The sequence below is a fragment of the Manis pentadactyla genome, chromosome 4 (assembly GCF_030020395.1).
Source record: "Manis pentadactyla isolate mManPen7 chromosome 4, mManPen7.hap1, whole genome shotgun sequence".
NCBI classification, from domain to species: Eukaryota; Metazoa; Chordata; class Mammalia; order Pholidota; family Manidae; genus Manis; species Manis pentadactyla.
Window position 1 is genome coordinate 4,568,267 of NC_080022.1, and position 1,049,338 is coordinate 5,617,604.

At 47.7% G+C, this 1,049,338-nt stretch overlaps 7 protein-coding genes and 1 long non-coding RNA gene across 36 annotated transcripts; 5 read left to right on the plus strand and 3 right to left on the minus strand.

The window, feature by feature from the left end:
- Positions 1-11,346: 11,346 nt before the first annotated feature.
- Positions 11,347-844,911, plus strand: CAMTA1 (calmodulin binding transcription activator 1). Of its 14 annotated transcripts, none has more exons than XM_036925330.2 (24): positions 11,348-11,507; positions 38,726-38,795; positions 43,657-43,775; positions 272,467-272,534; positions 415,597-415,732; positions 587,793-587,864; positions 741,718-741,871; positions 757,318-757,458; positions 759,752-761,598; positions 766,473-766,599; positions 771,747-771,881; positions 814,955-815,106; positions 817,395-817,591; positions 817,977-818,055; positions 818,287-818,602; positions 819,012-819,535; positions 824,121-824,311; positions 824,856-825,102; positions 825,936-826,007; positions 827,507-827,527; positions 828,908-829,101; positions 829,904-829,978; positions 832,592-832,622; positions 841,662-844,911. In XM_036925330.2, exons 1-24 carry the CDS (start codon positions 11,463-11,465, stop codon positions 841,692-841,694), a joined length of 5,046 nt encoding a protein of 1,681 aa, XP_036781225.2. In that variant the 5' UTR covers positions 11,348-11,462; the 3' UTR covers positions 841,695-844,911. The 14 variants fall into 14 exon arrangements, with proteins under 14 accessions (XP_057355650.1, XP_036781225.2, XP_036781231.2 ...); XM_036925336.2 differs by having other exon boundaries at positions 819,351-819,535; XM_057499667.1 differs by lacking the exon at positions 38,726-38,795 and having other exon boundaries at positions 11,347-11,507.
- Positions 844,912-846,168: 1,257 nt separating this feature from the next.
- On the plus strand, positions 846,169-854,461 carry VAMP3 (vesicle associated membrane protein 3). 2 transcript variants are annotated; one of them, XM_036925329.2, is made up of 5 exons: positions 846,169-846,298; positions 848,015-848,096; positions 850,921-851,079; positions 851,827-851,878; positions 852,666-854,461. In XM_036925329.2, coding segments are annotated over exons 1-5 (315 nt in total). In that variant the 5' UTR covers positions 846,169-846,296; the 3' UTR covers positions 852,686-854,461. The 2 variants fall into 2 exon arrangements, with proteins under 2 accessions (XP_036781224.1, XP_036781223.1); XM_036925328.2 differs by lacking the exon at positions 846,169-846,298 and adding an exon at positions 846,305-846,435.
- Positions 854,462-858,734: 4,273 nt separating this feature from the next.
- LOC130683645 (proline-rich proteoglycan 2-like) lies at positions 858,735-859,319 on the minus strand. Its single transcript, XM_057501916.1, has one exon. It carries the CDS (start codon positions 859,317-859,319, stop codon positions 858,735-858,737), a length of 585 nt encoding a protein of 194 aa, XP_057357899.1.
- Positions 858,808-936,611, plus strand: PER3 (period circadian regulator 3). 10 transcript variants are annotated; one of them, XR_008996863.1, is made up of 23 exons: positions 858,808-858,950; positions 859,294-859,682; positions 860,130-860,275; positions 861,107-861,222; positions 862,431-862,632; positions 866,579-866,630; positions 870,052-870,194; positions 877,504-877,582; positions 879,125-879,231; positions 879,498-879,654; positions 887,023-887,128; positions 888,087-888,215; positions 888,664-888,790; positions 908,127-908,259; positions 908,674-908,795; positions 909,039-909,212; positions 919,151-919,396; positions 919,699-920,363; positions 922,715-922,820; positions 928,878-929,061; positions 929,678-929,828; positions 930,835-932,164; positions 933,946-936,611. XR_008996863.1 is itself a non-coding variant. In XM_057499670.1 (22 exons), exons 2-22 carry the CDS (start codon positions 859,504-859,506, stop codon positions 930,925-930,927), a joined length of 3,417 nt encoding a protein of 1,138 aa, XP_057355653.1. In that variant the 5' UTR covers positions 858,808-858,950; positions 859,294-859,503; the 3' UTR covers positions 930,928-936,611. The 10 variants fall into 10 exon arrangements, 7 of the variants coding, with proteins under 7 accessions (XP_057355653.1, XP_057355656.1, XP_057355655.1 ...); XM_057499670.1 differs by having other exon boundaries at positions 930,835-936,611; XM_057499673.1 differs by having other exon boundaries at positions 922,718-922,820; positions 930,835-936,611.
- UTS2 (urotensin 2) lies at positions 935,357-939,638 on the minus strand. The gene is made up of 4 exons (XM_036925326.2): positions 939,353-939,638; positions 937,284-937,394; positions 936,473-936,516; positions 935,357-935,483 (listed from the first exon to the last, which is right to left on the minus strand). The coding sequence occupies exons 1-4, from the start codon at positions 939,453-939,455 to the stop codon at positions 935,364-935,366; spliced, it is 378 nt and encodes a 125-aa protein (XP_036781221.2). The 5' UTR covers positions 939,456-939,638; the 3' UTR covers positions 935,357-935,363.
- A 46,959-nt stretch (positions 939,639-986,597) lies between these two features.
- On the minus strand, positions 986,598-1,012,734 carry TNFRSF9 (TNF receptor superfamily member 9). Of its 6 annotated transcripts, XM_036925305.2 has the most exons (11): positions 1,012,638-1,012,734; positions 1,011,869-1,011,986; positions 1,005,688-1,005,781; positions 1,005,287-1,005,360; positions 1,004,371-1,004,554; positions 1,003,543-1,003,650; positions 1,003,014-1,003,151; positions 1,002,472-1,002,538; positions 1,000,263-1,000,393; positions 999,616-999,750; positions 986,598-987,718 (listed from the first exon to the last, which is right to left on the minus strand). In XM_036925305.2, the coding sequence occupies exons 3-11, from the start codon at positions 1,005,713-1,005,715 to the stop codon at positions 987,630-987,632; spliced, it is 954 nt and encodes a 317-aa protein (XP_036781200.1). In that variant the 5' UTR covers positions 1,005,716-1,005,781; positions 1,011,869-1,011,986; positions 1,012,638-1,012,734; the 3' UTR covers positions 986,598-987,629. The 6 variants fall into 6 exon arrangements, with proteins under 6 accessions (XP_036781200.1, XP_036781199.1, XP_057355659.1 ...); XM_036925304.2 differs by lacking the exon at positions 1,011,869-1,011,986; XM_057499676.1 differs by having other exon boundaries at positions 1,000,305-1,000,393; positions 1,011,869-1,012,728.
- A 2,169-nt stretch (positions 1,012,735-1,014,903) lies between these two features.
- On the plus strand, positions 1,014,904-1,015,966 carry LOC130683291 (uncharacterized). Its single transcript, XR_008996866.1, has 2 exons — positions 1,014,904-1,015,103; positions 1,015,846-1,015,966. It is a non-coding gene; the product is annotated as an uncharacterized LOC130683291 (long non-coding RNA).
- A 3,044-nt stretch (positions 1,015,967-1,019,010) lies between these two features.
- Positions 1,019,011-1,037,079, plus strand: PARK7 (Parkinsonism associated deglycase). Its single transcript, XM_036925312.2, has 7 exons — positions 1,019,011-1,019,135; positions 1,019,971-1,020,084; positions 1,021,404-1,021,505; positions 1,026,535-1,026,594; positions 1,027,470-1,027,539; positions 1,030,934-1,031,020; positions 1,036,714-1,037,079. Exons 2-7 carry the CDS (start codon positions 1,019,995-1,019,997, stop codon positions 1,036,872-1,036,874), a joined length of 570 nt encoding a protein of 189 aa, XP_036781207.1. The 5' UTR covers positions 1,019,011-1,019,135; positions 1,019,971-1,019,994; the 3' UTR covers positions 1,036,875-1,037,079.
- The last annotated feature ends 12,259 nt before the right edge of the window (positions 1,037,080-1,049,338 follow it).

The window sequence follows — 1,049,338 nt, forward strand, 5'->3', positions numbered from 1 at the left end:
ACCAACATTTTAATTTTTTCTTTAAGTATTGTCACACATGCAGTCTAATTCTTTGTGGGTGGGGTAGCAAGGCAGATGGGACTCTTTTCCAGTGAAAAAGAAGGGCCCATTTTCACTCTGAAAGGGGGAAAAGGTCAGGACTGTTAAAATTATTCTTCTGATTTAACATTTATCTCCTGCCCACAGTATCACAGTCTGCTTAGAATTTGAAAGAACACTTTGCAGGAAAGAAAACAAACTGTTTTGACTCAATCTATGATCCAAATTTTACTGCTTACATTTTTTTCCTTCACTAATGAAAAACAAAATTAACCTTCTTTTAAAAATTCTGAACTCTTTTTATATTTTGAGCAATCTTCTCTCCCATATCCACATGGCTAACTCTCCAGCTCCTTGCTGTCTTTGCCCAAATGTCAGTTTATTTATTTACTTACTTATCTATCTATCTATTTATTTTTTTTTATTTTGGTATTGTTAATGTACAAATACTTGAACAATGTTATGGTTGCTAGACTCCCCCTATAATCAAGTCCCCCCCCACATACCCCACTATAGGCACTGTCCATCAGCGTAGTAAGATGCTATAGAATCATTACTTGTCTTCTCTGTATATACTGCCTTTCCCGTGTCCTCCCCTACATTATGTGTGCTAATTGTAATGCCCCTTTTTCCCCTTATCCCACCCATCCTCCCTAGTCCCTTTCCCTTTGGTAACTGTTAGTCCATTCTTGGGTTCTGGGAGTCTGCTGCTGTTTTGTTCCTTCAGTATTTTCTTTGTTCTTATGCTCCACAGATGAGTGAAATCATTTGGTACTTGTCTTTCTCCGCCTGGTTTATTTCACTGAGCATAATACCCTCTAGCTCCATCCATGTTGTTGCAAATGGTAGGATTTGTTTTCTTCTTATGGCTGAATAATATTCCATTGTGTATATGTACCACCTCTTCTTTATCCATTCACCTACTGATGGACACTTAGGTTGCTCCAAATGTCAGTTTCTTAATGATGTCTGACTATTTCTGTTTATCACACCACTCTCTAATCAACTGAACTAACCCGCCTTCCACCTGATCATTTCTACTTAAAATTACATCCCCCAACATGGGTACTCCCGATCCCCTTTGACCTGCTCCACTTTTTATTTTTTCCATAGTATTTAATAGCCTTCTCACGTACTATAGAATTTCTTTCTTCATTCTGTTTATTGCCCTTCCTGGAAGGTCAACACCAGGATGTCTGGGGGATGTGTTTTGTTCAGTGATTACATTAATTGTACATAACGGTACCTATCGCCTAGGAAGTGCTCAAGAAATGTTGATTAATTAACAATGGCAGGAAAAATTGTCTCACATTTGGAAATGAGCAAGAGTGGTCCTGTCAGCGAAGTGTTGGACATTGCCTAGTGGACCCTTCAGGGACGATCGGATTCTATTGGAGTGAACACTGTTAAGAAGAAGTAGAAAACTGAAAGTAAAGGGAATGATTTTGCACTGTTGAACAGACTACCTTAAACATGACACTTTATTGCCCCTATAGGATGCAAACCGATGTTAAATCTTGTAGCAACCATTCTTGTTTTCCTAGAAATGTACCACTGCTCTTCAAATTCTCCTTTGAACTGGTTTCAGCATCTTACTGGTTCTCTCATTAATTAAAGAGCTAAAAACTGAAACATATTCATTTAATTTTTTTATTAAGGTATTATTGAAAAACACTCTTATGAAGGTTTCACATGAAAAACATTGTGGTTACTACTTTCACCAATATTATCAAGTTCCCCCCATACCCCATTGAAGTCACTGTCCATCAGTGTAGTAAGATGCCACAGAGTGACTGCTTGTCTTCTCTGTGCTATACTGTCTTCCCCATGACCCCCCTCCCACACCAAGTGTACTAATCATAATACCCCTCACTCCCCTTCTCCCTCCCTCCCCACCCACCCTCCCCTATACCTCCCCTTTGGTAACTGCTAACCCTTTCTTGGAGTCTGTGAGTCTGCTGCTGTTTTGTTCCTTCAGTTTTGCTTCATTGTTATACTCCACAAATGAGGGAAATCATTTGGTACTTATCTTTCTCCACCTGGCTTATTTCACTGAGCATAATACCCTCTAGCTCCACCCATGTTGTTCAAATGGTAGGATTTTTTTTCTTCTTATGGCTGAATAATATTCCATTGTGTATATGTACCACATCTTCTTTATCCATTCATCTACTGATGGACACTTAGGTTGCTTCCATATCTTGGCTATTGTAAACAGTGCTGCAATAAACATAGAGGTGCGTAAGTCTTTTTGAATCTGAGAACTGTTTTCTTTGGGTAAATACCTAGGAGTGGAATTCCTGGGTCAAAGGGTATTTCTATTTTTAGTTTTTTGAGGAACCTCCATCTTGCTTTCCACAATGGTTGAACTAATTTACATTCCCACTAGCAGTTTAGAAGGGTTCTCCTTTCTCTGCATCCTCGCCAGCATTTGTTGTTCCTAGTCTTTTTGATGTTGGCCTTCCTAACTGGTATGAGGTGATATCTCATTGTAGCTTTAATTTGCATTTCTCTGATAATTAACGATGTGGAGCATCTTTTCATGTGCCTGTTGGCCATCTGAATTTCTTCTTTGGATAATTGTCTGTTCATATCCTCCACCCATTTTTTAATAGGGTTATTTGCTTTTTGGGTGTTGAGGCATGTGAGTTCTTTATATATTTTGGATGTTAACCCCTTGTCAGATATGTCATTTACAAATACATTCTCCCATACTGTAGGATGCCTTTTTGTTCTGCTGATGGTGTCGTTTGCTGTACAGAGCTTTTTAGCTTGATGTAGTCCCATTTGTTCATTTTAGCTCTTGTTTCCCTTGGCTGAGGACATACATTCATTAAAAAGTTGCTCATGTTTATATTCAAGAGATTTTTGCCTAAGTTTTCTTCTAAGAGTTTTATGGTTTCATGACTTACATTCAGGTCTTTGATCCATTTCAAGTTTACTTTTGTGTATGGGGTTAGACAATAATCCAGTTTCATTCTCTTGCATGTAGCTGTCCAGTTTTGCCATCACCAGTTGTTGAAGAGGCTGTCATTTCCCCACTGTATGTCCATGGCTCCTTTGTTGTGTATTAATTGACCATATATGCTTGGGTTTATATCTGGGCTCTCTAGTGTGTTCCATCAATATACTAATTTTATGTGAGAGTCATGATTTTTTGGGTATTTTTTCAAAAATTATGATTGAGTAAAAGAATGAATTATAAGCCCTCCCCTAGGAAACCTTATTTAGTGCCGTGGTTTTAGATAACACTGAATGCTGATTGCTCCCAAATTTGATCTCTAGCCATGACCCCTCTGTGCCTCAGATGCATCTATCCAGTTGTTTCTTGATGTCTCCACTTGGATATCTATTAGGCTGTTCAGAATTAACATGTCCTACATGGAATTCTGGATGCCTGGCCTAACCTGGCTCCTCCCCATTCTTTAAGTGATAATACTATTAACTCAATTATTGAGGCCGAAATCATGGGAGTCAGCCTTGGCCCAGAACATTTCTATCTTTTATATTTCCCACCTGACCCTTCAGCAAAACCTGAGCAATATCCTTCCCTTCAATACATATTCCAAATCCACCTACCTCTTAAGACCTCCACCTTGGTGTAAGACCTGCTGCCTGTTTTTGTAAATAGTGTTTTGGGGATCTAGGCATGCCTTTTTGTTTACATATTGTCTGTGGTTGCTTTTGCACTTCAGAGGCAGTTGTGATAGTTGAGTGGTGTGACAGACCACAGGGCCTGCAAAGCTTGAATAGATACCATCTGGTGCTTTACTGCAAAAAACTTGCCATCCCCTGGTATGGTATGCTGACTAATGGCCCCCACAGATTTTAGATCATAATCCCTGGAACCTATAAATGTTAATTTATTTGGAAAAAGGGTCTTTGCAGATGGGCTTGAGTTCAGGATCTTGAAATGGGGGAGATTATCTTGGATTATCTCGGTGGTCTTTAAATATCACATGAGAGGCAAGGAGAGAGGCAGAGGGAGGTTTCTCACACACACACACACACACACACACACACACACACACAGGCAAGATGAAGATGGAGCACAAATGGGAAGATGCTGTGCTGGCCTTGGAAGATTGGAGTGGTGTGGCCACAAGCCAGGATATGTCAACAACCACTAGAACCTGGAAGTGGCAAGGAATGGGTTTTCCCTAGATCCTCTGAAGGGAGCAAAACCCTGCCAACACCTTGATTTTGGCCTGAAAACTGATTTCGGATTTCTGGCCTCCATATGGAAGAGAATAAATATCTGCTGTTTTAAACCACTAAGATAATTTGTTACAGCAGTCACAGGAAACTAATACACCTTGTTTAAGCCACCATCAAATGTTGATGATTCTAATTATCTCCTAACTTCCTCTGCTTCCTCTCTTGCCTCCTTACAGTCTATTTTCTGCATTGCAGCAGAGTCATCTTTTTACAACACCACTGAGATAATACTCCTAGGTCAGTGTCCTCCATGGATTTCTGGGACCCTCAGAATAAAATCCAAAGATTTCACCATGGAATTAAAAGTCCTGGACCATCAAGCCTTTGGATCACCCTTTGGATTCACATCCCAGCGCTCTTTCCAAATGGCCTCAGTGCAGTTTCTACAACACACTAACTGTGCATTTGCCTCAGAGCTTTTGCACTTGATGTTCCTCTGCCTACAATGTTCCTCCACCCCACCCATAACTGCCTGGCTTACTCCCAATTCCCTCAGGTTTCAGAGACTCCTCACTACGTAAAATAGTGCCTCATGGCTCCACCCCACCCTCCTACTTTATTTCTCTTCAAGTATATACCATTCTCTAACCTCCAATCATATATTTGTGTATTTATCATCTGTCCTTCCCACTTCTATGTCAGCTCCATGAAGGCAGGGATATTTCTCCATTTTGTTCACTGCTAGAACCAGTATCTGGTAATTATAAGCACCCAGTAAATGTTGGATGAATGTGCATGGTAAAAAATTTTAAACCATATCAAATGAAGAGTAAGTTTTATTTTATTTTTCTGCTTCACCCTCGAAAGTAGCTATAGGTAATCAATTTCTTGTTATTCTTCCAGAAACTTTTTCTGTTTACAAGAACATCTACATGTGCAGTAAATGTTACATCTGTGTGCGGGTGAGACTAGTACACATTATGCCCTGTGCCTTACTGTTTTTCTGTTAACAGTTAAGCTGGAGAAACTTCTGTAACAGCACATGTCAATTTACCCCACCTTTTTAATGGCTGTGTACTATCTCACAACTTAATACTTCAAGAAAATTGCTCACCTTGTTTGAAAAATGGCAAAACTCATGACAATGACATGCCTCTGAGTCCACGCTGTCTTTACATTAGCAGGTGGTGGTGGCCTGGTGTTTCTTGGGTGCTTCTCGGTGACCGTCAAAGACGACAGTGTTGATAGATTAGCAGCCTTTCCCTTCAGGTGTTTGGACAGGTCTTTTTACCTTCAATGACTAGACAAAGTTTCCTTGGAAGACTGAGAGTTGATATGAATTACACGGGGAAGTGTTGAGGTAAATAAGGAAAACAAACAAAACAAAATTTTAAGCCCTCCAAGTGATCTCACCAGCTTTCATGGGTGGCTTCAGCAGCCCTACCCTCTCCATTAGCTCCCTGGATGCCCAACCCAGATAAACAGACAACCAATGGATAGGCAAGGTGGGGTGTGCGGTGCAGATGCTCGCGCCCTTATCCTCTCCCTTCACCCAGACAGCTGTCTCCAAACCCTTGCTCTACAGAGATTTTGGGGGCTCCCCTGAAATCTCTCTGGGTCCCAGGAAGCAGAGGTGGTGTCCTGGTCTTTGAAGGTCATGCAGCAATTTGCATATGTGCCCCTTTGAACCAGCAAGGGCCCATCTCTTTGAACTTTTTCTCTCTTTAGGAAAGAAGGCATTTTTTTGGACTTGATTTCAGATTCACTAAAAGACTTCTAGGCTGGAATACCAGAAGGCTCAAGAGGGAGGAGAAAGACTCCCATTTTAAAGGGAAAGTCCAGAAAAAACTGGATTGACTGAGTACATAGGGTACACAGGAGAGATTCATCCCATCAAAGGCATTTAACTGTAACTTCAAGAAGGTCCATAGACAGTAGGTTCACTCAGATCTGTTTTGTGGCAATGTGGAAAGGTTTATGATTGTAAGTATTAAACAGCATCTCTTCAAACCCCTATCATGAAGAATAATGTTCTTTTCTGGGTTTTAATACTAAAAGGAAAGCAAAACCACCGGAAATGGTGTGGCTGGTCCTTGAACCTACTGTCTGTTCTGACTCGGTGATACTTCAGTAAATATTAAACCCATGAGAGTATTTATTCATTTCAAAATTTCAACAGATTCTTGGTCCACAAATCGAACCTTTATGTTCAAATTATATTTCAAATGAGCTGAAATTCAGCCCTACTAGGCCCAAGTATCTCAACCAAATATCTCAAATATTTGTAGTAGCTGACAAGTCTTTACTCTTCCAGATGAAGTTCTGGGATGGCTGACGTAATTCGTGGAATGGTAGCAGGTCCGCACAGAAAGGAGAAAAGATGAGGGTTTGCAGGGCAGGGAAAACAAGGCACATCTGGCGAGAGGTTTGTTCTAACAAAGCTCACCAAGTTTCATTACGTTTCTCTTGAAGAGGCAAGGGGATAAGGGATCCCTTTGTATTATTTCTTACAACTCTATGTGGATCTGTGATTATCTCAAAAAATATATAATAATTAAAGAAAAGGCAAGGGGAGAAACTTTTGAAAGTAGAACTTTCAGATATCATCATTTCTAACAATGCAGCCCTTTCAAAGCAAAGGAAGCCATAGATAGAATACTTTCTCGTCCTGTGTTGGGTGATGTATTTTTTTCACATAGCAGTAGTACAACTCGTTTGGGTCCCAGGACCTGATTCTAGTGTGTGTGTGCGTGAGAGGGAGTGAAGGGGTCTTCCCACTTACAACACCAGTTAATTCTCAAACACCAGCAGCGCGTCCTGGAATTCAACTCAATTCTGACACTATCTGCCTGGAGCCAGCACTGGATTCCCCGGGTTAAGGGCTCCTCCATCGGACTCCAGATGCCAGTTGCAAGCCCCAGGTAGTTACCTGTGCTTCTGACTGACTGGCTACAGATTGGAGGTTCCAATGACCTCCCCCTTAGGTTTGATTAATTTGCTAAAGAGGCTCACTTACGTTTACCAGTGTAATAAAAGATACTGTAAAGGAAACAAATTAACAGCTGGATGAAGAGAGACATAGGGCAAAGTCCCAAATAAAGGAACTTCTAGCCTCATGGAGCTTGGGGCCTGGCTCGGTCAGTAGCATACGGAAGCTTTCTGGTTCCCCAAGCTTAGATATTCTCTCCCAAGGAGAAGCAGGATGCGAGGGAGCAGCATGCTCTTCTCATGGGGTTTTGCATAGTCATGACTGACTAAGTCACTGGCCATTGGCTGATTCAGCCTCCAGCTCCCGCCCTTGGGTGGGGTCCAAAAGTCTCTCATCAACATAAGACACCCATTTCACCTTTAAGGTTCTGAAATGTTTTCAGGAACTGTGGATGAAGACCAGATAAATCTTGGAAATATATATTTGGACATCTGAATGACCAAATATGTACTTCTTATGATTCATCAAACTGCAGGTGAAAATGAGCATACCGCCAGTTTCCCTCTGAAGAGTCTTTAAGCCTCTGAAATGGGTTCAGTCCACGCTTTCCTCTTTCAGTCCGGGAACATGGATCTTCCCTGACATCCAGTTTAAGGAGGCAAGTCCGGGCACTTTTATTATCATCATCACCAGCAGTAACAGTCACTTTATAATTACTTCAGAAAGCTGACCAGGGAACGATGCTCTTTTATAAAACTTTTGAGGTAAAAACATAACAATCTAATATTCCTGTTATCTACCTATCTCTTATCTGTTTCTGGACAGTAACATTCTTTCCTTGAAGAACATTAGAGCCCAGATGGGCAGAGGATCAGAGGGTGGGGTGTCTGGCACATCTTGTAGCCCCTTTCCTTTGTAAATGGGCTCATTTTCACTAGCTACTGGGACTGCTTCACCCCTTGGTCACCCTGCCAAGCAAATACCAGCTGTTACGGAGTGAATATTTCTGTCCCCTCCAAATTCATATGTTGAAACCCACCACACCATGTGCTGGTCTTAGGAGGTAGGGCCTTTGGGAGGTGATTAGATGGGGTCATGATAGGATTAGTGCCTTTTTAAGAGTCCTGAGAGAGCTTGCTATTTCTCACTGCTCTCTACAATGTAAGGGTACACCCTGATCTCAGACTTCTAGCCTCCAGAACTGTGGGAAATAAGTTTCTGTAGTTATAAGCCACCCCATGTATGGTATTTTCGTTAAAGCAGCCAAAATGCACCAAGGTACTAGCCAACTATCACCCTCAAAACATCTCTTCCTCTTGTCCAGTGGTTCTCAAACTCTTTGGTCTCAGGATCCCTTTACATTCTGAAAGAGGTTTTGTTTATGTGATTTATTTATCTATAGCTTATGTACTAGAAATGTTAAGTTGTTCATTTAAAAATACTAAACCCATTACATGTTAATGAACATCACATTTTTTATGTAAATAAAATTTTCACCCCCAAAATTAGTGGTAAGAGTGGCATTGTTTCACAGTTCTGCAAACCTCTTTACTATCTCATAGTAGAAGACAGCTGGGTTCTCCTATCTGATTCTGCTTTCAGTCTGCTTTGATACCATATATTCCGTAGTCTCTGGAAAACTCCACTGTACATCCATGAGAGATAGACACAACATTATCAGGAAAATTTCGATTTTGTGGATCTACAGAAGAGTCTTGAGGATTCGTCACCTCCTCTGGTTCCCAGGCTATGCTTTGAGAGTGGCCATTCTAGCCTGAATCTAAGGCGCTTCTCAAGGTTGATTTCAATGGTGATGGTGACGCCTTCCTGAGGCCCAGGTGATAATCTTTACTTTCCATGACCCCACTGTATCTTGCCTGCTGTTGTTTATGTTAACCCAGCTAGGCTGTGAGCACCTTGCAGGGAGACACTCAACTTTATGCACCTTTACATCCTCTGCATCTAACAGTGTCTGGTCTCTAGCAGGCACTGGATAAAATTATTTTTTAATTTAAATACATGTTTTAATTATAAAAGATATATAGTTGTGACTATATTATAGAAAATAGAGACAATAAGAAAAACCACTCATAATAGCCCGAATGTCATTTTGTGGATGTATTTTCTGTCTACTTTTTTCAACATGTAGTTTTTTTAGACCTAGAATCACATCATATATAATAAATCAACAGCAAAATTTTGAGTAATCCACTCCAACCTGGCAGTAAACTGTTCTGTTTATGTCCATGACTACCATAATGTTCTATTGTATGGATATAACACAATTTACTTACTAAATATCCAACACTAGCACGTTTAGGATGCTTTCAATTTTTTTGTTGTAATAAATACAGTGATTCTGTGATGAATACCTTCACACATAAAGTTTTTTTGGCATTTAGTGTTATTTCCTTAGAATAGATTCCCAGAAGTAAGATTACTGGGTCAAAAGATGCAGACATTTTTTATGGCTTTTAAACATACTGTAAAATTGCTTTTCAAAAGGGTTATACTAATTTTCAATGCCACCAGCACTTTCAAAAATGTTTCACTACTCGAATCGTCAACATAGGTACTACTAAGAATGCTAATCAATAAAATATTGTACCCTAGTTGTTAAAATTTTGCATTTTTCGAGGCTCATAAAATTAAAGTTTATTGAAGGCTGAGTTTCTAATACAAAACATTCTTTGGGACGTCTTTATTTCTGGAAAACTTAAGAAATTTTCACTTGTGAAGACTTGAAAAAGAACACGTTAGGTTTGGCACAAAACACACTGACAGACCATCTTAATGCCAACATACTAAGAACGAGGGCCTTCCGCTGTTTCTGCTGGTTGTTCTCAACGGCAGGTAGCAAAGGAAAACATAAAATGTAGAGGAATTAAATGTTTTACTGCATACCATACAAGATCCACATAAAGGGGTTGGAGCTCTGCTTTTCATTCAACTTTTCTTGCCCTTTTTTTTTTTTTAACTTTCGGATTGAAGCCTTCTCCTTTGTTTCCGGTGTTACCTGCCCACGTGCACAATTCCTGAATTTCTCTGGGAGGGGGCATCGTCATCTTTGCCATCTGTAGGCTTTAGGCTGCTCTGTGTACAGCGCTTGCTGGTCCGCTAGGTGTGCACGGGTTTCCAGAAAAGCTGCAGCGGTGCCTGTCCCCGCAGGACAGATCCTAACCTGCTTCTGGGCTCTCTACCCACCTGGCACAGAGCTGAGTGCAGTGGGCGCTGGGACGTTTGCTGGGAAAAGCCACGAATACGAGCCCCGGCTCGAGAGAAACTTGGCTTGCCCTTGCCTCCAGGTTTCTGAGGTTCTGTTCAGCGGCCTCATCCTGGGACAGGCATTTATGAGTCATCGGCTCTGTGGGTCACATGGCCAACGTGACCAAAATAAAGTTTCAGTATTTTAAGCCGCTGGAAAAGGGGACAACAGAGCGCACAGGGGGCGGGGAACGGAAAGCGGAGACCGGCGGGCACGGGCACCCGCGCCGGGAGCCGCGGCGGCGCGGCCGGGGGCGGGGCGCAGGAGGAGGGGGGAAGGGGCGGGGCCTGGCGGGAGGCGCGCCCCTCCCCCACGGTCGGCTGCGATGGCTGGACTCCCCGGACGGCCAGCTCGGGAGCGCGGTGCTGGCCAGCCTCAGCTCTCCGGCCCGTTGCGTCCCCGGGAGCGGCAGACGGCGGGATCCCGAGATCCCGTCGCGTCCTCCACTGCCATCGGGACCCCCACGCGCCGACAGCGGCTTCCCCGGGAACGTCCTTCAGCCCCGGGAGCACGCGGGAAAAGCCCCAACGCGCCAATGAGCGAGCGCCTTCCTCATGACCGTCACGCTCGGAGGCGGGGCTTCCCTTCGCCGCTCCCGAGTTCCGGGAACCCCCTTTGATTGGTTTGGACGGCCTGGGAAACACTGTAGTGACGCCCAATCAAGACGCCACGTCTCGGCCTCGAGGAAATATTCCGTGTCGGCCCATTCCTGATTTGGCGGTTCTTTTGGTCTCTGGCCATTGGGAAGCTTTGTTTAGGTATGGAAGGCGGGCTTTCCTGGGAGTGGGTGGGGAGGGGGCGTTGATTCTCGACCAATCCTTTCATTCCGTTGGGTGGTGACCAGCCAATGGATCGGATGGATAGGACGCTCCTCCCGGAGAGTAGTGAGACCCCTGGTGCGGGGCGATTGGTGGCGGGAGCGATGAGTGGCAGCCGCGCGGCCCAACGGGCGCAGTGCGTGGGCCGCGGGGCGGGGCCAGGGCGGGTGCGCGGCGGCGGCGGGGTGGCTGGGCCGGCGGCGGCGGCGGTACGAGGCGCGCGCTCGGGGTCCCGGTCGCGAGGAGGAGGAGGATGTGGCGCGCGGAGGGGAAATGGCTGCCGAAAACAAGCCGGAAGGTAAGAGCCGGAGCGTGAGGGGCCGGGGGCGGCGCGGCGGGCGGCGGGACCCGGCCCCGCCGGACACCCCGGGCATCGGCGGCGCCGGGCGGGAGCGCGGGGGCGCGGCGGCGGCGGCGGCGGCGGCGGGCGCCCCGGGCCGGGGAGGGGGCGGCTGGTGGGAGGGCGGAGCGCGGCCGGGTCCTGAGGTGACTCGCCGGGCGGCGGAGCGCGGCGCCGCACACCCCCACCCGGGGGCGGTCTGGGGCCGGAGCTGAGGGGCGGGGGGCCGGCGGGCGGGGGCCGGGCCCAGCGAGGAGGAGGAGCCGGCGGAGGGAGGGCCGGCGCCTCCCCCACCCGGACCGGGCATCCCCGCCGCTCCCGGGCCCGCGGCCGGCCCCGGCCTCCGCCCCCCGCACCGGCCCGGTGGGGGCCGCGGGGCGGAAAGTTTATCCGCCTGAGGCCCCCGGCGGCCCCGCGCCCTGCTGCCCCGGGCCGGTCCCCGTCGGGGGCACGGCGGGCGCTCAGCCTCGCCGCCTCTGGCTCTCGGCGGCAGGGCTAGGCGGACCCCGTCCAGCATCCTCCTTGAGCCCCGTGAGCGTCTCCCTGAGCCCGCGGGGGTCCCCGCGCCTCTCCCCGCCAGGGGGACCTCCTCCTGCTGAGCGTCCCCGGGCCGAAGGGCCTCGTGTGATTCCTCCCCCTTCGCTGCCTGGGAAGGGGGCCTGCGCAGCATCCCCGCCCCTAGCCGGCGTTCGCAGCCTATTCTTGCCCTTGCACCCCTCGCAGCCAGGAGGGTGGGGTCTCCGTTCCTAAGACAAGTGAGGATCTCTATACTCCCTTGCCCTTTACCTTCCATGACCCTGATCTTTGGCAGAGGGGTCTGTCTCATCCTTTCATCCTCCGTGGAATCGTTTTGGGGCCTCTGCACACCATCTCTTGACCCTTTTGCCAGGACAAGGGGACTCTGGCCACCCATGTTCTTCTTCCCTCACCCAGTGGATAGTGGGGGCTGCCTGTGTAGCCCTGAAGTCATTTCTAAATAGGAAAGCAGATACTTCTTACAGATTATGCACACTCTCCGCACACTTTCCTGGGTGAGGGTGAGCTCATTTCCCGAATACCCTTTGAGTTGTCCTCTTTTTCTTATGGGAGAAACTGGACAGTCCAGTGCTCTTTTCCCCGTTAGTTGCTCACCGCTAATGTGGTGGTTCTCTGTCCTCAGTTCCTTGTTTGGGCGAGGGTGGTGCCCCATCCAGATGTAGGGCACGGCTTCCACTGTGCCTAGGACTTGAGTAAGAAGGGACCCAGGGTAGTTAGTTAGTGCTCCCATGTCTGAGGAAAACTAAGGTCTGTTTCTGCTTCCAGTTTACTCTTGCCTCTTAGGTGGGGGCAGCATTCACCAGTTGACACTGCCCCACTAGGAAGGGGGTCATGTGCCCTTGTTTTTGGTGTTCTGAGTACTGTCTTCTGTGCAGTAAGAACCAGACTTTGTACATCCTAGGCTGAAGAGTCTTTGAACCTTCCTTGGAAATAAACTTCTCATTTCTTCTTTAAGACAACCCATATCCTCCTAATGGCTTGTGTTTCCCAGTCAGCCATATTTAGTGAGCCTGTTACCTTGACTTTTTGTAATTTTCTTAAACTGTATTCATATTGGCTGGATAAGAAGAAGCCATATGCCTTTCCTTCTAGAAAAGGGAATGTAGACACCCATGTTGCCTACGTGCTATTGGGGAAGAGGTTGCTCGTGTTTTCCTTGTTGTACTAGAACCTTCCTTTGGCCCAGTGTTGTCTCTCATAGGATCCAAACATTTCTTTCCATCTTGTGGCTTTCAGGTGAAGGGGAAATTTGGGTGCTTTCCATTTCTTGCTGTTCTGGTTCTCTTTTGGCAAAAAAGAGATTATCATGGTTCTGTGCATTTGTAAATATACACCCATGTATAGGTTTATAGTCTTAGATGAAATCACACCCCTGACATAAATACAGAAAATTGGGAGGGGGTAGATGACATCTATATATTTTGGGTATACGTGGGGTCTTGGTTGTGTATGAATATAGATGTATATTACTGTTGTTGGTAACTCTTCAGGCTTAGGAGAATCAGAAAACTCATTGATAAATGGCCACTGCTTACCACTCTTTCCTTTGTCATTTGTCCTGTACTGAATAAGCAGAATGACATCCTGAGTGCTCACTCACCAAGTCCCTGAATACCTGGTGTAGTGTGCTTGCCAACGTGCGCCAAAACTTAGGTGTTCTGAGGTTAGGGGTGATACTCTTTACTTCTTCATAGGGCGAAAGTTCTCATCTTCATTTCTTTATTGCTTTGTAGAGGAAAGAGATTCATGTAATTTTAGGCACATGATAGAAGTGGGTGAGGATATGTGTTTCTGTGACAGAACTAGGAACGAACGGCCATAAATATGTCGCTGTTTTATTTTGGCTGTGTCAGTAACTGAGAGGTTGTGCACATGAGGAGAAGGTGCCTTTGTGAAGCCTGTGGCACCATGAAGCAGGCATGGTTCTCCAGGTTTTTCTGGGATTCGCAGTGTGCGCATCTGGCCCTTGCCCTTGGCTCTGGGCAGGGGATCAGTGGGAGCCTCCTCCGGTAGCCCCACGTCATTCCGGCCCCAGCTCGGAGTGGCGGCTAGTTGCTGTTGTGCAGCAGCAGAGTTTTCCTTTTGACAGGCTTAGTGAGGAGCCCCGTCCTCCCCAGCAGGCTCTGTGGGACTCAGGGCCTTTGGACCTGTAGTCTCTTTCCCAGCAAGGAGCCTCTTCACCTGGATTCCTGAGTGAGGAGACAGGGTTATTCCAAGGATTGGTCAGCATTAGGCTTTGACTTTGGGACTTTGCCCTTCAGTTAATACTGTGTTAGCCAGTGGGCATCATACCCACTGCCCCACAGTAGTGCTTTTGACCTCAATTTCCTTATTTTTAGTTTTTTAGTTTTTACCCTGTTCTTACTCTCTTTGTATCTGTACTTAGCTTGGTGGAGTTGTGTATCTTGAGGGTGTAGTGTTAATGACCCTCGGAGGACAGTGGTTGGGCACCTGCTGGATGTGTTGGCGTGTTCCCAGTGGAGTCACTTCCCTTGAGGTGGCAGATCTTTCAGGCCCTTCTCCTTCCCACCCACTGCCTTTTGGAGATGGCCTGCTAACTGGGCTTCTCCCTACCCTGGTCAGAGAAAGGCAGACGGTAAGGGTTGGAGGAGCACCCTTGAGGTTAGTGTGCAAAGTTAGGCTTTTCTCTCCGAGTGTGATGTTGCTGTGCTGTGTCGTAGCCTTTCCTCACTGCCCGTGCACTGGGGCTTCTTGCTGGTGGCCAGGCTACCAGCAAGTCATTAGGGGTTCTCTAATGACTGTTCCTTTTCATAGCTTTCTTTTAGACCATCCCTCTCTTCCCCTTCATCCCTTACCTCCTTTGGACAAAGTTGGGTGACCCATGGGACCCTTGTCTTCTTGAAGACCTGACTCATTCTGCATCTGGGAAATGTTCAGTGGATTCAGAATGTTGACATGTCACAACAGCTTCTACTCAAGGTCAGGTGGGGTTGGATTGTCCTTTTCATAAGAGTGGGGTTGCTCATGCTTGTTCTTTGAGACATGCTTCTATATCCTAATTGCCTGCATTTTTCCATTTCTTTACTTTTGAGGCTTTCTCCCTAAAATAGCCTATTCTTTAGACTCTGTTTATGCTGGGTATAGCCCACAGGTCTGGTGGGGCTCGAATTCTTTCTGGCTGATTTTGAGGTCGCCCATTTTGTGGCTGAATACTTTTCCCATTCTTTCATTGCTCTGGGCCATTCTTGGTTTCCCGTGTTCTAAGGTTTGGAGGAAATACCTCTTTATGTACAGTTGTACTTCTTTCTTCCATCTTTTTGGAAAAAGCAACAGAAGGTGATTCTCCTGTTTCCTTCTTTTCCCTCATAGTTGTGCCTGTCACCTCCTTTGTGGGACCTTTGGGTCTGTCCTTTTGGAGAGAAGTTGTTTTTTCATCCATATTCCCATTGCTGAGCATATTAATTTGGAGACTTCCCTGAGGTTCTTTTACATGGAAGCAACTTGGGGGTGGGGCGGCTATGTGACTGTTTCGACCATAGGGGTTTTGTTAGCCTTTTAGTGAGTGACATTTCAGTGTATCTCGTGCTTGTCTTTTTATATATTCTTACAAGGAATTCCTTGCTGAATTTTAATTGAGTTGTAATCTTACAAAAATATACTCTAATAGTGTACTATCCCATTGAGCTCCTCCCTCTTTCCTGCAGGAGTCAGGTGGTGGAGAGGGCGGAGGGCTGATGGGGAGAGGCCTTTAACAGCTTTCCCTCAAACTGTGTGTGGGGTGTGTGTGCATGCAGAGAAAGTAAGATCAACCTTCTTCCTAAAAGGCTAGGCATAACTTTTAGGTCACTTAGATGTTTGGTTGGGTGGAAAGCTCATTCAGCGTTTGAACAGCATACTGGGTATTGTATAGAACATACTAAGTATTGTGTAGAACATAAAATCGAATGCATCCTTTATAGAAGGAAGTGGTAGAAAAATAATTTTCTTTTATGATTAACTGGTATGTTTCATGTTATCAAATAGTAAGAACTGTATGAGCTGCTGTTACATTTTTGCTGCCAAGGGAGTGTTAGATTGAAATTTAATGCCTAATTGTGCTGACAGTTCTTAGGCTAGTTACCTGGTATAATTATCATTGCTTTTGTTTATTTTGTGACTTTTAATACTTTATTTATATTTCTTAACGGTACTGTTTTTGTGTCTTGTCTTTTTTTTTTTTTTTCCAAAATAGCCTCAGTTTATTTTTGCACGTGGGTTTGGTATATATAATGATGACAATAATAATAAAGAATTAACCTGAAGTGCATTTTTTCTTTTCCTCCTGCATTAAACCTGATTTCCCCTCCACAGTTTCTGTAGAAGAAATCAGGTGTGGTGGTGTTTCACTCTAAAGAAGAACTCTGGTTTAGGATTGTTGTAGTATGTGGATTGGCAGTGCCCTTTATTCATGTGAATACGTGACTGAATATTACTGAATATTTTTTGTAGTGACTGATGATGTATGTTTCTTTTTTGTTTCCATTAAAACAGATCATTTTCTAAAATGTTCTGTATTTTCTAAAATCACTTGCCATGCCCCCCCTTGTTTGATGTTCTAATGACTTAAATCCTGCTTGCCTTTCCTTCCCACATAAAGAGGTTTCTTTATTGCCCTTGTCATTGTTATTTTAAAAAAGTATTTGCAGATCTACTGTATCCATGGCTGTCATTCCGTGGGGAGGGGTGCCCACCATTCCTTTTGTCCTGTAGTGTGTAGTAAGAGGCAGTGTTACTTCTTGTCTCCCTAAGGATAGGGAGATAGTGGGATTTAAGCCACAGGGCAAGGTATGATAGTAGAACTAGTAGCTGGATAGCATCCTGGGGTGAAACACTGCCCTTCTGTGTTTGGGCCTCCCCATGTAGGATTTTGGAAATTTGTTTTTGCTGCATTTAGACAGTTTCCTTCGGTCTCTAGCTTGATAAGGGTACATTTCTTTGGGCAGAGCCAACAAGTATGCTCTTCGTTTCGGGCCTTCATTCACAAGGGTGTGCAGGGTCTTCCGGTGTTGCTTTGCTTATTGCAGTACTGTCTTTAGTCTTCGTGTGTTTGGAGTGGGTAAGAAGTATTTTTGCTTTCTATTCTTTGTCCTGTGACATGAATAAGAGTGCATGGTCATTCACTCTCCTTTCCAGGTTCTGGTGTGGCATATGTCTTTTCCCTTTTGTTTTTTTGAATACCTAATCAGGTTCAGGATATAGGTTGATCAGATGCTGTCAGATCCTTGAATTTTGTGACATCTGGGGGTGTAGTGTGCAATCCTATGATTAAGATGTGTTACCATTCTGTCAGTAGAAAGAGGGGCTTGTAAATAAGTAGATGGTCTTCCATCCTGTGATTTTTGTCATGCATTTGTAAGGAAAGTGTTCCTCTGTATATAGGACAATGGACAGCAGTCCCTGATTTTTTTAATCTGGTAGGATGAAGTAAAGGATGGTGTTTTCATGCCATCAGTATGCTGGCTGTGTATTTCTAAGGTTGTATTGCATCTTTCTGCTTTGAACGCCATTGCTTGTGGAGGTCATGGGCTGGCCTCCTTGTGTAAAGATTGGTAATGCTTCCTGAGCATTTTTTAGCTCATTACCCTGGCCTAAAAAAGAAATATTATGTACCCCACTACAAAGGGAGGCCAAGTGTCAGCCACACTACTTCCTTTTTCACTCTTTTTTTAGAGGATTGTTCGTTTTCTTTCACCTGGTAGACATCTACATAACATGGAATGACCCAGGGGTATTTTTTTTAAATGGTCTTCTGCCTTCATCCATTGTTTTGCTCATTCTTGATAGAGTTGCATGTTCTCTTATACGTGACTCCTTTGCTCATTTGGGAAAGTGCAGTCACATTTTATTTTACTTTTTTCAGATTTAGGCAGGCCTCTCAAGGCCTGTAACATACCCCTTCCCAAGACTGTTGCCAGGAGGTGATGGTGAGATGTGCTGGTGTGGGGCTGTGTCCCCCCACTCTGCTCTCCGCAGCATGGTTTTCTAGTTACAAGTGCACAAAGTGACATGCCTTGAAAGAAATGTTTGGGACTGAGTTCTTAACAGTTTTAAGCATGTTACTACCTGGCTACTAATTAAGTGGCATTATTCTCAACACAAACACACCTTCTTATGTCATCCAAGATATCTCCCTCCACCTTCTTTCCAAAAAAAAAATCCGAAACAACAATCGTAACAAAATTCCAAAAAAGCAAACTGTGAAGGCCAGCTCCCTGGTTCAGCCACTGGTTTTGAACATGTTGCTTGATTGATCTTTTTATATGTATAGTCTTCAGTGGGGTTGATATGTGAAAAGCCCTTTGGAACATATAACGTTCAGTCATTTAAAGACCAGACAGTGTCTCTTACCTTTTCTTCCTTATCAGTTATCACAAGGTAAGAATATGTGTGTATTTATTGTCTAAAAACACTTGCAAAGTGGATTGTTTCCTCCCTAATTTCCACCTAATCACTGGGATGGATACTGGAATTTGTCTTGTCATAACAACAGTGAATTACTTACTGTGTTCCTGCTTTTGTGTTCAGCATCTGTGAGAAAACTGGGAGCTAACTCCTAGTAACTCAGCCTTTCTCTCGGTAGCCTGTATGGTGTTGCAGAGATGATTTCTACATTAGGTAAATCTAGTGTCTCTAACAAGTGATCAACCAGATATCTAAGCTGATTTAATCTTTTTTACAGTTACATTTAACAGGATGGGTCTGTGTGTTACATGAGAATGATATGCAGATACAACCAGTGGTACTCTTGCAACTAAAAAAAAAAAAAAGGGAAAGAAAAAAAACCTTTCTAGTTTTGAAAAACAGGTAGCTTTTTTTCCTTTATCAGGTTGATTTAGATTGCTAGGAAGCACTTCTGAGGGTTTAGTAATACAATCAAGAATGAATCCTTTTAAGACTTAGGTTTGATTTTTAATCCTTGTCTTTAAAGTTCTTTCTGAGGATGTATGTTCCTCAGTTTTCTGGGACACTTGGATATCAAGTTACTTGGAAGCAATAAAAAAAATTGGTACAAGGTTTGACATTATTAAATAGAAAAAGGTGCAGTAGTGAAGAAATTACCCATTTATCATTAAAAATAATCTCAAAGTGATGACTGGAGTTGTAAATTCAGATATTCTAAGGAAAAATGGAATGTTGATGTGGTTACCTTATTGAAATCAGCACGTTGACCTATTATGTAAATAGTACTCCCCTAAATGGGGATGCTTAGAAGATAAGTTGATGGGATTGGTTATTTAAAATTTTTTTTTCTTCTTTAAAAAAGTAATAGAGGTAAAAACACCCTTCTTAGTGAAGAGAATGTAAACTTTAATGGAAGTTCAGCAAAATGAAACGTTTAAAAAGTGAACATAGAAGATAAGGATTTTTTATTGCGAATCCACAAGGGGGTAGTGATGTTCTATCAAAGATATTTGTGGTGGCAATGTGAGATGATCTCTTTTAACATGTTAGATTTACAGATAAAACCAGTATGTTTGCATTTTAACTTAATAAGATCTTCTAAAAATGTTTATTGGCAAAATTGTTTATTGCTTAAATTTTTAAAAACTCCATTTTGGGTGAATGAGCATTTTAAGCCATATGAATGGTCAAGAAGGGAGAATGTCCTTGTAGTTTTGGGCTTTGGAGAGGTTACCAGGGATCTGAGGGTCTCTTATTTTCTAAGAATGTAATAATCTTAACTGGGAAACTTTAGGCCTCTAGGAATTGGTTACCTAAGTGTCCTGAGTAAAAGGATTTTAATAAATTGTGCCTAAACTTCCAGAAGTTTGTATAGGTAGTTATATTTTCAGTTTGCCAAGAGATGAAAAACGTGAACAATCCACATCACTAGCTGCTTTTAATAGTTCTAAGTAAATCAAATTTTTATAATCTCTTGATTAGTTTATATTACATCAGTTAGATAAAAGCATTTTTCCCTCTCACATAAAAATTCCAGTAGCTTGCCTGAGGTCCCTGAGTCCCACCCCGTTATCTTCTGAATTGCTTAAATTAGGCATGGTGTGGCAGTGCCAGGTAGCTTTCAGTGAAGAATTAAAACTGTAGGTATCCTGTGCTCTTTCCTGAATGTGATGGCATGCAGTACTGAGTCGGAGCCAGATTTAAGGTGGGGCTGGGACTATGTTCTAGTTATTTAGAGACACAACTGACGATATCTTTAAAATATATTACTTTTAGCAATAACATGAAACAGTTCCATGATTTAGAAGTTATACTTGTTTGTGGCATATACATCGTGTATTTTTCATTTTTGGTGTAGGGAAAAGGTTTCTTTCTCTTTTTCCCCTTCTCTTGTTCTGAGCAAGGGCTTTTTCTATTTTATGTCCTTTACTAAATGACTGGTGATTTAACATCCCAAAAGATACACTTTCTTCACAGACTGCCCTAAGCTCTGCTAGGAGCTGCACTATGATGTCAGTGTTTTCATTCATGAATTTGATTCTTCTAAATCTTTTGTTTTGTATTCCTGAGCTGACTTCTGGCACATGCACCCATCAGTTAAACATCAGTCAGCCCATAAATCAGCGATAAAAGGTAAGAGATAAGATGCTGGGGTTGTTTTGATAGAGCTGTAGTCGCTCATGCTGATTTGCATCAGTGTAGTTTGGACAAGGTTTCTGGTGAAACAGATTGAAACCTAAAAACAGTCAGTTTAATTATCTTATGATTTTGTGGATTGAGCTGTGTTGGGAACATATTGACACTACATTTTTGTTCTCCCACAAATTCCTAGTGCTCTGCTGTCGCTCCTTTGTTATAAAGTAGCATTTCTATTGTAATTTGACTAAGTTGGAGGATTCGACTTTATTTCACAGAGGTTAGGTCTGGAAATTCAATTACATCTCCTTGCATTACTTTTGGAATGCATTTGGATTTTTGCTGGGGGAGGAGGCACATTCCACTGGTTTTGAAATATTTTAAATAACTTTGTTGTTTGATACTTGTGTTTTCCATAGGCTGCTGTCACTACTGTTATGTAGCTTGCGTGCATCTCTGGTGTTAGAGTTAGGTTTCATGTCCCCTGGATTGATCAGTACACTCCTGTAGCTGTTGATTCCAGTTTCTCCTGCAGGAGGTTGCTGCTTGTAATTTAGTACTGCATGAGAGCAGTTCTTGAAGACATCTTATTTGGAGTTTTCCTCTGCAGGGCCGAGTTTGAGGCTGAGCCTCCGGCGTATGGTGTATAGCATCTTTCGAGCCTCCTGTAGTTGATGAATGGTGAGCTTTAAAAAAGTTCATTTTCTCTGCTTTCTTGGGGGTTTGTTGACTTTCTAGATACTTAATTGCCAAGGAACAGTTAGAAATAAAATGTGTTATATTTAGAAATCATTTTAGCTCAGTTACAATTTATGGTTAGAGTAGATGTTTCGAACTGTAAGCATTTTGATTGCTAACACCCACTGTTACTCCTGAGATGACTTTTTAAACCTTGTGACAACTCAGAGATACCGTCTTCTCCTATCCTTAAATGAAAAGAGAGCTTTGTATTCTTTCAGATTGAACTGAGTTGACTGATGGGGAACAGAGATGCGTAGTTTCTTATTTAATTTTCTCCTTTAAGTAGATTCTCTAAGAAAAAAAAATGAGCAAAGAGACATGAATAAGCATTTGAAGATTATTTAAATGCTGCTTGTTACTTTCCCTAAGAACTAATTGTTTTAAAATTATTTAAAAATTCTAGAAGAAATCTATTTGTAAATACTATTGAAGAAAGGAATGTGTAATGGTGGAGGGTCTTTAGTGAATCCCTAGTTTTCAAAACCATGTGCCACTTAGGACCTAGGAGAAGTTAACGGTTTTGATATCAGATCTCACAGTACTGGGGAGACTAGCTGTACTGTCAGCATTCTCATTTTGCCCGACTGTGAACCAGACAGGGCTGGATGAGTCCTCTGGCCACGAAGGCATAGGTTTCCTACGTGGTTTTTAGAACAAGCCCACCGTGGTTCTCAGCTTGTACTTTTCTTTTTCAGTAGCCAGGAACACTGGCGAATGGGACCAAGGATCCCAGTGAGAAATGTATTTTCTGCTGTCCTTGCTGTCACTCATGCAGGCCAGGTGCTAGAAGCCTCTTTCCTTGCCCTCTGCAACATTCTCTTCCACACCAGATGCCACTTCATCATTCTTGATTCTGGCACAGCCTCCATCTTGCTTTTTCCCAGACCTCAGCTCTCATACAGTGAGTTAGTCGGTAATAATTTTGAGAGGATTCATGTGTTGGGCCAGGGGTTGCCCTAGTGATGACCTCTAATGTTCCTTCCCTTCCTGGCTTAAGATTATAAGAAAACTAAGTTGTATATGGAATTTTGCTTTATGGCTTGCTTTGCCAGTATGCAGCTATTCTGTTCTGTATAACCAAATCTTTTCCTTCTGAGGTACTTGCTGCAGGTCAAGAATTAAGAAGTTGACTCTAGACATGTAGGAGGAATTTGAACTATGGTCACTGAAGCCTCCTTTCTGGTGTATATAGAGGGCTTACTTTATTAGGTCTAACATGTGAGTGTTAAAAAATGTAAAAAATTGCTAAGGTTTTTAAATATGAACAGCACAAAAATGTTCATCCTGTTTAGTTACTCCCTGTGACACATTTAAGCTCTTTATTCTGATATGGATGAGAGTTCATGTTTTTGGAAAAATAGAGTTAACATGATTGTAGTTTAAAAAGTGTCTGGTAACCCCAGACTTTTTATGTCTAAGGTAGTATTACTTACATTCATTTTGTTGCATTTTCGGGAGTTGATTAATACAACTGTTATTAAAATGTATCCATTGCTAGTAAATCAGTGAGACTCTTCCTGTTTAGAAAGGCTGTGGGTCAGGGAGCTGCAGTGGGCCTGCTGTAACTGATCGCGCAGGCTCTTCACCTGGGTGAACTCCCTGGGCTGCTGCATGCCTGGCGTTTGGAAAGGCCTTGAGTATAATTTATTTTTTGAGAGTTTCTTTCATATTTAAAGAACCTGAGGGACAGGTTAAAGTTCCCAGTGTTCTTGTCAGTATTCTCTGCCTTATCCTTTCGGTCTCTGCCATTACCAAATGTTCTGGCTGAATCGCTTGCTTTGACAAAGCTTCTGGTGGCAGTTTCTTCCTCATTTAATTTTATTAATAGGGGTTGTTGTGCTTAAAAAGAAAACCATAACAAGCAGAAGGTGGTGAGTGGGTACTTGATATTTTTGAACTACTCGTTTTTCTTCCCTGTGGTCCTTCAGTAATTGATCATAGATTCCTTGACCAAATTCAAGGCCCAGAGATTTATTCCAGGCGTTCTGGGAGGCAAGGAGCATCATTATTTCTCTACTGAATTTGATTATTCTGCATATGACCCATTGCTGCCTGTATGGATGTCTTCTGATGCAAATCTGGTGATAGTGGCAAGCTTTCTAACTGAGCCGAACATCCTTGACAGCTGTCAGCTGTCCTCTCCCAGTAGTTTTAGTGTCTAGCCTCTGTGGCCATGTCAGAGGAACTGAGGCTGAATTTAGCTGTTCTGGTGCTGCTCCAAGTTGTGGGTTTTCTCAGCTGCCTTCCTCCCCAGCCTGCCATAGTACCACCTCTGATGAGGTTCTGTACCCTTGTCATTTGATGAAAGAGCATAGACAGAAGTCATTTGTTTCATAAGAAGGAAAAAGTCATCATTTTCAGAATGCTATAAAAAGTAACAGTGGCAAGTGGTGATGGTGACCAACAGTGTGATTGTCCTTAATGCCACTAAATTGTATACTCGAAAAGGGTATTGATAAAATGGTAAATTTTGTTATGTGTATTTTACCACAATTAAAATCACCTCCAGATAGGTTCAAAACCTAATGAGAAAAGTAGCTATAAAGTCCTAACAGTGAATGTATGGTAGTATTTTCATTACGCCAAGGTGGGAAGCTCTGCCTTAAACAGAGTGTTCAAGTCTGAAGTCTCTCACTCACACTAAGACACGTACAGTAGATAAACGATGGTGATCAGGCTCTGAGGTCCATTTATTACAGCAGGTGGACACACTGGGACACTGATGTTAGGGAGAGTGGGCAGGCCCAACTGTGGTTAGAGCAGCTTTGATTGAAAGGACAAATGCCAGTCAAGTAAGGTTAAGTGAAGGTGGTTTTGTATAAGAAGAGCAGAAGTAATCTTGGCCTCTGGAACAGAAACAAGTGCAGCAGGACAGTCTGGGAACTGCCCCTGGAGAGTCTGGAGTAGACATCTCTGGAGACCCCTGGGGCTGAGCTGGGATCTCTTCTGGGGCAGCAGTGCTCCTATTTCTGCTGCTGCCTGTTTGTCCTTGCAGATGAGATTGTCTACTTAGAGGTCTTCCTTGCTCCACCATAATTTGCCAGTCATGGCTCCTGCATGCCCTCACTCTGGTTCCAGTGCTCACTATCATGTGACTCCAGTCTCTGAGGATTATATTTAAACTCCTCAAGATGGACTGACTCCTCTCAGCCCTTTCTTTGTTTCCATTAAGACAGGTATTCTCCTGGTCCAGTTGACTGTGGAGGAGGGATGGTTTGGATCCATTGGCCTGCTGACCGTTTAGAGAGGCTGAGGGTGAGCGGAGATTGTGGGAGAAGGGGTCAATAGTGGGAGTCCTGGTGTATGGAACTGTCTCCATCAGTGTAAAAGAAGGAATATTGACAAGTGTTGGTGATGATGTGGAGGAAAGGGAACCCTTGTGCACTGCTCGTGGGAGTGCAGATTGGTGCAACCCCTAGGGAAAAGGTATGGAGGTTTCTCAAATTAAAATGGAAATACCCTATCATCCAGTAATTCCGCTTCTGGGAATTTACTCAAAGAAAACAAAATCACTAATTTGAAGAGATACATGCACCCCGAAGACGGCATTATTTACAGTAGCCAGAATGTGGAAGCAACTTAAGTACCCATTAATAGATGAATGGATAGAGGTGATGTGGTACCTATATTACAGTGGAATATTACTCAGCCATAAAAAAGAACACAGTCTTGTCATTTGCAACAACATGGATTGGTCTAGAGGGTATTATGCTAAGTGAAGTAAGTCAGAAAAATTTCATGTGATTTCACTTGTATGTGGCATCCATAAAACAAAACAAATGAACAAATAAAATGGCAGTAGAGTCATAGACACAAAGAACAGATTGGTGGTTGCCAAAGGGGAAAGTGGGTGGGAGATGGGTAAAATAGGTGCAGTGGAAAAAAATTAGTGATAATGTTTGGGGTCTTGATGTGAGTGATAGTTACATGAGTATATATACATGTCAAAATTTATTGAGGTGTACACTAAGATTTGTGCATTTTACTGTATGCGCCTCAAAAGAAAAATTGGAAGGAAAGTGGACTCCAAAATGGATTTCTTAATGTTCAGTTGCTATAGGGAGGAACCTTTTTGCAGAGAAAATGTTTACTGTAGACACAGATATGAGGCCAGGCGCCCTTAGCCAGCCAGCCTGGGTGTGTGTGGAGTAAGTCAGGACTTGGTGTAGTAACTGTCCCAGTGCTTATGCTTGAACAGTGGTGAAGCAGGCAGGACACACTGGAACTCGATGGTCTGCGCAGTCTTTTCCCTGGGAGGCTTTTCAGGTAGAGTAGGGCAGTTTGGGGCATGTCTGTGTCAGCTGAGGTTTCCCACACTTCTGATACTTGGGGACTTCCTCGCTTTTCCCTGTGTTGGGGACCACTAAACTTGACAGGTTAGGAAGGGGAGGCAATGCCTCAGAAGAAGGAGTGTGAGGAGAATAAAGCAAACAGGCCAGTTTGTTCTGTTTTTGGATTTAGATAAGCAGATGTAGCCACCTGTTTTGCACGCTTGTTTGGCTTTTCCTTGGTGTATCCTGCCTGCTTGTAATCGCTGGTGTTTCTTGATTTCTCATGGTGGAGGAAACAAGATTATAGTAGACAGGTGGAGTACTGTGAAAGAATAGTTGTTTGGAGGTAATATGTAAAGGGCTGAGAGCCTGCACACTGTTGAATTCTCTGAATATATAAGTGCTTAGTAATTGATGTTTCATGTGATGACCTTGAGTATATTCAGAAAAGCAATACTAAGTGTAACAAAAGAGGAAAGTATATCATGTTTTAAAGAAACATAACCATCAAGTCGTTTTTAGTAGTTAAGAGGATTTGGTTCCTTTTTAAATAACAGCTTTACTGAAATGTAAATCATATATCATAAAATTCACCCTTTTAAAATACACGATTAAGTGGTTTTTTTAAATTTTTATATTTACTCAGTTGTGCAACTGTCACCACTATCTAATTCCAGAACATCTTCATCACTCCAAAAAGAAGCCGTTAGTAGCCACTCTTCATTCCTCCCTCCCCTCAGCTCTAAGCAATTCTTTACCTGCTTTCTGCCCTGTGGATTTGCCTATTCCAGACATGTCATGTAAATGAAGTCCTACAGCGTGTGGTCTTTTGTGTTTGGCTTCCTTCTCTCTGTATTATGTTTTCATGGTTTATCTATGTTGTAGTATATACCAGAATTTCTTTACTTTTATGGTGGAATAATAATCTATTATATAGATATACCATATTCTATTTGTTCACCAGTTGATGGACATTTATTTACCCTTTTTGGATACTATGAATAATGCTGCTGTGAACATTTGTGTACATGTTTTTGTGTGGACATTTGTTTTCAGCTCTCTTTGGGGATATACCTAGGAGTGTAATTGCCGGGTCATATGGTAACTATGTTTAACTGTTTGAGCAACTGCCAAGATGTTTTCCACAGTGGCTGTATCATACTACATTCCCACCAGCCACATTTGAAGGTTCCCCTTTCTCCATATCCTTTCTAATACTTGTTATTATCTGTCTTTTTGATTATAGCTATTCTTGTGGATGTGAAGTGGTATCTTACTGTGGTTTTGATTTGCATTTTCCTAAAACTAATGATGTTGAATGTCTTTTTTTATTGGCCATTTGTATGTCTGCTTTGGAGAAATGTCTATTCAAGTGCTTTGCCTACTTTTTAAATGAGTCATTTGTTTTTTGGCTCTTGAATTGTAGGTGTTCTTTACATATTATGGATATCAACCCCTTATTAGATGTCTGATCGCAAATATTTTTCTCCATTTTGTGGCTTGCCTTTTCACTTGATAGTGACCTTTGAAAAAGCACAGAAGTTTTAAATTTTGATGGTTTACTTTATCTGTTTTTTGCTTTTGTTGCTTATGCTTTTGGTGTCAGTTAAGAAACCTTAGCTAATCCAAGTTCACGAAGATTTATACCTGTGTTTTCTTGGAAGCGTTGCACGGTTTTAGCTCTTAGATTTAGGTCTCTGATTCATTTTGAGTTAATTTTTGTATACGTCTTGAGGTAGGTGGACTTCTAACTTCCTTCTTTTGTATGGGGATAGCCAGTTGTCTGAGCACCATTTGTTGGAAAGAATGGTCTTTCCCCATTGAAGTATCTTGTTATCCTTGTCAAAAGTCAACTGACCATAAATGTGTGGGTTTTGTTGTGGAGTCTCTTCATTCTAATCCGTTGATCTCTATCCTTATGGCAGTACCACAGTCTTGATTACTGAAGCTTTATAGTTAAGTTTTGAAGTTGGAAAATGCCTGTCCTCCATATCTGTTCTTTTTCAAGATTGTTTTGGCCATTCTGGGTCCTTTGAATTTCCATATGAATATTAGGATCATCTCATCAATTTCTACAAAAAAGGCAGTTTTTATATTGATAGGGGTTATCTGTGTTAAATCTATGGGTCAGTTTGGGATTATGGATCTTTTTATGGATCTGCTATTTGCTTAGGAACTTCTGGCTAACTCAGGCACCCAAGCATCTTGCTTTAAAACAAAATACTGTTGTTTTAATTTATTAATATAGTAGGCTGGCTTGGTCAAACACTGGAACTCACTGTTAGGTTGGAATTGGACTTTGCAGGTTCCAGGAGAGCAAATAGCTATTCATACTGCCTGTGGGTTGGCTTCTTTTGACATGAAAGTTTGCTGATGCCTTGCAGGTTTTAAAAAAATGTGGTATTCTGGTTAGCACTTGCTCTGATTAACAGATTCCTTATGTGAGTATTTAATTATCAGAGTTAGAATATCTTACAGTAAAGTGTGTCATTAAAATTTATATAATTGTTGTTATTATCATTATTACTATTGTTGGAGGTACTGAGGATATTTTAGGATCTTGTAGTCTTGTGGGGGCCATGTGACCATTAGTCATTTTTATATTCTTTAGGCAGTTCATATACTCAACGCATTATAATGAAATGTCAGGCACAGAGAAGGACAGAGTCCTTGTCCTCATGGAGCTAATGGGAAACCAGCCTTAATCAAGGTGCCATGTGAAACTACAACTGATGCAGAGCTGTGAAGAGACATGTGCTGTAAAGGCCGCTGCATCATGCAGGGATTTGACCAACTCGAGAGGCTGAGCTCTGAAGGAAAATGGGAATTAATTGAAGAAGAATGCAGGAGAGCAGTTCCAGGTAACTGGACGAGCTGGGTAGTGAGATGTGCGGGGCACTCTGGCTGCATCCTTACTGTAGCTTTCAAGAAAGTATTTACCGACTTGACTCTTGTCTTACTCCGTCCCTGAAGTGCCTTGTGACTTTGAGCCAGTAACTTAACCTTTCTGAGCCTATTTACTTACTGCTTTTAATCTTATAAGGCAGTGTGTAGCCATTTTTATTTAGAGTACTTAAGTGAAGACATACAGAAATCTAGACTTTTGATTGCTTGCATTTATATAATTCAATGTAATTAAAAAATAATATTTCATGACCTTCCATGGTTAGTTTCTGAACATTTTTCCTAGTCTTCGAAGTTAGGATTCACTTCAGCTTATGGGTACTCCAGAAGCCTCCAGTTGGCAGGGGAGCAGAATGGATGTAACTGATTCAAGGCAGGCCTGGGTGAATACTGTCATCAGGGGGGAAGTGGCAAGGAGCTGGGAAGGCTTCTTATAGGAGGTCTGGTATGACTTGGCCTACTGACACGTGACATGGGGGTTGGAGGAGAAATTTTAAGCAGAGGAAATGGAGCAGAGGCACAGCCAGGAGTGTACAGGGGATGGCTGGCATTCTGGCTGCCAGTGGGTAGGTGAGCCTGGCAAAGTAGGTCAGTGTCAGGTTGGTAGGGGCTTGGGAAGTCAGACTGAAGGGTCTGGGTTTTCTTCTCTCTGCACTCACAGAGGCTTGTAGAGTTTTTAGCAGAGGACTGGGATTGATTGTATAGTCAATTCCTTTTTAAGGTGCTAATAGGTAATAAGGCCACCTGCTTACCCCTGTAGCTTTCTCTCCACTCTCCAGCCATGGTCAGTTCTTTCAGATTCTGATTGTGCCAGGGTGCTGTGCTTCCTCCTGGTTTTAGGCCTTGTGCTTTGGCATCGCCTCAACTTGGAGGTACACCTTCTCCAACACATATGCATGTGTGCGTATGTTCACACGTATGCTCTGCTTTTCTGACTCTCCTTGTCCTCGGGGTTTCAGCTTAAGTGAGACTTGTTTGAGAAGCCTTGTTGGCCTGACTTCTCTTCTCACACTGGATTGTGTGCCCTGCCTGTGTGCACCTCTGTCATTCTGATTTTCCTGGTCATAGCACATCTTAGTTTTGTGTGGGAGTTGCCTTTTATGTCTCTTTCTCCTTCAATTAGATGTACATCTTTAGAGGTCAGAGACTTGAGAACCTGACACCTGGGATGGGCTTCGTAAATGTTGGCTGGTCACATGGATGAATGAGCAAAGAGAAAGGATGGAGTTGGAAGAAAATGGCTCCTGGCAGGAATGTCTATAGCAGTGAGTTGGAGAAAGCAGCTAGTGTGACTGTTGTGTGTGTGAGAGATTTGGTTTTGTGACTGACTGTGGGCCTTGAGGGTTGAGAAGAACTGAAGGTGACTTCTAGCATTTGAACCTCAAAAACTGGAGTTAGGTGAGGCTGTTAATTGAGATAGTCAATACAGGAGGGATATGTTTTGGGGAGACTGGATACAAATGTGTCAGTTCTGTTGTAGGTAGAATTGGGGTAGCCTTATTATATACATGTTCAGTGTGACACTGGAAATGGGGGTCAAAGACTAGGAGTCATTGCTTTCAACTTGTTTTGCCTTTCTACACTTGTCCTACCTTTTCCTTTCAGAGGACAAAGTAGCCCTGGTGAGGGAGTCCATAAAGGTCAACCTGCTAAGCGCAGGGCAGGGTTGGGAGGCATGGTGAGTAGACCTGGAGGGGCAACTAGAGAGATGCTGGCATAGCCTCTGGCAGAGAGTATAAGCTTCTTGAAAGTAGGGACCTTGTTTTACTCATTGCTACATCTCTCTGCCTGTTGGTTGCAAGAATGAATCAATTTGTAAGAATTAGGAGTAGAAGTCATAGTAGTGAGTGAAATTGTCATGAGAGAGAAGAAGGGACTTGAGGGCAGAGATGGGATGACTGTTTCCATTTGAGTGTCACCAGAAGGAAGAGTACCAGTGAGACTGAGAAAGAATGGTTAAAGAAGTCACAGAATGAGAGGAACATAAGTCCGGGGTGCTGAGTGCAGAGGGTATGAAGAGATTATCGGTTGAAATGCAGGTGATTCATGCCTAAGAAATCCTGGGGAGCCGAGGACTGTGGGTGTTATTTCCTCTTGCTACTGTAACAAACTACCACAAACTTAGTGGCTTAGGACAGGATATTTATTGTCTGATCTTGTGGGCCAGAAGTTCAGGTAGGGCTTTGTTATGTCTGCTGCTTCTGGGCCTCATAAGCCTGCAGTCAAGGGGTTTGGCCAGGGCTGGAGTCTCATTTAAAGGCTCGACTGGGGCAGGATGCTCTTTCAAGCTCACAGTTTGAAGGAGTCATGTCTTTGTGTGCCATTGGACTAAGGACCCTTTTTCCTCATAGGCCTCTGCAGCACAGCAATTTACTTCATCAGAGCCAGCAAGGGAGAGTGTCTGCTAGTGAGACAGAAGGCAAGCTTTGTGTCATCAGGTCATGGAGGTGACATCCCATCACCTATGCTGTGTTTTGTTGTTAGCAGGTCCTCAAGTATGCACTCAAGGGGTGGGGGTCACACAGGGTGTGTGTTAACATAAAGAGGTGGGGGCCACAGGCAGTCCACTGTGGAGTTTGTCCCATGGTAGGGAAGGATGACGGCCTTGGAAGGCATAGAATGGTTTTTCAGAAAGGGGCCCTTTGGGATGTACATGGCAGGATGGGAACTTGTAGAGAGGGAAGTTGTGGAGGTGGGGTACCAGGTGAACTTTCAGATGTAGTCATGTTGGTGACCTGTCTCAGGAAGCCTTCCCTGCCCTCTCTCTTCATCCCCTAACACCAGGTGCTCTCTCCTATTAGGTGGATTAGCAGACTGTATTATAATTGCCATTGTTAGCCCTTCTGCCTTTTGCTAAAATTGAATTACTTACCAGCAAATTCCTGGCCAATAGAGTTACCTGTCTTGGTTGCCTTAGGATGTTGAGGACCAAATGAGGTAATGCGTAGAAGTATTTTAGAGCATGGAAAGTGACATGCAAACATGAGGTGTGAAACTACTGCTTCTCGCTATGTTCAGAGAATATGCAGACCTTAATGTGCATTTTACTTGCTAACTTGGGCTCATTGTGTTACACCCAAGTTACTGAACTGGGCTTTATTTAATACTGTGATATTTTTAGGGTCTTTTGAGTAATGTTTGCTTTTGTGATAAGTGGCCTGCACACTGCTGCACCTTTTAGTCCATGTATCCAGTTTTTATTGTTTTAAAAAAGTCTGTCCTTGCTGTCCCTTGTTGTTCTTTCGCTTCTACCTATCTTAATTTCTAGCCCTCCTTTCCTCTTCTGATTCCTGGCTTCTAATCTTCTCTGGGTTTGGCAACCTGCTAATTAAACTTACTAGAACTGTGAGTAGTTGAATAGTAATCAAGCTAAGGAATGTGGGCCGGGAGCCCTCTCACAGTGAGGTGAGTGAGTGTATGTGGACTTTGTAAAGATCTCTTCTGGCTTCGGTGTGTCTTGCCTTCCTTCCTTGTTCTCAGTTTGGTTTAGGTGAGGTTCCCGCATAGCTGTGTTCACTTCAGTGGAGGGTGGCTGCCATTTTCATGGCCTATGCCTCATTGCTCTGTTATGAGAAACAGAGTCACTTGCCTTCAGTTTTGATGAGGTTTTAGTTTTTCAGGCAGTAGCAAGTAGTGGTAGGTGATGGGTGGTCTGTGGTTCATTGACCAAACATTGTTTGGCAAGCAGATCACCGCATGGGGGTAAGTAGTAGCAGTTGGGTCGTTGGTAACCTTTCTCGGTAGTCTTTGATATTCCTTGGTGGCTACATGTTTAGCTATTCTGTCAGAGTAGCTTCTGTACTGTTTCTGCCCAACCTTTTGTATTGTTGTTTGTGGAGAAGCCTCACTGCTGTTAGGGTGAGAGCTGGTGTTCCTGTGGAGGCAGTGGAGGAGTGGCATAGGTGGGCCTGCTCGCGGTTCTCGCTTGGCTCCTTCCTAGCCTGAGCCTCAGCAAGGGTTTGTACCTGTCCTGTCGTGTCTCCTTCATTGAACAGGCATAGTGTCTGCTCATCTGTGTTACCCACTGGGAGCAAAATCTGATTTTATCTGTGAAAATGCTTCTTTTGTATACATACATACCAAATAGAATGTCAAGTTGATTAGGCTGATTCTGTTGATACTTTACAGTGCTCTTACTTGGAGGAGTTAAAACAGTTGTCATTAGTGCTAGTAATGATAAGTGCACTAAAACAATGTAATTTTAAGTTTTATATATTTTTTTCTGAATATGTTCTGCTCAAATCTGTACAAATGTGAACACTGAATAGGCGCTCTTTGGTTATTTTCAGAGTATTGAGTATACTGGCTTCCTAGCCAAATTAAATTTATGAAAATTCTAATGATACTATGATTCATATCTAGAAAGAGTAATTTTTGTTTCATTTTAAAATTGTTTTAAATACACTTGACATAAATCTCTGATAATAGTGAATCAATGAATGTGATATCACAGGTCATAAATCAGACTTGATATATTGTAGTATTAGTTTCTGTGTCAGGTTCCTAGAACTTCAGCTATTTTGTGCTCTGTTTTAGCTACTTGTTTGCTTTTGAACTTAATTTTAGGTGTAGAACTCAGTTTGAAAGCCTGAAATGGTTTGTGCCCAATTACCTTTGAGGTTACTGCCTCACTTTTTTATTGAGTCTGCCCTAGTAGTCGGAAGTCAGCCACCTATTAGACATTTTTCCTTTTAACTTGAGTATATACTTTAATTTTGTCTCAGTCCCATAGGAGTGTTGTGAGATTATTATAGTAGCACTTATGGTATATTCTAAACTTCCTGAAAAGAGGTAATGTGCGAGCACAAAATAGTTTTGTAGTGTCCCATGTATTTTTTCCCCCCACTGACCTTATGTGGTTCAGGAAAAAGATAAAGTTAGTTGTGTTTAGGGGTCCATGTTGGTTTTCCAGTTTCAGATCATTAGCCCGATTTCATGGAGTGTCTTCAGAGCTTGCATGGACTTGGATAGACCCTGTCCTCCTGTTGAGCAGGCCTGTGCTCCAGAGATGTTGGTGTCTGTGAGCCCTGTTGAGTACTTTTACCCCCTTAGTTCTTCTTAGTGGGTCTAAAGTAGCTTTAGTCTTATTACTTGATTGTTCAAGGGACCAGGGGATGGGTGGCAGCATTAGGAGAGGGAGAGATGGCCTTTGGTAAATCCTGTCATCAACTGGTGGGCAAGAGATGGGGCCACTTTTTTCCTTTTCATGAACTTCTGGGACTGTCATTCATCCTTGAACTCAGCAAACATTTGAGCTTCTATTATGTGCCAAACACTAAGTACTGGAGATGCTGGGACGAAAAGCCAGACATCCTTTTAAGGATGTCTTTGATATAGTCTTAGTTTGAGTATGTTAGAAAAATATTTATCAGAGGAGAGACTATCAGATTGGTTTCAGATGCTGAATGGCCTTAGGGTTTAAAGGTGGAGTTGTAGGTCAACAGAAGACATCGCTGCAAGGAACGACTCTTCCGTAATTAAAAAACAAAATTACAAATAGCGTTGTGACAGAGACTGCTAGCTGATCACAAAATTATTCTCCTCTTCCTGGGCACGGAGCCAGACCGCATTTCCCAGCCTCCTTTGCAATTAGGTGTGCCTTTGTGGCCAAGTTCTAGCCAATGGAGTAAGAGCAGAGAAGTGTGCCACTTTCAGGCCTGGCTCCTAAAACCTCCCAGGCATGGCTGTCGGGCCCTCTCCTCTGCTGGCTGATATGCAGAAGGGTCCAGGGACCTGGGAACGCTCCCGCCCTGTATGGAAGCAGCACAGATACCAGAGTTACTGCTTGGAGGAGAGCTCTCTACTGATCAGGGGTGTCCGGTTGGGACTTTACAGGAGAAATAAGTAAATATTTATGGTATTTGAACCGTGATACAGTTTGTTCTGAGAGCCTCCTAACTGATCTAGGCATGATGCCTGGAATGCTAGGCAAAACTGGTGAGTTTAGTAAAGGTGCTAAGAATTTCAGACTCTGCTTTAATTTTTGATTATTTATATGTTATGTTACAGGAAATGAGCAGTGAATTTCAAGAATCAATTTAAGTCATGATAAAATATGTGACAAAATTGTTTTTAATGTATCACTTCTAATTGATACAAGTGGTTTATTGCGTTCAACATGGCCTCTCTGTCTGATTTAATAAGCTATGTGGGTCCTCAGTTAGCTTTAAAGGGACTCTGTGGAAACTTAAACATTCTCAGTCCTTATTTCAAAGAACTGTAAATACAGTTTTCATCATACTATGTTCAGAAGCCTGTAATCTCTTTTTATTAGCATTTTATTTCATTTATTCCATCATCCAGAAACTATATATAAATATAATGAATTTGGCTATGTGTCACACCTTGACCCTGGGTTCTTTGAAAGAGTGACAGAAATGAATAAAACATAGTCTGCACATACATAGAGTTTGCGCTTGGTGCACAGATTGTTACTGAGTTCCTGTACTGCTACCATCTGCCCCTCGTTGTAGCCTTTACTGAATCAGTATCATTTCTTCATTTATTTTAGTGTTGTCTCCAACTTGATAGTGTACCTTTTGAAGGCAGGAGTATGTTTTATTGAGCTTCTGTATCTCCCTTCTTGGGCACTTGTAGAGACAGTGGACACTGTATTACTTAAGTAGCCATCTCTGTAGTTTCTTTTAATTTTCCTGGTTAGATATTCTGGTATATTTTTGTATTATAGTTTGTATTAATAGACAACATGCTTTTTTTTCAGCCCATTAGGAATTCATGGAATTGTGCAGCTTAAGAAATGTTACGACTAGAACCATCTTTTTTTAGGTCTAATTTCTGGTCTTTTAGATCATGTAGTTCCTGATGCTCAAGGTGTGGCCCTGACCCATGGCATGGGTGTCCCCTGGGGGCTTCTTAGAGGCATAGTCTCAGGCTCCACCCAAACTCATGCATCTGAACCTGCACCTCTGGTGACCTGCATGCATGTTAACCCTGGAGATGCACTGCTCAAGGTCAACCTCCATTTTGCTCTTGGAAACCGAGAAAGTCAAAGAGTTGCCCAGAGTTACACAACTGTTTATTTCAGGGGTTTCCATCATTGGATACATTTTGGGGACACTCGGGAACCTTTAAGAAATAACAATCCCTGGGTCTTCTCCCCACACATTCTGACTTAATTGGTCAGGGTTGCAGCCAGGGCATCAGGATTTTTATAGTCTCCCTAGAAGACTAAGTGCAGCCAAGTTGAGCCGCTCATCTGGGTGCTGCTCCAGTCAGGGAGTCCTTTCCTCTGGATTCAGCACAGTGCATCCCCTGCCTGATTTGTCACCAGCACACCACCTCCTTTTATGTCCATAGAATCTCTCCCTCTTCTCACCTGCTTCCCCACTGGTGCATACCCCACAAGGGCAGGACCTCTGTCTGGCTTTTTCTCTGCTAGGTCCAGCTCCTCGGATGGTGCGGTACGCATCAGGTACTTCCTCACTGATTGTAGAACAAGTGAAAGGAGTTTGGATAAAGAGGACTGTGTTCTACGAGAGGGAAACCAGGCTGCTTATCCCAGCAGGGCTGCCTGCCTCTGTCATAGGAAGGCCCCTGATGGATGAGAGGCGAGGGGAACTCAAGGGTCAGCCAGGGAGGGTGGCATGAAGACGTGCTGCCGAGGCAGGACCTGGACCCAGAGCCGTGTGGTGGAGGGGCTTGTGCTCTTCCTGTTCCGTGCGTGTCCTGTGTACAGAGAGGTCAGCTGTGTGCCTCAGCCCTCTCAGGAGGGAGTGTGGGGCTGGACACAGGAGCTCAGCTCTCCGGGCCCTCAGACTGGTGCTCCTCTCTCTGCCGCAGAGCCCCTCTGGCTGGGAATTGAGAACAGGTGTTGCGAAATACGTCTCAAGGGAGTCTGGCCCAAGGGTATTCAATACAGGGTTATCATTTCTTAGGTGAGTTTTCTTGTGTTGGAGCTTCTTTGCTTTCAGATTCTGGTGTTTTTGACGATAGAATTACATGCTTTCACTCTCAGTTTATGTGAGTGAGTTTCTTACCTGGTAATATTAACATTTTTTTATGCCAGTGCTGTAGAGAAATCATGGTTGGTTGTTCATAATATTTTTTTAAAAACAGGTGTTTTTTTGTGTTTTTATTCTTCTGATTTGTTGCATGGTACGTTTTACCAATAATTACCTATCATCAAACTTTGAAGTCAGGTGTAAAAGTCCTTTTTTATGAAGCCATTCATTAATGTGTCTTGCTGTACATTACTGATTTTTGAAATTTTAGATGTTAAGACCATTGTTAAGATGTTTTGATAGGTGGTAAACTTATGTTTTCTTTTTTTGGTAATAGGAAACCAGTAAATATAAAACCTTGAATGTGAGACATTCTTTTCAACATCATAAAATTTCAAGTGTTGATTTAGAAACTGCATTAGGACGAGATGTCGGCATTGTGTGCTCGCGTTCTGCTCTTGCTGGCCCTTGGACTGTTAGCTCGAAGTCAGAATATTACTGGCTTCACATCAGCCAGTTTTCCTGATGTACTATAATTCCACACTCACAGTCATGGGAAGCAACTGAACTGGAATTTTCCAAAGGATACATGTATTCTGAGGTTAGTTCAGAGGGAGACTCCATGGGCCCAGGTGTCACTGCAGGTTGTTTGTAAGATGCTACCACAGGTTGCTAACCAGTAGTTACCACTATCAATTAAATCAGATAGAAGGACAGCAAAAGTCCTGGAACAAGAATTTTCCAGGAACAGAAAATGAATATTTAGGGAGAAGATGGTTATTCTGGTAGCTAGAAGTCACATTGTGGAGAAAGACTTAATCTATCACTTGATCGTGGGTGTGAGGGAGAGGAAAATTAAAAATTCATGGAAGTCAAGTTTAGTCAAATTTCAGCACACTTCTTGGCACAAAAAAATTCAGGGAGTCCTCAGTTTGTTCTTAGGAAATGTTAACTTTGTGAAAGGTTATCCTTATCAATAACAGCATTTTTTATTTGCGTGGTACTTCTGAATTTAAAGCCCTTCAGTATGCATTATCCCATTACGTTCCCCCACCAATCCTATGATTAGGGGAGAGAGAGGCATCACCTCTACTTTTTTTGATGAGATAATGGAGAAGTTAGATTGCTTTTGTAAGGATGACTGTAAATGAGAGAATTGAGCTTTTGATATTCTAAATATGAAGTATTGAGTGTGGTTGTTGAACTTATAAACTACCTTTTGGTTTTCTAAGTATATAAATACATGGCTTATAATGCAGGGTAAATAACATAAAATTTTCTTCAATACTGCAACCAAACAAAAAGGATATTCTTGGGATTGAAAAAAATGGCTCAGAAAATTCACAGACAATTTTTTCCTTTTTAAAAGTTACCATTGGGTAGGTTTTATATGAAAACTTAAATTTTATCTACATGAAGCAGTTTGAGAGCAGAGACCTGGTCTTCCAGCTTCCTCCTGACTTACTCTACCTTCCAGACTGTTGGCACTCACTCAGCAGATTGTCTTGAATGAAATGGGTGCTGGGCTTACTTTTGGGCAGTGGTTAACAGTGTCTTTGAATATTGACTGAACTGCAAATGAATATGGCATTGGTTCTTCTTGGTAAACATTTATTGTATGTACAGAACATTTGCTCCCTATTTAAAAAAACTGTACAAGTAATACCTGGTGAGCCTATATCTATTTTTAATATATATTTCAAATTTGGAAACTCTAAGCCTACAGAAAAATTGCAGGTGTAGTGTAAAGAACTTTTTTCCCCCTGAACTCTGAGAGAAAAAGTTGTTGATAACATTTCATTACCTTCAAATACTTTTTTATACTATCTATAAACAAGACCATAACACAGTACAGTAATCAGAATCCAGAGATTAACTCAAGCCATTTCTACCATCTGATACTACCTTAGGGGCTCTCCAGTTGTGCCAGGTGACCCAGTGGTGACCTTGTAGAAAAAGATCCACTCAGAACCCTGGGTGGCACTCGGCTGTCCCGTCAGTCTCCTTTGATATAGAAGAATTCTCAGCCCTTTCTGACTTCATGACCTTGACACTCTTACAGATTACAGGCCAGTCATTTTGTGGAATGTTCCTCAATTTGGATTTGTCTGATGTTTCCTCATGGTTAGATTCAGGTTTTGCATCTTTGGCAGGAATATCACAGAAGAGCCAGTATATATCTTTTTCAAAGATTAGTTTTACATTTTATTTTCTGTTTCCTTAGAGCGTTTCCCAAAGTGTATTCTGCGGAACTAGCACCTACTGTGTTCTCAACACCGTGCCACCTATAGAAGGTAGGATTTGAAAAGCTTTTAACTTACAGGAAGGGGTGGGCTTGGCAGTGAGAGTCACGCCATCACTGTAGTGCAGTGAAAATAGCTTGTGACCAAGACTTAGATGACCTGGGTTCTGCCTTAAACTTGCTGTGTGATCTTAGGTGAGTTACTTAATCCTTCTGGGGTAGCAAAATTAAACTCCCCTCCTAAGTTTCTGTGAAGACTTAAAAAGGCAAAGGGTTTAATCACATGGAAAATTCAAAGAACACTCTGCCAATATTGGACACTAATACAAGTCTATGATTCTGGTGTCCATTTCTGGGTGGCTTAGAGCCATGTGGTATGTGGGAAAAGCCACAGGTCATGTTTGAATCTCATTTGAGCCACTTGACTAGCTGTGCCTCTTGGGCAAATTAATTTGAACCTCAGGCTCTCCATCTATAAAATGGGGGTAATTATGCTCTGATGGGGATTGTGAGGATTAAATGAGACAGTGCAATGTAAAATCCTTTCTGGATGCCTGATATAGAATCTCACAATTGTTTACTCCCTAATAAATAGTAGAAATAAACATACTTGATCACATACCGAAACTGAATGGCATGAAGCAGAAGAGGATACCCCAAACCCAAATTAAAGCAGTTGGTTGCTTTTTCTGCCCCCACCCAGGTACATTTAAATTGAAAATGTAAGTGCTGATAGTGAGAAGTTTAGTGAAGTTAAGCAACCAGTTGACCTAAACCCAGACCAGAGATTTGGTAACACAATTTGGCCCCTGGGGGGTGGGGGTTGGGCTGGTAAATCTGGGACACCCAAACATAGAAAGGGTAAGATTTGATGATCACACCTCTGAAGAAGAGGGAAGGAGTTGGTAAACAGCAAATATAGTTGTTTTTTTAATTAAAAAAAACTTTTAGCCTTAATCTTGTAGATGATTACAACTGGGTTTAATTCATTTTGGAGAATTTCTTTGGGAAAGAATAGAGATAGCATACCAATGCTTGGCACATAATTAAGCACATTGTTGCTTAATTAATATTTATTTTGGTTGAATAGTGATTTGAAGGTCTTAGGTTAGTAATGGCAATATTTGCTGCTAGCAGTGAGCACTGTGCTGACTTGAACATAACAATATGTGCTTATGTTTTCCTGAATCAGTTCCTATCCTAGTAATTAAATCTAAGCACATAATAATTAGAGCTAAAAGGAAAATTGTAGAGCTTCCTTTTAATTTTACCACTCTAAGTTGTTGATCAAATATATTCCCAATAAGATTTAGCAATTTGATACACTGGTATACCAACTGATTTTAAACAGTTTGGTCTAGAGGTTGAGAGAATAGTCATTATCAACTTGATTGTATAACAGTGTTCATAATTCACAGAACCAAGTTATTTAATTTTATTAATTATGAATCAAAATGAAATGGATGCATCTTTTCCAGGTTAGAGTTTGTACAGTTGTAATTTACCTTGCAGAAGTCAACAGTGTGTTCTGAGGAAAAGATCAGATAACATTTCTTTGGATTTAAATAAAGGATTTGGCAATGTGAATCTCAGTTTCTAGAAATAAAACATGAAAACAAGAATTCTACTTTTGTTTAAGTAAATAGGCATTTTTGTACATTTTAGAAAGTTTTAGTTAAATTATACTATACCTCTAAAATTGGAATATATTTGAAGGTTGACTGGAAAGGATGGTTCATTCTCTAGAATTATAGCTGTCAGCCAAGCAAATCATCTGTCAATTTCAAGAGCTTCACTAGTTATTTTTGTGAAGTAAGTTAGAAAATGATGTTGTAAAGTCATATATCATACACGCATATTTTGCTAGATAATGATAATGAAACGTTTTGCTGTGTTTGGTTGACACTTCCATTTTGTAGTGTCAGAGTTTGGCTATTTGGATTAAGTACTGAGATGCAGCGGAAACTAGTGTATACCTTTTACTGTTAACTCAAGATACTGTTATAATCCTTGTACTGTGGCAAGGATTTAAAAACTGGCATATGTATTTATCTAATTATGATAGCATTTATTGTTATTCTAAAAACGTTAAAAAGCAGCTTTTAATTTAAAAAAGTTTTGTACAGTATAGCCATGTGAGCAGTTCTTTTCCAGTATAAAAGCAAAGTGACTGTTTAGCATGTTTTAACTAGAAAAACTGAAATTTGAAATACGAATTTTAGCATTTTGCCTATTTGAGTTACTAATATTCTTTTCTCAGTATTAAAATTGCCATCTTCATAATGTACAGTGGGAAAATTGACCCATTGTTATGTTTCTTAGAAACATCAAATTTATATTCAGCATAAACCTAAAGTTCTGGAAATAGCACAGTTTAAAAACTGATTAAGGGGAACCCATTGGCCTGTCATACTCCTATTCCTTTGAACTCATGGCTGCACATCCCCATAAAGTGCTATACTTAGAGCTTGCTTGAGACAGTGCTTACACAGCCATTCTCCTTTCTCTTTCTCCTCTTTAAAAGCCTTGGGCCGATTCACCACTGCCTGATTTGGTATGAGAGTGGAGGATGGAAGCCTTTTCTAGAGCACTTAGATGTGCTGTTGAGAAGAGTCCTCCCCTGGCTCTCTGCACACACACACACACACACAGGTGTATACACACACACATACATAAGTGTGCTTTTTTGTGCCAGCTCGGTTCCTCAAGGAGGCTGCCAGGAAAGATAATTAACATCAGGCTGTGATCACAAACATAGAAATGGAGGCTGGGGTTTAATATTTTGTTCATTATCGTTCATAATTATACTTAATTTTCACAGCCATACAGTTAGTCATATATAATTCAGAGTAAGCCCATTGATCGTGTATCTAGCATAGTAGTTTTCATAAAAGGCACCCTATAAATGGTGAGTATTTGAATTGAGTATAGATTTCAGAATTTCACCTCTGCTTTCAGAATTGTACACACCATGGGAGATTAAAAAAAAATGAGAATAAAACCACATTAGGGGAAGAGAGCAGGGAGGTAAAGCCTTATGTGATTTGGTATTCTGTGCTTTAAAGTTTTATGACCCATGGTACGTACCTTCCTTGGGAGGATGAAGTGCAGGGAGCATGCATAAGCACAGAAAATTACGAAGGTTTTATAGTATAATTAATACAGATCTTTCTATGAACTTTCTCTTATTTGAACACTTTATTTTTGGTTTCATGGCAAGATTTTTAAAAAGTCTAATTTTATTTTGCTATTAAATTAAAATTTTGAATTCTTAAAAGCAGTCAATTTTTAAGTTTTTCAAGTTTTTATACTGCTTGTAGAAATAGAGGATGGGTATTGTAATTCAGTTGGTTGCGTAGTTCATGGACCAAAAAAGATTTAGTATGCTAAAACTCTCTTAAGTTCCTCCCTGTGACATATTTTCATATGATGTAGTAAATTTTTTCAAACTTTCTTTGCCCAATATTTTCTTGTTAAGATCTTTTCCTTGAGAAGAAATGTGTTAATCAGGTGAAAAATGTTTGGAGAAGATTTAATTGTGACAGTAGAAAATATTTTTTATTCTTTTATGTTTTTCACATGTTAAAAAAATAGACTATCCTAAACAAAATTATTGGGACTAGAAAAATATATTGTTGTATTTCACTTTTAACTTTATTAATCAATACCTGTATGTTTATGCAAGTGTGCTTAATTGTAAGGTATTGTAAGTTATTGAGTAACGGTAAATTCTATCAGGATTTATGCCTGGAGGACAATTAGAGATTTTCTAATTCACCTTGATTTGGGAAAACTGAAAATATTAAGTAACTTACCCAAGGTCACACAATTAGAAAAAGCAGAACTGGGCCAGAATCCTGGATTCTTGACTTGGAATTCAGTGTTTTTATTATACCTTCCTAATACTGGAATAAGTTATTTCAACTGTGACTTTTCTGGAGCAAATTCAGTCTTTAATATTTTAGTTTAATGTGTTGCTCCTTGGTGTACCTGGTTGTATATTGCACTGTTTGGATACCGGGGCTTCCATTTAGCATTTAAAAAAATTGGAGGGGGTAATTTGAAACTTTGACCTAAATGTGCCAAAACTGGCAAGAAGTTTTGAGCCAGTCAAAGGGACTTTGTACAGGAATGAAGCAAGAAATGATATGTAAATGAATGAGTGAATGAAATAGTACATAAAAGAAATGATCTCTTCAAGAAAGGACCAGGGAGACCAATTATCAGGTAGTCAGACCTACCATGTAGTCTGAAAGTAATGAACTTTTCTCTCACTAATTTAGAAGAGTTACAGTTTGATGTAATACATTAATTATGTAGATATGCATATTCAAATTGAGTTAATTAAAATATGTTTTTAGATTTAGGCTACAGATGCTAACCTATTACCTAGGTAGCTAACTGCAGGTTTAAATTCCTTAAAAGATTTGTAATTTTCTTAAGAAAGGGTAAGTCTCATTTGCATTCTAAGGGATGAAGTAGTAATAGTTTATGAGTAAAATAGTCGTATTTTATCATAATTCTTCTTCCCTAAAAATCTTAAAATTTTTTCAGCTGGTTAATAGAAGATTTCTGGGTTTGCGAGGTTAAATCATTTTGCAATGTTGATGTATGTCCTGGAAACCTGGTGAAACAACCTTTAAAAGTAGTGTTCTGGTCCAAGGCAGCTGCTGGGATATTCCCTGATGGCTCGCTTGTCCTGGGGCAGTAGATGGATCTTATTCTAGAGCCTCTTGACCAGATTGTGCTGCTCTCTCTCTGATGAGTGTGTAAATGAGGACTGCTAATGAATAGGGTGATGTCCGTGGTCTCACAAAGACCAGGCTGAACTGCCATTTCTGACCTTGCCAGTGTACTTGAAAAGGAGATTTTCTCAATTATTTCTTCTGAATTTATTGTTTTCTTCTTTATAGATGATCATGGGAACAGCAATAGTAGTCATGTAAAAATCTTTTTACCGAAAAAGCTGCTTGAATGTCTGCCGAAATGTTCAAGTTTACCCAAAGAGAGGCACCGTTGGAACACTAATGAGGTAGATAAATTTCTATTTTTAGGGGTATCATTTTTTTAAGAGCAAACTTGTTAGGTCATTTTGTATTACTTTTTATTAGCTTTAAATTTGAAATATTGAACTAGAAAATTATGAATGAGAAGAATATTTAATGTGGATATGACAGAAACTAACATGGTTCTTGAACTATCTCTGATCTGCTTGGCTTGCGCTGAGAAATAAAAATGTGCACGCTGACTTACAAAGGTAGCATGAGTTTCCATATTGTGTTTTCTTGCATTTTGGTGTCTTGCATTTGGTGGTTGACTCTGCCTGCATTGCAGTTAAACATTAGTTAGTTCTTATGATGTCCTGGGTCAGTGAGGATAGAGCCCCAGTGTTCCACAGAGTGTGCAGTGTCTTGACAATGTGGAGTTCCTCTAGAGTTGGGGAGCACAGGTGCTTATCAGCAAGACAGTTCTTGGTCCTCTCTGATGAAGGAAGTTTCCATGGAGAATTAACTGGTTTACCTTAAAGATAGGGATTTTTGTCAAGAATGAAGGCTGTATGGTAGATTGTATATTGGGCACCCAATTAGAAAGAAGATTGATGAAGCAGAGTGAATACAAGTTTATCTGCTTGGATGATGTTTTCATTTTTGTAAAACTTAATCTGGGAGTCTTAATGTGAGGGGTGGATTGCTTTGTCATCTTTTTTATTTTGAAACTGAGTATTTCAATGTAGGGTAATACCCATTAGGCGTAGTGATGAGAGTCCGTTATGTGTCCATCTGTTTTGAGAGTTATATTTCGTTAATTCAGATGGCTGGGGTTACTGATTTTGCAAAATTGAGTCTAAATCAATTTGTGTTGCTGGTTCAACATTTATTTCCAAGTTAAGCTAAATATAAAACCTCCCTGTATTGGGCATTCAGTTTCATTAAAAGGTACAAGAATAAGTTAGTGCTGCCTAATTACCTGTATTTTTTTAAGATCATTTTGCTTTAACTTGTTGACCTAGAATGCTTTTGAGTTGTAAGAGGTTGTATGGATGAAAGTCTCTTAACCCAGTTTATAGATTTAAATACTCATTAGACTCTCATAATTTTGTTACCTTGTCTCAACTGATTTTGAATCTCTTTTAAGGTATGTTTATTTTGATTTATTTGCAAAAATTGTATTTCCCCTTCAGACAGAATACTTCTACTTCGACAAACATTAGTTTAGAGCCCTGTTGTTATAATCAGTCATTTATTAACTATTTCAAACATTTTAGATGTGAAAACTAAGTAAAATGCCAACAATTAGTCTTAATCATAGGTAGTTACTTTATCAGCAAAATAACATTATTTGGGAGCCATTCGGTAGGTTACAGCTAGGTCATGAATTATTTAAAAACTCAGTATGTTTCTAAGTATTCCCTGAAACATGGATTTGATACCACATTATTATATATTAGCTCCATTTATTTATAAATGGAACAAAACACACAATAGGTATGTTTTCAATATTATAGTTTATATGAATTGACAATTTCTTTTAATTATGATTTGAAATCATGTTTGAAACTGGCAGTTGCTTTATACATTAAAATCAGTGGTTTTAGGAGTCTTGTAAAGTTGGAGTAACTGTCAGAAGTTTAGTTGATGGATTTGGATTTGGATTACTGGCTTTAGAACTTTTTGGAACTTGTGAGCACAGTTGTTCAGCATTCACATATTTATTTACCTCTAGATTACTTACATGTTCCATTTTACTAATATTTTAGAAATATTATAAAACACCCAATAGAGAATCTTTATGGAGGATGAGATTAAAAGGAAATAAGGTGCTCGGTATTATTCCATATTCCCGTCTATGTAGCCCCTTGGAGATCACTGGTTTTGGCTACAGTGTTGCTAAAGTCCAAGTCCAAAGAGAGGAAACTGCACCCTACTTTCTGACTGGCGAAATATATGATGGGGCCGGGTAGGGGGAGGGAATGCGGCCCAGGGGTGGGTGTCCTGAGAAATGTGGCTTGTTTTGCCCAAACTGTCACTAGTACCAAAAATATGGGTAAAGGTTGTGTGTTCCTCAGGGTAAATGGAGGCAGCAGGGGCAGCTTAGCTGGCAGGGGTGAAGCCTGCACCCCGTTACCTTGTGATCCGTTGTTCCCTAGTTTGTTCAGCTCAACACTGACAGAAACTCCTATGAGAGAACTGAATGTAAAGTCTCCCCCATATTTCTGTCTACAGGACATTGGCTTTTTTTCGTGTTTATTTATTGCTTTAGGAAAAATAGGGGAATCTTAGAGTGACAGCAGAAACTTAGATTAGGAGTTAATTTTGTGAGTGTTAAGCTGTGATGGTAACCTGTCAGTTTTATTAACTGGCTTGGGTGGTGGGAACAAAGCAGTCAGTACCTCTGTTAAGTCACCGACTTCTTTGGTCTGGCTGGGTTTGGCATTGTCACCAGTTCCTCAGCCCGCAATTCTTCATGTCCACCTACAGCCTGAAGGACGCGTACCTCAGTGGACTGTCTCTCACTGGGGTGGCGCTTCGTGTTCCTGTGTAAAACAGAGTCGCCTTTAGTCAGAATTGCCCATGAGGTCTCTGGAATTGCTCGTAAAGTAAGGTTTGTCACACTGCTGTCGTTAAGGGCCCGTTGTCCCTCTGGAGTTGCAGCAGATAGCTGTGTTTTGGTGGAAGGCCAGCTGAGGCAGCTGGCTTGTGTTTAGGAACAATGTTGGACAAAACCTGCATTTCTTTAGATTCCACTCTCTTTGCCTAGGCCCTCTCACTGGGAGAGGTGTGGAGACACAGCCCATTCGTGTTTTCCTCCTCATCCTACATCGCATGTGTTCACCCTGTTTTTCTGGCAGCTGGAGTTGCCTTTACGAGAGGTCAGCTCTTGTCTTTCTCGGTCTCCCATGTTCTCTTCCAGTCTCTCTCTCTCTCTGCTGGGTGTGTACAGTTGACTTCCTGGGTATAATGTGACTCCTCTGTACTTGTGAGAAATTCTTTTCCTCAGACCTGTGTTGCAGTATTTGTAATTATTTGAGAAAACCCAACTTACATATTGTGTGTGTGTATGTTGAGGGAGGGAGAGTGAGATTGTGTTCATTCAAATACTGCCATTTATTGAGCATCTGTTCTTTGCTGGTGACTGGGTACTGCATACAATTATATCTAAGCCTTATAACTGATAATATTACAAGATGTGTAGTATTTCCTTTTACAGATGAGGGAGTGTTGATAGAAAGTGGTTAAATAATTTGGTCAAGATGGCACACTTGATAGGGTCTGTTGCTGTCTGAGCTTAATTTCTTTTATGTTGCTTTTTAATTCTTAGGAATGTTCATTCAGTGTGTATTGTCTAGGCTTTAGTCAAAGACCTATAACTCATAACTTCATTATTGTAGTTGGCAAATCCATTCTGTAATTTCGTTTTGGATTAAAAAGAGTTAATGTAGGATTAGTATGGTGGGCTCATATGCAAATATTTGGTGAAGCTGAAAGTCACTAAAAAGGAAGACTGTTAGGAGAGATCTTAGGGCCTAGTTAAGCCTTTCGTAACTCATTGCAATAGGTAAAATCTCCTGCCCTTCTTGAATGTTAGATGCAGTCGCAAAATATATGTTGTATCTAGAAACAAACCAATTTTAGATTATGCTTTCTTGGCCACATATATCCTTCCCCCACGTTCTGAAGATGATAAAGGAAATGATGGTGAAGATGACAGCCATAATTAGGGCAAGCCAACAAGTATTGATCATCTGTTGTATGCTAGGTACTGTTGGGTGCTTTATGTGAGTAATCACATTTATTCCTCAAATTACTCCTATGAGGTAGGTTATCCTCATATTATAGGTGAGGAAATTTGAGCCATGGAGATGTTAAATAATATGCTGAAAAGTGGCAATGTGGGACTCCAAGCTTGCAGCCTGATCTTGGAGCCCCTACTCTCACAGTACATCCCGAAGATTCATTTCAAATAGACTTACCCAAGAAAGTGACTTCTACCTCTTTTGTTTTATAGAGTTGTTTGGCATCTTTATTTATTTGCATTTTCAAGTATACGTAGACTTAATGTGTGTTTGCAGGAAGGTTTTTTTCTTAAAGAGTAGACACTCATTTCTTAGGGAAGTAGTTTTGATTCTTAATAATGAATATTAATATGTGGGCTGTGGATAGTGAAAAATGTATATTAAAAGTAGAAATTTTGTACCTGTATGTAACCTGAGGGTTAGGCTTTTTTATATCTGGAGTAAGAGAGAGAGGATATATTAAATAAGAGTACATTTGTTAAAGAACCAACTCTTATTTCATAATCAGTTTGGTATTCACATCTTCATTAGGTGAAATGTTGTAAGTTTTCTGCATTTTAAGTTAATATTTTTAAGGCCCAGAACCAGAAATAATTATGCTAATGTAGCTTTCTGATTGCATAAATGACTACTTCATAATTACACATATTAGTACTCCATATATGTTGTCCAGACTGAAATTTCTTTTGTTTAGTCATTAATTAGCTGTTTGACTTAAAATGTAACTAGTGCATTCCCCAGTTGCTGGATCTGGATTTCAAATGGCATTCTTCCAAAGCCAAACTAATGCAGCTTCATGAACCTTTTATAATGAAAATGTTCTCCTTAAATATGTTCACATCATTTTTGTGTGCTACTGTTTGAACTATTAATGCTTGCTCTTTAAGTTTCTCTAAAGTAAGTAAATAGAATTCTAGTTTGTACTGATGTTAAAATTGCATCAAGTATTTTTAGCTGGTAGTATAACATCAGAGATTTTCATATTAATTGCATTTTTTTAAATGGTAAAATGTCTTTGTAGAGAGCAGTACAGATACAGACTGATACATTCTAAGCCATACCAAATGCTTTTTATAGGGAGAGAATTATGCTCTTAAATCCTGAGAACTTTTTTTTTTACTTGTTATGTTCAGGTAAGAAAAATGGATTTTAAGAGTGAAAATTATTAAGTTATATTTCACTTTAATTATTTTGTTTTAACAACAAGAAGCCACCTTACTTTCTAAAATTTCTTTAATCTTTTTTTGTGTGTAGGGAGATACTCTTGAGTGTTTTTTGTATTTTTTATTTTTCTCTTTGTATAACTTAAAGTCATAGATTTAGTCAAAGATTAGATCTTTTCAGTGATTGGTCTTGCTAGTGTATTTATATATTCTCTTCTTGAAATAAAAAGTGACATTTTCTGTGGGATCATTTAGGACTCTTCAGGCTTCCAAGATGTGTGCTAAACTGAAAAGCATTTGTTTGATTATAAAGGCAAGTGAGATATTTGGGCCTCGATGACTTGGAGGGCTAGCTAGCCCTGAAGTAGGGCTTTGTTCTGTTTAGCTTTTGGCAGTGCTGATGGTTGGAATGGTCCCAGATTATACTCTATGAGTCCAGGCAGGGCTTTTCTAACTAAATGGAACATTTATTCACCACAGAGAGCCAAGTTTTAAGAATGACACCTTTTGATATTGAATACAGTATATGGTACCAGATTTCAAAGTAAATGTGATAATTTTGTAACAGCTGGGTTAACTATGATTCCTCTGTTTAACAGTGTGAGGTGAGATAAATGGATACCAAAATCCACGTGAACTTGCTTGTTTATCAGACAGCCTGTATCAATCGTGCGTCGGTAGCACTGGTGATAGGACGTAGATGGTGTGCCTTGAAATGCTGGTGATGTATGTCCTTCCGTGTCAGTGGGAGGAGGCAGGTGAGGAGAGACGAGTGCAGGCTGGTTTGGCTCTGAGGAACGTATGAGAAGGAGACCTTAAACTGCAGAGAGTAATGTTTGTGAAGTTTGAGTTAAGATGCTAAAGAAATCTTTCTTTAAAGTAAGAAAATTCCTGTGGACCTACATCAGTTTTGGCCTAAATGATTTTTATTGTAATACTATTTCAAAATGTAGCACTTAGGAGAATACTTGTCCAGTCAGTGTTCAGTAAATAATTTGGTGAATGACTGAAATATGTAAAAACAGAAAAATCTCAGTATACATTTCTCAATTCTTGGAGTTCTTTATGCAGATATAAAGCTCAAATAAGTATATACATTACCCAGAAAGAAACCACAGAACTACTAATCTCTCTATTAACAATATTAGTTAAACATGATGGATAATGTTTTTGCCAAAACGATGTTTTCTCTTGCAACATGAATATAATAGTGACTGTTCCCTGGCGGGTTCTTTTGCATTTGGCATGAGACACTGTCATGTACCCTGCACTTATCCCACCCCTGGTCTCCACTGAACTATTCAGAAACTGTTCTTTGCTCAGCAACCATTTCTGTAAGTCTGTTGTTAGGTCTTGGTACAATCTATGTTTTAGTCTTAAGTTCACTTCTGGTTTTTCTCATTAGCCCAAGAACAACTTAAATGACACTACTGGGTACCCAGGCTGCCGTAACCACAAATCACAAATTAGAGCAATGAATTTGTTTGTTAGAATATTTTTGCTGTAGGTCTTACTTTTTCAGATTATAAAGTGAATGAAGATGAGAAAAGAAAAATTTCTTACTGAGCCCAAGGACCATTGGTACCTCGGGAAGGACATAGAGCTGGCAGTTAGAAACTGGTTCTAGTCGTGGCTCTGCCACCAGCCAGCTGAGTCACAGGCAAGACACCTGCCTGGCCTCTTTGGTGGTTGTGCTGAGGGACCATTAAACATCTGTCTAAGCCCAGTTTTCCAGTTTTCCAGTTTTGGAAGCTAAATCATTGTTGGGTTCAGAGTTGTTTGGGAGTACAGGACCGTCACAGAATGCTTGGGTCCAGCTTAGGAGCTTGCTTATTAATTTTTTACTGTTAATCATCCTTTATTTTTAAAGTGTACAATTCAGTGGTTTTTAGTGGATACACAGAGCTGGTCAACCATCACTGCCACCAGTTCCACAGCATTATCATCTCCCAACCAGCAGCTTGGGGCTTTTCTCTCCCTCTGGACTTGGGGAATCAGCACCCTCCAGGGTGAGGGACATCATCTTTTTTCAGGGGGCTCAAAGTTCTTCCTTGCTATCTTCTCCAAGTTTCTATAGCTGTCTAGTACTGGAGTTGAAATTTGAACAGATTGTCCTTTTGCCCAGGTCTTAACAGCATAGTGCTGTTTCCTGAGATTGGTTTTTTAAAAAAGCTAAAGTGCAAATGAGGATCAGTGTGAGCCCACATTTTTCTAAGTCGGGTACAGAGGGCTTGAGTAGTGTCAGTTGCATTAAAACTCCGTATACTCTTCATTGATGGATTATGAGGGGATGAAATAGCCCATTCCTTTCAGTAAAATGGTGGGAGGCTTTGGTGGTGGTGATTTGCTATAAGGAGAAGCAGAGCCCAGCTGACATGACCTGTCAGCTGGGACAGAAAAGGGGAGGAAACATGGAAAGGTTGTAATTCTTTAGCTCAGTGGTTTTCCACCTGGTGGGCTTGTCAAAACACGGGTGGCTGGGTTCCACTACCAGGTTTCTGCTCTAGTGGGTCTGGGGTGGGGCCTGAGGACGTGCCTTTCCAGCAGTGCACATCTAGGTGGGAGGAATCCCAGCCTCCTAGAAGTGTATCTAATTAGCTTCACTTGACCTTCACTTGGCTCTGCTACTCATGTACTACTCAGATACATCTTGGTGTCCTTTGGCTATATGTGGTACAGTTGAGTTTTCTAGGCTTTTTCTCTTGGCTTTATGTACCTAGAAGTCAGGAAATGTCATTTTTTTTGTGTGGTATCTGTCTACAGTATTTGTTAATGTCTTCTTATATAGGAAGCTCTTTTTATGTGTGGGTGGCAGTGGTAGGGGTGTATCGTGGCATATTCTAATTTCTGTGACTTTTTGTGAAGGAGTATCATGAAGGATTGTTTCTCCTCCCCTTTCTTTTCCAACTTCATTTGTCCAAATAGCAGACCCTGAAAGCTGGATGGCATAATCTACCTACTTACCTACCTACCTGTGTACCCACTTCCAGTCTTTTTAATACTACCTAGCAAATGTTCCTAATGATAAACTTTGTTACCTTGGTAATAATGAAGTTCTGTTGAAGATTTTACGTTTTGAAGATTTTAAGTTTAAGATTTTAGAAGTTCCTAAAAAATTACCTGTTTTTTTTTTTAATGCTTTTATAAATCTGGAAAAAAAAAGAAAAAGAAAAAAACACAGAAAGAAATCCTTTCTGGATGGATGAGAAACCACAGATGGGCTGGGTGAATGTGAGAGAGAAATTCCTGCTTTCTCTGTAAGGGAGAATGTTAAGGGCAGATGTGTGAATTTCACAAGGTTCTCACATGCTTCTGCTGTGTGTTCAGTGGACTGGTGAAAGGTTTAGAGTTGAAATAAATGTAAAATTTAAAGATCCTGAAGTTTACATTTGGGGAGAAAGGGGGGCAAGTGGGAGAAGCTCCAGCTCTAGGAAATCAGACTGGATTGAACAGGCAGGTGTGTATGCATGAGTCCAGGTGGGCCAGGTGTGAACCGGAGTGGAATTCTGAGGCAAGCTCTATTTGGCCGTCAGTTCATTTTACTGTGGTTCCAGAGGAGTTTATGGGAAAGGCACTAGGAAGCTGCAGTTTTGCTTGATTTGGGCTAGGCAGTGGGGCCACGTGAGCCTGCAGTCAGAGGAGGAGCCCGGCTTCTGGGGTGGCTGCAACAGAAGCACCTGAACCCAGGCCATCCCCTCTGTTTTTTACTATTTGTTTTTTAAAATTAAGATTTAATTTTTTTTAGAGTAGTTCAGAGTTTACAACAAAATTGAGGGGAAGGTTTAGGGAGTTCCCATAGACCCCTTTCCCCCCACTCACAGCCTTCCCGCCTGTCAACATCCCCCACCAGAATGACAGCTTTTTTATAGTTGATGAACCTATATTTTCACATTATTGCCACCTAAAAGTCCATAGTTAATGGTTCACTGCTGTGGTACATCCTATGAGTTTGGGCAAGTTTGTAATGCCATGTATCCACCACTGTAGTTCCCCTGCCCTGAAAATCCTTTTCTTTGCCTGTTTATCCCCCAACCCCTGACAACCACTGATTTTTTTATTGTCTCCACAGTTTTGTCTTTTCTAGAATGCCATATAGTTGGAATCATACAGTGTGTAGCCTTTTCAGATTGGCTTCTTTCACTTAGTGATGTGCATTTAATGTTCCTCCACGTCTGTGCATGGCTTGGTGGCTCATTTCTTTTTAGCCTGGAATAATGCTCCATTGTCTGGATGGACCACAGTTTGTTTATCCATTCACCTACTGACGGGCATTTTGGTTGCCTCCAAGTTCTGGAAATTAAGAATAAAGCTGATGCAAACATCCGTGTGCAGGATTTTGTGTGACAGTTTTCATCTCCTTTGAGTACATACCAAGGAGTGTGATTGCTGGATCGTATGGTGCTAAGAGTATGTTTAGTTTTGTAAGAAACTGCCGAACTGACTTCTAAAGTGTCTGTACTGTTTTGTAGTCCCACCAGGAAGGAGTGAGAATTTCTGCTGCTCTGCATCTTCACAAACATTTGGTGTTGTCAACGTTCTGGATTTTGGCCATTCTAATAGATGTGTAGTGGTGTCTCACTGTTGCTTTAATTTGCATTTCCCTGATGACGTATGATGTGGAGCATCTTTTCGTCTGCTTACTTGCCATCTGTAAATCTTCTTTGATGAGAAGTCTGTTAAGGTTTTGGCTGGTTTTTTAATCAAGTTTTTTTTCTTACTGTTTTAAGAGGTCTTTGTATATCTTGGAATAACAGTCCTTTATTAGATTTGTCTTCTGTAGATATTTTCTCCCAGTCTGTGGCTTGTCTTGTTGTTCTCTTGATACTGTCTTTCACAGGATAGAAATTTTAATTTTAATTAAGTCCAGCTTACGAATTATTTCTTGATAGGCTGTGTCTTTGGTGTTGTAATACAATACCCAGGGTCATCTAGGTTTTTTCCAGTGTTGTCTTCTGGAGTTTTAGAGCTTTGCCTTTCATATTTAGGGTTGTGCTTCACTTCAGTTGATTTTTGTGAAGGATATAAGGTCTAGCTTGATATTTTTTCTTTTTTTTGCATGTTGATGTACATTTGTTCCAGCACCATTTGTTGGAAAGACTGTCTTGGCTCCATTGTAATTGCCTCTTTTCCTGTGTCAGAGATGAGTTGACTATATTTATATGTCGGTCTGTGTCTGAGCTCTTTTCTGTTTCATTGATCTGTTTGTCTGTTCTTTTGACAATACCACAACTGCCTTGATTACTGTGGCTTTATAGTAGTAAGTCTTGTGTTAGGTTGAGTCAGTCCTGACTTTGTTCTTTTCCTTCAATACTGAGTTGGTTCTTCTGGGTCTTGTGCCTCTCCGTGTACACTCTAGAATCAGTTTGTTGAAGTCCATAAAGTAACTTGCTGGGACTTTGATGGGGATTGCTTTGAATTTATATAGATTAAGTTGAGAAGAACTGACACCTTGGCAATACTGAGTTTTCCGGTCTGTGAACATGGACTGTGTCTCTCCATTTATTTAATTCTTTGATTTCCATCATCAGAGTTTTATAGTTCTCCTCAAATAGATCTTGTGCATATTTTGTTAGATGTATGCCTCACTATTTGATTTTTGGGCTGCTAATTTAAATAGAATTGTTTTTTAAATTCAAGTTCCCACATGTTCATTACTGGTATATAAGAAAGTGATAGACTTTCATATGTTAACCTTGTACAATCACTTATTTGTTCCAGGAGTTTTTCAAAAAGCCTTTTGAAAAAAGATCATCATTGTGTGTGCAGCTCATGTCTGAAGTAGTTCCCTTTCAAAGAGGTCAGTGTGGGTAGCACTGCAGGGAGGGGGTAAGTCCCAGCACAGAAGGTCAAGGACGAGGTGTTGAGAGGTCGCACCCTCTTCCTGCTCTGTGTTGGGCGCAAGAACTATTCAGAGAAGCTGACCAAGAGGGAGGCTCTCCTGTTGGAGGCTGGGGTTCTTATTTAGAAAAAGGCTGCAAAAGGCTGCTTTTTCAGAAAGAGAAGGGGAAAAAACACTTAAATGTATTTATCTTTTTAAAAGTTAAGAGAGAACTGAAAGAAAGGGAAAATGCCATCTGCTTCCCATTTCTGAGAAAAGAATATGTTAAAATAGATCGAAATTAAGAAGAATCTATAAAATTGAGTCATTTCCCTTTTTTTTCTGACATGTCTTTAAACTCTGTAGTAGCAGGTATTCTTTTCCCATCATCAGAAGACAGTTATTAATGTGCGTGTTAAAATTTTATTTTTGTACTCTTAAATAAAATTTAGACTTCCTAATTATAATTGTTTTATTTAAGAATACTTTTTGTTAAATGCTTTAATTATTATTCAACGAAATTTTTATATTTAAGCATTTTCCAGTAATTTTTAATAATCTACTTTTTAAGCAATTCAGAGAACCTGCTGGGTAGTGATTATGTACTTTTTATTTCATAAATGAGGATAGTGAGACAAGTGTTTTGGAATTAGCATCTATCATCACGTAATACATTATATAATTTACTGCTTTTTATTCTATATTTTCTGGCAGCCCATGCTAGACTGTAGCTTCTAAGTGGACAGGAATCTTTATCTGCTCTGTTTACTGATGGATCCCAAGAGCCCAGAACCCTGCCTGGCACATAGCGGCTGTTCAGTGACCAGTAGGTGTTGTGTAGGTCTTCTGTGCAAGTGTGCTGCTAACTCTTTGTCTCTGAGTCAGCAGCCCAGTAGTGATGGTCCTTGGGGGTGCCAAGCAGATTCCAAGCAGATTCATGGGAACTACTCCAAACTTGGGATATGGAGGAGAGGAACAAGATATGTGCAGCTTCCCAAATCCAAGGGAGGAAGGACTGGGCAGGCACACTCAGTTCTTCATCTCAAACTCGGCAGTCAGATAGGTTGTTCCTATCCAAGTGAGAGTGAGAGTGAGAGTGAAGGTGAGGCAGGAAGCCAAGACTCCTTGGTGGAGAGCTCTTGCCACGTGGAAACATGGAGACTGGGAGAGGGAGGGCCTCCCCCGCCATCAGTTCACACAGTACAGCACAGACAGGAAGATGGCCAGAGAGCCCCAAAGCCTGCCTTCAGAAACAGCTGACTTTTTAATAGACGTCTCTTCAGACATTTTTTTCTTTGCTGCTGTGGCCGTACATTTTACTTATTTGTTAACACAGAATAGGTTTATTGTACATGTAGTTTTGTAACCTTGCCTTTCTCTTAATATATTATATATAGCTAAGGCCTTTTTGACAGTGATCCATAGCATCATGTTTATTGATGAAATATCACTCCATTTTATTCCATGCTGCCATTTATGCATGCAGCAGTATTTTTGAGGGTCTAGTATGTGCCAGACGTTGGTTGAGGATGCTGGGCATGAGAGACAAGTTCCTGTTCTCATGAGGCTTAAAATTTAGAAGGAAAGACAATATATAAGTAAAGAAGAGGATAAGAATTCAAAGAGTGCTAAGAAGAAAATAAACGAGGATACTGAGGTGTGAGTGCTTTAGGTGGATTGGCTAGTGGAAAGCCCTTCTTAGGACATGACATTTGAGCTGAATCTGTATAAGAAAAGAGGGCTAGCTGCCTGACGATCTAGGGAAAGAACATTGTAGGCAGGGAATAGCAGCTGCAAAGGCCCAGAGACAGGAATGCATTTGGTTGAGGAACAGTAAAAGAGATTATTGTGGTTGGAGCATGAGCTAGGTGAGGTGGACAGGGGCTAGATCTTGAAGTGTCTTGTAGGCATAAAGACTTGGAGTTTTATTTTAAGAGTAGCAGAAAGTCATTGGAAGATGAGCTATCAGGATGTGAGTGACATATTATGACCCTTTTATTTTCAAAGCCTTTCTCTGGCTGCCCTGTGGCAGATGGGAAGCAGAGACCAATGAGGAGGGTGTTGCAGTAATTGGTGATCTTGGTCGGAGATGACTGAAGCAGTGGAGAGGGTGGAAAGTGGGGTATAGTTTGGAGGTGGAGATGTACGACTCATGGGCTTGGATGTGGGGGTAAGGGAAAGGAGAAATCAAGAGTGGGTCCTTTGTGGCCTCAGGTACTACATTGGTGCTGATGCTCATAACTGAGATTAGATTGAGGGATGAGGGATGGGGGTGGATCAGGAATGTTCTGGGATGTATTGATTTTGAGATGTTTTTTAGACACTGCAGTGGTGATGTTGAGGTGGCCACCGTCTGGAAGTCTGAGAGAGATCCTGTGTGGAGATACAAATTGGAGAGCCGTTAGACTAGATGAAATCACCCTGGGTGCAAAAGATCCATGGAGGAGGGGATGAGACAGACCCTGAGTGGGGCTGCAGGAGGCAGCAGAGGAGGCTGCGGCAGAGCTAAGGGAGCCGCAAATCAGATGAGCATGAGATGGAAGCCGAGAGAAGAATGCGTTTTTCAGGGAGGGTGTATCAGGTTTCTGTTTGCTGCTGTAACATTGTCACAGGCTTGGTGGTGTAAAACAGCACAGATTCATTATCTGAGAGTTCTGTAGGTCAAACATTTAACATGGTCTCATGGGGCTAAAATTAAGGTGTGGGTAGGGCTGCACTCCTTTCTGGAGGCTCTTGAGGAGAATGTTTTCTTGCCCGTCCCTCCTTCTAGAGGCCACTGGCTTCCGTGGCTTGTGGCTCTGTCCTCCGTCTTCAGAGCCACCAATATAGTGTCTCTGGCCCTGCGTCCATCGTCACTGTTCTCTCTCTGACTCTGACCTCTCTTGTGTCCATCCCTCTTCCAGTTTTAAGGACCCTTATGATTACATTGGGTCCACCCACATAATACAGGATAATCTCCCTATTTTAAGGTCGGGTGTTTAGCAGCCTTAATTCTTGATTCTATCTGCAACTTCAGTTCGCCTTTGCCATGTAACAGAACATATTGACAGGTTCTGGGGATTAGGATGTGCTGCCTCAGGGTGGGGCATCGTTCTTCCTGCCACAGGGTATGTCAGAGGTTACTGAGAAGTCGGGTGAGGTGAGGATGGAGAACCAACACTGATTTGGGCACCCGGGGCTCTCAGTATGCCTGGCGAGTGGTTTCCGCAGGGTGCTGGGTGCAGAGGCCCAGTTGGAGTGGGTAGAAGGGCGAGTGAGGTGAGGTTGTGGGGGCAGCAAGTGTTAATGATTCTTGATGGGATTCTGCTGTGAAGCAGAGTGAATCATGGCACGATTACAAAGTACAGCTCGGGGAGTGAAATGGGAGCCCTGGTTAGTGCAGAGGCTGGGGAGGGCCGCTAAGAAAGGGCTGTGAGTATTATGGGGTCTGTTGGAATGGATTATCTGAATGAAGGACCTAGAGTGGAACTAAGAAATGGTTTATGGAGATGCAGGTAAATGAAGAAAGGGTTAATACAATTATTTTAAAATAAGAAGCAGAATGTAGTTCTGTTTCCCCCTGGGTCAGTGGCCAGAACCCTTGTCAGCAGCCACCGTAGGGCCCCCACCCTACTACCACATCAGATGTTCTCATCATCCCGTGGCTGGTCAGCCACATCTCTGAGGTCAGCCTGGAGCTTTTGCTTTGTATTCCTAGCAAACTGGCTGTGGTCTGGCCACAGCTCAGTGCCTTGATGCAGTGTGTGTCAGATGTACAGTGCAGAGCCACAGCCCTCTTCCGCCTTAGTTTCTTTTTATTTCATTACATTTAATCACATTCATACTCAACAGTATTTGTTGAACCCTAGGCTTTGGGCAAAACAGGTGTGACCGAAACAGTCCCTGGCCCCAGGAGCTTGCATTCTCAGGGCCCATCTCATAGCTGATGGGGGCACTGAAGCTGCTGCCTCCCAGGAGGCAAGGCACCGAGTGTACGCAGCCCACTGTCTTCTGGGGTGCTGGGTGTACCCTGTTTTCCTTATCACAGGCCGCCTGCTGGGGGTGCCCATGTCCCTGCTGCCGGCAGGGCTGCTCCTTATGCACAGCCACCCACAGGCCCCTGCGCTTACTAGCTGCTTACTGCCACTCGTGCCCTTGTTTAGAGGGGCTCCCTGATCCTTGGTCTCCAGGAGTCTACTCTCCCTTCCTTTTTCTCTTACCCAGCTCGATTCCAGAGTCCCCAGTACATAATCACTCTCCTACAGATACTCTCCACTTTCCTGCCTGTCCCTCCTCCTGTCATAACCAGCTGCACAAATCCTGTTTCAGAATGAACATGTCTCCTGGTTTCTCTGTGTCTGTACCCAGACAGCTCAGTGCTGATCGAGAAAAACAAAGAATCCGACTTGTTTCTCTCCGTAAATTCTTGGTCACCTGCCTCGATTGGGCAGTTACCACTACCCCCAGTTTTCTGGGATGCTCTGTCAGTGAAGTGTGTTCAGGCTGTCCCTGACCACTTCATCGTTTCTGCATTCTTCATGTGAAACTGCCCTTTTGCCATCACCACCCCTGCAGCCAGCTCAATCAGATTAGCGTGCAGGGGTTCTCAGGGCACCCCATCTTGCAGCACAGAACAACCTCCCTCTTTCTCAGTAGCCTCGTGTTTTTAAATCCGCGACACCAGAACTTCTCAAGGAAGTAAGCCACAGAGCTTCTCTGCTTTCTCACTTTCCACTTACTCAGCATTTCCAGGCTGCCCCCTGCTCTGTTGAAACTGCTAGTCTTTCCAACACCGTACAGATTGCCAAACCCAGGGGACACACTATAGCTTCTTAGCTTCCCACACAGCTGCCCCATCCCTCGTGACAGTGCGTCTTACCTGATGTCCTGCGTCCTTCACCACCTCCTTTTGATCCCCCATCAGATCTTGCTTCTCAGGCCAACCTTTCACGAGTAAAGTTCCTCAGGCTTCTACCCACCGATGTGTCTTTCTACATTACACACACTCTTTAAGTAACCTCACCTGCTGACGTAGCTGAAAATGCGCCTATATGTCCCAGATTAAGCCCCACATTTTCCTCAGATGCTTCCTCAGATACTTTACAGGCAGCTCAGACAAATGGTCCCATCTGAGCTCTGGATAGTTCCCCACATCTGCTGGGCGCCTCCCAGGAGGCAAGACACTGAGTGTACGCAGCCCGCTGTCTTCTGGGGTGCTGGGTATACCCTGTTTTCCTTACCACAGGCTGCCTGTTGGAGATGCCTGTGGTGTCTCTTGCACTCCCAAGACCAAATACAGCCCCAAACAGTATGGATCCCCCTCCACCTGCTTTGCCATGGGGGACTTGGACCCTTTCTCAGTCGAGGGAGGAAGCCTGTAGACCCTTTCTTAGAATCATGTCTTAAAGCAAACCATATATGGGATTACAAAGGAGTCCAATCCTACTGAGAGTTACCAACATCTTAATAAAACAGATTGTGATATGACAGTATATATGTACTTCTTAAATGTTACCACTGCTCACTTGGACACTGCAGGAACCTCCTATGTGACCTCCTTCCTCTGCTCTGACTTCCTCTGGTTCATTCTCCCCACAGCAGAATTATCTTCTTAAAATGGCAAAATGCAAATTACGTTTCCTCCAGCTTTACACTGTTCAATTGCTTTCCCTGTTTTCTGTCTATAAATTTAAAACACGTCAAGGTGGGCTGATAGATCCCTGCCCAGTCTGGCCCCCATCTGCCTCTCTAGTCTCATCTTGGGTGGGGTCTTCTCCCCACTCTTTCCAGCCTAGCTGTTCCAGTTCTTCAGTGGTGCCTTGCTTTTTCCCACCACAGGAATGGAACATGCTGTTCTCATCCTTTGGTACACAATGTAATGTATTGCTGTACATTATCATAAACTCACCTGCCTTGAACACCACACACTTTCTCTGTCACAGTTCTGTGAGTCTGGTGTCCAGGCACAACTTAGCTGGGCCGTCTGCTATAAGGTCTTCCAGGCTGCAGCCAGGGTGCCAGCCAGGGCTTGGGTTCTCATCTGAGAGCTTGACTGGGGAAGGCTCCTCCCCCTGGCTAACAGGGATGCTGGCAGCATTCAGTTCCTGGTGAGCTGTTGGACTGTGTGCCTCAGTTTTTCACTGGTTATCAGCTGAAGACAGACATCGGTTCCTTGTTAGACGTGCCTTCCCAATGTGGCTACATGACTGGAAGCCAGCAAGGAGGAGCCAATCCTAGCAGGAAGGATGCTGCATTCTTACATGATGCAATCACGCGTCATCCCCTGCACCTGTCACTTGGCTGAGCTCTCCTACAATCACCTCAGGAACTGCCCTCAAGGGGGCCAGGATCATGGGAGCCATCGTAGAGCTGGTCAACTCTCCCACCCTCCACCTGACACACCTTAAAAGAAGGAACAAACTCTGCACGTGCCTCTCCAGAGAAATGCCTCACAGCCAGAGCGCCCTGTGGTCACCGTGTGCCAAGTTGTGTGTGACATGCAGGAGCTGAGTCTACCTCTTAACAAACCTGCAGCCCCAAATCTGCAGCCTCAAAGACAGTGAGAAAATGTTTTCCAAGAGGTGGATGGAAACAAGGGAGAGAAGATGATCTTTTCACATTCCTCCTTTTCTTCTATTTATTCACTAGTCGTTTATAAAACTTCTACCATGTGCCAAGTGCTGGGGTTAGAAACAGGATGAGTGAGACAGGAGCTAGCAGTTTGCAACTGTATGTTTCTGACTGTATGAGTACTTTTGAACTGGATGGGCCAGCAATTTTCAAATTAAAAAATTTAGTAACAGTTGAACCTTTTTTTTCTAACATAAACTTACGAGACACCCAAATCTATAAAAGAGACAAAAATGGAGCTGCTCTGGTTGAAGCTGGGGAGTGGCGCCAGACTGCCTGCTTGGGCTTCTGGCCTCCTCCCGGGGTAGCTGCTGCAGCGAGCCCTGGGGGCCCTGAGTGTTCCCGAGCAGGGTCAGGGTATGGCTGCCGTAGTCCAAAGCAGCACTGGGGCATGCACCTGGTACCCAGAGAGGGGAGACCGGGTCCATTCCTTCTCTGGATCAGTGTCTCTCAAGTGGGGCTGGTACTGACCCTTTAAAGGGTGGTTAGAGAAAGTTGGAGCACTTCGGGTGAGTGTGTCCTGTGATTCTGTACCAAGTGGTAAAAACACCGTCACTGAGAAGCCTAGAGAAACCAGTTCCTGCTCCTTGTGTTCACTCTTTATGCTGGTGTTTCTCACCTCTGGCTGAATGTTAGGATCACCTGGATAGCTTTTAAACAGACTAGGGCCTGAGCCCTACCCTCAACCAATTAAATTGAGGTCCCTGGGGTGGGGTACAGGCTTGGGATTTTTAAAAGCTCCCTTGAGATTCTAAAGTGCAGTCAGGGTTGAGAATCACCACCTTAAAGCCGCTATTGATTGCTTTCAGAAGTCTTCATTGTAATTAAACAGATCATGGTTAAAAGTAAGCAGAAGGAATCTGGAGGGGAATATTTGTAATAGACAAGTGGGCTTATTAAATGGACGGTTATGTTACTAGAACACAGATCATTGGGACCAACTGACCCGTCTGAGTTTGGATTAAAACTTAAGCAAAGTCTGGTGTCTGTTAGGGCAGAGGTCACCCTATCTGTTCTTCCTATAGCCTTCTTTATCCTTTTTTCCTTTCTGAATATTTCAGCCTAAAATGGTGAAGCACCTCTTTATAAAAATTATCTTCTCTTCTTTCCTTCCCAGAGTTCATCTCCATCAATGAGCTACTGTCCTTTGTCCACACTTGAAGTTTTTAGGTATCTCTTGCATTTCCCACCCAATGCTAAAACACTGTGACAAAGAGTGTTCCTGATAAAGTGGTCATCCAGTTTGGAAAAACACTGTATTTTACAATAATGATCAGTTTCTGAGAAACTTCAGGTAAAAAACTTAATGTTATTGACTTAGGAAAAGATCCAGAGAAAGGATCTAGAGGCTAGTTCAGACCTTATGTAGGGAATTCTCAGAGTGGGTGTTGACTACTAATGGTCTCATAATTCTTTCATTGAGGAGAGTCTTATTTGTCTGAGAGTAATTATAGCCATCCTTATTGTACATTTCCAGGTTTCTTTCACTTTTTTCTTCTGACATTGACATAATTTCATGATGATAACAAATTTAGTATCATTTCAAAAATATTTCACAAATATGTAATTAATCTCATTTATTTTTTAACTTTGGCCAAAATAGTTGTTTTCCTCCAAGCCCACTCATTAATTTTCAGTTTTCTTACTGTTTGATTTCTTCTGCATTATTCATCTGTTCCACTGAATTATCTGCTTGTGATTTTCTGTATATTGATGCCTGTCTGAATGGGTTAGCCCTGTATCTTTTCACTCTTTTATGAGATTGCATTAGAAATACAATTTAGTCTTCAGTCAAGTTGACTTTTAATTTTTGGCTTAAAAATTTTTGAAATGTGGGCTGGAAATGTCACATGCATGTGAGTTAAAGTAACATATTTGTGTGTGTGCGATCTCTGTGTAAGTAAATGTTTTATGAATGTGTATGTGTGTGTTCCATGTGGGTCAATGTTCCATTCATGTTGTGTGTGTGAGGTTGATGTGGGTAAGTGTTCTATGCATGTTGTATGCATGTGCCTGTGATCTATGTGATAAGGATCATGAGGGTTGCAGGAGCACTTTACCCTGGTACGCACAGTCTGGAGTACAGCACTAAGATGGTAAAAGTCTGTCTGTTGGGTTGGCAATCTTCTCTTGTGGTAATTTTCCCTCTAGCACTTGGCCTCTGGGAGAGCCTACTCACTTTTATTAGGGTGGTTTGAAAATTCTGTAAGTTAATAGGTGCAACACTAGCATAATACATTACCAAACATTATTTCACTTGCTCACATTTGTAGTAAATAAGTATTAAATAAGACACAAAATACAGTAAAAGGTTGATTATGTTGGATTACATTAAAAGAACTTCTCTTTATCAAAAGACACCTCTAAGTGAATGAAAAGTCAAGTCATAGAGATTGGCCAACAAAGGCCTGTAATCGAAGTATTTTGGGAAGTCCTGTAAGCCAGTCAGAAAAAGACAGACAAACTCAGTAGAAAACTGGGCAAGAGACCTGAACAGGCACTTCACAGATGGTCAGTAAACATAGGGAAAGGTGCTCAACCTCAGTCATCACGGAAATGTAAAGTGAAACCATAGCAAAATGCCTTTATAGGCCTGAATGACAAAATTTAAATAACACAACGTCAGGTGCTGACAAGGAACAGAGCTTTCATGCACTGCTGAGGGACGTGTGCAGTAGTGTTGGAAACCAGAATTGTCTACCTGAGGGGAAGACATGCCTGCCATGTGTCTCAGCTGTTTTGCTCCTTAGGCATTTTCCCAACAGACATATGTGCATGTGTGTTCTAAGGCAGGTACTAGAAAGTTCCCAGGAGTGAGACTCCAGATCACTCCAAACTAGAAAAAGCTCAAATGCTCAGCAACAACAGCATGGAAAAATTGTGATACATTCATGTGATGTAAAACTGTAGCCACGGAAACAAATGAACTGATGCTATATTCAAGAAGTGAAATAATTCACAAACATAATGTGGTATAAAGGAAACCCTACACTCAAATTTATATATTGTATGATTCTAGATAGATGTTTAAAATAGTTGAAAACCAGAAAAAATTGATTTACCTTTGGAGAGTAGGGAGGGTGTATTAGGCATCTGGGGTGTTGGTCACATTCTATTTCTTGATTGTGGGTATATCACACATACATAGGTGAACAAATGCACTTACGATTTGTGCTCTTTTCTCATTGTATATATTTTAATAGAAAGTTCATTAAAATAGCATATAGTATAAAATAGATTATTAAAGAGCAGTGAGAAATGAACAAAATATAGCTGCATGCCACAGCATGGAGAAATCTCATGAAATACAGTGTTTAATTTTACTTCTGTGAAGTTTGAAAAGAGTCAATGCTAGGCTGCCTTTAGGGAAACTGAAGTAGCTAGTGCAGACCAGTTAGGAGTCAGTCAGGGAAGCAGAACCACTAGGAGTGTTAGGGAATAAAGGTTTTACTTACTACAGGAATAAGACTGTATGCAATTGTGGGAGCAGAAGGAAAAATAGTGCCTTGAAGAGGAATTAGAGGGTCAGAGAAGAGGCACAAACCACCTCCTGAAGCTCTGGCGTGGGTGGCCCTGTCAGCCTGCAAGGGGTCTGGGCAGCCACAAATGACCAGGTGTTAGAGGGGAGCCACAAAGGAGTCTGGGAAAAGCTGTCACTCCTGTGTGGCTGCCGCTCTGTAGGTCTGCCACTCTGCATCTGGTGGTAGGCCGGGGCCTGAGGAGGTTGGGGGTTGACAAGGGTAGGGGGATCTTCTCTTGGTCAGCAAGGCCAGCAGTTGGGGAACAAAGCTAGTCTCGGAAGAGGAATCATATGGGGAAGTTGGAACCCTCTGGCATCTGTTTCTCCCTGTCACCACCTCTAGCCTCACAGGCCTTCAGAGAGCCGAGGCCATTCCATTTCCACCTTTTAAACCTTGGGCAGACTCAGGGAAGAGATCCTGAGGGAAATTCAGTTTAACAAAATCGACAGTGGGAAACATGGCCTCAGCTATGGTTTTGCACAATTCTGTGAATATCCAAAAATACTCTTTATGGCATATGAAGAGAGGAGTGATGTGAGAAGGAGACTGTGGTAGATAGAAACCTTTCCTGTGTTATGGGTGAGGGCTCAACAAGTGTTTGCTTTGTTGTGCAGTTTTTGGTAAACATGTATTGCAGCCCACAAACCTAATCCATGAGTTCACAGTCCAGGGTGGCAGGTGGGGAAATCAGTGTTGTTTGTAAAATTATGGCAGCACAATATGCTATATATATATATATATATATATATATATTATATATATATATATATATATATATTAGTCTTTTGTTTCCTAGCTTTTTAATGACTAGGACGTGTTAACATGGATGATTTAAAAATGTTCCTTGAGCTCCGGGAGTTTCAGGGCAGTGAATGCTGCTTATCAGTTTGCAGCTGGGATACTGTGAACTGTTACTTTTAGGGCAAGTAGAAGGTGGTGACTGGGGTCTGTGTGTTAATAGGGTCTCCAGGTCTTCTCAGAGGCCTCTTAGTTTTGAAAATAGGTTGTTAGGATATTTCTATCACTTTTTACTGCATGTATTTGACTTAAAAAATTTGAACTTATATTTCTTTGTACTTCAAAGTAGATTTTACAAATTCATTAAAATGTTCATATCAAATTTGTTTTGATAATCTGAGAAATCAAAACATTCTCATCTAAAATTTACTGGAAAATGCTTTACTCTCTATTTACATGAAGGTGCTTTTTTTTTTTAAGATATTTTAACAATATTTATTCTCCTGATACATGAACAGAGGATGCCTTTCCATTTACGTGTGACTTTTTCAATTTCTTCTTCAATGTTATACAATTTTCAGTGTATAACTTTCATCACTTTGGTTAGGCTAATTCTTTTTTTTTTTTTTTTTGAGAGGGCATCTCTCATATTTATTGATCAAATGGTTGTTAACAACAATAAAATTCTGTATAGGGGACTCAATGCACAATCATTAATCAACCCCAAGCCTAGTTCTCAACAGTCTCCAATCTTCTGCAGTATAACGAACAAGTTCTTACATGGTGAACAAATTCTTACATAGTGAATAAGTTCTTACATGGTGAACAGTGCAAGGGCAGTCATCACAGAAACTTTCGGCTTTGATAACGCATCATGAACTATAAACAATCAGGTCAGATATGATTATTCATTTGATTTTTATACTTGATTTATATGTGAATCCCACATTTCTCCCTTATTATTATTGTTATTATTACTATTATTATTATTTTTAATAAAATGCTCAAGTGGTAGTTAGATGCAAGATAAAGGTAGAAAACATAGTTTAGTGCTGTAAGAGGACAAATGTAGATGATCAGGTCTGTGCCTATAGACTAAGTATTAATCCAAGCTTGACAAGGGCAACAAAACATCCATGGATGCTGAAGATTTCTCTCAAAACAGGGAGGGTGGGGTTCTAAGCCTCACCTCTGTTGATTCCCAATTTCTCACCTGATGGCCCCCCTGCGACTGTGCCTGTCTTAGGTTGTTCCTCCCTTGAGGAATCTTACCCGTCTCTGGCTAACCAGTCATCTACATGAAGATACTTTTTATTTGAGTGTTTGTTATGCTCTTTTTCTCTTTGTAATGAGGAAGGAATTGCCCAAATAAAGCTGTGCAGCTTTCCTGCCTGGGGCTGTAGTTGTACCATTGTTAGGAAATGGATGTGAAGGTTTTTATGGAAGTTGAAAAGCAGAGTATCTTGTTCCATTCGTAGAAAAGACTAGAAAAATTTTTTGCTGTAGTTATGGAGACTTTTAGCTTCTTCTGTTGTAGAGTATATATAGTGTGTTTTTTTGAATGAGATGATTTAACTCCTTAACTAACAGGAGCTCCAAAAACTTATTTCTACGTGGGTTAAATTTATAATATAAAGCTTCATTAATATTAGTTATAGTGCCTCTGAACTATTTGTAAAACTTTAAAGATACATTTGTTATATATTGAGATTCATTTAATGATTTGAGTCAAATGTTTCTCTTTATAGTTTTCTATTAAGAAATACATTTTTGATAATTTTTACAAACCAGTTTGTTAATTAAGCATTGTCTGTTAATCTATTTGTTCAGTAACCATTTTGAGTGCCTTCTTTGTGCCTCAAGCCCTGAGGTAAGCCTAACCTGAGAAGTAATTGAAAGGTGGTCATAGTCATGTAGGGAGGACCGACATAAGAAATAATGGTAATAGGGTACAGAAAGGGATATAATGGAATTACAAAGTATGTGTGTACTAGATAAATCTGAGGCATATAACCATGGATGTTTTATAAAAAAAGGACACTAAACTATATTTTGAAGATGATTAGGACTTGACTAGGTAAAGAGAATAAGCAAGAAAACTTCCCTGGCTGAAGGAACTACTATACAATGAAGGCAGTGGTTTGTATGAATGAAGGTTTATAAATGTATAAAAGAAGGTTTATATAAATGTTAAGATATTTTTCAATTTATATGTGATTAAGGTACTATTTAGAGTAGGAAATGGAGGGTTACTTATTTAAATGAATTTGGGACAGTGGCTTACCAATTCAAAGAAATGAGGTTAGGTCTCTGTTTCATCCCTTATACCAAAACAAATCTATAAATGAAATGTAAGAGGTAGAATAAAAATACCAGAAGAAAATATGGGCCCATATTTAAATACTGTTCAGTGTTCTTTATCATGATGACAAAATTAGAAAGGAAAAGGCTGATAATTTGGACTGTATGTAAATTGACTATTTCTACTTGCTGAAAATACCATAAAACTAAATTGTAAATGGCAAACTGGGAGAAGTATCTGCCACATATTTCACAAAGGTTTAATATCCTTAATATATAAAAGATCTATCAATAAAATGAGTAACTGGAGATTTTTGGTTAAACAGTGATGAGTAACTGGTAAAGCAGTTAATCATTGAAGATGTAATTATCTCCACATAAATTTCCAAAATTTTGATAAAATGACAGGAATCACATAAGGTATAAGCCCATGAAGATAGAAAATGTGGGAGTGGGGGAATTTTTTGTTAATGGTATACTGGTGGTTAGGCCTTCTTTCTTGCAAGTAGAAAAGCTGGACAAAATTTAGAACAAAATTTATGTGAAGGTAGTGGAGAGCTAACAAAATGGTGAATATTTGTGAGGCAAGATCTGGGGGAGGAGGGAAGCTCTTAGTTGTGCTTCTGTGTCTGCTTCTGCCCTGGAGGAATCTGCTGATTAATGAAGAGGCAGGCAAATGGGAAGCTGGAAAGCTGAAAAGAGATTTTGATGGACTCAGGATTAGAGGGTAGGAGACAAAAATTGGAGTTTGATACATGTTAGAGAGGAGGAGCCCAGGAAAACTCCTTAGGCTTTGAGTAGGGGCCCCAAAGTCCTGTATCCTAGGAATAATACTCTCTCAGAGGTACTGAAGGTCAACTTCACATCCTCTCAATCCTTGATTAGTTCATGGTGATCTTGACAGAAACAAATGTAAATTCTTTCTGGAAGAAGAAATCATGATCTAGACTCTCAAATGATCCTTGCATTTATTATTCACTCCAAGTGAGTGTCTGGCACTCGGAAGATGAGAATTTAAGACAACCTGACTGAAAACCAAGAGAGACAACAAACTATGGAAGTGGACCCACAGGGATCCACATAATGAAGTTTTTAGAAAACAGTACTCTATATAATAGGTTTAAAGAAATAAAAGACAAGATTAGGAATCAGCGAACTAGAACCTAAAACAAAAGAAAACAAACAAACAAAACCCCCCAAATGTAAATTCTGGAATTTGAAGGATATAACTGAACTGAGATTGAGATCTCAGTTGAAGGGTTTAACAGTAGATTAGTAGTTGTAATACATTGAAAACAAATATGGAGAATTATGAACTATGAAGAGAAAAAATGGATGGGAAATACATAAAAGAATATAAAAGATCTGAGGTTCACTGAAAATGATTAACAGTTGTGTAATTGAAATCCCAGTTGGAAAGAAGAGGAATGGTATAGAAGCAATATTTAGAGAGATAATGGCCGAGAAGTCTATAACAGATAAAGGCATTGAATCACAGCTTTAAGAAATCCTATAGACCCCAACCTGTATAGGTAGATTCAAGTAAAATCTCACTGAAACATAAGATTGTTTTTAAAACCAAAGAGAATAAGACAATCTTAAAAGTAGCCAGAGAAAAATTATGCATTACATTCAAAAGATCAGTGAGACTGACAGGTAATTTCTCAATAGAAGTAGTGGAAGTCAAAAAAATTATAATGAAATATTTTTGTAATGTAAAAAAGAACATGAACTGCCAGAGTAAAATTCTATACCCAGTAAAATACCCTTCAAAAGTGAAAACAAAATATCACCTTAGATCAACAAACATGGAAAGAAATAATCACACCAGGCCTGCACTAAAGGTAGTAATAATAAAGATTCTTTGGGCAGAAGGGGAAGTGATCCTAGATAGTGGCTTTAAGGTGCAGGAAAAAGTGAAGACCAAGGAAAGGATAAATGCAAATGAATATTGATGTATAAAACAATATAATGTCATCTGGGATTTAAAATATACATTGAATTAAAAAAATACAATAATGTCATATAAGTCGTGGGAATGTAAATAGAGTTAGTATCCTGTGGTCTTTACATCATCTAGGAACTGGTAAAAATATTAATTTACTTAAGACTTTGATAAGTCAAGCATACATGTTGTAGCTCTAGAATGTTCATTAAAAGAACAGTAAAAGAGTATACACCCCCCAAACCAATAGAGGGGAAGTGCGGCGGAGGGGAGGAGAAAGAAGAGTTGTCATTGTCAGGTAAAACTTGATCACCCAAAAGAAGGCAAGAAGACAGAAGAATGAACATATACAGCATGTGGGAAAAGTAAGAAGAAAACAGTAAGATGATAGATTTAAACCCAGGATATCAGTTATTACATTAAAAGAGAACTAAAAATTTCAATTTTTAAGACAAAGGTTGAGAGATTAGATTAAAAAACAAAGGGAATTACAATTGTACACTGCTTACAAGGATGTAGAAGAGTGAAAAGTAAAATGATAGGAAAGGATATATCACTCAAACACTAACCAAAAGGAGAAGTGGTGTACCTACCTGTATTAATGAAGGGAAATTTAGGGCAGAAAATAATTTTTAGAGACAATACATTTCATACTGATAAAGTACTCAATTTAACAGTTTGATATCTATATGTACCTAAACACATGGCAAAATAGACATAATTAACAGAATAGACAAATCGCTAATTATACTGGGAAATTTTAATATACTTTATTAACAGAATAAACAGTAAAGAATCAGTAAGGATAAAGATCTCCATAACACAGTTAACAAACTTGACCTAGTTAAGATCTCAATGTGTTTACTAGTAGATTAGGCACAGTAGGAGAGAGAACTAATAAACTGAAAATAATAAATGTTGAAGTGAAGTAGGAAATAAATAGGGCACTGTACCCTACAACTGTAGATTATACATTATTTTCATATGGACATGGAACATTTATCAAAATTGCCGGTCTGTAAGCAAGTTGACAAATTTCAAAAGGTTGGAATCAGAGTATCAGACTTAGAAAGATAGGCTATTTGAAAAGTCAGTCAGTATATAAATCACTAAATAGGCTAAAGCATAAAATAATATGATCATGTCAATAAACACAAAAATTGCTTTTGATAAAATTGAGCTTCTGTTCAAAATGAAAACTCTTTTAACAATAGGAGTAAAACGTAACTTAATTTGATATGGATTACTTAGAAAACCCTATAGCAAATACCATAATTAAAGGTGAAATGTTGAAAGTTTCCTCCTGATACTGGGGACAAATAAGTTATTTTCACAATTACCACTTCTATTATTGTACTAGCGGTCCTACCAACTTCAATAAGATAAGAAAAATAAAAGGTACAAGGATCAGAAAAGAAATAATAAAACTGATTTTGTAGATGAAAATTGTATATGTAGAAAAATTTAAAAATCCCCTTGTAACATTATAATTAATAAATAAGGTTGTATAGTCAAGGGAATCTTGGGTGGCCACAGTGGCCATTGAGTGAGAGACATGGGAGGAGGGGGAACAGGAAAAAAAAAGAGTCAAGGTAATCTGGACACAATTGCAGTTTTATAAGTTTTATATACCAGCAACAAACAGAAGATGTAATTTACGATGACATAATCAGATTTTTCAGAATAAATTTAAAGAAATTCACAGTGTCTATACAGAAAACGTTATTTAGAGAAATTAATGATATATCATGCTCATGGATTAGAAAACTCAGTATTCTAAGGTGTTGATTCTTCCCAAATTCATCTGTGCATTCAATATAAAGCCTATGAAAATCCCACAAACTAATACTAAAATGTACATGGAAATTAAACATTAAGGAATAGTCAAAATAATTTTGAAGAACAATAAACTGAGCAGACTTAACTGTACTGGAGTACTGGATAACAAGACTTATATTACACAAGAGGCACTGCAAAATAGTAGAGAAAGGACAGTTATTTTAGTGAATGGTATTAGGTTAATTAGATACTCATGTAAAGACTAAAAAAGAAATCTGATCCCTACCTTACACCACACACACATATTGATTCCAAATCTGTATCAGTCTGGATCCAATCAGGAGAGAGAAGTCAAACAGTAAATTGAAAGAAGGAAGTTAAATGTGAAGAAATTTAAACTATTACAGGGAATTGAAGTAATGGGGAATTGGCTAGTAAACAGTGAGGAGAACTCTAAATAATATAAGAACACCAGATACACAGGGCAGCTGCTTCCTGTTGGCTGATGGAGACCCCCCAGGGAACAGTCCCCCAGCTTCCAGGCCTGAAACCCAGACCTTGTCTTGAGGATGTGCTGTGGCTTGCTGAATGGTGAAGGGGTTGCTGATGGTGTCATACTGGTGGGGCTTGATGGAAATCTGCCCTCAGGAAATTGCCAGAGAATGCTCTCTAGCACACCATGGAAAAGCTCTCATGGAGAGATACCTCCCTGAAGTTACTGGCTCCAAAACCACCGGAGGTAGGGGTGCTGGGGGAAGCTTCTGGCTGTTGGGTGTTGCTGGTCTCTGTGTGCTACAGTCTGCAGAGGCCAGAGAAGCTGCATGAACTTCAGCAGCTGGGTGCCAGGGAGACTGCATGTGCTGCAGGAGCCGGGTGTGCTGGAGAAGCCATCTGTGTTGCAGGGGCTGGATACATCAAGTAAAAACATCTGCAAGGCTCTACATGTCAAGATGCCAAGATGGTAGCAGTGTTTTTTCCCCCTAGCAAATAGGATTACTGTGTGTTCCCTTATCTCCTCTATATTCATTCAGCATTTATTTATTATATGTTGTCAACATTCTCTCTGTGCCAGACAGTGTGTGTGTCACCACATACCTGAGTGGACAGGATGGACATTGACCTTGCCTTTGCAGAGCCTGTAGTCTAGTGATAGCCAGCCATCCAGTTGGGTGGTTGAATTCCTTCCAGGCACTGTTCTAGTCCCTGGACATCTATACTGCAGTGGTCAGCACACAGTTTGCCTTCAGAGGGAAACAGCCGTTAAGCAGGTAATCATAAGAATAGGTACATATTTAAAGATCATAAAAGGGTTAAAAGGAAACATACAGGCTGCTGCAAGAGAGGAGACTTGAATTTAGATGGGAAGCTGGGGAAAAGACACTCTTAGAAAGTGATTTTTTATGACATGAGGGTGGGGAGGAGTTAGCTTAATTAGATCAGTGATCAGAGAATAGTGTTCTAGACAGAGCAGGCTTGTGGGAGGCTTTCCTGTGGAGCATAACCTGGCCCATCTGAAGAAGTAAGAGAAGCAGGGGTGGCAGAGCGCAGGACAAGGTGGGGGGCAGGAGAAGTGCAAACGGTGATGGTTCTGTAACTTTGGGAAGGAAGCTTGGCCATGGAGTGGAAGGCTGGGCTGGACCTGGGGCGCTGTGTGTGTCTGCAGGTGGGGGAGACGTGAGTGATTTCTGTTGGGAGGGAAAGACCGTGGCGAGAAGAGATGGTGGTCATCAGCCTAGCATGCATTTGAGTGTCTCTGTGCTAGGCAGTGTCCTAAGCTCTTGTAACACACAAAACATAAAAAAAGCATCGGTCTTCAGGGAGCTTACATTCTAAAGGAGGAAACTGAAAATAAACAAAATAAGGTACAGAACGTATTGTAAAAAAAAAATGGAGCCAATTAATGGGGAGAAATGAGCTGAGGTGGGGGTGGGCAGTGGGGCATAGTTCTAAGTGGTGGGTGACATTGATAGATTTGATATCACTGGAATGTAAGGTGCACTGGGCCAGAGGTTTTTGTTTTATCTAGTTATTTGTGCCCAGAGTTTGGAATGGTGCCTGGCACTTAGTAGGTGTCAAGTAAAAGTGGTAGGAGTGAGTCAATGATATAGGATTCCAGAGATGGGAGGGAATGAGTTCTGGAAAAACTCCCTTCTGCGGGGTTTCTTCACTCTCATGGTACTACCACATTCAGCACTCCTGACACCAAATGTGTCGGGTTTTTCCCCACCAAGCCATTCTCTGTGACACCAGCTGGGTGTCATACAGTTGACTCAGTCCTGATGCGCTCTACCTGGAGATAATGTCAGATCCCACAGGTTGCGGTTCTCAGTCCCACAAGACCGCTCCCACCCCACTTCAGATGCCAGTCACAAGGCCAGGTTGCCACCTGTGATGGATGGCCTGTAAGTCGGAGATTCCCATAGCTCCCTGCTCTCAATGTGCTAGAGTGGCTCACAGACCTCAGAGAAAACACTTATATTTATCAGGTTCTTAAAGTATACAGATGAACAGATACACAGGGTGAGATTTGGGAGGGTCCCAAACACAGGAGCTTCTGTCCCCTTGGAGTTGGCGTGTTACCCTCTCTGTGTGGCTGTGTTCACCAGCCTGGAAGCTCTTGGAACCCTGTGCTATTGGCATTTTATGGAGGCTTCCTCATGTAGGCATGACCATCTATTTCTTCTCCTCTCTCCGGGGGATGGGGGATGGAGCTGAAAATTTTATGCTTCTAACTGGGGCTTGATCTTTCTGGTGACAAGCCCCACCTCCTCCAGGAGCCCACATAGGGTTGCCTCATTAGAACAAAAGATGCTCCTAGTCCTCTTACCACTTGGGAATTTAGAAGGGTTTTAAGAGCTCTGTGTTAGGGACAGGGTTAAAGGCCAAATAATGGGGCAAAAGATGCTCTTACCACTTAGGAAAATTGTAAGAGCTCTGTGCCAGGAACTGGGGCCGGAGATCAATATGTTTATTTTCTGTTATCTCACACTGAGGGACCAAAAGGAAATTGGTTGTGGATGAAGACATAGTGTAGAGAGGGTCTGCATATTGTAGGGATATTAGTACCGATATCCCCAGTTCAGATTATGGGACTCTCCCCTTATTCAAGGTCTCACTTTCTGTTGGTTCAGTTCCCTGTGCTCAACCATCGTCCAGAAGCAGATGATCTTCCTCCTGATGCAGTGTCAGAAGGTTAGTCGTAGGCTAAGGCTGCGTCCTAGTCTCAGGTCACAATGCCCACGTCACTCACCTCCCTTCATCTCATCACGTAGGTACTCCATCATCTCACATAGTCACAAGAAGGGTGAGTGCAGCACAGTAAGATATTTTTGGGGAGAGAGAGAGAGCACATTGACATAACTTTTATTACAGTACATTGTTACAACTCTTCTTTTTTATTATTAGTTACTGTTTGTAATCTTTTACTGTGCCTAATTTGAGCTTTATCACAGGTATGTATATGTAGGAAAACCCCCAGTATACATAGCGGTCAGTACTATCCTCTCTCTCCCTCTCCTCCCTTTTCTCCCTCTCTTTCTCTCTTCCCCCAACACCTCTCTTCCTCTCTCTCTCCGTATTTATATAAAGCAGTATATAGGGGCTCAGTGCTATACGTGCTTTCTGGCACCGACTGGGGGTCTTGGAATGTATCCCCTGTGGGGATGTGTATAGTGGGGACTACTCTCTATTATATTTGCCTTTAAAGGATTTAATATTCAGTTATATTTTGAATTCTTTGAGTTAGCTTTGTTTCAGGGATTAGTTTTGCCCATTGTATGTTTCTCAGTTGTATTGCTGTAATTTGTAAATCTACTTACCCTTCAGGGCATTACCCAATTGAGAGGTGACTGTTTTTAGTAATCTTAAAATCAAATTGGAATTATATATTGATTTATACATTGATGTTTTTTGACAGCCTGTCTTGCTTTAAGCATTAGATTGCCTTAAAGTGGTGGTGGTTTTATGCTAGTTTAGCTGGTGTTAACCTGCAGTGGTTTACATTAAGTTTAAGGTTGCACTCCTGCAGTTACTCTTCAGGAGCTGGTTGGTTAATTGGACCCTTCCTGTAGTGTTTCATGTGGCCATTTCTAAGTTTAGCTTCAAAGATTATCTTGTTTGCTTGAAATCCTGTTGATAGAGCATAATTCCATCTTCTGATTGAGGCATGCACAAGAAGATTGTCCTTTATTTGCTGAGTCTTTTGTTTGAGGATTTCAGTACTGGATATAACTTTGTTGAGAAGCTCTATCTTCTTCTCACTACTAAGTATAGGGCATTCGTTTGTTGAAAAGAGTTTGATGCAGATGTTTTAAGACCATTCAGTCATATCTGGAAGTTGGCTTACATTTGAAGGACTTCACCTATTAATGAGGAAGAGTGAGCATACTAAATCACCTTTGTCCTTTTTGCCATAGGGCATCTACTCCCTCTCATAGAAATCATTTTATGATACTTTTATTATAAAAGTATATAAACGTGTATTTAATTATGAAAGTAATAAATGGTCATTGGAAGAATACAGTGTAGGATTAAAAATGGAAACTTTTTCCTAAAATTGTATACCCTGTGAGAAATCATTGTCAACAATTTAATTTTTATCCTTCCCCGGACTTTAAAAATGTGTATGTAAATCATGTGTGGGGTGTGTGTGTTCATCTGTATGTATATATGTGTGTGTGAGTATAGCATACCCCTGTCCCCCCATATGTACATCTGTGAAGACTCATCTGCATCTCTTCCATAACCGTTTTTCTCCTCACACCGCAGTGTCTTGTGGGCACCTTTTGTGCTGGGGCATATGGGTGGTTGTGGATAGCTGCAGAGCATGGATGTTCTAGAAAAAGTTTATTGATTTTTGATTGTCTCAGTATTTGCTTTTACAACACTTATTGATTGTCCCAGTGTTTGCTTTTACAACCAGTGAGGTACTTAACACTCTCATTCACTTAGTTTTGCACATTTCTCCACTTATTTTCTTAGGAGAGAGTCTTACCTACCAGTAGAGTTGCCCATCATAGAGCATAAACATTTGTCATATGCCCTCTAGAGTGGTTGTGTCAGTTGGTATTCTTAATAGCTGGATATGAACGTCCCTTTCCCCAAACCCTACCTGACACTACATATTATCAGTTCTTTAAGTCTTTTGCAGTCCATTAGGTGACTGTAAGATAAATTCTAGCCGAAATAAGCAGGCGACGAGAGGCAACAAAGGGCCAGGCAGTTTATTTGAGCGCAATTTCCGGGTGATGCTCCCCAGTCTGGCTATCACAGGCCAGGGAAGTCACACCCGGTCAAGGAGGTGGGGGCTTGTAAAGGGGTTAGGAGGGGGAGGAGTGGGCAAGCTATCCTAGGGGGCATGGAGAGGTATGATTGGCTAAAAGCGACATAATAGACAACTAGAAACTTTTTTTCCTTCCAAGAGGGAGGAGGCTGACATCTGGGTCTTAGTTGGCACATCAGAAGGGTAGAATTCAGGAAGAGCTGTCCCCTTTCCATATAAGGCACGGACCTTGGGGTCTGGTCTGTTGTCCTTTTATGGTATCTCTCTGTTCTGTTTGCATGTCCTTGTTTTTCCTTCCTCCAGCCTAACAGTGACAAAATTATGTCTCCTATTAATGTGCATTTCTGTGTGTATTCCTGAGATGTAGCATGTTTTGGCCCCTAGTATTACTTTTTTGAATTGTGTGATCATTCTTTCGCTCTTTTTTCTAGTAGGTTATCTTTTTCTTTCTGAATTCTGTGTTTTTTCTTAAAATGAGAAAAAAGATATGTATAATTTTTTTCCAAGCTAGTCACCTATACTTCAGTCTTTTATCTGAACTCATTGTATCCTCATGGCAGCCCTGTGAGTCATGCGCTCACTCACGCTGACCCTCTGTGGCTTTCAGCATACCTAGAAAAGTCTCCCCACCCCAATTTTTAAGTATTCTCCCTAGGTTTTATTCTTTGTTTTGCATTTTTATCCTCAGATGTTTAATACAGACATTTTTTATATACATGGGTGGGGTGAAGTAGAGCTCTAACTTAATTTTTTCCCCCAACTAGATGCTTATTACTGTATCACTGACCCTTTCCTACTGATTTGTAATGTTGCCTGATTTCCCCAAGTACTAAATTCCCCCAAATACATCCTTCTTTATCTGGTTGCTCTCTGTTCATTGATCTGTTTATTTTGTGCCTGTATTAGTTGCACACTGTTTTTCTTCCCCCCACCCCCTTAACCACTGATTTAGTTCTGTCAATCTAAAATACTGTGAAGAGAGAATTCTTGGGCCTATTCTGTTTGTAAAGACCTATAAAAAATGGAGTGTGACTTGATGGTAGAGATTCATTTGTTTCCCTCCATGGACTGTTACTAGTTTCTGTCAGTTGTCACAGTCCTTTTTCCTTTTGGCAGCAACAGTTGTGGGTTAAAGAAAACTGAAACTAGAATTGAAATAATTTCTTCCCAGCTTCTCTTACATCTCAGAGCACATAAAAAATAAAAACATTTTCAGGGCAGACAGAGTTAATGGACGAGCACTCTGTGGAGGCCAGAGACCCCTGGTCAGGGTTCTGGGTGCCGCAGGCCCCTTGGCACAGCACATAGGCATCAACATTCATAATGTGTGTGTGTGTTGTGTCGTACATCATTAAGGGGAGTGTTTAGAAGTGCCAATCTAGGTTAAAGGACTCCAGCTGTAAATAGTTTTCACTGTATGGATTTATTATTCTGAGAGCCAGTCCTTTAAGATTTTTTGATTGTGTTAAGAAGTGCATAACATGCAATTGACCATCTTTTACCATTCTTTGAGAATACAGTTCACTGGTATTAAGTACATTCACATTGTTGTATAGCCATCACTACCATCCATGTCCTAAATTCTTTTCATCTTGCAAAACTAAGGCTCTGTACCCATTAAGTGATCACTCCCCCTTCCCCCTTGCCCCCAGCCCCTGGTAACCTACATAATACTTTCTCTGAATTTGACTATTCTGGGCACCTCATGTAAGTGAAATCCTACAGTATTTTTCTTCATGTGACTGGCTTATTTCATGTAGCATAATGTCCTTAAGGTTCATCCACATTGTAGCATGTGTCAGAATCTCCTTCCTTTTTTAAGGCTGAATAATGTATTATGTGTACCCCTCACTTTGTTTATCCATTCATCCATCAATGGGTACCTGGATTGCCTCGACCTTTGGGTACTGTGTAATGTTGCTGTGAACCTGAGCGTGCAAATCTGAGGACCAGACTTCTTATAAAATTTTCCCTCCATTTTTCACTTCTTACTCAAAGTCTCCAGTCTGAATTTTGCTTCCATTATTCTGGTGAAACTTCTTTCTTACATCACCAGTGATCTCAAAGTTGTTAAATATGAGGAACATTTTTTAGTGCCTGTTTGATTTGGTTTCTCAGACGTATTCAAGGTGACTGCACCTTTCTTTCCCCTTCTTGGCCTCTGGGATGGTACACACCCCTGGTTTTTCTCCCCTGTACCAATGTTCCTTCTTGATCTCCTGTGCCCAGCAGCTAAAGGTAGAATTTCCTTGGGGCTTGAGATGAGCTGGGTGACTGTTAAGTGTGGATATTTCTTAGGAATCAGACTAAGGCCCTTCACCTCAGATATCCATTCTTACTCTTGGTGACCCTACTCACTTGCATAAGTTCAGCCTGCAAGTCTCCTAAATTTGTGTCTTGAGCTCAGCCCTCTGTGCCAGGCTCCACACCAGCACTGTCTCCCTGATGGCTCCACTTGTCTGAAATAGAACCGACGGTCTTCCTGTCTCCCCTGTCTCAATAAAGGGCACCTCCGAAGTGCTCAGATCAGACTTGGGGGTCTGTTTTAAAATTAACTTTCACATTTAGAATAGTTTTAGATCTATAGGGAAAGAACGTTGCAAGAACATTATAGAGAGTTCTGGGGTATCCCAATCCCAGTTTCCCACTAACAGCACTGTCATGCATTTGTCCCAGCCAGTCCACCTTCACAGAGACTCTGCTGTTAGTTCCTTAGTTTCCCCTCTGATGCCCTGTTCTTTTTCTGGACCCCATCCAGGATGCCACTTGACATTTTATCATCACATCTCCTTGGCTCCTCTGGACTCTTGACAGTTTCTCTGACTTTCCTTGTTTTGTTGATCTTGACAGATCAGGTGTTGTATGATGTCCTTCAGTTTGGGTTTGTCTGCAGTTTTTCTCATGGTTAGGCTGGGGGATGGGTCTTGGGAGGAGCCACAGAGGCGCAGTGCCATGCTTGTGACATCACATCAGGGTGCCTGCTACAGCATGGCTTGTCACTCATAGGCTAACCATGTCAGCTGGCCGAGGTGGTGTTTATCAGGTATCTCCACCATAGAGTTCCTGTTTTTTTCCCCTTAGAGGTCATTTTTGATACCTCATTCTTCTTTTACTCCATATTGAATCCAAACCTACCAGTTCTATTTCCAAATAAATTTCCTTTCTGTCCCAAGTCACTCTTGGAAAGTCACCACTCCAGTCCACACCACAGTTGCCTGTGCCCAGACTGTTTTGAGGGGTGTTCTGACTCCTGTCCCTCCTTGTACCTTGCTCCCTTCCAACCTGTCTCTACCCAGATGCCAGGGTGGTTGTGGACTATGGAAGCCCTTTTCTCAGTCCTTTGAATGATTTCTAATCCTACTTAAGATAGCATCCCAATTTCCCAACATGGTCTTTGAAAGCCTGTGTAATCTTGTATCCAATCACCCATTCAGCCTCCTGCCAAGGGTGCTCCCTTTACTGTCTGTTCCAACCATTGGTCTCTCACCTGACTTCCATTTACACTCTCAGGCCCTTCCTGCCATGTTGCCTTTTACTTGTCATTTCTTCTGCCTAGAATATGGTCTCTGCCTGCCACCTTCTCACCCTTCAGATCTCAGCTAAATGTTATTTATTCAGGGAACACTTCCAGGCCCCCTTGCAGAATTGGTGACGGACCCTTGCCATGTATTTCCGGAGTGTCCTGCACTTCTTCACCAAGCTCATGGTGCCTGAAATGGCTTGTTTTGTGTCTGAATCCTCGCCTCCATGGCTAGTGTAGTCAAGGCTGAGACCTTCTATTGGCTCTTCACTGTGCTCCTGGGCACCTAGGACTGAGTCTGCCCCAGAGTTAGGTGCTCCATGAATATTTGTTGAATGAATTTATCTTTTAGTTAAATTAGTGCCGAACTGCAGAATGGAAGACAGTTTCTCTTCCTTTTTTGCATGCAGATATATGCAAATTAGTCCTTGAATTTATTTCTGTATTCCTACTGATTTAAATCCTACAGTGTATTCTTTTAAGTGCGTGGTGTGGGGTGCTCTGATAGGTATAGTAGTGAGTCTAGAAGTGTGTATTCACCCTTGAGGACTTACCCGTTTGTTTATTGCCTCATTCCCCGAATACTGCCGAGAGCTGAACATGTGTAAGGCTGTTACACCAGAGACACACACCACCCATACCCTGATTCTGTGCTAGAGCTGAGGGGTAGGATAGATCTATACACACCTGCCCTTTTTAAGATTTACATCTAGAGTTTACTTTTGCCTATCTGCAAAAATGGGAATAGCAATATTCCTCTTGTAAACCTTGGAAAGAATCAGATAACAAAAAGAATGTTAAGATGATCAGCATCGTAATCATAGTAATCACAGAGCCAGCCTTCATTGCTTTTTTGTTCCTGAGCACTAGGCTAAGCAGGTTTTTCTATTACTTATTTTCATTAATTCTCACAGCAACCCTTTGAGGTAGGGATATTACAGCCTTCATGTTTAGATGAAGAAAGTGAGACTTGGTTAAAAAATAATTTGTCCAAGGTCATAGAAGGAGTAAGTGGTAGAGCTATTACTGAAGTCCAGAATCGCATGGCATGATTTTGAAGCCCAGAAAGGACCCCCTGTATCTTATATAGTCCCCCTACCTTTCAGTATAGCTTTATTCTTTTGGATTTTAATGACTCTTTAGGCATCTGTTGGCATTTAAAAAATTTTAATAGTCTTGGGAGGGAAAACCACCTTAAGCTGTTGTCAGCTGGCATTTGTTTCTTACTTTACATTTTTGCAGCGTGACATCTGTGGCTCAGTGCCTACAAGACGCAGGGTGTGTGGGTACTGGAGGGTGGGGTTGAAGCCACCTAGGCAGCTGCTCTTCAAGTGAGGATTGTGTACTTTTCTGGTCATACTCACCTTGGGGTTTTGCTAAATGTGCAGATTTAGCTCCTCTTGTGATGTACCAAATTGTAGTCTCTTAGGCGTAGGACTTGGGAAAACATTTCTACAAAGGACTGGGTTTAAATTGGGGGTCACTCAATGTGAAGTTTGAGAAGGAATGGATAGAGGAAAAGGGAAATGTAGGAGTCTTCATGATCTTGACTGTCATTTAGGAAGCCAGTAGAGCAATTAAAATATGCAGTGGTCTGACAGTTAGTAAGCTTAAAAACAAATAATACAGAAATAAAATCAATAGCGGGTGAGTCTATAAATTTGTATTTGTGGGGATTTGGTGTATATTGTATTATTCTTTCTCCCTAGTGGGATGATTTTAGAAAGGAATGGGTCTAGCTTTGGCAAGCTGACCTAATATAAATTTCAAATCTGGAGAAAACATTTACGAATACTTGGTGAATTTACGTATTGTTGGCAAAGCTAGGAATATGTCTAAAGCTGATTTTTCTCTCCTTAGAGAAACTATATGTTGGACTGCCCTGATTTTTGATTTAGAAAGGATGTTAATTTCAGGCTTGTGGCTAATATGTAAGTTAGTAATCAATATAAAATGTTTTAAGTATATAGTATTTATGTATTTATTTATTGTTTATTTTAAACTATGGGGATACTTTCATTATTGCACCTAACAAGATGACCAGCAGCAGGTGGTTCCAGAGTGGAGATTCAGCCACTCAGTGAAGGCAGATCCACTGGCTCCCCATGACTGTCAGCTTTCCCTGTGGGACGGGGCGCAGCAGGGCCTTGCAGCTCCAGGTGTGCAAGGGAGGGCAGAGACCTCCTTAAATAGGTTTTTTGAGCTATTATATTATAATTATATATTATATGCCACACTCCTCACTTGAAGAGCAACTGTAATATTAATATGTGCCAGTATATTAATTGGCATATAATAATCGCACATCCTTCAAGTGTATGATTGGTAAGTGTGCACATGCATGTGCCACATGCCACCTCCTCACCCCACCATGGTGGGTCTGTTTACCACTCTTGAAAGTTCCTTGGTGCTCTTTGCCATCCCTTCCTCGCACTGTTCATTCTTTTGTGAAATCTTTGAAGCTGTTAGAAACGTTATTGTATCATTGAGGATAAAATCATAGGAAGAGAGGTATTTGTAGTTAGAGGACTATAGTGGAAATAATATGATTGTAAGTATAGGTTGCTGTATCATTTATAGAAAACTTTGAGAAAGACAGATCTTAGACTGTCTTTGAGAAGTTGGCAGAGGAGGTACATTTCAGAAAGGTTGGAAGAGTGGTAGAGATGGTGACTTGTTGGAAGCTGGGAGAGAAGGGAGGGAATGCCTCCTGGCCAGACTGGGCCATGTGAAGTGGTCACAGACATGAAGACCAGGTGTTTTGATTTTTTTCTTTTTCAATAGATAGTGTTTCTAAGATGCTGAAAAAAACTAGCGTAAATTCTAATATGAAGGGGTAATAGAAATATAATCCCCACTTAACTGAAGGATATACTTAGCTCAAGAGTATTGTCTGTTTTATTGAATGACATGGTGGTGATTTATTTATATTTATAGTTAAAAATTTTTTTGGTCCCACACTGTAACAAACTTTTGGCCGGGCATTTCTTTTTTTAATCTCTGAATACTTGCTGAGGTTAGTTTCTACTGCAGAAAGGATTATATTATCAAGTTAATAGCTATTTTGTAAAGAATTAGTAAAATATGTAGGGCTATTTTGATGGGTTTAAACTGTCACCTAGCTTCTCCGACTCTGAATATTCTTGGCACTTTGTTTTTCATTTCTTCATAGTTCTTCCATGTATTTTGTTTTGAAAATAATATGCTTGAGTTGAAAATGGCAGCATTTCTGTCATGATTTAACTTTATTAGAAATGATATGCTTTGTTTAGTTGAGAAGTGAATCAGTTCTCTTTGCTTATAAATGCTGGACAGTCCTTGGTATGTGCCCCATCCTCCTGCAATTTAATCTAGAATACAAATTGAGTGTGGAAAACATATCCCTATAAAAAGTTGTCCAGACATTGAAAGCTTAATATGGGTGAGAATTTCCCTGGAAAAGTATTTGCTATAACTCTGGCGAGATACTCTTTTGAGAGTGAGGCTTGGTGTGTTTCTGATAGCAGCTCAACACTATGGTAGTACCATTTGCCAGTGTGAGGGCACTGGGGGTGCTAGTTAAGTCTGAAAAGTTTTGGGGGTTAGTAGGATTTTTGAGTAGTTCCTATTTAATTCAGTTACTAGTTGCCATTTTGGAAGGGGACTCTCCTGCAGTAGACTAGCCTTCCCCCTTGATGTAAAAATGCTAGTTCTACCAATCAGGATTTGTTTGGGGTTAAAGAAACCCCCTGTCTTTGCAGGCACTGGTGTGCATCAATTCAGTCCTTCCTAGTTGGCTAACACCTAGGCCTCACTGAAGAAAAGGGAGCTTCTAGAGGAGAAAGGAAGATAGTAATTTTTAATTTTGGTCTGTGAGGTACTCTGGTGGTGGGGGAGTGCAGGCAGATTGCTAGGAAAATGTTTCATATCCGAAGTTTCAACTTGAACCAGTCCTTGGGAAAACAGTAAAAAACTACTCAAGCCCCATGGCCTCTAGATTTAGAACAGAACCGTCACTTCAACAGATTGCAGGTTAAGTAGGTAGTTGTTAGATTGTTTCTGTGGGAAAATCTACTACCAGCATACCTCAGAGGTATTGTGGGTCCAGTCCTAGACCACCACAGTAAAGGGAGTATTGCAATGAAGTGAGTCAAATTAATGTTTTGGTTTTCCAGTGCATATGAAAGTTATGTTTACCCTATATTGTGATCTATTAACTGCAGTAGCATTATATCTAAAAAATATTTACATACTTTAATTTCAAAATACTTCGTTGCTAAAAAATGCTAACCATCATCTGGGCATTTTAGTAAGTCATAGTCATTTTGCTGGAGGGAGGGTCTTGCCCGGTCATTGATGGTGCTGACCTATCAGGGTGGTGGTTGCTGAAGGCTGGGGTGGCTGCAGTAGTTCCTTAAAATAACACAACCATGAAGTTTGCTGTATCTGTGGACTCTTCCTTTCATGAGTGAGTGTCTGTTGCATGTGATACTGTTTGATAGCAGTTTACCGAGTCTAACTTCTCTCCAGATCGGAGTCCCTCCTCTCAAACCCTGCTTCTGCTTTTATCAACTTAATTTATGGAATATTCTAAATCCTTTGTTGTCATTTCAACAGTCTTCATGGCATCTTCGCCACGAGTGGATTCCATGTCAAAAAAACACTTTGTCTTTGTTCATCCATAAGAAGCAGCTCTTTATCCGTTCAAGCTTTATCTTGAGATGCTGCAGTTCAAATACAATAGTAATGAAAAAGCTTGAAATCTTGCAGGAATTACTAAAATGTAACATATAGACACAAAATGAGCAAATGGTGTTGGAAAAATGGCACAGATAGACTTGCTCAATGCAGGGTTGCCACAAACCTTTGATTCGTAAAAATGCATTATTTTCAAAGCATAACGAAGTGAAGCAGCCTGAAGCGAGGTCAGCCTCCAGTGTATTCCAGATCCCTGCCCCAGCAGAGCAGCCCGGGACCCCTCCTGGCTGCTGGAGCTGAAGCGGGTGCTCCCGCGGTGGGCCCCACTCTCTAGCTCTCTTATGTTTCAGATTATTTTCCAGGGCCCCTGAATATTAGGGAGTAGTGACTCCTTTATCTTCCTTCACCTGGAATAGCAAACTCATTTAAAAAGCACTAGCTAAAATCCTTCCTAGAATTTTTAAAAATCACCTAAATACATTGTCCTTATTGGCAGCTTTGTCAAAAGCCGCTTGTTAGTCAGATTTTGTCAGAACTTTCACAGCTTAGGTCGGGAGAGTTCTTTTTGTTTGTGTTTCGTACTTATATTGCATTCATTCTGTGAAATTATTTGTGAGAATTTGGTTGGTTATAATGCTTTGAGGAGTTCAAAGAGCAGCTCCTTCCTCTGTGGGGATTCTGTCATGTTGGACTAGGCTAGTGTGTCTGCAATTTTGGCAGGGGTTAAGCGGGTAGAAAATTTGGGCTGACACATTTTTATGAGCTGATAAATTTTAGAAATGATTTAGAAGTCTTTCTAAAAAGCATCTGTAAGTACTTTATTCTCTTCAAGAAGAAATTATTTAATAAAAATATGATTTAGTAATGAAGGGATATATGTAGATATTTGATCTGAATAGGTATATTTTTCCTCATTTTTAATAGAAAGTGTTTTAGTAAAACAAAACTTGACTAACGTATTGCTGGCTTCTTGCTTTTCTTTACAAATATGCCAAAGTGCTCTGAATAACATGCTACTAAAAGAATATATGCATTGTTCTGATGGGGTATTGATTCCTTCTGTAGTGTTCAAAATTGTCTGCATGTCTCCCAGCAACAAATACATATGTGACAGACTTTACGTGAGATAAGTATTCCAGAGAAAAGAAATGCTAGTTTACTTTTCAGTAGCTATGGAACTTAGGAAAAAAGTTCATGTTTTTAGAACCGTGGCCGTAAGGCACTAACATTTTTGTGTCTAGGGCATGAAGCTCTGCCAAGTTATTTTTAACAGAACCTAATCAGGGGTACAGAGGTCTGACTTTTGTAGAGTTTGTTTATTTATTGATTGCTCCAAGCCACCAGAAAGAATATCCTGTTTCTTGTAATAAAAACCTTTTAGGCAGTTGTCTATATTTTAATATTTAAGTATTTTTAGAATTTGATTTTAACAAGGTAAACTCCAATGTGAGATTTTGTGGGATGAAGCTGAACGAGGAGACTGGTGGAAGGAACGGTATTTAACCCAGGTTCTTTTTGCTAGTTGTGCTCTCATTTGCTGTCATGCACGGGAAGCCATTGTTTACATTGCCTGTTAGAAGCTGCTGTCCAGTAAGAATTAAGGAGTTTGGACCCTGAAATCAGTTAATGTAGCCTGTTCAGGCGTAGTTTAGACAGGAGACCCAAGATGACTTTATCATAATGACTGTGTTCACTTGGGTGGAATGTGAAAATTACTTACTGTAACTATTAAGTGTTAAGCTTGCTGAGGCTGCCAGTGGGTTCGTCATGATTTAAGTGGTAGCTACATGCTGCAAAACAAAACCTTAGCTCTTTCTGTCCTTTTAAAAATATAAATACTTTTAGTTTGTTAACAAGAAAGATGAGTAAATAATAACAGGAAATCAAAGTCTAACCTCTCAGATATTTAAATATTCCTCATGTCAAGCTTCTATTCTGTGTAATTCCAGTAGAACTAGCAGGTTATTTTGCTTAAAATGTCTGTTTTTCCCCTGTGCAGTGAGAGTTGAATGTGAGAACAGATCTTAATAGATACAGTTACACGGTTTATTTTATCATGTATCACTTTATTGCTGTCTTCTAGAACATTGTTACACTAAATGTTCCAATAATGGAAATTTTATGCAGCTACAAATGAAAGAAATTTGCAAAAACTCAATTCTGGAACTCATTCCTTGAGGAGAGGGGAAAAAAGCTCACCACGTGTGACCGGATCAGAATCCTGATATGCTGGCAGCTTGTCAGACACTGTCATTTCCAGAAAACAGGGTGCGGGGTCCAGTGGGAATGCCAGTACTTCCCAGTCACTTATAATTGGAGATATTTGGGGTTTTTTAATATGATTGAATGATTGAATTTTTATAAAGATTTTTGTTGTAGGTAATTAAAAGTTGGTTTTGTACGTAAATAAAAATGGCTCTACATGGAATCAGGAATGAACTGTGTTCAGATACAGGGGAATCTTCTTTTCAAGAACTTGATTTTAAATTCTCAGAGATGTTAGTTTTACTTACTAGAGCTCCTTTGTTTTGCAGAGATCATGATGCAGCCGTCCTTTTGGATTTCTTTTTAATAATGTGTGACCCTTCACCTTTGATCCCCTGACCTGCATTACCTTGGTAACCATTTCATTTTTTAATTTAATTTCATTTTTTAATTTTGGTGTACAAGCTGTAACATTTCATCTCTCAAAGTGTAACACGCTGATTTCCTCAAATAGAGATACCTCTTTGAGTGATAGATTTGCAAAATGCTGTCCTCATTTTCTGTATTAAAATTCATTTCAGTTTTTAAAATAAAGTGTAATCTGTGTTTTCATCCTTTTAAAATTTAAGTTCAATGAGTGCATTTCCCCATACAGTATATCTCCTTTCTATTCGTGTTTTGCAGTAGCTAAATTAACTTGGTGTTCACACATTACTCACACACACACATCAGACCCCCACACTCTCTCCCTGCGCCCACACCACTGCCACCGCTTCCTACATGCATCCCCATTGTCACTACACACCCCATACTTTGCAGTTTAACTCATCTTTCTTTCAGAAATAGTGGCAACTTGAATTTTTGTCTTAGCTGCCACATTCTACAACCTAAGATTATATTTTATATTCTCAAGTATTGTTGGGAGAAAAAGTTCAGCCCTTTTATTCCATGTATGGAATAGAGGATAAGAAAGTTGGTCTCATTTCCAAAACTTACCTTTCCCCTGCTTAATATTTTATTTCTTTATTTGAGGCATAAATTAAGAATAAGCACCATTTTTAACATGATCAGAAATGTCATTTTGTCTCTGTGGTAAACCTGGTCAACCTGTGGAGATGGTCCATATACCAGAGTCCTTTATGCCATATGTTATTTCATGACTGTTTTAAAGGCAATGCATTTTTCCATTGTATTCCTCTCTTCAGAAAATTGTTACTTGAAAGCAGAAAACCCAAAATCTAAAAACAAAAACAACACTTGAGTTAATTCTTTGAACTGGCCAAAATATTCCTAAGAAATTATATTCTTAAAAAAAAAAAATCACCTGAAATCTCATAGCGTAGCCTGCCACAGCACAGGTTATTTTTTGTGTCTCATTATTTTGTTCTCTAACATGTAGTGGGGATGCTTTCATTGCACACAGTTGAAGCTGCTAGATGAGCATTGAGATGGGCTTACGTCCTTCCTGAGCTTTGCTGGTACCTATAAAAGTTGATGTCATTCATTAGAGCCACGAATTAAAATTAGTTGTAGTGAGCTGTTCATTGGAGATTGGAGCTCTCTTGAACACTTCTTCAGGCTACCGGTGTGGTTTTGTCTATTATACTTAGATCCCTGGAAACCACCTTTGGCCTGTTGGGCATCTTTTCACAGATGTGCAGAATATCAGAGCTGAGAAACACTACTAGGTAAAATGTCCTATGATTGCAAAGCCAGAAGGTACATGGAATGAATGTCACAACAGTTGGGAACAACTTATTTATTAAGCCTTGCATTTTAAGGTGATTTTTTAAAAAAATGATAATGCTTTCAAAGTTGAGTAGTAATGTTTTCCAGACTCCATTCTTTATTTGTTCCCCCTGATGCTGTTTCCTTCTAGCACCAGAGGAATAGTGTATAGCCCATAGTTTATCAAACGGAGACTCACCGGGATGAGAAGAGCTGAGCATGGTGGTCTGCTCTGTTGCATTTAAGCAGCCCTGTACCCACCTGACCACTGGGGGTGAGCTGGCTGATGGTCCCCAGAGAGTCACCAGCTCCCTGTTGACAGAATCAGGGCCCTTTGACATCTCCCCTGTAGGCTCCCATGCCCTCTGGAGAGAGCCAAGTACTTGATAAGTCCAGTAGCAGCTGATGAGATGTTAATAGGTGCACAAGAGGATTGTTTTCATTGTGATATTTTATTTTATAATTAGGTCAATTTGATTTTTTTCAGTGATTCCTGTTTAATGCATTTTAAGGTAGATTTTCTTTCAAGTTTTCTGTTTAATATATTTTAAGATAACCTAGTTTTTGTGAGAGCTACTATATGGGCACATTTATTACTTATTTTCAGTGAGCATTGCTTATTGCTTAGCATTTAGGAATTCCACCGAGTGGGAAGCTGATATGGAAGTGTTTCTGTGAGCACGATTCAGGGAGACCACCCTGGCCTGCGAGCCAGGAAACCTGCTTTTGACTGACAGGGTCTGGGGTGACATTGGCGTGAAACATTTCAGTCATCCTGCTTCAGTTTTATCCTGTGTGAAATGTGGATACTGTATGCCTCCTACTGTGTTATAGGGTTGTTGGTAGGATAAATGAAACACTGTGTGCCAGACATCCTGGGAACCCAGAAGAAAGGTGCTCTTGAAGCTAAAGCTCATCTTGTAGCTGTGCCGCTGATAGGCAGCGGCGGTGAGTCCTGTGGTGAAGGGCCAGGAGCATGGGCTCCGGGGCCAGGCTGCCTTGGGGCGAATTCCACCTCCCACCATGGCCCCATGCAGGTGGTCTGACCAGCACACATCACCTGACCTCTCTGTGTCTCATTTTCCTCCTCATTAAAATGGGGATGATCACAGTCATGTTGCTCAGAGGGCCATGAGCTGGTGTATGCAAGGTACTTAGTGGCAGCCGGCGTCGTGTGGCTGTGGCCCTTGTGTTCAGGTCAGACCCTGCACACAAGGAGAAACCCAGGCATCACGAGGTTCGATGAAGTGAAATTCTGAGGGCAATACCCACCTTGCAGAAAATGAACCATTGAAGAGTTTCCCCTTGGTCTTCTCACATTGTCTTGGAGAGAGACTGGGTAGTTTATGTAGCTGAGCACCTCTAAATTGATGCAAGTTCAGGGCTTTAAAGGTAAATCTGGGTTCCTGACCTTTTAGGAAAAGAAGTCTAGATGACTAAGAGCCACTTCCCCCTTTGCTGCATGCAGCTCTTTTGGTTTAGCTGCTTTGGGCTGTGGAGGTGCAAGAGCCCTGTGGAGAAGCCGCGACTTTCCTGGGCAAGCACTCGCTCACTCACCCTCGGCTTCAGGGAGCTGTCTAGCTAGCTTTTAAGGAGTCAGAAAGTGTTTAATTGTTTAGAGATTTCTAGGCTGCAGCGCTTCACCCTTACTTGAATAAGTGGTAATAGGAGGTCACTCTTGTGTCATTTATTTTTCCAAGTGCTTTCCTACATCTTAAGTATCTGAATTTATCTATGAGGTGGTTGGTATGTCAACCCCATTGTGTACCCAAGAACACTGATGCTCAGGTAGCTTGCATAAGCTCTCACAGGCCCCACCTCTGGTCAGCTGCAGAGCTGGGCTGAGATGTGGGGGCCTCCCTTCTCCCACTCCTGTTGCCTTACCTCTGTCTCAGCCCTGGCTGCACCCCTGACAAGAAATGGTTCTGCCATTTGGCTGCAGGGGCCGCAGCTATATGCATACTGTCCCTCAGCCATCATCACCCCTGACTTAGCCGCAGGTGTGTGTGACTCCAGCGACATGCCACCACCATCACACGTGTGGTAGTTTCAGGGGCTTTGTAGCTGCTTTGATCTTGGCTGTGCATTCAGGGTCACTTGTGCAGCTTTAAGCCGGACTGCACTGGCCCCTCCCAGACTCTGACATGGCCTTTCTAGCAGAGAACACTGATTGATGGGCTCAGAAGTACAGGAAGTTTATGTTACAAGTAAGAAAAAAATATGAATAATTTGTGCACATAGGCCTGCACTTCCGGAGTAGGGGTCACATTCCGGAATGTGTAGCTAGCTACCTTGTAAGGTTAAAATGGGCCTTTGAGGGCCAGTTTAGTAATTCAGGCAGCAGTAGTCAGCACCCTTTCTGTGGGAAAAGTCAACCACCCACTTTGTGGAATACAGTTGACCCTTGAACAGCACAGTTTGGAACTGTGGGTCCACTTACACATGGATTTTTTTCAATAAATATATTGGAAAATTTTGGGCAGATTTGTGACAGCTTAAAAAAACATCTTCCTTTTCTCTAGCTGACTTTGGTATAAGTGCAGTACATAACATGACATATAAATATGTGTTACTGTTTATGTCGTCAGTAAGGCTTCTGGTCAACAGTAGGTGTTAGAAACTTTTTGGGCAAAGTTAGATGGGGATTTTTGTGTGGAAAGTGACTCCGTTGGTGCCTTAAATCCTCCCTACCCTCCCGCATTCTTCAAGGGTCACCTGTAGTCTTCTGCAAGTGGGCATTTGACTGATACAAAGCCAGGTTTGAAATGAGTCGCAGAGCTCAGTGGAGTTAGAGGCCTTGCCTGCTTTTCTCTCCCACTTCTTTTTTCTCCCTCCCTGCGTTTATTTTCCTTTCCCTCTTTTCCTCCTTTTCCCGGCTCCTCCTTCCCCTCTCCTTTTCCTCTTTCTTTCCATGTCTACCAGATGCCTATGGGCCTGTCATCAGACTGTAAACTACTGGGCAGTCCTCCAAGGGGCCCAGCACAGAGTAGGGGTTCAAATTGATGCTTCTTAATTTGTCCTAGTCTGTATCTCTCAGAGGAGTAGGCGCCCTGCCTCACTGGCTTTCATATTGTCAGATTCTCAGGTTTTGTTTATGACTGTCTACCCCAACTTGGGTGGCTTATCTTGAAGACGTAAATCATTTAGCATGATAGATTTAGATGGTTTGAGAAACTCCAGGCTTCCGTCACTGAACAGGATAGAATGTTGGCCAGTTGGATGGACTTGACTGTGCAGAGACACTTGTATCAGTCAGGCTGTTAGTGTATTTGCTGCATAGTTTTTAGAGCTGGGTGGTCTGAGGTCATTTGGGCTGGGTCCCTCATTTTGGTGATGAGGGACCTGCTCCTGGGAGGCAGAGGCCCTTCTCCAGGTACTCTGCCAGCCAGGCTTGCTGCTCAAGGCCCCTCCTCCTCTGTCCCCTTAACCAAGGGGGCAGAGCAAGCCCTGTGATAGCCGCAGGTGTGTGTGACTAGCTGTCTGCTTCCAGAGATGATGGAGAAATGTAGGGCCCCTCCTCCTGCGTTTCTCCCTCTGACCTGCCTTCTCAGGTGAAGAGCTTACATGAGGGTAGAGAGAAGTCGGGGGAGCCAGCGGGAAGCTCTGTGTGTGGCCCCAGCCCCCAGCTGGTGGCTGAGGCTCTGAACAGGCCTCCTGAGGAGGGCAGCTCTTCCTGTGGCAATGAGGAGACTAAGAGGCGCATGGTGGAAGTGTGAAAGGACGTTTCTGTCTTCAAGGAGAAGCTGCCCTCGCCGCACAGGGAGTTAATGACGAGAAGGCGGCCACAGGGTTGCAGCACCGTCAGGAAGTAACCGGAGGTGTCTCCTGTTTGTGCTCATAGGTGCTTATTGTTTCCCTGGGAAACTATGACCGTGGTTACTGTGGCACCGTGTGACACCTCAGAATCGGAGGAGTTAAATCAGACTTTTCATTTCACTGCCACACACATCTTTAGGTGGGTTCAGAAATGTGCCACATGGCAGACAAGTATCACAGCTCTTAGCCCTTCATTTTTTTCAAAAGAAAAACCCCAAAGACTTCTTTTGTTCTGCAGGTAAGAGGATGTGCAGGGAAGGCTGAAACTCCCGGCGAGGCTTTTTGCCTCTGGGTTTCTTCACCTGCTCTTGTATGGGTTGCAGCATCTGGTGCGAGTGCTCAAACATAGTAGCCACTCAGTGAACGTTAGCTCTCCTTTCTGTTCTCATTAGCACAGGTAATTAAGAACAGGAGCTGATAGGCTGCACCGATCTGTGCAGACATATATCTGTAATTAAAGTTTTAATTAAAGAAACACCAGACCAGGCAGATGGTTCTTAGCCCCTCATCCTGTAAACCAAACAGCCATGGCTTTTCGATCTTGCAAACAAGTAGCGCAGAGAAGAGCAGCACGTGGAGGGGCACCGGAGGGGAGTAGTACTCTTATTAAGTAGCCATAATCTAATTTTGGTAGCACTCTGGGTGATGCCAAAGCCAGGGATAATTGTTGCAGTTTGAAATGGAAATACAATACATCACAGTTATGTTCCAACCAAAGCTTTTAAGCCTCAAGTCAAGGGCATTACCACAGACCAGCTGGTGTATCGCAAGACATGTGGTTTTGTGCTAGATCACAAAAGCTGACAAAGTGTTATTTAGGATCAGCAGCTAAATGCAGTATTAAATTAGAGTGCTATCATCCTGATTTTTCAGGTTTTGCCATAGTTTAGCAATGCAGTAATTGAGATGGGATGGGTGCCTGCCTGTGTTATGTCACATTGACCTTATGGCCAACCAAGTGCAGAATTTAAAAAACAAAACAACTCCAGGGGATAACAGACAAAGGAAAACTTATCTCAGGTCTTGTCACTTCCTAAGGACCCACCCCTCACCCCTGCAGTCAGCAGTCATTTGTTCTGGTTGTAGCACCATCAGCCAGAAGGAAGCCAGGGTGACGTGGAGAAGTGGATAGGTTGTAGCACACCTTTGGGAGGTGCGTGCAAACTCACCTTGACATCTGGGGATTCATCCACTCCTTAACCCCCAGTTCCCTACCCTACCACAAAATCATTTACTTTTCCATGCTTGCAATTTTCCAGCATTCACGGCAGGTAGGCAGTTATAATGTATAATCAACTGGATTACATACTGGTTTACTGGTTGATAGAGGTATGTTTTGACCACCTACATCTCATTTATTTTCTGTTTGTCAGAACCAGTACTTTGGTATTAATTTCTTATTTCACAGTGAAACATCTTAGTTCAGAGGGGTAGAAGAGTAGTTTCTACTCTGCTTGACTTTGGGTGATCTTATCCCTGTTTCTTTAAGAGAAAATAGGGTTCTCACTAGAAAAAGCCCATGATGCATCAGGATGTATAGATATAACTTTACATTAAAGACCATATTACAAAATGTTAGAACCTAGAAGTCCTTTAGCTCCTCTGAATACTGTCTATAAATCAAAACTCAGTCATCCTAGCAGAAATGCCAAGTCCATGGTACTTGTCAGGTGCTGTGGGTGATGTGTATATGTGTAGGTAGATAGAAACATTTTGCTTGGGGAAAACTTCATTATTTGGCGAGGTGTTCTTTATCTTTAGAAGAAGTCAATTGAACGCAAGCTGCTCTGAGTATCCTTTGATGCTTGTGTCCAGGAAATTTTGTCAGACCTCAGAGAACTGTGCGGCTGGGTATTAAGTCAGCCCTTGACATGTGGAATTTGAACCTGGCTATGACATCTTCTTCGCAGTTTGGTTAGAGCCCCGAACAGGCCCTCTGAGTGTACGACACAGTTACAGGTTGCAGGAGGTTTCTGAGGAGGCCATGCTACCCCCACTGAGGATGGCAGTCCTGCCTTACTTCAGGGTAGTAAATAGAAGCTGTCTCCCACAGAGAACAGCAAACATACCCACCTGGAATAGTAGGTTTTTTATTTCTTTTTCTGTAGTGAATTTAAGAAAGCATTTGCCCTCCCTGATATCTCTGTAGTGACAGGGTTTGGGGTGGAGCATTCCACCCACCCCTAAAGTACCTTCAAGTTCAAACATTTTTCATTTGTTCAGTAAATATTTATTGAATGCTAGTACCAGGCACTGCCCTAGGAACCGGGAATAAAACAGTAGATGCCCATTCCCCTCAAAGAGCTTGTTTTCTGGTCGGGGGAGGGGCATAACCCAGACATACAGAAACCAAGTAACACTAGTTGAGTGATGTACGTGCCCATCACTTAATTTTAATTCATTCATGCCTCAGAACCCTTTGAGGAAGTAGTTGCCCTTATTATCCCTGTGTCACTGAGGAGGAAACTGAAGCACAGAGAGGTTAAAAATAACTTGCTCAGGGTCACACAGCTGGTAAGTGGGACTTTTGGCATTCCACCCCTGGTGATCCACCTCCAGATTTTTTGCTCTTTTGTTTTCTGTTAAAAACTGTTTAATCTGTTTATTTCTAAATAAGGAAAGAAATATCTGATGGTAGTAAGTGTGGAAAGAGCAATGAAGTAAGGTAAACTGTGTAAAGGTTCCTGGATGTCGGTGTGTTGTGCCTGTGTTAGTTTAGTTAGTGTGACTTGGGCAGGTGTCTCCTGAGGTCATGTGAAGGAAGTGACACAGTGATCCATGTAGATTTTGGGAGTGAGAGTTCCAAGCAGAGGGAACAGTCAAAGCAAAGGCCCCAAAATAGATGAGGTTTTGACAATTACAAAAGAGAAGCCAGGAGAATAGCAAGGGGGCCAGTGAATGGGGTAGAGAGAAATAGGAAGGGTAGCTGGGGCCATATCCTACAGGGCCTTACAGGGCGTGGGTAGGTCTTTTGATTTTACTGCCTGAGGAGAGAAGCCATCTGAGAATTTTTGAGCAGGAAAACAACCTGTTTAGAAGGATCACTTTGAATGCAGTCCAGAGAACAATCCAGGACAGCGTTGGCAAACTGGCCCTCAGGGCCAAGTCTAGCCTGCCGCCTGCTTCTGTGCAACCAGCAAAGTAAAATTGCTTTTTACATTTCTAAATGGTTGAAAAAAAATAGGACGAATGACAATATTTTGTTTTGGTGTCCATTTAAGTTCCACTTCTATTGGAACAGAGCTACACCCATTTGTTTGCTTGTCCTTTAAGATTGCTTTTGAGCTGCAACAGCCAAGTTGGGTAGTTACAACAGAGCCCATTTGGCCCACAAAGCCTGAAATATTTACTATCTGGACCTTTAAGAGAAAGTTTGCTGATCCCTGGTTAGGGGACAGGGGATAGAATAGAAGCAGGGAGACCTGGTCAAGGGCTGATGATGGTTTGGGCCAGGGCAGTAAGATGTGCTCAGCTGCCAGATGTGTTTCAGAGGAAGATCAAATAGGTCATATGCAGATTTGAGGAGTTGGGGATGTTACCTGTGTTTTGCCCTGAGCAACTGGAAGAATGCAGTTCCCTTTTACTGAGATTGGGAAGATGAGGGGAGCCACGGATTGGGGAGCAAGGGTTAGGAGAAAACGAGTTGTGTTTTGGATGCTTTAACTTTGTGGTGCCACGTGGAGGTATTGAACAGGCTGTCACATATATGAGTGTGTAATTTAGAGGTGAGGCCAGGGCTCCAGCTAGACTTGTCAGTGCTTTCTGCGTGTAGAAGGTTCTTAAAGCTCTGGGCTAGATGAAATCCTGTAGGGGGAGTATGGATGGAGAGAGACATTCAGACACCGAGCACTGGGTACCCGGAGAAGGAGGGGAAAGAAGCAAAGAGAATGAGGACAACCAGGGAAGGAAAGCCAGGAGGGGGTGGCACCTGGAGGAATGTCTCAGAGCATAGAGCATGATCTTCTGTGTCAAGTGCTGCTGAAGGTCAAGTAAGGCACATGTGGAGAACTGATGGGGCATCTAGCAGCGTGGAGGTCATCTGTGACTTTGAGCTGAATGAGTGGGATGGTGAGGACAAAAGGCCTATTCTAGCTAGTTCAAGTGAAAATGGGAGGCTAGGAAGCAGAGCCTGTGCTGTCAGAGGGTTCTGTTTTCTGCTGTCTCGGTGCAGGCGAGGAGAGAGCAGAGAGCTGGATGTCACCTGGGACTGGGATTTGCAGGGGCATGCAGTGGAGCAGGGAGGGAGAGGCGGGGAGCTGCCCGCTGATGGGCTGGGTGCGCTGAGCCAGGCAGGGAGCGGAAGTGAAGCCGAGAGAGACGGAGGGCAGCAGGAGTGTGGGGGGTCAGGGGATCTGAGGAATAGCGTCACGGACTTGCTGGAGTGGGAGCATCAAAGAGCAGGGTGCTTGAATTCGGTACCGTAAAGGGGTATGGTGTGGCTGACTTAAGGTGTGCAGAAGAGAGAGAGCGTGAGCCAAATGTATGACTTCTCATGTTCTAGAGCATGTTTTTAAAAACTGTATGGAAAAATTAATTTTACTCATGTATTTTATTAGCCTAATATATCTAAAATATGTGAACATGTAATTAATATAAAAAATGTTGAGATATTTTACATTTATTTTGTACTAAGTCTTTGAAATCTCCTGTGGATTTTACGCTTCTAGCACATCTTAATTCAAACTGGGCACATTTCAAGTGCCCAGTAGCCACATGTGGTTTATGACTACCATCCTGTACAGTGAAGGTTGGGGGTGACCAGGGCAGTGCAGTCCACAGGTACCAGAGGGGAGTGGGTCAAGGAACAAAGAGGCCAGGGCTTATGGAAGATTGCCTACATGGAACTGAAACCACTTATGACTCCTGATGAGAGGAGCAAGGTTGGAGAGGTGGAGAAGGGGAGGCCATGGCCACTGGTGGGGTCGGTGCCTCAGCAGCCACTGCTCCCACCTTGGACCCGCTTACGAGTGTTCCCTGACTCCAATGCTGCCCTGCTTCTCAAAGCACCTGTGGGATTCTGAAGGATTGCTCTTGCCTTATTTCAGATCCAAATGGAGCCTCCTTGGAATCGTGGGCTTGGGGCAGGACTTCTGAATCACACTAAAACACTGGAACACAAGCCATCATTTTGGCAAGATCTTCCAAAAAATGGCAACTTTGACTTGTGTTTTTACTTTTGTTCAGAGGCCTTTTACTGAATCACTGATGAAAATGTTAACTCTGTGTGAGTGACTATTTACAACTATTTTTCCCAGGGGAAAAAATACCCCTTAGATTCTTATCTTTGTTTGGTCTTATCTTTAGATTCTTATCTTTATTTTGGTATAATCCTAAAATTCCTCAAATTCTATTAGCTATACTTAACAATCCTAAGTGTGTTTGATTCCCCACAGAAGCCAACATTGAGTAGCTTGGCAGTCCTGTATGATACACAGGCAGCAGCATACAAAACCTGCCTGCCTTCGCCCAGTGTCTTTGAAAGGCCAGGCATGCTCAGCCCTATACCATGCAGAGAATTTGTATCTATATTGTATTATCCACAGTGTGTCTTCAGAGATAATTAGAAACGATGATGAGGTCAGAAGTCTGTTTTTCAGGCTCATAGGCCTAGGAAAGCAAACTCTTTTGAAAGGGTTGGCAGGGACGTGGCGCGGCACACATGCTCTTGCTACTTCCCATACCAGGAATGAGCTCCGGGAAGAGTGTATGGACACCCAGTTCTGCATCTTTATCAAGTTTAAATTACGCTAAGTTCTCTGTAGTTTGTTTCCTCCTATATTAAGATTAGCCACAAAATCCTCAAAAATCTTATGAGACATTTAGGAAGAGTCCATCTTGATCCATGTGTTGGTGAACCTTCTGTTCTTGGGTATCTTCTGTATTGAAGGAGCAATTGCCTGTTCATTTTGTATGCACTGACGTCACGAGAACCTGGGTCTAAGTAGTGTATTATAGTCAGCATCCAGATTTTAGTAATCCCCTAAGAGCATCAGAGAGAATCCTGTGATTGCTAACTGTACACTTTTTAAAAAGTATACCTATCTTTTGTCACTGTTACAGTCACATGAAATAAACATAATTTAGTAATAATGGGAGCTTACTAAAATTACCTAAGTTTTCCTGAACTCTCTTCATTCTCATGTAAGTGTTCCCATCTGATGGGGAAGCCTGTGCATACCAAGAGCTGCAACTCAAACAAGAAATTTAAAAAAATTAATGGCCTTTTTGCGATGTTTTGAGGTGCTCTCCCGACTAAATGGTGTCTTGCTATAAAGTCGTGCCTTCATGCATAAATCTTGATGTGACGAATGGACTGGAGTGTATCTCAACAAAAGGAGGGCTATTTTATGGTGCCACTTGTAAATTATAACACATATTATGTAAGAGAATGAAAGTATTAGCTTTTAAAAGCATTGCTAGCATGATTACTTAATTTGGTACATACCAAATTCTAGTTTCTTTGAAAGTGAAGGTCAGTGTGTCTAGAATACTACAATACTAGGAAAGTGAACATTTTGGCATTTGTTCATTGCTTTTTATGCAGACCTGGGTCAGTTGTTATAATTCTTAAAAAATCCAAAGTACAACATTTAAACTTGTAATTCCCCTTCAGAAATTTACTGCTGAAACTTAAATTTTACCAGCATAGCCTGACTTTAACCAAGGCAGGTGTTTGGCCTGCAGTAGGGGAGCACTTGTCCCCTCCCTTGTGCTCCGGGTACAGAACCCACGTGCATGGAGTTCTCTGGATGGTTCTGTGTCACCATTTGGTTTTGCCTTTACTAATAAAATACTCATTGACCTGAAAATTCCGTCTCTGGATGTAGATGTCGTTGAAGGTAGAGAAATACCAGACCCACAGCCCTTCATGATCAAATCCAGCCTGCCCCTCACCACGTGCCCCCTTCCCCCTAGACAGGGCACTTCATACGTCTTTCCTTCTCTGCCCGCTCTCCTCCCCAGTTCTCCTTTGGCTGGTAGACAGACTTTCTGCAGGCCAGCCTGGATATCACTTTTCCATGCGCACTTTATGCACAGCCTGTCCTCTTGGTTCACACACATCATGAGCACCTCTTCCATATCCCTCTGAGGGCCCTTGCCTCATCATGTCGTTATTCCTTTACTGGTGTCTTTAATCCCCTGAACTCCGAGCTCATTGGGGCAAGTGCTGGGCCTCACTTATTTCTCTTTCCCTAGAGCTCAGCCCAGCATCTGTGTAGGAATGAATGTGGGTGGATGAATGGGGAGGTGATGGTGGGGTAATGTACCTTCAAGCCAAGGAGATAAACTTAGTAACTGTTTTGGGGGAAGAGAATAAATACTGTTTTTATTTGTACAGGTATTAAAATTTTGGTAGCAGAAAGCAACTGTGCAAAGAGCAATGGAAAACAAGTCAGAAGCTGCTGTCTGACCCCACAGAACAATCACATTTTATGTAAAATAAAAATGTAATTTACATTTGATCGCCTTGAAATCTTCAGTTTGTTGTTCTAGTGTCTTAATTAACTAATTATTTAACTGAGTAACTCTTAGGGAAATATGTGTCATGAGGACTTCCTTTGTAAGAAGTCCATAGCTCTCATCTTTTCATGATGAGAAACCATCCTTTTGAAGACCATCTTCTAGGCTTGTGAAATTGACTCGCCTCTGAGGATCATACACATGCCTGAGTATGATGGGTCTTTTTTACTTATTTTGATCCACTGGAGTTCAGTAGTCATGCTTATATTCAGTCAATTTGAGGTTTGGTTGGAAATCGGTCCCAAATTGGAAAAACAAATCCGCATTACCTCCCTGTTCCCTGCCATGTGCTCCCAACTGTCCTGTAAGACTCAGTAGCACCGTGTTCAGTGTTCTGCCCCAAATCACTGACTTTACGGCTCTTCCCCCCGATAGTACCTAAACAAGGGGACGTAAATGAAAGACAGTTTAGAAAGAACAGACTCACTTCCCTTCAGCATCAGGGTGCATTTGGTGGTTCTCAGGGCCACTGGAGAAGTAACCTGTAGCTTATTAGGGTCTAACATAATTAGCAAATGATAGTCCTTTTCCTCATTCAGTATTCCTTTGTAATACTTTATTTTTCTAACCTGCGAAATGGCCTAGAAAGTAACGATTGGAAGTGCTGGGAATTAAATTTAAGAAGTCCATCTTCTCATGCTTCAACTAATAGTCTGTAGCAGGGGAACCTCTGGAAGCATTGTGTTCTGTTATATCAATATGTACTTAGACATGTTAATCTGAATGAGAGCTGATTGTACATAATGACTCCCCTGGGTCGCTATGTGAGGAAAAAACAAAACAAAACTTAAGTAGTTTCCTGAATATGCATAGTGAGTAAAAAAACTCTTCCAAAATTAGTATGAATTGAATCTGAAACTTGATCATCTTTGAACCTATAATTTTCAAGTTGATCCTTTAAAAAAATTATGTGGCCTTTTAAACATGCAACCTACAGCCCAATAAAAGCTATGCTGTAATGATTGTAAAAAGACCCATTGTGAAATACCCAATTCTGAGCTACCTTAGGGAACTAAGTCAGATGTGTGGGTGTATATATGTATAGTGTGTGTGTGAGGGGTATATACTTACATGCACACACGTTTACATATATATGTGCTTAATACATAGTTTAGTTTGCCTTTATCTGGATGTCTCCTCTCTGTCTTTGGAAATGGGGCACATTTTCTTCAGTTAAAAACAGAAATAGAAGCGATGGTCTTGACCCATTTTACACTTATTTATTTCAGGCTCTCACCACACACTTGTTCGTGGCCGCAGCAAGAAGAGGGCTCCGCAGAGCTGGGGCTGTGAGGGCTGACAGGCTGGGATGGAAGCTGGCAGGATTGTAGGGAGAGCCAGCCGTGTGCCAGCCCTTACCTGGTTTCAAGACAATTCTATTAGTGAATTAGTTGTACTCAAAACCCAAAGTTAATTTGAACCGAATGTTACTAAAAATGAAAATAGATTAAAGTGACCCCCTCTTGCTTCACTCAGAGTCCTTATGATGGAGAACTATAGCCTGACCCAACTCTGGGAGAGCAGGTCTTCCCCACATGCCACCTGGCCACAGAGGCCTCCGTGATCATCCTCACCCCCAGATACCACCCTCAGTCCCCTTACCAAGCTTCTCTTTTCATAAGAATACTCACCCCCTGAGCAGTGACATACATATTCACACGTTGGTACTGTCTGTTTCCTACAAGAACTGGAAGCTCAGCGTGGAGTCTAAACAAATGCTGCTGAGTGAATGAATGGGTCAACTAGCATTGCATCCTTTCTAAATGTTTTCCTTTTAATTTGCCATCTTTATGTGACTTTTTAAATGATAAAGCAGCAAAATTTGGGGGAAAATAAAAAAATTTTGTTGTGATTGAAGTGACTGGCAGCCTAGTATAGAGTGTTTATGAAATACCAGAGCATATCAGGACTTTGGAATTATGAATTACAAGCTTATTATGTGTTATGGTATCTATGCCTCCTGATGAAGAAGTAGAAGAAATAGGTGTCGGAGAAACATGAGTCTTGTCTCTGAATACAGGCACACCTTGGAGATATAGCCAGTTTGGTTTTCTAGACCACCGCAATAAAGTAAATATCTCAATAAATTGAGACAAATGAATTTTTTTGTTTCCCCATGCTTATAAAAGCTATGTTTACACTATATACAGTGTGTTAAGTGTGTAGTAGCATTATGTCTATAAAATGTACATGCCTTAGTTGAAAAGTACTTTATTGCTAGAAAGTTGCTAACCATCATCTGGGCTTGCAGCAAGTTGTAATCTCTTCACCAGGGGAGGGTCTTGCCTTGATGTTGATGGCTGCTGACTGATCAGGGTGGTGATTGTTCATGGTTGGGGGTGGCTGTATAGCAGTTTCTTAAAGTAAGACAACATTGAAGTTTGCCATATTGATGGACTTTTCCTTTTGAAACAATTTCACTGTTGCATGTGATGCTGTTTGACAACATATTTTACCCAGTATCAAACTTCTCTCCAAATTGGAGTCCATCCTTTCAAACCCTGCATGCTGCTCTATCAACTGAGTTTATGCAGTATTCTAAATCCTTTGTTGTCTGTCATTTCAACAATCTTCATAGCATCTTCACCGTATCAAAGAAACCACTTTTCTTTGCTCATCCCTGAGAAGCAACTCCTCACTAGTTCCATCCTGAGATGCAGCAATTCAGTGCCATCTCCAGGCTCCCCTTCCAACTCCAGTTCTCATGCTGTTTCACCACAGCTGCAGTCACTCCCTTCACTGAGGTCTCGAGCCCCTCAAAGTCGGCCAGGAGAGTTGGAATCAACTTCTTCCAAACTCCTGTGAATGTTGATATTTTGACCTCTTCCTGTGAATCATGAATGTTCTTAATGACATCTAGAATGGTGAATTCTTTCCAAAGGTTTTTAATTTACTCTGTCCAGATCCATCAGAGGAGTCGCTGTCTATGGCAGCTACAGCCTTATAAAATGTATTTCTTACAAAAGACAAAGTTGAAATGACTCCCTGATTCATGAGCTGCAGAATGGACGTTGTGTTAATTAGCAGGCATGAAAACAGCATTAATATTGTAATGTCCATCACAGCTCTTAGGTGACCAGGTACATTGTCAATGAACAGTAATATTTTGAAAGGGATTTTTTTTCCTGAGCAGTAGGTCTCAACAGTGGGCTTAAAATATTCATGCAGGCTTTGCTCCACTTCTAGAGCACAGGCAGAGTATTGTTAGCATAAATCTAAAGGGCCCTAGAATATCCAGAATGTTCAATGAGCACTGGCTTCAGCTTAAAGTCACCAGCTGCACGAGTCCTTGTTAGTTCGGCCTGTAGTTTGAAGCTCTGAAGCCAGGCATTGACTCCTCTCCAGCCGTGAAAGTCCTAGTTGGCATCTTCTTCCAGCGTAAGGCTGTTTGTTCTGCACTGGAAATCTGTTGCTGAGTGTGAATTATCTGCGCCACAGCCTCTGGGCGAGTTGCTGCAGCCTCTCCATCAGCACCTGCTGCTCACCGTGCACTGTCAGGCCGTGGAGACGCTGCTCTCCCTGAGCCTCATGAGCCGGCCTCTGCCGGCTTCCAGCATTTCGGCAGCTTCCTCATATCCGTCAGCCTGCCTAGGCTTGAGGAGAGGAGGGCCTTGCTCTGGATCAGGCTTTGGCCTGAGGGAATGCTGTGGCTGGTTTGACCTTCCTTCCAGACCACTGCAACTTGCTCCCCATCAGCAGTGAGGCTGTTTTGCTTTCTCATCATTCGTGTGCTCGCTGGAGCACCTTGAATTTCTTCAGGAACTTTTCCTTTGCATTCACAGCTTGGCTAACTGCTTGCTGCAAGCAGCCCAGCTTCTGGCCTGTCTCAGCCTTAGACGTGGCATCCTCACTGGGCTGAATCATTTCTAGTTTTTTGCTTAAAGTGAGACACGCAACTCTTCCTGTCACTTGAACACTCAGAGGCCACTGAAAGGTTGTTAATTGCCCTATTTTCAATATTGCTGTGTCTCAGGGTACAGGGAGACCAGAGGAGAGGGAGAGAGAGGGGAATGGTCAGTGAAGCAGTCAGAACTCATTTATTAAGTTTGGTTTTTTATATGGGCACAGTTTGTGGCACCCCCAAATAATTAGAATACTAACAGCAAAGATCACTGATCACAGACAACATAGCAAATACAATAATAATGAAAAAGTTGGAAATATTGTGAGAATTGCTAAAATGTGACCCAGAGACAGGAAATGAGCAGATGCTGCTGGGAAAACTGTGTCAGTAGAGCTGCCCGATGCAGGGCTGCCAGAAAGCTTCCATTTGTGAAAATGGCACTTTCCGTGAAGCACAATGAAGCGAGGTTTGCCTGTATTTTAATAACAAGACATCGCATGATAGTTTATCTAGAAACATCAAGATATACAATTAGGGAAGTGGAAAATAAACTTAAAATTTTCCTTAATATTTAATAAAGTAATAAAATTGGGCATCAAGTAAACAAGATAAACTAACGTTCCCTAGATTGAATGGGAATTAAAGTTGCAGAGGGACCTTGGAGGCAATCATTTAGGTAAAACTAATGAAGTACTTGGTCACAGATTACCTTCATGGCTGGCATGCTACTCCGTCTTTACTCTCTGTGGGTTGGTGTAGGCCAGAATACTAATACTGCTCTTGAAAACCTTTGAGGAGGGTTTTTTTTTTTTAAATACAAAGAGCAAAAAACCAAGAAGACTGTATCCTGAGATGTAAGCTGTTTTCTCAAGGTGAGTTTGTGGCACCAACTTGTGATGAATTGTGTAAAGGTCTGAAACGTCTTTTCAGGTGTAGTTTGTTGTATTTGTCATCTTTCATTCATTTCAGTGTAAACTCCAGTTATTTATTGCACACTGAAGGAATCAGCTAAAACCAAGAAGAACAAGGGCCCAGATGAACTTGAATTTTATTTCACATGGAGAAGTAACTCACATTTTTTATCAAATCAGTAAATATGTTTCAGTTCCTTTTAAATAAAGTATGAAAAACAAAGACCAGATTTTTATGTATCACAAAGCAAAACAAAAAATTCCTTTCAGGCATAACGCATTTTTCATTAAACTTACTGCTGAACTGTTTCAATTACATAATCCTACCCTCCCATGAAAGTATAAAAAGTGGGGATTTGGGATGAAGAAATCATTGCAGAAGGAGGTTAATGAGGCAGAACTCACAAAGCTGCATTTATAGTTTTGTGGACAAATAAATCATCAATGGAGGATACGAATGTAAAGAAAAATTTCTTGATTGCATTCCAGAAATGTAAGTTTGAACTTTTCACTGAAATAGAATTTTATACAGTCAGAGGAAAGTTGTGAGTATTAAATAAGTGTCATGTGCTCAAAATAGCAACCTAGGGTGTAGTGAGTGCTAGTAAATGCTATTTATTCTTACTAGGATTTTCATACAAAAGACTAAGTCATGCTTTAATCATGTAGAATAAACCACTATAACTTTATTATGGTGGATGTCCACTTAAAACTCAATGAAGGAGGCTTCTAAGGAGTGTTTCCTTGTGCTTTGGTGTGTGTGCCCATAGAGACAGTGGGGCAGGTCCTCTAGTGACAGCCCTGGTGACAAGATGCAGGAGCAAATGTATACTACTAGTTTTAGTTTGAAATACTACTATGAAATATTATGAAAGATTTTCATAAATCTGAAAGTTTGATGAACTTACTGTTTTTAGCACACCTGCCACTGCATGTATGTACTTCTTAGTTTTATGGAACTCAGTTGAAATTTATGATCAACAAATGCTTAAAGCTACTGTTAAAATTACATACTCAGCACTTCATTGATTTGAAATCTAGTTTTCATTCACTATTCCTGCGTTTGAAGTGCGTGACAGGTTTGCAAGAGCGGTTACATGAGTTAGTGCCCTCTGGTGGCTTGCAGAGGACGTCGGGCAGAGGGACTGACCCGTGAGTCTTCAGAGAGCGCGTCCGAAGAGGAGCCTCCTCGAGACTGGTTCCTTCGGAGAGCTTTTGTGTGCCTGGTGCTTGTCAGTGTCCGACCTTATTAAGCCATGGCCCTGGAGTTCACTGGTCACAGCCTTACAGGGAAACTTCTTTTGCAGCCTAGACTGTGGGTGGGAGAGCTTTCAGGTGAATTTGGCTATAGGAAGGTATACCAATATTAAGATTTTCCCTGGGGAACCAGGAAGTCCATTTTTAGATGCATCTCTTTACCTGTCCTTTGAAGGGGGGGTGGGCCATGCCACTTCCTGGATTGGTGGCCTTTGGGTGACTCACTGGTGCACTTGAGATGGGCCCACCCTGTGGGTTAGCGTACAGTGGGCGTTTGTTGCCCATTTCCACCTTTCTGTCTTCTGCACTTTGGTCCCTTGGCCAGACTCCGAGCTTTGGGATCAGGCAGACTAAGGAGCTGGATCCCACCTGCACCTCTGGAAAGTCTCTGTCTTTTCAGTTTCTTCAGCTGTGAGGCTGGAGGTCAGGGCTGCTGCTGCTGCTTTGGACCTGTGCTGAGACAGCGGCGAGGTTGAATGAGTTGATTGTTATGTGAGAAAGTCTCAACTGTGTAGAGCACTGGTAAACATGTTAGTATGCTCCTCTTCCTCAAAACTAAGTGTTTTCCTCTTTAATTTGAAAAGTCAATTAAGGGAGAACCTTTTTATTTTGAGAAAATCCTGTTTACAGCGGTTGCAATGATGCAGCAGAGTTCCCGCATCCCCCTGACCTGGTCTCCCTGCGATCCTCCCCCTGCCCTCTGGTTTCCCCCGGTGACTTTGCGTGTATGATGCCTGTGACTGCGCTGAGGCTGCAGTGTCTGCCTTGAACACCTGCCTCCGCCATAGGTGGACATTTGCTTCCAGACCATTCCTGTGTTTTTAACTGGGTCCTGATCTGTGACTGTTTGACATTAGAATAATCTCTGATTTTCCAGGATCTTAACAGCTAAGTAGGTTCCCTGTTTATGTAATTAACGAGCGGTGCAGCCAAGGGAAAGAAGAGGTAGGCATGTTCATGTCAGTATTTCAGCTGGGCATTTTTGCAGTTTCAGCTATTTTCATGCCTCCACAATTTAAGTCAGGGTGGAAGCACATGTATTTAAAAAAAAAACGCTTCCAAATTCCAAACCATTTCTTATATTCAGAAATACAAAAAGAAACTTCTTGGGCTTCCCAATCCAAAGTCCCCTGGCTAGTTCTAATATATAGATAATCTATAATTAGAATTATTATGTAACAAAAATAGCAGCTCAAGTACCTTTACAGTTTTATTTAAGAAAACAATTTCACAGACAACATCTCATTTGGTTTCTTAACCATAAGAGACAGGCAGAGAGCGGTGTCACTCCTTGTTTACCTGTGCAGTGAGGGAGTGACCTGGCTGAGTGAGTGACCTGGCCGAGGCCACACAGCCAGGGTTAGAGCCCTAGTTGCTCAGAGCCACTGTGCCAGCATATCCTGAGCCCTCTGTGCCTCCCCTGTGCTCCTGCGGCAGTGTGGCTTTGAGAATGCTGTTTTCCCCTTTTTATCTGGATCATATTTATCCTTTTTTAATATGCATAATGCTTCTTTGATACCTAATTGACAATTCATGTATTTCGTTTCAGCGCGGATCTTTACTGAATGTTACGAGATAAACATTTTTAGGCTTGACTTCACAGAACCTCCCCATCCTTTGTCTCTAGGGGAAGTCATGGTCGGCGCCCATGTGGAGCGCCAGCAGGCCCAGGAATAACAGCAGCCTCTTCTGAGGCAGCATCCTGTTTATGATCTTTGGGTTGCATGTTATGCTGGAGAGAAACCTTGACAGGTGAAACACATGCAAGATCTTTTATACAAGACCCACTGAGGCATTTGAATGAGAAGGTGATGTAGTTTGAAAAAGTGGTGAATGGGCCAGGTTCTCGAAAAGCTAGCAGAATGTCTTATTTAAACATTTAGATCTAATCGGGAAACAGAAATGAGTCTCCTAAGGAAAAAAAAATTGCAAATACAGTGGGCGTAGATGCTGTTGTCTAAGTTCCAGCACCTGTTTCTGTGGTATAAAGTCGAGTTTTGTTGTGCTCGTCTCTGAGGTCTCTATGTCCCACAGCCTCTCATTTGACCTTTCTAAGTCCATGCGTTTGGAGGAGCCCACATGCTGGTGGCTGTGGGGGCAGCGTCTCAGATGAGCCCCTGGTGGCTTTCTGAGCGGCCTCTGGCACGGGTGGGCAGGCTGCTCCCTTAGAGAGCTCTGAGGTGTCGGGTCATAAAAATCCTCGTTGTTTGGCGGGCCCTCTTCGGGTTTGATGCCTTTAGGAAGTTGTAAAGCAAATGGGACTGTCTGGACGGCCCAAGAGGTTGGCTGACCATCAATCTGAGATTGTCCTTTTGATACGTTTGCAGAATTCAAAATGAAAATTTTTAGCTAAATGGGCACCTTGTGGGGGTGTTGCAGGTATAACAGGTGTTAGGTCCCGTCGGGGCTCCCATGGGACTGATCCGGAGAAAGTTAAACCAGGTTCTGGGGCCTCCACCACCTGGGCTGGTGGACGTTGCTGTGGATCACGTGGCAGGTTGTGTTGCCACTTCCGTTGCCTTTAGATCTAATCGGGATCTAATTGGATAGATCTAATCTAGTCGCACCTGGCTCTCCAGCCTGAGGTGGTGGAAGTGTTTTGTGTTCACCTGCAGTTTACTGACCTGACTGGAAAAGAGGTTAAGATTTTGGCTGTTTAATTTACAATAATGACCGCAGACATCAAGCCTACTCCCCACAAATGATCCAGTCACCCAAGTGCTTAGTCACCTTACAGATTTCTCCCAGCTGTGGTCGTACTTCTCCCCCGGTCTTTTTTCTTTCTGTTTTCTTTACCCACCAGATAGGTTCACGTTCACGTTGAAAAATAAAACAGCCTGCAGCATTTGCATACTGAAAACAGATCTGTGCTCAGAGGCGCCTTGTGTGAGCACAGTTGAGCAAATGGAGAACTGGGGCAGTTGTTTGCTTGAAGGTTGGGTGTGACATGTGAATGAGCATGTCTTAAATACCCGCCCGTCTGTCCTGGACTGAAATAGACACCGAAATGGAGTCGGTTTTGCATTTTAAGTTCAGTTTTGAGAACCAGCCATTCACTGTGAAAGCAGAGTTGCTGGGAAGTTTCTTTTAAAGATGATGCCACCCTCTATTTCTGTGAACCCAATAAAAATAGCATAGAATAAAATTTAATTATGCTATACTGAATATTTCATGTGGAATTAAGGGGCAAGAATTACCTTTACAAAGCATTAGGCATGGAAAGAATAAAGGCTTTGTAGGTTCTTGGGAAGATATTAATTAAAAGATTTGCTCAAATGTGTTTTTCCCTTTTTGAAGAGTTTAAAGAACTCCGCCCCCCCTTCCTGAATTGATTACCTTTCCGACATCAGCCCTGTTTGGCAGTAAATACGGTGAAGCTGCTCTGCTGATTGGCAGCTTCTTTCTGTTAAGTGTAAAATAGGTTTTTAATCTTCTGATTTGGGTGCTTAATAGAAAGTAAATGTTTGACTTGCTTTGGTTTCTGCTGAACCTGTATTTAAGTCCACACAAATAGTTTGAATAAAGTGAAAACATCACTGGACTAGCTATTTTAAACATTTCAGGATGTAAGAATGCTAAATGGGGTTCCCTTTTAAAAATAGAAATGGCTGCTTGCATTTGCATAATTACTGCTAACTAGCACAACATTTTAAATGGTGACAAACTCAGGGTAGAAAACATATCTGTTTTAAAAAGCCTGGTAAAAGGAAGCTGAAAATGCTCTGTGAGCAGGTGCTTCCTGTGGCGGACCTTTGCAGAGTCGGGGAACAGACTTGTCAGTAGGGGCGCTGATGTCACAGGAGGAGGTGGGTAGCCCGTGAGTAGCCCAGGCAGCTTCCTTTAGATGGTTGTAAGCTGTCCCTTAGGCTGGAACTTAGTAACCTTTCGTTTAGAATCGTGGTCTAAGTCTGCCGTACAGTTTTGGAGAGGGTGCAGTGTGCTGTCTCCTGTTAAAAGGTGTCTGGTGAGCGTGAAGTTCAGTGTTGGTGAAAAAAGCATGGCAGGATGCTTGTGAAGACGAAAATGAATGTTGGCTTCGACAAACTGGCAGTACTTCAGGCCAGCAGTTCGGGAGTGTCCTTGATTCCGCCCTTTCCCCGCTCGGATCATGGAGCCCGTCTGTGAGCTCTTCGTCTCTTTGCAGGACACATCCCACCCGCCCATCTCCGCCGTCCCTCCTGAGACCAGGCTGCCCGCATGTTACTTGCCTCGTCCTCAGCCCCTTGCCTGCTTAGTCTAATTGTCTCTGGTGTTGCTCCCTGTGCGGAGGCCAGGGTCGTGTATTAAAAATGTGACCAGAATGAGGTCACTAGCTTGCTTGAACACTGAAGGGACTTCCCACTCTGAGTACGGTCAGCCTGTGTGATCTGGTCTGGCTACGGCTCCCAGTCCCCGCCATTTGCCTGCCTGCTGGGTACACTGATCCGCCCTCACCCAGCACACATGGTGCACTGCTTTTCTGCATTAGCTGTTCCCCCACAGGGAACACCCGCCCTCCTGCCCCACCTTGTAAGCGGGCTGCTTCTGGCACTCAGGCCTCTCTTCCAGTGTCATCTCCGTGGAGAGGCCCTCCCCAGACAACCCAGCCTAGCACAGTACTCTGCCCCTCTTTCACGTGGCAGTTTGTTGTTTTTATAGCATTTATGATTGCCTGAACTTCTGCCTGCCTTTTTCTTATTTTTCTCCTCTCCTCCCCACCCTGCTAAGAATGAGCTCTTCTAGGGCAGGGACCAAGTCTGTCTGCTCAGCAGTAATGTCAGTAGATAGAAGTGCCTGTGAGTGCTGGAGTGCCGTTGATTAACTGAGAGCAGGAGAGGAGCTCTGGACATCACCAGGGTCCAAGGACAGCGCTGACCTGGTCTAACTGGGCATCTAGAAGCCTGTCCTGAATCCTTGTTCCCGGATGGTTTTTGGAACCATTTGGGAAGCGCTGTTGCACAGCCTGTCTTTTGGCATTGAAAGTTGACATTTGGAGATTCACAGGATAGCTGAACATAAATCAGTCCATGTCCCAAGACAGACGCAAACCCGATTCTCACGGCTCCTCCCAATGAGATGGAAACTTAGTGCTCCAGCTGTTCCTGGTTCATCGTGGGAGCTCTCCAGTGGGGGTTTCCTCCTTGCGGGGTGGTAGGGCAGTGCTGCCACCCTTTGACAGAGGCTGAATTTGAACCCACTTGCACCCAGCCTTAGATCCAGACCTCACTCCCCATGACTTCTCTGTGGCATCTTTCTTAGGGGCATGATGGCATACTCTCTATGTTCAACATCATTCTTGGGTTGGAGGACATGTTTGCTGATATGCCAATATTTGCAGAAGTTGGAGCTTTCAGCTTCCTTGGTTTTCCTCTTGGTGACATCTGAGAGTTTTCTTTTAGGAGGAAAATGGGGTGAGACGACTCCTGATTCTGGGTGGGCAGTGAGGGTGCCCAAAAGTAGTTCATTGAACCCTTCAGGTGCAATAAAAATGTCTTGAGGAGAAAAGAATCACATTGCCAACTCACTGCATCTCAAATATATTTTGCCCGTCCACACTCTCTGTTAAAGCATTTACTGCAGTCTTGAATATGCCAGTTGGGGACTGGCTTGTAGAGTTCAGGAACCCTGTCTGCTAAGCAGAGGCGCTCCTGTGCAACTTTCCTTCTTGCTGCTATCTTATGGGGGCATTACAGTAGTTTGGGTTGTATCAGTAAAAACAGTAACTTTTCAGTTAATTCATAGTGAAATGGACCCTTTTATAAGAACTGAGACCTGGGATAAAGCCCTTGAGCTGGAGGATGTGAGTTGCTTTTGATTGAGTATCAACTCATTAGAGTAGATTTAAAAAGTTCTCTCCCTTCTCATGTGTGGGCAGAGCCTAATGCCACCCAAGTCAGAGGTTGACTGCCTGATCCAGTTTGAAGAAGCAAGGTTGACTTCTGGAAGAACACATTGGTTGCATTTTACTGGAGTGGGGTGTTAACATGGGGCAAAGCAGCCATTTACTGGTGTTTGTGTTTCTTTTCTCAGCCTTAAAAGAGCCAGCATGATTTCCTGTCCACAAACTGCTTGGCTCTCTTTTTGTAGTCTGTCCTCTCATGGCTAAGGTATTTGCAGAACATTCTGGCTCACCACCAGCTCATAGCTTTCCTCTTCATTGCAAATGCTGTGTTTGGTGGTCTTTGAAAACATCACAAATTCAGTTGTTGCCTTAGGAAAGTGGAGATTCCAGCGGTTCAGTGGCAGAACAGCAGTTTTATATTCCTTGTCTTGTACAGTGGTTGACACGTTAGATGTTTCTTAAAGAACCAGAGCAACTTAAATATTTGTTAAACATCAGTGTGTCCTGATTTAGAGAAGACTAATTATTATGTAAACTTCACAAGAGCCACTGTTTACCGATTGCTCAGGTGTTAGTGATGAAAGATGCTGTAGATTTGTGCTGTTCAGGCAGAATGAAGCTCGTAGGTGGTGAGAGAATGGGCTAGCCACTGAGAACAGTTATCCTGGCTGGAATTGGCCCTGCAGGATGGTACAGGCAGTTTCCAGGGAGGAGTCGGGAATGATTGGGAAGGGGTTTTCCTGAGTTGCATCTCACATGGAGTCTCGTATGTTTCAGCTGGCCAAGCCTAGCTGGCTCAGCTATCCTGATCCGTGGAGGGACCTCCAGCCTTTCATCATGTAGTGGACCTGCGAACAGGCGCCTGGTTTACACGGAGCCCCTGGTTTGTTTTGTTTGCACTGTTATCTTTTTAATGGAGAAGTGGGTAATCTAGGCCCAGGGCCAGGGCGCTTCTGCCTTCCATCTCCTTCGTGTGCCCAAGTTCCCGCAAGAGCTTTCGTGTCAGTCTGTGTAGAAGCCAGGTAGGTCTCTTGGGTCCGTGAGGTTACCTGTATCTTGGATGCTTCTCCAGGGTAGGGAGGGGTTACTACCCTTGACAGTTCTGCTGCCCTCATGGACGTGTGCCCAGCCAGCTTCTCCATCTTAGATGCACTTAGATGTAAATAATAATCACAGCAGCGCGATGGCTGAAAGGCATACTCAGCCAGTGTGTGCTGGGTTGTAGTGTTTTCCTGATGGATGGAGCCTATTCTGGGAAGCAGCTTATTGTCTCACGTGAACAGTTTTTCTAAAATAAATGACTGCTTTCTTAATATTTTGAATCATTTTCTTCAGCACATGTTTTGTAGCTGTGGTTTGAAAGCTTGCCAAATATATGCCTTTGCACGGCTCCCTGTAGGGCTGGATATACAACCAGACCAAACAGTGTGATTTAAGGGTGAACATAATTGGGAACTCAGCAATCACTTGCCTTGCATGTGATAGAATGGCAGTGGAGTGCTCTAGAGTTATTTCTCTGTTTAAAGATTGTGTATATAACACACATGCATACACAAATGCACACACATATGTAATTTCACTGCCTCATAATAAAGAAGTTGTGTCTGAAGCTGTGGGGCAGAAACAGTAGCATTATAATTGCTTGAGTTTTGTGATGGAACAGTAATTAACTTCAAACAGATCCTACCAGTTGATACCATAGATGTGACTGAGGACCTTAGTCAAATTACATAAAGGTTGCAGGCTGGGGAAATCCACTGGCAGCTGAGACGTATCTTAGTCCCAAGCCCTTGTCGTCTCTCATCGGTTGATCTGTTTCCTTGCTCCTGTGTCCTTTGGTAATTGAGCCATAAACTCGGCGAAGTTGGTGCTGCCTTCCTGTTGAACAAGGGTCTTTGGTTTTTACATTTATGTACTGCCATGTATTTGGTATTGGACTGTCGGTTACCTGTAATTGAGACCTTTTCATGCACGCGCCTCTTGTGCAGGTGGAAATAGGGCTATGAGCAGCCTCATGCCCTGGGGCTCTTTAAAAGATGAAATCCAGAGCTCTTTGAAAAGTCCCATGTGAAATCCAAAGTTTATCACACCAAGTGATCCTATTAGCAGAAGCTTCTGCTCGGCACCCGGGTAATGCAGGGTGTCTCTGTGACCATCAGCTTCGTTCCCTGGTATGGAAGTGACCTGGCTTGCTGCGGGTGCTGACGCCGCACAGGACACAACACGAGCTGGTGTGTGGATGGAGTGATGTTGGAATTGTGTCTGGGTTACTACAGCAGCCAGAAGTCCCTGGCGAGGGCATCCGATTGCCATGCAGTGACACTGCTTCCCATCATCCTTTGTAAGAGGGTGTTAATCTAACAAGAAAAAGAAATAAAACTCAGGGAAAAATTTTGCCACTCAACTTGTTCATTTAAAGTGAATTTTCTCCAAGATTTTTTTCTCTGAAATTTGGACAGTATCTAATCATTGAAAAGCACCTATCTTTTGGAGTTCCAGACAAATTCAGTTAACTCCAGAATTTAACCTTTATTTATAAACAACATGATTATGAAAAATCCTAAGGAATTTGCATATGTATATATGTAATGTCACCTACAATTCAGCAAGGTACAAGATATAAGAACAGTTGTATTTCTATATATTAGGGAAGAAAAGGGAAGATGAAGTTTAAAAAATCAGTGTTAATAGTTTCAAAAACATTAAATACAAAAAGCAAAAAATACATGTAAGACTTCTACACTAAAAACTAAAAAACAATGCAGAGAGAAAGGACAGGAAGATCTACATGAACGGAGGGCTATACTATGGACTGTAACACTCAATGTTGTTAAGATGTCTCTTTTCCCTAAGTTGATTTATGAATTCAGTGCCATTCTAGTTAAAATTTAGACAAGCTGATGGTAAGATTTATATGGAAATGCAAAAGACCAGGAAAAACCAAGTCAATTGGGAAAAAGATCAAAGCTAGAAGACTGCATTGCCTGATTTTCAGGACTTCCTATAAAGCTACAATAATCAAGACAGTGTGGTATTGCAAAAGGATAGACACATAGATCAATGGGACAGAGTACAGAGTCTAGAAATAGACCACATAAATGGTCAATTGATTTTTGACAGGGTGCAAAGGCAATTCAGTGGGGAAAGGATGGTCTTTTCAACAAATGGTAATGAACAATTGGACTCATGCGAAAAACACGAACCTCAACCCATACCCGATACCATACAAAAAATTACTTGAAATGGATCACAGACCGAAGTTTAGATTCTGAAACTGTAAAGCTTTTAGAAGAACACAGGAGGAAGTTTTTGTGACCTTGTAATAAGCAAAGATTTCTTAGATACCAAAAGCACAATCCCAATCCATCCATAAGAGAAAAATGATTTCAGACTTAAAAATTTAAATATTCTGTTCTTTCAAAGATGCTGTTAAGATGATGACAAGACAAGGCACAGACTGGGAGGAAACTTTTGCAAAGCATAAGTCTGTCTAGTAAAGGACTTATACCCAATATATGAAGAACTCTTAAAACTCTAACATGAAAACAACCCAGTTTAAAAATGGACAAGAGATTTCAGTAGACATAATATAGGTGGCAACTAAGCACATGACAGATGTTGAGAATTGTTAGTTATCAGGGAAATGAAACAAAACCACAGTGAGATAGGAGTATACACCTATTAGAATGTCTTCAAAACAAAGCAAAAAACAAAATCCTGATAATACCAACTCTCATACCTTGCTGGTGGGACTGCAGAATGGTATAGCCACTTTGGAAAGAAGTTTTACAGTTTCTTACAGATTTGCACTTAAAAAGTATCTGTACTTACAATATGACCCAGCAGTCTCACTTCTTAACAAGAAGTTATGTTCTTAGAAAAAATTGTTACATGATTGTTTACAGTGGCTTTATTCTTGATTTCCAAAAGCTAAAAATCCAAATGTCATTCAACTGTTGGATGAATCAGGAAGTTCATTGGGATACTTATACAATAGCAATAAAAAGAAAGAAATTGATAGTATGTGGATGAATCTCATATGTATTATGCTTTGTAAAAAGAAGCCAGACTCAAAAGGCTGCATCTTGCTTGATTTCACTTACGTGACATTCTGGAGAAGGCAAAGCTACCAGGAAAGAAAACAGATCAGCAGTTGCTGGGGTTGGAGGTGGAGATGAGCTGCATGCAGAAGGGCGCATGGGGGCTTTTTTGGGGTGATAGAAATTTTCTATACCTGATTACGGTTATGGTCACACAACTTTGTGTGTTTGTCAGAATATATAGACCTGTGCACTTGGAGCAAATACTGCATAAAAGAAGATACATGAATGGCCAATACACATGTGGAAAGGTTCTCAACATCTCTCATCAGGGAGATAGGATTAAAACCATGAGATGCCATTAAGTGGTACAACTTCCCAGGAGACCTATTTGGCAGTTTTTATGAAATCGAACGTCTATGCTGTGATCCAGCAATTCCGCTCTTAAGTATTCACCTTAGAGAAATGAAAATACAGCAGTCCCCCCTTACCTGAGGTTTTGCTTTCCCCAGTTTCATTTACCTGAGCTAAATGATTCACAGGAAGGGTGAGTGCAGTACAGTAAGATATTTTGGGGGTGGAGAGAGGGACCACATTCACATAAATGTTATTACAGTACATTGTTTTAACTTTTATTATTATTGTTGTTAATCTCTTACTATGCCCAATTTGTAGATCAAACTTATCATATAGCTATGTATGTCTAGGAAAAAAACCCATAGTATTACATAGGGGTCAGTATTGTCCACGGTTTCAGGCATCCATGGGGCTCTTGGCACACGTTCCTTGTGGATAAGGCAGGACTCCTGTGTATGTTCATCACAGGACTTGCACAGGAATGTTTATGTAAATCCCCAAAGTGGAAACAGCCCAAATACCCACCATCTGAAAAGTGGATAAACAAATTGTTGTCAGGATGGACTATTACTGAGCAGTTAAAAGAACGACCTACTGGTACAACCATGTGGCTGGACCTTGAAAGCAAAGAAGTACTTACTTTATGAAAACATCTGTGGTGATCCAAAGCGGATTCTTCAGGGCAAGGAGGGGAAGTGACTGGAAAGGGAGCAAGGGAAATGGTCAAGGTGCTGAGTCCTGTTTGGGGTTGTCATTATGTACGTATATATAAATTGTTAAAATCCATTAAACTGATTCAGAGCTGTACATTTCATTGTATTTCTACCTTAATAAAGCATCAACTTGTGTTTATAGACGTAATGAACCCTAACATTTTCTTAACCGTTTATTCTGTTTGGTCATTGTGATGGGCATTTTGTATAACCCAGGTTTCTACATGGTGCATCTAGTTGACATTATCTAGCATCCTGGGGCAATAGGGAGGTCTTGACTTATGATTGAATGATTTGACATGGCTCAAGGCTTCAGAATGTCTAAGGAACAGGTAAGTTGCCTGTGTTTTTGACTCAGGGTCCTATAGAATCTACCTTTATTTACCAGTTCACCATTTCAGGACCTCAAGGTTGCGAAGCATGTGAAAACATCCCATGTGCCTTCATCATAAGGGGTAGCCCCTCCTAGAAGCTAATGTGGCTTGAATCCAGCCCGACGGATGGGGCGGGATGGATGCAACCAGAGATCAGAAAAGAGGCTCTTGCTTTGGTCTTTCTACTTGCACGGCCAGTGTCGTCCTGGGCGCACCTTCTACCAGCACCAGCCTGTTGACGATTCCCAAATTATCTGCAATTCATGCTTTTCTTCTGTAGTGAAACTGTATGTGTGGCTGTCTGTTCTCATCTCCCTCTCTGCCCCAGACTCAAAAAGGTACAGTTATTCTCATTTTAGGCAGAGTTTCTTTCAAACCTTTCCCGCTACTGTTTCATCTCTTCATGTCCCTCCCCATCCTCTCCAGAGGTCAGACATCTGCCTCCCCATTGCCTTTCAACAGAAACTTCTCATTTTAGGGCTGATAGAGAACTTTTAATTACCAAATCCCATGGCCTGTTTTCGGCCCTCAACCTTTGGGCTTCTCTGTAGCATTTGTTGGTGTTGGCTGTCTTTTTTCCCTTGGGAAAGAAACACCTTTCTCTCCTTTGGCTGTGGGACTGGATTCTCTCTCCTCTCTCGCTGCTCTCAGTCTGCCTTTTCCCGGGCCTCCTCTGAGATCGTGGAGCCTCACATCCGTGTCCTTGGCCTCTTTTCTCTTGTAAGAGAACTCTGGCCTGTGTTCCTTTCTGATGGCTTAAATTCCCATTTGTACATCCAGGATGCCCACATCTGCATATCTAGGCCCTACATCTCTCCTGAGTTTTGAGTCTATTTCATATCACATACCAATGTCAAACTGTCCAAAACCAAGGTCATCACTCCCCCCCACCCCCCACTGGATTCTCTGGCTCAGGGTGTCTCCTGAGACCGGTGGCCCAGGCTCACAACGCAAGGTCCTCTTTGGTGTCCTAGGTGCTCCCTGGAGTAGGGGAGTGGCGATGCGTGGGTTCTGCCTGTAAGCGCTTTGTGTTCCCTCCTGGGTCTTCCTGCCCTGTTCCCCGTTTCTCTCCAATCCACTTCTGCACTCAGTCACGCTGTTCTGCAGGATAAAGCCTCCACCCCTTAGAAAGACACCCCCTTTGTCCATGTGGCACCTGTCCCTTCTGCACCTGGTAAAAGGAACACCTGTAAATTTTGGATAAATTTCCCTGTGTGGATTATCCTCTTCCCGTGGCAGATGAGTTATGCCCTGGCTCTGGGTTTGTGTGGCATGTCACATAGTTCCTTATTAATGGTTTATGAATGTGTCTGTCTGCACACACTGGGAATTGTCCCTGACTCTCTCACGTTCTGGGGCCAGATGCAGGGCCTTGTACAGAGAAGCTGCAGTGAGGGGTCCTTGAAGTGCACTGCTGCTGGCCGGGGCCGGTGGAGCACCGCCACAGCCTCCCTGGGAAGGCTGTGTTCTTGTTCTACGCCTGCCCCTGCAGGTACCCAGGGGACGTGGAGCTGGTGCATGTCTACGCTCAGCCATGGAGCCCATCGCCTGCTTGGGAGCATGAGCTCCTCAGACAAGCCAGCGAGGCACTTTGTGATCTCAAGCTTCCCAGTGTTGAGGCTGAGTGAGTCCCTCTTTCACTTCATGTTGAAACGGTCCTGGTGATCCGATCCTCTCCTCTTCCTGCGGAGCAGTGAGGAGAAACCCACTGCCCACGGTCTTTCTACAGGAGCTGGAAATGGCAGGCTCCTGCCAGGGGAGTGTGTCTTCTGTGCCAGTACATGGGCTGTGCCTGGGCTACGAACGCTGATGGCTGGCGAGGCTCCTGTCAGCTCTGTTCCTCCTCACTCCCAGCAGAGTGGGTGGGCAGCAGTCCCTCTGCTGGCCTTAAATAAAGCAGCACGTGGAGCCAGACAAGAGGCTTTCTTCTAGGCAGGCTCTGCCCCACTGACACAGAAAACAAGGTGGCGGCAGGTGCTGCAGGCGGTGCGGGAGATGTGCCAGGGACCGCGGCCGTGGGAACGGCAGAGTTGGGCATTTTTAATTGATGCCTTTAATAATTACTGTTTAAGCAACAGAAGGCAAAGTGAGATTGTTTCAAAGGCAAGTCAGAGCTGCACGAGTTTGGAATTTGGCTTGGAAAGCTGCCTCTCCTCCCTCTCTGTGGCTGTTAAATATTTTTTTTAATTTAATTTTCCCTCCCCCTCATTTCTGAGTGTAGCAGCGCTCTCCCTACAGGGTGCGAAGGAGGAAGGCGCGCGTGAGATGCTGTCACGTGGTTATCATTGGCCTGGGGCCAGTGAAATCTTCAGCAAATCAAAATACACATTTTAGTGCATTTAAGACTTTACTGCCTGAGCCGCTGGGTCGCTGGGGAGGGGTGGTGGTGGCCCGCGGGAGAGTGGCTGCTGGGGCCGCCTGCGCCCGGCACCCGGCCTTGCTCTTCTCCGGCAGGGCCCCTTGCGTCTGAAGAGGAAATGGAGCTCCATCTTCAAGATAGACATCAATTTTAGGCCTCAATATTTAAATATTTGTGACTTGTCTGTTCTAATTACTTTTCAGTGTGTTTGCTTTTTAAAAATCCGGTGTGCGGTTTCCCCTGTGTCCTTGAGTTGGTGAAACAGGCTGAGTTACAGGAGCCTGAGCAGCATCTGCAGCATTCACTGTTTGCTGAGTCGCCAGACATCTGGGCCCTGGGACAGATAAAGGGACCCTGTCCCTGACCTCTGGGAACCCTTGCTGTAAGGGGACATGGCCGACCGACTGGAGCCTCAGCGGCTGCCTCCCACCTGCCCGTGTTCCTGTATTTCTGAGAGGAGTGCAGGGACTTTAAAGGACATCACAGTTTAGGAACGCTGCCCAAGCAAGGTGTGTGCGGGGTGAGCTTTCAGTGAAGGCAGCTGAGGAGTCCTGAGCTTTGTCCAGACCTCCTCTCTGTGGCCTTCGGGGAGCCAGGGCACCTCCTCAGGGCCTACGTGCCTCCCGCCAAAACACGAGTTTCCTGGGTTGATGGTCCCTTCCTGGTAAGAATGCTGTGAGTCAAGCAGCAGGTAGTGGGCCAGCCCAATACAGGAGAATGTGTGGCCCCCCAGGGGCCAGAGCCACCCTAGCCTGGGCAGAGGGAGCTGGGGCAAGTGTCCTTGGGCACGTGCCAGAGGTTGCAGCCTTGATTTCTTAGAGACGACCGGGTGACCGGCTAGCCCTTCTGCTCCTCCCCCGCCGGAAGCCAGCACCTACTACCGTGGCCCCCAGGTAGTCTGCCTCCAGCTCCCTCCGTGCTTCGTGCGTGCTCTTCTCCCTGGAGCCAGCGTGGTTCTCACTGGGTCCCTCCCTCAGCTTGGCTTCCCTCCTTGCCATCTGCAGAGCACTCCCTGGCCCTCTAGTTTTCTGGTTTTCTTCCAGGAGTTTCATCTGCCTGACATGGTGTCATCTCCTTGTGTGTGTTATCTGTGTGCGCCCAAGGCTAAGCCACAAGAGGAAGGAGCTTTTACTGTCTGACCGCTACCATGGCGTCACGCTTTCCTCGCCGGCGCAGAGTGGGAGCCCCGTGTCTGCTGAGGACCCAGCGCTGCTGTGGTGAGCAGGGCCTCCTGCCTCGAGGAGGCCATTCAGCTCATCAGTTTACCTGGTTGCTAAATTAGAATATCCATGAAGCATATTTATAGAGTTTAGTATGGTTATTCCAAGGAAAGGCTTGTATGTCCGTGAACTGGCAACTTATCCGATTCTCCTCCATCAATTCAAGCCTCTTAGGACAGTGACCCTGCCACCGTTCTCCAAGTTCCGGCACAGCTGGAGTTCATAGTTGTGAATAGACTTGATTCATTGTATTTTCTTGGGGCAGAATCATAAAACTCAACATGCACTTCAACCCAGCTTTGACAAAATAACTTCATGAGGCACTGGGGGTCCAGTTCTGTGAGCCCCAAGTACAGATGGCCAGGAATCTGCATGGACTGCTCCTTGTTTCGCATGCCTGTCACTGCTTGGTTGAAACAGTCTTTGCTTGGCTTCCAAATGCACAATTTTCCACCAGGAGTTGTTATTAACAGGTAAGTGTGCAATATTAATTTAGCCAGATTCCGGCATCTTCAGAATCACACGAGTATTGAGAAGTCATTGTGGAAACTGCTCAGTCAATTTAAATTCAATGCAAAGGCACCAAATCAAAGAATAACATGGTAAAGTGCAGTAGTAACCACAGGCATCCTGGTTGCTCTGTATCGTAATCCTCTTTCCGGTTGTTCCCATGGAGGCCGGCAGGATCAAGCAGACTGACTTGCCACATCCTCTTTTACTCTTCAGAAAAACAAAGACTTCCTTGCCTTAAGAGAAAACTCAGTTTATTTGGCTGCTTTGGTCATCTGAAGTGTTAGAGGTGATACTAGACTATTAGTAGTTTAGAGGAAAGGACACACGAAGTACAGTCACCTAATACTCTATATTTGGATAGCGTATTTCTGAGTTAATTTTTATGGAAACGGTCAGTTTTGCCTCCCCGTTCCAGCTGCATTTGGAAGAAAACCTATGGCTATTCTTCCTGAGTGAAATCATAGTTGTTTCATTCTCGGGAACTCCCTACAATGACACATAAGAAATGCTGCTGGCCCCTTGGGTGGGTTGGCAACAGGCATCACTTGGAAATGCATGGTCTGCAAAAGCCTGTCTCAGGGCTGCCTGGCCTTGGGGCCTCCAGCAGGGGGCGCAGTTCTTAGGGGCGTGGGGCCTCCACCCTCGTGTGGACCCAAGCGTACACCTGTGAGCCGCTGACAAGGGCAAGGGGTGGAGCTGTACCTGCAGAGATGCAGGTGTGCGGAGAGGGAGACAGCACAGTGCGTAGGAGGCTTCTGTCGTCCAGCAGCTGGTGGCGCTGGGGCCTGTCAGTTTGCAGGGTGGGTCTAGGTGTGGCAGGTGGGGGTGCCCACAGAAGTGAACCCCCTGAGTGAACTTCCCAGGTCTCATCGTTCAGGCTCAGCTCTAAGGGAGGATGGCGCTAACCGAATGCCAGGGAAGGTTTCCTGTGTACTTCAGCTACTTGCCTGAAAGGCGGCCCTGCCTGTGCTGGACTCCTAAGCAGCTAACCTCCATGCGCTCACAGACCTCCCAGTCAATGGGCCTTTCTCAGAATGTGCCGTCTTGGAATCTGCAGTGATCCTGTTTCAGCTTTTGGCTTTTTCTTTGTACTGACGAGGTCTTGGGGTCCGGCCAGATGGGGTCCCTTTGCTGCAGATGCGCTAAGGCAGTGTTATCTGTCGTAGGGCCTGGGTGGCTGCTCCCTGGTTGAAGGGGCACTTTTATCTTCCTTCTCCTGGGCAATATTCAAGGCTCACAATCTGGATGATTCCAAAGCCACCATGGGTTCTCCTGGGGCGACCTGCTGGCTAGAAAAGCAGAGATGCAATCTCAAAACACCAACATGGCGACTTTCTCCTTTTTCCCTGTTTATTCTCCAGCTTCTGCACGGCTGGGGTTGCCTGGGTGGCCCAAAGCCTGCCAGGCGGGAGCATGACTTTGCAGGTTAACCCTCTCTGCAGAAATGTTTCTGCTACATTTGAGGCTTACAAGATAAAGCCAGCTCAGTTTTGGCTTTTTTTATTAGGGAAGTGCTAGTCTTGTTTCTTGAAGGGAAAATGCTGATACGAGTTGATATGTGCTTGAGCTGTTGGAGCAGCTCTCTGCCTGCATTGTATTCCTCCGACATGTCACCATCTGGGAAGGTCATCATGTCCTCACAGTCCATCTTGTGCCTTCTATGTTTACAGAGCACCGTGAACAGGGTCAGGACCCGTGCTGACTATTTAATGAGGAAATACTTAGAGTATGGAGGTGCGTTCCCTGATCTTCTAATGGGTGTTGATGTGGGGGCCCATGCTGCCGAGTTCAAGCTGCTGTGGGCCTGGTCCCTGGGCCAGCAGCCTTTCCCGGTGCCAGAACCCCATCGCTGGGTGTCCAGCAGCCCAGACCCTTCTGCCGGGAGCACTTTGTGTGTGACTGCTCAACAGTAAGGAAGTTGAAGTGGTGGGTAAGGCGAGGACCTAAAAGGGCGTCGTGTGTCCACTGCCTCCAGGATGTCATCTGGAACTGCTGTACATCTGCTAACGAGAAGACAAGGCATCATCTTCTGCTGGGGCGACTGCGTTAATTACATCCTCTCAGACGTCCCCTGTGCCTACCACTCCTGGCCAGCTTCCTCTGCTTTAAATTAATAGATCAAATTAGAGGCAATTGGGGAGAGTGTCCCTGGGGGTCAGATGCCCTCTGCTTCCTGGACATGGATGACAACGTTTGCTCAGGATCGGGAAATGTAGGCCGGCTGTGTAAGGGGGTCCTCGGGGGTAGTTTAGGGACCCATAGGCCATTTAACATGAAGGTGGTCCGTTTGAGCCTGGAGCGCACTGCCTGTCCTCTGATGCCCTGCCTCCTTGTGGGGAAGAGGAGTAGGAGCTGAGCCTCCTGCCTGTCAGCGATGATTGTCCAGAGAGTGAGACATTCAGGGCAGGTCTGACAGCTGGGCAACAGCCCCTCCTCGGTGCCTGCACATGCATTCTGTCATCTCTAAGTGCTCTGTAAGGTGGACCAGCAGAGGGGTGGTGCCTGCCTGAGGGCAGAGCAGGTCCGGAGCCCAGGTCTCCCTCCAAGCCCCGCTGTGCTGCCCCCCTGCCTCCAGCAGGGACAGGCAGCTGAGTCTGGCCTGGACGCTGAGGGCAGGGGATCTTCCCAAGCCTTCATCATCTGAAAGGTGGGAATACAGGGGCTGCCTCTTGGATCTGTTGTGAAACGTAAGCCCACAATTTCACTGTTGTCTTTTCCTCCGTGCTGCTGTCTGTGTGCTCCCTGCCCTGAGCCCAGCATCAGGCTCTTTCCTGGCACACATGAGGTGCCTGGTATGGATTTATTGAGCAAATGAATGTGCCCAGTGATAGCTAAGGACACCCCAACCTGATCTTCCCGAGTCCCTGGCTCCACCCTCCCTGGTAACTGCGGGGTGAGCCTTATGGCCCAGATTTTAGGATGCCCTGGTGGGTGGGTGGCTCTGTCGTGTAAGCCCGAAGGGATGAGCCATGTGAGTTGTGAGCCTGGCTTCAGGAGCATAAGAAAGACAGTGTCCCTTTTTGAGCTCAGTTGCTTGGCTCTGCACCCGGATTAGCAGGTTCTGTGGGCGCCTGCCCAGGAAGTTTTGCATTCTGGTTCATTGGCTTGTGTAGCAGTAGCCCTGAAGGTCAAGTCCTTCCCACTGGCTGCTTCAGGATATTTAGCAGGCCAGCGGAGTCTGTAGGTCCCCCACCCTGTCTTTGTTTCAATGAGACATTATTCCCAAGAAGTCACCAAGTGTGAAAATGTATGTTGTCTTGCTAATGGGACACTAATGAAATATTAAAGTGTGTCTCTCTGCCTGTCAGTCTCCTGGGGGCCACTCTCTCCTCTCGACTTTAAATCTTTACATAAAGAGCCCTGGGGAATCAACATTTCTTAGTACTTTTCAAAATAACCTTGGTGTTTCTGCTGCCATAACAGAGAAGTTCATAGTTTACATTTGCGACTGTCTGGCAAAGGCTTTCTCCCTCTGCAGTGGGTGCCATACTGGGGGGACTATTTAGGTTGGTCTTCCCAGCAACCTGTCCTCCAGGCTGACGCCTTCTCCTGACTCCCTCAAGCCCACCCCTGTCTCTTTCTCAGCAGAAGACTTTACCCCAGTTCACCGAAGATACATCGTCATAGCCACTCCAGACTGAGGCTGGCCCATAGCCAGATGCTGTGCATATGGCACAGGATCCTCCCGACCACTCACTTGGGCATCTGGGGGTGCATTTGTGTTCCCACTTTGCATGGAAGGAAGCTTAGGCTCAGTGAGGGTATGTGGCCTGCCCCAAGGTGCGCTGCTGATAAGTTGCTGAGGCAGGACTGGACCTAGCTCGTGGGTGCTGGCTCCAAGTTGCTATGCTGCTCGGCCTCCTTGGCACCTCCTGCCCCAGCTGCACATCTGCTGTGCCCTGGCTGCCATCAGTGTGCCAAGATCTTGCCTTGACTGAGTCACATTATCCACGCTCAGTTCCTGCTCTATGAAAGGACCCAGTGCCATCCTTCCTCGTGTGTGAACACTCCTGGGGACAAAGGCCGTGGTGGACTGTGGTCTGATTTCAGGGGCCAGTTTCTCAGTGCTGGAGACTGTGCTGGGGAACAGAGAGCAGGGAGGAGGTGGGCGGAGGACCAGGGGAGGCTCACCAAGGAGGTCCAGGGCCTTGGGTTCTGAAGGCAGTATGTTTGAGAGGTAGGAACAGCGTGAATGCAAGCTTGGGGCAGGCAAGGATGGATTTGGAGGCCAGTGAATAGTCCGTTTTGTCTGGCCCAGGGTTCATGCCAGCATCCTGAGATAGGGCCAAGAGGCCGCAGAGGGTTAGGGTCTCCACGCATGGAGCCTCATACTGGCTTTGGGGTGCTGACTGTAACCACAACTGATTATTTCTGAGGGGTTCTGTTTGACTCTTGTCTCCCTCAGTTGAATGTAGATTGCAGAAAAGCCAGGGCCCATCTCTGACCTTTTCAGTGTTGTATTTCTGGTGTTAGGACAGTGCCTGATAGATTTAACAGGTGCTGCATAAGCTCTCAAATGGATGAATATGCACTTGAGTCAAGGTGAAGCAGCCTCACACACACACACACGCACACAACTCCAGAGGGCCCTTGCTTGTGGTCGCTCAAGCAGTTATTGTGCGTGGGCTGCATGGAGTGCTGTTCACCCCCGTAGGTCCTGGTCCCTGGCAGTCTCTTGGGAGGGGGACACACGTGCATGGTTCAGCAGTAGACCCTCCCTTCTTTGAGATGCTGCCAGCTGAGGTCCAGCTTGGAAGGGCTGAGGCTTTGAGCTCAGCAGGTCGGAGGAAGGGGAGCCTGCGTTAGCCAGGCCGGAGTCAGGAGCCACAGGCTCGGGGCCCTGCTCTGCTCTCTGTCCCCTTCCCAGGATCCCGTTCTGGTCTCCATCTCACCAGCTTCTTACCTTAATTTATGAGCCTTCTGTAGCACCAATGAAGACATACTGAGCTGCCTGAGAAAACACCGCAGAATTCTAATTCTGTATGATTCACGCGTACCTTTGGCCAGAGCTGCTTCAGGAATGAGAAAGACAAGAGATGCAGGCCCGCTTCAGCAGCCTGGACTTGTCAGGGAGCCCCGTCCCCACGGTCTCCCACTGGTCTTGGGCTTAATGAAGGCTTCAGATTTATTTTTCAATTCATTATTTTTTGGAAAAAGAAAAGCTGCTTTAATGGAAGCTTTTAAAATCCAGGAGCTTTTGATTACTATGTCAGGCAAAAGTGAATTCGTTTACGTGGTTTTATTTTTAAAAAAATGCATGCATTTATGAAGATTTAAAAAATTATATTTTTCATTCCTTTCTCTCTAGGAACCTAAAAGACAAACTTGGAAAATAATTTTTGTAGTAAGAGTATGTGTTTTTACTCAGTCAAGAAATACAGCAATTTTATACAGTCTCTGAATTTCTGCATTTCATCATGTCTCTGTCCTGTCCTCTCAGGGACTTGGGCTTGAATTCTTTTCCTGCCTGGCCTCCTGATTTGGGGGTGTCAGCACAGACTACTGTTCTGGAAGTTTCATGGGAAGATGGAGAAGAGCAATGAGATGGGAAGAACTTTGGTGGCACCAAGGAAACATTGCTTTTCAAGGTGGGGGAGCCCCGTGCCGCCTGCAGGAGAGAGGTCTAAAGAAGAAGTGCTCTACGAGAGGAGGCTTGCTGGAGGCTCCCATGGGGCCGGGGGTACATTGTGGGAGCAGCAGCAGCTGGCCTCTGGCACCAGCTCCAGCAGCATGGCTACTTGGCATGGTGGAGCCATTGGCTTGGGGAGGAAGATGGAGTCAGTTATGCTCATGGTCATCAGGACAGGGAGCAGGCAGCCCTGCTGCTGACCAAGCCTGTCTCTTAGCATGGAGCCCCAGTGATTTCTCCCAGGCCCTTCTCCCTACAACTGAGAGTCTGATCCCACCATCAGACCAGTCCCAGACTCCAGCTCGGAGCTGCTCCCCTGGGTCTGTGTTTAGGGGTCTGGCTGTGCTGGCCGCTCACACTAGGCCTGGCCAGTGGGGTCCCAGAGTCTCCAGGGCGTGACCTGTGGCACCATTCCTGCCCTCTCGTTCCCAGGTCCAGATGTCTTGTAGGTAACTGTGCTGCCAGGAAGGGGCCAGGGAGGGACCAGGGCATGCCATGTCTTTGTGTTCTTTCTCTGTATTTTGGGGTGGGAATCCCCAAGACAGCAGAGATCTCCGGGCTCCCCCCTGTCTGGACTGGGTTCTGCTCCCCCACCTGTCAGCTCAGAGCCTGGGCTTTTCCCAGGCGTCACAGAGTAAAAGCTCATGCATTTTCCAAGCAAGGACGCTGAGAGAGATGGCCAAATTGAGTTAGGAGTGCCAGGAATCCGGATCTGTGAGCAGCCGCGCCGAGTTCCTGTAAGGCCCGCCCTGCCTCTGAATTACAGCTGCTTTCCGCGTTTCTGCAGGGAGACCAAGCCGCCCTCCCCGTGGCATTTACAACAGCTTGATTTACAGGCCCGCATGTTTGCTGCACACTTCACATCAATTCTCTCTCCTTCTTTAAACTTTTAAGCCTTTGCCTTATGAATGAGGCCACTGATTTTCCAGGTTCCCTGTGCTTTTATATGAGGCTTTTTCTTCCTTCTTTCCTAGTTTCTCCATAAACATGTTGTGCACACCTGCTTTGTGCAGGCCCAGTGCAGCCTTCCCAGGGGTCCAGAGATGAACTCATCATGGTTCTGGGCTTCAGGAAGTTTGATTCTAGGGAAGGATGGGAAGAAACCCCATAAGCAGATAGGGTCTCTATGTGGTGCACCCACGGAGCAACCGTGTGAAGGACACTTCCTCTGTACTGGTGCTGTGTGAGGTGCAAGGGCCGCTGTGATTACCCAGACTGGTGGACCCTGAGCTCCCTGTGGGGAGGGAGAGGTGCGTTCAGGTAGGGGGCAGAGTCACTGGCTGCTCCCGGAGCCCGCTGCCAAGCCCGTGGGGTCTGAGTGGGTAGATGGGGGACCGTTTCTCTGAGCAGGTGACGGTTAAGCTGAGGCCTGGAGGTGGAGGTGCTGGGGGAAGGAAGGGTGTTCCAGGCAGGGGGAGTTGCCCTGTGAAGATGTGGTGCCGGAGAGAGCATGGGGTGTCCATGAACCTGCAGGAAGTCCAGAGAGTGTGAAGCATGGGGAGGGGGAGGTCTGGCCAGGAGGGGTCAGAGCTGTCTGCAGGTACTGGTGATGCACAGCCAGGGGTCAGCCCTGGGGGAGAGTTTATAGGACGAGCCCGAGAAGGCGCCTGAGGGCCAGGAGAGGGGCTGCTCATGAGGTTTCTGCTGCTCAGAGGAGAAGGCCAGGGCGGCAAGGCTGGATGCAACGAGGCCTGTGTGGAGACCGTGAATTTGCTGTCACTAATCCAGGTAACAGTTGGATCGGAGTGTGACAGCGGAGCTGGAGAGAGGTGAGATTCAGGAGATTGTCATGGGAAGGAATCTGTAGGACTTGGTCATCAGTCGGACATGGAGGGTGAGGGCCAGAGAGGAGTCAAGGACAGTGCCAAGGTTTCCGTGCTGGCCGGCTGGGCGGGGTGAGGCGGCAGCCCCCTCATCGCAGCTCCCAGGGGAGCACAGAAGGTGCGCTCCTGGGCCCCCTTGACCCCCAGTGCAGTGGGATCTGTAAGCAGGTGGACGGGAGATGCATATGGGAGTCCTCAGCTGCTGAAGCCCTGAGGGCAGGTAGAAACCCCCCCAGGGAGATAGGAGTGAGGGGGGAGAGAGCCCGAGAGAACTCCCAGAAAGTGCAGCATTTAAAAGAAGGACCACGGAGCCATGTCTGGGGTCTTGCTGGGGGACCCTCAGTGCAGAGCGTGGCAGCACCTGAGCAGGTGGAGTCCACGAGGCCCTGAGGGAGACATCGCAGGCCTCCCCCTGCGACGTGATGGGCCAGCATGCCTGCGACAGATGGGGAGGGAGGCCCTGGACTGCCTGCCGCCTAGGCTGGCCGGAGCACGTGAGGCGCAGCCCCAGTGGCCCTGAATGCCCAAGGCCCGGCCTCGCTCACCCATCTCTAACTTTCTTTCTGCGGCGCCAGCGGTGAAGGCCTTCCCAGCTCCTGTCTGAGAAGAATTATGCCGTTATTCTTAAATGGAGTGCGTGTCAGCCCTGGCACCCAGGAGAGAAAATGCTTCGAGGAGGAACCTTTCACCCAGTCCTTTCACCCAATCCAGCTGCTTCTGGAGAATACTGAAGAAGAATAATATTTTTTTAATCTAAAAGAACTTTACATTTATGCTTGACTGGAGCAGAGACCACACTTGTCCTTGGAGCCAATGGAAGGCCAGGGTTTGGGTAATCTATGCAAAGGCCCCTCAGCTGCTCTGCATCCATCATCCCAGGTGACAGAATTTACATCATTAATCATTGGTGGTAATAGAAAAGTCATTGGAATAGAATGTTGTCACAGGATAAATGTCTCCCAATTGCATATAAATGTCTCGGCTTTACTGTACAGTTTGTGCTCGAGAAATACTATAGCTTCAAAATGGTATTTGTCTGGTACTGGGAAACTGTCAACACTAGCCAGTCCTGCCCACAGCCTCTCCTGAGGACACCCACACTTCCCCCCGGGGCCTCACACAGACCCACACAGGGTGGGCAAAGGGAGGACGCAGTGCCCGGCTGCCCTGGGCAACAGCGCCTTTAGAGTTAGAAAACGCGAAGTCCAGTTCCCACCGCGGGCCCCAGGTCCTTGTCCTGTGGCTGGGGCTCTGCACGCACACCTCTCCGCCTCGGTGCAGAGAGGAGGATGGGAACCTGGCCCAGCCTTGCTGGCTGTGGCCTTGGCTTTGAGGTGCTGCGACTCCGAGGTGATGGGCCTCAGAGAAGCCCAGGGGGACCCAGCAAGCCGGGGGCATTCAAGGCCACGTTACCGTTTAGGAAATGAAGTCCATCACGCTTTTTGGCTATTGTCTTTCTGTTCCGTGACCTGAAAACACTCTGTTTTTGGAAAAGTGGGGATCTGCTGACACCTTTTTCCGGAGGTTGCGCGTTCTCTCTGTGGTGAGCCTTGGCTGGGCCAGATGCTGCTGGGGGAGGTGCTCAGCTGGCATTTTTTGCCAAGGCAAAAAGAAAAAAAAAGCAAGGCATGTTTTGCTGGGGTCTGAAGGAATTCTTTCCCTTTGAGCCTCTAGCTCTCTGTCCATTCTGGGGTCCTGGAGCCTCGCAGGGCCCAGCAGGAGCAGTGGGCACTGAAAACAGGGCAGGCCTGCCAGAGCTGGGGAGGAGGCTGCCGCCTCTGGTGGAAGGCTCCAGGGGCCGTTAAGGACAGAATCGCATGACCGACGAGCTGTGTTAAAGCAGAGCCAGGTGTCTGCGCTGATAAGCCAGGGCAGGGCTTTGCGGAGTGCATTTGGCAGGAGAAGAGGTGGCTCCTCCTTTTCTCTAGGGAATTTCATAAATCACGCCTCTCAGGTGTGGAGCGGTCCAAGGCCACTGACCACGTGCTTTCCCATTGTTGGGTGTCTCAGACTGGCCACATTTTAAGAACTTTTGATGTGACCAAGTGAGGCCTTAAAAGCCAGTCCCCACTACAATGTCATCATTTCATGAGCGAAGACTATTTTAACCCAACAATATAAAGAACGACATAATTTCAAGATAAAGAATATTTCTTTAAATGGAATAAATTTAGCTTTATGGAGAATTTGTTCCCTTTACTTATTTTTGTTTTCTTCTTTTCTCTCAGCTCTTTGAAGGCTGGCAAAAACCTGTTCTGGGTCCCCAATCTCTTCATTTCAGATGAGCAAAAGGAGGGGAGGGGTCCGGCCAGGGCCCCACAGCCAGCGAGGCTGTGTATTGTCCAGGCTATTTCTGGCTTCATGACAAATTGCCCCCGACTTCGCAAAATCAGTTATTATTATCACCTCTCCTGTGTCGGGGCTGACTGGGCTCGGCCAGGCAGCTCTCTCCTGGGGACTCAAGTGCTGTTGCAGGTGGATGGCAGCTGGGCTGCGTAAGGAGAGGGCGCCTCGCTGTGCATCCGGGAAGCTGCAACCGCTGGGGCACAGCAGGCGCTTGTGGGCATCACTCCCTCTGCACGGTCTCCATGGCGGCTTCAGGATGGTGGACCTCTCACTGGGCCCCGGAGGGGCGTGTCCTGAGAGAGAACCGGGTGGAGGCTGGAGTGCCCTTGTGGAGTTGCTTGGTCTTCCTTCTAGGAGAGGGGACTTAGTCTCTGCTTCTCGATGGGGATGCCAACCGAAGGGTTTGCACGTAGGCTTTAAACCACCACATGGCTCCCAAACTCCCTGGAGAGCCCGGGTTTAACCTGCGGTGCTGGGATCTTGCACCCCCCACTTGTTTCTGTGTCCCAGGAACAAGCCTGGTGGAGGGTGAAGTTGGTGGCTCTGGGGCGATGGGCGGCAAGCTCTGCTTGGAGGTCCCTGCTGGCACTTCTATGAAGTAACACCTCTCATGGATAAGGAGAGTCCATCAAATACGAGTCGATTCAGCTCTTTTATGATCATAACTGAGAAGATGAATTCAAGTCAATCTAGAGAAGTAACCGATGAAAGGACAGACTTCAGTGATGCAGTGTGAACTCAGAATCCAGGCCCGCCCTCCCTCCCTCTCCCTCCCTTCAGCCCTGGTCGAGCTTCTGCTGCGTGCAAGGCGCTGGGCTCGTACATGGGGGTCCAGTGGTGTGCAGAGCTGAGGGAGTGCAGACCTGCATTCCCTAGTACCCATGATCAGATCGGGCTTTCCCCTTATCACCCCATCAGGACCGGAGTGTGGGAAGGGGTTCCCTCTGCTTGTGGGGGCTGGTGGGCTAGCTGGCCTTCAGTTCTCAGGAGCAGAGTGCCCTGGAGTTCCCTCTGTTTACTGTAAGGATTCCAGGAAGGCAAGAAGGGATAACAGGCCATCCCTGTGGCTGCACGGCCAGGCCCCCAGCATGGTGCTGGCAGCCCTTGCTGGTCTCCGTCATCAGGCCTGGCCTGTTTCAGGTCCCGTGTGTGAAATGGAGGTGGGTAGATGGGGCAGAAAAATAGGTTTTGACCAGTCTGGGAAGGGTCTTGTGTGCAAGAAGTGGCAGCCATACAGGTTCCATGGGGATGGGCTGGCCAGCTGGTCATGGTCAGGGCCAGCTGGGCAGGGAGATAAGTGGCAGTGCATGTGAGTCATTAGTCTCCCAGTTCCTCCCCATGTGTCTGGCCTGGTGTCCTGTCTCCACCTTGGCCTGGATTCCCAGCTGCCGGCTCCTCCTCCCACCTCCCAGCTTCTGGTAAAGCCTCCTTGAACACCCCTCGCTGCCACCCCACAGGCATTGTCTGCACCACATGTCGCCCTCCTTCAGTGCTTTGAAACATCTGAAGAGGACCTTCCGGTTCCCTCAGAGTGACAAGCCCTCCCCCAGGAGGTCCTCCAGAGCTGGCCCTGCCGTGTCACCTCTGTGTTTTCTGTGATTCCTTGGGAAGTGGAGTTTGGAGGCTTTGTGTCTCTGTCCCACCCACAGCCCCTCTGAGAATGGTTCTTCCAGGGCGGTGGTGGGTCTGCTCCAGCCCTGGACGAAGCACTGTGTCTGAAGGCCCTTGGGAAGCTGGCCCGTTGGCCACCAGTGGGTCCTCGGGAGGGGCTGTCCGCATGTGCCAGGCACGCTTCCTAGTGCCAGAGGCAGAGCAGTGAAGAGAAACCCTCTCACCTTCCCCATGGGGCTGCCTGGAAGGTCACGTTCTTTCTGAATCCCCCAGACCTGCTGGGTTTGGCGAGTAGTAGTTCAACACCACAGCTCTTGCCAAAAGGAAGGGGAAATCTGTTCCCCAAAGCATGGGATTCATCAGAAACAGGACTCCCCTCCTAAGGCAAGCTGGTCTGCAGCCTCCCGGAAGAAGGGGCGACCTGGGTATGTTCACCCATCAGAAAATGGAGGCAGTAAGGGGCTGCTGTGAACAGGCCTGGCAATGCAGTCCCTAAACCATTCATTTGAAAGATGTTTATTCATCACGTGCCAAGCACCATTCTGGGGACTGGGTGTAGATAGTGGATCCCAAGAGAAAAACGTCTGCTTTCTGGAGCTTTCCTCCTGGCTGAGGAGACAGGCAGCAGGACTGGAGAAGACGGTGGGGAAAGAGCCGGCTGCTTGGGGGCAGGGAAGGCTGGGGACTGCCTGGCTGAGCCCGCCCTCGGGGCCTGCCCCTCCCCCCGCTGGGCCGTGGGCTGCGCAGTGGCTGCCCACACCCCCCCTGGCCCTCTGAACTTTGGGAAGGTAGCAGGGGCCACCGCTCCCTGGCCTGCCCTCACCTTCCTCCACCTCCCGGGTGTAGACTCCGCTTTTCTGGTCTGGGTGCCTGTGAGGAAGAAGTATATATTTAGACTCTTCTGTACTTTCCGTGGTAACAGTTGCTTTATTCCTGGTGAAGAATGAGGAAAATGGGTCAGCTGTATTTACTAAGAAGCATGTTCCAGCTCCTTTTCTGAGGCTATTTATAAACGTAAAAAAATGTGAGCTAAGTTTTTACATCTTATTGGAAGCCGGGGTGCCTATGAATACCCTTTCTATTACTATCCTGGGGAATCTGGCACTGTGGGACTGGAACCAGTCGAGTAGAGTGGATAGAAATCTTGCAAATAGTGATTTTGATGAACTCTGGCAGCCTGACGCTGCCTCTTGGTCTGATTTCTCAGGGCGTTTTCTTCATGTGACACAGTCTAGCTTTCTTGGGTGTGGTGGGGGGGCTATGTAATAGCAACGAACAGCAGACCCTAGCTGTGCTGGGCCCTTCGAGGCGGCATGTTGAAGGGGAGGTGGGCTCCCAGAACCTGGGGACTTGGGGGAGCTACTTTGGAAGCTGCCCTTCCCATTCCTCTATGGAATGGGGCCATGGGACTGCTCCAAGGCCTGCTGGCGTGGCCCATGGCTTGCTTTCTCCCCACATCCGTCTCTCTCAGGTCTTCCCCTGTGCGTCCTGGGGTCACACGGTCGCTCACGCAGTGACCATGCACAACAAAGTGTAGCTTCCCTCTCTCTAAGTGGCCTGACCTTGCCTGTGGGAGACAGCGAGGGTGAACTTGCTGGCTAACCCTGACCCTGACCCTGACCCTTACCCTAAGTAACAGCTTGTGTCTGGGGTCCTAGATTTTAGGTCCACTCTGGCGAGTTTAAGCGGACAGCTTGCAGTGGCCCCTTGAGGTAACCCCGTCTCTGCCTGGCTGTTTTGGTTCTGTGGTCAGTTTTTCTGAGTGCCCCTCCCCTGCTCCCCTCTGTGCCCTGGGGTGTGGGGAGGGGCAGCTGAGGGGAGGTCTCTGCACTAAGCGGCTCTTAGGGCCTTTTGCAGAGAGGCTGCCCTGTTGAGTCCCATCTGGTTTAGGGGGGGTCCCCATAGGTGGGGCCCAACACCACTTCTGTCTTCCGTGCTCCAAGGCCCCTTCCAAAGAGGCCTCTGCATCCTGACTGACAGGGGTCTCGGCGCTGTGGTACTCCCTCCCCAGGACCTGCGGCCCGAGGTCCTGGGCGCTCAGTGGTCCCCAGCTGAGCTGTCCGTGGGGCACAGTGGCAGGGAAGGTGCCGGCTCTTCCCCTCGCCGGCTGAGCATCCCTGGGGACCTTGCTTCCTGTCTGTGCCCCTGCATCCTACAGGTGTCACGTTGGTAATAAAACAGTAACAGTAGGAACAACAGGCTGCACTTACGGAGCCCCCCTGGGGAGTCCTGTGCCCCTGGGTGTGAGCCCCAGGCGTGTTCCTTGTGGATGATCACTCATTACTGTGGGAGGGGCCTTGGGCCACCTCCCCAGAGCAGCTTCCAAAGTTTCTTGGTTCCTGGGGCGCCTCTTGTGTGGCAGCGATGTCACCAGGTTGTAAGAAATGCCCAACAGTTCTGCCTATCGAGGTGTTCATAAACACATCCATCAATATTTGTGTCCTAACAACTTAAAAGGCACTTGAAAATATAATACTCGTAATTTTTAATATCATTCTTAAATAACCAAACTACTTGCTAATGGGATTTGGGTGCCCATCAGGTGCTGGATAACTTTTCAAATCTTGGGATAGGATTTGGTGCCGCCACCCTCATTTCCTGTTCTATACTGATTTTTGTGAGGTATTTTCTTCTGATCTCAGTAACCACTGAAAGCCCAGTTCCACAATGACATCCACAAAGCGGGTGCAGATCTGATGGTGAGACTGTTGACTCTCCCAAGCTAGTAGTGCCAGTAGATGCACCGGGGGTCTGGCAGCGTTGATATTACTTATTTCCCTCAACAGCTTAAGACACTTGCTGGTCTCCTTTGAGCTTACGAGGCTCCCCTGGGTGGGAACCTTGCTCCCAGAGCCATAGCTTTCCCCTGGTCACCCAGGAAGCAGGTTCTCAGACCCCGAGACATGTATGTGGAGTGTGGAGGGAGACGGGGGTCCTGTGTGCCACCTTCTTCCTCCGTGTTCTGCTGTGCCCATCTCTTGGGGCTGGGAGGTAGGCCCCCTGTCCTCCTCCCTCTGCATCCTGTTCTCCTGCCCCGGGGATTAGCTGCTGGGGGGCAAAAGGGCATCTTCTCCACACTTGGAGAACTCGATGACCCAAACCTCCAGGATACAGATTCAGAAAACCCTCCTTCTCAACAAAATGCTTTCCATTCTGTGACCATGCCACTGACACTAACAAAACACACGCCCCTCCTTCAGACAGAAAATGCCCTTCGTTGTTTGGATGCATGTGTGCTGTCTGACCAAAACGCTGCAGTCTGTTGCTTCAAGAGGCAGGGAGCTCCCCCAAACACTAGCTCTACAAGACAGGGAGTCCAGAGGGTTTTAAAATGCTGTGCCCACTATGCAAGTATCAGAGCAGCAGCCAGTGTTCTGTGCCTCCCTGCTCAGCAGGTGCCTTTGTCTTAGGTACAGGCCTATTGTAAATCAGGTGGACAGGGCTGTGTCCTATGAAACAGGTGCTTCACTCCAGGGCCTTTGCTTCGGCTCTCCTGGCTCTCCCACAGCCCTCCTGACCTTTGCTGCCATCTGCCTTCCTTGACTGAACCCTCCCCAGGGAAGACTTCGTGAACTCCGTCTACCCTGGGAAGGTACCTCCAGCTGCCTTGCTGCCAGACAGGCCCTCCTCTGCCGTTCCAGCTGTGTGCTCCTGCGCTCTCCCTGCTCACCGGCCCTCTGTCAGGTCCACCATCTCACTCAGCTCATTCTCACCTCAGGACCTTTGCACTCGCCATTCCCCCTACCTGGGATCCTCTGTCTTCCAGCCCGTGTCTGGCCCCAGCTCATCTTCCAGGTCTCACTTTAAATATCACTTCTCAGAGAGGTCGGCCGTGAGCCCCTGTATAAGGAAATCCTCGGCCCCTCTATTCATCACACACTGCCCTTTAAATGCAGGCTTTGCCTGGAGAGGCCATGCCTGCATCTTCCTCCGTGTCACTCGCTGTGTGTTCTCTGCCCCTGGCCCCTGGGCCCAGGGAATGTGTCTCGACAAGTGAGTGCTTTCCCAGAGTGGTGCATTTTTTTTAATGGATGGGACTCCATAGCGTTGCCAACTTTTAATTTTGCCGTGGAAGGCTTAGAAAAGTTCCAGCAACCATATATCATCAACATTTCATAGAAGAAAGTTGGAAGGACATAATCTCAGAATAAAGGACAGTTCTTTAAACGGGATAAATCTAGCTTTGTTGGAAACCTGCTCTTGTCCTCTCCTCATCTTGTGGAGGATGGATGGAAACCCTCACAAAATGACACAAGTCTGTCAGTGAGCGCGTGGGGCCTCTCAGGAGCCATCCCAGTGCCGTCCTGGTGGAGGCCTTGTGACATCTGTCCCCTTCACTAGGTTGCCAACTCCCGGGGGACCACGTTTCACTTCAGTTGCTGCTGCACATGCTTCCACTGCCTCGTCTCTCTGGATACTTCCGAATTCTGCCCGGATGCCCTCTCTGGAAGATTTGCAGGGGCTGCCTCACCTCCCCTCTCTCCTGGCTTACGCATGACCTTGTCATCATCCATCTGCACGCCTATGTCCTGGGGGATGGTGAGCTCCCCTCAGTTTTGGGCCGGGGCCTGGCTTGCTAGGCTCCTCACTGCTTTAACCCACTGGGGGATGAGCTGGTGACTGGAATCCTTAATTCCACCAGGCCACAGAAATGTAATCTCATTTAGTTCTGGGCTTCTCTGTCAACTCCTCTAATCCATTGCTAGGTTTGTGGGTGAGGAGTGGGTGGACACTGCCATTTCTTCAGGCCCTGGCTGGCGCCCCTTACAGGTCATTGCTGTGCCCCTTTGTCCCCATGCAAGGCCTCTCCAGGGCCAGGTCCTTCTCAGCTGCTCCTGTACCCCTCTTGTTGTGGGGAGGGACCCTTGGCTGCCCCGTGCCCCCACAGCCATCACTGTTCTCTGGGGCACAGCATGAATGCTATTGGCTTCACTTGAGGAATGAGGCCCTGCCAGGGAGCGTGGGCCTCTCTGGGGTTCCCAAGTCACCCATCACCAGGGCAGGGGGCGCTGGTACCCACTCCCCCACATGTAGGACTCCCACTCTCCCTCCAGCTTGGCTCTGGGCAGGAAGAGGCTCCCACGGCTTGGGCATCCCCTGCATCTCCCTGCCCACCTCGGGCCTTAGATTTTGAAACTCAAAAGTCGTGGCTTTGATCTGTCTGTTCTCTGTTCCATGTATCAGCCCTTCCCTGGGACACAGATGATTAGAATAAAAGGCTACAAGAAGTGGGGGCACAGAGAAACCTCCATTCATGCCTCCAGAGTGCAACCTGCTGTGGGTAAAGGTCCTGATCTGGGTTTTTGTGGGGAGATTTCCCGGAAAGCTGAGAAAGGAGAGTGGGGAGGCGGACTGAGTGCCCATGGGGGGTCGCCTTTAAAGTGTGTCCTGGGGGTGTGGGCCAGTGAATACTGAAGTGGTCCAGTGTTCTAGCTAATTTGTTCATTTGTGTATTTGTATTTATTTAAAACTTAAGTTTTTTTTAGAGAATATATATGTATGTATCATTAATCTACAATTACATGAAGAACATTATGTTTACTAGGCTCCCCCCTTCACCAAGTCCCCCCAACATGCCCCTTCACAGTCACTGTCCATCAGCATAGTAAAATGCTGTAAAATCACTACTTGTCTTCTCTGTGTTGTAGAGCCCGCCCTGTACCCCCCCACATGCTAATCGTAAGGCCCCCTTTCTTTTCTCCCCCCTTATCCCTCCCTTCCCACCCATCCTCCCGAGTCTCTTTCCCTTTGGTAACTGTTAGTCCATTTGTGGGTTCTGTGATTCTGCTGCTGTAAAACTTCAGTTTTAAAAGTGATACTTGTTCGATGAGGAAAAGGAAGGAAATACAGAAAATACAGAGAAAAGTGAGAAAATACAGGAAAGTAAGTAAATATAGGAAAGTAAGAAAAAACAGCAGTAGAGTCAGGGTTGTTTGATGTGTTAAACCCTAACAGCCCTCCGAGGTGGGTGATACCGCTGCCCTCATCGTACAGGTGAGCAAACCGGGGCCCAGGGTGTTTATGCAGTTTCCTAAGCTCCAGCAGCGGGGCCGCCTGGCTGTGTTCATTCCCAAGAGACAGGATGCTGCGCACGCTCACCAGCCAGGGTTCTAGTCCTAATTTCTTTCAGGAGAGTAACCAGTCTTTCTCTGTGTCCTCGGGGCTCAGAACACCAGTTTACTGAATGAACAAATGAATAAACGAATGAATGAGTGACAAATGGATGAATGAATGGAGAGGGGATGTTTTGAATTCTAAAGCAAGCTTTCCCACCACTAGTCACAGGCACATCATCGTTCCTTGCATAGATTGGTTTTCTTTCCTTCCCTGGGCTCGACACGCTTCACATCCTGAGCTGCCTCCCAGCTTCAGGGGCACCGATCACATTCTAGTCTTTTTCTAAAAAGAGCACGATGGAGGCATGATTGACATTTGATAAACTGCACATACATAAAGCATACAGCTTGGTGGGGTTTGGCATCACCACCACCTAATAGGAGAATGAACATATCCAGCACCCTAGATGTGTCTTGGGCCCCTTGGTAATTCCTTGCTCCAGGCCCCCTGACCCTGTACACCACCCCTTACCCCCCCCCCACCTCCCTCTCCAACCAGTCACTCTTCTGTCACTGTAGATAGTTTGCCTTTTCTGGAGTTTTATGTAAATGGAATCATGCAGCCTGTACCCTTTGTTTTGGTCTGCCTTCTTTCCCTCTGCACAGTTATTTTGCTACTTGTTCATGTTGCGTATGTCAGTTCACTTCTTTCTGTCATAGAGTAGTGTTCCTTTGTGCAGCTAGGAGACAATTTGTCCGTTCACCTCTTGGTGGGCATTCGGGTTTTTTCCAGTTTTTGACTATTACAAATAAAGCTGCTGTGAACATCTGTGTACAAGTCTTTGTATGGACATATGCTTTCTTGGGTAAATGCCTAGGAGTAGAATGGCCGGATCGCATGGAAACTGCCAAACTGCTTTCCAAAGTGGTTGTACCATTTGACGTCCCCACAAACAGGGTGTGAGCATTCTAGTTCCTGCCCATCCTCCCCAGCCCCCTCTATGATCATGCATTTTAATTTTAGCCATTCTAGGAGGTGTGTGGCGGTATGCAGTTATGGTTTTAATCAATAACTAATTGATTATTATTGGCACAGTTACTGGCTGCTCCTATATCTTCCTGGTGAAATGTCTGCTCAGATCTTTTGTCCTGAAAAAACTGGGTTATTTGTGTTCTTAGTGAGATTCAAGAGTTCTGTGTATTCTAGATAAAGTCCTTTAACAGATACATGCTTTACAAAGATTTTCTTCCAGTCTATGGCTTCTCTTTTCATTCTCTTACTAGCATCTTTTGAAAAAACAGAAGTTAATTTGATGAAGTCCAATTTATTGATTTTTTAAATTTGTTTTTATAGGTAGTGCTTTTGGTATTGTAGCTAAGCTATTTTTTGCCAAACCTAAGGTCCTAAATATTTTCCCTTGTTTTCTTCTTAAAGTTATGCAGGCTTTAAACCTAAGTCTATAATCCATTTTGATGTAACTTTTGTATGTGGTGTGAGGTATGGGGTGAGGTCCACTTCAGTTGTTTTTGCATGTAGATGTCTGGTTATTCCAACACTATTTGCTGAGAAGCTTCCCCTTTTCCACTGAATTGCCTTTTGTTGTTGTGTGAAGAATCATTTGTCCTTATAGATGAGGGTTATTTCTGGACCTTGTTCTGTTTTGTTGGTCTGGATATGCCAGTACCACACTGTCTCAACTACTGTAGCTTTGTAACAAGTCTTGGAATCCTTTGAATCAAAGTAGCGTTAGCTTTCCAACTTTATTCTTCTCTTTCAAATTGTTTTTGGCTTCTCTAGGTCCTTTGCATTTTCAGTATGAATTTTAGAATTGGCCTGTTGGTTTCTAAAACAAAGCCTGCAGGGATTTTGATTGGGATTGAGCCCCACGTCCTCTATGGGTCCTCTCTCCTGGAGTTGTCACCTGGTGGTCCCCCACATGGGTGACTTTAGGGTCAAATGAGCAACTGGATGGGAAGGTGCCTGTGGTCAGTAAAAGAAGGTTTTAGTATTTATAAAGCATTTTTGGAGACACTTTGTGTCGACGTTAGGGTGTCAGGGTGTGAATTTTGTGGCTGAACCTGGGTCCCTGCTGAGGACTGCAGGCCTGAGAGACTCAAATGTGCTTGTGGAGGCTTCCATTGCTCGTGGTCCTGGCTCAGGGCTTGGCAAGGAAACCACCCTTCCTTTAGGAAAGTGCGCCTGGAGCCCTCCTTCAGTCTGCCCTGTGTCACCTGCCCAGGAGTTAGTGTTTAAGGTTCCACAGGTGTGAATGTGTGCCCACCACGTGTTGAGCCTCAGGGAGCCCTGTGAGTAGGCACCGGGCAGGGATTTCCTTTCCAGAGCATTCCTTTGAGCCTGCCCAGGCTGGCCACTTGTCTCCTTGTGTTCCTGGCCCCGGAACCCCTCACTCCTTCCAGGTGTGGCTTGGGGCCAGTAGGAGCCTCCTGAGGCCCCGTGCAGGGACCCTCACTTCCCTCCGCATCCCTGAGACCTGCTGCTCAGCGAAGGTGTTCTGCAGGGAAGGCACTGCTGGGGAGGGAGGAGAGGCCCCACGGAAGCGCCCATGTGCTGTTTCAGGGGCTGTTCTGAGGATGGCTCACTGGAGGCTGCCCCTGGGGAGAAGAGCTATTAAACTGTCAAAATAAAAAGTCAACCAAACTCCTGAGGCTGATCGAAAGCACTCAACTCAGATGACAGGCGGCAGAGGCAGCAGGTTCCCTGTGATGTGTTAGAGGGGAGAAGGCTGTTGGGGGATTTAAAGAATGGAGGAAAAATTTTACAATATGGGAATATGCCTCATCAATAATACATTAAATTTGGGATTCATAAAAAGAAATAGTGGTGAAAATCTCCCCAAATAAGTTTTTATTCTAGAATTTGATGACGAATGTCCTGGAGCCCTGGTTATCCCGTAGGTGTGATGTTCTGAAATACAACCTGAGGCATATATATCGTCAAATAATAAAGTATTATGAAACCAATCAGCTGTGAGCTCCCCGCTTGGCAGTTTGGAAGTAAAACCCTTTCTCCTTTACAAGGCCAAGTGACTCTTAATTCCTCCCAGGAGATCTCACGTTAAAATGTGTTCACTGCCAGCTGACAAAAGAGGCAAGTCCAGATTTATTACCCTGGCACCTGCAGCAAAAAAATGACGGATGATGAAAATATATTTAATTATCATTCCACGCCACATCTCTGTCTGCTCCAGTCGCAGGGCTGCAGCTGTTGGCACACACTTTATTTTAAAGTCAATGTGCTTATCTGGAGCGAAGGCTGCTCTCTCTGAGTAAATTGACTTGTGGGAGGAAGGGAATGGCCATCTCCTCTAGTCCCAGCTGAACAGATGCAGATTTGTATTCTGTGTGCCTGCTTTAATTGTCTAATCCGCCCCACATCATATTAGCTCTGGGATTTGGCTTTTGTAAAGAAAACATTTGCAAGAAGTAAACTTTTCTGTGGCCTTTCTGAGCCGAAATGAATCATTTTCCTTCTTGGATTGTTAAGTGCCGGCTGACGGTGGAAGCTCACGTTTCAGCTGGAGGAGTAGAAACCAGTGTCGGTTGCATCTCAGAGGGGAAGAGCCCTGGACAGCTCCTGGCTGGACCATCTCCTTCCCCTGCTGGGGACCCCACAGGCTTCAGAGGATGGGCTCAGGGCCCTGGGGGTTAGGAGGTCTGGGAGTGGAGCTTGGGCCTCCTGGTTCCAAGGAGAGGCTCCAACCGCTCGGGGAGATGCGCCTGAACCTAGAGGCTGACCCCACAGGACTGTCCTCCTGTTTTCCTTCGGTTAGAACCTTCTGGGAGAGTTGGGCAGAATGTATCAGATTTCATGGAGGGAAGGCCATGGGGAGTCTGGCTGTGCTGTTGGGAGTCGGTGCCATTAACCTGAGCCTAAGATGATGCAGTTTTCAATAAAAATAGCCCAGATAATAGGCAGCATCTAATGTGGCAATTTTCCTGCTGTATCTCTTCTTATCAGGAGAAGCCACTTGGTGTTTTGTATACAGTGGGATTTCATACAAAGTGATGGAATTTCCCCTGCAAGTGAAATGCAGTAAGTGGCTTAGCAGTTGGGATAGAGGGAGAGATGATGCTGAGCGTTTCTGACGGTGTCTGATGGTGCCGGTGGCCGGAGGCGGATGCCTGTGGAAGGGGCAGGTGGGGTGGGGGGTTGGGGGGGATGAGGTTTCTGTGAATGTGAGCTGTTCAGGGTGGGGCTCAGTTCCTCTGACCTTCTCTTTGATGAATAAGGATGCAAGATTGCATCTGCTGAGCCTGCGGGCCTGAGGCTGGGCGAGGAAGGAGGGCTCTTGACGTAGGGATCTGGGCGGGGAGCAGAGCTCTTGGCTGCCCAGCTGTGCACAGACTTCGCCTGTAAACCAGAGATTGGAGACGGCCCTCCTCACCAGCCCCATCGGCCCCACCGCGGTCGCCAGCCCGTCCCCATCGCCACTGCTAAGCACCAGGCCCTTGGCTCAGTCTGAAATTCGTGTCTCCCATAGTCCCACGAGGCAGGCATTATTTTCTGTCTGTCTTGTAGGTGAGAGAACTGAAATCGGTAAGGGACAGAGCCTGGTCCTGAAGTGCGGCCCGGAATGCACCTCAGTCCAGCCTTATCATTTAGGGAGTTGGAGTATGTATGCATCTAACCTTACTGGGCAACGGGAGGAAGGAGGAAGGTGCCGGGAGTCAACGGTATCAAGTCTGAATCCTGATGCCTGGGGGTTTCCGTTCCTCAGCTCCAGGGACTGGGGCCCCTGGGGGAAGGCTGGTGGGGGTTCAGGCCATGAGGGGACATGGAGGGGCGCTGTGGGGTCCAGGCCCCGGGATCTTGGGAGGGCCGCAGCGGTGGTGAGCAGCTTCAGGGGGAGGTGGCACTGGGGCCACTGCCACTGGAGTGGGGCAGGGACGGGGCCCTTGGCAGCGTGGCTGGTGGCCTTGGGCACTGACACAACCGTGCTATCTTCCCAAACTGCCACTCTCGCCCCTCACGGGCCGCTCCACCCCGTCCCCGGTGCACGTTTGCCCTGCTGGTGTCACTGGTTTTCACGTGGGAAGCTGGAGCAGGTGGAGCCCTGCCACGTGGCCTGCAGTCTCATCCCACCCTGCCTGGCTGCATGGCCGGCGGGAGGCCTGACCTTGGTATTTCTGGCCTTTCTTGACCTCGTCTTGCACCAGGGGCCCGTCAGAGGCTCTGGGCTTGATGCTGACTTGGGCTGACCAGGATTGTGACTCTGTCTTCATGGCTGAGCTGCTGGGCACATGGCAGGGCTGTAGCCACCGGAGCATGGGGGACACGCTGCCCACAGCTCCACAGCCACAGCAGGATCCTGGGGTTCACTCCAGCCTCCTGCAGCCACTGGGCCTGCCTGATCTGAGTCTCTTGGAGAGCAGCTTCCAGCAAATACTCGTTTGTCTGCTCCATGCCAGGCGCCAGGGACCAGGGGCTTGGGAAAACTCAGGGAGCTGTGATGGCTCACAGGGCTGTCCCCCACATTCACAAGTGTCATTATCAGAGCCTGGGGCCATCAGGACTTCAGGCTGTTGTCAGAGGAGCAGGTGAGTCCCTCATGGACTGTGTCAAAGGTTGAGGAGACAGGACCCGTCATGATCAGCTCATTAGGGTAACTATGGGCAAAGAAATTAATACCGGTTTTATTTCCAAGCGAGGCTGATGACTCCTCTCCACGTTAATTTTTATTAAGCATTTTATGTATTATTCCAAAACCACAGAGTATACAGAGACAGTTTAGGACACATTATGGGTTGTGCGTTTCGTAATTATCATATGGCCTCAGTCCAGAGCACAGAGAAGAAAACAAACACGTTTGTTTCCCAGTGGAAGGGAACCACCCGGTGATGTGTGGACGGGTGCTGGCACCAGCAGCACCACCCATGGTGTGAGCCCAGGACTCTGTGCCTCGGGTGCAGGGAGGGCCCAGCACGGCCTCCTGGGCTGCCTCCGGCTGCAGGCTCCTGCCTGCTCAGCCCTGTTCCCTCTGCCTGGCCCGCTGCAGCCTGGGACCCTTTTAGTCGCCGTCACTAGACATCACACGGGTCCTTCTTGCTGCTCAGGCCCCCACAGGGAAGCCTTCCTGGTCTGCTCAAAGCCGACCTGGGCCACTCCTCATCACGGCACACGGCTTGGCTCTCCTATGGCACTTTCTGTCTGAGGTGCTCAGCATCTATCTCCTTGCTTCTGTGTCTGCCCCATGAGGTCACAGGCTTTGTCTGTTCGGCCCTCTATCCTTAGCAACTGGAACAGTACATAACACATAGTAGGCATGCGCCAAGTATTTATTGGCTGAATGAATGAATGAATGAATGTCTCCTCACCTAGACTGTGAGCTCCTCGAGGACAGGGAACAGCCCCACCTCGGCCACATGGCTAGTGCCACGCATCCCTGCGCCTCTTCCGACATCTGTATCCAGCCTTAAACAGTCCAACTAGGAGGTGGGGACAGAGCCCCTGCCAGGCGCCAGGGCTGGGCTAGGGGCTGTGGATCATTCAGTGTGAAGAAGAGATGGGCTTTTTGGGGAGCAAAGAGTCTAAAATGAGCAGTAACCCAAGGACCCCAGAGGCAGTAGAAGTCCGGGCTCCCATGCTGTGATGCAGATCATGGCAGGGAGGACAGAGATGGCTGCGGCAGGCGTCCACTCCTCGGGTGTCCCCATCACCTTCGTCTCCTTCTGCGTCGCTGTCACCACCACCTTTTCCCATGCCAGGGCCAGGCCAGCACCAGCCCAGGCCTGTCCTCCCTACATCTGCACCGCTGCCTCTCTGGTCCACCCCCCAGGGCTGTCTCACACCCATATGGGGGCTCCCAGCAGCGACTCCAAGGCACAGGCACTGGGCACAGTGGACTTGAAGCTGCAGGATGCCCCTGGGAGGCTGTGGTGCCCTGGAGAGAAGGATGTCCTGCAGCCCCCGGGCCCTTTGGACATGTTCTCAGCTTTCTGGCCCCTCTTCCCTGACCTGGGGCCCTCAGAGATGAGATGCAGCTGTGCCCTGGAGAGTGCAGGGACTTGATGCCTTCACGTGGCTCCCCCAGAAGCTGATGGTGAGGCATGGATTTGGGTGCAAGTGATTTGGGAGGTGATCCAGGTGGCATCACTGAGCAGGTAGTACTGCAGGCTCCGAGACGGTGGGAGCACACCAGAGTGGCTCCAGTCGGGGGTGACGAAGCTGGAGAATTGATCACCAGCTCCTGTCCCCCCCAGGCTGAGGGTGACTCCTAGGGCATTAGTGGCCCAGCAGGCTGACTGGGCCCCGCCTGAGGGCAGTGCTCAGATGCTCAGAGCGGTTCTCGGGTGAAGGCAATGGGCAGGACGGGACTGTGCAGTAGCCTTGCCCAGCCAGGCAGTGCTGGGAGTGGCAGGAAGCCAGGTGTGGCCCCTCCAGACAAGGCCGCTCCCCACACAGCCAGGGCTCTTTCCCAGGACTCCCGAAGGAGAGCTGGGAGAACTGAATCATGGTGAATTCAGCCACCCAGGAGCCTGAAAACGAGGGGAGACACTCGAGTGAGGGCGCCCTGTCTGCCTTGCTGGGGTAGCATTGCTGAGGGCACCAGCAGAACTGGGCTGCCGTCTAGAGGGGGCAGGGGAGGCGCCTCATCGTCAGGGTTCAGCACATGACTCTGTGGCTGCTCACAAACCTGCCTCTGTGCCCTGATTCTCTTTCCACCTTTTTTTAAAAGAAGAAATCTCATTTTACAAATGGTCTTCTGCATATTACAAAGGCTGTTTGCAGTGCTTACACCCTGTTTCATAATTGGCCCATACAATATACCCTGTTCAGAATTTTTAATCAACTATGGCAAGTTGCCCCAGCAATTTAAATAAAAAGTATATAAATGAATTTAGTATTTTAATATTATAGTGACATTAGCCTTATATATGTACTTAGCAATTTCATGCAGTATTACAATTTTATAAAATATTCCTCTTCATTTGGCTGGTGGATAAACTGGAGTTAAAACCACTGGCTCTTTGTGCAACCGGCAGAGGAGGGAGTGAGCAACCTGCTGGCCAAGCTCGCCCCAGAGGCCCAATGGCCTGGGGGCTGACCACCTCCGCTGGTGATTCCAGGTGCCCAGCTCTCTGGGGGCTGCGTGGGCAGGGTGTGTGTGTGCTGGTGGGTGGGACCAGCCGGGTTGCCTTGGGCGCATCCTGACTCAGTGGGCCAGACCGTCCCGGGGGTGCTGGTGGGACACAGCAGGCAGCCTGCTCTGTGCTGGGCAGGCACGAGATGGGGCCTCGGGACAGAGTGAGAATAGTGCAGGGGGCACAGTCCTCCCAGCAGTGTGCTGGGCAATGTACTGACCACTGCAGGCCAGCCTGCTTGTCACAGTGACCTGCCCGTGGCTGTGCAGGGGTCAGTCCTCATGCCACTTGCCCTGCCAGCAGCATTTGACATGGTTGAGTCCTCCCTCCTGGCACTGTCCACCTGGGGCACCATGGTTTCTGGTGCCCCCCTGCCCCAGTCTCCTCTGGAGGCTTCAGCACTCAGCTGTGGCCCCTTCTCTCCCACTAACTCCCCTGAGGACGCCGCGGTCTGGAAGCTCCCGAGGTGGAGGGAAGGAGGCCATGGGGTGTCGCATGCTGGTGACACCTAACTTGGGGGTGCCGGGAAGTGTGACCTGTCATGTGCCAGGTGTCAGTGGTGGATGCTGCCCAGGACTCCCAACCACCAGACTCAGTGCCCACTTCTGCCCTTGCCCCTCAGCCTCATCCCAGCTCGGCAACTGAGGGATCCTTTTTTTTGAAATTGCTGTAAAATATGCATAATGTAAAATTTACCATGTTAACTTTTAAGTGTGCAGTTGCGTGGCATTATTAGGCCCATTCACACGTTTGTGCAGCATCCCTGCCACCATCCCTGCGACTCACCTCATCTTGCAAGCCTGAAACTCCGTCCCCGCTGAACACTGGCACCCCTCCCCACCCCAGCCCCCGGCGCCCCCACCCTCCTGCCTCCTGTCTCGGTGCTTAGACTGCTCTAGGGACCTCATCCAGGTGGAATCATACACTGTTGGTCTTTTTGTGACTGGCTTATCTCAAGCAGCGTAATGTCCTCAGGTTCATCCATGGTGTAGTGTGCGTCAGAATTCCCTTCCTTTCTAAGGCTGAACAGCATCCCATTGTATGGAGCTACCATATTTTGTTCATCCGTCGGTTAGTGTACGCTTGGGTTTCCACTGTCAGGCAGTTGTGAACAATGTGTGAATGTGTGTGTGTGGATAGAGAGTGATTCTTCTAGAACCCTAGCCAGGCCATGGCCGGCCCCTGCTCAGCCGAGGCGTCCAGTTCTCTCACTGGAGAAGCTCACGCCCCCGTGGTGGGCCAGGACAACCTGTCCACCCTGCTTCATTGGCCCCTGTCCTCATCTGCTCACACCCTGTTCTTCCTCAGACAGGTGGGCTCACCCCCATTATGGCACGTGCAAAGGCTGTGCCCGCTGTGCCCGCTGCCTGGGACACCCTTCCCCTAGAGCTTCGTGGCTTCCTCCCCACCTTCCTCGGGTCCCTCTAGCCGTACACCTGTCTTGACACCCTAGTTAATGTGGTGTCATACCCACACCCTACCCTTGCACTTCAAATCCTCCTGACCTCATTTTTTTCAAAATAACATTTATGTTACCTTGTAACGTACTATATAATTTACTTTTGAATTATGCTTACTAACTGTCTCCTGCTCTTAGAGGACAGAAATTTTTCTGTTTTGTTTGCTAGGTTTCCTGAGCGCCTAGAACAGTGCTTGGTACATAATGGGTACTCAGTAAATACTTGTTGAATGAATACTTGATTATTTTTCTGTAACAGCTTTACCGTGATGTCATCCATACCATAGACAAGTCCCCCATTAAAGCACCACCCATGGTGTGAGTCCAGGACTCGGTGCCTTGGGTGCAGGGAGGGCACAGCACGGCCTCCTGGGCCGCCTCCGGTTGCAGGCTCCTGCCTGCTCAGCCCTGTTCCCTCCGCCTGTGTGGCTCCACAGGTTCAGTGCATCTACAGAGTTGTGCAGCCATCATTGCAGGCAACTTTTGGACATTTCATCACCCTCAGCAGTCACTCTTCAACCTCTCCAACCCCTGGCAACCACTAATCTATGTTCTGTCTCTATAAGATTATCTTATTCAGGACATTTTCTGTAAATGGAATCATATGATATCTGGTCTTTGTGACTAGCTTCTTTCCCTTGGTGTTTATTTTCAAGGTTCATCCACATTGTAGCATGTGTCCGTACCTCATTCCTTTCTACTGCTGGATAATATTCCATGGTATGGGTATATCCTATCTTGTTTATCTGTTTATCTGTTGGTGAACATTTGGGTTGTTTCCACTTTTTGGCTATTGTGAATGATGCTATTTGATTTGGTGGTGTATAAACCCTTTTGTGTGGACAGATGCTTTCATTTCTCTTGGGTGTATACCTAGGAATGGCATTATGGGGTCATATGGTGGCTTTATGTTTAACCTTTTGAGGAAGTGAAAGATTGTTTTCCAAAGTGGCAGCACTGTTTTACCTTCTCACCAGCTATCTAGGAGAGTTCCAGCTCCTCCACATCCTCACTCAAGTTACGTTTCTCTTTGATCATAGCTGTTCTGCTGCATGTGAGGTGGCATCTCATTGCGGTTTTGATTTGTATTTCCCTGATGACTAATGATTTTGAGCATCTTCCACTGGTACATTTGTGTATCTTCCATTTATGTACCTTTTTCTAGTGATGCCTGTTCAGATCCTTTGCCCATTTTAAAATTATTTTTATTGTATCATTGAGTTGTAAGAGTACCTTATATATTCTAGATACAAGTTCCTTATGATATATGACTTGAAACACTTTTTTCCTGATCTGTGGGTAGTCTTTTTACTTTCTTGATGGTGTTCCTTAAGGCATAAAATTTTAAATTTTGATTTGTTTCTTTTATAGCTTTGATGCCACATATAAGAAATCATTACTAAATACACATTCATGAAGATTTATCCCTATGTTTTCTTCTAAAAGTTTTATAGTTTTAGCTCTTACATTTAGGTCTTGGGTCCATTTTGAGTTAAGTTTTTGTATATGGTATGAGTTAGGGGTCCAGATGAATTCTCTTGTGGATAGCCAGTTGTCCCATCTCTATTTGTTGAAAAGACTGTTCTTTCCTCATTGAATGGTCTTGGAACCTTTTTGGAAATCAACCGACCCTAAATGTGAAGGTTTATTTCTGAACTCTCTGTTCTATTCCATTGATCTATATGTCTGTCTTTATGCCAGTACCATACTGTCTTGATTACTATAGCTTTGTAAGTAAATTTTGAAATTGGGAAGTGTGGGACTTCGAAGTTTATTCTTTCTTTTCAAGATTGTTTTGGCTATTCTGGGTCCCTTTTATATCCATTTGAATTCTAGGATAACAATTTCTGCAATGAAGTCAGCTGGAATTTTGATAGAGATTGTGTTTAATTCATAGATAAATTTGGAGGGATATTGTCATCTTAACACTATTCAGTCTTCTGATCCATGAGCCAGGGATGTCTTTCCGCTTATTTAGATGCTTTGTAGTTTTCAGTGTGTAAACTTGGCATTACTTTTGTTAAATTTATTCCTAAGCATTTTATCCTTTTTGATGCCACTATAAATGGAATTGTTTTCTTAATTTCATTTTTGGATTTGTTCATCATAAGTGTATAGAAATGCAATTGATTTTTGTATATCGATCTTGTATCCTGGAACCTTTTTGAACTTACTAGTTCTAAGAGTTTTTTGGTGGATTCCATAGGATTTTCTATATATAAGATCATCTCGTCTGTGAATAGAGATAATTTTACTTCTTCCTTTTCAATCTGGGTGCCTTTTATTTTATTCTCTTGCCTAATTTCCCCGGCTTGGACCTCAAGTACAATATTGAATGGAAGGAATAAATGAATTTCAATTAATCCTCACATCATCCCCAAAAAGTAATTATTTTTATTCCCATTTCGCAGATAGACAAACTAAGGCTTACAGAGGTTAAGTAATTTTTCTGAGGATGCACAGTTGGCAAGTGAGAGAGCTCTGGGGCCAGCCCAGAGCTGCTACCTACAGTGTACTTGCTAGAGTGCCTTCTCTTTGAGCTGTGCCCTCTTTATATGTGGTGGGGACTTGGAGCAAGACCAAGGCCACCCTGGCTGATGACATTTGAAGGGCTTAGTGACAAGCTCTGCAAGTCTCATTAGCAGCACTGAGGTGTGCTGTGTGTGGCAGGAAGCTCCGTATGTACACGTGCAGGCAAGAGAGAACACTGGGAACCCCGACGCTTGTACACTTTACTGAAGGCCACCTCTTCCAATCTCCTTTCATTCTTTAGCAACCCTGTCAGATATGAGGGATGAGTCCTACTGTCCTCGTTTCACTGATGAGGAAGTGGTGCTCAGAACGCCTGAGCGAGTTGCCTGGCCTCTGGGAAACGTTGGCCTGGTAGGGCCCTCATGTGGACAGAACATCTTCCCTATGACAGACACGACACTGGACACTTCGAATACAATGTTCTACTTAATTCATACTCAATACCATCATCCTCTTCTACGGCTCAGAAAAATGGTGGTTACAGGGGCTGAGTAAGTGGTCCCATGCAGGCAGCTCATAAATGGCAGGTGTTTGACCCCCGAATTGTACTTGCTGTCCCTGCCCTACACAGCCTGAGATGATTGAGGAAATGCATTAAAATGAAACAAACACGGAAAGAGAACAGTCCCAGAAGCCAGCCTTGCCTGGTCCTGTTGCTCCTTGAAACGTCTCCTCACGGTGACACCCCCCACTTTGGTTTAGCTGCCACCGACAGAGAGGCCGGATAATCTTCCAGGGAAAAGCAGAGACCTGTTCACACAAATTCTTGCCTTTCCTGGGATAAGTCTGACTGATCCAGTCTCTGTGACGAATCCACTCCCCGACTTTATCTTTAGAGCTGATGATTAATTGAAATAGGTTAAATCATTCCCATTTCAGCCCCCACACCTGGGTGTTCCCTGGGGGAAGCGGGTTATGGAAGGAGGGCAATAATGGTCTTGGCGCCTGGGAGTTGCCGGGTCTTTGAAATGCTGGGATCTCAAAGTTTCCAGCAGACAGGCTGGGGCCAGATCGCATGTAGGAATCACAGCCTCTTCTGCTAACTTCACAGGTGATCCTATGTGGATGCTCAGGGCAGTGCCAGTTGCTATGGGTTCAGCTATATGCAGGTGGTCCCCTTTTTGCAGACCTCACAGATGATGCTGTGGGTGAGAATTCTGGGAAGATGATGCTGGCCTCTTGGTGACCTTCTTGTCTCATTTTATTCCAAGAGCCGGTATTTTGCTCCAACATTGCAAACCTCCCTGAAAGCAGAATAGACAAAGCTGTGAAGTGCTGTAGAAAGGCTTCTGGCCAGGACACCCACCCATCCAGCCTGCCCTTCAGACCCTCGCCATCTGGAGACCTAGGCTGGAGACGGTAGAACATGGACACTGGATCAGACCCCTTGCAATGTGCTCTCTGTATGACCGTTAGCACATGGGTTGGTATTTTCATCCCCATGTGCATTTTCTCTTAGAGCTCACTTAGTGCAACTGCAGTTTTCAAAAGAAGGCAGTGAATTTTGGAATCATCCCCAAAGCCACACAGCGAGAGGTGACAGAAGGGCAGGACAGTGACATGTATTGATTACCCATGGTAATCTCATCCGGTCCTCACAACCAGCCTCGGAAGTGCTGGCGTCACCCCGTGTGACAGGAAAGGAGAAGGAGACTTGCGTCAGTGGGTTACTGTGCCGAGGCCACACAGCGGAAACACATGCGGCAGCCGGACCGCTGGCCGTCGCCTCTTGGATGCTGAGCATTCAGGCTTTGTGTGCCCCGGGGCGGGGACAGTGTTGGCTGGGTGAGCTTGGGGAGGAGGCAGTGAGGACGGGGATGGCCTTCTGCTCCCGGACCACCCCCATGGGCTCTATTTGTACACAGTCCTTCTCACTAAGAGGAGCCTGGGGCCAGGGACCCCTGCCACATCTTGGCAGCCGGTATTTTGCTCCAACATTACAAAATAGATGGGGTGTTCTGTGTTATATATTTAAATGACTGACAGTGGGGTATTCCATTGGCGTCCAGGCCTGAGAGCTTTGGGGCTGTGAGTGATGCAAAGGAACCGAGGTCTCTGCACCAGGCCCCCTCCAACCTACACATCAGAATAGACTGTGGGAACAGCAGCATCCTTGCCTCTGTGACTTGGAACAGCAGCAGGTGGTTTCTTACTCCTGCCTCAAGGTCACTGCAGGTGGACAGAAGTTGGGCTCAGGGGCTGATTAGGGCCCTGGCTGATGGAACAGCCCCCATTCAAGCACGTTGGACACTGTACTGGAGGGAAAGCAAGAGCCCTGGGGTCTTGACCTTGGTCTTGGTTATTAAATGTTGCAGTTGGAAGTGATGTGCTACTTCAAAGCTCATTGGCCAGAACTAGTCCCATAGACCCTCAACCAGGGTAGGACAAAGGGGCAATCCCACCACATGCTGCAAGTGCGGAGGATGGGTCACAGCAGTGATGATGACTGCAGTGTGGGGGGACATGGGACAAGGGCTCTGCAAGGTGGGGTTCTCTGTCACAGGGGTGTCTAGTGGGCAGGGATGTCCAGTGGTGTCCCCGGGGCCCGTGCTGACCTCCTGCAGGGGTCTGCACCATCTCTGCTGAGGGAGAGGCTGCACACAGGGGTCTGGCCTTTGTCCCAGAGCTGCAGGACATTCTGGTTCATTATGGTTTTGGGCTAAGACTTGCAGACAACCTCGTTGTAGCTGATTTGGGGTCGGGAGTCCTGATAGGGCCCGAGGACAAGGTCCCAGAGGAGGTAAAGGTGATTTTCTACTTTTCTTTTTTTAATTGAAAATAGTTGATATAAAATATTATATTGGTTTCAGATGTACAACATAGTTGTTCCTGTTCTTCTGTGGGGTCAAGCAGTGGAAGGGCTTGGGAAGCACAGTGAAGACATGAATGGGATGGCTGCCTGCTGGGGAGGCTTCAGGGCTGGGGTCTGGATCAGATGGGCCCCCCATGCATCCATCCACCCATCCACCCATCCACCCATCCACCCACCAATCCGCCCATTGACCCATCCAATAGTTATTGAGTGCCAGCTTTATATCTTACTGTGTGTCTTTAGGTAAGTCACTTACCCTGTCTGAGCCATGACTCTCTCATCTCTAGACTTCAGGAGCCATTTCCTATCTCACAGGGGTATTGTGATGTATGGGAAATCTCTGGGTATGGCCCATACTGGGTGCAATGGATTCCAGTTGCAGGAACATGTGTCATGATTTTCTTGTTTCTAAAATGGGTGTTATGAGAAGCATCTGTGCTTCATAGGACTGTGGGTGAGACCACAAGAGAAGTCTGTGTAAAGCTGCAGCCCCTCTGGAGGGGACTGTCCTCCCACTTCCTTCCCAGGCGGGCTGCGGCTCACCAGAGCACTCACCGAGCCTTCCTGGGCCCTGTCCTGCACTGTGGCTGGAGCACAGAGAGCCTAGCCCTGTCCTGGCAAATGCCCTTTCTCTGCTGTCAGCCTGGGGCTGTGAGGGTGCCAGGCAAACTAGGGGGTGCTGGACAACTGTGAGGTATGTCATGTGCACGGGGAGGTGCTTCACATGATCTGTGTCTGGCCTGAGGCCGGCTTCCCCCACCTCCACCCTGTAGCAACTTGCTGCTCCCTTGAGCCCAGCCCAGCCCCCATCTCCCACCATCCAGCCTCTGTGCAGTGGTTCCCCACTTGTCACCTGCTGTCTGCACCCTCTGGTTCCTTCTGCCTATGGTGACAGTTGTAAGAAAAGGAAAAAATAATGTTTAGATGTTTCTGGTGTCAAAAGGGATAAGAGTGAAGTGTTTTCTTTGGGAAGTAGTATTAAACCTTTATTTTACCACAATCAATCCCAATTACAAAAATAATTAATCATTGCCGGGAATTTGGAATAGATAGACAAGAATTAAGAGGCAAATGGGGGTCAGCCCCAGATGTCACCACCCAGAGGGTTGACATTGTAGTCTGTGTCCTTCCCGCCCTTTGCTATCTATTTAGACATGTGTTTGTTTTTTATAAAATGGGGATCATACCTTTTCACTTAACAGCATATTGTGAGCATGTCCCCAGTCATTAAATATTCTTTGCAAACATTATTTTCAGTGTTTGCCTAATAGCCCATCCTGTGGCTGTCCCCACATTTTCTCTCTACAGCCCTGTCCTTGCTTTGAGGACTCCAGAATAGATTCCCTCCGTGGGCTCTAGCCCAGGCTGACAGAAAGATTCCAGAACCTGTAGAATGCATGCTCCCATCGCCGTGCATGTCCCTGGTCCTTGAAGCCATGCAGAGACCAGGAAGAATGTGGAGGGGCCAGGGTCCCACTGTGGCATCGTGGCCAAGACCACCGCTCCTGTTGTTCCCCCGTGTCCTCAGCCCTCAGTCCCGGCCCTGCTGTCAGCCTGCTGGGGGCGCCCTCACCGTTACAGAGGGGCTGTGCTTCACAGGCCCCATGCCTGGAGAACCGGGTCCCACCCAGCACCAGCCCTTCCTGGCCCAGGGCCACCTCCTCGTGGGGGGCCGGCTTAGGATCACAGTCTGCGCCCGCAGAGGCCCGCCTGCTCCAGAGGGTCCCATCTCCCTGACCTTGGAATCCACTTTTCTTACCTCGTCACCGCCTTATGCCCAGAGTCAGCTTTGATTGAGGAACTCTCTAATACAAGATGGAAAAAACCCAAGGGTATGAAAGTCACTGCACTTTATAGCCTTTTAAGGGCCTTTTAAAAACAATGTTCATTCAATATTTTTCTATTTTTTTTATGAGCTTTTCAGTACTCGCAGCACATCATCCCACATAAAATGAGCAGCTGAGCGTCATATTGGCACAAAGGCCAGTGCTGACGTGGGAGGCCGTGGAGTGAGCTTCCAAGGGACAAGACTCGGTCCTGCGGCCCTGCGGTGGCTCTGGGTGCCAGGGCCCAGGCTCGCCTCGTGGGCCCTGAGGGCGGCAGCAGGTGCTGGGTCTCCGGAGCGGGAGTCTCGGGGCTCTTCCTGGGCACTGGCGCTGACACAGCTTGAGCCCTGACCCCCAGATTCAGCTGTGCGCCCTGTTCTGAACTTGTCCATTTTCTCTTCACTTGCTGAAAAGCTTGCCTTGACTTTTCAGCCACCCTGGGCAGGCCAGACCCATGCTGTGGCTTTGTCAATGTCGCCCCTGGATGGTGACTCGATGAGAGGCCGCCCATAGACCAGGAAGGGGTGGCCGCTGTTGGCAGAAGTGCTGGGTGCCGCATGTGGAGGCTGGAGGCCGCTGTGGGCTTGTGGGCATTTACCCTCGGCAGGCGCCCGGGGCAGGCGAGCACGCGCCCACTGCGTAGTCCAGTTTGGGGTGTCGAGGAGGCTTCAGCTTTATTCATCCTCATAAACCACAGCGCTGTCCCACAGGTTCCAACATTTCATTATCCAAAGTGGATCTCCCAGACCACCTCTCAACCCCACAGACTGCACACAATTATTTTGTCAGATTTTGAGGTCTGAGTTTTGCTTTGCAGAATAAGAATGAGACGTCCTGTTCATGGTATGGTCACTGTGCCAGGCTTGTACCTGGTACAGAGCAGCCCAGTGGTGGGAACCTACCGATGAGACCTGAAGGGACTGAGAGAGGTTAAGTCGCTCGCCCAAGGCCACACAGGAGACAGGCTCTGAGCTCGGAGCACCGGGCACCAAGGGAACAGAAGCCTGTTTAAAAGTTTCTCCAGGCCCGCGGGCAGCTGGGCGCTGAAACAATGCCGGCAGGTGCTGGTTTCTGAGCAGCACGGGCTGGCCAGGACTCCGGCCCCTTCCTTCTCCTTGTGCGGGGTGGGCGGCTCCTCCACTAGGGTGTGCCAGGGCTGGGTGCTGGTGTTGGGGCTGAGGGGCCTGCTGGGCTCCAGCCCTCCCCTTCTCAGGACCACCCTGACCTTCTTCAGCTCTCTCTTTCCATTCCTCTTCACTCCATGGTCTTTATTTTCCTCCGTTAGACAGGCTTCGTGTTTATTGATTGTTGTCTCTGGACCTTCAGTTTTTCTCTGCAGCTCCAGCGATCTGGGAATGGGTCTTCCAGCCTTGTTAGTCACCGTTTTCTGAAGAGCATATGGCCTTTCCCTAATCAGTGCCAACTAATCATGGCTGGTGGCTTCAAGTGAGCTGGGGTGGGGTGGGGAGCAGAGCCCGGGGCTGCAGGGAGAAGGCGGCATGACTTTCGCCTCCTGGAGGGTAGAGGACCCCAGGCCCCTGGCACTGCCTGCTGCGTATCTCACCCCCACTCCCATCACCACCGTGCTCCTCTGTGCTGGGAGGCACCTGCCCCCTAACACGTCAGGGGCTCTGAGCTTCAGAGTCAGATGTGGGGTTGGGGAGAGAGGCTGCTGCTGTCTGCAGTCCAAAGGCCAGGTCCACACGGGACCTGGGATGGGGCCAGGGCTTTGGGAGGAGGCCTGGTGGCCCCAGCTGAGTTACTTGGCTTCTCTGCTTGCTGGAGAGAGTCACCACAGAGCCGACGCTGCTGTGGGGGGTGACGCCACATTATCATTGTACAGTGCTGTCATCGTGGTGTGGAGTGGGGCCTGGATTCTCCGAGGGCCCTGCCTGGACCCTCTCCGTGTCCCTGCCGCCTCTCACTCTGTCTGGATCGTGGCTCACTGAGCCCTGCCGTGTCTGCCTGGGCCTCGGGCTCCCCCTTTGCTGCTGTGGGGAAGAAGCGGTTTGGATTGGGTGAGGCCTGGCCGCCGGGACTGTGGACCCTGCCTTCCGTCCTGCCCAGTGGCCAGTGGGAGGGGACTCAAAGCCCTCAGCGAGGTTTTCTCCACTGAGTCTTCCTGTGAAGATAAGCACTCTTGCAGGCGATGGTGGGGAGGGAGGCCGCACATCAGAGGGAGCAAGGTGCGGCCGCTTCTGTGCCTCCCTCGGCTCCTTTGCAGCAGCATTTTCCATGGTTTCTGCCTGAGCAGCTGCTGCAGCCGGGCCTCACTCTGGGGCCACAGATCATCTCTTCTGCTGAGCAAGTATGTCTTGAGCTCAACTCTGTTCCAGGCCCACTTCCTGGGGCTCCCTGCTCCCCGCGTCCAGAACCATTGGGGTCCTGCTGAGTCGTGGCCCTGGTGGCCCCATCAGTGCCTTAGCCCCTAGCTGGGAGGCGGGAGAGTATCTCTGCCAGGTGCTCTCTCAGGTGCATACGTAGGTGTGAAGTTCGTGGGCAATGTGAGGGGCAGCCAGGTCTGCTTAGGTGTCCCAGGGGCCTCTGCAGGGTGCCAGGTGCCTTCCCCCTCTGCCCAGCCAGACCTATGCCTGCTGGTGCCGTCTTCGGCTGGTGCCCCTTACTCTCTTGTTTACCATTCACTGTTAACAACGGTAATTACAGTAGAGTTGTAAGATGAAAACATGACTAAATTATGACACTGCTTGTGTAACAGTCTCTTAAAACTGACTCAGAAGGCAACAGCTGCACAATTAGGCTATAAATTCTCTTAAATGAACTTGTCGGTGGGAATGGTACCTGGGTGGCAGTGGTGTGCAAGAGATAACTAGGCTTGGTGGGCTTGCGGAGGGAGCCCCGAGGATGGCCTCGTAAAGAAGGAAACTTTGTTCTTTGTCATAAACCACTTGTTCTCTTATAAAAACAAAGGGCTCAGTGTTGGCCCATTAACTCCCTCTGTCTGTCTGGGGCTGTGTTGGCAGAGCATCGCTTGACAAGCTGACATCAGGGAACCCCTCTGGCCTGGAGTGGTGGCTTCTCTGAGCCTCGTGCTGGGGCAGTGCCAGCAAGAGCCCCGGGTGGGATTTAGTAATTAGAAGCGGCAAGTAGGCCTGGCCTTGGTGGGGCCCCGGTGAACTGTGCCATCCTCCCGGATGGGCTGGCAAGGTCCACCACCCCTAAGCTTAACAGCGCGCTGCCAGAAGGCCTCGCGACAGGGAGCCTCAGAAGTGGGCCTGGGAGCCGTAAAACTGCACCATCCAATGTCGGGTGAGGGAGGCTTGCTTCCAATTTGCTGTTGGGAAGAAAACCTTGTAAACCACAAATCTAAGAAGGATGAAGATGGGTGGGTTGTTGACCGTGTTTTTGCTCCAGCCGGCCCTGACTACGGTCAGCAACCTGACTCGGTGGTGGTGTTCTCGTGGGATCCCTGCTCTCTCTCCAGATCAACTCTCAGCTGGGACCTGACTTCCTGTCATGGCCACAACAAATCTCCAGACTTGTGGCTCAGAGCAGCACACGTTTATTATCTTGCAGCTCCACAGTCAGAAGTTTGTCACGGGTCTCACTGGGCTAAAATCGAGGGGTGGGAAGGGCAGCTCCTAGGCGTGCCTGTGTTCCTTGGCTTGTGGCCCCTTCCTCCATTTATAAGGCCGGCAGTGGGGGATGGTGCCCTTTTCCCCTCATCTCTCTGATCCTCTCCTCTGCCGCCTTCTTTCTGTCTCATTCTTAAGGACTCATACAATGACATTGGGCAAACCCGGATAATCAGTGCATTGATTGGTCACTGCATTAATTACACCTGCCGTCTTGATTCCCTTTGCCATGTCACATAATATATTCACACATTCTGGGGATTGTACTGTTGACATCCTAAGGGGGATGTTACTCTTTCGACCAGAGGCAGGTGGAGAGCAGGATGTGAGCCAGTTTGAACTTTGTAACCTCTGATCTAGGCATAGGTGGGGCTTGGACTTGGGGAAGGAGAACTGAGCTGGTCCTACTGGGAATGAGAGAGAGAAGGCAGTGCGGCTGGGCCAACAGCACGGCCTCTCTGCAGGGCACAGCCTATGCTGCCGATGTGACTTGCATTTTCCAGAGACTCCCAGTCACAGACAGGGTGTGGGCTTGGGTGAACAAAACCCAGGAACGGATGGATGTACCCCACAGTGTCACAGGCTGCCGGACTCTTACTGTATGGAAATCATAAATGGGGAGTGTGAATGGCGACCTTTCCCTCTTAGATCATCTTCCTGGAAGAAGCTGCAAATCAGGAATCTGGCCTTAAAAGTTCAGTGTTAACAATTTTCAAAATAAATGAACAACGTGCAAACCCCAGACGTTGCACAGACGCATTGGTAGGAGTCACGGCCCTGCGCTCTGCTAACTTTTACTGTTTGGGGGCTCACCCATAGCTGTGACCAGCTGGCTGCCTCTGCTGTCTCCCACCCCAGCCCGGATGGGGGGCAGCTGGAGTCTCCTCGCAGACAGCTTTCTCAGTGATTTGCAGCCACCTCCCTGGACCTGTCCACACAACAGATTTCTGGAGCGTGTCCCCAGGGACCTCCAGCCCCAGGCCTCTTACCAAAGTCCATCACCCAGAAAATCTGTTGACCGAACTGTTCTCTCTGAACTGCGAGCAAATTGGGATATTTGAATGTGATGCAATAAGGCTCCAATAAAACAGAGCCTCCAAGAAGGGCACGGAGCCTCCGCGCCTCCTCCCAGCCTGGCCCACTGCGCCTCTGCAGCTTCCCGAGCTGTCTGTCGTCCTCGAGGGTGGCCACATGCAGTATTTATTTTTTTTAATTAAGCCGTGTTGCTGTGTGGCTCCCCCTCCACAGATGTTTTATGAAGCCCAGCCTTATAAGTTGCTGGAAGTTTTTATTTTTTTTTTTAAGCAGATAGTAAAATTAAGCAGTTATTAGCGTTCACAAAAAATGCTTGTGGCAGGCTTCACACACGTAATGAGAAGCCACCTGCAGTTCAAAGCAGTACTTGATAATGCTGTAATTAGATTTGAGATGCAAAAACGCTCATTAAAATTAAATAACATATTTGTCACTGTTTTAAGAGGTACAGATTGCCTAGAACCATGCTGGTCTCTTGACCTTGAGTATTTTGGTGGAGTCCTTGCTGCCAACAATTGGAAAGTAACACCAGCAATTCTGCAGAGCATCCGGAAAACACGTTCATCCTCAGTTCAGTGTGTGTGGAAAAAATTATATAGATATCTGGGGCCACTCACAGATTTGTACACAGTGTTGGAGAAAAGGGTGAACGCAGAGTCCTCTCTAAACAGGCAGCTGAAATAACACCAAAGGGAGACAAGTGTGTGTATGTGTAGGGGCTGAGGCAGGTGGGGGGTCCCCGCAGACGGGGCGATGTGATGGTCTGCAGGAACGGCAGTGGCAGCTTCAGGCACATTGTTCACCCGTCTAGCCCTGGCCTGAATAAAGTCATCTGCTGACAGCAGGCCCAGAGCTGCTGCGACTCAGACTGTCAGCAGGGCAGGTGCTACGGAGGTGTGTCCAGGAAGTCCAGAAGGTCACAGTCTCGTGGGGAAAACAAGGCACAGAAAAGTCAGGTGCCAGGAGAGTATGTATTGTTAATAAAAATAGCTCATGTTTACTGTGCGTCTTGCACACCAGGTATAGAGCATGTGGCATGCACTGTCTCAAGAAGCCCCACCACGAGGCTTCCACTGTTGGCCAGTACTATTCTGAAATGTTCATGTCTGAGGCATTTCTTCCCTTTACTCCATTTTACAGACGTGGAAACTGAGGCATGAGAAATTAAATAAACAGGCCAAGGTACCAGGTAGTTTGCGGCAGGGCTGGGATTAAGCTCTGCCCTTGACCAATATTCTGTATTGCTTCTCTCTTGAACTCTGTAAAGTGTTCTACAAAGGTAGGATGAAATTTAAAAGCTGTCATGTTTACTTTTATTCTTGGAGGAAGAAAATGTACATTGTATTCATGGGGTGGAGACCATGGGAGTTTGGCTAGAACAGAGAGAGCTCTTAGCTGGAGGGGAGCAGAAGACACAGGTTGTAAACAGGGTCCAGCTGGGCCTCCAGGGAGAGCCTGGGCTCCATTATCTGTAGCAGCTGAGGCCTTATCCCAGTCGCTGGGGCAGGGAGCCTGTGGGAAGCTAGCCTGCAGCCGCCTGCCCTCCCCTAGGGGGCTGGATTGATTTTTCTAGGCTGACTCTCTTGGCACTGGGTCCAGATTTAGTTCTGTGGAGAGCTCGTCTTTCAAAGTCCAGCTCAAATGTCACCTCCTCTGCAAGGACTCCCCCAGTCCCTGAAGCAAAATTCATCACCCCTCCGCCGGGCTCCACTGCACTCGTGTGATACCTCCAGAATAGTCCTATCACACCGGACTTGGATTCATGTGTTTACAAGTCTCCCTCTCCAGCTGACAGGGACTTCTTGAGGACAGGTCCCCTGCCACTCTGTCTTTGTGTCCTTGAGCCTCGGGCAGTGCCGTGTGTGCAGTGGGTGCTGTTTGAGTAACGGATGGCCCGCTGATGACTGAATTTGAAGTAATGCAACAGGCACAGAGCACTTACTATGTGTAGGCCTTGCCCTGAGCCCTTCATACAGATGAACCTAGTTCATATACAACCTCATGAGATCAGTTCTAGTATTATTGCCATTTTACAGGTGAGGAAACCGAGGCCCAGAGGGGTTAATGTAACTTCTGCATATTAATACAGCCGGTAAGTGGTGGAGCTGGGATTTTAAACTCCCTGGTAGGCAGTCTGGCGTGGTCCCATCTGCCTAAAGCAGCCTTGCAGAGAAGGCCGCTGCAGTCGCAAGTGGCGATTCTTACTAGGGCGACTTCTGGAACTAATGCTAATTTCACTTTTTTTTTTTTTCTGGATAATTATTTTTTTATTGAAGGGTAGTTGACACACAGTATTACATTAGTTTCAGGTGTACAACACAGTGATTCAACGTTTATATACTTGATAATTCTAGGTACCAGCTATCACCATACCAAGTTGTTACAGTATTTTGACTATATTCCTTATGCTGTACATTACATCCCGGTTACTTATTTATTTTACAATTGGAAGTGTGTGTATATATATATATATATATATATATATATATATATATATATATATATATATTTATTTTGTGTGTGTGTGTGTGTTTTGTTTTTGTTTTTGTTTTTTGTTTTTTTTTGTGAGGGCATCTCTCATATTTATTGATCAAATGGTTGTTAACAACAATAAAATTCTGTATAGGGGAGTCAATGCTCAATGCACAATCATTAATCCACCCCAAGCCTAATTTTCGTCAGTCTCCAATCTTCTGAAGCATAACGAGCAAGTTCTTACATGGAGAACAAATTCTTACATATTGAATAAGTTACATGGTGAACAGTACAAGGGCAGTCATCACAGAAGCTTTCGGTTTTGCTCATGCATTATGAACTACAAACAGTCAGTTCAAATATGAATATTCATTTGATTTTTATACTTGATTTATATGTGGATACCACATTTCTCTCTTTAATAAAATGCTGAAGTGGTAGGTAGATACATGATAAAGGTAGAAAACATAGTTTGGTGTTGTAAGAGAGCAAATGTAGATGATCAGGTGTGTTATTTCACTTATTTTTTTAAACCTAAATTTAGGAATATTTGGCAAGTGTTTGGGCTGTGATGCAGTTAAGGTTTCTTTGTTGTCAGCCACAGAAACCAGCTCCAGCTAAAGCATAAGGGGCTCCTGCTGTAAGGATATGAGAAACTTGCAGAATGGACATGGGGGCAAGGAGGAGCTTTGGAAAGACCGGGCGGACCTTGCTCTCCTTGGTCCCCACGTCCCCCTGCTCTGCTCCGGGTTCTGAGCCTGGTGTCCACTCAGAGAGGACCCAGGGAAGTTGGGGCACTGTTAGGACCGTGACTGTGGATGGTGCTGGGTGGGCAAGAAGGTGTCTCCGCTGTGAGTTCCTACTCTGCGGGTGCTCTTGGCAGTCCCATGGCCACCCCCGTGGCTGCCCCCTGTGCCCCCAGGCTGGGGGCATGAGGGCCCAAGGCTCACAGCCATGTCTCCTTGACACATGTTTCTGAATCTGAATTAATGCAAATTCAGAGGGGGGAGGTGATACCTTCTGACAGGAATATTCACTGGCAGTGACCTTTGTTAGGTTTTTAACATTTTGAGGGGATTGATCGGATTGAGCCAAACACATTCATTCTCAGCCTCCAAAGGACATGAATGCCACGGGCCCAGCCCAGCTGTGAGGTGCCAAAAGGGGTGCCAAAGCAGTCCTAGACGTCTCTCTCAGCTGGAGTGGCACCAGATTCTAAAACGGGAGGCGGGGCCCGGCCGGGTGTTGCAGGAAAGATGGGCGGACAGTGACCCTTTCTCAGGTTGTTGCAGGAGTGGAAGGGGGGCGGCTGTGCATCGCTCCCCACAGCCAGTCCAGCGTCTCCTGGGATGGGAATCATCTTGCCCTGCTCCGTCACACCTAGGCCCCAGCCTCAGCTGGCCCGCCCCACTGCCCTGCTATTACGGGGCACCAAGCATCAGTGCCTGCTGGTCTGACGGCCTCCAAGCCTCTCGGAGGCACGTCCATTTATTCATCACGGGTGTGCTTGGAGCGCCTGCTTGGTGTTGGGCACCCAGCGCCTTGCGAACGAGGCGGACAGGGTCTCGGCTCACCCTTCTTCTGCCTGGTGGAGATGACCGCCCTCCCCCCAGCCCACCCCCCAAGGCAGCTTCACTTCGCCCGGTCAAGGTCAGCTCGCCCTTGCTGGCAGGTGGGTCTGGGGGCAAGCGTCCAGGTCCCAGGCCAAGCAGTGGGTGGAGGGGGCGCCCGGCCCCGCCCCGCCGGCTCGGCCCCTCCCCTTTCTCCTTGGCCCCGCCCCACCCCTGCCTCTCCCTTCTGGCCCCTCCCCACGCCTCCGCTCCACCGCCCCACGCCCCGCAGGGGCCCGCTCTGCCGTCTGATTTGTGACCTGTACACCCTTTTCTTCAGAGGGTGCCTGTTCTTGGATTAAATGCCGCTGACAGGAGCCTCTGCCTCAGAAGTGTCTTGTTGAATGTTTCCGCTGACTGAGAACATGACCTTTAAAACCCCAAGTAAAGGGCTTAGAGCTGCCAGGGGAAGTCTGGGGCAGGCGGCCCCCCTCCTGACCTGGGCTCCACCTGCCTGCGGGGAGGAGGGGTGCCCACCTCCTCCGCCCAGCCTGATAGGGTGTAGGCCCCGGGGGCGCAGGGGCCGCCTTCTGGGGACAGGAGGTACAGACTCGTACACTGACACCTGCTCTTGCGAGTGGTTAGTAATCCTGGGGTAAAGAGAATGAGTATGAAACGTCCCACTCTCGGTCTAGGTCCCTGATGGCGTTAGTGCGGCAAGCGGGTTTTCTGGGGAACGGTGGGGTCCTCCTGAAGGCTGGACTGCCTGCTTCCTTCATGAAATTATTCGAGCTTAGCCCGAGGTAGGGTGCATGGTTCCGGGTAGCCGGGTAGGGGAGCAGCGTCCTGGGTGCCCCAGGAGGGGTGCAGTGTTTTCCCAGCTAGGGGTGTTGCATCCTGGCTGCTCGGGGTGTCTGGCTGCAGCCACCTGGGACTGGGGCTCTGTTGCTTGGGTGGAAAATGTGGTGGCTGCTTCCCTTCCATGCTGGAGGACATGTACTCCTGGCAGTGGTCACTCAGGGGTCTGCACGGGCACTTTACATTATGAAGGCACTATTTTCTCCCTTTTCTGCCCCCACAGGCAGATGGTCGTAAACAGAAAGGGGCTGATCCCCTCATTCTTTCTGTATGTTTGTTAAGAAACCTTTGCAGACCTTGTTCTGCTTTGGTCCCTGTGCAGCACGTAGATTCTCTGCAGGGGCCTCTTGCTGGGAGCAGTTAGCTGCTCGTGGGACACCACCAGGAATTCCTTGGAAGGAGGAATAGGAGTTTTCTGTGGAGGCGAGCTGGCTGTGGGCCTCTGCAGCTGAAGGCAGGCCGAGAGCTCTTCCATCCAGGCTGAAAGCCTCTTCTGTAAGGGCTCAGGAGGGGAGGCCAGGGCACTTGGGGACAGAGCTGTCCCATGTTGGAGGGGTTCGAGCCCCCTCCAGGGGTCTCCAAGTGGCAGGTGGAGATTAGTTGTGTTCTCACACGGAGAAGGAGGGTCTTGTTTTGGAGATGGCCCGGGCCTGTCTTACCTGGGGGCATGGTGCTGGGAGGCAGGAGAGGCAGGTTTCTCCACCAAGACACTGGGGCCAGCTGGGAGGGCCTGGTGGGGCCCTTTCTTGGGGGAAGTACATGATGTATAGACCTTTGGAAAAAAAAATGATGTTTGTGTGTTTTAGTGTGTGCCTGTGTGCACATGTGCATGCTTACATATGTGTGCCTGAGGGCCTGTGTGTGCATGCCCATGACCTGTGTGTGTGTTTGTATGCCCTCGAGTGAGTGTGTGGGTGTGTGTGCCCCGTGGGTGTGCATGCATGTCTGGCATGAAGCCACATCTAACCTGGGGAGCAGAGGCATTCTGTTGATATAAATAAGGCTGATTTTTATATTCCCATTTGAGCAGGGAGTGCAACCAGCAGACCAAAGGTAATGCATTTCAGCCGCCTGTTGGGGAAGGTAAATGTGGTTTATAAGCCCCTCTAGCTCGGAGGGGGCTGGGCAGCGGTGGCAGCTGAAGCAAGGCGCACTCCAGGTGGAGGGAGGGGACAGGTCGGCAGCTGTGTGCCCGGCTTCTCTAAAGGAAAGCGAATGATGCGCCGCCAGTTAGCTCATCAACAGTGAGGAGAAAGTCCTGACAACAAGCAAAGAAAACTTAGCTGGCAATAAAATAAGGGACTTTTTATGGCGGTTTTTATGGGAACATTTTCACTTTGGGAGTTATTAGAGTTAGTGCTGGTTGTGACAAAAGCCGCATTTGCATATCGCCCGTGATGGAGGCTGGATGGAGCCTGAATGCGGCATTAACTGCATATCAGAGACCCTTTCGGAAGCCAAACAGGATGACACTTACTGCGAGCTCGATGCCACGCGTCTGGCATTAGTCACTGCGCACTGCGTCCTGTGGAATGTACACTTTCAGTCTTGGGATCTTTCTGGCACTTGGAAGAGGCGCTCTGCGTCCAGAGCCGGCGGGAGCTTTGGGAGGGGCAGGAGGTGGAGAGGGCCTGGGGGGTCTGCCATTCCAAGACTCAGCACCCGCCCGTATGGGGAGAAACAGGATTTTCTCCCAAATGCTTCTTTTTTAAAAAATTGAGATGTAACTCACATTCCTTACAGTTCACCTATTTAAAGTGTAAATTTCAGTGGCTTTTAGTATATTTACAGAATTGTGCAACGATCACCACAATCAATGGTAGACTTTGGTCATCTCCCAAAGAGACCCCGTTTTCCTCAGCCATCACTCCCCATGCCCTCATCCCTTCCAGCCCTAAATGACCACTAGCCCACCTCTGCGGGCTGGTCTACTCTGGACACTTCATATCTGTGGGGTCATATAATATGTGGCCTTTTGTGACTGGCTCATTCACTCAGCCTCATGTTTTCAAGGTTCATCCACATTGTGGCATGTGTCAGTGCCTCTTTCCTTTTTGTGGCCAAATCACATTCCATTGTGTGGATGGACCACATTTTGTTTATGTTTTCATCAGGGGGACATCATCCCCCCTTTTTAAAACCTATTTCCTTTTTTATTTTAAAAGATACTCATGGAAAAATCATGGCCGAGCCTGCTAGAACAAACCTCAGTTTTTCTGATGGAAAGTGGAGTCCTGGAAGGCGGAAGAAGGGGGAGTGTGAAAAGGGGCTGGGTGGTGGGCCTGGGGCGTTACCTCTTGAAAAGACAGAGCTGATTCTTGGCCATCTGGCCTGGGCAGGGGGCTCACTCAGTGGGAGTTTGGTTGCCTTTGACCCAGAATTGATGTTGGGGTCCTGGGGGTCCTTTGCTGCTTGTCATTTAGAGAACTTTCTATATTGAAGGGGACCGTCGGCCTCTATGTTCAAGGATTCCTTGGGGGATGTCAGTGTGGCGAGGGCTCTGGGGCAGCCTGGGGTAGGGCTGTGTGTTCCTGCCGGCCCCTTCCTCCCCATGAGCTCCAGCCACGCAGCCATGCACCACTTGGAAGGTCTGGGCTGCTTCTGCTGTGGAGGGGCAGCAATTATGCGTTTCATAGATGACCTGTCTTCTTCTACTGACGGTAGTGGGTGACCACAGGGAGGCATAGTGGGCCTCTTCCTGGCCCAGATCTGGGGAGGGTCATAGGGCAGGGTGTGAAGGCAGAATGTCCTATTTTTTTCTCTCCCAGGAAATCAGTAGGATCCCTCAGTGACTCAGCTCTTAGTCTTAATTATGCTGCTATGTAAATATTTCTGAGGTCTCTTGGTTTTCTCAGTTGGCATTATATCACCGTTAATAAGTAGAGGGCACATTATAAATAAGCAAACTAATAATAATATATTAACTCAAAGAACATCAATAAATAGCCAAACTGAACTGAAGCATTGGGCATCTTGCTCCCTTTGCTGCTGAGACCACCCTCCTCCTGAGTCATGGGACCCAAAAAACCCCTCTGCTCACCCTGCCCCAGACGGCAGCCTCAGGAGCAGGCAGCTGCCCCGTTTGTGTGCGGAGAACTGCTTTTAATGTAGCTCTGGCTGTGTTCCCTGGGACCCGGAACTCTCCTGAGTGTGTCCTGGCTTACCCCTCACTTCTCTCTGTGCTGGGACAAGATCAGCTGGAGGGATTGCCCTTGCCCTTCTCCCTGTCCTTGGTTAAGTGGCAGAGGTCACAGCTACCAGGGTGGACACTACTGAGTTCCTTTCCGAGCTCCCGCCCATGAACTTGGCCTTGGGAAGTCATGTCAGCTTCCTTGTCTGAAATTCATTAATTTGACAAATATTGCTGCATTGCTGTTGTGTGCCAGCCACTGTGCTGGGCAGAACATATGGTCCTTGCCATCCTGATGCTGATGGTCTCCTGGGGCAGACAGACAGGCAAGCAGGCAGTGACAATGAATGTGATCAGTGCATGTATCAGAAGCACAGGGGTTACTGGAGCACCTGTCTAGGGCATGCACCCCAGTTCTGGTTGGTCAGGGAAGAGTGAAGGAGTGCTACCTAACTTCAGACCTGAGGACGAATTGGAGACACCCTGGCCAAAGGAGGTGGATGGGAGAGAGTGGAGTGGGGGATGGGGTACAGGGAAGAGCATGCTAAGCAGAGGGAACAGAATGTGCAGTGGCTGTGAGGAGAGACTGCAGGGTGGGGTTTTGCTGCAGCATGGAGTGAGTAGAGGGGAGGTGTGGTGAGGTGGGCTGTAGCGGTAAGCAGGGGTCTGCCTCCAAGGGCCTTGTCCATCTGGCCAAGTTGGGGGACATTGAAAGAGTTTGCATTTTCCCAAACGAGAGAGGAGCCACTGAGGAGGGGCCCGTCCTTGCCTTGGAAAGCTCCTGGCTGCCGCTTGGTGAGTGGATCAAGGTCAGCAGCTGAGATACCCAGGATGGGTGGGTGGGGCAGGGCTCTTGCTCTGCTACTGTGAACATCTGCAGCGAGGGCTAAGCCAGCTGCTTCATCCCCGGCTGATGGCGCTGTCCCGCCAGCCTGCACCATGCTAACTCAGGCAGCTAATGAAACAGGATGCAGGTTTTGGGCCTGCACTTGAGTCTGGGCTGGAAGGAGGTGGTGCCTGTGGTCTGTGGAGGTGGCAGTGGGTTGCATGTGACCTCAGTGGAGCCAGTGGCGCAGGGCCCGGCCTGGCAGGTGGGGTGCTGGACTCCAATCACCGAGCCGCCACTTACCCCTTAACCTGGTTGGGCTCTGCACTTGAAAACGGATAATCACACCGGCTTCAGGACTGTGCTGAGGCTCAATGACATGCTGGGTGTAAGTGGCACCCACATGAACCAGCTTCTGGATGCAGACCGTGGACAGACAGGCTGGTTCTAGCTCTGCCCACTTCTGCCTTGACATCCTCGTCCTTATCTGGGAACTGCCTTTTGGCTTTCATTGAAGGGTAAATGCACTGAGAAAATGTGCACTCTTGGTCAGTTTCGTGTTTACGAGACAAAAGTTGGATCGGCGTTTATTGGCCTTAAAAGCTAGTTCAGGCCCACAGTTTAGGGTTTGATGTGGCCTGGGGCTAGATCTACTTTAAACTTTACATTTTGAAATCATTGTAACATTACAGGAAGTTGCTGAGACGGCGCACTGTTCGTGTGTACCCTTCGCCCGGTTCCCCCAGTGGCTACCTCTCAGCTAACTGTAGTGCCATGTTGCAGCCAGGAGGCTGATACTGATAGACACACGTGCATGTCTTGCATTTCATACCACGTGTGTAGATTTGTGTAACTTCTACCCCAGTCAAGATCCAGAACAAGGCCACCACCCCAGAGATCTGCTGCCTTCATAGTCAACCATCCTCCCCCCTCCTGCTGTCTCCAACCCCAGTTTAAGCCTGCTAGTTCATTCTCCGTCTCTGTAAGTTCATTTTAAATCATGGATTTATTTTTATGATATAATAATCTTCCAGAAATTTAGGAACATGGAAAGAAAAATATCTCCATTGCTGTGCCACACTCAGCCAGCCGCCTGGTCATTCCAGTGTGTGTCTTCTACACCGTCTTTTGTACACATGCATATATTTAATGTCTTTATAATCCTAATGTATGTGGGATTTTATATCCTGCTTTTTCCACATAACATAAGTATTCTCCGTGTGTGTTGGATGGAGCAGAGGAGTGAGACAAACAGCATCCCAAGGAGCCAAGTCACACGCAGGACTGGGTTGTGGCAGGCTGGGCAGAGACCAGGCCCCCTTCAGCTGTGCCCGCGTCCTCCTGAGGGGCCCGAAGCCCCTTTCCAGTGTGGTCAGCTGCTCCGCCACCCAGCTGCCGGCTCGCCGTCCCAGGGCTGCGGCTGAGTGTAAGGCAGAGATGGAGAAAGCCTGGACAGGAGTTAAGAGGGCGAGCATGTGAAGTTCACGAAGGAAAGGCACCCTGGGTCCTCTCCCTTTTCCCATCCTCCTCAGTCTTGATGAGTAATTCCACGTGGGCGTCTGGGAGTGGGAGTGTTTATAGCAATGCCTCTTTTGTGGGAGTGTCAAAATTTCTTCTTTGTGGTACTGTGCTTACAGAAAGGTAATCAAATAGCAGAATGTGCAATTGTATCCGTGTCATTCTGCTGCAGCTTTAATTAGAAATACAGATAGGTAGAAAATAGAAAATTTGAAATTATAATATCCTAAAGAGTTCGTAAGCACATCAGCGGTGGAGGGGGCTTTCTTTTCCCTCCACTCTTCCTACAGATTTTACAGTTGTCTCTTAAGCTGTGCAGCCACAAAAGCACCTTCTGGGTAGATTTCTAACTGGGGAAGAGCCCCGTGGCAGGCCTCTTATTAAAAGGCATTTAATAACTTTTACCTCTTCGTTGCATTAGAGCCGATTTGGTGCAGGATAATGGTGTCCGTGGCTGGAATAAAAACACCCATGACCATTCTCCCTCATTACCAGGTAAGTGATGGGGGTGGATTTCGTACTCTCTGAATAAGCAAGGGAAGGAAGGAGAGGATAGAGCTCTGCGGGAGGAGCAGGCCAGCTTGTGTGCCGTGGCTCCAGGTCTCACGACGGCACCATCACTGCCACTTGGGGGTGACTTAGAGCGCTCTGCAGCTGCCCCTCAGCCTCCTGTTGGAGCAGCCGCCTCACTGCTATTTTTGAGGGGAGAGCTTTGAGTGTGGTGAACAGGCTGTGAGCAGCAGACAGGCAGTCCTGGTGAGGTGTGCAGGGCCAGGCTGTGTGCTTGGCATTGCTGGGGGGAGGAGGTGCAGATTGGGGGCCCTGGAGGGAGCACCTGTTTGTGTGTGTCTCCTCGGCCTCCTCTCCACCCCATAAGGAGCGTGCACATGGAGAACGTCTGATAAGGCAGGGCATTGAGCAGAGAAGGTTGGAACTGTCTCGTTGCTCTGGAGGGAGGGAATCCGGTGTCTAGAACGTCAAACAACTGTAAGCTTCTCTAAGTTGCAGTGAAGAATAATAAGCACCTGAGAGAAAGTCCTGTGTGTACTCTTGGTGACACACCTGGTCATTTGTCTTTTATAAAGAGAAAAAAGCTTTGTTTAAGATATTTACTTATGCCTTTGAGTAAATTAATATTGACTTGACATTTGACAAGTACTTGAATTTTGCTTTTTCTGCATTTGGAGCAGGGATCCATGTGCAGGAAGCACTTAGGTGCCCGTGTCTGCACTGAACCTTTGTTCATCTGTCCAATTGCGCTGAGCCTGCTGGGTGCTGCGCTGCTCTTTTCAGGACTTAGGGTGGCCATCTGGGAAGCATGGCCCTGCCCTTTTTGGGCTACACTCTAAGGAGAATGTTGTCCAAGAGGAAAGTCCTACCCAGCTATCTTAGGGACTGGTGTTTATCCAGGGAAATCTTGATTAAAGGATTTGCCTTAGTCTGTTTGGGCTACTTAGAGGAATCCTACCATAGACTGAGTGGTTTATAAATAACAGACATTTATTTATCACAGTTCTGAAGGCTGGGAATTCACTCTCTGGGGTCCCTCATAAAAATTATAAAAATTAGTGCCCCTTATAAAAAGGGCACTAATCCCATTCATGAGGGCCCCACCCTCATGATCGGGTCAGCCTGATCCTAATTTGTTCTTGACATTGGGCATGCTTCTTAACTTGTTTGGTCCCCCCTTCCCAACCACACCTGGCTTCTAGGGATATCAGGGTCTCGGGCACGCAGCCTGCACCTGGACTGCAGCAACTGCTCATGAGTGTGGGCTGGTCCTGTGGCCACTGGGCGAATTAGGATCCCCTTCCTCTGACTTATGTGACTGGTGGGAGACTGATGCTGGGGATGCTGCCAGTGACGTTCAGGTTGTCTGGGCTGGGAAGGGGATTTCCTGTCTCCAAATCTCAGGGCCAAAATGAACTTCCCTCATCAGGACCAACTTGCATGGTCCCCAAATCCAGCTTGAAGCTGTGGCTGATTTTTGTGGGGTGCACATTATTTAAAATGTGGCCTAGAATGGCATTTGGGTCTGCAGAAAGATGGAAGCTGGAGCTTATCAGGCCCCCAGCGCAGAACATGGAGCAGCCTGGGAACCTGCAGCTTGGTTTGGGCTGTTCTGATGGGGGGCTTGTTTGTAAGACACATTGTTCGTGATACCAGGACCTGAAACATCTCAGGTGAGGAACTGGGAGAGGGAGTAGCAAGGGAGCAGGAGGCGAACACAGGAGCTGAGAATCCAATTTTTCATATAGTAACAAAACAATACAGTTGTGTATTCCCATAATATCCCTTCAGTTTCTTGGGGTCTGGAGTTGCATCTATTTTTAAAAATACTTGGACCAATAATTCTGCTTTATGCAGACCAACTGGAGGGTCTCTGGCTTGGAGATTTAATGTAAAATAAACTCTAAATGGGGTGGCACACAGCACAGCAGCCTGCAGTTGTAGGCAAGCAATTTTTCTTAAACAATCGGAGAATGATGGACACGATGGCTCTGTTGGGTTTTGTCCCAGAATGAAGGCTTTCTGTGAGCTGGGGAGCTGGATGGTGGCCGGGGAGACGGGAGGGGAAGCTTCTCTGACGTCCTTCTGTCTGCCCTGTGCTCCAGGCGGCCAGCTGTCCTGCTCGGCCCTGGAGGGCAGGGAGGCTCCTGAAAGGGAGGATTTGAGAAAGCTGGGCTCCTTTAATGTGGCTGGATGTCCTGGAGAATCATCCAGGCATCAGGACTGTGGCTTCTTGGTGCTTTGGAACCGGGCATAGAAAGCTTAAGTTTGGCAAAGCAGGGCTGTATCTTGCAGATTTGTTTGAAGCAGGTCTGGGGGGCTATCTCTGAGCCACCTCACATTGGAGGATTTTTCATTGTTAATCTCTCATGGGTTAGTACTTTTTACCGTGTGGAACCTATTTGGTTTTCCCACTGAGATTCACAGCCACCTGGCTAAGTCCTGGCAACTGGAATGACGTGTCCCTGGGACCCCTGCTGCCGACAGGCCCCCCCCAGCCCAGGCTGTCCTCAGGATCGCCCCAGAATCCTAAGATTGCAGTGTCATCCACCAGCGCGTATTGCCCGGCTCACCTTTTATCCCCGCAGCACTGAACGTCACAGGCTCCTTTCCCTTCATCTGTAATGGGGTGCCACGCTCTGTTCCCAGCCTTCTTTCCTGAACTTCCCGTTGGCCGCTGCAGGTCCGTCTGCCCCGAGGTTTTGCAGCGTGCTCTAGGATCTTTTTAAGCATGTTTTCTTATGTCCCTGGGATCCCCAAACAGCAGGCACCTTGGAGAGGCCACACTTTTCTCTGGGCTCCTGCTCTCTGACAGTTCTGTGGTCATTGTCTCAAAAAATAAAACATCAGTTGTCTCTAAGTCTAGGAATTGTGCTTGGCTGGTGAGGTGGCCAGAATTTAACCGTCTCCGAGAATCCCCCTGGATGTCAGGTTGGAACAGTTCCAGGATGCTGGGAGTGTAGGGAAGGTCACATTTCTTTGTTTAAATCAAATGAAATCCAATTCAAGGCCCTATGTGCTATGACTAGAGGTGGTCCCAGATTCGCAGTTCTCAGGGCTGCGTGCCCTGGGGCCATGTGAGAATTCAGTGGAGCTTCTCTGTGTGTGGCTGCCATGGTCACCAAGCCCTGCCGTGGCCACCAGGGGCCATTCGGGGTTGGGTGGCCCTGCTCCTTGCCAAGCAGGGCCCCCGCCAGCTGTGTGTAGGTGCCTGGTCTTCACAGACCCCCACCTCCTTCTGCGGTCCTGTCCCTCGGTGTTGCCGTATCTGATCAAACTCAAGTCCCTGTACCCCAAGACCCTCCCCCTATATCCTCTCCAGGCCCTGAAGAGCAGCAGCCCCCCAGACCAGGCCTGCTCTGGGACCGGAACGCCAGCCTCTCCCATCTCAGTAGTCCTCTTAGAGACCCTAGAAATACAAAGACCCCCTCCCCGGGATTATTCCTTCAGGCCAGCCAGACGAGTTCTCCCAGCTCTGGAACGTAAGCGAGTTATTTGTTTAAATAATAATAAAAATCATTTTTTTATTATCCAGCAAATATCAAGTATTTGTTGGAATAAATAAAAGGCATTGTCATTTTTCTGGGAGAAGGGGAAAATACCTTGCACTTCTGAGCAGTCTACAAGATAAGCGTTAATTTCTCAACAGATTATCCCGCCAGATTGAATTCTCAGCGAAGTGCCTGCTGCCCATGGCTCTTCCTGCGCTGTTTCCTAGGGGACGCTGCGGGGCAGAGATGAGGCGGCCTCCCAGTCACACCGGGGGTAGGTTGGGGGTAGGGCAGGATATAGTGGGAGAAAAGGGAGGTGGGGCCTGACTGGTGCATAAGAACAGCTTTATTGAGATACAATTCACATATGGTACAAGGCACCCACTTACTGCATACAACTTACTTAGTAGTTATTGTATATTTATTTACAGAGCTCTGTAACCATCAGTCAATTTTAGAACATTTTTATCACCCCAAGAGAAAATCCCATACACCTTAGTTGACAGACCCCCATGTCCCATCAGCCCCTGGCAATAATGAACATTTCATTTAAGTGGAATCCTACAGCATGTGGCATTTGTACCTGGCTTTCTTCACCTGGAGTAATGATTTCAAGGTTCATCCATGTAGTAGCTCGTGTCAGGGCTTCCCTCCTTGCTGCTGCTGAACGGTATTCCGTGGTGTGGTTGAAGGTGGGAGCATCTCGGGTTAGGCGCTGGATGCCTGGATTGAAGCTGTTTGAGCAGGAGCTTGACCTAATCCACCTGGGGCTTGGGCAGCTTGATCTGAGCAGGATCACAGGGAACGGGGCACCTTGGGGGAAGAGGTGAGCACGGAGGCTTTCTGGGTGTCTTGGGGGGAGGCGTAAGCTGGCGAGGCACCGAGGAGGACACTTGAGCAGGACCTGCATATGTGGCTATGGCACCAGGAAGGAGATCTGGCACTTTGGGCCTGGGATACTGGGGCCTGGGGCAAGAATTGTGTGGTGACCAATGAGAAAGGGAAAAGGCAGCTCAGGATGCCTTACCTTTTGGAGTGAGGGCAGGTACAGTGATCCGCAGGCTTCAGGGCGCTCGGTAGAGGACCTGGGAGACGAGCGCTCCTCCCCTAAGGAACTGCCTTTGAGAGGGCAGAGCCGCCCAGAAGCCAGGCCTGTGGACTAGGTGGCACTGCTGTGATTGACGCTGAGAGGGTGGGTTGCCCGGGAGGAGGTGAGCACAGGCCAGCATGGTCCAGAGGGCTTTCTGGGAGGCAGGCGCCATGCTTCCCTTGAAGGATGGAGGAGTCGTTCACAGGCAGAGAGGAGGGAAGGGAATGTCCTGGATCCAAGCCAGGCAAATAGCAGGAGCAGGGGCACTGGATAGGGGAGAAGGAGTGTGGGTCTGGCCCTAGGTGGGAACCTGCAACCTGCAGGGAACATTGGAGAACAAGCCAGCCAGGCAGGGCGGTACGAACACAACAAATATGTGTGGCACATCCTATGCGCCAAGCACAGGCCTAATTAAGCCTTTTATGCTACTGTTCACAACCTGCAGGGTAGATTTTATTATTAGAACCACTTTGCAGACGTGGAAACTATGATTTAGAGAAATTAAGTCACCCTAAGTCATATCTAAAAATGTTCTCATTTGGGTGTAAACAAGCAAAGTAATAATTACAGCATGTTTTACACCGGGTAGACTCTACCAGCAATTCTAGGAAGCTTCTAGACATGAGATTTCAGTTCAACAAACACTAATTGCGGGCTGGGCATTCAGTATACAAAGCTGAGTAGGACACACTTCTGTCTCCAGGGGGCATCCCAGACTAGCAGAGAAAGGAAGGCTCGCAGGACCCGCCCACCCGCTCGGCCTCTGCACCTTTCAGGAAGCGCACCTCGCTCTATCAGGAGCCGGCCTGGGACGTTCTTTCCCTCCTCCACCTGGTGGACTGGGTGACTGAGCAGAAGCCAGAGGGGGGAAAGCATGGGGTGAGGTTCAGGACCCCAGGCAAGGAGTCTGGTGTGGCTGGGGGAGGCGGGGGGCAAGCCAGGGCGCTGGGGAAGAAGCCGGGGAGAGAGGTGGTGTGGACCACTGCCTCCTCTGGGCAAGTTTCCTGAGCCCTCTCTGCCCCTGTGCACTAGTCGCCGCCGCACGGCCGGGCTTCCCAGGTAGCGGTCCACCCCCCCCCCCCCCCCCCCCCCCCCCCCCCGGCTCCCCGCTCCCAGCCTGCAAGCTCTGCATCTAGGCACTAAATGGGTCTCCAGCAGCTCCAGAGAAAGCGATCCATTTAAACTGCGGGTCCTGGGGAGGCAGCTCGGGGAGGAGGCGCCCTCACTGAGCTCCTGCATTTTGTAGCCTTCTGGAACTGAGCAGCTTTTAGAATTCCAAGCCACAATTTGTATTCAAATGAAGGTCATTTGAAAGGTGTGACATAGTAAACAGCCATTATTTCATTTTGATGGTGGCACTAAAATTATAGTGTTGGTTGAATTATTTTAGTGTAGGACCATTACCATCTCCCTAAAACACTTAGAGGGGTTTTTAGAACGATGCTACAATCCTAAAATTAGAAGAAAATTAAAAATCACAAAGCTGTGGTGGTGGTGGTGTAGGTTGGGGTGAGGACCCCTGGGGTGTGGGGGTGTTCCCCGTTCCTTCACATGAGTTCACTTCAACATGAGTGGGCAAAAGTGCTTTCCTTGCCCACTACAGCCGTGGGAAGGGGCCACTGCGTGCATGTCAAGAAGAGGACGTTGTCCCGCTTTGAATTGTGGGACATAAAAGAATGCCACCTGCAACTGTCCGATCATTCTGTCATGGGGCTTTCCTCTCTTGGGCTCTCCTTCCAGAGAGAAGCACCCTTGGAGGGAGCCCCCGGGAGAGGCAGCTTGCCAGCCCCCCGCTACCCCTAATGAGCTTGCAGGGGCGCTCGCTGGAGAAGCTGGGAAACCCTTGGCTCCCTTGTCCCAGTGCTTCGGGCTGGCCCATCGGGGGCCTGCAAGTTCCGGGCAGGATCAGGGGCAGGTGCTGGCCTCCCTGATGGGCAGTTACGGCTCTGCTACCACCACACATCCAGAAGCTCTCCTCTCCTCCCAGAGGCCTGGGCATCTCCTCTCCAGCCAGCCAGGGATGGCTGAGGCATTGGGTAGGCTGGAGGGACGGATCCCCGGTGACACCGAGGATCACGAGTGTGCCGAGAGGCAGAGCCGGGAGGGACATTCCATCTTCCTCCTTCATGGTGCAAATCAGGAAACAGGCGCCAGAGCGACGGTGGCTCCCTAAGGTCACGCAGCCCGTCGGTAGCAGGTGGGAGACTCAGCCTGGAACCTTGGGCTTCTTTGTTGTCCTGGGCATGTGTTTTAAATTCCCATTTCCCCACCTGAAACCCTCCACGTCAGTTATTTGCAGAATTCAGAACCCTTTGGGTTTCGGAAGACGGATGCAGTGCGTGCGCTGGCCCAGCCTGAGTGGCTTTGAAGCAAAACCCTCCAAGCAGACACATCGGTATTTCTACAGGAAAACATAGGGATAGTCACGCTAAATGGGATAAATAAGGGCTAGAAGTTGTGTCAATTCAGATTAAGTCTTGCCACCTCATGGTGTCAAATTTAAGAAAAAACTTTGGATTTCCTAAGGCTTTTTGGATTTCAAAATTTCCAATAAAGGACATGGCTGTGTGTAGTAGCAACACACGCTCCCTGAGGAAAAGTTGAAAGGTTCAGAAAAGCACCTTTAGAAGGAGATGGCAATTGCCTCTAATTTTACCAATTTCTAGACTTAGACATTTTTTTTATTGAGGTATAACTGACGTACAACATTATATTAGTTTTAGGTATACAACATAATGATTCAATATTTGTCTATCTTGCAAAATGATTACTACAATAAGTCTGGTTAACATCTGTCACCACATATAGTTACACACATTTATTTTTCTTGTAATGAGGACATTTAAGACCTACTCTTTTAAGTAAGTTTCAAATATGAAATATGGTATTATTACCTGTAGTCCCTATGCTGTACATCACATCCCTAGGACCTACTGATCTTATAGCTGGAGGTTTGTGTCCTTTGACCCCCTTCACCCATTTCGCCCACCCCTGCACCCCTGGCAACCACTAGTCTCTTGTTTGTGCCTGTGAGCTTGGGTTTTGTTTTTGTTAGATTCCACATATAGCCTATTTCTAGACTTTTGTGTTTTTACACAGCCTGGTTCTTCCTCTGTACCATTTGCATCCTATTTTCACTTTATATTACATAATAAACACTTTTCCATGTTTCTCAACACTTAAATTAAGCCTTTTGATGGTTGCACAGTGTTAGAAGCTGGGTCGTCTACCCTGAGCCTGGAGCTTTGCTGCCTTCAGCCCATGTGGTTCTCCACCAGTTGGACTGTAAGCCTCTCACAGAGCACCTCCAGGAACCTTCTCCAGCATCTTGGCGTCCCCTGGGTAGGGCCCCAGCTGAGGCCGTCAGAGCTCGGGGGGTCGTTTCCGGGACATTCTGTCTTCCATGCTGGACACAGGCAACTGTGAATCCTATCAGCTCGGAAAACGAGGGCAGGTTCACTGAAGGTGGGAAAGAGGGACAGAGCTGGGTCTTCAGCGGGCTCCCCATGCGGGTGATGCAGTCCTTGGAGCATAGCTCTATGGGCCAGTGTGCTGGCCTGGGGAGGGCCTGGGGTGGCACTCCGCCTCCACCTCCTGCGTAGCTCTGTCTGCCTGATTTGGGCTTGGTAGGAAGCAGGCCTTTGGAGACCACTGGTCCCAGCTTGCAGGTTTCCTGTCACCCTCCCAGGAAGAGGGAGTGTGGGGTGGAGGTGAGGATTTCAGACAAGACTTTAAAGTCCTTTCTTGGTGGGGAATCCTCTAACCTGCCTTGATTATACTTTTCTACATGGTTCATCCTCCAAAATTCTCCCTGGGATTTGGGAATAGCCACCAGGGCTTACAGAATATGCTGGGTGTAGGTCCTGTTTGCTGTCTTTATCCTGTGTTACTTCCCATTGAGGCAGGTTGTCCAAATGTGAATTCCAGAAAGAAACCCAGACTGTGAGTGGGGAAACCTGCATTCCTGGAAACATTGATGCCATGTTCTTAGAAAAATAATTTTTGAGAAAGAGCTAGGTATGAGGGCCTGTGTAATCCTCTCAGGCACCTCTGTCGTAACCTATCATCACACTATATGCTTTTACCTTATAATATTTATCACAACTTGTCTTTATATGTTTATTTTGGTGTTTTATTTCATTTCATATTTATCTTTTCTACAAAGCTTCATGGAGGCGGGTTACATAAAATTTGTTAATTGCTATAGCTCAGTGCCTGGAACATGGCAGGCACTCAATACATAGATCTGATGGACAGATAGGTGGCTGGGTGGGTGGATGGGTGGATGGATGGGTGGGGGGATGGATGGATGGATAGGTGTATAGGTGGATGGTTGGATGAGTGGATGGTTATATGGATGGGTAGGTGGATGAGTGGATGGGTGAGTGGATGTGTGGGTGGTAGGATAGATGGATAGATGGCAATACCAAATACTTTTGGGACATTTCATGAAAATTAAGCTGAGCTTCTCAAAATGTCCCTAGGCCCACCCTACATTCTGAATCTTTTGTCACAAGTTATAGAAAAAAAGTCAAGCCAGCTTGAGGAAAAAGGGAATTATTATGAAGATACAGAAATGTCTCACAGGAGGAGCAGATTCAGGTAGAAGCTGGAACAGGGAATGGGCAGGCCATCCACAGTCTCTCCGTCTCTGCACGTCACAGTTTTCTCTCAGCAGCCTGGCTGGGTTCTGTCCTCAGTCCACAAGGTAGGGCACCAGCACCCCCAGTCCTGACCCTGATCATGCATGTTAGCAGGTCAGCCATCCAGGGAGGCTATAGGCGGGTCCTAAAGTCAAATTCCAAATTCCTGGGGAAGAGAGTTTGGAGTCATGTGCTGCTGGGAGGCCAGAGTCACACACTGGGACTGCTGGGGCATAGCCCTGTGATGCCATGTGGAGTCACCTCCCAGGGAAAGGTGTCATTGTATCTGCTACCCCGGTTTTGTGTAGGCTACACTGTGAATCTCATGTTCCAGTTTTGGCTAAAGTTCTTACATCCCATTCGATGACTGCCTGGCCCAATGCCTGTTAGGTGCCAGGCCTGGAAGCCTGGGAAACCTGCCCGGTAGGAGCTGTGAGCATACCCTGAGCGAGGGGAGGTTCACCTGCAGAGCTGAGGAGAGCAGCCCAGCCTGGCCCGGCTTGGTTTTGGCCCAGGGCTGCAGCCATGGCTGTAGTGGCCCCAGGAAAGGCTTCCTGGGTCTGCCCAAGTGAAGTGCTTCTGCAGTGCGTCAGACACCCCCCGTGGACAGGACCGAGCCAGCATCTGGGCTCTGCAGATGAGACGATCCTACTTTTGCAACAGGCAACGTGCTGCCATTTCAGAATAGAAATTTTCTCCATGAAAAGAAAGAAAGCTCTTTATGCACGTTTACAATGCAGAATCTAATTTAGGTTTCAACAAGGGACGGCACCATTATATCACCCCACTCAGTGTTCCTTGTCATTATGCTGTATTTTTTAAAATACTTTCATTGGGGGCCCTATATACACTTAAAATCTCTCTGCATTTATTTTCTTTTAAGAACACATATAATAAAACTCCAAGTTAATAGCATGAAAATAATTTCTACAATAACAGTTGTAGCAGATCTTAGAATTGCCAGGGTGAAGGTGGCTAGACAGAGTGAGGCAATTACGTCTATTATTAGCAGCGCATGGGAAGGATTGATGTACAGTGGGCTGCGTGTAAGCAGAAGCCTTCAGACGTGGACTACATTTTAATAGTGAAATTCTCATAGATTATAACTCCCTTCATTAACATTTTCACACATCGCTGACTAACAAATGAGGAGAGGCCTTCTGTACTCAGATTTATCATGCTCCCCATGCTCTCTGCACCTCTGTGCAGGGGCTGGAGCTTCATCTTCCAACCTCTGATTATGGGAGAATTAACTCTTCTTGGGCTGACCTGCTTCCTTCAGGAACGGGGGAATATTCTGGAAATACAGGCTTTGCATTTTCAGACTTTAAAGGGGTCATTCCTGGGACTCTCTCTGCATTCCCCTGTGACACCGTGGTGGCTGTCAGAGGATGGAGGGTCTGAGGGGAACAGGTCAGGACAGGCCCGGTGCCACTGCCACACGTCACCCTGAGGCCACCCTCCTCCCTGCCCCCCTGAGGTGCTTGGGTCTCAGGGTGGGGTGGGCATCCTCTGAGCACCAGGGAATGGTCGTTGGAAGGTAGACATCCTTTTAGCAAAAGAAATAAAATTGCCTCCTGTCCCCACTGTGGCTGGGGACACAGCCCAAGATGTGACAGAGGGAGTTTTGGGGAGGGCTTGCTGGTCAGAGCAGGTCCCAGAAAGAGGGGAGTGGACCCTTAGGGTCAGGGTGGGTGGACTGCCTGTGTGCACATTATTGTCCTGGGAAAGGCTGAGCATTTTGCAAAGCTTAGCCACTTAGTGCCTGCCCTGAGGGCTTTGTAATCCGAGGAGAGAGAATGTGGAGGAAAGGACACTGTTCTTAGGTCACTCACCAACAACCATCTGGATGAACGCAGATGGCGAGAGTCAGTGCTGGGTCATGCGGGGAAACACTGTCTCTGGCCACCCGTTAATCAGGGCAGGCTTCCTGGAAGAATCTGCAAGTGCTGGGACTCCAGGAAGTTTGTTTCTGGTGTGTTGTCTGTGTCTGACACCAAGCAGCTTAGCAGAATGCCGAGGATGGGCATCAGTGCAGGGAGAACACTGGGCAGTGGGGGATTTCAGGCTGGGCTCCCCACTGAAGCACCCCTGCTGCTTTCTTGCAGTGACTCAGTGCCAGGACTTTGTAAACAGGCTCTTGGGCAGATTTTGCGGTTTGATTGGTCCCCCCAGTGGCATATGAGACCCCTGGAGTCAGTTCCCTTCAGGGCTTCTTTGTGTATCTCTGACTCAGGGTGAGTATTTTGGCAAACTTTTCAAAGCTAATCTGACTGAGGCCTTGTCAGCCCTGTCTGCACATTATCATCACCTAGGGGAACTTTAGGAAGCTATTGTTTTCAGGGTCCCCTAGACCATTATCTTAAATGGTCAAGGGTGGGGCCACAGGGCCCCCAAACGATTCTAATGTGCGGCCCAGGTTGAGGACCCCAAGACCATTCAGGTCGGTGGCCTGGCCTTCAGGTGGGAATGGCTGGAAGAATGTAGGTTCCATCAGAACAGACAGCTGAGCTGTGGATGAATGGGGATCTGTATGTAAGGCCTCTCATCCCCCTTCCTCTCCTGGGACAGCCTGCAGGTACCCATCGCTGTCGTGTGCAGTGCGGGCTGCGCGGGACTGAATCCTGTAGGTCATTAGGGAAAAAGGCCGCCCCGCCTTTGGTCCCAGGAATCCAGGCTCCCCTTCCTCCCTGCCGCTCCTTCCCTCCCGCCTCCACCCCCAGCCTGTGCCGCGTGGTGCCCGCCCCGGCCTCTTGGTCCCTGGGCGCGCATCAGCAGCCGCAAGGGCTGGCCTCTGTGATCTTCGATCTCCCCCTGTAACTCCGTGGGGTTCAGCCGCCCTGTTTGACTTCACTGCTGCACCATCAGCAGGGGTTGCTCTGCCTCCCATCCCTTCTCCCTGGAAACATTATCCCTTAACTAAAATCAATAGGCCCCGGACATGCTTGGAATCTAGAGGCTGATCTTTCACCAGTGCCATTTTCCTGACAGAGCTCTCTCCTAGCGGCCGTCACTGGGCCGTGCAGGGCTGGGGCTGGGGGTGGGTTCACGGGCAGGGGCCTGGAGGGGGCCCCTCTGGGTGCAAGGATGGAGTGGGTATGCTGTGCTGGGGGCTCTGCTGGGAAAAGGGCCCGGGACGCTCTGGGTGCTGGGCTTCCTTCCCTGCGCCGGCTCCATCCTGCATCCTGGCGCCCCATCAAGTGTTAAGGAGCACAGGAACCAAACCTAATGAAAACCCAGGCTCGTTTTGCATAATCAGGCACTATTGAAATGATCCTTTCAGGGCTGCACGCTGCAAATTAACAATCTGACTTCTATACAATAAAAACCCGAGTATTGTACCAAGCAATACTTCTTAGGTGGTGCATACACAGATGGAAATTCATTTAATGAACTACAAGTCCCTGAATGGATCCTAAACTTCTTGTAATTACCCTGGAAAAAAACCCCAGTAGAAACCGAAAAAGCTTTTTTGTATACCCTCACCCCTGCTGCACGGCAGCCAGCTTTCTCCATTTTTAAGGTTGCCTTGTCGGAAATGAGTATCTTCATGTCTGGGCGATGGGTAGGACTGGGCCACATCCAGATTAGCCAACTCCATCCCTCCTGCCCAGATTCTGAAAGTAGTGTGATTTGCAAAGACTTTGGTGCCAAACAAAATGTGACTTGAATGGTATTGTGAAGAGCTTAACTCATAACCCTGGTGTCAGCCTGTGACTTATCTGTCTGCCTGCGGACCAGAGACCTGGGCTGACAGAATCTCAGCTGAGCCCATCCTAGGCAGGTGACTCAAGTCTTCTCTTGGTAGTTTTCCTTGAAAGATGTTGTTCCATTGTGGGAGGCTGTCTGTTGGCAGTTTCCCTGAGGCCAGGAGTTGCTTTCCCTCTGATGAAGAGGGCGGGCAGGGGAACAGGAGGGAGGTGGTTCCTTGGGCAGACCAGGGGAAGGCCAAGAACCGGCCCTTGGGGAGCCAGCTCCCACCGCCCACCTCAGGGGCCTGATGCACTGGGAGATGGGGGGGAGCCTCCAGGATGAGGGGCCAGTTCTGTGGAAGCAGACTAGGGACAGAGGTGGCATCTGCCAAGTGTGCCACTCTCGGTAAGTATCACAACCTGTTCCATATTTATTATGGGAAACAATTTGACTAACGGAGAATTTAGATTAATAACATTCGGGCCAGAGAAGTAATTTCCTTTGAGAAAGCGATTTACATGCACTCTGCCAGAGAGAGCCATCACCGCTCACTTGTCCTGTCAGCTCAAATAATGAAGTCGAAATAACATGGGAGGTTAATAGGTCCGACTTACCTCCTTAGAACTGAAGGAAGATTTACAGCGGGCGGGCTGTTTTGCATATTTCCACTGGGAATTGAAAGGTTTTTTTTTTCCCCCCAACAAGATTTATGAGAACCCGTGGTTCAAGGTACCTGCTCTGTTATCTTTCCTAAGTGAGGCAGTAAACCTCTTCATTTGGGTGGGCGCTCTCGGGCTCTCAAAAGAGCCCTGGGCTGGCCAGGGCCTGTGCTGGCACACTGGTGCCCCTGCTCAAAGTTTACTCTGAAAGAAGAGCCGTCCGCTCAAGCCTGGAAGGTCACGTCATGTGTTTGCTGACTTGCAGAAAGAGGTTTAAACTTTTCTTCCTCCTGGTTAGTTTTTCAAATTTAAAACGTTTATTGCGTTTTCATTTGGTGGGCTGGCCCCGGGCTTGAGGAATACAGAGAAACCCAGCCGTCTCGGAGCAAAGGCGAACACAGGAGGCCAGCGGAGAATGGCTTCTCGATTCCAGGCAGGAAGTCAGTGGAAGGGGGCCCATCTGTCAGCTTCTTAAACAGCCTTCCTGGAAGTCCCGCCCAGCCACGCTGGTGACATTTCATTGGCCAATTCTGTCTGCAAAGAGGGCTGGGATGGATCATCTTTTCCTCAGTACTTGTGAGCCTGTGATAGAATTGGGGTGTGTTGTTTAGGACAGAGGGGAGAATGGACCTTCACAGGCCACGAGCAGTCTTTAGAGCAAATGCTCAGTGCATTTATGTTTAATCTTTCCTGTTTTCTGATAAATGTATTCAAACTATAAAATTCCCTTTACTTCTTGAAAGCTGTGTCCCACAGTTTTTGTATTCCCCTCCCTCTTCACAACATTGTATTGTGAAACATTTCAAATATAAAGTTGGAAAAGTTGTAGTTAATATCCTTATGACCATCACTTTAACATTTTGCTGTTTAATTACATTTTCATTCATGTATGTATTCATAAACCCATCTTAGTTTTTGATGCATTTCATAGTAAATTGCAGATAATAGTTCATGTTACCCCTCAGTATTTCAGATTGCATATTGTGAAGTGTTTACTTTTTAAGGTAAAACTTATACGTAGTGAAATGAATGGTCTTAAATGTGCCATTTGATGAGTTTTGACAAATGCATATATCCACATAATCTAAATTCCTACTAAGATACAGACATTTCCCTCCCCTCAAAAGGTTTCCTTTTCCCTCCTCCCAGTCAGCACACCCCTCCCACAGGCAACCACCGCTCCGATTTTTCTCACCACAGACTAATTTTGCCTGTTCTGGAACTTCACATGAATTCATATAATACATACTCTTTTGGGTAAAGCTTTTAAAATTCAGCATGTTCTTGAGATTCATCTATGTTGCAAATATCAGTAGTTTTTTCTTTTTTATTGATGAGGAGTGTTCTATTGTATGAATGTACCAGAATCTGTTTATCCATTCATTAATGGACAGCTGGTGTGTTTCCAGTTTTGGGCTATTATGAATGAATGAACAAAATGCTGTGACTATTTTGTACAAGTCTTTTTTGGGGGATGTGCATTTTTATATCTCTGGAATAAATGCCTGGGAGAGAATTGTTGGGTGTTATTTTTTTTTCTTTTAAAAGAAACTAGCAGACTTTTTTCTAAGGTGATTGCACCATTTCACAGGTCCACCAACAACGCATGATGGGTCCAGTTGTTCCACATACTTGAAAACATTTACTGTTGTCAGTCTCTTTAATTTCAGTCATTCTCGTGGGTGTATAGAGGATCTCGCTGTGGTTTTAACTGACATTTCTCTGATGACTTAATAACATTTTTCATATGCTTTTTGACCACCATTCAAATATCTTCCTTTATAAAGTATCCATTTCAATCTTTTTGTCCATTACAATATTTGGGTTTTCTTTTATTATTGGCTTGTAGAAGTACTTTATACAGTCTGGATACAAGTCCTTTGTCAGCTGTATGTTTTGAACATGTTTTTTTCTAGGGTGTGGCCTGCTTATTCATTTTTATAATGGTGTCTTTTCAGGAGCAGAAGTTTTTAATTTTGCTGAAGTTTAATTTATCATTTTTTCCTTCTATGGTTATTGCTTTCTGTGTCTTCTAAGAAATCTTTGCTTGCCACCTCACTGTGGTGAGATTCTCCTGTGTTTTCTTCCAGAAGTTTTAATAATTTTAGCTTTTACATTTAGGTCTGTTTCCCATCTTAATTTAGTTTTTGTGTATGGTGGAAGGTAGGAAACAACATTTATTCCTGTGCATACTGGTGTTCAGGTGTGTCGGCTCCCTGCTGGGAAGGCTCTCCTTTTCTCATTGAATCACTTTGTACCTTTGTTGAGAATTAATCAGCCATTTCAGAAGGGGTCTACTCTGGCCTCTCTTTCATACTCTAGCCTCTCTTTCATTCAGCTCATCTGCTTGTCTCTCCTATGTCCTGTGTCCCATCTTGATTGCTTTTTAGTGAATCTTGAAGGCAGTCCTCCAACTTTATTCTTTTTCAAAATAGCTTTGTCTATTCTACTTTCTTTATATTTTTCCTTTAAATTTTAGGGTCAGTGTGTCAATTTCTACAAAAAAATCCCACAGATATTTTAGTGTGATGGTGCTAAAGTTATATATCAATTTGGAGACAATTGCTTTCCTTAGAATATCAGGTCTTCCAATCTACAAATATGGTATGTCTCTCCATTTATTCAGATCTTTAATTTCCCACAGCACTGTTTTATTATTTTCATTATAGAGGTTTTGCATATCATTTGTTAAATTTATTCCTAGGCATTTTATGTTTTTTGGACACTATTGTTAAAATATCCAATTAAGATAATAGGTCTGTCTATTTCTTTCTTCATTTCTGTCAAATTTGCTTCTGTCTTTTAAGCCCATTATTGGGTACATTCACATTTATGATTATAATGTCTCCCTGATTAACTATCCCATTTATCATTATGAAATGTTTCTGTTTATAGTAACACTCTTTATCTGGAAGACTACTTCATATGGCCACTCCAGCTTTCTTATGCTTATGATTTGACTGGTATATTGTTTTTCCTATATTACTTTCTTTGTCTTTATATAGAGACAGTATGTTTAACTATCTTGTAGACAGTGGGGTCTTGGTTTTTCATATATTCTAATAATCTCTGCTTTTTAATTGGAGTGTTTAATCTATTTACATTTAGTGTAATTATTGAAATGGTTGGACTTAGGTCTCCCACATCGATATGTATTTTCTGTTTGTTTCTGTATGTTTCTTATTGCTCTTTGGGTTAATTAAGTATTTTAAAAATAATTTTAATTACATTTTCATTTTAATTTCTCTTTTGGCCTTTTAGCCTTGCTATGCATGTTTTGCAGTTTTGGATGGTTACACTAAGGATTATACTTTATATTCTTAACTTTTCACAGTCTACTTACAATTAGTATCTGTACCATTCTTTCATGATATACTTATTATGTGTATTATATCTATGTATGCTAGAAGCTGCATAATGCATTTTTTTCTTTTTTCTTTTTTCTTTAAATAGTCACATGTATTTTAGGAATAGAAGAGAAGAAAATGATCTTTTATAATCACTCAGATTTCTGAGGATCTTCATTCTTTTCTGAAATCAGAGTCTCCATTTGTATTACTTCCCTTCAGCCTGAAGAATTTCATTTAACTTTTTTCAGAGGGAAGATTTTCTGATGGTGAATTTTCTTGTATTTTATTCTTCTGACTATATCTTTATTTGATATATCTTCATCATTGACAAATATTTTCATGGGTTATAGAGTTCTTGGTTGACAGTTTTTCTTTTAGCACGTTAAAGACAATGTTCTCTCTTCTGACCTCTTGTTTTTGATAAGAAGTTATTCAGCATTTATTTATTTATTTATCTCCTTTATGAAATGTATTATTTGTATTTGGCTGCCTTCAGAACTTTATCTTTGGTGGCATTCACTTTGACCATGATTTGCCTAGGCACTTTTTGCCTTTGTTTTGTTTGGAGTTTGCTGAGCTTCTTGAATCTGAAAACCTATGTTTCTCAATACATTTGGGAAAATTTTGCTCATTATTTCTATTTTTTTCTCTCCTTGATTCTCATTCTCTTCTTCTGGGGCTCCAATTATATGTATATTTGACCTTGTATTATTTTTTCACCAGTCACTGAAGCTTGTTCACTTTTTAAAAGCATTTTTGTTTTTCAGATATATCAGGATTTATTTACCCCAGCATGGTTGAAATTTTGAGTGAAATCATTGCTTCTTGTGTGGGGGAAAGGTTTCCTGTTCCTTTTAGGATGGTTGGTAGTATCCCTGGCCTCTTGTACTAGATGCTAGTAGTGTAGCCTCCCACTTGTGACAACCAAAAATGTCTGCAGTTTACTCACTCTTTTTTCTGTTATCTCCAGTCTGGTGAGTACATTTCAGATAGTTTTGGTTTTTGGTTATAGAATTTTCATTTGGTTCTTTTGGGTCGTTTCTACCTCTCTATTGAGGTGACCTATCTGTTCATTCATTAGAAATGTATTTTCCTTTACTCACTTGAGCGTAGTCATAATAGTTCCTTTAAAATTTTTGTTTTCTAATTTCAACATTGTTTTAAAATATAGGTCTTCTTACTATTCACATATGGCAAGACCAACATGTCAGGAAGGGATTGCAATTGGAAATATAGTTTGTTACTCATATTTTCTAAGAGGAAGGGGCACAGCATGTCATGCTGGCCATGTGGGGAAGCACCAGGGCGAGGGAATGAGGAAAGAAGTGGACAAGAGCCTTTATTGTGGTTTCTGAGGAAAGGGCAAGACAAGGCAGGGTAATCAGGGATAGGGCAGACTCATTTGAATAATTTCAGCAGGCTCTGGTGTATAGTGGCTGTCTCTAGTTTCTGGGACCTGGCCCTGGGGTGATTAGGGCAAGAGAACTGTGGTCTGCATGTAAGATCCCTGTGTGAGCCCATCAGAAGAGATAACTAGGGTGTGGGCTTCCGTTGGTTTGCATGTGGAAAGTGCACTTCTGGGAAAGTTGTTTGCTATGTCTAGGAGTTAGCTAGCTCTAGGAGGGCTAGTTCCTTCCAGTGTCAGCAAGGCCCCAAGATGTCAAAGCCTCAGAATAAAAATGTTTGCTTGACACAAACATTTGTGTCATATGAGAATCAGTCTCCTTTGTTTGCCTTTTCTCTTGAGAATGGGTCCCATTTTCCTGCTTTTGTGTTTTGTAATTTGGGATTGTATTATGGACCTTTTGAATGCTATCTTGCAGTGATTTGGGATTATGTTATATTATTCTGAGCAATATTGAGTTTTGTTTTTGTTTTAGCAGACAGTAAACTTTGCTGAATTCAAACTCTGAATTGTCTCTCTTGAGCCGGACAGCAGCAGAAACCTCTGTCCAGGTCTTAAAAAGCCTCAGTTGGGCTGCTTAAGGGTCTGCTCCATGCACACATCAATTCAGGGATCAGCCAGAGATTCGGGTAGAGTTTATGTCCAGAATTTGGAACTCTTTCTCTGTGGCTTTGGGATTTCCTTCTTCATTTTCTAACAGTGTTGTCATCCGCACTCTGTCTTCTGATTCTACAGCCAATAAGACTTCTCGTTTCTATCTGAGTATTAGCTGCTCAGTGACACTGACAGGGGTCTGCCTCAGGCAAGAAGCTATCAAAAAGAAAAAATAAAGCATTCAGAAACTCACTCAGTGCCATCACCTTTTCCCAAGGGCCCAGATTTCTCCAGGTTCTGCCTGCTTTTGGTCTCTGGTGTCTTCAGATTAGAAAAATTTTTTGGAGGGTTGGTTCAGTTTAATTTACTCCCCAACTATTGGAAGTGGAATTCCTTGTGTTCAAAAATTTTGACAGACAGTGATTTTACTCGGTGTTCTAAACATTTAAAAATTTCCCTTAAGGAAAAGGATCAATAGAGTGCTTTTTAGTGCCTATATATTTGGATTTTCAAGTGATTCTTTTGTTAATATTTTAAAATTTCATTATTCTGTGATCTCAAATAAGATTCATGTCATGTTGATTATTTGGCATTTACTGAATCTTCTTGTGAGGCCTAGGGCAAGTTTAATTTTTGTGAATGATTTATGTGAGCTCACAAAGGATGTGTATTCCCTGTTGGGTGAATTCTCCATGTATTTATTAGTTCAACTCTAGTAAATCTTTTATCTTTGTTTTTTGCTTTTTGTGTGTTTAAGCCATCAATTTCTGAGAGGGCTGTGTCAGTCTCCAACCAAAACTCTTGATTTACTTATTTTCTTTTGTAACTCTGTCAGTTGTTGCTCTGCATTTTTTTTTAGGCCAAATTCTTAGAAGAATTTATTTATGATCATTGTATCTTCTTGAGTTATTGTTCATTCCAGAAGCATCTACTGTCACTCTATCTTCCTTGTTTACCCTTTGGCACTGTGGACATCCTTTCAGGTGTGAAGTTTTTACATTTCTCTTTAATTCTGGGAAGGTTATGGTTATTAGGTCTTCATTTGTTTCCCCTCCATTTATGTGTCTGTCCTTTTGGGGCTCCTAAAATATGGATGTTGACAGGTCTACTTCTGTTCTCCGTGTTTCCTTTTGTTTATTTACTTAAAAAATATTTTCCTTCTCTTTATCCTTTCTTGATGCTCTCTGGGAAGATTTCCCTGATGCGATCTTGCAGCTCACCAAATGGTTCTTTGGCTGTCTATGGAGCACTTTATTTTAGGAATAAAACTCGCAAGTCTGCATCTCTGGCAGCCTTCATCCCCTCACCTGCGTCCAGAGGGAAGCCTGGACCTCTTGGCTCTGCCCCCACCTCGCCTGTGCTCCCTGTGCCCCCTTGCTCCTCATCACTGGTCACCGTGCAGAGCCCAGACTCCTGGGAGCCCCCCCAGTGAGACTGTTGCTCACCATCTCATTGGGAATCCACTCCCATCCTTTTCACCTTCTCTGCAGCACCTTTCACCACCTGGTAGATGCTGCATTTTATTTCTTTATCATATTTATTTTCTCTCTCCTCTGCTAGCATGTCAGGGCCAGGAAGGAAGCACTTTTCCTCTGCTTACTCCTCTAATATTTCTCCAGCATCCAGTGATAGTACCTGGCATGTAATGGATGCTCAGTAAATATTTGCCAAGTGAATCAATGATTCTACCATATTCTTACTTATTTCACCTATTATTTTTTTAAGAGCTTCCTTTTCTTGGACATTTCTTTCCTTTTTTTTTTTATTAAGGTATCCACTCTTAATAAGGTGTATATTAAGGTATACACTCTTATGAAGGTTTCACAAGAAAAACAATGTGGTTATTATGTTCACCCTTATTATGGAGCCCCCCCATGCCCCACTGCAGTCACTGTCCATCTGTGTAGTAAGATGCCACAGAGTCCCTATTTGTCTTCTCTGAGCTACACTGTCTTGGACATCTTTCTTGCGCCAGAAGCAGTGCTAGGGTCTTTTGATTCATGATGTTATTTAAATGTTCACTTGTTCATTCATTTCTGTACGTTTTTATTGTGGTAAAATATATGTAATGTAAAACTTACCATTTTAACCCTTTTAAGTACAGTTCACTGGCATTGAATATGTTCACATGATTGTGCAACCATCACCACCATTCATCTCTGGATCTTTTCATCCCCACAGACCCTCTGCCCCCATTAAATGTAGGTTTGGTGTTTCTAGTTGGTTTTTCTTTACAACTGCCTGTTCCTACTTCTTACCCTCAATATCTTCTCTTATCACTTTGAGGGTATTTATTTGCTTGGTTTGAATTCTTGTTGTGTTTGGTCTATTAACTCTGCTTTGTGGACAGGTGTAGGGAGTCTCCTGTCCTTCGAGTGTCTGCTTTCCACAGAAGTCTTGCCCTTTAACCCTGGGGGGCACCACTGCCTCGTGGTAACAAGCGCCTGGGGAAGGTAGTGCCCAGAGGGAGCTGGGCCTTTCCTAGTGAGGTTTAGAGGATGGGCAGCGCAGGGTTACCCCTCAGGGCAGAGAACTTGGGTGTTAGAGTCTGAGCTTGATCATTCCCTGGTTTTGGGTACCCCCTGCCCACACCCTGGCCAACCTGAGCCTGGTAAGCTCTTTTCTGACAGCTGCCAGCCTTTGTTGCAAACCCCTTACCTGTGGGGCAATGCACCTGGGGGGCAGCCCACGGCCTGCTCCTGTTGTCATAGGCTCCCCATCCTCGCTAAGCCCCGTCACCACAGCTGGTAGTGGGTGAGGGGCCCGAGCTTCTGCTCCTTTGCTGTCCTTGCTCCGGAAGATGGAGTAGGGCCTCGGGCTGCCAGCAGTCTTACTCGCAGCCCCCCCTGCTGTGCAGTCAGCCCCTCCCCCTGCTCAGGCCCGCAGACCCCTGCATGGGACGCCGCCTTTCCTTCCCCGAGAACTTCTCTCCGTTTCAGTCTCCTGATCAGAGGCCTCTCCAGAGCTTGGAGGCCAGCCCCTCGAGCCAGCTCCCTTCCCGAGGGCTAGTCCTGTCCTTGGAGGTGCTTCGTCGGGAAGGTCGCCGGAGCTGGGGCTTGGCTTCACGGGCTGTGCCTGGGGAGGAGGTTGCCGGGAGGAACAAGGGGGCTTGAGCGGCCTGTCTTGTGGGGAGTGGCCCAGAGAGCAAGCGAGCGGTGGGACAGCCTGGAAGCCTCCCCGCCTCCAGGGAGCAGGCCAGGCCTAAGGGGTCAGCATCTTGCTAGGGAGCGGAGGGGGCGTCAGGGGCCTCCAGGCCTTTCCCGGGGCCTCTGCCCACTCGGGCCCAAGGCTCCGGCTTACGTGGCTTCTTTTCACTCTGGCCTCCGGTGTGTTCAACCGTTTCACTGCTGTGCTCACTTTGGAATTCATTTCTCCACGTCCCCACGCGCACCTGTTAACCTCCCCTGGTTCTTGCTTCCCCTGCCTCATGGCTGCCGGGGCGTCCCCAGGTTCCCCTGATGTAGCAAAGTGGTCAAACTTGTTTCCGAAAGAGACTTTGTGGGAAACCACAGACATGTTGTTATAGAATTCCAGTGTCTTTGGGCAGGAAAGGACTTTGGAGGTGACAGGCCTCATTGATCTCAGATTATCTTACATTTGACCCCCTCATGACTCATTTAAGGAACCCAGATCCAGGCCTATGGGAAAACCCCACACTCTCTGTTAGCCGCTCACTTAATTATTTACAGTTCTTTGTTGTTATCCTTGTCATTTCTTTAAGTTTTAAGGACCTGAGTATTGGAGTAATAGTGGTGGCAGAAAATTTGATTGAAAGTGCTTAATTATCACAAAAGCTTAATTTTCACAATGCTGCCCACCACCACCTAACCGCTGACCCTCTAAACTCTATGAGAATGGGGTTTTGTCTTTTGTCCACTGTTGTCTCCCCAAGCTCCTAGCACAATGCTCTCAGTGCATATTTGCTGAATGAACAAATGACGTAGTTACTAACCCTACCTCCAAATCCTTTCTCTTAGTTCCAACCTGAGCTTGAACATTTTCATGGCTGGAGAACTCCCCAGCCAGCGTGGTGGCCTGCCTGCCATTTCTGAGTGGTGTAAACGGTTAGAAAGTTCTTGTGTCTGTTGAGTTTAAATTATCCCTCCTGAATATACATTAGTTCTGCCTCCGTCCTCTGGAACCACAGAGAGTGCCTCGAATTCATCTGGTTCGTGATGGTGCCTCTGCTGTTGGAGGCAGCCGCGTGGACCCCCGGGATGGCCCTAACTAGTGAATGTCCCCAGTTCTGTTCATCTTCATAGGACTTGTCACTGATGTTCTTCTCCATCTTAATTGTACTCCACCGAGTGAGCTCTTGTTTCAGCACTGCTTTTCAACACTGCAGCAAAACCAATGCTAGACTGAAAACATGGCTGCTGATCAGAGCAGAGGATAATGGCACTGCCACCTTCCTTTTTCTTGACATTATCTTTGCATCAATGCAGCCAAATTAAGGTCTTTTGAGTTTGCTTAACTGAAACCCTTTTCCAATGGATTCTTTCCCTGGTCCTGGACTCCATCCAGGAAAGGCCTGGAGCCTCAGTACAGGCTCTTGGCCCCTCAGCAAGGTGGAATACGGAAAGGAGCAGGACTGGGAGTCAGGGGACCCACCCACATCATGGACCGTGGTGATGACCGAGTGAAATGGCCTCATGTGAAAGTGCCCGAGGGCCATAAAGATGTCGAAGGCTCCCTGTTATTGCAGTGAAGCTGGCTTATTCTATCAAAACCCATTGAGGTCTGTTTGCATTGTTCCTTAGCCCACCAGCATGTCAGCATCTTTCTCAATGTTATTCATGGGATTTTGTAATCCTTTCTACGACCTCACTCAAGTCATTGATGGAAATGTCCCACACGATAGGACTGAGGCCAAAAGCCTGTGCCATGCCGCTGGAGGCTTCCCTCTGGGGTGGCCAGGATCTGTTGTTCCATACTTTGCACGTTTGGTTATTCAACCAGCAGTGGGTCTCCCTGCCTGTGCTACCATCTCACCTGTATGGCTTCCTCTACAAAGGACAAACACAAGGGACTTGCTGGATGTCTTGCTGAACTCCAGAGGCACCGAGAGTCCTTGTTGATAATAAGGGAAATGCACTGGTTGTCATGACTCCCCCTGGGGGCACTGGATTGGCTCCCAAACCTGTCAAACACTCACCGCAGAGGGCGGGACGTTGGAGTCACAGCAAGTCCTTGAAGGTGTGTGGTAAGGACTGTGGTCAATGGATGGTGATCTACTTTGGGGTGTCCCACCCTCGGCACTACTGGCACTTGGGGCTGGATAAGTGTGTGCTGTGGGGCTGTCCTGTACATTGTAGGATGCTTGGTGGCATCCCTGGCCTCTGCTCAGGAGATTCCAGTAACACCCAGACATTGTTAAATGCCCCTTCGGGAGAAAATTGCCCCAGAGGAGAATTACTGGTTTAACTAAAGGAGAGAGGGGGCAGAACTATTAGGAACAATGATACCCACCACTGCCAACACATTTCTGAAGTAGGCTTGAGAATGACAGATTTGCTGTCCTAACTGGAGTTTGCAAAGGTTATTATTGAAATGAGTGAATTCATATGCTCTGTCAACACTGAGCAATGTAGTCCAGAAGCAGCGTTGGTGACCGGGGGTGGGTGGGTGGTCAGGGGGAACCATACTGAGATGGATATCTGGGCATAGATACCTGGTTAATTGGGTGGGCCACCTGAGAACAACTGGAATTAGATCGACTCTTGGAGGAGATGTTGATGGAATCCCAGATCTTTCCAGCACGGGCCTGTAGCAAAGGAATGTCAGAACGTTATTATTGTGTTTTGGGGCCGTGAGACCAAAGGAAAGGGGTCTCCTAAGTTTCTTTGGTTTGAAGTAATCACTCATGCAGGCAGGTTGGTTGGGGGAGGCCACACAGGTATTTTGTTCAGAAGTTATTGTTTCCATTAGAAAAAGTAATGATTTTTGTATACCAGCAAGAATAAACCCATGTTATCAGAGGTTGAGGATGAGAATAATGGGAAATCTCCAACTTTTCAGAAGTATCTGGTTTATGCCCTGGGAGGTAATAGCAGTTGTGAGAGGCGAATCAAAGCCTGTCACTGCCTGTCAAACAAGAGATCATTCATTATTATTATTTTTATTTTGAAAATTACCTCCTCAAAGGGGCCAGGCAGTGCTATGTCTCTCAAAGGTATAGTTCCACTTTAAAATGGAGTCTGTTTAGAGATGATCTGAGCACAAGAACTCACCTGGGTACAGAAAATGATTTCCCTAGCTTTCCTTAAAATAAAAAATAGCCTAACATGCTTAGGAAATGGGAATGATGGTGGACACTACATTATTTTCTAGATGGATCACCTTATAAACTGAAGTCTCATCATCTAGTTAATGGTGAAAAATTGTCTATTCGAAGAGAGAATAATTGCCAGGGAGCAGAGAGGCCAAGTCTGTAGTTTCTTTAAAGAATGGGGGTTCAGCAACAATTGCTTTTGGGCTTTGGTACAAGGCAGCTGGGACCTCAGCTGGAGAATGTGGGTGGGGAACCCGAAACCGGGTCATGAAGGGGGGCAGCTGCCGGGACTAACTTCTGGACGTGGGGGCTTGGCCCACCAGCGGGGCAGAGCCCAGGTGGTCCCTCCGTCCTACTGCTAGAATGTCCTCATGATCCTACGGCACCTTCAGAAATGTGTGTGTCTTGTTTGCATTTAAAAAACATGTAAGTCTTTTTTGACTTAACAATTGTCTTACAAAAGTCTTAACTGACATTGAGCATATATTTAAAAAAGTGTACCAAGCAAACTGCGCAGATGGGTGGATGTACGGAAACCATCTGTCTCACGAATGTAACGTGCCGGCTCCTCAGAAGCCTGCTTCCTCGATCACCCCATCCTTGAAGACAGCCACTACCCTGACTTCTAACACCATAAGTTTTGTGTGTTTTTTCAATTTTTTGCATTTGGAAGGTTTTAAACCTGCAGAGAAGCTGTGAGAGGAAGACACTGAGCACCTGTCTGCCTCTCCCTAGAGGGACTGATTATAGCCATTTTGCCACATCTGCCTTTTCTGGCTTGAGAAATTGTTCGATGCCAACCTTGGAACCAGGCTTTTGGGTCATCAGGTTATGCTCAGGCCGGTTTTCCAGACAGGCAGCCCATTTGCAACAAGCTGACTGATGCGAAGTGCTCTTGGCGACATGAAGATGGTGGGGCCCCTTTCCTTCCAGGAGTCCAAGTTCAGTGGGAAAAGTGACCAGTCACCCCAATGAATCAGTTCATTAAATTCCCCGCCCGCCCTTCCCTTCCTTCACCCTTCGTTTCTACTTCCATCTTCCTTTCAATAAATACTCTGTGAACACAGTAAGCCTCTGTGCCAGGTGCTGAGGTCCGCCAGTGGGCAGGGTGTGTCTTCTGGTGTTCGCCCTCATGGTTCTTACCTGCTGGGTGTGAGGTGGAGCCTGACCAAGGTTCAGATAGTGACAAGCGGTCGCTGTAGGAAGTAAGGGACAGCTAAGCAGGGGACTGTCCCAATTAGTTAGCCAGGGCGACATCCTGCAGACAGGAGCCTCGAAACAGAAGGCTGAGGCTGTGCTGTGGACTGTGTGGCATTGCCTGGTCCCTCAGTGCCAGTGCCTTTGGAGTTTGGGGCCCGGGGGTGATCAGGGTCAGAGGAGGTCGTGAGAGTGAGTCCCCGTGACAGGGTCAGTGCCCTTATCAGAAGAGGAAGAGACCAGAGCTCCCTCTCTCTCCGCTATGAGGACACAGTGAGCAGGCGGCCATCCGCAAGCCAGAAAGAGAGCTTCACCAGACGCTGAGCCTTGCTGGACCTTGACCTTGAGCTTTCCAGTCTCCAGAAGTCTGAGATAATTACTTTCTGTTATGTAAGCCACTCAGTCTATGGTGTTTTGTTACAGCAGCTGGAGCATCTAAGACTGATGCACCATGCAGGACAGACAAGGGGAAAGGATGCTTCTGGCCAGGGCTGCCGTGCATCCTGTGTCCTCAGAGTGGACACGCTCAGCCACCTAACAAGTGGACATGAAGTACTCAGATGCACACAGCCTTCAGCAGAGTCCTCGAAATCAGAGTCTCTGTCTGGCAGTGGGGCAGGCCCTGGTGCAGCGGCAGCTCTAGAGGTGGTGGGGAGCAGGCGGGGCAGGGGTGTGATGGACGAAGGACCCAGAGAGGCCTGGCAAGTCAGAGGAAGAGGCTGAGGCCGACCTGAAGTGCTGGAGGGTTTGCAGAAGGTGGGGGCGGGGTGACCCAGGCTGTGTTCTGGGCTTGCTGGACTTGGAGAGAAATTGGGAATTGCTTCTTAGACCCTCCCACCGTGTTTGAGTTTGGAAACTCTCCAGATTTAAATCTAGTCTTGGGCCCTGGTTCTGATTCTCTGATTCTTCTGATTCTCCCAACTCTGTTCTTAAAACCCTGGATAGTAAGATCTGGCAAGCAAAAAGATTTTTAGGAGCAGAATTTACTTCTTCTTGTTATAGAATAATATATACTCCTTACAGCAAATCCAGAAAGTACAGAAAAGTGGTAAGAGGAAAAAAATAAGCGGTAGTATTTTACGAGTGTGGCATTAGTTCCAGGAATCCTGTTGAACGGAAGGCGACATGCTTTATTCCTTTCACTTGGTATTTGATGGAAGCAAACCAAACCAAAGCCTGTCCCCCTTCAGGATTTCCTAGGGTCCAGGCACAGAGAATCAGCTTAGTGAGTCTAAGGAAGGTGGCCGAGCTGGGGAGAAGCTCACTCACTCTGTGGCAAGCTCAGGAGCATGGGTGGGGGGGATGAGGTGCTGGTGACCTTCTCCAAGGTGAGCAGGATGAGCCCCCCCTTGGACCACCAGTGCTGGTCACTTGCCATGGCCCAGCCCTGATCACCTGTCCCAGAGGAGCGTCTGCACCCGGCACGCCCCGGCTCATCTCCACGGTGGAGGGCAGGAGCCCGTCTCCGTCTGAGCCACAGGACTTCCCTTCATCGCCTGCTCACCTTTATGATCTCCCCTTTAACCTCTTTATGAAATCAAACACTGAAAATGTATACTTCTTAGAGTTTGTTTTTTCCCTGCTTGGAGGACTTATTTATTTATTTTGGTTTATATCCCATTTGCTTCTAGTAAGGACTTGTGATGGCTTATAACAAAATTCACTTTTCCAACAAGGCTGCCAGGTATAAGTATAAGATAAAAAACAAGATTCATCAATTACAATAATTGGCTTTATGTTTAGCTACAGATGCCTTGGTGCTTGGGGGCAAGAGCGAGGCGTGAAAAGGTGTGTGATTATTTGTTTGGAAGGAAACGGTCCAGCTTTGGCAAGAGGGCTGCTCTGTCACTAAAGCCTTCAGCACGCTCATCTTGCAGGGTCTTACGTGAGGGGCACGGTCAGGTCTCCGTTTATCCTCCCGCCATCAGCTCCAACCTGGCTCCCCCCACCCCACCTCTGCCCTCCTGCTTCTGGCCCCCTGCTGCCTCACCCAGCCTGCAGCCCCAGGATGCCTGGTCCTGCCTGCTCTTCAGGGGCTGCCTCCTCCCCAGAGGCCCCCTGGGGGCTCCCAGCACCCTGCTTTTTACAGCAGCAATCCCAGCCTGTCTGAAATGCCTCTCATGTCTACCCTACCCTCCTTCCTAGGTTATGAACTCCAGGGGAGAAAGACTGGTGGCTCATTCCATTTGCCACCCTCCTCAAGGCTTCTTACATGTGTTAGGTACTTAATGATTGTTAACTGCATTGACTTACAGAACACCTAGAGTTTGTAAGGCCTGAAAAACAGACTCCTCAATTAGTACACAAAGTACTGCCAGTGGCCGGCCAGTGAGAGTGGGCAGGAGGCAGGCCTGGGGTGGGCGCCACTTCCTTATTCAGGAGGAGGAGTGATTTGAAAGGGAAGGTGTGGACCCCTGCCGGGGCCTGTGCTTCTCTCCCGGTGGGATCTGGAATGCAGGGAGGCAGTGGAGGTGTGCCCTGTGGTCAGTGCCACCTGGGGCACCCTGGGGTAGAGGGATATAGAAAAGGAGCCATGCCCTTAAGGAAACCCTCATTCCTGTCTGGGGCCTCAGGTTTTCTCCAGTGAGATCCTCCTAGAACCACACGCAGGGGTACAGGGTAAGGGCTGGTGCATAGCCAGAGAAACAGTGTGTGCAGAGGTGGGAGGGGCAAGGGGACTCCCTGATGGTGACAGGAGTGTCATGGGGACAGAGGCAGACAGCGCATTGCACAGAGTGTGTGCTGAGTAGAAGTTCTGTGGCTTGTTGGTTTCTTGTTTTAATCCACACGAGCGGGATACCAGGTGGGAGAATCCGGACAGGCCAAGAAGGAGCTTGGCTCTGTGTGCGACAGGAGATCTGTCTGGCTTCGTTAATTGATTCATGAATTAGGTAGCATCCCATCTAGCAAGTGGGAGGGAGGGAGTTCTGCTGAGCTGTGGAGAAGGAAAGGTGCTTAAAGATAGAGAAGGAACAGAAAAAAAAGAAATTATTGGCAGGCAACCCATTGTTTTAGGCAAGGTCGCCTTCCTAAGAGGAACAGAAGGCGTCTATTGGTGAGTTTCCTAGTGCTGACCAGGAAATTCTGTTGACTGGTTAAAGGCTACATTCCCGGGGAGCTGAGACTGCAGTTAGGTTAGGTTTTAAGTCTTGGTTTGCTGACGTGGAGCCATCAACACTAGTGACTCCCTCTTTGAGCCTGCGGTTTCCTCTTTAACCCAGGAGAAAGGAAGAGCTGGGTCTATCTAGCCAGGGGCCTGAGTCAGGTGGCTGGGCCTCGAGCACCCTTCGCAGAGAACCCTGTCGGGCTGGGTGAGCACATTCTAACCCTGTGTCTATTCCAAGTCGGTAGAACTTTTACAAGTTAATGGCTTCATCTAGACTTGTTTAAATTTCATAAGGCATTGGGGCTCCTCACAAGCAGCTCTAAAACAATTGGATTGCTAATAAGTGCAAACTGTAAAATATTCATTTAAGATGATTATTTCATATTATTAGGTGCAGAAAGAATTAACTTTCTGCTCATTTATGGTAGAATCTATAACTATCTGAGCTATTTAGTAAGTGAAATATTTAACCTAATCTATATGCTTTAAGTGACCTACGGATAAATGTTACGGTTGTGCTGGAGAACCAGCCGAGGGAGTCCGCGGGTGCTTCAGCCTCCGGCCACCGTTCCTAGGTGGGGGGCCCTTGGGGAGGCCCTCGCGAGAGTCAGCAGGGGGCTGCTCATCCCCGGGCCTTGGGCAGGAAGCTCAGCTCACATTCCCTGTTGCTGTGCCTCTGCTTTCTCCCCAGCGGTGGTGGTCCCCACTGGGGGAGGAGCCCCAAAGCTGGGGGGTCACTCTATGCTGTGTGACCTTCATTAAGGTCACGTCCTTCACCAAGTCTCAGCCTCCCCATCGACAACATGGCCATGAACCCTGTTGCCCTGGGTGGTGTGGGGATTCGTGTGTACAGCCTGGACCCAGCCTGGCCTGCAGGCCGCAGCACCGGCGGTGGCCCTCTGCTCCCAGACGTGGCCTGGGCGGTGGTTCTGGGGCCAGTCAGAGCCGGGGCCATCTCCGGCTGCTCAGGTTTTGCTGCATCTTTCCAGGCTTGCTTTGCTCTTTCCCCTCTTTTTCCCCTTTCTTCCTGCTCTTTCCTCCCCCAGTTCAGCACTGGCCTTGCTTCCAGCCCAAGGGAGGGCTTGGCAATGACGCACTGAGGAGCTTTCCCATTTCCCCTGCCTGCCCCAGAGCCAGAGCTGCTTGGGAGCTAGGCAGCTGCGGGGCGGCTGCGGGGTGGCTCGTTCCCCAGGGCCTGGGTAGGTGGGGCTGTGGGGGCTGGGGTCTAGGCTGTGGAAGAGGGAGTGGGAAAGCTCTTAGGAGCCTGCTGGTCTGTTTGCGGGGTTGCGTGGGGTGTGTGTGTAACAGAGAGACTGAGAGGAGAAGTGAGCAGGAGACAAGCCGGGTAACAGGAGCCTGCTCCCCCTTTCCCTGGGCCCGGAGCCCTGCCTCTCTGCACTAACCAGCTAGTTGCACAGAGTTCCTGGGTGGCTTGAATAAGATGCAATCTGGGGGCTCCCTGTGGGGTTTGGATGCAAAGCTGTTTGTGGGGCCTGGAGTCAACAGTGACCTCAGCTCTCTGACCTCAGCGGAGGTCAGGGCTGGGGTGGCACAGCGTCTGCCCCTCAGTACAATGCAGACTCATACCCAGACTCCCGGGGGCTCCTTCAGCCTCAGTGCCGGGGGCTTGGGGCACATCTTCTCTGACTCTGAGGGGTGGGACCAGGTGGCTGCCCCTGCTGGCCCATGCTGCCCCCTCGCAGAGAGGGACTCGAGGTCAGGTCAGAGAACAGGCTCCCTGGAGGTGAGACCTCATGAAAGGGCAGGCAGAACACCGGGATCCGAGCGCTTTGGGGGCTGTTTGGTTCCAGGACCAGGGTCTGGCTGGGTGCCTCCCGGTGCTCCAGCGTCCATGTCTGAGGGGCTGGCCGGTGCGGCCTGGGCATATTGCTCTGGATGTCATCCGCACAGCTGGGCTGTCAGTCCCGTTTTGCTGCTGGGCGCCTTTGCCATGGTGGCCCCTGGGTGATCGGCCGCAGCCTCAGAAGGGGACGAGCCTCATGCAGGGGCTGCTCCCCGAACCTGCAGCTCAGGATGCTCGGCGGGTGAGGCTGTCTGCCGGGCCGCACTGGCTCCTGGCTCGGTGCTAGCAGAGGCCGCCCTGCCCCTGGCCCAGGCTGGGCTCACAAGCTTGCCTCGTGGCCAAGAGAGGCCGTGGATCGGTGGGTTTGTGTAGAGCCCCCGGGCCACCTCCTACTGACGAGGCTGTGGGCCTGGGTCTGCTCCTCACCCGGGCTCCTGGGGCCAGGCTGTGCGTGCTGAGCTGTCCACTGGTGCATTAGTCACGTGCCATGTTCTCCCGCCGTCCTCGCCCTGGGGCTCCAGCCCGCTTTCCTCAGGGAGGCCCCTCTTGAGGAGCAGGCTGCTGCGCCTCAGATGCGGATTTGAGAACACTGTCCTTCGGAGGTGCTGGGAACCATCCTGGGCTGGCGTGGACAGAGAGGAGCACCGTCCTGCCACCAGGCTCGAGCGCCGGCTGGGATGTGGGGCTTCTGCTTCCTCTGGATTTGTCCCCAGGGAAAATGTCCTCAGGTATAACCACAGACCACTGGCTTATAGGACGATGCTCCCGAGAGGGGCCCCTGGCTCTCAGGAGGGCGGAAGCCAGAGAAGAGATGGGGCTTGCCTGACGACGCTGCTGGGGAGCGTGAGGGCTGCGCTGGCTCCTTGATCTGGGCTCCTTATTTTTCGTCCAGGTCCAGGAGCCTCCGGGTTGGGCCAGCTCTGAGGGTGCCAGGAGGCTTCTGAGGGCAGCCTGCGTGTCTCCTGACTTTTGTTTGCTTAGCTGTTTGGATTTGGAGTCAGAAAGACTCCAGTTCACATGTTGAGTCTACTGCTTGCCAGCTGTATGTGGGGGACCCTGTTTCATTATCTATAAAGTGGAAAATATATGTGGCCCAAGAGCCCACGAGACAGTGCATGGAAGGCTTGCAGGTAGACCAGGTTGGAATTATGTGCCTCTACTGTCATTTGCTCCCCCAGCCCCACAGCCACCAGCCTTCCTGTTTGCATGTTTTGGAGAAATCAGATTTCTCGCTGACGGCCTCTGATGCTCCCAGGCTCCTTCCCTCTATTTCAGCAGAAGCCTTCTGGGTGGAGCAGGCAGTGGACGAGGCTGTGTGTGGCCCTGTGTCCTGGTCAGTGGCTGAGCTTGGTGTCTGTGGATGCCTAGGCCCCTGTGAGGCACCAGCAGGGGGCAGCTTCTCTTGCCCAGTCCCGGTTTCGGGGCAAAAATCATAAGCCCAAACATCCAGCATCTGCCCATACAAACACCTCCCGGTTGGCACTGCCCGCTGTGTGTGGGAGCTCTGTACTCATCTCCCGTCATGCCAGGAGGAAGGCAGCACAGACGTCGTGGCTGGTCTCACTAACACTGTTGGTCGAATTGGTGATGAAGATGTGCCACGTTGGATTTCAGCCAGTTACTTTGCGATGAAAACCCTTTAGATGCTCCCGCGGCCCTTAGAATCGCCCTCCGGACCGCTCACCGTTGCCCGCAGGCCTTCCTGCCTCTGGCCCCGCTCTGACCCCCGTCCGCACTGCTCTCCGTTCTGAAGGTTCCTGGGCCTTCCCTCGGCCCCGTACGCACAGGGCGGTCCCTGCTCACCCAGGTCTCAGGTGGGGCTGAGCCCTCTGCTCAGATGCGCCCGCGCCCGTCTCTGCCTCGGCCTGTTTGTTTCCCTCGTGACGTTTATCACAGTTTGTAGCTGTTTTATTTTTTCACTCCTTTCCCGTTGGGTCCGTTTTCCCCACTGGAATGTAAGCTCCACGAGGTGGGAGATGCCGTTGGTCCTGTCACTCCGAGGCCAGCGGGTGGAGACTCAATAACGTGTGTTGTCTGGGCCTCTTCCTCGCCAGGCCACGCTGCTCTGAGTGCCCCAGGCCGGCCCTGCAGACCCCCGATGCCACGAGGTCTCTCCCCTCCCCATTCCCCCCCGACTCCCTCATGCCCTCCGGACTCGGTGTCACTGCCATGCTTCGTCTGACTCGGGCCCTTTTTCACCTCCTCTACTCACTTGGAAAAACCACAACCCTGGTTAAATCAGGGCACACCTGCTTCTTGCCCACACCGGGGCAGCTGGCAGCATGCTGCCGCCACGCCCCAACGTGCTGCTCAGCAGCTCCCTGGGTCCCCGTCCACTCCTCCCAGTCTGCAAGGTGACCTCCCCTGTCTCCTTGAGCCCCCGACACTTCTCCTGCCCTCTCTTGGCTGACGACCTTGCTGAGCAGGATCGCAGCTCCCTCCGGCTCCCCCTGCCCAAGCCTCCGGCTCCCGCTGCCGTGCCCGTGAACGACCTTCTCTGCTGGTGCCGGGAGGCCCTGGCTTCGCCCTCCACTGCTGGTCTTGCTCCTGCCCTCCGGCCTTCCCAAGCATCTATGTCTCTCTTTCCCCGGCCTCCCCATCAGCATACAACCATGCAGTGACTCCTCCCATCTTATAAATACCCCTCTCGGGGTGGAGGCGTCGGAACCTATGTGCACTGCTGGTGGGGGTGAACTGGAGCCGCTGCTGCGGAAAGCACTATGGCTGTTCCTCGAAAAGTTAAAAATAGAATTACCATATGATCCTCCTGTTCCACCTGTGTGTATATACCCAGAAGAACTGAAAGCAGGGTCTCGAAGAGATGTTTGCACACCCATGTTCACAACAGCTTATTCACAACAGCTGAAAGACAGAAACAACCTGAGTGTCCGTGGATGGATGGACTGATAAGCCACAGGGGGTGGAGCCATACAATGGAATATTATTCAGCCTTAAAAAGGAAGGACATTCTGACATGTGCTACCATATGGATGAGCCTTGAGGACATTATGCTAAATGACAAGCCTGTCACAAATTCAAATACTGTAGGGTTCCACCTGCATGAGGTACTCAGTCAACAGAAATTGGCACGGTGGGTGCTAGGGGCTGGGGAGAGGGCAGGAGGGGGAGTTGGTGCTTAGTGGGGGCCGAGTTTCAGCTTTGAAGGATGAACAGAGTCCTGGGGATGGACGGCAGTGACGGCTGCCCAACAGTGTGGACGTGCTTCGCACCACTCAACTGTACACTTTAAATGGTTACGATGGTACATTGTATGTTATGTGTATTTTACCACAATAAAAAATTTTTTAAAGTAACATAGAAATATGAGAAGTTTAGAAGGTTGTAAAGGAGAAAATAAAAATCACCTGTTAAAAACAACCTCAGTCCCCTCCAGCTGCTGGCCATCTCTGTCTCCCTCTTGGGTAGACAGACCCCGGGAGAGAGCGGCCGGTGTCCCAGGGCGCCACGTGGCCGGTGCTCCCGCGAGCCTCCACCCGGCGGCCTCGCCCGGTGCGCCACCCAGGCTGGGCTCTTGAGGCCGCTTCCCGGCCCTCGTCCCCTGGCCGCCCCCAGCGCCGGCTCTCCGGGGCCCAGGGCCCCTTCTCTGCCGCCCAGGCCATCTGGGACTTGCTCAGCTCCCCCCCTACCCCCCGTCCACTCCTTCTCCCTGCGGGCTCCTCTTCCCCGTTCCCGACAGTCTGTAGCGCCTCCGCCTCTGGCCTTGGGTTCCCTGTGCTTGCCGCTCACACCCTATCGCATGTCTGACTCTAACCCCAACCAGGTGTCTGCGGCCTGGACTTCTCTCCGGGGCTCCACACACCTGTCCAGCCACCGCTGGGTCTCCTCCGCTCGTCAGCAGCCCCAAAGCTCACTCTGGTCACTCCCCAGATCCAGTCTGCTGGCTCTCAGTGATGCCATTCCATCCTGCTAGTGCCTCAGGCAGGGACCCTTGGGATCCCCTGAGCACCGCCTCCACACAGCCCACCCCTCAGCAGGCCCTGCTGGCTCCGCCTGCAGACATACCTGCATCTCAGCGCGTCCTGCACCCCCGCCTGGCCTCCAGGCCTGCCTGTGTCCTCTTCAGTCTTTCCCCAGCTGGCAGCCAGAGCAGTGCTGCTGAGGAGTCACCCCCCCCCACCCCTCAGAGCTTCCAGGGGCTCCCTTGTCACTGAGAGTGAGGGACAGGGGCCTCCACTGACAGTCCTGGCCTGTGGGCCCCCACGCCCGCCTCCTGCCCCACCAGCTCCGTTCCTGTCAGTCCCCCTCCGGCCCTCTGTTCCAGCCACACTGGCCCTGTGCTCACCCCTCTGGCCCCAGGTGGCCGAGCCTGGCTATTTGCACTTCCTGCTCTTTCTGGTTTTCTGGAAACGCTCTTTCATTCCTCTTGCACTGCCAGCTCCCACTTTTCTTTGTTGCTTAACATGAGACCCTGTTTCATTATCTGCAGTGTGGAGAAAACACAGCCCAGAGTCCTCGAGACACTGCAGGGAAGGCTTGTGCCACAGGAACTGATAGAGCCCACGCTCCTTCCATGTGAGCCCTTACTTACTCTCTCCCAGAGGTCACCTCTCCGCGGGCCCTATCCTGGCCACCAGCGACAGCTCCCCCCACCCCTCTCGCCCTACTTACCCCTCTGCACAGCACTCCTGCAGTCGGTAAACCACAGCGGAGGCATGCTCACTACTCACCCCGTGTCCTTCCTTCCTGCCCGTGATGGTGGGGCCTTCACGAGCCCAAGGACCCTTGTGTCTTTTCCTGTCACAGTGTCCCCAGCACCTGGAACACCAGCTTACATGTATCAGTTGCTTGACAAATATATTTGAATGAATTTGTTGAACTTCTGGATGGAAGCCCTTCTTCCGTCCCCGTTTCTGGCCGAGTGAGCATGAAACCAAGACACAGAGGCAGGGGTTCCGTGGTGCGCGTCAGGGCCTGGGCAGACGTCCCGGCAGGTCCTGGTGTGCCCACTTTTCAGCTCTGCAAATGCAGCCTAGAATCAGGTTATCTTTAAAAAAAAAAACTGTGGCAAAACAGACATAACAGAAAATCTATTATTTGAACCATTTTTAAGTATGCAGTTCAGTGGCATGAAGGACATTGCTGTACAGCCACCACCACCACCCACCCCCAGAACACTTTCATCTTCCCAAACTGAAACTCCGTCCCAATAAACACTAGCCCCCCACCCCCCAGCTCCCTCTCCTGATACCCCCAGTCTGCTTTCTGCGTTTAGCACACCAGCCTAGGTACCTTGTAGGAGTGGAATCCTGCAGTATTTGTCCCTTACTGTCTCGCCTGTTTCACTGAGCATCATGTCCTCAAGGTTCATCCATGCTGTCATATGTGTCATCCTTTTTAAAGGCTGAGTAATATTCCAGTGCACATATATACTGCCTTTTTGTTTATTCACCCATCAGTGGGCAATCTGGGTTGTTTCCGCCTTTTGGCAGCTGTGAGTAATCCTGCTCTGAGCACTTGTACAGATGGGTGTCCGAGAAGGACAGGGAGGCCTGGCTCAGGGTGTGGAGATGGTGGGGGGAGGACCACAGCCAGGGCTTTGTCCCAGCTGGAGTCCCCAGGGCTGGTGTGGCACGAGGAGAAAGCCAAGAGGGGGGCTTCCCCACGTGAAGTGATGCTGGAAGCCTGGTGGTGATTCCAGCGCGATACCTACCCCTCATGGGGGTTGTCAGGACTGAATGGTTTTGATGATGCTTCACCTCTTCACAGGAACCCTGCGATGGGGGCCCGGCTGTCCTCACCTCCACGTGCAGGTGACCAAAGTGCAGCTCGGAGATGTTCTGCTCCTGGGTGCAGGTGGCACAGGTGGTCAGGGTAGACCCAGGGTCCCTGGTGCCTCCTCAGTGTGGATGAGGCCCTTTGCACTCTGTCGGCTCCTTATATGTTTTTGGGAGTGAGGACAAGTGTACCTTTGCAATTCTTGACTTCCAGGGCTGGCAGAGTTCCCCTTCATGCCATGCCTTTCCTCTTCCAGCCCCTGAACCACCCACAGCACTGCCCTCCTTGAGACTCCTCTGCCTAATGCCCCAAACCGCAAACAGCCAGCTGAAAGCGCCCTCCAAAGCCAAAGACGGGAGCCTTGCAGGGCAGCTGCCAGCAGAGGCGAGGCCCTGATCGTGGAGGATAGAAACCCATTTGCTCGTGCTAAAAATACAGCTCTTAAAATAGCCCAGTCCGTGGGGGAGAGGGGAGCCTGCCCATCGTGCAGGTTTTGTGGGCTGCTCTGCCAGAGGCCGGGGCCTGCTGGGACGGCATGGGAGCCGGGCAGCTGTGCCTTCGGAGGCACCGTGCCAGCACCCTCAGCCCTGTGGGTGTGGGGAAGCTGAGGCCCAGGCTTTGCTCCCAGTTACTCCTGTTCTGGGGTGGTCCCATCCAGCTCTTATTCTGGACACCCCCTCAGGAGGCATTCCTGGTGTCTGCTGAATGTCTGCACATATGGAAACCTGAATTGAAGTGGAGCCTTGGGCCTGGCCTTGGAAAAGCTGCAAAGAACAGTGTGTGTTTTGGGTGTGAGGCTTATAAATAGCCTAGGAGGCCCTAGGGGGGCTGGAGACTGAGTCAGCTTTGGGCCCGCTGGAGACGGGCTCCCTTTCCTGGGAAGCCCAAGGCCCTCTGGAAAGGTGAGCTCATCTTTGCTTCCACGCCAGCCAGCTCACCCTGTTACACGCTGCAGAGATGGACGGGAGGCTGCATGGACTGGCCCTTTGTACCCAAAGCCCCACCCGCTTGCAGGTAAAAATGTCTGAGCTGCCACTTTAATGCAGCAAGGTGACATTCAGGCACTTCCTTCAATCGACTTACTTCTAGAAACTCAACACTTGACTCAGTTCCAAAAAGGAGTCATCTTCTGTTTGGTGCCATCTCCAGGCTCCTCGGCAGGGCGCCTGGGCTGGACTGGGTGTGTTGGAAATCAGACTCGCGTGAGACCTGTGCTCTGGGGAAGCCCGGGCCTTTGGGGCTGTGTCCAGAAATCTCATTCTGGGACTTGTGGGCAGTCCGAGGGCCCCAGAGGATCCAGGGGTGAGAGGCAAAGAGTTCAGGGATAGCTGGGCATTGTTTACATGAGTCTCGTTGCGTCTTTTTCTGGAGGAGGGCATGGAGCCCTTTTTGGATCCTATAGTCTCCCTGACTCGCAAGCTAAATGATCTGTACATCTCCGAGCTCTGATTGTCTCTGATCCTATTCTTTCCAGTCAAGAAATTTTGGAAATGATAGGACAGAATCCCCTCAGAACGGGGCCAGGAGTTTAGAAGTCAGAGTTCCTCGTGCTGCGTTGGGTTTACGAGGTGGACTGGCACCCTGGAACTTCCAAGATTTCTGATCTTCGGAGAGACTGTCACCTCCCGTACATGGGAGCTGCGGTGTCCTCGTGGCACAGGAGCTCCTTTCGGGGGGCTGAGTGCAGACAGCTGCGGGCTCTGCGTCCATGCTGGATTTCCCGCCACCTCCCCGCGCTCCTTCCAGGGACCCCTCACTTCAGTCCTGCAGAACCACCCCCTCTAGCGATCGGCAACGTGCTCCCACCTGGCACCCTTGCTCTGAAGTGTTCTGCTGCTGCCGGGCTCCGGTCCTGGGGGCCTTCACGCTCTGGTCAGGCGTCTCCTGGTGGGCTCGCCGCCAGACTGGTCTCCCTCTCCACTGAATGCGTGTCATGTCACTGTTTTCAATTTCTCAAATTTTATTTCTAAAATTATCATACTATAAAATTGGCTTTTTTGGGGATGTGCATTTCGGTGACTTTTAACACATGGCACCACCACCACAACCAGGGTACGGAATAGCTCCATCCCCCGACATCCCTGGTTCTGTCCCCACCTCACCCGTGATCGGTGAGCCACTCCACACCGCTGTTGTCTGGTCTCTCGAGAGAGTTGTGTTGAGGCTGGCTTCAGCCCCAGGCCTCTGAGAGCGTCCATGTGTGCAGGTCAGCAGTGGGCTCCTATTGGCTGCTGGGCCTGAATCCACTCACTGTACCTTATCTGCACCTTCTCTTGGTGGATTTTACCTCCTCTTGCGTGTGTCCTGTGTCGCTAGGGTGGGAGGGCAGGGGCAGGCTTGGATTCATGTTTTAATGCCTTCCAAGGACTATGCAAACAGCAGGACTCTGGTGTCAGGTGGCTGGAGGCATGAACCATGGCGAGTGCCGCTAGAGTGAAATTAAGTTTCTAGAACTTTGGTATTTCCTTTATCCTAGAAAACTCTCTATTAAACAACCGTCAATGTCCTGATTAAAAACAATGTTTCTCTGTGCATCCTGTTAGTAGGGGAGACAGAAGAGAAACCAAGGTAACTTGCTAACAGGGATTTCTTCTACCATTTACCCACAGTCCTCCGCCTTCTGGAAGGCCTCCCCAGGCGGTGCCGGGGATCTGTGTTTGTTGCTCCCTCTTCGTACGCCATTGTCAGTCCTTTCCTGCCGCTCACGAGCACAGGAAAACACCCCGCTCTGGGAAGGTCCGGAGCAGGCCTGTGCGCCGAGCCAGACCCAGCTCTGTGACCTTGCTCAGGCTGCTTCCCATCTCTGGTCCTTATTTCCCTTACTTGGTTCTGTACACATTTGTCAAAGGATGATTTAACAAATGATGATTTCTGTGTTCTCTTCAGGCTCTGAGGCAATGTGATTTCATGACTAGATTACCTCAACTCATGCAGACTTGTACAAACATGACCGAGGAGGCTTTTCTAATGAAGTGGCGCCCACTCTTTGTGAAATGTAAATTCTCTGCTTGTTAGCGATCTACTCATTGGGTGCCCCTATGTGTCAGTTTGAACTATGTGAGCGTTTTAGTGTGTGTAGGATTTGGAAATACTGTCTGATGTCTTTATGTTTATTCTTTAAGCAAAGAGAGACAGGAAAGGGCAGGCCTGCTCGTGTGGCCCCGTCTCATTTTTATGGGTTGTTCTTTTTCTCTCTGCCTCCTCTCCTGGGGGCACCCGATTCAGCGGGGTGCCCTCCGGATGGGCTTCCTGAGGACAGGATGCCCCAGTGCCCAGGCAGCTGGTGCTGGAGCGGCCCCATGCCCGCCCTCTGTGGCTGCCCCCTCGCTGCCCTGAGGAGAGGTGAGGGAGGGCTCCCAGCAGTCAGGCTTTCCTCAGAAGTGCTTCGGTGCAGAACTGGGTGCAGCTGGGTCCTCCCTGGGCGGCCGTGCTCTGCTGGGCCTTGGTTTCTGAGACGGCTGTGGGAGCATCCCTCACGGACACACCTGCCACGGCGCCTTTCCGTCCGTGGCTCCACTTTCAGTGGTTTTGGGGTCTCTACACTGACCACTGTGGTCCTCTTGGGCTCCAAGGGGTCAAGGGGCTTGTCCAGGTCAGGGCGGTGGGGTATGGGGCCGGGTTTGGACCCATTTCTTGGCTCCTGCATCAGAAAGTGGCCCCATTTAGTCAAGTTTTGCAAAGTTTTTTATGGTCTCAAATGAGTCTAACAAGAAAGAAGTTGGGGAGTCGATGAGTGAGAGGCTGCTGAAGGCAGGAGCGGGACCTTGTGGGACCTGCCTGTGGGCGACGGCACCTGTGGCTTGGGGTGCAGACCGGTTCTGTCCCCGGTGCGCTTCCCCGGAGGAGGGACATTTTAGTATTGTTTTTGTCCCCAGAAGGATAGGTAGGGATGAGATTCATGCAGGACTCTCTTTTCCCCATCTGGAGAGCTCCCTGGTAACTTCTGAATGTTCTCTATCCTTCCAACCCTGCCTCCACCCCATCCAAATTTATACGGCCAGTTTTAGGAGACTAGCAAAAGGAAACTGTGAACATGGCTGCTTTTATAGATGTCTTTTCAGTAGCTAACAAAATGGTCTCAACAAACAGACAACCCTCCCAGCCGTGAGCCATGGCATCATGGAGCGTGTTTACGTTGCTTCCCGTCATCCAGGTCAAAACCATTTTTGGAGCCATTTCTTGGTTCTAATGCCCATTCTTTCCCTGCCCAGCTATTAAAGCTTCTAGTGTCTTCTGGAGTCATTTTACCGAGAGAAGCCAGCTCTCTGGCTCGACCCGGTGCCCTGGCTCTGCTATTCATGCTCAGCCGCAGGGGAGCAGCCTGGGGACCCAGAAGGGAGGGTGCTGGGGACAGGAGACCATCCCTCCTGGCATCAGGTGTCTGTTCCAGCTCTGGCTCTGTGGATTGCCATCCCGGCAGGGGCATGTGGTGGGTGGAGTGCATGCCTGCACCCCTTTGGTGCCCTGGTGGCAAGGTGAATGTGACCCAGGAACGGTGTGGAGGTCCAAGCCCGCAGTGCCACAGGACTGCTGATGGTTCCTGTGTCTTCAGTGCAGTCCTCAACTGGGGTCTGAGGAGCTGGCCCACCCCCAGACAGAGGCAACCTCCCGAAGGGTCTTTGTGCCTGAGCCTTTGTTGTCCACTTGAACAGCTTCTGTAAAGGCAAGTTGGGGACATTTAGAAACAGTTCCCTCTGTACTGCAGCCTGCTTGTTGCTAGAGATACCTTCCAAAGCAGTTGGATTGGGCTGGGGATGGGATCTAGGTTTTGTGTGAAAATTCAGCAAGATGCCCCATGTAAGAGGAGACACGTGCATGAGGGTGCCTCCTGGAGGTGTGGGTGGTGGTGACAAAGCCCCCAAATGAGGAGGGTAGTCGTAGAGGGGTGTCCCTCTTAGCAGAACTCTGTCTGGATCCTGCATGAGACAGCCCCCAGGATCTCCTGCATGAGATCAGCTTCCCAGGAACAGGGCACGGGGGACAGTGTTTTGCTGTCAGAAATGCACTAGGGCCATCAGCGTACAAGACACCAGCAACATATGTGAGGAAACCATAAGCCAAAGTCTCTTCTGCTGCTGAGTAAACAGGAAAAATTTTCTTCCAGATAGAAAACAAGGGTGCAGAGCACCGTGAGCCCCTTGCCTCTGACTCTGACGCCAAGCCTTTCCCCGGAGAAACCCAGTCCGGCTACGCCCAGGCTCCTTGGCCGGCCCACCCCTACCCTGGCTGCTGCTCTGCCTGGACCCTCCCTGACGCCAGCCCCTGTGGGGACATGCTCTGTAGCACAGTCCTGAAAGTCAGCGGCTCCCTTTCCTCCTCTTTCCTAGCCATGGGGTTTGCAATTCCAGAAACAATTTAGTCTCAAGCCCCAGAGTGGCAGGCATGGCGCTTTCTCATTTGGGGGACTGTTTGGGGGTTGACATGACTGGCTGCCCGCTTTCCAGCAGAGCACATATGCAGCCATGTCACCTGCAGAGGGACGGTCCGTCTTTTACAGCAGCCAGTTCTGTTCTGCGTTCTGAAGTAATTCATTCTACAGTCAGGAGTGTGAGTTGGAGCTGATTAGGGCTAAGCTATATTCCAAAAAATATACAGGCAGTAAATAAATAACTAGATAAAGAAATAATTTCCTGTCATCCGATGCCCAAGGCCGAGGGGTCAGGACTCTCTGAGGGCTCCCAGGATGCGCACACCGCTTCTGTCGTGGTGGCGGGGGCTGTGACCTGGGGCTTGGCCGTGAGCCATGACATGGGGCAGCGTGATCAGGGCCAGTCACCAGGCCTAGGGATGGGCAGGCTGACCTGCGGCCGTGGGAACGTCCTCCTCAGAAGGACCTGTGCTTGGGGCTCTCTCTCCTGGCTGTTGCACAGAGTAGGGTGGGTCTGCTGCTCTGTGCCCAGGGAGCCCTCACCTGTCCCTGGCCTAGCCTCTCGGATTCCAGGCTCAGGCCATGGGTGGTGTATCCTGCAGAGGTGTGGGCCGCCCAGGCCTGGCTGACCCCAGCTCTTGGCCTTTCTCTGCTCAAGTCTCAGGACTAAGTGGCCCTGCCCAGACGCCAGCTTGTGGCTGACACAGACCAGATGAGGGTGTCAGAGATGCTTTGAGAAACCCCCCTTGGGGCAATCAAGCCCTTGCTGGGTGGAGTCACTCTGCATTTACCTGGGGAGTTTTTGAATGTGGCCGTGATGAATTGTGCTGCAGAGGGACCTTGACAGTGAAGAATGGGGGTGCGTGGGGCACGTGGGCACCACGTCCCTGCTGAGCTGCAGCCTGCACCTGAGCGGGGCACCATGAGCCATCGCAGGCAGTGGCGCCAGCCCTAGAGGGGAAGAAGACAACGGGCTCCCCTGTCCTCAGCGTCTCTTGTCTCTTTCACTGCACGTGCACCTACTTTCTTGGTTTTTCCCGTCTCCCTGGGCCATAGTGTGGCCATCAGACATGTGTTCTGTTTGGTTGTTTTCATCTTGTCTCTCTCCCTCCCTCCCTTTACGTCTTTCTCTTTTCTTCTTCCTTGTTAGGTTTTTTATTATAATCAAACCCCGCCCATTGTACCGAGCAAACAGGGGCAGGAGAGAGGGCTGACAAGGGAGCACAAGGGAAATTTGGGGATGACAGATATGTTTGCTGTCTTCATTTGGTGATGGTTTCACAGGTGTAGATGCATGTCAGACCTGATCAGTTGTACACCTTAAGCACAGGCAGTTTATTGTATGTCAAGTCTCCTTCAATAGAGCTGTTTTTAAAAACTTCATCAGGTTGGAGTGGGAGAGCAATGAGCAAATGTGCTAGAGCATCTGACTGAGAAAACCCTGTGTCCTGCCTGCCTGTAAACTGGAGGGAGGCTGAGGGCCAGCACGGGGCCATTTATTTCTGGGGTTTGGTGCTCTAACATCATTATTAGAGCATCCACTACTGTGTTCAGGGAGTGGTTTAGTCTGCACAACAAGTCTATGAAATAGCTTTTATGTTTGTCACCAGAGACTCAGAGGAGGGAAGTGAGGGACCTGCCCAAGGCCACACAGTGGGTCAGGTGAAAAGTTCTGCCTCACATCCAAGTCTGCAGAGTGTGACCTGTCCTCTACCACCAATCACGGGGTGGGGCGCATGAGCCACTTGGGGCGATGAGCAGAGTGTGTTAGGAATTGCCTGCCACCTACCTCTAAGATTTGGTTTAAACTGAAGCAAAGGTGGTCTCGGCTTCTCTTGCTTGTGGGCGCTACCCCTTTGCCTCTGTCTCATCCCGGGTCCCAGCAGTGTGCCCTCTGTCCTGGGCGAGGAGCTCCTCATTATCACATCTGTCCAGACGTCGCCTGGCTGGCCATTGAAAGGGGCCTCTGGAAAGGGCCTAGGATGGCCCTGACATGAGCACTGGAGGGCTCACTCCCGTGTGGCTGGCTACGCAACAAGGGCACATGAGGAGTGAGATTTTCATCTTGATTTGGCCTCCTTAATTAGTAGTCAAGGATGGTATCAGACAGCCTCTCTTAAAATAAGTCGAATTCAGTCAGATCTTGGTTTCCAAGGTTTTGGAGTGTCCAGGCAAACTTCTGAAATCCTAGAGACATAAGTGGGCCTCAAGGGCTGGGTGGCATTTTTTGCCATTATCTTTTCTCTGTCTTATTGGATGGTGCTTATTGGCCATATGCCAGAGGTGTTTGAAAGAGGACTAGCTATGTCTATAGCTTAGTGCTTTCTTGGTGAATATTAGGCAAGACTATAATCCCTTGGGGTGAGGTGAGGGGCTATAGTATAACTCCATTCAAGACACAGACCATGCACACATAGTAATTGCTCCCCTAACTCTAAACCCATAGAAAATTTGTGTTACATATAATAGCAGCAAAAACATTGTTGGGTTCAAAGGCAAGATTGGGAGATTGCCAGGTATCAGAAATGAAGATGAAATTCAGAGTTGAATTTGGGTAGCCTTACTGGGGTTTTCACAGGTCCTGAGAGGTGGAACTAGATCTCCTGCATGCAACTGGGTGCAAAAAGGGGCCATCCTTTCTATTAATAAAAAGTAGAATGATTCTATCCATTGGCCTAGGGGAATAGTGTGCCCCTCCCCACCCACAAGCTGTTTCTATCCAAAAGGTTTCTTACGAGATAGAGGGATACCAAGTCTCCAGTGTGTATAGATATGAGAGCAAATTGCACACCATCCTTGTAGGGCAGAATTCCTGAGCTGAGAACCTAACATAGAATTTGACCCAGAACTACTGGGAACCCTAGAACTTTGTCAGGCATTAATGTAAGACTTTAATAGGAGATAATGGGACAGTTTTTAAAAAAGAATCGATGAATTATTCTAGAAGTAAAAATATGTTGTGTTTGAAACTTGAAAATAAAGACTCCAAAGCCAACTCCTAATAGATGAGATAAACCAAAGAATAGATACACTGCTAAAGAAAGAGAATCCTGAGGAGGTCCTTCAGACGGTAGCTCAGGTACGTACAGATGGAAAGTACAGATGAGAAGGTCCAACATGTATCTAATGGGAGTCTCAGAAGGATAAGACAATGAGAGAGAGGCATACTTGCAAGAAATAGAGCAGAAGGAATAAAGACAGATACAAGCCCCCCTGTTGAAAATGAACATGGGGTCCCAAGCAGAATAAATAAAAGCAAACCCACCTGTGGCTGCGTCGTGGTGGAAATCGTGAGCAACAGAGATAAGGAGGTATCTTAAAACCCACCAGGGAAACAACCTCGGGAAGACCTCATTCATTTGGATAAATATAAAATGGGGAAAATGCAGGATAGCAGCATAGAGCCTGCTTTCTGTATTTTCATAAGTCTCCCGAAGATACTTATAGGGGAAAATGTGCTACTTCAGTCAGCACCAGCAATGTCCTGCTGGCCTTTATAAACAACAGCGCCTGTGTGTCTCTTCCTAGTGCTTCCTGCCGACATGTTGCTACTGCGGTGTCTGCTCCATGAATGCCTTTTGGGGATAAACCTTCAAATAAGGGCTGTGGGCCTGGGATCCCCTTGACAGGTGCTGCTGAGAATGAAAATGTGATCTTTCCAGGGTGCTTACCTCCTATTAATAAAAGAAAAAAGCAAAGTAAATTAATCTTGGCGAGTAAAGTGCCATATGAATCAGCTTTCTTCATTCCGAAAATAACTTGCTAAGAATTTATAGATCCCCTAAGTTCTGCTGATTTTTTTATATTGTTTACTTTCCTCTCCAAAATATCGAATAATTCACAGGTGGTGGGTACGGAGGCTCTATGGATAATTTGAAATGAGAAATGGACAGCAAGAGAAATTTCCTTCCAGGGGGTCAGTGCTGGGGCGACTCCCTAAGACTAATGGTGCTGGATTAATAACCCGGTCTGCTTCAATATTCATAGCCTGCTCTCTCTGAAGGCTGGGATATTTCCCACTTTTATGTCTTGCACAAAACTGTAAAGCAAAGATGGTTTCATTGCAGCTCTGTGCGTAATGAGATGCGCAAGAGCCGCTCCTGGCCATTAATCAGCGTTTGGGGGAGGCTTCTGGAAGCCTGACCTATTGCTGCAGCAGCTGATCTGAATGCAATGACTTTCCCCAGTGGGAGTGGATGGCTCAGGACCTGAGAGCTGGCTCTAGAGGTCTGGGGGCCCTGGCCGTGCGTGCTGTTCTGCTGCAGAGAGGAGGGAATGTTCAGACCTCCAGGACGCACGGGCAAATAGTTGGGGCCTCTTAAAGGGCCGTAGGGTATTCGAGGGAACTCTGGGATGCAGGGTTTGCAACATAGCCACATGTTTCTGGGGTCCATCTCGTCAGCCCCTCCGGCCTCAGCAGGGTAGGGGTGGTTGAGGAGGGTGGGTGTACTGTGTCCATCAGGGATCTGAGTGCAGCTCTGTGCCAGGCCCTGGGCTAGGTGCTCAGAAAACACCTAAATAATTGAGACATTGACTCTGCCTTCACGGTGTTCCCAGAGGAGTGGGAACCCAGATGATTCCACTCCGAGCCGGATTGGTGAATGGTAGAGATTCGATCAACCCAGGTGACTGCTTCCCCACTGGGACTGGGGCTGGGAAGGCTTTCTGGGGAGCAGAGTCCGAGCAAATCTACGGGGTAATTCAGATTTGACCGCGGGCAGGTGAGGAGGCGCCCGGTGGGCGGAGGCTGGGAGAGGAACGAGCTGCCGCAGCAAGGAGCCGCGAGGATGTGGTTGGGGTGCCGTGTTCCTGCTGTTCTTACGTTCACACCTAGGCGGCCATGCATGGCACCGCCCACGGGTCTCTGCTGCCTGTGTCTCCTCCAGCCAAAATTCAGGTATTTGCTAAGCCCATAAAATTAGTTTCAAGGGGTTTAGAGACCTTCATGGGTGATTTCCAATAAGAGGAAAATAGAGGCTGGGGGTGGGGCATTTCCCTAAAATTTGACCCAGAAATTAGTGGCTGGGGAGATCCACGTCCATCCGTCCATCTTCTCTGGAGTGAACTTGTGCTGCCCACCTCCATATGTCGTGCCCCTGCACTGGCGGCTTTCTGTGGGAGGTGGCAGGGCTGGGTTTGGGGTGGCTCCCTAGTCCTGGGATTCCTTTGAGCTGTGGTTAGAGTTTGTGCTTCAGGAAGTTTCCAGCCTCTGATGGCTGGAGAAGGGTTGGAAAAACACCTGAAGGATCCATGGGACAGACTTTCCTTTCTCTCCTCTGGGGAAAAAGCAACAAACATAGCCCACCTTTCCTGTTCGCATTTGGACACATGCAGTCACACACCACTCACGCGCTGCTGAGATTCATGATAACATCATGAATACCGGCATTAAAAGGCTGCTTTGAGGATCAATAGCAATACACGGGCTGCATTTAAATATCAGCAATTAAGGCTGAGGATGGAAAGCCTGACTCCTGGGAGGCCCATTGGACTTGGCAGAAGGGACGAACTGAACCCTGGTTATATATTTTAATGACCTAGAGATCAATATATGCCACGGTACGTTTTCTTATCTGTTCTGGCATTGTGGTGGTCACTTGGGCCCGTGTTTTCAGTGCACTCAGCTGGGTGTTTTTGGTGGCAGATGTGGTAAGAGTGACTTTTTATTTGTTCCCTTAGTAAGGCCTTGACTGTCAACCAGAAATGCTCTTTAGCATTTTCTTCCTGGCACTGTTCTAGGTACAAGTTCATGGCAGAAATGAAGCTGAAGAGGGTGAGAGTGCAATGTGGTTGAGCAAGTAGTGACATGCGTGTCAGGCACTGGGTTGTCTTGCTTGGAGGGCACAGATATTAGTGCCAATGAGCCTCTGGGTGGTAGCGCCTGTGGTCAGAGTGGACCTACAGCCAGAAGTCGCAGCATGAGCCAATGAGAACAGCTCAACACTCTTAGCCTCATGGATCCTCCAAATTAAGAGGCTGTCTTAGACATCGGCATCCCCTCCAGGCAGGGTTCTGGTTGCTCAGTGAAACTACAGTCTGATCTCCCACACCTCTTCTTTCTTGCTCCTGTCCATGAACCTAAGTCCTGCTGTCAAGGTTACCCTTTTTCCCAGCATTTCTCCGGTCGTCCTAACCCTTGGCCACCGAGCCTGGCTCTGGACTCCCTGTGGTACCTGTCCACTGGTGTCCCTGTGGGGCTGAGAGAGGCACTCTGGTATTGTCACTTGCTTTGTGTCCCCACCCCCTGGCTTTGAAGATTGCTGTCTTTTTGCCCATTTGTGCCCTGGTCCGTGCGTGGGCTCAGAGAGTGTTCCAGCTGTCAGACACAAATAAACATGCATTCTTGTTTTTTCTGACCTGGCCCTCAATGTATTCTGAAGTTAGGATTTTTAATAACTTAAAATAACTCAAAACAAATTAAAGACTGATTGTCCAGCTCCCAATCCTTCCCCTTACTTCCTAGGGGCTGGGAATGCACACCTCACCCCTCCTTCCCCCAAACTAAATAAAGGCCTCTGTCCTAAGGCCTGGGGACCCGACACTAACTGGGAGCCAGGGAGCTTCTCCTGACACCTCAGGACTTGGAGCAAACAACCATCTGGAGCTTGATTTCTCCTTCCATAAAATGGGGCAGTTTGTTGCACCCCTTATCCATTGTGTGAATGTGTGGTGTGCATAAACTAAGGCCTATAGGACTTTCTTACTTAAAAAAATGACTAGGCCTAAAACAAATATCAGTGAGAATTGAGCTCTAAGCAGCACAGATTACAGAATTGTTTATTACCACATGATTCATTCATTCACCCATTCAGCAAATATTTATTGGTCGTCTGCTATGTTTTCCCAGGTATTGCTATAGACCTTGGGATATAGGAGGATAGACAAAAATCTCTGCTGAACTCATGGAGTTACATTCTAATAAGGCAGAGAGAGACAATGCATGGATGCTCAGGGACATGTTGTCAGGCAAGTGCTAGGTAGGAAATACAGCAGAGTCAAGAGAATGTCATGGCATAATTTCAGAGACATTTGAAAGTGGGAGGTGTTACTGGTTTGGAATCAGACAGATAGGAATTCAAAACCTGACTGCTTCATCTTCTAGGGCAATTTGTTTAATCTCTCTGGACCTCAGTTTCTTTATCCATCACATGTGAATAATACTCATTTTCCAAGGTTGTTGAATAATAAGGATTTCAGTTCAAGAAAATTGCAGACACATAGTAGGGTTTAACACATGGCAGTCTTTGTTTCTGTTCCCATCCCCATAATGTTACTGTAAAATCAAGGGCTCTATGAGTCATCCACTTTGAACAGTCTGTTGCTTACCTTGGAATCTTCTAGTGATTTTGCAAATATCAGGAAACACTTTCTTTTTGGTATAGCCTATGACTGACAGTTCAACTTCTCTAGAGCAACAGTTCTTGAAATTTTTGGTTGCAGGACCTCTTTATACTCTTAAAAGTTATTGAGGACCCCACAGAACTTTTGTTTATGGGACATAACTGTAATATTTACTGCATTAGAAATTAAAGCTGAGAAGTTATTAAAATCTGTATTAATTCATTACAACATAACAGTAATAAACTCGTTTCCTGTTTACATAAACAGCATATTATTAAATGAAAAGTAACTATATTTTCTAAAACAAAACAAAATTTAGTGAAGAGAGTGAATTTTTATTTTTACATTTTGCAAATCTCTAATGTCTATCTAGCTTAATGAAAGACAATTGGATTCTCATAGCTGCTTCGGCCTTCAATCTGTTACAGTACTTGAAATATATGAAGAAATTTAGACTTACAAAGATAAGTAACAGAAGAGGAAGAAGTATTCTAATTGCTTTCTCAGAGAATTGTGAATATTCTTTGATACTATATCAAAACTCTCTAAGTGTCACTTTCTAAGTGGTTACCTTTGTTAAAATCATAATGGATGAAAGACATTAGAAAGTCCTTAGGTTTTGCAAGCTGTCAAACTCATAATGGGGAATACAGGTTTTCCCAAATTCTGTTTTTTATTTGAAAACTCAAATTTTGGCAGCAAATATGGTCAATTGGAGTGATAGTCTTGTTACATTCATTAAAAAAATATCTGCCCAATGCCTGTCTGTTATTAATTTCTAATTTTATTTCACTGTGGTCAGAGAACATACTTGCATGACTTGGATTCTTTTTGTTCTCTTAAGATTGTCAGGACTTATTGTAGAGCTCAAAATATGCTCTACCTTGGTACAGGTTCTGTGTGCACTTAAAAGTAATATGTGTTCTGCTATTGTTGGATGGAACGGCCTATAAATGTCAATTAGGTCAGTTCGTTGTTAGTGTTGTTCAAGTCTTCTACATCCTTACTGTGTTTATATTTACTTGTTTTGTCGATTATTTATTAAGGACAGAGTGTGGATATCTTTAACTGAAACTGTGGATTTGTTCATTTCTCCTTGTATTTCAATTGGTTTTTGCTTCATATATGTTGATGCATTCTTGATTTGTGCCGAAACGTTTATGACTGCTATGTTCTCTTGATTAAATGACTCCTTTATCATTATGAAAGGAGCTTTTGTATCCCTGCTCATATTTTTTGTTCTGAAATCTGCTTTGTGTGATATTAATATAGCCATTCTAGATTTCTTGTGATTAATGTTGGTATGGTATATCTTCTCCCATCCTTTTACTTTCAACCTGTTTTTTTTCTTTATATTTACACTGGGCTTCTAGTAGACAGCATAGTTGAATCTTGCTTTTTAACCCAATCTTATAATGTCTGTCTTTTACTTGAACTATTTAGACCATTTACATTTAATGTGAATGTCAATATGGTTGGGTTTCCATTTGATTTCTATTTTTCCATATACTGTTTGTTCCCCTTTTCTCTTTTTCTGCCTTCTTTTGGATTAACTGAGAGTTTCTTATGATTCCATTTATCTTCTCTGTTGGCATATTAGCTACAACTTTTTGTTATTTTAGTGGCTATTTTAAAGTTTTTAGTATATATCTTCTTATCACCATCTACATGTATAGTATAAGAACCTTGCGGTAGTATAGCTCCATTCCTTCCTTTTATTCTTCTTCTGTTCTCATACATTTTATTTCCACATATGTTATAAACCCCACGATTGATTTTTATTTTTGCTTTAAGTAATTGATTATATTTTAAACAGGTTGAAATAGTTAAAAGATCCTTATGTTTACTACATATATATTTACTATTTCTGATGCTCTTCATTTCCTTCTGTAGATGCAGATTTCAATCTGGCATCATTGTCCTTCGGCATGAATGACTTCCCATAGGTGTAGGTCTCACTTTGTTTATTTCCACCTCTCAGGGATCACTGTCCTTCATTGCCTCATGTCCAATGCCTAGAAAACTGATGTTTCCTATATGTTGTCCAGCTTTTTAGTTTTTCCAAGCAGGGGTTAAATCTGGCCCCAATTGCTTTATCTTGGTCAGAAGAAGTCCTGCCAAATACCCAGTTCTGAATAACCATAGTTTGTCAGTCTTTTGAGTAAGTGTGATGTTCTATGGAAAAAGTGGCTAGTTTAGCTTGCAACTCAAACAATTGAACAAGTGCTTTTCTTTAAGACAACCATCATACTTCAGTTTATAACAGAAATGCTTTATGTATACTTTCATTTTGTCAAAGAATATTGAAAAGACATGTAATAAAATACTGAGATTTAATAAAATCAGTTTTTACTGCTTCATTAAGGAACTCATAACTAAAACTGGTGCATGTGTGCACATGCACATGCATGTTTGTTTCTGTAAGAGCCTGGTAATAAAGGATGAGTGACCAGCAGTATATTTGTGGCTACTGCCTTAATTAGTGCTGAGGTCTCAACAGTTTTACCCACTATTACTTTTGCTCTAGCAGTGCTAATGTTAATAGCAAAAAAGGCAAATAACTTCTTAGTCTTTTAAAAAAATAGTTTTGACCTCATCGTCCCCTAAAAGGGTTTTGGAGATGTCCTAAGGATCCATAGACCATACTTTGAGAATAGCTGCCCTACAGACACTCTTGTACCTATGCACAGAGATATGTTCAAGAATGTCCTTTGTAGCATTGTTTACACCACTACAAATTTGAAAATATTAAATGGTCATCAGTGGTAGAATGGATAAATAAATTGTAGTGTACTTATATAATGAGTAGTATGTGGCAGTTAAAATGAAATAACTAAAGCTATGTGTATCTACCCGTATAAAGACCAAAACAGCTGAGTGGAAAAAAGACAAGTTGTAGAAAGATGTATTTTATGGTGGCATTTATATAAGCTTAAAATGTAAAAAATACATGTTGCTCATGAATGCCTACCTATGTAGTAAGTAAAAACTAAATGGAGAAGAGTGGCTACCTCTCAGAGGGAGGGAGGAGAATGAGATAGGATTGGTGAGAGGAACTCTGCTTGTATCTGTAATTCTTATTTCTAAAAAATACATCTGAGGAAATCCAGAAGAACACTAAGACTTGAAAATATGGTTGGTTGGCAGGTAGGTTTTTATGATATTACTCTCTGTAGTGTTTGGAAAGTTTGAAATCCTTCATATTCATCCTCACCATCAACAAATATGCAGAAAGAGAAAATGTGTCAACAACACCTGCTAGAGTCCCAGTTCTATGTGAAAAATGCTCCATGACTGCCAGCGGGCGAGGCCACCATGGTACCATCCTGGTGCCAACCGCTGCCATTTATGGAGAGACTGTGACCTGGGGACTTCACCTGGCTTCACAGTTAGCTTTACGATCACCTGAGAAGTAGGAATATTATCCGAATCCTGCTGCTGAGGCGACTTGCTTTCCTAAACCCCTAATTTGTCCGAGGTCTTGCAGTCAGTTGGTTGTGATAGGAATACAGGTCTTTTGGGTTCAAGGCCTGTATTTTCTCCTCTCTGGTGATGTCTGAGAGGTTGGCTTTTCATTTGAAGGTGTTCTGTTTCTATTTCTCCTTTTGCTCTTCTTCCGGACCTTTTTGTTTTTGTAGTTTGTTAATGTTTGTACTAAGTGAGACAGTTCTATCAACATTGTGTTCATTCTTACAGCAACCAGTAATGCAGCAGTGTTATTAGGTATTATTACTGTTTTGATGAGTTGTGAGACTCAGCTAGGCTGATGCCCCTCTATTGGAAGGAGAAGGAGGACTCCTTCCAGTGGTGGCGGGTTCTTGTTTTGAACCTAATTGCTTTGAGGCTGGGAAGTTTGGGACTGGTGCTGTAGCCTGCTGTATATAGGAAGACTTCTCTACCAGTTTTGTTATGGGATCACTTATAATGCTTTAGGTAATAAAACAAAGAACCTTTTGAGGTTGTTGATAATAATATCCCATTGACACATCAAGCATTGTCTAAGGATTTATTTGACTTAATTGAGTAGATGATGGAAAGAGAGATGATATACATACTCATGCAGTCCTTTCTACTTGCAGCTGTCTGGTAAAGAAAAATAGAGGCAGAATACTCCAGATTACATTAATGCATCTGGGAAGATGGGCTGGGGATTTATAGAGTTTAAAAATAGAAGTGTGAGAGTTTCATCAGTGTGTTTACCTGCCCGCCTTGCTGAAGACCTGGAGAGGGTATATACTGCAAAGGCAGATTGGCACGGAGACAGTGCCGGGTCAGGTAGAACATTGCACTTGCCCTCCTGTACCCCCTCTAACAAGGCATTCGTTCCCTGCCTGATCCATCCTGTGCCACTTCCTCTGTGTGTTGGGTTCTTCACATCTGTCTTCATGGTGCCTGGAAATGTGGACAGTGTTTCATTAAGTTTTAGATGACTTTGACAACAACACAGCCTTGGGAAGCAGTTACTCTCAAAGCAGTTACTGTTGGTGGTTAAATATACTGGTTTGATCTTTTTGACCATAATTTGTAAGCATGATGGCTGAAAGTACCAGCTCTGGAGTCACTTTATGGCTGCAAGAACCTTGGGCAAGTCATTTAATCTCTCTGCCTCAGTTTCCTCAACTCTAAAACAAGGCTACATTGTACCTACTTAATTAGGTTGTTGTGAGGAATACAAGAGGTAATACGTGAGAGGCACTTATAACGGTGTCCACACAGAGGACATTTACAGTAGATGTTAACTTGTTTTATATAGTAAACATAAAAATGTGTTCTCTTTGAGTCAGTCATTTCACCTTTAGAGATTTATCCTATAGAAAAGTTATCGTAAGTATTCAAGGACATATTTACACGGATATCCACTGTCACGTTGTCGTGGTGTAGTAACCTGAGTTGTGCCCGTTAGGGAGGGATGGTTAACCAACTGGGGTGATCCATAAAATGGAACCTGCAGCTGCCAAAGAGGATAGACAGATTGGTATGTACTGACCAATCTGTTTATTATGGAGAGAGGTCAATGCCATAGTATTAAAGATAAAAATTAGGATTTTTTTTTTTGCCATTCCTTTTGAAAATTTTAAACATTTACCAAAGTTGAAAGAATTTTGCGGTGAAACCCATATGCCCACCAACTAGTGTCCATGATTAGCATTTTCTTCCACTTGCTTTACCACATAGTAGTTCCTCCATCCACCGATCCGTGTCAGTATTTTTATTCATTGCAGAGAAAGTTACAAGATACACTGCCCCCAAATACCTCAGCATGTATATATATGTTCATTAGAGTTTGTTATTTGTTTACAGTTCTTTGGGAAAACTTTTATAAAAAACAGATGTTTATCTATGCAGGTCTACATGGATCATGCAAACCGCTTTGGGTGGTAATCTGCTAAGAGCAGGGTACTGAGCAATGGGCTTTTGCTGTACAGTAGATAAAGTTTGAACTAAGTGACTCAGCGGGTTGTTGGAGCATGGCACTGTGGTTTTCTCTCCTCCGTTACCATCATCACTGTAATTGTCACCACTGTCAACCATAGTCACAGAAAGTTTTGCTTCTGTTGTTGAGGTACAAAATACTCAGGTGACTTGCATTTCATGGTGCAAAGGGCACAAAAACAGGACAGGCTTCCCTTGGAGACATTTGTTTTGTCCTTAAGTAGGTCTGGGGTCCTTTCTGATATTTTTATATGAAGACTCGAATTAAAATGATTACCACTTCTGGAAACATCTCCACATCATATAAAAACCTGATTAATGAAATACTAAAAAACAAATGGAGATATGTGGTGGATATGTAGGTATGTGGGGGCATTTATCTCAAGGGGTGTTTTATTCTGTGAAATGAACAGGCTAATTGACATGTGTCAGCTTGCCTAATGGGACTGGCTTTGAAGTCTGAAACCCAAGTTCTAAAAGCAGAAAGATGAGGCTCTTAGAGTTGTTGCAATTAGGTATCCAAGTGCTTAAACCCACTTGGTAATTTTCTCTTCATTTCTGTGGGCTGTGGAGTGGGAGGAAAAATGGGTAACCTACAGGGAAGTGGGGGTGTGTGAATTCAGACCTATATATAATTTACTTTCCTGGAAAGAGATATAGTCAAGTCATCTCAATTGCTTTTGTTCTGGGGGCGGGTACCCTACAGATCCTGCCTGCAGTTGGGTGGAGTCCATTAGAAGTGGCAAAAACATTTTTTATGGAGGAATTCGGGAACTTTTAGAGCTTCGCAGTGCATATTTTTTAATATGTAAAGTGCTATCGGAGCGTTTGGATATCTCAAGTCTTCTTTAAATAAATGGATTTTACATTGCAAAGTGGTGATTTATTCTTTTTTTGGGTTGTAACCACAATAGCTCCACCTTTTTAGGGCAATTTTAGACACGGTGGGTTCCAAAATGCTAACTGTGGGTTTTTTGGCTTTTAGCAATTTGGAATAGAGTTTAAATTTTCAGAAGCAGCCAGCATATTTCAATTTAATCTGCTGCGGGGTTGTCTCTTGTTGATAGCATAATGCCAGGGCCACAGAGATGTTTTCACGAGGTAAATAATTTGTGTATTAGAAGTTGTCTAAACACGGCATGCATGTGATAGGCTGCAATGAAATTGCCTGGATATGGTTGTACATGACGGACTGTAATAGTTGCTTCAGAGTCGTTAGAACCCAGTTTGTAAATAATCTGCATTTAGAACTTGTCTTAACTGTGCTTAGACAATGGGTGTGGATGCCTCCTCCAGATTCATTAATTCCATCAAGAATTCCCAGTTCATGGCTCCTGAAGGCTCGGCCTGCTTCATCTCAGACTAGCTTCCTTTCCGCACTGTGTGCCGGCTCCCAGATGTATTTCTGCATAGGTGCTGGGCTGATCGTGTAGGGTCATGAACATAGCCTCATATGGTGCAGATGAAAATCCAGACCCAGGACTTTCTGCCTCTCCCTTCATCTCCCTCTGTGTTTTATGGAGACCTGGGGTAAGTGGGAGCAGGGGCGAGGAGGGCCCTCATGAGGTTGGTGTCCCGGTGTTCGGAGGAGCAGGGAGAGGAGAGGAAGCTCAAAGATTATTCCTTGAAAGTTGCCCCTGAGCTAGCACAGGCAATAGGGTCGGGCCTGGGCTGGGAGCTAGCACCCTGACCTCAGTTCGCCTGCTGGTCATCTTCTCTGCTTCCTTTCTGGATGGTTGGTGACCAGGTGAGAGCCTTGAAGGCCAGCCTTGGGGTGCAGTGGCTGAGATTTCGTGTGCATGTCATGTGTAAGGGGACCAGTTAAGCTCTCTCTTTGAAACACACACACAACATAACATAAATCAGAGCCAGAATCTTTTAACATTTACAGTTTTAAATGAAATTCCTGTTGAGAGTCTCTTAAGCTAGATTTATATCTGATTTTGCATTGAACTGTGTCGTTATGTGGGGCTGAGAAACTCTTACGAAATTAAGCATAATGTGAAAACATGCTGAAAAGACAGTTCTGTAGAAATGTGAAGCATTATTATGTTATAGAATATTGGAGAGAAGAAATATGCATAAAGCCACAATTACCATGGACATTTTCCTTTTAATGATCCTTGTACAATCCTTGGCAGAAAGGTTTGCTGACGTCTCCTTGCAGATAAAGGAAAATTGAGACAATATTGATATTCCACATCCATTTTGAGTTTTAGAGAAAGCCAGAATAGCGAACCAGTCTGTTTTCATATTCTAAACACTGAGGTCTGTCCTGTCCAAACGGAGGCCTGCAGGGACCTTGGGAGAATCTGTCATTTGTGTTCAGGGATTTGGCCAAAGCGTCCATACCCTGGATGGAGCAAGAGGTGGAAATAACATGTGGAAAGATTAACTTCTGGAAGCTCTGGTTGGAAGCTTCCAGAGGCTACGAAAACTGAGTGACTCTGAGGTTGTCGGGTCCTTTTCTCTGATGAGTTTTTAGGATTTAGAGGCACTTGTCCAGAATGGTTTGGGGGTGGTCTTGGGGGTGGGTGATGGAGACTCTTAGCTTGGCCGAAGCTTGACTGCCCTCCGCTGGGGGCAGGCTGTGTACTCACCACTCTGTACCCCACAAGAGACCCTGCTCAGCTTTGTTTCCCACGGAAGACTCCCCACCCCAAACGCCCGCCGATCCGGCTTAGGGCTGAGCAGGTGTTTGTCACCTCCCTGGGATTTTGTCCCTCCTTCCTCCCACCGTGAAGCCAGCAGCTCCAGTTGCCAGAATGGATCCCGGAGCAAACGCTTCCCTTCTTGCCTCATCTCACGCCTCACCTGGGCCCCCCTGGCCCTAGGACCTGGTGGGGTGTGGGCAGAGGCCCTGGCCTGCCTCTGGTCCTGGCAGACCTTCTTTGGGCTGGGGGCTGTGGTTCCCCTGGGGGAGGGCGTGGTGTGTCCCCTCCTCCTGGATTTGGTTCCCAGGCTGCCGCCTGCTGGCCAGAGGTCCAGGCCGCTGGAGCAGGTCTGGCTGGTGGCACGGAGATCGCAAGCCTTCTAGAAACCCTCTCCTCTTTCTGAGCTCCTAGCAGGGCCCCTGGCAGGGTTGAAGCTTTTCCAAAAAACCTTCCTGAATCTGTGCCCTCTGAGCCTGGTGCTGGATGCCAGCAGCGGTGGGGGAGGGGAACAGGCTGGGACGGGGCCCCAGGCGGCACTCAGAGGCCTTTTGTTTGGGCTGGTTATACACGGCGTCAACTGGCAGCCAGCTCCTGCCTCAGATGGGCCTGCGGCAGCTCCCATCTCCTGCTTTCTTTTCTCCTGTTCTTCTTGGAAGCTCTTACAGGACCTCAAGGCATTTGTTACTTGGAATTGCTTGAAATTAAACAATTTAATTCTAATTTGGGCCTGCAATGTCTGGTTCTTGGCCACCAGAGGTCACTGTAATAAGGTAGAAAGCAGGTGTTCAAGAGCCTTATTAAGTTGGTAGTTGGTTCAAGGAAAAAAAAAGAAAAGAAAGAAACCAAACGACCCCTGCCCCCCAACTCCCCCCCAGCCCTTCAGCCCCCTGGCTCCCCAGCCCCCCCCAACCCCCCCAACACACGTACATCTTTGAACTGGCTTGGGTGTGATCTTCCCAGCTGCAAAGCCTGGCAGGACCAGGGCAGGTGGCTACTTGGGGACCATTTGGCTCCCAGGGCCTCTGGTGCAGGCTCTGTGTGCGCTGGCTTCATGGGGCATCAGAGGCCCACGCCCAGGCGGAGGGGCCTCCGACCCACTCCAACCCACCCTGAGCATCCTCCTCAAAATCCAGTCTTAGGGTTAGGCTCTCTTACGGGTGCATGTATGTGCATGTGAGTGTGTACACGTGTGTGAGTGAGCATGTGTACACGTGCACTTCCTCTCTGTAACATGGTGACAGTAATGATACTGTCCTCCTAGAGTTGTCTGGTGTTAAAAAAAGATGATGCACGATGTAGAGGCTGAAAAGCTCAGTGCTCGGCTCCTAACTGTTGCTTGATGAATGTCAGCCATCCCGACATTCTTATTAGAGGCGATCAGTGCAGTCATTTACCCCCGAAGGAGTGGCCTGGACTCTCCTCAGGGGGTCACAAAGCTCCCTCCCAGCCTCCTTTGCCCGTCTTCTCTGGACCTTGATGCATCTGTAGAAAAAAAGAAATGCCTGCCTTTGTGGGCAGCAGTTCCCAAACGTTTGCCCCATGGAAGGCGTTCTCATCTTTGGTGGGTGGCAGGCAGGAGAGCCTTGGGGCTGTTGGGGGTGGGGGCCCCTGCACCTGGCAAACACTGGGAGCCATGGCTGGGGATGTCGTGAGGCTTGTCGTGCACTTGGTTCTCTTGGAGTCCTGATGCCGACCTTGCCTGGACACCGTGCGACTGGAGATGCCCCTGGAGCTCTGCAAGGAGCCGTACCATGTGGGGGAAGGGCGGTTTGGGTGCAGCAGCTCACATTCCTCACTGGGAGCATTCGTAGGCTATATGGGTCTTGGGGAAGGTGAATGCATTACCTGGGGGCCCTGGAGCCCTTGAGCTGCCAGTGGAGAAGGTCAGGGGCAGTGACCTGCCGCCGCCTTAAGTGGTACTTTCCCCTGGATGCCTCTACGAAGTCACACACACACACACACACACACACACACACACACACACGCAAATGGAAAATCACTAGGGCTGCAGAGCAGACACTCCTCAGTGTTGGCCACAGGGCTGCAGTTGCTGGACCTGTGAACACCAGCCTGAAGCCTGGCCAGCCGGGAAGGCAGGGAGACCCAGAGAGACAGAGCAGTGCTGCTGGGGACCCTGGTGTTTGCAAGGTGCCTTCTGGTGTGACCCACGGCATGGACCTCGGGGGCTTCAACAGGTCCAGAAGGATCTGAGGACGGGCACAGGCATGCTTGCAAACGGTGGTGGGCGTCTAGCACGCAGATGTCCTGGGAGCTGTGAAAGAGGAGCCTCGCCTCTGACCTTGGAGACGCTCGTTCAGAGCCTGAATTGCTGCAGGCAGGAAGCCCTTGGCCTCCTCTCCCTGGGCAGCCTTCTGGAGCACCAGCTCTTCTCTTGCTTAGAGAGGGAGCTTATCCCTGCAGGTCACCCTCTTACATCCCACCTGGTGTGTCTTCCCTCTCAACCGCCTCATCTCCTCTTTCCCCCGCCCTCTTCCTCCGTCCTGCATTTTTCTTTCCTGTTTCTGCCTCCAGCCATGTCTCCTTTTCCCACAACATTCTGCCAGTTTGACTTGAAAACAAAAGCCAAGACCTATGCATGGGAGGGTTTCCTGCACAGATCCTGGAGTGCTTTGTAAGCAGCCCGCTTTACAAACCCAGTGACCAAATCTCTCCAATTAGTGATGATTTCTGCAGGAAGGAGACGTGTGAAGCATAGCTTGTATGCAACACTCCGCACAGTGGAGTCTCTCCTGGTTTTAACCCTGTGCCAGACACCAAGCAAATGTGTTATATGCTTATCTCTTTAATCCTTGAGATCCCAAGAAGTCAGTATTAATGCTGTCCCCATTTTTAGTTGTAAAACCAAGTTCAGAGCACCTAGGAGATAACTTGCCTGAGGTCATCAGCAGAAAGGAGGTGGCAGACGCCCAGGCCAGCACACTCCCCACCCATCCTGATGTGTTGCGTGCAGGGACAGTGGTCACTCGCTCCCCGGCAGGTGCCTTGCTGTGCTAGCCCCGCTCGCCGTCCGACTCTCTTCTGCTGTAGTTGCAAGCATCTCTCCTGCTCATTCTGCCCTCAGCTGTAATGGAAAACAGCTGGTCTTCATCCTGCACGAAATCCCCTTCATGTACGTCTGGCTAGTCATTAAGTTGCCCCCGGGCCAATCTGAAGCTCTTTACACTTTTAAATATATCTACATTTGAAAGATTATTTTTATTCCATTAAAACCATTACATGCTTATTGTAGACGCCCTTGAGGGAAGAGGGTTTCTGGAAGGGGGACCTAGAATACGACTGATGTTACTGAATCCTGGTTCTTTCGATTCAAGCTAGGAAACCAGCGTTTAGGGCACACTGTGCTGGTGCAGCCTGCAGAGAGGAGCATGAGTGGATTGCAAGCGTTTCCTCTTTGAAGATGTCCTCCAAATCTGCTCGTGGATTGTGTGGCTGATAAGAACTTGGAGTTAACACATCCTTACCTGATACCAGTTCTCTCTTTCTATTAAAAAATGTAAATTTGGAGGCCTTGGATGTGCCTGACTTGGCTTTTTCGATACTGAAAGGCAGTGTTAATCAGGGCTTTGGCAGTGATGTGGTACTTACACCCGAGTGAAATAACAGAGGAGATTACATCAGTGGTTTAGGTGCTTCCCAGACTGCTTTTCCAGGTGCTCAGAATCCAGCTCCTCTGAAAGGACCCCAGATTCCTCGGATGGGGTGCCCTGATGGCGAGGAGAAGCCTTTACGAGAATCTCCTGGCCTCTCTGGGCAGAAGCGCATAGAAAGTCCATTTTCAGATCTCCTTCTGCATATTCATAGTGATATTACTTTTAAATTGAAGATTTCATTTTTCCTGCCTAGTGTGCTAACAGATAATTGAGACCTAATTTACTTTATTTAATAAGCTGGCAGCCAATGTGGTTAAGCCCACACTGATAAAAACTTAGGGGGGCATCGTTTGCAACCTTCCAGATCTTTCTGGCTGGCTCATTTGGGTGTGAGCATGCCTCCAGGGCAGCAGAGTCCCCCGGGAATTCCCATGTCCTCTCCCAGTGCCCATGTGGCTTCCAAGCTGCAGGCCGCCCTGCAGGAGCTGTCCGTGGTCCCCATCACAGAGCACTGGTGGGGCTCCCAGTGCTCATGGGGCAGGGCCCTGGCATCCTGTGGCTGCCCAGGCTTTGCTCACACGTCCCTGGGATGGAGCTGACGTGCTCATTCTGCAGACATTTTTGAGTGCCCAACACTCTGCTGGCCAGACGGTGAAGGCGCCACTTTCCCTTGAAGAACTCACGGTCAAGTGGAGAGAAGGTGGGAGAGGAGGGAGTGACTGATTCCATCTAAGAAGGAGTGGGGTGGGGCAGGGCTGTGTGTTTTGGACTCATATAGGACCAGTTTTCGAAACTTCTCTTTTTACTTATTAGACATCTGACCTCAGTAAATAAATCTAACTTCTTTGAGGCTTGGTTTCTGCATCTGTGGAGAATGCAAATAATAATGCTTGTTTGTCATGCGGATAAACCATGAAAACAAAAGCGCAAGACTGTCACCGGGCCTTGCGCGTCACAGCTCCGGGCCTGCAGTAGCTGTGGGAGGCAGCTTCCAATCCCCTCCACAGTCTGTCTGCATCGCCTCCTTAAGACCCGTGGTGGCACTGCGCTTCCCTGTCTGTGATGTCACGGGTGGGCGACTGGCTTGGCCGATGTGGCGTGAGCAGCAGTGGTGTGTGTCTCTCCTGGGCCGGAGCTAAAGAGCCAGTGGGAGGCTTGCCACAGGCCCCGCCCCCAGCTTGGCGACAGTGGACACTCATGTGGAGGTGACACCCCCATCCCTGGATTCCTGAGTGACCACAGGGAGCAGAGTTCCCTCCACACAAATGTGCACTGGGTGTGTGGTGTGAGCAAAAAACAAACGTTTTTGTTTTAATCCACTGAACTCTGGCTTGACTGTTCCTGCAGCATCACATTGCGTCTCCTGACTAACTGGTTGGGAGGATACATTGTCTCCCTTTGGCGAGAAGGGGGTGCTCCACAGATAAGGTTAAATTGGAGCATGGTCTTCATTCAGGACTCAGCGTTTTCCAGGTGCAAAAGGGGTAGGGGATTCCAGGTGGAGGAACTCGCACTCGGGGCCTGAAGGATGCAGTCTGGCCTCCCAGGTAGATTTCTGTCTCCTCTTTCCATTCCCTCTCTCCCTTTCTCTCTCTTCTCCACTCCCCTCTTCTGTCCAGCATCTTCTCTCTGTTTGCTTCTCTTGCTCGGTGTTTGAGGCTTGGATGATGCTGGCAGTTGCCATTTAATTGGCCTGTGTCCCCAACAAGGTTGCATGTCTCAAAGCTTTTTGCGGTGTCATTTCTCCTGCACTCCGAGTTTCTCAAGCTGTCCATTCCTCAGACGTCACTAGGGTTAGGTAGCGAAGCAGATTCTCCTCTGGCTGGGTGGGGATGGTGGTGAGGGGTCAGCCGTGCAAGAGATGCATTTGAACGGCATCCACCCATACCCGATGCCTCCCCAGGAGCTGAGCCCTGCTGGCGTTGGTAGATGCTGTATAAAGCCTGGAATTTGTATTGCCAGGTGACTTCTTCTGGCTTTCACTGACAAAGAGGAGGTTTTAGGGCCTCACTAACCTCTACCCCCCAGTTAATTCCCTGGTCAGCCCATTGGTGAATTCCAGGCCATGTCATCCTGGGGGCAGGGAAGTCTGCTGGCTGTAACTGTACAACCTGTCTCAGGCCTGGGACACAGAGAATTTCTGCAGGGGGAGGCTTCCCCAAACTCACGTGGCCTTCCTGGCCTAGTGCTGCTCAAGACCGTGGCTGGATGGTCCTTGGAGCTATGCTTTGTTAAGGTGGTCGGAATATAATTGCTGCAGGAACAGAACTTAGTAATGACTGTGACAAAGAGAAAGTTCTGAGTGGGGTAAACAGCAAGAGCGGGAGTCCCCCCAGGGTGACATGTGGCCCTGGGACAGGGGAGTCCGGCGATCACCGGAGGAAGGCAGACAGTAGAGAGTCCTGGTGGGAGTCACTGGGAAAACAGCATACAACTAAACGTTTACTATTTGATGGAATTAGTAAATTACGTGTTGCAGGAATGGGGCTTCTTTGGGGGGAGAGTCTGCCATTCGCTTTGGAGGGGCTGGGTTGCCTGCAGTGTGGTGAGCCCTGCTCCCAGCAGCCTTTGCCTGGAGAGACTGCCCGTGCCGCCCAAGATATTTATGTCCCTTTTGAGCTCCGCAAGAAGTGTGATGTTCCTCCCTAGGTGCCCTCCGCTGTGTCCTGGGTGTTCCTACCACCCAGCTCTGAGCATCCCTGACCACATTCTGGCCCTCCTTTTGACCTCTCTTCAGGGGCTCTAGTCAGGGGCCCGTTTCGTGGGGTGATGGCATGCGTCATGCACAGGTGTGTGAACCTGTGGACCTGCCCAGACGGGTCTCTGTGCCTTCCTAACAGGGGCTGACCACTTGAAGCTGAGCTCTGTGGTAAGGCCTTCCCTGAATTCCTCTGAAATTGTGCACAGGACTTTGGAGACTTTAGGGTGATCTATCAACCTGTGTTGCAAATCTCCTCCAGCTTTAGGAATTAGCTTAAAATTAAAGTTACAGAACGGCCGAATCTCCCCAGGCCCAGGCCGACTCAGGCAAGTGCCGTGTGTGGCTCCCTGATATTGTACACGAGGGGAATGGCGCTGAGTGCCAGTTGGTTCTCGGGGCTGTGAGTGTGCATGGTGAGTGCGGGGGCCGCACACTCACTGAAGGTTGGTCCTGAGCGCCCGGCTCCAGCTGAGGACCCAGTTGGGGTCACTGTGAACAGCCCAGAGGGATGCTGCTTGGGTGGAAGAGCCAGTGGGCTGGAGCCTGAAGCTGAGAATATCCGTCAGGAAGACCTGAAAAGGTGGCAGGGTGGGTGGCTTGTGGTGCCCTGCCTGGCGGCACTGCCTCTCCCACTTTCACGTGGCTCCTGGCTGCTGCAAAAGTCACGAATCACACTGCATATTATTGATGCATCTTGTCCTGGTTTTGTGTCTCTTTTTTTCAAAGAAACAGTTAACAGCCAGTTAGATAAGATGCTTTGCGAAGTGTTTACTCATCTCACAAATATTTATGGAGCAGTTAGTGTGTGCCAGGCACCATCTGGATCCTGGGAAGACAGCAGTTCAGACAGATCTCTGCCTTCATGGAGTTTATATTCCAGTGTAGGGGGGTGGTGGTCAGACATTCAGCAAACTAGGAGGTGAGCTTCATGATGTCCTAGAGGGAGACCTGTGCCCTGAGGGGAAGTGAAGGGATGGGCTAGAGCATGGGCGGGGGACGGAGTCCTACAGTGTGGTCCGGACGGCCACCCTGGGGGGCTGTTTGGGCAAAGCCCCTGGAGGGGAGGGAGTGAGCCACGTAGGCATCTGGGGACCGGAAGGAATGGCAAGGGCAGCATCCGTGAGTCGGGATTGCATCTGTCATGTCGGAAGGGCAGCTGGGAGACCAAGGCTGAGTGGTTGCTGGGTGAGTGGGACGGGAACTCAGAGGAACAGGAGATCAGAGAGGCCAAGGGTGGCTGCGTGGGGCTCGGGCCACTGTAAGGTGCTGGGATGGGGTAGCACTGGGACCTCCTATTCCGCCTGTGGGGGAGACAGGGCGGGAAGAGTCCATGAGTAACGAGCTTTCTGGGCCTTGCGATGCTCCAGAGGCAGCACCTGCCTGCGCCGGGGTCAGGGTGCAGGTGCCAAGGCCCTGGGGTCAAAGCCCCACTCCCTCTGCTCTGCACGCCTCTGGGTCCTGGTAGGGTGGTGGGTTTAGACAGTGGCCCCCGTGCAGGTCCTGTCCTGGGCACCACTTCCAAAACCCGTCCTTCCAATAGACCGTGGCCTGTGTGGTGCCGGGGCCTCTGCAGTGTACCGTGTGCAGGGTTGGGGTCACATCAGGTGCCCAAACAGGGGGCCAGGGATGAGCTTGGGGACTCAGCTGCTATTTGCTCTCTGGCAGGATATCGTTTCTGAGCAAATGTCGCTCTTTGCCGGGATAGACTCAGAACCTTCCAGAACCAAAGGCTGCTCCCTTTGGGCCCATCTTCATCCCAATAGGTGGCTCCTCTGGGCTCAGGATGGCCCCCTCTGGTCTCCCAGTGTCCTCTATCCCTGGACTGCAGTGCCCACCTGGCTCCAAATGCCCCCTTTTCTACCTCCTCTCTCCGTTCCCCCAACTCCAGGAGCTGCTGTGCCCCCCGAACTTGCTGCCCCTTATCGGCCAGCTCCCTGCATGTGCTCATCACCAGAGTGCCACCTCTCCCTCTGTGGGACCCCCGGCCCGCCCCGAGGACCTGCTCCCCTCGGCCCTCCCAGGTCGGGCTGCTTTCTGCTCCTCACGCCAGGTCCTGCGGGCTGGGGGTGGAGATACACCCTTGGCCCTCTGTGTCGCTTCCTGTTCACGGTCCACTCCTCCCAGAAGCCTCGTCCTCAGCTGGCTCCCCTGCCCACCCTGCTTGTCGGGGCCACCGTCCCCTCCGGGGCCACTCGTCTCTGCGTCTCACCGTCTCGAGCCGAGCCTCCCCTGCTTCAGGGGGCTTCAGATTCTCTGTTGGTGTTTGGCGTCTCAGGCCTTGGCCTCCTTCCCCCCGCTGAGGCTTCCCCCATTTCTCACCCCATTGCCACGATGTGGTATCAGGGACTTAACCGCTTCATGATCTCAGGTTCCACACAGGCTCTCGCACCATTGCCGCTTCCTCACTCTCTTACCTGGTGCTCTGCACACGGCCCTTCTCCAGCGCCTGGGGATCGGGGAGCTATCGGATCCCTGCCCCTCATGGCCTCAAGGTCCTTCCTAGTCCACTCAGATCCCAAGTCGGTTTCCATGGTCGCTCCCACACCTTCTCCGGCTGTTCCCGTGCCTGCTCCACGTCCGCAGCCTCACTGGGCCCGGTCCTGCCCCCTGTAAGCCTGACTCCCCCTGCTCCGTGCCTGTACCCACCTCTCTGCCCCCGAGACAACTACAGAGCCCTTGGCCTCGAGTTCATGGCTCCCAGTCCCAGGCGTGCTGCTCGTGCTGCCTGCCTCCTCCGTGTGCGCTCGGGCCTTCCCTCTCTCCCCCCTCCTCCAGCTGCCGTCCCTCCTGCCCACGCCCACTCACAGATGCTGACCTGGTTCCTGCCCCCCGAGGTCACCAAGAACCCCGAGGCATTACGCAGCACCCCCACACCTGCGTCTCGGCCCCCTGCCCGCGGCCTGCTCACCTGGGCACGCACGGAGCAGACCCTGCCGGGTGGCTGGAAGATGGGCCATTCCTACTCTCTGCTGAGGACGCTCGCTTGTAAACTTGACCCCGTGCCCCCGTCTGCCCCACGCAGTGGCTTCTGCCAGTTCCCTTTCTCGTGGCTGGACAGCCGTGCCCGCCGCCTTTCTTTCCTTTCTTTCCTTCCCTCCTGGCTCTCTCCATCAGCATCCACATATGCTCCCTCATTAAAAAAATCCCTCTCGACTCGTTTCCCCTCCAGCTCTGACTCCATTTCTGTGTCTCCCTCTCCAGTGACCTTGAAGGATGAGTTCTGTGCTGTCCCCAGCGCTACGACCGTGTCCTGCTCAGAGAGGGCACCCACAGCCTCCCAGCTGCTTCGTAGAGCATGCCCTCCCCTCACCCCTGCTTTCCTCTGGCGCCCCCTTGACACAGCTGCCCACGACTGTTGGAACACGCACCAGATCACGTCACCTGTATGCGTACAACCCACCCACAGACCCCTTCGCATGAGTGTGGGAGGCGGAGTCCTGGCTGTGGCCAATGCGCCCGACAGGACCTGCCCACCCCTGTCCTTCCGAGCCCGCCCGCCAGCTCTCCCCCTGTGCGCGCTGCTCTGGAGACACGGGTCTCTTTGTGCTTTCTCACCCCAGGCCTGTGCAGGGGCTGTCCGTGCCTGGCGTGGTCTCCTCCACGTGTCTGCCTGGCTCCCTCTCCCTCCCGCAGACAGGGAGTTTCATCTGCTTTGCGGTATCCCCACAACCTGCAACAGGGCCTGGCAAGGGCTTGGTGTTCACTGTACATCTGGACTGAGAGAACTGATTGCGTGCTGCCACCCGGAGCGTGGAGTCTTCCTGCTGAGAGAGCTCTGGGCCGTGCAGCCCCCGGCACAGCCCCCGGCACAGCCCCGGCCCACTGGCTGCTGTCCGAACCTCTGTCCTCACCGCCTGGGGACCCGTCCCCGCGTGCTCCCGCTGTCCGCTGCAGTGAGTCCAGGGTCTCATCACACACCTTGCGTCCTCACCATGACTGAGTGAACCACTGCAGGCATGCTGCCCCCAGGCAGGGCCCGCTTCTGCAGTCCTCACCCCAGGTTTACTGCCATGAGCTGGTTCATCCCCCGCCAGGAGGAAGGTCTGGAAGAGAGGCCGGCCTCCCGCGTCTTTTGGCTCCTGCCACAGAGGGCGTGCCCACCAAGGGGTGTTTCTGAGTTTGAGGAGGTTGGCCGCACTGATGGACGCTTGAGGGTCTTACTCCTGCTAGAGCGCATCGTGTCCAAATTCATCTCCCAATTCACCGTTTTCCCTCTCGTTTTTTGTGTGGTTTGTTAGAAGCAACTGCGGGACCAAGTGGCGACTTTCCTCCTCTGGAATGTGGGGCGAGTGGACCTGCAGTGGTGGGAGGCAGGGTCAGTGTCTTTGGAGAGCCCACCCAGGAACTGCCCCCCGCCCCCACCATCCCCTGCAGGTGGCATGTGCCGACAGCCAGGGAGTGGCAGGGACCGTGCATGGGGGTCCTTCCTAACCAGGGGCAGCCGGGTGAAGCAGCCAACACTGTGGCCCTTGGGGTCAGGCCGGCCCAACCTGAGTTACAGTGTTACTGCTTCCCAGCTCTGTGTGCTGGGGCCGGCAGCCTCTCTGGGAGGCCTTCCAGTTCTCATCTGCAGAATGGGATGGTGAGAGCACCTAGCTCAGTGGGTTTGTGGTTAAGTGAGAAGGCGTGGCTAGCACGCAGTAAGTATTAACTGGAAGCTCTTACTTTCTTAAGAAAAGCCCTAGAATTGAGAACCAGAGACTTCTCTTTACAACACTGTTAAAAATGTGTACGGAACCTCCAAGTTCTGGGTTCAGTTCTGCCTCAGTGGCTCCAGCAGGACTCAGTGTCCCTCAGCACCCCTGTCCTCTGGGATGAAATGAGAGAGCTCACAGAGGGGACTCTGGACTCTGAGGCGTGATGCACATCTTAGGGCCTGTTGTTGGCTATTTGCTTTACGTCTGCAGTGAACTTCATCATGTTCCTTATTTTGGATGCAGGGAATTGGCACAGAGAGACCTGCCGTGCCGCGGCCAGGGGTCCCTGGTGGCACGTAGAGCCTGCAGCAGCCTCACAGTGGGAGGCCCTGGTCTCCCGATGGCAGGCCCCAGGCCATTTGCTTAGTTTGTTCCACCAGGGGTTGCCTGCCTGGGCACAGCTTGGAGGCTGCATTCTCCCCTCTGCATAGTAGACCTGCCTGGAAGGATCCGGGGGCCAACCAGCCCCATGGAGAACAGCTTCTGGTCCTGGGGAGCCGTCCAGATTAGACCATGTCCTGCTCCTCCCTGCATACGGTGGTTTTTCTCCCCCAAAGTTCCTGGGCCTTCTGCTGCTCTGCTCATGACCCCACGTGCGGCCTGCTGCTGTTGCACTCCGGGCACACGGTTCTGCGCACAGGAAGGGTCGGAGGTGAGTATTAACATACAAGGATGCAGAGCTGGTCCCTGGGGCCCGGCAGCTGCCCAGGAGTGACAGCTCAGGGAGCTTCAGGTCACCCAGCTCCAGGGTCACCCCTCATGGGAGCCGGCCAGCAGTGTCATTTCAGACATGCAGGGTTCAGTGACCTCTTTTGATGTTACCATGGTGCTTTTGAATATTTAAATTTATGGTTTCAAAATTTATTTTTAATCACTCAAATAACCAAACCTGCAATTAGAACACACTGCCACCAGGTGGGAAAGGGGAGCGTGATCTGACCTATTTGCTTAAGCTGTACGTGATTATCTGAAAGGCATTTTGGAGTAATTTCTTTTCTAGCTCTTTTTATTTTTGAAAATAAAAACAGTACTGTTAAAACAGAGACATAAAAAAGTGCTGCAGAATACCAGACATGAGCATGCAGATGGATGGATTCACCCAGAGGTCACTGAATGCCTTCTAGACCCAAGGCCTGTCCTGGGGATGCAGAGATGGGTATGACCCGTCTCCCCCTGGAAGGTGGAGCTCAGAGTTGGGACAGGGAGGCAGATGGTGGAGGAATACTGGGCAGGTGCCGGAAAGGAAGTGTGAGCAGGAGGATGGCTCGGAGAGGGTCCTGCTCTCCAGTGAGAGGCCTGGGCTGGCCGAGGCCTGTGATACTTCAGGGCAGTGGGTGCGGGCAGACATGTGGCCGATCCTGCCCCTCTTGGAGGCTCCTCAGGGAGACCCACCTGAAGTCTGTGTGTAATGGGCCTCGGTGCCACCATGCCGGCTCACACGCCTCCACTGGGCCTCGCGCCCTCCTCTTCATCCTCCTGGCTTGGGGTTGGTGCCTCTCTGGGGGATGTAGTGGGAGAGACTGAGCCTCTAGCCCTCTGTTCTTCTCCACCCTAGGCCTGAGACTGGGGTGCAGGCTCTGGGCTCTTTCAATCTGGGGTCTTTCTGGAAGTTCACCTGTTTGCAGGATGAATGCAATCTCCATTTTTGCCTTTGGGTTTCTCAGCTTGTAAATGAACACATGTGCAGGGGGCTCCCTGTTCGCTAGCATCCTGCAGTGCGTGGCCCCTGCCTTGCATGCTGGCTGCTTTTGCAGGAGCGGTCCTGGGGATCAGTCTTTGAAAGAGCTTATATCCCTGCCAGAACAAAGTATTTAAAAAGGTCAACGTTACAGGTATTTCAACCTAGATTCGAAGCAGGGTTTTACGATGCCTCCTTGCAGCAGGCCGGTGGATCTCAGGTTGGCAGGATGGCTCTCTGCATTCAGGCCGTACTCCACTCAGGCGAGGCCTCCCTTCCTCTCAGAGAAGCGGCCAAGATCGCAGGGCAGGGGTCCAGCCACCACTGGACAAAGCGGACCTGTGAGGGTGGAATCCCCTCCAGGTTGGGAGTAGAACTGTGGTTTTGTTCAGGCTTGTGTGAGGCCTTTCTGGAAACCATTTGGGTAGCTGGTCCTGACAATATCCTGGCTGAAATATGGATGAGGTTTTACTGTAGTGGGTCCCTGACCCAGGTGTAGTCACGGCTTGTTCTGCAAAGAGGCTCCTCCCGTGACTGTAAAGCCTTCCCCTCTGAGCTGGGATGGACCCAACAACTTCTCAGAACCAGAGCTAGCGAGACCCCCTGTCTGAGGACAGCCCTTCCCTGGACCCCAGATCCCGGATGCCCAGCCAGGCCAGGCCATTTGGTCGTGGCAGACCTGGGGTGAGTTAGGCTACTTTCTACTCCAGAGGCATGCAGGGCACTTCCAGCGAGATCAGGTGTTCCCACAGGTCAGCCCTGCCGTGGAGGCCGGCGTCACTCAGGCTGATTCCCCGCTGTCGGCAGATATTCCCAGGTCTGGTGGACGACACTGCCAGGAGCGTGGGAGGGCCTTGCCCCGCTCCCCTCATGCCAGATGGAAATAGCCCTGTGCACCTCTGGCTCGGCCTGCCTGGGCTCTTCCTCCGGAGGTCAGACACCTCTACACCAGGCCCGGCTTCCCCTTCCTCTCCGATGTCTGGAGCTTCTCTCTGAGACTGAAGGCGAGAGCTTCTGGCCTTGCCGATTCGTTTCATGCTCAGGGTTTATCCCTTGGCCGGGGCGGCTTGGGTTTTCCCCTTTCTGTCCCAGGCCTAATCTCTTTGGGAGAAAAAGTGGAGAAAGATGTCCAGGCACCTCATTCACGGACCACTGGCCTTGCTGGGCTGCCCTCACCTAGAGCCTTTGTTTGTGGGCTGGCAGAAACTGGGTAACGCTCATTGCTGTAGAGATGGTGCCAGTGCCTGAAAGGCTAGGCTACGCATGACTATGGATTCTCTGTGCACGGTGACTCCCAGCAGGTGTTCGGGGGATAAACAAATCAGAGAGGGATGAGCGAGTGATGCTTGACCAGTAGCAAGGGATTTGCTGCCTTCTCAGACATCAGAGCCCTGGGTGTGGTGGAATCCATGGAAGCTGGGCTCCCCTTTGCCAGAGGCGGCATCTAGATGGGTGGCATCACCACATTCTGGGGTCTGAACAGGGGGCCAGGGCTTTTGCTTAAATTAACATATTCTAGATGTCATCCCGGCCCCTTGGAACGATGAGAAACATTTCTGATAAACCAGCTTCTGAAGGCTAAAGCTAGTGTAGAGAATGACGTAGGCACACACACACACACACACACACACACACACACACACGCGCGCGCGCGCGCGCGCACGCACATGCACTGCCCCTGTGTGCCCCAGGCTGTTTCTGGAGGCTGTGGGGGCTGCAGTCCTCTGGGTTCAGTGACGTGGGTTCACGGCCGGGGTCACACATCTGGGTCCTCCCTGGGCCACTGCAGGAGGGCTCTGCGTCCAGCACCGCCGCTTGGTTTCTGGGCTGTCCTTTCCATCCACCCCTGGACCTTCCAGGTCCCATGCCCTTCTCTCCAGCTCTGGCCACCACCACCCCATCCTAGATATTCCTCCCTCTAGACAGACTTGTGGGGGGACTCCACTCTGTTATACTCCTTGCTCCTTTGCTGCCCCCGGAGACTCAAGTCTGGTCAGTTTAAGAATGTTGTCAGGCCGACGGCGGGGTGGGAGGGGCGCTGCTGGTATGTCTGGGAAGTTGGGGAATCTAAGGATTCCTCTGACGGGGTCACCGTCTGGGGCCCTTCCGGGCCCCTGTGCTCTTTCTTGTTCAAATGGCACCCTATTTCCTTCCCTTTTTTGTTCTTAAGGGGCCTTCTTCCCAGTCTTTAACACCTGGAGCAGAGTGGGATCCTGGGTGTTGAGGAAGGATTGAGAACAGGATATAATGAGTGGGCTTCATCGAGTTTTCCGCGGAGCCGGGCGCTTGCACCTAGTGCTTTAATGATACACTCAGGTCTGCATCTCACAGAAACACCAAGAAACAGATGCTCTCATTGCCCCACTTTAGACAGGGGCAGCCTGAGGCCCAGGTAACATGGTGAAAAAGCTGAAGAACCAGGGTTTGAACCAAAGTGGCAACTGCAGTGGTCCCCAGACTCTGGGACCGCCAGTTGGTGTAGCTGTTATGGGCATGATCTATGGAGCCCGTGTGACTTGAGTGGGTAAGGGGCAAGCTGGGAGCCTTGAGATTGGAAAGTGCCCCTCTGGGGACTGTATCAGTCAGCTGAGCTGCTGTAACAAAGCACCACAGGCAGGGCAGCTTGAACAAAAGAAATCTATTTTCTTGCACTTCTGGAGGCTGGAAGCCTGAGATCAAGGGACCAGCAGCACTGGTTTCTCCGGACGCCTGTCTCCTTGGCTGGCAGGCGGCCACCTTCTCACATGTCCTCACGCGTCCTTTACTCTGTGTGCACATTCCCGACGGCTCTGTGTCCAAATCTCTTCTTATAAGGACACCAGTCACATTGGAGAAGGGCCCCCCCAACAGCCTCATGTCAACTTAATCACCTCCTTCGAGGACCTGTCTCCTCACAGTCACATACTGAAGATTGGGGGTTAGGACACCAACATGTGAATTTCGGGAGCACACCTTTCAGCCCACAAAGGGGCCTCAGCGTCACATTGGAGGGGTCTCCTGGGGTGGCCACTGTCCTACCTGGCCCGTCCGCAGAACAGCATGTGATCCGAGTGGGCCCGGGGCTGGAGGTCGTGGGCATGTGGGAAGTGGTCATGGCCACACGTCCTCACCCGCCTTGGTTTTATGTTCCATGTAGAACAGCGTGCATTTCCTCCAAACTGGAAAGTTTTGCGGCCTCTTGTACAACACAAGACAAGCCTCTGCATCGCAATTGTCCAAGAATCAGTTCCAATTTCCCAGGAGCACGTGAAGTGTTGCCAGAAAAGCAGAATTGTTGGAGATTTATGTCAGTTTTTCTGACATAACAAAGATTTCCCTTTGTTTCTTGGAACTGACTGCAGAGTGCTCGCCAAAGAGTGGCCTCAGAAGGAGCAGATCGTTTTCTCTGTTCTTCCTTCTTCTTTTTTTATTCTCTCTCAATTTATTTTCAGGTCAGAGCTTCACGAGGTCACTGAAGCTGTGAAATCTGACAGACTCACCATCTGAGCAAACAGACTGTCCAGGAACAGGTTTTATTTGGCTCATCAAGGCCATGTGACAGTCTGGGAAAATCCCCAGTCATTCTGTTTTGTCTTTGCTTGAACGAGTGTGGCTCTGTTCAGCAGAGACTAACCGAGCACGTCCTTTGAGCTGGGGCGATGTCAGGTGCCGAGGCCCTGAGTCTGGCTGAGGTTCAGTCCCGTGCTGAGCCGGCCTCTGTGACACAGAAACACGCACTGGTTCCCCAAGTGTGCCCCGCATAGCCCAGGAGTGTGTGTGCGGCGGGGCTGCCAGCCACCTGTGCTCACAGGCTGTTAACTCATCCAAACAGTCTGTTAACTGTTGATAAGTAGGTGCCATTCTGAGCCCCCCGAGTGCCCCTCCTGCTCTGGCCTGTGTCCATTCTGAGTGGCTGTGTCTGTACAGACTAGTTGTCAGGTATTTTGAATGCCCCTCCCATGGAGGGCACATGGATGGGAGGGGCTGGGTTGAGCGTCAAGTGTTGGGAAAGACCTTTTGGAAGAGGTGAGACCAGGTCAGATTTTGAGTAGAAGTTCAGCCCACTGCCCAGGAGGAGCTGGGGGGAGGCCACTGGAAGCGGAGAAAATAGGCTGTGCAGAGGCTCCAGGGCAGGAAACAGCACGGTGGGCTTGGTGAAGTGGGGACAGTGCCAGGCGGGCAGCGGTGGCTGAGTAGCACTGGCAGAAGGCGGTGTGGGAACAGAGAACAGGATGCAGATAACACCCAGTTTGAATGTGCTATGACGCTGAGGGCTGAGGACAAGCCAGGAAAGGGTTTATTTTGATGATTTATACAGTCCCATTGCACCGAAAAAAAAAATTTTTTTTCTTAATATTCTACGTTGTTCCAGAAAGGACTTAAGTTTCTGACACACAGCTGATGCTCAGTCAGTAGTTGCATAATAAATTATTTATTTAAGGTAACTTATAAAGAGACATAATACAGTCAGTTAAACATTTTTGGTACCAAAAAATGGAGCAAAGCAAGGGAGGATGAAGTGAGTTTAAAACATAGAATGTGCAACGTGTAGCTGTCCGATATGGCTGTAAGTTCTGAGCACAATGCCCGTGGACAGAAGACATTGTCATTGAGGGTCCACTGAGGATGCTGAGGAAGGACCATAGAAGCTGCTCCAGGGAGTCCCTCCACAGACGGCAGCATCGCCCTGGGGCCGACCCCCGGCAGGGCCGAGGGGGCCGAGCCACGCCAGCGTGAGGAGCCCGCGGGAGAGCCGGCTCCTTTGCTCTGGGGGTCACAGGGCATGCGTTTCCTGTGGTCGCTGTAACGAAGGACCATGATCGCCTTTATTTCTAAGGTACCTCTTCACTGTGGGGGAGCATCTGTGGAGAGAACATTCTGGCACCTTAGGAAACACTGGCAGAGCTGCGCTGAAGATGGAGTCAGGGTCAGACAGAACATTCCAGCTCTAAGATTTCACTGCATCACCCTCCCACCCTCACCCCCTTGCTCTTTTTTGGTCTTAAAGCCATTTTGGATCTGAAATACTTTCCCAGGCTCTAATTTGCATTTGCATTTAGACTTAAAAGTATTCGACATTTTCTTATGGGGAACAGAAATTTGTAGATACAGAGTGCGAGCAAGTTCAACAGTCACACTTTTTGGGGCACCCGTGGCCTCTCGGGCCTCCTGCTGGCACGGGGACACTGTGGCGAGTAAGTCAGAGACGTCTGCTGCTGCTTGCAGTTCATATTCCAGTGAGGGAGAGAGAAAACTCCATCGGCGTCGTAGTGTGGGCGGCCGTAACAAAACACCCCGGGCCAGGCAGCTTAAACAACGGGCGTTTCTTTCTGATGGCTCTGGAGGCTGGGGTCCAAGGTCCGGATGCCGGCCAACTGGGTTCTTGGGGAGGGTTCCCCTGGCTTGCAGAAGGCTGCCGCCTCGCCGTGTCCCCGCCCTCGCGACTTGATCCAAACCTAATTTCCTCCAAATACCATCCCCATGGGAATTAGGGCTTTAGCATGTGGATTTGGTGGGGACACAGTTCAGCCATCAGCGGGTCAATACCCAACCCGTGTCCTTGGTGAGAAGCGCTGGGGAAGGGGGTCATGGCTGAGGGCGTGCTCACCTGAGGGTAGGCCCTGGGAGCCCAGATGCGAGGGAAGCAGGACAGTGGCCTCGTGAAGGGCCGGGAGTGGAGTGCTCCGGGTGGAGAGGATGGCAGCTGTGGAGGGCCTGGGATGGGGAAGAGCTCATTCATGTGTGCCAGGCGGAGGCGGGCTCCGGGTTGGTTGTGGGAAAGAGCTCGGGTGTGCTCTGAGGCTGAGGGGACACCAGGGGGGCCCAGAGATCTCAGAGCAGGGGGCGGAGTGGTCAGGGGACTGGGGGAGCAACTACTGAGGTTGTGTGGCTAAGACAGGATGGAGCCTGGCGGTAGAGACAGGAGAATTGGGCAGCTTGCAATACTGCTCAGAGTTAAAGCCAGCAGAATTGGAGGTTTTCAACAGAGTAACCTGGATATGTTGAGAGGGCGAAGCCTGAGGGGTACCCAGTTTAGGAGCAAGATGAAACAAAACAAAAAACAAAGCTAAACAAAGCTATGCTGGGCGTGTTAAATGTGAGATGCTCATTGTACATTCCAGTGGAGAGACAAGTGGGCAGTTGGATACTGGCACCAGTTGCTCAGAGAAGAATGGTTGCCCATCACCATCAGTTGGTGTTCCAAGCCACGAAGCAGGGGAGGGTTGGCACCGGAGAAGGTGTAGAGAGAAGGGCCAAGAGGACTGGGCAGGACTGTGTGTGTTTAGGAGAAGAGAAGAGGGCGAGGGCTGCAGGGGGGAAGCAGGACTGGGTGGGCCTGCAACCCAGAGGGAGAAGGGGCACAGGGGGGTGCTGCGAAGCTGAGATGAGGAGATGGTGTCCGTGGATTTGGGGTTCGGAGGCTATGGGTAGCCTTGGGCAAGTCTCATAGTGACTATGGAGACAAGGGTGGAAACGCAGCGGAGCCCCAGAGAGGCTGAGAGGGAGAATCCTGGTAGATCGATGATGCAGGAGGAAGAGAACCATAGGATGAGAAGCTGAGCCAGGTGGGGCCTGGAGGGAGACCTGCAGGATGCACTGTGGGCCGCTCCACTCACTCCCTGCCCCGGGGCACTGAGAAAGGGTGCTGGGCCACGGGCAGGTGCTGGCCCTGAGTCACAGCGTCTGATTGTAGGAAACACCAACCGGGGGATGTGATTTTGCTCTGCCAACCTGGAGGGTTTTCTTCCTTTCGAAGAGCAGGTGGCCTCCGGCACATTTATCAGTGTCCACCTGCTGCTGTCATGGAAGGCATAGAGGGATTTAGGTTGTGTAGGAAGAGCAGAGAAGAACACAGCGTTTGTTGGACCTCGAGGTGGTGTCTGCACTCGCTGGGAGCAGATGAGCCTTGTGCACCTTGACAGAAGAAAGGAGATCTGTGGTGCTGACCCCAGGGCCCACTGGCTTCCGTGGGAGGGGATCTGAGGCTGTGTGATCTTCACGTCATGCCCATTGGTGTCCTAACTGCTGCCTTCCTGTCCTGCCCCTGCTTTAGGGGCCCGTCCTTGCCCAGGGGTCGTCCTCTCCTGCCTTCTGCTGTTCTGCGGATCATGCCTTCCTGGCCCTTTCCTCTTTTCCCCCGACGGTGGCAGCCTCACCAGCAGTGTCCTCAGTGCCTGTGGCTTCAGCTGGTCACCTTGCCCCTTTGTCCCAGTGTCCTTGGGTTAGCTGGGTTGTGTGTGCCTGGGTACTATGCATGAAGGCACCTCTGTCTGTGTGTGCACACGTGCTTGTTGTTGATAAACAGGGCATGTCATTGAACAAAGTGGAGAGATTTTCTGGTCTCTGAATAACATTTTTGATTTAGCTGCTTATAGATCAGACCTCACTGCTTTCAAGATAAACATGCTTACTTTTGGCACGCAGCGCTGGTAACCTCTACGAATGGAAGAACTTACCTGCTTCCCAAGGTCCAGAGGGGTTTGGTAGAACTTGCATCAGACCGAAGCTAAAGTCCTGGTTAAAGCAGGAGTGACCTGGTGAAGGCCCATTTTCCTGCTTGAGTACATGGTTGAATCCTTTCAGAAGTCCTGGTGCCAGCAGCGTCTGTGACACACGGCAGGCAGCATCCCAAATGGCTGTGTTAGCCCCGTGCTGTTTCAGGGTGAGCACTGGGGCCTGTAGTAAATCTGAATAATAGGCGAAATTAAAATTACAAAAGTTTTACCTCCTTGCCAGTGTAACTTTTCATCTGGGGAGTACCACAGGCTTACAGTTTAAGGAGAACATTAGTGTCCTACCAACGTGATTGTATCTGCTGTCCTGATTCCCTGAGACCCAACAGGAGGCTTGAATGTTCTCTGTTCTAGTCCCAGACAGTCTTTCGGCTTAACACCAGCATTTATTCACTCATTCATTCATTCAACAAATATTTGAGTGTCTACTGAACACCAGGCACTGTGCTACTTGTAAAGAATACAGCAAGAACGAAATAGACAAGTAGGTCCCCTACTTTTATTGTGTGTATAATTTGCTAGTTTCATGCAAAACATCTTCAAAGTATCCATTTCTCCAGGCAGGGAAGCTTGTGATAGCCTTTCAGCAATCTCCTTTCTTGCTAACAGATGTCAGCGGCCAGATTCTTCAGGAGAGGCCAGGCTCTCTCCAGTCCTAAGGAGTAAATCTGGATCTGTCTAAGCCCATCTGCCAGTCGTTGGTTTAGGGGCAGCCAGCAACCCAGTTATAGCCAATGAGATCAGAAGGAGCTCCTGGAGAAATTTCCTAGCTCTATAAAGGGGTGTGAGAGGTCTCTTTTGTAGGCCTTGGAAAATGTGAAAACAGAGGAACCTGCCATGATTACCCTGCAGCCGGGGGGTGCAGCCTGAGGTCAGAGGACTGCCGGCCTGCAAGAGAGAACCCAGATTCTCAATGGTGTTGTTGACGTCATCCCTACCTCCAGACCTCCAGGAAGGTGGGACCCATATTCCTTTTTGTTTAAGGCTCAGGTCGGGTTCTTTGTAATTTTGCAGCAAGAAGGACCCGTGTTGCTACAGACACTTTGCTCTTCTGTCTGCACACTGTCAACTCCAGCCCTGGTTTTAACCCTTTTCGAGGTTCCTTGTATTGTGCTTAGTTTTGTGCACAACTCTGCCCTTTTCTATGTTGTCAGCTGTCTAAGGTAGCTGTGCTTCTGTCTCCCATTGCCTCCCTCTAACACAGCGCCTGGCTAGCTTAATGTCTTGTGTGTAGGAGGCTATCAATAGTGCTTATTGAGTTGAATTTGAGTTTTTAGGACAGGAGTTTAAGTTTAGTGACTATCCATGGGCTTCTGAGAAATTATTGAGAGCCAATCAGCGGCCCAAAGGGAAGAAGGGCTGATGGAGGCATGTAGTACCCGGCCTGGCGGCGGCTGTGGGGATGAACAGGCCCCATGTGAGGTGCCACAGAAATCCATCATGTGCCTGAGCTCTGTTTTTTATTGAAAAATCCATTTATAAATAATCTGGACAAATAAAGTAAAGGGCACTTTATTGAGATTCAGAAAAATTCATGGCTGCAGGCCCTGGGCCCCAGCTAGCCTCCCCCAGGCCCAGTGCCTCTCTCCGCCGCAGGGGCCCTCCCGGCCGCGCCGGCAGCTGCCATGACACCGTGCCTCTTCCTTATTTCTGGGCATGAGCATCTTTCTTCTTCGTTTTACATACTAGCATCGATGTTTTGGCTGAGCAGGGTTACTGACCCGTTTCCATGGGGGTAGCTGAGACCGTCTTCACCTTCTTGCTGGAGAAGCCCTGGGGCCGCGGGAGGGCGGGCAGGCACAGAGCTGTAATGCAGGAGAAGCCCCCACCCTCGCAGGCCTTCTATCATGCCCTTGACCCCACCAGGCCCCTGGGGCCCTCTGGGGGGCTCTCCATTTCGTATAACATCTCCATGTGATGGCTGTTCCCCTCACCCAAGGGCAGCGGGGCCAGTGTGCCAGCCTAGCCACGAAGGAGCAGTGCCATTTCCTGAGCCCCTGCTCGGAGCTGCGCTCACCTCCCCCAGACCTCACAGAGACCCTCGGAGGACAATAGGGGATGCTGAGAGGTTAGGTGGCTTGCCTCGTGGTTACACCGCTCAGAAGTGGGAGAACCAGGACTGGAGTCCACAGTTTCTCTCTCGGAGCCTCACCTCCTTTTACGTGCATCTCAGGGCTCATATTTTCCAAACCAAAAACTGGGTGCAGACTTCCTGGTGCAGAGTGAGGAGGCAATAAATAGTTGTTGAAGGAATAAACATATACATCGGACCACGGGTCAGTGGACAGCATAGTTCTGTGTCAGTGGATGGGGGGGCCGAGGGGAGCTGTGTGTTGCTTGTGGGGTGCACGGGGAGAGGGGCCCACAGCGGGGCGGCCGTGGGACTAGCGTTCGGCTGCCTGACCCGGTGAATGTGCCAAGCCAGCCAGGTCTGGAGTGGAGACGGAAGACGTACTCTAGGCTTGGCTTGGGAAAATATTATGCAATACAAAAGAAAATTAAACAGTATTAACCACAGCCCCAAATTGCACCTATATTTTAAAAAGCCTGTGCAGCTGAGACTTGTAAAGCCCGGCACCAGCAGGAGGCTGTCTTGCTGAATGAGAACCGCAGGTCTCCAGCTCCTTGCCTGGATTGCCTGCCTTGCTCTCCACCCACTTCCAAAGCTCTGGGTCCTCTGGACAGTGGCTCCGTGGAAGGATGTGCCCGACACTCTCTGGAGGAAGGAGCTCTGGAGGGGGGGTGGGGCCTGGAAGAGCCTGGACCGGGCAGTTCCCTGGGTGTGGGAGGTTCAGAGGCTGCAGGCACCGCCTTTCTTCTGTCAAAAAAAGGACAGCAAACTTAGGGTGGCTCCCGCGAGAGGGGCCATCAGAGAGGGCTCCATGGGCCCGCCGGGCATCGCAGCCATGCAGGGGCCAGAGAGCAGATGCGTATGCTGCCCTAGACTTTCTAGACTTTCAAGAAAGAGCGTGGATCTGAAGTAGCCACTTCTGGTTTTATTTCAGCTTCATCATTAATTCATGTTGGATCCCGAAGCAAATAATTTTTATTTGGTACTTGTTTTTCCTCGCTTGGAAAGTGGGCATGATACTGGTGCCGCTGGTGGTGGCTTTTGGCTCCCTGAGCTGCAGAGAGAGGCCCCTTCATTTCCCTTTCCAGGTTCTAAAGCTCACTGGGCTTTGCCAAACAAATGCTTTTGGAGAACCTGGCCCTGTCTCTGGTCTGCAGGCTAGGTCTGGTGACCCCTGCTGGTGACAGCAAAGGGCGCAGTCAGCTCAGAGCTGGTGGGACCAGGCCCCAGGGGAGGGAGGGGGCTGCGGGTCGGGGGTGGGAGGGAGTCTCCCCAGTCGCTACCACCATCCGTCCGTCCATCTCACCAAACTGTCAGTAGCAGCCAGATTTTTCCAAGCACAGAAATAGTCTCTGTGTGTGTGTCTTAATTCTGAAAAATCACCAAGGCGAGGTAAACACTTGCTTAGTGACTTGTTTGGTGGAGAGCCTGGGAAGCAGGTACGCCTTTTCTGGCCCTGAGCACCCAGGCGTGGTGACTTCGAAAGTGGGGGCCAGCTTTGTGAGTGTTTCTGGGCAAGAAGTTTAAAGAGCAACGGGCTGGGCTCCCGGCTGCCGCCTCTGGCAGGAGTGGCTTGCTCTGGGCTCCCCCTGCCTGGGCTGCCGTGTGCGGCCAGTGCGCTGCTGAGCGGGAGAGGGGAGAGGGGAGAGGGGAGAGGGGAGAGGGGAGAGGGGAGAGGGGAGAGGGGAGAGGGGAGAGGGGAGAGGGGAGAGGGGAGAGGGGAGAGGGGAGAGGGGAGAGGGGAGAGGGGAGAGGGGAGAGGGGAGAGGGGAGAGGGGAGAGGGGAGAGGGGAGAGGGGAGAGGGGAGAGGGGAGAGGGGAGAGGGGAGAGGGGAGAGGGGAGAGGGGAGAGGGGAGAGGGGAGAGGGGAGAGGGGAGAGGGGAGAGGGGAGAGGGGAGAGGGGAGAGGGCATTCCTCAGGGCCTCCAGGCCCGCAGCCTGCTCAGGATGCGGGGCGGGATGGTGCCTCCCTCTCCCTTCCCCCCTTGAACAAGGTCGTAGATGACAAATGAACAGGAGATGGGGAAGGCGACTGGGAGGGCTTGGATGTGTTTCTTGTGACCTTGATGGGGCCGTGCCCCGCTGTTTGTAATCTTGGGCTTCAACAACTGACAAATGCCCTGATAGGAAACAAAAGCAAACAATAGACTCACTTGAAAGATACAGTGAATAGAATTTAATTGAATTTTTTTTAGTACAGACATTGATTTGACCCTGTAAGATGTATAGAGTAAATCATCAGGAGAATTAGTATACATTTAAATGTAGTTGATTATCATAGAACTTTTATTGTGCTTGTAGTTGTGTTTTAATTATTATTTTAATGACTTTCTGTATTTCACATCATGATAAATCTATTTGATTTTTTTAAAATAAACGGACTATAGTTTTACAAGGTGATGTGTAGAGTGGAGTTGTTGATGAGTATTGCTCCTCCATTAATGAGAATGGACAGATTACAAAGACTCAAAATGGACCGATTTACACACTTAAAAAAAAGCCAATTAATATCTAACCATTAAACACAAATGCTATAGATTAGTCTCACTATCTTATCTAGTCTCTGGGCTCCTATTGGATCATGCGGAGATTGACTTTTTAAACCAAATAAGTGAAGGAAGCTCTAAAAGTGAAAATGCCTGGGACCAATTAAAGCAAAGGATTTGGGCCATAACATGGTGAAAATACCTTATACCATCCTGCCCGCCCAGGTGGATCGTTATTGAAATGAGCAGAGAGGGTGGAGGTGACTGTCTGCTGTCTCTGAGGGAGGGAGCAGAGGCTAGTGGCATGTTGGTAGGATCAGGGTTTGGGGGTTTTTCTCTGGTGGAAAAGATGGATATGTGCTGGCCTGTCTGCATTGTGTCTTCCCAGCCTCCTTGAGATCAAGGGCAAGTCCTTGTTACATGCTTTTTGGGGCTTTGTGTGCAGTCTGGTCTACATGCAGATCAGCTCCTTGACCACTCTCTCAACACTGAACTCATGCAGTTCTACACTACGTGACATGTGGTATTAGTGTCTTGATCTTATGTCCTAAATTTCTCTGTATAAACCTCCTATTTCAAATGTTTAATTCCCTTAGATGCATGGCTGAGGGGGCGTGGTCACACCAGCTTCCTGCCTGGCGGCGTGCAGGTTGGATATTTCTGGTACTGCAAGGTTGTCAGCAACATGTCTTGGCGCCCAGAGGTGGGGGATGTGGGTGGGAGGTGTGTGGGCTCTGGGGACACGAAGTCTAGGCCTGAATCTGCCACCAGAACTTATTGACCAGATGGCCTTGAACAGGCTTATTTGTTTGTTTGCTTATTCATTCAATAAATATTTTTCAAATCCAGGTCAAGCATTGTTCTAGGGGCCGTGGTCAGGTTGGAGAAAGTCTGCATTCCAGTGGAGGGGATGGTAAGGAACAGAGGGACAGTCACAAAATAGTATAACAATGTGTATAGTGTATTGCAGAATGTCAAGTGGGAATATATGTTATGGGGGAAAGATCATGTGGGTGAGGAGGTTGGGGAATGTGTAGGGGTATGTTGCTATTTTGTAGAGTGATTAGGAAAGGCCTTACCGATAAGAGGATATTTGGGTTGAGACCTAGAGGAAGTGAGGAAGTGATCCACGTGGAATTCTGAGAAGAGTCTCTTCTAGGCACTCGGAAATGCAAATACAAAGGCCCTGGGGCAGGAACGTGCTGGCTGGGTGGGAGTAGCAAGGGAGCAGAGCAGAAGGGAATAGATCAGAGGGGTGGTGGGACCAGATTGTGCAGGGCTGGTAGGCTGCTGTGACTCTGACTCTGACTCTTTCAAGGGCAGGATAAGCAGGATGAGGAGGAACGGGCAAGGGGTGCTGACAGCAGCAACCAGAGGAGTGCATGACCTGCAGGAGAGTCGTACAGGTCGAGTGGAAGTAGTGTTTCCACAAGGGGGGGCGACAGCGAATGGTGCTGAAAGGAAGTAAGATGAAGACTTAAGAATTTTCTGTGGGCTCGGGCAGTGTGAAGCCATTGGCAACCATGAGGAGAGCTGACTTGATGGAATGGCGGGGTGAAAAACTGACAGGAATGGGCTTAAGAAAGGCTGAGAGGAGAGAAATTGGAGGCAGCAGGTAAGGGCACTCTTCAGAGGAAGCTTGTTCTGAAGGGGAGCGTAAAAGTAGGATGATAAAGTTACTGAACTTCTTAAATTATGTTTCCTGGTCTGTAAAGTGGGACCAGGCAACACCTACATCGTAGAGTTATTAGGAGGATTAAATGAGATGTTATTGGAAACTCTGTGCTTGGAACATAGTAGGGACTTGGAAATGTACTCCAACGGGCCCTTGGTGGTTGAGGTTTGGGCAGGAGTGAACCGGTGTGTCTGGATTCTGGGTTGTTTAAGGTAATCTCTGTTACTCCACCCTCCTGGGTTGGACATAAAAAGTTTGGGTAAATTCTCCATTTTCAGCAGTTGTGAAGTGTCATAGACAGATCAGAAAGTTGGAAACACCATACTCCTGCTAAGCTGTTGTCTTATCTGTAGGGCTATGAAAATGGAGCATGTTCCTTTTCTCATCACTAGATTCAGATTTATTGCCTGCTCCGCAGAATGGCACATTTCAAGATGAAAGCCATTTTTGGTTCTGAGTTAGAGCCTTTGAAGTGTAGGGTTTTTTTTTCCGATTGTAAAAACACATATTCATTGTAGAAAAAATTGGAGAGTTGACGAAAATGTACAAAACAGAAATTTTTCTAAGGCCTCACACCCAAATGCAACTGCTGTTGACATTTTAGTCAATTTTCTTCCAATATTTTATGAACTTTTAAAAAACATTTTTGAGATTGTTGTACTGTTGACATGTTATACTGTTGACATGTTTGCATGTTATTTGACATTGTATACTGGTACACAGCATTGTTTATTGGTTTTCTCCTCAACGTTGTATTACAAGCATTAAATTCTCACGAATGTTTCTGATGTCTGTGTAATATGAAATCTTTGAGTTCATTGCCTAAACTTTTATCAAAGTAAAATAATAGTAACAGTTAACCCTTGTATAGCATTTACTGAGTACTAGGCTCTGTTTTAAGTGCTTTACATAAATTGACTCATTTAATCGTCATTACCACCTTCTGACACAGGCACAGTCATTATTCCCAGCTTACAGTAAATAAAGGCTTTAACACTGAGTTAAAGCCCTTCTATGAATGTGAAGACCAAATGATGAGAGAGCCGACATTCCCTCAATGGCCAGAGATGCCTGGGTTAGCCCTGCAGCTCCCTTCCCCTTGAAACCCTGGTATTGTTTGGAATAGGGGTTGGAGACATGCCTCTTCCTTAAACTTTTCAGGGAAATCCCACCCCCTCCAACAATTTTGGGAACTGTGATGTAAAAACAACAAAAGTCTGTCCCCATCCCTGCTTTTGCAGTCTTTTAATGGTTGTGGTCCTCTATTTAGTTGTTTCTCTTTATTTTCATCCTGTATTCTCTCCTATCACTGCTTCTTAGTTGCAACTTCAGTCAGAATTCCTGGGGACAGGAGTCTTCAGCGTTCAGGGGTGGAATGAAACAACTGGGCCCTAGGGCAGCGATTTTCTGACACTTTGTCCTTGACATCCGGAAGTACATTGCATGTCATGACCCAGAACACACATGTGCATATTTATCTGTAATGAAATGTCTGAACAGAAGTTTCAGTAAGCAATGCTACCTATCGTGCTTTCTGATATTTTTCATTCCATTCCATTCTGTTCCACCCACTGTATTCCATGTCTTCCCATTCTATCCCTCCATCCCCTCCACTCCCATCCTATCCCACCCCACTTCATTAAAAAATATCAATTACCACCCTAGACGGATTTCAGGACTCATAAATAGGTTAGTGGGTTACCCCTGGAACACAGGCTTGGTTCAGGACCAAGGACAGCAGCCCACTCCTGCATCGCATTTTGGCTTCTTGCGACTTCTTCAGCCTGTGTTGACCTGACTCTTCCTGGACTTCTCACAGCCCACTTTGGAACTTAGTGGTCTTAGAATCTTATGTTACTTTATAATTTAGGTGCCTGGTCTTCTACGATCATAATCTTCCTGAAGAGAAGGCCTAGAGTGGTATATTTCCATAATGCTTGACCCAGATTGCCAAGGAATTAATAGAGCTCAAACAGGTGAAGTTAAGAAAATTGCATCAAGGCTGCTTCCCTGGGGATGTGGCTGGTTGCAGATCCACTGGGACTGACTTTGTAGACTATCGTCACATTGGACAGGGAAGGCCTCCCTTTATTGGAATCTCTTTTACATGCCTAGAAAAAAAAAAAGACCAATTCAGTCCTCCTATTGATATTTCCCTATTGTGACCCTTTGAAAAGCAAGCTCCCTTTTAATAAAAGTTTTGACATTATGTGCATCATCACAAGGCCCTTGACTATGCTTTTTACCCTGCCATCCATGCTGCTCTTCAGATGACACAATATGATGCCTTTGCGCTCTTACCTTTCATCTTACCACTTGACGTTATCAAGAAGCAAGAGGAGAGGAAGATCTCTTTCTTCCTTGTAAAGCAGTCTTGAGTTTCTGGGTATGGCCCCACCTGGTCAAAGGGAAGACTGATAGTCTTATCAATGGTCAGTTTTTTGATGCATCTACCATTTGTAGTTTTAATTAAGGCCTCGTATGGACCTAGGCACATGTCTTTGGAAATAGGGCACCTGCACCATTGACCACTAATATCTGTGGTGGGTTGGAGCCTGGTTCTGTTTTGCTTTCCCAAATGAGTTCCTGCTAAAGCAGCAGAGCAGTGTGCCTTTTGAGTTGTGTGTCAGCTAGGAAGGCTGTGCTCATGCATATGTTAAGGTCTTCTGAGACCAGACTCAACTGCTCTTCAAAGCAAGGTAGAACAATTACCTCTAGAAAATTCATGAATTCTCCTCCTGTTTATTCTTCAGTTCCAAAAGCTCAAAGCCGGGCTGTTTGTTTGCCATGAGGGATTCATGATCACAGGTGTTAGCAAATGGGGGTGGTGACTAAGCTTAACTTCTCTTATGAAGACAGGTTATGAAATCCAAACACTATTGAAATCCAAACACCTTTCATCTATTAATGGCCACCAGTGGCCTATAATCAAGTCACACTCTGTTAGCTGCACAATTAACTTGTTTGTTTGAAGTGTGAATTAAGGATTTGAGGCATTTGCTAATTAATCTTACTTGCTCCCTACTTTAGGTGAAATCCCTGTATTTTCTGAATTAAGGCAGTTCTGGAATTTAAGGAAAGGTATTTGTTGACTATTTTCTTCCTACATGAAATCAGCTTATTTTGCTTTTAGCACAGATGGAAAGAAGTAGGCTCCTAAGCCTCCCTTCCCCACTGGATTCTTAATTTTATTCTTAGTTTTGTGACTTGTGGGAAGTGCCTCCTCCTGCCCCAGTTCTAATGGCCCTCTCAGCTTGAATGTTGTACCCTGTCTGTGGGAGCAGAGGCGAGCGCTGGGGTCTCCCCCTTTGATTCTCTGTTTGTTTCTCTCTTCTGGAACGAGTTTCTTTTGTAGATAATGGGATTCCATTATGGGGTGTTAGGGCTGCTCTGGAACTGTCAGCTGTGAGGAAAGATAGGAGGTTTTGATCAATGGTTTCTGCTTGTATTTTGGATGTGTTAATTTTAAGATGGCTTGCTTCTGTTTTCATTAGTTTTATTGGATTTGGGGCAGGGGAAGGGTTAGGATGAGTGTTGGTGTTTGTTCTGCCAGGAAATTTAGTTGTTCAGAGTTAGGTAGCTCTGCTTTGCTTGGTGGCAGGAAGAACCTGGAGCAAAAAACAAACAAACAAATAACAAAATGCCCCCCTTTACTTTGTCCCTACTGGCACCAGAGAGCCACTTCCTGTTGCCTTCAAAGCTTTTTCTGATCCCTTTGAATGATTAAAGACCCATTTCCAAAGGGCTGTATGGTTAATATGTTAGAGCAGAGGTAGAGCTGTTTAGCATTGTGGGTGGCATTATCTATTGGTAGGGCAAGAACACACACATACACAAAGATATAAATTTCTGATTTTTGTAGCCAGGTGTTCAGGATTTATCTTTAAGGGAGGTAGCTACACAAAGAGCAAGTGATGCAAGATATTTTTACATAGCGTGTCCCTTGTCCCTATTTCTTAATGGGAGTTGGCAGCATGTGGCTGTCAGTGACACTTTCTGTGCAGATAGAATCCTGCCAAGGTTGAAAAAGAAGCCAAATTCTTGCAACAGTACTTCTGTTTTATATTCAGGTTTATATCACCATTATGGAAGGACTTATAACAACAGTCTGTGCTCTCTTTTAGGCTTTTCTGATTCTGAACTGAATCTATCAGACCAGCAGGTCTATGTATTCATATAAGGGTAGAGGTGAAGGGTGGATGTGGTTAAAGCAGAATCAGTATTCAGTTGTCCCTGGACACCATCTATCTCTCCCACTTTTTAGCATTTGAGAGGGCCTGGATCCCCAGAAGCTTCATGGTGGCTTCTTCCTGAGGGAACAATGGCACCCTCAAAGTTTGAACCCTGTTGCCTTAGCCTGGCTATGTCCTTTATCCAATGGTTTCTGAACTTTCAAAGAACAAAATGAAAATCTAAAAATTCATGGCAAGACCTTTGCTGCTGTCCATGATGGAGTAACTGGGACCAGATTTGTCCTATTGCAATAAGCAATTATAAAACTGGACAAAGCAAGTGTAATAAATATTTCCAGATGTATACAATAGTCAGGGTAGGACTGTCATTCCCCAAAGGTGATTGTGAGTCCTATTATCACTCAGTATTTCTGCTTGGAGGTATTCCAAGATGGTGGTTTCAAGGAGGTGCCCCAGCAGAGTACAGTGCAGTCATCTTGCTGAGTCGAGGAGACAGATGTCAGAGTTTGAGGAGGTTGAGATGGCCAGAATTCAGAAAGCAGAATCAGAGAGGAGAGGACCTTTTCGAGGAAGTGCTCTGGAAACCTGCACATTTCACCTGCAGTGTTTGGTTGATACTCAGCTGTTGAAGTATAAGGTTAAACTCCATGAGGTTATCCTAAAAGCATGTAGGGGCTGTAAGGTGACAAATTCCCAGAGTTCACACAGTAGTGGGAGGGGTTCAAATTCTGACCAGCCAGATTGGAGAGTTCTCCTTGAATAAATGGGACATTCACTGCAGAAGGAAAAAAATAATAATACTAGGGCTAAAACACTTCTAGAGTAAGAGGTACTGTAGACTCCCCCTTACAAAGGTTAAAAAAAAGTCTTGAGAGGATCACTTTGATCCACAAGTAGCCAAATGCCTATTAGAGTAAAGCCTCATGCTCTCTGTTTAAAGATGTAATGACTGTCAGTTTTCCAAATTTGATGAAAATTGTAAACCCAGTGATCCAAGAAGCTCAACACACCACCAAGCAAGATAAATAGGAAGAAAACCCCAGAAAGTCACACCATAATAAAATTGCTTCAAATCAGTGATAAAAAGAAAATCCTAAAATCAACTAGACACGTGGAAGAAGGTACATTATGGGAGACAAAGAATTTCTGCAGATTTCTCATCAGAAACTGTGCAAGCCAGAGACAATGGAACAAAATTCCTTTAGTGCTAAAGGGGGAAAATTTTTCAGCCTAGAATTCTATATTCAGTGAAATTACACTTAAAAAAAGAAAGAGAAGTAAAGATGTTTTCCAATAGAAGACAGAAAGACACACGCACACACTTGTATTAGAGAATTCATTGCTTGGAGACTTGTGGTATATGAACTATTAAAGGAAGCCATGTGAAGAAGAATGACACTAGATGTAAGCTTGGAGCTGTGCAAAACAATGAAGAGTGCTGAAAATGATAAATGTGTAGGCAAATAAAGAAAAGAAAAAATGATAAATTGGACTTAACCAAAATTTAAAACTTTTTCTCTTTGAAATATACCTTTAAGAAAATGAAAAATAAGCCAGAGACTGGAAGAAAATATTCATAATGCATAAACCTGTTGAAGAACTCATCTCCAAAATACAAAAAAGAACTATTGCAATCCAAGAATAAAGAGATAAACAGCCCAGTTAAAAACTGGGCAAAAATTACAACAGACTTTACCAAAGAAGGTATGTAAGTGGTCAATAAATACATGAAAAAATGTTAGCTATCATTAGTCATTAGGGAAAAGCAAATTGAAAGTGCAATAAGATAACTACATACCCACTACAATGGCTAAAATTGAAGACTGACAGTGCCAAGCGTTATCAAAGACGTGGAGCAACTTTAATTAATATACATTCCTGATGGAAATATAAAATAGTGCAACCATCTTGGAAAATCAATTTAGCAGTTTCATATAAAGTTAAAACTGTACTTACTACATGACCAAGCAATTGCATGCATGGGCTTTTACCAAAGAGAAATAAAAACATATGTCCACAAAAAGACTTATAAATGAATGTGCATAAGAGTTTATTCATAACATCCCCAAACTAGAAACAACACAGATGATCATCAGCATTTGAATGGATGAACAAATTATTACATATTCATACAATGGAATAATACTCTGCAATAAAAAGGAATGGATTACTACTGATACACACAGCAACATGGGTCAATCTCAAAGACATTATCTTGAGTGAAAGAAGCCAGACACAAGAAGAGTAATACTGCATGATTTCATGCATGTAAAATTCCAGAACAGGCAAAACTAACCTGTAATGACGGAAAGCACATCATGGTCGCTTGAGGGCAATTGAAAAGCAGCAGGAAGGAAGTTTCTGTGGTGATGGAACTGTTTTCTGTCTTGATATGGTGATAGATACATAATACATCTCTTTGTTAACATTCATTGAACTGTACCCTTAAAATGAGTTACATTTTAATGTATGTAAATTATATCTCAGTAGAGCTGATTAAAAAGTTTTTAACCCAGTGATCTACTGTGTGCCAAGAATCAACGTATATCACCTGATGTAATAAATTGCTTTATCCCATACCTCAGCTGAGGAAATGTCAAGTGACTTGCCCCAAATCATGCAGCCAAGGGAGATGGAGTAACTTTATTCTGTTCTACAAGAAATGCTTTTTATCTCCCCAAATAGGCAGATTAGATCTTCTCACATATGCAAGTGTAGGTCACACATGGTTCCAGTGCCTTTGAAACCACTGTGTGGCTGGCATCTGGGAACTTGCCAGAGAGTCCTCACTAGGGTTGTTGGTTATTTCCCTCAGAAGGTGCCTCTGCTCCTTTAGGTGTCTTTTCTTTCTCCCTCATCTTTTTCATGTGTCTTCTAGGACAACACAGCAGTGAGGCTATAAGTGTCCTCAGGGCTGTGGACTATTCTCATACTAGTCAGGGTCCAGTCAAGACATAGAAACTATACTGGCTTTTTGAACAGAGGACATTCAATATAAAGCATTGTTAACCAGTAAAAGGTGGTTCACTACTAACAGGGATAAAAGAGAGTTCGAAGGGTTCTAGAAGCATCAGACTCTCTAGAAGAGCAGCTACTTCCTGTAGGCTGAGGATGAGTGGACAGTAAGTTAAGGACTAGAAGAGTTCCCACACCCCATAGGCTGAACTGTCCTCTTTATCAGGATCCCACTGGCTGCAGTTGGTTTGCAGAAGTGGCTCGTTATTTTTTGAGGACACTGGGAGGACCAGAGCTCCAGCCGGCAGGGGGAGTGTGCCCTGGGGGTGCAGCTGGAGCTCAGCTGCGTGGCCGCGGGCTCCTGCTCTCAGTAATAATGACGATGATGGTAACGCTGGTGGGGCACAGAACCCAGAAGGGAGACGTCTGCTTGTCACTGTCATCTTGCAGGGTTACTCACGGCCCTCTGTCGACAAATCTTAACATTCTGCCAAGTTGGCACGGGAGAAATTGTTTACAGGGCCTAGCTTCAGTGTTACAAAGCAGGATAAATAAGGGTGAAATTGGGGCTAGGAGATAATACGTTGACAACTGACATGTATTGAAATAGAAGTTGTAGCAAACTTGGGTCCACATTAAACAGCAAATGTTATTGTATTAAGGGGCAATAAATGCCCTGGTTAACACGCCTCTCTTCTAAAATCTATTGCTCCAAATGATCTCTTTCTGGATAACCTATATGGTTCATGGTCTTATAAGCCACTCAGTTTCCAAAGTCAGAGTGGGAACCCCAGAATCATGTGCCTACAAGTTCCAAGCAGGTATTGTGAGTGATGAGAGCCAGCCAGGTAGGGATGTGGCCATCTGAGAGCTCATGACCATCTGAAGGGGCAGCCGTGCCTCTGCTCCAGCCCATGATGCTCTGCAGGAATGTGGGCCCATAGTGGCCAGACCTTCTTATTTTTCAAGAGAAGCTGGAAACCCCCACCTCCCCATCTTTAGATGTTGGCAATTAAACCAAATGGGAACAAATACTGTGCCCCAAGAAGCACATCTCTGGGTAGATTCAGCCCCTGGGCTTCCTTAGCACTGGAGATGTCCTCACTGCCCCATGATCCCTCATTTTCTCCAGCCAATCGACTTGCAAGCCCCATTTATTTCACTTTGAAACAATCCAACTTTGGTCCGTATTCCTCATTCCTGCTGTTGTCTTTCAGGACCTCATCCTCTCACTCCTGGGCTGTAATCATTGTCCTCTTTCTGCCCTGATGCCGTCAGAGTGATGTTTCTAAAGCACAGCTCTTCTTGTTCTCCCTTCCACTTAAAAGCTTTCCATGACTCCCTGGCTCTTGGGGAAGGTACTCCATTCACCTGGCATTTTAATTACTCCGCAGTTGGGTGCATCCCTACCCTTTCCAGCTTGGGGTTCTGCTAGTTCTGGTGCTCTGCAGACACTAGCTACTTCTTATGACACAAAGCTGCCCAAACACATTTGCTGTTCCCACTTTCCTGGTTTTGCATATGCTGCTTCCTTTCCTTAACGCCTGTGTCAGCCTGGCAACCTCCTACTCATTCTTCAAGACCCAGTTTAAATGGTAGCAACTTGGTGAAAATGTCACTTCTCCTTTCAGCATGAACACATTACTTGTGCTGCCAATTGAGCACTCATTGTTTTGAGAGTTCTGAGTTTTGCAGTTGACACAACAGCCCTGGATCCTGCAGCCCTGTCTGTCTTCCTAGCTGTATTTCCCAGGACCATTGCTCATATGTCTATGTCATTAGGCCCCTGTATAGTGACTGGCGTGTAGTGGGTGCTCAATAATTCATTGAACGATTGAACCAACGAGTGGATAATGAAATGAATGGAGGAGTGGGTGAATTGCTCCTTCACTGAGTCTTTCTCTGAGTGTCTTTATGGTGGCTCATTGTTTCGGCTCTGATTGGCACTTTGATGGCCATGAGGATACTTTCCCACATCTAAATGACAAACCCCCTGACTGGGCCAGGCCTTATTTCAGAAGTCTTGGCTGTTAGGAATTTATCCTGTATTACTAATTACCATTTTGCAGAAAGTCCCCCAGACCCCCTTGGGCCCCTGAGATCTTAATTACCACCACCCTCATAAACTGTCAGAGAAGAGCCATGCAACCCCTTATATAAATTTAAAAATTATAAACCATTATTCAATATGCTAGTTGTTTATAACACAAGCTGGTCATTTTGAAGGTGTGACTTGAAGTATTGGTTTTGACATGTGGGTGGGGACCCAGAACAGTCTGTAGTGGGCGTTGGCTTGGCCAGCTGGGTGCTAGGGAAGAACATCTGTGGATGGGGCAGGAATGTCCAGAGAGGGGGGCACTGCACTGTTGGACCCAGGGTTGGAATACTTATCATGGAGGAGGTGGCCCACCGGCTTTATGCATGGGGTGCCCTGGAGACAGCAGGTGAGAGATGACACTGGGAGGGGGTACGGAATGGCTGTTTATTTATTTAAATTAAGGCCAATTATTTTCTGTAAAGTGAAGTGAGTGGTGGGTTCTGGGAAAATTTGCTTCCACTGCAAACATGTTGGTTAGAAGTCATTAATATGACATTCACACATGCCTAATAAAGTACATAACACAGAGATCTGGCACTGTCAAAATACCCAGAGGACATTAAGTATGAGTCTTAAAACCAAGAGTATTGGAAACAAGATATTTTTACTTCTCGTTTGGGAGTAATATAATCGCATTTTGTGGCTCTAGCAGATGCTGGGGCCAGCTGCTGGCAGAGGCCTGGCTTTTTTTCCCCCATCAACTTTGGTCCCTTACAGATAAAACCCTTGTGCAGAGCTCTCGTAAAAAAAAATTTTTTTTAATTATCCCTTGGTTGAAAGATCCATTTTTTTTTTCTGTGCAAAGTATCTGAGATTATGTAGACCACAGATATCTTTATGACCTGGGCTCAGGAGAATAAACAACAAAACATATCTCTATACAGTTTGTAGTTGTTTTTGTTTGTTTAATTTGTCCCAATAAGCACTGAACCCCCCTTGTGACTGACCGTTCTCTCTTCCTGTCATTGGACCAAGTCTTGAAGACCCAGGGACGGACTGTCTCAAGGAGAACCAATTGAAGACTAAGGAGGGGCTCCTGTCCTGTCTGAGGGGGCTCAGGGAAAATTGTTGAAGGGAAGCGGTTTCTCTGGGCTGGATGGTTCCATGGGGTGTCTGCAGTGGGTGGCTCTTGCTCACAGGGGACCAAAGTGATAGCGAGGGGGCGCTGGAAGGTGGAGGTGGATCTGGGCCCTTGGAGAATCCCGTGTGCTCTCCCAAACGGACGCAGCCTCCCAGGACACGGCTGCTCACCTCTCGGGTGGGCCACGGGCGTAGTGATCCCTGTGTCAAAGGAAGCGTTTGCCGAGGCAGCATCTTCACTCACACCTGTGGACACAGAGGGCATGGCTCCAGGAGGCATATTGTTCTCTGCAGGTCCCCCTGATGTCTGTACCTATAGCTGCCCGGTACGGTGGCTGCCCGGCTCTTGAAGGTGGCTGCTGGGAGCTGAGGTGGATCATAGGGGAAAACATACTGGAGTGTGAAAACTAAGTATGAAAAATAATGGGAAAAAGCTCATGACTATGTTTTTTAAAATGAGTGAAAGAATAATATTATGGATATATTGGGTTAGAATATAAAATATATTGACAAATAAAATATATTATTAAAATTAATTTCTTCTGTTTCTTTTTCTTTTTGCTTTTTGAAAAATGTAGCCTCTATCAATTTTAAAGTCATACCATTGGCTCACATTTGTGGCCCATGTTGTGTCTACTGGGCAGGGCTGCTCTGGTGCCGATGGACCGGCCAGGCACAGCCTTTGGGACATGGGGTGCTTGTGGGGCGTCTTCACATAGAAGCCTTGGAAGCCTAATAGCAACCGCACACCTTTCTCTGTCCGCCCCTGGAACCCCTATATCTGCAGCAAGTGGGTTTTCTCTTTGCATCCCTAGGGGAGAACTTGGCCCCTTCCATTCAGCCTCTGCCAATACAGAGACCATGCAGAGCTCTGCACGGATGTTGGAACTGGGATTCAGGCCCTCCCCAGACACTGCAAAACTAGGCAGGGAAAACCACTAGGCACATAAATGCCAGCAACAGAAAGCACTGTGTTCTAGGAGTCCAGGGGTGGCGCAGCCATTGCTAAGAAGGTTCCAGGAGCTGAAGTTCACTGTGTAGTGAGACAGTGGGTGAGACTCCCTCGAGGAAGTGGGCTGTGGACAGGGCCAGGCAGGTTCTGTGGCAGGACCAGTGCCAGCAGGCTGAGGAGGGAAGGGCCAGGAAGAGCCAGGTGCCACCGTGCATTCTCCCTTGCCAGCCCTGGGGCAGCCTGCAGGATGGCCCGGAGTCTCGCTGGCCCACAGGTGGCTCTCCACTGAAGTGGGCTTCACAGCCCTGCACCTGACCCCCCCCTGGGGCTGACAGGCCCAGCCCCACCTGGCAGATGGGCAGGAAGTGATCAGCATGCCTTTGGATGGGGCGATGCCCCACGACACGGCTCGTGATAAGGCGTGGGGCTGTGCTGCCCCTCGGTCCTGCCTCGTCTGCGCTCCTCCCTGGGGCTTGCTCAGGGCTCTGAGGAGGGGCTGCAGGATCCGGACCCGGTGCCAAGCAGATGCGAGGGCCCATGGGAATCTACCGCACAGACATCACACCTTGGCCGCAGTTCCTCTGTTTGAACATCCAAAGGACAAACTAAACATTTAAAATCTGCAAGCTGGACAGTCTTTGCTTTGGAGCCTGCAGTGAATTCCTTCATGTTGACAGCCGGGTCATTCTTTTCAGCTTCGCTTCAGTGTTAGCATCCAAGAGGAGAGATTCAAAGGGAGCGGGGAGCCGGTGGCGGGGGCCTGCAGGCCTGCAGGCGTGGCCCTTCGCAGAAGGGCAACAATGCAGGCCAGGGGGGCTGGTGCGCTCTCCACCCCGGTGCCACACCTAGCCGGCTGTCCCCTCCCCTTGTCGTTCCTTTTTGTGTGGTTCGTACTCATACAGTTTACCTCTGGTGGTACTTAGTATATCCACAATGTGTGTAACCCGCACCTGTATCTAGTTCCAGACATTTTTGTCCCCAAAAAGGCAACCCTCTACCCGTTAACAGTCACCCCGCCCTCCCCTCTTCCTCCAGCCCTTGGCACTCACCAGCCTGCTATCTCTGGATTTGCCTGGTCTGGATACTTCATATCAATGGAATCACATGCTACATGGCCTTTGGTGACTGGCTTCTTTCACTCAGCATGTTTTCAAGGTTCGTCCATATTGGGGTGTGTATCAGAACATGCTTTTTTATGGCTGAATACCCTCCCACTGTGCACATATGACATTTTGTTTATTCACCTAAATTGAATGACCCTTGGGGTGTTTCCACTTTTGGTGAGTGAATAATGCTGCAGTGAATATCTATGTGTACTGTTTTGCTTGGGTCTCTGTTTTCACTTCTTTGGGGTACACTGTCTAATTTTGAGCATTCTATGAATTCCCTGAGCCAGACTTGAGTTTGAGGGGTAGAAGGGAAAGATCAGGCATGCTCTGGGAGGCGGGAACCCTGGGTCCCGGCTTGGCTCAGGCACAAGCATGCTGACCTTGGGCAAGTCCCTTCTCTTCTCGGTGCCTCAGTTTCCTGCTCTGGAACTTCTTCGGTAAACTGAGGGCCTTCTTCGGAGCCCTAAGTCAGTGGAGCTCTGGGGAAGAGCAGGAAGCCAGACAGTTGACTGAAGATCTTGTTTTTCAACCTCTTCTCTTCAGCTAGAACATCTTACTTTTCTGACTGTTTTTGTTTGTGTTGTAAGAACTTTTAAACAAATGGTTCCTGGAGATAAGGAGTTTTTCCTGTCTCTGAATCAGATGATCCTGTGAATCATAGGAGGGTTTTTGGGTGGAAGTGAGCTTGATCCTGCTGGAAAGAGAGAACGCCACTGACGGGTGCTCAGTCTGGCTCCCCCTGGTCCCTGAAGGCAGGCGGGGTGGTGAGGGGACCTGGCCCAGTGGGGGGCAGGAGGCTGTTAACCTGCCCTGGGGGAAGCACGGCTCTCCATCTGCAGGGTTTCTTCCTTTTCTCTATTTGAGCACATTGTAGCTGTTCTCTGACAAATTCAGAGCAGTGGTGGTGAGCGTGGGCTCTGGTGCTACAGAGACTAGCTATGTGACCCAAGTGCTCTGTGCCTCAGTTTCCCCACCTGTAAAATGGGCACAGTGCCCCCTGTAAAGTCCTAAGCAGTACCTTGCTTTAGACATCACTCCACTAGTGTTAGCCATGGTGGTGGTAATGATGCCACAGATGAAGTCACTCTTCCCCCAAAAACCACCCCAGCTGACTCTTCTCACTCTGGATTTTGATGGTTCTTACTTTTCTCTCAGTATTTGGCATCTGCTATTCTGTGTGGCTCTTTGGCATGTGCATATCCATTTCCCCCCAAAATTCCTAAGCTTTACGAAGATAGGTCTGGCCCATGGCCTGTCCATCTGATGACCAGGTGGACCAAGGCCTGGATAAGGGGAGTGGGTTGGGCAGGCTGGGCAGACAGCTGACCCAGTAGTGCCATCCAGATGGGAGCCAGGCACCATATGGTCACGTTCCCTGGGGGCAGAATCCAGCTCTGGGGCATGGCCAACAGGAGTACAGCTTGGGTTTCAGCATTTGGTTTCCTTGCCCAGAAAGGCTGCTCTGAAGTGGGCTGTGTGCTCCACCCGGGGCTCTGTGTGGGAGGTGTCTTGTTACTCTGGGGGGGTGGAGGGGGCAGGTGCCAGTGCTCAAAGGCAGTTCACACTCAGTGTGACTTCCCAAGGTCTCTGCCTGCTTGCACAGCAGCTCAGGCACCTGAGATGACCCTCTGGGTCTGGCTGCAGAGTTGACTGGATGGTTGACTCTGTTTCAGTGCCTATGTGGTAAAGTCATGTTGACTCATTTCCGTTCCTTATTTGACCATGAACTCTTCAAGGGCAGGCTTCAAAGTGGTCTTGTTCACTGACCTGTTCAGAGACGCAAAGGGCAGGCGTATAGTGCTCAGTAAATATTTGTAGAGTAAATATGGAGTGCAATGAATGCTCTATGGAGGTTTCTCCCTTTGAAGGAGGGTAGCAGCAGGGGGACCTGTCCAGCTGGGGTAAGTGTTGGCTGATGGATGTCCGTGAATGTCTTCTTCGGGTATCTGGGTCTTTGGAACCCTGTGATAAATCTCGAGTGGCTGGGATGATTGTGACGCCATCCTTCTGGGCCAGCAGGGGTCACGTAGCTCTCAGCATGATCCTGGGCAAGGGCGTAGATCTGAGGGGTTCCAGTTGGCACAGACGGTGCATCTGGATGGTAAGTCTCCTGAAATGCAGGTCGATGGGCTGCTGCAAATGATAAATGCCTTGTTTTATCCACTTAGGGACTCTGTCCACTGTCTGCTCTGTGTTTCGTGAAACCAGATGGGCACCAACAGATGAATGGAAGAGTTGACCCCAGTGGACGCTGAGCAGTCATTGCAGTGTTACCATCCACTGTGGGCAGAGGGGTGTGGAGGTGGGTGGAGGGTGGGGTTGGATGAAGGTGAGTCCAGCAGTGCTGGCAGCTTCTGAGCTGGGCCATTTTGGTACCTGCTGCCTCATCAGGGGCTTCTAGACAGGTGGCTCACGCCGTGTAGACCTTATAACAGTAGCCACGGTGGCTGGGCAGCGCTCTGTGCTAGTTACTGGGTTAAGAACTGTTGCTGTTGTGACTGCCCCGTGACATGGTATTGTCTCAGCTCCAGAGGAACCTAGGTCTAGACAGGCTAAGACATGCTCAAGATCAGACAGCTAATACGTGGCAGAGCTGCCACCCAAAGCCAGGTCTGCTTGCTTCTGAAGCGTGGGCATTAACCACGCTACCGTGTTGCTTTCCGCAGCGGCTTAGAGTTGATGGAATTGCTGGTAAAGGTCATCCAGGAACTGATGGATTTTGCTGCTGTTGTTTTTGCTTCAACTACCTTCAGTAATAAACATGCAAACATGCAACACACTCCGAACACGTGCACACAGACACACATACTCACTTACCTACATGCAGTTATTTGTACGATGCCTGCTCTTCCTCCCTCCACCCATCTACCCACCCACCCATCCATCTGTTTTACAAACATTTATCAGGACACTGTTAGGTCCTGGGGATACATCAGTGATGACATATTTCTTGCCTTGAGAAGCTTGTGATGTAGTGGGGGGTTGCCATCCAAATAAACGAGCAATTAGGAGGCAGAGTGATCAATCACATGCACTGGAGCAAGGTGTAGGGTGCCACGGGAGCACGTAGGATGGGCAGCCAACCCAGCCGTGAGCAGTCAGGAGGGCCAGCCACAGGAGGTGTCACCTGCCTATGGAACCTGAGGGAAGCGTGTTCTAAGGAGAGCAGATGGGACACGAGAAGGTTCAGGGAGGAGAGAGCCATGTGCTGGCTGGTCAGCTTCTGCAGCTCCAGGCAGTGACAGGATCGTATGCACAAGGCAGCTGTTTGCCACAGCTTCTGCTCTCAGATTCTCGGTGAAAGGTCCAGGCTCCTGGAGTGAGGTGGCCTGGACTCTGGGGTACCGGAGACCTTGTGGGGTGGCTGGTTTCCACGATTAGATGAGACTCTGCTCCCCACCCGGGCCTGTGGTCTGCATACCTGGCGGCATGAGTGGTGTTTTCTACTTTCATCTGCTCTGCTTGCCTGGTTTGGGCGATAGTCTCTTTTCTCTCTTCAAGGCCAGGTTAGTGTCTCTGGTCACAGGTGTGAGCTCCATTATGTCCAAGCCCAGAGGAGGCCTCCTGCAGCAGAAGCCACAAACCTCTGCGCAGAGGAGCTGCTCCATTGCACGGAGCCTGCTGGGACCCTGGCTGCAGACAAAGTTGAGGCGGAGGCCTTTTCTGCACATTTTTCTGATAGTCAAGGGCGACAGCTCTGAGTTGTATCATCACCAAGATCAGGGGAAATGTGTACTAGTCCAGCCTTAATTTAACTTACAATCCCTGCCAATTTCATGTTAGCAGATCCGTTTGGAGCTGGAAGTAATGGGCCATATCATGCCCCAGAGCTGGAGCAATGACTTATGTCGATGTCACCCACTGGCTTTTTATGGAAATTATTAATAAATCAGTAATTCTATCTGCATTGAATGTTGTTGTGTCTATAAATATTTAATTTACCTTTAGGTGCCCACTTTTTCTCCCTCTTTGCCTTAAACTCTGCTGACATTGCTCTTCTTTCTCAAGTGCCGCTCTGTAGATTAAGTTATCAGAAGCGGGGAAAGGTTAACTTCTCTCTCTCTTTCTGGAATATGGCTTTATCTTTTTCTTTTCTTTTTAATCTTTGTGTGTTTGACTCAGAGGGTGGGGATCAAGCTGAGAGAATGCAGCGTCTCTTGTGACATTGATGAAAGATTTGTCCAGCTTCAGAAGACAGACCAAACTTTCTAGTTATGCCCTTGCATGAGTGGAGACCTGTTGTGGGCATGTGCTTGTCCCTCCTTCAAATTAGTGACATTTAGAGTCTGAAATGGTGTCTGATGTTTTCCTCCCACAGAGAAATGTCTTTGTCCTTACCACGGACTCATCTTTTGAAACCCAGTGCTTTGATTATTATTGTGGCTGGTTGAATGGAAGGGGCCTTAAAAAAAAAAAGAATCAAAATAGAAACACAGTCCAAGGAGAGTGTTTTTCCAGCAGAGATGGGCTCGCAAAGGAGGACAGCAGCTGGGAAGCAACAAAAATGTGCTTACCTCTCAGGAGCCAACGTGAGCTAATTGTTGTTATTATCTTTTTATTCTTCTGTTTCAGGAAATTGCAGCTTATTTAATAACATTTGAGAAACACGAAGAATGGCTAACCACATCCCCTAAGACAAGGTAATGTCCCAGATCTTGCAGTTTTTCAAATATGTACAGTGAATGGATGGATTGTCATTGATTACCTGATTTGGCCAGTCAATTCACGGGCAAGTTGAAAATGCCATGTTGCGTGTGATAGCTTGTGACATTGAGGTCTCATTTACTGACTGAGGCCGCGGCAGTGAATGCAGTCAGGTGGCTTAAAAACAGCGCACTTGGAACTTTGAAACTGGTAGCTTAACACTGGATCCTGCAGACGGGGCTTTGAAAGCCTTGGCAGGCAGGGACGTCAGGGGAAGTTTATTTTGGGAAAGTGCCCACCTGCCACCAGTGTTCTTTAGAAACTTACTTCCTAAAAGGGAAACTACAGTTGACTGTCCACTTTCATCTCAACGTGCTATACAAACTGAAAGTCAAGTTATTCTTGGTGGTGGGAAGACGATCTCCTGAGTCAGAAGCCACAGCTGCTTGCGGGTTATTATGCAGTAAATGTCCTTGAACCTGCCGACTGCCACAAACACTGAACTTCTCTCACCACTTGGGAATAGAGGGAATTGGCGAAGGTTCAGCCGACTTGGGTTCTGCCTGTGCAAATGATATTATTTTGTGTGGAGTGGTGAAGTGGGACTTAAGGCTTATTTTAAAGGCAGGCTCTTCTTTCCTCCCAGCTCTCAGTTTTTATTTTTGGTGTGTTACATCTTAGAGCTTCAGAAACATGTGGCTGTGATCTTCCAATTGCCGCCCCTTTTCTATTAGTGGTGACAGGCAGGTGTTTCTTAGCTTAAGCAGTGTTCACTGGAGTGTGGCTTACAGGGTGACTGGGCCTTGGGTCTGAGTAAGAGGTGGAATGCCCAGTCTGTTTCACTTTGGGCAGAAGCTCCAAATTCTCCAGGTTCATTAACTGGGACTGTGGAAAGAGCCGTGACCTGTTCAACCTTTCTGAGCCAGGGAGGAAGGAGGGTTCTATCCCTCAGAATATTTACTCATTCTAGAAGTTACTTTAAAATATTACTTCATTAAGCTTAGGATTTTACTGGTTAGTGTCCTTTCACTGAGGGCACAAAATTTCCATTTTGGAGGAGGTCCAAGGATCTGAGGAGAGGGAGGGCAGTTCCTGAGGTCGACATCCCCCAGGTGGGGCCAGAGGCCGGCTCTGAGGTTTTGCCTTTCAGTCTGAATCCCTCTGCAGGAGGTCCTCAATTCCTCAGTCTTCTGGGGCTGTGATTTCCTTTGCTACAAAATCAAATGGTTTGTATCAGTCAGCTTTTGCCGTGATAATGCTATGTGAGAAATGATCTCCAAACTTAGTTTACTTTTAACAACAGACTTTTATTTCCTGCTCGCAGGTCTGTGGATTGGCTGTGGCTTTGAGTTGGGTGCAGGACTGCTCCGTGTATCTTTTTCTTGTAGGGCCCAGGCTGAGGAAGCCCCCACTGTCTGGGACATCTGGTTCTCATGGAAAATAGCAGAGATGCAAAAGCCCAAAGCAGTCCATGTAGGCAGAGAAAACCCCTGCTGAATATGACATCATAGGTCACACCTGCTCACAAATCCCTTAGCTAAAAAAATTCCTGTGGCCAAGCCCAATACGAATGGGGCCGGAAGGATATTTTTCCATAGCTTGTGGGCAGGGGTGGAGTGGAGATCGAATGCTCACCATTTGGTGAGCACAGCCATATCCCCAATCATGCAGAGCCTGGTACTTTCATTCTCCTTTCTTTTGGGGGCATCTTCTCCCAAGGTGGTCATTCCCAAACTTGAGTGGGCGTCAAAATCAGCTGGAGGGCTTGTTAAACTACCCTGCTAGACCCCACCCATAGAGTTTCTGACTCCGTAGTCCTGGTGTGGGGCCTGACAAGTTCCCAGGTGATGGGATGAAGCTGGTCTGAGACTTGGAGAACCGCTGCCCTAGTTTCTTTGTGGAGAGGACGTCTGTCTGATTTCTGCTTCTGCACTATGAGTGTTTTCATCTCAAGCAGCCGCCAGGCTCTCTACATGCCCTTCACTCCTGGATGAAACACTCCTTGAATCCAAGTGGGAGGAAAGAGCTCCTCTTAACCGGAGAGTGAGATTCTCTGGAATACATCCCAGGCCATATACCTGATTCTGGATGAGCAGACACGTGCTGTGCATCAGCTGCCCTTTGACTGCAGAACAGTAGAATTTTCAAGGGGGGAGTTTGGCCTCGTGTTTCTGCTTTCAGAGTCTGGGTTTCAGGTGAGGAGTGAATGTCACTCATGGTCATGCCTGACTCACTTGACTTTTTGGAGTATAAATAGAGCCAAGAGACTTCCCATCCCATGCACAAGGGTGCGCATGGCAGAAGAGAAGGAATGTGGGTTTCAGATACTGATAAATATGGGTTTGAGCCCTGGCTTTGTCACTCGATAGTTTTGTGACTTTTAGAAAGTCATTTCAGCCCCTTTAAAAGCTCCACTTTTCCTTCGTGTATGAAATGGACTTGATGTTGATCCTGTCCTCATTGGGTCATTAAGAGGATCCAATGAGATACTTGGGACCTTGCCTGGCGTGCTGTGAGGGTCTGTGTCTGTGCACGGGGACTTCACTGTTCTTGTCTGTGAGGGGCTGTCCCCGGGCTGCTGGAGGCTGACTTCAGGAGCCACCTGCCCAAATTTCCTCAGGCTTTGGAAGGATGAATTTCTTTCCTAAAGGCAGAGGGTGAAGACAATGTTTCCTATTAGTATTATAATACCCACCTTGTGTTTACACTTGAAAGCTTCTTGTCCCAAGAGGAGGAAGAGTTGCTGTGGCTGTTCAAGAACCTTCCTAAATTAGTTGTTGAGTTGAGTTTGGGTCCCCCCTCCCGTCTCTAGTATTGAAATTAATTGGTGCAGTTAACTGCTGAGTTCATACAAACCAGCCTCCTGGTATTAAGGAATTAATGACACCAATACTCTGCTGAATGAGAAGGCAATACAACTTCTGTTTGCCGCCATCACCACTGCTAATTTCATTTTAGAAAATTAATAAAAATGAATTGCACCACTGACATTTATAGTTTCCTAATAAAATGATACATTGTTTGTGTGGAGGAATCCCTATTAAATTAATTGTTGTAATCAGTTCACATATAGATGTTGGTATAGGAGCTGCAGAGGGACCCACGCCTTGTCTCCCTGGCTTGCTGGTGGCTGGGGGTTATAAATATAGCTCTTGCTAAGAGACTGCCCTGATTACAGAGAAGGGCCCCGGAGCCCCGCTCACCTGTTTAATAATGAGGTGTGCTACACGGCGGCTCCCAGGGCCGGGGGCCTCTCAGGTGGCAACCGCACCACGACAGGACTGTTGAATGTTTAAACAGCCCATGTTGTATTATCAGCAACTGGGACCTTCTGGAAACGGCAGTTTGAAAATCACCCTCTGGATGTCTTTATTTGGCACTTGCTGTGTGGTCAGCACTATAATACCATTTGGAGCCCTTAGGGAGCTGCACACTCCCCACCCCACCAGGTGAATTTTGAATCTTGGAAGTAAGGGCGTCTTCCCTCTGCCTAGAATGTTCTTTCAGCTCCTTCTCCGGGCTTTGATTCGGGTGTCACATTCTCTGTGAGGTCTTCCCTGAACGCACGATCAAAAGCCACAGCCTCCCGCTCAGCCAGACTCCCTTTCCTCTCCCCTTGTTCTGAGTTTCTCTAGAGAGTTCATCATGCTCTGACCCGTGACATGTTTCCCCATTTATTTGTCTAATTCATTTATTCATCATCTGACCTCCTTTCCCCCACAGTGAGAGTGCCATGAGGACAGGGCTCTGTAGCCCGGCATGCTCGTGGTGCCGGACACCCAGGGCCTAGAACGGTGCTGGACGCCTGGTAGAATCTCAGTAAATATTTGTGAAATGGACCCGACTGAGGTAGGAACCATGAGCCCGGGGTTTGCTCTGTTTTATTTTTGTCTTATTTATCTCCCCTTAGGATCTGCTAACTGACCCAGTGCTGTGCTCTGGGGCACTTCTGTGAGTCCCGTGCTGTGCTTTTAAACCCTTTCAACAACCCCGCCAGGCAGCAAGATGCAGAGAGGGTATAGGATCTGTCCAAGATTGCACAGCAAGTGGTGGAACTGGAATATGAATCCAGGATCACCTTACTGCAAAGCCCACAATCTCAGCTTTTATGCTATACGTCACCTGCACATAGCGGGTATGGGGATTTGAAGGTGGCCCAATAAATAGTTCCTCCACTCCTTTCCACCTCCCATCTCCCTGACTTCGAACCACTGAGGAGAGCCGGGCACCAGCCAGGCCTCCTTTGCCGGTGAGCATGGCTCAGGTGCGTGGGCCATGTGGCTGCCTTGCCGTCCGTCTGAGATGGACTTAGCCCCCCAGTAGCGGGCGGTGCAGGAGAACTACTGCATACTCCCCCGCAGGGCAGAGAGCAGAGCGCAGCACAGGCAGGCAGGCTGCAAAATTTAGCAATCCTGATAATTTACTTCTCCTCCCCTGGGAAACGTGCAACCTTCCCTGGAAGGAATACGCAAAGCTCAAAAAGGAATTAAAAACACTTCCTTCCTTGGAATCCTGTGTATGCTGGTTAGAGGGAGGCTGGAAATGCTATTAATTATCTAATTAATTAATTAGATTTATATAGATAGCACCTGAATACTGATGCACTAAAGGTCTAGTAATAGAATTTTCCTGTAATGAACACTCAGTGCTTCTTGGTCAATAAGTAGTAAAGTGGCCAAGTAGAGGGCGGGGGTCTGGAAGGAAAGAAGAGAACGGAGACCCGAGTTCCAGGAGACCTGAGTGGTCCCTGGGAGCCTGGCCCTCCCTCCCGGCTCTCCAGGCCCCAGATGAGCCTTGCTTCCCTCCCTGGCTCTTCCGGGCCAGGTGGTGGGTTCACCGGAAGGTGGACAAGCCCTCCACCTCTGCTCTCTCACCCTGTTCTTCCTCCCAGGCTCCCAGAGCTCCGGAGGGGCTGTCTGCTCTGGGCCTTCCCAGTGGGAAGCCCTTGCCTGGCACCTGGACACTGTGTTCTCATCTTGAGCTCGTTGTCTGTCTCTTCTTAAGAAGGAATAGAATTGCAAAAATCCCTGGAGATCCCATTTGGATCATTAAAAGATTCCAGAAGAATAAAGGAATGAAGTCCTGACACTTGATGCAACCTGGATGAAGCTTGAAAATGCTGCTAAGTGAAATAAGCCAGTCAGGGAAGCACTAATACTGTGCATCCCGTAGAGGAGTCAGATTCGTGGAGACTGAAAGTAGAGTGGTGGGCGCCAGAGGCTGGAGAGGGGTGTTTAATGGGGACAGAGCTTCGGTGTGGGAGATGAGAAAGTTCTGGAGATGGATGGTGGGGATGGTTGCACAACCATATGTATGTACCTACTGCCACGGAAATGCACACTTAAAATGTGTGTGTGTGTGTGTGTGTGTGTGTGTGTGTGTGTGTGTGTGTGTGTAGGGGGTGCTTTTGGAAGCGGAATCCTTATACCATCATCATTTCAGGAACTCTGTTCTTTAGAACTATAAAGAAAAAATAAACTGGGCCAGCAGTCATTTCAATGTGGTGACCTTCGCATTGTGCTGAATTGGGGACCTGCTATCAAATTAACATTAATGATGTGTCATGTTACATCTATTTCAGTATTTGCCTAATATATTGAGCAAATCCTCAGCGAGGCCCAAACTCTCATCATTAACCAAAGAGCAAATGTAGCGTGAGGGGAGCTCACGGGGGGCTGCCTGCCGGCTCCGGACTCGCGGGGACCTCCCCGGAAGGCGTCTGCCTCGGGGTCCTGTCGTTCCTTCTCTTTGCAGATGAGGCAGGCAATTAGCTGTGACCTGGATCCTGATAACGTGTCTAGTGTCTCGACGGTGGTGGGAAATCCCTGGTCTCGGAAGTGGGTCTGCCCCAGATTCCAGTTCATTATCCGGAATCACAGAACACAGAGGAGACAGAGCAGGAGACAGTGAGGCTGCCTCACCACCTCCCCTCTGAGCACCGGGTGGGAGGGGCCGAGGTGGTGCCCAGGGAGACGCGGGCTGTCTGCGTTTCAGGGCTGCGCGGCCTGCACATGCTGCCCTCTTTGCAGGTGGGCAGGGCGAGTTTGTCACACACATGGGGCTCTCGTGTCTTTGCTCGCATGGCACGGCCAGCCGAGCCAGCTCGCATCATGTCCCTCCTCACCTCTGAGCGCCAGGAGTGCCAGTCCCAGGCCCCCTCCCTGGGAGGAAGCCACGAGAGGGGAATGGACGTCTGTCTCGTGTCTCCGTGGGCTGTGCAGCTACCAGCTTCTGGCTCCTGCCGCCACTTTCTTTTACTGTTTTTATTTTCATTAAAAATATCCATGCACTTAGTTTAATAAAGTCGAATGGTCCTAATAGGCTTGTGAGAAAAAATAGCAGTCCTCTGCCCGGGCAGCTCAGCCCTATTTCCCGGGAGTGGCCGCACTCAATTCTTCTAGTTCTGATGTTTTCCTCCATACCACCCACCGTGTTTATCCTCACCTCGGGGAAGGGCTTGCTCGTGGAGGTAGCCAGCTTTTGGTTGGGGGATTCTGACGTTCAGCATCTCCAGATGCCATCTGAGTTTTCTGGAGAAGTATCTGTCAATATGCTGCCCGGTGGGCTGGGCTGGCTTGTCTGCTGGGGGCCTGGGACCCAGGCAGGAGAGGAGCTTGGAACTTCACCATTAACTCACGATTTCTCCTGGTCTACATCCATGTTTCCTGCTTCTCCTCTGCTGTCTCCACGTCTGCAGTCTTTCAGGGTCTCTTTCTCCAGAGAATAAATGCCCCCAGTGGGGGCAGAGGCCAGCTGGACGCCTGGCTGCTTGGGGCAGATGGGGGGCCCTGCGGAGGTCTAACTGTTCCTGCACAGATGGCAGTCCCTCGCGCCTCCCGCCCACGGCTGATCTCTAGCTTCTCTGGCACCTGACTAGTCCGGTGCAATAGGCTCTCTGGGCTCCGCGGGCACAGTGGCTTGTTCTGGCGTCCCCTCCGGGGCACATGGGTTTAGCTGCTTCTATTCTGCCATGTCCCTTACCAACCTGTGTGTGCTTTCCGTCTCTCGAGAACGTGTTGCCCTCTCTGACCTGCTCTCGCATTGGTGCCTCTTTGCTCTGGCCTCGGGGTTCCTACCTGGTTCCGTCCCTTTCTGTCATCCTTTGGGAGGTGCTGTGCTCGGTTCTTCTCGCCACCAGCTCTGTCTCCTCGTGCTCTTTTCTCAGGCTCACTCTGTCTTACCTGCTGGATCATTCTCTTGCTTTTTGCTTTTTCTCTCTCTCTTTTTCAAGGAGAAATGCTTCATGCTGCAGGTTTGAGGTTTCTAAATGCACAACCACTCAGTGCTCAAGAAACTCTGCTGCTGAGATGCAGACACCCCGGTGAGCAAGGGTGCAGCCCCAGAGGCACGTGTCCTGGTGGACATCCCACCTAGCGTTCGCCTCCCCGCCTCCCCACCCACCACCGGGGGTCAGAGCCTCTGCCGGTCACACAGGGCATGGTGTGGCTTCTGCCCGGGCAGAATTTCAGGGGTGCTGGGGCTGCCAGGCCACCCAGTGTGCCGAGCCTGCCACCTGCCAACAGCTTCTGGATGCCGTCCGTCTCTACGTGGCGGTGACCGTGTCTCCTTGGATCATACCAAGGTCTGCCATGTTGGGAGCTTTTCACTGGCCTGCCTGCCATGCAAGATGGGTGCTGGAGCACCCCGACTGTGGGCCGCCCCCAGGAGGATGCCTGCGGCAGGACCACTGAGCGGTGAGGACTGTTTCTGAAGATGAGGTAGTTCACTGGCACTGGGTTCGCCCAAGTCGACAGGTGTTCCGCCGCTGCCAGTGTCCAGGCTGCAGCTGCCTTTCATTCTGCCGCCCGCCCACCAGCTGATTCTCGGCATCTTCGCTTCCCTCCCCTGGATCTGGGAAATCAGGACCGCCTGGTATCTCTGTAATGGGCCTGGGCTGGCACCAGTGCTATTCCCTCTGCGTCAACTCTGATCTAGAAATGGCGCCACTGCAGGGGAGGGAGCCGTCCCATGCCTGGTGGCGTTGAAAGGTGGGAAGGCATGTTCTTGAGGTTGACCGCTTCTGCCATTCATGATTTTCTGTGCAATGCGTAATTCCCAAATTAGCTGGGAATTGTGGGCTGGAGACCTGGGCCGGTCTCAGTCTGGTCAGAAGGCATCACTGTCTTTGCTATTACAATTTCCATGGCCCTCTGTTATGGGGCTTTAAAAAATTCAAAATAAACCAAAGACAAAGGCAAAAAACCTTCTGGTTCTCTAACTACTGCATAGCCCACCTTCCACATGAGCTTGTGTTTTGTGTGGTGTGTGTGTTTACATACATAACACACATACACAATACACAGATATACACAATCACAGTTATAGACACATGTACACATACATATGGATACATACATGGACAGACACATATACAACATATACACATATGTACACACCACGCACTTATGCACATGCACACAACACACGCACACACCCATGGAAACACAGTATGCACATACACATACATGTACACATGTACAAATACACGATACCCACATACACACAGTATGCATGTGCACACACACACACTCACACACCCTGATCCTTCAGTCATTGTTCTCTTTTGTAAGAAAAAACTATCTGGGAAGAGTTTCCTTCTTTCCATCCAACAATTTCATAAGAGGGAATGAAATAAAATTTTCCCTAAAAGAAAAAATAAATTATTCTGTACTGGCTGCCCTGAGCGCCCTGGGGAGGGACTTGCTCCTGATGGAGCTGCCTCGTTAGAGGTGACTGTACGGCAGAGGGAGCCCGGGCCGGGGCGGAGGGGCCTGGCGGCTGGGGGCCTCTGGGCTGCTGGTTGGGGTCCCCTCCCTGGCCTGACGAGGGCTGGGGGATTTCGGGACAGGGTTTTCTGGGAAGTCTGGAAAAAGGCATAGGACTTGGTGGTGGGTTTGGGTATGCAAGTAAAAGGGCAGCTGGCGCCGGGATGGAGGTGCCGGACTGCTGCCAGGCTTAAGGGCAAAGCTGCAGAGAAAGGCAGTGAAATCAGGGGAGAACAAACTTGTGTGCAAACAGATGAGATGCACTGGCTTCGCTCCAGGAGCCCGGCCTGTGCGTGCCTTCCCCACAGGTTTTCACACACACACACATACCCGGCCTCCTCTGCCACAGGCTCACACCAGCTTCGTGAGTTGCTGCCCTTCTGATCTGGGGCCTGGGGGGACCCTGTGTGGGGAAGGTACATGGTCTTCTCCCGTGAGTTTAAACATGTGGCGCCTCTCATCCTGACTTCATGACACCAGATTGTCACCGTGCGTCACTGTTGGTGAGCCCCCTTCATCTGTTTGTTCAGTGAGTTCTTCTGGTTGCTTGCAGGGTGCCTGGCGCTGTGCTGGGCTTTGGGGGTGTGGTGGTGAGTAAGACAGAGCATTTACAGGAAAGGCGATTTTGAGGAGTGCCAGGAGGCATGGGCGCAGGGAGGGGCTGCCCCTCCAGTGGGGGGAGTGTGGGCAGAGACCTGAAGGATGAGTGTGTGAGCATGTGTGCATGTATGTGTGTGCCCGTGTGTGAGCATGCCCGAGTGTATGTGTGCCTGTGTATCACATGCCTGTGTGTGAGCAGGAGTGTGTGCACATGCCCGTGTGTGTGCCCATGTGTGTTTGGAGCGGGTGAGCTGGGCAGGAGGAAGCCCGGCAGTGCCAGCTGTGCTGTGGCAGGTGTGGGTTGCCGGCAGGCGGGTGTGGAGCTGTGACCCCACAGAAAGTCCTTGCCCCCAAGGTAGTGAGGGTGGACGGCCATGAGTGGTGGAGCTGGAGACACAGGGGGGCTGAGGCTAGGGAGGGCTGTGTAGACCCGGACTCGGGGATCGTGCCGGGCACGCAGGGGGCCCCCCAGGGGAGGGTTCTGCGCAGGGCAGGTAGACCAGCAGATGCGATTAACAGCCTCTCCTGGTTGCCCTGGGGTGGAGAATAAGCTGGGAGGACAAGCATGGAAGTACAGAGAAACCCGGGAGCTCCCGCTGCCTCTGCAGACCCCATGTCAGTGATGGGAAGACCGAGGCACTGCTCGTCTGAAGATGTCCTCTCAGAAGGCACAGCATGACCTGACCTTACACCACGTGTGGGGAGCCTGAGGCTCTCCCCGTGAGCCAGGCCGCCTGGGGGACTTGGGTGCTCTGCGGCTCTAAGCTCAAAGCTTTGGGGCCCCTAGAGTGTCACCTGCTCAGCATTTGGCTGATGTCACACCCCACTGTCCCTTCGTCCCCTCACACTCTGTGCTCCTCTTAACCCACCCCGCCCTGACCTCTGTGTGCTCAGTTCCTCCTCTTCAAAAGGGTCCTGACCAAGGCTTCGGGGTGAGGGGCTTTGCGGGATGCAGTAGGTCACCTTGCGGGCCCGTCCACCTGTTAGAAAAACATTGATGGCAAAGCTGATGAGGGGCGGCAGAGAGAATGAACGGGGCAGATGTTCTCTTGAAATAATTGCCAAACTTTGAGTTCTGTTTTGGCTGTGGTACAGAATTCCAAGACAAGTAAAAAAATCTTTCCCTTCACTTATGAGTCAGCAGATTGGTTCTGCCTCTGGTGAAGAAATTCCACCCTTAGTCCCATGCCTCCCACCGGTGACTGTCTGGAACCATCCATAGTCACACCATTTCTCTGGTGATTAATTTCCTTACTCAGTGCCCCAGGGTCTGCAAAGATACGTAAGAGTTTTGCAGTTTATTAATTTTGCATTAAATAATTAATAGTAAAGTTAATTGATGAATTATTCAATTTTCAGGTAAAATGGGATGATAAATATTCATAACTTATTTTATTAAGGGAATTTCCATTTCCTATGTCATTAAATCTAGATTAACGAAGGCTGATTTTAAATGAAGATTGAAAACAATTGTGCTTTGGAATTAATTTACTAAGTTAAGGTCATTGCTTTGTGAGTTTACCGCCTGCCAGAAAGTTCCAGCTTCATCACCTGGATAAGTGTCTGAATGCACAGAAGTAACCTTGCCATGAGTTGAAGAAAATCCCATGAGTCTGCTGGGGATCTCCCCTCTGTGTTCCCAGTCCCCACTGGGCACTGGGAGGTAGGCGTGCTGGGAGGAGGTCTGGGGTCTCTTCCAGCGAGCATCTGGCTGTTTTTTTTCACAGTTGTTTTTTCCAAAAACTACAAGATTCAATATTAGCCCAAACCAAACATGTTGAGGGTGTACATCCTGGTGGAAGGACACATGATAGATGCATGTACCTCAAAGTTGATTTAAAAATAATTGGGTTGTCCTATGGAGTTTTGGGAGGTGTGTGCTGGGGTGTCCCAGCTCTTAATGCTGTCAGCCAAGGGTTAACTACAGTTTCAGTTTTTATTTGTATTTTTTAGCTATATTGATTACTTTGAGATCTGGTTTATGTTAGTTTGTAAAGCTGCTTACAGCAGCGACCTATAGACCGATGCTGAGTGTTTCTTGGGGCCTCATAGGCTGTTGATCGCTTGCAAAGCCCCTTCAAAGCTGGAATCTCAGTCCTTGAAATAGCCCCGAGAAGTGGGCGGTGCTTTGGGCTACTGAGAAGGGCTGGGGGGTGGGGAACCAAGTGCCGAATGCGGCCTTCTCCTGTCTCACCAGCTCCCTCTGCTCAGGGTTGAGGAAACTGAGGCATAGTCATGCTGTTACCTGCCCAAGGTCTCTTGGCTGATTAGCTACATAAGTTAGAACGAGAGCTCAGGTCTTTCCAGCTCATATATGAATACTTTTTTTCCCGTAACTTCAGTGTCTTTGTGCTTTAAAATAATTTTTAACCACCCTGAGTAGAGGGGCACTTGGGAGTATTTATAACTCAGTGAAACTGTTTTCTCTGCATCACCAAGTGTTCATTATAATTTTCCAGCAAAACTGGTTTGCTCTGAAGAAGTCGATCCTTGGTAAGCCTTCGTTTCAGAGGAGGGCATTTGATGCTGCATCTCATGAACCTGCTCTCCTGAAACTTCCCCTAATTGGCCCAGAAAAGTGGATTCCAACAGGCGGACAGGTGGCTTAACATCTCCACTTTTGGGTTGTGACTCAGGGGGCACCAGGGTTCTGTCTGGTTTGGGAGAGTGGTCTTGTCAACTCAGAGGGTCACTAACGTGCAGGGACATGCTGCCTCAGGGGAGGAGGTGGGGAAGCCACCAGGGACAGCCTGTCTCTTAGGGGTGTTGGCTGGAAGGTGGGCCAAGGAGAAGGGCTACTGAAATGCAATTGCATAATGTCTAGCGTTCGTCGGTAAGCCTCTGTTGAGTGCCCTTTGTGCGGGGCACCGTGCAGCTACAAAGACATGGAAAACACAGCCCCTAATCCAATTGGAGAGACAAGTCATGCATATCTGAGATGACTAGAGAGTAATTCCCAGACAGCATACACAGGAGAGCCTGGTGTGTGTGTGTGTGTGTGTGTGTGTGGACGCGTGCGCTCACATGCACACGGAGCTGTAGGAGGAATGCAAAATGGGGCCAAGATCAATTGGATTCAATTGATTTCATTGGGAGAAACAGCACAGCAACATTTGTAAGGGTGAATTTCAATCAGAAAACCGAGAACTTTGGTGGGGATATGGTGTGCCCTGATAGGGGACAGGGGTTGACACGTGGACTTTTCTCCTTCTGAAACCACCGAGCAGATTAATTGGTGGCTTTGGCATAAACGATCATAAGGCTCTAGGGGCCACAGAATGGAAGCCAAGTGTGACAGGGGGAACAGCTGCGTGGAGGGGGCTGCCGCCCAGATGTCTTCATCTGCGTTCAGCCTAGGGGTGCGTCTGGCAGAGGCTGAATAAGGAGGCAGAGCTGCCCTTGCAGGCACACACTTGGCCCCTTTCGCTGCAGGTCTAGGTAGCGCAGGAAGTTTCCCGAGCTAGGGTTTGAACCCATCTGCCTGATTTGAAAGCATCTGTGTTTCCCTCTGCACTCAGCTCAGGGGTAACGGAGCCGACCCATTTGCAAGGTCACCCTGGTGGGTCACTGGGATCATGCTGACTTCTTGCTGCACTTGAGAGCAGTCTTGGGGGCAATTTTGGCAACCTCCCCAACCATGCCCTGCTACCCCCGGCACATTTGACGGTATCTGGAGAAACCTTTGGTGGTCACAGTGGGAGGGGACCTGCTATCGGCATCTAGTGGGTAGAGACCATTGACACTGGTAAACATCCTACTGTGCACAGGACAGCCCCTCACTTCAAAGAATTATCTAGCACCAAACGTTCATTGTGCTGAGGTTGAGAAACCCTGCTGCCAATGCAGAGAATCCGTGCTGATGGTGGTCATGAGCCAGCTTCTGGGTTTGAATCCCAGTTCTGCCGCTTACCAGCAGCAGGTCACTTCACCCCCCTGCCTCAGTCTCCCCGATTACCTGTGTAGTCGGCACTATAACAGTATCTATTGTTATGAGGAGGAAGGAGTGAAGTGTGCTGAGCATCAGGACCTCGTGTTACCCGTGTATCCATTCTGATTGCCTCACTGGAACCTGCTCAGAACGGCAGTCTGCATGGCCCTGGGCTCTGTACATGCCCAGATCAATTGTTCTTTGCTTCTGTTTTCATGGTTGCACAGCATGATGGCCTGAAGTCTCGTGTCGTTCTCAACTACCAAACATGATCCTTGGGATAAACATGTTTCACAGAGGGAAGAGGCGCGAGAACTCTGGGGGTTCACGTCACGACATTCAACAGAGAAGAGCACTGCAAATAGGAGGTGGTTGCCGAGAGAGTCCAAAGAAGCACACGAGGCCAAGCTCAGAGGGCCAAACTCATTTGTTCATCTGTGCAAAAATATTCATGGATCACTGTATTAGTTATCTTCTGCTGTGTAACAAATTACCCAGGAACTTAGTGGCTTAAAATAACAAATATTTATCATTTCACCATTTCTGTGGGTCAGGAACACGGGACAGCTCAGCTGGGTGCCTCTGCCTTGAGATCTGTCACAGGGGTGCAGCCCGCATGTCAGCTGGGGCTGCAGACCCATCTGAAGACTCGAGCAAGATTTCCAAACTCACATGCATGTTTGTTGGAGGACTCGTTCCTCGGGGGCTGTTGGGTGAGGGCTCAGGTCCTCTCCAGCTGCTGGCCAGAGGTGGCCCCGCACGGGCCTCTCCAGCATGGCAGCTTGCTTTATCAGAGCAAGTTAGAAAGAAGGAGAGGGTGAGCAAGACCAGCACCAGACTCTTGGGAATCTGATCTCCCAAGAGACAGCCTATCGCTTTTGTCCAAATCTGCTTTTTGGAGGGAGCCACAAGGTCCAGCTCACACTGAGGGGAGGCAGGGGTCCCTGGTGCCAGTAGTGGCTGCGCGCCATGATCATGTGCTGCATGGAGACTGATGAGAAAGGCGGGGCGGGGCTGGGCCCTAATCATGGCATCGATGCTCACTTTCTGTCTGACCTCGAGCAAACTGCTTTTACCTCTCTGGGACTCAGTTTCCTTCGCATTAAAATGTCTGAGTTGGATTCAGGGACGACAAATCCTGGATTCTGAATTTGTTGGGTTCACCAACACCCAGGGCAAGTGTCCCTAATCATGATCTGTTTTCCGTGAGCTGGATTCAGCCTCAGAAGCCGTCCTAACACAGCTCTTGTTTCCGAAGGCCACTACCACTTGTGCTGACATCCATTTGCCATCCCTGAGTGATCTGTAAAAAGGCCTTCTGTGGTACGGCTCCACAGACCACCAATCAAGATGTCACCCTCAAAAAGAGCAGAGGGGTAGCCCCATTGGCCAGAGAGAGCAAACCAACTACTTGGTTTTAGGGAATTTTGGGTGGCCCCATTCTGCAGCCCAGCCCTCCCTTCTGATCCAACACCCCACTCCAGGTTGGGGGAATTCACTGGCTGGGGAGCCGTAGGGTGTGGAGCCCGGCGTGGGATTGGCATGACCTGGCCTTTTCACTGGTGGGTGGGCTTCTGTCTGGTTCCTTGTGGGGGCAGATTTGGCCTTAGAGGCTCTCCTGCCTGTGGCAGCCTGGGAAGGGAGTGTCGGTCATTGTGGAAATGAGCTCAAGGAGGCTCAAGGTGTTTCTGAATCCAATTCATCTGACTCTGAAGTGATTCATTCTCTTCCTCCTGAGCATGCTCCTGGGCTCCAGATGTTGGCTTAATTTGCTTCTGAGATCTGGATACCACCCAGCCATCACTCCCAGTAGCTGCCAGGGCACCCTGTTAACAAAGAGCAGAGCACATTTTCCGGGCCATGTAGACCTGTATCCTGACCCATCAGCCCCCCTGCGCCCCCTCCCCTGCCACTTTCTTAAAAGTTTCTTTTCCTGAAGGGCTGGAATGTTCAGAGGCAGTTTAACAGACATCGATTTGCAATGATTTTTAGCTACTGTGCTTCAGGAGAGTTGAGAAGCCCATAATTAATCCTTTCAACAGCTCATCCCGTTTGTTTTAGAATGACCTGATAGGTGAATTGCTCATGCGGGCCGGCCGGCCTGACCCAGCCCCGTGCGGTCTGCCGCTTCTTTCACGTGAGCCCACTGTGAGTTGTTTAGCCCCGCTGCAGGGGTGAGCGGGTCTTCCTGCTGTAATATTTAATCAGCACCCTGGAGGACAGTGCTGTTTTTACAGGCAGGTGCCGCTCACTTAGGGCTGACGAGCGGGTGTTCTTAGAAGGGTCGGATTCCTGCCTTTTCAGGGAGGTTGCTCTGCCTTCTGGTCCCAGAGGGACGGTGCTGACCTGGGCTTCTCCGTGCCTCCTTTAGGTTGGTCCTCTTCCTGTGCCAGCAGACCATGGCCCCAGGTCCCTCCCAGCTTGGGGACTGTTATGTGACTCCTACGTCCACACCCATCCCTCCTACAATAGTGTCCTATCGCTTCCACAACAAATCACCTCAGACTTAGTGGCTTGAAACAACACACACACACGCCCTTATAGTTCTGTAGGTCTAAAGGCAACGTGGGTCCCACAGGGCTAAGATCGAGGTGCGGGCAGATTCCTTCGGAGGCTCCAGGGGAGAATCCATTTCCTTGCCTCTTCCAGCTGTGAGGGGCACCGGCATCCTCGGTTCAGGGCCCCATCCTCCATCCTAAGATGCAGCATCTCTCTGAAGCCTCTTGGGGTCTCTGATCTCCTCTCTGGCATCCCTCTTCCATTTTTAAGGATCCTTATGATCACATCTGGATAATCCAGGCTACTCTCCCCAGTTAAGCTTGGCAGATTAGCAAATTTAATTCCATTTGCAGCCGCAACTCTCCTTGCCATGTAACCGGACGTATTCACAGGTTCCAGCGCCTAGGATGGGAACAGATTTGAGGAGCGTGATTCTGCCTCCCACACTACATTGTCCTGGCTTCATCGTCACTGGTTTTATAGACGTTTCTATTGAGAAGAAAACCTCTGAACGCTTCTGTGAGCAGGAAGTCTAGTGTGATTTTAAGAGCATGGACTTGAAGACAGACACACTTGGGTCCCTTTTAATTCTGCCTCCTGTGAGTTAGGAGGATGGTGTTGGATGCGTGATAGCCGGTGACCAGCGGGCACGTTGCTTCATCTCTCTGAGTCCCAGATGTTTTTTTTCCCTGTCAGATGGACTTATGATACCCATCTCCTGGGGCTACTGCAAAGATTAAAGGAGCTAATAAGGAAATGCAGCCCATGCGTGGTGACAGGTACCATGATCCTCACACATCTTTGCTTCACAGTTTGGGTGTATGGGTCTCTCTCTGGCAGGAGTGGGGGTGTTTATCTTACTAACACATTACCGGGACCCCACGTTGGGGAGGCTGTGCAGGGTGCTTGGGGGTGTTCCTGTGCTTCAGGAGCTGTGCGTTTGCTGCAGGGCTACTGGGCTGAGCTGCTGGTTGCTGCCGCCCTTCGGACATCTCCCACGTCTGACTACTTTCAAGCCTGCTCTCTTACTTTTAGAACTTAGGGCCATGTGTCCCTTATAGGCACAGATGGGCTTTTTCTTTGTCATTCTCAAGGTACCTACAGATGATCTGACTAATACCCACCTTGGGGCCAGTTCTGTGTACTCTTCAGAGAGCCGGACTTTGCCTTCTCATGCCCGCCCTCGCTGTAAGTGGCAGAGATGGAGATATGGTCCCTATTTTCAGATGGAAAATGAAGACGACCTGCCCAGGGTTACATGGTCTGCAAGGGGAGGAGCTGAATGCTGACCTTAGATCTTCTGACCCAGACCGAGCGTGTAGCCCCTGGGTTCTGGCTCCCCCTCTCCTTGGAGGCCCAGCAGACCCCAGCTGCTCCTGATAAGCTCTGAGGCCCTCCCTCTCTTCTGTCCCTCTTGGTGGCCACACATTCTGGGGACCACCAGCCACCCGTCTGGCTCTGTGTCCCTCAGGGGGGCCAGATCTCTGGGGATCTTTTCCTGCCGGTCCCGGGGAAGACGGGTATTTGGGGCCATCGTCTGTCTCTTCTGCTCTCTGGGACTTGCTGGGGCCCCGGGTGGTGGCGCCGTGGGTGTGGGCCCCACCTTGCTGCAGCCCCTGTGGAGAGTGCTGGCTCGTTGTCCCCACCCTTTGCCCGCTGGTGGAAGCCTCCCTGGGCAGCCTCACGTTCCCTGTCTGGGGTGCACTGGCTCGGTCTCTCCTGGTCCTTCCACTGGACTCCCCTGGCTCACCCAGGGAAGTGTAGCATCAGCGAAAGAAACAGCAACTCTGTGAACTGCAATGTGTGCAGATAAATTATTCAGTGAAACTCGGTCTAACTTTATTAAGGCCAGAACCATCCTTTTCTGTCAGGATCAGCGGGAGGCCCTGGGCCCTGCTGGCCTTGGGGGACGGAGGAGCCTGGCTGGCCATGGGCCGAGCCCCCGCATGTGGGCTTGGGCTGCGGTTCCCCCGTGTGCCCTTGGCCTGTTGCTCCGGTGGGCCTGCGTGGCCCCTGTAACCAGAGGGGCTCCTGGAGGCGGGAAGAGCAGGATGCAGCTCCCTTGGGCAGAGAGCTTCTGACCCCGACTGCCTTGGTCTCAAGGAGAGGACCTGGGGCTATAGTGGCTACAGGTGTACAGAGAGAGGACGGGGGTGGCAGGCAGCCCTCCCTGCACACACAGAGCACGGCAGCCCATATTTGTTCATGGGATTTAATATCATAATAAAGTTAGAGTTTGTGGCATTTTAAATGCTTTTCAGATTAATTGATATTCTAACACGGTAATGAGGAAGCGGCTTTTGTCCAAGAGGTGAGATATGCAAAAATAACCTTTAAGTTCCTCATAATTAACCTTTAATGATATTCTTGTGCTTAAAAATGTACTTTATGCTTCAGAAATGTAACAGCCAGAGAGAAGGAAGTGCTTCTTGCATGCGAATGCCTGGCAAAAGTGAAGTCACACTGACGTAGGGGTTTCTGGCTCATGGTACCTTTGTTCGGACTGTCTGGGAGGTAAAATAGTGAGACAACCCAGGAGCCTGTGGCCACGTGGGCCTTCCTTTGCTTGGCCCGAGCCACCGTTCCTGGCTCATCTCGCGTCTCCCACCGTGGCCTGACCACCCGCATGCCCCGCGCAGGGGCCTCTCCTCTGGCCTCAACCCCCTTGGCCTTTTGCAGTATTTGACCCCACAGACTGATGGACCCTCTGTCACGTCCTCTCTGGTTGACTCTGTGGAGCACCTGACCCATGCCGAGTGCCAGGAATAAGGCTCTGACTTATCCTCAGAGCTCGGCGCTGGTGAGGCCACCCACACCCAGACCACAGCGGCGGCGGGGCAGAGAGGGCCGCCGTGAGAGGCAGGGGCCGGCTCCGGCGAGCGGTCCGGGGGGCTCCTCTGCTGGGTCCCAGTGGCCCTCGGCGTTGGTCAGGGCTCTCCAGAGAAACAGAACCAATGAGGTGTGTGTGTGTGTGGTGGTGGGGGGTACATATACTTGTTATAAAGAATTGGCCCACAGGACTGGAGGCTGACAAGCCCCGAGATCGGTCCGCTAGCTGGGGACCTGGGGGGCCGTGTGGAGCTCTGCCTGAGAGCCGGCAGGCTTGAGACCCCGGGGGGGCCAGTGCTTCAGTTGCGGAGTGAAGACAGGAAAAGACCAACGTCCCACCTCAAGGCAGGAGCTCCCACCTGCTCACGGCAGGGTTAGCCTTTTTGTTCTATTTGGGCCTTCATCTGACTGCATGACCCCACCTGCATTAGGGGGAGCAATCTGCTTAATCTACCATTTCAGGGGTAATCTGATCCACAGACATCTCAGATACACTCAAGATAATGTTTGACCAACTAGCTGGGCAGGCAGGCTGGGGCCTGGTCAAGCTGACCCATGACATAACCACCACAGAGCCCACCTTCAGAGTCCCCGTTCCCTGTCCCATTGGCTGGCTCTTCCTCTCTATTTTGCTCCTTGTCATCTACTCAGGCCTTCAACCATCATCCTTGGCAGACGACTTCTAGTGGTTGACCACTGACAGCTGGGTTGAGGCATTAATTAGTTACTTTTAAAAAGTCACTTATGGGTGGGTATTGCCTCACCAACTTTTGACCTGGGGCCAAGGTGACCTCGGTTTTCCCTAGTGGGGGCCTGCTGTTTGTGGGTGAGTTCTGTCCTTTTTCACAGGTCACCTTGTGATCCCTCACATGCAGGGTATCCTGGAAGACGATTTCCAACTGAGGTTTCTTCAGAGTGGAAGGAAAACTTAAGGCCACTTGTGAGGCAGTCGGGGTGCAGAATCCTTCTAGAGTTTTATGACCCCCCCCACAGATATTTTATAATTGAATCAATCCTCACTTGGCTGATTCTTTAAGAAACTCATTTGTACTGAATCTTCCTAAGCATTTGGCTTAGTTTCCACAGAAACAACAACCATCTTTCTTTTTATTCTCACGTTCCATTATTCTCTATATTATTTATTTTACACTATGACAAAAAAGAAATCCACTGGCACAGACAGGTTTGGAAATGAACAGAACTGACTCTTGGTGCACATAGAAGTCCAGTGGACGGGTTGAGACATGCATGGCATCCCGCAGAGTGGTGGCTGTGCTGGTGGGTGTCGAGCAGCAGGGGCAGGGTTGCTGCCTTGCAGCATTTGCCGAATTCCATAGTAGAAACACTCCCACCCAGCTGGTTTCAAGGTACCAAAGGTTTAACAGCCCAAGTGGCTCAAAAACCTGAAAAGACCACAGCCTGCTGATCTGAGTGGGTATGAACTGACTCCACCACACTGCCTGCACCCTCCAGTCCCAGGCAGGAGAGGGGCCTCCAGGGTTGGGTTTCATAGAGGGAATGGAGGAGAGAGGTGGTTTATCTGACCCCCGGATGAAGGGGAGACCAGCACAGGGAGCTTTTATTGTACCCCCAAATCAGCATCTCTCTGCCCTTATTCATCTTCTCTCAGCCCCAGCCCCTCCTGTTCGTGATCCCTGCCCCTGCCCCCCCCGCGGCCCCTCCTCCCCTGTCAGGCCTGCAGGCCCTTCATGCTGCCTTCTGCTGTCTGTGGTCCCATCTGTGCCCACCCTCCTCCGATGGCCCTTTGAGCTTTGCTGGCATTTTACTCTTCCTATAAAACCTCTCTGTCCTGTGTCGCAGCCCTTGAGGGTCCTCTTAGGCACTTGGCTGACTGATTTAATTGTCATGTTCGGCCAAGGTGTTGACTTCAAGGGGCTTCATGTACTTCCATGCCCGGTCAGTGGGTCGGCTCAGGTATGCGATTCAGGCCCAGGGCATCTCTCAGGTCCTCACTTGCTGGTGGTCGCCTTTATTGATGGACGCCACCAGGTCTGACTGCTGGGACACACGTTCAGAATCCCTCCACTCTTCTCCCTGCCCCTGGCGGTGCTGACTGAAGCTTGCAGGTTCTCCTACTTTAGGAGGAGGGTGGGGTCAGATTTAGACTTCAGATTCTGGGTATCCCACTTGGTCAGGGCTTCGGTGCTTTTGATTCTAACCAAAAGGTGGTTTTTGGGGTCAGAAATGTTTATGCCTGCATTTTCACACATTGCTTGAAATTGTTCATTGTGAAAGAAACGCAGGTGCCAGTGTGTTGCATAAATGCCCCTTCATTTGCTTTTGCAAACACACACTAAACATCAGAAGCAGATTGGGTTTGGCGGCACCAGACGCGTGTGCAGGTCAGGGACTGAGGCAGGAGGCCTTGAAGGAAGTTGCTGACATAATGGAGAGCCTCGCTATTGAGATTCACTGAGGACAGGCCCATTTGTATGACAAACCGTGCTTGTTAGAAGATGAGCTGATTTCAGAAGCTGATTTTTATGCTGAAGAGCAGAGTGTGGCATGTGTAATGAACAGAGTTTATCTTTGTGTGAAACGAGAAATAATTTGCTAAGCTGGTAACTTCTGTATTTCCCAGATACCCGCGCAGTTCATACGCAGCCTGGGGTCTAGAGCACAGGAACGCGCCTTCCTTCACAGAGCTCTTAAAGGACCCCTGATGTGAGTTCAAATTTCAGAAATTAAAGGATTAAATGCTTTCTGTTTTCTCTGAAGACTGGCTAGCCCTTGCTCTGTTTCATTAAAACGACTCCTTCAGTGCAGTGTCCCCCAGAACCAATCACAAGCCACATGGCCCAGCCAAAACCCAACCTTTTGGTCCCACTGTCATCTGAGCTGGGGCCCAGGCGACACCCAGCACCGGAGGCACTGCATAGGCCTCTGCGAAGCAAACATGCATGAACCGAAGCACTGAACGTGAGAGACACGCTCGCCAGAGCGCCTAACCTCCCCTCTCCTGCTCTCCTTTCCACACCAGTATAATCCGAGGAGAAGGATGGCAACTCCCAGAGGCAGCAGCGTCGCTTTTATTTCTGTCCTGCCAAATTTGAGTCCTAGAGAGGTAATAGGGACGAACGCCTTAGCCGAAAACACAAGGGGAAATGCTTGTTATTGGCAAGGAATGCTGCTGCCCTTAAACCACTCTGAGATCTGTCTTCTGGGGGGTCTTCTGGCTGACTGGTGGGTGGGGTAGGCAAATCCCTCTGTAGCAGGAGCAAGGGGACTCAGGCAGAGCCCCCTGGTGCCAGAGCAGAAGCTACTGAAGGCCTGCACAGTCTTTCCTACCTGGGGTTCCCCGTGAGAATTAAGCCGTCCAGAAAATGAAGTGGTCTTTTCTCAGTTCTCTTAGGGATGTAACTAGTACCATTCTGATGCACAGGAGAGAAGTTACTTTCTTACTTTCCATGGATGCCTGTGACCACTAGGGCTTGCTCCCCTGGGGATCCCTAGCAGAGGCTGACTGACTGAAATACTAAACCCTTTTGGTACTTGTCTCCTTTAATCCTTACAGCCGCCCCTTGAGGGTGTGTGTGCTTATTATCACCACTTCACAGATGAGGAAACCGAGGCTTCAAGATGCTGCCTACCTTGCTTAGGATCACAGAGAGTAAATGGTGCAACGAGGTTCGTGTGGTTCAGTGTTCTCTGTTGCTGGGATTACATGAGGCTGTGAACGCAGGGGGTGCGGGAGACTGAGGACATCTTAGGGTCTGTCCGCCACAGACTCTGGTGCGCAGCCCGGGCCCCGCTGCCCGTCCATGGAGTCAGGAGGAGACCTGACTCCATGACAGTTGGGAGGCGCCCCACATGGGCCCAGAGGGTCCACTGGACTGTCTGCTTTTAGGTGATAGAGTTGCCATTGTTTTTTACATCTAAGATGTCCTCAGGGATGAAATTAAAATCTCAGGGCCATGCTTTTGGTTAATGTATGGGATGCAACGTTACACGTTTCATAAAATTATCTCTCAAAGACAGTGAACCTGCTTCCAGGAGCAACGTCAAGGGCATCGGTTTTATAGGCACTCTCACACTTTCGGTGGCTAAGAAAAGCCCTCAATTCTGTCAGAGGTGTCGAGCATCCAGACAGCCTCCTGAGGGCCTGGTGCCCATAAAATTTGAGGAAAAATTCTTCTATGAGAAGCTGAGTCGATCACGGTGACTGGAGAATCGAGTGTGTGGGAAGCATTTCTGCACTCCGAGTCACCCCGGCTGTGTGCCGGGGCTGGCCCGGGAAATAGATAAAAACACCATGAGCTCTGTGTGTAGAGACCCAGTGGGGACACAGGAGGACCTTCTGAGAGGTACCATAGAGGGACTTAAAAAATAAGCCACAATTTCCAACATGCAGTAGGTGAATAAAGTAGAATAAATAAAGCTCCAGCATGGTTAGGAATTAGATGGTTCCATTAATGGAATGTTCTGGTTACCAGAGGATGACCATATCCCCCCATAGAGATGGCCTGGGTTGAAAGAATTAGAAAGTTCTTAGGGTCATGGGCGAAAATGTCCACGGGGGCCTGATAATCCACCCTTGGTCGCCTTGTCTCTGGTGGTTCACGGGCTCACGTCCTCATCCCAGGGTGCATTCCCGCATTGAAGGTACACTGTGGGGTCACTGGAACAGCAGACCAGCTCCATCCTAGAGCGGCGGCTAGGAAGGGAGCCAACGCGGCCCTGCCCTTCCACTCTGCTCCCCGGGGCAGGGCTCCCAGCCCGAGGCGGGGCTGGCGGGTCGGGCTCTGCGGCCCTCCGTGGGTGAGTTCCCCGTGGCAGGTCGCTGGCACTCAGGTTTGGCAAATGACCTGCAGTAGAGGGAGAACCACAGGTAGATGTCAGGTTGTTCTATGGGGGTCACTCCGTGTCCCTGAGTCTTGCAGGGGTGAGGTGGGGGGAGAGACCCCCCCTCACTGGGAAGGTGGTACTTTTGTCCTTTGATCCCCAAATGTCTGCCTTCCCAGGTTTTGTGCGATTTAGTGGTGAACTCTTAGAGAACAAAGACCCATAGGTTGAAGCCTAGAGAAGTGGGGGTCGACAGGGAAAGGAGAGGAGATTTTGTGGGTGAGGTTTTCCTGGTGCCCTCAAATCTAACTAAAGTGCTGTCTGCACCCAGTTCTCTCGCCTGTGAGCCCTGAAGGAGTTCTTAGCCTGGGTTTCTCATCAGATTGAATATTTGAGGTGGGGATGTGGCTCAGGATAGAGCATTTGACTGCAGATTGAATGTTTGATTTCAGAGTGGAACGTCCCTATTCTGTCTTCCATTTTCATCCCAAGGTACACCTGCTTCCCTGTGTAGAGTCCCCAGGAAACAACTCATCTGCTTCCACACCACCTTCAGATGGAGGAATGCACCTGCCAAGGTTGAGCCAGGTGTGGGAGTCAACCTCTGGCTGCCTACAGGGGACGGCCCATCCCCTGGTCACTCTCCTCCCTGTTAGCCTGAGTGGCATAAGATCTTCTGGGTCTCACAGAGCTGGCCATCCATCCATCCGTCTGTCCGTCTGTCCGTCCATCCACCCATCTGTCCATCTATCCATCCACCCGTCCATCCATCTATCCGTCCGTCCGTCCATCCATCCATCCGTCCATCTGTCCATCTGTCCATCTATCCACCTGTCCATCCATCTATCCGTCCATCCATCCGGTGCTGAGCCCCTCCTGTGTTCCCAGTACCCTGCTGTGTGATGAGTATCCAGGACTGGATAGGACCAGTCCTTGTGACAGGAAAGTTCAGAGAGATTGAGGTACAGCCAGATAGATGCTGTGTCCAAGGTCAGCATAGTCTCATGGTGGCATATATGGTGGCCACTTAGCTACCCGATGCCTTCCTAGAATCAGTGACATCTAAGCTGAGACCCCAATGAGGAGCTGGAATTAGCCAGGCCAGTGGGAAGGGAAGGAGGGTGAAGGGCAGCTCAGGCAGAAAACTGCAGTGAAAGATGTAGAGGCAAGAGGCCCACCTAGGGTGACTGGGAACCATAGGGCTCAGGGGGCCAGAGTGTAGGATTAGAGGGAGTCGGGGGTTGATGGAACAGGCCCCGGAGAGTCTCATATGTCATTCAAGCTGACTAATTGTTGCTTAGACCAAAGCCAGGTCATCTGGCAGAGGCTCCAGGTAGTCGTCCTCTCCACCTTCCCTCCTAGAGCCCAGTGGTCCCACAGACACTAGACAGATGCCTGCCCTATTCTGGGGCAGGCTCCCCCGCCCACTCCTCCTGCCCCTCTCCCCAATTTCATCTGCCACTGGCCTCTGCTCAGGCAGCTAATGGCATGGAGTGGTGTTTAATTCTGAACTCAGTAAACTCAAAGGTTAAATAATGGATTTTGTGATCTGCTGAGCCTGGATAGAATGATAAGATGTCAATTGGAAAAATTTAAATATTGATGACTTTTGTATTGATCGGACAGTGACATATTTTGAATAATGATACACATTAAAAATACAAGGATTCATATTGATCATGCAGTATCTGGCTGTATTAAAATAATTGAGTAATCCTTAAAACTTGGTATGCTTTAAAAATTTTCCTTCTCCTAATAGCTGAAGATCCAACCAATGCGTAACTTGCAACAAATACCTGGAATTCCTACATCTGTCTGTGTTCTTCTCTTCAGTTTTGCCTTGAGACTGCTGCTTTTTTGGGGGGCTAGCAGTTTGGAATCTTGGGGACCTCAGTATGTGGAAGCTCCTTGCATGGGGAAGTCAGTGGATATGAAGAACCCAGAGGAATTCTCAGACTGTTTGGCTTTTCCTGGATGCCTGTGGCTCTGGGGCTGAAGGAGAGGTCAGAGGGAGTTTGGGGATTGTTTTGTTTTTCATTTTTGTTGAGCTTGAAACTTGTTTCCTTGGGATCTGAGATGGTTTCAACTGTTGGAGCCAGAGGCTTTGCACACACTCCTTGAACCTACCTTTGCCCTTCTTGGTGGGACTTTTTACCACGGTGTCTTAAGTTTCCAGCCTGTCTTTTTTTGGTTTGTGTCCATTGGTTTTCCCTCAAGACTCTCACGGATGCTCAAGAATCAAGCATTTAACAGAAGAGAACCCTTATGTGCTGGTGTCAGTTATGTGCTAAACACTTTGCTAGGCTCTTTACATCCACTCATTCTTCATTGGTCATTCATTTATCCAGTACATATTTATCAAACGTTAACTCTGCCGAGCAGGCACCATGGTTGCCGTTATGGGACTTAGAGCCTAGAAGGGGAGACAGACATTAAAGAAATGACTTGCAAGAGTAGTTTACACATGACTCAGTTGACTCCACGTGTGATAGAAGCAAGGGGACTTAGTCTGGTTTGGGGTGAGCTGCAGAAAGAGTAATCCTGGCAGGTCTGTTGTCTCTCCTCAAAGAGGCCTCCTGGCAAAGAGGGTCCTTGGCTGGTGTATGGGAACTTGACCGGTAAACGGTTTTCTATTCTGATATAAAACTTCCCCTAACAGGTAAGAGTGGTTCACTGTGCCTAAACTGTTTGTGCAGTGTGGTTTATGTTGAACACCTGGATTTCCTTCTTGGAGTCTGGAATTTTGATAAATGTTAAGCAGAGGCTGTTCATGTGACCAGCCCCCAGTAAAACCCTGGGTGCTGAGACTCTGATGAGTTTCCCTGACAGCACTGTGAGGTGTTGTCACCCCTTTGCTGGAGGAATTAAGTTCATCCTGTGGGACTCTGCTGAGGGAGGCCCCTTGGAGGCTTGTGCCTGGTGTCTCCCTGACTTTGCCCCATGCACCCTGTCCCTTCGCTGATTTTGCTCTGTAGCCCTTTGCTGTAATAAAGCGTAGCCATGAGTGTGACCGTATTTTGGTTCCTGTGAGTCCTTCTAGTCAATTACCAAACCTGGGAATGGTCCTGACGTCCCCTGACTCCCAGGGAAGACCTCCTGATGAGGTAACATTTAATTAAGACATTAAGGAACAGTAGGAGTGAGAAAAAGTGTGTTGAAAAGTACCTTAAGGCTTTTTATAATATGAGGTCAATCTTAAAATATACCTAAGAACTTGTGCAAAGGTTCTGAAGTAGGAACTGAAACAGGTTAGAGTGGCGAGGCATGTGGACTGAGGGTGCAGCCTGAGAAAGGTCCAGAGAGGTAGGTATAAAATTCTAGATTATGTTGGACCTTTTAGCCACATTAAGGAATCCACCAGACCCTTGGCACAGAAAGGGCAGGACCTGAGCACCGAAATCCTGACTGTGTAAGGCTTCTGCTTCAGGCGCTGCACTTAATTCCTTTCTGACTCAGCTTCTGTATCTGTAAAATGGAGATAATAATAGTGCTCAGTCAATAGGTTATTCTTTTATAGATTTATTGAAGTGTAATTGATATGCAATAATCTGTGCACTTTAAAGAGACAAACATTACCTATTTTGTCACTATAGTTTGTATTTTCAAGAATTTTATATAAATTGTGTCGTACCGTATATACTTTTTTAGATTTGGCTTCTTATACTCAACGTAATTGAGATTCATCCATGTGGTTGCATGCATCAATTATTCATGCCTTTTTAGAATTATTGAGTAAGTAACCCATTTTATAGATACACTACAGAATTTTTTTCTATCTAGTCACCTGTTCATGCACATTTTTTTGTTTCTTATGTTTGACTATTATAAATGAAATTGCTATGAATATTCACATACAAGTCTTTATGTGGTCATGCACTTTTGTTTCTTCTGGGTAAATACCTAGAAGTAGAGCAGTTGGATCATACGGTAGGTGTGTGCATAATGCTATGAGAAAGCACTAAATTGTTTTCCAAAGTGGTTGTATCATTTTACATTCCCACCAGTACAGGATGAGAGCTCCAGTTGCTCCACCTCCTCGCCAACCCTTGGTATGGTCTGTTTATTTATTTATTAAAAAATGTCTTAAGCTAATCTACTGGATGTGTAGTTGTACGCCCAAAGACTGATGATATTGATAATCTTTTCATGTGAATATGGGCCATTCATACATATTCTATGATGAAATGTATGTTCAAATATTTTCCCTATTTAAATTGAATTGTGTTCCTATTATTAAGACTTTGTTGTATATTCTAGATAGAAATTCTTCATTGGATATATGTTTTACAAATATTTTCTCTTAGTCCCTGACTTGCCTTTTTATCTTCATAACAGGTTCATTTGATGAGAAAAGTTTTAACTTTTGATGCAGTCAAATTTGTTGACTGTTTCTTTTATGGTTCATACTTTTTGTGTCATTTAAGAAATTTTTGTCAAGCCCAAGGTCATTAAGATTTTCTCCTGTTTTCTTCTAGGAGTTTTACAATTTACCTCTTATATTTAGATCTATCATCTTTTCCAGTTAATTTTTGTATAGATGTGAGATAAAGTTAGTTTCTTTTTTTTCTTCTCTTTTTGCTATGGCTACTTGATTGTTTCAGCACTATTTGTTGAAATGATTATCATTTTCCTATTGAATTGTCTTGGCCCCTTTGCTGAAAATCAATTGACCATATATATATAGATCTTTTTCTAAATTTAATAGACTATTTCATTTTTCTATATGCCTGTTTATGCCAGTACCACTTTATTAAAATAGCTTTATAAGATGTCTTCAAATCAGGTAGTATAAGAATTCTAATTTTATTCACTTGCAAAATTATTCTGGCTTTTCTGTATTTTCATTTCCATATGCATTTTAGAATAAGCTGATCAATTTCTACAAAAAACCTGATAGGATTTGATTAGGATCGCATTTGAAAATCCTATGGAATCAAACAAAAAGTTACTAGAAATTGAGTTTAGCAAGTTTTCAAGATACACAGTCAATATGCAAAACTCAATTGTATTTCTATATACTAGCATTAACAGTAGAAAGTTGAAACATTTTAAAATATCATTTGTAATAGCATCAGAAATATTAAATTCTTAGGTATAAATTTGGCCAAAATATATACAAAATGTGTACAATTAAAACTATAAAACACTACTAAAAGAAATGAAAGGAAACAGATACCATGTTCATGGAAAGGAAAACTTAGTATTATGAAGATGTCAGTTCTTTCCAAAATTACCTAATAATACTTTTTGGTTGATTCTATAGGATTTTCAACCTAAACAATCATGTCAGTGAATAGAGGCAGTTTTATTTCTTCCTTTCCAATCTGTATGGCCCCCCCACACCGACATCCCCCCCAGCTTTTTTTTTTACCTTATTGCAATGGCTAGGACTGCCAATACAATATAAAAAAGAAATAATGAAACAGAAATCCTTGCTTCATTCCTGATATTAGGGGTAAAAGCATTCAGTCTTCTACCATTAAGTATGTTAACTGTAGATTTTTTATAGAGTCTTACAACAGGTTGAGGAAGTTCCCTTCTATTTCTAGTTTGCTGAAAGTATTTTGGAAGAGTGGATTAACATTTAATTTTGACATAATTATAGTCTCTCAAGAAGTAAAAATAGTACAAAGAGAGTCCTTGTACTCTTTACCCAACTGTAGTATTCTATTACATAATATGCTAATATGTAATAGCATATTACACAGCTATAGGATGCTATCAAAGCCAGGAAATTGAAATTGGCACAATACTATTAGCTTGACTACAGAGCTTACTTGTATTTCTGCTGTGAGTTTTCTTTAAAATCATGAGTGGATGTTGGATTTTGTCAAAATTTTCTTGTGTACCTACTGAGATGGTCATATGAATTTTCTCTTTCAGTCTGTTAGTATAGTTAATTACCTTAATTGATTTTCAAGTGTTAGACCAATCTTTTACTTGGTTATGGTGTATTATTTTTATATGTAGCTGGATTTGATTTGCTCAAATTTTTTTAAAGGATTTAACATGTATATTGTGAAGGATATATAGGTCTATCTGGAAGGTCTGTAGTTATCATTCATTATAATATCCTTGTCTGGTTTTAGTGTTGGAGTAATGATAGATTCATAAAATTAGTTGGCAATTGTTCGCTGTTTTGCATTCTGGAAGAATTTGTGTTCAGTTGGTATTATTTCTTGTTTAAATATTTGGTAACATTCATCAGTGGAGTCATCTGGACTTGGTGTTTCCTTTGTGGGCAAATTGTTAACTGCACATTTAATCTAATTTCTTTAATAGTTAAAGGTCTATTCAGATTATCTATTTCTTTATGAGTGAACTTTGATACTTTGTCCATTTCATCTACGTTATCAATTTATTGCCATACATTATTCACAATAATCTTTTATTATACATTTAATGTCTGTAGGGCCTGTAGTGATGTACACTGTCTCATTCCTGACATTGGTAATTTGTGTCTTCTCTCTTTTTTCCTGATCAGTTTGTCTAGAAGTTTATCAATTTTATTGATCTTCTCATAGAGCCAATGCTTTTTCTTTTGGCATCACTGTCCTGCACCGTCAGTATCTGAAAACTGTTTCATATATTTTGCTTTAAAAGACTTTTTTAAGATGGAAGGGTAAATCCAGTCATTGTCACTCCATCATGGCCGACAGCATAAGGGATCAATAACTTTTAAGGTATAATGGAGCTGTGAGGTAAAAAATTTGGAGAACTGCTCTCAAAAGGGCATTAGTCCTTTCTTGAGGTCACGGCTCCCTGTCTGACAGTGGTGGGTGTTTCCTCTCCCACACTCCTGATCTCACTGGACCTGGAGTCAGTGTAGGCTTCCTCTTTGCTCATTTTCACTCCCAGACCATTGTCATCCCATCTTCCCTGAAAACCCTCCTGCTCCTTTGAAGCTCATGCCTTCCAGGTCCTACCCTCTGATATCTTTCTTTCTTAAAATTATTGCAGATTTCCTGAGTTGCTCTCATTCCTTGAAGATTTTAGCACCTGCTTGACTATTTCCTTTCAATGGCACACCTGTGATAATTCTTGGTGATTTTAACATCCACACAGAGATCCTTTCAAAACCCAAGAGTATTTGTTACAGTAAATAATGCTTTCTGCTGTTACAAACAAACCTGAAAATCTCAGTTGCGTAAGCCAATATAATATTATTTCTTGCTTTTACCACATCCAGCACACCTCACTGGTACTCACCTAGTAAATCCAGCTCTGTACCTCTGACGGCTCGCATCCAAGGAGCCTAATGTGGCAGGAAGAAAATACACACCAATGATAACTGGTTTCATTTTAAATTTACTATCCCTTCCTATCTCCTTAGTGCTGCCTAGAGATGCTGTTGCTACTCTGTTCATACCTGCGTCAAACTATGTCACAGCTTCTCCTCATCCGAATGGCGCCTCTGCCTGCTCCTCAGTCTCAGCTCTTGGCCTGGCTTCTTATTTTTCTGAGAGAACTGAGTAAGTCAGAGGAGAATTTCTGCCTGTACCCATCATGCCATCTACCTGTCCACCATGTGTGCATCCATGTGGGCAACCTTCCCTCTTGTTCTGTGGACAGCCTGCCCATCCTCCAGCCCAGCCAGCCCTTCTTAGGTGTTGGATTCCATTGCCCACCCACTCAAGGATGCTTTTCCCGATATCATTCCCTCTCTATCAGATCATTCCTATCGCCATAAAACAGTCTATAGAATCTCCTATCTTTAAAAAAAAGTGTCTCTTTGCTACTGCCCCATCTCTTGGGCTCCCTCTGCAACAAAACAGCTTAGATAACCATCTTAGTCTTTCCTGTTCCTCTCCTCTAGTTCTCTCTTCAGCTCAGTCAGCTTTGCCTACTTCACTCCCCTGGAAAAACTCTTGTCTGGGACTCTAGATCCAATGGTCACATCTCCGTCCTCACTTTACTGGCCTGCAGGCAGCATCGGAAGTACCGGGTACGTCCTCATGAAAGCTCTCTTCCTGGCCTGCTCCTTCTGCTCCTCTGCAGGCTCCCTGAGTGTCTTGTCTTCCCAGCCTTGTAATGCTGGAATGCCCTGGGCTCAGTTATCATATTGTTTGCTTCTCTACCCAAACGCTCCCTGGCACCCTCTTCCAGGCAACCTTAGCTTTATATGCCATCTACATGCTGATGACCTTACATTTATAATTCCAGCCCTGACCTTTCCCTGAACTTCAGACTCCTCATCCGCTTGGATCTCAAGTAGGCATCTTACACTTAACAAGTTCAAAACAAGACTCAATTTATCACCTCCTAAAATGCTCCTTCCCTGAACTTTACCATGTCAGGAAATGGCAACTCCAACTTGCCCTAATGCCTACAAATCTTCCTTTACTCCTTTTTCTCTCCCTTCTCTCATATAATCTATCAGCAAATCCTATTGACTCTACCTTCAGAGTAGAGCCAGAATCCACTGACATCTTCAGAACCCTCCCTGCTTTCTCCGTTGTCTACACCATCCCTTAAGTTTCTCCTGCACTACCATTTGACCCTTCTTTTAGGATTTCCTGTAACATTCACATTCAGTCCTGTACCCCACTGCTCAGAAGCCCCCAGGGCTCTTGTCCTACTTGAGGACTACAAAGTTCTGCTGGGTTGGCCCTTGCCACCTTTGTGACATCATTTCCCTCCTGCCCACTGTGATCCACTCATGTTGTGTGACTATGCCAGGCCTGCTCCTGTAGGACGTGCCTCCTGCCTGTGCTCCTTCTGTTTCCTCGGCCTGGAGTGCCTCTCCCAGGTTGTCCTCATAGCTCCCTCCCTCACTTCCTTCAGGTGTCTCTCAAGTGTCACCTTCTCAAGGAAGCTGTTCCCGACCGCCCTACGTAAAATAGCATCCCTGTCCCTTACCTCCTTCTGCTCCTACTACCTGGCTATGTATGTGTTGCTGTGTCCCCCTGCTAGAATACAAGGGCAGGCGTCCTGACCACTCTGCACACCGCTTTGCTCGCTGGCGCCGAGAGAAGGGCGCAGGTTGTCATAGGGACCTAGTAAATCTTTTTAGAATGAGTATATTTCAACTCATGTCTGCAAGTAAACTTAAAGATCCCATGCTCTCCTTTACTATTAATTTAAGTTTCAGAAATTAAATATGATGACTGAAACGAAATAAAATCACTTAAAATTTGACTATGCATTTTACCACTAATAGCTATTATAAAAAATTTATGCTAATTTTTAAAGATTCATACTTACGAAATGCTTAATAAAAAGTGAAAGATGGCCCCTTCGGTGTCTCCTCCCATCCCTGTTTCTTCCCATCACACTTTGCACATTTGTCCACCTCTGTTGACAGTTCTGTGTACGTCATTTCTCAATATAGGTAACACACACACACACGTTTTTAAGTGGTATCTTGTTCCGTACTATATAGCTCACCTTTTCTTCCACTTAAAAATATGCCAAAGACATTTTCTCATGCTGGTGCCTCTAAATCTTCTGTGACTGACCCTTGGAGGTTCTGTGTTGGAGCTCACTCCCCTCCAGGGCGTGCCCCGCTTGCTGAGATCAGTGTTTAAAGCCCCCCGGGGACTGCCTGGGTCTCAGAATGGAGTGGGACTTCCTCCCGCTTCAGAACCTTCACAGCGCTTTCCCCCATTCATCTCCTGTTGCCTCCTTTCTGCCTGTAGTGTTGCTACTCATCTGATTCATTAGATCACAGACCGCTTAGGGACCAGGCAGAGTGTATCTTGTGTAGTTTGGTACCTTCCATAGTTGTGGGCTCAGTAGATACTTGTTGGTTGGATAGATGGATGGATAAGTGGAAAATGAAAAAAACTAGCTTCTCTTCCATTTTTTCCCCTAAGAGTCACCTCAAAATGCTTCATAGCTCAAACAGTTCAGGTTTGCTGTCTAGAGCTGAACTTCCTTCCTTTAGACCATCAGGTGAAATGGCTGGCTTGCCCAGCCATGCACTTAAAAAAAAAAGCCAAATAAATAGCAGCAACAATAACGACAATAAAAATTACCTTTACTGCTTACCGAGTCCTTACTCTGTGTGGGCACTGCACGTAAATGCTCTATATACGTTGTCTTCTTTGGGTTTCCATAATCTGTTTGAATTGGATGGCACTATTATTAACGTTTTGTAGAACAGGCTTAGAGAGCTGACGTAGCTTGCTTAAGAACGCACAGCTATTTAGTGACAAAGGCAGGATTCAAACTAGAGCGGCCTGATCCAGACCCGACTTCTCAAGCCCAGCCTTGTGCTTCTCTGATGGAGAACCAGGTTTGCATGGAATTGTTTCTTCCTGTTGCAACTGGGTGCATTTTTTCATTGCAGAAAGCACCTAATCTGTGATTAACAGATTCATAGGACAACCTTTGTTCCCCTGAGAAAATAGGTCTTAAATTTGCAACTAAGACTAGTAGTTAAGTTGCACTCTCCAGAAAAATGAAGTCTCCCCACCCCTTCAATAAAAACCACCTCACAGGACTTCCCAGGACCACCCTCGCCCCCTGGACACTTGCTTTCTTTGGTTGCCTTTCTGCTTTAGCAAAGAGACGATGAGCTCAGGAGTTACATCCAGGAGAATAAACATCTGGGTCCCCAGTGGCTTGTTATGTAAGCAGTACACACTTTGGACAGAATCATCCGCTGTTTGTCCAGCTCTGGATTCTACAAAACCAAGTTTAAAAGAAAAAAAAAAAAGCTATCTGTGGAGATTCTGGTAAAGTTCCACTTGGTTAGCATGCTTGCAATGCACACTGTAACAAAGCTTTAATATAATTAAATTTTAAATTCCATGTAGAATCTAGTGGGTAGGCAGATGTACCGGTATGTTAAACTTTATGTCGCTTGAAAATGGTTTTCAAGTACATCAGAGGGAGACCATCCAGCTGTAAAATTATCTGCTTTATGATGCCGCATCACAGCTCTGATCTTTTTCTTTTAATTAAAAATGTACCTTAAAGTTGAACCTTCCCTACACTCTCTGCTACCTCTTCGCCTCTTCCTTAAAATTTACCGACGAAGATGAAGTAGCATGACTGCGCTGTGAATCTTTGGGGATGTTTGTGCACAAAATCACTTTTCAATTAAATATTAATTTTTGTGGCTCTTCAGCTGGGCTTGGGGTCCCTTGAGGCCAAAGGGTAGCTTCTCATGTGGCTGGTGTCCGGGCTGTGACGCTTCCGGTGGGTCAAGCCTTCCAACCTCTTGAAGCAGCTCCAGACATGAAGAGAGTAATAGATCTCTGTGGAGGCGGGAGAGGACGCTTGCCCCGCTTTTCCTGACCTGGCCAAAGCTTGAATAGCTTTAGAAAGTGTCTGCCCTCAGGGTGGCTGGTCGGGGTCCCTGGTAGGACCCTTAGCTCATGCTCCCACAAAAAGCCTTTCTTCTGACTCTCTGATGTCTGATTTTTTTCTCCTGAGAACATTATCCCTTTAATTTGATGCTGTATTTTCTGTTTAAATACAGACCACTGGCAGACAGGTGATACTCATTAGTCATTGACCCCTTGATATGGCGAAAGTCCCCAAATCCTTCATGGAAGACCTGAAGACAGTGGATATGGGTGCTAGGAAATGGCCTTTGCAGAGAGAAGGGGACACAGAAGGGCAGGCAGGGCGCAGGACCCAGCCACCTCCCCATCCCAGCTCTGGCTAATTAACAGCTGTAAACGCACTCAGTGTTACTTTTTAAATGAGATCAGTCGTATAATGCACCTACAATAGAGCCTGGTACACAGCAAGCACTGAATAAATATTGGCTAATATTGAGATTATGAATATTTTATTGTTCTAATTATAATCAGGTCCTGGCAGGCCTTCTTTAGGATCCTTCTGGAACCTGCCGACGGGCAGAAGGAAAGGAAAGGAAACCAGCCATTTCTTATGTGGCCCCGGCCAGCAGACAGGGGTGGGAGCTTGGGGGTCATCTTGTTTGATGCCCCAGGTTTTCAGGACGGAACTGAAGCTCCAAGTGGAGCAGGGACTCAGTGCAGGCGGTGAGCCGAGGCGTTGTTGGCTCCCCTGACTTGCCCTGGTCTTCCCAGTAGGCTGGCTGCTCCACCTCCTCCCAGCTTCCTCTGTGCTGGGAAGGGCCCTCGAAGCAGCTGGGGTTTGGCTGTTCCCTGCAGCCCTCAGTCACTTTGAATCTGGGCATACTCAAATGAATGTGGGGCAGGTGGTGTGAGGCACCGTCTAAAACCTGGGCCAGATTGTGTCGCAGATGCTTCTGGAAGCATTCAGGTGGGAGGAGGCCTGTGAGAGCCAGAAGGTAGGTGGGCATGCTAACTCCAGGTGGTCTCCCAGCCTCATGCAGGGCACTTTGTACATTGCTGGAGGGGAGAGACCACAGGACAGCTGATGGGTAAGGGACAGGCTCACGCCTCGCTTTGGGTTAGGACCCCAGGACAGTCAGGATGGGACACGGTGACCAGGCTGCCTCATGCCTCCTCATGCTCACTGTCATCTTGGTTGAGGTGCTCTGTGCCCACCCGCTTCAGGAGATGGCAGAGTCCCCTCTGAGGGCAAAGGTGGATGACCGTGGGCGGTGCTGGGAGGAGGGCCTGGCCCAGCTCAGCCTTCAGCTCTGTGGTCAGACTCAGGCAGGTGAAGGTCCGGTCCCAAGGTACTCTCAGGCTGTACACAGGATTCTGATTTCATGTTTTCATACCCACACTGGTCTTGGTTTCCCCAGTTTACGGTCAGCTTTGGAGGATTGGATCTAGACCTCCATCCCTCAGAGTGACCCCAAAGGAAGATGGGCTGCTGATCTGAAGGCATGCTGGCTCCCTGGGACTGTGGGAGAGGAGGGTCAGCCCAGAGCACATGGAAGCTGAGGGGTTTCCATGCGGAAAAGGGCCTGGGGCTCTGGCTCTGAGGGTCCACAGCTCCCTGGGGGAAGGAGGGGCATCAGCAGCAAGGTGAGATGGGCCAAGACTCAGACATGCCCCAGGGAGGGACGCTGGTGAGAGCCAAGCCCTCCCATGACTTTGTATTCAAACTGCTGCTGGGCTACATGTTTGGTCTCCATTCTAGTCACTCATTACGTAGTCTGACTATCAATTCCATTCTCAAACGTTAGTCTCCATGAGAAGCAAAGACCTTCCTTGAGACACCTCCGGATGTTCGAAAGTTAGCGGTGTTCAGAGCCCCTTTAGAGGTGCAGAACCACAGTTAATTACATTCTGCTCCCCAGTCCAATCTGAGTGTCAAGGGTTGGCTTTCTCCAACTGTTTCTCTGGACGGAGGGGCCTTTCTGGCCTGATTATTCTCCTGCTTAGTGTGGGATTTCCTACTGGCTCCTTGCGGGAAAGCTTTCCTGCCACCTTCCGTGAAAGGGCAGTATCAGCATCTCCACGGCAACCACCCACGTGTGCAGCTCACACCGAGGCTCGGTTCCAAAGGAGGCGAGATGCCCTGGGCATCGGCCAGTCCCATGCTCCCACCCTCCCCTTAGGGCTCATCACAGAGCAACTATTGCACATACCTAAGTATGGGGACCTCAGCTACTAGGTGAGCACCCCCTTTCCTAATGACAGGGTAGACATGTATTTTTGGTCAACCTGAAATACTGACTTTTAGGGACTTAGGTAAAGTAGTCAGTTGTCAACTTACACTACTTGTAGTAATTCAGTTGTATGAAGACGTAGGTCATATGTATATAAATTATTTGCAGGAATGTGTGGCTTTTTCCAACTTTTCTGTTTTGTGAAGTAGTTTTTATTTAAACTCTTCATGTGCGTGTTGTCGTCAGCAGAGCCACTCCGCATGTTGCTGGACACGGGGACCCTTCACCCTCTGCTGTTCGGGAGAGGCGGCTTTTTGAATCTAGGAATGATGCCACACTGGAGATTTCATCCCATGTGTCTGAGCCATCTCAAGCTGCCATCACAAAACACGACAGACGGGCGGCTTAAACAATGGAAATTAATTTTCTTGGGGTTCTGGAGGCTGGAAGTCCAAGATCAGGGTGCTGGCCGGGCCCCGCAGACAGTGCTCAAGAGGACCCTCCTCCTGGCTGTGGCCTCAGTGACCTTTACGCAGAAGAGCTCTCTCTCTCTCTTCCTCTTCTGATAAGGCCACAGTCCTATCAGATTAGGATCCCATCCTTATGACCTCATTTAACCTTAATTCCTAAAAGCCCTCTCTCCAGAGAGTCACACTGGGGTTGGTAGTCCCCAGTAAAAACAAACTCAAGACATGTGTTGGGGAGTCACAGTCCAGGCTACGGCACCGCGCCACAAGGCCCAGTGTATTAACATGAGGCCGTGTTAACATTTGCTTTGTGCTGTGATCTCTGTATTGTAAGGACTTAATCTTGTTTCAATAACTCTTTACAAGGCTTGTTCAAACAGACATCAGAACCTGTGACTGTGAGGTCATACAACTCAGGATAATTACTAAAGCTGCGTCAGATTTGTCTTTTTTACCACCTCTGTCTGGTGACATCCCGAATGAGTATTGATTGAAGTCTTAGCTGATGTGTCTCCTCCAAACGGTACTTTTTAATTCAAAGTAGAGCATTTGACGATGTTCCCTGTAATTTGAACAACTGTAAGAATCCAACTGTAAGTTGGTCATTTGCACCCCAGAACACACCGTGAGGTTACTCGCTTATTCGCCCCATTTCACAAATGCAGAAAGAGATGAGGGAAGACTGAGTAATAGGCTCAGAGGCACGTGACTGGACTCGGACCCGGATGGACCCTCTCCCCCCCAGGGCTGTGTGCCTTCTCACCGCGACCCCGGGCTCTGGGGGGAGTAATGGGAGGATCGGGGTTCGGTGACACGAGCCAAGATCTTCCGGGGGATTGGGTGTCAGAGAGGCTCTGTCCAGGCCTCTTCTCGCTGCAGCTCCTAAAATCCCATATTGGCCCCAAGAGGCAGAGAGGCCCCCTCTCACTGGGGCCGCCCCGCGGCAGTCCCGCCCCCGGGAGGGCACCTCCCCGCTGCTCCTGCACAGCTAATGCGGGACCCCAGGTTCCTCTCCGTCTTGCCTTAAATAAGCGTTTTAGTGGGCTGCCAGCTTTCTCATCTACTGTATTTATGGAAACCACTAAAGCCTTCAGAAAAGGGTTTAATTCAATGTGAGGTTCTATCTTTGAAGAAATTTGTTTAATAGCGCAGGGAAAATTGGGCTCTTAATACAGGAGGAGTAGAGCTGCTCTGTGACTTAAAGAAGAGGTGGAAGCGGGGATGGGAGGTACCAGGGAACCCGTGGGCCCGGGCGGAGGCGACGGGGGAACGTGGTGGGGCCGAGCCTGCGTAAAGGCCGCCCAGGGCCCAGGGCCGCCCCTGGGCAGGCAAGGGCACAGGAAAACGGCAGCTCAGGGTCCAGGGGCCCTGCGCTGCTGGGGGAGCTGGAGCCCGGACGGACGGGGTAGAGCAATAACCCACGTGGCGCCCGGGCGTCCCGCAGCCTGACCACCTGCCCGCAGTCAGCCCGCAGTGACGGCGTCCGGGCTGCGTGTAGGAGCCAGTGGCAACGCCTACACAGGAAACACAGCTGCGCTGGGGGATCCTTGCGGTGCCGAGGAAAGAGCTTTGGAGCAGCACAGCCCTGGGTTCAACTCCCCTTCCGCTGCTGATGAGCTGTGTGACCTTGGGCCGGTTTCCCCATCTCCCCTATCACAGGCCTTCTGGGCTGTGCGGCAGAGGTAGTAGCGGCCTCTAGGCTGTTGTGTGTGTGACCCGTGGCTTCCTTTGCTCGAACGCTCACTACCTGCGTGGCACCATGCCGGGTGCTCTTACTGGGGCATCTTCCAACGAGCAGTGTTTCTAAAGGCCCTGCTGAGCCTCAGAAGGCGATGCTCAGTAATGGCGATTCCTTCTGCCCTCCTTCAGGAGAACTGGGCAGCCGGTTATTCCAGAAGTGGCCTTGGGCCCCTGACCCTGTGCACGGGGCCTCGTGCAGCCCGAGCCTGGCAGGCCCTCAGCCCTGAGCCTGCTCACGGGCACCCCTCCCTCTTGACTCTGCGGATCAGCCAGGGCCCGGGGATTGCTAGATGTTAATGTTCACAGATAATGCAGGGGAAGAGGCACGTGTGACCAAGGGAAGCGATAAGGACATGTAGGAAGGTTATCTTTCAATTAAGAAAGGCAGAATTCTTCCCATCGGGAGGCTTGTCTGGGAACATCAGTTTCATTGGGTTGATGGGAAGGAAGCCCAGTGGTATTCGCTCCTGCTGGGCAGGACGCCCCCCTCTCTGGCCTTTCTCTCTCCACACAGGAAACCACTGCGTCCTGAAGGCTCTGCCTGGAGGGAGCTCAGAGCAGGGCCAGGGAACCCAGCACGGGGTGCAAACACTGACCCACCCTGGGACTGCCCCCTCCCACCTCTGGTGGTCCCCTCACGAGGACCTAGAGGGCTTCTTTTGCTCCAAATCTCAGTCCTGCCTTTTCTCTTAAAATGGGGACTTCACTTTTTAAGTGCAATTTTAGGTTCACAGAAAAAGTGAGGGGAGGGCACAGAGAGTCCCCCTTCCCCCAATCCCCGTGCACAGCTTCCCTCACTATCAACAGTGCCCACCCCTCTTCCTGAGCAGGGCATTTATTATAACTGATGAACCTGCTGAGTCCACAGTTGGGGTTCACTCCTGATGTTGGCCGTTCTGTCGGTTTGGACAAATGCGTGTTGACAAGTGTCCATCACCATAGTGTCATGCAGAGGAGTCTCACTGCCCTAACAGCCCCTGTGCTCCACTTGCTCTTCCACCTTCAGCCCCTGGCAACAACCCCTGATGCTTCCACTGTCTTCACCATGTTTCTTTTCCCGAATGTCACCTAGTTGGAATCATACACTATGTAGCCTTTTCAGATTGACTTTTTCACTTAGCCATATGCATTTAAGATTCCTGTATGTCTTTTCATGACTCGGTAGCTCAGCTCTTTTTAGCCCTGAATAATATTGCAATGTCTGGATGGAACATGGTTTATTTATCCATTCACCTACTGAAGGACATTTCGGTTGCTTCCAAGTTTGGGCAATTATGAATTAAACCTGCTATGGACATCCATGTGCAAGTTTTTGTTTGGATACATTTTCAACTCTTTTGAGTAAACGCCAAGGAGAGTGACAGCTGGATCACATGGTAAGTATGTTTAGTTCTGTGGGAACTGCTAAACTGTCTTCCTGAGTGGCTGTACTGTGCTGCTCCCCGCCAGCAGTGAGGGAGAGTCCCTCCTGCTCTGCTTCCTTGTCAGCACTTGGTGTTGTCTGTGTTCTGAATTTTGGCCATTTTAATAGGTGTGCAGTGTTGTCTCACTGTTGCTTTAATCTGCATTTCCCCGATGATGTGTGATGTGGAGCCTCTTCTCACGTGCTTACTTGCCATCTGAGTATGTTCTTTGGGGAGGTATTTTCCCTGCCTTTTTAGCTCACCCTCCATAGGCCTGGCACCAGGTGTCTTTACCTAGTAGAGGGTGGAGTGAGTCCAATACTAGTGTTGCCACCTTCTGGGTGTGTAGCCAGGGCCCTCCTGCTCCAGTGTGGGGTGCAGTCAGCCGGCCCAGAAGTCCAGAGTGTCAGCTGCTCACCAGGTTCTAGCCCCTCCCTCCTCCATCTGGGACTGCAGGAACCTCTGAGTGTGGCTGCACGTCCCAGGGTATAAGAAGGTGGCCCTGCATAGCACTGGCCCATAGTGTGGGCAGTACCATGCTCTAGCCCATCCCACCATCGGGACATCTGGTCACTTGCCTCTTTGCTCAGCCCGACTGTGGGCCCCCGAGGTCAGAGCCTGGCTCTGCAAAGAAAGCAGGCATGTGCTGTTCCTGTATTGAGGCCCCCTGTAGAGGCCCCAGCACCTGCTCAGCACTGAGCACAAGCAGGCACAGAAGTTCTTGCTGCCTTTTTGGCAGATGTCAGAGGACATGAGTGCCCAGGGGAGTGGGGCCTCCCGTCTGTGGGGACGTCTCTGAGGAGCAGGAGGGAGGGAAATGGCCTGTGCTTGGGCACGTTTCCTGTGGCCTGCTGCCTCTACATGCTGCCCTCCCTGCCAGCGGCCCAGAGACTGGAATGTGGCAGACCTGGCAGGAGCCCCTCTGGGACTTACGGAGGGGCACAGTGAGGCACGGGCTCCTTTCTGCTTTTCCCCAGCCAGGACTCAGCTGGGTTGAATGGTCAGCTTCCCCCACAGGGAATTAGGAGTCCCAGATGTCTCCCTTCTGGGTTGGAAGGAGGGCTCTTCCCTGGAGGAGGGGAGGGCTTGTGTCTGAGCCCATGTTTCTGAGCCTCTGAGGTGCTCCCTGGAAGGGCAAACAGTGGCCGACAAGCTGGAACCAGAAGGGCCTGGCCCTGCAAACAGGCTCCTGGGCAGCCTGGTCGGGGCAGGGAGGCTGGTGCCTTCCTAGGGAATCTGCTCACTTTTTGCGTCTCTATTGCTATCAAACATAGCAGGAGAAATCTTTCCCTTTACAGCCCTTCGTTGTAGAAATTCCAGCTTCAGCCCAGGCTGATAGGTTGGTTACTTAACCACTGAGTGGTCTTGGGTCAGTTACTTGACCTCTCTGAGCCCAGGATAATAACACCCATCTTATAACACTTAGGGCTCTTAGGAGGATCAAATGAGTCAGCATTCATGAGGGCAGTGTTGGTAACATGACTTATTTCTTGCCCAGGTCTAAACACTGAGCTGGTTTCGTAGCTGATCCCAGACACTCGCTGAGAACAGGAGACAAGCTCTGGGTGCTTAATTCTCCAGCGTGGCTGTCGCTGAGCTCTTGGGGAGGCTCCAAGCTTAATCTCCAGAATAACTGGTGCCTGGGCGGGTGGCCAGGAGGTCAGAGCCAGGCCCGAGGTGCTGCTGGTGCCCAGGGTGGATGGAGGTGGGAGGGCAGTCGAGAGGAATAACTGGCCTCAGTGGGGAAAGTCTGGGTGACAGTTCCTGAAATAGTGGAGTCCCTCACTCCTCTGCTGATCGCTAGGGGATGTGGCACCAGACAAGCATTCATATTGTTCATTTCATTATTGGGAGAGGGGTTGCCCAGGATTCAAACAGGGAAACGGAGACTCAGAGTTGTTCAATTTGGACAAGGAAGTGGTGGCATTAGGCTCTGCCAGTGGACAGTTCTTACCCAGTCCAGCGGCTTCCCTGAGCAGAGCCCCTGCTGATGCTCCTTGAGGACTCAGAGTACTGCCCGAGGTTAGTGAGGGGTAAGGCAAGTGCAGGCAGGGGGCTGGGGCCTCAGCCAGACCCCAGCAGCCATGCACTCCTCCCCCGTCTTGCCTGGGAGGTCCAGGCGATGCAGGTTGGGCGGGGCAGACAGGTGGCCACAACGCTCACTGGCTTGGGGTGGTTAACGGGTCTGTAACAGAGCTGCTGCTCCAGCTGGAGGACAGGAAAGGGGATGTCATACAGTCACAGGCTATAATCACGGAGAATTCCTGCTTCCCCCATTGGACGGTACCGTGTCATATCAGGGAGGGAAGATGTATTTCCTCCAACATACAAAAAGTCTCTACACCCGGCCTGCTCAGCCTTGGCACTGTGCACATTCTGGGCTGCATAGGTCTGCTGTGGGGGCATTCTGTGCACTGCAGGAGGGGTCACAGCATCCCTGGCCTCCACCCCTAGTTGCCAGTAATGACCCCCCACCCTGCCCCATCTGTAAAAAAAAAAAAATGTACCCAAACATTGCCCAACAGCTCCTGGGGGACAGAACCCCTGCTGTACACAATGCAAATAACTAGATTCTCCATATTTGGGGGATGGAATGTTGGCACATGCAAAAGGGCAGGATTAGAGCCCAGGTGCTGGGTAGTGGTCATTCCTTCCGGATGCTCTGAGGGCAATGGCCTCGGCCTTGGTTGGCCGTGGGAGTGGGGAGTTCGTTTCTCTTCCGATGTTGTCTCTGTTGGCTGGTGCTGCAGACAGGCTTAGATTGCACTGTTCCATTTTGCCCGAGCGAAGAAAGCAGGCATGTGCTGTTCCTGTATTGATTGACTCATCAAATGATCTGCCTCAGCTGCCTGCATTTGTTTATAGGGTGAAAATTAATGCCACAGATGTTTACTGTATAATAGGATTTGAAATCTGTTGGTGGGGGGGAGCCTCTTTTGAAGCCACTGGGCCCCAGAATGAGAAAAACACTTTTGCATAAAGGAGGATTTGGTTCACTAAGTAACACACAGCGCTTGCTGTCAAATGCTAACAAGAAACATGGGCCTTCTCTCCCTTTTGGCCGGTGTTGCCTTGCGCATCTGTCTCCTTGGCTTTCTTCTGCACTTGTGCTTTGATGTGGCTCCTTCTAAAGTGTTTTCATTATTGAGAGAGCTGCTTCTGAAAGGGAGCACCCCAGCGTCATTATTCATCATCATCACTGACGCAGGCCTGGGTCCACCTGCTCCCTTTCTGTGCACCTTCTCTTTACAGTGGGCAGCAGGCAGCCTTATTGCCAGGAAGCCTATCTGGGGGGCCCCTGCTGACTCCCCCCTTGGCTCAGGCTATCCCTGCTATCTACTGCTTGGAGCCTGATCTCTGGATATTTCTCTCCCCTGAGATGGGGGCTTCTCTTTCTTGCCAGAGCATCTGAGCCACTCAGCAGAGTGCCATGGAGCCGTAGCTGGTTCCTGGCCACATGCAAGGGCTCTCCTTAGGGGTGGAGGCAGATGGGACCCCAGGGCTTGCTTTCTCTCCCCCTCTTCCTCCTCTGGCTTTGGGGAGGGGCTCTCACAGGGGAATGTCACAGTTGCCGGTGACCATTGGGAGGCCCTGGAGGGAACCTCCTTTCTGGAAAGTTCTTCCCGTGGGCTCAAGTGCACACAGTTCATTTGTATTTTTGCTTTCCCTATGTTTTTCTCTTCAACCGGCTCTGATTGGATTCACCGCAGATTAACATTTTCCATTATACGTTATAATGTGTTTTTTTTAAACCAAATCTCCCTTCACAGATTGCTGTCTTTATAATATAGGAATTATTTCTCAGTCACTTTAAAAGCCCTGCTTCATTAGCTCGGTGACTGTTTGGTAATTTGCAAAGTCACTTTCACAAGTTTTAATACTGCCCGGTTGAGAATCACAGTCATAAATGTATTAGATCTTAATAGTGTTATGATTCTGTCCGAAGTGAAAAAAATTAGAATCAGTAATTAGCCCAGACCTCAACACCAGCCTATGCTGTGCAGGAAGACAATGCCCGCTATGTGATCAGAGCACCAGCCATTTAAAGGGTCTCCCAGCGAGGCGGGGAGCCCTCCGTCAAGGCCAGCAGCGGTGAAACCTGGCCTCCCTCTGGCACCTTTCCCCTTTCCCCTTACAGTGAGTGGCTTGGAGCTCCTCCTTATGTGAAGCATCTCCTGTCTAGACTCAGCCCTCCGGGGAAATAGGCAGGGTGGGTGTGATTTCTACTCTTTGCAAGCGGACGCTTTGACGCTCCCGCAGCTGGGCCCCCCCTCCAGCCTGATCATTGACAGATGACGCTACCTTCCGGGAGAAGGTGTCCAGAAGCTTCCATTTGGATTCTTGTTTTGGCACATCCCCTTTTCTCCTTGTTCCCGTGTGGAAGCACCTCCCAGCCGTGCCAGGAAGGGGCAGCGAAGGGAAGCCCCTGCTCCGAGGTTTCCGAGCCCCTGTCCGGGCAGGCGGATGCCGCGCTGGGGGCCCCTCCCGCGGCTCCATTGCCCGCAGCCCGCCCCTCCCTGGCGGCCTCCCGGGGCCCCCGCGGGCCGCAGAGCCCGAGACCCGCGCCCCCTCGGGAAGAGCCCGAGCCGCAGGCTGCTTCGGCAGGTTTCGTGCGCCGATGAATTTCCGTAGGAACCAGAGGGAGTGTGCGGCCCCCGCCCCCAGCCTCTCACAGATGTTTCCGGCCGAGGTTTTTTGGCAAAATCGATTTTGACATTTTGATAAGAACCCGTTCGCCGTGTTCCGTAGTTTGAATCGTTGACTCCAAGCTGTTCGGAAAACCAGCTGTGAACCTAAATCTTGTTTGTAAAATCTGCATACTGCGTCAGCAGCAGAAACTGCAAGAACCTCGAGGTCATTTCATAGACCCTGGAAGCGAGTTAGGCGGGACGCGCGATACTGAATCCCGGCAGTTGATCGGACTTCTGCCGGGGGGGCCCTGAGAGACGCATAATGAGTGTCTTCAACTCGTGTCTGCTGCCTCTTGCAGTGTTTGGAATGCACAAAAAGGGAAAGAAAAGTACACCTTTAATGGAAATATTTTCTATTCATGAAAAAGGCAAAATCGTGGCTACTTGGGAAACTCGGCTGCGGTGAGAAACGGAGTGTCTGGTCGGGAGCTGGGGATGGTTATCACTTGGTGTGAGGGAAAAACCAAAGATCTACCGGGCAGTAGATGAAAGCATTCTAGGCCCTTGTTTGAAAGGCACGCACCCTCTGTGCACACTGACCCCCACGATGGGCCCAGCCCCATCAGTGAGTGAGGCGCTGTCCCCACTCCCCACTGTAGGCAACCCCCTGATGAAATAACATAACCGAAGGTGACAAGCCAAGTGTGCAAGGAGACAGGTCTCAGAGCAGGACGGGGGTGGGGGTGGGGAGGTGAGTGGCCAGCACCCCTGTCTCCCCCTCCTTCCAGGCGGACAATCCACGGGAGGTGTTTGGTCGGGGGAGGGATTGGAGCCCCCCCTTACCTCCAGGCTGGCTTCTTCACAAGGACACTGTCAAGTTCTTGGTCCCAGGCTCTGCGACCCACTTCATCTCTCAGCTTAGGGTCCTCTAGTGTGAGAGGGAGGCACTTTGGGTCATAAGTGCATTTCGCGAAAGGCAGTGCATGTGCCCTTGGAAGGCTGGAGTTAAGAACCTAAGAAGGTTGTGTGGTGACATGGCACAGATGCTGGAGGAACCAGGAGCCACTGGGCATGGGTGGGCTACCACTGAGAGCCCACTGCTGGCTTCCTAGATGGTCCTGGGCACAGCGGACCCTGCTTGGGGACACCAGGTGTCCCAGAAGCACTGGGGCCATTGAGCTGGCTGGCTGGCAAGGGCGCTGAAGGTCCCAGCTGCCTGTGGACAAGCCCTTGCCCCTCATCCTGCAGAGATGTTCCATCACTGCGCAGGGTTAGTCCGGGCTATGGGAGGCATCCTGAAAAGCCCTTGTAGAGAGCAGTGGGCACTGCAGGGAGGTGTGGGCCCACCCACTTACACAGTTTAGGGGTACCCTTTCCTGGAGTCAGAAGGTGAAGGGATTGAACCCTGGGAGCAACCCCTACCCGAGACTCCTGCTTATGGGTATTGCCCACACGTCTGGGGTCCATTTGTTTCTCCCCTCACCCAGTTCCCCATGTATTGAGCGCCTCATCTATGTCCATCTCTGTGCCAGAAAGGTGACAGAAAGACAGATAAGAGATCGTCCATCTTCAAGCAGCCTGCTTAAGCCTAGTGCAGGAAGCAGACCTGTAAAGGGCTAGTTACACTCAAGGTTAGGAAGGACACTGATAGAAATACACCTGTGGGAGCAGAGAGAGAGGTGCCCAGCCTCCTGGGAGGGCCAGGGAGGGCTGAGCTGCCTTTTGCTGGCACTGACTGTTAAGCTGCGCCACCTGTGCCACAGGGCACCAGCCTCCTACGAGAGGTGGAACCAGCCCTAAACGAATGCGAAGTAGTGTAAGGTGCTTCTCAGCAGTCGCCGGCAGCTTCGGAAAGCCCCGGGGGCTTTGTCACGCCTAAACAAGACGGTTTGGGAAGTATCTGTACCAGGGGCTAATGTCTGCCGTTAGGACGGTTCTATGGCTAGTGTTTAATTCACGGCATGCAGAACATCCACAGGTTCAGATTATCGGGACCAAGTCATACTTTCAACCCTTTATAGAGAGAATTGCCTTTTTTGCTCCCATTATTCCTTTCTTGACAAGACCACACTCACTAGTTAAGAGAGACTTCCTATCAGCCGTGGCTTATGAACCAGCAGGACCTCTAAGAGAGAGGCTTTTAAAGCAGAAATTCTCAGTCGCCTCCCTTGTCCCTGGGAAAATCACGAGCCAGAGAGAATCCTTGTGCAGAAAAAGAAGTACTTGATAAAAATGAGCACAAGTTAATGGTAAAAAGCTTTTAGCAAGTTTGGGATAGAAGGGCTCTTTCTTCGTATGATGAAATTCAGGTATAACCATCAAAATCTATAATACAGGGAAATGCAGATTAAAACCCAGAGACACAACACCCCCAACCAACTGAGGATACCAAAGTTTGGCAAGGTTGGGGAATCACAGAAGTGTCATGCAGTATTGGTGGGGACATAAAGTGAATGGTATGACCATTTTGGAAAAGTACCTGGCAAGGTCTTTGTAACTAGACTAAATGTCTCTATGCTATGACTCAGCAATTCCTCTCTTGGGCATTTACCAAGAGGAATGAAAATACATGTTCACAAAAACACTTGTATGAGAATGTTCTTGGCAGTTTTATTCATAATCGCTACAAATGGGAAGCAACTTATGCATCCACCCAGGTGAATGGATAAAGAGAGGGCAGTCTGTACAGTAGAATGCCAGCCAGCAATGAAAAGGATCAAGTTACTAGACATGCCACAGCATGGTTGAATCTCAAAAACATCATGCTGAGCAAAAGAATCCAGACACAAAAGAGCACACATTATATGTCACTTACCTGAAGCTCTGGACTAGGCAAAAATAGTCTATGGTGAAAAATCATCACAACAGATGTCTCTGTAGTGGGTGATGGTGCCTGCAATTTACTGGGAGGGGACACGAGAAAACTTTCTTGGGTTATTCCAATGTCCTACCCTTGGACAGATGTTTGGGTTTCATACCACATGTGCACTTGCCTGAATCCATCTCACAATGCGCTTGAGGTCCATGCATTTATCTTACTCTCTAACTTTTACCTAAAAAAAAAAACCCTATAAATAAATAATTTGTCTGCAAAAGTTTGCACTTTGCTTTGAAATACATCAGAAGATAAAATGGATGGGTGTATGCATGGAGAGATGGCTGGGTGGACAGTTTATAAGATAAATGTTGCAAAATGTTAATTGTTGGATCTAGGTGGTAGGAATGAGGGTTTTCTGTATAAAGTCCTTTCAGCTTTTCTGAACATTGGAAGTTTTCATAATAAAATGGTGGAGGGAAACTAAACATATTTCTTTCATGGATTCATATATACCTGGTACAACTAGATTAAAAAAGGGAATTAAACTCATAGATTTATCAGGATGGTGGTTGCCTCTCTGGTTGGGATTTAGAGATCGGGGTTGCAAAGAAATGCCTATGGTGGCTTTGTGTGGAATGTTCCAGTTTCCAAGTTGGGAGTAGGGTAGAGGTGGGTTAATAGGTCTTTTTATTTATGCTTTGTAATTTATGTATACAGAACACATATCCTTCTATGTGTTAAGTATTATACAATAAAAAAATTTAAATTTATAAGGCTCTGAATGTCTTTTTAATTGAAGTATAGTTGATATCCAATCTTATATTAGTTTCAAGTACACAACACATCAGTTCAACAGTTACCTATATTATTAAATTCTGCCCCCTCACCCCAGCATAGCTACTGTCTTTCAACATGGGAAGATGTTACAGAATCATTGATTATATTCTTCATGCTGTACCCATCCACCTCAAAATCCACCCCCATGGTAACCACCAGTCACTTCTCAGTGTCTGTGAGTCTATTGCCGTTCATTCTGTTTTGCTTTGTACTTATATTCCACAAATAAGAGAAATCATATGGTATTTGTCTTTCTCCACCTGGTTTATTTCACTGAGCATAATACCCTCTAGATCCATCCATGTTGTTGCAAATGTCAGGGTTTCTTATTTTTATGGTTGAATAATATTCCATTATGTATATGTACCACATCTTCTTTATCCATTCATCTATTGATGGACACTTAGGGTGCCTCTGTATTTTGACTATTGTAAATAATGCAGCAATAATCATTGGAGTGGAAATATCTTTTTGAATCAGGGATTTTGTTTTCTTCAGGTAATTCCTAGAAGTAGAATTACTGGATCAAATGGTATTCCTATTTTTAGTTTTTTGAGGAACCTCCATACTGGCTGCACCAATTGACATTCCCTCAACAGTGTAGGAGGTTTCTCATTTTTCCACATCCTTTCCAATACTTATTACTTCTTGTCTTTTGGATAGTGGCCATTCTGACTGGTGTGAGGTGATATCTCATTGTTTTGATTTGCATTTCCCTGATTATTAGTGATGTGGAGCATCTTTTCATGTGCTTATTGGCCATCTGCATTTCTTCTTTGCAGAAATGCCTGTTCAGGTCCTCTGCCCATTTTTTAATCTGGTTGTTTATTTATTTATTTACTTTGGTGTTGAGGCTTATGAACTCTTTATATATTTTAGATGTTAACCCCTTATTGGGTAAATTGTTTATGAATATATTGTCCCACACTATAAGTTGACTTTTTGTTCTGCTGATGGTGTCCTTTGCTATACAGAAGCCTTTTAGTTTGATGTAGTCCCATTTGTTCATTTTTTATTTTGTTTCCCTTGCCCAAGGAGTTGTGTCCAGGAAAAAAAATGCTCATTCTTATGTTCAAGAGATTTTTGCCTATGTTTTCTTTGAAGAGTTTTATGGTTTCATGTCTTACATTCAGGTATCTGATTCATTTTGAGTTTACTCTTGCGTATGGAGTTAGGCAGTAATCCAGTTTCGTTCTCTTGCACATGGCTATAGTCATTGAAGAGGTTATCTTTTCCCCATTGTATATTCATGATTTCTTTATCGTATGTTAATTGGCCATATATGTATGGGTTTATATCAGGGTTCTCTATTCTGTTCCATTGATCTATGGGTCTGTTCCTGTGCCAGCCAGCACCATTCTCTTTTGATTATTGTAGTTTTGTAATATAGCTTGAAGTCAGGAAGCTTAATCCCCCCAGCTTTGTTCTTCTTTTTCAGGATTGCCTTGGCTATTTGGGGTCTTTTATGGTTCCATATGAAGTTTAGAACTACTTGCTCTAGTTCATTGAAGAATGCTGTTGAAATTTTGATAGGGATTGCATTGAATCTGTAGATTGCTTTGGGCAGGATGGCCATCTTGACAATATTAATTCTTCCTATCCATGAGCACAGGGGCTCTAAAGTTTTTTTAAAGGAAATAATGAGATTGTAAGTCAGGGAAGTTCAGTTTTAAATTGGCTTTAAATAGTTAGGTCCAAGAGGTACTGCTCTTTATCCCCATGTGAGCTAGAATTCATGGGGAGAAACCTGCAGGAATCCAACCTGGGATAAAGGGTCATTTTTTCATGATTTTGGAAAGTGGCTCTTCAAATTTTGACTTTATTTGGTTGCAGAAATTCAAAGTGATTGGTATTTTCAGCATTCTTATTTTTAAATGTAACTAGAAAATGTATAATCCAGTATAGCTGGAATTCAGTCTGGTCACCCAAACCTCAAATCCAACAACCTTCTCCCTTCAGTCTCAGCAAATGACCTTGCTTTCTACTTCTCCACCCCAAATAGAAGACCTGAAACCAGAGTGTCCTTAGCAAGGTCCAGAGCCATCAACTTCCTGGCTGCTTCCCCTGGAAAGCTGGCCATGTGGTCCCCCTGTTTTCTCAGTTTTCTCAGGATTACATGATTGCATGAACAAGAAGTGCTCAGGATGGTAACTGCACATTGTACAAATTCAGGAAATAAGAGCGATTAGTTGTTATTCTCAGGTTTAACTCTACCCAGTACACCCCCTTTCCATGTCTTTCTGTAAAATTTGTACATAATCTCACCCCCACTCTGCCCCTGACCCACACATCCTACAGTCATCTCACAGTGGCTGTCTCTATCTTGTAACCTCGTCATCACAGCCCTGAAAGCGCTGCCATCAGCGACCTGCTGGTGGCCAGCCCCAGGGGACATTTCTCAGTGCACGCTTCTCTGGATGGCTCAGCAGTATTGGGCACTCTGAGACACATTTGTTTTCTTCAAATAGACTGAAACACTACACTCTCTGGCCACCTTCCAGCTCTCTGGCTGCCCTCTCATTTTTTTTCTGTGAGCTCCTGTCCCTATGCCTATTTCTTAAACTTTTCTGGCCCTCAAGACTTGGTCCAAGGCTCCCTGTTTTCCTTACTCTGAAACCTTTCCTTAGACAATCTCATCAGCTTTTATGGCTTTGGTTTTAACGATGATGCCCAAGTCCATGGTCCAGGCAGCTCTTCTGGGTTTCAGAGCAGTAACCCATCTGGTGCTGGGCCCCTCCACCCGGGTGTCTCACATTCATCTCCTCCCTGCCCATAGTGTGTGCCCCTCCTGAGTTCACTTTTGTGGTGCAGAGCAGCAACCCTGTGAAAGCTCCTTGACTCTTAGCTCCCACATCCAATTGATTGTTTGTGTCATCTCTGCTTCCTAAATACCTAGAATTAAATTCTTTCCTATTGCACCTGTCCTAGTTCAGGCTTCCAAGATTTCCTTCCTGGATTGCTGCAAAAGCCTCTTACCCTCTCCTCTTCCCTTCTTGCCCTCCTTCAATTCATTCTTTCTATTGACCCCAGAATAACTTTTCTGAACATGTTTTGATTATGTAATTCCCTACTTAAAACATTATGATGCCTGTTCACTGCATTTTTTTTTTCCTATTCTTGATTATAATATGCAAATTCTTGCTTTTATTCAATATCTCATTCTCCTTCCTTTCATGTTTGGTACATTTGGGCTATATAAGCATTTCTAAAAGTCTTTACAGTTAAGTCTTTACAATTTTCAGGGTTTGTTGTTTTGCCACAATTGCCTTGCCCACTGTTTTCTTTCTTTTTTTTTTTTTTTTATTAATAATTATTTTTTATTGAAGGGTAGTTGACACACAGTATTACATTACATGAGTTTCAAGTGTACAACACAGTGGTAGAACATTTATATACATAATTCTAGGTTCCAGCTATCACCCTACCAGGCTGTTACAATATCTTGACTATATTCCTTATGCTATACATTACATCCCGGTTACTAATTTATTTTACCATTGGAAGTCTGTCCTGTTTTTTTTTTTTTTTTTTTTGTGAGGGCATCTCTCATATTTATTGATCAAATGGTTGTTAACGACAATAAAATTCTGTATAGGGGAGTCAATGCTCAATGCACAATCATTATTCCACCCCAAGCCTAATTTTCGTCAGTCTCCAATCTTCTGAGGCATAACAAACAAGTTTTTACATGTAGAACAAATTCTTACATAATGAATAAGTTACATAGTGAACAGTACAAGGGCAGTCATCACAGAAACTTTCGGTTTTGCTCATGCATTATGAACTCTAAACAGTCAGTTCAAGTATGAATACTCATTTGGTTTTTATACTTGATTTATATGTGGATACCACATTTCTCTCTTTATTATTATTATTTTTAATAAAATGCTGAAGTGGTAGGTAGATACAAGATAAAGGTAGAAAACATAGTTTAGTGTTGTAAGAGAGCACATGTAGATGATCAAGTGTGTGCCTGTAGACTATGTGTTAACCCAAGCTAGACCAGGGCAATAAAACATCCACGTATGCAGAAGATTTCTCTCAGAACAGGGGGGGTGAGGTTCTAAGCCTCACCTCTGTTGATCCCCAATTTCTCACCTGATGGCCCCCCTGCGACTGTGCCTGTCTTAGGTTGTTCCTCCCTTGAGGAATCTTACCCGTCTCTGGCTAACCAGTCATCTTCCGGGGCCATACAGGGAAATGTGAAGTTGGTAAGTGAGAGAGAAGCCTTATTGTTTGAAAAAGTTAGCTTTTTACTTCTTTGCATATTTATGCCCTGTGGCTTCTATGCCCAGCATTTGTCTTGAGGTATCTTTACCACTTGGAAGAATTATGATACTCGGTAAATTTGATATGAGGCACGAATTCTATTTAAGGGTTGTAATTAGGAAGGAAGAAGAAAAGCTATAGAAGTAGCAGGCGGAAGAAAACATGGGAAGATTGATTATTTCTTTGATATATCTTCTTGTAGAGTAACTTCAGCATGTATAGGTTTTAAGCTACTACTTAAATTGCACACACACATTAACATAATAGGAGTATAGTTACATAACCAAAGCATATCTGTAATTACTAGCCATCTGCAGTGAAACCAAGAAAACCAGTTAGGCACCTTAGGCATTTGTGAAAACTTATCTATGATATGGTGGATATTGTCCAAATGAACTTGAACAGCCTGAGAGAAATCAGACAAATTAAAACAACCCATTCCTGGGGACTGTTCACATGCCATATGTTCTTTTAACAATAAATAGTTTGTAGTTGTAAGACTTTGGAGCGCTACAATTTGCACTTCTCCAAATTCTTGGTTGAGTTCCAACAGTATAGATCCAGTCCAATTTTGTTGTTTTACTGTATGTACAGGCCAGCTTAGATATCTCCTTCCTCATTCCCATGGCAAGTCCAGGAACTGGTGGGATGAGTGCATCTACAGCTGTAGCAGTGCGTGGATCGTTGTTGGGGTTTTTTGATGATCATCTTCTGGCATGAGTCTTCCAGAGAGTGCAGATGTTGGAAGTTCTTTTTCATATCGTATCTTAGTTCATTTTCGGGGTAGCCCAATTAGGCTTTGATCCTCTGTATAAACACAAACAGACCCTTTGCCTACCCTTTTATATGCCCTTTATACCCTTGTGTAGAACTCGTTGGAGGTTACCACACAGGAACTGCCCTTTTTTTTTTTTTTTTTTTTTTTGCTATCACTAATCTACACTTACTTGACGAATATTATGTTTACTAGGCTCTCCCCTATACCAGGTCTCCCCTATAAACCCCTTTACAGTCACTGTCCATCAGCATAGCAAAATGTTGTAGAATCACTACTTGCCTTCTCTGTGTTGTACAGCCCTCCCTTTTCTCCTACCCCCCCATGCATGTTAATCTTAATACCCCCCTACTTCTCCCCCCCTTTTCCCTCCCTACCCACCCATCCTCCCCAGTCCCTTTCCCTTTGGTACCTGTTAGTCCATTCTTGAGTTCTGTGATTCTGCTGCTGTTTTGTTCCTTCAGTTTTTCCTTTGTTCTTATATTCCACAGATAAGTGAAATCATTTGGTATTTCTCTTTCTCCGCTTGGCTTGTTTCACTGAGCATAATACCCTCCAGCTCCATCCATGTTGCTGCAAATGATTGGATTTGCCCTTTTCTTATAGCTGAGTAGTATTCCATTGTGTATATGTACCACATCTTCTTTATCCATTCATCTATTGATGGACATTTAGGTTGCTTCCAATTCTTGGCTATTGTAAATAGTGCTGCAATAAACATAGGGGTGCATCTGTCTTTCTCAAACTTGATTGCTGCATTCTTAGGGTAAATTCCTAGGAGTGCAATTCCTGGGTCAAATGGTAAGTCTGTTTTGAGCATTTTGATGTACCTCCATACTGCTTTCCACAATGGTTGAACTAACTTACATTCCCACCAGCAGTGTAGGAGGGTTCCCCTTTCTCCACAGCCTCGCCAACATTTGTTGTTGTTTGTCTTTTGGATGGCAGCCATCCTTACTGGTGTGAGGTGATACCTCATTGTAGTTTTAATTTGCATTTCTCTGATAATTAGTGATGTGGAGCATCTTTTCATGTGTCTGTTGGCCATCTGTATTTCTTTTTTGGAGAACTGTCTGTTCAGTTCCTCTGCCCATTTTTTAATTGGGTTATTTGTTTTTTGTTTGTTGAGGCGTGAGAGCTCCTTATATATTCTGGACGTCAAGCCTTTATCGGATGTGTCATTTTCAAATATATTCTCCCATACTGTAGGGATCCTTTTTGTTCTATTGATGGTGTCTTTTGCTGTACAGAAGCTTTTCAGCTTAATATAGTCCCACTTACTCATTTTTGCTGTTATTTTCCTTGCCCAGGGAGATATGTTCAAGAAGAGGTCACTCATGTTTATGTCTAAGAGGTTTTCGCCTATGTTTTCTTCCAAGAGTTTAATGGTTTCATGGCTTACATTCAGGTCTTTGATCCATTTTGAGTTTACTTTTGTATATGGGGTTAGACAATGGTCCAGTTTCATTCTCCTACATGTAGCTGTCCAGGTTTGCCAGCACCACCTGTTGAAGAGACTGTCATTTCGCCATTGTATGTCCATGGCTCCTTTATCAAATATTAATTGACCATATATGTCTGGGTTAATGTCTGGATTCTCTAGTCTGTTCCATTGGTCTGTGGCTCTGCTCTTGTGCCAGTACCAAATTGTCTTGATTACTATGGCTTTATAGTAGAGCTTGAAGTTGGGGAGTGAGATCCCCCCTACTTTATTCTTCTTTCTCAGGATTGCTTTGGCTATTCGGGGTCTTTGGTGTTTCCATATGAATTTTTGAATTATTTGTTCCAGTTCATTGAAGAATGTTGCTGGTAGTTTCATAGGGATTGCATCAAATCTGTATATTGCTTTGGGCAGGATGGCCATTTTAACGATATTAATTCTTCCTAGCCACGAGCATGGGATGAGTTTCCATCTGTTAGTGTCCCCTTTAATTTCTCTTAAGAGTGACTTGTAGTTTTCAGAGTATAAGTCTTTCACTTCTTTGGTTAGGTTTATTCCTAGGTATTTTATTTTTTTTGATGCAATTGTGAATGGAGTTGTTTTCCTGATTTCTCTCTCTGTTGGTTCATTGTTAGTATATAGGAAAGCCACAGATTTCTGTGTGTTGATTTTGTATCCTGCAACTTTGCTGTATTCCGATATCAGTTCTAGTAGTTTTGGGGTGGAGTCTTTAGGGTTTTTTATGTACAGTATCATGTCATCTGCAAATAGTGACAGTTTAACTTCTTCTTTACCAATCTGGATTCCTTGTATTTCTTTATTTTGTCTGATTGCCGTGGCTAGGACCTCCAGTACTATGTTAAATAACAGTGGAGAGAGTGGGCATCCCTGTCTAGTTCCTGATCTCAGAGGAAATGCTTTCAGCTTCTCGCTGTTCAATATAATGTTGGCTGTGGGTTTATCATAGATGGCCTTTATTATGTTGAGGTACTTGCCCTCTATTCCCATTTTGCTGAGAGTTTTTAACATGAATGGATGTTGAACTTTGTCAAATGCTTTTTCAGCATCTATGGAGATGATCATGTGGTTTTTGTCTTTCTTTTTGTTGATGTGGTGGATGATGTTGATGGACTTTCGAATGTTGTACCATCCTTGCATCCCTGGAATGAATCCCACTTGGTCATGGTGTATGATCCTTTTGATGTATTTTTGAATTCGGTTTGCTAATATTTTGTTGAGTATTTTTGCATCTACGTTCATCAGGGATATTGGTCTGTAGTTTTATTTTTTGGTGGGGTCTTTGCCTGGTTTTGGTATTAGGGTGATGTTAGCTTCATAGAATGAGTTTGGGAGTATCCGCTCCTCCTCTATTTTTTGGAAAACTTTAAGGAGAATGGGTATTATGTCTTCCCTGTATGTCTGATAAAATTCCGAGGTAAATCCATCTGGCCCGGGGGTTTTGTTCTTTGGTAGTTTTTGATTACCTCTTCAATTTCGTTGCTGGTAATTGGTCTGTTTAGATTTTCTGTTTCTTCCTGGGTCAATCTTGGAAGGTTATATTTTTCTAGGAAGTTGTCCATTTCTCCTAGGTTTCCCAGCTTGTTAGCATATAGGTTTTCATAGTATTCTCCAATAATTCTTTGCATTTCCGTGGGGTCCGTCGTGATTTTTCCTTTCTCGTTTCTGATACTGTTGATTTGTGTTGATTCTCTTTTCTTCTTAATAAGTCTGGCTAGAGGCTTATCTATTTTGTTTATTTTCTCGAAGAACCAGCTCTTGGTTTCATTGATTTTTGCTATTGTTTTATTCTTCTCAATTTTATTTATTTCTTCTCTGATCTTTATTATGTCCCTCCTTCTGCTGACCTTAGGCCTCATCTGTTCTTCTTTTTCCAATTTCGATAATTGTGACATTAGACCCTTCATTTGGGATTGCTCTTCCTTTTTTAAATATGCTTGGATTGCTATATACTTTCCTCTTAAGACTGCTTTTGCTGTGTCCCACAGAAGTTGGGGCTTAGTGTTGTTGTTGTCATTTGTTTCCATATATTGCTGGATCTCCATTTTGATTTGGTCATTGATCCATTGATTATTTAGGAGCGTGTTGTTAAGCCTCCATGTGTTTGTGAGCCTCTTTGCTTTCTTTGTACAGTTTATTTCTAGTTTTATGCCTTTGTGGTCTGAAAAGTTGGTTGGTAGGATTTCAATCTTTTGGAATTTTCTGAGGCTCTTTTTGTGGCCTAGTATGTGGTCTATTCTGGAGAATGTTCCATGTGCACTTGAGAAGAATGCATATCCCGCTGCTTTTGATGTAGAGTTCTATAGATGTCTATTAGGTCCATCTGCTCTACTGTGTTGTTCAGTGCTTCCGTGTCCTTACTTATTTTCTGCCCAGTGGATCTATCCTTTGGGGTGAGTGGTGTGTTGAAGTCTCCTAGAATGAATGCATTGCAGTCTATATCCCCCTTTAGTTCTGTTAGTATTTGTTTCACATATGCTGGTGCTCCTGTGTTGGGTGCATATATATTTAGAATGGTTATATCCTCTTGTTTGACTGAGCCCTTTATCATTATGTAGTGTCCTTCTTTATCTCTTGTTACTTTCTTTGTTTTGAAGTCTATTTTGTCTGATATTAGTACTGCAACCCCTGCTTTCTTCTCACTGTTGTTTGCTTGAAATATGTTTTTCCATCCCTTGACTTTTAGTCTGTACATGTCTTTGGGTTTGAGGTGAGTTTCTTGTAAGCAGCATATAGATGGGTCTTGCTTTTTTATCCATTCTGTTACTCTGTGTCTTTTGATTGGTGCATTCAACCCATTAACATTTAGGGTTACTATTGAAAGATATGTACTTATTGCCATTGCAGGCTTTAAATTCGTGGTTACCAAAGGTTCAAGGTTAGCCTCTTTAGTATTTTACTGCCTAACTTAGCTCGCTTATTGAGCTGTTATATACACTGTCTGGAGATTCTTTTCTTCTCTCCCTTCTTGTTCCTCCTCCTCGATTCTTCATATGTTGGGTGTTTTGTGCTGTGCTCTTTCTAGGAGTGCTCCCATCTAGAGCAGTCCCTGTAAGATGTTCTGTAGAGGTGGTTTGTGGAAAGCAAATTCCCTCAGCTTTTGTTTGTCTGGGAATTGTTTAATCCCACCGTCATATTTGAATGATAGTCGTGCTGGATACAGTATCCTTGGTTCAAGGCCCTTCAGTTTCATTGTATTAAATATATCATGCCATTCTCTTCTGGCCTGTAGGGTTTCTGTTGAGAAATCTGACGTTAGCCTGATGGGTTTCCCTTTATAGGTGACCTTTTTCTCTCTAGCTGCCTTTAACACTCTTTCCTTGTCCTTGATCTTTGCCATTTTAATTATTATGTGTCTTGGTGTTGCCCTTCTTGGATCCTTTCTGTTGGGGGTTCTGTGTATTTCCGTGGTCTGTTTGATTACTTCCTCCCCCAGTGTGGGGAAGTTTTCAGCAATTATTTCTTCTAAGATACTTTCCATCTCTTTGCCTCTCTCTTCTTCTTCTGGGACCCCTATAATACGGATATTGCTCCTTTTAGATTGGTCACACAGTTCTCTTAATATTGTTTCATTCCTGGAGATCCTTTTGTCTCTCTCTATGTCAGCTTCTATGCGTTCCTGTTCTCTGATTTCAATTCCATCAATGGCCTCTTGCATTCTATCCATTCTGCTTATAAACCCTCCCAGAGTTTGTTTCATTTCTGCGATCTCCTTTCTGGCATCTGTGATCTCTTTCCGGACTTCATCCCATTTTTCTTGCGTATTTCTCTGCATCTCTGTCAGCATGTTTATGATTCTTATTTTGAATTCTTTGTCAGGAAGACTGGTTAGGTCTGTCTCCTTCTCTGGTGTTGTCTCTGTGATCTTTGTCTGCCTGTAGCTTTGCCTTTTCATGGTGATAGGAATAGTCTGCAGAACTGGGACGAGTGACGGCTGGAAGGACTTCCTTTCTTGTTGGTTTGTGGCCCTCCTCTCCTGGGAGAACAGCGGCCTCTAGTGGCTTGTGCTGCGCAGCTGCGCGCAGACAGGGTTCCTGCTTCCTGCCCGGCTGCTATGGAGTTAATCTCCGCTGTTGCTGTGGGCGTGGCCTGGCTCGGGCAGCTACTCCAAAATGGTGGAGTCGCGTTGGAGCAGGAGCTGCTGGGAGGCTATTTATCTCCGTAAGGGGCCTCCCTGCTCCCTGCAGCCCAGGGGTTAGGGTGCCCAGAGATCCCGGATTCCCTACCTCTGGATTAAGTGGCCCGCCCTGCCCCTTTAAGACTTCCAAAAAGCACCCGCCAAAACAAAACAACGACCACAAAAAAAAACAAGAAAAAAAATTTTTTTAATTAAAAAAAAAAAAATTTTTTTATTTAAAAAAAAAAAAAAAGGTGGTCGTTCGTTTTTCTTTATTTTCCGGTGCCAGCCTCAGGCCTCTGCTCACCGGTCTTTCTGCCCTGTTTCCCTAATATTGGGGTCCCTGTCCCTTTAAGACTTCCAAAAAGCGCTCGCCAAAACAAAGCAGCAAAAAAGCAAAAAAAAAAAAATGGTCGCGCGCTTTTCTTATGTCCTCTGTCGCCCAGCCTCCAGTGCCTGCTCACTGTTCTTGCTGCCCTGTTTTCCCAGTATCGAGGGCCCTGCACTCTGGCCCGGATGGCTGGGGCTGGGTGTTCGGCAGCCCTGGGCTCCGTCTCCCTCCCGCTCTGCCTGCTCTTCTCCCGCTGGGAGCTGGGGGGAGGGGCGCTCGGCTCCCGCGGGGCCGGGGCTTGTATCTTACCCCATTCGCGAGGCGCTGGGTTCTCTCAGGTGTGGATGTGGTCTGGATATTGTCCTGTGTCCTCTGGTCTTTATTCTAGGAAGGGTTGTCTTTGTTATATTTTCATAGATATATGTTGTTTTGGGAGGAGATTTCCGCTGCTCTACTCACGCCGCCATCTTCCGCCCCCTCTTTCCTGTTCACTGCATTTTGACAAGATCCAGCCTCCTGAGTTGAGTTCACAGAGTGGCACCTGATCCGGCCCAGGCCACCCTTCCTGCCACAGCCCTTCCTTCTTTCAGGCCCTCAAGCCACTCTGCAGGCTTTCCCACCTTGTTCTCTCCCTGTGCCACCCCCTCTCCACCTGCTCACTTGGAAAAGTCCTACTCACCCTGTAGCGCTCAGTGTAGCTGTCACTTCGCCTTGGAAGACCTCTCTGACTCCTGTCCTTCGTCCATGCAACAACTACCCATCGAGCACTCACTCCATCCAGGCGCTGAGGATGGAGTGCTGAAGAGGAGAGGCAAGGTGCTTCCTTGCCCAGAGCTGACATCTGCTGGGGACAATGCTGAGTGTGGGAATAAACGCTCACTATGATAGGTTCCAATAGCGGTGACAGCGATGAAAGATAGCCCGAGGTAACGCAACACAAAGCTTACTGGGATGTGTTTCCACGTGTAGAGAATGGCAAATATCCCACTCCAGTGACATGAACTTACACACGAAGTTGCTGAAGAAACCAGCCATGTCAAGATCAGAGGGAAGGACAGCCCAGGCAGAAGGAACAAGTCAAAAGCCTGGAAGGGGATTTTCTTGATATATTTGAGGAATGGAAAGAAGACCTGGATATCTTGAGTCTAGGGAGTCCTGGGGGGAGCAGAAAGGTACAGGTCCCAGTGGCTGACGGGGCCAAGACCACACATCTCCTTGTAGGTACAGTAAGGAGTTTAGATTTTATTTTCAGTGCAATGGAAGCCATTGGAGGGCTTTGACCAAGGGAATGATACAATCTGATTAAGGTTTTAAAAAAAGATAACAGCTTTATTGAGGCAACTCACATACAATACAATTCACCCATTTAAAGTGTATAATTCAATGATTTTTAATATATTCACAGAGTTGTGCATACACCACTACAGTCAATTTAAGAACCACAATCAATTCTCATTTGATTCCATTTTTAGGGTTTTACTCCCCATTTCCCCCAATCCCTTGGGGTTGGTTGCCGCAACCCAAGGCAGCTGTGAATCAACTTTCTCTATGTATAGGATTGCCTGTACATAGAGATGGCATCACCTAATATGTGGCCTCTTGTGACGGCCTCTTTCACTTAGCACAATGTTCTGAAGGTTGCTCACGCTGCAGTGTGTGTCTGGGCTCCATTCCTTTTTTATGGCTGAATAATATTCCACTGCATATTGTATGGCTAGACCGCATTTTGTTTATCCATTATCAGTTGATTTTTTTGTTTATCCATCATCAGCTGAGCATTTGAATTGTTTAAGCTTTTTGGCTTCTGTGAACATTCATGTACAAGATTTTCCACAGACGTCTGTTTTCAGTTCTCTCAGGTACATACACAGAGGAGTGGCACTGCTGAGTCATGTGGTAACTCAACATTCAACCTTTTGAGGAACTGTTACACTGTTTTCTAAAGTGGCTGCATGGTTTTATTTTCACGCCAGAGATTTAGCTTTAAAGGTTTAGAAGTTTGAGTTCTCTCCTGCTGTGGAGAATGGATGTTAGGGGGCAAGAGTAGAAGCCAGGAGACCTGTCGGGAGGCGGCTGCAGGACTCAGGGGTGAAGGGGTGGTCTGCGCAGGGCCTCTGCACTGAAGATGGGGGCAAGTGGACAGGTGGGGGCTGGGTCCTGGAGGCGGAGCTGCCGTTCCTAGGGGACCGGATGTGGACGGAGAGAGAAGATCCGAAGGCTCTCCCTTTGGGAAGGGAGTGGGTGGTTGTGCCATTCAGTGAGGTAGGGAGGCTTGGGATGTAAGCAGAGGGCTCTCTTTCGGATAAATCAGGTTTCGGATGCCTATCAGGCATCCCCAGGAGAGACGGGAAGAAGGCAGTTGATACATGAGTATACAGGTTGGGACTGGAGGTGCGCTTGGGATCAGAGTCAGAGCACGTTAGTCAGCCCACGGAGGGAGTGAAGGCAGAGAGGTGGGCTCAGGATTGTGCAGTGGGGTGTTCCAGCAGGGAGGGCGTCGGCAGAGAAGAATCCACTGGAGGGGACTGCCGACGTCCTGCAGTGAGGAGGAGGAAGGTAGCAGGCCACGGGAGGCGTAGTGGGGCAGAGAGCAGGACGGGGCTTTAAGAAGGAGGGTGTAGGTATCGGTGTCACCTGCTGCTGGAAGTCAGAGCCGTTCGAAGGCTAGAAGTGACCTGAGGCAGGGAAGAGGACAGTGAAGGGCAGGTGCGCAGGACAGGAGAGCGGGAGTTGGCTCATGATCAAGCGCCCCTGTTTCTCAGGGAAATGTGCAACCAAGTCATCTTCTGGGCAGTGGGGGGCAGAGGGGATGTTGGTTGCTTGAGGGGAAGGACGCGTGACAGTGTCGTCTAAGTGTGACCAAGCGGACGTGCAGGGAAGGGAAGGAGGGTGTGTGGTCATGACCCTCACCTGCGGCTCCTCAGGCCGTCGCCTGGCCCCCTCCCAGCAGTGCTCTGTCCTCTGGACGTGAGAGTGGGGCTCCAGTAGCTCGGGTTCCTGCCCACCCCTCCTCCTCCTTACAGCCCAGTGCAGGGGCGCCAGGGTGACTAGGGGGTTGCGTATCAGCAGACCCTCCAAGCCAGGTGAGGAGGAGCGAGGCTGCAGGGAGCGGCGGAGACGGGGAGGCAGGCGGCGGGGGGTCCTCCCCAGCCCCAGAGAGACCGGGCGCCCATCCCTGCCCTGGGGACTCGGCGGGATGGGGGCGCCGCTCTGGAGAACCGGGTTCGCGACGGCAGCCGCAGAGCGCGGCCACCCCCGGGGTCTGGGGAGTGGGCGGCGGGGCTGGGGTGCGGGGAGAGCTCGGGGACCGAGGGCTGGGGGCCGGGTGGGTCATCGCGGCGCCGTTGAGGGCGCCCGGAGCCATGGCAGAGGCAGGTTCGGAGGGCAGGTCGGGCCAGAAAGAGCAGAAGCCCGGGGTTCTGCGCGGGCGGCAGAGGGTAGGCGGCGGGCGGTCGGGTGGGGAAGCAGGAAACGCACTTTGGGGCTGGTGGTGACATCAGGGCAAGGAGGGTGCCGGCTTCCCCCTGGGCTCTGTGACGCGGGGGTGGCCGCTGGGAGACGAGGTGCTTGGGGACAGCAGGTCTCACCTGGGGCCAGACTGGAAAACATGTTGGCGGCACCGGTGAAATTGTCTTCCCAGACCGCGGGTGCAGTTTTACAGGGAGCACGCCTTTATTGCTCACGTCCCGCACGGGGCTGGGCCCCTAGTAGGTGCTGGGTGATGTTTGTTGAGTGCAGGAGGGGTTGGTTGAGAGCCTTCCGCGATGCAGTCACAGCGGGAGTGTCGGGGTCAGCGGGGGCCCTGGGGAAGGGTGTGCACCCTGGAGGCTACCGTGCCCCATTCCCGAGTTCCTCCACCTTCTAGCCTTCCTGTCCTCCGCTCCGTCTCCGAATTTCTGGCAAATAACAAGGCGTAAGATACTGACTTAGAGCCACGAGGATCCCACAGGCCTCAGCTGGCCCCATTACCAGCTATTTGGAAGTTGAGGCAGACAGATTGGGTTGGGTTGTTGACAGGGTTTGCCAGTTTGTGGTGGGAATTGAGTTGAATTTATTATCATTTTTGCCAGCAGTACTTTGCCAAATATTTATTTAATCTGAGGATTCTAGAGAAGGGTTTGATAGGCAGGCGGCTGGCTGCCAGCACGGCCTGTTTGAGCTGGCATCCCTCACTCTGCCTGGCGCTTTATTAATTCCAAAGCTGTGGGGTCTGCGGCACGTAGCAGCCAGGGTCTGGGGCCCTGTGCCCAGGACTGGCCCCATCCTGTCATGTTCTGAGTTGGGCTTGAGGTCAGACCCTGCGGGACACACTGAACTCATATTTGCACCTTTGAAAACCAGGGAGAAATGGAAATGAATAGATTGTTTGAAAATGAAAATTATTTGCTACTTATTTTTATAGCATTTTCACCAGTAAGGTTTATTTCACCTTTAGAAAGGATAATTAATCAAGCTAAGAAAAGAACACTACCTAATTGTTGTGAGTGTATTTAGGGTAAAGGTCCAATAATGCCCTGATTATTGGAAAGCTAAGAGAAATGATGATGACAAATACTTCTGTCCTCTTTGATATTTCAGTGGCAAAAACATGTAACAATATTGTTCTTTTCAGGAGCATCCTACATTAAAATGGTTGTCCCTTTGTCCCTTTTGGAACTGTCACTTTTCTTTATGAGAAAGTGTTGAAGAGCTGCTTAGATTCAAGATAGTTGAGAAATGTTGCAAGTATGACATTAATAAGGTAGATGTCACTGGCTTAAAAATGATCTATTTTTAAAAACGAAAACTAAATCAGAGTTGGTCAGATCACTTAAAATTGGTTGTTAAGATTACAAAATCACCTTAGGATGAACAAAATTATCAATATATAAACAAGTGGTTGGAGATCTTTATTTAAACTTTGTCCACTTGCAACATTGTTTTAAGTTTTATCCTTACTGGTGTGTGTGTGTGTGTGTGTGTGTGTGTGTGTGTGTGCGCGTGCGTGCGCGCATGCGCGTGCATGTACATATCTCTATGTATTATATATATATAATACACACATATGTATGCAATTCTAGTTCACTGATTTTAACTGCTGCATAGAATTACATTTCATTAACATATATGTGCTAGTGTTTCTCCAAGGTGTGCGCGCACGTGTGTTTAGATAAACCAGGATTCCTAAAAATGTTGGTAGAGTGGTGGTAGAGTGCATACATCATCAACTTCGCCAGATATTGTCAAATTTCTCTCCCAAGTTACTGAATTGACTTAAATTCCTGAAACCAGTGTGAGAGAGTCCCCATTTTCCCTGTTCCCATTACAGACTTCAAAATTTTCACCGACTTGAAGGTTGTAAAATATCTCACTGTGTCTTGATTTCCATTTACTTGCTACCAGTGAGGTCAAGCTTCTTTCCAAATGTAACATTGGCCTTTTGGGGCTCTTCTCTTGTGACCTGCCCATTCATTTCCTTTGCCCATTTTTTCCCTATTGGATTGTCTTTTCGTTATTGACTGATTTGTAGGGATCTCTGTATTTTCTTGATACTGAACCTTAGTTATATGGCAAATATCTTCCCTATTTTGAGACTTTTAAGGAAAGTGTCCTTTTGTTGGACAGAAATTCTTAGTTTTGATTTTGTTTAATTTGTATCCATCTTATTTTTATGGTTAGTGCTTTCTGTTCTTGCTTAATAAATCCTTTCCTATCCCCAACCATAAATATTACCTCCTAAAAGTTTAACGTTTTTGGCTCTCACATTTAAGTTTTAATCCACTTGGAATTCATTTTGTGTAGGAAAATTCTTATTTTTTCCATTTTGAAAACCAGTTGTCCCCATCCCATTTATCGCACGGTTCATCCTTTCTCCAGTGATCTGCATGTGTTAGGTTTCCATGTGTGACTTCTGACCTGTATGAGGTCATCAGATGTGGGTAGGTCTGTGTCTGGGTGTGCTCGTACTCCCTTCCAGTGGCCGCTTTGTCTGTTCCTGCCCCGGTACTCATTGTCTTAATTGCTATATTTTACTGTAGCTTCAAAATAAGTCTTGATAAGTTGTCTGCCACCTCCTATGTTATTTGTGTTCCTGAGATGTGTCTTGCTTATTTTTTATCTTTGCTGTTCCATGAACATTATGAATCTTGCAAAGATCATCAAAGTCCTGTGGAGATTTCGATTGGAATTATGTTGAACTTGTTTATCCGTTTGGTGAGAACTGACCTTCTCATGACATTGAGTCTTCCATCTTTGAACATGGTACACTTCTCCACATGTTTAGGCCTCCTTTAATATATTTCCATGAAGTTTTATATTTTATGCATAAATTTATTTGTAAGAACTTTATATTTTGAATTGCAATTATAAATGGTATCTTTTAAATTATATTTTTTATTTGTTGTATAGAAATATACTTTTTTTGTTTGTTGATTTTATATCCAGCCACTTTGGTAAAAATCTTTTATTATTAACTTAATAATTTGTCATTTTTTGATTCTATATAGCATCATCTGTGAATATTGAAAGTGTTACCTTCCAAACGTTGTAGCTTTTCTTTCTTTTTCTTGCATTACTGTGCAGAATAGAACTTGTAGTACAATGTTGAATAGAAATGGCAATAGTAGGAACTCCTGTTTCACATCTGATATTAAAGGAAATTCTTTAATGTTTCTTGGTTAATAGTAATGCTTGCTGTAGTTTTTAAAAAAAATATAAACTCTTTACTAAGTCAAGAAGTTTTCTTCCATTCCTAGTTTACTAAGAGTTTTGATCACAAACAGATATTGAATATTATTGAATGCTATTAATGAACCTATTGAGAACAATTATATACTTTTTCTCCTATAATGTGTTAATGTGGTGAGTTATGTGTATTTATTTTATAATGTTAAATTGATTCTATAATCCTAGAATAAACCCAACTTGTTCCTGATGGATTATTATTGTGTACATTGCTGGATTTGGTGTTTTAAGATTTTGTTTGGGGAGTTTGGCATCTATGTTGTGAATGGTATTGGTCTCTACATTTCTTTTCTGATGATGTTACAGTCAGGCTTGGTGTCAAGATGGTGTTAGTTTGAGGCTATGGAATAATTATGCTTTAGAATAATTTGTGTAAGATCGGAATTATTTGTTATCTGAATATTTAATGGAACTATTTAAATCTGGACCTGGTATTTTTATCTACTGCTTCAATTTTTTGTGTGTGTTTACAAGAATACTCAAGTACCGGTATCTTCTTGAGGCAGTTTTGATACATGTTATTTTTTAAATTTGCCCATTTCCTTTAAGTTTCCAAGTTACTGTCATGCGACTGTCAGATGTTCTCTCAGTAGCTTTTTGACCTTTGACACTTCTCTGGTTATGCTCTTTTCACTCCTAATATTGTCCTGTTTTCATTAGAATTTTGCCAACTGTGTTGTTCTCTTCAGAGAACCAGCTTTTCGCCCTGTTGTTCATATCTAATTTCATCTATGTTTTCTACTTTATCAATTTCTCTTTTAAATTTTTTCCTATCTCTACATTGAGTTTATTCTTTTTTCGAATGGTTGCAAACTTGGCTTGTTAAATTTTAGCCTTCCTTCTTTTCTAGATGTGCATTTAAATATGTAAATTCCTCTCTTAATATGTTTTAGTTGTGTTCCACACATTTTAGTATATAGTGTTTTGTTTATCATTCAGTTCTAAATATTTTATAACTTCCCTTATGTTTTTGAGTTGTTCAAAACTGGTTCCTTAATGCCCAGACATATCGGGATCTTCTAGCATCTTTTTGTTAGTGATTTCTAATTGAAATTTTGGTTTTTAGTAAAATTAATTGTTGCTTGGAGAGCATGAGCTATATGATCCCAATCCTTCTGAAATATTTGAGACGGAGTATTGGTTCTGGTAAGCAGGGAACATGGAATATATATGCTCCATTTGGTGAGTACAGAGCTTAAATACGTCTTTGGGTCAAGCTTGTTAATTGTGTCGTTTAAATTTTCTTTATCCATACTGATTTTGTTTCTTATCTGATCTGCGAATTAGAGAAAGTTGTGCTGAAAAACTTTCTATTTATAAAGGTGGATTTGTCAGTTTCTCCTTGTCTTTTTGCCAAAGCTTTCCTTTACTGGCTACTGCACATCGTGATAAATTTGTTTTCAACCCGTTCTCTTGGAACTAGAGGAAAATACAGCGTGTTCCTTGTTCCATTTGTTCAGTGGTCGGTGCAAGGAAGCCTGGAGTCACATCTGTCACGTTCAGCTGTTAAGAATACGTTCAATGGCGTTAACGTAGAGACGTGGCCACACACATTCGTGACTCTGTGCCCTTGCTGGTGTGTTCCCTCTGCCTAGAGTGCCTCTAAGCGCCCCTTTTCTCTACCCCTTCATCAAGGGTGAACTTTCTACCTTCCATCCTCTGCTCAACACTTACCTCCTGTTATGATTAGTTGTTCCCATTTCTGCGTCCTCTGCTCTCACCTGCATTGAACGCAGGGCTGACACTGAGTAAGTGGTCAGCCAGTACTGACTGGGCTGAAATAGCTTCTGCCCTCAAGGAACTCCTACCTATGAATTATTTTCCCCAAATTAAATTCATCCCTTAAAGCATTTACATAATGTAAAATTAACCATTTAATATATGATTAAGTATAATTCAGTGGCATTTAGTGCATTCACAATGTTGTACAACCACGTCTGTCTACTTCCAAAACGTTGTCATCCCTCCAGAGTGAACCCCAACCTGTCAAGCAGTCGCTCCTCAGTCCTCCCTCCCTGCCAGCCTGTAGAGGACCCTGCTTTGCTTTTTGTCCCCATGGATTTGCCTGTTGTGGACACTCCCTGTAAATGGGATTCTACCTTTGGCGTCCGGCTTCTTTCACTCCGCATAATGTTTCCAAGTCATCCGAGTGTCAGAGGTTCAGTCCCTTTTACGGCTGAGCAACGTTCCATCGTGGGGATGTGCTGCCCTTTGGTGCACCCAGTCCCCTGCTGGTGGGCGTTTGCGTGCTTCCCGGCCTGACTTCCCTTTCTTCTCGCTCTGCCCGGCGCCCAGCATTTGTTTTTCTGCGTCACTAGAGAGGTTCTGGTTGTCGCCGATGGAGCTGGAACTCTCCTCCGTGGGACGGGGTGGGGTGGGGAGCACCAGCCAGCAGCATGATGGGCCCTGCAGAAGGTAGAAGGCACCGGACTCCGAGTAATCACGGTGCTCAGGGAAGAGGCCGGAGTCGTGAGGCTGCCAGTGGGCACCTGAGGGCCCGCGTCTCTGTCGTGCGCCTCTGGTGGCAGGGGGCCGGCCTCCGGGCCTCTCCTTGGTCTTTAAACAACTTCCTCACCGGGCTGCTGCATCTTGCCAGCTGATGTCTTTATTCATGCCAGGCCTTCCCTGGGGAGGCAGGAGGGTATTTGTACGCAGCAGCAGGAAGGACATTCACTTCCGGGGACAGTGCCCATAGGCGGCTGGCACCCCTGGGGCCCTGGGCAGTGAGGTGTGAGAAGCAGTGACGTAAATGCCCCAGCTTCTCGCATCCTGGGTCCTTGCAGGCTCTCCGTCTGTGACCCCCTAGGTCAGAAACAGCCAAGTGTTGAATGATCTTCTGCACCAGCAATTTTAGGCTCTACAAGCTAAAATTAGATTCCCTCCCTGGTGCCCCGGGGAGGACGGGCCAGCTCTGTCCGTCCATACCCTGGTCAGGTGTGGCTGGTGACAGCCTGTGTGGGAGGAGGCTCAGAATAGGCAGCCAAGGGACCCCTCCAGCCCCCTTCAGCCCGTGCTGTCCTCAGAGGCGGCCGGAGCCTTTGCGGCGATCTGCTGCCCTCTGTTGCCCGGGGGTCTGCGTTTGAATCCTGGTCCCACCACTTCCCAGCGCTGTGACCCTAGGCACATTCACCCAAACTGGGAATGGAAACCCCTCCCTGACGGAGGTGTGAAGATTAAAGAGAAACAGAAGTGCCTACTCAGTGCCTGGCAGCAGAAACTGCTCCACGAAGCCTGGGTCTCCCTTCTTTAGGTCTTCGTGCCAGTGCAGGAAAACAGGATAATTTTTAAAAAAGTATCTGTACCTAGACTTCCTTTTGTGACCCTTTGGTGGAGGTGGGTGCAGGGAGAGAGGGAGGAAGAGCCCAGCGGAGCCCCGTGGGAACCACCGTGACCCAGAGGGACCCAGCCTTCTCTGTGGGTCACCTCGTCACGGAGGTTCCCACCCTGCATCCCCCCTCCAAGGCCCCTTTGGGAGCTCTGTCTGGGCCTCGTCTCTTTCCCTGCTGTTGTGACTGTGAGCAACGCAGCCCCCACTCACCTCCCGCTCCCCCGTCCTGTGCACACCGACCCTCAGGAAAGCCCCCCAGGCCCTCCGTCCCAGGAGAGGCGGCCCCTCCGCTCAGCGCCAATGCTGCTATTGCTCCTCTGCAGAGCTTACTCAACTAAAACTGAGTGAAAACGGCCCCAGATGCAGCCACCATACAAAGTCACTATCAACACGGAAAATTTATGCTTTAAAAATAAAAAGAAACCCAAGCTCATTAGTCAGCGTGAGCAAGTGTTCACGAGAAAGGTTTGTTCTCCAAGTAAACAGCTCCAACGGAATTGTAATCAAATTTCTTAATTATTTCCATAAATCTTGGGTACATAAAAATACACAAGACCCTTTTTCAAAAAGTCATTGTTTACAAGTACCTTGGATGAGGGAAGAGGTAACGCGAAGAGCCCTTGTGTGACTGGAAGTTTCCAGAAGGGGAGAGGCGGAGAGATGGGCCTGAGAGCACACCTCCTAGGGGGACATGGGGAGCACACCCGCCGGGTTCTGAGGCCGCAGCTGCTCCCAGCGGAGGAGGCGGTTCTGCGGGGCTCCAGGAGCTGGGAGGAGGGCAGGCGTTGCTGGGAGGCGTTGGTGCAGAGCCCGGAGGGACACAGGTGCGCTCCTGGCGCTCCCAGAGCAGGAGGGGGCTGCGGGGCCGTGGGACGGTTCCGTCACCGGGTGGAGGCGTCCCCAGGAAGGGCTGGGGTAAATGCCGAGGAGGACTGGCTGGTGTGGGCGCGCCGGTGTGCTGCCTCGGCCTGCTGGTCTCCCCTGCGGGCTTTGGGCATCGACTTGTCTCTCTCCAAGATTAGCATGGCATGCTTTTATAAATTCTTTTTGAAAATAATTTGGAAAATTATAAATAATATCAAATATTGCAGTGCTACAGTAAACTAGAAAATTACAAATTTAGAAAAAAAATCCGTGAATTGTGTTGGTGCTTCCTGGTATGTGCGTGTGTGTGTGTGTGTGCATGTGTGTGTTTGCATGTTTGTGTAAGAGAGAGAGCAAGACTGAGAGAGACAGGCACTCTGGCCTGGGCGGCGAGGCACACGCCTAAGTGCTGGCACCTTCCAGGTGTCCAGGTGTTGCCTCTTGTCCCTGTGGACACTCTGGGAAGGACAATTGACAGGGTCATTGACATCTGGCTGCGATGCTGGTGGCAGTTTTAATGCCACAGAATATGCGATGGGGACATTAGATGCATGTCAGTAAAGTCATGGGAGTGTTTTTTCTACCTATAAATGTCCTGTGCAGAATCACCATTCCTCGGATCTCTGCTCTCCCACCACCTGCTTAGCTCTTGAAGAAAGCCAGATAGAGGGTCTTGTTGGAACAGTTGGCCACGCATGTGTATGATGACCCAATTCCGTTAAAATGTTCATACATTCAGCAGAAAGGCACTACACCAAATGGCCTATGTATTGTATTAAGCCCTAATCAGAATTAAAATGCAGAATCTCACACTTTCCAAAATGTGCTTTCCTGGACAGGGCTGAGTAGACGGGGTGCCTGGGGCGCAGCGGCTGCGGGAGGGGCTGGACCTGCACACAGTGCGCATGACCTGGCCCACGAGCTACAGCAGAGCCCAAGCCAGGCTGTGGGACCCTGTGTAGAGGGCACCCCTCCCAGGCTGCAGTCCCCTCTGTCCCCAGCACAGACCCTTCAGGAGGCACCACCCTCTGCTCCAATTGGAGGCTGAAGCTGGACAGTGAGGATCCAGGTTTGCACTATGTGTGTGTGTGCATGTGTGAGCATGCATGGGTGTGTGTGTATGCATGTGTGTGAGCAGGCATGGGTGTGTGTGTGCATGTGTGAGCATGCATGGGTGTGTGTGTATGCATGTGTGTGAGCAGGCATGGGTGTGTGTCTATGTGTATGTATGCATCTGTGTGTGCATGCATGTGTGTTCTGTGTGTGTGTGTCTGTGTGCATGTGTGCACATGCTTCAGAGTCCCCCCCATCTACTGCCCTAAACCTCACTGGTACCTGCTGCCCCTTGAGCTTGACCATTGGTGCTTTCCTTCCTGAGTCCCAACTGCTTTCTGACTTCTCATTGTCCTGCACATAAGTGACACTTGCTTGTCTGAGTTGTATTCATCTCGGTACTCTGGCGGCTCATCACTTAGCAGGTGCTCAATAAATACTTGCTGATGGATATATGTGTGAGAGGCACCATGTCAAGGATATGCCCATTTAAATGTGAAAAAACAGGCCTGCCAAGGTTCATGAGTTTCTGAAGCTAACCTGCTAAGTGGGGAAATGCCCTAGATCTGTGTTTCCACCAGAGGTGCCCTTGCCACTAAATCTGTGGGTTTCACTGGGGTCTAAGGAGCCCAGGGGCTCCACTGCAGTGCCCACATGCTGGTGTAGCACTGAGCAAAGGATGGGTTAGGGGTCACCCTGGACCCCCTGTGTCACGAGAGAGCTCTCATTTTGTCTGGTGAGATTTCACTTGCAAAACTGACTCCATTGCCAAAATCTGAAGGCCCCTACGATGTATCATGCAGCCACCTGAGCCCCAAAAGTGGGGATGTGTCCTGGAGTTGGGCTCTGAATTCAACCGCAAGTGGACAGAATGCCACCTCTGAGCCAAGCCCTGTCACTGGTGAGGGTCTTTCATTGAACCCCAGTATTCTGGGTAGTGGCCAGCCCAGGGGAGCAGGTAAGGGCCCCTTGGCTGTTTGCAGGCCCTGGACTGGCAGGCTCTGCATAATGCTGTCTCGGTTCCAGTTGTCAGGGAGAGCTCGTTTCCACCGGCAAACACTCTATGGTTTTTTCTCAGATTTGTTATTTGCATTGTTATTGATCTTGTTGGTTCTCCCCCACTTTGGTGTCAGGTTCTCTGCTCCCACGCTTATAGAATTAATGATCTATAGACGAACCCTGAACTGGATCTGGAAGGCTGCTCCCTGGGGGGTGGGAGGGGGCCTGGACATGGCCTCCTGGGACCGAGGCTCCTGTTCCTGCCCCAGCCTTGGTGTACACACCCTCCTTTGTCCGTTTTGACCTCAGATTCCTCCTCTGTGGACAGGGGGTGGGGAGGGACATCACTAGACTCATTAAAACTGTGGAATCCTTTTGTAATGTGGCCAGCCACCCCTGCTGCATTTTGTAAGATGAGATTTTTGCCACAAGGATTCTGTTAAAGTGAGATGCACTGGGCACTGCCCAGGCAGGGTAGGTGTGGGGGCAAAACCGAAAGGAAGAAAAACCCAGACCCAGGGCATTTGGAGTCCTCTGGAAACTAAGAGGAACGCATGCTCCTGGGGTCACTTGAGGGACTGTGGGGATGGTAAGACCCCAGGGTAACTGCTAACTCCTGCCACCTGCTCGGAATCTCTGCAAGGGGCCCTTCTGAGAGAACAGTGCTCTTGTGTCCCGGAAGAGCTAAGGTGGCTTCAAGAGAGGAGGTGCTTATTCTGGAGTCCCTTAGAAAACCTGCTCAGTGGAGATGGTGTCCTTGGGCCTCAAGGTCACGGTGGACGCATGCATGCTGGAGTCCAAGTGTCTTTTGAGCCCAGCCACTTCTGGGCACCAGCTGCATCCCAGAGAATGATATTTAATCAAGAAATTTGTGGAAGAACAGATGAACTGGGGGGCAGCACAGTATAGTGATGAAAGTGTGAACAGGAGTGACTGTTGGGCCACCTTGAGTCTCTCTTGAGATCTCACAAACTCAGTTCCCTCACTTTTAAGGTCAAGATAATAAAAATATCTACCTGGAATTGAAAACAGGAAATCACTAGAGACAATCAGAAATCAAAAGTTGGTTCTTTAAAAAGATCAGTAAAATTGACAAACCCCAAGTCAGGCTAAGACAAAAGAGAGAAGGCAAAGGTCACTAATATCAGAAAAAAAAAAAGATGGGGCATCACTACAGTTCCCATGGACATTAAAAAGATAATAAAGGAATATTATGAACAACTCTATGCCCACAAATTTGATAACTAGATGAAATGGACCATTTCCTTGAAAGACACAAAAGAAACAGATACTCTGAAGAGGCCTATGGCTATTAAAGAAATTGAATAAAAATTTAATAACCTTCCAAAACAGAAAACACCATACCCAGATGGGTTCACTGGTGAATTCTACCAAACATTTAGTGAAGAAATTATACCATTTATCCAAGATCTTTCTCAAAAGATAGAAACAGAGGAACCCCTTCCTATGTCATTCTATTAAAAATATTGACCTTATAGTGTTGTGGGATTGAGTCAGATGTGTATTTCAAATATTTAGCACAAGCCTGATGGCTATGGGGCACTTAGTAAAAATTTTTCAAAATAAGCTTTATTTTTTAGACCAGTTTTAGATTTACAGAAAAGTTGTGAAGATCATAGAGTCCCTATCCATCCCATTCGTTTTCCCCATTGTTAGTGTCTTACGTCAGAATGGTGGAATTGTTGTAATCAATGGACCAATATTGATACATTATATCATTCACTGAAGTCCATACTTCATTCAGATTTCCTTAGTAAAAACTAGAAAAATGCCCTTTTTCTGTTCCAAGATCCCGTCTAGGACACTGTATCACATTTAGCTGTCATGTCTCCTTAGGCACATCTAGCTGTGACAGTTTCTCAGATTTTCTTTGTGTTTGATCACCCTGACAGCTGTGAGGAGTCCTGGTCAGGGATTTTGCTGCATGTCCCTCAGCCAGGATTTGTCTGATGTTTTCCCCATGGTTAGACCAGGTGATGGTTTCCTGGGAGGAACATGGAGGTGCAGCACTATGCTCAGGACAGCCTATCAGGGCACCTGCTGTCCAAGTGACTGAGCTGATGTCACCCTGATCACCTGGCAGAGGTGGTGTTTGCCAGGTGTCTCTGCCGTGAAGTTCCTCTTTATCACCCGCCCCCTCCCACACTGTCCTCTTGGAAGGAAGTGGCCATGCAGCCAGCACTTGAGGCCGCAGCTCCTTCTTGTTTGGGGAGGGGGTGGCTGGAGGCTCTACCCCTTCAGAGCAAAGGATTATCATTTATTCAGAACATAATTACTTGGAATTCTTCTGCGTGGGAAATTTGTCTCTTCTCTCTGTTTATGTATGTTTTCATTCATTTATTTATATCAATATGTACCCCTGGATTTTTATTTTGTGCCTTGGACATTTGGTGTGCAATGCTTCTTTGTTTTATTTTGCAAATTGCTACAACTTTCGGCCATCTTTCAGTTGTCCCCTGTGTCCACACAGACTACGTAAGTGTAGTTTGTTTTGTTTTTAGTATTTCTTTATTTTCTGGCATGTTCCTGCTCCACTTGTATAGTTCCTGCCCCAGGCCCAGAATCAGTCATTTCTCCATGGAGCCCTTGTTCCTTTCACTGGAAGCCAATATTTAATCTTGTCTAATATTGGTATTAGAAACCAAGGGCTGGTGCACATAGTCAACCATCACAACTGCTTTATGGCCACAGCCTCTCTTGGGTGGACCATTGCATGCACAACCAAAACCAATTTAGGTGGTTTCCCCTTTCTGAGGCTTTTTATATAGGAAACTTATATTAATGGGTGAATCCAGGTAGGCTGGCTGTGGTAGCAATCCCCAAATCTCAGGGACTTCACAGAATAAGAAATATATTGATTACTCCTTAGTGCAGAGGTGGACACATTTTTCCATAAAGGGCCAGACAGTAAATCTGTTCATGGGCCACAAGTTCTCTTCCTTTGGAGTATGCAAGCAGCTGTACACAGCACATCATCAAATGGGCATGTCTGGGTTGCAATAAAATGTCAATTTCAAAGGTGGTGGGCAGGATTTGGCCTGCAGGCCATAGTATGCTGACCCCTGTCATCCAGTGCTGTTACTGTGGTGGGGACTTTGCCACAGTCATTTGGGGATCTAGGCTGCTTACCTCACTGCAACGGGCAAGTGGACGTGGATGATCACAAGGGAGAAATGTTATGGGCCAGGCCTGGAAGTAGCATCATTTTATGCCACATTCCAGCAGCTAGAGGTCAGTCATGTGACCTCACATCTGCAGAGCGCTGGGAGATAAGAGGAGGAAAAGGTGGTAGTGAGTCCCTGCACAGGTGGGTACCTGGGATAGGCAGGGCAACAGGCTAGGCGCCACCCCCACAATGAGGCCCCACCCCATACCAAAGCCCTTTCCATACTGAAGCTCCTCCCACACACTGAGGCTCCACCCCTACGCTGAGGCTCCGCCTAACCACCACGCGCATAGGCTCCTCCCACAATGGCCTGCCTCTCCTGGAAAGTCCCACCTGAACAAAAGACTTGAATACTTGAGATGAACCGGAGCATCGGTTCTCTTGTGAATGCCTTTTGCTCCTCTCTCCGTGCCCGGGCGGAAGAGCTGGTGCAGGGTGTAGGTCCGTGGAAAAGGTCCCCCTCTTCACCCCCACCACCTCCCTGGCCAGGTTGTATCCTGCTGATACTTTAAAAAGGTTCTTTTACAAGGTTTGTGGACAGTTATGCCCTGTTTGTGTCTCTGCCCTGATTTATATTCTAGGGACTATTAAATGCCTACCAAATGAAAGCCCAGCATTTGTAATTAGGCTGGCAAATTCTGCATAACATTTCTGACTGTTGGGGCAAGGAAGGAGCATGTTAATGGTGTTGAACTAAGCCACACCCCCTCCCCTAGCGGGGCTGATTAACCCTAAGTTCACTTGGGGCTATCTGGTCCTCTGCTAATCAATGAAGTCTCTTAGATGGCTTTGTTTGCATTTACATCGTGACTTGACTCTTAGCCAAGGGCTACTGGCTTTGGTTTCAAATGCCTTTTGTGTTCAGAGAGGGCACCTCTCTGCTTTGTTGAGTCTACAGAGGGAGCTGTCTCCCTGAGTGGGCCAGGAGGAGTTCCCTAAAGAGGCAGAGGGGAAACGGTGCTGGGGAGAAGCCAGGGTGCAAAGAGCTCCCTGCAATCACCCAGGAGCATGCAGGGTGAAGACCTCCTCAGTCTCAGTCTGTTCATTAGAAGTCTGCTGTAATTCAACTAAACAGAACACGGTGCTGTGTCAAGAATCCATAACCTTGAGATTTCCTTGGTCTGTATTGTGTCAATCTTTCAAACATGTGATTGGACAGGGAACTCCCATTCTCAGCAGTAGTAAGTTGCTTGGCCTTGGCTGTGGAGGAGCTCTCCAGGATGCTGGCTGAATAGACAGGTGGGAATAGCCTAGGAATCATGCATCCTTTAAGAGCAGTTGGTGCCCTAAGTGAGGAACACTGTGCCGCAGTCCCTGGGTGTCTTCACGATCAAGGCACGGCATCCCGGTGTCCCTCGGAACCACAACTCTCAGGTACTTGGAAGAATGAATGGCAATATGGATACTGCCTTGACCATAGCTGGTGCTCAATTAATGGATTCAGGGAAAAGGGGTTAGTAACAATTCAAAATAGTCACAGAACAGTTATGAATGGTATGTACTAAGTAGCACAGGAACTACTTTTTTTTTTTTAGATAATTATTATTTATTGAAGGGTAGTTGATGCACAGTATTACATTACATTAGTTTCAAGTGTACAACACAGTGATATAACATTTATATACATAATTCTAGGTTCCAGCTATCACCCTTCCAAGCTGTTACAATATCTTGACTATATTCCTTATGCTATACATTACATCCCGGTTACTTATTTATTTTACCATTGGAAGTCTGTCCTTTTTTTTTTTTTTTGTGAGGGCATCTCTCATATTTATTGATCAAATGGTTGTTAACCACAATAAAATTCTGTATAGGGGAGTCAATGCTCAATGCACAATCATTAATCCACCCCAAGCCTAATTTTCGTCAGTCTCCAATCTTCTGAGGCATAACAAACAAGTTCTTACATGGAGAACAAATTCTTACATAGTGAATAAGTTACATAGTGAACAGTACAAGGGAAGTCATCACAGAAACCTTCGGTTTTGCTCATGCATTATGAACTATAAACAGTCAGTTCAAATATGAATACTCATTTGATTTTTATACTTGATTTATATGTGGATACCACATTTCTCTCTTTATTATTATTATTTTTAATAAAATGCTGAAGTGGTAGGTAGATACAAGATAAAGGTAGAAAACATAGTTTAGTGCTGTAAGAGAGCAAATGTAGATGATCAGGTGTGTGCCTGTAGACTATGTGTTAATCCAAGCTAGACCAGGGCAATAAAACATCCACGTATGCAGAAGATTTCTCTCAGAACGGGGGGGTGAGGTTCTAAGCCTCACCTCTGTTGATCCCCAATTTCTCACCTGATGGCCCCCCTGCGACTGTGCCTGTCTTAGGTTGTTCCTCCCTTGAGGAATCTTACCCGTCTCTGGCTAACCAGTCACCTTCCGGGGCCATACAGGGAAATGTAAAGTTGGTAAGTGAGAGAGAAGCCTTATTGTTTGAAAAGGTTAGCTTTTTATTTCTTTGCATATTTATGCCCTGTGGCTTCTATGCCCAGCATTTGTCTTGAGGTATCTTTACCACTTGGAAGAATTACGATACTCGGTAAGTTTGATATGAGGCACAAATTCTATTTAAGGGTTGTAATTAGGAAGGAAGAAGAAAAGCTATAGAAGTAGCAGGCGGAAGAAAACATGGGAAGATTGATTATTTCTTTGACATATCTTCTTGTAGAGTAACTTCAGCATGTAAAGATTTTAAACTACTACTTAAATTGTGCACACACATTAACATAATAGGAGTATAGTTACATAACCAAAGCATACCTGTAATTACCAGCCATCTCCAGTGAAACCAAGAAAACCAGTTAGGCACCTTAGGCATTTGTGAAAACTTATCTATGATATGGTGGATATTGTCCAACTGAACTTGAACAGTCTGAGAGAAATCAGACAAATTAAAACAACCCATTCCTGGGGAATGTTCACATCCCTTATGTTCTTTTTTTTTTTTTTTTTTTTTTTTTAATAATTATTTTTTATTGAAGGGTAGTTGACACACAGTATTACATTACATGAGTTTCAAGTGTACAACACAGTGGTAGAACATTTATATACATAATTCTAGGTTCCAGCTATCACCCTACCAGGCTGTTACAATATCTTGACTATATTCCTTATGCTATACATTACATCCCGGTTACTAATTTATTTTACCATTGGAAGTCTGTCCTTTTTTTTTTTTTTTTTTTTTTTTTGTGAGGGCATCTCTCATATTTATTGATCAAATGGTTGTTAACGACAATAAAATTCTGTATAGGGGAGTCAATGCTCAATGCACAATCATTATTCCACCCCAAGCCTAATTTTTGTCAGTCTCCAATCTTCTGAGGCATAACAAACAAGTTTTTACATGTAGAACAAATTCTTACATAATGAATAAGTTACATAGTGAACAGTACAAGGGCAGTCATCACAGAAACTTTCGGTTTTGCTCATGCATTATGAACTATAAACAGTCAGTTCAAATATGAATACTCATTTGGTTTTTATACTTGATTTATATGTGGATACCACATTTCTCTCTTTATTATTATTATTTTTAATAAAATGCTGAAGTGGTAGGTAGATACAAGATAAAGGTAGAAAACATAGTTTAGTGCTGTAAGAGAGCAAATGTAGATGATCAGGTGTGTGCCTGTAGACTATGTGTTAATCCAAGCTAGACCAGGGCAATAAAACATCCACGTATGCAGAAGATTTCTCTCAGAACGGGGGGGTGAGGTTCTAAGCCTCACCTCTGTTGATCCCCAATTTCTCACCTGATGGCCCCCCTGCGACTGTGCCTGTCTTAGGTTGTTCCTCCCTTGAGGAATCTTACCCGTCTCTGGCTAACCAGTCATCTTCCGGGGTCATACAGGGAAATGTGAAGTTGGTAAGTGAGAGAGAAGCCTTATTGTTTGAAAAGGTTAGCTTTTTACTTCTTTGCATATTTATGCCCTGTGGCTTCTATGCCCAGCATTTGTCTTGAGGTATCTTTACCACTTGGAAGAATTATGATACTCGGTAAATTTGATATGAGGCACGAATTCTATTTAAGGGTTGTAATTAGGAAGGAAGAAGAAAAGCTATAGAAGTAGCAGACGGAAGAAAACATGGGAAGATTGATTATTTCTTTGACATATCTTCTTGTAGAGTAACTTCAGCATGTAAAGATTTTAAACTACTACTTAAATTGTGCACACACATTAACATAATAGGAGTATAGTTACATAACCAAAGCATACCTGTAATTACCAGCCATCTCCAGTGAAACCAAGAAAACCAGTTAGGCACCTTAGGCATTTGTGAAAACTTATCTATGATATGGTGGATATTGTCCAACTGAACTTGAACAGTCTGAGAGAAATCAGACAAATTAAAACAACCCATTCCTGGGCACACTGTTCACATCCCTTATGTTCTTTTAACAGTAAATAGTCTGTAGTTGTAAGATTTTAGAGCGCTACAATTTGCACTTCTCCTAATTTTTGGTTGAGTTCCAACAGTATAGATCCAGTCAAATTTGTTGTTTTACTGTATGCACAGGCCAGCTTAGATATCTCCTTCCTCATTCCCATGGCAAGTCCAGGAGCTGGTGGGATGAGTGCATCTACAGCTGTAGCAGTGCATGGATCTTTGTTGGGGTTTTTTGATGATCATCTTCTGGCATGAGTCTTCCAGAGAGTGCTGATGTTGGAAGTTCTCTTTCATATCGTATCTTAGTTCATTTTCTGGGTAGCCCAATTAGACTTTGATCTTCTGTATAAACGCAAACAGACCCTTTGCCTACACTTTTATATGCCCTTTATACCCTTGTGTAGGACTCCTTGGAGGTTACCACACAGGAACTGCCCTTTTTTGTTTGTTTGTTTTGTTCTGTTTTGTTTTTGGTATCATTAATCTACACTTACATGACGAATACTATGTTTACTAGGCTCTCCCCTATATCAGGTCTCCCCCATAAACCCCTTTACAGTCATTGTCCATCAGCATAGCAAAATGTTGTAGAATCACTACTTGCCTTCTCTGTGTTGTACAGCCCTCCCTTTTCTCCCACCCCCCCATGCATGTTAATCTTAATACCCCCCTACTTCTCGCCCACCTTATCCCTCCCCACCCACCCATCCTCCCCAGTCCCTTTCCCTTTGGTACCTGTTAGTCCATTCTTGAGTTCTGCGATTCTGGTGCTGCTTTGTTCCTTCAGTTTTTCCTTTGTTCTTATACTCCACAAATAAGTGAAATCATTTGGTATTTCTCTTTCTCCACTTGGCTTGTTTCACTGAGCATAATACCCTCCAGCTCCATCCATGTTGCTGCAAATGATTGGATTTGCCCTTTTCTTATGGCTGAGTAGTATTCCATTGTGTATATGTACCACATCTTCTTTATCCATTCATCTATCGATGGACATTTAGGTTGCTTCCAATTCTTGGCTATTGTAAATAGTGCTGCGATAAACACAGGGGTGCACTGATCTTTCTCATACTTGATTGCTGCATTCTTAGGGTAAATTCCTAGGAGTGCAATTCCTGGGTCAAATGGTAAGTCTGTTTTGAGCATTTTGATGTACCTCCATACTGCTTTCCACAATGGTTGAACTAACTTACATTCCCACCAGCAGTGTAGGAGGGTTCCCCTTTCTCCACAGCCTCGCCAACATTTGTTGTTGTTTGTCTTTTGGATGGCAGCCATCCTTACTGGTGTGAGGTGATACCTCATTGTAGTTTTAATTTGCATTTCTCTGATAATTAGCGATGTGGAGCATCTTTTCATGTGTCTGTTGGCCATCTGTATTTCTTTTTTGGAGAACTGTCTGTTCAGTTCCTCTGCCCATTTTTTAATTGGGTTATTTGTTTTTTGTTTGTTGAGGCGTGTGAGCTCTTTATATATTCTGGACGTCAAGCCTTTATCGGATGTGTCATTTTCAAATATATTCTCCCATACTGTAGGGATCCTTTTTGTTCTATTGATGGTGTCTTTTGCTGTACAGAAGCTTTTCAGCTTAATATAGTCCCACTTATTCATTTTTGCTGTTGTTTTCCTTGCCCGGGGAGATATGTTCAAGAAGAGGTCACTCATGTTTATGTCTAAGAGGTTTTTGCCTATGTTTTCTTCCAAGAGTTTAATGGTTTCATAACTTACATTCAGGTCTTTGATCCATTTAGAGTTTACTTTTGTATATGGGGTTAGACAATGGTCCAGTTTCATTCTCCTACATGTAGCTGTCCAGTTTTGCCAGCACCACCTGTTGAAGAGACTGTCATTTCACCATTGTATGTCCATGGCTCCTTTATCAAATATTAATTGACCATATATGTCTGGGTTAATGTCTGGATTCTCTAGTCTGTTCCATTGGTCTGTGGCTCTGCTCTTGTGCCAGTACCAAATTGTCTTGATTACTATGGCTTTATAGTAGAGCTTGAAGTTGGGGAGTGAGATGCCCCCTACTTTATTCTTCTTTCTCAGGATTGCTTTGGCTATTCGGGGTCTTTGGTGTTTCCATATGAATTTTTGAATTATTTGTTCTAGTTCATTGAAGAATGTTGCTGGTAGTTTCATAGGGATTGCATCAAATCTGTATATTGCTTTGGGCAGGATGGCCATTTTAACGATATTAATTCTTCCTAGCCACGAGCATGGGATGAGTTTCCATCTGTTAGTGTCCCCTTTAATTTCTCTTAAGAGTGACTTGTAGTTTTCAGAGTATAAGTCTTTCACTTCTTTGGTTAGGTTTATTCCTAGGTATTTTATTTTTTTTGATGCAATTGTGAATGGAGTTGTTTTCCTGATTTCTCTTTCTGTTGGTTCATTGTTAGTGTATAGGAAAGCCACAGATTTCTGTGTGTTGATTTTGTATCCTGCAACTTTGCTGTATTCCGATATCAGTTCTAGTAGTTTTGGGGTGGAGTCTTTAGGGTTTTTTATGTACAGTATCATGTCATCTGCAAATAGTGACAGTTTAACTTCTTCTTTACCAATCTGGATTCCTTGTATTTCTTTGTTTTGTCTGATTGCCGTGGCTAGGACCTCCAGTACTATGTTAAATAACAGTGGAGAGAGTGGGCATCCCTGTCTAGTTCCCGATCTCAGAGGAAATGCTTTCAGCTTCTCGCTGTTCAATATAATGTTGGCTGTGGGTTTATCATAGATGGCCTTTATTATGTTGAGGTACTTGCCCTCTATTCCCATTTTGCTGAGAGTTTTTATCATGAATGGATGTTGAACTTTGTCAAATGCTTTTTCAGCATCTATGGAGATGATCATGTGGATTTTGTCTTTCTTTTTGTTGACGTTTTGGATGATGTTGATGGACTTTCGAATGTTGTACCATCCTTGCATCCCTGGGATGAATCCCACTTGGTCATGGTGTATGATCCTTTTGATATATTTTTGAATTCGGTTTGCTAATATTTTGTTGAGTATTTTTGCATCTACGTTCATCAGGGATATTGGTCTGTAGTTTTATTTTTTGGTGGGGTCTTTGCCTGGTTTTGGTATTAGGGTGATGTTAGCTTCATAGAATGAGTTTGGGAGTATCCGCTCCTCCTCTATTTTTTGGAAAACTTTAAGGAGAATGGGTATTATGTCTTCCCTGCATGTCTGATAAAATTCCGAGGTAAATCCATCTGGCCCGGGGGTTTTGTTCTTTGGTAGTTTTTTGATTACCACTTCAATTTTGTTGTTGGTAATTGGGCTGTTTAGATTTTCTGTTTCTTTCTGGGTCAATCTTGGAAGGTTGTATTTTTCTAGGAAGTTGTCCATTTCTCCTAGGTTTCCCAGCTTGTTAGCATATAGGTTTTCATAGTATTCTCTAATAATTCTTTGTATTTCCGTGGGGTCCGTCGTGATTTTTCCTTTCTCGTTTCTGATACTGTTGATTTGTATTGACTCTCTTTTCTTCTTAATAAGTCTGGCTAGAGGCTTATCTATTTTGTTTATTTTCTCGAAGAACCAGCTCTTGGTTTCATTGATTTTTGCTATTGTTTTATTCTTCTCAATTTTATTTATTTCTTCTCTGATCTTTATTATGTCCCTCCTTCTGCTGACCTTAGGCCTCATCTGTTCTTCTTTTTCCAATTTCGATAATTGTGACATTAGACCATTCATTTGGGATTGCTCTTCCTTTTTTAAATATACTTGGATTGCTATATACTTTCCTCTTAATACTGCTTTTGCTGTGTCCCACAGAAGTTGGGGCTTAGTGTTGTTGTTGTCATTTGTTTCCATATATTGCTGGATCTCCATTTTGATTTGGTCATTGATCCATTGATTATTTAGGAGCGTGTTGTTAAGCCTCCATGTGTTTGTGAGCCTCTTTGCTTTATTTGTACAGTTTATTTCTAGTTTTATGCCTTTGTGGTCTGAAAAGTTGGTTGGTAGGATTTCAATCTTTTGGAATTTTCTGAGGCTCTTTTTGTGGCCTAGTATGTGGTCTATTCTGGAGAATGTTCCATGTGCACTTGAGAAGAATGTATATCCTGTTGCTTTTGGATGTAGAGTTCTATAGATGTCTATTAGGTCCATCTGCTCTACTGTGTTGTTCAGTGCTTCCGTGTCCTTACTTATTTTCTGCCCGGTGGATCTATCCTTTGGGGTGAGTGGTGTGTTGAAGTCTCCTAGAATGATTGCATTGCAGCCTATATCCCCCTTTAGTTCTGTTAGTATTTGTTTCACATATGCTGGTGCTCCTGTGTTGGGTGCATATATATTTAGAATGGTTATATCCTCTTGTTTGACTGAGCCCTTTATCATTATGTAGTGTCCTTCTTTATCTCTTGTTACTTTCTTTGTTTTGAAGTCTATTTTGTCTGATATTAGTACTGCAACCCCTGCTTTCTTCTCACTGTTGTTTGCTTGAAATATGTTTTTCCATCCCTTGACTTTAAGTCTGTGCATGTCTTTGGTTTTGAGGTGAGTCTCTTGTAAGCAGCATATGGATGGACCTTGCTTTTTTATCCATTCTATTACTCTGTGTCTTTTGATTGGTGCATTCAGTCCATTTACAATTTATGGTGATTATTGAAAGGTATGTACTTATTGCCATTGCAGACTTTAAGTTTGTGGTTACCAAAGGTTCAGGGTTAGCTTCTTTACTGTCTTACTGTCTAAGTTAACTTGCTTGTTGAGCTATTATAAACACGGTCTGATGATTCTTTATTTCTCTCCCTTCTTATTCCTCCTCCTCGATTCTTCATATGTTGGGTGTTTTGTGCTGTGCTCCTTCTAGGAGTGCTCCCATCTAGAGCAGTCCTGTAAGATGTTCTGTAGAGGTGGTTTGTGGAAAGCAAATTCCCTCAGCTTTTGTTTGTCTGGGAATTGTTTAATCCCACCGTCATATTTGAATGATAGTCGTGCTGGATACAGTATCCTTGGTTCAAGGCCCTTCTGTTTCATTGTATTAAATATATCATGCCATTCTCTTTTGGCCTGTAGGGTTTCTGTCGAGAAGTCTGATGTTAGCCTGATGGGTTTTCCTTTATAGGTGACCTTTTTCTCTCTAGCTGCCTTTAAAACTCTTTCCTTCCTTGATCTTTGCCATTTTAATTATTATGTGTCTCGGTGTTGTCCTCCTTGGATCCTTTCTGTTGGGGGTTCTGTGTATTTCCGTGGTCTGTTTGATTATTTCCTCCCCCAGTTTGGGGAAGTTTTTAGCAATTATTTCTTCTAAGATACTTTCCATCTCTTTTCCTCTCTCTTCTTCTTCTGGGACCCCTATAATGTGGATATTGTTCCTTTTGGATTGGTCACACAGTTCTCTTAATATTGTTTCATTCCTGGAGATCCTCTTGTCTCTCTCTATGTCAGCTTCTATGCGTTCCTGTTCTCTGATTTCAATTCCATCAATGGCCTCTTGCATTCTATCCATTCTGCTTATAAACCCTTCCAGAGTTTGTTTCATTTCTGCGATCTCCTTTCTGGCATCTGTGATCTCCTTCCGGACTTCATCCCATTTCTCTTGCGTATTTCTCTGCATCTCTGTCAGCATGTTTATGATTCTTATTTTGAATTCTTTGTCAGGGAGACTGGTTAGGTCTGTCTCCTTCTCTGGTGTTGTCTCTGTGATCTTTGTCTGCCTGTAGCTTTGCCTTTTCATGGTGATAGGAATAGACTGCAGAACTGGGACGAGTGACAGCTGGAAGGACTTCCCTTCTTGTTGGTTTGTGGCCCTCCTCTCCTGGGAGAACAGCGGCCTCTAGTGGCTTGTGCTGCGCAGCTGCGCGCAGACAGGGTTTCTGCTTCCTGCCCGGCTGCTATGGAGTTAATCTCCGCTGTTGCTGTGGGCGTGGCCTGGCTCGGGCAGCTACTCCAAAGTGGTGGAGTCGCGTTGGAGCAGGAGCTGCTGGGAGGCTATTTATCTCCGTAAGGGGCCTCCCTGCTCCCTGCAGCCCAGGGGTTAGGGTGCCCAGAGATCCCGGATTCCCTACCTCTGGATTAAGTGTCCCGCCCTGCCCCTTTAAGACTTCCAAAAAGCACCCGCCAAAACAAAACAACGACGACCAAAAAAAAAAAAAGAAAAAAATTTTTTAATTAAAAAAAAAAAAATTTTTTTTTAAATTAAAAAAAAAGGTGGCCGCTCGTTTTTCTTTATTCTCCGGTGCCAGCCTCAGGCCTCTGCTCACCGGTCTTTCTGCCCTGTTTCCCTAGTATTGGGGTCCCTATCCCTTTAAGACTTCCAAAAAGCGCTTGCCAAAACAAAACAGCAAAAAAGGAAAAAAAAAAAAATGGTCGCGCTTTTCTTATGTCCTCTGTCGCCCAGCCTCCAGTGCCTGCTCACTGTTCTTGCTGCCCTGTTTTCCTAGTATCGAGGGCCCTACACTCTGGCCCGGATGGCAGGGGCTGGGTGTTCGGCAGCCCTGGGCTCCGTCTCCCTCCCGCTCTGCCTGCTCTTCTCCCGCCGGGAGCTGGGGGGAGGGGCGCTCGGCTCCCGCGGGGCCGGGGCTTGTATCTTACCCCCTTCGCGAGGCGCTGGGTTCTCTCAGGTGCGGATGTGGTCTGGATATTGTCCTGTGTCCTCTGGTCTTTATTCTAGGAAGGGTTGTCTTTGTTATATTTTCATAGATATATGTGGTTTGGGGAGGAGATTTCCGCTGCTCTACTCATGCCGCCATCTTCCGCCCCTTCCAGGAACTACTTTTATAAAGCAGAAACACAAAGAAACAAGGAGACTTAGAAAGACACTAATAATGGGAGATTTTAACATACTACACTCAGCACAAGACAGATCATGTGGGCAAATACATAACAACATAATCAACAAGGCAGATATTGTGGATATATATATATATATATATATAGTACACACATACAAATGTATAAATTTATGCCACCATGATATAGAATATATCTTCTATATGGTCTGTATTGTGTCAATCTTTCAAAAATTGCACATGGAACATTTATAGAAATGTGTCATATATTAGGTTACAAAGGAAACTTCAATAAATTTTATAAAGTAGAAATATAATACTCTGATCACAGTGTACTAGAACTGGACATTATTAGCAAAATAAAAAACCAAAAAGATCCCTTCATCTAGAAACTTTAAAAATTTTCTATTAAAGAACTCTTGGAAGAAAGGGAAAACAAATGAAAAATGAAAAAGAAATAATGCTAATGGAAACACCACCATCAGAATTTATGGGATACATTTAAAGCAGTGATCAGAGGAAAACTCACATCCATAAATACTTTGGTCAATAAAAACAAAACAGTTTTAAAAATGAGCTAACTTACCAGCTTAGAAAGGTAGGGAAATTACCACAAAATAAACTAAAAGAAAGCACAAGAAAGAAAATAGTAAAGATAAAAGCAGAAAATAATGAGTTATAGAACAGAGGGCTAATAGATATAATTAATAACTCAAAAATCTAATTTAAACATTAAAAAATGGACAAAACACTAAATGGAGAGAAAGCACAAGTATATAAAATAATAAATGACAAGAGGAACATAACCATTGAAATAAAAGAGACTGATTAAATCATGTCACTATTTTACAGACCTCTATACAAATACACATGAAAACCTAGATAAGATACAGTACTAAAATTGGCTCCATTCAATATATGGAAGCCTAAATAAACCAATTTCCATAAAATATCTAGAGAATATCATTAAGAAAGTACTCTGCCAAAAAAGCATTAGGCCTAGATGGTTTCACAGGGGAATTCTACCAAACTTTCAAAGACTAGATATTCCCCATTTTTTATGAATTGTTTCAGAATATTGAAAATAAGGGAATACATTTTAATCTTTTTTAAAAGCAAGTATAACATTTATACCTAAATCTGAAAAAGCAAGTAGAAGAAATGAAATTACAAAACAATGTCACTTACAAATATTGAAGCAAAAGTCCTAAACAAATTATTCATAAATCAAGCCCAATACAACATTAAAAAAAAATCAATGCACCATGACCAAATGATATTTTTTCCAGGAATGCAAGGTTGGTTCAACATGAAGAAATCCATTAATATAATAATATGCTTCAGGAAAAGAAAATGATATGACTATCTCCATAGATGCTAAAAGCCTTTTATAGAGTTCAACACTCATGCCTGATGTATCAGTTAAGAAAATAAGAATGGATGTATACTTCTTAACATGATAAAACATTTTATATGCCTGAATCCTGAAGTCACTCTCTTATTTGATGAAAGCATTAGAGGTATTTCCACAAAGATCAGGATCAAGGCAAGGATGCCCATATCTCCACTACTTTTCCACAGTTGTACTGGAAGTATTAGCAATTAGATAAGAGAAATCAATTAGAGGCATGAATATTAGAAAAAAGAATTATACTCTTTCGATTTGCACATGATATGATAATATACTAGGAAAACTCTTAGAGAATCAATGATAAAAGCAAATTGAACAGTAAAAGAAATTAAGATAACAGGATAAAAATGTAACATAAAGAAATCAGTAGCTTTCTTACATATGAGTGTCAGTTAGAGGACATAAGCAACAAAGACAAAATACTTAGAAATAAACTTAGCAAGAAATGAGCAAAGCTTATATGAGGAAAAGTTAACACAGTTTTGGAAGACACAAAAATAGTTTCAAACAAAAAGGAAAATATTTCTTGTGGGATAGGATGACTTAACATCATAAAAAAGCCAGTTTTTCCAGGCTAATTTATGACCGACACCATCCTAGTGAAAATACCAGTGAGCTTTTTTATGGAGCTGACAATTGATACTTCAGTGCATATGAAAAAGCAAACAAGCAATCGCATGAAAAATCCTGAAAAATAAAAGCTATAAGTCTACCAGACTAAAATGAACTACAAAGCCTCTATAATGAAATTGGTCTGGCATTGGTGCATGAACAGACAAAAGAGCAGTGGAATTGGACACAAAATCCAGAAGCAGAGCCAACTGCATTTGGAGATTTCGTGTATGATAAAGGTGGCATCTCACAGCTTGGGAGCAGAGATTAATTTTCCAATACATTGTCCTGGGACAACTAGGTAGCCCTTTGGAAAAGGACAAAATTAGTTGTATATCTTACACCCTACACAAGAAGAAACTCCAAATGGATCTGCGATCTAAATATAAAAAATGAGATCATAAAAGTACTGTAGGAAAACACAAGTGAATTTTCCCATAACGTGTGTAGGAAAAGGTTTTCTAACTATGATTCAAAATCTAGATTTAGTAAAAGAAAAGGTTGATCAGTTTGATTACAGAAAACTAAACATTTTAACATGGCAAAAGAGCAAAAACAAACAAAAAACCCAAACCTCACCATAAGCACAGTCAAAATGCAAATGACACATGGGAGAAAATATTTGCAACATTCATTAGATGTAAAGGGTTAAAACGCTTAATATACGAAGAATTGTTAAAACTGGGGCAGAGTGGACCCTGAAAGAAAACAGGGCCAGAGGACATAGAGTTAATTCACAGATACAGAGGACCTATTGCCAGAGGCTGGGGTGGTGGGTGGGAGAAATGGGTGAACTGGATTTTTTCTTAGTTTAAATAAAACGAATTTAAAAAAGATAATTCACACAGAAGACATATGAATGATCTTTAAACATATGAAAAGGTGTTCAGCTTCACTCATAATTAGAGAAATGCAAATTAAAATGACTTAGGTATCATTTTTCACCTGTCAGATTGGCAAAAATTAAAAAGCTCGACAGCACAGCTGTTGGCAAGGCTGTGGGAAACGGGTGCTCACATACATTGCTGGAGGGAATGCAAATGGATACAACTCTGTTGTTAATGGGAAGTTTGTAGCTATTTATCACAATTATCTATGCATTTATATTTGGATCCAGAAATCCCACTTCTAAGAGTTGACCCTGAAAAAACACCTCGAAAGTATGAACAGACACAAATACTCATGCACAAGATTATTCATTCCAGAATTATTTTTAATTGCAAAATATTGGAAGCAATCTAATGTACAGCCATGGTGGAGTGGTTGATTCATACACAGAACAGAGTACCACGCAACTCCAAGACAGAAGGAGCAAGGTCTCTATGAACCAACGTGGGGTGACTTGTAGTATACACTGCTAAGTGACAAAGGCAAAGGGCAGAGAGTATCCGTATGATGGGTGAGGGCAGATGAACACCAGAGTATTTGGGGGAAGTGACAGAGCATTCTAAAACTGGATGTTGGTGAGAGGTGGACACTATATATTTCTATTAAAACACCGAGTGTACACCTATGTTGAGAGAATTTTATGGTATAAAAATATACCTCAACAAAGCTGTTAAAACAAAACAGCATCTTTAGTATGCTGCTGTTGTGTAATAGAGAAGGTAAAGTAAGAAAACATTTGCATATCTGTGTATTTTAGCAAAAAAGAAACATAGAAAGGGCAAACCGGAATCTAATGAGATTGATTATCTGTGGAGGTGGTTGGGGGTCGTAAGGATGAAAGCAAGGGAGTGGGAGAGAGGGCAGGACAAGTGAAATCTCGGAGGTACCTTTTTGTATACTTTTGATATTTACAAACCTGTCAGCATCTCACAACTTAAGAAAGGAGGGAAGAAGGGAAAAGGGAAGGGAAAGAACAAAGGTGAAAGACAAAGCCCAGTGTGGAATAAAAACAGGACCACGGTGAATCCAGCTGCATTTCAAACTCATAATAAGCCACACCGGAGGTGAGGACAACTCCCCAAGTGGCTTTTGGACTCAGCATTTTGACCATGTACCCTCAGGCTAATAACAAAAAAATAACTAAAAGTAAATACATTGTTACTGTAACTGGTAGGTTTGTCATTTAGCAATTCTGAAATGACTCTCTCTATCGATGGGGGAACACAGAAATGTACTGTGAGTGACAGGAGCCAGTTTCCTTCAAACCAGTGAAGGAAGTTACTCATTTAGAAAGGTGGGAGGCTAGAATTAATCCTGGGGTGTGGGACTGCAATTCAAGGTGTCAGCATGAACACACACGCGTGTGTGTGTAGAGAGAGATCTAGAAATACATGTGAGTGTATTGAAGCGACTCAGTCTCCTGAGAGGGTCTGAAGGCGGTGACACGCCACTAGCAAACCCAGCCCCCAGGTCTTATTTTCTAAATACCTTCTCCACTAAAAGACACCACGGATCTTTGGAGATATGATTAATCCCAGGGCCGGGGCAGATGTAGTTCAAGATGAGCCTGGAGCAATTTGGACCAGAAAGTGTTGGAGGGATGATGGAGATGTAGCAAGAAGACAGCAGAGCTGGACTCCCAGGGGTCCAATCTGGGATAATTGAGCATCAAATTAATATAAATAAAGGAGTGGGGAATAAAGAAAAGCGTTTCCTTATTGTAGATTGCCAGTGTAGAAGGAATGTATAAAGTCCCAACATATCTCTCCATACATTTCTTACTGATTTCAAGGGGGATACTGTAATTTTACAGTGGAGAAATGCGGCACACCCAGCCTTAACCAAGCGGCCAAAGTAAACCTCGCTAATGATGGGACCCTCGCCGTCCCACGCTTCCTGATGGGATGTGCCGAGCACACAGCATCATTTCTGTGCTACTCCTGCCAAAAGAGCACAGCCTGAGTCTAATTATGAGGGGACATCAGACAAATCCAAATTGAGGGACTTCTGCAAAATAATTGGCCTGTACTCTAAGAAAAATGTCAAGATCGTGTAGGGAAAAACCCAGAGGAACGGTTCCAGATTAAAGGACACCAAGGGACAGAAAAACTAGGTGTCATTGTGATGTTGGACCAGATCCTGAACCAGACAAGTTTTTGTTCTTTTCTTTTGCTCTAAAGGGTATATTATAGGACAGTTGGGGAATTCGGAAGGTCTGTAGATGATAGTTTTATGTCAATGTTCTGACTTTTAGGAAACATACAATGAAGTATATAGAGGTAAAGCTTCATCTTACCCAGTTCAGAAATAGTATGTGTAGATGTGTGTATGTGTTGGGAGGGGGAGAGAGTCTGCAAATGACGTATATATTAACATTTGGGGAATCTGGGTGAAGGATGTACAGGAATGGACTCTTTTTTGCAAATTTTCCAAAGTCTTCAAGTCTTTCAAAATAAACATCAATAAAAAGGGGTCAGCAATACTCCCTCCCTAGCAGTACCGGAGGATTAAATGAGAAAACATCTCTAGGTGCTGACGTCTTTGTTGTAGGGCCATGATGGCCGGCAGCCTCCTTTATGGGTCAGCTCCGACACCTGCCCGTGGTGTGGCTGCATGTTGGGGGTCCCATCATTTTTGGCGGGTAGTCTTCCTGATGGACCTACTTTAGAACGAGCCTCAGTCGTTCATCACATAATGTAGTCACTCGTTAGACATCATTCATTGCGAATGAGGCCGCAGTTCCTTGCGGTAAGCCAGCCCCCGAGGGGGTGAATATGCAGGTTAAGGGAAAGAACTACGCCAAGCAGCGCAGTGCGAGAGACGCACACAGCCTGGCGCACGTTTCCCGGTGGGGGGTCATCTGGAGTCTCCCTGGAGAGCTGAGGCTGGTGGGCTAGGAGGGAGGACAGAGGTGCTCCCCTGGAACGTAGGATGGGGAGGACATTTTGTTGTACAGTAATGTGAATGTACTTAATGCCACTGAGTCACACACCTGCAAATGGTTACAAAGGTGTGCGCTATGTGCATTTTACCACAGTGTTTTAAAAGATGTAGTAATTTGTAATAGGTCCAGTCCAAACATCCCTGCATCAGAAGAACTGTGTCAAAGAGGCAGCTCCCAAAGAACTCTATGGCAATGACAATGGTAATAATACTGCCGGCACAAAGCAGGGTGGGCTTCCCGGAGATGCGGGGGAATCCGCGGCAGGTTGGGAGAGAGGCGGGAGCTGGGGTGGGAGGAGCCCTTGGGGTGTGTGAGCTGAGAATGGAAATGACTCGGGTTTGCGGGTGAGGAACGCGACTAGGACAGGCCTTGCAAATCCAGGAAGCCTCGCTAGTAGCCTCTGGAGATGTCTACACTGGCCCGCGGCGAAACGCGGTGTCGGGACAGTCATGTTGGGAAGGGGCGCCACCCTCTTTTCTTGGCAAGCACAGTCCTTTATGTCCAAGCTCATTTTTTTCTTTCTTTCACGAATAATACTGAAGGCAGATGGCATTTTTTTTAACACCCTGACTTAGCAAAATAAATACTTGTCAATCCTATATTTGTCTCTCCATTACATTTTTTAAAACTGCATCATAAAATCGAAACATCTGGGAACCTAAGAATTCTAGATTTCCTGAATAGAGTTTTTCATGGCACTTTCCAGTGTAGAAACTGTATTTATTATGGTTATTAAAAGATATTTTAAACATACAGAAAATTATAGAGAATAAGAGGAACATCGCCTGCCCTTTGGATCTCGGAAAGCCCACACTCGTTTGTGCTGGCAGCATTATTACCATTTTCATTGCCGTAGAGTTCTTTGGGAGCTGCCTCTTGGTGCATCTCTACTGATGCAGATATTTGGACTGGGCTTAAAACGAACCACTACATCTTTTAAAACACTGGTAAAATATACATAGCGCGTGTCTCTGTAACCGTTTGCAGGTGTATGACTCAGTGGCATTACGTACATTCACGTCACCTCCATCCATCTGTAGAACTTTTCTGTCTTCCCAAAATGAAACTGTCCCTGTTAAATACTAATGGGCCATTTACCATCCCCTGGTCCCTGGTACCAACCCTTCTACTTTCTGTCTCTGAATTCGGCTACCCTAGCATCTCCTGTGAGTGGGCTCATGCCCTATTTGTCCTTTTGTGTCTGACTTATTGCCCTTCGCATATGTCCTCAAGGTTCAAGGATGTGTCAGAATGTCCTTCCTTTTCAGGGTTGAGTAATTCCATCATGCGTACACAGCACATTTTGTTTATCCATTCATCTGCCTTTGGACATCTGGGCTGCTCCTACTCTTTGGCGGTTGTGAATAATGCTGCTATGAACACGGGCATAAAAATATTTGTTCAGGTGCCTGCTTTCAGCTCTTTTGGTGTTCACCCAGAAGTGGGACTCCTAGGTCATGTGGTAATTGTACATTTAATTTTTGGGGGACCCACCATACTGTTTTTCACAGGAGCAGCACCATGTACATTTCTACCAACAGTGCACAAAGGTTCCAGTCTTCCCACTTACTATTTTCCTGTTTTTTTCAATAATAGCCAACCTAACAGGTGTAAAGTAGTGTCAAACCATTACACTGGGAGCTTTATGATTTTATCACCAAGTGCTATGCAGACTGGGCTTCCATCCTCTTCCCGGAACCCGCCCCCTCCTTGGCCTCCCCACGCCTCACCATGACTGTCATGTGCACGAAATTGTACACAGGAGACAAGCCCTTCCTGTGAGATTTTAAACAGGGAAGCGGTGGAGGAAAGCTCATCAGTAAAGAAAAGGTTAAATAATGTGTGCCACATGCAGATAATGACCAGCCACGCAGCAATTAAAAAGAATGAGTTATGTCTGTTTGTGCTGACACAGAATGAGGTCCAGGATATATTGTTAAGTTAAAAGAATAATTAAGCCAGAGAATAATATTAAAACTACACGAGTGAACAGACATGTGTGGAAGTGTACCTGTATTATATAATGTGTACAAGGATGTATCATATGCAATGTAAATTATTCCTGTGTATGTATTCGTAACATAAATGACAGGTCATATAAATGTATGTGTGTCTCTTACAAACACACACATAGAAAGCTCTGAAAAAATATGCATGAAGTTGTTGACTATGATTACTTCTGAGAGTGAGTCTGAGGCTAGTGGAGGGAATTTCACTTTTATTCGTTAGGCTGCCAGTTGTTTGAGTTTCTTTCTTTTTTTTTTTTTAACAAGAATGTATTCTGTAATTTAAAAAATACAATAAGTCTTATGTGCAAGGCATGAAGCTCAGGCCATCCATCGTGGTATCACTCATATTTCAGATACACATAATAGTGATAGTTACTATTGTTCATAAGCTTACTGAGAGCCAGGTTCCATACCAGGCACTTTAAATGCATTTATACTCATAACCCCACCAAAGCGCATGGTGAAAGAGGTGATCCACGTTTTACGGATGTGGAAATAAGCTCAGAGAGGTGAAGTGACTCACTTAAAAGTCACACAGCTGGGGAGTGGTGCATTTTAATGACAAGACAACTTCCTTCTGGACAGGTGCACAGGTAATTTTTAAGATCTGCTTTTTAACTCCTGATATGACTAAAAATAATGAGATGCTTCACTGTTTGCAAGATTCAAGGACTATTAAGATCTGACTCTTTTTTTTTTTTGGCTTGACTTCATTTGAACGCAGTTCTGTCTGTAGGAGTGATTGGCCATGGGGAGGGTGCTGGAACTTGTCAGTGGTCTCCATCAGAAATGAAAGCTTCTGTGTTTCAATTTTAAGTTAAAAAAATGATTAGGTAGGGCACCTCATAGCTTTGTTCTGAAGCCTAAATGTGAAGGAGACTTGACAGATTATTCTAAAGTTTCTTCTGCAGTCTCTAATTCTGGGTACAAGTGTCCCATTAATTTACCTCTGCCTAAGCACCACGTATAAATTGTTCCTAAGAGCCTAGGTGGTGGGCATGGTGTCCCACCACACACCATCTTATCAATAATTGTGCAGTTTTCAGAAGCATTATTTCATTCCCTCACAAATCATCCTTTTCTTTGAAGGAGAATTTCTAGGGTGGCACCGTGCCTTCTGCACCTAAATGAGCAGCTTCTGAAACAAAGATTTCCAAGTACATCATTTTGTTAAACTCTTAAAACAGTTAAATTAATAAAATCAGCTTAACAGAACCCTGATTAGTTCAAAATTGCTTTAAATTTGGTCATTAAGTTTCAGGGAACATGTAATTTTCTCCACATCTGGTACAGCTGCAAGGCACGAGGGAGGAGGACAGAAGAGGCGATAACAAATGCAAAGGACGGTGGGGAAGCACTTTGTCATGGACGCTTTCTGCACCACCGGTTTGCAGCCCCCAGGATGAAGCTTCCTGGCGAAACATTAGGCTCTGTGTTATTTCTCCAGGAACGTCCTCTTCCCGCGGCGAGGGCGGGACAGAACAGCTGGGCGTCAAGGCAGCTGGGCTCATTTTCTGAGAGCCCTGGGAACTCGCTGTGTCACCCTGGACATGAGTTTCTGCTTCTCTGTGCCTCAGCATCCCACTCTGTGAAATGGGCTGATGCCCACAATGTCCTCCGCCTTCGGGTTTCAGGGCCTGGTGGGGGTGGGGGTGCCGTCTTTTCTAGGAGCTGTTCAGGAAGACCCACGGCGCCATGTCTGGATGGTCACGTGTCAGTGTGCACGTGCCTGTCTTCCTTGCACTGACCTCCTGGCTCCTGCGCTCTTTGGGTCCGTGCTCAGGCCCGGATCTGTAAGACCCTGACGTGGAGGGTGGATGAGTGCTAGCGGCCAGCCCTTTTCCTGCATCCCCCTCCATGTGGGGACTGAGGTTTGACATGCTCTGGAGGCTCACGTTGCGTTGTGTAGCTGTCTCACCGGTCTGAGGGCCTTGGCACTTTGCTCTCAGCTGGGGCGGCACCACTTTATTCACGGGTGGCTGCAACCTCCAGGGGCTTTTATATTTTCTCATCGAGGGACGTGCTGGTACTTTGTGGGCAAATTCCGAGACGAGAGGAGGCTGAAGCCAGACAGCCCAGCCGCGGACATGCAGTCACGAGGAAAGGACGGCCTGGGCGCCCCTGTTTGGGATGCCTGACTTAGAGCTGCACAGGAGCCAGGGGCAACTCAGAGGCGCCCTCTGTGCGTGTGGCTACGGCCCTGCGCTGGGGGAGTGCCCCGGGACAGAGCAGTGGTGGTCTCCTGGAGACCGAGTCCTGAGTGCTCCCCTTGCCAGGAGGGCGCAGGAGCTCCTGGGGGCTGCGGCCTCTTAACAACCCTTCTGGGTGAGGCACACCACGAAGAGGAGCATCGTGGGGTCATGTGACTTGCCAAGGGCTACATCTTGAGTCCTCTGCAGGGCTGGGATCTGAACCCAGAAGCGCTTGGTGAATGCAGACTCCCCAGAGGGAGCAGGAGCCGAGTGCGAGGGGGTCTGTGCCAGGCAGGCATCAGACCGAGGCCCCAGGTCACCTGCTGACAGCCCCGTGCTGATCCCTCCTTGATCTCGTTGTGCACAGGGAGGTTGGCTCAGCGGCACAGGAGGGGGGCTCCGTTCCAGGCGACAGACCCCCCACAGGCACCAGAAGTTTTTGAAGAGTCCTGCATCTTCTGCTGGTCCTTTAAAACAGTCATTTGCTCTCTCTCAAGAATGTGCCATTTTTCAAGTCACACGTGTCCCATGACAGCCAAGCGCCTTCTGGAATTTATGGTACTGAAGTAGGTTACTGCAGCCCAATTGCATCTGTTTCTCAAACACTGTTAACGTTTCTGATAATAGTAGGTAAGTTCTGTGGAAGTTCAGCTGTCGGAGGAGGGATGGTTTAGTAGGCATAGGAAGGATGCAGACCCTGGGGACACCAATCCCACCCATGGGTGCCCACCTGAGGGAGGATGGCTCTGAAGCTTGGGCCTAAGGGCTGAGAGCTCCCCCGAGCACCCCACCGTGTGATGGCGTGCAGGCATTCTGTACATGTGCAGTGCGTAAGAATGTGAGGTCTGGAAAATTATGTTCTCTGGTGCTCCTTCAGGTTTTTGGGTAGATTTTTACAGAAGAGGCTCACCACTTGAACTTGTCACCAGCTGTCAGATTTCCACTAGTGATTTCCACAATCTCTGATGCTGAAATGACAGGACCCTGGAAGACAGCCACAGAACAAGTAGTAACCTGTATTTTATTCAGGATCTTTCCTGCCCTCAGCACCAAATCTCATCGATATGTGGATAGATACACATGAATGGAAGCATTATGTATGTATACTCACGCATACATGTGGCCTAAATTTAAAGGATACATTTTATATACAGAATTGTACCTAATAGTATTAAGTATTTTTAGCTCATGAAATGCAGTCTTTAGAAGCAGGACATGGAAATGAATTGAAAATACTTTTGCTAAATTCCTTCTCCCTGCAGTCTCCTCTTCTCAGTATTGGTCAAAATATAGCTACCTTTTTGGTAAGTCAGTTTTAAAAAAGCAGCCCTGTCTTCCAAAAGCATGGTGAAGTTTTCTAGTTGATGTTTCCTGATGCTTTCTGGTATTCTTGAATTCACTAGCTTTGACTCTAGTTGGAAAAGATCTATATGGAGGATATATCTGGACAGGTATTGAATATACTAAATGGTATTTAAATATTTATAGGTGGGATTATTTTTTTTTATGGTGCTGTTCCTTAAATCATTGAATAAGGCCCTCTCATTTCTCTAAAAGATATATGAGCACTGTCTTTCAGCATATAGATCATTTTTGCCTCTGAGAGAAATCGCAACTTAAAAATGATTTCTACAGATGATCTTTTACATACATTTGTTATTGTGGTGAGCATTATATCCTGCTGTTTTACAGCAATGCTTGGAGGATTTCTCCTGTAAATAGCTCTTTATTTGTGGAAAACTGAATGGGGAGAAGTCAGGGAAGATGATTTGCTCTATCTCATCTGCCTCATCTCTCTGGAGTCCAGTAAGGACGCCTGAAGGTCCAGGTGGTCCCCAGCCCAGCCCCACCTTTCCTGAGCTCCTGTGCAGTGGCCCCAGGCTATGAGAAAGATTTGGCTCCTCTCTTCTGCTAAGAGTCTGAGAATCCTGTGATTTTACTTTCCACTTCTGCCTCCAAGGCCTCCTTCCCTCCCTTCCTCCTTATTCCTTGTCAGTTTGAAGAGCTCTCTTTCTATTCCTAGTAGTTACCTAGATAACAACCATTTGTTTTAAAGATTGATCCCGATAAAGAGTGTATTAGGCATCTCAAGGGCTAAAATGTGGCAAACTGTCAGACTTCTCAGAGTAGAAAGATGCCTGCTGGCCAGGCAGGATGTTCTTGGTTTTATGGTGAAAACAGACCAACCAGCCCATCCCCAAATGGTCAAGGGCTGCTGTGCCGGGCACACAGGAGAGAAGGGTTGGGTAGTTTGGTCGCCATTAGTGCCATCCACCTTCTGGGCACATGTGACAGGCTTCCCCTTCCTCAGGGCTTTTAATGTTTAGGGTGATCATATCATTTGGTTTGGGCAGTGAACTGGGAATGGAAATAACGTGTCACTTCAAAGCACATTAAGATGTAGAAATGAGCTTCCATTGGCTTGGTTCTGTGAGTGAGGGTGACATACAGCAGAGCCCCCTGCTGAGCTAGAATGGCTGTGTGGTGTGAGCAAGATATAAACCTTTATTGTTATTGCAGCAGAGTCTGACCTACCCTGACTGGTGCAGGTAGATTAAAGCGTGTGATACTGACAGGGGAATTCTTTCATTGTATGCATTGTACTCATACTCATCTACACATACTGTAACTGTCTTAGAGATAAGTCTGATCCCCTGAGGTGCTGGCTTACTAACAGGTGAATATATAGGCAATCATTGTCCACAAACAAAGGGAGAGGAAGGTCTGATTAAGAGTGAGTGAGTGAGTGAGTGAGTGAGTGAGTGTGTGTGTGTGTGTGTGTGTGTGTGTGTGTGTGTGAAGAAACAAAGTTAGAGACCTATCTGCCTGCTCCGCAGAGATCCCCATGGGCGAATGGTTGGGCCACTCAGCAGAAAAGAGGGGATGGTGGTGTTCAGCAGAGCTGGAGGAAATCACTCTAACTAGGCTTCGGTGCACTAGCAGATATTGAAGTGATTTATATGAAAACAGTTTAAAGCATTTACTAGCTGTAAGAACTAATTTCCAATAAATCAGACATGATTCCTTTGGAACCAGAAATAAATGAGGGCAAAAGAAATTGCCAAGGGTTGTTGAGCAATAAAGAGATGGGTTCTAGATATCTTAAAATGATATTTAAATGGACAAAGTTGATTTAACTGTCTTTTTTCATGTCTAGGAGTAAGATTTAAGTTGCTAGCATGTCATTATAACCAGGAATTATTCACCAGGAGACTTCCAGCATTTCGTGCACATTCCACAGAATGGCAATTTTAATATTCCAGTTTCGGTCCTAAATTGTAATGAAAAGGCATTAATTGCTTGGTTCCCTGCAAAGTCCATAAAAAAAAGTGTTTCTAGAAAAAGTTCAAATTTGGTACACGAGGCAGAACTTTCATTATCTAATTTTAGTCATTTTTTCTAATTAAAACATTTAAATGAATATATATTTTATTACTTTCAGGTCCATAATCACCTATTATTCACATACCAATAGTCTGGCGTTGTGCCACGTACCTTGGAGAATGCAGAAATTACCGAATATATATGTGGTTCTTGAACTCCAGAAGTGTAAATTTCATGGGAAGATTAAGCTGTGCAATCATCTGAGAACTCTGAAGCAGCACGTGAATGTGTGTCAGATGAGGACAGAGGTCACGGGGGAGCTGGCGTCTGCAGACATATCCTCAGAAAGGAGGGAGACGTGGGGTCCAGAAGCGCTGGCGTGACTTGGCCAGGGTGAGGAGGAGTCCTCTCTGGGATGGGCAAGAGCTAGGGCCAGAACGGGCACAGGAAGGAATTCTGGGGTTCCCAAAGACATGGAGAGGCTGTCCCGGCAGTTCAGGCTGGGCTCTGGAACGTCCGATTCTGTCAGATGAGGGCGTCCCTCATGTCAAGATTTAGCATTGTTTTCCCGGCATCTGAGAGATGACTGGACTTTTTAGGAACTAGAGTGTGGAACGTTCTGGGGGAGGAGGAAGGAGGAGAAGGGAGGGAGGGACAGGGACCCTCGCCCTAGTGGCCCCTGAGCGGCCCTGAATATCTGAATATGCCCTCCTCTCTTGCTGAATTCTCCCAACACCAGGGGTTCTTTCCTCCATTTCCATAACTTCCAGAGGTTGGCAATCTTGCCCAAAGTCACTTGGCCAGAGGCTGCAGAGTGGAATACTGGCCACGTCCCTTTCAGGATACTGAGGGCATTCCAAACAGCAGGCCAAGGCCCATCTTGGATATCGGGGTGCCCCAAACCCAGGAATCCAGTCTCTGCACTTGCTCTTCTCTCGCATGAAGGGGAGACTTGTTCAAGCATGTGGGCCTCCGGGATGACCCCTGCTCAGCACTCTTGGCAGGGCCAGGACTGTCAGGTGCCGCCCCTGCCCTCGGGACCCCTGATAGAGCATCTCCTGCCAGTTTGCATGCCAGGCACCTCCTCCAGCACCACGCCCGTCCTGACCCTGACTCTCAGGAAGAGGTAACGGGAGAGCCTGTTTGCAGAGGCAGGTGTGGGCCCAGCCTCCATCCCAATGTGCCCCTTGTACTGTAGCTGTGAGCACATGAAAAGGCTTCAGGAACTGTCACTTTCTTGTCACTGATTTGCTCTGAAAGCCTCCAGCGCTTCCCGCATCACCCCGAGCAAAACACACAGCGGCCCAGGACCCCACACTACAGTCTGAGTGCCACCCACTCCCCTGGCCATGTGGGCTGCTGCTTCTGGGATCCCCCGGGAGGCGGGAGGCAGGCTTGGCGCAGGACCCTTTCCTTCCCGTTGGTGCAGCCTGGAACCCCTCTCCCCCAAACCCAGGTCCCTCATTCCCTGGTCTTCTGCCCCAGAGTTCTTCCAGGAGGGTTCTGTTGATGTTTCCACTTCTCTCCCTAATAGCTGAGAGGACTGTATGGCTCAAGGTAGGCGCTCTCTCCATCCTGCCAACTGGCTCTGCGCTCAGGGGTGCTCAGGGGGTGGGGAGCAGCCTGTCCCCAGCACTGCTGTGGGACTTGGCCCCCAGCCAGCCCCCGTCCTCTGCGTATTGGGGAAGCCTGAGGTGGTCAGTGGGGTGTTGCAGGCCCAGAGGACCAGGGGTGATTCAGGCAGTTGCTACCTGTGCGTGGTGATGGTGTCAGCTCCATGTCGGGGAGCAGGGGGCAGGGGGAACCCATACTCTTTCCCAGACCTGGCATCCCCCTGCCAGCTCCTCCCTGAGGCCAGGAAGCCATCTGTCCCTACAGTCCCCCACAACCCCACTCCTGGGGCAGCCCTCCCCTCCCCATCATGTGCAAAAGGGTCCAGCTGCTGTCTGCTAAGACACCTTCCTTTCCGCTAAGGCAAACAACCTGTATGTGACACTCCCCTTGGTCTCTTTCTCCAGGGACCTCATCCCCTGTGTGCAGTGGGAATTTCTCAATGCTATTGAGATATGTCCAAGGGCACAAGGGAGCTGGCTGCTCTGTAAAATCTTGCATCACAGGAGAAAGGACGGGGTGGATGGATGAAGGGAGGGAAGTGGGTTTTTTAAATTAAAAAATTAGTATTCAATATTTTAGATGTACAGAAATACATGGCCCCATGCCACTATTAGCTTGAGAAATAAAATAGCTATTGTATACTCCACTCCGCCCTTCCCAGAGGGTACACTGTTGTCTGTACTTTTGCTACATATATATATACATGTTCTTAAACAAGGAATAATTTCCTTTCACATGTTTTTAAACTTTGTGTAAATCACTTAATGTACCGCGAACACATTTTTAATTAATTTTTAAAATTTGAAACAATTTCAAAATATTGAAAAGTTGAAAAAATTAGTAGTAATATCACTTGTATATCATTCTCTAGATTTCACAGTTAACATTTTACAACATATGCTTAATCGTTTTCTTCTGTACACACACACACACACACACACACACACACACACACATACTGTGACATAGTGTATATATGTAACATCTTAATTTTCTTTTGAAACGTTATTGGTAGGTTAAAGACATGATACTCCTTTACCTCTAAATACTTCAGTGTATGTTTCCTAAGAATGTCCAAGGATATTCTTTTACATAAGAACAGTACAAGCATCAGAATCAGGGAATGGCACTGAGGCAATGCTATTATCTAACCCTCAGAACTTACTGAAATTTCCACAGTTGTCCCACTGAGGTTCTTTATAGCAAAGCAGAGCAAATGCTGCCTTGGGCTTGGTCCGGGACCTGGTCCAGGACTGTGGTTGCAACCTGTCGTAATGCTTCTGTAGCTTCTTCCCTCCTGGAATGTTCCTTAGTCCCTTTTCTTTCATTCTTGGGTTTAGCGTGTTTTGGAAGCATAGGCCTGAGAGTTTGTAGAGGCCCCTTTCATTCTAGTTTGTCTGATGTTTCCTCATGGTGAGATTAGGCGCACAGTGTTGTTCAAAATACTGCAGAGGTAGTGGTATATCCCCTGTGCATCTCACAAGGGTTTCACGAGGTCTCTGTTTCATTGGTGGTGATGTTATCTGATGGCTCGAGTGAGGTCGTGTCTGCCAGTTTTCTCTGCTGTAAAGCTGCTATTTTCTTTTTTGTAATTAGTAGGTCTCTTGGATGGTGGTTCTTGAGGACTATATAAATACCTTGTTTCTCATCAAACTTAAAATTGAAAAAAATGTTTAAATCAACTTTATTGTGATACAACACACACTATACAGTTCACCCAGGTAAAGCGTACAATTCAGTGGCCTTTAGGATGTCCACGGAATTGCACCCCCACTAGTTTCCAACATACTCATCGCCTCAGTAAGAAGCCCTGTATCGTCTAGCCCTCAGCCTGCTCCCTACCCCTCAGCCCTGTGCAACCACAGATCCACTTTCAGTCTCTATAGGTTCCTCTTTTCCAGACTTCCACGTGAATGAAATCACCTAATATGTGACTTTCACGACTAGCTTTTCACTCAGCATGATATTTTCAGCGTTCATTTAAAAAGTCACTACATGTGTCAGGACTCCATTCCTTTTGGTGGCTGAATACTGATCCACCCTACATTTTATTTTTCCCCTTGTCTATTGATGGACATTTGGGTCATTTCCACCTTTAGGCTATGATGAATGATGATGCTATAAACATTTGTGTACAATTTTTTTGTGAAGACATGTCTTTATCTCTCTTGGGTATATACCTGGTAGTGAAATTCCTGGGTCATGTGATAACTGTTTAATGTTTGAGAAACTTCTGGACGCAGACTGTTTTCCAAAGTAGCAGCACCATTTTACATTCCCACCAACAGTGTATGAGGATTCCAGTTTCTCTATCAACGCTTGCTAATATCTGACTTCTAGTTTCTAGACCTCACAGTGGATGGGAACTGGTATTTCACTGAGGTTTCCTGATGATTAATGTTGTATTTATTATATATTATATATCTTCCATTTGTATATGTATTCCTTGGAGAAATATCTATTCAGATCCTTTGCCTATTTTTTAATTGGGCTCCTTGTCTTTTTATTATTATTGTTGTCATTTTTTTATTATTGTAAGAGTTCTTTATATATTTTAGATACAAGTCTTTTATCAGGTATGTGGTTTGCAAATATTGTCTACCATCCCATGGGGTGTCTTTTCACTTTTTTGATGGTGTCATTTGAAGCACAAAGTTTTTGAATTTTGATGAAGTCCAGTTTATCTATTTTTTTCTTTTGTTGCTCATGCCCTTGGTGTCATATCTAAGAATTCTTTGCTTAATTCAAGGTCATGAAAATTTACTTCTATGTGTTCTTCTAAGAATTTTATTGTTTTGCTATTACATTTAGGTCTTTGATTCACCTGTTTTGAGTTAAGTTTTTTGTGTGGAAGTAAGGGTCTAATTTCATGCTATTGCATGTAGCAATCCAGTTGTCCCAGAACATTTGTTGAAAAGACTATTCTTTCCTGATTCAATGGCCTTGGCACTCTTTGGAAAATCAATTGACAATAGATGTGTGGGTTTATTTTTGGATTCTCAGTTCTACTCTATTGATCTATATGTCTGTCTTTGTACTAGTGCCACAGTCTTGATTATTTTTGCCTTGTAGTAAATTTTGAATTTAGGATGTGTGAGTCCTCCTACTTTGTTCTTTTTTTAGGACTGTTTTGTCTATTCTCTGTCTTTTGCAATTCCATATGAATTTTAGAGTCAAGTTGCCAATATCTACAAACAAGTTAGATGGAATTCTGATAGGGAGTGTGTTGAATCTGCAGGGCAGTTTGGAGAGCATTGTCATCCTAATATTAAGTATTTTGATCCATGAACATTGATATTTTTCCATTTATTTAGATCTTTAATTTAGTAAGGCTTTGTAGTTTTTACACTGTAGTTTTGTACTCTCTTGTTAAAATTATTCCTAAGTATTTTATTCTTTTTTTGAGTTGTTATGAAGGGAATTGTTTTATTAATTTTATTTTCAGATTGTTCATTGTAAGCATACACAAACACAACTGATTTTTCTTTATTGACTTTGTATCCTGCAACTTTGTTGAACTTGTTCATTAATTCCAGTTTTTTACTGAATCTCTATATAAGATCATTTCATCTGCAATAGAGGTTGTTTTATTTCTTCATTTCCAATCTGGATGCCTTTTGTTTCTTTTTCTTGCCTAGTTGCTTTGGCTAGGACTCCCAGTACAATGTTGAATAGAAATGGTGAGAGTGGACATCCTTGCTTTGTTCTCAATCTTATGGGGAAAGCCCTCTGTCTTTCACCATTAAGTATGATGTTAATTATGGATTTTTTATAGATGCCCCTTATCAGGTTGAGGAAGTTCCCTCCTAGTTTGTTGAGTGTTTTATCATGAAAAGGTGTTGGATTTTGTTAAATGTTTTTCTGTCTTTATTGAAATGATCATGTGGTTTTTGTTTTTTAGTCTATTTATATATTGTATTATTTGGTTGCTTTTCAGATACCGAACCAATCTTGAATTCCTGGTATAATGGTCTATAATTCTTTTTATATAGTAGTTCCCACAGGGGATATTCCAAGACCCTCGTGGATGCCTGACACTGTGGATTGCATTGAACCCTTTATATACTGTGTTTTTTCCTGTATGTACATACCTATGATAAAATGTATAAATTGGCATATAAGAGATTAATGACAATAACTAATAATAACATAGAACATTGAAAACAATATGCTGGAATAAAAGTTATGTGAATGTGGTCCCTCTCTCCCTCAAAATATCTTATACCATACCTACCCTTCTGATGATGATGATGCAAGATGATGAAATGCCTCCATGGTGAGATGAAGCAAGGGGAATGCCATAGGCATTGTGATACAGCGTTAGGCTACTAGTACTGACGTCAGAAGAAGGATCATCTGCTTCCAAGCTATGGTCGGCAATGGGTAACTGAAACCATGGGACACAGAACTCTGGGTAACAGAGGGCTGCTGTATGTTGCTGGATTCAATTTGCTAATATGTTATTAAGAATTTTTATATGAATACTCATAAGAGGTATTGGTGAATAGTTATCTTTTCTTGTGATATTTTGACTGGTGTTGGTATCAGGCTGATACTGGTTTTATAAAGTGAGTTGGGAAGTGTTCTCTTACAATTTTTGTGAGAGTTTGTGAAAATTTTAAAGGATTAATTATTCCTTAAATGTTGGTAGAATTCAGCAGTGAAGCCATCTGGGACTGGAATTTTCTTTGTGGGTAATTTTTTTATTACTAATTTAATCTCTACTTTTTATAGATAAATTTATTCAGATTGTCTATTTCTTCTTGAGTCAGTTTTAGTAGTTTGTGTCTTTCTAGAAATTTGTCCATTACATGTAAGTCATCTAATTTGTTGGTGTACAGTTGCTCATAGTATTCCTTTATAATCCTCTTTATTCTGTAAGATCATAGCTCCCTCTGTGATTTCTGACTCTAGTAATTTAAGTCTTTTCTCTTCCTTTTCTTGGTCACTGTAGCTAAAGATTTGTCAATTTTGTTCTTTTCAAACAACCAGGCTTCCTTTAATTGATTTCTGTATGTTTTTCTGTTCTCTATTTCATTAATTTCCACTGTAGTGCTTATTACTTCCTTCCTCTCCTTGCTTTTAGGGTTACTTCGCTCTTCTTTTTCTAGTCCTAAAATGGAAGATTAGGTTATGATTTGCAATTTTTTTTCTTTCATATATTTCCCTCTAAGCACTATTTATGCTGCTTCCCATAAGTTTTGGTATCTTGTGTTTTCATTTTCATTCATTTCCATGCATTTTCTGATTTCTCATTTAAATTCTTCTTTAACCCATTGGTGTTTAGGAGTGTCTTGTATAATTACACATATTTACCCAACTTTTTTTTTTTTGCTATTGACTTCTAACCTTTTTTCTTTGTGGGTGGAGAACATACTTTGTATTATTTCAATCCTTTTGTATTTACTGAGGCTTGTTTTATGACCTAGCATATGGTGTATCCTAGAGAATGTTCCTTGTGACCTTGAGAAGAATGTATGTTCTGTTGTTGGCAGGGAGTTCTACAGATGCCTGTTAGGTCAGTTGGTTTATACTGTTATCCAGGTCTTCCGTTTCCTTGTTGATATTCTGTCTGGTTGTTCTATCCATTATTGGAAGTAGGATATTGAAGTGTCCAAATACTACTGTACCAAATTCTACCTTCATTTCTGTGCCTTTTTTTCTTCACATATTTGGTGCTCTGTTATTAGGTGTATATATATGTATAATTGTTATATTTTCTGATGCACTGATCCTTGTATCATTATGAAATATCCCTCCTTATCCTTAGGAACATTCTTTGTTTAAAGTCCATTTTGTCTGATATCAGTATAGCCACTCCAACATTTTTGTGGTGGATGTTTGCATGATGTAGTTTGTCCAGCCTTGTATTTTAAATCTTTTTGTACCCTTGGATCTGAAATGTGTCTCATGTGCAACACATTTTTATTTTATGTAGTCATATTTATTAATCTTTTCTTTTGCTGCATCTGTAATTTTGAATCATCATAATAAAAATCTTTCCTTATACTCAGGTTGTAAAGAAATTTACCCACGTTTCCTTGTAGTTCCATGAAACTCTAAGGAACTACATGAAACTACAGTGAAAATGGTTTCATTTTTTACATGTACATCTTTGATTCATCTGGAATTTATTTGTGTGTTTGATGTAAGATAACGGCTATAACTTTATGTTTTTCCAAATTGTTAGCCAGTTGTCCCAGCAACATTCATCAGAAAGTCTTTCTTTGCCTCAGTGATTTGAAAGGCCACCTTTATCATATAAAACATTTCCAAATATAACTGAATCTATATCTGAACGTCCTCTTCTACTCTACTTCTCTGTCTATTCATATGCCAGGGCCACAGTGTTTTCATTATAGGGTATTTTTAATGTCTGGAAGGGCTTAGTCCCCCATTGAGGCGTTTCTTTCTCAGTGTTTTCCTGGCTCTTCTTGAAGTTTTATTTTTCCATATGAACTTTAGTAGCAATTTGTTTAGCTCTGTGAGACTGCACTGAGTTTGAAAATTAGCTTAGGGAGAACTGGCGCTGTATGCGGTTGGATTGTCCCGCTCAAGAACAAATTACGTCTTCTCATTTGTTCAAGAACACTTTTGTTTTAGTTTTTAAAAGTTTCCTTGTAGTGGTTTTGTATATCTCTGTTTATTCCTTCATATTTTATCTGGTTGCCATTTTAAATGGGATTTTTTTCTCTGGTATTCATTTCTGAATGTCACTTTTATGCTCTTCCACTTTGCCAAATCCTTTTATTTGTTTGTTTGTTTGAGTTATAAATGTGTATGTGTTTTTTTTTTTACCAGTGTATTTTCATGGGATCCATCTTTGTGGATGCCTGTAGCTCTAGTTCATTTTCACTGCTGTGTTCTGTTCCATTGTGTGAATGTACCACAATCTACTTGTCTATTCATATGTGAATGGACATTTAGATCGTTTTCTATTTGTCAAAATTGCCAAGTAGTTTTCCAGAGTCATTCTATTGATTGTCACTCTCATCTGCAGCATATCACTCCCTGTTACTTCATGGTTTTGCTGGCATTAGCTATTGTCAGTCCTTAAATTTGGTCAGTATGACGGGTGGCAAATGGTGCTGTGACATGGTTTTTAATGACTGTACTTATGATCTTGGTACTAAATTCTGACCCAAATGGTCCCTCCCACAAGGACACAGTCTCTGTGGCTCACACACCTCCATGCCTGCTTCCTCTCAGTACCTTCCTGTTACTCAGAAACGTGTGGCTGCTGATAGGAATTGGGCACTACAATGTGTCTTTCATAACCCCCAGAGAGGGAAAGGCACTTCCGTGATAATTAAACATACCCTTCATTAGATGAGGAATGCTCGGTCTCAGGTGAGGCCTCCTGTGGGGCTTCTTTGCTGGGTCATTGGCATTTATTGCTATTATATAACTATCAGCCACCAGCATTCATTGAGTAACAACTTGTATCTGGCACTTTGCTAGGCTCTGCAGAGGGCTTAGTGATGAATTAGACCCAGTTCCCACCCTCAAGGAGCTTACAACCTAATCGGGAAAGAAGACCCATTTACACTAGGAGGTAGATGATACCAACAATAGCCTACAAGGATGTTAAGTACCAGGTGGCTGATGCAGACAGGATGGTCTACATAACACGCATGTAAGAAGAGAAGGGTATATCTCTTCCTTCATATTAAATTACAAATTCAGGAGGAAAAGCTGTCATTGAATTTTTCTTCCTGTTTTAAACAGCCAAAATTCATCCTAGGAAAAATGTGTACGCTATCTACAATATCTTCTCTGTTTTTCCAACCTGTACAATCACTGGCAACTTAAATTTTACCTTTGAGCTAAGTTCCACCTCTAGTGGGTAGATCTCGGGTCGCCTTATTCCTAGGGGGGCAGATTTCAGGATCCTGCACCGGAGACCTGGTGGCTGGCCTGCTTGTGGCCTAGCACCAGTGCCTCGCCCTGCCCACGGCCGATCGCCGGCTCTGCGGTTCTCCCTGTGCTGCAGTTTGCACTGAGCTTCTGCGACCTCCCAGATTGGAGGTCTGCCCCGATCTTTCCAGCCCTCCTGAGAGCAGTGCTCTTCCCTTACTCGTGGTGCCTGGGGCCCTGCTGCCTCTCCTGGGCTTCTCAATGCCAAGTGCCCACACACCCCAGGCCCAGCATTTCATCAATTAGTGATTCCTTCATTCTGCTGCCAGCCACAATCGGGCATATGAGTAAGGTTTGGTCACAGCATATGGGTAAGGAGTTTGTTTGCTCATCAAGTGCCACCTCATGCATTTTGCATAAGGGTGACATGTCCCTTCAGAGGTGGAAGCCTCTCTCTCCACCACCTGGTCCTCTTGTGGCTAGTGGTGCACCCCCAAGGCAGCTGGGCCATACTGTAGGTGGAGACTGTGCTCATGCCAAGCAGGCTCTCAGGAGAAGCCAGCTGGCTTGCTCAGGCATCTTGCCCACAGCCTTGACCTTACTAGGTCCATTTGCCGGCCTCCCAGCAGACAGGCCCAGGCTCATGCTAGCTGGCTTGTTCTTTTGTTTGCCCACTTGTTCATTTATTTGTTCATTTGCTGAACACACCTCATGGGCTTCACTGGAAGTTCTACAATTATCCCATCAGCCAAAATGTGCACACCTGCAAAGAGCCTCTCTCTCCTTTGGCCCATGGTGCACCGGGGGTCCAAGCTTCTGAGAGCCTGTGGAGTTGTTGCCAGAACTTTGCCTGTCTGTCTAGCGCCGTGCAAGGTGATGTGAAGGCTGCTCAGGGCCGGTCTTGACTCTTGAAAACTACCTGGTTCTGTTGAGGGTGTAGACCAAGCCAGCCCGCAGGAAGTAACGGGAACAAGTACATCCCTGTGTTTTGCAGTTGTGGTTTGGACAAGAGGGACTGAAACCGCTCAGTGTTCACTGAGGGCTGGAGTGTTTTAGGACTGCCTCCTAAAACCTGAGCTGAGCCCTGGAGGATGGGCAGACTGTAGACAGACTCTGGGGAATGGCGTCGTACGGGGAGAATGACTTAAGTGAGCTTAGAATGAGCACGGTGGGTTCTAGGGATAGTAAAGAAACCAGCTTGATGGTACATGTTGGATCTTCCACATGTCGTACTCTTGGGACCTTTTATTCAACTGGATTAGCACTTGGGCCCTTTGTCAAGGAAGCTGTGTCCTGGAGTGGCCAATGCTAAGGAGAACTGGCTGGCACGGGGCTATGGTTGGCCCTCTGTCCTGGGCAGGGCTGTGGAGGTACTGTAGCCTCTCCCTTCTATGGCCGTGACACGGAAATGGCCTTCAACCATGAGTCCAGCCTCCCGTCTTTCTCCTGTGTGACTGCCGTTTGAGCAGGTTTATTTTTTTGTTGGAACTGTAGGGTAATTACCCTTGTCCTTAATAATTGCATTAGTTTCCTTGATGAGCAGAGATGCTCTAGAGTCTGTGCTGTTAGAAGGAGGTTGGGATTAAGGTTTTCAACCTGCTGCTGGTGTGAGAAGGATATCTCCATGCCAATTACTGTCTCCTTGATAGGATTAGTCACTGTGTTAATTGCTACTCAGAAAAAACCCCGCCAAGTTTGTTGTTTTAGACTTGGCTTTTTAAATATTGCAGATGTCATCTTAAATGCAAATTGTACTTGGTATCAGAGATAACTGTTGATCTGTTAACACTCTGGGGCTGATTCGTATCTGAGGCTGTGTGAGATTGAAGAGTCCTGCCCTTGAATTATTAATCACATCTTCGATGGTTCCAGAACTGAGGAGGGGAGGCAGCTGCCAAGCCTGTTCCCTGGCACGTCCTTTGGGGGAACTCGGGGCTCTGTCAGCGGCAGTCTGCTGGTCTTGGCCAGAGTACTGCGTGAAACCACCTCACTCTCCACCCCAGGAGCATCGCCTCTTCTCGGCAGGTCACCCGGCTCCGTTAGCTTGTGGGTCAGACCTTGAAGGTTGTGTCTGTCCAGTGAGCGTCAAACGACCACAGCAGGTCTCAATATTCAGAGATTTCTGACTCAGTGGCTCTTCTCCATTTTGGACCAGGAGACGCTAGTCAGAATTAGAGAATAACCGAGCTTCTGAGAGCCTGTAGAGTTGTTGCATTTTATTTTTGTTTTATATTTTAAAAACTTTTACCTTTGAAATGATTTCAAAATTTCAGGTAAGTTGTAGGAATAGTACAAAGTGATCCCATCTGCCCTCCCCACAGATTCCCCAGTTGTTAAAAGTGGATCATTTTTGCTTTTTCATTCTCAGTGTCTGTGTACATGTGCATTTTTTTCTGAACCATTTGATAGTAAATTTTGGACACGATGCCCCATTACTCTAAACACTTCAGTGTGTATTTCCTAAGAACTGGGTCATTCTCTTGCATAAATTAGCACAATGATCAAAATCAGAGAAATAACATTGATAGAATACCATTATCCAATCTACAGACTTTATTGCTGTAACCAATTATGTCCCAGCAATGTCCTTTTTTTTTGGAAATGTAATCATCATTATCATCTGCCCTAAGGTCCAACCCAAAATCTCACATCATATTCTGTTTCCGTGTCTCTTTAATCTCCTCAGTCTGGAACAGTCCTGCAGCCTTTCTTCATCTTTCATGACCTTGACATTTTTTAAAGAATGTAGGCCAGGTAGTTATTTTGAAAACTGTCCTTCAGTGTGGGTTTGTCTGATGTTCCTTCACACCTAGATTCACGATGTGCATTTTGGCAGGAAGACCAGAGAAGAAATGTTGGTCCTGAGCGCCTCACATTAAAAGGCACATGGTGGCAGGTGTCCCATTACTGGAGATAACTTTGATCGGTGGTTGGGATGGTATATGCTATGTTTTTCCAGTGTAAAGTTACTATTTTTCCCTTTGAAATTCACTTAGTATTTTGTGAAGAGATAGCTTAAGTCTATGTAAGTACCTTGTTTTTCATTAAACGTCTGTGCACTTGTTTGAGCATCCATTGATAATTCTTGTCTGAGTCAATTATTCTTATAATGTTTACCAGATGGTGTTTTTTTCTAAATTTATTTGTTATTTAGTGCCTTCTACTGTATTGAAGAGCTTTAGCTTTCTTACATTTATTTATTTACTCATTTATTTATACCCATACGGACTCATGTATTCCTATTTTAGTCAGCTGGTTACATTGACTAAATTCCATCAGCTAAGTTACATTCAGTGGGTTATATATTTATCCAATGGTTTATAATCTAGTTACTTTGATGGTTAAGTTGCCACAGATTTGGCCAGTGGGAGCCACTTCAGTCTGGCTGCTGTGTCCTTTTGATAAATCCCCATCATATTTTGCTCATTTTATTATGAAAATTTTCAGAAATACAGAAAGTTATCTTTTTTTGGGTGAACACCTATATACCTATCACCCACATTTTAAAATTAACAATTTACCTTGCTTTTGCTTTGTCACGTATTTATCCATCATCCCTCCATCAATCCATCTTATTTTTAAATTGCATTTCAAAGTAAGTTGTGGACATCATTACACTTCATCCTTAAACACTTTGACAGACACAATATTTTCTAGAGTTCAGTATTTGTTTATAGTTCTTTTATTAGGTAAAATTTACAGACAGAGCAAGGTACAAATATTAAGTGGCTACTTGATGCGTTTTGACAAATGCATCCACCTGTGTGACTCAGACCCACATCACTGCCATCACCCCGAGAAAGTTCCTTCATGCCCCCTCCTGATCAGTTCTTTTCCCCGTCTTCCTCTGGAGCAACCACTCTTCTGATTTTATTCCTACCACAGATTCGTTCGGCCTGTTCCATAATTTCATACAAGTGGAGCACATACGATAATGTATTCTTTTGTTTATGAATTATTCTCATCATAATGATTCTGAGATCCACCCATGCTGCTGATTATATCAGCCATTCATTTGTCCCTCATTTACTGAGCACTTCCTTACTTTCTGGCACAAAAAAATGTTCCAAAGCACAAAAAAATGTTCCAAAGTTGCCTTGTACTTTCCTTGCACCAGCTCTGGGATTTGCCCTCTCTTCAAGGAGCTCTGGCTTCTGTTAGTAGGGAAAGGTTTCTGCATTCCAGACGTACTCATTGCTTCTAGGTGGCCTCTTAATGTAAGAGCTAAGAAATGTGTGAAGGTACACTCATAAATACTCAAACGCTTCTGTATCTACCTCTATTTCTATACATATACATTCGTGTGTGTGCATGTGGGTGTAAGCCTGCATTCATGGTGACACCAATTCCAACCCAACACCAGTGGGCTCCTCACAGTCTCCCATCTTCCCATATTTGGAACTTCTTTCTCTAAGAAGGAGAAAATTTCCTGAATATATTTATTGATTTTCTAAATCCTAAAATATATATAAATTAGTTAAATAAATGTGAACTCACACTGTGGGAGAAAACAGACCTACTAACTAGAGTTTGAAATTTGTTTCTAGCACTTTCTGTCTCCAGTCTGAGGGCATTCAGTTGAAGTACTGTGTTCAAAATTATTTGTGTGGGTGACCCTCTCCCCATCTCCATTTACTCTGGTTATGTTATTCTTAGAAATAAAAGACAGGGTCTTTTGATTTTTGTTTGTGGTTGATTTTAGGGATCCTCCCCATCCTTCTTGATGTTATTTTATTTTTTAGTATGCGAAACATTAACATGTCACAAAAGTCAAAACAATGCAAAAACGTGAGACCCAGACACATGTTGCTGCCCCATCTCTCCCACCAGGTGGGAGCTGATCTCTTTATTTCTCTTTATCGGCTTTGTGTTTCTTTCACTAAAATGAGCAGTTATGTGTATATTTTCTTATTTTCTTGCATAAAAGGGAGATACTCCTTTGCACATTACTTTTCTAAAAAAATTAAACTTTCAATTTTGCGATAATTGTTGATTACATACAATTTTAAGAAACAATACAGAGAGACCCATATCGATGTGCCCTTTAAACTGTTCCCTCGATGGTAACATCTTGGAAACTGTAGCACAGCATCACAGACAGGATACTGACACTGACACACTCAAGACTGACCATTCCCATCCCCTCAAGGATCCTGGCTGTTGCTTTTTTTGGCCACATCCACTTCCTTCCCATTCCTAACCCTCTTCAACCCCTTGCAACCACTAATCTCTGCTCCATTTCTATAATTCTATCATTTCAAGAATGTTACATAAATGGAATCATACAGTAACTAAGATTTTGGGGCTGACTATTGTCACTCGGGTTAAGTCTGTGGAGACCCATCCATGGTGTGTGTGTATCAACCCTTCCTTCCTTTTTATTGCTCGGGGGTGTTCCATGGTGTGGAGGGGCCAGTTTGTCTAGCTGTTTATCCACTGAAGGCCACCTGGTGTTTCCAGTTTTTGGCTATTACACATGAAGTTGCTATAAATATTTGTGTATAGGTTTTTGAAATTTTCATTTCTCCAGGATAAGTACCTAGGAGTCCAGTTGCTGGGTGGTATGGTAGTTGCATGTTTAGTTTCAAAGAGTCTGCCAAATGATTTTTCAGAGTAGCTCTACTTTACATTCTCACCAGCAATGTACAAGTGATCCAGTTTCTCCACATCCTTATCAGCATTTGGTGTCATCACTAATTTTTATTTTCACCATCCTGATAGCGTGTAATGATATCTCACCATGATTTTAATTTGTATTTCTCTAGTAGCTAATGAAGTTGAACATCTTTTCATGCGTTTGTTTGCCATTGTATATTCTCTTCAGGTGAAATGTCTGTCTGTGTCCTTTGTCCATTTTCTTACTGGATTATTTGACTTTTTTACTATTGGGTTTTGAGGGTGCTTCATACTGGTTTGTATAGTTCTAAATACTGGTCCTTTTTCTGACATATGGCTTGAAAATATTTTCTCATAATATGTATCTTGTCTTATCCTCATCACAATGTCTTTTATAGAACAAAGGTTTTTAACTTTGATGAAATTTAGTTTATCAGTTTTTCTTTTATGGATTGTGCTTCTGATGATAATTTTAAGAATTCTTTGCCTAGGCATAGATCCCAAATTTTCTCCTATATTTTAAGTCCATCCTCTATTCTGAGTTGATTTTTGTGGGTGTGGAGTGGACTTAGGTTGAGGTTCTCTTTTTTTTGGCCTATGGATGTCCTATTACTCTAGCATCAGTTGTTGAAAGACCTTCATCCATTGACTTAATTTTGCATCTCTGTCAAAATTCAGCTAGACACATTTATGTGGGTCTATTTCTGGGTTCTCTGTTCCGTTCCATTGATCTGGGCATCTCTTCCTCTGCTAACACCACACAGCTTTTTGATAACTGTAGATAAATTCTGATGTTGTTACTTTAATCTACCTCATGAATTTCTACATCTAACTTTATTTTCCCTTCCTGGTGCTTTTGCTGTTGTTTTCCTTCTTCTAGCTTTTTGAGTTTGCATTTAAAAACTTTAATTCCTCCTCTTTTATGAAATAAGTGTCAAAGGCTATGAAATTTCATCCGATCACTGCTTTAAATATGTCCCATAAACTCTGGTATGTTTTAATTATCATATATACATTTTGGTAATTTCTGATAATTTAGTTTTATATTTTTTGATATTCTAGTTTTATTGTACTATCAGAAAGTATTCTTTGTACTATTTCTACTTTTGAAACATTGATTATTTTTCACCTAATAATGATCAATTCTGTGGATATTCTATGTAGACATAAGAAGGCAGCATGTTCACTAATATCAGATCTATCTATCCATCTATGTATCTATCAAATAAATGTATAACCAGCAGATCTGTCTTTTGCTTGATCAATTAATTGATTGCTATATCTCCATATGAGTATGTTAATTAGGACTTTGTATCCTTTTTTTGTCTACCTGATCTCTTTTGTGCTGAAAGTGGTATGTTAAAGTGTCCTACTATTAAAGTGTTTCCATCTATATTTCCTTTCATGTCCTACAGTTTCTCCTTATAAAGACAGTGTTAGTTTTGTTTGGTGCATTGATATTCATTACTATTATACTTTCATTGTGAAATGTGATTTTCTTTTTTAGCATTAGAAAGTGTCATATTTAATGCTTTTTTTCCTGAACTCTACTTACTTGACTTGGTCTGATTGAATCAAGATTACAATACTTACTTTGTTATTATTTCCATTTGCCTGATGTACCTTTGTTCATCTCTTTATTTGTAGCCTTTCTGAATACTTTTTTAAGAGTGTGCCTCATATACAGCCTATAGCTGGATCTTGTTTTTAAGTCAGATCAAAAATCTGTTACTCTTCATCAGTGAGTCAAACCTGTTCACAGTCATGTATGTCCAATATTTATGTAATTAGTGAGCTTGTTTAAACATTTCATAGTATTTTACCTAATAAAATGCTATATTATGTTCTATTTGTGATTTTTTTTTTTGCTCTAGGGTATGTATTTTCTTTGCTCATTTATTATTTCATTTCTTTTGATGTATAAGTTTATATTTCTGTTCTGATTGTTACCTTTGTACTTACCATCTTTTAAAAATTCCTGGAATCTTGTAGAGTTTTACTCTCTGGTATGTCAGTTGCAGATGGAATTTCTGGACTCCCTGTACAATTATCACTGTATACAATGTATACAGACATATATACATTCCTATACAGCCATCAATGTGGTTATTCTGTTTTTGTGTTTCTTTTGTTGTCTACAGTTATGTAGTTGCATGATTTTTCCTTCGACCAAACACATACATCTATGTATTATTCTTCTACCCTTCTACCTACCTTTCATTTAGATCTATAATAAGACATATTACATGTTCCCCATAAGTCCATTTGCCAAAGTTGACTCCCAGTGGATGAAGTTAATTCTCTAGTAGATGCCTTAAAAAGGGCTCCTGGGTATATTATTCCCTCACTTCTTATATTTTTAAAACTCTTTCCCCAGAGCTTTGGTTTGTGAAGACCTGCTTTGTGGGATGTTAACTCTCTGATTCACACCTTTCTTTGGATTTCATTTAATGCTGCCGCATAGGTTGTTTTTGAGAAGTCTAATGATGGTCTAAATCTTTTGCCTTCGTAAGTTATTTGATCTTTTGCTTTGCAGGCTGTGAGGATATTTTCTCAAATGTTCCTTCAGGGTTTTTAATTCTGTTTGCAGTGCTATGTTTTCCATTTTTGTGTTCTCGTTTTTGTTTTCCTTCCTGTATTAAGTAAGTAGCCTTTACACAGATGCAGGGGCTGACCTCTCTTGTCTCCAAACCGGACTGCCTTTTGAGTGGTTTTGTGTGATTTTTGGGTCACGAGCTCCCCCTTCTGTCAGTGTAGCACACACGGCTCTTCAGTGGCTCCAGTGGCGGTGGGTGAGCCGGGCCAAGAGGGGGAAGCCTGTGTCCTTGGACCCACTTCATGATTATTTTCGTTTTGTGGATTCCTGAATGGCTCTCCCTTCCCCGCACGCTTTCCGGGTGGTGCCCTCTCCCCGCAGCCCTGCACCGCCTCTGGGGGCTCTGCCAGCTAAGCCCCCTCCTCCAGCCAGTGTCCCGTGCCTCTGCCTTCTTTCCCAGGGCTCTTCACTCAGGGTGCACGTTCTCTTTCTCAGGTAGTTTAGTTTTCCCCTAAGCCCTCCGTTCTCTGTGTCTCTCTTAAAGTGGCTTCGGGACCCTCCCCACTCCCCTGCCCGCTGCTCTTTGTAGCGGTTTTGGGTGGGAACTAAAGAAAGAGCTGCATGGGAAATCCGTGTTAATTTTCCTCTCCTGGGTGATTTGAGGCCTGTAGTGTCTCCTAGTCACGCTGAAGCTGCACAGCGTGTGGCCGCGCCGCTTCTCCCTGGTGATCTGTGCCGTTTTTGGAGGCTGGTGGGGAGACGGGGGTTTCTGCGACCATCAGTACCGTGGTTACTGGGAGGACCCCTGTGCAGCATTTTAAGAGATTGTTCAGTTACCTGACTCGGAGCACGGTAGTGACTGGTGCCTGTTTAAATAAATAAAGTATTTTCAACTAATTGAACGCACATGAATCTGAGGACGGGCTTGGAAAGGCTGCTCTCTGGAGAAGGCCGGGCGGCTCCCTGTAAGCGTGTTCACGCTCTTCATCCGGTTGGCAGCCCTTTCTCATAGGCACTTCGGGTGATATTGGAGATTCATTGGTTTCTGCACGTAGGGGGTTGGACGCACGGAGACTTCCTGCTGTGGCGCAGGAGCACCGCGTTCCGTGGCCAGAGGTGAGGCTGATCTGGTGGCCGCGACGGGTACGTGAGCGCAGGGCTTTGCCACAAAGTGCTGCCCCCGTCCGGCTCGGCTCCGTGTGGCTGGGGAAGCAGCTCTGTGCCGGACGCGGTGCAGCGGCTTCAGGATGTCTGTGGAAGGAATGAACTGAGATCTTTGTTCTCAAAATAGGCCACCTCCGAGTTGTTGTAATGGAGAAGCCCAGGCCCCCTTGAAGGAGAGGGAAAGCTGGTAGAGGGTCTGTTCTCTGGCCCCAGAGGAGCAACGGAGAGCAGTGGAAACACCCACGTCCAAGCCCCCCTCCTGAGGGGAGCTGCACCCGCGGGGGGAGCCGCCGGGGCGCCGTCTTCCCTCCCGCCCTCTGCGGGCTCACCATCCTGGCCTCCTGTTGTCCCTCTGGATTCGTACCCTACTCCTGGCACAGCGGGCACTCACGGGGGCAGCCAGATCACTGGAGACAGTTTCTACTTCCACAGAGACTGCTGATGAGTCTGGTCATCTGGGGTCCCCGGGGTGCTTCTCCATCTTCTCTGTTCTCGTGGGTTCCAGGGCAGGGGCCACCTCAGCTCCCCGGCTTCAGACCCTCCAGAGAAGGAGCAGGCACCTCCGGCAGCCTCTCAGAGGGGAAACAGAGTGGGACAGGGAGAAAGGAACTCCTCCAGGCACCCGTGACCCCTGCACACCATCCCCCAGACGCTGGGTAGGTTAGGATGCTCCGGCACCCAGACGGCACCCTCCAGCCCCTCAAACCTGGCATCGCTGTTCCAGCTTTGGGCTTCAACCTCCCCGAGTGCCGGATGAGGTGGGGACATGGCCAGGACGGGGAGGATGTGGGGACAGGGCAGGTCGCTGGGGGGCATCACCTGAGTCATAAGGCCTCTTCCTCAACTTCCCCACCCCTGGCTGGCAGCTGGCCTCAGGGAGCCTTGGCCTGCAACCCCTTCCAGGGCCCTGGGGCCCACACAGCACCGCACGAACTCGGGGCCCGGTTTCCTGGGAACCACCACGCGGAGCACAGGAGGCAGCCGAGGAAGGTTGGCGGAGAGGCGTGGAGCCGCGGGCTGGGAGCACCCCATGGGAGCACCCCACTACGGGGCGCTGTGGCCCTTTCTCCCGGAGCCTTGCCTCGTCTGTACACAGATCGGTCGCCGGTGGTGTGTACTTGCTGGTCACTCTCCTGCTCACACCTTCAGGGGCTCTTCCATTCTCCTGCCTGGCCCTCAGAACTGTGCTGGACACCGAGAATCAGAGGGGGGCCCAGAGGTCTTGCCAGAGTTTTGGGGAGCAGCATGGTGACTGTGACTTTGGGGATTCACAGTGCGTATCAGCCTTTGAAGGAGGAAGCATGTCCAGAATCCAACCCACTCAACTTTGTTAAACTGAAAAATGTGCAGATTTCTTTGGCTTGGACTGTACTCTTCCCTACACTGTAGCAGGCAGACCAAGAACATGCTTTGCAGCACCCCTGGGGTCTGTTGGATGGGACAAAAGTGGGGTCGTAGTGAAAGCACGGACTTGGATTCATGCAGATCGGGTTAGAATCCCACCTCAGCAGGTTATGGCTCTGGGACTATGGTCCCACGAACCTCACCAGGCACTGGTTTCCAGGAGTAATGATTCCTGTCCCGGCAGGAGGATTAAATAAAGTAAAGGAATTTGTAAGTTGTACCCCTGGGTCAGGAAGGATGGTGACTGCTTGGTGCCATGTGGTTCTGGCCCCGTGAAAGGTGGGTGCATGTGTGTGAGCATGGAGGGACACACAGACACAGCACAGGCTTTCCGGAGTCCTGGCTGGGAGGCAGCAGTGACCCTGTCTAGAGGTTGACTGAATTGTCGGCTCCCCAGATGGGGGGCAGCAGGACTCTGACTTTCCACGATGGGTTATTGAATTGCTGTGCTGTCGGATGCAATGTGCAAGGTTCTTATGATATCAGTTAGATCTGGGAAGTGGACCAGGCATGATTTCCAGCTAAATGAAACACTTCAGGGCCATCAGCTAAACAGATGATGCTTTTGAGTGAGTCCCTTGAGTGTGATGGCAGACAGGCTAGGCCCTGGGAGGCCGTCTTCCGTCCTTGTCCCTGGTGGTGATGCATGCCCTGGGCTGGTTCCTTGGGTGCCTCTGGCTGTGAGGGCCTGTGCTGCCTGTCTTAATGTACTTGCAGGGAGCAGAGATCCAATCTGTCTGGAACCCGGCCCTTTCTGCACCCTGCTTTCTTCTCCTCCCTTCTGTTCCCCTTCTTCCTTCCTGTTGCATGACTGTGGCAACTACAGGACATTATTTAGGGAAGTCACATGGCCTTCCCAGCCCACTCCAGTTCCCCCATGAAATAGGGGCTGTGCCTGGGGAGAGGAGTCATGGGTCTTTGTGGGCTGGAGGTGGCATGCACCCTGGGCCTCCCAGGAGAGCCGTGACCCCTTGCTCTTTGTTCCAAGGAGCCTGGCTGCCATCTCTGTGCCCTCTGCAAAGATACCTTATGGATTTCTGTTTCTGTTACAGCCCCATACTGGGCTGGGGCATGCCCGTTGGTTGTCCTGCCCTCATGGGGGAGCTGTGTCAGGCTGACTGCATGGTTTCTATTCCTGGCTCCACCGCAAGCGGCTCTGCAGTTGTGCAGGCATGACCTGTGGGGCCCAGTTTCCCCTCCGCATGAGTGATATACCTGTCTCAGGTGGGGTGTGAGGATGGGATGCCCTGTATACTGCCCGGCACAGAGGACTGATCAGAAAATATTAGCTCTCTCCCTATGCCAACTTCTTCACTTTCCTTAGGCTCTTGGAGCCAGTTACTCCTACATCCTCCCTTGCTGCCCAACACCCTCCCTCCTCCTTGCCCTTGCTGGCCACCCCCTCAATGTATTTTATCATGGGCCACAGCTTAGGCCTTTACCTTTCCTTTTCTTACCTACTCATCCACCCATCCACCCATCCATCCATCCATCCATCCATCCATCCATCCATCCATCCATCCACCCATCCATCCTTCCATCCATCCTTCCATCCACCCATCCATCCTTCCATCCACCCATCCATCCATCCTTCCATCTATCCATCCATCCTTCCATCCACCCTTCCATCCATCCTCCATCCATCCATCCATCATCCATCCATCATCCATCCATCCATCCACCCATCCATCCATCCTTTCATCCACCCATCCATCCATCCATCCTTCCATCCACCCTTCCATCCATCCATCATCCATCCATCATCCATCCATCCATCCATCCATCCATTCATCCATCCATCCATCCTCCCATCCATCCATCCTCCCATCTATCCATCCATCCATCCATCCATCCATCCATCCATCCATCCATCCATCCTCCCATCCATCCATCCATCCATCCATCCATCCATCCTTCCATCCATCCATCCATCCATCCATTCCTTGCTTCACTCATCCAGTGATTTATTGGCTGTTTCCTCCATGTATATGCCAGGCTGTGGGGAGTGAAGTAGATTCCATCTCTGCCCTCACTAGGCTATAGCCCAGCAGAAGATAGAGACATGAAATAGGTGTGTGCTCATGCATGCTCATGCGTGTGTGTGTGTGTGTGTGTTAGGGATGGGTGCTAGGCAGGGAGAGTAAGGACTGCTTGGGAAATACATAGCAGGCCCACCCAACATGGTCCAGCAGGGTCGGGAAGACTTCATGGGAGACATGACTCGTACCTCTTTGACCGTATGTAAGCAACTTAAGGACAAGAGTGGTGCTTTTTAGGGCCTTAGAAAACCAGGATCATCAACAGGCAGTCATTGAGTGCCTACTATTTATATGACATGCTAGGGTTACAAAGAGGGGTGAAAATGCAAGAGAAATAGTAATGCAAGTTAATGGTTAATAAATGCTTGTTCAATGGGTTCATGGATGAATGAATTCATGGGTGAAGCCTTTGCCAGCTTATATTTGCTAAGAAATCCTCCCAGCACATGTTAAATCTCTGACTCCCCATGAATAAGAAGCTTAAGAAGGCTCATCTGAGTTTTCACGTGATTCATGAATATGTAAACAAGCTTCCTCTTAATCTCAAATTTTATTTACTGGATGTATTTTAATTTGTTTATTAGATACGAATTTGTTTGTTGGATCTATGTGAAACGCAATGAGACCGAGCATCACTCCAGCTTTGGTGTGCTGGGTAGAGTGGGGCAGGGCGGCCCACCAACCGATGTCCTGGGTGGGAGCTTCCTGAGGGCCTCGCTCAGTCCTGTGACCAAGCCGCTTCTGGGCTTGTCGTGACCACAGGGCAGTCATAACTGCCTTCACCACCATAAACTAGCATGACGCGTGACCGTGGCACCTTTACATAAAGCCAGAGAGCTCAGACCATTCTTTTTGTTTGTTTTTTTTTATTAAGGTATCACTGATATACACTCTTATGAAGGTTTCACATGAAAAACGTTGTGGTTACTATGTTCACCCATACTATCAAGTCCCCCCCCTACTCCATTGCAGTCAGTGTCCCTCAGCATAGTAAGATACCACAGAGTCCCTACTTGTCTTCTCTGAGCTACACTGTCTTCCCTGTGACACCCCCCCACCACCATGTGTACTAATCACAATACCCCTCAGTCCCCATCTCCTCCCTCCCCAGCCCCACTGCCCTTTGGTAACCACCAGTCTCATCTTGCAGTCCCTGAATCTGCTGCTGTTTTGTTCCTTCAGTTTTGCTTTGCTATTATACTCCACAAATGAGGGAAATCATTTGGGACTTGTCTTCCTCCACCGAGCTCAGACCTTTCTTGATGCCTCTCTTGATGGGAGAGAGGCCAGCTTCCCGCAAGCTGGGGCCAGAGGAGGTCTTGCCAGCCTCATTTTATGGCAGGAGAGACTGCAGGCTTAGCTGGAAATGCACTAGCTGCCCAAGGGCAGGCTGTGATCCAGCGGCCGAGGCCCTTGGTGAGCTTTCCACCGGGTGGCCGGCACTCGTGCAGGTCCGCAGGCCCTCATCCCAGTTGTCAGGGGCACCACCGTGTGGTGGCTCGGCTTCCACCCAGCGGGAAGACGAGAATCCAGGAGCTTTCGAATCCCAGTGGAGGTGTTCCCACTCCCAACAGGTTCACGATAGAAAAGTTTTCTAAACTACTTCTGCCTTGCTAAAATTAAATCTTTTAGGCAATCAGCTGTGTCCTGGTTTTATCTTTGGATATGAACATTATTTTGGACAACAGCACAAAACCTCCCCAACTCTTCTGCCCTCATTGCTGCCATTCCACTGGGGTCTTGATGCCCCGCAAGGGGTTGGGGCACAGAAGGAAGGTTCCTCTCTCCTGATGTCAGGTGATTGTGAAAGTCAAGGATCTAGAGCTGCATCTTCCCTGGGGCTCTTGGCTGCCGGTGTTCGTTGGACGCACAACCTGCGCTGGCCCAGCTGCCCGGGGCCACGCCATTCGGATGGACTGATGGCACCCCGCCCACCGCGCTGCAGCTTCATTGGCTGCCTGTCGGCACAGGCTGCTGCTGTGAGGAGGCTTGATTCCCACAAGGCGCATCCCCACCGGCCTGCAGCCGGCAGAATGCTGGAGGGTCCCTGGACGCCCCTGCCGTGGTCCACAGGGGCGGGGCTAGCAGCGTCAGCAAGGAGCCAAGGGGTGGCAGCTGGACGGGGGCTCCTCCAACTGGTGCTTTTCCCACCACCAGGTGAATCTTTCATTCCCCCACAAAACCTCTTCTCCAATAACCTGGGAACTTCTCTGACCAGCAGTGGGAATTAATTTTATAAGGCACTGGATTTCTGGAGCTTGGAACTTCTTCCCTGGCAAATCAAGTCACGCATGAGGAGCCAAGAGGTGGAACCCCAGTGTGATATGCCAGAATGTTGATAACCACCCCAGAGAAACTCAGGCACCCCCAGGACATTTAGCATGGTTTCTGCAGTTCACTTCTCTGCCTTGGTCTTCTCTCTGGAAAAGGTCACAGGCACAGACACACAGACCTTTAGAAGGGTCTCACCCTCTCAGGGGTAGAAGTCTGGGGTCTGCTCTCTCCCAGGAAAGGCCCTGCTCCCTGCTGGAAGGTGGCGAGTGGCTCTCCCGGCTCTCTGAGTGTGGCCCGGCTGCTAACCCCCTTCTGCCCCTGGCCAGCCACAAACCTTTCTTTCTGTGGCCCCGCACAGTCAGGATCCTCACACCCACTGTGGGTGTGCCCTGGGATCAATCACACACTGTAAGAAGCATGACATGTCCAGCCTAGTGTCAACCCACTGCCCACTCTAAGTAAAGGTCTGCTCCTGTCCCTCTCGGGCTTCAAGTTCATTGTCCCCACACCACGTGAGGGTCCAAGGGGCTTTTTACCCTGTTCAGTGGCCATGCTGACCAGGAAAAGCACCCACTTCTAAAGAACCTGCTTCAGAGGGTAGACAGACAGTGGGTGTTCCTATAAAGGGTTAACACAGAGCTCACTGCCTCCCCCTTAGAATCCCTGCCTCTCACGGAATTATGATCATCTGCTTATTATCTGTGCCCTCCACTGGCAGGCCAGTCCTGGGCAAGATTGAGTATATTCATCTTTGTGTCTCCCAGGCTGGGCACAGAGTAGGTGCTCCATTAACACCTGCTGAGTTAATTCCACTCCTTTAATTTTATTTAAATTAATGGTTTTCTCTCATTGCTCATTGAAGAACATTCTATGCCCCACAGAAGATATAACAAACCTCCCCAAATCCTCTGAAACCCTGTTCCCCAGGGACAGCTAAGCTTAGCATTTCAGAGGACATCATCCCTTCAGTCTTCTCCATTTGTACCTGGAGATACTTAGGTGCTTGGCATATAAATACATTTACGTAACTGAGGTCCCACCATATGTGCTGTTTTACAATTTGCTTTTTTTTTTTTTGCTCATGGAATTCTTCTCATGTCAGTAAGGATGGCCGTGCACCATATTTTCTATTCACTGTACTATCCCATTATACCAATCTGCTGTGACTTAGTCACCAAGGCAATTCACTGAAGCAGTTCAGAGGTGGCTTCCACACTCTCCCTATCCTGAGTCCAAGTGTGGTGACTGTCACTCGGTGCGTATCTTCATGCACCTCTCCACCCAAATTGGCAGGACCGATGCTGTGCTTTTATAAGCAGCTGATACGACCCTACCTTGTTTTTGGGAGTCCGCCCCTTACAAGGGTTAAGTTGCTTATATGTGGGCCAGGGTCCCTGGGAGCTCTCCCAGCTTCTTACAGTGGGAGTCAAAACGCCTATGACAAGCGGCCTTGTGAGTGGCGGCCAAGGAGAGCTGGTGCGTCCCTCCTGCTCCTGCAAGACTGTGTGTGACACAAAGACAGGGGCTGTGGTGTCTCTCTGAGCTGGACGCTGCTCTGCCCCCGCCCCAGCAGTCCTCACCCAGTGTCCTGCACACAGCGGACTCTGAGGTGGCCGCCGACAGCCAGGCCAGGAGGACCCAAGGCAGGAGCCCAGGACAGTGCCCTGTGCCTCAAGCCCACCTTAAGGTCACTATGAGGCTTTTCCCTCATCCTCTAACCACCTACCTCCCCTGGCAGTAAAGCATTGCTTTCTATTAAATGATGTGTCTGACATTCACCAAATTTTTATGTGACAATTTAGAAGGAACTGGTTTCATTAAACAGCCTTATTAATATTGCAGTAACATGATTAGGGGAACATCATGGCCGTTAGACCATAGGGCTCTGATTTATGAGCTCTGGAGAGAGGAGGTAAAGAGGTGTCTGTTGACCAAAACACCTTCTGCAGAATTCACGTTATAATTAATGAAAGTCAGAGAGAGACCCCTCTGAGAAGCAGGTGCTGGGAGCTCCTCGGAAGGCCTGGATTTTGCATTTCTATCTGGGGAGCACATGCACTGGAATTGGATGGATTTAGTGCCGAGGGGTATTCAGTCTGTTCAGAAAGCCTCCCCTGGTAGGGCACGAGGCAGACCAGACCCTTCCTGGTGCTCCGGTGTTTGGCTGGCTTTTGAGGTCTCTGTGCGGATCGTAACCATCTTTTGAGTTGGGCAGCCCAGGACAGGGTGAAAATGTGTGGCTGGCCTGACCCCTGCCTGCATGGGATCCTGGCACCACCCACGACTGCTGGCTGTTCGTGGGCACGTCATCTAGCCTCTGGGAACCTTGGTGGCTGTCTCCATGGAGAGGAACTGCAGTATTGCCTGTAGTGCAGGGTTATTGCACGAATCGAGGGGCTCACGCATGCAAGCCCTCAGCACCCTCCAAGCACTTACTTCATGCTCAGTACGTGGTGGTTCCTATTTTGGTTTGAGGAGGCCCCTACAGGCCACCTGTGCCCCCAGGCCCTGGTGGGAACACACTGGAGATGTTTTGGGAGATCTGCCACAGTTAAGACCCCTTTCTAGGTCTGTAGAAGACCCCAAATAAAGGGCTGTGGCTCCTCCCAAGAGCTTCCCACCTTTTGTGGAGGCAGACCCATGGAACTAACTGGAAAGAAACTGGGAGGGCAGGGAGGGCCTGACTGCGGGGCCTGGGTCGTGCTGAGGGAGGGCGGAGGAGGTGGTATTAGTTCCATGCCAGGGAGGGGAGGGCGGTGCCAGCAGTAGCAGCTGAGATAGGCCTTCAGGAACAGAGCAGGGTTTGGACTCTGGCCAGGGGAGGGAGAAAGGGAATTGAAGCTGAGGTGACTTTGGGGCACAGTGACCTGGAGGCCTGAGGGTCCCTGGGCAGGTGGCCCAGTGGGGCTGGGTCACCAGGACTTACAGCCGCGTATGGGAAAGCCGCGTGGCAAAGCAGGGGGCTTTGGGTGCCATACCAGGGATGCCCAGTCACAGCAGCCCTAAAAGTGCGTGAGCCAGGCTGTGGGTCCCGGGCGTGGGGAAGGCCAGCATGGAGCAGCAAAGGGCAGCTCTCCCAGGGTCCGGGCGGGGTGCTGAGCCTCTGCCCCAGGGTGGCGGCTCTCGGGTCCAGGGCAGAGAAGGGAGATGGCATCAGAGGCAGGAGGTGAGAGCAGGGGTAGGGGCTTGGGTGGCTGCGAGTAATCCAGTGTCACCCCCTGTTTGTGCCCTGGTCATCACTGTGAAGTCGTAGTGGGACTTCTTTGCAAAACTATAGACTTGTGAAACGTGGCCCCTGTGCTCAGGGAACTGAGAAGGTAGAACTGGTCATGAAAACCCTAGGGCCTGCAGACTCCAGTGAGGAGAAGGGGACTGCGGTGGGGTTGGGTGCAGGGGTGTTGAAGACGGGGAGGGAGAGGTGACAGGAGTGCTGCCCTGGAGGGCGCCAACACCCTGCACAGACAGCAGGGATCAGCTTAAGTGTCCTTAAGAATCCAACTGCTCATGGGCAGAGAATTTACCTTTTCTCATGATTATAAAACAGTATGTGGTCATTATAGACAAACTAGAAATACAGATCAGTAAAAGGAAGAAAACAGCCCCTTAGCATCGTACAGGTCACAGATAAACACTGATAAAGATGTAGGACCTGGTATTCATTCTTATTCAACTATTCCTTTTGGGGGTTTTGAGCTGGTTGGGGCCCAGAGAATGGCCCTTTGAGGGACTGAGCATTCATGGTATCAGGGGACATTATGTCTCTGCACCAGGTAGTGGGAGCCCATGGAAGGTTCTGGAGCCGGTGCTAGGTGCCCAGAAGGAGGGCTCCCAATCCCCCGGGCCAGACCTGGGAAAGCAGCCCTGGCCCTCTTGTAGCCCCAAGGCTGTGGGTTGGAGGGGGCTGCCTCATGATTGACAGCTGCCTTTCTGGGCTGCGGCCGCAGAGCCCTGCTGGAGAAGCAGAGGAGGCCTTGCCCATTCGGGGGGCTCTGGGAGGCAGGAATGAGGCTTGGGGCAGGGAGGGCCAGGGAAGGGAAAGCCTTGGAGGGAAGTTAGTGGCTCCCCACTCTGGCCCCTCTCTCGTTTGGGTTTTCTGCCCCCCAGGCCCCCCAGGTCTCCCCCATGTCCCTTGCCTGGGCTGCCCCACTGCTCTGCAGCCCTCCCCAGGCTGGCATGCCTCTTGGAAAAGCTCCTTCCCTGCCCGTCTGTCCCCTGCCTTCCGGAACACCCCTGAATCTCTGCCTCGTCACCCTCCATCTGCACCAAAGGCCACTTCCCTGATTCCATCAATCCAGCAGCATCTGCGGGGTTTGTGGTCTTCCACGTGTGAGAAAGTCCTCGTTCGCGTCAAGTCGGAGGTGACAGCTGCAGGTCCCGGCCTTGGGCGGAGGTTGGCACTAGTGCTCTTCTGCCTGGGAGCCCAGGCTGGGGAGAACTGTCCTTTCTCAGCCCAGGTGAGAGCAGCCAACGCTATTTCCAGACGCATCCTGCAGGCCTGGGCCCCAACCAGTTGGACAGAGAAAACAGGTGCCGTGATTTCTCTCAAGGGCGAGGCTGTGGCCATCAAGGCCTGTCCGACTGTGAGCAGACAGCATCTTTCCTCCTCCAGGGGCCTCTCCCGAGCTCAGAACCCCTTGGCCCAGCTCCATGCCCGCGGCTGGTGGGAGCCTTCTGCAGCCAGCACAGGAGGGCCGTGCGGTGCGGGGCTGTGGCAGGTGGAATGGGCCATCTCTGCAGGGCCAGGCTCCTGCACTTGAAATGAGGGGGCATCTCTGGTCACACAGCAAGGGAAGAGCAACTAAGGGTGCACTTGAGAGACCCCATGGGTGCCCTGCCCTGGGTGGGGCAAGCAGCCTCACTCAGGTCCTTTAGGGGATCTGCCCAGGCAATGCGTTTGCCCTGTAGTGGTGGACTTAAAGCTGGGAAGATGGCCAGGTCTGGAGAGGAAGGTGGGCAGGAGAGCAAGGTGGGGGCGGTCGCGTGCATCAGAGGGCCTGGGTGTTCAGCTGACGTGCCTGTGGGGTGAGGTTTCCAGTCCAGCCGATGGGTGAGTCCAAAGTCGTGAGATGTGTGAGAGGCAGTGAGGGCTCCACTCCACAGCAGGTGGCGCAGAGGCTGTGTTCAGGCTCCATGCAGCGGTTCTGTGGCCTCAGGGCATCTGTGACCTCTGAGGCATGGTTTCCTCCTCTGTGAAACCGGGAGCTAACAGCAGCTGTCAAATGCCATCCTGCAGATTAAAAAAGAGAATCCTTTCAGCTCAAACAAAACAGGAAGGGTCCCTGCTCTCAGGGAGGAGACAGGAGCAGGGAGAGCTCAGCCTGCCAAGGGCCATGACAGGGGTACACCCGGGACTGGCGGAGGGTGAGTCGGGCGGCAGCATCGTGGGGAGACACCTCCCCGATAGTGGTGGGCCTGGGGAAGGAGCAGGGCCTATGGAAGGACTCGGCCTGAGTACTCTTCCAGGACCCAGAACTGCGCAGCCTGGACCTGCTGGGCTGCCATGCTGGAGGGCACCACATGGCAGATGCAGGGCTGATCTCCCCGAGTGCCATTCGTGGTGTCTGAGCCAAGGCATCCTGGGCACCCACGGGCGTGGCTGTGCCAGCACTGAAGGCACAGTCAGCCTGGGCATTCCAGTACTTGGGGCCCATTCCCGCTGGCCAGGAGGAACCGACACCTGCTTCTAGAAGCTGCCGTTCGTCCCGACTATCCTGTTTGCTTTGAAACCGGAAGTGTGATGGACTGCAGAGCCTGTTTCTGTTTTCCACTAAAGATTAAAGAAAAAGTTACTAGATGGAACAACTGTATTGTAAGGCACAGAACTCCCATCTTGGGTTATTTTCTTTAGAGCACTTCTCTGTTAGTAGTTTGTTGATTGATGGATTTCCTCGCTAGACTATAAGCTCCCCGAGGACCAGGACCGGCCGGCAGCATAGTCCTGCATCCCCAGATCCTGCGGTGGTGCCTGGCACGGAGGGAGCCCCCGGGAACGTGTGTGACCCAGGGGGCAGGAGCAATTCTGCAGTAGCCTCTACCTGGAAGGTGGCCCTGCCCGATGTTTACACAGCTCCCCCTTGGCGGCATCTTCCTGCTGCCCATCTTCTCTTAATAGTTATAGATTATGGAAAAGAAGAACAAAGCCCATTAAGAGGTTCCCCTACACTTGATCTGAGGAAGTTTTCGTCGGAACGGCTCCATTTATTGGCCTTTAGCGTACAGCCTTATTCCCTTCTCACAGAATGAATATTGCCTTGTCTCCTTGAGAAAAATTGATTTCAACCAGGAAGGAGAATAGCAAATTCCCTCCTCCCCCTTTTCTTCTTTTTTTCTTCCTCCCTCCCACTGAGACAGAATTTATCTCTTTGGTAGGTTGGGGTGGGGGGGGGGGAAGCAGGAATAATTGGACCAGAAGCTAATTCCCAGAGATTCATTGTCTCAAAAGCTCCCACCAGAATGTGGGACGCTTGCCTTGAATTGCATGCTAATGATAAATGACAGCTCTAACAGACCGTCACATTGAGATGCTTAGTCCTTCCTGCTCGGAGATGACACATTAATTTTCTCTCAGATTTACACTGGATTATTAATAAAATATTGGTGTTGGAATATGACAAGCGAGGGCCTATGGAAGTGCCAGGCTCTATGTAGGCACGTGGATTTTGGCCAAATGAGATGTCGGTGGGGTCGGATGTGACCCAGATGAGGGTGGCACTTGAGCAATGCCCTTGCTCTTTGCCGGGCTCTGGCTCTGTGACCTGGGCCGCACCGAGCAGCGGCGATGGCAGGTCCTCTTTCTTCCCTCTGTATTGAATCCAAGCAAAGCTGAAGTCATATAATCTCTTGCCTTTTTTCTTTGCTTTGTTGCTGACCAAACATTTTGAATGTAAGTGATGTTTTCTGTTTGTTTTGTTTTCAAGAAAAGAGAGAGGATTTCTTTGTTCCAGCCACCAAGTTGCTTGTTTAACTCACTCACTTGATGAGCATTTATGGAGCTTTTACTGCTTACAAGTTGTTACGGCAGGTGGCGGCGGCCCAAGAGCAAGTCACAGCCTGGGTGAGCCGGACGTGCGGGTGGAAACCATCTCCCACCGCGCGGCTCCCAAACTTTCCGTCACCTTGCATTGGGTGAGGTTCTGAAGTTCAGAGTTCTCAGAGGTGGTGAGAGGCTGGGGGACACAGCTCCTGTGCCCCAACCTAGATGCAGCTTCCCTGAAGAGTCTCATGTACCTTGGACATTTTCTTCGCTGTGTTCCCCAAAGTTGCATTTGTAGAGTGATTTATGTTGTCTTATACTTTGTGTCACACTTGCCTTAAACTCCAGACTCCTCACGTCTCCCTCACTGCCGTTTGCACTGCCGTAGTACCTGGTTAATCTGTGTCTGGCAGCACACTTAGGACAAAATGCACCCTCATTCAAGACCCCCTAACCTGGACTGCCCCTGCCTCCCGCCCCCGCCAGCTTTATCGGCTGCCTGTCCCCGATTTGCTCTCTGTGCTCTAGCCACACGCGAGGCAAGCGTACCCTCAGACCCCTGGCCTCAGTGCTCTCTGTCTAGTGCCTTTGTCTAGGCTTCTGCTCAGATGCTTTGTCCTGGGTGAGGTCTCCCCGGCTGCCCATCACCACGTCACCACGTCACCACCAGCTGTTATAGGACACAGTCTGTTGTCTCCTGAAGGCCCCGTGGGCTTCCTTCCCTCCCCAGCACCAGGCCTTCGCAGGGTGCCTCCCCAGCTGCCCCAGAGCTCTACAAAGCAAGGCTCTGGACCCTGGTCACGACGGTGCCTAGAGCATCCCACACCCATGCCTGGCCCATAATAGCTGCTCAGTAAATATTAATTGAATACATCACTGGCTGTCATAATAGAATTTCAAGCTGAGTGCCCGGGGAGCTCTAGGAGAGGAGCCATTAATGAGTCCCTGCAGACCTGCTCTGGACTGATTCCTGGGCATTACCATCTCTTTGTAGGGCAGTCTTTTCATTTCAATGACCTCCAGCAATGATTCAAATGAACCACACTGTGGTTAACAGCCTGCATTTAGGGATCCTTGGAAGGGCAGTGGCTCCTGCCTCTGGGACCTGGAAGCCTGAGTTGCCCTCGTCCTGCTTCTAGTCACCCGGCCCATGGAGGTGACAGTGCAGGTGCACCCCCACCTGGGCACCCCCTCGCATGGCTGTGTGCGTGGCTTCCTTCTGGATTGCAGGGAGGCCCGATGAGACAGTGCTTAGAGCCACTGGCTTTGCCCAGGAACATGAACACATGCGCCAGGAAGTCCACAGAGGAGGCTCCTCGGAGCAGCAGGCTGGTGGCGTCAGCCCATCTTCACCAGCACGAGCAGACCAGCCTGCGGGGGGCTTCCAGGCCTGCGAATCTACCCAATCGTTTGCTCCCTGATAAGAAAGACTCTTTTACGATTTTCAATTTGCCCTTATTTTAATGAAAAGAAGCTGGGGTTGGACCGCCCAAGAAGGAGCTAATCAAATAAAGCAAATTGGTGTTACCTGCTCCTCGTCCTTATTATTTCTATGGCTCCAGCTGGAACTTATTATGAAAAGCAATTGGTTTTCATATCTGGCAGATTGCAGCCCTGGCCAGGCCTGACAGCCCATTCTCCCCTATCATTCCGTAAGTAGCACGGACTGGCCAGAATGGGGGTGGGGGTGGAGGGAGGACACGGGGTGCTTCCCACTGGCTTTCTTGCTGCTCATCCCCCGAATCATGAAGACCCCCTAAACAAGTCAGAAGAAAATGCCAGGTTGAAAGTTTACAAGCCAGCCCCTGCCCGTGAAATTCGGGCTGCGCTTGAGGCTTCTTGGGGTTCCATTTGGCATCCTATCAGCCTCACTGTGCTGTAGCCATCAATTCCCACTCCAGCTGGGGCTGTGTGTGAGCGAGATAAGCAGGAGAGACATTCCTTTTCCAGATTTCTTCCCTCCCTTTGCGACAAAAGAAAGAACTATAGGAACAATTTAATTCAGGCCCAAATGATCCTGCCTTTATTCAAAACGTTTGCCATGGGCAGTTCCCAGGGGTTTTGAAAGTGCCCTGGGTTCCTGCCGCTGGAGAAGGGGAGCGGGTACCTGGGATGTGCCAGGGGTTTGTGGCAAGAAGCCAGGAGGGGGTGCAGTGGGCTGGTTTGCCAGTTCTACCCCTACCAGCTGTGTGACCTTGGAAAATTTAATCTCCTTCTCTGTGCCTCAAATCTTCTCATCTGTGCAATGAGGATAATAATACCCACCTACTAAAGTTTTGTGGGATTAGAATGAGAAACGAGTGCAAAGGGCTTTACTCCGGGGTCTGGTACACCATCTGCTGGACGGATGGCTGCTCTTGTTCTCATGGTAGCAGTTGTCATGCTTGTTATTGACGTTTTGGACCAGCCCGTGTTCTTCTAATGGTGCATCTAAACCAGGACTTTCTGCACTGGAAAGACCAGAAAGAAGGGTGTGGGTGCGTAAACATGTAAGCTGCGATTAAGGGTGGCATCTCTCATTTGCTAACCGCCCCGGTGCGGAGAGTGAGCCCTGGCCTCTGGGGCAGCGCCTGCCGTTCTGGCCTCCACAGTTTGTGCCTTGTCACACGGGCCTGTTTCACTTCTGGGGTCAGGGCTCGGAGGCCTTTGAAATGGCAAGAACTGAATATCCCTCCAACTGGGCTCCTCCATATGCCTGCTGGCCAGAGGGTAGGACCAAAGGCGAGGAAAAGAAAGGGAGCGGAGAGGAGAGCCTGCCCAGGGTTGGGTTCCAGCTGGAGAAGGGGAAGTTCCTGGAGATGTCCCCTGCGTAGAGGCCATACAGAGACTGTCCTACGAGGAATGGGGACATCCCCTGTTCTCGAAGGGAAGCTGTAAGGACAGATCGTGTGAGCAATGGCGCAGTAGCCGATCAACTGGAACGGAGCTTATTGCACAGAATTTGCTGCCTCTGGGCCAGGCCGGAGGGATGGGCTCACAGGGACTCACACCAGAGGAGGCCTGCAGGTCACGGGAGTGGAGGACTGGGACTCAGTCACCCACATGGAAGTGAAGGTGGCTGTCGAGGTCCTGGAGATGATCAGCCAGTGTGACAGGGGAAGTGGGGGGACAAACCCGAGCTGTTCAGGTATGTTAATTTCTGAAGTTAGACTCAGGCCCTGCCGTGTATCGGACCTTTCCTTTGTGGGATTAACCTAGTCCTGGATGCAACCCCGAGGTGCTCCATAAATTCCTGTTTACTATCCACGTAGAAAACCTCTCAAGAACACATTACTCCTCTGATCTTCAGGTTTCAATCGTCCTGACCTACCCAATGTGAGAAATAAGCAGTGAGTTGAGTGTGTGTGTGCCCCAGAGATTTAGGGGTGCCTGTCCCTTGGGCGGGTTTTCCAGCGGTGCCCGCAGTGCACCATTTCTTTACTCCCTAAGTCCTCCCGTCGCTGTTCCCGGCAGGGGAGCCCTACAAAAGGGGGCCGAGTGTGTCAGCATTATTAGTCATGAAGAACATGTGTTATATGGCAGCAGCGTGCCGGGAACCTTGCATATATTACGCCTGCTACAACAGAGAGATCAAGTTATTTGTTCAAGGTCACACAGTTCATAAGTTGCTGAGCCAAGATTTAAAATTAAATCTTGGCCAAAAGGTAACCTAGGGCTCATTCCAAATCCCATGATCATCTTCTTTTGTAAAAAGTATTATTATAGAAAATTTCCAACATCTGCAAATGTGACCGACTAGACTGAACTCATACCCTGATCATCCACTTTCACCTAGGGCCAGCACCTGGCCAGTCTTGTTTCACCCATACAACCCTGCACCGCACACATTATCTTGAAGCATACCTTTGACACTGTATAATTTCACTGGTAAGTATTTTAATACATATCTCTAAAATATAAGGTCTCTTTTAAAACAATACTGCTGCACTCCAATTATCAGTCTGAAAAATTAATAACTCTTAATATCATTAAATATCCAGTCATTGTTCAAAATTCCAGTTGTTCCACAAATGCCGTATTCTTTTAACAGTTTGTTTGGCTCAGTATCCAAGTAAGGTCTGCACGTCGTGACTGGCTGGTGGTCTGTCTCTCTTACTCTACATGTTCCGGTCCAGTGCGCTCCCGCGTGTTTCTCACTGAATCTGTTGAGGAATCCCTGTGATTTGGCCTGTAGTTCCCGGCAGTCTGGGTTCTGCTGAGTCAGTCCCTATGCTGTCCTTCCCCATGTTCTTCTGCCCTCTGGGGGGCTTATAGTCGTAGTGATACCAAAAGGTTTGAATGATTTCAAGTTCCTCCCCCCTCCCCCTCCCTCCCTCCCCCCTCCTTCCTTCCTTCCTTCCTTCCTTCCTTCCTTCCTTCCTTCCTTCCTTCCTTCCTTCCTTCCTTCCTTCCTTCCTTCCCTCCCTCCCTCCCTCCCTCCCCCCTCCCTCCCTCCCTCCCTTCCTTCCTTCCTTCCTTCCTTCCTTCCTCTCTCCCTTTTCTTTTCTTCTTGGCTACAGCAAAACGTTCTTCCATCAGAGACACATACTATCTGGTTCTTTCTTTTGTGATGTTGATCACTATTGATGATCCATCACTTTATTAGGGGTTGCAAAAATGATGATATTTTAAATCTTTCACTTCTTCATTTATTGGCCCGGATACTTTTTATAGAAAACTTCCTCTCTTTTGATATTTGCTAACATAAAGGGATAGTTTGTCAGGAAACGTAGGATAAATGCCTGATTCTTCCTCTGTCTCTCTCTCTTAAGTATTCAAAATAATGTATTGGGTCATTAGCATTCCCCTACAACGATCAATTAGTTTTTTGTTTTTGTGCTTTAGGATCATTATGAACTTATAGATTTAAATATATTTAATGTGTTTGAATCCACTGTAGTTACTATTCTTTTTGATACTCAAATTGTCTGACCTTTGGTCAGTGGGAACCTTTTTAAATTGCTTCCTGAGTGTTTTTCACATGATTTAAATTTTTGACACAGATCACATCATACGTAATGGTGGAAACTGAATGTTTCCCCCTAAGATGAGGAACAAGACAGGGGTATTATTCTTACTGCTTCTATTTAATATTGTACTGGAGGTTCTAGCTAGTGCAATAAGGCAAGAAAAAGAAATAAAAGGCATCTAGAATGGAAAGGAAGAAAGGAAACTATATTCATTCACAGGTGACTTGATTATATATGTAAAATAATTATACTGTATATGAGAAAAATTGTGTATTAAAGAATCTGTAGAATATTACTGGAAATACATGACTTTAGCAAGCTTGTAGTATACAAGATCAAAGTACAAAAATCAATTCTATTTCTATATAGTGGAAATGAGCAATCCAAAAATGAAATTAAAAAAAAAAATCATTCCATTCATAATAGTATCAAAAAGAATAAAGTACTTAGATAAATTTAATTTACAGTTTAAAACCTGTACTACAGTCTCACCGAGAGAAAGATTTACATAAATGGAAAGACATTCCATTTTCTGTGATTGGAAGTGATTAGAAGATTCAATATTGTTAAGATGGTTGTTCCTTCCAAATTGACTTTTAGATTCAATGCAACTCTTATCAAAATCCCAGCAAACTTTTTGCTGTTGCTATTGCAGAAACTGTCAAGCTAATCTTAAAACTTATATGGAAAAACAAAGGACAAAGATGACCCAAAATGATCTTTAAAAATAAGAACAAAGTTGGAGGACTTTTACTCCTTGATTCAAAAGGACTGTAAAACTGCAACAATCAAGACAGTGTAGTATTGGCATAAGGACAGAAAATACAACAGAATATGATGTCCAGAAATAAGGCCATATGTTTATGGTCAATTTATTTTCAAGAAAGGTACAAAGGCAATTTAATGGGGGAAAGGATAGCTTCTTTTATTTTAAACAAACAAACAAAAAAACAATGCTGCTGGGGCAATTGGGAACCCATGTGCCAACTATCAACTTTGATCCTTACCTCACACTCTACATAAAAAATTAACTCAAAATGCATCATAGACTTAAATGTAAGAGCTAAAACTATGAAATTCTTAGAAGAAAACAACAGGGAAGATTTTTGTGACCTTGTGTTAGGCAAAAGTTCTTAGATATGACGCTAAAAACACTATACTTAAAAGAAAAAATTTAAGTGTGTACTTTACCAAAATTTAAAATGTTTGCTCTTTAAAAGAATCCATTAAGAGAAAGAAAAGGTATGTGTGGGGAAAAAATATTTGCAAATCATACATTTGATAAAGGAGTTGTTTCCAGATCTTATTTAAATAGCTCTTACATTTCAAAAAGAAGACAAACAACTCAATTATAAATGGGCAAAAGATTCAAATAGACATTTCACCAAAGAAATTATATGAATGGGTAATAAGGACATGAAAAGATGCTCAACATCATTAGTCATTAGGGAAATGCAAATTAAAACTCTCCGGCACACCCACTAGAATGGCTGTAATCCAGAGACAGAGAAGGCCAAATGTTGGGGAGGATGGGGAGCCGTTGGAGTACTCACACATTTCCAGTGGGAATGTGAGATGATGGAGCCACTTTAGCAAACCGTCTGGCAGGTTTATTTTATGTACTCATATGGGCCTATCTTTCACATAGAGTTGCTGGATTTTTTGTCATGGTTAGGAAAGTTTCCCTTCAGGTTATAGAGAAACCCGCCTGTATTTTCTTCTAGAGTAATGCATGGTTTTATTTATTACATTTAAGTATCTGGTCCATTTGAAATTTAAGCTGCCCTAAGATGTGAGGAGTAGATCCAATTTTATCTTTTTTCATATGCCAATATCACTTATTAAAAAGTCAATTCCCTTCCCCCACTGACTTGAGATCCTCCTTTATTGTACATGAAATTTGCATATATAAAGGAGTATTTCTGGATTTTCTATTCTGTTCCATTGGTCTGTCTATTCATATGTCAATTCCATACTTTTTAAAATACAGAGGCTTTATAGATGTGTCACTATCTTGTACAGTGCCTCTATAACTTGGTCCTCTTTATTGGAGCTTTATAGGATATCTTTGTTGTTTTTTTTCCTTCCCAATGAATTTTATAATAAATTATTCTAGATCCCCCCAAAAATAAAAATCCTGATGGGATTCTTGTCATTCCTTATATTTATAAAGTAACTTTGGGAAGATTGACATTTTTATGATCTCAACTCTTCCTAACCAAGAACATGTCATGTTTTTGCTTTTATTAAAAACTACTTTTGTATCTTTTAGATTTTTATAGTTTTTCCTTAGGTTTTGGGAATTTCTTATTAAGTTTAGGTCTAGGTATTTAGTTTTCTTTTTCTCTATAGTAAATGATGTCTTCCATCATTCCTTCTACGAGTTGACACACACACCAAATTGTAAAAGTGTGTGTGTATATACATAAAGTATTTATTATATATCTTATTTTATTTTATTTCTTTATTTCTACAATCTGCAGTAGTTTTTCTATGGAGCCCTGGTTCTTTTAACTCTGTTGCACTGTTAGTGGTTTTGTTGGCTATTAGTTCCTTAGAGTGAAAGGTTACTTGGCTAGACCTCTCCCCCCACCCCCACCCCTGCTAGAACAAAGCCCCCTGTTCCCGGGTTTCTCCCAGATCTTCTCACTACCGCAGCGCAGGCCCCCACTGTTTCCCTGAGGCCGTCTTAGACTGTCAGCCCTAGTTCGGCTTCTCCTGGTAGCATATCCTGAGGTGAGGACTTGCGTACAAGCCGTTTATTTGAAAGGCGGGCCCAGAAAACTCTAGCAGGGGGCATGAAAGACAAGAAAGGGAGGATCACAAACAGAGGGCGCTCTCCCTAGCAGGTCTGCACCGCGGGCACCGGAGCCCACGAGCCCAGAGTCACCCTAGCCACGGGGCAAGGAGGGCTGAGATCACATTATCCCGGCTGCGGGGTAAGGAAGCTGCGAGTTCACCCACCAGGGGTGCTTCCCGGGCCGAGAGACCACCCAGCCAGTAGAGCAGACCCGGGGTTCCTGTGGGGAGCGGCCCCACACGCTGTGCTAATGCAGCGGCCTTGGGGGAGGCTCGAGTCAGGCTGAGTCGGGGTGGGGGTGGGGGGAAGCCCGCTCAGACACTTTCTGGCTGGAAAGGCTTGATTTCCTTATTGCCTTTATGTTGAGAATGATCAAATGTTGTGAGGGTGCAGGTCTAGACACAGACATATGTATAGATGGAGATGTAGATATAGACATAGATGTAGATGTACATGAGGATGTAGATATAGACACATAGACATAGATGTACACATACATGTAGATGTAAACACAAACGCAGGCATAGTTGTAGCTGTAGATGTAAACATAGATGTAGATGTAAACATAAATGTAGACACAGACACGGATGTACGTGTGCATGAGACGAGGACTTAGACACAGACATAGAAGTAGATGCAGGTGTAGACGTGCAAGGGGTGTGCTCTCCCAGCAGCGGCACTAACTGGGAGTTGGTGGTGTTATAAGTGGCAGGACTTCCATTCTCCTCCTTGCAGTGGCCTTTATCTTCTGTCCTCAGCCCCGTTCCCATTTTCCTGATCTTCTCAGGTGGGCATTACCTTTTATGCTTCTGTGAAATATATTAAAGCCCTCCCTTGACCGGCCCCCTCTTTTGGGGTCTACCCCACCCCTCCTTCCTTCCTCTGATCCTTTCCCACCATTTGGACTTGCTCTTGATTATATGCTGGGATGGCAACGACAGCCTCATTTTCTTCAGGCTGTGGTGACTGTGGGTCCCTCTGCAGCCTGTCTGGTTTTCCCTGGGCCATTCTTAGGACCTGTGAACTATGGAGGGAGGAACCTTCCCCCACCACACAAAGCAGAGGCAAGTGCTAATAAAATCAGAGTGATGGATTAAACACTACTAGGTTGCTTATAATTGCAAATTAAAATGATGATTCCACTTAAGAAGGCCGTTTAAGCTGGACGCCTCAGTGTCCTGTGGGATCATGTCCTGCTAAGAGTGTTGGATGATAGGGCCATTCTCGCCTTCTCGGGATGCAAAGGATCAGGTCACGCGGGGAAGGTGGGATCCCTTGGGTATGTGCAGGTGTGATTCTGACTGTAGACAGGACAGTGTTTGCGGGAGTCCACTCTTTCTGGGTCATACCAGTTACAGTCTGGGGACAGTTGGCCTGAAGGTGCTGCTGAGGTCACTGACCACGCTTTGAAAGGCATGCGGTTGGAGCAAAGCACAGATATTCATGTAGCTGCCTTAGCTCAGGGAGAAGATGGACCGGACTAATTTGCATCTTTTTCAGTAGATGAGTTTTCTGGGACCAAGGGGTCCCTGCAACACTCTCATGTTGTCTCAATTCCTGTGCGGAGGGGGTGAGACAAAGGTGGACCCCGTCTATTTGCTCAGATGTCTATTTGCTCAGTTGTATTTATTTGCTTATTCTTAGGCAATGGCCCTAAGCACAAAGGGTGGGCTGTGGGGCCCTTGAAATGGATCTGTCAGGAGGCAGGAGGGCTCACAGCACTCTGAAGTTCGGGTGCAGGCCCCTAGGGCAGGGCTGGCAAGAGGCAGGCACAGTCGGTCCATATTTGAGCCTATCTGCCGTGAGAAATGCAAGAGAACTGAAAGGTCTTCAGGGAAGACTTGTAAGTGTTAGACAGACCATCAGGGCACAGTGTTGCGACAAGCATGCGGAGCTGTTTTCCGATTTAGTTGGTGCAGATTTAGGGGGGAAACCAGCACTGACACAGACCGACCGCACCGTGGTGGGCAAATGGTGACATGGTGGGAGTTGCTGTTGAAAGTCTGTAATTTCCAGTGGATTTGCTGCTGAGTCACCACCACCTGGCACAGCCCTGTGGGGTGGAACTACAATTTGTGGGTGTCACCCTGGTGTGACTTTTATTTTTTTTCCTACAGTCAATGGAATACTAAGAAATCAGTAGCCAATGTTCTGTGCCTGATGGCGGAAAGGCCCATTGTACAAAGGAAAAGAGAAGAATAGGATGGAAGGCTTTTGTTTCATGTAGGAGGCATGGCTGGCTTCCTTTCTCCCCTCTGCAGTAGCAAGAAACAGGAGCCGACTCACAGGAGAAGACACTGTCTTTGCCTCGTTTGTGTAAAGAGAGCGCTCTCCCCTTGGCTGGGAGAGAAATTCACCTGTGCTGGTCTTCCGGGGGCCTTTGTTGTGCTGAGCCTTCTGGTGCAGTGTCACGGAGCCGACCCCAGGGGCGTGCTTGTGCGGTCAGCTGTCAGGGAAGTCTCCCTGGAAGGGTGGATCTGCCCACCCCTGCTGAAAGCTTATTCTAGAAGTGCTTTGCCAGAGCGCCTGCTGCCACAGGAGTTTAGTTCGTTCCCTCCTTGTTTTCCAAACCATGAGACGTGATTGTTGCAACTCGGGAGATGTGCGTAAGCACCCTCTGCTCTCTGGGGCAGGTGCATGACTTCTAGGAAAATTCAAAGTTCTTTTTTTTTGTTCTTTTTAAGTGGCATGAGAATGGCCATCTGCTTTCAGCATTTAGCAAGTGGGCAACTGTTTTCTTACTATATATGGTGGTCGTGGACCCGACAGGCAAATTCACCTGGCAGTACTGAGCCCTCTGACAGCTGAAGCCCAAACAGGAAAGAATCAGGTACTTAACTTGTTTGAGAAGAAGGCCTGTGGGTGTTCCTCTGTGCCCAGCAGTTATCTAAATGCAGGCAATGAATCAAGAGCATTTGGCCCGGGCAACTACATCTTCTATTGGTCTGCTCTTAACATAGTCATCTAGCATCTGCATTAAACTTATTTATTTCCTAATGCTGGCTGATGGATTAAAAGATGTGTAGAAAATCTTTCTACAAGAGATAAACGATTGCAGGCTGCCACAACACCCCTGGCTCTTTTTTGCTTTCTCTCTGTGTTTTCTACTTTTCGGAGCAGAGCCCAGGCCCCAGCATCGTATATCCTGATTAGATGGTGGATATTACTAAGGGGATGTTTTTTAAGCCTATCATTGACACATTTAATTCATTAGGTACAAAATCCACAAGCAAATTTTGGCTGGCCATAAAACACGGTTTAATCCAGGGAGCTGCAATAAAAGGTGAAAAATTATGTTCCAGGAAATGTGGAATATTGCTTTTCTGTAGAGACTTTTACTGGTCTACAATATCTTTCTTCATAAATTTTCCTTCTGCTTGGTTCTCTTGGTAACTTAACCATTTGTTGTTTCCAGACCACAGAATGGCTCAATGATACTCTACAACAGGAAGAAAGTGAAATACAGGAAAGATGGGTATTGCTGGAAAAAGAGGAAAGACGGGAAAACGACCCGAGAGGACCACATGAAGCTGAAGGTCCAGGGAGTGGAGGTAAAGAGCAGACAGGCTCTCCTGTCCCACAGGTGGCATTTCTGGGTGGCCGTGAGGATGGGATTGCTTTGGAGTCATTCGGTGACAATCGCCTCTGTGAAAAGCATTTTGGTTGCCAAGACCCTGTTTGTTGTTTTCCTTTTTTTCTACCTTCTTACCCAACAGTCTGCATGCAAGTTTCCCATGAACCAGATCTAACTAAAGCACTCCTGTCTCTTGGGAGTCATTGGTGTCTAAACTGGGATCGGTAGGGAGCGGGTGTTGGGTCTGTCGCGGAGGAGCCTCTGGGCACACTGAGGGTCTGCAGGTGCCAGGGACGACGGGCTGCATAAGGAGTCCCCCTCCTGAGTGGCCTGGGCCTGCCTCTGTTGAGCGGGTCCATTGCGAGCTAGCGATCCCTATGCAGACCCTGGCTCCGCTCCCTTCACTGGAATCCTCTTCCATTTCCCTCTGGGTGTTTCAACCTCAGGAAGCTCTTGGGTGTTAACGATAAGGGATAACAAGGTGTGTGGGCTTCTTGTAGGGCTGCAGTGGTGGTGGCCGCTGCAGAGAACGTCTTGGGATCTGTGCCACGTTGGTTGGGCCCTGGGGGAAGGCAGGGTGCAGCCTGGCTTCCCTGCTGTTGTGCGGACACTGAGGGCCATCACCCTTGGGCGGCTGCGGAGACAGACCGCAGTTCCTCTTTTCATTAGGAGTAGGGGATATGAATGGTGGTGCGTTCCTGGCCTGCTTGTTACCGAGCACCCAGCTTTCCTGTATTTCCTGCTGGTCCTGGTAAAGGATCTTCCCCAGGAGGATGGCAGGTGCTGTCTTGGGCCAGGAGCTGTGACCCACCTGGTATCTCAAACTGGCTGAAGAGAGGGCTCCTGGAGTCCCCTGGTGTGGGGGGGTCCTCGGTCATGCCCGGATTGACTGTTGGGACCTAAGCCCACTCAGTTCAACAGCTCACCCTCCTTGATGATGCTCTTTGTCACACACTTTGTCATTATGGCCTTTTCTGTATTCATCATGTGCTTTAGTGGCTGTTAAAAATAGTATCCAATGGCTTTTATTATATTACCCCACAGAGAGAACTTTTCTTTTATGTTTTTGTATTTTTTTTAAACACTTAATAACAATTCTTTATGATGACGAACAAAAAGTCCTGATACAAGAAATTCTGGTTCCCTACACTCTTCTGCATTCAGCATTTCACTGTTTGCACGGCATGGCTTAATCGACTGCACAAAACATTAAGATGCAGATGACCCAGGAAGTGCTGCTCTGGACCCGATCAGCCGTTGTTTCGGGGACCTCAGGGAGGTGGGCTCTGCTCTGATCTCCCACGAAGGAGGGACAGGCAGAGAGTGAGAAGCATGGGTGGGGCCTGAGGACACAGGGCCGCTCACGCTGAGACTCACATCGTCTGCGGGAGCTCACGCCAAAACCACCCTGCCCGCAGGTGTCTGGTATGGTTCATCCTTAGTAAAACGTAAATCAGGAATGTCTGGTTGTAGGCAACAGCAGGGTGGAATTCTCACTCAGCAGCAGCTCAGAAGCCCAGAGAAAAAATAGCCACAGTGTTTATTTTCTTCCCTCGTGTTATAAATTAGAATTGTCACTGGATGAAATCAGGATGATGCATGTTATCCTGGGGCTGTATTTGTGTTTGGAGGTGTCTGTGGCTCTACACTTGCAGTCTCACCATAGACACACACCCACAGGGATACTCTGGGCCCTCAGAACACGGAGGAAGGGAACGTGCGAGGCGATGAGAGGTTTCCACGACTCCAGGGCGTGAGTGGCACGGGCAGCAGGAATGGGAGGCGGGTGTGGAGAAGCCTTGGCCGGCAACACAGGGGTGTTTTCAGGTTCTCGGAGAGTGAGGCCATCCCAGCTGGGTGCGTGATGTGCTGGTCTGAGCAGCTCAGGGAGTTGCCCGTTGGGTTGGTCAGCCAGCATTACCATGGACCTACTCTGTGCAGTGCCCTGGGGTTCTACAGAGAACATAGGAGCCGTGTGTTCTACTGCTTGGACTCACGGTCAAATTGAAGAGACACTTCTGTACTTACCTAAAAGGCATGAACGGTGCTGAGATGTACCAAAGTGTTCTGGGCTTTTAGGGTAAGTGTCCTAGGAGTTCAGAGGGGACTGGGATGATCAGAGAAGCTTCCTAGGTGAGATGGGCTATAAGTGAAGCTCTTAAACTTGGGTATTTGTGTGTGTAACTTACACAGTGTTTCCTAGCTCACCTTTTTCACTCAGCATTGTGGTCTGGGTTGTATCTCAGTTGATGCTTAGATCCCCTCTTCCCTTTTAACTGCTCTATAATATTCCACTGTGTATGTATTTGAGCCATTCCCCAGTTGGTGGGCTTAGATTCTTTCCAGATTTTCAACATTACCATGCTTCAGGAAACATTCTTGTACATGTCTGCTTGTGCCTGCATGCCGCCTGGACCTGGAACTGCTGGCGTAACTGTTTTCTGTCTCCCTGCCAAATTGCTCCAACGTGGCTGTGCTACTTACGTGCCCACCAGCACAGGGAATTACGGTTTCTTCCACATCCTCTCCCACACTGATGGATGAAAGATGGTACCCCAGTCAACCTGAATTTGGGTTTCCCCTAGTCGTTTGTGGGGATGAGCACAATCTCATGTTAATGGAAGTCCTTGCTGTGGACTCTAGGCCATGGGCATGAGTTTTAAAAAGCCCCAGAGCAGTCCCACATCTCCTGGGGTTTCTCCTGCATTTGCTTTGATCTGGACCAGGGACTGGGAAGCCCAGTGGTTGTTCAGGGGACTGTGGGCAGATGGTTCTTTCCACCTGGGCTGTTGGAATGCAGACAGACATGAGGTTTTGCATTGTATAGGAGGAAGGGGCCTCCCTGTTTGAACCCTGCCTCCTCCTTCAGTGAATTGGATCAGGTGGTTCCTATGGACTCGGAACCTGCATCACACCAGGCACAGTGCCTGCCAGCTTTCCCTGCTGCTGGGAGAGGCAGACAGCGCTGCACAGGGTCTCAGAGCTGTGATTTTTCTACCACCCGAGCTGGTTTCCTCAGTTCAAGGGCATGATAAAGATATTTGGATCTGCCGTTTAGCGTATTGCTTGCTATAAGCCTTCCCTCAGGCCAGGAGAGCTCCCAGCCATGTTCACGGAACTGCTCAGCAGTCTAGCTTCTTTGTTCTCAGAGGCTGGGGCCCTAGGTACACACGACAACTCAAAGCACATTGATTTTCTCAGCCTGGCACAGGATGGGGGCAGCTGCCTTTGAAGCTGATGCGCCGTTAGGTCCACGATTAGTTGTCTTGTCTGTGAGCCAAGGAGAAGCTAGTTCGATAAAGTTTCCAGGGATGACAAAGGTTGACAGGAAGGAAAAAGAAGGTGGTTGCAGCATTTCATGAGATGAAATTCAGCAGGCCTGACGTTGGTCCTGCTCCCCACGTAGACTTACGCCTGCTTCTCTGGGGCCTTGACGGTGTAAGGGGGAACCTCGGGGGGTGGGAGAGCCCCTGAGAACAGAAGGCAGATCTAAAGGGTCCCTCTGCCTCAGGAATCGCCATGCCGTGGGTCAGCTGAGCTGGGAGAGTGGCTCCAGGTGGTGTTCTTTGGGCCAAGCTGCAGGAGTCTCTCTGCCTGGCTCCAGAAGCTTCAGGGTTCTCTTCTGCCTGGTCTTCACACCTCTCTCCTGACAGCCCCAGAGTCTCAGGAGTCTCAGGAGAACTGTGGCCAGCTGTCGGGTCTCCTTCCTAACTCCTCCGTGGCCGGGTTTCCACAGCAGATAGGAGCCACATGCTTAGCAGAGTGGTGGCCATAAGCTTGCAAATCTCCTACATACCAGGTACACTCTCATTCACCTGTCACCAAAACATCCATGCAAAGTACATATTCATATACCCATTTCACAGATACAGAGACTGAACCTCAAGAGAGGGTTCGTCTTGCCCCATATTCTGTCACCCACGGTGCGGAGCTGGGGCTTGAGCTGATGTCTGTCCAGCTGTAAGCTAAGGGCTTGCCCTGCTACTGGCTGCTGTGGGCCTCCTGTGCGATCTAGCGTTTTTCAGATCAAGTCCGCCCACCCCCTCATACACCAGCCCGTTGTTGGATGCTGTCTGTCCCCCAGCGTTCTGATAGGTACTGAGGCTGTGGGGACGTCAAATGCACATGCTTGATCTCTGGGGAGACAAAAATCAAGCATGCAGCCCCAACACAAGGCCAGGAGGGGGTGATGGAAGGCTTACAAGGCCCCACACAGGTCACGTCGGGGGTTGTCTAAGGCAGACTTGGCCTTAGGGGAGTGACATAAACACAGGGCACCAGGCAGTGGTGGGAGCTCCACAGTAGTGGGGTAGTGACGGGAAGCAGTGGGTGGGCAGTGACAGAGGCTGTTAAAATACAGCTCATGTGATTTAAAGCAACAGATGGCAGAATTGTGACCTGTCAGGGTCTCCCACAGCCCTCTGCACACCAGATGTTCATGCCTCCCAGGGACCAGGCTTTCTCTGCTCTGATCATAAGGTATCCATGCCATGGACCTCCTGCCATTGGAACCAGTGGGTGGTTATGGCACAGAGACTGTTGGCTCAGTTGCAGGGAGTATGGACAATGGCATCCTTCCCCACTGGGCCCCTTCTGTGGCGGACAGGAATCCCGGCCTGGGCCGTCTGCCCGGCGGAAGCACCAGCCATCATTTCTGATGGGAATTTTCAGCAGTGACGAGAAAGTTTAGTTTTGCCGACCTGTTTGTGCATCTAAAAGAGGGAAGAGGAGGTGCCCTGACTTCTTGACTAACTCCCTGAAAGCTCGAAGCCTGTTGTGAGCGCGGTGGAGGTAACAAGGTTATGCTTCTGGACTCGGCCTCATTAGATGTGATGTTCTTTATTTGGACACTTAGGCCACATATTAAAAAGGGGAAAAAAAGCACTCCTTTCAAGAGTAGGAATGATATTGTAGTTACCGCATTAGGAATTAACAGGGCATGAAATAACTGTCTGCCTCGTGGCCATACCAGATCATTTCAGCTCTGCTTGCAGCCATAAGATAAATAGGTATCTTGCTTCCAGCTGATAGAAAATATTTTAAATAGCCAGCCACCAACACGTATGGTGCCCAAATCAAGTTTGGAAAACAGCAATGAACAGATAAAGAAGGAAAAGCTGGCTAATGAAACAGCTGAGCAGCAGCAGCCCACAGAGGGGCAGATGAGCCCGCGCGTTGCCCTGTGTGTTTTCAAATAGAATATGCAGGTTTTTGCTTTTTATCAACGACTGTGTGGCTTTAGTGTGTGCATGTATTATTTCACTCCATTTCCCTCAGACCCTCCAGGTGCCCACCCGTCTATACTGTGCAGCATCCCTGACTTGGAACCTGCTTTTTCCCATGTCTACAGGGAGACTCTGTTAGCCTTGTATCTTCTGAAACTTGCAGGACAGGTTCCTGACTCTCTCCACCCAGATAATTCTCCCCTCCCTTTAATTGTTGTAGGACTTCATCAGTACGTTTCTTAAGGAAATATTCTCTTTGACTTTATATTAAATCTATCCAGTCCAATAAACCGATAGTAAGTATCTAGTATTTTCTAGGTACTAGAAAGTCTGTGTCTGGTGTCTAGATACTAGATGACCTGTTAAGTGCAGGACAGAGAGGCAAGTGAGACACAGCATCATACTTGAAACATAAAACTGGGCGTTCCAATACGATGCAGTAATTGTTACCACAGAGGCTTTGGGAAATTGCAATCAACTTGTTTCCCCTCTCTGAGGGCAGGGGTGGACCAATCACCCCCAAGACCTGCTCTGAGCAGTGGGCAATGAGGTCTGCACCCTGCCTTCCCAGGTGCCCCCTCCCCTGAGCACCACCCCAGCCCTGTGGCTCCGTTGTGGCAGGTATTTTTATCCCCACTGGTCACACGTCTGATACACCAGCCCAGGTCTTTGATGTCAAACCTGCTGCCTCTTCTGTGTGGCATGAGCCTCCATGGGTGAGGTGTCTTGGCCTCCCATCCATCTCCAGTGGAGAGAGCCAGGCTGGGGGCAGCCAGGTCTCCCGTCTTCTGACTTGTAATCATCTGAATTTCTGTGCAGCGTTCTGCCGGTCAGCTAACACGTTAAAACTTAACCTCCTGTTACTGGGATGTGTTTTGGTAGAATCCATTCAGGAGCTCAAATCCATAGTCTTTCCTTAATCTCTACTGACTTAGCATCCTGGTGACAGGTCCCTACCCAGTTCATTATCATTAAATTTAACTAATAAGTAACATTAAGCTGGCTGTGCTCTGAAGTGGCAGCAGCCCTCTCTGTTCACGTCTGTTGAGCTCCAGGACGCCTGGCCAGGGTGGTGGCTTTGCTTCTCCTCCTGGAGGCTCCCTCTTCCCCGACCACAGCCAGCCAACAACAGCCACAGCGATGATGATGTCGCTTATTGTGCACCGACTGAATACCTGGTCCTGTGCCCATCACTTAATGTGCACCATCTCATCCAATGACTTGGCGCCATCGTTGTTAGTAGGCGGTGTCATCTGACTTTGCAGAAGATACAATTAATTTCCAGGAGGTTCAGAAAGGTACGCCTGGATATCTACCTGGTTAGTAACACAGCCCCAAGACACCACCCCAGGTCTGTCCAGTTCCAAGTCCCAGTTCCTCGTCACTACCACACTGGCTTCCCAAACACCCAGGTCCCAGATGTGTCCTTGGACTGTGGGGTACGGGAGTGAGAGCTGCAAATACAGCACCATGTGCCCAAGCAGGAGTCTCCAGTGACACTGGGGTAAGGAAAGCCTTCAGGGAAATGATGGCCTCCCTCTGGTCACCGGGAGTCCCTTCCTTACAACCCCAAGCAGCCGAAGAGGAAAGAGCCCCTGCCCCGCACTGTTCCTCCAGCCCAGGGATCTGGCTCCTCAGGCCTTCAAGGGCTGCGAGAACAAGAGGTGGGGGCCCCTGCCGGCCACTTCTGTGGCTGGAGGTTCATCGTCCAGCAGTGTGACCTGCAGGGCCTGCTGTCGCTCCTTAGCTCTGATTCTGTCCAAGTCCTTCAGGCACCTTTTAGATCCCCATGCTGACCTTCACTTCGGTTAGATAGCAAGTTATGCGTATCTTCTCTTCCTATGAGCTGCCCACTCCGTTTGTCCTGAAGCTCCAGTTTCAAGCGCCCAGGATGCACTCACTCTGGTGGTGAGGGTCTTCCTCACTCTCCCCACGCAGTGTTGCCAGATTTAGTGATTGCACACGTGCACATACGCATATGCACACGGGAGACGGGATGCCAGTTAAATTTGAATTCCCAATAAACAATGAATCATTTTTCAGTACAGTATGTCCCATGCAATATTTGGGACATTATCGGAATGTTATCTATTGCTTATCTGGAATCACATTTCGCTGGGTGTCCTGTATTTTATCTGGTAACCATCTAACCACCAGGACAGTTGTCTTTGAGCCTTTGCGGACGGGAATTTGCGGCCAGGCTCACTGAAGGCTCGAGGAAGTGAGTTCATTTATCTCCAGATGCCTTACCGATGGAGGAACCATAAACACAGGAAGGACACTGGTCACCACTCAGGAGAGAAGTCATTCCTGGCAGTTTGCTAGTGACCCGCATGTGCTGCCAGGCCCAGGGGTCCTCTTGCTGTCTCTGAAAAGTGGGCGCCTCTCAAATACCAAAGCAAGAGCTAATACCAGAGCCCGGTTCCGTGCCCTTGGAGGCTGCTGCCTGGAGGAAGGCAGGCCTCCTGCCGGTGGAGTTTGGAGAGCAGCTGGTCAGTGAGAGAGGTGCCAGAAAGATGTTGAAGGAAACGTGTCCGTAGTTTCTGCCTTCTTTATGTCTCTGGTAGATTACAATATATAAAATATTTTGCAATTCCCTTTTTTAAACTTGATTTGAGCCTTATTGAGCCAGAAACTCCCTGTCAAAGGTAGAGTGGCAGAATACTAACTTGGTATGCTGAACTTGTATTTAATTATTACCATAACAGTCCCTTAACATCATTGCAGATTAGCCCATGAGGACATGAATGGAAATTTTAGCATATTCAATTACAGCAGAAGCCCTTGAATACTACTGTCAATATTCACCCAAGGGCCTTTCTCCGTCTGGGCCCCAACACAGAGCAGTTAAAAAGTTAGATGTTACCCAGGCTACACAGCCTTGATTTTGTAAGCACAGTTTACAGCCTCAACCAGAAGCTGGGGAGGCCTTTTAAGACCAGAATATATATTCCACTGCCTTCTTGGTAAGTGACCATATATGGCTGTTTGCATTGGATAAAGAATATCTCTGGGCTTCAGTTGACTGAATAGTAAATTATTGATCTTCCCTCCCTCTTTCAATGCCTTGACATTGCTGGGGAAATTTACTCCCGTCCTTGGTGGCTATGACTTGTCTCCACATGGGACAGTCTATCCTCAGAAGGCACGAATCTCCAGCTTTGTCCTAGAAGAGTCACATCTGACCCCCTTTAGTTGACATGAATTAGTCACTGACACAGGGAAGGCATATGGTTTACAAACTAATCGGGCCCACGCCAGTCTGTCTGCTTCCCAGAGGCCAGCAAAAAGGATGGGGGAGGTAGAGGGACGGTGAAGGGCTTTTTTGCTCCCAGTAGGAACGGCAGAGAGAGGCATTCCCAGGTAAAATGAAGGGACAGATCTTCACGCAGCTGTGGAGGTTGACGGCCGCTGCCCTCTGTGTGCTTGTATCTTCTGCCCGCTGGGCCTTCTGGCTGCCAAGCCACTGTCTGCTTGCCCTCCTTGAACACAAGGCCAGAACTGTAGATCAAAAACAGGTGATTTCATGAAAGAGCTCCTGTCTGGTTCTTGCTTTTCCCCTGGACAGATGGAGTGGCCCTCCATTGCGCCCTTGCACTTCTGAACCCCCAAACCTTGTAATGCTGCATGCTCGTCAGGGTATGTGTTGACTTCTCATTGCAAAGCACTCACAGCGACTCAGGCAAAACGGAGGCGCACGCAGGTGCGTACCTGCTGCACTGCAGCTTGCTGCCTACATGGGGGCCGCCGGTCAGCAGGGGCGGCCTTGCCCGGGAGCCTCTCTGCAGGACAGACTCTTAGGCTCCACGCCTGACCTCCTAAATGAAGATCCCTGTGACTCATGGGCACATGCCCTGCCCCACGTGGGACAAGCCACAGAACCGATGCGTGCCACCCTGTCCCTGCTGGGAGGGTCCTCCCTTGGGGACTCAGCCCTATGCAGGTGGGTTTTTTGAAAAAAATCCAAGGGAAACATTTTCAAATTGGTCTGCCAGTTCATTCCTTGACTCCTGGCACCTTTTAAAAATACCCAACTGTAATCTCTGACTACAGCTGACCCTTAAATGACCTGAGTTTGAAGGGAATGGGTCCACTTATATTTTTTTCAATCAATATATTGCAGATATTTTTGGAGATTGGTGACAATTTGAAAAAAAAACTCACAGATGAACTTCATGGTCTAGAAATATTGAAAAAAAAAATCCAAAGCTAGGTATGTCATGAATCTACAAAATATATGGAGTTACTAGTCTATTTTATCACTTACTACACTAAAATGAACAGAGGGCCATTAGGAGTCACGTTCTAGGGGAGTCAAAAGCTATATACTTGGAATTTCAACTGCGAGGGGAGTGAAGGGCCAGCTCCTCTAAGCCCCACCTGTGCATGGTTTGAGCCTCACGTTTCTTACTCTGCGCTTGGCCGTGAAGGAGAGGGAACGGCAGGTTTCGGAAAGCAGAGCACGCCAACTGGAGGGACAGAGCACGGCCCTCAGCGCACTCCGCTTGGGGTGAAATGGCCTGACTCCAGTGTCGTTCACTCCACCCAACAGGGCAAAGGTCTCCTGCTGTAACCCAGTGCTTGGCATGGTATCTGGCACACATTTGGTGCCCAACAAACATTTTGTGAATGAATGGATGAAATGATAGATTTCATGAAGGCCTGGATAGTAAATAAGTTTCAGTTTTGCCAGCCAGTCTCTTTTGCAACTATTATAGTGTGAAAGTAGCCATTGCTGGTAGTCAAGGAATGGGTATGATTGTGTTCAAACAAAACGTTATTGACAAAGATAAGCTGAGAGCCAGATTTGGACCACGGGTGTAGTTTGCCAACCTGTTATAGATTATGGTGGCAGGTTCTAGAAGGAGCAGGGTGCAGTGGTAACTGGGGAGGTGCTTGTGGGGGATGATCAAGGACTTGTCACAGACCCTTTTACGGACTTTAATCTGAGCGCCGGGATGTCCGAGGACTCACGTTTGCAGCTGATGGTGTTCACAGTCCGCTTATAGGTCTGCATGAAATTAGCACTTTTATTCATGGCATGCCAACTGTCCCATCAGCAGAGTTGTTAATAATGTTTGTCCTGCTGAAGTTAGGGTCTCTTCCTCTCTACTCTTGCGGCTGTATGACCACGTGGCATAGGCTTATTTGTCCACAGTCTGAACAAGCTAGATGGTGTTTCTCAGGGCCATTTGGAAGCGGGAGCTAGAAAGTCCCAGTGATGTGCTCCGAGCCCTTGTCGAGGAACCGCTGAGCCAAACGCACGTGGCCATGCTGTGACCAGGTGCGTTAAAGGATCAGAATCTCACAGAAGAAAGAGAGGCGGCACCACCTGCCTGTTTAGGCTCAAGGTGCTTTGGAACATCCTGGATGTGTTTGCTATGGCAACGTCCCTCTAGAACAGAGGATGGAGGGAAGGTGCAGATGTTACTCGTCCGTGTTTAAGTATTTACATGACAGCACGAGGAAACCAGGCATTTTTCTCTTTCATCTTGGCTGCCACGATTTACGTACAGTTTTATGATGGATGCGAGAGGCAGACATTTATTACAAAAGTGTAAGAGATGTTGACTCTTCACGAATTGATTATTTAGAATTTATTTTATTAAATATTCTAGGTGGCGTGTGATAAACTGAACCTCTGCTGGTTTGCAGCTTAATGATTCATGTATCTGCTGTGATGATAAGGAAATCAAAGACTTGGTTTGCCATTTCAGGGGAAGAATATGGATTGTTATTAAATCTGGAATAGGCCTCTTGAGAAGCCTTTCTTAAGGGAACACACGTATCAATAATTTCTTCTCCATATGAGAGTCCTCATGTTGCACTACGGAGACATAAATTCTAGACAAGCAGCTGTGGCTTTTCCCCCCTTTGGCCCTTCCATCCTTCACGCGAGGATGATGTGCTTCTCATCCCTGGGTCAGTGTCTCGCATTCATGGTCCTCTAATCTCCATGTCTGTTTTCCCATTTCTAATTTTTGATGCTGAAAAGCTTTGCCGAGGTTGACATATATCAGCACCTAAGATGCTGGCAGAAACCAGGATAGTGTCCCTTTTGCTTCAAATTTCCTCAAAGATTCTTCAAGTCTTGGAGGAGCCTTTTACACATAACTGATGGATCTCAGAACTCCGGTGGACATGTGGCCAGCTCCTGCAGGATGTGGGATGCCACCTGGAGCCCCTCGTTGCAGAGCTGACAGTGAAGCTCACCTGGCGAGTGGCATCTGTACCCAGGACGGAGGATGGGAAGCCTCCGGGGTGCGCCCCTCCTCACTGACCTGGAGCCACGGCTGGGGGGCAGCACACGTGTGGCCATCCAGCCTGCCACCTCAGGACAGAGGGCGCAGGTGGCTCTTCGAGGTGATGTTTAGCAAGGAGGACAAGTCCGCAGTCCTCCTGGTGATGTTTCGAAAGGATCAGTGTCGCCTAATAGTTCCAGTTTCAAAATGACTTCTTTCTCTTTCCAAAATATCAGACAGATGGTTAAATCTTCTCCATAGAAGCCTGTGGGGGAACTAACTTGGGACACCCCAAGACCCCTTCTTTCCCTCCAGATGACTTACTCGTCCATACGCGGTGCAGCTAAAATGCACGCTTAATCCCGCTCTACAGTGTAACGCCCTGACACTGATCGTTTACTTAAACCCCTGTTTTTTTTTTTTGTGCTTTTATACATGGAATTAGACCTAATTGTCAATATAATGCCATATTAGATTCAGTTCCCCCAAAGAATACACACTGAGCCTTTTGGCAGTTATTTCTTACAAACAGAATCTGCTTGGCTTTCCACAGGGCTGTCAGTCCAGGAGGAAGTGAGTTCTGCTGCTGACCTTTAGTTCTTTACTTGCTGTGAAATAGTTAGAAGCGTCTAAATTACAGCCCCCACCCCAGGGTGGGCATCACGAGGCGCCCTGGTCCCTTTACGGCGGGGCTGGGTGCTGGTGGTTCTGGCCTGTGCCCTGGACCCTGAGGCTGCCCCTGAAGAGGATGGGTCGCTGATGGGCTCTGGCAGCCTCTGCCTCACCAGCAATGAGCACAGCAGGGACTCAGCCTGAACCACTGAATGAACGTCTGAAGAGCTGGCCTGTTGGTTTCCAGCTCCTTATGGGGGCCACAGTCTCCCTAATGACTGAGCAGGGGCTAGTGTTCCTGGGAGCACCCCGACATCTGTGTGGGGCGGGGGCTCAGGCTGAGGCTAGGTGCTGGAGCCTGTGCTGGGAGACAATCACACTTGCCTTTTCCTGGGAGGCGGGTAAGTAGAACCTCCTAGAAGTGGCTTTAGCTTCCCTCCCCAGTTAATGAACACTTCCAGACATGTATGAAGTGTTTGGAAATGAGATGCAGCACAGTATTTTGGCCATATATATATTTTTTCCCTTTCACAACACCTGGCAATAAAACTCCCGGGCTAAATACCAGATGAGTGTGTGCCTCATTATGTGTAGTAACTTCGTCTATAACTTTTTTAAGCCCTCCAGATGGAAGCACAGTATAAATGTGGAAAGCTTGAGAAGGGGAAATGAAAATAAATGCAGTAAGAAATAAAGAATCTGTTTTTTATACTTTCTTTTGCAAATAGTGTTGGCAATGACATATTGTGAATGGACTGAATTATAACAAAAACGGAAATGAAACAGAGCTCCCGGGTAGGAAGAGCAATTGTTACACTTACTTTAACTGATATAATGCAAAGCAACGCTTTTTACACTCAATTAGTTTGCACATTGCGTTGGACACAAACCAGAATGTAGAACATTTTTGGGTTTTGTTTTTACATGATTAAGGGAGATGAGATGAAATAAATTTAGTAAATTACCCTCCGTTCCTTTTCTGTCTGAGATACTTTTGTTTCCCTTTGTCCCTGGTATTGAAGGAATGAGGCTTGTTTCTTGGGCTGGGGGCGGTGTGGGGAGCAGGGGCCCCAACCTCTGTTCCCAACCAAGGTGATCCTCTCAAATATCAACGGGTTTTTCAGTAAGGTTCCTTCCTCTACCTCAGGGCCTTCGTTTGCTACACAAACAGGGTCACGATCAGAGCTATTTATATTTGGTATTTGACCACATTTTGTGCTTTGAATATCGGAAATGGAAAGCAGGCTTGACAGTGGCTTGCAGATGGGAGCGGGCATTTAAGCAGCAAACGCATTTCCAAGGCTGTGTATTTCAAGATCCTTGTTTAATTTATTTTGCTTAATTATCCTTTCTTGCATTTTTAATGCTCCAAATATGATAATATTAAGAATTGCGGTGCATGATTATGTATTGCTCATTTTAATATGTGCTGGAAGTGAGAAAAATGTGGGTTGATGCTGTGAGGCAGGGACGGACGGACTTGGGGGCTCCAGCCCCTTGCCTTCCAGTGTGCAGCCCCATGTCCTGCAGGAGGGGCAGGGAAGAAGTTGGGTCTTCACGCAAATGACATAGGAAAGGGTTTCTTCAGTTTTAAAGGGGGTTGCAGTTCCCTGGGGCTTCTGATTCAGTTGGTCTGCAGGCGAGGGGTGGCCTGAGATGCTGCATTCAGAGCTAACTTCCCAGGGGACCCTGATGCTGCTGGTTATGAGTGAAAATGACGTCAGTCGGATCCAACAGGCTGCTAATTGACTAGTACCCATTACTAGTTGAAAGTGACCAACACCTGCTGACTAAGCCACACCCGTGGTACAGGGCACATGCAGTTTCCTTCTGGCACAGAAGTTGTGGTCAAGGGCCGTGGTCCCACTCCTGTCTTTTCAGAAGCTCAATCTCATTTTCATCTGTGCAAAAGGAAAGCTACACCGGTCGGGCACTCAGCATTCTGGGCTTTATATTCAAAACCGCAAATACTAACAGGAAAACAATGGGAGAAACCTGTTAGGTATAATATCCAATTACAATTATTTTTTTACTCCAAAAGGCACATTAAATAAATAATGCAGTTTATGTTACTTCTCAAAAATGCAGCAGCATTAGTTAATTTACATAAATTATACAACTCATTATCTTTGTTTATAAAAAGCCTTAGCAATATTTTGGCTTATGGTTCTAAAAGGGAAAAAAAAAAAATCCCCCAGATTTCGGTTCACTGTAATTTTCCTTTCCTGTGCATCACCTTGTTATTTATTTACAGAAAGCGTCTGTTTGACAGATCCCTTTAGGAGTACTGCCCTTTCCTCATGATGAATGGAATGTGTTAAGTCTGGCTTTTGTTTATCAGAAGCCAGCTAAATACAAGTGGAACAGTCCAAGCACCCGGAGAGAACTCTGAACAGCAGTGAAGGCTTCCTCTGCTGGCTTTGTGGCTGCCTGGCATCCACACCTACACCGCAGGGTGCGGGAGGCGGGCGGGACCATGAGCAGGCATTTCCTCCTTTTCGTCTTCTCTGCCTGGACGTTCTCAGCCCTCCTCCCAATGCACCACCTGTGAGCAGTAGGGCTCTTCCTGTCTTGTCCAAAACAGTGGCCACGAGCCACAGGTCATTATCGAGCCCCTGCAGTGTGCCCGTTCCGAACTGCAATGTGCGGAAGTGTAAAATGCACGCTGCATTTCTGAGCCTTGGTATGAAAAAATGCCATGTTAAATAAACCATTAATATTTTTACTGATTACATGTTGAAATGATGCTTTAAGTGTATTGGCTAAGTAAGATTTACTATTAAAATTAGTTTCACCTCGTTTTTTTACTTACCCATTGCTGCTAGGAAATTAAAATGTGGCTTGTATCAGACTTCTTACTGGACAGGGCTGGGGCTGTACCAGCCACGGGGCTACACTAAACCTGGATCACATTTAAGCACACCCATTATTTAGGTGCTGATTCTAACCCTTCTCCTGGCCCCGCTCCAGGCTCTGACCCCAAAAGAGAAAATCAGGATGTGACGCGGTGGAAAGGGCAGGTCTTGTTTGATGGCGCGAATGGAGAGTTGAAGGGGCCCTGGGAGAACAGCATGCTGCAAGAAAATGAGCTCCTACTGAGGTGGGGCAGGGGCCTGGGACAAGCATCACGATGAACTTGACCTGCCTGTGGTGAAAAATGCTGAGATATAAACAGCAGAGTAAGAACAGGAGGGACTCCATCTTAAGGCCAACATTCCATTTAAAAAAGTAGAGAATTGACAAGTAAAATTCCTAACATATTCTCTGGTAGTCAGACAATAACCCAACAGCCTACCTTCAGGCGGGGCAGGCGGTCCCAACTGCTATGTGCCCGCTGCTTGAGGGTGACCGCTGTCCGGGAGAACAAGATAAATAAATCCCTTGTGTTGGGTTCACTGGGCAGAATCAGCTGGAGGCCTGATAATAGAGGGAGGGAGACACGGTGTCTCCCACCAGAGATAAGCCCCTTGAGACCACAAGCCAAGCCTATGCCCAACGAAAACCCCTCTGCCCTTTGCCCCATTCTTGAAAGTCTTAAAAGACAGAATCCCCAAACTTTCAGCGTGCTTCCTCTCTGAGGACACCCACACTTTCCTTTCTTTAAGTGGGTACTTTCATATAAAGCTTTCTCACTGCTCAAATTACGCAGTTTGTCTCTTTGCTATTTCATTTCATTTCCAGGTCTTCACTCTGTCTCCGCTTTACTCCTAGTAAGTAGGAAGGGGCTGCTAAGAGCTCAGATTTGGGCTTCCATGTTTCTGTTGCCTGGGTGACCTGGCCAGAACCGCCGCTCTGCGATCTGCTCTTGGTAGCCTGTCTGAAAATCTCCTTTCCTTGGGAGTTCTCGGAACATAATCTCACTCCATCCTGTGCTCTGTGGCCCCCCAAACCTGGAGAGCTAGGGGCTGGTCCCCATGCTGTGCAGATCCAAGCGGATACAGGATACCAGGTGACCCTGGCTTCAGGAGTTGGCAAGGGAATCTGCCCTAGGCTGAGAACCGTCCCTCCGCACTTTCCTGTTCTCTGCTGCCTGCCAGGCCGCTGCCATTCCCTGATGCTCTTACTTTAATGACTTCCTTCCTTACCTACACTCGACTGACCAGTTCGAGAATTCTTTCTGGCCCAGAGTCAAGAACTCTCCCCTGAACAGGTTGAGGTTTCTCCTAGTGAGCAGGGAGAGACCTCCCCAGATGCAGATGCCCAGCAACATTATCCCTCAAAAGCTCTTGGCTGGTGCTTCCAGCTTGAATATTAAAGTCTGCCCGTAGATGGAGCAGCCCAGTTCCCAGGTTATTGCAGAATGAAAACCGGTGAATCTTAGGTTCTCCATCATGTACACAGACCCATCATAATGGCAAGAGGAAAGGGCTGCCCCACAGGTCTGCAGAGTGGGGACGTACTTGTTAGTGGGAGTGCACTTATTGGACAAGGAATGATGGACATGACTGGGGACACCTGTGTCCTACGAGGGGCCAGCATGTCTGGACTTTCATCATCAGTGTGTTGAGAATGGAACCCCACGCCGGCAGGGCTGCTGGCTGGGCGGGCCACCACAGGGCTCACCGCAGGCATAGCCTGGGGCCCCGAAGCCCCAGGGTGCACCCCTAAGACAACAGGGCCTTTCCTTACTCATCAGTTCTGCTGGGGCCAGGTAAGGCTCAGGCTTATAAGTGACAAAGTGATTTCTGTCACTGACAGTTGTTGGTTAATCATGTAATTCTTGTATCCATACATTCATCTAAGAAACATTACTGTAAGGCCACTGTGTGCCAGGTACTTTGCTAGGCATGGAGATACAGTGATGCACAAAGAAAATACAGTCTCTTTGAAGCTCCCAACTTTGTGGGGTGGGGACAGACAGGACAGAGGTAGGCAGTAAGCACCTCAGGGAACCCCAAGAGAAAATTTGAGGGTGATAAGCAAGGAGATAACCATGGGAGCCTGAATGAGGAACGTTCAACCTGTGACTCAAAGCATGAAGGGACATTGCTGTGAAGAGCTGGGACAGGCACTCTCGGCAGGCAGCACGGCTCCCTCAGGCCGGGGGAATGTTGGTTTTCTGCTGACAGAAAGGGACCGGTGTGCCTGAGAGGCAGGGACAAGGGCAGCGTGGCGTGAAGTACGGCTGGAGGGGCCTGGAGCCAGGTGCTACAGGGGCTCAGATGTGGTCAGGGTTCTGGATCGTTCTAAGGGTCATAAGACGCCACCATTGGGATTTTAGCAAGGGTTTAGGAGGCAGTAGGGAAGGTTCTGGATGGGTAACTTGGCCTTGGGCTGCATAATTCCGGGCATGTCACTTAAATCCTCTGGGTGACAGTTTCCTCATCTATGAAGTGGAAAGGTTGAAATAGGGGAAAGGAAGCCGGCCAGAATGTTCTCCAAGGTTCTGTCCTATTTTCAAATGTGATGATTCAGAGAGAGCTATCTTTTCCCTTCTTGATGTTGTGTAACTTCCCTGTCTTCTGGGGGCTGACTGTGGATGGCTTACAAGGCACCGGTCTTGCGAAGTCTACAGCGTCCATGTTTGTGAGTTCTTTGGCTTCCTAAGATATAAGAAGACAGGGTGATCCTTGGCTGCGCCTCACAGTCACCAGGCTGCCAGGGTTCTAATTTGTAGTCTGGGATGGGACCTTGGCATTTATAATTTTTAAAAAGCTTCCTGGGTGATTGATGTTGCATATTGGACAGATTGGAGACTGCCAGGATTATGCCTCTAGGAGGGGACACAAAGGACCCGTGTAGCCAGAGGTTCTCTGTGGACAGTATGCCAGCTGCCTGAGACACACCGAGTCTCCTGGGACCCTCCACGTGACAATATCTAGTCCTACCGTTAGACCAAGAGTCTTGGTTCAGAAATTATGGTCACTTGACTTTGCACAAAGGGATTCTGGTGCGATTCACAGAATAAACAAATCCATCGTAGACTGAGGGACTTTCTGATAGGTTTTTATCTCACACTGACACATTATTTGCTGAGAAGGAAAAGGGATTGGTTGTCTGAATACTGCTAATGAAGGTTTTGGATTTAGGGGTTATGACACAGCCAGTGAGGCTCATTTCTGATGTATCTTCCTTCTATCACCACCCCTCCACCACCATGAATAAGTCAGTTGAGTATCTACAAAAAGCTTAAGAACCTAAAGTTGGCACTAAGTGCTAATCCCATTCCCTCGTGTACATCTCTAAAAATGCCCAAAGGCCTCTAATGGCAATGACAGAGTAACTGGCAACAACCTTAGCATCCCATCAGAACCAACTATGACTCTGGTCAAAATATGTAAAACAACCATCGTTGAATGTTGGACAGTAGGCAGTGCAGGACTGTGATATGTGAGAGACGTAACCAAAGTGAGTTCTGGTCTCCTGGCTGGAGGCTTTTTCCAGTAGCATGAGGGTTGGGGGTAACAAAACAGGACATGGCTGTCTAGCTGAACTGAGGAGATGGAGACCAGAGTTTGGGGAGGCCAAGACAACTGGAATTTATAGGGCAGAGTATTGGAGAGAAGGAAGATAAGCAGAGGAAGAGATCTAGAAATCTGCTTAGATCCGCTTGAGTCTCTAGCTAAATACTAAGCTGAGCATGTATAAGGTGAAATTCCATGAAGTCAGTCAAAATACAACCACTGGAAATTGTAAGCTAAATTTCTCAGAGCTCACACAGACTAGGATGTGTTAAAGTTTGGACTAGCTGTGTGAAGAGAGGTTATTGACCATCTGGGGTTATATAGAGACCCCAGAAGGGTCGCAATTTAATAATGGGGCTAAGTTCTCCCTGGAGTAAGGCCTGCTTTGGGCCCACTCTAGCAAAGTGTAAAAACAAACCTCAAAACAAGCAAGCTAATCTGCAAGTAATGCAAGTGCCTGGCATAACAAAATTCAACATGCTTCAAAGCAGAACAGCAAATCCACACTCAACAGTGTATCATCCACACTGTCCTGCATTCAATGGAAAATTGTCAAACATGTGAAGAGACAGGGGAATGTGACCCATATCCAGGATGAAAATCAACCAGGAGAATAGGAGTCAAAATAACTAGAAATGGAATTAGAAGATAAGGACTTTAAAACAAATATCCCCAAGGATTTAAAGGAAAAGGTGAATAGTGTGAGGAGAGGACCATAAGATAGGAAAAGGAACCAAATATAACTGTTAAAATTGCTAATTCAGTATCAAATATGAAAATTTCCCCAGATGAGTGTATAATTATTGACTAATGTGTAAAATATTACCACAAACTTAGCAGCTTAAAACAACACACATTCTCTCACAACTTCTGATGGTTGGGAATCCCTTTGTAGTGTAGCTGTGTCTTCTGTTTCAGGGTTTCTCACGAGGCTGCAGCCAACATCCAAAAGCTCATCGGAAGAGGATCTGTTTCTAAACCTTGTTGGCTGTTGTAGGAATTACAGTGTTGGGCTGAGGGCTTAAGTTCCTAGCTGGCTTTTAGCCAGGGGTCACCTTGTAGTTCCTTGCCATATGGACCTCTCCAACATGGCACCTTGTTTCATCAAAAATACAAGCCAAAAGACAATAAAGAGAGTTTGCTAGCCAGACAAAAACCACAATCTCTTGAAACCTTATGACAGGAGTGCTATCCCATCACCTTTGATGTCTCCTGTTGGTCAGAAGCAAGTGACCAATATGCACACAAGGAAGAGTGGAGATCACACAGGTCTCATTCAATTTAAAAGGATTACTATCTGTTTCTCTGGCAGTAAATGAATTAATTTAGAAAAAAAAATCACTGGAAAAAGGAAACTGGAAAATATTTTGCAATGAATAAAGATTAAAGCACAACATATAAAACTTGTGTGATGCAGGTAAAGCACTGCAATAAGACAAGGTAAAGAAATAAAAGGCATACAGATGGGAAAGAAAGGAGTAAAATTCTATTTGTAGATAACTTGCAAATACATAGAAATTGCTAAAGAATCTATGGAAAAAACCCTGGAACTAGTAGTTAAATTTACAAAGCCCACAGGGAATAGGGCCAATATACAAAAAACAAATGCTTTTCCATACATTACCTATGAACAACTGGAAAATAAAAAGTTAAAGAAATGTGTAAATTAGAGTGGCATAAAGCATCTTCAAATATTGTAGGATAAAATTAGCAAAATAGCAAACTGAAATCTATATAACATTGCTAGGAAAATTTAGGGACTTCAGTAAATGGATATATTTATTTATATAGATATACCTTATGCATGAGTTGGAAGATGCAGTGTTGTTCAGATATCAATTCTCTCCATAATGGGAAAGACACCAGGGTGGTCAGGATGCAGAGGAGGCAGCAGGACTCAGGGAGAGAGACAAGGCCATGGCCATTCAACCTTCCATGGGTAAAGGCAGGGCGGGGCAGAAACGGTTCAGGACGGGGTAGGTGGATGATTTCCGTAGGCTCTGAGCTCTAGGGATAGTCTCTAGTTGCCTAGTGCCTGGCGCTGGGTGATCACTACAGAAGAAAACTGCCTTCTGGGATGTGTGGACCAGACACAGGAAGTGGGGTTAGCTGGCAGTATCACAGGCCGCTGGGGGCTCTCTGTGAATTGGCTGGTCCCCTGGGGCCGTCCCTCCCTAACCAGAAAGGTTTTCGGTTATTCGAGATAACTGAGTCCTGGAGATCTACACAGATATAATGCTTATAGTTCACATTCTGGATCGTGTCCTTAGAATTTGCTAAGACCTTGTGTTAAGCATTCTCAGCCCCCACACACAAAATGATGATAGTAATAATAATAGTAATAGTACTAAAAATACAAGTATGGGGGTGGGGGGAAGCTTTAGGAGGTGACGGGTCTGTTTATGGCCTTGGTGGTGGTTTCCGGGTATTTGTCTCCAAACTCTCTGAGTTGTGTATATTAAATAGGTACAGCTTTTGACATGTCAATCATACCTCATAAAGTAGTTTTTAAAAAGATGTTACAACATCATAGTAGAAATAAAAAATATAGATAATACAGACTCACCCTTGAATCAAATCATAGGTTTCCCAGGAAGCCTGTGCATGGCACAACATGTCATCTCTTCTGTCTTCTCACCTCAAAATAAAACACCTTGCTCTTTTCTAGGGTTTCAGAATGAATATATACCCACTGTAAAAAAAAAAATTAGTTAATATAGAAAGGTGCCAGAGAGATTAAACTCCCCTAAATCCCACTGATAAAACCACCCACGATGTGCACGCTTCTGAGTGTTTTTCACATGTGCACACACACACACTTTTACCAAGGTGGGGGATGATATGATACATACTATTTTGTAATTGCTTTACTTTCACTTGATTCCATGTTAAGTGATTTTACATCATTTGATACCATATATTAACCTATTCACTGACATTGGACATTGGGAAAATCACTACTGTTTGCCATTAGAAATCACCATCCTTGTATGTCCAAGATGAGTAACATCCTGGTGTTTGTCTTCAGTATTCCTTTAGCAAATATTTAAGGACTTACTGTGAGCCAGGCTTTTCATACTTGGCCAGTTGTTTTCTTGGGTATATTTCTAGGAATGGAACAGTAATCCTGGGCCAAAGGGGATTTCCACTTAAAAAGATCGGCACATGGGCTAGCTCCTCCCTGGGAAAGAGTGTGTTAATTTACGAACGCACCAGCAATGTTTGCAAGGTCCTGCAGAGGGTTTGGCACAGGCAGTGTGTTTGGCACAGTCACACCTACATTACCTATGAACCACTGGAAAATAAAAAGTTAAAGAAATGTGTAATTTAGAGGAGCATAAAGCATCTGCCCAAGACAGAGATTCAATGATACCAATTCCTTGCTGTCTTGATTACTATAGTTTTAGACAAAGCAGTGAAATAAACTAGTATAAATCTTTTACTTTATTTTTATAAATTCTTTTAGCTATGCTGGTCCTTTCTGTGTTTATAAAAATTTTAAGACCAGCTAGCTTGTCAATTTCTACCAAAAAAGAAAGAGCCTGATGGGATTTTGATTGAGCTTATATTAAAGCTATATTTTATAAAGAAATATTTTAGGATAAAATTAGCAAACTATGTAAACTGAAATCTATAAAACATTGCTAAGAAAAATTAGAGACTTGAATAAATGGATGTATTTATTTACATAGATATACCTTATGCATGAGTTGGAAGATTTAGTGTTCTGCACCAGTAATGGGTGAATCGTTCTGTGGCCCATCCCTGCGGGTTTGTGTGCAGGGCTTTCTTCTAGCTCAGGGAGGAAGAGCCCCACCTTCTGTGGGTACTCAGTTTTTGTAGTGAGTTTTCCAATCAGTCTTTCAGCTTATTAACAACACAACAATAGAAATAATAAGGGGAGCTACACGTGCTCAGGCTAAGTGCTTTTCATGCCCTATTTTAATGGCACAACAACCCTGCGATGTTTCACAGGTGAGACATCAGACAGGCTGGACAATTGCAAGGTGGTTCGGCTAGTGAGCAGCAGAGCCGTGATTCTAAGGCAAGATGCCCTCACGCTCAGGCTCAGGTTCCTTCTCTAAGTCCAGCCATGGACTCTGAACTTAAACCAGCCAGTCTTTCTTTCCCTAACAGCCCTGGCTCTCATTCATCCAGCCAGCCATCCATTCTAGGGCCAGGGGAGGGTATAGTGGGCGAGGTCGCAGGCCTCATGGAGCTTCCAGCCTGGTAGGGACATGATTTCACCCCTAACTGTGTGAAAAGAATTATGATTAGTGCCCTAAAGGAAAAGTGTAGGGACCCCATGATCTGTTAACAGGAGGGTCTGATCTAATCCGAGGATCAGAGATGGCAGCTCTGAGTTTCACTGAGCTTGCCTGTGAGTGGCCCTGGGAGGGCAATGGGGAGAAAGGGAGAATCATTCCAGTAGTGGGAGCCACTGGAAGGATTTAGGCAGGCGAGTGGCATCATCTTGTTGTTTGAAAACCATTGCATAGGTGATTATTTGCAGGATTAGTGGGGGGATTCAAATAGGAGGGACTTCTCTTTACATTGCTCCAAAGAGGTGGTCTGCCTCCTCTTTCTTTTCCTCCTTTCTCCTTTTTTGGTTAGTTTCTTCCCCCTCTTGTGTTTTACATTCTGGGCCTCAGGCTTCAGAAATGAGAGGCTACAGATGGCTTGGATCTTAGAGTGGTGAAGTCAGGGGACCAACGGCCCCAAAAGCTGTCATATGTCACACAAGTCATCCTTCCAGAGCCGCAGTTACCTTCCCGGCAGAATGTCAAGCAGCTTGGTACGCGGAGCAGCTGCTCAGAGCAGCTCTGAGCTTTGTCAGAGCACCATAAACAAAACGGTCAGGTTTCTGCAGAGATAACCTCCTGGCCTCTCTACCTCCACATTTCACCAAGCCGGGGGGCCAAGCTTTCTCTTCTGGCATCTGTTTTTGGTCTTCCAAAGCCCATGGTGCAGGACGCTGGGACGGGGGCTTTGGGGCGCGGTGAAGTCTGCATGCTGACATGCCACAGGCAAGGAGTGGGATGCTGGGAGCTGCTCTCACTGCATCTGTTCTCTGGAACAAGAGGAAGGCTGAGCTACAGCCTCAGTTACTGAGGGGGCCCCGTGGACCCCTTCCCACAGAGGAAGGACTTGTCCAATGGGATCCTTGTCATCCCAGCACCCCCAGGTAGGAATGGATCACAAGGAGTGCCCTCCATGCCATGCCCAGCAGCCCAGAGCAGGAAAGAGCATTGCATCAGGCAAGGAGTCCTTGGTTGCTGTAGAAACCTTGCAGCATTTGTAAAGGCCACTCAGCCCTCTTTGTAAGCCTTTATTCCTGTAAATGTCAGAAACGCCTGGCCATAAATAAGACAAAACATAAAAACCAGCAACCATGATCTTCCCAGCCTGATGCACATCTGCGCCTCCTGCCCACCTGGATGCCTGACCTCACACTAATTTCCTCCACCCCGACCCCCAGTCCCCAGAAGCCCTATGGTTCTCTGAATTGCACTCACCGGGGAAGAACACAGCAGGATTCATCTACATAGCTTCCCCTTGGCTCAGTTGAGGGAGTCCTGGAATGATTCCCAAGCCCCCACTTAGGGGCGAGACCCTCCCATCCCAAGCATGCAAGTACCAGGGTTGGAAAGGCTGTGATGTGAAGACGGGGCTCTTGTAGAAACAGCCTCACCCTGGGCTCTTGGTGCCACGGGGGCATCAAGGGCATCGAGGAGAGCCATCCAGGGCAAGCTCTTCTTGGGGAGGCGTCATCCTGAATGCCATGTGGCTCAGACTTGCAGTCACTGTTCAGGTAATTGCTTTGTAATTGACTGCATCACCTTCTTCCTGTTTAATAAATAGCATGAATAAAACCACCCTGCATGTGGTGGGATTGTAATTCAAATTCCATTGGCTAGAGCTACACATTTTTCATTTAGCACAGAAAGGCAGTTTCTATGTAAATTATTTCGAAAGGTTCTCCATGGACTAATGACATTAGTGTTTGGATGGACTGAAATTGTCAGAGTAATTGATACTACAACAGTGTGGTGCATCTTGGAGAAAGAAATTGGCCCTGTAACTTGTATACTTTTTTTTTTTGTTTTGTTAAGGCCAAATTAGGAGAGAAATGCTGAAAAGCTCAAACAAGTATTTCAAAAACAAGAATCCAAAGTATAACACATTTGTTTTGACTCAAAAAGCCAAATTCTTTGCCAACACAGAATTAATGATTCCATTGGTGAACTCCCCACAGAATGATGTGAATGCTGGCAAACACGGAGTTCTTCTCTTTTTTTTTTCTCACCCAATCAACTCCTTTCTTCCCCGCAATACAGGGCACCTCTATTTGCAGACCCCCAACTGGTGGCAGAAGTTACATTAAAGACATCAGTTCCATTATTGAAAGACAGACTTGTACCTTTTTATTTATAACTGGGCAGAATATTAATCTTGCAGACCAATTCAGGAATCTCTTTTAAAAATGGCCTTCTGGGCTTCAGGGTTGTAGGTATATATTTAAAAAATTAAAGTGCTTTACAGTTAATTGTGTCAAAGGCCTGGTCTCCCACATGGAGAAAATAATTGTAGAAGCAAGAGTAAAACCGTTTGCCCACGTAAGTAAATGTCCTGAAAAATTGGATTCCATCCCCTCGAGTATAAATCTCCTGTGAATTAAATGTTCTGGCTAAAAGAAGTCAAAAAGCAAAGTAGGAAAACAACCAAAAACTTGCAAGTGTGTTCTTAAATGAAAAAATTAATCATGCTGAATCAGAAGAAGTATTAAAATAGTTTTAGATTAATGCAGACTGTGAATATCAATATAATTGCAGCAGCTTAATTTGGCATAAAAAGCATCTAATGAAATATTTTAATATCACTGTCCATTCAATTTAGCAGCTTGAATTTCATGGGGTATTAAGTGGTTTTTAAATTATTATTGCAAAACCTTCTAAATCCATGTTGTTGTTTGTGGAAGGAGTAAGAAAGAAGTGTGTGTGTGTGTGTGTGTGTGTGTGTGTAATAAGTCTAAATCCAAATTCCTACTTTGTAGACCAGGTAAAAATCCGTCCCTTGTTCTTGCCAACTGTGCCTGGAATCAGCATTTCTCCACGTCTGGAGTCTTGCACCCCGGGGTCAGAGGTCTCTGTGTTATTCTGAAAAATGCTTGGTCTAGCAGGAGACATAGCCCTTCATTATGCAATCGGGCAGCCAATTGATTGCCTGTCATTAGAAAAAGGGGGTTTTAAGGAGGCTCGTTCCTTGTGAATCTCTGACTCAGAGCACAGTAACACCCAGCCCCTGGGAGAGGGTCACTCCAGATGGACACTGTGCAAGCAGCTTTCCCACGGGTCCTGCAGCCCCAACACCCTTTGTCCGCTAACATAGTGTTTCCCTGGCTCCCCAGTGGCTCTGAAGCTGGTCCATGCCACACCCTCCCTGGAGTCCTGCCCCTGTTCCCAAGCCTGGCCTTCTCTCTCCCTTAGAGCCTCCTCATTTCCACGGCCCTTGCCTCCCTGGTAACTTCCAGATCTGGAAGAGCAAAACCACGTGGCTAGCAATGACCAGCAATTTTCACTTTACTCAGGTGAAGGGCGTTCCTGCCTCATGGCAGCTGAGTTCTTGGTAGTGGTCGGTGCCGGCTCATCTCACCCTCCTTGACACTCTTTTTTCTTGGTGCCCTTCACCCGGAAATCGGTTCCTGGTGGCCTCTCTCTCCCCAGTCCTTTCTCACTCAGGTTTTGTCTGAGGCTCGGGAGCAGCTGTTCTTGAAGGCTGAGTAGAGGGCGTACAGGAAAGGGAGGTTGGGCGGGCATTCAGACTCCGCTGGGGCACAGAGCCGCCTGGCTTTGTTGTCCAGGGCTGTGGGGCACAAGTGACATTTCTGAGCGGGACAAAAATATGACAGATATCCCCAAAATTTGTGTACAATGATGCTCATTACAGCAGTGCTGATAGTGGGAATGTGGAACGACCTAAGTCTCCAGTAAGGAACTAGTTAAATAAAGCATGGTACTCTGTCACATTCATTGAATAAGTGATCATATAGAAGAACCTAGAGAGTAAATCATCTCCTACCCACGGCCATGGCCGCAGGTGAGGGCTGGTGTCCCCCTCCCCATGGCTGCGCCCTGGGCGGCATGCACACGGCCACGCTGGCTGTCTGAGACTTTCCACGGGAATTGTCGGGGCAGCTCTCCTACTAACGTCACGATGGAAGTGCTTTCTCATGTCCTGGGCTTTGGGTGCCTATTGTTCTGGGTGCGGTGTTCCTCCGAGTTTGGACAGACCTTCCGGCCTGCTTTCCCTTTTGCCAAGGCCGTCTCCCCCGTGCTCATCCATGCCTGTGGCTCCCATTAACACCTGTCTGCAGGTGACTCAAACTTCTCAATTTCCCCCCCAAATCTCTTCCGTGAGGTCCAGACAACCACCCAGTTAACATCTCCCCTCACACTCGCAGGTCCCAACCAAACTCATGACCTTCATTTCCACACGTCTGTTTCAGCGAAAAGCAATGTCACGCATCCAGTTACACAAGCCAGAAACCAGTTCTTGATGCTGTCGTCTCCGTCAGCCGCTCATCCAGATACACTCCAATCCCTTTACCTGCGGAGGCTCACAAATCCACGCCTTTGCCTCCATCCCCCAGCCCGCACTAGCCCAAGGCGCCTCCACCTGGGCGGAGCGTCATCCTTCCGAGAGGTCCCGCTGGGTCGGCTGTGGCTCCCAGTCCACTCCCCACGCTGCTGCTGAGGGCCTTGCCGCAGTGCAGACTCCTTCATTCTCAGGAGATTTTCAGCTGTCTGGCTGGTAGCTGGGACTCTGGAGTGAGACTGCCCGGATCAGTCCCCATTTCTCTTGCTGCGTGTGAGGCTCTGTGCGTTTTACGTGCATTCTCCCATGTTCCAGTTCTCTCGTCTTCCATGAGGATCGGGTGAGTCACACACACACTGCTCCGAGGTCTGCCCTGGCAGCAGAACGGCTATTTCAGTATTTCTTGTTGTTGGTATTATTTTGCTGTTATGTATAAAGTAGGGGTTGTAGCAAGGGCCTCATGACTGATATGGCACAAGGCTTACAAGTGTGCTGACCACAGAGTAAGCCCTTGATTAATATCAGTGGTGGCCGATGTCCCTCCGTCCTCATCCTGTGCCATGTGCTGCTTCTATCCCTGTGCTCATCACATTCCCACTTCCCACAGGGCCTTTGCACACATTGTTGTTCTGCCTGGAACACTTGCGTCTCCTCTTTGCATAATTAACATGATCTCAGATCTTAGCTTAACTGCTACCTCCGGGCCTCACTGACCAGGCCACAGTTCCCCGATGTGGGTACTCCTTCCTAGAGAACCCACAGGACCATGGGAGGCATGGCATAGTTTCCAGTTCCGTGTGCGGGGGGAGACACAGCTCAAGCAGCCCTCTTGGAAACCCACTGCTTCTGAGAGGCTCTCCCACCGTGTTCCCAGTGGCCTCTGGTGGTGACTTGCCATTCCGAGGCTCCTTCTGGCCAGGTGACCCCAGTGGCCATGCATCCCAGAGAGAGGACCTATCCAATCCAAGCTGGGGAGAGAGAGCCACCTAGCAGATGGATGTTTTTAGGCACTTCCCTTCCACATTACTCTGCCCCCATTGGTACAGCTGCTGAGGAGCAAATAGTTCATGAGGACCAGCTACAGCCAATTCCTTGTTCTTTGTTTTCTTTTAATTTGAGAGAAGACAGGACCTTGTCAGGTAATTGAATCCCAGAGGGGAAAGTGTTGGAGCTGCTTTCCAGCCAAGTCTGTGGTTCCTGCTGCATTCCACAGAGGATTATTCTGGTACCTGTTTGGGAAATTGTATGATGTCATCATCAATCAGATGATTGATGTGATTCTATCTAGCTGAGCTCACCCTGCCAATGATATCACCTCTGTGGGAGTGTTCCAGACTGTGGTGTTATTGACTTGTGTCTCACAGATCACCCATGGTTCTCTCCAAGTCCTTAGAGGGGAGTCACCAGGGCCTTCTAAACAGACACCCAAAGCTTTGCTTTGGTTTCTGAAATGCAGACCACAGGTACTATGGTTTATGAACAACGTCACATGGTCTCTGTCCTCAGGGCCCTGAGCCTGAGTGCTAAGGGAGCAGGTGTGTGGCAGGGAAGACCTCACAGGGAGATCGGCTTTGTCTGGGGTCTTTAGGGGTTAGGGGAGGGTCAAGGGGAGACTGGCATCAGGTGAGGTAACAGCCTGGGTGGAGGGACAAATGTGCCAGAGTGTGCCCCAAGCTTTAGAACTTCCAGAGCAGTGATTCCAGATTGGGGAGCTCAGGGGGACCCTTGCAGGTAGCCATGGGGGCCTACAGCTCTTAGTGGCATTTCAGAAGCCCAGCCATATCTCATGTGATGAGGTGTGTCATGTCCGTGGCCGTAGAGTCCAGCCTCTTCTCCTTGGCTAGAACTATAGCCATTGAGGGTGATCATGCCTCCATCGTCCTGAGACGCGCCGATGGGTAACAAAACGGCCATCACATTAATCAGTAGCCAACCTTTTCTACATGGGGTGAAGACTTTTGGTACCCCTGGGATAGAGCCCTGGCTCTCAAATCTCAAAATATGTTAGGCTCAGATGGTGAAGGGTCTTAAATGGCCCCAAACGTTCCTGTGTGACAGTCAACAAGTTAGAGATCCGGTGGGCTGCTGAGGATCGGCGGGAGGACAATAGGCCTGGGTAAAAATGCCGTCCCCACTTCGGTGAGTAGTGAGACCCAGGCATGTGAACAACCTTCCTGAGCCTCAGTTTTCCCCTCTGAGAGTGAGGCCAGAGGAGCTCCAAAGGCTCCAGAGGGTGTGTGTGTTTAGCTCAGCGCCTTTCATCAAATCGGCCCTCAAAAAATAGAAGCTGCAGCTGCTGCTCTTTACTCCTGTCACCACAGGTGTCAAGAATCGTCATGATCCTCGCTGTGAGATCAGCAAGTCAACTTGATCTGATTCTATCTAGCTGAGCTCAGCCTGCCCCGAGAAACGGCAGCTTTTGGGGGAAAGATCAGAGCATAAGGGAAAGCGAAGTTATTTTTATCAAAAAGTACTTGGCAAGGAGTACAGGCTTGTGGGTGGAGGGAGGGAGATGCCACAGAGGGGGCCTCAGCAGTCAGGAGCAGCTTGAACGTAGTGAGCAACTAGTGGGAGAGCGGGCACCCGCGTGTGGGAGGGTGCCAACACCCCAGCCAAGGGCACTCGTGTCTGCAGAATGCGTGTTGGTATGAGTAAGGCTGAATGTGGGCATCATTGCTCATTTGCAGTAGGACTCACATCGGTCTTATCTCATTGTGATGGTGCAGACATGGGGCATTGGGGTCATCTGAGGGCAAAGACCTGAGGGTGCTTGGTCTCAGGAGATTTCTAACTTGTATATAGAAAACTTCTCTTGGGACTGGATTGAGCTATTCTGACCGAGGTCCTCCACCTTCCTTTTTCTTCCTTCTCCTTCATCATCATCATAACTCATAGTTTTGCAGGCTGTATTGGTCAAGATAGGCTAGGTCATGCTCTGGTAACAAGCAAGCCATGTGATACCAGTGTCTTAATGCAGTATGAGTCTACTTCTCACTCACATTACAGCCCTGGTAGAGCCAGACACCTCTTCAGTTGTTGTCCTCCAGGCAGTGACTCAAGGATCCCGATTCCTTCCACTACATGGATACGTCATGTTAGAGTCTATTTTACAGCCCTAACGACAGGGAAGAGAGAGAAGATTTTAGGAGCCAGGCCCAGAAGTGCTATGCATCACTGTTACCCTCACTTCATTGGTCAGAACTCAGTCAGTTGGCCAGCCTAAGTGCAGGAGAGGTTGGGAAATGACCTTGGTGAACCTTTGGCCAGACTCCACCATGTGCCTATTATCTCACTTGATTTCCTAGAGAATCCTATGGACTTGGTGGCATTATTATATTTATTTATATGTGAGGAAGCTGCCGAGCAGAGAGGTTTCCTTACTTATTCTGGTATGTGGTGGGGCCAGGATTCAGGAATAGGAATGTCTGACGTTGAAGTCAACACTCTTACAGGAACACTCAACAGAGTTCAAGCCCACACAAAAATCTTAACATCTAGAGTACTTTCCCAGCAGGAACAGGTTGCTTTTGTCCTAAACCTCAGAGCACTTTACAAATATTTTGCTTTGCACTATGGTTGCTCAATTTATCTTCTCTACTAGAGTTTAAGATTCAGAATCCATGTTGGGTATGTGTCTTTGCATTGTCCTTAGCCTAACAGATACTTAATGAACACTAAGTTGCACAGAGTAACTACGATGTGGGTCATTCAGTCAGCAGAGAGTTTGGGGTCACAGGTGTGGAGGGGAAGAGGCAGGAAAAAGGGAATGTGGATGAAGATCCAGAGGAAGGGCCCTGTACTTGGTGCAGGAAGGCCAAGGGTGAATCAAGGGTTGGGAAGGAGGAGTTGGTTCATCGTGTTCCATTAAGCAGAAGAAGATTGGAAGAGAAGAATAACCAAGAGGTTACTGGTGCCTGTGGAAAGCACAGGGAATAATGGGCAGAAGCCCGAATGCCAAGGTTGAGTAGAGGGCGGTGAGAGGTGGGGGAAGTTAGGACAGACTGCTTGTTACACATTTGGTATTAATGGGAGTGGTAGGCGGTAGGAGAGTCAAATTTGGGGTGACGTTGGGAGTCTTCCATGTGCGTCTGGGTGAGGGAAAATGAGCAGAAGGGGCAAGAGTGAAGAGTCAGGGGAAAGGGTTGGTTTTGAGATCCAGTCCCAGAGGTCAAAGGAAGGCAAGAGGTTAAGATCACAGGTAAAGGACTGAGCCTGGAGAGGAAGGAACGCCGTTCCCTCAGACACAGGTGACAAAGGAATATGGGTCCAGTTGCCTCAGCTATAAAATGAGGCCTCTTCTCCCTGTGCCTATAGCCTTCACGGTTATCACGGGTTAAATATTATCCCCCAAAAGCTATGTCCACTCAGAACCTCAGAATGTGACCTTATTGGGAAATAGAGACTGCAGATGTAGCTAGTCAAGTCAAGAGGGGCCATAATAGATTAGGGTGACCTTAATCCAAGGACGGGTGCCCTTGTGAGAGGGAAACGTGGACGCACACACATGGAGGAGAATGCCATGTGAAGACAGACATATGGACCGGAGTGATGTGTGTACAAGCCAAGGAACCCCAAGGGTTGCTGGCAGCCACCAGACATACAAGGCACAAAGGAGATCCTCCCCTAGAGCCTTTAGAGGGAGCAGGGCCCTCCCAACACCTTGATTCTGAACTTCCGGCCTCGAGAACTGGGAGAGAATAAATCTGTGTCCTTTGGAGCTCCCAGTTTGTAGTACTTTGTACAGCAGCCCCCGGAAGCTGATACAGTGGGGGACATACGAGGTGCATTGCATTTGAGTAGCAAAAAATGTATGACTGCCATCAGTGTGTGGAATTTTCAACAAAGTCATCGTAGAAGGGGAGGGCATGGACACGGCCTGGCAGAAGAGCAGGGACTCAGCGTCTCCACCTTTGAAAGTGCTTCATGGGCTTGGAGGCTTTTCTCCGCATTATGAGCAGTTTCTGGATTTAGGTGATTAGAAAGCCGCGGTTTCTTCCCTTCCTGGTTGCCTGCAGCCTCATGGGAGCCGTCCATCTGCTTCAGTCTCAGACTGGGGAAGAGAGCCGGGGTTGGGGTGCCCGTGACTGCACTTTGCCCGCCTTCCTTCAGGGAGGGGAGCCGGGAAGTGCCACACCGCTGGGCCTCCGCCAGGCCATTTCGCATTTCCAAACAGGTGTGTCCAAATCACGCCCACCGGTGCACGTGTTGCCTTAATCTTTTTTGCTAGGTGTGGTGGGAGGATGCATAAAAGCTTGCATTATAGGAAAAAGCTTGTACTGAAATCAATTTTAAATATTTTCTCCACGTTTAAACTGACCGCTACCTTTGGCTCGTCTTGCGTCAGTGTAAATCCTTCCCGTCCATTTTGTCCTCATCCTCACCACTGTCCTCATGTCGTTATCACATGAGTGTGGTGAGCCCGGCGCTCTCGGCTGCCCTCCCCCACCCGATAGAAGAGAGCAGATGAGACCCTCAGTCACTGGCCCCCCCCAATTGTCCAGCCTGTGCTTTTACCAGCATGCTCTCTGAGGCTCCTTTGGGCTTTACCACTCCGGAATTTCCCCTGATTTGGGAGGTGAAACGGCTCGGCTGTCAACGGCAGGGCGGAGGCCGAGCCCTGGCTCTCTCGCGTGCTGAGTGCAGGGTAACGGGTACCCAAGCCCATTTTCACGTTCTCCCAAGTCCGCCAGAACTGTAGCCCCGTGCTGGGTCCCGGAGGGTGCTGAGCCAGGCGTGGGTGGGTGGGGAAAGCGGGGTCCGATTTCCTCATGGTGTGCGCACTGGAAGCCCGGGTGGGCCTTCGCTGCAGGGGCAGCCGCGGCGTCCCATGGCTCCGAGAGGCCGAGCCGAGAGCAGACACGGACACGCAGGGGCGGCTGTGCTGGGGCGGGGGATCCTAGAAGGGCTGTGCCTGACAGGAAGAACACCACGTGGCCGGGAGAACCGGGGCCGCGAGCCAGCCTGACCCAGCTCCGCCGCGGAGCACTTATGCAGCAATGGAGGGCCTCCCAACCTGTTTCCTCATCTAAAATGGAGCTGGTAATACATAATTCCTAGGAGTTATTGAGAGAAGGTGTATGCTAAGCACCTGCTCCCAGTGGGCTGACTGCTCCTCTCAATGCGTGCTCCCGCCACACCCCGTGAGTGGTCTGCTTGCCTGCCGGGCCCGGTGGTTTCCTGGTGATGAGTTTGCAGCTGCTGGAGGTCTTCGCTGCCCCGCCAGCTCCAGCACTGGGCTTCCGGCTTCATTCTTCTGTGCTGGCAGAAGTGGAGGAGCAGAGGACTTGGCCCAGGAACGGGTGACCAGTGTAGGCAGGGCTGCCCGCCTGCTTCCATTCAGTTGGCATTGTCATCAAACATTTCTGTCGCCACTCAAATTTGGCTTCTTGGTTGGAACTCTAGAGACACATTCCTCTTTCCAACAACTGTCTGGAAACAAAGTGGTGCAGGGAAAAAAAACCAGATGCCAGCTTCCCCCGCTGTTTTGACTGGGTTCTGCAAATGGAAATATCTGAGAATGCCGTCCAAGGGCACGCATGCCCATCTGAGAGCTGGCATGTTGGGTTGTGGGGAGAATGTATGGTGTAAACACACTCTGACGTTTATATTGAATATTTTAGTTTGCAGAAATTCAAAATTAAATATACTTTCCACCTACACTATGAAAAATCCATTTATAGAAACCAAATCAAATTGGAGATCTAAGGACTGATGGCCAGAAATGAAATATTTTTAAAATGGAATATATGGAGATTGAATTGCTGAAACGGTGGCTTGTTCTGAGGCTTCCTGAGCTGTGAGCTGGCGGGATGACTTCCTGGGCAGTGCCTTCTCTGGGGATCAGTTCTGAACTACTCTTACACACTGGCAGTGGGAAAAGGAAAAAAGAAAGTTCTTGGAAAGAACTTATTCAGCACGCAGAGCCAACATTCTGTGTTTTCTGGAAGCCACCTTGTACTTCAGCTCCAGCAAGTGGGTGGCTCCCTGTGTGAGTTGCCTGAACACCCTGGAGAGGCCGGGAACAGCGTGTGAGCCCCCCAGCCTGGGCTCCCCCAGCCCCGCCGCTCCTTCTGAGGACTGGCTATCTTCCAGCAGGTGGTGATGCAGGCTGGTCCTGCCCCTCGGCCCCGTCAGCCCGGACACAGAGTCCCCCGCTCTCAGCACTCAGGCAGGGAGGCTCGAGCTCAGCTCTGGCTTAAGTTTCTGAATGGATCCCTGAGTGAATTCCTTCTGAAGAAATCCGTACCCAGCTCTTAAAAAAAATCTCCAAGGCCTGCTGTTCCTTGCCCCTCTTAGGGACCTGCTGCATTTGTGTGCTAGGCTGCCCCCACCGACAACTCAGAAAACTCCGTCGCTTTGCCCAAGTGAGTCATTGCTGCCCTTCATGTTCCCCGCCACCCTGGAGAGGACCCTGAACTCGCAGCCAAGTGCTTTCTGCAGCCTTGCTTTCCCGGTTAGGAAGTGTACCCAGGAGCTCCTGCCCAGCCCTACGCAGCCCTGCCCCGCCTCCCGTCTCCCCACAGACAGGCTGCAGGCAGGATCTCCTAGAGAGCTAGTCGGCCCCGCTCTCCGGGGAGCCAGCAAGCTCTCGGCCTGATGTCCAACTCCCTACTGGGAGTTACTGGGAGTTCTGAAGCCCAGCTAATTTCCACAGAATTTTTTTTTGCCGTATCCCACCTTCTTCCTCCTTTCCAGTAATCAGGGAAGGCACAGGCTGGGGTGCTGTGGGGCTGGTAATGGGGGGGGGACATGTGTGCTGCTTGTCCCAGAGCTGAGAAGCCCGTCTCCAGAAGCGGCAGTGGGCTGCCGCCGTGACGCGTGCTGGCAGGTGGCCGGCCTGGGAGAGTCACTCCCTCCTGCAGCTGAAGGCCATTCCGGGCTGGCGTTTGTCTAGCGCTCAGTGTGAGCGGGGCCGTTTGGCCGTTGGTCAGGCAAGATGTGCCGATTTATAGAGCATCCCAAGCCCCGGGGGGCGAAGGCCCAGGTTGTTCTGTGACCCACGTGCCTGCCTTCCTGTTTCGGTCTGTCATTTGCTTTCTCACCTTCCACCGGAAGCTGTTGGTCACAGCTTTCATAACACGGTGGTCTGTTTGTCTGTACAATGAAATGCTCCCATTTCAATGCAACTGAAGTGGGGTGAAGTGGGATTGCCTTGCACCTAAGACTCTCAGTAGGGGAGTCTAGACATGAGTCACCCCAGCTTAATGCCTCAAGGTATTGGGGTTCTCTTGGGGATGGGAATGAGGAGCATCTTCACGGCTTCCTATGTTGCTGCCTGGTAGTTGCCCAGGGGCCCGTGCTGATGTGCCCCCCACCTACCTCCAAAACTCAGGAACACCCCAGGGACTTCTGGGGAGCCTGCTGGAGGAGACGTTGTGACAATGAGCATTTGGCTTTTGCAATGCTTTTCCTGCACCGAGCCAGCAGCCTGCAGCTTCTGGAGGTTCAACCTGCAAAGATCATCGGCGTGCATCCTCCCAGGCGAAGCTCTGGTGAGGCCCAAGCCCACCGTAACCAGGCTTTCCTCGTTTATGTGCAGAGGGCCTTGGCCAGTCCTCTGTGCCCGTGGGAGGGGGTGCTGGCCAAGGTCACCCCGGAACAAACTGTCCCTAGAAAGGCAGGTGTCTGAGTGCTCAGCTGGGGGTGGGCAGGGGGAGCCCCACGTGGCAGGGGCTCCCCTGTGGGCTTCTGGGTGGGCTGGTCTGTCCAGCGAGGCCTCAACCACTCTCATCATTAATTGTGAAAATGCAGAGAGGGGCAGTCCCTCAGAAAGGACAGCGGCTCTCTGGCCTCCAGGGCTGGTCTGCCCCTGACGGAGGTCGTCTCCCCACAGATGTGGGGCCAGGGAGAGTGGCAGAGCAGGATGTTAGGAGACAGGCTGTCTTGGCTGGCAGCCAGCCCGTGTGTGTTCTGTGCTGACCCGGGCCCCGTAGAGAAGGGGCTGCCTCAGCCTCCTGCCCAAAGCCTCAAACGCAGGAACCACCCACCCGTTCTCTTTCTGCGTCCCAGAGAGAATGCTCTCACCCACGCAGCTTTCTGGTCTCTGGAATGGCAATTTCTTGTCAGACATTAATAAATGGCATTTTCATTTTTATCCCCATGCCTTATGAACGTGGTTCAAGGGAAGACAGTCAGTCTCAAACTCTGAGTGACCCAGGACCTCTGAGCCTGCTGGTGAGGGCCAGCCATGTCCAGGCGGGTCACTGGGCAGCACCTCTCTCCAGGATGCTACCCCAGGGTCCTCCCAGAACAAGGCCCTTGGTCTCAGGTTTGTCCCACAATGTCCCTCCACAGGTGACCTGGTCGCCTCCTTTGGGTGCTGACCTTCCTCCTCACATCCTGACGAGCCCTGGGAGGCACATGGGCCTTCTCCTTGCTGCCTGGCCAGTCGCCAGGCTCATAGTCAGACTGTGGACCTCTGTCACAGCCCACGTAAATGCCGTTGGCTTGCATGACCATGAGCAGTTACTCAAATAGGTCCTTTCTGCTGTGGTTTTCTGTTGGTAACACAGGGATCACAGTGGCACCTCCCTGTGTGGGTGCGGGAGGTCCGACATGCCGGGCAGTACACGTACAGAGCTGGGAGGGGCCTGGCACACACCGGTGCCCGGAGTTGGCAAGGACCCGTTTGGTCCTGTCTCCCCCGTTGCGATCCCACACATGGTCATTGCATCTCCATGTGTGATTGTTCAGGCGGCCCCAGGACCGAGAACTGACTGCTCTCCCCATTTCACGGGCTGACTTTCCCCTGCAGCCGATCACGAGTCCTCAAGGGGAGGGTTTGCTCTGTCTCTTTTCAGCATGCACAGTAGTGCCCAGCAGAGCTTGAGGCATGTGGTGCAGATTCAGGGACTGCACACTGGCTGAGTGAACGGTCAGTGCCATGCAGCCATGCATCTGGGAGTGTATATTAAGAAGTCTATTCCAAATCACTTCCAGGTGTTCATCCTTTCAACCCTATACGGCCACATGGAAAAGGCCCGCTGTGTGATATTTATTCATCTATTCAGCAATACTTAACTGAGTGCTTGCCATGGCACGGTTCTAGTTTCTGGGTACTCAGAGTGAGTAAGACAGATAATATCCATGCCTTTGAGTAGCTTACCCTGCAGCAGAGGAGACTGACAGGGACAGACGCAATCCAGGGACTGATCAGTGCCGCAAAGAAGGCACGGTGTCTCAGTTCCCTACTCCGTGTAACAGGTCATGCCCAAACTTAGTGGCTCACGACACACAGTGACTGTCACACCGTTTGTGTGGGCTGGGGGTCCAGGCATGGCTAAGCTGGCTCCTCTAGGCTAGGCTGCAGCTGAGGTGGCAGCTATGACTGTGATGGTCTCCAGGTCCAACTGGGCCAAGACCTTCTTCCAGGCCCACTCAGGCCCTGGCTGGGAGGACTCCGTTTCTCACGAGCTGTTGCCTGGGGGCTTCAGGTCTCACAGCTGTTTGCTGGACGCCACCTCACCTGCTTGCCCTGTGGGCGCTGCATGGCACCCTCACAGCACAGCAGCCTGCTTCCTCAGAGTGAGCCAGCGGGCAGAGGGCGAGCCTGCCAGGGCCCTGGGCTCCCAGTCTCCTGCACCAATCTTCTGAGGGAGTTCTGTTGGGAGTTCCACTTTACAGATGGAAAGTGAGCCGCAGAGAGACTGAGTCTTTTGCCCGGAGTTAGGCAGCCAGCAAGTAGGAAGGCCAGCGTTTGCCTCCGAGCTGTTTGGCTCCGGCCCCGTTCTCCTACCCACTGAATCATACTGTCGCTCTGCCTTTTAGTCTTCCAGGCAAGAGGAGATGGCAGCGGTTACATCATCAGCAGTGGAGGTGAGGTGAGAAGTGAGCCGACTTGGGTGCATTTTGAAGATCTTGTTGGTAGAACTTCTTGATAACTTGGGTGTGGGGATAAGGGGAAAGGAAGACATTGGAGATGATTCCAGAGTTGGGGCTTAAGAAACTGGGCAAAGGGTGGCAGCGTTACCCATCAGAGAGAATTGCAAGAGGTGGGTGGGGCTGGGGGAGGACGCCCGCAGCTCTGTTTTGGCACATGAAGCGCGCTGTCTGTTGGTGGGATGTTGAGTAGGCTCCTGAGTGTACCGTCCAGAGAATAGTCAGACCAGAGGTACAGGCTTTTCTACGTGTCAGCCACGGAGGAGTGCCTAGGGAAAGAGGAAAGGGGAGAAAATGCCCTGTGGCACCTGAAACATTTAGCAGTCTAGGGGAAAAGGGAGTGGTGGCAAGGGGCCATGGGGCAGAAGGAAGGCCAGGCAAGCGTGGTGGCCTGGAAGCCTGTAAGACGGACTGTCCCAGACGGGGGCCGTCAGCGGAGCCGCGTGCCCGGTGAGAGCGTGTCTGGGGTGGAGGATCAGACGGGAAAAGAAGGCTGTGAAACTGTATATTCAGAAAGGTCCTAATTTTGTAAAAACAATTTATCTTCCCTATATAAAAAGGTCTTTTTGATTATGATTGTTAATCGTCTTGACCCATGAACGTGATACACTGTAGGTGTTACTGAAGATACGTTGTTGGGAGTCTGGATTATGTCACTTTCCGTAAAGGGTGTTGAGCTCTGCCCTGACAGGTGGCTCACTTACTGGCCGGGCCTCTTGGTCTGGTCTGGCTTGGTTTCCATCTTTGCCAGGGCTGGGCTGTTCTGAGTTTGTCCTTTTTTTGTGCTCAGGCCCTTCCTCAGGGCTGGTCTTTACTCTTAAGACCTTAAGTGAATTTTTACTCTTAAGAATCTTAAATGAATACTGCAGGCACTTGGTGAGGGTGGTTGCATCTGGTGGAGGCAGAATTCAGAGGTCCCCCAGCCCTTCACGACCTCCAGTGTCTCCGTGTGGCCGTCTGTGTTCACAGCAGCTGTGGAGTGTTGCCCTGTGCGTGGGCAGCTCTGCCCTCAACCAGGTACCCACGGGGAGCCTCCAGGCAGACTTCTGAGGCCTCCCTTCTGCACAGCCCCCTCCTCTCCAGAGCCCAGACCTGCCAGCTCTGCTGGTCTCCGGTTGTTGCCTTCTCTGACCGGGAAGCCTGCCGTGCCCCTCTTGGGCTTCGCCCCCCTGAATGAGGGTCCAGAGAGCCGGGCACATGTAGGGCTCACCGTGTGTGTTTTCTCTCTTACAGGATCACAATCGTGAACTGCCTATTGTCTAGTGCCTGAAAAGAGTAGCCTCGGATATTTTTGTCTAGTTTTATGGTTGTTTCCAGTGGGAGGGCAGGTCCTATATCAGTCGCTTCATTGTGGCAGGAAGCCAAGTCTCTCTGCTTTAATATTTACTGTTTCTTCCCTTGCTGGCTGCAGACCATCACCCTTATCAGCGACATTCTGTACATGTTTGTAAGTGATACGGAGGCGTCCTTTTGGTTGAAACTGAAGCACGTCAGACAACTTGTGATCTGTAATGCACAAACACCTTTGTGAAGACTGCAGTTGCACTTGTAGGGTGGGGTCTGTAGGGAACTCCCAGGGAAGGGGTCTCAGGGAGGACTCAGTGGGACGTCCTTGGACAGAGAGCTACAGGGCTGAGTACTGGGGAGAACCAGGGGAAGCAAGAAGCAGGGGTCCTGGGTGTAGCAGTGAGGGCTGAATTCCTCGTTAGCCTCCTGCAGAGAAGCATGTGCTCATATGTAGGACAGCTCCCCTCTTCCTTGTGCCAAAGATGCTTTGCTGTAGAAAAACTACCTACAGGTTCTTCCTGGGGCCCCTGGGGTCCCCAGCAATGCATTTTCTGCTCAGAGGGACAGTGATCACCTTTTCTCTGGCTGTGAATTGGAGGCAGACCCTTAGCTCTCTTTGACCTGGTGCCTGGGGCCCTCTCTTGGAGGTCTGTTCACACAGGTGCCTCCCCCATCTGTAGATTCAGAGTTCCAGTCCCTTGCTACAGAGGAAATCCTAGAGTTTTGTGCACAAATGGCCCTGTGTTATCAGTCTGTTGTATATTTCATCATTTCTGTCTGGGGGATCATCTATGTATTTATCAAGACATTTTATAATAGATACTTATTAAATTGTTTATCCAGAAAATTTTTATTAAGCACCTGAGGTGTCCCAGACATTGTGCTAGGTGCTGGAGCCCCCAAATCTCAGAAATGCTCTCAAGCACCACTTCAGGAGTTGGGTGAGTCTGGGCTAATGTACTGAGGTGGGGGTTACCAAAACAGGCGAGACAGAGCCCTCCTGAGTGGCCAGCCTTCAGCCGCCCGCCCCCCTCCGCTGCCACCTAGATGTTGGGGTCCATGATCGGCTTATTCCTTGCACAGCCGTGAACTAAGGGCATCGTCTGATTCATGAAGGGGCTAAGGTAATAGGCAGGTGTCTTTGAGTCTGCATTGTGCCACTCTGCTGACTTGCCGTGTCGCCTTAACCAAGTGCCTTCCCCGCTCTGGGGCTGGTTCCTCATCGTCAGAATGTCTGCAAATTCTGCACATGAGCTGGAGATGCAGAGACCTGGGTTCCTTGCCCCACATTCTGTGTTCCTGGTCAGGTCCTTAAGAGGACTAACAGTAAAACTGCTCCTCATACTAAACAGTAAATGAAACAATGACTTGATTTCTTTATATTAAAGGCACTTTATACATTTGGAAATATGATTAAAACATTAGCCTCTGAGCACGACCTCCAGTTTTGGCCCTGTGACAGCAGGGTCTGCAGTGTCTCCGCTTAGGATAATCCTGTATGTGACTCGGTATGGACTGAGACGGGGGAGAGACGGGTGCTCTGGTCCTCCCCTCTAATCCACGCTTTCTCTGGAATTCTCCCACTTGTTTATATTCTGGGCAATTTGCCTCCTGCTGCTGCATGACTCAGACTCAGAGAGCTTCCAGCCTCACCCTGAGCCAGCAGCTCCCCTGAGTCAGAAGCTGGCCATTGCGAATCAGTCTCCTGGAGCCTTCAGATAAAGCCCTCACCTCCCTCCCCTCCCTGGTCACCTTCAGGCAGCACCGCCCCCAGCCCCGTGTACACAGACACGTGCTCCATCAAATACACTCCATGCCAAGGACCTCAGGAGGTCCCAGCCCCACCCGGGGTCAGGATTTCTGGCCCCTCTTCTGGGTTTGCTTTGTTTTGTTTTGAAATGTAAGTTTGTTTCTGATCAGGGGCAGGTCCCAATTTTATGGGATCTGAAGCCAATACCACTTGAGAGCCCTGTATAAGAATAAACAATACGAAATAATGAACACAAGGTTAGACCTAGCATCTTAGGAAGGGTCCATGCAGCTTGAGGGCTCCTGAACCTAAAATGCTGTTGGCTTCCCAGTAAACAACGGTTCTGATTCACTGGAATTAGATCTGGAGTAACTGCTCCCTGCACCCTAAGTAAATTATAATTTAGAATAAAGGAAGAGAATTGCTTGCTGTGTATTTATTTTAGAATCAAGCAATCACTGTGTAATTTAGATTTGAGATAGCATTCTTTTTTAAAAAATTTGCTTTACATTAAAGCAACAGATTAAATGCCCGATGAGTCACAAATGCCCTTCTGAAAACAGCTGCATTAGGCAAACTCACTCAGAAAACATTCTTTTCCTTCTCCCAAGGCTGCCTTCAGTCCCCAGCGCTTCCCTGAGACCCTGGCATGGGGTCACTGCCCCCCACCCCCGGCTCCTCTCTCCTTCCTGCCCCACCCCTGCTCATGCTGCCGGCTCCACAGACGCCTCCCACATTCAATGCGTCCCATCTAACGCCAGTGTTTTTAACTGTAGCAATGGTTTAGAAAATTGTACAGAAATTGATTGAATCAGAAAATGGAGAGATTGTAAGTAATTGGTGGGCAACCAGGAAAGCAAATTCAAGTCCTGATGTCGGTTGGTGACAATTTCAAACTCCCCTGGTTTACAGCTATTCCAGAGCAACTCTATTTGAATAGTCTGCGTTGCTCTCAAAGTAAATATTAATTCCATTATACCATAAACTTTTATTTATCATGACAGCAAGTTATAAAGTTCTCTTACTAGAATATGGCTTCTAAATTGCATATCATAGGTGAGGTACAGCACACACACTGGATGCTAGCAGCAATTACCCACTGTGCTTTATGCAAGTTGGTATTAAATGTACTTTCTAAATATGAGTCGCAGTCTGAACTTATGTAGAAAATCTTCTGTGGCTATTATCTAGGAGCCCAGAAATATGAGAAGAGGGTGACAGAGAAGTCACAGAAGGCAGGGGCCAGACACAAGGATCAAAGTGCACAAGTCACCCGGCAGTAATTCATTTGAAGCGTTCTTTGCATATTATGGCTCTGACTTTTTAAATTACATAAATTGCTCATTAGAAGCATCTTGTAATTGCCTTACTCTGTGGTATTGCGAGAAGTGTAGGTTTTAATTATTCTTTTTTGATTTGTAGCATGGTTTGACTTGTTCGGGGTGATGGTTTGAAAATATGGATCTGCTTTAATTGTCTACTAAGTGAAAATAGACGACTCTGTTTATCAAACTCCTTGACTTCGTGCTTGGGGAGTACAGGGGGTCTTAGGGGTCCTCAGCCACTGTTGGTAATCAAGGGGGATCACCAGATGGGTCCAGCACTTTGGGCTCTGCCTGACTCCAGGGGTACCTGAGTGAAGCCTGGCAGTGCTTTGTCTATGGACAGATGTAATGACGTCTGCCTGAGAGTCCCCACACCTCTTCCCCATGGGTGGGCGGAGCAGGAAAAGCCAAAATTCTCTTATCTTTGGGGAATGGGGCAGGAGCAATGGGTGGTCCTGGGATGCCTGCAGCAAAGCCACCAGCCCTTCTATCCCTTCTTCAAGGGCAGCCAGGTGGCATTGCTGCCCAGCGTGGAGGCCTCTGCCTTCCCACCCCACCCAGAGCCGAGCTGTTCTTGGTTCCCCAGTGAGCTGTGAGCAAGGCCGCCCCTGGGCCCAGCTGGTGTCCCCCAGCACATGGAACTGAGTCGTGAGGCAAGCGCCGTGGCTCCCCAGGTAATCCCAGGATCTGCTCTGGCTCACCTGCAGCCCCTGAGGAGCACAAACTTCATTGGGATGCTGGTCCTTGACAGGCAGCTATTTTAGGGTTCACTTTTGGAAAGGCAGGGGATTTCTTTTTCCAGGAAAATTATGCATCTGTCAATACAGCAGTGGCATCGGCCGTTCTCTCTTGGGGGCTCTCACCTTAATTATTCTCCAGCAGAAAGCTTTTCTCTTTGAAGCCGGGCTGGCGGGGGCTTCCACGCATCTGCCTGATCAAGAGTTGCTCCCCGACCGCCTCTGCGTCTGCTGTCACATCCCCTGTTTGGCTGTCCTTCTCACTGACAGTACAGGGGACCCTTTGTGAACCCAGGAACAACTGTCATAAAGCCCCCATCCCATTGCCACCTATTTTCATCACCTGCTTTGTGCGTGTGACATTCCATTCCAGGCCATATTTCTGTGACATGAAAAGCACACTAAATATGGGCTGCCACAGTCACTATCATTAACCAACCACTAGTTGTGCCTTTATAAATTTTCACACACCACTAAATTATGAATATGCAATGCTGAGCGTGATGAAATATGCACCTATATTATCTGCTGTTATAAGATTTTTAATTCTGCATGCACAGGCAATAAACTGGGCAGAGCTGGGGGACTTCATCTGTTTCCCAGTAAGAGCTGATGGGGGATTCTCCCCTGGGAGTCCCTCCTGAGGATCTTTCCTCTCAAGGGGAGCCCCTGTGGGGAGCACCCTTCAGGTGCCAGTCTTCCCTGCTTAGTGCCTTTTCCTTTGCTGGTTGTTCATACGGATTCAGTAAACAGGTTTAGCGGCATCTGCTGTATGTCAGATGTGCTAAGCTGGAAATCTGCAGTTGAATCAGCCTATGGACACATGTGTCATCTGTTCAGGGAGACAAACACATTATCAAGTAATGAGAGGTCCAGGTGACAAGGCCCAGAGAGAAGGGGGCCAGATGCTGTGGGAGGCCGGGATGGCTTTGGACAAATGCTCGGTCTCAGTTTCCTCATCTGTGAGTGGGGTGCGTGCATCCCTGCCTCCCTCTTGGCGCTATGGGGGCATTATGTGAGTTCCTGCATACAAAAGCATTTACTTAGAGTGTTGCCTGGCTCAAATTAAGCATGCAGGAAATGTTAACTACTATAACACTCTTATTATTACTTGATTTCTTCCGTCTCATACCCAAAATTAGTGGCTGAGACCATGGCAGGGGCACTTTTCTTCCTTGTTAAAGAACATGGCCTCCAGCATTGCAGGGTTTGAATGAATGAGACATTGTATTTTCTCCAGCATGGAAATACTTTCATTGTCTTTGTTTTGATGTCAAAAGTAATCTATTGTAAAAATGCAAGCAGTATAAAAATGGATAGAGGGTAAAAGACCTCCCTAAATTTGGTGTACATGCACACACATTTTCACACACACATACAAAGTATCATTTTTTACCAGCACTATACTGTGGGCTTCATTTAAGTCAACACAGATGAGAGCTTAGCAGCCATGTGGTGGTCCATGTAGGCACCGACCCTATTACCCGATAGTTATGCTGTTTTCAGACTTGTTTCTATCCATTACTTTATGAATATCCTTGAACATGTTTTTGTGTACTTGTCCGATTATTTTCTTTGGATAAGTTTCTAGAAGTAGTATTGTGGATTAAAGGGCTTTGACATTTTTAAATTATGCATTTTAAACCGATACATAATGCAAACTTGGAAGAAATAATACATGATAAACAAAAGGTAGAAAAAGATACACGGTAAAAAGTAAGTCTCCCACCCCCCTTGCCCCACCCCCACCAGTTGTCTTCTCCTCAAAGGCCACCATGGCACCATTTTCTCATCGATCCCTCTAAAGATGGACACTCTTTCTTGTGTGTCCTTCACTTCCCGCTTTCCTCTCACCTTCCCTCCCCTTTCTGGTGGCGTACTTCATGCAGGTATTGCACCTTGCTTTTGCAATTTAACACTCTAATTTGCGGATTGGTTTCTATTAGTACAGACCAGGCTGCCTCATTCTTAATGAGAAGGATTCCTGAGCAGCCGCTATGGGCCCAGCATTGTTCTAGGTGCCGGAGATACAGTGACCCTCATTAGCCCACATTCTAGAGAGGGGAGATGGACAATCAATAGCAAAACAGTATCCGTAGTATGACCGATGGTGAAAAATAGGTAGAGAAAAGGTATAGTAAGTAGGTGCAGTTATGTATTGGGAGATCAGGGGAGACCCCTTTGGGGAGGTTAACACAGAACAAAGTGCTTCTGGCACAAGGAGCCCTGTGGACATCCAGGGAGAAGCTTTCCAGTTGTGGCAGCAGGTAAAAGGCCTTGGGTTGGGAGCTGCTGGTCAACAGAGCGAATGTACCATCGTTAATTCAGTCAATACTCTCTTGATGGACAAATGCTGAATTACATTCCTATCAACATTATGTGAAAGTGTTTCCTCACAGCCTTGCCAAGACATTGTGTTATCAGACTGTTTATTTGTGTGGTTCTGAATAGACAAGTGGTTCTCACAGTTTGACTTTGCCCTTATCTTACTATTAAGAAAGTTGAGCATTTTTTTTCTATGAAGTATATAGTCACATACTTGTAAAATTTTGTAGTAGATTGTTAAGTCTTTTTCTCATTGTTTAGGGTAAGCACTTTATGTATTACAGAAATTAGCCCTTTTTAAATGATATGTATCATAAATAATTTCTAAGATTTTTGATTAAAATAGTTTTTTTCTACCCGTTCAAAAAATTTTTTAAGAAGTCCAGTCTTGTCTTTTATGACTTCCAAAGTGTAAGGCATAGTGAAAAAAGACTTTTCTTACTCCAAAATTATAAAAACATTCTGGTACTTTAATGGTTTCATTTTGTTCTTAATTTAAATCTTTAACTGATTTGGAATTTAATAAGGTAGAAGGGGTAGGGGTCAGTACACAATTTTGTTTTTCCAGATAGCTACTTAAATGTCCCCAAACTAGTTATTAAATCAATCCACCCTTTTAACTGTTGATGGGCATGCGCCTTCTCTAACATATACTAAATTACCAATTTTATTTGGATCTAGTTTTGGACTCTATACTGTTTCAATGATTGGTCTGTTTACCTGTGTTCCACTGTCACACTCCTTTGGTTACTGTAGTTATAATACATCTTCCTATTCATGGAGCACCTTGATTATTCCTTTATTATTCCTCTTTTTCAGAATGCTCTTGGCAACTTGATTTTTTTATTTTTTATTTTTGTTTGTTTTTCTAATGAACTTTAGGATGAGCGTCCAGACCTAAAAGCAAATCCTGATTGGCATTTTTATGATGGCCACAACCTTACCTGCCCTGAAACACTGGTGACCACTGATCACCATAGTTTTTGTTTTTTTCACAATGTCTTATAAAGGCAATTGTACAGTATGGAGTCTTGAGACTGGCTTCTTTCATTCAGCTTAAGGTCTTCGTGATTAATTCAGGTTGTTACGCTTAGTAGTATTCCACTGTGTGTGTGGATGCACTACTGTTTGTTTACCCATTCAGTGAATCGACTCATTTTTAGTGATTCTGAATAAAGCTGCTACAAACATTTGTGTATAGCTTTTTGTGTGAACATAAGTTTTAATTCCTTCTGGGTAAATATCCAGGAGTGAGATTGTCACATCATATGGTAAGAGTTTGATTAACCTCATAAGAAAGTGATAAGCCATTTTTATTGGTTTGGTTTTTTTTTTTTAATTAGCTATTTTAATAGATGTACTGGTATTTCATTGTGCTTTTAATTTGTATTTCTCTACTGGCTAATAATGTTGAATAGCTTTTCATGCTTATTTTCCATTTCTATATTCTTTATTGAGCAGTTTGTTCAAGGTTTTTGCCCTTTTTTTGTGTTTTTTCTTACTGTTGAGTCATTAATGTGATTTGCACATATTTTTTCAGTCTATAGCTTGATTTTTCATGATCTTAAGAGTGCCTTTCACAGAGTTAAAGTTTTTAAATTTCAAATTAAGTCAAATTTATCAATTTTTAAAATGGGTTGCTTTTGGTGTTATGTTTAGGAAATCTTATCTGGACCCTGGTCATAATTATTTTCCATTTCTTTCTAGAAATTGTACAGTTTTATAGATTGCATTTATATGATCCATTCTGAGTTAATGTTTTTGTATAAATCTTTAAGTTGAAGTTTTTTTTTTTTGATATACTGTTACCAACACCACTTGTTGAAAGAATGATTCTTTGTCCATTGAATTGTCTTTGCACCTTTATCAAAAATCAAGTAGGATCTATTTCTAGATTTATTCTGTCCAAAGATCTGTATGTCTATTGGTACATAAGTGCCACAATGTCTTGATTATTTTAGGTTTATAATCCTTTAAATCATGTGATGAAATTACTCCAATTGATTTTTTCTTTCTCAAAATCATTCTGGCTATTCTAGCTCCTTGCTTTTTGATATAAATTTATGTATCAGCTTGTCTATAGCTACAGGGGTTCCTGCTGGATTTTGATTGGTAACGCATTATGTCTGTACATTGGGAAGGATTGAAATCCTTGCTATGTTGTGTCTTCCAGTCTATGCCTATGATATATATTTCTGTTTATTTAGGTTGGCTTTGATTTCTTTCACCAGTACTTTGTAATTTTCAGTATAGAAAGCCTGTAAAATTTTTGTTAGATTTATTCCTTAAGCATTTCAAAGTTTTGGAGCTATGATAAATAGTATTTAAATTTTTTTGTGGTGGGGGGGGTTCCAGTTATTCATTGCTAGTGTATAGGAATACAGTTGTTTTTTGTGAGTTGACCTTGTAACTGTGACCTTGCTAGTAAGCTCACTTGAGGTATAGGAGTGTTAATTTTTTGGTAGATTTCTTGGAATTTCTTTGAAGACGATCATGTTGTCTGGAAATAGTGACAGTTTTTCTTCTTTCTTTCCAGTGTATGTGACTTTCATTTCTCTTTGTTGCCTTATTGCCCTGGGTAGGGCTTCCATGTAATGCTGGATAGGAATTGTGAGAGTTCTTCCCTGTTTCCAGTCTTACAGGGAAAACATTCACCGTTAAGTATGATGTTAGTTGTAGGTTCTTAAATAAATGCCCTTCATTAGGGAGAGAAAGTTCTCTTCTATTTCTATTTTGTTGAGACCTTTTTTTTCAGGAGTGGATTTTGAATTCTGTCACAGGTGTTTTCTGCATCAATTGACATAATTGTGTGGATTTTCTTCTTTAAACTCTTGATATGGGGGATTATATTGATTTATGGTTATTGAATCGGCTTTACATTCCAAGGCTAAAATCCATTTGGTCATGGTACACTAGTCTTTTTATGTACTTCTGAATCTGATTTGCTAATATTGTATTGAGGATTTTTGCATCTATGTTCCTGAGGGATACTCATCTGTAGTTTTCTTTTGTTGTACTATCTTTGTTTTTGGTATCAAGGTATTGCTGGTCTCATAAAATGAGGCGGGGAGTGTTTGCTTCTGTTTTATTTTATGGAAGGGAGTGTGTAGGATCAGTATTATTACTTTTTGAAATGTTTGGTAGAATTTGCCAGTGAAACCATCTGAGCCTAGAAAATTACTTTTCAGAAGGTTTTAAACTACCAATTCCATTTATACAATAGTTACAGAACTATTCAGATTATCTGTCTATTCTTGGGTGAATTTTGGTAGTTTGTGGTTTTTCAAGAATTTGGTTCATTTTATCTAAGTTGTATGTAGAATTGTTAGTGGTTTCCTTTGCTATCTTTTTAATATCCTTTTGGTCTGTAGTAATAACTCTCTCTCATTCCTGATACAGGGAATTTTTATCTTCCTTTTCTTCACTTTGTCAATCTTGCTAGAGGCTTATTACTTTTATTTACCTTTCAATGAATCAGCTTTTGCTTTCATTGATTTTCTCTATTGTTTTTTTTGTGTTTTCTATTTCATTTGCAATTCGTGCTTATATTTATTATCACCCTCTTTTGGCATACCTTGGATCTAATTTGCTCTGATTTTTCTAGTTTCCTAAGGTAGAGGCTTATACTATTGATTTAAGACCTTTCTTTTTTTCTATTCTAAGCATTTAATGCAATGCATTTCCCTCCTCTACCTGCATCCTACAGATTTTGATACACTATATTTTAATTATTTATTTAGTTGAAAATATTTTCTAATTCCTCTCAGAGTTTTCTCTTTCACCTATGGGTTTTTTTTTTCCAACTATTTGGAGATATTCCTGTTATCTTTCTGTTACTAATTTCTGGTTTAAATCGTTATCATCATGGAATACATATTATTTCAATTCTTTTACATTTTAAGTTTGTTTTGTGACCTAAGATATGGTTTTTGTTGGTGAGTGCTCCATGTACACTTGTTAGGTGCTTACACATTTAGGGCTGTTGTGTCTTCTTGGTGAATTGATCTTTTACCATTATGTAATGTCTGTCTTTATCCCTGGTAATTTTCTTGGCACTTAATCTACTTTGTCTGATATCAGTATAGCCATTCAAACTTTATTTTGCTTAGTGTTTACATAGTATATTTTCTTCTTTCCTTTTATTTTGAACTTCCCCATATTATTATATCTGAAGTAAGATTTTTGTAAACAGCATACATTTGGGTCATATTTTTTATTATTCATTCTGGCAATCTGTCTTTTAATTCACTCATTTAAACAAATTATACTTAGTGTGATTATTGATGTTTTTAATTACTTTTTATATTTGTTTTCTGTTTTTGTGCCCTTTTTTCCCCTTTCCTGCTTGCCTTCTTGTGTTATTTGAACTCTTTTTTAGGATTCTATTTTATCCTTTTTTTTTTACTGTCTCTTTGTAGAGATTTTCAGTGGTTGCTTTATGGATTACAAATACATTTTTAACTTTTCACAATATACTTAATATTTTATCATTTCAAGTGGACCATAGAAACCCTACCACCATTGGGGTCCCTTTACTACCCCCTTTATGTTTCTATTGTTTTATGTATTACATCTGCATACTATGAAAGACCCACTGGAGAGATGCAAGTTTTTCTTTCAACCATCAAAAATATTTTGAAGAAACCCAAGAGGAAAATAGTCTTTTATATTTACCCAGATGTTGACCATTTCTGTTGTTCTCCTTTCATTATTAATGTTCCAAATTTCCTTCTAATATATAATTTCTCTTGTATCTGAGGAACTTCTCTTAGCAGTTTTTTAAAGCAGGTCTGCTGGCAGCTAATTCTCTTAGTTTTCCTCCATTTGATACTGACTTATTTCTCCTTCATTCCTGAGGGATATTTTTGCTACATATGAAAACTTGTGCTGATAGTTCTTTCTTTCATCACCTAAAAAAAAAAAAAAAAATGTTATTTCCCTTCTTTTTGGCTTCCATGATTTCTGATGAGAAATCTGGAGTCATTCAAATCACTGCTCCCTATAACAGGGTTGGCAAGTTTTCTTTTCTGTAAAGGGCCAGATAGTAAATATTTTTGGCTTTGCAGACCATTTGACTTGTCACAGCCACTTAACTCTACCATTGTATCACAACACCAGTTATAGATAATACACAACGGGATAGTTATAATTATGTTTCAATAAAACTTTATTTCCCAAAAGTTAGTGAGTCAGATTTATCCCAAAGACTATAGTTTGCTGACCCTGCCCTGTAAGTAATGTGTCATTTTTCTCTGGCCACTTTCAATATTCCTTTTCTTCATCTTAGGTTTTAGCAGTTCAATTATGACCTGTCTGATTATGAATTTCTTGGATTTATCTTGCTTGTAGTTCATTAAGCTTCTCTAATCTGTAGGTTTATATCTTTTGGCACAAGGTTGATATTTTTCTAGTTCTTAGTATGCCAGTCAATTTTGGGTTGTATTCTGTACATTTTGAATATATGTTAGGAGACCTTGGGTCTTGTTTAAATCTTAAGGGGAATGTTGGATATTTTTGCTTAAGCAGGCAATCAGTCCAGTTGGATTCAGGCTACACATTCCAGTCACGTTTTGTGGATTGTGATTTCAATATCAATAGTGCTTTCAAAGACTTTGTTTGCTAACAGAAGCTGTCCTGTGTGTGCACTGCGTAGTGGCCAGTCTGTGACAGACTGCCTTCTAGTTTGGTTCTCAAAGTCTCTGGCATGACATTTAGGGTCAAACCCATGTGTATGTAGCCTGAGGGTGAGCCTAGGAGGTCCCGAATGACCGAACGGGATTCTCTCTCTCCACCATCTCCTTGGGCTTCTCCTTTTTAGTCTTCTGGCCAGAAATCTGGGGGCTTTATTAACCTTGCCGTGTCGTGCAGATCTGATGACCCCCCGCATCAAGGACCTTAGCAGTAGGTCAAGAGAGAATTAGCAGCAGGGCTTTTTTCCCCTCACCCTTTGGGACCACAGGTCTTGCTATTTGTGATGAAGTTTCCCTTCCCTCGTGGTTTTGGGCATCTGTGAGCCCTTCTGGTGCTGCCTTCACCGCCACAGGATTGCTGAGGGCCGGGGTATAAGAGAACAGGAAAAGAAAAAGAGAATGGGGGGTTTCCTCTACTTTCTCTGAATATTAGGAGCCTGCCTTTTTTTTATTCTTGAGCTACAACTGGCGAGTCTCCTGGGCTCCCTATTTCCTCGCCCTGTGGTGCCCTGTTCCTTGTTTCAGGCTGCCTTGAGTCTAGGCTCAAGGATGAAGGAAAAATGGGTAGCTCATAGATGCTTCAGGAGCACTTTCCCATTTTCCTCCCCAGTCTGTCTGCTACTGTTTCCTTTTCAGCATCCTCAAATCGCAGTTCCAGCATCTGCCTGAGTTGTACAACTTCGTTGTGTGTCATTCCGTCTTGCCCCAAACCAGAACTATTTCCACTTTTGCTCACTTTCCCGAGGCTGTCCTCTCTGCCCCTTACTGTCTTTTTAGCAGGTTTGCTCTCCTTTGGGCTGCTTCTTATATGGCCTCATGTCTTTGATGGCTTTATTTTGGTTTTCTACTTCTTTTCTGAGCTCTGCCTACTCGTATTTTACTCCCCTTTGATGCCATGCTGTGCCTTTCCTGAGCTTTTGTATCTCTGCTTTGAGTCTTTCTTTTAAAGAGGCATTTGTTTTATTAAATTCTTGAGTTCAAGGTAATAATTGTTGACAATTTTAAGTGACTCCATGAGGTTGTTCTGGTGAGTGTTTTAAATCCATTTATACTTATTTTGTTCCTTCTTTTTTCTGTATTTTTATACTTACTTGATTTTGGTTCCTGTCTTGTTATTCCTAGTCTTTCACTGAAGTGTATTTTTCACCCCTGGATCTTATTTGACGGAATTTCCCAAGGGGGATGGTCCGGGCAGTGTTTCTAGCAAGCAGGAATTTCTCTGCATCACAGTCAAAGTCCTCATCACACAGAGTTGTGACTGTTTCCATGAACCTTTACTTCCCTGGGCCATCAGAAATCAGCAGCTGCAGGGGCTGTTACCAGTTCAGTCTCTGGTACTCTCTTCTCTGATCTCGCATATCCAGTACTCAGGAGCAGCCTGTGAATCCTGTTCCATTGTTCCAAACACAAACATGTTGGTTTCACACCTCAGGTCATATGCTCTCTACTGAGATGAACTATGCTCCTCCAGCTTCACCTGATCTACAATTGCAGACATCCTCTTTCAGCATCTTCCCGTAACCCCATCAGACCGTATTGCATTTGGGCAGCCCTTTTTCAGACACTGTAATAAGAGAAATAGAGATATTTCCTAGATATTGAGCCTAGAGTTTATATTTCTCTTGTTCTCTTTAGTGTTTGGGAGTGATTTCCTAGAAGAGAAGGGGGTAATGTCATGTTTATTCCACTACATTACAAGGAGAGTTTGGATAGGCTTATTTTGATACATGTTATCAAAATATGTATCAAAGTTTGATACATATTATCAGATGACCTCAAGAATCTTAGGTGTCCTTAAAATTTTCTTTATAAATTTAACCTGATGTATGAGGGAAAAAGTATGTGGGGAGACAGTATATGTGAAAAGGCAGGAAGACAGGCTAAAGGCGTACATAGCTGTGTCCATCTGTCATCCTTGGGTAGGCAGTTAGGAAGCAGGATAGAGGGTCCCCTGAGGGCAGAGAGAGCTGGTGCAGGCACCAAAGGGCCACTGAATTAAAGGATTCCATATTCTGAATGCATTTTTGTATCAGGGATATGAACTCCCACTCAGGGCCAGGTAGGCAACCAGCCCCCATATTCCCAAGAGGTGATGATTTGCCAGGATAGAAGTGTGATGCCTTGGGAGGCATCCCTTCCCAGGGCTGGACAACATGATTACTGTCAAGTTCTCACACAGCCCCAAAGTCTGCCTTCCAGTTGCTTGTATCCCTTGGTGATGTTCTGTAGTTGGGAGCCCCACAAAACTTGCTCTCCCCAAATATGGCAGCTGTTTCGGTACTTCTGTGGAAAGCTTTCCCAACAACAGCTCCTTGTGTGCCAGTTCCAGAGCAGATGGCAGCTCCTGGTGCTGCATGGACACAACTCTGTCTGGGTCAAAGACTGCAGCTCCCAGGCCAACCAGGGAAGCGATTCTGGGAGGCTGGCTGTGCACAAGTGAAGTGCGTGGTCATGGTGCTGTCCACGGTCCGGAACTGAAGTTTAGGGTGCTGTCCTTGGCCCTCAGCTACAATTCCCAGATAGGGCATTGTTGCTTCCTTTAATCATGGAACCCAGGTGTCTTTTAAGTGCTTCCTCCCAATAATTCTCAATCAAGTGAGTGAATAGGCTGTTATGAGATAGAAATGGGACAGTGAGAAAGAAAGAGCTGTGCACTTAAATCATCATGTAACAAATGGAATTGTGGCTTAGGTTTCACAATTTAGGTAGCTGATCCCATGTGCTATTGACAAATCATTCACATTTCTGACAGTTACAGATTTCCTCTCTGGGATGTAACTCCCCTGCCCCCAATTCTTTATTTATGGGTCTGAGCTTCAGGCATACTCCCAGAAGGCCAAAAGTACTTTGCTGAACATTTAAGATCTGATAGTAACAAACCTCTGACCCCCAGAGAACCCAGCCCTCCTTTCAAGTCTCAAAAAGAATCCCCAAATTTTAATCATCCTGAGACACTGTCTGGCTGAAGGGCAGATACAATCTTGGGACAGCCACAAGATATATGATTAGATTTGGAGAAAGAGAGGCCAGGGGTGAGGATGTTGAAGGGGTTTTGGGCCTGCAGGTCAGTGATGGGTGTCGGCAAGCACAAAGAGTGAATGAGAACATGTTCAAAGGTTCGATGTCATTACTCCTTCTGCTGAAAAGCAATTGGCAGCTGTTGACTTTCAGAGTAGCCCTTGGACTGAAGTTCACACTGAATCTGCCCATGCACCTTAGGACTCCACGTTGCCTGAAAGGGGGTCATTCAGGGCTTGGAGCTGCAGATGCCTTGTCTCTGTTGTCAGCTCAAGACAGTTGTCTGGGTATGAAGCATGGGGTTTGGCCTGGGCCCACATGTGCGGGAGGCAGAATTCAGGTCCATTTTTCTTTTCTGTGAGCTGAAAAGAAAGTGACATAGAGACCAGGGAGGAGGTGGTTGCCTTCCCCACTTTTTTCCCCCAGTATAGACTGGTTCAGCAGCTCTGAGCAGGGCTTGGGAAGCAGCCTGGCCTAGCTTTGACCCTGGTTTATTGCTTATTAAGTAGGTCAACATGGACAACTCTCTGAACTTTTCTGAACTGTGAACCAGCTGTGCACATTCTACCCCTCAGGATACTGTATTCATTTCCTAGGGCTGCCATAACAAATACCACAAACTGGGGGCTTAAAACAGCAGGAATTAATTTTGGTACAGTTCTGGGGGCCAGAAGTCCAAATTAAGGTGTCAGCAGGGCCTTGTGCTCTGTAGGCTCTAGGAGACGATCCTTCCTTCCTTTCCCAGGTTCTGGTGGCTGCCGGCCCTCCTTGGTGCTCCTGTCCTGTAGATGCATCACTCCAGACTCGGCCTCTGTCTCCACAGGGCACTTTATCTGTGTTTCTGTCTTCACATCATCTCTTCCTGTTTGACTTGACATGGCCTTCTTACAGGCACACCGGTGTCCTAGCCTGATAAGACCTCATCCTAACTGATCACAGCTGCAAGGATCCTATTTCCAGATAAGGTCACATCTGAGGTTCTAGGGTGACACTATTCAACCCAGATAAATACTTTAAAAATTAAATGAGATACTACATGCGAAGTATGTAGTAAAAAGTCTGGCACATAAGTACTCAATATGTGGTATCTATTATTGCTACTTATGTTATTATTATTTATACCTTTTATAGAGCACCTACTGGGTGGCTTTATTATTAGTTTTAGTATGAAAAGCAATCCTATCAACTCATCTAGCGGCAGACCTTTGTACCCCAGGCATTCTGCTAGGCTGGAGGATGCAGGCACACATGCCTCTGGCCTCCAGGCTGCTCACAGCGGGGGAGGCGGCAGACGCATGCAGTGCACGCTGCAGGGCCGAGGCTGTGAGCAGAGGTCTCTGCGCCAGGAGAGATGGGGAGGAAGCTGCTCTCGGGCCCCGTAGCAGAACCAGGAGAAGCCTCAGCGGAGGGGGCTCTTGAGAAGACTCGAGGATGAGTAAGGGCTGCCCGCACAACCAAGGGCGCAGCGTGTGTGAAGGCGGTGGAGGAGGGAAAGGGCAGCGTTTGTTCCTTTGGCTGCTGTGCGCGGCCCAGCCTGGGGCAGGTTCTTCTGGCCCAGAGGCACAGGTGACTGAGACATGAGCCCCGTTCCTGGGATCGGATAGGCACCCTCCCGTGGGGAGCATGGCCCTCCCTCCCCTCCCCACTCAGGGCCCGGCCTGTGAGCAGCGAGCCCTGGCCGGGGAACAGGGGAGGAAGGTCCGGGACCAGGAAGGGGCAAGGACTGGCCTGCGAGAGCAGAGAGGAGGCCCAGGTGTCTCCCGGCGAGGCATTGGGCTGCTGGACGCTGGCCTCGGAGCTGCCGTCGCCCCTGCCCTCCCCAGCCCTCAGCCTGGGGCCTAGACCCTTAGAGCTGCTTAGGTCGCTGTTAGCTGCAGCTGTTGGAAGGATGAACCATCTCAGATTGATCTGTTTGACTTTAAGGAAGTCCATTAACCTCTCTGCGGCAACCTATCCTCATCTGAAAAATGGTGGTCACAGTGGTCCCACTGTGTGGGTTAAACCAATGAGTTCGTGTACAGCACTCACAACTGTGCCTGGCACACAGTGGCCCTGCTCGTGGCTTTGTTCATACTGCTTTCTAATAGACTGTCCAATCAAAGGGGTTTTTAATGAGCCGGAAACAGCTCTTCCTTGGTGGTGTCTCCCAGTCACTTAGATGCTTTCAAACGGAGGAGCTAGAGGATGCCAAGGGCCTGAAAGCAGTTGAGCTGAAAGACATACGTGTGGCAGGCGTCGCATCTGAGCCCATGTCTGGGTCAGTGTCAGGTTGGGGGGCAGAATCTCCTAGGTGGTCAACTGGCATATCCTGAATAGAGACATTGTGCAACTTAACCAGGAGGTGAAGGGCAGTGAGTTTCACAGCTCTTTTTGGGGATATTTATGAGAGACACTTACATTGGTTAAAGAAGAAGGTAATGTGACCAGAGCTAAGTGTTATTGATTTTCTCTGTCTCTGCCTTTCTTGATCCTTTTAAAGCCTTGGGGAGAGGCAATTGCTTTGCTCATAGTGGCCTTCCTACCACCAAGGCCCCGCTGGCTAAGGAGCCACATGCAGAACGTGGGGTGGGAGGAAGCCCTGGGGAAGTGGGCAGGTGTGTGGAGCTTGCATGCTTGAAAGGAAAGAGGATGGTCTGTTGCAAGGCGATGTCAGAGCCCCGTTCCCCCAGGCAGAGCTTAGAGGCCCCTTCCTGGCTCAGAATTTCAGCTTCTCTAAGGACAGGCCATGTTCCTCACGATAAGGCAGAAATTGCAGTACAGTGACACAGGGAGGCAAAATGCTGTAGCAAGTGACACGTGGCTTTCCTGCCTCTCACGTGTTGATTGGGTCAGTAGTGGCTTCACTGGGGCGATGTGAACTTGGGTGGCGACAACTTGGCTGGGAGCCTCTGTGTGGTCGTTGGCATATCCTGAATGAAACACAACATTGGGCAAACTTATTGGGGGGGAGGGCAGTGAGTTTCACAACCATTTTTGGGGGGCTATTTATGAGAGACACTTACTTTGGTTTAAGAAAAGTGTAGCAGGACTAGAGCTAAGCATTATTGATTTTCCTCCTCCATTTTGGTATTAACTGAATCACAGCCAGTACGAACTCTGACTATATTAATGGGGTTTCCTTCAATGACCACTCAGGCGAGAGAGCTGCCAAATTGGAATTCCATGGGAGAGGATTATTGGATGTGACAAATAGATGAGGAGGAATGCCTTTCCTCAGTTGTTTTGGGGGATTACATAAAATGTTATACAAAGAGAGAACCATTCTCTTCTGCATCCAAACAAGGTCTTTCTCGTTGTGCAGTAGCACCATAGCTACCAATGCAAGCCAGCCCTCAGTGCAATATGTCTTGTTTACTGCTACATCTCCAGATCCTAGCACAGCACCTGGCATGTGCAGGTGCCTCAGCATATATTTACTGAATGACTGAATGACTGACTGACTGAATGAATGAATGAAGTGACTGGTGACAATGTGCCGGGTTGGGAAAATTAAGAAAAGATGAAGGCAGTATGAAGTCATGTGTATTGGATGGTGTAAATGGGTATCTGAAGAACCCCAAAGGCTTTACTGAATTACAAGCAATGTTGATTTATGAAGTTAGTCAATCAAAGAATATGAGGGACACCTCCTTGTGCCAAGTACATTTCCTGCCCTCATGCTTTCTGTGTTCCAGTGGGGAATGCAGACATTGAGCAGTTACACCATTACTTACTTAAGTATAATTGTGGTGGGCACTTCAAGAGAGAAGTTACAAAAACATGGTAAGCTAACGTGCAGGAATGAGGAAAGGTTTATCTGAGAAAGTGACATTTATGTGATGATTTGTAGGGAGGGTGAATATTAGATAGTAAAGAAAGAAAATATAATGGGCATGATATATACATATGCTCATTCTTTCACACATTCAGCAAATAATTATTGAGCACCTGTTATTGTCTAAGGCATGGCCCAAGTGCTGGGTTGGTTAACAGTGAGTGAAGTAAGGTCCTTGCCTTCAATGAGCTTAAAATAAAGTGTAAGGTTTTGTGCATAGTTATTCAATTTATTGTTAGGGAGTTAATATTTTTTGATGGTATACAAAATCTTGTCTTTCAAATTTTCTTTTTGTATTCTATGGCTGCTGATATAGAGAAAAGCAATTCATTTTTATATATTGACTTTGTATCCAGCATACTTTCTAAATTATTTTATTCAATCTAATAGCTAACATGTAAAATCTTTTATATTTCTACATATGCATGTACATAATCATGTCATCCAAAAATAACATTTTATTCCTTCCTTTCTGACCTTTATACCTTTGTTTTCTTTTTCTTGCCTTGTTACACTGGCAAGGACCTCCAGCACAAATCAAACAGAATGGTCATTGTAGGCATCCTTGTCTCACTGATATCAGAAGGAAAACTTTCAGTAATTCCTCTTGAATTATATTTGCTATAAGGTTCTAGTATGTGTTCTTTATCAGATTAAAGAAGTTCCCTTTTTTTTTCAATCATTAGTATAAGTTGGTCATGGGAATGGAAGTACTTCATGAAGAATATAACCATTGGTCCTGTAACATCTTTCTATGTTGACATATAGTAACTACACTACTTGGGGTGAGAAATTAATAATGTGTGTAACTGTTGAATCTCTGTGTTGTATACTTGAAACCAATAAAATATTTATATCAACTATAAAAAAAAAAAAAAGCTCCCAACAAACAACATGCCATGACCAGATAGCTTCACAGGTGAATTCTAACAAACACTAAAGGAAGAGCTAATACCCATTCTTCTTAAAGCAGTCCGTAAAATTGAAAGAATATTTCCAAACTCACTTTATGAGACCAGCACTATTCTATTAGCAAAACCAGGGAAAGTCACTACAAAAAAGGTGTATCCCTTTAATACTTAGCCTACAGGCACACACCTGATCATCTACATTTGCCCTCTTACAGCACTAAACTATGTTTTCTACCTTTATCTTGCATCTACCTACCACTTCAGCATTTCATTAATAATAATAATAATAATAATAATAATAATAATAAGGGAGGAATGTGGGATTCACATATAAATCAAGTATAAAAATCAAACGAATAATCATATCTGACCTGATTGTTTATAGTTCATAATGCGTGATCAAAACCAAAAGTTTCTGTGATGACTGCCCTTGCACTGTTCACCATGTAAGAACTTACTCACTATGTAAGAACTTGTTCGTTGTGCTTCAGAAGATCGGAGACGGATGAGAATTAGGCTTGGGGTGGATTAATGATTGTGCATCGAGTCCCCTGTACAGAATTTTATTGTTGTTAACTGTTAACAACCATTTGATCAATAAATATGAGAGATGCCCTCTCAAAAAAAAAAAGAAGTTCCCTTTTATTCGCAATTTACTCAGAGTTTTTGTTTGTTTGTTGTAAATGAATATTGTTATCTGTTCAATGCGAGTGAGAACTTTTTATGATCTTTTCTAGTTGAGATAGAAAACAGCACAGTCATCAAGTCAATTGTCATACACCATGTATCTGAGGCTGTAGTAATCTGCTCTAGGAAAGACATCTGGCATGGTACCGATGGATTGATTAGGGCTGCTACTTAGCTGAGCTTGCAGAAGTCTGCAGTCATTATGCAGCATCCATATGGTTTCTGGAGGAGCTACTCTGGTGAATTAAGTGATGACATAATGGGGACAACCACCACCCCTGCTTCCTTTAGACCCTTAAGGATGACATTCACCTCCACCATCCCCCTGGGATGTAATAATTGCTCCTGGCTTGCTATCTTAGCCAGCATAAGAGGGGGAGTAATTTCGGAGATTTCCACTCGGCCTGCCCCTGTTGGTCCTCACAGACCAAGGACCCAGTGTGGAGCCATGCCAGTTGCCAAGCAGGTTAATCCTAATTACACATTTGGGAATGGGGGAAATGACCAGATGGATCCATAGACCCAGCAGACCCATTATAGATGGACTTTGGGCAGGATTCCATTTATTAATGGGCATTCACTGTAACAGGAGGAGCACAAAAACACTTGGGGTCTCTGGGTCTCACTGTCAACTCAGACTCTGTATTCAACAGACCTCAAAATTTCTGGGTATACACAGTGTGTACACAGATACCAAAAAGAAAAAAAATGGCAGTAAGAACGACTGGAGGGATTATCCAGGGTACATACTTGCTGTGGAATTGCGGAGTCCCTTCTCTTGGCCACCTAGCTATCTATTTTCCCAGGGAGTGCCAGGTATAAACACTGGCTCAGGTCCAGAGCTTGGGTAGAGGATTACGACTTTTTATTGAAGTAATTGTCCTGCCTTCAGCTTCCCAGGCATCCATCCTTGATTTCTCCTGCTGAACAAGCTTGTTGGCCGCCCACCTCTCTTGCCCTGTGTTTTAATGAACTTCTCTGTAGGGCTTCGGCTGCTCCTCTGATCTTGCTGCTTGTTTCAATAATCGTGACCCCTGACATCTGGAGGTTAATTACTACTACCTCTACTGCTTCGACATGCCATTATCCCCTTGCCATCAGCAAGCCAAATTCTCTACCAGCCTCTCCTTCTGTCACCCCTCCAGTCCTGGTCCCCAAATGAGCTTTGGCCACTGCTGAACTTTGTCGTGGTGCTGGGCCCTTCTCGCTGGCACGTTCCTATGGCCTGGAAGCACAGGGGGTTCGCTGGTCCTTCCATGGAGCATGCTCATCAGCAGGTGTTCTGGCCTTCATGAGCAGGTCTAGTCTAGCACGCCTGCTTCCTGGGCCCTTTCATCCCTTCCTCCACCATGAACCAGGGCATTCCTGGCATTTAAACTTCACTTTTTGCATATTTTTAGGAGCCATCTCAGTAGAGTTTATACCATCTGCAGGCATCTTTCCCAGAGTATTAGATTTCAGGAGAGAGCCCATAGGTCCTTATACTCTTCACTCTTCAATTTTGTGGTCCAGCCGCCTTGTGCAAGCACCTTGAGAATCCACTCCCATGTCTTTCCTCCTTCCTGCCAGTACTTGTCGGCCAAGACTTGCAGCTCCTTTGGGGTATTGTCCCTTTCCTTCCTCAACAGGCTAGCACATCCTCTGGGTTATGCTGCTCCTTAACCCTTGTTATGGGGCTGATATTTAGCAGGGGAAGTGGGGACATATCCTGAGTTGAGGCCTCTGCATTGTTTTTCCAGCACAGGGGAAAACTATGCTAATTCTTCCTCGGGAGGGGTGGGCACTTCTACAGGCTTGGAAGATTCCAGGTTGTCTTGGGGAATCAAAATCTTTGGGGGCAAAAAAAAAAATCTTTGGGGGCATCTGTCTGGGGGCCGCCATCCCACGTGTCCAAGTTCCAAGTTTCCCAGCTTGGTCCCTCACCCTGGTATAACAAACGTGCACTGGGCGGGCATCTAACCTGCTCTGTAGTTCATTCACTTGTCTGTTATATCCTAGGCTTGGTCTGCCCTGCAGCCGGAAGACTATCTGGCTTTCAGTTGCCTATTATTTGCCCTCAGGTTTTTATTATCGTCCTGTAAGCCAGGAGTTATCAAACTTTTCTTAAAGGGGCAGATAGTAAACATTCTAGGTTTACAGGCCATATGGTGGGTCTCTTGCAGCTACTCAACTTTCCCTTTGGGAAAGCAGCCATAGATGATGAATGAATGGGTGTGGCTGTGTACCAATAAAATCTTATTTACAAAAACAGGTGTCCACCTGTGGGCAGTCATTTGCCCACCTATATTGCAGAGCATCTGTGACAGTAGCCATGTAATCCCATCATCCCAACTGGAATGCTCAAACACTGCTGGGGGGGTGGCGATGAAAAATGATAGAGGCCCTTTCTACTTCTTTCTGAGTCACACCTGGTTATTTGCATTTTACTAGTGATTTGTCCATTTCACTTCAGTTTTCAAACTAGTTGGCATAGAGGCGCTTATAACATTCTCTTTTCTCTTTTACCCTCGTACATCTGTATTTATGTACCTGTTTTGTTCCTAATACATTTAAATGTACCTTCTTTCTTTTTCTCTTATTCAAAATTACCAGACATTCATCAACTATTAGACTTTGTGAAGAACCACCTTTGGGCATCATTGATTGGATTGTCTCTACTGTGTGTTCATTTTCTGTGTCATAAATTTCAGCTATGGTCTGTATTATTTCTCTCTATTTTCTTTGAGTTGGTTTTTTCTCTCTGTTTTTACTCTTTTATTTTTTTCTATTATTTAACACATGATTTTCCACCCCTTCTTCTTTAAAAAAAAAAAAATCCCTGAAGTCTGTAATTGTTTCCTCAAAGTGCTGTTTAGGTGTGCCCACCTATTACAGGTGCTGTTTTTGGTCAGTAGTGTTTCTACTGTCACTTAGTTCAATATATTTTCTTATTTTCACTTTTATTTCTCATGGGTTGTTTGGGGTGTTTTAAAGTTTCTGAATATATGGGGAGGGCAAAGACTTCCATGATATTCTCCCTGGAAAACTCTTCTCCACATTTCCACATGGTTTACTCACCCACCTCCAGATCTTTGCTCCAAGTTCACCTTCTTGAAAATATCATCAATAGGTAGTGATCCTTTTTGTCTCTCATAGGCTTTTGGTCTTAAGGCCCATTTTATCTATTTTATTGATTAATATCTGGTGCATGTCTTTCCATCTTTTTACCTTAGACATTTCACTTCCTTATGTTTTACCTATGCCAGATTTCAATAGCATGTAGCAAGATTTTATTTTTGATCCATGCTGGAAATCTTTTAACTTGAGAATTGAGTCTATTTATATGGGCTACAGTTATTGATCAGTCTGAATTCATTTTTATCATCTAGTACTTTCCATTTGTTCTGGGGTTTTTTTGTGTGATTGTTTTGTTCTCTTTTCTTACCTTGTCTTCAATTGAACTTTCTTTTTTTCCTTTTCCCATTTTTAGAAATTTCTATAGTTTGGAAGTTGTATCTTTTATTTCTATTTTTTTAATGGTTAACTTAAAAATTTTAACACAGATATTAAACTTAGAGTCTACAGTTAATCAATAGTTTGACCGTCCTCTCAAACAGTACAAGAACCAACAGAAGGAATTTAACCACAACCAGCCCTCACCCAGACCCTCCTCATCTGACTTGTTCTTGATGGAGATGTTGATTATATCTTGATTTAATATTCCACACAATATTATTATCATTATCATCTACACAGTTAATATTTTCATTCTCTTCTTCAACACACATTCATGAACACTCTGTGCCAGGCACTTGGGATACAAAATGGGTGGGACAGACAGAGGTCCCACCCTCATGGACTTTACATTTCAACTGGAGGGGTGACAGGTTCTAAACAGCAAACTAGTCCATGATTAGATTATATAACATATTAGAAAGTTGTAACTATTATGAGAAAACAGTGTAATACCATAGGAACAGTGGGGATGCAAATTGCAGTTTTCTGTGGGGTGGTCAGCACTGGCTCACTGAAGTGGCAGAGCTCGGAGTTGGAGGGAGCAGGGGAGGGAGACGTGTGCCCCTGGAGCAGAAGCAGGGAGGTGGAAGGGCATTACAGAGTCTTAGGTGGGGAGCATGCTTGGCACAGTCATAGAAGGCGAGGAGGCCAGTGTGGCTGGGACCGAGTGAGCGGGGAAAAGAGGGCTGAGAGGAGGCGGAGGGCCCCGTCCCAGTGGGCCCTGGAGGCTGTGTTGGAAGGGCTCAGCCTCCACCCTGAGGGCAATGGAGAGCCGCATGCGTAACGGAAGTGCCATCTGCCTTGTATTTTATGATTCCCTCCTACTGCCTTGTTGGGAGCCCACCTTGGGGGGAAGCAGGATGGGACATGGGTGTCTGAGTCAGTTGGAGCTGCTGGAATAAGAGAACATAGACAGGTGGATTTTAAGCCACAGGCATTTATTTCTCACAGTTCTGGAGGCTGTAAGTCTGAGACTGTGGCGTCGTCATGGGCTCTGTGAGAATCCTCTTCTGGGCTGCAGACGGCTGACCTTCTGTACTGCTGCATGGTGGAGACAGAGTGACAGAGACATCTGGGCCCCTTTTACAAGGGCACTAATCCCATTCATAGGATTTGGCTCAACCCCATTCCTAAGGCCCCCTAACAGCATCACCTTGGGGGTTAGGATTTCAACATGAATCTGGGGGAAACACAGGCATCGAGTTCATTTCATGGGGCACCAGGTATGAGGTCGATGTAGGAATCCAGGCAGAGATGGTGATGACTTGTGCCTGGCAGATGGTGAGGAGGGTCCAGTGCTGGGTACACTCTGCAAGAGGCACGTAGGTTTCCTCATGAGCCAGGAATAGGGTGGAGTCAGTGTGTGGCTGAGGGGTTCTGTCGTGACCAACTAGAGGAGTGCAGTGGCCATCGGTGAGACGCAGAAGCTGTGGGAGAAGCACGTCTGGGGGCTTCCGCTTCCGACACACTGAACATGAGCTGCCTCAACGTCCACGTCGGTAGCTAGAGAACCAAGTCTGGGGTTTAAAGGCAGATCCTGAGACTGTGGGCCTGAAGCTCATACAACTTAGGGCCTCCTCTAGAGAACAAGGCGCAGAATTACACACACATAAACACATACACAAGAGGCCCAGAAATGTCAGCTCTACTAGTTCTCCAGAGAGCTGCCTTTAGGGTCCGGGGTGCAAAGCCCATGCTAGAAACATAAATGTGTATGTTGTCAGCACAGAGGTGGTATTTCCAGTTGTGAGGCTGGATATATTCAAGTCCTCACCCCCAGTACCTGGGAATGTGATCTTATCTGCAAGTAAGGCCTTTGCACATGTAATAAAATTAAGATGAGGTCACCCTGGAGTTGGGTGGCCGTAAATCCAATATGACTGGTGTCCTTACAGGAAGAGGAAAAATTGGACACAGACACACAGAGAGGAGCATGAAATGGAGGCAGAGACTGAGGGAGGCAGCTTCAAGGCAAGGAATGGCAATGCCTACCAGCAGCACCAGAGGCTGGGCAGAGACAGGGAAGGATCCTTTCCTAGAGCCTTTAAAGAGAGCCCGCACCTCGGGTTCAGACTTCCAGCCTTCAGAGCCAGGGGAGGACAAATTTCTGTTCTTACAAGTCATCTGCATTTGTGGCATGTTGTCATGGCAAACCTAGGAAACTGATACAGTGAAGGGGGAGTGGGAGAACAGCGGGATCAGCCCCGAGGCTGGTCAGGGGAAGACGAGGCCCTAGAAAGTGGGCAGAGAAGCGTGGCCATGAGGCAAGGGGAACCAGCGACCAAATCATGCCAAGGACAAGAGGGTGAAATGCATCTCCAGGTCACATTCCAGGAGGACAAGGGTGGACCACGGGGTTCAGCCAAGAGGAGGTCACTGACAGGGACAGCTTTGGTGGACCTGTGGGGGGATGTCTGCTCGGAGCTGGTTTAAGAGAGACAAGGAGGGGAGAGATGGGAGGTGGGCAGTGCAGGCGGCTGACTTAGGGACATCTGTGAAGGGAAGCAGAGAATGAGGTGCAGCTGTTGGAGACATGGGGCAAGATGTTTGTAAAAATGGGAGAAACAACAGTGCGTCTGCATACCAATGGGAACTCTGAGGCAGAGAAGGAAGGACTGAGAACAGGAGAGGCAGAGGGGACGGGAGAGGGGCGCTGCCTGGGGAAGCAGCAAGGTCCTGTGTGGGAGGACCTGCTCACAGCTACCGGCAGCGCGACCACTCCCTTCGGCACAGCTGATTCTCACCTCACAGGTCTCCCTGCCGGGGCCGTCTTCCGTCTTCCTCGGGTGGATCCTTGAGGAGCTTTCTTAATGGAGTCTTGGTGGTGATGATGTTGCCCCAGTTTTGTTTTGTCTTTTGTTTGTTGCTGAAAATATCTCCATTTCATCCTCCTTCTCAAAAGATTGCTTTGCCAGATATATGATTTTAGGCTGACAGTTACTTTCTCTTGGCACTTACATATATTAGTCCAATATATTTATTGTCTCCTGGGGTCTGCTGTTGCAGGTGAGAAATCGTCTGTTGGCCTAATTGTCGTTTCTCTTTTTCTGGCTGCCGTTGAGATCTCTGTTTTTGTGCTCGGCATTTCCACTGTGATGTGCCAGGTGTAGGTCTGCTTTTGTTTTTCCTAATTGGGATTCATTCGGCTTCTTGAATCTGTGGTTGGCTGGCTGTCTTTCAGAACTTCTAAGAGCTAGAAAATTCTCGAACTCAGTTATTGCTGCCGGCCTATTTTCTCCTCTCTCTTGACCTCAGACCATGTGTATTCCACTCGGCTTTCCACATCTTTAACTCCGTTTCATCTTTTCCAACATTTTTCCCTCTGTATTGGTCTCCTTAGTAATATCTTTTGATTTATCTTTCGGTTCATCAATTCTCTGTCTAATATGTTCTTTACACAGATTTTTAAATTTTTAATTATTGTAGTTTTGGTTTTTGTATTTTGTTTCAAGAAGTTCTATTTACCTTTTTCTTCAAATTCACCTAGTCAGTCTTGAGATTCTCTTGTTCCCCTGTCATACTTCTCTTTCTTTCTTTGAATGGATTAAGCAAACAAATTTTATATCCTGCTTCTGATCTTTCAAATTCTGAGTCTTTGAAAGCACTGATTCTTAGCTTTTTTTGTTCATGCTGGTTCTCACTTGGGGGAGATTGTTTCCTCTTGTGCTCAGTAAATTTTTTCTTACAACCTCAGTCTCCCAAAGCTGTACAGAGATAACATCAGATGCCTTGACTCCGCCTAATGCTTCTCCATTCTTCTGGATGTGCCTTTAAAATCTGAGGAGTGTGATTGGCTTCCCTTTCGGCTGCAGAAGTGTTAAGTCAAGGAAGTTGAATTAACATCTTGAAAAAAAATCCTGAACTCTAAATTAATAACTTAATGTAATTTCTAATTATGTTGGGGTTTTAAAATCTCCTTCCCTAGATGAACATAAACTGTGACTAAATATTTTCTAAATAATTAAATTTAATATTTTAAAATAATTAGGACATTGCAGTTAAATTCACAGTTAATCATTTTTCCCTTCCTGTAAGACCTTTTTCTTTAGTGGAAAGGAATTCCAAAATTTTAAGTCAAACTTAGAACCAAGAGATCCTCAGGTTGCTCTTTAAAACTTTTGCCACTTTAGGGTACCAAATAGTCCCACCTTTAGCCAGCAAAGTTTTGCTCTCAGGCTTTAATTTTCTGAGTTGGAAAACTCCTTTCATGCTTGTCCCATGGCTGATATTTGTGGAATTGCAGACCTGAGACTGGAAGGGGCTTGGAGGTCCTTCCCTCCCTAAAAGCTGACAATCAAACACCCAGGAAAAGTGTTTTCCAGCAACTCTCCCCTGTGTGTGTGATGGTGTTGGGACGTGGTAGGGAGCCCCGTTATTACAAAAGTGATGCACCACTTCTACGTGGAGCCCGAATTCACTTTCACTGCTGCTGAGGTCTTATGGGGCCAAGGTTGCAAAAATGCTGCTATAGGAGACAATGGGATGAAGGCTCATTTGACGCTGGTTATATGAAGACAAGTTTTCCTTTTCATTATGAAAATAACACATACACTGGGTGAAAGTATGCACAGAACAGAAGATATGCAGTGACAAGTACCTGTCCCACTGCTTCCTTTAGGCCCATGCCCCAGTAGCACGCACACCTACATTTCAACTGCTGGGGGCATCCACCCCTCCCGCCCTCCCGTCTTCCCCACGCTTTCTCTTCTGGCTTCTAGGCAGGCAGCACATGCGGTGCTAGGACTGGTGGTTGTGAGGTTCAGTTTGAGGCTGTTACTGCCCGGGAGGGAAGAAGAGGAACTTGCTTGGCATGAGCGCCAACTGTTCGCCAGGCTCAAGGTTCCGGCTGTGCTTACAGGGTCTCTGCTCTTCAGAGTGGCTCACAGAGGTAGATACATTCTCTGTTTCACAGTGAAGTGACCGAGGATCGGAGGCACCAAAGGGCCAGTGGCAGCCAGAGGGCCCGCGGTGACAGGAATGAAATCCGGTGCTCTCTTGTCTCGACCACACTGGAGGGCGGAGACCTCCTGGAGCGGCTGACCCTGGGCAAGAGGCAGGTCCCTCCCCTACCCCAGCCTCCCTCCCTTCCTTCCGTAGCATCCTCTACCTTGGCTGGGAGACAGAGCAGGAGCCCTCTTCTGAGGATCCTTCTGGACCCAGATGTGAGCTGGAGGTGATACCAGTCGTACCTGCAGGAGCCACGGGTGACCCAGTGAGATGTGGGCCATTGATCAGACCCCCCACTGCAAACTGAAGTGGACTCCAGACTGACACCTGAATTCTAAACGAAGACATTACCCAGGACAAGTGAATATGTAATAGGAACTACAAAACGATTATCGGATCTCACTTACTTGGGCTAATTGACAGTTTTGCTCTAAGAGAAAAGTAGGGAATGCCAAGAGCCCTCCCTATGGTTTATTCTCTGCATTTAAGTAGAGTCTGGCTGTCCAGACAAGCAGGAGCTGCGTTGGGGGAAGGGGCAGGGGTGGCTTCTCTGTCATGCCACAGGCACACACCAGGGGCAGGCTGAGCCTCATCACAGGGTTTTGGGAAGCTGAGTCTATTTAATTCATATAGTTAAATCTCAGTGAGGTCCCCCATGCCAGAGTTTTGGGACAGTGGGAGCCCATGGTGGCCATGGGCACATGTGGGGCCGTGAGTACAAGGGGGTGTGAGCACATGGCAGCTGTGGGACCACGGGGGGCTCTGAGCACAGGCTGGCCATTGGTGCCGGGGGCTGGGCACAGGGGGGCCGTGGGCACATGGGGGCATGGTCAGTTCAGCCATGAGGGCAGCCACAGTCTGCAAACAGGGCTCGACTCCTTTACACTGTTAAAATTCAGTGAGGACCGCAAAGAGAGTTAGCTCATGTGGGCTATTTCTATCAACATTCACTGTATTTGACTTAAAACTGAAAGAATCTTAAAACAAGAATACAGAGGCATTGCACATTCCACCAGCTGTCAGAGCTACCACATCATCGTGTCATGTAGCCTCTGGAAAATGCCACTATGCACTTGACATGAATCGTGTCTTAGGGTCATTATGAGGACAGTGTGGATACCTGGACGCACCTGGAGAACCTCTGTCCTAGGCACACCCCTGGAGAGCTGACCGTGTGCTTGGCAAGACCAGAGGTGACCTCACACTGCAGTCAGCAGTCTCGGTCTTCTGCTCTTTGGCCCTCTCAACAGCCACGGGTCAGGACAAGGGGAAGGGCACGCATCAAGGGCTGCCGACTTTATTTGAGCAGCTTACCTGTCCCCAGTGCTCCTTTCTTTCCTTGTTTGGGAGGTTCCACGGAGCTTGGAGCTCTTTGGAGAGCCTCATCTTTTGGCAGCAAGAAGCACATTGCAAGCTTTTTGAGATTCATGACTTCAATGCCTCTGTCCAACTCATCTGTGCAGGAAGATTGGCTTTCCCCACATTGTAAATGTCCCTCCTGAAACCCTCCCAACTCAGTCCTTATTACATCGTTCAAGAAAGACTCTGGGATGGTGCTTTGTGGTCGCTGTTTGGCAACAAATGGAAATGCAGCAGGAGGGCCTGGAATGGGAGCTGCTGGTTTGGCGTCCCAGGGGTGGCCCCCGCTCTCCCCATCATTTCTAGTTCACTGTCAGGAGACTCTCATAAAGAAGCCTTGCACGGACTGGGAACACATGTTTATTTTATGAATGACTTCAGGGAAAGAGGAAAAAAAATAATCCAGAATGTCATCCAGGAGGCTGTGTTATTTTTATTATGTTTTGTCGGTAAACAAAAAAAAATTGCCACATTTAATACTTACACCAGTCCCGTGGGATTTCTCTGACTAATGTAAAATGACAGTTGTCGCAACATTCTATATAAATACAGGTCTGTTTGCGGGAGCCTGTTCTATTTTTAATGTAAACCACACCTAACTTGCTCTGAAGGATTGTACCCTTGGAATTTAGAGTCCTGTCTGCTGTCTGTTCAGGCTACTGCATTATCTTAGGAGCAGCACAGAAGAAACCAAAGCAACCCAAACTTTTTAGTTTAATGTGAGAATTATTCACCTAATGTCCCCCCAGCTATTGTGTTGCTTAATTTATTGTTTTGCAGAGCTGCGAGATGATGTAGCTAATGAGTGACATGGTGTACTTGGTGAGCCAATCTATAATTTAGGAGGCTGCTGCTGATCTTAGTGCTGTCTATAGTCTGAGCAAAGTAGGCAGTAAAAATAAAGAATATACTCACAGATTATATAAATATGCACAAATCCACAGATACATGCAAACAATACCTATTAGTAAGCTTGTAGCCCCTTCGGTTGCACAGACCATGAACTTACTTTTCCATGATGAATGGAGAAAGCTGACACTGTGTTTTTTAAGTTCACAACGGACTCCCCTGTGGCCAGCCCTTTGGAGGACTGAGCTTATTGAGAGCTGGGGGCACAGCATGACCTTGAGTTCTACTTCCTCTCATTTCTCAACCGCTTCTTCCTGCACCCATTCAAAATGGTACAAGCAATAGGGTCCCCCGAATCCTAGCAGTGGGGCACCCAGCAGCTGATTAGCATTCAGGAGCTGAACTGATAGAGACTTGAGGATGGCACCCTTCGCAGTTTTCAGACAGGGTTGGCAAACGTGTGTCAGAATTCAACTCTAACGGGGATGACGAGCTTCCCCAGTGAGCCTGGGCTCTCGGCAGTTCCTGCCGAGCCGTGGAAATTGGCACCAGTTGAATCTCCTTGTCATTCCTGTCAATGAGAAAGGCCCCGTGGATGGCCCTCTGATCCAACCCTGGATTTCACCAGTGCACTGTCATCCACGGTCACACCTGGAGAAAAGCATCCCGAATGGGTGCAGGTAGCACACGCTGTTCTTCCTGCACTGAAATTCCCTTTTCATTGGGAGATTTCTGGGCAGGGTCCTGTATTTTGCCGGTGAAAAATGTCATGAGGCTCCTGCTGCGGGCACTGTGGCATCAGGATCTCTGCATCTGACTCAGACAGATAGCTTGTAAAGGGAAGAGGCCAAGCCTGCATCTTTGCAGGGTTTCTGGACAGCCCCCAACACCAAATTGCAGATTTTCCAGGAAATACGTAGATTCTCCAAATGTCTCTTAGGAACAGGGAGCCCAGAATTTTTACACACTATGCACTAGGTTTAGAAACCAACTTTAAGATTTGCTTTGCTTTTTGCAGTCTCTTGAATAAAGCATTTTTGTAGCCTACTCAAAATCCTCTCTCTGTGTTTACATTTTAATGGGCATTCCAGTGAAATGGAGGATTTTTTTTTTATTACTTACATTTATCAGGAGAGGAGGTGGGGATGGAAACCACCAAATGGTTGGGCTGCCTGTCTTTAGACCACTGTCTTCTCTCTTCATCAGCAGGGTACATACGGCCTGATGGAAACTAAGCATGTAATTTGGCCGGCAAGGAGAAAGGAGACAAAAGGCCATTTATATATGGGTTTAAAATATATACCCATGAGAGTTTGCAGAATTTTAAAATAGTACATTAGATCTCAGACATCCCTGAAAGAAATGAACTTGTATAGGGAGAATATTAAATCTCATTGGCCTCCATGGAAAGTAAAATGTTTTATTTAATGAAGTACCTTTCAAGAATTGTCCTTGCTGGGGGAGGAAAAAAGAAAGAGGGCAGGTATCAATCTCCCAATATGCAGGACAGAAGAACCTATTGGCCAGCTCCTTGTCGCAAATGATCTTGGCAGGAGAGTCCTCAGGTGACCTCCATACAGCTAAGCCGTGGGGGCCAGATTTGGTTTCTGTGGCTGCATAGGGGAAACTTCAGTTGGATCTTGGTGCAGAGAAACTACTTTCTGAAGGCAACAGGCTCTTCCTGGTGTGGAAACAGAATTTCTGCCTATCCCAGCAAATAGCTAATATTAAGGTCCTCTTGTGCAAAGGGCTGCCTTATCACAGTGGATCACACAGAATAATAAAATCCGGCCCAGGCAGCTTCCAGGGCTTTGCATCACTGGAACTGCCAATGTCTTAATCTCCCCCTGGGGATGTCTTTCTTTTTCCTCCCCTGCCATTCCCGGGAGATCCCTAATTAAAGCTACAGATACGGTTTAAAAGTACACTCACCAGATGTTAGTTTAAAATGACCTATAGCTGGCAGCAGAGATGGAAGAGGCTAACCGTGTCCAAGGCCTTACATTGCCTTTCCCACACTGTCACTCACTCGGCATGCAAATGAAGCCCAGCAGCCGCTCAAAGCCAGCCCTGCCAGGCCATAAAACCAACTGCTTTGAAGGCTATGCATCAGTAATTCTTATCACCTGGCATCTGGAGTGCGGGAAAGCTCACTTCCTAACTAGAACGCGTCATAGTGTGACTTAGGACGAGGCTCTGATTTTGCACTCCACAGACAATTTAGACTGATGGATCCGCCTGCTGCAGCTCACACAGCTCCCTTTAGGACAAACCATTTTTTAAGGTGAATCCAGGCTCTGTGACGTGCCTGCTGTGATCTGCCAGGACCCGAACCCTCAGAGGAGAGGGGTTGTCAGGTGCCCGCGACACAAGAGCCCCCCTCCACTGAGGCCTGAGTGAGTCAGACCCCGCGGCAACTCTTCTGGGCTTCTGTTTTCATTTTTCTGTGTAAGTTCCCATTACGTTTTAAGTGAGTCAGAGCTCAGACCTTTAGTGTTGTCCTGGCCGCCCTGCAAAGCTGCGGGGTGAGGAATGCGAGGCCCGGAATCAATATTGTTGGGAATGAAAGGACTCTTTCTTTTCCCCAGGACTGAAATTTATAGGCAGCATGTGCCTATCGGCACATTTATCAAAGTAAACATATAGGTTAAATTACAGTTTACCCAGCAGCCGCCTGTCAGTTCCCTGGGATGCCAACAGTCCCCAAGGTGCCCATCAGGACGCCGAGTGTTTCCAGCTCTGCTCAGCACTGCTTCCCAGCCTGGCACTCTGGGCCAGGGGCTCCAGCTTGGGGCTTTCTGGTGCTTTGGGTGAAAAGATGACTCCACACCTGCGAGTCGTATGCATCTGCCTCTGTGGGGAAAACCAAGGCCAGGCTTCCACTCAGAGGCAGAGTGAGGCTGAGCAGGTGGGGATTCAGAGAAGGCCAAAGAGCGCCCACATGTGTGTCCTCCCGGGCGAGCCTGCCAGGTTGACTCATGGTGCAGGGATTTTGCCAGTCAGTAGAGGTAGACATGTTTATAGGTAACGTCGGAAACTAGACCTCTGCGACCCTGGTACTTCAGACATGGATACAGGTTAGTGTAATAAGTAAAATGTGGTCAAATAAGATTAATCTGTTGGTGGTGGACAAGAGAGTTGGGAAGGCAGATTGGGTGTCTCAAAGGCCTGAGTATCTATCAAACTAATTAAAGCATGATCCTGGCTCACTGACCCCCACCCCTGGGCTTTCCTGCCGCAGAAGCAGCCCTTTGCTGGCACCTGTGACTTTCTTCTGCCCACTCATGACCACACAGGAACACAGGGCAGCAAAAGTCCGGACTGGTCATCGGCAGTGGCCACTCCCCCATCGCCTGGTGTTGCCTGCCTGGACTGGGCTGTGGGCTGGAATACTTGGGGTGGTGTTGGTTCAAAGTGGGGGTGGCTCTCAGTGGAGCCCCAAGTTGGGTTGAGCAGGTGTGCTGCCTGGCAGCCCGGGGCTGAGTACCGTGGGGCGCACACGTGTTTGTTGGGGCCTGGAGTTGCCTGTGCGGCTCTCGCTTGGGTACCTGGCCTGGGGAGCCAGCCTTGTTAGAATGAGCACATGGGGAACACAGAAAAGGCTAATTGGCTTGCGGGTACAGGGCTCAGATGTTAAAGAAGTTGAAAAGGCCATGTTGGAAAATGAAAGGCAGAGATTGAGGTCAATAGGGCCAGGACGAGGAGTCAGGTGGGCAGCCCGGGTTAGCCCATTTCCGTCCTTCGTGTCCTGAGGAAGACAGGGTGTCAGTGCTGGGCCGAGTCCTCGCAGCTCCCGGAGCAGCTGCAGGCACAAGCCAAGCTCTCTCTCCCTGTCCTCCCAGGTCCCACACGTGTCCCACGGAACCAAGGCCTCCTTTCACATCCTGCGTTGAATGACAGCTCCCAGGTCCCATCCAGGAAGAAAGACCGTGGCAGTGGCGGGGCCCAGAGGCCACCTTTCTGTTTGGTGTATGTTCCTGAGGCCACAGAGACAACCAATGAGTAGCTTGATCACAGTTCTTAAGGATTTGACCCCTCTGGGCAGTTGCTCATATAGCTTACGGTTACTGAGCACAGTGGTGCGAATCTACAGTCTCCCAGCCTTCCAAGCCTGGCCTCCAGCCGGCTGATGGACGCCTGCTGCCTCGTGACAGGGGTGGGCACTGAGGGCCTCTCTCCTCCCTGTGGCCTTTACCAGGTGACCACCTGGACCGCCACATTGTCCTCTTTCTTTGTCAGTGGGTAAAAAGGATTTGCAAGGTGAGGACAGCATGTGGGTAACTGGGAACTGAGATGGTTACTTTTATTCATCAACTTGGCTAGGATCTGGCACCTAGTGTTGTTTGGTCGAATACCAGTTGCCATGAAGGTTTTTGTAAATGTGGTTAACACTTTAATCATTAGACTTTGAGTAAATAGGTTACCCTCTGTAACATGGGTGGGCCTCATCCAGTGAAAAAGACAGGTTTCCCGAGGAGAAGGAATTCTGCCTCCAGCCGAACCTGGGTCCCCAGCCTGCCACCCTGTGGGATCCGGGCTCCAGACCACGTCATCAGCTCTTCCCCGAGTCTCCAACCCACCAGCCCGGCATGCAGATTTGGGACTTGTCAGCCCTCACAGTCGTGCGAGCCAGTTCCTTAAAGGAAACCTCTCTCTATATATCTTAGTGGTTCTGTTTCTCTGAGAACTCTGACTATACAAGGATGGTGGTGCCACTCCTTCTCCAGACTTTTGGGGGTTCTGCTCTTCACACTGTTCCCTCACCCTCCTGCTTAGCTGCCCACCCAGCCGCCAGCCCTCTGGAAGGATCCAGGTAAAGGACAAGTGCACAGCCCCTCCCAAGGAAACAACTGTGCAGATGACCACATGCTTACAGATTCATTAGTAATGGGTAATGAGGGACGCAGGCTGCTCACAGGAGCCAGGGGTGCTATGCAAAGGCACTGGTGCAGTTCTGGTGGGCTAGGAGGTGGCTGCCTCCATGTGAGCATGGGCTATGCACTGGGCGCACCAGTACGTCTTTGCATAAGGTACACCACGCGCACAGTAATGGACTGAGGACGTGGACACATGCATTCATTTATTTGAATATTTTCTGAGCACCTGCCATTTCTCCAATGCTCTTCCCAGTGTTGGGGATAAGCAGTGAGCAAAGCCAAGTGCCACCCTCATGGGGCTTACACGGGAAAGACCTTCACGAAACAACAGAACATAAGCAATGATGTATTTTTGGGTAGATGTAAGTGCCGTGAGGAAAAAAATAAAGAAGGCCAGACAAACAGAGCTATGGTGCTGATGGTTGCAAACAACGCAAATGTTCTTAATGCCTCTGAGCTGCTCAGTTAAAAATGGGTAAGATGTTACACTTTATGGTGCGTGTATTTTACCACAATTTTAAAAATGGTTTTAAAAAGTTCTAAACTTTATTATGCTGATGAGTGCACAAGTACATGAAAATCTAAAAACCACTGAATTGTATGCTTTCGATGGGTTAACTGTATGGTCTGTGAAGTCTATCTCAGGAAAGCTGTCTTAAAAAAAAAGACAGAGCCCAGTGAGGGCAGGCCATCGCAGGCGCAGTGGTCCCCGAGAAGGTGGCACGTGGTGGGAATTACTGTCGTCATTTCTCAGAGGGGTCTCGAGAGGCAGGGTGACTTGCCTGAGTGCAGGTCTAAGGTGCGGACCCCGGCCCGCCCGCCCTGCCATTCCGAGCTCTGCTTCGCTTCCCCTTCTCAGAGCCCTTTCACACTGGTCATCTCACTGTTCTGTTGCAGGTGTCCTTATTTTCTGGCTTTTTCAGCAGAGTGAGAAGCAGATGTTCAGGGCCTGACCCAGGGTCCCACGGCCAATGTCCTGGGAGTCAGAAGCAGACTTGTTCTGTAAGGGCCGGTCAGTAAATATGCAAGACTTTGCTGGCCATGTGGCCTCTGTTGTGACTCCTCAACTTTGCTGCTATAGCACAAAAGCAGCTGTAGATATGTAAACACATGGACGTGGCTGAGTTCCAATAAAACTTTATTTACAAAAACAGGCAGCAGGCTGGACTTGGCCCAGGTCACTCTGCCAACTCCTGCTCTAGCTTGTCACTTCTATTCTGGAAGGACTTCCTGAAGAGGATGGCATTGGAGGGAGGCTTGATATTCTCCATACCCCTCTTAAACTCGTGTCCAGGAAAATGTGTGTGAAGCGTTCCATCCAGCTGGAACCTCCTAGAACAACAGGACAAAGCAAGAGCCCTCAGACACACAGACACATCTTTGTGGAGAAGCCAAGGCTAAGAGGGCCCAGGAAGTAACCCTTTCAGAATAGCTGCTTTCTTCATGGGCAGCCAATGAACTGTCAACCTTCCACTCACCCGTCCATCCATTATCCACCTACCCACACATAATGTACATAACATACACACATTCTTCCTTCTGTCCATCCATCCACCCATTTATCCATCTACCCATGCATCCATCTTCCCATGTAACCACCCATTCGTACATACATACATACACGCATGCGTTCTTCCATCCATGCACCCATCCATCCTCCCTCACAAACACGCCCTCAGATCCTCCTCTGAACCAGCCCATGGCCTAGGCCACAGGCTTCAGTGGGGAGCTCACACGTGTTCTGTACGCCAAGGGAGGGCGTGCTGTGGTAAGGACATGGCAGGGAGCGGCCTGGCGGTTGGCCAGGGTGCTTGTGCCCCTTGGAAGCCCTTCCTCCGTAGGCCAAGCCGACTGGCTCTTGTCAGCGGGCTGTCACGCTTTCTCAGGTCACCCACTCCTTGATCCCATAGCGCCTCTGACGTAGAACATTTCCTGCTGGGCTCTGGGACAGCTCTGGATGGCGGTCCTGGGCATGTGGAGGCCTGCCTTCCAGCTGGGCAGGGCCGGCAGCGCCCTGTGCTTTGGAGTGGGGCAGAGAGCTCGTCCTTGGGGGCACGGAGACAGCTGACAAGTGTCTGGCAGTTGGGTGGGTGGGTGGTGGGGGAGGGGTGGTGCCATGAGGAAAGAAGCAAAGTCACCTCTGCCTCCCACCCACGGAGACTGGTGACCGGCTTGTGATGCTGAGCAAGTGGGACGCCATCCAAGAGGTGGGGAGCCGCTCTCATCATGTCCCGTGAAATGAAAATGTTTCCTTTCTCTTTGTTATCTAGGAGCCGTAAAGTAGGTCAGAGGTTGTTTTTGGTTATGAAGAATAGGCTGAGCCCCCTTGTGAGGGGGACCATTTCTTCTGAGGGAGAAATTGAGCTGTTGCCCAGTGTGGAACCAGCTCCCCTGCAAATGACAATGAAAGCAGCCCCCGCTGGCATTTGTCAGCCTGGGTTTCCCACGGCTGCCGCCAGCCTAATGTCGGCGTGACTGTTCTGCCGTAAACATCGTCCGGGTGTGCGTTATCTTCAGACAGGCTGGGCCCGGCAGGCTGGCCAGGGTCCAGTGCTTTCTCTCTCCACGGAACTCGGAATCGTGACCGTCTTGTCTCTGTCAGATAAATGAGATCCTTTGCCCACACCCCAGGTGGGAGGCAGAGCTGAATTTTGGCAGGAGCTCGGGGCTTGCCTCCTGGGAAGATGTGTAGGGGAGCAGGGCAGGCCAGCCCGTGTGTGCCACCCCATCCAAGGCACCCAGCAGTGCCCACGGTGCGGGAGAGCAGGTAACAGGAGCAGGGGCGTGAGATGGCCTGGGCAGCTCTCCATTGATGGGTACATGCTTCGTTCAGGAAGCTGTTTCACACCCCATACCCTCCTCACTAACCCTGAGGAGGTGCCATCATCCAATTCCACTTTACGGATGAGGAAACTGAGGCATGGAGTGTTTCCTTCAGCAGGAAAATGGACTGAAATCTCTTAAGTGAGTCCCTTGGGTGCCGTCAGAGCCATGTTGGGCCATCTGTGGAGCCAGGCAGGTCTAGATGGCCTGGAGCAGAGGGCGGGGTGCTGTGGCCAGGTGATGTCAGAGACCTCTAAGCACAGTGAGGGGACACAGAGCCCGGTGGGTCCTCTAGGTTTCCTGGAGCGGGAGGCAGGCCCCCTCCCAGCACCAAGCCTGCTGGCTACTCCTCTTGCAGTCTCCGGGATTGCCCCCCTGAGCCAGCCCATGGGCAGAGCAGCAGGCTTTGAGCTGTCTTCCTGCTGAGCCATCACCTGCAGGGGAACTGTCACCTGTAGGGAACTGACAGGCTGGTAGCCTGCTCAGCTGGTGCTGGAGGACAGGGGCCAGGGCTGTGGGGCAGAGGTAGGCTGTGTGAGGTCCGGGCCTCCCTGTGCTCTTGGCAGGTGCCCGTGGTGCCCCTGGATGAATGTTCCCCATTTCTTAAAACCCTGCAACACTCACAATCCTAGAACATGGGGCTGGAGCCACGTTAGGAAACAAGCCATTTGACCCCTAGGTTGGAATCAGGAGATCAGGGAAGAAGGAAAGGGGAGGAAACACATTTGTCCAAGTCACCCAGCAGGTCACAGGACAGACGAGACCGAAGCTCGGGTGGCTGACGTCGGAGCCATCCTGGGGCAGGGCCTGAGCACACTCAGCCCAGGTCGGCCCGTAGGCAGACCGCGCACCTCCCCGGCTGTTTCCCACAAGCCCACAGCTGCCTGGGGGGCGCCTTCCCCACGTTCCCTGGGACCGTCCATCAACCGCGCGTCTCCCGGCCCCTGGAAAGCCTGGAGCGGCGCCCTCTGCGCTCGGTGGGCGCCCGTCTACCGCGCGCCATGCGGCTCGGGCCCTCGGCTCCTTCTCCCTGACCCTGAGCGCTGCTAAAATATCATCCTGTGGATAGGAAATGAAAAGGGTACAACCTTATTTCTTCAAAGATCGCCCAATCTAGCCCAGAGGTGTAATAAAACCCCAAACTTCCCTTTCAGAAATCATCTTTTATAAGTAATATCCTTCCACGTTAAGTGGTAGGAACACAATTGTGAAATAAAACACAGGGCTCGGTGACTCCGAGTGGCTCGGGGGCGCGCAAGGAAAGGCTGCCGTTTATGGCACCGGCTCCCGCGGTGACTGAGGCCACATCATGCTCTCTTATCTAAGGCTCGAGGCTTCTTCCAGGGTCATCTTGGCCATCCCCCTGCAGTCATGCAGGGCTAGAGCCTTGGTTATCTGTCCTGTGAGGGGTTTGCTTCTAAAACAGGAGAAATTAGTGTAACTGGATTTATTATAATCTTTACTTCACCACACACTATTACTATTTATTTTAGAGGGTTTGTTTCACCATTATAACTAATGTGTCTGCCTTTGGGCTCCATGAGGACTGCCCCCTTCCCCCCCTTGCCTTTTCATCTCCCGGAGGTGATCACAGTCCTGAATTCCTGCTTATCTTCCCTTACCTATTGTTTCCATCTCATCACTGATACATGTATCCCTAAATAATATGTTGTCTAGTTTTGCCCGGTTTTGAACTGTGTCACTGAGACCTGTTTATGTTGGTGAGGAGCCACAGTCGGTTCTTTTTCATAGCTGCATAATATTCCACTCTGGGTCTTTGCTGCAATTCATTTAACTCTTCTCCTGCCTGTGAGCATATAGTTGTTTGTAGTTCTTTTGCTGTTGTGAACAGTGCTGGCTAGGGCCACTGTGTATGTGTCTGTATGTCCCCCGGTGGCCTTGGACAGGAATTTCTCCTGATAGTGGTCATGCTGGGTGCCTGGTCGTCTGCTGCTGTGACACAAACCACCCACACAGCCACATCACATGTACTGCTCAGGGTGGGTGGCTTGCTAGTTGTGGCCAGAGCATGAGCTGGCTTGGCACCTCGCCCTGTGGGGCCTAGGACCCCTCCATGTGGTCTCTCAGCTCATCTTCCCCAGCAGAGCAGCTCAGGGTTCCTGGGGCGAGTTTTCCTGGATGCCTGGTGGAAGCTACAAGCCTTCTTATGGTCAATTGCAAGTCCCAGAACAGCCCTGCGACCACACTCTGCTAGTGAAGACCCTTGGGCCAGCCCAGATTCAAGGGTTAGAGGGGTTGGCTTTCTCTTCTCGGAGGAGGAGGAATAGCAAGCAGTTATCTACTGTGTCCTACAAGACAGGCAAATCCTCATTTTAACAAGTTACCCCACATTGTCTTCCAAAGTGATCGCGTCATTGATGGTTCTGCCAGCAAAGCACATGTGATTCCCATGGACTCCACCCTCTGCAGACCACATCAGACCCTTAACTGGTGGCGGCAGAGTGGGTATAGAGTGGCATCTGGCCATGGCCTCATTCCATTTTCCTGATGGCATGTGAGGTGGGGTGTCTTTTCATGGAATTCCCACCCATGGGTCCTCCTTCCTGCCCACCTTTTGGCCATTTTTTAATTCAGTCACCCATTTTTGTTTTAAGAATCCTTTATATTTTCTTGAGTCTAACTTTGTCCTTCTATGTTGCAAAAATCTTTTGTTCTCTAGTTTGCAACTTTTCAGCTTCTTAAGATGTCTTGATAAGCCGAAATTCTCACTTCTAATATAGGCAAATGTATCAACATTTTATCTTCCAGTTAGCACTTTCAAAATCTTTGAGAAAGAAATCCCTTCTTATCTCAAAGTCAAAAGGATGTTCACCACAATTTTTCTAAAAGTTTTGAAGTTTGGTGTTGACGTGTGTTCCTGCTTCAGAGCTGTCTCGTCTAGGCTGACCCCTGAAGCACTGGCCAGTTACTGTGGCTGAACTGCTGTAACTGACCCACCTGCCATCTGCTCCCCAACACATGCAAAGAAGCCCACCGCATCCAGGGAAAGACAGAGGGCGTGAGCAAGAAACATCAGGCCGCTGGATCCCGAGCAGGGTCTGGGGTGTGCGGGCAGGTTCTGTGCTAGAGCAGTCTCCTCATCGTTGGTCACGGTGAACCCCTAAATGCCAGAGAAGCCCCACTGGTGATTGTATTAGGGAGTTCAGCAGAAGAAGGGCTGGTGGCTTTGGTAATGGGGGGCTGGCTGTTGGTGGGCCTAAGGGCTCAGGGTTTGAAGGCTCTGGGGTGAGTCAGTCCATCTCTTACCCAAGAATCAGGACGTAGTTTCTTGGAAGCTGGAATTGAGGAAAGGGCAGTCAAGCCATGGATCTGGCCCAGTCCCCCACTGCTGCTGTGTGGGGCCTTGGACAGGTCACCCATCCTCTCTGATCTTTGGGTTACTTCTCTTTAGGAGGGAGGTGGGGGGCCGATCAGTGGCCTGGTCAGCCGGTCAGCGCCCTCCTCTTGCTGGAGGCCTCCCCACCTGCTGTGGAAGCAGGCACTGGATGCTGTCCTGCCTCAAGCTCAGGGCTTGGAGCTGGAGCAAACCCAAGATTTAGTTGGAAATGTGAGCAGCTGAGAGCTTGCTTCTTGATTGGGTAAACTTCAGGAGATAACAATATAGCTCCGTATTGTTTAAAATCACCGGCCTGGCTGATGTGGACAGGGTGGTTCGGCCGTAAGAGTCTGCCTCAGAATTACAACAGTCAAGTGTTGTTTTGAAACTATGGAGTATTCTGGTTTCTCTTTTTTTTTTTTTTGAGAGGGCATCTCTCATATTTATTGATCAAATGGTTGTTAACAACAATAAAATTCTGTATAGGGGACTCAATGCTCAATGCACAATCATTAATCCACCCCAAGCCTAATTCTCAACAGTCTCCAATCTTCTGAAGTATAACAAACAAGTTCTTACATGGTGAACAGTACAAGGGCAGTCATCACAGAAACTTTCGGTTTTGATCACTCATTATGAACTATAAACAATCAGGTCAAATATGAATATTCGTTTGATTTTTATACTTGATTTATATGTGAATCCCACATTTCTCCCTTTATTATTATTGTTATTATTTTTTTTAATAAAATGCTGAAGTGGTAGGTAGATGCAAGATAAAGGTAGAAAACATAGTTTAGTGCTGTAAGAAAGCAAATGTAGATGATCAGGTGTGTGCCTGTAGACTAAGTGTTAATCCAAGCTAGACAAGGGCAACAAAACATCCACGGATGCAGAAGATTTCTCTCAAAACAGGTGGGGGTGAGGTTCTAAGCCTCACTTCTGTTGATCCCCAATTTCTCACCTGATGGCCCCCCTGCGACTGTGCCTGTCTTAGGTTGTTCCTCCCTTGAGGAATCTTACCCGTCTCTGGCTAACCAGTCATCTTCCAGGGCCATACAGGGAAATGTAAAGTTGGTAGGTGAGAGAGAAGCAATATTGTTTGAAAAGGTTAGCTTTTTAGTTCTTTGCAGATTTATGCCCTGTGGCTTCTATTTGTCTTGAGGTATCTTTACCACTTGGAAGAATTATGATACTCAGTAAATTCGATATGAGGCACGAATTCTATTTAAGGGTTGTAATTAGGAAGGAAGAAGAAAAGCAATAGAAGTAGCAGGCGGAAGAAAACATGGGAAGATTGATTATTTCTTTGACATATCTTCTTGTAGTGTAACATAAGCATGTATAGGTTTTAAACTACTAATTAAATTGTGCACACACATTAACATAATAGGAATACAGTTACATAACCAAAGCAGACCTATAATTACCAGCCATCTCCAGTGAAACCAAGAAAACCAGTTAGGCATCCTAGGCATTTGTGAAAATTTATCTATGATATGATGAATACTGTCCAACTGAACTTGAACAGTCTGAGAGAAATCAGACAAATTAAAACAGCCCATTCCTGGGAACTGTTCACATCCCATATGTTCTTTTAACAGTACATAGTCTGTAGTTGTAAGATTTTGGAGTGCTACAATTTGCACTTCTCCTAATTCTTGGTTGAGTTCCAACAGTATAGAGCCAGTCAAATTTGTTGTTTTACTGTATGCACAGGCCAGCTTAGATATCTCCTTCTTCATTCCCATGGCAAGTCCAGGAACCAGTGGGATGAGTGCATCTACAGCTGTAGCAGTGCCTGGATCTTTGTGGAGGTTTTTTGATGATCATCTTCTGGTATGACTCTTCCAGAGAGTGCTGATGTTGGAAGTTCTTGTTCATATCGTATCTTAGTTCATTTTCTGGGTAGCCCAATTAGGCTTTGATCCTCTGTATAAACACAAACAGACCCTTTGCCCACATTTTGATATGCCCTTTATACCCTTGTGTAGGACTCATTGGAGGTCACCACACAGGAACTGCTTTTTTTTTAAGAGAAAGGAATATTATCAGAAAAATGTACCTCCATAGCTGATCATCTGACACCCTTTAAGTGTTCAAAATTAAGGATATTTAAAGCATGCATTAATCGTTGATTTACAGTTAGTTTTATCCTATCAGGGAGTAATCCCCCTTTTCTTTCTTTTTTTTTTGTTATCATTAATCTACACTTACATGACGAATATTATGTTCACTAGGCTCTCCCCTATACCAGGTCCCCCTATAAACCCCTTTACAGTCACTGTCCATCAGCATAGCAAAATGTTGTAGAATCACTACTTGCCTTCTCTGTGTTGTACAGCCCTCCCCTTTCTCCCACCCCGCTATGGATGCTATTCTTAATACCCCCCTTCTTCTCCCACCCTTATCCCTCCCTACCCACCCATCCTCCCCAGTCCCTTTCTCTTTGGTACCTGTTAGTCCATTCTTGGGTTCTGTGATTCCGCTGCTGTTTTGTTCCTTCAGTTTTTCCTTTGTTCTTATACTCCACAGATGAGTGAAATCATTTGGTACTTGTCTTTCTCCACTTGGCTTATTTCACTGAGCATAATACCCTCCAGCTCCATCCATGTTGCTGCAAATGGTAGGATTTGCCCTCTTCTTATGGCTGAGTAATACTCCATTGTGTATATGTACCACATCTTCTTTATCCATTCTTCTACCGATGGACATTTAGGTTGCTTCCAATTCTTGGCTATTGTAAATAGTGCTGCGATAAACATAGAGGTGCGTCTGTCTTTTTCACACTTGATTGCTGCATTCTTAGGGTAAATTCCTAGGAGTGGAATTCCTGGGTCAAATGGTAAGTCTGTTTTGAGCATTTTGATGTACCTCCATACTGCTTTCCACAATGGTTGAACTAATTTACATTCCCACCAGCAGTGTAGGAGGGTTCCCCTTTCTCCACAGCCTCGCCAACATTTGTTGTTGTTTGTCTTTTGGATGGTAGCCATCCTTACTGGTGTGAGGTGATACCTCATTGTAGTTTTAATTTGCATTTCTCTGATAATTAGCGATGTGGAGCATCTTTTCATGTGTCTGTTGGCCATCTGTATTTCTTTTTTGGAGAACTGTCTGTTCAGTTCCTCTGCCCATTTTTTAATTGGATTATTTGTTTTTTGTTTGTTGAGGCATGTGAGCTCTTTATATATTCTGGACATCAAGCCTTTATCGGATGTGTCATTTACAAATATATTCTCCCATACTGTAGGGTTCCTTTTTGTTGTATTGATGGTGTCTTTTGCTGTACAGAAGCTTTTCAGCTCAATATAGTCCCACTTGTTCATTTTTGCTGTTGTTTTCCTTGCCCGGGGAGATATGTTCAAGAAGAGGTCACTCATGTTTATGTCTAAGAGGTTTTTGCCTATGTTTTCTTCCAAGAGTTTAATGGTTTCATGACTTACATTCAGGTCTTTGATCCATTTTGAGTTTACTTTTGTATATGGGGTTAGACAATGGTCCAGTTTCATTCTCCTACATGTAGCTGTCCAGTTCTGCCAGCACCACCTGTTGAAGAGACTGTCATTTAGCCATTGTATGTCCATGGCTCCTTTATCAAATATTAATTGACTATATATGTCTGGGTTAATGTCTGGATTCTCTAGTCTGTTCCATTGGTCTGTGGCTCTGCTCTTGTGTCAGTACCAAATTGTCTTGATTACTATGGCTTTATAGTAGAGCTTGAAGTTGGGGAGTGAGATGCCCCCTACTTTATTCTTCTTTCTCAGGATTGCTTTGGCTATTCGGGGTCTTTGGTGTTTCCATATGAATTTTTGAATTATTTGTTCCAGTTCATTGAAGAATGTTGCTGGTAGTTTCATAGGGATTGCATCAAATCTGTATATTGCTTTGGGCAGGATGGCCATTTTGACGATATTAATTCTTCCTAGCCACGAGCATGGGATGAGTTTCCATCTGTTAGTGTCCCCTTTAATTTCTCTTAAGACTGACTTGTAGTTTTCAGAGTATAAGTCTTTCACTTCTTTGGTTAGGTTTATTCCTAGGTATTTTATTCTTTTTGATGCAATTGTGAATGGAATTGTTTTCCTGATTTCTCTTTCTATTGGTTCATTGTTAGTGTATAGGAAAGCCACAGATTTCTGTGTGTTGATTTTGTATCCTGCAACTTTGCTGTATTCCGATATCAGTTCTAGTAGTTTTGGGGTGGAGTCTTTAGGGTTTTTTATGTACAATATCATGTCATCTGCAAATAGTGACAGTTTAACTTCTTCTTTACCAATCTGGATTCCTTGTATTTCTTTGTTTTGTCTGATTGCCGTGGCTAGGACCTCCAGTACTATGTTAAATAACAGTGGAGAGAGTGGGCATCCCTGTCTAGTTCCTGATCTCAGAGGAAAAGCTTTCAGCTTCTTGGTATTCAGTATAATGTTGACTGTGGGTTTGTCATATATGGCCTTTATTATGTTGAGGTACTTGCCCTCTATTCCCATTTTGCTGAGAGTTTTTATCATGAATGGATGTTGAATTTTGTCAAATGCTTTTTCAGCATCTATGGAGATGATCATGTGGTTTTTGTCTTTCTTTTTGTTGATGTGGTGGATGATGTTGATGGACTTCCAAATGTTGTACCACCCTTGCATCCCTGGAATGAATCCCACTTGGTCATGGTGTATGATCCTCTTGATGTATTTTTGAATTTGGTTTGCTAATATTTTGTTGAGTATTTTTGCATCTACATTCATCAGGGATATTGGTCTGTAGTTTTCTTTTTTGGTGGGGTCTTTGCCTGGTTTTGGTATTAGGGTGATGTTGGCTTCATAGAATGAGTTTGGGAGTATTCCCTCCTCTTCTATTTTTTGGAAAACTCTAAGGAGAATGGGTATTATGTCTTCCCTGTATGTCTGATAAAATTCCGAGGTAAATCCATCTGGCCCGGGGGTTTTGTTCTTTGGTAGTTTTTTGATTACCGCTTCAATTTCGTTGCTGGTAATTGGTCTGTTTAGATTTTCTGTTTCTTTCTGGGTCCAGCCTCCTGTGGGGGCCTGGAGGTGCCGCTCTCTCCCATGTGTTCCCTGAGCACCCATCCTCTTCCCACCCATATCCCCCCACGGGGTCAGGAACTGTGGGGGCCAAGCTGGCCCTGCATCCCAGGGCCTGGGGAAGGTGCCCAGGATGGGCGTTCAGTGGTGACTCAGTTTTGCACACAGCTCTCCTGACTCTCTGCTCACTGGGTCTGAGTCCCTCCAGGCCCCCAAGCCCCTTCAAACACAGGCACATGATCACAGATGTGGTGGAGATAAAAAATGTTTTCTTTTACCCTCCCTTGTTCCAGGAAGGATTCAAGGTGGGCAAAGTGTAAGCTGATCAGCTGTGTGATGTCATGATAGGGAGCTGGTGCCTGGCCTTTCTTTGAAAACCTCTTGTGATGAGATGTTGCAGCTCCAACTGTCAGACAATCTCATTTCTTTTCTTTATATTGAGCCAAAATCCATCTCCCAGGATGTCTACTTCATATCAAACTGTTGGAGGGTTTGATATGAGAGAATTGTGGAGGGTTTTAACAAAGGAAATCCTAATGATGTGTGGGTATGCATGTGTTTGCACAACAGGCCCCCGCCACACGCATTGTACAGACATAATACTTCTTGGAACTGGGTCTCTGTCCCACCAAGGTCTGCTGGGGCCCTGCTTTCCTCTTGGGGTGGTGGGGAGGAGGTGCTGCTGTTTGAAGGTGTCAGCGTGCCGGAACCCCCTGCGTGGCCCACGCTGCTCGCTGGTGCTCCAGGCCTGTTGTGGGAAGGGACCCACCCCTGCCATGGTGCTCTGCGTCCCTCTGAGCACTTTGGCTGAGGCTTCATCGTCCCAGACACCCAGGAATTGTGTTAAGAAGGTTCTTCAGGGTGGCCTCCAGGCTTGACACGGTCAGGGCCACCTGCCAAAGTGGGCATTTTCTCAGGAAGAGAATCCAGTGGCCTTATACTTTTCCCAGGCACGATCCTGATATCTGAGGAATTACTCCAGTTGAGGAATGTGCTGTGCTAGTGAAGCCTTCTGTCTGTGAGTCTTGGTGCTTGGGGAGCTGGGAACAGCCAGGTAGGGACTTCTAGCAGAATGAAAGCCAGAGACGGCTCCGGACCCCCAACCTGGCTGAAATGCAGATGGCATGCATGCGGTTGCTCTGTTAAAAAGGGCCACCACTCCTCCCAAAACCTAGAGGTCACTCACCAGACAGGGAGTGGGGCCCCTATCCAGGAACACCTGCCTTCTGCAGCGACATCAAGTGCGGCCTCTGCCTGGTCTGCAGGTCAGTAGTTTGGTCCCGTGGCTGTGCCCTGAGCCCAGTTTGCGGAAGAGCAAGCTGGTCGGGGGAGTGCCCCTGGAAGCTGAGGCTCGGAGACAGTGGGCATCATCCCCTTCTGCCCACCTGTCCAGTTGGAGTGGGTTGGTCAGAGGACCTTCAAGGAGAGAAAGTCATTTGGGAAGCCTTTTAACTCTGCATTTGGAGCTGTGTGTAAATCCCACGTTGCAGGATAAGATGCGATCCCAATATATTAGTTGGGCTTGACGTTTATGGCAAGTATAAACAGAGTGTTATTACTACCGAATCATGAGCCTCTGACCAAGGGGAAGACAGCGAGCTGACAGCGTGCACAAGTGAGAGAGGAGTTTTATACAAAAGAGCGCTATGCTCCCGCTTTTAGTACTGCTGCTATAAAACAGGGAAGCGGAGAGCAGAAAATTGAAACCATCAGGAAAGTGTCAGGTCTGGGGCAGCCAGGACACGAGTCCAAGCCAGTGAAGTAAGTGGACGGCTCGCACCCCCCCAGGATCACGGGGTTCCAGGAGAGAGGAAAGGAGGAGGGACAGGAGGGGTGGGAAGAAGGGGGCGAGGGAAGCAGGGACAAGGAGAGAAAGATGGAGGGAAGAGAAAAGGCAGAGGCAGGAGCAAGGGGGAGGAGAGGCTCACGCAGGCGCCGCAGGCAGCACGGACTTTTCCTGCAGTTACTGCCGACCTAGGCTTGTTTGTTCTTCCCAGGGAAGGGGACCTTTGTCGTCTGGGAGGCTCGGCTGTGTGTGTGCCTTGGCACCTCCCGAAAAGGATGATCGAGAAGGTTCTTCAGGCCACAGACTCCATAATGCAGATTCTCTGCTGTGGTCACCAAGTGTTTTTGTCCTGGTGTCTGTACAAGAGGACCCTGGATGTTAGCATCTTGTGGGGCCACTACTGGGGACAGAATAGCCAAGGTGACAGTTCAGAGCTCCAAGGGTGTCATGTGCTATTTGTTTCAGAAGGTGTCCTTTCTGATTCTTCTCCAGGGAGCCTCCTTGGCCACCGGCCAGTGGTCGCCTTCCCAGAAAAGGATGTTTTAAAGTCAGCTGTAATGAGCCACATGTTGTCTGGGCCACGTGGCCTCAGGCAGCAGCCTGCTCCTGGGCAGGCCCTGTGGTGGAGGGAAGTGGTGTGGGGTCTCAGTGTGGGCTTGCCCAGGGGTCCAGCTTGGGGTTGGGGTCCTTCAGACACTCCCCCGCCTCCCCAGCAGGACCCACGACCCTTGGCAGAGCCCTGTCTTGAAAATCAAAGCCAGAAACCTGGTGTGCAACTCCTCTCAAGGGAGCCAGCCCTGCCCAGGAGCAGAGAGAGAGGGGCTCCAGGGTGAATGCAGGAGGTCAGGAGGGCCACGGACGTCTATGCAGCATCTGTAGGTTCCAGGCACTATATGAGACTCTCAAAGGTCACCACTCTTGACCACCTGGTTAAAGGGACAGAGACAGAACTCAGTGGTCAGCAACCTGGGCAGTCAGCCTAGGTCACAATGTGACCTTAGTCAAGCTACCTAATCTCTGGAAGCCACAGTTTCGCCATCTGTTCACCATTGTTAGGGCCGTGACCCGTATCAGGCACAAACGCCACTCCTTGTCAATAAACCCCCATTTCCTTCTCCAGCTCTGACTGCTCCCTGAACCCCACACTTGTACACCCAGGGCCGGCTCAGCATCTCCCCCCGACTGCCTAATAGGTTCCAGTACAACCAAATGGAACTCTCCCTGAATTTCTACTAACGCATTCCTTCAAATCTTCCCCATTCATTCACCCATCCATTTTCTCTAAAAACCAAGGGGCATCCTAGATTTCTTCGTTCCTTCTCTTCCTCATTTAACCACTCAGCCAAACCTGACAGCTCTGTCCCCAAGTCCATCCACTTCTTTCTACCTCGACATTCATTCTCCACTCAGCAGCCCATACAGGGATGGCCATACAGCACAGATCAGGAAGCTTCCCTCCTCCAATTGCTCTAAGGGCTCATGGGGCTAGAATAAACCCAGCTCCTTCCTGTGTCCTCCCACCCTCCCCGGTCAGCCCCACATGCCCACTTCTTCCACCCCAGGCTCCCCCTTGCTCCCTTAGATCTAGCCCTGCTGGTCCTCGGGGTTGCAATAGCTGACCACACCCCAGGGCCTTTGCACATGCTCTTCCTTCTGCCTGGAACACTGTTACTGCAGATTTTGCACAGCTGGCTCCACTCATCCACAGGGCTCAGCATGAACATCCCCTCTTCTCCCCAGGAGGATCTGGGGCCACCTCACTGTATATGCCCCAGGGACAGAAAGGTTCATCCACCATGTCTTCCAGATTCTTCCGTTAGGCTGGGGGCTTCTTACATGGCTGGCGCCACGCCTCTGACAAGGCAGAGCATCCTTCAGGCAGTGCCTCAGGGGCAGGCCAGCGCCCTCAGGGACAGGCCAGCACACTTCCACATACCACACTGAGTTGATCTCCAGTGAGACCTGCCTCAGAAAAGATGTTTTCCCGGAGCCTCAGAGTCCCTTCCTTCCAAATGCACTTGGAGTCTACAAATGGTTTGTGGGAACTTGCAAATGTGTGTGGGTGACCTCTGCCTCCTCCTCAGCTCCCTAAATCTAGGTGCCAGTAGTGTTTGGCTTGGCAGGTGCCCAGGCTGCCCCACTCCTGGTGGCTTGTATAGGGAGGCAGTTAAACACTATTTAAGAATTGGGCCTTTGGAGTCATAGAGACCCTTGTTCAAATCTTGCCTTGTTCACTTACTGGGTAAATCAAGGACAAGTGACTTACCGTCTCTGAGCCTCAGCCTCCTCAGGCCAATGCAGTGCTACCCCTTGGGGTTGGGGTACAGACTTGACGGGAAGGTGCCTGAAAGCCCCAAGTGCCTGTTACCTGCTGCTGTGGGTCCCAACTCAGCACATCCCCATCTTGGTGACTGCCCCCACCACCACCCCCAGCATGTCCCCACCTGGGCCTTCAGCCAGTTCAGTTGATGCAGAGGCTCCCTGGAGTCCATCCCTTCTGGCATCTTCTGGGTCCGGGTGAAGGACATTGCTGGGCACAGCCCCTACCAGTGGTTTGGTGGGTTTCTTGGTTCATAGAAGATTCGGGGGTAAATGAAGGCCCTGTGCTGTTATGCAGTGATGTGGTGCACCCAGCTGGGGAGGAGACCACGTCTGTGGCTTGCCCACCCTCCCTTTCCTTCCACCCTCAATGCTGCAGGGAGCAGCTGTCCCCAGGGGCCCAGAACGCTGCCTCCCTTCCCAGGCCTTGTCCCTGTAGTTGTGAAGGGCCATCCGGGGCTCCTGGTGAGAAGGAGGGAGTGACCTGGTGGAGGAGGGACAGCAGGGGAGAGGAACTAAGTTGCCCCAGTGCTGGGGCATCAAGTCCTGGCATTGCCCTTCCAAGCTGGGCAACAGTGGGCCATCACTTAAACTCTCTGGGCCTCAGTTCCCTTGTTTGTAAAGTGGAGATAAAGATTCCCACCCAAGGAACATTCAGTCATTTCTTTCATTTCACATGTGAGAGGCTGGGAGGAAAGGGTTTATGTGGGGCCATCCACATGTCCCACAGATTTCACCCTTTGTCCAAAGGGCTCTTGGGAAGCCATAGAAGGGCTTTGGGGTTGTTTGTCTTGTTATTTTCATGAATGTCATCAGTTCATTTCTAAAAGACAGACTGAGGTCCATACATAGTATTTAGCACGGTGCCTGGCATACAGGAACCACTCAGTAATGCTCATCTTGCCATTATGCTCATGATGACGATTGCTTTTGGACAAGCAGCCGTTCTCTGTAACTGGAGCTGCACGCACCAGCTCAGGCGCTCTGCTTCCAGGCACAGGGCTTCATCTGCAGTGGTGGGTCCTTGGACCACCTCACCTTGGCCCTGGGTCCATGTGACGTGTTAGGAAGCGGCGTCTGGTAGGGTCAGAGGGGGTGTGGGGACTTCTCTGAGGCTATGCATCTGTGTGCCTGGTAGAGGGTTGTAACTCCAGGGGGAAAATATTCTCCCAGCCTGGGGCAAAATACCTCTGAAACCGAAATCAGTCAAAGGGGGAAATAAAGTGGGAGAAACGCATTCATTGCTTACAAGCAGTTGTCCACTTCGGCTTGCCTGTGTCTTTCGTGACCCGGCTGCAAAAAGGGGCCCCACCCAGCCTCTGCGGTCCAGATATGCTGCCTCTGCCCCTTGTAATCACCTATTGATATGACACTATTTCTCTCCACCCCTGGGAAACACTTACTGATACGGAGATGCGCTAAGGCCAGGCGAGAGATTCTGGAAATCCTGCAATTCTGCCCACAAGGGTAGAGAAATGTCCTGGGGGTCACTGACTCAATGCCGCCCGCAGGCAGGGAAACCTGCCTTCAGGCTCCGAGAACAGAGTCAGTCCTTTGCACTTCCATGGAACTGAGGAACAGTGAGTTGATCTAATCAACCTCAGAAGCATTTTGAACTCAAGGGAAAGGAATTGAAAGGTTTTCAATTATTTCTTAGCTCATTGTTTCTGAAGTTTAAAAAAAGCTGTTTTTAGTCCGCAACACCCTTCTCCCTTTTCTGCTCTTTCATCCTGTCTCCTGTCCCTCTGCTACTTCTTGCCCTTCTCGCTTCTTCTGGCAGGAAGCTCGGCTAGGAAACCTGCCTATCTCCACTGACAGTGCACCACCCACGTGGGCCTCCCTATCCGTTCCTTTCTGCATTTCCATTTAAAAATTGCTCTTCCCTTCTTTCTTCCGTCCTGTCTTTGCTCTGTTCCTGCCTCTCTCTCTCCATCTCTCCTCCTTCCCTGAAATAGTGCAGAGGTTAAGCACAGGTTAAAGCCAGGCAGACAAGAATCTGAGTTCCAACTCTGCAACCTATTAACTCAGTGACCTTGGGCCACCTATATAATGCCTCTGTCCCTCAGTTTCCCCATCTGAAGAATGGGAACACTAATAGGAACCTCGCCCTGCTAGACTTAGAGTGAGGGATCCGTGTGAAATCCCTGGTGTGTAGTGCTTGCTCAATACAGATAAACACCCCTATTTGGAAGTAGCTTCCTTGGGGGGACCTGTGCACTGCCTCCATCTATGGCCGCTCTCAATAGCCAGACCGAGACTCACTCAGTTCGGATGGTTGTGGGCTGTGCTCCATGGCACCGCCAAGAGACACGGCTGCCGCTGACTTGTGCAGAGCCCACCTGCTGCCCTGCCTTGCTCCAGCCCCAGGACCCCTCTTCTTCCCTCCCTTCCCTCCAAGCCATCTCCTATTTGAAATTCATGTGTTGCCATCTAGGGCCTTGTGAGTCATACTTCTGGACCTTTCTATGCAGCATGTTCCCTTTGATTTGGGGATACCCCCGGCTAGGCTTCCATTCAGTGTCTGAGCCGGCTGCTGGTGGGCCCTGCGCCCAGGAATGGGAGGCAATTCTTACTCTTGGTGACCCTGGAGGGCTGAAAACAGGGCGCACTGTTCTGTGGGCTGTGCTGAGGCTCTGGGTGTGCTGGGGGAATACGGGGATTTGCGAGCTGATTTTCAAAATGAAAGTCCACTCCCAGGTGTTTGGAAGGCTAACGGACTTGTAGCACGTCCCCTCTTCCAGGCTCCTCTGAGCTCCTCTCTTTGCCAACAGAGGGGTAATTTGGAAGGCTGTGGCCCCCACAGAGGCAAGGCAGCCCAAGTCCTGGCACCCTGTTCTCTGGTGGAGGAGGTGGCATCTCCAGTTGCTTTTCTGAATCTGTAGCTAAAAACCTTGACTTGATAAATGAGATGTGACCTTGAAGTAAATTTGCCTATTATCTAGAAGTCATGGAAGCAGATATTAAAAATGGACTTCATTTATTTTACGAGGAGTTGGAGCATGTCAAGCTTCTCATAATTAGTAATAAACTCATCTCTGCTTGATGACTTTTTATACTGTTTGTATTTTTTATTGATGCAGTCACGCTCAGGTAGCCATCGCTTAGAGCCTGCTGGGACGGCTGCCTAGGTAGAGTCGTCTTTTCCTCCAGGGGTGCAGGGTCCTCGGGGCCCCAGCACCGCCCCTTCCCCCCTCTGCCTCCGCTGCCCCCTCACCTCCTGCTCAGACTCGCTGCTCCAGGCTTGGCCGCCTTTGCAGATTTGCAGAGTAAATCCTGGGCGTGGAATGTTATGTTTTCCGTCCTCCTCCTTCAGTAGGAGGTGATTTGCAGCCTCCTCCTGTGTCAGCCAGCCACACTCATATGCCACGGTAGGCACACGGTCAGGGGACATACTGCTGTTTCCAGCCCAGACGAGGCCTCAGGGTCTTGTTAACGGGGCTCCTTGCAGTGAAATGTGTTGTTTATGGACTGGCAGGTCACCCCGGCCTTGTCTCCTCAGCCTCATGGCAAGAGAGTGTGTCTCTGATTGGCATTCGCTGTAGAGAAAGGGATGGAGGAGCTGTAAGCCCCAGGGACTTCTAGCCTGGCGGCTTAGGCTGTAAAATCTCACCCTTCAGCAGCCCAGAAGGCATACAGGGAAGCGGGAACCTCCCTTCTAGAAAGTTCTGGGAGGCTTGCCCTGTCCGCAGAGCTTGGGGTGGAACAGGTTCACCAGTGTATAGGAGGGATGCCCTCCAAGGGCTTGTTTGCTCCTGCTCTGTCTCTGCAGCCCTGTTCTCGGTGGCAGAGGCCAGGTGACCCCCTTTCCATTAAGACTCTGGGGTCCGGAGATGGCCAGCCCTTCCTCATCCCTGTGCTGTGTGCAGGGGCTGTGGAAGGTCAAAGAAGGGCATGTTTGGCAGGGGCCATAGTGGGTCGCAGGCTTCCCAAAGGGGCCGGGCAGATGCCCGGGCCCATTCCTATGGCAGAGAAGGCAATCCTGCCTCTGGAAGGGACTGGAGGGGCCCCGCTTTTCCTCTGGCCCCTTGGAACTCCTCATGGGGACCCGGCCAACCAGGATGAGATGAATCAGGCAGCCCGTCCTGCACACCCACGTCTCAGAACCATCCCCTTCCTTCTGCACACAGCTCGCTCTTTGCAGCCTTTGTTTCAGAGTCATTTCTCCCTCCCCCGCTTTCTTTTGGCAGTTGGTTTTTAGATCTTTTCTGGCCAGAAACATTCTTGACCACGTCCTTTGCAAAGATGCATCGGTCTGTGGACGGGCCAGGAGCCATGCCCAAATGAGTGGTTTCTTCAGGGCCGGCGGGGGGCTCCGGCCGTGTCCGTGGAATGCATGTCCTGAAAGGGAAGAGGGCAGGGTGGGTGCGCAGCAAGCAGGGAAGGTAAGCCCAGCCTCTGAGCCAGGGCTGGACTGGGGTGTTTGAGCCAGTGTCCCAGTCAGCTAGGGCTGCGACAACACACCACAGACCAGGCAGCTTGAACAACGGAAATGGATCCCGGCACAGGCTGGAGGCTGAGGTCCAAGGAGGCCGGCTCCCTCTGGGGCCGGGAGGGGCCGTCCGTGCCGGCCTCTCCAGCTCCTGGGCGGGTGCCGGCCTCTGCAGCATCCCTTGGCCTGTAGAAGCATCCCCTCTACCGCTGTCTCCACCTTCCCGTGGCCCTCTCCCTGCGTGCGTCTGTGTCCAAACTTCCCCTTTTTATAAGGACACCAGCCATACCGGGTCAGTGGTCCCCCACAATGACTCATTTTAACTCGATGACCTCTGTGAAGACCCTATCTCCAGATAAGGTCACATTCTGAGATACTGGGGGTTAGAGCTTTAGCATATGAATTTTAGTAGGGGTGGGGGTACAATTTAATCCGTAACAGCTAAGAAAGGAGAGACGCAACCTGCCGACATAGAAGCTGGAGTCACCAAAAAGGCCAGTTCAGGTCATTCCCACTCAGGAGTGCAGCGCGTGGGGCTGGGACGGTGGGCTTGTGGGAACCATGGCGCCCATCTCAGGGCTGCTGCTTCCCAGGCTGGGACCTCTGTCAGGTGACACACGTACCACAAACTCAGCTTCCTGTAGTAAAAGGGAGACCACCACCCACCGTAGAGGGCTGATCTGGGGGCCACCGAGAATACAGACAAAAAGTCTCCGGGCAGCACCCCGAGTCGGGACGTAGATGCTCACAGATTTGGGGTGTTTCCCCCAGCCTGTGTGACACTTGAAGCTGTGTCTCCATCTCATCTCATCCCTTCCCGTCCCCCTTAGCCTCTTCTTCACCTGGCTTGGCGGCCTGGCCAGGCAGCGTCGGCCAACACAGGTACAAGGATTTGCAGTGAGAGAAGAACGTGTGCGCGAAAGCAGGAGGCCATCTCCCTGCCACGCTGCCGCCTTCCCTCCGCTGGCTCGTCCGCAGCCACTTGGCAGTCAGGGCACACCACGGCTTGGCTGAAGGGACTTTACTGCGGAACTTAATAGGGTCATTTTCTGCAGCACATAAATCTGTCTGTGCTTGGCTGAGGTTCCCGGGTGGCTGGTACCCAGCCATCGTTAATGGGACTTGCTCCTGGAAAATGGAGCTGTGGGTGTCGGCACGTCGTTCCAGATGCTTCCTCCTTAGGAAGAGATTCAGCTCGTGGGAAAACTCGGTGATGGAAGCTCAGCTTGGCCCTTCCTTGCCTGCCAGCCTAGCCGAGGGGCTGCCTCCAACAGAAAACAGGAGGGACACCATGTTTGTTTGGAGTTTGTGATCCCTCATCCTCACCAGCTGCCGCCACTGGGTTGAACAAAGGGGGTCAGGCCCCATGGTTCTCTCTGAACATAAACCCATTCATTTGTTCAACAAGTATCTCCTGAGTTCCAGGCCTATCACCTGGGGACACCAAGGTGAACGGGACAGATTTGGTGCCCAGCCTCATGGGGCTTAGAGTCAAGCAGGGAAACTTCAGGGTGAGGGGGTAAAGGTTGCCTCCCAAGGGAGAAAAGGCTTCCATGGGGCAGTGGCCGCCTGGCTGATGCCTGATGGGCGAGTCGGAGCTGGCTGGGCCGTGGGGGAAGGCGGCAGACCAGGGGCCCTGAGGAGCTCGGTCCTCATCCTTCAAGGACTTCTGTGATTCTCGTTGTTTACTAAATAGGAGGAACCAGAATTATAGGCCTGATGGATCCAGCTGCCTCAGTGACTTTTCCACAGCTTGACTTTTTTTAAAAGTCAAGGTAAATCTCATTTCATGCAATAAATATTAACCTGGAAGGTTGGGGGTACATTAAACTTTTATACATCACAATCAATTTCTTACACAAGAGAGGACTTGGCACTGGTTAGCAGAGACGGGGGTGAGAGCTCTGTTGGTGGGAGTCACACGCGTCCTCCAGGCAGGCTGCCTGTGTGTGAGCCGTCTTTGACTCTCCACCGCCTCGCCTCGCGTTCCGCAACTCTGACCTGATGCCCTGCGGCTGCCCCTCTGCCTTGCTCCTCTTTGCCACCGACTCCCTTCTAACCATCCTCCAGGAGTTTGCTATTCCTGGAATGCACAGGCCGTAGTCTACCGGTCTTGCAACACCAACCGTGAAAGTTTTCTCTGTGTTTGGGCAGGGCCAGGTGGCCCTTTTGCAAGTAGGCACACCTATTCCCAAGTGACCCAGTGTCCCCACAGGGCCCTAACACGTGTCCCCTCTCTGCTTCACATCCCAGTCACATAATTTTGTGGCTCACACTTACTCTCTTTCTGTTATGTTATGGTTGGTGGCTGTGGGCAGAGCAGGTAGGTGGGCATAAGTACTTGGGGCAAAGATAATTGGTAGAACATGACTATTGTTGCCAACCCACCAGATGAGGGAGGCTCTCTGTAGGTTGGAGGACTTGTAGGAGATTTTCATGGCTGGAATGCCACCCTGGAAGCATGTGAGATGCGGGTGGTATGTATCGCGTGCCCTTGTCTGACCCCAGTGCTAAATCAGCCGGATGTGGTGCTCGCACACTGTGTTACTCATGGACGTGGGCTGGGTTATTTTTCTTACAGCTGTTTCCCTTGGTGATTAATATCTTTTCTAATGTTCAGCTGCAGTAAATTCTTAATAAATTATTTTGTAACACATTGAAATCACTTTGTAAGCTTTTTGTTAACACCTTTAAGAGGCCTCCAGCTATAAAATACTACTTTATCATTTTCCCGACGCTGGACATTTGATATAATGCCCGTGTCTCAGGGGTTGTTAATAAGTAATGAATGGAGGGATGATCTGGGGGGTGACCTTTTGTAGAACATCATCCAGCAGCTGGGTGAACTTCACTTCATCCCGTTTCGTACGCCATCTTCTGGCTCTCACGGTGCCGCATTTGCAGACCAGGTGGTTTGGTTCCTGCCGGTGAGTGAGATTTCAGACTATTGGCGTCAGACAGTTGCTTTGCCTCTGGGACCTGAGGAGGATGTAGGCCCTGGGAGAGCAGGTCTATTTAGGGCTCACTGGGTGTGGAGGAAGGGGGTCTCCTGTCTGTCTCCTCAGGGCAGTGATGGGGCCCCACTGACCCCGGCAGGGGCTGTCCGGGTGTGGGGAACCGGAGCCCTGCAGCCAGCCGGGCGGCTCTGGGTCTCTCTCCCAGTGAGCTCTCATAAACAGGCCCCCTGCTAGGGCTTTTACCCTTTATAGCCCCTCTCAACGACACAGCAAGCCAGAGTAGCATGGGACAGGGACTCCTGGGGATGGTACCCAGTGAGGAGTCACATAACCATAAAGTCACTGAGGTTGAAAGCCAGAAAAAATGGAAATGTTTATCTAGTCCAGCCACATCTGTCTATTGAGAGAAACTGGTGTTCAGAGAACAGGAGGGCCTTCCCCAAGGTCACATGGGGTCTAGCAGATCTTCCACTTGAATCTTAACTCTGGCCTTTTTATCTAGCATTTTCCATTATGGGATGGCTCTAGATTCATGTCATTTGCTCATCAACAAGTGTTTATGGAGTGTGAACTCTGTGCAGGTGCTGCGTGGCATCCTGGGCACCCTGCCAAGAGCAAGCCAGATGTGGGGTCCCTGCCCTCCTTAGATGCCTATTTAACCAAGGAGGTGCAGGGCTCCTCCTAGCTCTGAGGTGAGCTGTGAAGGAGAGTGGGGTGCTTGGCAGCAGATATCAGGAGGGAAGTAAGCAGAGGCTCCCCTGCCAGGATGTTGAAAGTGAGACATGAAAGAGGAGAAGGGTATACTTGGGGCTGTGGGAGAAGGGCACCCCGCTGGGCTGTGCACAGAGGCTGCAGAGATGAGGATGCGCCCTGTGCAAACATCCTCGATGCTGCACTCCAGGCACCTGTCGGAGCGCCTGTCAGGACAGGCCTGCAGAATAAATCAATGAGCAAACCGCCTCCTGCCAAACCATGATTTCTCCAATCTGTCAGGTGAGGGCTGGGGGTGGGGGGTTTGTTCTCTCGTGGACAACCTCTGGTCTGGGAGTGGCTGGTGATGAACGACCTCGATGCAACCCAGGGGGTGACCTTCTCCAGGAGTCCAAGCCGGGGGAGCAGCTGGGACGTCCAGCCAGCCTCACAGTTGGCCCTGAGGCCAGACTCCATGACAACTGACCCAGGGTGCTGAGCACCAGGATCCCCAGAGGTCTCGGGGAGGGAGGCCCTCAGCGGAGGCTGCCGTCCAGCACATGGCTGCCCCCTCCCTTGGGTGGGCTTAATGGCCCGAACCTGTAACACCAATTCAGACATCTGAAAAGCACCCTAAAAATTATCTCTAGAGTTTTATTTCCTCGGATGCTGAATAGATCACATTTTATTGTTGAATGTGGAAATCTCATTACTTCAGGAAGTGCTATTACTAGGCTATTACTTGAAAGGAATTCCTCTCTCCTGTTCTGATTAAAGCCTCCTGTTCATATTTAAAATATAATTTGAGACCTTTCTATTTTTTCCTGCTTCCAAATGTCTAACTGTGTGGGGCAGCTTCCCTCCCAGGGCCCTGCACCTGCTGGTGGAGGGGGCAGCCCTGCAGGGTCCCCGTCTGGTACCCCTGCTTGGTGAGCATGGTCCCCTTCTCCTCCTCTGGTGAGGGTGCTTCATAAGATCCTAATTGTTTGCTGAGATTCGACACAAGATTCTCACTGTGGTTCTGGCCCAAATGGCAGCTCGCCTTGTCACTGTTTTGAGCCAGCTCTGGGGTGATTTTCCAGCAAACAATTCTGGAAGTGCCGGCCATACACTCCAGAATTTGGCCTTTCCACTGATGGATGAACCCAGGGGAGCTGGGTGGTGAGGCCCCAGGGCCGCGGGGAGAGTGGAAAATGCTGCTCCCGCCTTGCACAGAGCAGCTCCCTGGCTTCCTGGGTCTGAGTTTCTGACCTAGGCAAGTGCTCCAGGCCCTGCAGGGCTCACGTGCCACCATCACATGCTTAGCTCCCGGTGTCCTTTCTCCTCTGTGCCTCTGGTGACTCCGGCGGCCCAAGCACCACGGCTGGCACGCAGTGCTCAAGGATGCCTGTCTGATGACAGTGGAATTAACATCAGCCCCCAGAAAGCAGAGTGGTTTGGGGAGGGATTCTCTGAGAGATGACCTTAGGACTTCCTAAGGGCAGAGGTGACATTTTTGGCACATTGGGTCTGCCAAGCTAAGCACATGCTGCTTGAAAAATCCCAGCACACCCGCCTCCCTTCATTGCCGCTGGTTGTACCTGGCTAGCTCCACTGGCCTCAACCTTGAGGTGTTCCCACGTGGATACAAACCCTAGTGATGTGGTGGGGGGGTGGCTATAGACCGTGGCAGGTGGGCCGTGGGGGCGGTGGCCATGGGGGAAGGAGCTGCCTGTCCCAGGCTGGTGGGAGCCGGCCCCTCCCCTCCCCCTGCTCCTCTGAGGCCTTGAAGGCTCAGAATAGCTCTGCAGCCCCATATTAACACTGGCTGGGTGCGCACACGGCCAGAATTATTTTCTGGACTCTTGGCAGATGGAATTATTTACAACCTTCCGGGCCAAGATTTCCCTGCTCCGCACACAGCTTGCGGCAGGTGAAGTAGACGCTCTCGTCCTGCAGAGAGCTCACGGTAACATTCAGCTCTTCCCCTGCACCAGCGTGTCTTCGGTGGTGTGGCTGTGGATATTTTCATTTCCTGGGGCGAGTCAGCATCTAAGCATTCGCATCTGCAGTGCAGGCTCTGGGACCACGAGCCGCAGAGGCACCAGTGCCTTTATGTGGCCACAGGGCTGCAGTGGCCGCCCACTGGGCTGCCTGTACTCTGCGGCTGCCTGCCCTGAAATACACAAGGGGCAGCACCTCTTTCTGCTGCAGCCCACCTGCCCGGGTCACCGGTTCCAGAAGTTCATTGCGGAGGATGCTTCGCAGTCATCTCGCCTCTGGTTTTGCAGAACCTGACCTTTGGCTTCATCTCTGGATCCCGTGCCTTCTCCTCACCCCACGCCGCCTGCTTCTTCATCTCTGGGCCATTCTTTCCTCTTTAAAAAAAATCCTGCTGACAGGAGCTTTCTTACTTGTCACTTTGGAGATCATCAACAAATTCTATAGAGAGGTGACCTCCATTATGAGAAAGAAACAGGGAGTTGGACAGGACCCAAGCTGAGGAGCTGGAGCTCTTTTGACTGGCAAGGTGACATTGTGTGTCATATCAGCATTCATGGCCAGAGCTCTTCTCCTCGGAGAGTAATTATTTCTTTCAGAGCGAAAGGTCCAATTTGCTGTAAAGAACAGAGCCCCAGGTAAAACGGAAGCACCAGCTGTAAGCTCCCCTGACATAAAGGGGCCCGGACTGCCCCATCCCAGCCCCGCGCTTCCCACTGCATCATAACGACCGTTCCGCCAGATGTACTATGTGTATTCGTAGCCCCTTCCTGCCATTACACGGGTAACTGCACGTGCCTCCGGTGAGGCTCGGCTCCGCTCCGCAGATCAAGCTGGGCTCCTTGCAGCCGACACGGGCCCTGAGCCAGGCTGGCCCTGGGCAGGGCTGAGACTGCACCTTGGGAGCAACGTGGGGAGGTCTGTGCACTGTGCACTCCGGCTATTTTCCCGACCCCTGGGCCATTAAAAGGAGAATAGCTGGACCAAGTCTAGAGCCGTGGATGCTAACCGCCGTGGACCCTGTTCTCTGAGTCCTTTCTCTGACCCAGCCCTGGGCACACTCGACACTTTCTTTTTCCTTAGGTGCAGACAGTTGGCCAGGAAGCAGTCCTATATGCCCATTTGGTGGATGAGCACAGTGAGGTTCCAGGCAGTGAAGCCCTTCCAGACCCCTGCCCCCACAAGGACAGGGCCTCCTCCTGGTGTGCTCTCACCCCAGCACACTCGTCACCTGTCTGCCTCAGTGCCCAGCACCATACCTAGCCCAGGGCAGGTGCTCCATGTGCTTTTGTTAGATGACTGGATGAATATGAAGTGAGATGCACTCCTGCTCAGAGTGTCCACACGGTCATCCACAGAGGCGGGATTTGGCCCTGGGCTGTCTCACTGCAAAGCCTATGCCACAAGCCCTGCATATCCTGTTTTGGGGGCTTTGGTCCAAGTTGACACATTGCCCAAAACTAAAGGGGAGAGAATATAGAGGCATAGGTGCTCTTGGGCCCCGGGGTGGGTGAGCTGTCCCCTGCTCTGCCCCATTATGGGGATCTGAGAAGGTAGGGTGGTATCCTTGGTGAGGGGTGTCTGAACTGGGTCCCCAGCCCAGGGCCCAGGAGCAGAAGGGGGCCTCCCATTTGTCAAGTTAGTCCTGGTTGGATGCCAGGATGGTGCCCAGGTACAGCTGATCCAGGCCCTGTGCATAGGGTCACCTGACCGCCTAGGGCAGAACAGAGTTGAAATTGAACCTGGGACTTCTGATCAGTGCTGTTTCCACCATACCCCAGTTTCCATGTGTGAGAGTTAGGGATCATCTCCAAGACCATGCTCACTTCTGACACCAACTGTAGAGTTTGGGGTCCCCAAGACCACCCTAACTCCACACCAGCTGCAAGTTCTCCTGCTCTATAGTCCTTCTCTCTTCTGGGTTCTCAGCAGCAGTAACCCCCACCCATCCCGTCCACCGTGACCAGTGGCCTCTCTGAAACCCACCCAGCCCTCTTGGGGCGACAGAGACTGGTACGTACAAGAATGGCATCGTGTTCCTCACCTCTGGCTACAGCAACAACTTTATTTGATTTGATGTATATGAAAGAAATAAAACTCAGAAGCCAATTGACTTAAACATGGAACAAATGCAGCCTGGTTATTATGGTGTATGCTAAATTTTAATGGCATTTAGAAAGCATTTTGTGGGGTAGAAAATAGAAGCAGGCCCATCAAACCTCAACTATGCTCTATGTTTTATAGTGCAGAACATTTTTCTGGTACAATCCAAAGACTTTAAAATGTAATAAGGTACATTTGAACCCAAGGGTTTAAAAATATACGCAAGAAACATGCATTTCCAGAAATGGAGTAAAATAATCCATTATGGTCCAGGTTGGATTCCAGGAAAGACACACATTACTGGGAACGCTTTTAACATTTCATGTCCCACCAACTGTTATTTATTGACACATGTTGTTGTGTAAAGATTAACATATTGCCAAGTGAGAACGCGAAGTGTGGCTGGGGAGGGGCTTTCACACTCCACATACTTGAATTTCTTGCTGTTTATTAATGTGTTTGCTCATATATGTTTAAAATCACATGCCACATAAATTAATATATCAATTGAGAAGTTATGCCGATTGCCCGTTTTTCCAGCAAAAATTTATTCTGACTCCCACGTGCCTCTTTGACATCTGTGTTGTCCTTACCACAACTCAATCTTCTTTGCTCTGAGTCCTGGGCACAGCACTTTGTAACACACTGTTTATCCCTGGCCTGTCTTTGAATGGCTCGTGGTCATTGTTCCCGAAACATACAGTGTTTCTGTGGCTGAAAACAACCCTAGAATTCTCTAGGAACAGGCCCTGCCTCTGTTGGCAATGAAGCAGTTACCTGCAGAAACCTGCTCATATCTTCAAAATCCATTTGAAACATGAATCTGTTTCCATGGCCTTTGAACTTGAGAGCTGCAGAAATCTTAGAACTCCCCTAGGTCAGCAGTTCTCCGTTTGGCAATGTCCAGAGACTTTTTTGGTTGTCGAGCCTGGGGTGGGGGGTAGCACTCCTGGCATCTAGTGGCTTCCGACATCTAGGAAGGTTTTGGGCCTCCCTCAATCAAACAACTAGGAGTGGTAGAGAGGGGCAAGACTCTCCTAGAATTCACCCAGTTCTTTCCATATTTTTGACCAGATCTGAGCCATTGATCTGGGGAAATTCCAAGCTGACTGCAAACTTCTCTTCTTCACTGGGGCCCCCCTGCTTTGGCCTGTCCCTAAAGTTTCTTCTGCTGGCAGTGTGGTCAGAGATGCAGGGACATCGCATCTTGAACCACTGCCAGGGCCAGTTCTTGCCCTGTGCTGGCCTCTCCTCTGCTTCAGTAGCTGCTCTCCCCTGTCCAGTATTGGGGAGACTGTTGCAGGCTCCTGAGCGAGGACCATAAATGCAAATCCAGGCCAAGACCAAAAACCCATTCAAAGGCTGAAAATGTTTATGATGTTTTATGTGTGAAGATTCCTTCCAGTGTGCTTATGGTATTTAAAATTTTACTATTTTATTTTGCTAGCATTTCATTTATTCTTCAAAAGGTAACAAATATCCAGAAGTCTACATCCTACCCCACCACCCAGGGCTGGTGCCTAGCCTTGATGGTCTGGGTCTATCACAGGCTCATTATTGAGGAGTTGGAGATACGATGTGGGCATATGTTTTGAGGTTTCATTTTCTTACTTAGCCTTAAACATGAACACTTCTCCGTGTTTCTCGATCAGCTTCCTCGTCATCAGTGTTACTAACCGTAACAGCCTACAGTCACTGAGCGCTCGCACATGCCAGAGCTGCTGTGAGTCCTTTGCGTGGAAGAGCTAAATCAACGCCCACAGCTGCCTGTGCGGCAGCTCTGCGCCTGTCACCCCCACTGTGTGGGAATGGAGCTCAGGGAGATTGAACAAGCTGGCTTCAGGTCTCAGAGCCAGAACAACCAGCCGGAGCCTGTCGTCTTAGCTACCATACTACGAGGCTTCTGGTGTTCACTGACCGCAATCTTCCCCTCGCCCATCAGAGGAAATGGCCCTGGGCCAGTGTGCTGGCTCTTCCGCGGAACCTTCAATGGCTCCAGAGCGCCCTAACCAGCCTGACGTCCCAAGTAGGCTCTCTGCACTGCCTGCTGGCTCCCTCCCCCCATCACTCAGCCAGCAGGAAATGAAACCCGGACTCCCCCATCCAGACTTATTTCACCTTGCCACCATCGGCATTTTGGACTGGGTCGTTCTGTGCTGCGGGGCCGTCTCATGCGCAGTCGCAGTTTCAGAAGCAGCCCTGGCCTCTGCCCACTGGAGCATTCCTACCCAGTAGCACCTGCCTGCTCCAAGCCCGACACCCGAGAATGTCTCCAGTCTTTGCCAGATGTCCCTGCGGGGCAAACTTGCTGGGACTGAGGGCCACCGCCAGAGCTCCAGTGTAAGGGGAACGTTTGCCCCGTGCAGGATTTGATTGTCTATGACTTTCAGCTCTCCTCGGGCCCTGCAGCCCTGAGCTGCCTGCAGTCGAATGAGGTGAGGCCCAGGCACGACCACTGCTCACATCCAGGCAGGTAGAGATGCTCTGCCTCCATCTCCTCCTCTCTGTTGGCTGCAGCCTCCCCTTTGCACCAGGGCTGGGGAGCTTTGCAGCCAGTCTCAGCAGAGTCCAGCAGAGAAGAGGAGCCGAGACACACCATCACCTGCTTCCAAGACAACTTTTTTGCCTTGTGGGGAAACTTATAAATTATTTGGAGAGCAGTATTAGTCTTTTTGCTTCTGAAAAGGGTTCTGCATCTTTAATAGAGCCTGGTTTTGAAACATAACTCACAGAGTTGTACAAATACCCCATCAATAGTGCAGTAGCTCATTTCATTGTTCTCAGCGCATGGAATCTTCATTATTTGCACTGTTGATAAAAGGCAGCATTTTCAGCAGATCCGCACTACTCCATCTAGCTGAGTATGGTGATTTATTCCTCCCTCACTATTGGACATCCTCAATTTCCTGGGGTAATAAAGAACGCTCCCACGGGTGGGATGAACGGTCCGGCTGGCAGCTCTGAGCCGGGCCAAGAAGAGCAGGAAGGGGTCATGCCGGGTGGCCTCTGCAGAGGAAAAAGGCCCCAGAGGCCTCTTCCCGTCCAGCTCTGGCCACAGCAGCCTCTGGTGGGAGCCCAGCGTTAGCGCGGGTCATTGACAAACGGCCCAGGAAGGAACCCGGTCCCCGTAGGAGGACCACCCATCTCGGCGCAGACAGCGAGCCTGCGCCCGGTCCAAGCGGCTACTCCCTCTGCAGAGCTGAACTTCTCACAGAGCCCTCATTCAGCACACAGCCCAGGGACGGGCCAAGGTGTGAATGTGTGTGCATGTGCCAGCTGTTTTCTCCATTTTAGAAAATTCATGGATTGTTGAGACAGGGGAATTCAGAGTAATAGCCTCAAACGGGAAATGGAAGAACATTCACATTCGATGCAAAAGGAGATTGTTGCAGCCCTAAGGCCAGAAGGAGAAGAGCTGCTGCTCAGCGGAGGACTCGGTGTGGGGGGCGGGGGCCGAGGACAAGGAGGATGCGTGTTCCAAGGAGCCGCTTCTCTGGGACGTGGAAGCAGTCGCTCCACCTCGGCCTCGCCTGGGCGGCGGGGCAGGAGGCATCCCCCAGGGCGGAAGGATGGCGCGGGAGGCTGCCTGTAGGGTGGACGGCTCCAGACCAGCCCTGAGAAGTAGATGAATGGCAGTGGGCGTGCGCGTTCCCCAGGTGGCAGGACAATCAGGGGTTCTGGAGTGGGAGGGAGGTCCCTGGGCCCAGCCACTAGGCCACCATCCAGCTATGCAAAGAGCTACAGCCCAGGGGGGGCCCAGAGATGGGATGCTGCTTAATGTCTCCCTACCATGTGAGTTCACAGAGGGGCTCCTTGGTAGAACTGTGTGTTGCTGGAAGGCCTGGAAGGTTCTGGAAGCAGAGGACTAATGGGTGTGTGGCCTGGGCCATTTCCATTGGGGCCACCGAGAGAGCCGAGGTGACCTGTGAGAAAGGGCACTTTGGGGCACATTGAGAGAAGACATCCATGCAAGCAGGGCATTGTTCTCACTCTCCAACCAGCCAGCAAGGGGTCCCCTTGGCTGCCCCACAGCCCTGCACCCACCCCTGACCGCACCCCCCAACTCTGACCGGTGGTAAAATCCTGTTTCAAAGAGTAATTATTGCCATGGCAACCTGGCCTTGTGGGCCCCCTGGTTGTCACTGGGGATCTAGGCGGATGCACGTAAGTGCGTTAGCAAAGAAAGGAAGAGCACAGCCGTGGGACTAGCGCCCGGTGGGGACAGGCCAGCTTGCCACACTGTCCAGCCTTCCGGGTGCATCTTCTCTGCCCGGGCAGCCGCAGGCGGGGCCTTTCTAAGATGTGGGCCTGAGATTTCAGCAGGTAGGGGACCGGTGTGCCCAGGCCTTCCCCACGGGAGGACAGTGATAAACAGCGGGGCCCAACTATGGGCAAGAGCTGTGAGACTCAGGTTTGTCTGTTACTCTGAGAATTGGATGTTTCCCACCATAATGGCCTTTCTGTTGATTAATGCAAATATGAAAGCTTTACGGGGGCAGCTCCATCTAAGCTCCCCTTTGTCAGCAAAGACAGGGTCAAGGGGAGCGCCAGAGACCTGGGACACCAGGCGGGAGCCGGCTGAGGCCCGGGGCTGCCTTCTGCCCTGGCAAGCGGGCCCCTCCTGCAGGAAGAGCGGCCCTGCGGAGGGGCCTCCCGCTGCCCCATCCCATTGCCTGCCTTGGGGTCGGGGCTCGTGAGTCCTCGGCCTTTAAACACTAATGGGAAGGTTGAGAGAATAAAGAGTCACCCAAAGACTCCCCTGGGTGTTTATTTACAGCATCCTGTCCACCTTAGTCTAGAAATGTTTCAAATTGCAAAAGTATAGTTAATAGGAATGCGGTTCTTTATTTGTTTATTTGCTTATGAATTTATCCATTTTCACTGCCTCCATCACCCAGATGGGTCTGGGCCTAGCCAGAAAGCAAGTGGCTCTGCTCTGGCCAGTCCCGTGCGCTTGTCCAGCATTGACAGCTGCCTGCCTGCATGCGGAGCATCGAAGTGGAAACCTTGTGTGGCTTTCAGGCCTCAACTTTGAGAAAGCAGCCAGCTAGCTCAGGGGGCTGAGAGGAGAGCTGCTGACCACACCTGAGTCACGGGGGGGCCTGGCTCCGCACCTGGAGTGAGTCTACACAGGTGGGGCACAGGGGGCACCTGCTGGAGTGAGGCAGGGAGCACGCCCAAGTGACCCGGTCTGTCTGCACCTGCGAGCTCATGGGGGGAAGGGGCTGATGGGGGCTGCACTTCATTCCCCCCTCCACCGCCTGCTTATAAACGGGGGGTGCGAGCACAGCCATGTGTCAGATGGGCGCTGCTCTCTGGGGCCACTTTATCCTGAGCCTGCGTCAGAAGGCCCTTGTGAATGAGATTGCAGATTGGATCACAGACTTGGAGTAACCTGGAGGTTCTGGCCTCTGCTATGTGTCCATTCTGAAGAGATCTCTGCTGTGGCCGGATGGCATTGCCAGCAAGTCTGCACCCCAAACCCAGCACATGGACAGCCCCAGCTTGGTGGGGTCACAGGGGAGTGGGAGCTCTTCTGGCCCATGTACTTCTCCCTCTTTACCTCCAACCCCAGGAGAGAGCTTTAAATCTCTGAGAGTTCATTCATTTGGGAAATTTTTGCTGGGGATTTAAAAAGCACTAGGCATTGGGAATACAGCAATTAACAAAATCCTCATGATAGGGGGACAGACAAGTAATAAACATGTAAGGGCAATACCTATGTTGGTGTAAGTCCAGCTATAGAGGGGACTTCAGGCATGGCTAGATCAAGATTCTGGTCCTGTTCTCTTTGATTCTCTCAATACATCTCTCCCTCTTAGGTTTCCCTTATCCTTGGTTGTCATCCCTCATGTTAGTAAAATGGCTGTAGGCATTTCAGGCCTCACAGACACACGCTCCACTGTCCAAAGGAAGAGAGAACCTTTCTTTTCCTAACCCATAAGTAATAAATTCTGGGCTTCCCTCTGATTGCATCAATTTGGGTCATCTGACCCCATGGAACCAATCATTGTGGCTGGGAGGATGCAATTAGTTTAGACTAAATGTTGACAAACCCTGGCCCATGGACCAAATCCAGGCTGACTCTGTTTTTGTAAATAAAATTTTATTGAAACACAGTCACACCCATTTACTTACATATTATGTATGACTGCAGAATCAAGAAGGTAAACAGAGAATTATTGCCTACAAAACAAAAATATGTACTGCCTGATCTTTTTCAGAAAAAGTTTGCCAACCCCAGCTAAAACATATCTAATTCTATCCTGGGAGATGGTGTCAGAGGAAATTCCCCCAACTTTTATGAGTGTTATTTATGGTCAGGGGATGAAATAAATGCTGGAAACGTATTCACACTGTCTACTTTGGCACCTCTTATTAATTCAGTCATTCAGCAAATGAAGCTTGGGTGACTTATGTGGAGCTAAGCCCCTTTGCTCTGCCAGAGAGCCTGATTCAGAGAGTGAGATCAATGCCACATTAAATAATTAGAACGGCCACCTGAAGAATGGATCAATGAATGTGGTATGTCCATACAATGGAATATTATTCACTCATAAAAGGGAATGAGATCCTGATACACTCTGCAGCGTGGATTAGCCTCAGGAACATTATGCTGAGTGAAAGAAGCCAAGCAGGAAAGGCCACCGATTCTAGGACTCCATTTCTGTGAGGGATCCAGAGCAGGCAAACCCACAGGGGCAGGATGCAGACTGGTGAAGGATGGGCAGCATCAAAAAGACTAAGAACAACAAATGTTGACTAGGATGCGGAGAAAGGGGAACCCTCCTACACTGCTGGTGGGAATGTAAGCTAGTTCAACCATTGTGGAAAGCAGTATGAAGGTTCCTCAAAGAACTAGAAATAGAAATACCATTTGACCCCAGAATCCCACTTCTTGGAATGTACCCAAAGAATATAACTTCTCAGATTCAAAAAGACATTTGCACCCCTATGTTTATCTCAGCACTTTTTACAATAGCCAAGATATGGAAGCAACCTGAGTGTCCATCAGTAGATGAATGGATAAAAAAGATGTGGTACATATACACAATGGAATACTATTCAGCCGTAAGAAGAAAACAAATCCTACCATTTGCAACAATGTGGATGGAACTGGAAGACATAATGCTCAGTGAAATAAGCCAGGCGGAGAAAGACAAATGCCAAATGATTTCCCTCATTTGTGGAGTGTAACAATGAAGCAAAACTGAAGGAACAAAATGGCAGCAGACTCACAGACTCCAAGAATGAACTAGTGGTTACCAAAGGGGAGGGGTGTGGGAGAGCGGGTCGGGAGGGAGGGAGAAGGGGACTGAGGGGTGTTATGTTTAGTACACATGGTGTGGGGGGTCACGGGGAGAACAGTGTAGCACAGAGAAGGGACGTAGTGGATCTCTGGCAGCTTGCTGCACTGATGGACAGTGAATGCACTGGGGTATGAGTGGGGACTTGATAATGTGGGTGAATGTAGTAACCACATTGTTTTTTCATGTGAAACCTTCATAAGAGTGTATATCAAGCATACCTTAATAAAAAATTAAAAAAAAAAAAGAATGCAGACTGGTGGCCGCCAGGGGCTGGGGAAGGCATGTGAGGGACAGACACTCTAAATAGACAAGTGCAGTCTTTCCTTTTGGGGAGATGAAAGTGTTTCAGAACTAAATAATGTGGTTGTTTTCACAGCAGTGCCAGTGTGCTAACACCACTGAACTGCACCCTTTTAAATGGTGGATTTTATGTTATGTGGATTTTATCTCAATTAAAAAACAAGCAGAGCCCGAGTCAGCGCTAAGCTGCATGGGAATGCTTGTGGGCTCTGCAGGCATTCGGAGGAAGAGCCTGGGGTCCAAGGGTCGCTCCCTGGCAGAACTTTATTCCTGCTTTTCCTGAGCTCCTCTCATGCAGGTTCCTGCTGGCAGCCTTCATGCCCAGCAGCCCTGGTCTCCGACCGACCAGAGGTGCTCTGACAGCGGTTCCCGTGCCTCGAGGTGGTACCACAGGCACCCTCCTCGCCCGGCTCTCATTAGCACCCTGGTGGCAAGGTGCCACAATGTCTGACAGGGTCTATAAATTCGCCTGCAGGTTTGGCATTTATGTTTGCCACCTTTGTAAAAATACTATTTCCCATTGCTACCCGGTTTTTATAACGTCAATATACTAAGATCTACCTCTCAGTATTACATTTTATACACAATGCCGGTTTCTTTATACCCTAGAGCGCGTGTGTTTTTCTAACTTGGCTTTCCAAAAATCGTTGGTTTTCAAAGAGATGTCACAGGAGACTTGCTGTTGGCCGTGAAATAAGTTTTGTTTTGTTTTCTTTTGTGGTCTGGAGCTAAATATGTGATGGAACCCTTAACTGAAATTCACCTTGAACTTTCAAGTTGTATTTTGATTACAATTTGAAATCCACTCTTAGGGATCCTATCTGTAGAGATTCACTTCCTTTGGGAAGTTTCTTCTTTGGTGATGTAATTGAAATTCAGGGAGCTGAGAATAAACCCCAGGGTCTCATACCTTGAGCCGATAGCAGAAAAGGCTGCTGATGTCGGTGTCTAGGAAATGGAAGAACAAAGTGCTCTCTCTAGCTGGGGATTTTCTTCCTGTTGGGCTCTTAGCAGGGCCTTCTGGAGTGCTCTGGGCCTCTCCACCAGCAGAATTCCCTAGAAGACAAGGGCATTGGCCACCTGAGCTAGCAGGTGGGATGGACGAAGGAGTGAACTTCCTTCTCTGAGTTTCTGACGCCTCACTTTCACCTTTTGGTCCTTCTGATCGCTCGCCTCACTAACTCCTCGTAAGGAAATGTTTCCTTGTGTTTTCATTTTTCAAACCATATACCGTCAGGAGCCAAAAATGCCTCCTGCGTCTGTGTGCCTTCTGTTTCCTAGCAGGGACTTGACGAGGCTGCAGCCAGGCTGAAACAGGACTGCCAAAGTGAGCAGGGTGGAAAGGGCAATTCTTAATCAGCAGTCACCACTCAGGGAAGTATAATGGCAATTTAATTAATTGCCCAATGCCGGTGCGGAGGACAGAGTCTGCAGGAGCTTCTCTAGAATTTGAGGAAATTATTACAAATTGTGCTTTCAACTCTTAGGATGAATACCAAAATTCAGACATCATATGTTTTGACATGTCTATTATTTATGTGCAAATCTGGCTCTTGCAATAGGGTTTCCCGAGAGACCACTGGGTTAGTTTTCCTGCTAGCTCAGAAAGGAACTGTCTATCCATCTGCCTGGCATGTCCCTCTTTCTGGGCGTCCTTAAGAAGGTTGCTTGGTTGGATCAGATTTCACTACTCCTGGCTACTCTTCCATTGAGATAGCTAAGTTGAAAAAATTCTCCTTTATAGTCTAATTCCATCATGCCTAAGTAAGACTCTGGCATAAATACATGATTGGTACAAATAGTCTGAAGACTCTTTCTGAAGATGAAATAACAGTCCTTCCTTCTGATGCCAGGCAGGGGTGGGCACCTTGGGCTTAATGAAATAGCCTGGCCTGCCCGTCTAGTTGACTGGGTCATTCTGGCTTGCTATGCAAACCTGTCAGGCACTGTACTAAGCTCTGGGACTATACTAATGAACCACCAGACCGTCCACATGCTTGCATAGAGCGTAGTGTTCTCTAGAGGAAGAAGCAAGATGGTCACATCGTCACAAAGGCATGCTCACTTAGAAACAGCCTGGGCTCAGAGGGTGTAGGTCCCCACCCTGCATCATCGACAAACTGAGATCTTTGCACAGGAAAGGAAGAAGGCAGGTCAGGATGGACACTACTGCCACATACACATACTGGGAAACACGCTTTATTCCGTAAGACTCCTTGACGCACACCGAACGTTCACTCATGCACTCAGATGCCTGTTTATTCATTCAGTACAGTAAAGTGACCTAGAGCAAGGGCTGTGGAGACAAATGGATTCAGACTGGTTAAATTCTTGGTTCTGCCTCTTGCTAGCCTGGTAACTAATCTTGGACAAGTCAGGCTAACTCCTGTGTGCCTCTGTCTTCCTGTCTGTAAAATAAGGATAAATAATAGCACACCTACTTCATAGGGTTATTGAAAGCATTAAAGTGAGTTACCCACAGTTAAAGCTCTTAGAACAACACACGGCACAGGGTGAGCCCTACATAAGCACTGGTTCAGGGTGACGAGGAGGTTAGTGCTGCTGTGGACACTGAGGAGGAAGAGGAGGTGATGGTGACGGTGGCGGTGATGATGATGATATTGAAGATGAGGAGGAGACGAGATGGTGATGATGATGGTAGGGCACTATTGATTCCCCACCATGTGCCAGCAACTACCCTCTGTGCTGGGTGTACAGAGAGAAACAGGTTCTCTGCCTCCATTCTCCCAGCATAGCAGGAAGTGAACACGTCCAAAGGTGACCACAGGGCAGCACAGGGGTCTGGACTGCAGCAGAAGGCGTGGAGCTCTCCCCAGAGCTGCTCTGCTCCCCAGGCCCCACAAAGGCCCCTCTGGGAAGGGTGGGGTCATGGGAGAGCTGTGGCTTCCTTTTCAAGAAACCTCCACGGGAAGGCTTCTGTGCGGCCTGTGTGGGCACTTAGGACAATAGATCAAAAGGCGGACGTGGCTCCATTCAGCCGTCTACAAATGCCACCTGCAACAGAAATCAGTTACTGTTTCTCCTGGAGCGTTGAGAGTGGCCGGGACCCTCTCCGGCTGCAGGCGCCCCTGGTGCTGGTTCTAAGGGCCTGGGTCTGGTCATTCCACCCTGCTGTGCAGGCTTCCAGGCCCCAGAATTGCCTGTGATGATCAATACAAAGAAATGTGTGGCCCTTGAAGAGCCTTCTCTGAATCCATTGCTAATTTTTTGGCAAATAAGTACGAATGCCTATTTCCCTTTATTTCATTCAAAGTTAAAAGGAACTTGTGCCCATCTGAGCAACAAGGGCGCACGTTAGATAGATCAGTAAATCTTTGCCATTTTGTCACTCTTAATTTTTATTAAATTAGGATGACACAGTCAAGTCTAGGTGTGCTAATCTCAGACCACGGGACTCCATAAATCACTCCAGCTTGCGACCTGGGGTGCAGCGTGGTTCTTAACCAGGATGGGGAGAGCTTTGGCTTTGGGGACCTGCTTCAGGCAGGGAACCTGAGTCTTCTTGTCCTCCAGTTTTCAGAGCCTCCCCGCCCCTGCTTCCCTCTCCAGACCTCAGCCTCCTTTAGAGCCCTTCCCCCCAAGAAGGTCTACTGCCCCCTTTACTGTCTTGTGGGGGATGCTCCTGTCCCCAGGCCGTTCTGAAGACTTAAGGAAATCTGAGGCCAACCAGTCTTTGTGCCAGAAGGGGATGCGCCCTACCCAGGGCAGTCTCACTCACAAGGACCCCTGCCTGCCTCTCCCCTCTGGAGGCTGCTGCCTTAATTCCCAGCTGAGAGCCTGAGGGGCCCTGAGTGGGAGGCAGCTGGCCGGGAGGCTGTACAGGCTGTCAGAGCTGGGCAGTCGTTGGGACGCCTGCTAGGTTGGTGCCTTCATTTATGGAGAAGTCTTGATCTGAGGAGAAGCGGTTGGCGCGAAGTCACACCCACAGACACACATTACAGTGTCTTTCCCTGGGATTAGAACTGGTGGAAGGCCAGCCCTTCCAGCCCCCAGCCTTCCCCAGATTCTCTTCCGCCTGTCCACATGGCTGCCAGTGTTGCATTCAGAGGGGTTGAACAGATCGGAGTGGGGCTGGAATCTTTTCTGACAAAACATGGGTGGCAAGGGGTGGGGGGACTCCGGGACATGTGTGACACCTCCCGGGCCACAGTGGGATTCTGTCTCCCACACCAGTCCATGCCTCCGGCTGGGGATGGACCCAGGACAAACAGCCACGAGTTCAGCTGTGGGAGGCCGTACTCCATTCAGTGGGCACTAGGGCCTTCCAGCCTCAGCAGCAAGAATGCTTCTGTACCCTCCACCCCCACTTACTGTCCCCCATCCCTCTGGTCTGCTTGCTAGTAACAGGACACTTGATTTTAGCTGGACCACAGCAAGCAGTGATTCCAGAGCAAATAAGGCTGCATAGACATTTGCTTTAGGCATTTATGCTTCAACTTGAGTATGTTTATTTCCTCCTTGCTGTTTGAACAGCCTCTCTGTAGGGACATTTGGGGCACTTAAATATCCTGCCCACATGCCAGTACTTTAGGTGAGGGGTATCAGTCAGGATGAGAGGGGTCCCGAGAGGCCACTCCACACTCCACAGGAAGTGAGCCAATGAACACTGCTGGGGGGCCAGGCAGTTGCTCAGCAGGCAGCAGTATGGACGTCCACCGAGCTGGTACCATACTCACCCCTCTTGTATGCACAATGCTGGCTGGTCCTCTGCCCTGCTTCCTGGAGCTTCTCCTCATCTCTTGCGGTTGCATCCCTTTCCAGCCCCCTGCATTCTTCTAAAGCCCCCCAAGGTACCCTCCCGCCTAGCGATGGCCCACCTTCCACCTTCCACAGAGAGGAGCATGGCTCTGATGTGGGGCACGCCAGGCTGGAGGCTGGCCTTTCCCTTACCAGCAGCACGCAGCCTCACCGCCGCCGGCCTCTACCCGAGCATCCCATCCATGGGGCGGCAGCGTTCCCTGCTGCGCACGGGGATGAGTCAGTGCGAAGGGGTGCGAGAGACACCTGGCCGGCTAGTGTGGCGCCTTCCGCCCCGTCTAACTGAAACTCTCTAAGAAGGCACAACCGCAAGTCCGGTGGCTGCCAGTCCTGGCCAGTGTGTCCTGCCTGGCCTGGACACTCGTTGCCATGGTTTCCATGTCACTTCTTGGGTTCCTTTGATCTTGCTAACCTTTTGGTCCCAGTCTCCTTTGCTGGCCTCTCCTGGAAGTCCAAGTCCCCTAGAGGCCTGCCTTTGGCCTTCCTGCTCTGGGGGATGTCCCCGTCCGGTGGCTTCAGTCCTCCTGTAGGCCTCTCCCACTGAACATGCTGAGACCTGGATCTCTGCCCTCCCATCCCGCATACCCACCACGGCCAGTGCCCCTGAATCGCTGGCTTCTTTCCCCAACAGTTCCTGCAACATCACTGTCCACACAGTCCCCGCACTGGGAGGCCTGCTGTCCCAGTCTCTTCCTGCCCTTCTCTCAAATCCAGCCTCTTATCAAGAAGGCTCTGTTCGGTTTCTGCCCACACCAGGCAGTGAGGCCACTGAGCTCAGGAGGTGAGGTCCCAGCTTCCCCGAGCCCGTCACTGTCACCCCACACCCAGCCCAGGCCCCTGCTCCCTTGTGCCTGACGCCTCACATGCTTCTCTGTTCATCTTAAAGCTCAAGGCAGCATCCTCAGCTAACGCACACAGAGAGGATGCTGCAAAAAACAGCTTTCAGATGCACGTGGTATAGGAATGAGAGCGAGAAATTGGGCATGGCTGGGTAGGAGGTTATGACAGAAAAGAATTTTGCTTAATCTTGGAATGAAAAATACTCTGATCCTGGCAGAGGCCAGTCAGAAGGAATTTCCAGCAAGATCTGTCTTCCTGCCACATTGTCTTCAGCAGAATTGATCTTTGCTGTTATTGCTTTTTCCTCCTGTGCCCTTACTTGGCTCTTTTGCAGACGATGCACAAAAGCCTGTTGTTGGAGCCGCTTAGTGGGTGTCCCCCCACCGGGCGCTGCCTCCCCTCACCGCAGCCGGGATGCAGGCCCATGTGTCTTTGTGACTTGCCAACCTTGGCCAGTTTCAGGTTCAACTTGGTTTGTTGATCTCAAAAATGGGGATCTCCTCACAGGGTCATGGTGAGAATTAAGCAAATGACGCCTGCTGAGATTTGGTGGGGGTTGGCTCTCGCAGGGCTGAACCTGTCGTCAGCTGCATGAATATGAGCTGCTGGGGCGGCAGTGCGGCCTCCCCCCAACTCACATACACGCCCCCCGTGTGCTCTGTGCTGCCGGGGAGGAGGCAGAGGCCATCGCTGTCCTCAGCAAGCTGGCCTAAGAGCAGCGTCTCCCTGTGTTTGCTGAGAGGCCGTCTCACCACCAGCCTTTGTGTGCACACGGCTGGCCTGCAGAGATGTGCACATCCAGGTGGCTTTGCTCACTTACTTCAGATGTTCCTGCGCTCAGACCGGGAGTGCCTCCCCCCCACTGCCTGGAAGGACTGTCCTGGGAGGAGAGGAGGCCCCGCCTTGGAGCCCGGCCCTGGGTGGAGGCACCATCTTGGTGGCTCTGGTGAATGTCCTGGCCTGGGGCTCCTGGCTGAGGGGCCTGGCCAACAGCCTGCCTCCGCGGAGCCCTGGGGAGAGCTCCTGGCTGCCGCAAGGACGTGCTTCCCAGTCACAGCTATGAGTCAGGTGGAGCCAATCATTGGTTCTTGTTGGCAGCCCACACCTCCTACCCAGAGAGTCCGGTCCCTAGGTTGGCACAGACACCAGGACGTCAGCCTATCTCCCTGCTGTGCAAGCCCCCCTTGCTGCATCCCCAGTGCCATGCGCAGAGCCCGCAGCAGTAAGGATGTGATGCATTTGGAGGGAGGACCGAAGGAGGTGGGAGGCTCTGTGTGGCTGCCTGCCCCTTGTGGCACAGCCCTACCCCTCCCAGAGCTCCGTGGGAGGGCCATGGGTGGCGCCACTGGCGTGGAGATGCTCTCCCCTCCCCCCTCGCCCCCTCCGAGCCCTCCTCCTCTGGCCTGTTGCTGCCCAGCTCCGTTCTGTCCAGCCCATGCCCCTGGGCCCATTTCTTTGGTTCTGGGCTCTGCCACCATACATGCCCCTGCATGTTCCCTTAGTGCCGCTTGTGAACAGCCCACTCCCAGGCTGGACGGGGACGCAGACAGAGAGGAGCACCCATCCCAGGCTTAGCCGGAGGGCGGCACTCAGCTCCCCCTGGGTGCCTCCGACCGAGGGCACGCCCAGCTTCTCTACTGTTTGCTTAGAAACATGGCAGCAGCCACAATGCTCCCGTGAGATGGGTGCTGGTAGGCTGTGGACGGGCAGTCGATCCTTAGCTCTGGGGTGTGAGAGCCAGAGGTGGGAAAGCCTATTTCTCTGGAAGGTGGCAAGATTCCATCACGGTGGTCTAGATGGGAAAGGATGGAATTCAGGGTCCCCGGGGGCATAGGCCTGGGAAGAGGGGCAAAGTAGGCAGGAAAACCTGGGGGACCCCCTAAGCCCTGGAGAGGACAGGATGGTCAGCTCAACGAGGACTGGGTGATGGGCGAGGAGGGGTCAGCCAAGGCTGCAGCTGGGGGTCCGGTGGCTGCAGGGAGCTTTGCTTTCCAAGTCCTGGGAATGGATTTAGCACGTGGGCAATGTCTGTATGATCAGCCACTATTTCGGGGTCTGCATAATGACTTTACAGACCTAGTCAGCCTGCAGCCCTGAGTTAGTGGCTCACCTTCCCTGCCCCTTACCTGTGGGGCCCAGCAGAGCCGAGGGCCCCGGACAGTGCAGGTCGGCCCCTCCCCACTCCTGTCCAGTCGTGTCCCCACACGTACTCCAAGAACCCTGGAGAAACGTGGCGAGGGCCCAGACCTCTGGGAACTACCAGACCTCCATGTCTAGAGTCCCAGGAGGTCAGAGTTCACTGGGTCCGAGTCAGAGGGCGATACAAGCTGTCACAGGTGCCTGCTTTGCGCATCCACCACGGCACAGGGACCTGCCGTCCTGGGGCCCGTGCCAGGCGGGCACACCAGCACCGTGCTGCAGACTGGCCTCCCCTTGGAACTCTATCTGGGCCCGTGTGGTGGGTGCCATTGCTTGTATGACGTCCCCGGGGCCAGCTGCAAGTGCCAGGACCACCTTTGGGGAGCAGAGAGACCACAGCTCCCAGGATGGCCCTGCTACTTACTAGCCCTGGGACCCTGCAAACAATTTCTCCTCTCTGGGGGCATAAAATGAGGGCCACCACAATGCCAGGGTCAGCAGGCTTCTCTTCAGACACCGTGTTCAAATGTAACCAGGACCAGTTTTAATCAGGTGTAGTAAGTCACAAAGACATGGAAATGCCTGTAGTAGAGACACTTCTACTCACAAATGCCTGATCAGGATGCCACCCAGGGCCCCTGGAGAAGCCCCAGGGTTGGTCCGGAGGCTGGAGAGCAGGAGGAATGCTGGGAAGAGGCTCCACCGTGGCTTCTGTGGGACGGAATGCACTGGGCAGGGTAAGCAGGTTCAGGGTGGGCCAGATGGAATGACTTCAGTGGACCCTGGGGTGTGGGGACTGTCCCCTGTGGTCTGTTACCTGGCCCTGGGGTGACTAGGGCAGGGGAGTATTGCCTCCTAGAGGGCAGGAGGCTGATAGAGGAGCAGGTTCTAGGCCTGGGCTCTGCACTGGTTATTGTGCATATGAAAGGCATGCCTGGTGAGTCCTTTGCTGCCTCTAGGAGCTCGCTGTGCAGGGAGGGGGCACTCCCTCCTAGGTCAGGTCACCTAGATCCCGTCAATACAGAAAGTAAGATAATAATACAGGTGCCCTATTCAGGACAGGTTCCTGGCAGGGACCCACCCTACGGTAAGCCCTCAGTACCAAGGAAACGATGAGGGGTGCCAGCAAATCCCCTCCACTTGATAAGAGAAAGAGCAAATCCACCCCAAGTGTTCCTGTAAGGAATGAGTCACCCGCAGCCCAGGGGCATCGCCCCCTGCAGTTGAGAGCCTCTGCCTGGCCTGGGGCAGACATCTGGACACTGCCTGGTGTCCGGGGTAGCTTGCCCTTCCTCTCAAGATGGTCATTTCCACACTTGCTCCTGGGAAGGTGGTCTCCCCTCTGTCAGAGGGGCTGGGTGGTGTGTCCAGCTGGCTGCCTGGTGCTGGGGACAGTTTCCTACCCCCAAGTGTCTGGGTTTCATCTGACACTTTCCACAGAATCCACAGCAAATCCTCTGTAGTCTGTAGGTTTTATTATCCCCTTTTTACACATCAGGAAACTGCTGCTTAGAGAGACTTGAGTCCCCTGCCCTGGGTCACATGGCTAGGAAGTGCTTGATCTCCAGCCTGTCTCAGCACTCAGTTAACACACAGTGAAATTTCCCCTCTGTGTCCAGTTCTGAGAGCTTTGGCAAATGCATGTAGTCATGTGATCTCCATCACAGTCAAGATGCAGAACATTTGGGGGTCAAAGGTAAATACTTCCAGCTATAAAATAAGCCCTGTGGGTGTGGTGTACAGCATAGGGCCTACTACATTGCACATTTGAAAGTTGGTAAAAGATCTTAGACGTCATCATAAGAAAAAAAATTTTGCAACTATGTATGGTGATAGATATTAACTAGACTTAAAAAAAAAAGAAACAGAACATTTTCTTCAGCTCAGAAATTTCCCTGTACCCCATTATATTTCAGCCCTGCCCACACCTGAACCTGTGACAAACCCTGACCTGTTTTCAGTCCCAACAGCTTTGTCTTTTCCAGAACGTTGTGTAAATGGAATCATACCATATATAGCATTTTGATTCTGGCTTCTTTCACCAAGCGTAACAGCTTTGAGGTTCATCCACATCGTTGCATATAGAATAGTTTATTCCTTTGCATTGGTGAGTAATATTCCATTGCACAGATACACTGCCTCTTATATCATTGTTTACCTGTTGAAGAGCATCTGGGCTCTTTCCAGCTTGGGGCTATTACAAGTGAAGAACTATAAACATTCACATATAGGTTTTTGTTTAAATGTAAGTTTTTATTTCTCTTGGGTAAATTCCTAGGAATGAAATTGTCTTATCTGGTAACTTTGTTTACCAGCCAAACTATTTTCCAAAGAGACTGTACCATTTCTCATTCCCATCAGCAATGTATAAGAGTTCTAGTTGCTTCACATCCATGCCAGCATTTGGTATTGTCATTTTTAAAGTTATTCTAATAGGTGTTTAGAAGTATTTCATTATGTCTTTAATTTGATTTCCCTAATGACTAATGATGTTGACCATCTTTTCATGTGCTTATGTACCATCTGCATATCTAATCTGAGACATATCTGTTCAAATTTTTATTGGCCATGTTTCATTGGGTTGTTTGTTTTCTTATTATGTCTTATCATTGAGTCTTGAGAGTTCTTTACATAGTTCAAATACAAGTCCTTTGTCATACATATGATTTGCAAACATTTTCTCCCAGTTGTGACTTATCATTTAATTCTCTTAACGGGGTCTTTCGAAGAACAGATGTTCTTATTTTTGAAGTCAAATTTATCAATTTGTTCCTTTATGAATGATGCTTTCGATGTCCTATCTAAACAGTCTTTGCCTAACTCAAGATCACAAAGATTTTCTATGCTTTTTCGAGCTTTAGGTTTTACGTTTATGTCTATGATGTGATGTATTTTGCACTGACATTTATATATGGCACGAGGTATGGATCAAAGTTCTTTTTTTAGCATATGGATATCCAATGTTTCCAGCAATGTTTATTGAAATGACTGTCCTTTCCCCTTTGAACTGCCATTGCATTTTTGTTCTGACCGTGTATGTATAGTTCTATTTCCAGGCTCTGTGTGCATTGATATCTACCCCTTTGCCACTCCCTGGTGTCTGGATTACTGTAGCTTTAAAGTCAGTCTGGAAATCGGGTAGAATAAATCTTCCAACTTTGCTCTTCTTTTTCTAAGTTGTCTTGGTGACCCTACTTCCTTCGCCTTTCCATCTCAATTTTAGAATTACTTTGTTAATTTCTCCAAAATAAAAATCCTCCTGGGATTTTGACTGGAATTACATTGAATCTATAGATCAGTTTGGGGAGAATTAACATCTTAACACCATCGAGTCTTCCAGTTTATCAACCTGGAATATATCTCTATTCAGCTCTTCTTTGATTTCTCTCACCAGAGTTTCGTAGTTTTCAGCATACAGATCTCACACATACTTCATTAGGTGTATTCCTAACTTTTTTGTATTTTTTGTTGCTATCATAAATGATGCATCTTTTTCCATGTCCAGGTGTGCATTGCTGTTACATAGAAATGTCACTGATTTCTGGCGGTTATATACTGAGCTGAGTTCAGGTCTTCCTGGCTCTGTGTCTAGCCCCCCGCCCTGCCCCCACACTGTCGCCTCGGCACGCGAGCAGCATCTGGGGACTGGGTTACAGGGTTACCGTCCTGGTGCCTGACTCTGAGCCGCCCGCCTCTGGCTGTAGTTTCCTTCTCCCTAAAAGCAGGATTTAGCCACTTGCTTTCCCATCCCTCCAGGAACGTTCAAGATTTAGGCCTCCGTGCTCTGGTGTGAATGGTTTGACGGGGCTGCGATCCAGTCTTTTTTCTTTTTTTTCCTAATCTGCATGTTGTTATTTGCACCTTGGGGACAGTGCACGTGGTAGGTGGACGGATGAGTCAGGAGATAGCGGCCCACGCTGTGCGGGACTCAGTGCCCCGCTCCACTCTCTCACAGAGGCCGGGGGGGCCCCCGGGGTCTTCCCTTGTGTTTGCTCACCCCACGCCTGAGAGCAGCTTCTCCCGTCCCCTCTCCTTCCCATCTGGGAGCCCCGGAGCCCATCCTGCTCACCTCCGGCTGCAGCAAAGCATCACCTTGCACCTGTCAGTCTCTCCACCACCACGGCCAATGGTGCCCTGTCCTCACCAGGGTTGGGTATCTATCCTGTCCCCCAAACTATTGGCATCGAGAGGGCATCACATTCACTTCTGGGGCATCAGAAGGGCATTGAATTCATTTCTGGGGCCTGCCCGAGGGCCATCAGAAGCGCTCATGGTGGGCTCAACGACACCGATGCTGCGGCCTCTCTCTGGGTCTGTAGCTTGGGGCTTGCAGTCTGTTTGGGAGGAGCTTCTGTCAGGCCGGCGGTGAGCACCAGCAGGCACAGCGAGCAGGGCCTTTGGCAAGGAGAGGTGGTTAGCAGGAGCCAGCAGAGCTGGGGAGTCACACCTGATGTTCACTGCAGAAACCAGACAAGGTGTGAAGGCCGGCATGCATCTCATCAGCTTCATGAGTAGCCCCTCCTCAGGCAGCACCCTTGCCCAGACCCCGTCTGTGGGAAATGCTGTTGGAGTGTGTTTCATGCCAGGAATGGAATAGGCAAATGGGCACCCATTCACTGTTCGGTCATTCACAAAACAGCCCCTGGCACAGAGTAGGTGCTTAAAGAATATCTATTAAATAAATGGGTGGATGAGTGAACATGTGTGTTGGCCAGGCACTCTGCTAGCTGTTGGGATACTGAGATGAACAGGACATGGTATTAAGCCTCAAGAAGCTAGTGAGGGAGGCAGACACACAAAAATAAAAATAGCAGTGTGGATAAGTCTAATGACAGAGGTCTCTCCAAGTGTAGTGAAAACAGGAGAGAAGAAGGTACCCAGCAAGGCTTCCTGGGGGAGGCGACATTAGGCCTTCAAGGGTGAGTATGAGCCAGTCAGGTGTTAGGCAGGGATGGGGAAGGGTTGGAGGCCGAGGGCACAACACCAGCCTGGGACGGGAGCAGTGTGGTTCTTTGGCTGAGCTATACGCGGATAGGTGAGCTCCTGTGTCTGCCCTGCCCTTGGCTGTGGCACCCACCAGCCACATGACTGTGGGCCAGCCCTGCAGACCGGCACAGCCGTAGAACCTGTTTGGTGGTCCATGGGAAGAAGTCTTCGAGAGTCGCCATGCAAGGCCTCTGTGCCGAATGCCTGTGATGGTCTCGCTGACCTCTCCCCACAGTCCTCTGAGGGGGGCACAGGGCCATTTCACTTTACAGAGAGGCGAGGTAATTCCCCGTGGTCCCTGGCTTCTGAGTGGTAGAGTCAGGACCCCTGGCCACAGTGGAATCCCGCCTGCCCAGTGGGATCCTGGAGGGGTGCTCGGTCCTGGGTACCGATGGCCCATTTTGCACAGCACTGGGCTGGGCAGCTGACACCCATAATCTCATTTAATCCTCACAACCCAGCAGCTGGGTGCTTTATCTGCATTTTACAGATGAGAATATGGAAGCTCAAAAGGTTACCTGTTGTTCTCAAGGTCATACAGGTAGATTCGAAGTCGGAGGCATGACCACAAAGCTCTGGTACTTAAGACATCTGGCCAACCCCTCATGCTCCCAGAGAGGAGGCCTCTGGGTGAGGGAGCCTGCCCATGGTCACACGGGCCCTCACGATGGCAGCGAGCCAGGGCTCCACACCGTCAAGGTGCTCGTGCCAGAGCTGTGGCCCCGGCGGACGCCAGCTCTGATGATGACTGCGTGGGCCTCTGTGGTTTGCATATCTGAGCTCTTCCCCACCACACCACAGCCTGGGCACTCCGGCTCCCCCTCGGGCCTGGGCCATTCCACTGCTAACCCCTTCCCCAGGGCTTGCGGCCGTCCTGCTCTGACCACAGACCTGACCAGCCCAAACCTGACTCCAAACGCCCACTGGGGTCCGAGCATCCCCAGAAAGGCTGGCCACACTGAGCAGCGCCCCCACCCCCGACACACACACAGCTCTGTGGGACACACTAGCTTTTCCAAAGAAGATCTGGCACCTTCTGCGCCCAGCCAGGCTGTGAGTGACTTAATACTGTCCCTGGCTGTCAGCGGGCCCTCCAGGCAGCCTTTCAAAATCCATTCGGCTGAATAAAGCATTGTCTACACTTATGCAGCCTGCAAACTCACCTAGATTAACTCTGGCCCCACGTGCCAAGTGGCCCTGGGGTTTTCAAGCAGTCCTGACAGGATTCTTTCCAGGGACCACACCCCCCTGGGGCAGCTCCCAGTTGGGGTATCCAGACCCCTTGCTCTCAACCTGTCCCAAGGCCCTGGGGTGGGCCTGTGATTGCCTTTCTGGACGGTGAGGTGACAGCATGCCAACTGTATATCTACTCAGCTTTGACCCAGGTATCTCTAACCAACTGCAATGTCCAAGTTGGACAAATGGGACAAGCCAAAAAAATGCCTCCTTGATATTTTTAATGTAATTTTAAAAACTAAGTAATTGTATTAGATTCTGATTGCTGCTGTAACAAATGACTGAAAATGTAGTGGCTCATAATAACTCACATTTATTATCTCACAGTTTTATAGGTCAGACGTCTGACCTGGGTCTCACCGGGCTGAAATCTAGGTGAGGGTGGGGCTGGTTCCCTGGAGGCTCCAGGGGAGAGTCTGTTGCTCACCTTTTCCAGCCTCTAGAGGCACCTGCCTTCCTTGGCTCATGGCCCCTTCCTCCCTCTGCAAAGCTGGATGGTGCATCTCTGCCTGGCTTCCACAGTCCTACCTCCCCCTGGCCGCAGCCAGGAGCTCTGCTTGGAAGGATGTGTGTGGTGACACTGGGCCCACCGGTATAACCCAGGGTGCTCTCCCATCTCCAGGCCCTTAAGCTCATCACACCTGCAAAGTCCCTTTCCATCAGGAAAGGTACCACAGTCACGGATCCGGGGGCCGGGACGTAGCTGTATGGGGTGGCCGTTATTCTGCCTACCACGTTAATATATTCATAGGGTTCAAAAACAAAATGATTGTTTTTTAAAAGACATACATTGAATACTTGTATTAATTTCTTTTGTATCATTCCTATGTTTCTTTGTACAGATACACATGAATGTTCACACTTCCCCCATTCTTACACTTCTTGCCCGCTTACTTCTTCACCGTTGTGGACATACGCTTTTGTCGTTTAGGGATACAGCCCTGAAAATGCTCCCCACGGTGTGTGGAGGACTTCCTGTTCTTCTTTTCCTTGCTTTCTAATACTGCATAATTCTCTGTTGTGTGGAACTACTGTAATTTCTTATTGTTTCTAATATTTTTCTATGATAAACACTATTGTGGGGAATAATTCTGTGATGCATCATTTTGTACGTGTGCAAGCATATCTTAGGATAAATTCCAGAAATGGGCTTGCTGGGTCAGAGGGTAATTGTGTGTTTGTAATTTTCCTATCCAATAACTGCAGCTTATCTTGTTGAGGTCTTCTGCGTCCTTACATAATTCTGCCTACTTTGTCTGTGACTGAGAGACAGGGAGCTAAGCCTCCCATCATTGGCACGTCCCTATTGGTCCATCCATCCTCTTTCATTTCTGCTTAATTGAGATTGCTATTTTTCGTTTGGACTCTAAGAGTTGTATTTTCCCTGGAATTGCATCCTTTTGCATCATAAAGTGTCATGTTGGCCTCGTTTCTTGCTTGTTGACCTGAAGGCTACCTTGGGGGATGTCACAGTTTGGGTCTCTGTTTTCATTTTACTTCTGCCCAATGCCCCCTGTGCTCTGGTCTAGCCCATGGCCGCCCTGGCCCATGAGCACATTCTAGGCCCATCTCTGAGCCCATCCCTGGGTCGTTCCCTGCACCTCTCGCTTTTCCTGTGCAGGCCTCACCCTTCCAGTCGAGCCTCTCCCCAAGCCCCCGAAGTGCGCCCACGCCACTTTGAGCAACTCCACGTGTACTCAGAGACTGGCTCTCCGTGTGGCCCGGCTCTGATGACCTGTTGGGTTCCCCAGGAAAATGGTGAGCACCCCGAGGCAGTGCCCTGCTACACGGCGAGGTTCGCCTGTTGCAGAGCACAAAGCTGATGGACAACGCGAGCTCTTGGGTCGGAGGGGCTGCATCCTCTGTGTGGTCCGGTCGGTGGAGACCTCTGTGCTGCAGATTTGCAGGGACCGCTTCCCCAGCTTGAGCTGCAGGCTCGACGTCGTTCCCTGGGCCCTGGCTCCTCTTGGGGTCCCCCAGGAGTCTTGCTATGGGTACCCCGTCGGAAGCCAGGCTGAGACATCCAGGGCCACCTGCAGCTGCCAGGCCCTTCCTGCAGGGAAGCACAGGCCTCCCTTCCTTGACTAACAAACAGTTTAAAACACATTTTGAAGAAGTTGGTCCCTGCAGAACAAGGAGATTTATATAAGCACTTTCAGGTCTCTCATAACCAAACTGGAGAGTGAAGCCTCCCTAGTTAATGATCAGCATAAAATAAAGGTCTTTTTAGTATAACAAGAAGTTACATGTTAATTTTCCAGTTGAGCTGAGGTGAAAATATCATGAAGATGGGGCAGCACTCACTTTACACCTGCTGCACCGGGTGCACACCCAGGTGAGAGGTGAAAACTGCTTTGGGGGCCAGTCTTGGGGAGAAGGGGCCAGGTCCTCCGCGCTCACCTCCTGCAGGTCATCCCGCCTCAAAGCTTCTGCGTCAGCTAGCATTGTCTCCTGATGTGACAGTGGAGCCGGGTCCCCAAAAGACCACCAGACCACAAGGGGGGTCGCAAAGCCTGGTGCTTCACTTACAACAAACTTTGGCTTCAGACATAAGCTTTTGCTGAACCTCAGTTTCCTGCTCCCTAAATGCGGCTAACACTGCACCCAGTACTTGAGAGGTTTCCATGGACAATAAATAACACGATACTTGACCAGGGCTGGGCTCCGTGGTGTCACACGCAGACTCAGTGTGGAATGGGAAACTGAGTCTGGCTGCTGGGAGTGGGAGGGAGCATGACCCCGCATGCAGCTGCCCAGAGCTTTTGTAGCTGAGGGTGAGCTCCACCCCTCGCACCCCTCACCCAGGCCCCAGCTTCAGGGGAGACTTGGAAAGCAGCAGTAGGCACAGAGGTTCAGCTGTAAGGACCAAGGGTCCTGCCTATTGCAAAGCTGGGGCTCTGCAGTCGCATGGGCTTGGGGTGCCCATTCCTCCCTGTGACAAGTAAATCATGTACAATCTCAGGACTCCCTTGGCCCAGGAGGTTGGGAAAAGGAACCCCCAGGAGTGGATCTATGCAAAGTCCTTGGGTGTGGTGGGGACAAGTGGCCCCAGGGAACACGGATCAGCGTTCACAGCACCCGGGCACCAGGGCACCCCAAGCCCCAGACTGGCAAGGAAAGAGGAGGCTGTTGTGAGGGCAGTTTGCACCGCAGGCAGCCAGCAGCAGGTGTTCCTGAGAGATGGACGTGGGACCAGATGCCACTGTACATGGCGATTCTCAAGATCTGAGACAAGCAACCAGGAGCCAGGAGAGTTACTGAGATTCCTTGTAAAAGGGGTGCTTGGCCGATATCCCTTCTGCCGCCAACGCCCTTAGTGTTGCTCTTTCTCCCCATCTCAGGTGCTCACGTGCATGTGCACACAGTCACACTCACACGGGGCCAAAGGGACCGTATCCGAGCCTCCAGGGCCCTCGCGATGGCAGTTCTGCCCAGAAGTGGCTGTCCCGGGCTCCTGACGGCTGCCTGCTACCCAAGCACTGAATCCGGTTGTTTGGGCTTTTCGAGAAACCTCACTGGAGCTTCTTTCCCTTTTATTTCTGAGTTGTGCGGAAGCTGCTCCCTGGGCAGGTGCACCCAACCTGGGGTGGGAGGTTTGGGCTGGATTAGGTCAGAGGGGGGCCCTTGCCAAGTCCGTGTCTCAGTCTACCAGCCCTTGAAGCTTTGGTAGCGCTCTAAGCCAAGTGCCCCTGCCCAGCTGCGTGAGCCACTGCAGTGAGACAGTTCCTATATGGTTGCTAAACACCATTTGATTAACTGAAGACAGATTGGCTGAGCAAACCCTTCTGAAATGGGTTTTGGTGGCACTGCTGCACAGTCCCATGCATAAGTTTTCAATATTAGGCTCCTACCTAATTACCTATCAGCCCTGTCAGCTGCCAGGGGTGCTGGAGAAGCTGACGGGGGCTCCCCGCTGCTGGGGTAGGCATCTGGGAGGAGGGAACGGATGCCGTCTGAACTGGACTTGGGGGCCATGGGGAGTCTGATGTGTGGGCCGAGGCCGGGGGTGCATCTGGGCCACTGAGGCCATTGCAGGGCTCGGGGATGGGGGAAAGGGATCCCTAGAAGGGAGGGGGCCAAGGCTGTCTTGGTCTAATGCCATTTTCTCCTTGGGCTGTCCTGGCATTTAGGACAGATGGTCCTGCTTTCCAGGGGGACGTTCATCTGTGTCCTTAGGGGGCCCAGGTGTTCCTGACGGTGGGCCAGAGATCCCAGCCCTCAAGGGAGGCCATGGGCAGACTGGTGCCCAGGCCAGGGCTCTGCAGCTCGTGGGTGACAGTCGGAGTCTGTTCTGCCCATCTGCACCCACTCCAGGATGCCTGCAGGGGGTCAGTGTGCAGGGCCCCTCTGGTCATCTAGGCTCCCGTTAAACCAGGCCGGAGCAGGCAGCTCTCCTTTAGCTCTCTCCTGCCCTGGCCTCTGCTCACATCAACGGTCTTCATGTTCTGTGCCCATGGCCCGGTAGGAGCACCAAGGGGGCTGGGGAGGAGGAAGGTGCCATAGGCCACACCTCTGCCCAGCTAGAATCTGCCCTGTGAGGCCCAGCCAACGGTCAGCTCTCACCTCCAGTGATGGGCCCAGGTGGTATGTACCGCCACAGGCATCTGGCGTTGATGTCCAGAGTAAGTCCGGCTTTCCTAGCTCCTGCCCCTCCATTGCACGCCTCACCAGTCCAGGATCATGCCTGGAGGGCTCTCAGTGATTGCCTAGTCTGTCTCTCAGAGTTGGCAAATGGCGAAATTGAGGCCCAGATTGGCAGTGACTTGCTCCAAGGGCAGCAGGGCCCAGCGCCTCCACCCTCCGCCCCTTCCCTGCAGCCCCTCTGCTCCAAGCCTCAGCGCCTGGCTGGCCAGCTGTCTCAACTTCCTGCCTTGCCCCTCTCCTGACATGCTGAAGCACCGGAGGCCAGAGCCGCATGGGACGACTGCCTTGCTGTCTCCCGGCTCTTGGCAGACAGTTAGGAGCTCCTTAAAGTACTGCTCATGACCATCTGTCGAGGGTATGACGCTGGGAGAAGGAACTGCATTCTGGGCCTGTGACTGTGTCCTCCCAGCCAGCAGCCCCCAGGAGCCCCCAGACCTGGTGCTGAGACGGAAGACAAGTCTGTCCACAAGGGTCTCAGGTGGGACTTCACTCTTCATCTGCTAGCCGTTCCCTGATGGGGAGACAGAGGGGACTGAAGGGGCGCAGTGGGAAAGACAAGGCAGCTTGTCTGCATGCTTCTGCCTGGAGGCTGAGAGCCCATTGCCAGCCCAAAGTCTGGAGATGCCTGTCCTCCTGTCCTTCTTTGGGATAGGCTGCCAGCACTGTCCCTGTGGCCACCAGATGCCCAGTCCCTTAGCCCCACAGGCTGGTAGAGGACCCAGCCAGGCTGCCCTTGAGGGAAGGTACCAGCGTACTGTGGTCCTCCCTGCATGGCCCCAAGCACGTCCCCAGGGTGGTTCAGCAATGCTAGAGGCTGACACCGAGTGACCTTACCTGTGCTGGCGCTGTGCTCCACACTCCCGCGTGACAGCACTGACCCCTCCAGCAACCCGGTGTGCGTGTGTGTGTGTGTGTGTGCGTGTGCCCGCGGTGGGAGGTGGGGGGTGGTTACTGTCTCCCTGGGAAGAGACGAGCTCAGAGGGGCTAAGTCGCCTGCCCAAGGTCATGTACTAGTTCCTGAAGTTAGAAGTGAAGCATTTTGTCCAGGATAAGAAACTGGAAACCTCATTTAGTTTTCAAATGAAAAGTAAATTATTTTTCTTCTCAGAGGGAAAACACTTGACTCCCCACCCCAGGTCTCCTTCCAGAGCCCCTTGGGGAGGGTGGTGGCACCCCAGTTCTTTTGATATCAGACAAATCATTGCACAGCGTTCGGAGCTCAAGGAACCTTCCCGAGGTCAGAGGGCCGTGGCTGGGACCCGGCCGCAAAGAACAGGCCCGCTGCGGACAGTGCTGCCGCCCGGGGACTGCGGCTCTGCAGGGGTCGTGACTAGAAGCTTGTGTGTCAAGGGACAGCGGGTGTAGCTGGAGCCTTCTACCTCACCACTCTCTCCTCCTTGGAGGAAAGTGGAAAGGATGCATCACAACTGGTTTTCAAGAGAGCAGTGAACAGGTGTGCTTCCTCCCCAGGCGGAACTGAGTCAGAGCAGGGTTGGATTTATTTCACACCCGTACAGCCTGCTCCTGGGACACACAGAGACACAGGGACAACGCAGAGACCAAAGACCCTGAAGGTGGCCCCTGGGAAGAGCCCCTGGATGTGTGGCCCACTGGGCCGGCAGTAAAGGTGGTTTCTGACAACAGTTGAGCAGACGTCTGGGCTGCCATAGTCCCCTGCTTGAGCGTCTGGATGGCCACCAGCTGACATGCGGTGCAAAGTGACACTCCGAGACTGTCAGATGGCTCTGTGTTAGGACAGGCTAGACCACAGTCCCTGGTTCAGCAACATCTTCAGAGACTTGATAACCATAAAAACTGGGGAAGAGGAGGCCCTGGTGAATAGGTGACCAGGGACCGCAGGCTTCCGAATGTACCTCCGCCCAGGCTGAAGGACTCACCCGCGGAGCGTTCTGGAGCACGGGCACTCAGGGATGGCCCTCTGCCCAGCGGCAGGGCTGCACATTTGGTGTCCCGAAGGCTGTAGGCCCCTTAGTGCAGTGGAACGATGCCACGTAAAACCCAGGGCAGCCGAGACCCAAACAGAGCGCTGTGCTGCGGGGTATTACAGGCGGTGTCACATACGGATTCACAGGGGGTATCTCCGGGGCCCTGTAGGAGTCCTGGGTCCCTAACGCCCGGAGGGTGGGCCTGTGTGTGCCTGCGTGCGCATCTTAGTGTCTTATAAATAGACTGTGTGACTGGTCCCATCGTCGCCCCAGTAAGCCTGGTAGTCTAGGAGGCTGGACGGGGGCCACACCTTGCTGTCCGTGTGACCTATCAGTGTTCAGAAGGGGCCGCTTTGGGCTCTGGGACAGCAGCTTCTTGTCAAAGCCCCTCTGGCCCTCGTGGTTCGGGTACCCAGCCCTGGTTTACTCTGACCCGGCAGCTCGATCATATGTACCGGACGTTTCCGGATCTTCCCCGCCCCCACTCGGTCCCTTCTGCTTCCTGGGAGTCCACTAGAGCTCTGTCCCCGGGCGGGCGGGCCTCCACTGTGCTCAGCAGCCATCAATCCATCAAGGCAGCTCACTGACTTTATGAGAATCACTGGTCTTTAAAGAATCAGAGTCAGATTAAATCAAAGACCCAAAGCAGCACAACCAGAAGGGACCTTTTTGGTTTTTTGGATGGTTTAGAAGGCTGAGGCCATCCTGGACAGCAGCAGATCTCATTGGTCTTTGATTACTTACGAGGAAATCTTGGCCTATATTAGGACTCAGTGCAAATGGTTGAATAAATGAATGATTGTTGTAGAATCAAGCCAGCTTTTTGCCATGATTTAGGAAAGCAAGTCTGAAGACCTAGGCCCCTCCTCGTTTCCAAAGCCCCCCGCCCCCTGAACCTTTGGTCGGCTCTCAGCCAGTATTGGGAGCAGAGCGCATCCCGCTCATCTCTCGGCTGGCTGCCCTGGCTTGGTTTCCGGGGCTCCACCTTCTCCTGGGCTCCCTCCTACCTCTTGGGTTACTCTTCCAGGCTCCTTCTTCCCCACTCTTTCTGGCATGGTGCCCAGAGCCCACTTCCTGCTCTTTTTCCTGATCCCTTGATACCCACTTGCTGGTGGTCGTCTCCTACCCCAGGACTTGAAACATCGTCTCTGTGCTGGTGTCTCCCAAGCATCTGTCCTGTGCTCAGACCTCTCTCCTGAATCGCACATTTGGTCGTCCGACTGTCCACTCCACACCTGCACTTGGCTGTCTAACAAATGTCTCCTATGTCATATGTCCTGAGGGTCCCCTCCCCAAACCTGCTCAGACCCCAGCCTTCCCATCTCAGCCAGTGATGAGTCTCTCCTCCCAGACTCTCCGGCCAAGCACTTCAGAGCCACCCTTGCCCCCATGCCAGTCAATCCTGTTGTTTCTTCACACCCATCGGGCCTGGTCTGAGCTGCCGTCCCGCTGCAGCAGTGGCCTCCCAGCCAGTCCACATGCTCCCACCCTCGCCCCTTCCATCGATTCTCGACATGGCAGCCACACTGGTCTTCTGACACAGGGCAGATCACGTCACTGCTGCTCAGAGCCCTGCAGCGGCTCCCGTCTGTGGGTCACAATGGCCTCCACGTCACCAGCCACAGCCAGAGCTCAGGCTAGAGTGCCCCTCTCTCGTCCACAGCCCTGCACACCGCTGATCAGGTCCTCATTCCTGAAACGCCTTCTTCACTTGGTTTCCAGGGCCCCACAACTCCTGGCTTCCCTCCTACCTTCTCAGTCTCCTTGGCTTGTTTCACTGAATTATTCTTGACCTGTCAGTGTTAGAGTCCCCAGGGCTCCCTTCCCGGACCTCTTCTCTGTCTGCACACACCCCCTGGGTGAGCTCACCCGTCTTGTGTTTTTACACGTCATATGCAGCAGACGACTCCCCAGCCCATACCTAGGGCCTGGACTCCAACCCTCTCAGAAACCTAGGTGCATACTCAACCTACCCCCTGGATGCTTAGGTAGCAAACCTAACATCAGGCACCTGAGCCCGCCACCCTCAGCACGTGCCTCTGCAGTCTTCCCTGAATCAGGATATGGCAACTCTCTCCATCCAGTCGTTCTGCCAGAAACGCGGGCATGCCTTGGGCCCCCCTCTTCCTCCCCACGTCACCTCCAGCTCATCAGCACATCCCACGGGCTGCTCCTGCAAAGTGGTGCACCACGTCTCGCCACCTGCACGATCGCTGCCACTGTGCACCACTCTGCGGCCATGCCTCCCGGATCATCACAACAGCTGCGGCTTCCACCTCCACCCCTCCCCGCCCCCACCTGAGGTCTGTCAGTGACACAGCAGCTGCAGCTCAGGTCACTTCTCTGCTCAGAAGTCACCAGATGGCTCTGCAGCTGAGCGCAGTGGCCCGGACTCGCACTGTGCCGCAGGGCCCTCCGCGATCAGGCCCCACCTGCTGGCTTGACTCCGTCCTCTCCCCCAGACAGGGCTCTCCTCAGCCTTCACACCCGCCTCCCAGCTACCTGGAACACCTGGCGTCTGCTCAGATATCCCCTCAGTGCAGAGGCCTTCCTGCCTCTGCACCAGACAACCGTCCCTGCCCAGCCGTCCAGCACCGCCCGCCCTTGGCCCTCTTTCTTCTGCACAGTTTGTGTCGCCCTCTGCGATTCTGTGTGTCTGCTCGTCGGGTGACTGCCCCTGTCCGCTGGAGTGGAGCTTCACGGGGGCTGGATATGTGCGCTGCCCTATCCCCAGGGCCCGCGGCAGCGCCCAGCACTCAGGAAATACTGTGTAACAAACATGTCAGTGAGGGCATGGGCTGGGCAGGGCTTCCTGCTCGCGTGCCCTGGCCTGTGCAGCCCCAGCCCACGCCCCCGAGGAGCTGGAGTCCTATGTTTATTCTGTCAACAAGCCTCTGCTCCTTGCTCAGGCTCCTGGAAATCCATGCACATAACCTCAGTCCAAATATTAGCTGTGTCCTGAGCCAAACCGGCCTGTTCTGCGAGCCTCCAAACTCGTGGCAAAGCAGTGGGAATGTTCCAGTACAAGTCCGTCTGTTCGGCAGGGCCTCTGAGGAGGGTGCTCAGCCAGGCGGGTGGGGGAGCTCAGCTGGACTCTGAGGGCGTGTCCCCAGCCACAGGCCCAAGCATCGTCCTGGCCTGGGCCACGAGTTCCCTGGGGCCCCAGGAGCATTTCCTGGGGACGTTGGGACGCCTGGGGATAAAGCCTCCACTGTCTCTGACCGTCACCTGAGAAAAGCAGCTTGTGTTGCTCTTGTTTTCTGGCCATCGTCTACCCTTCAATCCCGGGGACTCCCAGCATGCCCAGAATCACGGCGGGGCACCCCAAGCCTTCTACAGTATGGGCTGGACATTTTTAAGCAGAGGGCGTGTGTGGAGCACCTAGCATGGGGACTTGAGTGGCACTTCTCAGTGACCCACCAGTGGGGTCACCCGGGGCGAGTCACTAATGGCTCTGAGCCTCAGTTTCTCCATCTGTGAAACGGGGATACTAACAGAGCCCCCTGGGGCTGTGACGATGATTACTTGGTAATGAAGAACATCAGGGCCCTGGGTGCTGGCACTTCTTGGCACCATGTGGTGGCATCAGGACTGTCCCAGGCAGGAGGTGGGAAGGTCAGGATCAGTGAGGCAGGAGGGCTGCTCCCCAGGACTGGGCATCCGTGGTCAGCTGCCACAGTGGACCCCACGGGTCAGGGCAAGTGAGACATGACTGTGAAGGTGTGGCTCAGCACAGGACGCCTCCTTCTCTGGCTTTACAAACCTCCCAACCTTGGCACTTAGGCACAAGCCTGGCAGGTCAACATGCTCTGTCAGTGCACAGTGGCCATGTGAATGGGCAGATGCCTGGGTCTCCAGAGCACCCTTGATGCCCTTTTCCAGGTCCCCTGGATAGTTAAAGTCAGTCTAGGGAGAAACGTGCCTTGGAGCAAAAACCACAAGGGCATAAAAAATGCGAAAAGCCTGGTTCCAGCTGGGAGGTGGATGTGAGCATGGAGTGGGAACTCCACAGGTGAGCTGAGGCCCCTCTGCTGACCTTGGACACTAGCCCTGCCTTCAAAGGGCGTATCACAGGGGTGCAGAGAGAGACAGTGAGCCGTAGAGGAAGAGAAGGGCCGAAGCAAGCTGGGGTCTAAAGAGGGCCTGGCACAGAGCCATGGCAGGGGCAGGCGGGTGAGAGGGCTTCCAGACAGCCGCCCTGGAGAGGACACAGGAGCTGGGCCTCTGTGGGTCAGCTCCGGCTGCCAGAGCAGATTCCACAGCCCGGACGGCTCAGGCAGACATTTATCTTCTCACGATTACGAAGGCTGGAAGTCCAAGGTCAGGGTGCCAGCATGATCTGGTTCTGGTGAGGGCTGTCTTCCTAGCCTGCAGAAAGCTCTTTTCTCAGCAGATCCTCACGCGGGAGAGAGAGAGGAAAGGGGAGAGAGTGCAAGCTGTCTGGGGTCTCTTCTTATAAGGGCACTAATCCCAGCATGGGGCCCCGTCCCATGACCTCATGTAAACCTGGTTATCTCCCAAAGGCCCCATCTCCATATGCCAGCACACTGAGGGGGAGGGCTTCAGCCTAGGGATTTTGGAGAGACCCAGACTCTTTAGAGAGTGACAGCCTCTGCGGACGGGGGTAGGACATTCCCACCTCTGGGAGAATGCGGGAAGAGGCCACCATATACCAGGTGCCCTCCACACGTGGGCTCCGCAGCTCATCCCAGAAGCCTGGCAGGGCACAGGATGCCATGAAGAAGATACGTTTTTTTAGATAGTGAACTAAAAATGCGAAAAATAAAAAGATAACTGTTTTACTACCCCTCTTTCTAGGAAAGGAGAATGGGGGCGGGGAAGGTAAGAGCGAGGCTAGGGTTGAAGGCAGCTCACTGCCAAGGAGCCAGGTTGTCAGCGCTGCCTGTATCCCCACTGCCCCCGCGTTGGCCCAGCCAGCCCAGGGTCGCCGCGTCCCAAAGCGCCAAGCTGAAGTCAGACATTCCCTGTGGCACAGAGGCTGGCTAGTGGGTGTGAGTGGCCCTCGGCAAGCTTTTCATGGATTTGTGTCTGAAATTGCTAGTAACACTTTTCACATGTTATCCCACAAGATTAATTTTCAGAACAGAGATTAATGGAGGTGCATGTTTAAGTGTTTTGAGAATATTTTCTATTAATCTCAATCAGAAGCCGATTACTACCAATAAAGCTAATGAAGACACAGCCTGAGTTCAGCAGAGTCTGGGGAGAAAGAGCCCCAGGGTGCAGCCTGGCCAGGGACCAATCCTCCCTGAGCAGGTTTAGATGAACAGTGCCTGCTGCCTGCACCCCCCTCTCCTGGCTGGACACGCTTTGTTGGAAGTCACCTGGAGGCGTAGCCGAGAGTGCAGATGACCCACCGCCCTCCTCTGGGGCTATCACACTGTTACCCCCTTGGGTATCTCCCTCATTCTGTACCTACTGTTCTCCTTAGGTGAGCTGACACTGCATATTCAACCTTATGTCCACCTTTGTCAATGAACAAGAATTCCATAGCCATCAAACTGGTTCATCTCCCTGCCCCCATGTCCTGATCAGTAAACAGGCGGCTGCCTTCCCTTCCTCCGTGCCCTGCCTCCGGATAGGGCTGTTATTTGAGTCACTGTGGTAATAGGTGTGGGGGCTTTATGTAGCCAGCTGCTTTATGCCTCCAGGCTTTTTTTCATTCCTTCATTCATTTGGCGAATCAATATATAATATCAGGTGGAAAAAATTGCTCTACAAAAAAATAGAGTAAGGTATGGGGGAAAGATTTGTAATGTGGATAGACAGGACCTTGAATGCTTTTTATCTCTAGCCACCAGCGAACTCCTATTCATCCTTCAAGATGTTGGCCCCAGTAACCTCCTCCTGAAGGCTTCAGGGTTTTTTGGTGGGCTGTTTGGTAGCATTCGCCGTCTGCCCCAGCATGGGCTGTGCCTTCCTGGGGGTGAGTGGCCTGCTCTCCTCACCTCTGCACCCTCAGAGGCATTTGATAAGGGGACGATGTATAATCGCAGGCACACAGACCTTTCCTCTGCAGTCATGGGCTCTTCCTCTTGGCTGTGTCTTTCCCCCGGCAGGGGACAGCCCCTTGCATACAGCCCTCTGTGCACGGGCAGTTCCTTCTCTTTTGCATAAGCAAGAAATTTTTAAGTCATTTATCATACAAGCATTAATAGAAATTTTATAAGAGAAGAAAGGAAAATCTCCCCCTCCTCCCATTTCCCCTGCCCTTTAAATTAAACTTTGGTTTCGATTTTCAATACTTTGATTTTTCTTATTCTCTGCCAAACCTTGAAAACATCATTGCTGCATAATGCGTCCTGGTGAGGGATTTCCACGGAGCAGTATTCCTCGTTTGGATGAGCGGTGCGGGGGGGGGGGCTCAGACACGGAGGGAAGGCAGGTGCGACTCACGGCCCCAGCAGGGAAGCGAGCGGCCGGCCTGTCTCCTCCCGAAGCTCAGGCTTTGGGTGCAGCAGATGGGCTGGGGGCAGAGGACAGGCCCCGCCTGCGTGGTTGTGACACTGGTGACACGTCCTTGTCATGGCCCAGGCTCCTGGGAGGTGTGGTGTGGCTTCGGGGCCCAGAGAGGCATGGCCTGAAGGTGCCGTGCCGTAGCCCCACGGTAAGGCAGGATGGGGACACGGTCAAGTTCAATGCAGTCTGTAACCTGTAGTGAGACACTGTCCCAAGTCTGGTAAACTGCTCTCCTCTGAAATGAGAATAGTGGTGTGCGGGCTGGCACACGGCGGTAATTCTGTGATCTAACTTGGGGAGGGATGGGGTGCAAGAAGAAGGGGGTCCCTGAGCAGGGAAGGAGGCAGAGGGGAGTCGGTTTCAAAGTTATTTCCAGAAGATCTTGCGGAATCAAGCCCTTAACCTGTAGTGCTTATTTACTTCTGCGGGAACCGGAGTGTATTTGAGAACCAGCCTGAAGCTGTAACCCAGGCCCCAAGAGAGAAAGAAATGCCCATCGGACCCCCACACACGTTTGCAGGGCTTCAGAGCGCCCACAGACCCCAGCTAAGAGGCCGTGTCCGGGGATGTGGGCCTTTGCCGGCACCCTCCTCGGGCCCTCTGGTGAAGGCTTTCTGCTCTAAGAGGGAACGCCGGGCAAGCAGAAGGGAACTGCTCCCTGCAGGAGGCAGGGGCGGCCTAAAAGCAGGAATCCACCCAGCTGACCGACCTGTGCAGAGCAGACCTCTGTGCACCCAGCCAGGCTCCAGGGAGCCGGCAGACAGGAGTTGGGCCCCAAGGGGCCCTCGGTCCAGGGGGCAGGTGACCACAATGACCGGCCTGAGGTTCAGCTCACTCACTGGAGGGCAAATCTGTTAGGTCTTCCAGGGAGCAGGGAGGAAGGGCACCACAGTCACCTAGGGGCCCTGAGCACTGTGGTCCACACGTGTAGGTAGCATCTTGACTGTAGGGAAAGAGGCCCTGGCCTTCCTGCAACACAGAGCCCCTTGTCTCTGTGAATCTCAGCTAGGAGCACAAGGTCAGGCGATTTTCTAGGGTGGGCTGCCAGCATCCTTGGGGGCCCCCCAGTGGCTGTGTCTTGTGAAAAGGGACAGGCCCTTTGGCTCTTGCAGACACAGGGCTGGGAGACAGTGGGAATGGGGCTGCTGGGGGACTGTGGGTCCAACTGACTTCTCAGAAGGGCAGGGAGCAGGCAGCTCTCATCCAACTTGCTGATCTCCTGCATGAGGGAACCAGGGCCCACCTGGACTCCAGTCCACCTTGCACTCTGGACTCTGCCCTCTACAGCGGGGGGCACCCCAGGGTGGCTCCAGGCTTCCCCCCTCCCCTCCGTCCCCTCCATCCTCCCCCTCCGTAGCTGCTGGGCTGCGCTGGCACTGTGGCCAAGGCACATGCCTGCGTTCATTCCATGCGCATTCATTCACTGAGGGCCTGTTCCGGCCACGGTGATGCTAGGAGCTGAGAGCAGAGTCCACAGTGGATATTACACCCTTCGTAGCACTCCAGAATGTGAGTGGACACGTGGCAGGGTAAGGGGGCCCGGCATTGGGAGGGTACCTCCTTCCTCTCCAGCCTGGTACTGGAAAGTAAAAAAGTGGTGACGGCACCCCCACAGGCCTTGCTCTGTAACTGTGCACCCAGAGGCCAGGGGCAGAGAAAGCGGCGCCGCCGAAGCCCAGGGCATCCTCAGCAGCATTTCCCTGTACCCTCAGAGTCCCCCTGGGTGCTCCGCCTGGTAGGGGCATGGGGCCAGGAAAGGGCAGGTTAGCTGGCGGCAGCATCCACTCCGTTCTGGTGCTGGTACGAGGCCAGCAAGAGCCATCTTCCCCAAGAGCTGCCCGCTTGGGGCTTCCAGCCTGTGGCCCGTTATCTACTAAATAACTGCATCGATTCAATTGATACTATTTGTTAGATGAAGCAGAGGGCCCTGGACGGGGCTGAGCAAGGCTTGATCTGCACGGCGATCATTTAAAAGATTAACTTTAGTGAAAACTTCAAGGTTTGGCAAATCCATAATTAATCAGCCTGGCTCGGAGGTTCTGTAATTGGAGGCTGGCAATAACTCTGGAAAAAAGCAGGGGTGGGAAAAAAAGCAGGGGTGGGAAAAAAAGCAGAGAGAACTCCTGCAGTCTTCACTCTTTGGGGGAGGAGGGATCTGAGATTCGGAGAGGTGGGAGTTCTGGACCATTTTCATGCTCCGTTTCAGCATATTCGCTTGCGCGTAACTTACAAACAAAGGCTGTCCTAATGTTGCAGAACCAGAGTTAGAAAGACCTGAACGGTTGACCTCCCAGGAGGCAGGTTGAGATGAAATTTGGTCCTTAAATCTGGCCGGTATTTTTGGTCATTTATCAGGGTGTCCCCGGGATGCTTTTGCCCAGCGGTGGCATTTAGAGCCATGCTGTCCTTACTCAACATTCTCAGGCATCAGCTCCTCTTAAGCTACCCTGGATGAACCTTCCAGAAAAGCAATGACTTAGAGGATTGAAGAGGTATTGTCCCCACCCCCCAAGAATAAGTGAGGGTGCCAGCAGGTGGGGGACAGGAGGAATCTGAGCCAGGAAGGGCTGTTTATTACAATCCTGAAAATGAACTTGGCCGTCTTTGATCAAAAATTAATAATGGGACCATGTTGACCTTTTTGGCTGCTTCCCAAGTGGCCCACAAATGTCAGAAAAGCTCCATTTCTATTTGTGCATGTGGATTCCGGCACACTTAGTCACCAAGCTTAAGAGATTAGATGCTCAGCTGTTTGGGTTTGGGAACATGCACAGAGTACTTATAAGTTGATTGTGAGTGATCTAAACTCGGTATTTCTACGGCAATGGGCAGAGAAAGACCTTCTCACACATTTGCTGATTATCGTGCTTGCCAGCACAGCCAAGCTCCGGGAAGGTCTGCAGAGTCTAAATTGGAATGTGAAGATTTAGTACTGGGCTACACAATAATTTGCTTTAAGCTGTATAAATAGTATTTTATTTGGGAATTCATAGAAAGAAGTTTTGAAGGTCAACTCCTTCCCAACATCGAGTGCATGTGTATTTAATGTTCAATCTCTGGTCTCTTTTATAATCCTGAGTGGCTTGGCTTCAGATATATTCTTAGCAATGGGAAATTGAATGTCAACTTGAGAAAGCCTTCCCCCAGGACGGCCCCTCCAGCCCTGGGCACATGTTGCGCAGTGAGGGGGAGAGTTATAATCCCGGCAGACCCTCTGGGAGAGAGGGAGGTGCTGCTGGCCAGCTGGTCCCTCAGACACTGCCCACCCTCTGGGGTCAGCCCTGCGGTGTGATGATCTCTGGCTTCCATTGTACTCTCCAGGCTCCTCGTTGCTCTCCCCTTTCTTTTGAGGCTCCCTTCCTTGGGCATTATGGAGACGAGCAGGGAACTGGAGAAGGCCCAAGCAGGGCGAGGGAGGGCGCAGGGACTGGCAGCAGCCCCCCGCCCACTCACCTGCACAGCCTTCCTTTCCAACTCACCATGGACCCAAAGCAGCTGGCATATTTCTTGAGCATGGAAAATATGTGTCTGGAAGGTTCTGGCTAACACACAGGTGTGCTCTCTGGGGGGGGCAGGGTGGGGACAGTGTGGCCTCTGGCACCCATCAGATCCCGGGGAGTTGTGGGCACATGGGTGCTGCTAGGAAGCACAGACTTGAGCAGGGCGGCCTAGCCTGGGAGCGATGTCTCTGTGCACTGGACGGCAGACCCCTAGAGGCTTCCTCACCCCTCCTGCCCAGCATCTGGAACAGGGCCCAACATAGAGCGGGTGCCTAATCATTATTTGTTATACTACTGGGTTCTTTGGGGGGGACTCAGAGAGGGGCAGGAGACAGGAATGTGTTCAAGGCAGAGCTTGTTGCCTATAGGACTTTGCCAAGGGCCCAGCACCAACTCAGGGGCTGGGGGTTCTGCTCTGCTCAGTCACCTTGAGTGCCTCTCAGAGAGCCTTGGCACTGACTCAGGCCCAGACCCCAGCCCACGCCGCACAGGTCAGAGCTCTGCACTGGAGCCCAGCCTCACTCCCACCAGGGCCTCCCCGACGTCCTCCCTAGAGACCTCCTCTGAAGTCGCTCAGAGCTCTTGGCTATTCTGCTCTCCCACACTGCCCTCTCCGCTGCGGCGACTTCTCACTGTCCCATATCCACCGGGTGAAATTCCATCAGTCCTCCAAAGCCACGTTCAAGCGCTTCCTGCTTCATGGAGGCTGCGCCAGTCCTCCATCCCTCAGCTGAATCTGAGTGATTCCCCTCATCCTGTGGCTCCGCTGCCCCGCCTTGTGTATTTGGTTGAGACCTGGTTGTCTCTGCGTGTCTGATTCCATCAGCCAGCCTCCGTGCCTGGCCCACTGCAGGGCCTCAGTGGATGTTTATTAATGGATGTGCCTTTGGTCAGCCCACAGTGATGGCATGAGTCGTCTCAGCCAGTGGCTTACGTACGCCCAGCACAGAGGCCTCAGAGGGAGGGCCTGCACCATCCTGGCTTTTGTGAAAGGCTCTTCCTCTTGAGACAAGTGTAGTCAAGCCTTGGGAGCCGGAATGATCTGGGTTCCAGTTTGAGCTCCACCACCGACAAGGTGCGTGTCCTTGTGTAAGTTCTAAACCTCTATAAACATTGGCTTCCATACTTGATAAATGTAAGAGTGTGAAATAACCTTTGATAAACATGATTATTGTGAGGTTGCAATTGAAGATTTATGTAAAGCCCTTAGCATAGTGCATGGCACATTATAACTGCTGAACAAATGGAAACAATTAGCATGGTAATGATTGTGGTGATGGTGCTGGGGTTGCTGGGGATGATGGGGCTGCTGGGGATGATGGGGATACCGGGGATGCTGAGGTTACTGAGAATGCTGGGAATGATGGGGATGATGAGGATGATGGGGCTGCTGGGGATGATGAGGATGCTGGGGATGGTGGGGATGATGATGATGGGGCTGCTGGGATGCTGGGGATACTGGGATACTGGGGATGCTGGGGATGATGGGGATAATGGGGTGATAGGGACAGTGATGACATTTCTGCCATTTTGAGCCTCAGTGGGACTCCATGCCTTCAGGTCTTTGTGAGCCTATCTGATGTCTGACCAGGCACACAGACCACCCTGCCCTTTCCCCTCCCATCCTCTACACATTTACCCACAAGAAAGACTGCTCTGGGAGCCTCCATTTCTTCCCTGTGGGCCAGTAAAGGCACTAAGCAAAATTTCTGCTAAATCCCTGCACTTCTAGGGCCCATCAGCTATTTCCTATTAGAGTTTCATGCATCCCTTTGACATATTTTTATTGTCAGGTTAGAAGAAAATATTCCACTCGTTTGCAACATTCTCATTATATTCCCTTTATAACAATTTCTAAAAGAGAATAAATATAAAATATTTCTCAGTATTGTGGCAATATTTCAGCCTGACTTTAATACGCTACATGGTTTTCCAACTCACAATTCTTCTAACCTTGTGATGACAGTTCAGAAATCTTCAGGCCTGGGAAAACATGTGGATCAATGAGTTAGTGGAAGCGCAGGACACTTTATGGGGATTCGGGGAGAGTGGTTTCTACTGACTCAGAGGTACCAGCCGCCGAGGTCACCTTCCCTGGGGCCATTTCTGAGAACCCAGACGCGTCTCCTTCGGGACCCATCTGCGGCGAGTCCCCTGGGAGCCCGGTCAGGAAGCCTGGTCTGCAGGAGGAAATAGGGAGCCCTTGGCCATGGCCTCTGACAAGGCCTGGATACCTCCAGGCGGCTGTCACCACTGAGCCCAGAGCGCCCAGTCACTCGGGCATCCAGATTTCCAGTCTCCACCCGGAGTAGAGCTCCCACGGTGCCTTCGGCCTTGGCACGTGGTGGGCCCAGATCCCTGCCTGTCCCTGAAGTGGACTCAGTGCCACAGAGGGAGGGGCATTCCGACAGCTCTCCCTGGACAGGGGGCCCGCTGGGGAGGAAGGCTGCTGGCGGGCCCTCCTTCCCCCTGCTAGGGTGTCTCGAGCTGGCCCAGGCCGTCTGCAGGTCACGCCCCCTTGGGTGAATTTCTGCCCCCGCCCACTTACTCAGGGCTCCCTCGGGCCCAGAGCACCCTTCCCACTCCTCAGGACTGCCCTAGTCCTCCTGATCTTTGGGACCCAGCTCTGTAAGCCTTTGCTGATACCTGGGCCCCTGGAGCCACCCTGACCCTCCCAGAGCTCCGAGTCTTCTGTTCAGGGGCCCTCACCACACAGCCTGGGGCTCTTCATCCCACCAGCCGCTGAGGCCCCAGCGACCGTGTGTTGATCCCCCACCTCCTCCAATGGAGACATGGTGGACAGCAGCCAGCACATGGGGGCACTCAGGAGACGTGTGGATGGTGTTGCCCGGGGAAAACCTGAGCCCTGAGCCAAGCAAAAGCAACTTTGGTCCTCAGGAAGCCCACACTCAGTTCTGGAGAATAGGAGCTGAGCTTGGGAAATGCACTGCCCTCATAGAGCTGCCTGGAGAAGGCTGACCGGGGGGCTGTGGGGGCCCCAGGCACACCTGGAGCCGAGCCATGCGACTGCTGTTTGCTGAGCAGATGCTAGGGGCCTTTCCCTCTCTGTACTCTCCCGCTTACCTGTGAGCCAGGCATAACATCCCCATTCTATAGATGAGAAATAGTCTCCGAGAGGGAAGATGACCTCCCCAAGGTCACACAGACGAGAAATAGGGAAGCCAGGATCTGGACCCTGACTACAAATTGGAGTCCAGGGGAGTTCAGTCTGGGTGGTTCTGTAGGTGTTTCCACATGACCCAGAGGGTCAGTGAGGGTGGGAGGATGTGCCCCGGAGCAGTGGGGGAGATGGTGCAGGCCGACGCCTCTCCCCGCCGGGGAGGGTGAGCAGCGGTGAGGCCCCCCACTGCGCCAGGAGGGTGGTGGCTGGGCCCACCGCTCGGCTCTGTCTGGGCTGCAGCCATGGGGCCATGGACCCGGCTAAGCTTTTGGTGGAGCGACAGCCCCTGTGAACACCCCTGGAAAAAGCAGCCAGCTCCTTCCTGTAAAGCAGCAGACTTCCGCTGTCTGAGTTCCATGCAGCTGAACAAGATTTGCTGTCCCCCTTGTGGCCCTGCGTCTCCTGTTATCTCTATCCAGGGCCCTTCTGTCTTCCTGCTTCACCAGGAGAGAATTATTTATGGCCTTGTTTATTTCATTCTCTGCAGGAAATGCTCAGGCCAGGCCCCACCGGGAGACAGGTAGCAGTGGGGTGTGGGGGGGGGGGTGCAACCCAACCAGGCCAGTCCCAGAGGGCTATCCAGACCTGACAGGCCCCCAGCCTGGGGGAATCAGCCCCCCTGAAGGAAGCAGGTGGCCTGCCTCCACTGGCTGGGGCCGGTGTTGGTCTCCAGGCTTCACGGCCCCATAGAGCCCAGGCTGGCGGCCTGCTGCCCTCCAGTCCCCCAAGGGAGGAATTGCCCAGCAAACAGGCCATCCTGAGGCTTGTAGCTGCTGCAACAAGCTGGTGGTGTCAGTAAACGAGGGAGGGCTGAGAGGGAAGGTCATCCTGCCCACCTCCACCCTCTGCCTCCATCCATACCTCCTCCCTGCACCTGGGGGAGACCCCCAGGCCTCCTGGGTGAGCTGGGGCCTCCATGGCACCTCACTCCCTCTTCTCGGCAGCCCCTCAGAGTGGACTTCTGCAGCTGGGGGCTTCTGAACGCCACTTAGCGTGTACAGTTGCCCACACCTGCAGGTGCGCTCCTGCACCTGTGCGGTCTCCGAAGACCACCTGGCAGCTTCCTGTGGGTCCCTCCAGGGCCTGCCTTACAGTGAGGGGCTGGCCCCAGCAAGCCAGCAGCAAGGAGGGTATTTCACTGATGATGAAAGAAAAAAGGGACGAGCTGTTGATGCATACAGGCACCCGGGTGGGTCTCTAGAGGACGTAGCCGAGTGCAAAGGGCCAGTCCCGAAAGGCTCCATGCTGTAACACTGATGAAATGACAAAGTAACAGAAAAGGAGGACAGAGCAGGGGCTGCCCCCGGTTAGGAAGAGGGGGTGGGAAGGAAGTGGGTGTGGCGACAGGAGGGACCCCTGCGGGGATGGGACCGTTCTCTCTGGGTTGCATCGTTGTCCACATCTGGGTTGTGAAGGAAAGGAAGACTCGCTGGTCCCAGGACAGCAGGCGGCCTGCTCAGCCCCAAAGACAGAGGTGCAGGGTCAGCCCTCCTCACACAGGGACGGGCCCTGGCGGAGGGGAGCAGGTGCGCAGGCCAGCCTTGCCCTGCCCCCAGCCTCCCATCCCCCCGGGCTCGCTCCTTTCTTCCCAAAGTTGCTCTCAGAAAAGCCAAGGCTGGCCCTCCACAACTCTGAGCGGCTTCAGAGCATTGCTCTTTCCCCAGAGATTACTCAGGGCGGCAGCCGCGGCCTTGTGCCTCTGCAAAAACTGCAGGGATGCAGGAGTCCTGGGAGCAGGGCTAAAGGCAGACTTGCAGGGACTTCTTCTCAGCCAGGGGCACATATGTGCACATGACTCTCACAGGGGGGAGTCAGGAGGAATGCACCATTCATTCATCCATTCATTCATTCAGCCAATGTCCCTGGGCACCTGCTATGTGCTAGGGACCTCCCTAGGCACTGAGTGTTCTAAAATGAGTCTGATGTCAGCTTGCCTGCCCCTCTGACATAGCCCAGCAACTGCTGGAGAAAGCAGGCCCCAAGCTCCTTCTCTGTGAGCATTAGCTCAGCCAGGATCCTGTAACTCTAAGACCTATTCCAAAGCTCCAGAGCCCCAAGCTGGGACCACAGCACCTCTCCTCATGGGATCCCTGCCCTGCCACTGCTCAGGCATTGGAGCAGAACCTTACAGTTTTCCGAGAGCAGAGCCCTCCTCACCAGCGAGAGCAGCCAGCTTTGTAGTGTGCCCAGACTGGTGCAGGTGTGGAGGCCTGCCCAGATGTACATGGTCACACTGGCACGGGGCTGACCTGTGCAGAGGGCCCTCCTGGATGACCTCTCTCAGGGGCCCGCACCCCTTCTCCTGCCCCCTTGTCTTCTGCTGGGGCCTGGAATGAACCACAGGCAACCCAGGATCCTGGCTGTGTTGGGCCCTGTGGGAGGCTCTTTCTCAACCAGCAGGGACCTTTTGGGCACAGAGGAGGGAGCTGGGAAGCGCCCCCCCTCCGATCTGCAGTCTAGAGAGGGAGGCTCTAGGCTTCTCAGCCCATTATTTATCCAGGGGATTCTCAGCTTTGCAGCAACTCAGCCGGTATGAATACTGATTGGAGAAATGCCCCTCCTTTTCCCCCAGGCCCAGGGTTGCCAGGAGCTCTCCAAGCAGAGAGGCAAGAGGGGCCAGGTAGGGGAAGATGTCAGGAGGGGAGGGTGCTTGAAGCTGGGAAGTCTCCAGGCATCGCTGTCCTCAGAGCAGAGGACCCCTGGCATTGAGGCTGGTTTCTGGGGTGTTTGTGAAGACCCCCTCCTGGGACAGCTGCCTGGAGGGATGGCCCCAGGATCCCTCTGCATCTGGAGAAGCCCTGAAGTTCTGCGGACCCAGGAGGGGGTCCACAGCAGACGCAGGGAGAGTGGGCCCCAAGCCTGGCATGCGGCTGCCACCCTGACTCAGACGGTTTTAGAGCTCACAGGGCCTCAGATGTCCCAGTGGGGCAGTAAAAAGATGGACTTTGGAGGCAGGAATGCCTGGCCTGCTCTTCTGGACTGGGGTTTGCCCCACTTTCTCCTCTACTTCCTCATCTGTAAAATGCAGGGCCTGCCTCAAGTGTTTGCATAAGGATCGAGTGGGAATGCTTAGTTCACACCTTCACGGAGCAGGTATCGGAGATGTCTCCTGTGATCACGCAAGCCTCTCGGTCCTGGTGAGAAGACCCCAGTGCTGGGGTTTTCAGAGCTTGGCCAGCCGTCCCACAGAGCCTCCTGAATACCTTCATACCAGGGGGACAGAGGTGTTCAGTTCAAGGCCCAGTATGCTGCAGCCCCCAGTGTAGAAGGCATGGGAGCAGGGAGCTGAGGTGGCTGCAGTCCTGACATCATAGCTGCCCTGGACAAGTAGTCTCAGCAGAGCCTGAGAGGATGGCAGCAAAGCCAGGGCAGGCCCAGCAGAAAGAAGGCCTGGCCAGGGCTGGGCTGCAGCCAGGGAGGAGCCGTATGCTGCCAGCAGGGCCCAGAGCACCGACTGGGAGAGCCTGCATGTAGTGTGCTTGATGGATTGTGCCATTCAGCATGGATGTATTTTTTAATAATCTGCTTCCAAAATTAGCCTCTCTCTGTAGCAGTGATCACAAACACCAGGAGACACATCTTTTTTACCTGTCAGTGGTGGATATTTGTTTCCCTTCATGACAACGGCCATGAAGGTGCGGTCTGGGCCCCTGAAACTGGGGAGGAAATCTGGCCCCTGCCCTCTAGGAGCTCGTGACCCAGGGGGTGCAGGGCGGGCAGGCCTGCCTGCCTGTGGGCTCCTCTTGTTCCCTCTCCTATGGCTTCTGGACAGATGGCATCACCTCTCCGCACCTCGGTTTTCTCATCTGAAAATGTCAGTGGTTGTAGTTATTCATTAAGCTATTTTGGGGTTAAAATCGGTAATAACTGTAGAGTTCAAACATAGTAGCTAGATTCAAACATACAGATGCTTAATAAACATTCAGCAAGTGGGAGCTTCATCTCCCTGCCCTGGCCTCCTGTGGCTTTGGAAGGCTGATTCCATCTCAGCTTTACTGGTCCTATCGGGTCAATTCAAACCTTGTTGGGCCAGGCTTAAATCCTTATTTTAACTCATGCCCTTTTGGATGAATGTAATAAAACCCTCCCAGTGGCCCCTGCATGCCCCCTAGGTGCCCATTTTCTGTGAGTTTCTCTATCAGTCAAGACCTGTGGTGTTGTTCAGTTGTTCGTAGCTGTTTCTGTTGTTTGTAACTCAAAACAATAGTTTCTTTCTGCATTCTCCAGATGAAAGCATGGTGTGCCAGTGGGTGGGTTTGTTCAGACCGCTCCCTACCCCCAGCATCCTGACCTGCTCCCCCAGGGGCACATGCCCAGTGACAGCCCACGTCTGGTCTGCTTGCAGGTAAAAGCTGCTTGTTTTACATGGAGTGCCCTGCCCCGTGCTGGGCCAGCCCGAGGGGTAAGGAACACTGTCAGGGCGCCCTCAGAGAGCCTCTCTCCAGTGGAGGTAACAGTTCAGGGGTATGGAGCAAGGAGCCGGGCGCAGGCTATCCCAGAGCGCCCACCGGGGTGGGGAGGGCTGTGGGCCGGGAGCAGTAGGAACTTGGAAACAGGAAGGAGGTAGTCAGGGTCAGCTTCCTGGCAGACGGGGTCCTGAGTTGAGCCTCAAAACATGGCAGAATTGGGCTTGGCTGAGAGGAAGGGACAGCTTTGCAGGTGCAGTAAGCACCTGGAACCGAGGCCTTGAGATGGGGCTGAGCTTGGCCAAGAGGCGGCCAGTAGGAACCTCCTCTGCTCTCTTGTCCTGCCCAGTAACCGGGTGGCGAGTCCCTGAGCTGCTGCAGTGTGGCTGGCAGGCGCCCCGGCTCAGCCGCAGTGGCCTGGCTGCGCCTGCTGCTCCTGCTCCCAGAAAGGTGAGCTCTGCCTGAGCCACCACCTACTCCCATCACGCAGTGCAAGGGTACACCCAGCCTCAGCAGAATCGGGGCCCAGGGGAGGCCTTGAATCCAGAAGTTGCAGGCTGCTCTGTGTCTGTGCCAGCCAGCGGTCGTCTCTCAAGAGTCCCCACCTCTGGCTCTTGGGGACCCACAGGGCTTCCCCAGCCGGCCTTCACCCCTTGTGTCTCCATGGAGAAGTGCTGACTGGCTGGCTTCTACTCTCTCCTTTCTTCCTGGAATTCATCTACTTCAAAGTGAGATCCCTTATGTTCAGCGCTCAGCAAGGCTGTGGTGATTAAGCACTTAAATTGATTAATCAAATTTCCTGTGATGAGAACTACTGTCATTCATTAATCTGAGCGGGATTATAAATAAGAGATGGCAGATACAGGAGACAGACGTGTTGACAGATCGATGTGACGGCCTGAATCACAAGTAGGTGCCTGCTTCCTGAGGGCTTTAGCTGTAGGCAGCCTGGGGACAGAGCTTCCCTAAAGACAAAATTAGACTGAGATTAAAGTAACCCCATTTTAATAAAGAAATATGCATAGATGAGCAGGCAGCCGGGAAGGGGTGGGTGCAGGTTTGCATACCAATGGCCAGGCTGGGCTCACAGAGGGGGTCGTAGCAACCAGGTGGGGAAGCAAACCTGCCTGGAAGCAACATCAGAGTGATTTGATGTTGGGATTGCACACCAGTTGGAGTATGGGTTTGGGAGTCGGATGGGCCCTGGGTTCAAATTCTGCCTCCACGGTCACTGACTATGTGACACGGCTAAAGTTCTCACTCCCTCTGGAGTCCCTGCTGGTGACATGTGGGTGTGAATGGTACCTGCCTTGTTAGGTGGTCATTAGGATTAGATGAGGTAGTGTCTGTGAGGCACTTTGTTTCCATTCTACAAATATTTATTGAGTGCCTGCTGTTTGCTGATACCATGCTGGTGCTGAGATAAGGGATCAGATGAACGTGGCCCCTATGTGTCGGGAACAACAGAAAACAGGGACCTTTTTACAGCTCAATTCCAGCAGTGATGAGGGCTACGGAGAAGGGCAGGGCCTGGGAAAGCAGGTCATATCAGAGGAGCCTGACCTCCTCTGGGGTCGGGGAGTCTTTTCTGAGGAAGGAACATGTGGGCTGAATGCTTAGGAAAGCCTAGTGCTGACTCTGTGCGAAGAGGTGGTGGGCGTCTCTGTTGACCCTCGGGATCCAAGCACACGATGTCCTTTCCTGCATGTGATTCTCACCTGGGGGACACTCTTCCTGACTTCTGGCCTCGTTGACACTGACGGGACCTGAGCTCCCAGCTCAAAAGTGCTGCTTCCCCAGCAGGTCAAAGCCCTGATGACAGCCCTCCAGGGGCTGCAGCCTCCTGTTTATGACCTGGTAGCAGAGGCACCTCACCCCAGTGCGAGCGCGACAGCCTGCCCGACACCTGTCTCCCCACTCACAGGGCGTGTAGCCCCAGGAGCCCCTGGTCCCCAGCACATGCTCAGCTCCTGGGTTGGGACTGGCACATCCCTGTGGAGGGCATGGACCTCAGAAACAGCATAGAGGTGTTGGTGGCTGTGCCAAAGGGCAGGCAGGGCAGAGAACCACGCGGCCCCGGGTATCCAGATCAGCGACTTCTGGGTATTAGGACCTGGACCACCTCAGTGTGTACTGTTTATCAAGCTCCTGCTTGGCACATGGCGCTGCTAAGGCCCCAGGAGCTGGCTCCTGCCTTCTGGCAGCATCCACGGGGTGGGGAGATGGGCAAGCAGAGAGCAGGACAGTGCACTGAGGGGAGTGTCCGGTAGAGGGAGGCCCGGCACAGCGGGGGGGGCTTTCCGCAGGGCCCCATGCCAGCATGGGCATTTGTAGGACTCACAGGAATTGAGGAAGAAGGGAGAATGGGACTCAGAGCAGAGGGATGGGCACACTTAAGCGCCACTGCCCCTCAGGGCCCTGAGCCCTTTTCTGTTTAGTTTTACCTCCTGACTTCCTGTTCAGGGTCTCAGGGAAGCCTCTTTGGGGGGGCTCTGGCTACATGGGCCAGGAGAAGGCCTGGCCTCCCCTCCACACCTCTGCCTGGGCATGAGGGCCAGGAAACGTCACTGCCAGTCTGGCTGGGCTCACAGGCTGATCAATCAATGGGCCATTCGAGCCCACCCTTCTTCAGGCCTCCAGAAAGTGGCTGCAAGTGTTTAGGGGGTGGAGGGGCTGGGAACTGGGAGAAGCCGAATTCCCTCCCTTAGAGAAAACCCACTGGTGCTCAGTGCGATTAAAACTATCACTCCTTGCTGAATTGGCCTGTTCCACTGTTTTGCTAAATAATTAAAGACCCCTTATTAAAAGAGTCACCATCCTAAAAATGTCAGCATTTCATTTGTCATGTCCTTCCTCTGAAGTGTGGCCTTGGGGCGTGTCCAAGCATCCCAGCCAAGGATGACCTTTGCCCTGGGACCCGAGAGCGTCTCAAGCAGACAATCCTTTTCGGAGGATCCTCTGTGTGACCCACACCATGGGGTGTAAAGGTGTCTGGCAGCTCAGCCTGGGCCTTGCCTGCTACAGGGGCTTCTGCAATGTGGTAGGCTGTGCCAGCCCAAGCAGGTCTCAGGAACTACGAAGGGGCAGGCAGGGTGGGCTGCATCTTCCACGGTGCACTTTGCCAGCCCGGGGCTCTGTGCAGGCACCAGGCTTGGCGAGGGTCAGTAAGTTAAGGAGGGCCCAACCCTTGCTGGTGAGGACGGGCCACCTCCAGTTCTCTCAGGAGACAGGGAAGCAGGTCCTTGAGATGCTGCGCGGCCTTGGCCCTGCTGTGACGGCCAGTGAGCATGTTTGGAAGGAAACACCTGTATTCGCTTGGAATGCAGGGTGGCTCATATGACCTGGACAGGTGGGGCATGGAGGGACATACCTGTGAGACTGAGGAACGGGCCGAGGAGCGGAGGGCAAAGGCACGGATCTCCAAAGCAGGGGCATCCGTAGTGCCGGGGACAGGGAGCCAGCCGGAGCCTTCTGCAATGATCCAAGGGGGGAGGGCTCTGCCCTGAGGAGAGACTGCACGAGGCTCCACAGGAGCGAGGTGGTGGCAGAGGGGATGGGGAAAGTGAGGCCCCCGGGAGCGGTGGTCTGAGCCGAGTGTGAAGGGCTGGTCCCCACGCCTGCTGGGTGGGGGCGCCCAGCCAGAGCAGTCCTGGACCTGGAGAAGCTCCGCCTGGAGTGAGGGGGTGGGGGTCCTGAGACCCCTCACGGGGCGGGAGGATTTAATGACGTCTGCACTGGAGGGCACAGCCCGCCTGATGCCGGAGGAGCCAGGGAGGAGGTGGGGCCCTCGGGACCGGGCATGGCCTTCAGGTTCAGTCACCTCTGCCCCATGTTAGAAGAATGCTGTATTCGGTGTTAATTTTTCAAGTCTTCCAGGAAGGTTTGCAGTCACCTCCTAAGTGATGAAAATCTCCATTTGCTCCTGGTACACATGGCCAGGGGTCAGGTTCCGAGGCTGGGAGGTGACACCGGGTGTCAGTCCCAGTGAGGTGGGGGCCGGCCCTCCACTTGGGCAGACATTCAGGGGTCAGGATGGTGTTGCTCATGGCGCTCCTGGCATCTGGGGGTGCAGAGACCTGGGTTCCCATCTGGGGCGGCCTTGGACACCTGGCCCCGCCTGGGAGGAGCTCTCGGCCTCCCCTTCGTCATCTGGGAAACGAAGGAGTAGGCTCCTGAGCAGGCAATCCCACAGTCCCCTCCGCTCCAAGCACTTCCCGGCTGGATGCATCCTCCACCCGCCTGCTCACCTTGCTGTCGGCAAGAGTTAAGTTTTAATGAGAGAAGAATTTCTCTCCAGAATATTGAGTATAATTAAAACTCTGCTGTGGAAAAAAAAAAAAAAAGCCCAACAAATACAGAATACAGAGACCAGAGGAAGTGAAAATGTTAAAACACAACCCCCATTTTCCTCTCCCTGTGACATGGATTATTAAGTCAGGTTTGAAAAAGTTCCTATTAAATATTTAAATATTGCATTAAATATTCATCATCTCAAAAATTGCTTCCTAACCGATCCTTAGGTAAATATAACAATATTTGATCACAAAAGCTGCCCGCCTGACAGAAGCTCAGAAAGGCTGAGAATCTGTGTGGGGCTCGGTTCCCACAGGCGCAGGGAATCCGCCCGCAGGAGGCCGCGGGCAGGGCAGAGGCAAGAGCCCGCGCCGTGGGGAGGGCCTGGGTGGCGGCAGGGCCGCAGGGTGGTGAGTGAGCCTGGCCGGGAGCAGGCGGCCCCAGTCCCTTAGCGGTGCCGCCAGGGGCGCAGCCGCGGCGCCGGGCTCTCCTCTAGGGGGCGCCCTGCGGCCTGCGAGGGAGGCTCTCCCACAGCGGGTGCCGGCGTCCTGTGCGCTCACAGCGGGTGCCGCCGTGGGCGGTGCTGTGCAAGGGACCTTGCGTCCACCGGAGGCTGGGCTGGAAACTGTCAGGTCCTTCCCGGGCGCCGTGCGGAGGTGGGTCGCCAGCATTCTCCCAAACTGGGCGCATGCCCTCGCCCCCCACCCCCTCCTTATGTGGGCATCTGGTCTACCAAAGTAGAGCGACCCAGCCCTCTGTGGCTGGCGCCTGTGGTGGTCCACCTCCCCTTTCCCAGCCTCCCCGGGTAGCCTAAGGTCTGCACTTAGTGCTAAAGGCTGGCCCTGGGCGCTGTTGATATTTGGCCCGGATCACGCTGCGTGGGGACTGTGGGGCCGTCCTGGGCACGGTAGGCTGTGTAGCAGCATCCTAGGTGCCAGCAGCACACCCACCACTCACACGTTGTGCCCAGCGTCCCCTCCGGGGACAGCCCGGGCCCTAGTGGAGAGCTCCGCCCTGCAGGGAGGACACTCCCAAACACCTGTGTGTGTGGAGGGCTGGGTGCTGCCTGCAGGGGTGATGGAGGGTGGGGAAGGCGAGCCAGTGTGGTAGGGCCCAGTGTGTGACGGGTCGCGCTTTGCGTGGGCAGGGGGCGGAGCAGGGCTGGTGAGGGACCACCGAGCACTGGGTGTGAGCGGCTGCAGGGCCGGCTCACAGTTCCCACAGGGGACCTTCCCTGAAGGCCGCAGGGCATGGCCTCCACCCGCCCCTGTGCCCCACTCTGGACCTCCCCACCGTGGCCCTAAATCTCCCCTCCATAGAGCCTCTACTGCATACCAGCGGCACCAGCCTCCTCCCTCCAGGCCCACAGTGAGCTTCCCTCTGCACCCAGGCTCCCTATCTCCCCGAAATCCCTCCCAACCCTGCCTTCCCTGGGCTCCCCCTCAGTGCCCTTCCCAGACTCATGGGCAGGTGGAAGCAGTGCCAGGCTAAGGGTGCAGACCTGTCATTTGCTGGGAACACAGGGCCAGTCCTTCCCGCCCTGCGTCTCCCTCCTCAGTTGAATAGCAAAGGCTCAGCCTGGCTTAGAGGGTTGCCAAGGGCTGCCTGCTTCTGGGTTCTCGTGTCTCCCTGAGTGGTTTAGGGCTCCAGGCAGCCGCCCCAGTCTTAATACAGCACTCGGGATCCTATTAACTCCTGCCTTAGGGGACCGGGGTGGGGCTGATGCCGGGACCCCATTGCTGAGTTTTAGGACTGCCTTCTGTGTCCTGGGCCAGTGTTCACAGCTGCACAAGTAGAAACAGATCTTCCCCCTTCTCAACCCAGAAACTTGACCCCAGAGAAGCTAAGTTGTTTACCCAAGGTCACAGACACAATGAATCCAGGCTCACCCTCAGTCAGTCTGACTCCAGAGCCCAGTATATATCCCACCGATTGCCCGTGTCACTGAGTCCCCAGTAAGTGAGCAGACACCCACCTCTGCCACCCTCTTTTCTCCCTCGCCTTCCCCCAGCACCGGCCCTGGCATCTGCAGAACAGAGAGTCTGGGTGCCCAGGCCTCCCCACCTCCCTCCCCTTCCCTGAGCAAATTCTGGGGTGAGGAGGAGGCCGCAAGGACTGGTGGGCCCCCCTCACCAGCAGCGAGCATGGGCATGGGGTCGGCTCTCTCGTGCGGAGCTCTGAGCAGTGGCGCCTGCTGAAGGACGGCCAGCTCCAGCTCCCTGGGCCAGCGGACAGGAAGGCAGGAAATCGATGCAGAGGATCCAGAATATTCCTGAGCCTCCGTGTCCTGGAGGAAGGACCACGTGCGGGAGAGAGCTTGATCTCCCGGGCGGGTGGGCACTCAGCCGGGGTGCCCTGCAGAGGTGCTGTGCTCCGTGTCCGGCTGGGGCATGGGGCCCCTTCGCAGGCACCTCACTGCCCTGCTTGGTCTGTGGCAACTAGCCAGGAGGATATTCTGCCCACACAGATGGAATAAGGTTCCAAGGTAGGGAAGCAAAATGTTTCACAAAACCAACAATAACCTGTTGTGAATATTGATCTCAACATGGCCTGTGTGGGCACCCTGGGGTGGGAGGCTGGGAGAGGAGTGGGCCGGGGTGCCTGCTGGAAGCCACTGCTAGCAGGAAGAGGCTGGTTTGCACGTTTTTAAGGAAAACAGCAAAAAGGCTCACCGTAGAAGTGTGGGATACACTCTAGACAAGCCATAGAGCTGATGAAATGATGGGGTGTCAGGGTGGGGCCAGGGTGTCAGGGTGGGGCCAGGGTTTCCTGACCTGTAACTGCCCCCAGGTGGCCTGCAGAGGGTCCATTAGCATTTTCCCCCCTGACTCTGGTCAGGGAAGTCAGAAGCAATGAAGGACACCAGGATGGGTGACCAGCCCCCACAGGGACGAGCATGCGTGCGGCCAGAGTGCTCCAAGGGCAGGTGTGGCCTCCACCCGGCTGCGTGTTCCTGAACCAGTCCCTGCACTGCGACAGACTCGGTCTCTTCTAGAGGGCAGGCCTAAGTAAGGGCTGGGCTCCACTCTCAGAAGCAGCCGCTGGGTGAGAAAAGCCTTTGACACTGACCTTCACAGTGCGAGGAGGTGGCTGGGGAGTGAGAGGGAGCAGCTGGTCTGGGTTCAAGCTCTGGCCCTGCCATCATCTGACCCACAGGCCCAGTGTCACGCTTGGGGAGACAGGGCTGGGAGTGAAGGCCCACCATCTGGTCTAGGGGGGATTCAGCCCACCTGGGGCCACCGGCACCAGCTTCCAGGCCACCCCCCAGCAAGCCTTGGGTCCAAATCCCTGTTGAGTCTGGATGAGTCCCAGCCTCTGTAGGGCTTGGTGCCATCCTCTGCCGAGTGGCAGTGCTAATTCCCTCCTTGAAGGGTCCTTGTGAGGACTGAGGGACCATGTGTGCCAAGCAGCCAGTGTGTAGGGACACCTCCCTAAACAACTTTGGCCAGAGACACAAAAGCCTAGAGAGATGACCCAGGTAGCTGAGTTTAACCTAGAACACAGAAAACAAGATATTTCTGTTATCAGCAACAGCAAGAGAGAAAGCAGGTTCCCCCCATTCTGAGCGCCCAGTGAGGCCCCAGCCCACCACTGGTGCAGGGGAGCAAGTGGGGAGGGAAGGAACCACTGCTGACTTGTAAGCAGCACAGATGCAGACTGGAGACAAGCGGGATTGAATTACCCACAGGTGCCCGGGGCTGCGAGCCCCACCACGTCACCACTGTGCCTGCAATATTCAATACCACCCCTTGCAGGTTAGCAGCATATTGGATTCTGACGAGTCATATTTTAACACAGCCGAACAGTTGCAGGCGACAGAAAACCTGTTCGTTTCCCATTTTATACATCCAGGAAATTTGTACCACATGCAGCTTGCATGTCATTACACACTTTAAAATACTGCATTCTCTTTTTCCAGAACCTGCAGATCTATCACAAGGCAGAAAAATGCAGGGCCAGGGGTGAGAGCCCTTCAGGAGGGTCCCAGAGATTGCAGCTAAATGTAGGGTGCCTACATCTCACCATCAAGGATCCAGGCTACCACCCCCACCCTGGGAAGTCTCATCTCCTGGAGGCTGCAGGACAATCTGTTATTTCCCCAGGGAGGCCGGTGAAGGTACTTGCTCAAGAGGAGCAAGTGTAATTACAGAGGCCCAGGCAGATCACTGCTTTAATGGATGTAGCATCTGCTGCTAAACTTAAGTACACATTACTGAACCCGGAGCCCACCCCACAACCCCACCCCACCCCTGTGCTTAGGCTCCTGGGCCAGGGACACCACCCCTCCCACCTGCCCCTTTAAAGTATGGCATCAGCCCCATTGTCCCTCACGGCCCCTGATCCCGTTGAGAGCCATTAAGTTTTGTTCTTATTGGCAGATTGCACCTCTCAGAACCAACAGGGTGGGATTTGGAAAGCAGATTTCTAGAGCCCAGATCACGGCAGTGTGCAAACAGCTGTGGCTGCCTGGAGAGCCAGGAGCTGCTCAGCGCTCTTCATGGGACCTCCCTTCCCACTGTCACCAGCTGGCCACCCTCTCCACCCCAGCCCTGCCCAAGGCGGGTGTTGTCTCCCCTCGGGGATGCACTGTCTCTGCTGGAAGCTCAGGTTCCTTCCCTCCTGAGCAACCTTTCCTCCTTGGGACCTTCGCCAAACCAGCTTTTCCAGAACATTCTGTGCCAGAACTGAGGAGGCATAGAGAAACATGAGTCCAAACCTCCTTGAGAAGCTTTTCAGTGGGGAGGGAGGCCTGCATTCCTTCCTTCCTTCTCCATGCAGGCTCCTTGCCAGGCCCAGGGCGCAAAGCTCCAGCAGGGCCCAGCCATCCCCAGCCTACCCAGGCGGCCCGGTGGCCTCCTTCCCTTGGCGGTGCTGGTTTCCCCTGACCTCGGTCCCACCAACATGCCATTCCCAAGTACCTCCTCTGTGCCAGGCCTTCTGCAGACCCTGGGGGTGTCGGCTAAGATGAAATGGAAGGTCAAGCCCACACCCTTGAGAAGTGGACGGTCTCACTGAGAAGGTGAGACCCTCAGAAAGTGAATAGAGGGGCACCAGGAGGCAGGGCAGCTCCTATGCAGGACTGGACAGCAGACACTTGAGGGCCGGAGCCAGGCAAGGAGGGCAGGCCAGCCCCACCCCAAAATGTGAGCCCCAGATGCTTCATCTGGGTCCCCACTAATCCCCAGCACCCAGAAAGGGCTCAGCACGTCAGAGGAGCCCAGCACGTGTACGCCGGCTGACCAGGTGGTCACACAGACAGGCCTGACTCTCCTGTGTCCTCATGATTTCCTGAAGCTTTTCTAGGGCCTGGGTGCTATGGGGTCCCTGTTAATTGTCTGTGCCTAGGCCACAATTTTGTTTTGTTTTGTTTAATTTGAGGTAAACTCCCCATAAGATAAAATTAACCATTTTAAAGTGAACAAATCAGGGGTATCTAGTACATTCCTAAGACTGTGCGGCCATCAGCTCTGTCTAGGTCCAAAACATGTTCATAGTCACCAGGGGAAGCCCCGTGAGCAGCCCCCCCCAACTCTGCTGCCCCCGAGGCCCTGGTAAATCTGCTTCCTGACTCTTAGGATTTGCCCACTCTGGATATTTTCTGCAAAAGGAATCATACAATATGTGAGTTTTGTGTCTGGAGTCTTTGGCTCAGCAGCACGTTTTCAAGGTCCACCCACATTGCAGTGTCTGTCGTGACTTCACTCTTTCCTTCCATGGCGTGGCTTGGCCGCCCGTGTGTGCCCACTGCCCACCGACGGCCACGTCGCTGTCCCCGCCGTCCGTGAGCAGTGCTGCAGGGACGTGTGTGTTTGCCCGAGTCCTGTGGTTTATCCGTCAGGAATGCCAGTTGCGCACGCAGTGACTCGGTGTGGAACTTCTTGGAGAGATGGGCCACGGTTTCTCCACAAGGTTCAAAGAGATTTTTTAATTGCCCTCCAGGCTCCCCGGAAACACAGGGCACACACCGCTAAGCATGGGGACAGAAAGTGGGGTGGGGTGGCACCCTGAGAGGCCGACCCTCTGGGGGCCAGTGTTGGCACTTTGCCCTGGAACAGGGGATGGACTCTGTGGACAGGAGTTAGGATGGAGGGGGGCCGGGCTCCCTGTGGAGAGTGGAAGGTTCCTTTACGGGACATGAAGCCAGGCTAGGAAGAAGGCCTGGGCAGGGGTCTTGGCAGCACAGGTCGGGTGACAGGCCGGATAGCTGGCGGCTTGCAGGCTCCAGGAAGGGTGACATGAGAGGAGGTGTGCCCTGGGAGCCGGGCTGGCCCTGCACGGCCTCCCACCCCCACTTCTGGTGTGGGACAGGCGGCACTCTGGGGCCCTGGACGTGTGGGCAGTGCTCCAACCATCAGACCAGTCCGGTCAGCCTGCCCTGCTCTCCCCAGAGTAGAAGGTGGTGCTGATGAAGAGACAGGCTTGGCAGTGGCGGATGGAAGACCCTCGCCATTTGTCAGAGGGAAAGAGGGGGCGAGGAAGGGGCTCCCTCTCCCCTAGGTGCTGCTGTGGGTGGGGTCTCTGCTCCACAACCTGGCCCACCACAGCCATGCCAAGGCCAGGAAATGCATCCAGGGGGGCCCAGGATGAGGTTTGCTCAGTAAAGGTCACCTGGCTGGACCTGAGGAAAGCTGGGGCTTCAGGGAGAAACCTGAGCAGAATTCTGGAGACTCTTGACTTTTTTCCCCAAAGGAGGGTCCCTGCTTCATTCAAAGGGGAAGATTTCAGAGCTCGCAGCCCCCAAGGAATTTCTGACTCTCTCTCCCCTTCCATTTACATCTCGCCGGGGTTCTAGGAGTCTCGAGTGGCTGCTGCTTATTTTACAAGCCCGTCTCCTTGAGGAAGCTGGAGGGAAAGAGCAGGGCGCCTGCCCGCAGCCTGAGCAGGGCTCTCACGGGCAACTGCCCTGGACCGTCCCGGCAGTTGAGGGGGTACTGTAGTAGCCATGGGGATGGGGGTGCGTGGGTAGGGTCCCTGTGTAATTCTGTGCTCAGAATCCAGGAGGAGGGTGTATCTGCCGAAACCGAGGAAGCTTGCATTATTGAAGACCTCCTTTGTGCCGTTCCCTGAAAACATACTGTCATTCCATCTTCATTTACTCAACAAATCTGCAAAGTTGGGGTCATCATCCATTTACCTTCTACCAACAAGGATGTTGGGACTCAGAGACCAAGGCCCTGCCCAGGGTCACTAGCGCTCTGGGGAGTGACGGAGTGTCAGCCCAGGTCTGGCTCCGACGCTGCCCACCCCCAGGCACCCGGTCCTCCCCCAAGAAGGATGAGGAGCAGATCAGAGAGGACGGGAAGGGGCCTCTCTCCCCACTCGCCTCTCCTCTAGAGTTGCCCAGGCCTGGACAGCAGGCCCACGAGGGCCCACGCTCCTCACAGCCTATCGTCAAAGGAAGGGAAGCCTCTTGTCTGAGGTCACAAGCCCTCCAAGTGCCAGCCCTTCCCTCTGCTAAGCCGTAGATCCCTCTGTGTATAGCCGTTAGCACTCAAGCCTCACTCATTAATATTATTTCCATTCTGTAGAGGAGGAAATCAGAGCTCAGAGAGACTCCGAGGGACATGGGCAAGGTGTATGCTGCTACCAGAAGGGGCCGTGGGAGCGTGGATGTGCTCAGGCACCTGGCGGCATTGAGCGGCGCCCAGCTGGGATAGGCATCCACAGATATCTCAGCACGTGTTGGTAGGGGAAGGAGTGTGGCTGCACAGACCCCACTCAGTCCGGCCCTCAGGCCCCTAGGACAGCCAGACTGGCTACGCATCCTGGCTTCTCTCTGGCTGGAGCCAGCCATTGGGCCTGATTGCACTTGGGCGCGTTTCTGATGCTGCCCTCCTCCCCGATCGATCGCCCCGCACAGGAGGGCTCTGCCCTGCTGCTGTGTCTCTTGTAGGGCTGTTTTTGTGAACTTGAGAAAAAAATCAGGAAAAGGCCAGTCACTCTGTCCAGCCCATTAATTCTGCATGCTCAGGCCCGAATTAACCTTGGCAAGGTTTCGAGAGGAGAGAGTAATTCTAACCTTAAAAATCTGCTGATTAAAGCTGGTTTCAGGAATTCGATTCCACTTAATGTCTTGGCAGGGAGCCCAGCCTCACATTAACATGGCCACAGACTCGGGTCCTGCCACTTCCCTCCACCTTCTTAATAAACAAAAACTCCGTTGCCCCTTTTAAGCAAGAATTCCTTTCCTGGACTCCCCTGCTCGTGCAGCTGTGTGTGTTGAAGAGTGCCATGGGTGCCTGGCAGGTGTCACGGGTGCCAGGATGGAGCTGCGCTGGAGCAATAATTACAGCCAGCTATGCCAGGCGCACGTGCCCCAAGGGCACGGAGCAGGGCGGGTGCTGGAGAGAGGCTGATTTCTGGGTGGCACTTTGCCCACCATGCCACCTAGAATGGCCTCCGGGGGCTTCAGGAGTGGCTTCTGGTGTCTTGCACATCTCCCAAGTCCTGCTTCTGGGAACAGGGGACCCAGGCAGGGAGGCTGAGCCAGGACAAGGCCAGCTGCCTGGAACACACTGAAAATGAGCACCTAGGGATGCAGCTCCCCCACTGAAAATGAGCACCTAGGGATGCAGCTCCCCCAGGAGTCCTCCCTTCGGCTAAAATGTGCAAAGCCCTGTTATGATGTGCTTCCTAAACAGGCCAAGTGGAGCAGCAGGCCCAGAGGTACGTGTGGAAGCCCAGTGTCCTCATCAGAGCCTGAGTGCGGGGCACCTGGTGATAGTTGAGGGACCCAACAGCTGTTAGTGGGAAGATCTGGAGGAGTGGGAGGCCGTGATCAGTATAAACCACATTCAAGCTCAGTTCCAGCCACTTGGCAGAACCCCAAGAAATCAGGCACAGCAACACACTTTGACGAGAGAACGGAAATTTCTATTTATTTATGTATTATTTATGCCCAGTACTTTTAGGAAGTATTGGAGATACAAACCACCCAGATGTATTGAAGTAGGCTAAAGGAGCAAGAACATGGGGTGGGGGTATGATGGAGTCAGAACACGTATATACGCAGAGAGGACGGCCCTGCTGCTGCTGGCGGGGCACACGGAGCTTCGCGAACCGCCTGGCATACCCAGCAAGGAGAGGGGAGGTGGAACGGACACCCCGGAGGGGTTGTGGGGGACCCAGTGCCAGGAGAAATTAATGAGACACAGACATGACCTGGGCAGCTGGTCCCCGAAGGGGCTTAGCAAGGGCTGGAGAGGGGGAGATGGGCAGGGGCCCACACGGGCCTGGCTGAGGGTCCCAAGGGGGGCAGTGAGCAGGTGCCTGGACTGGACTCCCCCACTGAGGCTCCGGCCCTGGTCACTGAGCCCAGAGTGGGGGCCCCATGAACAGCCTGGGATGGGCCATGGAGAGTTCCCCCAGCACCCCCCTTCCTGCCCTGGCCTCTCTGGCTGGAGATTCATGACCTGGATCAACTCCCTCTCTAAATCTAAATTTACTTTACCATCAATTTTTAGCTATTCCATTTTATGCCCACTAATTTATTAATCCTGGAACCCCCAAAAAAACAATAAAGCTGAAGCTCCAGGGATTTTATTTATATCTTTAAGCATGATTTTTATGCCTTTTTATCTGAACCTTCATTACTTTGTATCGCCCTCCTCACTCATGCCACGGGTGGGCTGCGGCTGGACTTCAGGTGGGCCTGTCCTGCGGCCACTCGGCTGCTCCCTTGCGAAGGGGGCGCGGGGCCCCAGGTGGGTGCGATGCTCTGCAGTGGTGCTGGGCGGGACTGTCACCTCCTTGGTGTCCAGAAAAGGGCAGCGGTGAGGGGGCTTCTCCGAGCGCATGCCGTCCCTTACCTCTGCTCCTAGTGCCCCCTTCAGTGACTGAAAGGGCGCTCACCGTAGAGAGAGCTGAAACTTTCTGCGGAGATACCAGGGCCTGCGGCTGGAGAACTGAGGGCCGCTGTCTCTGTGATGCACCCCACAGCGTTTCTCCCTGCTTCTCACCCAGACTCAGGGCTGGGAAGCCTGGGGAGAGGGCGGGGGCCGCCCCCTTCCTTGCCACAGGCTCCCCCACCTGTTCTCCCCCAGCAAGGCACGGCCCCCACCTGCAGGGTCTCCTTTCCTTGGCCTTCTCTGCTTGCCCAAGATGCCACCGCCACCGCTGAGCTCCTGCCAATGCCGATGCCCTGGGGGCTCTCCTGTGTCAGGGACTGGCATCCACGGGCATTTTCTTCAGGCCACTGAAGTGTGTGCCTTGCCTCCCATGCCTGTCGGGCCCCATTCTCCTGATTCTCTCCTGCGCACGCTGCCTGCCTGGAGGGGGGTGGGAGGGTGTCTGGGTGTGTGCGTCCGCTCAGAGGTGCCAGCCCTACCAGGTTTGCTGCTCCACTGTTTCTCTCTGCCCCTCAGTTCCTGCAGCTCTGAGGACCCGACCTCCCTAGCCAGGATGGCCCGCCTGGTACCCGGGGCTCCTCTGCTGTGTGCACCAGACCCTCTGCCCCGTGAGGTGGAGGTGAACTCCTGGAGTTCAAATTCCACCTCTCACCTGTCGCTGTGACCTTAGGCATGGCACTGACGTCTCAGAGCCTGGCTCCCACACCTGCAGAGGGGGATCGTTCCTCCCCTCATCTGGGATGGTCGAGAGGGCCCTGTCCCTGCCTCTCCTCCCTGTCCCCCTGGGTCACCTACAGCGATGAGCACAGGGGACAATTGGCTGCAAGACTGATTTAATGTCATGGAAGAGCAGGACACCAGGATTCCAGGCTAAGAAGTAGCCAGTCTCCGAGAGAGGAGTCCCCCAAGGCTCTGAAGGAAATATGTGGAAGCCTGCACACCCCTCCCCAGGGGAGGCCCGCAAGAAAGTGCGGGGCTGAGAGGCTATTTCCAGGGCAGTCAGGTACCACCAGAACTTAGGCAGGCAGCCTAAGCCTGACCCTGGCTGGCATCTGCCTGAGCCACCCTCCAGCATCAGGCCGGGGAGCCAGGCTGGCCCCCCTCCTGTCTGCCCTTGGTCCCCTGGCGTGGCAAGACCTCAGATGCTCTGGGAGAAGCCATCACATTGTCTTAGGAGAGAGGCCGGGCTAGAGGCCTGGTCAATGATGGTCTAATATGCCAGATTTCTCCTGTCGCGCAACCCCAGAGGCCAAGTCAGACTGCAATCTATTTAGCTCAAACTAATTTTAAAGCAATTCACTATTTAACAAGTTCGGAGGCCCAGTGCATTGCAGGCAGTGTGCAGATTGAACCATTTGGTCTAATCTTAGATTAATCTGAACCAAATCCTTCAGCGAAGACAGTCCTGGGAGCAGTCTGAGACGCCAGCCCCTTGTCTTTGAGGAGAGCAGGCCTTGCAGAAGGCCTGAGCCCCGGCCATTGGCCTGGGTACCTGAGGGAAGCTTCTGGGGGCAGGGCCAAACAAGGGTGGGTTTGAGTCCTTCTCCGCTGCTTCCTAGCCTTGTGACCTTGAACAGACTGCTGGTCTGCTGGGCTTCGGCCTCCCAGCATGGCTCTGTGCAGGACGGTGTAGAGCTAGAGGTGGGAGGCCACAGACAACCCATGTCTTCCCCCGTTGCCGCGGTGCAAGGCCTTCCTGATGCTTCTCAGGGTGTGTTTCGGCTTTCAGGGAGCCTAGGGAGCCACAGGGCTGCTTGGCCCTCCTCCTGCACCTGCAGCCCCTGCTGGTTTGGGGAGATCTGGAAGGTACTCGAGGGTTTTCACTTATGCCCACTCTTTGAGGAGTGCCTGCTTCTCCTGGGGGTGTCAAAGCATTGGCAGCCAAGGAGCTGTGTTTAACCCCATCCTGAGAACCCTGTAGCTGAGCCCAGTCAGGGGCCCTCCCGCCCTGCTGGGAGTCCCAGGGCTGGGCACACAGCCCAGTTGGGGAGTGTCCCTCCCTGGTGTTGTCACCTCAAATCGGGGAGGCTTTCTTGCCTCTTGGGTCACACTGGAATGATGGGCCTCTTGCTACCTGCCACAGAAAGACAGCCCAGCTGTGGTAGAGGGGAGAAGCATGGGGGGGCCACACGGCAGTGAGACATGGAGATGGGGAGGAGGGGAGGGCCGGCGGGGTCAGATCCACAGCTCTCATCCTCGCCTGTGCCTGTCCCGGAATTCTCAGGGCCTCCCACTGTCCTTCCAGGAACACGGCTTCGCTGTGCAGAGTCCGGACCAGTGCCCAAGGGCAGGGCCATAAAAATCACAGGGCCTTTGCTCCAGAGGCAAGGCCATCTGCCAGCCGCTCGTCTCGGGTCCCATGGGGGATCCAGCAGACCGATCTGGATTCATACATGTGGCCCCCCAGCTTGGACCCTCACAGAGGATTCGGGTGGGAAAGCTGGGGAGGGGCTGACATGCCCATCCCTGTGGTTAAGCTACCTCACCTGTCCACCTGGCCTGGTCTTTCCACCTGATCTTTCCAGGTTATCCACCTGGCTGACTCCTACTCACCCTTTATCTCATCCCAAAGGCCTCTCCTTAGGCGGCTTTGCTGACTTGCAGCACAAAAAAAGGACTCCTCCTCTGGGCTCCATGGCACCCCTCCTGGGGCACCGTGCACGTAGCCGTCAGCGCTGTTGCGATCTGGGTTCCTCGGCTGGTTTGTCCTTCCCTCTCACTGGGGACGCTGGAGATCGTGGAGGACAGGGGCTCGGGACAGGCACAGAGCAGAGGAGAGTGAAAGCCTGTTCATACAGAACTCCAGCTCCGTGCCCTCTTACATCTACGCCAGGCCCTGCCCAGCCCAGGCACGCTCTTTTGGAGGGCACTGCTGTCATTCCAGCTGCCCAGGCACTGCCTCCCAGCTTCCCCTGCCCGGGCATCCTGATTAAAGGGCCCCTGCCTCTCCATTGCTTCAGAGCAGGATTAAATCGTCACCTTCCGGGTGGAATCTCCTTGCCCGTCTGCTGTCTCTTTGTCTTCCATCACCTTTATACCGTGACACATTTAAAAAACTATCCATCTTTGTCATGTTCTCGTCAGATTCAAGTGCATGAGACAAACCAGGCACCTAAAAATCCATTTTACTTTGATTGCCTTAGTGTGAACGGTCGCCCCCACAGGGGGAGAGGTAAGGCCGGTGGCGGCCCTGGGGTTAGGCCACTGGGGGAGCACGGGGGCCATTTCAAGCCTAAACCAGCTCCCAGGATTGTAGATGGGAAATTGCTATAAACGCTCTTGTGTGAGGTCTTAGCGGGTATTAGCCCCCCATTAGCGGAGGATCTGGGGGAAGAGCAGGGGAGTGGGGGCTCTGGGAGGTACTCACTGACTGATTTGAGCTGGCCCAGCTGGAATGACAGACACCAACCTTCAAGCTCTCCAAGTCCCCAAAGCAGAGCCACCACCCAAAAGTCCCAACCTCCATGAATCATCTTCCCCCAAACCCTGGCTTCCCCAAATCCTTGGGGTCTTAGGCTCCAAGTCTTAGTCAAGCACCTCTTAACTAGATCTCCACTCTTGTTCTCTAGAGTCACAGTGTCCAGTAGAACTTTCCGCCACTGTGGGGGGATCCACGACGTCCAGCAAGGCAGGTGTGCCCGAGGAATGAGGCTTCTGTTTTATTTCATTCTGCTTAACGTGAATTTAAACAGCCACACGTGGCTCTTCGCTGCCAGGTTGGATACAGCTCTCCAGAGAGGCCTGTCGGGCAACGCTAGGGATGGTGTCCAGCACCCGTAGAGAAGGGTGCTGGGCTCTCACTTTCCCAGAGAGGCAAGTCAACAGCAAGCCTGGCTCTGGGGGCCCCCTGCCTCTGGTGGGAGGTGGCCCCAGAAAACATATGGAAAAGCCCTCCCCAGAGAAGACATTTCACTGGCCGCCGAGGCCATGGGGGTGTCCTGCTCCTCTGAGGGAGAGGCCCAAGCACCTAAATATTCCCCGCACATCGCTAGCTGCCGTCTGCTGCCTGCACCGCATCTCACTGAATTCCGCTGAGTTAATCAGGTGAAGGTGCTTGGCAGGCAGAAGAAGCTGTGCTTTCTTGGAATTCCTGCTACACGCCAAGAAGTCTCTGGTCAAACACCGTACTGAGTGTCAGCTAATCTCCCACAAGGCATTTAGGGGGATGCTTATCACACTGAGGCCCAGAAAACAAACATCCACGGGTAAGTCCAACTCAAAAGACATCAGAGTCCTCTGCAAACCGCCGCAGGCGTGGTGGGGAGAAGGGGTTGGCTCGGGTGTGTGTCTGTGGGGTGTGTGGTCCCCTGTCTTCCGTGTGCACGGGCCTTGCCCCTCCTCCCTCGCCCTGCTTGGGTATTTGCATCACATGGAAATCAAGCCAAGATCATTAAGCTCCTGCTACGCGGAAGTCACTGTGGGGAATTTTACAGGACTAGGCAATTCACATTCTTCCCAATCTGATGGGTCAGGGAGCTAAGAATGATGTTTACATTTTTTAGTGGTTGGGGGAAATTCAAAAGAATAATATTCATAATTTGTGAAAATTATGCAAAATTCAAATCAGTGTCCTTGGATAAAGTTTTGTTGGGACACAGCCACACTCATGTGTCTACCTATTGTCTGAGGAGGCTGTGTCTGCCCTACGGAGGCAGAGTTGAGCAGTTATAACAGAGACCATCTGCCTCACAAGGCTGAAAATATTTACTACCTGGCCTTTTCTAGAAAGCCTTCCAACCCCTATGATAGGGGAGGCCAGACTGCAGATGTGAAAAGTTAAATGACAATGATGGTGTGTATAGAATATGGGGCAAAATCCACACCCTCATGCCTGCCCCCATGACCCTTGATGAGTCATTTCAAGGGACTCCTTCCACTAGCCCAGTCAGGAGGGGCTTCCTGGAGGAGGCAGACCTGAGAGGAACTCAGGCTGGGGTTTGCACAGGTAGTGGGGATGTACAAGGAAAAGTGTGCAGGTAGGAAGCACATGGCTGGCCTGGGGACAGGGACTCAAACATTTTCTGGAGCGGACGCCAAGAGTGAAGGGGACGGCAGAGGGTCGAGCTTGGATGTGGGGTGAGGGTAGAGAACCACCCGTCACATAATGCCAGTGAGAGCTGGGTTGAAAAAGGGAAGCGCCCAGTGTTGTCGCAACACCCCGACCAGTCAAGCTTGGCCCGTCATGCCCAAGAGTTCGCCTCTTTGTCCCCCTGAGGCCGCTGGGTGCTGAGCCCTGAGGGGCCCCCAGGCAGCTGAGTCTGGTGGGGAGAAAGCCATTTGAGATTTTCGGCCAATGCTCCTATTCCTTGTGGGAAACATTCATTTCGATCTGAAGGGAGCTTTTGTTTACTGTTGGGTTTCCCTGTAATTTTACCTTTGCTTTTTATTTAAGAAGGAAAAAAGCCCCATAATGTCATATAAGCAATTTTGAGTATTTAAGAAAAAATTCTTCCCTGCTCAGCTGTCATGTTAGAGGGAAACTGTCAGGCCTTAATTCCCCAAATACAACTAATTTGAAAGTGACTTTCCTCTGCAGGGTGCGGTTCTCTTGAGTTTCCTCTAAGTAGTTGCTGCATCTTTTTCTTTCTCTGTGCATGCACATAAATAAGGGACTCCCAGCACACTTTACTGTGTACACCCCCACATGCATGTGCACACACACTCACACTTACACACAACTGTATCACCAGTCCGGGGTGTGCTTCTCCCTCCAACCACATCATGGCCCCCAAATAAAAAGCTTGATCCAGGGAGCCTCCAGGGGACCCCTAAGCTATCAAAAAGTACCAAGGGTTTGTTTAACACAGATTGTTACAGACGAACTTGATTGCTATTTTGATTAGTGGATAAAAGAATGGATTTGATATGCTCCCACATGAAGTAGTGTGCAGTTAATCCCCAATTGGCTTGGTGATGACATCATCATACAGGCTGAAAACAGAGAGAAGGGCTGCAAAATGAGGGTGACAGTGACAAAGGGAACTGGTGAAAGAACTTGGGATCTGGGCGGGGCCAGGGGCTGTCTGGGGTGCATGGTGAGTGCAAGGGAGAGGGCCGGGATGGGCCAGTGGTGAGACTGGCCTGGCACATGCTCTGAATATTGGCAAGTTCCCACACTGTTGCTCTGTCCACGTGAAAGGCTTGGCTCTGCAGGACCCAGCCTAAGTGGACGCCCACCCCTGGGCCTCTACATGGGCTCCCAGCCCCATCCCTAGGATGATGAGGCCCAGACCCCTATCTCCAGCCCAGACCCAGCGCCAGATCTCTGCAACTCACTGCATTCTCTGTGTGTTTACTCGGATGTGTCAAAGTCAGAAAATAGAAACCTGAAGTCAGCCTCTCCCCACCGGCCCGCGGCATCCCGAGGGGTTCCTGTGCCAGTGAACGGGACCACCGTGTGCGCGTCTGTCCGCACAGCCAGAAAGCTGGGTGCCAGCCTTATGCCTGGAAAGTGTGGCTGTTTCTCTTCTCTGTCACTGCTTCTGCTGCATGTTCCCCTGGACTCAGGGGACTGGCCTTTGTGCCCCTAACCTTCGGCTCTGTTCCCAGGCCCCACTGCTGCCACCATGAGCTCCCCAAAGTCAGGTCTGATGTCAGCCTTTGGTCTCTGCCACCCCAGGGTAAGGGTAAGGCCAAACTCCTTGCTGGGGCCCCCGTGATCCGACCCGCTTTGTCTCCCCAAGCTGACCTCTTGTCAGGCCCTAACGTGCACTTCACATTGCCATCCATCCCAGTCTCCCCACCGTCCCCAGCCCATCCCTGCCTGCCTTTCCTGCTGCGGGACGTGCCCTCCTCTCCCAGCTCTTTCCTCAGCCGACTGCTCATCTGAAGGCCCCGAAGTCCCTCTGACCCCCGCTCCCACCCACCTGACATTCCCGTCAGGCGTCAGCTCTCCACCCGCACGGCCACCCAGGAGACAGAAGGCAGGCCTCCCTCACCAGCAGGACCCAGCTCTCGGGGAGCCCCTCCTTGCTGACTCCAGCTCACTGGGAAGATTTCCCGGCGCCTCTTTCCCCACCGGGCCAGGAAGCCAGATATGCGGTGCTCATCCATTCCCCTGGAAACTGAAGCTTGACCCCTTTAAGCACCAAATGTGGAGTCATTTCTCAGGATGGTTTCCTAGTTTGTGTTAGAAGGGCCTGTGCCTTCAGACACCACAAACGAAACTTAAACATTTACTGTCTCCAGGGCCGCCCCTGTGCCCGGGCTGTGGGCACTGGTGTCCCAGGGCTGTGACAGCAGGGAGGGGGTTGGCCATCTTCACTCAAGAGGTCTGTGGCACCCTGGCCTCCAGGAGCTCCAGGTCAGGCAGCACAGCTGGGCAAACAAGCCTGGGAGTGACCCAGGGCTGAGCAAGGTGACACGGGGAGCGGCCCAGTGCCCTCCGGCTTCCTGAGTCCTTGGGGCTCTCTGGGGAACATTCCCTTCCTCCCTTGAAGCCTCTAGCTGCACGCTCTCTCTCTCCCATCTTCCTAAGGGCGTGCTTCTCCTCTGTGGAGACCAGAAACATCGGATCAACAGGGCGGTTAGAGTAATATCTAAAAATAGAGTAACTAGGTTCTGAGTGAGGCCCCGAGGGTTCCTCTGATTAAAATGCATGAGCCTTGATGTAGAAACAGCAATTTTTCTTCTTAACATCATTCTGCTTCTTGGATGTTTTGGGGCAGCAGTAGGCGAGGCTGCACAGGGGTGCTGGGATGGACCGGGGAGAGCGTTTCTTGACCCGTTTGTGCGCTCCCACAGAAGGGGCGCACAGTAGGTGTTTGGTAAATCCTCGGTGATTCCCTAGCATGTGGTTCAGGGAGGTTGCAGCCCTACCCAGAAGGACAGCAGTGAACTGAGGGGGAAATGGTGTTGCAAATCAACCATGTTCTTTCCAAGTTCAAGAAGAAGCAGTGGAAAGAGAAAGAGACAGGCGAACAGGCTCTCAAGAGGAATGAACAGTGGGGAAGAGCAGGTGTGAAGCCTTTAATATTGAAGGGATGGGAGAGACTTAACAATTTATGTCTCCCTCCATTTGGCTGATTGCATGAGTAAAAGCAATGAAACTGCCCGTGAGAACATGCAAATTCCAGAGGAAAAAAGCTGATTAAAGTTGCAGGTGGGCTGCTCATTTATTGCGACCACACGCTCAGAGAAAAGGTCCAGACATGAGGCTCCTTTGGCAGGAAGGAGTGAGTTAGCAAAAAGAAAACAAAAAAAAGAAAACGCGGTGTATTAAAAACCAGAAAATACAGGAAAGAATATTGCCTTCTTAATAATAAATACATTTCGTGGGCAAGAATTGCAAGGGAATCGTTTAAAATTAACTTCTGATTTGTTTGTTTGGTTGATACGGGGCCTGAGTCCCAGCTGATAGCACTCAGTCAAGTTCTAACATATTGAAAATCTGATTTTCTTGCAGCCAGAGCTCCATAGTCTGAAATGATTTCCCTTTCAACTCTGCTAACAGCCAGGCAGGGCTTACACGGACTCCTAGTCAAACCAGACCCCACTTGGTCTTTTTGGGTGTGTGACAACTGTCTGATGACAGCTCTAAATGCAGAGCTGCTGGGGTGGGGTGGGGGCCTGTGGAGAGGTGCAAATGAGCAATGGGCAGTGAAGGGAAGCCCCTGCCCATCCTTTGTCCTGCCAGGCTCTGCCGGCCCTGCCTTCTCCTTCTGCCCCCCACCCCCCACCCCTTCTGGAACATGTGCTTCTGGAAGCCAGGGGGACTCCAGAGGAGAAGGAAAGTAAGCATTGCAGTTTGGAACTGGAGGCTACAAAAGACAGGCAAAACCCCCGTCCCACGCTCTCAGTTCCATTTTGAGAGGGAGCCAATTGATTATTCTTCTCCTCAGCCCCCCTTCTCCACCCCTGCCAGCAGGCCCACCCTGCAGTGCCCAGTGCCATGGGCACAGCCATTCTCCAGAAGCCCAGCTGGCCCTGACTATCATGCCCACCGGGCAACCTGGGCCTGAGTGCCCTCCCCATGGCCCACCTCATGCGGCTCTCCGGAACTGGTAGTCCCACCCACCTTATTCTCCAAAACCAAATCCATCTGCAAAAGATGCAGGTTCATACTCAGAACAAACACGTATGTGAATAAACTACATAAAAACCAGACAGCAGGAATGTGCGCAGGGGGCTGCCGGGCTCTAAGGCCGGTCCCGGGACGTGCTGCACCCACTCCAGCCTGGGACCTCCTACCCGCCAGGCCTGCCTCCCCTGGTGTGACGCTCCTTGATCAGAAAAGGTCTGGAGTGTGTGTATATGTGAATCAGTTCCCAAACCTTCAGTCCGCCGCATACACCATGGGGGCTTAGGCTCTATGAATGAACTTGAGGGGAACTCCAAGCACCTGAGATTATAGGCAAAATGTACACATACGTGCGCTGCCCTGACCTCTGGCCTTGCTGGGTTCTCCATGCCTCTGTGGCCCCCAAAGGGAAACCACCCAGCTGTCCATCTGTGTTGCCCGCTGGAGTTTCCCCGCTGTGCTTTCTACACGGCCCAAACCTTAGTCTTGGTCCTGGACCCAAACACAGGATCCTGGCCCCTCAGGCTCCCCGGGCGCAGCCGCGTCTGTGGCCCTTTCTGGCTCCTTCTCTGTTGCGCCGTCTTCCCACCTTCCTTCCCTCTTTCCAACTGAATTCTCGTTTTTCCTCTCTCCCTAGTGCCTGTACGGCTGCTATGTCCACTCCTCCATCATCCCCACCTTCCACCGGAGGTGCTACTGGCTCCTTCAGGTAGGTGGCTGGGACTGGATTTCTCTTCCGTCTCCGGTGCCGGGGAAGGGCCTGTGGCGGGAGCTGAGTGGACGTGGGGTCCTGCGTGCGGCGGCTTTGGGCTGAGGCGCCCTGGCGAGCTTTCCTAGGGCCGATGGCGTGTGGCGCGGAGGCCAGCTCTGTGTGGCCTGGTGTGATGTCAGGTGCCCAGAAGGGGAAGAAGCCCGGTGCCTCAGTTTCCTCTGAATGAGGACAGAAAGGAGGCTGAGCAACCCTGCCCGACGGCAAAACGCCTGTTGGCTGAAAGCCACGCGTTCATTTGCTCTTTCAGGTTAGTTAGTCGTTAGCACTTGTGGAAAATTGGCTTCCGGAGTCAGGCTGGTTGCCATGGGATTGATTTGGATGGTTGCTGGGAGAGGAGGCGCCCGGGCTCAGCAGGAAGGGGCCCTGGCACCGATGTCTGCCGTGAAGCGGGATGGCAGAAAGGTGGGAGGAGCCGCCCAGTGGCCGCTGCTCTGTAGGGTGGCCTGGTTTCTGCGTCTCTGTCCCACGGTGCCCATGTGCGGCCTTGCTGAGTCTGACCTGGGTCGGTACGAGGCCGCCCAGCCTCCTGCCAACTGGCGGTCACTGGTGGTCCTCCTGCCTAGCAGGAGGTAGGCTTTGTGAGTGGGGCTCCGAGGGATGGAGGTGGGTCCTTTGCAAAGCTCGCCCTCTGATTTGCAGCTACTTTCTGTAGAGCCCATCGCCCCAACATCTTCCTACGGCCTTTACCCAGGAATTGCTGCCTCTGGCCTCTCCCACCGTGGGTCCCACGTTTTGCGCCCACTGTTGCTCAAGTTAGCCTGGGCCCCAGTGCCTTCGGGACCTCCCTGACCTGGGGACGCAGCTGGGAGGGGCCGGATTGATTAGAAAGGAAGCTCCGCAACACCCGTGGCGGGTTCAGAACGGTCGCTGCCCACACCCTGGAAGGCACAGGGGCTGCTGGTCCCCAGGAAGGGGTCCTCAGGGCCCAGAGTCATCTCGGTGTGGACGCCAGGGCTCCGCCTAGATAAGGCCCTCTGCCCACTGGCTCTGCGCAGCCCCTCCTCCAAGCCCGTTCCGTTCTCCCTCAGTTCCCAGAAATAATTGTCTGTGGTTCAGCAGGTTCGTTAGCAGATGACGCCTGAGACAGTCTGAGGACGCGCTGATTTGCAGACAGGCTTCCCCGACACCTTGCCCAGCTGTCAGCTTCCCAGGGTCTGTCTCCCTTGGAGGTTGGTGTGGAAGCACCTGGGTTTCTAGATGCTCAGCCCTGCTTCCTTGTGACAGGGGCGTTCTGCATGTCATAGGGTGGCACCTTCCAATGTGACACACACCAGTGTGGAATGATGCTTTCCTGGTCTCCTTAATAAGAATGGGCCCAAACTTTTCAGTGTGGCGAAGGGTTTTCTCTCCTGCCTGGCTGCAGAAGTGGGGTGTGGGCCTGCACCTGAGGACAGAGATGTGGTGGAGTTGGAGCATGTCCCTGTGCCCCCAGGGTCACACTCTGGCTGCCAGAGAAAGGCTTTTACCCCAAGCGGCCTGTGGTCCTTGTGAATGCCTTCCTGGCCCTTCCAAGCCCAGGGTCCTGTCCTGGCTGTTGTCCTTCTCGGTTTTCATGCTGCTGTTTGGCACGCTCTCCCTCCAGCCGGCCTGGCCCCTGCGCGCCTGTTGGAGCGGCACCCCAGAAGCCGGCCTCCTGCCAGCCAGCCTCTCCGGCAGCCCGGCTGCCTGCCCTCCCAAGATGCCCCCTCTCCTGCAGGCCTGCCCTCTGCACCGCTCCTCTGCCTGCCTCCTCTCATTCTGTCACGCTCCTGTGGCTTTTTAATTCCACTAAATTTACTTTGCTGGAATCAGACACCGCCGGGCAGCCATGGGGTCTGAGCTCATTACTCCGCAGAATGGATGGTGGATCGCACCTGCCTGAGCCCCTTGAGCTGACCCCCTTAGACGTGCCTGGGGCCAGGCAAGACACAGGAGGGGCCTGGCCCAGCCTCCCCTCCCTGGTGCTTCGGGCGCGGCCACTGTATGCTGGAAACATGCCTGGGGTGTGTGACTCATGTGCGTCTGACTGTTCCCTTCCAGCTGGCAGGGGAGCCTGAGCCTCCCCAAAGGCCAGTATGACAGGATCTGGTGTCTTCAGGGCTGAACTGGGCCTCTGTGTTTTCTCTGTGCCCCTCGGCTGTATCCTTGCGTATCACTCTTGATTCTGTGAGCGGGTGACAGAGTGTGCGAAGGTATGGGGGCTCCTGCGCCCCGGCCACTGCTGGGCGGAAGGTGGTTCAGGAGCGGAGGCCAAAGCAATTAGCACTGTGCATGTCCAGCCCAGACCCGAGAGCGATTGCAGCAGCCGGTGCTGCTCAGGGCAATTTGTTCTGGTGCTAATTACAACACCAGGATAATGATGGCGTGGCCAGGTTTAATTTCTCTGATATTAAATAGGAAAGAAGCTGTGAGACACTGGCCCAGATGGAAATTGGCCCGAGTTTGTCTCTGACACAAATTACCAAGAAAAAGGATTGGGTGGGCATGAACGGTCAGGGCAGTGACCGTAGTGAGATGGTGGCAGCTCGGGTGCCAGCTGGGTCAGAAGAAGCCAGCCCGGTCCCCTGTGCATGAAGAACTGCTAGGAAAAGGGGCAGTGGACTGACCACACCCCTCACACCCCAACACCTTCCTGAAAGGGAAGGGGTTTGGAGGAAGGAGGTGAGGGGCGTCTAGATAAAGGAGACTTTCTCCAAGCAGAAGCCCCACCACTCTACCCACGGCCGCCCCAGCTCAGTGGCACCTCCTTCCGACCAGCAGCCCCAAGCTCCCCCTGCCTCTGAGACCCTCATACTGACACCGCTTATCCCCAGGCCCCTTAGCCCAGCGGAGACCCCTACTACCCACATAGGCCTGGTTTTCATCCAACCAGACTGTGCGCTCCCTGCAGGAGGGACCTGGGTCCCTGTCCCCAGGATCTGCTGCAGGCTGCCCAGTGCCCCAGGACAGGGCGTGAGAGAGAGTCAGACTGGGGCGCAGAGGCTGGAAGCAGGGTGGAGGGGCAGGAGGGACGGGCGCTCAGCTTCCGAGTGACCTGGCTATCGGGGAAGGGCACTGCCCTTCTCTATTCCCCTCCCCACCCCCCACTTGCAAATAAATACTTCATTAGGATGTGAGCAGGGAGACAAGAAGGAACTAGAACCTTCCTTAGAGGAGAGGGACTAAAGCCTGATGGGTCCACAGTGCATAAGGTCCTTGTTGTGACTGGTGGGCACCACATGAAGTCACCCGCCAGGGTGGCATCTCGAGACCCCAGGCCACTCCAGGCCCAGAGGACCTGAGCTCAGCCATTTTCCCAGCTGGGGCAGGGCCTTGTGGGGGTTGCCTTGGGACCTGGAGAAGCCACGCCTGCTGGCTGCACACACACCTCCTTTCCTGCTGGCCGGGCTGCTCCAAGGCTGAGCCAGACAGCAAGGGCCTCAGCCTCCATCCTGCCGCCTAGGACCTCTCCTGTCTGGGATTTGCTCAGAGCCTCCCTGCCTCCTCCTGCCATCTCTGGCCCCCACATTCCATCCTTTTATGAGAGTAGGCCCCCAACAGGCCAGACTTCCCAGCAAATTCTGTATGGCTCATTTGGAAACTATTTCTGCTTCTAATGAGTGTTTTTCTTGTTGCCCTTGTCCTCTAAAATGCTTAATGAATGTTTTCTGTGCTCAGTGAAGCAGGGGGTGTGTCCCTGTGTGTCTGCTTCCGCCTTCCAGGGGCTGTTTGGCTGCTAAGACCAGCTCTCAGGGCGAAGGCTTCGGGGTGCTCTTTCCCAGCCCACCCTGGCAGCACACACAGGCCTGCAGGCCTGGGAGTGCTACTGTGCAAACACAGACACCATGGGGCTTTGTGGGGGTGCCCAGGACTGGGGCTGCTGGATTGCAGGAGAATGGCAAAGGTTTGGGGTCCAAGTTCTGGGACTTTGGGACCTGAGGAGGAGCTGGGCTCTAGCTCTGCCCTGAGCAGCAGGAGCTCTAACCACCAGCCACAGTGCTGACTGCCCCGCCAGGCAGTGCGCCAGGCCTCACCGTGGCCCACCTCACCAGGAGACCAGACTCCCCTGTCCACAGTCGCACAGTCACACAGTCAGCTGAGGGTGCCCACCTCTGCTCTCCCTGCCCTTTGGGATACCATTGTCACCCTTTCCAGAGAGGGGCATGCAGCTCCAGGGAAACAGGGGGTCCCACTCCAGCTGCCCTGGCCCCCCAGAAAGCCTCCAAGGGGTGAAGAAGGGCTCAGTCATGGGACTTACTGCCCCCCAGGAGGGAGTGGGGTCCCCACCTTGCTCCAGCAGAGCTCCAGGCTCAGTCACACGGTGCGTAAGAACCAGGTTTCCCCAGCAGCCTGAAAAGGCCCCGGGGGCCAAGCTGGAACCCCAAATTCCCTCATTGGGTTGTCCCCCAGCTGGCATTCCATCCTTGACATGGCCAACTGCCTGCCCACCCTTCCTGAGACGGGCTTTCCCAGGGTGGACAGAGCAGGACTGCCAGGCGTCCCCAGAGCAGGGGGTGGCAGGCAGGCCCCAGGCTCTGGAGCTACTCAGCCCGGGACCCGGAGAAGCTCCTTCACCTGAGTTCTGGGGACCTCAGAGTGGACAGCTCCTTTTCAGCTTCTGCACCAGATACAGGCCTCGACCCCAGTGCATCCCGAGGGAGTTCCCCCTTCCCTCAGGGGCCTTGCTTCCTGCCTGGCTCTCCGCAGTGACCACCGGGACCTCCTCACATCTGAACAAGCCCTGCAGGGCCCCAAGGGCAATCGAGTCCCAGGCCTGCCCCATGGGTGGGGGAGGGAGCTGGCTGTGGGCTGACGGGCTTCCTTGCCCAGGCCTTGGATGGTGCACGCCCAGGAGGGTGGGCATGCGTCCCATCCATCACTGCCGTGGATGGAGCCTCAGTATGTGTGTCTCCACTGACAGCAGCCCCACCTGTGGAGTGTGACTTGCTCTGAGCCGACTGCTCTGGCTCCCCAAGAAGGGTCCTCTGAGCTTGCTCTTCCCTAAAGTGGCTAAGTGTGTGTGGAAGGGGGCTGGCGGGTGGAGGCATCCCACAGGCTCCCGGAGCACCCGCCCTGGGCACGCCCATCACCTGAAAGGCTGCCTTGAGGGCCCCATGCCGAGCACGGGGTGGGCAGGTGGGCACTCACTGCCCTCTGGTTGGGAAGGTGCTTATTTCAGCCCCTTAAACATCAAGGCTGGGGTCACCAGGGAACACCTGTCAGCAGTTAGACTCTGGGCGGTTCCTCAGTTTCTCCGGGTCTCAGTTTCCTCACCAGTGAAGTGGGCATGATAACTGTGCCCACCGCACAGGACTGTCGTGAGAATTAATATGAATGAGACGCGGCACATGTGAACATGTCACCAGCTCCTGGCATGTGGCAAGGGCTCAGCAGATGGCAGTTCGGTGCCTTGAGCACCAGGTTGGACCTGTGAGCATCTGTGGTCCCCCATGCTGCATCTCCCCATCTTCTCTCACGGTGTGGCTGTGCTGAGGGAAAGGTGGGCTGCAGCCAGTGCCCCCTGAGCATGAGCCAGGCCAGACAAGCTGGCCAGGCACCTCTCTTCCCTTCATGCCACTTGCCACCACAGCCAGACACAGAGGGAGACAGGTTTGAGGCACAGTGGCGGCACTGCCATCGCCATAAATGTCCCCCCACCGCCACCAAGAAGACTTGACATCTGTGTGGGGGTGACTGGATCTTTGCAGCTCAAGCGCACCCCTGTTGTCCACCTCCCTGCATCTGGAAGCATGGCCGTAGCTGGGGCCATGGCCACGAGTGGGCGAGGTCACAGAAGAACCAGCAGTCCCAGCGGGGTGGCCAGGAGAGCACAGCCACCATCACCCCGCAGTCCTCAGGCCCATCGGGGCGGTGGGGGTGCCTCCACGCAGACAGAACTGGGCTCCGCCGGCAGGAGGCAGCCCAGGGGGGAGAGGCCTTCCTGCCTCCCTGCCTCCCCTTCCCTCCTCCCTCCCTCCCTCCCTCCCTCCTTCCTTTCCTTCTCTCTCTCTTTCATCTTTCCTTTTTAATGGAGGATATTATAGCTCCATAAAAAATACTTGCAGCTTCTTGCTCAGTAACCGTTTTTATGTTTCATAGGGGTGAAATAGAAGTGGCTGGGAGATAGAGCATCAAAGAGCACGCTCTGCATGTGGGCCCTTGAACAGCGCTGTGCGGTGCGGAGACTGCCATGCCATGGGGGTCATCACACAGTGGGGCCGACGGAGCGTAGAGCAGGGAGAGGTGTTGCCATCGGGCTGACTCTGTCCCAGAAGGGGCATTTTGACTCACATGGTTTAAGGAGAGAAGTGAGTTAGTGCCTGGGGGGTGCTCTAGCCCTGGGGCCCAGGTCAGTAGGGAGGGGAGGTGCCCTGGGCCGGCCAGCCCCTCTGCGCACCATCCCGTAGATGCCGTGCTGTGCAAGCCCAGAGCTCAGGCTGGCCCTGGTACCCTCCCCGCAGCCACGCAGAGCAGAGGATGTGGCACATGCCACGTATGGGCTGAGCTCAACCAGAGGGTCTTCCTAACAGGGTGCGTGGCGCAGGGAGACCACAGCTCTGGCACCGGTGGCCCTCAGCATCCGGTGGGGACTGCATTCCAGCATCTTGCAGTTCTCACAGCTACCCTGGAGGGAGTCAGGGCTGGGCGAATTCACCCTGATCTTCACGGAAGAAGATACTGAGGGTCTGGGAAAATAAGGGACACGCAGAGACAAGGGTGGGCAGGGCTGAGTCCAGCCCCTTAAACAGATGGGTTCTCAGCCTTGAGAGCTCGCAGGCTGCAGTGGCCAGACCCAAGGGGCTTGGGTGTGGCAGGGAGCAGAGACGGAAGGAAGAGCAGCCCAGAGACCCTGGCTGGGCTAACCTCATGGGGATCAGGTCCCAGGGCCAAGGACAAGAGAGTGGGAGGCTGGCTGGCTTTATTCCACACCCGTGGCGGTCACACCCCGGCTGACTGCGAGTGCTTTCGGGTCCACCAGGGGGAGAGACTAGCTGGGCCCCAACAACCGAGAAGGGCTCCTATGTAGAGGGGCAGGTAAGGGAATCTGTGGCATCAAATCCCTTTCTGACCTTAGGACTTACATGCTAGGTGGGTGGCCCTTGAGGTTGGTCAATGTGGTAAATCCAAAGAATGGGACACAGAGTAGGCTGGGCGGTTAGGGGAGGCTTCCTGGAGGAGGAGGTAAACTCAAGGTGGAAGAAAGGGGCGGGCTTGTTCTTCTATGCCCTTTCTAACAGGTGGGACTAACAAGGCAGTGTGCGGTCCAGCTCCACACACTCCAGTTCCCACAGACCAGACGCAGCGTCATCTGGGACAGAGCCCTCGGGGTAGGTGGTGACGGTGGAGTGAGTTGGAGGGAGTGCTGGGGAGGCCCTGTGTGGCCCAGCAGAAGGGAGCGGGGGAGATGGGCCTGCCCAGCAGCTTGTACATTCGATGCTGCTGCGAAAGCTCCAGGCTGACAGTGACAGCGATGGCCTTTTATTTTCATGGTTATTGTCAGTAATGGTGACAGTAGCAGGGGGCTTCCACACCCTCTGAGGCCGGCCCTGTGTTCGCAGGATGTGGGGATGAAGCTGGGGCACCGAGGGCTTAGGGCAGCTGGGCAACGGGTCCTGACACGCAGGGCCAGCGGCCAGGCACCGTTTCTGACCGCAGGGCCCCTGTAGCAGGAAGGAGCTTCCCACTAACGGTTGTGTCCCTGTTCCATGGGCAAGGTGCGGAGGGTGACAAGACAGGTGCCAGAAGGGCTGGCACTGGAGGAGCAGTGGGGTGGGGGTGCAGGGACAAGGGGGACCCTGACCACAGAGGCCATGTCAAAATGGAGGAAGCCCTGTCTTCCAAGCCACCAGGAGGCTTTCTATCTGGGGAAGAGCAGGCGGACACCCAGGAGGCAGTGAGGGCTCTGCGGCTGGAGAAGGGGCAGGAGTGGGAGAGAGCTGGAGAGGGGTGGTGGGAGCCGGGGAGCAGCCCCACCTGCCTCCCCACTCCGCTTTTATTCTAACCAGCAGCCTCCACTGCGTTCTCCATTCAATGTGCCTTGAATAATGTGATGAGGAGATAAGGTAGACACCAGGAATTTACGGTGCTATGCAAAAAATTGCTCAATTCCATTAAGATTTCAGGATCTCTGCCAGGCTGCACGGCAGAGCCAGTATTATTTCCTTCTTAGACATCTTTGCTTGATCGCAATTTATGATACCAAGGCCTCTGCTGTGCCCACTGAGAGCCCCCAGAAAATATGGCAGTCCCCCAAAAGCAGCTGTTATCCTTGCTAAGGAAAGTCACTGGGAATGTTCCAGAAGATTCCCTCATCCTCATCCCTTACTCTGGGGACAGGGGGACGTCCAGGCAGGCGTCATCCAGGCTCTTCCCGCTGGCTGCCTCCTGGGAGGGGTGACCCAGGCAGTCTCCTTTGCTCAGGTCTCAGCTGCTTGGCCCCCCTCTCCCCCCGCCTTGCATAGTGGGGGCCCTGTGCTGCCGAGCCGTCCGGGAGGTGGGCCCTCTGCCCCCACGTGTGCACAAGGCGGGTACTGAGTATGGGCAGAGCTTGAAGCAGCTGGGAAGGCTTCCCTGGCTCCTGCTGGGACCGCCTGGGCCTCAGGTCCCTCCAGGCCCACGGTCTGCACTCGGCTCTGCCCTTTTACTAGCCTGTGACTCTGGGCAAGCAGCTCAATCTCTCTGAATCTCACTCCTCTGTTCATAAAATAGGCATAACCTTTCTGCTGCGGTCGCTGGGAGGAGGAATTGAGCGAATGCCCGCAAAGGTGTGTGTTAGCGTCGGGCTTGGCACATGGCAGCCCCCAGGCAGTGGGAGTTCTGGTCATCACCCTGCTATGACTATTTCCAGCGGCTTTTGCTCCAGGGGATTGGGTGGGTGGGTGGGTGGGTGTAGTGTGGGGAGGGCAGGATCCCTGAGCAGATTGCATCCAGCCCACCGATCATACGGCCAAATGCCGGGTGCATCAGCTGGGCCCGTGTGAGGAGCCCCAGTGCCGGCCTACCCTGCAGTCTCAGGCAGGAACCTGATGCACACCCAGTGGAATGTGACCTCCACATTCTAGCCCTTCACCTCCTGCACGGGCGCCCCCAGTGCCCCCTCGGCTCCCTGCCCCCCGTGACTGACCTCCATCCACCCTGGCCTGGCCTGAGAACCCTCCTTGGTCTTTCCATCCTTGGAGGACTGGGCTGCCCAGGCCAGACTGGGAGGCAGAGGAAGAATGAAGCTGTGGGGCTGCGGTTCCTTAGAGATGGAAATGATCAATCAGCCTTCTTACCCAGGACTTGTCGGTCTCTCGATCCTTCCGTCTGCGGAGGGTTCGTGCCTCCGCCGGGCGTACTCTCAGCGTGGCTGAGCGATGGCCTTTACTATAAAGGCAGAACGATGGGCGATCCAGTTCGGTTACTATCTTTGTTTATCGACACGAACAATCCCTTCTCCCCTTCGACAGAGCATCCTTCAAAGGCAGGAAGAAGGCAAAAGCTGCCTAATTTCCCTTCTAGGCGGCTCATAATGTGGGGCTTTTGTGTAATTATCCTTTCCATGTAATCTTCAGCTGACATTCTGTCCTCAATATCCTAAGCTTCTTTGGAGCAAAGGGGAAAGTGTGGTTTCCAAAGCAAAGACACAAGTTTGCCTCAAGGAAACACTTTTTACTTTGCCTCTGAAAAAACTCAAACGGCCAGGAGTGAAACTGAGCCGTAATCTGACAGAGCGAGACGGAAAACGTGAGGCTTTGGTGGGGACGCGTTCTGAGTGTGAACATCGGCGCTGGCTCAGGCCCCCGGCGGCGGAGCTGGGCCCCGGCGTGTCACACACTCCTGTCCATGACATGGCTTCATAATAACCGCTTTTACCTCCATTGATATTTTGGGGGCCCTCCGGACACGGGTATTCCCACGCAAGAGACACGCCACACACTGCAGACTCACAGCAGGACTGGTGTGCACAGGCGAACACAGGTGTGCGTGGGCATCACTGCTCCTCACGCCTCCGTTCTGGGTTCTCCTGCTCTCCTCCCAGTAAAGGGCTCAGAAAGGCCTGAAGGGGACTTCTTGTCATCCCTAAATGGCCTTCCTGGGGTTTTCCCCTCCCCTTTTCCCCCTCGGTGATGGGGAGTGTCAGTGGAGACTGCACCCTTCCCCGCACCGAGGCGTGGGAGAGGGCGGCTATGAGGCGCTCTTGCCTTCTGCAGGCCCTGCTGGGCCCGTGGCGAGAGGCACGTGATGCTCGGGGAGCCCCCAGCCCACTGGAGCCGCCCTTGTGGGAGTTTCTGGGGATCAAGGACTCGTGCTGTCCTCAGCGTTCCTGTCTGTGTCTGCTCTTCCCACCGCTCCGCCCTTGCGCTTCTCCCAGGGCCCCGTCTGCCCCCTGGATCGTCCCCATCAGCTGGCTGTTGCCTCCCCCACACAACAGCAGGCCCCCTTCCCAACAAGTTCTTCTAAGTGCCTGGCTGTTGCTGCCCCCTGCCCACCCGCTGCTCTTTTCTCCTAGGCCTTCTCTTCTCCGTCTGCACTGTTCCCTTGGGTCATCTTCCAGTGCCACGGCTTCCCATGCCAGTGTTGTACCAGCGACTCCCGCCGTTAGGCCTGTAGCCTGACCTCACCACCAAGGCCACACTTTCATACCCAGCGGGCTAGTCAGCATCCCCCCGAGTGCTGAAGTGTCAGCTCAAGCTTCTCGCGGCCGAAGCGAAACCCCTGACTCCCCCCACACGCCCGTCCTCCTGATTCAGTGAGCACATCAGCACCCGCCCGGGGCTCAAGCCAGCCTTGTTTCCTCCCTTTCCTCACCCTCCACCCTGTCCCCTCACAGACAGGTCCTCAGCCACGTCCCCCACCCCTCTCTTCTGCTTCTGCCAAGCTGAAACTGTGGCTCCCCCCTCCGCCTGCAGCCAGGGCGGGTCCCCTGCGCCCCGTGGTCCCCGACCACGTCGCCCCACTCTCGTGCCTGTCAGTTCACAGAGTCTGCGTGACGCTCCCGTAACGGCTGCACCCCCACCGGGACTTCCAAGGGCTTGTGCCACCTGACCGTACTGTCCCTCGGCTCTCTCCAGCCACGCTGGCCTCTCCCTGCTCCTCAGATGATCCGAGCTTCCCTGCCTTAGGACCTTTGCACCTGCTCGTCCTGCTGCCTGGAAGCTGCACAGGGTCTTCCACGGTCAGTGCTAGGATTTGGGTCTCAGCTCGGCTCCCAGCTCCACAGTGAGGCCGCCCTGACACTCTACCCACTTTCCCTCACCCTCTGGCAAACCTCTCTGTTTCCCTGCCAGCATTTTAATATGAAATGTTTAAGATAAACAGAAAACCTGAGAGAGTCTTACAAGCACCCTTATGCCTACCCCCAGATTCTACCACTAACCTTTGACTACGGTGTTTTATCACTTAAAAGTCCGTCTATCCAGCAACCCATCTTATTTATTTTTCATGCATTTCAAACAGTATGCCTCTTCCCAAGTACTGCACGGGTATCATTAAGTGGAGTTCAGTATTTATGTACAGTTCTTTTTAGCTTTGAGGTGAAATTGACACACAAGGAAGCTGTTGAGTATGCAAGTTGTTAGGATACTAGTGTGGTAAATCCAAAGAATGGGACACAGAGTAGGCTGGGTGGTTAGGGGAGGCTTCCTGGAGGAGGAGGTAAACTCAAGGTGGAAGAAAGGGGCGGGCATGTTCTTCTATGCCCTTTCTAATGGGTGGGACTAACAAGGCAGTGTGGGGAATTCCAAAGGCTACTTTGTGGGCTGGTATCAATGCACACATAACACCGTCCAAGCCCACGTCCAGACTGACAACATGATCACCACCTCAGAAATCTCCCCTGTGCCCCTTCTGGGTCAGTCCCCACACCCGTGTCCTCGAGGTTACTGCTGTTCTGATTTTCCCACCCTGGATCAGTTTTTCTGGTTCTAGAGCTTCATAAAAATGCAATCAAGCAGTGTGTATTCTTGCTGGGGCTTCTTTCACTCCACAAAATCTCTTGCAATTCATCCACACTATACAATATCAACTGTGTTATTTATTTATCGCCCCCCCTCCTGACCCCCGCCATCCTTCAGAGGCGGACCCCCTATTTGTTGGGTGGGTGTGAATGGTGTTTATCCCCACCCAGAAAGCAGGCTTCCTGAGGGCAGAGACGGGGCCTTGGATCCCGGGGACGCCTCCACACTCTCCCATGGCTGTGCCGGGCCCCCCTGCACCCCTCAGAAACAAGCATCAGAACTTTGCAAAGTCGTCAGAACAGATGAGCTCCTCCAGCAGCACGTCCTCCTCCTGCAGAGGCAGGAGGCTTTCTCTTCAGAGCGCAGAGTTCGCAGGGAAGGCAGCGGTCTCTTGCATGCCCAGTAATGGTTACCCTGGGGACATGAGCCTGCGAATTCTCCCTGAGGTTCGCTTGGAGGACTAAGAAGGCATCCAGCACAGAAAGGTTTGTTGATCCTGAACTGCTAAAAGATTTCTTAATTCAGAGAAAAAATTCTCAGAAAAATGCTGTCAGTTCCAAAGAAATCAGTTCCCATGGGTTCCCTGTTTCTCCCTGCACGCTCTCTGCTTCCACTGGAGGGGACAGGGGTCCAGAGGCTCCTGTGGGACGTCCCCAGCTGGGGTCCCTGATGCCAGCTGAAGTCCGAGGGCAGGTAGCCGGACCCAGATGCGCTGGGAGCACACGTGCCTCTCTCACACGGAGTGATCTGCCCTGTAAATGTGCCCAGCCAATGCTTGGAGTCGTCTGGGGAGCCAGGAGCGTGGAGCACCGTCAGCCTTCAGAGGTGCATCTAACAGCCTCAGACCGTCCCTGGCAGCTGCAGGGAGCCACCACACCCCACCAGGCGGTCACTCGGGTAGAGACTGGGGAGGCCTGGGCAGGCTGCTCTCAGGTCAGGGCCAGCACCTCACACGTAGCAAATGCTCACCTGCCTAAATCACAGACTCTGGTACTTGCTCGGGGCTTCACTGAGCAAAAGAGGAAATCCTGCCACCCACAGACGCTGGACTCAGTGTGCCAGGGCTGTCACCAGCTCGTCTGAGAGATGACGCAGGGCCCATGCTGACCCCCCGTCCCCTGCCCCAGGCCAGGCCATGGGCAAAGGTGGGCAAGTATGGGGGCTTGTGGGCACCTGCCTCAGGGTCCACTGTTCTGCAGTGAGGAGGCACTGGAGAGGCCCTGCTTCTGGGTAGGGGTCACCAGGCCCACTCAAGGCAGCCCATGGCCTAAGCCCCAGGGAGACTTGGAAAGGGCCAGGCGTGTCCCACAGTGAGCATGGACCCAGGTTCCACCAAGGCCCTCGGCTGGGAATGCGGGAAGCAGAGGCTTGGCTGAGGCCGTGTGAGGCTCTGGGGCTGGTCAGGGCGGGAGGGGCTCTGTGGGCCCAGCTGGGAGCAAGTGGCTCTGCACAGTGAGCCCTGGGTTTGTGACAACACAGCAGTCATGGTAACAGCAGCCACAGTTCACTGAACGCTTGCCTAGGTCAGACCTAATGCAAAACTTTAGATTTCTTTGAATCCTCAAGACAGCAATGCACCATTTATGGGTGAGGAAACTGAGCCGCGGGTGCGGGTTCATTAGCCTAAGGTGACACAGACCCACGCTACTTTAGGAAGACTGGAACCCAGGTGGGTGTGACTGCCAAAACCCCGACAGAGCCGGCCGGACCAGCTCCGTCTGTTTCCGCCAGTAAGCCAGGATCCAGGAAGTCCTGAGTCCCAAGACCCATCCTGCCGGCCCCTGCAGCCCCCCACCACCCCCAGGCCCACCCTTCCTGGCTGGCAGCCTCCACATTCCCTGACTTCTCAGGCTGAAGCCGTGTGCGTATGTGCACGCATCAGGCAGCTGCCCTCTGCCGCGGTCGCTGCGTGTCCCTCCAGGTGTGCCGAGCAGTCAGCACCGTGGCCGCAGGGGACAGGGCAGGAGGCCCGTCTCGGCCAGCCCTCCTGACGGGTGTCACCACACTGACAGCCTTCCGCAGCAGCTGGGGCGGGGAAAACTCTCTGAGCCAGGCGCAGGAATGGCAGGGCGCCTTGCAGCCAAGCCTCAACCCTGCAAGGTTAAGTCGTCGGGGCAACACCGGGCAGAGAGCTGCAGCTGAGGGGCCCTGGGGCCCTGGGCGCACCCTGCTGTCTCTGGTCAGCGTCACCGGCAGGCACCACGGTTGCTGGGATCCCCTGAGGCTCTGGGCGGCTTGGTAGAAAGGGGGTCCAGGGGAGCCTTCTGGGAGTCACAGTCCCCCAAGCCGTCCAAGCCCTGGTTGGTGTGGGAGGTTTCAGCTTCACTGCCAGCAAAATCCAAGGACTTTGGAAACCAGCTGGGCCAACCCTTTGTTTGCATAGGAAAGCTGTTCCCCAGGGTGGTGGGTGACTTAGTGGGGGCACTGTGAGGCGGAGGAGGAGCTGGGCTTGAATCCTGCCTTCTGGTGGCCGGGCCAGGCCTCTTTCCAGGACATCCTTTTACATGGAGACCGGGAGCTGTCCACAGCGTATTAACATTCCAGGCCAGCCTCCCGGGCCACCACAGCACGCAGCCCGGCCACCAGCCATTGGTGTCTGATCAGAGAATGCAGGCTCACAACATTAGTCCAAGTCGAGCTTAATTAGATCAAAGATTGTTCCGCTGCCAGAAACAGACTGTGTTTTCAGCCCCAGAGCGATGTTGGAATGGAACCGCTGTTTGCGATGATGATTGCCTCTTTGGGGAAGAGACGCACAGCTTCCCCCACTGGTGTGGCCACGCGAGAGACGGCCAGGTGTCCGTAGGTGTAAGGTTTTGTCCTGTAACACGGTGGTGTGCCGGTGAATGTGTAACAAGGGGCCCTCCAGGAACACCCAAATGCCTGCGTGGTAGTGTTTGCCTATTTCTTGGCACACGTATTTCCACCGTGGCTGAGTTCAAGAAACCATTTGATGTCCACTGGCTTACAGCATTCTTGAAAAGTCAACGGTTGGCTGTCACAAGCCGGTAGGTGCCCACTCCCGCACACCCTGCTTCAGTGCCTCACACGGCGCAGACATGGAGACTGAAGCCTGTGTCTACCACAGGACCTCTGGGGCCTCTCACGCCCTGCCCAAGACTAAGGCTTCTGCTTTGTGGAACGAAAGGCAGAACCTCCCACTTGTCTCCGCTGAGATGAGTAAGCTGCTACATGGGGATTTCTGAGGCCAAATGGGGCCTCCTTTGGGCACTGAGACCTGACCCCCAAGTTGGTCTCTGTCCCCTTTATGTCTGTTACTTCACTGTCCTGCAGCAGCCAATAGGCTCAGCCCCTACCGCAGGCCTTCCATGTAGTGCCAGCTCTAGGCTCCGGCCCTCCCGCCCCTCCTGGCCCCGTCTCCCCACTCCTGGGATGACTCCAGCCGGCCTTTCCTCGGGGTCACGGCAATGCTGCCCTTGGGTTCCACCCTGAGTCAGGCCGGGCCTCCTCCCCAGAGCCGTACCTCCCCAAGGCAGGTCCTGCCTCTGAGGACCCCCTTGTCCTCTCGGGCTCCCTCAAGGGCTCCCAGCCTACCTTCCCAGCACACCCACTTCGGGGTTGAACCCCAGCTCTGCCCTTACTCCCTGGGGAGCTGCCTAAGCTCCCTGTACCTCAGGTCCTCACCTACGCAGTGGGAATGATAACAGCACCTGCCTCAGGGCAAGGCGGGGGATTGGGAGGGAAAACAGCCCTCACAGGTGAAGGCCTCAGCGTGATGCATGGCACCTGGCCAGTGCCCAGTACATGGAACTTCATGACAGGAAAGGCTCTGTCCTGGCACGCAGCCCTCTGCCCCACCACTGCCCTCACTTCTTGCTGCAAATGCATGAAGGCCCCTCAGCAGTTACTGGCTGCTCTGCGGTCTCCCTGGGCTACCCTGGGGCAGAGCACTTGTGGCCACCACAAGGGACTAGGAGGTTGGCACTGTGGAGTAATAAGCCTCCACTCGAGAGGGGCCACTGCCTCCCTGCTCTGGGGCCGAGCTGAGCCGTAGTGGAGCTTTAAGGCAAAAGAAGAAATAAGTAATACTGATCCTGTCTTCATTTGAAGTGTGGATATTTTGTTTGCCGTAGATTTTTACATGAATTTTGATTTTTTTTTTTAAATAATTATTTTTTATTGAAGGGTAGTTGACACACAGTATTACATTACATGAGTTTCAAGTGTACAACACAGTGGTAGAACATTTATATACATAATTCTAGGTTCCAGCTATCACCCTACCAGGCTGTTACAATATCTTGACTATATTCCTTATGCTATACATTACATCCCGGTTACTAATTTATTTTACCATTGGAAGTCTGTCCTTTTTTTTTTTTTTTTTTTTTTTTTTTTTGTGAGGGCATCTCTCATATTTATTGATCAAATGGTTGTTAACGACAATAAAATTCTGTATAGGGGAGTCAATGCTCAATGCACAATCATTAATCCACCCCAAGCCTAATTTTCGTCAGTCTCCAATCTTCTGAGGCATAACAAACAAGTTCTTACATGGAGAACAAATTCTTACATAATGAATAAGTTACATAGTGAACAGTACAAGGGCAGTCATCACAGAAACTTTTGGTTTTGCTCATGCATTATGAACTCTAAACAGTCAGTTCAAATATGAATACTCATTTGGTTTTTATACTTGATTTATATGTGGATACCACATTTCTCTCTTTATTATTATTATTTTTAATAAAATGCTGCAGTGGTAGGTAGATACAAGATAAAGGTAGAAAACATAGTTTAGTGTTGTAAGAGAGCAAATGTAGATGATCAGGTGTGTGCCTGTAGACTATGTGTTAATCCAAGCTAGACCAGGGCAATAAAACATCCACGTATGCAGAAGATTTCTCTCAGAACATGAGGGGGGGTGAGGTTCTAAGCCTCACCTCTGTTGATCCCCAATTTCTCACCTGATGACCCCCCTGCGACTGTGCCTGTCTTAGGTTGTTCCTCCCTTGAGGAATCTTACCTGTCTCTGGCTAACCAGTCATCTTCCGGGGCCATACAGGGAAATGTAAAGTTGGTAAGTGAGAGAGAAGCCTTATTGTTTGAAAAAGTTAGCTTTTTACTTCTTTGCATATTTATGCCCTGTGGCTTCTATGCCCAGCATTTGTCTTGAGGTATCTTTACCACTTGGAAGAATTATGATACTCGGTAAATTTGATATGAGGCACGAATTCTATTTAAGGGTTGTAATTAGGAAGGAAGAAGAAAAGCTATAGAAGTAGCAGACGGAAGAAAACATGGGAAGATTGATTATTTCTTTGACATATCTTCTTGTAGAGTAACTTCAGCATGTATAGGTTTTAAGCTACTACTTAAATTGCACACACACATTAACATAATAGGAGTATAGTTACATACCCAAAGCATATCTGTAATTACCAGCCATCTGCAGTGAAACCAAGAAAACCAGTTAGGCACCTTAGGCACATGTGAAAACTTATCTATGATATGGTGGATATTGTCCAACTGAACTTGAACAGTCTGAGAGAAATCAGACAAATTAAAACAACCCATTCCTGGGGACTGTTCACATGCCATATGTTCTTTTAACAGTAAATAGTTTGTAGTTGTAAGACTTTGGAGCGCTACAATTTGCACTTCTCCAAATTCTTGGTTGAGTTCCAAAAGTATAGATTCAGTCCAATTTTGTTGTTTTACTGTATGCACAGGCCAGCTTAGATATCTCCTTCCTCATTCCCATGGCAAGTCCAGGAACTGGTGGGATGAGTGCATCTACAGCTGTAGCAGTGCATGGATCTTTGTTGGGGTTTTTTGATGATCATCTTCTGGCATGAGTCTTCCAGAGAGTGCAGATGTTGGAAGTTCTCTTTCATATCGTATCTTAGTTCATTTTCGGGGTAGCCCAATTAGGCTTTGATCCTCTGTATAAACACAAACAGACCCTTTGCCTACACTTTTATATGCCCTTTATACCCTTGTGTAGAACTCGTTGGAGGTTACCACACAGGAACTGCCTTTTTTTTTTTTTTTTTTTTGCTATCACTAATCTACACTTACATGATGAATATTATGTTTACTAGGCTCTCCCCTATACCAGGTCTCCCCTATAAACCCCTTTACAGTCACTGTCCATCAGCATAGCAAAATGTTGTAGAATCACTACTTGCCTTCTCTGTGTTGTACAGCCCTCCCTTTTCTCCTACCCCCCCATGCATGTTAATCTTAATACCCCCCTACTTCTCCCCCCCCTTATCCCTCCCTACCCACCCATCCTCCCCAGTCCCTTTCTCTTTGGTACCTGTTAGTCCATTCTTGAGTTCTGTGATTCTGCTGCTGTTTTGTTCCTTCAGTTTTTCCTTTGTTCTTATATTCCACAGATAAGTGAAATCATTTGGTATTTCTCTTTCTCCGCTTGGCTTGTTTCACTGAGCATAATACCCTCCAGCTCCATCCATGTTGCTGCAAATGATTGGATTTGCCCTTTTCTTATGGCTGAGTAGTATTCCATTGTGTATATGTACCACATCTTCTTTATCCATTCATCTATTGATGGACATTTAGGTTGCTTCCAATTCTTGGCTATTGTAAATAGTGCTGCAATAAACATAGGGGTGCATCTGTCTTTCTCAAACTTGATTGCTGCGTTCTTAGGGTAAATTCCTAGGAGTGCAATTCCTGGGTCAAATGGTATGTCTGTTTTGAGCATTTTGATGTACCTCCATACTGCTTTCCACAATGGTTGAACTAACTTACATTCCCACCAGCAGTGTAGGAGGGTTCCCCTTACTCCACAGCCTCGCCAACATTTGTTGTTCTCTGTCTTTTGGATGGCAGCCATCCTTACTGGTGTGAGGTGATACCTCATTGTAGTTTTAATTTGCATTTCTCTGATAATTAGCGATGTGGAGCATCTTTTCATGTGTCTGTTGGCCATCTGTATTTCTTTTTTGGAGAACTGTCTGTTCAGTTCCTCTGCCCATTTTTTAATTGGGTTATTTGTTTTTTGTTTGTTGAGGCGTGAGAGCTCCTTATATATTCTGGACGTCAAGCCTTTATCGGATGTGTCATTTTCAAATATATTCTCCCATACTGTAGGGATCCTTCTTGTTCTATTGATGGTGTCTTTTGCTGTACAGAAGCTTTTCAGCTTAATATAGTCCCACTTACTCATTTTTGCTGTTGTTTTCCTTGCCCGGGGAGATATGTTCAAGAAGAGGTCACTCATGTTTATGTCTAAGAGGTTTGTGCCTATGTTTTCTTCCAGGAGTTTAATGGTTTCATGGCTTACATTCAGGTCTTTGATCCATTTTGAGTTTACTTTTGTATATGGGGTTAGACAATGGTCCAGTTTCATTCTCCTACATGTAGCTGTCCAGTTTTGCCAGCACCACCTGTTGAAGAGACTGCCATTTCGCCATTGTATGTCCATGGCTCCTTTATCAAATATTAATTGACCATATATGTCTGGGTTAATGTCTGGATTCTCTAGTCTGTTCCATTGGTCTGTGGCTCTGCTCTTGTGCCAGTACCAAATTGTCTTGATTACTATGGCTTTATAGTAGAGCTTGAAGTTGGGGAGTGAGATCCCCCCTACTTTATTCTTCTTTCTCAGGATTGCTTTGGCTATTCGGGGTCTTTGGTGTTTCCATATGAATTTTTGAATTATTTGTTCCAGTTCATTGAAGAATGTTGCTGGTAGTTTCATAGGGATTGCATCAAATCTGTATATTGCTTTGGGCAGGATGGCCATTTTGACGATATTAATTCTTCCTAGCCACGAGCATGGGATGAGTTTCCATCTGTTAGTGTCCCCTTTAATTTCTCTTAAGAGTGACTTGTAGTTTTCAGAGTATAAGTCTTTCACTTCTTTGGTTAGGTTTATTCCTAGGTATTTTATTTTTTTGGATGCAATTGTGAATGGAGTTGTTTTCCTGATTTCTCTTTCTGTTGGTTCATTGTTAGTATATAGGAAAGCCACAGATTTCTGTGTGTTGATTTTGTATCCTGCAACTTTGCTGTATTCCGATATCAGTTCTAGTAGTTTTGGGGTGGAGTCTTTAGGGTTTTTTATGTACAGTATCATGTCATCTGCAAATAGTGACAGTTTAACTTCTTCTTTACCAATCTGGATTCCTTGTATTTCTTTATTTTGTCTGATTGCCGTGGCTAGGACCTCCAGTACTATGTTAAATAACAGTGGGGAGAGTGGGCATCCCTGTCTAGTTCCCGATCTCAGAGGAAATGCTTTCAGCTTCTCGCTGTTCAATATAATGTTGGCTGTGGGTTTATCATAGATGGCCTTTATTATGTTGAGGTACTTGCCCTCTATTCCCATTTTGCTGAGAGTTTTTAACATGAATGGATGTTGAACTTTGTCAAATGCTTTTTCAGCATCTATGGAGATGATCATGTGGTTTTTGTCTTTCTTTTTGTTGATGTGGTGGATGATGTTGATGGACTTTCGAATGTTGTACCATCCTTGCATCCCTGGGATGAATCCCACTTGGTCATGTTGTATGATCCTTTTGATGTATTTTTGAATTCGGTTTGCTAATATTTTGTTGAGTATTTTTGCATCTATGTTCATCAGGGATATTGGTCTGTAGTTTTCTTTTTTGGTGGGGTCTTTGCCTGGTTTTGGTATTAGGGTGATGTTAGCTTCATAGAATGAGTTTGGGAGTATCCCCTCCTCCTCTATTTTTTGGAAAATTTTAAAGAGAATGGGTATTATGTCTTCCCTGTATGTCTGATAAAATTCCGAGGTAAATCCATCTGGCCCGGGGGTTTTGTTCTTTGGTAGTTTTTTGATTACCTCTTCAATTTCGTTGCTGGTAATTGGTCTGTTTAGATTTTCTGTTTCTTCCTGGGTCAGTCTTGGAAGGTTATATTTTTCTAGGAAGTTGTCCATTTCTCCTAGGTTTCCCAGCTTGTTAGCATATAGGTTTTCATAGTATTCTCCAATAATTCTTTGCATTTCCGTGGGGTCCGTCGTGATTTTTCCTTTCTCGTTTCTGATACTGTTGATTTGGGTTGACTCTCTTTTCTTCTTAATAAGTCTGGCTAGAGGCTTATCTATTTTGTTTATTTTCTCGAAGAACCAGCTCTTGGTTTCATTGATTTTTGCTATTGTTTTATTCTTCTCAATTTTATTTATTTCTTCTCTGATCTTTATTATGTCCCTCCTTCTGCTGACCTTAGGCCTCATCTGTTCTTCTTTTTCCAATTTCGATAATTGTGACATTAGACCATTCATTTGGGATTGCTCTTCCTTTTTTAAATATGCTTGGATTGCTATATACTTTCCTCTTAAGACTGCTTTTGCTGTGTCCCACAGAAGTTGGGGCTTAGTGTTGTTGTTGTCATTTGTTTCCATATATTGCTGGATCTCCATTTTGACTTGGTCATTGATCCATTGATTATTTAGGAGCGTGTTGTTAAGGCTCCATGTGTTTGTGAGCCTCTTTGCCTTCTTTGTACAGTTTATTTCTAGTTTTATGCCTTTGTGGTCTGAAAAGTTGGTTGGTAGGATTTCAATCTTTTGGAATTTTCTGAGGCTCTTTTTGTGGCCTAGTATGTGGTCTATTCTGGAGAATGTTCCATGTGCACTTGAGAAGAATGTATATTCTGTTGCTTTTGGATGTAGAGTACTATAGATGTCTATCGGTTCCATCTTCTCTACTGTGTTGTTCAGTGCTTCCATGTCCTTACTTATTTTCTGTCCAGTGGATCTATCCTTTGGGGTGAGTGGTGTGTTGAAGTCTCCTAGAATGAATGCATTGCAGTCTATTTCCCCCTTTAGTTCTGTTAGTATTTGTTTCACATATGCTGGTGCTCCTTTGTTGGGTGCATATATATTTAGAATGGTTATATCCTGTTTTTGGACTGAGCCCTTTGTCATTATGTAGTGTCCTTCTTTATCTCTTGTTACTTTCTTTGTTTTGAAGTCTATTTTGTCTGATATTAGTACTGCAACCCCTGCTTTGTTCTCACTGTTGTTTGCTTGAAATATGTTTTTCCATCCCTTGACTTTTAGTCTGTACATGTCTTTGGGTTTGAGGTGAGTTTCTTGTAAGCAGCATATAGATGGGTCTTGCTTTTTTATCCATTCTGTTACTCTGTGTCTTTTGATTGGTGCATTCAACCCATTAACATTTAGGGTGACTATTGAAAGATATGTACTTATTGCCATTGCAGGCTTTAAATTCGTGGTTACCAAAGGTTCAAGGTTAGTCTCTTTAGTATCTTACTGCCTAACTTAGCTCGCTTATTGAGCTGTTATATACACTGTCTGGAGATTCTTTTCTTCTCTCCCTTCTTGTTCCTCCTCCTCGATTCTTCATATGTTGGGTGTTTTGTGCTGTGCTCTTTCTAGGAGTGCTCCCATCTAGAGCAGTCCCTGTAAGATGTTCTGTAGAGGTGGTTTGTGGGAAGCAAATTCCCTCAGCTTTTGTTTGTCTGGGAATTGTTTAATCCCACCGTCATATTTGAATGATAGTCGTGCTGGATACAGTATCCTTGGTTCAAGGCCCTTCTGTTTCATTGTATTAAATATATCATGCCATTCTCTTCTGGCCTGTAGGGTTTCTGTTGAGAAATCTGACGTTAGCCTGATGGGTTTCCCTTTATAGGTGACCTTTTTCTCTCTAGCTGCCTTTAACACTCTTTCTTTGTCCTTGATCTTTGCCATTTTAATTATTATGTGTCTTGGTGTTGCCCTTCTTGGATCCTTTCTGTTGGGGGTTCTGTGTATTTCCGTGATCTGTTTGATTACTTCCTCCCCCAGTGTGGGGAAGTTTTCAGCAATTATTTCTTCTAAGATACTTTCCATCTCTTTTCCTCTCTCTTCTTCTTCTGGGACCCCTATAATATGGATATTGTTCCTTTTAGATTGGTCACACAGTTCTCTTAACATTGTTTCATTCCTGGAGATCCTTTTGTCTCTCTCTATGTCAGCTTCTATGCGTTCCTGTTCTCTGATTTCAATTCCATCAATGGCCTCTTGCATTCTATCCATTCTGCTTATAAACCCTTCCAGAGTTTGTTTCATTTCTGCGATCTCCTTTCTGGCATCTGTGATCTCTTTCCGGACTTCATCCCATTTTTCTTGCGTATTTCTCTGCATCTCTGTCAGCATGTTTATGATTCTTATTTTGAATTCTTTGTCAGGAAGACTGGTTAGGTCTGTCTCCTTCTCTGGTGTTGTCTCTGTGATCTTTGTCTGCCTGTAGCTTTGCCTTTTCATGGTGATAGGAATAGTCTGCAGAACTGGGACGAGTGACGGCTGGAAGGACTTCCCTTCTTGTTGGTTTGTGGCCCTCCTCTCCTGGGAGAACAGCGGCCTCTAGTGGCTTGTGCTGCGCAGCTGCGCGCAGACAGGGTTTCTGCTTCCTGCCCGGCTGCTATGGAGTTAATCTCCGCTGTTGCTGTGGGCGTGGCGTGGCTCGGGCAGCTACTCCAAAATGGTGGAGTCGCGTTGGAGCAGGAGCTGCTGGGAGGCTATTTATCTCCGTAAGGGGCCTCCCTGCTCCCTGCAGCCCAGGGGTTAGGGTGCCCAGAGATCCCGGATTCCCTACCTCTGGATTAAGTGGCCCGCCCTGCCCCTTTAAGACTTCCAAAAAGCACCCGCCAAAACAAAACAACGACCACAAAAAAAAAACAAGAAAAAAAATTTTTTTAATTAAAAAAAAAAAAATTTTTTTTAATTAAAAAAAAAAGGTGGTCGTTCGTTTTTCTTTATTCTCCGGTGCCAGCCTCAGGCCTCTGCTCACCGGTCTTTCTGCCCTGTTTCCCTAGTATTGGGGTCCCTGTCCCTTTAAGACTTCCAAAAAGCGCTCGCCAAAACAAAGCAGCAAAAAAGCAAAAAATAAAAAAATAAAATAAAAATGGTCGCGCGCTTTTCTTATGTCCTCTGTCGCCCAGCCTCCAGTGCCTGCTCACTGTTCTTGCTGCCCTGTTTTCCCAGTATCGAGGGCCCTGCACTCTGGCCCGGATGGCGGGGGCTGGGTGTTCGGCAGCCCTGGGCTCCGTCTCCCTCCCGCTCTGCCTGCTCTTCTCCCGCCGGGAGCTGGGGGGAGGGGCGCTCGGCTCCCGCGGGGCCGGGGCTTGTATCTTACCCCCTTCGCGAGGCGCTGGGTTCTCTCAGGTGTGGATGTGGTCTGGATATTGTCCTGTGTCCTCTGGTCTTTATTCTAGGAAGGGTTGTCTTTGTTATATTTTCATAGATATATGTTGTTTTGGGAGGAGATTTCCGCTGCTCTACTCACGCCGCCATCTTCCCTCTATGATGAATTTTGATTTTTAAAGGTTGCATTAAAATAGCATTTGTCTGGGTGGTGGAGGATTTGGTGCCCCTTAAGTCTCCAGCTGAGGCGAGTGCCTTGTCCCGTTCCTGCCTGGGACGTCCACTAAGGACCAGCCTGGGCTCCCAAGTCTTCCTAACTGGGTGGGTTGAGAAAACTCGTGAGAAGAAACTGCATTCAGATGCCAGCCGTAGAGTGGCCGGAAGAACAGCCTGAGGACGAAGCACCTTCCAGGTCAGGCCTGACTCAGGGGGCTTCCGTCCCGTCACTGAGGAGTAAGGCTCCCAAAGGCTGTGCTTCCCAGGCCGCTTCCTGTCCTCGGCCCTGTCGCGCACCCCTGCTTCCCCCCTGGGTTCTTGGCTGTGCGCCTGCTGGGGTCTTCCCAGCTGCCCACATGCCACAGTTCTGCCTCCAGGCCCGGCTCAGGGGCCTCTGAGTCATTTCCCAGGGCCGCGGGCACTTCCTGTCACCCCCGCCACTCCCCCAGGGAAATAACAGCATGACAGCCTGTAGGAACAGACCTCTGCCTTTCCTGCGGGGACTCTGCCCATCGGCCGTCTGACTCTCTGCAGGTGCTGCTCATTTAACCAGGGCCTGCTCAGCGACCAGGGTCTTTCCGCAGTCAGATCCGGAGGCCAGCAGCCACCTGAAAGCTTGGCCCAAAGTGCAGGCGTGCCCCTGGCTGCAGGAGACGAGACACCCACCCCTGCAAAAAGGCCCAGTCACCCCTGGTGTCTAGGACCAAAGGGACCCGGGGAGGGGGTGGAGTCAGGGACTGCAGCTCAGCTTTGTCCACCCAGTCTGCACGTCATCACACAGACCCACACGCAGTAACACACATATCCACACAGATACGCATGCACACTCAGAGATACACAGAAATACACATACACACACAGTGGTACACAGACACCCCTGCAGCCCCAGGGGAGCTCCACATCCCTGCAGAAGGACTGAGCCTGCAGGGGATCTGCACTCCCAGCCTTGTCTCCATGAGAGGAAGGAGCTCAGGGAAGTTCTGCCTCCAAGACTGAAAACACTTCACAGAACAGGTGTTTTCTCTGGGATTTTTATAGATTATTCATTAATAATTAGGCTACATTTTCCCCAGAAACTAGCCAGAAAAGCTACTGTGCGAGGAGGGGTTAGGGTTCGGAAGGGGGAGCTCCTGGCTCTCAGTGCAGGCTCCTTGCTGGGCTCTCTGCTAATGCCACGTCACCCTCTGGCTTTTTGTCCAAAGTGACAGCCACACCCACTGCTAGTAGGAGATGGGTATTTACTGCCAGCACGCCCGGGCACAGCTCCAGCTGCTGCTGAAATCAGCTGAACTGGGGAGGGGGCTAATCCACTGCCCGGCCACTAGATGCAGAGAGTGCTTCCAAAGGGCAGAAGTCACAGCCCGGTGTTTCACAATGAGGAAGAAGGTCTGGGTGTCTGCAGACCACAGGTGTGGGGACCCAGGCAGGCAGCACCTGGAGAGGGAGAGGCCTGACAGCCGCAGGAGGAACTGGCCCCTCCTGAAGCCACTGAGGGTCCTCCGGGAGGTTGCACCTGCCCTCACCTGGACAGGGCCAGCTTGGCTCTGGGCCGCTGTGGCTGGTGTGAGGGATGCTGGGAATGGGATGAGATCAGCGGGGCAGATAAGCTTGCCTGCTTCCCAACCCCTGAGAGTGTCTGTGCGAATCCCCTGGGAGAGTTGCAAAGCTTGCAGGGATGTCAAGGGGGAAGCTGAGGGCACAACAAGAGGCTGGACCCGCCCCGCGCCTCCCAGCCCAGCGCTGTCCACAGGGCCCGCCCCCTTGCTGGCTCCTGCTCGCTTCCCTGTCCTGTGGAGTCCCAGACCTCCTGTCAAGGCTCCCCACTGGGCCTGGCCTGGGTGGGCCTCTTCCCGGGGGTGCCATTCTTTTGTTTTCCTGAACATCCTTCTGCTTTGTCCTGCCACAAACAGCTCCAACCCTCTCCTGCCGGTACCTTAAAAGAAACCGGAAATCGTTTCCCAGTTGAACATGGGTTCTCCAGTCCACACACCCGGAGCTCCCAAGCCCATGTCAGGGCAGCTGTCACCTGTCACACTCAGAGCCTGAAGGCCAGCAGACTTGGGGCTCAGGGTCATGGCCCAGAACAGGCCCCAGTGTCCCAGACCTGGGTCGGGGGTGCCCCGTGGTCCTGTGGTACCACTGTCCCCCTCTTGAAGTTCACGAGGGGCCTCATAAGGAAAGAACCCCCAGGAGTGCTTGGTTCTGGGGATTTGATCATGCTGGTGGCCAGCTCTCCTCCCCCTGTGCTGGCTGGAAATCAGGCCCATGTGGACACTTCGGCCTCTCTGAACGCCCCGTATTCAGAGCTCTGTCCTTGAGGAGTAATAACATGCCGGCAGCAGGCGGCCAGGCTGTGCTCCGGCCTCCTGAGGGTCCAGCTGGACGCCTCCTGCCTCACTCATTCATTCACTCATTCGCTCCCTCACTCATCAGTGGGAGAGCCTGTAACTGCCCCCACTCCAGTGAAAGCACACTGTGTGACCCCTCTCCCGCCACCCGCACTCCAGGTGGCTCCCCACGTGCCCTGGGGCTGCCCAGGATGGTGGCCCTCCCGCTGCCCACGCTGGGCACAGTTGAGTCAAGGAGCTGTCTTCTGTTTCCTGGGTGCTGGGAACCAGGGCTGCAGGCAGGTCTGGGATGCTGAGCCACTGCTGATTCCTGACCACTTACCACCAACATCCCTCTTTGTCACCCGGCCGTGTGACCTTGGGCATCTCTCAGTCTCTTGGACCTCTGGCTTCTTTATCTGTAAGTGGGTGCTGCCAGGGACCTTGTTTCACAGGAACCTTGTGAAAATTACACAAAACCACCTACATAAGGTGTGGCACACAGTGAATGCTGGCTCCCTTTGCCCCTCCGTCTGTGTGACCTGGTCCCTCCCCTTCTCTGCACCTCAGTTTCCTCACCTGAGAAAAAAAATATTTGGATCTGAAGCAGCCTAACTTGTGCCCCTCCCCAAGTCTGAGGGCCTGCAGGCCTGCCTCTCCCCGTCCCCTCTTCCTCATCTATTATACCTGCTCTCTTGCCCTCTCACCTGTGCCACGTTCTGCCGCCGCCTCCCCCAGCTGCCGAATCTGCCTCGACCCTCAGTGGCTCTCCCTGCTTTGGTCCCTGCAGGAACTGCCCCCAGACTCCTGGGCACAAAGGACCCTATTGGCTGGGATGCCCTCGGTGATGGACCCGGCCTGGGGGTGGGAGCGACACTCCTATTTGTCCTCTTCAGCTTTCAGGATGACATATAGTACCTTCCAGAAGGGCTCAAATAAACTCACAGCCAGGAGGCCTCTCCTGGGGCCTTTGCAGGGAAGGCAGGAGCCAGCAGAGTCCCTCAGGGCTGATTTGAGGCAACTCTTCAGAAAGAGGCTCCTCCCGGAGAACGCCACGTCCTCTCCACGGGTGGGCACCGAGGGCCTGCTGAGGGCTGAGATCTTGCTTTAAATGTGCTGAGGAGCCCACTCTCGGGCATCAGTGGGTGTTACAAAGGGCAGGCCCTGTGCTGAGAGCTGAGGACACGGGGGAACCGGGCAGGTGGTGTCCCTGCCTTCAGGGAGCATGCAGTCCAGGGCGTGGCATGGATGGCGCACACACAGACACACAGTTTCTCTCTCTCTCTCTCCTGGAGGCCCCATGGAGAGTCCTTTGGAAAGCAAACATCACCTCAGATTTATTATTTTGCAGATACAGGCTTCTGTATATAGTGACTCTCAAAGTGGGATGCACCCTCTGAGGCCGTGTGGTAGCAGGCGGCCCCACGCCTGGCCAGTGCAACCCTCTACACCAGAGCGGGAGCCCCTGCCAGGCAGGGTGGCTCCCACACCAACTGCTCTCAGCCAGCGTCATGACCTAGAGGAGGTGGGGCATGTCCTCACACTCCTCCAAGCCTGGTCCCCTGAGTGGGAGGGATGATGGGTACTGGCATCAACAGCTCGCTTCTGGCTGCTCGGCACACGGGTGACTTTCAGCAGTTACGGGAGGGCACCAGGTCCCTGTGGAATGTGCACATGCTCAGATGCTAGGCCTGCAGGCCAGCCCCACAGCCCCCGAAGGCTGTGCCCTCCTCCAGGTGACTGCCTCCTGCCCTGGGGGTGTCTGGTTAGTGTGCTGAAGCAAACAGCAGTTCCCCCAGATCCAGAAACAGACTGCCCTCCCCGTAAAGCTGATGCCCAGCCTCCCTCGCTGGGCAGCCCGGCTTCCTGTCACTCTCCGGGCAGTGCTTGAGAGCTCATTTCTGTGATGAATTTAAGATGTGCAGGCCCACTCCGGGTGCTGGCCCTCCAGCGTGCACAGCTGTTAGCTCTCAGTGAGCCGGGACGGCGGTCGCCCAGAGTGGAGGTGAAAGCTGCCCTTCCTCCTGCTAAGCAGCCTGGGGAGGGGTGGGGCCAGGTGCCCTGGTGGGCTCTGTGCCCAGAGGCCTCCCAATCCCCTGCCCTCTGACTGAGGTGGGCCTTGGGCTTGGGATGGCCCCCCCTGCGGGCACTGCAGCCAGAATGCATGGTCCCCCCCCGCCCAGTGGGATGCTCTCCCCCGGAGACCGTGGCCCCTCCAGGCCAAGGAGATGACCCCGAAGCAGTTCAGGCCTTTCTGGGTCTGCAGCAAAGGCACTTCCTCTGAGGCCGTGTCTGGACCCACCCACGCCAGAGCCGGTCTGCTCAGCTCCGCTCCACCAGCGCCCTGCTTTTGTGAGTGCCATTTACTTCCAACACTTGTATTTTGTTTGGTTGTTTGGTTGGTTTCCAAATAACCTAATGAGAATTCCTTTCTCTTTTTCCCCCGAAAAAGAAAATGGCACACTTTCCACCCACACATCCAAAACCCTCCAAGCTTTTTGATTGCACGTCTGTCTGCATGGCACCTGAGGGTGCCCCGTCCACCCCCTGCCTTTACTTGAACTGCTCCACGCTTGGCCTCACCGGGCAGAGGCAGGCTGATGCTGTCACCATCTGTCCTGTGCATGAAGACTTCTCAAGGAGGGGACTTCCCCAGGGCTTGTTCATCTTAAGGGCAAAGGTGAGCGCCCACTCTAACCTGCTGTCTTCACAGACATGAGAGGTGAAGCCTGCTTCCAGCACTTTCTGGGAATGGCTGAAAATAGCCCTGACCTCCCTCCCACCCCTGTGGTTGGGTTTAGATTGGACCCAGAGGGAAAACTGTCCCTGATATGTTCTGCATGTACTAGTGAATGTTCAGTTGTTTGAAATAGGACTTGGTACGTATTGTTCAGTCATTAGTTAACATATCTGGGTGGGGAGAAAGGGAGAGAGCAAAATGATTACAAACCCTTCAGTGATATTTTTTTCTACTGACTAAGGTTAAAATGAATAGTGTTGATCTGTTGCCCAGGCAGTAGGCTTGTTAAAGGAAATGGTATTTAAAATGATTTTTGAGCCAAAGCAATTTGGCTGCTCCAAGGCATCCTTTATCTTTTGCTTTCAAGAGGATAATAATGTTTAAAAACGAAGTCACTCATACCATTTCCTCTCGGGAAGCCAGCTCCACGATGGGCAGCACTTCCTCTGGGTTTGTTTACTTGCTCTGTGATGGAAAATGCAAACCTAACGGGCTCCCTTCTCCGGAGCCCTGGGTGTTCTGACAAAACCACGGCCGACGTCGCGGCCAAATCCGTGTCTTTCACTGAGGTGTGTGCTGCCCATTGTCGATGTCCCCAGCTGGGTTCGAGCTTCTGAACTGGAGGCTCCTGGCAGCCAGCTGGTGCCAGGGCTTGAGCAGAGGGCTCTGTCTAGGATGGGAACAAGGCGCGTCACCCCAGTTGGAAGGGTGCTAAGCAAGTCCCCTCGGGGAGGGGCTATTTCCTGTCACCACGTGGTAGAGCTGGAGCAACTGACTTCCCTTTTAGAGTGACGCAGACAAGCCAGCTTCCCAGTGAGCCTGACTGAAGGGAAGGAGCTGTTCCAGAAGGCTCTGCTCCGCCCCGGGCTGGGCTGGGCAGGGCTTGCAGGTGGTGTACATGGAGGCTCAGAAGAGCTGGCTCAGCTTTTTGTAGTCCTGGGACCCTCAGCTCAGATGTGCCTGTGAGCAGGGCAGCTCGGGAGGCAGCAGACTGGGGTGGAAGGAACCTCCCATGGCAGTGAAGTGCAGACGACAAAACGTCCTCCCCATTGGTGCCCAGCGCCTGGCACACGGCAGCGGGCCCACACTTTCAGGTCCTTCTCTGACCTTTCTCTTGTTACTCAAAAGCTGAGCCTGCGTTCCCCAGGGGACAGGTGGCGAAGCATTTGTCGTCTGGGCCACTTCCCGACCCACGTCTGGCCACAGAAGGAGCCTGTGAAATGTAGGAAGGTGGAAGGAGGACATGTCGGGGAGTCTGTGGTCTTACTGAGGGTGCTCTTTACTCGGCTCTGGGGTCCTGTGGCACCTAGAGGCGCATGGCCGTGCCAGATGGGCCAGCGGGCATGTGTTGCTTTGCTCCCCGTGTCTGCTTCCCAGGCTGTGCAGCACCTGCTGGCCTGTCTGTCCTGTCTTGGGGGGGCTACTGGAATCCCCCACCATCCAAAGACTGAGTGGGGGTAATTTAGGATGGCTGCTGCTCCCCTGATGCATTTTAAACACACTCCAAACCCTGTTCATTTTGCCTTTGATGGGGAGGTGGCCTTCTGGGTTTTTCTTTCAAAAGATGCAGATTTAATGGACTGTGATTTTTCTCCAGATCTGCTGTGGGGGTTTTTTGGTTTTTTTTAAAGGCAGCATTAAAAAAGCAACTCAGAATTTCTATTTACTCGGGGAAAAAAAAATCTGCTTGCTATTCAGGCCCTAGATTTTCCTGGGAGATTAGTGTAGTTGCCTGCCAAGATGTTAGCTAAAGGAAAACACATTTGCTATAGATCAGAAATATTTATCCCTTTCTGGGCAGGGGTTCCAAGAAGAACTTCATCTGAATGTATAGCACCTGGAAATATGAATGAACTGCATCTCCTGAGCGGTGGGCATCTGCCAGGGAGGCTGACTCACTGCAGGGCCCGGGTGCTCTCTGGAGGGCTGAGGCCATGAGGAGGCTGCTGGGGGGGTGGGGGGGGTGAGGAGGGGTGGCCACTTAGGTTCAGAGTCCACAGACCCCACCCCAGAAAGGAAGCAGGGGATCAGCCAGAGGAATGACAGTGAGGGTCCCAGAGCCTGGCAGCCTTGACCAGCAAGCTTGCTTCGTCCCGGGACTGAGAACGTTGGGCCTGCCCTGATTGGCATACCCTTGGGGTGGGGTTGGGGGACCAAGGGTGGTAGGTGATAGGCCAGCCCCACTTTGCTTCTTCATAAGACAGAAGGAACCCCGGCTTCTCCTGTCACCCTAAAATGGACAGCCCCATCTTTTAAAACCTGTGAAACCTAGCAGATTCTTTGGTTGCTGCAGACAAGTGAACGATGCAAGCTCATAAATAATTAAGAGTCTAATCATCGTTTCTACCCAGACAGCACGCCTGCGTCCTCTTTCTGAAGAGTTGCCACACTTACAGGCCACTGGCTAGCAGTTTTCCCCTTTGGCCCTACCATCCCTCCAGCGCCATCTATTCAAGTTCCCCTGATGCCTACAGTTGCATTTTGGGTTCTTTGGTGGCAAGATCACATTTGCAACATGGGTGAGGAGTGGTGGGGAGAGGGAGCAGTGAATTCCTTGTGACATCAGGGTCCAAGATCGTTTGTCTTTAGGACCCAGTCTTCCATTCATAGGCATGATTTGCACTGACCACTAGCCAGCATCCACCTGCTGGAGCAGAGCAGGGCTGAGTCCAACGCTGCTGGGCCCTTGACATCTGGCCTCTCATTCCAAGGGCCAGCAAGGCCTGTTGGCATTGCAGTGATGGAAGCAACACCCTGAGCATGTCTGACCCTTCCAGGCGGAGAAAGAACTACTCTTGAGTCTCTGTGAGCCCCAACCAGGTGTGGAGGGGACATTCGGGTGCCTGTCAGGGAGGTTTCTGCTAACAAGGGTTCTGTTAACTGCAAGCCTATGCCTTTCATGTGGAGCCCCCTAGATCTTGTTGAAAGAGAATTACTCCCGGGGCTTCTCAAGGATAAACCAGTCAGGAAAGACTGCAAATCCTGGAAATTTATAGTAGGGCTGCGTGTTTCCAGTTATCTATTTTGGTCTTGTTCAGAAGTGCCTCCTGGCTATAATTTAATCTCAGGTAGATGAAAGCTGCTTTCCTCTCCCTCAGAACTGTGGGGCCCCTTCCTCTCTCTGTGTCCTGGGCCAGGGCCAGCTCTCTTAGCTGCCCCAGGAGCCAGCGGGGAGCAGCCTGAGCAGAGCTGGCCGTCCGGACCTGGGTGGGCAGCTCAGAGCAACGTGGCGGTCCTTTACTTGGCCCGAGGTTGGCCTCAGACAGGTTGCTTGAACAGGCTGGGGCTTCTGTGCACTTGAAAAGGAGCCCACATGTGGGAAGGCACACAGGAGAGAGAGAGAAAGGGGTGTGAATGAGCCAGCATCAGGCTCTCTATGAGACAGGGCTGTATGGGACACACAAGCCCACGTGCATGACTTTCTGGGTGTGAGTGTCTGCAGACAGACTCTGGGCTGAGTGTAAGTGCACAGGTGTGGGTGCATCAGCCCCAAAGTGTTCAGGGAGATGGGGTGTAGCGTGCATTGACTGTGACCATAAGCCCATCACAGCCCGCACAGGCTGGTACATTTGCACATGTGTGCACATGTGTGTCCATGTCCCTGTGCATCAGACAGGCACACATGGGTCCACTGGTGCAGCAGCTGCTCAATACCATAGTGACTGCCACCTTGATGAGATGTCACAGCCACTGCACCATTTCCCTGGGAACTAATCACCGTCACGTGAGTCAGGCTTTGTTCATCTGGTATCAGCCATAATTTAAAAATCGGTGCTTCAGAAAATAAAGGCATTCACTGCCCCATCGTGTCATCCTCTTTAGAGGAAGGCCCTTGGGAGGGCATGCTGTCTGTCTTCCTGCCTCCCAGAGGCTGTGGCCCAGCTTTCCCACAAGCATGCTGACCTTGAGCTTGGCAGGGGAGGGAGGCCCCTGCAGCCTCAGCACTGCCAGCCCAGGGCTGCTGGCATCTGTGTGGTCAGGCTGGACGCAGCCTGGGAGCCTCTGGCCCAAGGGGCTACAGAAACAGGCTCCCTTCCTGGGCACAGCCTGGGGAGAGAGGCCTGGAAGTCATACCAGGTGCCACCTTCAGGGGACCTGGGACCAGGACAAGTAGATGAAGCTATCAAGGCCACTGTCTTTTCATTTCATCAAATGTTTAATCCATCCTCAAAATATACAGAAAGGAAAGTGGCTGCAAATTCATCGGAGGCCACTCGCTGAAAGGGCTCCCTGAAGGGTCTCTCGGGCTGGAGTAACTGCAGGAGTCCCGACGTGGGGCCTCCATTTGTACTTCTCACACTTTCATGGACATTATCTTCCATTTTACTGCTGCCTCTGTTGTCAAGGGACTGAACTATCTGGGGATAATCACACAGTCAGAGCCCAGGAGAGAATTTTAAGAGAGCTCATCCATGAAGGGGGAATAGCTGAAGACATCCAGAAATGTACCTTAATAAGCAGGACACACTAGCCAGAAGGGGATCATTTTAATTCCAGAATGTTCTACAGAGTGGGTTGGTCCTACTATACAGAGGTGAAGGATGTGGGTTGACCCCTGGGTGGGCGTCCCAGGCCATGCCCTCCATCTGCAGCAGCCTTTCGTGGGGCTTCCCTCCCTGGGGCCCTTTTCATGCTCGTAATAGCCCAGCTCGAGGTCTTCCCAAGAGCTGGCTCCCCGGGCAGCCGAGGGCTCCCGTTTCTCTCCCCTGCTCTGTGGTCTCTGCAGTCAGCTGCCAAGAGAGGGAAGCACGTACCGTTCACTCGGCCGGCTGAGAGCAGCAAGTCTGGGTGATGCTGCAGCCCAGCGGAGACCCCACTGTGTCTGCAGCCCCCAGCAAGTGTCAGGGCTGCACACCCCACTGGTCAGGCCCAGCGGACAAGAGAGGTCCCTGGCGGAGCCTCTGGAGACCCAGTCACCCCCAGGGACCCCGGGGGGGGACTGCCGCACACAGCCCTCTCGGGAAAGCAAGACACTCTCAGAGGAGCCGTGTCATCATCCACCTGGCCTGGGCGCCGTTGTTCGCCATGGGTGCTGGCGTGGTTATCAGCCGCTGCTAGAAAGCCGGGAACCATAGCCAAGGGAGAAGCAGCTGAGCACACAGACTGGAGAGCATCCTTCTGAGACCCTCCAGAGGGTCTCCCTGGAAAGCTGCTTCGTGCCCGCCCTTCCCCGGCGGCAGTCATTCCCACGTCAGCTGTCAGTCTGAGGAAAGAGTGACAGAAGGCAGGCGGGGGGCTGTAGGCTGTTTGCCAAGATGAGCGACCGGCGTGGTCCACAGGTGCGGCACGCAGAGTGATGGCCGAGGCCTGAGAACACTGATGTGCTACCAGGCCCCCCACACCCCATGTGCCCTCCCGGCTGTGGCCCTTCTCTGCTCCCATTTCAGGTTTGTGTCTTCCAGAGGCCGCCGGAGGTTGTGCAGTTAGCCCTGGAAGCTGCCGGGGAGGGCGGCCAGATTTAGCAAATAAAATCGTGCGTGCCTAGTTACATTTGAAGTTCAGATAAACAATGAAGTTTTTAAAAAATTAGTGTGTTCCATATAATGTTTGGCATAGACTTATACTAAAAATCTATTCGTCATCTATCTGAAATTCAGATCTAACTGGCATCCTCCATCTTTCTGAAACCCCTCTGCTGGGGGCCTTCTCTTTGCACCTGTCCTTGCTTTCCCAGCCACTTCGGCCCTGAGTACAACTTTGACAATTATGTGATGCATGGACACCCGTAAGAATCCCAACTCCTCAGCTGCCGTGGCTCCGTGGGAGCCCCGGGGTCCTGCAGTCTTCCCCGAGCCCCGGGGGCCTCCAGCGGAGGGTGTTTGGGCCCTGTGCTTGCAGCAAGCCTGCTCCCCGGAGGCTGCAGAGGGAGCTGGGAGGAAGCCAGGGGGTTCCCTGTCTTAGCTGTGACCCTGAGCCCCTTGGGAAGAGAATGACAGGACAGAGGCTGGTGGGTTTCTGCTCCAGATTAGAACATGTGGTGCCACAGTGAGGAGAATGCAGGTTGTCAGGACAGGTCCAAGGTCAACAGAAGCCTTGGCCGGACTCACAGAGTCCTCTCCACCCCACCCACTGCCCTGTGGAGGGAGAGCCCACCCCTCTGGAGCTAGTTCTTGGCTTCCCTCTGGCCCCTGGCCAAGGACAAGCCCAAATCCGGCCTCTGCAAAAAAAAGGGCCTTTGAGAAAGTGTGTCCTCTGCCCTGGGAAGGAACATTTTGCAGTTAAGTCTGTGCGTGGAATTTTTATTCCTCTAATACAGCCTAGGCAGGATTTAGTACACAAGTTCTCCAGAGGAAATGCATTCAATAAAAATTTGATGGGCTCCGGCAGCTCAGCAGAATCTCCTTATGAATTCCAAGTGTTTGTTTGGTCCCTGGCTTGGGCAGGAGCCCAGCTACTGCCTGCAAGTGGCTGTACCCTTGGAGCAAGGACCTGCCGCCAGCCCCCTGCTTCCTTCGAGAGGGGCAGGCACGGTCTTCCAGGGGAAAGCAGGGAGCCTCTCCAAGAAGGAGCGAAGCCCCAGGGCAGCGGGAGCTCGGTGATTCAGGGCCATGGTGACGAGATGAGGGCCCTGGACCCTCAATGGGGACCCGACGTGTGCGAAGATCTGAAGTCAGTTAAGGAATAGAATGAGTTTACTGGGGATGGGAGGAAGTGCAATAATACGTTTTCATTTACTGTCTCTGATAGTGCTGATTGTTCAGCACTCAGGAAGAGTTTCAGGGCTGCTGAGAGGTGTATGGCCTCTGCTCAGCATTCTGTGGGGCACGCTGGGCACAGATGAGCTTGGCAGAAAATGCATGCTGGAAGCTAAGGGCAAGGTGGGCTTCCACCTGCCTCTCCATTTTTGGCTCTTAGCCCAGCCCAGGCCTGGCATAGAGGTTGAGCCAAGGAGTGCCAGGTAAGATGGAGAGAAGGATGACGTGCCATCTGTCAGTCCCTCAGGAGAGGAGAGCCACTGGGCGCCCTCTGGCTTACTGGGAAACTCCAGGCAGAGCCCAAAGCCCTGGCCGTCACCCAGGGGCTTCCTTGCAGCACCCAGCCCCGTGTCTTAGAGAACATGGCACCCGGACAGAGGCCGTGCATCTGGTCCACTTGCCCCTTTGCCTGGCCCCTGGCCCGATGCCTCAGCCTGGGGGAGGGAATCGCTGCCACCCTCACCCATGGCTCCTAGGATCAGATCCGGAGCACAGCACATGGTGAGGACGCAGAAGTGGGTTCTAACCTCAGATCTGGCATTTCTGGGCAGCCCCCAGCAAGGAACTTGACTTTCCTTCACCTGTTTACACATCTGTGAACACACACCGTGGAACCACATTGGTAAAGACATAGCCCAGAGGCTGGTGTGAGGCAAAGCTCAGTCCCAGCGGCTGTAGCTGCTAGTATTCTGTAAGCAGCGCTGGGTGGTGAGCCAATGCCCAAGTCAGAGCCACCCAAGGCTTCCCTTTGACTCCCAGGAGCCATCCCTGCTTGCTCTGTCATGGGGGTCCCCCTCCTAATAGGGTCCCGGTCACTCAGGTTTGCAGCCAGCAGGGGGCGAGACCTGCCCGTTTGCAGTTTGCTCTGATTAACCCGCAGGGTGGGCATCACACGAGATGCTCACTCCCATCCTGGCAACACTTCCTGCACAGGGGACCCCCCTGTCCCTTCCCAGCCACCTCTGCCTGCTCCCCCTGTGTCTGAGGGCACAACATTGTGGAGGGGCACGTGGGGGCGTGGACCCTGGGCCCGGCCAGAAGGAGGCAGGAGCTGGGGGGCCAGGCAGGAGAAACCAGCTGATAGGGACGTGACAGGGAACTGCCTGAGCCCACGGAGCTCGGGGGTTCCAGGCCCAGCTGAGAGGACTTCCGAGCAGGAGGGACAGCTGCCCCAGGACACCTGGGCCGTGACCGCCACCCGGCGGGCCAGGGAGTCAGCCCCTGTGCTGGGACTTCGGGTGTCAATGTGCTCTGCTGCCGGGGCCCCCAGCATGGGAAGATGGCACAGGCAGACTGAGGGGCCCAGGCAGCCAGCATCCCGGGGTCTGCATGGCCCTGCTGCCCAGGAGCTCTCAGGTGACCCAGGGGGCCACAGTCTCTCTGGGCTCAGAGAACCGCCAGGTGGGGCTCCTGGGTGCCCAGGCGTGGGGAGCATGCCGCTTGTTCCCTGGGCTTGCCCACGGATGCTCAGGTCCCTGGCTTCCCTCTGGCATCCCGGGGCGCCAGGAGCTAGACAGACCCAGGACCTAGACGGGACTGCTCAGCTTCAGACAGGACAGACCCCGCAGGCACCTGCCCTCAGGGTCCTTCAGAAACTCACCCAGTCTCCCTGCTGACCCTCGCTAAGGTGGAGACGCCGGAGCTTCCAGCCTTTCACAGGGCTGTGGAGAGCCTGCCCTCTGCCTGTAGGATGTACCAAAGGACAGTCCACGTTTCTGCAGTAGAGGTGAGCAAGGTCAGGGACGTTCCAGAGCGGTGCCCCTCTGTCTCACAGCCCACAGAATGAAGGTGATCCACGCCCAGCAGGATAGAGGTCCTGGTCCCGTCAGGGAGCAGACCAAGCTCTCCTAGGGGGCACGAACATTCCCCAGAGTGTCGCTGTGGTGACAGAATGGCAGGTCCTGCCTGTCCCATGCCCAGATTCAGACTCATAGCAGGAGAGGTTCCGTGTGGCCCACAGCCTCCTTTCCAGGTGTACCCCACACACACACCGCCTGGCCCTCCTGTAGCATGCATGCTGATACTCATCTGGAGACGGAACACGTGCTCAGGGGCACGCGCGCTCACCAGGCACCACCCACACATGCACGCGCACACACACACGTGCACACTCCTGCACTGACATTCACTCGAGCCCCCTGTGCTCATCTGCAGCAGAAGCCCACCTGGCCCCCTCACAGGATCCCCGTCCGCCTCGAGCCCCTGGAACCCAGAGCCAGCTGGTGGTAGGAGAGAAAGCCTGGGACCTCCAGGGTCCTTTGGCTTATGGGCCGCCCCAGCGGACGTGGGGCTCCCTCTGGTCTCTGAAGCCTACTGGCAGACAAGGTGGTCACCAGGTCCTTCTCGGGGCCAGACTGAAGGTTTCCAGGACGTAGGTTCACAGTGCAAACGAGAACGGTGCCAGGCGAACCAGGACAGTGGGCCACCCCAAGACAGGCCAAGCTCAGCACTCCAGAGGGACACTGGGCCAGGGGACAGCCCACCCAGAGCCAGCACACTGGGGCCCGGGAGGGGCCCAGGAGGAGTTGACAGACAAGCTCGGAGCGTCCCTGGGGACTGGGGAGGAGTCGCTGGGGCTGGTCCTTGTCTCCTCCTGCATCTGGGGGCGGTTCCACCCACCAGGCCTGCACACATGCTCCCCGGGGTGAACACAGGTTGGAGGCATGTCTCGGGCCCTTCCTGAACCCGGCATCCTGCGGCGCTCAGGGCCCCCTGGGGTGGCAGGAGGCGGGATGTAAGGTGGTGACATGGGAAGGGGAGGAGGGAAAGAAGGCCGAGGCCCAGCGGCACACCTGGCCCTGTGGGCGCTTCGCCTGCGTGACCTCACCTGACCCTCCCGCCCCGTGAGGGGAGCTTAGCTGATGCTAAGATGACTCATTGGCTCCGATTTATCAAGCGTCTGCCACGGGCAGTAGAGGAGAGGGCAGGCCACACCATGCTGTCCTGTCCTGTCAGTGGGAAGAAATCAGACCGGACCAGGAGAGGGGGCAGAACCGGCAGACAGCTGAGTGACGTGCCTGTGCCCCTGTGGCCACTCTGGTCCCCTGGGCTTCAGTGTCAGGATTTGGCTCAGGGACAGAAACAACATTCAGAACCAAAGGAAGTATTCCAAGAGCCTGAGGGAGAGCAGGGCTAGGGGCCCGGTCCAGGTGAGTGATGCCCCTGGGCCAGCAGCCCCCCGGGGAGGGCAGGAGAGCCGCCCCAGCAGCACTGAACTCGCCTCCCCCGGGAGGCCAAGCCGGCTGGGCTCCCACCACACACACTCAGGCATGCCACCCTGCACACCCACATGCACTCACATTCACTCACACGCACACCCACCCCTGGCATGCTGGTGTGCGGGCTCACATGCTGATTTGCACACTCACCCATGCATTGCCTTCCACATTCATGTGCACACACCAATGTGCCCTTGTGCTCACAGTACTCACGCATTGTCTTTCACGTGCCCATGCACACTCACCCTCTGGCTTACACTCGCTCACGTGTGCACTCCCCGTTGCTCCAGCTCTGTGTGCCCCTCAGTGTCCCCTACTGGGGAGGGGTCTCTGCAAGGGTGGCTGGCAGCCTGAAGGGGGAGGGCACATACCCAGCCCTGGGTCTAGCGAAGCTGTTTGCTCCTCCAGGCAGCACTTAGCTCTACTTCCTTTTTCTCTCTCCTTTGGCACCTGGAAAACCCCAAACATTCCCAGGAGAGAAAACAGGCCCTTTATTACCTTGTGGGCTCAGAACGCTGCATCGCAGTAATTGGAAATGGCTTGACTCAAATCGCATTTTCTGAGGAGCCCAGGGAGCTGGGAGGGAGTGTGTTGCAGAAGGGAGGGAGGTGGGGGGAGAGGGAAGCGTCCAGTGCCTGCCCCAAGCAGGCAGGAAGTTCTGAGCCCAGAGGCAGAGGCCCAGGCTCTGCAGGTCTCCCTGGGGCTGCCATACCCAGAGAAGGGCAGAGCTTGACAGCCTGCCACTTGCACCAACCTTCTAACAAGCTTCACCCTGAAAGGACTTTATTGTGTCCCCAGCTGGTTGCATGATAGCACCCTTGCCTGGCACATGGCAGCCATAGAGCATGTGTTTGTTGACTGAATGCTGGCTTGTGCCTCGGGACCTTTGCTCACACGGTTCCCTCCCTCCCTTGTTCCCTCAACAAATCTTTCCAATGCTAGTGAGGTTTACTGAGCACTCAGCTGTGTTCCAGACAGGAGCTAAGCACTCTATTTCTTATCTCATAAAACCCACCCGAGACCCTGGTGAGGTAGGAAGCGCTGTTGTCACCACATTGTGGTGGGAAGCTGGAGGGCAGAGGGCCGAAGTCCCTCACCTAAGAGGAGGTAGAACCGGGCTCTGTACCCAGCCCCTCACTCCCCCAGGCTCCCTGCGGACCCCCGTCCTGGCCTGTGACCCCCGATTGAGTGCTGGTGGTGGGGAGACCACTACTTCTCCATCAGGGGAGGCACTGGAGAATCCTCTGGAAGCTGGGCTGTGGGGCTGGTGTGGTTCGAAAAAGCCTCCTAAAGAGGAACAGCGAGCGGGACGTGGGCCCGAGCAGGCGGGAAGCAGTGCCTTGGTGCCTCTGCTCATTTACGAGCCAACTCCCCACGAAACCTGGGTCCCCCGAGGCATCTGTGCGTCCTGAGCTCCTGGCGCCGAGTCCACTCATGGCAAGTGCTCGAGAAACATTTACTAAAGGGAATTAATGGCTGAGGAGGGAAGGAAGGAGCGACTGAAGAGAGAGAGGGAGGTGGGAGGGAGGCGGCGGCATTTCCTTGGGTCTCTGGGGAGCAGCAGTCTGTTTTCGTGGCCACTTTCTCAGTGTCCCGGCAGGTGCAGGAACCTCCTTAGAAACGCATCTGTTGCATGGACCCCAGTGGTGGGCGCCTGCCTTCCTCTTGCGTCCTGCCCAGCGCTGATGCTGAAATGCAGCTGGAAGAGGCACAGAGTGGCCTCAAGCTGGTGACAGAACCTCACGCCTCCGCCAGGGCCTCACATCCCCAAGGGGCGGGGGCGGGCGGGTGGACCAGGACTCAGGGTAGAGACCAAACGCTGCGACACCGGTTTGATTTCTGAACTGTCAGCCCCAGCAGACTTTATGGTCCATGGACACTTGTCCCATTTTTTCTCCTCCTGGTTTACTCCATTTCTGGATTATGGTCTGTAAGTTCCAAGTGGCCCAGGATCCCTGAGTGGTTTATAAATTAGGGCTGTATCCTGGGAGCGCCCAGCAGTGCTGATATATTTTAGGTGGTGTCAGAGTTTCCATTATAAACCCCATTTCTCAGAGGTTTATAACCCGGCCATAAAAATGCACTGAGGCCCGAGGCCTGGGCTGGACCTTGTGCAGCTGTGCGCGTCCCGTCCAGGTCTCTGGGTGGGGACATCCAGCAGATGCACCCCAGAACAAAGGTGGGGTACGAGGCTCCACATCTTGGCAAGGGGCCATGAGAACAGGGCCACCTCGCTGCCAGCCAGCACGTAGCTGCCGTAAAGGGCCCTCAGGGCCAGCGAGGGGGGCTGTTTGGTGGGGTCTCCCCCTCACCAGTGAGTCTCCAGGGCCCAGTGTCTGTCATTATAAGTCATTCCACCCCCAACGCGCCTCCTTCAAGGCCATTTGGGTCGCCTTCCAGGGGGTCATAACCCAGGAACCAGGTACCATTTGGAGTGATTTTCTCATACAAAGTTTCTACGCTTGGTACAGCAGGACTTGAACTAAGGCTCCCCGTCGTCATTAAAGGGCTGGTTACAGAGCGCTACCCGTTTTGGAAAGTGAGAATGAACCCAGCAGTTCCCAGGCATGGGGACTTTGTAAAAGAAATGTCAGTGTGCCCCACCCACACCCCCAGCAATTGGTCTGGGACTGTTTGACTCAGCAATTCCCAGGTGAAGCCCCAGGCTGGTGTCAGGAAGGGCACAGCCCTGGAGTCGGACCCGAAAGGTTGGTGACATTCCCAGGACCTTCTCCCCCGAGAAACTGGCCATGCCCCTCCTCGTCGCTGGGGTTCAGGGGCAGCCGGGACCCGTGCCGAGATCGTGGGTGGCTTTCCTGGTGAGCTCTGCTTTGCAGAGGAAGCGGCTGGACACCTCCCCCTGGGAGCCCCAGGGAAGGAGTGCAGGCCAGAGGGATATTTTCTTCCCTCTCCATTTCTCCTGCGGCTCCCAGGGTTTCTGGTCTAGTCTTGGGACTCCCGGCCTTGCCTGGGTAAGTGGAACTGCGTCCCTGGGTCGCCCGGCTCTGAGCCTGGCTGCTCCTCAAGGTCTCCATCTGCAAGGAGCTGAGCCACTCCTCAGTGGGGTGCCAGCTGCCCACCCACGAGGGTGTTCTTCATTCATTCACTTACTCAGAGATGTCACCCCGAGTGTCTGCTCTGTGCCAGGCACTGTTTGGGTGTCTGAAATATGCCATAGGCCAAAGCAGACCAAGGGCCTTGCCCCCCTGCACTTAGCCGCAGGCAAGGAAGACATCACTGCACAACAGACAGAATAAGTAAATTATCTAATATGGAGGGAGAAACTGGTGTCGTGGGGAAAAACGGCAAAGCAGAATCAGGAGGCGGTCGGGAGTGTCCTGGCGGGAGGGCAGGGTATCAGGTCGCTGCAGTGCCGCTCATAACAAACAGCCTGGGACCCGGGGGCTGAAAAGAATGGGTGTCTATTTCTCCCTCCGATAGTGGGGGCTGCAGTGGCCCTGCCCGGGCTGAGGGGCAGGTTCCGGTGTGTTCTGTGGGCCCCACTCTGGGACCTGGCCAGAGAGGTACTTACCAGGGAGTCACGCACGCCCCCACTGACCGCAGGGCAGCGTCAGTGGCGGGGAAGGAGGAGAGGGGAGAGCAGGACGTTTGCTCAACAGCAGTGCAGCGTCCCAGAGCCACAGGATGGATGGGCTTGCTGGGAAGGCTTCTCCCTGTGAGCAAAGCCCAGGAGGCCGGGAGGGAGGGGCCGGGAGAAAGCAGGGAAGAGCATCCAGATAAAGGGAACAGACAGTGCCGAGGCCTCCGTGTGCGCCTGGCCTCTTCCTGGCAGTGAGCAGCTCTGCAGAGTGGTTGGGGGGAAGGTTCTAGAAGGGAAGATGGTGGTAGTACCATGAGTGAGATGGGGAGCACTGGGTTTTGAGTGACTTACATTCCAACACCACCCGCTGATCTCTGTAGCAGAGGGAGACTGTAGGGGGCACAGGTGGAAGCAGGAGACCGGGGGAGGAGGCACTTTCAACGACCCAGGCTGGAGACCATGGAGAGCTGGGGAGGAGAGTGGCCAGATGCCAGGCAGACTGAGCTGCAGCTCTGGGGTCTGCTGGCCAACCAGGTGTGTGACACAGAGCTAGAGAAGCTTCCAGGCTGAGTGCAGGGGTCTTGCCGACAATGATGGAGGCTGTGGGGTCAGGAATGCTGCCCGGGAACTTACACACGTCTGTATTAGCTGCCTTGGCCACAAAGCACCAAGGGCTGGGTGGCTCAAGCAGCACAAAGTTTTTTGTCACAGCTCTGGAGGCCGGGAGGCTCAGATCAGGTGACAGCATGGCTGCCTCCATCTGAGGCTGTGAGGAGAGCCTGCCCAGGGGTCTCTGGTGGTGTGCTGGTGATCTCTGGCGTTCCTGGCTTGTGGATGGAGCCCCTTGACCTCTGCCCCCACCTTTGCATGGCCTTTTCCATGCATGCGTCTGTATCTGAATTTCCCCTTTTCATAAGGACACCAGCCATGCTGTGTCAGGCCCACCCTACTCCAGTGCGACCTCATCTTAACTCAACCAATCATACCTGCAGCCCAACCTTACTTATTTCCAGGTAAGGTCATGCTGTGGACTGAAAGTTTGTGTTCCCCCCAAATTCATATGCTGAGGCCAGTGGGATGGCATGTGGAGGTGGGGCCTTTGGGGTGATTAGGCTTGGGTGAGGTCATGAGGGTGAGGGGGTCGGTGCCCTGATAAGAAGGAGGAGGCACCAGAGCTCTCCCCTTGGCATGAGGACCAGCGTCTGCAGGCCGGGAAGAGGCCCCCACGGGGACCCGAATCTGCCCCCCACCCCGTCTCAGACCGCCAGCCTCTGGAACCGTAAGACATCGCGTGTTGTTTCAGCCGCCTGGTGTGTGGCGGTGTGTATGGCAGCCAAGCTGCCTCCGTCTATTCTGAGGCCATGGGGGCTTCAATATGTGCATCTAGGGGAGCCCAGACCAACCCATAGCAGCACCGAGGGAGGAGGCCTCCTCACAGGGCCCCACACCTGGCAGCCCAGGCAAGGTGGGGAGCTTGGGGACTTCTTGCATGTCCTGCTCTTCCCAACCAGGCGCCAGCCCCCCAGAAGGGGCTCACAGAGGGCAGCTCCCAGCCACTGGGCAATGCCTGGGACGGCACCTGCTCTTGGGATCTGGGCAGCCCCGGGAGGGACTGCACCAGTGGTAAAGGCCTCTGGTCCGTCAGTGGTCCATTTAGCATCAAGCACGTGTTTGCCATGCCTGGGAGAACCTGGGACTGCATCAGAGGGGAGTCTAAGGTCTGGGAAAGGGCTGGAGAGCGGCCGCCTGGAAAGACTTGGAAGGCCAGCTGAGGTTTGTTCTCAGGGGAAAGAAGGGACGCTTTGCTTAGAAACAAGTGTTTGAGGAGCACAGGCTGCGGAGTTTGGCCCCAAGTGGACAGAGAGCCGTTACCAGGGCCAGGGCTGTGAGGGGACGATAGCTGGAGGCCCATGGGAGCCGTCCTCCCAGGGGGGCGCCCCAGACAGAGCCCGCAGCTGGGGGTTCTAGGGCTCCTGGGGCTGTTTAACACAGGACCCCGGGGGCTGCCTCGATTAGCCGCAGAGCACAGCGGTGGAGATGTGTGACTGAGATTCAGGCCAGTTCTGGAGGAAGAGCCAAAGGATGAGACGCCTGTTGCTTTCCGCTGGGCTGTGAGAGCCCCGGCGGGTCCCTGCAGGCCCCCTGCCCGGATCGCAGCCCCTGCGCGTCTGGCCCGGAGAGTGTGACCTGCTCTGGGGGTTCCTTGCTCCAGTGACCTTGGGAGGGTTCCAAAGCGTTGGAGGAACGAGGTCGTAGGAGCAGCTTCTAAAGCCCCGACAGCGGCACCCGCCTGACTGAAGAGGCTCACTAAGGAAAGTGGGTGCTGCTTTCCTGCTGGGTGACTTTGGATGAGTCACCTAACCTCTCCGTGCCCCCCCACCCTGTGACCTCCTGGGGTGACACATGAGTCCTGAGCACAGAGCTCGGTGCCTATCTCAAGGGCTCAGTCAGGGCTGGCTGGGCTCAGCCAGGGGTTGGTACCCCTGGGCATAAACCCATCCAGGGCTCTTGAGAGGATGTCGGGGTGCCCCATTGCACCCCGACCTGGCTCATTGAAAGGAGAGTCACCAGGGGGCAGAAGGGGGGTGCAGGCTCCAACGGACTCCAAAGCAGCCCTCGTGTGAGCCTCAGACAGACCTGACTGTGTCCTTGCTGGTCTGCAGGGCTGCTGAGTCACCCGTGCTCTCGCCCTTCCTAAGATGTAATGGGCCCAGAGGGCAGCAGGTCAGAGGAGCCCAGGGCCCCGGTAGGATGGCCGGCCTGATTCCGGCCTCTGAGTGGGAACAGCCGTGCGGGACTGTAGAGCCCAGGGGCTCAAACCCAGGGGCTCCAGGTGCTGGTGGCCCCCAAGCCTTCACATGGGCCCCGCCTTGCGTCGCAGCCTCCCCCGTGGAGTTCCCCGCCCTGGAGAGGGTGGAGAACTGGCTCCCCTGCTGCCTCCGCGGCCCGGGGATACACGCTGCTTCTGTCGGTCTGCCGCTTAGCCCAGAGTTGCAGGCTCCATCACAGAGGGGTTTTGTTTGGAACTTAAAACACTTGCTCAAATTAATGACCAAAAATGTCAGATGTGTCCACAGCTAATTATTCATTAGATGCTTAATTAGTGTGGGATGATCATGACATTTTAATGTTATTAATTTTTATACTGTAATAGGAATTAAATTGTTCTGCTGTCCTGAAGCCTCCTGTTGAAGGCACGCTGTGAAATTGGGGGCTGGAAGGAGGTAGGGGTTGGGGGGCAGCCAATGTCAGCCAGGCAGCTCGCTGGCCAGGCTCCGGGGCCCACACCCTTCCTCTGGCCTGGGAGAAGCTCCCTCTGGGCTGCAGTGCAGCCTCTTGGGAGCTGGACCCCTCTGATGGCCGGGCTGACGGTAGGAGCAACTGGAGTGGGAGAAAGGGCGGCCCGGATGGCCTCTTCCTGCTCAAATGCTGCAGGATCCCATATTCTTCATTCCCTCACCCCGAGAAGGCAGGAAACCCAGGGGACCTCCTGAGAACCCTACATGGAAAGACAGAAGGGACCGAGGCTGTCCCACCCCAAGGGGCAGCAGGGGACCTCCCGACTGTCACCCGCCCACCGCTCCCCGCTCCCCACCGAGGAAGGGGCCCGCTTGAAGGCGCGTTTGCCTACTTTGGGACAAATGAAAAAGGAAGCCCTGTCCGTGGATGAAGCCGGGCCATGCCCTGCATGGGACACTTTGTGGTCTTTTCTTGTAAAATGGATAAATTCTATGCTAGTTTCTCATGAAAATCATTGGTGCCCACGGTTAAAACTCCAACAATACAAAAAAGTGAAGGGCTAGTAGGAATCACATGAAACCTCTCTATCCAGTTATAGTAACTCTTCATATTTTCACTGGATGAACTTCCAAACTATTTTTAGGCATTGTGTGGACATTTATAAAAAATGTACTCCTATCGTTCTATCTTATAATCTGCTTTTTTTTTTTTCACTAAATGACATCTCATGAGCATCTTTTTTTGGTGGCTACATTATACTCCATTCTACAGTATGACAGTTACACTATATTGCATTCTACAAATATGCCGTGATGTATTTAGCTGGTCTCTGGACGTTGGCCATTGGATTATTTGCAACTGTTCACAGTTTAACTGCCAGGGCCCCTCTGCTCATGCCTTGTATGTTGGTCTGGTTGTAACCTTGGGAGAAACTCCCAGGGGAACGGTCGGTCACCGGGGGACTTCTTCATAAAAAGGAAAACCTTTGAGTCCACTTCCACCTGCAACTTGGCCAAGTGCTTTACTGTCCCTGAAGCTGTTCCCCACCTGTGAAATGGGCATCGTAATGCTGCTCTGAGTTGTGGCGAGGACAGCAGACGCCACCAGAGCCTGTGCTTAATGGGATCTGCTAAAGGGTAGCTCCTTTTGTGCCATCACTGTAAGTTCTGAGTTCACCAAGCACTTCAGTGTGTTTTATCTCTTCCAATCTTTATATTCCAAAGGGAGGAATAAGTAAAAAGGATATGCAGGTTGAAGAAGGGCTTGGCTAAGTTCCTGGGTGGGTGAGTCTAGCTGAGCTGGTAAGGAGAGGGGGTGATACCTGGGTTTTGTCTTTAAGGTGAGAGGTGCCTTGGGCAACCAATACATGCGTGTCTACCCTCCTTCCCCCCATCAGAGAGAGAGATGTGTCCATTCAAGCCTGGGACCTCTTTTCTGATGATGACCCATCCCAGAATGGATAAGGGCATCCGAGTAGAGGTTTGAGCAGAGGTCCTGTAAGGACAAGTTTTGCTTTGAAAGGTGGTGGTCCCCCAAGGTGGCCTGGAAGACCCCTTCAGCTCCCAGCCTGTGACACTGGTCCGATCCAGGGCTGTTTGAGATTGAGCCTCTTGCTAACAAAATTTGAAAAAGCAGCAGAGCCATCAGAGATATTCTTGACTGTCTAGCCTGGAGAAGAGGGCTAGGGGTGCCGAGCAGCTTCTCTGGGGGGCACGAAAGGCTTCCAGGCAGCCACAGAGAGTCAGGTCATATCTGGCAGAACATGTCAGCGATGGGGACCCTATTGGCAATTCCCAGGGCTGGTTGTAAACTCTTTCTTATGCAATTTAAAAAAAAATACAGGTAGTTGGACCCCTAGACCCCTAGCAGCCCCCTCCAGAGACGTGGCTGGGCCTCCTGGAGGCTGAGCCATCCCCCTAACTCAAATGCCTCTCCCTTCCTCTGCATGGCCTCTCTGTGCTGAGCATGACCCTCATATGTGCCAACCTCATTGGGAACTCAGGTGACAGCCCCAGCGCTGGGTGACAAGCTGCAGGAGTAGAGGGGTCTGCATGGGTGAAGTCCCCACAGGGCAGCTGCCTATGAGAGGGGCCCCCAGCCCACCCTGTAGAAGTCAGTGGAATGAACAGAGCACGAGGCTAGGCGGCCTGGTGAGCAGGGAGTCCGGTCCCTCTCTTGCCCTCAAGGAGATGGGCCTTCTCCCACCCAGAGCTGGTTCTGCAGAAGGGGCCAGGCAGACCCCGCATAGTGCAGACAGCGGGCCTCACAGCTCTGTTCCGTTGACCCTCCCTGAAATGGAAAATGCCCATGCTCACTGCCACTGTCTCTCTAGAAGCCAAATGTCCTGACAAAAATTCACAAGGACGCACACATCCGTGGGCAGAGGGATCCTGGTAAATACTAATCTCCCCTCTGAGGTTGATCTTGGCAATCAGCCCACTCAGTGTTCTGAAAAAACGACATATGGCGCCTGTGTGCCCTCCGGCACTGCGCAGGTGCCGAGGGGAGGGGCCCCCGCCTGGTGCCAGGAGCAGAGCCCCCACCCCGGAGAGGAAGGCGATCCCCAGGGAAATCCCCTGGCCGTCCTCCCTGCCCACCCACCCTGCAGACAGCCTGCTGCAGATGAAAAGGAAGCTGGGAAAAAAATGTTAATGTGCAACTGAAGTTGAGATAATAAACAGATGCTCTAATTAGAAGTCTTCTCAAATCATCAGAAGCTCATTTACAAGGTGAGATGGCAGAGGCGCCCTGGTGCCAGCAGGCAGCTCTGTGCTGGTGAGGTTTGGGGAGGACCCCCGGCTGTCTTCTCGTGGCCTTGGCAGGTGGGCAGGGGCTGGGAAGGGCAGGAGGGGTGAGGCCTTCAGCCAGGCCTCAGGAAGGGCAGCTCCTGCCCAGGGCACTGCCGAGGTGGCACTACCACCACCTGGGCTCTCTTGGCAGAGGGAGCCCCACACACTGCGAGCCCTTGTGTGCAGGGGGCAGCTTGGACGCCCCTTCGAGGAGTCCAGGGATCCTTGCAGGTAGAGCACCTACCCATGTTTGTGCATCTCCCCTGAGTGTTCCCAGCCAGGGCCTTCTTGACCCCACCTCACTGTCCATCAGCCTCAGCCACCGGCATGAGTCTCCTGACCTGCGCCCCCGATGCCCAGATCTTTGCCTCTGGTCTCAAGCCTCCCCCGAGTTGTGGACCAGCATGTCCAGCTGCCTGTCAGACACCCCCGGGGCGGCCCAGGCCTGCCAGTCAGTAGGGGTGACGCTGAGCTGACCGTTCTCCTCCCGCCCTCTCCTCCCACTCACTGCCCCGCGGAGAGCTCAGGCCTGCTGGTCCTTCCTGAACCTTCCCTGTCTGCCCCCCTCTCCATCCACACCGTCACGCCCTCCTGCGTTCTCATCTCTGCCTTTGGCCGCTGCTCTGCAGTCCGTGGTGCCCCCAGCACTGATCTTTCCAAAACACGTCACTTCATGTCATGCCTCACCCCAAAGTCTTCAAAGCCCCCCCATCTGCATAGTGCTCCCCCCGCCCTTTGTGGACTCTCCCTGACAGGCCGCAGCCCCCACCCTGGGCTGCCCACTCTCCTCTCCTCCTCCTCCCCCACTCCCTCCTTTTTCAGAAGCATCTCAAAAGCAAGACAGTCCACCGTGGGCAGGCATCCTGCACCCGCCTCTCCCAGGCTCCTGTGGGGTGCATGGGTAGCTGCACCAGACGCACTCAGGCGCTTATTAAAGATGCAGAGTCCTGGGCCCACCGAGGTCCTATGGGGTCAAGACTTCTGCAGGTGGAGCCCAGGAATCAGCCATTCAGATACCTCCCTACAAAGTTCAGAAGCAGCATGCCCTGCTCTCTCTGGATGTTAACTGGCTGTAAGTTTGTTTAAGGCCAGGGTGATGTTACATCTTCCTTGGGTCCCAGCATCCAAGGCAGGTGTGTGTGTGTGTGTGTGTGTGTGTGTGTGTGTGTGTGTGTGTGTGTGTGTGTGTGTGTGTGTGTGTGTGTGTGTGTGTTTTGGACCTTCTTTGATGGCTTACTCTCTCAGGCACTGTGTTAAACTCTGCACCTAAATAAAGTCATGCAATTTTCAAAACAACCCTCTGGTTGTGTTGTTGGAATCTCCAAGTCACAGTTAAGGAAACAAGGCCCTGAGTGACTTGACTAAATTCACAGCTACTAGATGGTGGAGCTGCGATCCAAGCCCCGGCAGACCGGTTCCAACTCTGAGCTCTTAGTCGCTCTGAGGGGTTCCCTCCTGGGGCCCAAGATGTGGTAGATGCTGAATGAGTGCTGGACGGGTGGATGGATGAATTTGTGGTAAGGCCACTTGCTTGGAGGAAGGAACACGTGTTTGTGTTTAGGAAACATGCTCGCTTCAGATTCAGGGCCTGGGCTCTGGACCAAATCACTCCCCCAGAAATGGCTGTTTTATACAAACAAACATGGGAGGCAGGCCCCTTGCTGGTTGGGACACCTCAGTCCCTGCTGCCACAATCCTGCAGCCCACCTCTCCACCTGAGCACGGTGAGATGCTGGTTCTCTCCAGCCCTGCAGCTCCTGGCCCTGCCCCTCAGTCACACAACAGTCCACTCAAGGAAGGTTCCAGCAAAGCCATGCCCTATATTCAAAGGGATCCGGCCAGAGAGCAGGGCTGGTATCTGTCAGCAGACCTCGAGCAGATGCAGGCTGACAGTGGCCTCCGCAGGGGACCCTCTTCCGTAAAGCTCTGCTAACATGGCTCCTGGAGCTCGCTGAGCAGAATCTAATCGCTGGCCAAATGGAATAACTTGGAGCTGCAAGTTATTCAATTAGGGGCCTGGCACCGGGGTGAGGCCCCTCTCAGAAGAGCCAAGTGCGAGCCTCTCAGCGGGGAGGCGGAGCCAGCAGGGCATAGTGCGGGCTCCAGCCTCACTGAGCCATCCGTCGCGGGGCTTATGGAGTGACACACATCTGCCACAGAGGGTCCAGAGCCGCAAGCAGTGCTTCTCCCCAAAGCTAGAGAGAAACACAAGACGATGTGTGATCTGCCTGCCGGCCATGTGGGCAGCTTCCCAGGGATGCTGAGCCCCACACTGGGGCGCCCTGGCTGCTGAGGTGGCCCCTCTTCCCAGCTGCCTCATGCTCCCATGCCGAGGACCCCGAGCACCATGCGGCCTCCTGCACTTTGCTGCCGGGTGTGGAAGGAGGGCCATGGTCCCATTCCTGCAGCCTGAGAAAGGCCCCAACCCTGATTCCCAGGCACCCATAGGACCTTCCAGAGCATTACAGCCTGTGCTCAGGCCAGCCCTCCCTGAGCACAGCCAGAGTCTGCAAAATCCCCTCTGGACGCACGTGCACACACACCACCTCCCCAATTATAGTATCTGCCTAGCCACTACTTAACGTTGGTGCCTTCCAAATGCTTGTCTGCAATCCTTGATAACAGAGGGTGACGTTCTTATCAGCCCAGGGAGCACTGAGAGAGATACAAACATGTGGTGCACTTCTCGGAAGCTGAATGTTCGTTCAGAAAGCACTTCTGTTCTGAAGCTGTGACCTTCCTCCTGTTTTTTAGGCCTGAAACGTCCTCATGAAAGTTCTATGACTGTAGATGGGGGCGATTACTTTTTAAGGAACTATTTGGTAAAATTAAACGGTGGCATCCCTGCTAGTTCCCCATTTAATTGGAAATTATTACTGAGATAATTATAGATTCGTGTACATTTGTAAGAAATAATACAGAGAGAGCCCATATACCCTTTACCTAGTTTCCTCCAATGGTGACGTTTTGCAAGACGCTAGCACAATATCACAAGGAGAATAGTGACATTGATGCAATCTACCCATCTTAGTTTGCTCCAATGTTGCTTGTTCTTATTTGCATGCGCACTTGTGTGTTTAGGTCTACGCAATTCCATCACCTGTGCACAGGCACACCTTGTTTTACGCTTGCATTTTTTATAAGTGGAAGGTTGGTGGCAACCCTGTTTCAAGCAAGCCTGTTGGTGCTGTTTTTCCAACAGCATTTGCCCACCTCACGTCCCTGTGCTGCATTTTGGTAATTCTCACAAAATTTCAAGCTTTTTCATTATTATTTTATTTGTAGTGGTGAGCTGTAATTGGTGGTTTTCAGCTCCCTGAAACCTCAGATGATGGTTAGGAATTTTTAGCCATCAAGTATGTTTTCATTAAAGTATATACATTGTTTTTTTTAGACATTATGCTGTTTAACATTTAATAGATGACAGGATAGTATAAATATAACTTTTTATGCACTGGGAAATTTACTGTATTGCAGTGGTTTGGAAATGAACCCACGGCACCACAGAGGTGTGCCTGTATCACCACCATAATCAAGATACAGTGTTGGCTGGAAATCCACCCACATTGTTGTAGTATCAATAGTTCACTCTTTTTTATGGCCAAGTAGTATTCCATTGCATGGAGGTACCACTGCTTGTTAACTCTCCTGTTGCAGGACATCTATCTGGGTGTTTCCAGTTTTGAGCTCCCTAGAAAGCTGCTGTGAACATCATGTGAAGGTTTTTGTGTGAATGTAAGTCTTCTATATCCCTGGAATAAATGCCCAAGAGTGCAATTGCTGGGTCACACGGTAGCTGCATGTTCGGCTTCAGGAGAAACTGCCCAACACTTTTCCAGAGTGGCTGTGCCATTTTCCACTCCCACCAGTATGGAAGGGAGCCCATTTCTCCACTTCCTCACCAACATTTGTTATGTCACTATTTTTTATCTGAACCTTTCTGATAGGGATGTACTAATGTCTCATTATGGTTTGAATTTACATTTCTTTGCTGGTGAACACCTTTTTATGGGCTTACTTGCCATCTGTATATCATCTTCGGTGAAATGTCTGTTCATGCCTTTTGACCGTTTTCTAATTGGATTGCTCAGTTGCTTTTACTGTTAGATTTTCAGAGCATCTTCATATATGCTCTGTACTAGTCCTTTGTTGGGTATGTGGTTTGCAAATATTTTCTCCCAGTTGGTAGCTTGTATCTTCATCCTCTTCAAATAGGCTTTTGCAAGTAAAAGTTTTTAATTTTGATGATGTGCAATTTATCCATTTTTCACTTTTTGACCTGTATCAAAAAGTATCAAGTCTAAAGTCTAAGAACTATGTATGGAGCCCTCAATCCCAAATATTTACTCATGTTTTTCTAAGTTTTATCATTTTACATTGAAGTCCACAATCCATCCTCAGTTAATTTTTGCAGGAAGTGTGACATTTAGGTCAAGGTTCTTATTTTTTTGCCAATGGATGTCCAATTGCTCCAGCATCGTTCGTTGAAAAAATTATACTTTCTCCATTTAATTGTTTTTCTCCCTTTGTCAAAGACCAGTTGTGCGTATTTATATGGAGCTGTTTCTGGGTTCTGTTTCACGGCCCATTGGTCTATGTGCTGATCCCTCCTCCAACATTATACTGTCCAGATTAGCATATATTTATTTACTTATACAGTTAATCCTCAACATCAGGTAGAGTGATTCCTTTATTCTTTTTTGTCAAGGTTGTCTTAGCTATTTTAGGGCCTGTGCCTTTCCATATAAATGATTTATATAGGACTGTTGAAAATATTGCTGTGGTTTTGATAGGAATTGCATTAAACCTATAGATAAATTTTTAAATAATTGACATCTTCACTATGCTGGGTTTTCCAGCCCGTGAACAAGGTATGTCTCTTCATTTCCTAGATCTTCCTAGAGTTTGTCAGCAGCATTTTGCAATTTTCTACATATAGATCGCGTATGTTTCATGTAGTGCATGCTTAAGCATTTAATTTTATTTGGAGCAATTGTAAGTGGTATTATGTTTTTAATTACAGTCTCTACATGGTCATTATTAGTATACAGAAATGCAACAGCTTTGATCCTGTATCCTGTGACTTTACTGCATTCACTAGTTCTAGGAGATTTTTTTTTTTTTTTGGAGATTTTGGAGATTCCTTAGGGTTTTCTATGTAAATAATCATATCATCTGCAAACAGAGGCAGTCTGTTTCCTCCTGGCCAATCTGTATGTCTTATAATTATTTTTCTTGCCTTATTGCCGTAGAACTTCCTGTACCATGTTGGATGAGAGAGCAAGAGCAGGCATCCTTGCCTTCTTCCTGATCAGGGGGAAAGCATTCAGCCCAACCATGAAATATTATGTTAGCTGGAGGCTCTCTAGACGCTTTTTATCAAGTTGAGATCTTTTCCCTCCTTTCCTAACTTGCTGAGAGAGTCCCTCATTTGTTCAACTCTGCCGTGCTTAGCATGTGAACTCTGGGCATTGCTGTCTACACCACACGGGCCACACTTCACAGACACTCTCATTCCATCTTCCGGGGTCTGTGGTGGCAGGTAAGGGGGCCAGACTCTCAGCTCAGGTGTTTTATTCTAAATCCTACCTTCCCTTCCCATTCCTCTCTCCTCTGCCCCTCTTCTGTGCCCTGTCTCCAGCCAGAGTCAGGAGGGAGCTCTGGCAAACCAGTGCAGGCCACTCTCTCATCATTTATTCCCCCAGTCATTCATTTCTTCATTCACTCATTCATTCTTTCATTCATTCATTGAGCCCTGAGGCCTCTGGGCCAGGCCCTGGAGTGCAGCAATGAAGGCAAGCACACCATCCTTGAGAAACCTGCTCTGTTTGCCCCTCCATGTAGCCCCAACCCAGTATTTGTGGTTGTCCATCCCCCTGCTCCCCTTGGGGCTGCCCAGGGCTGTGGCTCCAGGGACTGTACCCTCTAGCATTTCTTTATCCAGGAGGCATGTATCCCGAGCAGCCCCCAGAGCCCCCCTCTTCCAGCTGCCTTGCAACTGAGTGCAAGTGGCCTCAGATGGTGACAGCCTCCTCACACCATCCCAGCTCCTGACACTAGAACCTTCTGCAGAGCCAGGGGCCCCCTTCCTCCCCACAGCCACAGAATGATGCACTGTTGATGCGCTTGGTTTTTTTTATTCAAGGGACCAATTTCTCTATATGCAAAACTCTTCAATAGTAATAATATTATCAGTGTAGCCTCAGGCAGAGTCTGGCTGAATCAGAAAGCAGCCGAGTTCATGGTTTCCGGCATCATCATGCCTGCTCCCGGGAGCAGAGGGAAGCTCATTTCCCCTCACACAGTCCCAGCTAGGAAGGTGACAGCAGGTACCAAGAGACACCCGGCTAGTACATCCTCATCGGAATGTCTGAGAAACCACCCACCCCTCCTGCTCCCGCGCTGCCCCTCCTCTGAGTCAGGCCCCCTGGCCCGTCCTCCGGGTTAGCCAGCGGGCAGCCCGGAGCCAGGCCCTCTCTCCCTGAGCATTTACTGAGCACCCACCAAGTAGCAGGCCGGGTGGGTGGAGGTGAGGATGGCAGTGGCTGCTCGGTCTGAAAGGGGAGGCGAGTAGGACAGTGCAGGGCATACGGCTAGTCCCGCTGCCCTGCAAGCCCAGAGCCCGTGGGAGCCCCAACCCCACACTGAGGAGACCCAACAAGGCCGTGACTTGGGGGACAGTCTCAAGGCACTTACCTTGAGCACAAAATTTAAGGGGACCCCAAAAAGATCAATGGTCAAGCCAACTAATATTTTAATATAATATATTTTTTAATTAAAATGAATGCAAAAAAATCCATGATGACCAAAACCTCAAAAATTTAAATAAAGACAGGAAGCCTATGGGAAGGGAGGCTTTCCAGAAAGGAGACGTCTTCCCTGCAGACTGGAAAATGACAAGCAGGCAGAAGGAGCACAAGGAAGGGGCCCCAAGCACAAGCAGGAGGAGCCCTCATCCTGCCACCTGGCCCTGCCCTTGCACACCAGCCCTCACGTCCCAGGGCCCAGGCTGGGGTCCTTGCCTGGGCCCATAGCACCTGCCCTGCGTGCCTCCAAGCCCCCCTGCAGCAGAGTCCTGGGCTGACCTCCACTTCACTTGTGAACTGTTCTTGCAGGAACCTCTCTCAGCACAAGTCTTCTTATCCATTAAATGGGGTGAACAGCACCTACCTCCAAGGTCATGGGGAGGTTGCACCAGATTCTATGCACGAAGGTGTCTAGGAGAGGGGCTGGAGCACGGTAGGTGTGTTTGGTAAGTGGTGATGGATGTGAGGATAATATTCTGACAGACGGTGCAGCCCTGTCCCTCCTGCTGGGTCCACTCCTGGGAAGGGGATGTTGGTCTTTTAAGCACCTATGTTCAATCACAACGGCTGCTGCTGCCACAATGAAGGTGAGGCTGAAATCCCCAGGCTCCCCAGCTTCCTAAGACGTGATGCCTGCAAGGAAACAGACTGTCGGGGCTTTCTGTGGCTGCCATAGCAAATTGCCACAAATTATGTGGCTTACAACCACACAAATTTATTATCTTATAGTTCTGGAGGCCAAAAGTCCAAAACCGGTCTCAGCAAGCTAAACACAAAGTGTCAGCCGGGACACTTTCCTTCTGGAGGCTCCAGGGGAGTGGACCCCTGGCCTTTTCCAGCTTCTAGAAGACGCTCGCATTCCTTGGCTCGTGGCCTCACCTCACCCAGCCTCTGCTTGCATATCACATCACCTTCTGCAGCTCTGACCCTCCTGCCTCCCTCAGATGAGGACCCTGGGATTCCTGCAGACCACCAGGTTCACCTCCCCATCTCGAGGTCCTTAGCTTAATCACACTGGCAGAGTCCCTTTTGCCATGTGAGGTCGCATAGTCACTGGTACTAGGACGGGGACGTGGGTGGGGCATCATTTGGCCTGCCACTCCACCCTACTTCCTGAGTGATCACATCCCTGACAAGCCTCACAAAAGAGCTGGCACCTGGCCCGGGTCCCAAGAGCCCCAGCCAGTCACAGGGGGCTCTGAAATAAAGAGCCCTCTCCCCTAACTGATGGGGGCAGGAGCCTAGAGCCAGAGCCGCAGAGCCCTGGCCCTGATGGAGACACCTTCCAGTGACATCAAGACGAAGTGCCTGGGCTGTGCCAGGTGAGAGAAGTTGAGGCAGGACTGGCCAGCGAGTGCCCACTGGGGGTTCCTTCCCTCCTGGGGTGGCTCTCTGCCTACAAGTCACAGCAGTGAGGGCCACATACTTCCCACAGAGCTGCACAGGGTCAGCCACTCTCTCGGAAAACACCAGTCTGGTTCAGGAAGTGGGCCACCCGGGCACCCCTAGGGCTTCCCAGGGCTGGGCCAGGACCTGCCCAGAGGGCCTGGCTCCAGTCGGGGGCTGTGGCTCTCCTGTCTTCCCACTCTAAGAGCTGAACTTGGCCCCAGCTGGCCTTGGGGCTGGCTGCCTCCAGGAGCTTTGAATAATCAACTCTGTTTGCGTCACTGGCATCACACCACTTTCCCCCTTGCTCAGCTGCTGGGGCCTGTGTTTCCCAGAAACAAGCCTTTCAGAGCCAGGAAAGTCTGCCCACCCCAAGGGCTGTCACTGGGCTCCGGCAGGCCTGCCTCCTCCTGCCCCCGGCCAGCTGTCTCCTCCCTCCTGCGAGGAGCCCGGTCCCAGGTCTGCCCTGGCTGCATCCCTGCGCCAGCTATTGCATCGGCGTATGGTCTGGACGCCTCCCAGCAGCCTGGTAAAGGGGGTATGGCTGTTTCAGAGGAGGAAACCGAGGCTCAGACCGCTGACCTGACACGTCGGTTAGGGACAGGCCAGGACATGAATGGCGTCTGCTCTTCACGAGCTGTCTCCCCCTGACATTGCACCCTTACAGAATCTTCCTCAGGCCCCAGAGTAGGCAGCCCTGGGCCAACCTCGGGCCTCAAAACCCAGAGACGCTTCCCCAGTTAGCTCACTGGGATACTGATACACCTAAGCTCACTCCTGGGACAGGGAAGCCATGCAGTGTCCTGGTACCAGAGCCAAGGGACATAGCACAGAGCCTGGGGCCTGATTTTGGAGAGGTGCCCTGGACAGGGGAGGGGCAAGGAGGTAGCAGGGAAAAACAGCACAGTTGACTTGGGACCCTCTTTGGGGGCATAAAAGAGGCCAGAACATTCATCTGGCCCAGCCCAGGCACCTCCTCTTGGAAGTCCCTAGAAGGGGTCTCCACCTAGAGCCAGGGCACCGAGGGCCCAGGAATGAGCTTCATCCCCTAATTAGTTAAGGGGAGAGGGCTCTACTTGAGAACCCCCACCTGGCTGGGGTTCTCAGGCCGACAGATTTCAGCCTGTGTTTGTCCCACCCACTCCTCTCTGGACCCCTCTCCTTCTAAAGCTGGCCAGAGATCAGGTAGACGGAAACACACATTCCCTGGGTACGGCTCCCAGAGGATGGGGAAGATTTTCAGGGTGCAGACAGCAGGGGGCCTAGGCTGGGATCTGGTGCTAAAGCTGCTAGGGCCACGCGCTGGGGTGGGACCAGCCGGCCGGCTGCAGCACCCGCCCACCCTCCCCACCCTACAGAAATGGTCCACATCACCCTTCTCTGCGGAATGGCCTGCTGAGTGTCCTGGGGGCTGTCCTGGTCTCTCTGCTGCCGCAGGGCGGAGAGCAGCCCGGGTTCCCCCTTGGCCCAACGCTGGGGCTGAGGAGGGCCGCCGTGGGCAATGCTCAGACCTCCCACCTGCCAACACCACGCTGCTGTCCTTTGACTGACTGTAGGAGACAGATCGGCCGTCAGTGTGTCCCTGTGGTTCCTTTTCCTCTTTGTCAATCAAAAAACAAAATTCAGGACTCAGGGCTTAGTCCTTAAGGAAAATGGCCTGGGGCTTTACAGTGTCAACCCCTTGATTATCTTTTTTATGACACTGATAATCCATGTTTATTGATGAATACTTAGAAACTACCAACAAGACTAATTTTAAACTGAAGTAGCCTCAATGCCTGACACTCAAAGATAATCACAGTTAATATTTCAGTAAAAATCCTTTCTTTCTAAAGAAAAAAACAACTAGGGGTCTCCTTTAGGGCCCCAGAGAGCTGGCGTCTGACCCAAGAGTCCAGGTCACTCTGCTCCGAGTCACACTTGGAGCTGAAGCCTCGCTGTTGAGTGCCCACATGGGCAAGGAACTGCCACAGAGGCGTGGCATGTGCCCTCGCAGCGGTCTCAGGGAGAGTGGCGTGCCCAACTGACAGATGAGAACGCTGAGGCCTAGAAGCTTGCCCCAAGTCAGAGAGACAGTCAGAATTCAAGGGTAGGACACCAACTAGCTGATGAATGAATGAATGGATGAACGGATGAAGAAGACCTGGGCTCTGGGCACACTCCACCCTAGAGTGCCAGGCCGTGTCTGTGAGAACATGTTCTATGCTCCCTGCACACGAGGTAGGATGGGAAAGAACAGGGACCAGCGGGGAAGTCATCCCACTGGGCAAACCCTCAGCTTCCTGCCAGCTGGCCTGGCGCTCCCACCAGGTCCTGTAGGGCTCCTGGGATGAGGGGAGCCTCCATGAGATCCGTGGGAAGGCTGAGATACCCTTCAGGAGTCCGGTGACTCCTCGGGTGGGGAGGAGCAGGAGCAGTTGAGCCGGTGGGCAGCGGGTGGGGAGGCACAGGGCAGAGAGAGGCGTGGCACAGCTTGGCCCGGGTCACTGTGACTGACCTCAGTGTGCCTCCATGGGCCTCCTCCTGTGGGGTGGGCTCAGTTGGATCCCTTCTCCGTGTGGGTGGGGCCCAGCAAGCCTCCCCTCTGTTCCTTCGTGGAGCTGTGGAGTGATGAGGTATAAGAAAAGTGTGCCTGATGTGTGGGCGTTTAATTCTGGACAGGATCAGAGCAGTTTAGCCTGGCCTCAGGCAAACCCGGCTTAGGTGCCATCAACTCAGACTACACCACACTCTTTGAGACAAGTGCCATTATTGTCATCCCCATTTTACAGATGACGAACTTGGGGCACAAAGAGCTTAAGTAACTTACCTGAGCTCACACAGCAAGTAAGTGCAAGAGGAGGGATCTGAATCTTGCAGTCAGGCCCCAAATCTACGTTCCCGTTGCTCCGTGACACTTCTGTGCAAAAGTTGCAAACATTTGCTTATGGGTCCCACTAGCCTTGGACAAGGAACCTCAACTTCTGTATCTATAAACTGGGGGAAACAGTCCCATCATAAAGGTGCTGGTGGTTTTTTTTGATGGACTGGCCTACTGTGAAGCCCAGCATATAGTAGGTGTTGCATAAATGGCAGCTGTGATTAGGATGGACCGCAGAAGTGAGGCTGCCCTGGGGGCCACATGCTGGGAATGCTTCCAGAATGGGCTGGACAGAGGCCCCAGGCACAGGGGGTCTGCCCACCACACCTGCTCCTGGCGTGCTCCCCTCCTTCGCTCTGTGAGGTGGGCTCTCCTGGGCCAGGTGGGCCCAGCAGCTCTGCCCAGGCTCCTGCCTGCCCGTGGCCAGTGCCTGCAGGAGGATCAGCCAGGCATTGCCCAGCACGAGCATGGCCACCCTGGCCTCTCAGGCTGCAGCTGGCCCCAGCTCATCCTCCTCCTTCCCTGTTACAAAGGGAACCAGAGCTTCATGAAAGGAACCAAGGCTAATAATTTAAGAAGTAATTTGTTATTAGTGTGGCACTGATGCATCGAACTGAGCAAAGTGCCTTTCAGTGGATTATTATTAAATATTAAGTCTATTGATTTGGTGTGGAGTGGCATTCTGGTCGGTCCCTAGCAGCGAGGGACGAGCATTTGTTCCTGTGATTTATGGAAGAGCTCGTGGCCTTCGCAGATGTTACCGTCAGTGCAACCCAGGTTCCCTCCCAGTGGCACTCGGAGGCCTGTTATAGATGAGGATCTGACGGCCCAAGAAGTTAAGAAAGTTGCTCAAGGCCACCCAGCTGGTAGGTGGCCAACCCAGGATTTAAACTCAGGTCTGGGTCAAGCCTCTGCCACTTTGAAGCTGTGAGCCAAGCACACAGTAGGGACCCGTGCAACGTGCATCATTATTCCCTCCTGAATGTAAGCTCTGTATCCAGGATAAGCAACATGGGTTTTTTAATTTGTTAAAGTATCTCTGGCACAGAGTCTGAACTCTTAAATGTTCAGTAAATTTTAAGATGGAAGGATGGATGAACAGAGGGAAAGGAGGAGGGCGGGGGAAGGAGAGGAGGAGCCTAGGCTAAGCCCTGGTCCAAGCGCCTGCAGCGTGGTGTGCTGTACGGAGTCGTAGTTTTTCTAACTCGATGTTGCCCGGCATCTTCCAAAGTCCTGGTCTTCATGTGCTTCAGCCTCTCCATGGTTCACATTTGTAAAATGGGCTGAATAACCATAGCACCTACTCACAGGGCCACAGGACGGACCAAGCAAAATAACACGTGCAGACATCAGGGAACCTCAGCCATTATTATGCTGCAGATGGGTGCTGGCCCACCAGGGCTGTGGACGAGGTGTACCCGGGGCCCCTAACTAGGGGGCCCTGAGGAGGGGGCCTCTCCCTGGCCTGGTCCCAGGATGCAGGGTCTGATCCGGGAGCCTCTGCCTCTTTCTTCCTGACAGTTGTGAAGCTGGGCTGCCTCTGAGCCAAGGGCTTCTTAGGGCAGCACAGCAGAAGACGCAGGGCACGTCCATGCCGAGCCTGCGGTGCACGGGGCCCCGGACTTCACCGGACCCTGAGGGGTGGGCCATCCCACCAGGCCATCAGCCTGTCTGAGTGGGGCAGCCACAGAACCTTTGGGCTGGACATTGGCTTCAGAGTAGATAAAAAAAATATGTATCAATGCACCTACAAAATGCCCCAAATGCCTGGCTTTCTTGTGGCTTTAAATGGCAAATGACACTGGTCTTCGAGTTGTCTGATGTGGGGAAAGAAATGAAAGCAATGGGAGGGAGGGTGAAATGAGGGGAGGAAAGGGGCCAGGTGACCCGGAAGCAGGGGCTCCGGGGCCCTCACCAGGGGGCACCCCTCTGGGTCTGCGCAAGGCCAGCAAGGACCCCCTGCCCATGCGGCTTCAGGTCTTGGTAAGGGGCCTCCTTGCCCACGAGCGCCCCCCAGCCAGGCTGCCCAAGACACCGCATCCCGGCCTGTCTTCTCAGCTTCTTTCTCCCACTGCTCATCAGCAAGGCTTACTAGTCAGGGGTTAAAAAGTCCAACCAGCGAGGAGCTTGGCAACCTCCACCGTCCGGCTGGAGCCTTGAAGACGGCACCTTCCCAGCCAGCCGGTGTGGCCTGGATGCGGTGGGGGCGTGACAGACTGGTGGAGAAGGCATCAGGGTGGCCGGCAGAGGACGGCAGGTGGTCCTGCGGCCCCAGGGGTCCTCAGGGCCAGGATGGGCAGCCCTTTGGGGAAGGAGGGATTTTGTCTGGAACTCAGGAGTGGATACTCAGGTGGGGTGGGGGGCACTTAGCACCTCATCCCCAGCTGGGTTCCGACCCTAGTGAGAGAAGTGGAGAGTGAGCAGGGCTGTTGTGCGCAGTGAGGGGCAGTAGGGGGAACACGCCAGGTGTGGGGCAGCAGGGTGCCCCCACCGAGGCCCCCAGAATCAGCCAGGGACTTCCCCAGCCCTGGATTTGTCTCCCAAGCCTCCCTCCAGGCAGGCCCTTCTGGGGCTGCAGGTGGGAGGCAGACCAGCTCTGCCCTCCGAGGTGGGGGTGGATGGGGGTGACCTGTACTCACCTGCCCTGCTCTCAAACTCTTGAGTCAGGGGACACCCTCCTGGGCGTGAAGGGGCCTGGAGGGGGCTGAGGGTCCCTCCCATCCTCTGTAGCTTCCTCCTCAAGGAAGCACCAGGAGGGGAGCCAGCACCCCCCAAATGGCAGGCAGAGGGGGCAGGAACAGCCTGAGCTGAGCCCTGTCCCCCTCGGCAAGGCCAGATGGAGGACGGTGTGAATGCATGGGACAGGAGCAAGGGCTCCTGGACTTGACTTCAGGGGCACTTCAGGCCAGCCTCTGCCCTGCAGCCGGCGAGGGGCCTCTCCACAGGCTGCGTGGCCAAGCATACTGGAACCCCCAGAGCTGGGCCGCCCCCCTCACCTCCTGCCTGCCCTGCTTAGCAGGGAGCCCTGGACACCTCAGTACACGGAGGCCCTGAGGACCCCTCCCCCCATCCCCCCATCCCCCATCCCCCCATGGCCTCATATCTGCCAACACAAAGCCATACATCTTGGCGTGTGACAAATCACTTTTTAATTGCCTCAAGGAAGAAATCCATTAGTCTTTCCTCTACGTGAGAAGCATCAGAATATTCGGCAAAGCCCCAGAATATTCGGCAAAGCCCGAGCTGGCCAGAGGCCGAGGCTGGAGGCTGAGGCTGGGGGCTGTAGGGCTATTTTTAGTTTGTACCAACAACCGGCTCCAAACATTCCTTTAGAGAAGGAGGAGGCTGATCTTCCCTGACACCCAGCGCCTCCTCTGCGTCGGGGAGCCTCCTACAGACCCGGAGGCGGGGCTGCCGAGGAAGAGAAGCAGTGTAAATGGTGTATTATTTGTCCAAATACATGTGTGCCATGTTTCATGCGAAATCTACTTCCCCTCAAACAAGGCCCAGTCACCAGCCTCCCCAGCAGCTGACCTAAGACCCCACCTGCCCCAGCGTCGCCCGCGTCCACCCTGCCCCGCCTCGCACCTTCGTCTTCATCTTGCCACCTGTCCCGTCTGTGGCGTGGAGCTCTGGCTGCAAATGTCAGCAGCTGAGCGGTCACAGCAGAGAGGGGCTGAGCCCCCGGCCAGGCCTCCCCCCTCCTCCTCCCTGATACTCCCGAGGGCCACAGAGGGCCAGGCTGGGGCCTAGGTGGGAGCCTGGGTGGGGCTCCAGCAGCCCTCAACTCCAGAGAGGGGGCAGCACAAGCATTAATTACAGGCGCTGTCCGAGGGACACACAAGGCCGGCTGCCTTTGCCCACGACACACAACTCTGCCTCAGCTTGAGAAGAGATGGAGAGAGCATGAAAGAGAGAGCGAGCCAGCGTGAAAGGAGGAGGAGGAAATTCTACCCAAGAAGGGGTGTTGAGCGTCAGGGAGGTGGCTGCAGCCGCAGGACAGCGCCCCCCACCAGCAGCAGCTCAGGGCAGCCACCCACAGGCCCGCCACACGCCCGAGCTGCCAGCTCGCGCCTGCCTGAGGCTGGGCCCAAAGGAGGTGCCGGAATCTCAGGGCATGACTGTTAGCACTGGGCTCTGATGGGCTGGCGCGTGCCTTCTGCCATCAGGCGCTGTCTGCGGGGCCCTGGCCTGTCTGAGATGCTGCTACTGGGAGCCAAGAGCCCCTTGGAGGGTTAGGGTCACAGGAAGTGCACCCCTTGCTCCCATAGGCCAGTCTCGTCTTTAGGAAGCTCAGTTGGCAAGCACAAGCCGATCTCTTCATCACAGTGTGTGGGCTCAGGGCCCCTCATTTGGTTTCCTAACGTGAAGATCTGCAGGTTCTGGGCTGTCCAGCCTCTGAGGATGCCTCAGTCATTCACCAGGGGGGGGCAAAGCTGCCTTGTCCCAGTGCCTTCTTGGGGACAGGACTGGGAAAAAGTTGCCGTTTTCAAGGTGGAGAAATCCTTGGGATGTATTATATTGGTGCAAACAAACTGGGCTTGACCTAAGGCGGTGCCTGGGGAACCTGCTGACTAGCCGGACGGCCACCCCCTTCTGGCCACAGCCTTGGGCTCCTGGAGGTGAAGGCCCAGGCAGCCACTGTGTCTTTGAGACCCACAGAACATCATTCCACAAGGCGCGCCCCCACAGGAACCCGGGCACGGCCGCGCCTTGGCAAGGGCAGCTCTCCTGCGCTCTGTTCATTATTTTTTAAATTAGGACAGAAAAGCCCTACACGCTTATTTCTGCTCACCCAATGCAAGGTTACTGAATTTAGGTTCCACCTGATGCTAATAACCTTAATTGTAAATCCTTTATTTATAGACTTGGCCTATAACAACCTCCTGCTGGCATTAAACTAAGCGCTGACGGAGGCAGAGGTGAGCTGAGCATCGCTGGAGGCCCCTGGGCTCGGAGTCCAGCCCCCAGGGACTGACTGTATTAAGTGACAGGCTCATAAACCTAGGGCTCCCTCCTCCTCCCCATGGGAGTGTGGCTCCCAGGGAGCAGATGGTTGGAGATTCTCATGCAAAATAAGTTGCACGGCATTTCCATTAAAAAATAACTGTGTCTGACTCAGTACTTTGGGGTGGGGGGGTGGGGAGGGGCCAAAACCAAGGACAGGGAGGAGGGACCCAGGCCCTGAGTTCCCTGCTCCCTGCCGGCTCCTGGCCTTTGCTTGGCTCCGGTTCGCTCTCTGTAGGAGGCCATCAGGTGTCCCAAGAAAGGCACCCGGGATCCCAGAATGAAGGTTGCTGCGCAGGCCCGTCCCAGAGGACAGGGCGGCCAGGGTGGGGGCCCATGGGACGCAGGCTCGGGGTCCCTCCAGGCTTGCTCCCCAGCCAAGTGCATGAGGGGCCGTCTCAGGGACACTGGGGCAGATGGGGGTGTATTTTAGAGCAGGTGCTCACACGGGGCAGATTTCTGGGCATCAGCTGACGGTGATCTTTCTAAATAGCAGGTCCTCCCAATACCTTTGACCCTCAAAGCCCGCCCTGAGCTGCTTACTACTCCCAGGGACCCCCGTCAGTCACGGTCTCATTCACCCAGGCCTCAGCCCACAGCGTTCCCCTCAGCTTCTCCTGGACCTGCCGAGTCCCTCCTGGTCCCTGTCCGGGGTCTCAGGTACTGCTCCCCCCGGGGAGCTGCCCCGGACCGTATCTGGCCAGCGGTGCTTGGCCCGACCTGCCTCCCGCAGCCTCACAGCTTGGGCAGAGGCTCCTCGCCCAGGCACGTGGTGGTGGCTTAGCAGGTGCCCTGCGACAAGCGGGGTGACATTCAGCCGCAGCTGCAGCGGCCGCCTCGTCCCCCACAGCTGACAAACGCGGCATCCGGAGCGCAGAGGCATATGGCCTAACCAGGAGGGTCGCATGGCCCCGCGGTTTATGGGGCGAAGCATGATTCAGCAGACGCAGCCCCAGGGCTATCTTTACAGAGGACGCGTTTCCTGTGACCATTTGCCCGTTGGGCAGCAGGTCTGAGCCGGCAGAGCCCCGACTCCGGCAGTCAGCAAGGTGCCTGCCACCCTGCGAAGGATGCCTTGAGCCCTAACCCTGTGCCTTAACTTTATCCAAGAGTGGCCAGTAGACCCAGGGAGCCCCTTCGGCCTCTGAGGGGCCAGACATGGTCAGAGAGGCCCCTCCCTGGCCGCACACAGCAGACCCCTGGCCGCAGAAGCCCAGCAGCCCTTTGCTAAAGGCTTCTGTGCGGGCCAGGCAGTATCTGTTCTCTGGAGTCCAAGCTCGGTCCGCTGGCTGGAGAGGGTCAGGGCCCACTGGAGGGGGGCTGAACCCATGAGGTGCGTCCCAGAGCCAGACCCAGGACATGCCGGGGTGCTCTGGTGTCCAGTGCAGTTTCCCAGGAGGGGTTTTTTCCAATGAGGGGCATTAGGATATGGGAGCCAGAGCAGTATTTCCCCCGTGACAGAAGCTTCTCACCCTGTCCCTGCTGATGAATCTCTTCCCTTGACACAAATTTCAATCCTTTAGTCCCAGACAAATAGATACACTCTTCAGCCCCTTGAAAGAAATGAGATTTTAATTTGGAATGATTTTATTCAGCAAATGCCCCTAAACCATGCGCTTTTCAAAGGGAAATTTCAGATTCAGTGGAGCCTTGTGAGAATTGAAGAAAGACTTTTTTTCCCTCTTTTTTATTCCCCCAGCTCCAACTAAGAAGAGGAAACCTCTTCCTCTCAGAAGGATCTTTTCCTATTTTCTATTTTAGAAAAGAAAACAAACCTTCGTCCTTTTTTGAGATCACTGATCTTGTTTTTTTTCCTCTGTCCTTGTTAAATTCCTGCCTAATAAGTGCATTAATGATCAGAGGCAGATTTCCCATGAAACTAATGAAGCTTAAGAGTCTTGGGGCCCCTCACTGGGGCTAACAGTGGTGTCCTGGTAAAGGGTTAACAACTGGCTCTCTGTGGGGTGCTGGAGAGTGGAGCCAGATTTCTATCATTTGCCAGTTTCCATGGTGTAAATACTCCCACCATGGCCAATGTCCAGCTACCAGCACGATTCACTGAACAGAGATAGGGAGAAATCAGTATAATCCGCTCATTAGTAGGTACACGCCCACCAGCACCCCCAGGACCCCACACCTGATTTCCTATTCTAAATTCTGTGTTCTTCCTCTTAGCAAAGGCCCCCATCAAGCTGTATAAGCCTCAGACCCCAATACATTGAGTCTGCCTCCACCATGATGTGGAGGTGGTGTTTCTTAAACAGGTAACATGAGAGACCAGCTCTCATTTTTTTAATTAAGGTATTATTGATACACAATCTTCTGCTCAGGCTTCACTTTAGCAACATTGTGGTCACTACATGACCCCCTGTATCAAGTCCCCCCCACACACCCCATTACATTCACTGTCCATCAGCATAGTAAGATGCTGCACAGTCACTACTTGTCTCCTCTGTGCTATACTTCCTTCCCTGTGCCCCCCTATATTATGTGTGCTAATCATAATGCTCCTTAATCCCCTTATCCCTCCCTTGCTACCCACTCTCCCCAGTCCCTTTCCCTTTGGTAACTGTTAATCCATTCTTGGGTTCTGTGATTCTGTTGCTGTTTTGTTCCTTCAGTTTTCCTTTGTTCTTATACTCCACAGATGAGTGAGATCATTTGGTACTTGTCTTTCTCTGCCTGGCTTATTTCACTGAGCATAATACCCTCTAGCTCCATGTTGTTGCAAATGGTAGGATTTTTTTTCTTCTTAGGGCTGAGTAATATTCCATTGTGTATATGTACCACCTCTTCTTTATCCATTCATCTACTGATGGACACTTAGGTTGCTTCCATTTCTTGGCTATTGTGAAAGTGCTGCAGTAAACATAGGGATGCTTATGTCTTTTTGAATCTGTGATCCTGTTTCCTTCAGGTAAATTCCTAGGAGTGGAATTCCAGGGTCAAATGGTATTTCTATTTTTAGTTTTTTGAGAAACCTACATACTGCTTTTGACAATGGTTGAACTAGCTTACATTCCCACCAGCAGTGTAGGACGGTTCCCCTTTCTCCACATCCTCACCAACATTTGTTCTTCCTTGTCTTTTGGATGTTGGCCATCCTAACTGGTGTGAGGTTATATTTCATTGTGGTTTTAATTTGCATTTCTCTGATGATTAGCAATGTGGAGCATCTTTTCATGTGCCTGTTGGCCATTTGAATTTATTCTTTGAAGAAGTGTCTGTTCAGATCCTCTGCCCATTTTTTAATCGGGTTTTTTGCTTTTTGGTTGTTGAGGTATGTGAGCTCTTTTATATATTTCGGATCTCAACCCTTTACTGGATATGTCACTTCTGAATATATTCTCCTATACAGTAGGATGCCTTTTTCTTCTACTGGTAGTGTCCTTTGCTGTACAGAAGCTTTTTGGTTTGTATAGTCCCACTTGTTCATTTTTGCTTTTGTTTCCCTTGCCCAAGGAGATATGTTCATGAAAAAGTTGCTCATGTTTATATTCAAGAGAGTTTTGCTTATGTTTTCTTCTAAGAGTTGTATAGTTTCATGACTTACATTCAGGTCTTTGATCCATTTTGAGTTTACTTTGTGTATGGAGTTAGAGAGTAATCCAGTTTCATTCTCTTACATGTAGCTGTCCAGTTTTGCCAACACCAGTTGTTGAAGAGGCTGTCATTTCCCCATTGTATGTCCATGGTTCCTTTATCATATATTAATTGGCCGTATATGTGTGGGTTTATATCTGGGCTCTCTATTCTGTTCCATTGAGTTGTGGGTCTGTTCTTATGCCGGTACCAAATTTCCCTGATTACTGTGGCTTTGTAAAAGAGCTTGAAGTTGGGGAGCGTAATCTCCCCCTCCCCCACTTTATTCTTCCTTCTCAGGATTGCTTTGGCTATTCAGGGTCTTTTGTGGTTCCATATAAATTTTAGAACTATTTGTTCTAGTTCATTGAAGAATGTTGTTGGTACTTTGACAGGGATTGCATTAAATCTGTAGATTGCTTTAGGCAGGATGGCCATTTTGACAATATTAATTCTTCCTACCCAAGAGCATGGAATATATTTCCATTTGTTAGTGTCCTCTTTAATTTCTCTCAAGAGTGTCTTGTAGTTTTCAGGGTATAGGTCTTTCACCTCCTTGGTTAGGTTTATTCTTAGGTATTTTATTCTTTTTGATGCAATTGTGAATGGAATTGTTTTCCTGATTTCTCTTTCTGCTAGTTCATCGTTAGTGTATAGGAAAGCCACAGATTTCTCTGTATTAATTTTGTATCCTGCAGCTTTGCTGAATTCAGATATTAGTTCTAGTAGTTTTGGAGTGGAATCTTTATGGGTTTTTATGTACAATATCATGTCATCTGCAAACAGTGACAGTTTAATTTCTTCCTTACCAATCTGGATGCCTTGTATTTCTTTGTGTTGTCTGATTGCCATGGCTGGGACCTCCCAAACTATGTTGAATAACAGTGGGAAGAGTGGCCATCCTTGTCTTGTTCCCAGTCTTAGAGGAAGAGCTTTCAGCTTTTCACTGTTAAGTATGATGTCGGCTGTGGGTTTGTCATAGATGGCCTTTATTATGTTGAGGTACTTGCCCTCTATACCCATTTTCTTGAGAGTTTTTATCATGAATGGGTGTTGAATTTTGTCAAATGCATTTTCAGCATCTATGGAAATGATCATGTGATTTTTGCCCTTCTTTTTATTGATGTGGTGGATGATGATGATGGATTTTTTAATGTTGTACCATCCTTGCATCCCTGGGATGAATCCCATTTGATCATGATGTATGATCCTCTTGATGTATTTTTTAATTCATTTTGCTAATATTTTGTTGAGTATTTTTGCATCTATGCTCATCAGGGATATTGGTCTGTAGTTTGCTTTTTTTGTGGTGTCTTTGCCTGGTGTTGGTATTGAAGTGATGCCTGCTTCATAGAATGAACTTGGAAGTATTCCCTCCTCTTCTATGTTTTGGAAAACTTTAAGGAGGATGGGTATCATGTCTTCTCTAAATGTTTGATAAAATTCAGCGATGAAGCCATCTGGTCCAGAAGTTTTGTTCTTAGGTAGGTCAATTTCATTGCTGGTAATTGGTCTGTTCAGATTTTCTGTTTCTTCCTGGAACAGTCTTGGAAGGTTGTATTTTTCTAGAAAGTTGTCCATTTCTTCTAGGTTATCCAGCTGGTTAACATATAATTTTTATAGTATTCTCTCATAATTCTTTGTATTTCAGTGGTGTCTGTAGTGATTTCTCCTTTCTCATTTCTGATTCTGTTTATGTGTGTAGATTCTCTTTTTTTCTTGATAAGTCTGGCAAGGGGTTTATCTATTTTGTTTACTTTCTCAAAGTACCAGCTCTTGGTTTCATTAATTCTTTCTTTTGTTGTATTCTTCTCAATTTTATTTATTTCTCTGATCTTTTTTATGTCCCTCCTTCTACTGACTTTGGGCCTTATTTCTTATTCTTTTTCCAGTTTCAATAATTGTGAATTTAAACTGTTCATTTGGGATTGTTCTTCCTTTTTTAAATAGGCCTGAATTGCTATATACTTTCCTCTTAGAACTGCCTTCACTGCCTCCCACAGAAGTTTGAGCATTGACCTGTCATTTTCATGGTCTCCATATATTGCTTGATCTGTGTTTTAATTTTGTCATTGATCCATTGATTATTTAGGAGCATGTTGTTAAGCCTCCATGTGTTTGTGAGTCTTTTTGTTTTCTTTGTACAATTTATTTCTGGTTTTATAACTTTGTGATCTGAAAAGTTGATACAATTTCAATCTTTTTTAATTTGCTGAGGCTCTTTTTTATGACCTAGTATGTGATCTATTCTGGAAAATGTTCCATGTGCACTTGAGAAGAATGTGTATCCTGCTGCTTTTAGGTGGAGTGTTCTATAGATGTCTGTTAGGTCCATCTGTTCTAATGTGTTGTTCAGTGCCTCTGTCTTCTTATTTATTTTCTGTCTGATTGATCTGCCCTTTGAAGCGAGTGGTGTGTTGAAGTCTCCTAAAATGAATGCATTACATTCTATTTCCTCCTTTAATTATTTTAGTATTTGTTGGACATATTTGGGTGCTCTTATGTTGGGTGCATAGGTATTTATATCATGGTTATATCCTCCTGTTTGACTGACCCCTTTATCATAATGTAATGTCCTTCTTTATCTCTTGTTACTTTCTTTGTTTTGAAGTCTATTTTATCTGATAGAAGTATTGCAACTCCTGCTTTTTTCTCCCTATTGTTTGCATGAAATATCTTTCTCCATCCCTTCACTTTTAGTCTGTATATGTCTTTGGGTTTGAAGTGAGTCTCTGGTAGGCAGCATATAGAGGGTCTTGCTTTTCTATCCATTTTGTAACTCTGTGTCTTTTGATTCGTGCATTCAGTCCATTTACATCTAGGGTGATTATCAATCGATATGTACTTATTGCCATTGCAGGCTTTCGATTCGTGGTTACCAAAGGTTCAAGGGCAGCTTCTTTACTATCTAACAGTGTGACTTAACTCACTTATTACACTATTATAAACACAATCTGAAGATTCTTTTCTTTCCTCCTCTACTCTTTATATGCTAGGTGTCATATTCTGTACTCTTTGTACATTCCTTGACTGACTTTGTGGGCAGCTTGTTTAATCTTACATTTGGTTAGTATTTAATAGGTCTACTTCCTTTACTGTGATTCTATTTTCTCTGGTGACAGCTATTTAGCCTTAAGAGCCCTTCCATCTAGAGCAGTCCCTTTAAAATAAACTGTAGATATGGTTTGTGGGAGGTAAATTTTCTCAACTTTTGCTTATCTGGGAATTGTTTAATCCCTCCTTCAAATGTAAATGATAATCTTGCCAGATAGAATATTCTTGGTTTGGGGCTCTTCTGTTTCATTGCATTGAATATATCATACCACTCCCTCCTGGCCTGTAAGGTTTCTGCTCAGAAGTCTGATGATAGTCTGATGGGTTTTTCTTTGTAGGTGATCTTTTTTCTCTCTCTGGCTGCTATTAATACTCTGTCCTTGTCCTTGATCATTGTCATTTTAATTATTGTATGTCTTGGTGTTGTCCTCCTTGGGTCCCTTGTGTTGGGAGATCTATGGATCTCCATGGCCTGAGAGACTATTTCCTTCCCCAGATTGGGGATGTTTTCAGCAATTATTTCTTCAAAGCCAATTTCTATCCCTTTTTCTCTCTTTTCTCCTTCTGGTACCCCTATATGCAAATATTGTTCTGTTTGGATTGGTCACACAGTTCTCTTAATATTCTTTAACTCCTAGGGATCCTTTTTTCTCTCTGCCTGAGCTGCTTTTTATTCCTGTTTTCTAATTTCTATTCTATTTACTGTCTCCTCTACCTTATCTAATCTGCTTTTAAATCCCTCCATTGTTTGTTTCATTTCAGTTTCTATATTTTTTCTTTTTTTGTAGATAATTATTTTTTATTGAAGGGTAGTTGACACACAGTATTACATTACATTAGTTTCAGCTGTACAACATAGTAATTCAACATTTATATACATGATAATTCTAGGTACCAGCTATCACCATACCAAGTTGTTACCATATTTTGACTATATTCCTTATGCTATACATTACATCCCGGTTACTCATTTATTTTACAATCGGAGGTGTGTACTTTTGTTGTTGTTGTTGTTGTTGTGAGGGCATCTCTCATATTTATTGATCAAATGGATGTTAACAACAATAAAATTCTGTATAGGGGAGTCAATGCTCAATGCACAATCATTAATCCACCCCAAGCCTAATTTTCGTCAGTCTCCAATCTTCTGAGGCATAACAAACAAGTTCTTACATGGAGAACAAACTCTTACATAATGAATAAGTTACATGGTGAACAGTACAAGGGCAGTCATCACAGAAACTTTTGGTTTTGCTCATGCATTATGAACTCTAAACAGTCAGTTCAAATATGAATACTCATTTGATTTTTATACTTGATTTATATGTGGATACCACATTTCTCTCTTTATTATTATTATTTTTAATAAAATGCTGCAGTGGTAGGTAGATACAAGATAAAGGTAGAAAACATAGTTTAGTGTTGTAAGAAAGTAAATGTAGATGATCAGGTGTGTGCCTGTAGACTATGTGTTAATCCAAGCTAGACCAGGGCAATAAAACATCCACGGATGCAGAAGATTTCTCTCAGAACAGGGGGGGTGAGGTTCTAAGCCTCACCTCTGTTGATCCCCAACTTCTCACCTGATGGTCCCCCTGCGACTGTGCCTGTCTTAGGTTGTTCCTCCCTTGAGGAATCTTACCCGTCTCTGGCTAACCAGTCATCTTCCGGGGCCATACAGGGAAATGTGAAGTTGGTAAGTGAGAGGGAAGCTTTATTGTTTGAAAAGGTTAGCTTTTTACTTCTTTGCATATTTATGCCCTGTGGCTTCTATGCCCAGCATTTGTCTTGAGGTATCTTTACCACTTGGAAGAATTATGATACTCGGTAAATTTGATATGAGGCACGAATTCTATTTAAGGGTTGTAATTAGGAAGGAAGAAGAAAAGCTATAGAAGTAGCAGGCGGAAGAAAACATGGGAAGATTGATTATTTCTTTGACATATCTTCTTGTAGAGTAACTTCAGCATGTATAGGTTTTAAGCTACTACTTAAATTGCGCACACATTAACATAATAGGAGTATAGTTACATAACCAAAGCATATCTGTAATTACCAGCCATCTGCAGTGAAACCAAGAAAACCAGTTAGGCACCTTAGGCATTTGTGAAAACTTATCTATGATATGGTGGATATTGTCCAACTGAACTTGAACAGTCTGAGAGAAATCAGACAAATTAAAATAGCCCATTCCTGGGGACTGTTCACATCCCTTATGTTCTTTTAACAGTAAATAGTCTGTAGTTGTAAGATTTTAGAGCGCTACAATCTGCACTTCTCCTAATTCTTGGTTGAGTTCCAACAGTATAGATCCAGTCAAATTTGTTGTTTTACTGTATGCACAGGCCAGCTTAGATATCTCCTTCCTCATTCCCATGGCAAGTCCAGGAGCTGGTGGGATGAGTGCATCTACCGCTGTAGCAGTGCGTGGATCTTTGTTGGGGTTTTTTGATGATCATCTTCTTGGATGAGTCTTCCAGAGAGTAATGATGTTGCAAGTTCTTTTTCATATCGTATCTTAGTTCATTTTCGGGGTAGCCCAATTAGGCTTTGATCCTCTGTATAAATGCAAACAGACCCTCTGCCTACACTTTTATATGCCCTTTATACCCTTGTGTAGAACTCGTTGGAGGTCTCCACACAGGAACTGCCTTTTTTTTTTTGGTGTCATTAATCTACACTTACATGATGAATATTATGTTTACTAGGCTCTCCCCTATACCAGGTCCCCCCTATAAACCCCATTACATTCACTGTCCATCAGCATAGCAAAATGTTGTAGAATCACTACTTGCCTTCTCTGTGCTGTACAGCCCTCCCTTTTCTCCCTCCCCCACCATGCATGTTAATCTTAATACCCCCCTACTTCTCCCCCCCCTTATCCCTCCCTACCCACCCATCCTCCCCAGTCCCTTTCCCTTTGGTACCTGTTAGTCCATTCTTGAGTTCTGTGATTCTGCTGCTGTTTTGTTCCTTCAGTTTTTCCTTTGTTCTTATATTCCACAGATGAGTGAAATCATTTGGTATTTCTCTTTCTCCGCTTGGCTTATTTCACTGAGCATAATACCCTCCAGCTCCATCCATGTTGCAGCAAATGGTAGGATTTGCCCTTTTCTTATGGCTGAGTAGTATTCCATTGTGTATATGTACCACATCTTCTTTATCCATTCATCTACCGATGGACATTTAGGTTGCTTCCAATTCTTGGCTATTGTAAATAGTGCTGCGATAAACATAGGGGTGCATTGGTCTTTCTCATACTTGATTGCTGCATTCTTAGGGTAAATTCCTAGGAGTGCAATTCCTGGGTCAAATGGTAAGTCTGTTTTGAGCATTTTGATGTACCTCCATACTGCTTTCCACAATGGTTGAACTAATTTACATTCCCACCAGCAGTGTAGGAGGGTTCCCCTTTCTCCACAGCCTCGCCAACATTTGTTGTTGTTTGTCTTTTGGATGGCAGCCATCCTTACTGGTGTGAGGTGATACCTCATTGTAGTTTTAATTTGCATTTCTCTGATAGTTAGCGATGTGGAGCATCTTTTCATGTGTCTGTTGGCCATCTGTATTTCTTTTTTGGAGAACTGTCTGTTCAGTTCCTCTGCCCATTTTTTAATTGGGTTATTTGTTTTTTGTTTGTTGAGGCGTGTGAGCTCTTTATATATTCTGGACGTCAAGCCTTATCGGATGTGTCATTTACAAATATATTCTCCCATACTGTAGGGTTCCTTTTTGTTCTATTGATGGTGTCTTTTGCTGTACAGAAGCTTTTCAGCTTAATATAGTCCCACTTGTTCATTCTCACTGTTGTTTTCCCTGCCCGGGGAGATATGTTCAAGAAGAGGTCACTCATGTTTATGTCTAAGAGGTTTTTGCCTATGTTTTCTTCCAAGAGTTTAATGGTTTCATGAGTTAAATTCAGGTCTTTGATCCATTTTGAGTTTACTTTTGTATATGGGGTTAGACAATGGTCTAGTTTCATTCTCCTACATGTAGCTGTCTAGTTCTGCCAGCACCATCTGTTGAAGAGACTGTCATTCCCCCATTGTATGTCCATGGCTCCTTTATCAAATATTAATTGACCATATATGACTGGGTTAATGTCTGGATTCTCTAGTCTGTTCCATTGGTCTGTGGCTCTGTTCTTGTGCCAGTACCAAAATGTCTTGATTACTGTGGCTTTATAGTAGAGCTTGAAGTTGGGGAGTGAGATCCCCCCTCTTTATTCTTCTTTCTCAGGATTGCTTTGGCTGTTCGGGGTCTTTGGTGTTTCCATATGAATTTTTGAATTATTTGTTCCAGTTCATTGAAGAATGTTGCTGGTAGTTTCATAGGGATTGCATCAAATCTGTATATTGCTTTGGGCAGGATGGCCATTTTGACAATATTAATTCTTCCTAGCCATGAGCATGGGATGAGTTTCCATTTGTTAGTGTCCCCTTTAATTTCTCTTAAGAGTGACTTGTAGTTTTCAGAGTATAAGTCTTTCACTTCTTTGGTTAGGTTTACTCCTAGGTATTTTATTTTTTTTGATGCAATTGTGAATGGAGTTGTTTTCCTGATTTCTCTTTCTGTTGGTTCATTGCTAGTGTATAGGAAAGCCACAGATTTCTGTGTGTTGATTTTGTATCCTGCAATTTTGCTGTATTCCGATATCAGTTCTAGTAGTTTTGGGGTGGAGTCTTTAGGGTTTTTTTATGTACAGTATCATGTCATCTGCAAATAGTGACAGTTTAACTTCTTCTTTACCAATCTGGATTCCTTGTATTTTTTTGTTTTGTCTGATTGCTGTGGCTAGGACCTCCAGTACTATGTTAAATAACAGTGGGGAGAGTGGGCATCCCTGTCTAGTTCCTGATCTCAGAGGAAATGCTTTCAGCTTCTCGCTGTTCAATATAATGTTGGCTGTGGGTTTATCATAGATGGCCTTTATTATGTTGAGGTACTTGCCCTCTATTCCCATTTTTCTGAGAGTTTTTAACATGAATGGATGTTGAACTTTGTCAAATGCTTTTTCAGCATCTATGGAGATGATCATGTGGTTTTTGTGTTTCTTTTTGTTGATGTGGTGGATGATGTTGATGGACTTTCGAATGTTGTACCATCCTTGCATCCCTGGGATGAATCCCACTTGGTCATGGTGTATGATCCTTTTGATGTATTTTTGAATTCGGTTTGCTAATATTTTGTTGAGTATTTTTGCATCTACGTTCATCAGGGATATTGGTCTGTAGTTTTCTTTTTTGGTGGGGTCTTTGCCTGGTTTTGGTATTAGGGTGATGTTAGCTTCATAGAATGAGTTTGGGAGTATCCCCTCCTCCTCTATTTTCTGGAAAACTTTAAGGAGAATGGGTATTATGTCTTCCCTGCATGTCTGATAAAATTCCGAGGTAAATCCATCTGGCCTGGGGGTTTTGTTCTTTGGTAGTTTTTTGATTACCGCTTCAATTTCGTTGCTGGTAATTGGTCTGTTTAGATTTTCTGTTTCTTTCTGGGACAATCTTGGAAGGTTGTATTTTTCTAGGAAGTTGTCCATTTCTCCTAGGTTTCCCAGCTTGTTAGCATATAGGTTTTCATAGTATTCTCTAATAATTCTTTGTATTTCTGTGGGGTGCGTCGTGATTTTTCCTTTCTCGTTTCTGATACTGTTGATTTGTGTTGACTCTCTTTTCCTCTTAATAAGTCTGGCTAGAGGCTTATCTATTTTGTTTATTTTCTAGAAGAACCAGCTCTTGGTTTCATTGATTTTTGCTATTGTTTTATTCTTCTCAATTTTATTTATTTCTTCTCTGATCTTTATTATGTCCCTCCTTCTGCTGACCTTAGGCCTCATCTGTTCTTCTTTTTCCAATTTCGATAATTGTGACATTAGACCATTCATTTGGGATTGCTCTTCCTTTTTTAAATATGCTTGGATTGCTATATACTTTCCTCTTAAGACTGCTTTTGCTGTGTCCCACAGAAGTTGGGGCTTAGTGTTGTTGTTGTCATTTGTTTCCACATATTGCTGGATCTCCATTTTGATTTGGTCATTGATCCATTGATTATTTAGGAGCGTGTTGTTAAGGCTCCATGTGTTTGTGAGCCTCTTTGCTTTCTTTGTACAGTTTATTTCTAGTTTTATGCCTTTGTGGTCTGAAAAGTTGGTTGGTAGGATTTCAATCTTTTGGAATTTTCTGAGGCTCTTTTTGTGTCCTAGTATGTGGTCTATTCTGGAGAATGTTCCATGTGCACTTGAGAAGAATGTATATCCTGTTGCTTTTGGATGTAGAGTTCTATAGATGTCTATTAGGTCCATCTGCTCTACTGTGTTGTTCAGTGCTTCCGTGTCGTTACTTATTTTCTGCCCAGTGGATCTATCCTTTGGGGTGAGTGGTGTGTTGAAGTCTCCTAGAATGAATGCATTGCAGTCTATTTCCCCCTTTAGTTCTGTTAGTATTTGTTTCACATATGCTGGTGCTCCTTTGTTGGGTGCATATATATTTAGAATGGTTATATCCTCTTGTTGGACTGAGCCCTTTATCATTATGTAGTGTCCTTCTTTATCTCTTGTTACTTTCTTTGTTTTGAAGTCTATTTTGTCTGATATTAGTACTGCAACCCCTGCTTTGTTCTCGCTGTTGTTTGCCTGAAATATGTTTTTCCATCCCTTGACTTTTAGTCTGTACATGTCTTTGGGTTTGAGGTGAGTTTCTTGTAAGCAGCATATAGATGGGTCTTGCTTTTTTATCCATTCTATTACTCTGTGTCTTTTGATTGGTTCATTCAGTCCATTAACATTTAGGGTGACTATTGAAAGATATGTACTTATTGCCATTGCAGGCTTTAAATTCGTGGTTACCAAAGGTTCAAGGTTAGCCTCTTTAGTATCTTACTGCCTAACTTAGCTCGCTTATTGAGCTGTTATATACACTGTCTGGAGATTCTTTTCTTCTCTCCCTTCTTGTTCCTCCTCCTCGATTCTTCATATGTTGGGTGTTTTGTGCTGTGCTCTTTGTAGGAGTGCTCCCATCTTGAGCAGTCCCTGTAAGATGTCCTGTAGAGGTGGTTTGTGGGAAGCAAATTCCCTCAGCTTTTGTTTGTCTGGGAATTGTTTAATCCCACCATCATATTTGAATGATAATCGTGCTGGATACAGTATCCTTGGTTCAAGGCCCTTCTGTTTCATTGCATTAAATATATCATGCCATTCTCTTCTGGCCTGTAGGGTTTCTGTCGAGAAGTCTGATGTTAGCCTGATGGGTTTTCCTTTATAGGTGACCTTTTTCTCTCTAGCTGCCTTTAACACTCTTTCCTTTTCCTTGATCTTTGCCATTTTAATTATTATGTGTCTTGGTGTTATCCTCCTTGGATCCTTTCTGTTGGGGGTTCTGTGTATTTCCGTGGTCTGTTCAATTATTTCCTCCCCCAGTTTGGGGAAGTTTTCAGCAATTATTTCTTCTAAGATACTTTCCATCCCTTTTCCTCTCTCTTCTTCTTCTGGAACCCCTATAATACAGATATTGTTCCTTTTGGATTGGTCACACAGTTCTCTTAATATTGTTTCATTCCTGGAGATCCTTTTGTCTCTCTCTATGTCAGCTTCTATGCGTTCCTGTTCTCTGGTTTCAATTCCATCAATGGCCTCTTGCATCCTATCCATTCTGCTTATAAACCCTTCCAGAGTTTGTTTCATTTCTGCGATCTCCTTTCTGGCATCTGTGATCTCTTTCCGGACTTCATCCCATTTTTCTTGCGTATTTCTCTGCATCTCTGTCAGCATGTTTATGATTCTTATTTTGAATTCTTTGTCAGGAAGACTGGTTAGGTCTGTCTCCTTCTCTGGTGTTGTCTCTGTGATCTTTGTCTGCCTGTAGCTTTGCCTTTTCATGGTGATAGGAATAGTCTGCAGAACTGGGACGAGTGACGGCTGGAAGGACTTCCTTTCTTGTTGGTTTGTGGCCCTCCTCTCCTGGGAGAACAGCGGCCTCTAGTGGCTTGTGCTGCGCAGCTGCGCGCAGACAGGGTTTCTGCTTCCTGCCCGGCTGCTATGGAGTTAATCTCCGCTGTTGCTGTGGGCGTGGCCTGGCTCGGGCAGCTGCTCCAAAGTGGTGGAGTCGCGTTGGAGCAGGAGCTGCTGGGAGGCTATTTATCTCCGTAAGGGGCCTCCCTGCTCCCTGCAGCCCAGGGGTTAGGGTGCCCAGAGATCCCGGATTCCCTACCTCTGGATTAAGTGTCCCGCCCTGCCCCTTTAAGACTTCCAAAAAACACCCGCCAAAACAAAACAACGACCACACACACAAAAAAAAAATTTGTAAAATTAAAAAATAAAATAAAAAATGGCCGTTCGTTTTTCTTTATTCTCTGGCACCAGCCTCAGGCATCTGCTCACCGGTCTTGCTGCCCTGTTTCCCTAGTATTGGGGTCCCTATCCCTTTAAGACTTCCAAAAAGCGCTCGCCAAAACAAAACAGCAAAGAAAAAAAATGTCCGCTCGCTTTTCTTATGTCCTCCAGCGCCAGGCCTCTGGTACTCGCTCACCGTTCTTGCTGCCCTGTTTCCCTGGTATGTAGGGCCCCCTGCGCACACACTGTGTCTGCGCTCTGGCCCGGATGGCGGGGGCTCGGTGCTCGGCAGTCCTGGGCTCCGTCTCCCTCCCGCTCTGCCTAGTCTTGTCCCACCAGGAGTTGGGGGGAGGGTCGCTCGGCTCCCGCGGGGCCGGGGCTAGTATCTCACCCCCTTCGCGAGGCGCTGGGTTCTCTCAGGTGCGGATGTGGTCTGGATGTTGTCCTGTGTCCTCTGGTCTTTATTCTAGGAAGGGTTGTCTTTGTTATATTTTCATAGATATATGTGGTTTTGGGAGGAGATTTCCGCTGCTCTACTCACACCGCCATCTTGGCTCCGACCTCAGTTTCTATATTTTTTAAAGTGTCTATCTCCCTCCTGAATTCAACCCTTAGCTCTTGAATATTTTTCTGTATCTCCATTAGCAGGCTTATGACTTTTATTTTGAATTCTTTTTCAGGAAGATTGGTGATTTCAGTCTCACAGAGTCCTCCTTCTGGTGTTTGAGGGATCTGGGACTGAACAAGGTTATTCTGCCTTTTCATAGTTCTGGAGCGATGGGAGTGGTTGCAGGAAAGTGGCGCAGGTGCCTGCTGGAAGGACAAAGCACTTTCCTGCTTCCCAGTCACAGTGCCTGTCTCTGCTGTCAAGGCCAGTGAGGCATGTGCAGAGTGGCCTCTGGGTTAACCCCCACGCTGCTGTTGGCAGGGCTGCCCTCCTGCTGGCTTGGAGTGATGTCGGGGGTCACAGGCGAGCGGCACAGGTGTCTGCCTGAATGGCAAAGCCCTTTGGTGCTTCCTGGCTGCAGTGCTTGCCTCCGCTATCAGGAATGGTTAGCCGTGGGCAGGGTGAGGACTCTGCGTTAAGCTGTGTAGTTGCTGTAGGTGGGGCTGCTCTCTGCCTGGTCTGCAGCAATGGTGGAGACAGCGGGTTTGCACACCAGTGCCAGAGGGGAGGAAGGACGCAGGCTGCTTATCGTGGTGGGGGTCCTCATAGCTGCCTGCCAGCCAGGGGCATGTAGCGCCTGAAGCTCCTGAAAGTTCCCAACCTGCTGGGCTGAGTGTGCCAGGACGATTTTGTCCGCCTGTTCCTTCTCCTAAACCCTTGCCCCTTTAGCAGCTCTCTCACTGTTGAGAAGTCTTTCAAAGATCCCACCTTTCTTTTGTCCCAGGGCAGCCAGTTGTGGGAACCTGTTCGCAGTCTGAGTCTCTGACTTCAGTTTTCAGCCCCTCTCATCTCCAGAGCACCCTGCAGTGTGGGTCTGTGCTCCTGGAGCAGATCTCCAGGGCTGGGCATTTCGCAGTCCTGGGCTTCTGCTCCCTCCCCGCGCTGATTCTCTTCCTCCTGCCGCTGAGCTGGGGTGGGGAGAGTGCTCGGGTCTCACTGCGTCACTTTTTTACTTTACCCTTTTCCATGCAATGTTCTCTTCTCCCAGATGTAGACTGGCTGGTGCACTCTTACTTCTGGTCACTCTTTTAGGAATATCTGTATTTGCTGTATTTTCAAAATATATGTGGTTTTGGAAGGAGATTTCCTCCTCACTTCTCACGCCGCCATCTTTTTTCCATCTGTTCTCATTTTTTTTTATAGTACATCTGTTTAATTATCCTATGACCATTAATGCAATATTTGCCTCAATAATTTCATTCAGCTAATAAAAAAATGATGGTATAATGATGGTTTAAAGCTGATTCAAGCAGAATTGGGGGGGCTTATTTATCAAGAGTGAGAAAATAGGAAACTATTCAAAATAGCTAAAAAAAATAACTGAAAGCTAAAAACTAGCTAAAAAGCACCAGGCTGTCCTCAGACCAGGCACCAGGGAGCTGTCAGCACACACGAACCCACATTTTTTCAGAGGGGACACAGGGAGGGGGGTTCCCAGGCCTCCAGCCTCCCGGATCTCCCAGATATGTCCCGAAGCTATGCAGTGCTGCCACCGCCTGGCAAGTCCCAGTTACAGGGGGCTGACCCTGGGTGCCCAGCCTGCCTCACACCCCTGCCCCCTCCCCATTGGTCACAACCCCTCCTGGAGATTCCAGCCTCCTAATCCATGGAGCCTGCATCCTGCAGGGCCACGGTTGCACACATGGAGGCCTCAGGCCTTTCCATGCATCTGGCTTGCACAGTGTTTTATTAAGATTAGAGCCAACATATAAAAATATGGAGATTTCACACAAAAACTCAGATTTCTGACTTTTCTTGAAAAACCAGCCAATGTTGTCTCATTTGCCTAGATCCCCACAGGGCAGTGACAGACAGAAATTGCTGAGTAGCCACTGCCCCACAAGGCAGGAAGCAGATCCTCAGCGCCCCAGGCCACACCCCTCCCTGCAAGCAGGGGCCAAGGAGCAGTTGCCATTTCTCATGGTGCCTGCCCTGTGGTTTTTCTCAGAGAAATAGTTCCCTCTCCCCAGGTTTCTTTCAAAAGTGGGAAATTAAAGAGCAAGCAGGCCATGTGTTTCAAGGGAAATGTGCACAGCATATTTCTTTGTGGGACTAAAGAGTATTCCTCTTGGGACTGTCACACTGCTCCATTCAAAGGGACACTTTGACATCATTTGTAGGAATAGCGCCTCCCAGAGGTGGCCACTGCACATGGTTCCCACGTGCCTAGGGTGCCAAGTAGAACAGTGTCAATGTAATTCCACTCAGGATGCCATTGTTCGTGCTCAGTTGGCCCACTTGACTCTTGGATGTGCCTTTGCAGCTGGGCAGACTCCCAGGGTCTCGTGGAAATCCTGGCAAGGCGCGCCAGGTGAGCAGGGCAAGCCGGACTCAGAGACCAATAGTCCCCATGGAATCCCCTGTGCGGGCAACATAAGAAGGGCCTGGCAGACAAGTGCCTGACAGGGGAGTTGCAGATGGCCACTGCTAGGCAGAGGGTTGGCCTCAGAGCTGAGATTCCAGGCAGGGGACCAGGCAGCCCCCTTTACTGGGCACACCATGACTATTGCATGGGTTGCCTGGCAAAATTCTGTTCCTGTTACAGAATCCAGCTAGGATGCTGCCTCTTCCAGGAAGCCCTACCTTCCAGAGAGTTAGCCATGCCCTCCTCTGGGCTTCCTCTGCACCCTGTACATGCCCAACAAACATTGTGCATACTGCTCTGGGTGCTGGGATTCTGCTGACATGACCTGGCCACTGTGTGCCTGGTCCTGATTATGTCCCTAGTGCCTAGGACAGTGGCTGGTACACAGTTGGGACTCAATGAATAACTGTTAATTAGATGGGTGGGTGGATGGATGGATGGATGGATGGATGGATGGATGGATGAGTGGGTGGGTGGATGGATGGATGGACGGATGGATGGTTGGATGAGTGGGTGGGTGGATGGATGGATGGACGGATGGAGGACATACAGGAACTCCAGCTCTGGAGGCCCAGGCTGGGGACCAGCATCAGAACTGGAGGACAAGCAGGGCTTAGCCATGCTGAGTTTATTTTTGGAACCAGATTTCGCCAGGGGAGCAGGACTAACTCCAAGTCTCACCACTAAATCTCCAAGCTCCTGGCTAAGAGTTTCCTGTATTCTCTACCCACATGCCCAAAACAGTGGCTGCAGCTGGAGGAAGCAGCAACTGGAAGGGCATCTGTTCTGCTCCCTGGTGCCCCCAGCCATGAGGTCAGTAGATGTCCACTTCCCAGGGACGCGTGTAATTGATGCAGGAAATACTGTGTGGCTTCGTCTTTGCAGGACAGCTGGGGTAATCCCCGCTCTCCTGCCTCTGTTTCTCATGGACACAACCCTGGGCACCCGAGAGAAGTTGCTGGCCCTTGCTAGTGTGCAGGTGGGAACCCACAGACTAGTTGAGGAAGAAAAATGCAGCAAATTAAAGGCTTCTGAGGGATAGTTATATGGTCAAAGAAAGGTCAAGAAAACTATTGCTAAGATTCCAAACACCAAGTGAAACTCTGGTCCTTGATTAATTGACTAAATCATAGATGCTTTGACCTACCTCTCTGAGGGTTAATGAATGAGTTGATTAGTGCATGGAGTCACTTTGCCATCCAGAGGAGGGTGTAGCTCATTGGTCTTTCGCTAATGGCACGCCCATGGACTTGCTTGCAGCTGCCCTGCCGCACTGACCAGGGGAACTGCAGGGTGCAGTGTCCCCTGCAAACGGGCTCCCACTGAGAAAGGATGCGCAGGCTGCGATGAGTGTGCAAGGTGACCTTCCTTGCTGCCCTAGATGTATGTGGCCCAGGTTCCCCGCTCTTCTTTCTTCTCCCAGCCTGTCCTTTCTTCCTCCCTCCCTCCCTTTCTTCACATCTGACTTTGGGATTTGCTCTCTGACCCTTGATCTCCTCGCATGGGAGGCCCCCGCCTGCTCCCCGCCAGCTCTGGGAAGGGCTAACGGGGAAGAACACAGGGTCGGTCTCAGTGCTGCCTGGGCTGGGAAGGAAGAATCACCGTCCCATCATGATTATTGATGTGAACTGGACTCGCTGAGTTAGGGAATGGGAGAAAGGTTGGTATTATGGGCACCAGACTTGATCTGGTCAATAAAGCAAATTGGTTTAAGTGAAAATAAAGCAGCGTTCGCAAGTGGTTTAGAAGAATAAAGTAACGGCTGTCCAGGCTGCACAGAATATAAATGTTTGCTTGAAATTATTACAATGTGATATTGATTACTTAGAACCTGACATTGCTTTTTAAGTTATAGTTTATTAAAGGGCAATATGTTTAACAAATAACTTCCTGGTATGCACTGTTATAGCACACAGGAGTTACACGGGCATGTAGTCCCCCAGGGGGCCTGTGGTCACCTGCTTGCCCCTCAAGCTCAGCTTGCGGCTACTGGTGGGTACCTGCCTGGGATCCACCACTCTGGCATTTTCTTGGACCCCAGGCAGAGGTCTGTGGAAGTCTCCAGAATGCTATTTGGTTTACTCCTCTGCCTCCCCAACCAGGTAATGAACCTGTGCAGTCAGGCACTGTGACCTCCTATTTCCTCCACATCCCTCCAGAACCATCTGGTTTGGATAGAGGAGGTGTTCCGTGAATATTGGTGGAATGTGTATGAAGAGCCTTTTTTAAAAAGTTTCTCTCTATTAAATTTGTTTAATTACCAAAGCCAACAGGCTCATTATAACAAATGAATAGATTATTTCTAAATATTCACAAATATTTTTCTGCCTATAAAAATCAGATATGCTCATGGTAGAACATTTATAAAATACAGAAAAGTATTAAAAAAGTAATAAAAGTCACCTATAATCCCATCATCCCCTCTTCACGTGCTGGTAAATTTCTTGCCAGTCTTTTTGTTATACTCATGGGTACAAATAACTTATAAAATTGGAAGTATGATATAACTGCAGTTTAATGTTTTGTGTTTTCCACTTGCCATTATATCAATAGCACTTTCCCCTGTCATGCAATATTCCTCAAAACATTGTTTTTAATGGCCACATAATATTCTGTCTTATGGGTACGCTGTAATTTATTTAGTCATACCCTGTTCTGGACATTTACAGTGCTCCCAGTTACCTAAGCAACAGCCAGTGGTGAATGTTCCTGAAAGAACCGCAGGGCCCCATATGTGGCTTAGTGCTCTGCTGTTGCATTCTTGATAATTTTTTAACAGGGAACCCCATGTTTTCATTTCCCACCATGCCCCACAAATTATGCAGCCAGTCCTGATTATGGGATGTCTTCCCCTGTGGAGTGGAGCAGGTAGGCCCCATTCTGACTGCCTAAGCCCTTTGTGCACAGTCTCATCTTTCATTCCCCTGAAAACCAAAGGTCAGTGTGTGACCTTCTCACGGGCCCAGCTTTGATGAGATTGAGAATCGCCACACAAAGGGGACTCTCCGCGGAGCTGAGGTTTACCTCTCAAACACTAAAATGTACATTTATTGTGGTCCTTTGTGTCTCATTTTATCTTGCTTTTTATTTGAACCAAAGTTGCTTATGCAGTATTTTGTGTTTTGTGGGAACTTCTGTCCTTTTTTTTTATTTTAAGATAATCACAAATTTAAAAGTTGGAAGTACCATTTAAAGAAATGTTTTTCTGAAGCACTTGAAAGTCTCCAACCTGACGCCCCATCAACCAGAACACTTCTGTGTATATTTCCTACAAAAAAGAACATTCTCCTCCATAACCATAGCAGAACACGCAAAATCAGGAAACTAACAACGATCTCCTACCCAATCCTCTGCCAGCATCATGCGTCGCATTTACTGGTCAGGTCCTTCCGCCTGGACGAGTTCTTCATTCTGTCCTTGGCTTTTGTGATCTTGCCGCTTTTGAAGCGTGCAGATCAGTGACTTTGTAGACCAACCCTCAGCTCGGGTTTGTCTGATATTTCCTCGTGATTAGATTCGGGATGTGCATCTTTGGGAGGAATCTCACAGAAGAGATGCCGAAAGCCGTCCAGTGAAGTGGGATTTCCATTTTGCCAGTTTCTGGTGTTCACTCAGATAATTTGATTAAGGGGGCATCTTCAAAGGCTTCAAGTCACTCTTTTCCCTTTGCTGTTAGTTAAGTATCTTGTGGGGAGGTAGATTAAGAGTATATAGATACACTAATTCTCATCAAACTTTCTGCAACCCTAGGAAGGAAATAAAAAAGGACCTATGATTCCTGAGTAGAAGTCATAGCATCCTGGCAGTGTGGGCTTGCGCCGCTTTATCTTAAATTTGTTCATTTACAAATATTTGCTGAGGACCTACTATCAATCATACAATGTTCTAGAGTAACATTTGAGGTTCATAGTGAATAAAATAAAGACCCCTTCTGACTGGGAAAGAACAACAGAAAACAAAAAATAAGTGACTCTTAACATGTCTGGCAATGATGCATGCTGCAGAAGGAAACAGCAGTTCAGGGTAAAAGCATGAGAGTGGGTGGGCGAGTTCCAGGGCTCATGAACTTGGAGAGCACCTCCTGCAACCAAGCACCCTGCCTGTTGAGCTCTTGTCTCAGCTAGGAGGGGCCTGACTCTTTCTGCCCCCTCCCCGTGAGTAATAGCCTCTGGCTTCCTTCAGAGGGAGGCTGCAGGAGGGAAAAACATCCTCCCACTAGAGGGGGCCCACAGGGTAGAGGACCACTAGCTCATTGTAGTGGATTCCTATCAGATTACTGACAGGGACAGGTGCAGATCCTGTCTATGCCTCTGTTTCACTGAAAGTTCTCGGGAAGAGCAGACTGACCTAGAAAGCCCAGGTGTGATGTTCACCCTCACACAGAGGGACACCTCCAGGTACCATCAGTTACCCATTCTCCCTGGTCCCCCACTTCTCTCCACCGCAGGCTATCCTGGGGCCCCCACTTCCCACCAGAAGGGGGAAAATAGAAAGAGGAAAAGGGGGTCATAACACTCCGCAGCCAAGCTGGGTTCTGGGAACTGGACAAAGGCTGCATGGCATGTACTCACATGCTGTGTGTGTGTGTGTGTGTGTGTCTGTGTGTATGTGTGTGTGTTGGGGGAGAGGGCCAGGCACAGAAGGGGACACACACCTGAAGCCCAGGCTCCTACCCGTGTTCACTCCCCCTGTTGCTAGAGGACACGTGGAGTTGCATCGAACACCAGCAAAGGCATCCTTCCCTCAGCTGTTGGGTCCGACGCACAGCCCAGGCTCCAGCAACCCCTCCCCTGCTTGGAGGACTCTGGCTCAGGAAGCTTCCTGACCCTCCAGAGGTGGCTGAAAGCAGTACCCTCACCATGGCTTTGTCTGAGCAGGGCCTGGGCCTCCCGTCCTCTGCACTGTGGCCCTGTCTCTGGCACTGGGCCCACAGTGCCAGGATGGCCGCATGGCATCCGCTCTGTTTCCAGCTGGCTGGTCCCTTCTCTGGGTGGGACCACCTCCTAGGCGCCCCTGTAGGTCTGATGGCCCTCACACAGCCTAGGCACAGAAAAATCCCTGTGGAGGGAATCACGTGGGCCTGGACTCTGGTGTAGACCCGGGTAATCCTCACTGAAGCCCTAGAAGGAGGTATGTCCCTCTCTGCACATGAGGAAAGAGAAGCTCAGAGAGGTTTGGTAACTTACCAGAGATCACCCAGCCAGGAGATGGTGGAGCTGGGCTTCAAACCCTGACCCCAACACATGGGAGCCTCCTTTAGCAGAGTGGGGATGGCCAGAGGCAAAGACCCAACTCTTAGCAAGTGGCCTCCCCAAGGCCCTCAGTCCCCTTGTGCCTCCAGCCTAGCCTTGGAACCAGAGAACGATGCTTCTGCCACACGAGGCAGCATCTCTGGACCCCTGCACCCTGTAACAGGACCTCTGACCCTGCCCTCACTCAACCTTCTGCCGAGTGCAGTAAGACATGCAGAGCCCTGGGTAAAGCGTCAGGTAAACAATGGCTCGTTCCTCCATTCTCCTGAGGGCTGTTTCCAGTCTTGTTGACTTGGAGCAGTGGATGGGCCAGTGCTGGCCAGACCGTGGGAGTGAGCCAGCATCTGATGGAGCACCCTGTGTGCAGATGACACCCGGGGGGCAGCAGGGGAGTATTGGCCAGTAGGAGGGAAGGGTCCAGAAACTGCCTTCACAGCCCAGCCACTCTGAGTCCCGTCCACTCTGTGTCCACACACATCCAGCGTGTTTCTCATTTAACAGGGAGCAGTGAGGTCCAGCTCTCTCCTCCCCGTTCAAAGGCTCGGGAAAAGCCCAGCTGCTCCGAGTACCCAAAGCAGCAAGGCCAGAGTTGGGTGACAGAAGAAGGGCCCTGACCCAGCTCCCAGAGGAGTGAGCTCCACAGTGACCTCCATGGAGGTGGTGGGGGGCCAGGAGGTGACAGTCCAGTGAATGTGGAGACAGCGGGAGGGCCCCCTGAGCTGCAGGGTAAAGTAAGCAGGAGCTGAGCAGAAGTCCCTGTGATAACCCCTCCCCTCCCAGGTGAGGACAGAGGGGCCTATTCGGGTGGGAATGGGACCTGCCCCGGCCTGGCTGGCTTTCAGGGGGCTGAGCTGTGATCCAGACCAGGGTGTGGCATGCAGGACTATCTTGAATAAATACCTGCACGATCAAGTGAATGGGTGAAATCAGGGTCCCAGGTGGATGGGAAGGGCATGCTGGCGACAGGGAGATGTGAGGAAACCAGCCCTTTAGAGGAGCCGATGGTGCCCATTCCCCGCAGCCAGCCTGCATGACTGAGCGCAGCTCTGGGCCTGGCCCTGGACCACGCGGGGTCCCTCTCACCCGTGTGGGGCTCACAGCACAGTTTCCAGAGACTGAAAGTGGGAGGGAGAGGCAGGTTCACTGCGCACTGAGCGTCTCTGGAGGCACCCTACCCCCATTCACACCCCTGTCCCTGCAGAGCCCGGCCCCAAGCTGTCTCCACAAAGCTCCACAATGCTTTGGGTCAGGTGCTTCCAATGAGACATTCTCATCTGTGGGCAAGAGAGCGTCATGGGATTTCAAGAGAACCAGGGGCACTTCTGAACCACGACCGTGAGAGAGCCAGGTCTGAGCCTGCGCCACAGAGGCAGGGCCCTAGAGTCAGAAATGACCGCACACCTGTCCTGCCTGACCTGCACGGCGTGCCTGTGCCCTGCCCCGGGGCTGTCCCCAGGCTCTCCCAGTCTGGCACATGGTGACAGAGTCTCTACTCTCAAATCCCTGGGACCCTTCGAGGAGGCGTCTGGTAGGAGGCAAGAAAGAGGGAAAGGAGGAGCGGGGTGGTGGAAGCCAAAAATGACCTCAGCAGAAAGGCAGAGCCAGGAAATCGCACAGGAGAACGTGTCCCCGCCAGGACCGTGCCCGCCTGCCGGCCCAGGGCTCAGGAAGTCTGCAGGAGTTGCATGGAAACGCCTCCCCCTGCTGCACTGGCATCGCTCACTGTGAGCCCAGCACTGGGGGGTGCCTGTAGGGACCCACTAGTGCTGGGTACTGTTCTGGCTGTGGATCGATCCTCTGAGTAAGATGGAAACACCTGGCCTCAGGAGGGCAGTCAGGGCATCACTAGGGAGGAGAGGCCCTGTGAAGAAGAGACCCAGAGGCCACTGAGGTCCTCAGGAAGCTTCTGTCCCTTCAGCCCCACCTTCCAGGTGCCGCCTAAACGGAAGGTTCTGGAAGGGGATGCTGCTGCTTCCCACCTTCCTAAACCACTGGCCTTCAACTCAGGACTGGCAAATCCACTGGCCACGCCTCCCTAGTCCGTGCCCGGGGTAGACATTACTAACAGGTCACAGCACCATTTCCTGCCAGCCTGTGTGCAGGCCCAGAATCCTCAACTGGCCCTGCAGCTGTTGGCAGAAGCCAGAAGAGTAAGATGGAAACCATTGACACCCGCCCCCGCCACTTCCTACCATCTCCTGTCACTGTCGCCAGCCTCCTGTCTCTGGCCCTTTGCTTTCCCCCATTCTCAGCCCCACACATACACCAAGCCTGTCCCCCCAACATCTCCTGGGCAACCCCCTTTGACCACAAGTGGGGATGCTCCCCCTGCCCCAGAGCTTAAGCTTCCATGACCTTCCCAAGTTGCCCCAGCTCCTGAGACCCCTTCCCTTGGCTTGCTCCATCCCCAAAAAGTAGGAGGAAAGCCTCTTTGGGGGCAGAAACAAACCCAGCTGACTTCCCAAGCCAGATGGTGGGGGCCCACATTTGAGAGCTGAGTTTTTCAGATTTTCCGTCCAAGCAATCTGCTAATGGAGGCGAGAACACGACTCACAGTGCAATCGCTGCCTCTGTCAACATGGGGTAATGATGTGCGGAAGCTGGCGCCTCGCTGGAAACTGTGAACCTCCAGATATTCCCGAGCACCTGCAGCCCTGGTCGCCCTCCAGCAAAGGGAGTGGGGCCGCAGGCGGGCCGCGGGCCGGGCCTGTTCTGGGGCCTGGGTTGGCACTGGGCCCCGGAAATCTATTTTGGAGACCCACAGAGCTCTCCCTTATTTAGAACATAGGAAACTGACAGCTTCGAGTGACAGAAAGCACCCCAAAAAAACAAGGGAGCGTTTGTTTCCATTTTGAAGGCGGTGACACTTTTCTTGGCGTGCACGTGGGCAGGACCTGGGCGGGGGGCTGGGACAGAGCTTCTCCGAGCCTCTCCACCCCTGCCCGCTCCGCCAGGCCAGCAGGGCCTCCTGGCCCTCTGCTCTCTGTGGCCGCCCGCAGCCCCTGTCTTCTGCCTCCTCCTCTCCTTTCTGAGACCCAGGGCCGTTCCCTCCTGCAGGCCCGCTCTCTCGGATCTCAGGGACCCCATGTGGCAGCCAAGCCCCAGCACGTGTCCCCACATACCAGGCCCGAACCCCAGAAGCTAGCCATGCCACCCCCCTTTCACTGTCTGTCACTGACTTTCCACCAGTGACAGGAGAGACACCAGAGAGGACACTTACACAGTGTCCATCTTGTCTCCTAAACAACTCAAATGCAAGCATTTTCTCTAGCCCACTGCCAGCCCCCATCCAAGCCACCATGCTCCTTCTGTTTTAAAATGTATATTTTATTAATATATGAGTATGACGGGGCCACAGATCACGAGATGACTGCCGTTGAGGAGACAGCTCGTTGCAGTCCCGAGGCAGGCAGGGCCGCGTGGGGAGACACTCAGGAGACGGGGATCGAGGGACATGTAGGCAAGAGCCTGTGCGGGCGTCTGTGGGGAGGAGCATGCTTGGAATTAGCTGGTTTGAAAGTTTTCTGTGGGATCGGGGGCCCTGGGGATGCCCCCCTGGCTGTCTGCCCCTGGCCCTGAATGATTAGGGCAGGTGGATAGTGGCCAAGAGAATGACAGCCTGACAGAGGAAGCAGAGAGGCATGTGGGCCCTGGAAGGGCCGGTGTCCTATGTGATGTGTTGCTCCCAAGTCAGCTGTTCCCATCCCCGGGAGTCGGCTGGCCTGGGAGGAGCGACCACTCCGCTGGGAAGGCCCCGGACGTCAAAGCGTCAGAAATACAGAAAACACAGCAGGATGGATGTGCCTTCCCTCACCACGCTCCGGCCTTTCCGAACATTCTCCACACAACAGCCAATGACGGAAAAATGCGATCTGATCATTTTACACACACACACACACACATGCACACCCTCCTTGCCAATTGAAAGTCTTCTGTTTGTTCTGAGTTAGTTGAGGACCACGGTGGTCCTTGGACTCCCGGCCTCACACCCAACCACGCCCCTGTCCCCATTCTCCAGACAGCCTGGCCTCTGCAGGCTCTCGAATATGCTCTATCGAGAGTGCATATCCGTGTGCCTCGTGGAGATATGCCCCGTCTACCTGGGCACCGCCCCCGCCCTCAGCCCGCTCCTGCCTGCTCACCGTCTGGCCTGCAGGTGCTCAGAGCACCAGGCTCCTCTGAGGGCCTCACCGGTGTGAGTCCTAGGTCCAGGGGCATCCTCCCACCAGACCGCAGTCACCGGGGCACCCCAGCATCTATCTCAGGGCCCGGCTCACAGCACACACTCCACAGACACTTGCAAAAGGGCTTCTAATCCTCTTGGTAACCTAAGAGGGAGACATTCCTTCTTAGCCCCGTTCTCAGGAACAGACAGAGACTCGGGAGGTTCCCTGGCTTCCAGGTCACACAGTTATAAAGGGACAGAGTCGCTTCCAAGGGAGGCTGGCATTACTCCAAAGCCCCTAACCTCTCCATGGGTCCCTCCTTGCCCTCCCTCCCAGGAACCATCATTTTGGGGGACAGCCTAGGCCCAGGCCCCAGGGACACTTGGTGTGCCCTGTACCCACCTCTGTTTTCTGTTTTGGGCAATAGAACCAGCATTGGCAGGTGGTGGGTGGGGGTGGGAGGGTCTAATGGGGGTGTGTTTTTCTGCCAAGTATTGGTTGGGTTGTATTCTCAGGCTGCCATAATGAAGGGCCACAACTGGGGGGTGCTTAAGTCAAGACACATTTACTGTCTCCCGGTTCTGGAGGCTTAAAGTCTAGGATCAAGGTGTTGGTAGCGCCGTGCTCGCCCAGAAGGCCCCAGAGGGTGTCTCCCTCTGCTCTCGGCTTCTGGTGGCTGCAGGTGTTCCTCAGTCCTTGGCTTGGGGGCGCAGCTCTCCCATCTCCTCCTCCATCATCACGCGGCCTTCTTCCTGTGTGTCCTATGTCTGTGTTCACATTTCCAGGTCTTCTTATAAGGCCACCAGTCATACTGGATTTAGGGCCCACCCTACTCCAGGGTGACCTCATCTTAATTTACTAACTACACCTGCAAAGACCCTATTTCCAAGTAAGGTCACATTCTGAGGCTCTGAGTGGTCATGAATTTGGGGGGAGCACAATTCAACCCAGTCCAGGGGGATTTTCTCTTCCTCTGTCCTGTCTCCTGGAAGTGCCCAGGGATTTGGGGCACTAAGCGGCCGTGACCTGAGCCCCTGTCAGAACCCACCAGGTCCCCCCAGATCAGAACACAACAGAGCATGAAAGGCCTGAACTGGGAGTCCGGAGCCCTGCCAAGCAGTAGGACCAGCCCCCTCCCCTCCCCGGGCCTTCACTTCCTCGGCCAAACAGTGGGGACTGAACCAGACACTTTTCCCAGCTGTTACACAGCTGTGACATTCTAGGATCCAGAATGTTCCATAGTCTCATTCTTCATAGGTCTTTATTTTTTAGCAGAAAAGTAAATGAAAGGTACAATTGCCATTACTTCTAAAAACCATCGGTGCAGTAATCCACACTTGTGGTGAGACGGTGGAACCCGGTGGGAAGGTTCTGTCCATTCTACCACGGTTCCTTTCGATGAGTCATTCAACTGCCACATATTCCTTGGGTGTCTGTGTCTCAGATTCTGGCCTAGACACAGGAAAAAGGGGTGAATGGGCCAGACAGCATCCCTATTCTCGGGGGGCTTGCAGCCACATTCTTGATGTAATTATGGTGCGAAGCGTTACAAGGCGTTCCCAGGGCCTGGGTGCCAGGGACGGCCTTCTCTGGGTGCATGGGAAAGGAGGGAACAGAATTGAGGGGTTCCTTGGGGCTGCAGTGGAGGGGAAGGCTGGGGAGAGGGGGGTGGACGCGCCCAATCAGCCCCCTGAGAAGCGGCAGTGTCTGTGGGGGCTCAGCTCTCGGACTCTCCTCCCCCGTCTGTCGGGAATCCCGAGGTTAAGCAATAACCGGGATTCCTCCATCCCTGGCGCCCTGTGTTCCCGCAGCCACTTCCTGGGACTCAGATCTCCCCAGGCCCGCTGGGCTCCCACAGCTTCTTATCCCCTTCCCGGAACCCTGCCCACCCCGGCCCTGCCCCGCTGGGGCCACTGGGGGGCTGTGCCCGGCCCGCACCCCATGCCGGAGCCCAGGCCTGCTGCCCCTGTTCCAGGCAGGGCCGGATGCACTACCCGAGTGGCTGGCGCTTCCATCGGGACATGGTAGGAAGGTGGGATCGTGGCAGGGGTTTGGAGGGTCAGGCAGTGTGAGGCTCTCCGCACAGAGGCCCCAGGGGCCCAGGACGGGGCCCTCAAGCACCCTCCATCCACCCAGAGCAGGGAACTCCTCGGGGTCCAGGCAGCCGCTCCCCTGGTCCCTAGCAAGGAGGGGGCACCTCTGCTCCTTTCCCAGGGAAATTACTGAAATGTGTTTAGGGACCCACTCTTGTTCCTTTCAAAGCTGCCCTTGACCTTATGTCCACCAGGGCTGAGGGGCAGTGCCCGCAGTCCCTGAGATGGAACGGACACCCCGGCCTGGTACACACAGGAGTCCACCCCCCGGTCAGGGCCGGGGCGGGAGAAAAAGCAGGGGCCCCGGTCAGCTCCACCTGCCCTGCCCCGCGTGTGCAGGGCCTTCGCCCCTCCGGGAAAACCCTCCCCTGCCGCCGAGGCAGGAGGCCGTCCGAATTAAAGGGTGTCGGCAGCTGTAGTCATTAAGATAAAAGGCGCACTAATGGCTCGAGTGTTATTTAGTTCTGATATCTTAATTTAATTGGATTTTTTTTTTTAATTAAGAAAAAGACCCATAATCCTACAAGCCCTGGGCTGGTGCTGCCTCTTCCGAAGTTGAACTTTAAAGGCTGGGCTGCAGAACCCCCGTGCCTCCTGCCTGAGGCTGCCGGGGCCTGGGGTCTGAGACGGGAAGGAGGTTAGGAGGCGACCCAGAGAGAATGGGGTTCGCCCAGGCCTGCAGCTCAGGAAGGAAGTGGCAGCTTCGTGCCCAGGAGGCCAGTCGTGGGCATTGCTGCCACCGCACTGACAAGGGCCCCGAGCGGCAGCTCCCGAGACCCGGATGGTTCTCCGTCTCGGGCAGTGAGCCTCCTGCCTCCCGTCTGACCCCAGAAGCCCTGCCCTTCTCCAGCTCACGGCCGCTCTCCCAGGCCCAGCGCTGCCCAGAGGAGAGCGTGTGTCCCTGCTTCCCGGCCCTCCCGGGCCCTGGCCTCCTCCGCTCTCCCTGCTGCCCTCCCCCACTGGGCTCTCAAAGCCAGAGGCTGCTTGGTGAAGGTGATTGATGGTTTACCAATAGCAGTGGAATGAAGTTTTAATAGCCTCAGATTAAAGGATCAGGGGGCAGACGGAAGCAGGGGCCCGGCTGCCTGGCATTCATCTTGCTGCATCGTGCAAAGTCTGGAGCTGTGAGGAAGGGCCTGTTACAGCCACAAACCAGTCTGGGGGTTGCGGGGAGCCCGAGACATCAGGCAGACCCCTAGTGCCACTAGGGCAGGCGCAGGAGCCCCCGCAGCCCTCTGGGTCCAGCGCAGAGCCTCAGGAGCTTGGCGCCCTGGCCCAGGTGTGGGCACCCGCCACAGGTCCAGGCTGAGCATTCTGGGGGGTGAGCAGACAGGTGGGGCCTCGGGTCCTGGCTGGGAGCAGTGCTGGGCAGAAGCCCAGGTCAGACCCCCAGGGAGTTGCAGAACATGTCTGCTTCTTGGATGAGAGATCAGTTCTCTGCTCTTCATGGGCAAATGTGATTTTTCTGTCATTTAGGGGATTCTTTGTAAAATAAATGCACATTCCCTCCCAAATCCTGTATGACCCTGGGTGCCTGAGGCCCAGGCTCATGGTGGATGTAAATGGGGATTTGGCATCGGCTGCAGGAGGGTATTTCTCCTCCTCTGCCCTCTATATGCTTATCATTCACATCCCCACACCACAGGGGAAAGGAGGGGGCAGGGCCTGGGTGGCCCCTGTGTGGGGGGCCACCACTTCCTGCAGCCCCCACTGCCCCTCATGTCCCTTCGTGTCTCCTGAGACAGGTACTGGGCACACATGTGCTGACTCACCCTGCAGGCCAGGCTCTTAGCACAGCCAGCAGCTTGCCTGTGGTGGGGCAGGGGGCCAGGGCCCAGGACATGAGGTTCCAGCACCCTCTGGGACTGAGCCAGAGGATGAGGTGGGACGGCCCGTGTCTGCATCAGGCCCCGAAGAGACCCTGCCGGCAGGGAGCACTGGAGCTCTTTGCTTCTGAAACCAGCCATCGGGGCCCCCGGATGCCCAGGGCCAGGCAGGGCTGGCTGGACCAAGGGACATAAATAGAAGCGTGTGTGATGAATTGTTTAAGGTCACTGAGCAGATATGCATTTCAGCTGGTTTAAGACCCAGTGTCACCACCAGGGCAACCCATTCACTCGCTAGTTAATAGCCTAGGAGGCTTGGTCCAATCAGCCAGCAGGCACCCTCAGCAAAGGGCATCCCGGGAGCCTGGGGTGGGCTGGGCAGTTTGCTGGGAAGACAGAAGCAGGGCCAGGCGGGGCTGTGGTGATGGGAAAGGGAGTGGGGTGTGGGCAGCACACCCTGGGGACAGGATGCTCTCAGAATGGTAACCAGTGACTGCAGCTGAGGAAAGCTGTGAGGGACTGAGTGGGCATTTGAAGTCCCACCCTCTGCTTTCAGCATGTGGCCTTGAGCACATTTAATATTTTGGCAGGATCCTCATCTTTATGCTTTTCAAACGATGCCAGGCACATCTCAGGCACAGCCAGGTGCTGGTGGAGGAGGGCGGGCAGCTGGAAGGGAGGTAAAGGGCTTCCTGGCCCACAGCAGCATCTGACTATTGATCACACGTCAGGCCCCTCTGCCATCTACTCAGCCGCCAGGGCTGAGGTCGGCTCCCTCCTCCCAAGGCCCATTTGGGTGACAGAGGGACATGGGGCAGGCAGCAAGGCTGCAGGCAGGAGGCCTCCTGTGAGTCAGTTGGCACCAGAGAGTGCTGACGTCACAGCCCCTGCAGGGCACACGCTCTGCATCTCGCAGGGTGAACATAGCTGCCCCTCCTAGCTTGCTGCAGTCCCGGGGAGGGAGGGCCCTGGAGGAGAGGTGACAGCAGACCCCTGGCACAGAGCCATGGAAGGCAGATCTGGCTCTAAGGGGCACTGGCTCAGCGTACAGAGCCCACAATGCCGCTGCCCATCAGGACCACCCACCCCCTTCCCAGGACCCCAGGCCACAGTCCTAGAATGCCTCCTCCCCACCTCCCAGAGGCAGAAATAGCTCGTGGGTCAGAGAGACTAACCCACAGCCCTGGCTGCACTCTGGCCTGGCAGAGGGCACCATCATGGTGCAGCACGCCCAAGCCCTTATCGCCAGCCACCCAGCTTCCTAGGCTCCATTACTTCTCTGGTCTGCCCTGGGCTCAGTCTCTAGAGTGAGCACCGGGGTTTTCCCCCATCAAAGGGTCATAGCCAAGATGATGACTCCCAAGTGGGGCTCAGAGCAAGCCTTGGTGCCCCAGGAAAAGCCACCCCAGGCCCCCCTGTCTGCCCCATGCCTGCTTCCTCCAGTTCGCTGTCCTAGCTAAGATGATCAAGGTCCCAGCTGCCCCATCCTGAGGCCACATGCCCAGAGCTTTCAGCCCCTCCAAAACCTGCTACTGTAAACAAAAAAAACTTTAAGGCACGTGCATCAGACAACTGTTACTCAGCACATTTTATGGTGTTTTGCCTTGCTTTGAATATGTAAAATCACTAAGCTCTTTAATTCAGCACTTTCCTGTATAGTTCAGAGGCCTAACTCAGGGTAATTTAAGCTCTGTTTGCCACGGTCGCTGACACTTCGGCCCCCCTCTCTCGTTCACTGGCTGAACCGCTCTGCCCCTCCCGCGGCTCGGTGCCCCTCCTGCTCCCTTTCCCAGCTATCTGGACCCCCTGATAGGCTGTGGATCCTAGAAATGTGATCTCCTCTCTTTTGGAGATGTCACCAAGATCCTTAGTCGCTGCGTGATGTTGCTCAGATGGCTAATCTAACTTGGGCTGGCACAGAGGCGCTTGCTGCACGCGGAGGTCTGGTGTTTTCGGAGTCTGGCGTCTGCCCTCCCAGGGCCAGCAGCTGACTGCCTGCTTCTTGCTTTCTGTTCCCCAGGGCATCTGGGCGAGGGAGCAGCTGACCCTTTAATCCCAAGACCTCTTACCTGCAGGCTGTGAATCGCTGCCCCCCTGGGTTTCCTGGGTGCCTCCTGGTCCCTGTTTAGCCAGAGCTCAGGGGCCTGCCATGCAGCTGAGCTTTGAATCCTGATTTGGTCTGGGGCTGCCAGGCCCATTGCAGAAACGTTTCCTGGGTGTCGCCCTCCCCACCTTCCGGAGAGAGCTCTCACCTGCCCTGCTGTGACCTTTGAGTATGTCCTGTTCCCCACACACCCCGGTGTGACCTCAACCCCAAGCTTGTGTCCCAGTTACCTCCCCAGGGACATCATCACCGCCCTCCCCACCCCAGGCACCAGAACACATGTACCCAGCCCGCATTCCCTGCCCCTTTCCCTTCTGGACTGTCCTCAGAGGGGACAGCAGGCGAGCAAATGGCCGGAGTTGATGCGGGTCCCTGCGCAGTGACCCAGCGGGTGCTGAATCCATGAAAAGTTCTGTCACAGGGATTTCCGCTCGGCTGCTGGAAGGGAATTCATTTCCAGCCTGGCCCAAGACTTTACCAGGGCACGGGGTGGGGGACCGACTCGGAACTGGGCTGCACCTGTGGATGCCTGTCTGGGGGAACGGCCAGGACCGGGGCCTGCAGGGTGGCCAGGCCCTGGGCAGGGCCAGCTGGAGCCGATTCTCCCTGCCTCCCTGTCCCACTCAGGCCCAGCCGTCCAGGCCAGAGTCAGGCTCCTCATGCCGAGAGGAGCCCACTCCTGTGCCTGTAGCGAGCTTCGTCTTCACCAAAGAGGGCCAGGTGAACCTTGGTGGGTTTGATTCAGACTGCCATCCTGAGACCTGCCGGTGGCTGGTCCACACGGCCGCATCGTCCAGGTTTAAGGCGTGGCCTTGATGCTCACCCACGTGGAGAGGCCCCTGCATCTGGGAACTATGCATCCTAGTGTGCCCATCAGGGAAACTGAGGCCCAGAGAGGTTCAGGGACTTCCTGGATGCTACATAGCTGTGAAGAAGGGCCCCATTCATTCACTCTGCAAACATCTATCGTGTGCCAATGGCGTACCAGCCCCGAGAACAAAGCAGACCCAAGCCCCTGCCCCGTGGGGCTGACATTCTAGCGAAAGAGACTTGAGAAATGAGAGAAGGAAACAGGAGGAGCAGCGGTGGCGGTGCTGGAGGCCGCCAAGAAGACGCAGCCGGGACGGGGTGGGCAGTTGGAGGACAGAGGTAATTGCTCTAGGAGGCCCCTTTCAGTTTCCAGTTTTTAGAATTCAAATAAGGAGAATCAAATCAAGTTAAATCCTATTCCACAGAAAGGTCTTCTCTCTGCTGGGCCGGGAGGCAGCCAGGTCCAAGGCTGCTCCAGCCCCCTGGACGCCCCCCGAATCCAGCCTTGTGGAGAGGGGAGCCCCGGCTGCTGGCAGCGATGGCCCTCCTCCCTCCCCCTGCCAGGCCTGCTCCCAGACAAGAGACCCTCCTCGGAAGGTCCCCTTCCTGGGGGCGCACGCGCCGGGGATTATAGAGCCCGTCTGATTTGTAAGGGCGCCTAGAGGCCGAGGTGGGGCCGCTTTCTGGGGCCCCGGTTTCCCGCTCCCTCTGGCTCTGCGGTTAACAGTGAGCTCTGTGGGACAGGCGGCAGCACTTCAGCCGGAAGAGCAGGGGAGCCCTTTCCTTAGAAGCTCTTTAAACTCTCGTCTCCTGGGGTGGCCCTGTGCCCCAAACACGTGGTGGAGCAGATACGCGGGGTGTGAGTGTGTGCACGTGGGCTCCCCACGGCCGCCGTCCAGCCGGCTCTGTGGCCTGGCTGCCCTCCCGCCGCACGTGGGGAGACCTTGGGGACAGAGCAGAGGAAGCTGGGAGGGTGAGGGAGGACATGGCGACAGACGAGGCAGCATGAGGCAGAACTGGGAGAGGGGGCCACGGGGGACAATGAACAAAGGAAGACAGAGGGAGAGAAGAGGGGTGATCAGAAGGTGCGGGTGGACTGGCTGTGGCACAGAGGGGCCCGGGGGCCTGCAGGACGGAGAGAGCGTGGGCCCAGCGGAGCACAGGGGTGGGGGCTCTGGGGAGCTTGCATCTCCGAGGCAACTGCTGCCCGTCAGGGTCAAGGTGACCCCGTGCCGCCCAGATGGGGGCCGACCTGCCCCAGCCCCGGTTATGGGTGGATCCTGGGGCACAGTCAGGACATCCTTCTGTCTGTCTGCATTCTGCAGAACCACGAAGAGAGGCGCTTCGCCACACAGGCCCAAGGAGAAGGAGGCACTGCCTTCGTGGCCTGTGGGGTGGACAGTGCAGGGGAGGCCCTGAGCTGGGGGTGCCGGCCTGGTGAGAGCCAAGGGGACCCTGCCTGGGCAGTCAACCCAGCCCTCTGGGCCCTAGGACCATCTGATGGAGTCGCAAGGCCAGGAGCAGAGGGCTGGGCTAGGCACCCACACCAGGGGGGCGGGGGCTGCCCCAGCGGGTACCCAGGCCCGCACAGAAACCACCATCGGGGACAGGGACATGGCGGCTGGCAGAGCCTGGGACCTGGCCCCTCCCTCCAGTGCTCTTCGGACCCGCCTGGCAGAGACCCCAGGAGGGCTTGTCCCGCTGCTGCCTGGGAGGCTGGGGGGCTTCAGCCACACTGGGAAGCCCCTCAGGTGGAGCGATTCTTGGGGGTTTTCTTCAGGCTGTTTTGCCCTTAAAACCACACTTCAAAGCAGGATGGAGGCCTTCCTGCATCCCGTGCTCCCTCCAGGCTGGTCCCCGGGGCGACCCCAGGCCCTTGCTTCCCCTCTCTGGGCATTTCCCTCCATTTATAAACCACAAAGAGTCAGCCCTTCTCCGGAGGATGCTGAGAGGGATAATTAAGGTTGTTTCTAAGTATGTAAAGTGCTCTTTGGAGACAGGCCTAGTGTAAATAAGAGTGGTTTTATTATTAATAGTAAACATTTATTAAGCACCCACTGAGTTCCAGGCACCACGCAGAACACCAAAGAGACCCCTGCCCAGCCCCTGCCAAACGTCTCCCTCCGCGCTCCCCGCGGCTGAGAGCAGAGCCAGGCAGCAAACGGCTCGAGAAGATCTCGGGGTCACGGCTGCACACACCTGGGCCAAGGGATGCGCCTCCGGGCCTCAGCCCAGCAGCCACGGCGCCTCGTGGGGGCCGGGAGTCCAGGCCCCTCTTGGGCTACGTCACGCTTAGTAGGCCTCTTCCCCTCCTGGCCATCCCCTCATCTAGGGGGGAGAGTGGTGAGAGGCGCACACGTGTCCTACCATGTCGGGGGGCTGTTCTGGGTGGGGATGGGGCCGGCGAGACCACGGAGACAGGGCGCACCCCACACACTCGGTCGTTCCCCAGACAGACTGGCTGAGCTCTGCGGGTCCCCTGGTTCGGGAAACACTCAGAAAATGAACTCTCTCACTCAGCCAACTGCTCTGCCTAACCCTGTTAACTCTTCGTGGAGAAGTTTCTAAAATCAAGTATCCGTCTCTCTACATTACTGCAGGCAGTGTATCGATTAAAAATTACTTTTGCTTTGATAACTAGGGGTCCTGTGAGGCCTCGGCGCCAGAGACGGGGGGTGGGGAGCAGGGCTCCCCTGGCGGGCGCCGGGCGGACTCCGAGCCGCCCTGCAGGGCCAGCTGCCCGGCTCTGCCGCCTTCCTGACCCTGTCCTGAGGCTCAGCAAGCGGAGCTTCTTCCTCCCGGCCTCTGGCTTTGACCCTTGGTGAGAAGTAACCCCCTTAGCAAGACTCCCACATTCTGCTGCAGGTCATTTACGCTGTTCTGTGACTCAGGGCCCTTTGGGGAGCTGGGAGAACTCACTACTCAGGGACCGAGCAGGCAGAGGGAGGAGGCACGGACGGGGGAGCAGGGCCCCTCCTGCGCGTCTGCGCACGTGCTGAGGGCTGGCGTAGCCTGTCGGCAGTTCCCAGCGGTGCTGGGACTCTGGCTGCACGTGGCCTCAGCCAGGGCCCTGGAAACTGTTCTGATACCAGCTGTTAATAAAGAAGGTTTGTTCAGTGCCATTAAACTTTGTCCTGAGAGTAGAGGGCAGGGGCACCCGGCTGCTCAGTCAGTCCAGGCTGTGCTCTGAGCCTGGCTCTGCCCTGTGTGCCAGGGCACAGATGGGTTCTGCTGGGACCTGCCCGGACCCCCACTCCTCCAGGCCTGGTCATTGGTGGGTTTGATGGAACATCCCTCTGCTCTCCACCACCCCCACTTCAGGAGGGACACGGTGTTGCCAGGGTGGGGGTGCCTCAGCTGTGGGAAGTGGAGAGATTCTAAGAGATGAGAGGGTTCAACCCCTGCAGTGTCTGGGTGACATCAGGAAGCCCCTTGACCTCTCTGAGCCTCAGTTTACTCAACTGCAAAACAGGGACGGTCATTCTGGTCTTAGGAGATGCTGGGTGTTGGTCGGCTCGGGCTGCCGTAACAGAATACCACAGACCAGGGCGGCTGAAACCACAGAAATGTATTTTCTCACCATTCTGGAGGCTGGAAGCCCCAATCAAGGCCCAGCAGGGCTGGTGGCTGATGAGAGCCCTGCTCCCAGCCTGCAGACGGCCACCTCCTCCCTGTGTCCTCACATGGTGGGGCGCATGAGCTCGGGTCTCTTCCTTTTCTTAGAAGGGCACTAATCCCATCATGGGGGGCTCACCCTCAGCTCCTCATCTAAATCACCTCCCAGGGCCCCACCTCCAAACACCAGCCCAGTGGGGTGAGGGCTCCAATATAGGAAGGGGGGTGGGGCGAGGTTGATACACAATCAGTCCATAACTAGTAGTGAGAATTCAACAAGGTCCGTCCATAGGCTGTGAAGCGTCCCTCCAGAGCCAGGCTTGTACGTGCTCAGCAGGAATCCACTCCCATCCCTACCCTGCCTCCGTCGCTTTGGAAGTAAAGGAAGTTGGTACAGACAGAAGGAAACAAAGACAAAAAATCAAAGCCCATGGGTGGCCAAGGGCTTGTCTGGTGAGAAGCCAAGCCCGTGCTCCCCCTCTTTGTACAGAGGCGCCCCTCCCTCCTCTCTTCTGGACAGCAAGGCAGCTGGTGTCGGAACCTATTGCTGCCTTCCTCCCGGCCCGTGTTCTGCTAGGAGGCAATGTCTTAATTTTAAGCTATACTTGTGCTTCTAGTTTTAAGGGGTCTCTCCCTGAACCAGGCCTCAAATGCTCGCGCAGGCAGGCCTAACGGGGCGGCCCCCAGGAACCGGGACCAGGGTGGGCAGATCTGCAAGCCGCTCCACTCAACCCCCAGAGTGCTGGGGGCCCTGCTCAGCCGAGTCACCATCGCCCTTGCAGCCAGGCCTCATGGTGGGCTTGACAGAGCGCCTTCACTCAGACATGCAAAGCCCTCCCGGGGAGGCAGATTGTTGTTCCCATTTTAGGGTCAAGGGGACAGTGAAACTTCTTATCAGGGGCAGCCTGGGCGGCTCCGCCTTCACTGCGGGACCACAGCAGTTCCCTGGACATCCTGGCATGGGCTTTGTGGTTTCCAGGAAGGGGACTCAGGTGCCCTCTTGCCATTAAAAGTACCACAGACCAAGGGTCTTAAAACAACAGAAACTCACTGCCACAGTTCAGGAGGCCACAGGTCTGAAATGGAGTTGTTGCAGGATTAGCTCCTTCTGGAGGCTCAGAGGCCCCACCCCAGGCCTCGCTCTGGCTCCTGGGGGTGCCCAGCCGTCCTTGACATCTCACCTCTGCCCTGTCTCAGACAGCCTTCTCTCTGTGTGTCTGTCCTCGTCGTCCAAGGACCCCAGCCGAGCGATCCAGGCCTCCCCGTGCTCCAGCATGACCTCACCTTAACTAAGTACTTCTGCAAGGACCCCATTTCCAAGTAAGGTCACATGCTGAGGTTGTGGTGGACATGAATTTGGGGAGGACGCTGTTCCATCCCATACATCAGCCAACATCTGCGCCCTTTTGGGAATGCAGAGCCCAGGGGAAGAGGAAAGCTGAAGGGAAGCAGCTGGCAGAGGAGCTCGTACTACGAGGCAGGAGGTGACGGAAGGCGGGGAGCCCTGCTCTGGGCAGTGTCTTAAGCAGAAGAGCCACCAGCGTGGTCTCCACACCCATCCCCATGGCCTGGGAGCCCTTCAGGAAGCCGGGGAGCCCACCCAGGCAGGGGGCCAGGTCTGACCATTGCCAGGGCCCAGAAAGGGCTTGGGGCTGAGCTCTGAGCCTCAGGCTGGGGGCTGCACACTGGGCCCATAACCTGTGAAATAGGCCTGCAAAGCGGACGTCTCCAGGTGTTAGTAATTACTGGGGAACCTGTGCGGTGTCTGACTGCGACCGGAAAAAAGGGAAGCCCTGGGTTCAGGCGCCAGGCTGGGGGACACGTGGGCTCATTTGCAGGGCTCAAGATGTGCAGGGGATGTCCCCCGGCCAGCTGGGTGGAAAAATTAATTACCTCGGTGGCTGACTCAAGCCGGTCGTTTTGCCAGTGCAGCTCTGGTAACCCGCGCTGGGCACGGCCTGGTCAATAGGCTTCTATTTTTAACTCTGGGATCAGCAGGCGTGTTTTCCGGAGAGGGAGGGCTGTTCACTCAGCTGTCCCTCCATGCAGGTCGGTGTCCCCGGCCAGCTATGCTCTCTGTGCCCAGCCACCCCACCCACCCTCGGCCCTCTCCTCCTTCCTGGGAAAGGTAACTGGACTTTCAGGGGTCAGCAGAGAGAGGCAAGGGGTCACGGTGGCTGAGATGGGGCAAGAGTTCCAGGCTCCCCCACCCTGGCCAACATGGTGTCCAGCTGCCAGTGTCATTTTGCAGGCCCCAGACCCACCAGCTCTTGGCTTTCTCTGAGGCCTGTGCTTAGGGTCCCTGGGCAGCACAGACATGTAGACCCCACCTGAGTACTAATCCCAGGAGCACCCACATGTGGCTATCTGGGCTGCTGCTTTATGCACGGCCCCTGCCCCCCCACACGCAGGCTCTCTGATGCAGCAAGGCTCTGCTCCCCTCTGTGCCTCTGGTCTCATCTGTGGAATGGGCTCAAATCACTGCCCAGAGGCCAGGGAGGAGTTCATGAAATAACTCCAATGGAGGGTTTGACTCTGTCCCTGCCCAATAGTAGGTGCCCATAAATGCCTGCTGACATCTTTTGGTTCTCCTTTGCTAAACCTCCCAACCCGGGGTACTAGGGTGCAAGCCCACGGGGGCCTGACTCAGCAGCTGGGCTGCGCCCCTGCACTGACCCTGCACCCCACCCTGCCCCGGTCAGCACTTCAAGTGGATGCCTCCATTTCCAGGGCATCAGAACCACAGCCACCAAGCAGACAAGTAGGAAGGTGGGGCAGGCCTCATCCCAGAAGTTCATGCTTCTTATGGATTTAAGTCCCCCTGCTTGTCTGAGGCAAGACCAAATTTACAGTACGTGGATCTAGAGTTTGCAAATGGCCTGTTGCATGTGGAGTACTGGGCCAGGAGGAAAGAAACGAGGGATGTCATCCTAGCTCTGCCTCAAATGGCTGTTTGATCTTGGGCCAGTCACCTTCCTTCCCAGGACCTTGGCTTCCACCCAGCAAAACGATGGCAAATAGGGTCCATCACTTTTAATAGCATTTGTCAAGGGAGAGTCTGGATTCTGACTCAGAAAGGTGCTGTGATCGGTTAGCAATGTCTGGCACAGGTATAGGCAGGAGAAGATGGCATGCATGTGTCACATATTTATCATGACCCTTCTCCATGATCACTAAGGAACTAACTGTCCAGTTTCCGCGCCTCTGAATACTTCAGGGAGGTAGGAGTTGAGGAGAGTGACGCAGGCAATGGAGCAGGGCAGTGGGCCCGACTGCAGGGAAGCTCAGCATTGGGATCTGGGGAATAGCAAGCACCTCAGGGTGCAGACTGGGACCATGTTATGGGGAGTACTAAAGCAGGCCCTGCAGGTTAGATTAGCAGCCTAGGAAGACAGCGACAATCCCAGAGAAGGGGCATGACACCATGAAAGATTCAGAAGGATTTGTCAGAGCAGAGGTACGGGGATGAGCAGTCATCAGTTGCAATTACTGGGCCCTTGCTGATAAGGGTCTGACTCAGCTCTGGAAGTGGGGCTGACTGTAGGGCTCACCAGGAGGGCAGCAGGCCAGGACTGAGCAACAGGAAGCAACAGCAAAGCCGGCCGGCATCGTGTGTCCCCGGCTGTGAGATTAGAGGCCTGGAGCAGATGGTCCTCAGGCCCTGTCCCCTGTGGCCGCCTGGGACCATGGGCTCGCCGGGTGCTCCCACAGCACCCCAAGGCTCAGATGTCGCCCCAGCCACGTTTATTATTTAAGATTGATGAACTTTGAGAAGCCCCAGCCCACCTCCCCTAGAGGCACGCGGGGAAGCAAGCTTGGCCCTCAGGGTCACAGCTCCTTGTCACCAGCACAGGCCGGGTGCCCCCTAATGGTCAGTCGAGACAATGTAGGAATTTCCTGGGCGCCCACCTTTCTCACTACCAGCCTCTTGGAGGGAAGCAGAGCACAAACACCAGCAAGCGCCCAGGATTTTGTTTGGAATATGAGATGCCTTCTTTTTAGCATCAGATTTTCTTCCTAACTGAAAATACTTCTGGTGGTATAAAATGTTTTTTTTTAATACCCTTTACACTCATACCACCTGCATTTCTCTAAAATGGTCTCATAAGGTCTTGGTCGAAAGAAAATATCAGCAAACATCTTAAAAGAGTCAGATAATAGGTGTTTTCTGCTTCGTGATCTCTATCACAACTACTCGACTCTACTTTGCAGCCACCATAGACAATACATACATGAATGGGGTGTATTACAATAAAACTTTATTTACAAAAACATGTGGAGGGCCATATTTGGCCTGTGGGCTATAGCTTGCCAAGCCCTCTGGCCTAGAGCATCATTTCCAGAATGATAGTTCAAGGTCACTGTTATTTGCTGTCCCACAAAAACAGGGTTCCATAATTAACTGACTTTGGGAAACACTGGTGAAACAAAGTTCGACAGGTTTCCCCAGAAATTTGTTGCCATCACATTGAGAATCCCCAAGAGGGATAACAGACTTACTTCCCAAACTCATCTGACTGTGGAACTCTTGTTTCTAAAAGGAAATGGTAACTTAAAAAAATTTCCCTACACACACCTGTGAACATCTCTCTTTGGATAGTTTAGGAAAGATGACGAAAGGATCTTGGTGGTCACAGCCAGGTGATCTCCAGCTCCCAGTCCTGTTGGAGTGTGTGGCCTGCTGCAGAGCTGTGCAAGTCAGTGATTCAGTGACTCCCCATTTCACAGAGAAAACGAAGGCTCTGGCTCCTCCAAGGAGCCGGGAGCACCAGGAACTGAGCCAAGGGTGCCCACCGCCCCGACTCCCCAGCCCTGGCCCTCCCAGTGACCTGTCTCAGGAAAGCTTCCAGCCCTCTGGTCTGGGTCCCACAGCTGCTGCTGGGGAAAGGCCAGCCCACCTGCCGTCAGCCATCACTGACAGGGTACCCAGCTTGCAGACTGGGGACCCAAGTTGCTCCTGTTTACATGGCAACAGATGGTCGTGTCCCTAGGGAAATGGGGCCAAGGCCCTCCCACCATTGCACCTGCCTCGGGAGCACAGCTGGGAGGTGCAGCCCAGCCTTCCCCCTTCAGGGAGAGCCAGCCTCGAGCTTATGGAAGGAGCGGCAGGGAGAAGGGGCTGTCCTCTGCCACTAAGAGGAGCCTGAGACCTGGGTGCTGAGAGAGAGGTGGCAGCGGCTCAGGTGGGAATTGAGAGGGGACTTGCCCAGGGGTAATGGGGCCTGTTGTGGGGGCACCTCAGCTGGCTCCCCCGATTCTCCAGGATATTGTAGGGCAGCTGGCCTGAGTCTTTGGACCCTCAGACCAGTGATGTGGCCAGTGTCCCTCACCTGGTCCGGAGAAGTCAGAGCAGCTTCTGGAAGGGTGTGGATCTGTGCCAACACAACAGTAATCACGGTGGTGGCATCAATGGGCTGGAACAGCGAGCATGCATTCCCATAACCTCACGACAGCCAGGGAGGAGGCACAGTCACGTCCTGCTGTTGTATTTGAGGTTCAGGAATTTTCCAAGCTCTTGGCACTTGGGGGTAGCAGAGCCAAGATCTCAGACCCAGTTGGTTTTACTCCAAAGTCCATTTTCTAGATTTCTGGACAGAGCTCTGTAAAGAGATGGCCTTCTCTTTTGTCACAGGCTTTGGGGTCTGGATGTGGCACCCACTTACTGTGACAGGCGGTGGCACCATAAACTCAGGGCTGCTTAGCTAAATCCAACCCATGTCCAGTCAGCTCACAGGCCCATTTCTGAGCCATCAAAGGGGCTGCCTGGGCCAGAAGAGCCCATCCCTGCCCTGGGGGCTCACAGTCCCAGGGGAGACACATGTGAGCAGAGAGTGGAGCCCGCAGGAGAAGTTCCTGGTAGAAGCCTCTCTCTGAGTGGATGGGGAGGGTTCCTGGGGGCCGCCCGGGGGAGTGTCAGCGAGGAGGTGGCGTGTGGGCTGGACCTTGGGAGCTTTAGAGGTGCGAGTGGGGACAAGGGAGGAGTTTCCAGATGGGGAGCCCCATGGATATGGGGCATCGAGGGGAGGGAGGGCAGCAAGGCGGCCAGGGGCCTGTGCGGGCTGACTTCCAGGCGTGGGGAGCCCTGCTGGGATCACATGGCAGCATGGCCCATCTTGGTCATAGCAGACGCCACGGAGCCACTGAGGCAGCCCTTTTCCCATGGGTCAGGTGGCAGACAAGACGCCCGCACCCGGAGCAGCCGCTGACAAGTGCGGACCTGCCCGCAGGGGTCACACGCACTGGCTGGTGTGGGCAGAGGAGCCTTTGGGAATCTGTGGGCCCCCACTGGGCCTCAGAAGGCCCCAGGAGGGCAAAGGGGGCGAGGGGGGGATGCAGGGTCCGGGGGAGGGGAGTATCACCCGAGATGGGAGTGGGGAGAGGAAGCGTTCTGGGGGAGGAGGTGGGGAGCCAGGATGCTACTCATCGTGGATCCAATGGCCAGAGTGCCTTCAGCACCCAGTGTGCCCGTGCGGGGCCCGGCCAGCCGGCAGACAGGCTCGCACCTGCTCGAGGACAGTCGTCATTCTCAGTGATGCCAAAGGCCACCAAGGCCTCCCCGTCCGTGTCCCTAGCACGTGGGCCTGAGGACTGACTGTGACAAGCATTGTGCAAAAATGCCTCACGTGCTTCGCCTCCCGGGTTAGGCTGCTGGGGGTGGGGGTGAGCCTGGGATTTGGCTCCGGGTTTCAGGAGGGTCTGGGTATTCCCCCCAACCAAGATCTCCCCCAACCCTGTGCCCACTGCAAGCTTCGTAACAAGAAGAGCTCAGAGAAGTACAGTGGGAAATGCCATGTCCAGACCTCGTGACCTTGGGGAAGCCACGTGACCTTGCTGAGCCTCAGCCTCCCCATCTGTGAAAAGGCTGTGAGAAAACAGGACAATGTGATAAAGTACAGCCAGACAGACAGCGTTCCCCAAGCTGGGATGCCCAGGGCACTGAGGTGTGGGCACAGAAACCAGGCCTGACGGAGGCCCTTTCCACATGCAGGACTGAGGGCGCGGCACCCTGGCAAGGCTGGGCCCGGTGGATGTGTGGCCCAGGGAAGGCAGGCACCCCCCTTTACTCTAGGGCATCCTGGCAGCCCAGGAGGGTCAGAGGGGCCTCACGTGGGTGGTGTTAGCGCTGCTGGTGCCCCTGGGCCTCGGGTCCCCCTGCCTGCTCTGGGGCTCCCGCCTCCACCCCGCCGGGCACTGTGAGGCCAGAAGATGGGTTTGCAGGGATTTCTCCTGGCACAGCCTCCCTCCCCAACTCCCGCCGGCTGCCACCCTGAGAATGTAAGTTTGGTTGTCGTTCTAATGTGGCTCAAACCCCAGCAACTTCTGCAGCGTTTATGGCTGCCTCCAGCCTCAGTAATGTTCTTTGAATTGCTAAGCAACGCAACCGGTTCTCTCACATGGAGAAAATTGAAACATTGATTTATCTATTTGTTTTGCAGCTAGCACTAGCGGCTTCATTACTCTCTTCCCCCGGGACACCCTCCCACACACTCGAATTGAAAATTAACTCTTTTTACCTAGGAAGGGGCAGCAATGGGTTTTTAATTTGGAGAAAGTACAGAAACAATGGCTGGGCCAGGCACCAGGGAAGGGGAGGCGAGGCCGCACGGAGGGCCAGGTGGCTCTGCGGGCCACGGGCAGCCCCTGGCGGCCTAGGGACCAGCCCCCCACCGCCCGCTCTGGACCTCCGCCCCTCTCAGCTCTGGCACCGGGGGTCTGGCTGCAAGGTTTCTGGAATGGAAGAGCATGGCTCTGGAGTTCAGACAGTGTGTGTCTGCTTTCCCACTCTGTGCTGGGGATATTGAGCGGCTCCCTTAGGCCGTGCCTCAGTTGCCTCCTCCGTCACAAGAGGATGGGCGTCCTTCCCCTGTGTTTTTTGCATGTTTGCCCACACTGGTGGTCTGACAAGTACAGCCTGCCAGCAGGCTTCCTGTCTTCCTGGCATCTGCTATTGCTGCTTTCTGGGGATGCTAACTCCTGGAGGACCACGGGCACCCTGAGCTGCTGCTGTAACGCCCAGCGATGGAAGGAGCTAGCCTTGGTCCCCAAGATTGGAGTAACGGCTCTAGGAGTCAGTCTCCTTTGCTAGAACTGGCAACGCCCCTAAATGACAGCACACGTGGCAGCTGTTTAGCCAGGAGCTGTTCCCTGTAGATCTGCTCTCTGTCCTTCTGACAATGCAGCCTTTACCTAGCCTCCTGATTTCCTAATTCTCCTCCTGACCTCCCAAGGGCCTCACCGCCCTTCACCAGCCACTCTACCCCTGCCCACCCCTCTGCACTCAGTCCCATCTGCTGGGCATGAAAGAGCCCCACCCAGGCCTTGAGCACACACTTCCCATGAACCTCTCAGTGGATGTTAGCTAAGGACTACGAAGGTGAGGCTGAGGACCCAGCGTGGCCTTGGTGCCCAGTGGCTGGGCTTGTCTTTAGCAGGACATCTGGTCTCTCCCGAAGTGCATCCCCTCTGACCTGCCTGTTGCCCTGGGGAACAGCAGACTCAATTCCACATGGTGGAGGACTATGTGGGAGGGGATGGAAGCTAAACAGAAGCCTCGGACAGAAGTGGAGCATAAACAGGTGCTGTCAAAAAATGCAGACTAAAACTTGGACTGTCCCGCCAAACCAAGAATATTGACGTCCCTGTGTGGACACGGAATAAGGGGGCCTGAGAAAGCCAGGAACGCAGTAATGTGCTGGTGTTACCGGGTGGTGGACCTTGGGACTGCTCGGTTCTTGTCTCTGGAAGGAAAGAATTCAGCTGAGAGAACTGATAGGGAGTTAAAGCCGCAAAGGGTTTTTTATTTAGCAAAGCCAAAGGAAAGTGCTGTCCAAAGACCAGAGGGCCTAGCCACCCACTGGGCTTTACACGGAGTCTCTCATGGGGGTTTATTCGGCTTCCTCCCTCCCATTCTGTCATTCTCACACTATCTTTTGGATCGGCTTGTTCCCTCCCCTTTAGCTTCTTTGCTCAAGTTTGTGCTCATCATTTTCCCGCTCACATCTAAGAGAAACCCACAGTGTAATGATGTAAATGCAGGTAATATAAATGATGCAATAATGGTATTATCATGGCCTCAGGGTCATTAGCAACAAGAGCTCCCTTAAGCGCGCATGCTCCAAAATTGGGAAGGTCGCAGTGACTGTACCTTTTGCTTATCATTTGTGCTGAACCACAAAAGGGCATGGCCTAAGAGAGACAGGGCCGCCTCTGGGCGGAGACTGGGTGGCCCACCTTCCTCCTTTCTCCCCTCCTGCTCATGTCCATCTACTGCTCACTCTGACGCCAGCAGCACTGGTCCAGTGCTCTGGAAAGCAGGGTGGGACCAGTGGGTAGGGCCACAGGATTTTAGGTCAGTGAAAGGAAGGTGTTTTTTGACTATTGGAGCTGGTATGCTAGACTGCTCCCCACCACTGGGGTCAAGCAAGCAGAGGCTGAACTCTCACTGGGTGGAGATGTGTACAGGCCCCAGTAATCTCTCCCACCTCATGTAAGCTACCCTGATCACTTTTTACCAGGCAAAACCCAGAGAACAAGGCTGACCAAGGACCTCCACCCCTGACACACCTTCCCTCCCCAGCCTGTCCATGATCACGCTCGGAGGGTCATTGGGAGGCTCTGTCACTCTGCAAGTCAGCCCTGGTCCACAAGCCCTTCAGCGCCCTGACCTGTTCCTGGTACACAAGAAGGTAAAGGCAAGTTCAACTCAGTGAGAATATAGCCTTTTATAAGGCACCACCTCCAAAGACATGGGCAAAGTCATTGCCCACTCTCTAGGGATTGACAGTCTGAGGTCTGCATAGGACAGTGGGGTCAGATGAGAAGCTGGGTGGCCACCCAAGACCCCACATACTTAGGGTACTATTGTATCCCTAGAAGGAGCCAGGCTGGGGAGCAGGGGCCACTACACTCTGCTCAGGGGCATCTGAAGGACATTCTGATAAACCCATGGGATGAGGCCCCCACGTACCTGCTGGAGGAACCACAGAATCCTTTACTTCTTCATTTATTAAATGCCAACTTAAATAATTATTTATTAAATGACAACTCTGTGACAGACACCCCTCTAGGTGCTGGGGATACAGCAGAGAGGAGAACAAATACAATTTCTGCCCCCAGGGACTGTGCATTCCATGTAAGTGAACAAATAAATAAGGAGAGGTCCATATTCCCTCATTTGAAACTCCTAAAGCCAGGCGTACTTCGGCCAGGAGTCCTCAGCTAGGAGCAGTTCGGCAGTGTCTAGATATTTTTGGTTGTCACAGCTGGGGGAGCAGCTGCTGGCATGTAGGGCGCAGGCGGTCCCCATCCTCCACGTGGAGGACAGCTCAGCTCCGCACAGCCAAGAATTATCGAGCCCACAATGCCAACAGTGCTGACGTTTAGAAACCCGGTTTGGGCATTCACACTTTGCATTTAGAAATGTAGTATGGTGCATAGACCGTATATTATGTAACGTCCCCAGCGGGGTGTGTAGTAACACCCCATAATCAAACGCATTAATATTTCTGCAGCAAAATGTATGAATATTCACGTTAAGAGGGATGAACCAGACTATAAATAGCCTCACGTCAGTTCAGATCACGTTTTGCCACCAAATGAGTTATGAACAAGCTTTTGGTTTTCAGAGGTTTATGGATTTTGGAATTGGATTGTGGGCCTGTAATATAATTTCAGATAGTGATAAATGCTGTAACAAAAACAACGGAGTAAGGGAAGGAGCGGCACGGGGTTTAGATAGAGTGGCCGGGAAGGGGCCTCTGTGGAGGCAACGTTTGAGCGGAGACCTGAGTGAAGTGAGGAGACGGGCCCTGAGCGCACCCGCTGACAGCAGCCCCAGCAGCGGGAAGAGCGAGTGCAGAGCGGGCTTGGAGTGTTTGGGAAAACAGGCGGGATGCCAGGGCGCCTCCGGTGGGCGCATGAGGGGAGGACACGGGGTAGCTTGCTAGGCTGCGGAGGCGGGCACAGAGCAGGCTCAGCCCCAAGCCGCTGTAAGCCGGGGTGTCTTTCTCTGTATGTGCGGAGGGAGCCAGGAAGAGTGTGAGCACAAATGGCCTTCAGGGGGCGAGAGCAGATGGCCTCAAGGGACAAAGGGGGCTTGGCAGAACTCTGGGTGCCCCGTCCACGGGTCCTGGAGGAGGACTTAAGTTGGGAAGTAAAGGGAAGCAGACCCATAGCTGAATGTCAGACTAACCTGCAGACACAGCTCATGGGCCTGAGTCGTCCATGAGCTCCTGCCTCTGGGCCTTGGCCAGCCCCCTCCAAAGCCACCCACACTGCCCTCTCGGCCACTCCTTACCCACCTGTGCTGTGTCTGGGAATGCAAATGCGGGTGGCTCTCCGGCCTGGCTTCAGCTGCCTGGTGGGCAAGTGAGCCTTCATTCCCCGTGTCTCCTGGTCTCCCAGGCATGGAGTTCCACAGAAGTGCTCATGGGGCAAGGACAGAGTTCACACCACGAATCCTCAAGACTTTTGGAAAAGGCAGGGGTGGTCAGGGCACTTGCCCGGAAGGCTGTGGGAACGGAGGGGAAGTTGCTGAAATAAGGGCCAGTGTTTGCAAGAGTGAAGGGCAGGCTCAGCAAGGGGCTCCCCCTCCAGCCGAGGCGTCTTCTGCCACAGGCACTTTCTTGTCCATCCCTTGAGCACCTGGCCCCCACCAGCATGCACAGCTCCTTCCTGTGGCTGCATCTCAAGGCCAAGCCTCCAGCGTCAGCAGCTTGTTAAAGCAGAGCAGGTGGTGGCTATGGACATGCTCTTAAGATAAAACCCCAGAAATTACGGGAATGTCTTTGGTTCAAATACCCGAGTCCTCCTCTTTGTCGGAAAAGGCACTTTATCTGGACTCTCCTGGGCCTGAGATAAAGCCCTACCAGTCCCACATGCCCCAGGGCACCATGCAGCCTCCAGGCTACAGTTCTAAGCCCTGGAGCTGCATTAAAACCACCTAAGAGCTTTCAAACAATGCTGGCACCATGGCCTGTCCCAGGGCCTGCCCGGGCATGGATAGGTATCTCTTAAAACCCCAAGGGGTCTGGGAGTAGCCAGGACTGTGAACCCTGCTCAAGCACCAGCCCTAACTAACCCTCACTAGCCCCTCCTGGCCCCAAAGCCTCCCTCCCATGTCTGCACCCCGCCCCAGGCTTGTAAGGCAGAACCACCGGAAGGGAGAAAAGATGCCCCTCCAGGGCACCCTGGGCTGGTACTGTCTCCTGGGGGATGTCCCACTCCATCCGGCAGGCTGTGAGGCAGCCCTGTGTTATTCCAGAGAAGATAACATGGGCTCCGAGGGGCTCAGTGCTGTGGCCAGTAGGTGTGTGAGCCAGGAATGAGTATTCTGACACGCCCAGCTGCCTGGGAGGGTGGAGAGGTACAGCAGTGACATGGACGGAGGCTTCCCCCATCTTGTTGTGGGACGGGGAAGAGGGGGTTGCATCAGCCAAGAGGGGCTTTTTGACCCAAGATGGTCCAAAACTTTCAGGGCAGGGGCCTGAGATGTCCCTGAAATCCCCACTTTGTAGCCCACGTTGTGTACCGTCTGCACGCACCCCACTCCCTGAAGACCCCTCTTGCACACAGAGTTGCTCCCGGGAGGAGAAGCGCGTGAATGCCAGGAATTGTTGCTCTCCCCAGGCCACTCAGTCTGTCTGCATGCCTGCAACTCCCCCCGCTCACGCCCACCCCCAGACTACCCCTCAGGTCTGGGCAAGAAAGAAGAGGCCTCCCTGGCAGGAGCAGGGGATTGGAGCCCCAGGCAGGCCCACCTGTCCACCCGCCTGCCTGGGGGGCACTCAGAGCCCAGCCTGACTCCTGCAGGCAGCCTGCCGTGCCCAGCAGGGGCCTGGGGAGGTTCTGGTCAGGATGCCTCCAGCTCCCCGCTTCCGGAAAAGGTGAATCTCTCCTCCTCAAGCGCTCTGCTCAAGGCTCCATCTAAATCCAATTACTCCAAGTGTGGGGTGTGCGTCAGCCGAGGAGTTCTCTGAACACCCTCGACTCTAACCACCTGTGATTTCAGAGCTGAATATCTTTCAGAGTTATTTAAGAGGTGCTTCCCTTTTTTCCCATTTTGATGATATGTTTCTAAATTATACATTAAACTTATCAGGGTGAGTAATACCTCACAGCTTCCCCGTGTCAGACCTAATGTTACTTACTCATCTGCCGCACCGTGTTTACATGGTTGAGGGGGAAATTCTCCTTTCAGATCCATTTATCTTCACATTAACTGTTCAGAGATGAGAACCTCAGACAGGTTGCAGACACCCGGGCTCCCCAAGCGGGGGGAGCCTCCTCGAGAACCTCCCCTCCTCCAGTGTGCACTGGCCAGGGTCGGGGTCCCAGGCTGGCTGGGACCTGGAGGCACCCCTCCCTGGGGAAGGGTAGTGGAGAAGTCCCCAGGGACTGCAGAGCTGAGAGGTCAGGCTCAGAGATTCTGAAGTTTTTTCCCAGAAGGAAAGTGCCACTAGGGTACATGAAAGGCGTCTGCACCTCCTGAAACCTCCTCCCTTGGCTCAGAGAACAGCAGCTTCTGGGACACCCAGTCACGCCTGCCTCCAGGGCTCGTTCATTCTCTCATCCATGCATGCATGCACACATGTCTTCACTCTGCAGGGTAGGCCCTGGGCTAGCCTGCCAGTGGCCAAGGAACCTGCCCTGGGTGTCTGGGGCATTGGGAGAGACCCTGCAACTGGCATCCAAGAGAAGGGTGCAGCCCCAGCCCATCTGGGGTTCTGCTGGTGAGGGCCTTCTGTCCTCTCAGCCTGCTGTGGTCATTTTATAGAACCTTCACTACCTGTATTTTACATTGAGGACATTGCAAGATTGGTGTGCCCAAGGCCACATGGCAGAGCAATGGTTGGAGCTAAGGTCTGAACCCAGGCTTAGCAGACGCTAGGACTTGGACTTCCAAGCCCATGTAGCACCGCCGGGAAGATCCAAGCACTCCCTGGCCACAATGAGCACGTGGTTCATTTCCCCACCGGGGAAGCCCAGGGCCCAGATGGGCCTCTGCCCCAAGCTGCCATGACCTGGACACCCCAGCCTGGCCACTGGGTGCCACACACACACACCCCACCCCAAGCCAGGCCACCAGCCTCCAGGCAGGAGATTCACCCAAAGGGAAGTGACAGGCAATTTATCATATCAATAAACTTGCTTAAGGCGCACTCTGTCTTCCCGTAATGAAATGGGGGTGCGAGCCCACCGTGTTATCGGGCACCAGGGCAACGCTGCTGCAGATGCTTATTATTTTCGCCGCTATCTGGGAAGACTGATCGTGCTTGGATAGTGCAGCTTAAAATTGAAAACCAAGCAATTTACCTTCAATCGCTCCTCAGAATTTTGTGCAGCCAGAGACAGTTAAGGAGAAATCGACTCCCTTACCATGTTAAGTGTTTGCCATTAACATTCGTTTCCTCTTCGAGAGCGGGATCTGGCTGGGGGAGGCGGGTGCTGGCTGTGATGGCATCCCGCCCCTGCCTCCTTGGGCAAAGGCAACTGCGTGGGCAGAGTTAAGGGTGTTGGGGTCTCGTCCCTTCTTCCTGGCAAAGCTGCCCCCTGCATTTTGGGGAGGCAGGCAAAGCCTCTGGACAGACCCCCAAATCCTTGCCCTGCTTTTCCTTTTATCCCAGGGATAATTAGAAGGGCGTTTGCTGAGATGTAAATGGTTCTCCACTCGTGAATTTAAGTTACCTCCCGAGACCTTCCATCAATGCAGCAAGATAAACTGTTGTGATAGCCTCAAACCCGGGATGCCCTCCTGGCTGTGTGGCTTCAGCCCCTGGCCCCGTCTTGTTTGATCAGCCTCCCCATTTGCTGGCTGCACAAGGCCGGGCTGTGTGCGGATGGGATTTGCCAGCCGTTTGCGTACAGTGGCAGTGCAGAATCTCTGAGCGTGCTCTGCAAACAGGAGCGTGTGGGCCAAGCCGTGAGTTTGGACTCTTGTCCTGGGGGTCTCTGCCCTGAACCGTGAGGTCCCTGTGGGCCTGTGCAGACCATCCTGGGACTCCCGCCAACCTAGGGCATGAGTGAGGGGGTTTCTGGAAGAGAGGCCACCCTCGCTGCCTCGCTGATCACTGTGGTTGCCTGGCCAGGACCTGTCTTGAGCCTCGTACATAGGAATAATAATTAAGAAAGAGGAAAATTCCACGCGCATTGAGCAGCACACTCCGTAGGGACAAAACAGGGGCTTAGGCACAGGCTGGGTGGCTGGAATGGATGCTGGGAGCCTCCTAACCCCCCTCTCCGAGTATAACCAGGCCAGGCTGGTTCTGGGAATTAAGGGCAAGGGAACCTGGAGATGCTGCAGCACCCCTAGGCTTGTGTCTCTGTACACAAGACCATGATTTAGGATCACGTGGCCCCGACACACACACCTTGGAGGTGGTTTACAAGGGCTAATGCAGGAGGCGCTCACCAGCCAGGGTCCCCCTCCCTCCCCTCAACCAGTCAGGGCTAGACTGAGAGAGGACCCAGAGGGATCCCAAAGCATAGCTCCAGTCGCTTTACTGTCCTTCCTTCGAAGGGACCAGCATCTTTGCACAGCCCCAGAGCGCCTGGGCATGGGTGTCTGGCTCTGGCCGAGGCTGGGAGGGGACCAGAGAGGAGTTTTCACTGTCCTGATGGCTTCACACACATTCAGGGCTCTCCCAAGAAGCAGTCTGGGAAGCAAAGTCCTTAGACACGGACTCTCTACATCTTTTATATATTTTTACTTGTGCATTTGCTTTTGTTTTTAGACTGACAAGTACACAAAACATATGCGAATAGCTGGTTAAATAATTATAAAGCATGTGACCACAACCCAGGACAAGATGAGCATTAACACAGGTTGGTTCTCTGAAGCTCATCCCTTCCCCATAACGGAAAGAGTAACCTGGGACCAGACGCCTCCCTGCAAATGGAAGCGTCTCTGAGCCGTTGGGCAAGCTCTGTTCTCACCGCTGATTCTTCTCGCTTCCTGGTCTCTGAGAGAAAGGACTGCTCCAAAGATGACAGGTTTCAGGAGAGATTAATTTGTTATTTCAGACCATCAGAACTTGCAGTTGCATGAAACCAGAGGCTCCGGGTCGGAAGGAAGTTCAGATCAATTAAAACAATTTACTTTGCTGCTAATGATTTCAGACCATTGTAATTTATTGGTAAGTAAATGACTTCCAAAGCGCATTCCTTTGGTGGCTGCACAGAGGGAATTTTAACAAGTTCTTGGATAAATTAAGTCTGGAATTTGTTAACAGACTGTTATTGTAAAACATTTAAAGTAGGCCTTTCACTCCACTCCGAGGCCTTGAAGTTTCCAGAAACAATTAAAACTTCTAATCAGTTCTTCATTGTTTCAGCAAATCAAATGGCAAGAGGGGGCTCCTGATGACAGGTGGGAAACCCAGACCCTGCAGTGACAGCTGAGGGGCCAGAGGCCACTAGACTCCCTCCTGTAGCCCCAGCTCTCAGAGAAAAGTGCAAATTACTTCTCTGGCCAAAATGCAGCTGGCACAGCTGGGCTTCCACCTGCTGTACAGTCACACCTCCTGCTTCTCTGCTTCCAATTGGCGAGCCCCAGCCCCACTGGCTCCGGCAGGGCGGCTGCAGCTGTAGTCTGCCTTGGTTTCTCTCTCTCACCCGTGGATACTCTGCAGCACATTCCCTGGGCTCGGGATCTGGGGTCCGCCGGCAGCTGGCAGTAGCGTGCCCTCTTCCTAAAGGGATAGGATGAATATTCAATGAGGAGTTAAACTGGGTCAGGTCCAGGCATGAGACCTGAGCCGCGTCCCAGTGGAATGGACCTGCACCCCTGGAGGGGTCCCTAGTGCCCAGGGCAGGGACCCTGAAGGACACAGGGCCACGTGAGAGGCCTGGCTGCCCTGCGAGCGGCCAAGCAGCGCAGGTTGAGGCAGTGGGCCCGCATCCCGGTGTGGTTGTGTGGAGTGCCTCCCAGAAGGGACACTGGGTCAGGGCGGGGTGTGCTTGTATGTAGGGCCCAGAGTGCGCTCCTGGAGGCCACCCGGGATCTCCTTGGGCCTTTTCCTTGGAAAATGAGGATTCTCCATGAGGCCTTCCCCACCTCCAAACACCTCGGTCTCTTGTCAGTAATAGCAGTTAGGAGTGATGGCTGCAGCCATCTGTGAGCAGCTGGGCAGGACGGGGCTCAGCACACCTCAAGTCATCTGCTGCTGCCTTCGCACCTCTGCCTGGCCGAGGTGGGGACGGCCGTGCCAAGGAACTGACTGACGCTCCCAGGGTGAGGAGCTTGTCCAGCTCACAGTGTGGAAACAGCGGGGTTGGGCTTCAGAGAGTTTTGAGGCAGAGGGGCCAGCCAGTGCAAAGGCACTGAGGCCAGGAGGAAGGAGAAAGAGAGCAAGCCAAGGTGGTGAGCAATGGGGTGGACAGGAGAGCAGGGCAGCAGGCAGCCCGGTGTGACTGAGGGGTGATGAGTGAGGGTTTTGCTCAAAGCGTAAGGGAAGCCTTCGTGGCATTTTAAGCAGAGCACTGGCTGATCTGATTGATGTGTTTTCAAAGCTCCCTTTGGCTGGAAGGCAGAATGATGTTCATGAAGAGGCCAGAGGGGAAGCCTGTGGACCAGCCAGAAGGCCCCAGAGGGCCCAGGTGGGAGGGCGGCGACGGGCACGCTAGCGGGGCAGTGGGAGGGAGAGGCCAGGGCCCTGGGGTCTGTTTGGAGCTAACAAAGTTTACCAGTGGCTTGGATGTGAGGTTGCTGCACACAGAGGAAGCAGGGTGCCAGACGGTCCGGGGCTGGAAGAACTGGGCGGGTAGCAGTGCCGTGTGCTCAGACGGGGAGTCCCAGGGCTGTTTGGCCATGTGGCCATCAGGCTGCCTGCGGACGCCCTGGTGGATGTACTATCTCATCTGCTCATACTGCTTCCGAACATCACACGCTGGGGCCGCAGCCACAGGCATTTGTCCCCACGGTTCTGGAGGCTGGGAAGTCCGAGATCAAGGCGCCATCAGATTTGGTGTCTGGCGAGAGCCCGCTTCCAGGTTCACGGTCCCCACGTGGTGGCGAGACAGCACCCTGGTCTTTTCCTCTCCTTACCAGGGCACCAATCCCATCGTGGCGCCCCAGTCTCATGACTTCATCTTACCCGACTCACCTCCCAAAAGCCCCCCCATACCACCACCCTGGGGTGAAGGCTTCAGCACACGGACTCAGGAGAACACAAACATTCAGTCCCGGGCACATACGGAATAGGCTTGGCACTGGGTGGAGAAGGCAGGAATTAGGGACCAGGGTCAGGAGTGCACCCGGGAAGAAAAGAGGGGAGCTGAAGGCGGAGACCACCCCAACATTTAAGGCCATGAGAGGAGGAGGAGGGGCAGCAGAGGAAACCAGGAGAGAACTGGCTGGTGTCGCTTCCATAAACTAAGAAGAGTTTCCAGAAGGAGGCCCACGGGGACCGAGGCAGATCTCCGACAAGGATGGGCTTCCCTGCGGCTCCTGGGTCATCACTGAGCAGAATAAGGGCCTGGGTCTCAGGTCAGTGTGATCGCTTTTGAGGTTGAAGCGAGTTGTCGAGCCCTTGTAGAGGCAACCTAGACTGCACTTCAGGAATTCTCATAGTATTCCTGGCAGCTGCAGAGACTCTGAGGCAAGGCAGAGAACCTTTTAATGGCACACTGAAAAGCAGTTTTTAAAAATACCTTTTAGAAAGCTATTGAAATTCTCCTGTCTGTAGCAAAATTAACATATAAACTTAGTGCCATAATTTGGCTCTTCTTGAAACAAAGAGGGTGTGAAGCTCTCTCCTCCCGTGGTTCCCCTGAATCCGGAGGCTGGTCCCCGCTCAGCGCCACGTGGAGCCTGGACGTGTCCCGGGGTGCTCTCCCGGCAGGCACAGCTGCGAACCATCCATGGAGTCATTTGACCTGCACAGCAACCCGGAGAGGGGGAATGAGTGATACGAGTTCCCCTCTTTTAGTGATGGGGAAACAGGCCCAGACTAGTTAGGAAGAAGCTAAATAGGTGTCACCTTGTTTTGGATATGCGGAATGCAGGAAGCCTGCCCAAGCTGGAGCGGACCCCTAGCCTGCTGCACCCTGAAGCGCATGCTCCTAACCCCCCAGAGCTTCCCATGGTACAAGTGTCACGGGCCTGGCATGCATGTCAGGTTGAGGCCTGATGTGCAGCCAGGTTTGGACCCACCAGTGATTCTCAGAGGGGTTAGGGGCCCCGCATCAGCACCTTGGGGTGCCTGTTAAGCGTGTATTTCTGCAGGCTAACTGGGGTTCAGGGGAGCCGACTCTCGGGGTGCTCTCAGGGTGATTCTGACTCTCAGTAAAAGTTGAGACACTCTGGCACATGCCCTCGCTGTGGTTTCGAGTCCAGAGAAGCCAGGTGTGTTTGAGCAGTCACTCCTTCCTCCACAGCTGAGGAGGTAGAGGCCCAGAGAGAGGACATTCCTGGCCCAGAGTCCCACAGAGTCCATGCCCCCATGGCAGGGTCTTCTCCTCACAGACACCCTCTCCCCGGCCCTGGCTCAGCCTCCAGTCAGCCTTGCAGAGAGGCAAGCTGTCTGCCGCAAAGAGGTGTCTCTTTCAGGGAAAAAGACAGGGTGCTGGTGTCCAGGAGAACCATGGCTGAAGGCCTGGTGGCCCTTCGGTGGCAGCCTCTCCCAGCTTTCTGGGGTCCGGGGCTCCAGCAGGGCAGCCTGCACTGACCCAGTCCCCCTCGCCTCCCTCTGCCCTGGGAGACGGGTGGGAAGTCTGTGAGAGGTCACTGCAGTAAGTGACAAGGCCTGGGAGCCTGCAGAGGGGACAGAGGGGACAGAGCTGAGCAGTTGGTGCAGGTGCGGCGGACAGCATGCAGGAGCCACTGGGCAGGGAAGCAAGAGGGGTTGCCAAGTCCACAGAGGCTGGTGGCCTATTGTCCCACCCCCCACAATCCGAGCCGGAGCCCAGAGCAACACGCTACATCCTTAGCCCAGCATGGAGGGGCTGGCCTGCCCTTCTCCACCAAGCTATGTGACCAGGGCCTGGAAGAGGATTCAGAGGGGCTGGTGCTAGATCTTGGGAACAAGGGACCATCTCGCAGGAGATGCGGTTTGACTTAGAACAGACCGCGTCAAGGCTCTAGCGTCCTTGGCCGGAATTTGCCCGGCACCTCCCTGTCCTGTGCTTGCTCATTCCCACAAACGTGCCGTGTGCTGACCACATGCGCCCACCTCCCCACCCACAGGACTGGTGTCCACTTGCAGCTCTGGCCATGGCCTGCCCTCTCCCTGTTCCCACACAGGCTGAGTGCCCCCCCTCAGATGAGCCACGGAGGACAGGTTTCTCAGGGTCACTTGCGTCCTGAACCAGTTGACTCTGACTTCCATTTCTCTCAGGGGCTGGATGGGCCGTCCCCTGCCAGGGACAGCCAGATCCGTCTGTCAGGCTCCTCGCCGCCTGCTTGTATAGGCTCTCCCGGCTTTATTGCCTTTCTTGGAGCGGCGAGGGGCAGCCAGCTGCTGCAGAATCACTCAAGGTGACGTGGCTTTTTGGACTCCATTTCCCCCCACCGCTGCCACTCGTGTCTCTATCTGTGGGAGAGAGTGACAAGGTGACTGCTCTCCATAGCCCCCAATGTGAGCAGAAGTGAGACTGCTGGAGGCAGGCTGTGCTCCCCCGGGACCCCCGGGAGCCTGAGGACAGGGAAGGCCTGGCCTGATCTCGGGTATAGGCCTCCACCTTTCATCCCTTTTAGCTGCAGCTGTTCATCTTTTCTGGCATCTTCTCCCTCTTTGCCTCAAGATACTGGCTGGCTTGTCATTACACAACCAGCCTAACCTGCTCCCAGGTTCCCTACTAACACCAGGCCCAGAACCCCTCAGACCAGCAAGGGCCTCAGACAAAGCCAGAGTCAGGTCCAGGCTCCAACAACCACCGGCTTCACTTGACCTTGGGCGAGATGCTTGACCTCACTGGGCTTCCATTTCCTCTGCTTCCAGATGGGGGCCTCCCAGGGCGGGTGTGAGAACACGAGATGATAGGTGTGACAGGTTAACTTGGTGTCTGGTCCAAGACAAAATAATACCCGAAAAGTAGCGGGAAGCACTGTGCTTTCTCTTATTGGCTGGTTGACTGATCGCTAACCCTGGCCCTGGGGCCCGTCCAGGGAGGAAGAGCGAGGCTGGCCTGAGCTGGGCAGCCTCTGGGGATCTGACGGGGTCAGCAGAGCAGAGCATGGGTTTCCCGGGTGGGAGGGGGGTCCTTCAGAGAAGCATAACCAATAGGATGTGTATATGTACATAGGAAGAGAGAGCCTGAAATCTGTAGGGCAGACTGGTGGACTCGAAGCCCAGCGAGGGGCCGATGCTGCAGCCTTGAAGGCAGGGCGGGGCTGGAGGCAGAATCTCTCCCTCCTTGCCTCAGGCAACCTGAGTCTTTCTCTTTTAAGTCCTTCAGCTGATTGGATAAGGCCTTACTCACATTGTGGAGGGTAATCTGCCTACCCAGATCCACTGAATTTAAGTGTTAGTCTCACCTAAAACAGACCTTCACAGTGACATCTGGACCGGCTTTTAACCAACTATCTGGGCACTGTGGCCTAGCCAGGTTGACATACAAAATTAACATCGTGGGGAGGAACGGACAGGTGCCCCTGGTCATCTTCTGCCAACACCATGGTCTCTTGGCCATGGTAGCCCTATCCCTGCCTGGTCTGCACGTCTCCCACCCCCAACCTCCTGCCCTCGGGGTTAGCTTGTGGCAGGACTTCAGCAAAGGACAGGTACCACATCAGAAGCCCAGTGCCCTCGAGTCATGGACCCAGACAAGACCCCTGGGCAGGGAATAAGGAGGTTGCCTGGTTGTTCTGGCAGGAGAGGGGCCAGCGGAGCATAGGTCAGGCCCACCAGCTCTGGTCCTGAAACCAGACCCCAACCAGGTCCAACCGAAGCCCCCCCCCAGCCAGGCTGAGGTGGTCAGAGACCTCTGTAGAGCCCTTAGGAAGCAACAAAGGGATGCCAGAGGTCGAAGGCCACCACAGCCTCTCCGGCGGGGTGGGAGGGAAGGGCCTGAGACCCAGCAGCTGCCACCAGGACGCAGCATGGGTAGGAAATGGTGCCTTTAAGATGGAACTTGGATGCCAGTAGCACACCACACTTCCACAACAGGGACTCGGATCAATTCTCTGGCTTTTATCTTTTCTCAAGGCCCAGTGTGATGAAAGTGGCCTCTACCTGTGGCTGATAAATACCTAGAAACTTGCTGTATCTGCTTTCATTTGATTTTCTTGAACAATTACCACCAGCATGCCTTACATTCAGAGGCTGTGATTTTAAGTGGCCAAAAGAACTTCCCAACTGAGCCCACCAGGGACTCATTTGAAATGTTCTTTGGTGCACAGGAAAGCAACCAGACATGATCTATAAAGGAGCTTGGAAGAGTGTTTCATGTTAATGGCACAAACATTTCCTCCTCTCCGGGGGGTGGGAACATGAGAGGATGGCTCCTACCCTAGCCTCAAACCCCAGAAGAGACTGCCCTGCCGGACTATCTGAGCTAAAAGACCCACCTCCTGGGCTCAGGCCTGGCCTACCCACAGCCAGTGGTAGAGGACTGTGTCTAGAACAGACAACGCCCAGTGCAATTCTAGGCATTGAGCTTGAAGAGACTGGTGTCTGGCCAGGAGTCATCCAGAGAAGGTTGATCAGGGTAAGGAGGGATCTGGAGTCCTCAGGATGATTGGGAGAGAAACCAGTGAGCTACAGAAGCCTTAGATGCTATTTTCATTCCTCTAGTCTAGCACTCAGGTTATAGTGTGATTCTGGTTACATATCTGTCTCAGCACCAGGAAAGTAATCTCCCTGAGGCCAGAGCCTGCATCTGTCAATACCAAGAGTGGTATTAGCATTTAACAGGTTTTTAATACATGCTAAATGGAAGAAAGGATGGGTGGGTGGATGGTAGACAGGTGGATAGGTGGATAGATAGATAGTTGGATTCATGGATGAGTGGAAGATAAGTGGATGAGTAGGTAGATGTGTGGATGGATAGGTGAGTAGATGGATGGATGAATAGGTGGATGGATGGATTGGTGGGTGGGTGGATGGATGGATGAATGGGTAGATAGATGGATGGATGGGTGGATGGATGGATGATTGAATAGATGGATGAGTGGGTGGGTTGATGGATGGACAGATGGTTAGGTGGATGAATGGGTACATAGGTGGGTGGGTTCCTGAGTGATGGCAGGCCAGTGTGTGGATGGATAAGTGAGTGTATGGGTGGATGGATGGAGAGATGTTTGACTGAGTGGTTGGGTTGATGGGTGAATGGATGGATGGATGGGTGGGCAGAGGTATAAGTGAGTGGAGAGGTTGATGGATAGATGGATGAGTGACATGAATCGGTCTTCAAATCCTTGAAGGCCTAGGACACCCTGAAAAATGGAGCACCAATCTCCTTGGATCCAGGAGACAATGCAGATTCTCTAGGGTAGCAGAAGTGGTCACTGGTTGAGAAAGGACTCTATAAAGATTCAAGTTGCTTTTGGTGGAGTAGACAGTGTAGACAAGGAGCAACCCATTCGTGGAAGTGTTCAAGAAGAAGAACCCATGGAGTGTAGTAGAAGGTATCCTTGTTCTTCTGGAAGGCAGGGCTCCGTGACCTCAGACCATCTTTCCAGCTCAGAGCTGCTGGGATTCCTCCTGAGCTCATGCCCTCAGATGGATCAAGGAACCCATTTTTCTAGGTCAGGCTTGCCCCCTGCAGGGTACCATGCTCTGCCTTGCTGCTGACCCATGGCTGGGCATTCTCTCCTGGCCACAGCCCTGGCACTTCGCCTCTCTCCTCTCATGCCAGCAGTGCCTCGTGCTCACCTCAGCAAACCTGGTGGAAGGTGGTCTGCAGGGAGATCAGACAGCCTGTGATAGTCCAGCGGCCTGGTCCTGATAGAGGATTGGGGTGTAGCAGACAGAGTGGGAGGCAAGCAGGGGCTGCTGGAACCACCCCGTCAGGGATGGGGCGAGCAGAGCCAGGGCAGAGCCTCCTGGACCAGGTTCCTGGGGTACTCTCAGTGTCGGGGAGCCCTCTTCTGGGGACAGGCACATTTGTGTCTTTGGAACCCCTTCCCCTCATGCCAGGGCCCAAAGGAGCTGGAGAAGGCCTGAGCGATGAATCGGGGCCCACAGCTGGATGACAGGGGGCTCATGCCCACCAGGGAAAAACAGGTTGTCTCTGTGAGAGGCTGGCAGCAGGGAAGGGAGCCATGCCCACCCTGCCAGCAGGATGCTCTTTGGACGCCCTGCCAGCAGGCCCCCTCAGTGTCCCTTTCTCTTTAGAAAATCTAATTGCTTGTAGCTTCCACTCTGGCCATCAATTTGATCTGTGCTCAAGAGTGCTACCGAGGTTCACCTTATCCTGCTTGAATAATGCAGGTAGTGAGACTATTGACAACCTGTCATCTGCTAGAAAGTGGCTTCAACACAGCCAGACACCAGGGAGGGCCCCCCAGGCCACAGCCAGCCACAGGTCCAGCCAGGTGAACAGGGGTCCCAGAAAGAGGCCAAGCCCTTGGCATGGTCCAAGGTGGACAGATGGGAGCTGGAGGCCTGCATGACCTTTTCCAGAAGGACAATCTATTGGGAAATTCTAATGATAGCAAGAGAGGTATGACTAAGAGGTCTGCATTTTGTATTGGAGAGGGCTGCGTGGCACAGCGGGTCCCCGCAGGGCTGGGGCCAATGCTGAGTCACTTCCTGTCAGGCGACACTGGTGCCCTCTGCAGCCCTGCCCACCTGCCCCCGCCTCCTGGCCCTGGTAGGTGACAGAGGAGGGGTTTGTGATGAGTCTGCTGCTCTTCCCTGAGCCTGTTTTTTTTTTTTTTTAATGTTTAAAAATTCCCTGCAGCATGTCAGGTGCCTGGCTGCCGGGTCACCCCATCCGCTGTTGTGTCATCAGACATCATGTTTGCCCGTCAGACACTGTTTTCCTGACACTCAACACTCAAAATAATGATCTCGTTGGAGCACCTTCATGAATGATTCATGAGACTCCACTCAACTTTGGGTGTTAACAGCAAATCAAAGCCCCTCGGAACGGTAGGCTGGCAGCAGCAGGAAGGGCCCCCTGGCTGGGGCCCCCAGCCCCTCGGGGATGCTCAGGGCCCACCAGCCCAGCCTCAGACCTCCTTCCCCAAGCCCCAGCCCCAGCCCAGCCCTGCAAGAGCTAGCTGGCCACCCGCCAGGGCATGGCATAAGCAGGAAGAGCAGGGGTCCAGGAGCACGCCCTGGGGTCCAGTCCCAGGCCGCACTGTGTCCCAGTGACCTTGCTGAGAACGTCAGAGCCCAGGGCCCAGGCCCAGCTGGTTCTGCGCCACTGACAGCCTGTGACCTTGAGCAGGTCACCTGGCTTCTCCGGGCTTCCCTTTCCTGTCTGTGAAGCCGGGTGGGGCCGTGAACTTGAGTGAGCTCCTGGGGGTCATTCCTGGCAGATGAGAACAGTCAAGACATGGTAGTCACTACTTCCTTTCCTTTCTCATCTGTAACGCAAGGGGCTTGAGCTAGGCTGGGTGGTCCCCACACTGCTTTCGCCTGAGCAGACTCACTTCTCTTTTTGCTCTGAATTGGGTTGTAGGAAGGGGCAGCTGAGCAGGTTCCTGGGGACACTTCTTAACAAAGCACTGGGATAGAAAATCCTGGGGGGCACAGACCCAGCCCCACCCTCCCAGAGTGCACAGCCCAGCGAGAGGTTGTGCACACACACACACACACACATGCACACACACACATGCACGCGCACACACACAGCAGCAACAGATGCACAGGGTGACTTCACTTCCTGAACACCCCAGAGCTCGCTCAGCACAGACGTGGGGATTTAAGGACCCTGGAGGGGGCAGGTACCCGGTCCTCCCCCTCCACTGTCCTGTCTGCCCTTCCCCACTGTCCGCTCCCAGCAGGAAGGGCAGGATCAGCCTCAGTCACCATCCTGCTCCACCCATGTATACACAGTGCTGGACACCGAATTTATGCTTAATGTGTATTGGTCAAATTAAAGGAATTTACAGATAGATACAAGTTTAGTACTGGTGACACAGTGGTGAACAAGACCGATTTGGTACAATTAGTCAGTTTCTCCTGTGGAATTAAGGTAGCAGACCAGGGAGTTAGAACCCCACACCCCAGATGACCCATTTTCTGCTGCTCGAAAGTAACGGGGAGGGGCCCTGCCCAGAAAGCCCATCAGAAGTGGCTGCAGGGGGACAGAGGGACAAACCCTGTCCCCGAGGAGGGGGGGTTATCTGGAGCCCCAGACCCACATGGACCGGAACTGGCCTCCGCCCCTCCCTGGTAAGCCTGCAGAGTCTCATTTCCTCCTTGAAAGGCCTGGGAGCAGAATGCCAGGAATGTACATAGGTCCCACTGCTGACCCGGGTCTCCAGGGACAGAGGAAGGTTCCCTGAGCCTGACCAGGATGGACATGAGACAGCAGGAGGTCAGCGGAGCCCAACACTGGAACCTGACAGGGGGCCTCACGGTGGCCTGGCCACAGCTGGGCCCAATTAACTAACAAGGGCCCAACAGGAGCTCTGTGGAGCTGAAGGCTAGTTCCTCACCGCTCCCCAGCTCCTGCACCAGGCCAGCAGGGGTGCCCCTGCAGCCTCAGGCTGCCCCTCGCCCCCTCCCCCCGTGACCTGCCCTGACGTGGCCCCCTGGTCCTCGTGGCTCTGTGCCCCGCCAGGCCCTGCCTGGGCCTGTGGCAGTGCTGGCCCCACCACTCAGAGCTCACTGGGGGTGCATGGAGAGGTGCCCACCCCGCATAGCCATTCTGATATTTCAGGAGACCGTGGACCGTGCAGAGGTCAGGCTCCGAGTGTGGCTGGAGCTCAGAGGTCTGGAGCTGCGCTGCTGGGGCCCCTGAGGACAGGCCTGCCCTTTGTGGGTTAATGAGGCACTTCAGAGAAAAGGTTCTGGTGGAGTGGAAGGCAATGGAAGTAACACATAAGGCCTGTGGAAGCAGAACCCCAGCCCCTCACCCCTCCTCATGGGGTGCCCGCTCCCCAGGAACCCCCACCTCTCTGTGGGCTGTGCCTATCCACCCAAAGGGCCTGAGTTTTCTGTTAATCATCCCACATTTGCCAGCCTTGTCTCCCCACCCAGGTACATGTTTCCTGAAGACAGGGTCCCCATCTTAGAAGTCTTCATATCACTGACGTTCTGCTGTTCATCCACTCATGTATTGTAGACCCACTGTGTACCCCGCACTGTGCTGGGATGGACAGACAAGGAGGGAGGAGGGTCCTGAGCCGTGGGTCAGGCTGGAACCATGAGCAGCCCAGGCTGGTTCCCAAGCACACAGGAGGGTCCCAGCCCAGGCCGGGGTGCTCCCCGGAGGCGGTCAGCCATTGAGGAGGTGTGGAGCACTGGCAGTGCTGGCCCGGCCAGAAGGGAGAGGACACTCAGAGGAGAAGGGGCAGCAGCCATCCCTTCGGGAACTGCAGAAGCAGTTATGACATGGTACTTGCCCACAAGGAGGTGGTGACAAATTGAGGACAGGTTAAATAGAATAAGATTTAAGCTGCATTGCAAGCGGAGAATGGGGGCCAAGGCACGGGAGAGCACGTGATTTAATGCCCGATGAATCATACCCACTGCACGGCTCGTGGTCAGAAGAGAGTGACAGGTGGCGGGGGCGGGCTGGACTCTGAGAGCTGGGTGGACAGAGAGGGGACGTTAGCAGGAGAAATGTGAGCAAAGCCCACAGCCCAAAGGTTCAGGCTGCATCTGGGGAACAGTTTGGCTGCAGCAGATGAGTTGGGGTCAAGGCTATGGGACGGGGCTCCTTCCAGGCCCTGGTCACCTCCCCAGAGGGTCTTGGGGACTTGTACTGCATCCCCTGACCCTCTCCCCTTCATAGCTCTGACGTGGAGAATCCCATTCCAGCCTGAGCCACCTATTTGCTCCCATCTTCTCCTACTCACACAAAACCAGACCCCAGAGACAAACAGGGAGACATAAAAAGGAGAAAAGATGAAGATTCATTGGTGCCAGAACAGACTCTATTCTAGAAAATTGAAATATTTTGTACATAATGACAATAGAGTCACCAGGCGACCTTCCCGGATAACTTCCCAGATATATGACAGTGACAACAGCTGCCCCATTGGTGCTGACACGCTGAAGGCTCCCCAAAGCCACCACTTAAAAAATGCCTCCTGTGTTATTAACATTCCTCACTTGGAGATATTTATGGCTCATCACTGTTATCAACAGTAACAAATTTCAAGAACCTATAAATGACACCACCTCCAGAGACAGAGCCCGGAACAATCTGCCATCAGCCTGCCCGGCCCTGGCTGGACCATGAAAATCAAATCAGGCTTATCTGATGGACCCCAGTGCCTCCCCCAGAGCTTCACACACTCCTCACGCACCTTGAATCCTGAAAGCTCTGGACCCGCTGCCTCTGCCCTACCTTGGCCATCAGGAGCTGTAGCACTGCTAGGGGAGTCTGGCAGGGGGTGTTCCATTCAAGATAGGGCTCTGAGTCCGGCCCGGTGTTGCATTTCCTGACTGCTCCCGTCTTGCTGCTTTGCCCCCATTCTGCACACCTGCAAACAGTCAGATCATCTTCCTCTCACCCATTTGTTCATTCATCTGTGTGGCAACATGGGCGCTGAAGTGATTGCAGTGTTGTATGAATGACTGGGCCCTGCACAGGATGTAGTCCGTCCCGAAGGACATGAGCAATACCATGCACAGGGGCAGCCTCAGGACTTGGGGTGTCAGAGCTCCTGGTGCTCTGGTCCCCTGTGAGGGGTTCAATGACACCTTTGTTTGCCTGGGAGGTAAAGAGCCGGGATGTGCTTGGGAAAGGCAAAGCATGCCTCGCACTCCTCCCAAGTCATCCTGATGGCCGATGTTAAAACCTGTCCGTGGAGACCAACAGGCTGTATATGGCATGGTGATGGGGGGCCCAGGGTTTGGAGCAGGATGCCCGAGTATGGATATGACCCTAATGCTGACCACCTATAATCTTATGAGCATCCGTTTTCTTAGCTGTAAAATGGGACTAAAAACATCCTCAGGGTGGTTAAGAAAATCAGAGGAAGTGATGCATGTCAAGAACACAGCACACTCCTGGCACAAAGTAAATGCCCAATAGAGGAAGACGACTGCCTATTTTATGGGTTTTCTCCTTTTGCTCTGGGTTTTAATTCCTCTAAAAAGGCAGAAGCCCCCGTGAGGGGTTCAATGACACCTTTGTTTGCAGAAACAGTTTAATGGGAGAAGAGATGAAAGGGGATGTGGGAGAGGCATAGGGCAGGAGGCAGCCTGCTGGAAGGGGTGGCCGGCATTGCAGCCTCCTGGCCTCGCCCAGGCCCGCCAAGCTTTGCCACAAAGGCATGACCTTGAGTCAGTTACTTGCGCATCCTCAGCCTCAGTTTCTCAGTTTGCCAAGCAGACCTCCTCAGGCTTGCCATTCTCACCCCAGCACCTACAGTAGCCATTTGTGAAGTGTTTTAAACAGTGTTGCTGTGAAAACCTAACGAGATAATGAATGTGAGAGAGCTTTGAAAATACCCAGTGTTTTGTAAATGTAAGAGATTATTATTCCCATTTACCACCCTTTTAAAAGGATGTTTTCCTTCAATTCAGCCAAATTTAACTCGGATGATGAAGAACCGAGCCGGGGAGTCCCCAGCTATAATTTTCCTGCTTCCTTGTGCCTCTGAATATTAAAACACAAAGGCTCCCATTGCTGAGAGAAACCAAAACATCGGCACATTAGAGGTGCGATTGCACAAACAGAATTCAAAGTGATATTTCAAGCGGGGCGTTCTGTTTATATAAACCTTGAGAGCGCTCGAATGTCAGCGGAACTTTGAAATTAAAATCGCTCCTTTCATACACCTCTCACTCTGTTATTGAGCCTGTGTCTTGGGGTAGTAGGAGGTTAGAAACCACTTGGGGTTTGCTTTATAGTATTAGAAATGCTAAGCGATGAGACAGGTGCGTTCAATGGGTCGAGTTTCTTAAAGAGACAGGGCGGGGAGCGCTGTCCATAGTGCTGAAAAGGAAGGCCAGGCCCGAGACGGAGTGGAGGGCGTTTGGGCGCGGAGTCCTCCCCAGCGGCACTTTCCTGTTGCTGCCTCGAATCCTGGAGAAGAGAGGGGTCGTAGGCGCGGCGGTCCTCTGAGCTGGTGGGGTGGGCACTGACAGCAGGAGGAGCAGCTGTGGAGGGGGAGGATACAGAGCCCGCAGAGTGACAGTGGCCGTGGAAATGAGAAGAGAGAGGTGGGCACAGAAGCTGGAGGAACTGGAAAATAAAGTAATAAAATAGAGAGATACACCCGGTGACAGCGGGGAGATAAATGGAGCAAGTTATATGCAGGGCTCATTTTTGTGCAGATATTTGGGTCTCTATAAAATAGGGCTGTTTGTTATAAATCTGTCTCTCAAATAAGTCTCACCGTTCCACAGGTGTCCCCTGCAAGCAAGTTTTCTAAGACATAGCAGGTTGAACTCGTGGGGTGAAGTGTGGCCCCCACTGCTCTTTCAGATTTATAAACAGCCCTTCTCCCCGGGGAAGTGTGGCTTCTGGGAGCCAAGAAAAGGAGCTAGGCATGATGCCAGGGCTCCTCTGGGCCCAGCTATGGGTTTCTTTGGTGGTCTTGAGCTTCATTTCCAGCCAAGAGGCTGCTGGTGCCATGTGGCAACCTGGAATCCAAGTAACTAAGATAGTGGGTGGGTCCTGGAGGGCCCATCTTTGGCTGAGGGCTCTCTCAATTCTGTCCCTAAATATCAGGAGGGCATGTCTTCCAGGCCCCTCCCCACCTCCAATGGGGAAGAAGGCTACAGAGCACAAAAGTATAGCCGCAAGGAATCAGGTGAGATGGGAGGAAAATTGCAGGGGCTTGTCAACCCCCTCTTTACAGACTTTCAAGAGGGTAGACGTCCTTCTCCCTGAAGCGGCTCAGGCAACCCCTCCTGAGACCAAGGCAAGGATGGGAAGACTTTGGGAGCATGGGGAAATTCGCAGAGTGAAGGACCCGAGCCCCCCACCCTCAGGTTCTTGGGCCAGCACGGTCGCAGAGCAAATGAGGCCTCAAAGCTGACAGGCACTCACCTATTAGAGTTGCCTTTCTCTGCTCATCAGAGACTCGGCTACCCAGGAGGACACAGGCAGCGGGGGTGAGTGTCCCACAGGCTTCACCCTGATGGTGTTGGTCGCACACACACCCATACGCACACTCACTCTTAAGGTCTGAGGCATGATTTCCAGAGGACAAGGATTTACGTCCCCCAGAGAAATGTGCTCTCAGATCTGAAGTCTTCTTAATTATGAAATAACCCAATAAACGGAGAGTCAAGTCTCAACCATTCACATGTGCAGCATTGGAGCCAGGCTGGCCAGAGCCAAATGAGATTGCTCTGAGTTCAAGGGCTAGCACCTCTGACGTGAAACTGTGACCAGAAGCAGGTTCCCTAATTTCTCTGAGCCCATTTCCTGAGCTCAAAAGTGGGGCTGATCATAAGAGCACCTGCTAATGCTTTTGGGAAGATTCAATGCAGATTCAAAGCCTGCAGCCCAGGGCCTGGTGCAGATAAACTGAGCTCTTAGAAACATTGACTGGGCAAGAATTCAGCCTACCCCACCTACAGTGTAGGTGATCGTGAGTGGTTCAGATAGCCTTGAGTCTGCTTCCAAGCTGTGGTGCTCCCCAAGGAGCATCGCTCCATCATAGCCATCACCACTACCAACTCTTATTGTCATCTCAGCTGACCTCGATCTCATCAGACTACATGGTCAACATATCATCTGTCTGCCCCACTTGGACCCTGCAGAAAGTGACTCTCTCTTCCATCTCTACACCTCCAGTACCTGGCACAGAGTAACTCAAGGAAGTGTTACCTGAGTGGTAAATGGAAAGCTGGCATCTCAGCCCAAGTTGCCCCTGGAGCCAGTACCAAGCCTACACAGATGCCCACTGGAGAGGATCATTTTCTAGGAGGCAGCCCCCCTCTTTTCCCAGTTCTGTGGCCCCAGTCACCTTGCTTCGTGTGTGACTCCAGACTTGCAACTCTGCACCTTTGGTGAGGTCCTCCTTTCTCCCTGGCTGGGATCCTCTGCTCCGGGAACCAGCTTTATGCCGTTAATGTCTCCCTCATTTTCAAGGCTTTGGCTGGAAATCTGGCTTCTCGTGGTTGATCCCAGTTGGTTCTGATGATATTTTACAGTGCCTTCCTAATTTATTACTCTTTTATGACTATAGTGAAAGGCCACACGTCAGGGAACACCATCAAACAGGAAGAAGCGCCCCCTCTCCTTGTCGGCTCAATTTGAGCATTGTAATTTACAGAGAAACCTTGTGACTTAGGGTGTTTACCTCCCACAGAACCAGTTTCTTCTCCCATTATGAGAATGAGATAATTAAAATACTTCCTGTTCCTTTGATATTGAATTAGGTTTGCTCAGCCCAATTGCAAACGCCTGTTTGAAAGCTGTTATATTATTTGGGTTTCAATTTAGAGCCACCCATTTCCTCCAGAAAGGCTTTCTTATTTTCTTTTCACCTGATCCTGGGTTAGACATCAGGAAGGGAAATAAGGGATTTATGCAAATTCTGTTAGGAAATTTGCATCTCAAACTGATGCAGATAGTGGCTGCCGATTTTAAGCAGGCTGGGGCTGTGGGAGGCTGTGTGGCCTCCCCCGAGAGATGCAGGCTTCACAGCTCACCAAAGGTGAGAAAGCAAAGAGGTGGCCGTGGGATCTGGTTGTTTAGGAGGAAAGCCACCACACAGCTTCTCCCCTCCACGGAGCCTTCTGCCATTTCTGCCAAACTATACACCATGGCAAGGTATTCCTGCCCCAAAGATATCACCCCCACTCAAACTTGCTTAAGCAATAAAGGATCCATGATATCACCTACAAGGAAAGTTGGAGGGAGTGCAGGCTGAGGTTTAGTCTGTTCAGGGGCTCAGCCGTGTCACTTAGGATGCTGGTTCTTTCCAACTCTAATGGGGGCTTCGTGCTCCTTCTGGAAGCAAGCTGATGGCAGGAGTCCAGATTCACATCCACACAGAGCTGTGCTGCCAGGAAGAAGACACAGGCTATCCTGTGGCTCCTGCAGCCAGTGAGAGAACCCTTCCTGGAAGCCCTCACACTTCACTTGCCTCATTAGCCAGAACTGGTCATACACTCATTCCTGAATAAGCCCAGTTGGGAGGGATGAAAGAACACCCAGCCAGTGTGGCCCCCATCCTTGTCCTCCACCCCCCACCCAGGCTCATGGCTGTGTCGGGGAGGAATGGATTTTGGTGGGGAATAAATGCTGGTAGACAACCAATGGCGTCCACCATAAAGCTATGTGTGAACACTTTATTAAATGGTGAACATGAAGGAATATGTGTGTAAGAAACCAAAAGTAACAATGTAATCAGCCCCCAGAATAGGCCAGAAGAGCCCCATGCTTAGAAGATCCCTCTAAGGATAGTCTTACTCTCCCCCATCCCTTCTAGAATCTGGAAAGTTGAATATGGTATCTGGAAAGTAAGTGGGACCTGAATGTAGCCTATGGTTCTCAATGGGGGTTGGTTTTGCAGCCCAGGGGACATTTTTGGTTGTCATCATTCTGAGATGCCACTGGCGTTTAGTATTGGAGGCCAGGGATGCTGCTAAATATCCTACCACACACAGGACAGCCCTCCATAACAGGATTATCCAGCCCCAAATGTCTGCAGTTGCGAGGGGAAGAAACCGTGTTCAAGCCTGGCTTGTATCCAGGATATTCCAATGATGCTTCACCCCCTGGGGAATGAAGAGAGGGGGATGGCTTCCCAACCAGATGTGACCAGAAGCTGGACAACATGGAAGTGGCCCCCGCCCCACCTTCCCCTTCACCCACAGAACTTTCCTTTGTCTCAGGGAAAAAAAGAACAGTCACTCTGCCTTGTTCCATATGAGCGTCTCCCTGGAAGACTGTAAGCATTTGGAGAGTGGGCCCCTGCTTCGCCACCCCTGTCTGCATGCCAGCTCGCACGTAACAGCTGCTCCGTCAAGACAGCTTAGAGGAGGGAGGAGGTGGGTAGGAGGACAGGCCTGGGACTGAGCAGTGAAGGGATGATCTTAGAGGCCGAGGCCCTCGAGGCAGACCTTGGCTAGGCCAGAAGTCAGCAGATTCTTAGCAAGGGAGCAAAGCCATTCAAGAGCTGGCCAGAGAGATTCCGAGGTCTCGCTTGAGAAATTGAACCTGATATTTAAGACCAAGCCAAAGGATCCCTTTGACAAGAGAAGATGGGAAGGACGGGTGAGAAGATGGGAAGGTCAGGGGAGGCAGCCCTGAGGACAGGTGCAAGGTGAGTGGGGCAAGGAGAGAGCTGGGGAAAGGGCACAGAGGTGGAAATGGGAGCCTCCCAACCGGAAGAGCAGGGCCAGGAGTGGCGAAAGGCACGAATCAGGGGAGGCAACAACCCTGACTGGAGCCTGGAGAGCAGGTGGAGCAGGACAGGAGCCCGCCAAGGGAAAGACACGCTCTCCTGGGGGTGGCCGGAGGGAGGCGAGCCCAGGGATGGCCTACTGGTCTGAGGGCAGCCGAGCGCCCCGGGAGCACCACCGTGGCAGCACTGGAGAGCCCCAGGGCCCTTCCATGTCACAGTGACAGACCACAGCCAGAATATCTTGTCCCTGTCACCCGTCACATGAGCAGAATTTTCTCAGGGGCTGCAGTGTAGGATGCCGGAATTTTCCATTCGTTCCTGAGACATGTGCTAAGCCAGGTGCCAGCTTGAGAAGATGGCGAGAGAGGCTGTGTGCTGTGCTTTGGTGCCAATCTCCAATATTAAAATTGCTGGGTGCCCCAGTCAACCCTGTCCTGGCAGCGCTGCTCAATTAGAGATACTCCCCTCAAAGTTAATAAGAAACTAAGAAATTAATTTCCTGTAAGATGCCTCTGCTGGGCAGTGACAGCTCAACACTCTCCATCATGGAGAGTATATTGAAATAACAAGGAGAGTCGGGGTGGGGGTGCCACATGCCATGCTGGCCCTCCTGGAAGTTTTCTGGAAAAGGGATGGAAGAGTCAGTGCAATCCAGAGCATGGTGGGGGTGCCTAGCAACACAGCCTGGCCATGCGACCATCCCCTCTGAGAAGGTCACTTTGATTTTTCACCTAGCCATGGTTTGTTGCAAAATAGCAAGCGCCAGCTTAGCTCTGCCCCCTGTTGACTCCTCTGTGCCTCTGGAGAGAATATGCTCAGGACACCACAAGGCTTCTTCTCAGGGTGACTCCATGTGACACTGGAGTCACTTCAAATCTTCAGTTTTACAGAAGCAACTGTCAAATGGGGAGTTATTCCCCCTCCAGAGGCATAATAAAACTGATCTACTTCTGCTCATGACCCCAGAGGTTTGGGGGGCAGAGAAGGCAAAAACCAGTGTGTTTGTGAATTCATGAATCAATGACTCACTGGTTTCTACTTGCCAGGAACTGCTGGGGACCCTCCCCACAGTGACCCTGTCAGGTGCACATGATGCTCCCTGTTTTACAGGTGAGGGGTATGAGGCCAAGAGGTGTTAAATAACTTGCCCAAGATCACACAGCATTTAAAGTGGCCCAGGTGGGCTTTGAGTCCAAGTCTGATTCCAAATACTAGTTCTTTCCATCATCTGGCCGCAGGCAAGATACCAGATGGATGCACTCTTTCAATCTTATTTTAATTCCAAAATTAGTACCTGCTACTGAACACAGCTGCCTTTGTCATAACCCATCTTTTGTGCCTTCATTCAACACATAGCCAACAAAACAGATTGTGGTTTGTTTGTTTTTTTCATAACAAGCCTTAAACAAGTTCAACTTTGGTACCTTTCTAACTAACGGGTAAAATTGTGAGTTTCATCTCGTACAGTATCTTGGCTGCCAGGATAAGCCTTTCCCAGGGATTTGCTCTCAAACTGCAGAAGTTTTTCTCCCATTGAGAGATTGAATCTTAAGTTCAAGGTGGAGGCTCATTCAACACTAATGTGTTCCTGAGTGGTTTGGCTTATGTACCAAATACTCACGCAGCCCAGCTCTGGGCTGGGCACCGGGCTCCTCGTGGGTGTGCAGACCAGAGCAGGGCCCCCGACATGGAGGGGGCCCTCCCTCTGTGGCCCCGTGCTCTGCTCGCCGCTGAACCTCCGTTTCTTCTTTTTGTGGCTTTTTTCCTGAATGTATCCTGGCGGCTCAGGGCTGCCCCAGGCCCTTCCTTCACACCTTGCCTGAACCCTTGCTTCCCCCAGATCTTCCCATGGCTGGATTCTTATCATTTCAGCCTCAGCTCAAAGCCTCCCCCAAGTCTCCTGGCTAAATTCCCCACCCACCCCCACCCTTGACACTCAGCACCCTGTTTTTTTAATGCTCAAAGCAGCTAGCACTATTCAAAACCACCCTGTTCTTTCTTCAGTATTTCTAGTTCATCTTTCCCACACTCTTTGAGAAGGGAGACTCGGTGTTGTCCACCAGAGACCCCGAATGAGACCCGTCCCTGGCATTGGTAGAGCTCTTGATAGAGATCTGTTGAATGAACGAGTGACTAAACACCCTGTGGAGTGGGTGCTACATTTTTCCCCACTCTGTAGAAAAGGAAACCATTCCTCTAAGGGGCTGGGAACCCCACCCAAGAGCACAGCTGTTAAGGGTGAGCTGGGACCCCCCACTTCCCTCCAGTAATTGAATAGAGTCATCTGTGGGCTCTGAGCATGTGCACCCCTCCTCCTAGGCAGCAGGAGAAGCCTAAAGAAACTGCTGAGAAAGGCACCTTGCTCAGTGAATCTAAAACCCCCGGTCAGGGGAGGGAACTTCTAGACGTTTGCCTCTTACCCTCCCCTTTCCCATAGCCTTTCTGGAGAAGGAGCCGCTGGCTCAGTTTACCTACAACCACCACCATTAATTGCCATCCCTAGGTAGGTAACTTCTCCTAACAGCTCCATAGCAACAGTGTTTCACAAAACCAGCAAGTGTTTTTCTGAAGGGACTCTATCCCTTCCACAAAGCAGAACACTTTGAGAGAAATTTAAATATGGTTTTTGAGCAGTGCTCTTCTGATTTCTTCACACTTCACAAATGCTTTCTTTGCAAACACGGGTGTCCCACTTACCCTGGGCTGGTGCCAAGGCCCTCGGCCCAGCGTCTGTCTTCTCAGCTTCCAGGCAGCCGTGGTGAAACCTAAAAACAAACAAGCAGAGAGCGCCGTGGGCCTCACAAGGCGGTGGGGGGGTTCCCAGGTGTGCGCGGAGGACATGGCCATGTCTTGTCCACTGGCAATGGGGGCCCAGAACTCCGCTTTGAGATTTAGGGTGAAATTCCGAGGGCCGAGATGGGGAGTGGGGGTGTGTGTAAGAAAGTCACCCTGGCATGCCTCTGGTCCCCCAGGGGGCAATGAAGAGTCAGATCAGCTCAAATGTGGAAGTGCCCAGGGAGGCCCGTGCAGCCCATTCCCTCCGCCTCCGCCATGGCAGACAGGATGAGAGGGGAGGGCAAGTCTACGAGCCGCCAACTGGCGGACGAACCCGCTCTCCCCCAAAGGCCCAGCTCAGCCCCCAGCACAGGGGCGTCCCCGCCCACCAGGCTGCGCACCCCCACACACTGCCCCGAGGGCAGACGTGGTCAGGCAGTCATGGGCCACCAACACCGCTGGCCGCCTACGGGGCATGGATTTCCTGTGACGCCGGCTCTGCTCTCAGGGAGCCTGGGTCTAGAGGAGGAATGTGGACCTGGGCCCAAAACCAGGTCGAAGAGGTAGTGCAGCCGAGGGCAGGAGGCCGCCTTGGGGGCTTGTGGAGAAGGCAGCTATTTGGGGTTGGGAGGATGGGGGAGCTTCCGTGACACTGGCTGGGGCTTTGGAGCTGGCCGCCAAGGAGGAGGAGTGGGGACCGGCCGAGGTGGGTCGGGGGATTCCAGGCCTAGGGAACGGAGTGAGCAGAGTGGGTGGGCCGAGCAGGCCGCGTGGTCCCCAGGCCTGAGCCAGGGGTGTGAGGAGGGCACCGGGAGCGGCAGGCAGGAGGCGGATCTGGCCAATGGTGGGCCTTTGGTTTGAGGAATGGGTTGCATTCTAGGGAACGAGGAGCTGTGGCGGGTCAGCGGTGACGGCACCCTCAGAGCTGGGATGTGGGAAAATGGCTGAGAGACAGATGAGAGGGGCTGACTTCAACCCAGGGAGGCCAGTCAGGAGGCTGGAGACAGGCTGCGTGGTGAGCCAGGGAGGGCCGGACAGCAGGAGAGGCCCCAGGGGCAGATCGAAGAGCCCAGCCCCTTCTTACATGTCTACCCTGCTTGTGCACGCCCAGCATCATCAGCACATAGACCGGCCACATGGTCACTCTGATATTCCCCAGCTCTGTGGCTCAGTTCTGCCCCCGCTGGCACCTTGGGTGCTGGCCTCTAAGCATGATGAGGCTGGGGGAGGCCCAGGTGTCCGTCACACCATCTGAAGAGGGTGGGGCCATCAGCTCCCTGTGGCCACAGCCCCATTGCACTGGTACCCGCCACACCTGCCAGGAGGCGGGGACATTTCAAGGAGGTGTCTGCAAGGGATGGGCATCGAGCAGCCCACTGGGCCCCAGCCTGGGGTTTCTGGATCCGGCGGCAGAGATCAGGTCCTGATGGGTGTTGGGTGCAGGATGTCAGTGCTGCTGTTTGGGGGGTCGGCGCTGGCTGCTGGAGCGCAGGCTCTGGGGAGGGGCAGGCCTGCAGCAGCCGCTCTGTGGGGCAGGCAGCCCCCAGGTTGGCCTGTGTCTTTGCTCCGGCAGTGCCCGTTATTACCCGAGGAGGCTTACAGGTTATCAGCGGGCTCCAGGAGCCACTGGAGAAAGGGGGAAGATGAAGAGGGATTTAAAAAGGAAATAACAAAAAGAAAAACTGTAATTTCTAATCCAAACCTTGCCCGGCAGTGGCTTTGTTAACCCCCAGTCACTCTTTCAAGACATAAACTGTTGAGTGCCACAATTACTTCAGTGATTATACTTTATCTTGTCCTACCAAGGTATTAAAGAGGAACTGGGGAACACATTAAAAAAACATACAGCCCAATTTAATCATGATTCCCTCTAAAACAATTGCTGGAATCTCACCGTTACAGTTGCCAGAGCATAAAAATCCTATAGATGCTTGATGGGCCGGGCACAATCCATCCTGTGCTGCCTCCACAGTCAGCCCATTTGTCAGTCAATGGAGAGCTTTGGGGTTTATGTCTTTAACAGGGTTTAGTAGAGGGCCCCCTAGCTGCTCCCCCAGAGCAGAGGGAGGGTGGCCCAGGCCCCAACTCCCAGACTTCCCTGCTTAGAGCACCTATCCCACCATCACTACCACCAGGAAGATCTGAACAGAAAGCAGAGGGCCCCTTGCCAGTCCGCCCAGTTCTCAGGAGACTCGTCACAGCCAAGGTTGCCAAGAAGGGCTTTGGCGGGGAGGCCAGCCTCCCTGTGGAGCCACAGTGGGTGAACAGCGACCAGCCTGCCCTTCTGCAGAACAAGGGAAGTGCAGCCATTAACTTCAGGGCAGCTTTGAACCCCAGGAAGGGGCCAAAGCTAGGAAGCCTCAGAGGGTAGGGGCCAGGTGTGGCTCCCTGTCCCCACTCTGTCCCTGTCCACTGAGTGACACCAGACAAGTCATGGCCTCGGGGATTAAGCCAGCTGAAGCCTGTGAGCCCTCAGCACCGGCCCTGGAACACACAGGTACTGAGTAAAGGGGGGTTCTCAGTAACCATAGCAACTGCAGTTGTTGCAGTAACTGGAGGACAGTCCAGATTGTATAGTGGAGAGACTGGCTTAGCAATGTGACATGTGACCTGATTAGTGGTTAGAGCTCTCGATTGACACAACAGAAAATTCAGCTTGGACTGGCTTCAGGATAAGAGGAAATTTGGGGGTTCAAGTTCCTGAAAAGTCTCAAGGGGACTGTCTTCAGGCATGCCTGGATCCAGGAGCTCCATCGATAGCAGGAAGACTTAGTGCCTCCTGAGCTCAGCTCTGTCGCCTCCCTGTCAGCTTCCTTCTTGGACTCCACGTGCTGGCAAGAGATGGCTCCCAGGAGCACAGGCCCCAGCACTCCAAGTTCAGGTCCAACAGGAAAGAGCACCCTTGCTTCCCAGGGGCTCCAGCCAAATCCAGGATTAGCTCAAATCGCCCCTGGTCGGGACTCATAGCCAATCCCCACAGCCCAGAGAATGCAGGACTCCGACCGGCCAGGCTGAGGCGCAGGCTTCACCCCTGCACTGAGTCCTGGACAGGTGGTCTGTTTCCTAAAGGATGTCTGGATATTCTCATCACAAGAACACCATACACTAGAGGCATGTCCAGCTCTGCCTCCCATTAGCCATGTGGCAGGGAGCAGATCAGGCGGCGCCTCTCGGCAGTGGGGACTCATGTGGCCAGTGTGGCTGGTGGCACACACCCAGCCTCCTCTGGAGTCACTGTGCGAAGCAGATGGACAGGAAAAACTCCGGAGCACGTCAGTCACTCTGGAAACGTCTGGATGACTGGTGTCACTGTCATCTGATGGGGTTGACTCACTGCCTAATGGGGCACAGTTCTGAGCAGGCACACCAGCCCTGGGAGGGAGACCGAGGCACACGTGCTTGGAGAGGGAGTGACGGGGGGCGGGGGCAGTGGACTTGGTTTCCAGCCTTCCAGCAGCACGTGGCCGATCTAAGCCCCGCAGGGCCTCTTTGAGGCTCATGAGCACCGGGTCGTGTAGCTGGAGTGAGCAAGGAGCTGTGTGGCCTGTGGGTATAGCTCCTGGGAGGGCAGAAGAGGTCTGGGGCGTTGGGACCGCAGCCATCTGAGATCTGATCACTGGGCATCCTTGCCCCCAGCCCTGGGTGCCTCCACTTGGCTCTGCTGGGCCAGGGCTGCAGACACGGAGCAGGACCTGTTCCCTAAAGTTCCGCGTCCTAGTGAAAGGTCTGAGGCTTCTTATCCCAGGGATGGCTGGAGCGATTCTTGCAGTGACTTCTAATAAATAAAAAATGAGTTCAGGGTGAGGGCAGGAGGAAACCAACCATCTCGTCCACACTCAGCCTCCACCAACTGCAGGGTGGCAGCCACCGGCATCCTTGGCAAATGCCTGGCAAGTGGGAAATGCCAGGCAAGTGGCGAATGCCTCCACTGAAGCTCCCAGCCCTGCACCCCACCCTGGTGGAGTCGCTGAGCACCATGGTGCCTCCTGGATCCGGGTCCCAAAGAGAGATGACCCCCAACATCCTGGGCTCCTTCCAGAACCCGTTATGATCTGCCATCCAGGAACGAATGTCGCCCTTTAAAAAAAAAGTCTATTTCTACTTTTCAGCCCACGTCTCCCTTGGGATAATGAGTCTCATACGTTAACTGCCCGCTGTGCAGTTTATTTGTGCTAAAATTACTCCCTTAGCTCCAAGAGGGGCTCTTATTCTCAGCATTTGGGGATCTGGCAAAAAAAAGCACACATTCACCTTTTTCTCCCCTTTCTGACCTAAAAGACTTGCATCACATTCCCTCTTGGCCAGAAAAACCCTTATCTTAGATTTCCCATGGCCATGCACCCCTCCTCAATCCATACTGCCAGTGCGTGTGAACCCAGATCACGGTGTGTAACAAAGAGCCCGTGCCATTCTGTTTCCGGCTCCCAGGTGAGCCCAGCCATGACTTAGGACAGTGGCTCCTGTGGACCCCAGGGGCCTTCCTGGGTTTGACGGTGGCACTGGGGCCCACCAGCCTCCAGGGGCAATTTGTTCAACTCTCCCCGAGTGCATTGCCTTACACCTCACCCACCCAGGGATCCATCTGTCACACCGCCCCCACTGACACAACCTCATGAGAGCCTCTTATGATCGATCACTATGTCTTGGCACTTCGTCACCCATTAAACTTCAGTGTCCCCTGCAAACGTGGAGATTTTACTGGGCATTTCCTCTCCCCAGATAATTTTTAACAGTTTTACGTAAAGCAAGGCCTGGCCCTGAGCCAATGTAAATCTCATGACTTCATTTGTGCACCCAGAAACGGGCCCACACCTCCCATCCACAGGTGCAGGTGGGCAGCCAGGTCCTGCTGCGCGACATAACGTTCTCTGCAGAGGCTTCTGTCCAGGAGGGCTTGAGCTGCTCGGAGCCTTTGGGCAGAACTTTCTCAGAGGCTTCCAGAAAGTCCATATGATGGCTCCTTTGGCTCCTCTTTGAGCACACGCATCTTTGTCCACTTGGAGAGAATTCACCTTCCATGTGCCCTGGGTGGCCAGGATGTGGCCAGGACTGTGCCAGGCATGATTTCCCACGATTAGTATGTTTTCTCTGCATCATGTGTGGGCTAAAGAGGGCAGAGCAGGCCAGCCCCTAAGCCAGCATGGTTTCCAGAACCATGCACCAGGTGGAAATTGTTTAACTATATTCCCATGACTGGAAAATTCTGGTAATTGTGTAATAACAACAGCAGCCTCAACAGCGGCACTCAGCAATTACCCAGGGTTTTCATCCTCAGACCACTTTACCCACATTAACTAATTAAGTCTCCCAGCCTCCCTCGGAGCAGGGAAGGGCTGCCGGGCCCAGATTCCCTCTGGTGCACCTGCTGGCTTAATGAGGGCAGCCTGGCTGAAGGGGTGCGGGGGATCCCCCCAGAGCAGCCGACCTCTGCCCTGGCTTGGGACCCATGTGAGCCCTCCAGGCTTTCACTGGGTACCGAGTTCCCACGCCCTGCCTGGCACTGGCAAGGAAGCCGGGAGGTTGCCTGTGTGCCCTGCCCTACTGGACAGCAGGAGGTCCCAGTGCCCAGCCTGTGATGCAGGGCCTGGCCCAGGGAAGCATCGCTGACAGCTGGCTTTGCCTGCTTCCGGGGGCACCAGGGCCCCTCTTTCCGTTCCTGCTCTCTCTCCTTTCTTTTTATGTCTTCAGCTCCCCCCACCAACCAGCAAGTTCCCCAGAGACTCAGGGCTCAGGGCTGGGTTGAATTCTGGAGTCCTGAGCAGCGAGTCTGTGTCCCTGGAACACATAACAACAGCATCTACATCCGTGGGCTCGTGGCTGGACTTTACAAGGCATCCCTGGGGCTCGTGGGATCCGGCACACAGCTGACACTCAAAAGCAATCTTTGCAGATAGAGGTGCCCCCTGGGAGGTGCATGCTAAGGATACAGGCACATTTCTGCCCCAGGAAAGAGCAGAACTGGCATCAAATGTGGCAGTTCCATGCGTGGGAGCCCACGAGGTTCCCCTTCCCATCTGCACCAGGGAAGAGAGATCTAGGAGGGAGGTGGAAGCCTGTGGGGGCTGGCAGACCCCTGGACCTGAGCCAGTGGGGCCCACCCATACTGGCCCTTCCCGGGAGCACAGTTCTTGCATTTCCCTGGGGACACGTGACCCTTCCTCTGCCTGCTGGCAGCCCTCAGTGAGGGACCAAGAGGATAGAACTGTAGCCTGCTGGGGCTCCGTGACTGGCCTCCTTTCTGGTGGGGACACCGACCCACCTTATGCCTTTATCCAGGGCAGAGGACAGGTGCCGGGCTGCCCGAGGCCGCTGGAGCACAGGCAGGAGGGTTTTTCTCTGCCTCGCTGCGTAGTGACACCCACAGCCCCGAGCTGCCTGCTATCATCATTTATTCATCCCCTAATAAATCCTGCCCTTCTTTCTGCCAGCTTTGCACTTCTGTTTTATGGGCGCCTACCCCGTTTATTAAACACCAGGTTCAGGGAAGGCTCTGCCTCTTGAGATCAGGCTGTGGGGCTTTCAGAATCTGCATAAATGGTGCTTATATGACAAATGCAGTAACAGATTGGGCTTGTGGTGCGAACAATGCTGATTTACTCTATCTCCCTCCTCCCGGGCGGGGGGTGCGCAGGCCCACCCCCACACCCCCAGGGCAAGTGGGGAGGTGTGTGGCACTATTACATGCTATTATGACTTTCTGGGTAATGTACACATTTTCACTATCACACAGACTCTCTCCTTCATTTTTCATGAGAACTGGCACGAGATTAATGACGGAGCCACAGAAGAAATGGAACGCCATGCCACTCTGATTTATTGACCACTTAGTGTTGATGAAGCTGCAAACAAGAGTCAAACAGATGTTGCAGCTGCATTTTTCTTTATCAAAACCAACCGCTTTTTGCATTTTTAACCACTTCTTGCGCTGCCGTCCTGCTTACTCCACAGAAAGGGGTGCTGGCTCTGGACCTTCTGCCCAGTGGAGAAGGAGAAGCCAGCCCAGGGTTGGGGGACCCCCAGAATCGAGCTGCCCAGCGCCCACCCCTGGCAGTGGCCAAGGGGAGGATGTGAGACCCCCCAAGTCTCTTGCTCTGGGTGACTTGGGCCCCTCGCAGGTGAAGAGCTCCCTGCTGGGGCCTCCTCCAGTCCCAGGGCTGCTGCGGAAACCCTGGGCTGGGCTGGGCTTGCGGGACGCACAGGACTCGGCTTCTCCCTGTAAACTGGAACATCTCCCATCTCCTCTCAAACTCGTCACAGATTACTAAGTACCCGTTCAAATCGGCGGCGTCCTTGGCCTTGTGCGTGAGCGTGGCCTGCCTCACCTCCCTCCTGACAAGGTCATGGCCCGTCATACTCCTCCTCCCATCCCAAAGAGTGGGCACGAAGGCCCAGCCAGATAGGTGCCTGCCCACGGAGGAGCACCCGGCCGGCACCCACCCTCACCTCTCAGGAGCCAGCGGCCACGGAGCCACGGAGGTGTTGCTCTCGTTGGAAGTCAGAGCTCCCCGGGAGCTGGGGGAAAGCTTCACAGCCCTCCTGCCTCTGCATCACCCCCACCCGCCCGTGGCTGCCCCCCATGTGGGCTTCCCATGCCTCTGCTGTGCCTCTGGCCCGCCTTCCTCTCCCCTCTCCTCCCTTCCCCCGCCTCTCTGATGATGTCCAGCCCTCCGGCCCACCAGCTCTGCCAAGGGTGGCCGAGTCCGTTCTCCCTGGTGGGGGGCTCTGCTAGGGAGGCCTGCCTGTAGGAGTGATCAGAGAGATGACCCCCAGCCCGTGTCACCTGTTGCCCTCCCGGCTGCTGTGCCCACTCGCCCCAGGCATGAGGGTCTGGAAGTGTGGAGCGCCTGCAGCAGGAACACTACAGATTAATCCAGATCACAGATACTGCCCCAGTCCCCAGCCACCCCTCTGCTGAACACCCCACAGTAGCTGCCACCCTCATGGAAGGAGCAGGTGGATTGGCATTTTCTCCATCAAAGTGTCAATCCCACCACCTGTCATTTAGAAGAGTGGATCGGGTGGGTCGCATGCCGACGCTGTCCTGGCTGCTGGGCCGGTTAGTCACCTCCCACCCGCCTCTCCTGTCACCTGCTCTCCAAGTGTCCCCACGGGGCCCCCAGTGGCCCAGGTGCCCAGGTCAGGAAGACAAGCCCATGTGTGGAGGGGAGACGTAATCCCTCTGCCGGGCCCCTCCCCTTGGCCCCTGCCTTCCCGAAAGGAAGCCCCCCCTGCGTGGGAGAGAAATTTGACTCACTAGCAGGAAAGGGAAGCTTTGGGAAGGAGAGAACCGTGTGGACGGTGCCCCCACTCAGAGCAGGGGCTCCCCCAGAAACTCCACAGTCAACTGAAAACAGTCACCTGCCAGGTGAGCATCCAACTGGGCTGGAGATGGAGCCCAGGGGGAAGGGGAGGCTCAGATGCCCCAGAAACCCAGGGGAGAGAGCCCTCATCTTCCAGGGGTTGCTGGAAGTTGTTGCCTTTGCCTTTGAATTCCATCAATGTTTCCCAAGCCATGTGCCAGGGAACAGCAGGCTCCCAAGGGGTGCTCAGGCTCATGGTCAAGTAAGCTTGGAAAGTCTGTCCGCTGCAACACGCATGAGAGATCCTCCCGGCAGGGTGCCATCAAGGCTCTGACAAATCCTGCAGCTAAAGGAGCCTGTGTGGCAGGCCACGCATTCTCTCTGTGGAACATTCTTAATCTCTCCTGTGCCCCTGGGTGTAAAGGTCCTTAGCTTGTTCTCCCTGTGCCTCCCTAGTCCCTGATGGGTGGATGGAGGCACCAGCTGGAAAGGTGTCAGCAAACTGACTCTAGCTGGGGTCCTTGGATATGCCCCCCCACCCCTGCAGCCTCCCTAGTTCTCTGCCTCTGAGCCCTGGCGGCCTGGCACGGGGCTGACCGGCAAACCCAGGCCTCACATCAGCAGTTAGGACCTGAGGTGGCGCTGGGTCAAGGGACCAGCTGAGCCCCTTGCAAAAGGGCCGATGGCTGCTGGGCGCCCTCCGGCACTACTGCCCCCTGCTTCCTAGGGGGTGGACACCTCCTCCTTCTCCTGTCTGCCCCTCAGGAAGACACAACTGGGGGTGTCCTGGGTGGGTCCTGAGAGCTGAGTCACCAGGGGTAGACAGCAGGTCCCTGTCCCCCTTCCCAGGTCAGCACCCCAGCAGGCTCCCTGGCCTGGGCCCTCCCTCAGTTTCCGGTAGGTAGGGACAGAGCGCCCGCAGCTTGCCTGCGCTGCTGGGGCTCAGGGAGCCACCGTGGACGAGATGGAGCCTGGCCAGTGGCACTCACGCTTCTGGAAAGACCAGCAAAGGGCTGCAGGGGCAGGAAGGAGCATGTGTTTGACGGGGTTGCTGAGTAAGGTGTCTGTGAGGAGGTGGCATTGAGACACACACATCAGCCTGTGCGGACAGCGCAGGTGGAGAACGCGGCAGACTTGGGGAATGGAGAACAGCACGGGCAGGGTGAGCCGCGGCTATCGTGAGGCAAAGGGCGGCTGGTGAGGAAAACAGACGGTCAGTTCTGTAGGCATGTTGGGGTGCGGGTTTTAGCTGCAGTGCCGGGAGCCATTGCCGGGATTATAGGCTCGCACCTGCTGCGGTAGGGAACAGACGCGAGGGCAGGAAGAGAGGAAGTGAGGGGACCCGGGCACAGGGCCCACGTGACGGGGTGGGGGCCTGGACGCTGTGTCCCAGGGGAACAGGACCGGGTCGGCGGGTCAGGCTTCCCTGGGAGGCCGAGTTCACAGAGCCTGATGGTGGGCTGGGCATGCAGGGAGACGGAGAGGGGAGAAAGACTCCCAGGTTTCCACCCGGACAGCCAGGAAGGCGGTGCTGTTCGTCCTTAGGGAAAGCCTGGGTGGGCCGGGCGCGGGGAGCATGGACATCAGACCCAGCTCTGTGAGCTGGGGGCATTCTGAGACCCCAGCAGGGCCGTCGATGGGCAGTCAGAGAGGTGAGCTGGAGCAGGGCAGAGAGCTGGGGCTGGGGAGAGAGAGCTAGGACTCCTCAGAAAGAGGGGGCCTAAGCCACGAGGCTGGCTGCAAGCACCAGGCAGAGGGGGCTCAGACCCAGCTCGGGGGCCCAGAGAGCAGGGGGGCCCCCAGGCAGGGAGAGGATGGTCAGGGCAGACGGGCGGCCACAGAGCGAGCGTGCGTTCCATGTTGTCGCCTGCCCGCCGGAAGCCTCGCTCGGGCCACTGTCTCACGATGAACATCACAGTGTTCGGTTCAGAGCTGGTGGCAAGTAGTGGTCAGACGAGCAGGATGTCTGCCTCCAGATGGGGCCCCACGCCCCTCTAAGGCCTGTCTGGGCTCCCAGCAGTAGCCAGCTGAGAAGGGCAGGGGCCCTGTTTCCATTTACAAATGAGAAGCTTGAGGCCCAGAGGAAAGGATGGGCTCTCCAAGTCCATAGCTCTTTCCAGAAGATTCTGGAGCTTCTCCGAGATGTTATTTATTGTCAGCTTCCCCCCCACAGACACAGACCCAGGCCTTTAACACCAGGTCTCCACGGCATTGGGGGGTCATCTTCAAAGGTCACGCTGTCTGTGGGGACAGCCTCTAGCACCTTCACAGAAATTCCACAGCCCAGGGGGCGCCTCTGGACAAGCTCCTGTGTGACCCCCGACCCGCAGGGCCTGCCCTCACGGGTGAGCCCAGGGCGGGCAGGCTGGCTCCACACCCATCCACAATCAGCATCCGCAGTCCTGGTCAGTCTGCAGGCGTGTGTCCTGGGCACAACCAAGCATTTCTCCAGCCTGCCCTGCCCGGCCAGCAGAGGGGGGCTCAGCAAGGATCTGACACTGTAACGAGCGCTCCATGAAGCTGATACATGGAGACTCTACAGTTATCATATTTTCTGCCAAAAACACCCAATAAAATGTACGACTAATGAATTAAAATCACAATGCTGCCAAGAAGCAATGTGTGCCCCCAATTTCCAAAAACACTTCCATCATTCTGTGTCTTAAAACCAGCTGAAGCCAGGAAGTTGTCATTTAAAGTTGAGTGTGGGAATTTCTACCACAGGAACCCAGAGCTCAGGGGTAGAGTCTGTGTGAAAGATGTAAACCACAAACCTGCCTGCTTCTGCATTTCCTAATTCCAAACCAAGTGTCGATCCTCCAGGGTCTGGATCTTCCTCATTGTCCCTAGGCCACCAAGAAGCACAGGACCCAGAGTGGAGGCTACCAGGTTTGACATGTTGGGCATATTCCCTGGTTCCAAGGGAGCAGGGGTGGACCTAAGTCAGTAGTTACAGATGCCAGGTACTCAGGCCGCTGCCTCTGTGAATCCCTGAAATGCAGAATTGACGGGCCTTGGGATGTTTTTTGAAGCTGGGAATGGAGTACCCACAGCCTTCAACAAATTCTCAAAGAGGCCTTAGGCCCAGGAAAGCTAAGTGACCAGGCTTGCCTCTCAGCCTCCCAGGAGTGCCCCCTCTGTTCTGCACTTCTCAGAAAATCCAAGCCAGAGTCTGGGAGGGACCAGGACAGGAAGTCCGAAGTCAGCCTCGCTCTGCTCTACAAACATGAAGCGAGCACCAGTCACGGCCAGAGGCTGCGACAGCTCTGGGGCATTGTCCCTGAGGTTGAGGACATAATGGAGGCCACAAACCCAATTTCCAGGCTGCTGCGGTAGCGGGCGAGGCATCAGGGAATGCTTTTCGGCTGACGAGGCGGGCCCTGTGCCTGTCCTCGAGGAGGAAGTGGAGGCTGGTTATGCAGAACTGGAGCCAGCCCTGAAGGAAGGGGCAGCCTCCTCAACTAGGGCTCTGGGTGCCCTAGTTCAGGAGCCCAGGGTTGGGGGTTTCTACATGGGGCACGCAGCCCTTTGCCCTGCCTGCCCTCCCATGGCCTTGGCCTCCCATGGCTTTTCCCAGCCTCCCAGGCAGAGCAGAGTCAGGGCAGAAGTGCAGCCCTCTCAGCTCCCTGGCGGCCGGCATCCCAGCTCCCCTCCCACAGGGCCGGGCTCCTGCTCCAAGGGCTGGGATCAGAGGAAGCCTGGGTGGCCTGCTGGCCCCTGCAGTCCTTTGATCCTTCCCTCCTGCTCAGTGCCTGGCCCTGCATACAGGCCAGAAACAGACTCAGGCAGGAGCCCCCAGGCCAGAGGGAAGGACACAGGGCAGCGAGTCGGGGTATGCCCCCAGCTCCCGTCGGCTTCCTCATCCATGAGATAGGCTTAGCTGACCCACCCAACCCACCTACCCCCTGGCATATGGCAAGGGTAAAGTGAAGTCTGAGGTGGGAAAGTACTTAGACCACACAAAATGGAGCCACCAGATGTCTTGGCAAGACCTGAATTTGGAGTCAGAACCCTGGCTTCCAGCCCAGGCTCTGTCCCTGGCCAGGCACACAGCCTTGGGCAAGTCACAACTTCACTTCTGTTGGCATTGCAGACAGAGGGTGCAGTGCCCTGCCCAGCCCCATGCGCACACCCCACCAGCGCAGGCGCCAGTGAGATAATGGCTGGAAAGTGCTCTGAAAAGAATAAAGTGGCGCTGATGCCAGAGATTATCATTATTATTAAGGAGCGTGATTACCGCAATCCAGAAAAGCTGCCATTACCGAGAAGGCTCCTGTTCATGTTGATTTAATTTCCTGGTTAACCAAGCGTTGGCACACATAAAAAAAACTCTATGTTTCAACCCTTATTGGAAATCTTTTTAAATTATGCCAGGCTACTTTCTTGCACTGGTGATGGTGTAGTCTTGGGTCTTTATTTATGAATGCATTGATTGATTGACAAGCTCATCTGTTACTCTTGCTCTGACCACATCCAAAAAGGCGACTACAGACCCAGCCTCCTCCCTATGTGGGGTCCTCACGCCCACCCAGGACTGGTGGTTGGGAATCCCTTGGGAAAAGCAGAGGAGAGCAATCTGGGGAAAAGCACAGGATGGATGGGGCCTTCTAAGTGGCTTTTCCCATAGTTTGCTGCAGCATATTGATATACTGGCATATGTTTCCCGATGGTTTAAGAAATTCTTTCTGGTTTGGGTTGACGACTTTTCCGGGTTTATCCAGATGCGTTATAAAGTGACCTGATTGCTTCTTTTAACAGACTTGTCAGGCCTGATGTGGCCAAATAAATGGCTTTGCCTTCTGGGGGCCACCGAAGCCAAGGAAGGCCCATGCTCTTTGCAGCAAAGCTGCCGCCCCCCGAAGGCCTCTCAGTGTGTCACACTCAGAGCTGGTGGTGGGCATCTTGAATTGAATATGATGGGGAGAAGTTGACCCATTTCCATAGAATGATATGGGACAAAACTGTGCCCTCCAGGTCTCCACGGAGAGTTCTTCCCACTCTAAAGCTCCAGAAGGGGTTCCGAGGAGTTTGTAGAGTCTCCAGGTGACAGCGGTGCCTGGGCGATGGTTAGCAGAAGCAGCCTGTGGGACTTTTTCTTCAGGGCCACGGCCACAGGCTGAAGGGCAGAGGGGATCCAGTGCTTAGAGGCAGATGCATGAAACTCTGGGAACGCTGTTCCCCTTGGGGAGAAGGGGGGAGGATGCCTGTGGGGGGCACACCCTGGGAGCCGTGACGAGGAAGTGCATGTAAAGCACGGAACGGGGCTAGTGCTGCTGCGGCAGCTGTTGGCATAAGATATCAGGGGTCGGACTAGAGATACTTTGCCCTTGTGTGTGGTCCTTAGTTACACACAGAACAGCCCATGTCATTCTCAACGGGGTGATTTTGTCCCCCAGCGGACAATGGGCAATGTTTGGAGACATTTCTAGTTGTCACACTGGGGCAGGGGCAGGGTTTGATAGCATCTAGCGGGTGGGGGCATTCTACAGTGCCCAGGACGGCCCCACAGCAGAGGATTAGCTGGTTCCCACTGTCAGTGGTGCCGAGGTTGAGAAAGCCTGGTGTGGGGACGGTCAGCCAGTCTGCACCTGCTGGGGTGACCTTGGATGGCTCCATGCCCCCCTCATGCTGCCCGTCTCTGTGCCCTCCCTGCAGAACCCTGACATCGTCCTGGTGCACTATCTGAATGTCCCAGCCATCGAGGACTGTGGCAAGCCCTGTGGCCCCATCCTCTGCTCCATCAATACCGACAAGAAGGAGTGGGCCAAATGGACGGAAGAGGAGCTCGTCGGGCAGCTGAAACCCATGTGTGAGTAGCCGTGGCCTCCTGCCCAGGGTCCCACACTGGGGCTGGCCGGTGTCATCCAGGTGGGGCCAGAGGTCCTCTGCGGCCTTGGGGACCTGGGTGCAGGAACCCCATTCTGTTCGGGTGACAGTGAACTTAGCTTTTATAAGGTCTGTCCCATCCTTATTTTCATTTGACCCTCTTAAGCTCTGGGCACCACAGCCAGGGCACAGAATGTCAGGCCCACAGCACAGACAAGAAAAGTGAGATGCAGAGGTGTAAAGCCACGTAAGTGAGGGGCAGGGCCAGGAGTGCCCTGGGCTGCGTCTTGTGGTCAAGCAAGGAGAGTAGGGCCTGTGGGCAGACAAGGCTGTTCCACCTCCTGCCCTCAGCCCATCTGCTCCTGGACGCGGGGCCTGCCTCAGCTCCCAGGCAAGTGGCACATGGATGACGGTAATTGAGCTGGATTTCATCCTGTCAGCAAAGTGATGCTTTGAAGCATCTGTCAGGTGCAGGTCACTGAATGCAAAGCAGCGCCTGAGTCCAGAAAGCTGGGCATGGCCAGGAACTTGTTTCCATGGGCAGCACTGGGGGGCCCTGGTGGTCTCTCCTGCCACCTGGACAGCTGGGCTCTGGAAGAACAAACACGGGTCTGCCAGACCCAAGAAGAGCAGCCCAGTGCACAGGGCCTGGGGTTCCAGAACATGGGTCTCTAAGGCTCAGGGCAAAAACCTGTCATCACACAGGACCTCGGAGATGGGTCAACAGGTTCTTCGGAACCAAGCCACCTTTAGGAGTGGGGCTGCAGGAAGGAAGCCCCTGGGCCCCAGGTTAGGGCAGTCTCCCCGCCTCACATGCTCACCCCACCCCATCCTATTGCAGTCAGCTGACATACAGCCTCTTCCAGCAGCCCTGCCCAGCCAGCCAGCTGAGCGTTGCATCCCCAGCTCCCAGGCCTCCTTGAGACCCCCAGGGAGACACCAGGCTGAAGTCAGCCTCCCACACTTAAACAGAGGGGGCCACACGAGCCTCCAAAACTGCAGAGCACCCAGAAACTGGGAGACATTGCAGCTATTCCCCATGAATCTTTCCTGTTCTCTGCCATTCCTTGGGGCCCTGCACAGTGCCCGGCAGGCCCTCTGCAAATATTTGCAGGATGGCTGAGTGGAAAGCGACTATACTCAGCTTTGGTCTACTTCCCACGGGGGCCTGAGCAACAGACAAAGACCCTCATCACCCGGGCCCTGGGAGCTGGGGCTGCACGCTGGCTCCCCTCCAGGGCCAGGCCAGGGGCCCGGGGAGCCCAGATAATGGTGCCAGGGGTCCTGCCTGCCCACTGCTTCTGACCCAGTGCCCAGGTAGTGATAAATGAGCAGGGCTCATACCTGACATGGGTGTCCTCCCCTGGGACCTGCTCGCACTTCCTCTTCGGCAGAGCCTGGCTGGGCCAATGCAGTGGCTCTGGTAACCCTGGGCACTGACGCCACCTGGCCAGGGTGGTGGAGTCAGAACTGGGGAGCCAGGATGTGGGCCCCCATACTGGTTCTGTGACCACTTCACTGTGTGACCTCAGGCCAGTTGCCCACCTGCTCTGCCACCCATTCCCCCTTCTGTAAAGTGAGAGAAAGCGGCCTCTGCACCAAGGCCGACAGTACCCAGTCTGGGCCCCTGGGCCTCTGCAGACCCGGGTCCCGGGGGCTGAGGCCACTATTTCATCCCCTAGGAAGTTCAGAGACCCCATTAGCCAGAGGAGACCCAAGGGGACGTTGCCGAGTTAAGAGCTGCCTGTCCTGGCGGCCCCTGGGGTCAGAGGCTTCTTGGCCTGGGCCCTCCCAGCGCCCCTCAGCACACAGGCTGCCCCTTGGCATTTTCCCCAGCACCTTCCCTGTTCTTTGATGTCATCTGCTTCCTTTTCCGCCCCCCACCGCCTCTACCTCCCCACAATGCCCTCAGTCCTCAGAAGCAGCCCTACCCTGGAACCTCACCCTCCTGTGCAGGAGGCTGCCTGTGTCAGACAGGGAGACCACCTCTGGGAAGGCAAAGGGATTAAGCTTCCTGAGCTCCAGGGGGTGGAAGGCAGCCCCGAGTCCGGCTCTGATGTTTAACTGGAGGGCACTGTGAGTAACCCGTTCAAAAGCCTGCAGAGCCTCAAGGAAATGATGTGAAACTACAGCACACTCCCCGTGAACCTAATCACGCTCCGCTCTCTGGTGTCTGGGGGTGGGGAGCAGAGAGTGCGCGGTCGCTCAGTGTGCCTGTGTGCACATGGCTCTGGTTATAGAGGCTCAGCCCGGAAGCACGGCCCTGGAAATACGGCTCCAGTAAAAACGTTAGATGTGGGTCGGGCTGGGAACACACACAGAGCAGCAGCTCCCCGCACTCGGGGAGAGCAGAGGTGTGCTGGGGCCCAGGAGGCACCACATTTGGCTCCAGAGTCAGGCGTGCCATCCAGAGCTGGAGCCAAGCACATTAGCTTCATCACGTTTTCACATAAATCACATTTCTTCAAAGACTTCACAGTTTGATTTCCTGATGTTTCCAAATTTCTCTGCCCTACAGCAGAGTTTCCAGTGGTTTAATCAAAATGTGCTTATCGGTGGCGAAGTGAGACTCTGATGTGCAGCGTTTGCCTCACCTGTTGCAAGGTGGAGGCTTGTTGGTCTTGAGCCTTGGGAATCTCACAAACACCAACTTCGAAGCCAGATGGATTCGGAGAATCCCACTTGTTCGTAACTGTGTCCTTTTGTCCCGAGGGGGCTTCCCTGCAATCTGAGGGATGTTTCCTCCAGATAAAAAAATGAAGATTGGGAAAATAATTTTGATATCTGATAGGAATTCTCAATATGCTTCCAAAAATACTTCCTGTCTTTTTGCAGCCTCTTCTGTGGTAATTAGAATATGGTCCTGTTGCTGTGACAAAGGCCAAAAGAATTGGGGCTTAAATAAAAAGCTATCTCTCTTGCACATTGCAGTTCATAGTTGACACGGCAACCCCATGGTGTCAGGGATCAGCCACCCGGGCTCCTTCCAGCTGGTTGTTCTGCCATTTCAAGGGTGTGCCCTCTTATACATGATCTAGAATGGCTGCTACAGCTCCTGCCATCACAACTGCATCCCAACCAGTGGGAAGCAGAGAAGAGAATGGAGGGCAAGCTTCTTCCCAGGAAAGCAGCATACAACACTTCCCCTCGTGCATCATTGGCCTGAATTTTGTTCATAGGGTCACACCTAGTTGCAAAGGAATCTGGGAAGTATAGTCTCTCACTAGGCACTACTATCCTAACATACTATGGGGAATAGGGTTCTGCATGTGAGTCATTCAGGGCTGAGTGCAGCTGAGCTCAGCCTGGGGTGCCTCTGTAAGTCTTCAGCTGAAAATTGCTCATCTTGGCTCAAGGCCTGAGGATGACTGCCTCGGGTCCCGTCTGGGGGCTGGAGTTGACAGAATTCAAGTGAACACGATCTAAAGCTCAGCGTGTCTCATCCTGGAAATTCTGGGGTCTGTTCCAGTGCAGCTGGTCTGAGAGCACCAGCTTTGGACCAGCAAACTGCCATAGTGAAAGTGAGGGCCAGGCGGTGGGCTCCTCTCCTCCCCAACCACCGCTGGGCGGTGAAGGGTGCCACACAGCCCTGTGCCGCTGTCTTGCCCACCTGGTGGCAAACTTGCTCGCAATCTTTAGCTGTCCAGAAGCACAGTGGTTCTGAACCCCAGCTTTCCACCCTTGGCTCTATCTGAGCCTGCAGGAAGCCAAGTAGAACCTGTGCCCTCAGAGTGGGTCCTCTCCGTTCCTGGGCAGCCCAGGAGGGGACAGGCATTCCAGCCACTTCCCAGCTGGCAGTCGGCAAGGCTGTGCCATCCAGAGTGAGGGACGAGACATGAGTTTTAAGCTCTGTTCACAGCCCTTCCCAGAGGTGACCTTGCCCCAGCTGTCCCCTGGCTGACCAGATGGCCTGCATCACCCAGCAAGGTGTGGGCCTCCGTGGTCCCAGAGATCACCAGAGGGCTCCGTCAGCCGTCTCTGGGCTGGGCTCTACTCCAACTGCCTTCCTGCAGCCCTGCTGTCCTGCCTCTGGAGTCCCAAGACCCCTTTAGCAGACGTTCTCAGCAGCACTGGGCGGGGGGGCAATGCAGGAGGGATGGCTGGGGAGTCTGCACAGCCCCAAGTCCTGCACCCACACTTGTGCTTCCATGCGCATGCCCATGCATACCTGTGTGCTTACCCATGCATGTTCACAGGCACAGCACGCCTGCCCTCACCCACACACACCTGCATGTAGGCTGAAGATGGTCTTTCAGCACCTCCCCCAGCCTCCCCAAAGGTGGCCTGGCCTCGGGGTCTGGAAGCAAAGACTCAGCACTCAGATGGAGAGGTAGGCCTGGGCCAGAACAGATGCCTGGCAATTTCCTATTGACAAGAGGATAGATGGGCTCAAAAGGCAGTGAGGCCATGGTGGGGATGGAGTGCACCATGGCCTCCAGGAGCCACCAGCTGCCGGAATGTAAGCACAGGAGGCCAGATCTGGGGGTCTCAGCTTCTTCTCTGACTAGCAGGGTGGCCTTGCACAAGTCACTTGACCTTCTTCAGGGAGGAAGTGATAATGGCCTACCCTGTGACCATATGGCTGACCAATGACATCACGGACGTAAAGGATGGAGGTGTGGGGGCTGCAGCCACACATTGTAAGGGAAGTCATCTGCAGCAGAACCCCAGCCCCCTTTCCTGAGGTCGAGCCCACCAAGCCCTGTGCTGAGGGCAGGCATGCAAAGACCAGCTGGACAGTCCTTTAGGGACATCGGTAGCTGTCAACGCTGGACTGTAACAAGCTTTAGAGCTCCTGCTCAGAGCTCAGCCCTTGCTGGCCCCAGGGACCAGCTGCACTGGAACAGACCCCAGAATTTCCAGGATGAGACACGCTGAGCTTTAGATCGTGTTCACTTGAATTCTGTCAACTCCAGCCCCCAGACGGGACCCGAGGCAGTCATCCTCAGGCCTTGAGCCAAGATGAGCAATTTTCAGCTGAAGACTTACAGAGGCACCCCAGGCTGAGCTCAGCTGCACTCAGCCCTGAATGACTCACATGCAGAACCCTATTCCCCATAGTATGTTAGGATAGTAGTGCCTAGTGAGAGACTATACTTCCCAGATTCCTTTGCAACTAGGTGTGACCCTATGAACAAAATTCAGGCCAATGATGCACGAGGGGAAGTGTTGTATGCTGCTTTCCTGGGAAGAAGCTTGCCCTCCATTCTCTTCTCTGCTTCCCACTGGTTGGGATGCAGTTGTGATGGCAGGAACTGGAGCAACCATTTTAGACCATGTATAAAAGGGCAACACCCTGGACTGTACCAAATGACGGGTCCCAAGCAGATGGCATTGAGGGCAAAGTGGATGGTTCTATCTTCAGGTACATAGACATCTATAAACTCGCGGGTAGGAGCACTTGGGGAGGCTTCCTGGTGGGAGGCTACCCTGGCCTTGATGAATGTGCAGAACTTGGGGACAGGCAGGAGGCAGAGAGGGGTGCCTAGGCAGCTTTGTGAAGAACAGCTTAGGGGGAAATGGAGGCAAAAGCCAACACATGGGGTAGCACTGAGATGACAAGAGTCATGTCATGTTTGAGGCATGAAGGGCATGTTGACTAAGAAGGGATGGAAGTCACGTGGCTTGTGAAGGGTGGAGCCTGTGGAGGCAGTGGAAGGAGCCACGTGGAGAACAGAGTTGAGCTAGCGCTGCTAGCTCTGGGCAATCCTGTTACCCTAACGACCTTCAGGCCTTGGGAACCTGCAACCCTATGTTGATCTCAGGAGCTGAAGTCTCAGCCCCTCACAGTGCGCTCTCCAGAAGAGCACACTTCTAGCACTTCTAGCCTCTGCGTAGTGGGCAGGCCTGTGCACCAAGCCACTGGGGAACTGGCGAAGGCCAGAGGCACTGGAGACGGGGAACCCCATTTTGCTAACAAAGGGCTGATGTGGCAGAGAGATGAAAGGAAAGGGCTGATGAGCCAGCACCTGCCTCCTCCTGGAGCTCTCAGCTGCCACTGTGGACAAGGGAGCCCTCCGTCTCTGGAACCCTCACCCCTGTCTCCACTTGTCCCGGAGGCCCCCCTGTTGCAACACCGAAGCCGCGTTGTGTAGTCAGTGCGTCTGTTAGCTCATAATTTTCCAGACAAAGACCAACGATCCAGTAAGAGGGACGGTGTTTATTTGTTTTGCTTTTTTGCTTAGATTGTAATCCTGGTGATTATAGAATATCAAGGAATAAAATCAACAAAGGCTTTCCTTTCCCGGCCCTGCCCCAAACCCCGTTTCTGGTCAATTAGCGCCACCTGGTGGCCCAGAGCAACAGAGCGGCTCAGAGACGCGAGGCCTCTGCAGCAGCGCGACAACCCAGCCGGCGGGAGCCTGCAGACCTGGGCGCCGTTCTGCCCCTGACTGTGGACCTGGGGTGTGGGGTGTTCTGGGAGGCGTCTGGGACTTGCACTGTGATTCTGGGGCGGTGGGCTGGGCGGGGCTGGAGCAAGCAGGAGGGCCTCTAGGGAGAGGTGCGAACAGCCCTTTCCTCGCCAACTCCAGTCTATCCTTATGAGACAGCAGCCGGGTGATAGAAGGCAGAGGGGCTGCCGGACGCACCCCCGAGGGGGAGGAGGGCACGATCCCAAGTCTCGAGCAGAGTCAGAGTGCGATGGAGGGGCAGTGACAAAGCAAGTCACCAAGGTGCTGCCCCCAAGAGCTGCAGGTGGGGGCCCTGAGAGACAGGGGTGGCAGTAGGGGGTGACAGGGAGATCAGCTCTTGTTAGCAAGGGTCAGCGGGTTCCTTTACGGCCAGAAATGTCCTCTTGGAAGCACTACCCAGTGTCCGTGTCCCCTCCCCCACCCCCCTGTCTGGAGTTAGACTCTCAGGGGGACCCGGAGTCAGGACGGAGCTTCGGCACTCCCAGCCACCCGCCACTGGACTCGGGAGCCCGGGCAGCTGTGGTTTCCCCCCCAAAGCGCCAAGGCCCACAGAGCCTGGGCAGAGACTGGGCTCGGTGCCAGGAGCAGCAGTCCACATCAGAACCCCCTGGGCAGGCTGACAGGAGGCGGGCTGGAGTGGGCCCTAGGGACCTGCTCCCGACCTGCGTCCAGGATTTGCAGTCACTGTGGGAGGCGAGACGGTTCAGACGGTCTGGAGAGGATTTCCCAGCCCATTTTGCTTGTCTCTTCGGGTAGTAGCTGCCGGTATGGGGGGCGGTGGGACAGGCTCCTGGAAGTCCCACGCTGCTGCCAGGACGCCCTCCCAGCACCACCCGGCCTGCTCCTGCTGGCACATCCGAGTGCGGGCAGTGGGCATCAGAGGCAAGGCTGATTTTATCTGGGGGTTTACTTCCTTTAGAAGATCCAGGCTTGTTTGGCAAATGCACCTTTTTCCCTCAGGCTAAATTTTGTTTCGCTGATTGGGCCCCCAAGTAGAACTAAAAGAAAATTACTTCCCTTGATTGCCTGTTTCATCCTGGCTACTTGCACTCAGGGCCACTTGGGCACCACACACCACCTGCTGTTACAGAACCCCCAGCTGCGTCCAGACCGTCCACCAACTGAATGCGCTTTAATGGAGTGCGCCTCTGTACTGGTGGTGGGAATACAGCGGCCCCACCCATACCTGATGGCCACCTCCTGGCGCCCCCCTGCTCAGTGCTGGGGGGTGGCTTTGTGAAGCTTAGAATTCACTGCCAACATTTAAATCTCCAGATTTTCAGCTTCTCTTGGAAAATCCAAGGCTCTAGGCCACACCATCAGGAGCTGAGCAGCGGCTACTCCTTTCAACGGCAGGTGCCACACCTCTGGACATGTGGAAGAGCCTTGTGATTCCAGGGTCCTCGCAAGCCCAGGCAAAGAAGCAAGATGGGAATCCCACTTGGTCCCCTGCCCCCACCGCAGTGGCCTGGAGGGGCTGCTCACACAGGTGGTCGCTCCTGCCATCTCTGCCCCTGGGCAGGGCCTGGGAGACGGGGCTGCAGTCAAGCGCAAGCAGAGAGAAGAGGATTTCAGAGCCCATGTGGCTCCCTGAATGTGGGAAAACTGCAGAAGCTTCTCTCCCTGCCAAACTGTGCTTTGCTAGACAGTCAGAGAGCTCCAAGCTCATTCACACTCCACTACCACAGTGAGAATTCCCAGCCCCAGTAACAATGCCACTTAGCAGATCAGGAAGATTATGGGCGCCTCGGAAGGGCTCTGCAACGCCACATCCCTGGCCTGCAAAGCAGGGCTGGCCCAGAAACACTCAGCCAAGCCTGCTTTTTACATCACGGAGCCCCAGGAGATTGCCGCGTGGCCGAGTGGGGAAGTGTGGGGAACACCAGCCCGTGGAAGCCTGAATTTGCTGACCTTGGAGAGGCAATGGCCTGCGCAGCCCCAGTGAGCTTGGACCGGGGAGCTCCTCTCTCTTCCCTCCACCTCTGGGTCCGAGGTCTGTCCCACCTGGAGGAAGACTGCCGGCTATGTTGGGTTCTCTGACCTCTTCCCTTTCCCATGGCACGTTTGCCACAGGGACAAAGCCTGTGCCTCCTAGTGGAAGAGGAATGTGGCCTTGATGCCCCCGTGTCCCCAAACATTCAGAGACGGGAATTCCAAGCTCAGACAGGATACAGCACATACACCACCCCCCACCCCCTTGGGCTCTGCATGCCTGGAAATGAGATTTCTGAAAACGTCCTTGGGACCCATAGGAGATCAAGAGTGGAAGGTGAGATGGGGACACTGAAGAGTATGTGGGTGTCTGGATACGAGAAGTTAAATGTAATGAAAATTTTATCCAGTCGAACTAAGAAATCAGAAGCAGGGCCTTTGTGTCAACAAGAATACGGTGAAAATCAACTCAGTGTGCTGCCATTGCCCATTGACTTTGTTGCCATGGAGACAGCATCGTAGTGTCAATAACTAGGAGGGATCCAAGCAGCTCATTCATGCCTCGAGGGGCACATGGTGGCTCCCCCTCCACCTCGGGGTTCCTAAGTAGGGTGATCACACACAGGCTTGCCTGGGGAGCACCCCTTTCAGCCTCCAAGGTGAACTGTCCAGACAGAAGGCTAAAGGGTCACCCTCTTGGCGGGTCTTTACTGAGTGCTGACAGTGCCTGGGTGCCGGGCAGGAGTCATGGATGAGCCCAGGCTGGTGGGGGCCGGGAGGAAGGGCTCCCCACAGGCTGCTGGGGGGGGACTATCTTTGTCACCAACATGCCACTGAGCACCTGCGCCATACAGCACCAAGAAATCCCTTCCCGTGCAGAGGAGGCCACATCCATCCCAGCAGGCCCCACCTGTGCTGTCACAATGGCTCCTGAGCTCCAGCCACGTGCCCTGCTGGGAGTTGCTGCCCCACAAAGTGGGTGTGAATGGCTAGCTCTCACCAGCTCCCAGGGACACCACGGGGTGAGGGGGCCCTCCAGTATTCCCCTTTCTGCCTCCATGTCCAAGTCCTCCTTGTCCAGAGTGCCAAGTATGACATTTCAGAGCAGAAAGTGTGTCTCATGGGCAGTCCTCAACCCTGGCCTGCCTCGGACGCCGTCAAATCAGAATCCTGGGTGTGGCCTCTACCGATCTGTTTGTCCCTAAAGCCTCTCCGGGAGCCGGGATGGGCAGTTGGGTGAGACGCCCGTTTCACAGGGAGGAGACTGAGGTCCAGGGGCATTGGCGGTCCTCCCGAGGTCACACGTGAGTGAGGAAACGTGCAGCATGCACTGGGCCCCAGGCCAGCTGTCCCCCCAGGTTCTCCATGTTCCTGAGTCCCCGTCCCTTCTCCCCGCACAGCAGGCTGGGCATTAAGCTCAGTAAAGTTCCTCTGCTGCTCCGGGCAGCCACATAGGGAATGAGCATGGTGGCTTCTGCAGACACCCAAGAGGAGGCCACCCTGGGCCCTTTCTGTGACCCCCACCCCGGCCCTGGTGACTGGATATCCAGGCCAGGAACCCCTGTCTCAGAGCAAATGCTTCCCCGACAGATCCTGCCTTCTCCAAGAGGATCTTTCTGTGGGCTCCCTGTCTTTCATAGAGATTTCCCCTAAATGTACCCCAGTCTGCTGTGAGGACCAAACCAGGCATGTCTCTGCGAACCCCTGGACCCAGGTTCCGAGGCTGAGACACCCCCACACGGGCCCCTCTCACTCGCCTGCTGGCCCCTGATCATCCGAGAGCAGGTCCAAGGCAGGTGCTGCCTCCCACTCAGCCCCTGGAGGCCAGGGCAGAGTCTCTGCCCCGGTCTCGGCAGCCCTGCCAGCGCACCGGCAGCTCGCTTGGACCTGGCTGTGCCCCTGGGCTGGCCCAGCGGGAGGAGACCCCGAGGGAGGAGGCAGGGGCGTCAGAGCTTCTGCCCCCTCCACACCCCCGGCCCGCCTGGCCCTTGTGAGGCAGATGGCACCCTCCTGGTCAGAGAGGGCAGGAGACAGCAGGTGGGTGGCAGGCCGAGAGGACAGCACCTGGCCCAGCCCCAGGTTTCTGCACAGTCACCCGACCCCTGAGGAAATCAGACACTCTCCCTCTAGGGGGTGAAGTGGGTCTAGCAGCCAGTGGAGGGAATCTTGGCCTTTCCCCTCCTCTGCCCACTGATTAACCTTCTGGCTGTTCCTCCGTCCTGGGAGAGACGCAGCCTGGCAAGGGACTGGGAGGCAGGTGGCTCAGTGGCAAGAGCTAGGCTGTGCAGCCCCTCCCTGCCCCCACACTGCTGTGTGACCTTGGGCAAGTCACATAACTTTCCTGAGTCTGGGTTCTCACACTAATAGGAAGGGAGAACAGTTCTTCAAAGGATTGTTAAGAGACTAGAGTTATATCTCTATACCAGTAGGTCTCAAACTTGAGCAGGCATCAAATCCCCTGGAGTGCTTGTGAGGACACAGGCCTGCGCCTCATCCCCAGAATTTCTGATTCAGCAGGTCTGGGCGGGGCCTGAGCACGTGCATTCCTAACACAATCCCAGCTGCTGTTGGGCCCACACTTCGGGAACCACTGCCCAGAGCCCCGTCCACAGTAAATGCTCCCTAGGGGGTAGAAAACAGTGTTATTTATTTCTTTTTGTAATGAAGTCAACATATAAAGAACCTAGCACAGTGCCTGGCACATAGTATAAATCTGATAAATACTATTTTTGTTACTATCTTCTTACTGAGGTGTGAGCTCTGCTTACAGCTCATCGAGGGCAATAATGACCCAGGGAAATAGAGAACAGTGCTCCAGGGGGTAGGACTGACTGACAACCTGTCGTTCATTCATTCAGCCAGTCCTTACTGAGCCTCTTCTACGAGCAGGCCTCGTCCCGTGCATGGGGAGGGAATGTGAGCAACTCCGCGATGTCCTGTCCTCTGATCCAGCCGGAGAGCTGGCGAGAGGGGAGCCTGGGCCCGCTCCGGGCACCATCACGGCCCACCGCAGGCTGGGGACCGTCAGCCACAGAGCTGTGTCCTCTCGCAGTGGGGAGGCTGGAAGCCTAGGAGCGAGGTGTCAGCAGGCAGGTTTCTGGCAAGGTCAGAAGCCTCTGGGCTTCCAGCAGGGCCTTTGTGTTCACACACTCCTGGCGTGTCCTCCTCCTCTCATAAGGACACAAGTCCTGTGGGATTAGGGCCCCGCCCTTATGACCTCACTTAGCTTTGATCACCTCCTTACAGGTACTATCTCCAAATGCAGTCACATTGGAGTTAGGGCCTCAACCTAAGGATCTGCGGGGGACACAGTTCTGTCCACACAGGGGCCACAGGACAGTCGACCTGGGCTCAGGCCTAGCCCGCCTATCGGCTGGCTGCCAGCCCCATGTGGGGGTGAGCCCGCACTCCATCCCCCAGCCCCCTCTTCCAGATCTCAATTACTCTCTTCCCGGCGGTTGGCCGCCTCGGGTAAATTGTTCATCAGAAGATGCTCTCCAAAGCATGGCCACATGCTGTTGTCATTGATTTCATTTTGATTATTCATATTAGTGGAAGTATTGCCGCCGAGCCATGGGGGGTGATTAGGGTAAGTATTGAGGGCAGGACAGGACAGGGCAGGAGTGGGCTGGTGGCTTCCTGTGACAGCCAAACCCAGCCTCAGTTCTGCAGACCAGCCCTCAAACAGGGCAAACCGCAGGCAGCCCGGCTGGAGCATGGCCCGTGGGGGACCATGTTTGGCCCACCCACACCAGCCTGTTCCTTCTTGGGTGCCTTCCCTGCCCCCGCCTTCCTGGGCATGCGGCTTTCTCTCCAGCACCTGAGCATCCCAGGGACCACGGCCCCGGCCCCAGGCAGGGCGAGCTGGAGAAAGTCCCCTCTGCCTGGGATTCGACATAAGCTGGGCGGGAACACCCAGGACATCCTCCCCAGCAAGGTGACTGACTATGGCCTGGGAATGAGCAGCCCAGTGCCCTCCACTGAGATCAGATCCCCAGGACAGAGAGGACAGATGGGACTCAAAGCCACCAGCGGGTTATTTTTCTGGGAATTCCCTTTTTTCCTTCTGTGCCCTCCTCCCTACCCCAGGTCACGACCTTACATTTCATCCAGTGTATTTTAATGCAGTTTCCCTTTGCCACTTTTACAAAGGAGTGGGGGGCAGGGGAAGGGCCGGTCAGTGTGCATGTTTAATAACCTTCCTTCCGCGAAGCGTTCTCTTCCCTGTAGAAATCTCCTTTCCCGCTGATTCATTACGTGTCAGGAAGCAAAGCGTGACATGTTAAAAGCCGTCTTGATAGTATTTGATATTCAGTATTAACCACTCACCACCTTGGAGGAAGGGGCTTCTCTCCCCGCCCCCACCAGAGGGGGAGGGAGGCAATCTGCGTATGGGATGTGCCATTCAGGAGGTGATTTGCATTAAGCATCCAGAAATTCTCTGTTTGCAATCTGTCACCCTTCACTGGATTTTCATTTTATAACCTTCACAGCATAAGGAGGAGAGCAAGAGGCAGAAAGAATGCAGTAGCCGCACCCCCATGGGGGCTGGAGAACACCAGTCTGAGTGACGCGTGTCAGCGCAGAGAGGGGCCCTGGCCAGAAATGCCAGAGACTCCAGCAGAGGAGGCTGCCACTCAGGAGATTAGCAAGCCCACCCACCCCAAGACCTGACACCTTTGGTGGGGTGTGGCCATGCCCCCAGAATCCCAAGGTTGGGGCTGCCCTGAGCACAGCTCGCCTCTCCAGAGAGCCGAGTTCAGACTCACGGGGTTTTGCCTGAGAACACCCCATCTGGTTCCTCAGTGAGCGGCTGCTCAGGTAACCCACAGGTAGATGAGCTCTGCAGGTGTTTCTGCTCCCAGAACTCCAGCACCTGCAGAATTAGGCTCAGGACAGAGCCCTGAGGTCATCATCCTGACTATGTAAGGAAGTCCTGAGGAGCGTCAAGCCTGGGCACCCCCAGATAAGACATCAGAATCTCCGGGCTGGGGCAGGGGTGACTGGGACAGGCCATCTGTGTGCACGGCAGTACAAGGGGAGTGGTTCTCCAGTCCTGCCCTCTGGCCTCCCAGTCTCTGTTTTCAAGGCTTTCAAACGAGAAGTCTGGAAAACGTTCTCAGTCAGGGGCGTCTGGGCACAGGGACAGGCCAGTGGGCCCTGGCCCTCACCTCCGCCCCAGCCAGGGCCCTTCTGCTGTTATTTCTGTACTGGATTTCCAAGGAGAGGTTTATTTGAGAAAAGGGCTCCATAGCTATGATGAGGTTTGCAAACCCCTGGCCTGGGACTTCCTTCCAGCTGCTGTGGCCAAGGTGGGCCTGAGCCAGCAGGAACACAGGCCTCCTGGGGCCGTCAGAGAATTCCCTGGGGATCCCAAGGCAGAGGCACTGCCCACCTACAGAAAGGTGGAGTGGAAATCCTGCCCCCTGCATGTGTCCGTCACAGAGCCGTCTGAACAGGCACACGTAACTCCAAGCCCAGGCAGTCGAGCTAGCTCAGGGGAGAAGCCTCTCAGCGACCCCCCACCCCTCTGGATGACCCACCAGAACCCAGGACGCCCTGGGAGCAGGGCCACAGGCCCTGATGCTGGCGAAGCTGCAGGGGGCAGAGCCCAGAAGGCATCTGGAGGAGCCTCCTCAGAATGGAGGGGACGCCCGGGGCAGAGCACAGGGGCAGAGGGCAGCACCTAAGAGGGATTCCAGACAGATCACGGCCCTCACGTATGGGGTTTTGTGGACAAACAACTGACATTCTCCAAAAAGGCACTGGCAAGGAACCGCGGCCCGAGATGGAGGCCCGCCACGAGCTCTGCCCTGTCCCGAGGCCCAGGTCCCGCAGGTCAGCCAAGCCGGAGGGCAGGGCCAGCACTGTGTGCTGCGCGTCGCCCTCACTGCCATCGCTGCTGTCATGGCCACTGTCAGCATCCTCACCATTAATGGTTATGACAACAGTTACTCTTTGTTGGGTACATGGGAAGTGCCAGGCAGGTAGATCAGGGTCCCTCCTGGCCACCCATTTTACAGATGAGGAAACTGAGGCTCAGAGAGGTTTAGAGACGACCAAATACATCCCGCAAGTGAAGTCTGAAGCTGACCCAGCTGCTGCCCGCTGTGTAGACTGTCTCCTTGTGCGCCTGCATCCTGGAGCCCCTCACAGAACAGGGGCAGGCCTGCGATTGTGCCCGTCCCTCCCCAGAGTCCACGTGAGAGAAGCTCAGAGGAAGGAGAGGGGAAATCACTCTCATTGGCAAAGCCACTGGCCTCCCCCTGGCATGACCCTGTCACCTGCTCCCCCCAGACCACCTGCTTCCACCGTCCCCCTTCACAGAGACCTGGGTCTGTCGTGAAGCCCTGGGCATTGGCTCCAGCTCCAGGACTGTGGATTCACTGCTCCTGGAACCCAGCCCCCCCAGAGCCACCAGAGAGAGCCGGGCTGGGCCGCGCGCCCGACATAGCAGCCCAGGGCTTAGCCACCTCTCGGCCAGGTCCCCCTGCAGCTGAGAACGGACAATGGAGGGAGCAGACATGAATCTCACTGGGCCAAGACACTCAGTGGGCAAGTCAGTTTATTTTAGACGTCCAGCTCCCATCCCCTCGGCCTCTCTGGTCCCTGCCCCCAAACACCAGGGACAGCGGAGGTCTAGGGTCCAGGAGGGTCGAGCCAAAGCCCCAGGGCAGCTGTCCAGGTGGCCAGTCAGCGGGAAGCTTAAGCGTCCTGGTCAGGGTTGGGCAGCCACCCCCGTGCCCGGCCCCTGGCTGCCCTCCATGCTGCCCCACCCGGGCGGGAGGCCTCAGCCTGCCATCCGCTCCTTCCCAGCCATCGCTCTCACTCTTTTCCACTCCAGGACCCCTAGCACCACCCTGGTGCACTTGGACTTCGAGGAAGCAAGAGCAAACCTCTGGGCGGTCCCCTGGCCGGCTGCCACAGGGAGGGGAGGGGAGCAGGAGGAGAGGAGGGGCTCCCGGGGCGCGTGGGGGTCCGGCAGGGCAGCCTGGCCCTCCCCTTCCCCCTCCCCAGGGCCCCCTCCCCGCAGCACCTCCCTTGCCGCCGCGGCCTCTGACTGCCCTCTGCCTCTGTCCCCCAGTTCACGGCATCAAGTGGACCTGCAGTAACGGGAACAGCAGCTCGGGCTTCTCGGTGGAGCAGCTGGTGCAGCAGATCCTCGACAGCCACCAGACCAAGCCGCAGCCGCGGACCCACAACTGCCTCTGCGCTGGCAGCTTGGGTGAGCAGGGCTCCTGTGGGCAGGTGGGCGCAGCGGGCAGAGGTCCCCACGGGCAGCAGGCGTGGCTCTCCTCCCCCTCAGGGATGGCGTGGTGTCCAGTGACGGGAGAGGGGCCAGTGGAGCACCGGACAGACTCACGCCCTCGCCTGCCCACGTTGGGCAGGAGAAAGAGGTCTCCAGAGGCGACTGCCTCTCGGCACGGGGGAGGCAGAGCTGGGGGTGCCCAGGGTTGGGCCCTAGGCCTCCGTTCCAGTGCAGGCGCGCTGTCTAGGGCGCCGTCAGCAGGAGGCCCTGGTCCACGGGCACTGGGTCCCATGGGCTTCCTGGGACACGAGCCGCGAGTCAGTGGGGCCACTCAGGCTAAAGCTCTTTCTTTAACCTCTGTCTCCTCCAAGAATATAAAGTGTCCCGTGCTCTCCGTCCTAATGCGTCTCCTTTTCTGATAATGGTATTTGCTCTTTGAAATGTGCATTCTCCACTCCCCTGGCTGCCTTAATTAGGTATTTCCATTAGAGGGTCATGTCACTTCTCTGCGAAGTTTTTATGCATTTAGGAATCTTGGTGGCGAGGCTGTAACAGGATCAGGGGAGAATTCACCCTTTTATCAAAAGCAAAGTGACCCTTATCAGGTGGAATGAAAATAATGACCGGGTGGGAGAGAGAAGCCATCAGCCTGGTGCAGCAGCCCTGGGGGCAGGGCCCTGGCCAAGGCTAGAAATGCTCGGCGCCTGAGGCTCTTTCTTCTCTGCCCCTCAACTGCAGGTTTAGGGCTTTTTCCTTGCTTGGGTCCTTGCTTAGATGGCTTTTGCCCCACAAAGAACTGAAGACAAGCCCAGGCTGGCCAAGTGGGAGTGGGGAGGAAGCATTTCTGTTTCTGGAGCAAAGTCTAGAACCTTCTTTGATCCTGGGCCTGAGAGCTAATCCAGAGAGTGCACTGTTCTTCCCCCAACCTCCCGCTCCCAGTCCCAGGGCGGGTCCCAGGGCGGTTCCCAGTCCAGGGCGGCTCCCAGTCCCAGAGCGGCTCCCAGTCCAGGGCGGTTCCCAGGGCGTCTCCCAGTCCTAGGGCGGTTCCCAGTCCAGGGCGTCTCCCAGTCCTAGGGCGGTTCCCAGGGCGGCTCCCAGTCCCAGGGCGGATCCCAGTCCAGGACGGCTCCCAGGGCAGTTCCCAGTCCAGGGCGGTTCCCAGTCCAGGACGGCTCCCAGTCCCAGGGCGGTTCCCAGTCCCAGGGCGGATCTCAGGGCGGCTCCCAGTCCCAGGGCGGTTCCCAGGGCGGTTCCCAGTCCCAGGGCGGCTCCCAGTCCAGGGCGGTTCCCAGGGTGGCTCCCAGGGCGGTTCCCAGGGCGGCTCCCGGTCCCAGGGCGGTTCCCAGTCCAGGGCGGTTCCCAGTCCAGGGCGGATCCCAGTCCAGGACGGCTCCCAGGGCAGTTCCCAGTCCAGGGCGGTTCCCAGTCCAGGGCGGCTCCCAGTCCCAGGGCGGTTCCCAGTCCCAGGGCGGCTCCCAGGGCGGTTCCCAGGGCGGCTCCCGGTCCCAGGGCGGTTCCCAGTCCAGGGCGGCTCCCAGTCCAGGGCGGTTCCCAGTCCCAGGGCGGATCCCAGGGCGGCTCCCAGTCCCAGGGCGGATCCCAGGGCGGATCCCAGTCCAGGGCGGTTCCCAGGGCGGTTCCCGGTCCCAGGGCGGCTCCCAGGGCGGCTCCCAGGGCGGTTCCCAGTCCAGGGCGGTTCCCAGGGCAGCTCCCGGTCCCAGGGCGGCTCCCAGTCCAGGGTGGCTCCCCACTGGGCCACCAGGAGGAGCAGGGCTTCCTGAAACCCTGCACAGTCTGAACGGTATGGAACGCTTGGAAGGGGAGAGGGACGTGACTACCATCCTGGGCGGAGCCCCTCTGGCCAGCAAGAGCCACGCCTGTGAAGAGTGTCTGCCTCTCAGGGTAGAAAGGATTTTCCTGGGGACAACCTCTCCACCTTCTCCCTCCTGACAGCCTGTGCACCAGGGCACTGTTAGCGTTGTTTGAAAACCTTGTCAAGGGAAAAGCCACCCACTCTGGAGGATGGTTACTTAGGGCTCGGGAGTGCCCTGGGGCTTGGGGTGAGTGGGCCTCTGAGCGTGTTACACCCCGGCCTCCGGGGTTCAGTGGCCGGCCTGGATTCCCAGGCTGGACCTCGCCAGGCCCTTACTGCTCAGAGATGGGATCCACCCTGCCCTGGCTCTGACTCTCTCTCTGCGTGTGTGCGTGCGCGTGTGTGTGCTTGTGAACGTGTGTGTGTGCATGCACGTTGTGCTTCTAATCTCTGCAGGAGCCGGCAGCAGTGTGCACCACAAGTGTAACAGTGCCAAACACCGTATCATCTCGCCAAAAGTGGAGCCACGGACAGGTGGGTGCGGGAGCCATTCGGAGGTGCAGCACAATGACGTGTCGGAGGGCAAGCACGAGCACAGCCACAGCAAGGGCTCCGGCCGCGAGAAGAGGAACGGCAAGGTGGCCAAGCCCGTGCTGCTGCATCAGAACAGCACCGAGGTCTCCTCCACCAACCAGGTGGAGGTCCCCGACACCACCCAGAGCTCCCCCGTGTCCATCAGCAGCGGGCTCAACAGCGACCCAGATATGGCGGACAGCCCCGTGGTCACAGGCGTGTCCAGCATGGCGGTGGCCTCCGTGATGGGGGGCTTGTCCCAGAGTGCTGCAGTGTTCATGTCTGAGGTCACCAACGAGGCTGTGTACACCATGTCCCCCACCGCCGGCCCCAACCACCACCTCCTCTCACCGGACGCCTCTCAGGGCCTCGTCCTGGCTGTGAGTTCTGACGGCCACAAGTTCGCCTTCCCCTCCACGGGCAGCTCGGAAAGCCTGTCGATGCTGCCCACCAACGTGTCTGAAGAGCTGGTCCTCTCCACCACCCTTGATGGTGGCCGGAAGATTCCAGAAACCACCATGAACTTTGACCCCGACTGTTTCCTCAATAACCCAAAGCAGGGCCAGACGTACGGAGGCGGAGGCCTGAAAGCCGAGATGGTCAGCACCAATGTCCGGCACTCGCCACCAGTGGAGAGGGGCTTCAGCTTCACCACGGTCCTCACCAAGGAGATTAAAACCGAGGACACCTCTTTCGAGCAGCAGATGGCCAAAGAAGCGTACTCCTCCTCCGCAGCCGCTGCAGCCTCCAGCTCCCTCACCCTGACCGCCGGCTCCAGCCTCCTGCCGTCGGGCGGTGGCCTGAGTCCCAGCACCACCCTGGAGCAGATGGACTTCAGTGCAATAGACTCCAACAAGGACTACACGTCCAGCTTCAGCCAGACAGGCCACAGCCCCCACATCCACCAGACCCCCTCCCCAAGCTTCTTCCTGCAGGATGCCAGCAAGCCCCTCCCCATTGAGCAGAACGCCCACAGCAGCCTGAGTGACTCTGGGGGCAGCTTTGTGATGCCCACGGTGAAAACAGAGGCCTCGTCGCAAACCAGTTCCTGCAGCGGCCACGTGGAGACGCGGATCGAGTCCACCTCCTCCCTCCACCTCATGCAGTTCCAGGCCAATTTTCAGGCCATGGCGGCAGAAGGGGAGGTCACCATGGAGACCTCACAGGTGGCCGAAGGGGGCGAGGGCCTGATCAAGTCTGGGGAGCTACAGGCTTGTAGCTCTGAGCACTACCTGCAGCCCGAGACCACCGGGGTGATCCGCAGCGCTGGCGGTGTCCCCATCCTCCCGGGCAATGTGGTGCAGGGACTCTACCCCGTGGCCCAGCCTGGCCTGGGCAATGCCTCCAACATGGAGCTCAGCCTGGACCACTTTGACATCTCCTTCAGCAACCAGTTCTCTGACCTGATCAATGACTTCATCTCTGTGGAGGGGGGCAGTGGCACCATCTATGGGCACCAGCTGGTGTCAGGGGACAGTGCAGCGCTCGCGCAGTCGGAAGACGGGGCCCGTGCCCCCTTCGCCCAGGCGGAGATGTGCGTGCCCTGCTGCAGTCCCCAGCAGGGGAGCCTGCAGCTGAGCAGTGCTGAGGGCGGGGCCGGCACCATGGCCTACATGCACGTCGCTGAGGTGGTCTCGGCTGCCTCAGCCCAGGGCACCCTGGGGATGTTGCAGCAGAGTGGACGGGTATTCATGGTGACCGACTACTCCCCAGAGTGGTCTTACCCAGAGGTAAGCAGCTGTTGCCCCACCACCACCACCACCACCTCACCTGCCCACCCACCAGCACGCAGCTAAAGGAAGCCCATTTGCATGTGGCAGCCCCTTTGATGAAGCTCTGGATCCTACCAAATTGTCCCCTCCCTCTGCTGCCACTGCTTGGATCACCTCTGCCTCTCTCAAGCAGTGGTTCTCAGACTTCACTGGAGCAAGTAGCTTTAAAGTCAGGGGTCCCCTGGGAACAAGGTGGTCCTCCCTGCTCCAGCCAGAACAGCCCGCTGTTGCCAGGCTGGTGTGTTAAGATTCCACCTATGTTGGGTTTTGGTTTGTTTGTTTGTTTTCTGAAAAAGGGTCCTAAGGCTGCTTAAAAAGCACATTCAAATACCAGCACCATAGATCACCTGTATCCATTGCTATTTTCTTCTCTAAACAACCCAGAACAGAAACAAACACACTGGCATCCACCTGAGGGGAGGGGACAACTTCTGAATAGTTATCCATGAAATTTTCTTAGGTAAGTCTGGCCTCTACAAAATCAAAAGCATATCATACGACCCGAGACCGTCCACCTGTGCCCCACCTCACCCAGCTGTCTCAGTTCCCACGGGCTGAGATCTGAAATGAAGAAGTATTGCTTCAAAGCCCAAGATCACAGGAAAACTCAGGTCTTGCCATGTGGCACAAGTGTTTAAGGAAGAAACCTTTGCTTTTTCTTGGAAGTAGAATGGCCTCGGAAGGGGGCAGAGGCATGAGCTTCCCTATGCCGTGAAGCCCACTGGGCAGGCTCCCTGGGTCCTTGCAGCCCTCCTGCCAGGTGCTTAGGAGCAGCACATTCTCCGTGGGGCCCAAATCAGCACTTCCTCCCCCAAGAGGTGGCTGCCCATGGCTCCCTTGGTGTCTGCCACGTCCCCTCCATACTAAAGTGGGGGCTGCTTCCCAGGACTCCAAAGGAGAGGTGCTCCTGAAGGACCCTGAATCTCACAGGCTCTCATAGGTGGAATACAGACCCCACAAAAGGTCTCCAGGCCTGGGCAGGGCAGCGTGCTAGCTCAAGCCTGTGTTCCGTCCAGGCCCAGGTACTGGCAGGGGCTCCCTGGGATTCATCCCAAGTGGGGACTGGACTAACGGGGTGTCCTGGGAAGTGAAGTACTTCTCTGAGCCAGTCTCTGCCTCCGTGTCTCCCTTGAGCCCTTGTGAAGGATACAGAGTGGCCCCAAGGTGGAGAGCGTGTCTCGGGGGACACTCCTGGGTGTGGCTCAGTGTGATGGCATGAGCAACACTGAGCCCAGCCACATTTTCATGCACCTGCCACATCACGTCCCCGGCCCCCCCTGCAGCCCCTCTAACTGGATCCCCTGGGTGAAGGCTCAGCTCCGCCCAGAGGCTTACCCCCCAAGGGCTTAAGAGAACAATTCGGAGAGTTACTTGGGGGAGTGTAGTGAGGTCAGACTTGGCGCACCTAGCTCCTTGGCCTCAGTACCCTCATCCATAACTGGCTGAGAGGGGTGGCCTGGAGGCCCTGCAAGCCCAAAGGCCTGGGAGATTGGCCCTCAGGACTCTTAGGGGCTCCCTGGAGCCAGAGTCCCCCGGGCGCTGGGAGGTGAGAGTAGGGGCCCTCCTTCTGGCCTCATGCCGTGTGCGCGGGCCCCTGGGATGGATCCCGGCCTGCACCCCAGCCGCCTCGGGCCTGTAGGCACTAGCGATGCTCCCCGGGCAGGCCTGGTCCTCCGTTCTGTACAATAACCCGGCGGATCCCGGAACTTCCCTCGGAGAACGTCAGTTCAGCAGCTCACCACGCGAGGGCAGCGCAAGAACGGGAAAGCAATGGTCTGAGAGCTCTCACCCTGGTTTTCCGGGACCCTGGATGCTTCCAGCTACCCAGAAACAAAAGCAGCTCATGTTGAATTTGATTTGTAAAATGCACAGATGCCACCCAGCTGGTTCTTTGGGAGCCCGGTGGCCACCTGGTGAGGCCTCTGCAGAGGCCCCAGTAGCTCTCACCAGCCACTTGCTCCGTGCCGTCCTCTCTCAGCCAGGCCCCCACGGTCCCCAGTCCAGCAGCAGAGGCCTCCCCCTCCTGGGTCCCCTGCAGGAGGCAGCACCTGCTGCTGCCGCCCGTGGGCCCTTGCAGCCCCCAGCTGCTGTGCTTGCCCCGCCCCTTCTCCCTTGCTCTGCTGGCAAGAGACCTGTTTGCCGACCACATCGGGAGCTCAGGTCTAGCCCGGCTCTGCTGAGAAAGACACAGAGCAGGAAACACAGGCTGGGATGCTTCCTAGTCTGACTATGAGGTCTGGCCAAACAGGAGCCCAGCGCCTTCACGCAGCTCTAAAATTCAGTGTGGGACCCAGATACCCATTTTGCAGGAGTGCGAAGACTGGGGCCACCCTGCTGTCTCTTCTCAGCGTGTCCCTCCCTCCCATGGCCTGCTCCCATTTCTCCTATGCTCTGTCTACTTCTTCACTTTCAGCTGTAGCTGGTCACCAACACGCACTGGAGGTGCCCTTGGGCCCCAGGATCTGCCCTAAGTATGTCAGAAATCTGGGTCCTTCATCTTAGGACTCCCAGGGTACAGAGCCCTCGGATGGCATTCGTTGCTCCCTTCCCCTCCCCTGAACCCATCTGCGTCACCTCCCTCCACTGACACTCTTGTGGCACCAGGCAGGGGAGGCTGCAATTAGAGCTGTCAGGTGCCTGCGTCACGCCTGGTTCAGCGCAGCTGGGCGAGCATTGCCATGGGAACCGTCCCCCCGAAGTGATGGGTGCTGAGCCCATCCTGCAGCGGTCTCCCTGGAGGCCCTGCTGCTCTCCAGTGATTTCTGCAGCCCTTTGTTCCTCACAGCAGCCCGAGCGCCCCTGCTAGCAGCTGTTGATTGGTTATTATTTCTTTCCTTTTCTCTCACACAGTAACTGTCTGTGGCCTTTTGAAGCCACTCCTTTCCACTTCCCAAGATCCAGGGAGGATCAGGCCCTAAGCTGGCCTCGGGTGCCCCTGGACATCCCAAAGCCAGGGTCTGTCGATGCCATGCAGCACACCTCCCAGCCAGGCACCCCCTCCCAGCCGGTTGGCAAGGATGCCAGCCTCAGCCTCACTGCTCCAGGCGAGCTCCAAATCTCCCTATGGGGTCGCATATCAAAACCAAGGAATGTCAAGGCCAGAAGGGCCCCTAGAGATTAAATGCCACCAGAGAGGCTGAGCTATTTGCCTGAGAGCAACCAGCTACCAAGAGGCAGGGGCAGGCCTCCTGCTCTGGCTCCCAGTCCCCAGCGCTCTCCACTGCCCCCAGACTGTGGTTGCCTGGAGTAAAGTGACTTCCCCGAAGCCATCCTAGCCCAGAGGAAGGCCCACTCAAGAGCACGAGTGGATGCCTGCAGGCCCAGGGGAGCCACTCCCACTTCATCCCTGAAAACACTCTCTCCTGCCAGGTCTGAGACAGGTTTGGGCTCCAGGAATGTTTTGGAAGCCTCAGGAGCAAGCCCAGTATTGAAGCTGGGGGGTGGGGGTCAGGGGGCGGTCCCTCCAGGGCAGGGATGGACCAGCGCCAAGAAGAGGCCACCCAAGAATGGGGGACTGGGGAGGAAAGAGTGTCCGGCTGGCGTGGGGCAGCAGCTAGAGAGCTGGGGTCTGGCCTCTCTGGCCTGGGGAGGCCGGGTCGGAGGGCCTCAGGCCTTGCGCCTCATCCCGCCCCACCTCCGGGTCTCAAGCAGGCTCTCCCCTCGGTTGTCTGCAACCTGGACACGAGGTGGCGCTCTCCACCCTGTCCTGCGGCAATCAGCCCCTTGCTGGGGAGGGCCCCAGGTGGGCCTGCCAGAAGAGAGTCAGAGAGGCCAGCACCCGGAGGACGGGCCTCCCCCCACTGCCTGGGCTCCGGGCACAGCATCTACATGTCATTGCCCACATCCGTTGGATGCTAGAGTGCAGGGAGTGTCACTAAGAGGGGACAATGGCCATGAAGCTGGACTGCCCGGGGTACCGGGACAGAAAGCTGCCTTCCTCACTCTGTGGTACCCCGACTGGTCCCGGCAGACCTCTCCCTTGCTCCCCAGCATCTGGGTCCTTGGGGGGTGGAGTCTCTCCTGTTCAGCTGAGCAAGGCCACCCAAGCCCCACCATTGGAGTGGCCCCAGCCAGGCTGAAATGCATCAGAACATGTGTGTGCTATTCATGTGCACAGGGGCACAGACAAATGCCCTCAGTGGCTCAGCAAGGAGGCAGGGGCCATGCTCAGTCCCACCCTGTCCCAGCCCCCAGCTGTAAGCCCAGGGCAGCCTCTGAGCCCCCTTCCCCATTTGTCTATTTCTGTTGTCTGTCTCATCACCTTCTTCACAATGCCCCCTCTCCTGCCTGCCCCTCTCTGCTGTCCCCATCATACCCCTGTGATCCTGGGTCTATCCTCATTTCCCCACCAGAGCTTCCCATCTGGGGTTGACACTCAAGCCCTCAATCTGTCCACAAGCAGATGACAAAGCCCGTTCCCCACCCACCCACCTCCTCCTGGGGGCCCCCTCCTGGCCAGTTCTCTGGTGCATCATGAGCTGAAAAGGTTGGAAAAATGGCTCCCTTCTGCCTGAAACTGAAAGTTATATAGGAGAGGGTCAGGGATCAGAAGGCCAGCTGCCATGCTGGGTGCCCGCTGAGGAAGGCATGGAGCATGTGGGGTCCCCTGAAGGACCAAACGGAAGAGAGCTGCGGGCCCCCTCCTTCTGCTGCAGTCCCGATACAGAGGTTCTCAGAAGTCAGGGCGCTTTGGAATGGGATATCTGCACATTCAGCAGGCACAGGGGGTGAGGATGCAGACCACCGTCTGAGCAGTGCAGCCTCCAAGGCCTGCACCCCCTGCCCCTCCCTCTGCGGCTCACCCTTGTTTCTGCTCATCTCTGTTCCCCTAGGGAGGAGTGAAGGTTCTCATCACAGGCCCGTGGCAAGAAGCCAGCAATAACTACAGCTGCCTGTTTGACCAGATCTCAGTGCCTGCATCCTTGATTCAGCCCGGGGTCCTGCGCTGCTACTGTCCAGGTGAGGAGGCTGCCTCCCGGCAGGGTGCAGAGCCAGCCAAGGTGCCTATGGGCAAGTCGTGTCATTACTCTGGGCCCCAGTTTCCCCAGATGTCAAGGAATGGGTCCAGATTCAGCTATTACGCCATTTGTTGGGGCTCACGGGCGCTGTGTCAGACAGGCAGCATGCTCTGCTGGGATTTTGAAGAGAACGTGATGAGGGACTCTTTAGATAATCAGTAAGCCAGGCTGACACCCCCAGGACGGGCCACAGCAGGGAGCTCCAACCACCCCCAGCCTGAGAAGTTACTGGAACTGAGAGGTGGCCAGGCAGAGGGCTGACAGGAGCTGCATCTGGGGTCAGAGCAATGAGGCAGGCTTCTCTCCTGCCACCCAGGCCTCCCGCCGCCCAGGCCAACCAGCAGCCACAAGAACAAGAGAGCTCAGCCAAGCGGTCCACAGGGCCAGGCCCCCTGGACACAGAGCAGACCAGGGAGGGCAGCAGGGTAGGGGAGGGTCAAACTGAGAATAATCTGCACAACTCCTGAGAGTCTAAGGGCATCTGTCCTGTGCCCAGGAAAAGGCACACGCACATAATTTGCCTCTGGTGTCAAGGGCAGGAGGCCCTCTGTGTGGCTCTGTGGCTCTGACCTTCTCCCTCCCGCCCTTCCTCATGGCTTCATCATGGGCTTAGCTAGCTACCCCTGTCTGGCCTACTTGTCCTTGACCTCTAGCCTTTCTACCTTCCCACTGGCCTGTCGTCTCCATGAGGGCAGGGTTTGTCTTCCTTGGTCACCATGTGCCCAGGGCTCGAGAAGTGCCTGCACATCACAAGAAGATAGGTGTTTGGGAAAGAATCTGTTTCTAGAACTCATTTTCTAGAGCCCGGGCAGGTGTTGGGAAGACCCCTTGACTGACCCCTCACCATGCATAAGTAGCTCCAGGACGGCTGTCCAGCCTGCCCAGGCAGTGAACGGAGAGGGAGGTGGGGGTGATGAGGGCGGAGTCCCCACCCCATGTCATCTGAAGCAGGGGGCCTACAAAAGGAGAGAGACGCTCCCTGTGGAGGGCTAGGAGTCGCAGACGGTCGGCTGGGGGTCCTCCGGGCAGGTGGTGCCAGGTTCCGCCTGGGGTGGTCCAGCTTGAGCCTCAGGCAGCCCCCGCTGTCTGCCTCCCCTGATGCCATGCCCCCAGCCAGAGCTCCTGAGCTCACGTGACATTCCTCCTGGGGCTGTCCATCTCCCCGCAGCCCACCAGAGTGGAATGCTCCAGGGCTGGGCTCACGTACTCAGCCTCCATGTGAACCCAGAGCCTATTTCACCACGAATATCCCAGGGAGCCCACCTATTGGCCTGCCTCCACCAGAATACCCACTCAGCCCCTTTGCTCCTGGAAGCCCTGCTCAGCCTGGAGCACAACCAGCCCAGATGCCAGCCCAGGCTGGGTCAGCCCAGCACAGCTCAGGGCTGCATGCAGCTAATGCAGCCACCCCCTCATCCCCCGCAGGCCAGGGGGAGAGGGCAGCGTGTTATTAAACCGTCCGCTTATCGCCCCACCGCTGCTAGAACAGCACTTGCCTGGTCTATAAATAGATGCCACTTCCTGTACCTGGTGCTTGCCTGGCTGAGGACCCAGACCTTGCCTGTCCTGAGTTATCTGACCCGTCCAAAAAAAAGACTGGCCTTTGCATGCCCTCTGGATGACGTCCCAGGCCAGGACCTGGCGAATCCTGGGTGCTGCATTAGTCACACCCCAGCACACCCCAAATCAGCCAGCTTCCATCTGGTGAGTTTAGCCTGGTGGTGGACATTTCTGGGCCCCAGTTTCTACACCTCTAAAAAGCAGCTGCCAGGTGGGCAAGAGCATGAGATGAAAGAAGGTCCATGAAGCACCTGGCCCAGGTGCTCTGTTTGTGAAGGTGCTCCAGGAGCAGGGCCTTGCACTCTATCCAGTGGGGTTAGGGAGCTGGGACCAGGGCAGTTCGCCTGGCCCCAGAGCACTCCTGGGTCCCTAGAGCCGGCGGGAGTATCTGCCTGGGCCACCATCTCCAGGTGGTTCAGGCTCCTCTAATACACTGTGTCTTGGCCCAGGATCGGGAAGCCATATACTCTGGCAGACAGAGAGCAGGGCCCTGCCCCCAGGGCACTATAACTAACTGCAGGGAGGGGTCTCCTTCAGACATCTCTGCCTTGAGGCCCAGTTGAAACATGGCCCTCTGTAAGTCTGCACTGGATGCAGGCACACAGTCATTCATTCATTCCTCCATTCATCAGGTCATTTGCCAGGCCCTGGTAGGCGTGTGGAATGGAGCAGAGCATAAGACCCAGCCCCTCGCCCTAACCCTGACTCCAAGGAGCTCGCAGGGAGGAGGAAGTCATGCAGATAAACCAGTGCCCTGGAGGATGATACTGGCCGCTCAGAGACCTCTTTCCTGGGTCTCCCAAAGGCTCAGGGAACCTGGAGTTGATCTTGAAGAACCAAACTGGCCTCACCAAAAAGAAGGGCTCGAGGCCAGTGAACATGAGCTCACTTAGTAGCTGAGATTGACATGGGAGGAGAGGGCACAAGGAATGGGGGTGTGAGGAGCGCAGGGAGTGCAAGTGGCCAGTGCCCCTGGCCTGGGGCATGACAGATGAGGAGACAGGCAAAATGGATGAGGATACAGCCCTGACCAAGAACACAGCGCTTCTGGACAGCTCCCTCACCATCAGGGGTCACGGAAGACACACAGGCATAAGTCTGCCTGCTACAGGATTCCAGGAGTGCTCCGAGGTCAGGAGGGAGACCATTAAGTCAGGGCACCGAGCTCGGGGTGAGCTGGTGGGCGAGGAGGACTGGAGACTTAGGAAAGGTAACCAGCTCAGGACAGGAGAGAGGAACCCACCACCAAGAAAACTTGGCCAGCCAGGCAGCCCCCGAGGAGGCTGCTCAAGGCAAACGATGAAATTCCAAATGAGTAAACCACTGTTTTTTGAAGCAGTTCATTCAACCAATGGCTATCAAGGGGCCAAAACATGCCAGGCACTGACCTTGGCAATGGGCAATCCAAGCTCTCTCCATCCCAGCTTTCACAGAGCTTATATTCAGGCCGAGGGCAAAGGAAGTGCAAAGGCCCTGCAACAGGAAGAGGTTTGGCCAGTTGGAGGAACATAAAGGGGGTGGGGAGTTGAAGAAGATGGCAGGGACCAAATCATGTCCAGACTTGTAGGTCATGGGAAGGAGTTTGATTTGGTTTTACCTGCAATGCAAAGACATTAGTTTAGGGGATGGGGGTGGGGACTTGACCTAAATTATGTCCTTGAAAGATGATCCTAGTGTGTGGGAGAGAAGGGACTGTAAGGAGGAAGAACAGATGCAAGGAGCCCCAGAAGGCAGGCAGCAGGGCCGTCTTCCCTGGCATAAGGAGGGCTCCCTCGGTGCCATCCCAGCAGGAGCACGTAGGCCTCAGGTGTGCTGAGGCTGCCCTCAGAAGGAGGCTAATTTGGGAGCCTAGGCAAGAAGCAATAGCGGCTTGGGCTAGAGAAGTGGCAGGGGATGTGGAGGGAAGGGGGTGGACCGAGGACGGAGAGAGGGGAAGTGGCCAGGACAGGGAAGACCAAGGAAGCTTCCTGTGTGATGGTCGTGCAGGAGCCGGGCAGCAGGCCTGGGACCTGGGGACGATGCAAGTCCTCTCGGCCCCGTCTCTCTGAGAACGGGGTGCCTTTGAACCTGCCACCACCCAGCATCCCTACAGGCATGCGAGTGCCAGGAGATGGTCCGAGAAGGGCAGAGTTCAGGGGACTCTCCGGCTGGAATGCCTGCTACAGAGAAGCTTTGAGCTCCCCAGGGGCTAACTGAGGGGGCCCCAGGTGGGGGCTGCTGACCACCATTCCTTCCTGCTGGGAAGGTGAGCGGCCACAGACTTGGAGGTCTGCCCCCTGGGACACTGCTGGAGCCTCGGGAGAGTCTGACGGGATCTCTGCCCGGAGATCCCCCGCAGAAGATCCTATGGGACCTCCACCCACCATGGAACCGGCTGATTCTGCTTGTGGTCTGGAGCCGAGGGACCAGGGTGTAGAGCACAGGGTCCCCTCAGGCAATGACTTCCTGAAGACCTGCTCTGGGCACAATGACACAAGGCATTCGTCTGGCATGGAGGCCACAGGTCAATGAGTAGGTTCACCCACGGGAAGTCAGGTCTGCACCAGTCGTCCTTGGAAGGAAGCCGGAGCTGTACTCTGCCCCTGGGAGCAGCTGACTTGGACGGCTTCCTAGAGTCTGTAAGCTTCTGAAAACCAAGAGCCCAAATAGTAATACGATGCCCGTGTAGGTCCTCCCTGGAAATCTGTCCTAGGGAGGCCCTGGGCACCACCTGGCATTCCAGAAAAGCAGGGCAGAGAGCACACCGCCCTGAGGTCTGCTGAGGAACAAGACCCAGTGGAGGGAGGAGCCGCCTGCACAGTCACACAGGCCCTGGCCACTTCTGTGGGTCACATCCCCCAGGGTTTCAGCAGGAGCCACGCAGCAGCCTGGTCTCCAGAAATGAAGCCTCTCCAGGGCTGGAGTCTTCCTCTCTGAACCCTGTGCTGGGGCCAGAACAGCTACTGAGACCCACAAGGGTCTGCCTTCCCAAACCTTACTGTCCAGGCATTGGAGGGAGGTGCAGGCTTCCTGGCAGCACCCTTAGCTCAGCACCCCTGGGCCCAGAGCAGTGGGCACAGCCAAAGCTCATGCTGTCAGCAGGGAGGCAGAATTCCTGACAATTTGTGGAAGGCCATGCTGAGTGAGTCAGGACAAGCCTGTAGCGAAGGGTGAAACAGAAATAAGCACAAAGGAGTCTGAAGCAAACCCTGTACCCGACCCCGCCTGGGATGGGTGGGATGAGGCGACAGGACAGCCAGCCGCAGGGTCGGGTGGGGGCCATTCATTCATTTGTTCATTCAGCAGATCTGTACCAAGCTCCCAGGCACTGCTCTCCCCAAGGAGCAGAGGAGCAAAGGGGCAGTTACAATAGGGGAGCCATCACCGGGCACCTTGCTGGCTCTGGGATCCCAAGGAGGTTCCTCAAGGAAGGAGGTTGAGACTCCCGGGGAGGGCAGTGGAGAGGGGTGCCCCGGTCCTGTGTGGTACATCAGGCTGAAGGGGGCCCGTCCCAACCCCTGCCCTGACCTCTCTTTCTTTTGTTTTCAGCCCATGACACTGGTCTTGTGACCCTACAAGTTGCCTTCAACAACCAGATCATCTCCAACTCAGTGGTGTTTGAATACAAAGCTCGGGCCCTGCCCACGCTCCCTTCCTCCCAGCACGACTGGCTGTCATTGGACGGTAAGAACAGCGTTCAGGGAACCTTGCCAGGAAGAGGGAAACTTGGGGACCTGTTTCCTGAGGAGGAAGCATCCAGATTTTCTAACTTCTGTTCGGGACCAAAGCCTCCACCACAGGAGAACCAACTGAGTTTCCACCCTTTATCTCTGTCTCTCCCAGGGACAGAATGAAATACGTGGGCTTGGGCCTGTGGCTGCCACTCCTGCCATGGGGACCTGAGTAGCCAGATAAGCCCTTGAGTTGCTGGGCAGCCCATCTCTCAACAGGCGCCAGGCAGCAAGCCTCCTGCACTCTGAGGCCCCCCTGGGGCTGTTTCCAGCACGTCCTGGAAGCAGAGAGAGCTCCTAGAGGCCACCACCAAGCCCTGAGCCTCAGACAGACAAAAGCACTGTGCCACCCTGGGGAAGGCCACTCAGGCTGGGCTTCTTTCTGGGTCCAAGGCCCGGTCAGTGGGGCTGTTGTGTTGAGTGCTTCTGCCTCTTAGGGATAATGAAGCAAACCTCCTCATGGAAGCCCTCTAATGCCTGTCACCCCCTACTTCTAGACTGTTTTTACTTTAGCTTCTGCCTTATAGAACATCTGAAACAAGCCCAAGTTCATGGCCGTGGGTGAAGGTGGAGGGCCAGGGAGCCCCAATAGGCTCCAAGGGAGGAGACAGGACCTGCTGGCCAAGGATGGGGCTCTGAGAGGTGCTGGCCTTGTAAGAGGGGCTGCTGAGTGGCAGCCCACTCCTTCTGGGGCACCAGAGTTCTGCAGAGAAAAGCTGCCAAGGACAGCTGGGGGAGGCTAAGGTCAGAGGCTGCCCTTCCAGGTCTGGGCATGCCCGAGGGTCGGCCTTGGGGTTGAGCTGATGGTCCGCTCTGTGCACCAGGAGGGAGTGGGGGTGATGGCTGCACACGACCTCAGTATCAGGGCAGCCCACAGAGGTGCCAGGCTTAAGGTACCTTGCTGGAGACCTCCCCAGCCTGAGGTATAGGGTCATGGCTAACCTAACCCAGGGCCCTCTGCAGGGGTCAGTGCCTTCAGTGCCCCATCCTGGCAGCAGCCCTTTGCCTTCTCACCACTCAGACTTCCCCTTGTTGCTGGCTGCTAGAGGATTTCTGGGCTTGGCTATGTCCACTGGGCCACTTTCCTGAGCCACCCAGTGTGCAAACCTCAGCCTCATTCGAGCCCCAGCCCCAGCGGTGACAGGGTGCCTGGCAGCTGCCCTGGCCACCAAACCCTCTGAGCTTTGGTGACCCAGAGGCGGCTTTGGGTCAGCAGGCATCTGCACCCTGGCAGTGGCTGCCTTGGAGCACCAGGCTGGCCTTGGCAGCTACCCTGGCCAAGGCTGGAGCCAGCCGGAGCTGTGACGATGACCTGCAGGATGTAACAGAGAAGGGCAGGCCTACCAGGGGCTCTGGTTCAGGAAATCCGGTTTCAGTTTTGCAGAACAAATGGGAAACAGAGCAGGGAACTCTGCAGGTCACTCTGCCTGAGTGACCAGGTCATCTCACCAGGGTAGACTGAAGGATGCTGCAACCAGTATAGGACCTTCCTGAGAGATGGAGCCTTTCAGAGGGCCAAGTCTCAACCAGGCAGTACCTCGGAGCAGGAAGTATCAGCTGGCGCCGGGAAGCCCCAAGAGCAGGTTGTGCCAGGAGGTTGCCCATAGGGGAGGATGCTGGGAGAGAGAGACCACCAGGAGGGGAAGCTCCTTAACCGCTTCATGACGAACTCCCTTAGTCCTGGCCATCCCAGGCCCCATCTGGCAACAGGCCAAGCTGGGCACCAGTCCCCCAGCAGCCCCTCCCTGGGGACTTGGGACTCTGACCTCTCCCTGCGCCTCCAGTTGCAATACGCATCCCCCAGCCCCAGTCCGAACATGCGGGAGAAATGACCGGAGTCGGCGATGGGACATGATAGGGTCACCCTCCTATAGAGAGCAGACTGGGACCCTGAAGGACCCAGTGAATCCCTTCCTGGCCAGGTGTCCTTTCAGATGAGGGGAGGGGAAGTGTGGCCAGGGCGGAGGAACCCAGAGACCCCGCCCCGACCCGGGCCAGGAATGAAACTTCCCCCTCCGTGTTCTTTTTTCCCTAACTGAACACAAGTGCCTTATCCACCCAAATCGTGTTCCCAGCCTTTCACCAGCCTGATAAATAACTGTGGTGGGGAAGGAGGGGACAGAACTGCGGTCACAGCGCCAGGGGCATAATCTGCCCAGTGCAAAGGGGACAGCCGGGACAGCCCAGAGGGTGGGGGTCCCGGGCCTCTGGCCAACCGGGGGCGGGGCCTGACAGTGAACCTAGTGTCGGGGAAGACGCTGCATGACTAAGCTGTCGGAAGCCCTCCCTGCCACTCCTCTCCCCGCGGGTCTCTGCGGCTCCTACGCTCAGCCCCTTCCGCCCCCATGGCTACTGGGCAAATTCTCCAGCAGCGCTGCGGAAAGGTGGAGACGCGCGCGCTTCGGCGCGCAGGAGGGGTGCGGTGCAGAGCGGAGGGGCCGAGGGGACTGCGGCGCCGAGCAAACTGGGGCGCAGCGGCCGGGCGGCGCGCGTGCACACACACACACACACGCGCGCGTGCACACGCGTGCACACGTAGGCATGCACGCCCGCCCCTGCTCCGGCGCAGCTGCAATGCAGGGCCCTGTGCCGGCCCGCCGGCAACGCCGTGCCCCGCGCCCGCCCGAACTGCGGTGAGGCGGGGCGCCTGGCAGGCCGGCCGGGCCCGGCCCTGCGGGAATCAGCAGGCTGTGCCGAGGGAGCCGCGCGCTCGCGTCCTGCGGACTCTGGCGGCGGGCCCTTCCGCGTCCCCTCACCCGTCGCCCTGCCCTCAATCTCGGGGCGCCCTTTACCCCTTTCCCCCAGCCCAGGGGAGGAGAAATGCCCGGGGAAGACAATTTTTGCCTTCATTTGGTTTTTAGAAAGGTTGTGTTCGCCAGACTGAAGGCGCGGTGGGGGGCGCAGGTGCGCAGCCGCCGTGGCTCAGCCTTTGTCCCTGGCGAAGCCTTTGTCTGAGCAGCTCAGCCGCGTGGGGGGCGATCGTCCCCCAAATCTCAGCTGGGCGCAGCTCTCCAGGCAAAGACAAAGCGTGGGGATAGGGGGAGGAGGGGGAGCTGCCGCCGCCATCCAGCCCACTCGGCCGACCTTGGAGAGCGCAGCCCAATGGGTCCCCCGAGCTGCAGCGCCTTTTCCCAACTCCGTGGGCTTTCTCTCCCTTCCCACACCCCTCAGCCTTGTCTGCCTGGATCCCCACTGCCTAACACAAGCTGGCAGGTTGGAGGCAACAGTACATGTTTGTCATATGAATGCACACGTGAATGAATCAATGAGTGCCTACAGGACACATCCAGAGAGCTTAACCCAGCTCAGCAGTCAGGAAGACTTCACGGAGGAAGTGACCCGCCTGCTGAGACTTCAAGCCTGACCAGGCATCAGCCAGGCTAAGAGGGATGGGAAGGGGTATCCCAGGGAGAGGGGGCAGCAAGGGCCCAAGGGCATGGAAACTTTGGCCAAGGTCCTCAGGGAACTACAGTGCTAACCATTCCTTCCCCCGAAGGTTCAGAACCAATTTCCCCAGACCTGGGCCCAGGCCATTTACCCAAAGCCCCATAGTGGTTCGGCCAGGCCAGCCATGCATTTGGGGATGGGTGGGACCTCTTCCAGGCTAGAGGCAGTTAGGCAGCAGGTTTACCCTGGAGACAGGTTTACACAGAGGAACACTGGGAAATGTCATTTCTGCCTGTATGATCCTGTGGACACAAACAGCAGGGCTGGGCTGAGCAGGAGAGGATGTGCTTTCTGTTGAGACTGTCTCCTGTGCCTGTGTCTGGGAGGCAGATAAACCTAGGTTGTTTGACACCGAGGCTCTGGCCAGGCATTCCTGGACAACTTTAAGTGACCCCTGTCCCTGGAAGAGAAGATGAGTGGAACTTCTAGGTTCCTGTTCTCTTGTAGCCAGCGGATTCTCCCCAAGACCAGATAGACCCAGGGTCCCCTGTCCCCACCTCCACCCCACTGGCTGCCTTCTGGGATCCCCACTAAGCTGCTTATACTTAGACTCTATTTTCAATTACTTCTCTGGCAGCTGAGCCTCCTGCTTGGCTGAGAGGATTGGAGTGAGGCACAGATGCCACTTCCTTGGGCTCAGCCAGCCAGCCACCTGGGCAGGTTTCCTGCTGACCCTCGGGTGGGGGAGGGACTTTGTCACTTCAGAGTGGGTACAGGGACTGGAGCTCACACCTCATCATCCAGGTGCTTGCTTCCTGTGTAGGAAGCCTCAGGGCATGGTGGACACCTCTGAGCAGCCTGCCCCTCCAGCTCACCAGGCTCAGAGGAGGTTATCTGGAAAGCTGACCTCTGGGGCAGCCTGGCTCCAGGCTAGACGTCTGGGAAGACCGAGATCCTTGCTCCCCTCTAAAGAGATACTGAGAAGGAAAAGCAAGATGTGGCCTCCTGGTTGGGCCTTCTGCTCTGACTAAAGCCTCTGTGCTAATAGATGGAAGACGCGGAGCTGGGTGGTCCCCAGCCCTGCCCTGGCTGCAAGCTGCCAGTTCCTGGCATGTGGCCAGGACCCGCCTGACTCTCCCCAAGGGATGCTGATTTCCCATAGCAGCCTCCACCCAGCAGGGGAAGACCACACCCTGCCCCAGGGACCACAGGTGCTGGTGGCAACGGGGGAGGCCATCCCAGCTGTGAGATGCCTCTAGAGAACCTCTGGGTGCTTTCTTCCTCTCCTGGTGACACTCCAGGGCTTTCTGATGAGTGTGCCTGTGTCAGCTTCCCTTGGCCTGGCGTCTCCCCCTGGCAGAGCCCCAGCCCACTGCCCAGTCACCCTCCTCTGGGCCTACCGTCTGATGCTGAACCGTCCACACGGGAGAACATGCACAGAGCCATAGAGAAAACGGGAACAAATTCCCAGAATATCGCTTTTACAGATGATGTAGTGGAGAGAAGCAAAGTTTAGGTGATTTTGTTGTAAATATTTTTGAATGTCATTGTTTTGGTAAAACAGTTTGTTTCAGAGAGTAGAGTACAAAATTCATAGGAGTTTTTAATTCAAGACATACAGCATCAGCAAATTGTCTTAGCTTCAGAGAGCTCCTTGAATGACAGCCAATCAGTGCCCTAGGGCCCACCCCCTCCTGCCTCTGGGAGCACTTGCAGGAGAAGCTTGAGAAGCACTGGCACAGGGGTCTTCCCCGAGTGAGAAGGGGCCCTGCCAAGAGCCTTCTGGCATTGCCTGGAGTGGGGTCTGGTTAGCACAGGGGTCTCTGGGTGCTTCCTTGCGTAGCTGTGGTCTGAGAGACAGGCTAGCAGTGCAAGAAGCTGATGTGACCCAGTCTTACACCTGCAACTTGAGGCTGAGTGGCAGGCATAGACTCTCTGAGCTGCAGCCTGCCCAGCCAGCGCCTTGCTCCAAAGGATAGACACATGCCGCTTATCAGGCTTTCTGTTTTCTGTGGGGGCCACATCATTGCAGACTGGGGGGTAATGTTTTCACTTAGCCTTCTTACCCAGAGACCAAGGAGCCCACTCCCAGATGCCTCCTGGGGAAGTGATCTCCTGCTGTTTGCGGCTCGGGCCACACCAAGTACATCTTCCTGGAGCTCCTCTGTGTGGCAGGGAGTGGGTCACCTTGGGACTGGGCTTCACCCGCCTCCTTGCAGCAGTGATAAGCAGTGCCCTGCAGAGAAACAGCACTGAGGAGCATGCCCAGCAGCTGCATCTTCATCCTGGCTGTTGGGGAAGGAAGCAAAGTAAAATCCATGGAGGAAGCCCCAGAGCCCAGAAGGATGCAGCTGCTCTTGCAGGGTTGGCTTCCAGACCACTGGGACAGATGGCACCTCCCCAGGCATGGAGGTGGGAGGCTCAGACCCTCCAGCGGTCAGTATCAACCAACCTGTCCTGGACCATTTCATTAGCTTCCTAGGGCTGCCATAGCCAGTGACCACAAACTTGGGCTTAAGGCATAAATGCATTCTGTCACAGTTCTGTAGGCTGCAGGTCCAAAATCAAGGTGTGGGCAGGGCCACACTCTGAAGGCGATTGGGAGAGTCCTTCCTGCCTCTTCCAGCTTTTAGCGGCTGCCGGCAGGCCTTCGTGTTCCTTGGCTGGTGGCCACATCCCTACAATCTCTACCTCCGTGGTTATGTGGCATCTTCCCTTATGTGTGTCTCTGCATCTCTATTTTTTCTTCTTATAGGACACCAATCATTGGATTAGGGCCACCCCAATCTAGTATGAACTCATCTTATCTAGTTACATCTGTAATTAACTCATTAAAAAGACCCTATGTCCAGATGAGGCCACATTCTGATAGAGGGAGAAGAGAGTCCCCAGGAGGGGGCCTACCTGCACATAAACCAAGATTCCAGGAGGCTCTGGTGATGGAGACTAACTAGGAGCAGGTGGGGAGCTGAGGGACACAGGAGAGGGTACAGGCACAGAGCCCAGAGTCAGAGGGCTTCCCAAGGGAAAGGGGGCCATCAGCGGGGTCAGAGGTGCTGAGGTCCTCCTGCTGAATGCGGGCCAGCAGGCCATAGGGTGCTGTCTCCTAGGCCACCTGTTCTCCTCTGCCCACTCTCCCTGGGGGCGTATGCAGGACTCCCTTGATGGTATAGAAATGTTAGGGTGCACCAATAGTGCCTCTCTTTGACCCGTTCTCAGATCCAGACCAGCCGTCTAACTGCCCCTAGGACAGCTCTGCTCAGATTTCTCTTGAACAAGTCAGCATGTCCCAGGTAGTACTCGCCATTGTCCTTTGGTTGCCCTCTTCTGCTCCGGACCCTCAATCTCCTCGGGTGTTGCCCACCTCAGCGGACTGTCCCACCCCAGAAAACTGGAGTCCTTCCGAGACCTCCGGCTCACCGTCTCCCCGACATCCACCACCACCCTGGTGGTTTTCTCCCCGCCTCTCCCCACCTCTCTCCATCCCCTGTGCCCCCATCGTAACGCAGCTGCAGTGATCTCACACAACCTCCCCAGTCTTCTGGCCTTGCATCCTCCCACTAGGGCCATTCACTGTTCCATCATCCAGTAAATATCTACTAAGCATCTCCTGGCTGCTCTAGGCTCTAGACAGCCATTTTTCTTGTGGAGTTGATATTCCAGTCAGTGTGGGAGAAAGACAACAATTCACAAAGGAGAATATCAGGGCCCTTAAAATGCATAGCCTTGTCTAGGGGGCCAGGTTGGCTGCTTTAGGCTGGGAGTGGAGGTCAGAGGAGGCCTCTATAGGGAGGTGATATGACAAGAAGGAGACAGCCATGCTACAATCATGGGAAGAACATTCCAGACAGAGGGGTTAACCAAAACAAAGTCCCCAGGGAAAGAACAAGTCTGCCCTGTTGGAGGAGTTGAAGAGGCCGCAGTGGCCTAGCAGAACAAAGCAGCCGAATGAGCAGAGGCCAGGGAAGCCAGCAGGGGCCAGGCCACATGGGGTGCGCCAGCCAAGCCAGGGAGCAGGGGTTTCATCCTGCTCAGGTTTTATGTTTTCAAGACACCTCCCCCACCCAACTCCCTGCCCTGGCTGCTGTCCGGTGAATGAACCGTGTCTCCACTCTCAGGAACACCACCCTGGCACCCCTGCTTCAGCACAAGAGACGATGGTGGGTCTGCCGAGGCTGGTAGTAAGCACCCCCAAGCGGCACACTTGGGGCATGTTTGGAGATAGAGTCCAGGGTCCTGCTGATCTGCACATGGAGGATGAGGAGAGTGGTGGGTTGGGGCTGGAGCAGCCGGGGCAGTGGACCGTTTCCTGAGATGGAGGGGTTCAGACAAGAAGCAAGTTCGGGAGGTAGGGGGGCCCAGAATTCGGTTTTGGTCATTTTTGGCTGATGGCCTCACGAGGGCCATCAAGTGTACAGTGGATTCAAAAGTCTGCAGGCCGAGGAGAGGTCCAGAATGAGACAAAATGTAGGAGCCATCGACTCCTGGCTGGGACTTAAAGGCATGGGCCTCGACCTGATTGCTCCACTGGGAGAGTGCAGACCAGGAGGGCAAAGGTGCAGGGTCAGCCACGGGCTCCCCCAGTGTTTGGGTGTCGAGCAGAAAAGGAGCCGGCAGGGGGCTGAGGAGAAGCAGAGCGTTCCCGGAGAGGAAACCGCCCGTAGGAATATCCGAAGGCAAGGGGAGCGATGTGAGTTTGAAGAACCCAGCAAAGTGGCTGAAAACTCCAGATACGATGGTGCCAAGCCTGTCTCTGAGCTCGGAGCCGCGGCCTTCCCCAGTCCGGGGTGGGGCAGGAAAGGCCAGGAGCCCCTCCGACACCTACCTCCCTGGCCCAGGAGGCCTCGTGCCTCCCACACCTCCACCCGCCCCGCACAGCAGGAGCAAAGGACGTGAGTCCTGCTTTCCTGCCTTGCGCTCTGCTGTTGGCCCCGCAGAACATCTGATAGGTCTGCAGGCCCAGGGAAACAGCTTCCGTGTCCCCAGGCTCAGAGGGACACCGTGCACCTGCTCTGAGTCCCAGGGACAGGCTCCTCCCAGTTGCTCCCCACTGGGGTGCAGGAGCCAAAGGCAAGCCCCAGCGTGAGAACAAACTGTGACTCACCCCCAGACAGTATATGGGGGTCAGACCCTGTGGGGACAGCACTCAGCCCCACACCACTGGCTGTTGCGGGAATGCAGGAAACCTGCGATGGGCCAAAAGACTGCCTGGCAGCCCTGCTGGGGCAGTTATACCCCAGCATTCCAGTCACTTGTGGCGGACTCCCAGTGTCCTACCACATCATTTGGGTGCAGGTCAGCTGTGCTTCAAAAGGCATAGCCTTGAAGAAAGGCCTCTTGGCAAAGCTGGGACCCCAGAGGGTCCAGCAAGCTGGGGAAACAGCCAGTGCAGGCCAGAGTTTGGTTGGCTTCCTTAGCCCTTCCTAGGATCCGGCCCCCAGAATCGACCTCCTGGGGAAACAATGGAGATGTTGCCGTTCGTCCAGCAGTGGGGAACCATGGTCCTGAGACTGCAAAGCTCAGAACACCATCAGCAAAGAGAAGAGGCCGGGGCGGAGCGGAAGCTGGCATGGCCTCCAGGAGGAAGCGAGGTCCTGGAGTAGGCTGAGGGGAGACACCTCCCACTCAGTCTGTCTCCCGCTGGTCTGAAAAGGCAGACAGCCTCTGGCTGGGGCTGAGAGCAAGGCCTCTTCTTTCAAAAGCTCCTAAAAATACACACGTTGCTGATCCCTTCTGAGCAGCCCAGCAACCTTGTCCGCCATCTCTGTGACAACAGGACGTTCAAAATAGTCTGACAGTCTGAAGACCGGCTTCCTCCCCTGCAGTAACCTGCTGACACTTAGCTCTTGCCAACTCAGAGTCCTCTGTCTGAGGAAAAAAATGACAGGCAGGTGTATGTCAGAAGTCCCATATGCTCCAAGCTTAGTAAGAATAGGGAGAGATTTAGACAGTTAGTGGCAGAATGGAAATGGCTGACACACCAGGACCAAACAGGATCTTTGAGAGCTAGAACTTGAAGGAAACTCAGTGATAATTGTCCAACCTCATCCTTCTGGAAGGAATCTGGGCCTTGAGAAGAGCAGTGACTCGGCCCCGACCATCGCTGAATCAGGACCGAAGCCCCTCCTGACCCCCAGTTCAGGGCGCTCCCCTCCCTTGCGCCTACTTCCCCTTCTCCGTCAGGCAGCCAGGCTCACCAGGGCTCTGGAAGCCAGGACACAGGGTGGGTGAGGACCACCAGCTCGAGCCCTGAGCCGTGCAGCGGATGGCGGGGTTTTTTGTCATGGCTAGTGTTTATCTCGGGTGTCCTGGCACCGTTTCCTCCGCCCAAGTCCCACATGTGCTGGGATGTGAGCAGAAGACTTCCCCAGCCCTCACCCCATCGAGTGGCACCCACATTCAGAAGACCTGCATCCCTTGGTCCTGGGTCGCATGGGAGAGCTGGTGGGCCCTGAGCCACTGTGGCGCTCTCTGTAAAACCTGCCTCTTGGCACCGAGCTGCCCACCCAAGGGCCACAGCAGCTCACATCCGGGTGCTCACCACCTGCCAGGGCCTGTGTGTGGAGCGCTTACGTGTACTGGGTCGCTCACACCTCGCAACGGCCTATGAGGTCCCCCGTTCTGCAGATGAAGACACAGCGACAGGCTGGCGGTGCAGAGAGCATCTTACACAGGCGGTCTGACCCCATGCGCCCATGTTGACCTCCACACAGTCTCCCTCGGAGCCTCTTCTCCCCACCAGCAAGCAGTTTGCGAATCAGAACCTCCAAAATCCACGTGGCTTCCTCCCCCCAGTCCCTCCACCATCTTCCCATCTCAGGCTTTTATCGCCTTGTCCTGGGCTGGGGCTGCCCCACTGGCTGCCACTTCCTGTCCCTTCCCATCCACGCTGTGTATCACTGATGCACTGATGGAGCACCCACTGTGAGCCAGGCACTGTGCAAGGTGCTATCCACTGGGCGACACAGACAAGAAAACCGCAGCCATGCCCCAGTGCCGTTAACATCTGTGGAGAGGGAGGCACGGGGGTGCGGGAGCACTTGTTGGAAGGGGGAGTCCTCTGTTTCCTGGAAAGATCAGGATAAATGAACTCTGGCATGCAATGCATGCCCTCTACAGGCTGACCTCAGCCGTCCCTCTCAGCTCATGGTCAGTCCTCCCTCTTCTCGTCCCTGGTGCTCCACCCTCCACTCGTAAAACACTCGGATCTCCCCTAACAGGCCATGCTGTGTCCCACCTCTGGGCCTTTGTACCTGCTGTTCCCTCTGGTCTTCTCCCTGTGGTCAGTTTAGAGAACTCAGGGCTCCTCTGCTGTGCAAGCTGATTTCCCACCTCATCCCGTCCCCGACATGCAGGGTGCCTTCTTTGTTCCTGTCTTTCCCACCACGCTTTGTAAATTCCTCCATTTGATTCTCTCTTTGTGATCATTTATTCACTGACTGGTCATGGAGTCCCCATCAGGTGTCAGGGCTGGGCCAAGTGCTGGCATCAAAACAAATGGACAAAAACAGATGAGGCCCCTGTATTCACCCAGCTGACAGTCTAGTGGGGGAAGATATCAGATCTGGCCCCCAAGCCTTCCTACAAACAAGTCTGGGGAACCTGTAATGGGGAGGGGGGGGCTCCTTGGGAAGGCCTGGGAGGGAGCTCTCCAAGAAATGGCCCTTGGGCTGAGATCTGGAAGAGCAATGGTTAACTCCAGGAAGAGGAGAGGCAGGAATAGCCCAGCAGAGGGAACAGCATGCACAGAGAGAGCCCTGGGGTGCACGGAGCCCCGTGGGTGGAAGGGAGCATGTGAAGGCTGGCAGGTGAAGAGGGAAGCAGGGACCTGACCTGACAGGCTATGGGGGTGCTCAGAGCCATGTGGGCCAGGCTGAGGAGTGCTGGCTTATCCCCGAGGAGGGGCAGGATATTGAGGGCTTGAGAGGCAGCAACATAGCCAGGTTTGCATTTCGAGAAGGGTTCTTGGCTGCTGCATGGAGAATGGATTGAAGGAGGGCCAGTGCGGTGAGGGTGAAGGAGATGGATGGGTGGGTGCATGGGTGGGTGAACAGACAAATGGATGGGCAGATGCACAGCCAGTGGTGTCTTTGTGACCATCGTCCTCACTGCTGACTGGCCTCGGCTTTAGGCTGCAGCATCTTTGATGTCCTCCCTGATGTCAGAGCCAGGCTGGTTAGGGTATCAGAGCAGACCAGGTAGCATTTCTGGTCTCCCTAACACTGGACAAGCTCCATGCAAATGACCCAAGACAAGAATGGGAGAGACAGACATGAAAACTGGTAAACATAACCCAGTGTAGTGAGATCTGTGGAGAGGGAGGTGCAGGGCTGTGGGGGCACTTGTTGGGAGGGGCAGTCTTGACTCTAAGTTTGACTCTGAGAAGCTCGACTCTAAGCTCCTTTACTAGATGTGCCCTGGGGGCTGCCTCACGTGCTGAGGACAGAAAATTTTGAAACCAACTGAAAGTTCAGGAGTCCCCAAGACCACACTCAGTTTCAATAATTCCCTAAAAGGTCTCAGAACTCAGAAGAGCTCTTATGCTTATGGTTGCAGTTTATTACATTGAAAGATACAGATTAAAAGTGGCCGAGGGAAGAAGCACACGGGGCAGAGACCAGGAGGGCAGCAGCCATCCCCGTGGAGCTCTCATTGCCCTCTCCCTCTGGAGTCGTGGCAGCGTGACTTGCCCTGCATGAGTGAATGGAGTGCCCATGGAGTATCCCCAGCCAGGGAAGTGCACTTGAACCCCAGTGTCCAGAGGTCTTAGTGGGGCTCCCCAACAGAGGCCTGAGTGCTTGTGCATCTAGCCGGTCTGGCTCCAGCCTCTCCAGACTTGGCTGATACGATGTGACCAAAACCCCCCAGCCTAAATCATCTTGTTGGTCTTTCCATCATGGCCAGCCCCCACCATACAACTATCCCATGTGCTAAGCCTTACTTAAATCATGTTGGTGGGCTATCCAATGACCCAAGGCATCCAGGCAAACAAAGACACTCCCATCAGGCATGATATTCCAGGGGCTTAGAAATCACTTCCTAAAGGTGAGGAGAAAGCCAGCCTCCTCTCTGGCCAAGGTTAAATCTACTGCACAGAACAGCACCCCTACCCCACTCCATCGCTGCCTGACCTCACCTGCCTCCGCTGCCCCTCACCCCAACAGACCAACTTCATTTTGCTGTCCTTGCTGGGAGAGGGAATGCTGAGTGCCCAGTGTCATTTTTTTTTTTTTTTTGTGAGGGCCTCTCTCATATTTATTGATCAAATGGTTGTTAACGACAATAAAATTCTGTATAGGGGAGTCAATGCTCAATGCACAATCATTAATACACCCCAAGCCTAATTTTCGTCAGTCTCCAATCTTCTGAGTCATTTTCTTGTCTTTGTTTTTTAAAAGTGTTGCCCCTACACAGATCTTGTGTGATCCTCAGCATTTCTTTGGGGCTGAAGGACACATTTTATTATGAAAAATGGTTTGGGTGAATACTTTATATTCTGTAAAGAACATTGTGCAAAACTCAAGATTTCCTGAGCACAGATATGAAATTAACTAGATTATAGATCCGTCCACCTAAATGTGAAGTTAAACAAGAAATTCTGGGAGCCCTTGAGGTTATTATTCTAACATACTATTTCAATTACCTCTTTAAATTACTCACCTGTGCCACGGCCCACGATGCTCTGTAAACGACCCTGCATCCCATCTCCATCCTGCAGAGGGTACCCCCTGCTCCAGCAGTGTTCTCTTCTTCCTAAAGTGCTTCCCTGATGGCCCCATTTGCTCGCACCAGGTTAGGAGAAACTCCGTTTGGAAACGCCTGGCCTCTTCCCTCCTGCCTCTCTGACCCCTTGTCTCTGGTGTGGGCCGCTGGGAGGCCTGGAGGAAGCCCCAGAACCAGTGCCCCCTCCTCCAACACTGCTCCTCTTCCTGACCCCAATGCTGATGGTGATGGAGCCTACCTTGCAAAGGGTGACCAGCTGGGTGCAGACAGGGGTCCCAGAGCCAGGGTGGAGCTGTGGGCATCCTGCTCAATAATCCACCTTTAAGAGAAAGGGAGGCTAGAGAGGCAGCATTCAGCATCTTCTAAGATGTTAACAATTCAGTATGATTCTTAAGACATAAAAAATGCATCAATGCTCTAATTCTGTAAGCTTGATGATGTTCAGTATGATATCAGGAGGCCTGGCCTGGGTCACCTGGGAACAGCGAAAGCCAGTGGGTAGCTCTGAGCAGGGCCTGCACAGAGGTACTGTGGAGCCAACCCGGTCACGGCCCCACGAGGCTGGGCCAGATGCTCTGGAAGCCCGCACCGCTCTGGACCCTGGACATGGTTGATGGATTTATCACAAGCCTTTGTGCCCTTCCCTTGAAAGCAGCAAGAAAGAATGAGCTCTGAACCAAGGACAGACATGCAGCAGGAAGTCAACCTCCAGGCCCCCTGGTTGCACTCAGAGACATCATTCCTCCCCTGCTGTCCTTGTGTTCGATTCCCAGTAAGGAAGTGAGTGGGTGCTCGTTTTATATTTGGTGAAACTCCCTGACTGACATTATTCTAAGTTACTTGAAAGTGAGTTAAAGCCAGGAGGATCGCTGCATTTCTTGTGAAGGCATGCCAGGGGTCCTCTCTTCAGAAATAGATGGTGCGTCTCAGGCCTGTGGTCCCGAACAAACTACCCAGCTACCGTGATGGGCCGAGGTGTCAGAGAGAGACCAGCTGGGGGGCGGGGCACACACCTGTGCATGACACATCTGTGCTTTCCCTGGCCACTGTTTTGTTTTTCTCAGCAATGACGTTTAGCACCTAAGGTGTCTGAAACTCTCCCTGAACTAAATATGCCAGCTCTGCTTCCCCAGGGCACACAAGACGGTTGCAATTTAAAGTACACTCACCTCTCATTGTGCCTTCCCTTTGGGTAGCCTTTTTCTTTCAGTAACTCGTCACACAATTCAACGTGACAGCGTGACTCCTCCCCTCTCACTTCAGTAATTATTCCTAGACAGTAGCTGGTTGCTTCCTTAAAAGGGAACTTCACACTGCATGAGCTTCAGGTTTTGGTAGGCAGCAACTGCCAGGGTGGTGATTTCAAGGTGGTTTTCACCATAAATATCCTAACTGGGTCTTTCAATTCCATTGTCACCTATGGGAGCAGTCATTTCTCTTTAGTCAGACTCCTATGCTAAAAAAAAAGAAAGAAAGAAAGAGTAGGAATGGCATCTCCATTCTGAGAAAGCACACCATGGCAGTTTTACACTGTGTGTTTTCCCTGCACCTTTCCAGCAGATGCGCCGGTTCACAAGCGTGACTCCACTGGGTTGTGGGGCTCACGGCAGCCTATTTTGAAGGCTCACCAGGTTTCCTGCCTGGCAGAGGCCAACAGCAGTCCAGCCGGCACCCGTGATGCACTTGGACTCTGAAAGCCTGGAGCTTCTGGAGCTCCTCTGTAGGACACGGGCAGGTGGGGCCCTAACTTGGCGAGAGTCGCCTCGAACGCAGAGCCATAGGGGAGTTCTCCGAGTTCTCACAGGAGGGTCAAGGAGCCCTTAGCCAGGCAAAGACATGCATGGGAGTGTGGGCAGCTGCACGTACAGGAAAGCTGGTACTGGTCAGCTCTCGCCACCGGAACAAGGCATGACAGACTGGGCGGCTTAAAGGACAGACATTGATTGTTTCACAGTTTGGAGGCTGGAAGCCTGAGATCAAGGTGTGGGCAGGTTTGGCGTCTTCTGAGGGCCCTCTCCTTGGCTGGCAAGTAGCCACCCGCTCCGTGTCCTGTATGTGCACCACCAGGGGTGTCTCTCTGTGTCTAACTTTCCTTATCAGGACACCAGTCAGGTGGAATTAGGGCCCACCCTAATGGCCTCATTTTAACTGAATCCCCTCTTTAAAGGCCCTGTCTCCAAATAGTCACAGCCCAGGGTATCAGGGAGGGCTTCACTGTATGAGTTTTTTTTGGTGGCACACAATTCAGCCCATAACAGAGCTATTCTCCAGAAGGGAAGTCCTGCATGAGGGGATTTCATCACTGTCGTGAGGGCTTTTCCAAGGCCTGAAACCTGCCCTCCAAGACCCCCATGGGGGGTCTTGACCCAGACACCCAGGCCAGGGGCTGCTGCCGGAGTTTTGCTCGCGCCTCAGTTTTCTGGCCGTCTCGGCCGGGGTGTGGACTGCCTGCCTTGCCCTGTTGTTTAGCTAAGACAAGCGGCCCACACCTTTTCACAAATACCTCACGGAGTCCCTGTGATGATCCCGGGAAGCAGCCACTGTTATCATCCCCGCTTCACAGATGAGCACACTGAGGCCTGGGCACTGAGCCAGGCCCTCTGACTCGGGAGCAGGGCATGCCCTGTGTGGTGCTCTCCTTCTAGGCACTTTAGGCTTCTGATTTAAATAAATCCCCGGCGTAGACTGGCCCAACCTGTCTTTTTGAGTGTGCCACCCAGACCCCCAGTACCAAAGGGTGGCGATTGCATTGACAGGCATGGTCAGGAAGGGAGCTTGGGGCAGGAGGGGTAGCCGCCCACCAGTCAAGCAGCCAAGCCTGTCCTTTGGCTAAGGAGAGACCCTGACCCCTGTCCCTGACGCCTTGTTTTACCCGCTGTGCCTGTGAGGCCACCCAGAGGAGCAGCTAAGAGCTCCAGCTCTGGGGGGTGGGAGACCGGGGGTTCTGCTCTCACTAGGGCACAGTCCAGCACAAGTTCTGTAACCCTGCTTGCCTCAGTTTCCTACTCTGTAAAACCAAGATAATAGTAGCATGCACTGCCAAAACTCGTTGTGGGGGTGAAAGGAATTGGGTGGTAAAGGATAGCAAAATCCACTGGCAGTGACAGTTATCCCGATGAGGAAGAGGACGGCAGCTCCCACCCCAGGAAGAAGAACAAGGTCTGCCTCCCAAGGTGGCATCTGCTTATTGTGCTCTTATCAGCCTCCAGACTTATGGAGGCTGTGCCACCTCTCCTGTGAGGACCTTTTTGCCCAGAGACCTAGAACAGATGAGAGGAGTGATATGAGAGGAGGCAGGGACTCGGGCTGACCCATGAACTAAACTGGTGTGTGCTAGGGGCTTCGGGTCCTCCTGCCCCAGTTCCTCCTGACTGATCACAAAATAGGACCCATCAGAAGCACCTCTCCTCCACCTGTGTGTGAGCACTGGCTGTGCCTGGGGCACCCAGACCAGCTCCCCCACACAGCTCCTATGTGCACCAGGAAGGCAAGCCCATTTTAACAGCAGAGCAAGCAAACCTTGATGGGAAGAACCTGCCGCTCCAAAAGATCCTGGAGAATGTCACAAAGATGGTCCTAGTCCTTGTCCTTGGTCCTAGTCCCCCAAGCCCACCCTGGGCACTCACCAGGTTCTGGGTACCCACTTTACATTCGTTATCCAATCTCATTTTCTCCATGTTTCCAGATGTTTCCATCCCCATTTTACTGACCTGGAACTTGAATCTCAGAGGAGTCAGGTGACTTGTCCTGTGTAGTACAACTAGGGATTCAAACTCGGGGCTTTCAGATGCTGAAGCCTGTTAGGTGCTTTATCACCATGCAGTACCATTTCCTAAATGTATTTTGGATTATCTGCCATTGGACACCCTGCTGCCCCTTAGAACAGAGCATGACTCTGCATGTCCCCTCTCTTATGGAGTGACGAGCCATGTATTTCGTCAATGATGGGCATCTTAGAGTGGGGGTCAGGGGGAAATGGATGGGTGTGCATGAGCCACCAGGGAGAGTGAGCTGGAGGTGGTTTCATCAGCTTCTGTGGATTCTCTTTCTGCATTATGCCCCTTAAGATAAATCCCCAAGTTCTCAGGCTGTTGGCTAATGCATCTCCTCCCGCTGCCTGATGGGAGCTGACAGCCTTCCCAGGCTGGTACCAGTCATGGAAGCACAACCATGACTTGAGGCCCCCCTGACCTTGGTCTCCCTCTTCCTATTGCTCAGTCTCCTTTTCTAAGGTTAATCCACTCATTCTTTTCCTACTTCGTTCTTTTCTCTTCTCCTGATACTATCTGTTACAACTATACTGAGATGCAATTAACATACCATACAATTCACTGATTTAAAGCATAGAATTCAGTTTTTTAGTATATTCACATGGCTGTGCAGTCATCACACCTACTTTTTGAACATTCCGATTCCTCATCCTCATCAACAGTCATGCTCCTTACTCCTCAGGTCGCTGTCCCCCAGCCCAAGGCAACAATTAATCTACTTTAATCTCTATATATTTTCCTAGTCTGGGCATTTCATATAAATGCAATCATGTAATACATGGTCTTTTGTGGCTGGCTTCTTTCACTTAGCATGATGTCTTCAAGGTTCGTCCATGTTGGAGCATGTGCTAGTTCTTCATTCCTTTCTCATCACCAAATAAATGTCCATAAATGTGGACATATGTTTTCATTTCTCTTAGTTATATACCTAGGAGTGGAATTGTGGTGTCATACGGTAACTCTATGCTTAAATTAATGTTTGGAGGAACTGCCAGATGATGTAGCAGCCGCACCATTGTACATTCTACCAGCAAAGTGTGAGAGTTTCATTTCTCCACATCTTCACCAACACTTGTTATAGTCTATCTTTTTGACTATAGCCATCCTAGGAGCTGTGAAATGCTATCTCATTGTGGTTTTGATTTGCATTCCCCCAATGACTAGCAATATTTAGCATCTTTTCATGTGTTTGTTGACCATTTGTATGCCTTCAGAGAAATACCTATTCAGGTCCTCTGCCCATTTTTTCAAATTAGGTTGTCTTTGCATTTTTGAGTTGTAGAAAATTATTTTTATGTTCTAGACACAAGTCCCTTATAACATACATGATTTGCAAATATCTTCTCCCATTCAGTGAATTGTCTTTTTCACTTTATTGATGGTGTCCTTTGAAGCATGAAAGTCTTTAATTTTGATGAAGTCCAATTTATCTATTTTTCTCCTTGGTTGCTTATGCTTTTGATGTCATAGCTAAGAAACTATTGCCAAATCCAAGGACATGATTTATGTCTACATTTTCTTCTAAGATTTTTTTAGTTTTGGCTGTTACATTAGGTCTTTGATCTGTTTTGAGTTAATTTTTTTATATGGTCTGTGGTAGAGGGTCCAACTTCATTCTTTTGCATGGGATATCCAGTTATCCCAACACCATTTGTTGAAAAGACACTTCTTTCATTGCTTGTCAGCCTTACCTGTGTTTTCTTAAAATTTTTTTTATTTCTTAATGCCTTAAAGATACACTGATATGCATCTTACACTTATTTTTAATTGCCACTTAGTTTGAGATGACTCCTATTGATTGTTTTTATTGGAAGTTGATATGTGCAGAAACATATTTCGTTTCGTATGAGATAGGAGAGACAGTAACAACCCAATCTCAGTGGTTTCTCACTCATGCTCAAGTTCAGTGCTAGTAGGGAGGACTGTACTCATTATAGTCACTCAGGGACCTGGCCGGGTAAAGTCTACATCTTGACATAAATGAACTTTCACAATTACCAGGGCTGGGGAAAAGAATGTGGTGGGCAGGTCCTGGTTCTGAGATATTTCCCAGACAGCTTTCTTAAGCAAATGGCATCCAAATGATGGCAAGAGTTTTTAGGCACCTGAAGAACCACTCTCGTGGGGCGGAATGAGCACAGGCTCAAAACTTGAAACCCAGATCCGCTGCTTACTATCTGCATGCCTCTGGGCAAGCTATCTGACTTCTTGAAGCTTTCATTTTCTTTCCCTCTGTACAATGTCCAACTTGCAGGAGAAATGGCAGGAGTGTATCTAGCATAACAGCAAATGGATAACAGGCCTCCAACAAACTGTAGCTCCCTTCTTCCTCATCTGCAGACATACCCCTTGGTCCATCATGAAATCTTCAGCAGAGGTTAGGGCTAGGTTAAGGACCCACCATATCTGCTTTAAGGGGCAAAACTTCCCTTGATCTGGGTGCTGCCAAGTAGACTCATCACTAAGCAAAATTCTTTTTTTCTATTATAAAAATGACCCAGATGTATTCAAAAGCCTCATAAAAACCCAGTGAATAATTTGCTTGAAGCACATGTATGCCTTACCCTGTCATGTCCTAACCTGGAAAAAAGGAACATGAATATACACAAGGAAAGACAACCTGTGGGTGCTTGGTTCTAGCATGCTGTCAGAGCTCGGGACGTGCTTCAGGAGCATCCAGCTCAGCCCACCCGAGCCCCATCTGACTTTCCATGCATGTGCGCAAGGAGAGTGCTTGCTCTTGTAGCCTCCGCCCCAGGGCAGAGGTGCAGTGGAGAATCACAGTGGCAGGTCATCCAGGAGGGGAGGGGGGCCAGCTGAGGAACAGTAAAGGGACTTCCCTACTGCAGAAATGTCACCTCCATCTGCCTGAAAGGAGAGCTCTAGGCTGCTGACCCCCAGCTCGATGACCAGGGCACGGCCAGCATGTGGAAGCATCCAGGCCTCTACCCGTCTAGTGTGCCAGGTGGACATGGGGCTGCTTCGGGAAGGGCGTTCTCCCATGGGTTCTCCCAAGGCCCCTCCTCAGGCAGCTGGGATGTCCAGGTCTGAATCCAGGGCTGAAACTCTGCCTTTTAAAAACAAATCCAAGAAAGAAAGAAAGAAAAATCCCCACCTGAGAGAGAGAAAAAAGGAGGCTCCTTCTCTTTAGCTGAATTCAATCACCCTGAGTTCCCTGGCACTGTAGAGCGTAAGGGCAGGTGTTGCCCCACATGAGCCCACCTCCCTGGGAGTCTCTGTTGCTCACAATCCATTCAGAGCAATTCAACTATTGGCCCAGTACTTACAGCATGCTGGGCATTGTGCAAGGTGCCAGGATAAGTTAAGACTTTGTTCCTGTTCTCAAGGAGATTAGAGCTATCTAGGTCTTAGCTAACTAACTTTTAGCAACAACTAACTTTTAAAAAATACTTTTTAATTAACATACAATATATACATGAAAAGCGCATGTAAGTATGTGAAACTCAGCTCAGCGAGTATTCACAAACTAAAACCAGTGCTCAGGTCAAGAAGAGAACATTACCAGAAACCCAGAAGCACCCCCCACCACCACTTTCTCATCACTACCCACCGCTCCAAGATACCCTGACTTCTACTAGCAAAAAGAGCTAACTTGTTTTGAACATCCTCATGTGCCAGGTACTGGTATAGCTCCTTACATCTACCAGTTTATTTATTTCTCACCCAGAGATATAAAGGCACAGTGGGTGGGACACACAGCTAGCAGTTGGGAGACTCTAACTTTGAACCCAGGTGGTCTGTCTCCAGAGCCCTTGTCTATGCTACCCCTACATTGCCTCCCCTGGAAACAAAGCTTACTGTGTGCTGCAATAGGATGCACAATACTCCAGGGTCAGCTCAGTCCAGAGCTCAGCGGGGAAGGTGTATTGAGCCAGGCCCTTACGAGTGCGCAGAAGTGCCTAAGCCGTGCTGGGCAGTGCTGGAGTTCTATGTGCTGACAGCATGGTAGTGGCAATGGATGGCAATATGAAGGATTTGGAGAAGGATTGTGAACATGTTCAGGTGTTCCGGCTGTGCTGAGACAGTTGAGGGATTTGCTGATGTTCAGAATCAGTGGTCAGGCCCCCAAGAGTGAGACCATAGACGACCTGCATGTTTTTCTGGCTCAGTTTTGGCATTGGATGGGACACAACCTGGCCAGGAACGTCCTTGGCCTTCATGTCTAATCAATGATTCATTTTGGGTTGTACCAGGCTTAAAGGCTGTGCAAAATTCTGGGGCTGTTTTCGTGTATATTTGGGTAGGGTCTACCCCCATCTTTTGAGACTTTATAACCCTTACAGCAGAAAGAAGACCATTTTAAAGATAAATGTCAACGTGAAGGGGGAAAACAGGGAATATGCCGTCATCGCAAGAGTACACTTTTTATGTGTAAGGCCAAGGGTGGAGTCCACTTGGGATGCCTGGGAAGGCTGCTTAGAGATGGTGAGCCTTGATGGCGAGGTGTGACCGGTGCTTGGGCCGGGAGGCCGGCGGGAGGATATTATACAGAAGCACCCAAGCAAGCTGAAGCCAGAACTTTTGGACACCAGGGTCAGGCTGGAGGTTAGGGCAGAGGCCCTGGAACCCCAGCTAAGGAGGTCGTGCCCTGTGCCGGCTGGAACGGGAGCCTCGGATGCCCCTGAACCCCAGGGAAGCCGTTCGCCGTCACTCCTAGTCATCCTCGGCTCCGGCGGACGCCCGCGCCCGTCCACACTCCGACCCAGCGCCCCGGTGGCTTCCTGGCGCGGCGCCAACTCCTCGGGCGGCTCGCCCGCCCAGCGCCCCTCCTTCCACCTCAGCGCCCGCACTCCCCCGCTCCCGGCTCCTCCCGCGGCTGCATTGCAGACGCCGCCGCCGCAGGGCGCGCCGGACGCTCAGGGAGCCCGAGCCAGGCACGCAGGGACTCGACGGCGCCGAAAGTCACGAGTCGGGGCCTGGGAGAGTGGCGGCTCCGTGGGCCGGGCGTACGCAGCCCGAGCGCCCCGCTGCGCGGTGCGGGGGCCCTAAGGAGGCCTCCTGGGGCTGCGGGCCCGGGGGACCGGGCGCGGCCGTCGGGCTCAGCGCCGTCCTGCTCTCGAGCGGGCCGCGGCCGTCCCCCGAGCGGGCCTCCCGCTTCTAGGCGCACAGCGGGGCGGCGGGGTCGCGAGGGGCTGGAGCCAGCGCTCCGCCCGCGCCCTCCGGGCCGGGCCCGCCGCCGTCCAGCGCGGCGCCGCGCGGCTCGGCGCAGTTCCGGCGCAGTCCCCGCGCCGAGCGGCTTCAGCCCCACACCTGCCTCTGCCCGGCTCCGAGTGACGTGGCGCTCTCGGGTTGGCTGCCGCGGCCTGGGGGGCGGGGCCGGGGCCGGTGAGCTCACCGCCGCGCCCCGCCATTGGTCCGGGCGGCGCTCTCGGGCTGTGGCGGGGAGACAGCGGTACCCGGAGCCGGAGTCGGTCCAGCTGCGGCGCGCGGAGCTGAGCGGGCCGGGCAGGGCCGGGCTGTTGGGAGCGCCCGGGCGGCGCCGCGCGCGGGAAAAGGAGGAAGGCAGCGGCGGCTCGGGGCCAGCCGGACCGAGCGGTGGCACTGCTCCGCCGCTGAGTGAGTGTGCGTGCGGCCGAGAGCAGAGTCGGCCCGGCGCGTGCGGGGCGAGGGCGGCGGCCGACGGGGGCGCGCGGGGCGCGGGGGCGGGCGCGCGCAGCGCTGGCCGTGGGGAGCACGCGGCGAGCGCGCGCGTGTTTACACGAAGGTGGGGAGTGTGCATGAGGGGCGGGTGCGAGGCCACGCGCGTCTGCGGTGTGGGGGAGGGGCGTGGGCACCGGCGTGTGTTTACGGGCGAGCGTGAGGGGCGCGTGGGGCTGGAGCGAGGGTGAGAGCTTGCGCGTGTGAGTTGGGGGTGCGAACGCGCGTGGTTCCTGTGCGAGGGGGCTTGCGTGATGGAGAGCGAAGGGACCGTGCGGGCTCAGACGCGGGAGCGTGCGTGGCCCGTCGTGTTAAGGAGCGCGCGGGGCGGGGCGGGAAGGTGTGTCGGGAGCGGAGGCGCTCACTCGTGGTTCTGTAGCAGTGAGGGGGCGTGAGGAGCGAGGCGGGCGGGCGTGGTTGTGCCCGGGGTCAGAGGGACGCGGGCGTGCGCGAGGGGACGGGCGTGTTTGGGCGAGGGGCGCCCTGGGGGCGCGCGTGCGGGAGTGGCCGCGTCGGGGCGGCCGGGCGAGGAGCGGCGCGGAGCCCAGGGGCCGCCGGCTGGGTTTGTCTGCGAGGCGCGGCTCGCCGGCGGGCTTTTCGGATCCAGCGCTCGCTCCCTTGGCTGTGCACGGGGAGGGGGGCCGGGTCAGGTGCCCCCTCGGCGGGGCGCGGGGAGAGCGGCCGGGACGGGGGCCCCCTCGGCGGAGAGAGGCTGGGACGGCCGTGCGCTCGGCCCGGGCTCTTCTGCGGGCCCAGGCGGTTGGTGGCTGCCTTTCCTAGCAGGCCAATGGAGTGAATGAACGTTTTATTAATCTGTGCGTAGAACGCGGCGGGGAAAGTTGGTTGAGTTCAGAGACTAAAAGATTTTGAGGAACTTCCTGAGTTCTTTGCTTACCTGCAGACGAGGGATAGGAGAAGCGCATGGACCCTTGCTTCCACCAGCCACCCTCAGATGGGCTGGAGTAGATGCTCACAGGAGCTCTAGTGACTCGTTTCCTAGGTATTGCGCAATGTTAGAGGCAGCCCTGATGGTGTTCAAATGTTGGAGACCTTTTCAATCTCTGTAGATTTCTGTAGGCATCAAAACAAATTTCTCTACCGAGTAGGCATCAAAACACATTTCTGGAAGTATAGTACCCTTGCCAGTTATTTTCTTAATCAGTTGCTTCGCCAGGGAATGATGACAATTTAAAAGTGTATTTTATATTTTGTTCACTCTTGCGTGGTGTGATTTTTACTGGTTAACCTGAAAATACCAAATAAGCGAAGCAGATTGAGTAAACGTGAAAAGTACTCTCGGATAATTGAAGAAGTGCCTCTTCTGTGTGGTTAACTACATTGTATTTCACCATTGAGGCCAAAACTTGAAAATTTTAAATTGTGCTCCCAACAAATTTTGTCACATATGGTAAAATGGCTGGCTGTATAAAAGGAATCCTTTTCGCTTTCTGTCTAAAGGAATTGTTCAGAGACTTCCCCTCCAGACTCTGTGTCATATAGAGAAACTATTGCTGGGAACCCGATAAAGAGAATACATGAAGCAGTAGTAGTTTTGATGGTGTGTGTTTATAGAAAGTATTTATTATGTTAACACCAGAATTAGATGACAGCAAGTAAGCTTATGTATCTCTTTTTCTTTGTTTTAGATTTAGGTAGTAGTAATGTTAAATGTTCTAGAAAATAGCATTTACTTACAGGATATGCATTTCCCAGATAAATTTAGCTTAGTGAAAACAGGACTGCTGTGAATTCCCAATGTACCTGGATTCTGTGAGCCATTTTATTTTCTAAATAATCTAAGTGGAAACAGTATATAATGCAATAGTTTATAACAACGTTGTAATACTTGAGGGTTTTTATCAACCCTTCTGCCTTTGTTATAAACACACACATTGTATTTTCTTTAGTGCTCTATTTAGGACTCTGCTGGACCTTCCTGGCTATAACAGCAGCTGTCCCCCCTGCAGTGTATTCATGTTGGACTGTTCTAAAAGACATGAATAACAGGTGGAACTGGGATTTTTGTTTTTATTTTTACTTCATGTGAGAAGGATAGTGAAGTTAAAGAATTAGTTACATTGAGCATTTCCCTAATGAAAAACGTGAAGCTCTTACTGATGGCTAAGAGGTGCTCACCTCAAGATCCCTTGTCCTCTAGCAGTGCAGGAAATGCACATTTGGGGGAAATCTAGAATTTCCTTAGGGAATTGTAATAATTTTTCTGATGTTTTGATCATTGCTATTGTGAACTTCCAAATGGTGTGTGTAGGCTGCCTTTTTCAGTGTTTAAGGAAAACAATACATTCATTCAAAACACAACTTTAATTATCCCCTGAAAAGGTCAATGAAGACCATTTTGTTAAACTTGGCAGAGTTCTTGAGCTGGTGCAGTGATTGCTGGAAGCCCTTTATTCTTTCTTAGCAGTGCAGACTTCCCCACTGCTTTCCCAACTGTTCATCCTGTGCCTGCTGCGTCGTCGCACATTTAAAGGGCTTTGCTTTCTCTGACTTAACAGTGGTTTAATATTTGTATTCCATCGATCTTTTCAAAAGGAGACTCTGTGAATGGTGCCAAGTCTTCATTGTTAAATATCAACCATGGCAGCCTGTCACAGTATATAAGCTGAATATTTGGAAGCTTGTTTCAGTTATATGTTCCTTTGCCAAAAACCATTTGGTATCCACATGTGATATAGTTAGTGTATGCCTCACCTTTAAACCAAAAAAATTTAAGGGAGCTTACAGAGATATCTACTGCACAAAGAAGCAAGATAAGAATAGGTGAAATAAAGAGGTATTAGGCAAAAGGAAAGTGAGGGTACAGAAAGTGAAATGGGGTACTAATGAAGTTAGTAAACAACATCATTCCATAAAACTTTACACACTTTCTGGAGGCAGGCTGTAAATGGCATTCTAGGCTTTCTGGTAATCACAGAAGAAGTGATGTAGGGTTAATTTTGTCTTCCTTGTACCTTACATGTGATGAATTTTCTTATATTCGGTGTAAGGTCTGACAGCTATCAATTTTAAGTGGTGGTGGGAGAAATCTAAATGAGATGCATGGAATTACATTAAAGGCTGCTGAGTGTTAATACTAGTCACAGTTAGCATTGAGGTAGGAGCCTGCTGGATGTCATCACCTCCTATCAGGAGGATGTTGGAGCTCACTGTCATTGAGATCATCAGTGATGGTCTTGTCCCTTCCTAAGTAGATGCCCTGAAGTCAAATGACCGTCCTTCTTTGCTATTTTCTGATATGCCTAGACTTCGGTTAACTTGCAGCAGGCACTCACTCAAGGCGATGCCATCACCTTCGGGAAACACTCCCCTGCCCCCAGGCGCTGTAAGCCCTTGGTCCTTACATCGGTGCTTTGTAAATAGTGGCTTTTTTTTTTTTTAATGTTTGCTGGGGCTCTGTGTGAAGACAATGCCAGTAGGATCTGGCTTGATGTTTCATTTCAGTAAAGTTCCTTTCTTGTACTAATTGAGATTTTCATTTTGAAAGTGTCCTTAGACCTATAATTTGCTCAATTTTATATTGTCTCATAAGCATTGAGAATAGAGTATAGCTTTAGACACATGACATACGGAAAGCTCAGTCAACACATTTTTTTAAAGCACCTATTATATGTCAATTGTTAAGCAAGTCATAAAAATTAAATACTAATTTGCAGAAGTTAAAGTCCAGAAGGAATTTAATCAGGATAAATGTTAATAGGAGTTCAAGCTGCTGATGCTAAACTTACATAATGTTTTTGTAATATAGAAAGTAAGTTCCTCCAAATATATTAAATTAACATTTATCAACTACCAAAATTAACCAGTCTTTTTTTTTTTTAACCTTTCTTCTGCCTGACTTTACAACCCTCCAAACTTGAGCCGCTGTCTTAGCCAGCCTTCCCCCACCCCCCAACAGCTACTGAACATGGACCCTTCAGCGCAGTTAGGCTGGTATATTACCCTCGTCCCACACTCCATGCTGAAGTCTGACTCCTTATTATCTGAGCCTAACTCAAGTCTCCTCTCCTTAACAGAGCCTTTTCCCTCATTTCCCAGATTAGATGAGCAGCTCTTTGCAGGGCAGGGCAGCACCTAAGCTGTATCTTCCCCCCTACACCTAGCATAATGAAACCTGGGAGTTGGAGTCTCATAAATACTGTTAGTTGACAAAAACATTATATACATGGTGTCACTCCTTGGGTAAAGTGAGAAGAATATAGTGAGAATGTGTTTCTTCAAGTCTAAAACAAACCTGACGCTGATCCTACTTCATGCATTCAGTTCAGTATTGTCTGTTGGTCATTTAGGCACAAACACCATAGGATCTCCCATTCAGGTCAGATCAAGGTCCCTAATGGATTTGGGTTTTCATTTAAGAGGTCTTGAAGTGACCCTAAATGTCTTGGCCCATACTCATGTAAAATAGCTAGGTCTGACACATGAATCATCTTTCTAGATTTCTTAATATCAGACAGATGCTTGCTGTCTAGGAATGTCTACATAACACCTGTTTGCTTTCATATAATATAGGAGGACTAGGTGTTTGTTTCAGCTCTACCAGTAAGTAAATGAGAATCTCAGTTAAATCACTTTATATATCTCTGGATCACTGCTTGCGTGTTTTCTAAACCTGTTAGTAGTGGCTCAGGAAATTAATTTAGTAGTCAACATCATCAGTTCTTAAAATCAAGGTTGCACTGTATCTAGTAAGGGTAAGTATGGATCTGGGAAGTTTTTGTTTCAGGGGTGTGCCTGTGTGTGTGTGTATCCTGGGTTCTATTTCAGTAAGCCACAGCCAAAAACTGTTAAAAAAAAAAAAACCCTGGACAAGGTACTTCCTAAGTTCTCTTTAAATCTCAGTGTTCTGTAGTGATCCTCTTCTGTGGAATGTGCCTCTGATTGTGACAGTTGGTTTGACAGTAACCTAAGTCCTGAGCAAGTGAAGATACTTCCGTAGGTATATTATTCAGCACCAGATGGCCTCCAGCTAGTCTGGAGCTCAGTATACCTTTTCCTGGTTTTCTGATTTCTTTGGGTAATAAAAATATTTTTATTTACCCATGAATAAGCACAACAGCTTATTTTCTCCATAATTTATCCCATGTTTTATGGAGAAATTCTAATGATATCTGTGTACTGCTACTAAAGTATATTTAATGATATTGAATTTTTTTTTGCAATTGGAAGAACTCTTCCAATTTATTTAGCAAAAGGATCCACATTTTCAGTTAATAGATCACCTGAGACCCCTCTTTTAGCTGAAAGTGACAGAACTCACATAAGAAACAGAGTTTATTGACTCTTATGAAGTCCAATTTTAGAGTTATCTTCAGGTATAGATGGTTCCAGATACTCAAATGTTGTCATTAGGAACCTTTTTCTCCCTCTCTTGACTCTGCCCTCTTGTATGTTTATTTTATTTTCAGGCACAGGTTCCCAAAGTGGTAGCAAGATGGCTCAACAAAGCTTCAGGCTTCTATTTTGCCAGTTTAGCAAGTATCTCCAGGAAGAGAGCACTTCTTTCCCAGTGGTTGCAGGAAATGCTCTGTTGTTACTGGCTTAGCCACACTCACGTGTCTGGTCACTTGACTAAAAGGAGGTGGTACTCTTATTAGCAAGGCTGGGGCAAGAACTGGGGTGAGCACCACCTGAACTGTGCATAGGGCTGGGGTAGCTCCCGTAGGAGAACCAAGGTGCCATGGTCAGGGAAGGGAGAGGGGCGCTAGGGTGTGTACTGTGAGGGAACCCATAATTTTTGTCCTCATCCTTGATAGTCATAGTCCTAAAGAAAGCACTATTTATTCTGAAGCCTTATTATACAAAAATAATAAAGTTTACTCCATGCTTTTATTCTCATGGTCCCATTTTAAATGAGGAGACATCAGAACCATTACCTTTTAATGGGTGCTGACTAACAATTCCCAGGACCATTTTCAGAAAATGTGATTCAAGTCCTTAATACTACACACTATGGTATGGATTCATCAACAAAGAATTCATTGAAATATCCTTTTGTTTTTTTCTAGTGAAAGAAACCATTCATTCCACTCTAGCCAGAATCCATGCCCCTGGCATTTTTATAGATGTGTGAAAGAGGTTTTCTTTAATAATATTAAAAAAATAGGAAGTGCCTAGCCCAAAACTGGTAATGTTCTATAAACTTTTAAGACAATTGAATAGTATTCCCCAGAGAAACAGTGCAACAAATAGTAGGTAGGTTCCCAGGCTCTCCTGAGAACAGAAACCTTTTGAACCCTTAACAGATACTCTACATTTGCAGGAGAAAAATAATTAAAATGGTATATGTGTATGCATACATTGCATATATACTGTGAAACATTAAACTACATAATCTACATACTGTGTAAATATACCCTACACTTACAGGTTCCAAAACAAAATAGCGAACTTCATATTTGCATATTAACTGGTATTGCTTGAATAAAAGTAGGTGTATATATAAAAGAATCTCAATAAATGGAGACTTTTGGTGAAGATGCATTATTCATAGGGTAGAACTCAAAATAGTTCTCTGAAATTGTGAAGTCTATCTCTTTTTAGAAATAGAAACCCAGAGAGAGTACTTCTGTTTCTTGATAACCCTAACACTGTTCTTACTATCAACCACATTATTTTTATTTTCAAATGGAACAAAGAAGAGAGAGAGAGAAACCCATGAGAGGTAGCTTGAAGGTCAGTACAATGAAATGGGAAGACAATTTGGGGTAAAGAGATGGTTCTACATGTCAAGGGTTGTATGACGTAGGATTGACTGAACTGAGCAGTAGGAGAAGGAAGGGCACAGATATAGAAAAAGATGCTGGGTCACACCATTTCCCCTACTAGTCCCTGTGTAACTTTCGCCCTTAACCCACATAACTTTATGGGGGCTGTGGCAGGCAGGAGTGGCGCCTGACCTCACCTGATGAGTGAAGGAGGACAGTGGAGAGCAGACCTGGAATTTCCCACTCAGACTGACTCTACCAAGGCTTTCCTTAAGCCTGGTCTTAGTTCCTAAACTCCTTTGCAGGAACATTAGTTACAGAACATGCTTACAAGAAGCCGCCTACACAAAAAAGGTCCAGATACAAATAGGAAATGCGACTACCACTAACTAGCTCTCTACTAGCAGTTTATAGTGTAAGTATATTAAGGTTTGGAAAAGTCATACATTAAAGAAGTGCAAATACATTTAGTTGTGCTTAGTATTCCTGAAACATCTTTGACAAAACATTTGGTTTTTACTGTTTACTGAGCAACAATCATGTGGGAAATGTTCCATAGCATACAGTTTGGGAAACACTTCAGTAGACCATTCCCATAAAACTGTCCTGAGCCCGGAGCCCATGGACAGCCTGTGGATCTGAGTCCCAAGAGTGCACGTGAAATTTTGTATGTATGTCTATTTCCAGGAAGGATTCCTAGCTTTTTTCACTAAGAACCCATGAGCATAAAGCTCAAGAACCATTGCTATGGGTTCTTTTCTAACAAGGGAAGTCCAAGCCCAGTTTCCCTTAAATTTCTCTCATTCTGGGTTATCATAAGGGTGTTACTCAGCAGGCCTGGGCAGTCACACGGGGATTGCTGAAAGGCACTGAAGGGGCCAAGTTGTTAATTGGGGTACGACTAGTCACTCCATTTATTACATTCATTGTCAAATAGATTTAAAAATTGCTAGCTACTCTCTTTTCATCAAGAATCGTGTGGAAAGAAATTCCCTGTGCAGGACACGGCTTTATTGCTGAAGTCCAAATATATTTATTCTCACAAAGGAAAACATGTTGTCTCATTGCAGTAAAGGGGACTTGCTAAAAGTTAAGGGCCACTGATGACCTGCAGAAGAGAACTCCATGAGTTACTTAGTGATAAACAATGAAAAACTAAATGTAGAAAAGCTTTTCCTTCAAGGGATTTAAAACATTCAAACCACCTCTTTTCAGATTTAAAAATCAGGATCATAAAATATTGTTTAATAAAAACATAAGCGGTAAATAACAGACTTGTTACTCCTCTGAATAACCTCATTTATCCTTGGCTTAAGCCAAACAATCAGCAGGCTCTTACGTTGGATCACATTGGACCTTTGTTAAATTGCCTTTATGAAATGGTGCTTTGATGTTCTTTAATACTAAATGGTAATCAATGGTCATTTGAAACCCAGTATTGCCCTTATTTTAAGTTGCTGAAGTCTGTTACATCACAGTATTAGGATCTATGGGAGAAATTTCCTTCAAATCTTAGTACCAAGAAGAGTCACGTCATCCAAAGCAACTGCAGAGATCTTGAAACTGATTGCTTCCGTTTCTGCTTTGTTTGCTAAGGTCAGCCAAATTTGGGAGGAGTTAGTATGTGTTTTCTCTTCAGCAGCTTTACCTGAGATGTGTTTTACTCTTTTCAGGAATCCTGATCATACGTAACCCGTTATTAGTCATAAGTATTTTTACTCACTTAACCGACTTACCTGTATCCAAGATTGGTACCAGTTAAGTGAGCTTGAGGGATGCTTGTGAGGGTTAGCGCCCACTGCTGTTTGAGTTGGTTATTGACCTCTTGTTCCGTTACTTAACTGCTCCCTGAACCTGTAGACCAACTCCGCTTGGAACAGGATGATTAAGGAACTTTGACGCTTGATGAGGGAGGGCTCAGGGCAACTCCCGCAACTGTATGAAATCAAGTTGCATCCCCATTTAGTGAAAAGCACTATAACTTCTGAGCTTTTCCAGTAGTCCAGGGGATATTTGTATACTGGTCCTGATGATATATTCATTCAGACTTCACTGATTTGGAATTTGCAAAAAGTTTGACATTACTCTGGTCTGGGGTTAGAGGGCAAATGGGAGATGAAGTTTTCAAGTTACCGCCTCCCAGACTCTACATGTGCAAATGAGCAGCGAGCACACCGTGATGCATTCGGATGTGGCAGACGGAGCCAGGAGACAAAGTGGTGCTCACAGGGATCGTGACACTGCTAAAAAGGAGATTAATGGTTACAATTTTTCTAAACCTCTGGTTTCTTCCCTTGGAGAAATATTTCTGAATAAACTTTAAAACAGTATAACTTGAACTTTTAAAAATGTTTATTCTCTGTCAGAAATGCCTAGGATAAATTGTAAAATAGTACTCTTAAATAATTTTATTTGTTAGGACTGACTTTGTAATACATCCAGCATGTTAAAGTAACATAACTATTTCCTTTGAAATATGTACATACAGTGTGCTAGTTTGGAAGGGCTTCTTCACCTGTATTCCCGATTTTTAAAGCATTGTGAGAAAATATTGTAGTTACTAAACAAGTTTTGGAACTGAAGCCTCTTTATGTAGAATCCAATGTTTTAAAAAAAATACGTATTTTTGGAACATCTTGGACTTTAACTCTCACAAGTTAGCGCGGCAGTTGGGGACATCTGTGCAGACGGCCGTCCTCCAGTTAGCTCTGGGAACAGTGCTGCCTCTGAATAACATAGGGGCTGACGGCTAGAGAAGGACTTGTCCAGTGAGAATCCCAAACTCATGGTTTTTCAGTCAGATGTTGAAAATGACCAGGAATTCAGGGCATATAACATCTGTTACAATTAGTACAGATGACCCTTGAACAACATGAAGATTGGGGTGCTGGCTCCCTCCCCCACTACACAGTTGAAAATCCACATGCTTCCCCCAAATTGATTCGTAGTTTTGACTAGTAGTGACTAATAGTTTTGGCTCCCCCAAAACTACTGATAGCCTTCTGTTGACTGAAAGCTTTACTGATAACATATACAGTCAATTAACACACACATTTTGTATGTTACATGTATTATGTGCTATATTATTATAAGGAAAATAACATTTATGATACTGTATATATGCTATTCAGAAAATCATAAGGTAGAGAAAATGTATTTACCAGTACTATGTAGTATTTTTTTTTTAATCCACACAAGTGGACCTGCCCCAGGTACCATGTAACACATCTTATTAGCAGAGTTTTTATTTTTACTGTTTTTAACTTCTGCCCCTATTGTCTCTACTCTAACCTTATTATGGAAGTCTACTTAAGGTGAAAACTACCAAATGAAAAGAGTTATTATGTATCATTCTCAATTAGATGTTCTATTTGTTTTCAAATGCCAAGTCCCGGATACATTTGCTAGGATTAGGTAGGTGAGAGGTGGTCTGTGAGAAGAGAAGGAACAGATTTTAATATTTGGCTGGAGAAACGCACAATACAGAAATGACTAGTGGAACAAATATTTTGTTCTCTGTTATATCCGTAGCTTTGTCCTTCTTGAAATTCACATTTTATATTTCCAATAGATGAAATTAAATCACTTACTCGATAAATATGTATCAGGGGCCTGCTGTGTGCCAGGCATTCTGCTAGGCTTTGGGAATATGGCAGTGAACAGACATGGTCACTGGCCTCAGGAAGCTAACAAGACTTCTCCTTCTCTTCACTTATATTAAACTGAGGTTCTTGGAATAAAGGCTCATATTTGTTTTTTGCAGTCCTGGTGGCTACCAGAACTTGAGTTTTCTTGTTCCTCATTATATCCCCAGAGCCTTAGTACCCTCACGCTTTGAGGTAATGCCCTCGCAGTGGGTGTTGAGTGGACATTTGTGGAATGAATCTGTTCTTACCCTGAGTCTACATAGTTCTCGGAGTTCTTCCCAAAGGATTTTAAGGTTGGTGGTTTCTTTCTTTCTTTTTTTTTTTTTTTTTGTATACTTACCTCCTGATGAATCCTGTGGGTTTCGTAGTTTGCTCTTGCAGTTGCAGTTACTAAGTGTTATAATTTACACTTCTTATTTTCCTTTATGCATTTGAATTTCATTTCCCCATCATACCTTCACATCCAGGTCAGGTGGTGGTTCGTCTCCAAGTCTCATTACAGCACTTTTCCTTACAACTGCATTAGTCCTAGTGGGGATAGGCTTTCCTCAGCCTCCATTTCACCATTACTGCTTTAGAATGTCTCAATTCCTGCTGATATTTCTTATTTTCACTGGGCACGGAAACTGTTGAGGCAGTGTCCTCCAAATTTGTTGCTTTTTGAAACGTTAGCAAACTCCAAATGTTCCACTCTGTAGACTGTAAAGGTAGGTATAGAACCTTGATTTGCTTGGCTCTGATGCCAGTTAGCAGTTCATGTCACAACTTAGTACCTTTAACTTCAGTTGGACTTGCTACTTCATTACAGCTCCTGCCTGACCAGGGTGCTCCTTGTACTGCGTGCCCCGGTAGGGTGTAGCTGGGCTCCTTGGTATTCCGCTAAGCCTTAGTGCCCTTGGAGGATAGGTTGGAAGTTTTGGCCCTCAAGCCCTGGCGTTGCTTTGTTCCCTTGTAACATTTTGTTTGCAAATTGCCATAATCAAGTTGTTTTTAGCAGCATCCTAAAGCATTTTTCTGGCATGTCCAAGACTGAGTTTGTGGCTAGCTGAAACACAGCCCAAGGAGGAGAAGTAGGAACCCCAGATTGCCGCGGATGGAGAGAGTCTTTCAGTTTGTTTTGATGTCGAGGAGTTTTAAAAAAGGGGCGTATGGCAGTTTTTTCTAAGGCTAAATTTAGCCATTGCTTTGGAAAATCAGAGTGGTACAGCTTGTGCCTTATCTCTGTCCAGCCCTTACCCTCTCCTCTGCACTTGGACATCTTAAACGGCTTGCTGGGGAGAAACAGCTTAATGTACTCCAGTGGCCACACTTATTCTGGGAAGGAGTTAGGTGACTTCATTTTCCCTGTTTTTCTGAGCTTCCTAAAAAATTTAGGAGACTTCCTAAGCAGCAATTACGGTTCTCTACAGAAATAGTTCAAGTCGTGCCTCCTTTTGCTTCATCAGCTCTTCCTGCCAGAGTAGCCAAGGGCTGTAAATGGAATGAGAGATGGCCTCTCTTTCCCAATCCAAATAGCAACAGGAGGGCACATGTGCACTTGAGCCACAAATAACGCGTTTTAAAATAGCAGATGGTATTTGATGATTGCTCCTTCATTCATTTACCTGCCAAGGCAAAACTTTTTCTTCTACTCTGGCAACAAGATCTGAGGTGGCTCAGGTCAGGTCAAGCAATTGTCATAACAAGTTCTCATGTTTGCAGACCTTGTTCATTAGCCAATATTCAGGTGTTCAAGTCCATGCACACTTTGTGAGGCTGTTGTAGAAAATGTTTATTTGTTTAACACAATACAGATTTCATATTCATGTGACAACCTGACTAAGTTGTTAAGCACTTTTGTAACTAATTATAGGCAGTTTTTCCATTAAGGTATGCTGCCCACCATTTGTGTTCCTAGTATTCCATTTTTCCAGGGAAAAGTGGGACTATTGAAAAGGTAGAAATCTGTATTTTTAATGGAAAGCTCAGTGGATAAAGAAAAGTGACATTGTTGTAAAATTCCATTTTGTGTCTGTGAAGTCAAATATTCCTCTGCTTTCCCACCAGAGTCTCACACCAACACACCATAGTTACATAATTTCCTTACCTGCGCCAAAGGAGATGGCAGCCAGCCAGGCACACTCAGCTTTCTCAGCACTTTCAAGTCGGCTCCTTTGGGTTTTGATCATTTTGACCGCTCTCTCTCCCCACTGGAACAAGAGGTGACACTGCTAATTGGTGTATAGCCACTTGGAGTCTTCTGGGGATAGAGGAGGTTGCTCAGAGCTCTTACCCCAGACTTTGGATCAATAAATTGGCTCATCAATAAATTGACTTCCAGAAAGGCTTCAGTTAGGAAAAATATTGCCTTCCATTGACTGAGCACCCACTGTGCGTCTGGTACCAGGGATACAGTGCGAGGCTTCTGCTTTCAGAAAGCTCATGCTAGTAGAAATGACACACATAGGACAATAACTCTACATTGACTTGCTAAGTACTGTTAGGACATGGGCAAAGACATGAAGGTTTACCTGGTACAGTGGGAAGAACATGGATCTGGAGTCCATCCTGTGTTCACATGCCTGCCCTGATACTTACATATGATATGACCTTGGGTAAGTGACACATTTTCTGAGCTTTGACATCCTCATCTGTAAAATGCAGAGGAAAATCTATCAAGAGTTATTTGAAGGATTAGAAATAATGCATGTAGAATGGCCTGTAGAGGATCAGCTGCAACTGAGTAGCTCTGTTCATGGTAAAACTGCAGTGACGTTTGAGCCACCCTACAGTGACATTTGAGACTAAGGAAGTCACCAGGTAGACATGAGCAAAGGTTGGCATTACCAGGGTCCCAAAGGTATGTACACTTCCTGGTGGATTTGGAGAATGGCAAGTGATGAGGGAACCCCTAAGACGTAGCCTAAGGCAGTTGGTAAAGAGCGTTCTGTGCCACACCAAAGCCTTTAAATTTTATTCTGTGGGCCAAAGGGGAGGGATTTGTTTTTTTTTATCTAGATTATCTGGTATCATGTCAGGAACTTCCTCATACTATGTTGCTCAATTCATCCATGAAAATTAATTAGGTTCCATGGTTTCAGGTGAGTTGTACATAATGTAGAATAGACAGTAGGTGCAGCTGAGTACTGAGAGTCTGAGAAGTCTGGCTTGTTGTTGGCTTCCTGATGTAGACACCTCCTTACATCAGACACTCAAATACTTGGGGTTCGCCACTCTTATAGCAGCAAATCCTAAACTTTCTAAATGTAGAACATACTGTGGTATCTGACTTCATGAAATTTTCTGTCTTTAAAACTTTTGTATTCTTTGGAAATTTTAAATAGGTAAAAATTAATTTGAGACGTTTTGAATGAGTCTCTGAGGATTAGGAATTCCTATCAGAGAGAAAAGATGACCCATGACTGCTGCTATGCTGTGTGGCACTTTACATGACAGCCCTTAAGGTGAGGCCGGGTCAGGGTGAACCCAGCAGAAGAAAAGGGGATATGAAGCCCCAGTGAACCATTCATTGGCTCTTGGGCCAGTGATGGCCTGCAAGTATTTTTCCATCTTCTTGATCATTGTAATACTCAAGGCAATTCTGGGATTATGAGTATGTTTTTTCCCTTATGTCCTCTAATAGGTTGGAAACCTCTAAGAACTGGAGTATAACAAGGTAGTTGGATATAATACTATGCTACATCCTGTGCCTATACATTTTTGGTACAGAAAATAGACCTGTAGGTTTCTTTTCTTATAGTTTAATACATCAGTAAGCTTTCTCTTCAGCATTTAATATACGGGTTAATATATCCAGGTAATACGTAGTTACTTTCACCATCATTTTATCTGTATTTAAATGCCCCCTTCTAGGCTCGGATGAACACTGCAGTGCTGTGTTACAGTTGGAGACATCAGTATGAGCTCATGTTTTATATAGATAGATCAGAATAATTCTATGTGTGTACGTACCTGTGTTATATTTACATTAATTTCCTTGCCCTGTCCACGGAGAAGGCCTAGGAGCAGTGATGCCCCAGCAGCAAAGAGCACACCCAGCACTCAGATCTTGGTTTCTAAATGCCATTCTCCAATAAAAGGAACCAGGGCTTCTTTGAGAAATTGCTGATTCTAGGGCTGGAACAGGGAAAGTAAAAGACAAACCTGGAGCATTTTATAAGGAAGAACTTAACAAAAACAGAAAAGGCTGAGGGAACATCAAAGGTTTACCAGAGCCAGCCTGAAAGTGCTCCCAATGGTCAAAGCCAGGACAGTTAGAGCAGCAAACTGACATAGTGTTGGATTATGACCAAAGCATAAAGTGAATGTACATGAGTTCATACTGATATAAATAAATGATCAAATAAATAAATCTAGAAGAACAAATCTTCCTTATGGGAAAACTCCAAACAATACCTATGGATACTCTCCCATCCATGAGGTAGAGCTTAATTCCCTTCCCCTTGAGTATAAGCTGGACTAGGGGACTGACTTCCAAAGAATAGTATGGAAAGAGAAAAAAATAGTAACATTACCATAGAGTAGTCTAGCACACACTGTCTTAACCAAATGATCAAAGTCAGCATCAACAGTAATCATCGTGTACACCTGATTTATGTAATGAGCAATACCCCTCACCTCTGTGATGTTCTTCCTAAAAACTCATGTCTCTGATCATTAGAAAACATATCAGACAAACTTAAATGGAGGGCCATCTACAAAGTTCTTGACCAGTAATCTTCAAAACTGTCAAAGTTGTGAAAAACAAGGGAATACTGAGGAACTCACATATTAGAAGATGGGGAAAGGAGATTTAACAACTAAATGCAACATGGTATCTTGGATCCTGGAACTTTTGAGAAAGGTACATTAATTCTAATTCAGTTCTAATGGTGCAATCTAGTTCAAATCTATAATGTAAATAATAGTAGTGACATACCAATGTTAGTTTCTGAGTTTAACAAATGCACTGTGGTTATGTAAGATGTTAATGTTAGAGGAAAGAGGGTAAAGGGTACATGGGAACTGTCTTTGCAACTCATCTGTAAATCTAAAATTCTCAAAAAATTATTTAAATATATATATTTTAAATATGCTTCCATAGGTATGACTGGGTAGAAGGTCCCAAGCCAATAATAGTTCAGACTCAAGAGAGCCTTACCACTTATAAACATTTCACATTTTAGTTGATTTCATTCTCACAACAACCAAAAGATGATGATAGTCCCATTTTACAAATGAGAAAATTGAGGTGCAAAATGGTCATTATTTTTCCAAAGTCACACAGTGAAAGGATTAAGTCTAGAGCTCTTATCTCTAGCCCTGTGTTCTTCCCACTATATCATAGCTGCTGAGTCTAAAAATGCCACTTCTGTCAGAAGGGGGTGGGGTTGGAAGAGGCTTGCCAAGAGATGCTGAGTGAACCATAAGCCAGGCTGTTGCTGCAAAGCCATTAGAATTGTGTATTTCTTGTCTGGGGCACAGGTGTGTGGGTGCCTACATCTTGAATGCAGTGGGAAGGGATTGCAGGGTGACAGTTGAAAGTTCTCGTTCCCTGAAGCCATGTGAGTAAACAGACTGCTTTAGGGACAAGCAAGAGGCCAAGGCAGACACCTGGGAAGACATCCCATTTAGGCAGCTAGAGAAGAATAAAGCAATAGGGGAGATTTGATGGGATGATAGAGTAGTGCTTGGTTAGTTCCAGAAATTCTTGAAATGTGGCCGCAGACCAGAAAAAGAGTGTCACCTAAAGACTTGTTAGAAATGCAACTTCTGGCCTACTAAAAACAAAAACAAACCAGAAAAGCCTCTTTGGGAATAGGGCTCAGGAAGCCCTCTGGGTGGTTCTGATGGCAGCAAAGTCTGAGGACCACCAGGATGAGCAGGAGCCTCCAATCTGGGCCTCATACTACCTGAGGCAGGGGACGAGCATGATAAGTAGGCCCTCAGACTCTCCGTGGCAGGAGAGAGGCCCAAAAGCACAGCCAGAGACTCGACTCAGGGGAACTCGGGTGGTATTCAGACCTCACTGTGCCCCAGTCTTTGGAGCCGGGGATTACAATGTGACTTACCCAGGGGGAGTTGAGTTGGAGAACCTTCTTGTACAAGCAGTAACTTGTGTTTTTTTTGTGAGATGTATGTAGCCCAATGCTTCTAGACAAGGACTAAAGCTAGGAGTACCAGGCAGAGCCAGAGCTAAGCAGCTGGCTTTCTTCGCTGGGACTGCTGCATCTTGTGTGCTTGTGAAAACGTGTGCTCTTGGTTTTTTCCTGCACAGTCTTATTCTTATGTTGGAGGTTGCTTTACACAGAACTGTCCTACAGATGTGGGGCTTGGAATCCCTCAAAGCTGTGTCATGGTTGGCTTTGGCTGAAACATCATGGGTGAGAACTGGGGCTGAGTTCATCAGCCCCCTAGATTTACACATTATTTTTCTCTCTCCTTTCCTCACCCCCAACAAACATATCAATTTAATACTCCAGGTTCATTCAGGCTTCAAAAATTATTTGTTGGCCAAGAAATGTGGGCAGAGTTTTGTTCACAAGTGTTCAAGGCACTCCTTCCAGTGCCTGGTACATAATAGGTGCTCAATAAGTATTTGTGCATGGACAAATGAATCTTTAAATATACTTTTTTACTCTAATGTAATCTGGAAAAAAAATTATCTTGTAAGGAATTACAATCTTTTTATCCCACAGTCACACACCATACAGTTAAGGTGATCTATAGCTTTGAATTTGTCAAGTATTTTATTTTGGTTTATAGAAATTTATTAGAATTGAAAGTTATTTGATCTATGCTCTGGTCATCCAGCTTCCTCTCAGTTGGTAGTGTGGATGATTGCTGCTGTCATAAATACCTTGTGCCAAGTATGTTGCAATATTATAGTAATATTTACAAGCATTTTACAATATTAGTTATCATTGTGGTGTTGTAAAACCCAAACAAGCAAAAGTTGTTAACTTGCCAGTATTAGAGATGAGAGGACCATCATTTTATCCACCTGGGTTAGCCTTGCAACAAAGGAGCTGTGCCCTGGCCCTGCTCGGAGTAAAGGCAGTGTGATCAGAAAGTGTCTGATTCCTGGTCAGCACTGTGCTACAGACCTACATTCTCCAGATGCCAGCTCAGTCTCTTGCATCTGAGATTGTTTCTTATTTTAATTATCGCTGCCTTCCCTCTTTGGAGTTGAGAGGCTCAGAGATGTTGTTATGCATAGTCTAATTCTGTTAAGAGGAATGTAATTGCTCTGAGCATCTTCCCGAAGTGGTTCTAAGAGCAGCATAATGATGTGGAGGAGCTAACTGCATAGTGAGCTGTGGGAAGGGTGCTGAACATAAGCCCGGGAACAAAAGCAAGGAGCCCCTATGTAGACGTGGAGGCGTGAGCAGGGCCTGGCTCCGTGCTGCCAGGGAGAGTCTGTCCCTGCAGCGTCCACACTTGGCAAGGGGACGGCTGCGCTGCAGCACCTGGAACAAAGCCGCCTCCCATGGGCCGGACTGCAGGGCAGGCACCTGCCACCCTCTGTGGTGGTAACCACTGCTGGGCTGCACTCCTTGTGCCCCACTGCCCTTTTGTGTGACCTGGCATGTTAATTTTGGCAAGTGCTCCAAACAAGGGCAGACTGTGCTCTGAAACAAGTAAAAAAGATCTGAACACTCATTCAACAGTTACAAAATTTATAGACTTGCAGGGGAAATAATCAGTGGATGGCTATAGAAGCTTACACCATGTTGTCGGTATGCATGAGTATCTGAGTGGGTTCAGAAATGAATGGTTGCCTGGCTGACATGGTTAGGAATAAGCAGGGCATTTATAAAAGTACCACAAAGGTTAACTGCCATTCTCTTTGGAATCGAACTCTGACAGGTGAAAGTCTTAGTGTTCAGTTGCCGCCAAATGGAGGTGTCCTGTCTCCTGCAGAATTTCCTTTTTCTAACGGAGGAGGCATGGAGTCAGGATTGCAGTACCACCTATGAGGTCATTTTTTGTTTTCCACTACTGGTCCCAGGGTGACAGTGACCACATAGTTCATCACATGCATGTGCATTCAGGGTCACCTCCCCGTTGGGGACTGTGCCACAGAGAGGCATAGCAGCAGGGTCCTCAGTTTGTCATACCCATCTGTACGTGAAATTGGAACAAGATGTTATCTTTCACTTTTTAAGAGGAAGGATTTTTCTTTTAGTGTTTGCCTGGAAATAGCTTATCAGAAGATAGTAACACGATTCTTGAAAAGCAGTCTTCCTCCCTTTGCTTTTGTGGTTTACTAAAGTGAAATCAGTTTGACATTAAGTATTGAAAATTTTCCTGTGAAACAGGTATTTGCGATATTTTTACAAGAAGAAGTTCTCCCTGGGATAAGACCGTTTGATTCTTGTGCAGCCTCTCTTCCCACAGCTTCTCATCCTGTAGTTATCATACAGCGTGAGCACTCCGGGTCCTAGAGCCAGACAGATTAGCTGTCTCTCAGGCCTCAGTTTCCACGTCTGTGAAACAAGGAGAATAGCATTCCCCCCACCCCCACCCCTGCATGGTTGTTGTGAAGAGGAAACGCATTAATATTGGTAAAGTGGCTAAAACAGTGACTGGCACGGAGGAAGCATTCCATAAGCACTTGCTCTGCCTATTTATCTCATGAAGAATCAACAATCTTTACTCACTAGTGTTGGGATTTATAGTCAGGATGGCAAGGAACACTGACAAAATATTTCTTTTCTGGTTATTCCTTTTCATGATTCAGATGGCTGTATTTTGAAAATAGTTATCCATTAACAATTTGAGGAAGAAATATGTTGTCACAGCTGTTCAGTCAGTTTACAAAGACATCCAGTTCATTTGTCTCAAGAAGGTGATGCTAGCCAGCACGTGTGTCTGGAACTCACCCTATTCTGAGCAGTTTGCTTGGATTCATTCACTTAGATCTCAAAGTAACCCCACAGGTAACTACCCTTTGCTATCCCCGTTTAAGAGCTGAGGAAACCAGGCACCAAAGGTTTTGTTCAAAGTTATACAACTACTGTGCGGCACAGCTGGGGCCCTTCCCTGTGCACAATCCAGTCCTCGCCTACCCCCGAGCTTCATCTTCTCCTGTCCTCCCTTCTGTGGCCCAGCCACACAGCTGCGGCTCCTTGAGTGCCCTGCCTCTGGGCCTTTTCACCTGCTGCTTCCTCACTCCTGCTCTTTGTCATCATTCTGGTCAAACTCAGGTGTCACCTTATCTGACTTACCTAAATCCCACCCCCACGCCATCATTCCTTACCATGTTACCCCACTTGCTTCACTTACTAGAGCAGGAAGAGGCCTTTCTGTCCAGTTCTCTGTGAAACACCTGGCACAGCATTATTTAAAATTTGTTGATTGACCATAGGTGCTAATGACTTTAATAATGGTCTTAGCTCTTTTTTTAAAACATATATATATGAAGACCCAACTCCAGCATAGGTGTGTGCAAATGCATGAAATGTGGTGATATATTCTAATCATTGTAAAGTGGTACAGAATCCCAGACTTGAGTTACAATCCTAGCTCCAGCAAGAATGGCCTGATGCTTTCCCTCTGTAGAGTTGAAGCACCTAGTGGTGTTTGTCTCTGAAAAGACTGAGTCACATGTTAAATGTAAAAGGTCTCAGGCAGTGGATGCTTTAATTCCTAAAATAAACTGTGAACACTAGAGCCTGGATAAGGAAGTAAAAGGTTTTTTTCAGTGTTTGGATAAAACAGATTCTACATTTTTAAGTGTGTGTGTGTGTGTGCTCCTTTCCTGCAATAATTTCTTTCTTCTTCTACTGATTTAAATTAAATTGTATCTGTTTAATCTGTCTGCTCTTGGAGCCTCTCTACCAGACTTCTTCAAGGTTTCTACTGGGGAATTTGACAAAGAAATGGGGTGCCATGAACCTGAAACCAGGACCTTGATAAAAAGGGATTTTCTGTTCCTTTGGGCTACCATAGGTGCCACAGTCTTGTGCAAGGTGTCATGCCCACTACCAGCTGGATAAATCTGGCCTCGACACACCTCTGTGGTTTGGTTAAGTTTATGCCAATCTAGGATGACAGTTCTGCAGGCTTGAATAGGCCGTGTGTTACTTGCTCTGCTTCCAGAACACCACCTCACTCTTCCCAATTCTACCCTAGATAACCAGTTCAGGATGTCCATCCTGGAGCGCCTGGAGCAGATGGAGAGGAGGATGGCTGAGATGACAGGGTCTCAGCAGCACAAGCAGGGGAGCGGAGGAGGCAGCAGCGCAGGGGGCACCGGCAGCGGGCATGGAGGAAGTCCAGCTCAGGTACGCAGCTGTCTTCACCAGTGCCTTTTGTTTTGTGTAATGCTTCACTGATGTGTGAGGCAGTGGATCACAAGTGCCTGCCCTAGTGCCGGTATCATTCCTGGATTAGGCAAAAGTCCTAGGGAGTAGTCCTGTGTTTCTGAGTATTAAAGTCTGTGTAATATGAAAGAAGCCTTGGATATTGGCACTCCTCAGTTGTTCCCCTCCCTGAGCCTTAAATCACTGTTACTCATCTCAGAATTCATTGCTGTTACCTGGCAGCCAATGAAAAAACAGGCCCAATGGTGATTCAGGTCTGCTGAGCTCAGAGTTCAGTTAGAATCTATATTGTACTTTGTGTCCGACTCTATCTTAGTATAAATATAACACATTTGAATTCAGTAATTCTTAAGACTTTTTATACACTCAAAAAGATCACTATGAAAAGCACCAGGAGAAACTCTTTCTGTAATTAGTCGGTGTTGAACATTATGCATTCTATCATCTTTCCCATATACTTTTTCACAAATTCCATGAAGAATTTGCCAAGTACAGTGACATTACCAAATACTGTCTCAGAGTCCTATTAGTCTTAAAGGCTTTATATAAATTTCATTTACGAACTTCACTGTGAGAAAATCTCCGAGGCAGAAATGATTTCTCAGGAGACCCTAGAGACAAATTGAGAGGGACTGATAGTGGTCCTTACCTCTGCTACTGAGTTGTTACCTAAAAACCTCAAATAATACACCCTCTTCTTCAAGATGAATTATTTCCTTTGGAAAATTGCACTTTCTAAGTGAACATTTTTAATTTTATGATCCTTGTAAATTTTGTGTTAATAGTATTTTTAATAATAGGAGAAAACAAAGCATAGTGTATCACACCCAAAAAACTAACCTTTTTTCTTGAATTTTCTTATTTCTTACCTTTCTTCAGAAATCAGTGGAAAAGAAAAGACCTGGCACACAGTAAAATATCATTAAGGCTAAGATAGGCTTCTTTTTCACCTGATAATCCTCTGTTTTATAAAAGAAGTTATCATTTAATACATCTCATGGCTAAAATAAGAGATTCCCACAAAGGTAGCATAAAGGGAATGGAATATGTCATTTTTCAGCTCAAAAACTCAGCAACTGGCCTCTTTTAATACAACTCCATATTAACTGCTATCGAATACCCTTTCATCAATTCAAGTTGATGTCACTGATGTCTGTTGTGTGATAGAGATGTGGCTCTTCTTGTTTAATGCAAGAAAACTCGCTCTGTGTTCCCACTGAAGTTCCGTGGTAATTGCCATGTGCTCCTGCATTTATCTGTCTGGTATGTGTAGAGCATCTCTGCCGGAGCCTTTTTAGTCAAGGTCATTCTAATGCAGGTTGGGATGCCCAGCTATGCTCTGGTGAGGATGACATTATCTCTGGCATCTGCCTTTTTATTTTGGAGGCATTTTTAACATATTTAAAAATAAAAAACAGTGAGGAGCAACAATATTTCTGTACTAGTTGAGTCTGATGGGGTTTATTATTGAGAAATACTCCTAAAATAATACCAAAGATGAGAATTAGGCTGGAAATGCCATTTATTTGAAGGGAGTGTTGAATAAAACTGCTACCACAGGAACCCAGATAAGCTGTTGAGGTTACTAACTTTGATTTTTTCTTCCTTTACAGATGAGTCCAGGGAAAAAAGCCTTGCAGTTAAAATTAGTGAATATCTCTTTCCTGTGTGCCTGATGATAATAATATCATTACTAATAACACTTAAATTTCAAGATCTCTAATGCTTTCTCCAAAGGACTGGATTATTATTGGATTTGAAAAAATGTTTCTTTAGGGAAAAAAAAATCCCCATCTAAGTGATGTAGTTTTTAAGGAGCAAGGCAGGTCGAAGGCTCAGGTATCTCCAGATGGAGGAATTAGGAGGGCTGCCCTGCTTTGCTGTCACAACAGTTGACTGCCTATGTTGTTTACTTCAGCTGGGGGCTAGAATCACTTTTTCTTTTTAGACAATATATGCTTTTCCCTGAGGTGGATCAGCATGAAGTTCTCCGGTAGCATGTCAGTCGTAATAAAGAGACTGGTGTTCTCAGAGTCACGGCAAATTACCCTGCGCCATGACTGTGGACACGTGCCGCTGAGCTGAATGTAGCCAGCCAACATGCGCTAGTCTCTGTTTCATGACGTCTCTTGATTTTCAGTTTTCTGTTTGAGTTGCTCATCATAAATTGCGTGCTTCCCTTACACCAAAAGGCTGACTTGGTGCAGGGCCTTTGGTCTGCAATGGTGACCCGTGCTTTGTCCTTATAGTGTGCTCCTGGCCCTGGAACTCTGGGGAGCTGCTTCGAGAGCCGTGTGGTGGTTGTGTGCGAGAAGATGATGAGCCGAGCCTGCTGGGCCAAGTCCAAGCATTTGATCCACTCAAAGACCTTCCGCGGAATGACCCTCTTACACCTGGCTGCCGCCCAGGGCTACGCCACCCTCATCCAGACCCTCATCAAATGGCGGTAAGGCCCGAGTGCAGACGGCTAGTGGTGCTCCTCACTCGTCCCCTGCGCCTTCCTCCTGAACATTTCCACCGATGGAGGGAGATCTGCCCATTGAGAGAATGCAGTAGCCTGTGAGCAAAGGGCTTTCTCAGAGAACAAGTTTTCAAGGGAATTGTATGAACTTCTTTCCAAGAAATACTGAACAAAGTACCAGCTAAATGTTGGACTTTTTATTTCCTCTGGGCTCCTAGCAAAACAGAAAGTCCAAACCACCCCATGAAATTCAGGACTCTCCATTTCTTAGAGGCCCAGTTTTGTTCCATCTTTTTGGGTTTTATAACGTTCTAGTGTTTCTTTAACATCGACTGATTGTGGGGTAACTTCTGGTGCTGTCTCTTAACAGCACAAAGCATGCAGATAGCATTGATCTGGAACTGGAAGTTGACCCCCTGAATGTGGACCACTTCTCCTGTACGCCTCTGGTAAGGAATGGGTTCGTTTGTTCTCTGAACTGTTTTTCTCGGCTGGCATAGGGATCCTCCCTTTGTTACCCCTCACTGATGTATGACATTTGTCAGAGCGGTTTTGTAACGGTAATGTCTTGTGGCCCCGTCGAGATTGCCAGCCAGGGCCCATTTGTCAACGGCAGCAAAAGCAGAAGTAAACTATGTTTAGCTCTAGTGAGAAAGCCTGCTTTGTCTTCCTGTTTGTAGATGTGGGCATGTGCCCTAGGGCACTTGGAAGCTGCTGTTGTGCTGTACAGGTGGGACCGCCGGGCCATCTCCATTCCTGACTCTCTAGGAAGGCTGCCTTTGGGAATTGCCAGGTCAAGAGGTCATGTGAAATTAGCAGAATGTCTGGAGCACTTGCAGAGAGATGAACAGGCCCAGCTGGGACAGAACCCCAGAATACATTGTCCTCCGAGCGAAGAGCCTCATACAGATAGCTGGATGACCCAGTGGCACAGTGAAGTCATCAACTCTCCAGAAATACCCAAAGGAGTCACCGTTATTGCAAGTACCAATCCAGGTAAACACTCACAATTATTACATCTCAGAACTTGAAAGATTTCCCATTTGCTTTCATGCAGCTACCCTCAGAAAAGTCCATAGGACAGTCACATGCATTTAAGGTTTTTGTTTTTTTTTTAATGTTTCTGATTTTCCTTTTAGCTGTAAGAATGCCCAGGGCTTCCCCAACTAAAAATCCAGAAAGTAGAAAAAAAAAATCTATGTCCATGCAAGAAAGAAAGAAATACAAATTTTGGAGGAGGATTATCTGAATACAGTATGTGCTGCTGGGAAACATTTAAATGTTAGGGACTGTCTTGAGTTCCAGCTTTGCACTTTGTGTCCCTCAGGCATAGAGAAAGTGTTAATTCTTTAGGATTCCTAATTTTATCGCCTGTCCTGACTATCCTTTCTACTGTACTTTTCAGAGCTGAGAAGACCTCGGTCTGAACCCTCTAATTACTACAGCAGTGAGAGCCACAAAGATTATCCAGCTCCCAAAAAGCATAAATTGAACCCTGAGTACTTCCAGGCAAGGCAGGAGAAGCTGCTTTCCACTGCACTGAGTCTGGAACAGCCAATTATCAGGAAGCAGAGCCCTAGTTCTAAGCAGTCTGTCCCCGAGACAATCAGCCCCAGTGAAGGAGTGAGGGACTACAGCCGGGAAACCTCCCCTCCCACTCCAGAGACTGCAGGATTCCAAGCCTCTGGATCTCAGCCTGTAGTAAAGTGGAATTCCAAAGATCTTTACATTGGTGTGTCTACAGTACAGGTGACTGGAAATCCGAAGGGGACCAGTGTAGGAAAGGAGGCAGCACCTTCCCAGGTGCGTCCACGGGAACCAATGAGTGTCCTGATGATGGCTAACAGAGAGGTGGTGCATACAGAGATGGGGTCCTACCGTGATAGTGCAGAAAACGAGGAGTGCTCACAGCCCATGGATGACATACAGGTGAGCGTGGACAAGGTAAGCCTGCAGAGGCTGGCGCATCCATCACAGCTTCCGTGACCTTTACAGTCAGTTTCCAGAGGTCATGTGATTTTCTCACCAGTGAAGGCTTACAAGTCCGGTCTCATGCACAACAATGTTGGAGTATCTTCTGGACTTGACCACGCTTCCATTCATGAATCAAGCATTGTGAGTGGGTCTGAACACCAGTGACCGGGCCTCAGCAGAGCCTTCCCTCTTCACACCGGCTCCCAGCAACCCACTCATGACCCTGCTTCCTCCCTGCATCCAGGGTGGTTGATCTCACTGTTTTAAGTCCTGGTTATAATAGAGCCACAGCCTGATAATAGCTAGAACAGAAGGCCTGCGGATAGAATTTGAACGATCTAAGTGTTTTGATGAGCACAGCCATCCTCTGGCCATTGTAAAGGGCATGCATAGTGTGAGGCTTTCATGAGGTGTGCAGTGACATATCCCTGGAACTGATAATGGACTGCCTGTATGGTGAATCTAGACAATCCAGAATCCTTTCAGGGCACTGAACCTGTTAGAGACTAAGAATACATACGAAGCAAAGTTGAAGTTTGGCTTTTGAGCAAATTTAATTAAAATATACTATAGAGGGGAGGACCATAGGAACAATCTAAGAATATGTGTTTGACTTCCTCTCTTTCCAACTTCCCACTGATAGAACCCAAAACAAACTTTAAAGGGAAGAACTTTCACAACTCAGTAAGGCATCCATGCCTGTAGAAATGATGCAGCAAGAGGAAGGGGCCTGGAGATCTCACCCCTGGCCAGCTTTCCTCGGTAGAGGTTTGACTGCTGAACCACTCCTGCCGAGCAGCCCCATGCAGTTCACACAGAGTGAGAAGATAGCATGCTTACCTCTGTGCTCCCATTCCTCGGGAGGGTGAGGGTTCCCTGCTGCTCTTCCAACCAATGCAGTCATGGGGAGGGCTGCCAGGGAAATCAAATAATATTGTAGAGAAGGGGTTGGCAATTTTTTTCTGTAAAAAAGCCAAGTAGTAAATATTTTAGGTTTTGTGTGCCATAAGACTTTCTCATGACTCTTCAGTCTGTCTCTATAGCACAAAAGTAGCCTTAGACAACATTAAATGATTATGTGGCTGTGTGCTGATCAAACTGTATTTACATAAATAGGTAGCTGGCTGGACTGGCCTACCACAGTTTGCCAAACCCTGTTTTAAACAATTCCTGAAGGAACCCATACCAGATATCTATACTAAGCAATCTAGAACAATATTTATAACCACAAACATATAATAATAAATCACCAGGCTATGAAAATCAGCAGCTCAAAAGAGGGGAACCAATTTGATATAGTGGACATCTAGATATCTAGATAGTGTTCTAGAGAGAACAGTGCTGTCCACTAGAACACACCCCACTGGGGGAAATGTTCTTTATCTGCACCATGCAGCATGGTGGACACTGGCCACACGTGTACTCAGTGCTTGGGATGTAGATAATGTGACTTAGGAACTGAATTTCTAATTTTGTTTACACTCAAGTTTAACCACTGGGTAGCACAGCCTTACAGCAGTTGCCTTCAGTGAAGCAGTTGCTGCAGGATAGGAAAGAACCTTAAAGAATCTGTATTTTCACTGAGCCTTGAGAGAATTCATTTTGCTAAATTAAGAGCACATATCTATGGAAAAAAAGACAGCAGTCTAAGAAGTATTTGAGCCAAATGAAAAAAGTAGCAATTAAAAACAGTAGCTAATTCAAGAAATGGCAAGCCAGAGATCACAGAGGAGTGAACAATAAAACCAGTAAAACTGGAATTTCTGAATAATTATCGGTAGTGTGGCTATACATATAGGCTGTACATCAGGCAGTTATTAAGAAGGGATTCTTTAAATAGGAGAGGAAGAATATTTAAAAAATAACTTGGAACTCAGATTCTAAATTAACAAAACCTGGGAGGTAGGGAAATGAAGGCAAAAATGTACTGAAGCTGCTCTCCTGCTCGGGGCACATCCCAGACTTCGATCCACTTGTGATACTGCACGGTAAGCATAGGTTGAAATATGCTTTTTTGAAATGTCAGGTTAGCAGGAAACATAAAAACAAGCTACAGAATTTCTAAGTCATTGAAGTGGGGGAAGAAACTGTGGCCCATTTGGAAAAAGTTCAGGAATGGTAACAAAAAGCAATAACAGAAAATAAAATGTAGGAATATTTGCAAATGTGATTCATTCCCACTTTGGTAACTGATAATTCCATTAATAGAGTCTCAACTTGGGTAAAAAAGAAAGCAAAATACACCATATACTGCTTGTAAAAGACACAACTAAAATGAAACAAAATAAAAAGAAAGTGACAGGTAAAGATAGAACAGATAAAAGAATGAAAAGAAATGAGCACAATGCATGGCAAATAGTACATATATATAATTTGTTAAGAAGATAGGACCATCATTAATCCTCATAGCACCGCTTCTAAATAGTAAAGCAAAAACTAGTAAACACAAAGAAATATGGAGCCATACTCATAATCACAGTGTGAGATTAACACACCTTCTCACAATTTGTCAGATCAAGTAGATAAAAAAGGATATCAAAAAATTGAGCACTATAATTAGGAAACTTGATTTAATATATGTATTTAACATGTGATACACTTATATATGATTATGTAAGTATATGTAATCTAGTACATATAGCAAATATGTAATTTTTCTTTTTAGATATCTAAGAGACATTTATGAAAATTGCTCATGTAGTAGAAAAAGAGATATTAAATAAAACCCGAGGCTGCGCATTCAAAGTCTACCTTCTCTGACTATAATCCAAGAAATTTAGAAGGAATGACATGATTTTTTAGATCCAACTGCTTAGAATATTATTTGGCTTAAAGTCGTTTATATTTCCAGGCCTTTTTTAATGGCCTTCAGGATAAGAAATCAGCTACGCAGTATCGCAGAGTATGTCATTTATTATGATATTGGGGTGTTCCTACAGATACATATTTATAAAATGGAGTATGTGGGGACCTGCAGTCTCCAGAAATTTCACTTTGTTTTTAACAAAATATTTGAATTCTTTCATAGAAAAAGAATCAAGGTAGGACTTAATTCCTCCTATTTGAGTCACAATTCAAGACCAAGACAGAAGGAAAAAGGCTACAATGTTCTTTCTTTAAATGTTTTCATTTTTATTTCTATACGAGAATAATTCTTGTTTTCTGTTGAGAATTTAGAAATTTACTCAGGATAAGTGTCTTTAACAGCTTTATTGAGGTATGGTTTACATACCATAAAATTCACCCATTTCAAGTGTTCAGTGTGATGAATTTTAGTAAATGTGCAGAGCTGTGCAGCCATCACCATGATCCCATTTAGAATATGCCCACTGCTGCCCCAATAGTTTCCTGTGCCTTTTTACAGTCAATTCTGCTAACTGCCCAGTCTTAGGCAACCACTGATCTAATTTCTAGCCCCAGATTTTGCTTTTTCTAGAAATGTCATATAAATGGAATCACAAATCTGTATTTTTCTCTGTTCTGGCTGCTTTCACTCAGCATGTTTTTGAGGTTCATTCACACTGTAAGATAACCATTTTGCCAGCTTTGTACCCTTTGTACAGATACTTTCAGAACATTTTCAGTTCACTTAAAAACTTAAAACTGCTGTATTTCAATTTCCATTTACAAGAGATGTGCAAGGAAATTTCTGAAAACAAGGGCGTATCTCTGAATCTGATAAAATACATCTTAATCCAGACTAGTTTTGAGGATTTCTAACTGTATTAGGAATGTATTTGGGGTACAAGTATCAACAACCTACCTAGTGCTGTAATTGAAAAGAAGATTTATTTCCTCACATGACAAGAAGACTAGAGGTTCAGTTGCTTGGTGATGTCATTGGGGACCCAGATTTTTTCCTGAGTTTTCTAGTTTTGTCTTTTCCCTTCATGTTTGCTGATTATGGATCTGATAACAGCTGCTCAAGCTTGTTTGTAGTCAAGGTAGGAAGAAGAGGGGAAAGGACCAGCTCACTGATGGCTTTCATCAGGAAAGCAAAAGCTTTGCAGAATGCTCCCGGCAGATTTCCATATGGTGTCATTGTGCAGAGGCAGTCACGTATCGCCCCCTCAGGGTGCTGGAAGGCAGAGAATCAGGAAGAGGGTTACTGTAATGGGCTCAGGTCACAAGCTGTCCCCTGGGGCTGGCTCATTGTTTCTTTCCACAAAACTGGGATTCTCTAGGCAAGGCAAAAGGGTGGGGTTGGATATAAGATAACCAGTAGGGTCACTACATTAATGTGGTAACTTACTGTAGAACTGCCCGGTCATAATATCATTGTGTGGTTGACCTTAGCTGAGAGTAGAGAGAATGCACAAGCCAGAAATTCTCTAAAACTTGACCGAAGGTTTGACTGAACTATAATTTGGAGGGGCAGGTCTCAACATATTCCTTACAATGATACTGGAGTGCACTGGGTTGAGGGGTAAGCCGGTCCCCCTCATTTATTTCCCTCCACAGTAGGGTGGGGTGAAAGTAGGCCTGGCTCACTTGTGAGGCTCCCTCCTAAGCTGCACGTTCTGTGAACTGCGGGTTCCAGGTGAACATGGTGGCGCTGGCGGAGCACATCATTGAAGCCACACCCGACCGGATCAAGCAGGAGGATTTCGTGCCCCTGGGATCCCCAGCATTGGATAGGACAGACACCACCACCACCATGAGCAGTACAATGAGCTGGCTGGCCAGTTACCTAGCTGATGCCGATCATCTGCCAAATGCTGCCCAGATCAGGTCAGTAAAAGTCTGAGTCCCCGCCAAGGAGAAATCCTGGATCTAATTGGAGGCATGGGAGACTAACTGGATGTGATGAGCGCTGTGTGATGTGAGACCTTGTTAAGGCAGCAAGCGTAGGAAGGATGCAGTTGCCATTTTCAAGGCCCGGCTCATGTCTTCACCTCTTCCCTCATCTCTCTCCCCATGTAGAGCACATGACAGTGCATCATCATGTTTTCCTCCCGACTCAACTGAAGTGTCATCAGGACGGGATAGTATGCGCAGTGTATTTAGGGTTTAGCTGAATACTAACCTCATAATAGATGCTCAGTGTGTTTAGGGTTTAGCTGAATACTAACCTCATAATAAATGCTCAATATGGCATTTTTAATTGAAGGACATCAAAGTACAGAGTATGTTAACTGACCTGACTGAATGGAGGCACATTCTTAATAGTCTACAATGGCTCCTGGTGGATAGAATCTTGTCTCATTAATCAATATGTAATGGATCATGCAGATCAATCACCAATCTCTCTTTCCTGTGTCTCTTCTTGTTCCAGAAGTGCATATAATGAGCCTCTAACCCCCTCTTCTAATACCAGCTTGAGCCCTGTAGGCTCTCCAGTCAGTGAAATAGCTTTTGAGAAACCTAGCCTTCCTTCTGCAGCAGACTGGTCAGAATTCCTGAGTGCATCTACAAGCGAGAAGGTAGAGAATGAATTTGCTCAGCTAACTCTGTCCGATCACGAACAGAGAGAACTCTATGAAGCGGCTAGGCTTGTCCAGACAGCCTTCCGGAAATACAAGGTAAAAAAGAACAGAGTCCCAGTGTTGTGACATTCCTGAGATCAGCGAGAATAGATGAGAGTCAGCATCATTCAAATTAAAACATAGTTGCTTTTTTTTCCTCTGAGTTTATAGAACTGTTATTTGAAATTATGAAGTCACATGAGATGATTAATGATTTTCAAAAGCTTTAGTGAAGTAAAACTGACCAGTCATATAATGGTTATCACCATCTCAACTTACTTTTGGTAACGATAATGGAACGAACATTTATTATTTAGTTAATACAAAAGAAGTTGACACTATTGCCACAAAGAATGTATGAGCTAAAGCAAGGGTTTCTAACTGGAGGCCTGGGGACTGACTTTCGGCAACCCATGAATCCTACAATTTTATGGTAAAGCTTCTGTTATGCATTTTTGGTGGGAGAGGGTCCATAGCTCTCCACAGATTCTCAAATGATTCATTGACTGCCCTAAGAAAGTATTTCAAGCTATTCATCTTTGATTAGAAGTATTTGGGATTATCTTAGCAAAGATAGTGGTGACCTGGCAGTTTATACAGACAAACAGTACAATACCTGATTAGTTAAATATACTTGGAAAATGAGTATTTTTATGCCTTCTAACATCCAACTCTCATGGTTCTATTTAGTAGCAAGAATAGTTGGAGATTTTATTCTGTAAATCCATTTTTCCTAATTTATACTTATAATTAGTTATCATTGTATCTTGGTAAACCTGGTGTCTCAGTTCTAAAAAAATTAAGTGAGCAGTGGTTCTATTTGTCTTAAGAAAGTTGGCATTTCTTAGACTCAATCGTTTTTTATTTTTCTTCCTCACTGTACCCTCCAGGGCCGACCCTTGCGGGAACAGCAAGAGGTGGCTGCTGCTGTCATTCAGCGTTGTTACAGGAAATATAAACAGGTAAACCACCACTTCTGGTCAGATAGGAAATGCACCTCCTCCAAACAGCACCAGGCCCCTGAGGACTGCAGGGTGTGGTCTGGCTGAGGGGCATTGCGTCCAGTGCCTGATTCAAAGACTGACTTGCACTTGCCTTGATTAAAAACCAGCAGAAGATTTTCCAGAGGCGAGAAAAACAAAAACAAAAACAGAAACACCACCTGCAACTAAACTTACTCACGAAATAATTTTTGTTCACATTATCACCTACCTGACAAATTAGTCTGATACAAAGAAAGTTATGTTGGACGTGAGGATCTATCTTCCAGTAATGTTACCTATACACCCCATAAGAATGAAAGAACTCAAGGAAATTTGATACAGTGATTGGAGAAGTAGATACTGGCCATATTTTTGACCTTGAATTATGGAAGTTATATAATCATCAGCCATTTTTCCTTTTAGCTCCCTTACCTGTTTTAGAATGAAGAATTGTAAAAGTCTTTGAAAATCTTGAGAAGCCCAGAACATCTTACATTGCTTTTGTGTTCCTTAGCTAGAGATGCAGTCAGAATACTTAAGTATTACTGTTTCAAAAAAACCCCACAAAACTGTATTGTTACATAACATCAACAGATAGGAAAGGGCATTGATGTTCATGACCTTTAAGGCACATCATCTCATCTGCTTCTTGTAATTTTTCAAAGTGAACAATTTTATTTCCATTTTACAGATGAAGAAGCTGAGGCTCAGAGAAATTCAGTAAATATTAGACCTAACCACCTAGGTGTTTATAATAAAATTGCCTAATTGAGTTTGACAGCTTCACATGATAAAGTTCAGTCCTGCCAGTAGATTCTAGAACCTTTTATTAGGTTGTGCTTTGGGCAGGTCTTAAATTTTTACATAGGGCATAATTAATGCTGAGCTGTATATAGAAATTTGGGGTTATGTCTCTTATGATTTAGGGCTTGCTTTGATTTCTGATATGGGTTGTCATATTCTTGAGTTTCTTTAGATTAGGCCCAATTAATGGGGGGGTGGGGGGGATGTCTTCAGTTTAGAGCCAGTTGAGTTCATGATCCCAGTAAATGAAGGTTTATTGTGTAAACGCTGACACCACAGTACCTGTAGCTCTGCAGCAGGGGACTGACTGTACAGGCTTCTGTTTGGGGAGCAGGCTTCACGCTAGCCAAAGTGATACACAGAATCACAGTTTCGAGTCTGTAATTACAACAAGTATTTATTCCAAACTATGAGTTTGGTTTTTTTTTTTGTTTTTTTTTTTTAAGAAAATCCTCCCAAAGAAGTATTGTCTACAACCAGGAAGGCAGAAGGCATTATTTTTTGAAATATTGACAAATAAAAGACAAATATTTTGGAAGATGGAAGGCATTAATATAGCCAGGTTGCCTCTTTTTTGTTTTTTGTTTTGGTTGGGAGTTTTATTGGTTCTGGTTTTTAATTTCATTATATTCAGCAATCTAACATTAACCTTGTATTTTCTGTTTCTCCCCAAGCTGACATGGATAGCCTTGAAGGTAATGATATACCCAGTCCTCTCACAAACCATTCTACCAGAGTCACAAACTTCACACCCATCACCAACGACAAGAAGGGGCCATTAAGATGGCAGGGTCATGATGGCCTCCCCTTGCCAGACCACCTAACCACAAGGCATATGTCCCCTGGGGACCATGTGGTTATTCAGTTGTAGTGGCTGTTGGCATTAACAATCATTGGACGTTTTCAATGGCCAGTGTCAACCTAAAAAATCCATCCAAGCTAATTACTATGAGCCCAGTGAGCCACTAAATTAATTTATCTTCTACCTCGTGCACTTCACTGTGGCCCAGGCCAAGGTGGCGAAAGCACAGATGCTCTGTAAGAGACACTGTTCTTGCCTTATGAGACTTCTGGACAAATGGAAGTGGAAAACAAGTCAGATAAGACTAAAGAGGATTCTTGCAGAAGGGTCCCATATCTGGAACATTCTGAGAAATCTGTTTCCTTCCCTCATTCCACGTCATACATGCAGATATGCGTAGGCACAGGGGTTTTCTGAGGAACATTTTTCCCTCCAATGGTAAGTGGTCTTCATGTAAGCAAAATGCTTCGTTGTGACTTCTTGTCCCCAGAGTCATACTCTACTTCATGAGCAATTTGGACATAGCATTTTTTAAATATGGAGAGCTCTGTATGTTAGTGCCTGGAGACTGAAATGGAAGAGAGCTCATTCTCCTGCCTTCATCCTCACTTGTACAGCTCTGCAGCAGGCTGGACAGAAGGCTGCTGGTCCTGGCTCCTGAACAGTTCCCGGTTCTGGGACAGTTTTCCGGGTTTCGTGGCTTCACCCCTGTGTTGGTCTTATGAGTGTTAATCTTTTGCAGGTTAAATTAGCTTAAAGGTGTCAGCGTTTCATGATAAGCCTTGTATTTGGGACCTTGTAACTCAGAAATGTGTCATACGGAATGATACTCAGGAGTCAGATGCTGACTGCTAAGCAGATTTGTGCATGGTGGGAATTGGGAGGCATAAAAAGGGTTTAAATGTTTCAGAATTGACAGTAAGCATTAAACATTTAAATCTTACTTCCTAAATAAGTTTTTAAGATTCCTAAATGTCTAAGTGTATTGCTTTTAGAACATTTTTTCATATGGGCAAAATACTTTGATGTTTTGGGAAAACACATTCGAAGCAATTCACTGTGTGAAGGCAACCCTTAAAATAATATTTTGCACTTTGGAAAGGTAGGTGAAGAGGTTCCGAATTTGCCTCTTTGATGATTAAACCCAGAACAGAGACTGTGATAATGAAGGGGAGAAGGTAGCTTCTCTGCCTCCCTTCCCCAGGCTCAAAGGACACACAAATGTGCGCGGCTCCTGCTGTTACTCTTCTGCTTACTCTTGTTTCCCCTGCAGTATGCACTTTATAAAAAGATGACGCAGGCTGCCATCCTCATCCAGAGTAAATTCCGAAGTTACTACGAACAAAAAAAGTTTCAGCAGAGCCGGCGTGCTGCTGTGCTGATCCAAAAGTATTACCGGAGTTATAAGAAATGTGGCAAAAGACGGCAGGCTCGCCGAACAGCTGTAATTGTACAACAGAAACTCAGGTGAGTTGAGATTTCATGGAGGTAAGGGTGTCTAGGAAAGAAAACCTTGACTTAGTCAAAGGAATTGTCTGGCGCCGACAATAGGGTCTGTACAGGGACTAAAAAGCATTTTGTGGTTATTTTCTTTCCAGACCATTCTACACGGGACTTTGTATAGTCAGACACCTCTGCTCTCCATCTGGTTTTGTCTATTTAGCTCCTTCTCCCTCTGTCCCCACCCAACTATTCTGATGTCATCATCCAATTTCAACTTGTATCTGAAATTGGCAGGAAAGAAGTTACTGCTCAAAAGTGGCACCCCATTATAGGAATCTAGATTGAAGTGTGACTACGTGTATGATATCGGAAGGGTCTCATAGTCATGCCACTCCATTTTAGAGAGTGTAATAACAATTTTTAGCATGTTAAAACACATTGATAAAAGATGTCTCAAAAATAATAGCAGGAAGAGAGTATGAAACCCAAACAAATCAGCTTCTAAACAAAGTGTGGCTAATGCCAGAATGCTTTTTGCAATAAAATGAGCTTGTAAAGAGTTGTGACAAAACCATAGAGTGATACCTTGTTTTCCATCTCTGTATTGTCTCCCCTCAAGCTGAGTGGAAGTGCGCGTACACTCCCCTTCCCTTTTCTGCCAGCGATGCCTATACTCAGGACTCTCTAAAAGCAGGGCGTTTTATTGTTGGGTCTGCTGTGTGAACTGTTCTCTTAAAAGTCATCCACTGCTGGTGACCTGTTTCCAACTTTTGCATATTAGCTGGACAGCACTCTTCTTGTGACAGTAATATTCTGGCTTTTTCAGGAGCAGTTTGCTAACCAAAAAGCAGGACCAAGCTGCTCGAAAAATAATGAGGTTCCTACGCCGATGTCGCCACAGGTACATTAATTGTCATCTATACATACTACTCATCACAAATAATGAGATAACCCTCATCTTCTTAACCACTCATTAACTCCTATGTAAAGCTGACACGCCCGCAAATAATCAGGGTAAACGTCCCAAATTACCACAGGACAACAGAACTCTAACTAGGGACAGAGTTGCTGTAATCGGAATGCTGGTTCCGACTGTATTGCACGTGCTGAACAAAGGAGATTTGCGCCAGTGTTTCTGTTTTAATTTGGGTGTGAGGACATCTTAGTTGGACTAGCTTTTAATTTCACTCTAACCTCTATTTACATGTCACACTGCAGTATGTTCTTCACCCTAAACCCTTCCTGTGCTAATGTGTGTCTAGACAGAAAATAAACAGCTTCTATTCTTAAGGAAAGGATAAAAAAAGTACTAATTCTAAGACTTCCGAAGTAGAATTTCCACTAACTAGCTGGTGCCTCTCCTGGCATATGCAGAAAAGGAAAAACCTCGTATAACTAGAGGCACATTTTCAGTGGGAAACAGAGGGGCTCCTGTGACCATAGCATTCCAGGGACACACAGCATCTTCCTCTGATGCTAACTGGAGGAGTTTCTCTTGTTTCCTCAGATCTGAGACTTCTTGGTGAAGACTGGATCCTTGACTTACATTTGGGGGGCTGGTGGAAAGCGTTTTGTCTTCTTTGTTAGGTTGCTATGCCTCCAGCCTGATGTCTGTGACAGTGGCTGTCTGAGCTGTGTTTTGATGACTCCATTGTGTTGATGTTTCTCTGTGCCTCAGGAGCCTGTACAGTGTACAAGAACCAAACTTTAAAGCAGGCTTGTTTCCTCTTCCTGTTTAATTGTACCAAGAGCCTGAGTGTCTAGATTCAATTTGATTTCTCAGAAGTTTCATTTCACTTTAGTTTTTCTTACTCCTAAAACTATCTGCTCCCTAACTTTGGAAATGTTTTGACTTTGAGACTTAAGAGGGGTTAGCTGGCTACTTGTACTTTTACTTAAATTAACAAAAGAATTCGCTTATATGACAGTAGTAGGAAATGCATACACAGTCATGCATTAACAGTCATAAAAACATTTAAAAGAACCTTCTTTAGAATGTATTTGGTATTCTATAGCTGCATAAAAAGCTAATGTACACTTACAATGCCCCAGCAACCCATTTGCACTCTACCACACAGGGATTGGGTTTTCCCTCCATGATGGGCTAACCAATCAGATATCAGTATCAATACTCTGCAATAGAAAGTCTCATTAGGAAACACATATCAAAATATGGGGCATGGCCAGGGCATAATAAGTTAATTCTGCAGGCCTTTCCCAAGGCAGGCCCTTTCTTTATCACTCAGTCGCCCCTCTGCCTTAGCCTTAGAGCTTACAACCACGTGGAGTGGTCAGGTTTCTCTCTTGGTGAAAATATGTTACCCAGGCCCTTTCCCAGATGTTCTCCCATGTGCTCACACTCCCTTCCTCCTCTTCCCTCTCCTACCTGCAAAATGGAAAACCCCAGAAGATCCCATCCAGCCCTGCTGAGACTGTAGTTAACATGTTCCTGACAGGTTTTCAAGAAAGTTACCTTTTTTCTCTTCAGGCCACTTTAAACAGGCATCTTCACACGTAAACTGTCCTTGTTTCTTCTCTTATCCTCAAGCTTGTAAATATGTATAAGTAATAAAACCTTGGTCATATGGGCAAAATCACAAAAAGTCCCACGATCTTTTCTTTTTTTGGCCAAAGCCATGCATGCAGTGTGTTTACACTGGGCAAGTTTGCCAGGGTAAGATTTTTAAACAAAATATAAATGCATAAAAGGTTGTTTACCAAGGTAGGCTGAACAAAGGAATCCTTTCAGTGTTGTTTTTAGATTCTCTTTTTGTAAACTAGTAGAGAAGAATTTCATGAAGATTTTATCTTTCTTTGGTTCCCATTTTAACTGGTAATAACCTCCTAAAGCTAGCAAGAAGGTTTATTATGAAGAGAACATCTGGTTATGACCTCTGAATTTCTACTCATTATTTGGGATTAAATAAAATAAAAACCCCTATTGGCTCTTGCCTATGCTTTTTCATATTTCATAAGTTAGGAAAATAAGCAGGCCAATTTTAATAACCTTTGTATACCGACTGTGTAAGAGCAGTATTTACTTCCCATTCCTATATATGCAATTAAGGAACTTGAAGAAATCCTGTAAACCATCCTGGAACTTTGAACTCCTGTTCTCCCTTGGATGAATCTAATCTTGTTTCCATTCTGGGTTATTAAATATTATTTTAAGAGAAACTGTGACATGTATTGTCCCTTTGAAACACTAAAGTAGAAAACCTCGTATGACACCCTCTCAGCAAAGGTGGGTAGGTAGTGACTTCAGAAATCAGTAACAAGTGTCCCATTTCTTAAGGATTTTGCTAAGTCATAGGACCCTAACGTGTTTAGACATTAAAAATAAATTGGTGAATTTTCTACCTGCTCATCTCACATACCCCACCACCACTCCTCTCTTCTTTCCAAAAAAGGAACCACTTTATACTCTCTTTTTGTTGAAGTAAAGCTATTTATAAGATTTCTGTTGTGACCCTCACATGCTAATAGCTCTTTGGTGTTGTTTTACTGTCTAAAGCCCCCTGGTGGACCATAGGCTGTACAAAAGGGTGAGTTTAGCTGCCTGCTAGCCAGTTTATCTTTATCTTCCATTTTCAATATTTTGCTTTTTGCTTGCTTGCATGGGGCTGCAGCCTAGGTATGCCAGTAAGTTTCACATCCATTTTGAATGAAATAAGATCAAATAAAAACTAACCCTAATTACTAACACTGCTACTTTATACAACATGAAAACAGTCACGTACTGTAGATGTGCAAATGCATGAGTAAGTGTAAGGGAGGACCTTCTGGACTGCCACAGGGCATGCTTAGACCGTGGTGGAAGATGCCTTCAGTACACATATGGCTGGTGGTACAAGTTTAACCTAAATAAGGCTGCACTATAAGAAAACATCAAGAAGGTGGTTATTTGTGATTACAATGATTTGCCATGTGAAATTACCTCAACTACTGCTGTATCCAGATTTTTAAAGCAAGAAGGCTCACTAGGTGTACTGGCTCATTTTTTTTTTTTTACTAATCTGTATCTTGTTTAGAGTTACTGTTTCCCCATTACTCTGTTTCTATAGCTTCATTTTCCTAATTTCCCTTTCCCTGGCTCTGTGCGGTAAGTCAGTAAACAAAAGCTGCAGCTGCACTTTGAGAACCAATCCAGCACACTGGTTATAAAATAGTGAGCAAATCTGACTTCCAGCATTTAATGGCAATGCTAAATAAAGAAACTGTGGTGCAAGGGGCCTTAAATCTGTATATTCCATATTGCAGTGCAGAATGGATCTTCCAATAGAATCTGTATTTTAAAGCGATGATAGTGATGATGACAACTGGGTTCTTGAGACCTTAGAATATGGTGCTGATTGATAAGGACACACAAGGGGCAGAAGTCTCTGCCAGATGTGACTATTACAACACATCTTAAATTATAATAAAGATATAGGGTCAGAGAACTGATTTTTTCAAAGCCAGGAATAGAATTCACCAGTATCAGACTTGAATTTAGATTACTTTGACAACTCTTATCTTACAGATAACAATAAGGGCAATGTATTTAAAATATTTCATCAACTCAACACATCCAGTGCCCTCTTTTCTTAACCTTACATTAATACTATATTTAGTCAATTGTAAGATTTCTAAGAAAAGATTATACCTCCCAAATCTGAAACTTATAATGTTTCTGAAGGTATTTCCCATCTAACTACATTTATGTTGATGCTAATATTTATTCATTGTATTTTAAGCCAAAGGTCAGCAAACCTTATCTTAAAAGGCCAGATAGTAAATATCTTAGGCTTTGTGGACCATACAGTCTCTGTGGCAACTACCCAGCTCTGCCATTTTAGCATGTAAGCAGCCCCAGAAAATATACAGATGAACCATTGTGGTTATATTCCAGCACAGTTTTACTTACACAAATTTGCATTGGGCTGATTTGGCCCAAGGGCTGTAGTTGCCAACTTATGATAGGAGAATTTTTATAAGTTCTTCTAAATCAAGACCTTATCCCTATAAAAGATTTAAAGTCTCACCTATTTAAAACCAGGGATAGTAACTGACAGAGAAATTTTCGTTTTTTTTTAAAGCAGCTATAGTTATCTGTAAATTTAATTAGTTTTCTTTAGCATTAGACAGTTGTATGCAATTAAAATATTTCAGGTGAGAGAGTTGACTCAGAGATGTCTTGTGTTTGAAATATAAGAGAAAAGGAGAAAAAATCTCCATTTCTCTCTCTATTACCTGTCACTCTCTGCATACATAGATAATATTTCTTTCCATTTAATAAAAACCTCCAAGAGAATAGATGCATGCCCTAGTATTCAAATGTCATAAAAGTTGTAGTATCTTGCATGTTATATGCAGTTAATACAGTCTGCTGCAGGGAGCCAACATTTAGTAAGAGTTGTTGTGTACATGCTTTTGAAGCTTGTTAGTTTCTGGTATGTTTATGATCATTTTTAAGAATACATTTTCCAAAGGTGCTTTTCAATGCCAGCCCCTACCTTAATTTTCTTAGTGCCTGCCACACTCTGTCATTGAGTTTCTAAAATTCCTCCCCATGCAAGGAAAGTTGGAATTTCATAACATCCGTTACGCTGCTCTGTCTTTAGGGAGTTTCAAATATAGGACCTGAGAAGCTTTAAGGTTCCTTCCAGTATGATCAGATTTATCTAACCACATGAATGAGGAATAGCTTCTCTTTGGCTTTGTCTAATTACCAGCAAGCTCTCTCTCCCACTTGGTGCCATCAGAGGAGTCATCAGTACGCCCTCTAACAGTCCCCCAGGTGAAATTACTCTTGGGAGTCAGAGCATTCCCAGAAGAGAATTTATATTCCTGGGGTTTATGTCAAGAGGGCAATATGCTTACTTATTAATTTATTAAGTATCCCATATTTCAGACATTTAAGGCTTACACATCAAAAGATAATGAATGCTTGAGAACTTAAAGAATTCAATTGTATGGTACAGTGTCTCTAAAACACTATTTGACCCCAGCTTGCAGGTTAATGAAGCAGAAACTGTCTGAAAAGGTAGGCAGTGTCCACTACCAGAATCAAGACACAATCAGCTAATTCTGGCAGCACAGCAATTGGAGAGGGCTGTCTGTGTCTTCAGATTTTTCATTTTTGCTTGGCAAAGGCTAAGATAAAGCACCCAGTACTCTTCACTGATTCCGGCTCATTTTTACTCCGCCTTTCCTCCAGGCTGAACCCCTAATATATCCATTCACTTCAACTGGAGTTTTCAAATTCCTGACGCTATCATAGGATTATTTTGTCTTGGACACAGTAACTTGTCTATTTAAGAGAAAACTTTGTGATACATAGGTATTTAAATAGACAGTTTTCATTATTTTTCTTAGTTAATTTAAGTGTTACATACTTTCAAAAACTGGAGGATTTTTTGAGGTTGAAGAAACTTTAAAAGTGCACTTACTGAAAATACTATCATCTTGTTGGATTTTGAGTACATCAAGTGGGATGTCATTTGGCGGTACAGCTAGAAACCAAGATAACCACATATGTAAGGGATATAGTGAATGGCTGGGTTACATAGCAGACTACCCTGGAGATACTGAGACTAATGCCTCTTTTTTCTAGTTAGAAAATGGCTTTCCATGTTTTTAAGGTACTTCTTTTTTGTGGGTATTAGAAAATGTTCCTAGGGATCAGATAGACTGCTCTGAAAAGCAATGCCTGGACAAATTCCTTCTTTCCCTATCTGAAATGATATTTCCAGGGGGAAGCTTTATAACCTATAGCAGTCACCACAGGTAGTAATATAAACAGTGGGAATTCTGGTATTTAAATAACCTGTTTCTTGTAAATTGCTGGCCTAGTTACCTGTGTTCTATAAAGGTGGGTAAGCCATCCTGCTGGAATAAAAGAACCCTAATTGGAGCATTAAGAGATAACACTTTTCGGGCACACATTTTTAAACAACAGATTTTTTTTCTGTATTTGACAACTGGGTTTCCAAATACTTAACTTTTGCCGGATGCTGCCAGTTCTCTTGGTAAGTAGTGGTTTCAGCACCATTGAGAGATGCCCCTCAAAATTTTTTCACTGGGTCATTATCAAGTTCTGCAAGTTACACTTGCATCTTTTGCTGTTACATACACTTTGATCCAAGGGACAATTCTCTAAGATGCCTGAAAGTATACTGTTTAACTGAGAAAAGTAGACAACTGTCGGCCAACAACTCTGATATCACACTTACTTTGTTACTCTGATGTGAGTCATAGTTTTTGAGGATCCCGGGATATTCACTGAGGAGTAAGAAATAAATGTGGGATGTGTCACCATGGATGTGATTTAAATCTCCAAAGTAATTTTGTCTTACTTGCCTCTTATAGGAAATGAATATTTTTGGAACACAGTGGTGTGTGTTAAATTGCAGACAACATGCTCTGTGTCATTCTTATTTGGCCTCTCTGTCTTTTTTGTTTTGCAATCCAAATGAGATTTCTGGAAAATGGCAAGACCTCTCTTATCCTAAATTCCCCACAAGCTATTGCAGCTTTCAGAGCAACAGGTAACTAATCAGAAAGCCACATCTGGCTGCCCTGTATATTTTTGACGTCCAGCATTGCGAGACTATACCTGCTGAAATCCACTGACTCATGAAACATTTCTCTGGCTGAGCGTTACCGAGTAGATGTAATGGAGCAGCTTTGCCTTACGCTTTACCCATGGAGCCATTGTTTGCTACAGGTTTCTGCAGCAGGCCTACAGCATTGATTCATGAATTGTCATTGGACGTCTGGTGGAAATTAACCCTATGGGCTTTTGCTGGCTTTCAGGGCTGTTGCTTATTACATCACTTCAGTACATTATGATGCAACATATTTTTTTTCTGTTTTTTTGGTTGAGACAGCAACAATATCCCAGAGTGGTGATTATTTTCAGCCTAGGATGCTTGGGGAAACCCTGAGATTGTCTTTAATTTTAATAGTTGAATGGTCACAGATAAAGCCTTGCTATCCTAATCGCCAGGCATAGGAATACTATGCCCTGTTATGTGGAGGTTTGGAAACGGCCGTCGCAGCTCTCCTTACAGTAGCAGTGGCCATGTACCTGCAGAAGCTATAGTGTCTCTACTGTATTAGTGGTCTTTACAGCCTCAAGGAAGACTGCCCTGCCTGTCTTCCGTGTGCTGAGATTCAGGAGTAAGTGCAATGATTATGGGATTTTTAGATACCCTGGACACTTTTAGGTTCAGTTCGTTCTTAGCCCTGAATGAGCCTCGCAGGTATATTTCCTTCAGAGAACCAAAAACTCAGTAGCCCTTAACTGAGTTTGTGTAACATAATGCAACACAAGTTTACTGAACATCTATATTCTAAGTTCTACAGAAATGGTGACCATAGGTACTAGATTTCTGTGTATTCATTCCAATTTTTAAAATTCTGGTCTATATTTACCAAATTTGTGTGTTGAAGAAATGGGCTTACAACACAGGTAATATCAATGAAACCAGTTCAATCAATTGATTTTGGTTTTGTTCTATAAAATTGGATTTTCTCCACTGGATTTTTCAGTTGGTTTTTTTATATCATGGGAATATAAAACTTGTAAGACAGAGAGTAGTAACAGATGGATAGAAAAACACCTCATATTTTCCCCCCAAAGAATGGCCAGCAGGAGTAATTGTTACTGCAAAGAAGTACATATGCATTGTTGCACATTTTGGAAATACAAATAAGCAAGGAGGATCACCTAGAGGTAACTATTAAACTTCTATCATGATCTTTCTGGTGGTAGATGTATTTTTAGTTACCATACACCATTCACACCTTGACTGACAGAGATAAGGCAACAACAAATTTCTGTAACCATTTGAAACTGATTTAAAACACCCATTTTCTAGAATTTGCTAATTCTATTATCAGATGTTCTAAATCACTTAAGTGATACAAGTAATTGTTTTCTGTTTATTTGGAGGCAATGTTACTTTCAAACATTGTTTTATCCGATTGACATTTGATTTAAAACAAGACTAAACTAATATAAAAATTAGGTACCTTTAGCTTATCCTAATAATCTGTCCTAAAGTAACATAAAACTCATGATCTCAGTAGAACAGATTATAAAAGTCTCTCAATTTCATCTAAACTTCAGAGGTGAATTAACAACAACGTGGGTTGCAAATTGCAAGTTGGAGAATGAAGCTAAAGTTCTCCCATTTCCTTGACTTTTAGACCACTTCTTTTACATGTTTCAGGTCTTTGTCATAAAATCATAGGTATGTTTTATGTGAAAGTAATTTTTGTACTCTAAAGCATTGCAATACAATTGACACAGGATCTTCTAAAAGATGACAGCTTAGACTGAGAAGGTGTGGGGAAGCTGGGGTTCCTATGGCCAGGATCCTCACTGAACTTAAACCACCCGATGATGTAACTGGCCTGTTGCTAGGCTACCACTTCCACACCTTTAGGCAATAAGCTATTACTGTGGTACATAGAGAGCTCGGCCCAGTGCTCTGGGCGGAGGCAGAACGCTAGTGCTTGACCTACCACTGGGAGAACAAGCCGGGTAATAAACCCTTTCACTCCAAAAAATGTTTTGCTGTCAATTTCTTTGGTCACACTGTATCCATAGCAAACTTGCCCGGGGCTGAAACCCGTTCGCAAGACAGAAGGGTAATTGTTAGTTGCTGTCAGCTTTCAACAACATAGTCATCCCATGCCATGGAAATTTTCCAAATGCATATTGTCTATAAAGTCTTCTGGAGAACTCAATAAAATTGGATTTAAAAAAAAGTTTTGTTATCCTGAGATTTAGTAGAGGCAGTGAAGTGTAGTGGTGAGGTCGGATAAACCTGGGTTCAAATCCCTGCTCTGCCATTTATTAACTATATTATTTGGGGGCAGGTTGCTTAATTCCCGTAAATCTCAGGTTCTACGTTTACAAATTGGAGATAGCGGTGGTGTTACGAGAAAAATAAGGTAACATATTAAGTAAGTTGTACAGCTATTGAAACATAAATGTTCTCTTCCTTTTTCCTAATTCCTCCTTTAATAAATTTCTGTAAAAAAAATTGCCTATGCCGTTTAAGTCATTGTGATACATTTATAGTGCTAGTGTACTGTGAAAACTTCATCATGAAACTAAGTACTAAATTCTCCACTTTAGCTCAGAAGTTATGAAAGCCTAGAAAATACATCTGGAAATGGGCATGTCTCGTGTTTCCAATGGAAACACTCAGTGGCCCTCTCTGTGGACATGCATCTCTCCATAGTGGTATGTGAGGCTATCACTACTTTTATAGCAGAGTGTTTACATGGTAACTTTGAAACATTATGAAAACTTCTTTGACTTTTTAGTTTTAAAAGTTACTGCAAAAAACTGCAAAAGCAAATGTGACCACTTTAAATAAAAGTTAAATGTCTAAGTTATACCCACTATGAACAGCTGATTACAAATTCTTTGATATAAAACTATATAGAACATTTCTGGTTTATAATTCACTCTCCATTTTCTTTTAATTTCAATGATGAACTTAATATTTTTAAAGTATACTCCTGTTCACTCTAGAAAAGGTGTGAATGAATATCTTTGTGTTTATGCTATCAGATTTTGAATTCACAATTCTTCAAATTTTAGAAATCTCATCAGTGATGGAGTCACTGTTGCATATTTGTGAATGAATTCTGTACTAGTGCAGAAATAAAATATAGTGAAGTAGCATGCACATTTTGCAATAATTCACCTAGGTCTGCACAAGTACAGATACATTGCATGCCCAGAAGTAAAGGTGGCATCGATGCATGCCTTGCATTTTTCCAGCCAAAGGGCTGCTAGTATAGATATTGCATGTTTAAAAATTGAACACAGAATATAGCATGTTTCAATTTTTAAAAAGCCATTTATCAAGTATGCATGTCCAAAATTATAGGGACCTATAATGATGCACAATTCTGTATTGTAATATTATCCAAATTACCCTTAAATTCAATAATACATGGTATACTTAATTACTAAATTTAAAACTAAATAATACCTGGATCCAGTTATGAACATAGCAGTGTATTCTTAATGTACCTGTTAAGAAAAAAGGATTTAAAAGTTTGAAGACATACTGTTGATCATGCTGGGCTTGGTATGTTTAGTAAATAAATCAGACAAGCAAATTTTCAAGCATTATAATTCTTTTTAGCATTACTGATGATAAAATGATAAAGCTTTTTTTCTGAAAGAGAGCAGCTTCTCTTTGAAGAGATTGTATCAACTTTGCAGAATACTCAGAAACGATTGTGCTTGGAGGTGGTAAATATAATTGTTTTCTTAAATTGCTATTATAGCATATGTGCCATTCTTTGAATCCCACCCTGTGTAATACAGCAACAACTTAACTGCTTTTTCAGAATGTTTTCTTCCCACCAGAGAATTTCCAAGAATCTCTTCACAGAGTAAACCAGCATTTGTTTTAAAATAAAATTTAAATTTATTGGTATAACTTAATAGGAGACACCATACTCCTGGAGAATGAGAAAACTGGTTTTGGGGACTGCTGATCTCTGTCTAGGCCCATATTAGAAAAACAAATCAAACTTTATTTTGTCATGCTCTTGAGGTTCGAAACTGCCACTTCTATTTGGCTAAAACCATCCTCTCACACCCATTTCTGGGAAGCGAATGTTAATTGTAGCGTATGAAGCACTATAAAGTGATGCATACAGCAGGCACCAACTTCAGGAATTAGACTCTGGAGCTGCACTGGCATTTGATCATTCTGCTATTAGAGCAAGCTCCTAATTATTTGTGAGTAAAAAGAAATACAGCTGAACAGCCTTTCCCCTGGTACCCCATCCACATCAGGTGGCCGTATTAAAAAACTAAGGCAACTTCTTATATTAAAAAATACAGATTGGAGGTGATAATTAACAAATAATTTGCTGATGTGAACTTCCCATGACTGTTTATAAACAACTTCATTTAAAAGTGTCTACTACATGTCTGATAAATAGAACAAAGTACCTCATGGGTCTCACTCTATGGCTGTCCACTTGGGAGCCCTGGGGGAAGTGATCTGACCATCTTTTAAAGTTACAGTGTGGAATGGGAGGAAAGTAAGGGATTATGAAAATCAGAACGACTCCACCATATCTGAGTGAAATACTACAGTTGTGCAGATAGATGTGTGATCAGGTTCAAGATACCTCACAGTGTTCAGTCTGGGAGCAAAGCAGCAGTTCAATCCCTAGGTATACCAGAAGCTAAAAAAATGTGTGTGCAGTTGCCTAGCTTGCGTTAATGGAGGCCCACCAGGCCAAACAGGAAGTTACGTGATCAGTTAACTTTTTCGAAGAGGAGCATGTTATTGGAACACTTCATTTAATGCAGTAAGCTTTGGCTTTGTTTTGGTTTAGAGCCACTTGATGTAGGAGCGAAGTTTCAGGAAGGGTCATGTCTTCCTCGTTGAGTGTTTTCCCCAGCAATTTAACAGGAGGTCCTTTTGCTATCAACTCTCAAAAGAGTATTTGTCTTGGTTTTTCACTTCGGAGGGATGGTAAACGTCCTTTCCTTTACCTGATCTCCATTTCACTCTATAGTTCTCACCTGGTATCTTCTGTTTCTCTTCCAGAGTGAAAGAATTGAAAAAGGCCAAGGAACTTGAAGATATACAGCAGCATCCCTTAGCAATGTGACATTGCTTTTCAGACTATTTTCATTTCTGTTTTTAGCAGAGACATGCAACAACATACACACGCATATGTGCGTGCGCGCGCGCACACACACACACACACACACACACACACACACACAATCCCTCTGCAGTTTTGGGGAGATCAGCTGCAGGATTTTAACAGGAATGTTTTGGTCATTGCATTTGCACTTTCATGGACAACTTTTAATTTGATCAGCAAGACATCTTGGAACTCAATCTTCCATTGGATCATGGGAAAACAAGACACCACAAGGAATTGAAAGAGGCTTCTTCTGCTTAGGAGAAGCCTTCTCCCTTCTCATACAGGGCTGTACTCAAACATCGTGTGGAACTGTGCAAATACTTATACCAAAAATATAGATAAGAAAAGGTGGGGATGCACTAGCAAAAAACGAGAATGCTCTTCCTGCACCTGTCAATTATTTCCAAGAAGCTGAATCTTTGGGATTGGTTCTCAGTGGAGGGCTTAGATCATACAAATCTTTATTGGGTCCGTGTGTTCTCATTTCCCTCACTGTTTTTCTTTTGTTTGTTTGTTTTTGTTGTAATCTCTACAGCACACAATGCAACTTTTAAAATCTGCAGGTTTTTAATGTGTGGAAATTTGCAGAGGGGCGGGTGTGTGGTAAACGGGTAATGTATGGGAAATAATGAGAAACAGCTTACGGTTTATTTTCTTGTCCCCACCACCTCCCAAGAACCTGCGAGTATAGGAGTCATCTTATCCCTTTTCTCATGTTCAGCACTTTAATTTTTGGCCTTACTTCCATGTGCAATGAGAATTAGAGAATTGGTAAAGCATGTAGCTTTTTTTTAGTAACCTTGGAAACTGTAGTCATTCTAAGGAATCATAAACCTTGCCTGGACATTTGCCACCTAAAAGATCAGTGTGGTGCTGCGTTCTGGCCAGTAAATTCCATATTTTGGCTATATCTCATCCAAACTGAGCAGTTTCTGTGTATATATAGAAGGTAGAAATGGAAAGTGAGAAAATATTTGAAAGGGATTATATTAATTGCTAAATATTTTATTCACAAAGGTCAATAACATGGCAAGATAAACTTATTTGTATAGTTTTGTCTGAATGAGCAAGAAAAATGTGGATGTATTGTTTGTATATATTGTATATATTAAAACAGAGATATGTGCATGAAATCAAGAAAAAAGAAATGAACAAAAGCAAAGCATTAGTGGCTATGGTCTGTAAAATGAAACAAAAAAAACTTTATTTCACTATAAGAGTACTTTATTTTAAATGTTCTTTAGAAGAACATTTTGCTAAAGCATGACTAAACTGCAAAAAAAAAGAGCTACTGTATTTAGACTTAGGAAAAAAGGCAGAGTAACATTACTTAAAAAAAAAAAGGATATGTTTACATTTAATTTTGGCTACCAGGAGTTTATTTTATTTTATTTAGTATTTTTTTGCCAATGGTGCCAAGTAATGTGAATGCTAATATTGCTTAAGAAAATTAAGTTACTTTTGCTAAACAGATAATCATGAGTCAGTGTAAAGCTTAACACCATCCACTCACTCCAACAAAGGACACTTAGAATGATCAAAACCTGACAAAAGAAATAGTATGATAAGTAGAAAAATGTCTCATGTTTTCATATCTCCTGATGGAAACCAGAAAATGTAACAAAAATTGCACAAAAAAATTACTAAAAATTAAAAAGATGCAAACTGGTCTTGTGAGGATGTCATGGTATACTACTCTTTCCACATAATGAGGAGCCAAAGAAATCTGATGCTTTTAAAAAATTAAACTACTAATGTTAAATTGAGAGAATAAAGTTTGCATTTGCTGATGCCAGTTTAAAATTCCCAGGTCAAGTTTCAGGATCAGTTGGTGTAAAGCTGAGATAATAGTTTTTTCTTGGTTCTGGCTGCCAACTGTGTGTTAAAGCTCAAGGCTTGTTGTGAAGCCTGAAAATATTCACAAATAAGCTTTTAAACTGGTGTCGTTAGAAGGGAGGTAGATACAAAAAGACTGTGGTAAAAACTGGGGTCAGTGCTCTTGGTGCCTTTTCTATAATTGTACTTGTTTTTTAATTACTTCCTTTCACTGCCAACCTCGGGTTACTGTACAGTATATGTCCTACTGCTTGTGATCAGCTTGGCAAAAGCGACAGCCCCACAACTAGTGGCCACCTGTACATTTGTAAACTGACCTGACTCGATTTTGTTTTTAAATGTGTGGATTATGTTGCAGCTATTGCAGTCCCCATCTAGCTATCTATTATTTAACACAATTTGACCTATAGGAGGACACTGTGTAATTTATAAACACAATTTTGCATTCATAAATGGGAATAGAATGTGAAAGCCAGCTCTTTCAGAGTATCATATATTAATACTGAATTTAGATACATTTATTCCATTTATTATGGTACAAAAACTGATCTTTTGACAAGAGTAATGACCTCAGTGATTCGCTTTAAGCCTCACATTTGTTATTATTTATGTAATGTTTCACACGCTACATTATTAATTGAGTAAGTTAGACAATTCTGGAAGATGAAGACTTAGATAGAATTAGGAGGGTTCTTACGGAGGGGATAGGAAGTAGGTTCAAAACCTACCAGTGTAGCCTACCAGTACAACTGTGAATCCTAGGTGAGGTACAAATGCACTTCCACTGAAATGAAGCATTTCTGTCTGCTTTTTCTTGGTTGTGAATCTTAATTTTGAATATAAGATGATAGGCAAGCGCAGCTTTCTTGGATAATCTGAATTCCCAAGTGCCAGGAGTAGGACTTCATTATAAAATTAATAGCTAATCTTATTCTGTCTCCTGAAGATTTAATTGCTATTCTTGTTACCCATTTGAAATCAGCTGTACTGTGTGAACGAAATAAAGACAATTAACTCGAACCCCTCTCTGGCTGCACGGTCGCTTATGGCAGTTCCACACAGTAGTTGGCGCCCAATGGGGGGTCCCTGAGACTTGCATGTAAAACTAGTCTAGATGTCTTCTTTTTTGTAAGTTTTATTTTTGTAATTGTGCATGTAAAGCATCATTGAATCAATGGATCTGTTGAAGAAATCAGCTGCTGGAAACCATGCAAAATGTTTTGAATTGCCCTTAAAATATGGAAAATGTTTTCTGAATGCTTTATATTCTTTCTGCTGTAAATTAAAAATGAAGAAAATTTCCCCATACTTTGTGTGTGTTTTGATTATACCTAATACTGAAATCCAAGGTCATCAGCAAGTCTCAACCATAGGGAATAATTTCACGTACTTCCACCCAGATACATGTGCTGACATTGAATGTTACAGTTTCAGATATGTCCATGAAAAAAATTCTTAGCGTGAGCCACTGTTCCTAGAACACTGCTTTTCAGCTCTCTTAGGCACCTCTCAACATATCAAAATCATTTGTCTAAGTGCAGTGATTTGAAACAAGGATAGCAATTTAAATTCATCAGTTAAAATCCTCTGAAGTTTTTTAAAATGCCTTTTCCAGCTGACTACTAATACCAATATTCCCTTCTGAGAATTATGTCGTCATTGCCTCATTCTCTTTCCCTGCAGATCCTCATATGCGTCCCCGGGCCCTTTTCTATGTGGTCCGTCTCAGTGACCCTTTGGTCTGTACAAACCGTGTGCATTTCCACTGTTCTGTGTTCACGATGTTTGTTCATCTCTTGCCTGGAAAGTTCTCTTTTTAACTACCCAACTCAAACCCCATCACTTTTGTGGCATTCTTGTCGGTTGTAACATGCTAACATTCCCTTTTCAAATGACTCCACTTGGAGTTGGAAAAGACAGTTTAGTACTTAGGTATTTTACTTTTCATTTCTCATCTAAACTGCTAGTTGACCATGTTTTGTAGTGTTTCCTTTGTTTTTCCTGTAGTTGGGAAGAATGCTTTCAGTAACAAACACGTCGCAAAGTAACTGCGTTCCATTTGTGCCTCCACCTCCGATCAAAAGTAGAGGATCTACTCTGTTCTAGGGCCCAGAATGCAGAAGTGTAAAAACTACGCTCCCTGATGTCAAGGCTCCCACAAACATTGAAATATGGTCTGGACAATGACATATCTCTGTCACAAATGGTACACGAAGAGCGGGGACCTAACCCACTCAGTGCCTGTGCTAAATATCCCAAGTGGACTTCCCATCTCTTTTTAACACGTTGTTTGGGAAAATGGTGTTTCCAGGACCACTGGGTTACCGTGGGATGTTATGCAGAAGTACACAGACTGTCTCCAATATTGTCATGGTCAGAGAAATGGCCTACGGACCCAAAATAACGTAGCGCCGCCGCCCTCATTTACCCGCACAGTCCCTGCAAACGCCTAATGCTCCACGTCCTCCGACGTCTGCACGGGCGGCGGTGGTGACAGAAGCTGACACCGGACGACCTGCGCTCGAGGGAGGCGTGGTCGCCGCCCCGCCCTCTTCCGGATCGCTCCGCCCCTTCCGGCGCACTCTGCCGGGTGACGTCATCGCCGTCGCGCCGTCGCTACCCCGCCCAGCTCCCGGCTTCCTTACCCCCTACGCCGCTGTCGACCCTCGCCCGCCGCCGCCGCCGCCGCCAGAATGTGAGTGACGCGACGCTGTGCTTGGCGGGACGGTCCGGGCTAGGAGATGGTGGCCCGCGGCTGGCACCCTGCCCGGCCAGATTCCGGCCGGCCATCGCTCGGATGCGGGCCCGCGCTGGGGCTCCGCGGCTTGGGGGGTAGGCGGCGTCCCCGAGGGTGCTGGCCGCAGACAAGCTGGGCTGGCCCCGCGGCGCCGCCAACCTCCCGGAAGGGCTCCGCTGCTGTCCGGCGGCCGCCGAAGGGGCGAGGCCGGGGCGGCCGGGGGCTTTCCGGAGCTAGAGAGCGCTCCCCACCCAGTCCCCGTCCCTTCTCTTTCCTCAAACGGTCTCCGAGAGTAGCGGGCCCCGGTGTTGGGCTGGGCTCCGGAAGTTGCAAGGGAAAGGACCTGGGCCCTGTATTGAGGTACCTAAGGTCAGCGTGGACTCGGAAAAGAGCTGTGGCTTTCTCCCATTTTATACTACGCACTCTTGTAGTGGCCCTTGGAAACGTGGAGTTTCCAGTGTAACATGCAGAGAATGCTGTCAAGAATAACAAGGACCCTGTGTGCCCCCTTCAACCTGCTCATTGCTTGCCTGCAGAGGAGAAAGGAATGGGTGTTTTCCGTGGGTTCCTTATAGGAACTAAGGACAGCATTCTGGGGTGTTGGTGCTAAGGCCGCTGTGCCAGTAGATCACACTGGTTAAGATCTTGATACGTGGAATTATACCAGACCTGGTCTAAACGAAGACTACACTGCCGCCAGTCGTGTTGATTTTCTAAACCTCTACTCATCTATGAAATGGGGTTAATAGTACTAACTCCGTTAGTGAGTTACGAGGATTAAGTGAAAAAACATTTGGAGAAAAGGTACCAGTATGTGTGACCCTTTGCTATTATCTGTCAGACAATAAACTCTGTGAGGGCAGGAATGGGATCCATGTATCTCGGACCTCTGACACACGGTGGTATAAAATAACTGTTGAGTCAATGAATCAGCGTGGCTGTGTGTCTAAGACACACACTAGTTGCTGTCTTAGACCTCTAAGACCCGGGAGTCTGAGCTGTTAGAGAAGTTATATCTGAAAATTGAAGCGTTTCCAACCAAAAATGGAACCAATAAGGACTTCCAAGCCAGAATGGTCAAAAAAGATCTGCCTGGGGAGAAATATAGCATTCAGTGGGAATTTTAAAAGTACAGTGCCTTTTTAAAGAGGGAGCATTGCTTCTGCTTACTTACCTTGCTCACTCACACCCCTCAGCACCCTGCATCTTGGTGTTCCTGACCCTGTTTCTGTAAATGAATCTACTTCCCCATAGTGGAAAAAGGACATTCTATAATTGTTCATAACTATGAAAACAGTTCTTGCCACAGTGAAAAGATCAGGTTAGCACTGAGTGCATTTATGTAGGTGCATGCCTTTTAGAACAAATAATTTTAGAAATCAGGAAGTAGAGTTTACCTTTCTTAGCATCAGGTGCTTCAGAGATACAAAGTAGGTCCTATTAAACCTTCACTTCAGATCCCCGTCACTTTTCACTTTTAACGTGGGTGAATCTTGGGAATTAGAGGAATTGGATGAAATGTCATTAGAACCTTTGTTCATTACCATAGGAAGGATTTCTCTTTTTTGCTTTAGTTACGAAATTTCTAACACTCAGGGTCCTGGAATAACATCTTCACACTTGCAGAAATGTATCTGGAATCACCGTTGACTCATACTCCTTCCCGTGTTTCAGGTCTGCAGGTGCGCCTGCGACTTCAAGTGCTGCCTCTGGCAGTAATCGAAGACTTCAGCAGACACAAAATCAAGTGGATGAGGTATTGCCCTGAAATGTTGAAAACATGAATTTTAAACCAACATGGGAACACTCTGGAAATAATTCTATTCAGAGAAAGTATTATAAAAGTGTGAATATAAATGTTGGTTCTATCACAAATGTAACAAAAATTTGTCCCCTGGTATTCTCAAAACCCTGATCTAATCTTCTGAGAAGTCAGATTCTCTGGTTTCATGCTTGTTTTCCTGTAACTGAATTACATGCCTAAAACACAAAACACTCTTTCCTAAGAGCATTCCTCCAAGAACCACTTATAATATATATTTTGCTACAACAATAACCCATTGGAAAAGAAAAAGGAACCACTTTATAAAAGAAGGTAAAGAATCTTGAGGATTAATTCCTCAAGCCAAGACCAATCCTTCTGACCAGGTTTTTCATCAAAATGCTTTTTCTAGTTACCCAGCCTGAACAAGCCTCTGTATAATTCAACTAATTCTGTTCTAATTTTATTCTGCATGAAACTTTTGTTTATTTATGAAATCAAATGGGGACTTTTTCTTAACCAAAAGAGTTTTAAAGACAGTTTTGTTTTTTTGTTAACAGATAAAACTTACATAACACACAGCCATTTTGAAGGGTACAGTTCAGTGGTGTTTGGTGTATTCATAATGTACAACCATCACCTATGTAATTTCACAATTTTTTCATCATCCCAGAAGAACACCCTGTACACATTTAATGGTCAGTCCCCATTCCCCCTTTCTCCCATTCCCTGGTAATCTGTAATTGTCTTTTATGGATTTTCCTGTTCTGGATGTATCAAATAAAGGGGATCATCCACTGTGTGACCTTTGTGTCTGGCTTCTTTCACTTAGCCTCATGTTTTTGATGTTCATCCAAGTCGGAGCCTGTGTCAGTATCTTGTCCCTTGTTATGGCTGAGAGTGTTCCATATGTGTCTACATAATTTGCTTATCCATTCATCTCTTGTTGGATTTTTGAGTTTCCACCTTTTGGCTATGATTATTGCTGCTGTAAACATTCATGTACAAATTTCTGTGGGGACATAGGTTTTTATTTCTCTTGGGTATATACATAGGAGTAGAATTGGTGGATTATATGGTAGTTCAATGATTAACTTTTTAAGGAACCACCAAACTTCTCCACAGTGCCTGCACCATTTTACATTCTCACCAGCAATGTCCAAAGGTTTCTGTTTCTCCACATCATTACCAATACTTGTTATTTTCTATTTTTTGGCTATAGCCATCCTAGTGAGTATGAAGTAGTATCTCATTGTGGTTTTGGTTTGCATCTCCTTAATGACCAATGATGTTGAATATCTTTTTATGTGCTTGTTGGCAATTTTTATATATTCTCTGTAGAAATGTCTATTCAAGTTATTACCCATTCTTAATTGGGTAGTTTCTTTTGTTGAGTGGTAAGAGTTCTTTATATATTCTGTATATTAAACCTTTTTCAGATGTATGCCTTGCCAACATTTTCTTCCATTCTGTAGATTGTCTTCATATCCTTGATAATGTCTTTATAAAGTCCAATTTATTTTTTTCTTTTCTTGCTCTTTGATGTCAAATCCATGAATAAATCCAAAGTTATTAAGATTTGACTCTTATATTTTCTTCTAAGAGTTATATAGCTTTAGCTCTTATACTTAGGTCATTTGATCCATTTTGAATTAACTTTTGAATATGGGATGAGATAGAGGTCCAAATTCATTCTTTTGCATATGATTATGTCATTTTCCCAGTACCATTTGTTGAAAGAGTGTTCTTTGTTCTATTGAATAATCTTGGCAGCTTGTCAAAAATCAGTTGGCCATAGATGTTTGGGTTGATTTCTGGACTCAGTTCTGTTCCATTGGTCTCTGTTTTCTTATGCCAGAATCATACTATTTTGATTACTGTAGCTTTGTAGTAAGTTTTGAAATTGGAAAGTGTGAGTCCTCTAACTTTGTTTTTCTTTTTCAATATTGTTTTAGCTATTAAGGGCCCCTTGCAGTTCCATATGAATGTGAGGACTGGCTTTTCCATTTTGCAGGGGACAGTAGGAAAAATGGCCATTGGAATTTTGATGTTGTGTTGAATCTGCACATCACTTTGGGGAGTATTGACATGTAACAATATGTATGAAGTATTCCAGTCTATGGACTTGGGATGCCTCCTCATCTAATTAGGTCTTGAATTACATTGAGCAGTGTTTTTAGTTTTCAGTGGGCAAGTCTTTTTGCCTCCTTGGTTCAGTTTATCCCTAAGTATTTTATTTTGGATGCTAGTACTATATATGGAATTGTTTTCTTAATTTTCTTTTCATTACCAGCATATGGAAACACACTGGTTCACAGATTTTGATCTTATACCCTGAACTTTCCTGAATTTGTTTAACAACTCTGGTAGGGTTTTTTGGTGTGTGGATTCTTTGGGATTTTATTATATCTGGAACTATCTGAAATAGAAAACATTTTACTTCTTCCTTTCCATTTTAGAAGTCTTACTTCTTTTTCTTGCCTAATTGCTCTGGCCAGAACTTCTGGTACAGTGTTGAGTGGCAGTAGTGAAAGTGGGGTACCCTTATTCTGTCCTGAAGTTAGGGAGAAAGTTTTCTGCCTCGCACCTTGAGCATGGATGTTGTTTTTCCATGTGTCCTTTATCATGTTAAGGAAGTTCCCTTCTGTTCTTAGTTTGCTCAGTGTTTTTATCATGAAAGGGTGAGCCTCCCACAAATGAAAATTTGTCATAAAGTTGGCTCAAATAAAGTACTGACCTGAACAAAATGTGCCACTGAATTATTGAGAATTTTTGTTCTTCTATTTCGTTATACGCGACTTGGTGTGATCATATTCAGGTGGTGGACATCATGAGAATCAATGTAGATAAGGTGCTGGAAAGAGACCAGAAGCTCTCTGAGTTAGATGACCGTGCAGATGCCCTGCAGGCAGGAGCTTCCCAATTTGAAACGAGTGCTGCCAAGTTGAAGAGAAAATACTGGTGGAAAAATTGCAAGGTAATTCTCTTTTAACTGGTCTTTAAGTCACCCTTTGTTATTCTCAGGGGGTTGACAAAAGCTATAAATAATGCTGGACTTTCATGAATCTCAGAGGTGAATTTGACTTGCCACACATGGAAATTTGGATTGACTTTGAATCTAAACCACTGCCTGCATCCCCTTTTCTTCTCCCCACAACTAGGAATTCTCCATGTTCTGTGGCTGAAAAATAGGAGTGTCCAAAATCAATCACAAATATAAGCCCCTTCTAACCTCCACTCCACAGAGCCCTGAACGCAGATTGATGGGAGAGGGCTGGAGTCGTGGTCAGTTTGCGTGTGGTTTTGTGAATGGCTTCCGTGTCGACCGAGAGAGCTGCTCGAAAGCCACAGTGTGCTCCACAGCAGAGCAGAAAGCAGCTGCACAAGAAATGGGGCCCACAGTCTATTCTGTACAGCTCCCACGTCCCAAATACATCCTGCCCCCTTCCTGGTGTAGAAGAGACACTATCCCATTCACGGGACAAACTTAGAGGTCCTTCCTTATGTGGAAAACTTATATGGCACCACAAATCATTTGAATATCTTACAAAAAGCAGATAAGTAACCTTCAGGCCCTAATAGAGAGCATGAAATTCAGGCTTTAAAAATTATTTCAGATTGTAGTGCACCTTAACTTCTCTTTCAGTGACTAGAATGGTATTATATGATACTCGGGTACGCACATGGATCTGTCTTAGAAATGTGGACGTCTGTTTCATTGCAGATGTGGGCGATAGGGATCGGCGTCGTCGTCATTGTCATCATCATCATCGTGGGTGAGTCCTCAGCTCCCTGGGGAGGTTAAGTCCATTGTCTTCACAATTAATTTCATGTACAAGAACTCAGAATAAAAGTGCCCTCAAATGTTAGTTTATACCAAAGGGTTTTGTTTTCTTCAGTAAATCTTTTAAATACTTGAGTGTTACATGATTAAAATCTTAGATTCTTGAGATTTGAAGTTAAGAAAATATATTCATTTCCACTGACTTATCAGGTTGCTCTCTGAATATTATCTTCTTCAGCTATTTCCCTTTATGAAAAATAGTATAGGCTAGTGATTGGAAGTGTGGGCCACCTGTGATCTCCCCTAGCTCCACCACCACCATCCAGCACATGGCCTTCAGCAAGTCAGTTCATAGCTCTGAACTGCAGTTTCCTCATTTGTAAATTACTACCTACTTCATATGTTTGCTCTGAGGACAAAACTGGTTAATATGTAAAAAGTGCTTAGGATTGTATCTGGCATATGATAATAGTTAATAAATATGTGTATATATAATATACATACATACAACTACTATTATTACTACTACTACTTCCAGTATATACAGTGTTGGAACAACTCATTGCTGTTCTTAGCCCATTACATGGGAACTATTTAAAGAAACAATTCTTTTGTCCTTTCTTTTGACACTCTCCTCTAGCCCTCTACAAAATGTAGAGAAGCTATTAGGAAATTAGATGAATTTAATTTTTGTTCACATTCAGACAGCAGCGCTAATGTTAGTTCTGGATTTGCACTGAAAGACTAACCCACTGTTTTGCATCTCCCCTGCTTATTAGTGTGGAACATTTCTTCCTGAAGAACCAGTGAAATTCCAGCCTGCTGTTCAAGAAACCTCTTCAAGACTTTTGACTTAGAGCCTGCCATGTTGTTAAGCTTACCTTACTGTTGTATTCTAAAACGATTATTTTCTGTTAGTTGATGTAAAGTTTAATTTCTAGGAAATGTGCCTTTGTTTTTTAATATGCACTCCAAACTAGAGGTGTGGTCAGCCCAGTACACTGTGCACAGTGCCCTTGCAAATTCACATATAGGCTGATAAGCTTCTTCAGTTCCAGAGTGTTATGATCTAGAAGTAATGTCTGATTAATTGCCATTAATTTCAGTCAAGGAAATTGGTTCCAAGTTATCAATTCTCATCGTATGATGTTATCTTTAGAACTGTATTTTAAACTTAGGGGTAATCAGATTTCCAATTTGTGCCTTCCAGAAAGAACACTACTGCCTAACGCAAATCGGTGACAATAACAGGCTGTGCCTTATTTTGCTGTTTTTCTGATTCCCTAACAGAGAGCCCTCTACTGTTTATAAGCACTACTGACTCTGGTTGTATTTAAAATAAAATGCTGGTAAGGAGTTTTCACTCTTACATTAGATATGAAGATGTTTACTTTCTTGTTATTGTTATGTATCACTTGCTAAAAATATGCCTTTAATCAGAAATAATAACGTCTTTAAGATATTTTAATAGAACTATGGCTGTGACCAAAGGTTCTCTTTTGCCAAAAAGTTAAATGCCAGTAAAATGTCCTTAAGTCTGTTCCTGACAGATAAATTCAAAGAAGTGACAAGTGGGATTTAAGGTGCCCCTCAGAATTAAAACTGCAGTGTCATGTGTGAACCATCTACGTCCTGACGGGCCTCGCTTGCTTGCGTCTGACACACTGTAAGTGGTGGTGTGACTCCCCTTCAGTTTGTCATTTTTCCCAGGGGTTAGAGGAGGTTTGAGCTAGACTCTGACCATCACATACCTAGAGACACAGCTTTATCCAGCAGTTTGCAGATCATCAACTGTGGATCCAGTTGGTTTCTATAATTACGTGAGCAACAATTTTGTAGCCTTCAAGTGAGACCATCTGTGAACTGGTCATTATCTGACCCCACAGACAATACCTTTTTGGAGTTTGTTTCCTATTTTAATCCATATTCCACTTCCTAAATCTGTCTTCTAAGTTCTGCTTTCATTTCGGCATTGGTCAGTGGTGGATGACTTTTCAGAGGATTGTTAACCAGAGACTCTTTCTTTGATGTCATAGACTCTGCACAAGATGCTGCTTTGGAAATAGCTGTTGTCGTCTGAGAGACTGTTGTATATGTGAGACTTTCAGCATCAGGGTATGTGGTGTAAGGATGGAAATTCCGGTAGGCATGAAAACTGGCAAGGAGGCACTGAGGGAGAAACACAGTTTTACCACTCTGTGGCTCATTCTTACTGGCACATTCTAAAATTCTTGTTCACATGCTAGTATGAGACTTAACAGAGCAACAGCACTGAGATGCACCAGGGCATGGGCTCCATTTCTTATCTGTTCCCGTGACATCACGGAAATGACACAATGTTGGAAGCATGCCGTGCAGTGTACCCAGCTGTGAGAAAACAACAGCCTTCAGCACGGGGACATCGGCCCACCTGGCTCAGGGTCTCTGGAGACCTTGGTGCTCTCTCCTGAGCCTTGATGCGCAGTCCCATGTAACCCACTGGCTCCTGCCCTAACCCAGGAATACCTCGCTTGTATCTGCATTTAGCTGGGAACTTGCCCACTATAATGAACGGAATAAACTGTTTATAAACATAGTTCTGATACCTGTGTTGCTTATAGAAAAATAGCTGACCCTTGTCTCAGTCTTAGTGGTATTCCTTGCCGCTCCCCCTGCGTCTCCCTTATAAACCCCCAAACTCCACTTTGTCATTTCCTTTCTTCTCGCCCCTCCCCGAGAGTCTCCTTTCCTAGAACCTAGCATTTCCCTGTACCCTAGTGAACAGAAGTAAACCATGCCCCTTGTGCAAAGTGACCGGGGAACTGGCTCACTCATGATTACCAAAATGTTCAGGATTTGGCTTTTGAAAAGTTTCTTAAATACGTGGTCTTTCAAAAGTGACATGAAGAGCTGGCCCCGCATGTGGTGGGATAGACAGCTGCCTGCATGAGGCCTGGGGAAGGGAATTTGGGCGGATGAGGGACAGCTCCAAATGCATGGCTTTTGTTTTGATTGTGTGTATCTTCCCCTGGAATACATTCCCACTCGTATTCTACAAGCCCTAGGAAGCAATATACTATGGATAGAAGTAGACTTTTGCTCATGTTTACACTAAAATGCCAATTTTCTATAAAATCCTATTGGGAGAGAAGAGGTTGGCTTTTTTCTATTGTCTTGGATAGATGGTTGCTGCTTTCTTGTCTGACATAGTATTGTATCCTTGAAAACCACTAACTAGAACTGTGCCTTTTGTTCAGGATCTTTATATAAAGAAAACTATATGATCTTTTGGTGCCATTTCCAAGATACTGAAGGAAAATGTGCCATAAGTGGGCTACCCTTTCTCTGCTTCTCCTTTAAATGTCAGGGTTCCTTAGGTCTGGATTCTCAGCCGACTTCTCTTTCCATTCTACTTACTCTCCCTGGGCAATCTGATCTAGTTTCATGATATCTCTATTCCTCAATCTGATGATTCCCAGCCTATTATTAAACATAGGCCTCTCAAATTCAATGTGCACCAAACAGAATTAAGCATTCCCCTGCCTCATGTTACTCTGCCTGTCATTAATAGTGTCTGCTCCAGAGAATGGCACCCATCATTCACGCAGTTTCCTTGCCGGACAAGTCCACTGGACTTGCCAGTATTTTTGGTCCCCATACGTATCACTTGGGATATGCTGAAGGTGTGCTAAAGATCAACATCCCCGACATCTCAACAGCTTGAAGTTGTTTTCCTCATTCATGCCACACGTCTAATACAGTCAGCAGGAAGCCTCTATCACCAGTCGCTCAGGGAGGGACTTCCTGTAAAAGTTTGTTTCAGGTCATCACTGCAGCAGGAAGGGAACTTCACGAATTGTGCCCTGGCTCCCAAAGCTGCTGCCTGCAAGTGGAGCCAGCAGCTCTGCTCGCCTTTCACTGGCTAGAGCAAGTCACGTGACTGTGCCAAACCTCAGAGGTGCATGGAAGGCGATCTTACCTGTTACCCAAAGGAGAAATGGAATGTTTGTGAACTTTTGCCTTCATGAAAGCAACTTCAAAGAATGGAGACAAACTCCTCCTGTCTTGTACTTTCTAATGAGCTGTGCCTCCTACATGATAATTCTATATTTGCATCACTAATAAAATGTTTTTCTAAAGTATGGTGATTTTTAAAATTGTTTTGAGTGGGGACTGTTTCCTTTAAAATTGGCTAAACTGCCACGTGCATTTAAAAGTAAGCATCCTTATTTACAACTGTGCTGGTTTTCATAGTTGCAGAAAACTCAATCTGTAAAACTAGAAGTTACTTAAGTAAAGCAATTATGTCCTAATTATTAGAAAATAATTGTTTTTCCTCATCCTTTATAGAGCGAGCTAAGTGCCTCTAAAAATCTCCTACTTGCCTTTATACTACCAAACCACAGAAAATCCTTATAGAAGTGCCTACTTCAGGCCAAGGCTCTGGATCCCAGTCTAATGAAGGACGCCTCTCCATCAGTTCCTCTTGTCTGCAGCTCTTCCTGCATCATTCATTTCTCCCTCCTTAATAGATCAAAACCCACAGACCTTAGCAAGGATCTCCACAGCCCTCCTTTTGGAAAACACCTGTCTCCAGCCCAGCATAGCAAAACCCTCCAGTTCCCTGCAGGCGCTGCCCTAACAGTCCACTTTTTCTTCAGTCCACACACCGCTGACACATCTTTACCCAAGATCGCCAGCTTGGCGAGGCCCAACGGGGAATTCTCCGCCCTTGTCTTACTCTGCTTATTACCAGCATTCTATACAGTTTTGTTGCCAGCTCTCCTCAAAATCCTTCATTATTTAGCTTCTGTGACCCCCACACGGTTTTCTTTCAACCTCCTCTTATTCTTTGCCTGGCTTTCTGCTCAACCTCCAAATCTCCCTGTGCCCCACATAGTGGCCTTGGGCTGTGTTCTGTCTGCACTCTGAATCCCACATCACTGTAAACTCCATGTAGACTGACGACTCTTGGATGTAAGCTGTGTCTCTATCCCTGGCTTCTCCCCCTAAATTCCAAGCTGGAAAATTCAATTGTCTACCGGATAATTACACTTGAATGTGTAATGCACATCTCATACATAACATACGGAAAACAACTCTCAATTCTCCCTTCATCAAAACTCACCACCCCTGAATTTGTGCACCTAAGCTGATGTCGCATCACACACAGCACAGCTTACGCCCAAGACCCAGGAGTTGATGGCGCTCTCGATACATTCAACTTAACAGCAAGGCCCTGGGAGCCCCATGTCCAACCTCTCCTCTCACCATCTCTACTGACGCCCAGTAAAGGCTATCCTAAGCCCTCTCCTTGAAAAGAATAACCTCCTGTTAGCTCCTTCCTGTGCAGCATGCAGCAGTCTGCATATCACAACAGTCTTGCTTAAAATCCTCTTCCCACTACCATCAGAAAAATCAAAACGCTTTCTTGAATTGTAATGCCTGCCGCCATCTGGTGCTTCCTGAGTTCCGGACCACGTGTCAGACCGTCTTCCTCTTACACAATCTTTCTGTTTCTCAACTACAAACTCGCTCTGCCTCAGGGTCTCTGCAGGTGCCCTTCCCTCAGTTGGGTCCATTTACCCTTCTCAGAGAGGCAGTCCCTGATCACCTGGCTAATATGCCTCCTGCCTCCTCACCCTCCACCCATGTCCCATGTACACCTCATCCCGTTAGCTTGTTTCAGTTAGTCTACACGGCACTTCCCATTTTCTGAACTTCATGGACTTGCACATGTTTTATATCTTAATAAAGTGCAGGCTCCCTGAGTTAAGGGATTTTGGCCACCACTGTATGCCCAAAGACCACAATCATCCCTACCCAGATACGTAATAAATATTTGTTAAACAAATGCAGTTTGATAAAATGGAACTTCAGAGGAGAGTAAGATCGGTCATCATTCGTTAAAACAAGGTGGCTTATGTAATTGTAGATGAATGATACCAAAAAAATAAATAAGGTGGCTTAATACACAATATTAACAATTGCCATACTTCACTCCCACCCCCTTTTATATACCATCCCTTTCATTCATCCAAAAAAATAACTGCAGATTTTTGATGTACCAGGAACTAGAGACGGCCAGAGCTCTGCACTGTTCCTTTCGTTCGGATGACTTGATACATAACCTAAAAAGAGCCTCCACACACAGGGCTCCTCTAGACCTTTTCCTGAAAGTGTCTTTTACAAAAACTTGTCTTCGTCCAGTTGCCAAATGAATGTGTAACTTTTTTCAAGACCAGAGAAATGTTTAAGGCTTTCAAAACTTTGTTTCTGAAAATCGGGTTTGGTTTTCCCCCGAGCTGGCTGCTCTGGGGCCCGGCTCCTCCAGGTAGAGTCGGCCGGAGGGAAAGCGAAAAGGTCGAGAAAGATGTAAACAACAGAACTCGCAGAAGACTCGGAGATACCGCTCGGACGTCCACCGCCTTCCTCCGGCTGCCCGGGGAGGTCCCGCCACCCAATCCCGGGCTCTCCCCTGCCCCCGCGCGGGCAGCCGGGGCCACCGAGGCGCCCCCGCCCCGCCGCCTCTCACGTGGAGGCCGCGCAGGCCCCGCCCACCTCCACGTCTTCTACCCGGTTCCTGCCCCTTCGTGACTGACGGCTCGAGCGTCCTATCACTGCCACGCTGCCTCCGGCGGCCCCAGCGGCCTAACCCGTTGCGGGTTTAAGGGGGCGGGTACTTGACTTGTGCCGGGACTCGATCCTCCGCAGGGACCCTCCGCCCCCTGCCCGCGCGCCAGCCTGCTGGGATTGGCCGAGCGCCGCCTCCGCCCGACCTCGGCATTATGTAACTTGCTCTAGGTTCGCCTCCGCCGCTCACCCGCCTTCGGTTATGTAATCCGGGAGCCCCAGCGTGGGGTCCGCCCCTAGACCAATGGGAGCACGCTGAGCGGGTCGCAGTGTCCAATCGCAGCGCTCGGTGAAGGGGCCGCGTCACGTGGAGCGCGGGGGGCGCGGCGCCGGCAACCGCCCGGCACGCGGCGGGCCTCGGGACTGCGCGCGGGTACCGGCCCGGCCCGGCAGGGCGAGCGGCTTCGCGCGGGGCCTGCGGGCGGCAGGGGCGAAGGCGGCGGCGGCGGCGGGTGAGTTCTCGGCCGGTGTGGGGAAGCTCGGAGCTTGCGGCCGCGTGGCTGAGGTCGCCCGCCGCCTGCCCTCCGCTCTGGGGCTGGCAGCTGGGCGGCGCCGGCAGGGAACCTGAAGCCCCCGGAACTTTGTGCTTTAAGTTGCCCCCATTCCCGGTCCCATTTGGGGTGCACTCCGACTTTGCCGAACGGCCGGTGGGCAGTGGGGGATCCGCGTCGGGCTTTGTGTCCGCGGGAGCTGACGGGCCTCCCTGGGGCTGCCCGCTGTTGAAACCAGCCCGGTGTCCGGCTTCGGATTGTCCGTCTCACCGGACACTTGCTCCCTTTGTCTCCCGTCCCCCAGGCTGGACCTCCAGTGTGCAGCGACATCAAGGATTGTAGGGAAATACTGAGAGAAAAGTGCCTCCGCAAGGGCGGAGATCAGTGACTGCCCTGTTGCGATGACCGATACATTTTGTCTAACGCAATGGCGCGGACCAAAATGAGAAATTTCTGTCGCTGATTGCAAAATAAAAAAGAAGCAGGCAACAGACCGAGGGCTGCGGGGCGAAAGATGGACCCCTGTGAGGATCTAGAAATGTCCAGCGGTGAGGCTCGGGACTCTAGGGGGAACGGGCTTAACGAACTCGGAGGACCACAGGCCGGCGGTTCGGCGGCCCTGGGGGAAGAGTCGGCCGGGACGTGGAGCCAGAAATACCGACTGCAGAGCAAATACGTGGAGAGCAGCAACAGGTGACAGCTTCATTTCGTTGTTTTTCGTTGGGGTTGTGAAAAGCAAAGGGAGGGTTTAAATCTTTTTATTCTTTTGTTTGTAAGCCTAGGAGAAAGTTGAGGGGGAGACTCAGATAGCTTAGCGTGAATGCCCTGGGAAACTGAAGAAAATTCCCAAAGACTACGAGAAATAGGTAAAAAGTGGTTAAGGAATTTGGCCGAGTCGGGGCTTAAGTGGGAACGAGCGAGGAGAAAATGTTTGCCATTCACCAGGTTTGTTTGGCTGGGATTCCACACCTGTTAAAAAAAAAGGGGGGCTGTGGGGGGAGGGCGGGGATAATAAACCTGTGGACTAAATAAGTTGATCCATGTTAGGCACTTAGAAATTTGCTTGACCCATAATATGCTGTTCGCCAAAAGTTGTCTGCTGTTGTCATTGAAAATGTGAATTTATAATTTATTTTACAGTGAACAGCAAGATCGAAACAGAGTTTCTGAAGAACTGATAATGGTTGTGCAAGAAATGAAAAAATACTTCCCCTCGGAGAGACAGAATAAACCAAGCACTCTAGATGCCCTCAACTACGCACTTCGCTGTGTGCACAGTGTACAAGGTAAATGAGCTGCAGAAGAGAAACAGTCGTGTGAGAACACCCTTGCTCATAAATATCATTCGGCCAGAGGAGTTTGTCAGTGTGGTTTTAGTCACAGAGATGTTTTGCGCTAAGGGTGCTAGGTGTAAGGTGAGCAGATGTACACTGATCCCATTAGTGTCTTGCTTTTTTCACATAAGGAACACGAGGAAAACTTTATTTACTTTGGTGCTGTGCAATATTTTGCTAATTTGCCATGGAGTAGATGTAGCATAAGCACCTTTTGAAGGCACACCTACTAAAAGAAGCATTGTCTTCTACAGATATTGGAGGGAAAATACATTTGACTAAGTATAATTTACCTTTTCCTGTCATACACACAATTTTATAATATCATATAATATATCAGGAATTTACCAAATTAGAAATGAACAGTTGTAAATATTTTTTCCTTTTTATCTCTGAGTTTCCTTCTCAAAAGATTTCGTAAAATTATTTCACATTCTGTCCACATATCATTCATATATGATATGTAATTCTTGAATGCTAGAGAGAGTCATTTTTTTGCCATAGAAATTTCACGTGCATGTATTTGGAAGCTTTGGTTTTAGTGCCCTAAATGTAGCTTGCTCTTTGTGATCTAGAACATGCAGAATTCATAAAATTCAAAATCTTAAAGTTTGTGCAACTATCAGTATTTCAGCCAAAAGATGGAAATTATCTGGTATTTGGGGAAAAAAACACTGAGGTGTCCTCATCCTAATAAATAAGCCAGCTTTAATAGTGATAAAAATAATTTCCTAAAGATATCGGTGTTACTGAACTACCTATTTATTTTCCTGTGTTTCTTAGCCAACAGTGAGTTTTTCCAGATTCTCAGTCAGAATGGAGCACCTCGAGCAGATGTGACCATGTGCAGTCTCGAGGAGCTGGCCACGATTGCTTCAGAACACACTTCCAAAAACACGGTAAGAATTTTTGAATTTTGGCCATATCAAACTGGGCGATTTCCCCCAACAGCCTATTTTTAAATAAATTTTAAAAAATAATAGCTTAGAGATTTGGTAACCACAATTTGAGGTGAAGAGAACTGCAAAGAGGCACTGTGTAGTTTCTCTTGCCCTTGCCAGAGAAAGGATCTGCAAACAGGAAACAGCACGTAAACAGGAGTTTGCTTTGCTTTGGTTATGAGGGCCTGTGTCTCCTTAGCATCCCTGAGTTCTCCCAAATGAAGAGAAAAAAACAAACTGCAGTGTAACTTCCCTCATTTTATTCTAATCTCCGAATTGTTCATTTCTATTTATATCATTCTTAGTTTCCATACCTACTACTTCAAGTTGTAACAACTGGATTTTATAGAACAGGTGAGTTGAGATGCTGTCATTTTTGTAAAATTTTGGAAGAGACATTTAGCACACATCTTTTGAAGCTCTTCATGTTGACAGAATAGTTAAGCCTCATGTTTTGCTGATATGACGGCAATTACTTACTTTTATGCTTAGACCTCAACATAAATGTAACTTAAAGATTTTATACTATTGGAACATGAGCTGTCCCTGATAATGCAATATTATTTTACTAACGGGTGTGTTCAGAGTACTGTAGTAGGTGCTGTGGAGATTTAAGGAAGAAAATGTTTAAGAAAACATTTCTCCTTTAAGATCATCAAAACAAAGCCAGAGAGGGAAAACAAATGCCAATGCTAAGCACACAAACAGCGGCAGATTGTAACTAAGTCATGCTTACATCTAGTGGAACAAATTAGAGAAGCGATTCTTACATAATGAGATTTGTCAGAGACAGTGTCTTGAAGGCGATGAATCTTGAGCTTGGTCTTGAGGCTTAGAATATGCACTGCTGAAGAAAAGACTGTCCCTCCAGGAGGAAGCACAGTCTGCAAAGGAGAAGGAATCAGAAGTATATCCATATGTGTATTTAGACAGTACAGAATGAGCTGGTAATTTTTTTGTATAAAATCAAACCCTCAGAAGGTAAATGCAGCTTTTATTGTGATAATTAAGAAGTATGTTGGAGAGTTTTGTTGCCTTTGTGGAATGTGTGTGTGTGTGTGTGTGTGTGAAGCTTTGATCATGGCAGAAGTCTAGAAGTTTACCTTACAAAGAATGTTTCTAGTAAGTATCTCAATATTTGCATTTATTTTAAATGTTTTTCATAGGATACCTTTGTGGCAGTTTTTTCATTTCTGTCTGGAAGGTTAGTGCACATTTCTGAACAGGCTACTTCGATCCTGAATTGTAAGAGAGAGTTCTTGGAGTCCTCTCATTTTGTTGAACTGCTTGCCCCTCAAGATGTGAGGGTGTTCTACACACACACTGCCCATGCTCAGCTTCCCTTCTGGAACAACTGGACCCAAAGAGGTAATGGGACCAACATTTAGTTACCTGTCTTGCCTCCATAAAGATCAGTTTCCTTCTTCCAGAAATTGCACAGAAATTAATGCATTGTTTGGAACTGCAAACTATGTGGTTTTTCTTGTTTGTTTAAATAGTCAGAATATAATGAAAACAACATTTTACATTCTTTTAATAACAAAGACCCAATAATTTTGCTTTTGTTTAGTCAAGTTAATTTCATAGATTATATATCACCAATATGGTTTGATTACCAGCATAATATATAGCAGGTCATTTGTTACAAAGCTCTGTTTCCTTTAAGTTAATAAGATTAAATGTTTTTCCTCTTATTTTGACTTCATTATTTATTTGCTTTGGAGATAAATTTTAGGTGCCCTCTTATAGTTCTGCTTGTTCCTAAGTTCATGAATATTGTTTCTTTGTTCTTTTTTTTGAAATGTTTGTTTTCCTGAACTTGGGATGACTAGTCACAGTTTTCTTTGTGATATTCAGTCCTGTGTGATCTTTAAATAATTCGGTTTCTTTTTTAAGTCACCCTATATTATTTCATATTTTTGTGAAGCACCTCTTAGAGAGCTTAGTGTATACCAACGTTGTTTTTGATTCCAAGTCTTTTTCTCTAACTTAAAATTTTTTTAACTTTTTTTTTATTGTAAAAAACACATTTAACAAAATTTACCCATCTTAACCATTTTTAAATGTACAGGTCAGCAGTATTGGTTACATTCACAATGTCATGAAACAACTCTCCAGAACTTTTTCCTCTTGCAAATCTAAAGCTTTGTATTCACTCTGATGTTTCAATCAGTACTTGGTCCAGTAAAAAATACCATCTTGCATGCTGCTTCTTGCAATGACAGACCTTTGCCGCATCCTTCGCGCACATTTTCTATGAGCTTTGTTTATAGTATACCTGTCATCTTGTTTTCTTGTGTTCCTTCTCCAATTCCTATCATTCAAAAACACTGATTTCGTTTCTCTTCATCTTTCCTAAACACACATTTTCACCCTCTAGTTGTCCATATTTCCATCTCTTCTTTTGTTAATCATTTATACATTCCCTAAACATTTAATTCAACAATGACTGTGGGTCAGGAACTAATCTTGATGCTGAGGTATAGCTGTGAACAGAAAAGACAAATGATATTGTTGGCAAGTTCTTTCACAGTTTTCCCAGGTATTTTTCTTTCAACATTGCCTGTATTCTCTCTGCCTTATCTTTTCAAGCTTTTTATCTTTGCTGATCATTTATTGCTCTATTTCCCCTCCATGTGAAAGCATAATACACACTGAAATTGTAGTCTTATGGACCTAAACATTTACTTACTCCATAAAGATGAGACGTCCACTGTTTACTCCCCATGTTATACTTCTGCCTTGTTCATCTCAAGGGCTCAGACTCTTCTTGAGTGCGGTTGTTCAGCTCCACACCGTTTCTGGGCTGTGCCTGTGCTATCTCCTGTTGCTTTCTTTGAGCTTGTAGAACATAAAGAGGACGTAGGATCTTTGAACTCAGCAGTTGTGAGCTTATGGCCCCTCATTAGACCATGTTTCAGCTTGTATTTCTTGTACAGTCTTCACGGAAGGATCTTACCACTATTTCTTTAGAATACACTTCCAAAAACAAGAATTCACACCTTATGGCCTAGGTGTGGAAGTGGTAGTGGACTCGCATCTACTGTTTGAGGTCCCACAGTCCGGCTCTGTTTTACGAGGCTCCTAGTGAATGCAGTTGAACTCAGGTGCCTGAGATAAAAACGGTGTAAACAAGTTTACCTTATAGGAGAGTTGTATTTGTGTGCAAAGAATTTTAAGCTAGGAATCTTAAAGTCTGAGTTTTAAATTGAATTCTTTCCCTTCATGAGCCTTGGCAGCCACTTAGCTTCTCATTGTAAAGTGAGAATAGTTTCTGAGCAGCCTGCTCAGCCGGGCTGCCCTGCAGATCAGGTGTGGGTGGGAAAGTACTGCAAGGTTTCTGGAGCCTTCTGTATCATAAGGGGTCTTCATTGCTGTCATCTGTTAAACAGTTAATATTTAAAGGACTCTCAGTGTTTAGCAGATTAATCTTCACAAACCCTGATGAGGTGTAGATACTCTCATTGTCCCCAGTTGACAGATAAGGTAAATGTGTTGTTTGGGTTGATGCTGAGAAGCAAATGCCAAGATGGGATTAGCTGCGTAAGAGACTCACTGGGAAAGGGAGGAGCAGAAGCTGAGTGGAGCCCTGCGCCCACAGGGCAGGTCTGGTGGCTGTGAAGGAGGGTTGGGGAGGAGTGTCCTGGTCTGCAAGGGCAGCTCTGAACAGCTCGGTCAGGCAGCCAAAGGCAGGTCCCAGCTGCAGTCACGCGCTGGAGGAGTCCCGCATCTCCATGGAAGGGCCCTTCTCGGTGCCCTCTCTGCACAGGCACTGGCAGCCTGCAGGATATGGGGCTCAAGGCAGCAGCTGCGGCCTGCCGTCAGTTGTGTCCCCTGGACCTGGGGCCATGCCCTTTCTCAGCCACTGGTCACTGAGGCACAGAGCTAAGTAACTCAGCCGAGGTCACATGGCCAGTAAGTGTAGAGGTGGATTTCACCTGGGCAGGGTGAACCCAGAGCCCCTGCTCTGAACCACAGAGTGCCTGTGGCTGTAGCTGTAATAATCACACAAAGGCATGCCTGGGAAGGTGGCCCCAAGGTATGGGACCTGTCCATAAAAATCATCTCAAAACATTAAGAATATTTTTTAACATCCTTATCTTGCCTCAGTTCCTCTGTAAGTTTATCGAGGCCTTAACGGAAGCAGTTTCTGTGTTAAGACTGTAGCATATCTTAGAGTCATTAATTCCTTAAACTTACTTTATCAGATGGTTCTGTGATTTAAGTTTTCACAGACATGCTATAGGACCTATCTTCTGGTTTCAGAATTCTGGGGTTATAACTTTCAATGGCTTGATGAATTATGATAATTTGATCATTGGTCCCTTTACTCTTAAACCGAAGTGTTTCTTTTTTAATCACATACATGTTGCTTGGTCATTCAAAAGCCTATTTTCTGATTCTTCAGTTGATGCTTTTCTTAAAAATACTCAGTATTTTGTTTTTCTTGAACTCTCATTGTTTATTTTCCTTCAATGTATATTTTTGAACATCTCCTTGGTTTTAAAAATTCCCTTGGTTCCCACAACTGAGTACATTGCACTCCAGTGAATAAATGTCCCAAGGAAAAAGTCAGGGGGCCTCTAACCAGAGGAAATACAGTGAACAAACACTTAGGAAATGGCTCAGCCCCTAATTTGCCCTAAGATAGGCAAATTTAAACATTCCTGAACTACCAACTCATAAATCAATAAAATCAATACAAAAATCAATAAAATCGATGTATATTATTAACTTGAGGATTCTGTGAAAGTGTTTTTAATGGCACTGTTGGTGGTACAGTCTTCTGGAGATTCGTTTGCCAATACATGGTGAGAATCGTAAATGATCATATTTTACCTAAGAACATGACTTTGGGGAATTTACCCAAGGCAATAAAAAAAGGAAAGTTTATATATCGTAAACCTAGGCTGTAAGTTGTCTAAATTCCCCATTTTTGACACATATCTAGACTATTGCAGTGGAATAGAATATTACCACCAAAAAAGTAAGTCAGAGGATCATTACCGTGACCCTGAAGGGCTGAGTATGGGCAGTTGCAGAAAAGCAGAAAGGATTCGAGGAAGTAGTACCGGGAGAGCCTGCGTTGGCTGCTCTCCCGTCTCACCTGCAGGGTGCTGGCAGCCGGAGCCTGGGGAGGCCCTGCGTGGGGCTGGGTCTCAGAGGGAGGGGCAGAGGCCTCTTTTAATTGAAAGTCTCTCTCTCTTACAAAATGGTTTGTTGTTCGGTGGCAGTGAGACAGTGTCTCCCTGGGAAGAGCCGCTCCGCAGGGTTTTTGCAGGACAGGCGACTGACAGTTTGTCTCTGTTCCCAGCAGCATCGCAGTATGATTACGCCCCAGTGAAGTCCTTTTTCTGCAGGATCCGGTAAGTAGAAGGCCTTGTAGACCAGAAATGGGGTGTCTTCTAATTTTAGTTAGCATTTCTTTTGATTCTTTTCTGTTCAGCTAGGAGTTGGTTCTTGCTATGAGAAATTTATATTTTGTCTGAGGAGAAGAAACATACTGACAAGAAGACTAGATAATGCAATAGGAAAAAAGACCAGAAAGATCATTCTTACACTAGGAACATGTGAGAATCACTGGGTATTAAATACACTTTCAAATGACCATTGTTTGGGGCTCATTTGTGTTTGTTTGCTTTTGTTTTTCAGTCACATTTAAAGTTAATTTTTGGAATTTGGAATAACTTCAAAGAAAACAAGATAGGTATATATGAGAAGGATTTAAAAGGTCAGAGACAGTGAACTAGAAGAAGAATATAGACCAAAATTTCAATAATAGTTGATTTCTGGTAGAATTTACTAATATATTTTTTTCTTCTAAATTTACTGTATGTTAAGTTAATGTTACTTTCACAATAAAAAGAAAAAATGTTTTTAAATGATATTTTGATTGCCAGCCAGCATTAGTATTGAAGTTACTAAATGCCCTTGATATTTAGAGAAATGAAAAATCTATGTAACAGATTAGTCAGGCACTCCATGGAATTGGGGGAGCCTGGGCCAGTAGTAGTCACATGCTCAGGGAGGGACAGCACAAGGACAGGTGTGCTGGAGGGCGTCGTTGGTTCATTCAGTCTTTCGTGATGAGGTGTGTGTGAAGGTCTTAGAACAATGCCTGCCATGCAGTAAACACCATATGTTAATAAATATATTTGTCTGGCTTCTCTGAGCCAGGCACTGTTACAGGTGCTAGGATCAAAGCAGGGTTCCTTTGCTTATGAACTAGAGGATTAGTTCTGTTGGGGGGGTGGGGAGACCAATAATAAATAGATATCTATATGGATCAGCTGGTGGTAAGGCCTGTGTAGAACAATCAAGCAGACTAAGGAAATCTGGACAGTGGAGAGATTATTGTTGTATCGAGGGTGGTCCAGGAACTGTTCTCCTGTAAGAAGCCTAATTGGAGCCATAGCCCTGAAGGAGGTGAGGGAGAGAGCCTTACAAATTTGAAAGAAGAGTGCTGGTTTGGGCAAAGGCCCTGGGGCAGCAGGCTTGGCTGGTTGGAGGAGTTACCAGGAAGCTGGGGTGGCTAGGGCAGGGAAAGGGGGAGTAAGGAGTGAGGGAGCAGGGGTGAAACCATCAGGAGCTTTGATTTCTGAGTGAAATGTTTTGTTCAAGTTAATCACTTATTCTAAAACTTTGGGAATTCACAGAATAATACAGAAGTGGAAGAACTAGTACAGTGAACCAGTATGTACTTCCGTCAGTTTTAGTGACTTTTGCTCATGGTTAATCTTGTGTCATCTCTGCCACCACATACTCCTCAACACACCCCTCTCCATTATTTTGAGACAAATCTCAGACCTGATATCATGTCCTCTCTAGTACTTCAGAACGCAATTGTAAAAGATGAGGTTCTTGTTCATCTTCATGATGCTCAGATTGTCCCATCTGTGGCCAGAGGGAGCCCCGTTAGCTCCCGTGCCGCGTGAGAGTACTCCTGTGGTCTGCGGTCTGACAGCTGCCTCTGCTTCAGGCATGACTTCCCGGGCTCGACCTAGCACTTCCTGCCCTGGACTCGGAGGCAGTCATTTCTTCAGAGGTACCTTGTTCTTCGTGGCGGGACATGGCATTATCAGAGGGACACCGAATCTCAATGGTCGATACAGGGTTGCTCTTCCAGGAAGTTTTCATGGACAGAAGTAGAACATTTTCACCTTTTAAAAGGAAACAAGACTTATGTACATTATAAAAGGCTTGTGTTAGGTGCTCTAATGAGGTGGTGGAGGGATGAGAGGGGACAAGGAAAGCGTTAGAAAGCTGGTACTGTGGTGCAGCTGAAGGATGGCAGGTCCTGAACTAGGGTGGTAATGGTGAAATAGAGAAATATTTGGGGTAATTTGGATATTTCTGTGTTCGAGCATTACCCACATAGAAACTATCTTTCTTCTATCTCTGTTCTCTGAAAGTTCCTAGGACAGCCCTGTAGCAACAATCACCCCTACCAGCCAGATTTGGTCTTCATGTGATCGTGCCATGTCCCATCACAAAGAACGTTTATTAATTGATTATTTTGGGGTGTGAAATGAAGGATTAGTCAAGGGTGACACCAAGGTCTTAGCTCAAGTTGCCATTTATTGGGGCAGAGGAAACTGGGAGGGCATCTTCCTGAACAGAGGACGGGGAGAACACGGTGCCCAGTGTTGCATGAGTTAAGTTTGCATTATCTGTTAACAATCTAATTTATAATGTTTTGACATTGGTACATGAGTGTAAAGTTTAGGGGAGGAGTCCAGGCTGGAGAAAGATACTCAGGTCGTCAGCAAATAAATGGCATTGAAAACCCTAGGACTGGATGAGCCTGGAAAAGTCACAGAAATACACACACGGTGCTCATAGGTCAGTATCAAGAGGAAGCACTCTTTCTGAATCGTTGTCTTTTCTCGGTGATAGGAAGCAAGGTTACGGTTAAGAGTGGAGAAGTGGGAGGGGATACTGGAGTTTGAGGAGAAGAGGAAGCGAGACGGGTGGGAGTGGGAGTGGACTGTGGATCCTCTGGGCAGCAAAGGGCCCACTGGGGACCAGTAGTCATGAGTTTAAGCAATGATGAGAGAGGAGCGGCGTGACTGGTAGAACTGGGGGAGTATGAATTTAGTACTGGGCATTTTGACCTTCAGGGGACAGTGGCATATCCAAGTGGAATTGTCCTCCGGGAAGCTGGAGCTGTAAAATGGGGTGAAAATCTTGTCCATCAGAGCCACCCCTACCCAGATGTCCAGGGCTTCGTAAGCCGGGTTCCAGCCCTGCTTTCCTCCTCCTCAGCCAGGCACCTTGTGGAGAGCTTGACTATACACAGTGCCCTGTGCCAGTCAAGGTAGTCGCTGAAGCTTTGAGACTAAATCAGTCCTTGAAAGAGTGTAGGAAGGGGTGATAGAGAACTGGCTTTAGGGGCACAATCACAAGGAACCCAGTTTTCTGTCATGTGGTACTTGGTTTAGGCACATGAGACAGGACAGGTGGTTATGTCTATCCCTCTTTGCAGCAGAAATGGAAAGGTCAGGCTGGGAATTTAGTGTATGGAGGCCAGGAAAAAAGTCATGGGATGACTTCTGTTCTTTTTTAACTCATAAACCAGTTCTCCATAAAATCTCTTTATTGAATAATGAGTTAATAAAATTGCCCTTAGGTATTGAAAATTTAAACTAGCATTTCCCTTCTTGAAAACTAAACAGCATATAAACGTTTTAGATTTGGATATCTCTCTTTTGGAAATTACCAATAAACCATTTTTCCCAGCATTGTTTCATTTGGGCTTACTAAAGGCCTCATCTTTATTCTCTTCAGTGGAGGTGAGGACAGAGAGCAAGAGAAACCTTACTACCCATTCCAGGTCATCCCCTATTGGATTCACGTCCATAGCTCTACCCAGCAGGAATCTGAGCCTTGCTGTCTCACCCTGGTTGAGAAGATTCACTCTGGTTATGAAGGTAAGCCAAGAGTGTCTGCATTTAGATGAGACGTAACTGGTCAGCACGTCAGATAGAGTACGTGAAAGCCCATTTACTACAGCCATAAAACCAGAAAAGAGTGAGTCTTTCTTTTGGCCCTGAACATTCCAGGCATCAGGATTTTTCCTGATGTCTCTTGTTTAGTGACATTGACTTATTTCTTATGGGCCCGTCTCCTTCAAGGGCAGCATGGCCTAAGGGTCTGTGTGTAGACTGGACCACAGATACACAATTCTCTAATCGTCTCTCTACTGGTAACAGTCCTATGGCCTTGTGCTTCTGTGTTGTGTGAAATAAGACCACATAAGAATGAATTCATGTTTTTACAGTGTTTTGAAACTGCCTAAGTAAAATGTATAGTTTATATCTTTAGATGGCATAACTACATTTCTAAATTCACATATCAGTACAGAAGCAGTTTCCATTTATTATTTGAAATTACAGTCAGTTCTGCTATAATGTGACATATGCATTCCTAAAAATTACCATTTTAGGCAAAAAAAAATCACACAGTAAAACCACAGGGCTTATGGGAAAAATGAGTCCAGGGACACAACAGTAAAAATTTAACAACCCATTAAAAATAAGGAAAAATTCCAGGAAAATGGCAGAATAAAAGGTCACTGTGATAACTTCCCACATACACACTGAGGGAGCATCTGCATCTAATACAACTAACTCTGAAAACAACCTGAAAACTGGCAGAACAGACCTTCCACAGCTAACAAAAAAAGAGAAGGCCATGTTGAGAAGGATAGAGGAACAGAGCCACAATTGATGAGGGTTCATACCCTTCCCCCACCCCAACCCATAAGCAGGAGGGAGTGATGAACAAAGAGGGGAGAGTATGAACTCCCTGAAACTCAGCACAACTGGCCCTGGGGAAATGCATCTGGAAGATAAGTCCCCGTAATGTCTGGCTTTGAAAGTCACTGGGCCTTAGTGCTGGGAGAGCTGGAAGGCTCTGGGAGACTGAGTCTCTACCCTCTGAGAACCAGAATGCTGTGTTGATTTGTCAGAGACCCGACCCAGAAGCAGCAGTTTGAGGGATTTATTGACTGAGAGGGGCAGCTTTCTCAGGGGGAGAGGGGCTGGCAGAAGCCATATTTTGAGCCCTCTCAGCCTAACCAGCTGATGCTTACGGGTGCCAGTTCTGACACTTTCTATCTACTCTGCCAGCACTGTTCTCTCTACCCCAGTGTTCCCCTATGGACTTATTTACCCAAAATGCCCAGTTAAGCAGGTGCCCTGCTAAAGCTTCTATCAACTACCACTCTGGGGAGAGGAGCTAACAGGAGTCAGCTGGCCATTGCTGGCCAACCAGGCTGCAGGCTGGCCTGCCCACCAGCAGACCAGCAAGGGCTGTGCTCTTTCAGCCAGCTGCACCTGAAGTGAGCCGTGCAAACTAGTGCATCTGCAGTAGTCAGGCCATTGCCATCAGTCAGGTTGAGGGTGGCCTTACCTACCAGCCCTTTCACAGCAATTGTGGCTCAGCCACAACAAAGGTGAACACAGCTCACACAGGGGATACCCATGGAACACCTGGTTCTGGTGTTCAGGGATTATTGAACTGGGCACCACAGGCTGTCTGCTACATAAGGCCACTGTTTTCAAGACGAGGAGAAATAGCTGACCTATGCATAGAAACAAATACAGAGAACTAGACAAACTGAGGAGGCAGGGAAATATGTTTCAAATGAAAGAACTGGACAAAATGCTAGAAAAATTGCCAAATGAAGTGGAGGTAAGCGATCTACCTGATAAGAAATTCAAAGTAATGGTAATAAAGATGCTCACCAAACTTGAGAGAAGAATGGATGAATTGGGAGGACTTCAAAAAAAAAAGTAGGAAAAAGAACCAGCAGAGCTAAAGAATACAATGACTGAAATGAAAAGTATGCTAGAGGGAATGGCAGATTAGAGGATGCAGAAGAACAGATCATGTCTGGAAGACAGGGCAGTGGAAAGCAACCAAGCTGAGCAACAGAAAGAAAAAAATTTTTTAATGATAAGATGCTAAGAGAACTCTGCAACTACTTAAAACAATATTCATATAACAGTGGTCATAGGAAGAAAAGAGAGAAAGGGACAGAAAAACCTATTTGAAGAAGTAACAGCTGAGAACTTCAGCTTGGAGGGGCAAACATCCAGGTCCAGGAGTCACAGAGAATCCCAAACTATTGACCTTGGCACATAGTAATTAGAATGGCCAGGATTAAAGAAAGAGAATCTGAAAAGCAGCAGGAGAAAAGCAGTTACATACAAGAGAAATCCCATAAGTCTACCACCTGATTTTTTAGTAGAAACTTTACAAGCCAGAAAGGAATGCCATGATATATTCAAAGTGCTGAAAAGAAAAAAAACCAAAAACCAGGTATACTCAACCCAGCAAGGCTATCATTCAAAATTGGGAAGAGAGTTTCCCAGATAAATGGATGTTAAAAGAGTTCATCACTAAACCAGCCCTACAAGAAACATTAAAGGGACTTTTTTAAGTGGAAAAGAAAAGTTCATAACTAAGAAAATTAGGAAAGGAAAAAAGTTTTCACTGATAAACACAAACTTACAGTAATGGTAGTGTGAAGATACAATCATTTATAAAGCTAGTATGAAGTTCAAAAGACAAAAGTAGTAAAATCAGTTATATGCACAAAAGTCAAGGGATACACAGTATAAAGATGTAAATTATGACATCATATACTTGAAATGTGGGGGGGGAAATAAGTGCTTTTAGAATGTGTTTAAACTTAGCCATCAATCTAAAATATAGACTGCTAGGTACATAGGATGCTGTGTATGAACCTCATGGCAACCCCACACCAAAAACCTGTAATAGATAACAAAAAATAAAGAGAAAGGAATCCAAGCATATCAAAGTCATGTGCAAGGGAAGGGAGCAAGAGAAGAAAGGCATAAAGAAGAACTACAAAAGTACCTGGAAAACAGTTAACAAAGTGGCAATTATCAATAATTACTATAAATATATAAGTGGCATGAATGCTTCAATCAAAAGACGTAAGGTGGCTGAATGTATAAAATAGACCCATGTATATGCTGCCTATAAGGCACTCACTTTAGAACTAAAGACACCTGTAAAGTGACGAGATGGAAAAAGATATTCCATGCAAATGGAAATGAAAGAAAAGCTGGAGTAGCAATACTTGTATCAGACAAAATAGATTTCAAAACGAAGAATGTAACAGGAGATGATATAATATATCATAATGATAAAGGCATCAGTTCAACAAGAGGATGTAACAATGCTGAATATCTATGCACTCAATATAGGAGCACCTAAATACATAAAGCAAATACTTAAAAGTCCTAAAGGGACAAATTGACTAATACAACAATAGTAGGGACTTTAAAACCCCATTTACATTAATGAATAAAAGCTTCAAGACAATAAGGAAATGGTGGTGTATAACACATTACACCAGCAGAATATTTCATCCAAAATCAGCAGAATATACATTCTTTTCATGAAACATTCTCTAGGATAGATCACATGTTTGGGCACAAAATAAGTCTCAATAAATTTAGGAAGATTGAAATCATATCTAGCATCTTTTCTGACCACAATGGTATAAAACTAAAAATCACAAAAAAAACCTGGAAAAAATTAAAATACATGGAGGCTAAACAATAAGTGGGGTCAGCAAAGAGGAAATTAAAAAATACATGGAGACAAAAACAGTCAAAATTTATGGGGTACAGTAAAAGCGGTTCTAAGGGGTAAGTTTATAGTGATACAGGCGTACCCCAAGAGGGAAGAATCTCAAATAAACAATCTAACCTTATAACTGAAGGAACTAGAAAAAGAACAAACAAAACCCAACATTAGTGATAGGAGGGATTTAATAAAGATCATAGCAGAAATAGAGACTAAAAAACAATAGAAAATATTAATGAAACTAAGAGCTGATTCTTGGAAAAGATAAGATTGATAATCTTTTAGCCAGACTTATCAAGAGAAAAGAGAGAACTCAAAATCAAAAAGTTACAACTGACACCACAAAAATACAAAGGATTATAAGAGAATTCAATGAAAAATTATATGCCAACAAATTGGACAACTTGGAAGAAATGGATACATTTCTATGCATACAATTTTCCAGGACTGAATCAGGAAGAAATAGAAAATCTGAACAGACAGATTTCTAGTAAGGAAATTGAATCAGTAATAAAAGACTCCCAACAAACAAAAGTACATCACCAGATGGCTTCACAGGTGAATTCTACCAAACATTTAAAAACAGCTAATACCCATTCTTAAAACTATTCCAGAAAATAGAAGAGGGAGGACTGCTTCCAAGTATTTCCTACCAGGCCAGGATCACCTGATACTTCAAAAACCAGGCAAAGACATTACAAAAACAAAAAGATTACAGAGCAATGTCCCTGATGACTATAGATGCAGAAAATCCTCAGCAAAATGTTAGCAAACTGAATTCAAAAATACATTAAAGAGATCATTCAAAGACCAAGTTGGATTTATTCCAGGGATGCAGGGATGGTTCAGTATCTGCAAATCAATCAATATGATAACCACATTAACAGAAAGAAGGATAAAAACCATATCATTTCAATAGATGCAGTAAAAGAACTTGACAAAATTCAGCATCCATTCTTGAAAAATCTCAACAAAGTGAATATAGAGGAAGCATACCTCAACATAATAAAGGGTATAACACATTACAAACCCACAGCTAGTATTGTACTCAGTGGTGCAAAGCTTTTCCTCTAAAATTAGAAATAAGGCAAGGATACCCATCACCACTTTTATTCAATGTAGTACTGGAAATCCAAGTCACTGAGCAATCAGACAAGGGAATAGGCATCCAAATTGATAAGGTTAAGAAGTAAAATTGTCATTATTTGAAGATGACATGATACTATATATAGAAAACCTTAAAGACTCCACCAAAAAAACTATTAGAATAAGTGAATTCAATAAAGTTGCATGATATCAAATCAATACACCAAAATCCATTGTGTTTCTGTATAAAATAAACCAGTAGGGAAATTAAGAAAATCTCATTTACAGTTGCATCAAAAAACAAAACACCTAGCAATAAATCTAAACAAGAAGGTGAAAGACCTGTACTCTGAAAATTATAAGACACTGATGATAGAAATTGAAGATGGTACAAATAAATGGAAAGATCTTCCATGGTCATGGATAGGAAGAATTATGTTAAAATGGCCATACTACCAAAAACAATTTATAGATTCAGTGCAATCTCTATCAAAATGCCAATGCAATTTTTCATAGAGTAAATAAAATTAAAATTTGTATGGAACCACAAAACCCTGAACACACTGAATATATTGCTAAAGCAATCTTGAGAAAGAACAAAGCTGGAGATACCTGGTTTCAAACTCTACTACAAAGCTACAGTAGTCAAGTCAGTATGGTACTGGCACAAAAATATACATATAAATCAATGGACCAGAGTAGAGTCCAGAAATAAATCCATATCCGTACGGTCAATGAATATATGACAAAGGAGGCAAGAATATCCATTGGGAAAAAGATGGTCTCTTCAATAAATGTGTTGGGAAAACTGGACAGCTACGTGCAAAGGAATGAGTCTCACTGTCTTATCCCACACAGGAAAGTAAATGTGAAATAAAGACATAAATACCAGTTTCGTTTAATGTAAAACTCCTAGAAGAAAACATAAGCAGTAAACTCGAGAACCTTGGCATTGGTAAATTTTTTTAGATGTGTCTTCCCAGGCAAGGGAAACAAAAGCAAAAATAAATGAGACTGCATCAGATTAAAAAGCAAAAATAAACAAGTGAAACTACATCAAACTGAAAAGCTCTGCACAGTAAACTAACCATCAACAAAATGCCTCCTACAGTATGGCATAATATATTTGTAAATTATATGTCCAACAAGGGAGTACTATCCAAAACATTTAAAGAACTCACATAACGCCAAAAAAACAAATAATCTGATTAAAAAATGGGCAGAGGACCTAATAGATACTTTTGTAAAGAAGACATACAGATGGCCAACAGACGCATGAAAAGATGCTCAGCATCACTAGTCATCAGGGAAATGCAAATCAAAACTACGACGAGATACCACCTTACGCTAGTCAGAATGGCTGCTGTCAAAAAGACAAGTGTTGGTGAGGATGTGGAAGACAGGAAAGCTTTGTGCACTGTTAGTGGGAATGTAAATTGGTGCAGCTGTTACGGAAAATAGAACGGAGGTTCCTTAAAAAGCTAAAAATGAAACAGAAGTAGACTCATAAGCACAGAGAATAGACTGGTTCCCTAGAGGAGGGGGTTTGTGGGGCCAGTGAACTAGGTCAAGGGGATAAAGAGGCACAAAATTCCAATTACAAAATAACCATAGGGATAAAGTACAGCATTGGAAATTTTACCAATATACTGTAAGACCTTTACATGATAATGCAAATTATATCAGTAATACATATAGTTGTCAAATCACTATGCTCTACACCTGAAACCAATATAATATTGTATATCACCTGTACTTCAATTAAAAAATAAGACAGGAATCTAGTAAAAACAATAATACATGTTAAATGATTAAGAAATACACAAATACTTTAATAAACAAAGCTCCTCACCTTGGAAAAGCCCTGCAGTGCTTGTGGACGTGGGTGTTAGAAGGGCTGCAGCTGGCGAGTTACTGGGGGGTGGGAGGGTGCACAGGAGCGTGGAAGGAAGGTTGTCTGAACTCAGACTGAAAGTTCTAACACCCAACATGGACAGGTGGGTCCCATAACACACACAGTGCCCACAGGTAGCCGTAGATGTTAGGTTGGAAGTGTGTGAGTGTTTGTGTATTCCTGTGACCCCATTCATCTAGATGTTTTTTGCATTCACCTCATGTTTCTTGCACATGAAATCATGCATGAGCAAGTACAAAATTAACATTAAAATGTTCATATTGTACTGACATTTCAAATCCTATGTGCTTAGTTATATGTAACCAATAAATATGATGAGACTTTCAGTCCTGAACTGTAAGTTACTTCAGCTTTGATTATTAGACTGTTTGTGATGAGTAAGCTATCAGTGTACACAGACTCTGTTTAAAATTAGTAGGCATCACACTTTGGCCTAATTAAAATGTAGTTAATAATGAAATTATCATTGAACTAGCTTTGGCTGCTTCAAAACCAGGCCTGTGAGTGATACTTTTACCATTTCATACAGCAGTTTTGTTCCTTTTTAACATGTGAAGTAGTTAGTTATGTTTAATTACATATTTGCCTTTAAATGGGTTTTCTGTTTTTCGTAGCTCCTCGCATCCCAGCGGATAAAAGAATTTTTACCACAACACACACCCCAGGGTGTGTTTTTCTTGAAGTAGATGAAAGGTAAGTACCTTTTCAGGCCTGAAAGAAATTTGATTCTGAAAATAAATAAAAATATAAGGAGCTTACATTATATTTATCTATTTCTACATTGCATTACTGATATCTGTCCTTTGGCCCATTTCATTTTTATTAGTTTGAAATTTATCTTTAAACAAATGCTTTATATAAATATCTTGCATGTTATACTTCTAAATTTACACGTTTTCATACTCGATTTCAATCTCCTTTGGGTAAATCAGGAGTTACTCCATTTTATGCAAGACAGGAGCTCGGGCCACAATAGTATGTTGGCACTGAGACCAAGACTCTGGGCTCCTGGCACTGTTACTTTCACTGGACAGGTGCTTCCCAAACCAGTTTATGATGAAATTTTTATTACTCTGAAGTGGGGGAAGAGGAGAAAGAATAATAAGTAAAGGGTTTTGAGGGGGGATAAAGCCAAGTTTAATTTAAAGCCTTGTTACTTATTTTGACCTGTGTTCTTCCTCCTTTTTTTTTTTTTTTTGGTGTTAAAATAGTCTGTCTTATTAATGGAATAATGATAATAGACAGTAGTCTTTGCTTATTGTGGTTTTTAAAATCTTTAGTTGGAAAAATAAAACCTCGTTATACATGATTGGCACCCTTCATTTCCCCCAAGTTTATTTTAAAATTTTACTTGTGAAATCTGAAAATCTGGGAACCAATGCACTCTGCCGCACCTAAGTGTAAAATGGAAATGTCAAAAATCCTGGCATAGTTACGATGATAGGTATTAATTTTGATTTAAAAAAATCTTTACATCTGAAAATGGGTTTATTTAATAATAGTTGCCCTGAAACTAAGCAGTAATTGGTGAGATACTTTAGATGTTATAATCTGTAGAAAGTAAGAAAGTCTAGCTTAAGATATTCTGAAAATAGCTTAACTCTATTGGACTAGAAAATATTTGTGAATTTGTACACATAGAAAATGTCCATGGTGCCGGTTCTTCCCACGTCCTCTGAGGCCTTGTGGTTCCCACTGTCCGGTGAACCTTCTCCCTGCACACGTCTCTGTGTGCTGGTGTCTGCTTATTAGATACTACCTTTTGGGGGACTTTGGCTTTTTTAATCAATTTAACCATGTTGTATAAATTTGTAGCCTGCTTTACTCATTGGACACCATAAATATTTTTCTGCTATGATTTGATCTTTGTAGAGTTTTTAAATGGCAATAAAGTGGAGGGCATCAGAGACCTCTGAGGAACTTGTTAAAAATACAGATTCCTGGTCTTACCCCAGAAATTCTGATTTAGCTAGCTCGCAGTGAGCCTGTGAATCTGTTATTTAGCAGGTTCTGCAGATGATGTTAATGCAGCCTGTGTGCTGATCACCATTTCTTAGATGAGGTAACTGTTTCCCCACAGTATGGGCACTTGTGGTGTTGGCTGCTTTCATAAATGCTGTAATGGCCATCTTTTGCATACCTACATTTTCATATTTAGAATTAAGTTAAAGTATATAAAGTGTAAAAATTATGTGATGCATGTAGCATGCCACCTGTGCTGTGTGTCTGTCACAGAGCAGTGCCTTTGCTGGGTTACCTACCTCAGGATCTGATTGGAACATCTATCTTAATGTATCTGCACCCAGAGGATCGTTGTCTGATGGTCGCCATACACCAAAAAGGTAAGGACCTACTTCTTTATAGGAGCTTTTTTAATCATTGATCTATTTTAAGATTTCATGTAATTTCTTATCTGAGCTTCCTGTATGCACTAATCATTACAGCTTAATCTTTAACCTGGCAAGCAGTATATTGAAACTGCTAAATAAAACAAGGTGGGTTTTTTTCCTCCTAAATTTTTGACATTCTAAATAAATGCCTAAGAAAAAGCATTTGTAATATATATACCTATGTTAAATACATTCTAATCTTGTCTTATTTTATATAGTTTTGAAGTATGCAGGCCATCCTCCCTTTGAACATTTACCCATTAGATTTTGTACTCAAAATGGCGATTACATCATACTGGATTCCAGTTGGTCCAGTTTTGTGAACCCATGGAGCCGAAAGGTTTCCTTCATCATCGGTCGGCATAAAGTTCAAACGTAAGTCAGTTTTCATGTTTTTCTAAAGGATCTTTTTTTACCAAGTAATATTCCTTTGTCCATTGACTTTCCTTTGAATCAGCTGATTCATGAACTGAGCACAGATTTTTTTTCAGTGCTTTTGAAAGACAGTTTAATAGTATGTAATAAAAAGCCTTGTAAGATTTCTACCTCTTTGATACAATGATTCATTCCCTTAAGGGAATATTCTAAGGAAATATGCCCAAATACAGAAAAGCTTTATAAAGAAAAAACACATTTTGCAACATTATTTAATCATAATGGCAGACTTAAGAATATCTTTAAATGGCCACAATTAAGTAAACTCTGGAATATTTGCTTCACATGTTATTGGCCAATACAACTTTTTATAAAGATTATGTAAATGGTATAAATTGTATTAGATGTAAAAAGCAACATAAAATTTTATTTATACCATATGATTATATTTAAAACACACAAACACGGTAAAATAGGATAAAGAAGAATAAAAAAATTTGGTTACGGTTGGGTAGTAGGGGAATGAGATTTTCTATTTTGTCTTTTCTGAATTTTAAAGTTCTCTTTAGCGACCATGTGAAAGTTTTTATACGAGCCTTCTACTGTCAAATTCCACTTATTTGTGTCTATTTCATCTAATATTTATTTTTAAAAATCAGATTCTTTAATATTTCTTTTCCTGCCAGGAGGGCCAACTCAAGCCTGTTTGATTCCTGTTCCCTGTCCTTATGACAGACTTGTGAAATGAACCAAGAACAACCTGGCCCACCACTCTCGTAGCCTAAAATGCTCCTAGTCTCTTGACTTTTTAGTCCATTTAAAATTGATTTGTAGGGTTCCCAGCTGGCCATAGATTTCCTTTTGAAGTCTCTCTTTTTTTTTTAACCATAGAAATCATACTTAACTTTTCAGTATCATGCTGAGATTGAGAAATTACTTCTTCTGTGTTTTGTTACACAGCTTGTACACATAAGCATCAAACAGAACAGTAGCTCTCCAGCAGGAGTTGTTTCATCACACCCTGTTGTGTTAGAGTGAAGCATAGACATGCTGCAGGAAGGTCTTGGAGTCGCTTTGCCCTCATTGTGTGCCAGGGTTTGGCCTCTCAGCAGAGCCAGTTTGGAACCTAATGGAAGAAGGGAGCCACTTGCCACACTTGCTCATGGATTGATTTGTGCTGGAAAACTAACGTAATAATTCAGTTAAGAAATATGACTGCCAAGTAAATGCTATTATGTTGGTCAGAAAGGGCATTTCCCAGTAGGGAAACCTGTTGGGAAATGGAATGAATCAGATGGTGCTTAGGGGGCTTAAAGATGGTGGCATGAGAGGTGAGACAGAAACCTCCGAAAACCACATAGAATATGAAAATATAGCAAGTACAACTAATCCTGAAAGAGCAACAGCAAAGAAGCCTGCAACAGACTGCCTGCCTCTGAGGAAAAGAGAAGACCTCATGAAAAAGGGTTATGTACAAAAGCCTTAATACGGTGGGACCAAAGCCCTTCCCCCACCCCAGCTCACCAGCGGGAGGAAGGGAAATGGAGCAGGAAGGGGGTGGAGGCCTAGGCCTGCTGAACACCCAGCCCTGGAGATCTGCTCTGGGAGCATGAACCTACATTGCATGCTGCTCTGGAGATTAGTGGGGTTGGCAAGCTGAGACAGGCGGAATACTCGGGGAGACTGAGATTCCAGCTACTTGTGGAGAACAGGTACCCACAACCAGCTGCTCTGGGAAGAAAGAAAGGCAGGCACTCTGAGAGACTTCCCAACAGTGAGAGGGCTGGTAAATAGGCAAGGACTGCACAGAGCTCGCAGCTCAGGAGAAAGGACAGGTGTACAAAATTGTCCCGGTGCGCTCCGCAGGTTGGGAACTTCCAGGAGCTTCAGGCGCTCCATCCCCCTGGCTGGCAATGCAGCTGTGAGACCCCCACTGCAATATGCAGCCTGCCGCTCCTTCCTCCCAGCTGGCAGCAGCTTGCAAACCTGCTGCCCCCACCATTGCCCCAGTCCAGCCAGAGGGAAGCCCTGCCTACAGCAGCCACAGGTGCTTATCCAAGAGGCTGCTTCCTGTGTGCTTCACTTACTGGCCCTGACACGGGAACCAGGCACTACAACCAGTAAGCAGGAAGGAGCTCTCTCCTCCTGGCAGGCACCAGCACTGCTGGCCTCTGACCCCCACCATCACTCCAGGGGTTGAGCAGCTCCAGAGAGTAGAGCTTCTGGGCACTAGAGGGCACCGCCTACACCAAATTATTACTACAAATATGAAATGTCAAAGGAACCTGGTACAAACCAAAATCACACAAACACCAGAAAGAGGGCCAAGTGAAACTGAACTCACCAGTCTTCCTGAAAAAGATTTCAAAATAAAAATCATAAACATGCTCATGGAGCTACAGAAAAGTATTCAAGACCCCAGGAAGGAATTCAAGAAAGAGAAAGAAACTTTGAAAAATACAGTATCCAAAATATATAATGGAGGGATTTAAAAACAGATTAGATAAAGTAGCGGAGACGTTAAGTGAAGTAGAAATTAGAGAACAGGAATACAAAGAAGCTGAGGCACAGAGAGAAAAAAAGATCTCTAGTAATGAAAAAATATTGAGAACTGTGTGACCAATCCAAATGGAACAATATTCACATTACAGGGGTATCAGAAGAAGAAGAGAGAGAAAAAGGGATACAAAGTGTCACTGAAGAGGTAATTGCTGAAAACTTCCCCAATCTGGGGAAGGAGATAGTCTCTCAAGCCACAGAGGTGCACAGATCTCCCAACACAAGGGACCCAAGGAAGACAACACCAAGACATATAATAATTAAAATGGCAAAGATCAAGGATAAGGACAGAGTACTAAAAGCAGCCAGAGAAAGAAAAATCACTTACAAAGGAAAACCCATCAGGCTATCATCAGACTTTTCAACAGAAACCTTATTGGCCAGAAGGGAGTGGCATGATATATTTAATTCAATGAAACAGAAGGGCCTTGAACCAAGAATACTCTGTGTGACGAGATTATCACTTAAATTTGAAGGAGGGTTTAAACAATTTCCAGATAAGCAACACTTGAGAGAATTTACCTTCCACAAACCGTCTCTACAGTGTATTTTGGAGGGACTGGTACAGATGGAAGTGCTCCTAAGGCTGTCACCAGAGAAAATAACACCACAATAAAGGAAGTAGACTGATTAATTAATAACAGATGCAAAATTAAACCAACTACCCCCCAAGTCTGTCAAGGGATACATAAGGAGTTCAGAATATGATACCTAAAATATAAAGAAAGGAGGAAAGGAAAAAAATAGAACCTTTAAATTGTTTGTAATAGCATACTAAGCAAATTAAGTGAGACAGATAGTAGCTACCCTTGAACCTTTGGTAACCATGAACCTAAAGCTTGCAGTGGCATTAAGTACATATCTATTGATAATCACCCTAAATGTAAGTGGACTAAATGCACCAATCAAAAGACATAGAGTCACTGAATGAATAAAAAAACAAGACCCGTCTATATACTGCTTATAAGAGACTCACTTCAAACCCAAAGACATACACAGACTAGAGTGAAGGGATGGAAAAAGACGTTTCATGTAATAGGGAGAAAAAAGCAGGAGTTGCAGTACTTGTATCAGACAAAATAGACTTCAAAAGAAGGACATTACCTAATGATAAAAAGGATCAGGCCAACAAGAGGGGTATATCTGTGCAGCCAACACAGGAGCACCTACATATGTGAAACAAATACTAACAGAATTAAAGGGGGAAATAGAATGCAATGCATTCATTTTAGGAGACTTCAACATAGCACTCGCTCCAAAGGACATATCAACCAGACAGAAAATAAGGAAGGAGAACAGAGGCACTGAACAACACACTAGGACAGATGGACCTAACAGACATCTACAGAACACTCCATCCAAAAGCAGCAGAATACACATTCTTCTCCAGTGCACACAGAACATTTTCAAGAATAGATCATATACTAGGCTACAAAAAGAGCCTCAGTAAATTCAGAAGGATTGAAATTGTACCAACCAGCTTCTCAGACTACAAAGGTGTGAAACTAGAAATAAATTATGCAAAGAAGAGAAAAAAGCCCACAAACACATGGAGGCTTCACAACATACTGCTAAATAATCCATGGATCAATGACCAAATTAAAACAGAGATCAAGCAATACATGGAGACAAATGAAAACAGTAACTCAACACTGCAAAATCTGTGGGATGCAGCGAAGGCTGTGCTAAGACGGAAGTATATTGCATACAGGCCTACCTCAGGAAAGAACAATCCCCTATGAACAGTCTAAACTCACAATTAACAAAACTAGAAAAAGAAGAACAAATGAGGCCCAAAGTCAATAGAAGGAGGGACATAATAAAGATCAGAGCAGAAATAAAATTGAGAATAAAACAATAGAATCAATGAAAGCAGGAGCTCGTTCTTTGAAACAATTAACAAAATAGATAAACCCCTAGCCAGACTTACCAAGAAAAAAAAGTCTACACAAATAAACAGAATCAGAAATGAGAAAGGAAAAATCACCTTGGACACCACAGAAATAAAAAGAATTATTAGAGAATGCTATGAAATTATATGCTAACAAATTGGATAACCTAGAAGAAATGGACAGCTTCCTAGAAAAATAAAACCTTCCAAGGCTGACCCAGGAAGAAGCAGAAAATCTGAACAGACCAATTACCAGCAATGAAATTGAATTGGTAATCAAAAAAGTACCTAAGAACAAAATCCCTGAACCAGATGGCTTCACCACTGAATTTTACCAAACTTTTAGTGAAGACCTAATACCCATCCTCCTTAACATTTTCCAAAAAGTAGAAGAGGAGGGAATACTTCCAAACTCATTCTATGAGGTCAGCATCACTCTAATACCAAAACCAGGCAAAGACACCACAAAAAAATTACAGACCAGTATCCCTGATGAACATAGATGCAGAAATACTCGATAGGTGGTGCTTAGTATGACCAGGACAAGTGCGGCTACACCTCTGCCAGGCAGCCCGGGGGCCCCCCTGCCAGTGTGGGAGACGCATCCTGCATGCCCTGCATGGTCTTCTCTGCTCTTGGATTAAGTATAAATGAAATTAACTGCCACCTAAATACTCTCAGTGTTTCAAGTATTTTTAAATTACACCAATATTTGCATTTCAAGATTCAGAATTATGTTAGGGAAAGAAGTGATTTAGTAAGTACTAATCTTGCTCATAAAATAATCATAATCATCCATTATACTTATAAAATGTTTTAAAATTCTTCCTTTATTTTGTTTATTCCTTCCATAAGCCCTTATGTGTTACCAAGTGCATCAGGTACTGGGCTGGACCCTGAGCATAAGACAGTAAACAGAACAGACCTTCCCTTTACCGTGGAACCCACTGTGTGTTGGGAGAGGTGGGAAGTGGAAATGGCTCTGCCCCCTACAGGAGACTTGGGAGAGAGTGACAGTGAGGTGGAGGGGCAGTGGCTGTGTTTTGCAGGAAGCCCTGAACACGTCTCTGGGTCCTTCCCAGCAGCTCTGTGGGCAGCCAGGTTAGGTGCTGTCACTGCCACCTTCACAAATGAGTGCTGTATCAATGGGAACAGAGTAACTTTCCTTGGGGTCACTTACAGAGGGAGTTGCAAAGCGGAGACCAGAAGCAGACTTCCTTCTTACTCCTAGTCTACTTTCGTGACACAGAGAGCAGCCTAACACTTAATGGTGTGTTTGCCACTTTTTATTTACAGGCTGTCTCTGTGCCCTACACATTAATCACTTTGAGTTATGTAACTACTGATCAAAAATACTTGAAAGTTTCACAAATAGGAGTATCTAAATCTCACAATACAAAGCAGCCTGTTCTAGTTCCATTTTCAGAATTTTGCTTGAAACACAAAACCCAAACACCTCTGGAGATATTCGGGCTCATAGTGCACAGGTCATACCGATCCTTCACTGGTGTATTCATTCTTTGATGTGCCAGGCCATTGGAATACTGGAGAAGTGAGCAGAACGGACACGGGCCTGACCCCACAGAGTTCACATGGTAGTGGGGGGCGGCAGGACAGACCACAGGCAAAGCAATTACGTAAAAACACACAGTGTCAGGCCATGTGGCTCAAGTGCAGTCACCATATCTGCACAAGAACAAGCCAAACCGGGTGCGGTGTTGAGGGGGGCATCACAATGGGTGCACCCCACAGGAGGGAGCGGTGTCCGGGGGTGAGTGTCCTCACTACTTCATGTCACTGCCAGTACCCTGTGGTTTTGCTAATAATTTCTGTCTTTGGGAAAGTGTTTCAGTTTTTAGGGACTGGAGCTGTGTGTGAAGTTGGGAGAAATGGCGGGATGGCATGATGGGAAAGGAAGCCCTGGCTTTGGAGTCAGCGCAGGGAGTCACACCCTGACTGCTGCTGCTCGGTTTCGGGAACTTGGCAAGTTCCTTAACCTCTCTGACGTCAGGATAATCCCTACCTCACAGGGCCGGGAGGCCTCAGGAGATGACATACCTGACTGCTTTGCCTCATCAAACGCACCTGCATTACTGAGGTGCCCAGGGGCAGAGAGCGAGCTGGCAAACGGGCACCCAGGAGCCTGGACTCTGGCCCCTTTGTGGGCACCTGCTAGACCTTACCAGCTCCGTGGCCTTGAGCAAATTTTCAACTCAGGCAAAGGAGAGAGCACTTGATAGAGCACTTGGAACAGTGCCTGGCACCTCATAGAAGTTAAGAAAATGCTTTTACTGTGTTATAAAACCAGTACGGTTCCTGTCAAATAGAAAGTCCTAAGTAAGTGTCGGCTCCTTCCCTCTGTGATCCTTTCTGTTGATACATCTGCCTCTCACTGTATTTAGGTAGCAGTTTCAAAATGCCCTCGAATTTGAGTATAAACCAAATTGAATGTATTGTCATAGTCCAGTTTCACTGCTAGGGCGGGTTGCATCTTTAGCACGTAACTTAAGTGGTTAGGTACATCAAACATTAAGTGTTGTTTAGCAAGCTTAAAATTCCTACAGTAGGTTACTCAGTTACTGTTAAGCTTTGAGACCAGCATTGTTGAAGGTATTTTAGTAGCTAAGGAGGTTGCTTATCACTGATTTTTTATTTAGATAATGGCAAAATGATTACAGAATGAGGTTAGAGCTCTAAGGAAACCGCAGAAGCCTATGACTGTCTCCTTTGTTTCCTCATATTTGCTCTACCTCCAGGAGTAGAAATTTACTTTCACATTTTCTATATTTGGAGCCGAAGAGTTGCTTTGTAAAAGCATGGGTTTATGATTTGAATATTCTCTTTACAAAATCACTTTAGACTTCATTGTAAATGCATTTTAAATTGCTCAACTCAACCTTTCACTTGGCATTTTGTAGGAGTCCACTGAATGAGGATGTTTTTGCTACCCGAATAAAAAAGATGAACAATAATGACAAAGATATAACAGAATTACAAGAACAAATTCACAAACTTCTCTTACAGGTAAAGTGAGAGATTTTAAAAAGCAAACACAAAATTCCCATAATCAGGTTTTATTTTAACATTCAGTCTTAGTAAAGTCACTTCACGAAAATATACTACAAAGGTAAAGAAATTCTTTACCCTCTGCATTCCAGAAATTTTTGTCTTCCTCTTTTTAGTTTTAAATTTTATTTTATTAATCATGTTTCCATTTTCCAAGTTAAGTACACAGAGCATTTTTGTAAGATTGCCTTCTGAAAGCAGACCGAGTCACAGTCAGCATCAAGGCCAAGAAGTTACCTCTCAGTGAGAGAATTGTTTTATTCCACGTGCTACCAGTGTGCTCAACCTCTGGGTTTAGGCTTCACTATTATTTTAAAGTAATTGCAAGTTTAAAGGTGGGGGCAGAGGAGTAGCAGGCCTCAGTACCTCGAGTTATATAAGGCAGAAGTGGGAAAGGCTGCCTGGTGAAAACAGATACCCAAAATGTTGTCCCCTGAATGTTCCCTCAGTGAACTTCTATGCGCTGGTGGCATCACGCAGAAAACTCAGCCCAGCAGTTAGCAAAATGCCTTTCATAAAATTTGTAGGGTTCATAAAGTACCTGTAGTGGTATATATTTGGAAAAAAGTATGATGTGTTTTTAATTGTTCTAAACTCAGCAAAAAGAAGAGATAATGTACATGTTTTGTTAAACTTATGATACTATGGCTTTTAAAAAATTTGTTGTCCAGAAATACCCATCTAGACTAGAAAACTAGGCTTTGCCCTTGAGTATTACTGAAATGAGAGAAGCATGTCTTTCATGTCAGCATCAAGCTTAGAAGCATCAACCTTCACACACCTAATTTAGGATTTCAGAAATTTAAATCTTAATTTCTGATGATTTTAGATAAGCTCTGAGGTGGATAATGCTGCATCTCTTCTCTAACCACCGTCTACCCAGTACCTCCATGACTGGGGCTCCTTTGTCTTTCAGCCAGTTCACACGAGCACTTCCAGTGGCTACGGAAGCCGGGGAAGCAGTGGTTCTCAGGAGCATCGCATCAGCGTGGCATCCTCTAGTGGGTGCAGTGGGCACTGTGTGGAAGAGACGCAGAAGGAACCGGTAAGGGAGCAAATGCCGTGTTTTTGGACAGGCATCCTCTTTCTATGTGGTTTCTGTGAAACGTGTCAGTGCCAGTTCTGCACCTCAGCACAGGTGGCTGCTTATTATATGGTTCTGGACTTGAAGACCTTACCTGATAATAGACACTCTGATCCACTCTGGTTTGGGAAAATGTCTGTACAAAGAAAGTACCACCTTTGGAGGGTGGTATTTGGGTTAATTGTGTGCTTTGTAAAATGAGTGTATTGTGAACAGATATATTAGAGTGTCATTGGTACTAGCGTGCTGGGGCACAGTGGGAAACTGAATCACCATTATTACTGTGCTTGTGCTTGCAGTAATTATATATTCAGAGAACTCAGAGTTAAATAAATTTTATGTGTCTTTTAATCTTTTGATGTACATTTTTGTAATTTTTGAAACATATTCTATCATTCTTTTCCCCAAGTTGACTTTGCAGCAGGTCTATGCCAGTGTAAACAAAATTAAGAATGTAGGTCAGCAGCTCTACATTGAGTCAATGACCAAATCGCCAAATAAGCCAGTGATGGGGACACGCAGAGGACAGCTTGGCGGTAAGTCAGCAGGGCAGCCCTGGACCTCCTCCTGTGGTTCTCCTTCTTCTGCATAGACGTAGTGTGTGTGAGCATAAAGCCATGACCCTGTGTTACTGCTTTTCCTATTTACTTGACCCATGTAATAATTGTAATAATAATACTAGTGATGGCAGCAGCAAGTACTGTTCTGGGAACTAAATTGTATTAGGATGTACTTGGAGTATATTGCTAAAGAATTAACATTTCTGATAACAAATTCACAGAGTCCCCTCTGTGAGCTATCTATAAAGGAAGAGAGTTAATTTTAGAATATATTTCAGATAACAAAGTGTATTTTTTAAAAATCCCTTCCTGTCATTTCAAACAAGTGGAGAATATTTATGATCTAAATTGAATGAAAAACTTGTTTTTTTTTCCTTGATGCGTGTTTACTTTTCTCAAATATAATGAGGTAAGAAGACTCCCAAGAAACTGAATCAGTCCTGATAATTGACATTGTTTTGGAAAGTTGACCTACCTGCATTATGTAGCAGAAGAAAGTTCTATGATATTGAGATCAAATTATATTAATTTTCTAATTTAGCTAATTTTCCTTCATTTTTTTCCCCTGAATTAACTAATATAATGGTGGAAGTTGTCATAGATTTTGGTCACTAGATATCATTGATCAGATGTGTGCATTTTACACAGGGTGAAATTTTTCAGGATTTGACATGATTTAACAAACGAAAATGAAACTGCTGCTCCTACCGGTGATTTCCCAGGGAGCCCAGAGGGTGCCCCCCAGACAGAGTACACCCCACCCGCTAGTATTCTCCATTTACCTTGGTAGGAGGGTTAGCATGTTTGTTTCTTTTCCTGTAGATGTAAGAGCACAAGACAGAAATCACTTTTTTTGTCCCTTGAAACCATCGGATTGCCTCTCTGCAAAGGAACTGATCTTCAGTATCTTCCCTGCTGTGTATCATTATCCCATGTCCTGACATAGAAAATTCTTTGCGGAGATTTAAAAGCTAAAATTTCTAAGTGTTTTCCCCATTGTCTGGTCCAGTCAGTGCTGTTCATTCTCATGGCCACTGAATGGTAATTTTTCATCCTAACCTCAGTGTGGTTATTTTCATCTACCTTTTCACAGTAGAAACCCTTTCTCCCCTCCTGCTTTATTCAGTGTTTAATCCCCTACCATTGGTCTGGTGACACCATCAGTACTGTTGTTCTGAAGGCCATTTGTTTAAATAGACATCAGTACTTCATCATTCACCATTTTATAAAATTTAAACTATAGCTAACTCTATACTTATGCTGCTATTTAAAAAAATGAAATTTTCCTACTACATAGCTATGTGTTTTATTTGACTCTAACACATAGGATATGACTTTGAGGGAGAAGGGAAGTCTGTTGCCATTTGGTATAACTTTGGGGAACTAATGTTACTTGGGCATTTTTATTTTATTAACATTTTAAGACCTACAAGTTAAGAGCTAGTAAAAATCTTCATTACTCCTCACTCAGGATAAACAGTATGCAGCTTAAAACTGAAAGCACTATCATTTAAGTATTAGAAATTGAGTAGAGACATATGCTATTGAAAAGGGAAATCTTAATGATCATTGTATAATATAATACATGTTTTTTTTGTCGGGTGCTAGAACCAACAAGAGCATAAAGTTTTAAGTTTATATTTTTACCTTTCTTACAAGGGCCAGTGCTTTAAAAGGGAATAAGAAGGGAAATTGCAAGTCAGTATGGAAGGGCAAGGAGCAACAAAGAGATATAAAGCCCTTCATCAGCTACACATAGCAGTGCTGGCTGCCAGGGAAGCAACTGGGGAACTCAGGGAAGATGGGAAGCTCCACTTAAAAGGTGACACACTGCCGAGTGAGGGGAGATGCTCCCTCAACCGAGAGCACTGTGGCTTCTGCTCAGGAACAGCTGGAAAGAGTACCATTCCAAACCCAACAAGGAAAAAAGCCAGAAAAACAGCAAGCACATGATCTTTTATGATCCCATCAGAGTGCTGAGCTTACAGGGCAGCCAGCAGATCTCAAATTGAAGGTGGGCCATATCCTCAGGGAGAAGAGCAAGTGAACCCTGGAGTGTGGTGCACTGGCTAACTGAGTCAGGTCGCTTGCAAGAGACTAACCATCTCTCAGGCACAACACAGGGAAGGCGAGAAGCTGAAAGTGGGCAGATACTGAAAAAAAAAGTTCTCTAGCAAGCCAGCTACCACCCGAAGCATCGAGTATCACTCCAGGCATTTGAGAACTGTAACCCACTGAGTAAAACTATAGTACCACAGACCTCCAGCTAGGCCTAAAACTCAATTAGGGCGACACAAACACAGACCCAGCAGAAGGAAAGATAGGCGTAGTCTGCTCTGTCCTATACCATTGTTCAGTTTTCAGTTGTGAAGCTTATGAAAAGCCAAGGGAAAAACTCCCAAGAGACAAAAGAGACATCAGAACAAGAGTCAGATATGACACAGATATTGGAACTATCTAACAGAGAATTTAAAATAACTATGACTAATACATTAATGGCTTTAATGGACAAAGTTGGCACCATGCAAAACCACATGGGTAATCACAGTACAGAGATGGAACATAAAAGGAAGGATCCAGTGGAGATGTTAGAAATGCTAGAGGTGAATATATGCTTTTGCTGGGCATCCAACACAACCAAGAAAACAATCACTAAACGTGAAAATAGAGATAGAAATTACACAAGCTGACACAGAGAGAAACATACAAAACAGAGCACCTAAGAATTTTGGCACAATGATCTAACATAAGAGTAATTAGAATCCCAGAAGAAATACTTGAAGAAATAATGACTAAGAATACCCACAGATCCAGATAATAACAACTAACATAAATACAAAGGAAAGAAAGAAAAGAGAAGGAAAAAACTAATCAAAAGCTAAAAACACCACACTCTTGGGCATATCATATTCAAACTTCTGAAAACAAAACCAGAGAGTATCTTGCAGGGAGTCAGCCAGAGGTAATAAGACAGATTACAGACAGAGAAATAAATGTAAGAATTACCACAGACATTTCTTAAGAAACCATGCATACTAGAAGACAAAAGAGTAACATCTTCAAAGAAATGTTAATGCAGAATTCTGTACCTAGTGGAAAGTATCTTTCAGAAATGAAGGAGCTATAAAGATTTTCCTAACAACTGTGGGAATTTATTGCTAGCAGATCCATTCTATAAGAAATGCTAAAGGAATTTCTAAAGGTGGAAGGAATATGATACCAGACATAAGACTTGGATGTTCACAAAGAAATGAAAAGCACTGGAAATGGAATTAATGAAGATAAAATTAACTTTATTTTTTACTTACTTTTAATTGCCATAAAACGTAATTTTCTAAAGCAAGAAAGTCATCTGCATTTATAGCATATGTAAAATTACTGCAAACTGGAAGAGAGGTGTTGGGAATATACTGTTGTCAAGTCCTTATGTTCTACTTGAAGTATGTTATTTGTAGGAAGAAACTATTCCTTAGAGATATGTATTGTAAACTTTAGGACAATTATTAGAAAAGTTTTTAAAGAAGCATAATAACGTCAGTAAAGGAGATAAAATGGACTGTAAAACATTTAATATGCAAAATGAGGCAGAAAAGGAGGAAAAAAGAAACAGACGTACTCCAGATCAAACAAATGGAAAATACCTAGCAAGATGGTATATTTTAATCCAGCTATATCAATAATTGCATTAAATGTGAATGATCTCAGTACACCAGTTAAAACACTGAAATGGTCAAATTGGATGAAAAAACAAGAGGCAGCTGCAGATTATCTACAAGAACTCATTTTGAAAATAGCAGGGTCTAATCTTTCTGACCTTTTACTAACCTAACAGGAATCAAAAGAAAATTGAGAAGCTGTATTAAGTCAGAATAGTCTTCAGAACAAGGAACATTATCAGAGTTTCAGAGGCATATTGAATAATGACAAATGGGTTGAATCTCTGAATGTATAATGATTTATATAATGTATAAATGTTTATGCACCTACGATTATAGAACTTCAAAAATACATGAAGCAAAAACTGATGGAAAAAAACAAACCTTCAAGGAGAAATAAATCCACAGTGGTAGTTGGAGAATGCAACACACTGTAATTGGTAAAAGAAGTAGACAAAAAATTGATACACAGAAGACCTGAACAACACTGTCAACAAGATTGACCTAATTCGCATTTATGGAACATACCAGTCAACAACATAGTACATATTTTTCTCAAGGGCACATGGAAATTCATCAAGATAGACAATATTCTGGGCCATAATACAAACCGTAGCAGTTTGTAAAGAATAGAAATCAAAGCAAAGTATATACTATGACCTAACAAATTATTAACTAGAAATCAGTAACAACAAAAGTACCTAGAAAATCCCCAAGTGTTTGGCAATTAAATAACACACCTCTAAACCACAGGTCCAAAAGGAAGTCTCAAGGGAAATAAAAACATTTTGAACTGAGTGAACTGAAAAGACAACATAACATTGGTGGGATGCAGCTAAAGCAATGCCTAAAGGGAAATAAAGAACATTGAGTGTTTTTGTGGGAAGGGTCTCAAATCAGCAGTCTAAGCTTCCTTAAGAAATGAGAGAAAAGCAAATTAAATCCAAAGTAAGCAGAAGGAAAGAAAGAATAAAGACTAGATATCAGTGAAACTGAAAACAGTAGAGAAAATTAATGAAATCAAAAGCTAATAAAAACAAAATTAACAAACTTTTATATGGGAAAAGAAAGAAAGAAAGAAGACACAAATTGCCAACATTGGGAATGAAAGACTCTAATAGATGTTAAAGGGACTACAAGCAACTCTGTCCCCATAGATTTGACAACTTAGAAGAAATAGACAAATTACTGGGAAGAAAGAAACTATTAAAAGCCAATGAATAAGAAATAGATAACTAGAAAGATGTATCTATTTTAAAAACTAATTTGAAGTTTAAAACCTGCCCAAAAGGAAACTATAGGTGCAAATGGTTTCACTGGAGAATTATATCAAACATTTAAGGAACTGATAATACCAGTTCTACATAATCTTCCAGAAAACAGAAGAGAAAGGGAAACTTCCACACTAATTTTTTGTGAGCCCATTATTATTCTAATACTAAAACAAGATGAAAGATATTACAGGAAAACTACAGATCAGTATTCCTCATTAACATATTTGCAAAATCCCCAGTTATGTATATTAGCAAATTGAATCCAACAATGTACAAAAGACAAATTTATCACAACCAAGTATGATTTATCCTAGGAATGCAAGGCTCACTCAATATTTGAAAACCAATCACTTTTATTCACCATATTAACATAATAAAAAAGACAAACTATGGTTATTTCAATAGATGTAACAAAATTCAACATCTGTGCATAATAAAAACTTTGAAAAATAAATAAAAAAGGAATTTCCTTAACAAAAAAGGCATCTACAAAAACCTACAACTAACATTATGCTTAAGGATGAGAACTATGCTTTCACCTGAACTTTGAGAACAAGCCAAGGATATCCACCCACCACTTCTTTTTAACATCAAACTGAAATTCCTAGTTGGTGTGCTTGGCAAGAAAAAGAAATAAAAAGCATGCAAATTAGAAAGGAAGAAATCAAACTCTTTTCACAGATGACATGATTGTCTACAAGAAGAATCCTAAGAAATCTGTAAAAAATATCTTATAATTTTTTCAAGGTCACTAGATGCAAGGTCTGTATAAAATCAACTAAGTTTGAGTGTACTAACAAGGAGCAATTGGAAAAAGAACTTAAAAAAATTTTTATTAAGGTATTACTGATACACAGTCTTATGAAGGTTTCACATGAAAAAACAATGTGGTTACTACATTTATCCATATCAAGTCCCCACCCGTACCCCAGTGCAGTCACTGTCCAACAATGTGGTAAGATGCCACAGATTCACTGTTTGCCTTCTCTATGCTACACTGTTTTCCCCATGACCCCCCACACCATGTGTACTAAACATAATACCCCTCAATCCCCTTCTCGCTCCCTCCCCACCCACCCTGCCACACCCCTCCCCTTTGGTAACCACTAGTCACTTCTTGGAGTCTGTGAGTCTGCTGCTATTTTGTTCCTTCAGTTTTTCTTCGTTTATATACTCCACAAATGAGGGAAATCATTTGGCACTTGTCTTTCTCTGCATGGCTAATTTCACTGAGCTTAATATCTTCCAGCTCCATCCATGTTGTTGCAAATGGTAGGATTTGTTTCTTTCTTATGTCTGAATAGTATTCCATTGTGTATATGTACCACCTCTTCTTTATCCATTCATCTACTGATGGACACCTAGGTTGCTTCCATATCTTGGCTATTGTAAATAGTGCTGCAATAATCATAGGAGTGCATATGTCCTTTTGAATCTGAGAACTTGTATTCTTTGGGTAAATTCCAAGGAGTGGGATTCCCAGGTCAAATGGTATTTTTAGTTTTTTAAGGAACCTCCATATTGCTTTCCACAATGCCTGAACTAGCTTACATTCCCACCAGCAGTGTAGGAGGGTTCCCCTTTATCCGCATCATCGCCAGCATTTGTTGTTCTTAGTCTTTTCAATGCTGAACATCCTTACTGGTGTGAAGTGATATCTCATTGTGGTTTTAATTTGCATTTCCCTGATGATTAGTGATGTGGAGCATCTTTTCAAGTGTCTCTTGACCATCTGAATTTCTTCTTTGGAGAATTGTCTCTTTATATCCTCTGCCCATTTTTTAATTGGGTTATTTTCTTTTTGGGTGTTGAGGCATGTGAGCTCTTTATATATTTTGGATGTTAACCCCTTGTCAGATATGTCATTTAAAATATATTCTCCCGTACTGTTCTTTTGATGGTGTCCTTTGCCATACAGAAACTTTTTAGTTTGATGTAGTCCCATGTGTTCATTTTTGGTTTTGTTTCCCTTGCTCAAGAAGATGCGTTCAGGAAGAAGTTGCTCATGCTTATATTCAGGAGATTTTTGCCTATGTTGTCTTCTGAGACTTTTATGGTTTCATGACTTACATTCAGGTCTTTGATCCATTTTGAGTTTACTTTTGTGTATGGGGTTAAACAATAATCCAGTTTCATTCTCTTGCATGTAGCTGTCCAGTTTTGCCAACACCCATTGTTGAAGAGGCTGTCATTTCCCCATTGTATATCCATGGCTACTTTATTGTATATTAATTGGCCATATATTATAGGCTTTATATCAGGGCTCTCTATTCTGTTCCATTGATCTATGGGTCTGTTCTTGTGCCAGTACCAAATTGTCTTCATTACTGTGGCTTTGTAGTACAGCTTGAAGTTGGGGAGCATAATCCCCCCAACTTTATTCTTCCTTCTCAGGATTGCTTTGGCTATTCAGGGTCTTTTGTGGTTCCATATGAATTTTAGAATGATTTTCTCTAGAATGTTGTTGATATTTTGATAGGAATTGCATTGAATCTGTAGATTGCTTTAGGCAAAATGGCCATTTTGACAATACTAATTCTTCCTATCCATGAGCATGGGATGTGTTTCCATTTATTAGTATCTTCTTTAGTTTCTCTCATGCAGGTCTTGTAATTTTCAGAGTATAGGTCTTTCACTTCCTTGGTTAGGTTTATTCCTCGGTATTTTATTCTTTTTGATTCAACTCTGAATGGAATTGTTTTCCTGATTTCTCTTTCTGCTAGTTCATTGTTAGTATATAGGAATGCCACAGATTTCTGTGTATTAATTTTGTATCCTGCAACTTTGCTGAATTCAGGTATTAGATCTAGTAGTTTGGAGTGGATTCTTTAGGGTTTTTAATGTACAATATCATGTCATCTGCAAACAGGGACAGTTTAATTTCTTCCTTGCCAATCTGGATGCCTTTTATTTCTTTGTGTTCTGATTGCCGTGGCCAGGACCTCCAGTACTATGTTGAATAGAAGTGGGGAGAGTGGGCATCCTTGTCTTGTTCCCGATCTTAAAGGAAAGAAAAGCTTTCAGCTTCTCACTGATAAGTATAATGTTGGCTGTAGGTACTTCTATACCCATTTTGTTGAGAGTTTTTATCATGAATGGATGTTGAATTTTGTCAAATGCTTTTTCACCATCTATGGAGATGACTGGTTTTCTGTCCTTCTTTTTGTTGATGTAGTGGATGATGTTGGTGGATTATCAAATGTTATACCATCCTTGCATCCCTGAAATAAATCCTACTTGATCATGAAGGATGATCTTTTTGATGTATTTTTTTATTCAGTTTGCTAATATTTTGTTGAGTATTTTTGCATGTATGTTCATCAGGGATGTTGGTCTGTAATTTTCCTTTTTTGTGGTGTCTTTGCCTGGTTTTGGTATTAGAGTGATGCTGGCCTCATAGAATGAGTTTGGAAGTATTCCCTATTTTTATACTCTTTGGAAAACTTTAAGGAGGATGGGTATTAGGTCTTCACTAAATGTTTGATAAAATTCAGCAGTAAAGCTATCTGGCCCAGGGATTTTGTTCTTAGGTAGTGTTTTGATTATCAATTCAATTTTGTTGCTGATAATTGGTCTGTTCATGTTTTCTGTTTCTTTCTGGGTCAGCCTTGGAAGGTTGTATTTTTCTAGAAAGTTGTCTATTTCTTCTAGGTTATCCAGTTTGTTAGCATGTAATTTTTCATTGTATTCTCTAATAATTCTTTGTATTTCTGTGGTATCTGTAGTGATTTTTCCTTTCTCATTTCTGATTCTGTTAATGTGTGTAAACTCCTTTTTTTTCTTGATAAGTCTGGCTAGGGGTTTATCTATTTTGTTTATATTCTCGAAGAACCAGCTCTTGCTTTCACTGATTCTTTCTGTTGTTTTATTCTTCTTGATTTTATTTATTTATGTTCTGATCTTTATTATGTCCCTCCTTCTACTGACTTTGGGCCTCATTTGTTCTTCTTTTTCTATTTTTGTTAATTGTGAGTTTAGACTGTTCATATGGGATTGTTATTCTTTCCTGAGGTAGGCCTGTATTGCAATATACTCTCCTCTTAGCACAGCTTTTGCTCCGTCCCACAGATTTTTGTGGTGTTGAATTACTGTTGTCATTTGTCTCCATATATTGCTTGATCTCTGTTTTTATCTGGTCATTGATCCATTGGTTATTTAGGAGCATGTTGTGAAGCCTCCATGTGTTTGTGGAAATTTTCATTTTCTTTGGGTAATTTATTTCTAGTTTTGTACCTCTGTGATCTGAGAAACTAGTTTATACAATTTTAATCCTTTTGAATTTACCAAGGCTCTTTTTGTGGCCTAGTATATGATCTGTTCTTGAAAATGCTCCAGGTGCACTTCAGAAGAATGTATATTCTGCTGCTTTTGGGTGCAGAGTTCTGTAGATATCTGTTAGGTCCATCTGTTCTAATGTGTTGTTCAGTGCCTCTGTCTCCTTACTTCTTTTCAGTCTTGTTGATCTGTCCTTTGGAATGAGTGGAGTGTTGAAGTCTCCTAGAATCAATGTATTGCGTTCTATTTCCTCTTTTAATTCTGTTAGTAGTTGTTTCACATATGTAGGGGCTCCTGTGAATCGTGCATAGATATTTATAATGGTTATATCTTCTTGTTGGATTGACCCTTTTATCATTATGTAATGTCTTTCTTTGTCTCTTGTGACTTTCTTTGTTTTGAAGTCTATTTTGTCTGATACAAGTACTGCAGTTCCTGCTTTTTTCTCCCTATTAGTTGCATGAAATATCTTTTTCCATCCCTTCACTTTTAGTCTGTGTATGTCTTTGGGTTTAAAGTGAGTCTCTTGTAGGCAGCATATAGATGGGTCTTGTTTTTTTTATCCATTCATTGGCTCTGTGTCTTTTGATTGGTCCATTCAGACCATTTATGTTTAGGGTGATTATCAATAGATATGTATTTATTGCCATTGCAGGCTTTAGATTCGTGGTTACCAGACGTTCAAGGTTAACTTCCTTACTATCTAAAAGTCTAACTTAACTCACTTAATATGCTATTACAAACACAATCTAAAGGTTCTTTTTTCTCCTTTTTCTTCCTCCTCCATTCTTTATATATTAGGTATCATGTTCTGTACTCTTTGTCTATCCCTTGATTAACTTTGGTGATAGTTCATTTAATTTTGCATTTGCTTAGTAATTAACTGTTCTACTTTCTTTACTGTGGTTTTATTACCTCTGGTGACAGCTATTAAACCTTAGGAACACTTCCATCTATAGCAGTCCCTCCAAAATACATTGTAGAGGCAGTTTGTGGGAGGTAAATTCTCTCAACTTTTGCTTATCTGGAAATTGTTTAATCCCTCCTTCAAATTTAAATGATAATCTTGCCGGATAAAGTAATCTTGGTTCCAGGCCCTTCTGCTTCATGGCATTAAATACATCATGCTACTCCCTTCTGGCCTGTAAGGTTTTTGCTGAGAAGTCTGATGATAGCCTGATGGGCTTTCCTTGGTATGTGATCTTATTTCTCTCTCTGGCTGCTTTTAATAGTCTGTCCTTATCCTTGATCTTTGCCAATTTAATTACTTTATGTCTTGGTGTTGTCTTCCTTGGGTCCCTTGTGTTGGGAGATCTGCGTACCTCCAAGGCCTGTGAGATTATCTTCTTCCCCAGATTGGGGAAGTTTTCAGCAATTACCTCCTCAATGACACTTTCTGTCCCTTTTTCTGTCTCTTCTTCTTCTGGTACCCCTATAATGCAAATATTGTTCCGTTTGGATTGGTTACACAGTTCTCTCAATGTTCTTTCATTCATAGAGATCTTTTTTCTCTCTGTGCCTCAGCTTCTTTGTATTTCTCTTCTCTAATTCCTATTTCATTTATCGTCTCCTCCACCATATCTGATCTGCTTTTAATACCCTCCATTGTGTTCTTCAACGATTAGATCTCCATCCTAAATTCTGTACCTCCATGAGCATGTTAATGATTTTTATTTTGAAATCCCTTTCAGGAAGATTCGTGAGGTCGATTTCATTCGAATCTTTCTCTGGTGTATTCATAATTTTACTTTGAAGCAAGTTCCTTTGGCATTTCGTATTTGTATATGGCGCCCTCTAGTGCCCAGAAGCTCTACTCTCTGGAGCTGCTTAGCCCCTGAAGCAATGTCGGGGTTTCCAGGGGAGCAGTATTGGTGCCTGGAGGGAGGAAAGAGCTGTTTCCTGCTTCCCAGCTGCTATGCCTGTCTCCATTGCCAGAACCAGTGCGCCAAGCACACCTGTATAAGCCTCTATGCTTTGCATTTGTAGTTGCTGTAGACGGGGCTCCCCTCTGGCTGGCCTAACTCCTGGGTAGGGTTTGCTGGTTTGTGAGCCAAGTGGGGCTGGCCAGGAGAAAGGCGCATTAGGCTGTGCGTCATGGAGGGGGTCCTTGGAGCTGTGTAGCCCACCAGGGATCTGGAGCACCTGATGATTGTGAAAGTTCCCAACCTGCTAGGCAGAGTGCACCTGGACAGTTTTGTCTACCTGTCCTTTCTCCTGAGCAGTAAGCTCTGTGCAATCCTTGCCCCTTTAGCAGCCCTCTTGCTGTTAGATAGTCTCTCTGATTGCCCACCTTTCTTTTGTCCCAGAGCAGCCGGATATGGATCCCTGCTTTCCACAAGCGGCTGGAATCACATTCTCTCCAGGTATTCTGCCTGTCTTAGTTTTCCAGCCCCCTAATCATGAGAGTACCATGAAAGCACCATGAAATGCAGGTTTATGCTCCCAGAGCAGATCTCTGGAGTTAGGTATTCAGCAGTCCCAGGCCTCCACTCCCTCCCGACTCTGTTTCTCTTCCTCTTGCTGGTGAGCTGGGGTGGGCGAAGGGCTTGGTTCCCGCCAGGCCATGGCTTTGGAACGTTACCCTGTTCCGTGAGGTTTATTCTTTTCTCCAGGTGTATGCAGTTTTGCGCAGTCCTCTTGGAAAAAGAACTTTTTTTTAAACTACCCAAAATCCAAAAATACTTAGATGTAGATCTACCAAAATATGTACAATATTCTGCATAGGCAGAAAACCACTGAACAGTGATGGAAGAAAAAGTTTTTAAGTACTTAAATGAAAAGATTATATCATGTTCATAGTTTGGAATATTCAGTAGTGTTAAGATGCCAGTTCTTCCCAATTTGATCTATATATTCAATTTAATACATGCAATTTAATCCCAATGAAACTCTTAGCAGAATATTTTAATACCTATCATCAAACTGATTCCCAAACCTATATGGAAAAAAAGCAACTAAAATAGTAAAAAAACAATTTTGAAAAAGAACACAATATTGGGCTCACACTTCATGATTTCAAAACTTATTGTGAAGCTACAGTAATTAAGACAGTGTGATATTGGTGAAAGGATATGTCTCTGGAACACAGTAGAAAATCCCAAAATAGACCTGCAGAAATATAGTCAATTTTTGACAGAGGTACAAGGTCAAGGCAATGGACAAAGGATGGAGTCTTTCCAGAAAATGCTGCTAGATGATTATACATCCATATTTGTAAAAAAATGAACCTTAATACATATATCACACGTTATATAAAATTAATTTAAAATTGATCTCAGACCTACATGTAGAACTTAACAAATGTCTAGAAGGAAATGTAGAAAATCTTTGTAATCTTAGGTTTGGCAAAGAGGTTTTAGATATGACATCAAAAGCATGATCCATAAAAGAAAAAAACTGGCAAATTGGACTTTATCAAAATTAAAAACTTCTTTTTGAAAGACATTGGTAAGACAATGAAAAGAAAATATTTACAAATTATATATACAATAAAGAATTTGTACCCAGAATATATAAAGAAAATTCAACAAGACAGTTCAATTTAAAAACAATCAAGATATCTGAGCCTTTTTCAGTCAAGAAACAGAAATGGCAAATACGAAAGAACACTCAGTCTCGTTAGTTATAAGAAAGTTAAAAACATGCTGAGATGCCTATTAGAATCCCACCTATTAAAATGGCTAAAATTAAAAGAAAAAAATATCTGGCAGTACCAAGTTGCAGAGTAACCAGAACTCCCACATGTTGCTAACAGTAATGTAAAATTGTACAGTCACTTTGGGAAAGTTTGGCAGTTTCTTATAAAGATAAACATACTCTTCCCCCATGAAAAATTATATGCTAACAAACTGGATAACCAAGAAGAAATGGACAACTTTCTAGAAAAATACAACCTTCCAAGGCTGACCCAGGAAGAAACAGAAAATCTGAATAGACCAATTACCAGCAGCAGAGTTGAATTGGTAATCAAAAGACTACCTAAGAACAGAACCCCTGGACCAGATGGTTTCACTGCTGAATTTTATCAAACATTTAATGAAGACCTAATACCCATCATCCTTAAAGTTTTCCAAAAAGTAGCAGAGGAGGAAATACTCCCAAACTCATTCTACAAGGCCAGCATCACCCTAATACCAAAATGAGGCAAAGGCACCACAAAAAAAGAAAATTGCAGACCAATATCCCTGATGAACAGACATGCAAAAATTCTCAACAAAATATTAGCAAACCAAATTCAAAAACATATCAAAAAGATCACCATGATCAAGTAGGATATATTCCAGGGATGCAAGGTTGTTAAAGCATTCGAAAATCCATCAACATCATTCACCACATCAACAAAAAGAAGGACAAAAACCACACGGTCATCTCCATAGATGCTGAAAAAGCATTTGACAAAATTCAACATCCATTCATGATAAAAACTCTCAACAAAATGGGTATAGAAGGCAAGTACCTCAACATAATAAAGGCCATATATAACAAACCTACAGCCAACATTATACTTAACAGTGAGAAGCTGAAAGCTTTTCCTTTAAGATCGGGAACAAGACAAGGATGCCCACTCTCCCCACTTCTATTCAACATAATACTGGAGGTCCTGGCCACAGCAATCAGACAACACAAAGGAATAAAAGGTATCCAAATTGGCAAGAAAGAAGTTAAACTGTCCATGTTTGCAGATGACATGATATTGTACATAAAAAACCCTAAAGAATCTACTCCAAACCAGTAGATCTTATATCTGAATTCAGCAAAGTTGCAGGTTATAAAACTAATACACAGAAATCTGTTGCATTCCTATATACTAATGATGAACTAGTAGAAAGAGAAATCAGGAAAACAATTCCATTCATAGTTGCATCAAAAAGAGTAAAATACCAAGGAATAAACCTAACCAAGGAAGTGAAAGATCTGTACTCTGAAAATTACAAGACCCTCATGAGAGAAACTAAAGAAGATACTAATAAATGGAAACACATCCCATGCTCATGGATAGGAAGAATTAGTATTGTCAAAATGGCCATCCTGCCTAAAGCAATCTACAGATTCAATGCAATACCTATGAAAATATCGACAGCATTCTTCAATGAACTAGAGCAAATTGTTCTAAAATTCATATGGAACCACAAAAGACCCCAAATAGTAGCCAAAGTAATCCTGAGAAGGAAGAAGAAAGCTAGGGGGATTATGCTCCCTGACTTCAGGCTCTACTACAAAGCCACAGTAATCAAGACAGTTTGGTACTGGCACAAGAATAGACCCATAAGAGCGATGGAACAGACTAGAGAACCCAGATATAAACCCAAGCATATATGGTTAATTAATATACGATAAAGGAGCCTTGCATAATGGGAGAATGCCAGCCTTTTCAATATCTGGTGATGGCAAAACTGTACAGCTGCATGCAAGTGAATGAAACTGGATTATTGTCTAACCCCATACACAAAAGTAAACTCGAAATGGATCGAAGACCTGAATGTAAGTCATGAAACCATAAAACTCTTAGAAGAAAACATAGGCAAACATCTGTTGAATATAAACATGAGCAACGTTTTCCTGAATGCATCTCCTCAGGCAAGGGAAACAAAATAAAATAATGAACAAATGGGACTACATCATGCTAAAAAGCTTCTGTACAGCAAAGGACACTATCAGTACAACAAAAAGGCATCCTACAGTATGGGAGAATATATTTGTAAATGAAATATCCAACAAGGGGTTAACATTCAAAATACATGCAACACCCGAAAAGCAAATAACCCTATTAAAAAATGGGCAGAGGATATGAACAGACACTTCTCCAAAGAAGAAATGCAGATGGCCAACAGGCACATGAAAAGATCCTCCACATCACTAATTATCAGGGAAATGCAAATTAAAACCACAATGAGATATCACCTCACACCAGTTAGGATGGCCAACATAGAAAAGACTAGGAACAACAAATGCTAGTGAGGATGCAGAGAAAGGGGAACCCTCCTACACTGCTGGTGGGAATGCAAACTAGTTCAATCATTGTGGAAAGCAGTATGGAGGTTCCTCAAAAAACTCAAAATAGAAATACCATTTGACACAGTTCCACTCCTAGGAATTTACCCTAAGAATGCAGGAACCCAGTTTCAAAAAGACATATGCATCCCTATGATTATCCAAGCAATAGTTACAATAGCCAAGAAGCAACCTAAGTGTCCATCAGTAGATGAATGGATAAAGAAGATGTGGTGCATATACAGAATGGAATATTATTCAGCCATAAGAAGAAAACAAATCCTTAAAAATAATAATAATAAAGAGAGAAATGTGGTATCCACATATAAATCAAGTATAAAAACCAAATCAGTATTCATATTTGAACTGACTGTTTATAGTTCATAATGCATGAGCAAAACCGAAAGTTTCTGTGATGACTGCCCTTGTACTGTTCACTATGTAACTTATTCATTATGTAAGAATTTGTTCTACATGTAAAAACTTGTTTGTTATGCCTCAGAAGATTGGAGACTGACAAAAATTAGGCTTGGGGTGGAATAATGATTGTGCATTGAGCATTGACTCCCCTATACAGAATTTTATTGTCGTGAACAACCATTTGATCAATAAATATGAGAGATGCCCTCACAAAAAAAAAAAAAAAAAAAAAAAAAGGACAGACTTCCAATGGTAAAATAAATTAGTAACCGGGATGTAATGTATAGCATAAGGAATATAGTCAAGATATTGTAACAGCCTGGTAGGGTGATAGCTGGAACCTAGAATTATGTATATAAATGTTCTACCACTGTGTTGTACACTTGAAACTCATGTAATGTAATACTGTGTGTCAACTACCCTTCAATAAAAAATAATTATTAAAAAAAAAAAAAAAAAAGAAGAAGAAAACAAATCCTACCATTTACAACAACATGGATGGAGCTAGAGGGTATTATGCTCAGTGAAATAAGCCAGGCGGAGAAAGACAAGTATCAGATGATTTCACTCATCTGTGTAGCATAAGAACAAAGCAAAAACTGAAGGGACAAAACAGCAGCAGACTCACAGAACCCAAGAAAGGACTAACAGTTGCCAAAGGGAAAAGGACTGGGGAGGGTGGGTGGGAAGGGAGGGATAAGGGGAAAAAGGGGCATTACGATTAGCGCACATAATGTAGGGTGGGGCACAGGGAAGGCAGTATAGCACAGAGAGGACAAGTAGTGACTCTGTACATCTTACTACACTGATGGACAGTGACTGTAATGGGGTTTGTTGGGGGGGACTTGATCAATGGGGGGAATCTAGTAACCACAATGTTGCTCATGTGATTGTATATTAATGATACCAAAATTTAAAAAAAAACATACTCTCCCCGTATGACTCAGCGATTCCATTCTTGGTTATTTACCCAATTGAAATAAAAATTTAAGTTCACACAAAAACCTGTCTGTGAATGTTTTTTACACTTTATTCACTCTGGCCAAACCTTGGAAACAACCTAGATGTTAATCAGCAGGTAAATGGATAAACTGGTACATTCATACAGTGGGATATGACTTAGCAATTAAGAGAAGTTAACTTGATTCATACAGCAAAATAGGTGTTTCTTAAGTGCACTTTGATAAGTGAAATAAGGATCAAAAAGGTTACATATTACATGATTCCATTCTTGAAAAGCTTCCTTCTGGAATGCTGTAGATCCAGGAAACATCAGTATTTGTTGAGATTGGGGAATGAGTTGATTATAAAGGAGCGCTAGAGGGAAATTATTAACTAATGGAAATGTTCTTTTTGTTCCTCTGATGGTGGATACACAACTTTCTGTGCATTTGTTAAAATCCATAGATCTGTACACCTCATCCCACCCCAGCATATAGAGATACCCAAGATGATATACAGGTTGTGACAGATGAATCTAACTGTATTACAAATGAATGGTATAAATGTACCAAAGGGGATGGGGGGAAAAGAAGCTGTGTGGCTTTGTAAATCAGTGTTTTGTAACTGAATACACTAGGAATAAATACAAAATATAAATGTACACAAACACTGTAGTCAAATTGATAACTTGTTTCTCACCAGAGCATGGTGCCTTCTGAAACTACTTTAAATGCACAGTACAGTTGAACAAGTAGGTATATACACTGTAGGTAAGAATAACCAGATTCATCACTATCTGGAGATAGAAGGAACAAATAAGAGGGAGTGCTGGAATTAACTTGTGCTGGATTGGAGTTAAAGGAGTCAGCATGAACTCATGCCTTTCTTTTAATGGATGGATGGATGGATGGACAGGCAGACAAGGATCAGTGTGTATACATCTATTTATTTGTTTTTTTCCATTGAGAGGGCCTACAAGGGGGTCTTTGTAGAAACTGAAAATTGCTATTACAATTCCACACTAGTCATTATACTGTATGCTTTAAACTTACACACTGCTGTATGTCAATTATAACTCAAAACTGAAAGAGAAAAAAAATTCCCCAGTAGTAATTGCTGCAGGGAATACCCTCCAATGAATGCTAAAATTTAGATGAAAGATGTTTTAAAATTGTGGAGATACATACATATTTTATATATGTAATATATAAGTTAACATTTTAAAGTATACCATTTGGTAGCATTAAGTACCTTCACATTCTGTGTAACCACTAAGTGAAAGTGTAAAGAAAATAGGATATTTGCATGGTCTGAAAGTATTCTGTTTAAACATTTATTGTTTACATCATTTATTACATTGTAGAATAGTAACTTCACATAGAAGAAGCCCAGCAGACCCCGCCTTAAGTCAAGGCTGACCAGCAGTGATGAAACCAATCAGCATCGAGTGCCCCATGGTGTGATGCCCCGAGCAGGGCTCAGCACCTCGATTGTCATCTTCCCCAGATGCATATCCTCAACCTAATCATGAGGAAACATCAGAGAAATGCAAGTTGTGGGGCATTTCTACAAAATTCCTGTCCTGTACCCTTCAAAAGTGTCAACCTCATGAAAGACAAAGACCAGGGAAATGTTGACAACTTAATTCAGCATGAGGTCCTGGATTGGATCCTGGAACCAAAAAATGACACTTAGTGGAAAAATTGGTGAAGTCTAAGTAGGTTATAGTTCATTTAGCAGCCTACCACTCTTAATTCCTTAGTTCATTTTATTATGTTCATGTAAGATGTTACATTAGTGGAAGGTGGGTGAAGGGTATAATTTTGTAACCTCTTCAAGTTTAAAATTATTTTTTTATTAATTTGAAAGGTAAGCAGGCATTTTTCTGTAATTCCTCCTCAAAATGGAGAAGCCTTCTGGAAGCAGCTGAAATAACCTTTATTAATTACAACAGTAGCTAATATTTCTCACTCAACCTCTCAACAATTTGACATCACTAGTTAGTCCTTCCTTGACATAGTTTCCATCCCTGCTTCCTGGGCCCTGGGCCCTGCCGGGGCTCTCTGCCTTTCTGATGCTCTGTGCAGTTCCCTTTACTGGCCCATTCCTCTCTGCAAAAAGTTTCCATTCTTCAGCGAGCCAGCCGGAGGCCTTTTTCTTCTCTCTATACCTCTGCTATCCCATAGGGTAACCACTAGCCACACCTGTTGGTTTAAATTCAAATTAGTTACAAATAAATAAAATGTAAAATGCAGTTCCTCAGTTGCGCCAGCCTCATTTCAAGCACTTCAGTGCTACGCACGGTGTTAGCAGCTGCCACCTTGGGCAGTGCAGGAAAGAATGATTCTGTCATCACACCAAGTTCTGTTGAACACAAGTTCAACATGGCACCACTATGCGTGTTACATAGCAACAGATACGTGCTATGTCTGGTTGCCCCGCCCCTCATGATGCCAAGATCTCAGTTGTAGAGGTAGTGTCAGCTCAACATTGTGAAGTTCTCCATCAACCTTTCACCTAATAGTTTCATTCCATGGTGATCTTTGCCTGAAACATTGTGTAATCATATGATCATGTGATCATTCTATGTGGATATCAGTCTATATCAGTGCATTTAAATCTGAGCTCATTTTTAATAGTTCCATGATATTTTATTGAATGTGTATATCCTAAATACCATGATTTAATTTTGCTGAGTAGGTACCTGTTGCTAACTGTGTATTTTTAATTGTATACCCTTTCATTTTCTTTCAGATGAGCAGAGGACCTTTTCTTCCTTCCAGACATTGAAAAACAATAACATGTACACTGAGCCTTACGAGGATTTGAAAAAAGAGCAGCATAGTCCATCCTATCAGCAAATACACTGTATTGATAGTGTTATCAGGTATCAATTTTGACCATGTGTTAGTTTTTCCAAAAGTATATGTTGTCATTGTAGAAACTTTATATCATTTTTATAGCTGTTAATCTTGATTTATCACTATAAATCAGTACATACATATGGAGTGCTTCCTATGTAATAAATTGAATATTTTGGGGGATGCAAAAATTCAAAGATGCATCCCCTCTTTGAAAGAGCTATGGTATAGTTGAGGAGACAAGATCTTGATTATAAAAATTAAATATTGTTATTTAAAGGTCAGTTCAAGACTATAGTACAAGAGATGTAAGAACAGTGATCAGGGAAGGCTCCATCAAAGAAGAAAACACAAAGCACCCCAAACGGAACTGGTGTGAGAAAAGCAAAAAGGTGGAATATGGCAAAGTTAGGAATATGTGACCTAATCATGTTTTGCAGATACCTGAGGAGCTACAACATTCCAACTTTGAAAAGAAAGTGTATATCCTGCACCAATACAACTTCATCCTCAGAAGAAGACAGACCAAACCTCAAGGCAGATGATGTTCAAGCGTTGCAAGGTAACAGGATGCCCTTCTTGGTTAGATAAAAAGAATAATTACAAAGCCACACTTTCCATTTTTCTTCAATTTTTTTCTTTAATTATCTCATTGTAATTTCAAATAAGCCTATTCTTATTGCCTCTTTCTAGCCAGTAGGTTTCAATTTGTCAGTTATAAACATCTGTAAGTTATTTGGGTCTTTAGTATAAACTTCCGGTTGGGAACTTTAATCTTCACTGTTGATTTCTCTTATCCCACCAGCTGTTGCTCAGATCCCAGCCATACCTAAACCAGAAATGCTGCCCAACAGACAGTCCGTGGATGCTGAAGGAGGAGCTCCGCGGACCCTGTCCACGGTGGCCCTGAGCCCGGGGTCTGTCATGAGCCAGCACAGTTACAGCAGCGCCACTCTTCACGCCCCACCGCCGGAGTCAGGTACCACGCTACCTTCTCCTTAAAAATGTGCTCAACACTAAGTATGCTGTTATGAGAAAACAGAAGTCATTAACACCATTTAGGAATAACTTCTAAAGTAGAACTATTTTTTCCTTTCTTTAACACAGTTAAAATATTTTAGGAAATATCATCATGTTACTTGATTACATATTTTGGACTTACTTCTTAGTTACGTCATTTGTCATACAGATCAGCTGATACATTGAGCACTTAGACCTGACACAGGGTAGTAAGCCCTTGGTCGGTGTTAGGCATTAGTACTGCAGTTCTTACTGGGAACTGCATTAGGTCACTTTGTTGCTGACCTTGAAAGAAGGTGTCTGTTTCAAACTTCCACTGTGCTTTGACTATACCGATCATACATACATTCAGATTTTTGTATTGGTCTGATAACAATGAGGACAGTACGTTTAAAGCTCTCTTTCTTAAACAGTATAATGACTTGGTAGATTTTCTGATGTCTTCTTTTTATTCCTTTTTCCTGCCTCTTATCCTTTTGATTTTTTTCATTATTTGTAACAATCGGGTTTGTTGAAGAAATGGTGACAATATGTTAAAACAGGTTTTCAAATATCTCTAATTTATCTTTAGCAAGTCTTCAGTGGCATGCTAGTTAGCATGTGTTGAGCTCTTATTGTGCACTGTTCCCTGTCCTTAGTTTTTCATAGGAATGAACTCATTTAATCTTCACACCAGCTCCTTTGAGATGGAGAGTGTAGTATTGACAGGTGGACTGTGGATTGGTGGGAAAAGATGAGACACAACTGTGAAATTAGATTATGTTTCTGATTATCTGAAGATAGTTTTACTGGAACTGAGCTAGTCCCTCAGGAAGGAGCAGATGCACATTTTTCCTGTACCTTTTCTTAACACTTTGGATTCCTATTGGGCACATACCTGCCCATGACAAGTCCATGCAAAGTAGGGTCCCACTGATGTGGAAAGTTCTTTTTTGACTGTTGCCTGATCTTATATTACCGTTTTGAAAGAATTTATATTAAAATCTGTATACTTTCATTTAAGACAATATTTACTGATAATGATTTCTCCTGATCTTAAAAACCAGTCTTCACATCTGCAAGGCTTCATCTTTATTCCAAAAAGAGAAAGCAGAACTAGAGCCCAGGTGTTCTTAAGCCATAGAGTACCTCTATGTCTTTTGCTTCCTGGAAAGCCCACATTCCTGCAGTTTATACCCTGATTCTAACAATGAATTCGGTCTGAAGACTGTGACCCAAGTGCATTTCCCTATAAGTTATTATCTCCATTTTAAATACGGCACAGTTAAGGCACAAACAGGTTAAGTAATTTAACTTGCCTAAAGTCAGACAGCAGACAAGTGGCAGAGCAGGGAATCAAACATTGATAATTAGTCTCCAGAAAAATTGCTGTTTATGGATATTTTTGAATCTATAACAGGGTCAAGATAGAGGGTGAGATACAAAGATTAGCTAAAAAGTCAAGAGATGAACTAAAATGTAATTTTTTTAAATGTTTACTCTAAAGTAAAGAAGAGCAGGAAAGGAGGAACCGAGCAACAGTAACAACAAAACACAGAAGGAATGTGTCGAACTAATAATAACAGCTCTAAATCCAGCCATCTCAGTAATTGCATAAAATACACTAAACATTCCAATTAAAAGGCAGAAATTGTCAGAACAGGTAAAAAAGTCAAGAACCAACTATATGCTGTCTACAAAGCATAATTTAAATATAAATTCAAAAATGGATTGAGAAGAGATGATGGGAAGAGATGGAGGATCCAGACAATAAGCATAAGAAGGCTGAGTGCCTGTACTGGTAAAACAGATTTCAAGACAGGGTCTTACCAGAGACACTTCATGGTGAAAAAACAGTCCTTTCATCAGGAAGACATAACAATTGTAAATGTATGTTTGCTAATAACAGCATCAAAGTTATGAAGTGAAAATGGAAAATTGAGTTGTGTTCTTTGTATATTGTAGATACTACCTGCTTAGTAGATGTAGGATTTGCAAATACTTGCTCTCATTAGGCTGCATTTTGATTTTGTTGATAGTTTCTTTTGCTGTGCAGCTTTCTAGTTTCCCACTTGTTTCATTTTTGCTTTTGTTTCTTTGTGTGTCAGATTCAAAAAATCATCACAAAGACATGTCAGGGAGCTTACCATCTGTGTTTTATTCTAGGAGTTTTATGGCTTCAGGTCTTAAGTTTAGGTCTTTAATCCAATTCAAGATAATTTTTGTGTATAGTGTAAGATAGTGATCAAGTTTCATTCCTGTGCTTATAGCTGTCCAGTTTTCTTGACACCATCTATTGAAGAGACTGCCCTTTCTCCATTGTATATATTCTTGGCTCCTTTGTTGTAAATTAATTGACTATATATGCATGGGTTTATTTCTGAGCTCTCTATTCTGTTCCGTTCATCTGTATGTCTGTTGTTATGCCAATTCCATACTGTTTTACTTACTGTATATTTGTATTAGAGTTGAAATCAGGGAACATACTGCCTCCACCTTTGCTCTTCTTTCTCAGGATTGCTTGAGTATAAAAAGCTCAGGGTCTTTTATAGCTCAGTAGAAATTTTAGGATTATTCATTCTATTTCTGTGAAAATGATGTCAGCATTTTGATAGGGATTGCATTAAATTGGTAGATTGCTTTGGGTAGTATGGACATTATAACAATACTGATTCTTCTGATCCAAGAGCATAGGATATCTGTCCATTTATTTGTGTCTTCTTCAATTTCTTTCATTAATGTCTTATAGTTTTCAATATATACGTCTTTCACCTCCTTGATTAAATATAATCCTAGGTATTTTATTCTTTTTGAATTTTCTAGGTTTCTCTTGTAATTTCTAGTTTCAGACCATTGTTGTTGGAAAAGATGCTTGATATGATTTCAGTCCTCTTAAATTTATTACAGCTTGTTTTGTGACCTAACATATATTCTATCTTGGAAAATGTTCCATGTGCTCTTGAGAAGGATGTGTATTCTATTGCAATTGTAAATGGGATTTTCTTACTTCCTGATTATTCATTATTAGTGTATAGAAACAAAACAGATTTTTGTGTATTGATTTTGTATCCTATAACTTTACTGAATTCATCTATTCTAACAGTTTTTTGATGGAGTTTTAAGTTTTCTTTGTATATCTTCTGTAAATAGTGACAGTTTTACTTCTTCCTTTCCAATTTGGATGCCTTTTTGTTGTTCTTGTTGCCTAATTCCATAGGCTACAACTCAATACTATGTTGAATAAAAGTGGTTAGAGTGGGCATCCATGTCTTGTTATTGATCTTAGAGGAAAAGCTTTCAGTTTGTCACTGCCAAGTGTGATACTAGCTGTGGGCTTGTCATATGGAGTATGTTCCCTCTTGTTAAGAGTTTTTATCATTTAATATGGATATTGAATTTTGTCAAATGCTTTCCTGCATCTATTAAACTCATAATTTTTATCCTTCATTTTGTTAATGTGTGTATCACATTGACTGATTTACAGATGTTGAACCATCCATGCATCCCTGGAATAAGTCTCACTTGGTGTGTAATACTTCTAATGTATTGATGAATTCAGTTTGCTAATATTTTGTTGAGGATTTTTGCATCTTTGTTCATCAGGAAATATTGACTTGTAATTTTCTTTTCTTGTGGCATCCATGTCTCATTTTGTTATCAGGGTAATGTTGGCCTCATAAAATGAGTTGGGAAGAATTTCTTCCTCTTAATTTGTTTTGGAAGAGTTTGGGAAGGATTGATATTAATTCTTTTTGGAATGTTTGGGAGAATTCACCAGTAAAGCCATTTGGTCCAGGACCTTTATTTATTAGAAGATTTTATATTATTAATTCAATCTCCATACTGGTAATTGGTCTGTTTTCTCATGATTCAGTCTCGGTAGGTTGTATGTTTCTAGGAGTTTACCCATTTCTTCTAGGTTGTCTAGTTTTTTGGCATATAGTTATTCATAGTAGTTTCTTATGATCCTTCGTATTTCTGTGGTATCAGCTGTAGCATCTTGTTCATTTATGATTTTATTTGCATCCCCTTTTTCCTGGTGAGACTAGCTAAAGATTTGTCTATCTTTTCAAAGAACCAGCTTTTAGTTTCACTGATATTTTCTATTGGCTTTTTTTATCTCTATTTAATTTATTTCTGCACTAATCTTTGTTATTTTGTTCCTTCTGCTAATTTGGGGCTTTGCTTGTTCTTTTTCTAGTTCTTTTAGGTGTAAAGTTAGGTTTTTTATTTGAGACCTTTCTTGTTTCTTGAGGTAGGCATTTATTGCTGTGGGCTTCCCTCTTAGAACTGCTTTTGCTGCATCTCACAAATTTTGGCATGTTATTTTCATTTGTCTCAAGGTGTCTTTTTAATTTCTCTTTTGATTTCTTTGACCTGTTGGTTGTGCAGTACATGTCATTTAACATCCACTATTTGTGAATTTCCCAGTTTTTTTCCTTGTAAATTTCTAGTTTCACACCATTGTTGTTGGGAAAGATGTTTGATATGATTCAGTCCTCTTAAATTTATTAAGACTTGTTTTGTGGCCTAACATAATATATTCTGGAAAACATTCCATGTGCACCTGAGAAGAATGGTATTCTATTGGTTTTGGATGGAGTATTCTGTAAATATCTTAGTCCATCTGATCTAACAGGTCATTTAAGGCCAATGTTCCCTTGATTATCTGTCTGGATGATCTATCCATTGATGTAAACATTACATTAAAGTGTCCTTTATTATTGTATTGTTGTCCATATCTTCCTTAGGTCTGTTAATGATTTGCTTTATATATTTAGGTGCTGCTGTGTTGGATACATAAATATTTACAAGTGTTAACCTCTTATTGGACTAGCCCCTTTAGTATTATGTAACACCCTTCTTTGTCTCTTATAGCAGTCTTTCTTTTAGAGTCTATTTTATCTAATATAAGTGTAGCCACTCCATCTCTCTTTTGGTTTCCATTTGCATGGAGTCTCTTCTTCCATCCCTTCACTTGCAGTCTGTGTGTGTCCTTACCTCTAAAGTGAGTCTGTTGTAGGCAGCATATAGATGGGTCTTGTTTTTTTAATCCATTCAGCCAATCCATGACTTTTGATTGGAGAATTTAGTCCATTTACAACTAAAATAATTATTGATAGAGTTGTACTTACTTCCACTGTGTTATTTTCTGGCTGTTTTTTGTAATTCTTCTCTGTTCCTTTCCTCTCCTCTTGCCCTCTTCCTTTGTGGTTTGTTGACTTCCTTTAGAGGTGTGTCTCAATTACATTATCTATCTTTTGTGTATTTAGTATATGGATTTTTGCTCTGTGGTTACCATTGGGCTTACATATAACAACTTATATCTATAGCAGTCTATTTTAAGTTAACAACTTACTTTTGACCCCTTTGTAAAGCTCAACATTATTCCCTTCCCTTGTTTTATGTTTTTGATGTCACAGTTTATATCTTTTTATCTTGTGTATCCCTTAAATAATTATTGTAATCAGTTATTTTTACTATTTCTGTCTTTTAACCTTCACACTAGTTTTATAAGTGATCAATCCACTACTTTTACTATATATTTACCTTTCCAGTAAGATTATTCACTCATATATTTTATTGTTACTAATGAGTATCCTTTCTTTTCAGCTTAAAGAAGTCCCTTTAACATTTCTTGTAAGGTTGGTGTAGTGGAATGAACTTCTTCAGCCTTTGTTTATCTGGGAAAACTCATATCTGTCCTTCAATTCTGAATAACTTCGCTGGGTATAGTATTCTTGGTTAGAAAGGTTTTTTGTTTTCTTTCAGTGCTTTGACTATATCGTGCCACTCCATTCTGGCCTGTAAAGTTTCTGCTGAAAAGCCTGCTTATAGTCTTATGGGAACTCCCTTGTATGTAATAAGTTGTTTTTCTCTTGCTGCCTTTAAGATTCTCTCCTTGTCTTTAACTTTTGACATTTTGATTGTAATGTGTCTTGGTATGGGTCTCTTTGGGTTCATCTTGTTTGGAACTTCCTAGACCAGAGCCAGGTGATATAGAAGTGTTCCCTTGCAGCAGCCAAAAATCAAGGCACCAGACAGGTTTATGCTCCTTTGTGGGTGTCACTGATTACTATAGTCCCATGAAACTAAGAATTCAGACTCCCTTGGCTTCCAGAGCTAGGTGATCAAGAGGCATCCCCTGGGAAGCAGCCCCAAAAATTGGGGCACCAGATAGGTGTAAAAGCTCCCTTTCAGGAGATACTAGTGCTCTGGATCACAGCAAAGGGATAGAGCAAAGATGGCACCTGCCAGTCTCATGTTCCTGCAGGCTTCTAGATGTGTGTGTTAAATCGGATGCCTGCCCCTCACACTGCTGCTCTAATATAAGCATGTGAGCCTTCTTCACTTAAAGTCTGGGCACAATTGGCTGCCTCTGACTTGGGCCTTAAGGCTAGGGAGTCAGAGCGCATGAGCCCTGTAAGAGCCATTTCTTAGATCACTGCAGTCTTGTGGGTCTTGGGACACAAGCCCTGTTGGTTTTTGAAGTTAAACATTTTGGGGACTTTTCTCTCAGGTGCAGATCTTAAAAGTTGACATGCTTGATGTGGAGTTTGAACTCTTTGCTCCTTGGAGAGATGTCCCAGGTTTGAGTTTTCTCCCAGTTGTGGGTCACCTCACTGGGGGTGGGGTTTATAGCAAGATTTTGTCCCAGCCTCTCCTAACTGCTTCAATGTCGTTTTCTTTTCATTGCCTGATGTGTAGTTGACATAAAGCCAGCATATAGTGTTGTTGTTTTTTTAAGGTAATTCATTCATATGTAGCTGTAGGCACAGTGTGTTTATGGGAGGAGGTGAGTTCAGGATATTCCTATGTCATCACCTTGAACCAGGAATCCAAAGTTTTATAAAGAAAAAATTTAGAGAAATGAAGGATTTCTCACTGTCTTTGTTTAAAAATCCTGCAGGGGTTTTAGTTGGGATTATATTGAATCTATACATCCATTTTGGGAGAATTGATATCTTAAAAATATGGAGTCCTCTAATCTGTGAACCGGTATATCTATCCATATAGTTAGATGTTCTTTAATTACTCAGAGGAGTATCTTGTAGTTTTCAGTTTACAGATCTTGCAAATCTTTTGTCAGTTTTATCCCTAAGGATTCATATTGTAAATAGGACTTTTTAAATATCAATTTCCAGTTGTTTGTTGCTGGTATATAGAAATATAATAGGTTTTTGTGTATTAATCTTTTATTCTACAGCCTTCTAAATTCACTTTTTAGTTCTAGTAACTTCTTGTAGATGCCATAGGATTTTTTACATGTATGATCACATCTGTGAAAATCAGTTTTACTTCTTCCTTTCCAACCTGGATATTTTTAATTTATTTCTCCTACTTTCTTGAACTGATTAGAACCTCAAATAAATATTAAATAGAATTTGTAAAAGCAGATACTGTGTTTTTCTCAGTCTTGGAGAGAAAACATTAATTATGTTAACTATAGGTTTTTCATAGATGCCTTTTACCAAATTGAGGATGTTTCCTTCTATTTTTAATTTCCTGAGAATTTTTTTAATGAGAAGTGGGTGTTAGATTTTGTCAAATCTCTGCGTCTATTGAGATTATTGTTATCATAGATTTTTCTTTTTTAGCTTCTTTTTTAGTTTGTTGTTACGAATTATGCTTAATTTTTATATGTTAAAATATCTTTGAATTCCTGGGATAAATCCCAGTTGGTCATAATCCTTTTTATGTAGTGGATTCATTTTGCAAGAATTTTCGAGAGAATTTCTAGATCTCTGTTTATAAGGGTACTTTCTAGCTTTGTTTATTTGTTTTTCTTATAATGACTTTGTCTGCCTTTGGGATCAGGATAATCCTGACCTTAATAGCGTGAGTTATGAAGTTGTTTTCTCCTCAATTTTCTACAAGGGTTTTAGGGAGAATTGGTATTCTTTCTTTCCTTAATGTTTGCTGAAAATCACCAGTGAAGCCATATGGGCTTAGAGTTTTTTGGTCAAGATGTTTTTTTCTACAAATTCAATTTATTTAATAGACATAGGACTACTCAGGTTTTCTACTTCTTGTTGAATGTACTTGGTTAGTTTGTGTCTTTCAAAGAATTGAGTCTGTTTTGCCAAAGTTGTCAAATTTATTGGAATAAAGTTGTTAATAATGTTTTCTTTTATCTGTAGACTCTAGTGATATTCCCTGTCACTTCTGAAATTGGTAACTTGTATTTTCTCTTTTTATTTCTGATTGTCTAGCTATAGAGTTTGATCAACTTTATTGCTCTTCTCAAATAACCAGCTTACAGTTTCATTGACTTTCACTCTTGGTTTACTGTTTTCTATTTCAGTGATTTTATTCTGATCTTTATTATTTCCTTTCTTCTGCTTATTTTTGTCTTGCTCTTTTTCCAGTTTAAAGTGGAAGCTGAAGTAATTGTTTCTGAAGTTTTTCTTAACTAATGGATTTGAGTGTAAATTTTCTTTTACCTTTAGCTGCGTCCCACACATTGCTATATGCTACGTTTCATTTTCATCATGTTCAAATACTACCAATTAACTCTTTTGATATCTTCTTTGAAACCATTTATGTTATCATATATCTGTATATATGTTGTCACATATTATGTACTTACCACATATTTGGGGATTTTCCAGAGCTCTTTCTGTTACTGATTTCTAATTTAATCCTATTGTGCTCAGATAAAATACAAACTTCAATTCTTTTAAATTTACTGAGACTTGTTTTATGGTCTATAGTATGGTCAATCTTGACAAGTATTCTGTATACACTTGAAAAGAATGGAATTGTTCTGCTGCTGTTAGGCTGAATGTTCTGTCCATATAAACTACATCAGGTTGGCTGGTAGTATGGTTCAAGTCATGATTGTCATTACTGATTTTCTGCATACTTGTTCTGCCTCAAGAGAAGAATTGAAGTCTCTCACCATAATTGTAGGTGAGTCTGTTTCTTCTCAGGATCCTACCAGTTTTTTGCTTCATGTATTCTGAAGCTCTTCTATTTTGTGCATAAATGTTCAGGATTGTTATGTCCTCTTAATGAATTTACTGACCCTTCAGTCATTGTGAAATGATCTTTATCCCTTGTATATTTGTTCTAAAGTATACTTTTTTATAGTAATATATTCAGTCACTCCAGCTTGCTTAATTGGTATTAGCGTGTCATATCTTACCCACCCTTTTATTTTTAACCATGTCTATCTTTATATTTAAAGTGAGCTTTATTTTAGTGGTTGCTTTAGGGTTTATTGTCTGCTTTCTAGCAATATTATACCACTTCAGGTAGAGTACAGAAACCTTACAATAGTATACTTCTGTTTCACCACTCTCACCTTTGTACATTGGCATATATGATACTTCTATATGTATTATAAATCTCACACTGTATTATTCTTGTTTAAGTAGTTACTATCCTGTCAAGGTTTTAAATATCTATTCATGAAGTGATCTCTTGTAGTGTGCTTCATTCCTTTCTGTAGATTCACCTGGTTTATTGCCCTGAGAGTTCCCAGAGCACAGGTTGGGGCAACCACGGGGAGCCTGGTGAACTTGAGATGAAAAGACAGAGCTGGGCTGGGGAGGGATGACCGGCTGCCTTTTCAGTGCTTGTTTGTTGTTGAGCCACGTGAATATGTAGTACATGTTAAAAAATAAATTCAAAAAAAAAATTCTCAAGGATTCAGGGAGATACAAAAATATTTACAATAAAAAGATTTAAATAAATAACTACATGTACCTTGAATATTACAGCTCTGTGAAACGTATATCCAAGTGTACAAAAATATAAAGGCAGGAAGAATAAAAATAATTTATGTGCTAGGTTCATGTTTTTATATTCCAGCTATTGTATTAATGTTTGTAAAAATTTATTGAAAGGCAGTAAAATCAGTGAAATAAATGCAATTGGTAGGGAATAAGTTAAATCTGTCTTCTTCCACCTCAGCAGAACTGACTCCAGCAGAGGCTGCTACCCTAGGATGTGAGCCTGGGACCCCAAGCACATCCCCGGCCCCGCTGACCTCAGAGGAATTTAGACACATAGGGCTCACAAAGGCTGTTCTGTCAGCCCACACGCAGAAGGAAGAACAAAATTACGTTGATAAATTCCGGGAAAGGATCCTGTCTTCACCCTATAGCTCCTACCTACAGCAAGAAAGCAGAAGCAAAGCAAAATATTCATATATTCAAGGTAGTGAATTTTTTTAAAATATATGCCATTTATCTAGTCATCAATTTTGTAAATCACATGTAATTACCAGAAGATAAAGAATGAAGAATAGGGGTTTTACTTGAAAGAAGTTTATTTTATAGCAACAACATTTATCCAGGATCTTGTTCCCCTCCAGAGCTGCGTTCTGCCATCCCTGGAGTAGACGCGGCCTTGGCAGGTGTTTATCCCTCGGTGAGCCCGTGGACTTCCCTGCAGACGCCGCCCTCCCCCTTTTCGCTCCTGGCTTTCGGTAACGGATCCCTCCCTCTCTCTCCTTTCAGGAGATGGTGCGTCCCAGCAGACCAGGTCGGCTGGCGGCAGGAAGGGGAAGCCCAAGCGTAAGAAGCTGCCTCTGCCACCGGACAGCGGCAGCTCCAAGGGCAGCTTCTGTCGCCGCCTCAGAGGGGAGGCCCAGGCCGGGCGGCCCCGGGGCCCTTCCCCCCTCCGCGCTCCCCGTGGCTCCGGCCTGCCGGGCCCGGCTGCCATGATGGTTCCCAGCCAGACCCCTTATCTCGCGCCAAGCTTTCCCCTCCCTGCTGTGGCCTCCCTGGGAGGGGAACGTGGAGCCTCAGGGGCTGCGCTCAAGTGTCTGCCGAAGCCGCCTTTGTGCAGTGGCTGGCAATCTTTTCCAGCTCTCCCTGCCCCTTACTTCGATACTTTTATGGCCATTTTCCTACATGACCCACCCATCTATCCTCTGTTTTTACCATCATTTTCTCCATATCCACACTTGGGAGCCACAGGCTCTTCTGAAATACCACCCTCAGTATCAGCAATGCCTCCAGACCTGGAACCACCCCCTTCAGTTATCAGCCAAAGGAGAGCTGAGGAAAAATGGGGGACGCAGGGTGAAGAGCACCCCTTGATCCCCTCGGGGACCAGCTCCCCACTGCAGCTCAACTTACTGCAGGAAGACATGCTCAGATCCTCTGCATCTTCAGAGCAGGTGAGAAGGGGTGTTTGTCCAGAAGCCAAATGTGTAAGTGATGCTGACTTGAAAGGCACGAATGAGAAAATAAATGTGGGTCCTCTTTGCTGCAATTAAGGTTCTTAACACTGGGACTCACCACTGATGGCCTCCGTGCATAATGTGCATCACCGCCGTGCTGGGGACTGTCAGCTCTGCTCTGCAGAAAGTGCCTGTCTCCCTGGCCCCGTTAAAGGGCAGAGTGGGCGAAGCTGCCATGTCTGCTTCCTCGGATACTTTTCATGGCTTTCCCCGAAGTGCTGTCTTCCAAGTTTTCTATATGAACTGGGTTGTTCCCCTTTTAATTTTATATCCAAGCATTAAGTTTAAAATGTTCACTGCCTCTAAAATGTATTTTTCTACTTAAAACTGTGGTTATGGTCAGGTAAGACAGGAACATGCCATATTGGTAAAGCATGAATTTAGCTTTTTCAGGCATAGTTGTAGGACAGCAGGTTTGTGTGAAGGGGGCAGGAACTGCTTTTTATCATTACTTATCAGTAATGTAGGCAATTGATAGTTTCATACTTATTCATGTCATTTTCAAAAACAAAAATTTTTTGGTCAGTTCCCTTTAAGTTCATCCCTTTACCTAAAAAGGCATCCTCAGATGTATGTATCAGGTTAAACTTTGGAATATGATGTTCCTATATTGATATATCGGTTCCAAGACAAGTGTAAATATTTACACAGTTTTTCTTGATCTTCCTTCAAGGTGTAATGTCCTCTTCTGACAGATGTCCAAAATCTGATGATCCAAGTCAAGAAAATATACTCAATTTTAAAAGGCTCGTATTAGTATACTTCGTAGAAATTTATTGCAAGGCACTTTATCCCAGTGAGCAAAGCCTGAGCTATGGAATAAAACATGGTTTCAGATCCCAGCTCTGTCACTTGTTAGGTGGGTTAGCTTAGACAAGTTATTTAACCTTTCTTTGTCTTGTTTCCTTATTTGAAAAATGGAGACATGAACACTTCATAGCTTATTCTGAAGATTAAATGAAGTAATATTTATATAATCTTTCTTCCCATGCAGTGTAAGCTCGATAGCTGGAACGTTGTTTTAACTATTATACACCTAGTGTTTGTCACAGTGCTTAGTACTCATAAAATGTTCAATATACATTTTCTGATTGACAAAAAAAAATTAAAACATGCACCTATATGGTGCTCAAAAAACAGTTGTGTCTCCATCAATAGATGAATGGATAAAGAAGATGTGGTACATATACACAATGGAATATTATTCAGCCATAAAAAGAAAGAAATCCTATGGATGGAGCTAGAAGGTATTATGGTCAGTGAAATAAGCCAGGCAGAGAAAGACAAGTACCAAATGATTTAATTCATCTGTAGGGCATAAGAACAAAGCAAAAACTGAAGGGATAAAACAGCAACAGAATCACAGAACCCAAGAATGGACTAACAGTTGCCAAAAGGAAAGGGACTGGGGGAGGGTGGGTGGGAAGGGAGGGATAAGGGGAATAACGGGCATTACAATTAGCACACATAAAGTAGGGGAGGGCACAGAGAAGGCAATATAGCACAGAGAAAGCAAGTAGTGACCGTGTAGCATCTTACAACTACACTGATGGTCAGTGACTGTAATGGGGTATGTTGTGGGGACTTAATAATGGAGGAAATCTAGTGACCACAATGTTGCTCATGTAATTGTATATTAATGATACCAAATTTAAAAAAAAAGAAAGAAAGAAATCCTGCCATGTGCAACATGGACGGACCTTGAGAGTATTATGCTCAGTGAAATAAGTCAGGCAGAGAAAGGAAGTACATTATTATTTTGCTTCTTTTTTATCTATAGGTACAAAGCAAAACAGAATGAACAAAACAGCGGTAGACTCTTAGACACTGAGAAGGGACTGGTGGTTACCATGGGGGAGGGTGGGCAAGGGGGGTAAAGGGGCACAGAAATTCTTAATCATAATGTAGGTTAGTCATGGGGATGGTACAGCTTGAAGAATATAGCCAATGATTCTGAAACATCTTCCAGTGTTAACAGAGAGTAGCTGTACTTGTGGGGGTGAGGATTTAATATGGAGAACTGTTGAACCACTGTGTTACATACCTGAAACTAATGTAAGACTGTATATCAACAAAAAAAAGAGAAACTTGGAGGGGAAAAAACCAGTAGTGTCTTTACTATTATATACCAAGGAATTTTGACTGCATTCTTGGGGACGGGCTGAAAAGCTTGTACTTCACAGTTATATATATGCATTCTATTCTGTTTAACATGTGAAGTTGAAGATCTGGCAGTCACTTTATAAGAAGATGCTTGAGATGTTAAAGTCTGTTTCCTTCCTCGCTAGCAGGGTGTTACAGGCGCCCTGGAGACTGAGAGCGGGCCCCCTGCTGCCAGTGAGCTGCCTGCGGCAGTGCTTCAGGCACCCCCATCTGCTCGTTCTGCAGCTTCAGGTAGTGGACCAGTAACAGTCTTCAAACAGCTCGGAGATCCCTGTGTAAGGGACCCTGTGGTTTGGGCACTGGTGTGGAAGTAAAGTAATTTTTTCTTTTTTCTTTTATAAGCCTCATTTGGGGTATATTTACATTCAGAAAAGTCACCAAGTTTAGGTGTATCAAATAGGAATTCTGACACATGTATATATTAGTGTAACCACCACCACGTCACCATTTAGAGCATTTCTATCACCCAGAAAGTTGTTCTGTGACCATTTGCAGTCCATCCCCTGCCCTGATCCTCCAGCTCCTGGCAACCACTGATTTGCTTTCTGTCACTATAGGTTTTTTTCCTATAATTTCCATCTACTTAAAGCCCTGGCTGCTCCAAGCGGATCACACCCACTTCATTTGGGGTACTGCTCAAACATCCTCCACCCAATGGCCTCCCGATTGTCCTGTCTGGAAAAACACCTTCCCTGACCATCTGCCCCACTGCACCATCTCACCACTATGCTTTATTCCTCTTCACAGAAATACTAAGTTATCATAGCATATATTTACTTTGTTGTCTGTCTCCTCCAGTTAGAAAGTTCACAAGAATACAAACCTTTTATTTTGTTCACCCTTCTCCCAAATAAGTCCACTCTTAGGTTCTATGATTCTGCTGCTGTTTTGTTCCTTCAGTCTTTCTTTGTTCCTATAGTCTTTGGGTTTGAGGTGAGTCTCTTGTAAGCAGCATAGAGATGGGTCTTGCTTTATTATCCATTCTATTATTCTGTGTCTTTTGATTGGTGCATTCAGTCCATTTACATTTAGGGTGATTATTGAAAGATATGTACTTACTGCCATTGCAGGCTTTAGATTCATGGTTACCAAAGGTTCAAGGTTAGCTTCTTTACTATCTTACTGTCCAGCTTAACTCACTTATTGAGCTATTATAAACACTGTCTGGTGTTTCTTTATTTCTCTCCCTTCTTATTCCTCCTCCTCCATTCTTTATATATTGTGTGTTTTATTCTGTGCTCTTTTGTGTTTCCTTTGACTGCTTTGTAGGTAGTTGATTTTATTTTTTGCCTTTAGTTAGTATTTGGTTGGTCTGCTTTCTTTGCTGTGATTTTATTTTCTCTGGTGACATCTATTTAGCCTTAGGAGTGCTCCCATCTAGAGCAGTCCCTCTAAAATACCCTGTAGAGGTGGTTTGTGGGAGGCAAATTCCCTCAACTTTTGCTTATCTGGGAATTGTTTAATCCCTCCTTCATATTTAAATGATAATCGTGCTGGATACAGTATCCTTGGTTCAAGGCCCTTCTGTTTCATTGCATTAAATATATCATGCCATTCTCTTCTGGCCTGTAAGGTTTCTGTTGCGAATTCTGATGATAGCCTGATGGGTTTTCCTTTGTAGGTGACCTTTTTTTTCTCTCTGGCTGCCTTTAATACTCTGTCCTTTTCCTTGATCTTTGTCATTTTAATTATTATGTGTCTTGGTGTTGTCCTCTTTGGGTCCTTTCTGTTGGGAGTTCTGTGTGCTTCCATAGTCTGAGCAACTATTTCCTCCCCCTGTTTGGGGAAGTTCTCAGCAATTATTTCTTCAAAGACACTTTCTATCCCTTTTTCTCTCTCTTCTTCTTCTGGTACCCCTATAATGCGGATGTTGTTCCTTTTGGATTGGTCACACAGTTCTCTTAATATTGTTTCATTCCCGGAGATCCTTTTATCTCTCTCTGCGTCAGCTTCTATGCGTTCCTGTTCTCTGGTTTCTATTCCATCAATGGCCTCTTGCATCTTATCCATTCTGCTTATAAACCCTTCCAGAGTTTGTTTCACTTCTGTAATCTCCTTCCGGACGTCTGTAATCTCCCTCTGGACTTCATCCCTTAGCTCTTGCATATTTCTCTGCAGCTCTGTCAGCATATTTATGATTTTTATTTTGAATTCTTTTTCAGGGAGGCTGGTTAGGTCTATCTCCTCAGGTGTTGTTTCTGTGACTTTTTGTCTGTCTCAGATTTTGCCTTTTCATGGCGATAGAGATAGTTTGTGGAGCTGGAGTGAGTGATGGCTGGGAGAACGTCCCTTCTTGTTGGTTTGTGGCCCTCCTCTCCTGGGAGAACAGCAACCTCTAGTGGCTTGTGCTGGGCAGCTGCGCGCAGACGGGGCCTCTGATTCCTGCCGGGCGGCTATGTAGTTTAGCTCCGCAGGTGCTGTCGGCGTGGCCTGGCTCGGGCTGCTGCTCCGATATGGCGGAGCCGTGTTGGAGGGGAAACGGCCGGGAGGCTGTTTATCACCATGAGGGGCCTCCAAGCTGCCCTGCTGCATAGGGGGTTAGGGTGCCCCAAGTTCCCCCGTATTCCCAGCTGCTGGGCTAAGTGTCCCGGGACGCTCCTGTCCAGCTGTGGGGTCCCTGTCCCTTTAAGACTTTCAAAAAGCACTCGCTTTTCTTTGTCCCCGGGGCGCCAGCTGCAGTAACCCACTCACAGGTCTTACTGTCCTGTTTCCCTAGTTTCCAGCACCCCACGCACTGTGTGTCTGCGCTACCTGTGCAGATGGCTGGGGCTGGGTGTTCTGCAGACCTGGGCTCCCTCCCTCTCCCGCTCCGACTCCTCTCCTCCTGCCGGGAGCTGGGGTGAGGGGCGCTCAGGTCCCGCCGGGCTGCTGCTTGTATCTTACCCCCTTCACGAGGTGCTGGGTTCTTGGCAAGTGTGGATGTGGTCTGGCTGTTGTCCTGTGTCTTCTGGTCTCTCTTTTAGGGAGAGTTGTATTTGTTGTATTTTCAAAAATATATGTGGTTTTGGGAGGAGATTTCCGCTGCTCTTCTCACGCTGCCATCTTGGCTCCGCCTTGGCCTGTATGCTTTTATTTATTTGTCTTGCCTTATCGGGTAGGGTAGGACTCCCAATGCCGTGTTGAACAGAAGTGGTGAAACAGACATTCTTGCCTTGTTCACAGTCTTAGGGTCACAAGAGTCAGAGTTCCACCATTAAATATGCTGTTAGATGTAGGTTTTCTTTCAGTACCCTTTATCAATAAGATTGAGGAAGTTTACTTGCTGAAATGCTTTCTCTGCATCTAGTAGGATAATCTTACAGGTTTCTCTCTTCATTCTATTAATATGGTGAATTCGTTAATACTAATTTAAAAATATTAAATTAACCTTGTATTTGGTCATGCTGGATTCTGTATCTTAATATTTGTTAAGGATTATCACATCTATTATGAGAAATATTGGCCCATTGTTCTCTTTTCTCATAATGTCATTGTCTGGTTTTGGAATCAGCGTAATGCTGGCCTAAAAAAGTGAGAGCTGTTCTCTCCCCTTCTCTTTTCCAGAAGAGTTTGTATTGAATGGATATTATGCCTTCTTTATGTTTGTTAGAACTCACCAGTGAAGCTATCTGGGCCTCAAGTTTTCTTTGTGAGAAGATTTTTAGCAACAAATTTAATTTCTTTAATAGATGTGGGTCTTACTCAGTTTATTTCTTCTTGAATGATCTTTGGTAATTTGTGCCTTTTAAGGAGTTTGTTCATTTTGTCTAAATTGTTTAATCTATTGGCATGAAGTTGCTGATAATATTACCTTCTCATTTTAATGTCTGTAGAATCTACAATAGTATCTCCTCTCTTATTGCCGATATTAGTAATTTTTTCCTGATCATTCTCATTGTATGTTAACCAATTTTATTAACTTTGCAGAGAAGCAACTTAGTTTCATTGGAGATTTCTACCTGTTGTTTTCTGGTTCTGTATTTTTTAAATTTTTGCTCTAACCTTTGTTATTTCCTTTCTTCTGTTTACTTTGGATTATATTTGCTCTTTTCCTAATTTCTTAAAGTAGAAGCTTAAAGCATTGACTTGTGAAGGTTTTTTTTTCCCTCATATAAACATTTAATGCTTTTAATCCCCTCTAAGCACTGCTTTCGCTGCATCCCTCAATTTTTAATATGAGTGTTTTCATTTTCATTCAATCCAACATGTTTTTTAATTTCCTTTGTGTTTTCTTCTTTGACCATGGACTATTAGAAATGTGTTTAATTTCCTAATATTTGGGGATTTTTTTCAGATATATTATTGGTTTCTAAGTTAGTCAGAGAATACTCTCTCTATATTTTTTAATTTACTGAAGCTTACTTAATGGTCCAGAATTTGATCTATCTTTATAAATGCTTCATGTGCACTTGAAAAGAATGTGTGTTCTGCAGTTATTGAGTAGTGTCGTCTGTAAATGAAAAGTAGATCAAATCGGCTGATAATGTTGATCCAGCCTTCTGCATCCTAACTGAATTTCTATCTGCTTGTTTTATCAGTTATTAATTCAGGGCTGTTACAGGTACAAGTGTAACTGTGAATTTGTCTTTTTTTTCCTTGCAGTCTAGTCTGTTTTTGTGTCATGTATTTCGAAGGTCTTCTATTAGATACATACACACTTAAGATTTTATGCCCTTTTGATTAATTCATTTATTTATTATGAAGGGTACCTTTCTTTTAAATCTGTTTGTCTGGTATCAGTGTATCCACTCAGCTTTATTTAGATTATTGTTTATGTAGAATATTTTTTCCATCTTTTTCCTTTTCACTTACCTGTGTCTTCGTATTTAAAGTTGATTTCTGAGAACCAGCTACAGTTAGGTATTGATTTTTTTATTTATTCATCTGACAATCTCTGCCTTTTAATTGGAGTACTTTGACTATTTACATCTAATATGATTATTGATATGGCCAGGTTTAATTAAGTGTTCTGTCTTGCTTCTTGTTTTGTTTGCTCACCCGCTCTTCCTCCCTTTTTTCTCCCCTTCTCCTCTTTTTGGATTAATTGTATTTTTTAATAATTCTGTTTTCCTTCCACTGTTGGCTTCTCAACTGTATCTCTTTTTTTTCTTTCTCTTTCTTTTTTAATCATTGCTATAGGATTTACAAGTGCATGTTTTTGCTTATGACAGTTCACCATCAAATATTATACCTATTATATCACTTTATGTCTAGGAACCTTAAAAGAACACTTCCATTTCCACTCTCTTGTCTTTTGTGCTATATTTGTCGTACATTTTGCTTCTACATGTTTTATAAACCCCACAATAAATGTATCCTTACTTTAAACAATTACTTTTTAAAGAGATATTTGTAATGAGAAAAAAATTTTGTGTTTACCCATATACTAATTTTTTTTTTAATTAGATACTTTTTAAAAATTTTTGTAACTGTTTCAAAGTTGATGAGAAGACTAGAAGGGTCAGGTGCAGGATAAGAAAGGAATGATCTGTAAGGCTCCAGAGCAGCCGTGGAGGGGTGGGCCTCAGGGTGGGCGGGCGGCTTCTCTGCTGTAACAGGAGCAAGGTGAAGGGAGTGCAGAAATGAGGGAGCCAATGCTTGGCGTCAGGTTAATGAATTTCCTTTCTAATGGCTTCCCCTTTTTCCTTATAAAGTAAGTGAGAATGAGGGAGGAAATGGAGAAGTAGAAATAGTCAGTGCTGGGTATTTACCAGTAGCGTACTGACCAGAGGACCATAGCAGGGCTACTGGCTGTGGCTGATGGTCCTTTTGATGATGGTGAGTTTATAGTGGAACCAATGTATCCTGTGACATGTGACTCTCTCCATGTCTTTGACTACTTGTGTTTAGATAAGAATAGAACTGATAATTGACTCTCCTGGAGTTGACATCTTGATAGCTGTGCAAAGTTAGAGGGAAAAGAAGTCTAAGGTATTGCAGAGTGTTACTGAGTGACAGACTTCAAGCTCCAAGCCCAAGAGCTAAGTCATGGTTCCAGATTTGTAGTCGGAACAATTGAACAAGAAAATGAAGCTGAGAAGTTAGCAGTTTTGGAGATGGAGCTGAGATGGAGCAGTTCTGGGGGATGACAGGAAATATGGTACGGCCTTGAGAGTGGAAAGCTCGGGAGGAGTGAGAAGAAGATTTGGGAAGGATCAAGGAACTGGAAACCTGAGGCTACTGGGGATGATGGCCGGGCTGGGTGGCAACAAAGACTCGGCGAGCTGCCAAAGTCTTTGAAGAATGGGGTTTGGCAGTCAGTCTTTGACAGATACATTCTAATCTGTTACTGCTGTTGACTTTTGATAGGAAGCAATGACAGCAGTACGTACTTTGCTAGGAGTAATTATTCTTCTGAAATCACCCAAAGTGGGCAGCAGCCTCTGGATGTGCAGAAACAAGAAACATTTCCCAGTTTAGCTGAAGAGTCCCTCTGGGGAATGATAAAGCAGACACCCGAGTGCGTTCTGATGACTTACCAGGTACCTGAGAGGTAAGAAAGCACTTTGGAAAGCCCGCTTCTAGAAGACTGCTTTTAATGTGTACACATAATATATACAGATGTTATTTCTTAAGGTTTTTTTTTAAAGAAACTGATTTTTAAATTTCTTTATACATACTCTTAGAGAAGTGTATTTTCAAATTCAAAGTCAAATGACAAATGATTTCTTAAAACAAAGAGTGTAGTGGGAACACCACACATATTCAGATCCAGACTAAACAAACATGTTATGCATCATGAGACAAGGAAACAGAAAGGCAGGTGCTTTCCATGGTGGCCCACAGTACAAGAACTTTTCTTTTTAGACTGAATTTTTTTTCTCATTCGAAAGAATAGAAGGACTAAGGGAAATCTGTATCTTCTATATTTTCATTAAAACATTGTACAGGTGTTTTCCACCAAGAAAAGGAGCCTAACTTTACTACCTTAATGAAGAAGTTATTATTTTTTTGATGTGTACATTTGTAATATATGTATTACTGACATATTAACAAGAGATATAAAGTACATCACGAACCAAGAAGAAGCATTCTTCTGAGACGACATGATATGAACTCTGTGCCTTATTCAGGATTGTTAAGGTTCGGGGTTTTTTGTTTGTTTTCAGGGATAAAGAAATTGTACTGAAAGAAGACCTAGAAAAGCTAGAAAGCATGAGGTGGCAGCAGCCCCAGTTTTCCCGTGGACAGAGAGAGGAGCTGGCCGAGGTGCATTCCTGGCTCCAGAGCCGCACCATCCCCCAGGAAATGGGCATCCAGGTAAGCCCGGTAGAGGCAGCTGCCGTGTGGTGATGTGTTTGTGCCACGGGGTGTTAGAGGCACTCACTGTGCACTGTGTGGTCCCACTGAAGATGTTAATCCTCACAAGAACTTACGTGGTAGGTCTTATTATACCTACTTTACCAATGAACAACAGAGTAACGTGGATGTTAAATAATTTATACACAGTCACACAGTTCATCAAAGTTTGAATATAGGGCTTTATGACTCCAAATGTTTTTTTTCTTCCACCAGTTGGAATGTTGTGGGGTGTTTCTGTGATCTGTGACTGACAGGAGAGGAGAGTGTAAGAGATTTGCATCTCAAATATGCATGCGTGGTTAAAAAAAACTACAACTCAAGGTGGAAGATACCCACCAGAAGTAGTATGTGTGCCTTGCAGCCCTTCCCGTGGAACCCAGCTGGTCTCTTGGCTGTTATGAGATCACCAGCCTGAACAGTGGAGCTGGGCTTTAGCAGTGGTCCCGGTGGGTGGTAGGATGGTTGTGACAGTTGTACTAGGAATGGGGTCTTTATTCCCTCAAGTATCAAGATGAGGGAGGTGATAATATGTGAAGTTAAAAATTATAAAGGGACTAATGTTAGGAGTTTTGGAAAGTATGGAATTAAGGCTTATGAAGTAAACAAGTCACTGGGATCCTTCCCACTCTCATTTTTAAAGAAAAGAATGAGTGCCTGCTACTTAAGAATGGTCAGATAGGTCTCACCAAAAAGCAGGAGCAGGCCTGGTTACTCTAAGTGTCACTATTTTTAAAATAACTTTTTGTGGTTTTTGAGAAGAGTGTAAGAATGAGCCCTCAAATAACTTAAACAAAAGTATTTAAACAATTGCTGTCATTTACCATCTAATATAGTGGATATTCTTAGACATTAATATGTTGGGGAATGAGACACAGGTTGCTTGGCCTGTATTTTACTGATTGTAAAATCTGTCAGTTGATATCACATCAAATAATTATCTGCCTGCTCTTGTTCTTCTTTGGAGGGCTGTGTCACCTGTGAAAACAGAGATTCAGTTGGTGACACTGCAGAGTCCTGTGGACAGGATCCAGCAGGAAGCAGTGGTGAGGGAGTGTGAAGTCACCCGCACACCCGCCCAGGCCTGCTGGGCAGCTGGACCTCGTCGCATATCTCTTCAGACCCAACCCTAAGTGACTATGAAGTTATCACTGAATGTTAAGGTTTTTCCTTGACTTTTAATAGACGTCATTTTTCTGAAGCAGACATTGTAAATAGCATCTTTTACTTCCTGTTCCTAATGGATTAAAACTGTCAATTGGGCTCTTTTTCTAGGTTAGCTGTCTTCTGAAGATATTGGATGACCTCTAAAGAGGCGTGTATACAGCAACACTTACTTCAGGTGTCCTCTAAAATAAATTATAACTGCAAGTATAGAAAGCCAGAGAGAGCCCCAAACCTCAGCTTCATTAATATTGTTTTTATTGTTACATAATCCATTTTCTCCTGTTGGAACAGGCTGCATGCTTTTCACAAAGGCTTCCATAAACTGAGTACATTCATCTAGTCTTTGCACAGCTGATGCTCCTCCTCCGTAATTCAGATCCAACATTCCAGGTTTCTCGTAATACAACACAAGTCGCTTTAGTGTTTACCAATATTAAAATATATTGCCCATTGGCATACTAGAAACACCTAGTTTTTAAGGTTTTATTTTGACCTTCATTCCTGTAGATGCCTTTTCTTTTGATTTTCCACCTTCCACTGAAATTCTAAAAGTCTTCAAAATCCAATCAGCTTTCAAAGCTTATTCCTTGAAGAGTTTAAATTAGCTTTTGTAGGTGTCATGTTAGAATAAAAGAGCTTCTGACTCATCCAGTGGGGTATGTAATGTTTTTGTAATGTTTTTGTTTTTAAAATAACGATTGTAAAATGTTTCAAAAGTTATGTGAAAATTAATATTGTTCTTATATGTGTATGTATTTAAATTTTGTCTTACCAAAACCAACAGTTAACTCTTTCCAACCATTTTACACAAAAGAGGCCTCTCCATCCCTGCCAGAGGTGCGACCGGCCGTGCCTTTTGTTGCCCTACGGGAGGGGAGTGTCCCGAAGGGGCTCGGTCTGCGGGGACTCTGCCGTCCAAGCCAGGGGAGACGCAGCGTCTGCCCTAAACCACTGGGTTGTTTACTTGCTGACTCGGCTTCCTCTCTTTAAGGGGTCAGCGACTCTTCTCAAACGGGGAATGACATAAGCAGTTCACACTCCACAGGTCTCAAAAAGGAAGGGAAGAAGATGAAGGTCACAGTAACCTTTCATCTTTTATACATCAACAAACCAACTTATTTTTCTTTTTTGTGTGTGTGTTCTTTTTTGTTTTTGTTTGTTTTAAGAAAATATTTCTTCCCTCCTTTCAAGTTTTACACCTTTTTTATAAAATGCATCCTCATGATAATTATGAGAATCGACCTTTTTATCCATAATGACTGCTGGACCCTGATTCTAGATTTCTTTTCTCTTTAAAGTAGTCATTCCCTGGAAGGTAATTCTCCCTTAATCATTTCCAAATGCTGCCTATGACATTTCTTGGAATTTTCTAATATTAAGCAATCCCATGCAAATATTCCTGTTTTATGAATAGAGAAGTCTCATATTCTACTCCATCTTGATTGTTAAATGATTTCAATCCCTTATTGTATTGGCCAAGTTATGTGCTATTTTTGCCCTTGATGAAAAATCAAATTTTAAAAAATTAACCAGCCTGGATATTGTCTGTTGGTAATCACTGTGACCTTCTGTAGTGATGAAAATTTTAATTTGTGTAAATCAGAACTGAATGTAACTATCAGAGGACCGTTGTGCATTTGTGTAGCATATTTCAAACCTTATGTTCCCTGATAATATATGCCTTTGCTTTCCATTCTTTCTAGATATTTGTTTTACCTAAGTCTGCTTTTTCTTTGCCTTAGGACACATTTTATGGGCTGTGTATTATATACTAGGTTTGATTTGAAACTGGTGCTTGTTGTAGGTCTGTAAAACCATTTATAATTCTCATATTTTATAAGTAGATTCATTGGTGTGTTTAGAGATTGGACAGCAATGCTCCTGCTGCTGAAGGCGAGCAGGGCCTCGGCAGGGACAGCAACCGCCCCCCAAGGGGGCTTCACCCAATTTTAAACTTTGTTGTTCAAGTTTATTAACCTTTTGTATTAATGACTATAGAATTGCTAATAAAGATGTATATTATAGGCTTCAATGTTTACATAAATGTTACCCAAAAGGCTGTATTTTCTTGGCTAAGGTCAGGATTTATGAACAACAGAATTCTGCGTGAATGGAGTTGCTTCTCAGTAAGTGAAACGTCATTGTAATTCACAAGGCAAATTTAATCCAAATTGAAATTTTGTTTCAACCAAATTTATAATTAACTGTGTGGATTTACTTGTTTTTAATGGTTATTAGTATTTTAATTGGGTATCTTTTTTTAAGTAAAGTCAATAAATAAACTGTGTACATATAGAACTGGGTAAATTTTTCTTGCAGTGTTAACAAACCTTGCCCCAAATATGTATTTTATGTCATTTAGAAATATTTATTAAGCTATATTGACTGGTACTCAGATTAACGCTGGTTTTCCCAGCAGTACTTTGTGTAAACATTGCCAAGGGTGTCCAAGCTCCTTACTGTGTGGGAGATACAGGCATTTTCAAGTTCATTATCTTACTGAATCCTCACTTCAGCACTGTGAAGAATTTATGGGGTCCTGAACATATAAATGTCTTTTTAATACTAATTTTAATGCCTAATTTATAAAATTCAGCTATCAAAATTACTTTTCAGATTCTGTAGAGAAACCTACATTTCCTCAGAAAGTCTGAGTAACTGGCAGCAACAAATCTCAAAACTAAACTATGGAACAAGATCCTTCAGCCAACAGGAACTTGCAATGCTACACCTTTCACATCATTTGCACCTTCCTGTAACAAATGATCCTACCACCAAGAAGGAAAAATAGCTGAGTGCTTATGGAGTGTGTCCTACTCTAGCAGGGGCTGTTCAGGGCCTTCCGTGAAAAAACTCGTGTAATGCTCACTTTCACCAGTGAAATAACATTGTTTTTATCCTCATTTTACAGAGAAGGGCACCGAGGTGGAGGGAATCAAATAACTTGGTCAAGGACTCACAGCTGTGCTTGGGAGCCGCGACTTGGACCCGGTAAATCTGACTGCAGATCCCCATCTGTACGAATGATTGCCGGAACTGCGTGACACCGCTGGGGCAAGGGAGGGGGTGTAGAGTCACACGGCAGTGGACCTCCACCTCACGTTCTTTCAGGTATCAAAAAGATAAAATGGTTTTGTGGTTCCCACGCTCTGTTAGAGAACGACTTTTAGTCTATTTCAACAGGGAAAGAGACCTCAGCATTACTGCAGCTCTGCTTAACACCAGCACGCTTTGAGATTATGCATCTATCCCAGTTTAAAATGTCCTTCCCTGCAGATTTGTTCTTTATGTCTTAAATAAGCAGAGTGAGAGGATTATCAGACCTGTGTTCTGTATTAAGTTTTTAATGTGTGTTGGCAAGGTCGGTACCAACTGTGTGGCTGTTTGGTAGCAGCTCTGACACATCATCCCCCCAAGTAGAGTGTGGCTGATAGCCCCAGGTCCCCGTTAGAAGCTTAGCTCTCCCAGCCAACTGTTCTGGGCTGGAAGCTACACAGGGCTCCCAGGAGCTCACCATTGGTATGCTGTATACACAGACAAGCTGCATTTATACAGACACATTAATGGAATATAAGTTAGTGTGTACAAACACACATAAAGTGGTTTGTAATTTAAAACAACAGGTTATTTCTTCCATTCCACAATCTTAAATCCCACCTCACCCTCTTCTCTCCACAAGAAACAGATTAGGAAGGCACTTATCTAGATTAAGCCAACTGACACCCTTGAGCCCACAGGAACGGAGTCTAAACATGTTGCAGTATTGAGAGAGAGAAAGTTCCAAGGTTTTGATCCTTTGGTCAACTAAGGGGCAGCAGAGCCGAGCACCTGAACTTCCCGATCAGGAACAGAATTCAGACTGTTCCCCATCCTCATCCTTAGGAAACCTTCACTCTAGAGATATTTCCACACTAAGATACTGGACTTTTTAAAGTAATAACTTATGTTGTCATTTTTAAGGATTGAGAGAACATTATAGCTAAGATAGTTTATTTAAATGATTTGTAGCTTAACTTTTAACTAAATTTTACTTTCATGACTTTATCTTAATATTTGCAACTGTTCATTTAGTGGCTTTAAATTTTCAGAGAATTTATCTTTATGGATAAATTGATGGAAACAAAAATTTAAGAAAATCAGGACATGTTTAGAAGTAAAATAACCACTCATGATATTTACAAAACAGAGAGGGTTTATTTTTTCCAAATAATAATGAACAGGGTATATAGTTTGCCTAGTTTTTCTTCTATACTGTGTTCAAATCAAGCATTTTTATTTTTAATTTTCTAAGATGGTTGTTTGAGTTGACAAGTAGATGTACATTTTCCTTCAGACACAATATTTCCAGAAGCATTCAGAGGGAGGTCCACGTTTCTGAGATTGTTTCCTGATTGTGGCCAAAATATGACCCAGTGAAATGTTAGGAGCTTCTTGAGAAAAAGCCTGAAACTAAAACAATATAAACAAAAATATAGGTTATCCATGAATTAAGACTCCTAGGCAAAAAAGGACCTCTAGCAAGCATGCAGGGCCTTAAGGCAATGTGTGCCATCTCCAGGGTCGAGTGTTTCCAGAGTATATTTTTACAAGGATGCTAATGGGTGCTACATGTCCTTGGTCAAAATGTTTAGGGAATGCTTCAAGTTAACTAAGAGTTTATCTCGTGAATTCCTGGAGGCTTTAATGTGCTGATATACACAAGGACTCGCCCAGACAGGAGGGGCTGGAACACACCATTCACTTTGGTTCACAGGACACATATGCCCAGGGGACCCTTTAGGAACACTAAGTGTTTGGGTTGTTGATAATGATCAAATACAGATTTTTCTTCCAGCATTTATGGTCCTCCATTAATTGTATGCTGTCTCTGACCATCTGATGGCGTTCCTCTTTCCTTCATGGTCTTTCCCCCAAAACCCACACAGTCTGCTGCATATTCTGCTGTGCTGCACGTCTTCCATCTCTTCCTCCACTTAGGTGCTGTACTGCAGTGCTTTTCAAACTGAACGTGATCACCTGGGGGTCTTAGGACACAGGTTGTGCTCCCATAGGTGCTGGGGTGGAGGATGGGATAGTCTGCATTTCTCACAAGCTTCCAAGTGAGGCCAGTGCTGCTGGTCTGTGGGCCACATGAGCGATGACAAATGAACCAGCACGGTGGGTGACAGACTTGACAGCAGTGATCTTATCTTTTTTGTTCTCTTAAACTTGTTATAAAATTTATCCAAACAGGAACCGGGTAAGTTCTTGTTGTGTTCGTATTTTATATGAATCAAAATTTGGAAAAATGAGTGTTTTTAAATCACACTGGCAAATTATTTTGAAGTGTAATTCTAACCAAGAACACTTGTCTAGCTCATGGATTTCGGACGCTCTAAAATCAAGGTCTAGGATGCACACACACCTTTCTTACCTAACTCATAGCTAGAATTGCTTACCTTTCTCATACTTCCCCTTGGGTTAAAAATGTTGGTCCTGAGATCTGGAAAACAATATTTTGAAACCATTCATCACTAGCTCTACTCTATTTTATGTTTGTTCTATTTAAAACACACAAAATAAAATATTACTCAATCATGTCTACTTTCTGGTCTTCCTTTTTCACAGTGAAGTGGTATTTCCTTGAAGGCAGATAGGCACCCTTGTTCTCTCTGACCTGCGAGTTCACAGGGGGCCCTGCATTCAGTAAGTTAGCCATTCAGGATTTATCAAAAATATTTTATAACAAATGAACTCCTTTCTGTTAAACAATGTCTGTTAAAAGGCTCCATTTTGTTTCCCAAATATCCTGAGCATTTTCTTGTCAATGGTTCTGAATGAGTTGGAGTTTTTTGAGGTGGGTATTTTTATCATTTCTGTTTACTGATGGAAAAACCAAGGTACAGAAAGATAAAATGATTTCCTTAACATTTCAGTAAGTGGGAAACCAAAATTTTTAATTGCACTTAATTGAAAATTGGGATGATACCATCATCTCCCCACTGCACCCCCAGTAAAAACCCATACAAGAGAAAATGCGCTGAGGTGCCCAGGAGAACGTGATGCTTGCGAGGAGCTGCTGAGTAAAAGGAAAGATTGCAGGGGGCGCCTCGTGCCAGGAGGGAGAGTGCTGGGTGGCTAATGCACTTACTGTACTGTAGCTCATCTTTATATTCCAAAGGAGGGTTTTCCCTCAGTAGTAGATGAAAATAGAGAGTAAATTCAGTAGCAATAAAATCAGACAGCTTGTAAACACACGAATCATTTTACCGGCTTTCCTAAGACCATCACCAGTCTCTGCACTGACCTTCTCCCACAGCGCCTGCCTGAGGGAAGCTCTTTCAAGGTCATCCAAAGCTGATCTTGCCTCTCCATCAGGTGCTGCATAGCGTAATAATAGATGTTAGTAACTCAGCTCATTTTCTTCAATTAATTCTGTTCCCTGTTGTATTTGGGAGATACCAGGCACAAGGAGATAATGCTAGAAAAACTTCAAATGCGAACTTTGTTGTTTGTCATTCGTGGTATTTTAACAGAGAGGTGGAAATGCTGCAGCCCAGTTTACAAGCCAGCAGAACAGAAAATCAAGAGGAGCCGATCCGATTCAGACGCCACCGCCTGTGGAAGCCTGCTCAGCTGTGTGGATAGGACGGCAGAGCTAGGCCACAGGACCAGTTTAAAACATTGCCACTTAAAAAGTGGTTCTTCCTCATTCCATTTTATCTAGTGCTGCCAGTTGACTTTTGCTTTTAGATATTTGGGTGGGAGAATTGGATTAAGAGGAAAAACAAAAGAGTGGTTTTCCAAAAGACAAGATTTGTGTTGTTCCTATAAAATAGGGTGGCAGCACCTTCTGGCCTTCAAGATTTAGACACACTTATAAGAAAAGAGTCAGCTTTAAAATACTCTTTAAAGAACTTGATAGAAATATCTCCAATGTGAAATTTGGTCAACTTAATGGAACATAAGATGTGTGGCAAGTGTGTGTAGGATGTGTATGGGACGTGCATGTAGAGGATGGTAAGTGGAGGCCTGGCCCCGGGGAAGCTCTCTTGGCCCCGGGCTGCTGTGGTGAGATTGGAGGCTCTGGGAGTTATGATACCTGCGTGCTCAAGGCTCACAAGCACCTAGCACCCAACCTTGATTAGAAGACAATGAACAAAACATATATGAGCGCAATCATATTATTTCCAAAGAATTAATGAAAACACACAAAATTTGACCACATGTGTTTGTGTCTTAAAGGATCATTTATGAAAAAGCAAATATGAAAAAAGTGCAGGAAAACCTAAAGTAACCTGCCACCTGTTAAGAACTTGAGTGACATGCTATGCTCATCTAAGTTTAAAAAAAAAAATCATAATGATATGTAAATTCTTGAAGATGGCAGTAATATCTGAATATTCTTTACTTCATCTTGTGCTCTTCACCATTCTTTTTTAAATAGCAGAGATTCAATAAAGTGAATGCCTGTTCTGAACATTAAGATGACTGCCAGTTATGAAGCCAGTGACTCCAAGTTTATTGATAGAGCATGGGTCACTAGCAATGCTTAGCAATTACCAGAAAGCACAGGGGAAACTTTAGAGACTAGAAATTACAAATGGCTTAGAAGAGTTTTTTATTTTTAAAAATGTCTCAAAGTATCCAAAGTTTATAGATAACATAAAATCCCATTAAAAATTGTACAGAACCTACTACCCAAGCATCAAACGTTTCATTTCTTAAACTAAATTAAGAGGGAATAGCAAAATAAGCACCTGCTTGACTGATAGATTTTTTAAAATTCAACTTGAGACGAACTCCATGAAACATAAAAGGAAAAGACAGTGTACTTGGAAATCAGTGTCCTCTCTACCCCAGCTTGTTACTTTTTTCTTCCCTAATATTTTGTGTCGTGTATAAGAAAATATTTCAATCTCTCATTGGAAATTAAAATATTTGTTATTTTTACATGTATATTTTTAAAACATTTTAAATCTACAGTTGGAACAACCAAATTTTACATTCAACCAGTTCATTTTAAAAAATTAAATGTTTTAAATTTAGTGCAATTTTTAAAACTGAAAAAAGGTAATGAAAACAAAAGGTTGCGTTACGGAAGCGACATGAAATGAGCAGCGCTGCCCTTCTGCTCCTGCGCAGCACAAAGAAAATGCTTATCGGTTACGACCTCTAAAATAAAATGTGCTGAAAGAGCCTCCCCGCTCATTTTCACAGCTGATACTATTTAACGAGGCTCCTGTGAGGAAGAATTCCCATTCGTACCTCCAACATTGCGTTTAAGACCCTTGAAGACTTAATCAAGATGAACATAAGGGGGAAAAGGTTTCTCTTACCAGAGAGCAGCAGGGCCTCTTTCCTGGAGTCAGGGACAGGAAGAGACAAGAGAGGGTGTAAGCACCCAATGAAGAGCAAACAGCAGGAGGCCAGCTTATGCATGATTGGCAAGAGACCGCAGTCTTCCTTCTTGGCTTCTGTTGTCTGGATCCTCCAACTTGCTCCTCCTCATGCTGTGATCAGTGATTATATACATTATCCCATGACCTCATGTCATTCCCTCCAAAAAATTAAAAATCGGCTCTGCAGGCTAAAAGGCAATCACTTTGCACTGATGTAATTTTTCAAGGTAACAGCTCAGACAATAAATTTACTGTCTTGTTGCCTAGTGTACAAAGTAGATACTATATAAAGAAAGAACAGTTAAGTTTATAAACCTGGCAAAAAGAGTAACTTAGAGCAATAAATTGTGAGTTAAAGAGAGGGTCATACATGAGTTGAAGTGGCCAAGGCAGAGACATGGATTTATGAGCCCTAACAAGTGAGGCAGAGAGTGACACGAGGTGTGCTGGTTTAGCCATCTTAATCTCTCATGAGGGAATAGATGGAACTGTCTGGTTGTCTTTGGGCCACCATGCCCGAAGAATGACAATGTGAGGATTAAAACGTAAAACCAGTTACTTTCTTTAGTGAACGTAAAAGGCACAGGAAATATTCAGGCTCAAGACAAATCTTCAGGTTGGATATTATTCATCAAGGAGGAATGCAGAACAAGCCTGAAAACATCGCTGATAAACATTTGTGGCATTTTGCTGCTATTTACTTCCACCCTGCCTGGCCTGGTGCAGGGCTGAACTATTAGAGGAGCCTCCTCACCGAGGACCTCAAGCTTGCATCCCGCTCCCAGTCTCATCCCAGCACAGCACAGTGACACTTGAAACACATAAATCAGACCATATTCTCTCCTTGCTCAAAACCTGTAATGACCTCGAATAAAAGTTGAGACTGCAGAACCACTAGAAAAAAAACACACCTTCAAACCCTTGGGATAGGCTGTTATTTCCTAGCTAGGACACCTATCTTACAAACAAACAAACGAAAATGGATAAATTGGACTTCTTCAAAATTAAACACATCTTCCCTTTGAAAGATACTGTTTACAAAATGAAAAGACCAACCACTACTGTGAGAAAATACAAACATCTGCCCGACATCTGTAAAGAAACAGCTCCTTAAGCCAACCACTTAAATGAATGAGCCAAGGGTTTGAGCAGGTACTTCACAAAACAAGGTGTACAAAGAGCTAAAAAAGGACATAAAAAATACTCAACATCATCTTCATCAGAGAAATGCAAATTAAAATCATAATCAGGTGCCACTACACATCCACCACAATGGCTGCAATCAAAAAACCAACAATACCAATTGTTGACAAAGGTATAGAGAGCACCTGGGTGTCTCATAAGGTGCAGAGAATCATAAATCAGTACAACCTCTCTGGAAAACAATTTGAAACTTTCTTATAAAGTTAAACTTATGCTAAACTGTGCAACCCATAAATCCGACTCCCAAGTCTGTACCCAAGTGAAATGAAGACCTGCATCCAGCAAACAGTTACACACACACGTTCTTAGCAGCTTTGTTCATGATGGAGAACTGCCAACAGCCCAATGTCCACCAGCTGGGGAGCAGATCAATAACCTGGGCTAAATCATACAGTGGAATTCTACTTAGAAATACAAAGGAACTACTGGTAACTACAACATGATGAGTCTCAAAAACTTTATGCTAGTTGAAATAAGCCATACCCAGAGGAGTACCTATTGCATGATTCCATTTAAGTGAAATTCTAGAATTTGAAAATTGAATTTTTTTAGAACAAAAAAATTCTAAAACTTGCATCCAAAACAGTTCAGTGGGAGACAGAGGTTGACTATATGGAGACTGGGGGACTTTTTATGGTGATAAAATGTTCCATATCTTGATCAAGGCAGTGGTTACATGGATATATACATTGACCAAAACTCATCAAACTGTACACATAAAATGGGTACATTTTATTTATGTAAATGGTACCCGAATAAAGCTGATTGTTTCCTAAATCTCCATTGACTCCTGCTTACATTTTCCACTTCTTCCAATAATACACTCCCCTTCGGACTCCACTGTGCTCAAAACTTTACTGTTTGCTGAACACATTCCTGCTCAGGGCATTTGCAATGGCTGCTCCCCTCCTGGAATGCCCTCTGCCCACAAATGTGCGTGGCTCTCTTCCTCACCTCTTTCAAGTGTTTGCTAAAACGTTACCCTGCATGAAGCCTTCCCTTTTAAGCTTTTTAAAAATTGCAACCAGCATTACTTACACTCCTGCCTTGCTGTCTTTAGTCCATAGCACTTAGCTCCTGACACACTTTATATATGTTATATAGTTATTGTACACAGTAGGCAATCAGTAAATGTGTCAAATCAGGGAATGGGCCATCAACCATATGTCAGGCCTTATCTGGGAGAAGGGTGAACAAAATAAAAGGTTTGTATTCTTGTGAACTTTCTAACTGGAGGAGACAGACAACAAAGTAAATATATGCTATGATAACTTAGTATTTCTGTGAAGAGGAATAAAGCATAGTGGTGAGATGGTGCAGTGGGGCAGATGGTCAGGGAAGGTGTTTTTCCAGACAGGACAATCGGGAGGCCATTGGGTGGGGGATGTTTGAGCAGTACCCCAAATGAAGTGGGTGTGATCCGCTTGGAGCGGCCAGGGCGGCTGGCAGAGCCCTGAAGGAGAGTCCCTGTGCTGGCCTGGGGCCCACCCTGCTGACCGCCGGGAACCACCCAGGACGGCCCCTGGGATGGACAGCGTAGGTGCCATCCACGCCTCAACGGCCAGTGTCGGCAATTTCATGCCTGTGTCTGGGGTGGGGGCGGGGAAGGCGGTCATCTTCAGACTCATCCGCTCATTGAGCAGAGACCTCATCTCCTAGGGTGTGTCAGCACCGGCAGGTGGGGACCGAGACAACGGGAAGCGGCCCTCGAGACCCTGGCGTCCAGCTGGGGGCCCACAGAAACCACGCAGATCATCCAGCTTAGGAAGGTAAGTGTGTTGGAAAGTCAAAACAGTTTCCAGAATTCAAGGAACTGGGCAGGAGCAGGAGCCAGAGCCCCTCGGGAAGGGGAGCGAATCCGCCCACTCCCTCTGACCCCTGCCTCTGAGTGACTTGACTCCCAACCTGGTCTCTCTCCCTCTTTTCCTGCTGTTTCTCCCCAACTTTCTCTTCTCTTTCCGTCTCTGTCTCTGTCTCCCTAGTTCCATAGTTTCTTGCCTTGTCATCTCTCTGTATGTTTCTGAATCTTTCCTCTTTGCAGACCTGGTTTTCTTCTCTTTTCCACATGTATTTGTCCAGACATACCCCTCCACTGCTGAAATTTACCTTTCTTCATTTTAAGAGATCAGCTCAAAAACATCTTTCATCTAATTTGCAGATTCTGAAGAAAGAGGGTCTGATTGGCCCAGTTCAGCCGGGCTTTTACTGAAGTCCGCTGTGGGACAGCTCCTTGGAAAAGAGAGGCCCGTGGTCCTGCAGACATCTCAAATGGAGCACAGTACAGCAATAGCTGGAGCAGGTTCCTACTGGTCCTGCTCTCAGAAATATACCTTAAGTAAATAATACAACAGAAGCAAAAAGTTACCTGGTAGTAATTCTGTCTGTAGTGGTAAAGACATCAAAGGTTGCAAACTCAAGTGCACATAGGAATGAAGAGGTGAATGACAATAAGGAGCGGTGAGGACTGTAGCAGAGTGGAGAGCATATGTTCTCTCTAAGGATGGACTACTGCTACTGGTTGCCAGGCTAGAATGTTAGGAATCTGAACTGTGAGGATTATCCATGATTTCTCATGGCAACTAATTAAAATTTATAAGCAAAGTTATGTGCCAGCATTGTGCATTTCCAACAAAACACATCTGAAAGCCAAAATTCAACCCACAGGCACCCAATTCTGGCCTAAGTGCCCAAAATAAGTGTATAAATTAGTAGATTATAGAGTGTGTCAATTATGTAATTTTAGTGATCATTGAATCAGTAATAGAGATTATAGAAACTTGGAAAATCGAATGATTTTAAAGGGTTAGAACATAGAGTGATTGACACCAGGTAAAAATAAGGTGATTATGTGGACAAGAGCTGGTAATATGACAGAATTGAAAAGCGTTGTGTTAGGGTGAAGGAATTTTTTCTTAAAAAATGCTATTTTATCATATATACATTATGTTATATACATATATATAAAAACGTGTGTGTGTGTGTGTGTGTGTGTGTGTGTGTGAAGCCCTCATGAAGTAAAGTCCTGCCCTGAGCTGGGGACGCAGGTCGGCTGGACCTGGGCCTGTCGGTGTCCCCTGAGGACGTTTCGGAGGGGAAGGGGGGTGAGGACTGCCCCTCTTTCTGCGGAAGAGGCTGCCTGCCAAGCTTTGCCATTCCCTGGTGACTCAGGGGTACTTCAGACAGTTATTAGCAGTGATTTCACAGCATGGCCTAATTAAGTGACTACTAAAGGTCTAAGCTTACAAGACAATGAGTTTTCCTTCAGGAGACTGTCAATGACAATGTCCCCTTGTCCCAGAAGTATATGGACTTCTCACTCAATCCTAAAGGTCCTTGTGTTAAGCAACACAGCTTCACATTCTGGACAGGTGTGAAGAATGACCACCTCTCATAAGAGGTAGGATCTCTTTATTTGTAAATTACCTTTTTAAATCAGAGGGGTATCTTTTTAGGAAACAAACAGTTAATATGACATGCCTTGGGTGACTTGTGCCCATGGAGCCCTACACTCCATTGGAAAAATACAAAAGTCACGATTCTTTTTCGTGTTTATTTTGAAATTGACCTAATTCACCCTCTCTGCTGCTGTATCCCTTTTTATCTGTGGGCATGATTTTTGACCCTAGTGTCTGTACTTCCCATCCTTAAGCACAGGGACTCCATGAGGAGAAATTGGTACTAAGGGACTTGGCCAAGTGTTTAAAGCCTGTTCAATACTTTCTCAGTGATGAAAAGCTACCATAATTCAGAGCGATCTATCAGAAATGAGTCTGTGCTCTTCAGATACTTCATTGCTTATGCCATTTTTCAGGCAGGCCTGGGTCTGTGAAAGTGCAGAATATCTAAAACTAACACAGCTCACATTCAGCTGAGGATGAGATGGTTTCCAGCGCCATAGGGTCCACTTTTCATTCTGTTAATGTGAACATCGTAAGTTACAGGCTGTGATATATAGAGTTAATTTGTTAATCAAAAATTTAACTTAACCTGCTCTGTATTAGTTACAGGCTGAGTTTATACTAACTTGTGTCTCAGATAACCACTTCATGGAAATGAGCAGTGCATGCCCCCTCGTCGGCTGTATCACAGCAATAAGCCGTGGGGATCAGAGGCCCCTGGGAGCACTGGGGCTTCTCAGGAGACGTGAATGAGGAACGGGCGAGGGAACAGCCTGCACCAAGGCCCAGAGGACATGTTCAGTATATTTGCAAAAGGCTGGACACAGCTAGATGAGACCAGGAAGACAGGTGGGGCTAGATCACAAATTCCTAGATAAAGAATTTGGATTTTTTTTCCCTTTAATAACAGAGAAGACGTGAAGGGTTGAATAGGGGAGTCATGTCATTCACATCTGGTGATGAGTTGAGCACCCAAGAGAACTCCGAAGGCCTAGGAGGTGATGCCAAGGAGGGGCTATTTTACATAGGAGGCCACCATAGAAGGAAAGGAAATGAGTGTCCCATGGCTCTCTGAGAACCAAGCGTTCCAAGCAGACAGAAAGCAAGTGCACAGGCCCTGGGGTAGGACTGAGTCGTGCCTGTTTGAGCGACACCCAGGAGGTCAGCGTGGCTCAAGCAGAGTGGTCAGGGGGAGAGAAGGGGGCTGAGGACCAGCAGGCAGGTAGAGGGACAGAGCTAGTTCTTGGCAGCTACTTTAAGGACTTCCAGTTTCAGAGTGAGTAGCATAGGAAGCCCATAGGAGCAAAAGGAAGGCATAATGTGGGTTATGTTTTAAAAGGCTCGCCCTGGCCCCTTGTGGGGAAGAGACTAAGCCGCACAGGGCGGAAGGGGCAGAGACCACCATCTAGGGCCTGGAAGTAGGGGTGGTGAGAATGGCCAGATTCTGCAGCTGTTCTGAAGCAAGAGCCACCAGGATCCGCTGGGGAACCGGGTGTGAGAGGAGGCCTGCCTGGAGGAGGACCCCAAAGTTCTCGACCGGAGAACCCGGACAGGTGGCATCCCCTGTAACTAAAACATGGACAGTTGTGGGCAGACCAAGATGCAGGGGATTTTTGAGAGTGGTTTGCACATGTTAGTTTTAGGGTGCCTGTTAGACACTTGGGGGAATGGCCAAGAAGCTGCTGGATGCATGCAGGGTCCTGGAGGAAGATGTGGGCTGCAGATGTGATTTGGAGTCATCAGGTGGCATGTAAAGGGTGAGGCCACATGAATCCCAAGGGAGAGGGTGGAGAGAAGAGCAGAGGGTGGGGGCCCAGGAGGCCCCCAGGGGCTTTGGCATCAAGGGTTGAAAAGCTGATGAGAAGGGTTCAAGAAAGAAAGGAAGCAGACAGGGAAAGGGCATCTTTTTCTAGGGGTCTTTCTGAAAAAGGGGGCAGAGAAATGGGACAGCAGCTGGGTGACGATCCAGGGTCAGGAGTGATGGTTAAAGGCTGAAATCTCAAATTTTTCCCAGCAGGGGGCACAACCAGATTTGCCCTTTGCATGAGGCAACCTCACAGTGGCCTGTGTGGCAGAGCCAAGTGCCTGGTATCTGACCACTGCCCCATCCTACCTCAGCTGGCTACTGCAGAGCCCCCTTTCCTGTGGGCCAAAGTAGATGCAAGCAGACCCACAGGGATGGTTGTGCAAAGCTTCTGTCAGGTTTGTGAGTATGAAGAACACACAGTGCAGTTCTTTTTGGAGGTAACCAGGTTCTGGACTGCGGGATTATAATAAAAGATCTCTTCATCTGAGAAAAGACCTCACAGTGGCTTGCCAGGCCACGCGTCATCTCCTGAGGTTTTCCACTTTGATCACTGCCCTTGAGGCATGCTTCTGCCCCAGGGCCTTTGCATTAGCTGTCGCCTCAGCCTGGAACGCTCTGTCCAGACGGCTCACGGCTAACTCATTCACCTCCTGTAAGTCTCTGCTCAAATGCCACATTCTCAATGTGGCCCACCTTAACCTTTATTTAAAATTGCAACCTGCCCTCTCCTCCTCATTTTTCCCACACCCGTGCCCAGTTTATTTTCCCAATTTCACATCATATTTTATTAACATATGTATTGGGGTTATGAAGGCTGGGATCACTGTCTCTTTTGCTCACTGAAGTATCCTGCATGCCTAGAACAGTACCCACACACGAAGGTCTCAAACACTGTTTGTTGAACGAATGCATTTTTGGAAATCCTTTTAGCCTTGCACATGGGCTCTGTATTTATTTTTTCCAGCCGATCTTACAGTCTCAGCCATCCCTTGCTATATAAGAAACTACCCCAAAACTTAGTGGCTTAAGACAACCATTTTACTGGTCATGATTCTATGAGTCAGCAGTTGGACTGGTTCCTGCAGGAGGAACCTGCCGCTATTTGTCTAGCGTGACTCTTGCAGACCTGTTGTCTAGGAGGACATCATGCACGTGTCTACAGGCTGGTGCTGGCCGGCAGCTGGGCCACCTTCTCCATGGGTCTCTCATCCCCCAGGAGGCTGGCCCTGCGGCCTTCATGTGGCCTCTCCGGGCTGCACAAGGGCAAATGGAAGCTGCAGGGTCACTACCTCAGGGTCACTGGGCTGCCTTCTCCTGGCTGCTCTGGATTCAAGGGGGTGGGGCATTAGTCTGCCAGACTGCTATACAAAGGACCAAGGCCGAGTGGCTTGGCGGATAGAAATTTATTGTCTCACAGTCTGGAGGCTGGAAGTCTGCGGTCAAGGTGGCGGCCAGGCTGGTTGCTGCTGAGGCCTGACCCTGGGCTTGCAGACGGCTCTATTCTCACATGCTCTTCCCTCCATGCATGCACATCCCTGGTGTCTCTCCCTCCTTAGGAGGATGCCACTCCTCTTGGATTAGGGCCCCACCCTTAGGACCTCACTTTACCTTAATCCCCACGTAATCCCCTTAAAGGCCCCATATCCGAATACAGTCAGGGTACCAGGATTAGGACCTCAACATTTGCATTTGAGGGGCACAGTTCACCCCGACAGGTGGGGAGAGAAGCCCATCACTTACAGGAATGGCGGAGGAGGCACGTTGCAAATGGCACCTCATCCAGACGGAGGATCTCCCCACTTACTCAGCTGGCGCCCACCCGTCGCCCGCAGGCTTCTCCCAGCCCACAGACACAGGGAGTCAGACCCCGCGTGGGTGAGGGCGGGTGAGGAAGTGCTTCCATTCCAGCCCCACGGGGACTGCGGTGCCAGATCGCGGGTCCTGCAGGCAGCACGGAGCCCCGGAGGGCCACGCCACGGAAACCAGGGAGCCTGTTCTCTGGCTCAGGGCCCTCAGGAGAGAGTCTCTGCCTTCCACCCAAGGCTGCAGCCCCCCCTTATCTAGTCTCACGGCATCTTCCGGGGTCACCTCCCACAGCACCTGCCGCCGACTGGACAGTTGCCGCATCCTTCAGTTTCTTCTTGGTCGTGGTGCCTGTAGAATCGGCCGCCATCTCTAGGACCCGGCACAGAGGCACCTCCCCCTGGGGGAGCCCGTAGGCCGAGCACGGGTGAGCCCCGCCTCCGCCTGTCTCCTCGCTGCTGTGGACGGCGTGCCGGGGTCCCCCCGCAAAGCCCTGTGTGTGATGGTGCGGGGCGGTGGGGCAGGTGTTCTAGAGGTTCACGGGAGGCAGTGGACGCCCACACCAGGTGCCGTGCTGGAGCTGTCACGGGTCATCCCACGGACTCCGAGGCATCTTCACCCCGCAGGGCAGACCTGCAGCCCCTTCAATCGGATGGAGTAGGGTCAAAATACAGGGTCAATTCCAGTGGCGAAGAAGAGGGCGACGACCCTCAAAACATGAACTTCACACAATTAGATGGTGGTTGTTTCCAGGAAAGATGTATTAACTCAAACCCAGAAAAAAAAATTGAGAAGAGAAATTTAACCCACATTCAAAAACGTGCTTCCTCCCAGGCACAACGGTTTCCACAACCCGAAGGCGCATTCAGGAGTCTTCCTTGTGCTAGTCCGTGCGCTGGCGGGGACACTAAAGCACGTGTCTTCCCCGCTCTCCCGCGGACCCACCGCTGCTCTGACAGCAGTGTCTGGGTGGAGCCCCATCCGGTGGCAGGAGGGTCATCTGGAATTTTGGGGTTCTGATTTCACGTCGGACTCCGAGGACGCAGTTTGTAATTGTTCCACCAGCATCGGGGGCATCACGTGAGTGCCCGGCCCCACTGAGAGGTTTGGACATTGCAGCCCAGCAGACACAACCCACGATAGTCCACAAGCCTGTCTCCCCCAGTGAGAGTCCGCAGTCCCACGTCCCCGTCCCCCGTGTGGTAACCCCCAGCCTAGGCAGGCTTGGCACTTCCTCTACGTGTGGAATAACAAGGACGGAGCCGGCTTTCTGCAGGTGCCCCGGGCTATGTGCCTTGCAGGCAGTGCTGCCCAGTCTCCAGGAGGGAAGGATGGAGCTACTGTGACATCCCTGCTTTCCAGATGCCGTCAGTGAGGCTGCACAAGGTCAGGAGCTGCCGGAGTTCCCTCGCGGGGCAGCACCGGGCCTGCCACGGGGACCCAGGTCTGGCTGGTCTGTTTGTTGGCTGAATTTGACATTCCTTACATGATGTGACAGTTTTGGAAGGTGGGAGGTATATGACCAGTCCTTTTGAGGGTAGCCCTGGGTACTCAGGGTCCCTCCACACAAAGGGTGCAGCAGGTAAAAGGGGGAGCAACTTTGAGACATTGTAACCCATGTGGCTCTATGCACCCCCTCCCTGAAAGAGGGTGACCACATGAGGAAACTGCTACATTTCTAGTGATGAGAGTGCTATTCCACCGGCCTAGATTTTTATAAAGTACTTTTAAAGATAAGTCCATAGCCTTGCCTGCCTAGTGTCACATTTCTATGGGACCTTGCAGGCAGACACACACAGGCTGAATCTCCACTTTCAGGCATCATTTTTCTAGAAGGAATGCTGCCTCCATCTGTGTGACCTAGAAGGCCACTTCCCAGAGAAGGGTGATCTGCCAGAAAATGACACTCTGAGTCTGGATTTAAGCCACTGGGGGATGCGTCACACGTTGTGAGTGATGGTGGGAGAGGAAGGGTGACGGGTAAATATCTGCTCTATTTATTGATTTGATTCATTCAATGACACAGGAGGCTCATTAAGGCAACGTTCAAGGGAGTGATTCAGATGTCAGTTGAGTGATGCCCGAAAGACCTCAGCCAGCATTTTTTCATATTCTGATATTAGAGGAGACTTTGAGTTTCAAAGGATGTTTATTGTGACTGATATCTGGGTGCGAAGTTACGCAGTGGGGCCACCAGTGAGAACGAATGAGGGGAATTTGTGCTGAGCCGAGCTGAGCAAGCTGGATTTAATGATCACTATTTCTACATCCCGTCCTTAACTCATGCATAGTGGAAGGTACTTCTATTCCATTTCAAATCCAATCATGAGAAGTAAGTTCTTCATAATGTATCACATATCCTTGATTCCCAAGGGCATTTGATTCTTCAGGTGAGAGAACTCTCTGGTTGCCTGAAACAGTAACTAAGCTTTGATTTCCAAAGTTTGCCTTTATTTCTGGTGGGCCTTTTCCTAGACCAGAATTAATTTACCCGAGTGCTCCCGTGTAAAGACAGGGAGAGAATCTTTCCTCAGGTTTCTAAAAATACAGAATATTGAAAACATTGTTTCTGCTCAAATCATTTAATTTTTATTACTTCTTTATTGTTAATGTCTTTTAGCCAAAAACCACTAAACACACCTGTAGCCAAACAAAATTGGGCTTTTTAACTCATTCCATAAACCCGTACACCACAGGGCACTGTGGTTTCAGGATTTCAGGTATGGAGAAGGGTGAAAGGATCTGAGTTGGGGGCCTTGGTGGAGAGGGGTCAGAGCCCCTGGAGGCCGGGCCTGCTCTGGGTTGAATGCTGTCAGGACGCAGGGCTGAGTCGGCTTGGATGTCATGATCATTCTTATCCAGAAGCCTGTGCGAAAAGCTGAAGCCAGAATTGGAAAAGCAGCAGGCATCTCTCGCACTAGCCGGGATAGGGGACGTCGGATCATTCTGTCAGCCAGGATAGCAGGTGTTAGATAGTTTTTGTGACACGAACAAGTTCCTGTTCTTATCTGAGCAGACCTGCTGATGGAGTGCTCCTGCTTTTGCCTTGGTCCAGGCATGGACACGATGTGCCCTGTCTGCTGGTCTGTGCGAGCATGGATGGTCAGCAGAACCCACCAAGGCCCGCCTGTGAGGGCCAGGCCAGCCCACGGTCCGGGGCAGCCTTCCCTACCCTTCATCCACGGACTTACTTTTCAAATACGTAATTACAGCAGTGCTTCCTCTGTGACGGGCACTCACTGATGTACAAGCACAAACTCATGCAGTCCAGTGCTGCCTGAGGACCCTCCCTCTGCTCCCTGCCCTCACCCGCTCTGGCTCCTCAGAGCCACACCAAGTCTTTTCTAGTAGAATGTGCCAGTGTCCTGATTGCCAGGGTCACTGTTCCGAAAGACAGTAGTCCCATCCACCCACCCACCCATTATCCACCCATCCATCCACCTACAGCTTTTATTGCTTTGAGCATAATTCTCATTTTGAAAGTGAACATTTCTGGCAAGTTCCCTAAAGTGAGTTTTCCTTTCTTGTTTCGTCCTTGTCCGTGTGTCTGCGTGCTGGGCAGTCACTGTGTATCCACAGGGCCGCTTGTCAGGTGCTTCAGTAACACCTGGGCTGGGCCCGTGAGTCTGGGGGGTGGACACCTGGGGCCCGAGCCTGGGCTTCGCTCCAGCCTCCCGGAGTACAACGTCCCGCCGCCCTGGAAATGCAGGGGCGAACCGTTCCACGTAGGCCTATGGGACAGACCTGGGAGGGGCGACTTGGGGTCCGCACGCAGGCGCCGCCTCCCGCGCCCGCCACCCCTGCCCCTGCCCCTGCGTGGCCCTCCGCTGCTTCCCTGGTAATGAGCGGGGCCCGGGGCGGGGCGCGGCGCGGCTCAGCTCAGCTTCGTCTAAGCGGCACCGGGAGCGGTGGGGCCAAGGCCCGTGCCGTCGGGCAGGGGGCGTGGCCAGGCGAAGGCACGGCAAGGTGCAAAGGGCGGGGCCAACCCTGAAGGGGCGTGGTCCTGGTGGGCGGGTGTAGCGGTTGTGGGCGGGGCCGCCTAGGGCGGTGTGGGCGGAGCCAGGACGGGCAGGGTCGAGAGATCAGGAGGGACGTGGCAAAGCAGGTAAGGAGCAGCTTTTCGCGCCAGAACGCCGGGAGGCGGGGTGCGAGGGTCGGAGCTGCTGGCTGGTGGGGCCCTGTTTCTTCCTCCATTCTTGGATTCAAGAGTCACCTGCTCTGCACCTGTTCGGAATTGTAAGGTATCCAGGTGTCAGGCTCCGTGAGGACTTGCGCCTTCCCTCCGCATCCCGACAGCCACGCGGGTAGGGTCTGAACCACGCCCGGTCTCCGGGACCTCAGACTTCCAAGCCTCTGGCCGCTCCCCGCCGTCCGCACACTCCCCTCCAAACCCGCCTCCGCCCAGGTTGAGGGAACAGTTTGCCTGTGGTGATGCTTATGATTACTATTTATTAAATTAGAACAAAAAGTATTTTAACATTTCTAGATAGCTCTGTCCAACTCAGGGATGCCTGAAGTGTTACAGCTAGTGTTAGTTTTAAATAAAACTATTTTGTAATGTTAGTTCATAGGATGCGGACCATGCTAGATCAGTCAAGGTACATCAGATTTAGGGTTGTGAACTGACCTGTCATACACTAGAAAACCCAAAACAAAAGAAATGGGTTCTAATAGTGTTTCCTTACATAAGATTTCAACAACTCCAGTTTTATCACACACATAAACTTTTTTAAATTGTAGAACAATTTATTTATTTATTTATTTCGGTATCATTGATATAAAATCACATGGGCAACATTGTGGTTACTAGATTCCCCCCATTGTCAAGTCCCCACCACATACCCATTACAGTCACTGTCCGTCAGCGTAGTAAGATGCTGTAGAGTCACTACGTGTCTTCTCTGTGCTATCCTGCCTTCCCCGTGCCGCCCTACATTATGTTGTGGGGGGGGGAAGTTGGGGTTCCTATGGCCAGGATCCTCACTGAACTTAAACCACCTGATGATGTAACTGGCCTGTTGCTAGGCTACCACTTCCACACCTTTAGGCAATAAGCTATTATTGCGCTATATAGAGAGCTCGGCCCAGTGCTCTGGGCAGAGGCAGAGACGCTAGTGCTCGACCTACCGCCGGGAGAACAAGCCGGGTAATAAACCCTTTCACCCCAAGAACGTTTTGCTGTCAATTTCTTTGGTCACATTGGATCCATAGCGAACTTGCCCAGGGCTGAAACCCATTGGCAAGACAATTGGCGAAAGTGGGCAGGGTTCATTGTCGGCCAAGGAAAAAGGCTGCCCTTATGGGAGGGGTGCTTCAGTGGGGTGCCCCTGTGAATGGGAAGACAGTGGATCATCCCCTAATGGGTGTGTGGTCTGAGGTGGCTTGCCTCCTAGAGGACTGGGCCCCACCCCAGGGCTGGAGGCAAGTTCAGGTGACACCTGAGGCAGTAGGGGTGGCCCTTGGTATAGTAGCAGAGAGTCCCTATCGGGAGGGAAGAGCCCCTATACCTGAAGATGCATGGTACACAGATGGCTCCAGCCATGGGCAGCCCCCAAAATGGTGGGCCATAGCCTTCCATCCTAAGACTGAGACAATATGGATGGAAGATGGTGATGGGAAGAGCAGCCAATGGGCAGAGCTGCGGGCCGCGTGGCTCATGATCAACCAGGAGCCCTCGCCTATAGTTGTCTGCACTGACAGCTGGGCTGTCTATCGGGGCTTGACCCTGTGGCTACCAACCTGGTACCATGCCAACTGACTGGTTGGTCACCGAGCCCTTTGTGGGTAAGAATTGTGGCAAGACTTATGGGCCTGTGGTCAGACTAAAATAATTACAGTATACCATGTGACAGCTCATTTGCCACTGGCATCCCCAGGAAATGATGAAGCAGATAAATTGGCCCAGATACGTTGGTTAGAAGGAAAGCCTTCCTCTGATGTAGCCCAATGGTTACATCAACGTTTGTTGCATGTGGGGCAAAAGACAACGTGGGCTGTAGCCTGTCAGTGGGGCTTGCTTTTGACCTTCGAAGAAGTTGAGCCTGGCAGGAGTGTGTCATGTGCTCCAAAAGGGACTTACCCCGAGTTCCACAGCAACATGGGACAATAGCTAAGGGGCCTATACCCCTCATCAGGTGGCAGATAGACTATACTGGGCCTCTACCTGTGTCAGAAGGATATCGGTATGTGATAACTTGTGTGGACACAGCTACTGGACTTCTGGTTGCTTTTCCTACCCATTGTGCAGACCAGCAGATGACCAAGAGGCCTAGAGCGTCTCTTTGCTGCCTATGGCTGACTACAGGTGATTGAGAGTGATCAGGGAACCCATTTTACTGGACTTACACTGCAGGAATGGGTGCGACAGCTGGGAATCAAATGGAAGTTTCATGTGCCATACAATCCTACCGCAGCAGGCATGATAGAGAGGCGCAATGGCTTGTTAAAATCCAGACTAAAGTCAGATACCAATAGTCCGCAGGGACGGTCAGCCCGCTTATGGACTGCACTACAGCGTTTGAATGAGAGACCCCTGAAAGGGAGCCCTGAGCCCCACAGACATGTTAACACATATGGCTGCCTTCCCTATACAACTGGAAGTACAAACCAAGGAAGAATCACTGAAGCCAAGGTTCGTCCACCAGAATAACATCTTGCTGCCAGCACCAACTGCACTGAACCCCGGAGACTCCACTGAGTGGACATGGCCTTGGACCTTTTGACACATGGACCAATGATGGCTGGCTCTCCTGGCACCTTGGGGACAAGGCCTGGAAGCTGGCCTCCTGTGTATTCCTGGAATAACAGCAGAGTGGCCCCCAAAGGTCACAGTAGTGTATCCTGAATGGCAAGAAGGTAGGAACATCTTACCGGGGAGTTTTGTTTTATCATTATGGCCAGTGCATGCACCTCCAATAACACCATATATAGACCCTTCAGTAACCCCCATGGGGAAAGGAGTAAAAGTATGGTATACTAGACCTGGAAGGGACCCCCTTCCTGCTACAGTCCTATCACAGGACCACTCTCTTGCATGCATCCTACCTGATGGACAAGATTTGCCTATGTTGGTGACATTAAAACATGTGTCTTATCCCCCCAAAGTCTTGTGGATTGAGAACCTCCCTCAGCTTGAGGATTATTATAATTTTTGTTACCTGTAACAAAATCTTGCTGTATCTTAATTTATATTATTATCTCTAAGTTGTTGTTATCCTCTGTTGCTATTGTGGAATCTGGTTACAGTGCTCCAGCTTTCTCGCACAGGGACCATTGCAGAAGATTGAAAGTGTGAAGATTGTAAGGCAAGATCCTGGAGGGGTGGAGTGTGGGGAAGTTGGGGTTCCTATGGGCAGGATCCTCACTGAACTTAAACCACCTGATGATGTAACTGGCCTGTTGCTAGGCTACCACTTCCACACCTTTAGGCAATAAGCTATTATTGTGCTATATAGAGAGCTCGGCCCAGTGCTCTGGGCGATGGCAGAGACACTAGTGCTCGACCTACCACTGGGAGAACAAGCCGGGCAATAAACCCTTTCACCCCAAAGAACGTTTTGCTGTCAATTTCTTTGGTCACATTGAATCTGTAGCAAATTTGCCCAGGGACAAAACCCATTGGCAAGACAGTGTACTAATCATAATGCCCCTTTTTCCCCTTCTCCCTCCCTTCCGCCCCACCCTCCCCAGTCCCTTTCCCTTTGGAAACTGTTAGTCCATCCATTCTTGGGTTCTCACCCATAAACTTTTAAAAGCAATTAAATCAATATTGTATAAAAAGCTAATTCTGAGGTCCATTTCTGGATTTTATAATAGAAGTTAAGTGTTGTCACAGTTGTACCCTATGGTTCTTATAATCGAAGGTAAATGAAAATGGGTTAAAGAATTCTTATACTTGATATCTAGTTGTATTTTTGCACATTATTTAAAGTTTTTGTGTCATCACATGGGAATAAAAAATTCTTTTTAAGAAATTGCTGAAGAAAATTGCATGGATTTTCTCTTTGGTAAAATGCATTATTATAATGTAATTAAAAAATATATAATACAGAAAACATTTCCATTTACAAAGTCTTGAGAAATATTTGTTCTTAACGTTCATAAGTCATTCCATGGATTTATGTCTTCACACACAATTGGGCACAGCTGCAGGCTAATTAAGCTTTCAGATAAACAACATTCCCCTGAACAAATGCATTGATCTAATCTACAGTTTCTGAAACAAAATGGTCATCTAATAATAGCATGGCATTCCAAGAAAAAAGAACTGTGCTTTGACGTGATTGTCATGGCCTACTGAAGATGGAGTTGTCTAACAATATGGAGATCTTATTTCTGCACTTGACCTGCATTTTGCTCTTTATATTTTTAGTGCAAGCACAGGGAAAGAATATAGGGATTTCAGTAGCCCGCCTGGATGAAAGAAAGAGAGGAAAGAATACAAAAATGGCATCCTGGAAAAAGAAATTGATTATGCATGTAATAATACAAGGAAGCCTGATATTGCCTTATTGAGCTTATCAATATTTTTCTTCTAAAGAGAAATATCCTCCCACTTAAAAAAATCTATTGATAGTTGTTGGTGATGTTTTCCTTTTAATATGATAGCCACACTTATCTCCCTTCTTTATTTTATCAGAATAAAACAAACAAAAATGAATTTCCTCTCATGGCCTTGTTGATTTAGAATGCTGCTTTGCAATGTCACCATCTTTTGAACTGGTCTGGTAGCTCAGACTGAACTCAGATGAAGAATGTGGACTTCTTAAATTTAAAATTGTTTTCATTTATCGAATCTTAAATTATCATACCATGCAAAGTACACTTCTTGCTAAACAGTTCTATGAGTTTTGGTAAGTCAACAATTGTGTAACCAGTATCTCTATCAAGATACAGGACAGTTCCTTCCATCCCCCCAATCCCCTCCTGCTGACCCTCTGTGGTCGGTGCTCCCCCCACCCACCCACATCCCTGACAGTCTCTCCTCTGTCCCTAAAATTTTGCCTTTGCATGAATTCCGTAAAAATGGAATCATCATATAGGACATAACCTTTTGAGTCTGGCTTCTTCCATCTAGCTAATTGCTTCTGAGATTCATCTGAATCAATATTTCAGTTATTTTTTATGACTTCGTAATAGTCCATTTAACAGTGTGCCACGATGTGTTGATTCATTCACTGTTTGAAGGGCCGTCTCTGGCTTATGAGTAATACCACTATAAATACCAGCATATAGATTTTGTGTCAATCTAAATTTTTTTCATCTGGGACTACGATTTTGCTTATTGGGCAGATAGAAATGGCCCTGTCTGTGTCATTTCTATTTTTAACAGTTCACTGCTGGTATATAAAAATATACTTGATGTTTGTGTACTACTTCATATCCTGACCTGGCCAAATTTACTCATTAGTTCTAGGAACTATCTTGTAGATTCTTCCTAAGACCTACTGTAACTGGAATCCACAAAGTTTAAGATTTTATATATTTTATATATTTTTCATTCAGTTCAAAATATTTTCTGAGTTTTCTTGTGGTTTCTTTTTTGACTTATAAGTTATTTAGAAGTTTGTTTTTTTATTTCAATATATTTTGTTGTCAAGATATCTTTCTGTAATTACTTGTTTAATTTGTGGTCAGAAGGCATATTTTGAATCATTTAATTATTTTAAGCTTATTGATGTTTGTTTTACGACCCAAGATGTGGTCTATTTTTTAATTAATTTTTTATTGAAGTATTGTTGTTAGACAATATTAGTTTCAGGTGTTCAACAAAGTGATTCAACAATTGTACACTACAAAATGCTCACCACAATAGGTGCAGTCACTGTCACCATACAAAGTGATTCAACACTACAAAATGCTCACCACAATAGGTGTAGTCACTGTCACCATACAAAGGTATTACAGTATCCCCTATGCTGTACTTTTTCATTCTTGTAACTTATTTTATAATTGGAAGTTTGTACCTCTTTATACTCTTCACCTATTTCACTCACACCCACCCCCTCACCTAGGGAGCAGCCAGTTTGTTCTCTGTATTTATGAGTTGAATTCTATTTTGTTCATTTGTTTACTATTTTAGATTCTACATATTAATGAAATAATATGGTTTGTCTTTCTCTGGTTTATTTCTCTTAATGTAATACCCTCTAGGTCCATCCGTGTTGGTGCAAATGGCAAGATTTCATTTTTTTATAGCTGAGCAGTATTCCATTGTATATGTATATACCACATCTTCTTTGTCCATTAGTCTATTGGACATTTAGGTTAATTCTATATCTTGACTGTTATAAATAATGCTGCAGTAAGCATAGGGGTACATACTTTTTGAGTTATTGTTTTTGTTTTCTTGGGTAAATACCCAAAAATAGAATGAATGTATCATATGGTATTTCCATTTTTAATTTTTTTGAGGAACCACCATACTATTTTCCATAGTGGTTCCACCATTTTACATTCCCACCAGTAATGCACAAGAGTTCTCTTTTCTCCACATCCACACCAATACTTGATTTCTTGTCTTTTTTATTATTAGCCATTCTGATTGCTGTGAGGTGATATCTCATTGTGGTTTTGATTTGCATTTCCCTGATAATTGGTGATGTTGAGCATCTTTTCATGTATCTTCTGGCCCTCTGTATGTCTTTTTTGGAAAAACTTCTATTCAGATCCTCTGCCATTATTTAATCAGATTATTTGATTTTTGGTGTTGAGTTGTATGAGTTCTTCATATATTTTTGCCATCAACCCCTTGTTGGGTATATCATTTGAAAATAATTATGGTCCATTTTGAGGAATATCCCATGTGCATTTGAAAAGAATGTGTATCCTGTTGTTTTGGGATGGAATGTTTTATAATTTTTAATAAATCAAGTTGATTTATAGTATTCAGGTCTTGTATATTTTGCTGATTTTCTGTACTTTTCTATTACTGATTACTGAGAAAGTTTTATTGAAATCTCCCAGAGTAAATGTGAATTTGTTTTATAAATTCTATCATGTTTTATTTCATGTATTTTGAAGCTCTTTTGTTTTGTATGCACATTTAGAAATGATGTAACTTCTTGTAAATTGATCCCTTTATCACTACATGATGTCCTTTTTCATCCCTGGCTACACAGTTCCAATTCTGAAGTCTACTTTGTCTGTATTAATATGGCTACTCCAGTTACTTTGACTAGTATTTTCATAGTATATCTTCTTTCATCCTTCTGCTTTTAACTTGTTAAATTACATAAAACCGGGTTTCTTTAAATATAACATATATTTGGATCTTGTGTTTTTAATCGAATCTGACAATCTCTGTCTTTTAATTGGTGTGTTTAGACCAGTTACATTTAATGTGCTTATTGATGTAGTTGGGTTTAGGTCAACCATTTTATAATTTGTTTTCTGTTTATTTCCTGTTTTTTTTCTGTTCCTCTGTTTCCCCTTTCCTACATTCTGCTAGATTTTTTGAATTTTTTAGTACTTCATTTTAATTTATCTATTATTTATTTTATCCATTATCTCTTAGCATTATTTTATAGTGATTGCTCTAGGGATTCTGTTGTACATACCTAACTTTTCATAGTCTACCTAGATTAATATTTTACTGACCCAAATATACACATGTTATAAGCATATAAGTCTTTTTACCCTCTACTTTATATTTTAGCTGCCCTTTGTATTACACCTATATTCATTGAAAATCCCACAATGGTATAATTTTTTCTTTCCATTTCTATGTTTCTACTAAACATATTTTAAAGAAATTAAGAAAATAGTCTATTATATTTAGTCAAATATATACAACTTCCACTGTTCTTCCTTCATTCCTGAAGTACCAGGTTTCCCTCTGATACCACTTTTCTTCAGCCCTCAGAATTTCATTTACTATTTCTTTTTGAGTAAGTGTGCTGGAAACAAATTCTCTTAGTCTTCCTTCATCTGAGAATATCTTTATTTTGCTGCCATTCCCAAAGGATGTCTTCACTGAATATAAAATGGTATTTTACTCTTTTTTGCCCTCCAGAGGTTCTTATGACAAATCCACCACAATTCTAATCATGGCCCCTTAATAGATAACGTGTCACTTTTCTCTAGCTGCTGTCAAGATGTTTCCTTTGCCTTGAGTTTCTGGAAGTTTATTATGATGTATTCAGACCTGATTTTCTTTGAGTTTCTTCCTATTTGATGGTTCACAGAGCTTCTTGAATCTGCAGACTTTCATATTGCACCAAATTTGTGAAGTTTTGGGTCATTATTTCTTCAAACATTTTTCTCTCTTCTCTTTCTGGGATGTCAATGGTACAAATATTAGACATTGTGATATTGTTCCAGAGGTCCTTGAGGCTGTTCAGTTGTTTTTAATCATTTTTCTCTGTTTTTTAAATTTAATAATTTCCCTTGATTTGTCTTCAGGTTCGCTGACTCTTTCCCCTGTCATCTCCATTCTACTTTTTTGTCTGATACACTGTATTTTTCGGCTCTAAAGTTTCCATTTCTTTTTATGGCTTCTATCTTTCTGCTGACAACTTCTATCTTTTCATTCATTTGACATGTATTTACCTTTACCCCATGGAGCATAATTATAGTAGCTATGTTAAAGCCTTTGTTAATTCCAATATTTGGGTCAACTTAGGGTTGGTATCTTTTGATTTCTCTTTTATTTTGAGAATTTTTCACATTTTCCTAGTTCTTTGTAGGCCAAACAATTTTTGACATTTTGATGATTTTGTTATGAGGTTCTGTGTCCTGATAAAATTCTCTGTAAAATGTTGATTCGTTGTTTAGCAGCAATCACCTGGCTAGGTTCCTGTGCAAATTCTGTTTTGCCTTGTGTGAGTACTGGTTCCAGTGTCACTTACTATTTTAAATCTTGACTACGCTCTTTCATGTCTGTCTCATGCCCACACCATTCAGCGATTAGCCTGGGCTCTAGGCAGCATTGGTGTTTGTAGCTCAGTTCTCAAAGCCTTTGCTATGTTGCTCTGCATCTGCTCTGCACATGCACCATTCAGGGACAAGCTGAGGACTTGTGCCCACACATACATAGAATTAGGGTATTTCCCTCTCCCAGATCTCTCCTCTCTATGATTCCCTGAACACTCTGGCTCCTAGAGGCCCCTTTCTCAGTCCTCTGACCAAAATTCCAGACTTTCTTTCCAACTTCTAGCTGCTCTCCCTGCTACCTTGTAAATCTGCAACTGGAATTACTCCGGGGCAGGCCCTGGTGAGAAAAAAGTGAAAGGGGAAAAAAAAGGGATTCTCCCATACTTTCTGGTTTGTGAGAGTCTGTTTTCTTGGTTCTTTGGCCAAGAAAATAGAGTTACACAGTTCTAGGACCAGGGATGCCCTCAAGTCAAAGCCAGGAAAGGAAAGAGGAAAAACAATGAGAAACTCATCACCCTCTCCTCCTTCAAGTTTGATTTCCCTACCAGCCCACCTCCTTGCTTACTTTTCAGAGCTCTCAAGTTATCACTTTTTTTATTAAGACATCATTGATATACAATCACATGAGCAACATTGTGCTTACTAGATTCCCCCCTATTATCAAGTCCCCACCACATACTCCTTTACAATCATGTCCATCAACGTAGTAAGATGCTATAGAGTCACTACTTGTCTTCTCTGTGCTGTACTTTCTTCCCCGTGCCCCCCCCATGTTGTGTGTGCTAATCACAATACTCCTTAATCCCCTTACCCCTCCCTTCCCACCCACCCTCCCCAGTCCTTTTCCCTTTGGTAACTGTTAGTCCATTCTTGGGTTCTGTGAGTCTGCTGCTGCTTTGTTCCTTCAGTTTTTGCTTTGTTGTTATACTCCACAGATGAGTGAAATCATTTGATACTTGTCTTTCTCTGCCTGGCTTATTTCACTGAGCATAATACCCTCTAGCTCCATCCATGTAGTTGCAAATGGTAGGATTTGTTTTCTTCTTATGGCTGAGTAGTATTCCATTGTGTATATGTACCACATCTTCTTTATCCATTCATCTACTGATGGACACTTATGTCGCTTCCAAGTCTTGGCTACTGTAAATAGTGCTACAATAAAAATAGGGGTGCATATGTCTTTTTGAAACTGGGCTCCTGCATTCTTAGGGTAAATTCCTAGGAGTGGAATTCCCAGGTTAAATGGTATTTCTATTTTGAACTTTTTGAGGAACCTCCATACTGCTTTCCATGATAGTTGAACTAATTTACATTCCCACCAGCAGTGTAGGAGGGTTCCCCTTTCTCTACATCCTCACCAACATTTGTTGTTGCTTGTCTTTTGGATGGTGGCCTTCCTTACTAGTGTGAGGTGATATCTCATTGTGGTTTTAGTTTGCATTTCCCTGATAATTAGCAATGTGGAGCATCTTTTCATGTGCCTATTGGCCATCCAAATATCTTCTTTGGAGAAGTGTCTGTTCATATCCTCTGCCCATATTTTAATAGGGTTATTTGCTTTTTGGGTGTTGAGGAGTGTGAATTCTTTATGCATTTTGGATGTCAACCCCTTATCAGATATGTCATTTATGAATATATTCTCCCATAGTGTAGGATGCCTTTTTGTTCTGCTATCATGTCCTTTGCTGTGCACAAGATGTTTAGTTTTATGTAGTCCCATGTGCTCATTTTTGCTTTTGTTTCCCTTGCCCGATGACATGTGTTCAGGAAAAAGTTGCTCATGTTTATATTCAAGAGAATTTTGCCTATGTTTTCTTCTGTGAGTTTTATGGTTTCATGACTTACATTCAGGTCTTTGATCCATTTTGTGTTTACTTTTGTTTATGGAGTTAGACAGTAATTCAGTTTCATTCTCTTACATGTAGCTGTACAGTTTTGCAAACACCAGGAGTTGAAGGGACTGTCATTTACCCATTGTATATCCATGGCTCCTTTATCATATATTAATTGGCCATATATGTGTGGGGTTATATCTAGGCTCTCTATTCTATTCCATTGATCTATGGGTCTGTTCTTGTGCCAGGACCAAATTGTCTTGATTACTGTGGCTTTGTAGTAGAGCTTAAAGTCAGGGAGTGTAATCCCCACAGCTTTATTCTTCCTTCTCAGGATTGCTTTGGCTATTCGGGGTCTTTGGTGGTTCCGTATGAATTTTAGAACTATTTGCTCTTGTTCATTGATGAATGCTGTTGGTATTTTGATAGGGATTGCATTGAATCTGTAGATTCCTTTAGCCAGAATGGCCATCTTGACAATATTAATTCTTCCTAGCCAAGGGCAAGAGATGTATTTCCATTTATTAGTGTCCTCTTTAATTTCTCTCAAGAGTGTCTTATAGTTTTCAGAGCATAGGTCTTTTATTTCCTTGGTTAGGTTTATTCCTAGGTATTTTATTCTTTTTGTTGCAATTGTGAGTGGAGTTGTTTTCCTGATTTCTCTTTCTACTAGTTCATTGTTAGTGTATAGGAATGCAACAGATTTCTGTGTATTGATTTTGTATCCTGCAACTTTGCTGAATTCAGTTATTTCAGTAGTTTTGGGGTGGATTCTTAAGGGTTTTTCATGTACAATATCATGTCATCTGCAAACAGTGACAGGTTAACTTCTTCCTTACCAATCTGGATGCCTTCTATTTCTTTGTGTTGTCTGATTGCTGTGGCTAGGACCTCCAGTACTATGTTGAATAACAGTGGGGAGAGTGGAAATCCTGTCTTGTTCCTGATCTTAGAGGAACAGCTTTCAGCTTCCTGCTGTTAAGTATGATGTTGGCTGTGGGTTTGTCATATATGGCCTTTATTATGTTGAGGTACTTGCACTCTATACCCGTTTTGTTGAGAGTTTTTATCATGAATGAATGTTGAATTTTGTCAAATGCTTTTTCAGCATCTATGGAGATGATCATGTGATTTTTGTTCTTTTTATTGCTGTAGCGAATTATGTTGATAGATTTTCAAATATTGTACCATTCTTGCATCCCTGGAATGAATCTCAATGATGTATGATCCTCTTGATGTATTATTTAATTCAGTTTGCTAATATTTTGTTGAGTCTTTTTGCATCTATGTTCATCAGGGATATGGGTCTGTAATTTTCTTTTTTTGTGTGGTGTCTTTGCCTGGTTTTGGTATTAGAATGATGCTGGCTTCATAGAATTAGTTTGGAAGTATTACCTCCTCTTCTACTTTTTGGAAAACTTTAAGGAGGATGGGTTTTAGGTCTTCTCTAAATGTCTGATAAAATTCCATGGTGAAGCCATCTGGTCAAAGGGTTTTGTTCTTGGGTAGTTTTTTGACTACCAATTCAATTTCATTGATGGTAATTGGTCTGTTTACATTTTCTGTTTCTTACTGGGTCAGTCTTGGAAGGTTGTCTTTTTTTAGAAAGTTGTCCATTTCTTCTAAGTTATCCAATTTGTTAGCATATAATTTTTCATAGTATTCTCTAATAATTCTTTGTATTTCAGTGGTGTCTGAGGTGATTTTTCCTTTCTCATTTCTGATTCTGTTTATATGTGTAGACTCTCTATTTTTCTTGATAAGTCTGGCTAGGAGTTATCTATTTTGTTTATTTTCTTAAAGAACCAGCTCTCCATTTCATTAATTCTTTCTATTGTTTTATTCTTCTCAATTTTATTTATTTCTTCTCTGATCTTTATTATGTCCCTCCTTCTACAGACTTTGGGCCTCAATTGTTCTTCTTGTTTCAGTTTCATTAATTGTGAACTTAGACTGTTCATTTGGGATTATTATTCTTCTTTTAAAAAGGTCTGAATCACTATATACTTTCCTCTTAGAACTGCCTTTACTGCTTCCCACAGAAGTTGGGGTGTTGAGCTGTTATTTTCATTTGTCTCCATATATTGCTTGATCTCTGTTTTGATTTGGTCGTTGATCCATGGATTATTTAGAAGCATGTTGTTAATCCTTCATGTGTTTGTGAGCCTTTTTGTTTTTTTTCATTTGTACAATATATTTCTGGTTTCATACCTTTGTGGTCTGAGAAGTTGGTTGGTACAATTTCAATCTTTTTTAATTTGCTGAGACTCTTTTTTGAGGCCTAGTATGTGATCTATTCTGGAAAATGTTCCATGTGCACTTGAGAAGAATGTGTATCCTGTTGCTTTGGGGTGGAGTGTTCCATAAATGTCTGTTAGGTCCATCTGTTCTAATGTGTTGTTCAGTGCCTCTGTCTCTATTTAGTTAGTCTACTTCCTTTATTGTGGTTTTATTTTCTTTAGTGACAGCTATTATCCTCAGGAGCACTTCCATCTAGAGCATTTCCTTTAAAATACACTGTAGAGATGGTTTGTGGGAGGTAAAGTCCCTCAACTTTTGCTTATCTGGAAATTGTTTAATCCCTCCTTCAAATTTAAATGATAATCTTGCTGGGTAGAGTATTCTTGGTTCGAGGCCCTTCTGTTTCATTGGATTAAGTATATCATGCCATTCTCTTCTGTCCTGTAAGGTTTCTGCTGAGAAGTCTGATGATAGCCTGATGGGTTTTCCTTTGTAGGTGATCTTTTTTCTCTCTCTGGCTGCTTTTAATACTCTGTCCTTGCCTTTGATTTTTGCCATTTTAATTATTATATGTCTTGGTGTTGTCCTCCTTGGGTCCCTTGTGTTGGGAAATACCCAGCTTGGGGAAGTTTTCAGCAATTATTTCTTCAAAGACACTTTCTCTCCCTTTTTCTCTCTCTTCTTCTTCTGGTACCCCTATAATACTAATATTTTTACATTGGATTGGTCACACAGTTCTCTTAATATTCTTTCATTCCTAGAGATCCTTTTTTCTCTGTGCCTCAGCTTCTTTGTAGTCCTGTTCTCTAATTTCTATTCCACTTACCATCTCCTCTACCTCATCTTATCTGCTTTAAATCCCTCCATTGTATGTTTCATTTCAGCTACTGTATTTTTTAAGGTGTCTATCTCCCTCCTGAATTCATCCCTTAGTTCTTGGATATTTTTCTGTAGCTCCATTAGCATGCTCATGACTTTTATTTTGATTTTTTTTTTTTTCAGGAAGATTGGTGATTTCCGTTTCACTGAGCCCTCTTTCTGGTGTTTGGGGGATTTTGGACTGAACAAGGTTGTTCTGCCTTTTCATGATCCTACTTGATAGGGAGAAAGATTAGGTTTGTGTCGGCAGCTCCCTCTAGTGCCCAGAAGCTCTGCCCTTCAGAGCTGCCCAGTACCTGGAGCAATGGCAGTGGTCGCAGGCGAGCAGTGCTGGTGCCTACCCTGAAGAGCAAGCTCTTTCCTGCTTCCCGACTGCAGTGCCCGCCGTCTGTATCAGGGCCAGTGAGCCATGCGCCGGGAGCTGCCCCTGCGTTAATCCCCTAAGCTGCCGTAGCTGGGGCACCCCTCCAGCTGGCCTGGATCGACAGCGGGTTTGCTGGTGAGCAGCGCGGGTGCCTGTCTGGAAGACAAAGCCCTTTCCCGCTTCCTGGCCTCAGTGCCTGCCTCCGCTGTCAGGACCAGTGAGCCGCACGCCGGGAGCAGCCTGTGCATTAAGCCGTGTAATTGCTGTAGGTGGGGCTACCCTCCAGCTGGTCTGGAGCGATGGTGGGTGCAGCGGGTTTGTGCGCAGGTGCCGGCAGGGAGGAAGAAGCAGCAGGCCGCTTACCATGGTGGAGGGCCTCAGGAAGATAGAGCCCCTGAAGCTCCTATGAGCTGCACTGAGTGTGCCGGGACAATTTTGTCCACTTGTTCCTTCTCCTGAATCCTTGCCCCTTAGCAGCCTTCTCACTGCTGGGAAATCTTTCAAAGCGCCCACTTTTCTTTTGTCCAGAGGAGCCGGTTGTGGGAACCTGTTGGCAACAGGCGGCTGGAGTCTCAGTCTCCAACTTTGGTTTCCACCCCTCTAATCCCTAGAGCACCATGCAATGTGCTCCCTACAGCAGATTTGTGCTCCTGGAGTAGATTTGTAGGGCTGGGCATTTAGCAGTCCTGGGCTCCCACTCCCTCCCTGCTCTGATTCTCTTCTTCCCACCGGTGAGCTGGAGTTGGGGGTGTGCTCGGGTCCCGCCGGGTTTTACTACTTTACCCTTTTCTGTGAGATGTTCTCTTTTCCCAGATGTAGACTGGCTGGTAGAGTCTTATTTCTGGTCACTCTTTTAGGAATAGTTATATTTGCTGTATTTTTGTGTTATGTGTGGTTTTGGGAAGAGATTTCTGCCTCACTTCTCACGCCACCATCTTTTTTCCCAAGCCAAATCATCACTTTTTATACTTTGATTTCTTCCCTTCGAAGTGGGTTGTTTGTTAAGAGGGGTCAATAGCCACTGGAGTTGAGACTCTAAGAAATAATCCTGTTGGACTGAAAAGTTATCTTCTCCTTCCCTTTTCTTCACGTATCTCTTAATGTCACATTTTGTGCCAATCTCAAAGTACTAGCATTTGCATTTAGAATACAAATGAGTACACCACACACACACACTCACCTCTTCTGCCCAAATGTGTAGGCCAGATGCAGCGCCAGAAGAGGGATGCTCACAAAAACACTTTCCTTACATGAACAGTTTTTTAAAATTATTCCTGGAGAATGCACCTGTTGTTCTTTTGACCTTTGCAAGGTCAATCTCATGTTTATTCTGCATCCTGTATCTCTGCATTTTGTTGGTCTAAATATATGGGACAGTGTGTTAACCATATTGCCTTTCAGTGATTAGCTTTTTGCCTGCACTCAAGATAATTACATTACAATAGGAGATTCCATTTCCATTAAATACAACTCCTGATGTTATGTGAAGTCTTTACAGTATGAATGTTAGAGTAGGAGGCTCACTCTCATAGTTCTCCCTGTATTCAGGCCAGTTGGGTAAATTATCTGGGAGACCAGTTTTTAAAGGGAAAACAGTCATTGGTTTGAAAATGAAAAATGTCAGGATGTAGCTGAGGAATTTTATGTGTTTTTTTTGTCACTGAGCTTCTTAAGTCTCTAAGTGTGTGTGGGTCTTACAGTTCCATCAAAGAATGTCCCCCAAATCTATGTCCAAGTTTTCATGAATCCATTTACATGAGATTAGTTAAAACTATTATGAACAATGACTCCATTTGTTCCCCTTCTTTACCACTTATTAGTATGGCACACATTAGTAAAATATTGCTTATAACCTGAGAGGCATTATTTATTTAAAGATTATTTCTTTCTAAAAAGACATACTTGCTGGAGCTTGTTTTGTTTGCATTGAGAATATAGAATTCAATACCAAATTGTGGTGAAAGCTCATTGTCTGGAGTCTGATGAACATTGTGAGTGGGTGGGCGGTTTCACTCACTAATTGGGTGACAAGGACAATTTCTTAATCTTTTTATGCCACAGTTTGCTTGTTTGCAAGAGGGGAATTGCAGTCATCCTTGTTATTGTGAGGATTAAAAGAGATGATGTGGAAAAGTGCTTGGTGTGCTGTATGGCACAGTAAGCACTAGGCAGATCTCAGCCCTTATTGTCCCCCTTTGATGTTTAATGAAGGCAGTGCTGCCACCAACATGCAGAATGAGACACAGTCCTTGCAGTGCATCCTGATGAGGAAGACAGACACTGAACAGATCTTCATAATGCAGGGTAGTGAATACAGCAAGACAGGGATGTACCCAGGAGGTCCAGGCAGCAGTGCACACCCAGCCTTTTGTCGGTGAGTATATTCCCAGAGATGGTGGATTCCTAGCCTGGGACATAAAGGATGAATAGGAGTTAGTTCCATACTAAGGGGAATTAGGGAAATGGAAAGGGACCAGCATGGGAACAGCACAGTCAAAAATGAGATGAAGCATAGTATGTGTAGGGAAATACTTGAGAGAAACTTTGGAAACAGAAATCATATTTTTAATAAAGCAAATAATGAGAGGCCAATTTCATCAAGAATTTCTTTTCTTTGACCAAGGTGGGATCCAGGATGCTTAGCACGTTACTGTTTTGACACTAAGAAGAACAAATAATGAAAGTAAGCTTAAGAAGAGTTAAGGTTTTGTTTTTGTTTTTTGTTTTGTTTTGTTTTGTTTTGTTTTGAAGGGGTAGGGAGTAAAATAATTCTTTATTGTTCCCTTATGAATTAGGACAATTTTAACGTGTGTCCACAAACTCTGTTATACTTCTCCCATTGCTAAGTGGAGTGTATATTTCTCCCCTTGAACCTGACCTGGCCCTTCATATTAATTGGATAGCAAGTTACCCTAACACTTAGCTACTTAAAACCACAGATGTTTATTATCTCAGTTTCTGAGCATCTGGAATTTGGGAATGGCTTACCTGTGTGGTTCTGGCTCAGGTCTCAGGTTGCAGTCACGATGTCAGCTGAGGCTGTGGCCCTCTGAAGGATTGATCTGAGCTGTAGATGGGTGTTTGTGCTCCCCACCCCCTGTCATATGTTAGGACTTAATCCCCAGTGTGATAGTATACAGAGGGGAGCCCTTGGGAGGTGATCAGGTCATGAAGGTGGAGCCCTCATGGTGTGATTAATGCCCTTATAAAGGAGCCCTAGACACCTCCCTCACCCACCTCCGCCATGTGGGGACAGCGAGAAGACGCTGTCTATGAAGGAACCAGGAAGCAGGCCCTCACCAGACACCGAATCTGTCAACACCTTGATCTTAAACTTCCCTGTCTCCAGAACTGTGTGAAATAAATGTGTGTTGTTTAAGCCACCCACTGTACGGTATTGTTGTTAAAAACAGCCTGAACAGACTAAGACAAGCCACTTCCCAAATGGCTGGCTCACTTGGCTCTTGGCAGGAAGCCTCGGCTCCTTGCGACGGGGACCTCTCCACAGAGCCGGGTGTCCGCACACCATGGCACTGGCTTCGGGAGTCGGCGGGGGACTGCAGAGCCGTTTATCGCCTAGTCTTGGGGGCCACACACCATCTCTTCGGTCATATTCTATTCATGATAAGTGGGTCACTGAGTAGAGCCCATTCTGAAGAGAAGAATTAGGCTCCCCCCAGAAGGGAGGCTTATCAAAGAATCTGTGGACATTTTTCAAAAAGAACTGTACCCTGTGTCTTGTAACAGATATATCGTGGGGAAGTGACCCTGTGTGATTTCTGAAGCTAGGTCATGAATTGGGTTGCAGCTTCTTCGTTGTTCCTTGGGACACTCGCTTTGGGGTAAGTTGGTCGCTATGTAAGAAGCTGACCACCCTGAAGCCTCCACGTTGTGAGGAATCCCAGGGTAGGTGTTCTGGCTGACAGCCCCGGCTGGGTGTGCGCTGACACCTAGCATCAAATGCCAGACGAGTGAAGCCGGCAGGTGAACCCAGACCCTAGCTACTGCGATGCTTCCCTCCACAGAATCTTCCCAGCCAAAGACCAGGCTAGAACAGAGACAGATCATCCCTGCATGAATTCCTGACCCACATCATCCTTGAACATATTGAAATGATTGTCTTATGCCACTGCGTTTTGTTACACAGCATCACTAACCAGAGTATGTATCAGTTTTCCACCCGTACAGACTCAGTGAGTGCCCAGAGGTGGTTTTCCCCACAGATTCTCTCCGGCTCTTTTCTGCTCCTTTGGCACTTTTTCTTTGTCCCTTTGGGTATTTCCAACAGAGTTATGCCTAAAATAAGGACCCAAATAGCTTCTATAATGCATAAAAAGGAAATCTCACAAAAGCTAAGTAGGTGTTCTACATGTAACAGGCTCAGAATGAATACTGCTGACAGACTCAAGTTTTATTAGATTCAGAAGTAATTATAAAACTACTTAACCAGAATAGCTTTTATTTCTTTCCATTAACAAACCTGTACAGCGCCTCCAGGAGACCCAAAACCCATTCATAACTGTCACATAGGTGAGACCCTTAGAAACCAGCCTGTGACAATCACGGGATGGCCCCACCCATGAGCACGGTGCTGAAGCAACTATTGAACATTCTACCTTCGAAGAAAGAAAAGCAGTTGAATCTGCTTGCTTAAAGATCCCGAGACATTGGTAGCCATTGTAGTTACATGGTGTCACCAAGAGGCATGGCTTGCTGATGAGCTTAAGGGAGGAAGTCCAGCCAGGTGAGGAGGAACTGATGGTTCATGGAGGACATACTGCAGTTGCCAAATAATGAATTAAGGCTTCAAGACCTTGGCATTAACCTTAGAGCATAAATTTTCTTGTCCCACACCTGTCGCTTTGGACTTTGGTTCTTGAGTCAATACAGCCATTACATTTTACAATAATTCTTCCATAACTTTTTTTTTTACTGTCAGGAAAAAATTTGCAAAAGAAAGTTCAAGTTTTGCCATTTTGGCAGGCTGGCAGGCTGTATTTCTTTCTATGTTGTCCCCATTCTTGACTGTCAAGAAGAACGTGGTAGGATTTTGTCAGCAGGACTGTGGCAATTTCACACAAATCAGCAGGCTGGTCTTTTTCCAGTTCTTAAGAGGTTCCATTATGGAATTAAGTTGCTGGAGTGGCCTTTTCCTTTGGGGGCACCCTGCCATGACCCTTCACGCAGGCAACACCCCTTCATGTGTCTGTCCCCATAGCATAGGGCATCACATGGCAGGGTGTCATACCCAGAGGAACCCCTACATTGCGTTTAGGCTTGGGCACATATTTACAGTCTGGAAACTAACACAGAGATTAAGGAAGAGGAAAGATGAAATTCTTTCTAATAATCAGTGGGATCACATAACAGTAGGTTTAAATATTTATCTGCAGCAATAAATGTGTTATTAAAAAAATATTAGAATAAAAATGAACTTGGTATACTCATCAGTGATCATTTTTTAAAAATGAAATCACTTAGGTTGATATTGTATAGGATTGACTTTCAGTTCAGCTCAAAGGCAAAAACAACCAGCCCTAGGGGCAGCAAGGGCCTCTTTCTAAGGCCTCAAATGCATTTGTAGAAGACGCTAAGGATTCTTGCCCTGGCTCTAGCCTCTGAGTGAACTAAGATTTTAGGGCACCATATGAGGAAATGTGCACATTAAAAGAATTCACATGTTAAACACTTACTTCCCTCCATTCAGTGAAGAGACCCGAACAACCCCAAGTCCTGAATGCATTCATTTCTTTGTTGGGCCACACTAGAGTTTAACTTCTGTATTTCTGACCCACCTCTGTCTCTCTAATCCTTTTTACGCCTACCCTGTGTTTCCAGCCAATTCATTTTCACGTAGATGACTCCTTCCCCTGAAATGCAACAAGTCCAAAAAAGCACTTAGCAGATTCAGCTTTCCTGTCCTAATCCGTCAGGCTGGCTCTGCCTCTGTGCCCCTCACCCCCACCCCCAGCCCGTCGGGACCAGCCTCAACCTTAGATGTGTCATCCGGGAGTCACTGCTTTCCTCTGTAGCCAGTGTTCATTCAATAACAAAGCCAGGGAAGCTTTTCCCGAAAAGTGTTTCTGTTGGGGGAATGCTGTGTATTTTCCTTGGTCCTTGTCCTGCTGAAGGGCAGAGACACAGCAGTGAAGCAGAGTAAAAGTTTTATTTAAAGTTACTTAGAGAAACAGTGTAGGCGACCTCAGAGAGAGAGGAGCACCCTGAAAGGTTGAAAAGAGAGAGTTTAAAGTTAAAAGGTTATACACTTAGAAAGTGTGGGTGACCTCAGAGAGAGGAGCACCCCAAAAAGTTGGGGATTCCCCCTTTGAAGGATTCTTCAGGAATGTGACTAATGGCTGGGGGTGCAGACTTGTTAAGTGATCTCTGAATATTTTAAATTAACTTAATACAAGGAATTTCCTGTTCTGATTTCTCCCTGGGATAACCAGCATCTTGGTCTGGGAGCATATCAAACAAGACCACCTACTCAGCCCCCAAAGTGGGCTGAGTTATTGTCTGTTTGCTAAAGCGTAAGTTAAGAATCTTCCTTCTTAACTTCCTGCCTTTTACTATGTTGTTTATGGCTGGGCCTGCATGCTAAATTGGTTGCCTAGGTTGCAAACTACTTGATTAGGGCCAAAGAAGAGAAAAAAGAGCATATAGGTAAAGTTGAAAAATAAGTTGGGCCTGCATGATAAACACGATTAAGACCTGGGCTCTGCTGAGGTGCCCTCCCTTATCTGGGGAACATTCAAACATTCCAGGCTGAGTTACTCCTGGCTTTTGAACTTTAACTGATTAACTCTAGGTCTTTTTTAGTGGGCTTTTTCCTGGCCTTATTCTCTTTACACCCCACTCATATCTATTTTCCTGCCTAACATCTTCATCCTTCCTCCATCCTCAGTGCTGCCTCTGCTCCAAGGTTCCCATTGTCAGCAGGAGCCAGAGCAAGGATGCAGCTGCTGCAAGGCCTCTGGCCACATCACCCAAGACACAACGTCTAAGACAAAGGAGGTGAAAGTGTTGTGCTTCTGCCTCATCACATTCACGTAAAGTATGAGATTTAAGGAGTAACTTTTGACAAACCAAATTGTGTTTGGAAACCACCTCTTGGTTGGAGGAATAATTGAGGCAACAATTAGCTGTGGGAAAGATGGAATGACATAGATACTATTTGCTAACATTTTGAAAGGGGGCCAGGGATACAGGCTAGATGCACAAGGCTCTGAGCAGACTTTTGGGATAGGAATCCTGTCCTGTGTCTGGCCAGCTGTGGGACCTTGGCCAAGTCCCTTCCCTCTGCTTATTAGTTTCCTCTTTGGCAGATTGTGGATAATAATAGTGCTCACCTCCAGGGCTGGTGTGGGATTAAAGGTGCTCGCTAACAAGGTGGTAGCTATGGTCAGGATGGTGATGGTGATGGGCTTTTGCTTACAAAGGGGCCCCAGAGAACATAAATGGATCCTGTTAATGGAAGATATAGGAAAGTAGAGTTCAACTCTATGTAAGAAAATCATCCTTTGAATACAGCCTTTAAGAACAGAGACCCTCTCCCCAACCTACCCAAACACACTTTATTAAGAGTGCAAACAACCCATAACAACAAAATCAACCATGACACTACAGTTTGGTTAAGTGCCCTTAAAATCTCTCCCAGATTGTTTGTGATCTCAGCTTTCCTTTCACAGCCTTTGTCTTCCTGCCTTAACTGAGTGCAGCTAAGAATTGGGTTTTCTTCTCCCTCAAAGCCCTTGCAAGTAGATGCCTGACTGTCCACCCTTGTCCAAGGGCCTGCGGCAGAGGGCACCAATACTAGGCTAGAGGGCTCTTCTATTTTCATGCCAAAATTTGGGAATATGGCTCAAAAGTCTTTAAAAAGTAGATCTTTGATGTGGAAATTCCACTTCACAGAATACATCCCAAGGAGATCATCAGAAAGTATGCAAATACATATTTACAAAGCTGTTCTTAGCAACACTCAAATGAAGAGGTATTTTAGCTACTGACATAGAAAGATTCTCACAACATATTGCTAAGAGTAAATAATAGATTACATTTTTAAAAAATCATTAGGAATACCTTAAAAAGTTGCATATATACCTACCACATGATCAGACCATTCTGCTTGTAGGTATTCAAAGGAAAGCATATGTCCACACAAAAACTTGCATCAAAATGTCCACAGTAGCTTTATTTGTTAATAGCCAAAACCTAGGAAAAAAACAAATGTCCATTAACAGGTGAGTGGACATTGGATATATAGCCATACAGTGGAATATTATTCAGCCACGAAAAGGAGTGAAGTACTGATAAGGCAGCACCGTGTACAGTTCTGGAGGTCAGAGTCTGAGATGGTCTCCCTGGGCTAAAATCAAGGTGCCATACACATTCCTTCTGGAGGCTCCAGGGCAGATGCTGTGTCTTGCCTTTTCCAGCTTCTAAAGGAGCCTGCATTTCTTGGCTTGTGGCTTTCTTCTCCATATTCAAAACCAGCAGTGTAGAATTTGACATCTGTCTCTCCCTCTGACACTGGATCACCTTTGTTCACTTATAAGGATTCCTGTGACTGCATTGACCTACCCTCCAGTAAGCCAAGATAATCTCCCCAACTCAAGATCTTTAATTTAGTCACATCTGCAACGTCCCTTTAGCCATGGAAGGTCACATAGTCAACAGTCCTAGGGATTAGAATGTGGGCATCTTTAAGGGCCATGTAATGCCTGCCATAGTTAACTTGTCTTAGGAAATCTCAGAGACCTTGTTCATCTTCATGTTCCTAGCTACCAACACAATGAGTTTCATTTATTTTTGCAGGCTGAAAAAACTGATCGGTGAAGTAAGTATATTGAATGCCCATTTAATTTCCTTTTCTCTGTTTTGAATACTTTGTCAGGATTTTGTGATCCTGGAAGGACAGAACACTGGCTCTCAGTGGGAACAAAAAAGGGATATGGGGAGTTAAATACTTTCGGAAACACCGTATTTGCAAACACAGGTGGTGACCTGTGTGGGCCCCAACAGCATCGCAGGATGTTTACTGGCTGGGTCACTTCCATGCCTGCTTGATGCTGGTCTTGGAGGCCCAGGGGCAGGAGTTGAAGTGCGTGTACATAACCAAGTACTGTTCTCTGAGCTGTCTCCACTGCGGTACACCCAGCCTTCCATTACTTATGATAGAAGTAGATTTTGTTGTCGTTTTTTATATTAACTTACAACCCACTAAAATACGACCATCTTGTTATCCTTCACCTTGAATGCAAGAAAACCCCTACAGTTACTCACCCCTATGCTGCAGCTGGGTAATGAGCAATTACTCCTTGGCTAAAAACTGCACCATGAGCCAGAGACAGAGCGGGAGATAAATTTTGGGTCTAGCTGCCGAGACAGGCCCTCTGCAGCCCCGGGCAGCCTCCCTTGCCCCGCTCCCTGTTGTTACTTAGCCATTTACGTAGTCACTCCACCACCAGCCAGAATAAATGATCTTTGACCTCTCCCCCTAGACTGGTGAGTCTGCGTTTGCACCTCTTCCCTCATTTCTTAGTGGGAAGGTTGGTGGATGGCACGGCTCGTGGGCCCGTCTGCCGTGTGTGTAGAGGATGGGCAGTATGCAGTGTGGAGGCGCACGTTCATCCGAAACCATTCACAAAGCAAAGAGCCTGGTGCCTGCAGGGCCTGCACAGAGCCAGATGGACACTCTCGGAGGATGGGCTGGAATTTTGTAGCTCACATCCCTTTACTGTTAAATTTGAGAAGGTTAAAATTATGTGTTTGTTTAATAAACACTGAACCTAGCTCTCACCGTGTCCCGACCTCTGCACAAACCTGAATTCATTCATGCCCCCCGGCAGGCCTGGAGGTGGGGCGTCTCCTACCTCACCCTCTGGTTGCGGACCGACACAGTGAGGTGCGGGGATGGGTCTCCGAGGAAGGACGGAGGCAAGAAGGGCTGGAGCTCCGGCAGTCGGATGCAGTTTCATTCTTGACCCCGCTGTTCTGCTGGCCTCTGAAAGGCCAGTTCCGGGAAGGAACGACAGACAGGTGAAATAGCTCATTTGAAGAGTAGCACTGAGAGCCCGGGTGGGAAATCGGGTGTTGGTGCCGTTTTGCTGAATCTTCCTGTGTGAGTCTAGGAATGGATGTCCGGGACCAGGGAGCTGGTTTTGCTCTGGTGACGTGTTCAGTAAACGCCCCCAAGTGTTTCTTTCCTGTGCAGCCGTAGTGCTGGGGAAGCCCCACCTGCCTGTGAGGGAAACAGGCACCTGGGGGAACCCCGGTCGGGAACCAGGAGCAGGAGCCGGATGCCAACGCCCCGGGAGAAGTGGACATCCACGCCACGGACTGGGCGGCCACACGCGGGGCCCCCGCTTCAGAGGACACCCGCAGCCTGCCCGGGTTCTCTTCTTAGAAAGTAGTGATTTATCAGCACGCGGGGCGGAGGCGGAGGTTTAAGAATCTTTACTTTCTATTTAAACTTCACGGTCGTGCGTCCTGGCAAGATCCGCCCCGGCGCGCACTGGAAGAACGCAGAGCTCAGGCCTGCCGCCCGGGGGGGTCCCGCGGCACCGCAGAGCAGGAAGGGGGGTGGGACCCGGGGGTCCACGATTATCCTCGTTCTGACCGCCTTCCGAAACCGGTTCTCTAACACCTTTAATAATTCTGAAATTGGTCCAGGAGGAGGTTCAAATAGCCAGGAAGCTGAAAGAAAGAAGAAAGAAAGCTTCCCAGTTTCACCTTCAACAACCGCTGTGCCAGGGAACCGTAACCCCTTCCCCTGCGGGGACGCGCTGCGGGGGACCTGCGCTGTTTGTCCAGCGTTCCCACGGGTCCGGGTGAGGGGCCACCAGGCTGGCTGCCCTCCCGGGTTCCCTTGCTGGAGCATCGCTCCCGCTCCCTACAAGCCCCAGACCTTCAGGGGCCTTGAAGCACAGAGATGGAGACCGACGGTCCCAGAGGCTGTGGGGATCCCTCCGTGGGGCGACAAGGAGTACGGAAGACGTGGATGGCGTCTGTCCCATCAGTGACTGACACGGGTGAGGATGACATGACAGAGAGATGTTCCTTTCAAAATGAACAGGGCAGCCCACGGAGGATCGGGGCGAGGGGTGTGGCTGGCACTGGAGCCACCCTGCTGCGGGCTCCCCACTTCTTGTCCTCACGCACCCCGGAGAGGCACAGGGCACCCTTGGGGGGCGGGGGAGCAGAGGCCACAGCACGTGGAAACGGCCTGCCATTTCCCACCTTGTGACGTATGCGCCCGTCCTCTGCACGCCTGCTCCCAGAGCGACAGGGCTCAGACCCCAAGGGGCCGGCCTTCCAGGCTCTGCAGCACCTCGCACAGGACAATGGCCTCCCTGCCCTTGAGTCCATGGCGCAGCCAGGTTGCAATCCAGTGGAGGAATTTACCACAAGGGATCCAGGTGTGGCGTCTTCACACATTCATTGGGAAAAATCACATAAAACAGAAAGTCAATAGAATACGTGGAGAGGGCACAGGAGGGAGTTTTTCAGATCACTGAGAAATAGAGTGAAAGAAAAGGTGGCACTCTTCAGACCTGGAAACTGTTGTTAATCGTTCATAGGTTTCTGTCCCCCATTTCGGTTTATGTCACTGTAAATGGCCAGATGTTCTTAAAACTTCTTCATCAGCTTTGTGCAGAAAGAAAATGCACCATTCAGTGTGTTGGCTAAAATTGGCCCTACCTGAACTGAACATGTCTGAAGGGGTTGTTCTCCCCTGAACGGCTCTTGGGGCAGACAGCGATCACAGCTGGGGTGCTCAGTGGGGGAGGAGGCTCATGGGACAGACACTGTCCGCTGTCAGCAAAGGGGAGCAAGGAGCGACACGGTGCTGTTTTAGAATCAATAACTTGTCAATTATTCATTTAAAGATAACTACCCTTTGGCAGGAGCAAAAGTGAAAAATAGTCCTTCCTAATCAGAGTCAAACAGGGTCTGAATTGCCCGATCTTCACCTCTTATTCAAGGATTGTTGGAGTTCATTCAGGAATTGCATTTTGTAATGGGGTAAAGGAGCTGAATCTACATGCTGGGATGCCGTCTCCATTTTCCAGGCCAGCGTTTGATACGCTAATTCCCAGAAGCAACACAGATTTTCACATCAGAGCTTGAGATACATGACAGCCTGTGTTTCTGTGATCAGACAAGACAGCAGGTGTGGTGGAGCGAGTGCCACTGCCCATTTCAGGTCCTTCTGAAAACACCTTCCAAGGAGGGCATCACAAGGGCTGAGTGGAATTTTTGTCTAGGCTTTATTTGAACTGTCATGTGTGAATTAAGCCCCCAAAGTGCATTTCATTCCATCTGTAATTAGGTATTTGAGTTTTCCGGGCTGACATGGCAGATGAGTGGGGAAAGGTTGGTTATCCCTGTAGAATTAAAAATGCAGCAGAATCCCTACCTCCTACCAAACATCAAAATCAGTTCTGGATGGATTAATCACATAAAAGAAAAAACGTCATCAAATTAAACTCTAAACCCAGATGGCTTTACTAGCATAACACTGTTCATAGGAGCCTATCATTACACGACCAGGTTCCAACCTACACAGATTACTTTAAGGGTCATGTGGAACATGGATGAGAGGCTGCTCATGGTCAGCAGGTTGCTGCTATAATCCCAGCAAAAACGTTGAAAGCGTGAATTAGCGTAGTGGCAGTAGGGATTCAGAGAAGGGACTGGATTCTGGAAATATACACTGGGATTTGTTGATTAGTTAAATGTCGATGGTGAAAGAGCAGGGAAGTCTCTGGATATTAATCTGTTTTCTACCTTGGGAGAGGAACTGAGAGTTGCTGCTTTCTGGAGGAAGGTGGTTTCATTTACTGTCCAAGCTGCCACTCACTGGGATAGTCTATGAATCAGGCTCTGTGCTGTGTGATATATGGAATTTAATTAACTATATCTCCCGTAAGCCTCATGGAAAGCCTGTAACGTAAGCCTTACTGTGTTAATTTTACAAACGAGGAATCAGCCATCCCAGAGGAGGAGCCGGGCTCAGTCAGGGGCTGAAACCAGAGCAAGACTCTGACCAGCTTGGAATACCTTGAGTTCGGATGTGGGTGAGCGTCCATGCCTGCACAGGTCCAGCGGGTAACTGGACGGGGTCGAGCCCTGGGGTAAGGTTTTGGGGGAAAGCATTCCAGGTAGAAGGAGGAGCAAATTCAAATGGCCAAAAGCCCGAAAGAGTTTAGTGGGTTCAAGGAAGAGAAACCAGGGATACTACAGCACATCAGATGGGCGGAAAGTGGGGGATGACATTGGAGAGAGCGGCAGGTGTGTGGGACAGGGGGACCGAGACCATGGGCTCTGCTCTCCCTGGAACTGGGGGCTACTGTCCACCTCCTGGTCTTACAGCAGCAGCAGGGATCCATAGGGCCACTGGGCCTCAGGTTCACTGTGGGGGTTATAAGGACCCGTCCCCTTTATGCTGAGTTTTGTCCTGACAGAACCAATATCTCCTCCACCCCACTCCTGCCACGCTATTCAGATGAAGGTTGGAAACGGTCTTCTGGTCTCCCTGGGTTCTGAGCAGGGTGCCCATCTCAGGGGGTCCAGCCAGCTGGTTCAAGTAGGAAGGCATCACCCTCTGGGGCTAGGCCGGAAATCATTCCCATTAATACGATGTCCTATGTGCCTAAAAATGGCCTTGGTCACTATGTTGCTTTCCCTGTGTTTTCTTTTCCTGTCCATGAGCCTAGATGCTCTTTCTTCTGGTGAGTTGTACCTGATGGCGAGACAACCACATCGTTGGGCAAAGGCGCCCCTGGTAAGGCAGCTCCCGGCTCATTCTGAATTTGGGGGTGTGCTAACCTTTGAGAACAGGCTCTGGCAACTCACCCACAGTCTCAGGTCGCTGGACTTCACGCCAGCCCTTCCCAGCCTCAGACGCAGGGGCAGGAATTCCTCATCTCTCGGCCCCCTCCGACCAGCGCCTTCCCCTCTGGTCCCGGGCCAGGCGTTTGCACCGACTGCTGTTTACCGCCCTCTCGTGGCGGAGGATTTTTGTTCTTTCCAGAATATCGTCTGACTTAAAAGTTGCTGAGGAAATCTAACAGACCAAGCGCGGCAAGAATAAAAGCCTGCGTACAGGCGTTATTTTATTTATATTTGAGTGTCGGGCTTAGTGATAGAGGGAGGAAGGAAATAAGCTGTAGCCGCAGATTTTTAGAATCTGAGCAAGTCTAATCCTTGCTGATATTTGAAGAACCAAAAAGGCTCCGAACAAATGGATACCTTGTTTCTCCTTGACCAGGGCCCTGAATCTGGATTTGAAAAATGAACTTCATGTGATTTATTACCCTTTGGATGTACTTTTCACACAAGGGTTCAGTGAAACAAACCCCCATGACTGCTGAAGTTAGAATTTCAGGGGTTTGTGATTTTTTTAAAGTCAGAACTTAGAATAAATGTTTTCCTAAATTACATTAGAACTATTTTCCATCGATCTCATTACAATTTAATTTTTATGGTTCTAATATAAATTTTTATTTTAGACTTGGTTTTTAAGGAATGTGTCTAATTTGTGATGACTTGTTTTTACTGTAGCACTTAGGAATACCTTCTGATTATTGCTATTTAATAAATAATTTTTTGTGTAGTGTGCTCTTAAATTTTTGTGTAGTGTGCAATACTGAAGACACATAAAAAGTATTTAAGCAATAATTTGATGAAAACATGCATATCCACCACCCAGCTTGGGAAATAAGTGTTGCCATCACAGTTAAATACCTCTGTGATGGTTTATTTTTTAACCCCTTTTTTAAATCAAGGTATCATTGATATACACTCTTATGAAGGTTTCACATGAGCAACATTGCGGTTACAACATTCACCCGTATTATCAATCCCCCGTCCCCACCCCATTGCAGTCACTGCCCATCAGTGCAGTAAGATGCCACAGAGTCACTACTTGTCTTTTCTGTACTGCCTTCCCTGTGACCCCCCTACATTATGTGTGCCTTATTCCCCTTTCCGCCCCCTCCCCACCCCTCCCCTTTGTGTTTGGGACACAGCTGTAAACAAAACAGCCTCAGGTCTCTGCCCCCAACAGTTTTTAAAAATTTATTTATTTTTAAAAATTGTGGTAAAATATGCATAACACCAAATGTGCCACATTAGCCATGTTAAGCGGTGTGCGGTTCAGGGGCACTAAGTGGGTTCTCACTGCCATGCAGCCAGCACCACCATCAGCTCCGTGAGGCTTTTCATCTTGCAAGAACGAAGCTCTGCCCATCCGGCGCAAACCCCATTTCCAGGAGGGTGCCCTCGCATCGCCCCGTGCGGTTAAGTGATTTGTTAACTCATCTTCAGAAAGAGTGAATAATGTATCCAAATGGCCTTTATAACAAGTACACAATTAACGTGCTAGTGGTCCTTTGCGCTCTCTTGCCAGTGTCTTCAACTTCCTTGTCCCACTGACCTCCTGTCCCTTCCCCCTGGAAAGCCCCGACCCAGGGCCAGTCTGTGCCGCCTCCTCCGAGCCCACAGTGGATCTGGACGAGCACCCAGCAGGGCGAAGGGCCCCCTGGCATGAGCACGACTCTGGTTGCCTGCTGCCCAAGCCTCCAGCAGGTTCTGTGTTTCTCCCTCCCCAGCCCTTCCCCTACCCCCATGCCAGCAGGGGGCCTCAGAGACCCTTCTGGCAGGCCCCCTCTCTTTCCAGCATTGAGCCCAGGAGCCTGTGAGCATCTGCATCCCTCTGTCCCATCCTCCTTTGAAACCAGAAACTTCTGTCTTCCCCGCAGCTCTGTGCCTGGGCCTCCCCACCGTCAGGCACTGTATCCCCATAGTCCACCTTCCAGACCCCCTAACACGTGCATCTCACCTGGCTCAAGTTTCTCCAATTAAGTGAGAACTAAATACTCCCACTCAACAGGCTTTGCCAAATTTAGCAAATTAAAAAAACACGGGGTGCCCACGTACATTTGAATTTCAGATGAACAACAGATAGTTTGGAGTGAAAGCATGTCTCACATATTGCCTGGTACATGTTTACACTGAGAAGTTATTCACTGTTATCTGAAGTCCACATATGCCCGGGTGTCCAGCGTCTTATCTGGCAGCCCTACCCAGACCCCACGTGCCCCCCCTTCCCACGGCATCCCCTTCTGTCACTGCCACCCTGAAGGGTTTGCGCACACTTGCTGTCTCTCCCCACGGTTCCCAGGTTCCTGCAGCTGGCCTTCCGTTCAGGTGACTGCCTGGCTGCTAAAGCCAGCATGCATTTTATGGTCACCTCTCCAGCCTCTTGGTGGTCTTTGACTAGACTCTGCTCCCACCTGCGGATCCCAGAGACCCTGCCCTGGGCCTCGCGGCACCTCTCTTCCCTGCCCATCATGCCCTGCCAATGCGGCCCCTCTGCAGGGGTGTCCCCACAGGATCCACACTGACGCTGGACCAGCGCCTTCCTGCCCTGGTCCCCCTCCAGGGTGGAGGCTCTGCCACCCCTCAGCCTCCCACTCAGCCAGAACCAGGTCTGTGCCCCTCCGCCAGACCACTGTCTCCCGGGCATCCCCCTGCCCCCATCTGGCCTCCCAGGGTGGACCAGCCTCCCTTAATCTCTGTCCCTCACTGGAATCTGGGAGCTCTCTGAAATGCAAATCCAACTGTATCCTTTCCCTGGCTCCCCAGGGAAGTTTACAATCTAAGTTCCTTAGTTTATTAAGTATGGATACCTGGTCCCTGCTGGCCCTGCAGCGTCCTTCATCTCCCCTCCATCCCAGCGCCAACCGCCCTCCCCCGCACCCCCCATTTGCCTGGGCCCTTTGCTCCTTCTGGGAAACACAGCCTGAGTCTCGGTACCTCCTGCCTGCACCCCTCTCAGCGGGCGCTTCCCCACCAGGCCCGGAGGCCCCCGCAGGCCCAGATGTCTCTGGGAGGGCAGCACCGCCAACTATTTTCACAGTCTTATTCCTGCCACGTAGTAGGCTTGGCTCCGTTACCGGGTGGCGTTAGTCAGTCCCCTGGAGCCAAAGCCCTCTGGCGGGGGGCGTGCTTGTCCTCACGTCCTGCAGGGTGCCTGACACCCCAGAGGACCTGGAGGGACGCTGGTTCCACGAGGGGCCACTGGTATTTCAAACTCAGCCCCTTCAACGGGGCTTATCAGATCAGCACCTTTCATGAATTCATAAAAAACATGTTTGAAAGGTTTCTGTGACAATTAATCTGAAACACAGCCAGCAGAATCAATATTGACGTAAAAACAGCATTCATTCTCATGTGACTGATAAGGCAGGAGCTGGGAGCAAAAGAAATCTCAGACCCCCAATCTTTCACCTACCTTGCTACTGAAATCTGTTTCCAAGGTTTACAAAGAATGGCACGTTACTTCTTTAACAGCCTTCATGATTTGATGCTGCCATAGTAATATGAAATTTAAAACAAGCCAACTTTTTCCTTAGGTAATCTTTTTTTTCTGTGGAAATGGTAGATTTGCATTTTACAATAGAGTCCTTTTCAAAAACACGGGTCATGATCACTGTCCTAGCAGAACCGCCCTGTCACCCCTACCACCCCCACGCCCAGACCACATATAACTCACCCAGGCTATGGCCCACGGGCATATCCCACCCACACATGGAAAGATCTGCTTTGCAGAGGAGGAAGACACCCACTTCAGCAGCTATACACCCCTCATCTCAAAAGTTTCCATCAGTGATAGTGATATCTTCCACCAGAGAGGAAAATAGAAATTTCTTTCAAAAGTAACCTAAGCTTGTGTTCAAGCACTTAGAAAACTATATCTGACTTGTATGTCCTACATATATGCTCCTTTATCTTGACTGCAGAAACGCCCATTCATTTCTATTTAACTTAATTATTGGGTTTTCTAAAGTAACCCCCCAAAGGGGATCATTTTATTCTGTCTTAATATTTCTTTCTTTGTTAACTGCCACTTAGGGCGAAAGATGGGTCCAAGTTCCTGTGTTTTTCATTTATAACTTCTATACATTATACCAAAATATGCTATGATAAACATGTCACACAGTCTTTAATAAACACAGCCTCTGTCAGAGAAACAGCATAAACTATGGTTTTCTGTGTTTATAATCTGGGATGAATGAGGTTAGCTGAGTTCTGTGGGCGACCCAAGCCCGTAGGGGACGACTGGGCCCTTTGTGCATATGGATAACTGGACAACAGAGAACTAAACACAGGCATTTAAAGCCAGGAGGGGAAACCACACGAGGGCCTACAGCGCCGAGGTCTGGAGGGCTTCCACCAAGCCCTGACCCTGAAATGGCACGGGTACACTCCCTAAGCGTTGTTTTCCTCCTGCTTTAAAAGGATTGTGCCACCAATGATTATCCTCTTACTCTTCTCAGAATACCAGGCCCACAAGACAAAAAGCCAAATGAAGGTACTTCATCTATTTAAATTAAAATAACACATTTTTTTTCCTGAACACATGTAAGTACATCATACACCAAAGCCTCCTTTAGAGAGGACAAAAAATCCTTTAGAGAGGATAAAAAAAAATACCTCCTTTAGAGAGGACAGGAAAGAAGGTGCACCTACTATTACATTTCTTAGAGGTAGCTAGTCCCCTGGAATGTTGCTGAAGTTTAGATCCAAATTACACATGACAGAGCCACTGGTTAAATCATGTGCAATTAAATGCCCCTTTTATTCCTTGTTCAGAAAAATCATTTGGTAAAATTCAACATCCATTGATGATCTAAAAATAAAAACTAACCCTCTTCACAAACCAGGAATAGAAAAGAACTTCTTAACCCAATCAAGTATATTTCCCCAAAACCTTGACGGCATCCCCTATAAATAGGATGAGAAAAGGCTATTGCATCATATCGGAGGTCCTTGCCATAAGCCAACTAGTACTTCAAGCAAACGAAATAAAGATAAAGGACTAGAAAGGGAAGAAGCTACTCTTTTTGCAAAGAACATGACCGTCTATATCAAAAAACCCCAGAAATATCTGTGTACATAGTATTAGAGATAATAGAACAATGTAGCAAGGAGGCTGGCTGTGAACTAATATAAACAAATCTACTACGTCTCTACAGTCCAACAACAAACAAAGGCATCTGAAAAGCAACAATGAAGCAAAGTACCTAGAAATAAATCTAATACAAGATGGATAATTTCTGGAGAAACTTCATAAAACTTTGTTGGACATTAGATTAAATACTTGTCCTACCAGATATCAAGAGCTATTATAAAGCTACTTATAAAGACAGTGTGGTATTGGCACAAGGATGGACTAACTGACCAATGAAGCAGGATGGAAATCCCACAGACAGACCCACAGATGTATGGAAATTTGGTAAATGACAGGTGTGGCATCACAGATCCACGGGGAGAAGAGGGAGCCTTGAACTAATGGGTCAGGTGGTTATCCATACACAAAACTCAAAACTAGATCATTACCTCACAACACACATAAAAATCAACTCTTGATAGATTAGACTTAAGTGCAAAAGACAAAACCTAAAACTTTCAGAATAAAATATGAGGAGATATCTTTATGATTTGGGGGCAGGGAAGGAGTTCTTTAACCAGGAAACAAAAAAGTGTAACTACATAAAAGAAAATAAGTTTGATCGAATTAAATTAAGAAGTTTTCTGCTTATTACCAGAAAGACAAAGACCTAATTAAACAGAGAAGAAATTACAAACAACACGGATTATTTATAATACTATACATGACCAGCGATTACTATCTAGAATATATAAAGAACTTCTGTGAATCAATAAGAAAAGGACAAACAACTGATTTTTTAAAAATGAGCAAAAAACATAAGCATTTCACAAAAAATGAAACACAAATGATATAAAAGTGTGTAACAAGTTGCTCATTAGTAATCGAGGAAATGCAAAAGAAGACCAGAGTGCGATGCCAACTCAGACTCACCAGACTGGCAAGGTTCAGGGTCAGATAATACCAGAAGGTGGCAAGGATGGGGACACACCCCGCTCACAGGAGCATGAATTAGAACAGCCACTTTGAAAAGCAGTTCGGCGTTGCAGTAGACTTTTCATCATTCAGAAATATTTTTTCTGCCCCTCCTATGTGAAGAATATCCTTTGTGCCCTATTGATGACCAGCTTCACTGCATGACTTGCTTTAAAGGTTAGAAGCTAACCAATTAAATATGAGCGAAGCGACATCTATCTCTTTGCCATAAGACAGCCAGGGTTCCAAACAGAGGCTCTTTCCTCCACCAAACTCCCAGATGAAGTGCCATGGGACAGAGCCGCAGCCAGCCTGCAACAGCAAGAAATGTGTCTCTGTTTTTTTGCTGTGATCCATTAAGATGTTGGGGGGGAGAGTCACGTGTTGAACATACCATGAAGCTGAACATTCAGATGCCCTAAGATCCAGAAATTCCACTCTAAGGAAGTTTCTTACTTTCTTACTCTTGCAAGGGAGACACATAAAAGAACATTCATACCAACATTACCTATAATTGCAAAAAACCTGGAAACAACCCAAATGTCCTTTAGTTTAGAATGGACTGATAAATTATGGTATATTTGCAAAATTTTACAGCAGTCAAAAATGAATGCATTCTAGCTACATTCAACAACATGATTCTTATAAATATAATTGTGAGTGATTAAAGCAAGTCCTTACAACATGATAGCATTTTCATAAAGCTCAAAAACAAGGATAACTAAATAACAGTTTTAGGGTACATGATTATATGATAAATGACTTTTTAAAGTAAGAGAATGATAGACTTGACATTTCTGAGAAGGATTGCCTAGGGATGGGGTGGGGAGGTAGGTGGGGAGCAGCACATAGACAGGTGCTCTGACCTTGGCTCTGACCCTATAAAGGGTCATTTTAGGCTTTGTGGGCCATAAAGTCTCTTGTTACACTATTCAACTCTGCTGTAATGCCAAAGCCACCTGAGCATGGTTGTGTTGCAATAAAACTTTATTTTGGACTCTAAAATTTGAGTTTCATATGATTTTGTGTGTCATGAGATGGTATTCTTCCATTGATTTGTTTCTAACTATTTAAACATGCAAAACGCATTCTCAGATGATAAGCCATACAAAGGCAGGTGGTGCCTCAGGTTGGGCCCTTGGGAGTTTGGCGATTTTTGCTGTAGTCTAGGGGCTCAGTCTTCATTCTGACGGTTCATTCATACCTGCCTCGTTTATTACTGTGTGTGTCCAATTTAAGGTTTTTAAGCATTAAAGGAAAACATAAGCCCTGCTTCAGAGGGAAGCAGGGCAAAGGCAGAAAATGTAAGGGTGGAGAGGAACAGAGGACACGCAAAGACGTTTCAACTCTTTCCAAAGCCCTTCCTCAAGGCCTAACGTGTTTTTGCCCCTGATCCCAAGCTTGGGCATGTCATAATTCCCTCCCCCACTTTGAAAAAGGTCATTGTGTTGAATGACTGAACCAATGCAAACTGTGGTTGGGGATAGGTCCTGCGTCTTATGGCTTATTATCCTATGTTACATTAGCACACACAAAAAAAACTGAATTAATGTTGATCATAATTTTGGCTGGATCATTGGCCTACATGATAAAATTTAAAATTTAATTCTCTTTGGATTTCCAAAAGGCTAGTCCAAGCCTATTAGGCAGTATGTAGAAAATATCCCTTTACTTCTGCTCTGTCCCATATTTCTGTCCTGTTAAGTGGTACATTTTTAAAGGGCAGTTTGTTAGCGTTTAGAAAAAACTTGCTGCAGGTAATCCAGGGTATTACCCACGATGGCGTTTTTCAATTTAGAAAGATATGATAGCGGGGTCACTCATATTTTTCCTTTTCTTCTTCTCAAGAGAATCCCAATAGCTTTGGGGGTTTCTGCTTCACAGTTCATATTCTCCTTCTTCTTCTTCCGGAAATCGGCAACTACAGGCGTCCTCCTCTTGGACAGTTTGCACTGGTTTCATAAATGCTAAAAAGCAATTGAAAAGCAACTTATTTTTTGTTGTCTGTTTTAATCAATTAACACTCAGTTTCCATTAAGTCACACTCACCAAACATCACTCAGCAAACACTCTCAAATTTAACTTGAACAAACTCATCAACAAGAGATGTAATAGCAAGTATGACCTTTTTCTCAGGAGTATTTAAGATCTTTTTCTTTTTAACAAACTGGTCCTGAAAAACTATTTTCTTTATTTTCTACACTGGCTAAAAAGTCTTGAGCATGCATCACAATAGCATAACATTAATCATGTCCCAAACATAAGTGTAGTTTCCATTTGACAGCATATATTTTAGACTTGAAAGTTATTTAGGTGATATGTTAAACGGTTCCTTTTGAATGAAATGCTTACGGCACCAAGACGTTAAAGAGACCCCCACTATTTCCATCTATTAGTAAGTAAAGAGCGGATTTATGCATTAGCTTCCAGGTTTTCTTCTACATGTTAGTGGGAAGTATTCATGATACTGCTGAGCAACTTTTCATCCTTATGGATGTGTTTTAGAGCCTGACAAAGCAAAAGGTTCTGTCCCAATTTTACATGCTAACTACTGTAAAAAACAAGCAAAGGAGACAGGATTAAAGATGGTGGCATGAGAGGTGAGACGGAAACCTCCTCCAGAAACCACATATAATATGAAAATATAGCAAATACAACTAATCCTGAAAGAGCAACAGGAAAGAAGGCTGCAACAGACTGCCTACACCTGGGGAAAAGAGCAGATCTCATGGAAAAGGGTAAAGTAGCAAAGGAGCAATCCAGGGGGGCTCAATCCCTTCCCCCACCCCAGCTCACTGGAGGAAGGAAGAGAAATGGAGAAGCGAGGGGTGGAGGCCTAGGCCTGCTGAACACCCAGCCTTGGAGATCTGCTCTGGGAGCACAAACCTACATTACATAGTGTGCTGGACATTAGTGGGGTTGGAAAGCTAAAATAGGCGTAGTACTTGGAGGGACTGAGATTCCAGCTGCTTGTGGAGAACAGGTACCCACAACCAGCTGCTCTGGGACAAAATAAAGATGGGCACTCTGAGAGACTTCCTAACAGCAAGGAGGCTGCCAAAGGGGCAAGGATTGCACACAGTTTGCTGCTCAGGAGAAAGGACAGGTGGACAAAATTGTCTGGGTGCACTCAGCCCAGCCCAGGGAACTTTTGGGAGCTTCAGGCACTCCATCCCCCTGGCTGGAAATGCAGCTCTGAGGCCCCCCACCATGATACACAGCCTACCACTCCTTCCTCCTGGCTGGCTGCTGCCCCTGCCATTGTGCCAGGTCAACCAGAGGGCAGCCCCGCCTATAGCAGATATACAGGTATAGCATAGAGGTTCCTCCTTGGGTGCTCAACCCAGTGGCTCTGGCGGTAGTGGCAGGCACTGCACCCAGGAAGCAGGAAAGAGCTCTTTCCTCTTGGCAAGCCCCACCACCACTCACCTGCAAACCCAGCCATCGCTCCAGCTGCTGAGCAGCTCCAGAGAGTAGAATGTCTGGGCACTAGAGGGCGCTGCCTATGCCAAGTTATTCCATATTATTCATTACAAATATGAAACATCAAAAGAACCTGGTACAAACCAAAATCCCACAAACACCAGAAAGAGGGCCAAGTGAAACAAATCACCAATCTTCCTAATGAAGATTTCAAAATAAAAACCATAAACATGCTCACAGAGGTACAGGAAAATATTCAAGACCCCCAGAAGGAATTCAAGAAAGAGATAGAAACTTTGAAAAATACAGTATCCAAAATGAAACATACAATGGAGGGATTTAAAAGCAGAGAGGAGACGTTAAATGAAATAGAAATTAGAGAACAGGAATACAAAGAAGGTGAGGCACAGAGAGAAAAAAGGATCTCTAAGAATGAAAGAATATTGAGAGAACTGTGTGACCAAGCCAAATGGAACAATATTCACATTATAAGGATGCCAGAAGAAGAAGAAGAGAGAGAAAGAGATAGAAAGTGTCTCTGAGGAGGTAATTGCTGAAAACTTCCCCAATCCTGGTAAGGAGATAGTCTCTCAGGCCATGGAGGTGCACAGATCTCCCAACACAAGGGACCCAAGGAAGATAACACAAAGACACATAATAATTAAAATGGCAAAGATCAACTAAAATGACAGAGTATTAAAAGCAGCCAGAGAGAGAAAAAAGATCACATACAAAGGAAAACCCATCAGGCTATCACCAGATTTCTCAGCAGAAACCTTATAGGCTAGAAGGGAGTGGCATGATGTATTTAATGCAATGAAGCAGAAGGGCCTTGAACCAAGAATACTCTACCCAGCAAGAGTATCATTTAAATTTGAAGGAGGGATTGAAAAATTTCCAGATAAGCAAAAATTGAGGGAATTTCCCTCCCACAAACCATCTCTACAGTGTATTTTGGAGGACTGATATAGATGAAAGTGCTCCTAATGTTAAATAGCTTTCACCAGAGAAAATAAAACCACAGTAAAGGAAGTAGATCAATTAATTCCTATGCAAATGTAAAATTAAATCAGCTACCCCCAAAGTCAGTCAAGGGATACAAAAGAGTACAGCTATGACACCTAATATATACAAAAAGGGAGAGGAAGAAAAAGAAGGGAGAAAAAAAGAACCTTTAGATTGTGTTTGAAATAGCGTAATTAGTGAGTTAAGTTGGACTGTTGGTAGTAAAGAAGCTACCCTTGAACCTTTGGTAAACATGAATCTAAAGCCTGCAATGGCAATAAGTACATATCTACTGATAACACTTTAAATGTAAATGGACTGAATGCACCAATCAAAAGACATAGAGTCACTGAATGAATAAAAAAACAAGACCCATCTATATGCTGCCTACAAGAGACTCCCTTCAAACCCACATACACAGACTAAAAGTGAAAGGATGGAAAAAGATATTTCATTCAACTAATAGGGAGAAAAAGGCAGGAGTTGCAGTACTTGTATCAGACAAAATAGACTTCAAAACAAAGAAAGTTACAAGAACAAGAGACAAAGAAGGACATGACATAATGATAAAGGGGTCAGTACAACAAGGGCATGTAACGATTATAAATATCTATGCACCCAACATAGGAGCACATACATATGTGAAACAAATACTAACAGAATTAAAGGGGGAAATAGAATGCAATGCATTCATTTTAGGAGACTTCAACACACCACTCACTCCAAAAGACAGATCAACCAGACAAAAAATAAAGACACAGAGGCACTGAACAACACATTAGAACAGATGGACCTAACAGACATCTACAGAACACTCCACCCCAAAACAGCAGGATACACATCCTTCTCAAGTGCACATGGAACATTTTCCAGAATATATCACATACTAGGCCATAAAAAAGAACCTCAGCAAATTCAAAAAGATTGAAATTGTACCAACCAGCTTCTCAGACCACAAAGGTATGAAACTAGAAATACACTGTACAAAGAAAACAAAAAGGCTCACAAACACAGGGAGGCTTAACAACATGCTCCTAAATAATCAATTGATCAATAACCAAATCAAAACAGACATCAAGCAATATATGGAGACAAATGACAACAACAGCTCAATGTCCCAATTTCTGTGGGACACAGCGAAGGCAGTTCTAAGAGTAGTGTATATACAGATTCAGGCCCATTTAAAGAAGGAAGAACAACCCCAAAGGAACAGTCTAAATTCACAATTAATGAAACTGGAAAAAGAAGAACAATTGAGACCCAAAGTCAGTAGAAGGAGGGACATAATAAAGATCAGAGAAGAAATAAATAAAATTGAGAAGAATAAAACAATAGAAAGAATTAATGAAACTGAGAGCTGGTTCTTTGAGAAAATAAACAGAATAGATAAACCCTTAGCCAGATTTATCAAGAAAAAAAGAGGCTACACACATAAACAGAATCAGAAATGAGAAAGGAAAAATCACAATGCACACCACTGAAATACAAAGAATTATTAGAGAATACTATGAAAAATTGTATGATAACAAATTGGATAACTTAGAAGAAATGGACAACTTTCTAGAAAAATACAACCTTCCAAGACTGACCCAGGAAGAAACAGAAAATCTAAACAGACCAATTACCAGCAATGAAATTGAATCAGTAATAAAAAAAAACTACCCAAGAACAAAACCCCTTGACCAGATGGTCATGTAATTTTATCAGACATTTAGAGAAGACCTAATACTCATCCTCCTTAAAGTTTTCCAAGAAGTAGAAGAGGAGGGAATACTTCCAAACTCATTCTATGAAACCAGCATCACTCTAATCCTAAAACCAGACAAAGACACCATAAAAAAGAAAATTACAAACCCATATCACTGATGAACATAGATGCAAAAACACTCAACAAAATATTAGCAAAACCAAATTCAAAAATACATCAAAAGATGATCCATCATGATCAAGTAGGATTTATTCCAGTGATGCAAGGCTGGTACAATATTTGAAAATCCATCAACATACACCACATCAACAAAAAAGGCAAAAATCATATGATCATCTCCATAGATGCTGAAAAAGCATTTGACAAAATTCAGCACCCTTTCATGATAAAAACTCTCAACAAAATGGGTAGAGAGGGCAAGTACCTCAACATAATAAAGGCCATATATGACAAACCCACAGCCAACATCATATTTACAGTGAGAAGCTGAAAGCTGTTCCTCTAAGATCAGGAACAAGACAAGGATGCCCACTCTCCCCACTTTTATTCAACATAGTACTGGAGGTCCTAGCCATGGCAATCAGACAACACAAAGAAATAAAAGCATCCATATTGATAAGGAAGAAGTTAAACTGTCACTGTTTGCAGATGACATGATATTGTACAGAAAACGCCTTTAAGAATCCACCCCAAAACTACTAGAACTAATAACTGAATTCAGCAAAGTTGCAGGATACAAAATCAATACAGAGAAATCTGTTGCATTCCTATATACTAAAGATGAACTAGCGGAAAGAAATATCAGGATAACAATTTCATTCACAATTACTTCAAAAAGAATAAGATACCTAGGAATAAACCTAACTAAGGAGGTGAAAGACCTATATCCTGAAAACTACAAGACACTCATGAGAGAAATTAAAGAAGACACCAATAAATGGAAATATATCCTGTGCTCATGGATAGGAAGAATTAATATTGTCAAAATGGCCATCCTGCCTAAAGCAATCTACAGATTCAATGCAATCCCTATCAAAATACCAAAAGCATTCTTCAGTGAACTAGAGCAAACAGTTCTAAAATTCATATGGAATCACAAAAGACCCTGAATAGCCAATGTCATCCTGAGAAGGAAGAATAAGGGAAGAATAAAGGTGAGGGGATTACACTCCCCAACTTCAAGCTCTACTACAAAGCCACAGTAATCAAGACAATTTGGTATTGGCACAAGAACAGACCCATAGATCAATGGAATAGAATAGAGAGCATGGATATAAACCCAACCCTGATCTATGGGTCAATTAATATATAATAAAAGAGTCATGGATATACAATGGGGAAACCGCAGCCTCTTCAACAACTAGTGTTGGCAAAACTGGACAGCTACATGTAAGAGAATGAAACTGGATTACTATCTAACTCCATATACAAAAGTAAACTCGAAATGGATCAAAGACCTGAATGTAAGTCATGAAACCATAAAACTCTTAGAAGAAAACACAAGCAAAAATCTCTTGAATATATACATGAGCAACCTTTTTCTGAACACATCTCCTCAAGTGAGGGAAACAAAAGCAAAAATGAACAAATGGAACTACATCAAAATAAAAAGCTTAAAAAGAAATAAAAGATTCAAAAAAAAAATCAGTTGTCAATTTTAGAACTGAAAAATTACAATAACAGAAATGTTAAAAATCAGTGAATGGGCTCAGCAGGAGAAGGATTCATCCAATCTGAGAGAATGTCCACCCAATCTGAACAACAAAGAGAAAAGACTTGGGGAAAAAAATGAACAAAGCCTCAGAGATATGTGAGACTCTAAACAAAAGACCTAACATTCATGTCATTGGAGCCCCTGAAGAAGAGGAGAAAGACAGTAGTGTTTAAAAAGTATATGAAGGAATAGTGGCTGAAATTATCCCAAATCTGGAAAAAGGAATAAAGCTACAGATTCAAGGAGCTGGGTGATTCCAAATAGGATAAATCCAAAGAAATTCACCCCAAAGCACATCATAAAGTTCTGAAAACAAAAGACAAGGAAAATAATCTTGAAAACAGCCAGAGAGAAATACACACTACTTAAGGGAAAACAAATTGGATAACAGTGGATTTCTTATCAGAAATCATGCAGACTAGAAGTGGCACAGTTTTCAAGTGCTGAAAGAAAAGAACTGTCTACCCCAAATTCTGTATCTAATGAAAATATCTTTCAGGAATGATTGGGGAAATCAACACATTCTCATGCAAAAAAAACTAAGAGAATTTGTCACCAGAAGACATACCTTAAAAGAATGGCTAAAGGAAATTCTCTAAACATAAGAGAAATGATAAAAGAAGGAAACTTGGAACATTGATAAGGAAGAATAGTGAAATGAACAAATATATGGGTAAATACAATAAAGTTTCCTTCTTTTGAATTTTCTAAATTATATATGGCTGAAGCAAAATTATAACACTGTTTAATATGGTTCTCAAAGTATGTAGTGGAAATATTTATAATGAGTATATTATAAGGAAATATTTATAATGGGTATCTTATAAACTGGAAGAGGTTAAAAGGGTGTACAGGCAGGTAAGATTTCTATATTTCATCCAAACTGTTAAAGCATTGATACCAGTAGACTGTGATAAATTATTTATAATACCTCGGGCTACAAGAGCTATATAAAGAAATACTCTTAAAAAACCCTACAGATAAACAAAAATAAATTTCTAAAATATGTTCAAGCAATCTGCAGGAATGTGGAAAAAGAAAACAGAAATGAAAACCAGAGAAAGCAAATAGAAAACAAAAATTTTAATGGCACTTAAGCTCTAACATGTAAACAATTACATTAACTGTATATGGTTAAAATATACCTATTAAAAAGCAAAGATTAGTATAGTGACCCCTTATGTATTACATAAAAGAAACTCACTTCTATTATTAAAATGTAGGTATGTTGAAAGTAAAAGAATGCAAAAAGATATACCACATATACACTAATTTTTAAAAAGCAGAAGGAATGAAATAATAAAGATAAGGGCAGAAATTAGTGAAATTAAAAACAAAAACAAAGAAAAATCAATGAAACAAAGAGTTGGTTCTGTAAAAAGATTGATAAAATTGACAAATCTCTACCCAGACTAATACAGAGAAAAGAAAGAAGACGAGAGACACATTACCCATATCAGTAGGTGATATCACTACAGGCCCTGGAAACAACAAAAGGATAATACAAGGAATAACTTAAACACACACATTTGAAAATTTAGATAAAGTGGACCAATTCCTCAAAAAACACAAAGTACCACAACTCACTCAATATGAATTAAATAATTTGAATAGTCCTACAAACAGTAAGGAAATTAAATTTATAATTAAAAGCTTCCAAAAAGAAATCTTCAGTTCCAGGTAGTCTCACTAAGGAATTCTACCAACTATTTAAAGGAGAAGTAATACCAGTCATACACAATCTATTCCAGAAAATACAAAGAGGGAACATGTTCTAACTTATTTGAGGAAGCCAGTATTACCCTGATTCTAGTACAAAGACAGTACTAAGAAAGAAAACTAAAGACCAATATCCCTCATGAATATGGCTGCAAAAATTCTTAGCAAATATAATTAAGCCATATATAAAAATAATTATATTATATGACCAAGTGGAGTTTAGTCCAGGAATGCAAGACTGGTTCATTATTCAAAAACGAATCTATGTAAACCATTGTCTTAAGCTAATGAAGAAAAACCACATGATCATATCAATTAATGCAGAGAAAGTATTTGGCAAAATTCAACACTCATAAAAGAAATTCTCAGAGAGCTAGAAATTGAGGAGGAACTTCCTCAACTTGATTAAAAAGTTCCACCAAAAGTCTACAGCCCACACCATACTTACTGGTGAAAAACTGAATGCCTTCCCTTCTAATATTAGGAGCAAGGCAAGGATGCTCACACTCACCGTACTTATCCAACATAGTACTGGAAGTTAGTACAATAAAGCAAGAAAAATAAATAAAAGGCATACTGATTTGAAAGTAAAAAAATAAAACTGCTCCTATTTGCAGATGACATTATGGTCTATGTAGAAAATATCAAAGAATCTACAAAATATTCCTAGAACTAATAAGTGAGTTCAGCAAAATCACAGATACAAAGTCAATCTACAAAAATCATTTGTACTCCTGTATACTAGCAATGAACATGTTGAAACCAAAATTTAAGATACAGTATCATTTGTGACTATTAAAAAATGTACATACTGAGACATAAATTTAACAACACATATACAGGATTTGTATGCTGAAAACTAGAAAATGATAATGACAGAAATCAAAGAAAATAAACATAAATTAGAGAGACATACTATGTCTGTGGATTGGAACAATTAACACAGTAAACATGTCGATTCTTCCCAAATTGATACACGTGCTTAACAAGTGCAATCCGAATCCCAGTTGACTTTTTGGGAAGATCTGGTGAACAGGATGAAAGGGCAAGCTACAGACTGGAAGAAAATACTTAGACACCACATATCTGACAAAGGACTCATATCTAGAAGATGTAAAGAACTCTCAAATACCAACAGTAAAACAAACAGTCCTTTTTCTGATTAAAACATTGTAATCAGAAAATGGGCAAAAGATATGAATGAACATTTTGCTAAAGAAGATATGCAGATGGAAAATAAATACATGAAAAGATCCTTTAGGGAAAAGCAAATGAAGACCACAATGAGCCAACACTATATCCTTATTAGAACATCTGGATAAGAAACTGGCAAAATAAAATGCTGGCAAAGATGAGGAGACCTCTCATACATTGCTGGTGGAATGGTAAACGGTACAACCCTCTGGAAAATAGTTTGGCAGTTTCTTAAAAAACTCAACATACTCATACTATATGACCCAGCAATTGTACTCCTGGACATCTGATATGAGAACTTAGTCCATGCAAAATCTGTACATGATTATTCATAGCAGCTTTATATACAATAGCCAAAAAATGAAAACAACCAAAATGTCTTGCAATAGGTGAATGGTCAAACAAATTGTGGTAACTATGGGATACTCGTCAGCAATAAAATATGAGTGAACTACTAAAACACACAACTTGGATGGATCTCAATGGCATTAAGCTGAGTGAAAAAAGCCAATCCTAAAAGGTCACATATTTATGATCTAATTTATATATGGTATGATTCCATGTATATAAATTCTTGAAATGACAAAATTGTAGAGATGGAAACGGATTCGTGATTACTGGGAGTTGGGGATAGAAGGGGAGCAGGGGGAGAATGTAACTCTAAAGCGCTAGCAGGAAGCAGATCTCAGTGGTGACAGAATGGTTCTGTATTTTGATTGTGCTGTTTGTTACACCAATCTGCACACGGGATGAATGACATACGACCACAGACACACAGTATGCCAATGTCAAATGCCTGGTTTTGATGTTGCACATAGTTACATAAGATGCAACCACATGAATGGCACATGAGACTTTTTTCTGCAGCGTCTTTACAACTTCCTGTGAATATAATTATTTCAAAATAGAATGTTTTTAAAAAGACCTAAAACATTTTGAATGAATTACAGTTCCATTTGCAACTTACTAATTACTCATTAATACTTTGATAAGCATTTTATAAAGAACATTATTGTAGTCTGGGGTGAAGATAGGAGAGAGAGTTCTTTAAATCAGAGGCTTAGGTGAGAGCTTAGAGGTTTAGATCAGAGCTTTAGACCTCAAAAAGAGAATCAAAGAGCAAACCACAGAGAGGGAAGATATTTGCAGCACATGAACAACAGACTAAAGAATTCCTATAGATTCATAAGAAAAGGACAGGCAACACAATGGAAAAATGCTCAAAAGGCTTGATCAGGCACTTTGCAAAAGAGGAAACCCGAAGAACCAATATAAGGTGAAAAGATGTCTAATCTCACTAGTGATCAGGGAAATGCAAATTAAAACCACAATGAGTTACTACTACCTGCCCACAAGATAAATAAAAATTAAGAAGTCTGATAATACCAAATAGCAGAAGGATTCAGGGTAAAAGGAACTCTCATACACTGCTGGGGAGTATAAATGGGGCTCCACCATTCTGGAAAACAGCTTGGTATATCTACCCAGAACCTAGATATATGTTCCTCATATTCTAGCAATTTTATTCCTAGGTTAAAAAAAAAATGGAGCACATGCTTACGTAGACTGAAACATGCAGACAAAAATATTTAAACATAAATTGTCTGTAATAGCCCCAAACTGGAAACAACCCAAGTATCCATCAATATTAGGACAGGTAAACAAACTATGATAGTCATTGAATGGAAGAGTATTAAGCAGCAGAAATCAGCTAAAGATCAATGCAACACATGGGTGAATCACAAAGATGTAAAACTGGATGAAAGAAGGGAAATACAGAATAGACACAGTGGGATTCCACTTGCATGAAATTCTCAAGCAGCCAAATTAAACTGTGTTGTTACGTATCAGAACTATAAATAAGATCAAGGAAATGAATACCATAAAAATCTAGATGTGGTTAGCACCAGTGGGGAGGGAGGGTTTTCATCTGGAAAGTGTGCACGAAGGGTTTCTGCAGAGCAGTTAATGTTCTATTTCTGGACGTAAGGTTATGCAGATGTTCATTTTACAACAATTTGTTAAGCTTTACATGTATGCCTTTTTTCTGTATATTTGACAATGTAAAAAGGTTTTCATATTGTTTCAAAACACTGTAAAGTTGTTTTCAAAAGAACCTTTATACAAATTAGTGTAGTGTGTCTTCAGATAAGCCTTTATTAATACCTTCCCTCATATATTTTTAACAACCCCCCAATAGGTACCCTCTAGTCTTATTCTGTTTCAGGTTATACCCCAAGCTCTCTGAGTGCCCCTCTGACCTTTGAATGCCTCTTACTAATTCTAGCCTGTTATCTATGGTTCTGTCCTCTGCGTAGACAAAAAGCAGGTTGCCCCTACCTAGAAACTTTTCTGAATAAATGTTAATAGCTTTCATTTAGTGAGTGCTGTGTGCCAGGCACTTGCTGAGTTCCTTATAGAGATAATATCCTATTTAATGAATCGACTCCATTATTGAAATTTGTTATGTAATCACGATTGGGGTCATGATAATCCATTGTGTTAAATGTCTTCCTACTTCTTTATGCCTTCCTTAAGTTTGAGTCTGGTTCAGGTTAAGGTCATTTATCAGCCAGAGGAGCAGTGCTAGATGGGCCAGACATTATTTTCTGATCCTTCTTTGCCAGTGCCCTGTACACACAACTGACTGGCTTCACACACACACACACACACACACACACACACGCACACATGTGCACACACAGAGTTATCCAAGACTACAGAGATTTACATTTTCATTTTTCTGGAACCCTTGGATTACGTTCTGCTGTTGACAGTTTTGTCCACCTCGACACAATTAACATTTGAGGGTGGGTAACTTTGTTGTGGGGCTGTCCCTGTGCATACCAGGATGCTCAGCAACATTGCTGACCTCCTCCCACTGGACGCCAGGAGGACTTCATCCCCACAATCGAGGTGTGATCGCCTAAACTTTTCCAAACATTGCCAGATGTTCCCTTGCGGGTAAAACTGCCCCTACTTGATAACCACTGAGTTACACCAACCTAGTTTCTATAACATAAAAAAAAATCTTTTCCTCTCTACCATAAAAAGCCTTGCTATAAAAGAGCCCTTATCTAATACATTTATATTAGTCTTACGTTGTTTCAATATATACAGGAGTTTCTTCCAGCCCTGTTTAGCAACAGAGCAACGAAGCATGAGGAAGAACACCAGGAGCAAGACTGCAGTCGATGTCAGTGCAAGAAAGAAGATGATGATCTGGGGGGTGTGACCTTTAAAAAAGAGCAAAAGGAGAAATGCATGCAGAGATTTGGTTTTGCAAATATATTTGCATTTACATTCATAAACTTCAAATTACAAGGAGAGGTGGTGCCTTGGACATCTCCAAACAACTTAATAAACCTGCCTGCACGTTAAAAAAAAACTTCTTATAAAAAAACCTTAATAATTTCCTTAGATGTCCACAAAAGTTAAGTGGTTTGACCTTTCTAGCATATAGAAAACATGGGACTCCATAATCCTTTTTACTTGTCATTCTTAAAGGTGTGGTATCTGTTTGGGTCAAGTCTCACCTCGCTCTGCTTACTAATGTGTATCTTAGACTGAATGACAAACACCTGAAAAAATTGATGGGTTCCTTGACGCCAGGGTAAAAAAAGGATGACATGCTGGGGGTGCCTGTTGCAGGCAGCCACATGAGACATCACAACATTCAGGTGATCCAGATTCCAGTCAGAACAGGCATGATACATTCGCGTTGATGTAACAGCAAGAATCCAGCTACCTGGCTGTCTTGCCAGGGCAGGTGCGGTGGTGGACGATGTACCTGGAGAGAAGTCAGCTGAAGTCGGCCCGCACACCACATCACTTTCCTTCGTCCCGTTCACAAGCACAGACTTCCCATCCAAAGAACAGCTTAGCCAATGAAAAGAGTTCAAATCATTAATTTTGGTTCAGATCGTTCTGATTAAAAACACTGACATGTTCCACCCAATAAATCAGCCAAGTGACAAGGATGTGTGGGCCTGGGTTCATGAAGATATTTTGAAAAACCTCTACTTGACCATCTGGCTTCCTCCAGCTTTCACAGCCCCCTGCAACGCACTCCACTCCACCCACTTGACTGGGCTCCTCTGTCTTCCCAGGCTGGGGAGCCTTGTCCCACAACAACTTAGTTCAGACTGTTTTGCCTGCTTAGTCTCTCCCCCCAACTTCTTAAGCATGTTTGACCATCTCTGGTACTTCAAAGGACAAACAACTTGACACAAGGGTTAGGAGTTCCTAATCCGGTGATGCGCTGGCATCAAACAGACCAGGGTTTGAGCCACGGGTCTGTCCCTTTGCTGAATGACCCTGGGGAAGTAGGAAAAACTCTCTAAGCCTCAGTTTTCTCATCTACAAAATAAGATATACATTCTCCCAGGACTATTGAAAAGAGCAAATGAGTGGGCTCAATGACATACTTTTATATGCCTGACTTTATGAACCCAGACCCACACATCCCAGTAAATGGTAGCTATCACCATCCTCACCACCATCACCATCCTCACCACCATCCTCACCATCCTCACCGTCCTCACCATCTTCACCACCATCATCACCATCCTCGCCATCTTCACCATCCTCACCATCTTCACCACCATCATCACCATCCTCACCAACCTCACCATCCTCACCATCCTCACCATCCTCATCACCACTATCATCACTATCCTCACCACCATCATCACCATTCTCACCATACTTACCACCATCCTCACCATCCTCACCACCATGATCACCATCCTCACCACCATGATCACCATCCTCACCATCCTCACCACCATGATCACCATCCTCACCACCATGATCACCATCCTCACCATCCTCACCACCATGATCACCATCCTCACCATCCTCACCACCATGATCACCATCCTCACCACCATGATCACCATCCTCACCATCCTCACCACCATCACCATCCTCACCATCATCCTCACCATCCTCACCATCCTCACCACCTCACCATCCCATCATTGACATCACTATCCTCTTCCTCCTCACCATCATCAATGCCATTACTATCATCGTCATCGCCATTGTTGTCATCATCAATGTTCCTGTTTTTCCCCTTGTCCCTTTACGTAACCAAAACCCACTCCTCCTCCAAAGCTCAGCTCAATCCCAGTTTCCATGTAGACTCACTTGACTGTCCTGAACTATCTGTGTTGAAATAGCTTAAAAAAAACCTCTCCAACCTGTTATGAACCAAAAAATTTTAAAGCATAAGAATGTAAATGTAAATAAATAATAATAATGATTTTCTATTAAGAAAATCACATGAGAAAAGAAATCACATACAAAATACAAGATTTAAATCTTCATAATTAGATTTCACAGATATGCCTGACTGCCAGTTTATCTCAAACATCTCTAAATGCTCACTCTTAATGGCTGTAGTGCTCTTGCCCTGGACAGACAACAAGCCGTTCCTGGGCCAGCACCTGTCTGCAGACCACACTTTGAGTAGCTCTCGTCCAGATCACACAAATAAACAGGAATATTTCCATGTACACTGTTGGCTGTTTTAGTACCTGTGATGATCTTATTTGCCCAAGTATATATTACTTTTTTTAGGGTAGGACATACTTTACCCTTCTTCTACACCACTCTCAGTGCTGGCATTGCACCCTTGAGGATGAGCGCATTGGTGAGAGAAGGTAAGAGGCAGGGCAGCAGCAAGATCAGAAGGAAATGGAACAGAACAGCTGGGGCCAATAGTAACGCAGTTCCCCCTGCAGATCTGATCTAAATACTCTAAATCTGTAAATGATCTGCATACACTTTGCATATCAGGTCAGTGTTACCTCACACTGTTCCCACAATACCTGTTAGTATGTTATTCCATGTCTAAAAGTGATAGATTTTAAAAAGCTTCAATGATAACATTCCTTGTCTTTAAAAAAGTTAACCCAGATTCTTTATTGGTAAGCAAAGGAAATTATACATACTCTGTCCAGGGTTGACAGATGCCACGTTTCTGATCATTAAATGTCCCAAAGTAACAGTCTTTACAACCTTGCATAAAAGTTAGAATAATAAAAAAGGAAGCATTTAATTATCTCATAACTTTCCCTGTGATAAACATTATCACATAATAATAAACTTAATGCAATCTGTTCAACAATTCTTGAATATTATGTGATGACCATAACACAATCTACACAGATTATTTAACAATTCTTGAAATGAGACCCTAAGGTGAGTAAAGTTTTTATTCTAATCATACACAGCGTATTGTATGGTATATGTATGAATGAAGTATGAATGAAAATGCATGGTCCTGGTGAATAATCAATGTTGTGACTTCACATTATTTCCTTTGATTGAAAATGATTTTGTAAATATCATGTACTTGACTCAGTAGTCCATTACTTGTTATTTTAAGGTTCTACAAAGCTATGTTCTACTTTATATTCAAAGGACCAAGACCTAAGTTAATGATATATGGCTGGTTACAAATTTGCACTATATTGAAGAAGAGCAAACCTACCCTCTTTGGTTAACTCTTGACCTTGTTTACAATCCTGTTGACACATGGTGCATCCTGCCCCCAAGCAGTGGAATCCAGACACACACTCACACTTGGCATTGCTGGTGGAGGAGCACGCCTTCTTCGTCCTGAAAACACCTGCAGAGTTCCCTAATGTTACTTCACACTTGGCCTGTGAATCCAGGAAGCAAATTTATGTTCTGTAATAAAACACATGCTCACTCTACTTATAATGTTCCTTATGACTTTAGAGTATAAACTTTACTCTTCAATCCTTATAGAAGACAGTTTTACACTTTGCTAATTAAAAAATCTCTCTCTTGTCAAAGGAATGTTTCTTCTAATATTTAAAAAGCTCAATCCTCAAATGACTGCTGTTACAGCAAATTATTTCACTGGACCTGCCTATTAACAGAGGAACCAGCATATCTGACGCTTAAGACTTTCAGCAGAGATCGGGACATGAGGGAATAAAAAGTGTGTCTTCTCAACATGTATCTGGGTGAAGAATACATCTTTTAGGTCATACCTTCACACTGCCTGCAAATGTCACAGGCCTTCTGTCCACTTTCGCTGGAGAAACTATTTGAAGGACAGGGAATACACATCTGATCCTTGCTTTGGTCACAGAAAGTACCTAAGAAAGGTAGATAATAACTGTACATGTCTGACAATGAACAATTATCACCCAAGGTGATATGAAGTTCACAAGAAAACTAGAATATGAAACAATTAGTTTCTAGGTGCCATGGTGATAAGCTTTGTTTTGTTGATTGACTTTTTAAAATTACACATTTGCAAGAGTGCCCTTAGCATAATCACAAAATTAAAAATAATGAAGTATAGATATAGCAACACATACAGAAAGAAAATAGTGTCTTCCATCTATTGAATAAAACAATGATCTCTCTTGATTGATCCAGGAGATCAATATGACTGAAGTCAGGAGCTCAGTGCCCTTCCTTGGTACATAAAATTCACATGTGTCTGCCTTCCCCCACTCTGTAAGTCTCCTGTCACCTGCTTATTCTCTGCTGTGTCCCCAGTCTAGGGACAGGTCCTCACACACAAAGTTCACAGTTATTGAGGACTTGCCATGTGTCATGCACTGTTCAGCTCCCATCATATGATCCTGCCAGCAATAGTGAGACAGGCTCACTCAGTATCCCCAGATGACAAAGCTGGGCACAGGGAGTAAGTAACACAGGTACATTCGCACAGCTGAGATGCAGCATCCAAGAGACGTCTGTAAGTGAGTGCATTATCGTTAAAGCAGAGCGTCGGCTCTGACTACTGGACTACCTGAAACGTGTTTTCAGCTGAACAGATGAAGCACACGTGTTAATTTGGTTCTTACCAGCTGGACAGCTACTACAGGAATCCTGTATTGATCTTGCCCTCTCCAAATTCATGACCAACAGCACAGTAGCCACGATGTTGCAATAGCCATTTCCCATGATGAGATCTTGCATACGTATGACAGGAGCAAAGCAGATTCCAAAAGAATTATAGTTAAAGGAGCTGGTCTCACAAATACCACTCTGCAAAGGTACATATTTCCAAGAATGAGGGGTTTCTCCTTTCAGAACTATCTACATTTCAGCCATTACCCATACAATTACACAAGATCATAACCTGGGGTTTTCCAGGAGCAACTAATGAGGGAATATCATGGAAAAGATAGCAAGTGCATAGGACTTCTGTGATAAGACAAGCATGACTAAACACACAGCTTTGTGCAGGTTTGCCAAAGTCTAAGAACGCACTTTCCAGCATGTTCCACCAAAATGCAGAAATAACAATAGCAAGAACTTTTGGGGACTTCCATAGATACTTGGCGCTAGCGTTCAGATTACAACCATGCCAGTTGCTTGCTGCCTCTGAAACACAGTCCTTCCAAATAGAAGCCGTCAGTGGCATCTAACAGTTCAGCTCAATGAAAAGACATCTCATTATGCTCTTCCCCCTTTGAACAGCATGTGGAAATTTCAGTACCTAATTGTTAAAATGCTGAGATAACTCTCTGCTCAACTCCTTATCACATCTTTCTAATAGACAAGTATTTGCCCATTTTGATCTGAAGCTCACATAGTAACAGAACTAAGGAGTAAAGACCTCTCTTTGGCTCGGGTTCTCAATCTTTATGTAAAGGGCTATGGAAAAAAAGTTATTAGAAATCAGATAGGGAACACATCTGGAAATGTAAAAGGGAACAAAGTTTCCATCCTCATCCCAACTCTGCTGCCCCCACCATCCGCCCCACGTGGACAAACCTTGAGATTTCGGGGCTGCTGAAGAATTCCCCACACCTCGGTCTTCAGAGCAGCAGGGTTCTGCAGCAGGAGGGCTGCAGGTCAAACACAGGAGCTCCTGTGACTCAGCCGGGGGCGGGGCCTCGCGGGAAAGCCCCACCGCAGCTCTGGGAGGTGGCTTATTTGATATTTGCTGACCCCAAAATCCCCTAGAGCCCCTGTCCCCACTTGAAATGGCATTTTAAACGGTTCCTTGGAAGCAGCTCCTACTGTTAGGATATTTCTCGGATGGCTTTGGGAAAAGGATTTTGCCACTTACAGTGGTATTCTATATCGAAGCTCTTAACATGTCCTTAAAATATTAGAGATCTGAGGGATGAAACCTACTTAAATATTAGCACTTGACCATACACTACCCCCACTTCTGTTTAGTGACGTCGTGGCTGTCATTCACTGAGTGAGGCTGACGCAGCAGGCTTCCGAGAAGCGCTGTGATAATACTGCTCTCCACGCACCCTAGGAATTAAGGATGATGGCGGTGACGAGGCTGATGATGACTGGAACCCTGTGCAAGTGAGAATACTGAGGGTAGAGAACCCAGCCAGATGGTCGGCAGGCTGGGGAGCTGGGAGGAGAACCCAGGATGCCCCGACTCCTCCTTCCTGTGCTCCTTGCTCTGTGGGTGAGACAGGGGAAGAGGGAGGGAGAAATAACTGGGGGCAAGGAAAGCACAGGGTTACATGGCGGCATGACTTTGTTGGGCAAACTTGAGATCTATGAGGGCCTTTTAGAAAATTATTATTTCAAATGTTAAAAAAAAAAGGGAAAAAGAAGAGGAGGACAAGTTTGGGGAGGAGAAGGAGAAAGAGAGGGGGATGCTCTGCAGATGCTGTGAGATGAGGCCATGCAGCCCTGAATGGCTAGGGACCCTCGGGGAGACACCCAGGAAAACTAATAGCAAGAATGGTTTTAACCACGACAGTTGGTTTTCCATTAGCATCCAAACAGAAAGTAGCTCTTTTTCCAGAGGAGATGTGGCGGCATGTGGGCTGAAGGGAGAGGAGAAGGGAGCTAACATTTATCAAACACTTGCTGTGTGCTAACAGTTTACATGTTTCCATGACTCATATCATGCCATGATCAGCCTTGGAAATGTTCAGTGGACCCTATAGTCCAGTATGTGAGGAACTCCCAGATATGACCTGACGCTGCCTTTTAAAAAAGTTAAGATGTGGCTTACATGACATAAATTTCATCATTTTAAAGCGTGCATTTCAGTGGATTTTAATATATTCACTAAATTGTACAGCCATCACCAGTATATGATTCCAGAACATTTTCATCTGTTTAAAAAGAAATCCCACACCCACTAGCAGTCATTCCCTTTCCCCGTCCACCTCACCCCTGGTAAACACTAATCTACTTCCTGTCTGTATGAATTTGCCTATTCTTGACATTTCATATGTATGGAATCACTCAATGTATCAGGCTGCTTTCACTTAGCATAAGGTTTTCAAGGTTTACTCATGTTGTAGCATATATCAGGACTTCATTCCTTTTTTATAGCTGCATAATATTCCATTACACAGGTACTCCACGTTTTGTTTATCCACTCATCAGCTGATGGACATTAGAGTTGTTTCCACTTTTAAACTATTATGAATAATGATGCCATGAATATTCGTGTGTAAGTATTTGTGTGGACATATGTTTTCAGTTCTCTTGGGTGTACACCAGGCGTGAAATTGCCGCATTGTATGGTGATTCTGTTCCACCTTTTGAGGAACCGTCAGACTGCTTTCCACAGCAGCTACACCATTTTACATCCCCATCAGCAATGTATAACTACTCCACATCTTTGCTAACACTTGTTATTTTACCACATATTTTAATTAAAAAAAATTTTTTTTTAGTTATAGCCATCCTGGTAGGTGCAAAGTGGTATCTCATTGTGGATTTGATTTGCTACGTTTAGCCTAATTTCATCATCTCCACGCCATGCAATGAGAGCATCAGAGTGTGGCACACAGTTAAAAGCTCATCCTTTGCTGTCAGGCTGACTTGGATCCAATCTAGGCTCTGCCACTGATGGTCATGTGACCCTGGGCAAATTTATTAATCTTCCAAGTCTCAGTTTTTCCAACCATGCCTTATAGATATAGTAACACTGTATCTCACCCCCATTTAGTGAGGATTAAATGAAACATTTACATGTACCTAGTTCATTGCCTGGCACATAGTTCTCAAGAAAACAGTAACTGCTATTATGAGCCTCAAGCTTTGAAATTTCCTTCCCTGGCCTCTAACTCTGATCATCAGTGTAGCAACAAGGGTGAATAGCAGAAGAGGGGAAAAATGCATGAGCTGTCTGCAGAACTTGTTTTCAAATTTTGAGGGTCACTTTACCCGTGATAGTTGTGGGACCTCCTGCACTGACTTCAGCAGAGTCGGCCCACTGTGGGAGTGTCAGACCATGAAAATCACACTGCTGATCACCTGACATTTTCAGTCATGACCTCACCCTGTGGCCTCCTCATCTACGTGTAGTGCTCTGTGTTGAACATTGAAGCATGACATTTAAGTGGACTATATTTCCACCTAATGAATTGCTTCTCACTGATGCACAGTTTGGATGTTCTGTGGGCAGAGGTATTGTCTCCCCTGAAAGTGACGTATGTAGTTTCCCAGCACAGGAATTAGCTCACTTTTTCAAAATGGGCTAGTGACAGAAAAGTCTTTACTGGGATTCTCAAGATGAGCGTTACCAGCCCACAGTTAAATGAAATCAACCACTGCAGAATTATTCTACTGAAGGCTGTGCACAGCTTATGTTATGTTATTTGATATGTTATGTTATGTTATTTGATATGTTTTATGTCATTTGATAAAATCATCATAAGAAGCTAAGGCAAATTCTATAGGTAACTGAATGCACATACTATCTAAGCTAATGGAAGGTGTAATACACTTTTAGTATGATTTTTATTGGTTATAAAATGCATATCACATTGCTATCCAATTTAGCCTTCTGATCTTTCAAATGCAACAAAAAATTCAACTTTTCCATGAAGACTTCCCAAACAGAATTCGAGATGACACCAATAGTACAACAACCTTTGAGCAGTATTAGTAATACCTGTTTTGTCACATCTAAACATCTGATTCTGAGCCCAGGAATAGATTTTGTTTTGTATTGATTGATTATGGGTCTAATATTGGGTCTCAAGTGAGTGTGCTTTGAGATTAAACAATATGAAGGCTCAACTTACTCTAAACAAGGTAAAGATGACATTTAGAAAAGAAAGAAAAACAGACCCTCAAGGTAAGCTTCCTATAAAGTATGCTCCTGTCCGCCCAGGCACGTCTCAGAAACAATCTCTCTGTGGGCTGTTTGTGACATATACTTGTTACTTCCCAGAAGATCTATTTGTTCAAGATTTGGTGTCCCCACACCTACCCCCAGCAACTACCCTGTCAAGACAGTAGTCACTCAGATATATGAGGCTTGTGATGCCCATGGGAGCCCCGAGGCGTGGGGAAGAGTTTGGTAGAAATGGACCGGAAAACAGAAAATTCATGGGACACCAGAGACGAGGAAGGAATGTTAGCTTGTCATCAAAATTGCTCCCGCTTTCTCCCTGTTCTCTCCCTATGTGATACCGCTCATACGTTAATGTCCCATAGCTTTCCCTCCAGCGTCAGACAGACCGCCGTGCCTCACCCAAGGCAGTAAAGCAAAGGGAGGCATGCACGCCATGCGTCCAAACGCTTAGCAGTTACACATCAAGCTGAACATACTGTTCAATAAAATACATTCTCTCCAGGACAGGGCCCCCCAAGTCAAACACAGTTAACAAATGGGTGTCTCTCTGGGAGTGAGGAAGGTGAAGACACAATTCTATCATCAGCTCCATCACCTGTGGGGATGACACTGTCACGTCCCCACAGCTCTTGCTCTGCTTTCCAGAAACACACGGTGACAGTGTCCCTGAGCTGTGCTACTGTCAGGGAAAGGCCGCTGCCTCAGAGCACAGGACAGCATGAGCCGCAGAAATACTACGGCCTGGAAAAGACCAATTAGTCAGTCAGGTCCTTCTCAAATACCTAGGATGTACCAGGCATAATGGGTATAATAATAGATTATGCAAGAACCTTATAGAAAGAGTGAGTTCCAGAAATCCCAAGTGCCATTTTTACTGATCCTATTTATGTTCCTGTTCGTGGTTCTGGAAGTCCTTGTGAATTAGCATGGGATTCATAACAGCTGCACAAGAAGTCTGATACAATTGGTTTCCTTTGTAATCCTTCATATTTTAAAAACTTAAGAACATTATTCTGTAAGGGGTCCATGAGCATAGCGTCCACATGATAGAAGAGTGCTGGGCACAGAAAGGTGAAGGGTCCGGGTTAGGAGCGTGGTCTCGGGAGCCAGACAACCAAGTTTGAACCCTTCTCTGCTCCTTGTCAGCCAGGCGATGCTGCGAAGGCTGCTCAGGTCCTCTGTGCCCTATTTCCTCATGTGTAAAGCTTTACAATATTAAACAATTCATATTGCTCTTAAATATGCACTATGTGCTTAGAAACATAGGAACTGTAATAGCGGTTCTTTACTAGAATCAGCTAGAAGGACACCGAACCCAAAAATTGCAAACAGTTGGGATTTTTATGAAAATATTTAATAAAATTTAATTTTCAAGAATAAAAAGTCTCATGTATATTTAAACAATTTTAGACATTTAATATCATCAATTATTTTTTAACTTCAATAACTAATTTTGAAACTTTTAGAATAAAAATAACTTTAAAAATAAACATGACATTAAAAAAATTCTATATACTTTAACTTACATTTTACATTATATACTGTATACTTTATGTGCAATTATATTTTATTTTTCAATTTTTATATTTCCTTTAAGTCACTACTGTAAATAAAACATGAATCGTGAAATTCTCAATTACATGAATGCAATAAGACAAGAAAAGTTAATTTTATGGAGCAAATATGTAATAGTTTATGAATCATGTGTCTTTACCACTCATTCAAATATTTCCAAGCTGTCAAAAAATATTCAAGCATCTGTAATAATTGAATTCAGTCATCCTCTATATTTTTCCAACTTTGTCACATGAAAACAATAATTTTGTTATTTTGAAGATTTCTGTTGAAGTAGAACAGAAAACAGTTAATACTCCCTTAGCTTGATTTGCCTCTTTTAAACATTTAGACATATGGTGTATGTAGAAAGCTCCCTTTTACACCCAGGCCCCACAAATGATAATGAAATTGGTGAGAGGTACCGGCGTTAAGGAGGCATTTGAGAAACGCTCATGGAATCAATGAGTGAATGAATTTGTTAATTCCAGTTTCATAGTATACCTACCTCTCCATGGCCTTGAAGAGATCATGTTATTTTTCTCCCTCTTCCTCTGGGAATCACCCTGGCGTGTACCCCCCAACCTACCCTGTATCGTGTTCCTATCTCTGGTTTCCAATAAAATGCTTTTCTGAGAAAGACTCACATTTCTTGAGGGCTTGAATGCCACTAAAATATGTTTCTATGTGTTTACACAGTTTGCTCAGTTACACCTTCTAACAGCCTTCACTCCTACTTTACAGATGAGGACAGGGCACAGAGGTCCAGGGTACCCTTCGCAGCATGGCCTGGCTGATAAAGAGCAGAGAATGGTTCCCACGCCCCTAACCTGGACCCTTCACCTTTCTGTGCCCAGGACCCTTCTGTCATGCTGACCCTATGCTCATGGACCCCTTGCAGAATAATGTTCTTAAGTTTGTAAAATACTAAGGATTACAAAAGAAACCAATTGTATCAAAATATACTTATCATATATTTTAAAGGCCAATTTGTCATGTGGTACTCTATGGATTTCTCCGCGGACACATACCTGTCAGTTTCAAATTATTCATGGGTGTAAATGGAATTTCTAGATATCTGCCAGAACTGTAATGTGATGAAAATAACAGATTTCTTTTGGTGCAACACCACAGGTACTGTTCCTTTAGCTTTGGGAATTTTAAAATTCAAGATTGGAGGGAATGCTAGATTTCTATTAGAGGTTAGTGAAAATAAAAGATGAAATCCCCTCCCAAAGTTCTCAGACACTTGAATTTTATCTGTGCCCTTTGGGCATCTGTGGATCCAGGATCATAACCCCTGCAACCAAGCCTCTTTGCTGCCTTTCATACTAAGATAAATTTCTTGTTTTGAGACGGATACTTCATACTTAAGTAATTTTAGCTCTGAGAACTTGCTCTTACTCCAAGAAAAGCCATTTTCACTTGGATTATTTCTTCTTTTGAATCCTTCCATTAGATCCCATCACTGTATCTTAAGGCAAAAACTCTTATCAATACAATTTCTATCCCTCATCTTCATCAAAATGGAACATTTTTTGGGTATATTACTTTCTATGTTCCTCTCCCATGGGCTCTTTACCACTAAATTTAAATAGATTGCAACTACTGATAAATAAGTGTTTTCTAATACTTAATAATAGTTAATACTTAAGAGTTGCTTCCTGCTTTGCAACCAGGCTTAACACCCAGACAGGCTGGAATCAGAATGCATGCATTTTTCTTACCATACGATACTGCCACATTTAAGTAATGGAGAACTGGTGATGGAACACAGGTTTTCTCATTTCAAGGCTACCTTAACATTTGGCCAACAGTTATGATTAACTCAGGTACTACTCATTCCTGTGAATGAATAAAAAGACATGTTGACTCAGCAACCAAGACTGAGACCATCAATTCAGTGGTTTGAGAGCTGAATCAGAAACCACATTTGAGCTCATCTACATGAATCACTGCCAAGGAAACGACAGTCAATTTAACCTTTGAGAAATGTGATGAAGAACAAAATCAACAGCCCATAGTAGCCACTTTTGGAGGGAGCTAGATTAACTTAAAAGAGTTTAAGTGCATGTAAACAAAAACTATTAAATACACACGTGTTCTATATTTTAAAATTCCACGGGAGGGAGATAGTCACCACATGCCACTCAGGGGAGCATTTCTTTGTGGATCGACAATTGTGATCTTCAGCTGTGATCAAAGCAATATCACCCAAAAAGCAACATTATCCTGACGCTTATGACTGTGCTGAAAGCCAGCTTCTGCCTGTGGGGTCCTGGCTCCCTACCCCTAGAACTCACCTTAGGAAGGAAAGTGCTATTAAAATTAGTAAGTACACAAATGGATCCAATTATTTCATAAACTCAACTTTTCTCAACCACCTTTCAAGTATTTTTCCTCCAAACAAAAAGCAAGACAACATCAGAATATGGATTTTGTTTCCTTCTGAACTTCTTAATGGTGATCAGTAATCTACCAAATAATTCTACTCACATGTCAATCCATTTCTTCCTCCACAAAATCTGCCTCCTCTTCTTCTGGGTTTCCATTATAATGGGAGATCATCACATAAACCATTGGTTTTCATTTATTATTTTTTTTCAGATAAATATTGCTGCACTAAATAAAGAGTTCCAATGTGCATGCATGTGTGTAAATTGTGCATAATTTTTGTATGCCTACTGGGTCTATCCCACTGAAGCAGTTTCCAAGTTTCATTGCTACTGTTACTGAATTATTCCCTACCCTTTATCAATTGAATGCATTCAATCCAAAAGCATTTATTGAATGTCTAATGCAAATGTGTACATGATCTGGCCCATTTATTCTGCTTGGTGTCCTGCCGCCCCCCTCTAGCCTGACTTCCTTACTGTTCTTTGATGTACCAAGTACTCTCCTGCTTCAGGGCCTCCACTTCACCGCTCTCTCGTCTTAAATCTCTTCTCCCGTTTTCTGTATGACTTGTTCCCTCATCCTAGCCAGGTTTCCTCTTCAGATAGAAAGCCTCCCTTGATCACTCTCTACGAGAGCACCCCTCCAATTTTCTCAACCTCCTTTTCCTCCTTTCCTTTCCTTCATAGCACATATTACCACCTGGCTCCTATAGTTACTGTGCATTTGCTTATTTTCTGTCTTCTCCCCACTAGGACATAAGCTCCCTGAGAGGGAAAGTTTTTTTTACTGCTGTATCCCTTGGCACCCAGGACAGGCATTCAATTATTGCTTCTTGAATGAGTTTTGCTATCTTGGGAGGCACATACAGATAAGACACCATCCTCACAGCCTAGAGAGGAAGTTTACATGAACAACTAAGATAAGGTCACACAGCCTTATAGCTTCTGGAATAGGAGGACAAAGTGCAACAGGAATATGAAGTGTCCTGGAGGGATCGGCACGGTAACTGGGATTTGCAAAAAGGGTAATACCTTGAAAGGCTGGTATGGGAGCAGTAGGCATTTCAGTTAGAGGGAACTGCTTATGTCAAAGCATGGCAGAGGCAAAGCACACGGTACGCTCAAGGATCCGAGAAAATGAGTGAGGGAGAATAAGAGCTAAGAACGTGGAAGACAGGATGTTTGAACCAGAGTCGGGGGATCTGAATGTCCTGAGAGTACCTACTATTGATTTTAATGCACTACATAGGAATGCACTGACTGCCAAGTCAGCAAATCCACAGAATTATTCAGGCATGCGAAAGGCTGCCAAAATATTTTGTTCTCACTGTGTGTGCAGCCACAGCCTAATACCAGGTGGAGTAAATGGGCTTAAGAAAAGGATGGGATAGAGGATAAAGGGCAGTGCAGGAGGTCAGGAAAGTCTAACTAGATTCATATATGTACCGATGGGTGGAATACTGATTACTTTGCCCATTGAGAGAAATGTTGGCGTGGCTCCTGGATCACTGTGTTTCCAAGATTATTGGTCTCTGAAAACGTCATTGAAACAGAATTCGAATAAAGAACCACAATAGGAAATTGCAACAAAGGACTCAACATTTCAATTCCTTTGAGTTTGGTGTTTTACGAAGGGTATCACTAGGTCTCCATCAACCTATGAGAAGCCATTACTATTCACATTTCACAAATTAAAGCTGTTTTTAAAGCTTTTAATAACCTTAACTAGATCTTGCTTTCACTTCCAGAACTAAAATGCCAGTAATAGCAGAGCAGGGGAGCGATCCCCGCAAACAACCCGAAAGAAAAGAGGGACAAAAAACGGTGCTCAGGGCCTATCCCCGTTTCCACGCAGGTTTCCCAAAAAGCCATCAGTGATTAACACGGAATGTAGCTGGGCCTGGACTTAAAGTTCAAACACCCAGGGCTCCCGGGCCCGGGGACAAGTGCCCCTTCGCCGTTCCCGCGCACATCCCTTGGCTTTGGCCGCCAGGACCAATCAGGGACGAAAGGCGGAGGGTCGATTTCCTTCCTCGCGCTCGCAGGCTGCACCCTTCCCCGGAAGTCCTCCGGGCAACTGAGGGGCGGCGGCCACCCGAACCTGACTGGCTCTGCCGCTTGCTACTTCTCGCCGCCCACAAAGGAGGAAAACTGGGAGCGCTCCGAGCACGAGCCCCGACGGAGAACGCGGACCCAGCCAACCGCCGCAGGTTGGGGCGAGGCGCGGCTCGGCCGGTTCTGAGCGCCGGAAGTGGGCCTGACGTCACTGCGGGTGGCCGGCCCACTTCCGGCGCCCGGTTGGCCGGCCGTGGGAGTTGTAACGGGTGGCCTACGCCCGGGGGGGGGGCTTTTCACACGAGGTAGGAGCAGAGGCGAAGCCAACCCCAGGGCCCCTCACAGACCTCGGTGTCAGAATTTCCCCCCTTGCACCAGCGCTGCCTTAAATGTCAGGGCTCGCCCACTCTTCTCGTCTCGCCGACCTAACCTTTCGGGGGGCTCGGAGGGGAAATTTGACGTTAATGCCGGACTTCTTCAGGACGTGCCCTAAACCCAGTCTTCAGTGGAGGTTGAAAACGTATTTATTGAATGCCCCAATGGCTTCCTTGTGCCCATTAACTGCAATTTAACACTCCCCCCGCCCCCCCGCCTTTGTGAAATAGAAAACTTGAAAATGATGTTAACTTACCTGCTGCTCATAAAATTTCCCATTCACCATCTGGTGAAATGAATTTGACTTGGAAAATAAGGTTAAAATAGGAGTAAGAAATAGGTTGAAGTCACGTAAGCTAGTATTCTAAAGTGCAAAATACTAATCTGTAGCAATAGTCAAAGGCAGGAACAGAGGGTGAAGGATTTATTGAGCATCTGCTGTGTGTCAGACTGTAAGAGATGGCTAGGGATTCAGAAGTGAGCAAGCCGAGAAGATCCTATCGGACTCACAGGTTTAGAGAGAGACAGATAATAGGTAAAAAAGCAATAAAATGCTATAATAAATACTATCAATGAGATAAAAGGATACATTCAGAGAAAAGGAGTGTGTGTTTAGTAAGATGTGATGCAAGATGTGAAAAAAACAAGCCAGCAGCGGTTTCTTTGCTCTTTTTTGTGACCAGGGCTAATTCTAGGGAGAGTTGCTTTTTGGGACCAGGATGGGAGTGGCCACTGGTAGCTGTTGCTAATATAGAGGAGGAAAAAATTTACCTCTGCTTTCTTAGGGTCTCGGGCTGGGCCTGACAATTAACACTGATAAAAAGGTTAACAAGAGAAAAGCATATATATTCACTTAATATAAGTTTCACATGATTCAGGATCCCTCATAAGGAAATGAAGACCCAGAGAAGAGGCAAAACCTAAGTGCTTATATAATGGGTTGAAGAGAGCAGCAATTGTGGGAAAGTAATTAAGTAAAATGCAGAGACTAAAGGAAGGTAAGAGTTACTCTGAAAGTTCTCTTTGTCAAAGTCTCCCAAACTCAACCGCCTCGCTGTTTCTTTACTCCAGGCATTGGAACAGTGGTTCTCACATGAAGTTTTATCTTCTGCTCTCAGGAAGAAAAACGGAATCAGGGTGTCTTTTTTGCACCTGTTGTTTTCCAAATGCCTTTAACTCGATCAGGATGCTATAGTGGATATTTGGAAGCGGCATGCCCTGAACTCCTTCACCAACATCAGCGCTATTTCTCCATTGTTGGATTGTGAGCTCCAAAAGGCAGAATAGTATTTCTTAATTCAATGTTTCAACTGCTTCAAGAAACTGACGATTTTAAGCTTTTTGGAAACAGAGAGAGTCTTTTATGTTGTACTTCCTAAAGTGCAAAAAGACCTGTCAAATGTTGACTAAAAAAAGTAGTGGATAGGATGGGGTTTTTCTGCCTGGAAATAAAGGACTGAACTAGGAGGTGTCTTCAATGCTAGTACTAGACTAGCAACTTTTGGTAAATGGTTTACGCTTTTGGCTTTGTTCTATGAATGTGTGATGAGAAATAAGTGTGAATTATAAAATTAAGAGTATCATGAGTGTCGTCATCTTAAGTAATACTGGTAGAGTCTATGGTGGGTAGGGTGTGAAATTTGGCATCAGGATATCTGAATTTGACCAAGACTCTGAGGGATCTTATATAGTCATTTCACCTGTCTGGACCTCAACCTGTGCATCTGTGAAATGAAAATTATGTTAATACCTACCAAGAAGTAAATACATAATATCTAAAACCAGTAACTGAGAAATAACAGGATTAGCAGAGATAATTACCAGAATAAATACTCGCAAGTGTTGAAAATACTTGCATCTTGAGAGCAAGGCTGAGGGATAAGAAGGACTGAATCAGAAGACTGCTATTTTTCATTCTAAACCTTTTAGTGCTGTATCAGTGAGCTATTGCTGTGTAACAAAACCTGAGTACTACAATCTTCCATTTGACTGTAGTGACTGCTTCTGATATAGGTACAGGTTGGCTAAGGCAGTTTTTTCCACATGTGTTATTCTGAAATCTAGGTTGAAGGAGCAGGAGCAACTTGCCTGGGGGAGAGCTCTTCCCATTGAAATGCAAACTTACAAGAGAGCAAGCCTAATCAAGTCAGTGCTTTTCAGGGCTTTGATCAGTCTTTGTTAATATTCCATTAACCATATAACAAGGCCAAACCCAAGTCAAGGGGTAGGAGGACTGGGCACTCATGCAGGTGGAAGAGGAAAGAGTGAACAATTCTAAAAAACAACCCAATCTACCTTAAGTAATATTTGAGCTTTTAAAACTGTGAGCAGTGTATTAATTTGATAAAAATTAATGCTGACCCAGGTCTATTTCAGACCTTCATGGTGGTGCAGGCATCTCAGGAGGGTTAACTCAGAATGGTGTTCTCTCTCCGTTACTGCTTAACCATCTTTCCTGTCATTGTTATTGTGTGGCTGTCTCATGCTACAGCAGGCCACCAACATGGTTGTCTCCTCATAAGAGTTTACTAAGAGGATGAGAGCAAAACAGCCTGTCATCTCATGTTTTTTCTTTCCATCTACCTAAATCCCTCCTTGGTTCTTAAAGAACAGTCTAACCACTTCCTCTCCCTCTCTTTCTATTCCCACAATCTTTCAAAGCTGAAAGGGGGTGGTTTTGCTTGCTTACTTTGCAAGTAGCCAAAGGTTAAGTCTTCCCAGAACTCCCAAAATGTTTTCTTAAAATGCCAAGTAATTATTTAAAGACACTTAAAACATTTTGCACAAGTGCAGTGTTGCAGGATTTAAATTATAATTTTAAAATAAAATCCACTCTCACCACCATTGTAAGGATCACATGAAATATATTGAAGCACTTTATAAATTAACAAAAATAGCGTTATTTCTTGAAAATATGCCTGCTTTTAATATTTGATATTTAAAATACTGTTTGTCATATATTACTGGTGAGAGTGCTAAGTGATTCAATTTGTATAGAGTTGCTCAAATGTATTTATTACTTCTGGGAATTACCCTCCATTTATAACTTGCACAAGTAGCACATATGAATAAGGTTATTCAATACAGTGCTGTCCATACAGAAAACGACTGAAAAGAAATCGTTATCAGAAGGGGACCAGTAAATAAACTATGGAACATGCCCACAATGTTGGGGGCGGCAGGGGCAGGAGAAGGGCATTCTTTCTGATATGGAATGATCTCTTAAGTATTCATTTAATAAGGAAAATAGCAGTATTTTGCTTGTGCTTGCATACTGGAAAGATACCCAGGAAACCGATATAACGTTATCTGTAGGAGTGGAGATGAAACTGGATGGGAACAGGAATAGGAGCCAATCTGTCCAATGTAATCCTTATCACTTCGGTTTTTGAAACTGGTAAAGGCATCGATATTAAAATACTCTTAAAATGAAACTCGCTTTCTAGATTTATGTGCTTAATTCTGCGCTAATCCTGTGGATGCAAAAGCTTTGAGATCCCTAGAAAAATAAACTGAGAAATTAATACACGTGAAGTTACTGCGGGCAAATAAACGCTAACAGGGTCGCCAGGGATCCAGTGACTGAGGTGGGGAAATGAGGTGGGGAGGGCTCGAAGCAAGAGCCTAATACATCGGGAGAAAGGGGGACAATGCAACAGGCACCCGAGGTGCACAGAAGCGTGAAGGAACAAGCTCACTTTATGGAAGTGCAAGTTTAACGTAGGTGATCGCTACTCCCACAGGCACCACGCCTCCGGGTTGTGGCTAAGAAAGGTTAAACGCAGAGCGCATCGGGGACGAACAGGACCGTGCCCCAAGGGGTAGTTGCTGAGCATGCGCGAGTCCACGGGATTCTCGTGGCGCCGGCTGTTCGGCCTGGACACAGCGTTGGGCGCACAAACGCGAAGGGTCAGGGAAAACCACTACCCGCCATTCTCCGAGGTGGGCTCAACCAGATGTGACGTAATGGGACGCAAGCGGCCTGCGTCTGCGCAATGCAGGGGAATGGGAGGCGAGGCGGCGCGCGCCTGCGCAGTGCGGAGTCGAAGGCTCGGTGCGGAGGTGCGTTCCGGCGTGCGTCAGTCCCTGTGTGGTCCGGGTCCGTTCCTGTGGTCCCTGGCGCAGGAGTGCCACCGGCACAGGCCGCGTCTGTGGGAAGAGAGGCGAGGTGCGGGTCGGGGCCCGGGGAGCGCACTTAGGCCTGGCGCTGCGGGCGGCGAGGGGGCTCCGGGCGCACCCTCGGACAGGGGCCCGGAGCGCGCGGCGTGCCGGCGCTGGAGCTTCGGGAACGCGTACCGAGCGGCCTACCAGCCTGGAACTATTAATTGTTGAAGTGGTTTTATTAAAACCTATTTTGCATGGACAACAAGCTCTCCAGAAAAAGAACAGGCTGGAAGCTGTTCAGACCCTGGTAGAGCAGCTGTCGTTTGCGAGAGAACCAAGTGCAGAGAAGGTCTAATTGACTTGAGTTTAGCGAGGGGATTCCCGTCCTCCGTAATTACAAAAAAAGTGTTAAAATATTTAGCACAGTTAACCGCTCTCCCCCCAAAATTTTTAGTAGTTATTGGGAAAAAAAAAGTCCCCTCCAAAAATCTTAGACTGCTGAAGACTATTTTTTTTGCCCATAAAGTTGACTCGTTTTCTATGAAGTATTGCTTTAAAAAACTTACTCTCCCGCCCATTGTGTGAAATGCAAAACCCGTAGACTTTGTGTTTTAGACACTTCGTATGCAATGTATTATTTGAAATCGGACTTTTTAAATGGCAAAAGCAAAATTCTAAGTAACCAGCACGTGTTAGCAACTTTGCTGCATTTTTCATCTCAAAAGCACAGCAATTTAAATTCTATGTAAACCAATATTAACCTAACATGCTTTTTTCATACTCCAGTTGTGTTTGTATATCAGACTCTTAGTTAATTCTGCTTAAAAATATTTCTAAATGTAAAATGTTGGCTGTTCCAGAGTTGCAATGAAAGTTTCTGAAAGAAAATTTTTTTTTAGGTCTTTAAAAAATACAACATAAAAATGGCTTCAAAAAGAGCTCTGGTCATCCTGGCTAAAGGAGCAGAGGAGATGGAGACAGTCATCCCTGTAGATGTCATGAGGAGAGCTGGAGTAAGTTCCCCAAGGCTTTTTAGCCCTCCCCCCTTGTAAAACATTAGGATTTTTAAGAGCCGTTTTGAGTAAAATGATAAGTGTATTTTGTGAAATGTCAAACATACACAATAGTACAGACCCTTTAATATACTTCCTCTGTTTATCTGCTGTCCACATTAATATATGATAACATCTTGCCATATTTCTTTCAGACTCATTTCTTGAAGAACAAATGCTTTTAAAACTAAACCATTGCAAAGCCCTCTGAAAACTTCCTCAATACTATTTCCTTTCTGGCCATAGCGATCACTGCTATCCTTACCTTGATGTGTATCCATCCCATGCATGTCTTGAAAGTATCTTTGAACTGTAGTTCTCATTCTGCATGTCTATTACATGTCTGTAACTGTAGTGAACACTTAAATAGCAGTTACTGAGAGCTGGGATTTATAGGCATCTATAGAAATTTATTCAGATCTTACAACCACCCTATGGTTACTGCCATCCTCATTTTACAGTCGAAGAAACTGAGGCACAGAGACACCAAGTATAGTGCCCACATTGTAGAGTTAGTAAGTGGAAGAGCCAGTACTCAGACTCTGGCAGTTTGGCCCCAGAGTCTGTTAACTTCTGTTAAGCTCTGGTTCCGTAAGTGAAGATACATATAGATCCAGTTTGTTGATTTAAAATTGGCTGTTAGTATTGCATGGTATGAATATGCTGCAGTCTTCATTTTTCTAGTACATTGTCTCATGGCATTACAGTACTGTAATATTCTTATACAGGCTTCCTTCTGCAAATGTGGAAGATTTTTCAGGCTCTGAGCCTAAAAATGAAATTGCTAGGCCAAAGGACAGCCTATAGTTGGTGTTACTGGATTTTGTCAAATAACTCCAAAGTGCCACTATGTGGACCCCCCAGAAGTACAGGGAAATACCAGTTTTCCAGTACCAGCTCTTGGTATTGCCAACTTTGTAAAGTTTTGCAAGATAAGAGTAGTATTTTGGTGTTTTAACTTGCATTTCTATCTTAAGAAAATACTGCAAGGTTTAAATGGCAACAGTAGCTTTGCAAGATGAATTATTAATAGGATGATCATATGATTTATGACCCAAACCAGAACACTTGTGGAGAGAAAGGACCAGGGTGTAAAATCACGACTGCCCCACGTAAGCCAGGACAGACCTAGTTATTAGATCTGTTTAACTAGCTTAAAGACAGCATGGTTTTGTTGCAGTATTTCCTGCCAGGTTATTTTAAAACACGAGGAAGCTGTGAAAATATTACTCTGGATTTATGTTTCAGTGTTAAATATCATGATGATGTCTTTCTCTTAGATTAAAGTCACCATTGCAGGTCTGGCGGGGAAAGATCCAGTGCAGTGTAGCCGTGATGTTGTCATCTGTCCTGATGCCAGTTTGGAAGATGCTAAAAAAGAGGTTTGTTCTCCATACCTGGAATTACTACTTCCTATGGCTTCTTTATCAGTTTCTTGAAATGTCTTTTGACTGCATCTAAGGCTTTGTTAGCGTAGACGTACTTTAAGAAAGTTACTTCGCTTGGAAGTCCAGGGCTTTGTCTTTTTCTACTCTCTATCCATGGGGCCTAGCAGTGCACTGATACTGCATGTGCTCAGTGGGGTTGGGTAGGGTGAGGGGTAGAGGGATGGACAGGGCCCTTTCTCAGTGCTCTTCTGCTAACACAGGCAGCCTTGCCCCCTGTCATGACTTTGTTGTTTGATACAAGAGCATCAGCTAGCCACGTTTCCAATTAATTTCGTATTCGTTATTTGAAAGCTACTTTTTACTTTTCCACTTTCATTGTGTGTGATTCATCTTACAGGGAACAACTCATACTTGAGCAGTGGTTGAATTGAGGAGTAAGAGTTCTACATAAATTGTTACCAGCTTTTCATTATTTTCAGAATTATTTTTGAGGGTAACCGCACTTTTGGGAAGTGTCAAGAGCTGAGGTCCCTGTCCTCAGAAGCATGCCTTCCGTGTGTGCACAGACACTGATGCACGGCCTGTCATGGGGTTCAGTGCTGTGCAGGCCAGCGTGCCAGGAGTGTGGGCTTGGAGCAGGGATGTGGCACGAGGAGCAGAGCCAGCTCACGGACAACCCTTTGTGCCCTGCTGGAGAACCTGGGAGCGTGATTCCCATGCACAGCTGTCCTCAAGTGCATGGAAAAAGGTTTATTCCTTTCTAATAAATTCAGATCTTTCAGTGCTAGATTGTGGAGTATTCGAGTATTGGTGTTTACATATAAATTGTTGAAATTTTGTAAGTAGCATTTTAAAAGTGAGTGTAGGGCGGAGCCAACATGGCGGCGTGAGTAGGACAGTGAGAATCTCCTCCCAAAAACATATATACTTTTGAAAATACAACAAACACAACTAGCCCTAAAAGAGAGACCAGAAGACGCAGGACAGTGGCCAGACTGCAGCTACACCAGCGAGAACCCAGCGACTGGTGAAAGGGGTAAGATACAAGCCCCGGCCCTGCGGGACCCGAGCGCCCCTCCCCCCAGCTCCCGGCGGGAGAAGAATAGGCAGAGCGGGAGGGAGACGGAGCCTAGGACTGCCGAACACCCAGCCCCAGCCATCCGGGCCAGAGCGCAGACACAGTACGTGCCCAGGGGGCCCTGGATACTGGGGAAACAGGGAGTAAGACCTCTGAGCGGGTGCCGAAGCTGATGCCCCTGTGACAAAGAGGGACTTAACAGCTTGACGGAAACAACCCAGGTCACAGTACAGCAGCTGGAAATTACAGGGAAAACCGGGTGCACTAACCCCCTGGGCAACAGCTCTGAGACCCCTCACGGAGGCAAACAGTCAAGCAGCCCCCCCATCCATTACCCCACTGGGCGCTGCGAAAGCAGAGAAGCAGCCTGAGACAAATTCCGCCCACAGAAAGGGAAATTTCTCCCTGCCAGGCAAGACACAAAGACCCAGTCTACACGCAATTACCCAACAAAAGCCACTAGGGGTCGCAGTTGTCCCAGTAAAGAAAGGCCAGTAGCAAGTGAAAATTTTGGCCCTCCCAGCTGACAGTCAATAGCACCTGTCAACATGAAAAGGCAAAAAAATATGATCCAGACAAGACTAACCCAGACAGCTTCGGCATCTGCTACATCTTCCCCTGAGAAGGAATCTGGGGAGATAGATTTAGCCAGTCTACCTGAAAAAGAATTCAAAACAAAAGTCATAACCATGCTGATGGACTTGCAGAGAAATATGCAAGAACTAAGGAAGGAGAATTCAGAAATAAAACAAGCTCTGGAAGGACTTCAAAACAGAATGGACGAGATGCAAGAGACCATTAATGGACTAGAAAACAGAGAACAGGAACGCAGAGAAGCTGATGCAGAGAGAGATAAAAGGATCTCCAGGAATGAAAGAATTTTAAGAGAGCTGAGTGATCAAACGAAAAGGAACAATATAAGAATCATAGGTATTCCAGAAGAAGTAGAGAGAGAAGAGGGGATAGAAAATGTCTTTGAAGAAATAATTGCTGAAAATTTCCCCAAACTAGGGGAAGAAATGGCCTCTCAGACCACAGAGGTACACAGAACTCCCATGACAAGGGATCCAAGGAGGGCAACACCAAGACACATAATAATTAAAATGGCAAAGATCAAAGACAAGGACAAAGTATTACAGGCAGCCAGAGAGAAAAAAAAGGTTACCTACAAAGGAAAACCCATCAGGCTATCATCAGACTTCTCAGCAGAAACCCTACAGGCCAGAAGAGAATGGCATGATATACTTAATGCAATGAAACAGAAGGGCCTCGAACCAAGACTACTGTATCCAGCACGAATATCATTTAAATATGAAGGAGGGATTAAACAATTCCCAGACAAGCAAAAGTTGAGGGAATTTGCCTCCCACAAACCACCTCTACAGGGCATCCTACAGGGACTGCTCTAGATGGGAGCACTCCTAAAAAGAGCACACAACAAAACACCCAACATATGAAGAAGGGAGGAGGAGGAATAAGAAGGGAGAGAAATAAAGAATCATCAGACTGTGTTTATAATAGCTCAACAAGCGAGTTAAGTTAGACAGTAAGATAGTAAAGAAGCTAACCCTAAACCTTTGGTAACCACAAACTTAAAGCCTGCAATGGCAATAAATTCATACCTTTCAATAATCACCCTAAATGTAAATGGACTGAATGCACCAATCAAAAGACACAGAGTAATAGAATGGATAAAAAAGCAAGATCCATCCATATGCTGCTTACAAGAGACTCACCTCAAACCCAAAGACGCGCACAGACTTAAAGTCAAGGGATGGAAAAAGATATTTCAAGCAAACAACAGAGAGAAGAAAGCAGGTGTTGCAATTCTGGTATCAGACAAAACAGACTTCAAAATAAAGAAAGTAACAAAAGACAAAGAAGGACATTACATAATGATAAAGGGCTCAGTCCATCAAGAGGATATAACCATTATAAATATATATGCACCCAATACAGGAGCACCAACATACCTGAAACAAATATTAATAGAACTAAAGGAGGAAATAGAATGCAATGCATTCATTCTAGGAGACTTCAACACACCACTCACTCCAAAGGACAGATCCATCAGACAGAAAATAAGTAAGGACACAGAGGCACTGAACAACACATTAGAACAGATGGACCTAATAGACATCTACAGAACTCTACATCCAAAAGCAACAGGATACACATTCTTCTCAAGTGCACATGGAACATTCTCCAGAATAGACCACATACTAGGACACAAAAAGAGCCTCAGTAAATTCCAAAAGATTGAAACCCTACCAACCAACTTTTCAGACCACAAAGGCATTAAACTAGAAATAAACTGTTCAAAGAAAGCAAAAAGGCTCACAAACACATGGAGGCTAAACAACACGCTCCTAAATAATCAATGGATCAATGACCAAATCAAAATGGAGATCCAGCAATATATGGAAACAAATGACAACAACAACACTAAGCCCCAACTTCTGTGGGACACAGCAAAAGCAGTCTTAAGAGGAAAGTATATAGCACTCCAAGCATATTTAAAAAAGGAAGAGCAATCCCAAATGAACGGTCTAATGTCACAACTATCGAAATTGGAAAAAGAAGAACAAATGAGGCCTAAGGTCAGCAGAAGGAGGGACATAATAAAGATCAGAGAAGAAATAAATAAAATTGAGAAGAATAAAACAATAGCAAAAATCAATGAAACCAAGAGCTGGTTCTTCGAGAAAATAAACAAAATAGATAAGCCTCTAGCCAGACTTATTAAGAGGAAAAGAGAGTCAACACAAATCAACAGTATCAGAAACGATAAAGGAAAAATCACGACGGACCCCGCAGAAATACAAAGAATTATTAGAGACTACTATGAAAACCTATATGCTAACAAGCTGGGAAACCTAGGAGAAATGGACAACTTCCTAGAAAAATACAACCTTCCAAGACTGACCCAAAAAGAAACAGAAAATCTAAACAGACCAATTAACCAGCAACGAAATTGAAGCGGTAATCAAAAAACTACCAAAGAATAAAAGTGAGTGTAGAAGTAAATATTCCTCTGTTCTTTTACATACTGTGGTGTCTAGGTATTTTAGAGCAGTGGTACCTTTGTGTCTATTCACATTCTAAAAGGAGTGAAAGAAATTCTATCTTTACATATTTTTGTTTTACTATTGCTTGGTATTAAAAGTACAGTATGGTTAGTCTTTAAAAGTAATTTTAAGTAGTGTATGTTGCACTACACATGTACTAAATTTTCATATAATTTGCTTAATGACTAAATTTTAAAAAGTTTTTTTGACATATTAAAGTATGTTAAACCGATTCCATTTTTGGAGTTTCAACACATTTGAAATCATTAGATTTCTTAAGATGTTTTGGTGTTCAGGATACAAAATTACTGCATCATTTTTCCTCCCCCAAATTCATTTTTCATAAAGTTAAAAAAAAAAATTTCTTTACCTTTTACTTAAAATTTATTTCTCTTTTAATTATTTTTATTACTGTGTACATTCTCATTGAAAAAGTAATTCGTTCAGTATGGATATACCTAAAGTCAAAATGTTAAGTGTCCCTTTCCCTGTGTCCTCTCCTCTCCAGCCCACAGCGCCCCTGGTTAGCAGTTGGGGAAGCACCTTTGCCTGTAATTATCTGTACACTGTAGACACATATGTGGGGGATGTATGTATGGAATGTACACATACATCTATATACGCATACTTTTTGTAAGAATGAGATCATGCTACAACTGTAATTCTGCAACCTGGTCATCCTTTTATGTTAGTATATACAGATTTTTTTGCTAATTACAACATTCCATCATAGACATACATCTTTATTTAACTCTTCTTTTGTGAACAATTTTTTGCTTTGACCCACATTTAAAATATGAAAGTGTTATTGCACTATTTAATGCACATTCAAATTCAATGTTTTTACTTTTTTTTTTTTTTTTTTTAATTGTTACAGGGACCTTATGATGTAGTGGTTCTGCCAGGAGGCAATCTGGGTGCACAGAATTTATCTGAGGTAAAAACTGTGAAGAAAGTATTTCAGCATCTGCTTTGTGTTCTGTAATTCTGTTACTATTAAAATATTTCAGGAAGAAGTCTGTGAATAAAATAGGAATGGGAAATTTTAAAAATGGTGCTGTAGCTTAATTTGGAAAATATTTCTAGTAACATTTGCTATAGAAGTAAGCTGAATTCGTGGAGCAATGATTTATGAACACTGAACAAATTCAGTGAATATAGTCCAAATATAAGACCGCTCATTTTTTCCCCCTTAGTATCAGGAGAATGATCTAATGCTGTGTGAATAGTTAAGCCCAGAAAAGTAAAAGATTGACTGTCTCTTCAGTAGTTGGGGTTGGGACGGTTGCAGGGAGCGACCAGGGGCCTGCCAGAATGAAAAATGGCCTGCAAAGAGGCGACTGCATCTTCGTTAAGTAGCACAGGAGGAGTCAGCTGCAGGAGGGAGGGCAGGGCAGAGGGGAGCTCATGATGCAGGTCAGAGCAGGCGTTTGGGACTGCGGGACGCTATTCCTGACTCTGCAATCCGGAAATAGAAAAACCCCACGGCCTCTGCCTCTGCCTGCTTCTCCCTGGAGTACAGAATGGCAGGGGTCATTGAGGGCAAGGGAAATTGTGTTTCTCATCTCATCTTCAAACATCTTTAAGAAAGGGATGCCTTTCTCTCACAGTAAAAGCCTCAGTTGGGCTTAAGAATATAGAAACATATTATGTATTTGATAACTTTTATATTAATGATATAGAAATATTTAAAATATTCAGATTTGAAGATCTTGTGGTCTGAGCTAAAATCAGATTCTACCAAAGTTTCTAGCCAGAGATTGGCTTGTGGTTTCATAATAACTTGGTGTGTTTTTGGTTTTCTTTAAATAGTCTGCTGCTGTGAAAGAGATACTGAAGGAACAAGAAAACAGGAAGGGCCTCATAGCTGCTATCTGTGCAGGTAAAGTGTTAAAGTGTGTTGTTGGTTTTCTTCAAAAAGTATGTGATGAATAGTCTTTAACTATAAGTTTGTTTCAAATACTTCTTCCTCTTTATAAAGGGTGAAGGGCCTCTGTATCGGCCTGTATAGTTTGGGTGGCATGAAGTTGGTGTCATTTCAGAAATAAATAGACTTGTTCTCTTCTCAGCTATTCCGCGCCCTTAGTCTACAGTCTGTGAAACTTAAGTGTTTTCTGTGTTTGGTTGACCTTGGAGGAAAATAAGGCCCTCTGGAATTCAGTAAACAGCTTGTTACGGCAAATTGCTATGCCAGAGAGTATTTCTGCCAGCACACAGTCAGCAAGAATCAGCAGACATAAGCATAACAACTCTGCACTGTGCTTGCCCGTGGATTCAGAGGCCTCAGGCAGCCCAATCCTCAGGGCGGACTACGGCACCTTAGGCCCTTAATCTGCCACATAATTTAGAATCGATGTTCCCACCTCTTTGAAACTTGGTAATACTTTGTTTTCTGATACCATTTTAAAATTCATTCTCATTGCTCTAATTATCAGATGATATTCTGCCATCTTGCATTTTTTTCCATAGTGTAATTTTTGGCCAGTGCCTTCCTTGCTAATAAGTCTTTATTAAATGTTTGTCAAAAGAGCGAATAAATAAGTAAATGGATGGGTTTGATAAAACATTGATACTTTGTTCAGTACAATAGACTTTTTAAAAGAAGTTACAGGCCAAGGATCCTGGAGACTTTGCATTAGATCAGTGATTCTCAGAGTTGTTTCAGAGTTTGTAAGGTGAAAGCAGATACCAAGACATTAGTTCTCCTTCTCTCACAGGAGTGACATCAGAGTGTGACGATGCCATCATTTGGGCGTGAACACTCTTGTGCTGTAAAAGTTTCCCAGTTTTAATTTCTAACGTGGCATAACCACATAAAAGCTAAAGGGGTTCTCAGCCTGGGTGTTTAGGACCCACTGCAGTAGAGATGGGGAAGGACTGCAGGGCGTCCACCCTGGCAGCCCCATCCTTGGGTTCCAGTCAGCACTAGTCTCCTGACCTGCCCTTGGGCCACAGGGATTTATCTCCGCTGGAGGACACTGCAGCCCAACAGCTGCACCCCTCTTTGGGGAGGAGGTCATAGGTCCTATTAGTTGTCTAAAGACTTCATCCAGTTGCCCTCCACCCCCACCCCAGCCTCATTTTCAGGAGCTCTAATCAAAGGAAGAGTTTGGGCTTTGCTGAAAGTAAAACCACATGTCTCTCTGTCATTCTGTGTCACTGAGAAGTTAGCCGCCTTTGGTGCACTGTTTTGTGCTTAGGTAGTCTTGAATGCCATTCTAAGGAGCTTAGGCCTTAGAGTCATTTAAGTCAGCATTAAAAGATAAACAGCACTTTAACAGTGTGTTTCCATTGTTAAACTATCCTGCAGTGCTCTTCTGGTTACTGCAAAAAATGGGAAGTGTGATGAAAAATAAGATTCTTAGGTGTCGCAGTTAGGGGTTAGGAATTGTTTATTGAACCAAAAGATTATTAGTTTAGTGCCTGGTATTGAGTGAATGAGAGAGACAAATTGGAAGGGAGATTATCTTGAGAGGGAAAAAAAACAAGATTGACTCTGAGCAGAGGATGAGGAAGGAAGCCTGGAAGTGGAGGAGCCAGCAGCTGTCATGCCTGGGCCCTGCACCAGCTCCAGACACCTGCAGGAGCTGGGGTGCCGGCCTCGTGGTGTGCTCTCTGTAATTACCACACGGTGGCGCTGTTGCCTTTGCTCTCTTGGCTGCCCAAGGGGAGTCTGTATTGGACCCTCTGCCCCCTGATTTGAGCTGGGTCCCTGCTGCAGACTCAGCAGCATTTTCATGTATCAGAATTTCAAGTAATAAGAGTAGTTAAATATCTCCTCTAAATTTCCTAAGAGAATTCTTAAGCCCCAAAAAGCAATAATTACAAACTTACCATGATAAGTAAGACAGTGAATTCCTGTAACATAACAAGTATTAACATTTCTGTATTTAGCAGTGTCATCAGTTGAACGGAGTAGCCTAAAATTCCTAATTCACTGTACAGTCACTCTCCTTGCTGTACAATCATCTCTTGAGGTTCGCTTAAAATGCAAGATAATGTAGGTAATTATTTCTTAATTTCCTTAAGATCTTACAAAATAAGTAATTCATGAATCCGTTCAAATGAAAATTGAGTGATTATTATTCAGTCTCTACAGGCTTTTAAAATCTACTATACAAAGCAGTCTTGTATGTAGAATAAAAGTACGGTGGAGAGAGGCAGCAGATCTACTTGAGGCTTTTGATTTAAGATATAAATCAGGACTTGGTCTGCAACTAACACCCGGTGTTAGGCAGAAAGCCTGTGTAATTAAGTATTATTTGTTTGGTCTTCCTGTTGGTAGCAGCTGTGATCTGAGTAGCCTGTAGGTATATTATGTAACTACTTTCTCCTTGGATTTGTACTGGAAAAGAAAAGGTCAGTAAGAGCAAGTGCTCGGGTTTGTTGAAGTTAGAGAGTACGGAGATCAAGGTGCTGTTCTAAAGCATGTTTTTCTAGGCTTTTCATGAGACCTTAGAAAGTGTATAGTATCTTAGGGAAAAAAGAATATTGTTCTTTCAAGGTTTTAAAATTACATAACAGGTATAAAATTTTGCTTTTAGTTCTTATTTTAGGTCTGTTACATACAAAACATGCTTGTGATTAGAGTAAAGTTGACAGTTTTCAGTGAATACATTTGGATAAAAATCTCAAATTACAAACTACGTGTTTTTAAAAACTTGGAGAGAGAGAGGCACAGAGGATAATAAACTGCTGAGCATGGCTCTTCTCTTAGGTGGTTTTGATAAAGAAACACTACTGCCTTTATATCTGAGACTTGCAGGCATTTCACATCTATCTTCAGAGCTGGATAATGTCCTATTCATTTTAATAATCTTACCATCTGGTATAGACGGATGGATTAGTATGTAGAATAGCAACGAAGTCCAGAAGTTGGGAGAATACCAGTTGCCTGTAGTGTGTAACTAAATCTCCCATTTGCCATGAGCAAGGCAGGCCATGTAGCCCTCTGTGGTCCCCCCTGCTCTGTGCTCGCTGCCCATTTCTTGGGGGAGCTCAGTCTGCTGATCTGTATGCTCCTTGGATACCAAGGTAAATCTTTATGATTAAATGATTACTGACATACTTGAGTTTGTACACTTTTGCCAGATGTGCTCCACAGATGGCTTATTATAAATGTATTTTGTCTCTCATACTAAGTGTCTGATTTCGAATCATAAGGATATTTTAGATAAGAGCCTCCTGATTTTGAAGAATACTTTTGCTCTTATAATTTTTTAAACATGGTTTTTTTAATATCTACTCTTAAATCTTTTTATTAACCTTCTTTTAAGGTCCTACGGCTCTGTTGGCTCATGAAATAGGTTTTGGAAGCAAAGTTACAACACACCCACTTGCTAAGGACAAAATGATGAATGGAAGTAAGTATACATTCTATTTTAAAGTACACAAAAAACCTCAGAAAACTCTGATTTAGCATCATTTCCCTCCTGCCATAGTCTGACACACAGAGATTCTTGGTGGGTTGAGGTGTATACCTTGCTTTCTTTGCCAGCACTCTAACTGGCGAGGTGGAGCTCGCTGTGGGCAGAGTGGCTGTGCGTGTGGTCTCTGTGTTATGTCCTGATGGGCTGAGCCAGAGGCCAACTGGAGTCCTGGTTGTCACTGATTGAAGTGATTACGAAATGCCAGTTTAACTAGTATTTTTACTAAATACTTTGCCAGTGGCCAGAGGGTAAATTTTAAACCTTGACAGCAATTTCAGAAAGTGCCCTTTTGCCCACAGTCCAGAGTGAAATGAACCTTGCTCCCCTCCTTCAGAAAATGCCTGGTTGGCAGACTGTTTCTGTCAGTGACATGTAGACATTTGACTTTTAATTATTAATTTATTTTTAAAAGAAACCCATTTCTGTTCATGGTTTAAAAATGCAACCATTACAGAAAGTGAGTGAGGTAAAAAAAATTAATGTTCCTCCTCTAACTTCCCCACACCCTTTCTACTTTTCAGAGGTAACTTTTGTTAAAAGTTTCCTGTTTACCTCTAGAATTTTCTCTGCACATACTCATCCTTTGAAGTTTATTATTTTTACTCAGATGAACTCTGTTAAATGTGTTACTCTGCAGCTTGCTTTTTTAATCTAACACTGTATTTTTTTTTTGGTAATTTATCAAATTTTCTTTAATTCTTTTGTGCATCTACTTGGAAATATGCCACCATCTCTGTCCTCTAGAAGTTAACAGCTTGCAGAGACATATACATCAAATTTTAAAATAGAAGGCAGTGTGCAATTAACAGCAAAACAGTGTAGCCAAGCACCTGAATGTACAATTATATAATGATGGATGCTTCCTCAGTAACAGCTACTCAGCGTGACATTAAGCACCAACCAGGTAGTGTCTTTTGCCAGACAGGTGGTGTCTTCTGCCATCTGCCTCTGGAGCATAGCTAACCGAGAGGCAGAGACCCTGGCACTTGCCAAGAGAAAGGAAAAACACAGTAGTGTGGATGTTTGCAAGAGATTCAGAAATTTCTACTTAGAAACGAAAAATGTTTGGCGTTCAACCAGTGAGGAAACTGCGTGACTGGCTCTGTTGAAAACATCAGCCAACCAGCAGTCGGTGAATAAACAAAAAGAACAATAATAGCAAAACTGATGTGCAGACATCCGTGCAGCTGGTACATTTTCCCCATCTCAGCCCTGCTTGGAGCCAATTCTGAAATACAACGAATGGAGCAGTTGACAGGACGACTTACCATTTCACAGCAAAGTCAAGTGATACATTTTCACCATGTCGCTTTTTCTTTTAAATTAAGACCTTATTTTTTAAAGTAGTTGTATGTTCACAGCAAAATTAAGCAGAAATGGAGAGTTCCCATTTTCCCACCCCCATACACACACAGGCTCCCCTGCTGTCCCTTCCTGCACCAGTGGGCACCTTTGTTAGCATGATGATTCTGCAGGGACATGTCGCCACCCAAAGTCCAGTTTACATTAGGGTTCACTCTTTGTGGTGTACATGCTGCGTACTCTCAGATTTGATCCAAAGTTGTATCTTCTTGAAAATCTATAATATCTTTGCTACAAAGATACTAAGTTGCCAAATCATCTGTATGAAATTGATTTTTAAAAAGGCTCTGGTTTCCAGGCATTTTTTTAAATGTAGAATTTAATTTACTTTGACCTGTAGGCGGGTTTTGGAGGGTCAGAGATCTCCGTCAGTCAGGCAGCCTTGGCATGTAGTGACATAGGAGGAGAGTCGAGCAGAACACTTCGCTCCGCCGTCTCAAGATGTATGTTCCCTTGTAATGCCTCAAGAACATCCAGGCAGATCAGGAATAGGAAAGTGTCCATTGTTAACTCTTAGGCGTTCGCCGAGTACGCTCTCACATGCGTCACCACGCCGGAGCCCCGAGGCCTGGCTGCTGTTGGCTTCACAGATGAGGACACAGGTCTAGAGAGGTGAGGCCACCTGCCCCTAGTCAGGCCAGAACTCAGGCCCCGTCTGTGCTACTGAGGCTCCTACACACTTGTTGGTTCGGAGGCAGTGCTTTTAGTCGGTGAATCCTATTGTAAGAAAAAAATGTTTGAAATGTCTGCCCTTCAGAACATTCTGAGAAATGGAGGTGTGATCACTTCTGGGCTGTCTGTGGTGAGGCCCTTCTGCTTGTCCTCATCATGACCTTAATAGATCAGTGTGGAATTTTTTTACTCAGATAAGCCATCCAATCTGAAGGGACACAGTCTTTCCATCTCTCGGTTTTAAAAATAAGTAGGTTGTGACTTAAAACTTTTTTAGTTCTTGTCTGTCTCTTGTTCTAGTAAGCATCTGAATGCCAGTCACTTTGGTGAGCCGTGAAGAGCGAGGTCTCCAGAGCCAGGGCATGGCCATGGCTCCTGACTCCGCCACTGGGCAGGGCAGGGGCCTTAACTCTCTGAGCCTCAGTTTCCTCATCTGTCATCTAAGGTTAAGGGTAGCACCTGCCTCACAAGGTTGTTGACAGGCTCTGTGAGTCAGGATGTTAGTGTTGCCTGGCCCCTCGCCGTGCTGGAGGGCAAGCTGGTTGGTGCCCCACTCGGGGCTCAGTGCTATCCTAGCACCACCACCCTGCCTGCTGGTGTTTGGTGTGAGCAGATTCCTGCAGTAGTCTGGTGGCTGTCATCCCCGTCTCCCCAGAAAGAAGTGAGGCTTAGAGAGCTCAGACAGCTGCTGACCGGCAGGCCTGGTACTTGGACCCACAGCCGCTGCACTCAGGGGCTGGCTCCTTTTCCTCCAAGGGCCAGGCTCTAAGTATTTTGTGATTTCTGGGACTCAGGGTCTCTGTGACAGCCACTCAGCTGCAGTGGCTCAGGAGGAGGTGAAGCCCAGGTAGTGAGGTGTGCACCAGTGAAAGTGGCTGCTAGATGCTAGATGCTAGCCCTGCACCCAGTTTCTTTTTTTCTGCAGAGACTTCCCAGTTTTGGGGGTTGGTTTAAAGTTAAAAGAAATGAGTGCATTGTACTCTTTGAGTTTGGGGTGTGAACTTGCTGAGTGCCTTCTGGTTCCAGGGCCCTGCGCTCTGTCTCTGCCCCTGCTGCTAGGTGGAGGTCCTTGATGAGTGTAGACCTTTTCCTCTTCCTGGTGGAAAATTTGAAAAGAACTGTAGGACTTGAACATCTTTTCCAGTTCAAGCTGTGTTTGCAGTAAGTAGGCTGTTGGGAGTCGCGCCCATGTGCCCCTGCCCCACAGTCCGGCTCAGCTCTGGAAGAGCCAGCCCAGCTTGTTTTCCCGCTCAGCGTCAGAACGTACCTTGGCCTGCTTTACGTAAGCGAGGGTAGATTATGCAAACCTTTCCCTCTCAAGCCAGGGATCCTCCTTTCCTCCTCACTAGTGTAACTAGGAAATTTCCAATGTGCTGTGTTGAGTTCCTTCAGTGGGTCATTTGGTTTTAGTGAGGATAGTCGGGCATAAGTTACTTAGGTATTGCTGATCCACTCTGAAAGGATATGGACATCAGTATGTGGTTTTGCAAGCTCATTAATTTAGCAGAAGCACATTGTTTCTGCTTTAAGGGGGTCAATAAATAACTTGCTTCTGTATGTGTTCATTTACCAAACATTTCCTGAGGTTGTCCTCGGGCTCAGGAACAGAGAAAGGAACAAGATGAAGCCATACCACAGGCTGAGTGGGAGGCTGGTGGTGTGTGTGCTGAATGTGGGCAGGGGAAGAACGGTGGTTGGCTGTGGTGTGCGACCAGGGAGCCCTGTCAGCTCTCACTCCTCCCCTAAGTCTGTCCTTTGTGTCCCGTGTCAGGACATGGCATCACCACCCAGTGGCCCCGGACAGGCAGCTGGGAGTCATCCTGCTGTGTCCCCGTGTCCGACCTTCCTTCCTCCCCTGTCACCGCTGTCCCCAGCCAGGTCACTGTTAGCTCCCCCCTGGATGGCAAGTCCTTTTCCATCTTCCTGTCGTTCCTTCCAGCCGGTCTCTGTGCAGCCCAGACCCAGATGGCTCTCACCTTGACAGGGGGCTTGGTCGCCCCTGGGTGCTGGAGAAGTCGGCAGGTGGCTCCTGGGGGACAGCTGGCCGCTCTTTGTCAAGAGCTTCTGGTGGTGCTGAGCGCGGGGTGGCGGGAAGGGCTGTGAGGCCGGGATCCCGGGCGGAGGAGCACGGGGGGCGGTCACTTCTTCGTTCCTTCCCCTGATACCTGGGGACACCATGGTGCCACCGGTGTCCTGGGCCAGCCGGGCAGAGGAAGGCCGTGCCGCAGACAGTAGGCGGTAAACAAGGAGACGTCATTCACGGACAGTCAGGGCGCTGGTCGAGCTGTCCTAGCCGCCTGATGAGGAGTCACAGGTGCCTGAAGGAAAGCGTTTAGAGCTGGGCAGCAGCGAGGAGCGCACTTGGGATGCGGCCTGGTGGGGGGCGCTGAGGCCCCGGGGTTGCGGTCCTTGCACTGCTGGCTCACAGGAGCAGAGCCTGGGCCTGCGGAGGGCAGAGGGCCGGAGGTGGTGGCGATCACTGAGTTCCAGCATAGGAGATGCACACTTGTTACTGTGTTTGCAAAAGCACGGCCAACTGGGGGATGTGCGAAAGTAGTCCTGGAAGCGCGTGTGGCCTCTCCCTCCGCACGTGCCCCCCGCAGCGTGTCATGTGCGCTCTTCGCTGTGAGTCTCTGAGGTGGCGGAGTGTGGGCAGAGGCGATCTGTAGTCCAGGCAGTTCTGCCTGCAGCCTGTTTCTCCCCCAGCAGTTTGTAGGGAAGGAAAACAGTTTTCCTGGTACCCTTCTGAGCTGTTGGCTGAGACCCCTGTAATTAAAATCTTAATAAGAGAAAAATAAAGAGCAGTTGGTTAACATTCTACCTCATGTGCACGCGGAAGTAGCTCCCCGAGGTGGAATTCTGGCTTAAACGCCATCTTACTAGGGGAAGGGGAGCAGGGAGGTGGGTCTCAGAGGAGAGTCCGTGATTGAATAGACGGGAGGAATGATAGTTTGTGACAGTTTGTCTGAGTATGGTGTCCACTAGCTTCCTTGCCTGTGACAAGAGTCAGTCCTCCCTGGCTGTTGAAATGCCCAGGGGCGTACTGATGGCCACTGGGTTCCTTCTGGAGGCTCCATCTGCAGGCAGAGACGGGAGTCCAGAGAAGGCCCCTCGCTGCATGTGCTGTTTTTCAAGTGCCTGCAGCTCCAAGTCGTCAGTGTGTTAGAGTGGCATCTTTGGGGGTGGCACGTCCTCGACTCCCACAGTCACATTTGCGGTGGCATGTTCTGCTACCCTTCAGACTGCAGAATGGATGTGTGAGCTTTCACGGCATGACAGAGACAGTGAGCGACCAGCACTCAGCCCCCAGTCTCGGGCAACACTTGAAGGCATTATGGCCGCATTTAACTTCCTGCGTGTGGGTTTTGTTTCGGCAGCTGTCAGTTTCTCTAGCTGCTTGCTGGGCACAGCTTCTTTAAATCTTCATACTGTGCTTTGAGGAGCTTGGGGTGCCTGATACAAGTTTTTGAATGGCTGGCTACAGTGTTGTGGTGTTTTTTGTTTTTAATTTATGTGAGACCGATTGACTTTCTAAGTGACACTCGTCCAGCATAGCCCATTAGGATTAACCCGTTTTTGTTTTTACTTGGAAGGTCATTACAGCTACTCCGAGAACCGAGTGGAGAAGGACGGCCTGATCCTCACGAGCCGGGGGCCGGGCACCAGCTTTGAGTTTGCTCTTGCCATTGTGGAGGCGCTGAGCGGCCAGGCGGTGGCTGAGCAAGTGAGGGCCCCACTCGTCCTTCAGAATTAGAGCAGAAGCATGCGTCCTGGGCTAGAGAAATAGGCCGTTTGTGATGAGTTCTCGGTGCATTCGCTTTAAACCGAATAGCAGTTCTGTGCAGAGAACACGTGTGTGTGTGGTCGTGAAGTGATAGTGACACAGTGACTCCTCGACCTGCAGTTGTCCCCACATTTCTGAACCTCGAATGCAAAAATAAACAGCGCTTAGCAAACTACTGATTATTCTTTATCTCTGGCCTCTCGTTTTGTGTACGTATGTGTGAAGCAAACGGTATCATTAGTTTCATTGCAGCTCCTAACTGCTGAAAGAACGACCGAAGTAAATGTCTAGTGAGCACAGTTTACACAGCAAGGAGGGAAGCATAAAAGCAAAGAGTTAAGATTTTCTCCCATGTTAACAGTGTAGCTTTAATGTACTATTAAAAAATACCAGTGAGGTTGGCTGTAGTGGTGAGGTTTTGTAAATCAGTTCCTTTCCTCCATTGCAGAAAGAGTCCTCAGGTGGAATTGAAAACTTCGAGGCTTGGCCCAGCTTCTCTTCCCCTCCTCAGGTTACAGCTCCTAGCTGTTCACCTTTGTGGGTGAAACACACACTAGGGGTTGACCCCCAACGCAGGCCCAGTTACTCAGAGCCTATTATACCCTGACAACATGACCCAGGTAAGACCAGTCGGTAGTTGAGACTCAATTCTGGAGCCTCAGCCACACCTGCTGATGTTTGCTCCCTGCTGGGGGGTCAAGACAAGTAGTAAACCTGGAGCCTCCGGCAGCCCCCTCGTCACTGAGGAAGGAGCCCACTCAAGCACGGCTCCAACATGAGAAGCAGAGTGCTGGGGATGTCACCTGACCCCAGCTCCGGCTGGACCTAAGCAAGAACAGCTCTTGGAATTCATACCGTTAGTCGACAAATTCCCCTTTTTGTCTGTGTTTCATCACTTAAAAGTGGTTGATATAGTGACAAAGAAAATGGGTTTCAGCTCCGGACAAGTTCACTATGGATTCAATGAGATTGAAAAATGACAATGGAACGTTCTTGGGGTGAAAGGGTTGATACCCAACTTTATTCCCACGGTGGCAGGTCAATCGCTAGAATCCTGTCCACTCAGAGCAACAAGCTGGTCTTTGCCTCTGGGCGTCTCTACCCTGCCAAAGCTGTCTCAAGTCTGTCCTCGGTGCTGCCACCATGCCAGTCTCATCTCTGCTCTCCTGTAGCCATGCAGCCCTACAGTTGTGCAGCAGCTGTGCGGCCACTGGGCAGAGCTCTTTATATAGAGTTAGTAGCAACGTATTGCCCACGTGTGTAGTGAGCTAACTGACCAGAGACAGGTGGGAATCCTGGCCATAGGAACCTTCCCCTTTATCCACAGAAATTAGGTAGTGGTCAAGCTTCTGAAACTAGCTGAGCTGCCAGGTAAAACTACACAGAGTGGCGCTTTGCTGGCTGACCTCATTGTTGGCTGTCCTTTCTTGCCTTCTCTTTGCCTCCTATGGCATAGTACAAATGTCAGCAAACTTTTTCTGAAAAGGCTAGGTGGCGAATACTTTGGCTGTGTGTGCCGTAAAGTCTCCGTCTTAGCTCAGCTCTGTCCTTGTGGCCCAAAAGCAGCAACAAACGGCATGCTGGGCAATAATCAGGGTTGTGTCCCAACAAAACCAGACAGCAGTGAAAATTTGGCCCTTGGGCTGTAGTTTACTGACCCCTGTCCTAGAATGCAAGGCAGATAATTTTTTTTAATGCAAACACGTGTAATTGCACATTTTGATCAACACTCTGAAGCTATATAGAGAATGCTGAGAGAACAGGAGAGACCTGGTGTTCTATGAGGAAGAGGGGTACAGAGTCTGTGGTGGTATTTTCTGCAGGGTGGTTTGAGGAGGCCTCTGAAAGGGGACCTTGGGGGAAACCTGAAGAGATTTGGATGTGAAAGAGGCAGCTTATTAGGAGCATTTCAAGAAGAGACCAGAAGTGCAAAGGCCCTGGGGCAGGAGAACTTGGGGTGTGGAGGAACTCGGAGGTGAGGGCGGAACTGACTCAGAGCTGGGAATTGCTGGAGGAGGGCCCCGGGCATATGGGCGGGCTGCTGCTGCTGCGGGCGTGGGCTGGGGGCTGGAGGCAGGGTGAGGACAGGGTGAGGATGGCGGCGTGGGTGTCAGTGGGCGTGAGAGGAAGAGATGCCAAGGATGGTTCCCACATTTTAGACTGGAATTCCAGGTCTGGTGGAGGTTCCAGGTCCTGAGCTGGAGAAAGCTGTTGGGGATCATGGGGGAAGATCAAGTTCAGATTGATGAATTTGGGATTCTATAAAATATACCCTTCACTAAGGACAGAAAAACTAGGGACCTGTTAAAGTCACAAATCACTGCCCTGGAAACAATGTATTATTAATAATGAACATTTGTAAACTCTTCCAGGTTACTGGGGTGTTTCACCAGCAGCCCCTACCTCTCACTAAGCATCCTGGAATTTTGGAGGGATCTACAGAAGGGGACTATTGAAAGAGATTAGCTCTCTGAATTTTTATGCCCTTAGGGCAGCCTTAAAAAGGTGGTTCTAGAATGGAAGACAGTGAAAGAACTTCTCTAAGAGAACCTTTATCAGAGCCCAGGTGGTGTAGTGAAGATTATTTTCCCTGACAGTGTTTGGGGCAGAGGTTCCAGGATCTTCTTTATCTAAACCTTGGGCCTTTTCTGGCCTGGTCAAGAATTGCTGGCTTCAGGCGTATTGATAACATGTAAAAGCCTCCACCCTCTCTCTGCTGCTTTTCTCTGCTAAACACACCTGCTGTTTCCTAGGAAGTAAGGGGTGGGTTACGGGAAGGCAAAGAAATCTTGAGAACTGAAGGGCTGGAGGGCTGTCTACATTTGAAAGTGACCTGGAGTTGGCATTTAGGAGCGTGACCCATCCAGCTTGCTTGGATGACCCCTCCTAATCCTGGGGTCACCAAGAGTCAAAACAAATGGGGGACTTGGGGCCCCATTCCGTTCACTCTCACCTTAGCTCCAAGAGCTCTGGTTGTTTGCCCAAGCTCAGAGAGTTTGGAAGGAAATTGGATCTAGAAATCAAGTCTCTACCCATGAGCTCAGCCCCCTTGACAGAAAAGAGAAAATTCTTCCTGCAGGATGCGGCTGACCCCCATGACACCCCAGCTCTCAGCCTGCTGGGGCTTCACCCTGCCAGGCAGGAGATGGCCAGGCTCGGGAGGAGTGACCGCCAGACTCTTCTGAAGGGAAAGGTGGTCATTGTGTCTTTTGGATGTTAGTGTGAAAGCCAGTTGCCATTTTGGATATTTCTGTGAAAGGCTTAGAGTGATCTGTTTCCCAGGTGCAAAGCAGCAGACCAGGGCAGGAGCCCCGGCTGTGTGCTGATGACCGGGCTGGGTGGCCGACTTCCTCCCGCTCCGTACAAAAGGGATCACAGTACGTGTCTCACTCTCCTCCGTGCTTTCCCGTATTATACCTTAGAGAGCTCTTTCTCTACCTGCATGTGGAGACTTCCATGCTACATCATTCAGCCCAGTCCTCCCAACAACCTCACAAGGCAGCCGTTGCTGTCATCCATTGTAAAAGGAAGAGAAAAACTGCATCTCTAGTCCAGAACCTGTCTGTCCTGTGCTATAGGACTGTCGGAAGGGTCAAAGGCCACAATAAAGGGGGAAGTACATTTCTTAAACTGTGAAACATTAAATGTAAAGTATTGTCTTAGTGTAGTCAACTGTATCATCTTAGAGTCTGGTTATGTGTTTTATATTCTAGGGTGCTGGTTCCCTAAGGAATGAGGAAAATAGGAGATTTCCAGCAGAATCATCTCAGTTTTTAAAGAAAATTCCCTGTCTGCCCTTAGTGAATGTCCTGAATGCCTGAGGAGCAGTAGACGTCAGGGCCAATCTCACGCACCTGCATAGGTATCAGCCGCAGCACCTTGGCCCACTGAACATCCTCAGTGAGGTGTGTGTAGGAAGGGGCCACAGGAAATCATGTTTCATTTGAGCTGGACGTACCCTGCTTGTTCCTGTTGTGGGGTCCATCTGCACTGGCCCTTCTCGCCAGACTTATTTTAGCTCCAGCCTTGAGGCACCCAGAGCCAGGGCTCCCATGGGGCCACACACTGAGGAAGGATTCACTGTCACCAACACCACCACCATCACTATGATCGGCACCATCATCAGCATCAACACCATCAACACCATCACTGCCTCCACCTCCACCAGCATCCTCGCTGCCTGCGGCCCACAGGTCTGTTTCAGGTTCCCAAACAAGTCCTGGGCCAGCTGCATTTGATGACCAGGTCATCTGCCATCTCCTCACTGGGCCTTACAACTCAGCTGCTTAATTACCTTTTACAGTTCTGCACGTGATCACATCCTCAGGTTTGCTCTTTTTTAAAAAGTTTTTTGTTTTTGAGTTCAGCCTGCACTTGGAGATTTTTACTCAGCTTAAAAATAATGTTAGAATGAAAAGTTCATGGTCTTAAAAAATAAAGAAGAGCAGGAAAAAATCACGGGTAATGGAGGGGGAGTCTGCAGACACAGACCATGGGTTGGTGGTGATAGAATCTGAGGCACTGCCTTGCAAGAGAGCACCCAGGATCAGGGTGCTGGGCCTGACTGGCTCCACATCTTTGCTTGAGTGCTTTTTCAAAAAGCCAGGCAAAGGTGAGTATGCCGTAAAAGGTGTGCTTGGCTCCCATTTCTTCTTGAGAGCGAGAATAATAGTTCACAAAGTTTACTGAAGAGAAAGTTGTGCTTTATTTTTAAACCCAAAAGGAGTGTAGCTGGTATCAGTCCTGAATCCTGTCCTGAGGATGTGTCCTTCCGGCTTGGCCATAGGGTGGAGGCCCTAAGCCTTGCCTGCCTAGAGCTTCAGGGCCCCAGTGTGGTGTGTGGCCAGTTTCACAAAAGAATTCTGTCCTTTAGCACTGCTGAATGACTCGTCCCTGGGGACCAGAAGGCAGTCTTGTGGTGGATAACTTGCCAGGTGAGAGGCAGGTGAAACATGAGGACACACAAACTGATAGTCCTGCCCTCAAGCCTGAGACAGTCCCCTCGGGTTCTGCCTAAAGCTGGGAAGCGATGCAAGGACAACATGCACAGGTTCACAGGCAGGAACGAGGTCACCCTCTTTTCTAATACTTGGTTATACTTCTACATCCCTTGTCCAAGAATGACAGCCACTGTGCATTTGTGACAGTGAATTATCTCTGGATTGTGGATGATACCAGCTCATTAGTCCATGACACATCTAGCTCAGTGCCACCTGGGTCTTAAAAACACTTTTTAAAAAATTTAATTACACAATGGATACGTCAATACCTGCTCATTTGAAAAGACTCGAATGATACATGGATACATAAAATAAGACAGAAGTTCTTTTTGAGGTCCTGCCTCCCAATCCCCTTCCCTTTCCCAAGAGTCCTCCCTTGGGGTCTCTTTCCCAGTTTAGATTCCATGAACTTGCAAATGTGTAATGATGCACCTCCACACCCACACATGTTATGTCGTACATACACATAGGTATGTATATTAGAGTTTTCAGAGTTATTTTAGAATACAGAGATAAATAGGAACCCATTGTATGCATTGTTTTGCAAATGGAATTTCTTTCAATTTGATACGTCTTAGAGATCTGCCCACCTCAGGACGACCTTGTTTAGGTAAAGGTTGAACAGGATTCCACAGCACAGCTGTATTGTAACCATTCCTCTACCGATGGATCTTTTCCATTTTAAAAACTGGTAAAATACACAACATAAAATTTATCATCTTAACCACTTTAAGTGCAGCTGAGCGGCATTCGTACATTCGTGTTGCACAGCCATCACCACTGTCCATCTCCAGAGCTCTCTTCATCTTGCAGCACTGAAACTGTCCCCATTAGACACTAACTCCCCATCCGTGTCTCTCCCGCCCTAGGGAACCATTATTCTACTTTCTATCTCTATGAATTGTCTACTCTCAGTAGCAGGGAAACCCTACAGTATTTGTCTTTGTGACTGGCTTATGTCATATAGCATAATGCCCTCAAGGTTCTGTATGTTGCATCATGTGTTATAGCTTCCTTCCTTTTTAAGGTTGAATAATATTCCATTGTATGGATAGAGAGCATTTGCTGATCCACTCCTGTGTCATGGACCCTACCGTTGCCACTACATTTTAGCTCCTGGGAAACATGCTGCTATAAACATGGGTGTAAAAAAACAAATATGTCTTTGAGAGCTTGCTTTCAATTTTTTGGGGTATACACCCAGAAGTGGAATTGCTGGATCATACAGTAATTTTATTTTAAAAATTTTGAGGAGCTGCCAGATTGTTTCCCACAGTAGCCCTACCATTTGCCTTCCCACCAACAGTGCACAAGGGTTCCAGTTTGTCTCTGTCCTCACCAACACTTGTTCCTTTCTTTCTTTGTTCTTTTGTTAAAAATAGCAGCTGTTCTTAATGGATGTGAGGTGATGTCTCACTGTGGTTTTGATTTGCATTTCCCTGGTGATCAGTGATGTTGAACCTCTTTTCAGTGCATTGGCCACGTGTACATCTATTTCAGAGAAATGGATATTCAGTCCTTTGCCCATTTTTGAATTGGGTTTAGTTTTTTGTTGATATTAATTGATTTTTAAGTTTTTTAAAAGTTATTCAATGTTAAAAAAATATTCTAGCAGACAGATTTGTGCATACATCTATTTGTGCAGATGTGAATGTTTTTAGAGGATTTTTTTGATCAAAGCAGCACACACCCATTTTGATAGGGATGGCCAAGGTGACCTCCAATTGGCCTGTTTCCCACTATGCTCAACAATGTTGATTATTATCCATCTTTTTATTTTAAAATATTTATTGTGAATTAGCTCACATACAAAGATTGGATGAAAATGCAGATGTACAATTTTAAATTAATGTCTGTTCTCACCCCCCCACACACAAGTTAAGGAAGGGAACTCTACTAGCATTTTACCGGATGGTTCCCCAGCCATAACCCCACCAATTAGCCAAAGGTAACCACCTTCATGAATTCACTGGATGAATATTCCACAATGTATCCATTGTACCGTTGATGAACATTTGGGTCATTTCCAGTGTTTTCGGTATATCACATGCTACAAAAGTTTTCCAGGGTGAATGCTTTGTTACGGACCACTTGGGCTTTACTTTAGTAGCACAGTGGTTCTTCACTGCTTTTTATTTCATGGACCCCTTTGGCTCACTAGCAAAGCCTTTGGACCTCTTCTTAGACTAACACTTAAAATACATAAAACAAAATACATAGGATTACAAGGGGCCTGATAAAGCAGCACATGTCCTTCTACCATTAAGTGGTAATACTTAGCAATCAGCCTACTAACACTGTAAATTTTCAACTTGTGATGAGCATAAACGGTATTTTAAGAAATTTGCAATGGGTTTGTTATAAGACCCAAAAATCTGAATTCTCTTGGCAGAAGTCACAGGTGCTGCTAAACAACAGTACTTTGATTTGGTTCCTAATATAAGGAAATACCAAGTTTCAGTTAGAGATTAGTGAGAAAATGTAGTTTATATCTCCCTATTCAATATAAACTCTTAAGGCAGTTTATAGTCCACAAGCAGTGAATAAGATGGACTGTTGCCCCATATCTGAGAGCGCATATTGCCTATTTGGTGGGTGTGAAATGGTATCTCCCAAGTTCTTAATTTGCATATACTTGACTACTGATGAAGCATCTTTTTATATGGTTTCTTCTTCTGTGTAGTGATGATATTTTTGCTAATTTTTTCTCTTGGTTTTTGTCTTTCTGATTTTAGGGGTTCCTTATGTATTCTGGATATTAACTATTATTTACATGTGCTGCAGATTTCTTCTGGGTTGTGGCTTCCCTTTTCACTCTGTGGAATCTGTGATAAACAAATTCTTATTTTCATATAGTAGAATCTGTTTTTTGTCTTTATAGTTTTGGTAAATTCTTTTCTATCTTGAGACCCTAAAGTTGTCCACTTGTGTCATTTATTAAATTATTTACAGCTTTGCATTGCACTTCCATCCATCTTAAATTCATTTTGTGTATGTGTGAGGTAGGGATCTGATTTCACTTTTTTCCCACATGGTTCACTAGTTGTCCCAGCACCAATGAGTGAATGGCACACATTTCCCCCTTTAATCTGCAATTCTAGTTCTGTCCTAAATTGAATTTCCATAAGTGCTTATCCTTGTTTCTGAGTTCTGTTCTGTTTCAACAGTCTACTGATATGTACCTGCACCAATCCACACAGTCTAATTTCCTTACCTAGCGGATTCTGCCAATTTATTTGGGAGTAACGTGGCTGCTCAGATCCTCAGCTATTCTAGATAAGTGTTGGAGTCAGGTTATCAAGTCTCATGAATAAGTACTGTTTACATTTTTATTGGGGTTGCATTGAATTTGTAGAGCAGTCTGGGGAAGTTGACATCGTTCTATTACTGAATCTTCTTATCCAGGAATCTAATATACTTTTCATTCATTTAAGTCTTCTTTAATATCTAGTGTCTTTCAGTAACGTTTTGTAATTTCTCCATCAGGGGCTTGCACGGCTTTTGTTAGATTTATTGTTAGGTCTTCTTCCCTTCCTTTCTTGTTTTTTTTCTTTTACTTCTTTCTTCATCTGATATAAATACCTTTTAAAAATTGTTTTCTGATTGTTTCTGGTATATAGAAATGCAGATACTATTATGTAGATCATGTATCCTGCCTTTTAAAACTCTTATTCTAATATAATGTAGCTATAAATTATTTTGAATTTTTTATATAGACATTCATATCATTAGCAGAGAATGACAATTTATTTCTCTCTTTCCAATCCTTAAGTGTTTTACCCTTTTTCTTGCCATTCTGTCCTAGTTAGTATCTTCAGCACAATACTAAGCTTAAGTGACGACAATGGCAAGTTATATCAGGTTGGATTTTAAAGAGAATTAAATTTGCTTTAGAGTTTCTAATTTATTATTATTTTGGAGGGTTATGTATTTGTATGAGGCTTCTAGTATAACAAATTGCCACAGTTTTAGTGACTTAAAACAACATAAATTTTTTGTTGTCTTACAGTTCTATGGGTCAGGTATCTGACGTGGGTCTTAGTGGGCTAAAATGAAGGTCTGGGTCGGGCTGTATTTCCTTCTGCAGGCTCCAGCAAAGAATCCATTTCTTTGCCTTCTCCAGCTTCTAGAGACACCTCTGTTCCTCGGCTAGTGGCCCCTTCCTCCGTCTTCAAAGCCAGCTGTGGTGCACCTCTCATCATTTTTCTATAGTCACCCCCTCCCTTTCTGACTGACTGCAGCCAGGAAAGGTCCTCTGCCCTTAAGGAGTTGTGTGATTAGATCAGGCCCACCTGGATCACCTAAGCGAGCCCAAGTCCTGAAACTTAATCACATCTTCATTGTCCCTTTGGCCATGAATGGTAACATACAGGTTCCAGGGGGGACATCTTTGAGGGGACCATTTTTTGCCTAACATAATATTCTTTAGTGGGTTAAGGAAATATCCTTCCCTTCTTTGTTTGCTAAGAGGTTTTGTCATGAATGGATGTTGACATTTACTGAATGCTTTTCCCACATCAATTGAGATCATATGGTTATATGGTTTTTCTACATCAGTCTGTTAATGTGGTGAGTTGTATTAGTAGATTTTTTGACAAACTACTCTTGCATGCCTCAGATAAACCCTACTTGGCTGTTACGTTTTATCTTTTTTATACATTACTGGATTCTTTTTAGTACGTATTTAATTTAGATCTTTTGCATCTCCTGTGTATGGTTGAACTGGAATTTTCCTCCATTGTACAATTTTGGTATCCAAGTTATGCTAAAGTCCTGACTTGAGTGAACAGTGTTCCTCTTTTTCTTTTCATCAGAAACATTTGTGAATGGTTACAATGATATATTCTTTGAATATAGGATGCAGTTTGACTCTATATCTGAGCCTGGTGTTTTCTTTGTGGTGAGATTTTTGTTTTAATTGAGCTGAAATTCATATACATAAAGGTAACCATTTTAAAGCTTATAATTCAGTAGCATTTAGTGCATTCATAATGTACAACCATCTCCTCTAATTTCAAAACATGGCATTGTTCCTGAAAGAGTAGGGCCCTTAGCAGTCACTCCCTGTTCTCCCCTGCCCAGGCCTTTTATCACTTTATCATTCATTTCCACGTTCTCTCTCCATGAATCGACCTATTCTGGATATTTCATGAAAATTAATTATGTAATATGTGGCCTTTTGAATGTGGCGTCTTTCACATAGTATGATGCTTTAAGGTGCATTAAAATTGCAGCATGTGTCAGAATCTCATTCCTTTTTAAGGTTGCATATATTCCATTGTGTGGATCTACCATATTTTGTTCATCCATCAGCCATTGATGGGCATTTGGTTTCTTTCCACCTTCTGGCGGTTGTGAATAAATAGTGCTGCTGTGAACATCCACGTACAGCTATCTGTTTGAGTACCTGTTTTCAGTTCTTGGGTGTGCATACCTAGGAGTGAAATTGCTGGGTCATATGGTAATTCTAAGTTTAACTTTTTGAGGAACCATTATTCAAATTCTTTACAGATAATAGGATTATTCAGGTTCTTTTCTTAGGTTTATTATTTCCTTAGATGGTTTTGGTAAGTTGTATTTATTCTAGGAGGTTATCTGCTTTACCTAAGTTTTCAAATTAATTAGCATAAACTTGTTTATAATATCCTTTCAGGATGTTTTTAATCTTGGCAACATCTGTAATTTTGCTCTTTTCATTCTTTTTTTATTTGTACTTTCTCACTCTATTTTTTTTCATTAATCAGGTAAGAGATTTGACTATTTTATTAGTCTTTTCAAAGAATCTACTTTTAGCCTTGAAAATATTTATGTTTTCCTTCTTTTTAGAAATTTCTACTCTTTCTTTTTCCTCTCCAGCCTTCCAACTTCTAAAGCTGGATGTTTGGCTCATTAATTTTGAGATTTTCTTCTTTTCTAATGTAAACATTCAAAAGTATACATTTTTCTACATATTAATGTCATTTTGTGTTAACATTCAGTACTGATTACTTCCAAGTATAAGCGTTTTCTCACTTTATCAAGCTATATTTTTGTTACTGACTTCTAATTTAATTGCAGTGTGGTCATAGAACCTGGTCTCTGTGGTACCAAGCCTATGAAGTATGTTGACCCTAACATTTGGTCAATTTTTGTAAACATTTCATATGTGATTGAAAAGAATGGGTGCTCTCACATCCATCAGAATGGCTAGATGAAGAAGGTCGAATAATGGCCAGTATTGATGAAAGTGGAGCAACTGCTCATACACTACAGGGGTACACTCGTTTTGGAAACCATTCTGGCAATATCTGCAAAAACTATACATAAGTCAAACATACCCAGTAGAACTATGTACATACGATTATCAAACAGCATATACAAGGATGTTTATCATAGCACCATCTGTACTAGCCACAAAGAGGAAACAATCTAAATGTCCATCAGCAGAAGAATGGGTAAATATCTTGTTTTATTCATATGATGGAATGAGAATAAAAATGATATTTCTACATGCATAAATCTCACACACAGAATACTGAGCAAAAGAAATCAGACACAAATAGTATTGTTGGATGATTCCATTTATATAAAGTAAATATGGGCAAAATTAGAAGTCAGGATGGTGATTAGTATGGTTGGTGACGAGGTAGCGTGGCAAGAAAGGGGGTTTGGGGATGCTATAAAGTCCTATTTTCTGATCCAATTCAAGTCCTGACTCTACTGTTTTCACTCTGTGAGCATTCATTGAGTCATATATATGTTTGTGTGTACTCTTTTCTATGTACGTTGTTCAATAAGAAGTTTAGTTAAAAAAAAGAATGTGTATTCTTTAATTGCTGGGTGTAATGTTTATATATGTTTTACATCGGGCTTGTTAATTGTACTGGTCAAATTTCTATCCTTACTTATTTCTTGTATGCTTGATGTGCCAATTACTAAGAGAAGTTGTGTCAAACTTTCCCACTATAACAGTGGATTCGTTAATTTCTTCTCATAGATATATAAATATTTGCTTTATATATCTTGAGGTGATGTTGTTTGTTGCATACAAGTTTACAATCATCATATCATCCTGGTGAATTTAATTTATTTATTGTTGTGTAGTTCTCTTTATCACTAGTAATGATTTTGCCTTAGAATCTATTTTGTCTGATGCTTAATAAGCTCTTCCAGCTTTCTTTTGGCTACTACTTTCCAGCTTATCTTTTTCTGTATTTTCCATTTTTTAGCACCTGTATGTTTTGGAAGCACCTTATGTGAATAGCGTATAATGGAATTAGTTTTTAAAATCTGGCCCAACAATGTTTTCTTTTAAATTTGCATTTTTCTTCTGGCTTTCATTGTTGCCAGTGAGAATTTAGTCATCCAATTGTTATTCCTTTGTAGGTGTTTTGTTTATTCTAAGTTATAGATTCTTTCTAAATTCTAAACAAAGTCATCCAATTGTTATTCCTT

Bases quoted from the DNA above. Each gene is read 5' to 3' on its own strand.
- CAMTA1 (XM_036925330.2), top strand. From the start codon at position 11,463: ATGTGGCGCGCGGAGGGGAAATGGCTGCCGAAAACAAGCCGGAAG. The intron at 817,592-817,976 runs GTAAGGCCCGAG...GTCTCTTAACAG, and splicing joins CAGACCCTCATCAAATGGCG to CACAAAGCATGCAGATAGCA. The intron at 819,536-824,120 runs GTGAGCGTGGAC...TGCGGGTTCCAG, and splicing joins AGCCCATGGATGACATACAG to GTGAACATGGTGGCGCTGGC.
- VAMP3 (XM_036925328.2), top strand. From the start codon at position 846,401: ATGCGGGCCCGCGCTGGGGCTCCGCGGCTTGGGGG. The intron at 848,097-850,920 runs GTATTGCCCTGA...GATCATATTCAG, and splicing joins CACAAAATCAAGTGGATGAG to GTGGTGGACATCATGAGAAT. The intron at 851,879-852,665 runs GTGAGTCCTCAG...CCTGCTTATTAG, and splicing joins TGTCATCATCATCATCGTGG to TGTGGAACATTTCTTCCTGA.
- LOC130683645 (XM_057501916.1), bottom strand. From the start codon at position 859,319: ATGTCGCTGCACACTGGAGGTCCAGCCTGGGGGACGGGAGACAAAGGG.
- PER3 (XM_057499670.1), top strand. From the start codon at position 859,504: ATGGACCCCTGTGAGGATCTAGAAATGTCCAGCGGTGAGGCTCGGGAC. The intron at 859,683-860,129 runs GTGACAGCTTCA...TTTATTTTACAG, and splicing joins TACGTGGAGAGCAGCAACAG to TGAACAGCAAGATCGAAACA. The intron at 860,276-861,106 runs GTAAATGAGCTG...TGTGTTTCTTAG, and splicing joins CTGTGTGCACAGTGTACAAG to CCAACAGTGAGTTTTTCCAG.
- UTS2 (XM_036925326.2), bottom strand. From the start codon at position 939,455: ATGCATAAGCTGGCCTCCTGCTGTTTGCTCTTCATTGGGTGCTTACAC. The intron at 936,517-937,283 runs GTAAAATGATTC...ATTGTTTTCCAG, and splicing joins TGATGGTCTTAGGAAAGCCG to ATCTCAGGACCAACATTTTT. The intron at 935,484-936,472 runs GTAAGCAATTCT...ATATTGTTTTAG, and splicing joins CAAGGGGAAGTATGAGAAAG to TTTCAGGCTTTTTCTCAAGA.
- TNFRSF9 (XM_036925304.2), bottom strand. From the start codon at position 1,005,715: ATGACAGCCACGACGTCACTAAACAGAA. The intron at 1,003,152-1,003,542 runs GTATGACCTAAA...GGAACTCTGCAG, and splicing joins CATTTGCAGGCAGTGTGAAG to GTGTTTTCAGGACGAAGAAG. The intron at 1,000,394-1,002,471 runs GTATGTATAATT...TCATTGGCTAAG, and splicing joins ATCTGTCAACCCTGGACAGA to CTGTTCTTTGGATGGGAAGT.
- PARK7 (XM_036925312.2), top strand. From the start codon at position 1,019,995: ATGGCTTCAAAAAGAGCTCTGGTCATCCTGGCTAAAGGAGCAGAGGAG. The intron at 1,020,085-1,021,403 runs GTAAGTTCCCCA...TCTTTCTCTTAG, and splicing joins ATGTCATGAGGAGAGCTGGA to ATTAAAGTCACCATTGCAGG. The intron at 1,026,595-1,027,469 runs GTAAAAACTGTG...TTCTTTAAATAG, and splicing joins GTGCACAGAATTTATCTGAG to TCTGCTGCTGTGAAAGAGAT.